We start from the raw sequence: 1,153,433 nt of genomic DNA on the forward strand, positions 1-1,153,433 counted from the left end.
GAGAGAGAGAGAGAGAGAGAGAGAGAGAGAGAGAGAGAGAGAGAGAGAGAGAGACCCAAATTAAAAATAAAAACCTTCCAGGAAAAGCCTTGGTACTGTCTTCAGCTCTCCAGCCTCCTGTACCCCTCAGTGTCAGGTGTGGCCCACCCGCCCCTGCAGTCCAGCGTATCTTTACCCTCCTGACGCACACCTGGCCTCTGAGGCTCCTTGCAGGTGTAGTTAGGCTTCCCTGCCTTGGCTCTACCTCAGCCTATTAATGTATGAGTCTTTCGCCCACATGTATGTCTGTGCACCACCTGCATGCCTTTGCTGGCAGAAACTTACTCCCTGGGTGTTAGAGTCCCTGGATCTGGAGTTAGGGACTATTGTTAGCCGGCATATGGATGCTGGGAATTGAACCAAGTCCTCTGGAAAAGCAGCGAGTACTCCTAACCTCAGTGTTGTGAATGCTCGCGAAGAGCCAGGTAAACGGATGCATGTCCTTGGAGAGTACCGGGGCTGGAGGCCCGCCCTCTCTCCTCCCTAGCATGGCAGATGACTGAGCACAACCTTTGGGAGCTTCTTCTAATCCGTCCACAATTGCCTGGAACTGTGCCTGGATCTAGCTAGAGCCTGCTGCAGTGGCAAATGCTTGCTTTGGCCTGATGGATAATGGGCTCGATGTCCTCAGTCTTGATAGCTTATCCTTCACTCTCTCCCCTCTGAGCACGCACTTCTTACCCAGGGAGACGTTGCACCAAGTCTTTTGGCCTGTTAGGAAGGACAGACTTCTAACTTTGGTCTCTTCACCCCCTAAATAAGTGTGAATTTGGGCAACTCTTTCAGCCTTTCTGAGTTTCAGGCTGGGCGCTAGGCACTAGGCACACAGAACAGAGAAATACTTTGTCTACTACCAGGCAATGAAGGGTCTGACTTGCCCTGGGGTCCTATTTGGTTGGTTGGTTTATGAGGCAAGGCTTGAAACTCACACTCTCCAGCCTCAGTTTCCCCAGTATTGGGAGTACAGGCGTGAGCCTCCTTTTCCCTCTCTTGGTTTTTATCTTGGAGTCTAGAGGGCGAGGAAAGATGTTACAGATGGGTGAGTCTGCTGGTGGAGAAGGGTCCTTAACTGAGTTCAGGTTAAAATATGCAGAGTTGACCGGAAACATCAGTAATGTATTTTTCTTGGCATTTTAGACTAAAACCTGCAGTCACCCCCAGGGCACTCTATTCGTTGTAGCATTGGTGCCATGAGCGAAGGCTGGCTCTGTCCCTGACTTTCAGCATCTGAAGTTTCAGCGGATCCATAGTCCGGAATACTACTAGGGCGAGAGAGCCTGGTGGGAAGAGCCTGGAGTGGGCTTCCGGAGGGAGAAGGACCGGTTCTGTCAGTCATTCAGGCGTCCTTCAGGAGGGGGCTCAGACTGGCCGTCCCCCTCGGAGCTGCCGGAGCAGCCGCACCCTAGGGCCGGGGCGGGCTGCCCTCTGCAGGTGCGCGGCGCGGGCGGGGCGCGGGGCGGGCGCAATCGGGCGTGGTTTAGGACCCGGGGCGGCTTCCCGGAGCGACAGTGGAACTCCGAAGTTGCGCCGGACCTTGGCCCTGACAGTCGGAGCTCCCGGCGCGATCCCTCCCGCTGTCCTTCGCCGCCGCCGCCACCCGCTGCCCTCCGCGTCCAGCCCTCTGCGCCAGCATGACGGGCTCGCTGTTCAAGGCAAACTTCTGGGTAAGTGAGCGCGGCGCAGGGCGAGCGGGCCCGGAGCGCACGCGGGAGCGAGCCCTGGCTGCGCGCCTCCACCGCGCGAGTCCGCTCCCGGGGCCGCGCTGCGCCAGGAGCGCGCACTCCCCCGAACACCTGGGCCCTGACGTCACCCCTCGTTCTCACGCTTGAAAACTGAAGCCCCAAAGGAGGAGCGTCGTCGGGCCCGACGGGTGCCCGGAGCCGAGTCCCGCAGACCTGGGAGAACCGGGATGGGGCGTGTGAGCAATCACGGTGGGGCTCTCGGCCCGGAGCTTTGCCCTGCCTGGCACTCTCGCTTTCTGATTTCCCTCCCAGCCCCCCAAAGCAAGCACCCCGGGAAGGTCTTCGCGTGTGTGTGAGACCCAAGAGCTGGTGGTTCCAGGTCTTCTCCCCGCTTCACTTAGACATCCTTTTCTCATTCCGTTACCTTACCCTCCTAGGGTCCATTTCCCCCATAACTCGGAGGAAGCACCCTCGTTCTCTAAGGCAGGGCAAGAAGCGTCTACCTGAGAGCTGACCCATAGCTACGCACAGCCTTTTTCTAGGACCCTGCCTGTTTCCCTGTTAGCTTCAGAGTTGCCTACCACACTCCTCTTCTGCTGTGACCCCAGAGACAGAGCCTATCACGTCTCATTTGTTTGAGGTTTTGGGGTCCTTCTGGGGGCACTGACAGGAAGACAAAGGTCTGGGGTAGCATTACAGCAAGAGTTAGCAACCTTCTACTGGTCTTCTTAGGAGGCCTGCGGAATCTTCAGACTTTTTATACTGTGTAAAATAGGACAGACCTGTATGCAGTTCACCGTAGAGTGGTTACTTTTTGGCTAACAGTTGAGGTACAGAGGCTTAAGCGGATGGTGTGGTCGCACAGTCCCGTGGTGCCTGCAGCACATCTGGCCCTGGAGCAGGCTTGGTCAAAAGTGTCAAGGAAAAGACTGCTGTTGCCCTTCGACTCTGGAAATCTTCACTTGAGTCCAGGACCCCACTCCACCAGCCCCAGCAGTAAGAGCCACGGTTTCTTTCCTTTCCTTCCTACTAACTTAAAAAAAAAAACAAAAAAAAAAAAACACCCAGAGCTGGAAAGTGTTGGCTCACACCTGAAATCCCAGCCCCGGGGAGGCTGTGCTAGCATCCTAAGAAGCCGTTGGCAGCCCCCAGCTGTCCCGCGTATATTCTGGCTGGAATGTTCAGGAGGGGGGGGGGCAGAGTGCAGTCCGAGTTGAGACTTAGGGTGAAGGTCTTGGAGTGGTGATGGTGGGTGGGGGAGGGGGCGAGTTTCTGGTCTGCTTTCAAAAGCTACCTGCTATCCCAGTAACGGTGTGCAAAGGTGTTGTCCGTTCTAGTTCCAGCGGCTGTCTCATTCAAATAATGAAAAGGGCTGCATTGTTTACTGTGCAGATTATTAGGTCCTTTAAATGCTTTACACACATTATTCCATTAAACCTCCCAGTTACCCTTGGAGGGAACTGACTCACCATGGTATTTTACTGGTGAGGAAATTGAGTGACAGGGAGGTTAAGCAACATTCTCAAGGCCCTCGAACTGATGAATAGTGAGTGACCCAGGGCTCTGCATGAACTAACTGCTCCCCCAAGTATCTCCAAAAGGGTGGCATGGAGTAAGTATGCCCCAGAGTAAATGTCTGCCTGCCGTGGGTGTGGGACATATCGGGCCATCCTAGGACAGTTCCCGAGAGTCTTCCTTTCTCCTTCAGCTGGGTCAGGAGTTCTTGGAGGGTAGGCATGATCTTACCATCAGCTGAGGCCTCAGCATCAGCTATGAGGCAGATGGACTGACTGAGGCATCAGGACCTGGGAGAAAGGGCACAGAGGAAGTTGTTAGAGAAGAGAGACCCCTTGCCAAGTAGTCACGCTTCTAGGGAACAGGGGAAAAGTCTTGACCAAGTTAAGGCTGTAACAGTGACTTTGTTTCATGGATGAGAAAGTTGTGACTGGACGAGGCAGAACACTTAAGAAAACATAAGCAGGCACCGACTTCCTGGGTTTAATAAACGTGTATGAAATAGTTACTCTCTATACAGTGCTCTCTAGTAGGTGTGACATTTGCTGAGGTTAAATTTGTTGCAAGCTTCGCTGGAGCACAGATATCGCCTGAGGAAGGGAGGTAGAGAGAGAAGGAGTTTTTGTTTGTTTATTTTTGTTTTTCATGGCAGGGTTTCTCTGTGTAGCCTTGGCTGTCCTGGAACTCACTTGGTAGACCAGGCTGGGCCTCAAACTCACAGAGAGCTGCCTGCCCCTGCCTCCTAAGTGCTGGGATTAAAGGTGGCTTTTTTTTTTTTTTTTTTTTTTTTTTTTGGCTGAGAGGCAAGGTTTTGGCCATTCTTTGACCTCAAGAATATAGAGGAGGGTCTGGCCGGAGTGGGAAAGGAGGCAGATATAGAAACCACATAGATAGAGATCATTAAAGCCACAGGCTAGGTCAGCCAATGGAGGGTCAGCAGCAGAAGGAACAGAGGAGCCTAGAGCTAGCTTCATGGAAGGGGAACTGGAGAATGAAGTGTGTGGGGGGGTGTCCTTAAGGAGGAAGTCAGCAGGAGGAACTGGTTTGTGGAGGCAGAAGGAGGAGGGAGAAGTGACAATGGACAATATTTAGTCAGGTGTAGCACCTGTGTGGCCTGAGTATGAGGCTCCCTCTGCCCCAGACCTCACCCCGCAGCCCCAGGCTCACCCTGCAGCCCCAGGCCTCTCACCCAGCAGCTCCAGGCTCACCCTGCAGCTCCAGGCTAGGTTGATGAATATTGAGGACTTCCTGCCAGAGGAGAGTTTTCCGGGAGAGAGGACAGGGTGTCAGCCAGCAGGGGTTGGAAGCCTCTTAACATTTTGGACAGTGCAAACATGTCAGTGAGTGCATCAAGGTCTGCTGGTCAACATCTACTGGCTGGTGGAGATGCCGCTGCTTCTTTGGGCGTTCTGGGAGATTTCGTGGAACAGCATGAAATACAAGAGCGTGGTTGTCAGCAGGACCTCTGAAGTGAACTTGCCTTTGCTGACTTGGTGATTTTGAGCGGATTGCTTAAGCCCTGAAGCTTCTGTTTTTTTGTTTTTTTGTTTTTTCTGTGTATAATAGTGGAGATCATGCTGGTCTCTTCCACGAGACTCTGGTGGAACTGAATTACAGAGATGAGCGTAGTGACTGGTACCTTGTCACTGTTAGCTGATGTTCCTATTGGCACAAATGACAAAGGGGGTTCGGGACAGTTAGGAGAAAGGATGGAGAGGGACGTCTGAGAGGAAGCACTTTGGGTGGGGACGGCTGTCAAGATGACTCAGAGGGTAAAGCACCTGCTGTGAAGCCCAAGGACCCACATGATGGAAAGACAGAACCGACTCCCACAAGTTGACCTCTGACCTCCACACGTGTGCTGTGGAGTGCTCACCTGGTCTCCAGGAAAAAAAAAATTAAACAAAAGAAGCACCAGCCAGATGTGGCAGCTCACGCTTTTAATCCTAGCACTCGGGAGGCAGAGGCAGGTAGGTCTCTGTAAATTCGAGGTCAACCTGGTCCTCAGAGCAAGTTCTAGGACAGCCAGGGCTACACAGAGAAACCCTGTCTGGAAAGAACAAACAAGCAAACAAACACATGAAAAATAAAAAGAAGAAGAAAAAGGAAAAGAATGATGATGATGATAATAATCATCATCATCATCATCAGCAGCAGCATTTGACGGATGCCTGATTTAGGAAGGAGGGAGGGAACAGAGGAAGAGGTAGGGACCAAAGGAGACAACCAGGAAAGAGCCGTCACAGGCTTCAGAGAGGAACAAACCTTCTGAGAGGTTCATGATCAAATTAAGTACTGCTCCTGAAAGTTCAGCCAACATACTCAACTTATTTGATTAAATGTCTTCTGTAAATACTTATTTAAAGGGATCGTTTGAGCTAGTGAGCTGTTCAGTGGGAAAGGCGCTTACCATCAAGCCTGACAACCTGAGTCTGATTCCCAGAACACACATGGTGGGAGGAGAGAACCAACTCTTATAAGTTGTCCTCTGTAGGCTGGAGAGATGGCCCAGTGCTTAAGAACACTGTCTGATCTTCCAGAGGACCCGGGTTCAATTCCCAGCACCTATATGGCAGCTCACAAATTGTCCTCTGGTTCCCACATGTGTATTGTGGCACCCCTCATCCCCCATTAAACAAATAAATTTAAAATGCAAAATAAACAGCTAAATACATAAGGGAAACTTTTGGTGCGTCTGCTTTACAAGGAAGTAGTCAGTATTCAAGAAGTATATTTTAAGGTAAATGTTATGTGTATGAGTGTTCTTCCTGCATGTATGTATAAGCACCATGTGCATGCAGTTTCCCAGAAGGAGAGAAGAGGGCATTGGAGCCTCTGGAACTGGAATTATGGGTGGTTGTGAGTGCTGGGAACTGAACCTGGGTCCTCTGGGAGCTTTTAAGAGCAGCAATTGTTCTTAAAAGCTGAGCCATCTCTTCAGCCCCATAATCAGTAATTTCAAAAAACAAGAACTCAACCATAGTGGTTCATGCCTATAATCTCAAGCAGTTAGGAGGCTGAGGCAGGAGGATTACTTTGAGTTTCAGGTCATATGTAGGCTGTATCATGAATTCCGGGCCATCTTGGGCTACAGAATGAGCTCCAAGAAGCACAGTAAAAATACAGGGGATCAGCCCTGATATAGTGTGCCTTATTATCTGTGCACACTCTTTCGTATGCATCACTTCTAGTGGTCAGTTGGGTAGGCAGTGCTATGAGATTAATCTTGGTCAACTTTGATGGTTCCTCACCAGAATGAGACAATAATCAGTGATGTGCTTTCCAGAGCTCAGGGGGCAAGAGCTGAGCCTGGGGTGGGGTGGGAGAGTCTTCAGTATAGATGAGAGATGGTGCTCTTCAGATGTGGGTGTACTCAGACAAAAGTGTCTTTTCACTGTGGGTGTGCATAGGTGATTGTAGAACTGGTTCCAGGAGAGGCAGATGAAATCGATGTCCTCCCACCCCAGGGGGCCTCCAGGAGCCTCATTTGAGCATGAGGTCCAGCCTGTGCCTGAATGACTTTCCTGGGCCCAATGCTCTGGATCCAGAATAGCTTCCCAGTCATTGTCAGCACTATACACCTGCCCTGGGTGGGACCCTTCACTCTACCTGGAGATTGTCCAGAGGAAGTTTGGGGGCCTTTCTAATTACCAAGCTGCCAACCCACAGAGCTGTTCCTCTGCTCCAAACCTTTGGCCCTAGAGTGGGGCCTGTACAGTGTCTGCCTTGCTCAAGGCTTTTCTCAATACTGTATGCTTTGAAGCATGTGGGAGTCTGCCTTTCCTTCCTTTTTTTTGAATACAGAGGGGAAAAAAAGCTATACCAACCGCTGCATACTGACTCCATGTGGTATTTTGCACAACATTTAGGATGTTTCTCTAATTTTTTTTTGTTTTTGAGCTGCTAGAGTCTTAAACTCTAGCTCTATCAAATGCAGCTCTAATAAATTTTTTTTAAGAAGTTTTTATGCTTTGCCTAAATGTATGTGCATGTACAATGTGCATGCTTGGTGCCCTCAGAGGTCAGTAGAGGGTGTTGAAAGCCCTGAAAGTGCAGTTACTGATGATTGTGGTGTGCCCTGTGGATGCGGGAACCTTGGCAAGGGCAGCGGATGTCCTAACCCTGAGCTGCATCTCTGCCTCCACCCTCCCACTTGTAAATATTCTCTCTTGGCTCCTGGAGAGACTGTGTTTTGTTTTGCTTAAGGCAAAAGCCAGGCAAGCCATTGGCAGCTAACTTTTTCTTTCTTTTTTCCCCCAGAGCAGCTAGAAAAATGGTCTTTAAAATGCTTGTCAAAATTCCTTACTTTATTTGAAAAATTTCATAAGAATGATATGGGACCTACCTTTCAGGAGAAAAAAAAAAACTTAAGGAATCCACAACAGCCAGGTGGTGGTGGTGGTGGTGGTGGTGGTGGTGGTGGTGGTGGTGGTGGTACACGCCTTTAATTCCAGTACTCGGGAGGCAGAGCCAGGTGGATCTCTGTGAGTTCGAGGCCAGCCTGGGCTACCAAGTGAGTTCCAGGAAAGGTGCAAAGCTACACAGAGAAACCCTGTCTCAAAAAAACAAAAAAAAAAAAAAAAAAAAAAAAAAAAAAAAAAGAAAGAAAGAAAGAAAAAAAGAAATCCACGTCAAAATTTGGATACTTGGAAAGTATAAAGGTGAATACTTAACAACAACAACAAAATGTAATAACAAAAGTACATGCTTTGAGAAATCTATATACTTCCTTATGACTTAAAATAGAAACAGTATTTTTCTCATACGTGCCTAATCTAACCCCATAGTCTTTCCTCACCATTAAAACTCTTAGATCTTTCTCTTGGTAGTTACTGATACCCCTCCTTTCCTGTTCCCTCCAACCCCCACCCCTCAAAAAAAACCCCAAACAAACTAAGCCACTACTTTTAACTTTTTTTTATTTCTTTTTTATTTTTTGAGAGAGGGTTTCTCTGTGTAGTTTTGGTGCCTGTCCTGGATCTCGCTCTGTAGACCAGGCTGGCCTTGAACTCACAGAGATCTGCCTGGCTCTGCCTCCCGAGTGCTGGGATTAAAGGTATGCGCCACTGCCACCCGGCTTAACTTTTTATTTAGAAAAAAATTCAAAGTTCCAGAAATTTCAAGGTTATAAATAATCAACATATAATATTTCCTTCACTTAGATTCTTTGTTATTAAATACCATTTCACATACACACATATCTATGTATATCATACATATATATATATATGTATATATATATATTTCTGGCACTCAGGAGGCAGAGACAGATGGATCTCTGTGAGCTTGAGGCCATTCAGGACCACGTTGTCTCCATAAGGAAGAAAGAAAGAGAGGGAAAAGGAATCACCGTCACTGCCCATGTTCTCAGGCCTTAAAAGGGTGGTTTATTCAGAGCTACGTGTACACTGTGACCACTTCTTTGTTCTTGGTTTTCCTGGATATTATCTTGTCATTTTTTCCCTTACTTCCTTATTTGTCTGGAGCCCCACCACACCCCTTTCCCTTTTAAAATGCTCCAGTGTGTGGGTGCTTGGAAAAGTCCTTTCCAAGCCATGTGTGGTGCCCCTGGAATCCTGGTACTTGGAAGGCTGAGGTTCAGGCTCTTGGGCTCCAGGCCAGCCTGGGCTGCATATTGAAGAGTGTGTCCCAAAAACAAACACACAGAACCCTTTCTCCTCACACCTTTGTGGAGATCTTCCCCAGGGGCCCTTGGTCCTCTTCCCACCTCCACTGGTTATTTTCAGCTGCCATCCCGGGCTTCCCTTCCATGTTCTTCTGCTTGACGTTGCTGTTTTCCAAGTCACCCAGAGAGCTCTCAAAACATAAACCAAGTCCTGTCATTCTTTGTATGAATTCTTCTGGCAGTCTCTCACCTCAGCCACTGCCTCTCTGAACAGATCTCCTTCCGCCAGCCAGACCACAGTGCCCTTCCTTACTTGTCAGATAATGTTTCCTCTAGCCACGTCACCTGTCCTCATGACAGCCTGTGCTCCCCTCAGTAAGGTACATCCATGTAATTATAACCATTGTGTAGATACTGTTTAGTGTTTCAGTATTTCAATTAAAATATCATAATCATAGCTTTGTCTCCCAATAACTAATACTGAGCTACGTCCCCAGGCACTAATAACTATTTAAAACGTAAGAGATACCATTATCTTCTTGTTTGACAGGTGTGTCATTTCTAGAGCTTTCCATAATAAATAACATTCAGATGCACAAGGTGTTTGGTGTTCAATTCTGAAAACACATGACAGACAGAGCCTGTCCAGCCCTGCTGCTGTGCCCTTCAATAAGATCTCTCTTTCTTTTCACAGTGATAATTTCATTTCTTTCCCCCGGAACCTCTAACTCCTTGCACATTCTTACTGTGCTGATCCTTTTGACATTGAAATGCGATATTGTTACTTACAAATGTGTTGGGCTGATTTCATAGGTATCCTGGGATACATGTAGCCCTGGGCCACAGGTCAGACGTGTTTGCTAGAGTCTACTCCATTAAGAAACTGAACACCAGCCAGTGACGGCTCACTCACGTCTGTATAAATAGGATTAGGCTCAGTTGAGAACCAGGGAACTTCACACAGCAGGGGCCCAGATAAGGATCGTGTTGTTCCTCTCAATGCTAGTTCCTAAATAGCCACCGCGGGGCTAAGCGCGGACCCATATTCCTAGGCCAGCATCTCACAAAGGAGCCTAGCTTGGTTTTGCTGTGCAATGAACACAAAGTCACAACACCACAGCAAATAGTTTCCTCTCTCTTGCTGGTGCCTGCTCTCTCTCTCTCGGTTTTTTGAGACAGGGTTTCTCTGTGTAGAAGACTCAGCTGTCCTGGATCTCACTCTGTAGCCCAGGCTGGCCTCAAACTCACTGAGATCCTCCTGGCTCTGCCTCCCAAGTGCTGGGACTAAAGGTGTGTGCCACCACCACTTGGAGGTTTCTCTTTTTTCAGTTTTCAGTTACTTACAATGAGTTGTGGCCGAAATGTATTAAATGGAAAATTCTAGAAGCAGGTAGTTCACATTTTAAATGGCTCACCATTCTGAGCAAAGCTGAAATCTCAGGATTTCTCACTCTGTTCGGCCTTGCATATGAACCATCCCTTGGTCCAGTATACCCTCTGAGGCACTACTCTATTTTAGCTAAAATAGCTTTGGAGCATGAGATTGTAATGTTGGTAATGCCAACATAAAAAAGAGAAGTCCTGTTTCCTTTAATTGAAAGTAAAAGCAAAATAAAATTTTTTTAGGGAGACCACTTGCATATAAAAATATATATTTAAATTAACTTTAATTGTGTCTGTCTATGTGTGGTATATGCCCATGAGTGCAGGTATCCTCAGAGGCCAGAGGCATCTGACCCCTCCCCCACCTTGGAGCTAGTTTTATAGGCAGTTGTGAGCTGCTGCAGACCGGTCCCAGGTCTTCCATCAGAGCAGAATGCACTCTGATCCACTGAGGCATCTCTTAGTATAGTTTTTGTTCTTGTTGTTTTGGTTTTGAGACAGAGTTTCTCTGTGTAACAACACTGGCTGTCCTGGAGCTCACAGAGATCCACCTGCCTCTGCCTCCAGAGTGCTGGGATTAAAGATGTGGGCCACCACCGCCAGGCCCTCATATAGCTTTTATTGCAATATGTATGACTATTATTCTTTTCTTTTCTTTTTTTTGAGATAGGCTGTATAGCCTGAGCTGTCCTCAGACTCGCTATGTACCCCAGGCTGGTCTTGAACTCAAGATCCTTCTCTATCAGCTTTACAAGTGATAGGATTATAGGCAAGCATCAACATATATGCTAGGCAAGTGCTGTGCCACTGAGCTGTATCCCTAGTCCTAATTTTTCTATGTGATTCTTAATTGTTACTCTCTTCCCATGCCTCTATCTATCTATCTATCTATCTATCAATCAATCATCTATCTATCTATCTATCTATCTATCTATCATCTATCTATCTGCTTTTAGAGACAGGGTTTTTCTTTTCTTTTTTTCCATTTTTTTATTATTAAGAGATTTTCTATTCATTTTACATACTAACCACAGATTTTCCTGTCCTCCCTCCTCCTGCCCTCCAGCCTTCCCCCCAACCCACCTCCTATTCCCACCTCCTCCAAGGCAAGGTCTCCCATGGGGAGTCAGCAAAACCTGGTACATTCAGTTGAGGCAAGTCCAGGCCCCTCCTTCCTGCACCAAGGCTGCGCAAAGTGTTCCATCATAAGCACTAGGCTCCAAAAAGCAGGCTCATGCACCAGGGATGGGTCCTGATCCCACAGCCTGGGGCCCCCCTAAACAGTTCAAGCTAAACAACTGTCTTGCCTATCCAGAGGGCCTAGTCCAGTACCATGGGGGCTCCTCATCTATTGGTCCACAGTTCATGTTTCCACTAGTTCGGCTGGTTGAGACAGGGTTTCTCTGTGTAGCCCTGGCTGTCCTGGAACTCACTCTGTAGACCAGGCTGACTTCAAACTCAGAGATCTGCCTGTCTCTGCCTCTCCAGTGCTGGGATTAAAGGTGGTGTGCACCAATATGCCCGGCTTCCATGCCTAAGTTATAAATTGAACTTTATCACAGGTATGCATGTATGTATAGGGAAAAATAGTATGTACACAGTTGGGTACTGTCTGTGGTTTCCAGCATTAACTGCAGGTCTCAGAACACATCACCCAGGGATAGAGGGGACCACTTAGTTAGCTAAAGAACAGCTTTAAGAAGTGACAGGTTCTTAAGTGGCCTCAACCACCCAGCAATACAGGTTTAAGTCCCTTCACTGCTGGAAGTATTGATGACCTCTGGGAACCTGCTGTGAGGATATACCTGTTTAGCAAACACAGCGGATCCTCCCCTGTGGGACCTGAGTTAGCGCTTTAGAAGGAGCACCTCTCTGAGCTGAGGTGAAGTCAGTTTTCACCAGACCTTTGGCAATAATTTGAGGTGGCCAGGTCTGAGCTTTGTGGGTCAGTTCTGTGTGCTGTCTGCCCCCAGCTTAGGCTTCCTTGTCTGTCTGTCTGTCCTGTCAAGGCTTCCTTTTCAGGTAGGATTCCCATCTGACTCCTGCCCATAAGAGTTGTTGACCCCGGGGTTGGGGATTTAGCTCAGTGGTAGAGGCCCTGGGTTTGGTCCTCAGCTCTGAAAAAAAAAAAAAAAAGAGTTGTTGATCTTGAAGGAACAGTCCAACTTAGGGTCACTGTCAGGCTGACATGCTTCTCTGGATGACACAGATGCCCTTACCATCTGTGGATGAGGGGACCTCTGTGCCATGGTTTATTTTTTCCCTTATTTTTCATTTTGTGTGTCTCTGTGTATATACGAGTGCAGGCATGTGCACATGGAAGTCACAGAACAACTCTGTGGCGTGGGCTCTTTCCACCTACCAGGAATTCCTCAGGCTTGTGGGAGAAGCACTTTTACCCATGGAGCCAGCTCACTGGACCTGTCCGAACCAAGCCAAGAGGCATGGGTGTGCTGCAGATTCAAAACACTTGTGTAGGGTGTGAGGCCGATCTGGCCGAGGCAGCTGTTCCCCTATTGATCGCCAGGGGTTGATTTGCCTGACTGGCTGGCTAGGTGTGTGTCCCCATCCTCCCTCACCGTTCCATGTGCATCCCTTCTGCAGCGGCACGCTCAGTCAGTCAACGAAGACGACCTTCCTGGACTAGAAGAGGATGTGTCTTTGGTCAAGGGTACATGAGTAGCTGCACTCTCCTGCTTTCAAAACACTTGCTGGTTGCCCTTCTCTGCAGAAGGCACTCCAAAGGGCCCCATCCGCGGGAAGCCTGTCTGCTCTCTGAGTCCTATGGGTGAAGTTTCAGATGGGGAAGCTGAAAGCCTGAAAGGACTCAGGCTGTGGAGAGTCTGGGTGTGCAAAGGCTGCTGCCGTTCCGGAGGGACTTCTTCAGAAAGAACAGAACCCAGGGAAGGCAAGGCTGCTTGCTGAGGGCAGTGGCAGCCCACCCGGCCGGGGGTGACTTGAGATCTGTAAGCTGCTTTGCTCAGTGTGTGAGGGATTGCCTGGAACCATTCTGGAAGCCACTCTGGGCTTGAGCTGTCTGTTGTACTGTGAAGATAATGAGGGAATGGACCCATGGAGTGTAATGTCCTTGAGTTAGAGTAGTGGAAAAAAACTGAGATGACACATGAAAGCAAATTACTTTTAAAATTTAAGGAATGGTTAGAACAAATGAAATTTAGTCCTAATCTCTTTCCATCATGTGGGTCTGGGGATCAAACTCAGGTCCTTAGGCTTGGCTGCAGCCAACTACTGAGCCGCCATCTCATTGGCCTTGTTCTGGAATTTACGGTCCTCCTGCCTCAGCCTCCCAGATGCTATTTATACGTGTACACCCCTACACTACACCTAGCTCAGTGCGAGATTTTTGGAGAAATATATTTATTATTGTGGTAAGAAATAGCATGCTATAAAGCCTGTCCTTTGAGCAACCCAGCATTTATGTTTTCTGACCTTATGGGTTTGTTTATTTCTCTCCCTCTCTCTCTCTTTCTTTTACCTACATGTTCATTGCAGAAAAATATAATATTCTGTAAGTTAAAAAAAAAAAACCCGCTTCTAAGTGCACCCCAAGAAGTGTGGTGGTGAAGTCATGTGCACCTGGAGAGCTTGTGGGGAGGGTCTAGCGGAGGGAAGCAGCTACTTGAGTGCCCTTGACTGAAGACTGGTTCTCCTCTATGGGGAAGGTCGTCCTCTTCCACTGGCTCTGCATCTTCAGGAGAGGCACCCAGAGTGGTGAGGGAGGAAGGGGGAAGGCCACCCAGTCAGCCAGATCAACAGAATGAGCCCTGGAGATCAACGGCATGGCAGATGTTGTAGCCAGATTGCTCCCGAGTCCGTCATGTGCGGCTTGATGTTATTCAGTGACGACTGTTCTAGGAAGCCCTGTGGAAAGAGGGGTCTTGTGAATGGGGGGAAGGGGCGGGGCCAGGATTAGGGTGAGAGGAACTGGGACTGGTATAAGGTTTAAATGGGTGCAAAAAGTCCTTCAGTCGTCATTATAAATAATCCTTTAACACCGTAGGAAGTAGCTCATGATGAACAAACATCAAAATTAAAGCAACAGCAACAGCAGTGTCTGACTGGCACTTGCCTCCACCAGTCAGAGAAAGTGGAGGTGGTGCATGTGCATGGGGCCGCTCTAGAAGCTGGGCGAGCCGCTCTAGAAGCTGGGTGAGCTGCTCTAGGAGCTGGGCGAGCTGCTCTAGGAGCTGGGGAACAGACAGATATGGCATGAGGGTGTTGGGTGTTTCCTTGGAGTAGAAGCTCATTTGCTCTCCCCACCCATTTCCTTATCCTGATTTAAAATCGATCTCCCTAATTCACAAAAGAGAATGAGAGTGAATTGTAAGAACAGGGAAAAAATGTTTGGCCTCACTCATAAAATTCAAATTAAAACAAAAGTAGTGTGGCAGTTTATGCCCGCAGTCCTGCACTCCAGAGGCTGAGGAAGGAGGGAGAGCCTCTGTGGATTCAGAGCTGACCTGGGCTACACAGTAAGTCCAAACCCTGCCTCAGAAAAACCTAAATAGAAGTAAATGGCTCAGCCAGTAAGGTGCTTGCTGCCAAGCCTGATGACCTGAGTTTAGTCTCCAGGACCCATGTAGTGGAAGGATCAAACTGACTCCTGGAAGTTGTCGTCTGAACTCTGTGCAGTCTGTGGTACAGTGTACCACCTTTCATGAGTAAATGTAATTATGAAAACAACAACAACAACAAAGTAAGTCAGTGTATAACCAAACCCTTTTCAGAAGATTTCCATCAGGTGGTGGTGGCACATGCCTATAATCCCAGCACTCAGGAAGCAGAAGCAGGCGGAGGCCAGTGTGAAGCCAGCCTGGTCTAGAGAGCGAGTTCTAGGACAGCCAGGCTACAGAGAAACCCTGCCTAAAAAAACAAAACAAAACAAAACACCTCCAATAGTTCACCCTGACTGGGGAATTGATAAGTAAAAATTGCAATTCTACTATGGATAGATTTTTGCTTATCAAATTCAGCAAATTAGGAAAATTTTCTGCCATCGCCTCCTGTGGGAGAAGGTGTTGGTCATTGCAATGGCGGGGGAAACTGTTGAGCAGGTTTAGGAAAGGATTTTGCTGTCTGTGTTAGTGTGTACATTTCAGGATTGTTTCTCTCAGCAGAAGGCTTAGAATCATCCAAGGTAAATAGTCAAGTGCAGCTGGGTTGGTGGCGCGTGCTTGTAATTCTGGCTGAGACAGGAGGGCTTGGGTTGGCAGCCAACCTGAGATACACAGCAAGGCCTTGCCATTAAAACAAAAGAAAGAAATACGAAAGTGTGACGAGGTGTCCAGCCAACGGCAGAGGATCAAGAATTGTGCGCACCCTTGCCAACCACCATAAAAAGAACAAAAGTGTCATAAAGAGCCATTTGCCTGGTGCTCCGCACCGGGGGTGGGGGGTGGTGGTGGGGAGTTTGCTCCCAAGGACTTCTCATTCAAAACCGCCTTGCTGAATGGGATCCAAACTGTTTCCTCTTCCCCCTCACCCCTGCACACCCTATGCTTTGTTTCCTCTCTCTCTCCCCTGAACACCCTGTGTTTTATTCTCTCTCACCCCTCACCTCTACCCCTTCAGACTCTACACTTTACAAGATAGACTCCAAATTTTAAAATTTCTAGACAAAATAATTTGCTATACCCCCACTTTTTTGCCTAGAACATTCATTCTAGGTATTCATTCCAGCCCTGGAGGTGCCGGACTCCTCTGTGTTTTTTTGAGACAGGGTTTCCTGTAGCTCAGGCTGGCCTCCATCCCCCTATGTAGCTAGGGATAACTTGCATTCCAGATCTTTCTGCCCCAGGACTGCAGGCATGAACCACCACCATGTGGGCTGGCTCTCTGCACGTCTGCTATGTCACTGATGGAACGAGGTCCTGGAGTGCTGAGCGGCACAGGCTTTGGCTCTGTGTGGCTATTGCTGGTCCAACTTGAGCTCGTAGCACAACTTCTCTGAGTCTCTGTGTTTGTGTTGTAGCATTTGAATGATTCCAATCAGGATGGGATCAAAGTTCTACCTTTAGTGAGTATCTGTTGAAAGGGCCTCTTTTATGCTGCATGAGATACCAGATTTTGGGAGCTTGTATCCTAGGGTGTGGGATGCCTAGTAGCTAAATAAATACACTGTATAACTAAGGATTTTGGTGATTGCAGTGAGGGAAAAAACATAGAGTATATGAATTTCCTATAGCTGCTTTAACTTAACAGAGACTGGCCTAAGACACACAAATTTACCTTACAGTCTCCCTCCCACCCTCTTTTTCTCCTCCCTTCTTCCTTCTCTCCCTCTTCTTTCCTTCTGTGCTTGGGGTCAAGAGGCTCAAGCTTAGGAACTCATAAATGCTAGGCTGTACTCCTGACATGTATTTACAGCCCCTCTTACAGTCCATACAGCTCCCTGGTCTAAAGTGGAAATGTTTCAAGGCTGTATTTCTGGGAGAAGACTGGAGGGGAGGAGCCAGGGCTTAGTTAGAACCTTTGCCTTGCTTTAGACCAGTGGTTTTCAACATGTGGATCATGACCCTTATAGGGGTTGCATGTAGCATGAATCTTCAAAGTTCTTATTAATAAAATCAAACCCGAGGCCAGTTATTGGGGTGAATACTGGAAGGTCAGAGAGACAGAACAAGCCACAGCTATCTCACCTCTCCAGATCCTCAGCTGGTCTTGTCTCCTCAGACTGGAGGCCTCTGAGTCCTTATCCGGAATGGGTCTCAGCTGAATTACTGCTCAAAAGCCTGAATGCTTAACCAGCCAAAAGCTTAACCAGCCAAATGCTTCTAGTCTCTGGTCCTCACGCCTTATATATCTTTCTGCTTTCTACCACCACTCCCTGGGATTAAAGGCTGGCTTTCTGGGATTAAAGGTGTGTGTCACCATGCTTGGCTATTTCCAATGTGGCCTTGAACTCACAGAGATCCAGAGGGATTTCTATCTCTGGAATGCTAGGATTAAAGGTGTGAGTGCCACCATTTTCTAGCCTTTGTATCTAGTGGCTGTCTGTTCTCTGACCCCAGATAAATTTATTAGAGTACACAATATTTTGGGGAACACAATATCACCACATTTCCTCTCTTTTTGTCTAAAATTAAAAAAGCTTATAACTAATACAAGAAAAACTATCTTCAATAAGTATATGCAATATACAGTCAAGATTACATTAACAATGTCTAGTCCATTAACATTTGACAGATCCAGACAAAAAACTCCATTATATATATTAACAATGTCCAGTCCAGTAAATCTGATAAACTCAGACCAAAAAATTTTCATTACTTATCTTATTTAAAACAAGTAGTTCCTTTTTAACAGTAGATTCCATAATCTCCCTTTTTATCTTATCAGTTGCATATTAGATATTTACATCATGATTCATAACAGCAGCAGTTACAGTTATGAAGTAGCAACAAGAATAATTTTATGGCTGGGGGTCACCACAACATGAGGAACTGTATTAAAACGTCACAGCATTAGGAAGGTTGAGAACACCTGCTCTATACTCTAGAGTCTACTTTCAGGAATGGGCTCATGGATCACTTTCAATTTCATTCTAAAAATTAACTAATTAATGTGTGTGCATGTGTGTATGGTATATGAGTATGTGTGGGTACATGTATTGGTGTGTACTGGTGTGGAGGCCATAGGTTGAGTGTCAGGTGTCTTCTTCAGTCACACTCCACCATTATGTATATATATATATATATATAATCACTCTGTGTGTGTGTGTGTGTGTGTGTGTGTGTGTGTGTGTGTGTATTTATTTGAGATAGTGTCTCTGTTTCTCACTGAACATGATGGAGTTCACTCATTGGCTGGCCTGACTAGCCAGCGAGCTCCAGGACCATCCTATTTCAGCTCCCAGTCTTAGGGTTACAGGCAAACCCAGCTCCCCTAGGCATGCTGTGGTGAACTCAGACCCCAGGCTTTTGAAACAAGCACTTTACACAGTGGGTCATCTCCCCAGCCCATGACTTTCATTTTCAAAGGCAGTCAGTCAGGTTCAGGCATGGTGGAGCATGCCTGTAATCCTAGCATATGGAAGGTTGAGGCTTGGTTACAGTGTGAGAACTTGACTGAAAAAAAATTAAAAGCAAGCAGAAGAACAACCCCAAACCCCCAGCAATCACATTACCCTATTCTTAAGGATCCCTGTAATTACATCTGGGTCCACCAGGATAATTCAGAATAATCTCCCATCTCAAAGTCCTCAATTTAATCATAATTGCAAATTCCACTTCACCTGTTATTAAGTGATCCTGGAGACTGACACTTCTTTTTCAGGGTGGGTGTGCCCTTTTGCCTGCCACACTGAGTAACTGGTAGGATACTTACTGATATGTATGACAGTCTGATCACAGGGGATGTTCCTGAGATGGTGACAGGTGGCTGAGAGGTGAGGGATGAAGGAGAGCAGCCCTGTGAGGGGCTGGGGGTGGGGAGGGAGGATGGTAGGGCTGGAAGTGACTGGTACTTTCATAGGTAGGCCAAAGTGTTGACCACCCATTTCAGAAAATCTAATTCGCCGAAATGATCAAGTCACTCAAGCCTTGTTTCCGGTCACAACCTAGAAAGTTACAGCATGCCATTAAGTCATTTCCAACAATTTGTTTAATAATTACTTTAGTCTCCTGTAGCCCAGGCTGGCATCAGACTTTCTGTGTAGCTTCCGTTCCCCAGTGCTGAGACTTCGGGTGTGTACCACCATGCACACCCCACATTTTCAGCAGATTTTAATGTTAATAGGAGTGTGGGGGGTGGTGAGTGTGGTTGCTCATGCCTGTAATTCTAATGGAAACCTTGGCTTTCTGTGAGTTTTCAGCCAGCCTGGTCTACAGAGAAAGCTCTAGGCCAGACAGACTACATAATGGACTCTGTCTTGAACAAAACAAAACAAAACAAAACAAAGCAAAACAAAACAAAACAAAACACCCTATAGATCTACTGGTTTAGGAGTTTTATTAAAAGAGAGACTTCCCATGTGTTCTCCCCACCATCGTTAGCATCTTACTTTAGTGGGGTGCATGTGTTTCGAGGGGCACAGTAATTTGGATACGCATGTTGTCTGAGGTCTATAGCCTATCATGGATTTCCCTTTCTGTGTTTTGTGGGTTTAGATGACGGAATAATCACGTCTCCACCAATGAAGGACCCACCCACGATAGTTTCACTACCTGTAAATCCCTGCCCTGCCATTCATTCATTTCCCCGTCTTTACACAGTTTTGCCTTTCCTAGAACATCACATAATTGGAATCGTGAGGTGTGTAACCTATTCAGACCCTGGCTTCTTTTATCCAGCAGGGTGTGTGTAAAATTCTTCCATGTTGATGGGCTTCGTGTCACAGGCTGGAAGTGGCGGGGGTGGGGGCATGTGGGGAAGCCCTCCTTGTATCTGTGGCTTGATAACACATTTCTCTTGGTCTCTACAAGGAACAGTGTCTCATTGTATGGACGTACCACGGTCTGTCTATCTCTTCACCTCTTGAACATTTGGGTAATTATGAATACAGCAGTTAATAAACAAGTGTGCAGATTTATGTGGGAATAGCTTCTGATTTAGGGTCAACAAGTCAGCTGGTGTAGGTCAGCTGAATGTCATTTTTATGCGATTAATGTTTAGATGCCTGGGCTGTCTGTGCTCAGGGCTCATGTGAGGTGCTTATTGGATCCATCCAGATAAGAAATCAGTGAGCTAGAGGAGACAAGGCAGTGGACTTTGACAAAGTAATGACAGAATACTTCCTGTAACTTCCCTTTAAAACCCTGACGTTCAATATGGGCCCAAGTCTGAAATTTGAATATAAAAAAAAAATCCTATTCCTGTAGCTGTGGGCCTGAAGTATGGAAAGCCCCAAGCGCACTGAATTTCAGATGGACTCAGCAAAATGGTAACTGTGAGACTAAGAATAGACCGGGGCTGGGGATGTAGCCCGTGGTAGATGACCTTGCTTGGCATGTACAAAGCCCTGGGCTCCACAGTCAGCAGTGGAAGGACCACCAAATGCTAAAACTAAACTACATCTTAACCAAAAATACTCCAGGACGACAGACATTGTAAATTTAAAAGAGATTTATTTTTTATTATTTTGAATGATGTGCCTGTGTGTAGGCATGTGCATGTGAATGCAGGTGCCCTGGGAGACCAGAGTCATCAGGTCACCCCGGCAGGACCTGTACCCTGGCCCTCTACAAGGACAGTATACACTCTGCACCACGGAACTGTCTCTCCAGCCCAGATATTGCAAACTTTATAAAGGGTTGGTAGGAATAAGTGGAAACAAGGGTCATATGTTTTTGGGGGTTGGGGAAAGACTAACTTGGTCTTAGGGGACAATTTGGGGCTATAGGAGACCCTGTTTCAAAAAGGAAACAAACAAAACAAAACAAAAAACAGCCAGCAAAACCAAACCAAACCAAACAGAAAGCGTGTATGAAGAAACTATGCAGAGTTTGAGGCTAGCCTAGGTTTACAAAAGCATACCTCAAAAAAAAAAAAAAAGTGAAATTAAAAAAAAAATTAAGAGTTTGTTTTGAGGTAGCAATTCCCCTGCCTTGGCCTCCTGAGCACTGGGGTTTAACAGGCATGTGCTACCACAGCCAGCCTGTCTTTGGTCAAGTTGTAACCTAGGCCTCAGTTCACTGGCAAGATGGAAATGCATTATGCGGCTTCTCTCTATGAAGTTTTCGTTACACAGAACACTAAGACCACAGGACTATAGGAAACCACACAGACCCTTTGATTCTAGAATGTTTAGGAAATGCGATATTTTGATTAGTTGTACTTTGTGATTGGTTGATAAGTAGTGCTGATTAACTTCTGGTTCAGAACATTATAAATCCACCTTTGCCTGGGAACCTCAAGTCCAGACCATCAGGGAATTCCCCTGCTGATTCCAGAGGGGAGTTCCCTAAGGCAGAATAGGAAGGAAAATCAGTACATTTGTGCCTGGTTCTACCTTAGGACAGAGCTTGTTTTCATGAGCATGAAATATTTTCTGTTAACTTACGGTTTCTGAGTAGGGAGTTGGCAAAGGTTTTCTAGTTAGCAGCTGTGTGGTGCGTGGCGGAAGTTGTTTCTTCCATGGTGTGTGGTTGTTTGTCCTCATGGTTAAGAGGCTGAGGAGGATCAGAAGTTCAAGGTCATCTTCCCCTACATCATGAGTTTGAGGTCAGTCTGAGCTTCATGAGACTTAGCTTCAAAAAATCGGAAAAGGGGCTGGAGATATGGCTTGCCCACTAAAAGCATTTACAATTCCATTTGAGGTTGGGGTTTGGACCTTAGTGCTCATCCCAGACAGCTCACAATGGCCTGTGTACTCTAGCTTCAAGGGATCCAAAAAATCCATCCGGTTTTGGCTTTTGAGGGCACCTCATACAGACACTTGTAAATATAATTAAATCTTTTTTTTAAAAAAAGTGCTTAATTCCAGCACTTAGAGGGAGGCAGAGACAGGTGGATCTCTATGAGTTCAAGTCTATCCACCCTGGTTCCATAGAGTTCAGGGTACCCAGGGCTATGTTGTGAGATCTTGTCGCAAAGTGGACGGGGCGGGGGGGGGGGGGGATAGGAAAGACTAAAACATTTATTCTCTTTGTCAGTAGCATGATGCGTTGAAGGTCTTCAGAATTGTAATGTCGTGCTGTGGAGGGGACGTGACATGGAGGGCTGCAGAACTGGTTGGAGTTTCTGTGGACTGGGCTCTCACCTTGGATTTAGGGTGAGAAGGGGTGCCTATCAGTTGGTTCAGCAACCCTGGACATTGTCCTGGCTTTGAACTACTCTAGATTCCTGGGCCCCAGTTATTTTTGTTTTTTTAATTTACCTAGTTTCTAGTTAGCATACACAGTAGTGTGTTTCACTGTGCTATTGTCCTCATACAAATAATCGTTCATACACATTGTCACACTTGGTTCCCATCTGCTCCTCCATGGCCTGTCCCTCCCCGACTGGCTCCCGCTCTGTATTTGCTCTTGGGTGTCGTGCCAGCACATTTACTGCTTGCTCTGACTTCCTCTCTTGGTTTGGTGTCTGGACAGCTGAGATTTGCGCTCTTTCTCTCTCCCCCTGCATATGGGTACTTCATTCTAGTTTTGAGAGGAGCTGCTTCTCTGTGCTTGACTGCCTCCTCAGACTTATGGGACAAGAGTAGGGGCCAAATTTGGGTAGATTCTCCAGGGAATGCCATGGACCAGGAAGAGACTATTGGCACATCACAGATTTTTCCCTGTGATGTCATGCTCTTGTTGGGTAATTGCCAGATCTTCAGATTGTATTTACTAATGCATTTAAAAATTAATCAGGGGACTGGAGAGATGGCTCAGTGGTTGAGAGCACAGAGGACCTATGCTCAATTCCCAGCACCCACATGGCAGCTCACATCTGTCTGTAACTCCAGTTCCAGTGCTTTGGACACCCCTACATGGACATATATGCAGGCAAACCACCAATGAATATAAACTAAATTATATAATAAAAGTTAATCATTTGAGATAGGGTTTCACTCTTTATGTAGCCCAGGCTGGTTGGTCTCACACTTGTGGCAATCCTCCTGCTTCAGCCTCCGAACGCTGAGATTATAGTCATAAGTCACCACCATGGCTAGCCCAGCCTGTTCCTGTCAACTGAAGAGTGTCAGTACCAACACCAGCAGGTTTAATGTTCCTTAGGAGTCAAGACATTCTCATTCAGTTCTTAGATTCTCTCTCCCAGTGGATTAATACATGCTTTTCTGAAACTTGGAGATTAGATAGGTAACACTGACCATTAGCTGACTTTCTGAATATACAATCTGAATCTAAATCCTGTGACTATTGTGTGAACAGGGAGCCAGGCACTCACCATACGTAAGCTGATTGGTGCTTAGTAAAACGTGGAGTGCTTTCTATGATCCTGTCCAGTTTTGGTCTTGGAATCCAGTCTGAAAGCTGGGCTGCTGCTGGTGTGTGTGTTTCCAGACTGTCTTTCAGTGACACACAATGTATGCCAACCTAGGTGGGCTTGCATATGCACCCCTTTCCTTTTCCTTATAATGCTATCTGTGAATTGAACACTTGGATGACAATGCACATCCTCTCAGACTTGTTCAGTCTCCCACTTGTGATTAAATTTAAAATTCTTCTTTGCTGAGGGTTAGGCTGAGTGGGTGCTTGTCGTTAGGATGTTGCAGTGAACACCTGTGTGCGTCTTCTCACATTAGGCTGTTATTCTTGTATAGTTTGAATTCTTAGTAGTCAAAGGCCATAGGGAGTTAAAATTCTGATGGGTATTGTTAGTTTTTTTTCCTCAAAGTTGTGCCAGTAGCAAATGACAGTGACTATTTTTCTATACTTTCTCCCTGATGTTAGAGATGCTCAACTGTTGTAAATCTGATGTGTGAAAAATTGTATCTTGTTTGTGAGCAACCTTTTGCTTATGATTGTCTTACTTTAAAAATGCTTATTGGTGGTGAGTATGGTGACACACATCTGTAATCCCAGCGCGTGGGAGGTTGAGGTGGAGGGTCCTGAGTGGGAGGCCAGCCTGGGTACAGTGGGAAACCCTGTCACAAACAAGCAAGCATACACGTTTGCTCATTGTTCATTTGGCTTTCTTCTTCAGGGTGTGGCCTGTTTCTGTCTTTTAGTTGTCTGAAGAAAATTGGCTGGTCCTCTATTGTGAGTGATTTTAGGTTCTTGTCACCCACATCGTTTCCTCCCTAGATATGGTAGTTCGTCTCAGTTTATCACTTGTCTTTTTATTTTGCATAGGAAATATTTTGTTATAGTTCATTTTAATCTTAAAAATATTTTTAGATTTCCAAACAGTTGCAAAAACAGCAGAGAGAATTTCCAGATACTCTTTACCAGTATTCCTCATATTTTTTCCCCTCTCTCCACTCTTCCTCTTTCCTTTTTCTTTTGAGATAGGGTCTCATGTCGCTGCTGTTGGCCTCAAACTTGCTATGTAGCTTAGGATGGCCTTCAACTCATGAACCTTCTGCATTCACCTCTGCTGGGATTTCAGGAGTATGCCTCCATGTCTATTTTCATAGTGTGCCAGGAATCGAACTCAGCTGGGGAGTGAACTTGGGGCTTTGTACATTGCTAGGAAGCATTCTATTAACTGTGCTAGCCCCCTCGCCCAAGTCCTCTCCTTCTGTGCGTGTGCTCTGTCATTGAGCTACAGTCTTAATTCCCTCTACCCTCCTTTTGGAGAAGTGGTCCTGCACTGCTAGGCTGGCCTCAAACTCCCAGCTCTAAGCCATCCTCCTGTCTCAGCCTCCCAAGTAGCTGGGACTGAATGTGCACACCCTGATGGCATACTAGTACATTTTCCCCACCCCCCAAGTTACTAAAAAGAAAAGATCGGTCACAGTTTTCTTTTGTCTATAAACATTTCCATAGCACTTTCTAAATAGAAAGGTTTTTTTTTTTTTTCCCCTCACATAATCACAGTACTATGATTGATAAAAAGTCTGGAAGGGCAGGTGTGGTGTTGCATACTTATAATTTCAGCACTCGAGGGGCTGAGACTGGAAGATTGGGGAGTTTGAGGTCAGCCTGGGCTATATTGTGAGACCCTACCTAAAAAAAAAACCCAATAAATAAAAGGAAATAATATAAAATAGTATTATTAGCTAATATATATGCCATTTTAAATTTTCTCCAACTGTTCAAATAAATAATGTCCTTTATAACAAAGGACGAAAGTATTCCCCCACCCTCCCCAGGACTTAGCATTGCCTTTAGTTAAGTTGCTGTAGTCGCCTTTAGTCTGGAGCAGTTCCCAAGCCTGTGCCATTTATGACTGAGACTTTCGAAGAATACAGGACAGTTACTTTGCAGAACGGCCCTCAGTTTCCAAACAGTGCATTTCTGGCAGGAATATTGCAGAGGTAATGGTGAGTTCTTCTCAGCACCAGGAGGCCTGCCATATGAGTTGTTGGTGTAGCGACTTTGGTCCTTTGGCTCAAGTTCCTTCGCTAGCAACCTGTTGCTGCTGTAGCAAATCTTCACAAAGTGAATCGAAATAGCATTGTCTGGAGGTTAGAAAGCCCAAAATGGGGTTCCTTGAGCTAGAATCAAGGTGTCAGCAAGACTGGTTCCTTCCAGAGGCTTTAGAGAAGAGTCTCACTGTCTCTCTCTGTATGGGATTCATGGCTTTATTCAGTGAATTATGTTACCTCCATTACTCATTTTGATGTTCAAGTTGTCTCACATCTGAGGGGTTCCTTTAAACTGGATCCTTTCCCTTTTCTGTATCCCCACCATTCTCTGGACACTTCCATGCCTTTTCTCCCCTTCTCTTACAGGCTTAACCCTTGCCCTAGTCCAGGGAGCTGCCATTTCTTCAAGTCCTGGTTCCTTTGAGTAAAGAATAGTGTTTAGAAACTAAGACTTAAGCTCAAGCATGGTTATTGCCATTTGGTTTTCACTGTTTCTAGGTTCTTTAAGCAGACAGAGCCAGGAAATATGGGGAAGTTGTCTCCGAGTCTGTCCCACCACCTCAGAGATGACTCTAGCTTCCTTCGCTTGCTGTAGCCTCCCGTCCCTCCCAGTGACATCTGCTGAGTGTTTAACGACAAGCCCATCCGTGCAGAACATATCTGATTTGGATGAGCATATGGCCCGGTGGGTTAGACTGCTCGGTATGCAAGCCTGAGAGCCTGAGTTGAATTCTCGACATTCACATACTTGTAAACCTGGCACTGTGGGGCAGAGACAGACAGATCCTGGGAGCTTCCTGTCTAGCTAACCTCACTGGAAAGAGCAAGCTTTTAGTTTAGAGAGCGAGCCTGCTGAGGGCAGTAAAGCAGGGAGCCATAGTGGAAGAGAGCCAGCTGCTTCCTCTGCCTTCTGCATGTGTGTGTGTGTGGGCACTGCATGGGCACACTCACATGAGTGTCCCAGCCCTCCCCCATCCCAATCTGACACGTGGCATTTGCCATTTATCTGTAGTGTGAAAACCCCTTTCATGACCGGTTTCAGTCTGCCAACATGGCATTACCTACTGGGCAATAAGATCGGTATTACCAGCTAGCGTGTTCCAGCTTCAGCATGCCACTTTTCCATTTTCTATGAAAATTCTGGTTTCCATTTTCTATGACTCTCAATTCTAAGATCCATAGAAAGCACTTTCACAATTGTTTATGATGTAATTGTGAGACAAGCTGGAGTTTAATATTTGTACATTTTTTTTGTCTTGGGTAAGACAATATAATTAAAAAATTCTGTGTCCAATGTGTCATTTATATTAATTTTCTTGCCTTTCTCCATAGGCATTTGAAATGTAGTTAGAAAAGCTAGGTGTTGGGGTAAGTATCTGTAACCCCAGCATTCAGAAGGCTGACAAGTCTGAGACCAGCCTGCTTGTAGTAAGAACCTGTCCCAAAACAAACATAAACCCTTTACTCATTAAAACAGCTTATCAAGAAACTGCGTGGGAGTCACAGGCAGGAAGAAAAGTGTTCAAAAACATCTGTCTGTCAAAGGACTCATAAATAGAATGTATAAACATCTCTAAAATTAACAAAACACCGAGCAATCCAATGAAAACTGGGAAGAATGCTTGAACATTATAGAAATACACTTTGTAAAAGATATTTCTTTCAGGCTGGGAGGATGGTTCAGGGGCTAAAATGTGTAAGCATAAAGACTGGAGTTCAGATCCTCAGAAACACACAAATGTCAGCTGGATGTGCCTGCTCACCTATACTTTCAGCACCCAGAAGGCAGAGAGAGGGGGGATTAGTTGATCAATGAGCTCTGAGATCAGTTGAGAGGTCCTGCCTCAATGAATAAGCCGGAAAGTGATTGAGGAAGACTCCTGGGGTCAACCTTGCACCTCCACATGTGTGAGCACATAGGTACACACACATGCATTTCCACACACGCAAACATGCACCCATGCAAGCACACACACCACAAACACATATATACAAAAAAGACAAACAAACAAACAAAAAGATTTCTTTCGCCAAAAAGTCCTTGAAAAGTTCCTCAACATCACAGTCATCTGGAGAATTCAAATTTAACGAACGGCTGGAATTACAAAAACTAAGCACAGAGGTTCATGCCTGTTGCTCCGGCACTTGGAAGGCTGAGGCAAGAGAGGGTGGTGAATCCCATTTTGAGTCCAGTCTTGGCTACACCTCGAGGCCCTATATCAACTCTCCCCTTAAAACCAACTAGACGCAAATGAAAAATTAGAAAGAAAAAGTCAGTATTGACACAAGCAAGGATGTGAGACTGCCAGGACTCCCATGCATTACGTGAGAGAGTGTAAAATGATGCAGTCATTTTGGGAAAGGTCCATCAGTATCTTAGCAAGCTGACCACACTCATAGGTGATAACCCAGAGTGCAGCTCCTAAGCCTTTACCCAAGGGGAATGAAGACACCCAAGCAGAAAAACATACGAGACCTGTATAAGCATATTTGTGGGGATTTTATTTACAAAGTCCCAAACTGAAAACAACTCAAACATGTAACCACTCACTAGTGGATAACTATTTTGTGTTATAGTCATACAATGGAACACAACTCAACAATAAAAAGGAAAAAAAAGCTAATGACTCTATGATAAAAGAAACATATATAAGAACAGTGATGGTGTAAGAATTGGCGAGAGACTGATAGAACTGGGTGGTGGTGGTGGTGGGCCAGGAAAGAACATTCTGGAACAAAGGGAATGTCCTGTAGGTATGTCAAAGATGAAGAGACGTGAGCATGTAAGTTGTATGACTGTGATTTTTCAAAAAATTGCATCTGTACTTTTCATTTTATATACGTGACACTTCAAGGAATTAAAAGATGAGGGGTGGTGGTGATGCACACCTTTAATCCCAGAGCTAGGGAGGCAGAGCTAGGCTGATCTCTGTGAGTTTGAGGACAGCCAGGGAAACCGTGTCTTGAAAAAAAAAATGGAGATACTGCCTTAAAAAATAAAAAGACAAAACAAAATTAGGATTCAGAGGGTTAATGGGAGCAAGCAGTTATCAGAGAGAGCATTAGACTGTAGGAAGGAGTCTGGCCTTGAGTCCTGGATGAGGAGGGAGAGAAGAGCAGGGGACATCCGAAAGCTGAGGAGCCAGGTCTGTGGTGTAAGTGATCCTCTCAGAGAAGACCCGCGCTCCTTTCAGCCCTCACAAAGACCCGGAAGGCAAGGCTTAGTAATGTACGACAGAAGAGAAGTGCATGGCATTCTAATTTTGCTGGGTGGATTAATGCTTTTACCATGAAGCCACTTAAAGGCTTTTAAGACAAAAACCTTTCCAGAACCAGCAGTGAGCTCATGTGTGCCACATGAAGCAGACGTGCGAGCCAAAGAATAATGAAAACAGTCTGGCTCTGCACAGGCCACAGGGCACTCAGTGTGTCCTCCACCGTTTAGGGGAGGCGGCTTTCGCCATTCTCCGCTCCCACCCCAGCTCTGTCTTTCAGCCCGGCTTTCACTCAGTCTGTGAGGCATATGTGGTGTGCCCCTAGTTGCTGATCAACCTGTGCACTGTGCTGCAAGGATTTCTAAGGACTTTCTTCTGTGCCCCTTCCCACTTCGTCCACCTGTCATGTGGCCTGTGGGCAGAAGGCATAGGGAACAAGCTAGAGGCAAACGGAGCCTGCCACTTGTGGAACCACACTCAGGGCTACGAGCACGGCATCAAGCATCCTCACATTTGGTTCTGTGCTGCATCTCAAGTCCACGGCTGTCATGTCTACCACACACGGGATCTCTAGGCACAAGCTCCCAGAACCTCTTAGGCCGCCACCACCCAGGCAGCTGTTAACCATGTAGATTCCTCAGCCCCCATCCAGGCCTGCTAATTCTAAGCGGCTGTGGGCCTGTTTACTCCTTCAAGAGGCCAGAGTGCATTGAGATCTGCTACCACAAGAAACAGAAAACAAATGGATCGTAGTGGGTCCTGCCTGGAGGAGATATCATGAAGAAACTAGAAACATGCACAGTAGGATGGGGAGATGGGAGAAGGATGCCAGTAAAGGGATGAGACCAGACAAGGCTCTCCATGGTTTGCATTTCATTTCAAAACCTCCAGTTTGGAGTAAAACATGCAAATTGGCATTGGTGCCTTTTGGAAGCCTAGAGAGCGCCCCCGGAACAGGGAGGCCAGGTGCTTGGCACCTCATACAAAGGCTGCATTTGTGTGAGGCCTGGGCATAGAGGGCACAGATGTGCCGTGCTTTGCATCAAAGACCACAGCATGCTCCATAAACAGAGTGTGATGGAGCCATTTCCATGCTTCATGGGGGGAGAAAATGAGACACAGGAAGCAACATTTTATTGCTGCCTCCAGTCACAAAGACCGTAACTGTCCACCCAGAGTGTCACCAAAATCCTTCAGTTACTTATTAGCTACTAAAAGACAACCGCAGACTTGGGATAAAAACTGTGGAGTTCACTTACTTCCCTGTGCTCTCAGCTTTGACCTTCTTTTTCTATTTGTTTTTTGTTTTAAATTTTTTAAAATTCATTTTACATACCAACCACCGATCCCCCTCTCATCCCTCCTCCTGCCCCTCCCACCCCTGCCTTCCCTCCACCTCTGACCCACCCCTCATTCCCTCCTCCAACAGGGTAAGTTCTCCCGTGGGGGACAGCTAAGCCTGGTACATTCGGTTGAGGCAGGACCAAGCCCCTCCCTGCTGCATCAAGGGTGAGCAAGGTGTCGGACCATAGGTAATGGGATCCAGAAAGCCAGCTCATGCACCAGGGATAGATCCTGATCACAATGCCAGGGGCCAATCAAACAGACCCAGCTACACAACTGTCTCCCGTATGCAGAGGGTCTAGTCTGGTCCCATGCAGGTTCCACAGCTGTTGGTCTAAAATTTGTGAGTTCATTTGAACTTGGTTCAGTTGTCTCTGTAGATTTCCTCATCATGATCTTGACCCTGCCTTGCTCATATAATCCCTTTTCGCTCTCTTTGATTGGACTTCTGGAGCTCAGCCTGGTGTTTGGTTGTGGATCTCTGAATCTGCTTCCATCAGTTACTGGATGAAGGCTCCATGATGATAGTTAGGGTGTTTACCAATCTGATCACCAGGGTAGGCCAGTTCAGGCACCCTCTCCACTATTGGTAGTAGTCTAAGCTGAGGTCATCCTTGTAGATTCCTGGGAATTTTCCTAGCACCCTTACCCCATAATGTCTCCCTCTATCAAGATCTCTCTTTCATTGCTCTCCCACTCTGTCCCTCCCCCAGCTCGACCGACCATCCTGTTCCCTCATGTTCTTTTCCTCCATCCCCTCCTCTTCCATCCCCCCCCCCCTGCAGGTTTATTCAAGAGGATCTCCTCTGTTTCCCTTTCCCAAGGTGATCCATACATCCCTCTTAGGGTCCTCCTTGTTTCCTAGCTTCTCTGGAGCTGTGGGTTGTAGTCTGATTATCCTTTGCTTTACCTTTAGTATCCACTTATGAGTGGGTACATACCATGTTTGTCTTTCTGAGTCTGGGTTACCTCACTCAGGATGACATTTTCTCATTCCATCCATTTGCCTGCAAATTTCATGATGTTATTGTTTTTCTCTGCTGAGTAGTAAGTACTCCATTGTGTATATGTACGACATTTTCTTTATCCATTCTTTGGTTGAGGGGCATCTAGGTTGTTTACAGGTTCTGGCTATGATGAATAATGCTGCTATGAACATAGTTGAGCAAGTGTCCTTGTATGATTGGCCATCCCTTGGGAATATGCCCAAGAGTAGTATTATCTTTGGGTTTTGAGGTAAATTGATTCCTAATTTTCTGAGAAACTACCATACTGATTTCCAAAGTGGCTGTACAAGTTTGCACTCCCACCAACAGTGGCAAAGTGTTCCCCTTGTTTCACATCCTCTCCAAAATAAACTGTCATCAGTGTTTTTGATCTTAGCCATTCTGACAGGTGTTAAACTTTCGATATTTGCAGATGATATGATAGTCAACATAGCTGGGTGGCAGTGGCGCATGCCTTTAATCCTAGCACTTGGGAGGAAGAGGCAGGCTGATCTCTGTGAGTTCAAGGCTAGCCTGGTCTACAGAGTGAGATCCAGGACAGGCACCAAAACTACACAGAGAAACCCTGTCTTGAAAAAACAAACAAACAAACAAAAGGAAGAAAAAAAGAAAAAAAAAGATAGTTTACATAAGTGACCCCAAAAATTCTACCAAGGAACTCCTACAACATACATAAATGATAAAAGGGCTGAGAAAGAAATCAGAGAAACATCATTCTTTACAATAGCCACGAATAATATAAAATACCTTGGGGTAACTCTAACCAAATAAGTAAAAGACCTGTATGATAAGAGCTTAAGTCCTTGAAGAAAGAAATTGAAGAAGATATCAGAAAATGGAAAGATCTCCCATGCTCATGGATTGTAGAACCAACATAATAAAAATGCCAATCTTACCAAAAGCTATCTACAGATTCTATGCAATCCCCATCAAAATCCCAACACAATTCTTTACAGACCTCGAGAGAACAATACTCAACTTCATATGGAAAAACAGAAAACCTAGGTTATCTAAAACAATCCTTTACAATAAAGCAACTTCTGGAGACATCACCATCCCTGACTTCAAGCTCTAATAGAGCTGTAGCTTGGTATTGGCATAAAAACTGACATACAGGCCAATCAAATCGAATTGAAGACCCTGACATTAATCCACACTCCTATGAACACCTGATTTTTGCCAAAGAAGCCAAAACTGTACAATGAAAAAAAGAAAGCATCTTCAACAAATGGTACTGGTATAACTAGATGTCAAAATGTAGAAGAATGCAAATAGATCCATATCTATCGCCATGCACTAAACTCAAATCCAGGGGGATCAAAGACCTCAATGTAAATCCAGCTACACTGGACCTGATAGAGGAGAAAGTAGGAAGAAGTTTTGAATGCATTGGCACAGGTGACCACTTCCTAAATATAACACCATCAGCATAGACACTGAGAGAAACAATAAATAAATGGGACCTCTTGAAACTGAGAAGCTCCTGTAAGGCAAAGGACACAGTAAATAAGACAAAACGGCAGCCTACAGAATGGGAAAAGATCTTCACCAACCCCACATCTGACAGAGGGCTGATCTCCAAAATATATAAAGAACTCGAGAAACTAGACATCAAAATACCAAATTTAATCCAATTTAAAAATGGGGTACAGATCTAAACAGAGAATTCTCAACAGAAGAATCTCAAATGGCTGAAAGACATTTAAGGAACTGTTCAACATCCTTAGTCACCAGGGAAATGCAAATCAAAACGACTCTGAGATATCATTTTTTCTATTTGTTTACTGTATCAGTGGATCTAACTCTGCAAATATGGATGAATTATTGTTGATTAATATTAACAAGTAGCGGAGCTGGAGAGATGGCTCAGCGGTTAAGAGCACTGACTGCTCTTCCAGAGGTCCTGAGTTCAATTCCCAGCAACCATATGGTGGCTCACAACCATCAATAATGAGATCCAGTACCCTCTTCTGGCCTGCAGGCAGACATACAGGCAAAACACTGTATACATAATAAATAAATAAATAAATAAATAAATAAATAAATAAATAAGTAAATCTTAAAAAAATATTAACAAGTAGCCTACCAATTATAAATGGAATATCTTGTTCAAGCCTTACAATAATCTTACAATATAATCATCATTATTATCTTCATTATATTTTTAAGTAAATTTGGTGTGTGTGTGTGTGTGTGTGTGTGTGTGTGTGTGTTTCCAAGAGTGTCACAGCCCTCAGATGGAGGATGAGAGGGCAACTTATGGGAGTCATGTCTCTCCTCCTACCACAGAGGACCAGGAAAGAACAGAGGTTGCTATCCTTGGGGAAGAAGTGCCTTTACTCTTGAGGCTTCTTGCTCATCTTCATCTTGCCCTTTATTTTCATTGTGTAGAACAAAAAGCTGAGGGTCAAAAATCTGTGTTGTGAAACAGACTGAAGTCTGCTCAAGCCACATGGCCACACAGCTCTTTTTTTTTTTTTTTTTTTTTTTTTTTTTTTGAGGCAGGGTTTCTCTGTGTAGTTTTGGTGCCTGTCCTGGATCTCGCTCTGTAAACCAGGCTGGCCTTGAACTCACAGAGATCCTCCTGGCTCGGCCTCCTGAGTGCTGGGACTAAAGGAGTGTGCCACCACCGCCCAGCCACACAGCTCTTTTTATTTATTTATTTTTCTGTGTATATGTGTGTAGTATGTAGGCCTATATGTACAGTGTTTGTGTGTGGGTGGGTATGCATGCACATGTATGTGTATGAAGGACAGAGATAGGTGTCAGATGTCCTCATTGATTGGTCTTTGTTTTATTTATACTGAGCCAGGGTCTCACTGACCCTGGCTTGTTGGTTTGCATGGTCTAGCTGACTAGCTTGCCTTGGGGACTCCCTGTCTCTGTCTCCCAAGCTCAGATTATAGGCAGGCCACCATGCCTGTCTTTTATGTGGGTGCTAGGACCTGAACTCTGGTCCTCATGCTTGTGTGGAAAGTCCTTTATCCACTAAGTTGTCTTCCCAGCCCTAACTTTTCTTATTTGAGCACAGGATCCTATCTAACTTTTGCCCTCTTAGTCCTTTTATTTGTGGTTCTGAAGTGAAACATGAATAGGAGCCCCAAGTCTACCGTTTGCAAGCCATGTGACTTTGGGCAAATCGTTCTGTCGATTGACTGATGGGCTAGGTTGGAATGTGGGAGATATTGGAAGGATTAAAAGAGATACAGCGCCGCCTTTAATCCCAGCACTTGGGAGGCAGAGGCAGGCGGATCTCTGTGAGTTCGAGGCCAACCTGGGCTACCAAGTGAGTTCCAGGAAAGGCGCAAAGCTACACAGAGAAACCCTGTCTCGAAAAACCAAAAAAAAAAAAAAAAAAAAAAAAAAGAGATACAGCACTTTGAGTTTTCAAGTCCTTCTTAGATTAAATGAGTTGAAGACATATTCAAAAAGCAGTTCAAGACTAGCCATGTAGGCAAAGAAACGTGTCTAGAACACAAGAATTTCTTCACAAAGGCAGATACCAGCGGAATAAACATATCTTGTTATATATTCAGAACTGTTTGTCATAATCAGCTATAGAAGTATCAGAGAAGCCTTAGAAGATATGAAAACTGTGGTCTGTCTCCTACCAGGTTCTCCTAAACACAAGGTCAAAGTCAATAGAGTGGTTGTGTCCTTCAGCTTCCTCTAATGAAACAGTAATAGATGAAGGCAAGAATGATACCCCACCCTATTGGTGAAATTATTAAGGCAACTCCATGTAGTTAAAGGGAGGTTTATTTTGTGGGGAAACTCACAAATGAAAGGATAGGTCACAGGGTCTGGGAAAGGTGTAGCACAGTCTGGTGGTGTTCTCTGGAGAACTCTGTTTGGTCTACCTCCAGCGTCCAGGGTCCAGGAACCAAGAGAGCCAGCACATCTGGATCTCGGGTCTTTAGGGTCTTCTCTCAGCCCCGCCTTGTAGGTGTGACAGTTACCGAAGCCTCAATGGGGGTTGGCACTTCCAGTTCAGAGCTGAAATGGCTACCCACTACCTCAGTTGCTGCACCAGCATTACTTTACAGCCCTGACATTCTTTCATCTTGCCCCTACAGTCCTCAGACAGCTCTTGGTAGGTGAGAGCCGTGTTTGACGTCCACATGTGTCTAAATGTCCCTCCTCTCAAGTCAGCAGGCCAATGGGAAAGGCAGCATCAATGGATTGTAAATAAGCGAAAGCAGAAGGCAAGAAAATAACTATGTTATGCATGAACACACTAAGCAAGAAAAGCAGATGAAGCCAGGTGTGACGGCACATTCCTTAGCATTCCAGAGGCTGAGGCAGGAAGAGGGACTAGAATTGGAAACCAATCTAGACTCCATGGACCAGACACTGTCTCAAAAGAGAAGGGGTGGGGAGGATATGAATATGCACCCAAGTGTTGAGAGTGATTGCCATCTTAGCACTTTTATGTACGGTCTAAATTCCCTGCAATATACATATGCTACTTTTATAATCTGAGGCCTTTCTCCCTGTCTCCATCCCTGAATGGGAAATTAAATGCTCTTGTCTATCAGTCATCTGTTTCCGAGCTGTACTAAAATAGCAAATGAGACATGGCAGCGTTAGAAAACAGAGAAAGACCTGCTGGTGAGCCGTCGATTGTGGGACATTCTGCAGTGTAAGAGGCAGATGGGACTAGATGGACAGAGGTCGAAAGAAAGTTTCCAACCCAGGACAGACAGAGCGTAGAGTACATGGATTCTCTACATCAAGTCCTAGGACCTTAGCAACAAGCTCTGAGGCAGCTGAACTGGGAGCAGCCATGGCGAGATCAGTTAGAGGACACTGGGAATTCGGCCAGGGTGAACGTGGAGCAGCTGCTTCTGATAGTTCTGCCAAAGTGTCAGATGATGACACCCTGAAGCAGGTGCCTGACATGAGTGCGACAGCCTCCAGCAACAGGGCTGGACTGTGGCAGTCTTCAAGGAAAAAGGTCAGTGCAGCTCTGGGGCTTCTGCATGTTTCCCTCTCTCCAGGATAACACCTTTCCTACCATATCTCACTCCATGCAGAAGCAAAAGCATCAGAAATTGTACCAAGAGGTTATCTAAACACCAAGGAGTAGAACACACATGAACACACACACACACACACACACACACACACACACACACACACACACACACAAGTGCGCATGCAATATGGTGAGCTGACCAACTATTTTTTGAGATGTACTCTCCCTGTGTAGCTTTAGCTGGTCTGGAACTTGCTATGTAGACTAGGCTGGCCTTGAACTTACAGTGATCTGCCTAACTGTTAGGGCTAGAGACAGGAGAATCACTGGGGTTTGCTGGCCACCAGATTAGCTCTGGGTACAGGGAGAAACCCTGTCTCAAACCAACAAGGCAAGCCAGGTGCAGTGGCACACACTTTTAATCCCCCTAACACTCGGGAGGCAGAGACAGGCAGATTTCTGTGAGTCCAAGATCAGCCTGGTCTATGTAGAGAATTCTGAGACAGCCAGGGTTACATTGTGAGGCTCTGTCTCAAAACAAAACAAAGCAACCAAAAAGTCAGACAGTGACAGAGCAAACTCCTGCTATCTCATCTGTCTCTGGATTCTGGGCACCTTCACACACACACACACACACACACACACACACACACACACACACACCACTCATACAATGCCAAGACCAGGGCTAGGTATGGTGGTGCACATCTGTAAACGCAGCACTCTAGAGATGGAAGGTTCAAAGCTAGCCGGCTACCCTGCTTCAAAAAACCAAAGTAGGGCCAGTACAGTGGGTCATCGGGTGAAGGTACTTGTTACAAAACCTGTGAACCCGATTTCAATCTCCAAACCCCACTGACTGTGGAAGGAGAGAACCAATTCCTGGAAGTTGTTCTCTGACTTCACAAACACATTATTTCAGGAGTGTGACAATACTCACACATCTCCCTCACACCCACACTCAAGTGAGTGTACACACACACACACACCCCTCAAAGAAATCAGAAATAAAAGTAAATAGAACACCTAAGAATCAGCCTTTTTATGTAAATTATAAAACATTAAAAACTTTTTATTGTAAAATTTTGGAAGCAATTTATGCTCATACAAAGAAAGTACTTCACAAACTGTGTTACATCCATATATATATGTCAAGTCTATGCAGCTGTCAAAAAGGAGCTGATATGGAATGATGTTCAGGTTTTTATTTTCTTTGAGACAGGGTCTCTTTTTCTAGCCCCAGCTGTCCTGGAACTCTACATAGACCAGATTGGCCTCAAACTCACAGAGATCCTCATTGCCTCTGGTTGAGTTTTGGGATTAAAGGTGAGCACCATCATGCCTGGCTGGTGTTTAGTTTTTAGGAGTGACTACAGTATCTTAAAGCCTGGACACAATAAATGATTTATTACTGTTACTTTATAGAACATGGCATGTTTAACACTATTACGTATGATATGGGCAGTTGTCCTTAGTTAGACCATCAGAGCACCATTTCTGTCTACCCTGTGCATCTTTAGGTGACTCAGAAGTGTTCAAGGAACTAGTCTGGAGAGACAGCACAAGCTCCCAGGATTTACTTTTATTATTTTTAATTGTGTGTGTGTGTGTGTGTGTGTGTGTGTGTGTGTGTGTGTGTATACACATGAGTGTGGGTACTTGCGGAGGCCAGAGGCATCAGATCCCCTGGGGCTGGAGTTACAGGCTAGAGTTACAGTTGAATGTGGGCTACCCAACCTGGGTTCTGGGAACAGAACTCAGGTCCTCTGGAAGAGCAGTAAGCACTCTTAACTGCTGAGCCATTTTCCCAGCTCTGTACTACTTACTTTGGCCCAAGACAGATGAACAAATGGAAACATATATGATCCTGCTCATTTGTACAAAACACAACAAAAAAAGTACCAAAAGAATAAACCAGAAATGAATGAAGTTTGTCACTAGTAAGCAAGAGCTGTAATAAGTGGCAAAGACACAAGATGGAACTGGTATAAAGGGAGTCTGTTCTCTGCAGATGCCCTTTTAAGTAGTCATGACTTGAGAAAATGTTATATATGTGCTAGTATTTAGGGCCATGGATGTAGCATAGTGATGTCATGCTTCCTTGGCATGTGTCAGGCTCTGGGTTCAGTCTCTAGCACTTTAAAAAATTATTTTTTTTCTTAACATATATGAGTGTTTTGTGTGAATATCTGTATGTGCACTGTGTGCATTCCTGGTACCCATGGAGGCCAGAAGAGGGTGTCAGGTCCCCAGAAACAGTAGTTGCAGTTGTAAGTTGCCATGTGGGTGCTGGGAATTGAACCTGGGTTTTCTGGAAGAACTGTCAGTGCTCTTCAGCCAGCCAGCGCTTTCTCTCTCTCTCTCTCTCTCTCTCTCTCTCTCATATTTATCATCTGTCTTTACCATCATTATCTATCTATCTATCTATCTATCTATCTATCTATCTATCTATCTATCAATCATCTGTCTGTCTATCTATCTGTCTCAATATCTATCTCTATCAAATCCAGAAGTCTACATGCTAGGTCCGTGCTCTGCCAGCTAAGCCACATTACTAGTCCAGTATTTTTTAATTTAAAAATTAATTAATTTGTTCTTTGTTTTAAAAATCCTTTATTTACTTATTTATTTTGTGCACGCGTGCACATGATTGCTTTGTATATGGGGGCAGGTCATCAGGCTTGGTGGCAAGTGCCTTTACCCTCTGAGCTCTCTTGCCAGTCTGTCTGCTCAGTGTTTTAAATAATGGAGAACAGCTGGAAACAAGTGAACAGGATGGGAGAAACCCTTCACAGGGAACGTGAACAGACACAGGTAGACTTATTTATTTTTTGGTGGTTCTTGCAGGGCAAGCCTGGGGCTTTATACATGCTAAGTACACCCCTATTGAGCTAAATCTCTGGCCATTAGCTTTAAGATTTTTTTCCCCCTAAAGATTTGCTAAGTCTGTCTACGGCTATACGATCCTGAATCTGCCCAGTCTCCTCTGATCTTGAGAGATTTACGAAGCTCCCCAAACCACTATAGTTTCTTTTCTTTAAAAAGTGTGTGTATATGCTTGCATGCTCATGCATGTGAGGGTGAATGTGCACATGTATGCACACATGGAGACCAAAGAACAACCTCAGATATCATTGTTAGGGATGCCACACACTCCCTTTGAGTCGGGTTTCTCTGTCCTGGAGCTCATTATTTAAGCCAATGAGCCTCAGGGATCCATCTGTCTCTGCCTTCCCATTACAAGTGAGCTACCACACCTGGTATTTTTTATGTGGCTTCTGGGGATGTAACTTAATTCCCCATGCTTTCAAGGCAAACGCTTTATAGACTGAGCCATTCCAAAGCCCACTGTGGTTCCTTTTGGATGACCTCAAGTTCTTAAAGATAATTTCCTATGCTTTCTCCTAAAAACATTGTATTACCTTTATATTTAAATGCGTGTTCATTTCAAATTGACTTTCACATACGGTAGAAGATGAATGGAGACTTTGCCCATCAAGTTTACTCAGATGTTCCAGGAACATCTGTTCAGAAGAACTAAGCAGCTTTGGGCACTTTGCTGAACATCAGTTGGTTATAGACAAATGAGTCTATTTCTGTATCTTTTTCTGTTCCATTGCCTACTTGTTTTTCTTCGGGCGGGTCTCTACCATGCAGTTCTGATTATTGTAACTTCACGGAAAGTTCTCAAGTCAGGTGGTCTCAATCTTCCAGCTTCTATGTCAGGGTCTCAGGGAGTTCAGGCTGGCCTTGAACTCACTATGTAGTCAAAGCTGTTCTTAAACTGATCTTCCTGCCTCCACTTCCCAAGTGCTGGGTTACACTTTTGTGTTACCATGCCTGGCGCTGGCTATGTTTTTCAAACAGAACACTTCAACCAAAATTTTATTTTGTGCCTAGTCCAGGTCCTTTGTAACTCTTCATGAATTTTAGGTCCAAATTGCAGTTATTTAGAGAAGAGGACTTGGGGATTCTGATGGAATTATGTTGCATCTGTAGAGCAATTGGGAGAAAATCAACTTTTTAGCAGTTTTTATGCCTTCAAATAGGATGGATGGCTGCTTTTACTGAGAACTTACCTTTCTTTTAGCAATGCTTTTTTTTTTTTTTGAGGTTTCCAGTAAAGAAATTTCACAACTTCAGTGTTTATTCCAGAATAGTTTGTATTTTTTTATGTCACTGTAATATTTAAAATCTTGAGGGCTGGAGAGATGGCTCAGTGGTTAAGAGCACTGGCTGCTCTTCCAGAGGTCCTGAGTTCAATTCCCAGCAACCACATAGTGGCTCACAACCATCTGTAATGATATCTGGCACTCAGGCAGAACACTGTGTACATAATAAATACATCTTTAAAAAAATTTAAAATCTTTTTCTTTTTCTTTCTTCCCTTTTTCCTTCCTTCTCTTCTCCCTCCCTTCTTTCTTTTCTTTTTTTTTTTTTGATATGGTGTTTCCCTCTCTATGTAGTCCTGGTTGGCCTAGAACTTGCTGTGTAGACCGGGCTGGCCTTGAACTCACAGAGATCCGTCTGCCTCTGCCTCCTGAGTGCTGGGATTAAAGGTATGAGCCACCATGCCCTGCTTTGGGTCAGTTTTCTTTCACTGTGAGAGAACTTTAAGTTTTATGTTTCTTTAAAGATGTGGGGCTACTCCTATCTTTCTTCTGATGCTCATTTGTGTTGTTAGTGGACTTCATGATGTTTCCTTTTTCTTTTTCTTTTCTTTTTTTTTTTCAATGTTGCCCTTGTTGTCCTGGAACTCACTCTGTAGACCAGGCTGGCATTGAACTCAGAGATTCACCTGCCTCTGCCTCCCGAGTGCTGGGACTAAAGGTGTGTACCACCACTGCCCGTCTGATATTTCCTTCTTTTTTTCCAGTAAAAAATTATTTTATTTTTAATTATGCATGTGTATCTATGCGTGCCTGTGAGTGGGTATGTGCACATGAATGTAGGTGTCCTCAGAGACCATAGGCTGGTTGGAACCCCTTTGGACTTGGAGTTACAGGTGTGACCTGTGAGCTGCCCAGTGTGGGTGCTGGGAACTGAACTTTTGTTCTGTGAAGAACAGGATCTCTTAACTGCTGAGATGTCTTTTGGGTTTGGAGATAGGATTTCGCTATGTTGTACAGGCTGGTCTTGAACTTGAATTCTCCGTGCCTCAGGTGATGATGTGCTGGAGTTACAGGTGTGTACCACCACACCTGCTACTTTAGCTTATAACACCTGTAGAATCTGCATTGACTGAAATCTGTATCAATGCTCCCATTTTCATTCTGATATTGGCAGTTTGTATTTTATTCCCCCCTCTTATTTTTGATTGACATAGTTTATCAATTTGTTTAACTCTTCAAGGGACTTCTTGGTTTCATCAGTGTTTCTCTGTTTTGTGTTCCTCTTTATCAAATTCCCCTATTTTAAATCTTTCTACCATTTACTACAAGTTTAACTGGTTCTTTTTCTTGAGCTACTTAAAGTAAAAGCTTAGGTCAGTACCTTTAAAATCACCTCTCTCTCTCTCTCTCTCTCTCTCTCTCTCTCTCTCTCTCTCTCTCTTTCTTTTGTTCACTTTTATTATTTATTTGAGACAGGTTCTGATATGCTCCAGGCTGGCTTCTAACTCACTATGTAGCCAAAGCTGAATTTGAACTCTTGGTCCTCCTTTCAGAGTGCTGGGAGTACAGGTATGTGCTACAGTACTTGGCTTCTGCAGTGCTGGGAAATGAAATCAGGCTTGTGCATGTTAGACAAGCAACTGGCTGGTTGAGCCTCATCTCATAAGTTTTGATGTGTGTGTGTGTGTGTGTGTGTGTGTGTGTGTGTGTGTGTGTATTGGTTTTGTGAGACAGGGTTTCTCTGTGTAGCCCTAGCTATCCTGGAACTCGCTCTGTAGACCAGGCTGACCTTGAACGCACAGAGATCCACCTGCCTCTGCCTCCTGAATTCTGGGATCAAAGGCATGTGGCACCATGCCAGGAAAATTCTGATATTTTCATTGTCATTTTATTTGAAATGCTTTTATATTTTTCCAGGTGAATTCTGGTTATGTTAAAGGACTCTATTTAAATCTTATTTCTTGGCCATTAGTGGTGACACATACCTGTAATTCTAACCTGTGGGAGGCTGAGTTAGGAGGGTTGTCAGTTTCAGGCCAGCCTGGGGAACACAGCAAGACCCTGCCTCACCTGCCCCCCATTTCTTCATTTCTTCTTTTCTCTTAGGACTAGACTAAACTTCCCTTCTTTTTCTCCTGTATTAATCACACATGTTCTTCATATGGCCATGTTATATACTGTGCTCATCTCTAACTTTCTTTGGACATACATGTTTGTTTTCTGTGTATGATTTTTACTGACCCCCTGGAATGAATGGTAGGCTCCCTGGTTGCAAGTATTCAACTTTGGGCTGGCTTTATAAATTTGTTAGTATTTTGTGTGTAGTTGGTATGAAATTAAAATGTATGTCAAAAGCCATTGATATGAATGATAAAATTTGTGCCTAATCCAAATTACCTATGATGAGTTAACTGATTTGTTAGAAAATATGCTAACTAGGGTTGGGAATGTAGCTCAGTTGATATTGCTTCTCTAGCATGTATTGGCCCTGGGTTTGATCCCCCGTACTATATAAACCTGGTATGGTGGCTGTAATTCTAGTACTATATAAACCTGGTATGGTGGCTGTAATTCTAGTACTATATAAACCTGGTGTGATGGCTGTAATTCCAGTACCATATAAACCTGGTGTGGTGGCTGTAATCCCAGTACTATATAAACCTGGTGTGATGGCTGTAATCCCAGTACCATATAAACCTGGTGTGTTGGCTGTAATCCCAGTACCATATAAACCTGGTGTGATGGCTGTAATCCAGTACTATTTAAACCTGGTGTGGTGGCTGTAATCCCAGTACCATATAAACCTGTGTGATGGCTGTAATCCCAGTACCATATAAACCTGTGTGATGGCTGTAATCCCTGTACTATATAAACCTGGTGTGATGGCTGGAATCCAGTACCATATAAACCTGGTGTGATGGCTGTAATCCCAGTACCATATAAACCTGGTGTGATGGTTGGAATCCGAGTAATATAAACCTGGTGTGATGCTGTAATCCCAGCATTTGGGAGGTTGAGGCAGAAAGATCAGAAGTTGAGGGCCATACTTGGCTATGATGTAGTAAATTAGATCAATCTGAGTTTCATGAGACCTGGTCTCAAAAGAAAGAAAGAAAAACAAAAAACAAAACAAAACTAAACAAACAAACAATGATAGCTCATGACACAAAACAGTATATGCTATTAGCCAAGTGACAATAAACACTCCAGGAACCAAGGACAGTAAATTCTTCCAGGAAGATGCCGTTCAGAGAAGACATGGGATTTGAACAGGCTCTGAAGCTAAGGTAGGATTTAAGTGAAGAAGGAAGACATGCCCTTCCCACTAAAGGAATAGTATTCGGAAAGGTCTTGGGGTAGCAATGTGCATTGTTCCTCCTGGAGATGGGAGAGGTTGTGGCGGGAGGTGGGGGGAGGTGTGGATTTGCACAGAACCCTCTGATTCTGATTCTGAGGATTAGGATCAAGGGTTTTGTCATTCCCACTTCTAATGGCAGATAGTGATGCTCTCTTAAAAATTTCTCCTTTATTTTGCTATTTATATATTTACATTCATTTAAAAATTGTTTTTAATTTGTGTGTGTGCAAGCAAGTAACCTCTGAGCTATCCCCCTAGTCCTACTAGCTATATTTTTATTTCTGCCAACCTTCCCTTCCTCCCCTTCTCTCCCCTTCTCGTGTCGTGTCCCCACCCCCACCCCCGTCTTTGTGGATATGCAGGTGCAGGTGTGTATAGAGGCCAGCGGCCAGCCTCTGGCAGTCTCCCTCAGGAGCTGTCCACCTTGTTTTTTGAGACAATCTCTCGCTGGATGGTCTCTCACTGGAGCTTGCTGAGTAGTCTAGGCTGGCTAGCCAGCAAGCTTCACCAGGGATGTGCTTGTCTCTGCCTCCCCAGGGCTGGGATTATGAGCACGCGCTACGACCCCTGACTTTTATGTGGGTGCCTGGACCGAACTCCAGGCTTCATACTTTGGTGTGAAGCCGACGTTTTGCCCACTGAGCTCTCTCCCTTGGTGCCGGGTGTCTTGCTATATCTTGGGCTGCGTGTGTGTGCATTCCTCTGTGTGGCTTCGCCCTCCCGCTCTTATTTCCGTCTTTCAGGTTAGTGCTCATGCTCTCCGACTAGCATAAGCCAGCCCTCCACTGCTGTGGACCTGGGTGCTGGGTGCTTTGCTTTTTCTGAGAATCTCTTTTCTTAGTTACTTCTTACTGGCGTTCCTTTCTTCACTGATTCAGAGTGACTGGGCGGCCGCTCTGTTTTGGTTTTGAGACTGGCAGCTGGGAGGCCTGTGTTTTCAGGAAACTCTGTTCTAGCTTTCTTGCCACACCAGATCTATTTGTACTGTTAATTAAGAAGAGGGAAACCACCTCCCTGATGTCATAGTACAGAGAAGTCTAGCGTTCTTGATGGGTAGGAATGGAGACATCTGTCTACAAAATGACTTTGACAATGAGCCTTTACCTGCCTTTGTTCACTTCCATGGGGGCCTTGATTCCTTGTTCTGTTCTTATGTGTTTGGGTGGGAGACATCTCACCCTGCACATTTCTGCTGTAGGTCCCTGAGGTGCATGACATCAAGGGAGGTTTTTCTGTGAGGGGTGCAGGGGTGGTGACAGTGTTGCATGAAGCTCTAGGCACGTTCAATAGAGTTGGGCAGAAATCTGTCTGAGGACTTAGAAGAGGGAACTGGGCTACCCAGAAAAGACTCCCAGAAAACATGAGAGTTGAAAGGCTGGCTTTGGATTTTGCAAAGGATAATGTAAATATTGTATTGAAGAGGGGGTAGTGAAATTGCTAATTAAAAATTGAATATTCTGCCGGGCGGTGGTGGCGCACGCCTTTAATCCCAGCACTCGGGAGGCAGAGGCAGGCGGATCTCTGTGAGTTCGAGGCCAGCCTGGGCTACCAAGTGAGTTCCAGGAAAGGCGCAAAGCTACACAGAGAAACCCTGTCTCGAAAAACCAAAAAAAAAAAAAAAAAAAAAAAAAAAAAAAAAAAAAATTGAATATTCTTTCCCCCAAACTTGGGCCAGGAACTATGTGCAGCAGTGCTGGCCCAGACTCCCATTCATGATTCCGTCGGGACAGTGGCCACTTTCTTCCACTCTGGGGCTTGCCTTCTCACTCTTCCTTGTGGTTCAGGACCGCTTCCCTTTTGTGGCTATTCCACAGTCTTTCAAGAGGGCTAACTGGCTGTGGGAGGAGATGTCAGGGTCTTTGGTGGCAGGATTAAGGACAAACTGAATGTTGTTTAGCCCCTGATTAAAATGGGCCTGTAGCCCGAGGCAGCCCCGGACCCCCTTGGTCCTACATGTGGGTACTTCATTTTAGTTTTGAGAGGAGCTGGTTCTCTGTGCTTGACTGCCTCCTCAGACTTATGGGACAAGAGTAGGGGCCAAATTTGGATAGATTCTCCAGGGAATGCCATGGACCAGGAAGAGACTATTGGCACATCACAGATTTTCCCTGTGATGTCATGCTCTTGTTGGGTAATTGCCAGATCTTCAGATTGTATTTACTAATGCATTTAAAAATTAAACAGGAAGTAGACTCAGACACTGGGTGGTGTCTTGAGCATAGGAAATCTCAAAGCCCACCCCCACAGTGACACATTTCTTCCAACAAGGCCACGCTTACTCCACAAAGCCACACCTCTTAAGAACGCCACTCCCTATGAGATTATGGGGGCCAATTACATTCAAATTAATATACTCTGTGTAGTCCTGGCTATGCTGGAACTCACTCTACAGTCTAGGCTGGCCTCGAACTCACAGAGCTCCACCTGCCTCTGCCTCCCAGTGCTGGGATTAAAGGCATGTGCCACCACCTGGTAGCCAGAGACAGTTTCTGACAAGCGATTTGAAGGAGCACACAACACCCTGTCTCTCCTGTCCTGACTTAGGTGTGAATGGAGGCCCAGAGAGGGACTTGAGTCCGCCTCACCCCTCATCCTTAAGCCTCCCATTCCTGTCTTGTCCCTTCTGTTTGGTGGCTCTTCAGTTTCACCATTTTAACTATTTTTTTTCCCAGCTGTTCATTTTTTACTTCTTTTCTGATTTCTCTTGGGTTACATCTTTCTAAAAATGATTTGGTAAAAGTCCCATTGCGGGCTTCCTGCCCCTTCTGCCCCATGCCTTCTTCATGCTGATTCCTAGTCTGACGCTATGCTGTTCATTCCTCCAGAGCACGGACATCCTCAGCACTGTCGGCTACGACAGCATCATCCAGCATCTCAACAATGGCCGCAAGAACTGCAAGGAATTTGAAGAGTTTTTAAAAGAACGGTAAGATGCTCAGGCCTTCAATATGCCCCCCCACCCCCACCCCAGACAGGGAATCATTAGTTTTCTCTTGTCTTTCTTTTTTAGAAAGTTATTTCTTGTTAGTACATGGCCATGCATGTGCTACAGTGTGTACGGGGGAGTCAGGGGATAACTTTGTGCAGTTGGCTTTTTCCTTCTATCTTTTCCTTCTGGGGATTGAACTCTGGCTGGCAGGCTTGGCCCCCAAGCACTTCTCCCTTGTTTACCAGTTCTGAAGACTCTCTGCTACGGGCTCTGAACCCATCCTAAGAAGCAACTGGTATTATTCTAGAATTAATATTAATATGCCTTCTCAGTGAGAAATCACTCTGCATACTCAATAGATTAATAGAGGGGGAAAAAGCTTTTTCAGCATAGCATGTGTCCAGCTCTGGCTAATGCCCATAGAGGAGCAGGCCATGAATAGATGGTTTTAGTAACTCACACACCTTAGGCTTGTGCATTCCACACACACTGTCATCCTTACATTTAGGTCCAGTTCCAGGTCACACTTTGAACGATTTAAACAGAGACAAGAGACTACAAGTCTGGCTGCTTGGGCAGATGGGAGATTTACACAGCAAAGATATTGCCAGAATTATTTAAGTATAGCAGTGTTGTACTTTTCCAATAGTTGTTACCTGGGGTCGTCTTGCCTGCTGCGAAGAATTAGGCTTTTCTAGAGAAGAGCACAGGGGACTTACTGCAGGCCGGGACCTAATGATGGTTGTGAGCATGTGCAGCCTCCTCAGCCACCCTTAGAGTTGTGCTCTTTGATATGGAGATGAGCCTCATGGCCATTTGTAATTCAGAGTTTCCTCCTTTTGTTATGGGAATGGAGCCTAATTGAGGCTCCATCTTTGTAAACAAACATCAACATCCCAGCATCCTAACTTTCACTGATCTCAAACAGACCTGGTTAGCATTCTTCTTATCTTTGGTGTATTTTGGAGGCAGTGGCCCCCTTAGCTAAATTCTACTTTGGGTGACTTAATGTTTTAGTGACTTAAGCAAATCTATCAGTAAACCTTTATAAGCGTCAGTTCTGACACTCGAGTTTCTTCTACATCAGTGCCGGTTCTAAAGTTCCCAGGAGCCAGTTTGAAAAATGAGATTTATAAATGTGACAGCGCATAGAATGCAGCAAGCACACAGACGGTATGAAGAAGCGTGATCTCAGTGACACTGAAGAGGCAGGTTAAGAATCGGCAACACACACCCAGTGGTGACGGTGCACGCCTTTGATCCCAGCATTAAAGGCAGGAGGATGTCTCTGAGTTCAAGACCAGCCTGGTTTACAGAGCAAGCTCCAGGACAGCCAGGCTACACAGTGAAACCCTGTCTCGAACCTCCCCCTACCCTACCAAAAAGAAGAATTGACAAAATAGCCAGGCAGTGGTGATGGTGTGCACGCCTTTAATCCAACACTCAGGAGGCAGAGGCAGGCAGATCTCTGTGAGTTTGAGGCCAGCCTGGGCTACAGAGTGATTTTTCAGGACAGCCAAGAGCTATATAGTTGAGACCCTGTCTTGAAAGAAAGAAAGAAAGAAGGAAAGAAAGACGAGAAAGAAAGATGAGAAAGGAAGATAGATAGAAACCGGCAAGAATCAATAAACAAACAACTGAAACAACCAAATTCTGGGGTAGCTTCATGGAAGAGGGGATCCTCTGGCAGGAAAGGTGGCTCTGACAGCTGTGGGAGACAGGAGGTCTTGGAGGTGGCAGTAAGCAGGGAGGTGGTAAGAGGAAGGCAGGACCTCATTCAGACACCAGAAGATGAGGCGCCATGAGAGAGGTGGGAGCAGGACCTAGCTGTCTTGGAGGCTCTAGGGAGAACGTGGTTCGTGGTTTGTGTAGCTTCTGGTATTGTTAGGAGTCTTTGATGGGTTTCAGCCCTATACTTCCTACCCTCTTCATTACTACAGGGAGTTCTTGGCTTGTAAGGACTCCTGTGATGATGGATTAGGAGCTGACCCTGCTCAAGGGTGATCTCATCTCAGCTAACTACATCTGTAGTGACCCTATTCCAAAGAAGAGGACAGTCTGAGATAGTGCGGACTAGACTTGGACAAGACTATTTTTAAAAGGGAGACAGCCCATGACATGCAGGTGGAACAGGCAGGAAAGTGAGACCTACAAAGGAAAGAACTTGAGAGAAGCATCTAGTTACTTCCTCTTCTTACCTGCTTCCATGGTCATTGGTCAGGGACATGCATCAATGGCACATATCTTCCCAGACGTCATTTTCCTCATCAGTAAAAGGAAGCCATTGGACTCTTGTTCTGTAAAATCTGTGAGCAAGGAGCCTGAGTCTTCCAACGAAATTAATAATTCAAGGGAGGCACTATTTTGGGAATATGTAACAAAATAGGCCAAAATGGGTAAATATCAGGTACTTAGACAAAAGGTTTCATTTTGACTACCTACTCTGACTTGGGGGCTCCCTCGAGCTCCAGGCAGGGAGTCAGTGGAGACTGTTTTCAGGCCTGAGGGAAAGGGCTGCATCTGATTATGCACCAGAAGGATGCCTGGCTTATAATGGATGTTCAGAAATGACAACGTAGGGGCTGGAGGGATGGCTCAAAGGCTAAGAACACTTGTAGCTCTTGCAGAGGACCAAGGTTTCATTCCCACTATCCACGTGGCTGCTTACAAACATCCATAACTCCAGTTCCAGAGGACCTAATGCCTTTTTTTTTTTTTTTGGGCCTGTATGTGTTCTGTACACAGGCATAAACACAGGCAAGCCACTCATACATATCAATTAAAAAATAAAGGAATCTTTAGAAGAAGACAAATGCATGAGCAGGAACACTGGGGTGGTTAGTGGGTGGTGATCTAGGTAAATGTTTCCCCAGTCAAAGGGGATTTCTACAAAGTCCTGGTGGTTCCTCCCGTGGCCATGGCCTCAGAACCCAGCACTTCCCCTACGCTTGGGATCTTCCTCTGTATGTCAATGGTGGTTCCCCTGGTTTTAGAGTGTGACTCTGGAGTTTCACTTCAGCAAAGCTCTCCTTTTTCTTCAGAGAGCAGACCCCTGTGCTTGCTGGGGGTGGGGATTCTGCCCACAGATGCCTTACTGCTAGAGTGCCTCCTCCTGGAGGCCAGGAGGGGTTCTCAAGAGCCCTTCAGGAGCAGACAGGAAGGAGGATGGAGGACAAGAGACAGGGATGCTCTGCTAGATTCTGCATACAATACACTGGAAGCTGGATGATGACTCTGGAAGTGCTGATGTTTAGTTATCACTAGTTTTAATACTGAAGTAAAATAGGGGACTTTCGAAAGCTGGAGAAGAAGTCCTGGGGTGATTGGCTTGGTTTGAGGAGCGATTCCACTTCCAGTGAGAGGAAAAAGCAGATAAGGGCCAGGGCTTAACACAGAAAGGCTCAGAAGATTTGCACTTGGACTTTCAGTGGTAAGCATTTTAAGGTGCAGAGAAAGAGGGAGAGGCCAGACAAGGGATTCAGAGTGACATGGTCAGAGTGAGGAGAGATTCCAGAAGTCTCTTTTCAGCACTGGGCAGCCGTGGGATGCCATTTAAAAAAGACCTCTGCAATCTTGGTGGCTGTGGTGCCTGAGACCTCTTTGAACCATGCTCTTGGGAAACTCAGAGCAAATGCCATGGGACCTTATGCTGAAATCTGGCCAGAATGCTTCTAGACTGTAGGTGGAAACTTCGATCAGAACTATGCAGTCTTTGGTGAGATGGAAACTTGGTTGGAGCAGAGTCTGCAGGGGAATGTAGATGGACCCAGGTTCCAAGCAGCAGACTGGACATTGGGATGGACTGCACTGGGGTAGGCCAGCACTGATAGCTGGACTCCCGAAGGGTTGTCCATAGGTGTGACCTTACAAAGGGATGTCTAGTGGTGTGATGGTCCTCTGTGAGCCAGAGAAAAAACAGGTAGACTAGCAAGCAGGCTGGACTGCATCAGACTCCATCCTGCACTTGGCTTTCTCCCCTTTCCTTAGTCTTCCTTATTTAACACTAGTGTCAGATTAGCAGGCAGCTCTGGTCTCCTTTGTTTTTGTCCTCAAAAATCTATCTTTTCCTTTTTCAAAGAGCACAGACTTTTCCTGATTTGTAGGGATTCAGTGTCTCAGCCTCCCGAGATCTGGGTGGTTGTAAATTATCTGGGTGTATGAGTTTACTGATGTCTTTTCATTTTACTTTTAGCCAAAACTGACACATCCTTCCTGCTGTTCCCTCTTTTATTCATATTTATCCTCTTTCTCTCCCTCTATCACTAATCACTAGTCTTACTCTGTTTTTGATCTCACTTTACAAAGTGGTTAATATATCACTCTACACAGTATTATCAGTGCTCCGTTACTTCCTAAAATGATTGGCATTTAAGGGGTGTTGTGTTTCTTTTTTTAATTTGACTATTATTGGACTTTCATAGCAGGCATTCCCTTTGGTAACGATCCTTTTGAAGACAGTATTCCAATTTCAGGGGAGCACTGGGGATTGAGCCTGAGGTCCTAGACACCAGTCCAGCAGAGAAAAATGGCACTTCTGCCTTACTGAAATCTAGTTCTTGTTGAATGTTAAAAACACTTCCTGTGAAAGAATCAGGGACACTTGAAAAGACCCAAATTGAAAATAACCCAAACACAGATGTACAAGTCCCAATGCAAAAGTATAAGAAACGTGAAAAACCAAGACAACATGACTTCTCTAAAGTTAGTAATACCAGTAGTAATGAACTAGACAAAATCAAAGACAAAAAATTCAAAAGGATACTTGTAAGTATGTTCAAATAGATCAAAGAGGCCATAAATTTCTGAATGAATTCCAAGAGAACACAAATACTGAATAGAATAACATAATCAGTATAAGATATGAAAATAGAAATCAGTAGAGACAGAAAGGCTGAAGAAAGCCAAGTGGAATATTGGAAATGAAAAATTCAGTAAGTCAAATAAAAAGTTCTATGATTCACCGATGAAATGGATCATGGGGAGGACAGAATATCAGTGCTTAAAGACAAGGTAGAGGAATTTCATCATTCACACTGTTAAAAAGTATAAATTCACAAGAAGGTATGAACAGAACATTTGAAATCTATGGGACACTCTGAAAAGACTAAATCTACAAATTATGGGCATAGAAGAAAGAGAAGTTCGTACTAAAAGCATAGAAAATATTTTCAATAAAGTCATAGCAGGAAATTCCCCAAATCTAGGGAAAGAGGTTCCCACCTAGGTACAAGTGACAGTTAAAAAGCCAAAGACCAGAAAACAAACAAACAAACAAAAAAAAACCCAAAAAACTCCTCATGTTAAATTGTAATCAAAACAGTAAATGGGCAGAACAAAGAATTCATATTGAAATCTGCATGAGAGAAACACCAGCTTGCATATAAAACCAGGCTCATACAAGAGATTTCTGTGGTGATATACTATGAACCCTAATAAAATCTGCCTGAAGATCAGAGAACAGAACAAGCCACTAGATTAAACATAGAGGCCAGGCAGTGGTGGCACACGCCTTTAATCCCAGGAAGTGATGGCTGGGTGGAGAAAGGTATATAAAGTGTGAGGAGACAGGAACTAAAGGCTTTTCAGCAGAAGCGTCCCTTTCAGCTAGAGGCTTTTTCAGCTGGAGCCTTTCAGGTGAGGACACAGAGGATTTCAGTCAGAGGACTCAGGTTTTTTATTAAAAGATTCATGTTACAATTTCTCAACAGAAACTTTAGAAGACAGAAGGGCGTTAATGTACCTAATTGAAGGAAAATGAAAAACTTTCTGTGATAAAGAGATTAAGAAATTTATGACCCCTAATTGAGGTCTGCAGAAGATCCTTGAAGGGATCCTTCAGACTGAGACAATTAAACACATGTACGAGGCTACAAGGAAGAATAAGGTACACTGAAACGTGGATAACCAAATGAGGACGAGGAAAACACCAAACACCACACAATCAACAAAGTGTCATGAATTAATACAAACCTTTTGGCAATAATTCTGAATATTAATGGTGTCCAGTCCCTATTAAAAAGCACAGACTGGATTAAAAAACAGGTCCCATGGGTTGGAGATTTAGCTCAGTGGTAGAGCACTTGCCCTGGGTTCGATCCTCAGCTCAAAAAAAAAAAAAAAAACCAGGTCCCATGTATTTGTTGCATCAAAGACAAATGCTACCTTAGGGCAAAAGGAGGAAAAATTCCCAAGCAAATGGACCTAGTAAACAAGTAAGTGTTGCTGTTTTATTTTTTATTATTTATTTATTTATTTATTTATTTATTTATTTATTTATTGGTTTCTCAAGACAGGGTTTCTCTGTGTAGCTTTGTGCCTTTCCTGGAACTCACTTGGTAGCCCAGGCTGGCCTCGAACTCACAGAGATCTGCCTGGCTCTGCCTCCCGAGTGCTGGGATTAAAGGTGTGCGCCACCACCGCCCGGCTGTGTTGCTGTTTTAATATCTGACAAAATTCACTCCAAATTAGTAGGAAGGGACAAAGAATTTTTTTTTATGCTGATAAAACAGAAAAGCCCATCAAGAGGACATTGTAATTCTAAACATGTATGCACCAAATATGAGTTCACTCGATTTTATAAAACAAATACTATTAGATGTAAAGTCACAGATTAACCTCAACTTAGTAGTACTGGGCTACTTCAATACCACACTTCCATAATAAATAGGCCATCCCAAGGAAAAAATATGTATCCATGTTAAACAGTATCATAGACCAAGTGAGACCCGTATAGAACATTTCACCCAAGCATGCAGAATGTACATCTCTCTCAGCAGTCTTTGGGACTTTCCCTAAAGGAGAACATATGATAGGACACATGGCAGTTCTTAGCAAACATGGAAATCATTCCTTGTATTTTGACTACAATGGAATAAAACTTTAAATCAACAGCAAGAGAAACTATACAATATACACAAACTCATGGAGATTAAATCCCACACTGTTTCACGATGAATGAATCACTGAAGATATCAAGGAGGAAATTAAAGAATTCCTCCACTGAATGAAAATAAACACATCATATCAAAAACTTTTAGGATATAATGAAATTAGTTCTGAGAGAAAGGTTCATAGCTACATTGGCTACATTAAAAATTAAAGAGCTCTCAAATAAATAACTTAATGATCACCCTTAGGGCAAGAACAAGTTGAGCACAAAATCAGTGGGTGAGAAGAAATTATATCAAGCCAGAAATTACAGAAATGGAAATAATATAAAGAATCAATGAAGCAAAGAGCTATTTCTTTGAAGAGATAAATAAGATAGGCAAACCCTAACCAATCTAACCAAAAGAAAAAGAAGACTCAAATTAATAAAAAAAAAAATCAAACCTAAAAATGGAAAGGAGACTTTACAACAGATGCTGGGGAAATTCAGGAAATTCTTGGGACATGCTTTAAGTTGGAAAATCTAAAAGTAATGGATGAATTTCGGTTGCATATGATCTACCCAAATTAAACCAAGCTGGGATAAAGAATCTAAACAGGGGGGCTGGAGTAATGGCTCAGTGGTTAAGAGTGCTTGATGTTCTTTCAGAGGTCCCAGGTTTGGTTCCCAGCACCCATGTCATGTGGCTCACAACCACTTGTAACTCTGTCTTCAGGGGATCTAGTGGCTTCTTCTGGGCTTTTTGGGCACCTGAACACACATGCATCCATACATTTGCACATGTGCACACATGCACACACACACACAAATAAAATAAAACAACACATCTACAACAATTGTTGAGATTGGGGCTGAAAAAGTCCAGGCCAAGATTTCTTTGTTTCTTTTTTTTCTTTCTGTGTGTCTGTCTGTCTGTGTGTCTGTGTGTCTGTGTCTGTCTCTCTCTTCCCTTCCTTTCTTCCTTCCTCCCTCCCTTCCTCCCTCCTTCCTTCTCTTCCTTCCTTCCTTTCTAGACAGGGTTTTACTACATAGCTCTGGCTAGCCTGGAACTTGCTATGTAGACCAGGAGCCTGGAACTTGCTATGTAGACCAGGCTGGCCCCAAATCCACAATTGCCAGCTTCTACCAGACTTTTAAAGGAGACTTAACACCAATGCTTAAACTATTCCATAAAATAGAAAAAAAGTGCTTCAGACTCAGAGAAAGACACAGCAGCAACACAATGAAGTCATAAGCCAATATCTTTAATGAGCATGCATGCAAAAATATCAATCAAGTACTTAAAAACTACAAACTAAATAGAAGAAAACATCAAAGAGATCATTCACTCTGGTCAAGGTGGCTTCATTCTAGAGATTCAAGGATGGTTCAACAGATGTGAATCAATAAATGTAGCACATCATACAAATGGGCTCAAGAATAGAAATCACATGATCATTTCAATAGATACAGAAAAGGCTTTTGACAAAATCTAACATCCATTTATCATAAAATCCTGAAGAGGCTACAATAGAAGGAATGTATGTCAACATAATGAAAATATATTTAATTAACTGTAGCACAAATTCTAACTGGTCTTAATAATAAAAACCTGGAGGCAGATATCACGGTGAAAGCTGAAAGATCAGGTGAAAGCTGGGCAGCCAGCCACTAGAGAGACTTCTTACCTCTACTGAATCCTCAGCCTGAAAGGGATCTGAACTCCTATCTCCTTCCACCTTCTATTCCTTTTCTTCACACAGCCATCACACTTCCTGTCTCAACCTCCCTAGTGCTGGAATTAAAGGTGTGTGCCACCATTGCCTGGTTCTGTTTCTCTTTTAAACTGGATCAAAATTTTGTGTAGCCTCGAACTCACAAAGATCATCTGCCTCTATGGCTAACTAGTGGCTTAGCTCCATACTCTGATCTTCAGACAAGCTTTATTTGTCTGATCACAAACAAAGTATCACCACATCTAACATTATACTAAACAGGAAATACCTCCAGGCATTTCCACTAAAATCAAGAACAAGACAAGCATGTCCACTTTCTCTACTTTTATTCAATGTAGTGCTTGAAGTCTTAGAGAAAAAGAGACAAAGAAATAAAAGTGATATAAATAGTAAAGAAAGAAGTCAAAGTTTCCAGATGACATGATTCTATGCATAAGAGATTCCTAAGATTCTACTAGAAAACTTGTAGAGCTGGGAAACTCTTGCAGCACAATGGCAGGATGCAAAATCAAACACCAAATCATCAGCCTCTTGTGTACCAGCCACACATCTGACAAGAAAGAAATCTGGCAAGCAATTCTATCCACACCTGCCTCAAAAGATACTTTGGAATAAACCTAACCAATGAAGAGAAAGACCTCACCAATGAAAACTTTAAAACTGATGAAAGAAAGCACAGACAGTCAAAGATGGGAAGACTGCCTAGGCTCATAGGTAGGAAGAGGTAACATTGTGAAAATGACTATCTTTAGAATATTTTTTACATTTTTTTTGTTTTTATCAGATAATCAGCAGATGTGAATGCCAAGCTTAGCTAGAGACCCTGTCTCAAGGGAAGAAGACGGAGTGTGAGCTAGAGCACCCTCTGCCATCATTTGTCTTTACATGTGTGCACACAGGCACATGCTCACATGTGCACACACACTGAAGACATAGATATTCACAAACAAACAAAAAAATTTAAAAAATACCGATTTCAATCACCATCAAATGATACAACTAATGTATGTATGCTTGTGGTGTATTTGTCTATACATGTTCATGTGTGTGCATGCACATATGTGTGGCTGCATGTCTGTGTGAATGTATGTTGTGCAGATCACAGATTGCTGTCCATACCTTCCTTACTTGTTTTTCAGCAGTTTTTTTAAATTTTATTTGGTGTGTGTGTGTGTGTGTGTGTGTGTGTGTGTGTGTGTGTGTGTGGTTGGAGGTCAGAAGGAGAATCAGTTATTTCATTCAACCACATGGGTTTTGGGGGTTACACTCATTTCATTGGGTTTGGCAGCAAGCACCTTTGCCTGCTGAGCCATTTCACTGACCCTTTACCTTACTTTTTGAGACAAGGTCTCTTTCTGAACCTGGAACTCATCAGCTTCAGTAGGCTGGTTGACCAGGAAACTCCATGCACCCCAGGGATATAATTATGGATGTGTGCCACTGTGTTCTACTGTCCACCCCATACAAGGTCTCACTGTATAGTCCTTGCTGGCCTGGAAGTCACTATATAGACCAGGCTGGCCTTGAGCTCAGAGATTCTCTTGCCTCTGCCTCTCAAGTGCTGGGATTAGAGGTGTGCACCATCATACCTGGCCACGTGCTCCTCTTTATGTGTTGTGCGTGATGCGCTTTACCCACTAATCGTCTTCTCAGACCCTGTCTTAGGTAGGGTTTCTAGTGCTGTGAAGAGACACCATAACCATGGCAACTCTTATAAAGGAAAACATTTAATTGGGGCTCACTTACAATTTCAGAAGTTTAGTTCATTATCTTCATGGTGGGGAGCATGGCAGTGTGCAGACAGACATGGTACTGGCTACATCTTGATCAGAAGGCAGCAGGAAGTAGACTATCTCACTGGGACTAGCTTGAGCATATATGAGACCTCAAAGCCCACTCCCACAGTGACACACTTCCTTCAACAAAGACCACACCTACTCCAACAAGGCCACACCTCCTAATAGTACCACCACAGTCCCCAAATGAGTTAATTTTGGTTGATAGAATTTGAATAACTTATTATTGTTTTCTTTGATTTAAATATTTATTTTTATTATTTTAATTATGTGTATGTATGTGTGTGTGTGTGTGTGGAGTATGTACACATGGATGTAAGTGCCCACAAAGGTCAGGGGTGTGAGATCCCCTGGAGCTGGGGTTACAGGTAGTTGTAAGCCACCTGATGTGGGTGCTAGGGAATCAAACTCTGGTCCTCAAGAAGAGCAGTATGTGCTCTTAACCATTGAGCCATCTCCCCAGCCCTGGAGCTTTTCTTTTTATTTTTTTTTAGGATAATAAAAGCTGGGCCTGGTGGTTCAGGGCCATAGTCATAGTTTTTGGGAAGTTAATGTGAAGATTTAGGTTGATGTAGGCTACAGAGTATGACCCTATCACAAAATGAAAAAGTCAAGGGCTGACCTGAGTGAGTAGCTGTTACTTTCTGGTGCTGACAATGAAGCCCAGAGCCTTCTCAGGTAAATACCACACCACTGGCCCACATCCCCCAGCAGTCTGGGGCAGGAGAGATGGCTCTGTAGCACGAATCCTGATTGGTCTTAATAATAAAAACCTGGAGTCAGATTTGGGGTAAATGTGGAATGATCAGAGAAGCAGAGCAGCCAATCACTAGTTCTTACCTCTACGAAATCTTCAGCCTAGAAGAGGCTGAGCTCCTGTCTCCTCCCACCTTATATTCCTCTCTCTGCCCAGCTATATCACTTCCTGTTTCCTCCTCCCAAGTGCTGGGATTAAAGGTGTGTGCCACCACCGCCCGGCCTCTAGTGGCTAGCTCCGTGCTCTGATCTCCAGGCAAGATCTATTTATTAAAGCACAAATAAAATATCACCACATGGTTCAGTGGTTAAAGTGTGTGTTGCTCCTGTAGACAGACATAACTTGGTTTCCTGTGTTCACACAGGAAGCTCCTAACTGCCTGGGACTTCAGCTTTGAAGAATCTGATATCCTCTTTGGTCGCAGCAGGCACTCAAATGCTTGTACACATACGATAACATACAGAGACATGTAAACGACATGAATCTGATTAAAAATATTTCATTTTTATTACAAAATTCATTTAATTTTGTATTTCTCTGATTTCTAGTGTGATCTGGAATCATTTTATACATCATATATTCTGTTTTGTCATATAGTTCTAATTTTTTCCCTTATTTGGTAGAGGTTCTTTTAATATGTGTGTTTGTCTGTGGAGTGTGTGCATGTGTGCCTGTGCCCATGTGAGTGTGTGGAGACCAGCAACAGCAGACCCCATCCACTATTTATTTATTTATTTATTTGGAGACAGTCTCACTGTGTAGGCTTGGCTGTGCTGGAACTTGCCTGTGTAGATCATGTTAGCTTTGAATTAACAGAGATCTGCCTGCCTCTGCTTCCTGAGTGCTGGGGTTAAATGGTGTGTACCCCCATGCTGCTGCTGTGTTTCTCTTCCTTTGAGACAGTGTCTCTCACTGTCCTGAGGCCTCCTGGGTAGGGTAGGCTGCCTGGCCGATGCACCCAGGAATCCTGTCTCCTACTTCCAGGGGCTGGAATTGCACGTTTGTTTTACATACCTGGCCTTTAAGGCCTGGGTTCTGGTGATTGAGGGGTGTCTGTGTGCGTGCGTGCGTGCGTGTGTGCGTGCATATGTGTGTGTGTGTGTGTGTGTGTGTGTGTGTACTTTCTTAAGGCTTATTTTTATTTATGTGTATGTGTCTGTATGCCATGTGTAAGTATGGGTGCCAAGGAGGCCAGAAGTGAATGTCTGATCCTTTGGAGTTACAAGTGGTTATGAACTGCCTGATGAATGTGCTATGAACTAAACCCAGGTCCTCTGGAAGAGCAACAAGTGCTCTTAGCCATGAGCCATCTCTCCAGCCCCTTCCTTTTGTTTTTTGAAACAAGGTCTCATATATCCTAGACTGGCCTCAAACTCCCTGTGTAGCTAAGGCTGATGTTGACTCCTGGCCTTCCTGGCTTTACCTCCCAGTTCTGGGATTATAGGTGTGTACCACCATGCCTGGCTTTGAGTTTTATTTTAATTAATTAATTAATTTTAAATTACCGAGTCTTATATTTTACACAGTGACTTTCCATCTGAACTTCTACAGTAAATGAACAACTTTCCTGCAGGGGCATTGTCTTATGTGTCTTAGGTAAGAACTCTATGCAGGACCCCATGACCTTCTCTTCTGTTCCCTCTAGGGCATCAATTGAAGAGAAATATGGCAAAGATCTGCTGAGTCTCTCCAGGAAGAAGCCATGTGGACAGTCCGAGATCAAGTAGGTACCCGTCAGTGTCTTTCTGAGTCCTAGGCTGGCTCACTGCCCAGTGGCCCATTGTTTCAGCAAGTACAATTGAGTAACAGTTACAGTATATAAGATTAAAAGAATTTTTTTCCTTTTTTCCAATTGTGAAAAGTCTGTGTCTTTTCATAGATCTTAACAGAACACAGAATTTGTGGCTCTAAGTTACCACAATTTTTTCAGTATAGACCCTTGCTGAAGAAACACAGTGAAACTGAACATTTAGTTCATAATGCACACACACACACACACACACACACACACACGTTACTGTGACTACAATTCAACAATGCAATAGATTGCAGAATTAGACATAGATTTTTAGTGATGAACAGATCTAAAAATAAACCTCAATTATACAGACTATGTTTATAAAAGAGTGAATTAAAGGCTTAAGTGGGGAGATTTTTAGAAATGTCCTGGAAATTTTGTAAAAGGATCAGATAGGAAAATGAAATCTTCCAGGCTAGAGGGAAAAGACGATTTCAGAGCTGGGAGATGCCTCTGTGGCTGAAGTATTATCTGCACAAGCGTGATGGCCATAGCTCAGTTCCCCAGAACCGATGTCAACGCTGGATGATGTGGAAGCCTGTAATTCCAACCTTAGAAGGTGGAGTCAGGGGATCCCTAGAGTTAACTGGATAGATAGCATGGCTAGCCATATCAGTGAGCTCTGGGTTTGATTGAGAGACCCTGCCTCAGAGAATGAGTAGAAGACTGATAGAGGATGATTCTTAGCATCAACTTCAACCTTGAGCCTTTACATGCACATGTGTGTATGCTCACATACATGCCCACACATGTGGAGACATGCATGTTCATACACACGTACAACATGCATAAAAACAGAAAAGAAAAAAAATGTTAAGGAGCTGGGCAGTGGTGGCATACACCTTTAATCTCAGCACTTGGGAGGCAGAGGCAGGTGGATCTCTGTGAGTTTGAGGCCAGCCTGGTCTACAGAGCGAGAGCCTGTCTCGAAAAACAAAAAACAAACAAACAAACAAAAAGTTAAGGGTTTAGTTAGGAGAAATAAATTGAAGAGAAATATTATACAGCACTGTGATTGTAGTTAATAGCAATGCATTATTCTTAAAAAGAATTGAAAGTAGATTGTAAGTGTACCACTCCAAAACAGTGGTAAGGATGTGAGGTAATGGATATACTAATTACTTTATTGAGCCATTCCACAATGCATACAGATTTCAAAATATCACGTTGCACATGGTAAAGATGCACAATTTTATTTTTCAATTAAAAGAAAGAAGCTGTAAAAAAGGAATAGGCTTGACCTATAGTTTCTGATCAGTAAGTATATGCTGAGTGTAGTGACCTACACCTTCAGTCCCAGCACTCGGGAATCAGAGGCAGGTGGATCTTTCTGAGTTCGAGGTCAGTCTGGTCTACAAGGTGAGTTCCAGGACAGCCAGAGGTACAGAGACTCAATCTCAGAAAAAAAAAAAAGCATGTGATGACTTTCTGGAAAAGGAGTCAGTTGAGAGCCAGGGTTTGAGCTGGGGCATGGTGGGGAATGCCTGTAATCCTAACATTTGGAAAGTGGAGGCAGGAGAGTTAGGAATTTAAGGCTGACTTCAGCTGCATAGCAAGCCCGGATAGGTGAGATGCTGTCTCAGTTTGTACACCACCCCCCGCCCTCCCCTCAGAAACTCACTGAAAGTGCACACTAGGATTGGAGCTCTCTCTTTATTTGCTTCATTTTCATATTCAAATGACAACATGTTCTTATGAGAAAGGGATTGTAGCTAGAGTTTTCCTGCCTTGCCCACAGTCAGGACAAATCTCTGTCTACCACCAGTCCCACAGCCGCTCAGACCCAACCAAGTAAACACAGAGACTTATATTGCTTACAAACTGTATGGCCATGGCTGGCTTCTTGCTAACTGTTCTTATATCTTAAATTAATCCATTTCCATAAATCTATACCTTGCCATGTGGCTCGTGGCTTACCGGCATCTTCACATGCTGCTTGTCATGGCGATGGCTGGCAGTGTCTCCTTCTGCCTTTCTGTTCTTTCTTTTCTCCTCTCTGTTAGTCCTGCCTATACTTCCTGCCTAGCCACTGGCCAATCGGTGTTTTTTTTTTTAATTGACCAATCAGAGTAATTTAACATACAGACCATCCCCACAGCAAGAAATCAGATTCCTATATTATCACCGGGGAAGATAAAATGCAGAGTTTTCACATTTGGCTCTACCCAGGGCAGACAGTGCAGAACTGTTTATGCCGGGGACTGAGGAGGTCGGTCTTAAGAGGCTTTGGTCTTCTACTGTTTTCTGAGGCTCCAGGGTAAACGTGAACCTGGAGCCCCCAGGTGAAGACGTGGCAAAGAGAGGCACGTGAAAACATTGCGATGAAATTAGATAGATGATTTCCAGAGCTGAAATTGTATTATGTACTTGTTTTTCAGTACCTTGAAGAGAGCCCTCGAGGTCTTCAAGCAGCGTAAGTTAATTATTTAAAATTTCATTTTATATGTATGGGTGTTTTGCCTGCATGCATGCCTGTGTACCGTGTGTGTGCCTGGTGCCCACAGAGGCCAGAAGAGGGCGTCAGATCCCCTTGAACTGGAGTTACGGTGGCTGTCAATGTCATGTAGGTGCTGGGAATTGAATACAGGTCCTCTGGAAGAGTAGCCAGTACTCTTACTGCTCAGCCATCACTCCAGTCCCTAGTGCAATCATCGGTAGACTCTGTCTCTTTCTTCTAAGGTGAGTTCTAGTTTGAACAGTAGTTTAACATTGGGTAGAAAGATTTAACACAACCATAAGGTGAGAAAAAGCTCTGCAGATTAGAAATGAGCCAGACTCTTCACATCTACCTGTCACTTGGATAGTGTGGTTAGCACAGATTCATGGGCTCATCTGAGGTTCTGACTCAGGGGTTTGGAGTAGGGCCTGAGATTCTGTGTGCTCTTAAGTTCCAAACAGGAATAACAGCATGCAAGAACATTCTGTCCTGTGTTGTTTTTAACTCAGAGATATCGTTATGTGAGTGCTTGTCTGTACCTTACTTGATTCTGACAGACTTACCCAGCCTCTCATATATTTTTGTGTGGCTTTTCGCTTCCCAGAGATAATTCTGCTGGACTTCAGTCACTGGGGGCAATGTTTTAACTGTCTTGCCATTTCTCCCAGATTTTCAGACATTTTAAAAATCATTTTTATGCAGAAGAAATCTTTATTTTCTAGTGTGTGTATTTGTGTGTGTAAGGGTATGTGAGTGTAGAGGTCAGAGCACCACTTTGTGGGATCTTCACCTTTAACCTTGTTGAAGCAGGATCCCTCTTGTTTTTACTGTACGGCCTCCTCCAGGCTAGCTGACCCCCAAGATTCTGGGACTTTCTCCAATCAGCGCCTCCCATCTTTCTGGGAGTACTAGATTATAGATGTATGTCACACATCCGGCTTTTTTCATGGCTCTAGGAATCTAACTGAAGTCGTCAGACTTGCTTGGCCAATGGTTTTACCCGATGGGATGGCCCCAGCTCTACAAGACATTTTATTTTATTTTTTTTTTTGGTTTTTCGAGACAGTGTTTCTCTGTGTAGCTTTGCGCCTTTCCTGGAACTCACTTGGTAGACCAGGCTGGCCTCGAACTCACAGAGATCCGCCTGGCTCTGCCTCCCGAGTGCTGGGATTAAAGGCGTGCGCCACCACCGCCCGGCTTAAGACATTTTAATTACGGCAGTCTTCAAAGAAACATATTACCTGGCCATTCTTTGCTCCTGTTGTAGTCTGGCACGTGGTCCCACCTACCCCTCCCCAGGCCTGCTCTTTTAATGGACACTAGCAATCTTTCTCTAGTTCAGAGTATGTCAGGGCTTTTCTCACCCACTTTGGCATGTTCATTGATGCTGTCCTAGTTTGGTTGTGAATCTGACCTGGAACTACACCAGCAGATTTTTATTAGTTACAGTAACGTGGAGACAATCAGGAGCTGGGAGGTCTGGGATGAGACCTGTCACATTACTCTTCAGGGAGTCCTGCCCAGCTCAGTGTTCCTCAGGGTTTCTGCTTCCAGGGCTTTCTGTCCTTCCTTGTAGGGGATTTCCAGGTGAAGGGTGTCAAAGGGCACAGTGTGTATGACTGATGCTGGAAGTGTTTCTGTAGCTGGTTGAGTGCTGTTCCGTCAGAACCCCTGTTATCTGCTTCCTGTCATACTATGGTATGACTGTGTCCTAATACAGGAGACTTCTGACCCATCACATGAGAGGATTTCCCCCATAACAACTAAGCAATCCCTTCCACAATAGAAGCTAGCCAGTGTCCTCTGGTTCTGCTCAGTTGTCACACTATCATCCTGGAGGTAATCAGATCCTGTACTCTGAAGGCTCAGCTCCCACTATAGTTACCTGTCCCAAGGCTCCTACCTGTGCCCACCAACAGGCTGAAGATCAGGTTCCCACAACCCCCATTTGGTTCAATACATTTACCCCAGTAGCTCCCAGAACTTAGGGAAAGAATTACCCTTGCTGGTTTATAATGAAGGATATTACAAAGGAAATGGGTTAAGGTGAGGGGGCGGAAGTGGGGTGTGTGTGTGTGTGAGGAACTTTTATGCCCTTTCTGAGCACACTGTGCAGGAATGGGTTCAGCAGGCTTCAGCCACACCCAGTAATCACCGCATGCTTAGCTATTAGGAAGCTCCCAAAGCTGTCTCTGTTTTGATTTTTATGGAGACCTCATTGGATAGACACGCTTGTTAACAGACTGAGTGGGAAAGCCAGTTGGGAGCTTCAGAGTCTTCCTGGCCTCTGGAGTACCATGTCTACCTGCAGTGCATGGGGTGAGACTCCTCTGGAGGGAACTGGGTCCTTTGACCCACTACCAGACAAGATAAAGAACACAAAGAAACCCTGTCTCAAAAAAACAAAACAAAACATAAAAAGAATTTCTTTATGGTCCACTAAAGGAAGAGAGAGATCAGTTTTCACAATCTTCCTTGGCCAGGGGTCACAAAAGCAGCAAGATGAATCAACATTTCATATATATTATACACTAGAGGTGTACAAGATACATAAATAAATACTCCTCTCAACTGACAGTGTCTTCTTTTCTCTTGAGTTCGGTGACGGATGTTCTTCTCATGGAGATGCAGTGTCCTTCTATGTTCTTTATTTACAATACACCGAGGAGCCAAGTGTGTTGGAGCAAAGAGCTTAGGCATAGCTCGGCTCACCCCAGTAGACGACTTTTTCACTCTTACTTGTTTTCCATCTCCCTCAAAAAACAGTGCGATTGTCTCTGCCGTGGTAGCACATGCCGGTAATCGGAGCACTCAGGAGGCAGAGACAGGAGGGTCCTGAGTTCCGTTAAGTTAAAATTGTTTCCTTAAAGAGCTGGAGGACTGGCTCAGTGAGTACTTGTCATGCAAGTGTCAGGACCTGGGTTCACATCCCAGGAGCACACATAAAACCAGACATGGCAGTGCCCATCTGCCATCCCAGGAGCACACATAAAACCAGACATGGCAGTGCCCATCTGCCATCCCAGGCAGAAGCGGGAGAATTCTCAGACTCACGAGCTTGGTGTGCAGAGTGGGAAAACCGAAAGGAGAACCTGTCTCAAACAAGGTGGAAGGTGAGAGCTGCCATTCAGAAGTGTCCTCTGACCTCTACACATGCACTGTGACATGTGTGTTCCTGACTCACACAGGAAAATGCACATATTGCACACAAGATTTAAAAAAAATTAAAGGTTTCTTAGGTCAGCCTTTCTAGTTTTAACAGCATGTTTCATATTATTATTATTATTATTTTTGAGACAGTTTCTCTCTAGGTAGCCCTGGCTGTCCTGGAACTCACTATGGGGATAAAGCTGGCCTCCCTTCTGCCTCTGCCTCCCAAGTGCTGAGATTAAAGGTGTGCACAAACCACACCCAGCCTAATTTGAGCAAAATACAAGTGTTTTTCTTTCTTTCTATTATAAAGAAAATAACCTTCAGAGGTCAAAACATTGCACAAATGTTTGATAAATGTTTATGCTCATGAGAGGCCAGAGATAGAAAGCACCCAGAGATTATGAAAAGAGGTAGAGAATCAAACTTAATGATTCTTTTTTATTTCTCATATTCATTGGTGTTTAACTTGCATGTGTAACTGTGTGAGAGTGTCAGATCCCCTGGAACTGGAGTTACAGACAGTTGTGAGCTGCCATGTAGGTGCTAGGAATTGAACCCAGGTCCTCTGGAAAAGCAGCCAGTTATTAACCTCTGAGCCATCTCTCCAGCCCCAAGAATCAAATTTGAAATTGTGATGATCTTAGTAGCACTCTAGTTCTATTTCTCTTGCTCTGATAAAATATTGACAAAAGAAATTAGGGAGAAAGAGTTTATATTCAGTGTATAATTCCAGTTACAGCCTCCCACTCGAGGGAAGTCATCACACCCATGGTCAAGGTCAGAGAGTAATGATTATTATTACATGCATGCTCACTGGTTTGTTTGCTTGTGCTCGGCTGATTTTTCTGCTGAGTTTTCAGGATCCCCTGACTGGGGAGTGGTGCTGCCCCATAGTAGGTTGGATCTTCCCCACATCAATGAACTTGACAACACGCCCACAGGGTCTCAACCCTCACTGAGACTTTCTTTACAAGGTTGTGCCAAGTTGACAGTCAAAGCTAACATCCCTCTCAGGATATAAGGTTGTTGACTGTAACCTTGGCTCCGCCCCTCCCCGCCCCCCAGCCTGGGGTGTACAACTGGGTTAGTAACAGTGGCTAGAGGCTAAGCTAAAGACTTAGCTTTGAGCTGGGCAGTGGTGGCCAACACCTTTAATCACAGCACTTGAGACACAGAAGCAGGTGGATCTCTGAGTTTAAAGAGAGCCTGGTCTACAGAGTCCAGGATAGCCAGGGCTACACAGAGAAACCTTGTCTCAAAAAAAAAAAAAAAAAAAACAAAAAACAAAAAACAAAAAACAAAACAAAACAAAACCAAAACCAAAAACAAAAACCAAAAAAACAAAACAAAAACAAAAAAACAAAAAACAAAAAAAAAACCGACTTAACTTTGGTCTTGGTTGAGCACAAGAAGGACCTCAGTAAGTGCTGGTGACCAAAGAAAATTCTTAATTTTGTTTCTTGCTCCAGATTTGGATGTATAGTTTTGAATCATTGTGTATATTTGAGTTTAGACGCATATGGACCTTGACTTTGTTTTATTTACACATTCTTTTTACAGAAGTAGACAATGTGGCCCAGTGTCACATCCAGCTTGCGCATACTCTGAGAGAAGAGGCCAGGAAGATGGAGGAATTCAGGGAAAAGCAAAAGCTGCAGCGGAAAAAGGTTAGTTTCGTGGATGTGGTACAGTATCACTTTCTTCTGCAGAGAAATCTCAGGCATGCCTGTTCCTAAATTGCTCAACGTGCTGGGCATAGTGGCACACTTTTAATCCCAGCACTCAGGAGGCAGAGGCAGGTGGAGCTCTGAGTTCGAGGCCAGCCTGGTCTACAGAGTGAGTTCCCAGACAGCGAGATTCTACATAGTGTGACCCTATCTCAAACAACAACAACACCCAAAACAACAACAACAACATCCCTGCACAACTTGGTTCCCACCCCTAATATAATCATAACCATTTTCTGGCCTGAAAAATGACATATTGGAGTCTTCATGTAGAGACTCAATAAGGAAACATATACCCTGTACCCCAGGTCAGTCTTCCTTTAAAAGAACTTGCAGGAGTGCTGGAGAAATAGTTCGAATGGTAAAATGCTTCCCATATAAGCATGGACCTGTGATTTTAGACACCAAGAACCTGGGCCACATCCTTACAGGATTCAGTGGTTCTGTTTGCGGTCTCTTCCTTTCAGATCCGCTGCCCCTGTCATACTTGTTTTTATCAGACAAGACTGTGGCTGGAGACCTCTTTGCTCCCATCAGCAGCATCTAGCACACCCTAGCTAGTGAGCTTCCGGATCACACTCTTCCTAAGCTAGGCAACAGGGGAAGGGTGAAGAACTGGGAGAGACTCACGCTTTCCTTGAAGTTCATAATACCATGGCATAACCCCATTTTCTAGCTAGAGAAACTGGCCCTGGGAAATCCAAGTTGTTTTGTTTTCAAAGCAGCTCTGGAGGGCCCCCCTTTTTTTATTTAAAGATGTATTAATTTTCATTTTATGTGTATGCATGTTTGTCTGCATGTATGTGTGTGCACTACATGTGTGCCTGGTGCCTGTGGAGCCAGACGAGGGTATCGAGCCCTTGAAACTGGAGTTACAGACTGTTGTGAACCATTGTGTGGGTGCTGGGAACTGAACCCAGGTCTGCTGGAAGAGCAGCCAGTGCTGTTAACTGCTGATCCTGTCTCAAACAACACCACCACTCAAAACAACAGGACCCACTCCAGGAGCCACAGGACTTTTTCATTGACGGGATTAATTCCACATACCTGAAAGGTGTTGGGAGTGAATACGAGTTATTATGCTAAATGCAGTCAGTGTTTGGGGACTTAGAAGAATCAAGAAATAAGCAGGCACAATTCTAATTCTTTTTTATTTTGTTCCTGAAAACCTTGTATATGTAAGTTGATGCTTTAGTCAAGTAGAGCCCTTCAAGAATGTCTTTCAAGACTGGAAGGCTGACACCAAAGATTTCTATTCAGGTCTCTGTGGACATTTGGGGATCTGTCATCCTTCCTGGAGGACTCTTTGGAATCCTTCCTGTATCCTAGCTTTTGACGGGATCTGACGTTGTTTCTACAGTCTGTGCATCCAACCAACGGCCAGTATTAAGGCTGATTCTATCCTAACCTCTCAAGAGGAGCAACTTTGCCTGCAGTTTTAAGTTGGAGTCTGGGTCGACACTGGTGTGTCAGGCTGCCTGTAGCACCTTAAAAACCTCCTTGTCTCACACCCACCATCATTTCACGAGCTGCATTTCCCTTTGTGTGTGTGAGACATGGTCTTGTGAAGCCCAGGCCGGCCTCCAGCTCAGCATATGTATAGCTGAGTCTCCTGCCTCCACCTCCGAGTACTGGGACTGTAGACGTGTGCTGCTATGCCTGGCCCAAGAGCTGCTTTTTGCACACTGCTGCCCCTTCCCATTTCTCAGCTGGTGCCTGTGCAATCAGTGTCTCTTAGCATGAAGGACAGATGCTGACGGTTAAGGAACACCGCATCAAATGGTTTCACTTGTTCTTTCAAGCTTGCGTGTCACTCTTGAGGTTTATCTATCCCAAAGCCCTTTTCCAAGCAGAAGTATTGTGTGTACTGAACTCATTGGATGGAAGATTCTTTTGTCTGACATTGCCCAGTCTGCCACTTCTTTAAGGAAATTACAGGTTGTTCTGGTTTTTGAGACAGGGTCTCCCTATGTAGCCCTGTAACTCTATATCTCTAGGCTGGTCTCTAACTCATAGAGATCTCCCTTGTCTCTGCCTCCCAATTGCTGTGCACCACCGTACCCGACACCAGGTGTTTTTTTAAAGTTACCTTTTATTTATCTATTTTTCTAATAATTTATTTATTTTTATGAGCACTGATGTTTTGTCTACATGTATGCCTATGTGAGGGTGTTGGATCCCCTGAAATTGGAGTTATAGACAGTTGTGAACTGCCATGTGGGTTCTGGGACTTGAACCCTGGTTCTCTGGGAGAGCAGCCAGTGCTCTTAACCACTGAGCCATCTCTCCAGCCCCTTACTTTTTAAATTTTTTTTTCCTTTTATTTTATTTTACAATACCATTCAGTTCTACATATCAGCCATAGGTTCCCCTGTTCTCCCCCCTCCCACCTCCTCCCCTTCCCCCCCCCCCATTCCCACCTCCTCCAGGGCAAAGCCTCCCCCGAGGACTGCGATCAACCTGGTAGACTCAGTCCAGGCAGGTCCAGTCCCCTCCTCCCAGTCTGAGCCAAGCATCCCTGCATAAACTCCAGGTTTCAAACAGCCAACTCATGCAATGAGCACAGGACTTGGTCCCACTGCCTAGTTGCCTCCCAAACTGATCAAGCCAATCAACTGTCTCACCTATTCAGAGGGCCTGATCCAGCTGGGAGCCCCTCAGCATTTGGTTCATAGTTCATGCGTTTCCATTCGTTTGGCTATTTTTTTTTCAATAACTGAGTAAAACTGAAATTTATTATAAGCCACAGTCGTCCTAGGGACCTCCATGCTATATTTATAGCCTCCATGGTTCTATGGGTTGTGGTCTGATTGTTCTTTATTTTATATCTAGAATTCACTTATGAGTGAGTACATACCATGACTGTCTTTCTGGGTTTGGGTTACCTCACTCAGGATGATTTTTTCTAGTTCCATCCATTTGCCTGCAAATTTCATGCTTTCATTGTTTTTCTCTGCTGAGTAGTACTCCATTGTGTATATGTACCACATTTTTTTCATCCATTCTTCCATTGATGGGCATCTAGGTTATTTCCAGGTTCTGGCTATTACAAATAGTGCTGCTATGAACATAGCTGAGCATGTATATTTATGGTATGAATCAGCATTCCTTGGGTATATGCCCAAGAGTGGGATGGCTGAGTCTTGAGGTAGTACGATTCCTAATTTTCTGAGAAACCACCATACTGATTTCCACAGTGGTTGTACAAACTTGCATTCCCACCAACAGTGGAGGAGTGTTCCCCTTGCTCCACATCCTCTCCAACATTGACTGTCATTGGTGTTTTTGATTGTAGCCATTCTGACAGGTGTAAGGTGGTATCTCAGAGTCGTTTTGATTTGCATTCCTCTGTGATTAAGGATGTTGAGCATTTCTTTAAATGTCTTTCAGCCATTTGTGATTCTTGTTTTGTGAATTCTCTGTTTAGCTCTCTAGCCCATTTTTTAATTGGACTGTTCAGTATTTTGATGTCTAGTTTCTTGAGTTCTTTATATACTGTGGAGATCAATCCTCTGTCAGATGTGGGGTTGGTGAAGATCTTTTCCCATTCTGTTCAGCCCCTTACTTTTATTTCAATCTATTTTTAATTGAAATAAGATTGCATCACCTTCCTCTCTCCCTCTAGCCTTTCTTAGCTACCCACCTCCAATCCCTCCCATGTTCCCCCTCCACAAAGTGTTATTTTTTTAATTTTTAAGTGTGTGTGTGTGTGTGTGTGTGTGTGTGTGTGTGTATGTGTGTGTATTTGTGTATGTGTGTGTGGGTGTCCATGGAAGCCCAGGATCCACTGGAACTAGAGTTACAGGGGTTTGTGAGCCACCTGACATGGGTGCTGGGAACCAAACTTGGGTTCTCTTAACTGCTGAGTTATCTCTCCAGCCCTGAAATGACAATTTTCTTGTCTCTTCTCTCCTCTCACTCCCCCTCTCCCTCACCACTTCTTCAGGCAGGGTTTCTCTATATAGCCCTGGCTGTCCTGGAACTCAATACATAGAGCCAACTGGCCTGGAACTCACAGAGATCCACCTGCTTCTGCTTCCTAGTGCTGGGATTAAAGGCGTGCACCACCGCAGCCCAGCTGAAATGACAGCAAAAGAGCTTGGAGGTTGGAAAGGTGGCTCCTCAGTTGAGTGTGTACTGCCCTCACAGAGGATCTGAGTTCAGTTCTCAGCACCATGTGAGATGGCTGATGACCACCTGTAACTCACCTCCAGGGGTATGCAGTCCTTCCAGCCTTCATGGGCACTGCATTCACATGTATGTGATCACACACAGACAGGCACAGACATACAATTAAAAAAATGTAAGCTGAGTGAGGTGGCAGATGCCTTTAACACCCCAGAGGCAGAGGCAGGCAGATCTCTGCAAATTCAAGACCAAGCCTGGCTTATATAGTGAGTTCCAGGCCAGTGGGAATTACTTAATGTGGCCTTGTCTTCAAAAAAAAAAAAAAAAAAAAAAGGAAAGAAAAGAATAATTAAAAAGTTAAGGAGATATTGTGTCTCATGTGGAATAGTTAAAAAAATAAAAGGAAGCATAATACCTTAGCCAACTGAGCTGTGCATCTATGACCCCACTAAAAAGGGCCATTTTCTCACATCCTCAGGTGTCTTTAGCAGCCCTGGCCCTTGCAGGGAGAGCTGTTAGCTCTGAAACTTTCCCGCTAACATGACGCACACCCAGTGAGTGGTTTGGGCTCAGAGGAGAAGCAGAGCAGCACATGCTCAATTCAAGTTCCCTTCTCAGCAGGAGACCCTTTCAAAACATCCAAAAGCCAGAAGTTTATTTAGAAAGTGGTAGTTATGTGTTTCACAATGGACTCTGGGGTGGCTTTGAGTACCTATTTTTTTTTTTTTTAAGAACATGCTTTAGGGGAAAAAAAAGATGTGTCAATGCTGACTTCCCTTTTTAAAATTGTCACACTGCATGCTCTGGTCTTCCACTTCTTGGAAATAGAGCTATTTACACTCATCCAAAGACCAGCTGCTTGCTTGTTTTTGTTTTTTCTTTTCTTTCTTTTTCTCTTATGCAACTGGGTGAATCCAGGACCTTGGTTGTGCTGTACAAGCACAGTATTGAGCTGTGTCTCCACATGTAAGTTACTGATTTATTTTGAAAAGCCTATAGGGGGCTGGAGAGATGGCTCAGAGGTTAAGAGCACTGATTGCTCTTCCAGAAGTTCTGAGTTCAATTCCCATCAACCACATGGTGGCTCACAACCATCTGTAGTGAGATCTGGTGTCCTCTTCTGGCCTGCAGTCATGCATGCTGTATACATAATAAATAAATAAACCTTAAGAAAAGCCTAATAAATTCTTAAGTAGAATGTTTTATGCCTTTAATTTTTTTTTCAAGATTTAAAAATCTTTAATCCCAGCACTTGGGAGGCAGAGGCAGGCAGATCTCTATGAGTTCAAGGCCAGCCTGGTCTACATAGTAAGATCCAGGACAGCCAAGGCTACATAGTGAGACCCTGTCTCAAAAGACAAATAAACAAAACTTTATCTTGTATGTATGAGTATTTTGTCTGCATATGTCTGCATATCATGTGAATGTCTGGTGCCCATGGAGGTTAGAAGGAGATGTCAGAGATACCCCTGAACAAGGGTTGCTGATGTTATGAGCCACCATGTGGATACTGGGAATTGAACCCAGGTCCTTTTCACGAGCAACAAGCGTTCTTAATTGGTGAATCATCACTCTAGTCCTGTTTTCTTATTTTAAATTACATTTTTATTTTCTACATGTGTGAGTGCATGAGCGTGTGCATGTATATGTGTTCATGCCATGGTGTATATGTGAAAATCAGAGGACAGCTTGTAAGAGCTGGTCCTCTTCTTTCACTGTGTTGGTCCCAGGGATTGAATTCATGTTGTCAGGCTCGACAGCAAGTGTCCTTATCTACTGAGACATCTTACTGGTTCCATAATTGATTTGTTTAGTAGACTGGGACAGGGGAAATGTGGGAGGGTGGCTGGTCAATGTTTATAGCTGCTTACCTCTGCAAGTAGTGTTTTCTTGGGGATGAGCACCAAGATGGACATATTCTCCTTCCACTAAACACAGAACATAGCCAGACAGTCTGATGTGATATAGAATCAGGAAACATATGATGAGTCCTCTACAGTAAAGGAAAGGAAAGGAAGGTCCCATCTGAACACCTAATAGGGACATACAACCTCACCTGGGGCTGGTGAAGCCTTCTGGAGGAAGTCACCTCTGTAAACTGTTTGCTGTCCCACCCATTCCCAAATACTCAGAAACTGCTTCCCAAATAATTGACTCAGAGGCTTAATATAAATTATATAAATGCTCAGCCAATAGCTCAGGCTTATTACTAACTAGCTCTTACATTTTATATTTTTCATTGTGAGTCTAGCCTTTAATGTCGGAGCTATCCCTCCAGCCCAGCTCTTACATTTTAAGTTAACCCATATTCCTTATTTACATTCTTTATTAGCAAGGCACATTAATCTCCTGCTCCCTCTGCATCTGGTTGCTGACTCTGGCCTTCTACTTCCCATCATTCTTAGTTTGGTCACTCTGCCTATATTTCCTTTCTGGCTACTGGCCAATCAGTGTTTTATTAAACCAATTCAAGTGACAAATCTTTTCAGTGTACAGGAGGATTATTCCACAGCACAACTGTATGCTAAAGCTACTGTTAGAGGCCACTACTGAGGTAATGAGAACGAAGCCTGGCATTCCTGGGGGTAGGCAGGGTGAGGAGGGTGTGTGGATCTCCTTCCCAGTAATCTGCCCCAGAATTACTTGGATCCTTCACAAATTTCTTCTCCTTTTCCCTTCCTTTTCTTTATTCCATTCTATAGATGAGATGGTTGAGTTTTTGCATACTTTGTGTTACCAATAATAAAACACATCTGAGCAGAAAACCTGAATGCTAAAAGAGCCTCTCTCCCCAAAACACATGTAAGAGAATTTGGACTCACTGAGATCATCCTGAGTGGGTCACCCTGTGAGTGAGCATGGACACAAGAAGACTTAGGTCAAAGCTATTTAGCAGATAGAGATAGACCCGATGTGCCACCACTAACTCCCTGAGTGGGCTTGAGCACTGCATATCACTCCAGGGTCCAGAAATTACCCATGATTGCTTAGAGTCAATGGCTGCTCTTTGGGACCTTGACAACTATCAAATGCTGGTGTCCTTGTGAAGGCAGATGGGAATGGCAGGAAGTGAAGAGGTAGTGTGAGTCACTCAGCACCTGAGAAGGGCCTAAAGTAGATGCTATACAGAACTTGGAGATAAGGAGACATCTTGGGCTATCAACTATAAACTAGTAGCAACCATCAACTGGATAAGTAGCAAAGTGTATACTTGGACTAAAAGGGCCATGGCAAAGCCAACACTGCTAGTTGATCTGGTCAAGTAGCCTAGGAAAATCAGCTGTGATTAGTGAAGGAGTAAAACTAGTCAGTTGTGTGAACTTCAACTCCCTGGCAACCGTGGCCAGGATCTGTCATGTGTCTTTCTGTGTGGGACTCATGTTGGAGCCCTGTCACTCTGTCTGCCTTATCTTCTTCATTAGCAGGCAAACAGCTGCTTCCTGGTATCTTTGTTTTACAGAAGGCTAGGAGGAAAATTCTGGGTTCTTTGACGCTCCCGTGAGGGAATTTCATTTATCCCACTTGAAGTGAGCCCACCATACGTATTTCATCCAAATATCCTGAAAATCCATCCATGCTTCTCTGTATGGTAATACATAAAAACTTAAATTCTTCATGTATCCAGTAGGAGCTGCATTTGAATTTCACTTTCAGTAAGACATAAGTAGGCTCATTGGTGCAAATTTCAGCTTTCTTTATTTGCTGACTCTCTTAGTTGCTTTTCTGCTGCGGTGTAGACACGGTGAACTAAGCGACTCATAGAAGAAAAAGTTTATCGTTGTTTCAGTTGTAGAGGGTGATCCATGACCTCATTGCAGACAACATGGTGACAGGCCGACAGGCATGGCCCTGGAGCAGTAGCTGAGTGTTTAGTGTTGAGACAGTAACTAGGAGGCAGAGAGAAAGCTGGCTGGGAATGGCATGGGTTCACATGCCACTCCCAGTATCACACCTCCTCCAAACAAGGCCACACACATTTCCTAACCCTTCCCCAAACAGTTCCACCAACGAGAGACCAAGCAATCAAATATATGAGCCTCTGGGGGCCATCTTCATCCAAACCCACCACACTGACTTTTGTTTCTTTGGGCTCCTGAAGCTCATTGCCATCACGAAAGTAGAGATGTAGTACTTGTACAGAAATGCTACTATGATCATGGAGCTGCTTCACACACAAGTACTAGATAAGTGGGAGCCAGAACAATTGTGTCTAGGAGGTAGGTATTTATTATAAGCATCATAGTTTTGATTAACAAAAGTACCACCATCGCAACTCCAATGGAGACATTGTGCTCAAGGGAACTACGCGGTTTACCTCGCTGGGTTAGATGAGGCAGAGGATCGTAGAGCAGTCTCTGTTAGCACTGCTACAGACACATCCTTCATTCCCTGGCAACTTGTTGTAAAGCGTATGTCATCGATAGGCCACAGAAGTGGAGGTGGAGTTCCTCATTTGCCTGTGCCGACATAACTTCCAGAATAAAGTCGCTCTTAAAATACAAATGGTATTTTAAACAAAAGTTTAAAATTCCTCCTTGAAATCAAAGTCCTTTGATTCTTGATTCACCAAAGAAAGCACTCCATGGTGATCAGCGAGTCCTTGGTGATGTTCTGAGCCTTCAGGACCTGGTGTGTGAGTGTCCAGGCTAAATAACATGCAACATGTTTAACCGGTTGTGACTTCCTGAGCAAGGAGTTTAGTCTCTATCTGTGCTGTCCTCATTTGTGATAGCACATTTGGCTTCTGGGTGACCTGAAAACTAAATCGGATAACCCATGTTGAACATTTAGTCCTCAAGACAAGCTGTTGTTAGCGGTCACTTACAGTTTTTATTGACAGTGTTTGTATTCTCTCCACAGACAGAAACTATAATGGATGCTGCCCACAAACAAAAGAACTCTCAATTCAAGAAAACCATGGATGTAAGTCACACTTGCTGCTGCCGTTTCTGTAATAGAGGCATTATCAGAAATTCTGCACATGAATATGCTCCTACCCAAATGATGTTTCAATGGTGTCATTTATCAGTGTGCTATTAAGGAAAACACTTGGCTTTCCTTCCTGTGAAGGCCTGGGGAAGCTTGAAATGGGAGAGTGTGGGTGCAGCAGTGTTCTTTCTGCTGGCGAGCTGGAGTAGAACTCTGTCCTCTGGGCATGGCGTGGCTATTGCCTTCTAAGTCAGAGTATCTGTGGCTACCAACACCCCTAGCAAGACTGGACCCCGTAACATTCTTTTCTGCAGGAGAGGGAGATTCATAGGGCAGCAAATGAGTGGTCACAAGCAGGATAAGGGGCCTCCCAAGGCCACGCCTTCAACAAGGACATGGGTGGATAACAGCTCTGGGTAGGGGCAGACTTTTCTTGTGCGGTGAAGCTACCTGTAAGTTGTCTATGCTTCTACATGACCCTTCACCCTTGATCCCATAAATATCCACAGTCAAACTCATTGGCCCACCAAGGTGGACTTGAGTGGTCTTTTGGTACCTGATGGGGGTGAGTAGGTGTTTGTTCATCTCTGCTGGAATAGTTAGCATGGCACCTGGAAAAATAAAACCGGCTCACTGAAATATTGTAGGACGTGATACAAAAGCATGTGATACACAAATGCACACACACACACACACACACACACACACACACACAAACAAGCGTACACACACAGGCACACACATATGTACACGGAGACACACACATAGAGACACATGGAGACACACACATACATACACGCAGGCACATATGTACACACATATAAATAAACACACACATATACTATTTATCTTGCATTTGAATTTTCTACTCCATAGCACTTCTGAACCTTGATTGTTGCTCATTTTACTGAATGACCCTTTTGTGTTTTAAGATATCTGGGAATTATAAGAGCCCCCTTTCACTTAAGTGACTTATTAACAATCCCTAGCAAGCTAGGAAGAAGTTGTTACAGTTTCCGTCCTAGCTTTTCATGAGTTGTTAGTGCTCAATACAACCTCTTCTTTTAGATACATACACACTGCTACATCTGTAGCGTGTGTGGCTGTAATATGCTGTTGAAAGTATTACTCTGCGGACAGCACATGCAGTCTATTCCTCTTGGAGGAAACCGCATCAAAGCTTTTGGTCAGGAGGGAATGTTGGTTGATGTAGAGTGCTGAAATAGTGCCAGGGAGTGTGTGTGTGTGTGTGTGTGTGTGTGCGCGCGCGCTTGGAGAAATCTGGGGCAAGTTTCCTCACATTAAAGTGAATGACTTCTAAAGAAAATCTACATGTCTTGATTGTTTCCTGTACCTATACATAGACTGTTGATTGTGTTAACCCACTTTGTGTTGCAGCAAAAACATCAGAGAAAACAACTTAAAATTTGGCGGGAAGGTTTGTTTTGGTTCACAGTTCCAGAGGCTTCTGTGTGTGGTTGCTTGGTCCTAAAGGGAGGCTGAGCATCATGGTGCAGGGTGGGTGGTAGAACAGAGCTGCCTGGGAAGCAGGAGACCACGAGGAAGGGTCTAGGAACAAGATACAGTCCACTGCCTTCAAGCAGGCCCCACCTCCTAAGTTTCTACTATCTTTCAATAGCCCGTCAACAAACTAACTCATCAATGGATTAACCCGATGATTGGGTCAGAGCACCCATGATTTAATCACTTCCCCAAAGTGTTCTCTCTGACCACTGGTGAGTTTGGGATCAAGCATGAGGATCAGCACTAAAGCAAATATTATGTGATTGCTGGGAATTGAACTCAGGACCTCTGGAAGAGCAGCCAGCACTCTTAACCATCTCTGCAGCCCTTAAAAATAAAATTAAAGAGTATTTTGAATTTTCCATAAATATTTGTTTAAATTATTTTTATTTTATGTGTATGAGTTTGTTTGTTTGGTTTTTCGAGACAGCGTTTCTCTGTGTAGTTTTGGTGCCTGTCCTGGAACTCACTCTGTAGACCAGGGTGGCCTCAAACTCACAGAGATCCACCTGCCTCTGCCTCCCAAGTGCTGGGGTTAAAGGCGTGTACCACTGCTGCCTGGCTGTTTTTGTTTTTGCTTTTCAAGACAGGGTTTCTCTGTGTAACTGCCTTGGCTGTCCTGGAACTTGATTTGTAGACTAGGTTGGCCTCGAACTTACAGAGATATGCCTCCCCAGTGCTGGGATTAAAAGAGTGAGCCACCATGCTGGCTGTGTATGAGCATTTTTCCCATACATATGTATGTCACTGTGAGCATGCCAGAGAGGCCAGAAGCTGGAGTTACAGGTGGTTGGCTGTGAGCTGCTATTTAGGTGCTGGGGATCAGACCCAGGACCTCTGAAAGAGCACCAGTGCACCTAATCACTGAGGCATCTCTCCAGTGTCTTATGGAGCCATCTCTCCATAAATCTTAAAAAAAAAAATGTGTGTGTGTGGGTGGGTGGTGGTGGTGGTGGTGGTGGGAGAGTACATACCATGGCACACCTGTGGAAGTCAGAGAACAGCTTTTGGTAGTTCATTCTCTCCTTCCATTGTGTGGGTCTCAGGGATCCAGGCCAGGTTGTCAGCCTTGGCGGTAAGAACCTTAACTCTCTCTCCACGATCCCTTTTCTCTACTTTGTTTATTTTTGTGAAATACACATGACATGAGACTTCCATTGGAGAAAACCGTGCTTGTCTGAGTCTGGCTTATTTTGCTTGTTGTAATTCTCCAGCCCCACCCAGTTTCCTGCCAATGACACGGTTTTATTCTTCCCTTAGAGTTGAGGAAAGCTCCTCTGTGGTACATTTCTACATTTTCTTTATCCACTCGCTTGCTGACTGACTGATCAGCGACTGTGGGATTACGGCTGACAGTTCTTTTCTTGGGGCCTTTGAAGTTATTTCACTTCTTCCTTTGGGTTCTCGTTCTTCCTAGAGAGAAACCTGTGCAAGTCAAGCTGTTTGTTCTTTGAGATAAAATGTCATTACTGCCACTGCTTCAACATATTTTCTTTGTTTTAGCCTTTAGTCATTCCGTGAATGCCTTGGGTGCCCTTAGGATTCTCTTGTTTGGAGTTTAGTTAGTTTTAATCTGTAGGTTATATCTTTTTTTTTTTTTTTAAGATTTATTTATTTATTATGTATACAGTGTCCTGCATGCCGGAAGAGGGCACTGTGGAATTGAACTCAGGACTCTGGAAGAGCAGACTGTGCTTTTAACCTCTTAGCTATCTCTCCAGCCCCTGTAGGTTATGTCTTTTACCAAAATTGGGGTCGCCTCAGTTACTGCCTCACATGTAGTTTTAGCCTTTCTTCTCTGTGAGTATTCCAAGTCCACGAGGTATTAGTTTGCTTCTTTCTGTACTAAAGGTCCCTGGGGCTCTGTTCAATTTTCTCAGCTGTTTTTTTGTCTTCAATGTTGGTTTATTTTGATTTTTGCTGATGTGATTGGATTAAAAATACCAGGGGCATTAATGAAGCTCACCTGGGAGGTTTTCTGGTAGGTTCTTTCCCTAGAGGCTTAATTAAGGATGAGAGTCACACCCTGAATGTGGTGACACCAACCTAGGCTCTGAGTCTGAATTAAAAAGGGAAAAAGGGAAAAGCCAGGTGAACGCCAGCATTTCCCATTCTCTACTTCCTGGTCCAATCCCGGAAATGAGGAGTCCCAGGTTTCCGTTGTCATGGACTCCACCACACCTTCCCTGCCATGATGGACTGTGAACTAAAGTAAATCCTTCCTCCCACAAGCCACCTCTCGATCACCGAGGCGAGGAAATACTGAATACACTCTTGGTCACTCGAGGTGATGACACTTACCCCTTCCTGTTGATTTAGTCCTCTGTCTCTTCAGTTCTTCATGGGGCTTTTGTTGTTTTCAAACCACTTTTCCATTCCGAGATTTCCTTTTATCTTCTGTTTCTTTGCTTAGCTTTTCTGTATCTTTGCCACGCTGTTTTGCTTTGGTTTGTTTCGGTGTGTCGTGGTTTGCCGAATGCTTTTGCAGTCTTTGTCAGGCAGTTCTAACATCTGTCATCTTGAGGCTGGCATCTGCTGATTGCCATTGTTCATTCAGTTCGATTTTTTTTTTTCTAGCTCTTGGTTTGGGTGGTACTCCATTGATTTGGGTATTTAGGGTATTACAAGAAAGCTTTGGGGCATTTAAACCATGTTTCATCTGTTTTCCTGTGAGTGCACATCCACACGAGCTGGGGCCTTATTATTGCTATCTGGGGTTAGGAGTTCAGGTTCCCCTCTGTCCTCAAGGGAAGTTCTAATTTCCCATGACACTTCCTCTGCTACCACCCCAGCAGGGAAGGGACCTGACTGTGGAAGTTCAGGCAGGTCAAGGGGGTCTATACTGTACAGGTAGGTATATAACATACAGCATATAGGGAAAGCTTGTGAAAGGCTAGCAGTAGTTGAATTATGGAAACTTACTTATGAGAAATATAGAGGAGTATGTGTCACAGTAAGCCCAAACCGCCTCTCCACCATCCTTTGGAGAGCTTCACCCATCGAGTTTTCTGGGTTCAATTTCACACATCCTTGTGTAAAAGCTATAAAAGTACAGTTTATATCTTATTTTGTTTTCATGTCCCTTTGGAGATAAATGTATAAGAATCCTTGCTTTATAGGTGGCGAAACAAAGGCAGAGGACATAAAGTAATTTATTAAAAATAAAAGATACATAGATAAAGGTGAGGCTTGATTTGAGCCTCTGCACTCTGGTTCCAGCACTTGATCTCTGTTTCACAGGGAGCTGCAGAGAAATAAACCAAGAAAAGAGTTGTATTTTTGGTTGTGTATTTTGCTGGCTGAGCTGTCTCTCTAGCCAAGAAATAAAACCTCCATTCTTAGTCAAGTATAACTATCACACTGATTTATTCTCTAATTGTTTGATTCATAGCTTGTGTGTGTGTGTGTTGCTTAAACAAGCTAAGGCTTTGTTTCTAGACCAGAAACAAACTAATTTCCTTGATTCAACAATGATTAGAGTTTGTGAAATGATTCCGTAATCCTGGTAGTAAGAGTGGTATAAGATAGGCCGTTGGCTACTTTAAACTCTGTCGAACTGAAGTCTTTAAGAAGCATGACTATGCTAGAGTGGAAGAGATGGGGCACTGCTGTGCCCCTCACTGGCATGGCAGCGGCTGGGGACTCGAGAATACTGACGCCTGTCGAGAATGAGAGGGAGTTGGTTCCAGTGACCAAATGATTGTGCATAGACTCAAAGGATTATGAATGTTACATAAATGTTGGATTACATATTTTAGAAGTTATATATATGGGGATGGATACAATTACACTGCGGTGTATAATTGTGTGAAAATTTCAAGAATAAATCAGAAAAATCATTTATATACATTTTAAGTCCCATTTCTTAGTCTTTTGAGCTCATGTGGAGCTTGAAACAAAGCTGGAACTTTGTTCCAGCAAATGACAGTTATTACTTCCTTGGGCTGGGGGCCACTCTGTGCCTAGTTTGGAAAAAGGCTGGAACTAGGGAGACTTCTCAGAGTGCAGTGAGAACCTCTTGTCTGTTGATTCCAGCACCATCTGGAGCTTATGCTGGGCCTGGACCTGGCCTGGAGGGCTGGGTCAGCTGATTTTCACACTGTATACCCTGCTCACTTGTCTCCACTCTTTGTTTGTAACAAAGGCCAAGAAGAATTATGAGCAGAAGTGTCGGGACAAGGATGAGGCGGAGCAGGCTGTCCACCGCAGTGCCAATGTGGCCAACCCAAGGCAGCAGGAAAAGGTGCGTGGTGTGGTCTACAACCTGAAGAGGCAGAGATGCACTCATGTCTGTTTATAGGGGTTGAGCATGATACACATGGCTTGGTGCTCTAGTGCTCAGAAGGGTGAAGCAGGAGGGTCATGAGGTTAATGCCAGATTGGACTATGTAGTGAAACCCATCTCAAAAAAATAAAAATAAAGATTGCAAAACAAAACTTAATTTATTATTTTTTAAAAAAGATTTATAGCCCAAGTCTCTGGCAATAACTTCTTTGGCTTCTAAACTTCAGAAAAAGAAAAAAAAAAGCCCCAGTAACATTTTTGAGGTTGGGGAAAGCATCAGAGAAGCACACCATTGGAGAACAGTGGGTGGAATAAGAGTCCTGATGTATTTTTTAAAAATGTCTTCAAAACTCAGCTCTTGTATTCTTTGTTGACAGAATGCTTCTTGTGGGTGAGACATTTAATCATATGGGCTGAAATAATATTAATAAATAAAGTCATATATTTAGTAGTATGGCTGGGGCAATGGCTCAGCAGTTAAGAGCACTGACCGCTCTTCCAGGGGACCTGAGTTCAATTCTCAGAATCTACTTGGCAGCTCACAACCATCTATAACTCCAGTCCTAGGGTGTACAATGCCCTCTTCTGGTCTCTGCAGGTGGTACACAGACATACATTCAAGCAAAACACTCATACACACAAAATATAAAATAAATAAATAATATATAATATGAACATAATATTATCCACAGCTTGAGGGCAGGGAGACATATAGCGATAAATCCAAGGAAGTCTGCTTAAGGAGTATTAGGGAGTTTATTAGGATATAAATTGGGGAGAACAACTCACTAAAAGGGATAAGGCAAAATCATCGCAGAGTCCTGGAAGGTTCATGGCCAGTCCCATGCGGCTTCTGCCACCTGAGTCAGTCTACACCATCCCAAGCCCATAAGGGAGAGAAGAGAGCAAGGTCTATGTGCCCCTCAGGTCTTAAGCTAGCCCCAGGCCATGCCCTAGGGGCTGGTACCTCAAGGTGGAACAGGTACCCACTACAGAGATGTGTCTATGGGAAGACATAGGATGGCTGTTTTCTGATGCTGAGAAGATGAAGGAGTAAAGATGAAAGATCTGCTTCTAAGTTGGACTTGGAGCAGACCTTACTTCTCCATCGTTATTACTTTTACCCGTGTTTGCCCGTGGAAGCCTGGTTCAGCTTTCCTAATGCTTTCTGGTTTTGGTCCTCACAGCTTTTTGTGAAACTGGCAACTTCAAAGACTGCAGTAGAGGATTCAGGTGAGGGGCGGGATGCTCTGATACATGGGGAGGGTTGGTTGGGGGGCTGTTTACATTATTATGAATATGTAGGATCAAAAGGCATTAGAAAGGAACAGCTACAATCCAACAAGCCTGTCTAGTTTCTAAATCAACCCCCCGCCCATGGCAGATAAATCCTACATGCTGCACATCAACATGCTGGAGAAGATCCGGGAAGACTGGCAGAGTGAGCACGTAAAGGCCTGTGAGGTAGGTACCTGGGACCGGAAACAGTGTGGGACGGGAAGCAGTGTGGGACCAGAAGCAGCGTGGGATGAAGCACGTCTTCCTCCTAGAACCTGAGAATCTGCTTTCAGAGTACAAGGGCGAGTTAGAAACCGAGAATTTAAGTGAAGAACCAAAGGGACTGGAATAATTTCCTCCTAATGCTTATCTTTGTTGCCGCCCAACCCTAATCTTGACCTCACTGTCCAGCTCAATCCAGAGCTTTAGGCATGACGCAGCTGCATCAGTCAGTGGTGGGTTGAGCACTAATCACCCTGAGAGTCAGGCCTGTACTCGCTAGGTTCTAAGGAGAATACACAGGACTCCATAGTTTTCAAGAGAAAACTTGAAGGACACAAGCTGGAAAGTTCCTCAGCTTTCTGACACCGGTTTTTATAACAGCATTCTTGGGCCAGCAGAACCAGCATTATCTGAGGCCTCTCCGCCCAGCCCAGGCCTTTGGAGTCAGAAACACTTAGGGTAGCAGCTGGCTGTCTCTGTGAATTCAAGAATTAGAACCGCTGATGCACAGCTTTCCTTAATCGGAAAGGAGCTGCTCCCTGCCCTGTCAAGGTCTTACGCTGCCCAGCTGGCCTCTTTACACCATTTGGCACACTCTCCTCCCTTTCGGCTGCGGGCTCTCTCTCTCTCTCTCTCTCTCTCTCTCTCTCTCTCTCTCTCTCTCTCTCTCTCTCTCTCTCTCTCTCTCCCTCTCTCTCTGTCCCTGACTCTGTCTCTCCTGATGTGCGTGTGTGTGTGTGTGTGTGTGTATGTGTGTGTGTGTGTGTGTGTGTGTGTGTGTGTGTGTATCATGCCTAGGACCTCACACTTGTATGTGTTCTATCATTGAGATGTTTCCAGCCCCAGCTACATTTTTTGAAGTTGTTTGCAAGTTCCAAGTTCCAGCCTGTCTCAGCCTAAAGGTTACTGTCTACACCTCTTTCTCCTCGCTCATGGATACCAGGGATGCCCTTGGTGTGAGGTCCAGTGGACCTTTGTCGTTTCTTTTCCCTTTGTGTGGTGCCGGTGATCAAACCCAGAGCTTTATACATGCTAGGCAAGCACCAGTCCACGGAGCCGTACCCCCAGACTAACTTGGGTAATTTTTTTTTAATCTTATTTGATTGATCTTATTTGATGACTCTCTACAATTTGATACTGTACACTAAGCACTTTCTTCCGCTTTCGTCTTTAAACTCCGCCCCTCATCTTTACAAATGCGTGTCCATGTCACTGTCTTTCTGTAGGTGTTTGAGGCTCAAGAATGCGAGCGCATCAACTTCTTCCGGAACGCATTGTGGTTACATGTCAATCAGCTGTCCCAGCAATGCGTCACAAATGATGAAGTAAGTCTGAAGCATTCACAAGAGGACGGTCCTCTGCGTGTTAGAATCAACAGAGCAGAAAGAACCGTCAGTGCTCCCTCGTTCGGTGCTCACTAGTCCATCCTCTCCCCGCTTCCTGCTTCCGTTTGAGGGACAGAGAGATAGTGGCTTGAGCATGGCTGTCACCGGCCCGACTCCTGGTCCGTTTTGCTGTCGTGACTCTCTTAAGAAACCGAGAGTAAGGGATGAATAGCAGATAAGGAAACCCAAACACAGTTTAATGTGTGGAAGACAGAGATGTCACCGAAGAACGTGAGTCCCAAAGACAGCTCCCGCATAGAATGCCATCACTGTCTGCACCCAGTATTAGCAGACTGGCCCGTGGCAGGTTGATGGTCACCCCAGGGTGAAGATTTGCTTCTGTATCTTCATGGTGCTTATCCAGAATCAGCTTGTGTGCAGCAACAGTAACCGGGTCCCCAGCAATAGTAACCAGATGAGGTTATCACAGCCTTTGCTAAGAAATAGCCCCTCTCTCAGATGGGACATGGCTTCAGAAGAATGATCAGGTGTCCAGGGAACCCGTAGAATTGAACGGAAGAACTGATCCTCAAGTGAAGTAGTTGTGTTTGCCAAATGCGTGTGGCACTGAGACGTGGTCATGGGACTTGCATCACTGGACTTGGCATATAGTTTCTTTATTCTATCAAGACTTTTAAAAAAATAACCAGAGTTTCGGTTGGGCCTGAAAGAAATACTTCCTTGTATCTTAAATGTATTTATTTATTGATTGATTGATAAAGAAGGCAATAGCACAGATATACTAGAAAGCTGCCCTTATGTGAGTCTTGGACTTAGGAATGTCTTCTACTTTCAAAACAAAAGTTGCAAAAGAGTCGGCTGCTCAAGAATGTTCCTTTCATATAGAGTGGTGCCGTAATTATCATCAATACACTTCTATATAATGCTTTATCTCGTGTTTATCAGATGTATGAACAAGTCCGTAAGAGTCTAGAAATGTGCAGCATTGAAAAGGACATCCAGTATTTTGTGAACCAGCGTAAAACTGGACAGACCCCACCAGGTGAGCCGGGGTGGCATGGTGGGAGGGATGGTTAAGCCACAGGATTAGTGTTTCTTGTCATAGGTCACAGAGGGTGTAAAATACAGTATTAGTCAGCTTCTGCTGCTGTAACAAATACCTGTTGTAAATCAGCCAATAAGAGGAAGGTTTATTTTAGCTATAGTTTTCCAGGCTTTAGTCCAGCCAGTTGGTACCATTGCTCTTGAGGCTGGAGCGAGGCAGCACAGGATGATAGAGAGTAGCCCAGTGGACTGCTCATCTTACAGCCAGCACAGGATGATAGAGAGTGGCCCAGTGGACTGCTCATCTTACAGCCAGCACAGGATGATAGAGAGTGGCCCAGTGGACTGCTCATCTTACAGCCAGCACAGGATGATAGAGAGTGGCCCAGTGGACTGCTCATCTTACAGCCAGGATGTGAAAGGGGAGGAGACGAGGGCATGCCTCCAGTGACCTGACTTGCTGTGTTCCTACTGGGTTACACTTCTTAAAGGTTCTTTCGCCTTCCATTAGCACTAAGCTGGGGACAAAGTCTCTAAAGGCTCTAGGGAGCAGTCGGGGTTTCTCCACCTTTTTTTTTTTTTTTTATGTGTGTGTGACAGGGTCTCATGTATTCTAGGACAACCTTAATCTTACTGTGCAGCCGCGGATGATATTGAACTCAGATCTTTTTGCCTCCCTCTCCTGAGCACTGAGGTGACAGGCATGTGCACTCAGGCTTGTCTTATGTAGCCCTGGATGACGAACCCAGGGCTTTGTGTGTGCTAGGCAAGTGCTCTGCCAGCTGTGACCCAACCCCAACCTTTACCTGTCTCTGATGTCTCATGTCTTAAAAATTGTAGCACCCATCATGTATGAGAATTTCTACTCTCCTCAGCGGAATGCGGCCCCACCCGGAAAGACCACGGGGCCCAGTGTAGCAAGGTAATAACCAGCTGCTTTTCGTGGGAAGAAAGGTATTTTAACAAATATTTATATTGTTAATGAGCTAAGACTTTGCCTTTTGTTTTCAGTTGACCAAATTTGTGTAATTTACCTAGCAAGAAAACTTAATTTTTTAAAATAGCCTTTTTATAAAAATTATATAACTTTTATTAGTTATAGTTTCTGGGGCACTTGAGTATGACCATTATTACTTGTTTATGAATTCTATGCCTTTCTATGGCTGGTAGAAAACAGGAATAAGCAAACTATGCCCCCCTTATGAGTCAGATCGGATTGACTAATTTCCACAGGGCCTATGAGTTAAGAAGGATTTCTCCCCCACCCCGTGTGTGTGTGTGTGTGTGTGTGTGTGTGTGTGTGTGTGTATGAGACAGGATCTCACTCTGTAGCCCAGACTGGCCCTAAACTCACAAAGGTCTTCCTGCCCCAGCTTTTGAGTGCTAGGATTTTAGTCACGAGCCATTACACTGGACTTACATTTTTTCCCTTTATTTTTTTAATTACACTCACAATATTCATTAATTACACTCATGATATTAATTACATTTGTGGTATTCATTGATTACATTCACAGTATTCATTCAATAATTATATTTATGATATCACTAATTACATTAATTGTATTGATTTATTACATTCATGATATTATGTCCTGATACTACTGTCCATTTGTGGGGCATTTCCATCATACAAAACAGAGATTCTATACTTAGGAAATCATTGCTCTATATTCCTTTCTTCTCTATCTTGAGATAACATCTAATCTTTCTATCTCTATGAATTTGTATATTCTATGTATTTCATGTAATACAATTCTATAGTATCTGCCCTTTTTTTAAATGTAAGAACATTTTATGTACAACTGCAGGAGAAATAATACACAGATAGCTTGAACATAAAAACAGGTTCAGCCGGGCGGTGGTGGCGCACGCCTTTAATCCCAGCACTCGGGAGGCAGAGCCAGGCGGATCTCTGTGAGTTCGAGGCCAGCCTGGGCTACCAAGTGAGCTCCAGGAAAGGCGCAAAGTTACACAGAGAAACCCTGTCTCGAAAAACCAAAAAAAAATAAAATAAATAAAAAAAAATAAATAAAAACAGGTTCAAAAGTCTAGGGTTATTTTAAACAGTAAAATATTATCCCTGTAGAAAATAGTAGAAATGATAACATTTCCCAGTAAGCCCTTTTAAGCTAAATGATAGCTGAATTATACATATAAATATTGATTAGATTCTGGGACACAGAAGAAACCTATCTTCATCTGTTCAGAGAGCTATGTTTTACTTAAGTTGTGTAAGTGAGGTTCCTATTCATCTTCCTCTTCACTGTTTGATTTATGGCAGACATTTTTCTATAGGCTAATCCATAATCTAAAAAGATTTTAGCCCCCTCCTGAAAGTACAGCCAGCATTTCTTTCATCAGCTTGATACAGTACAAGTTCTTACCCTAATAGTGAAATGTTTCACTAAAGCTTGCCCAGTGATTGGGCAAAACCAAAACTCATTATAAGCCACTGTCATCCTAGGGTCCCCCCTCCTAGGTAGCCTCCCTGGATCTGTGGGTTGCTATTACACTGGACTTACATTTTTTAAAAATTTATTTTTATCTATGTGCATGTGTGTCTGTCTGTGTCATTGCATGCTGTGTGTCTGTGAATGCCCATGGAGGTCAAGAGGGTGTCCGATTCCCTGGAGCTCGAGTTACAGGTGGTTGTTACTGGGAACTGACCTTGGGTCTCCCAGAACAGTGGCGAGCACTCTTAACCACCAGTCCATCTCCCCAGCCCTGGCTTATATTTTCAAACAGTTGGAAAACAGAAGGATACCCTTTAATGATGTGGACGTTATACAGTCAGGTTTTGGTGTTCATACAGAAAGCTATTGGAGCGCACCAACCAGTGGGTCACTCTTTTTATCTGGCTGTTTTCCTGCTGGACCTGAGCAGAGGTGCCCCAGAGACTCCGTGGCCAGCAAAGGGCTCCCACTGGACCCATGGCACAGAAAGTGTGAGGCTTCTAATAGGAAGGGTCTTGAGGGAAAAGAAACTTTCACTTCCCACCAAGCCTGTGGGGGTGGGGTGGGGTGGGGGTGAGTTCTCATCCGCTGAGTTCTCCATCGAGTTTTAGGAAAAGTGGAGAGTGTGTGGGAGAGGTCAGTGCATACTGTCCATAGTAAGGACCATTCAGAACAGTTAAGATGAATGAGCTGACTTGATTCTCACAGAGAGTGGAGAGCTGCTTGTGTTTCTCATTCTATGATGCACCAGGAGATCGGTAAATTTCACTAAGATGAAAATCCTGCCAGCGGGCCGGGGCAGAGCTCCGCACCCCTGCCTATTGTGTGTTCTCTCCATCGGCTTCCTTCGTGCCTGCACTTTAGGTTTCTGCCAATCAGGGCTGCAAATCACTGGCTTCAGCTGAGCCTTCTTGACGCTCTAGGCTAGAAGCCAGTTGATTCCAGTGTGGTATGTTTGCAGCATGCAGGATAAAGATATAAAGATAATAAGAACTCACCTGAAAGACTGATTTTCATCTTTTACAGGAGAGGACCTCTCCCAGTTCCTAAACGTTTACCAGGTATGCCACCAGGAAGAGCCTCTTGGGATTTTTAGGGCAGATCTTCTTTAAGATTGAATGTGAATAGCTAGAATGTGAGAATAAGAACCAGGCACATCTGACTTGTTGACATTATGACATGGCTCCATCATCTACAGACTCTGCACTTGAGAACAGTGCAGTCTAGTTACCAAAAAAAAAAAAAAAAAAAGAATTTATGTTGGGCCACATTCAAAGCTGTGGGCTGCGTGTGCCTGTGGATGGTGGGTTGGACATGTCTGATAGGATCAAGTTCCTAAGAGATTGTGCCTGTATTTGAACCTTACTGTAAGACTTTTCTTTTTGAGGTAGGGTCTTTCTATGTAGCCTTGAATGTCGCACACTGCCTAAAAAGGAATTGTTTTTGGATCATGTTGATCTCCCTTTTCCTCTGCAATACCGCAGAGAGAGCCACACAGAGCAACGTTTTTGTCAGTTATATTCTCTAGTTAATTCAACACCTTTGAAGAGAAGCATTTTGCCTTCTCCTGTCCTCTCAAGCCCTTAGCATAATACTAGCTGCATAGCAGTGCTTAAAATGTTACCATTTTGGAGAGAAACCGTTTAAGTAGCTGTCTGCAATGGGGACTGAGGGAAGAGTTGACTGAGGCTTATTTGGCATCTCAGTAAACATTTAATGACAAACAGACAAATTTTGGACTGACAATATGGCTCAGAGGGCAACAGTGCTTGCCATCAAGGTGGACAGCCTAAATTTGATGCCCAGAACCCAGTTGCTGGAAGGGAAAGAACTGGCCCTCACCAGTTATCATCTGACTTCTGTATGTGTGCTGAGCTCTTGAACATGTACACAGATATGCACAATAAATAAATACTAAAAAAATTAAAAAATAGTGATTGAAATTATATATTTAAATAATAAGTTATTTTACTTCTTGTTGTCTTATAATTACCATTTAATAATGAGTGACTTCATTTTGTCCATTCTTGATGATGACTTTACCATGGATGCTAATGTGGGCATGAATGAAAAAGAGCAAAGTCCTAAAAATGGTTTCTAGAATGTTCTCTTGTTTGTAGTCATGACTATCAGTTTGGTGTCCATATTTTGTATTTTGATGTATTTAGTCATTACAAAAAGGCAGTTGCCTGAATCTTGAAGCAGACTGCTTCAGTTTGAGAAGGGCTGAGTCATCAAGTAGCTCTCAACCTTCCTAATGCTGTGACCCTTTAATACAGTTCCTCATGTTGTGATGACCCCTAACCATAAAGTTATGTTTTAAAATTAAATTAAAACTTAAATTAAATTTTTTTTATTGCTGCTCCATAACTGTAATTTTGCTGCTGTTATGGATTGTAATGTAAATTCTGGTTTGCAGTATATCTGACTGATATGAGACTCCATCCCTCAAAGGGGTTGTGACCCACAGGCTGAAAAACACTGGGCTAAGGTCTTATCAAGGAAAACGATGAGCTTAATTCTGTCCCGTGTTCTCTTTGCAGATGACCCTGATTATTCCTTGGTTGAGGACTACACTTTGCTCTATCAGTAGCACTCATGGTGGTAAGAGTCTTTAAATTTCCTTTAGTCCTGTTGATTTGAGTTTCTGAAGCCTTCGGATCTTCTTCCGAACATTGCTGAGATGCCTGGGGCCAGCATCCTGGTGGGCGTGGCCTCCGTCCCTTCCAGCACCTCTGGAGCCCCCCCACTGCAAGATGACTGGAAACTTGATGGCATGAGGACATTTCCCCTTCACTTTTCTTTAGTCTGTGACTCTCTGAATTCGCTTAGCTCTTCCTGTAGCTTTTACACACCCACGTTTCAGCATCCCCAGAAGCAAAACCCACATGACTCTCATTCCTTAATGGATTCCTTACTCCCTGAAAGGGGAGAGGTCAGTGAAAAGCACGCAGGCGCCATCACACTCACCAAACACAGGAGGATGGTGGCAGTCAGCCTGTACCCGGTCGCAGGTTGTCATTAGTTGAACTAGCACATCACAAGGATTCTTGGAGGAGACCTCAGCCCTGCTAACCAGACAGAGCTACAGAGGGGACCACAGAGGGGCTGGTTCTCTGGGTAGTCAGGCAGTTGGCACATTTTCACAATGTGAAAAGTGCCTTGGAAGCCAAAAGCAACAGTGTCCTGCTTGCCCGGCAGGGTGAGTCTGCAATGGAACTGTATGGGATTTCAGCAGCGAAGAAGAAGGAGGGATCTATTTCCAAGTAACTATTTCCATTTCCAGTCTGTCTTAGTTTCTCATTTGTCTGTGATGAGACAGTCTCACTTCTTTGATAAAAACTGTTTTTGAAGAGTTGAGCATTTTTCTGATCTCATGTGCTTCCCGGAGCTACAGGAAAGCGGGTGGATGGATGCAGGAAGCGACCTAGACAAGTGTCATCTCTGCTCTTCCTGGTCTTGATGACACTTGCTGTCAGTTATGAAGCAGGACAGGTTTCAGAAGTGCTCTCTGGCGATTTGTTAGTCTTGCATTCTACCCACCAGAGAGCACCAGGAGATGAGCATCTCAAACTGTGCGTCAGGCCCCCAAGCCACCTACCTGCTGACTTATCCCTAACTAGCTACACGGGACAGGAGCCAGGCTGTCTTAATTAAATAGAAATAACTAGCTGGTATCAATTTGTGTTAAATAGAAGACATTAAATTATTTCATAAGTATGTTTAAGATGTAAGTGTGCTATAAAAAGAGATAGAAACTGAAGACATAAAATTTTCTGTTCTCTAGCTAGGTAGACATATAATATAATATGAACAGTCTTTACAGCCGGTCATAATTGCTTCTTCTGAAGACTGCCTCTTTCTCAGAGCCCTATTAGAGACAAAGCAGGGACATGGTAAGTGAATCACTCATCAGGAAGATCTGCTGTCTGGACCATGGTGCAAATGATGACTGTGGGGCAAAGCATTGACAGTCCCAAGAGCTTATGAAATATACATGTTATATAATACACATATTTATATATTATATATTTATATAAAATACATATTTTTATTTTGTTTCTTGCTCTTATCTGGATAAAGCATATATGCTACAGGCTTAAGACTAGCATTTGATATAGAACTCTAGTTCCCCAGGGTCCAGGGATCTGATGTGTGAATGCAAGATGCTAATGCCTACACATTTAATGAGTAGAGTCTCTCAAACTGTGTAATTTTAATGCCTGCATCAGCTTAATGAATAGGAGCTCAACATGTTCATATATAATTGGCTGAATTTCAGAGAATTTAAAAAGCTCGATCTCCCTGCTCCCTCCCTCCCTCCCTCCCTCCCTCCCTCCCTCCTTCCCTCCCTCCCTCCTTCCCTGCCCCTGCCCCCTTTCTCCCTGCATTCACTTTCCTGAAGGGTCCAGGAGAGGGCGTTGGATCTGCTGAAGCTGGAGTTCCAGGCTGCTGTGAGCCGCCTGAGATAGGTTCTGAGAATTGAATTTAGGTCTTCTAGAAGAGCAACAAGTGCCCTAACCCACTGGGTCATCTCTCCAGCCTCAATTCTGGAGAATTTTAAGGAAAGGAACCCAGTTTAATTAATTCAGTTAGGCCATGTATTACACTACTGATCTATTTCACTGTACCTTAGGGGTTGAAATTTCATAGGAGACCTTAGGCATTAATGACTTGTTCAATAGTTGTTGATTTTAGCTGCTATTCCTGTTTTTTTGTTTGTTTGTTTTGTTTTTCGAGACAGGTTTCTCTGTGTAGCTTTGAGCCTTTCCTGGAACTCACTTGGTAGCCCAGGCTGGCCTCGAACTCACAGAGATCCGCCTGGCTCTGCCTCCCGAGTGCTGGGATTAAAGGCGTGCGCCACCACCGCCCGGCAGCTATTCCTGTTCTTAATTCTAACATGCTTAATAAAGACAGATTATAATTTTTTGAATTAAAAATGTGTGTATCAAAAATATCAGTACCCGTGTTATTACCATGAAGAACTTCTGTGGTGACCGTGGCTCTCTGTTCAACATTTGTTCCTTGACCAAACACACTCCTAAGTTGGCATGAACAGGTCATTCAGATGAAATGTCTTTTGCTGTTTTCTTTCAGAAAAGAAAGCTTTCCTCAGTTACTGCTTCTGTGACGTGAAAAGAGGCCCTGAGAGCAGCACAATCCGTAACCAAATCGTGTCAATCATGAAGATTTCGATGTGAACCATTGTGGAACATTTTTTGATATTTTCAATTTATAGTAGATATTTGACTCAACCTAGCCAAGTAGAGATCGGCAGAGTGCAGAGTTCTTTTTTTCCCCCCTCCGAAAGTTTACATACTGCCCCAGAAGGAAGAAGTATTATTTCCTGGTTAGTTACTAAGGTTATGAGTGTTGTTTCCTGTCTGGAAAGCAAGGCCAGTCTGGATTCTGAGTGTCAGCTTGAGCAGGCAGGGCTGCAGAAGAAGATGATGTGAGCTGCCGAGCAGGCAGGGCTGCAGGAGATGATGGTGTGAGCTGCCGAAGATGCTCCTTGGGTGGTGAGAAGCAGGGGCATGAAAACAGCGACCGCCTCTCTCAGAGGTGCGATATTTAACATCGCCGTTGTTTTCGGCTGAAAGACTTTGCCACGTCCTATCGGACTTGCTCGTTTTACAGATGGGGAAATAAGATGCAGCAGGGTGAGATCAGTTTCTGACAGCCAATGAGAAGAGACAGAACCAGACCGGGCCGATAAGTTTGTTCTACAGCGCTAGTCTATTCTTCTAGCCCTTCGTGAGGCTGCCATGCTCGTGCTCAAGTTAAAGAAGGGCGGGCAAGTTGGATCAGGGAGTTAAAGGTGCTTGTGCAAGTCCGAGATCCCGAGCTCCGCCGCTGCAGCTCACATAAGGGTGGAAGGCCTCAACGTGTGCTGTGGCACACGCACAGCTGTGATTGACGTACGTGCACACACATCCCTTGCTGTGCTCTGGAACACTTAAAGAGGCATTCTCTATTTGGCTCCCCCTTGGTCACCCACACACGGCAGGAAGATCAAGCACCGTTTATGTCGTATTCACACCTGAGAAAGTGGAACACTTCAGTTATGACAAAGCCCGTTAGCATGATTTCTTAGTGGGCATGTCATACACGCCTGTGTCACTGTAGAGGACAAACAAGTTCCTTTCCTCCGTATGGCAGAGTTCCCGGGAATTTGGACACATTGATTAAAATGAGATTGAAAGCCGGGCATGGGGGTGCCTGCCTGTGATCACAGCGTGCTGGAGGCTGAGACAGGAAGACTGAGTCTGAGATTGGCCTGGGGACATAGTGAGAACCCATCTCAACCCCTCCCCCCATAAAAAAGATGGACGATTTCCCCTCTTTCAATATAAGATGCTCCCAGCTGTGGTAGCTGCTTGTCTTGACAGGAAATTTGCACCAGTTGGGCATCCTTTTGAGAAACTCAGGTTTGCAAAGGTCCACTGACTTCCCCAAACTGGAAAGCCTCAGGAAATTGTCTATTGCACATAGAAAATTCTGTTTTTAAGTATATTATTTATTGTTGGCAAGCCCTCAATGACTGATGTTTTCTATCAATCAGCATAATTGATGTAAACGCGTTTCATGAGTGTAGAATAATATTTTAATTTTATTGCTTGTTTTTTTTTTTCTGCTTGACATGAAGTAAAACAAAAGTTTCTGATGATTTGGGATTTAATTTGTATTCTTGTGCTAATCACACATCTCTTCTGAGCTTTACATGCTCCTTCGACGTGCGTGTGCGTGCATGTGCGTGCGTGTGCGTGCGTGCGTGTGCGTGCGCGTGTGTGCGTGTGTACATGCGTGCGTTCGTGCGTGCTTGTGTGTGTGTGTGTGTGTGTGTGTGTGTGTGTGTGTGTGTGTTCAGGCTCCTGCCACTGTGCATGTGTGGAGGTCAGGGGATCACCCTGGGCCATGCTCATTGCCTTCTGTCTTGTTTGACACGGGTCTTCTGTCCCTTGCTACTGTATATGGCAGGCTAGCTGGCTTTGGAGCTTTTGGGGGATTTTCTTGTCCCCACTTCTCACAATGTAGAAGCCCTGGGATTCCAGTTGTGCCTCGCCACATCTGGCTTTTATGCGGGCTTTAGCGATCAGAACCCAGGTCCTCACACTTGCCCACTGTACTCTACCCACTGAGCCATCTCGGCAGTCCCCAACCTCTCCCCTCTTCTCTCAGAGGTCTAAAGCGCACCCATAGCATCTAATCAAAGACACAATATGCCCGCTGGACTAACATTTCATGAGAATGGAGATTAGGGAAGTGTCTGAAAGAGTCCTTAGGGGAATGATAATGAAGAAAATAATTTGAGAAACACTAGTCCAAGGTAATGATAAGTGGAATTTTGTATGACATATCAGGCATTCTATAAACCGGCCAGACACTGTAGGCTAAAGGGCAAACCCATTCTTGGAGTCTGTCCTGGCAGGGAGAAGCCGTTACCTCTCCCAGAGTGGATGAGATTTGATGGTTTTAATTCACTGGTTGGTCTTTTGGAGGGATGGTAACAGATCTAGAGTTCAGCCCCAGAACAGATAATCAGCAGGAGATCACAGGGGGTCCGTGGAGGGTCGTTGTATAGTCTCATTTCTCTAACCATGGTCTTTCTGTTCATGGGTCTAGTATGGAAGCACCGGCGTGGCCCAGGACAGAGTGCAGTGCAGTCTACCGGATGAGTTACCCCAGCCACGCAGTTCTGCATCTCCCCTGCAGTAGAGGTGGCGATTCCCTTGTAGGCGCTAGGAAGCACATTTTGTTGCTTATTTGCATAAGTCCACCCACTCACTTCTTCTCTAGCTCCCTGCCTTCAATCTGCAAACCTTCTCCCCTGTCTGGTCCACGGTCCATGCATCATTCGCCTTGGGTTGCGTCTCCCCTCACAGTGTGTTGGTGACCAGCTGGAATGATTGACATAGTACCTACCCGGAGTCCTTCTCTCCATCCTTGTTTCAGTCACTCTTGAGTTTTGCGGTGTGGCAGCAGGCCACGTCCACATTAAACGAGGCACGCAGAGCTGAGCTGTTCTTGAACCATGCCTGAGCTTTCTCTGTCAGCTGGGCTGAAGGAATCTTTTATGAGACCGTAAGTGTGAGGAAGAGAGGCACAGGTCCAAGAAAGGACAGTAGTTGATGTGTGCCTCACCAGGTGAAGTAATGTACTCAAGCTTTCTAGAATCAGAATGTACCATTTTATTTTCTCATTCTTTGCCCCAACCCCTACTTTGGGAAGCGGCTTCTTGCTGTGTATCTGAGGCTGACCTTGAACACAGGATCTTCCCACCTCTGCCTCCTGAGAGCTGAGGTTACAGGTAAGTGCCCCCACACACAGGCAGAAGGCACCATTTCCACTGCATGACGGACAGCTGACAGGCCTGCCTGCCTGATGTAGGACTCATGGGATCTGAAGAAAGTTAAGCAGTGTAGAAGTGACATCATTTCTTTGCATATTCCTATTGACTTTATGCTCTTACAAAATGCATTTCTTCATTGGGTTTTGTTCATCTCTTTAAATGCTGCTACAGCAGCTTTCTGGCTCCTCCGTCATTCTCCCAGTGTCCCCAGCTCCCGATTTCCATCAGTGTAGGGACAGCAGCTGGTTATAACCAGCTTACGCTGCGGTCCTTAGAGTTATGCTTGGCCCATGTTTTTACATGCTAATGATGCTGCATAAGCTCTTTTACCTGATTTCCTCCCTGATGATCCAGGAGAGGCCTAAGAGATGGTCAGGCTGCAACTCAGACAACACCACCATTCTCCTCGAGAACCTTGTCTTCTGGCTGGGGTGGGGGGGAGCAACAGTAATATCCTGTCCTGACACCTTCAAGGACCGTTTCTGGTGTTGGCTGTCTTAGCTTGAGGTCACCTAGACGGAGATCCGAAGAGGAAGATTTGAGATCACACAGTGCGTGTAGGAAGTGAGTACATAAGCCAGCAGTCGAAGAGGAAGTGAAACAGGGATGAAAAGGAAATGGGTAAAGAATGTGCTTTAAGAGGCTGGGGGAGCTGCTTGAGTCCGGAAGGGTGCTTGCCAAGCCAGTCTGAGGACTCGGGTTTGACCCTTGGAACTTATATCAAAGGAAAGAATTGACTCCTGAAAGCTGCCCTTTGAGCTCTGTGCACATAGATGGTGCCCCTGTACACACACATACACACACACCCTTGGAAAGTGTGCTCTTAAGTCAGTTGCCGTTGTGGGAGACTGGGCTTTAATTTCCATGAAGGAAACTGGAAAACAGCACAAAGATAGAGCTGAGTTAGTCTGACCACAGGATGACAGGGCTGGGTGTTTGGACTAGAAAGTTGGAACCCCGAAGGACTATAACTTGGGTGACTGAAACAAGAGGTCCTGTCACAGTGCTAGGACCGGAAGACAGAAAGCAAGGTGTAGACTGACCCAGTCTGAGCACTGTCATGGAAGGGTGCATCGTGGGCCTTTCTCCTTGAATTGTCGACGGCCTTCTTTTCTCTGTTCTCTTCTCAGTGTTTTCTTCTATGCCTGCCTCTTCCTCCTCCTCCTCCTGTAAGGACAACCGTTGTACTGAAGTTTCATTCTTAGAATCTCATTTTACCTCAACCACCTTTCTAAAGACGCCATCATTCTGAGGTCCTGGGGGTTTGGACTTCAGTGTTAGAGCTTGGGGAGGGGACATAACTTAGCTCATAGCTATTCTTGTGTGCCAGCTCCCAATGTCATCAGTCGAGGGTGGGTCTCAGTTTGCCTTATTTTCCTGACACATCCAGCCTGTCATGCACGTGGTCGAAGCTGGCTCTGAGGCAGAGTGGTTGGATTAGGTACTACTACACACTCAGAAAGGTAAGTGCTAGCTGAGTGTGGTGGCCCTTGCTTGTAATGCCAGCATTTGGGAGGCTGAGGCAGGAAGATCAGTAGTTCAAGGCCAGTCTCATCTACTAAGGAAGTTCAAGGTCAAATTGGGCTTCACAAAACTGTGCCTAGTGAGAGAGATGGGGTGGGGCATAGAGAGCTGGCTTTGGAGCTTGGTTGGTAGAGTGCTTGCCTAGCATGCACGAAGCCCTGACTTTGATTCCTACCATCAGCATGGTGGTACAGGCCTTCAGTGTCAGCATTTGGGATGAGGAGCTGGAAGGTTCAGAAGTTCATGGTCTTCCTTTGCTACATAGTGAGTCTGAGGCCAGCCTGGGGTAGATTGAGAGAGGTACTTGCTGTCTCTGTCCCATGTTTGATGTTTTGAGGATGTAAATAACTAATTCGATGACCTAACCTCTTTCCTATTTTTTTTTAAAGTGGAGAAGGTTGTGAAAGGGAGATTAGTAGAAGGATACTTTTGTATCTTTTTCTTCCTGTAGAAACAAAAGTCTTTTAATGGAAGAGATCACATCTGTGCAAGAGTCTGGTGAAATAAGTATGTAAGCTGGGCGTTGTTCGTTTACATGCTGATTGACTCAAGACACTGAAATAATTTTAGCTTAAATTAGTCAGATCCCACATCAATTTCACAACATGTATTTAGTAACCAGGAATGATAAAATAAGGCCTCCTACAGGGTGCTGTGCCGGAAGTATTGACAACAGGGATGATTAACTTCTCCAACACCCTCGGTAGAAATTGTCACTACTGGGGAATGACCACCAGAGGGCAACAGAGATCCCGGTCCACCCAGGCTTCGATCAGGAATGCAGTAGCTTTCCTTTGAACTTTCATGACAAGTCCTGTTCCACACACTGGCTGACTTCTACATCATTCTCATATTAAAATTTGCAATGTCATAACATGAGAATGATAGTCCTTTTATGAATGACTAACTCCTGTTTTCAATTGGTTGGAGTTTTTCTCTTGAGGTGAAACGTGTTTTACTGTCTCAAAATTGCCATGGGAATCAATTCAGCCTATTAGAAGGAATTTTGAAAACTATTTATAAAAAATTAAGAACAACACCATCTCTTTGATGAACAATTTTTAATCTGTATCTGTCTTATACACATGCAGACTAGGTATGATGACACAAGCTTGTAATCTGAGTACTTGGGAGGCAGAGGTAGTAGGGTTTTTGTGAGTTCAAGGCCAACATGGTCTACAAACATAATGAAACCCTGTCTCAAAACAAAGCAAACAAACCAACAAACAGAACACACACACATGTATATACATAATGCATGTATATATTTGTATACACACACACACACACACACACACACACACACACACACTCCAACACACAGCAAAGTAGGAGGATTATTTGGGAAGTGGAAAGGGATCATTACAGTTAGTTCCGCTTTGCAGAATAAGTAGTAGGTGGCACTCAGAGGACTTTAAGACCAAAAGGAACTGTGGAAGGCAGTGGGGGTGTCCCAGACTGGGAGATGGCCAAGCAAACGCTATGGATAGTGGCCGGAAAGGGTGACATCTGGATGGAATTGCAGGTACTCAGGAAGCTGAGGCAGGAGGATGACTTGAGCTCAGGGAAATGATGAAAAGTTTTAGATAAGTATGTCTACCTTAACTAAAGTGTCACATGGCATCCCATAAGCAGACAATTGTATGAACCAATAACATAAGGAAAACAGAATATGTAGATAGATTGGCATAAGTTACATGAGATATTATGTCATTTTATATAAGGGATCTGAGCATCTGCATTTTGGTATTCTCGAAGGTAGAGTGTCAGAGGTGTGATGCGGTGTGTGGGTCCTGGAATCAATTCTCCAAAGACTAGTATATACAAATACCAGGACTACCAAGTCCACCCACGTTCTAGGGAACTTGGTAACTTTTGTTGCCGTTGAGGATTTGGGCTCACTGAACTGGGGATGTAGCTTTACTGTGCATCACTTGCCTAGCTGCTGACCTGGGTTCGGTCCTTAGCACTGTGAAACGAAACAACTGTCTCCTCCAAATCCCCACTCCAATCCACCAAACCATCTTACATGTTCAGGAACAAGACATCGTGCAAGCGCCAACGTAGCTCCGCTGTAGAGCACTTGCTTGGCATATACAAGGCCCCAAGTTCAGTTCCTAATACCACACAAGACACTAATAAAGATTTACCTGTAGCTAGAGTTTTCCTGCCTTGCCCACAGTCAGGACAAATGTCTGTCACCCGCCAGTCCCACAGCCGCTCAGACCCAACCAAGTAAACACAGAGACTTATATTGCATACAAACTGTATGGCCGTGGCAGGCTTCTTGTTAACTGTTCTTATATCTTAAAGTAACGCATTTCTACAAATCTATACCTCGCCACGTGGCTGGTGGCTTATCGGCGTCTTCACATGCTGCTGGTCATGGCAGTGGCTGGCAGTGTCTCCTTCTGCCTTCCTGTTCTTTTATTTCTCCTCTGTTAGTCCCGCCTATACTTCCTGCCTAGCCACGACCAATCAGGTTTTATTTATTGACCAATCAGAGCAACTTGACATACAGACCATCCCCCAGCACAGCCAAGTGCAGACCATCTCAAACACCTGCACTCAGGCCCATGGTCCTAATCATCCTCTATGCAAACCTGCTGGGTAACGCCACAAGGAACCCAAGAAGGGCTCCCACAGGACATACATTAACATCCCACAGCATTTACCTATAGAAAAAAAGATACAGGGAAAAGTGGCACATGCTTTTAATCCCAATACTCAGAGGCAGAGGCAGGTGGATCTCTGAGTTCAAGGCCAGCTCGGTCTACAAGGTGAGTTCCAAGACAGTCAGGACTACACAGAGAAACCCTATCTCAAAAAACAACAACAAAAAAATTTGGAAAAAGATATCATACAGACTGATTTCTGAAGTCCTTTTCTTCCTCCTACCTATTGTTTTGGACAGAGTTTCTCTGTGAGGTCATGGTTGTCCTGGAACTCACTCTGTAGACCAGGCTGACCTCTAACTCAGAGATCCACCTGCCTCTGCTGGAATTAGAGCCGTGTGCCACCATGCCTAGGCCTTCCCATTTTCATGCCATAATCCTGAGATTTTCACTTTAGGGTACCCACAGAGTGGGTGGCTAGTCTTTTCCTCCATCCTGTAGACTCCATGTGTTCTACCCCCTCAACCCCTCCAACCCCCCCCCCAACAAAACAACTCATATCTATTAGTTCCATTCATCGGATATTATCTATGTGCTGGCTGTTGTTTTAGAGGTCCTTAGGGATACATTAGAGGAGCTGACCTTCCAGGAGGGTTGAAAAGCAAAGTATATATACTTTAAACACGTTTGTATAGTAACGATAATATAGAGATGCCCGCTGTTATCAGGTGCCTTCCACGACTAACTCATGACACCGGATGGAGATGGAAGTATCATCATCCCCTTCTACAGAACAGCAGACTGGAGTGCACCTTGGGTGGACATCAGGTTTCTTTCCGGAAACGTAATGTAGATGTAGGCTGGGATTGGTTATCTAGGGATCAAAGTCAGATTGCCAACACCTCTTCTCTCCAGCACTTCATAGTCCAGTCTGACCCCCTCTCTGCAGAGCTGCGGAGGCAGAGGGCTGCTCTGAGTGCCACCCTGCGGAGGGCGGCGGAGGCACAGGCCGCGGCTCAGAGGGCGGGACCGGAGGCGGGAGGAGGGCTGGGCTGGGGCGGGGCCTGAGCGGGGATGGGCGTGGCCTTCCTCCCCGCGCGAGTCGTCCCTAGCTAGTTTGTTCCAAGCCGCAGCCCGTACGGCCTCCTGTTGCCGCCTCCCTGCCCCAAATGGTGGAGGCGCTGTCACGTGACCGCCAGGAGGCCGGAACTAGGCGGCTTGCGTGAATTGCAGGAGTTTGACAGAAACAGACGGCGACGTCTCGGAGGCAGAGTGTATGGCCGAGGCCGTGAAGCCCCGCCGGGCCAAGGCCAAGGCCAGCCGGACCAAAGGCAAGGTGAGGATGCTGTCGCTCGCACGCGAGCCCCCTGCTCCCCGCGCGGAGCCGTGGGGCCGGGCGGCTGTCAGGACCACTTGGCCGCCTCCCAGTCCTGACCTCCCTGGGCTTTTATCTTCTGCTCATTTTCTTGACTTCCCACACCAAAGCCTTTTCCTCCTTAGCCCCGTCTTTGACGCCTCTGGAAATGCACGGAGAAGGGACTTCCTTCGCTTGGGAGGAATGGTTTGTGGATCGCAGTGATGGGTCAGTCCTTCGTTTTCAGAATTCAGGGCGACGGTGTTATTTCCCGATGAACCTGGTTGTTTACAGCGTGTCATGAATATCCAGGAATTATCTCAGGGCAGAGCCCACCGCGTAGGGATGAGTTTGAGTTTTCTGTTTTCTGGATTGTTGCGTGTCATTAGTGTGCTTTTAATTTGACTTGTTTTTAGGTACATTTTGAATTTTTAACTTTGCTCCTATAAACTTGTTGCAGTGAACAAATGAAATTTTATAGATAGGTGGTCAGACCTATTTATATCTATATATTTAAACAGTGTTTTTTAACCTGCTTCTGCCTTTGGATTGCTGGGCTTAAAGACATGCCACTACCCCTGGCCACTGGATCTAGATAACTTTACCTTATCCAAAATAGAATGTACACGAATTGGAACGAACAATGAAGATGGTATAGGAAATTTCCTTCCCCAGAATTGGTGATGTTACTAAGCCAAAAGTATAACTTTTTGTGTGTGTGCTAACAAGTTTTAATAGTGATTTATGGGAACTTTATTTAATAGAGTGTAAATGAAGTGTGTGGATCCCTTTCTGTAAGGTAGTATGGAATTAGGCACATCAGTCAGAAATTTCTTTTATTTTAGAGACAAGAATGTGTGTGTGTGTGTGTGTGTGTGTGTGTGTGTGTATACATATACATATATACATATCTCCCAAGCTGATCTCACTATGTAGCCCCAGGCTGGACTTGAACCTGTGCCTCCTACCTCAGCCTAGAAACATTACTTTCTGACACACCTTTTAAGGGTACTATGACCATTTAAAAAATAGAGAAACTCTGTGTGTATGGCGAGGGAGCGTGAGTGCAGATTTGGGTGGACATTGTAACGGTGAGTGTGTGTGGCCCGGTCAGTCTTGGGCAGTGCTCTTCAGGAGGAGCTGGTCCCTTGCTTTTTGAGACAGAGCCTCTGGCTGGGACCCGGGGACTGCTGTTTAGCTTAGGCTTGGTGGGCATCATGTCCTAGGCTCTGCTTGTGGGCTGTGGGGACGGAACCCAGTCCTCATGTTTCCATGGCAAAGCTTGACTGAGTGTACCACCTTCCCACTCCCTGTCGGAAACATTTTAAGAAAAATAAGTTTGCAGTATCTTGGTTTGATACTGAACTATCACAAACAAACAAACAAACAAACAGTTAACCAGCCATACATAACCCTTTGAGCTTGGAATATAGTAGTTTATAACATGAGTTATCCAAAGAGAACAGAATCTTAAATCTTAATGAATCTACTTTTTTTTCTCTCTAATAAGTGATGAAACTAAAGCCTCTACAGGTTAAATGATTGTCTTAATCATGCAGTTAGCATGGTTTATCTCAGGGGAAGCCAGAAATTGTGGCTTTCAGTCCAGTAGCTTAACCATTATTTTACACATGTGTCTGTCTGTCAAAGGTAGCGTATTACAGACATCTAAAACACAGTCAAGAGGAGTCCCTCTTTATTTTGTTTCATAATTTCTAAATTAAAAATTAAATCTTAAGCCTTTAAGTCTTATGAAAAATGAACTGTCTATTTTATCAACGTATTTCAGGCAGTTTTCCTACATACACATACAGTACTCTGTTTTCTCAACTGTTAAAGCTCATTTCCAAGACATTTGCTTCAGTTAGATATCTCACGCACACTTTGCCCTGTCCTCCAAATTTAATCGTTCACTGAGAGTTGAATTTCCTGCATGATCTGGTTCTTCCCATTACTCTCTATCATCAGTGTCACAACTCCTGAGAGGAGGGTTTTTGCTGAACTGCCCTCACATTCACATTGTTTTCTACTGCTGTTCTGTGAACTGAAGCTAGGTTGATATATGTACACACACACACACACACACACACACACACACACACACACACACACATACATATACATATGTATTGACTAGAGAGAGCACGCTGACCTCACAGAGATCCACTGCTTTTGTTTGAGTACTGGTAACAAAGGTATAAACCATCATGCCTGTTGAATATTATTATTATTATTATCATTATTTATTATTATTATTATTATTATTATTGTTTTTTTGAGACAGAGTTTCTATGTGTAGTTTTGGTGCCTGTCTTGGCTCACACTCTGTAGACCAGGCTGACCTTGAACTCACAGAGATCCACCTGGCTCTGCCTCCCAAGTGTAGGATTAAAGGCGTGCACCACCACCGCCCGGCAATTGCTAATTTTTAAAAACCTTCCAAAAGCTGGGCATAGGAGGCAGAGATAAGCAGATCTCTGTGAGATCAAGGCCAGCCTGGTCTACATAGTTCCAGGATAGCTAGGGATAAATAGCAAGACCCTGTCTCAGAACACAGAACAAAGAAAAAAAAAGTTGCCGAGCTTTCCCATTTTGCAGAGGCTAGGATTGGAAGCACTAATTTAAGGACTCTAGCCTGGGCTTCCTCTTCAGCGTCTGTCACACCTGTATTAATCTGTGTATTTTCCTGCCTTAGAGCCTCTGCCTTCCACCCTTCCAGGCTCCCTTCCTCTGCCTGTTACTGCTTGTTGTCGGTGTCTGAGTTTGAGCCGCGCTTACCCAGCACTTTTCCTATCACCTTTGTGTAGCTCCCTCTGGCAGGAACGCTGTGCACCCATTTTAAGTCCCTCTTCTGTATTGTAACAACTTTATCAGCCACTGTCTTCTCTCTGAGACAGTGAACTCACAGAGTGAGGGATCACTCTTGTTCCCAGTGCATTTCACAACGCCTGTAGTCACCTGATAAAGTTAGTTGAATTAAAAAAAACAAGAGCCAGCATTGAAGCACATTTCCAAGCTTTGCCACTGAGGAATTTAATAATTTTTTTTTCACAAACTAGTACAAGAAAAACAAATAGACAATGTCCATGATACCAGCAGGACCCTCATGCTTGCCAGTCTAAGGAAATTAATTTGCTTTAGGGTAAGCAGAGGCATTTGTTAATGCTGGCTGTTGTCTGGCCATGGTTATGATGTCCTATATCATTGGCGCCTTACAGTGATGTGTTTTAGCATCTATTTATGGAGCCGTGAGCAGACTCCAAGGCTTAGTTGGAAGTTCAGGAAGTGGGGTGTCATGTGCTGTTGTGTTTAGATTGCTGTGGCTTCTGGATCTGTTGCAGTACCTGGCCTACATTCCTCAGGCGTAAATATCTGGTAGGTGACTTCAGGGTGACAGGCTGTGGTTAGGCATCTGGTACTTACTATTGGATACTTTAGATCTAGCCCTAATAATGTTTTTATTCTGTTAGTATCATTCTTTGTAAAAACTTTCCCCCAACTCTGAGGATCTGGACTTCATACATCTTAGTAAACTTAGGTTAAGAAGGACAGAATCTTAGACCTGGATTTACTCTGCAGACTTAATAGATTTTATAGTAAGGCAGAGTGATGATGCATGCCTGTAATCCCAGCACCTAGCAGACCGAAGGAGGAGGATTGTGAGTTTTGGGCCAGCTAGGCTGCATAGTGACTTCTAGGTTAGTTTGGTGTTATGTAACAAGACCCTGTCTCAAAAAACTGTATTAAGTTTTAAATTCCAACAATCAATAAGAGCATCTTGTAATTGATAGGCTGGATTAAGATGTTTCCTGCGTAACCCTTCCTGCCCATCCCTGTGGTCCTCCATCTTGCTCTATTGCCTAGGTAATTCCTTTGTTGCTTCTAGGTGTGAATTGTTACTGGAATAAAGTCGGGCAATGCTATATACTATCATTTAGCCTCTGTTTGGCTCTCAAGATCCAGTCATTATTGAATACATAATGCCCACTTATTGTTTCCCCCAAAACGAGTCTAGGCATTTGGGATATAAAGAAAATCCTCAGGCCTCAATGGTGCTTATAGTCTGGAGTCGAATCTTCCCGGGTGTGTTTCAGAACAAACATAACTGCACGATTATCTTCACATTGCTGAAAGAAGTATGTATGTGTTCGTGTGCATATGCATAGACAGAAATGGATATCCCAGAGCCATCTCCAGGAGAGAACTGTTGGTGACAGCTTGTGATGTGTCCTTCTAACTTAGCTTTGCCCTCCTCTGCCTTACCACAGCACTCCAGGGCATTTGACTGTGACAAGCCCAAGGTTCAGGAGTAAGTAAAAGTATTTCTAAGACCAGAAATGATGTCAAAGTTTTAAGAAACAATATAAATTGTAGACAGAAACATAGGCAAGTTCTCAGAAAGAGACAGTTTCTCCCCTCAGAGAGCACAGGGTGCAGCAGTTAAGAGAATCTACCTGGGAGCTGGAGAGACGGCTCAGTGGCAGAAGCCATGCTGCAGCCTCTGGGAACAGTGCATAAATGGAGCTCCTTGTGGCAAGATCCTTTGGAGAATCCTGCCCACCTGGCAAGGACCCGTGAAGGCGATGCTGTAGACCCCTGCGCTGACCATAGGGAGCTCATAAGCTTCATCAGGCCTTTCTGACTTTCGATATGCTTATTCCTATGGTAATTCTTAGTTCACTCAGTTGTGATTGTGGCTGAGTTTACTGGGACAAAAGCTGATAATTTTAATAAAGTTTCTACAAGGAAATGAAGCATCTTTGCAATTGATTGCAGAAACTGGTCCCTTCGGTTGCCCCTGACTACCTTTGCATCCATCCTAAGTAAGCAGGAGGAACTCACTAAGGTTAATGATTCTTGCTTACTTAACTGTTCTAAAAAAGAGATAACTATATTCTAAGAACTTAAGAACTCGGGAGACAGAGTCCTAAAAGATGACATTAAAAACTTATAGAGACATGTAAGAAAAAGATAAAGGACATGAAAAATCTGACATCTTTCTGGTGCCAGGGCGTGAATGGTTAGACATTTTTTTTTCAATGCCAAAATATCAATAAAGGAATCTAAAACTCCTAGTTCCCTTGGGAGTAAAAGTACAAGTAGAAACTGCTAGAAAGAATAAAAGCTTGGTCCCAACAGTTCAGAGTTGGGTATTAATCATTACCATTCTGAGAATGTATGAAGAATAGGATTACAGCTGTTGTTCACATAAAAGTGATATGCAGATCATTAGAAATTGACTTACACCTGAAAAATAATATTCTAAGTATGGTATCATACTCAGAGCTGACTACAGAAATATAAGAGCATCATATTGCTAAGGACTAATCACAGGGCTTGAATGTCTCTCATTATTGTAACCACATGTTTGCTGCCAGCCTGGGCACAGTATGAATAAGATGTGCCTAGCTAGATACAATCAATTGGCTTGCAGTATAAAATTAATGCTTAGATACAGGGTAAAAGTCAGTGGCAACAAGGGAGTCGGGGAGAGGAAAAGAAACTGAAATGGGTAAATGGTAATGATTCTGGGAAAATGATTTAAAAAAATGAGTTGAAACTGCTCATGCTTGAACATACTGGAACATGTATAAATAAATAAAGACAGCTCGAGCTATTTGGGACCATCTGTTTGAAAGACTCTTCATTTTTCGCCAATTTCACACCTCCATCTTGTGGCTCAGAACCCTGCTGGAGCTGGACTCCGGCAGCTCAGCAGCTAATAGCACTAGTTATTCTTGCAGAGGACCCAAGTTTGATTCCCAGCACCCACATGGCAGCTCACAACAGTCTGTAACTCCAGCCCCAGGGGATCAGACACCCTCTGCAGCATCAGGCACATACATAGTACGTAGACAAAACACCCACACACTTAAAAGTAAACCAATCTTATTAAAATTAAAATAATAAAAGAACTTACCTGTACTTGTCTCATGGGTACTTGTGTGGTTCTGTGTTTGAGTAAGTAATAGGTGAGCTGCCCATTATCTTGTTGCTTGCCCTTCCTGAGGATGGTCACGGGTCATAGGCGCTGGGCTCTCATCGTTTGTGTGCCCTGAGGATGGTCATGGGCCATAGGCGCTGGGCTCTCATCGTTTGTGTGCCCTTCCTGAGGATGGTCATGGGCCATAGGGGCAAGGCTCTTATCATTTGTGTGCCCTGAGGATGGTCATGGGCCATAGGCACTGGGCTCTCATTGTGTGCCCTGAAGATGGTCACGGGTCATAGGCGCTAGGCTCTCATTGTTTGTAAGTCATCACAGACCCCCTGGGTCAGCCCCAAGTAGTTTGGGTTTGACTATTAGAGAATACAGTGGAGTTTGCTGTTCATTTGCACATTCATTTTTGGCCTTTTTGTCTCTAGTTAAGTGTGTTCTTCTGTATTCATTATTGACTTACATTTCTGTAACACTTCCAGATTTTTTTTTTTGAATGATTTTGTTTTAGTTTTTATCTTTTGATTGTTCTGGGGATTGAACCCAAGTCTTTTCTTGAATATGGGTACTTTGCCACTGAGCTATATTCCCAGCCCTGGATGATTTAAAAAATTTTTATGTGTATACAACTTGTGTGGAGGTGAAAAAAAGAATAAATACAGATTCTTTTTAATCTGCTTGGCTGTTTTTATATATAAGACGTTTTCTGGAGAGCTGGCCCAGTGGTTAAGAGCCCTTGCTGCTCTTGCAGAGGACATGGGTCTTGTTCACAGCACCCATATTGGGGGCCTTACAATCTCTTGTAACTCTAGTTCCAGGAATCTGGTACCCCCTTCTGGCCTCCATGGGCACTGCATGCATGTGGTGCACATCCAGTCAGACACACATCCATATACATAAATTAAGAAGAAACAAGAAAATTTCTTAAAATTACCAGAGACATGAATTTTTATGCAAGTAGCTTGATAACACTTTGAGTTGTTTAAATTTTATTTCACTATCTGTGATGATAGTTGTTTTCACAATATGTCTTCTAGTACTTTTTTCCCTACCTCTCTAAAGTAGGCAAAGTAATTGGAAGCTGACTGTCTTTAACCAAAATGGAGTTGCAGTAGATTCCCACCTTGGCATGAAAGTTCACTTCTGAATTTATTAGGAAGCTTACACAGAGTCATATGGGGAGGAGGAGGAGGAGGGAGGCACCTTTGGGAGGATACATTCCTGGAAATGCATTTCATTTTAAAATTTCTGAGTATGTTCAGTTAGGGTCATAGTTGAAGAAGAAAGTATGGCAGAAAGGGACACCTCGTCTCTACTGGGTGACACTGTGAAGGTAGTGGGGAGGTTGGTTCCCTGGGTGCACGTGAGCCCACATCACAAATGCTCAACAGACTTGGGAACTTGCTGGCCGTTTTTGATTCACATATCAATTGCTGACAATGGTGGTGGCTGGGATTAGCACTTCAGTCTTCAGAGGAGCTTCCTTGGGCCCATCATGGTTGCCCCACGCTGCTGAGGAAACTGAGGTTCCCTTATTAATAAAAGAATTTAGAACTGGACTCAAGGACGCTCAAGGACCGTTTATTAGAGTTTAAGAGAAACTGAAGGGCAGGTTAGGTGACAGTCCTGCCGGGGGAGACAGAGGACAGGCAATGCCTGTTAAGTGGGGCTGAAGTGGAACCAGAGAGCTTGTGAAGGAGGGAGAAAGTACTCCTTAGAGTGGATGTGCGTTAGCCAGCCCAGGAGAGAGCCCCTGTGTCAATGTAGATATTTATGTATACTTTAAACATTCTTCATCCAAAACAATCAACTATTGTTATATTTCATACCGTGCTTTTAGGAAAAGAAGAAACATGAAGCGCCTCAGACTTCTGATGAAGTTTCCCTTCTAGAGACTTCTAGAGAGCAGGAAATCCTGTCTGTAGCTTGTGAACTCAAAGGAGATGATCTGAAGGTGTCAACTGATTCCCAGCTCCACAAAGATGTCAGTGGATGGAATGAAAGTGAAATGTTTGATATACCACTCACCTCCTTGACTATAGGTGATGAAGGGTCCCTGATACATGACACAGAGGACCTGAAAGAGAGGGGAGAGAGCAGAGCCCATGATGGAGATGATGAAATCAAGATGAAGGTCGACCCTGGAGACAATGTTAGAACTACAGTTGAACCTTCCAAGAACTTGACAGAGGCAGAGGAAAGCACACTAATACGACAGGGATCTTCAGAAAGCACACCACAGTTTGATTTCCCCTGTACTCAGCAGGAAATGGGAAGTTTACATGTCAGAGAAACTCAGACTAGGAAGGATGAAGAAGCCCTTGGTTTTTCAAAGGTGCTTCAGAATGCTAGCTTGCACAGTTCTTATGAAGCCAAAGAAGTTTCTCAGCCACCTAGAGTGAAGAAATTGTATCCCGAGTTGCCAGCTGAAATTGTGGAAGTACCATCTTTGGTGGTGGTGAAGCCCTTGCTCTGTAGTGAGCGACTCTACCCAGAACTCCCGTCTCAACCAGAGCTAGTACCATTTACTAAAGAACAGCTAAAACTCTTGGAGCCTGGTTCATGGCTGGAAAATGTTGAGTCATATGTAGAAGAATTTGACAGCATTGCTCATCAGGATAGGCATGAGTTTTATGAGTTACTCTTGAACTACTCACGATGCAGGAAGCAGTTGCTGTTGGCTGAAGCTGAGCTCCTTACTCTGATGTCAGATTGCCAAAACGCCAAAAGTCGACTGTGGAGCTTTAAGGATGAACAAATGGCTGTCCAGGTATTTTGACTGTGTGTCAAGCTTCAGGGCTTGGGAATTGGTCGTTGAGCTGCCTTTCCTGTAGTGCTGTCTAGAATTCAGTTTGTGTGTTAAACCTACACTGGTACTGGCTCCATCAATCCAGGAATCACAAGATCAGATGGCCACAGGGGCAGGCATATAATGTATAGGCAAGGGGTGAGTAGGATAGTGGTCAGCAGAGAAACACATGCCAAATCGAGAGGGGACAGCAGCTCTTGACGTCCAGCTGACAGTTGTATGATTGTGATATGCTGCATCTTAGGATTTTTTCAAGAGAGGCAGGAATCTGGATTTTTGCATGAAGGATCCTAACGGGCAGTGTTAACAGCTAACTAAATACAAATATATGCAGACATATATTCTACACAGAGTCTAAGCCAGCAAACCATGTCTTAATGTAAAATTCAACCCATAGACTATTAGGGTTAGATTTTGGTGTAATGCCACAAATGTGCGGTGAGGAGAGAGTGTCCTGATTGAGAATTGATAAGGAAATAGGACAGTCCACTAGCTGTGACGCCCTCCTGGAGGCAGAACCATCATTACTAAGGGCCTGGAGGGATGGCAAGTAGGAGAAGGCTGTTCTGGACAGTTCGGCACTGAAGGGAAGCTGGGAGAGCAGTGGTGACTCATGTGATTTGCTGCCCTACCGTTCACTTGTGCAGAGCCTTGTGTATCTTTTCGTAGATTCTGTGGAAAGAGACACATCTGGAAATACTGAAAAGAAAGGGAGGGTGGAGAAAAAGCTCAGTGGAGAAATAAGAGCACTTGTTGCTCTTGCAGAGGGCCCTGGTTTGATTCCCAGCATGCATATAGCAGCTCGTAACCTAGTAACTCCAGTTCCAGAGGATCCATGGCCCTCTTCTGACCTCCCTGGGCAACCAGACATGCATTTGGTACACATCCATCCATATATGCAGATGAAACAGTCATGCACATCAAATGTAAAACAAGAAAAGGAAATGAAAGGCTAGACTCAAGAGTATGGTGGGAGGAATTACTATACTGGAGGATTCCTTTTGAACAGAGCAGTTAAGAGTGAGGTAGATCTAGAGGTGTTTTGGACTACTGTGAAGTCGAGGGATAGCAGCACATTGGCCTTGGTATTCTTAGTATAGGAAGTAAATACCAGTTGTGAGAGTTTTAGGGACACACGTTACTGTTTCCCTGCTGACTTCATAGGGTTACCTTTACAGAACTTGTCATGTACTCATGATTGGCAGTGTTCTTTGACACATGGCCATCATTTGCTAGTGTGGTTTTGTATGTGTAGTGTTGGCCCCTCATGCGATTATAAGTTTGTGAAAATGGTGCTGAAGCCTGTGTCTTACACCTGCTGCCTGACTGCATCAAATTCGACTGTTTCATGTTTTATCCTTTGTCTCTGGTAGGGTATCTGTGCAGATCAAGTGAAAGTTTATGGCCATCACCACTACCAGAGAGTAGAGATGAATGAAAGTGTCCTGGGAGAACTGAAGAAGCTATTTGATGCCAAATCTGAGCACCTCCACCAGACCCTGGCCCTTCATTCTTACACTTCTGTGCTCTCGAGGTTGCAAGTGGAGTCGTACATCTACACGTTGCTCAATAGCTCCGCTGTTCTGAGATCTTTAGCAGTTTATCAGCAAGACCAAGGTAGGTAAATAGTGAAAGCTTTCCTATCATACTTAAATGTGGAACAGAATGGAGGGTACAACCGGTGTGAGTTGACTGGGTACTAATTCACAAGGCGTCATTGTGTATTTTCTTTCCTTGCCCCCTCAACACAATGTTTCCTGATATTTCTTGAGTAGTACGAGGCCTCCCTTTCCCATGGCTGTTGTTTCTCCTCCTTTAGGAAGGCAAAAATCGGCCTCTCTTTGCCTTTGCTAAGTAGTGTCCCAGTGGCGTTTGATCCTGAAACTAACCATCTGGATACCTTTTCTTTTTTTAAAATGTATTATCTTTATTTTGTTATTAGATATATCTATTTTATTATATGTGTTTGAGTGTTCTGTCTACATATATGTCTGTACACCACATGCCTGGTGCCTGCAGAGGTCAGGAGATGGAGTTGGATCCTTGGGAACTGGAGTTACGGATGGTTGTGAGCTGCCTTGCGGGTGCTGGGAATCAAAACCGAGTGGGTTCTCTGCGAGAACAAGTGCTCTACTCACTGAGCAAGCTCTCCAGCCCCAGAATACCTTTGCGTTTTCCTGTTTCTCTCTTGCATTTTATTATTTTTGTTTTCTCACTTCCTTGCTTCTTGAATTTGTAACTGATGTTCTATAATGTTCTGAAGTAGGAATTCTAATTCCTTTCTTTTTTCATGGTAGTTATCTGCCCTGCTCTCCCCCTGCACCATATCCTCAGACCTCTCATGCATGCTAAGTAAAACATTCTGCCTGTAGAGTTCATCTTCAGGATGTAGAACCTTAAGGCCAGCCCCCAGTGGCCCACTTCTTCTAATGAGGATCCACTTCCTACAGGTTCCACAACCTTCCAAAAGTCACCATCAGATGGGCACCAAGTATTAACGTAAATTAGGAAACATTTCACATTCAAGTCACGATATTTTGCTCTTAACCTTGGCCTTCACAATTCTGTTTGCACTCAGTTTAACTTCAGAAGTCCCCATAGTCTTTAACAGTCTCAGCATTGTTCATATGCCCCAAATTAGAGTGTTGAAACCTATTACATATAACAAAAGAATAGCAGTGGTTGGTCTGGAAGAAAGCTGACATGTAATTCCCTTTGTAAGAATTCGATTCATAAGGAGAAAGGGCCTGGAGGCCATTGTTGGCCTCTGTGTGTGAGGAAGAGTGTTAGACAAACAGCAAAATATATGGAGATCTAAACAAGATCAGGCCTTAATGGAAAGGAGAGGCATCCCTTTAAAGCCTAGAGAGGAGCTTCATTAAGAGAATAAAGCCAGGCATGCTTTTAATCCCAGCACCCAGAAGGCAGATGCAGATGCAGATGCAGATGGATCTCTGTGAGTTCTAGTCCAGCCTGGTCTACATAGTGAGTTCTAGGACAGCCAGAGCTACATAGTGAAACCCTGTCTAAAAAACAAAAACAAAAACAAAAACAAAACAAAACAAAAACAAAACCAAACCACAACAGAAGAGTGAGATACTGGATACTAATTCACAGAAGAGAGAGATGGGAGAAATGAGTGTGTGTGTGTGTGTGTGTGTGTGTGTGTGTGTGTGTGTGTGTGTGTGTATGTGTATGTGTATGTGTGTGTGCCTGCCCACGTGCACATGTGAGTGAGGGTAAGAGAGAGATAGGAGAAATTAGAGAGAGAGAGAGAGAGAGAGAGAGAGAGAGAGAGAGAGAGAGAGTGTGTGTGTGTGTGTGTGTGTGTGTGTGTGCCTGTGCCTGCCCACGTGCACATGTGAGTGAGGGTAAGAGAGAGATAGGAGAAATTAGAGAGAGAGAGAGAGAGAGAGAGAGAGAGAGAGAGAGAGAGAGTGTGTGTGTGTGTGTGTGTGTGTGTGTGTGTGTATGAGCCAGGAGGAGAGAGAGAGAGAGAGAGAGAGAGAGAGAGAGAGAGAGAGAGAGCGAGAGCAAGCACGCACAAGAGCATCAGCATGCTACAATGAAAGGGATGATAGAGAGGCCAGGGGAGTACCTTCAGATCATTTCTCTGTGCAAAATCTCCAGAAGTCTTTAGAACAGTCCCAAGAACAAAAGAAAAATGTGATGTTTTGTAACACTTTAGACTGGTGGGAAGTTTCACATCATGTGATTTAGTTCAGTATAGTATGACAAAGAGTAGGGAGGAGCCAGGTATAATAAATTGAAAGCTGTCAAATCATAGCATAGATGGCTTCTTAAATCTCTGTCCCAGACAGAGCTGCAGGAAGGCATGGCCTAATTCAGGTTGTAGAATCTAGCCTGAGATTACAGGCCCTTGTTCTAACAAAACCAGCATCAATCCTGTTGCTCCATGCCTGGACATCTGGGGCTTGAGAGAGCCATCTGCACTCCAGAAACCCTGGGTAGCCCTCCTTATCTAACTCTACTACCTACAGCACTCATAATCTCTGGTTTGGGCTGGCCCCATCTACTTTATGCCTGGTGCTCTCCTTGGTGGATGTCCCTTGGTCCTGGCATCTTCAGTATCCTGAGGTCTTCCTTGTAACTTAGACTTTATGTTTGCAGCTTTATTTGATGGTCTTGAAGTGCCTCCCTGCAGGCAGGGAATTTGACTTTGCCCCATATTGTTCAGCCTTACTCTGCAGCTTTCAGAACCTTGGAGCAAGACACCATCTCCCCCGTCCCCACCTGGACTGTTCCACATTTCATTCTTGCAGAACCAGGACTGTGTAGATGTGGTGATATATTGTGCACCCCAGTAAAACTGGGGATCAGAGGACAAAGCCAAACACTAAATTAGACATAGAAGTCAGGCAGTGGTGGCACACACCCTTAATCCTATCATTTGGAGACAGAGATCCGTCTGGATCTCTGTGAATGAGATTGATCCAGTCTAGGAGAGAAACATAGCCAGGCAGTGGTGGCACACACCTTTAACCTCAGTATTTGGGAAGCACACACACCATTAATCTAGGAAGACTGAGATAGGAAGTGAAGTGGCTGGGTAGAGAAGGGCATATAAGGCAGGAGGAGACAGGAACCTAAGCCCTTTTGACTGAGGACTCAGGAGCATTCAGTCTGAGGATTCTTAGAGACAGGATCTCGCCTCCCTTTCGGCCTGATGATTTGGTGAGGTGAGAAGTGGCTGTGACTTGTTTCCTCTGATCTTTTAGCATTTACCCAATATCTGGCTCTGGGTTTTTATTATAAGACCATTTAGGATTCGTGTAATATTTTAGTTTCTTTGCTTTAAGTGGAGAAGCTAAAAGTCCCCAATACCATCAGGAGGACTCATCTAATCCTCTCTTTTTATAGTTTCTAAACTGACAGAAAGCATCCCCTCTGACGTGTGTCAGCTGAAGGAGTGCATCAGTGTCTTGTTCATGTTCACCAGGAGAGTGAGTGAAGATGCCCAGTTCCATGAGGACGTCCTTCTCTGGCTGCAGAAACTAGTAAGGGAACAGATACAGACATAGAAGTCTTTCTTTGCTTGGGTAATTGAAGAAGAATTTCTTATTTTGTATTTCACAGTTTTTTTCTTCTGTAGCTTCTCCAGCCAATTCATTTAATGAGTTAATGACTTTTCTTTGATGATGACACATGGTTACAAGTTTTTTGTCTTCTTACTCTGTGTCTCTAATGAACCCTGGCTTTCATTCAGAGTTGAACTCAGGAGGAAATGCAGAGGGAAGTGAAGACCGACTGCTGACTCACCACGTGTCTGATCATGTTTGATGATAAACTTAGTTGTACTTACCATGAGAGGAGAGGTGTCAGGATTTGGAAAGTTTAGGTGTATTACAGAGGGGATTTATGTCTGGGCACTGTAGAAAGGTTGCATGCACCCCAGCTCACTGTGTCCGTGAGTTTATGAAATCAGGGAAACCACGAGTCCTTTGTTGTTTAGGTGTCGGTGTTACAAAGAGTTGGCTGCCCTGGAGACCACTTCTTCCTTCTCAACCACATTCTTCGCTGCCCAGCTGGCGTCAGTAAGTGGGCCGTTCCTTTCATACAGGTATGATGGTGATCTGACTCTGGGGGTGGGAGGGGTTTATTAGTTTTCCTTAAGGAACGTCTAAAACAACCATCCCCAAAAGACCTAACTGAGTGCTATTTAAATAAAGATGTAAAAGACTTATTTCTATTACTTGTATGCTTTATGTGTCTGCATGGACTCATGTGCACCGTGTACAAGTAGGTGTCTGCAGGGGCTAGAAGACGTTGATCTCCTGGAGCTGGAGTTAAAGGTGGTTGTGAGCTTCCTGATCTGGGTGCAGGGAACCAGACCCTCCCCTCGATCTCTTGGGGAGCAGTGAGTGCTCTTAACCACTGAGCCCTCTGTCTGGCTCCCTAAGTGAAACCTTTGAACCAGGAGTACATGTATATAGGAGTTAGTGCCAGCGCTTTCTGGGTCATCATAGGTGAAGAAATTAGGACAGCGGCAGAAGTTCAGAAGTAACCCAGCTTGGTAGGCTCACGAGTGTTTAATTTGGTAAGAGGACGGCTTACCAGGACTGTTTTTCTTCTCTGTAGTAATTGCCACAACTCTCTAAATTAACCTCACAGTGCAGTTGAATCTGCCAGCATAGCAGGGAGGTCTTAGGCCTGCTAGCAACTTGCATATCCTCACCATAGTTTCTCCTTTGCTGAGCACCTTTTGGACGTTTCTATTATTCATAGCAACCACTCAGCTAGTAGGAATCAAAATGTATGTCAAGTTCAACTCAACTCCTTCATATTTTCCTTAGTATTTCTGGTGACATGGAGCTGAAATCATTTCGAAGAGGAGAGGATGTTTTGTTTTTCTTGGTTTAAAGCAGCAGTGCTGTGTTCCATCACAGCTGCTGCAGATGTTTGCCTTCAGCCGCTCATCCTCGGCTCTTAGGTAGTGTGCAGGTCGCTACTCCAGCTGTGCCTTGTGCTTTGGAATCAGCTTGGGTAAATCAGCTTAGCTCTGTCCTCTGACTAGCATCTTGCTTGTTAGATACGTGTAAACCAGCTTGAGCTGGTTTTCTACAGTATGCTTTTTTCATTTTCTGATTTCAGATCAAGGTGTTGAATAACCCTTCAGGGGTCTTTCATTTTATGCAGTCCCTTGCCCTGCTGATGTCTCCTGTCAAGTAAGTGTGGAAGAGCTTTGTGAAACAGAAATTGAAATACTTCTACCAAAGGGTCGGTTTTCTTAACTGCCCACATCCAAAGAGAACTGCTAAGGGAAGTGTTGGCGTTATAGAATGTAACATTGCAGATTTTCTTTGGGTTTGATACCCCTATCCCAAAGTGATCTGTCTAGCTGCTTAGTAACCTTTTGTGTGGCCCCCTTTTCGTGGGTTTGTCTCTCATTGTGTATGTCATTGTGAAAGGTGCCATAGTCTAAGAGACAGTGTGTTCCTTAGACCAGAGGGGGCTGATGTCAGTGTTAACTGTGGAGCTGAGTACTGCAGTAGGAGTGCGGCCAGTCAAGGGCTGAGTGGTCAGAGACAGTTCCACAGTGGGCGAGTCAGCTTTGAAGAGGGGGGTTTCGTTAGGCGAGGGGTGGGAAGACTAGTGTGAGCAAAGGTCCTAATCCAGGGTGTGCAGAGGACTGGGGTGTAGGTAGCTGAAAGCGATGGTAATCCAGGTGAGTAACTGCGGTGGGGGCTGGAGGGTAGAGGCCTTGAAATTAAAGCTGAAGAATCTACACTTGATATGGCTTGGCCTGTGAACAAGTGAAAGCTTTTTGAACAGGGAGCACAATTTGTCCTTAAGGAATATTAGGCCAGGTGTGATGGGACACACCTGTTATCACAGCACTCGGGGCTTGTAAGACTGTGTTTGGAGGATCTTCAGTTCAAGGTCAACTTGGGTTACATCAAGACCTTATTAAAAAAAAAGTGGGGGTTTGTTTTGGGCAGACGGTGGACTGGAGGCAGAAGAGTATGCACTCTTTCATTGCTTCCTTGATGGCTACAGACATTTATGCCTATCCTGGCTCAGGATCCCAACCAACTGCACAACAAAAGAGCAGGCATGTTTTTGACCCAGGGAGAATGCAGGACCTGTTTGTTGGTGACCCTGAACACTGTTACTAGCAGCTAACCGGCCTCTGGGCCTGTTGACTAGGTCATGATAGTAGATGGAGTGTGGGAACCTAGACGTCTTCTTCCTGGGAAATGATTTAGTAGCTGAGTAAAGAATGCAGAGAAGGAAGGTGTCACTCCTAACTCTACCTGTGTGAGCCTGAGAGACTAGGAGGGCATCATAGCGTTACAGAAGTACAGAAAGAGGGCTGTTTTCTACAGGAGAACAGCATACAAGTGACATATACCGATAGACAGCTGGAGCTCAGGACTGGGGTTTTCCCTGTTGAAAGGGAGATATTTGAACTCCAGAGCTGGAGTGTGTAGGAGGATTCTGGATAAGAGAGGAGGAGTGGGTAGGTAATTTTTCAGAGAGGATTGCAAGCTAGGTCGTGGTCCAAGAGGAAACTGTTCTAGTTACATTGCTCATCAAATGGAACAACTGCTTGGAAAATCCTGTTGCTGTTTTTTTCTGGCCTCTATCCTATACTGCCTGCATGCAGAGGCTGCTTCTGAACAGGGATGTGTTTTGACTAGGATATGTTTAACCTTTATGTATACTTTTTGGCCCCGAACAAGCCTCTCTACCAACTGCATACCTTTTTGTTTTTGTTAAGATACATTTTTAAAAAGATTTATTTTTATTTTTAATCATGGATGCTTGTATATGTCTCTGTGGGGATGTGTGAGTGTGGGTGCCCACAGAGGCCAAGAGGGCTCTGGATCCATGGAGCTGGAGTCACAGGTCCTTGTGAACTGTCTGATGTGACTGCTGGGAACTGAACTTGGGTCATGGGCAAGAACAGCAAGTGCTCTTAACCACTGAGCCATTGCTCCAGCCTTTACTTACTTTTTTTTTTTTTTTTTAACAGGGTCTCATTATGTAGACCAGACCTAGAGCTTGCTATCTTCTATCCCAGGCTGGCATGCAACCAGTTATCTAGTTATCTATCCTAGGCTGACCTTGAGCTCAGAGAGATCTGCCCGCCTCTGCCTTCTGAGTGTTGGGATTTGAGGCTAAGCACTATTGTTCCTGGCCTTAGTTCTTACTTCTTATTTGACAGTTCAAACCATTTGACAGCTGGGCTGATTCCTGACTATTCTTTAGGATAGATGATCCACATATGTGCTCATGTCATGCTTTCTGTGTCCATATGATCAGATTCAAGTCTGTTGTCTTTTAGAAATCGAGCAGAGTTTATGTGCCACATGAAGCCCAGTGAGCGGAAGCCATCGTCTTCAGGACCTGCATCTGGGAACTGGACACTCGTGGATGAAGGAGGAGAAGAGGTAACCTGTGTCTGCATTGTTCCCTTTAACCAATTTTGAGCTGTCTTTACATGTTCTGAGCACTTGCTCTTAAATCTCGATTCAGTAACCCTCTGAGGTAAGTATTGTTGGGACCCTCATTTTACAGACAGGGACAACTGATGTGTACAGGGGAGGTGACTTGTCTCAGGTCATGTGGTCATTAAATGCAGAACCTCTGGAGCGGGTTCCCGAGCCAGGCGCCCATCCTGCCATCCTTGGCAGATGTGTTCAGACGGCTGGAACTGGGAGGTGGAGTAGAGCGATGCTTTGTGGAGTTTATACTAAGGTTTCATTGTGCACAGTCACAGGCTCCGGGGACTCAGGTCTCATACACAACCTGTTCTGAATAATTTTGATGAAAATTTAATGAATAAAATCCAGCTTCTCAAGACAGTTTTAAAAAGGTTTTAAGATAATTCTTGTTAATTTTTCTTTCCTCCACAAGTAGTTAGTAGTGTGTTTGTAGGGAATTTTTCTTTTGCTCATTAGTAGTTCCTGAGCCTTTCTGGCTGAGCTCCTCATTTGGCCAGCCCAGTGGCTCAGCAGGTCAAGGCCTTTGCCACCAGGTGAGTGAGTGTGTGTGTGTGTGTGTGTGTGTGTGTGTGTGTGTGTGTGTGTGTGTGTATACATATAGCTTGAACTCTGCCTCAGCCCCCGGTTTGATGTTCTAAGATGCTCATTGACCTAATTCACTAAAATCCCCTGTGTCAGAAGTCTCAGAGTGACGCCCATGCTGCTGTGGGGTCATGTTGATGTATTGCACCAGGGCCCATTCCGGGACCAGTGCTCCCATTCACAGTGGCTTTGTTCTTTATCACCTCTTGTGGCTTGCAGCAGGTGGGCAGGTGGTGGGGACTGATGTGGGCATGCAAACACACTTGTTGGGAGACTGAGTTTCTCAGTAGCTAATATAAATCATCTTTGGAAGATTGTAACAAAACAATGTTTTTTTTTGTTTGTTTGTTTTTTTTTGTTTGTTTGTTCATTCTTTGCTTTTCCCTAGAGTGGCTTTCTTCAAAATAGTCTTTTTTTTTTTTTTTTTTTTTTTTTTTTTTTTAATGGGTTCCCTGAAGTTAACCCCAGACACAGCCTTCATTGGTGCTTGCTTCTTGGTTAGTACTCAGTAAAAAGTTGAGTGGCTGCAAGAACTTAGGGAGTTAGGCATCATGGTGCTTGCCTGTAATTCCAGTACTCAGTGGGGAGAGGTAGGAGGATTCTGAGATGTAGGACGGACTAAGCTAGACAGCAAGACACCTACCACCCCACCACCCCCGACAAAAAATGAGGCCAAAAGACCAACAGCAGAAAATATAAAAGCCGCGTCCCTAACAAAACAAGTAAAAACCCGACAAAACTAGCAGTGAGGAAAACAAAGCAAAAGCAACCCAGAAGAGCTTTGTACCTGAGAGTATTATGAGCTTAGTTGGATCAGAAAAGTCTGTGGGGAGGAAGGCCTGGTTCATTTACATCATGTTTCTCAGCACTAGCTCCACATAAGGCTCACTGGGCCAATTTATAAAGCGTGTCAGGCCCACACATAGATCTAAGTTTCCTAGAGCCTACCGGGTGATCTGCTGTTCAGCCAGAGTCAAGAACTATTGCTCTTAAGTATAGTTTCTGAAGCTCTTGTTAGCCACCATATATATACATGGTGTTATTCTATTTTGTATTACTTGATATACTTGAAGCAAGTCAGCTTTATTAAAAGAGAGGTTTAATGAGGTGACAGTTTTGGAGGCTGAGAGCCCCAGTAGCCTGGCACAGGTTCTGGTGGGCCCTCCGTAATAGATGGCAGAGTGCAGAGAATCTCATCTCAGAACAGGAAGTCTGGGATCTGGATAGGTCCTGACTTGGGCCTTTCATAGCACCCTGCTTATGAGAACTTCCCTTAAGGGAAGTACCATCAATAATTAAGGGCCTTGCACTAGGGTTCATCTCTTAAAGGTCGCACACTAACTTCCAGTACTACTAGACTTGGGACTAAGCTCCTGATACATGAATCATGGGACAAAACTATAACTAAACTGTAGTGGAGACAGTAGATAAAGAAGAATATGCTCAGGATGTTATGAATGAATTGCTGAAATGATTGATAAGTCCCTTGTTGAAATCGCTGTAATACGTTCAGATTCTTTCCTTTTAATATAATGCATATAAGGACACATGCTAACTTGATTTCTAAGGTGACTTTAAGGCTCTGCATCAAAAAGACCCAAAAGTGTCCCCTGGATGATCCTTGATCACAGTCAGTTTTGTCTTGCCCACAGCAGAACCTGAGGCATCTGTAGCAAATACTAGTAGCTTCCTCAAAAGTCTGTTGAAAATGATAGTAGACTTTGCGTTTTAGTAGAAGAGAACTGTAACTACAGATATCTTGGCCTATAGTAGAATATGGTTGTTTAATTAATTGTTAATCTGTTGTCTGGACAGTGGCCTCATAGTAAGGTCCTCACTCTAGAAGAGAGTTTCTTTGTTTTGTTTTGGTTTTGGTTTTTTGAAACAGGGTTTTTCCATATAGCCTTGGCATTCCTGGAACTTTCTCTGAAGACCAGACCAGGCTGGCCTTGAACTCAGAGATCCACCTGCCTCTGCCTTCCCAGTGCTGGGATTAAAGGGGTGCACAACCACCTCCTGGCTCTAGAAGAGTTTTTATTCTTATCTTCTTCATGATAGAAATTTAATGACCCAGATACATATAAATTATACTTGCTTTTCAGAAGACTTCAGGATGTCTGTGGATCTAAGGCTATTTATGTAGTTCACTGCCCTTGAGGAAGTGTCTATAAGGACCACATTATGACTTGGATGATTTATTTCCTGTAACTCCAGACTGATTAGCTGATGTGATGTGGCATCTTTCCTTTAGGATGAAGACCCTGAGACCAGTTGGATTCTACTTAATGAAGATGACTTGGTCATCCTTTTGTCCCAGTTTCCCTTTCATGAACTCTTTCAACATCTTCTTGGGTTCAAAGCAAAAGGTAGGTAATATAACTGAAGGGTGGTACTGGTACAAGCTCCACATAGGAAGCAACAAGTCTTGCATTTGGGTGGGCTGCTGATGGGGGCGTTTCCTGTGCCCACCTATGCAAAACCTCTTTTCTTTCGTGTTTACTTTTTTTTACTTCATGCTTAAATGAAGAAGGCTGACTAGTGTACATGTTACCTAGGTTAAATATGTTGATCTTAATGTACTTTCCTTCAAGTTCCCTATTTAACTTTGATGGTGGAACCGGAGAGATGGGATTACTCCCTTCCCCTCCCGGCTTTCTCACTGAATTACACACCTGTGTTCTGTAGTGTGTTGTCATATAGTAACTATACTTTTTTCCTGTCTGTTTCACTTCTAGGTGATTATTTACCTGAAACAACGAGGCCCCAAGAGATGATGAAGATTTTTGCCTTTGCCAACTCCTTAGTGGAACTCCTGGCTGTGGGGTTAGAAACCTTTAACAGAGCCCGCTACAGGCAGTTTGTGAAGCGCATTGGCTACCTAATAAGGTAATGCTGCTGTTGGCTCATCATGCTGCTGTTGGCTCATCATGCTGCTGTCTCCTTGCTTAGACACAGACACTGCAGAGGGATGATGGACGCTTATACTTAGGTCTTCTCATAAAAGTGAGATAGTCCTTCCATTAGCTAGATGAGGACTTTTTAAGTGTTCCCAGTGGAATTATTGGATTAATTATCTCAGATCCAATTGATTTTTAAAATATAATTATTATTGGAGTTCTGATTTTCAAAGCTGCTGCTGGAGAGAAGGGTCAAGGAAGATGCAGGCTGTCTTAGGGTTTCTGTTGCTGTGAAGAGACACTATAACTATGGCAACTTTTTTTTTTTTGTTTGTTTGTTTTCTTTGTTTTTTTGAGACAGGGTTTCTCTATGTAGTTTTGGTGCCTGTCCTGGATCTCGCTCTGTAACCAGCCTGGCCTCAAACTCACAGAGATCCGCCTGGCTCTGCCTCCTGAGTGCTGGCATTAAAGGTGTGCACCACCACCGCCCACCCTCGGCAACTCTTATAAAGGAAAATATTTAATTGGGTGGCTTACAGTTCAGAGGTTCAGTCCATTATCATCATGGTGGGACATGGTGGCATGCAGGTAGATGTGGTGCTGGAGAAGGAGCTGAGAGTTCTGCATCTTGTAGGCAACAGGAAGTGAACTGAGATACTGAGTGTGGCTTGAGCATATATGAAACCTCAAAGCCCGCCCCCACAGTGACACACTTCCTCTGACAAGGCCACACATAATAGTGCCACTCCCTTTGGGGGCCCTTTTATTTCATACCACCACATTCACATAAAGTCTCTTCTGAGATTTATGTAATCTCTTAACTGTAATCTCCTGTAAAATCAAAATCCAAAAGCAGGTCACATACTTCCAACATGTAATGGCACAGGGTATATATACTTTACCACTCCAAAACATAGGGAAGGGCATAGTGTTCTCTCTCTCTGTCCACAGACTGCTTTTCCTTGGAATTGCTACTAAACTAGGACGAATTGGCGGTAATCCTTTACTGCCATTATTTCCCTAGCATTCCTCTTCTGTTTCTTACTGTACTTTAAAATGTTTAGAAAAGTTTCAGAGACTGAAATAAGTCATGCTTTATTTGAACTGGGAGAACTTTCTATATTTAAATGAAAGATGGGTTTATGGTTTCATTAGCAAGTGTTTGAAAATTTTTTGAGTTTATATATTGCTTTTCTCTAAATCAACTTCATACCCTTTTCTACATTTTTAGTTTTTTTTTTTTTCTGGATTATTCCCTATAGCATATACATAGGGTATTCTTTTTTTTTTTTTTTCCAACTTCTTCCCTCAAAAAGAAGTTCATAAAAATGTAAAATCTCTCCCTTTCTCCCCTTTTGCTCTCTAAACTGAATTGGTTTACACTCATTTGTTTTAGATTTCAGTCTGGTATGGGATGCCCAAAGGCTGGGGTTTCCCTATAGCATAGCTGCTCTGAACAAAATGTCAATCAACTAGCTCATGCACCAGGGATAGATCTTGATCCTACTGCTTGGGGGTCCCTTAAACAGACCAAGCTACACAACTGTCTCACTTATGCAGAGGGCCTAGTCCAGTCCCATGGAGGGTCCACAGCTGTTAGTCTAAAGTCTATGAGTTCCCACTCTGCTGAATAAAATTATATTGTAAATAAGTACATGTGTTCTTTGTCCATTCATCTATTAATGGACGTCTAGTTCCATATCTTGGCTGTTGTGAATCATGTAGCAGGCTTTCATGTTTAGACTTCAGTCTCCTCCATGGTACATGCTGTTATATATGTGCAAATATTCCAAAAAAAATTCCCAAAATTTGCCGGGCAGTGGTGGCGCACACCTTTAATCCTAGCACTCGGGAGGCAGAGCCAGGCGGATCTCTGTGAGTTCGAGGCCAGCCTGGGCTACCAAGTGAGCTCCAGGAAAGGCGCAAAGCTGCACAGAGAAACCCTGTCTCGAAAAAAAAAAAAAAAAAACGAAACAAAAATTCCCAAAATTCAAATACTTTTAGTACAAAGCATTTATGATACCTGTGTGTGTGTGTGTGTGTGTGTGTGTGTGTGTGTGTTGGAAAAGTTGTGGTAGTGTGAGAGCTGAAGTCTCGTTTCCACTTCCTTAGTGTGGTGAAGCTTAATAATATATAAACTTTTCCCCGCTGCTGTTTGAACTGTGCAGACTCGGCATTTGGCTGTTTATGTCTGAGATGCCCTTTGGCACGCTCTCGGTCCCGATGCTCTGGAAGCTCTTCTACCTCATGCACCAGGCGGAGAGTGGGAGCCTGCAGCACCTCTGTGCCTCCCTGCAGCCGGCCGAGTGCAAGAGGCAACTCCAAGGTACTCGACTGGGGCAGCCTTCTCTCCCTCTGTGTGCCGCGCTCTCGCAGTGTTAGTCTCTGCTTTTAGGAGCACTGTGGCATGATTTGGACATTCAGGAGACTGCTTCATTGTTGGATGTGGTAGATGGCATATCTCAAATGCAAACTCAGTTAGGTCCAAATTCTGTGCAGTAAGCACAATGGCCTAACACTGATGAATCATTTCTTTCCATGTCTGAAATTCTAGTCTGATCAACAAGTGATGGTAATTAGCTTGAAATTTGTTAAGGTTTGTGCCCAGTTGTTCCACTAATTTTTTTCCGTTATATTTTTCTTAGTTGTCTTGATTTTATGAAGTAGGTAGGAGGTAGGCAGAAGTTCTTCAAAAACTTAATTTTGTAGCATAGTGGTATTCTGTATGTACTTTGTATGTATAATGTTCCAGGTTCAATCCTCAGCAGCAGAATAAATCCCTGAAACCAAAACAACAAATATTAATTTTACTGAAAACTTGATTACGTTTAATGCATACTAACATTGAACTGCCAGCTCTTTGTGTTACATGTTAAAAAAAAGTGTTTGCAGAGGGCCAGTTTGATTTCCAGAACCTGCAGGGCCAGTTCCATGGGATCCAGCACCCTCTTCTGGCCTCCTCTGGAACTGCATATATGTATTACACCAATATACAAACAGGCAAAACTACCCACACATGTAAAATAAAAATAAATGAATCTTTTTCAAAAAGAGTTTGAGCCAGGTGTGGTAGTTCATGCCTTCAATTCTGTACTTGGGAGTCAGGGAGACAGACATCTGGTTCAAGGCCAGTCTGGTCTGCATAGTAAGGACAAGTAGGGCTATGTAGAGAGACCCTGTCTCACAAAAACAAAAACAAAAAACAACCAAACAAAAAAGAATAAAAATCAGACAATCTAGTTAGATACAAAGATATTTATCCATTACACTTAATATTAAAGAAAATATAACAGAATACGAACAGAATTAAAAACTTACAAAATCTCTTCTAAATTTCTAGACTTCTGTATTGCTTAAAAGAAGGCATGTCTTTATTCCCAGCACTCAGGAGGCAGAGACAGGCAGATCTCTGTGAGTTCAATGCCAGCCTGATTAAGTGAGTTCCAGGACAGCCAGTTCTATGTAGAGAGACCCTGTCTCAAGAAAAAAAAAAAAAAAACAAAAAACAAAAAACATAAAGAAGGAAAGAAAGAAAACCATACTTTATAAAACTAAAAAAACAAACATTATTTGTGATTTTTTGCAGACATTCACTTTTTTCTTCATTTTTGTCTTTTCATTCTCTCTCTCTCTCTCTCTCTCTCTCTCTCTCTCTGTATGTTCTACACAAATCTATTTTTGCTTGTCTTCTGTTTTGAGTTTGTTTTTGTTTTATTTCTCTGCTTCATAAACTGCTTCAGCACTGGCCTGGGGAAGTGCTTGCATTACTGTTTCCATAGATGAGTGTGAGCTGCCAGCTCTGAATGTGTTTCACAGCCTGTTCCCTGTCTGCCAGTTCTGTGGGTGATGTCCTAGACACAGATGAGGGACAGTCCTTTGCAGGGGCCTGGGGTGATTAGTAGGATGTCTGATACAGGTAGTCCTGTAGGTTTCCTTTGTAAAGCTGTCTTCCATTCCAAGGACTTCCTGTCCTCAGTCTGGAATATAGTTCATAAATGTTTTTTTTGCCCATATATTTTCATAAAATATTTACATTCAGCATCTGGCTCCTACATGTATTACAGAGTTATCAAAGCTGTCTATAGTGACAAAGTGTAATATTGCTTACACAGCGTCCTCTGAGAACAGGGCAGGACGGATTATATACTGTTTGTTATAGCCAGTTTCTTGTCCTTAGTCTTTGTGAGCTAATCTCCTTTATTTGGAGTGCCATGCTTGGGCTGAGCGATTGCTGGCCATGGCAGTGTGCATTCATAGTATCTGCATTCCTGTGGCTGAAAATGAGCACAGTCGATTCACAGGTGCCGGTGAGGTTGACAGTCCAATGACAGGGACACCTGGTGACAGTAGTCGTGCTTTGTAGTGATATGTAATTTCAACTTTTGGGTTAGTCTCCAGAGTAGTGATTTGTACCAAGTTCTCCGCCTCATTCATTTTCGACTCTTGGAGGTCAACTGATTCAGCTTTCTTTCTGAACCTGTAGGAATCCATTTTGGAAAGGGGAAGATCCTTTTTATCTTTAAATATTTGTGGATTTTTAATTTTTATGTTGTCTTTCTTTCTGGTAGTGTAACTAAATATATGAACCATTTTTCCACTTTAATTTTTTTGATATGAACTTGCAGACCCAGAACATTTTGCGAACTTGGAGAAGTATCTTTCTTCCATGAACAGCTCAGAAGAGATTTGCCTTCTGACGACCTTTGCTCAGATGGCTCGGGCCAGAAGAACCAATGTAGATGAGGACTTCATAAAAATTATTGTTCTGGAGATATATGAGGTTAGAATGTAAAGTTTTGTGAATGCTTTCTTCTGGCTGTCCATTCATTCTTGGGTATTGCTTTAAAAAGTGTGACTTACTGAGTTACTGCCTGCCCTTATGGATGGGATGGAGAGTCAAAGAACATCTTTTGCCTTAGGGAATTTGGAAACCCTGTATTTTATTATTTTATTTCCCACCAGTATCTCTTGACATTTGATGCAAACTTTTGGTAAGGAATGGACAGTCTGGCACAGCCTGGTGTCACAGCTTTATTGCTGTAGCTTCACACCCAATGTCATTTCTCTCCTCCTGCCAGTAACACCGAGAATGACTTCCAAGTCACTTGAAATGAGATGGTAGAACAAACATTGAACTTGGAAGAGAAGTTTGGGTTTAGCTCTGTTACTAGTTGTCCATCGTAAACAGAAAAGGTAACTTGCCAGTCTGCTTTCATTTTCCTCATACACACGATGGGCTGGGGTAAGATCCTTGTAGATCTTAGTTTTTATCTGCTTCTTATCTAACGGAGGAGAAATGTAAGGATTGCAGGGATCTCCTTGAGATCCCAGACCCTGGCATCATGAGCAGTTAGGGCAAAACTGCATAGAAATGGCTGGATTTTCAGGTGAGGGCCCAATAAATCTCTCTCCCGTCTCTGAGGGAATGGAGGTTGAGCCAATAAGCCCAGCTGTGATGATCATGTGTAAGCAGGCGCAGTGACCTCCTGAAGATGGTGTGGTTTGTCTGGGAGGACAGTCCTGGACACACTGAGGGTTTAGGAACCTTACTTAGGGTTTCATTTTGTAGGACAGATTGTCTATTTCTATGAAATGTTTTTTCAAAAAAATAATATAGGTTGGGCATGGTGGTGCATGCTTTAATCCCAGCACTTGGGAGGCAGAGGCAGGTGAATCTCTGTGAGTACGAGGCCAGCCTGGTCTACAGAGTGAGTCATGACAGACAGAGATACACAGAGAAACCCTGTCTTAAAAACCAAAAAAAAAAAAGGGGCTGGAGAGATGGCTCAGAGGTTAAGAGCACTGACTGCTTTTCCAGAGGACCTGAGTTCAATTACCAGCAACCACATGGTGGCTCACAACCATCCGTAATGAGATCTGGTGCCCTCTTCTGGTGTGCAGACACACATACAAACAGAACACTGCATACATAATAAATAAATAAATCTTTAAAAAAAAAAAAGGAAGAGAAAAAACTTTCAATGTGAATGAAAAACTTTCTTTTTGAGGTGAGATCTTTCTACGTTGCCTAAAGGCCTCCATTTCCTGGACTCAAACGATCTTTTGGTTCAGGCTTCCAAGTGTCTGTGGCTTCAGGCTCATGCCCGCTGTGCATTGTAGGGATACACTCTTTGAACCCAGTACTTGAACTCATGGCTATAAATAATTGCCATTTTTTCCTGTTCTCTCCCTGCCACCTTCCGGTCTCAAGGCAGATAGTTTGCCATCTCAAGTTCTGACATAGCTTTGAATGTGTGTGGTGTGAGCTGAGGCTCAGTGTGAGATTATGGTTTGTGGGGAAAAACTATGAAAATGTGTTCTGACTGGGAATTACATAAAAAGTACCATTTCTTCCTCCACCTCTCATTTAGGTATCTTATGTCACCCTGTCCACCAGAGAGACTTTTTCAAAGGTTGGTCGAGAACTTTTGGGGGCCATCACAGCTGTTCACCCTGAGATTATTTCTGTCCTTTTGGATAGAGTGCAAGAAACCATTGACCAAGTAGGAATGGTAAGAATGCTGACTATTTGTTATTTTGAAAGAATCCTGCAGTAGCCAGGAATGGTGTGCCACACGCCTTTAATCCCAGCACGCGGATGCAAATGTAGGTGAGGACAGCCTGGTCTATAAAGCGAGTTACAGAACAGCCAGGGGCTGTTCCACCAAGAAACCCAGTCCTGAAAAACCAAAATAAGTAAGTAAGTAACTAAATAAAGACTTCTGAATTAACAGGAACAGGAACACTGTTGGAAATGACTCCTATAAATCAAACCCTAACTATGTTTCTGAAATGTCAGTGTGTTACAGTACTGCCTCCACCTTCTGTTGTAGTCAGGCCCTTTTGCAATCCTTCCACAGTTTTAAAGAAGGCTTTAGTGAATGTAATTCATTGCCATAACATGTACCTATTGAAGGTGTGCGTGCCAGTGGTCTTGGTATAACCACAGATAGGTGCAGCCACTAATGCAGCCACTTTTGAGCATTCTTGTCATCTTACAAAGAAACCTTCTTCCCAAGATTCCCAAACCCTTAGCTCTTACTCCTTATTCCTCCTCCTCCTTGGCCCTAAGCAGCCGCTAATTTGCTTTCTGTCTCCGTAAAGCTGCCTGTTTCCGACATTTTATGTAAGTGTTGCCATAGTGTGTGGTCTTTTGTGTCTGACTTATTTCTCTTTGCAAAATGTATTGTAGTAGTCCATTAGAATTTCCTTCCTTTTAAATATTGGATAATATTTCATTGAATCTCTATATCACATTTTGTTTTTATCTATATCCATTTGTCAGCTGATAGGCATTTGGCTTGCTTACACCTTTTGGTAATATGAGTGTTGCTGTTACGAACATAATTGCCAATGAATATATTTTTGAGAGACTGTGGTTTCAGTTCTTACTAAATTTTTTTTTATTTATTATTTAGTGCATGTATGTGTATGGGTGCACATGGACTTTGAATTTGTCATGCATGTGTGTGGAGATCAAAGGGCAACTTGTGAGGGTTTGTTTGTTTTCTCTTTCCACCTTGTGGATTCTAGGGATCAAACTCAGGTTGTTAGGCTTGGTGACCAGTGCCCTTACCCACTAAGCACAGAACCCAGAAGTGTGTTTGATGACAATCTTCAAATTGGTACCAAATTTTGTACGTACAAACACACACACACACACACACACACACACACACACACGCCAGTTTGCAGTTTCATAAATTGGCTCATTTTCAGAATGCATATTTTACTTTTGTTTCTGAAATCCATATATCATTCCTGCAACCTCTTACAGTAAAATTAGTGTTTTGGAATTTTTTTTTTTTGGTCTTGCAGTAAAAGCATCAATATATTTTAAATATTTGTAAAAAAAATTGTTGAAAGAATACTTAGTAGAAGAATTTTTTTTTTTTTTTTTTTTTTTTTTTTTTTTTTTTTTTTGAGATGGAACGGAGTCTTGGAGTCTTGTTAGCCTAGGCTGGCCTCTAAGCTCACTGTAGTCCTCTCAGGCTCCCGAGTACTGGAATTACAGGTGTTAGTAATGATGCTGGGCATTGATTTCAGGGTGTTATGCACTCTAGGCAAGCGCTTAACACTGCCATATCAGCCATGTCCAGCTCTATTTACTAGAATTCTCGACTGGCTCTTCCTATGTAGTCATTAACGCCTTGCATTTCTTTTAACTGCTTTGTGGTATTGACTAGAACCTTCATTACAGAAGGGAGTGGACACTCTTGTCTCATTTCTGCAACAGGGGAATAGTTCAGAAGTTCACTGGTGCCTAGCACCATTAGTTTCTCATTTCTGTCGATACTTACAGGCTCAGGTAGGACTTTTTTCTGTTTTTGAAGTTACTGTTTTACAGCCCTGGCATACTGCGCAGATTTTAACTCCAGGATATGGACTGTTGAGATAGGAGGATTATGAACTGGGAGGCCATTGTCAGCTAGATAGCACCAACTTGTCACAAATAAACAGACACATATTAAACAGATTTGTCGAGGGGGTTGGGGGGGTCGCTGTAAAGCAGCAGCTCTCAACCTATGGGTTGCCATCCCACAGGGGTCACATATCAAATATCCTGTATATCAGATATTTATATTACAATTCATAACAGTAGCAAAATTACTGTTGTGAAGTAGCAATGAAATAATTTTATGGTTGGGGTCACTACAACATGAGGAACTGTATTGAAGGGTCGCAGCATTAGGAAGGTTGAGAACCACTGCGCTAAGGGAACAAAACTGATAGAATGACTCTATGTGGATATAAAGGGCATTGAGATTGATTTTGAGGCTGGCCTCAAACTCACAGAGATCCTCCTGCTTCTGCCTCCGGAGTGCTGGGATTAAAGGTGAGCACCACCACCACCTGGCTGTTCCTGAGTCTTACATTCAATTATTGTTTTCTTTTTCTTTTTTTAAAAAGGTTTCTTTATACTTGTTTAAAGAATTGCCATTGTATCTCTGGCAACCTTCTGCCTCTGAGGTAGCTGTGATTCGGGATTGGTTATTGAATTACAGCCTGACAGCAGTGAAGAACAAGTTGGCCTGTGTGATCCTAGAAGGACTGAATTGGGGATTTGCTCAACAGGTATGCCATTCCTGGGAAACAGGAGGTTGTACATGCATCAGATTCAGGAAAGCATTTTCTTAAAGCATTAGCGTCTCTTTGGGCTACTTGCTGGGAGTGCAAATTCTTTCAGCTGTCTTAGAGTTCCAGCTTTCCTTGTCCTTCCTCTCTTCCTCTGGGGATTGAACCTAGGACTTTGAGCTATATCCCCAAAGTATCCTTCCTTCAGTTCTGTTTTGTGTCATGAACATCCTCTAATGAAGGTATTCTACATTATAAAAGGATTCCGTTGGGCTGGGACTGACTCAGTTGGTAAAGTGCTTGCTGCCCCACCATGAGATCCCAAGTTCCATCTCTAGAAACCACGGAAAAGCTGGGTGCAGTAGCCGGGGGCCTCTAATCTCAGCATTGGACAGGTGGACACAGACAAATGGAGCTTGCTAGCCGGTGGCCTTCCCATGTGCACCCAAAGAAAAAGAAAAAAAATCTTCCCTTTCTCCTTAGGCCATTGACTGTGCTGTTTTATCTCTGGCTATTACTTCAGTTCCTCCCAGCGTGTATCTGCTGCCTGGGGTCTCTCTTCCTCCTGCGGTTTGTCCTGTGTATTGTTGCCAGAGTTGTTTCCAATGTGCCTGAGTTATGAGTTTGACTCTGCTCTGATCCAGTTCTGTGACCCGACAGTGTGACTCTGGACAAGCCTCCTGAACTCTGGGCATCAGTTGCCCGCCTGTAGATATTGATATTAATAGGCCTTCCCCATGGAGTCATTACACAGGGCTAGAGAAGCTGTTGAGGCAGTTCCTCCACACGTTAATTCCTCAGCTTAGAATTTGTAATAGTTGTTAAAATTCAGGGTTAGTATGTTAAGTCTCCTAAGAAACATGCTGGTGATTTCCTGCCTCTACCTGGTTCTTATTAATTAGCTTATTCATCAGAATATGAACGTTTGGGAGGGACAAGGGGGAGAAATTAGCTCTACAGCTATCTGGCATCCTTTGTTTTGAGCAAATCCCTTAATGCTTGCAGTTATCTTGGATGTTTGCACTCGTGGCATGGTGTACAGATGGGGAGACTGATGCCAGGGAGCCTTTCTCGTGCCGGTTCTGCTACCTGGGGTTCTGGGTCTTCTCTCACTGAAGGAGATCACCCCTGTGGCTGGTGGGTGAGAGCCACAGGGGTGATCTCCAACTTGACATTCTCCAGCCTGCAAATGGAACACCTTAGCCTCCCATTTCCAGGATGTCTTCATCTAGATCCCCCTGAGTGTCTCCTTCCTCCTTTGTTTGAGCCATGGGTCAGCCTCTGTGGAAGGGCTAGGGAATGGAGTTTTTGAAAATTGCAAAGAAGACTATTTGGGAATACTATAGGTATCATCAGGCTTGTAAGGCAGTATTTACCCATGCTTCTGAGTGTAGTATTTTCACCGATGATGAAACAACAAACAGGATTGTAGACTTGATGTATTAAATATTTTCCTGTGTGATTGAAAATAAGCATTTCTATGATGGGTGGCAATGTTCTTAAGCTATAATCCATGACGGGCACGGGGGCTTGGGGGTGACTGAGTTTCAGGCATGTCCTGGTACAGTGTACTTGTTCTTTAGAGTTGAGGGTCCTTCCTCTGTTGTCAATTATAATGTTATGTTAAAGAGATATGGTTTTGAAACATTTACCTTCTGAATCTAGTGTCCTGTTTTATTGCTCTGCCTTTGTTGTTGTTTCTAAAGGACTGTTTATTAAATATGGGATGGTGTGTTTGTAATTTTGTTTGTTTGTTTTTAAAAGGCTACCCTTCATTTGGATCAGGCATTGCACACTGAAGTAGCCTTGCTGGTTCTTGAGGCTTATCAGAAGCACCTCTCACAAAAGCCCTATGCTGGTCTTATTTCTGAAAGTATGAAACAGGTACTGATTCTTCTTATGTACTGAGGACATAAGTCTCCATTTAAAAATTGCCTGGGAGGTGAAATTATAATTTTGATTTTTATGTTTTCTAAGAACTCTTTCTGCTAATTCAAGATACTAAATTTTAATTTTTATAGTTTTTAAAGATTTTTTTTTCTTAAAAAGTTGTCCTTCATTTTTGAGATAGGGTCTCACTATGTAGCCCCTGATGTCCTGAAACTCACTCTGTAGACCAGGCTGGTCTCAAACTCAGAGTGATCCACCTGGCTCTGCCTCCCATGGAGTGCTGGGATTAAAGACCTGCACCACCACACATGCAAAAGCAATCCTTTGTGACCTTTAATCTTGGAGGATTTGGGTTGAGCTGTGGGGTATTGGAGCTCACATGACAACTCAGGAGAACTGAGGGACATTCTCTAAACCTCTGCAGGTTGGTAGTTAAATTATCAACGGCCTGATGTTACTTTTTATACTACTGAATTGGTAAATGCTATCAGTGAGGCCGCTAACTCTGACTTGTTCAGAGTGTTTACTAGCACCGTGATCTTGAGTATCAACCTTTCATATTCATCTGCTTGAGCTGGGGTCAGGTTCACAAGGCCAGTCAGTGGAGTGGGGGCTGCGAGTGGGACGTTGCTTTAGCACAGCGCAGCACACAACAATTGAAAGGAAGTAGCATGCCTTCTCTTCTCAGAGCGCTGTTGATCACAAACAGAGGTGGGGAGGTGAAGTTACTGTTTAATTTGCATAGGACTGACACTGTTTAAAATGAATGATTGTTGTAGGTTTCATACCTGGCCAGTATTGTTCGATATGGAGAGACTCCTGAGACCTCATTTAACCAGTGGGCCTGGAATTTGATCTTGAGGTTAAAATTACACAAAAATGATTTTGGAGCACAGCAGAATTGTCCAGTTGTTCCCTTCTCCAACACAGTTCCTGACATGACAGAGTCACCCATGTTTCATCCTCTCTTGAAGGCTGTGAAATCAGGCATGCCCATTGGCTGCTATCTTGCCTTAGCTGTGACAGCTATTGGCCACAGGTACTGTATGTTGAACCTCCAGGGTACCTTGAAGGTTGAGTTCTAGAATCTCATATTTTCACATCCCAATTGTGAGGCCTTCATTAAACCATAGGGAGTTAATTAGGGTCAGATAACGAGCCTTGTTATAAAGGGAGAAATCATACTCAAATTCATTTCTGTTCATTTGCCACAACAAATATGTAGTTTTAACACATCTAAAGATTTTTCTCATTCCTTTGTGTATGTATGGAACTTGTACTCAGTAGACTTTCAATAAATGCTGGTGGAGTGGATGAGTGGGGAGGAGGTGAGGTAAGGAAAATGGAGAAATACTCTTCACTGAAGCTGAAGGTCCTGTTGAGCAGAGCTGGGTGTGAGTAGGGCTAACTGGAAAGTAGGTGAGAAGGTGCTCCATCTGGAATCGTTCTAGAGCAGGAGGGTGGTTATCTAGGCTTCCGGGTTGCACTCATACATTGTTCAGGAGCTCTAGTGCCACAATAGTTTCTTGAACCCCAGGTTCCTCACCTCTGAAATGGAAATGACTGTTGAGTGGTTTTATGAAGGTGAGTTAGACAAAACACTCATTGCGTACTCACAATAGTGTCTGGCTTGTTGATTCTTTGACCGTAGTTCTCTAAACTTGTTTCATGATTTCCCTGGATGCTGTATCCATTCTGGGACTGTAGTTCTTGCTCATGCCGGGTTCTTTCTGTAATACATACTGATTACTGATGGGAGTGAAAGAATAAGTGTTTCCCTTTGGAACTGGTTCCATAGCTACAATCTGTGAATAGAAGAGATGTAACTTAAAGCAGTCTCATGGGCTGGGGTTCAGGGGTGGAGCACACAGAAACTTAGATGTACACAGTGTAACATTATGGGGAGTACAGGGAATAATAGTCACAAAGTCACCCAGGACCGTGGTCATGCTAAAATGCTGCTTTTAAAATATATTTCTTAAGATTAGTTAAAAAATAATATGCATATGTATGTGTATGCCATAATGTGTGTGGGTACCTGTGTAGGCCAGAATCTATGGACCCCCTGAAGCTGGATACAGGCCTGAAGTGGCTGTTGGGAATTGTCCTTCTGGAAGAGAAATGCATGAATACATACTCTTAACCACTCCAATCCTTTATTCTGTTCAATACTTTTTCTTTTTTTTTCTTTTTAGAGGTTATATTTATATAAGCTGTAAAATACATGCATATACACACACACACATAAAATTCTGTATTTTTGTTGTTACTATTTAAGTACTTCCTACATGGTAGCCTTTGCAATATTAACTTTCATTTTTTGGAGTTTTTTTTCCCTTAGAATTAAAGCAGTATAGGCAAAGTACAGGATGAAGAAAGTGGGAAAACCACTTGCTTCTTCTTCTCCTGTATTCTGAGTATTCTGATGTGAGGATCTCTGTGTTTTTCTCTTTATCTAACTTATTGTTCCTAGTAGATATCAGGAGAACACAATGTTATGTTTTTCACCCAGCTTTTTAGAATGTTGTTTTTTCATGTTGCTCTTGACCATTGTTGTTATTATTATTATTATTATTATTATTATTATTATTATTGTTGTTGTTTGGTTTTTTTTGAGACAGGGTTTCTCTGTGTAGTTTTGGTGCCTGTCCTGGATCTCACTCTGTAGATCAGGCTGGCCTCAAACTGACAGAGATCCACCTGGCCCTGACTCCCGAGTGCTGGGATTAAAGGTGTGTGCCACCACTGCCCAGCCATTGTGCTTATTACTATTATTTTAATTTAGGATTTTTGAGACAGGGTCTCACCATGTGTAGCCATGGCTGCCTGGAACTCTCTGTTTAGACCAGGCTTGCTTTGAACTCATAGGAATCTGCCTGCCCCTGCCTCCTGATTGCTGGGATTAAGGGTATATGCAACCACACCTGGCTATCTGTATTATTTGAAAATGATGCTATAAGACTACCATTGAATATATTTCTCCTAATTTCCTTTAAGTCTTCTGCAACAGTATTGTACAGTTGTAAGAATGAAACATTTTATCTTTACATAGATCAACATTCCCCCATATATATATATATATAATATATAATACAATATTATATATTATTCTTTTGAAATTATTTCAAAGGAAAAGAAAATGTATTCAACACACTGCAGTTTAGGCTGACAGGCTGAGCTCACTTTATAATTTCTCCTTGACTACAGTGGTTTCGGGGACAAAAGTCAGGCGAGTTGTAGGTTCTTATTTTGTTTCTGGACATCATGTAAATCTGGGCACAATGCTTTCAACTTCCTTATCTAATGAGATGAAAATATAGATAAGATTTTAAGAACTTTTTGTATTTCTAAGTTATGATTGTAGTAATTCTGTGTGTTGGTTAGTCATAACAATTTTAGGAAACTGAGATAATCTGGATATTGTAAGCTTATATTTCATTGGAGGAATACAATTTTATGAATGAGCTACTGAGTACTTACATTCCCCTTTCTTTGTAGCATTGAGAAGTTCTGTGCGGAAGGTATCCCACTGTTGGGAATTCTGGTCCAATCAAGGCATTTGAGAGCAGTGGTCCATGTCCTAGATAAGATTCTACCCATGTTCTACCCTTGCCAGTATTACCTTCTGAAGAATGAGCAGTGAGTATATTCTGCTGACAGAAACACCCAGCAAGTGGAAATGACGTTTTCTGCTTTCTAGGGTGAATTAAAAGGGAATGGTATTTTCTTTCACTGGTTGGCTGGTCAGTCATTTTTTTTTTTGCTGTTGTTTTGTTTTTCTCCGTTTGTAGAAGCACATGCATTATTTTCCAGTACATTTGAACTGTAGTTTGTATTTTCTCATTTTACTGCTTTTTTCAGTTTAACTGACCAAAACATATTATTTATTTTATGTAGTCCATGAGTTGTGAGCAGGTAAATGAATGGGAAAGTGGGAAGAGATGACCTGTCTAGGAGGTGAAACCCAGTAATTCTAGGGCAAGTAGTACGTGCAAAGGAATAAGGGTGGTATCAACTTTCTTATCGAATGTGTTGATTCAGTATGTCTCAGATTTGAGGCAACTAATTAAATATGCATTCCCAGATGCCTGGAGATTTGACCTTAGTAGAAGGGTCAGGGTTGGGATACTTTTAAATAATTTAAATTAGCATCCTGCACACTCAGGGAAGTTTGGGAACTAAATAACTTGGAAACATCTCTGCTTAGAGGTCTGAGATATGGAGAGATAATGGTATTTTGAAGTATTTAATTCTGGCTCCCTTTAACTTGTCTGTATTTATATGACTTGGTGTGTTCATTACAGTGTTGTAGAGAGATATTATTCCTTTTAGCCCACATTAAATATGAAGACTTTATTCTTCTGAAATTCTTGAAGATTTATCAGAATCCCTATATAGCACTGTGGAAAATGGAACCAATTTAACTTTTTCCTGTTACCTCATTGGTAATGAAAAGAGCTTTGGGCATATAACTCAGTGGGAGGGCACTTGCCTAGCATGCTTGCAGCCCTTGGTCCATCCGTAGACACCAACTACCTATTGCCCAAAGTCTGCTATGGTGGTACATGTCTATAATCCCAGCATTTCAGGAGGTCTGCTGTTCAAGGGCAGTTTCAGCAACATAACAGGTCAGAGGCTAGCTGGGCTCCATGAGACCCTGTCTCAAAATAGCAAGAGAAAAACAAACAAACAGAACCCCACACAGAACTGCTTGAAATTCTGCTTGATTGGAAGGTAAAGGATGTGATCCTTTGCACTCCACAGGTTTATGTCAAACCTTCTCCTCTTCCTACACTTGGACAGCGGTGTTCCTCAGGGGGTCACGCAGCAGGTTACCCACAAGGTGGCGCAGCATCTGACAGGAACCAGCCACGGGGACAACATGAAGCTTCTTAATAGCATGATCCAGGTCAGGGCTTTTACAGATCCTTAATATGCTCTTCCTCCTCTTCCCACAGAACTCTCATGATATGTGCATTCCAGTCTCTTGGTACAGGAAAGTCCAAGAGTTGGACTTTCATGGAAGTAGATAGCATTTCGTGTGTTTTTAGCAGTGGGAGGGAGGGAGGTTGATAACCTTCCACATCACCTGAGCTTCTTCTTCTTCACAGGCACACATAGGTGTAAGCACGCAGCCTAATGAAGTAGGTCCTGTGGCTGTGTTGGAGTTCTGGGTCCAGGCTCTCATAAGCCAGCATCTCTGGTACCGAGAACAGCCTATTCTCTTCCTCATGGACCACTTGTGTAAAGCAGCTTTTCAGCTGATGCAGGAAGACTGTGTGCAGAAATTGCTCTACCAACAGCACAAGGTAACTAAGAAACTATGTTTCAGCCATTAGCTAGCTACTAGCTACTAGCTACTAAAAGGGTCTCTTAATTATACAGTTCCTGGTAATAATCTGTGACAGCTCATTTTTTAAATTATAGATTATGCCTTAATGTTGTCTCATCTCAGTAGCCATAGTCCACTGGCACAGATCCCAGGGAGTGCCTAGAGGAGTATACCAAGGGGGCTTGTAATGCTCATTACATGTTTCTGTGGTGCACCCTGGTTTTACTGCAGTGGACAGTCCTATTCTGGAAATCTTTTTTTCAATTAATATTGTATACATTGTCATGGCATTCAGCATAATATTTCATACATGTACATCATGTACTTTGTTCATGACCGGGTCATTGCTCAACTCTCCTAGCCTTTTAAAGAACTGCAGTGCCCTCCAGACTGTTCCTCAAATTAAAAAGCCGTGTTACTCTGATACTAAAAATGGTTAAGGAGACGATGAAGAAAGAAAACCATAGGCAAACTTCTCTGATAAACATTGGCCAAATTCTGAATGAAACACTTGAAACTGAATTCAGCGACACCATGACACCTCTGTCCTGTTAGAATCTTTCCATGTAGAGGCAACTGCTAATACCAGAGTCCATGAGAGGGTTTTCAAAGACTCTGTTGCTCCTCTTCCCCCATGTAGAACGCTTTGGGTTACCACTGTGACCGAAGTCTGCTCTCTTCCTTGGTGAGCTGGATTGTGGCAGGCAACATCACGCCTTCCTTTGTGGAGGGCTTGTCCACGTCCACGCAGGTATGAAGCCTACTGAGGACCATTTGTTGCCATCCTTACTGAGGTTGGGTTGGGGCTGGAGAGAGATCAAGTGTGGGTGTTAGGGGTATGTGGCCCAGGTTTCAGAGTGATTCTGCCATTGGCTAGTTCTGTGCTTTGGGCTGTTTGTTTGCTTATATCTCTGTCTTCAGTTTCCTCATTCTCAGATGAGACTGTAATGGAACCTGTATGTAAAGCACTCAGACCTTAGTCAGTGTTCACTATGTGTTAGTGTTCATCGTTACAGTCGATCTCAGACTGTATAAGGTCATATCTGTTTCACCCCTTAAGCCAGTAGTAACATCCTTCAGTCTGTTAGCCTGGTCTTCCTGGGATTGAGTTGACACCATTTCCTCACTGCTACATAGACTGATGTCTGCCTCTCCACCTCTGCTTTTCTGCCTCACTGAGACTTTGAAGGGCCATCTTTCCTGCCTAGCTCTAGAACATTCTCTGGTATAGCACTCTACCCCCAAATGCAATCCTCATCATTTTCCCCCAGAAGAATTTAATACTTTTCAGTTACTTGTTTTGTCTAATTGTATACCTGTGACAAGAACATAGACACATAAGAAGTACATGGGAAGTTTAGAAGCTCAGTATTTGTTGCCTGACATCTGCACGTGTGTGTTTTGCAGTGCTATTTTGATCAAATCCAGGGACTTGCATGCACAAGCTAGACAAATGCTGTACACTGAGCCATACCTCCAGCCCTAAAAACGATTTAAACTTGTATGGTATGCAGGGTATGTTCATCAGCTGGAATTAGTGGCTTCTTTCCTTCCTCTTTGCTTGGTGTTATAGGTTTGGTTTGCATGGACTGTGCTGAACATGGAATCCATCTTTGAAGAGGACTCTCAGCTCCGAAGAGTTGTCGAAGGGGAATTGGTTATAAATGCTTTTACCCCTGATCAAGCTCTAAAGGTACAGTAGTGGTTCTGCATTTGAGTTATAGGAGGTGCTTACACTCTTGACTGAGCCATTCACTGCATTTTACCATCCTTTTTTCCTCCCCGTGATCTCATAAGTTTAATTAGGTTTGCTTACAGGAGCATGGGTATGCTGCCAGTGGCTAATTCAACTGAAGAAAAAACACCCCCCCCAAAAAAAAAAAAACAGGTTTCTTTCTCTCTTTCCCTTCATCCACAGGGAAGGATGGGCCTTCTGAGCTTCTCCTCCCTTCATGATAGGGTGTTTTTGGACCCAATGTTATACAAATTGTGTGCAATATGCTGATGTGGGTTCTACAGTGCCAGAGCCATGTTATGACTGGAAGATAGTATTGTAAGGGGACTTTTCTTTCCCACTTGCCAGCTCCCAAATAACCAACATGGAGACTTAATATGAATTACAAGTGGTCGGCCAATAGCTCAGGCTTATTACTAGCTAGCTCTTACAACTTAAATTGACCCGTTTCTGTTAATCTGTGTATTACCATGTGGCTTGTGGCTTTACCTGTCTTGCTCCTTCTGTGTCTCCTGGCAGCTCCTGTGACTCCGCCCTTCTTCCTCCCAGCATTCTCTCTGCCCCCAAACCCAGCCATCAGCCAATCAGCTTTATTAACAATGAGAGCAACACATTTTCACAGTGTACAGAAGGATTATTCCATAGCATTCCCCCCTTTTTGTCTAAATAAAAGGGAAGGTTTTTAAGTTTAACATAGCTAAATTATATACAACAAAACAGTTTTCAAGTAAGAATTACAGTTACAATATCCAGTCCATTTGTATTTGGCAAATTTAGAGAAAATATTCCATTATCTATCCTATCTTGATGAGCCAAAGTTTTGTACCTAATTCACTTTCTATCCTAACTTGCATTACCAACCCCAAACTATCTTTTTATGTCTTTCAACCTTATACACTTTACACCTCTTTTGTGAGTTTCTTTTCTGAATTTGTTAACAAGGAAAACTATAACTATCTAGTCTTCAACTCCATCAAAGATCTGAGATGGATATAATATTACCTGAGTAAGCAGGAAGTGTAGAGCAAACAACTTCCAAAACTAAGAAATGACAAAAACAACTGGCTGCCTGGGCAGTCACCCTAGGTTTTTCTTTAATGTTGAGGCATCCATCTTCGGCCTACAGGCCTAGAATATCTGACAGACTTTTCTGTGAAGTAGGAATTTTGAAGGACTGTCCTGCCTTGTCTTGGCAAAGTTTGGAAGTCATTTTCTTTTGTATTCTGCTTGTCCAATTTAGACAGTATACTGTCAGCAGTTGAGGCAAAGGCAGTTTTTTGACTGGTGGCTAATTTCTGCCATAAAGAAAGCAAACTCCATACAAAGGTTCTTCAATACTCATCATCTTCTTTTGAAGTAAATTGGTGCTGTATGACTGTCATGAAAAGCCTTATGTTATTAAACATATTAAATGCCATATTCTATAGGTCTTTGAAGTATATGAAGACCAGCTATCTATCTAAATATATCTGTTTATGACCTTGAAAACATACCCAACATGACTAATTTGACTATTATAGATGACTGTTAATCTGTATTTTTAAATTATACATTTCATTTTTAAATGAGTTGCATAAACACAATACCCTAGACAAGAGTAGAAGCATACATATAGTATAGCAAAAATAATTTTAAAATTGTATCAATAAACCAAAATCCATACTAATGTAAAATATTTTGAGATTAATAGTTGTTTTTGGTTAAAGTAGATTCAATAATCTACCCTTTTATCTCATAATTTCTCTATTATATCCCCTTTTTTTCCTTTAGAAAGAGATCTTTGAATTTGACTCTTTTGTCTAGCTTTTTTTTTTTTAAACTATGACCAACAACAAGTTGTAATCAACCTCCCTTAAATGATAACAAAGATCCATAAACCAATATTTTGGGAATGTAGACATCATTCTCTAGACATCTTCCTATTGTTTGGGGGCATTGACATCTTTAGGGGAACCTTGAGAAAACTGGGATAATAATGAAGTCCTTGCTAGAGTAGCATGAGGTTGGATTATCTCAGCCAGCAGCCTTGAAGCTGTTTTGGATGCAGAATTTTTTTTTTTTAAATTTTATTTATTTTATTTTACAATACCATTCAGTTCTACATATCAGCCATGGGTTCCCCTATTCTCCCCCTCCCACCCCCTCCTTTTACCCCCAGCCCACCCCCCATTCCCACCTCCTCCAGGGCAAATCCTCCCCCGAGGACTGCGATCAACCTGGTAGACTCAGTCCAGGCAGGTCCAGTCCCTTCCTCCCAGCGTGAGCCAAGTGTCCCTGCATAAGCTCCAGGTTTCAAACAGCCAACTCATGCAATGAGCACAGGACTTGGTACCACTGCCTAGTTGCCTCCCAAACTGATCAAGCCAATCAACTGTCACACCTATTCAGAGGGCCTGATCCAGCTGGGGGCCCCTCAGCCTTTGGTTCACAGTTCATGTGTTTTGGATGCAGAATTTTGAGGAGACTGTAACAGAGTCTTGAGCAGAGTGCAACAGCATTTTAAAATGCTGGATCACCTGGACCATCTGTTTTTATTGGTGTCTGCTCCCCTTGTTCTGAAAATAGATAAACTTTTAAAGGTAACATATATTACAAGTATGCAATATGTGGTGTGCACAAGTCAATTAAAGTTGGTTTTTTGTTTTATGTTTGAGCAAATATACGTTACATGTCTTGTAGTTCTTCTAGGTTTATTATTATTATTATTATTATTATTATTATTATTATTATTATTATTTTTTTATGTTTGTAGCCAGGATCAGGGTGTCTTCTCTAATCACATCTGATCATCTTTAACCTGGAATGAATCTACAGCTTCTCATTTCCTGTGGCAATAAAAGCATAACCTCTCCCCCAAAGCAACACAACTTTGACTTAAATTTTGAAGTCAAGATATCTTTAAAATATATAGGTTGAAATTCAAAGACAACACAATAACATATAGGATCCAGACTCTCTGTGTATTTCCCATCTTTATGTGACTTTTTTTCTTTTCTATTTACTCCCTTTTTAAGGACTCTATTACTTTAAAACTATGCTTCCTTTTTTTTATGACTGTGTATATCTTTTTTCTTTTCTCCCCCAAGCCTTTCTACATTTTTAAACACACTGTAACCCATTTAGGGTTAACCCCCCCCCCCCATCTGAATCTGTCCTTACTGCATATCTGTAATCTTTTCTGTCTACGTGAGCAAACCTCAAACCTGCCATGAAGTGAGCTGGTGGAGCTCATGCTGGCAGCTCAAGCCTGCAGGCAGCAGCTGGAAGATGCCTCTCTGTACCATGGCCCATGTGAGATACTGTGGGAACCTGCCATGTAGCTTAGCTCATGGCATGCTGGCAGCTGCCAGGAGACACATCTCTGTACTGCAACCTGCATGAGAGACATGAGACTAGGAAGCCACATTTGGCTCCATTTTTGTGTGTTTAGAACCTTCTTAAAGCATTCTCAGTTCTTATGTGGATTTAGGTGCTGGACATTTGGGTGCCATTTAGGTGGACTTTTCTTTCCTGTCTGCCATTTCCCAAATAACCAACACAGATACTTAATATTAATTATAAAAGCTTGGCTGATAGTTGGGGCTTATTACTAACTAGCTCTTACAACTTAAATTAACCCATATTTCCTATCTAAGTTCTACCATGTGGCTTATAGTTTGTTACTTCATTTTGTACAATCCTGCTTCCTCTGTGTCTGGCTGGTAACTCCTCTGACTCCACCCTTCTTCTTCTCAGCATTCTTTCTGCCCTGAAAATCCTGCCTAGCTATCGGCCAATCAGCTTTTTATTAACAATGAGAGCAACACATTTTCACAATGTTTAGAAGGATTATTCCACAGCATTGTATAATATTTTGTATGCAAAGGAATTTCAGACATTGACATGAGGCTAGTTTTAGAATTTTTTGTTTGTTTGTTTGAGATAGGGTCTTAGGTATTCCCAGGCTGTTCTCCAATTTACAATGCAATTGAAAATGATATTGAAGTTCTGATCCTCCTTCTCCTATGGCTTAGTTCACTACAGTACTGGGATTGAACGCAGTCTCCAGCATGCTAAGCAAATGCTCTTAACTGAGCTCTATCCATGTGCTTTAGATGACTCCTCAGGTAGATTTTGATTCTAGGGTCTTTGACATATCTTCACAGTAGAAAACTGGGCCCCAGGTCTTGTTGCCAAAGAGGTTAAAATGCCAGCTAGAGGGCTTGGAAACTGTTTTGATAACTTTTTTTTTAACTGCAGTGAAAGCAAAATGTTTAACTTTAGAGCAGAGTGTTTTGATTGTGTTTGTTTGGGGGTTGCTAAAGTTCTGTTCTCTTGTAGAAAGCCCAGCTCCAGCTGAAGCTGCCCATCGTCCCATCCCTGCAGAGAATGATGATTTATCGCTGGGCCCACCAGGCTCTGGCCACACCTTCCGATCATCCTCTGCTGCCGCTCATTTGGCAGAAGTTCTTCCTCCTGTATCTTCACCGCCCAGGACCACAATATGGGTATGGTACCCAGTACGGTAGTAAGTTTCTGTCGGCTCACTTCTGAGTCGGTATGCTGTGGAGTACGAGTCAGAGTCATTCTCTTCTGACATAGCTAGAATTCTGTGTTCAATACTTTTAGACTTGATCTTAACAGAGTTTGGAGGATCCGTGGCAACTTCTCTTTCCCCTCCTCTGTTCCTAACGTGTCAAGGACAACACCTGGGAACTGGGAAAGGTTCAGCAGAGAACCTCTGGAGGAGCACAGAGAGAGAAGATGCTCCAAACTGAGGCTACATCTGTGACCTCCCTGAGGCCTGCAAGGGGACCTTACACAGAGTAGTGATCTAGGAAAGCAGCCCTTGGCTGTGCATGGGGATGCTGCATGGCTCTGTTGAATAGCAAGGTGACCTGGCCTGCCCAAGCTGTCCACTGGCACCAGGCACTGCTCTTCAACTCCTAGTTCATTCCCAGCTCCACAACCTTCCTTTACTCCTTTGGAACATAAAGAAAGAGGAGGACTTTTGGATTTCGAGTTCTTCATGAACGAGACTGATGCCCTGACTTTGTAGCGTTTCATTATTTTTAAGGCCACTTTCCTGTAGCAGTTTTCCCTTATCTCTAGGGACGCGTTTCAAGATGCCCTGTAGATGTTTGAAGTCTCAGTTGGTACCAAACTCTACATACTCTGTATACATACCTATGATAAAGTTCATTTGATAAAATTAGGCATAGTAAGAGATAAACAGCATAATTAGTAATATGATAAACAATTATAACAGTATACTAGTTTAGTATATGTGCTGCCAAAGAAAGGTCAGTATAGCAGTATTCTGTGATGAAAGTTGATTAAAACATGCGTTGGTAGGGCTGGCAAGATGGCTCAGTGGGTAGCGGTGTCTGCTGTACAAGCCTGATAACTTGAGTTTGACCCCAGAAACTCACAGTGGTAGGAGAAAGGCCAATTCCTAAAAGGTGCCCTCTGACTTATACACACACACACACACACACACACACACACACACTAAATGGAATAAAAAGTAAAACCAAGTATGTATTGCTTATTTCTGGAGTTTTCTGTTTGTACCATGGTTGACTATGGGTAATTAGAACCTTAGAAATGGACTCAGCTGAGTGGAACTCTTTTTTTTTTTTTTGGTTTTTCAAGACAGGGTTTCTCTGTGTAGCTTTGTGCTTTTCCTGGAACTCACTTGGTAGCCCAGGCTGGCCTCGAACTCACAGAGATCCGCCTGGCTCTGCCTCCCGAGTGCTGGAATTAAAGGCGTGCACCACCACCGCCCGGCCTGAGTGGAACTCTTTATATACTATCTCTTTGGATTCTCAAAATAGCTTTGAGGTATAACAAGGTAACTTGCTAATTGACTGCTGTGTTATACCACTTAGAACATTTTCTGCTCGAAGGTTATAGGCTCTCCTTTTACCTTTTAAGGCTGCCCGTAGACGGTTGTATTGGAAGAAGGTTTTTTCAAAGTCCCTCGCATATCAATTTGTTGAAAGACATGAAGAGACGCCTGACTGAGGTGGCTGACTTCCACTATGCTGCAAGCAAGGCCCTCCGTGTTCCAGCAGAGGGCAGCGACGGGACAGCAGAGCAGCAGGCTGGTACCCCTGGTTATCTGACTTCTCCGGAGCTGCACAGGGAGCTAGTGAGGTAAGGTGGCACAGACACAGTGCTGGAGTGGTTAGCTTTGATACAGAGCTCAGATGTTACTCTTAAATTGTTGGATTGTATTTGGGATGTAGCTTTGACACTGATTCATACCTGGAAATGTTTTTCATGAGAAGTAAGTCAGCAGTTTGGATGTAGCTTTGTTGAGTATGAGTAATAACCCAGAAGGCTGGTGCCCTTCTCTTTCTTACGTGAAAATAGAAGTAAGCCAAAACAAATTGATTGTAACAGGCATACAACTTCCAGAGCCTTTTAAATAGCTGTTAAAAGAAAGAAATGACCAAGGCAGGGTTCTTTAGTGCTGATCCTTGACAAGTTCTAGGGGCTTATCAATGCAGGCACAGATTGGCCTGTCCCTAAGTGTTTGGAACTTCAGAGTGAGCCAGGATTGGTTAGTGTGGTTTCTGCCTGTAAATTTAACTTAGTCCAAATGGTTGTCTTCAAGCAAGATCTCATAAACACGGCTGTTAGGCATTGTCCTCAATTACAGAACACCTTGGTGAGTGAGGAAACCCAGGTCTCAGGCTTGCTTTGACCCTGGGGCCCCAGAGCTTATCCTGAGTGGTTAAAGGACTCTCATCCCCCATTTTATTTTGAACCACTTTTACTAGAAGGTTTTCTCTTGGAACATTTTAGGTCTTTGATACTCCCTCTCCCTCTTTTAAGCTCCCTCTATGGGTGTTTAGAAAGTACTTGTCTTCCCGCATCAGGAGCTGGAAGAGAGATCTGTGCACACACCAGCCTTGTTTGTAGCTCTCTTCCTTGGCACACTGTGCTGCTGGTAAAGGAGGTAATTTTCCACTTTGCTGACCAGAGCTACCCCAGGCTGCTTTTTGGTCATCTGTGTCTGCCAACCCTTCTCCATGCTATTATTCAAACAATGCCTTGGATACCAGTGGTCTTAGCTAATAGATGGCTCTGTTCTCTGAAAAAGCAAAACAGAAACAAACTGTTAAAATATATTTAAAATTAAAGGCATACTTTGTAAGCCTGGCTTTTAAAAAATATTCCTGTTTAATGAGAACAAGGTGCACAGATCCACGGTTTTATTTATGGTTTCCTTGAGACAGGAGTAGCCATTGCTGTTAAGCTGGCAAGTGCCTGCAGTTGGATAGAAACTAGTGTTTGGTATTTTCCAAGCACTAAGGCTGGCTATGTTGGACTCAACCAGGATAGCAAAGCTCTGAGTTCAGATCCTAGGGCTGTGGTATAAGCACTCCTCCAGGTATGTCTCTGCATTTACTCCTTCATCTATAACATGGCTCCCAGAGCCCCCTTTCAGACATTTTACGTAAGGTGGGTCCTGTTTTAATGGCATGTGAGTCTCTCATTGAGTTTCTTAGGAGAATCAGTGGCTGCTGGACACATTTCTTCATGGAAGCCTTTCTTACTCTCACACGGTGGTGCCAGAGTTCTTGGTAATACAAGAAACGTCATTCGATTGCACATCTTTTACTTCTCTGTAATTGTGTTTATCTTCTAGGCTCTTCAATGTATATATATTATGGCTAGAAGATGAAAATTTTCAGAAAGGAGATACCTACATTCCTTCTTTACCAAAGCATTATGATACTCACAGGCTAGCAAAAGTGATGCAGAATCAGCAGGTAAAACTAGGACGATACCTTTTTTTTTTTTATTTCTAAATGTAAATTGAACTACATAGTCATCACCCAATAGTAAAACTGCTTACTGATACAGAATGGTGATCATACACAGTCATTTTGATGGGTTGTGTGTGTGTGTGTGTGTGTGTGTGTGTGTGTGTGTGTATGAATCTTTTGACAGGATATTCCCTCTTAAATCCCCAGCTCTGTAATGCCCTCACTTGAAGGCCTGAAGCTTGTTCTAGGCCTTTTTGTAACCTGAGTTTGAAGAGACACAGCCTTTGTCTGACTGTTATTTGAGGTGTGACCAGCTGAACACTTCAGCAGCCATCTCTAACGTCAGAAGCACAGGAGTGAATTTTAAGTCCATGTATGACATAGGTCAGCCCGGGGAGGTGATGGAGAGGCTTCCTGGCCAGGGTCTAGTTCTGACTGTCTTTCTAGAGCCACTTGATTCTACTTGCTGTGTGTCCCGATAGGTCTTCTTTCTGGCACACACCAACACCTTTGATTCTTTTTCAGCCCTAACTTCTAGTCTCAGTTTTTTTCAAGTTTCTGTAGCTAGCCTGGAGGAGGCATGAAAGCAGGAAAGAAGTCCTCTCCCGGGGATATTTTTATCTAGGGGCTGAATTCTGGCGGTTGTTGACCCTATACTGGATATGGTTTAGTAGCTTCTAAGACATAGGGGATTTTCATTTGGTTCCTTAAACCTGTCTATTTCCACACTGTACATAGAATTTCATCTCCAGTAGACATATTTGTCTTTCTTTCCTCCCTTTATTCTTCTCTTTCTTACACAAGTGTTTATTGAGTGCCAGGAAACTAATGCCAAAGATAGTAAAAGAAATCTGATGCAGTCCCTGCCTGTCAGGTGGGAGAGCTAATGTGCAATGATCCCATCTGTGATCCAGACTGGGAGTAAAATGCCAGTGGTGTTCTGTGAACCCATTGAGACCCAGCCTGAAGTGGTAACTTGTGAGCCAAGCTCTGAACGACAGCGGGAACTTGGTGAGGTTTGGAGGAAACACATGGTGATTGAGAGCAACAGAGAAGGTGTCAGGTGATAAAAGACCAATCCATGCCAAACCACAACATGCCCACTGTGGTGTAGCGAGGATGTAGCAGCCGAGCAGACAGGTAGAAAGAACTACAGATGCCAACTAGGGTGAAATCGTTACGGCCATGGATAGCTTTCTAAAGAACTTGGGTTTTATTTTGAAGCCTTTAGAGAACTATGGCAATGGTTAAGTAGATGGAGTAGCCTTTTAAAAAAGGATTTATTATTTATATGTATGTGTGCGTGAGTGAGTTTAAGAGTGCCATGTGTGGGCAGGCACCACCTTTGGAGGTCACAGGGAATCGGATCCCCTGGAACTGGAGTTATAGGCAGTTGTGAGCTACCTGATGTAGGTGCTGGAAACTGTAAAAGCAGTTAGTGCTCTTACCCACTGAGCAATCTCACTTGAACCCCAGGGGAAGGATTTTGAATTGATTACATGTATAAGAATGTCTAGTCCTCCCAACACCAACTTGGGTTATCTGGAAGAGCCATTTACCAAGAAAAGGATGTGAGAAGAGGAAATGCCTGTAGCCTTCAAATGAGAGCTCTGTCAGGGAGGCAACCTGGAGGGAGATAAGAGATGGAAAATTCAGGAATGGGCCCGCTAGAGAAAGTGGGCTTAATGGTAGGAGAATGTTAAGTTAGGAAACAGACTAAAGGTGTAGCAACCCGGAGAGAGGATGTGTAAGCCTCAGAGATAAGGCTGGCAGTAAAAGGGAGGGGAGCAGAAGTGAGTGTGGCGGCCTGAGTCTGGAGTGCTGCCCCCACTCATTTCTTCTTGTGCTCTGCATTCTAAACCTTTACCCAGGCCTTACAAATGGTAGAAACACGGGTGCTTTAAAGATAGTAACCATGTGGGCTACAGAAATAGCTCACTGGTTAGGTTAGGAGCCCAAACTGTTCTTGCAGAGAACCTGAATTCAATTCCTAGCCCCATGTCAGGTGACTCATAACTACCTGTGGCTCTAGCTCTGGGGGATCCTGAACTCATGTGCACATACTCACCAGACAGATACATACACATTAATTATGAAATAAAGTATTTAAAAAATGCCATAACTTTCTTGGTTCCTCAGCCTCCAGACAATGATGGTTTCTGCTGCCTCCTTTCCTCTTTAAGATACTGTGGCTAGAACCCAGAACTTTGGGCAAGGCAAGGACTTTCCCAGTGAGCTGCGCTAGCAGCCTCACCTCTCTCCTGAAATCAGTCTTTGCTTACCGTTTGACGCCCGACTCCTTTTTTGTCTAAGTTCAAGCTCTGGGCTGTTTTGTGTCTTAGTTACCTGCCTCTGTCAGGTGTTCGCAGCATGGGTGCAGACAGGGTGACAGAGCCACTCCATTTAAGGGAGGTGGGTCCACACAGTAACAGGGTCTGCCACAGCTGGGTGCAGCAGGGCTGCTGTGAGCAGGACCTCGGTGGAACTGTAGCATCTTGTCTTGTAGTCTGCTTGGAATTAGTGATTTGGGACTTGGTAGCAATGCCCGATAGAGAAGCTTGAGTATAGAGACATCCTTAGGACATTTGAAGTTCCGAAAGAGCAAGTAGGTCATGAGCCACATAACCACATTGTTAGTATGTTTTGTTTCTGGCTTCTTGTTTCTGGAAGAGTGCCTGTTCTAATGTGAGTGACCCCTGGGGATCCGTGGCGTGCAGAACATGGAAGAACAGCCCGCTATTGCACCTTTTTATTTTTAGTTGTCTTTTTCATTTTTGAGATAGGATTTCTTTTGTGTAGCCCAGGCTAGCCTCAAACTTGGGGCAATCCTCTTATCTCAGCCTCTTGGTTGGTGAGATTACAGGTATGTTCCACCATGCCCAGCCTATTTCCCCTTTTTAATGACTATATTTTATCATGTGGAAAAATAGAATGCTTCAAGGAATGTACCTGTCTATCCCCTCACATTCCTATGCACCCATACACACACACACACACACACACACACACACACACACACACACACACACACACACACGCACACACACACACACAATTAAGTATAAAATTAAATTAAAAATAATTAAAAATAACAAAATTAAATCTTAAGAATGTTTTTAAAAAATAAAGACAGATGTAAATGTTGAGTTATGGTATCCCTTACCTTTTAAAATCTTTATATATCAGATGTTCTCCAGATTTAGTCTACAGATAACTTTTGGTAGAGAAGCAGATAAGCTATAGAGGAAACCAGACTTAGAGCCTGTTAAATTCCAGTTGTCTCATAACTCAAACAAAGTTGTTTGTTTGTTTGCTTGCTTGCTTGCTTGCTTGCTTGTTTGTTTGTTTATTTATTCATTCATTCATTCATTTATTTATTTATTTATTTTCTGGCTATGAATCTTTTGCCTGCATATTAGTCTGTGTCCCCACAGAGGCCAGAAGAGGGTGATGGATCCCGTGGAACTGGATTCGCAGACAATTGTGACCCACCACGTGGTACACTTAGGTTCTGGGTACCAAACCTAAGTCCTCTGCAAGTGTGCTTAGTGGCTAATCCATCTCTCTAGCTCTGCAGGTTTTGTTTTTATTTATTTTGCATTTTGAATCGGGACCCACATTTTGAGAGTGGTTGATGCGTCTGTTTAATCTATAGGTTTTCTTACTTTCTTTGTTTCCCTTTACAGTTTATCTGTTGAAGAGACTGGCTTGTTCTGTCCATTGAGTTTGCACATTCTAATTTTTGCTGATCTTACCTTCATGGTGTAGTTTAACATATTTTTCTGTCTCCTGTATTTCTTGTAAATTTGCATTAATTTAATCTGGTTTAATCTAACCCAGATTAATTTATCATTCATTTAAATCATTGACTGTCTTGCTCTGTAGCTCAGGTGGACTGTCACTTACTATGTGGACCACAGGCCTTGAATTTGCAGGAATCCTCTTGCCTTAGCCTCCTGAGAGCTGAGATTACAGGCCTGAGCTGTTGTGCCTAGCTTCAGTGTCTTTATTTTCTTTTAAACATTTTAAAGATTTAATTTAATATTTTTAATTATTTTAAATTTAAATTCATTTTTATTTGTGTGGCCCTCTCTGTGTATGTCTGTGTGTCTGTGGGAGGGTATGTGCCCATGTATGCAGCTGCCCACTGAGGCCAGAGGTTTTTGCTTCCCCAGAGCTGGATTGAGAGGTGCTTGTGAGCTGTCTAACATGGGTGCTGGGAACTGAGCTCAGGTCCTCTGCATGAGCAGCATGCATTCTTAACTGCTGCAATGTAGCTCGTGTATTTATTTTAAAATCTTACTTTAAAAATGTTCTGTTTTCTTTATATGTCTCATAATGCACATAATTTAGTTGCTTAGTAGTGTGTGTATGTTTCAGTTAATATGCACGTAGTGGGGCTGTTTAGCCGGGTCTTTTTCTGATCATGGTATGCATATAAGCTGTGAAGATGGTTGGTGGCCATTTGCAGTGCAGCTCATGCTAATGTTGGAAGCCTAGTGGATCACGTCATTGAAACTGAGAGGATCACTGAGGTGAATTCATGGTTGTATGAGTGAACACGTTTTGGCTCTACTCTAGGACCTGTGGATGGAGTATTTGAATATGGAGCGCATACATCATGAGTTCCAGGAGACAGTTGGTCAGTGGACACAGGCCAAGCTCGAGTCGCCTTCGCTGTCCTGCAGCTCTTCAGCACAGCTGGATTTCACTGATCCTTTGCTGGGTGAGTCCTGTGGCATCAGCGCCTTTGAAAGAAAGAAAGTTTGAGTCAGAGCCTTCGAGGGTTAAGATTTCCACACTTATCTCTCCAGTGAGAATTATTCGTCAAGGGTTCCGGGTTTGAGAAAAATCAATAAAAATAAAGAACAAGCAAATACATTTTAAGTTCCTGGGGAAAAAGTTCCATGTTTACTTGTCTGCCACTGCGGGGTAGAACCCACGCCCTGAATGGCATACACAAGAGTGGTAATGAGTTATCTCTCAGGAAGGAAATTTGGAGGCAGGTGGCTCAGAGCAGTAGGACGGCCGATGACTCATGAACCTTTCAAGCACGTCCATTCCCTTATCTTGCTGCCTCAGTGTTCTGAAGTGATATCTACCTCCGAATCAAGGTGGCCACTTATGTTGTCCTCTTGCTCATACATTGTGTACGCTGGAAGGGGAGTCTCCCTCCTAAAAGAATTGTTCCATGAAGGTGCTCATAGACTCTAGTTACTCCTCACTGGCACAGACTGAGTCGCACATCTGCCTGCAGCTGAAAATCAGGCTCATGGTTCACTTCTTTTGCAATGCTCTAAAAATGTACTTGAACTACAAAACTATTTTTAAAGTGCAACTTCAAATGTAGTTTGGGTTTGCAATTCTAACATTCAGAAGTTGATTTTTTTCTTTCATAATTCTTTCTCTGTATCTGAAACCTTTACCATGGAATGCAAATGCTTTAGATTCTTTCTTTCTGTCTCTTTCTTTCTTTCTTTCTTTCTTTCTTTCTTTCTTTCTTTCTTTCTTTCTTTCTTTCTTTCTTTCTTTCTTTCTTTCTTTCTTTCTCTCTCTCTTTCTCTCTTTCTCTCTTTCTCTCTTTCTCTCTCTCTCCCTCCCTCCCTCCCTCCCTCCCTCCCTCCCTCCCTCTCTCTCTCTCTCTCTCTCTCTCTCTCTCTTTCTCTCTCTCTCTTTCTTTTTTTTTTTTTCCTGGTCTCACTATGTAGCTCTGGCTGGCCTAGAGCTTGCTATGTAGATCAGGAGATCCTCCTTCCTCTGACCCCCAGTGCTGGGATTACAGGCATGCTTCTTTAAAACTGCTTGTTTCTTATAGCTCATTTTCCTAGAACAATAATGCATTTAAATTATCAGTTAGTGCTCCAGGCCAGGCCAAAAAGACCATTTAAGCTACAGAATTTCTAGCTATGCCCAATTTTAAAACATGTAAAGTTGTATCTGAGCTTACCTTTAACATTAATTATGGAATATATTTTTAGAATATAAGATGTATAATAAAATTATAAATTACTGCTAACATTGCAATTACAGTGCAATATAAGTTTGCAAATATAGTGAAAATATAGTAAAATGGAGAGGCAGAAATACTCTTTTATTTCAACTTTGCCCCAATCAACTTGTTAAGAGGGAAAAAAAGACCCTCTCTGGGCTTCAGTTCACTCATCTGCTGAACAGTTTTATTTAAGGCACCAACGTTTTCTGAAATTCCAACAGTTCTTTCCTTGTTTGTCCTCCAGAAGCATTGTGTGATTGTAAAACTTCTGTGTACACATAAAAAAGCACTGTGGGGAGGTACAGAGGAGGATAGGAAACTGCCCTGAGCTTGGCCATGCAGATAGTGAGTTTGTTGCTGGATGTTTGCTGAACGAGGAGCACCAGGCCAGCGCTGGAAGGGCCGGAGCTCCTGTTGCTGCTGAAAAGTACTCCATCTGTGTGAACTCAGTCCTCACTGCAGGCCAGTGCAGGCCCTCTCCATGGAGCAGTGAGGGAGCCGGGGCGGAGCGTGGTGGGTGACTGTCCGCGTGGCTCACAGAGCTGGAAAGTGGCACTGTCTGGCTGTAGGGATCTCACTCATGGTCAGTGCCTATTTTGTGGTTCTAAGTAATCATTACAGTTTGAAATTCCAAAAAAATGCGTGGGTTTATAGATAAATTGGAGTTTTTTTCTCAAATAAGATTATGGTTGCATAATCAAATGTGATTTATCAAATGCTTAAACATGTATTTGAAATTGTAGGAAAGATTTTACCAGTGCTTTTGTGACACCAGGTTCTTTTTCTCAAATTTGTTTTGTAGACTTCAGTATTTCCACCAGTTTTGGTTGAGAGTGGTGATTATAGTTAAATATACCCTGAATTTATTTTTTTTCTCTTTTGTTCAAAAAATGCACTTGGCTAGGTGTGGAGGTTTTAGCCTTTAGCCCCAGCATTTGGGAGGCAGAGACAGATGGGTCTGTGTGAGTTTGAGACCAGCTTGGTCTATATAGAGTTGCAGGCCAGCCAGGACTACAGAGTGAGATCCTGTCTCTAAACCAGCAGTAGATAATAATAATGAGGATGATGGTGATGATAATAATATATGAGTATGTGTTATCCTTGATTTTTCTTTTATGATAAGTTACAGTGGATTTGAAAGAGCCCTAGTTTTTCTCTTAACGTCATAACCTGTGATGTCACAAATCTTATCAAATGGTAAATCTCCAACTTTACCAAATCTGTGCAAGCAATGTTAGTTTTAGTGGAACAATACAAGCTATAAACTCAGTGCTACTCTTGACCTTTTTGGAATGCTAATTCCATCTGTTTGGGGTGCATGCAATACAAATGTCATTATGCAAATCATGGCTATTGACTTTATTTTTACTTTTCAACAAGAATAGAAAATTCACTGTTATATTTGGAACAAAACTGTAAATTCACAGCAGTCCCTTAAGGTTTTGTTGATGACGTACTGACTTGAAGTTCCCTTGACCTTTCCCTTTCTTTTCTGTCGAAGTGAAAGGGATTGGGAGGTGACAGCGTCAGTCTTCATGTTCTTCAGTTCCCCACTTACTGCTGGTGGTTTGTGTGTAGTGTGGTGAAGAGAGGGAAGTGGGAATTTGTATGAGCTTTCTATGAGGAGTGGAAGCATTTCGGTTTGATGAGTCAGCCTGAGACCGTGCGATCACTGCAGAGCTGTACGCTTCCAACACCGTTAGTTTTCTTTCAGAGCACGTCACTGCTGCTTATTTGGACTCTTAAGTCGTTTTATGAGTAAGTCGTGCTCACTGTCTGACTGTGTAAGTGTAGGCTGTACAGGACTTTATGAATGTTTCATTCCTCACACTTTCCGCTCTCCTGTTTAAAATTTGATGGAATCTCAGATTTTTTTTCTGCTCTGTTCCGTAATGCCCAGTCCCTTCTCACGTATTTCTCAGGATAGTGGTATTTAACTACGTACCTCTGAACTGACCCCGTTCATTACCCAGAGGCTAGCTGCTTAAATCTGCTCAGTAGATCACCACATGCTAACATGGAGTTCAAGCTAGCGTGTCATGCAAGACTGTCTAGAGTAGTTGTTTAAGACCGTGAGCCTTTGCTCTTTAACCAGTAGATGATAAATTCTGTATGTGCAGGGGAGGGGTCAAGAGTGTGCATGTGTGTGTTAGTGTTCATGTACACATGTAGAAGCAGAGGTCAGTCTTGAGTGTGAGTCTTTGAACCTTGCTTTTTGAGACAAGTCTCCTGTTGGCCTGGAGCTCACTGAATAGGCCAGCCTGGCTGGCTAGCAAGTGCCAGGGATCTAGCTGTTTCTGCCTTGCCATCCCTGGGACTACAGATGTGAGCCACTGGGCCCAGTCCTTTGTTTTGATGTAGGTTCTCTGTGTTGGACTCAGGTCGCACTGTTGATAGACTGATCTGTCCTTCCAGTCATGCTCCTGATATAGGAATCCTCGTAGCCTATTAGTGGGCTTGTGGGGACTTACTCAAAACTCAAAAGAAACATAAGTTTAACCATCCGTTTAGGCTCCCTTTGCCTAAGGAACTATTCTGAAAAATCTCTAACAGTCTTTATCAGAGTAATATACCAGGGCTTTGTATCTATTTAGTGTATTACCACCCCTTGGTACCCATTTCTGAGTAAATATGGCTTTTCTTTCAGCTAAAGAAAGGGTTCTAAGTAACTTACGGAAGCACGAGGCCCCCCATCCTCCTCTTGTTCTGCACCCCGTGAGGCCTCCTGTGCCTCTCATTTCCTCCGCCGTGCTGTTGAGTCAGAAGGACACCACCCAGCTGATGTGCACAGACCTGAACCTGTTGCAGCAGCATGCCAGGTAAGACCACGAGGCCTTGCGGATCAGACTTCCTGCTTGCTGCGTTGTCAGCTGTGATGATTTAGGTCTGGGTTGGCGTCCTCCTCAGCATTCTCACACTGCCCTAGTCCACTAGTCCACTAGTCCACTAACCCACTAGTCCACTAGTCCACTAGTCCACTAGTCCAGGTCGCTTACTCAACTGAGTCGTGACAAGCCAGTTTTTTTCTGTTTCATGTCTGTGTGTGTTTCAGTGTGTGGGAATGAGCATATGAGCACAAGCATGCCAGAAATGTTGAATCCCCTGCAGCTGGAGTTACAGGCAGTGTGAGCCATAGGAAATGGGTGCTAGGACCCAAACTTGGGTGCTGTGGAAGCACAGTACCTGCTTTACTGAGCCATCTCTCCAGTCCCTGTGACAGGGTTTTTTTTTGTTTGTTTGTTTTTTGAGACAGGGTTTCTCTGTGTAGCTTTGTGCCTTTCCTGATCTCGCTCTGTAGACCAGGCTGGCCTCGAACTCACAAAGATCCTCCTGGCTCTGCCTCCCGAGTGCTGGGATTAAAGGCGTGCACCACCACTGCCCAGCTGGCAGGTTTTTTAATTTCAAACTGTGGTACTCTCATACTATCAATCTCACGTATTTCCTGGGGGGTTGTTTCTGAGGTAAGTAGTTCTGCCTGAGACATTTTATGATTTCTCTCAGAAAATTATCTGATACTGGAAAGATGGTATTCGAAGAGGGCAACATGAAGTTTACATTCTTGTATCATTGCTTTGCTCTCCACCTCTGTTTTTAGTAAATTGACATAGGTATTTGGTCAAGGGGTAGGGAAGTCACTTGGAGTTCACATGATACATACAGAATAATCAACTGTTTAGGGTTTGGTTCTTAATTGTACTCTTGAGTATATATGGGCAAGACTGTTTTATTAACAGCAAACAAGCTTAGTTTTACAAATCCCCTGTGAATCATTTCTTTTATTGACAGTTTTCTTTGGATATATTTGATTCAGGCATTTGATGCTTATATATTATATGCATACATGAGTAATTGCCTGCCAATATATTATTGACATGCTACGACCCTCTCTCCTTGGTAATGGGGTATTGGACCAGAAGTTGCAGTAGGTTGTGAGCTGCCATGAGGATGCTGGGTATTGATGCTGAGTATTGTGCCTAGGTCCTCTGGAAGACCAGCTGGTACTCTTGAGTGCTAAGCCATCTCTCTAGTCCCAACCCCTTGATCACTTCTTATATGACCTTCCTTGACTTTGTTTTCTCACATGGGTTGCTTTTCAGAACTGCCGCTCTCCGAGAGTCTCAGCAGGTTGCCCTGGACGGCGAGCTGTTGGAGACCATGCCCAAACAGTACGTTAACCGAGAAGAGCAGACCACCCTGCATTTGGAGTGCAGAGGCAGTGCTGGGAAGAAGTGCCAAGGAGCAGCAGTCGTGACAGTCCAGGTGAGAGTGTTCATTTCTTCATAATCTAGAGAACTTTAATGGAGTCTCTTACATTGGCATTTTGCTGAGAAAGATCCATAGAAGGAGAACATGTGTCCTGTGTCCCAAAACAGTTTTAGAGTTTTAGGGAGAGTGAAAATACACAGAGAGCAAAATAAGTTGTCCTCAATTTCCCACAGCTAACAAAAGGGCTTATTTTGGTGCAAATGTAGCTCCAGAACATTCTGTGACAGGTGTGGCCTGCAAGAAGGTACTCAATGAGGAATTCCAAAAAGGAAAATCATTTGGAAGGTTCCCAGGATGCTTAAATAGTTCCTCCTAAGATTTGATGGTAGTGTTTTGGGTATAGTTAGAAGAAATAATAGAATGGCTTTCTGTGCTGCTGTGGAGGCCCAGTTAGAGCAGTCAATGTCAGCTGCTCTGGGGACTAGTGGCCAGGGTCCCATGGGGAAGGCTGAACCTGCTGGTGTGGGCAACAGGCAGCTACTGAGGACGAGTGTGGGAAGCAGAGCTTGCCAGGAGGTAAATGAGATATGTTGCAATCTGTCTAAAAAATCCATCTGCCTGTCATCTCGTTACAGCAACTACAGACAGAAGTTGGTTCTGAGATATCCTTAGAGCAGAATGGAAACTGAGCCTAAGCTAGCCTATGTAGCACTTAGTTCAAACCTGACTCTGTCTAAACATTTTATGTAACTTATTTGATTATCTTGATTTTCCCATATAGTGGGGGTACCCCTCCCCTGTACAGATGAACTCAGCAGTATTTCCTGAGCTGGAGGAGGGACGTTTGGAGATAGGCCTGCCTGCTGCCTGACTACATTGGCACAATAGTACTTTTTGTTAGCTGTGAGCAATTGAGTCATTTATTTGCTCATCCTTGATTATCTTTTAGAAATCCCCACCCCTTACTAGTTTATTCTATATAGCTTTCTGTGGAACACTGCGTCCTCTAAAATACCTTTTCTAAAATACCCTGTTAGACTTCTGTGTTTTTCAGACCTTTGAAGTTTATTTCAGATTTTTGTTTATATTCTATGCATCTAATGGTAAAGGATTGACTTGTAAGTCAAGACAACTTCAGTTGATGTTCTCACCTTGTACTGAGGCAGGTCAGACTCCAAAAAGTCTTCCAAAAGTTAGTTTTCCTTCGGTGAGTTTCCCCTCAATTATCAATGCTGACCGACTGGTAGAGGTCTTTAAATGAAAGGTCATTCACTGAAGTTGTGAAGCTGGGAGAAAAGCCATTAGCCTAGGGTGGAGTTGGACAGGACAGGAGGAAGTAGAGATGTAGCTGGTCACAATAAAAGGGAGGTGTTGTATTACTAAGCTCGAGGTTTTGTTTGTTTTTTGTTTGTTTTTATTTTTTGAGACAGGGTCTCACTATGTAGCCATGGCTGTCCTGGAATCCATTCTGTAGACCAGGCTGGCCTTAGACTCACAGAGATCCACCTGCCTCTGCTCCTGAGTGCTGGGGTGAAAGGCATAAGTCCCTTGCCCTGGCCTGTGAACTCCAGAGTCTGGCAGTGGGTAGCACCAGGAGGAGCAGAGCTTAGCCCTGATCATAGTCTTTTATATCTGAACCCCTGAATTGAAATTTCTTTTGTAAATTGGTGTTTTGTTAATTTTGAGATGAAAAGGAATCCCTTCTAAAAATACCTTCAAAGTAACTTTCCACTGAAGGGAAGTTATGCACATGTGTGCCTTCTTTTCTCAGAAGAATGGCAGTTGCTAATATTTTAATAAAAGAGGGCAGAGGCTTCCCTAGAATGAAGAAAGGTTGGGGAGGAAGGGGCAGGGTTCAGAGGAAGCCAGGTGCAGTGCACATGTCTGTAATCCCAGCACTTGAGAGGCTGAGGCCGGAGCACTGAGCGTTTGAAGCCAGCCTAAGCTATGGAAGAAGAGCTTGCCTCAAGAGAGAAGAGAAGAGGGGAGGTTGTGGGAAAGCGCACACAAGAAAGGAGAAAGGGCGGAGGCGTTTGTGTTAAGACTTGGGAAAGTTACTCTGTGGCCATAACCTCATGAGAAATACTCGAGTTCTCTTAAAGCAAGTTTTAGTCTTCTGCTGGTTGCACACTAGTGGCCTGACTGTAGTTCGGTTTGGGAAAACCAAGAAGTGGAGAATTTCCCTTCAGGGCTCCTGTGACAACTTATTGTCTACAGTGGCAAATTTGCCTGATAATGCAGATGTGCCAGGGAATTAAAGCATGCAGATAGCAAACAACTTTGTAGTCTGAGACTTGAAAATAATTTATTTTTGATAGTTAAATAACCGTTCCTAATTGTCTCTACATAGTACTTGCTGGCTGATATTTTTAGGAATTGAAGATAAAATTATTTTTCTTGAGTACTCATTAACAGCTAAGAGCAAGGTTCTAGAATAAAATGGAAATCCACAGTCATGAAGTTTGGGCATACTGATGAGCCTAGTCAAGGATTCCCTTCCAGTTCCACATCGAGATGTCTACCTGCCCACTTCTAGATAACCTGGCAGGTCCCACACTGATCTAATTCTACCCTCCAAGCCTGTTCTTCCTGCTGTCCTCCTACCTGGTCTCCAAGAGGAAAGTCTGGCCATGTTGTCATCCCTTCCCCATACTCCACCCCACACCACACTTCCTGTGCCACATTTCCTGCCTTGTTCCTTTCCAAACATTGGTTTGGCCCGTGGAACTGATTTAAAGTGATTTCCTTCTCTTTGTTTTTATTACTGCTGCCTTCCAGTAGCCCACCACAGGCCTGCTGAGCTGCCATGCTCGGCCTTCTGCCTACAGCCCTCTCTACTGTCCATTCTTTCACCATTCATCTCTCTAGTCTCAGTTCTGACTGCATTTCCAGACTTTAAACCCACAGTGGCTCTCCAGTGTCCAACAGCCCTCCGTAACCTGCTTTTTAAAAATTTTTAAAAAAATCTTTTTATAGGTGAGGAATCGCCTTTGAAAACTCTAGACCTCTTCTCAAGCAGTCTGTTTTTAGCCACTTAGATTTTATCCGCTCTCTGATATACATGTGGTCACACTGTTCCCCTCCCTGACTCTGCTGTGTCTGTCCTCCATGTTCCTGTCCTAGCCTCCACACTCATGGTGGAGCTGCATTTGAGAAGTCTCTTCTGGTCAGACTGACAACCCCTTCCTCTCATGGCAGCTTGTACTCAATGTGTTGTCTACACTTTCCTTTTTTTTCCCTGCCAGAGTTCTGTGGGAATAGTTTTTTTACTCATGCATATGTCATCTATCTAGATCGTCTAGGGCACCTTCCAGTGCGTGGTAGATACCTGGAGTAAATCAGCGAAAGCCACTGGCTTATGGCTTGTCAGGTTCTGTTAATGATGCTGTGTGCTGCTGTTGTTGTTGTTGTTAATTTTATAGCTGTTCGTAGGGTTTGAGTCACAGGAGATGAGGGACATTGTCCTATTTGTGTTTGTGTTGTCAGTGTTCCATGGTCAGGGTGTGTTTGTAGGAAGCTGTAGGTTATAAACTTCGTGGTACATTCTTCAGTGTTTCAGGAACTCTGTGGATAGTGTTTGGCTGTGAATGATATGGACATTGAAACTTTTTCCTAGTAAGTTGTAGTCATTCTTTCCTTATGGTTACTTTTTGGTCTATTTAAGCATCTTAATGTTTAGAGTACAAACCTCAACTGACCTTTGCACTTGAATGCAGGTTTCTCCTTAGTGCTCATTCTTGAAGAGCAGAAGGGATGTTGCATTGTATGATACCACTGCCTTTTCCAACCTGTTAGAGTCCTTCATGTCCCTTATACACTGGAATTCTCTGAGGCGCTTTGCTTACAGTATCCCACTTAACTTTTACAGAATGAAGATGAGTTAGAGAAACAGGTTTACATTTACTAACAGACATTCCAGGTCTCACAGCTGCATTGTTAGAAATCATCAGGCAGCCATCAAAGGTCAGTTTTTTTTTTATGTTGCTGAGGATTGAACCCAGTACCTTATACATGGGCAGGTGCTTTATCACCAAGCTGTGTCTCCAGCCCTCGTACCCACCTCATTCAGGACCTGTGCTTTGCACATTCAGTATTGCCAGGCACCCATTTTGTTTTAACTGCTTCAGCTCTCCTTTTTGAAGACGAGCAGTGTGTTCTGAGGGCGTTGGTAATGACAGTAAGGCTCACTTTAAACAAGCACATCTCTTGCTTTCTATCTGAGTCTGAGTCACTATAGAATCCATGATCTTAACTGAACATTTTGTTGGGGATCAGTTCCTAAATGTTAGTTTCATGGGAAAATCATTCTACAGTGAATTTTACCAATATAATTTTTAATGGTTCATTTATAAAGATTTCATATTACCTCATTTTCTTAAAAATTTTCTGGATTTTCCAGCTGTCTGCAGGTCTTTGAACTTGTATAACTTATTTGGAGTATTCAGAAGTGGAATGTGTTTTATGAGAAGTGAGACGTGTTTCTTCTGTGGTCTCCAGTCCCAGCAGCAGTCTTTCATCATTCAGTGATATTCCCTGAGGAAATGGAGTGATTTATGAACGATTCTTTTTGTTGTAGTTGGTATTGTAGGGCATGTTTGCTAGACCCAGGATTGATTTATTTTCAAGTGAACAATTTTCCATTCCTAGAAATAAAAGGTGGAAAAGACCCACTGAGGGCCTCCCATTTTGTAAAACCTTGTGAAAGGACTTGCTTTGTCCAGCTTTTTCTTTGTCTCATTAAAATGACTCAAATGGAGGGGCCCCGCATGCTGCTTTGATCTATTTTCTCCAGTTTCTTGGTGTTAGGAGCTGGAGTCTTCCAGTCTTTCTCATACCTATTCTTAGTAAGAAAAGAGTCTTTCAGCAGTGGTGGGAAAGTGTGAAGACTTTAATGCCACATTGGTAAGTCCGATATAACAAAGTTATTGTGATAGTAAAAAAAAATATGTATACTCAGAGATGCACTGTGTGAAACAGGCAGGACCATTGCCCTTCAAGACTTTAAATGTAGCATTTATGAGGGCCTCATTTAAATAAGTTGATGAATTATATTTACAGTATTCACATAGGGTATATAATCATTGCCATGGTAGCTGAAGGCTTCTTCTGGGCCCTGCATACACAGAGGAGGTTTAGATGGATGAGGACACAGAGCGAATGAAGGATTTAAAACCCCACCTTCCAGATGTTCTGCTCCTTTCAGCATTCTCAGCTGTGCGTACAGGATAAGTTCAGCCTGAACAGTGACCTTCCATTAGGGTCCCTTGGGGTCATTGCCCCTGCTCCCTGTTCTGACTGCACTGCGCTCTTCTGTCGCAGCTCCTGATAGTTGACTAAAAACCTTCCCTCTGCTCATTGTCCTTCAACCCCAGCAGCTGTCATAACGTGTGTGTGTTTCTGACTTTCCTTTTTAAAACTCCTCTACCCCCATCTTATTAGTTCAAATTTAATAGAAAAATGGGCTTCTTACTGTAGCATGGCACTCCAGTGGCTAGGTGCTGACTGTTTGTTCCCGTTTTGGACGTCAGGCTGGATGGAAGTATGCGCAGCTGTCAGCCAGCTAAGTGCATGTTCACTGTTTGTCAGTGACCTGGTCGGGCTGAACGGTGTCGGATTCTCTTGCACATAGTAGCTGACAGAAATTCCATTCACAGTGATCTTTTTCATTAGTGATGAAGAAGCTTTTGAAGATGACCTTTCAAACTGTAATCTTGAGCAATACTGTGCTCAAGGATGTTTTCATCCATGCTCTGTGACAGATATAAAAGTCGACAGAGGCACCACTCACTTCACAGTTGAGTACTTAAAATTTTCTTCTCCGCCACTGAAGTAATGATCTGTGTGGGGCACACAAATGTGAAGTCTAGAATAAAAGGCTCCAAAGGCAAATGCTTTACCTCCTGGGAAGATGGCTCAGTGGGTAAAGCATTTGCTGTGCACTCATGTGGACCAGAGTTCAGATCCCTAGCTCCATGTCAATGCAAGGCAGATGTAGCAGCCTGCTCCTATTCTCAGTGCTTGGAAGGCAGCCCCAGGGCAAGCTGGGTAGCAAGTTTTGGGTTCAAGTGGGAGACCTTGTCCCAGTGTATGAAGTGGAGGGTGATATAGGGCGACACCTGACATCAAAAGCTGGTCTCCACATGCATGTACACTGCATCTGTGTGACTCATACACCGTGTGAACATACATATGTATGTCCATACCATATACATACACACATACCAAACAAAGCAATAACCATTAAAAAAGAACACAGGATATTCTTTTTTGTGGTTAGATAGGCTTGTCTCTGCAGTGACCATCTGGTCTAACAGTTGTGGCCTTGAAGTTGGGCCAGGATGCCCAGTTTGGAGCATTTCCTGAAGACATTTTGCTATCAGTACTTGTGATACAGAATTTTTCTAGTTAGAAGCCACTGACACCAACAAGAAAGTGACCTCATATTTATCTTTGTGGTGCATCCTGGACCTAGGATATCCTATGCATCTATTCATTTCCTAAAACGAATACCAAAAGTGCACAGACAAAACCACTGTCAGTTAGAAAGGCTGTGTTAGCAGCTACCTCAGGTAGGGAAGACATAATGTTTGAAGGGTAGACTTTCGATGGACTTTTCAAAAAGCTCCATTAATTCTTATTTTTCACATCTTTACTAAGAGTCAGACCAGCTTACCAGGAACTAATCAGTTGGCCAGTTGTTTCCAAAATAGTCTCCTTTCCCAGTGCCCACTGCCCACCACCCACCAAGAGAGTAAAAGAAAAAGATGCCAGGACAGAGAAGTGGAAACCTCCTGACTGTGGCCCAGGGTTGTGGGGGTCTCCAGCCTGGGAGTGGAGGGCAGCCAGCAGTCGCCAGTCTCAGTGCCACTGTCCTTGAGTGGGCTGCTGGGAAGCCAGAGGTGCAGTAGGGTTGGGCAGGATGTATGTAGCAGATGGTCAAGTCTTGGCAGAAAACACAGAAGAAATGAACAGTGCAGAGAGGCAAAGAGATGTTCCCAAGCGAGGGACGCAGAGGAGTGAGGGCAGTCTTGGGGTGGCAGGGGGAATGGAGCGCCGCAGTGGGCCCTCTGTGTGGTGTGCGTAGGTCAGAGGATATAAGGCAGCAGAGTTCCAGAGAGGAGAAGGTTACCTGGCACCAGGGAGAGGTAGGTGGGGACGATCCGTGAAGGCCACAGGTGGAAATCCACAGGTGGAGGGCAGGAGAGGAGAGTCTCGGAGTCAGCAAGGCCAGTCCTCAAGGAACAACTCAGAAAGGAAAAATGCCCAGTCCCCAAGTTCTTGGAATCACTGTGACTCAAGGGAGACAAGCAGAGTGTCACTTGGAGCTGGTGTGCCTACTCCTGAAGAAGGCTGGAGGGGCTGGGCAGCCTGCTCTACTGTGCTTCGCCCCATTCTGCATGGGGGCTAGAAGGTCCTGTGGTCCATCAGTTGCAGCTCAGGGGCTCTGCATGGCCTGTCTGGCTCCAGGGCCTTTGCTGGAGCTGGCCCTCTGCCCACAGGTGTGCACCACTATGTCCAGTTTATTCTGTGCTGGAGGTCCAACCCAGGACTTTATGTGTTCTAGGTAAACAATGGTGCTACATCATGGAGAGAATGGCGTGAGTGAGTGCAGCTTCTGAGGAATTGTGTGTAATTCTCATTTCCTGGCACAAAGTGAAACACTTAAAGGGCCTGCCTGAGGATGTTAGAGTCAGTCAGAACTTGTTTTTGAAGTGTAAGGAGAAAAATCGTGGCCAGGGAGATGATGGCATCAGAAACTGGTCACTTCTGCGTAGATCTAGTTCTCTTTTTGTATGTGCATGTGTACGAGGACAACCTCAAGTGTCATCTGCCTTCCTCCTCTGAGACAGGGTCTCTCACTGGCGAGGCTTACTACGCAGGCTGAGTTAGCTGACTGGGAGGGACCCAGGGGTCTGTCTGCACATACCACCGTGCTACGCTCGGGTACTAGGGTTTGCACTCAGGTCGGTCCTCATGCTGTGTGACAAGATCTGATCAACTAAGCCATCTCCCCAGACCTCCATGGATCTAATTCTTTAAAGAGGCTGGCATTCCTCTGGAACATGCTATTAATTAATTGCAGTATATGCCTCTGGTTAATTGGATCCTGGAGAGCATGTTGAATCCTGAACTGTATGAGGCTCTGTCCCTGTCTCGTCCTTCTGCCCTGTCTCCCTCCAAAAGAAGACAAAGGGAAAGGAAGAGCCTCATCAGAACATTTGAAATATAAAAGAAAGAGAATGTTTTGTCAAATATTTTTAATCATTTATAAGTTAGTTCATCATCATATCAGTTTATAGGTTAATATATAGCTACAACTTTTGGTATTTTTATAAGAAAATGCCTTTAAGCCAGGTGTAGTGGCACAGGTATGAAGTCCAAACACTTGGGAGGTGGAGGCAAGAGAATTAGGAGGAATTCAAGTCCTTCTTGGCTAAATAGTGAGTTTTAAGCCAGCCTGAATTGTGTAGGACTTTATCTCCAAAAAACAAACACACGCACAAAAGAAGAAAAATTCTATTTGATTTAAATTTGACTCTTCATTAAATAAATAAAACCCAGCCAAACAAACCCGAGTCCTTTCATAGCTGCCCCACTCTACGGATGGGGCCTGAGTAACCGAGAGCCTGGTGCACACGGGTGAGTACTCTCGCCTCTGTGAGCTGCGTCCCTCACCCTGCTTTGTTTTGTTTTTGTTTTTTTAAGAGTCAGCTCGAGCTGGGCGGCGGTAGTACACGCCTTTAATCCCAGCACGTGGGAGGCAGGGGCAGAGGCAGGCAGGTCTTTGTGAGTTTGAGGCCAGCCTGGGTTACAGAGTGAGTTCCAGGAAGGGCTCCAAGGCTACACAGTTATTTTTGACTGTCTCAAAAACAAACAAACAAAAAAAAGAGTCAGGGTCTCTGTGTAGCACAGGCTGGCCCTGAACTCATGATCCTCTGCTTCTGGATTAAGCCTAGAATAATTCATGAGTAGTTTTGTTTTGTTTTGTTTTAAACATAGTTTCCCATTCATTTTACATTCAATCAAGTTTTGAATTAAATTGTATTATTGACTATAATAATAATCTCTTTATCATATGCCAGTGTGCTTATAATAAAACACTTGTTCTGGAAGTATTAGGGGAAAACAAGACTGTTGAGGGCTAGATGTGGTAGATCGTACCTCTAGTCCTAGCACTTGGAAGGCTGAGGCAGGAGGATTGCCATGAGTTTAAGGCCACAAAGTAAGACCATCTCAAAACAAAACAACAAAAAACCAAAAACAAACAATAACAACTTAAAACGCCTGCTGACTCCTTGAATTCTTATTAGTTTGAAGGGATGTATAAGAATGAAGCAGTAAGCCAGCAGATTCACGTTCTGCAAAAAGAAGTAAGGCAGTTCCAAGCAGAAGCTGCCCAGCCTCCTGCACTTAACGTTGTGGAAGCCGCTGTGCATGCAGAAAACCTGATCACGTAAGTCCTGGTGACTCCCGTTTCACATCAGCTTTGTTGAGAGTAGTCATCCATAGCCCTTCCCCTCCCCCCACAGTCAGGTAGTATGCAAACAGCAAACTGGGTCCTTACAGATGGTTCGACTGGAGCATAGCCATTTCTGTGCTCACAGTGGCTCTGACGTACAAGCTTCAACAACAGAATCCACTGTTCATGATGCTGCTTTAGGGCCCACAAGCATAAAGTATTTCCTATCAGGCTGGCCTTTTAGAAACAAGTTTGCAGACCCTTGAACGATGATAGGGCATGGGAACTCAGTGGTGGGGGATTTACTGCTTCCGTTTTACACTCCAGTCGTCCTCACCTGGGAAGCTAAGATTCTAGAATGAAGTTCACCCAGTCACTTCCAGGGATGAGGACTTCCGAGTGTACTTAGTAACTTCATATGACCTTGTGATTTTCTTTGAGAGCTCCTGGCATATATTCACCTTTCCTAAAGCCGGCTGGCCAAGCTTGGGAGAGGAAGTTAGCTTAAGATGACTCCACATCACGGCAAGCCACTGATCCCTGCAGCAGACTGGGAAGGATCAGGTTAGCTGCAGGCTGGTGTTTTCATCCCTGGGAAGGCACTAGAAGTGAGCACTAGAAGAAAGTCTTAGGAAAGCAGTTGTAACTTGTTTGTTTTCTGTGTATTAGAGTTTTTCCTGCACATAGGTACTTGTGCTGCTTGTGTGCCTGGTGCCCATCTCACCCTCAGGCATATTGTGAACTTTAAAATGTAAAGAGATCACATTCTTGTGTTTAAAAATGTAAGGAATACAAAAGTCAAGGAACTATGAATTACATACAATATATGAAAAACTTTAATAAGTGCCAGAATGCTAATTGGCTCTTATAATAACAGCTGACTTTTATTTTCCAGAGGGGCATATAAAATCATTACTATGTATCAAAAGTGAATTTTGGGTAGTTGACAGATACACATTTATCACATGTGTATTTTTAAAGGGTTATTTGCATAGGGCTCTGAAGACTCTTACAAATATTGCCTGAGGAGTGAGAAAAACAGAGACAGTTGAGGCTATGGATTATTTACTATAAACAAATATTGTGTTCATATTTCCCCACAGGGCTTTAGTGAATGCTTATAAGTTGCAGCCTACGCCTGGGGTTCAGAAGATTGGCATCAGCCTCTTCTTTACTGTTGTGGACTATGTCAGCGAAGAGACCCAGCGCCATCCTCCTACGAGGCAGTTCTTCACGTCCTGTATCGAGATCTTGGGACAGGTAAGACCATTCCCAGCTGTCAGCCACATGCTCACACAGTGAATCCCCAGGAAACTGACTAATACAGTCAGAAGCCCCTGGAGAATGGTTGGCTTCCTGTGACACTGGTAGAATTTTTGGTATAGAATGTTGCTTCTCCTACAAGAGAAATTAAATGATTCATATCTGAAAAACTAGGGGGACATCAGATTTTGGCATAGGTTGTTAGTATCACTAACAATAACATTGCTCAAGTTCCTTTATCATTTGTAAAATAGCTTCTAATTAATTTTTAAAGTTTGTCCTCATGTGGACTCTGTATAGTTGATACCATTCCTGTCTTGAAAATGATCAAGTGGAATGGATTCGAGTGGCATAGCCTGTAATCTCAGTTACTTAGGACCCAAGTTCAAGGCCTGCCTAGGCTACAGAATGAGTTCAAGGCCAACCTGGGCAACTTAGTAGGACCTTGTCTCAAAAAGTTAAACAAGCAAAAAAAAGTAGGGACTATAGCATGCATGAGAGACCTTAAGTTCAATCCCCAGTATTGCTGTAAAAATTTTAAAAAAGAAGCAACTGGCCTCTGAAAGATGAAGCAACTCCCCTGAAGTATGCCCCTGTGGGTGTTGGGGCCGAGAAATGAGCCAGGGCTTCTGGCAGGGTTCAGTGCTGCCCTCTCCGACTGCTGCTGCCTCCCAGGTGCTGTGTCTGCCACCATCTATTTATCTGTTTTAATAGGGCAAAGGCAAAGTATCCCTGCAGATTTATAGATGTTATAAAGGAAATCCACTTGTTTGAAGAATATCAACCCTGGCCACATATTTTCATCCAAATTTAGTTGATCACTTGGGTCCCCATAAGTGGGGATGCCAACCAGATAGAGCTGCTTGTTGCTGTTGTTTCTGTTTTCCCGTGGTTTTAACTCAGGGCCCTGCCTGCGCTAGGCAGGCACTCCACCACTGAGCTGTGTCACCAGCCGATGATCCGTTTTCTCCTAAGAACTTCTCTTCTCACCATACGGCTAATAAGTGCTTATTATGAACCGTACAGTGTAGAAAACAAAAAACAAGCAAATGTTCTCGAGATTCGAAACACCTGGGGGTAGTAGAACTATGGCCGTGATTTGAGTTGTAATCATGCTCTGTCATTTTATCTCCACATGGGTACTTACACAGACACTTCAGACAGGCACGTGCTAACTTATCTCCTGTGCACTTAAGCATATCTTCTAATTTCCCTTTGCCAGTAAGGTCTGCCTCTCATGTCAAATGTCTGTTCCATGATAAAGACATGCTGTAAGGTATTATGCTCATACTTTTTGGGTAGTTAGTTTGGTATGTTTCTTTCTCTCTTTTTTCTACAGTAAGACTGAAATAATTATTCTTACAATATTTTCTTTAGTATTCTTTTCTGAAAATGTGATTGCTGTATCAAAGGAATTTGATGTAAATGTGTATTTGAAGTTTATGGTACTGGGGATTGACCCTTAAAATTTGGCTAATCTGATAAGGGAAGTGGAATGCCATCACTTTCAAAATTCGTATTGCTTTCGTGTGTGTGTGTGTGTGTGTGTGTGTGTGTGTGTGTGTGTGTGTGTGTGTGTGTGTGTTGGTGATTATTTTATTTTCCTTTGTACGTTTTTGGGGTTTTAATTTGATTGAAAGAGTTCTTTGGATGGTTATTAACATAGCATTTGGAGAGCAATATATTTTTCTAATTCTTTTTTTTATACTTTATGATTCTTTGTAGTTCACTGAAGCTGAAATTTTAAAATAGTCATACCCATGAGCCCTGCCTATTATTTTTGTTATGATCATCTTAGAAAAGCCTTCCTGACCCTGAGATTGCTTAGAGAATCACTGAGATTCTAGTGTGTCTTAGCCTTTGAACCACATTAATTCATTTATTATTATTTGAGATGGGGGTTGCACTTTGTAGCTCTGGTTGTCCTGGAACTCATTATGTTGACCAGGCTGTTTCCTTTTTTTTTTGAGACAGGGTTTCTCTATGTAGTTTTGGTGTCCTGTTCTGGATCTCACTCTGTAGCCCAGGCTGGCCTCGAACTCACAGAGATCTGCCTGCCTCTGCCTCCCTAGTTTTAGGATTAAAAGTGCATGATTTTAGATATCTTCTGATTTTATATTTTCATTTACAGAAATTATTTTACCTTATTTAGTACCTTTGAAGATTGCCTGCTTAAGAAAAGCAGAGGGGCTGGGCGGTGGTGGCGCACGCCTTTAATCCCAGCACTCAGGAGGCAGAGGCAGGCGGATCTCTGTGAGTTCGAGGCCAGCCTGGGCTACCAAGTGAGTTCCAGGAAAGGCTCAAAGCTACACAGAGAAACCCTGTCTCGAAAAACCAAAAAAAAAAAAAAAAAAAAAAGAAAGAAAGAAAGAAAGAAAAGCAGAGGGGAAATTGAGTGACAGTTCCCCTTTTATGTCCCCAGGTGTTTATCAGCGGCACTAAATCGGAATGCAGGAAGGTGCTGCAGACCATTCTGAAGAACAGGCGTCTCTGCTCTCTGCTCTCCCCTTTCTTCACTCCCAATGCTACGCCGGCTGAGTTCATCCAGCTGTATGAGAAAGTGGTGAAGTTTCTAAGTGAGGACAACAGTGATATGATTTTCATGCTGCTCACCAAGGTACTAATGATTCCTCCTGGGAAAAATCAGAAATGACTGTTGCTTCCCCTGACAAGAGGCCCTTTCCACATTGCAGGTCTTTGAATAGCGGACCTTACAGCCTCCCCTTGGTGGGCAGGGCACTGGCTGTACTGTAGAGACAGTCTTACTCGACAGAGTGTGACTTTCCAAAGCACAGCTTCCCAAGCTTTGTTTTTGTTTTGTTTTCTTTTTTGAGAAAGGTTTCTCTGTGTAGCCCTGGTTGTTCTGGATCTCGCTCTGTAGACCAGGCTGGCCTCAAACTCAGAGAGATCCACCTGCTTCTGCCTCCCGAGTGCTGGGATTAAAGGCGTGCGCCACCACTCCTGGCCCAAGCTTTCTCTAAAAACTTAGTACAGTCATGAAATATTCCTAAGAGGAATTTAATAATCCTTTTAAATGTATCTTGAATTTGCTCCTACATTGTTTGATCTGTGAGTTATTGTATGTCAGACTCATATTTTGGATAAGCCTGCTCTAAATAAGCTTCCCTTATCCTCGTCTGAATAGAAGACTGTCCGAGCAAGGCAGTGACTTAACCAGTCGAGAATGTCAGCACCTTCAGTTACGCTTCTGTGACATTTATGAAGCAATGGGACCCTGGCATTTTTTAGGGCAAAGAGACTGAGCCCAGTCTATAACAGGTGAATATATTTTTATGGTATGGAACACTGGAAGATTCTGTCAGTCTGAATGTTATAAATTTAGGTAGGTAACTAATGCCACTGAAAAAGTGACTGTTAAATAAGGTCCATAAAGTGGCCACTTGGTTCTGACACTAACAGATGAAGGACAGCTCCGAAACTCTGATGAGGTCTCAGAGAGGACACTTATAAAAAGACAGAAATGTATGGAATTTTCAGAAATAGAATGGAATTGTAAACCATAGTGAATGGTTAGTCAATGGGTGGTTTTTTGTTTTGGTTTTGTATTTTTGCAATGTGAGGTGTCAAACCAGGGCTGTGAACATTCAAGGTGAGTGCTCTGCTTCTGACCATGTCCCTACCCAATCCCAAATAAGATTTTATATTTCAAAAGAAGGCTGTTGAGCTGAGGACATGACCTCAGCTCAGAGAATCGATAGAGATGGTGGCATCATGGTTCCCATCAGTTATATTCAGTCATGTACTTGTGTGTACATTCGAGTTTCCATGTTTGTAGACAGGTAACTGCAAGATTGTTTTTGATTTTTAAATATGCACAGACCTCTCTGCTTCATCTAATTTTCTAATGTAAATAAAACTGCTTCTTGTTTCTGTTTCTTTTTTAGTTCGATGTTAAGCAATGGTTAAACGCCACTAAACCTCCTCTGTCTGATCGTACCAGGCTTCTGGAGTCCATTCACTTGGCACTTACTGCCTGGGGCCTTGAACCAGATGAAGATATCTTGATGCCTTTTAATCTTTTCTGTAAGCACTGGACTCACCTTCTACTCTACCAGTTCCCTGACCAGTACAGTGACGTTCTCAGGCTGCTGGTGCAAAGTGAGTGTCTTCATTTGTTATGACTGATAAGATCTCAGTGAGTATCTGATAGCACATTTACCACTCTGGAGATGCCATCTAAAAATATTAAGATGAGGCTAGAGAAATAGTTTAGCAGGCAAAGTCCTTGCCACCCAAGGCTCATGACCAGAGTTAGGTTCCTAGAAACCATGGTGAGGAGGGAACCAGCTCTCCAAGATTGTCCTCTAGTCTCCGTATAGGGTGCTGTGTCATGTATGCATCCGCCTCACACTCACCACACACACACACACACACACACACACACACACACACACACACACACTATTACCATTTCTCAATCACAGTACGAGGGTGAGGTCACCCCTCCCCAGCCTTCCAGCCCCAGTGTTTTCTGTGGAGCTCACTCCCAGTTAAGTCACTTTTCTTGTCTCTACACTTTGTTTGGTCCCTTCTACCACACAGCCCTACAAAGTTGGTTAGATCATCATCATTGATTTGTGAAGTACACATGTTTTTTGATTCAGGTTGAAAAATTGGTTTGGGAAGAACACAGACCTGATGTCTCTATCACTTCCCTAGGCTCTGCAGAGCAGTTACTGAGTCCTGAGTGCTGGAAAGCCACTTTGAGAGCCCTGGGCTGCTCTGCCCCAAGCAGCCAGCAGGGGGCAGCTTCTGCAGAGAGCTCTGTGCTTCACAGTGCCTCGGATGTTCTCTTGTCCGACAAGCAGGTGTGTAGCTTCGGTCTCTGACAGCTCTGTGTGTGCTGTGTGTGTGTGTGTGTGTGTGTGTGTGTGTGTGTGTGTGTGTGTGTGTGTGTGTGTGTGTGTTTTGAGTGTAAGAGCTCCATGTCTTTGACCTTTGCTTCTTCCGCCCACTTTGCCTGGACTGTTTTTCTCCTGTGCTCCTGAATGAAGCTCTGTCCCTATCTGAGCGGAATGAAAGCCGGCATCCCCCTGCACAACCTTCCCGCCCACCTAAGCACATCTGATTCCCTGCAGTTGTAGCATCCAGGAGGCCCAAGCTAAAATACTTTGAGTTTGAGACCAGTTTGGCCTATATGAGTGAGACCCTATCACCACAAACAAGCAAACAAAAAGCAACCTCAAAAATAAGGAAAAAGGGAGACTATACCCGAAATAAAGGTTCCATTGCCTTTAGAGTTTTAAACCTACTAGTTTTTTCTGTCTCTTTGTAGTTCTGTCAAAAGCCCGTGTTTCCATCCCACACTGTCACAGCACTGTGCTAAAAGGACTTGAGGGCACGGCTCCGTGCTGAAGTGCTGTCCTAGTGTGTTGCGTCCCCAGCAACACGAAGAAGACAGGGCTGGGGACCATGCTGCACCACAGCAGCCCTTTAGTGAGCAGTGTTTGGTTGGTCATCTCTTCCAGGTAATGGAGACCATCCAGTGGCTCTCTGACTTCTTTTATAAGCTTCGGTTATCCAAGCTGGACTTTAAAAGCTTTGGATTATTCTCAAAATGGACCCCTTATATGGCTGATGTGAAGACATTTTTGGGATACCTTGTGAAAAGGCTGATTGACTTAGAAATCGCCTCCTTGGCCCAAGACCCAACTGCCAGCAACAGAGAAGGTATTGTGCTTCCAGTGTGGTGGGAGCTAAGTGCTGTGCCTTCCATTAGAAGAAATTCAAGTAGACACGTTAAGAGATCCTTCTCAAATGTCATGGTGACGGAAGAGAAAAACGTGGTATAGGTGTGAGCTCGTGTACTCATCGTACCTGTATGATTTCACAGCGAATACAGGATGCTTGCTGTGGCTTGTCTGTGCCCCTCCTTAGTGGGGTATGGTACAAAGAGGTGTATTTCTCTAACCTAGGTTAGGACAGTGTTCGGAATATGAAGCATATATCTTGGGACATTAAAAAATTAGCTATGACATTGTGTTATAATAAAAATTAAATTCAGTTCGTTGTAGGAAATGAAAAGAGAAGCCTGCATAGTTGTGCTAAGCATACCATTTTGTACCAGCGAAGGCTTGTGCAGAGTGAGGAGCCGTAGATTTTGTACATCTAGTATGAAATGTAGCCAATGGCCAGAGTGAGACCCTTTCTTGTGTCTAACGCTTGTGCTGTTTCAGTGCTAAGATCCCTGCACTCCCAGATCATCCAGCTTTTTAAGCCCTGGATCCTGGTTTTAGAAGACAGTGAAAGGTAAATAGTTTCATATACTCAGATTTCTTTGGAATTTATTTAAAGTTCTAATGATATTTAGTACAGGTCATGATGATTTCACAGATTTAACTTTTAATATAGTGACATTTAAATTGATAAAATACAAAAGTCAAGCCATTTTTTTTTTTTTTTTTTTTTCGTTTTTCGAGACAGGGTTTCTCTGTGTAGCTTTGCGCCTTTCCTGGAGCTCACTTGGTAGCCCAGGCTGGCCTCGAACTCACAGAGATCCGCCTGCCTCTGCCTCCCAAGTGCTGGGATTAAAGGCGTGCGCCACCAACGCCCGGCTCATTTTTTGTTTATATAATTATTCATCTGGGTGATCAGTGATGTTATCTTGATAATAATTTTGGAACAAAATGAACCACTAATTTCCAATTTTCCATGATAAGGAAGTTGAATTTGTTTACATACTTAATTTTTTTTTTTAAATAAAGTAAGTCTACAAATATAGGTCTCAGCATTTTCTGTTAACTCAGCTATTTTCAGAATTAAGTTGTGCATCAGATGATTGGGTTGGGAATGCCCCTTAATCATGTAACTCTGAGGTTAAAGGAAAACACTGTTTCATGAGCAGATAAGCTAGAGAACCTAGTACTGGCCTGAGGAGAAGAGGGGTCAGTGTTAATGGTTGATGCTACATGTTGTCATTGGCTTTCAGAGCTCCCAGCTTGGAAGTGCAGAGTGTACTCCAGGCCCGTCCTAGACTCGTAACTCTACCATGTACGCTTCCTCTCTAAGCCTGTGTTTCTTTCCCGTGAAGCAGCCAGCAGCGACATTACCCCTGGCTGGAGAGCGATGCTGTGGTGGCCGCCGGCATCGTACAGCTCTTCACTGACTGCGTTGGCTCACTGCATGGGAGTTTTAAAGGTAGGGAGGTGTCATGGGTGCCCGGTTGAACCTTCCCTTCAGCCTCTCCATCCCTCTTTCCTTGTGCTTTCGTCTTCTTGTCAACCGGAAGACAAAGAAGCTGATAGGAGACTGGCCTCTGCCACGGTTCCTGTCCTGTGAGGATGCTCTGAGTTGTGTAGTACGACCCACTGAGCTTTGCCTACTCTCAGCTTCTCAGGAGCTTTCCATATGGCAGAGCTAATTTATACCCCAACTCCAGTAAGATATAGGAGTCTTTTTTCCTTGCATTCTTCCACTTATCTTCTGTGTTTTGTATTCTTTTTGTGTGTGCTCACCTGCTTACACCTTCGTGAGAGCTATGTTGAGCTAGCTGCCTCTGCCATGCTCCCCCTTACTTTGTGTTTTGTCCAGGGTCTCTCACTGAACCTCTCTGGTTTGGCTTGACTGGCTGGCTAGCGAGCTCCCCAGACCTGCCTGGCCTACTCTCCAGTACTGGGGTTGCAGCACCACTGCCCACACCCCCCTTGTTTGTGGGTGCTGTGTGCCTCAACTCAGGGCCTCGTGCTAGCCCAGCAGCACTTCATCCACGGAGCCATCTTCTCAGCTCTCCTCTCTTCAGTGAAAGGAATCCTAGGGCTAGAGAGACGGCCCAGCAGTTAACACTGGTGGCTTTTCCAGAGGACCTGGGTTCAATTCCCAGCACTCCCATGATGGCTCACAACCGTCTGTTGAGTCCATTTCCAAGGGAACAGCTCTCTTCTGACCTTTGTGGCTACTACATGCTTGTGGTGCACAGACACATGTTGGCAAAGCACCCATCCACATAGAATAAAATAAATTAAAAAGCCAGTGTGAAGTGATACTTCACTGTGATTTTAATTTTTTCTTTACCTTGTGTGTGTGTGATTTACGTGGAGGTTTGTTGTCCTTTTTAATGGTTGCTGCCTTTTAAGCCACAGCTGTCCAAATGAGCAACTGCAGCTCTGCAGCTACCAGCATTGGTTAGGCCGCAAATGCTGTACCGAGGGAAATCTGTTCCCTCCGGCTCCAGCTCTCGCAAAGCTAGGAAGGGAACTTAGCTAATCCTCTGTCCCTCTAAAGATCTCAGGATTCAAAGGTTAAGGCGGAATTCTGCGCTTCAGAGGCTGGATAGCAAATAGCTCACCTCCTCTCCATGCTGGAGTCCTCCAAAAGCCCTCCTGCTTCTCCTCGCCCCTCCTTATAAACCCTTTCCACCTGGCTCCTCCCTACCACTTCCTGTCGGCTACTTGCCGCTGCCGCCTCCTGACCACAGGTGAATTTTATTTCATCAAACACATCTTTGCATCATTAAACAAACATGCCAGAGCATAAACGGAAGTAACACACCTTGGACTAATATCCTACAACAGAGGTTGGAGGACAGCTTGTGGAAATGGGCGCTCTCCTTCCTCCCTGTGGGTTCCGGGAATCCGACTCTGGGTGGCAGGCTGGCAGCAAGCTCTTTTGACTGTTGAGCTGTCTTCCTGCCCTCCTCTGGTTTACTTTTGCATTCCTGTGATATTCAGTAATGCCGAGTGGTTTTGTGTACTTGTTGATTCTTTTCATTGTTTCGAGAACTGTTGGGATATTTTCTTTTGAGGAATTCTTTCAAAATGCTAACTGAAGAAAGAAGCACTAATGGGGTGAACTGGAGGCCGGAGAGGGCAGCAGGCTCTAGCTATGTATTTGGGTTAAAAAGCCATTTTGAAGTTGTGAAGAAAAAAGCTAACCACTTTGCAAAGACTTTTAAGTTCAAGTTTCTGTTTTATGTAAGCATTTCTTTTTCTTTCCTGTCCTTTTTTAAAGACACCAAGGACTTGAACTGTATTTTCTTTTCACATTTTAGACAAGCTATTGCCAGGTGACGAAGGAGTCCTGCGGTTGCACCTGCTGCATTACTGTGAAGCATGCACAGCACCCAAGATGCCAGAGTTCATTCTCTACACTTTTCACAACGCATATCAGAATCTCGAGTGGAAGGACCTGCACCCTGACCAGAGGCTCATGGAGGCCTTCTTCAAGGTTGGTGGCTCCTCGCCAGTGTGTGGGCATTCTCTTTCACTCTCTGGTGCATACTGTAGAGAGCAGCAGCCTGTAGAAGTCATGTCTTAATGGGGGATTTGAACACATCTATTAGTTTAAAAACACAGAGAAAGACTGCCTCTAACGTAGTGGTCATCCTGTAGTTTTAGGAATGAAGTTGTGAGATCCCCTAGTTTACTGAGTCTTGCTCAGTCCTGGCTATTGTTTATTTTTATAAACATTGTTATAATATTGGCTAATATTGTCACTCCTTGTGAGTGTTGTGTGAAAGCAAATGTGAATTAGTACTCAACTGATTTCAGCAGTTATGCAACTGAATGGTTAGATTGTAAGAGCGAAAATCATTGTAACAACCAGTGACACATTGTGATCATAGAAGGACCTGGAATAATCTTAAGGAAGGGCCACAAAATGTGCGTGCGAATCTTTGCAACAGAAGCCATAGTTCCAGGAGCCTCAGGGTGATTTTGGCAGCAGCCAGGTTGATGTACGTTTTTCTGCTTTCAGAACCTCCTCAATGATTTTGGCTTGGCTTTTTATAATTGTTCCAGTTCATTAGTCATCATTCATTTGTGTTTTCTCCTAACTTAATGTCATACTTATTATAGTTGAGTCATTTAAGAGCTTTAATTGATACAGATCTATGGTTATTTATGATGATTACTAAGACATAAATATTATTTACAGTGATTAGTAAAATGTACTGGGGCCTTCTGGTGTTTTGTTGTGAAGCCCTACCCAGTACTGTGCTTGGAAGCCACTCCTCTGCAGTGGAGTTTCTAGGAGGCCGGTCCTGCTTAGCAGTTGAGGCATAGGTCCTGAGCAGACGCTTAGTCACCATTGTGAACATGTGAGAGAATGCTAGCTTAATGACCTGTAAGGCGGCATTTCCAGTGAGAGGGATGCCGTCTAAGACTAGCTGAACTGTGGAACAGTCTGTTAAGGAGTGATACAGATTCTGTCTCTAGGAGTTTTAAGGATTAGATAGCCTTGGCCTGCCCAGAAGCTGAGAACATTTTAATAAATTGCAAGCCTGATGGAAAGGCTAGAGAACAGATTATAAAAGGGTGAAGAATAATCTTCCAAGAGAGAGCAGATATGAGTCACCACCAGATTCCAGTCTCATCATTATTTTATAAGTAGTGTAGAGCTTTTAATATTAATCTTTAAAAGAATGATTCATAGCACCTAAATTTTTTAAGGTAAACAAATTAGAAACATTGAAATAGGCTATAAAATAAAACTTTCAGATTGATATGTACTTTATAGTGCACCCACAAGAAAACTTCTGAATAGAATTTAAGCATTAGATTTTAAAGACCAGTCATGTGGAGACATTTATAATACAGCATTACTTTGGAAGTTCATATTAATATTATACATCCTAGAGTGGTAGTTCTCCAAGTGTGGTCTCAGGAACATTATGAACATCAAAGGGAATTTGCACATCCCTGCTCCCAACACATCCATGGGAAGCCAGCAGCTCTTGGGTGTGCCAGCAGCTGTTCTGATAGACACTGAGGGTTGGAAACTTCTGATCAGTAGAGCTTCATTCCTGCTCCAGCTCACCCAAGGTCCCGACATGCTGCAGCTCCAGGGTCTCAGTGACAGGGTCTCAGAGACAGGGAGTTTCCATCTGCTTGGGGTCAGGGAAGGTCACTCTTCTCTTTAGAATTATCAGCGCGGACAGTGAAGTACAAGTAGGCAAGCTCAAGAATGCACATATGTGCTGGACCTGAGAGGAAGTTATCTAAGGTGAGATTGTCAAGGAGTAGTTATGGTCTGGGGAAAAGCGATCTCTTAAAACATGCATAGGATATATAACATGCATAGGATATATAACATGCATAGGATATATAAAACCATGTTTAGGATATATATACATATATACACACATATTATATATATATATTATATGTGTGTATATACGTACATACACACATACGTACATACACTGTTTTTTGTTCACTTCAGGTGGAACGTGGAAGCCCCAAGAGCTGTTTCCTGTTTTTGGGGGCTGTACTCTGCAGAGTCAACTGGGTTAGTGTGCTGTCCGATGCCTGGAATCCCAGTCCCCTTCCTGAAACCCAGAGCATGGTTGTCTGTCTCCTTTTCATGATGATTTTACTGGCAAAGGAAGCTCAGCTGGTCGATCAGACAGTAAGTCTGGGGAGTCAGTAATCACTTTGGCTCCTTAGTACATTGTTTGCTCCTGATGATGTTGCCCTCACATAGATCGGGATGAGTAGATGGTCAGTGTGTGTGCATTCGGCTACATGCTTACTTTCCTGGACAGCCCGTAGTCTAGTTCTAAATAATCCAAAGAACCCTATTGAATTAGAAAAATTTATCTCGTTAATTCTTAGTTCAGTGTGCTTCTTGAAGTCCATGTTGCTGTGTACATGCAAGTCCCTCTGAATTCTTGTAGATCTTAAGGTACTTTTGCCATGACTTCACTTGATGCTAATTTGGGTGTGTACCTCCTTGGTTCCTTAACTTTTCTGCTCCTACCCTAAGCTGTTTGCCCACAGATAACTAGTGTAGATGAATTTCTAAATGGTCTTATTAAATATAAAACCATGGAGCCAGACATAGGGGTGAAAACCTGAGCGATCAGGGAAATAGGGAAAGCCACAGCTAACCTCACCTCACCAGCTCTGCAGCTTCCAAATGTGAGTTACTTCCTGTCTACCCACACACATATGCCTTGCTGTTCTGCCATCCGATTTGCTCTCTCTGTCCAGCTACATACATTACTTCCTCTTCCTGCCCAGCTCTGTCACTTCCTGTCTATTTGTACAGACCTCTAGACCTCCCTGGTTAACTAGTGTTGGAATTTAAGGCGTGTGCCACCACACCTGGCTCTGTTTCCAATGTAGCCTTGAACTCACAGAGATCTAGACAGATCTCTGCCTGCCAAGTGATAGGATTAAAGGCGTGTGCTACTGTTACCTGACTTCTTTGTTTACTTATAATGGTTGGCCTTTTCCTCTGATCTCCATGCAAGCTTTACTTATTAAAGCACAAAATAAAATATCATCACAAACTAGAGACATATATTGCTGAGGAGATGAATGTAAAGCAACCTGTCTTCCTTTTTAGGATTCACCTTTACTAAGTCTTCTTGGACAGACCAGCTCACTCTCATGGCATCTTGTGGACCTCGTGTCCTACCAGAGCGTCCTGGGTTATTTCAGCAGTCATTACCCACCATCTGTCATCCTGGCCAAAGACTGTTCTGCTGAACGCATCGTGAAACTCTTGAAAGTATCTGCGGGACTCTCTGTTCCTGCTGATGGCCAGAAGCATCGTGTAAGTTGGGAGAGTGGTTTAAAAGTTGGTGTGTTGTTTAGGACCAGAAGTCAAGCATGTGCTAGTAAGGCTAGCCCTGAATCTCCTGACTTCACCGCAGAGAAAGCTGGGGTGTGTGCCACTGTGTGTGCACGGCCTCCTGGGTCCTTTGGTTTGGCTTTTCTCATTTATTTGCACTGACTCAGGTTGACTGGAGATCAGAGGGGTTGAAGATAATCTGCATGTCTTAGTCTGCAGAGTGGCAGGGAGGGTGATGGGCGTAAGCTGGAGGTTTGAGGTAGAGGGAATGTGAACGTTTTGGGGAAGTTTTTGACAAGTAAATCACTGTTTGGCTAATGGCATAGTTGATGCAGTTCTGTGGCATCCGGGCATTCTAGTCTCTATGCCATCACTGTTTTGAATAGCTGCAGACACATCTCCTGGGCCATCTAGATGAGGCCTTCTGTGGCTTCCCAATCCATCCTCTTCACTCTGCCCAAGTGTTCAGTGCTGTGCTGTGCTCCCCAGAGGAGTCAGCTGACATTTCTTGCTCAGTTCATTTACTGACGGGTCTCTCCCCCCCTCCCCCCCATCAGGACATAGTTCCAAAGTGCCAAGCTTTCACTCGTCAGATGGTTCAGTTTCTCAGTGCCCTGGAGCAGTCTGGAAAAGTCACCTTCCCAGTCCTGGAGCAGGAAATATCTAAGCTCTTAGATGATATCATTGTCTTTAACCCACCCGGTAAGTGACCAGTGGAAACCACATGCCCGTGCGGGCAGTGAATCCGTCTGTGTTAGACTTTGTGAGCTGAGGGAGATGGTCAAGACCATGAATCCTGATCCGACAGTCAGTGCTCTGCACGGCAGGACAGCCCTGGGGGCAGGCAGCAATGTTACAGTCTGAGGAGAGGCTGACCCTGGCAGGTGTGGCTGTGAAGTGACCTGGACTGAGGTTCAGGCCGGATGAAGTGATGAGGTGACAGGAGGCCTGGAGGAAGCGGCGTTTGTAGAAGTTCCGAGTCACCTGCTGGCTTGTCAGGACCTTATATGGAGAGCTCTGTTGCCAGCAGGTCAGTGGACGGACATCCTGCCTTCAATTAAAAAAGGAAAACACTGTGGTTGGTGACTCCCGTGACATCTGTGCCACTGCTGCACCCTCGTACCTTGCAGGCGGGTGGGTCACTGTGGTAGGCCACAGGGCTGGAGCTGGGCTGGTGGTCACTTTTCTCCTCGGTAGCTCGCAGAGTACTTTCCAGCACCATGAATACTAGTCAGTAGGGGTGAAGTTCCTAGTTAGGTACCAGCTTGACTTCTCTGTGTTCAGTGATGTGAGTTAAGTGTTGTCCTCAGTAGTCGGAGCTTTCTTTCCATCAGGTGTGGAGAACAGCAGCAGCCTTGGCCATAGCCTCTGATGTTGGGGGTTTCCGCGGGGCTCCTTGGCCAACAACTGAGGGTGTAACTCATTCCCGGCACTGAAGGTTTTACTTGGTAGCGTGACTAGCATTGCCTTTCCCGTTATTTGGTGACTCCACTTAGACTCCTTTCATGTATGTGGTATCTTAGGACACTTCTATAGTAGTAGATTTCCGTGTGGTTTTCCTAAGGCCTTTGGTGTTAGTTGTCTCTCTCCGTATTCCTTCTTTTACTCTACTCTCATATCCCTCTCCTTATTTAATCTTCCTAGTCTAGTTTCCCCTTATCTCTCCATAACATTATGTTCTAGTTTCCCTTCCCTGGGAAATGCCATCCTCCCTCCTGGTCTTTTACTGGGTACCTAACCAGTTATAGAACACTTACTGAAAGTTTAAATGCTACATCCAAATATTAGAGAAAACAGGCAACATTTGCCTTTTGGAGTGTGGGTTACCTCACTCAGGATGATCATTTCTAGCTCAGTCCTGCAAATTTCATTATTTTATTGACTATATTCCATTGTGTAAATGTACCACATTTTCATTATCCATTCATCAGTTTATAAAAACCTAGGCTATTTCTAATTTCTGGCTATTGTGGGTAGAGCAGCAATGAACATGGGCAAGTAACTCTTTAATAAGATATAGAATCCTTTGGGTATATGCCCAAATATAGTATGGCTGGATCTTGAGGTAAATGGTTCCCAGCTTCCCGAGGAACCTCTACACTGATTTCTGTAGTGGCTGTACCACTTTGCACTCCCACCAGCAATGAGTACGTGTTCCCTTTCTCTAGCCATTATGAGCTGTCCTTTGTTTTATTGCTCTTGGTCATTCTGACTGGGGTAAGATGAAGTCTCAGTACTTTAATTGCATCTCCCTGATGGCTGAGGATGTTGAACATTAAGTGTTTCTCCATCATTTGTGTTTCATCTTTTGAGAACTCTGTTTAGTTCTGTTCCCCATTTTTAAATTTGGTTGTTTTCTTGAGGTTCAGTTTTTTTAGTTCTTACATTATATAGCCCTCTATCAAATGTGTAGAACATCTCTGGCTTCAGAGTTCCCATTGAAAAGTCCGATGGGTACTAATGTTCCTTCCTTTATGTATGATTTGGTCTTTTTTCCCTTGTAGCTTTGAATATGCTTTCTTTATTCTGTAATTTAGTGTTTTGGTTATGATGACTCATGGGAATTTCTTTTCTGGTTCTATTTGGTGTTCTGTATACTTCTTGTACCTTGGTAGGTAATCTCTTTAGTATGGGGAGATTTGGTTCTATAATTCTGATAACAATATTTTCCATGCCTTTGACCTGAGTTTCTTCTCCTTCCTCTATACCTATTATTCATAGGTTTGGTATTTTCATAGCATCTCAGATTTCCTGGATTTTTTTATATTTAACATTTTCTTTGACTGAGATATCCATTTCTTCAACCTTGTCTATTGGTGAAATTATTTAGGCCACGCCACGTAGTTAAAAGGGAGGTTTATTTTGTGGGGTAACTTACAAATGAAGGGATAGGTAGGTTGCAGGGTCTGGGAAAGGCATAGCGCAGTCTGGCAGTGTTCTCTGGAGAACTCTGCTCGGTCTACCTCCAGCGTTCAGGATCCAGGAACCAAGAGAGCCGGTGCATCCAGATCTTGGGTCTTCAGGGTCCTCTCTTGGCCCCGCCTTATAGGCGTGACAGTTACTGAAGCCTCAGTGGGGGTTGGAACTTCCAGGTCAAAGCTGGAATAGCTACCCACTACACTTGTCTTCAAGACCTGAAATTCCCTCTTCCATGTCTTTTAACTTGTTGGTAGACTTACCATCAAGCTTTTTCTTTGACACCCTGAGTTTTCATTTCTATTTTTATTGTAGTTTGGGTTTTCTTTAGTTACTCAGTTTCTTTGTTAAATTATGCTTTCATGTGTTGAATTGTTTTCATTATTTCTTTCAACTGTTTCTGTCTTCAGTTTTCATTAAAATATTTATTCATATCCTCTTTAAGGTCTTTGAACATATATAATGGCAATTTTGAAGTTCTTATCTTATGCTTCAGCTAAATTGCTTTTCTCAGGACCTGTTGTAATAGGGTTTGGCTTCTGGAGGATGAATATTATCTTGGCTATCCATGTTTGTGTTTTTGTGCTGGGATCTAGACATCTGAAGTTCAGACGCTTGGAGTGTTTATTGGTTTGGATATCTGGTCTGCTCTGTGTTGGGTGGGTGTTCTATTGTTTGGTTACTATTGCCCACTCTGGGGTCTAGCCAAGTGCGGTGACTCTGGGGTTCCTGGTAGAGAGTGTTTCTGTGGGTTGGTGGGCATCACGAAAGAATGGAGATGGGTCAGAAGAGAGGCTGAGAGGGGAGCAGGAAACAGCTGGAGGGACCAGGGTCTGCCCCAAGAGGCAGAATCCCCAGGAAATGGAGGTGAGGTGGGAGGAGGGGGCTCCTACCACCAGGCTCAGGAGGACTAAGAGTAAATCTGGAGACAGAAGGACAATAAAGATCGCTTACCTGAGTCCCAACCCAGTGACCACTGGGTCCCTTGTAGTGAGAGTGACTCTGGGCTTGCAGGTGTCACTAAGGAATGGAGACTGGCGGGAAGGAAAGGCCCAGAGGGGCTATGGGAAACAAGGTGTTGCTCTCTCACACACTTTATCCAGGGAACTTGCAGGAAGGAGTTCCTGATTTCCTGTCCATAAAATCCAGTCCTCATCAGACCATTTCTGCTAGTCCCTGAGTCACACTAGGGGTGTGAAGACCCTGGGGAGCAGCTGAGGTACCAACAGCTATCCCAGTGGTATGAGTGCGTGTCTATCCTTGCCTTTAGACATGGACAGCCAGGCCCGCCACATGGCCCTCAGCAGCCTCTTCACGGAAGTCCTAATGATGATGAACAATGCAACTATCCCAACAGCAGAATTCCTTGCTGGGAGTATTCGGACCTGGATTGGCCAAAAAGTACACGGGTTGGTAGTGCTGCCCCTTTTAACAGCAGCCTGCCAAAGCCTGGCATCAGTCCGCCACATGGCAGAGACCACAGAAGCCTGCATCGCTGCCTACTTCAAGGAAGGTAAGAGGGCCCTGTCTCTTTTCTCATTGCAGTGGCCTTTTCCAGGAAGGGGAAAGCCTGTCATCAGGGAGCTTTCCACTCTGTGGGAGTCTGGCTCCCACCTTTTGAAGGATTCTTAGGGGGAGGAGGAGAGAGGGATAAGAAAATATCAGAAAGAGAGACCTACTCAACAAGAAGAAAGACAGAAACACAGGATGGCTTTGGGGGGGCCTGATTCAATACCCAACAACCTCTTCGTTTATTCAAAAGGGCTTTTTATAATATGCCAAGGGGAGAGGCAAATGACCTCCTCCTTGCAAGATCAAAGCACATTGTATAGCCAATTCTAGACCCTTCCAAACACCTGGTAACCACGCTCATGGTCAAATCATTCCATTATGCAGCCCTGCTGGGTAAAGCAAGCTCAGATTCTCAGACCTTGAGTAAGTTCTCACTGGGAAGCCTCTGTGGGTCTTTACACACTCTTCTCAAGTGGCATTATACTGCTTTCTGCCAGGAATTTCTCATCTCATCTCATTTCATCTTCTCTCTCTCCCCCTCTCTCCCTCTCTCCCCCTTTCCCTCCCTCTCACCTTCCCCACCCTCCTCTCTCTCACACACACACACTATATATATGATAGAAATAGGCTTTTTTTTTCTGCTAGAGAGCTAGTCAACATCAGACCATGTGGCCCATGTCTTTTGGGTTCAATCATATGTTCCAAGAGAGAAAAACTCTAATTTGTTTTTCACATTGCTTTAGAGTGTCCGACCAACCATGTTATTATTATAGCAAAGTCAGTTTTCAAAACAAATGCTGTAAATCAGAACTTATATAATAATAATTATGATTTCTTCTTTCTTACCACTTTTAGTGAAAGAAGTTTTCAGAGATCTTTTTATTTCTTCTTGCCATGCTTTTTATTAAGATTTATTTATTTTTATTTTCTATGTATGAGCATTTTTCCTGTATGTCTTTATGTATAGCACATCTGTGCTTGGTGCCACATAGGCCAGAAGAAGGTGTTGGATCATTTGGAGCTGGGATTACAGACAGTTGTGAGCTGCTATGTGTGCTGGGAATTGAACCTAGGTCCTCTAGAAGGGTAGTCAGTGCTCTTAACTGCTGAGCCATCTCTCCAGCCCTCTTGTCCTACTTTTAAAACTATTCTATAAGGATCACTTTTTTCTGTTCCTCATCCTTTCATTGTTCTTCCTCCCAGTAAACTCTGGAGACAGTAATTAAGAATTGCTCAGAATAGCCCTTCTCAACTCTGATATTCAGGTATGAATATTACTACAGATAGCAAGAAAGGAAGAATACCAGAGTGAGGATGTAGAATGTGCCCATAGCCTGCCCTCTGCCCTGCCTACTGTGGAGGTACCTTGTACGTCACCATGCACCTACCTTCACTCCTCCCAGAGGGTTGAGAGCCTTCAGGATAACACTCATGATTCAGATTTGTTTGTGTTACTAAAATCAAAATGGTTTCCACTAGCATACAAGCTATACTTTAGTAAGTAAAAACGCTTATGAGAGATTGGATTTATTTTCTTAGAAAAGCCTGTGTTGATTAAAGTTAAAACTCTTTGGTATCCTGTAGATTCTGATGATCATCATATAACGAGAAAGGTGGTTTGGAGACACATAGTCTTGAGTTCCAAATTTTTGTGACCCCTTTCTAGTCAAGTAGCATCTGGTGGAGGCTCTCTAGTCTAAGCCTCAGGGCATCTCTCACTTTTCTGGCCTCTAGGCGTGCTCTAGGAGTGATGTCTTGTGTGAGGCTAAAGTAAAAACAGTCATTAGGATTCTTTCTCTTTTCGTAATATTTTCATTGACTATTTGGGACAGTTACATCATGCACCCCAATAACACATACTTCTCAGTCCTCCTAGGCCCACCTTCCCCACTCTTGTGATGTCCCCTCTAAAAAAAAAGGAAGAAGAATAATTAAAAAACCCACAGGTCCAGTTTGTGTTGCCACATCCTCACTGGAACTTGCGTGGCCAGTCTCCCAGTGGCCAGCCTCCTAAAGAACACTGAGTCCCTCCCCACCCGCACTCCCGCCAGAAGCCGTCAGTCATGGAGAGCTACACTTCAGCATCCTTATCACAGTTGTTGAGAGTTCTCTTCCATGGGTTTCGGTCTAGGCTGTTCTTTGGGGGGGGGGCAGTGAGGTGGGGGTGGGGGTTGTCATAGAAGCCTTCTCTGTCTCTTTTTTTCAACTGTAAGTCTGCTGTCATTGATGCCATTTCAAAAATAGCTTCCTTCCCCTTTATAGTCAGCAGGAGCATGGATCATGGATTTCCACATGGTTTCTGGAGACAGCATGGACCACAGAAATCCACATGGCCTCTGGCATCACCATGTGCTACCAACCTCAGCATGGTCTCTGGTGAATGTACAGACCATGGATGTCAACACAGCCCATTATTATGGACACGCGTATATATTGATATTTCCTCTTGGTGTTCTTTTCTTAGGCTCCCTCAATCAAAATTTAGGATGGGGCCCCATTCTGGTGTCCCTTCAAGTTCCTGAGCTCACCATCCAAGAGTTTCTGCAGGAATGTTTAGCCCTGGGCAGTTGCTTGACTCTCTATGTCTACCTGCTTCAGTGTCTAAACAGTGAACAGACTCTGAGGAACGAGATGAAGGTGCTTCTCATCCTAAACAAGTGGCTGGAACAGGTGTACCCAAGGTATGCTTACCGGCTGGCTGCTCCCAAACTTGTATGTGCTTCATTTGGAATTCCCAGTTTACATAAGCCATTCAAGAGCCCAGAACCCAGAGATGCATAAAAGTCAAACAGGCCTTCAGGGGCAGTGGCACATGCTTGGGGAGACTCTTCTTAGTTCCTGAGCTCATTTTCTGAGCAGACCTTTTTTTTTAAAAAAAAAAAAATCTCCTCACACAAGTATTTGAGCTTGTTGTGTAAGTAGAATATTAAGTGACAGAGGACATGTAGTCCAGTGTCTGGCATGCAAATGGTAGCTGTTACAGCCCCATTGCTTTATTAACATTTGCTAACACATTAGCCTTGGTTTTATTTTCTTTAGTTTTAATTTCTTAAATTTTGTTTTTATTTACTTAATTGTGTGTGTGTGTGTGTGTGTACTTGTGGGTTCCTGGGGATCAAACTCAGGACGTAGGCAAATAACTTCACCCACTGAGCCATCTTGCTAGCCCTGGCATATGATTTTAGAGTCATGCATTTCTCCCTCCTGTGAAACTCGCCTGTGAGTTCCTGTTGGACGTGAGTGGGAAAGTCCTTGGTTTCTTTTGCTCTGGCTCTCCCCCAGCTCCGCACAGGAAGAAGCAAAGCTGTTTCTGTGGTGGCATCAAGTCCTGCAGCTGTCGCTGGTTCAGATGGAGCAGAACGACTCGGTCCTGACAGAGTCCATCATCCGGATCCTGCTCATGCTGCAGAGCAGGCAGAGCCTTATGGCCGAGGAGAGGCTCAGCTCTGGGATCCTGGGGGCCATTGGCTTGGGCCGGAAATCGCCCTTGTCCAACAGGTGAGGAGGCACCTGCGCTGCTCTTCTTGGTGGGCCTCAGACAGCCGCTCCTGGGAGAGGTGTGATGTTGGAATAGGCTTTTGCCTTAGGGTCTGTAGGTTTTCTGGAAAGATGAAGGCAAATGATCAGAGTCTGTTTGCATCTTTATATTCTAAAACGCATGCTTATTTTTTCTTGATCTAACACAACTTTGTTTCAAAGGTCAAATCATACCTTTTGTTCATGCTGATTTCATTTTGGATTTGAGCCAGTGATAATGAATTAAGCTATCTCAGTCCTTTGTTTCATTGTGGTCACTTGGTCCCCATCCTGTGAGTTTGGGACTGAGAACCTGTGGGGGACTCAGTGTAGAACTGTTACATCACCATGGTGGCCTTAGTTCAGTGAGTAAGAAGTAATGAGAGACAAACCCATTTTGTGCTTAAAGTCCCAAGGCAGGGAAGGGTTTGCCAGTGGTCCACCCTTCTGAGTGAAGGTGCTTTCTTACTTACGGTTTCTTTCCTTCTCTCCTTCCCTTTCTCCCCCCCCCATTACCTCCTTCCCTCCGTCTTCCTCCCTCCCTCCCCCCTCCCTCCCTCCCTCCCCCCTCCCTCCCTCTCTCCTTTCCTCCCTCCCTTCCTCACTCATGCTCAACACTCCTCTTTCTAATCTATACCCCAGCTACATCATGGCTTTCTTTTCAAATCCTTGTGATTGTTGAAAAGAGGTCTCATGCTGTGCTGCCATGCACTGTGTGGTAAACTTGGGGACCTCTCATCTAGACCAGATGACCCCACGTTTGTTTGTGATAGAATGTGACAGACACAATTTTAGTTTTTCTTAATTTTGTTTGCGTATCTTTTGTTTGAATCAAGTGCTCTTCTTGTTTAATTATGGTAATATATTTTCTACAGTAACCACCTTACTATGTATAATTCAGTGACATTTACAGCGTTGTCGCCATCACTAGCTCTAGAATATTTTCATCACCCACAAGGAAGCCCTGTAGTCTCCCAACAGTCATTTCCAGTTCCTTCTTCCCCTTGTCACTGACAACTGTTAATGAACTTCATATTTAAATCCTCCTTAGGACATTTATAAAAATGGAACTGTATACTATGTGGCCTCCAGTGTCTGGAAATGCTTTCCAGCGTTCATCTGTGTTGTAGCATGTGGCAGCAGTTCTTGCTTATTTTTATTTCTGTTTTTGTGGTGCTGAGGATTGTACTCATGCATGCTTGACAAGTATCCCACAACTGGGCCACGTGCCTTTACCCCTTTGTACGGCTGAGTGGCACACACCCGAGTGTGGATCTGCCACATTTCATCGTCCGTTAAGAAGCCGATGGACATTTGGGTTCTTCTGTCTGTTGCTGCTGTTACTAGTGCTGCTCTGAACATTCATGCATACATTTTTGCTCATATCTGTTCCTGGTTCTCTTGGGTACATACCCAGAGTGGGGTCGCTAGATGACTTGGCAACTCTGTTTTCCTTATTCAGGCAGTGCACATTGTCTTCTGTAGTATCCCCACGGTTTACAATGTCTATGTCCCAGCTCTTCTATGTCTTTACCAACACTTTCCTTCTTGAGTCTGAATGGGCACACACTCTTTGGGTAAGTACGGAAGGAAAAATTAAGTAGGGTTTCCCTGAAGAGGTTAACTACAGGAAGGATCTGGAAATGGAGTTATGTTGTTTTCTTTTAAAATAGGGTTTGTATTTTAAAATGTCCACTTTAGCGGTCACCCACTTCTGACCTATTGCTAACACTCCAGGTTCCGTGTGGTTGCCCGAGGCATGGCCGCCTTCCTGTCAGTTCAGGTGCCTGCAGAAGACCAGATTCGTCTGAAGCCTAGCTCCGAATTACATCTGACTCCAAAAGCTCAGCAGGTCAGTGAGAGCAGCCATACTGTTGGAGGTCTCCTGTGCACCTGTCAGAAGGGAGGTGGCAGTTCTAGCGGGTACCGTCCAGGCCTCAGGCTCCACATAGTCCAGGGCCGGTTCCCTTGGTGGGCTTGTCTCAGATCTTGAACTGATTTTCCAGGGACCAGACTGGAGCAGTGAGGAGGCAGGCCCAGGGCAAGCTGGTCTAGGGCTGAGTTTGCAGAGTGTGCTAAGTGTGCTTCCCGCTACCAGGGCTGGCACTGCACGGAAAATGTCTCCCTTGACCGGAGTGACAGTTGGCTGAGCTTTCTCTTGGGACCAAAGCAGTGGTTCCTGTTCCATGAGACTTAAGGGTGACCAGCGTGCAGCTGGTGCCTGAATAACCAGCAGAATAGTAGCTACTAGAAGTCACAGTATATACTGAACACGTGGATGGCTACACGTCCGTGGTCTGGTTCCTGTAACTTGTTTTCACCTTGCCATCTGGCTGACTGGGTGTAGAGCCATCCTTGAAATAGTGAAGTAGTGGTTACCATCCTTGAGTGCTTGCTCATGCCAGGCTATTTTAATGTCAGTGAGTTGACATTTTGTTCATTTCATCCTCATAACAACCCTGGAGCACAGAGCGGTGACTATTCTGATCTTGTGGATGAGGAAATACGAGAGAGAGAAGCTAGGTAATTTGTCCCAGTTCACACAGTAGTAGGTACTGGGCCTAGGGTTCACACGGCTGATCTGTCTCTAGGCTGCTCCCCATTTTCCACTCTGCAGGATGTCTGTCTGTGGCACGTGCTCAGGGAATGTGAGGATCAGAAACCAGGTGCAGTGATATGTACCTTTCTTTAATCCCAGCACTGGAGAGGCAGAGGCAAGCAGATCTCTGTAAGTTTAAGGCCAGCCTGGTCTCCATAGTGAGTTCCAGGACAGCCAGGGCTACACAGAGAGACCCTGTCTCAAACAACAGCCAGACAGAGCAAGGATCAGTTAGTATAACTGGTAGATTTTTCATGGGGATCAGGATCTCAGGATATAAGACATCTGACACTAGTCACCCATTGCTGGAGTCCCTAATGTCTTCATGAAGTCTCACAGATGGGCAGGTGAGCCCTGTGTGGGCAGATTGGGAGTCAGTGAGGTTTATTTTGTGATGTATTTGGGGAGTTCTCAACTCTCCTGTGGCCCTAGGACCTGGAGCATCAGGATTCTGCTGTAGTTGTGGCCACAGGTCACGTGGGCCCCTCGTCTGTTAGACTTGAAATACTGCTTCCTGACATGTCCTAACATCCTTGTTATCAGGGTTTTCAGATTTCAAATGACTAACCTTGAGTCAGCTCTTACAGTAGATCTTTTAGGGGGCTAAATTATAAAAAACAGAAATGGGAGGAAAATGTCCTATTGAAAATTCAGGCCTAAGTTCTGCTTATGGCTGACTTAGTGATTTATCTCTAAGCTTCTAGCTTCTTTACTGTACTAAAGAAACTCTCCCTCTTTGTATTCTGAATCAAGCAAATCCATCTTTAATATATATATTTTTTAATACCAAGGGTTCCTAAAACCGGAGAGGAGAGGAGGTAGGGTACCCCGTATGTGGTGGGTGTCTATCTACCTCCCAGGATCACTGTTTGGAATTTTTCTCTTCTCCATGTACTGTCTCTCTTTCCTCTCCTCCAGTGAAGGAAGCAAAAAATAAATAAAATAAAATAAAAAACAGTTGCAGAGCTAGAGAGTGTTTTAGTTTTTCTGTTGAAGAGGGGTGTGGAGACGTGTTTCCCGATGTCTCATGGAGGACCTTGACCTGTGCACGTTGTCAGCTGAGCTGCCGCCTTATCTGTGCTCCCAGCAGCACTTGGAGCTGCTGTGTGTAGGATTTCACTCGCTCTTGCCAGTGGTGCGCTGTAACCTAAGAACAAACCCAACAACCAGTTGCACTTCCACCGCATGAGATGCACCTGGTGTCTGTGGGTGTCTTTGGGCTCTGAGGGGAAGTGGCATCTGGTAGGGAAGAGCCCACTGGTGGCACCAGGGAGGCTGGGGACCAGGCAGGGCAGGGAGATGGCTGTGGCAGGTGAGGAAGGGCGGCAACACTAGGCTGGCCGCTGCAGTCTCTTGGCAAGGAGAGGCTGGGAGACTGTAGCACTCAAGAGAAATTCATGCAGCCTCCCCTAGCCTTCTCTACTTGTTCCCCCAAAGCCTGCCTTCCGGACTGCTGCCTTCCCTCCGGGCTCCGGGGGAACTAGATCATGCTGGCAGTCAGGTGGTGTGCAATCACAGAATAAATCCTCTTCGTTCATGTCTTTTAGGTGCTGACTGCCCTTGAATCCATGACACTCAGTAAGCAGTATGTGGAATACCAGGATCAGATACTGCAAGCTATACAGTTCATAAAGCATCCTGGCCATTGCCTTCAGAATGGGAAAAGCTTCCTGGCTCTTCTTGTCAACTGTCTCTATCCAGAAGTGCATTATTTAGACAACATACGGTAGTGATGCCGAAGCCCTCCGAGACCCTGCTGCTCTGGGTGTCCATCACCTTCGCTGTTGCCCATGTACCTTTGTTCAATTTCACCGCAGAGCTCAGTTCTGCCAGGAACTTGATCAAGGTGCATGTTGGGAGGCGTTAGATAGTTCTGGCTGTGTGTTTATCTCTGTTGTCCAGAGACTTGTTAGATGTTGTGTTCTTCCACAGTGAACCTAAGTTCCGCTGAGTACAGAGCCACTCACCTTTGGGAAATGTGCCAGTCAACTCCTAAGAACTACAGATAGAGTTTTTGATATGTCTGCACTTCTGTCTCCCTGCTTTGTAGAAATGTCAAGACTCCTAGGCCAGATCTGACTGCTTTGGGAGTCATGAAGAGCCCTCTTTTGGACTCCGTTTGTATTCTTCCAATGTAAAAAAATCAACTTGGAAAATGTCTGCATTTCTTAAATGTGGGAAAATACACCAGCTTGAAGTATTATGTTATTTCTCTTAGAGTAGAGAGAATACACTGAATTAGGTCAGGAGTGGTGGTGCATGCCTGTAATCAGCACTCGGGGGCTGAAGTAGGAGGGTCATAAGGGTGAGGCAATGTGGGGTGCGATCGAGTATCTCAACAAGCAAAACAAAAAAGTCACACAGAAGACTTGTCACTTAGCCCTGACCACAGTGGACAGCAGAGACCGTGACACATCCGTTTTCAGCTGCATGTCCTCCGGAAGTGTGCCTTTCTGATTGATGTGGTAGCCGGTGCATGACAGCTGCTGTGCACAGATGTGTCTTGTTTGGTCCATGTGGCGGGAGTGCAAACAGCACTGACGCCGCGGCGACCAGAGCGCTGTATTCCCTTGAGACTCCTCATTCACATCGTTTTATTGGCTCTGTCTGCGGAAGTCCCCACCTCCTGACGATGTCAGCGCTCTCTGCAGGCCCTACTGTCAAGGGACACTGGGTAAGTTTAGGTGAAACTCACAGACATGCTGGACGCATGCCCAGGGAGAAGGGGCCAGGTCGGGGGACCTGAGAAATCTGGCTGTGGTGAGCAGCCCCATGCTTCTGTCACTGCTGACAGTCCGTCCGCATTGCCAAAGCCTGTCTGGCATGCTGCCGGGTTCTCTCGACATCTCTTGCTCATGTCACTTCCGCCAGGAGTTAGAAATTAGACTTCTATCAATATATTTATAATTCTCAAGGTGGCCCCAAACCAATTTTGTTTGTTCAACTTAAAATATACCTTTGTTCTTATGGGTTATGGCTCAGAAATACTTGTGTAAAATCTCTGGATGGCCACCAAGCGCCTTGAGTAAAGATGGGGTTTACCATTAGTGGGGTGCTGCCCCTTCATTGGAAACTTGCGGGAATTCTTCTTACTGAGAACAACTCTGCCTGGTTGACATGCCTTGGAACACTGTTCAGTGGCACAAAGTGTCACTGAACAGGGATATGTCTCAGCCTTCTTTGCCTCTGTTTCCCAAATCAGTCATCTTCCCTCCGAGGAGAAGAAAACGAGACGCGGTACACAGTTGAACAAGCAGCAGCGATTCTGTGACCAGGAAGTACTGTGTGTGTGTGTGTGTGTGTGTGTGTGTGTGTGTGTGTGTGTGTGTGTGGTTTCTCTGAGGAGAACCCAGTTCCCAGTACCCTAGAATGTGAAATGTTTGAATGATAGTGTGTACATTTTAGAGAATCAATTAATTTTGCAAGTTTGTAATATTTGTAAATTTCGCCTGTAAAAAGTATAAACAATAAAATCAACTTTTGATTATAACTGATGAATCTGAATTGAAGGCTAATGTAGATTTTTTTATGCCTGATATTAATTTTATTTGGCTTTGTAACTAGTCGGTAAAAGTACTGCTTTTTCATTCTTGCTTAATATCTGAGAGTCCTCAGATCCTATGAGGAGCACTAGGTGAGTGCTCTAAAAAGTGAAACAATTCAGAACAAGGAAAGCTGCCCGCAGACAGGCTGGCTTGCTGCTTGAAGGATGGCCCAGGCTTTGCTAGGACGATGGTTCGCTCTCAGAGTGCAAAGCCATGGTATCAGAGACGGTGATGAGCAAAGGCCAAGGTCTGAGCAGTGTGGAAGGTGGACCATCGAAGGCTCAGAGGCTCCTGCACCACGGCATCAAGTCCTTCCAGGCACAGAAGGGGAGTTTTGATCTCAGTGGAAGTGCCTCTGCCTCTCCAGTCATCACTCACCACCCCGGGCTGCACACATGAGGCAGAGACGTTGCTTTGGCCTTCCATCTCCTTGCTCTACAACCTCACTAGATAGAAGACAGAGGCTGTTTCTTTTGGCAGAGAGGTCCTGTGGCTGTCAGTACAGTGTGATAATGGCTGTGATACATATACTTGTGTCTTTACACGTTTCTAAAGCTCTTGCACACTTGACCTTGCTTCTAAACATGACTGGTATCTTGCTGGTTAAGCGTTCCACCTCCCCTGTATTGTGCCCAAGTCTTTTGGTTCTTTGGTGTCAGAAGATGTGAAGTGTTGACGCTCTACCTAAATTAGCCAACAGTCTTGCTCCACCAAGGCCAACCAGTCTAAGACATGGTATGTTGAAGCTCTTCGTCCGAATCAAGGTGCTGATACTGCTTTTCAAAGATGTGTATTTGAAAAATTACTCCTGAAGTGGGAAGCCAATGTCTAGAATCATGGACAGAGTCAGCACATTAAATACCTCAATCTCCTCAGTGGGGACCCTCAACTTCTCTACCTGGCCAGTGTCTTGGAGTCCACTGCTGGCCCAGCCTCAGCTATGCTCAGGCTCTCTGGTTCTGCTTATCTTGAGCCAGAACTGTTCCCAGTGACCTTGCCTATTGGTTGTGGATCTGCCTGGAACAGCTGGGCAGGGCCTGTTCTCTTTCTCTTAGTATACCTTGAGACATTTCCCCTTGCCACATCTCTGACCTCTTCTGCCCTTACCCCTTAGTCCTCTCCAGGTTCCATGCTCAGAATTCTTAGTACTCTTCAAACATGATATCCAGTAAAACTGCTTTGTGGCAAAGTGTCCAAATCAGTCCACACTGCTGTGCCAAGGATTAGTAGTGCCTGAACTATGATAAGAAAAACGGAGCACCTGGGAACACGTTTCACTTGGCACTCACAGGTGCAGGGAGAGAACACATCTCTGTCTTGTTTGTTGCTTTTGCTGCCTTTTTCTAGTTCCTGCCCCAGAACTGTCAGACTCCTGTGGGCCAGGCAGTGCAGATCCCTGTAATACACACGTGGGCAGCATCAGCTCCCATCGTATTCTGTAGTTGGCACATTAACCTAGCATTGAGTTAAACTATAGACCCCTTTAATAACAGTCACTGCCCAAGACCAGGTTTGTGGAGCATCTACTTGGTGGGCACCAATGATCAGGCTCTTTGAACCTCATCCTGAACTTCATCCCATACTACATCCTGAATCTCATCCCATACTACATCCTGAACCTCATCCTTGCTCACTTCCCAGCTTACTTTGAGGTAATAGCTGATCATAGTAGGTGAGGCTCTTGACTTAGAGCCGGGCCCTAAACAGATTCTTCTGCTCCACCAGGGTGCTCCTGTTTTTGAGCATGCAAGGGATCATGTAGCCAGAAGCAGGTCACGTGCTTAGTGAGTTTCCTTCATTCTACACATGTTCCTCATTCCTCTTGAGAATAACTTGAAAAAAAAAATCTATGCTACTCTGATTTTAATAATAAGAATGCTAAGGAATGTTGGTTATACCTTGTTTTCAATGCATTGTGTAATACTACTGAGCACTGAGGGAATTTTTCTTTCAGTGGTTTAAGATGACTTATTGGCGATCAGTACTGACAGTCTTCTTGGCCTGTCTAGTGTGATCTTTAAAACCACAGTTCTATTTTGGTCATTAACTGTGCAATATTTACTTCTGATTCATTGTTTAATATTTTCTGTGCTTGTATGAAGGACACATTTTTGTCTAATGGTGAGAAATGGAAGATGAGAGACTTAGTGAAGTGAAAATCTGCAAATAAAGAACATTGTGATTTACCCATGGTGAGCCTGTCCCATTGTTCTCAGCAAGTTGGTTGGCAGGCCTTTTCCGATATAAATCACATTAAGAGAACTTCTAAGTTAGTTGGTTTGTGATAGCTAAGAATCTTTTTTTTTTTTTTTTTTTTAAAGTTCATCATGGTGGTAAACCCTCTAGTTTCAAAGAGAAATTTTCTAACTGTGTGTGTGTGTGTGTGTGTGTGTGTATGTTTGGGGGTGATGGTTAAGAATTTATATGTATGGGAGGCCATGTGATAGAAGAGCTCTTGATAGCTGAAACAGCTGGAAAGTACCCTTGACCTCTGTAGGAGGACCTTGACCCCTGCAGGAGGAGGGCCTTGAAAGCTGGGCAAAGGCTCAAAAGGTGTGTGTTGAATAGAAATGTTTGGGGTGCTGAGAGGCAAGAGTGGTAAAGCCCACCTTGAGTTTGCTCAGGGTCTGCTATGGAAATCTGTCTTTGGTATTGGTGTGCCACATTTTCTGCTTAGCACTGAGGCTCATGGACACTAAAGATACATCTGGAATGCACCAAGCTGTGGATGGATGTTGTGGAATATTAGTTTAAGATGTATTACATTGTTTATGCTGTGGAATATTTAATGATGCAAAGATGTGTTGCATTTTTGTTGCATTTGTTTAACTCTGTAAGGCTGTATTACTTTGCCTGCCTAAAACACCTGATTGGTCTAATAAAGAGCTGAATGGCCAATAGTGAGGCAGGAGAGGGATAGATGGGGCTGCTAGGCAGAGAGAATAAAGAGGAGGAGAAATCTGGGAAGGGAGTGAGGGGCGAGAAAAGGAGGAAAGGAGGACATCAGGGGCCAGTCACCCAGCCACACAGCCAGCCACAGAGTAAGTAGGAAAGAAAGATGTATGAATAAAGAAAGGTAAAAAGCTCAGAGGCAAAATATATTTAAAAGAGAAATAGGATAATTTAAGTTAGAAAAGCTGGCTAGAAACAAGCCAAGCTACAACCAGGCATTCATAAGTAAGAAGAAGTCTCTATGCATTTATTTGAGAGCTGGGTGGCAGTCCCCTAAAGAGTTAAAAAAAAAAAACTACAGAGGGGGGATCTGCAGATTCCATGTAGAAGTAACAGTAATTGGTGATTCTCCAAGAACAGTTTTCTGGGTGTGAGTCGTTCACAAGGATGTGAACCCATCTTTGTGTGGGTTCAACCTCCTTTTCCAGAGAGAACCACAGGATTTAGGGTTTGAAGAACCAGGATGTTCTAGCCTTGCCACCTGTACCGCATTGGGAAGTGCAGTCTTGGAAGCACTGTCTTTGGGGTCCTCTCCCTGGCTCCTGGCCTACCAGAGGGGAGTCCCAGATGTGACAGCTTTTGACTCTGGCTTGTGTCTCTGGTCCTTGCTTGCCAGTGACAACCTGAGCCTGCTCAGAGGTTAGATATGGGAGGACAGGCATCTCGTCACATCTAGATCTTGGGTACAGAGGGGGTGGTCACAGACTGTTCTGTCACTGTGTTCCCCACTGCCCCTTGGCCAGTCCTTCTGGAAGCCAGTCAGGAGGCTGCCCTGTGCAGCATGGCAGACTGTTAGAGGAGTTGGCAGTTCCCCTTGGGCTGCACAGTTTGGGTACCTCAGCAAGGACCACCAGATCGGTGACCGGCACTGTGATGGAAGTCAGGCATATCAGAGAGTCAACCTCAGACTCCAGCTGCCTTGGAAGCTGGTTACAAACAGAGACACTTCGAGGGCAACTGGGGAAATGTGAATATGGGCTGTAAGGTAGAGCCAGCCACTAAATGTAACACAGAGGAGACAGTGCACACGTTCTTCAAGGTGTTGAGGTTTCTGGATAACTGGGAAATCTGCTGCTTACCTGCAAATGGTTTAGTCACATCTGCAGTAAGGAAAAAGCAACTTGTGAGTGATGTTGATGGAGGTGCTGGGTGCATGGGTGCTTTTCTCCAGCTGTTTGGGGGGGGGCAGAAATTGAAAAAGATGGAAACAACAAAACCTTGGGGGCAAATTCTCCTGAAGATACTGTTTAAAGTTCTAGTCCCTCCCCTTCCGTGTGGGTCAGTAGGACCAGGTAATACCAGCACGGGTATGTATTTAAACAGTGCCCCAGGTATTTCTGACACAGGTAACCCTTAGATCTCACGGGAGATGATGGATGAAAGCAGGAAGACCTGCTCAGCAGTACCAGGAGACTAGCACCGTAGCAAGTCCTTGAGTGCCAACTCCTGTTACCCTTACCCTAGGGTAACAGACCTTAGCACAACTGACTCCATGATGAAAGTACCATTCAGACCATCAAACTCAGCACAGCACCACCTGCTAAAACAAAAAGACCTAATCCATCCAAGTCCACAGTTCTGGGAAGTCTCTGAATGCACCCAACCTTGCTTTTTATCTTCTGTAGTTCTACTTCTGGCCAACTGTTCTTTTTAACTGGAGTATGTCAACCCAGGATTTGGTTTTTGTGCTTAAAAGCTCACCCTGAGAATGTCTTCATGTTACACTAGGATCCTAAACACCCAGTGTAGTCACTGGCTAGCTAAAAAAGATTTCTATTACCTTAAACCCATGTCCAAGCAGTCTTCTCTGGTGGCTACCCCATCCAGCAGTGTTCTGCCCACTTGGTCTACATCCTGCCTCTTCCTTCGTGTTCTAGAAATGAATAACTGCATCCATACCATGCCATCTTTGCTTGGGTCGTTCCTGTGCTTCAAATGTCCCCCTTTCTTAACCTCTCCAATCTCTATGCTCCCCCATTGTCTCCCCCATCAGCACAGCCAATGCATACCATCTTCACATATGTTCTTCCAGGAAACCTCACTAAAACAGAGTCAGTTAGCCCTTTCATGGGCATGGCTTGGGACTCACTGTGTGGCTAACAAGCTTGAGAGTTTCTGGAAGGGATTGCTGTGGTATCTATTAAGCATTGCCATTCTCCTTTCTCACAAATTTTCTTAGTGTTCCTCACATATCGTTTAGGGGTATACTGCTTGTTCTCTTGAGTGAACAGGCACTGTCAGCAGTAGGATGACTTGTAGAGGATTCTGTTTACCTCCAGTCTAGCAGTTCACAACATCAGAGATGGATTCCTGTGATCTGAGTTCCCAATTAACAATGAACCTCCTGCCAGTCTTCAGTGGGAATGCAGTGAGTGTGGGGCAGCTATGCTTGGTTGTCTACTTGACTGTATATGTAATCAAAACCCAAGTGGCTGGATACACCTGTGAGGGTGTTTCTTAATTAAATCTTTGAAGTGGGAAGACTCACTTTTAAGCCTGGTCTTTTGAGGTGGGGAGATCCACCTTTAATCTGGGACACACCTTCTGTTAACAGCTTATATAAAGGACATAGATGAAGGAAGCTTTCTTTGCCTGCTTGCTTTTGCTGGCAAGTCCATTTCTACACTGGCATTAGAGCCTACTTCTTCAGGATTCTGGCATATACTGAAGACCAGCCGAGACATCCAGCCTGGTGGACTGAATAACTCCTGGATTTTTGGAGTTTCCTTTGGTAGACAGCTATTATTGACCTAGCTGGAGCACAGCCTATCAGCCATTCTAATAAATCCCTCCTCCTTTCTCCCTCTCTGATATATATATATATATATATATATATATATATATATATATATAAATTCTATAAATTCTGTTCCTCTAGAGAACCCTGACTAATACAATGTGAAACAAATACCATTTTCAGCCACTGTGATTTTAGGGCTTGTTGCTGCAGTGCAGCCTAGCTTATCCTGACTGATAATGATGTCTTCTTCAGTCTCAGATACCAACTCCTAACACAACAAAGTATGCACGCAGTAATTCATATAATTCGCTTGGATATGAAAACAGCTTCAAAGACCACTGATGTGCTACTCTACACCATATCCATGTCCCTATCTTTCCTTGGTGATGCAAGGCCCTTGCTGGAGACACCCTAATGCTCCGCTCTGCAGGGAGGTCCAGATGTCAATTCCTATGATTTCTTAACAGCTGGATCCTGAGATAACTATGAGCTGTCATCAACCATTTGCCTTGGCTGAGATTCTGGTGCTGAGGAAAGCCTGGAAGCCTACTGCCCTCGGCCTATAACATTGGTCCCCGGAAAAACATGGTCTCTTTAGCCTCCTGTCATGTGGCTTACTTGGTCCCAAGTACACCTCTTCTTCCACAGGATCAACAAATGCACACTGAAATATAAATAAGGAAAACACTACTCTTGAAGTGAACCTGGCTGGGCTCAGACAAGTGGGGAGAAATTGCCAGCGCCCTTGGATTTGGTGCATCCCATGAGGGTGTGCGCTGCACAGAGAGGTCAGAGCCACAGCTGCCATATTCTCTAGAACCCAGTGCCCCTTCAGGTCTCCCAGTTCTTGACATATGGCTTTCAGATGCTTTGAGATAAGGGGTCTTCGGTTTCCTTCTCCTGGTAGGTCCCAGCTCAAAGCAGTGTGGATCAGCTGATAGGACCTCAGTTGAGCAGAGGGCTGGGACAGTCCCTGTGGAGCTCTCAGAAGGCTCCAGGCCTCTTCTTGCTATCAAGTTTCCAGGGTTGGCGGTTCCTCTGAGCACAGCTCCTGCCCCAGGCTTGTTGTCTGGGTGCTTCGGTCTCCACAGGCTGAGCGGTGCCACACTTATCTCAATTCTCCATGTCCAAAGGCCCACGGTTGAGACAGATTTGTAGTTTAACTGCTCCATCACATCTACTCTTTCCTCCAAACTGGTCGGTCGTGGATAATCTGAGGCCCAGAGATGTGGAGAAAGTGTCCTGGTCTATACCGCAAGTTGGTGCCAGAGCAGGCTGGAGCCTGGACCTCTAGACCTTATGGCTAGTTTCCCATCTGCTTTACTATATAGTTCTAAGTAAGAAAATTACAAAGTAGTTTTTCCAGAAGTTTCGTCCTGAGGCTCATGTGGGCATACATATACACATACATCCAGATTGTTGGCTCCATGGCATAATACCGCAGGGCTCTGAACCTCTGTGAGCAGCGTCCTGGGTCCCTTTGGAAGTTACCTGGCCCACAGCTGCCAAGAAACCTGGGAATTAGGAGGAGCGGTGCAGGTCTAGCCTGGTACTGTCTTTCATTTCTCATGGTGCACGACTGGTTGATGATGCCCAAGGAGTTCCTCACGGCAAACACGTGGCAGCTGGTGGCCTGGGGGATTCATCTGGTTCAAATTTTCATAATTGGACTCCTGAGCCTGAGACCTGCAGGCAGGAGAAAATTGACTTACCATCTAATGTTTGGTGAGGTCCTTGACTTCCCGAGCTGTCCCAGTAACAGGTCAAGGAAGACACCGTATAGGAGGCAATGGGGCCAGAACCAGCAAGGTTGATTAATATCAGCCAACTGGCCACATACTGGGACTCTGCTTGATCACCTGGTCCAATTCCTGTTACAACTCAACAATCCCAGATGGTCTTGCTTGTGAAAAACTGTACACCTTGGAGTGCAAGTTTGGATTTTTTCCTGTCTCATTAGCATCCAAATTATTGCCTGCCATATAGTAGGTATTCAGTAAGTATTTGTTAGGTGAGTGTGGACTACAGGTAGTGTTATGACTTTGGTCTTGTGTTCCAATAAAGGAAACACATGTATGACAGGTTGTGAGACTTGAGCAGGGAAGAATTGAGTCCCTCAGCCGGCACCAGGCAGAGCTCTGGCATCGAATTCTTTCTCCTTCAACATGGGCCTTTACTGGGGTAGACACTGAAGAGGAAAGAATGGAAGCCTGGTTGATGTCTTTCTAGATCCCTCATCTAAACCAGGTTCTTAGTGATCTTGTTTGGGAAGCAAAGATAAACCTGGGAAAACAAGTCTTCCTATGATGGCATTCTTACAGGGCTCTTTTCTAGAATGCTGGGAGCAACAAGAGGAAATAGCTTGGTGGTATTAACTTTTAGGGTCACAGACACTAAGCTCCTCGTGTGTTGAGTCGGGGTGACAAGCCAGCCTGGCCTACTCTGTCCCGAGAATGGTATGCTGGATGGAGGGGCAGGGTACATTGGGTATGATGCTGGCCCTGGTCCAGCCTACTACCCTACCCTTGCCCTAGGCCTCTTCTTTCTTCTCATACTACCAATTCTGAGAAACTGAGATCGCTGGACCAATGAAACTAGGCAGGGGTGGGGTGGGAAGGGCAGTAAGTAAACTTACCGTGGAGGGGTGTCCTGGGTGACCAGGTGATCTGTGTGAGGGAGACAGAGAAAGAGCAGGTGTGATTTTACACTGTAGCCTCCAACCTACATGCCGGCTGCACACCTGACTGTGGGAAGTGGTCCCCACCCCACTGTGAGAGGGCGTCCCCAGGAACTGTGCGACAAGCATCGATGGGATGGATAGCTAGCCGGAGTGACTCTGAAGCCTTCATCTGATAGATGAATAGGAGTTCACTTGTGGGAGTTAAGGGAGATGTGGTCCCACAGAGCAAAACTGACTTTCTGAGGGAGGACCCTGAAACACAAGGCGCTTGTTTGAGAAACCAGCAAGAATGGCAGGGTCACAGCAAAGTTAACGGCTGGGGCCCTGCGACCAGTTCTGCATTTCATCCCTGTAGAATTTGAGGGTAACGTCATTAGTCTGGGAGCACTGAAAGGCTCTGAGAAAGCTCCTCCCTCTCCCGGGTGCTCATCAAGCAGACGCTCCACCAATGTCAGGGCCAGCAGCGTGGAGAGGCTTTCTAAAAGTGAATGGGTTCCCCAGCCAGGTGTCCCATTCATGTTTTCCAAGCTCACGTGTCCTTACGTGTTTTTTTTTTTTTGTTTTTTTTTTTTTGTTTGTTTTTTGTTTTTTTGTTTTGTTTTTTGAGACAGGGTTTCTCTGCGTAGCTTTGCGCCTTTCCTGGAGCTCACTTGGTAGCCCAGGCTGGCCTCGAACTCACAGAGATCCGCCTGGCTCTGCCTCCCAAGTGCTGGGATTAAAGGCGTGCGCCGCCACCGCCCGGTGTCCTTACGTTTTTTTAAGCTTAGTTCTCACCTCACTTTTTAAGGCCTCAGAATAGCAGGATCCTCTGCCTTCTACAGTTTCTGGAGTCTGTGGGAGCCCTTCTCCCGGGGTGGGGTACTGCAAAGCTCTGCAAACTCAGCCTCTCACAGGCTGGTAGAGAATCACATCCTGGCATCTTTGTGTCCTCAGCATCACGGCGCAGGACCTCGGGGCCTCAAGACGCTAGTTACAAAGTAAGCGGAAGCCTGAGGCCCGACCTTTTGGGGACACTGATTTGGAGCGTGGTGATTAAAAAATAACCTGTTCTACGGCTGTCAGGACTGGGTCACCATCTGTGTGACTCTGCAAAGAGCAAGGTGCTTTGCAGAGCTCATCTTCCTTGCTGCATAGAACCTCCAGCAGGTCCCACCTGCGGGGCTGCAGGCAGAGAAGGAACTGAGCTGGTGAGGGTGGAGGAAGGACGTTCTGATGTGCCATGCCAGGTGGTCCGCCAGAAAGAGGAGGGGACACCTGTCCTCCCCCTCGCACCCACCCAAATCTGGGGTGCACCCACCTAGTCGTCGGCGGGTGGCGCGCGCACCTAGAACGCCAAGCAGCAGCAGCGCCTTGAGGCCCAGGGCGCCGAGCAGGAGCGCCAGAGTCGATGCTCCTCCGGGGGCGCCATGGAAACGGAACAGGTAGACGCTGGCCTCCGCGTGGCCCAGGCTATTGGCTGCAGTGCACGTGTAGCGACCATCCCGGGGCAGCGCAGGCAGCTCGGCTGTCACCTGGTAACCGTGACCCTGGTCCCGCACGGCAGCCGAGCTATTACCCAAGGCGGGGCCGGACCAGGAGAGGGCAGGTGGGGGCTCCCCCTCGGCGGTGCAGAGCGCGCGGAAGGCGTGCGAGGGGCCGGGTAGCACAGAGATGCTGACGATCCTGGGTGCAGCTGCAGGGAGAAGAAGGAGGGTGCGGGTCACCGGACAGAGGACAATGCCCCGGGAGCGTGAGAGAGGCGACGGTTTTGGTAAGGCAAGGGGTAGCGACTTCCAAGCTGGAAGAGCGGGACTCCTGGGCGCCAGGTTGCCTGGGTCCTTTTGCAGCTGTGCGGGGTCTTAGCAACCTATTTCTCTTCTTCGCCTCAGTTTCTCCGTGTGTACACTGGTAATCACAATTGCCTTTATTTTAAGGGGTCACTGAGATTTGGCAAACTAACACTTGTGTGTTGCCCAGACTCCTGGGCTTGCAGCTGGTGCTCACCAAAGGGTCATGACCCAGGGAGGGGGCCAGCTGCAGCATAGTGCTCTAGGGACAAGGGAGGTGCAGGGGTGGAGGTGGGGTGAGAAATTCTTCAGTGCAGGTGGCGCACCTCCTACTGCACCCCTGGCCGCCTTTAGGATTATTGGTTGTTTTTCTCTCCTTCCTTATGAGCTACTAGTGTTTACCGGCATCAGGACACCACCTACCAGCCCCAGCCCACCCTTCCTGGGACCTGAACTCTGCATTTCTACCAAGTTCTCAGAGGCCTCCCTGGCACCCAGTTCGCTCTCGGGACAGGGATGCGGGGAAGTAGGGCCCACGCCCCTCGGCAGCCAGCCCGCCTCACCGGTCACGCGCAGCCGGACGCCGTGGCGGCTCTCATAGCGGTCGTGGGTGTCGCCGGCGAACTCCACTCGGCAGAAGTAGCGGCCGCTGTCCGCCAGGGCGAGGCGCTCGACGCGCAGGGACAGGTCGTTGCGGCGCGGGTTGCCCAGCAGGCGGAAGCGGCCGTGCAGGCTCAGCGCCGTCTGGCACAGCTCGCTGCCGCGCGCTGCGGTGCACCGGAACACCTGCGGGCCCGCGTACGGCTCGCCCGCGCGCCAGATGACCGTCAGCGGCCCGTCGTAGTGGCGGTGCGGGTGCGTGAAGGTGCAGGGCAGCATCGCCGCGTCGCCCGCCTCCGCGCTTACCTCGGCGGGCACCTGCATGGACCAGCGCTGCTCCGGCGCGCCTGCCGGCCAGGGACACATCAGACCTAGCCTGGGGAGACCCGGTCCCCGCCCTCTGGCTGCATCTCATATCCCCACCCTCCACCTTCGAGGGGTGCTGCAAACACTAGGACTCAGGCAACGCTCAGTTCATTTTGGCTGGAACCCTCCCTAGACCTATATACCAGGGCTAAAGGCAAGGGGACGGGATGGAGATCTCTCCAGACCCTTCCTTGGGACGGTTTGCCTCATTCATGGTGTATGACCTAGTGATCCACACAACTCTTTAGTATTTCTCCCCATCAGAAACCTGTGCTGTTGCTGAAACACTGTGTTATTCCATAATTACAAGATCCTTAAGATGGTAAAATGACTTACTGTGCGCCTCTGTGTTGAGCAAATCCCCTAGAGCGTCCCTTCTAGTTTTCATAAGTGATCCTAGAGATAAGCATAGATACCGTGTTACATGTTAATACACCGAGGCAGAAAGAAGTTAAATAAGTGAGGTCACAGCTAGGTCGAGGCAAAGCCAGTGTTTACATCAGACCTGCCTGGATCCACAGCCTCCTTTACAGTGCCCTAAAGGCTTGAAGCTGTGGATTCATCTGAAGGCGCCAACAGTCTGATTTGCCGAGGAGAAACCCAGGCCTTGGGAGGGGACTGCTTTTAAACAGTGCTGAGTTGGTAGGAACAATTCCTTTAGAATCAGGATCAGCCCAAGAGGACTGTGTCCTGGGTTGGCTTCTTACATGGCTCAATGTCCATGCAGAGAAAGTGAGACCAGAGAGGTGGGTGCTGTATTGCCTCCTTGCCTGCAGAGAGGACCTGGGGGTCTAGACTCCTTTGCCCTATCTTCTACCCAGTGAACATTCTTCAGAATGTGGGGGCAGAAGCTGAACCCTGCCTCCAGTTCACCCACCCAGTGCTGGCAAACCTCGGGGTTGCTGTGGTTTTGAGGGTGCAGGTGCTCAGTCTCAGTGGCTTATGGCAGGGGTGGTACCTTCCCAAGAGGAGGCAGGTGGTTGAGCCTGCCTAGCCAGTGCCCCGGGGCACAGTGCACAAAAGGGACCTTTACAGGGAATACTTAGAATTGTATTATCCACAGTTCCTTTATATACACCACGCCATCCGCCCTGAAAGCATCCAAGAGGCAAAAGACAAGACGGGGATTGTTAGAGAAGCATACATGGTAGGCCAATGTCAGGCAAGTAGGAAAGAGAAAAAGCCAGTTTTCCCCGATGCTGAGCCCAGTGCTGTTTGTGGTAGGCTAGCCTCATTGACTTCTGGGTAGGAATATCCTCAGGCCTCCACTGGCAGCCCAGCTCCCGTGGAGTCGGCACACCTGTGGATAGACAAGGTAGTCTTCCTGCACAGAGGCCCTCCAGACCTGCTGTTGCTGCAGGGACACGTACCCGTCCACGCTGGGGCTCGTAGGAGCTCATTGTGGCTACCCTGGGACTCACTACCTTTTCCGGATGGGAGGGGCTGGCTCCTTCACCTGCCCCTCCCCCCTCTTCCTTTCCGTTCAAACCCAGGCCCAGGTGGCCCTAGTGTGTGGCTCCTGCAGAGTGTTGTGAGCTCTTGGGCTGAGGTGCTGCACCTCCAATGGCGTCCTGCTGTGGGCACACAGCCAGAAGATCATCAAATTAAACCACAGTTCTTTTTTCATACCACCTGCTGGTTGGTTTTTTTTTTTTTTTTTTGGCTTAATCTCTTTTGCTCTGGACAAGTTGAATTACATGTTTGAATTCAAGCAGAGGGCTTAACATTTATCCTTAGTAAGAACTTGTTTGTTCAGTTGTTCGATATCAAAGGGCTGCTTTTCAAACTTGAGAAAACGGGAGATTGTGCCGATCCAGTCAGTCCTTCTAGCTGAAGAAAGTCTTCTCAGGTCTGTCTGTCTGTCTGTCGCCTGTCTTTCTGACAGGGTAGCTCAAGCTGACCTGGAATTCACTGTATATTCCAATCTGACTCAAACTTAGTCACTCTGGCTGTACTCTCTTGAGTGCCGGACTACAGGCGTTCACACCATGCTCACTTGATTTTTGTTGTTGTTGTTGTTGTTGAAACGGGGTCCTAGTTTGTAGTCCAAACAGGCCTTGAACTTGAAGTCTTCCTGCCTCATCTTCCTAGAAGCTGGGATTATAGATGTGCAACCTCAGCCCCTATCTGTTTCCCTGTGCTTCCTACACTCTGTGACCTTAGCCTGTTTTGACCTTTGCGGGCTCCTGGGGTCAGGCAGGGATCGCCTACACATTGTCTGCTAGTGTGCATTCATCAACTCAGCAGACATTTATTGGATCCCTCTGCGCTCCATGCCAGGTGCTGGGGTATGAGCTGTGGAGACAAGGAGGAACAGGATACCCTATCAGCCTGCTGGAGCTAGGTGGAGAAAGATCAGTGAACATGTAATTATGCCGCATGCTGCCAGGTGCTCCACTGAAGGATACAAACAATATTGCCTTTGTCTGAACGTGGTTCCCAACCCGCTTTCACTCACCGGCTCCCTCCTATTCAACCCCTGTTCTCTATGGAATCACCCCTGCCAGAATATTCTTCTCTGAGCCCTGAACCTGGCTCTGGCATCTCTCCCCTGTACCCTGGGATGAAAGGGGGTCAGGTCAGGCTGTCAGAAGGATGGGGGCTGATATAGAGAATATATGAGGATTGTGTACAGCAGGCAGGGATTGTGGAGCCCATCAGAGAGGAGGTACATGCGTGCAGAGCCCAGAGACTGTAGGAAATTCCAAGACCTGGGGCAACGGTCTGTGCACAAGGAAGAGGGGAACCAAGTCATAAGGTATGGCACCTGGAAGACATGGCGGTGTGTGCCTATACCCCCAGCCCTTGGGGTGAAGAGTACTGGGAGTTCAGGCCACTCTTAGTTACGCGGGGGGTTCCAGATACAGGGAATCCTGTCTCAAAAAACTAGGAAAAGGAAGCGTGAGGCATGGACATCACTGGGACTCAGAAGACATGATGGGGTGTGGAGGCCAAACTACTGAAGACGGGGTTTGTTGGGCATCATTCCTCATCTCACTTAAAACATGCAACAACCCTATGAGATGTTGTCATTGGCCCATTTGCGAGAAGGGGAACCAGGGCTTGTAGAGCTCACAGTGACCTGGTGAGGTCTGTTGGTGGCTGGCTGGCAGCGGAGCCTTGGCTTGCCCCTGGATGGTTTGGTTTCCATTCTTTATATTCCTGCCTTAACCTCCATGCTCAGTCACTTAAGAACAGTTGTAAAGTAGTCTCTTTTGTTTCCCCATGGAAAAATCTTCTGTTTGTTTGACTAAACAAAACTAAAATAAGCTGCATAGGAACAATTTTAAATTCCAAAGAGAACCAGATTGTTTTAAAGGCGGCAGTATTATTTTAATGCAGTATTTTAAAAGGCAGTAAAACACCGCATTTCCTTGCGGCTTCCCCAGCCTTCACACCCACTGCACGATACGTTCAGATGCCTTTCAGCTCACACAGGAGGTTTGCAACGCTTCTCCGCTGGCTCTTCACCTGCTCATTGCCCGTCATGCCTGAGGCCAGCGATAGTAACATTTAAGGTTTGAAAGGTAAAAATCCCCAAAGAGGGAGGGGCTTGCAAGAAAAAAAAAATACACCTTTGCCTTGAAGTTTGGGGGAAATGCCCCCAGCTACCTACTGCCACGATGAACTCGGAACTACCAGAGCAACATCAAACGTGGGCAGAGGCAGCCAGAATCCCAGGTAGGCTTGTAGTGAGGGTTCTGCTGCCAGGGGAGGCGTGCTGGTGGTGTGCTGTTTCCATCAGCTTTGGCGTAAGACAATGGCAAGAGAGGCTTAACGTAGTCACTCTAATGTCAGGCAACACGCCTCTGTGAATTCCACGCAGGTCTGTATCCTGCTGTGACATATTCTAAAATGTGATCTGAACAGCAGGCCCAGGTGGAGTTTCCTCTCACATAGAGACCCTTTCACCCCCGAGGCGCCATCCTGGCTCCCGTTAGCAGAGAGGTGCTTCTCCGCTTCTGAGTGGGCTTGAAGGTGCAATGCATGCTTGGATTCTCTTAGGCAGAGGCCTTTGGATGGGCCCACCCAGAGGACTCAAGGTGAAAGTGAGCAGTCTTTAGCAGGTATTGTCCAGAGAACAAAGACATTTGCATTGGCAGAGGTCCTAGCTCCTGGCATCGGGGACATTTACCACTGCCCCTGGCAGCTCCCCACTGCCTGCTGAGAAGAGGCAGGGATGACTCGAGACTGGGAATGTGGCGCTTTCTGCAGAGTCTCTCAGTCTGCCATGTGTCGGGCAACTTCCAGGGGTCAATGGGAAGCCCATATTCTTCTTGTTGCCCCAAGTGTCTGCCTCCAGTGATTGGGCCCCCAGGGTTGGTAGGTGCATGCCAGCTTTGGTGTACGTGGCTGAACCTAGGCGACCATTCCAACTCTGATAAGAAAATATAAACTGAAAAGCCAGAGAGTGGCTTCTGTGAGGCCATTTAAGGCCGCAAGGATTGACACCTGACATTCACTAAGCCTGGAAGGAGTCCGTGGAAACAGTGAAATCACAGAGCGGCAATGATGCAGTAAAACCATTGTTTACAGGAGGAATGCCGTAGAGCCGTGACTCACCGTGACCTCCCGTCGGGCCGAAGGGACCAGCCTAGAGTGCCATTCGGAAGAAGAATAAATCTAGAGGGTTCTGAGTCATCGTGGCCACGCAGACAGGTGCACCAGGATGAAAGTTCACTGTCCTTGGCGCTGTTCTGTTTCAGTGGCGTACCCCTTGGATGGAGAGGCAGGGGCTTTAGCCCTGGCTCCAAAGTTGGTGGTGGGACCTTACGTGAGGCTCTGTGCTTGTTGGCTTGCTAGCTCCTCCATGAAATACTATTTCTGGATGTTTACTCAAGTGACTAGGTCTAAAATTCTGGCTAGCTGGGCATGCCAGTTCTCACTGCTCTAATGCCATCCTCCCCCGCAGCCCCCCAGACACAGTCAGCTCATGGTGATGACTGTCCGTGTGGAATTATCTTTCCCTAGCTTTCAAAATTGATGGTCCTAGTCCTTAGGAGGCCGAAGCAGGGAGATCTTAAATTCAAGGCCAGCCTAGGCTGCATAGTAAGTCGCAGGTCAACCTGGATTATATGATAAGACTCTCAAACCACTAAAAAAAAATAATCAAGAAAAAAAAATCACCTAAACCTTAAAGCCAAATTTGGGGTAAAATTGACACTACATAAAATATTCTAGAAATATGTCTAGTTAAAAACTTGTAGGAACTTAAAAGTAAGCCACTGGCTAACCAGTAAACAGTTACTAGAAAAGATGTGTTCACACCTTTCAGTTCCTTTGCTGCTGTGTACCACACGGTCCAATGATGCTCCCATAGGCCCCTCAAAGTGGCCACATCCTCATCATTGGGGTGCAGCTGGGGTAATTTGATGCACTATCCCAAAGGCTCCCTGAAGTAGGAAGGAGAAGGAACCCAGACACAAAAGGTGAGAGGGAGAATCCAAACTGGATCAGAATCGGAAACCTTTGCTTTGGCCACAGCTGGCCAAAGGTTTCCAGCAGTCCCACGGTGAGAAAGGAGGTAGGGATTTGCAAGGAGTCTGTGTTGACATCTGTGAGGTGCTGGACACAGTCACACTTACTGCTTATCAGTTTGTGGTGGAGCAGGGACAGGCACTATTCAAGCATTAAAGGTCTCCTGGGATGGTCCAGACAGGAAAGTGAACCTCCTGGTGGGCAAGGCACTGTTTTGTAGGCAGAGTTTCCTGTCCAGACTGCCTGGTCCCAAATAAGCACACAGGGGCTTATATTAATTACAAATGCTTAGTCAATAGCTAAGGCTTATTATTAACTAGCTCTTACATTTAAATTGTCCCATTTCTATTAATCTATGTATTGTCATGTGGCTCATGGTTTTACCTGTCCTCTATCACATCTTGCTTCCTGAGCGTCTGGCTCTGCCCTTCTCCCCCCCCCCCCCATTTTTAGTTTGGCTTCCCTGCCTAGCCTTATTCTGCCTTGCGATAGGCCAATCAGCTTTTGTATTAACCAGTGAGCATAATACATATTCACAGCATACAGAAGGATTATTCCACGGCACGGTTTTCCTCAAAACTGCCTGGGTGTGCTAGCAGGGGTGTTCTCAAGAGTGGCTCCAGTGGTGGTCTCTTGGGCATTGTGGCACCCAGAGGGACAGGTTTGGGGGCAAAAAGCTATGTTCAGCCTAGTCATAAACTTCACCAACGAGTGGCAGCTCTAGCTGGGGTATGCTGCTGTTCACCGACCTTGTCCTACCTGGCTCTCCCGCCCTTGAGCTGGCTCTAGCCATCATCTTTTTGACCTTGTAGGTGGCAGAGCAGCTTGTCAGTGGAGAAGAGTCCAGAGAGGGAAGATGTGGACAGCAGAAATTCTATCCTTTAAGGACAGACCTAGAAGGTTCCAGAATGGGCGAGTCTGAGGGGTGTGAGTAGAAGGTCTGGTTAGTCTCCATCTCTCTTCAGGGATCCCCTTTAGCCCTGTTTCTCCAGCCATGTGGGTGTGATATGGCTGTGCACGTGACCCAGTCAGTCACCTGAGCTGATGGAGAGGCAGTGCCCACCATAGGGTGGTGTTCATGTAGCTGGTCCCTGTCCTGGTCTTCAGGGTGGTTCTGGTTCTGCTTTGCTTCTGTCCTTCTCTTAAGTAGGGTTTCCTCAGTTGAGCAGACTTTCCCACAATGCTTGCTGGGAACAGGAAAGACCTTCTCATTTAACCATCCCATTTCCTCCTGGTCTCAGTGATCTTGGTGACAGGGACCAGTTCTTTCGGGCTTATGAGAGTTAGATAACTGGCCTTCTCATAGCTTGTGAATACCAGGACTGGTACCTGAAGTTTGCACCTGATATCAATTTCTCTGTCCTTAGCCATTCACAGACCTGCCAGTCCAGGTTGGGGCATGATTAACCCCTTAGATCCCGCCCTCAGAGAAACATTTCTGAGTTGGATCCCCTGAAGGAAAAACAGCCCTGACTGATCACCATCTCTACCACTGTGGGATGGCAGGACATGAGTTGGAGGAAAGAGGGCTGAAGCCAGACACACCAAGGTTCATCTATCAGCTCTACCCGGGCCCCACATGGGGAAAGTTGACTGATAACTCAGAATGCCATCATGCCAGCATGTGGCACACGTGGCATTGATGGCATAGACACTGTTTAGGAGCAGTTATGAGAGGGATGTCCCCGGCTGGGGTGGGGAAGGACGGCTGGGGAGAGAAGGGCTTCTGAGATTTGACTTTGCCATCCGTCCTCGCCACTCTCCATCACCCTGGGCACTGGCCTCTCCTGGAGAGGTGGCTGGCAATGTTGAGTCTTGTTGCCTGATATTCTGATTCTGCAGATCATGGATGGAGCCCAAGAATTTGCATTTTAACTAATGTGCTCCCCTGATTCTGAAGCAGGTAAACCCGGCAGCATCCTTTGAGAAGTCCCTGTTCCCAGGGAAGACTTTCCACTCACCCCACAGTGTTCCCGTTAGCAGGTTAGTGCAGCCTCTGTCCTTGCTCTGATTCCTCACACGGAACCATCCTCACCCTTGTCCCGGCACACCACAAGCTTGTGGTGTCCTTGTCCCTGGGGCAGGGACAGCGACACTCAACCTCTGTCCCGAGCTGGCACCTTCTTCCTCACCCCAGGGATTGACTCCCCTCATAACAAACGCTAGGGATGTGGCCTCTGTATAGTGGTGAACACGGAGGCACACGAAATCAGGGCACTGCCCCAAGTCGCTTAGAAGCCCAAGACAAGGCCACGATTCGGCTCTCTGCCCTCGGTCCCCACAGCCCTCTAATACACACAGCTTCTCTCCTGCACAGACCTGGAGGCTGTGGGCAAAAGCAGCTGCTGAGGCTTGAGGGCAGGAGACCACAGCTAAGGCTTTCTCTGTTCTGGGTCAGAATAAGTAGGGGGACTCACCCATCTGGAGGACACATGCCAAGCAAGCCAGCAGCCGGATGGACCCTTCCATGCTTGACCGTCTGCACACCCAGCAGCCCTCTAGCCTGCCAGGCCACCACAGAGAACCCTCGTTGGTGTGGGTGTGACAAAGGCAGGTGGGGGTGCTGTGTGCCAGGTCTGCAGGCCCACCGGACTCTAAGGACGCTGGAGGAAGTGGGGAGAGGCAGCCAAGCGGGCAGCGGCCGTGATGAGGCAGGACCCGTGCACTTTAGTCATGGGGAAAGCCAACAGGAAGCCCTAGCGTGAGTCTCCCCACGAAGGAACCAGGGAAGCAGAGGGGAAGAAGCAGGGCCCTCGCCCTTCCCCCCTCCCCTCTTCTTTTCCTCTCATTTCTCCATCTCCTGTCCTAAAATTTTAGTGTACTAGGCGGTTTTCTCTCCCCGCCCCTTTCCCTTTTCCTTTGGGAAAAATATCATTTCCGGCAAGAGGCTTTGTCAAGTGCTGAGGGGCCTGTCACCGTGGTGACACAGAGGGACCTGGGAAGGTGCTAGAAGAGACTAGCGCAGGCCAGCAGAAGGCTCTGTTTGTGACCAGAACCCTCTCCAGAGGGTCTGCCTCCTAGAACAGCACTTCTGATAGTCAGTGCTTGTGAAGACTACTCCTGAAAGAATTCTCGTAAAATGTAGATCCAGGTGATCTAGTTAGGCGAACCATTCATATCTAACAGGTCCCAGGTCAGGCTCATTCCTTGCCTCACTACCCTCCTACTTGCTCCAGGGTAACTGCAGCAAGGTCCAGGCTGACCACCACTTGAAGGTCAATATTTGGGAAAGAAATCGGTGGGAAGGAATAAGGCTTATCCCAGGGCTGCTCTGAAGGAGATGGACAGGCTTGCATCACTGTCAAAGCTTCACCTTGTGGGATTTAGGCGTGCACAGGGATTCTGCAGAGAGGAAGAAGCAGGGCAGGACCCTGAGTGGCATCTTCACTACTCAGAGCATATCTCTTGTTTCTTTTTCTTCTCAACGCATCATAATGATCCTGCACCTCCTGAAACCAGCTCCTGTAATTCTTTTTGGAGTGGCATATCATGTTTCTGCAGGTTAAATCTTACCTCGGTTGACATGCTTTCTGCTAGTGGATGCCCAGAACTGAAGATGGAGGAAATGGGTCACAAGGGTCACAGGAAGCTTCAGGTTCTATAAAGCTAATGAACGTTTATGTCAGTTAACATCTTAGCCATTCGGGTGACCTTATCTCTAGGATTTAGAATGCTGGGCAAAAGCAAGAGAGTGACGTAAAAGGCTTAGGGAAGGGCAAGAGCCTTGGGGGGGGGGCAAAGCTGGTAAATTGCCCAGGACAACTCCCCAAAGGAGTGGCTTTGTGACACCAGGACTTCTCTTATCACAATAGGCCAGGTTTACGACAAGAGGTCTTAAGGAACAGTAAATAGGGTAGAAGTTTACCTGGCTAGGGAAGCAGGTGAACCCGAGTCTGATGTTTGCAAATCTGGGTCTGGGTTTCCAGTGCCCAGTCATGGATGTGTGTAGAAGAGCATAGGCTTACATTATAGGCACGTGTAGTTAGTATATACACACAGTAACTGCCTAGTTGAAGGGTGTTTATGTTTGTGTTGCTGGACAATAAGCGGATGCTGCTTGTTCTCAGTCTCTGTGTTACTGGATTAGGATCCATGAGGCTTATTTCTTGAAGGACAGTGTTCAGGAGACAAGAATTATCAGGAGGAATCAAGTTTAGTCTGACCCTGAAGTGATGGAAGGTCATAAGCCACCCTTACAGCTCTATTCTGGGGAGCTTGGAGGTACACAGGACTTCTCTAGGGAGGGAAAAGAGATGTGCAGCAAGATGGCCATCTGTCCAGCAGGCCTTTGTCACCCAGAATATGTCTCTTTTGTTCTTCTTTGGAACACTTTTGTGACCCTCCACCCCTTGCTGTTAGCTACTACAGCTCTTTTTCTTCTTTTTGGTTTTTTGACAGGTTGTAGTATTTATTGGAGAGCATGATGAAGGAGGGTCTGTGATGTGAAAGCATCCACAAGGACAGGGCTCACAACCTGTCCAGGGGATCACAACTGGGGATTTATTTGACCCCAAAGCCACTGGAGATGACTGGCTCCTCAACTACCATGTCTTCAGATCTTTCCACATTCATGTTGGTGAAGATGTTGAGATGTTGCCAGGGAACTTGAATTTGATCCTGCCTTGGGCCTAAGTCACATGGTAGATGGCTGTGATGACTTGGCTAGTGTGAACCCTGGCTGCAGGGCTCTGGGGTTTCCCAAAGGTACCCCCTGTACTTCTTTCTCTTTAGCCTAGATGGGGACAGCACAAGTTTGAGACACAAACATTTGGTGGAAAACAGAGTCCCCAGGGTCCCTTTGGGCACCATAAGCAATGTTATGTGCACTGCCAAGGAGGCGACCCATGTGGCCACTGAGTACTATAGTTCTTTGTGGCTAGACATATACTTCTCTGCAAGTTGAACCTTACATGGGTTTGTATGCTAAACTAAACTTGATTCCTCCTGATAATTCTTGTCTCCTGAACACTGTCCTTCAAGAAACAAGCCTCATGGATCCTAACCCAGTAACACAGGTCCATGGAAAAACGGAAGACCAAAGACAGCCCTATACAAAGGTCACCAGATGCTCTGGCTTCTGTAAACGGAAAGAATTATTTAGCAGTTAACATCTTAGACATTTAGGTGGAGCCTCCCTCTAGAATTTAGAATGTCTCGAAAAAGGATTAGGGGAGGGTGGAAGGGCAAAGGAGGGGAACACAGCAACTCTGCCAGGGACAACTCCCCAGAGGAGTGGCCCTGAGCACCTGGGCAGGCGCTTTGTGCTTTACAGTTGGCGGATGGTATAATGCACTGTCTGGGACAAATGTTGAGTTGTCAGGACACCTGTACAATAGACACGAGAACCAAGACTGTTCTGGAAAACTAGCCTGTTCTTGTCTTTTTCTAGAAACTTCATGTACGGATGTGCTTCCTGCAGAACATCTAAAAGGTTTTCTGGCTCTACACACAAATTCTTGGGGTAGGCATGGAGAACAGCAGAAGGACTAAGGTGAAGCGAGTTCATGGAAGTAAGACTGTCTTGTTCGGGAGGGCTCCATGTACGATTTTATGACTTAGAGGTGACATGAAAGACATAAGCATTCAGTAGAAACTGTACTTCATATATTTAATTTTAAACTTCTTTTCAGCCAGCACTTCGTGGTGTGACCACCTTTCAAGACACTGGACAGAGGGAGACTGTGAGGCCATTGTCTTATCACGGGTCAATGTCACAAGGTGTGCTACCCCAGGTGTGACATCTCACTACATTGTAGCTCAGTAGGTCAGAGTACTGAATGAGTTTTCAACTTACCGTGGGCTTGTCAGGATGTCACCCCATCATAATGGAGGAACATCATTGTTTCCCAGTTACTGAAAGCATGCCTTTTCTCTTTCTATCTGTGTTCTTTTGCCTCAGTTTCCCCCATAGTCACTTTGGGGGGGGGGATTGAGATGTGTGTGGTAGGGTCTTGGAGGGGAGCTACAGATGAATGTTGGCATCTCATGGTTCAGGGAACAGGTAAGAGAGAATGTGTGCCTTGGAGGCCATGGTGATGTACACACCCTGTAAAGTCGTGCAGGACACATCCTGCTGAAGGAGAGGGGGTACCTGTGTGAATGTCCAGGCGAAGGTAAGGAAAGGTTGGAACACGAAAGAAAGGATTGGTTCTGGGGTGCTTGGGCTGCTCTCGGCCAGGTACTCCGAAGCAGGCCGAACCTGGAGAAGGTGAAGCTCCAGTTGACCTGGGCCAGAGAGACTGAAGGAAGTCCAGGAGCAGCGGGCAGACTGTAAAGACAAAGAAGACAGCAGAGGAGCTGGCTGAGTCTTGAGGTTCTGGGTTCGGGCCTTCAGGCCAGTGTGATCTTATTCCTCATCACTGGCTGGTTCTAGTTTTACCCCAACTAGACACGGCAGTACTTTCATGCAGGTACTCAGGGATAGACCATACTCCAGTGGCTAGAAAGTCAGGTTTCTGCCTGGGTAAAGGCTTCAGCAAGCAGGGCTTTCTATGACATCAGCATAGGGACTTGAGTGCAGGTCAGGGGGGCCGAGCTCTTGGCACACTTGGGCTGGGAGCAGGGACACAAAGCTGAGGGTTTCTAAGTCAGGGTACATGAGGCCTCAGCCTCTAGCTAGCCTCTGAGGCTGTTCCATTCACGCCGCGTCAACATTTCCTCTTCTGTGGAATTGCTATTTTCAGCTTTCCGTGTCATTTCCCCCCTGCACATTATTGGTCATAGAAGAAGGGCCACGGTGCTTCCCAGGAGCACACACACAGCCACACACCAGACAGTGGAGGAACCAGCTTTGTAGCAGTCGCAGGGATACTGTGGGAAACATCTTACTCAATGTACAAAGATACAGTCTTTCATTTTGAGTTTCCTCTGTGTGGAATACACACCACACTCAGACCTTTTGAGTGTGTGTGTGTGTGTGTGTGTGTGTGTGTGTGTGTGTGTGTGTGTGTAGCTAGTCTGGTTATCGAGTTTACGCTGGGGATTTCCTGTCTCCTTCTCCTGCACACTGGGATTACAGGTGGGCTCCCGCACCCACCCAACATTTATGTGGGTGCTAGAGATCCAGGCTCCAGTTCTCATAGTTGCACAGCAAATGCTTTCTCCAGTAAACTGTCTCCCAAGTATGAGACTCAAATTTCACTGAAGAAACAACATGGGTTCGAGAGTTGAGACAGGAAGGCTGGGGACGTAGTTCAGACAGCAGAGTGCCTGAATTGTATGCACGAAGTGCCAGGTTTGATCTAAAGTAGTGCATAAAACTGGGTGTGGCCAGGGAAACGTGGCCCACGGAACCACCTAAGCAGGGCTCATGTGAGCTCACAGGGACTGACCTGGCAGGCATGGGGTCTGCATGTATTCATTTCATTTTATGTGTGGGTGATCTGCCTGCACGTGTGTCTGTGTGCCACATGTGTGCTTGGTGCCCACAAAGGCCAGAAGAGGGCATTGGATCCCCTGGGACTACAGTTACAGACAGTTGTGAACCACCACATGGATGCTGGGAACCAAACCTGGGTCCTCTGCAAAAGAAACATGTGCTCTTAACTACTGAGCCATATTTTCAACCCCTTGAGTTTTTATGTTTTAATTAAGATTTTTAGACATAGTCTCATGTATCACAGGCTTGCTTCCAATTCACTATTTGGCCAATGGTAACCTTGAACTTCTGATCCCCTTCCTCTGCCTCCAAAGTGTTAAGATGACAGGCATACACCAACCACACTTCATTATGTGCAACGCTGGGGATTGCACCCAGGGCCTTTTGCACACTAAGCAAGCACTCTACCAACTGAGCTACATCCTTAGTTCCTTTTAGTTTTAAGAAACAACACAATTGCTTAAAAACACTATCAAATAGACTCTAGATGACTCTTTGATCTGATTAAATGCTTTCAGCAATGTGGCAAGATACAAAAATCTGTGTATAAAAAGCAGTAGCTTTTCTATATACCAATAACCAACTCACTGAGAAGGAAGTCACTAAAAACATGCCATTTGTAAAGCATAAAATGGCCTTAGTTCAAGCAACATGACAAGAGAAAGAAAGAAAAGATACACAAACAGAGAAAGGGAAGGTTAACTGTCCCTGTTTGCAGATAACGTGACCTTGGCCTTAAAAGACCTTAAAGATAGAGGACACCTCTCCTGGAGCTCCAAGAGACTCCCCAAGCTGTGTAGGTGACTGCCATTTCCCTTGGCTGCCGCCTCTCAGAACTCAAAGGTAAATCTTTGCTGCTGAAGTCATTCACACTTTGGACACAGAGTTTGGAGGAATTGAGCTGGACCTGCCCCAGAAGCCTCCTCCCTGAGGACTTGTCTCTCATAGTATCAGAAGGAGCTATGCCGGCTGCCAAGGAAGAAAAGCAATCAATAATCCTACCCAGCCATAAAGCCTCCAGACCACAACAATGACTAACTCTTCAGGATGTGGCGCAGTAGTGGCATGTTCACCTGGGGTTAACCAACAGCTGTCTCATTGGACCTAAGGCCCCACTCAACGGGAGGGAATTCATACCTAGGGCTGGAAATTTAATCAACCAGCTCCTAGAAAGAGCAAAGATCTTCGAGAAGAACCAGCTACTACTGTGTTCCTGAAGCAATACAGTTTCTAACTGTATTGAAATACTCTTCTTTATCCCTACAGGTAATGTAGCTCTCACCCCTCATCAAAGAAACTTCTTTTCCCAGCAGACAGAGACTGCTACAGTGATCTACAATGGGCTAAAAATGCAGAGAAAGGTGACTATAGGGTGCCCATCCCTCACTACAGTGAAGCCTCTACATCTTTGGCTCAGGGAACATCCTGAGGTAGAGTGCAGAAAGACTGTAAGAGCCAGAGGATCAGGATGCCTGCTGCTAGATCGTATCTTCTGGAAACGACAGTGGAAATGCACCCACAAAATCTCAACAGTATGGTTGCCTAAACAAGACCAGCACAATGAGAACACTAGCCAACATGACAATACAGATGGGCATCTTCACAAGGCTCCATTCTTAGGTTAAGAGCTACAGGCAGTCGATGGCTTCTGAGAAAGGGAGACTCAACCTTCTTCAGGGATGAGCCAGTCCTCTGATAGGTTGTTCAGTCCCAAGTGGTCAGACCTTAAAGTACGCACATGAGAGCAATACTAAATGCACTCAGGAGGTGTGTGTGTGTGTGTGTGTGTGTGTGTGTGTGTGTGTGTGTGTGTGAATAATAATTGTAGAAGGTGAGGTCATAAATTTGGAAATGTGAACTGGAAATCAATATAGAGATTTCTCAGAAAAAAAAAATCCTGAAACTAGAACTATGACATGTCCCAGTTCTACCATTTTTAGACATTTCTGAAGGACTGCAAGTCAACAAACTACAGAAATACTTTTACATTCACGTTTCTTGCTGCAATATTTTCATAGACAGGAAATAGAACCAGACTAGATATCAATCAAGAGAAGAGTGGATAAGGAAAACATGAAACATGCATATTCACAGTGGAATTTCATGCAGCTGTAAAGAAAAAACTGAGGTCATGACATATGCAGGAGAATGGATGGAACCAGAAATAACTGCTACGTGAAATAAGTGACTGAAAAACACACAAATAACACATCCTTTTGCTCATCCATGGAGCCATAATTTAAAGCTACATGTGTATTTGTGCGTGTTTATTTATGTGAGTGTTTGTAGGTCATGGAGCTAGAAAGTAGATCACGAGAAGGGGGAGGTCTTAGGGGAGGTGAGAATTAAAAAGGGTAGGGGGCTGGAGAGATGGCTCAGAGGTTAAGAGCACCGACTGTTCTTCCAGAGGTCCTGAGTTCAATTCCCAGCACCCACATGGTGGCTCACAACCATCTGTAATGAGATCTGGCTCCCTCTTCTGTGTACATAATAAATAAATCTTTTTTTTTTTAAAAAAAAAAGGGTAACAGAAGCCTTTCACCGAAAAGCGGAGGGGTGTGAGTGTGATGGAGTGGGGGGGGGGCGTCAAGATGGCTCAGAGGATGAGGGCGCTCGCTGTCGGCTGGATCCAGCGGGATCCCCAGGACTCACGCAAAAGCTCAAGACAGGACTGACCCCACAAAGCTGTCTTCTGACCTCCACAGGAGCACTGGGGCATGCATGCCCTGTTCCCACACCATGCAGGCACACGCACAGTGATGACGCATGAAATCAAACAGCAACCACAGAACAGGAAGTTCAGCAAGGGAAGAAAGGCAGCCATTGGACCAGGGAGGGCCGTGGGGAAAGGGGCTGAGTGGAAACAAATGTTGGGACACATATGCATGAAGAGGGCAGAATGAAACCCAGCACTTGGTATGTTAACCCAAAAGCTACTAGTAAAAAAATCTTTACTTTCCAACCTAGATTGCTGGCGCATTCCTGTAGTCCAAGCACCAAGGAAACTGAGGCTGGAGGATTACCATTTTGAGGATGAAAGACCCTAGCCCTTCAGGCTCACACCCCCAAGCCTCAGGAAAAGAGATACTTCAAGCGCCAGGAAATGAGAAACTAAAAATCTAGTTCCAAGGGCAACCTGACTTAGCCATTGTTCAATCTCCCCTGCAACCATATAACAATGTAAAAAGATTTCTGTTAAGAAATGTGCTCAACTGTGACTGGGATAGTTGCAGGTGTTCCAGGAAGGACCACTGTGACCTTTGTGTAAACTCCACTCCTGCCCTGATACCCCTCCTTGAGGTTTCAGGAAGAATGTACATTCGGACGTGGCTGTACTCACTCTGTGATCAGACCATGATTTTGTAAAACGAAATTGTATGGGAATTGTAACCTTATGGCTTTTGTGGGTTTTTCCTTTAAAAACCCCCATGTGGCTGCAGTAAGATGCGGCTCTTGCTCTTAGGAGCAGAGTTTGCCTGTCTAAATAAAAACCTCATGCTGATGTATCAACTGGACTGGAGTCTGGGTTCTTGGGGCTCCCACTTGAGACCCCCAGATTTTGGGGTCTAACACTATGTGATACTTCCTACTGATTGGGAGCACTGGTAGTCTTATGGGAACACAAAGAAAATTTAGGATTATGGTCAAGTCTTGATTGGAATAGTCTATGAGGCTGTATCATCTCAGCTAGGTATCTTGATGTTGTCCTGAACAGTTTGTAGTCCAAAGCCAATCTTTGGGTGATGTTTGTCAGCTTGGTGGTGTTATCATAGTCCGTGTGGAGTCCTCATTGTGGGATTGCATCACCCTTTCAAAGACTTCAGAGGTTGCTATTAGGCATGGTCATGGTTCATTGCAGAAAATCTTTTTTGAGGAACATTTTTTTTTTTCTGGATGATTTGTTCTTTTTCTTCAGATGTTTCATTTGTCCAGTGTTCTTCAGATTCCTTAGCTTTCATTCTCCTGAAAGACAAAAACAAAACCTTGCCCCAACCCTAACTTTGTGGAGGTTCCAAATCTAATCTTTATCAGTTTTGATTTACGGTTTCTCCTTAAATTTTTGTTTTACTTTTTAAAAGTGTTCTATCATCCAGAGCAGTATGGTTTCTTACAATAGGCATTAGGTTCTTTAATTGCTCCGGGAAAGAGTTTCTTCCACAATTACAGGAAAGGACTGAACAGAATTTGACATGGAGGCCTGTGTGAGGCCCCTCAGGGAGTTTCCCAATGGCAAAGGCAAGAGATTAGCTTGTCTGTACCTTGTTTATCTACACTCATTAGTCCAATGTCTACCTTTGCCACACCTTCTGCATAATCCAGAAGGGAGGGGTGTTTTGTTGGGATTATTTTTAGCAAAAACATTGTTTCTAGGAATGCCCTGTTTACAGTCCCTTTTTAGGTGACCTTCTTTACTGCAACTGAAACATTTAATGTTTCTGTTGGTTGTAGTATTAAGGCAACTCCATGTAGTTAAAAGGGAGGTTTATTTTGTGGGGTAACTTACAAGTAAAGGGATAGGTTACAGGGTCTGGGAAAGATGTAGCACAGTTCAGTGGTGTTCTCTAAAGAACTCTTTCAATCTACCTCCAGCGTCCAGGATCCAGGAATCAAGAGAGCCAGCACATCCAGATCTCAGATCTTAAGGGCTCCTGTCTCTGCCCCGCCTTGTAGGCATGACAATACTGAAGCCTCAGTGGGGGTAGTACTTCCAGGTCAAAGCTGGAACAGCTACCCACTACATGTTTCAACTCTTCTTCAAACCTCTGGAAATCACTTTTCCTATCTATGCATCATCATGTTCATGAGACTCAATATTTATTGTATCTTAGATTCTTGCCTGCAAGGGTGCTGATCTTGCCTTTGATGGCCTAATTATCCTTTTGCATTGTGCATTCAAAAGCCAGAGTTTCAATTACTATCTGTCTAGCTTTTGAATTTGGTATCATTCTATCTACTGCTGAAGTCAATTTTGTAAGAAATTAGTGAAAGCTTCTTTTGGTCCTGTATAACTTTTGTAAATGACTGAATTTTCTTTCTTACTTCTTCAATTCTGTCCCAAGCATTCAAGGCTGCTATGTGGCGTAAAGTTAGGGTGTGGTCATCATATAAAGATTGTTTTTGTATATCAGCATAATTGTCTTCTCCAAAAAGTTTATCTTGGCAAAATTCCACACCTCTGGCTCTACTTTGTTGTTCAACGGTCTTAGCCTTATCTTTCCACTAGGTCCTCCATTGCAATTGGGGACCAGCCTCTAAGACAGCTGTAACCAAATCTCTCCAGTTTTGAGGGATAATTCTATTACAAGTTGACCATGAGTTTAACACTGCTTCATGAAAGATTAGTGGATGCCATATGAGACTATTGCTTCTTTAAATCTCCTCAAATTGAACATTTGCACAGGAATCCAGTCAGTTCTTACACAGCCTTGAGGATATCTGTCACTGAATAGTTCCTGTAAGGTTACTGGATAGATTAAGGTTGGCTGTTTGAAAGCCTTAGGCTGTTTCTCTGTAACCATATAATGCAATGCTGAGGTAGGTTCACCTTTAAATTCTTCTGTCTGGGTCTGAATATCTCTATCATCTGTTTTAATAAGTTTTTCTGAAATTTTTACCTTGCACTCATATTTACCAACTTTTTAAATGTTAAAACAGAAATGATCAAACAAATAATGTTTAAAATTGACATTACATAAATCCCATTAACATTAATTATCCTCTCATTTAATTGTTCCATTTTCAGACCATTTAATGTATAGTCAAACAGAGACCAAATGCCTTCCATTGTAAAAATGTTTCCCATTTTTTATTGTGGGGAAAAAACTTTCTTTTTAACTAATTCCTCTCTTTAATAAATCACAATTGACTCACCAACTCTGCTGATAACGACAATTCAGATGATGGTGTGGCAGCAGCCTGAGGAGGGGGCCCAGAGAAAGCCAGAACCCACTAGGAGAGGAAAGAAGTGGAAGATCCAGCCATCTGCATGGGAGAAGTATATGAAAGTGGCTAACTCCTGTGGTGTTTGGAGTCCAAAAACCTATGGAGTTTGCTGCAGAGAGGGTGCAACAAAAACTTAACCAGCGGGTTAAAGATTCTGGCCCAGGAGCTGTGGAGATTCTGGCTGCATGTAGCTTGGACCTGAACCAGGCACTGCAAGGCCACAGGCAAGCAGCTTTTTCATGAATTCATGCCCCACAAGTTGGATGCCAGATGTTGCTCAAATTTTAGATTGATCTTATAATTAAAAACCCAGAGCCAGAATTGGGGCAAATACTGAAAGATCAGAGAGACAAAGGAACAAGCCATCCCTTACCTCTAGGACTCCTTAGCCTGAAAAGCTTTCCTCAGCTGAAAGATTTAGTTTCTATCTCATCACGAATTATATACCTTTCCTATGATATAGAAATGTATTATATAAAAATGATAGGAGAAAAAGGTAGATTATTGAATCTACTCTGAAAAGAAAAAAGGAGAATATGAATATGATAAAAAGGTAGATTATTGAATCTACTTTTAAAAAGCAACTACTAGTATTAAATATTTTGCACTGGATTGGATTTTCATATATTGTATACAAACTTTGTATATTGATACAAATTGGAGTTTATTTTTGTTAGAATGTATTGTACATACATTTCTAATCTTGTTCAAGGTATTGTACCTATACAGCTCATTTAACAATATAATGCAAATTACTAGTCCTTGAAAGTTATTATTACCAACTACTTAGGATTAAAACAATGAAAGTTAGTAGTTTATTTATTACAATCAAACTTGTAGTCAGATTAGGTATATTTTCAAGGTCAAAGAGAAATATATTTTAGATAAACAGGTAATCTTCAAACACTTCAGAGATCTACAGAATATAACATTTAAAATACTTTAATAACATAGATTCCTTTTTATGACTATGAGATATGTCTATTTCTGACAGCACCAATCTATTTCAGAGATGATGGGTGTCAAAGAAACTCCATATGGAATTTACTTTCTTTGTGGCAATCTAGACACTGGGCTAGAAAGTGCCCTTGCTTTGACTGCTGACAGTATACTGTTCAAATGGACAAGCAGGACACAAAAGAAAGGACTGCTGAACTTTGCCAAGACAAGGTAGGAAAGCCCTTCAGAAAATTCTGCTTCACAGATGAATCTGTCCAATATGCTAGGCCTGTAGGCAAAAGATGGATGCTCCAATGTTGCAGAGGAACCTAGGGTGACTGTCCAGGCAGCCAGCTGTTTCTGTCATTTCTCACATTTCTTGGAAGTCACTTGCTTGCACTTCCTGCTTACTTAGGTAATATTTCCTTCTTGGGTCTCTGAGGGAGTTGAAGACTAGATAGTTATAGTTTTCCTTGTTAACAAATTCAGAAGAGAACCTCAATAAAGAGGTGTAAAGTGTATGAATCTGAAAGACATCAAAAGATAGTTTTGGGTTGGTAATACAAGTTAGGAGAGAAAGTGAATTAGGTACAACATTTATGACTCACCAAAATAGGATAGAAATGGAGTATTTTCTCTGAATTTGTCAAATGTTTATGGATTTGACATTGTTCATATAATTCTTGACTGTATATATTGTATATACTTATTGTACTTATAGTATATAGTTTTTCTTATATTAATCATAACCTTTTATTATTTTAGACAAAAAAGAGGAAATGTGGTGATGTATTGTGTACCCTAATAAACCCTGCCTGAACATCAGAGGACAGAACAAGCCACTAGATTAAACATAGAAGCCAGACAGTGGCACCACACACCTTTAATGGTATCACTCAGGAGGCAGAGATATGTCTGGATCTCTGTGAGTTCAAAGCCATCCTGGACTACATGAGATTGACTCAGTCTAGGAGAGAAACAGAGCCAGGCAGTGGTGGTACACATCTTTAATACCAATATTTGTGAGTCACATGCCTTTAATCCCAGAACTAAAAAGGAAGTAATATGGTGGGCAGAGAAAGGTATATAAGGTGTGAGGAGACAGGAACTAAAGTTTTTGGCTGAGGGAAGCTTTTCAGGCTGAGAAGTCCTAGAGGTCAAGAGGTGGCTTGTTCCTTTGTCTCTCTGATCTTTCAGTATTTGCCCCAATTTCTGGCTCTGGGTTTTTATTATAAGACTGATTTAAGATTTGAGCAACAACACCTTGTTTCTGAGGTTGGACCATCTTTGCTATTTCTGCCACCATCAATTCTCCTGTTTCCGTCTTCTACCTCTCTGGGATTACAGAATCAAGCCACCTAATCCCGCCTGTGGGTTTGGAGGATCAAAGCCAGCTTTTCAGGTTTGCATTGCAAACCTACCAGGTTCTGATGACTACCCAGACGTATTAATGCCACTTAGTGAAATGGTGTTCTGGCTTCATCCAATATTCAGTCACCACACTGAACAACGCTCCAAATGGTGACTTTTCAGAGACCATGTATGGCTGGTGGGATCTTTAGAGAAGGGAGATTTTTATCATTGCTCTTCAAATCACATTATTTCCATCTCTAGATAAGAGAAAATAATGGCTGTGTATGCAAACATAGGACTCATGACTCATGGTGAACAAAGCCAGCCCCCATGGAGTGACTCACAGTGACTTAAGAGATGGGAGGAAGTTGACCAAGGGATCAGGCTACCCACTCATGTTTGACTGTGAGTTGGCTAGATTTATAACAAATGGGCTCTGATTTGGGAAAGGTATGAACTTGACCTACCAGGTCATTGGGAGTCATCTTCTGTTCACTCGTATTTACTGTCAGGAGGGCACAAGATCATAGGATATGGTTGAAAGTCAGTAAACAAGTACAATTCGAGTTACATCACTCAGGCACGCAAAGTGAGGCTGGGGATGGGCAGCGAAAGGAAGTTCTAGGACCATGTTAGAAGTACTGAATACAACTGGGCCTTACTGTGTTTACCTCTGTCCTCCCATCTCTAGTTAATGTGGTGGGGACTGACTACTTGTGAAGGGACCCGAGTTCAAAGCTGTGTGCCAGCATTTAAGAACATTGAGGCAGTTGAGAGAACTGCATTGAAATAACACCCCATTTCTTCTGCATGAACTCTGGCCATAGCTTATGCTCTTGAAGGACCATTCTTATTCCATAAATCTTTAGGGGTGAGCCAGTCCACCTTCTCAGCCCTCATCATAGGAGGTGTCAGGTGGAGCAGGAGTCAGGAATAGGGAAGTCAGAGACAGGAAGGGATGGATTTTGGAGAGTGAGACCCCTCACTGCTCTCCATTAATCCTCTACCATTGAGCTAAGTGTTGGGTGGACAAGACCTAGAAAGAATTCCTGTAGAGCAGGGGGCACTTGGAGGCCAAGGGTGCTTACATCTTCCCCTGGAGTCCTGGAAGCTGGGCTTCCTTCCCTGGACCAAGCCCTGCCTCAGCTGCCATCATGGACCTCGGAGGGAAGCATGCTGTCCTACGTCCACTTCTCTCCTGGATGAGCGACTTGAGGGGGTTAAAACAGTCCAAGGACAGGAACAAGGTGTGTAGATGATGAGGAGAGCCAGGCAAAGTAGCACAGGACTATAATCCTAACACACAAGAAGCTTGAGAGCAGATTGTAAATTTAAGACCTGACTTGAGGCTTTGTCTCAAACCAAACCAAACCAAACCAACTAACCAACCAACCAACCAACCAACCAACCAACCCACCAACCAACCCACCAACCAACCAACCAAAGAACTTGCCCACTCCACTCCCAAAGGGGCCAAAGGAGGGGAATGAAACAAAAGCAGTGTAAGAGAGGGTGTGATCCAAACATCATAGACATGGGATTACTACACTGGTGTGGTACCACACCTCTGTAATCCCAGCATCCAGGAGCTAGAAGCAAGAGGATCAAGAGTTCAAGGCCAGTCTGGGATATAAGGGACCCATGAGCTTTGGGAGAAGAGGGTATAATATAGATATCCCATTTAGGGCTGAACACTCCACAGGCTCTTATTCTTTGCGCATAAATCTATTTTGGTTCTCTGTGTTGTTAATCACCATTCACTGCAAAATGAAACTTTTCTGATGAGACTTGAGAGAAGCATTATCTATGAGTATAGTTTTATGTCATTAGGAGTTGGTTTAATACTATGCCCATTTAGCAAAGTAATAATAGTAGGTTCCCCTCTAGGGCCTAGGACCTATTTAGTTATAGGTTCATTTTTGTCCATGATAATGGTACCACATATGGGTTTTATCTTGTGGAGTGGTAATTAAATCCAATCTGAAAGTGATTGGTTACTCCCATGATGTCAATGCCACTATTGTGACAGTGGGCATACTTTGCCAGGCCAGTCACTATTGAAGCTTGTAGGGTTCATAGCTGGATAAGACTGATGACTGCTTTTCTCCACTGGTAGCATGCATACATACACTTTCTAGTACTAGGAAAGTTAGCCAGCAGGGATGAGGTTTCCAGGTGAGTACCAGCTTGATTTCTCCATGTTCCGTGACTTAAGTCTGTGGTGTCTACAACAATAGGGTCTCACTGTCAAGTTATGCAGAATAGGCAGGGGCACTGGCGTTATCCTGTAACACCTGAGTGTCTGATACCTCACTTGGCCTAAACTCCAAGCATGTAACTCATTCCTGGCAGTAGGCTTTTTATTTATTAGCCTGTGGTATGTAGAAGGGGCATTGTTGGTCTATGATATGGTAACTTCATTTTAACACATTTTCTCTTTGCATATAATAATATGCAGGTTTCCATATGAATTTTTGAAAGGTATTTGGTGTTATATATCTCTCCTTGAACTCCCTCCTCTATCTTCCCATTCCCTCACTCCAATTCATCCTTCCTGCTCCGTTATTCTCCTTTAATCCTTTATACCACTGTGTTCTGTCTCTTGTCCCTTGAGAGCCCAGTCTCCATTAATAATAATAAAAATTCCTTAATAATTTCTTGACCCCAATAGGCATTCCAAATGAAACACACATATGTGAAGATTCAAAGTTCGCAACATTTGTCTTTCAGGGTCTGGGTTACCTCACCCAGACTTACTGTTTCCAACTCTGTTTATTTGCCTACAGCTTTCATGATTTTATTTTTCTTAATGGCTGATAAAACTAATTTAATTCCTTTTTTGGTAAACAGAATGACCCAAAGCAGCTTGGGGAGAGGAAAGGATTTATTTGGCTTATACTTGAATGTCATAGCCATCACTGAGGAAAGCCAATGGAGGAACTCAAGGTGGGAACCTGGAGGCAGAAACTAAAGTAGAAGCCATGGAGGAACTTACTGGCTTGTCTTTCTGCTTATGTTCATCTTCCTTATACACCCATAACTACTTACCCAGGGATGGAACTGCTCACAGTGAGCTAGACCCTCCTCCATCAATTTGCAATCAAGAAAATGCCCCCACAGACATGCTCACAGGCCATTCTGATGTAGGCAGCGTCTCAATTGAAGTCCCCTCTTCCATTGTGTCTCCCAGGAGTAGCCACCTCAGTATATACAATGGAGTTTTACTTGACCATACAGAAGGATGAAATTCTGTTATTTTCAGGAAATGGAGATCATATTAAATGAAATGAGTTAGACTGAGAAAGGCAAACAGCATGTTTTCTCTCTACGTGGAGCCTAGATTTTATAGACATAAAATCATGTATACATATGACATGAGACTGGAAGGAAGACTTGAGGAATGGAGTATAGAGGGTGAATAAGTTCAAAGTATGTGATATATTTGAATGAAAACGTGTTTATTAAACTTATACATAATGGGTGTGTGCCAGGACCTTGGCTTTAATACTATACTAATACGGTTATCCCCAGGAGGGAAAAATGTAGCTATCATTTTATTTCTTTATTTTTAATTAAAAGAAAATAGCTTTGAGGCAGTGTTCTATGACCCAGGTCAGTCTCAAACTTATTGTGTAGCCAAGACTGGTCTTGAAACACTAATACTTCTGCCTCCACCTCCCAAGTGCTGGAGATACAGGTGAGACATTAGACTCAGTTGTCAGTGTCTTTGTAAATGACATCCTGTCCAAGGTATGTGGCTATTTGTGTGCGTATTCTGCAACGTAAGTTGTTCTCACTTGGAAGTTACTCAGTGGTTCTCAACCTTCCTAATGCTGGGGCCCTTTAATACAGTTCCTCATGTTGTGGCGACCTCTGACCATAAAATTATTTTTGTTGCTACTTCACAACTGTAGTTTTGCTAAAGTTACACATCATAATGTAAATATCTGTGCTTCCCAATGGTCTTTTGGGGATCGCGATCCACAGGTTGAGAATAACTACAGTACGTGAATCTGAAATATTCATGCTGTGCATGTGATCTTCAGAGCAAGCAGCCAGAGCAGGCTTCCATAGAACATACTGTCTGTCCCTGTCTCCATCCCTTCTTCCCATCATGAACCCAGTCCTTACTTTTAAGTTAGCTTGTCTCACACATCATTATTTCCTTCTATTTGATCCAGTTGGCATTTCCACCAACACTAGGTGGAAATTTGATTTATTTTAAGAGGTTTTTTTTTTTTTTTTGCAGTCTGGAAAGTCCCTTTTGTTGCTCTGATCACAAGGAAAGTCATACATCCCCTTGACACCCGCCCCCCCCAAATCAGGACTAGTCTTGAATCTGTTTCCAAAATAATGGCACCATTACCTGCCATAGGAGCATCCACAAATCTGTTACAGCTTTTGATCTCAGTGCTTTATGTGTGTTATATGACTCTGGGGGGCAGAGCCAATGGCTCAGGAGGGATAAGGAACTCACTTAAAGGCACACAGGTGGTGGGAGGCAGAGGCATGTGAAAGCCATGCTATGTGGCTCCTCAGTCTTGTATTCATGCCATGAACAGCAGAACTTCAAAGATGAGCGAGATCTTAAACCCGAATGCTGAGATTTTGCTTTCAGGAGGCTCAAAAGTCCCTTGAGAATGGGAGGTCGAGAGGCATGGTGGGCTGGCCCCGATGGAGGTTTTGGCCTTACCATCTGGGTGTCCTGCCACTGAGTTCGAGGGCATCAGGCAGTTAATTACTCCAGGCTTTGTCTCTGAAGGACAAGTCTTGCCATAGTTCTGATTCAGGCGGAAGTTCTGCAACAGTGCCACTTCTGTCCTAACCTGGAGGACCCCAGGGACACTGCAGCGAAGCAGACAATTCCCACAGGTGTCACTTTGTCCCAGTTATGCCATCTGGGCTACAGGACCCTGGGGACATGACTTCCCTAAGCTGAGACAGTGCAGTTCTACTGCCCTGAGAAAACAAAATACTTGTTCCTCTTGGCACTGGGCTTGAACCTAGGGCCTCATGCATTCTAGACAAGCATCCTACCACTGAGCTGCATCCCAAGCCCACAAAATGTAAAATCCTTGAACAGCTGACCTAGCACAAACACAGACTGAGTAGCTGCAAAAGTGTGGTTGTGCAATGCTCATCTGTATGCAGTTTTTTTTCCTTTTTCCTTCTTTCTGTTTGTGTTTAATTATCTTACCTTCTTAATTTCACATCACTCTCTGGCCCCTGCCCTCCTGTTTATGGTTACTGTCCTCTGGCCATATTTTCCCATGATATGTAATGCCACAGTTGTGTGTATGTGTTTATATAATATGTGAGTGTGTATACATCTACACACACATTTATGGATCCAGTATTCGGGGATTATCAACTTACTAAGATAGACTGAGTTATAAACTCTTGACAAGGGCTTGGTTCTGCACCCCAGCAAGCTTTCTGGAGAGCCTCTTAAGACTGATGTTGTATGTTGTTTTAGTCTGTTCACTGTTGCTATAGTAAAATACCTGAGACCAGGGGATTTTTAAAGACTAGAGACTCATGTCAAAAGTGGGAGAGTGAGGGAAGTACATACAGTAAAGAAGAAACACACAGAGCTGCCTTGCCTTGAAGCAGTCACCTCTGCTGGTCCTCCGAACGACCTTAAGCATCTCTTAAAAGCCTTACTTCCTACACCACCACAGTGACAATCTAATTTCAACCTAAGTCTTGGTGCAAATCACATAATTATATATCTACCTCATTCTTTTGAATAATGGTAAATATCCCATGGCATGGTTACACCAAATTTTCTTCAGTTACTTCTCTATTAGTGACAAATGTATTTGTTTCTATTTTTACCACTCTATGAACAAATGCAACAGCAAATGTGCTTGGAATCATGTCTTATGTGCTGGTAATCTTTTTTACATGATACTTTTATTTATTCCTTGAAAGTTTCATACATGCATGCATTTTATTTTATCTTCCTCCAACTCACCCCAGGACCCACCAATTCATCTTCCTCTCAACTTCATATGCTCTCACTGTCATTACCTCTCTGAATCCATTTTGTGCTGACCACTCTTGAGTTAATGGTTCTATACCCATAAACACAAATATTAAGAAGATAATTTGACAACATGATCATTCAGGGAAACAGCAGAATTCCCCTCTAGGGCCTATGACCTCCCGAGTCAAGGGAGGCCATTTTACGATATCAGACATGAAATTCCTCCCATGGACCAAGCCTCTTATCCAATCAGAAAGTGGTTGGTTACCTCATAACTGTCCTGCTGCGATTGCACCAGTGGTCACAGCTTGCCTGGCAGATCAGTAGCATCAGGGTCGAGCGCTGGATAAAACCACTGGTGTCTCTGTTTACCCAGCAGCTTGCATAGCACTTTCCAGCACTATGAAAACTAGCCAGCAGGAGGTTTACTGGTCAGTTTAATTTTGATTTCTCAATGTCCTGCGACCGAAGTGTATAGTATCTTTAGCAATAGGGTCTTACCATTTAGTTATGGTGGGCAAAGGAGTAATGGAAACAGCCTGGGCTGTTTTGGGGTACCTCTGAGGCCTCCTTAGCCAGTAACTTAGAGAGAGGTACTCCATGTCTGACACTGAGATTACCATCAAATAACTCCTGTCTTCTGCAAACAGTATTGTTCACCCATGCAGGGTACCTCTACTCAGGCTCCTTTAAATATATATATATATATATATATATATAATTATTTTTAAAGGAGCTTAAAATGAGTAGATTTCCACCAAGTGTCTTCATAGAGCCTCAGTTTTGGTTACTCACCTCTAACCCCTTGTTATCCTCTATTCCCCATCCTCATCTCCTTCTAAACCCTTAACCCAGAGTGGGCCCCACCCCATTCTTTCATGTCCCCTGTGTCCTACTACCCCTTCTAGTTGTATTTATTTATTTTTGCTTGGGTTGTAAAATTTTAGGTTTCCATGCAGCTTTTTAATGCATCCTTCATTTTGGGGATATCTTCCTCCACCCACTGTGGAGATCTTATTTCTGTAGGAAGTTTTGCCAGAAATGGGATTTTTAAGCACCAGATGTCTTTCTCAGGTGGTTGATACTTTGCATTTCCACTGTGCATAACTTATAGATACAATTTCTCTATTACATACATACATACACACACATTACATAATAATAAACAGGTTTTTTAAAGAAATTAATACTAATGCTTTTCAAACTATGCCACAAAATAGAAAAGGAAGGAATGCTACCAAATGACAAAGCCAGATAAAAATAAAACAACCCAAAAAAAGACAATTCTAGACTGATTCCCATGGTGAACATAGTTGCGAAAATCCTGTCCTGCTTTATGTTATTGTCTCTGCATCTGCTTGTCACTTCCATCTCTCTTGGGGAGAAACCCCGGGTTTGTGGGACCTAGTGGGAGGCAGGAGTTCACACTCCATGGGCCGGCTCTTCTCTTTACCTAGTTAGTTCAGGGTAGGTCTGTGACCAGGGCTGGGCCAGGTGGAGGACCCCATCTGAACTGTGACCATGGGAGGAACAAACGGGGATTCTTGTCACCGAAGGTGGAGAGGAAGCTGGTGTGGGGCACTGTCCCCTGGGCCTGCACTGTCACCCGGTCTCTCTTCCTTAGTCTCTTCGCCACACCTAGTGGCCCAGCCTTTCTGTCCTTCGTCATCTAGCAGTGTGTTCTTTTTTTTTTTTGACTCAGTTAGTCAGAGTTGATTTTTATTATCGATAAGAACTATGATTTGTTAGCAGTGTTATTCCTGCACTCCACTCTACTACTCCCTGTTGGTCAGGGGCCCGCTGAGGCTGCCCTGCCCTCTGCCCTTTGGGGGCATGGCTAGCACACAGGTGCCATCCTTTCCTCTCATGGGAAAGAGGCTAGGCTGTCCAGGTCTGACGGGAAGCCAGCATCCTGGGATGCATTCACAGCTAGTTTCTTGTCACAAAGATGTGACTTGCTGAAGAGTGGTAGACAGTGGCGGTCCTTAATTCAAATTGGCTTCCCTGGAGAAGGAAGAGCACTGTGTGGAAGAGTCATGGGGGGCTCAGACTCTGCATTTGGGATCACTGGGGATTTCTCAGAGGGTCATTCAAAATACTGCTTGTCTCTGTTAAGATATGCCTCCTGTTGTGTGTCCTATTTCCTGTAATTTATCAAGTATTACTCAGAGTAAATTTAAGGACACTTAGATGTGGGTTGGAAAGCGACAAGGCAGGGTGGTCATTGGTAATGTGTGCCTGTAATCCTTGCACTTGTCACGGGTGGGCAGAAGATGCATCTTGTCACCTGAACGCTGGAATCCTCTACTCTGCCATGTTAGACTTGAACTTTTCTGGGGATCTGCCCAGAGTGGTCCTCGTTGGTGAAGTTGTGTGGTTCTGAGGAGCTCTGCTGCCTCTGTGCCAACGCTTACTGTTAGAGCCTTCCCTTCCTTGATTTCTGACTATGTCTGAAAATACCTTTACTGGCCCATCTGGGGACTTGTCTCATGTTCATTATGGACTTTGGAATATTTTTATACTAGCCTTAGAATTTAAATCTTAACTTTCAAAGTGCCTCCTTCTAATTTTGAATTGTCATTAACTTTGCATATATGTGTGTGTGTGTGTGTGTGTGTGTGTGTGTGTAGTTATAAAAGCAATGTATGTTTAATATAAAAGACAGAAATGCAGAAGTGCCCAAAAGAGAAAAAATGTAAAATAATGTAATCCCCCCACTCAAACAGAAATATTTTAACATTTTTTATTATTGAGATAATAATATAATTGCATTTCTCGCTCCCCTTTCCTCCCCCAAACTCTCTCATAAACCACTTCCTTCTCTCCTTCAAACTCGTGACCTTTTTTCATGGATTATTTTGTATGGAATATTTTCTTTCTTTCCCTCTGTGTTTATCTACTTATAATATTTTACAGTCTCCTTACAGGAGGAGGGGAGAACTTGCTGCCTTGCAAGGTTAGCCTTCCCGGGCTTTAATGGATCACTTCTGTTCAGAACCGGGCATTTCAGAAGCCGCATTGCTCACTCGTTTGGTTGCCTCCGCTTTGTAACTACCGTAGCCATGACGATGATTTCAGCAGGACTTGACCCGTGATGACCCTCGTTTATCTCCATCTCTCTTCACTCTATCTGGATGTTTAATCTTAACTTTGAGGCAGGGGTCTGGCTACATGGCCCAGGCTGTCTCTAAACTCCTGGGGTCAAGCAATCTTCCCAAGTCAGTTTTCTAAGCTCCTGAGACAGCAAGGCACTCATCCCCACACCATTAGGGGATGAATCTCCAGGCCTCCTATCCAGCTTTGCCTATTTGTATTCATGTGTGTCCAGCTGAATGCATGTCTGTTTTTCCACTCACCCTTATTAAAATCCATTAATGACAACATTAATAGGTATGTTTATGTATATGTTTACATACTTTTGTGTTCTTTGGTCCCACTTCCTGTTTTTCTTGCTTAGGGATATTACAGCATCAGTCTCTTGAATGGGGCAGTCCAGGGTTTAAATATTGTTTCTTGTACTTCTGTGATCCTGAACATCTGGATGCTGTCATTCATCTGAGGAATAGGGAGAAGGGGATCTGAGAGGGCAGATGTTCAGCAGTCTCGGGAGTCCCAGAGGAGAACCCACCCACCCACCATCACAAGCACTATCTAGATCTTCATCTGCACTCCAGAGCCCGGAATGAGTTTGTCTCCTTTTCTTCTTTAAGCTGAGATAAGGGGCTGTAGCCACCTGGAGCTTCACTAGACTGAGATGTCAGTGACTGACAGCCGATCGTTGGAAAATATTTGAGAAGTAAGGGAACAGAGCAGCAGAGACGGAAAGAGGAGGTAGGTGGGGTAGGGCAGGGCTGGGTTTGGGGTGAGTTGGGGCTCATAAGACAGGTGGAGTTCAGTCAGTCCCCTGTGGTCAGTGTCCTGGCTTTGGGTCATCTGATCATTGTTTAATTCTTTACTGTTTCTTAGATACACTGTTTTTTATTGAACCACACACCTTGAGGCTTATCCAAGTTCACATTTACCGTTCCTCTGACTGCTCTTTATGTACAATAAAATGCAGAGTATTGAGGTCGGGGGAGCAAGTGAATCTCATCACATCCTCCATTGAGATGTGAACAAAAAAGTGTGCAATGGACATAAGCCTACTCATACCTATGATTTATTGAAAAAGAGGGTAGGATCTTTGGGGGGCCTGAGGGTCTGTCCTGGGGGGCCATAAACAACAGGAGAACCACGAACTCCACACATTCTCTCATCTAGTCCCATGTGTGGGGGCCTAGGAGTCTGGCCTGAGTCCTGGCTTAAGAGTCCCCGAAATATATGAATGGGTACAGTTTCCAAGCACCCACCACTTGCCTTCTCCTTGGGGGCTTAGGTCTGGTCCTCATGGAATTCCTAAGGAGCATGGTGCTGACAGCAGGTGTGTAGTGAGGACTGAGAGCAAAATGGTTATGAGAATGTCAGTGAGTTTAAGAGCTTAAGTTCTCCACCATTTTGTGCAACTTGGGACGAGGTGAAGGTCTAGCAGAGGAGACCAGAACCAGAAATATTGACGCTGTTACACTGACCTTTTTCCTTGCTCTGAGAGGAGGACTTTCTTGCCTCTGCTCGGAAGAAAGAGCCAGGGACATTTTGGTTGTGTTGAGTTGTGTCTCTACACTAGGTTGTGAGGGTCTTTAAGACTTGCTACTTCCGGGGCTTGTGTTCTTTTCTTTATTTCTGCCAGAGGGCTGGGGCCATTACTCAGGGATGGCCAGTAATCATTCATCCACTAAATAAATAATTACCACTGATGAAGGCTGGTTCTGCAGAGGGTAGAGACCTGGGCTCTGCTCTCAAGTCTCAGCATTCCTTTCTACCTGCACACATCCACCCACACCATTCCCTCTCTGGCCTTCTCATTGGCTCTAGGTTTTCTGAACTTGGGTACCACTGTCATTACTGACTAAATCATTCTATGTTTTGGGGACTTCCTTGTGTGTTGGAAAGCTTCTGGCAGCATCCTGGTTTCTGCCTAGTAGCCATTATGTCTCACTCAGGTTGTTACATCCGAAGCAACTCGAGATGTTGCCAAATGTCTCCTGGGAATAGAACCACTGAGCTCTTTGAATTTTATTTCTTTTAGAACCACGTCTTCCATAGAGTTTGCCTCGGTTACTTCTGCTCGTGCTGACGTCTGTCTTTAGTCTCTGGACCATTTGTAGCTACTGCTATACAGTTGAGTATATAATTATTCACCCCCTCTTTTCTTTTATCTGTTTGTGAAGAAGCAGATCAATGAGAATGGTCCCGGGGAGGTGGGTTTCCTTTAAGCGCATGAACTTACTGTATCTCCTGGAGCAAGCTGCTTCAATTCTGCCAAGGAGAGCCCAGTTTCTTCAAGTGCAAAATCACATGCAGAGCTACGCCAACCCCACATCATCGAAGACATAGAGGAGGCATTTGGGGAGGTTTCTAGGTCGCAACTCTCCTTAAAGTGAAATTGATTTTTACGTGTTATAGAGTTAGTTTCTGTATGGGGTTTACTTGAAATAATATGGTAAATAAAATCTGTCCATGTTCTTAAAGGCTTCTCTAACATTGGACATTGAGATTTCATTTGTACTGAATTGTGTCTCCCCCCTAGGTTGAGAGTACCTACAGTGTTGGTTTCTTTGGGGAACTTTAATTCCTACTCCTCCTGTCTCCTCCCCTGTCTTTCCCTTCTCTCTTGTCTCTCCTTTCCTCTCCTCCTCTTCTCTCTACCCCCCAGCTTTCCGTCTCTCTCCTCCCCTCACCTCCCCTGTCCTCTCCTTCCCTCCACCCATTGACTCTGACTGTCATCAATCTTCTACTTCTCCTGCCCCTGCCTCCAGAATGCTGGGAGTGCAGGTGTGCACCACCATATTTACCATCGGGGCCTCCTATTGGGAAAGCTACGACTTTTCCAGAACTGTCTTGCCAGTTCTCAAATTGTATCTCATTGTCCACTATTGACTCATGGCCACTGTAAGATGCAGGGACATTGGACTAGTACATGACAGACTGTTTCAGCTTCACAGTAGAAAACGTGAAGGAGAAAGGAGGCAGAAGATGGGTGCTGTATGGCCAAGCAGCAGGTTTGACCTCGTGCCCTCTACATGCCACCCTCCGTATTCAGCAGAGGCTCCAGCACCTGAAGCTGTGGAAGGCAGGCAGCCAGGAAGCCAGCTCCATGGGCTTTCACAGTGGAGCCTGTCTTCTGAATTTCCCCATGGTCCCGGCATGGCTAGGGGTGACCCCTTACAGGGACAGTGGCTCAGCTCTGGGGGTGGGAGTCAATCTATCTGTCGATGGTCAGGTTTCCTTTCCTCTTGGCAGGCTCTGTAGTTGGAATGGGAGGCTCCTCAACAAGGAAGTAATTAAACAAGTCAGACAATACTGCCTGGCTTCTGAAATGCCAGGGGTTTAACCGGGATTAGAAGTACTGATGTGAAGTGGCATTGCGAACAGGGCTCACCGGCGGGCACAACTTGGCATTTATGATTACTTTTGTCCAAGGGGCACTTGTTGATCTGAAGAGCAGGCTGAGAAATGAGTTATTTTTGAAAATTACAAAGTGGCTGGGATTCGATGGTTGGAATCTGTTGTTCACTTTCTTTTCTAGAGTGTTTGGAGGGGGAGGTGGGGGGAGGTTCTGGAAAAGATCTTGGCACTTAGAGCCAAGACCCTTCAGGGCTGTGCTGTAGCTCTAACATGAACTCAAAGTAGACTGCTGTCAAAGAAAGCCTCAGTTCCTCAGCTGTCACTTAGTTATTGGGTATCACAGTAAGTCTGAAGCCTTGACCTTGCCGACTGTCAGTTCCCCTAACAGCTTACCAGAGCAAATAAAGATCCCACCTGGAAGAAGATGCTATCTGAGGTCTCAATTAACTTCTATGGATACATTTTCAAATTTGATGCCCAAATCATAATAAAAGTAAACAAAGAAGGAGAAAAAGGGCACAGATAAATAAGAACCAGCACGTACAAGAGGCACGAGAGTCCTCAGGGTCCTCCTCCTCCTCCTCCTCTTCTTCTTCTTCCTTCTCAAACTTCTCTTTGAATTGTTACATTTTCACACTGTGTACATTGCACATGGGTTGTATTCCTCCCCAACCCCTTGCCTCTCCCCTGTTAGTCCTCCACTCATCCCCCAGACAACCTCACTTCTACTTTCAAGTTGTGGCCACAAATGAAAGAACAAATGTCATCTATGTCCTTCTGAGACTGGCTTAATTCACTTAGTGATCGCCACCAGTTACATCCATTGTCTAGTGAATGACATTACTGTGTTCTTTATGGCGGAAGAAAAATCGACTGTGGTGACCAGAGGGATGGTTCCATAAGTAAAAGGGCTTGGCACAAGCATGAGGACCTGGGTTCAGATCCCTGGCACCCATGTAAAAAGCCAAGAGTGGCCCTCCGTATTCAACTGTTTAATGAAAGGCCTTTGTCCAAGGGAATGTGGTGGGGAGAAACAGAGGGCTCCCAGCATCCTCTTCCTGCCTCCACACTCAGTACAAATGGATGCTTGTGTTCTCACACACATGTGTACACATACATCCATGTGCTTTTAAATATTAAAAAAGCAGAAAGATTCCGTTATGCATATGCCCACATTTTCCTTATCCTTCCTTTGTTTTTGCACACTGAGGGATGTTACAGCTGGTTCATATAGTTACTCTAATTTTAGTTTCTCCAGAGATCGCCATAGCGATTGCTAGAGTGACTGGACCAGTTTGCACACCCATTAGCAGCAGATGAGCTGCTTGACCTGGGGCCACAGAACCAAACTCGGGTCCAGTGCAAAAGCGTGCTCAGGTTATTCTTGACGTAGGCTTGCCAAGCCCAAACTTTAAAGCATCTCTGCTGATTACATGCTAGAGAACATGAGAGCCCAAACAAAGTCCAGTGATGACTGTAAGTTATAAAAAGAGTTGTATAGATTTGATAAACTCCTAAGCCTCTCTAATTGAAAAAAAAAAAAGATGGTAACAAATATTAAGATCCCAGCGAATGTGCTTAGCAGCAAACACCAGAACAAGAAGGTAAGTCAACTAGGAACTACCCAGACAGAGCACAGAAAGAGAGCAAGGGTAAGGCTAAAGTCAAAAGTAACGTGTATTATATGCAAATAGAGTCCCAAATGGAAGGGACAGAGGAGAGGGTAGGGCGAGTGAGTCATCTGAGGAAGGAAAATGGTTAAGAATTTCACCAAACTGATTAAAGTCCTATGAATCCCAAGCAAGATAAATTTAAGACACTCATAAATAGACACATCGTAGTCAAATTTCAGAAGGTCAAAAGCAAAGAGGAAAAACGTGAAAGCAGACTGGGGTGCAGAAGAAGAAAACAGAAAGAGGGCAGACTCATAAAAACAGTGGGAACAGAAAGACAGCAGAATGTCTTCATTTGCTGGAAGAAATCAATGGCCAATGTAGAACTCGGCACCTGGTAGAAAGATCTCTCAGAAACAGTTTTCGTTCCCATGAAAGCAGGAAGAAGGGTGGTTGGAAAACTGCATTAATGAAAATTCTGAAAAGTATTCTTTGGGTAAAGAGAAAGTGACCCCAGCTGGGAGCTTGGAGCTGGAGAAAAATGAAAGGGGATGAAAATGGAAGCTATAAAAGTAAATATACATGATCACAGTGATGAAAACAATAATGTCTAGCAGTGTTTGTTTATTTACCTTAGCCCCTTGAATACTAGGATGACAATTGGGAGCCACCATGCTTTGCCTTCCAGTCAGGTTTAAAATGTACAACCAAGCCAGGCCTGGAGGGTCATGCCTGCCTTCCCAGCATTATGCAGGCTGAGGCAGAAAGGTCACAAGTTTGAGGCCAGCCTGGGCTACATAGTGAAACATTGTCTCAGAAAAGAAAAAAAAAACATATGATAACATTCTTTTACAAATCATGAGAGGGTAAATGACATTAAAGTGTTCCAAGGTGCTCACATTTGCTTGGAGAAAGGAAATAATTAACGTTAGTGTTTGATAAATCATAGCCAGCCAGGTGTGGTGGTACCTGCTGTAACCCAGCACCCAGGAGACAGAGGCAGGAGTGTGAGAACACTGGGGACCTAGTGAGATCCTGTCTCTAATAATATCCCACTAACATTAACGTTTGATATACCAAGTATATGTTGTGGTATCCAGATAGGTCACTAAAGAATGCAGATACGTGAAATCCCACCAAGGTCACTTTCAGTGGTATACATAGGACCCTACCAATACCTCAGTTACAGCTAGGATGTCCTCCTCTCTCTCTTCACTGTAACTTACTCTCTTCTCCTGGAGATACGTCTCTCATAATTATTTAAGTTTACTTCTGACCAGTTACGACTCCTGCCTCTGCCACACTCGTGTTTTCCTGTTCTACCCCATGTCTACTTTGTACACTGATCTCCTAGAGCCTTGAAGGACTGACCCGCTCCGAACTGGGACACTTGTTTTACCTTGGAATACCACAAGTATCTTTTGTACCTTCTGTGTGCTCATCACCCGGCCTCACACGGGAGACACTAAATAATTTTTACAGAAATAAGTAATTACAGAACTCAAGTTAGTATCTTGGAGTTATTTCTCAGCTGTGAAAATGACTAAAATGCTATCCACTCTAACATAGCTCATAGGGTTGCAGAGAGGCTTGGATGGGCTAATGGATATGAGAGAGCTTAGATTACATAATGCATTATAAAGAATTACTGGGAGTAATAAGCAGAGATGGATCAATCAAGCAGCCATTGGGGACTTATAATATGGAGAACATTAAACCAATGATTTAGATGAAACCAAATTAAAGATTTAGAAAGTTACATTGACTTACAAGAATGGTCAGTTACATGGGCACCAGGTTAGTGAGATTCCAAGGTGAACACTCTAATAAATGTCTGCTCTTTCTTATGGGTGTCTCAGGATTATTTAGTCCAGTAGTTTGTAAACTTGAACATAAATCAGAATCACCTGGAAGGCTGGTCAAAAGACAGACTGCTCACCCAGCCATGATGCCTATGAACCACATCAGTGACCAGCAAAACAATAGCCCTACAGGGTGCAGTCGTGGCCCACATCTTGGTGGTAACCAATGGCTCTCTAATTTGACTTAAGACCCACTCAACAAGAGGGAAACCTTGCCTGGTACTAGAAACCTAGGCAAGTACTCAGTGCTAGTAAAGTCACGATTATTGGAGGAAATCTACAACCACTAATTTACTAAACCAGCACAATCCCTAACAACAGTTAATAAGCATTTGTTCTTATTCCTACAGGTAAGTGTAGTCCTCACCCCTCATCGAGGAAACTTCTCTTTGCAACAGATGCAGACCATTACAGAAAACCACAACCAATCAAAACGCAGAGTTGTGGAGCCCAGTTCCAGTGGGCTACCAAACACTCCCACACCCAAGACCCAGGGAACGTTGCAGAAGACAGGGCAGGAAGATGGTAACCCAATAGAATTCATCTGTAAGAGTGAAGTTTTAATTTTTTATTACTACTTTATGTGTTTGTAACCCAATAGAATACATCTGTAAGAGTGAAGTTTTGATTTTTTATTACTATTTTATGTTTGTAACCCAATAGAATACATCTGTAATAGTGAAGTTTTTATTTTTTGTTACTATTTTATGTGTTTGGGTGTTTTGCCTGCATGTATGTCTGTGCACTACTGTGTGCACAGTGTCCATGGAGGCCCGAAGAGGGTGTCAAATCTGCTGGCACTGGAGTTACAGATGGTTAGGAGCCACCTAACAGATATGGGAGCTGGGAATCTAACTCAAGTCCGCTGGAAGAATTCTTAACCTCTGAGCCATCTATTCAGCCCCTGTAAGAGTGAATTTTTAAAATATTCTTCATCTTAAAGAGTGAAGAATAAAAATATTATTTGATAAATTCATGAATGTGTACAATAAAATATGATCATATCCATCTTCACTTCTTCCACTCATGACCCTCCCCAACTTTATTATTATTATTATTATTATTATTATTATTATTATTATTATTATTTATACACTGTCCAGTTAATGAGGTCCATATGTGTGTGTGTGTGGGCATCCACTAGAGCATGGGGAACCTATGAGTAGGTATGTTCTATAAGAGTTAGTTTTATGCAGACAGTGGCCACGTGGCCAGGAAGAACTAGGCTGGTGCTGCCATGCTACACTGGTGTGCTGGCCTGCAGCCCCGCCAAGTGGGTGAGAGTCCTGGCTGGAAGCAGCCACTTTGCCTGTGCGGCTTGCGGACATCCTCCCCAAGCCAGGCTGCTCTGCAGTACCAACCTGGGCCCCATCTCTGCAGCACTTGAGTCGCTGCCTCCAAAGAGACTTTCTGGAGGGGGGTGAGATTGAGGGGATGGTCCTATCAAACAGTGTTTCACTTCCGGTGCCTCGGTGCTTTACCTTGCCTCTTCCTTATGCTTCCTCCTCCACACATAGCCTTCCGGTTGACTCTGTCTACCTGGAGGTTCTTCTCAGGGAAGCTCAGACTTGCCCAGCTCCCCAAACAAACACAATATCCTCCTGAAGAGTGAGTTCTTAGGTTTATTGAGTTCTCTGAGATTTTTGGCTTATGGGATATCACTGTGTCTCTCTAAAGCAAATTTAATAATACTGGGCTGGATAGTTTTATGTCAACTTGACACAAGCCAAAGTCATCTGAGAGGAGGGAACTTCAATTGAGGAAATGCCTCCATAAGATTGGGCTGTAAGCAAGCCTGTAGTCATTTTCTTTGTTAGTGGAGGACGAGGATCCAGCCCATTGTGGGTGGTGCCATTTCTGGGCTGGTGGTTCTGGGTTCTCTAAGAAAGCAGGCTGAGCAAGCCCTGAGGAGCAAGCCAGTAAGCAGCACTCCTCCATGGCCTCTGCATCAGCTCCTGCCTCCGGGTTCCTGCCCTGCTTGAGTTCCTGCCCTCAACTGCTTTTGATGATGAACTGTTATATGGAACTGTGAGTGAAATGAACACTTTCATCTCCAACTTGCTTTTTGGTCATGGTGTTTCATCACAGCAACAGTAACCCAAATAAACAAACAGTAACTAATATTATTACAATATTAAAAGATGACTGAAGATGGGTTCCCCTTCCCCTTCGATCACCAGATGATAATGAAGAGTTTTCTGTCTACATTGCTCTTTGATAAGCATCCAAACATGGACAACATAGACTTTCTTCCCTACGGGAACCTAAAGATAACGTTGGGAAGAAAAACAACGTAGCAGAGTGTGCAAGCCATTCGACTCCACCACTTTGGAGACATACCTAGGAATGATACAGACCCAGTACGTGCTGAGCTGTGAAGGTTTGAAGAAAGGCTGTTTAAGTGGTCAGTGTCGGCTTCAGAAAGGTGGTGTAGTAAAGAGGGAGAGCTGGGTAGCCATTAGCTTAGTGATTAGGAGAGATGGATCTGTCTAGGTTGGAAGCAAGAAGGAGGTGGGATGAAGAAAGGTGGTAGGAGGAAAGACTCACATGGGTGGGAAATGCATGTCAACATGTGACACCTCATCTCCAGCAGAGTCCTATTTTTGTATGTTGGGTAACCAGCAGCCTTGGTAAGGCCACAGGATATGACCTTGCTTCCCTGTTTGGTCTACCTAAGACCTAGAACAAAGACAGAGTAACGAAACCCAAGGACTCTGGCTTTTCTACTTCCTCCAGAACCCCTGAGAAATGGTGCATGATCTGGGCAGGCACATGAAGTCTAAACCAGGAAACAGGAAGCTATTTGGAATTTTATAAACAGCCTCATAACAGTGGCATTTGTCTTCTTGAGGTTGTCTTTTTTTTTTTTTTTTTTTTTTTTTTGAAATTAAGGAAACTGTTGGTACATGGTCAATAGCTTAGTCAAACCCCAGCTAGGCAGAGATGAAAAAAAAAAAAAAAACAACTTAGTTTGTTAATAAGAAGAGCAGGGCTGCGAGGGAAATATGGGATGTGTTGAGATCATCACAAGAAAGAACATTTCCAGGGGGGACTGATGTGTTTGTTAGGAGGCTTTCTGAATAACACCTTGTTCAAATAGAGCAGTTACAGCCCCATTATCAAGCAGCTTGGGAGTCAAACTTAAATACCACAAATGGATAATATCACTGCATTGTAGTTAGGGAAAGTGCTAGTTTGATATAGGATCTTGTTTTAAAAAAATATTTATTTTAAAAATGGTATGTTTGCCTGTATAGGATGCCTGGTTCCTGAGGAGGCCAGAAGGGGGCATCGGATCTCCTGGAATTGGAGTTACATCCAGCTGTGAGTCACCAAGTGGGTGCTGTGAATAGAACAGGGTGGTCTGCAACGGCACCAAGGGCTTTTAGCCACAGACACACCTCTGCAGCCCCGCAGACATTAGTGTTTTTATTTATTACAATAGAATTTTGTCTCCGAGAGGTAATGACATATGTAATATCATGTCAAGGGAAACGTCTCAAGTTATTATTGAATTCAGAAGGAATGAAGTATTAATGAAGGCCTTCTGCTGGGGGAGAGGAATGTGATTGGGTATCTCATATCTGGTATGAAATTGATGGTCATCTTTTGGCTTATATGCAAAGACATGAACTAAAGAAGGAGAAGAAATACTGGGGACAGCACTAATATGGCACTCTCTCAAATGCGATATTAATTTCTCTCCTCATCTTCATTTTAGAGGTTATCTGGAATTTCAAAATGTACCTTTGGAAAGACACAGATCCCACTGGGAACAAGGCAAGAATGACAGGAGAGAGGGAGGGGGAGGCTGAAGGAGTCTGAGATGAGGGGTGTGTTGAGGGAAGGGGTCTCAGAGGTGGCCTGCAGGAAGACACTTGACTGTGGCAGAGGACCTCAGAGAGCACTGGTGGATGGGGAGGGGCACCAACCAGGGGTACGGAGGCTCTTGGAGAGCAAGGGCGTTCTGGCTTTCTGCTGCAGCCTAACAACCATTCAAACTCTCAGGAACTTGAATCAAAAGTATTTTATTATATCTAATGATTTCGAGAGTTAGGTGAAATTGGGGGTTATCTGCATGAGTCTACTGTCTGCAGACCTATGAAAGTTATTTCATGATCTCCACCATCACTTTCAGAGGAGGAAAAAAAAACCCACTATGTTGGTGAAAGCATAGGCCTTGGAGTCCTAAGGGTGCTGTCTTTTGCTACCCGTGTGGCCTTGCAAGAGACACTTAGCCTACTAAGTGTCAGTTTTCACATCTGTAGAATAGGACAACTTCCTCGCGGGATTTTTATGAGGCTTAAATGACATCATACATGTAAGTGATTGTTAAATCTATCATGTTTTTGTTTCTCTGGGAGTAATATCTACTCCATGCATGAGGGAGCAAAGACGTAGCAGGTACAGTTCCTATTACCAACCAGCTTAGGAGACAATCCTGATACCACAGAGGGCTACTATCGCTGCACAGCAGCTGGGACAAGGGCTAGTGGGAGGTGATGTGAGCCTAGAAGACTTCATGGGAGGCGGGAAAGCTAATCTTGGTTGTCAGCTTCTGGAATCAATAGAAATTTAAGCTGCTGGGCATGCCCGTGAGGAATGTTTTTGGTTGGATTATTTGAAGAGGGAAGCTCCATCCTACATCAGGACCACACGTTCTGGTGGCAGCCCACATAAAAGTACGTGGAAGAAGGAAGCTTTTGGTTTTTGCCTTTGCCCTCCCTCTCCCTGGCAAGTTCGTCTACCCTGCCGTGGAGGCGATCCTTCACCGATATGAGAACTTCCTCAGGATTCCAATGCAGACTGAAGATCCGCAGCTCTCCCAGAATCCTCTAGGGCTCCTGTGCCAGATTGGGATGACTGAGACATCCAGCCCTGTAGACTGAACAATTACTGGATTCTTGGCCTTTCCGTTATGAGACAGACATCACTGGGCTACTGGACCACAGCCTGCAAGCCTGTCTGATAAATTTTCTTTCCTTCACAACCGCCATGTGTATATACGTATGTATATTTAATTCTAGCAGTTCTGTTCCTTTATCGAACCCTGACTAATATGCTAGGCAAGTGTGTCTTTAAATGAACAGAAGGGAATTCCAGGCTGCAGGGAGGCAAAGAGACGAGGACGGGAAGATGAAAGGGGGCAGCAGGGGTATTCAGTAGTTTCTGAGGGGACGCTGATGAGCTGAGCCTGGAAGGCAAGTGAGGCCAATGAGAAGTTCTGAAATTCCATCCTAAGCTCTTTATCCTGTTTGCTGGATTCCTTTTGTACTTCTCCACTGAAACATTCTAAACCATAGATGGATAGAAATCTCAGGCTTTATTTCAGAAATTCATCGTTTTTCTTTTTTCTTTTTTTGTTGGTGTGTGTGTGTGTGTGTGTGTGTGTGTGTGTTTGTGTGTGTGTGTGTGTGTGTGTGTGTGTATACTTTGCTTGATAATGTCTCCAGGCTGGTTTTTAATATAGAAATAACTGAGGACTTACCATTAGGTAAATGGGCAAGTCCAGATGATCCCCTTTGGATTCCATTCTCTCAGGCACCACATTGATTACCGTGGTGGGACTTCTGAACCTGGTACGAGGTACGGTGCCGTGTGGGGCTTGAGTGGACACACACTGGAGTGAGCAATGGCCAAGTGTCAGGCGTAGGTATGGATGGTAGGAGTTATGGGAGGAGAGGATCCAATAGTTTGGAGTGAAGGGGGTCACTAGAAGCCATGAGACGATGCCTCAACATTTGCAGATGCATGCTCAAACCGGACGCTGCCATTTTATTAACCTCAGCCCTTCCTCACTGAGAGGATGATTCTGTACTCAAGCATCTGCCTTGAGACTTCATGGGATCTGGATAAAAGTGATAAAGTACAGAAGTCATCCAAGAGCTGTGGCACTTAACAGAGCCTTGGGAGATAAGGGTCTACCTTCTGGCTGTATTTCCACACTTCCCACATGTCTTAGATCTCCAGCATGATAGAGTGGTATAAAACATGGGAAAAAGAAAAGAAGGAAAGGAGGGAGCGAGGAAAAAAGGAAGGGAGGAAGAGAGGAATGAAAGGAGGAAGGGAGGGAGGGAGAGAGGGAGGGAGAGAGGGAGGGAGAGAGGGAGGGAGGGAGGGAGGGAGGAAAGAAGGGAGGGAGGGAGAGAGGGAGGGAGCTTGAGTGCCCTCTTTCAAACAACCAGTTTCCCTATGTTCCGAAGTCATTTAGCCTCAGTTTAGTTTTTACACATGTAGACTGGGAACACCTTCTTTACTGGTATTATGAGGTCCACATGTGACTGCACATGACCATGTAACAAATCCAGGTCTTCTAAATTATCCCAGGGTCTCATATCTTTAAACACCTTCTTATCCAGCTCGACTACATTTTCATTGGGCATTTATTCAGCTCATGGACATCTAGGCCGATTTCACTTCCTATATTGTGAATAGAGTGGCAACGTACATGGATGTGCAAGTATCTCTGCAGGAAGATGAGAGGACCTTGGACTGTGTGGCCTGGAGTGGCATAGCTGGACATTTGGTAGTTTTGTTTTTCGCTTTCAGAGAAAGCTCGACACTAATTTCCACAGTGGCTGAGGCTGTACCAGCTTACACTCCCATCACTGGTGGGTAAGGGTTCCCTTTCCCTATCCTCACCTGTATTTGCTGGTATGTCTTCCTGATGATAGGCAGTCTGCCTGGGGTGAGACAGCTGATGATGTGGAACGCTCTTAAAACTGTTTATTAGCCGTTCGTATCTCTTCTCTTGAGAACTCTGTTCTGTTTCATGGCCCATATTCGGATTAGGTTTTTTTGTTTTCTTGGTGTAAGTTTATCGAATTCTTTGCATAGTCTGGATGACAGTCCTCTGTTAGATATGGAACTGGTGGGGGTTTTCTTCTCCTCACTCAGTTGTCTTTCTCTCCTGATGGACTCTCCGTCTCTTCACTTGCCTGACAGTTTCCTTTGCCTCCTTTCACAGTGTGTCATTTACTCTCCATGAGTCTGTGTGTTCTAGAGTTTCTCTCGCTGTTGATTTACAGTCTTATTCCACAGGGATCGGGTAGGATATAAGAAATTACTTCTATTTTCTGTATTTGTTGAGAGTCTTGACTTGTGTCTTACTTAATACATCATCTATTCCAGACAAAGTTCCATGGGCTGTTGCGAAGAATGTGTGTTCTGTAGCATTTGGACAGAATGTCCTATAGCTGTCTGTTAAGTCTGTTCCATCTGGGAAGGAAGGTAGAGCTCTCAGGTCCCACTGGCCCTAGCAGGCTACAGATGGTGCTGTGAGAGGGAGGGGCTGGGTGGGAGTCTAGATTCTGCAGCCTCCACGTTCTTGGGACTGTGGTGCATGGGGGATGGGAGGCTGTAAATCCTGATGGTGTAGGCAGGCAGGCAGGCAGGCAGGCAGGCAGGTGAGAGGGCCCGAGAGAGCCTCCAGCTGGACTGTGGTTCTCAGCTTTCTGGCCTGTTTCTCTGCAGAGATCTCCCCTGGCTTAATGAGTTCATTTACAGACCTCATCTCTTGCATGATAGGAGACTACTGTGTATTATCTCTACTATTTTCTCTCCTTATTTTTATTTTTAAAATTGCCATACAAGCTATTAGATATCATGGCACTTTTGAACAGAGTGAACTTTAAGGATTTTCCTCCCCTTCATCTCTCCCACCTCCCTGCTAACTTGACACCACCCTGTAACCCACCCCCAGTCTCCTTCCTTTTTTTATTCCATACCCTATGTGTTCTTTTGCCCCCTCCATCCAACCTCATTACCTATTTGACCCTCTCTTGATGATCTCTTTTATAATTATTTAGGCCATCCACAAACATGCATATACTATATACATTAAATATTATAGACTAGGATCTGCATACTTGATAGAACATGCATTTTTTTGGTCTAAGTTTGATCACCTTGCTTAATATTATACTTTCCAGACCAATCCATTGCAAATTTCTTGATTTCATTTTTCTTTACAGCTGAATAAAGTCCCATTGTGTAATTACCATGTTTTCACTATTTACTTATTTTTTTTGATGGACATCCGAACTGGCTCCATCTCCTAGCTTTTGTGAATAAAGCATCAAAAACACAGATGTGCAAGTCTCTCTGTGGTAGATAGAATACCTTGTGTGTCCAGGAGCGGGACAGCTGGCTTAGTGATATGGTAGTGCTATCTTTTAGAAATCTCTCTACTGACCTCCATAAGGCTGTGCCCGTTTACACTCCCAGCAGTGGTGAATAAAGGCCCTTCTTTCCCCACATCCTCATCAGCATTTGCTGTCCGACTTCCTGATGACAGCTCTTCTGACTGGGGTGAGCTGGGATCTCAATGTAGGTTTAATTTGCATCTCCCCATTGAGTAGGGATGCTGAAAATCAAAATCAAACAAATGAATTAACCATAAACAACAACAATAACAACAACAACAGAACTCCTAAACTTATCAGCAAGTTGTGTTTCTTCTTTTGAAAACTGTCTGTTCGTGTTACTAATCCATCTTTCGGTTTTGTTGTTGTTGTTATTTTTTGTATTACCTTTTAAATTCTTTGTAAGTTCTGGCTGTTATCCCACTGTCTGGAGCATGGTTGGTAAGATTTTTTCCCATTCTGTGCTTGTCTGTTTTCTCTGCTAACCGCTTCTCCTGCTTATAGAGGCTTTAATAGTCCATGTAGTCCCATTATTGACTGTAGGTGCTGGTGTCTGTGCTATGGGTGTTCTGTTCGGAACATTTTTGCCTGTACCTCTCCTCAGAGGAGCAGTCCCTATGTTTTCCTTTAGCAGTATCAGCATGTACGATTATAAGTTAAGGTTTTGGTTCACTGTGAGTTGATTTTTTGTGCTGGGTCAAACTATGGATTTAGCTTTATTCTTCTGTGTGCATGCACACATGCTCATACCCACAATAAAACACAAATAAGGCAAAATTAAATTTATCTGGTCCGGAGGATATGCAAACAGAATGAGGGGGCTGTAGAGATGGCTCAGCAGTTGAAAGTGTTGCTCTGTTGTGAAGACCAAAGTTCAAATCCCAGCACCGTCACCAGGTGGCTCACGAATGTTATTAAGTCCAGCTATAAAGATCAAACACTGTTCTGGTGAGTTCCCTCATGTGCATGCCCCACCCTCCCACAGACACAGACAGACAGACACACACACACAGACACAGCCCCCCCCCCTCTCTCTCTCTCTCTCACACACACACACACACACACACACACACACAAGCTGAGGTTTGGTTGATTGGTTTCAAGGCTCCTGTTTTGAACATTAGTAGTTCTATGAAGGTTAGCTTTCAAGGAAAGGCGAGGCTGCTCAGACAGTGAAAGCAGACCTGCAGGAATCAGTGACTCTGGGGACCCAGTCCACATGATCTTTCTCCACACACTAGGGAACAGGGCCACAGATAGCTTTGGGCTCACAGTCTGACAGCTGCTCCATCCAGAAAGAAATTCTTTCCCAGCAGCTCCAGGCATAATAACAGATGGCACATTCCCATTTTTTCCCCCTTAAGAAACAGGGTTTCAGCCGGGGGGTGGGGGGGTGGTGGTGGTGGTGGTGGTGGTGGTGGCGCACGCCTTTAATCCCAGCACTGGGGAGGCAGAGCCAGGCGGATCTCTGTGAGTTCAAGGCCAACCTGGGCTACCAAGTGAGTTCCAGGAAAGGCGCAAAGCTACACAGAGAAACCCTGTCTCAAAAAAAAAAAAAAAAAAAAAAAAAGAAAAGAAAAAAGAAAAAAAAAGAAACAGGGTTTCACTGTACAGCTCTGGCTGTCCTGGAACTCACTCTATAGACCAGGCTGGCTTCAAACTCAGAGATCCACCTGCTCTGCCTCTCGAGTGCTGGGATTTAAGGTGTGCACCACCACTGCCCGGCCACATTTCCATTCTGAGTCTCACTGTGGTCGAGACAGAGTGCAATACTCGCTCCATCCTGCCTCGTGGGCTCCTCTCTGCAGTCAGGGGTTCAAAGTTTATGACGAGAAGAGTCAGGGTTAACACGAACACAGACTGGCCAAAGACAACAGCTCCTTCCCTCTCATATCCACAAGCTCAGAGTGTTCCTGTTTATGATAATAACACATTGCTCACACCTCTTTCCCCATGGGAAACAACCCAGGTCTTCTGAATGTGACTTCCCCGTCTCTGCCGGGTCTGGATGTGTTCCCCATGCCCTTACAAAGGAATAGATGTGTCATTGAAATGCACCCAATGTGTAACCACGACGACGACGATGAGGAGGAAGAACAATAGAAACGCTTATCTCTGAGAGGGTATAGTATACAGGAGATGGCGGAGGAGAACATACTTGTCAGGAACGCAGAGAACTCACACAAATGTTTGACAGCTCATTGCCTACAGCAGGAGTGAGTGGTCAGTTAGTGTTGCTTCCCTGATTTCAGAAACCTGCCATCCATGGTTTAGCAGTTCAGCTTATCCACCTCTGAGGAACAGTAGGGAAGATTTTGCTCCCGAGAATGCCCTGCCTTGAGGCACACTCTGCCCCGGCATGGGCTCAAGGACCCAGAGGCCATTTTAGAGTGGACAGCCACAAGCTCCTGATTGCTGAGCCTAGGCTTTCTCAGGCCTCATACCCTCACTGACATCATTTGCAGTCTGGCTAAACCATGAAGCTCAGTGTGGCTCCATTCCTGCATGTGTGCATCTTGGCATCTCTCTAGAGTTTAGTTTAGTGTCCATTTCCTTACCCCTGGGGCCCAGAGGTGACTTATTTCCTGCCAGGTTCTTCCATGACATCTGTGGGGCAGGAGTAAGAGCATTAAGCAAAGCCCCTGGCCCATCCTACTCTGTCTTTCTGCTAGACTCTTCCATGCTTGGTAGGGCGATATGAACGTGTGTGGAAAAGTCAGGGGGCATTTTTGCTTTCACCTTCCGTCAGCCATCACCTGTCAGCACCTTGGGCTAAGAAATGTGTAACGTGGAAGTTCATGGTCCACTCAGAAGAGCTACTCAGGGAAGGTGTCCGCTGGGATCCAGGAAGCAGGCTCTGAGACATCTGGATAGGATGCTCTGTGATCCTTGGTGTTTGGGGCAAAGTCTAGATGGAGGTCCCAGGTTCCAGGTGCTCCCCTTCCCATTGGCCACAGGAAAAGTCAAGAGAAGTGACCGGAAGCAGGTTATAGTAGGATAGCTTTGGGGGTTGGGAAAGGTCCCCTCTTCCCCAGAGGTCAGCACCTTTGTTGCCAAGCTGCTCCCAGGGGAGTATCATTTGATAGTGATCAGGAATGGCCAACTCCTGCAAACACACACATGCATACATACACATACACAAACACACATGCACATCCAAATGCACACATGTACACATTCACACACACACACACTCATTCACACATGGATACAGACTCATGCACACGCTCAGGCACACAGGCACACACTCACACATATGCGAATACACACACACACACACACATGCATTCGCATACACACCACTTGAGTGAACTTACAATAGAAGATGCTTGGGAGGGGCTCAAAGATCACGCTTTTCTATTTCCCTTGGGACTTTAATTTTGGCACATGGACAAAACTCATCTGGGGTCACGGAAGGGGATGCGATACAGTTGATGGGAGAGTGGCAAACATGTGGGGACTGCCAGTGATGGGGCAAGCCCCTCCTCTTGCCACTTCCCACATACCTGCAGCTAATTCTCCCTCGCAGCGGAGTTCCAGCCAGAGACTCACTGACAGTACGTAAGAGCGACTCCAGAGCTGAGACACAGTAGCTTAACAACCTGCAGAGGCAGAGATGGCGGCCACCCAGGCCCCAGCGCCTTCGAGTGCTGGCAGAAAGAGACCACTTCAGTAGGCTCACGGATCTACTTTGGTGTAAACAGACAGACAGAGCTCCCTACATCAGGACATTGGACTACCAAGATCTTCTAAAGCTTCAGGCATGAGCACGTGACTTTAGACATGCTCCATACAATGTCAGTATAGTGTTCAGGCATTGGATGAGAGTCACCCACCCCTTCTTCACTTGGCCAGTTCCATCTTTGAGAAAAGGAATGCCACTTGTGATGCCGGTTCTTGGTTGCCACACAGACCGAGCTTATCGGGAAGCAATGAGGGCAGTTTAGTGTAGGAGAGGAATAGGAACCTGGCCCTGAGAGGGGAAGAAACTCGGTGGTCCTGGTAGCTTACAGCCTCTCTCCAGACCACGGTTAGGCACAACATTGGTCTCCTAGTCTGGGGTGTCTACGTAGATTCCAGGTTCTTCGGGGTAGACTATGACTGGCTTAGTCTGAGTCAGGTGGTAATCCCTTTGATCAACGGTGTGCCTAGGAATTAGAGTGCTCTGATTGAGGAGGTCTGAGCTACCAGACTCCACTCTCTGATAGTGGAGTGTTGAGGCTGGCAGCCCCAAGGCAACCCCATGGGTAGGGACAGATCCCTTAACCAAGCTACTATTACCGGGAGAAGGCGGGAAGCATGCTGGGACAAAAACATTTGGCCACTTGAGGGGCCAAGCTGAAATTCTGAGAGCATGAGAAGAGGAAGTAGCCACACTGTAAGAGGCATGGAGAGGAAAGCTTCCCTGTAACCCACAGGGACTGCTTGATGGACAAGTCAGCCTGGGCACAGATGCTGGCCCTTCCCTGCTGGCTTCTCCATCACTGATGGGGTCAGCCCAGAGCACGCTTTTAACTGCATGCTCCCGGTTTTCTCTTGTATGTTATTCTTTCTCCTCGTTCTTTTCTTTGCTTGGCCAATGCTCTGATTCTAGATGACTGCCATTTTCGGATTTGTCCATGAAATTAATATAATTTTTTTAAGAATCTCTTTCCTGTGGCATTTTCTTTATACTATCAGATGGGAAGAAACCAGAAAGAAAGCAGTTAATATCTGAAGTCTTAATGTGCTGCTTTCCACACAGCGTAGTATTCTTTTACTAGAGAGTCAACGGAATAACTTTAGGTCCCAGAAATTTTAGATGGTGGGTCACTGATGAACACATCTGGAGGGTCCAGTGTTGTTTCTTCTCAGGTCATGTGATGTTGGCCTGAATCACTGTGGTATGACTATATCTAGTCCTGGTGTCAGGAGCACGTACACTCCTTATTCACCTCACACTGAATCCCCAGTCCTGAGACCCCATCTTGTGGCCTGGAAAGAAGTATACCTAGCACTAAATTGCAGCCTTACATACTTCCTGTGTCTATGGCTTCTGCTAGGAATCTTAGGACCTGCCAAAATGTGGCCCTTTGTAATAGCCTCATTTCTTAGCTATGCAAGCGTTCTGGAAAGGTCAGTAGTTGAAGAATCCAGGAAAAACCCAAAGCCAGATCCTGGTGTTCCAGGAGGAAAAGCGTCTGAAGGAAGGAAGGAAGGCAGCATTGAACACATCTAAATGTGAAGGATTCTAGGTGAGGGTGTTCAAATGTCAATTTGTGGCAGTCACCAGTATTCTCTATTGCTTTATACCCAGGCTCATTACAGTTCTCATTGCTTATGAAACATGACGTGTACATGCTGCTGGGTCATTGCTTTTTTTGTGCTCACATTGGGAGGCAGCCAGCTGGTGCCAATGGTGCTGCCTGAATATGTTTGAGACCTCTCTTTAGGTACTGCCTTCAGGACAACTATACCGCACAGAGGATATTTCTTCCCTTTGTAGCTGTATTGTGATTGTTTTGAAACATGCATTTTGGGGGGTAGAGAAATGACTTAGGAGTGTATACAGAGGACCCACATTAAGTTCCCAGTACCCATATTAGGTGACTCACAACCACCTGTGATCTAGCAGCTCTCTTCTGGACTTCATGGGCACCTGAATGCATGTATACACACCACACACACACACACACACACACACACACACACACACACAATCACAACACATATCACAAAAATAGCACAGACACATATACACATACACTCACATACACGTATACATGTGCCCAAACACATATACAAACAGACATATATACACACACTTTCTCTCTTTTATACACACACACACACACACACACACACACACACACACACACACACACTTTAAATCTTTAGGGGCTGGAGAGGTAACTTAGTTGGCAAGGTGCTTGTTTTACAAGTATGGGGACTTGAGTTCAGATCCCCAGAACCCAGGCTGAGAGAAATAAATAAAAAGCCAGGCGAGGCAGCGTGCTCCTGTAATTGCAGTCCTGCAGAGATGAGAGGATTCCTAGGATTTGCTGTTCAGCCAATTTGGGGGAATAAAGCTGGGCTTCAGGGTCAATGAGAGATTCACGCATTTCTGCACACTTATGGGCATACAGGCACACTTGAACAGTTTAACATATGCATTGTTTTTTACAATGGTCACATTGAAATGCTCAAGTGACAAATAAAAACATCCCATGGTGAGAGGGCGTGGGGGAGTGCCGAGAGGGGACTAGCAGGATACAGGTGATAAAAGGAGGGAAATGGGAGAATGGGGGTGGGCTTTAACTGGGGATAGGGGGTGTGGTGGTTTGAATAGGAATGGACCCAGCGGCTCCTATATTTGAGTGCTTGGTCATCAGGGAGTGACAACCTGAGAGGGGTTGGGAGGTGTGGCCTTTTTGAAGTAGGTGTGGCCTTTTTGAAGTAGGTGTGGCCTTTTTGAAGTAGGTGTGGCCTTTTTGGAGGAAGTGTGTCACTGGAGGTGGGCTTTGGGGTTTTACAAGTCCCAGCCATCATAGAACCAGATGATGCTATGCAAGCTACCAAGAGAGGGAAGCAACAAATAGTTCTACCCAGCTGTGAAGCCTGTGAACCAACAACCAGCATGGCAAGACATCCCTAAAGGTGAAATAGTGGCACTGGTATCTTGACAGTAGCCAATGCTGTCTGACTGGACTTAAGGTCTTCTCAGCAGGAGGGAAATCATGCCCAGTATTGAAAACCTAACCAGCTACCCAGGCCTAGTGATACCACAGATCTTAGAGGAGAACCTATTACCACTGCTTTACCAAAGCAGCATAATTCCTGACTGCATTCTAAATATTTATTGTTATACCCACAGACAAATGTCGCTCCCAAGCCCCACCAAAGGAGCGTCCCTTTGCAACAGAGACTGCTAGAGAAAACCACGATAGGTCAAAATACAGAGAACTCATCATGTGGTGCCCGGCCCTACGGGATATAACCACAACACCACTCCTGCACCGAAAGCTCAGGAAACATCGAGGAAGAAGGGAGGAAAGACTGCAAGATCCAGAGAGCCGGGAAGTCTGCTGTGAGATTGCGCCTCCTAGAAATGACAGGGAAGCTTCACCCAGGCTACCATGGACAACACCAGGAGACGCGCTAACCTGGAAGTGGGGAACCTCACCCCCAGATAAAGAGCTGCAGGCAACTAAGATATGCTGAGAGTGGGAGAAGTGGTCTTCCCTCACGGAAAGGCCCCCGAACTGATTATCTGATGCCAAGTAGTCAGCCCTGACATCACATACATGCTGTGCTGAAGGACTCAGTAGGTTGGATCTATATGTTTATATGCATATATTACATATATAAAACAATTAGGGATGAGGAGGCTAGGAATTTGGGAGGGAAAGGGGCATGAGAGGAGTTGGAGGAAAGAAAATAAATGGAGGGAAAGGATATAATTCTATTTTAATAAAAACATTAATAAAAATTATGCTACCAGTCCCCAAAAGAATTCAGATGAAGTTAATTTAAATTACTTTCTTTCAGTGAATCTAAAGTGTTATCACTTTAACATTTAATCAATCAAAACTTGTTGATATTTTAATCCCCTTTTTCCATTAAGTGTTTGAAATCCAGTATGTTCTTTACATTTGAAGTAAATTTCAACTGGGACTAATTTATCTTTCGGGTTATTCACATTGCTCATTGCTCCTGTATTCTATTAGGTGGAGCAAACTGTCATTGAGAGGCCAGCATGGGGAGGGGTCTCAGAAGGAGAAAGGCTCCTTCACTGGGCTGGCCAGTCCTGTGCATTGCATTTTTATTGCTTCAAAATGCACTTGGCCTTTGGGACACTGACTCATGGCCTAGCTGCCATTATTTCCTCGGAGACTTAATTTTAGCCAGATTTCCTGGGACTGTTCCAACTTTCCTCTGTGCCTCATTTCTTCCCTTCCAAGTCCTTGCATGTCACTGCGATGTAATTCAAAGCTTTGTTGGGCTGGAATCCAATGGACCCAGCCCAAACAGGAAATGGGATTTCTCATTGTTTATTTGAGACCATGAACCAGAAAATGTTGGACACTTGTTTTCAGTACCTCATTGAGCCCGAAATGAAATGAAATGCAACGATTTTCAAAGGTTTCCTGATGTGGAATGATTTAGATGCCTCAACCATTAGATCAAGATAGAGGGCCTGGGAGACGGCTCAGCGGATAAACACTCTTGACGCCAGTCCTGAGGATCTGAGTGGAGCCCACATGGTAGAAAGAGAAGACAGACTACCCACTAGTTATCGGAGCCTCATATGTACTGGGGTGCTCTCTGCCTCTCTCCCAAGCCTGTCCTCCATCCCTTATACACGTAAATAAATGAATGTTATTTCTTAAAGATAATTATTGCAAATATGAGTTGGCCCTGTGCTTTCCTTGTCTAATCATTACCAAACTGCATCCTTTGCTGACAGTTTGTTAGTGAGAAGATACAGAACCTTTTTATGAGGCTGGGACATCCCAGTGTACTCGGGAACATTCCAGCAAGTATTCTACAATTAATCTTTGTATAAACAGGTTTGTTGTAGACCTCTGTCTCCAACTCTTCTACAAGCCCTGAAATAGACTGTCTTGCCATCACATCACCATGTCCAGCATGGGCACACAGGTATCATATGATGTATGGTGGATGGTACTCTGTTATCTGACAGGCATGCTGTCTGTCTGTCCAACAGTTTGCTTTTTCTCAGCGTGATAGAGCTCACCCACTGCATTGAAAGCTGACAATACCTACCATACATGGGCTTTCCCAAACTTGTAGCCGGGAGCAGGCAGAAGATATTCTAAATACCCAGAAGTTAAAGCATTTTGGGAAGGGGGAGGGTATGCATCTCACCCTTTTGTTAGGAATCTACTCATGTGGAAACTCATCCAGTCCAGGACATTGATTCATTTGTGAGGGCAGAATCTTCATGACTAATCTCTTAAAGATTCCACCTCCCAACCTTTTGTGTTGGGGATTAACTTCTTAACATATACAGTTTGGTTAAGGCACTTAAGCCAAAGAAGTGGGTAACAGGCAAACTGATGCCTGTAGCTTGTAAAGTTTTATAGTGTTTGGTGCCTCAAAGTGTCTCATCTTTTCTCTCTCAGATGAAAGGGATATTGCATGACAACGTAGAAAAATGTTTTGATACAAGTAGAGATCTTGTGGTATCCTACAGTGGCTCCTTTAACTTTCTGCTTGGGATTCTTTCAAAGTCGTCATTGAGACTTGTTGAGGTGCATTTCCATTCTCAACATGTGTTTGAGATATGATAACCATAGCAAAAGGAGGAGGGGAGAAGAACTTTCAGGAACAGAGGCAGGCCTGGCAGGAACATTTCTCCATGATATACATGCTGAGAAGTGGCTTTCTCCAAGCACTGATTCTAGGGTTAGCACTGATGGGGGTCCCTGGACCTGTGGCTTTCAGGACATTGACCTCACAGGGTTAGGAGAATGTCCCAAACCTGTGTAACTGCCCTCAGTCAATCATTCTTGAGTAGTTGAGAAGATGGGATGGACTGTAACTGAGCAGAGTTTGATCAACTACCCATCTGATTCTGTTACTTGAGTTTGTAGGATCAAAGCCCAGGCCCTGGCAGTCTCAGCAAGCTAAGCTTGCCCACTTATCCCCAATATACCAATCAAAGAGACAAGTAAGAGGGGAAGGCAATGCAAGGTGATCTATTTAAAGTGGCCACACAGGGAAGAGTAATAAAGAGGTCCGATGACTTCCAAGTCCACTTTCGGGGCACTGGCATGAGGTTGAGGTGTAAATAGAAGGTAGGAAGCACATGTAACTAGGCAATCTGGGGCAAGGTGTGGTTCTACCCATCATTGTCTGGGCATCAGCCTGTCCTACGAGGTGCTCCAATAATTTGCTAGAACTGGGAAATTTCTTCCTGGGGGAGCAAGTGCCTCATCTGTCTGGCATCAGATCTCACCTCTTCCCTTCTCCAGCATCATACTGGGGAGGGAAAATTTTAACTCTTTGGAGCCCATAGTCTGCTAGCCAAAGGGAGGCTATTATGTATGTGAATGTTCATATCTATATAACATTACTAACTATAAAGACACATGAGACTGGACTGGGCTGTGAATATAATTTATTCATATGTTTACACAGGAATCTGTTACACAGACAATAGCAAAAATAGGTACAAAGGAGCCCTAAGAGTTTTCACTTAACTTTAGGATAATACTTAGTAACAAAAATACCTTAAAGACATTAATATTATATAAATAAAATAATATAGAAGGCTTTAAGCTTGTTCTCATTTGAAGATCTGAGACCGCACTGGCTTAGGTTAATTTGAGCTCTGTTTCCAAGATGGGATTGGCTGCATGGTGGACCCATCAGTCCGCTCTGCTCGGAAGCAGCTTCTTCACTTCTGGGGGGTTTTTACACGTCTCTTCTTGTTGTTCCCAACCCTTGTTTCACAAATTCCAAACAGGAAAATATCAGTTCAAACACTGGAAATTCAGATTTTTTCATAGGACAACTCAGGAATCAATGACAGTTGCCGATCCACGGCTTCAAAGGGCGTTGGTCACAGAACTGAAAACGGTCGTAGTTCTCAGGCTGTTTTCCTGAGAAGAGGGAGAATGACTGACTCCCTAAGGGATATGCAGAGGCTTTCCTGCTGCCTGACTCCAGCTGTTCAGCAGACTGTGTATTGTCTTCTCAGCACTATTGTTTTTGTTTTTGTTTTTCAAGACAGGGTCTCTCTGTGTAGTCCTGGCTGTCCTAGAACTCACTCTGTAGATCAGGTTGGCCTTGAACTCAGAGATCCGCCTGCCTCTGCCTCTGCTGGGATTAAAGGCGTGGCCACCACCGCTCAGCTAGCTGAGTGACTATTGAAAGAGGGTTTTTAAAAAGTGTTTCTTTTTTGTTGTTTGTTTTTTGAGATAGGGCCCTTCAATGTGGCCCACACTGTCCTTAAATTTGTGGTCCTCCTGCCTCAGTTTCCCGAGTGCTAGGATTTCAGGCATGAACAACATACTCAACAGGGAAAAAAAAACTTTGGGATTTAAAATTTCACTTTCCCAACCTCCAAATAATAAATGTCATTGGACAGGTGGCAGTTGGCAAATGGGACTTTCTGCCGTCCTCTTCAGCAGGATTGGTCATAGAATTTTTACAGAAACCACAGTTTTTAAAGTAAAAAATTTAAAAAGAAAATCTGGAGAATTCCCTCCCTGCATTTCTTCCAGGTGGCTCCAATACCATCGGTTTCCAAACAGAACATTGGTGTGCAGAAAATAATGTCGTTTGTTTTAAGAAATTAAAGAACTCTTGGAAAGACTGTGTGAATCCAACTTAACTGCCAGTGTCTAGAAGATGTCCTCAATTCATTAAAAATGTGGCAGTAAAAGGCTCTTGAGGTTAGTGAAGTTGCCATGTATCTGAAGCACTTAAAAAACTAACATATAGTCCCAGTGCTAAGGGAATGGAAACAGAGGGATGCTGAGTTCTAGGCTAGCCTGGCTACTTTGCAAGGCCTATGTCAAACACCCCCCAGAAACTAAAAAGTAAAAAATAACATAATCATTAAAGTAAAAGCAACTATGCTAAGTATTCCATATATAGATATATATATTTTTTATTTAATGTCTAAGAATTGGCTAGCTGCAAACTTACATAGGTGAAAAGAATATTTTCTTTTCATAAGAATAAATAAACTCTACCTGAATTATTCAAATTCCAAGAGCGGCAATACAAAACTATTTTGACCAGCAAAGTCCTCCCCACAGTTCTGCCAGTTTGAAAAAAAAAAAAACAAAAACAAAAAACCCTAACCATTCTCATTAAGAATGTCATATGGGACGAGGGATAGCTCAGCTGTTAAAGGCTAGTCTCACAACCAAAAATATAAGATTGTCACAGTGTAGAAGTCACGCTGCCGGTGGGCTGAGGACCAGTCCTGTGGTCAACCTGCCCCAATGCAATGTTGGTCACAGTTGCTATGAGTAACTTGTACTAATTCTGAAAGCAAACTGAGACCTTTGGGTTGGCTTTGCTTCTGTGCCTGTGAATGTCGTAAGGCTTAAATGGTTACAGAACTTAATTTTTAATACTGACATCAAAGATAGCTTTGAATAATAATTATTCTGCTTCCATTTCTCCTTTCTGTCGGAACATTTTGACTTTATAAATACATTACAATCTTAGTGCTACCCCTGCCCCTGCCAACACACAGAAGGGTTTAAATTCCATTCCAGAGAACATCACCTGGACATGGCTCTCAGGTGCTTGATGATATACCGTCAAAAAGACAAACACAAAGCAAGCAAAAGAATGGGTCGCTGACAGCCTGAAAGTTGTTCCCCTGTGATGAAAAGCAGTTGCTGAGATTCTGGAAACCAATAGGAGCTGCAGGTAGAAATGACTCGTGACCACAGCTGTTGGTCTTTCACAGAGGGCTTTCAACCATCCTCTTCTTGTTTTGTAGGTAGAAGATGCGGTTCTCTTCAGAGTAGGTGACTTTGCTGAGGGGCATCCTGTAGATGTTGCGGTTTGTCGTGGTCATCAAGAGAAACAGTAGTGTGGCCAAACAGAAGGCCCACGTACCAGCTGGCAGTTGGACCTGGGGGAGGAGAGACAGGTCACACATTCTTTTGAGATTCCATTTGAAAGCGAGTCCACACAATGAGCCACCTGAGCCTCCCACCCAGGGTACAAATTGGTGGGGGCATTGCTCTGGAATCTGCTTGTGCTACTTTGTGAAACCTTGATCATGTCTGAGATGTCAGGGCATCTACCATTTGAAATGTTTTCAGTTATCTTTTTATGGTGGTCAGTTTTTCTTGTTTTGGTTTTTGTTTTTTTGAGACAGGGTTTCTCTGTGTAGCGTTGCGCCTTTCCTGGAACTTGCTTTGTAGACCAGGCTGGCCTCAAACTCACAGAGATCCTCCTGCCTCTGCCTCCCGAGTGTTGGGATTAAAGGCGTGCGCCACCACCGCCCAGCTGGTGGTCAGTTTTGTATCTTCTGTATGTCTGCCCAGTTTTCTCATTTATCTGTACTTCCCAAACATGATGCGCCAGGGTGACACGGGCACACCGGATGACAGCAATTTGCTGACACCTCCTGACCATTCATCACACCCACAAGGGCTTCTCTGATTAGTCAGCCATAGTGACTGTTCTGACTTTGACTTCTCCCCATTATTTAACTCAGCTTGTTCTATTTCTTTTGATTTTCTCTCCTAAACAGACTTTTAAATTTGGGGGGGGGGGCAGGTGACATGCTTCAATGCTGCCATGTCCTCTCACACATTTCTGAGTACACTACATTGGCTAGCTTTAGTCTTTTGTACGGACTTCATAAGTGTGATAGGGGATAGGATACCAAAACCCAACTGCACATCAGAATCATCTGGGGAAGTCTGATTAAAAAAAATGCCCAATCATCATACAAGATATACTTTATCCTCAAATCAAGGCATGGGGCCTCAGGATATGAAGTTTTCCAGATCTCCCTAGCTAACTCAGTGGTAGAATCCACTCAGTTCTGATCCACAGGCTAATGATGCCTATGGATTTTCTTTGTTCAGGTGTGAAGGACTCCATAATGTTCTCACATACCCCTCATTGTGCAGATCTACAATAGAATCTTGACTTCCTACCACAAAGATTCTGTGTTTCCATAGAGACCTTCCCAGACTAAAATCTCTGAGCTGCTGAGAGTCAAATACTACTGTGACCCACAAACAACCGGGAATGCATCAACATTGTCTAAGCCCTGCATTACCTGCATGATAGGCGAAAAGGAGAAAAAAGTTCAGGTATTAGGAAGTAGGGGGTCTCTGTCCAGTTAGGGGGTATGAGACTCATTGCAGGAGAGGCAGGAGATCAAAGGACAGACGACAATATTAGAAAGGAAGAAGACGCCAGGCATACTAGCAGGCCACCTGTAGTCCAGTTTAATGCAAGCCTCAGCTACACAGTGAGTTTGAGGCCAGCCTGGGCTAATGAGGAAGCATGGCAGGAGAGAGCTAATGAGCAAAGAATTTTCTTAGAAATAATAGAAGTGGGACCTAGGTCTGAAAAGTTTTATTGATGAGTAGGTGAGAATGCAAATTAAAAAATGGCTGGATTTAAAATAACACCTGTTTCTTTAGTCAATTATCCTTGTCTGCTCTTTTCTGGTTTCTCAACTACTCCACAGGTCTGATTTTCTTAATAAGTAAACTATATGCTCAAGTCAACTTATCAAACACCAGAGTTAGACTATGAACATGATAATATGGTATTGAGTTATTGATAAAGCTTAAAGCTAAAGTTAAAGATAAAGTTAAAGTTACTCTTTAAACCAAGCAATCTGGCATTTGTATCAAGCCTGGTGACTGTAGTTTGGACTAGCGTTTGCTGGGACGGTAGAGGGTGGGAGTGGCTGAGAGGCAGCACATGGGAGGACAACGGTGATTGTGCTCATGGACCCTGTCACCAGCTGCTGCTCAGGTGGGCATCAGCGGGCTTCTACATTACTGACGAGTCCTGTTGAGGATGAAATGAGATCAAAGAACTCACCACAGCCATCAGGTGTGTCATGCAGGCTCCGAAGTAGGCAGTGAACAGAGCTACAAAGAGAGGAAAGAACACTGTTTGGTGGATGTCCTTTTCATCAGCATCCTAGACTGTCTGTACACTTCTGCATTCTGCTAGCCAGCCCAGCACCCCAGGCCCGTAGTGATAAGTGGGAATTTAGACTCAGGAGCTATGAGTTCAGATCCCGGCTCATCCCTGCAGAACTCACTGGTCTCGTTTCTATGCTCTGTCTCCTTAGCTGTACAATCAAGTAACAGCACCAGCTCTTTCACAGGGCTGAGTGAGCATGAAGGAAACGCCACACAGTCAGCACACAGTAAGTCCTCAGTAAGAGTAGTCTTGCAGTGTGATTTGCTTTTTTCACTGATGTAGCAACACTTCCGGGAAAGGCTTTCCATGGCAAATAAACGGCTGCCATGCTGTTTTATATAAACATGACTGAATTTAGATGAGGTAGCCTGGGTTCTCTACAGAGTCACTGCATCTAGGATCCTCATATTAATGGTTTGGATTTCATAACTACAAAAATTATGGATCTAAAAATAAGAAGGAAACAGCTTGGAGCACGGCAGAAGCAGAACATACCCCTGAAACCCTTTTCATGTAATGTCTTTTCATATGCTAAAGGTGGGCACACAAGTGAATTCATAAGCATCTGATATATTTATGTACTTTGAGCAAAAATAAAAAAACAAAACAAAAACCCCACTGCAAGTGACATGTTTTGACCACATGAGCCAGCTAACCACTAATTTCTCTGTCTTGACTGAGGATGAGGCAAGGAGTATGGAATGTCCTCAGGTTTTCCAAAACTGAAGAATGACTTTCCTATATTGTCCACATAGTCATTTGGGCCACTGTTAGACAGTCACCAAATCAATCAATCAATCAACCAATACCTATCAATCACATGAGCTATGGGATCTCTGATCATCACTTACTTGTCCTTTTATTGATATTTTATCCCTAGTACCATGTTCATTAAACAGGGCAATGAATCCTCTCATGTCTTAGTTTCTCATGCTAATGAGGGTGAGTATTCAGAAACAGTTCTGCCTTTGGATCCCAGCTCTTTCTTGTATTTGCTGTATAATGAATGAACTCTGCTATGAGATAATCCCTTTGTACACTGTGAAGATTTGTCCCTGTGATGGGTTTAATAAACAAGCTGACTAGCCAGTAGCTGGGCAGGAAATTAGACAGGAGAGCCAAACTGAGAATGATGGGAAGAAGGAGGGTGAAGTCAGAGGAGACACCAGCTAGCTGCTGAGGGAACAGGACATGAGCCACGTGGCAAAGCATACATAGAAATATGGGTTAATTTAAGTGTAAGACTTAGCTAGTAACAAGCCTGAGCTACTGGCCAAGCATTTGTAATTAATACAAGCCTCAGTGTGGTAATTTGGAAGTAGCTCCTGGGATGGGAAAACTCCACCTACAGAACTCAGAATCTTTTTTATTTTTGTCATTCAGAACTTGAAGATCTGCTTTAGGGAGGCAGACAATGACATCTCAAATGAAATTTTATATTTACCCAGAGTGGCTGTGAACTCCTCTCTTGGCAGGGTACTAGGGTACCACTCTGAGAAGAAGGATGCTCATGGCTTGAGTGGGAAGGATTTCCATCTTTGCTTTCATCAATTTCATTTATTTTCAAGATCTAGTCACTCATTCAGCATCTATTCATGGGTACTCTGCTAAGCATAAGCTGCATTCTGGCCTGCTCTGTTGAGTACCATCTCTTCATTTCCTCTGAGCACAGCAGACATTATTGTCTCTTATCTCCTTCAAAGGCCCAACATACTTCTAAGGCATACTTCTGACTCTCTTGAGTTTTGTACTGTTCCATGCTTTGGAATAATCTCTAAGTCCATGTTGCTCTTTTCTCTACTGTGAGAGTCTGACTAATAAACAGCAGGCTGCCCATCCATGAAGACTTGCGGTGCAGAGCTGGGACTGGCTTATGCCAGGGAAGCTTCTGCATAGTGCATAGCTGTGTGGAGGTGATTCCCTGATTCCGTTAGAAAAGGCCCTTAACCCTCAGTGAGAGCCTGGATTTCACGGGCAATGACAGTGGGCCGCCATGGGTGAGTCCTACTATAGTAACCCAGCTATTGGTAAGTGGCACAAAATAGGCTGATGGCTTCTAAAGATGATGTAATAAACAAGGCTACTCCTTGGCCGCCCAGTTCCTGATCTCCGGGTAAGGAAAGCAGCCCTGGCAGGTGCTGTTCCAGGTTCCCAAGTCCCCCAGACAGAGGCATGTGGAATGAAGACAAGAACAGTTCTGTAATCAGTGTCTGCTGTTTGTTTACCTTGGCAGACAAGCTGGGCCTTTTGTTTGGCAGTGACAGGGCAACGTGGGCAAGCTGAAACTTGCTGCGGCATTCTACACAAAAGACTTGCTTTGCAAGAGGGGCTGGAGGTCTGTCCCAAGAGTTCATGTGTGGATATTAGGAAGTCTGCTGGGACACAGTGGGGATGGAGTTGACACTCTCACACTGTCAGCCTCAGAGGGAACTGATAGGGCTCTCTGGGGATGAACTCCACATCTGGGGACATTAGAATGGCCATTCCTTTGAACCATCAATTTTGAATTCAGAAATATGTTACACGAATATTAATAAAATGCACATTTGGATATTTATACCAAAAGCATTCATTGGAGCAGTGTCTGAAATGGCTCCAAACTAGAAGCCCTGTAACTACCCCCCTGCAAGACAAGTTTGTCGTATCTAAAGCACCCGTATTACCTCAACCATCAGAAGCCCTACATCCTGAGAGGTGGAACCATGCCCTGACTGATCATCTAAGAGCAGTCTAAGAGAAGGGCCCTGGCTTCCAGTCCCCATGGAGAGCTGTCACTCAAACAGCTGGAATCCCTTGGGAAATAAACTTAGGTGAAAGGAAAGGGACATCTAAGGAGAGCAGATGCCAGGAGAGTCAGACACAAATGGAGCAAATACTCCAGATGAGCCTTAGTCAAAGCCAGAAGCCGAGAAAGCAATAGACACAGGACTAAGCCTAATGGATAGAGCCAAATGACGGTTCACTTGACAAACTAAACTGGAGGTTCTTGTGAAGGGATGAAGAGGAGAAAATAATAAGAAAAGGTTGACAGGGATGGAAAAGCTCATACAGAACTAACCCACAAGGAAAGGAATATTTGGAGAGAATATTTGAAAAATTAAAAGCAGACAAAAGCTCAGAATTCAAGCAAGACCGGAGAGCTCCCACTGAAAGGATTTGAGTGGCTGGTGACACAGGGGCTGGGGAACCCTCACATCTAGACAGGCAACAGAAAAATACCTCACATGTGAAGATAAAATTCCAAATGTCCAGAGAGCAAAATTAAATTACCCTTAACGAGAATTAGTTTTTGTTTTTCAAAAGTCTTAATGGCAGTTTGGGATATAAAAGGACAATGTGATCATCTTATGTTAGGAGAGGAAGAAGAATCCTCAAGTCTGGTGTTGTTTTCAGACAGCTGAACTAAAACCTAAGCCAGGGAGAAATGGAGCTGTTCCCAGGCATGCAGAGTCTTAGAGGTTCCTTCCACTTGCCTTGGCGGAGGTGGGAGTGGGGGAGGGGTGGATTGGGAGGGAGGGCTGGGGGGGGGGAGGAGGGAGGATGGGGGAATCCGTGGCTGATATGTGAAATTAAGTTAATTATAAAATAAAAATACTATGAAAATAAAATGTTTCAAGTCAATGACTAAAATTTAAAAAAAAAAAAACATCTCTGAAGAAGCAATATAACAGGGCAGTGTGAGCTGTAGGGCAGGAGTGAATACACGCGTCACTAAAGGAGTAGTTAGTAAACAGAGAAGTGTAAAAACGCCTGTTTACATGGGCCTAAAATGAAAATTCTGTATAATACCAATGTGGTTTCAGTGGTTGTTGGGGGCGGGCCTCCCAGTGGGGGCTGAAGCCGGCTAAGGTATTGTTCATATTTGGGGAGAAGATAAAGGTATGGATGAAGTTAAGACGTTGGGAGGGAAGAGTAAACAAAGTTAATTCTTAATAAGTTATGCAAAGCCACCAGAAAAAAAAGTTTACCATACCCTTAAACAGTGCAAACAAGTGCAGAATACCACTTATGTTTCAGTCGATTTATGTACACACTATTTAATCCTAGGCAAAGTCTACGAGGCACCGCAACCCCTCTTTTTAAATGGGTAAACCTAGGCCCAGAAGTGTTATGAACTCTGCTGGGATTAAGTACCAGGTTGTCTGGCAACAGGTCAGGGTTAGTTTTTTGTTTGGGGTTTTTCTTTTTCTTTCTTTCTTTCTTTTTTTTAGCTAGGGTTTTACTGTGTAGCTCCTACTTCACCTCACCTTCCAAAGTTCTATAGAAGGCAGAGTAAGTATGACAGACAGAAAACTGCTCTCTATTGGGGTCCACGCCCTGATCTCTAGAATTGTGATTATGAAAAGAAACTTGCAACCTTGCTGAAGTTACAGACTTTGAGCTGGAAGATTATCAAGGATGGGATGAGTAGACCAGGGTCATCACAAGGAGCTGCGGAAGGAGGTTGGTTACAAAGTTTCCTGAGGGAGGAGGATGGAGTATTTTCCCTTTCTGTCTCTTTGTACTTTGTATTGACTTAACAATGAAACTGTACTATTTATTACTACAATAAAAAAACAATGGAAAGATTCCCCTTTGGGGGAAGCATTTGCAAATGTCTTAGTCTCCATCCTTTTCACTAGCCTGCCAGATCCAAATCCATGTGGGTCAAATGCTTTCTGCTTGACTCCGACTGTCTTCATGCCAATCAAATAGATTCTACTCCTGTGCTAGGGCTCACAGAAAAGCCACCTTCTCCAGGCAGTACTTTCTGATAACTCCTATAATTGCCCCACCAACAGACCCTGTACTACAGATTTCTTCTTGTTCTGGTACAAACCTTGAGAGCCTCCCTTAGGATCTTCACCCCCAAATCACCAGGTTCCTACTTTCTACTCTGGTGCTTTCTGCTCAGGAATTACAGGGGACCCAAAGCTTCTAACCCTTTGTCTTTCTAGTGTCCATCCAAGCTATAGCATGGCTACCTAAACACAGTCAATGCATTTGTGCTAATGCACACACAGTAACATAAAGTATGCGCTCCCAATAAAGGTGTGAAAGCAATCTCAGGAAAAGCTGGCGGCTGGAGGGTGAGCAACTCCACCCCAGCTAAGCTACAGAACCTGCCCCCAGCCCTGCCCGCTTTGCCCTGAACTTGAGAACAGATAGAGCAGAGGAACAAATAGAGACAGAGCTCAGCGGAGTCCCGACAAAGCAACAAAGTAACTTCCAAACAGCACATAGCAGCTTGAGGTCTGTTGGCCATGCCCTAGCATAAACCCAAACTGAGCAGTGCTACAAAGTCCCAGTCTCTGCTCACCTCCTCCACTCCAGATCCTGCCTAGCCCGTGGTCTACCATTTGACAACCAGTCAGATAGCTGAGCTTGAGAAGACTGGTGAAAAAACCACTTTAGACATATGCTATCCCAGGTTAGAAATAATTTCTCTACAACCCTTGATCCCTTCACCTTTTTGTCCCCCAGGGGGTCACTCCTTCCACTTTAGAATTATCTTTAATGTTTTACTTGTATTGAACCAGGGATGACACAGGCTAGGGGTGAATGTCTGTCCCTCATCATCAGCTTGGGGAACCACCAGCTTTCCAAGTCCAAAGCTCTTGAGGCCTACATTACTTTAAAGTTCCGACACAGGGTCTGAAAGCTACAGCCAAGAAGTAGCCCAGGGCGGTGGGAACAACTGTGTGGAACGTTAGCAGATACTGCTTCTAGGTATGGACATGGTGCATTTCAGCTCTTCCCTGACCCAAGTTCAAAGAGAAGGACGGATTTGAGGAGCTGGGGTCTAGTCCAGCTCTGCAGTCGGGGTCTACTGGGGATCACGAAGGGCTAACAGATTACTTCTTAGCCTGTAGTCTCCAGGCCTCCATGTCAGAGGAACAGGTTTCTCCCTCTGCCACTAACTCTGTGTCAGAGGCCGATCTAGCAGTCTGTGTATTCACTAACATTCCAGGGATTCTGGTGCATGCTCAGATCTGAAAACCACTGATTAAACTGACTCTCAAAGGACCGTATGAAACTCTACCTGGGTCATCAAACACCATAGCTTTATATTTAGCTCAAATTATTTCTTTTTAGTTTTTTTTTTGGAGGGGGCATAACAACAAGCACACACACACACACACACACACACACACTCACACACACACACACAGAACCACAGTACATGTCATGGATCTATTCCCTCAAATATATACCAAATAGAATGGCTGCTGACACTCCACAGGCTCTTTCTTCACACCAGTGTAGCAGGCAAAGATGACTTTTATTCTCCCAGATGAGGAACATCCCTTGACCCACTCACACAGTTAGCTGGTGGGAAACTCAAAATTCCAGTTTGAATTTCTTATATGACCCTTGGAATTTTTGTGTGTGATTGTTTACTGCTTGCCCATGATTTTGATTGAGTCCTCAAGGGCACCCCCTACATGTGGGCACCCACACCATATGTAGGATACTCACCACAGGCAAGAGCCAGGAGGTGGGTCTGCCAGGTGAGTGCCATGAACATGCCTCCAATTGCAATGCAGGCCAGAGAACTGTTGAATCCCCAGAGCCCGGCGTAGATGTCTTCAAATGGAGCTGCAAGACTGAGTCCTGTTAGGCAAAAACAAGGGTGGTCAGAGCTTGGGATACAGAGAACGATGCTCTCCAATGAGTTGTGGGGTCAGGAGAAGTATCCCAAGAGCTCTTCTTGCTCAGAGACCCCAAGAAAGCTCTGTAGTGTAAGAGATGCCCGAGACCTGCATGGGATGAAGAAGATGCTTATTAGGCTGCAAGGCTCATGCTCACCTGCGGCGACACCCAGCAACGATCCAATAGCGGCATGCAGGCACATGAGTGGGGAGGAAAGAAGAATGGCACACAGGAAAATGCCCCCTGTCCACGGGTTGTCACAGCCGTATATCTGACCGACGCCCACCGGAAGGGACTTCAGTAGCTGCAATGGAAAGCACAAAATTGTAGCCACTCAAACAACAGACAAGAAGACCACAGGACACTGCAACTTTATACGACATGATAGTTAAACTTAGCATATTTTATCCTGCAGGATCAGTGCCAATATTATATTAACACAGAAAAGAAAATCTCATCTGCTCTTTGGCATTCTCTCTTGAGAGGTACACCGGTCCTGCTCAGGTGCATGCTGAGCATGGCTCCTCCAAACCTCTTGTGCTCACTAGCTTTCCCACTGTGTGAGGCTTCCAGGGTGGTCTCACCACTCCTGGCTCTGATGGCATGTTGTACCTTCCCTAGTGTGGCAGGGACACAGGTCAGTTGCTTCCTGCAGTCCATCAGTGCTGGCAGTGAATCAGTGCTGTTCCCCAGCCTGGAGAAATACTAGTACAATTGTGTTGGCTGCCCAGACTTAAAAGGCCAGTGAACTGAACAAGACTAGCTCATCCATAATTTAGAAGCAATTATAGCCAACTTGATGAATCAGGACCACATTTGCCCTTCTGATACCAAGTGGAACATGTACCATTTAGCAAAAAATATCTTTGGCTTATTTTAGTCCTTAACACCTGTCTATCAGATCTCAAGACATGAAAACACAAACTTTACATTTCTGTTTTCTGACAGAGGCCTTAATCTACCTGAGGTGTTTACAGCGTGGCAGTTCTCAGGAGAACGCAGGATTTGGCTCAAATGAATAACATTTCCATCTAATAAAACTTTTGGTTGGGCCAGGAAAACATAATCACACATGGCTTCTCCCTTTGAGCAAAACATTTCCTGAAGGATGATGGCCTCTCTGCTTCTCACGTATCTTTTGGCGAGGCCCGAGAAGCAATAACTCTGCCTGGTAGGGGAAGCCCCACCTTGGGCTTCCAAACACTGGCTTGGCCCTTGTTCGGTGCGCCGGACCACACTGAGAGTCTACCTTAAGGTGGCCTCTAGATGCTTTCTGTTCCCAGTCTTGTCTGTGCCTAGTCATTCCCCGTCTCTTCTAGACCTGGGAACTTTGCACAGGTGAAGACTGATTAGACTTTTTATCTCTGAACTTGGTATCCTAGGTATCTCTTGGGTGGTCAGGGGTAGGAAAGTTGGGTGAGCTATCACAGAAAAATTCGGAATGGGAAGAGGTCAACTGACCTTCAGAATCTTCATGTTGATAGTCCCTATCTGAGATATCCAGTACAGCAGGTACTAGCCACACAGAGGTACTGGGTATCTGAGTTGTGGCTGGTGAAGTTGAGAAATTGAGCTGTGAATGCATTTACATCTAAGTTTAAATAACCACACAGGGCTAATGGCTGTCTTATGAGATGGTGTAGTCTGAGAGAGAGCGATAAAATTTTACAATGTTACTTTCCACCAGCAGTTGCTTCTCATTTTGGAATAGTTCCAAGTGCTTCTATTTGCTTACTGGGTCAAAGATAAAGCACAGGCTATGTCAACGTCTCCGTGTTTTCCTCACTCAGCAGAGAGGATGGCAAAAGGGCACGTCTAATGGGACGGTTGGAGAGCCAGTCTTTTGCACATTAAAACAAAAACAAAACCAGTAAGGCCTCTTTTGTTTTCTTTGATTTCAACTACTTACTCTCAGAAATTAAGAAACATTAAGCCAGGTACTGAGACGCAGCGCTGTAGCAAAGCATTAGCCTGGCATGTGCGAGGCTCTATTGCAATCTGTATACACACACACATGCACGCATGCATGCATGCACACACAAAGAAAAAAAAACCCGCAACGTTCTTATAGAAACACCTGTGGGAAGAGCTGGAATTCAATTTGGGAGAAGCACATGCTCTCTGCGCCTATCTGTAAGGAGCTGCACGATATCCACACCCCGTGACTCAGCGGATCTCAAGCTCTGTCCACCAGCACAGTTGGGAGGAATTTGCTGATACAGGTTCCCAGGTCCCACTATACCTTGAGAACCCTTTGTGTTCTGTAAGGAGGCAGAACAGCCAGGTTCTACAGAGTCCAAAAAAGTATAACAGTTCTGACCGGGAGAAGCTGATCATGAAATCTCTAACCCCAAGTGAGAGACCGCCTGCCTTGTCTCAGCCACTCAAAGAAGGGCTAAGCTTCCCACAGTGTCTGATCTCCAAAGAACTGCCCGTGAGGACTGTCACTGCAGACAGGTTTTTAGGGAGAAAAAAAAAGTTGATATTTTACCTCCAGCGCGTTGAGCTCAGACCACGTGATATTGGGCACGGAGGTGACGGGTGTGAAGAGTTTACTTGGAAAGAATGCATTATAATGTCCTGTGGCTGCCGTGTACATCGTCAGTGCCATGTTGAAAGGGAGAGTGAAGACCGGGAGATCCCATTTGCTCAACACTGAGTTCAGCGCACTGGAGAAAACTGGGCTGAAGGAACGCAGCAGGAGAATGAGAATCAGTGACCAGCAGCCAGGCTGAGCCTCCAGATGCTAACATGCTCTGAAGTATTGTGTTGAGACAAACCTTCCATGGGGGTTAGGGGTGGGATTGGAGGAGGGCGTGGCCTGGGGCCAATCCTATCTCAGAGACAACAACTCCAAAACACACCACAAGACGAACTCTTGGTTGACTTTTGAAAAAGAAAATATCCCGAGGTGCCTCAGAGTGAGTTCTAATCAAGGTTTTTAAAAACAAGTTTGGGTGCTCTTAATAAAGAGAAATCTTCTCTGCATAGTTAGTGCCCTGTGATCCTGGGGTCTGTCCTCCACACCAGAGTCACCACCATCCTGAATTTGGAAGACAGCACTCTGCATGTCTTCTTTATAGGTATCTATTTTGGAGAAAAGACTAAGGATTTGGGTGGTTGGGTCTTACAGGAGTGGACAGATTGTCTGTCCTTGAGCTACAGGTAAACTTGAGACTTCACAAAGAGTCGCTTCCTCGTTCCATGGTGTGCAAGCTTAGGTTTGCTTTGGATGGCGTAGATTGGTGGTCCTCAACCTGTAGGTCATGACCCCTTTAGGGGTTGAACAACCCTTTTATAAGGGTCAAAGATGAGATATCCTGCCTATCAGATATTTACATTACGATTCATAACGGTAGCAAAATTACAGTCATGAAGTAGCAATGAGATAATCTTATGGTTGGGGGTTACCACAACATGAGGAACTGTACTGAGGATGCAGCATTAGGAAGGCTGAGAACCACTAGTGTAGACAGTTCCCTGGACCCTTGTGTCTGTCTCTCTTGTTAACACAATGGAGAAGCATCCTTGGAAGATCAGAACTGATCTACTGGGGGGGTGGTGTAGATCACCAGACGGCCATGGTTCCTGTTCTTGAGAAAATCCTTCAGAGCAGCTGCCAGCCTCCTTGGGGAGGCTGGCACTATGGACAGGGCCTCCACGCACCTATGGGCACCACCAGGGCGGAGACCTCCTGCAGGCGGTGCCCAGAGGGGGCTCCTTGAGTTTTCTTTGTGAGTGTATCAGCACTTTATACTTTAGATACGATATAGATCTCATTATAGATGGTTGTGAGCCACCATGTGGTTGCTGGGAATTGAACTCAGGACCTCTGGAAGAGCAGTCAGTGCTCTTAACCTCTGAGCCATCTCTTCGGGCTAGATACGATATAGAAAGATAGATTTGTTTCTAGGAAAAGGAATTAAGATGATGTCAGCACAGAAGTTGGTTTTAAAGATTCTGGTTTTGTGAAGATGGAATTGAATTTAGAAAAAAAAAAAAGGAGATGGGCAGCTCGGCTAAGTCCTCAGGTGACTCCACTGATGGGGGGGGGCACCTTTAACTATACTTTAGAACCACCTGGGGGGTTAAAAACCTCAACATACAGGCAACAGCACAGAGCAGGTGTGTGTGTTCAGTGTGTAGCTGAGGTTGAGAATGTCTGGATGAAGGGGGCATGCAGCCGACTTTGACGCAAGGACCACTAACAGGTGGTAAGAAAATCCGCACCTCTTAAGGTGGTTGCTTTAGTTTCTATAACCTCGTTCTAATTTTTTGAAGTATTTTTTTTTAATTTGTGGCAAAAGATACATAAAATTACCATTTATTATTATGTTGTGTCCCCCCTCCCCCAGACAGCCTCTCTAGACAGATCAGCCTGGAACTCACTCTAAGCCCAGGCTGACCTTACCCTCATAGCAACTCTCTTCTTCACTTAACCTCCAAAATTCAGGGGTAATAGATACGCGCTACCATAGCTGGCACCACCGAACTATTTTCGCTTCATTTTTACATGTAATTTGTGTTTGTGGGGTGGGTGTGCATTTGTGGGCATATGTGGAGGTCAAAGGAAAACCTGGGAGTCAGTTCTCGTCTACCATGTGGGTTCCCGGGATTAAACTCAGGTTGCTATCCTTGGCTACAAGTGGCTTTATGGGATAAACCAACTTGCTGGTCCCATTTAACTATTTAAAGTGCAAAGTCCAATGACAGAGTGATACACAGCTACTGTTGACTCTCAGAGTACTTTTCACCTTACAAAGGCGGGCTCATTAAACACCAAACCTCCGTTCCCTCTACCCTCCATGGTCACTTTGACAATCAGGCACAACTTACCAAGTCATAGACATAACAGATACAGGGAGTATCAGCCACCAGTAATAGTCGCCTTTGTCTGAGAAGACAGCCATGAGCATTCCCACAAGGGTGGCGTTGTAGCCCTGGAGCCCGGCTGCAATCGCTGACCTACAGGTATGAGGAACAGCACAGACATAGCCTGAGTGGACTTCATTAGGACTAAACATAAACAATAGCTGTAGCTTCTAGATCGCATTCACTTTAGAAAACATAATCATACCTGGGCATGTGTTTCAAAGCCTTTTATGGACCATGCAGATACAACTAAATTGTGTAGGGAAATCTGCACAGATAAAACTAAAATGTGTACATGGAACAGTGCCCTCCAGGGTATGACACAGACCTCAGGAAGGATGGCAGCTGCTGAGGGAGAGGGGCCTTGGAAGGCAGTCTGCTTTCGTTCAGCCTTTCCTGAGAAAATTCTTATTTCTTTTAAATCACCGAGGACCTTAACTGGATCAGGGTTTTTAGCATTTCAAACAGTCTTAAGTCTTATTTCTCAGTGAGAGACGTTTGATTCCTGGAAGGCAAGTCCTTTCATAGTGCCTTCAGAAACATCCAACTTCAACTTAGAGGACATTTTCATGTTCTCGTGATTCTACTTTGTGTTCTCTAAGTGTCCATCTTCAGGTTATTGAATAGAAAGATGACTGTTTCTACTTGCCAAGGCACCTATTTAATTATGTGCATGCTTAGCTCCTCTTGTTGAAACCTCTTTGTGATGGTTAAGTATTCAGTCTGTCTCCTAGGTTCCTCTAGAGAACCCTGACTAACGCACCGATCTGTGTTTGGCATTTAACGTCACTTTCAAAGTCCCGTCTTACATGTCAGCTTCTACTCTGGCTGTAATGGAATCTAGGTCATAATCAGGAAGCAGAAGCTGCAAGGAAGCAATGGGAATATTTCTGTAGAGTAAGCCCCTAGCCTGGCAAATTCCCTCCTTTCAGACTCTGAGAGTTGGAGATGTACAGCATCATGAAGGACAACAGGGTCTATTTCTGGCCTGATGCTCAGAGATAATGACCGTGGGGACCTAGGAGGTGAAGGTGGTGGAGTTAGGTCAAATGCAGGGCCTCCCTGTGGGGGAGGGGCTACAGCCAGAGAGCTGCATTGCCATTGATGGGAAAGTTTTAGGTTTTTATCTGACTGTGCACAGAGGTGCCAGTACAGCCAATAAGCTGATGTCATATCTATTCATTGCGGTGAGGACATCAGAAGTTGGACTTTAGTTTCAAAGTCCTTTGTCTTTCTTCAGGAATCCTCCAGAGACTGGAGTTAGGCATGAGAACGGTGGAGAGCTCTGTGGACTGGACCTCCCTCAGTGCTGGTCGGTGGACAATGGATGGCAACATCTCCAAGTCAAGAGATGCCACCGTGCCAGCCCCAGGAAGAGTCAGTCACTTCAATGGAACTGTCCTTTTGATTTTTTTTTTTTTTTTTTTTTAGTACTAAGAAAAGTAAAAGAAACTTGAGAAGTAACACACATAAATATAAAAATATGACATATCTTCTAAATAATAAATTGCCAAGGAAATGAGGGTTCCCCCCCACAACTCCTCAGTCCCAGGGATGAAATGCAGGGACTTGTAGATGCTAAACAAGTGCTCTACCGTTGGACGGCATGCCTAGCCCAGAATCATGTTTCCTTGCAGCAAAAACAATGAGGGACTAATCCTGGGATGTGTGGCTTTCCATCAGCCCAGGAGCTGAGCGGGCTCGTGCATTGCCCATGAAAGGAGACAACCATGTTAAACTGGTGATGGACACAAGACATAAAGGGGGCTGTTAAGCTACTGTCTTTTTGAGAACTCGGGAGCATTTTGCTTAAAGTTGCAATAAATAATTGTATCACTAAAGGAGACTTCAGTAGGCTCTTTTCTGGTGATAGATGAGTTCTGGCTACCATACACAGCTGGTAATACTCAGACTGCCCCTTGTTCAGAGGAAAAGAATAAAAGACTATCCGTGATCCTCCAGCCTCTGACGAAAGAACAAACAGAGAGTTCCGTGGAATGAAGGTTTTTTTTTTTTTTTTTCCACCTGGGAGGGTGTGGCTTTATTAGGGCTGCCCATGGCAGCTGCCCAGCTAGTGGCTCAGAAAGAGAGGGAGCTGGCATATGAGGGCTCGCTTACCTGTCTTGGCTCAGCAAGAGGGCTGTCAGAGTGGACACCACAGTTCCCACACAGCCACAGAGAGCCCACCAGGGGTTCTGGACCAGAAATCCGGTCAGGATCAGGATCCCACTGATGGGGTTGCTGACGAACACCACCTGGGATATGCCACGAAGAATCCAGTCAATGAACTGTAGCACCACGGGCTTGTCTGGAGAGGCCAGAGGAGCAGAGGTAAGGACGAGGCAAGGCAACCCCACGGTCTACCCTGAACAAAGCCACCAGAATCGGTGGGAGCTGAAACTTTCAGATATGTTTTTAAAGCCTTCCTTTGACCCCTTGGACTGTTTATAGTCAGTCCACCCTGCCCCTCCTGGAATCCAAGCTCCAGAAAGCAGCTACGGCTCCCCTTGGCCATGCTCAGCGGTATAGACTAAGCCAAAGGAATACATTATCAGCAGGATGATTTTCTTTGTGAAGTACTGGGATTGTAGGATAAAGACACCCCACTATTTCCATGAAAAAAAAAGTGTGAAAAGGTTTGCAAGTTAGAAGATGCAAAACTAGAAAGCAATGCCTGGGGAACAGCGCTAAAAACATAGGGAGAAACAGAGGCAAAGGATTTCCTCAAAGCCGCTTCTCCCTTCTCTCCAAGGAATGGATGTTTCCATACCTTTAAGCCAGTTGGCAAACTCTTTCATATCACCAGTGACATAGCCAAGTACTTTGAAGCCACACCGTCTCCCCCGACACGATGACACCTGCTTTTCACCCCGGTCTACTTTAACCATGGTGGGACTGTCTTCCATGGCCATCTCTTCCTCGGGCTCCTTGAAAAAAAGGACAGAGTTTGTAAGCATCCTGAAGGGGAACTCTGTGGGTTGGCGAGCTTAGGCTGTACAGTTGCCATAGAAGATGAGTTGGGAGGCATTCGCCTAGACCAGGGCAATGTCATGGCTCTGAGAATTTGCTCCTTCCTTCCGAAGTACCATTGAGAAACTCATTATCCAAACCCAAACAAACGTCAACCTTTTTCCTTGATGTCTGTAATGCTACCATGAGAAGGTCCTGTCTGTACCCTCAGAAGACTTGGTGTCTGGCTTAAACAGCATTTGCTGAGCCTCCATTTCCTGTACTCAGGGGACTCAGTGTTGTTGAAAAGGAAAAAAAAATTAATGTCAAGAGAACAAATCAAAGAAAACAGAAAGAGCTAAAATAAGTCACTTTGAAATTCGTATTTTTCTTTTTTAAAAAATAGCAATTATAAGCAGGAGTGGTAGTGGACACCTCTAAGCCCAGCACTTGAGAGTTGGAGGCAGGAGGATCAGGAGTTCAAAGCCAGCCTTGGCAACATAATGGTTCAAGCGCGGGCTGGGTACACGAGATTCTGTCCCAGAAAAACAAAGCACCAAAATAGAGAACACCCAAACTGCTGATTTTATTTAAGAATTCTTTGAAAAAGAAAAAAGATTAAAAGAGTCTGTGTTTGTTGACACAGATCAAGGATCCCCTGGCCCCAGTCTCCAAGAATAAGATTGCTTGAATGCATTCGTATGTCATGGAGTCACCTCAGAGACTCTGTAGTTTGGAATCTGTCATATAAATGCATTGAAAAAGCAAGACAGATACACCACAAAGGTGTAGAACAATGGTTCTCAACCCATGGGTCGAGACCCCCCCTTGGGGCAATGAACTGCTCTTTCACAGGGGTTTGCCTAAGACCATCGGAAAACACAGATATTTACATTACGATTTATCACAGTAGCAAAATTACAGTTATGAAGTAGCACCGAAAATAATTTTATGATTGGGGGCCACCACAACAGGAGGAATTGAATTACAGGGTCACAGCTCTGGGAAGGCTGAGAACCACTGGAAACTTGGTGAAAATGGACAACACTGCCGAAAGCCCGAGATTGTGACGTGGAGATTGCACGGCACCAGGATGCACAGGCTTTCATTATCGTCGGAAAGTCTCGCCGGAATGCAAACGCTGGCAGCCCAGTGTGTGTTGACTGCATGGCTGTCTAATAATACATAGCACGAGAGGACCAACACCATCGGATTTGGTACCCTGCAGACACAGCAGGAAGTGAGGACGACCAATGATACACCCCTAGAGGTAGACCCTGGGACAAGGACAACAGCCATGTCCCCCTGGTTGTATGAAAACAGCCCAGAGCAGACGGGTAAGTAGGAAGTGGGGCAGCTCCATCGTCAGCCTTAAAAGGCTTCAGTGGAGAATGTGTGGAAGCCTCAGCCACAGAAGGCAAGACCGAGGGAGTGCCCAAAGCTGCACAGATAAGCCAGCCCATCTTTCCTCACGGCACGGCATGGACAGAGTTCCTCTGGCTCATTCTGGTCCCCCATCATTGTTCTCCTTACCACCTTCACCAGCTAGCCACTGATAGCTAATACAATTATATCTTTTTAAAAATCTAGACTTAGTTTTGACTTACACGAATCCCAGTACAGAAACCAACGTTTTATTACTGATTTATTACTGTGTAACAATTTTACTTCTCACTATCGCTTAAGCTGGCCTTGAACTCGCTATGATCCTCCTGCCTCTGCCCCCCCCCCAAGTGCTGGGATAACAGGTATGTTCCACCGGGGCCTGGCTATCTTCCTGTTTTTTAAACAATGGTGCACCATTAATCATCATACAAAGTTGGAGCTATTTCTGCAATTCATTCCAGATCAAGGTCATTCTGCCTTGCCAATGTTCAATCTGACATCAACATTTGTGAGTCTATCGGTGAACCTTTGTATTGGGAATTTTTTTACACTGAAAACTGCTGGAGTCGCAGAACCTAAACTAAGTCCATATAACCCAGCTGTCTCTGCTCTATACTTCAAATTCACAAATCCGTGCAGGCAACCCAGCATTTGTGAAAAAATATCTTACATTTCATAATCTAAGCAATGGCTATCACTTATTGCAGACCTTTCCCTCTCTAAATCTCATAACTGAAAATATTGTGTGGTTGGACCCTTCCTCAGAGACAGTGACCCATTTTCAAAGTCATACTAAGTTACAAGAGGCTCCAGTCTCGGCCATGACAAGAAGCCCAAAGGACAATTGTCCTGAGTTGCTGGAACCAAATATGTCAAGCCCTGAAAGTGGCAGTTTCCATCCGCCACAGAAACCAACTCCAGAATACACACGTGCATGCTCTCAAAACTTCCAGCCTATATTTATTTTAGAGAGTTTCGAATACCATATCACCCCAGAGATTCGAAACCTGATAGGATAACTGGCCAGACGTGACTGAGAACCTGAATGGCCTGTGTCCTCTGCAGAACCACCCTAAGTTAAGACTGAACTATTTTTGTCCAAATCCACACCTCCACCTAAAGCTGTGTCTCCAATATTTATTTGTTGGAATGCACTGGAGGACTGTAACATTGTTCCCCACCATTCCTTACCTCAGAGAAGGACCCATCCTGGCTGAGCAGACAGTGGCTACATCCTATTCTGAACTGCTAGTCTTCCCTTAGTGCCTGGGGTCCCTGACACCTGTTCCAGAACTCCAGCATGAGAGCTGGTTAGGAGAAATCAGTAGTTTAAATCTAGTTCACTCTAGATTGTTATCATGCTAGAAAATCTGTGTCTCTTTTGGGAACTTGGATGAAGAGAGAAGAAGAGAGAAGCGTTCTAGCTGATGCTCACACACTACATTTCCATGGGGAGGAGAGGACAATGAATCTAACCCAAGCAGGAGAGCCATAAAGCTCCAGGCTGTGCTTTCCTGGGTTTTCCAAGGCTGTTCAAATGCCCAAGCTCAGTGGTCCAACTTCTAAGCCTGTCGGGGTAGCTAGGCCACAGCAGCATGCTCAGCAGAACTTGCTGATCACCCATGCCCCAGCCTGAGCTCCGAAAAGATACCAAGCTAGGAAGAGGCTCTCGGGTTCCCCCAGGAACAAGCTGCTGGAAGGGAGCCTACCTGTTCTCGCCACCTGTGTGCCAGGGTCAAGCTTAGCCGTCTGAAGCCTCCTGGTGCTGCCTCACTGGCTTTATTTCCAAAAGGGTCTATCCAAAGAGGACCGTGATGGGCGTCATCAGTGCCACCAATCAAAGACTGTCCACTCATCCTTCCTTTTCCGTACATGACAAAGGGCAAAGAGATGTGAATCAGCAGGATGTGTCCTGGCTCTGGGGAGCACAGGAAAAGCCAGACTTGGGGAGATGGACAGGCCCATGTGAGTTTCTGCTGAGGGGAAATATTCTCTGCCCTGGCCCCCTGGAGCAGAGGTCCCCACTCACGGGAGGGAGGAAAGAGGACACACTGACTGTGGAGATGAAACTCGTTTTACTTTAAGAAAGGGTAGCAAACCATGCTGAAGAGAGCCGGAAGGAGAATGGGTCTCCTGCTCTGTTTTTGACTTGCAGGAGGGTAGCCAGCCCATCCGAGACCTGCTGTAGAGAGGGAGGGCGGCTTCAGGCTCAGGAGTGTGTGTGGGGGGGCGTTATGCTCTGTGTTGGGGACCAGCTCCTAGGCAAGCAGTGTCTCAGCCTTGTTCCGTATGAAACTGGAGAAAAGAGAGCTCCTGGGTTCTGCTTCCTGCAATAAAACACTAGCCACACTTCCCACGCACAGCAAGATCTCCTTCTAGAATACTGATAAATGCCATTTCCCTTACATCTGAGTAATAATTACTAAATATCGATCACCTGTCTGTTAACAAGGAGCAATCCTTGTTAAATTTAACAGGCGCGTCAGATTTCAGTAATTTCCTCTTTCTCCCCTCCCTTCCCTCTTTCCCCCCCCACCTCTTCCTTTCTGTTGCATTCAAAGACAGTTCTTCCCCCAGAAGTTCTAGAATGTTCTGTGTGGTATTTGTCTCTTCCTTTCATTTATTTTATCTTCACAGTCTTGTACTGACTTTGCCTGAAACCTGGAAACTTTACCAAAGTGACCTGAGGAATCCACAGTCGTGGAAAATATTTCTGACATGCCTTATGGAAAAAAGAATGTGTGTGTGTGTGTGTGTGTGTGTGTGTGTGTGTGTGTGTGTGTGTGTGTAGTCACGGCAAGCTATCTGCCTAGTACTGGTGTTTGCAATGTGAGCAATTTTGGCTGATATGAAGCAACACCAAGCAGTCCATGGCGAGGACCTTGTCCTGTGCTAAGGAGTGTGGGACAAGAAAGGAAGGAGAAAAAGATGAAAAGGTTGAAAGCAAAAGGAAGGGGAAACATGAGGGGAGGGTCACGGTCCCTCAGGAGGAGCGCCCACTGCTTCCCTGTCCTCTCTGCTTCCTCCTCACACAGTCTGCAGAACCATGTCTGCAAGGTCTGCATCAATAGAAACAGACCGATACGTGAGCAAGGTGGGGCTTAGAGACCTCATGGTTTCATCTTATAGAAAACTGAGGCTCTGTGGTGCCTCTGCAATCTACCTGGTGGGTGGCAGACAGCGCCAGCGCCAGCTTCTGTGGGCATTAAGTCCTGCGCTTCTGTCTTCCGGTTTGGGGCCAGGCAAGTCAGTGTCACCTGGGATTTTGTTTAAGTCAACAAATGGCCATAGCAGCTTCGGCATGGTAGGGTCTGAACTGGGTGGCAGGCCACAGCAGACCGAATTCACAGTCACCATGAAGTAACTCTGGGTAACCGGGTCGACGATGACAAAGAAGGGGCTCTGTGCCCTCTCTGGGACCAATTACTGTCTGTGAAAAATAATACTAGCAAGTCCTCAAAGGCAGCCTCTCTCGTGTATCTCTGAAAGGGCTGCAAGGTAGCCTTCAAGAATATTCTGGAAGCTGTACACGGTGAACCTGCTGGCAGGAGTTGGAAAGCTTGTTTGAGAGCCCAGATCACCAGTGGCACGAGGCAGTGCTCAGTGTTTAATCTGAGACGGATGTGAAGGTCTCACGTCAACCATCTTCCCTATTTTCTTGCGCACAATGAAACACATTGTATCGAGGAGTGTATAAGCAATGGGTACAATTGGAGAGGCCTGAGAGCCCTCAATTTTCCATGCCTGAGTATTGCTTCAAATAATACCGAGTGTTAGATATGAACTTCTTGAAACATTTTTTTTGTGTTCTGTCACAATAAAAAGACTTCCTGCGCTGACATGTATTTGCTACTTTGTCTAATTTTTATTTTAGATTGTTTTCGATCACCATGGCAGGGACGGTGGCTCAGTTCTCCTTAGAGCTGTAATCGGAAACAAAGAGCCCCTGTCAGGTATTTCTGCCTCCTGAATAAAAACGCTCCCCTCCACAGCAGACGCCACTCCTCAGAGCCTTGAACTGTGCAGGGACAGAGCGCTGCAGGAAGCCACCAAATCTCTGGCTACATTTGTGACTGATCAGAGTTCCTGATGGGCACACAAGCACACTCCCTTCAGCAGGACAGCACATGCACATGAACCCTAAGCCCGTAACTGGCAAGGGCTGTTCCCAGTACCCCACGTTTTCTTGTGAGTCATTAAAATGCAGTCGCCAGTTTTGCTTAGTTTTTTTTTTTTTTTTTTTTTTTTTTTTTTTTTTTTTTTAAGAGCACAGCCTGATGAAACTTCTCACCATGTCGATTAGTCAGGGCCATTCAGTATACAGAGTGGGCACCCTGTGGGAGCTCTCTTCCACATCAGCCCGGCGCAGCTTCCACCCTCTCCAGGAATCATAACACAGGCATTACTTTTAAGCTTCTGGGAAGAGGACTGTGGCTTGGGTGAATAGCCTTCTAGTCTACCAGAACTCCAACTATTCTGTTCCAACAGTTAGAGACACATTTCACCACTTAAAAGAGAGCAGAGTCGGAGATGGGAAGGCAGGAGGGTAAGAGTGGGCAAGGGAGCAGAAAAGAAAAGCAAGCGTGGTCGAGATACAGTCTGTGCATCAATGTTGCAGTCAAGTCCATTAACTCGCATCACTAAAATATCTATTATTATTATTATTATTATTATAAATAGGAAGAATATAGAATAGTCTCAGGAGTTAGACACATCTAAGTTCAACCCTGTATTCTGTCTTTAAAAAGAAAAGGGGACAAGATTAAAGAGGACTAAGACAAGCTTCAACAAGGAATAACTAGAATGAGCAGAAATGAGGGGTGCTTACCCTCCAGCTGGCTTCCTGGCGGCAGAAGGCAGTGCCTGATAAAGAGTGGCCGGGCTCTCTCAGCAGGGAGAGGTACCGCAGGAGAGGGACCTCACCCTTTTATACCCACGTCTGCTCTTCAGGTCTGTGAACTTCACTGGCTTTCTCCTCCCACTTAAGCCACCAAAGCCAGAACAACACAGGGCGGGGGCGGGGCGGGGTGGGGGGTGGAGGGGATGGCTGGTTTCAATGCCCCAAGTCTCTTCTCTTGACATGGTGCCAATGGCTTTGGCGTGTCTCCAGGGCATCCCCGGGTCTTTACTTAGAGACAACCAAACTCAAATTCACCTTTCCTCTTCTATGCCATTTCCTACCCCCACCTTGAAATGTTTTTGGAAAGATTTGTAACCAAAAAGGATCCCCATAGTGCCATTTAAACAGCCAACCACAGTGGTGCAGGTTGGGAGCGCCGTGGCTGCTCTTGTGATGGAAGAGTCTTGGAGTTGACACTGGTGCCCTGGTATAAGGACAGCCAGGCTTACGGGCAGTGGGAGAGGGAGTAGGGGCACGGTGAGCACAAGTTACTTCTGGAAACTAGCTACCTGTTTCCTGTGCAGGAAAGAACAAAACCACAAATGCTTCCCTAATTGCTGTTCTTGTAGGTGATGAGCCCAGGATGGACCCGCAGCCTTTTTAAAGTGTTAGCAGACAAACGTCCAGAGCAGAATCTCACACTGAAACGAAAAGTCCTTTTCTTCCTCATTCTTCTTCGACTTCAGTTTTGTAGCTCCTTCCACTATGGCAGAAATACAGTAACGTCGCGGGGCACTGCTGTGAACAAAGAACTGGGGGGGGGGAACCCCTTCCTGCTCCCAGAGGGTCTCCCCTGCACACCCGCTGATGTGCGGATTCTCCTTATCGGCCCTCCGCCAGGCGGCCCAGGACCGTCCAGGGCTCCACCCGCTGGACACGTGCCAGACCACCGAGCTCCTTCTCTGTAGGGGGCCTCTCCAGGGCCCGGGGCTAATCCCAAGGGTGGGGGTGGGGATCCCATGGCCCAGGTTCACTAGGAGAACTTTGAGATTCAGGCAAATCTCTCTTTACCTCCGCCCCCCCCCCCCCACACACCGCTGGTAAAACAAGGAGAAAAAGAACCCTTCTAGTCACCCTGCCGCTGGTGTGGGGCCAGCTTTGGGAATGAAAGGAACCATTCTATTTTTTTTTCTGGTGTTCGTTATGCAAATGGACCACAATAATAATAATGGGCCGTAATAACAATGATAAATGATAGTGATAAAAATGATAAGGATGACCTAAAGGGGGTTGAGTGTTTCCTCTGTTTGCCAGCATTGTGCTAAACACCTGGCGCGCATGCGCCATCTAACCAGCTCAAAATCCCTATGTGGAATGCTGGGCTGTAGCTCACTGGTAGAGAGAGCGCTTGCCTTCCATCTATCAGGCTCTAGGTCCCAGTACTGCAAAAATCAAACAACACCCCCTTCTCCCCCCCCCCAAATCCTCAAACAACCCTGAAAACCCAACAAAACAACAGAAAACCAAGCAAAACCCTAAATGGAGTCATTATTCCTAGTTTGCAAGTGAGGAAACCAAGGCTCAGAGAACGGGGGTCTGGACTGTCGGCAGCTCCAGCGGAGCGCTGGCCGCTGCCGCCAACTTCTGCCTGTGTTTGCTGAATTCATTCACGAAGCCGGTCATCACGAACGTCGTGTAGTGCATACTGGAGCTGCCCCTTCCGGCACCCAGGCATGCAGCCCGCTTTCTCTGGCTGTTATCAGGCTGGGTGACCGGAGAGAGCAAGTCTCAGATCTTTTGGACAGGGCCACTTTCCCCTGCACCGTCCCTTACCCCCTGGCCTCTGCTCCAGCCCTGTAAAGCCACACCTCAAGTGCAGGTCACAAAACAGCAGCCCTGAGTCAGCCAATACAAAGGATATGCGTTTCCAAGGCAACCAAACCTGAGTTTGAATCCTGGTTTTGTCCCTGTGTTACCTTAGATGTGTCATCCTGTCAGAACTTCGGACTTCTCACTGTGAAGCGGGGTGACCTGCGTCCTTTAGGAATTATCGTGCAGGGTGATGTATGTAAAGCCTTGACCCAGATGCATGGAGTGCCCTGCTCTGCCTACCCATCTCTCAGCACTTGCTTGGCTTCCAGGATCCCTTCCCAGTTCTCTCTTCCTGCTCTAGTCCTCAGGCTAGGTGTAATTCTGAGAACAGTGTCAAAACTCCAAAGTTGCCAGGTGTGGTGACTCATACCTCTAATTCCAGCGCTGGGGAGGCAGAGGCAGGTGCATCTCTGTGAGTTTGAGGTCAGCCTGGTCTACAGAGTGAGTTCCAGGACAGCCAGAGATACTTAGAGAGACTCTGTCTCCACAAAACGAAACAAAACAAAAACAAACAAACAACTACCACCAAACCAAAACCGAACAAAACTAAAGTTTTGGGGCAGCCATTGGGGGTCTGTTAACTTCTCATCTGCAAGATCTCAAGACACCAGAGCCTGCTGGCTCCAGATGCTGTGGCTTTGGGGAGAGCCCACCAGAAAAGCAGAGACACATCTAGGAACCGCTGGGAGTCTGGGTGTGTTCCTGGTGTCTTGAGACAGCCCTCCCTTCCAAAGCACAGCTCAATGTCTTAACTCAGTGCTTCCTGAGGTGCCTTCCATGACCGAGGAGCTGAGCATCCTCCCTAGAGTGCTGATACCCCACCGCTGTCCTGGCACAACCCCAGCGGTACCTTCCACCCCTTCTCCCCCGAGAACCCTCTAGTATCACTCCTATCTCCGATCTCAAACCCACCTTCCTTTCTTCCATCTGGCTACAAAAAAAAAAAACAAAAAACAAAAAACAAAAAAAACAAAAAAAAAAAAAAAAAACAAGCCACACGGAGCTCTCCTGCTCTCCTTTCTCTTGGAGTTTCTGCCCCCAGAGAGTTCTCTCTAGTCTTTTCCTACCCACACTCTGCCCAAATCTATTTGAATTTCTCACGAACTTAAAACAATCTATTCATTGCTGGACAGGTTAAAACACAAACGTCCAGCAACTATTCTGGTATTGCCTTCTAAGAGCTTCCTGGGTGTGGCCGCACACTCCTGCAACCATAGCACTTGGGACATTGAGGCAGGAAGATCGTGAGTCTGAGGCCAGCCTGGCTTACCTAGTGAGATTCTATCTCAAACACTTTCTGCCTTTTAAATGTTGCCCAGTCTCACCTGGGCTGGAAGCAGGTAGACAGCAAGATTAGGATGCAACAGCTCTCTTTGTTCATGATGAATCTCTCTTTCCAGAATGATTTTGGCCAAGTTCATTATATCTAACGTGAGAGGAGATAAGGATTAGATGAAGAAATGGGAAGAAGGAGGGGAGAAGAAAACTGGCCAGAGACAGTTTGACGTTTTCCTATGATATCATACATAAATGAGCATTTCTAAATACTCCTTTGGTTCAGAACCTAGTCCAACACTGTTTTCCTTTGGTCACTGCTTGATATCGATCCTTCCACAGGCAGCTGAACTTGGTCAACAGTCTGCTCATGAAGTGGGGCAGTGGGCACTCAGGGGTTCTACAGAGAATATGCCTCTACTGGCTCTTCTGTGTCCAAGCACTGCTGTCCTGAAGGGCAGGGAAGAACATTCTTTCTCGTTCATTCTCCCCACCCCACAAGAGAAGCAAAACTGCAGTGGAATATTCCAATGCGGTGTGTGTGGATCCAAGGATATCTGGGCTTGGTAAACAGTCCGGCAAAAAGGCATTAGATGAGAGTTAAATCGATTACTGATCCAGAACGCCACGTGGGCTCCCATTGTGGAAGGTATTTTCTAGACATGATACCTTGGGGACAGCAGGTTCACAGTGCAAAGGTCTCACTGTAGCCTCCACTGGCTGCCCATGCCCCTGCTAGAGGAGTGTGCTGGTGGCTGGGACACTGATGGACCCGCAGTTTTTGTTTTTTTCTTCTCTTCAGTGCAGTACAGCAGTTAACTCCAATTGGCACAACTCAGAACACAGAAGAACCTCAGTTCTACCTGCAGCTTTCCTTAGATGCTCACAAGTAGCATTTAAAGTAGGTCTTTAGTGTCTTTGGCAAATGCACACATCTAAGGGGCTATCCCTGACACTTACGCATTTCTTGAAATACAATCCATGCAGATGGCACAAAAGTGTCTTGAGGAGTGTTGGGGTACCTTCGACAAAGGGGATGTGCTCACTAACAATGTCCTGCTGAGGCTTTGTTGTTGCTGTTTTGGTTAAAATGCTCTTTCTCAATGAGGAGCAAGAGGGGAAGGGTGGGGATAGGGAGGGAGAGAATGTCTTCAGCCTGATTAAACAGGGCGGAGAGAGGGACCGGGGCTTTGGGAAGTGAGGGACGGGAGCGACAGGCCACAACTTCTCAGAACACCATCTTGAGGGTAACTCACCAGCTGCTGGGATGCTTCCTTGTGAGAGACGCGAGGAAGGACCTTGTACCTCAGCTGAGGAAACTTTACTTGGCAGTTGGTTTGGAAAGAGAAGGTGGGATGGGACTCTCTGGGCACCTGGGATCACCAGGGTCTGGCTGGAATGGGAAGGATGTGGGTTAGGCTGAAGCCATGGAGGCAGCTGCTGACTTGGGCTCTTCATGGTAATTCCAGCTGTAGGTTTAATAGCTGCTGGATGTACAGACTGAATTAAAGGACCCTTCGTGGTTGCTGGAAATATCTTCCTCTCCCCTCTCTCATCTTCCTCCTCCTCCTTCTTCCCTACTGTTGACATGAGCCAAGGCTGGTGTTAGGGCCAAAGCAAGCAGAACTTCTAGGCAACTGATTCTGTTTCTTGCCTTTCAGCCTGCTTGAAACAGGACCAATCATTATATCATTAGTTCTTGGACTGGTCACTTATATCTTTGGTGATTGGCGTTTTTATAAAACACCCAGCCTCAGGTATTTTGTTACAGTAATGGAAAGCCTGGAATGCCCAACACCACTTAGAGTTCTGGCTCCTTTGACCTCACGTTTTTATAGAACCCTAGGCCTTTATAATCTTAGAAAGAGATTTGGCCACCATTCAAGCTCAACAAATTCTTGATAGCTTTTTATCTCAAATATTTAAACAGGAAAAACTCACGTTTAAACAATATTCATTGACAGTCTTTGAAGGGGGGACGTGGAGTTATATAAGGGAAGCGGTGGCCGTGTGAGGGTGACTGGGACTCTTCTCAGTTTATAGTGGCGATGTCTGGTGGAGGAGATAGCTACACACTCAGCTCCACAACTCGCTTACACAAGGCGATGATGCTCTGAGGTCCCTAGAGGAGGCTCATTTTTTTCTTTTTCCTTCAAACACCTTGTTTTATCTGTTCCCATATAGCAGGTCTAGTCCATCTCCTTATTTAAAAATAATCCCAGTCTTAGAAATAAAATCTCAAAGCACGGCTTCCTAAGGGGCGGCTATTTGCTCTCACTCTGCTTTGGCTGGGCTGTGTGAGTAAAGCTCCCTGCCACCATCCCTTTGCTTGTTCCCAATGTGACTTCTGTGCTTGCTTTGCACGCTTCCCCGTCCGTTAGACCCACACCATTTTTCTTGACCCATATATTCTCTCATCACCCACAGTGTCCCTGTGGGCCAAGTGCCGGAGATTTCGCAGATGAGTGGAGGGTTCTTCATTTGAATGATGCAGGCTTGGCAAACTTCTCAGCTGCTCTGAATCTTGCAGCTCCTAAATGTGTGTTGTTACTCCTGTTGCCTTGAATTCTCAGCTCCTCCCTCCAGTTTCCCTTGGCAACCCCACTCCCATCCTCCTCCCCCCATCCTGCTTCTTCCTGCAACATCACTTTGTTTAGCTGGTTCACTGGACGGAGTCCCAGGGTAGGCATGGAGATGTACTAGTTTGGACTCGGACAAGATCGGCACTTCATCCATCAGCCTCTCAGCTGCCTCACTCATTAGAGCCTGGCTAACCCCGTGATTCTCAGGGGTGGCTGTGCATTGGAATGACCTAGAGAGCTTTAAAGATATCTCGTGCCCCCCCCCAAACATGTGATTAGTTTGGGGCGTAAGCACTTAGAAAATCTTGATGATTTCAGTGTGTAGGCCAGGTTGAGAACATAGGCCGAACCTACCTAACCCTAATTTCTCACCTGGTGTAACCGGGACCTAGGCTATAGGAAGGCAGGAGGGAATTTGGAGTTTGACAAAATGAAGTTAAAATTCCAGCCAGCAATAAAACGGCAGGGGAAATTAGCTCACTTTTATGAACTTCAACTGTATTATAAAATTAATGGAGATTAAAGATGTCCACTTTTCCAAATGCAAAGATTTCAATTGGTCAAAGCACATAAGGCATTTGAGCAAAGGTAACTTTTTATTAGTTTCTCCTTAAAACAGTCCCTGTCTCTGGCTTCCTTATTTCTGCCAATGATGCCATCATACGTCAATTCTGAGGCTCAGAAGAATGCTTGCTGCCAGGTGTGACACACACACCTTGTAATCCTAGCACTGGGAGGCTGAAGCAGGAGGATCCCAGGTTTGAGGCTAGCCTGGGCTTGGGAGGAAGGACAAAATGGTAGATCAGTGTCCATCCTCCCCTTGAAGCAGGGATGAAGGCTTATTTTTACTCATCCTGTGTAAGATTCTTTACAACTCTTGCTGTTCAAAGTGTGGTCTATGGCCGAGCAGCAGCTTTTCAGACCCAGACCTTATTGATGGCCTTCTCAGTCCCAGGAGGCCTTTCGAATCAGAGCCTGCGTTTCAACCAGATCCCCAGGGCACCTGAGTACTTGTGAAAGTTGGAATCTAGCTGAGCGGGGGTGGCACACACCTTTAACTCCAGCACTTGGGAGGCGGAAACAGGTGAATCTCTGAGTTCCATCCAGGTCAGCCTGATCTACAGAGTGAGTTCCAGGGCAGCCAAGGCTACACAGAGAAACCCTGTCTTAAAAAACCAAACCAAACCAAACCAAAAAAAAAAGAAAAAGTTGGAATCTGCTCTAAGGCATCTTAGTTCCTTGAGACTTGGTAGGGGGCAGTGGGAGAATCAGTTTAGGCTCCTGGAGTGGTAACAGTGTACACATTCCAATGTCTTGCTTAGAGACACTCTGGTGAGTCCAAGTGAGTCATACCAATTGGCACTGGAAACATCTTGTCTTTGGTTGGGCCATGCCTGTAGAAGGCGGTGCTTTACACAAAGCCCTTCATCCCCTCATCCCATCAGATACCATCAAGTCCCCATGATGCTCGCCCTTGCCTGGTTAGGCTTGGTGGATGCGTCAGGGCCATCAATCACCAAGAGAGATTACCACAGGTCACGGAAGCTGCCACTCACATGAAGAGGAGCAGGGCTGCTTCCTCCAGCCCCAGGAGCCTGGCAGGAGCGCCTATGGTCTTTCCAGAGGCTTCCATGTCACGCTCATCCAAGGGACTGACACCTGTAGTGCAATAGTGACTTCCAGGGGCTCTGAGGTCCCCACAAACGCGTTCTGGGGCTTCTAATCTCGGTTTTTGTCCTTCCTTCCTTCCTTCCTTCCTCCCTCCCTCCCTCCCTCCCTCCCTCCCTCCCTCCCTCCCTCCCTCTCTCTCTCTCTCTCTCTCTCTCTCTCTCTCTCTCTCTCTTCTTTTCTTTCTCCCCCCCTCCCCGCCCCCAGACAGGGTTTCTCTGTGTAGCCCTGGCTGTCCTAGAACTCACCCTGTAGACCAGGTTGGCCTCAAACTCAGAGATCCACCTTCCTCTGCCTCCTGAGTGCTGGGATTAACAGCATGTGTCACCACTGCCTGGCCAATATTTTGTTTTCTTGGCATCTTAATCCTGGGTCCTTGCAGTAATTCCTATCTTATTTCAGTATATCACACCTTTGGCTAAAACCTCTTCCTGAACTTCATGGAACTCATTCTCTGCAGCTCTACACTACGGCAATAGATGTGTTTTACACCCCTTTGCAAAGAACACCTGTCTTCCCAATCGCTGCCTCTCACACTGAGGGGCTCATGTCTCCCATTAAGACAGACTGATGAGAAAAGCTGAACTTTCAGGCCACAGCTGCAGTCACTGGCCTAAGCCACTCAGAGTGTCTTGCTTTTTTGTCATAGTGTTTATCAGTATTTACAGTTACACAGTTTTGCTTTATGGCACTTGCCTATTGGCCTGCAAGCTTCCCAGAGGTCAGAGTCTGGACTGGTCTTACGCATTGCTTAGTCCTGGTACTGGGCTCAGTGTTAAGCCACTGACATTTAGGGACTGATATGCTGAGTCACTGAAATAAATGTGTGAATGACTCTGGGGATTTGAAGGGCTAGAATGAGATTCTGTGCAGTGTTGAAAGGAAGCAAAGCCTGGGGCAGACTTCTCCCAATCACAGGCCCGAGAAAAGGGCTTACAGCATCATGCCAAGGACATGTAGTCTAGGCGGCCATGCCCCTGCCTCAGGGCAACCAGCTTACGGCACAAGTGATCTAGCCTCATAGCTGTCCACTGTGCTTGTAGCTGCGGCTTGCCTCTAGGACTCCCCGCCACTGGGAAGGGGTGAGCCTCCAGCAGCAGGTATGTAGACTGGCCAGTTCTGGGGATCCCTAGGCCATTCTGAGGATGGCAGGGAGAAAGGAAGCCTGGCTTTGCAGAGCCTCCTTGGTGTAGGTCAACGAGATAATATAAGATAGTCTCAATCCCAGCTACTAAACACAGACCAAACCAAACACAGGAGACCTGGAGTCCCCAAGGCCTCAGTGTGGGGGGGCAGCCACCTCTCCTCCCTTTGTGGCCTAGTGATCGCCTTGGCCAGCTCACTACCTCTTAGTGCTTGGAATGCAGCTCTCGTGTCAGCGGGAGGGCACCTGCGGGCCTCTCCCATCGTTTGTTCAATCCCAGTTTTCCATCCTACTGGCCCCTGGCAGATGGAGCGGGTAAGACAAGCTCTTGTGACTGGTAAAGCAAGGAGATACAGGTGCGCGTGTGTCAGAACCAAGGTTGTATGATCAGTGGTTATTCTGTGTGTGGAACAGATCGCAGCAGGATTGATAATGGAATCAAAGAGGAAACCCATTCTCCAGACTTAAAAGCAGAGAGGTCCAGACTTCTTCAGCGATACCAATGGAGCACTGATACGATTTATTTAAAGAGTTCTGTATAAGCAGTGCCTGAAGAGGTGGAGGGACACCGAAGATGTAGACTTCACTTTTGAGTTGCACTGAATGAAGGTGGCAGTCGAGGGGACGGCCTTCCATGGGAGACCTGGTGACAGGCTGAGAGAAGCAGGGTAATGTAGGGTAATGCGGGGTCACTGACAGCCTGGAATCAATCCGCAGGGTGTGTGGGGTGAGTCATGGCGCACAAATCTTGTCCCTGCTGTGTCCACAGGAAAGCAACGCCCCTCTGCATTTACCGAAGGCATATACGGGCCATTCACCCAGGTGAGACAACATCATGGCCAGGTACAGAGCCCCTCCTCCCCCGGTGCCCTTGAAAAAACAGCATCAAATTAAAAGTAGACGCAACAAAATGTTACATATGAAAGAAAAGGCCTAAATGTGAGCTTTGGTGGATATTTAAAATAGCAAAATTCTCGTAAATTCCAAAATATGGTTAATATTAACGCCTAGGAGTCCTTTGTACAATGTATTTGCTTGTGTAATAGCTGTAATAAACTATGAGCAAGCGTCAACCATGACCGTTTAATTTGCCATATAAAACGTGGTGTGAAAGCAGAAAAAGGTCGTTTGCTGTTTATCCCCCACCTCCACCTAGCCACTCACCCCACCCCCATTTCCATGGCTCTCTACAACGATAGGAGTTCTGGAATGTTTCTTTTGGAGGGAGGTGCTTGGCAGCTGTACCTGACAAGGAGTTTTATCTCATGGAAAAGTTGTTTAGAAAGTAGGGGCCTGAAATTTCTGTCACTGGCTCTTTTCCCCCTGCCCAAAGTTCGGCTGATTTCAGATCAAAACCTGGTCACCACTCACGAAGAAGTAGGTTTACTTTAAAAAGCCACAGAACGCTTGGTCAAGTCATTAGGATTTTTTAAAACTTGAGACTTCCGTGAAAACAGGAGTGTGGGACAAGCGTTCAGAGACGCTGCTGCCACAGACTCTCTTCTGTGGGCTGGGAGTGAGGCTGGAAGACTGCTAATCGAGACGACTGTTTTCCTGCCAACAGAGCTGGCATCCCAGACTTACCAGGAGATGGATGAAAGCATCCAATCTTGAAAGGAGAGATGGGGTCCGTTTGATTGCTGACCAGATTTGTGGGGGAATGTCAGCCGGGATGAGTGAACAGACCTGGATCTAAAGGGCCAGGGGACTAGGAGCTGTGGAGATCTGTGTGATGTGGGAGTGGTCCACAGCCCCTGGGGCAAGACAGTACAGGAGAGAGAGCTGTGCACCTGAGATAACCGGGGAGGAAGCGAACTATTGATAGGCTTGGGTTACAGGAAGGGTGAATCAAAATGGTACCGCATATTGGTGAGAAAGTGGAGTGGCCTTTAGAAATGGTAGGCAGCCTCTGTGTGCCCTGCGGCCAGGCAGCTCCTTCCCAGGGCTATACACAAAATGACCGGTACCTACACGTTCATAAGAGCCACAGGAGGATAAGCCAAGTGCCCCTCAAAAGTGCTAGATAATCCCATTTTGACAGCAAAAGAAGCAGGCCTGGGGTCCACTCAGTGGCGTGAGTGGATCTCACAGTGTTGAAGGAAAACGGCCAGCCGCAGAGGACTGTAGGATTCCATCTACACCAAGTTCAAAACCAGGCTTCAGCTCCCTGAAGTCAAGGTTCAGAGTCCACGGGAAGGTGAGCATGGGTACTTTCAATGTTTGTTTCTTTTTTTCAGATGCTGCTTCCCGGAGCAAGCTGGCTCATGAATATTCATGAGGATGTAGGTATACGTGTGATAAGTGCACTTCAGTTTAAGTCTATCCCGCTTTATAAAAAATAGAATGGCAACATGGAATGCAGCAAGGGCAGCTGGGAGTCTGTTTGGGGTGACGATTTGAGACGCCTGGACAGGCAGATGTAAACCCAGAGTGTGATTAGTGATGCATGACTTCGGTCTGGGTAAGACTCATGATTGCATGCACTGAACTTGGGGAGAATGGCATGGAAGAGGGGAGCCCGGTGTGTCTCTGGAGAACAGTAGGGGAGCAGATGAAGACAGGAGGCGGAATGAGCTAATAAGCCACTCATCAGAGACTTTTTCAGCACTCCTTGACACAGTGACTTGAGTGCTGGCCACACAGCTCATTTCCCGATGGGATGGAGGTAGACGCTCCTTCGTCTCTGCAGGAGATAATGCCCCGCCACCTGTTCTCTGTGAAGATGCTAGGATCCAATCTGGGGCCTCACACACACTAGGCAAGACAATCTCTTCTTTAAAAAGTGGAGGAAACAAGCTGGGCATGGTGATGCATGCCTATAATCTCAGCGTTTGGAAGGTGGAGGCAGGAGGACCAATAGTTCAAGGTCACTGTCTTCTACAAGGTGTGTTCAAGGCCTGTCTGGGCTGTTGAGGCCCTCCCTGTCTCAGCGAAGCAAACGGAATGAAACAAAGAAAACCCAAGGAAACAGTTGACACGGGAACTGTGCAAGGCTAGTGAGGCATGGAGTGAGGGCGCCCTCAGGTGTACAGCCCCGGAACGGCAGGGGGCAGCGGCAGCCAGGCTCCGGGCTAGCTTGGACAGCCTCACTAAAACGCCTGGAAGGTCAGCTCAAGGAGTGGGGGGCAGTGTGCTGCCTGGCACCCCCCCTGCAGTACAGAGCCTCCTGAGATTAGGGGCGATGTACACACTCAGCAATGCAGGCTTGCCCTCCAGCTTTGTGTGGGTGAAGGGCTGTGCTTCACTTGTAAGTGCTCAGGGCACCATCCTAAACGCCGGTGGGATGCTGGAGGCTGAGATGATGGATCAAGAACAGAAACGATACGTTTCCTCTAATGGAAAACACCAGGTGGGAGGACTACAGAACACCCGCACAGCATCAAAGCATCTCAGAAATGCAGAAGAAACACCTCTCATTCCTCCTCCCTGGACGCCTCCACGGTGAATGCTTACTGTCATGCACAGAAGGAAAGGAAAGGCGAAGAAGCTGCTTGGGGCGATGGGAAGAACGGAAGAAGCCCACTGCTGTGGTTTGCAATTCTGGATGCACCCCAAAGGTCCCCGAAATGTTGAAGACTTGATGAGGCCATGGTGTTCCCGGGAGATGTGAAACCCTTAGACAGTGGGGCCCAGGAGAAGGAAGTTAGGCTGTAGAGGGTCTGCTCAGGCTGTTGGGAACCTGGTCCCGTCTCTCCCTCTCCTTCGGTTTCCTGGCCACTGTGGGGTGAGCCGCTTTGCTTCAACCCCCCCCCCCCCATGGTAATCCGTCTCGCTGAAGGTCTTAAAGTGGTGTAGCCAAGTGACCACATGCTGATACCTCTGGCACTATGAGTCAAAACCAACCATTTCCTTATAAGTTCATTACAGCAGATATTTTACTGTAGACGGAAGGCTACCCAAGCCTTGACTTGTGTTTAGGGCTTGCCCTCTGCCCTCCTCTTCTGTTCTCAACTCTGTCACTTCTCGGTGAGACTTCACACGGAGGGAAGTGCTCCAGGACAACCGTCCCCATCCCCACCTATGGCTATGCTTCTTCTAGAAAGTTGCTAGGTGACTGAAGTCCTGGCACCGGGACTTCTTAGCATAATAACATGTCAGGTAGGATACGTTCTACTACCCTTGGCTTCCTTTGCTTTAAAGTGGGTTGCACACCGCAATGGCACCACTGAGACAGCACCCGTGAGGTCCCTCGCCCAGAGACCAGCAGAAGGTGGCGGACAACCATCGGCAGTTGGTTTCAGCCTCACCTCCATGAAGCCCTGCTGCAATGCCCACTGGTGGTCTCCAGCCATTGCTAGCAGTTTCCCTCAGTTAGGGAGAGCGTTTGGACTTCTGTAACTTCTGATACATCTATTCACATATGTGAAATCTCATAGCTCATTTTCACGTCATAAGTTTAAATAGATACACAGTTGTAAGTACAGTTGTTGAGGGACAGCTGGCTGGTTATGGTCTGTTCCTCAGCCTGGGTGGTGGTTACACAGATATGTTGATTTATGGGGAATTTATTGCCAAAGAGCTCCACTTACAATTGGTTCACCATTCTGGATATGTATTACACTTTGATAAACTGTAAAAACCAAAATAAAGCACAAACCTTGGCTATAGGCTGTCTGAGGCTGGAGCACATTTTGCCTCTTGTTCTGCTGCCCAGCCTCACGGTAGGCATGTGAGATTGTGACGAAGGGTCAGCCTGAGGCGTCTGCCAGGTTTCTAAAATGGCATTGGAGAAGTCAACAGAAAGACCATCTCTGATGAGCAAGGAGAGCCCGCCAGCCTCTTAAAAGCCAAATTAGAAAAAAATTAAAGATGGTTGTGCACACTAGTAGTGCAGATGTGTTGAAGAAAGGTGTTCAATTTTGCCTTGAGAATCAGGAAAGCACTCATCAAAGATGCTAGCTGCCCATGAGCTGGGCATTGACCGTGGATAGGGAAGCATTTACAATGGAGAGTGGAAGAAAGAGACGAAAAGAATAAAATTAAGATGTGTTGGAACTGAGGCTTAGCAGTATTCTAATGAGGAAGATCTCTCTCTCTCTCTCTCTCCCTCCCTCCCTCTGTGTGTGTGTGTGTGTGTGTGTGTGTGAGAGAGAGAGAGAGAGAGAGAGAGAGAGAGAGAGAGAGAGAGAGAGAGAGAGAGAGAGCATGAGGTGCACCAGAACAACCTGTCTGTCAAACTCAAGATTTGGACTTTCTCCTTCAGTCAGGCGGGCCCTCTGCCAGTACCATTACCATTTCCACCATTTACAATTTGGCGCCGACATTGCCACCATCACTACCCCACCACTAATGCTACCACTTCCTCCCCGTCACCACCACCAGACTATCTGTTATAATTGTCCTCATAGAATGAATTAATAATAAAAATGTTAAAAACTGCATTTTGTGACTCCCAGTTTCTGGTTTCTCAGCAATGCAAACCACTGCCTTGTGTTAGGAGCCTGGCTGGGAGCTGATCAAGCAGCTTCACCTCATTTCACTGTGAAAATAACTTGCAGATCTGTGAATTCCTTTTGGGAAGAGAAATAAGGGCTTGAAGGCGGTGGGGAGGTTCCTCAGCCCCAAGTTAATGAGTGTGTTTCTTAACAGGTGTGCACTCGCATGTGGTCCAGTGTCCCTTTGAGAATCACTGCATCAGTGGGGACAAGTGACCACTAGACGATGAAGAGGACAAGGAATGGTCTTTAAATGGCTTTTGGAGGTGCTCTGGTGCCCTCTAGTGCATGCTGCGTGCCTGAGCCCAACCGCTGCATGGCGCTTCCTAGGATGTGTCAACACGGAGAAATGGGCAGTGCAGAGGCAGGTTAGGTGAAGTAAAAGGCTTCTTTGTCCCGGGCATCTGTCACCTCTCTCCTCATCTTTCTACAGACATGGGGAGAGGGACTCTTTCTGAATTGAAGGATTTACAGGTCTCATACTTTGATGCATGTAGCAACCATCAGAGAACTGAGGGTGCAGTTTGGGGGGGGGGGGTTTCTAGCCCCAGAGTCCATGCTTACTTGGTCTGAAGGGGCCCCGGGAATTTGTAGTTTTGACCACATCTGAGTGATTATGATTCAGGTGGCTTTGGACTGCACCTTCAAAAACCAAACTAAAATAACACAATGAAATTATGACAGTTCCAGGGAAGTTGATATAACTGGGGGTGATTATGCTAAGTGAGTGAAATAAACCACACTCAGAAAAGCACATTTTCCCTCAGATGTAGAGGTGTGTGTGTGTGTGTGTGTGTGTGTGTGTGTGTGTGTGTGTGTGTGTGTTTAGGAAGAGGCGTAAAGGGTTGGGGGGAGGAAGGAGCAATGTTGTTTGTCTGTGGAAACAGAAGGGAGAACTGTTGGAGAGATGGCTGTGTGGTTAAAGCTGCTGGCTGCTTTTCTGGAGGACGTGTTTGGCTCAGCACCCATTCCGGGCAGCTCACCATCCCCTGTAACTCCAGTTCCATGGGATCCAAGGGTCCTCTTCTGGACACCCGCACTCACACTCAAGTGCACACACTCTCACAGAGACATGCACACATACACCTAAGTTAAAAATAAACCCTGAATAGTTTTTAAAAGGGAAGAGAGGGCTATTTGTGTGTGTGTGTGGGGGGGGGCAGAGAAGCGGGAGATGGATAGAGGAGCACAGTAAGAAGTCAGATAAGAAAAAATACAGCAATACTATAAAAATACAGCACGCATGTGGAAACATCCCAATGCAACCCATGTCTTTGTGGGCTGGCCAAAAGTTCTCCAACAGGAAAGAAAACATAAGCGAAACAGCACCACACACTGCTTAACATGTAGCCTCTAAAGATGATTTTTCAATACCCAATAAAGAATGGGATCCCTACAACCAGCTCTGAAAATAAATCCAAAGGTGACTGACTGCCTTTTACCCGCTCCCACCTGCTGCCAGACAAAACATGCAACCCCACAAGCCACCAACAGTGTCCTGTGGCCCAGCCTCAAAGACCAGCAGCATTCAGACCAGCAAGTGCATCCACATGGAACATAGACCCTCTCTATGGCTCTCTCTCTCTCTCTCTCTCTCTCTCTCTGGCACACACACTCACTCTATGGCACATGCTCTCTCTCTATGGCACAGCTCTTTCTCTATGGCTCTCTCTCTCTCTCTCTCTCTCTCTCTCTCTCTCTCTCTCTCTCTGGCACACATACTCACTCTATGGCACATGCTCTCTCTCTATGGCACAACTCTTTCTCTATGGCTCTCTCTCTCTCTCTCTCTCTCTCTCTCTCTCTCTCTCTCTCTCACACACACACACACACACACACACACACACACACACACTGTCCTTGGGGGCAGCACAGAGAATCAGAACATGTGAAACCCACTCCTGCCCATGCTGATACTGTTCCCATCCAGAGCCTGGGACTGAGATCAAGGAGCAAGACTGAAGTCAAGGAGCAAGGCTAACATCAAGGAGGAGGAAGCCACCTCTAGGGGCAGCTGGCAAGCGTTGTAAGTGTGAAGGGCTTCAGGGCCAGCTTAGGATCCAGCTCTATCTTGTCCTGTGCTCTGTCTTGCTCTAGGCCAGAGTTGCCAGAAGCGTATCTGGGCACCCACATCTTTCAGGAGGCTTAAGAACAAATATGACCCACAGATGAATGGAGTAGGTAGGATTCCATGATCTTTAATTTTTTTAAATTTAATTTTAAATGTGATCTCACTATGTAGCCCTGGTTGGCATTGAACTCACACGGATCCTCTTGCCTCTGCCTCCTGAGTGTTGGGCTTACAAGCAGGTTTAATCTCACTGGGCTCCACAGTCTGTCTGTCTGTAGCATGAATCTTAAAAGTTCTTATTAATAAAATCAAACCTGAGCCAGGTATTAGAGTGAACGCTGGAAGATCAGAGAACCAGAACAAGCCACAGCTTCCTCACCTTACTAGCTCCTCAGCTGATCCTGTTTCCGCAGACTGGAAGCTTCTGTGTCCTCATCCCAATGGCTCTCAGTTGAACTGCTGCTAGAAGCCTAAAAGCTTAACTAGCCAAATGCTTCTAGTTTCTGGTCCTCACGCCTTATATACCTTTCTGCTTTCTGCTATCACTCCCTGGGATTAAAGGCTCACTTTCTGGGATTAAAGGTGTGAGTCACCATGCTTGGCTGTATCCTTGAACAGATGGATTTCTGCCTCTGGAATGCTAGGATTAAAGGCGTGTGCTACCACAGCCTATCCTAAGTATCTAGTGGCTTTTCTGTTCTCTGACCCCAGATAAGTTTATTAGGATACACAATATTTTGGGGAACACAATACCACCACACTGTCTGTCTGTCTGTCTCTTTCTTTCTTTTGACAAGGTCTTACTACGTAGCCCTAACTGGCCTGGAACTCTCTTTGTAGAAGCGGCTAGCTTCAGACTCACAGAGATCATCTTGCCCCTGCCTCCCGAGCACTGGGATCAAGGGCTAGCACCAACATTCTGGCTTTTCAGCTGGTCTTTCAGAGGACCCAGAAGCCCGGTTTAAATGCCCAGACCAGAACTTAAGACTTTAATAGTCACAGGCCACCTCTGACCCCAGGGATAGGAACAACTTCTCCATGACAAAAATGCTGCCTGTACAGGGCCAGTACTGATCCAAGCCAGAACGGGTCCCAGCACTGAGAGGAGATGTAGAGACACGCTCTCGTCCCTATGTAAGAATCTACAGAGACAAGCTCTCATCCCTAGGTAAGAATCTACAGAGACAAGCTCTTATCCCTAAGTAAGAACCTAGAGAGACAAGCTCTTATCCCTAGCTAAGTGTATCACAAATTGCTAAACGGTCTTATTAATAAAAAACCTGGAGCCAAATATTGGGGTGAAAGCTGAAAGATCAGAGAGGCAGAGAGCAAGCCACTAGTTCTTACCCCTACAAAATCCTCTACCAAAAGATTGTGAGCTCTTGTTTTCTCATGCTTTATATACTTTTCTATATATATGTCCTGCCATATTTCTTCCTGGGATTAAAGGTGTGTGTCCTTCCCAAGCAAAGACATGAATCTCAAGTCCTGGGATTGAAGGTGTGTGCCACCATGGCCTGGCTGTTTCCAGTGTGCCCTTGAACTCACAGAGATCCAGATGGATCTCTGCATCCCGAGTGATAGGATTAAAGGCATGTGCCACCACTGTCTGGCCTCTATGTCTAATCTAGTGGCTGGCTCTGTCCTCTGATTCCCAGATAAGTTTATTAGGGTACACAATGTATTGGGGTACATAATATATTACCACAGCTAAGAATCTATTTCTATTTCCAATTGACAACTGCTCACAAAGGAAAAATTAATTTCTTCAAGAGAGCCTTACTGGGTAGATAAGCCACACTTAGGGGTAGGCCTCATGCCTAGCAGTAGATGGCCAACACAGAATGAACCCAATGCTATTTTTTTTTTCTTTTCTGTCTCACAATGCTTTGTTTGGGCATTAAAAAAAAAATCTTACTGGTTTTTTGTTTATACATTAAGGTGGGGAAGGCCTGGGAGGAGATGAGGGGGAGGAAACCATGATCAGAATATACTGTATGAAAAAAAATATTTTCATTAAAAAAAAAATCATGCTGCTTGGGCTCTTCCCACTGGAGGACTCCTTCCCAATGTTGATAACATCGAGGCTCATCCTCACCTTCCAAGAGTGCGTGGCAACCTTGATTGCACATGGGCCTTACTCTGGGAGCTTTGAAAACCATTCCCACCAGGGCACACCCTAGAGATCCTGATGGGGCCAGGTTGGGACTTGAACCCCAGGACTTTCACCTGCTCCCCACAGGAGCTGCCTGCGTCCTTGTCCCTGACACTCCTTTCTGTACCTGCTCAGGCCGGTCACTGAACAACAAGCTGTCTCTGCACCACCACGCCTCGTGATTTGGACAGACCCCTCAAGAAGTTAAGTGATGGGGAAAGGATTGGGACCCACCCCCATCTCTGCTGGAGCTCAGTGAACCAGGGAGCTCTCTCTCTGACTGGAACCCCTTCACTCTTCCATCCTAACAACAACCCCCTTGCCCGTCCTGGTCCTGCAAGCCCAGCGGCAAATGCTCTTGCTCTTTCCCCTGTCTCCTGTGTTCTGCTTCTCACCGTGGCTTTTCCTTCTCATGTCAAACTGTGCCCCTGCATGCTCGGGACGTCCTGCATGCTCGGGACGTCCTGCATGCTCGGGACATCCTGCATGCTCGGGACGTCCTGCATGCTCATGCTCGGGACGTCCTGCATGCTCGGGACATCCTGCATGCTTGGGACGTCCTGCATGCTTGTGTCCACAGGGCGAGCTCCTTTGCCTATAGCAGCTGCTGTCACCACCTCCACAGCCCTCCCATCTTCTAGCCACACCCTTGGGACAGCCCCCCCATTCCTACCTGCTCTCAGGTGCACCTGCTGTGTTTCAGTGGCTGCCATGTCCTCCCCTGGCTCCTGCTGTGCCCCTGCAGTGTGGCTGGAGGGGCTGCTGACTACCCCACTCCCGTACTTTTCCTCTGGGGCCAATGGGCATGCTCAGCAGACTCCTGGGGCCAAATGCAAAACTTTGCTTCTCTGTTTGCCTTCTTGGGCCGGATGTTTCTGGTTAGTGGTTTCATTTTTCTTTGGTTTCCGTTAGAGTGCAGAGCTAGCCCCCAACTATTATTACTGAGGAAGAGACTTCATTCTGGAAGTTTCTCACTTCCTCCTGCCTGTTGGTACCCAGTGTTTCTGTTCCTCACTCTGTCTCATGAGGACGAGAACCGAGGTTCTTAACAGTCTCCAGGAGCGATTCTTTCAGAAGCAGATTAGGGCCCAGGAAAACCAGAACCCACCTTTGCTTTCCAGCCTGGGTGCACACAGGAGCACACCCTGGGAGCTTTAGAAACACAGCCGTGCCGATGCCTACTGCTCGTCCAGGACAAATCTTGTCCATCGGAACTGGATGATGCTAAAATGTATCTAATAAAACCTATGCAGGGATCTCAAATGACAATTCATATCATTCAAGAGTTTATAGAAAAGTTCAGATTCTTGGCTTCACCTGGATTTGCTGATCCCGAATCTTTGGGCAGAGGCTCAGGGGTCTATATTTTTAGGAAGCTCCCCAGATAATTCCTATGTGCACAACAGCGTGCATCAATACATCACAGTGTGCATCAGAAAGGGAAAGGGTTTCTTGGAGGCAGCATCTCATTTGTAAATCTACACGAGAGTTTCTCAAAGTGTGACTCCAGGTCCACAGCATCCATGACCTGAGAACTTAGTAGAGAGACCCGTTCCCACACTTCTACCACCATGTTAAATCCTGGGAGGCTGCCTAGGATTTAAGCATGCAGTTCCAACAATTCCAACACACACTGGACTCCAGCTGGTCCCGATATACCACCTACCTGTCTCTCCTGAGACTGTCATATGACTCGGGGTCCAGGGTATGGAGGATCTGTAAGGGAAGCATGTACCCTACCACTGAGCCACACCCTGCTGTGGGGATCTGTAGGGAAAGGGTGGTGGTGGAACGCTGCACAGGGGCTCACAGCTGTTGGTCATAAACTGATGACAGGCTTGGGGTAGCTGGTACGGACGGTTCTGCAGGTTGTTCCCTCAACACCACACATAAGTGTTGGGAGGAAGATCCAGGCAGTAGATTCTGGAAGTGCGAGTCAATAGGCTGGGTTGCTGGAAGGTCTGGTGTGTGCACAGAAGTGTTTGTTGTGTGTGGAACAGAGTTCAAATCCTATCCAGGACAGGTAAATGGATGCTGCCAAAGGCAAGGCAGTGGAGATGTGTGTTAGTCAATTTTCAATAACAACTCAGAGCTACTACACAACTCCAACAGGCTAGTTTAAGGAAAAACAGAGACAAACAACAAAAATAACAGTGTCTGCCCCAAGTAATTTTTTTTCCCCTGAGAGATTTGCGCCTTAGCCCTGGGCAAATCAACCCTGTCGTTCATGCAGGGACTTTCTCATGAATGAACGAAGGCATGTATATTAAATTCCTATACCTTACTCTGTTTCCTCTCCCATAGTCCAGTATGCTGTTTTGTTTGTTCACGTGCTTACAAGTGAATGGCATTGCTTTGTGTGTGTGCTCAGACTTGTAGGATTTGCCATTTGTCTTGCTTAAAAACCTTTACCAGGACTGCTTTCAAGTGCTCAGGATGATGCTGTTGAATGGCTTGGAGAAGGATGTGCTCATTTGCACAACTGTCTCTCTGGAGTCGGTGAAGCTGGCTCCAGCTCTTACTGCTCATGCCTAACTGAAGTGCCAGACTTGACTGGCCACTTTGGGATCCCGTAGACCTTGTATATTTTCATAGGAGTCCTTTCACCTCATCTGTTTCCACCTTGCTTGGGATTCTGGGCCAACTCAGCTTGCTTTATAGGTGAGGCTAGCGAAATACCCAGAACAGCTGAAGGATTTTATTAGTGGTCAGTCATCAGCATGGTATATGCATGGAGCGGTTCCTACTCTTATTAAAATCAGATTATAAAACTTTGGTGGAAACACACAGGGACCCATTCTTTAATGGTTAGACATCATCACGTGGCGGTTGAGGGGCAGCTGAGTGAGCTTCGAGCATAAACAGCCTTTGGGTGAAATTCCTGAATGCTTGATCCTTAGAGAACTGTAACTCCACGGTCATTAAAATACAGCCTGAGACCTTCTTGGCCTCAAGGTGTGATCACAAACTCAGAGGTAGCTCTGGAGTGTGAGTCATTTCCTTTTCCTTTGTGGAGGACTTTTCGGCTTGGAGAAGCCCTCTGTTTTCCTGGAAAAGTCATAAAGGGTTGGATGGGGTCTGGAAGGGAAATGTACATCTCAGTGCTCTTGGGCTGGTGGCAAAAGATGGCTGGGATCTCTGGCACACAGCACAATGAAAATACAGATATAGAAGCTAGCTCTTTTTTTTTTTTTTTTAAAGTGGATTTTGGTAAAATGTAGTTCTTCCTTACTCCTTCATTTATAAGTCTGTTTTCTCACTTTCACCTAAATGTCTTCCCCAATGTATGCATGTATATTTACATGGATGTGTGTGTGTGTGGGGGGGGTGTGCACGTGGAGGCCAGAGGTTGAAGTTGGGTGCCTTTCTTTATCATTCTGTGCTGAATCTGGAGCTCACCAATTTGTCGAGACCAGTTAGACCTCCAGCTCTAGGAATCTGCCCGACTCTGCCTGCCCAGAGCGAGGGTTGCAGGTGCATGCCATCAGGCCCAGCTTTTTATACCTGATGCTTGTGCAGCAAGCACTTTGCTGACCGAGCCGTCTCCCCAGCCCCTGACCCCTGGTTATTTCAGCACCTCACCCCGCTGAACCAAAAATGTGTGTGTCCAGGTTGTTATGAATTATCATGCAGGGGGACCCCTGAGGGAAACATGCTGGGCAGATGCAGCGGCAGGCTGGACAGATGCATGCCATGCGGGCATGGTGGTGGCAGCCAGTAATTCACATCTCAGACTCTGCATCCATGTTTAGAGTTTATTATAATGAAGAGAAGAAGAGAAGAGATGATGAAACAGAAAGAGAGAAGTGTAGCAGGAATCTTAAAAGTTCTTATTAATAAAATCAAACCTGAGACCAGTTATTGGGGTGAATGCTGGAAGATCAGAGAGACAGAACAAGCCACAGCTTCCTCACCTCGCCAGTTCTTCAGCTGGTCCTGTTTCCTCAGACTGGAAGCCTCTGTGTCCTCATCCAGAATGAATCTCAGCTGAACTGTGCTGCTCCAAAGCCTGAATGCTTAACCAGCCAAATGCTTAACCAGCCAAATGCTTCTAGTTTCTGGTCCTCATGCCTTATATACCTTTCTGCTTTCTACCATCACTCCCTGGGATTAAAGGCATGAGTCATCATGCTTGGCTGTATCCTTGAACAGATGGATTTCTGCCTCTGGAATGCTAGGATTAAAGGCGTGTGCTACCACTGCCTATCCTAAGTATCTAGTGGCTTTTCTGTTCTCTGACCCCAGATAAGTTTATTAGGGTACACAGTATTTTGGGAAACACAATACCACCATGAAGGAGAAGAAGAAGGAGGAGGAGGAGGAGAATAGAGAAAGAGACAGAAAGACAGACAGACAGACAGACAGACAGACACACACACACACACACACACACACACACACACACACACACACACAGAGAGAGAGAGAGAGAGAGAGAGAGAGAGAGAGAGAGAGATTGAAGGTAATGTTAATATTTTGATCTGCCCCTTGAAATCCTGCCCATTGGTGCTGCCCTGCATCCTGATGTAAAAGCCTCATTCTAAGAAAAAAAACTCCTCTCTTCCCCCCCTCTCTCTCTTCTGCTTTTCCTCCCACCAGGTGTATACCCTCCATCTCTCTCTCTCTCTCTCTCTCTCTCTCTCTCTCTCTCTCTCTCTCTTTCTCTCTCTCTCTCTTTCCTATCATCTCTTTCCTTCATCTATTATAATAAACTTTCCACGTGGATGCAGCATCTGGGTTGTGAATTACTGGCCTCTACCGCCACCACCATGCCTGCATGACGTGCATCTGCCCAGTCTGCCACTGCATCTGTTCAGCATATTTCCTTCAGGTCCCGTGCCCCCCCCATGATAATTCATAACATTGGCACCCAATGTGGGATGGATCAGAATATTAACAGAGGTCTTATCTCACTGGTGTTAGAAGAGGTTCATCTCTGGAGAAGGGCTGGAATGCTGGGCCAAGTGGCTTCCTATGAAGGATGACCATAACTCAGGTGCACAGTAGGAACCACACTCAGAATAACAAGTGATTGGCCACTCAAGCAGGGCTGGGTTACCAATCTTGGTGCATAAGGCTAAAAGACTGTCTGTATGCTGAAAAGTGATGGGTGTTGTCAATCTGTACCCACACCACAGGAAGCAGTGTGCATGGCCATTTCTGCATAACTCTCCACAAGATAATTGACTTCTCTTCTGATCATTCTTACCCCCATCTCCTCTTTCCAGACACGTTTGAGTATGAAAACTTCCCAAGGGTACTCTATATGCGCATGCAGGTAAGTTCTAGTTTAAGAAAACCCAGATACCAACTTGCAAATTTCAAGTTTAATGAGAGTATGATTTTGAATATTACACAAGCAAAAGATGTTTGTTTACACTGATTTGGATGTTGGAAAAATCATTTTTTTTTTTACCTTATGTTGCTTCTGGAAATATTTCAACGGTGCAAAGATGGTACATTGGCATTTTCAATGAATTCAGGTTACTAGCCCCATGTCTGGAGAGCATCTCCTATGCCCAAGAATAAACTTCCACAACATTAACGCTTGTCTCTCTCTCCTCTGGGAGCCCTCCCATAAGTAAGTCAGCTCAGGACAATTCCTTGCTGCTTGTGCTGAGTTGATTAGTTTACTGGAGATGGAAAAGAATAAACATTTTGCAGGTAGAAGGACTCTGGTGTCCCTCTTTGTCCTAAAGAAATCCCTGGTGACAAGAAAACCAGTTGAGATGGGATGAGAGCTGACTGAGGCAGTCAGACCTCATTAGTGGTAGAGCAGGGTAGGGACCAGGCCCTCTAGCCTTGAAGGCTAATCAACATTTCCTGGCATCATGCTTTGCTCCACTAAATAACTGAAAGGAGTGAGTAGTATGTTCCTCCCAGAGGGAGTTCCCAAAGAGCCATCAGTGGGTATTTAGTCTAAACTAACATGGCTTTGATGAGTTCTGTGCATCTTAGTGGGTGTGTGGGTGTGTGTCCCAACTGGTGAATACATGCATATTGGACAGAAAGGAGGGTAAGTGGACTTTAGCCTGGGCTGCAGACCATTGCTGGAGGCTGCATTTACATGGCATGCCTTAGAAAGGGCAGCTTAGGAGACGTCGTAGGCCTGGTACTTTGTTATTGTCGATGCCCTTCTGTTTTTCTCCTGGGACAGGAAGTAGATGCGGTTGGCCTCTGGGTAGGTGACTTTGCTAAGCGGGAGCTTGTAGATGGCAGGATTGTTGGTTGTCAAAAGGAGAAAGGTGAGCGCTGAGAGGCAGAAGGGCCAGGTGCAGGGTGGTAATCCAAACTGGAGGGAGAAGAGATAAGAGAAATTTATGTTCCATCAGATGTGAATGCTTGTTTAAATAACCTTTATCAGTTAGAGGAAGGGCTGATTGGTGAGGGTAATACTTAGCTGATAGCCAATATAAATAAAATCAGGCCATCAGTTTATTCTGTGACAGGTTAAGCACACACCTTCCAAAATACTGCCTTTGGAACTCTAATAGGTGTTAATGTGTTTTTATGTACAAGACTTGTTTTGTCTTGGGGAACCTGGCCAGTCTATACTTCCAGCTACAGAAACTATGGGCATTCTAAGCCTTCTTCAATCAGCTTCCTTTGAAGGGATGCATTTGGCATTTATTTTGTAGCTAAAGACCTAGTTGTAGTTGATTGGCCTAGAGACAGGCACCAGATTCAGAATAGGCATATGGTGTGAGCCAACAGATTCCCTATTTTGAGAATGTGAATTGAAAGGCACTGAGACAGTATTAATAGGGCTCTTGCTCTGAAAGGACAAGCAGTGGTAGATGGGCATTTAGAAACTGTGTGAAGCAGAAACCTTTTGCAAAGAGACAGAAAATGAGCACACAGGGAGAGAAGCAGAGGAGTGGTAGGTCTGTCCTTGGGGCTGGAGGTGAAAGTTAGCTACCTCTCTTCTCAAGGGTTTACCCACCATCACATTCATTTCTCATCACATTAACCTGGCTTTTATTCCCTGTGATGCCCTGCAACATTTTAATACTTCCCCCCGTTCTTCAGCTGAGGTAGCTGAGTGAATGGTTTACAAAGAGCCTATAAATTCAGCTGTGAGGCAGATCGAATTATCCTTCCATCCTCCAAGCATTTTACTATAACCAATAGAAACCTCAGGTAGTATCACCACAGGGGTAACACTGCTGGTCATGTGGAAGTCCGAAGACCACACTGTTAGCAAGACTTGGAAGCACCAGAATCATACCAGACCGAGGCTGTGAGGGATACACATCCATGAGTGATGGATTCCACTCAACACGTCTTCCCAAAGCTCCAATAAGACGCAATAAAGTGTTTTGGGAAGCATCCACTGATGCTCCACAGTAGACAAACCTTAGCTCTGATTACCCCGTTATGGTTTTTTAATCTTTCTGAGACCTTTTCCCTCAATAGTGTACTGCTGCCTACTCAGAGAGCTGTTGCTTAGCGCATGCCAAGTACCCAATAAATGGCCCTCAGGGCACGGTCATCATTATCAAGCAGATAGCAGCATTGTTGAAGGCCAGGACTTGCATACACATATTCTGGTTAGAAAGGCAAAGAATAATGGCTCACAGGGCCTTTCTGAGGAGGCATTGAATGGTTTTATAAATGTAGTCCAATGCTTTCATACTGTGCTCCTCAATGAAGTTGGAGATTTCTCCTGAGTAAGTTGATAGTCTTTTTTTTTTTTTTAATCCTTGACAATCATCACCATAACAAGTATACTTTATTTTATTTGGAAAAATGTCTGCATGGAATGGCTAAATCTATAACCTCCCAGCACCTAGAGGAAGACCATTTAGCACTGTGCACATCTAGGTCTGGGAACCAAAGCCTCCTGCATCTCTTCTAGTGCCTTGTCCGAGGCAGGCACTTGGCACATTCATTGAATGATGGATCAGGTGAATTGTTGGTGCCAGAACTGATGGCAGAAGCCTGGGGTGGATGAGGCTCTGCGAGGTCAGAATCCATCTTCTTGTCTCCAGTCAGCGTTCTGAGGCCTCCTCGGCCAGTTCCAGCTTTCCCTGCTGTGTGTGCTCACTCCTTCAGGGCTTTGTCCCCTCACTATCTCTTTCTTCCTTGTTCCCTTCAGTAAAACTCTAAGGTTAAGATGCGGAGATGGAGGAGCTTGGGCTAAGCCGAAAGTGGACTTATGAGTACTAAAGGTGTTGCAGATGTTGTATGTCAAGTGCTGTAGAGAAGGCACACCCAGCAGGTGATGGGAAGTGGAGGAGGGACTCAATCTACTGGGAGAGATAGCGTGGTGTCAGGAAAAGCTAATCTGGCTGCTTAGGAAGAAGTTTCCTATGCTAAGTACCACCCTCTCTTTGGCTGCAGGTGAAGGATGAATCTAGACAGGTGCTGTATGGAATATCTACTCCATTTTCAGATGTTGGAGCTATGACATTTGCTCTTTGTGTAACTGGCCTGGCAGAACTGAATGTATTCTAATGAAGAAGACACTTATGTCTCCCAATCTGCTGGGGTTTTGAAAGAATGGACCTCAAGAAATGGAAATTTCCCCAAGACTCTCATGCTGGAAACAATGTCGGGCCTGGGGATGGGGGTGGTGTCTTGTCTTCAGGAAAGAGATTTACAACTTGTTAGACCACCTTACAGGAGGAGGCTAAAGCCCACACAGTGAAGGGTCAATAGTTGGGAGAGCCACACCTTACCTGGGACAACTTAGATGTGTATACCCCTTGTCCTCTGTTTAAACTCTCATCTCTCTTCAGGACCACCAAAAGTGGACCTGAGGGAGCGTCACCGGATCTGTTTTCCCTCTCCCCATTGTGGTCACACTGAAGACCTTTCCTTTTCCTGCTTTTTACTACTAATTTGGCTGTTTTAAATTCGCCTCTCAAGAATGGGTGGTACAGACCATGACCCCAAGCTGAGCAACACTTGTCCATGAGAAGTTTCCCTTGTACTCTTATCTTAGGTGGAGTTGGACGCATTGGTTTGTTAGGTAAGCCCTGAGCACTCTGTGCAGGGCCTGTTGGAGCCAAGTGGCAGCTGCTACTTTGCACACCACCCTAAACTGGGCCCAAGGCAAAGAAGAGGTTCTGGGACTATGTGTGCTCATACACTCTTGAGCTTGGGCTTCTCTTTGAATGACGATATCACAGCTCTCTCTGTTCCCTGAAGCCATGCCCAATGAATGTGAAGCCTTCTCCATGAACATGATAGTTGCTATGTGATAAAGATGTTCACTGTCTACAACCCAGGTGGGCAGATAATATATATATATATATATATATATATATATATATATATATATATATATATATACAAGTTAAATGATAGAGACTCAAAATTAGTTCTATAGAATGGCAGACTATAATGGAGTTATATCTGAAAGATTTATTCTTTAAAGTACTCTACCAGCCACTGGTGACGGTTTGATCCACCCAAAGTTGACATATAAGCCTTTGAGACCTAGTTCCTTCCTGTCAGTATTAAGGTGGGTATCAGGATGTGAGTCAAAGGGCAGAGGGGTTTGCTGGAGTGTTTGGGAAGTGGAGGGGGGCATGTGGCTTATAGCTCATGTGACTTACCACGGACAGCATGTTAGCCAGGGCGGCACCAAAGTAGGCGGCAAACAGTGCTAGAAAAGAACCAACCGTAGACAGCTCAGTCAAGATTCAACAGCAGCTCAGTGTAGTCTGCATACTCCCTCTTCATTAATTCTGTCTCAAATGCTCTCTCTCACCCACACTGAGCTGCATTTTCATTGCCTTGCAGCTTTAAAAGTGTTAAATTCCACGAAAATGCCAGCGCAGCTAAGATAGCAGATGAACTTTGTTAAAAAGGGCCAGGATTTAGCTGTGACAGTTCTCTTGGGTCCCACCACCACGCTTTCCAGTAAAGGAACATTTAATAGCATAAACCATAAATGAAGGTTTTACAATAAAGCAAAGGCAAGGGAGTCTCAGAACTCTCCAGTGGAATATTCCATCAGGAGCTATTAGCATAACACGGGTTTCTAGGGAGAAACAGCATCCTATGAGTTTGGGGGAGACCAAACCACCTACTGCCTTGTTTTAGGCTGGGCAAAGAAGGCCATGAATAAGTTGGATGCTGGGGAGAACCGAGCACTGGCAGAAGATGGAAGGCAGTAAAACAGGCCAACGTGATTGGGCTTTGCTTTTGGGCCCATTCTCCAAGGAGGGCATCCCAATTGTCCCTAAAATATTAATGATAGCTAATCTTTATTAGAGTTACTATGTCTAGGCAGTGGCAACACTAACCACATCCTTCAGCATTCCTTATAGGTAAGCTGTATTATTATTGTCTTGATCACACACACACACACACACACACACACACACACACACACACACTACCACCACCACCACCAACCACCCCCTCCCACAACAAACAAGTCCTCTTAGGAGGATACCCTTTAGACTTGGACACCCTTTCCTTGACTACTGATAACCAGAACTGAACCTTCCAGGTGCTCCCTACAGGTTAGTACTGTTCTTGCATCAATCATTCATCTTGACACCAATTCTACAAAGTGAGCACTGTGTCAGCTGTCAAAATATGAGGTGACTTCTGAGGATTGTATGTCTGACAGTGGCAGAGCCCTGACCAGCTAGATGAGAGGAGAGGGACCAACCCAAGTGCCACAGACACTCCAGAATGTAGAGGGGATGTAAGATCCACAGGACAACTCTAGGCTTGGTCTGTGAAGAGCAGAGGCTCAGTCCTACTGGATTGTCCCGCCATCCCTGGGGGCGACAGCCGAAGGATTAATGCCTATGCTCCCTTGGCTCCACCGCTATCTTATTTAATCAAACTTGATCTGTTATATGAAGAAGACCTCTCCAAAGCCTGGTGTGTGCTCATGTGTGGTCCCAGAACTGTAGAACAGGGCTGAGCCTGAACAGTCCATGAAAGTGAAGCATCAGAGAACGTAGCCTGTCGGGATGGTGGGGAGCGGGTAATCTGTCCTGGGAGACACACAGAATAGACCGCAGTGGGAGGCACTTTCCCCCTTGCCCGGCTAATCCATCACTGGCTGTGTACTTACGGAAACAGGCTTTACTTCTCTGGGCCTTTACCTGAAGAGGTAGAAGTGGCTACAGGAAAGCGTGGGTGCCCTGCAGAGCACATTTCTACAAACCTAGCTGGGTAATTCATTTTTTTCATTTCAGCTTTGGTTTCCCATCTGTGAAATGGGGACAGGAACAGTATCTGCACACTGCAGGGTGGTAGTAGGGGTGTAAAGGAGAAACCATGGATCGTGTTTCACCCCTGTGGCACCTGTGACAATCTGCTGTGGGTCTGTCCTGTCCTGTGTGCTGTGGGGTGTTTGATACTACCCCAGACAAAATGCTCAGAGCACTTCCATTTTCCCCCTAGGTCTGATAAGTAAAAATGTCATTAGACGCTGACACATATCCCTGGCTGAGAAACACTGGGCCACGTATGACACAGAGCTACTTAACCTCTTTGACAAGATTGGCACTGGGGACAGTGAGGGGGCCACCTGCGATTTGTCAGTCATCACCTGCATGACCCTGACCTTGGGCACCATTCAAGCCGCCCCACCTCTGTCCCCCTGTCCTGTCCTCGCTCTTGGGCACGTCCGCTGCAAAGCAGAGTAACAGTAAAGACTTTGGGGGACAGAAGGAGATGAAGTGTTGATTTGGACACTTTAGGTAAGTACTGTGTAAACGGCTACCTTTGTTCGGTTGGCGTGACAGCCATGTAAGTAGCTACAGCATGTCAACCCTATATTGATATTTTTGGTGTAACATAAAGCAGTTTTTAAGAAGATAGAAAGAAAAGCTTCAGCTTTATCCTCCACATCTAGTTTAGAACACATCCCCCCACCTTTGCAGTGATAGTTATAAACTTAAAAAAATGCATTTTCACACAATCTTAAAGAAACACATATATGACTATATATGGTCCAGAAAGCTTTTCTATATCAGAAAAAAATATTCTGGATTTTTTTTATTGTAAACTTGTTTTTTAAAAACCTTATTTGGTAACATTTCAGCATCCATGGCTGTACTGAAACAGAAACTCTGTTCTAAATATTTTGGCCAAAGGGGTTTTTATTTTGTTCCCATTCGTAGACCATGAAAGATGTTCAAGGTTGAGAATGTATAAATCTGATGAGTTATGACTGTCGTCCTAACTTCCTGTGATGCTGAACAAATATGCAAGAGGTGTCCGGTCATCTGAAGGGTGTGCAGTCAAAGCTTGGTAGTTAGCTCCGGTCACTGTGCGAGGTGTGTGTTGCCCAGTTCTACATGTAAGAGTTAACGTCAGGGAGCTGCTGACCCAGCTCTACCACCGGCCAGGAGACCTGCATTCCCGGGAGACAGCCCCGGGGCAACAGTGAGAAATTATCATCTAAGAACACCCCCTCAGTGGCCAAGCATCACGTACACAGCAAACACAGCTGAAGGCACAGAGGACAGTGCCACCCACAAGCTTTTATAAAACAAACAGTTGCCCTGCCATCTGTTGGGAGTGGCGGAACCGTCATGAGTGGTTTTCTTGGCAGGGGTCTACTCAGGTCGTCTCTGTGGTCAGGAGGGTCGTCTGTGAGCAGTACCTACCACAGGCGATGGCGAGCAGGTGGGTCTGCCAGGTGATGACGTAGAACATGCCTCCGATGGCGATGCAGGCCAGAGTGCTGTTGAAGCCACACAGGCCAAAGTAGATGGAGTCAAAGGGCGTGGCGATGCTGAGTGCTGAGGGAAGGAAGGCGGTGGTATTGAGTGTCGGGGGGCGGGCTTACAGGGCTCACCTGCCTTCCTGAAACCCACCCCAGTCTTCCAGCCAGAATCAGTTCCCGGGATCAGAGGTAGGTATTCACCAAAAGGAATTTCAGTGTTATCCAGTGAAGATACATGTAAAGGAGATACATGGACGGGACCACAAGAACACTCGTGGCTAAGCTGTTAGGAGTGGGAGAGACCCTTGGAGCAAGAACTCTGAGTTCTGATTTAAACGGTGCAGAGAATGTCCTTTACCACACATGTAAACAAAACAAAACAAAACAAAACAAAAACCAGACAAACAAAACAAAAAAACAAAACAAAAACACCTTGGCTGTGAACAGAGCCCCATTTTTCGTCATTGGAGATCACTCTTAAGTATTCTTGGAAAAAGCTCTTCCAGACTTTCAATTTATACTGAGGGTTAAATGTCTGATGCCAAGGTCTTTTCTGAGGATCGCTTTTGCTCACAGGAACACTAGGGCACTAGCACCAAAAAACGGGTGTGGGGAGAAGAGAAGGTAGGCGTGATGTTAAAGATGGGTCACAATTTTCCTTTGAAGCTGGCCCCTAACATCCCTCCAGCTCATTAAAGAGGATGGCACCAAGGGTGGTGGTACAGACCTGCTAGCATCCCTATGGTGGACCCAATGGCCGCGTGCAAGCAGATGAGGGGTGAAGATATGAACAGAGCGATGAGGAAGATGCCTCCAGTCCAGGGGTTGTCACAGCCGTACACTTGGCCGATTCCAACTGGGATGGCTCTCAGAAGCTGTAGAACAATAGAATTTTTAGAAGGGCATTTATTACTTGTTGGAAATATAACATATTCCTGATAAAACTCTCATATTTTTAGAAACAAGATGATAAGAGGCCATTAGGAGGGAAATGGTCCTTTGTGCTTCCAAGATGTACATGTCTGGTTGTGGTGATAGTCCTGTCTGGCGAGCAGGTGGAGTTTGGGATCTATGGAAGGACTTGGCAGTGGCAGACCAGTCTGGAAACTGTCTCAGGCCATCCTGCATGTCCCCAAGGGTCCCGAGAAGGCTGACAGTGAGCTGCTGTGCAGAGAGGAGGACAGGCCCTCTGGTGAGCCCAATCTCCCCCAGGATAGGGAACAGAGAAGGGCTCAGCCTTGGCCGGCTGGGGTAAGGCATGAGAGTATATTTAGAGAATGACACATGGCTGTTTTATCTACCCCTGCTTGTCCCCTCTGGGACCCCTCAGTGGTCACTCTACACTGCTGGGGTCTTTAGACCCTCTTTCTGACATCCATTGCTCATTTTCTTGAAGCACAAAGTACACGTTTTAATTGGAAGGCCCAACACACGAATTCTTTTTTTTTTTTTTTTTTTTTTGGCTTTTCGAGACAGGGTTTCTCTGTGTAGCTTTGCGCCTTTCCTGGAACTCACTTGGTAGACCAGGCTGGCCTCGAACTCACAGAGATCCGCCTGGCTCTGCCTCCCGAGTGCTGGGATTAAAGGCGTGCGCCACCACCGCCCGGCACGAATTCTTATCATAGTCCAGAAAGTTATTTCTTCAAGAATGACTGCCCAAAACTGATTTTTTTTTTCAGAATCATTGGGGTGGTGGTGGTCTAAACTATTTGTATAGGATTATTAAAAAATATTTCATTTCTAGAAAAGTCTGAAATATTTCTCATTGAGAATACAGTGAACCGTATCTTATGATTTCTAACATTATCTTTTCATAGCATACAGAGTAGAAAAGACAGGGACTGGGTAAACCCCATGAGCCAGGAAACTCCTGAGAGTGAATCACCAACTCAGCCCCTTTTCTCACCTCGGGCCCACGAATGCTGCCCCCTCCCCCACCGTCCATGACAATGACCAAGGATAAGGCTGACAGAACAATGTCTTTTCTGAATAAAGATGCCTCTCAGTGTATTTGCAGGACTCTGTCAATGACACTATGAAGTGCTGAGAGGCACTGGGCGTCATCATTTCTGAAACTTCCTTTAATAAGCCCAATGGCTTTGTGGCAATGAATCACCATTAATGAAGTTCCAGGTTGAGCTATAAACTGGAACAGGAAGTCCTTTAGTGTGATGGAAAGTAGGAGGTCTTAGAGAAAAAAAAAAAGAGCCTAGTTAGTTAAGAAGCCTAATGGCCACAGTTTCCTATCTTATTTAATACTTTTAATATTGCTTCTTATTCCCTGTCTTGGCAGGCTTCCAGAGGTCAGTATTATACATAAAATACTTTAAAAAGATGAAAATCTCTGCTACCTCTGTTTCTGAATGGAGGTAAACCTGTGCTTCAAAATACGAGCCAGGCTCACCAGGAGAATGGGACAGGCTACAGTTGTTTAGGCTGATGGGTAGTGGCGTGGTGTGTATACTTTAATGATTCGTGTGTGATGAATGAAAGAAAACACACGGTATGAGTATGTTAAAACTGGGCTTAAGTATCAAAAAGGCTTCCAAACAAAGGAAAGCAGCAAAGAGGCCAGGGCACATATTGGGAGTAGAGTTCTAGCCTGGACTTGGCCTTCCATTAATTCCCTGTGGAGCCTTGGGTGGGTTTTTTTAATTTGGCTTTGGTTTCTTCCTCTGTGTTATCATAGGGTGGGGCCACAAACAAACCTTCTAGCTCTTAGGAGACAAGGACAGGATCTCACAGGATATGTATGCAGAACACCTTGTACTGTGTAATTGTGAATAGCCATCCTTCACTTACGTTTCTGATGTGCAAAACAAGTATATTCAGTTTGGCATTGAATTTGTACAACTACTGCCCTTCCTTCTTTCCAGGTTATTTTATTTTATTTTTTTATTTTTTGAGACAGGGTTTCGCTGTGTAGTTTTGGTGCCTGCCCTGGATCTCGCTCTGTAGACCAGGCTGGCCTCGAACTCAGAGATCCACCTGCCTCTGCCTCCCGAGTGCCGGGATTAAAGGTGTGTGCCACCACCGCCCATCCTTCTTTCACGGCACCTACCAAAGGCACTTGGACGTTTGACCAGGTGATGTTGGGGGTGGCGGTTGCAGGCTGCAGCAGCGTCGTGGGGAAGAAGAGGTTGTAGTGGCCCGTGGCTGCCAGGTACAGGGTCACGGCAATGTTGAAGGGCAGGGTGAAGACGGGGAGGTCCCACTTGCTGAAGACTGTGCTCAGGGCACTGGAAAGGACGGGACTGGTGGAAGAAACATGAAAGACCTGTCAGATGCCGCTGGCCTTGGAACTAGACCACACTGCGGCAGAGAACCCTGGTTTACCCAGAGAAAAGCGGTTCCTGTCTGCCTTTCCTTGGGTTTCTTTCTTGAGCGGGACATAGAGACTGGGGAGGGCTCACATTCAACCTCAGGAGGAGGACTTCAGGAGATCCTTGGGACTTCCTCAGAGTCATAGAACTCTATCCCCTAGGCAAGAGGGAGGGTCAGGAGAAGAAAGGGAGGGAATTACAGCCATTAATAATTTTGAGTGGCCAAGTGCTCTGGCTTCATGGGCAGACTACCCTTCATTTTCTGGAAATGAGGGAGAAGTCTGGCATGTGGCGGTCTCTGCTTCATGGCTGGACTTCAGTCTACCCTGTGAGGTTGTCTCAGTCTGGTCAGCAGTCTAAGGGATGGATAAAATCTTGTGGGAGCAGGAGGGATGTTATTTCCAGACACTGGCAGGACCCTGTGCAGCTCTTAGCTTATGTGGCCAGGGGTTTCTTGCTTTGTATGCAGCCAGGGCAGGACCAGAAGCCCTTTGAGATCTCAGGGAAAGGATGGCAGCTGATGAGGCACCACATGCAGACGATCTGGCATGACATTCCCCGTTCGTTAGCAACCGCCTCTAGTGGGTGCTCCCGGCACTCAAGCTAAATGATAAATGCTTTAAAACGGGGTAAAAATGGCGGTCAAAGGGCTGGGTTAAAAAAGATGTTGACTGGGATGGGGAGACGACATGGCGGGTAATGTGCTTGCTGCTCAAACATTAGGACCTGAGTTCAATTCCCAGCACCCATGTCAAAAGCTGGGCATGGCAACATGTGTCTACAACCTCAGTGCTGTGGGAGGAGACAGGTGAAACTCTGGATCTTACTGGCCAGCTAGCCTCACCAAAACAGTGGCCACGTTCAGTGAGAGACCTTTTCTCAGAAAATGAGATGGAGAGTAGCAGGGAAGGACGCCTGAAGTCAGCCTCTGGCTTCCACCCTGGACATACAGGTACACAAACCTGAATGCATGTGTACACACACACACACACACACACACACACACACACACACACAGGAATTTTAGAAGCAAACTTACCAAGTCATGGACATAACGATGACGGGGAGCAGCAGCCACCAGTAATAGTTGCCCTTGTCCGAGAACACGGCCATCAGGAGCCCCACAAGCACCCCATTGTAGCCGTGGAGTCCTGCCGCAATGGCTGACCTGGGGGCACAAAGATGAGTTGGAGCGGGAGCCTCTCTGTGATTTTAACTGAGTCACAGCTTTCTAACTTGGGGCCTGACAACCCATCCTCAAACAAGCTACCCTTTTGGGAGTAGGGAGCAAAGATAACCTATCCACCCTTTTCTGTCAAAGAAGAGGAGCGTCTAGTTAGTAGTGTCATTGTTTTGCGGAGTTTGGGCTAGAGGGTAGGAAGGAGAAGATGGTGCTCCTAGGGAGTGGTCTCCTGGCCTTATGCTGGACGCTAGGCCTTGGGGACTTACTTATCCTGGCTCAGGATGAGGGCCGTCAAGGTGGACACGATGGTGCCCAAGCAACCCGAGATGGCCCACCAGGGATTCTGCACGAAGAGGCCAAGGGCGATGAGGATGCCACTGAGAGGGTTGTTCACGAACATCACCTGGGACATGCCGCGGAGCACCCAGTCAAGGAACTGGAACACTGGGGATTTGTCTGGAATGATAAGGGGGGAGAGTCGGCAGATGCTCAGAGCAGCTCAGGCCTGGGCTAGGTCACAGGTGGCAGTGGGGGTGGGGGTCTTCAGGGGACCAGCATGTATTTTCATCAGTCAGAGGGGAGTCTAAACAAAGAACGCAGGGGTGCTTTTGAATGCCCAGAGCAGTTGCCAGCCATTGCTAGCCCAGTGCAGTCTCTACTAGTCTCTAGGCTGTTTCTCCCATGGCAGGGATCAGGTACCTACTTTGAGGTTGATTATGCTTCCCGTGGGAGTGGCATATAAATTTCCAGAAAATTCTCTTGGCGCAGAGAGGGTATAAAACCCGTGAGCAGAGAGCCCTCTGCCCTAGTAGACACAGTTCCCTAAGCTGCCCAAGCACAGATCTGCCTAGAATGCCGGATTCAGAATCCCAGTGCTTGTCTGTAATGTTTAGTTGGTATATGTGGGTCAGCAGAACTTTTCTGTTGAGTAACAAGACCTCACACAACTATCCGATATCCTTACAGAACAGTTGCAAATATGGGTGTTTATATCCCAAGAGACCCTCTGCTTTCATGGTAGAAGAGGCCCCCAAAAGAGATCTCCAACTGGTCTGCAGAGAAGCCCCACAGCATGTTTCTGGGGGTGGTGGTGAGTAAGACAGGCGCTTTGGGGGATGTCAGTGGCTGACGTCACAGACCATACCTTTCAGTCCCTCCCCACATTCCTTCATCTCTCCTGTGATGTAGCCCAAGGCTTTGCTGAGTCTCTTCCCTCCAGCGGCCATAGAGCTCCGAATCCAGGAAGTCCTGGCCGGGCTGGCTTCCGCCTTGATCTCAGAGCTTTCCTCCATGGTGTCCAGATCCTGCCCGGGGGCCAGAAATAGGTAAGAATCTTCTACAGTTTTGGAATTTTCACACCAGGTGACATTTGAAGTCACTTGGAGGACCAAACCAAGATTTTCACTTTGAGATTTTGTTAAACTGCTGTTTAACTATCTCTCTCTAGGTTGTTTTGTTGGACACATCATCTTATTTGATAGTGTTCCACCTCAGTGAGGTAGGATGAGGTGGTCTCTTCACCCTTGTTCTGTGGATGAGGACTTGGGCGTGCAGAATTTCATGTTGCAAGGGTCAAATGATATAGGAGAATGAAGATTTAGATACACATGTCTTGATTTTCTTAAAAATCACTGTCTTACATACTTTCTAAAAGAAATTATTTCCCTACTTAGCATTCTAGTTTTTGAATTTTAAACACAAAGGTATGAGATTAAACACAAAGATTCTTAGAAAAACCCTAGCACAATCTTATTTCCTAAATGCAAACTGAGGATAAATAATGCAATGAAAAGGTATGGTAGCTCACAAAGCAAACTGTGAAAAATGGACATTCACGTGGCTACATTTCTGAAAACACAACTCAAGAGACGTTTGCCTAAATTAGAGTATCCTTGACAGACTGCAACTCCCCACCCTGTATGGCCTGCAGGGTGCTGTCCCTGGTCTGGGGTTGCCATACTCACAAATAGTTCCACTGTGGGCTTCCTATATGGGTAGGGAAGTGGCTCTTTGGTTTGTCTGTCTTGGTGGTCACCTTTTCCAAACACTGGAATTGGAAAGAAAGAGAGAGCCATCAGTTCAGACACCTGTATTTTGGCACTTTGACAGTAATTTCTCCAAAGACTTAGGTTAGACCGTTTGGTATCTTCTATTCCACGGAGAAGCATAAAACCACGGACTCTTATGTGCTGGAGACGGCATGTAAGATGGCTGACATGTTGCCAGCAGAGATTGGAGAAAAGGGGACCCGAGATTGTGGACAATCAAGACCAGAACACACCCTCTGTGTGTTCCCCTCAGGATCCTCTGCTTAGCATGCCTCTAGAGGGTCAAGGCAGAAATGCCTATGTGTCCCAACGTCATGCTTTATGGCGTGCACATGTCATGTCCTCCTCCATGTAAATATTTCTTGTAATACTAGTCTTCTTCTGATCTTCATGTTCTGTGTTCCTAGATCAATGGTGATTTCTGTGATGCAGGAAAGGAGTGAAGTAAATTTCACAGGGAATTATACAGAGATGATCACCCAGGCTGGGGTTAAAGCAGTTATGCAGTTCATAGAAAAGAACCTGCAGCCTGGGGAAGCTTTTCAGGCTTGGATAAACTGTACTGAATGTGTGGTCAACTATAGCACATGTTGTGATGTGTATCAACACACTGGACTCAAATTGGCCACAATGAATAATTCAGTTTCTGAGGATATTCCAAGGACATTGTGTAAAACTTGAGACCCTAAGGGGTATTGGCTGAAGTATGGAGTACATATAGATGGGATGACAAACTAGAAGTGTGGGAACCTAGAATAGGAGGAAAATGGTGGCCTCCACCAAGAAAGGGAGATGGCAACTTTAATTCAGATATTTTTTATTCCTCCTGAAGGAGTGTGGAGATAATGTGACAATTGATGGGGTGATTGCTACAAGCTTTATTGGGTTCCTAGATTGAAAAGGGCTGCCAAGAAAGGTGAGCTTCCTTTCATAGAAGCTCTATAAATTAGATTAAGTCTTCCTTGGAATTGCTGGATATAGAAGGACAGAAGTTGCTGACTTGAAGGGACAGATTTCTTGTCTGAAGTCATTGTGGCCCTCCAGTCATGGGGCTTGGTGTTTGCAGAGGGCTGAGGAGGAACTTAGGCAGCTGCAGGGGTCTTGAGGTTGGAGTGGACTGTGAGAAGAAAATGACTGTCTGGTACATTGACCACTGTTCGGATTTTTACCTTTTTTTGTGAAATATCATGTTGCTAGCCTTTGGGTCAAGTGCTCAGAAGATTTTATAATCATTAATAATAAAAATAGATTATGCTTGCTTTGGTGTTAGTCTGGGATAGTTCCTTTGTTTAGTAAAAGATGATGAAGAATATATTGGTGATTTTCTAAGAATAATTTTTGGAATCACGAGAACATTTTGTATTGGGTGATTTCCCCTTTTCTTTCTGTTCCCCCTTTTCTCATGATAATAAAAGACTGAGGTCACCAGGGCAAAAGCAGAAGCTAAGAGAAGCCAGGGGAAAAAAAGAAACTTAGCAGCTGCAGAAGCCCGAAGTGACCTGTCAGCTTGCACGAACACTGTCTCTGAGTCGTTATTGCGCCTTCCAGGTATCCCATCCTTTAGACCCCCGAAACTGCTGAGGCTGGTACCCGGCACTTATGGATAAGACTCCTTCTTTTCCTTTGTTGGCCAGGCCCATTTGGGCATCTCTCTTTGGGGAAAACTCCACATCATCATGAAAACAGAATATGAAGGGATGTAGGAGGTTCCGAGACCCCAGTGGCCCTTAATGAAGATGCCTCTACTCAGTTTGACCTCTGTATTCGCCTCCCGGGGGGACAGTGGCTTCTCTGTGATCTCTGTATCACACAGAGACTTGTAGGTGCACGAGAAGAGACCGGGGGTGGAGCGGACATTGGCAGATGCACAGAATAAGTGCCAGTTGGCTGCTTCACCACAAGTGGGACATGTGTCTCACATCACTCCCCCAGGACTTGGGGACCATTAGGAAGAAAGGGCGGGAAGGTTATAAAAGCCAGAGGCTGGGGAGAATTGGGGCAAAATGGGGCCTTCTGGACATGGCAGGACCATTACACTCATAAACCAACAGCAGCCAACACGAGACCAAGCCCATCAACATTCGAGCACATAGGGGTATGGGCCCCTGCCCCTAAATGAGGAGCTATGGACAGTTGAGGGTTTCTGGGAGCAAGAGAGTCAGTTTTCTGTAAGAGTACAGCCCCTGGTCAGTCAACCACACTCCAGCGGCTGGCCCCATACCCAGGAGTACATGGGCAGCACACGTTGGACCTGATGGGTTATATAAAGAAAAAGAAAAGAGGACGTGAAGTTGGGGGGTATAGTGTAGAAAGGGGACCTGGGTGGGAAGTGAGTAGTTAGGATGCGGAGTAGTGGGGGAGAGATGATCAAAATACATCATGAAATTCTCAAAGAAGGAAACACTTTAGATATTCATTCATTCGATGTGTGAGTGCTTTGCTTGTAAACATAGGTGTGCACCACATATGTGCCTGGTGCCCACAAGGCCTGAAGAGAATACTGGATCCATGGGGACCATAGTTCCAGGTGGCTGTGAGCCATTGTGTGTGTGTTGGGAATCAAACCTGGGTCCTCTGCAAGCGGATCTTATTCACCGAGCCACCTCTCCAGTCCCAACAAAAATATGTTTTGAAAGAAAGGAGCTGGGATGTTGGATTCCTTTGCCTGTTCCTCATAAAGTCATGGGCAACCTGAGTTTGAACTTGGCAATGATTCTCCTCAGGCAGATGATTTGAAAATTATTCCACTCCCCCTTCCTGTTTTTTGATTACGGTATTTATTTATTTATTTATTTATTTATTTATTTAGATTTTTCGAGACAGGGTTTCTCTGTGTAGCTTTGCGCCTTTCCTGGAGCTCACTTGGTAGCCCACGCTGGCCTCGAACTCACAGAGATTCCCCCTGGCTCTGCCTCCCGAGTGCTGGGATTAAAGGCGTGCGCCACCAACGCCCAGTCATGGTATTTATTTTTATTTTTGAGATGAGGTCTCACTATGTAGCCTGGCTGGTCAGGAACTCATAGAAACCATCTACTTCTGCCTTCCAAGTGCTGGGATTAAAGGTGAGTGCCACCATGCCTGGCTATGATTTTGTCTATTTTTAACCTAATGGTGGTCACGCAGTTACGCTGTGTCTAGCCACTGATAAGTTTCTGTTCCTATAGTAAATAACCTCACACCATGCTTGGGCAAGAAACACTAATTAAACCCAGAAAATAAGGAAAATTCTTTAATAATTTTTTTTTGTCTTTGGATTTTAGCATAATATCCCTGTAGTCACTTTAAGTAGGTTTTGAGATGCCCGTGTGTGTCCTTGTAATTCTACAGAGCTCTTGTCACGTGACTCTAAACACCTTCCATTATTAGGTTGGCTCATTTTTAAGGATGACCCTTTTTCAGTAAAGTCCTCTCGGGAAAGATCAGGCCCTTTGAAGTTTGGACTTGGTACTCTGGTGCCCTCCTGTGGTTAACTGTGAGAACGGCAGGCTGGGTTCTGCCTTCCTGTTTGCAGTCTGCTGTTCCCCTTAGGGAAAACTACAAGGGATGTACCGGAAGGCATCCTGTCCCCGCTTGTGAAGAAGCAGGGACCACGAACACCAGTGTAGGAAACAGAGAAAATGTACCTGAACTTGAGGCTTGCATGTGTGGCCTCCCCTCTGAGCCACGCTCTGACCCTCTGCATCATCCTGGAGCAGCCTGCCAGGCTTCGGTGATTGCCACAGACTTCGCCATCCCAGGCCTCTTTGCACGGGGATGCACGCCCCTGCGCCCCCATGTACAGGGCTCTCTCTCTACTTGCAGGATTCCCCATAACCACGCTAAGTCCCTCGCTCTCTCTAACTTGGCTGACTTTAGGTATAAATGGATGAAATCGGACAAATTATGGAAAGACAGTCAGGCACCGAGATGGCTTCTGGGAGCGTGTGACACCAGGGGGCACCAACGCAGGGGTCTCTTCTACCCAGTGCAGTGCCCCAGGATAACCAGCTGGTCATGTGTAACCAAGGCTCTTCGGCTTCCTCTGGGGCGCTGTGGTGGGGTCAGCGCGCACTATTTCCTGTTCAGAGGCTTCTCTGTCCCTCCGCTGACGAGGACTGTCTCTCCAGGATCGTCGAGATTTGCTAGAACCTGACCTCGGTTTATGGGTTCAATTTTCTGGTATCCTCCTTCACTCATCTCTGGCCTCCTTCTGGGGTCCCCTTCTGGCCTGTGGAGGACCCCTCTCCACAACTCTCCCCTACGTTGGCTCTCTCACCCCGGTTACTGTCATGGTGGGAACTTTTCATTAGCCTCCTGAAGCGGTGGACTTTGGATTCTTCGGTTTGAGAGGGATTCCATACATAGCCCACCTGGCTATCCTCCTGCCTTAGCCTCTGGAGTGCTGAGGTCGGAGGCTATGACTGTTAACTATGTGTGGCATGACCAATGTTTTAGGAATTGGTGGCACATTTGAATCTCTTGAAGAGCTCCAAACGATCTGGTTGCTGGCCCAGGCTGTATTCCTGATAGGTTAAATTTGAATCTTTGTGAAGGGGGTTGCAGGTAATTCCAGAGCCAAACTGAGACCTTTGTCAAAGCCCATCACCCTTGTTCTGGATTATTTCCCCATCAGGCAACGCGTGTTCAGAAACGGGGAAACCTGTGGCTTTGGTCCGTGGCCATCTATTAAAAGGGCCACTGTGCCGTGGGTACTGCCACTGTGTAGATATTACTGTTGCCTGCTTTGAGGTAGGAAGCTGGGGTCTGAGTGGGAGGTAGAGAACGTACACACCTTTGCTCCTCCTCCGGATGGACGACCACTCGATGTGGAACACGCTTCTCCGTCTTGGGAGCACGGTCTCAGAGCCCTCCTCTGCCTTCCACTGGCCTGCTCCGTGTGACTGCTCTCCACTGCCACCTAGCGAGGGGGCAAGAAGAGACAAGTCAGTAAGGCACCTGGTCTGCATCTATAAGAGCCAAGCTGTGCAGCCAAGAAGACCCAGAAGCTAGAGAACAGTGGGCGATACTCCTTGATGCTGGAGGAATATTTGTATGCCACACACTAACCTGTGCTATTTTCATACATACAAAGAGGATGCATCTGTTTAATAAACTGAGGCAACATATGAAAAGGACAGTTTTTCTTAAGGTGCTCAGTTTTAGCGGCTAAACAGCCAGCGGAATAGAAGTAGATGTGGATAGAGGTTTTGGGGGTGGGTAGCTGGGGAATGCCTAGTGGGACTGAGGCTGAGCTCATCCACCAGGCAGAGTCCACAATGACCTGGATTCTTGTGTTTAGTAACTCAGATTCTGTACTGAGGCAGAGTTGGGAAAGTGGGTCAGGACCACCTATTACTGTGTCTAATAGAGTTGATGGCCCGATCACAACAAAGCGAAATCCAGAAGGACCCCTCTCACATAGGTGATACCGAAGGAGCAGTGTGTGGTCCACAGTCCTCAGCCGGGCCAGCCAAGAGCTAAGAGTGAGAGATGGAAAGGTATGCTCCAGCGAAGCCTGAAAGTGAAACAGCCAACTTCCAAAGGCTTGGAAACACTCAGAGCAAAAGTCAGTGTGAATTACTCTCAGCCCCTAGGAAGCGTTTTCAGAATGCTCTGAGCAGATTCCGGGAACGTGGAGAGCATCGAGACCACAGGTGTCTGCTGTTGTAGAAATGAGATGTACCATCCGTGTAGTAGAAAGAAGGAATGGAAACACTGGCTGGGATGCAGAAGACATTACTTTCTGCCCGGCATTTTGCAAATCGTGTGTAACCTCATTGACACTTTCCTTAATTGCAGGATGTAATTCTTCCAGAAAGAAATAGACAGCCCCTGGAGGGCCGACCTTCTCAACCCGACCTGTAAATGATGACAGATATCTCGGAGTCTAATCTCCCATTTCTTTCCTATACTCTAACAGAATCAGATAGTGCTTATGAAACACTCTGGAAGAAATTGTAGCTGTCCACACACTAGAGGCGTCCTCAGAGAGGGCACTTCCCGCTGATGGCACTGGATTCCTCTGCTTCAGGCAGGATGGTCCCTTCTCCTCGGGGAACAGCTACAATTTCCTGCCTGCTTGCACAGACTCTTACCGAGCTGGGCCTTAAGCAGAGTCCTTGACTGGCAAGACACTTGATTTCCTCCAACACTGCCATCATCTATCACACATCTGGTAGATGGATGGTAGGTGCTCAGAATGTTGTTAAATAAATTAACGAGTGATGATCATCCTATGCATTTTAATTTCTGAACGACAGAGCAAAGAACAAACGACTATACTAACTAGGGCATGGAACATATTTTGGGTGTGTTTATGTGTGTATGTATTCATGTGTATGTGCATGTGTGTGTGAGCGCACATGCATCTGTGTGTAGAGACCAGAGGTTTGCATTGGGTGTCTTCTTCATTACTGAAGTGTCATGGTGCAGTGAACAGAGACCGGGCCCAGAAGCTCTGGTCACCATGTCCCTGTTTGCGTAGAGGTGCAGGAGCATGACCCATCAGCACGGCTGCAAACGTTCTGGGGCATGTGGCTGGGAAGCGGTGTCTTTGGTGACACCTGTGTGTCACTGCCAGCAGGTGAGTAACTCCTGGCTGTGCAGCCTGGGATAGGAACTGCTGCTCTTCCCTCTCCTACCCAGCTTTATTAAATATCCCAATGCACGCAGCTTCATTCAAGGGCTGTTTAGGATCATTCTAGAGACACGCGGTCCATGTCCTCAAGGGTGGCTACCACCTCATGTTTTAGAAGGCAAAACTTCACCGACACTTAGAGCTCTCATACCTCTAAAGACACCTAACGCAGAGAAACGTCCACCATTAAAGTGATCGGCGGGAACAAAGATTTTGTAGAAGAGCTTGCCTATGAAATAAAACTTTCAGCTTATTGAAATTTCTTTGAGGGAGCCAACCGCCCCCCCCTTCCCCAAAACATCTCAAATCAAATTTGATATTTTTTTTTTCAAAGAGGAAAACTCATCTTGAGTGTCTTTTTAAAAATGGGCCCACCATGGCCCATGCCTGTAAGACCAGCTCTTGGTGGCCATGCCTGTACATACCCCCACAGGCTGCCTCCCTCGGGTTTGAAGCAGTTTTACTTTCTCCTGGAGGTGGATTGATGCTGCCTATCGATGCTCACAATGTCCGCCATGAGGAGCACCTGAGCGTCCACCATCGTGAACCACTTGTCCTCCCCAGCTCCCTGGCTCTCACACTCTTATTCACAGCCAGTGCACTCCAGGCAGTACCCCAGGTACAGTGCCAGAGTGACTGGTTCTGAGGCATCATATCACAAACAATTTGGGGGTGTCCATTACTGGTTGCCCTTTGGTCAGATGTCTCCCTATGTTGAGCTTTGTGCTATGATTTTTCATTGCCAGAGACTCTCTCTCTCTCTCTCTCTCTCTCTCTCTCTCTCTCTCTCTCTCTCTCTCTCTCTCTCTCTCTGTGTGTGTGTGTTTGTGTGTGGTGTGTGAGCTGGGCAGGGGGAGGCTTCTGAGTGCTAAATGAGATGACTTTTTTCTTTTCTTTTTAAAATGATTTCTCTGTATACTGAGTGTCTCCTACCTGTGTGTGTGTGTCATGGAGGTCAGAGGAGGGCGTTAGATACCCTGGAGCTGGAGTTATGGGCAGTTGAGAGTCACCTCACGTGAGTGCTGGGAACCAAACTCAGGTCCTCTGGGAGAGCAGGAAGTGCTCTTAATGTTGTCCCATCTCTCCACCTCCTTCTTACCTTACAACTTTTATTACGCTGGCTTATGCAAGGTCATTTTTAGGCAGATAACACGTTTTGAACATATTCTCTTCCTCATACACTCCTGCCCACCCCATTCCTTCTCACCACCACCTTCCATGACCCCCCTTTCTTCTTCTAGACGGTTTCTTTTCTATTTTCACATCATCTATACAGATATAATTCTTGTGGATTTATAAAGTCTAGGAACAAAGGAGAGAGAATATGTAATATTTGTCTTTCTGAAACAGATGAAATTTTCTTAACATGATTATATATAGTTGCATCTATTTTTCTGTAAACAACATAACTTTATTCTTCATTATGACTATATATACATACATACATATATATATACACATGGATATCTATCTATCTATCTATCTATCTATCTATCTATCTATCTATCTATCTCACATTTTCTTTATCCATTCCTCTGCTGATAGAAACTTACAACATACCTATTGTGAACAGTGCTGTAACAATGATGTGTGAGCATCACTGTAATATGGTGACCTGGAGTCATCGGGTAAATAGTCAGGGTGGTAGAGGTGGTGGCTCTTTTTTTCCTTTGAAGCTGTGTAAAATAAGTTAATGTTTTCAAAAATCATTCCATACACTATCGAGGCCTTGAATGTTAGAATTAGAAAAGAAAAATTAAAATTTTGAGGTTCTTTAGTTGGATCCTCTAATTTTACTGATTGGGAATTTCAGCTTGGAGGCATGGAGTGACTTGCCTGTGGCCAAACTCTTTGCAGAGGCAAGAGTAGACACTGGCTCTGCCTTGCGTTCTGTGTTTAAGATGTGTTTCCTGAATCCTTGCATCCTATATGGGTTTTATTTTTGCTCAGTCAGCTCCACTGTGCTTTTGAATGCCACGGTCAACTAAAGGTATTCTAAAATCCAATATTCTTTTAGCTATTTCTTCCCTTTTCTCAAGAAAGCACCTTCCTAAATCTTCCCAATGCTGCTGGACTGGGCAGTGGCCTGAAAGGCAGATTGGATGAGAAGGATTTGGTTCATGAGGACACTTTATTATTTGGGATGCCAGCTTTTTAACACATTACCAATGGTCCATTTTTTATAAATGTAGGGTATGATTCTTTGTAACCATGAGATAAATACTCTATTAATAGTTAATGCTTCAAACCGCTCTCTTCTCTCATACAGCTCATTAGTTGGCCAATGGATCCACCTAAATTTTGATTTTTTTTTTTTTTTGGTGCTTTTGTCTCACCCCATAAGAAAGATATTAATATGTATAAATGAATTGATATTTCATTTAAACTCATGAAATCTTATGAGAATCTTGTAAATGAGATCAGAGAGTCAAAGGGCAACTATAACTTAGGTAATTCTCACCTCATTTCCCTTCAAAATGACATTGCACTCTCTTCCTGTCCGGTCTACACCCTCAGAACTGTGGGTTAGCAATGCCGGTCTTTCTGAGGTTGATCTGTCTTCTTCTAATCTGTTCTGTATTCCAACTAAAACCATGTTTTAAATTTCACTTTCTTACTCAATAATCTATATGGCTCCACAATGCCCCGGCGCCTCCACCTGGCTTCGTAGATATTCAGTAATAGGGCAAGTTTCATTATCCGGCCTTCTGTTTTTTCCTTCTAACGCAAGTTCTGCCATGACAGATTAGCTCTTCACTGCTTCCCAGAGTTTCCTCCACCTCCACACCTAGGATCCCTCCACCCCCTCTTGCCTCGTTTGTGTTCTACTTCATCCATGAAACCCCCCTCGGCTGGTTTTGGTCGTATAGATCTCTCCGTTCTCTGAATTCTCTCTCATTGCATTTCACAAAGTATTCTAGGTTATGTCTTTTGGAGTTTAGGCTGCAGCAGAGTTTTTACGTAGCTCAGGCTGGCCCTAAATTTAGTCTTCTTGCCTTAGCCTTCTGTGCCTTGAGATTATAATCACACACCACATCAGCTCATAGTAGAATTTTATATTCATAGTTGCAACACATGTGAAATACATTTGATATTTTCCAACCTAATTAAACTACTTGGAGTGACCAATTCTTCCATAACCAAGTGACCTTGAGTCTAGGCAATGGTGGAAAGAAACCAAGGTTCAGAGAGAAGGGTCTTACCTGGGCCACATAGCTGGTCAGTTATAAAGCCAGGTACTGACATCTTGTTTTGAATTTTATTCCTACAATGTAGGAGTTTCATAGCTAGCCAGAGCCCTTCACGTGAAATCAATTGGCTTGTGACTTTTTAAAAGAGAGTGTAAATTATTTCATCCATCAAAAAGAATAACAAAAAATTACAAAAATAAACATCACCGTTGGAAGCAAATTGTTCTGGGTCATTGCTGTGGGTACTTCTCTATGGCGACATTTCCACACTCTCTTCCACACAGTCTTTCATGCCCCTCCCCTGTTATCTATGGAAGACATAGCTAATCAATTGCAGACCTTTACCAGTAAGTTTAGATCCATCCTCACAATCCTTAACACAGTGACCTGAACATCTAATGCTAATCAGAGTTGGCCCTTGAGGGCAAAACTGTTTTCCTTTCCAGCATTGTGAAAGGGTGTAGGTGGGGTACACGTGAGAGAAGGGGGTACATCAGGGTGTGGTGTCGACAGTGGGCTGAGGCCGCGGGGAGATGTATCTAAGCCTCCCAGGGCGCCTTTTCCCCAGCAGAGAGATCAAAAAGCAAGCGGGGGGGGGGGGGAGGCAAAACCCTCCACTGTCTAATAATAAGACTCTAACTACTTGCAGCCAGACCCAGTGGACTTGTGATATTTTATATAAACAATTACAACCATTCTCCTAATGATTCTTGGTGCTTCTCCATAAATGGCCAGGAAGGACGGGGTTATAAAATTTACTACCTAACAAGATAATGAGCTGCCCACCTCTTATCTACTCAGATATGACTCATGAGACAAACGGCCCAGGAGAAAAGGCCAAATAACTTCTCTTAACTGCCATTAAAGTGCCCCATTGTCCCTTAGGGGAGTGATCTGTCTCGCAGAACTTGGCTGCTGTGTTCCTGTCTACAGTATATGCTCTTTGTTAAGACTTTTCTGTTGGTTCTGGTCTGGTAAACACTTTCACCCTGAACCTTGGGCTTCCTTTCCTGGCAGGATATTTTAGTGGCTCAGTCGGGGAACCTACCCCACCCCCTCACTTCTTCACTCTGAGGCTTATGGTGGTTGGCAAAGTGGCCAATGGGCACCTGAAAACCTCTGAGATCCAAAGGCTTCTGGGGTGAGACTTCAGATAGCTGCCACCCATTAAGGCATGAGCTAAGGAGTTCATTTTGGTTGGTTTATCATTCAAGGGTGGGGGGCTGCTTTTCTTCCTTTTGGGACCCCCATCTCAACATGTGCTATGGGGACAGTGACAGCTCGTTTGGCATGAGTCCACACATACTGTGAGGACCCCTCCACTCCTCTGACCTCACTGTCTGTTTCCTGTCTGTCACTCACCACCACAGAGCAGGTGGGAGCAGGCATGTGTAGCCGATGATGCATGCACCTGCAGCTTTCCTTTCCAGCTAGTCTTCCTGCTCTGAGAAGCCTGTGGACACCCATGAGAGGCCTGTGGACAGCTATGAGAAGCCCGTGGACAGCCATGAGAGGCCTGTGGACAGCCATGGGAGGCCCATGGACAGCTATGAGGGGCCCGTGGACAGCCACGAGAGGCTTGTGGACAGCCATGAGGGGCCTGTGGACAGCCACACTTTCTTTTATAAGCTCATTGTCTGGCTTGTCTGCTGCCTCCAGCCACACCTGCTCTCAACAGGTGCTCTCGACCATACCTCAACAACTGCTTCCACTTTGCAGCTCTGACCCCTCTCTTCCTCCTGTCCCCTCTCTTTCCCACCCACAGAGCTTTCTCCAATGGCACCTACGCAGCTGTGCTCACCCTCTCCTGGGACCTGTGTGCAGGGAACTAAGAGAGCCCTTGAAAGCAAACCCTTCCCCATGGAGAACGCCCTTCTCCAAGAGGTGGTTAACAACTCGGGCACCCTCTGAGTACACAGCCCTTCTCCATGCCTGACTTTCCCCAAATGCCGTTCAACCTAGGATCATTTAGCCAGGATTCACCTTCACTGGAGAATCCCAAAGGCCCGCTGAGGCCTTTGGCTACCGTGGTTATCAATATCATCCTGACCACGTGATGCACAAAAGGTCCTGCATCTGGTCTTTATCAAGCACCTTCATGCTTGTCACCCAAATACGGCCTGGCCAGGCTCTGTCACTGTGCCTGACACATATTGGGCCACTGGTGTAGAGAATGAAAGAGGAAAGAATGACAGAAACACATATTATCTATCTATTGAAAAATATGATAAAGGCTGCGTGTGTGACCGAGAGGGAGATGAGCATGTGTGTATGTGGGTGGGTGTGAATGTGTACCTATGGGTATGTGCATGTGCCTGTGTGAGTGTGTGGAGGCCTGAGGAGGGTACCACTGTGTCTCTATATCACTCTCCACCTTATTGAAACAGGGTCTTTCACTGAACCTGGTGCTCACTACTTCTTTTGTGCAGGGGAGCGGTTGGGGCTAGCAAGCCCCAATAAACCTCCCATCTGAGTTCCTGCCCCCCACCAAGTACTGGGGTTACTTTCACGCACAACCTTACTGGCTTTTCCACGGGTGCCGGGGCTCCAAACCCTGATCTTATGCTTGCGTAGCAAGCACTCTTGCCCGCTGAGCCACATATCCATCCTGGGAAGGGCACGACTGCAGCTGTTAGCCACAAGTGATGGGAAACAGTGCAGGGGCTTCTGAGCACACTGCCCTTTCCAGTCTGGAATAACTGAAGCTCCCATGAGAACAAACCGGCCTTAATCCCGAGAGTCCAGAGGCTCCAGCTATCCCGGCCATAGTTTTACAAGCTAAGACTCTCCAAATATGAGTTAAACACTAGACCGGGGGCTGTAGATTCCACCCTCTAGACATACGTGGCCTTCAAGTTCTTTAATGATTGGGAGGAGACCTTTGGCCAAGAAAGGTCAACCCGGAGGAAGAAAGGGATAAGAGGCAGGTCCACTTAATGTCAACAGTCCTCCCTGCCCATGTCGGGAAATCTTGGGGCTCCATCTAATCTCGATGTAGTCTAAGGAGACTAACCTAAATCACCAATCCAAGGACCTTCTCCTGCTGTTGCTGTGGCTAGCCAGGACATTTCATCTGAGAGTGCCCAAGGGTGCCAGGCTACAGGCCTCACCCACGGCTATGTCCAATCTGCCAAGTAGAGGCCCTTTGAAAGGGAGATTGTCTCTCTTTTCCTAGTGAGGGATCAAACCCAAAGAAGAATGAATGCCCCTGATTCTGCTCCTTGACTCTGAGGAGCTCCACAAGGAAGGAAACCCATCTCCCTTTGAGGAGTATGTGTCTCTGGGGTGGTACAGGCTCCTGCATTCTCAAGGTCTGTGGTTGGCACTTGGATAACTCTGTATGTGACAGGGAGAAAAACCACATTCCTCTCTGATACTGGGGCAAATTTCCAGCCCTTACCACTGTCTCCAGTTCAACTTTTCAGTCCTCTGCCCTCTTACTGGTATTGATAGCAAACACCAACCAACCTGGTTTATATCCCCTTTAATCTGTATGATAAGCAAGTATCTTTCATTCATTCCTCATGATCCTGCCTAGGTTCCCCGTTCCTTCCCTAGTCAGAGCCACCATGCCCATATTTCAGGCTCTTCCAAGTTTGAGATTCTAAATACTCTATAACCCAACACCAAGTCCCTGTCCCATCATGGTGAGAATCATCTAGAGCCTTAAAGACCTTCCCCGCAGTCACCATTGGAGACCTCTACCCTACCCAACAAGTTCCTTTTAAATGGGAACACTTCTGTTCCTTGGTACCCATTAACATCCACTCCCATCACAGTGTTCTTAAAGACCCTGACAGTTTTTAGGTTCAGAAATCAGAGGGAATATTGATACAGATTTGGCTTGTGCTTCCTTCATGACCCACACCCATGAAGCCATCTGGAAAGAAAGACATATATATCCTCTCTGTTGAGAATACTGATAAAATATGCCCCTGATGGTTTGGGCCTCTTAGAAGCTATCTGGCCTTGAACTCTGGTGGCCATTATGTATACTACATTGCAAGATCCGCCCAAAGCAGCACTTTGACACTTCTCTGGGTAAAAGCTGAGTTGATTAACAAGCCAAACAGGAAGCTTAGCTTCCACTCAAGCCTGCCTTGGGTCTCAGTATCCCTCCCACCTTCCCCTTCAACATATCAACTTAAGAGACTCAACAGGCTTTAGATTAGGTCTTTATAGCCACCCCAGAGGGATGGTTACAGAGCCCAGAAAATAATCGGTTGCTCCCTCAATCCTCCTAATGGAAAAGACTTAACAATCTTCATTAGACGACACATTTGAGAGCTAAAGCTCTCCAAATTCTAATCAGGCCTCCTTTCACAGACACAGACATTCTTCACATAGTCTATTTCCAAAGTTTCTCCCACTTGTCAGGGAAATCCCAGAGGAGCCGTCAGACTCCATCTCCTTTTATAGCCTGTCCAGAGAGGGGACTATGCTGGTAGACTAACAAACAGATTCCACTGATATCCTTCCTGGTGCAAGGGATGAAAATATCCCCTAGCTCTAGTGCATACCTTAACTGGGTGGATGGAGTACTCCTCCCAAAAATAGAAAGGGCCTCAGAGGTAGCCAGTAACCATAGAACACAGTATTTCCATTCTGGGTTCCCTTGGTCCCTGCAGTCTGGCCTGACTTTCATTTTCAATATCATTAGGGAATGAGCGAGGCTCTCAAAACTAAGTATTGTTTTTATTTAGCCTGGTGCCTTCAATCTTCTGGGAAGGTCAAAAGGGCTAATCTAACCTTTGTAACAGGCTCCTCCTCTCATTGAGTTAATACCACTTAGACAGACAATCGTGGCTGTCGCCAAGATCTGAGACAAGCATCCCCCCAAGCTTATTTTCAGGATCTCCTTGATACATTAACTTGGGAGACTGAGTCCATCTTCTAACCCTCCCCACAGGATAAAAGGTCATTTGAAGCTGTCTGAACCTGACCCTATCATGTCTTGCTAATGTCCTCAACTGTAACCAAGTTACAAGGCCTGTCGCTGTTGATCCAGCCATGCAGAGTTAAGAGTGTTTTACCCCACAAAGTTCTACCTACCTATTCCTGTGAGCCACCTGGGGATCTCCATCCCTTTCACATCCAGCTCCAGGGAAATCTACCTTCAGACACCTCCAGACCCCAATTTATTAACTGACCTAGCTCGTGACTTGAACTCTAACTCCTACCTTTACCTATCACCCCAACATCACTGGGCTCCTCTATTAGGCACAGGGCTCCTCTTCATGCTCATAATCACTATTAAATGTCCTATCTGTCTCCCTCAAATCACTCTATGGGGCCACTTTTAAGCATCAGAGGTTTCATTGTTCTTTTATTACTGTTCACAGCCCCTTTTCTATTGTCTTAATTCTACTTTGTGTCATCTACCCCTCCTTCCTTCACATTCTGGTATAATTGGTGTCTTCCAGATCATAGCTTGTTAAGCTCCAGAGATGGCATTGTCTCTGGGATAGCAACCATTGCCATTGATACCCACCTTCTATCATTGGAAACCTCTTGACCTCCAAATGATGTCACAGTCTAGCCTTCAACTTTCTGTGATACCACCCCCTTCAAAATAAGGCTCAAACCTTTTATGTCATATGGTCCTTTGAATCTGTGGTAGAACAGCAATGTCAGCCAGGGCTCCCCTGCTGCTCTTTCTCAGCTCCCAAATAGTTCCGGACCAAAGGAGATCTTTTTCCCTTGTCAATGGTTTGACCTTGTTGATCTGCCAGGGCAAATGTAGAAATAAAAAGGCCAAAAGTAAGCCCTCTTCCAATAAAACCAAAAATTCTTTATTCTCATGGTCAGGTCCCAACTGCTTAGAACTTTAGACCCAGTGGACTCTAAGGACTTACAAAAACAATGATAGACTAATTCCCAGTGGCCCCTGGTACCTCATCCCAAATGAATAGTCCCAGGAAGGACAGTGTCATCAAATTTACTATCTACCATGACAATGAGTTGCCAACTAAGATTCTTATCTACTCAAATGTGATCCCACACAAATGGCCCATGAGGTATGTCCTGGTCATTTTTCTTCCTGGATATTAAAGTACCCCATTCTCTCTCAGGGAGGCAATTCTTTTCCTCTGAGAATTAATCCATTGTGTTCTTAAAACTTTTGAAACTATGTACTAAAACTTTTGTGTTGGATCTGGTCCAGTGGATAAAGCATTTAAGGTACAGCATGGAGATTAGAATTTGGATCCCTAGACCATAGACAAGCAGGTGTGGGAAGCCTATAATTCCAGCACCTGGGAGGCAGAGACAGGGGACCAGAGGAATCTGGCTAGCCAGACTGGCTAAAATTGATGATGATTCCTGGGTTCAGTGAGAGATCCTGCCTCAATCAATAACAGAATGATTGTCACCCAATGCCAACTTCAGCTCTCCACATGCATGCATACATGTACATCTGCATGCATGTGCTCGCGCCGTGCGCGCGCACACACACACACACACACACACACACACACACACACACACACTTGTATTTCAATTCTTGTCTGATAAATACTTTTGGTCTTGGGACAAATCATATATTTTGTAAGGCTATTCCTGTTTCAATCAGATAGCTTCAATAGCCTGATAATGCTTCTTATGATATGTCATCTGAAGTACTCCTTTCTGTAGCTATGGGGAATAAGTCTATGCTATTGAAATTGGTATATATGAGGGCACCAACACAACAGGTTGTTGAGAAGCTGGGGTGCGTAGACACACCTGGACTAGGAAGACCAAGTTCTATGGGTGTGTCTACAAAAGGGAACACAAAGAGGTAGGCCAAGCCTGGAGCAGGCAACTGGTCTCTGGAAACAGCAGGTGATGACTCCCCGGAGGAAGGCATTCCACACTATCTCATTAGCCAGAGGTTCCATCCCAGAGGCTAATTTCAACACACTGCTTCCCTGGGGACCCAGTGATGTCAGAGCTATGAGGTTTGAAAACTTGTGGAATGTTTTTGTGGAAAACCAAAAGCACACGGCTCACCCAGTGATCGGGAGAGCTGGGAAAGGGGACCTGCTGGCTGATTTGTTCCCCTGGCTCTGTCACAAGGTGAGTGAGGCAGACCAGCTCAGGTCGCCAATTCCTATTACTTGGGTAAGTCTCCAGACTAGCCGTGGTTTCTTCATCTATAAAACAAGAGGTTTGAACTATAAATACTTAAGAGCCTTTTCAGCGTTAAGCTTCCAAGAACTAGATTTTTTTTTTTTTTTGCCAGAATTCTTAATAGTTTTCCCATCCCACAACTGTCTTTCCCAGTACAGTTCAATGGTAGAAAATAGAGCTTCCTTTTGCAAAGCCCGGTGGTCCTGTAGGCTGGCATCTACCTGGTTCATTTCTGCCCCAGCATCTCTTACCTGAGATTCTTTTGATTCCCAAATTGGGCTGGAGGAATCTAGACCATCAGGCTGGAGAAGAAGCTTCTTTCCAATGTCTTTTGTCCTCAGCTCCAGGCGCTGCGATGTCTCCTAAACTTGAACCCCCTCACTGCCCTGCATCTTCCAGCCCATCCTCTTGACACCTTCCTGTAAATCCACTCATTCTTGTCCCTGACCCCATGCCTGGCACAGGTCTGCCAACTGAGGAAGAAGAAAGACAAATGCCTCTCGGCGGCCCTCTTGCCCTCTGGTCTTCTTGACTAAAGATGCTTCCTAAATACCCCAGGGAAGAGGCATTCTAGCTGCCATGGTCTCCACATCAGCTGATCAGGCAGCTTTCCTTAAGGGCAGCCCTGGCCACTGTTAAGTCGCTTCCTTGTTGTCTGTCAGTCGTCACCCCTTCTCATTAGAATTCTAGCTCCAGTATTTGTCTTTAAGCAATTACCTAAGGGTTGTCTCCTTGGGGGGCAATTTGCCTTCCAACCTCGATAAGTGCACTTAATTCCCCAACAGGCAGGACACAGGCTAGGGACTAGAGCTTGCCATCAGTGTCTCAGTGGAAAATTCTGCCCAGCCTAATACTAAATGTGGTCTTTCTCTGGGAAATTTCAGAGCTTCCTCACTAACTCTTGTTGAACACAGTCGCCTGCTAGCTCACCAGGGCCCTCTCGGATTAAGAAGGGCATAGCCTAACCACTGTGGCCAAAATATACCCTGAGGTCTATATATTAGGGAGGCTGGCTCTTGAAAGTCCCATGAGGCCATGGGTCTGATGGGCTGATGGGGTGGGGTGGGGGCTATCAAAACATGTTTTGTTTGGCTTGAATATGATGGGTCATCAACCCACACTGCTGTTCCCAGCATACACTTAGGGGCGGAAGGCAGCGTCCTCTCCAGGATCAGAACCATACCTCACACTGAGGACATTAGCTCCACCTGAGTAGACAAACTCTCCTGCTGACGTCAAAGGGTCCCTTCCCACACCAGGTGTTTGGGATTCCCAAAGACGGATCTTGATCAAGGAGGATGAAAAGCAAACAGAAAAGGTTGGAGGCACCCAGGCGCCCCCACATTCCAGGGACAGGTTGGGAGCTGGTAGAGAGCAGACCAATTCCATGCTTACATGATGGGCTGCTGACCATACCTAAGCCTCCCCCTTTCTTTTCTCCTGCCTGTCCAGTCTCTCAGCTCCATCTTAGACACTCGCCCTTCGCACTCTTGCCCTGGCCTCTTTGAAGGGCTCCTGAACTTTCCATAGCAAGCCCAGTCCTGCTTTTCCAGCATCCATCCTAGTTAGCCCAGATACAACATGGAGATGCCGCTAATAAACAATGATAGGCCACCCAGCTGCAAAGAAAAGAGGTCGCCCGTGAAGAAGCTATCCAGGAAGGTCACACAGGGTTCATGAGCTACACAGAACCATGGTGTAGCACAGCATCTCTCAGGCACACATGTCATACACATGGTATATGCAGGGTGAGGCAGTCAGCTGTCCTAGAAAGCAGAAGGACACAGTGGAATCTTGTGCCTCACAGGTCTCAGCAAACATGGAGCACACTACCAAGGGCACTTGGAGCTCTTGAGACGAGACAGTCTCTTTAGGCCTCCAAGGCTTAACCCGAAGTCATTTCAGAATGAGGTTTTCCTCAGAACACTGTGGTTTCCTTCAACTCTACGTTTCCATATTTGCAGAAGGAGAGTGAAATTAATACCCGGGCCTAAGTGATAGTCTTCTTCTGCAGAAAGGGCCATAGTCCTTGTGGAGTAAATTCAAGCGATCTGTGCTCCAAAGGTGTGTTCCCTTTGCTTCACTGTGTTCCAGCAATCTCCCCGCTCCCTCGACTGTAAGAATAGGCTGGGAACTCTGAGTTCTCACTCATAAAGGGTGGGCTCAAGGGGCCTCGCTGTCCTCCCTTCCATTTTAATCCTTGAAGTTTCAGAATTTCTAGTTCTACTTGAGGCAGAAGGGGTCCCTATGGATTCCTCTGTCTTCTTACAGTGGCTAGAGGTAGAAAAAATACAAGCAACACAAACACACACACACACACACACACACACACACACACACAGAGAGAGAGAGAGAGAGAGAGAGAGAGAGAGAGAGAGAGAGAGAGAGAGAGAGAGAGAGAGAGAGAGGAGAATGTGGGTTCTTTTAGGGAGTTTCCAAATAAAACTGTGTGGGTTTGGGGTGGAAATCCTGGACACTGTGAAACTGCCACTGCCACCTGGCTTTGGATGAGAATGACTCCAGTCCTCACAACCTTTGAGATCTGGGGGAACAAAGGCTCAGAGCCATATAGGAAACATGCTGGCATGTGGGGGAATACCGATTTGATACAGTCACAAATTCAGTTTGCAAAGAGACCAAGTGGTGGTGAACTCTTAGAGGGCTGAATAGAGTTCAGAGGGAGGAAGTACAGGGAGGGACAGGTCAAGGCAAAGCTCAAAGGACTGATGCTCACCCCTCCAGCTTGTCCTCTCAAGTAATCAGGGTGAGAATTTGGGTAACCTGATCAGATGGCTCAGTGGTCAAACTCTAGAAAAATCTAGAAAGCAATAATGGTATATTTTGATAAGCTTTGTCTCTATGTTCTGATGTTTCTGCCAAATTAGTGATATTTCCTCTTTGTTCTTCGGTGCAAACTCAGGGTCACAGAATCATGGATACTGGGAGTTGGATGACGGCCACTTCAGTGGTCACCTGCTCTAGCCCTCTGCCCACTGAACAATGTGCCCTGCAGGTCTCCAGTTGCTTGGGTGGGAAGCTGAGTCTAAGGAGACATCATTGCTCAGGTAAGTTGCCTTGTTACAAAGAGACTCTATTCACTGACTCATCCAGCTGTCTGTTTCCTCTGCACTGTGCTTCCGAGTCTCCCACAGCAGACAGCTAAGATTCCATCCACTTTCCTTCCCAAGGGACACATCACCATTTCCAGCAGGATAAGGATGCTTCAGCCCCCCATTTACCTCACTTGGTCTCATCTTAGCATGCCCCTTTCCATCAGAGTCAGGTCCAGAAGATGCTGTGTGTGTTTTCATGGCACTCTGCCTCCTATTGTAATCAAACCTGTTCTCAGAAATGACACCAACCACCTAAGACGCGAGTGACTGACCATGCTTATGCCGTTACTAGGCTGGGGCTGTTTATATTTTAACAGGTTCCAAACCTTAAGCCAAAGGAAGAGCTGGGAATGCTTGGGTAGCAGCTACGGGAAACATGGGGGGACAGGAGGAAAGGCATAGAAAATTTCCTGGAGTTCTTAAAATCATGCCTGAGGCAAATTCCTAAACAGAAGACCAACCCAATCAGGTAATTGCCTTGGTATGAAAACTGGTGCTGTGAACTTAAATGCACTCAGGCTGTCTGGCCGGCATCCTTGTCTCAGGTGATACTATTCAGCTGGCCAGGCAAATCCCCATAAAATAAATTCCCTGAAGGCAGGGACGGGTCTGATTCTCTCCTGGTTTATTGTCAAGCCCAGGACTGAGTAACATATTAATAGTTCTGTATTTAAAAAAAAAACCTTCTGGGTGAATGAGCAAATATGGTCAGGCCACAAGGCAGAATTCTCAGGCTCTGAGCATTGGCAGATAATAATACATTGTCACCAGCGTGAGAGCCCAGCTGGGATGGAATGGGGCAAATGGGATGAAGCTGGGGTCACACAGATTTCAAAGGCAAGAGGAAATAGATGACAACAGATCACACGTGGCGATTTGATTGCAGCCCCACCCCCAAAGGTTTCATAGAACCTAAGCTATGATATCTGAACCCCCAAGTCCCATGCATCTGCTGAGTTGCAGGGAAGGATCCATGGCTGGTAGCTGAAGGGGAGGAAATACCAAAGAGCAAGCAAAAAGACAAATGGCAAGAAAAGCGACGATCACACCACTGATCAGCGTGATGTCTCCAAGGGGAAGAAGGAAACTTGGGTTTGTATGTTGAAAGGCAGATTGATGAGAAAGGACATGTAGGCTCATGTTCACAAACAAAGTGAACAACTAGAGAAGAAGGTCATCTCTCACAGGAAAAAGAGTCACGTTTCTAATTTGTAATAGAGATAGGAAATGAAGAAATGACATTTATGGACAGTTGAGGACCCCCACGTCCAGACAAAACGCTATTCGCTCACTGGGGACAAGACTTTACGGTCATGTGAAGATTTGGAGAACTTAGCACCTATGTTCTTTCAGGTCTTATTTGAAGAGTTCCCTCAAGGAGGCATTCTACAGGAGTATCACACGGAAGAGCACAAAGTTTGCAAGGCAGGATGATGAACAAAAAAGCAAAGGATGATCAGAAGTCAGCGTCTGGGATCAACGGTGAACTTGCCGGGACAAGCACAAGGCTAAGGCATGAGGTGGGCTTGAGTGTGGATATTGCAAAAAGAAGAGGTGTGTTATTAAAAATGACAAACAGCCCCAAACACCAGTATTTTAGAATTGAGCATTGGGGAGGGGGAGAGAAGGCCTATACAGGCTTTGGTGTCTCCGACTGGGAGAGGAGCATCAGCAAGGTGGAGCACATTAGGACTAATTCCTAGGCGTTTTGTTTTTACAGGGTGAGGAAATAGGTTTCATCCCAAGTGCTGGGGAAAGCTGTCTAACTGTGAGTGGAAGGGAAAGCTTGAAGGTTCAAGATGCCTTGTCCATACTTCCAGGGCTCCTGTTTTCCATGCTCTGGCCTTTTCCTTACTGTGAAAGCCCTCTTCTGTGGAAAGCTCTTTAGGCCCAAACCCCGACTCTAAACTAGGGGGCCTTCACTTCTTATCACGGGTCCTTTCTTGTGGCTACTCAGCAAAGCCAAGTCTACAACATCTATTGTTAAGAGGCATCAGTATCATCTCCCAACCGTCCTCTCAAAAGACTAAATAACATTTTTGTTTTATGCCAACACCGTGTAAATTAGACTTCTCACTTCCATTTCCAGCAAGGGCATACCAGATTCCTTTAATACTGCACCGTGGGTAGTTATAAAGATCTGGGCAGAGGGGGCAAATCAGCTTTAGGGGTACCGAGGACCAGGTGCGTGTGATTTGATACAGGTGCAAGGAGAGGCAAAGCAAGTGTGCCGAGCTGATTGGCCCAGAGTTGAGACCACAGGGATGCAGGCAAGAGCGTTTCTGTTTGGAGCTGGGCTAGTCACCATTGGGGGACTTCTCTTCCTCATTGCTTTTCATTGTCAGGAAGTAGATTCGGTTGGCCTCTGGGTAGGTGACTTTGCTGAGCGGGAGCTTGTAGATGCCAGGGTTATTGCTCGTCAGGAGAAGGAAGGTGAGGGTGGAGAGACAGAAGGCCCAGGTGCCTGGTGGCACCCCAACCTGCAAATTGAAATGAAAGACTGTTTCCAGACTCGTGTGTTGGGCCAGAAACCTGGGGAGAAGGCTATGACAGGAACTGGGGATGGGGAACGCTGCCTCCTGCCACGTGAAGGCGTTAGTTAGTGCTCCTGGATTCAGAGTGTCAGAGGAGCTGGTCAAGGAAGCTGAGGTGTTGCTCTCTTTGGGCATATTCAGAATCTTGTTTTTTTTGGTTTTTTGAGACAGGGTTTCTCTGTGTAGCTTTGCGCCTTTCCTGGAACTCACTTGGTAGCCCAGGCTGGCCTCGAACTCACAAAGATCCGCCTGCCTCTGCCTCCCGAGTGCTGGGATTAAAGGCGTGCGCCACCACCGCCCGGCTATTCAGAATCTTTTAATGCTGGGCCTGAATGGTTCTTTGTCCCAGCCTTGGAGTGCCGTCTGTCTGTCCCTGTTCTCCACTATTCTTTCAACATACAAACACACACACACACACACACACACACACACACACACACACACACACACACACACCCCTTAGAACTACATGTGAAAAGTTCTTTGGATGAATCATGGATAACCCTTGACACACACACACTGGGTAAAGAACCAGATCCTATTACCCCTACGCCACTCCCTAGTCTTCTCCTGCAAGACCCCAAGTGCCTGGAAGTTCTAATGGGGAGGAAGACCCTGGGCTGGGGTTCAGAGAGCCCAGACTTACCACTGCCATCATATTGGAGAGGGCTGCTCCCATGTATGCACAGAACAGGGCTGCAGAGGAATAAGACCAGCAGAGTCAGCTTCCCGGAGCCTGTCTCCTTCCTACAGCCACTGCCTCGCAAAACAGGATGCCCCAGACATGAAACCAGCTTTGCTACAGCCTTGGTGTCCAACACCAGCATTTACCTGGTGCTCTTCTTTACTTTTTAACGATTTCTACCATGACTACGCCTTCTCTGAGGCCAGACATTAGAGCTTCCACATCCTTTGATCCTCTCCCAACTCTGTCCTGGCTTTTCACAGAGTCAATAGTCCATTCTCATCTTGCCCCCATCAATTTTAATGATGAATTAGCACGGGCACCCAATTAATGAAAGACCAGCCAGAGGGGCTTGGTTGTCAGTTTCTTAGAAACCTACCACAGACAAGTGCCAGCAGGTGTGTCTGCCAGGTGAGGGCGTAGAACATGCCTCCAATGGCGATGCAGGAGAGGACACAGTTGTAGCTCCAAAGGCCCAGGTAGATCGTCTCAAAGGGTGTGGCCACAGTCAGTGCTAGGAAAGAAGGTGTGGTATTCCTGGGTAATTTTGGACCACAGAAGAAAGGCCTTCCCATGGCTGCTGCCAGGCCTCAAGGTATCCTTTGTCCTGTCGTTCACCAAATACCTACAGCTCTGCTTATCAAAGGGGCCTTCTGTAAATAGCACGTGATCATAGGAAATCAAACAGTGGTGTGTGTAAGTGTGCCTGTGTGTGTGTATGGATATGTACATACACGTGTGTGTATATGTAAGCATGTGCGTGTGCGTGCGCGCGCGCGTGCGTGTGCGTGTGCGTGTGCGTGTGTGTGTGTGTGTGTGTGTGTGTGTGTGATGATACCTGGGATAAGGAACAGCCTAGGAGAGGACATCAGCGCCCTCCTTCAGCCCAAGCAGCTAAGGAACAGCCTAGGAGAGGACATCAGCGCCCTCCTTCAGCCCAAGCAGCTGCATTGTCAACAATTTCAATTCTGTTTTAGAGGGTTCAGAAGAAGTAAGTCCAGATGCACATAGATGGATATAGAGAGGCATGCCAGAGCCTCAGGGGCAGCTGTCAACCGTAGGTAAATCTGGGTAAAGAATTAGTGCCTCTTGCATTATTGCTTTGCAGTTTTGATGAATTTAGAATTATTTCCAATGACAATTCTTTTTGGAAAGTTCTGTCCCCAAAGGTCTTTGCAAAACATTAGAATAATTCAAAAATAGTCCTGTACTCCCAGGGTCCCCTACCCTATTTTCTGACTCTATTGTGGGAAAGAGCATATCCATATATAAATGTGTGTACATACATATACATATGTGTAGGAATATGAAATTACACTTTAGAAATGCCAATCCAATTTTAGGAAAGCTTTCCTTTTAGCTTGTTCAACATTTCCAAGTGCTGGACCACGTGTACCCCAGCTTGGGCCATCACTGCTCCCCTCCTCCAACTCTCTCAACTGCTGGGCTCTATACTAAGGGCCTTCGCATTCCTCCACATGTTCTGTTACTTCAATCTGCTCCCTTTGGAGGAGGCTCAAGGAAGAGAAAAATAGATTCCCTCCCCGTGACAGTGTCTAAACTCTAGTGAAGACAAGTCTGGAATGGTCGCTGTGTGCTGAGGAGAAATGAGTTGCGGATAATCATCCTAAAGACCACCTTCTAGAGCTGGGGTTCCGTCTTACCTGCTAGTAGCCCCACGATTGACCCTATGGCTGCATGCAAGCAGATGAGTGGCGAGGAGATAAACAGAGCCACCAGGATCATGCCACCTGTCCAGGGGTTGTCACAGCCGTAGACCTGGCCAACCCCAACGGGGATGGTTTGTAACAGCTGCAAAGTCAACAGAATGCAGGTTACTGGAATGTGGGCAGATAATGCAAAATCCAGGCCTCAGGGCCAAGGCCAGGCCCCTGGGTAATGAAGGGGAACAGAAGGATGGCTGTGCCCTCCAGCGTGAGCGAGAACCGGGGAAGGCATAAGCTGGAACAAACAGTTCCTCGCTCCACCACCTACCAGGCATCCAGCGTCCAACATGCAGTCAGGCGGAGCCCCTAACACAGTGCTGGATGCGAACACTTCTGGGGAACACATGGCTTTTACTTTGAGAGGAGAAACTTTGAGGGGGCCGGAATGCACCTCTTTCCTAGATTGGCAGCGGGATACAAGGCACCCAGGTATTTCCTATAAACTCCTGGAAATCCTAGGACTGTCCTGAAAATATTATAAATATTCTAGGCTGTTCTCATGGATGATTTGATAAATGCCTGTCTGTATAGAACCTCTGAAATTGACTCCTAGTCTGAAGCCTGTCATCAAGACACATTGGCTTGTCCCGTTTGAGGGAGCTTGCCCTTGCTAATGACCTTCCAGCTTTAAAATTCTATAGTCCTAGGGTGCTGGAGAGATGGCTCAGTAGTTAAGAGCATATGTTGCTCTTGCAGAGGACCTGAGTTTGGTTTCCAGCACCCACACAGTGTTCACAGCCATCTCTAATTCCTATTCCATGGGATCCAATACCCTCTTCTGAAACTCCAAAGGCATGCATGTGGTTCATACACATACATATAGGCAAAAACACTCACACATATAAAACAAATATGTCCAAACAATTAAAATAATTCTGTACCTCTAGTGACAGCTCAAGATGCTGAAGGTGTGGAGTAAAGGGAACACTCATTCATTGTTGGTGGGAGTGCTAACTTGTACAACCCTACCAAAATCAGTGTGGCAATTCTGCAGAAAGATGGGAATTGTTCTGCTTCAAGATCCAGCTATACCACTCTTGGACATATTTCTAAAGGTTGCTTCATCCTACCACAGAGACACTTGCTCACCCATGTTCATTGCTACTCTATTCATAATAGTCAGAAACTGGAAACAACCTAAGTGTCCCTCAACAGAAGAATGGATAAAGAAAATGTGGTACATTTACACAATGGGGTATTACTCAGCCATTAAAAACTGAAGTGATGAAATTTGCAGGTAAATGGGTGGAACTAAAAAAAAAAATCATCCTGAGTGAAGTATCCCAGACCCAGAAAGACAAATATGGTATGTATTTGCTTATAGGTGGATATTAGCTGTTAAGTCAATAACCAAGCTAGTCCATAGAGCCACAGAGGTTAAGTATAGAGAAAGGGACTAGGTGGGACAGACAGATCTCCACAGGGAAGGAATATAGAATATCTAGTTATGGATAGATGAGGGGTTGATATATCAAATGGGGAGGGGAAAGGGAGAGGGAGACAATAAAGGGTGAGACAGCTAAAATTAAGGGCCAGTAGAGGGGTAGTATGGAAACCTAATACGGTAGAAGCCTCCTAAAATATGTACATATATGAAGGTGATCTAAATGAAATCATCAAATAACGGTGGAGCAGAGCCCCACCTGGCCATTTCTTGTCACCAAAAATGCTTCTAGTACTGGGATTGGGTTATATCTAATTGAACTGGTGGCCAAAGGGGTCCCATGGGAATCCTCAAACAACTCAGGCCGTTGCCAAGACTAGGGGTTGCTCTCCACAAACTGACAGCAAGTCCCCATTGCTGAAGACAACATCTACACAACCCTTTGAACATGGAGAAGATGAGCTGGTGTCTACATAGAGCCTTCACCGCTATGTTTTAGTGTCTTTGGTACAGGAAAGAACTCAGCATACTACCAAGAGAGAAGCATAAATACCAACCCAGCCACAAACCCTTTGATCTACAATGGTGTCCTGCCTGCAAGATGTACTAGGGTAATGGTGTTACAAAGTTTGTGAAGGAAACCAACCGACATCTGATTGGGCTTATGGCCCATTCCACAAGATGAAACCCATACCTGGCACTGACTGGGTGACCAAGAACATGGTACTAGATAGCCCAGAGACTAGGGTAAAACCAAATACTACTGTTCTAAAAAACAAAAAAAATATAGCAATCAAGGACTCCTAATGACATTCTGCTGTACTCATAGATCCGTGTTTTGCTCAGCCATCATCAGAGAAGCTTCCTCCTGCAGCAGATGGGAAAAAATACAGAAACTCACAGCCAGACACTATGCAGAGAGTGAGAGACATTGGAACACTGAGCCCTAAAGGGGATGTTTCCATCAACTTCCTCCCCTCAGGGAATCTTACAGAAGAGGAGGCGTAAAGAATATAAGAGCCAGAAGGGTTGGAGGACACCAGGAGAACAAGGCCCTCTAAATCAACATGAGCAAAGCTCATATGAACTCATAGAAACTGAGGCAGCATGCACAGGGCCCGCACAGGGCTGCACCAGGTCCTCTGTGCACATACTATGGCTTCCCCGTTAATGTTTCTACGTGATTCCTGAGTGTGTGAATGAGTGGGTCTGAGTCCTGAGTGTGTGAATGAGTGAGTCTGATTCCTGAGTGTGTGAATGAGTGGGTCTGAGTCCTGAGTATGTGAATGAGTGGGTCTGAGTCCTGAGTGTGTGAATGAGTGGGTCTGAGTCCTGAGTGTGTGAATGAGTGAGTCTGATTCCCGAGTGTGTGAATGAGTGAGTCTGATTCCCGAGTGTGTGAATGAGTGGGTCTGATTCCTGAGTGTGTGAATGAGTGGGTCTGATTCCTGAGTGTGTGAACGAGTGGGTCTCTGATTCTTACGTCTTTTCTTGGGCTCTTTTCTTCTGTTTGTTTTGTCCCATTCGGATGTGTTAGTTTTTGTTTTATCTTATATTTTATTTATTATTATCTCCTAGGAGCCTGTTTTCTAATGAGAGACAGAAAGGGAGTGGATCAGGACGGGAGGGGAGGTGGGGAGAACTGGGAGGAGTAGGGGGAGGGGAGACCCTAATAAGGACAGCATGTGAGAAAAAAAGGAAAAAGAAGAAAAAAGATTCTGTGGTTCTTTTCTGTATGAAGTCAAGTGACTCTAAGAGACAAGAGCCCTCTGTGGCTGAGCATACAGCAGGTGCTTAAAAACTATATCCCGATTGCCTAGTGATTCTCAAAGTTTGTGTTGGCACCCTGGGGAGCTTTAAACAGTAAACCCAGCCTGGCTTCTCCACAGGTATCCTGTGACAAGCCAGTGTGCTTCCCTGGCTGCCAGTGAATATCACAGGTAACAGTTGATTTCTACTGTATTCATAGATCACCCACTGTAGATGTGGGGAGGCAACTGCCTTGCCCTTCTCGGAACTTTGTTATCGTCAATAGGATTTGATTTTAGAACCCATCTTTTCTGTAGGGAGCAGTGTTTGACTTGCAGAGAACTTTCAAATGTTGCAATCTCTTGTTTCCTAACGAGTGGCCTTTCATGACTGAACTTTGTTACAAGGGTATGGAAGGAAGGAAGGGTGGGGGTGGGGCCGGGGCCCAGTCTTATTTCCCAGGACCCAGAGATGTGGGCTGGAAGAGTCAGCAGATGTCCGATGACAGGGCAGCACCCGAGGAATGTGGAATGCGGAGTCCAACTTCCACCTTCCTACCTGGGAACACAGGGTGCATGCCTAAGCAGCCAGGAAGGAGAGGAGTGAGGGGACAATGTCCTTGGACAGAGCCTGAGTTTGGAAGGAAGCTCCTCCACCTGCAGGGGTCCATATTTTAGCTTGTGAGGTGCGGACTGCTGCTGCTCCCTGGGGCTCCCCGCTGATCCCCGCTGCTCCCCGCTGCAGCAGGCACCCGAGACAATGGGCAGTCAGGTGGACAGTGGAAATTTACTGAGCACCTCCTGCCTCTCTCTTGTAATTCTCAGGTACCTACAGGCTGCGTAAACCAAAGAGGAGTCCTGTCCACCCCTCTCTCTCAGAGTAAGGGCAAAGTGGAATCGATTTTTCAAGACAGGGAAGACAATTTGCTGGTTGTCAAGAATAGTAGAGAGAGGGTGAGCTTGGACTTCGGGGTACCCAGATTTGTGTTCAACCACTTGCTATGTGCAGGCAGGCATCTTTTCTCCGGGACCCATACCACACGGGCAATCACAGCACTGAGGCATCTAGCCTTGCCTGTGGGTTGAGGCCTTAATGATCCTCTCTCTTAGGTGTAGCTAGAGTTTTCCTGCCTTGCTCACAATCAGGATAAATCTTTATCACCCGCCAGTCCCACAGCCGCTCAGACCCAACCAAGTAAACACAGAGACTTATATTGCTTTCAAACTGTATGGCCATGGCAGGCTTATTGCTAACTGTTCTTATAGCTTAAATTAACCCATTTCTATAAATCTAAACCTTGCCACGCAGCTCGTAGCTTACCGGCATTTTCACATGCTGCTTGTCCTGGCGGTGGCTGACAGTGAGTCCTTCTGCCTTCCTGTTCTTTTTTTCTCCTCTCTGTTAGTCCCGCCTATACTTCCTGCCTGGCCACGGCCAATCAGGTTTTATTCATTGACCAATCAGAGCAACTTGACATACAGACCATCCCACAGCACAGCCAAGTGCAGACCATCTCAGACACCTGCACTCAGGCCCGTGGTCCTAATCATCCTCTATGCGGACCTGCTGGGTAAAGCCACGAAGAACCCAAGAACGGGCTCCCACAGGACATACAGAACATCCCACAGCACTCCCCGCCCCCTTTTTTTCCCAAAAGGAAGGTTTTAACCTTAACAAAGTAAAATTACATATAATTTCCCACAGGACATACAGAACATCCCACAGCACTTAGGCTGTGCCATCATGAGCCTGTGACTGACAGTGTGTGTATGTGTGTGTGTGTGTGTGTGTGTGTGTGTGTGTCTGTCTGTCTGTCTGTCTGTCTTTCTGTCTGTCCGTCTGTTCCCTTTGCCTTTCAGATGGTTGATCACTGACAGTGGGTTTAGCTTTTCTTCCCGCTCCTTTTCCTTTTCGCTTGGCCTCTGGAGCTGGGCCTTCCTGTAAAGGCAGGGTTTTGAGCGTGGCTGTCCCTGGAATACCCAGGAGTGGTGGAGCTGAAACACCAGCAGAGAGCCACACTGAAGCTCAGGTATTCACAGCAGCCATGGCTGGATGGTGAGGACCCAGAAGTCAAACCTGTTTCTATCTGAGGACTTGGGTTGTTTTCAAGCGCCGAAAAGACTGTAACAGAGGTAAACCCCAGGTACCCTAGGAAGCAGAGCTGTAAGTGTGGGGTAACTATAAAGGGGGATGGATTTTCAAGGACCATGTAGAACATGTCTATTAAAGGGACTTGGTGATAGGTGGACTTTTTTTTGAGAAGGAGTAAATTTTATCATATTATGATTGTCCCAAGCAGATGGCACATGCTCTGCCTGGGAGTATGGGATGGTGGTTCAAAGTTAGGATTCTGTAACACTGCCTGGACATTAAGCTAGGTGCTAGATGCAGGTTGACCTTGGACAACTGCCTCTGTGCCTTGGTTTCCTCATTGGGAGGAATGGTGGTATACCTACAGAGTGAAATGAGTTGATATTAATACAGGCATAGGATAGTGTGATACATAATCAGCTTGTACTTATACAACACTAAAGTATTATACGTGCTACAATACTAGCTGGTGGCTATTTCTGTTTGTTAACCAGGCTAAGATTTTATAATTCTACATACTTTTAGAATCTTATGCTCCTATATCCTTATGTGTATCAACCAGGAGAGTAAATGAACATGCACATTTGTAAGTAGGTTATAAGCACAACTCTGGCTCTACTGGCATCCCAGATTATCTAATTCCTTGTTGGGGGAGGACAGTTGTTTTGTGCATTGTAGGATATTTAATAGCATTCCTGGATTCTATTCATTAGATATTAGTAGCATTCTATTATTATCATCGTGTGTGTGTGTGTGTGTGTGTGTGTGTGTGTGCACATGGTAGGCCTGAATGTGGGCATGTGTGTGTCATAGCACATGTGTGAATGGAATACCTTATGAAGGTCAGAGGGAAAGCAAGCCCTGGAATTTGCTTATTTCCTCCCAGTGCGTGTTCTGAGGGTTGAACTCTTATGAACTTAGGTTCTCAGACATGCATGGCAGACATTTTCACCTGCCAAGTCATCTTGTTGGTCTAGCATCTACTTCTTAATCTCTCTCTCTCCCTTCTCCCCTCCCTTCCTCCTTTTTTTCCCTCTTTTTAAGACCTGTATTCCAGGCTGGCCTCAAAGTTGATATGTAGGTGAGGATGACGTCGGCATTTTGCCTCTGTCTTCCAAGGGTTGGATTACAGTCATGTGCCTTTACACTCGGTCTATATGGTGCTGAGGATTGAACCCAGGGCTTTATATATGCTGCATGCGCTCTACAAACTGAGTCACATCCTAACCACTGGTCATGCTTGACAATAAAAAAATATCTCCAGACATTGACTAAAGTTCCTGAGGAATAAAATTACTATTTACTTGAGAACCACCATCAAAGATAAAAGAATCCACCCAGTCTTCTATAGATAATACCTAATTAAATACTATTTTAAAGTATTTATGTTAGTCTCTTACTGCCTTATCAAATTACCTATCTCATCTAATGCTTTTCATTCAGCTGAAGCTGCCTTGCATTATCAACTTTACACTTGTAGTTCACTGTGGGTTGTCTCTTTTCTTGTACAGAATGTAGGTCTCATGACTGGCTTCTTTCAGGTATATAGTCAGAATATGAAAGTTTCAGGCATGAGCTAGAGGTCCAGTAGAGACTTGTTGAATGTATGGATGTGGCTGTAAGTCTTTCTAGTTTGTGCTGAGGCCATCATCTGGTCTCCTTTTCTTTTCTTTCTTTTCTTTTTTTTAAATTGAGACAGTTCTCATTATATCGCCCTGACTGGCCTGGAGAGCCCTATGTAGACCATGCTGGCCTCAAACTCATAGAGACCCATCTGCCTCTGCCTCCTCTGAATGCTGGGATTAACAGTATGCATTGCCATGACCAGCCTCACCTGGTTTCTACTGAGGGATGGAACCCGGCTAACAGATAAGCTGGTAAGCGAAAGGGTTCACAGTAGAGTCCAGGGTTCTCGGCTCACGGCCACTGGGTAACTTACCAAAGGCATTTCAATCTCTGTCCAGGTGATATTGGGAGCTGAAGACACAGGCTCGATAAGGGTCATGGGGAAGAAGAGGTTGTAGTGGCCTGTGGCTGCCAGGTACAGGGTTAGGGCAATATTGAAGGGCAGTGTGAAGACTGGCAGATCCCACTTGGCGAAGACGCTACTTAAAGCGCTAGAAATAACTGGGCTGTAGAAAGAAGAGAGGAAGCATTAATCACCATGATTACCCTTCAGCTGACTGTCTTACCTCTGGCTATTGGACCATCTGCCATCTCTGTCTTCATGCTTCCCTTGGGATTCTAGGGGTCCACTGAGCTAGGACTGGGAAGAAGGTTCTCCGTTTGAGGAAGCAAAGAGAAAACACAATACTTTGAATGGAATACCTTATGAAATGGTTGAGATATGTCTTTGGGTCTTCAACTGAGAAAAACCAAACAAAACCTGACCCCTATAAAATGTCACTATTGCCTTTGGCTCATCCGGATGTGTGCCAGCTGTTGCCTAGGGCTGTGACAGCATTTTTAGGGTCTGAGCTCCTCGGTGGATGACTCTAGGACATGTAGGCAATGAGTGGGATTGGACTCTAGGAGCCACTCTGGGGACTGCTAGACAAAACAAATTCTTCAGTTTGCACACTCTGCCTTCTTGGCCTCTGGCCTGTTCCTGGGAAAGAGCATGGATCTTGGACACAGATGGAGCCGAATGCAAATCCAGGCTCTTATACTGTAGTGGCTACTTGAGCAATGCTAAGAAATGAATTTCTCCCAGGTTCAGCTTTCCCTGGAAGGGATTAGCCACCCCTGATACCCTGCACATCTCTCACACGCAGAGGCAGCTGGAAAAGACAGAAAGCTCCGTGACCTGGTTGCATGGCCTGTCTTTAATTAGTGGCCATGGCTCTCACATGGACATTCAGGTCTGCCTGAATTAACTCTAGCACATTGAGAGCTGGTTCATGTTTGCTTTTCTCTTTGAATTCTTACTGTCTGCATCCCTTTCTGTCTGGGTCAACCACAAGGTTTTATTTACTTCATAAAAAAGTGATGAGATGAGAAATGTTTCATTTTCTAGGCCATAAAAACCCACACCCTGCTAGCTTTGTTCCCACACTGCCTTTCGGCCTCCCACATTGGATGCAAGTGCCCCCCTCCTTTATCAGATTAGCTCTTCCCCCTGTTCTGTGGTTTGGATTCTTCTCAAAGGCTTTGCTCTTGTGCTATTCTCTGTAACACAGATCCCCTTTTCCTCCAGACCATTCTTGTCAGGCTATGGTAGGCACACTTTAGTGGTGTCTGCTTTCTGTCTCCATTTAACTTGGCACTTGCTCCTTCCCATGTCTGCTTTCTCCCAGTCGCGCTCTGCAGAAAGGGCTGGCGCTCCGTTATCCCACCCGCCCTGCTCCTGTCGTTCCGAGCTCCATCCAGTCAGGTATGTGTTCTCAGTTACAGCCCAGAAATGGCTCTTGTCAAGTTCACCAAATGACATCTCACTTGGCGAGTTCACAATCACTCCCTTCCTCTTAATTTGAAGTTGGAATCTGACACTGTTTGGAAATACTTTCTGTGTGGGCTACCACGACACTGAGCTTTCTTAGATCACACCCTACTTACTCCTTCTCAAGTTCCCTTCCATGACACTCCCTCCTTTCTGCCAGACATCTAATTGGAAGATTCCTTGGTTCTGACTTGGATCCTTTCTCTCTTCCCTCTTCACCTTTGAACGATTAGTCTTTAATCCCCCAGATGAAACACCTATGTGCTTCTGCCTTTCAAATTTGACGCTGTCATTAGCTTCTAGATTTGTGTGTCCAGGGGGGTGTCTCAACGCCTCTGCTTGGAAGTCTAACACACGCTGTGTCTAGAAAGAAGTTTTGTTTGCTTCTGTTTCTGGTTGTGCTCTTAGACTGCCTCCATAGCCCAGATACTCAAGCAAACTACAATAGTGTATTGAATATTCTCCTCCTGATCTCTTTTTTATTGCCACCTCTTTAGAAAGTCTTGTGGCCTTTGTTTTCCTTAAACAATCCGGAAACCCAGTCTCCTCTGGTGACATTCACATCTCTCACTCCAGTCCAAGCACTCCCGTCTCTGTGGATCTTTTTAGTAAATCTTTATTATGATTATGTAACCACTCTTGCTCCATCTAAATCCATGTCCCATTTTGTAGGCAGCGAAGCTTATTTAGTTTTGGGTTTACATCATTGCTCTAATTTGCACCTTGTAACTGTGTTCCATTTTTACCACAGATGTAATAAAACCAGAATATTTATTGGATACATATCGTGCTAGGGACCCGTCATCTACTGTACTTTCACCTCCTGGCCCATCTCAGTCACTCTTAGGACCTCAAGCTCTCCGGTCTTGCCTCTATTTCTTGGACACACTCTCTATTTGGAGTCTCTTTTCTGAGGCATCCTTCACCTAGACCTTTGGTCGGTACATGTCTTCCTGTCATATAAGTGGTAACTCAAACTTCCCATCTGCAATGTATCTTTCTCTGACCATCTCACTTTTCTCAAAGATCTAAAGACATCGTGAAGGAGCTTTTAGTTACTAGTTTATAAGTTTACCTCTTACCAACTAGTTAATAAAGAAAAAACACAAACCCAAGAGAGTAGAGGTTCCTCCTTATCCACACCTATCAATAGTCCCTGTGTTCAGTGAATAGTCATATATATATATATATATATATATATATATATATATATATATATATAATAGTGAATGAATCTTGAAAATAGTATTATGATACCCAGGCTAAAGGAACTGAATTTCAAGGGCCATGTTGACGAATGCACCAGAGGAGAAGTTAGTTCAGAATTTCACCCAGAGCAGGAAACAGTGTTTTCTGCCTTTTAATTTGGGAAATGGGGGCTGGGGGCATTGAAGTCTAAGCTGCCACCCAGTGCCATATGGCAGAAGGGCTGTGTTGAGGGGTTGAATCCATGTAGTTATAAAACAAACGCATGCAAATGAGGATGAGTTCTGCTCCTCACTGGGGGACATGTGGGGAGCATTAAGAAATCCCCCCAAGAAATGACCATTTTATCTTCTGTCCCAATGCATCAAGGAAGATAGAAACCCCAAGAAGAAAAAAAAAATAAATTGCCCAGAATGCCTAATGCAGTAATTTATTTGCAAGCACTGCTAAAAAGCCATGAAACAGTACTTAAGCTAAATTGAACTAACTGGTTTTAGTAACTCCAGACTTCGAAACCTAAGAAAGACATTTACTTCTTGGAGATGTTAAAAATAAATCACTATGTCTGATTTATTGCTGAGAACAGGAATAAATCACCATGTCTGAGAGGAGTTGAGAGCAGGGTGGTATAGATGTGTGATGTGAAAAGTTGGAGACACAGGTTCATATAACAGCAGGCATACTCTTGGGCCATTTGGACACTTTACTGACCCTCTTCCAATTCAAATGAAATTAGGATCATATGTGTGAATGGCTAAGCACACTCTGTGTTCAGTGACTATTTGTTCCTAACTCTCTTCCCTCTTGAGGAAGCTCTCAACTGTATGCTCTCGTTAAAAGACTCTGTGCTTTGCATACAGACCTCCTGTTCCAAGAAAGCCCTCTGATTCTATCACGAGTGTGTTTTCAGATTTGAAGGCTTACATAGGCCACATGATTCTCATATAGCCTGGAGTTTCATAATGCAGATTCCAGATTCAGAAAGCCAGTCTCAAAAACTCTGACTGGCTGGGCGGTGGTGGCACATGCCTTTAATCCCAGCACTCGGGAAGCAGAGCCAGGCGGATCTCTGTGAGTTCAAGGCCAGCCTGGGCTACCAAGTGAGTTCTAGGAAAAAGGTGCAAAACTACACAGAGAAACCCTGTCTCGAAAAACCAAAACCAAAACAAAACAAAAAAAAACTCTGACTGTATGACCTGGAATGAGTTACTTACTTTCTCTATGCCTCCACCTTCTCTTCTGCAAGCTGGGAACAAATATAATCCCACCTTGCTTAGCACCATGTACTTACAAACTAGTCAATAAATGTCAGCCTTTATTATTTAGGAAGGAAGATTAACGCAATAAAACGTGGTCTTTCACTGCTCTACAGGGTCTCTGGTAATCCATATCTCCACTTAACCCCATTGTATTGCTCCTGAAGTCATGAATTTATGGATTCTCATGGTGTCTTGCTAGACAAAATCATCTGTGTATGGAGACACAGGGTTACACAAGTGTGCACGTCCTGTCCCTACCCAATGAGCATCTCCGTGAACAGAAACAAGGAGGTGTCTCACCAGGCCATGGAGGTGAAGGTCACAGGAAGCAGAAGCCACCAGTAGTAGTCCAACTTCTCCGAGAACACGGCCATCAGCAGTCCCACCAGCATCCCGTTGTAGCCGTGGAGTCCCGAGGCGATGGCTGCCCTGGGTTGGGTGGAAGTTATTTTGCATTAGCACTTGGTGGTGCGTGCTGAGCTTTTACCTTGGAACTCCAGAATCTGTGCAACTTAGACAATTCCTTTAATAACAGGCGAAAAATGAGACTCCCAGGTGAGATGGTGGACTAGACGTGTGTATGGCCCAGTGAAGGAGAAGTGTCAGGGTAAGTAGGAAATAAAACATATCTAAAGAGAAAGAGAGGAAGTGCTTCAGAAATAAAATAAAAAAGTGTCAAGGTGGCTGAGGTTCAGCGGTAGTTCTCGCTGACAATGACTTCTCTGGCGGGACAGGGTCAGTGGTAGAGAGGCGTTTCCCTGGCCCAGGGTCTGGACTGGATGCCATCTCGAGAGGGAATCTATTATTTACAACAGAGTTACCTGGTTGGGGGGGTGAGTGTCTATAAACAGAAGGAATCACAAGTCAGAAAGTAGAATGGAATCTGTCCTAGCCCCAGCCCTATGAGATAGTTGTGTTGGGGAGGCGGTTGACACTGACAAACCAAAAGGATAGCCAGCTGGACCCTCCCCAAAGGCAGTGACGTGTTTAGGGGAAGGGGGCCCACCAACCATGTTGTCTGGGAGCAGACCTCATTGACCGAGAATAATGCTGGACTCTGAGTCTCAGGTTGTCGGCTGTGAGGCTTGCTGCCGTACATTCTGATGTCCCAGCACACTCTTTGCATTCCATAGTCCCACCTCTCTAGCAAGATGACGGCTGCTTAGCAGGTTTTGAAAGTAAAAAGGTAGGTCTGCTGCTACAGATACCAAGGCTGCAGTTGCTCCCGTTACTTTCAACATACAAGGGAGACACCCTCCACCTAGAGCATTAGCTGCCCCGGGGGTTATGAACCGGGGACTCTCAAAGGGTGAAAAAAAGTTGTGTCATCCACAGACTACATGCCTCATTTTGGCTAGTAGAGGTACAGAAACAAGGGAAACTTCTAAGATGAAGACGGGCCCAGCAGACATTAGACAATGTTTGGACCACACAGGCTCAGCACTGGGATAAATCATAGTAAATGAAAGAGGGTTGAAACCCAACTGACTCTTCTACCCCTGCATATACACAGCAGTCTCTCATTGTCAAGGATGTAGAAGAAAGTCACCCAAACACCTCTTTTTTTTTTCATTATTTTTCTCTTTTTTCACCTCCTCCATGTCACCCCCTTTTCTATACTTTGCATAATAGTTTTTACTTTATCATCTTTAAAAAATTATCTTTTTAATTTCCAAAGAAATATACCTCATTATATAACAGATACTGATTAAACATTATTCTCATCAGCCTATGGAAATTTCTTAAGTTATACAGCTGCTTTGGAAATCAGTGTGGCGGTTTCTCAGAAAACTGGGAATCAATCTACAACAAGATCCAGCTATATCACTCTTGGGCATATACCCAAAGGATACTCAATCATACCACCAGGACACTTGCTCAACCACATTCATAGAAGCTTTATTTGTAATAGCCAGAACCTGGAAACAACCTAGATGTACCCCAGCCGAGGAATGTTTAAAGAAAATGTGGTACATTTACACAATGGAGTATTACTCAGCTGTTGAAAACAAGGACACCAGGAAATTTGAAAGCAAATGGATAGGACTAGAAAAAAAATCATCCTGTGTGAGGTAGCCCAGACTGAGAAAGACAAACATAGTATGTATTCACTCATAAGTGGATATTAGATGTAAAATAAAGGATAACTATGCTACAATCTACAGACCCAGAGAGACTAGGTAACAAGGATGTTTCATGGTGGGAAATCTGTATCTCCCTGGGAAATGGAAATAGAAGAGATTTCATGAGTGGACTGTGGGTGGGTGGGTATGGGAATAGGCACAATCAGGTTTGATGTGGGGTGGAGGGAGAGAATACTGAAAGAGACTACTGGAAAGGGGGAGCATTTTGGGGTTAGGTAAAAACCTGATACAAGGGAATCTCCCAGGAATATACAAGGATGATCCTGGCTAAGACTCCTAGCAATAGCAGATATATAGCCTGAACTGGCCATCTCCTGTGACCAGGCAAGACTTTCAGTGGAGGGAATGGGAAACCAACCCAGCCACATAACCTTTGACCTACAGTGTGTCCTGCTTATGGGATGTGCTGGGGTAAGGGTGTCCTAGAGATTGAGGGAGTGGCCACCCAAGGACCAGTGTAGCCTAAAACCCATGCCAGCAGAGTAAGTCCACCCCTGACACTGCCTGGAGCACCAGGACCCATAGGCTGGATAATCCAGAGACCTAGGACAGAACCAAATATGACTGGAGGAAAAAAATGTCAATTGATGCTTAACGATATTCTGCTATACACAGATTGATATCTAGCCCAATTATCATCAGAGAGGCTTCACCCAGCAATTAATGGAAACAGATACACACCCACAGCCAAACATTAGGCAGAGCTTGGGCAATCCTGCAGAAGAGAGAGAGAGAAAAAGAATTGTAGGAGCCAGAGGGGTCAAGGATACCCAAGAAAACTCAAAGAATCAACTAACCTGGGCTCATAGGGGCTCACAGAGACTGAACTGACAACCAGGGATCCTGCATGGGACTGACCTAGGCCCTCCGCATATATGTGACAGTTGTGTAACTTGGTCCTCTTGTGGGACTCCTAACAGTGGGAACAGGGATTGTCTCCAACTCTTTTACTGGCTTTTGGGACCCTACTCCTCATACTGGGTCATCTTGTCCAGCCTTAACATGGGGAGATGCTTAGTCTTACTACAACTTGATATGCCATGTTTAGTTGATACTTGTGGGAGACCTGCCCTTTCCTGAACAGAAACTGAGGAGTGGATTGGGGGGTGGGAACAGAGTGGGTTGTGGAGAGGGACTGGGAGGAGAGGAGGGAGGGGAAACTGTGCCTGGGATATAAAATTAATTAATTAATTAAAAAAGAATATAAAAGAATTGAAATAATTTCTTGCATCTTAGCAGATGACAGTAGAATAAAATAAACCAGTAAAAAGAAGTCACGGAAATGATGCACCGGAGGCTAGAGAGACGACTCAGTGGCGAAGAGCACATATTCTTCTTCACAGGACCCGAGTTTGATTCCAAGCACCCACACTGGGTAGCTCACAACCACCTGTAACTTCAGCTCTGTGGGATCCAATATCTCAGGTCTCTGTGGGCACTTGGACTCATAAGTACACACACACACACACACACACACACACACACACACACACACACACACTTAGAAATAAAACAAATCTTTTAAAAAAAGAAATTGCACAAAAACTTGGAGATTGAAGTATAAATTCTGGAATGAGCAATAGGTCACTGAAGAAACTAGGGAGGAATTAAAAAAAAAATCCTAGAATCAAATGAGAATGAAGGAGGAACTTACCAGAACTCCTGTTAATACTGCTAAGGTGGTCTAAGAGGAAAGTTGATGCCTATGAGTGTTCATATTAAGAAATCAGAGCTCTCCCAAGTAAGGAACCCGTGATGCACCTCAGGGACCTATATAAACAAGGGCAGGCCAAACCTCAGACCAGTAGATGGCAAGAACTACTAAAGACCAGTACAGATACCAGTGAAATGGGGACTAAAAACAAAAACCTAGACTCAACCAAAGGGTTTGTCCTTTGGTAAAACAAGATGGATAAGCTCCTAGCTAATCTAACCAAGAGGGAGAAAAAAAGAAAAAGACTCAGAAAATCTGGAAGAAATGGATACATTCCTATATACCTGACTCCCTAAATTAAATCAAGAGGACATATAAACTGACACAGACCCATAACAAGAGTTGAGATTGGGTCAGTAATAGAGAGTCTCCTAATGAAAGTCCAGACCTGGGTGGATCGAGGACTTTCTGAATAGGACTTCATTTGCTTAGGAATTAGCATAAACAACGGGATTCCTGTGCATCTCTGTGTCTATAAGCTTTTCTTGTGTGTTTTCTCTGACTCTTTTTTCTTGTTTGGTCATTTGTCCTATTCCAATTGTTTGCTTGTTCTTTATTGTATCATGTTATTATTGTATTATTATTATTATTATTATTATTATTGTTCCTTAGATGCCTGTGGATCTGGGTGGGAGGGGATGAGAGGAGGAACTGGGAAGACTAAGGGGAGGGAAACTCTAATCAGAATATGTTGTACAAAAAAACAATCTATTTTCAGTAGATTTAGAAAAAATATTGACAAACGGGCCTCATGACTGTAAAAGCTTCTGTATAGCATAAGAAACAGCCAGTCTAGTGAAAAGGAAGCCCACAGAGTAAAGAAAACCTTTGCCAGTTCTCTATCTAATAGAGGATTAATATCTAGACTATACAAAGAACCAAAGCCACAAAGCATCAGAAACACATTCCAATGAAAGGGGGCTTTAAATTTGAACAGGGAGTTCTCCAAAGAAGACATGCAAAAGACTAAGAAATATGTTTGAAAAGTGTTTGACACTCTTATCCAGCAGGGACTTGCAAATTAAAACTGCTTTGAGATTTCATCTCGCCCCAGTAAGAAGAGCTAAGCTTAAGAAAACAAGCGACAACAGATGCTGGCGAGGATGTGGGGAAAGGGAAACCCTTAGTCACTGTTGGTAGGTGTCACAATGGCATAGACGTTATGCAAATTATTATGAAGATTCCTTAAAAAGCTGGAAATAGATCTACCATATAACCCAGCTATGCCATTTCTGGGAATATGTGCAAAAGACTCTGTGTTCTAATATAGAGATACTTGCTTATCCGCACTCATTGCTACTCTATTCACAATTGCTAGGAAGTAGAAACAGCTTAGATGTCCATCAAGTGATCAATGGATGAAACAAAAATGTGGTGCATTTACATAATGGTATATTATTCAGCTGTTAAGGAAAATGAAATTCGCAAGTAAATGATGGAACTGGAAAAGGTTATACTGAATAAGGTAACAGACATAGAAGATTTATTACTGAATTATCTATAAAGTAAAAAGAGCTAACACCAATGGTCTTCAAAATGTTTCCTAAAATAGCAAGGGAAAGAACATTACCGAACTCATTCTACGAAGCCAGCATTGCCCTTATACCAAAACTCAATAATGTAACAAGAACAACTTCTACCCCGATGAACATGCATATGAAAACTACCAATAAAGTACTTGCAAACTGAATTCAAAATATATTGAGAAGAGCATACACTATGACTAATTTGTTTCAGTGCAACTATGCAAGGATAGTTCAAAATATGTGAATCAACAAAGGTAATATAATATACAGATTTAAGGTTAGAAATCACATTATAATTTTAATAGCTGAAGGAGAGGCCTTTGACAAAAATCCAATATCTCTTTTCATATAAAAACTTTTGTAGAATCTAGGAATAGAAAAACAAACTACTTCAATACAATAAACACTACTTACATCAAAACTATGGTCACACTATATAAAACAAGAAAAACTGAAAGCAGTCTTTAAAAATAAGAAATGAGTGGGATATTGTCTGTTCTCTTCACTTTTATTCAATGTAGTGCTCTAAGTCTTAGCTAGAACAATAATATAAGAAATATAAAGCATACAGATAGAAAGGGGAAAAGTAAATGATCTCTATTTGAAGATGATATAATCCTATACTTAAGATATAACCCTACAGATTATACCAAGAAACTCTTGGATCTGATAGATACTTTCAGCAAAGTTGTAGGATCCAAAACCAACAGGCAAAATTCAATAGGTTTTCTACACATAAATGACAAAGTTCTGAAGAAAAAAACTGTGGGAAAATCCTATTCATAAAAACTTAAAAACTGCTTAGTAAGGAAACTAACCAAGGAGGTAGTAACTTCTAAACAACAACAACACAACAACAACAACAGCTTTGAAACACTGGAGAAAGAAACTGAAGAAGAAAATAGAAGATGGAAAATTCTCCCATGCTTATGCGTTAAACAGAATCAATATTGTGAAATGAATACACATTACTGAAAGAAACCTCCAGACTCAAAGCAATTCCCACTAAAATTCTGATGACACTCTCCACAGAAATAGAGAAACAACTCCAGATGGGACCATAAAAGGCTGAGAATGGCCAAAAAGATGCAAAGCAGAAAGAGCGATGCTGGAGGCATCCCAGCACATCTCTACACCACAGAGGTGCAGCACCAATCAGCGTGGTGCTGGCAAAAATATGATGACACAGATTAGTGGGACGAAGAATTTAGGAACAAACCTGCCCAGCTATAAAAGCGCTTAAAACGTTCATTTGGAAGAAACATAGCTTCTTTAACAAATGGTGTGCTACGAGTGGGTTTCCACATGTAGAATGAAACTAGACCCACATATCTCACCCCAAACAAAAATCAACTCCAAATGGATCAAGTGTCTCGACAATAAGACCTGCAACTTTGAAACCATTGGAGGAAAACATAGGTAAAGTACCCCAAAATATATGCATAGGCATGTATTGGCATGTATTCTCTGAGAAGGACCCCAATAGGACATGAACAAACCCAATAACTGACAAATAGGATTTCGTGAAATTAAAAAAAAACCAACTTATTTTGCAGAGCAAAGGAAACCATCACAAGAGTGAAAGGACAGTCTGCAAACTGGAAAATTGTCTTTCCCAGCCATACATCAGACAGAGGGGTGATAGTAGGATGTATAAGTACCAACAATTTAAACACCCTATACCTAGTAGTCTGAGTGTTCCTAAAAGCAAAGGAGACCCTAACCACAAAATAACGTGAATGGTGTCTCTTCAAGATCAGCACAAAGAAGAACAGTGATGGGGGAGGGGGGCAACCCAGAGAGGTTCTGTTGGCTATATAATTGCCCAATGTTCCTTGAGTGACCTTTTCTGTTTTATTCGGATTATTTGGAAAATCTCTTCATTTATTCTTTTTTTCTTTCCATTTCTACTTGCTCCTCCTCAGTAGTCTCCTTCTGTTTTCATAATCTATGCATTCTCTTACTCTCTTTTGTTCCACCCCCCTGTCCTGTGTGTGAGTATACACGATGTGCACCTGAAGGTCAGAGGTCAACTTTTAGGAGTCACTTTCTCTTTCCACTGTGGGTTCTTGGGACCTAACTCAGGCTGTCAGACTTGCATGGCAAGCTCTCTTACTCCCTGATCCATGTCATGCCTTCCTTCCTACTTTCATGTATGTGTGTTTATGTGGTGTGTACATACACCAAACACACATACCGTGCCAGTAGCTGATTGTGGATAGTGTTGGAGTTTTTAGAAGGACAGACACACTCTTATGTGGAGGATCCAAGAATTCAAGTCTGTGATGAAGAACATGGTATCCACATGTTTTCAAGGAAGCACATTCTTAGATGATATGATGGGATATAGAATCTTGAAAATGAACTGTCTGTCCTGAAAGATTTACTGCCCAGAGAGAAAAGACTCAGAAATAAAACAATCAAAGAACAATTCAGCACAGTATTCGGATATGTTGTATAGCTCTTCAGAGAGAAAGGGTTCAAAGTTCCTGGAGAGTTGTTAGGGAAGCCATTCCAGAGGAGGGAGATTCGATCAATGGTGGGAGTAGACAAAGAAATAAGAGTTGTTAAGAGGCCAGGCAGTGGTGGCGCACATTTTTAATCCCAGCACACGGGAGGCAGAGCCAGGCGGATCTCTGTGAGTTCGAGGCCAGCCTGGTCTACAGAGCAAGATCCAGGACAGGCACCAAAACTACACAGAGAAACCTTGTCTCAGAACAACAACAACAACAACAACAACAACAACAACAACAACAACAACAACAAAAGAGTTGTTAGGAATTACAGAGCCAAACTGGGGACAAGTGTGATGCTAAGCAAACTCTTGGTAGGAGGGGGCATTAAATAATTCTTTAGAAGTCAAGTTGAGGGCTTGGGTTTTTATTTGATGTTTATTTGTTTGATTCCTAGTCATAATATTTTGGGGGATGAAGTGAGCTCAGTGTGTATCTCCTCTGATGGGAGCAATAATCTATGAAGAAACTCTTTGAACAGCTCATGAGTTTACTATTAGATTATTGTTGAGAAAAAAATCTGGGAATATGACTGACTAGGACTTGGGCTCATCTACCATAAGGCATAGATGTTTACAGGCAAGAGTGATATTTTAAAGCTGTACCTGCTTGTCTGAGGTTACTTACTGAGAAAAGCAATGGACTGAATGACTTCAAGGTCAGTTTCAGTGAATTTTGGTAAAAGTGTCTTAGTTAGGGTTTCTATTGCTGTGGTGGAACACCATGACCAAAAAAGCAAGTTGGGGAGGAAAGGGTTTATTCAACTTACACTTCCACATTACAGTTCATTATCAAAGGAAGTCAGGACAGGCACTCAAACAAGGAAGGAACCTGGAGACAGTAGCTGAGGCAGAGGTCATGGAGGGATGCTGCTTTCTGGCTTGTTCCCCATGGCTTGCTCAGCCTGCTTTCTGATAGAATCCAGGACATCAGCCTAGGGATGGCCCACCCACCATGGGCTGGGCACTGCTGTGGGATGTCCTTCTGTATGCTGTGAAAACGTGTTTCTCTCATTGGCTGATAATGAGGTTGTTTTGGCCTATAGCCAGGCACAATAAAGCTGGGAGGGAGACAAAGAGCACAGTTCGAGCAGACACCAGCCAGCCACTGAGGAAGCAAGATGTGTAGAAAATGAGATAACAGGTCACAAATGTAGGTAAGAAATATGGGTTAATTTAAATGTAAGATTTAGCTAGTCATAATCCTGAGCCATCGGCCAAGCATTTATAATTAATATAAGCTTCTGTGTGATTATTTGGGATCAGGCGATTGGGAAAGAAAGGCTCTGCCTCCGGTTACAGGACTCTCCCAAATCAATCACCAATTAAGAAAATGCCTTACAGGCCTGCTACAACTTGATCTTATGGAGGCATTTTCTCAACGGAGGTTCCCTCCTCTCTGATGACTTTAGCTCAAGTCAAGTCGACACAAAACTAGCCAGTAGGGAAGGAGTTCTATGCCAGCTGCCCATGCAATGGTAGGTGTACTGGAAAGAGGACTGGGGCACACTGGCTGAAGCTGACACCAAACCTTGATAGGAGTATGCTATCAAGTAGCTCACCAGACCTGCACACTCAAGAATACAACTTCTAGTGGCCACACTGCTTCTAGGATTGGAGTGGTCCTTTAAGGCCAGTTGGAGGTGTGGTGACAGCCTCTTGGAGTCAGGCTTACTGATGTATTTGCCTTGGTAGATTGTGGACTGTTAGCTAGGTCTAGAGGAAGCATGATGTGCATCATGGCTTAATGTACTCTGGTCACTGCTGTTCTGGACTTTACTCCTAAGTCTAGGGCCACACTCTGCAGGTGTGATGACAATAATAGCAGGGCTTTGAGCCCCAGGGAACATTATGGTGTGGTCAAGCCTGTGTCCTATCAACCACGCATTAGTAACTTAGTTGGGACCTTGTGTCTGCCCTTCCTTTGTCCCTCGATTATAAAATACAGACTCCGTTTTATCCATTGGCTGCTTCTGGGCATGATGTTAAGAGTCACAAATATCCAGGCATGCTGGTAAAAATTATTCTTGAGAAACCCACTGTAAAGAAATCTATTTTTAGTATGAGCTAGTTCTTCTACTACAAATATAACAAGTTCATAAAGTATCTCTGCATTAATTATTTTAATCAGTTTTATTTCATTTAGTCATTTAATTAAATTTTTTTTTTTTTTACTGATGGTTCATGATCTGTGGCCCCCAAATTGAAAAGCATAGGATATGGGATAATCTGGTGTTTATTTTCCAGATTTCTTAAATCATAAGAAGTTCCTGGGAGACTGAAAAGTCTCTTCCCAAAATGGAGCAAATGTGTACCAAAATATGTTCACAAAAGGCTCGTAGTCACATTATTTGTGATGGATAAAAATTTCAAGGCATATTCTAGCAAGAGCAAGAGAGGATAAAGAGATGCAGAGAGATAGATGGTCACAGTGATTGTCACCAGAGGAATATGGCGCTGGTGTAATGGACATGGGCACATCAGGGGTTTCCACTGTGAAGAATATGCTATTTCTTGGTCCGCACATTCCTTGCATATGTCTTAACAAAGCTGAACAGAATAATGATTCCTACTAGTTGTATGCTTAATTTGGATGAAAATAAATCCTAAGTATTCAAATACTAGAGCTAAATGAAACAAAAAATGTGCTTAGCACACAGTAAGTGCTCAGTAAAAATTAGCTGCAAGAAAAGATTTTCTTTCATCAGATCCATTGAACGGGAATATTTACAGATGGGAGGGAAAGAGGTGGGACTGAACTGTATTTCTTCAAGTCATACCCCAGGTGGTTCTGAACATCGGGAAAGTTTTGGGGAAATGTTGGAGCAACACATAACAAAGTCTGAAGAGAATCGAAGTCTACAAAATGCTGTTTGTTAGCGTTACTTGGCTTCCCACCAGCCAGGCTGCCTCCATGCCTGCCTCTGTGCTTCCTTCCAACTGCTTCTCCTTTTCCAAATCCTTGATGCCCTCCCATACAATCTTCCCTCCCCCCCCAACAAATGTGCATCTCTCCATGCTTCCCAATATTCAGAGATGCCAGTCTTTTTAGAGCTCTCTATTATATGCTCTCTTGTTACTGCTTATTAGTCTTGCCTCTGAAAATCAGTTTGTGAACCTCCCTGAGAGACAACAGCTGAAGTATTCATTTATATCTCCTCCAGAAGGTGTATTTCCAGAAGGCTCCATAGCCAAGCTCAACATGATGCTGTTGCTGTCCTGGGCTAGGGCAGTGTAATTCCTTAGCAATCTGCAGTGACCTGCTCAAAGTCGACACTAGAGCAGCTGCCGTGATTATCTATCTGTCTGTCTATCTATCTATCTATCTATCTATCTATCTATCTATCTATCTATCTATCTATCTATCTGTCAACTTTATGCAAGTTAAACTTCCTGAGAAAAGGGAACTATACTTGAGAAAATGCCTCCATAAGCTGGGCTATAGGCAGGCCTGTAGAGTTCAGCTCACCGATGTGGTCCTGGATGGTGTAAGAAAGCAGGCTGAGCAAGCTATGAGAGCAAGCCAGTAAGCAGTGTTCTTCCATGGTTTCTGCTTCAGCACCTGCCTCCAGGTCCCTACCCGGACTTTCCTAGCTAGTAGACTACAAATAAGTCATTTCTTCCCTAAGATGCTTTCAGTCATGGTGTTTTATCACAGCAAACAGAAAAGTAGCTAAGACAGAGGCTTTAGGTGGCTGCTAGGATAGGGTGGCTCACTGCTAAATCAGTCACTTCACCTGTATGCCATGTACCATACAATAGGCCCCTGGAGGGCACTTACCTGTCCTGGCTTAAGGCAAGGGCAGCTAAGGTCGAAACCACTGTCCCCAGTGCTCCGGTAATTGTCCACCAGGGATTCTGGATTAGGAGTCCTATGAAGATGATGAGCCCACTAAGGGGGTTGTTGACAAATACCACCTGAGCTGTTCCCCGCAGGACCCAGTCTAGGAACTGGAGGACCAGGGGCTTATCTGCAAGAGATAGACAGAGTCGTCAGTGGGGTACAGCCTGCGTATCAGACTGCCGGTTGACATGGAAACTGAGGTGCATAGGGATGCACAAGCCAGGGTATTTCTCCTTACTCAGCCTGGCCTGGAGTGGGAGAGTGAAGGGGTTGGGAGTGGGTGTTGGCACTCAGCCCAAGGCTCTGAGTGGCCCAGCAATTGGTCTACAGTGGGTGGTAGTTTTTTGCCATACAGACTGAGGGACCATGCTGAGACCAATTTAAAGCAGTTCCAGCCATTGGCTTGGTTGGCACGGAGCCCCAGGAGCATTCCATGGGAAATTTATTGGTCCAAGGGAAGAGGTGGGGAGGGAAGTAAAGTCTTACGTCGTGTAGTGCCGTGTGACTCAGTTGAGGGCTAGTAGCTGAGCAGCAGAGAAAGTCATTTCAAGAAGGGATGTTGGAAAAGAAACTGTTAGAGCCCAGCTGTGAAAATCATTGTTGAATTGGAGCCTAGAAGGAACCAGGTGTAGGAGAAGGGACATGCGTCCTGCCTCCTCTGGTTTGGTTTCCAGGACAACCACACTGGTGGGGGGCAAGCAGGGACGGATGGGGAGAGTGTGGTGTTTGCTAAAGCATTCAAGTTCAGAAAGAGGTTACGAGGAAAGAGCCCTGGAGCTTGGAGAGGGTGATGCTGATCTCTTCTTGGCACATAATAGGCATAATAAATAGCTATGGAACAAGCAGAGGAATGACCATGCAGCCTATTTGGGAAATGGCTTGAACGTTACTAATTTGTTTGCCCTCTCTCAACTCCACACAGAGACGAAGGGTTGGCAAAAGACTAAAATTAATGAAATGTATTAATTATAAAAGGGAACGGACAGGCTGTTGGGTACATGCCCACCTGGGGTCAACTCGGCTTCTCCTTACTGTGTCGGTCCTTGCCATGAGAGAGTGAGGGCGCCCCTTGCTCTTCTGTGGACACTTGCTTACCTTTCAGCCAGTGCTTGCATTCCTTCATGTCCCCAGTGAGGTAGCCCAGAGCTTGGAAGAGGCTGAAGCCTCCCCGGCCAGCAGAAGTCCTGCGAGGCACCTCACTCTCTCTCCTCTTGTTCCTTTCATTGGGTTTTTCAATTTTCACTATGTGGCTGTCTTCATCAGATGACCGGAGATCCTTCATGGAAGAGACAGGAGAAAACATCAAACAATACGCCTTTTGTGTATTGTTCTTTCTTTGAGACAGGGTCTCATTTGTAGCCCAGGCTATCCTTGTACTCACTGCAAAGCTCAGGCAAGCTGCCTTGTGCTCTCAATGCTCCCCACCCTGTCTCCTGAGTGCTGGGATTATAAGCATGTGTTACTAAACATGGCTTTAAATGATGTGTCATTTTTAGAGTAGGGACATTTGGGCACAGAGGACACTGTCTTTTGACAGAGAGATGGGATCATGAGACAAAAGATGAGACTCATACCTCTTGTCTAAGGCTGTATCCCATGTGAACCTGCCTTTCCCAGGGCTATTTCAGGTTCTGCACAATAGGTTTTCTTAATGATTTGTGACAAGGGCTTCCTCTCGGCAGTTTAATGATGCCTATAGACTTCTTTCCATAATAAATATTTGGAAATGTACAAAACAAAATAGGTAAGTAATAAATAAAATTATAATGAAATGCAGTGATTATATTATTTAAAATAATTGTGGTACATAGATAAGAATTCTATCTAATGCCTATAAAGTTTAAAATAAGTGATCGAGTGGGTATGTGGAACCTCCTCACTCCAACTCAGGACAGCTCTGTGAGGCTATCTCAGATCCCAAGCCCACCACAAAATCAACCATGGCCTTGATTGTGACCATTTGCACAGTTCGGTTTCTCCTTTTGCTGAGTCCTGCTACCCTTCCTCATCTGTAAATGCTGCTCTCTAAAGCACACCCCAGGAAACTTCTTCCTTGTAGATCTTCATGTCCAAGTCCAAGTCTTGGGAAATCTGGTGCATGACAGCTTGGATAGAAATCTCAGGTACAACTAATAAGGCTATGGCTCACTGCATGCACTATTTGTAATTGAAGTAAATGCTAAAGTCCATTGGAGGTTAGTAGATATAATGATGGATTATCTCCCTCATCCCAGTTCATCTGCGCCTCCATTTCCTATGTGGACCTCTTGGTCAAGGCTTCTCTCTTTAAAGCCATGCTTTTCAGTATGGTAGCTCATAAGACAAGCAGTTAGTGAACATTTGAAATGTGACTGGTTCTCAATAAACTAGGAATAGATGAAAAATTTTTAAGCTTGATAAAGGATATCTACTAAAGACCCATGAATGATGTTACACATAATAGTGAAAAATCAGAAACCTCTCTCTCTAAGATCAAGCACAAAACAAGGACGTCTGCTCTTGCCATGACTACTCAACACTACAATCTAGCATAAGAAAACAGACAAAGAAGGGGGACAAAAGGAACAGATTGTAAAGAAAAAGGTTAAACATAGATGGTACCTCTACTTGCCTGTCCTTTTATATATAAAATTCTTAAGGCAACTACAAAGGTCTGATTACAAGTATGAATAAACTTAGCAAAGCTACAGAATAGAGGATCAAATTCATTTTCAGACCCTGGCATTTAAAAAAAAAATCTAAAATTAAATTAATAAAACAATTTTATTCGTGATAGAATAAAAAAGTAGAACATATTTGTAGATAAATTTAAAAAAAGATGTGTTCAGAACATCACTGAAAGAAAGCTCAAAAATAAATGGAAAGATATCCCATGTTCATGGATTGGAAAACTTAGTTTTATCACGATGACAATAGTCCTTAAACTTATCTACAGATTTGATATAATTCCAATCAAAACCTAAGCCATCTTTTTTTTTCTATAGAAATAGAAACTATGATCCTTAAATCCATATGGAAATGTGTCAGGATTCAAATTACCTTTCACCTCTTTGCCCTCTGATGCCTACTTAAGACCCATCCTAACAGGGTAGGGGGCAGGTCAGGCTCACCTTTTCTTCAGGCATTTCCAGGAGAGGAAGGGCTGGGTGCGTATCCTGGGAGCTCGAAGGCCAGGTAGGGCTGCTTAGCTCCGACTCGTACAGTTTGTATCTGCTGGCAAGAGGCTCTGGCAGGAGAGGGCTGCTGTTGCTGTCCGACATCTCCTTCACGGGGTGGTCACTCATCTGTCGACTGACTGCTCAGAGGGAACGGGAGAGAACAGAGGGATGAGGGTGGGCACAAGGGACTCAGCTAAGGGCAGACCAACACAAGAGGGGGCGTGGCATCTGACCTGGAGTGCTCAGCTGTGACATAAATGGAATATAGATATATTTTGAGATAGAATCTTGTGTCACCTAGACTGGTCTTGAACGTGGCCAAGCATGGCCTTGGACTTCTAATCTTTCTGCTTCTACCCTTTGAGTTGTGAGATGACAGGGTCATGATCCAGTGTTTTGAGCATGCTAGTAAAACACTCTACCAGTTGAGCTAGATCCCCAGACCTAAGTGGAACTTCATGTGCCTACAGCCGGTGCTGTCAGAAGATCCTGAGGCTACCCCTCCATCCATAACAGTGTTACCTTTAAAATACCCCCATTCTTCCATGTCCAGAGCAAAGCCCTTTCTTGTAAAGATTTACCTGAATCTAGGCAAAGTCTCTCTCTCTTTTTTTTTAAATCATTTACATATTTTTTTTCTCCAGCGTTCATGTCCATTGTGCCAACTCAATACGGTAGTTGGTTGGAAATGTATTCTTACTGTGGTAAATGCACACAGAATCCAGCACTGATTGGGGTCTAGAAGGAACTCATTTACTATGTTGCTAGGGAAACCATGTTGCTGCAGTCAGTCTCTAATCCTCCTTCTTTATCCCGTGTCCCCTGTGACTGTTCTTGTCTTTCTTCTTGTCCTTCCTTAGAGTGACACAGAGGCACAAAGCCCTGGCACATTCTATTGGAAGCTGTGCACAGCCAGGATGAGGGCCTTTTCTCTTCCATGTGGGCCTCCTGTCTCCTTTACTTCTAGGGCCAGGGCTTGTGCTGTGACTTGCTCCAGGAGTGCCCTTTGCTGGAGGCCCCCAGTTTCTTGTTTCACCTTGCTGCCTCTGGTAATATTCCACATCTCATCCCTCCCTCCCATTCAATTATTCTGTCCCTTCTTTTTTGGTACCCTTCACCTTATGCACGCCTTCATTTACTTTGCTGTATTCTGAGAGTGGCTTTGAACCCGTGCACAGTCACCTCTCAGTATTATTTAGCCTTTCCCCCATTGCTCTTTGTTGAAGATCTCTAACACGTGTGTGACCATTCCTTATACTCGGCATCACGCTCACGGATTGCCCAAGTCCCTTCTGGAAGGGATCAAGATCTGTCTATCCTTGCACTAGCACCCTCTTCCTGGTTATTTCCTTTCCTGTTCCCACTGAGAGGAGTTCTCGCCCTCTGCAGCTGCCTCCAGACCACCTCTCCCCTTGTGTGCAGAGTAGCCGTCCTCCACGTGGTTCACACTGACCATCTCCTCTCTAGCTGCTCATTGCTCTTACTGACTTCCTGGTCCCTGCCTCGGCAAAGGCGTTAGGTGCTTCAACCAGGCATCTTCCTCCTGACACTAATTCAATGTCTGTTGCTCCTTCTCTGGCTTCTCATCTTCAGGAATTCTTTGCATTGAGTCTTTCCAGTCACCAGTTGCCACAGTCAAACCATGGATTTGAAATTATTCCTATGCGAACTCTCAAAAAGTAGATTTCTCTTTTGGAGCCTACCTCTTGTGCTTTCAACCCTTTTGCCCCAATGACCCTTATGACCCAGCCCGTTGACTTCCTAGAGGCCTCTGACCTACTGCCTCTAGCAGCTAGCTGTCATCCCTTTCTGTTGTGGCCAAGTTAGGTGTCACGACTTGTCATTTCCCTCTTGGATTCCCTTGTCCCCCTCTCCTTGCCTCTCTCCCTCTCTCTTTCTCATGCTTGTGTAGCAAAACCCCAGCTTTTCCAAACCCCACTCTCCTTCAAAGGTGCCTCCATTGACAGAGTTCTCGTTTTTAAGCCATCTCCCAGAAATGCCTGGAGTCAGGCATCCCTCCTCTGTCACTGTCCAAACCTAGTCATTCTGTCCTCAAAAAAGTAGCCTTATGATGACAGTCACTGTCAGCTTGCTCTGCTCGTCTCTGCTCTGGTCATTGCCACCTGGACGTGTCTGCTCTTCTCTTGATTCTCCAAGCCGTGTTCTAGAAAGTGGTTTCATAAGAAAGTACCAGCCCACCAAAGATGGTTCTATACTTAAAACCCTCAATGGAGCTGGGCATGGTGATATATTCTTGCAATCCCAGCACATGGGAGGCCGAGGCAGGAGGAGTCCTGCAAATTTGACCAGGTCAGCCAGAGACCGTCTTAAATAACAAAATCCAACCAAGCCAACTTATGACCTGCCTCCCTCCAAACAACTTCAGAGCAAAACTCACATCTTTAATGCACAAAGCAAGGGTCTATGTTACAAATTCCCATGTGACTTAGCATGTCCCAAGCGTCTCTGGCCCATGGCTCTGGGCTCCACACAGGCTTTCTGTTGGCTAGTGGATGGTGTTGAGCTCCTTCTGTTGTGGCGGCACTGTGAAGGCAGGCCCGTGGTTTGCAAGGTCTGTCCTTCACTTTTCACTTGGTGGGGTTTGTTTCAGTTACTTTGTCAGAGAAGCCTTCCCAGATCCACCTTGGAGTGGAAACAGCCCCGAGTCACGACAAGGAGGCTCTGCCTCCTGAAAACACACACCTGGTGGATGGCCACTCTCTTAAGCCAGGTGGAGTCCTCTGAGACCCACAAGGATTTGTCAAGTTTTATATAGAAACAGATACTGCTGGGGACCAGTACTTGTCCTTGTAGCCGATTGCTGTAAGTCTCCCAGAACTCAAGATTCGTAAAGAGAGTGATTGGCTCTCCTCACTTTGGTGTCTCTGCTCCTGGCACAGTTCTTGGCCTATAGTAAGTATTCAACAATTAACACTAAGTGTAAAGAGGAAAGGAAGGAAGAGGGCAGGGAGGATGGAAAGAGGGAGAGAAAAAAGACAGAGGAAGGGATTTTAAGTGACTCCATGTGACAGCAAAGTGAATACTTTTCCTCAGGAAGCTCCACAAATCCTTGTGGGTCTCAGGAGTCTCTGAATGGCATAAGAAGAGGGTGACCCCTCCACAGCTCTGCATTTACAGCAGACAGAGCCCTGGCCATGACTACACTACCTTTTTGTGCTCCCGAGATCAGCTCATTAAACCAGAGCCGAGTTTTACGTAGCTCTACAAACATAGAATCCAGTCTGCGTCGGTAGTATTGTCCATGTGGAACGGGGTCCCTCTCCCTGATCTGACCCTGCAGGTGGGGGTCAAGTGAGGGGTGGACACACTGTTGTGGAGGGGCATACTGGAAAGATTTAGGCTAAAGCAGAAGTCTTCAGAGCACAAAGAGACGGGAATCTGTCCCCCAATGTTCTCTCCCCCTCTAGTGGCCCAAAGTTGATACAGCATCTCTGGGTCCTTGATAAAAATTTCAACTGAAACAATAGCGAGGAAGACAGATATCCAGACATGAGAGCCATCCATACATCTGGGTGGACTAAAGATGTTCTGGAAAAAACCCATGCAAAACCCACTAATGGTCTTGTTGAAGAATAATATTGATTTTTTTTAAGCCTTATATTTTTACTGACTCTAAGATGCTATCGACTATAAGATACATATCAATCATTTTGTATACCACAAAGAGAGAAGGAAATGCTGCCAATCAAAATTTTTAGATGCATCTCGATTGATGGTCATGTAAGGGAAGTACTCTCCGACAAAGGTGCTTTCTTTTCTGCTCCGATCCCTGCTGTATGCAGACAATGGCCTAGAAAATCAAGGTACCGAGCAGCAGACAGCAATACTTTCTCATGCAACTGCAGCATGACCCGCGCTGGCCAGAGAAATCCACCTTTAACTGCGGTGCCTGCAGGAAGCAGAGACCCGGAGCACTGGCGGTTTGCTGCAATGTCAGGGTCAGACCTGGCTCCCAACCTGAGCTTCCCTGTCAACTCTCAGTGCCTTGTTGGGACCTAGCTGAGGTCTGCAGAGCTGGTGCCGAGCCCCAGGCTCCAGGCCAGGACCTCAGCCCAGCACTTAGTTTCATAAGCCCACGTGGCCTCTGCCGGAATGACGTGCTTGCGTCTCCTCTGGGGAACACAGTGTTCCTCTGCCATGGGAATATTTATCCTGTTCAAACAAGGGGAATTTTGGCTTGAGGGCAGTGGTGGGATGTGTGGCAGAAATGGCCTCATAAAGAGAAGGTCTCTATGCTTGGAAAGTGCCTCAGCTGCTTAGACTGCGTGGGCCTCCACGGTGCCCCCTTCAAAGGGCAACCTAGGATTCCTAGGACAATAGAAGTGCTGACTTAGTTCCTGGCACACAGTAGGCAGTTTGTGCTTTTTAATTTTCCTTCTAGTGCTTCCAAATTGATGAGAAGGATGGCTAGAATAATCAGAGCGAGGACAAGAAATCTGATCTAAGACAGGATCAACCTCTTTCTTCTTTTCCTTCTTTTTTTTTCTCTTACATTTTTAGTACATAAAATAGTTTCATTATGGCATTTTCATACATATGGATCGTAGTATTTGGCTTATATTTTCACCAACCCAATATTCTCCCCTACCCCTGCTCCTCAGCCCTTGCCAGGCCCCAGCCTGCCCACAAATGGTTCACCTTCTGCTTTCCTGTTTTACACGTGTGTGCACTTGCACAGACACGCACATACACACACTCCTAGGTTTCCTAGGAAGGAAAAAATGTGATTTGTCTTTCTTTCCCCCCATCACCCTTCTTCCTCTCCCATCACAGTCCTCCTTCAACTTTTCATGGGTATATTTAAGTCTAGATTCTGCATCTGAGAGAAAAACATGTGATATTTGTGTTTCTGAGTCTCAAAGAGTCTTTCAAAAGTTTCCATAAGGCGTCTCCGCTGGGTAGAACTGAATGTGGATCTCTGCCCCAGCCACGTCCTGACTGAGGGCCTCAGAGCCTGCTTCCAGGCCTGCTTTGAGCCAGTCCATTAAACTGGCTTCCAAGAACACATAATGATCTGTTTGGCGTGTTCTCTCTCTCCCTGGCTGCCCCACACCTTCTCTTCTCCCTCAGAAGTACCGACAGAAAGGCTGTTTGGATCAGCCCCACATCTCTCCATAAAGCCAGGCTTCCCAAACAGACTGACTTCTCCATTCTCTTTGTAAGAGCCCATTTTTATTGGGTACCTACTGTGACTCATAGCTTTCCCTTAAGTGGAAAGGCCCCAGGTCTTGTCTAAGAAGAGCTGAATTTGAGTGGTGGGGAAGGACAGTGTGGACTAGACGCTGAGGGGGAATGTAGTGAGACAAGGCAAGCCTGGCCAGCTTGCCCTTTCTGTGCTGGGGGTACTGAGGTCCAGTGTTCATGCTAGCTCTGGGGTCTGTGGGCAAGTAAGAGAATCATATTCCAGGTCAAAGGGCCTGAAAAACAACCCTGAATTGTTCCGGGAATCCCCAGTATGGATCCTGGTGGCACACGGGGAGGGCATCACCATCAAAGACAAGACAGAGAACCCAGTTCTTTTCCCAATGTTTAGAAAATGTGATTCTACTCTACCCCTCTAATTCTGAAATTTTATTTTGGCTCTTTTCTCTAAAAGATCATTCTACATATACCCATGGCCAAAGGGGAAGGGCTAGTTTCCATCTGGTCTACTCTTGCTGCCCTGGGTGGGACTGGCCTTGGCCTTGGTGGGTTAGTGTGGAGTCAAGGTTCTCTCCTCACTGTGGTCTCTATGGTTTAAGTGTAGATATGGGCTGAATCTCAAATGGCCCATTTACGCTGTTCTGAGAAGGAAGGATAGTCGGTGGGCTTTTCAGAATACGTGCTGAACTGAGTGGTGTTGCAGCCGATGCAGGGAAAATTTCCATAGGATTTTAGAACCTTAGTTAGGATCCAAGGTCGGGGGTGCCTGTTGCTCTCCCATATCCTAGCGCCTCTGATAGGTGAGCTGCTCCTGCTGCCTAAGATTCCACAGGTCCCATGAGGCTGATTGTTTTTTTTTTTTTTTTTTTTTTTTTTTTTTTTTTTTTTTTTTTTTTTTTTTTTTTTTTAATGAGAACAGGAACAGACCCCATTAGTGGAAGCCATCGGATGTATGAGGCGTTCTAACAAAGAACTCCCCCTCAACGCCCCCCCCCCCCAGCCATGCTTTCATCCTTTCTGGTTCAAATTCTGTCCATCGCGTCAACACATGAAACATCCCTACTTAGAGATAAGTTAAGGGATGGTTGATCCTAAGCCTTCCTTTCTCTTGGCCAGCCCTCTTGGTTTTCTTTTGGTTTGGTTCTCTATATAAGGCTCCAGACTCTGCCGTTTTGGTCAGTCACTAGGTAGATAGAGTGAGTGAACAGTTTGGTCACTGGGCCAGGGTGAGCTGTACCTTTCTCAGAGTGGGTTGTGGAAGGGGCTGGCTTGGCTCTACCGTTTGTCGGGATGCTCGGAGATTTTTCTTGGCGGCTCCAGCCCACCAAATCTAATCTGGACAGAAAGGCTAACTCACTGGCCAGAGGTTCAGGCTGAGAGGGCCAGTGTCAGGCGGAGCATAGCCTTTCTGGGCCAGCTGCAGACTGTCTGCACTTAGAGACAGCTGCTGACCAGTGGGCCTGTGGATGTATCTTTTGGGTTTTCCCACAGGACCTGGGCTGGGGCACTATAGCTGGCAGGGGAACTCTGAGTGTGGCCCTGGGAGTAAGAAATTGAACCCCCTTTGAGGCTTCTCCTGAGACACTAACGCGTTTGGAAGGGCATTTGCAGGGGGTGGCCATACCCTTCTCAGCTGATGCTTTTAAAGTGGATAATCCCTCCGTGTTTTCTACATATTGTACCCTGCCTCACTGCATCCTCATCAGAGGCGGTTACTAAACCATCAGGGTTTTCTCCATGTGTGCCTCCTGTATTAATATGCTCCCTTCTGGGTCAGGCCGCCCCCAGCCTAGCTCAACTCTACTTTAATGAGCATGGCTCTCCCCGAACTCTGGCCCTGTATTCTAGCTCATCACTGCCACATTTCCTCTCTGACTTCCTAGAGGCACCCCTAATTCTCCCCGGCATATTTGAAAGAATCTCTCTCTCTCTCTCTCTCTCTCTCTCTCTCTCTCTCTCTCTCTCTCTCTCTCGCTCACTCTCGCTCTCGCTCTCTCGCTCTCTCTGTCTCGCTCTCTCTCCCTTTCTCCTTCCCCACTCCCTCTCTTTTCCTTCCTCCTTCCCTCACTCCAGTACTCGAAGCTGTGCCCAGGTGGCTTTGGGTAGTTAATGACATGGAGTAGTGATTGTATAGAGGCAGACTTACTGGTTCAAATCTTGGGAAAGCTCCCTACCTCCTCTCTGCTTCAGTTTGGTCATTTCATCCATGAGACATAGACAAAACCAGTGCCCATCCCATGGGCTTATCTCTGCCATTGCTGTTTATACACCATCTCTTATAGACAGACAGTTTCTTTGCAGTCCATACAGCATTGTCTACATAGTAGGTGCTCATTAAATAGTTTTTACGGACTGCCTGAAATAATCACTGGAGGCTGGAGATTATGACTGTCCAAATTCTGGAGTGTTTTGGATCATCGTGGACACCATGTTTTTACAACCCCTTCCCCACCCCCCTCAGCAGTTTCTTGAGTTTATCACCATATTGGCAGGGGTGGTGGTGGTGGTGGTGAGGGGGGGATACTGTTCTTTTTATTTGACAGGCCTAGAGAAATGAGAGTACTTGCTTAAAGTCACATAGGAAGTTGACCCAGGACCTGACCTGACCTCATGCTTAAACCTGGGCCCTTTTTACAGTGCCATCATCAACTCCTGTGCTGTGGGTCCTTGACCCTTCCCTGAAGGTGACTATGGGCTGCTGAGTCACTGATGCCTCCCTGGAGTCCAACTTTGCGTAGCTGAAGCTTGTGAACCTGGATTCCATGTGTAAAAGCACAGTGTCCTTCTCACTACCTTGCTGTGTGCAGGTACGTAGCCCTTCCCCCACTCAGGCAAAGATTAAGCCTCTCTGTACTTGACCCGAGGACTTCGGTTATTCTTGAGTACTTGTACGGCATTCTCCTTCTAATTGAAACATCCCCTGGAGGGCGGAGGCCAGGGCTCCTGAGACGCAGGAGGTCATCAAAGGGGTTATGTCTGTGAGAACAGAAACTTGCAAGACTCTGGAGGACAACTCCCCAGCAGTATAAAGAGTAGCAAGCAACTGTTGGGGAAGAGATTCTAGGCAGCTGAACCATAGGAAGCAGAAGCGTCTTAGACTGTCGAGCTGCCTGCAGACTGTGCGGCATGCTCCAGGGCACAGTTTTCATGAGCCATCATGTCGGAGTGAGCTTCTCAGCGACACAGCTGCTTGTGAGTAACGCCTCACCCATACTCCCATTAGTAACACTGATAAAAAATAGTCATTGAGCTTTGTTGAAAGCTTTACTTGGTCTATCATGGGTTCCCTTCCTGGGGTGAGTAGACTGTGTGTGAGTTACATCTCCTCTAGTAAAAATCTATCACAAAACAATCTTGACTTTCAAAAAACCAAACCAAACATTGATCCTTTCGTCCTTTCTTCTGCACACATTTTTTTTTTTGTTTTTGTTTTTGTTTTTTGAGACAGGGTTTCTCTGTGTAGCTTTGTGCCTTTTCCTGGAACTCACTTGGTAGTCCAGGCTGGCCTCGAACTCACAGAGATCCACCTGCCTCTGCCTCCCGAGTGCTGGGATTAAAGGCATGCGCCACCACTGCCAGGCCACATTTGTTTTTTAAAAGCAGTACCACTGTAGAGTGAGAAGGTGGTGCTTGGGACATGCTCCACAGGCACCATTCCTGGACCCTCTTATTCCGAGAACACCAAAGACAAGAATATTGAAGGTCCTCTTGCAGGTAGCCTGGTGGTGCTTATAGTGGCATTAGAATCATGGTAGGTGAGCGAAGGGAGGCAGGCAATGGTTTCTCTTAAGTACCAGCAGATGTAAGCCCGGGGCTTGATTAACTTAGCCCAGCATCCCGGGGTTGTGCCTCCTCCTTGCCTTTGTATCGCATGTCTCAGCATGATATGACATCAGCAGGAGTCCTTCCAGGCAGTGGAGTTTCCCACAAAACCTGCAATTCTTCAAAATTGGCTTCAGGTGGCATTTTCTATGATGATGCTCTTGACTCACCCACATAGCCTGACTTGGTGGCAAACACCGTAGGTGGCTAGTAGGAGAGATTGTGGCTCTGATAATGATCTGAAGGTGCAGGGAAGCCTGAGCTAGAGAAAATCAGACCTCCAGGGAAAGATGCCAACTGTGCGTTGCCACACATGGCCAGCCTGCAATACAAGGCAGTGACAGGATTATAGAACTTTACAGAGTCCACCGTTCCCAAATGTCTTTTGCTGGCCAGTTAAGGAGAACAGAAGCTCACCAGCTCCTAGATCTGACTGCTTCTTACTTCAAGTTCTCAGAGCAGAAAATTCCAGCACTCAGGAGGCAGAGGCCGGTAGATCTCTGAGTTTGAGACCATCCTAGTCTACAGAGTGAGTTCCAGGACAGCCAGGGCTACACAGAGAAACCCTGTCTTGAAAAACCAAACCAAACCAAACCAAACAAAAACCAAACCAAACAAAAACCAAACCAAACCAAACCAAACACTACTGAGATCAAGTTTTCTCCCCTACAGATTCTGACTTAGTGGGTCTTCCCACATTCCTAGTGCCTATAATGGGCACTAGGAGTTTTAGAAGCACTACAGGTAATGTGCAATCAAGTCTGAAGAGTTTGACCTAGGTCTGTCTTTGTTTCTGGTCACATACTCTTTGCTGCCTGCCCACTCCAGGTGAGTGCTGAGGACCAGCTTCACCTGGGAGGGTAGGCAGGCAGGCTCTCAGCACTACCTTGGAAGCAGGATCTGTATGTGAAGGGGTCAGGCCATCCCTTAACTCATTCACATAGGTGCGGAGGTGTAACCTGGGGTCCTGAAAGGTGGAGAACACTGAGCAAGAGGAAGTGGGATGAAGGGAGAAGCATGGAAGCAATCTTCATGGATTCCACAATTTATGCTTAGTGGTCAAATCATTCAGAAAATAAGCAAAACCAGATTTCATTTAGCAACAACAAAACCAAAACACAACAAAAGCTTGCTTCATGACTGTAAAGACTATTTACATCCCCTGTCTCCAGATGAAACAAGATGGCAACATCCCAGCATTTTCAGCGTGTGTCATGGCCCATGGAAGTTAAATTGTGCTTCTCTCAGAGCCTTCTCAGGGTCACACCAACAGCAGACTCCCCAGGAAGCCAGTTGCAGGTGGCATGCAAGCTCAGAAATAAAAGTGTGTAGCTTATGGAAATGGAACTCCCTTAGTAATTCACATCTTCCATAACGGACCTCCCTTTGCTCTGCAGACCAGATGTAATCATGGAGAGGAGACAGATGGCCTGTTGGTATTCTTAGCCCCGAGGAAGACAGCTGCACAGCCCCCTGGACCTAAGTTGAGGTGAATCAAGATTGGGGAGCTTAGTGGTGAGACTGTCTTAGTGATGTTTCTAGAGCTGAGATGAAACACTGTCCAAAAACAACTCAGGGAAAGAAAGGATGTATTTGGCTTACAGGTTACAGTCCATTATGAAGGAAGTCATGGCAGGAACTCAGGGCTGGAACCTGGAGGCAGGCACTTGATCAAAGACCATGGGGGAATGATGCTTACTGACTTGCTCACGTGGCTTGCTCAGTCCTCTTGCTTCCTCATACAACCCAGGACCACTGCCCAGGGGTGTATCATCTGGGGTTGGGCCCCTCCCACATAAATCATTAACCAAGAAAATCCAGACTAGCCTATAGACCAATCTCAGGGAGGCATTCTTTTTTCAACTGAGGAGTTTTCTTCCAAGATGACTCTGGTTTGTGTCAAGTTGATAAAAAGCTAACCAGCATAATGACTTTATGAAGCATTGATGTAAACTTCAGTGGGGTGCTTGGAGCTTAGATAGAGAACATCGGTCAAGACCATTAGTAGTCAGAGTGTATGCAATCTCAAAGAGAGAAGAGAGAAATCCCACCTGGAGTGGAAAGGGGCATGGTGGCGGAGGAGAGAAGTATAGTTAAAATTGACAGAAAGGAAGGGTGGGAGACTCAGATTCAATAAGGAGAGAAAGAAGAGGAAAGAGAAAAGAATTAAAAAGAAGACAGGAGAGAAAAGACCATGGAGAGAGGCTGCATAGGAGAAGTTGGAATGTTGCTGCTGAAGGATGTGCTGAGCAGGAGTGTACAGGGACACAGTGACTGTCCCTAAGCCCTGCATCCCGCTGTAATGGGCAGCAGCCTCCAAGCTGAGACTCCCCAGGCAGCCGCCTCTTCTCTTCTGCCCCTTTCTCTAGGAATCTTGTTAAGGACAAAGCAATAGTCAATCCTTGTTCCCACTGCCCTGTGGCTCCTGGAAATCTAGCTGGGTTCCAAAATAGACAAATCGGGACCAGTTTACCCAAGAGGGAGAATCAAAGCCTTAGTACAGAGCTGAGGACCTAACAATTTCAGTTTTATCCAGTTCCTTCTCCTCCTTTGTGCCCAACTAACCGGATTTCCAAAGTGAGCGCCCTTCAGACTTTGAAAAAAGCCACTCAGGGTTGGCCTGCAGTGCTTGTGTGTTAAGGGGTGTTTTCATTCTGGAGGTCCCTACAGGCGTTTGCCGATGTGCTTGTCATCTAGCCTCGCAAACGTGACTGATAAGTTGTCTATATAAATTTAAATATCAATGGCTATGGAAAGGTTATTCTGGAAGTCACTGGAAAATAAGTGGAGTTTTAGAAACACTCAAGCACAGGTTTTCCAAAATCAGGGTGTGTTTTGATGAACAAAACCCACTGGAATAGCCCTTGTGGTGGGGCAGAAAGACACGGGAGCCAGAGTCCAGCCAAACTCAGCCCGACCACTTACTGCGGAGCCATGCTGGGCTCTGCTCTCTCTTCATCTGTGAAGCAGGGATGTTGAACACTGCCTCATAAGGAAGTGTGTGGAGGATCGCACACTGGTATCTAGCAACTGCCAACACGTGGCAGCTCCGGCCACACTCCCCTCATCCTTTTCTGGGGTTGTTCACCAGCTCTAAAGACTCCAACTACAGAGATTTAATGAGAGGATTTGCTAGAATAAATATTTAGGAAGGCTAATCTTTTTAAAGCACTGATTTCTCCATAGTAAATCCTGTGTTAGATACTCGTCATTCACAAGTGTTTGCTGAACACCTATTAAGTGTCCCTATCACAAGGAATTAAAAAATGAGCAAGAAAATTCACCTTTGCTGCAATGATTTCCACAGGTGGATGGAAGTGGGTAGGGGATGAAAGTTGAAGGACATTTTAATTGCTACAATGCCAGAGAGATATCACTAGGATTTATTTGGTAGAACATAAGCCAAATATCCTGCAATGTGTAGGTTATGTCTGTGCAACAGAAGACTGTCCCACTCACAATGCTGAATGAACATGTTGGTCAGAATTTGTGTCAGGAACAATGTGAAGCAGGAAGGATGTATTTTGCTCACACTTTCCAAGAGTTCAGTGCATTGTGACAGGAAAGGGGTAGTACACACCACAGCATGGAAGCTAGAGACAGAGAAGGAGTTGCCAGGGAGAAAATGTAGCTCCTAAGGACAAGCTCCCCGCAGCTTACTGCTTCCAACCAGACCCCACTTTCCACAGTTCTGCAACCTCCCAATAGACTATTAAGGTTTTGAATTCATCAGAGGGTAACACCATTCTTTATGTCAGAGTCCTCAAGATTTGGTGGTCCCTGGAAACACCCTCACAGACATCTCAGAGATGTGATTCATTGTCTCCTAGGTGCTTTTCAATGCAATCAACTGGGCAAGATTAATGGATGAGTGAAAACCAGTCATGAAGGCATCTGTTAAAAAGATGTTTAATATCATTTCCCAAAGATCAACTTTTAAGAGAGCTTTGGACTGGATATTAAATGTTCTTGTATCCCATTTCTTCAAATTTTTTTTTCAGTTCAGATGGGCACATTCTTCTTCTTGGGCATTTTTCTCTTATGGGTTGACTCTTGTCATTTTGGTAATGTTCTTAATTCTTTCACACTCAAGGCCGAGGCAGTTGACTCCGAACTAAAGAGAGTTGATTTTTAATCAGGAGTTTGGAGGGAGAACCCACTGCTCCATGACTTTCCTCTGTGAGCACTCCACCTCTGGACAAGTGTAAGGATGGAGAGCACAGAAATGATGGAGACATGTAATCCAACTAGAGTTAGTCCCTCCATCTGTGGCTTCAGGGAGACCTGCCCTTCAGCACCACACACAGCATTCTATTCAGCGCCAGCGACTTACCTACACCATCTCTGCTGCCACTTGTGGCTTTACAGATAGACATTCTAAAGGTTGTCCACTGAAAGAAGATAATGCAGCCCACCAAGGAACCACATTTTTATTCTCCTGTTTATACCCAAGAGTACACAAAGAGAACAAAAGCTCATTACTGTTTTCAGAATTCAGAATTGGCCACCATGAACACTGGGGAGTTTCCTTGCAGACAGCATAGCCCAAGCAGCATGAGAGCTGGACAGCTAGGAATAGTTTTCTGGACAGAGGATCATGCCTTATGAATTCTTTTAATTTAATTCTAATTTTGGGACAGTAGCCTGTCTGGCCTTTGAATTTCCTATATAGCTAAAGATGACTTTGAACTCTTGATCTTCCTGCATCTACAACTACACCCAGCTTTTGTATGAACTATATGGAATACATGAGTTATTACATTTAATTTTATATGACTTTACCCGAAGAAGGATGAATTACTATGAAGCTAAAGAAACTGCAAAACTTTAGAAAAATTCTTATTTCATCATAGCAGTGTTTTTAGTTTTTGTAACCCTATAAAGATAGGAAAACAGAAAAAAAATTTTGAAAAACATTAAGAACTTGATACTTGTAAAAACCATTCCAATTTTTATATTTAAAAAGTATAACTACTTCATACTAAGAAAAAATGAAAAATTATTTTTCTTATATTTTAACACTTTTATTAGTTTATTCTATCAATAATTTTGTTTATTAAAATAAAATGATTTATTATTTGTTAATTATTAAGAAATTACTTAGTAATTTATTATTTAATAATGGTCATTTGAAAGTTAAATTTGAGAAAAGTAACACCTTCAAGTCCTATTATTATTTTAAGTTTTGAAAAGGTTTATATAATTTTCTTGCATTATAATTCACAGTTGTCTTTCTCACACACATAGAGAGTATACATGTACAGATTTATATGTGTTTGTAAAACAATCCAGTGATCATTCCTATAATTCCTTTATCAGACCTTACATATACCTGCATAATTTTATTTTATGCATGACAAAATTTTATTACACATATCTGTATACATAATGCATCATCCATATATGTATATCATTGAAAGAACTGATCATAGGCACTATATCCTTTGATTAGGATCATGTCTGGCCATGCTATAAGCTACTTTAAAGATAAATTTATTTATTATTTACACTTTTTTTGAATGAGTCATATACTCCAGAGCTAAAATACTGGCAAAGATAAAAGTATCTTCAATGGTTCTTCACAATGATTAAGTTGATTAAGTTATTTAAAGTCAGAGCCTGGCATGATGGCATACACCTGCAATCCCAGTAACTTAGGAGCCTGAGGCAGGAGGATAACAAATTCAAGACCCATCTGAAAAACACTGAAAATAATTTCTTTTTAAGTTTCCTCCCACATTATACATGGAAGAGCCAATTTAGGCTGTTTTTAGACACGATGGCCAGCCAACAAGGTGGCCTTCCCTGCCATTGCCTTCTGGTATTCACAGAGTTGAACTCTGTAGTTAGTAGGAAACCAAAAGGAGGATGCTCAGTGACTTTGACTTCATCAGGGAAATTACAAAGGACATTTCCACTTTAGCATTGCGTTTGTGTCACTAGGGTTGGCAGAGGCTGCTTCCAGGTCATGACCACACTCAAGATTCTTGAGTTCATGAAGAGAAGCCGGGGACTCTTCCTGGGGCCCCTGTCAGCTTGCCAGTCCCATATGAGCCACTTTGCCGGAGAACCACTCAGTGACAGACAGCAGCATCCCTGGGCAGCATGTTTACTGCAGTTTTACTGGCGACCCTAAACTCCAATGATCTGGTCATACCACTCCTGAATTCCCATTCCAACACAGTGAGAAGATGAGTGTTTGCTCCTTCAAGCTGTTAAGAGGGGCAATCTCTCACATGCAAAGGATAACACAGAAGCTGCTGTTACCCAGATATGTTTATTTTTTCATAAAAGGAGTTTGGGGGAGATGTAAGTGACTAGTATTTATTGAGTATAATATGTATAATATACTATGAGGTATATATAGCCACTGACATTATCTTCTTGATTAGCAATAATATTAATTGATGAATTAGCCAATATTCAATTATTAATCAATGTTATTGATTAATAGTAATAATTGAAAGTAGTATAAAAAGCACTTGCCCACTGGAGACATTTTGGGGCTAAAATAGGATGACAATGTAAGAAAAGACTGTAGTCTTCTCAATTTTGAAGTTAATTGCCTATTGGTTGAATCTCATGGGGTATAGATACCATTTGGGAGGAGCAAAACCTATCTGGTGATTAGTTTGCAATAAGGGATGGATGTGTATACTCACCCTATAGCTCCCCTTTGGGTTCATTGCCACGTAATATTAACATACAAGGCCTTCAAGGAGGTCAAATGTATAGGGCATATTTAAATGCATGAAAAAAATCAGAAGGAAAAACAAGACAAAACTGAAAACAAAGTGCTTTGTCATTTCATTGTCTATGCTTAGTGAGAATCTTCCATCTTCAAGGCTTGCAGTTGAGAGATGTAAAGTCCATGTCCCCTGACTTTTGGATACTGAGTGGTAGTTAGATACATGGGCATGACATAGCACATATGATATGGAAAATTCCTGTGGTAAAAAGAGTCTTTGGCTTACTCAGTCCTCTTTTTAGGATATACTGTGATGCTCTTGGTTTGGGCTTCTAAAGTTCATTTTTTTTTAGCATTCCTTTTAGGTAGCTTTTAAAGAAGAAAATCAGGCTTTGTCAATATAGGTATGTAAAGATTTACTCTCTCTCTCTCTCTCTGTGTGTGTGTGTATGTTTTCACATGTGTGAGCACTCTCAGAGGCAGAGGAGAGTATTGGATCCTTTGGAGCTGAGTTACAGGCATCTGGGCCCACTGATGTGTGTCTGTGCTGGGAACCAAATTCTGGTCCTTTCTGAAATAAGTGCTTTTAATGGCTGAGCATCTCTCCAGCCCTGAAAATCCATAGACACTCAGGCAACACTTAGAAAGTGGCGGTGAAGCAGAAGGCTTCTTATCCTCATTCTGTTTTCTTATGAAGTTAAGTCCATGGACACAAGACATCCCTGCATCTCAGTACAGTCATCGGGTCTGGGGCTGAGAGGAAGTGAATCTGTTTCTAGTCCTCTAGTACACTGGTTGGAATTTAAGTGCAGTAGGTCAGTGGTGGCTTCCTGCAACCCTGTTCCAAATTTTCTAAGCCCTTAAATACCAAGAATCAATTTCTGCTTAAAATACCTGTAGTGGCTTCTGTTTCCTATGGTGAATCCTGACTGATTGGCTCCGAGGAAGGGACCAGAAAGTGTTTTGTGAGATGAATGGGAGGAAGGGGTGATTAGAAAGGCATCTGGGGATGTTGTGGACTATTAGTTTAAGATGTGTTACATTTGTTTATGCTGTGGAATACTTGTTCAGTGTTGCGAAGATGTGCTGAATTCTTTTATGTTGCATTTGTTTAACTCTGTAAAGCTGTGTTCCTTTGCCTGTCTAAAACACGTGATTAGTCTAATAAAGAACGGAATGGCCAATAGCAAGGCAAGAGAGAGAAACAGACAGGGCTGGCAGGCAGAGAGAATGAATAGGAGGAGAAATCTAGAGCGAGGAGGGAGAAAAAGAGGAGAGGAGGATGCCAGGGGCCAGTCTTGTAATACAGTCAACCATGGAGTAAGAAGGACAGAAACATACATAGAATAAAGAAAGGTAAAAGGCCCAGAGGCAAAAGAGAAAGGGGATAATTTTAAGTTAGAAAAGCTGCCTATAAACAAGCCAAGCTGGGACTGGGCGTTCATAAATATGAATAAATCTCTGTGTATTTATTTGGGAGCTGGGTAGCTGGCCCCCAAAGAGTAAAAAACAAAAACAAAACAAAGCAGAACAAAACAACAACAACAAAAGTCCTACAACTACATGCAACTACGTGGGGGACAAGAACACTTTTTAGGATAAAGGATTATAGATTTCAGGCATCTCAGAAGGAAAGATGAGAATCCCAAGTGGAAATGATTAGGCAAGCTTTTCTCCACACTTGGTACTTCCTTATCTCTTCCCACACTCTCCAGCTGAATGGGTTATGGTTTTTATTAAGACTTGGACTTGAATGAAAAAAATACTCAACTCTCCATTTGTTGAACCTGGGAAAGAAGTTATCTCAGTGCTGAGAAGGTAGATTGTCCTGGAGCCCCCACGCAGATCCTGCAAAGATAGATGAACCTGGAAAGGCAGTGCCGTTTCCTTTCCAATCCTTCATCACCCTGCTGGAGGCCACAAGCTGCTGTCCGTCCTCTGCTTACTCCTTGATCACCTACCTCCCCAGGGGAAAGCAAACCAGAGGGACCAGGTGTTCCTTGACACAGCAAACCAGAAGAAAAATCACTGCACAGGGAGCGAGGAGACTCGAGATCCATATATAGCTCTTCTGCCTATTAGGTAGATGACCTTGGGAAAGTTTAATTAATGAACAAATGTAATAATCTCGGGCTCTGCCTGCTTCTATCCAGTATGAAGGCTGCAACCTTAACTCAGACACGGTCATTTCTGCTGTGGACACTTCTGTGATCTGTGTGTCCTCCACTCTCCAGTCTCAGGGCATCTGGAATATTCTTGAGAAAATACATGTCAGATCATATTATCTCTCCTTCCAGACTCTTTAATGCTTCCCAGGGGCCCTAGGATGTCAGACCTCCTGAGCAGTGTGTGAAGTCTGGTCTGCCTCAATGGTACTCTCTTTCTTTTCTCACAGAGGGCTTATAAAACCCAAATCCGAGAGTTCATCCTGAGAGGTCCATAAGTCACTCTGGTGGGGTGTGAGTAGAAACGAGTACCTTGTTCAGTGTTATCTTTATCTCAAAATTAAGAAGCCAGTCAAGCCTTACTAGCATTTAATATAAGGTGTCCTGGCTCGGAGCATCTCTTAGATTGTCATATATGGCTCTTGTCTAGCATGTGTCAAGGTCAGCAGTGTAAAGTTAAGAGGATGGTGGTAGCTTATGCACACTCGGGAGCCAGGCCAGACTACCTGGATAAATACTTTCCCTTGGTTAATAACCTTATATTATTATGCTCACCATTCCGGGGAAGTGTGGGAGTTTCATGGTGTAGAAGGATTTGCCTAACATGGACAATCAGTAGTATTCTAGGAAGACAAATGCAAGCCCCAAAAATTTGAAAGAAATTTGTGGGGCTATTGTTTACTCAGTTTTGATTATGAGCTCATCACAGCCGTCTTATGAAGTAAAGTTACAGTGAAAATTGTATTTCCCCCAATGTCAAAATTATGAAGTCTGCCTTAAACAAGCACTTACATTCATTGTTATTAAAGATGGCGCTCACCTGTGTATAGTACCCTGATACTTTTATCAGCTTATATAATTGCATACAATCAAACATGTTGTGGTGCCTGCACAAAATATATTTTCTTTCCTGGTGGAATTACACAGCAAAGAGTTTGTAGACTGCAGAGCTACATGGTCTTGGGTTTTGAACCTAGGACTTTCCTTAGACCCAGCTTGCATCCTTTGATGTAAAATAAGAATATGAGCGCCTTGGCTATTGAGCAACCTTATATAGAACAATTGTTTCCATACAGTACATTTTCAATGGGCCTTAGAAAAACAGACTTATAATTTAGAGTATTTTGGCTGCAAAATGGTTTGAAAGATTTAATCTGGATATTTATTGTCAGACATTTACTCAGCATGACAAAAAAACGGTAAGCGTTATGTGCCATACAAAAGTATGGCCAGGATAGGTTATGGTACCATGCACTCTAAGATGGCGAATTGCCTCCTGACATTAGGACCAGATGGATCACACACCAACCTCATCCTGAAGAACCCAACAAGAAGTGCCCTTTTGCACCATAGTTACTCTTGGAGTAATCTGTTTTTCCTAGACATCAGAACTCAGCCAATAAACCATAGGGATTGATGGGTGTCATGGTGTAGGCAGAAGAAAATTGGAAAAGGGAATTGCAGGTGGTAAGTGACTTGTAATAAATAATCAGCTTTTTCCCATTTTAGAAATGTCTGGGACCAGTACAGACATCTAACCCATGGAACTGGACAAGAGTGGGCCACTTAATCCCGTATAAAAAGAGTGAATCTTTTCTCCTTCTCCAAGTGAGATGACTTTTCAACACCAGTCAAAACCACCACAGCTGCCTGTTACTAATCCTCTCCAGTCATTAGTGCCTGGCCTGTGAGGTTATACCACCAGCGGCTCACTGCTTTGGGCCAACACAGACCTTTTTCAGGCATCTATCCCCTTTTGAGCGAACACACTTTAACTACAGTGTTTATCTATTTGTGTTTGAGGGCGAGAATGTGCTCGAGCCTGTGCCACATCCCTCCGGTGGAGGTCAGAGGACAGCTTTCTGGAGTTGGTTCTCCTGACAGGTGTGTGTGTGTGGGAGGGGGTCCCAGAAATTGAACTCAGTTGATCCGGCTTGGTGGTAGACATTTTCACCTGCTGAACTATCTCACTGGCTCTCTGTCCTCTTAAAAAAAATCATCCCGGAAAGAACACACCAAGCTCATGATAGTTTAATGTGACTGCCTATTAAATGATCCTCTCTGGCAGAGCTCTCAGTCAGGATTAGGGTCCTGGGCAGGCAAATCTTAAAAGAATAGAAAATTACTCTTTAAAGCACAAAACAGCTATGATTGGAGGTCCCCTGATGTGCGTTTCACAAGATCCTAATTTTTCCTGTTCTTGTGGATGACTGAGCAGTGGCCATGCTGACAATTATTTTCATTGAAGACAGGGCCTCATTATGCAGGCCAGGTAGGTCTTGAATTCACAACCTGCCTCCCTCCCCTGCCTAGCTCGCAGGGAATGTTTTGAGGACTCACTTCTGATGTTCACTTCCTTGCTTATTAGCGAGCAGATGCAACTGTTGAGTGCCGCCCGTCCCAGCAGCTGATTGTTTCAGCAGATTCAGGGAAAGAAAAGAATCAAAGCCGTTTGACAAAAATGTACTTTTTGGATAGAATTTATCAGTCACTTGCTAACTCAATTGAAGGGTTATTTTTATCTTGATTTTGTATTTTTTTTTTTTGCTGTTGTTTTTGGAAATAACAAGTTGAGTACCTCGAAAGACCAGGTGTCTAATCGACTTGGCTGGTGGTCCTGATGGGCGTTTGATACGACACCCATTGACTAAACTGATGGGAATTCGAATGAGTTCAGTCAAAACGCTTAAGGCTGTCAGCGGGGAGTCTCAATGAAGTTTTGCTCCGGAGAAGTAAATAGATGCTTTATGATGAGGAAACACGGGTCTTTTGGCAGTGAGGCACACATGGAAGGGAACGCTTTGCAAAACAACTGGAGTGAGTTTTTCTGTCTTCCCACCATTGACATAGTGCTTCCCTGTTTCAAGTCTCCCGGGAAGAGAGAACTGGCAGACTGTACTTGAGGGGCGAATGAGGGTGACTGTGGTTTTCACACCACACCACTGACTCAACACTAATCTCATGCTTGGAGTAAGGCTGGAGCCAGCCCATGGGTGAACCATGTAGTAGACAAAGGAATTTTCAGTTCTCTGTAGGATTTGCTTCTGATACCTCACCTTGCCTCAAATTCCCTTTTCCTCTGTCTCCACCTTCTCTAGGATGTATAGCACCCCATAACACCCATCTCCAGGGCCAATATTTCTTCCTGCCATAGAATAAAGAGCCAATCACTCTATTCAACCTTTCCAGTCAAGATCAATTTTCATTAAAGTCTGGCATCAGCCAACCACCTGTGCTCCAGGCTCTGTGCTCCAGGCTCTGTGTTCCAGGCTCTGTGCTCCAGGCTCTGTGCTCCAGGCTCTGTGCTCCAGGCTCTGTGCTCCAGGTTCTGTGCTCCAGGTTCTGTGCTCCAGGCTCTGTGCTCCAGGTTCTGTGCTCCAGGCTCTGTGCTCCAGGCTCTGTGCTCCAGGCTCTGTGCTCCAGGTTCTGTGCTCCAGGCTCTGTGCTCCAGGTCCTGTGTTCCAGGCTCTGTGCTCGGCACTGTCCACAGTTCCCCATTTAGCATTTTGTGACAGCTGAGGGTCGGATGGCCTTTTGACATTTCACGAAGGAAGTTTCCTTGGGTGACATTTGGAGCTGAAGATCTGGTGGACTTTTTGATACTTTTGCTTGAGCTGGTGAACTGGAATACCTAGAGCCGGCTCTGGGTTCCAGGAAGAAGGAGATGCTTGGGCATCGTGAAGAGCAGACCCAGAAGTCGTGAGAGCTAAAGCAATGGCTGGCCCCAAAGGCTCTGACTGCTTGGCTCCTTCAGTCAGTTCTGCCAAAGCTTCTTGCATAAAACCAGTGAAAATGCTCCTCATCCTGCTCAAGAAGTGTGAGTCACAGGAAAGCCTTATGGGTTCAGGTCACCCTGTTCTGTGGTCCAAGGTTAGACCTCAGTTCAGTGCCTACTAATGGGCCAGTCTGATCCACTGATCTGAGAAAAGACCTATGCAGGACATCCCCAAGTGACACAAGTCTCCGCTTAGGGAGCACAGGGGCACTTTCTGGGTCACTTATGGAGAAAGCTAGGCTGTTAGGTAGAGGGGAAATACCTGCCAGAATCAAGACAGTGAAATCAAGGTGGTTACACAAAGACACACAAAACACAGTTCCAAGACATTTGAGTGGTAAACTGGTCCAATCCATTTCTCTCTTACTGTGTGGTCACAGTTCTATGGCACAGTGCATAGACTGTTCTTTCTAGATGACCAGGGCCAGGGCCAGCTGCTTGGAGATTGGTGGGAAAGACCTGGGAAGATGAGTTCTGGGTAGGGACCTTTAGACAGACACCAGTTGTTCCTTTATGATCTTATGAGATTTTTATCCACAGTTCCGCCACATGGCAAGCGGAGATAAAACTCCAAGAGGTTAAGTGACTTGCCAGAGCTGACCAACAGTGGTTGGGTCAGTGTGATGGTACAGGCTGGCAGGATACGGTTTTGCTTGGCACAGGGCTGCTGTGGATGACTGATTGATAAATAAAACACTGATTGGCCAGTAGCCAGGCAGGAAGTATAGGCGGGACTAGCAGAGAGGAGAATTGAGAGAACAGAAAGGCGAAGAGGAGGAGACGCCGGCCTGCTGTCCAGGGAACATCATGTGAAGGCAGCAGGTAAAGCCACGGAACACGTGGTGACATATAGATTAACAGAAATGGGCTGAGTATAAGAGTAAGAGCTAGACAATGGCAGACCTGAGCTAATGGCTGAGCAGTTTAATAATATAAGTGTCTGTATGTTTATTTTATAAGTGGGCTATGGGACTGCCAGGGCTGGCAGGACCCAGAGAAAAACTCTAGCTACAGAGGGCCTTGCTGAGCAGTACCAGTCACCCCGAGGGAAGGCTGACGATTGGCTGGTGTTGATATACTTTCCTCCTATCTCAACCTCATTGGGCAGATTGTAGAGCCTGTGTTCTCCCATTTGTCAAATGAAGATGATGAAAAAAAAAAAGATCTAAGGTCAGCCTTGTGAGCATGCAGCCGGTATGATTGCATACAGCCCTCTATGTAAGCCACTCTCAATTCGAAAGTATTCAAAATCTCCAATTACCCCAAAACCTTGAATTTATATAGAACATGAGCCATCAAATCCTCATTCTGCCTCCTCTGCTAGTCCTGGTCCTCCATTACTCCTCTTCTTATGGTCCCCAGGACCCAGTCTGGTCTCTGTTTCCTGTTTCCCATCCAGATGGCTGCTCTCCTCCATGCAAAAGCATGCATGGGCATTGGTGAGAGTCAAGATGGGACACGTGTACCCTGGAACATCTTAGTCCAGTGTTGGTTCTCAGTGCGTCCTTGGGTCTCTCTGTGCATTGTGCACTATGAGATAAAGGTGGAAGGCACGGCTCACGTCTTCTGCTCCCAGGGGACTATGATGCAGCCATCTGGTGATGGGGGAAGAGAGCCCGGTAGACTTCGCCTCTGCAAATGTACTGAGTGGAGTCCTGGGACCTCTGAGGGGATGGACGTAAGAAGCATTTCTGTGCTCCAGGCAGGTAACAATAAATAGCAAGTAAGACTACCATGGCAGAGAGTGAGCAAAGGAAGAAGGGGTGTGGGAGGGAGGGAGAGTATTATATACAAAGTTGTATCTTGTAGCATCTCCCCCCCCCCAGACAAGGTTTCTCTGTGCAGCTTTGGCTCCTTTCCTGAAACTCACTCTGTAGTCCAGGCTGGCCTCGAACTCACAGAGATCCGCCTGCCTCTGCCTCCCAAGTGCTGGGATTAAAGGCATGCGCCACCACCACCACCACCGCCACCGCCACTGCCGCCACCACCCGGCATCTTGTAGCACCTTTAATTGCATCTAGTTTTCCTGGAGTTTTGAACAATGCCTCACACCTTCATTTTTGCAATACCCCTCATGAATTCTGTAGCTGTCAGTGTGTCTATTTCATGAAATGTCTTGGGGATTAGATGACAAAGTCCTTAGAAATCTCCCTATAGGATGTGAGTTTCTACCAGAGCCAGAGCTGCCCAGCCTGCTTCCTTCACTATACAAAGGGAGGGCTATCCCATGGACCCGAGGAAGCACATCCCTCAGTCCATCAAACCCAAGAGTATCTGCCATCTTCCTCAACCATGGCCAGCTTCTTCCTGCCCAGTCAGGTGGTAGAGAAGAATCCACTGCTGCAATGGTCAGAGCAGGTCGGGTGAGGCCCGAGTCAGGCTTGTCACTGGACCCAGTTGTCCCACGGCCATACCCACTGTGCTAGCTGCCTCACTGCCAGCACAATTAGGAATTCAAGAACAAGCTTCTGAAACGAGCCCTCGACTGGGAGAGGCAGTAACAGCACCGGTTATTAGTGATTCTTCCTGGATGGGTTAGGGTGTGAGCAATAGAATTAAATGAATTTCCTTTGAAAGATCTGCCGCGCCAAGTAAGAGATGTAAATGCTACATTACGCGTTGAAAATACCTCCAGGGTTTCATTTATGGACTTGTTTATATTTATATATTTATTCGAGTGTTTATGACTTTCTGTCGTTTTCGCGCTGGTGTCCCCCTGCTCATTATGGCTTTATGACTGCTGTTTGGAAGCACACCATCCCATGATTTGATGAAGGGAAAGGATCCAAGAGAGGAAAATAAGTTTAATTTGATAAGTGGGGGAAAGTCTTCCCTTGGAGGGGAAGTTGAAAAATGAAGTGAGGGGGTCTGTGTGCTTTAGGGGGATCCTAGAGAGTGCCTGCTAGGAGGTATCTGGGGACATCCTCTCTTGTCACTCTGTAGGGAGCTCAGACTCAGTGGCTTTGGGGTGGAGGCTGTGCAGAGGTCTCAGAACAAATGGCTGGGAAGTCAGGACAAAGTCCCAGGCCTCTTTATGCACGTGGCTAATCCAGACCGACCCCCTGTCTTTTACTTATGTAAAAGACCCTACTCAGCCCTCAGGTGCAGAAAGTACTGTGTCTGGAGCCTGCTGCACTTCTAGGGGCCCATGAAAATGTTTTAATTTCATTTTAAAACCAGAAGAAAAATGCATAGAATCCAAATCACGTTATATTTGTCTTGATACCAAGGCAGCCATAAAATGCGATTTTTATTTATTTATTTATTTTTTATGGAGTAAGAGACCAACAAAAGCAGTGTCTGGGATCCCTCACAAGTCATAGTGCAGGTCTGCTGACACCGGCTACCTAAGAGAGAGGCAGGGGATGTGGGCCACCCCTAGAGAAGGCACTATGGGTAATAGTCTCTGAGTTAAGTTAGCATGGGTCAAAAGTCTTTCTCACCAACTCTGGAGAGACCATTTCAAATAGGGAATAGGCCCTCTGGTGCAGTCCATTAAGACGGATGGGTGAAGAGTCCCATAGATAATCTACAAGGGTGAACACACACTAAGTGTGGAGGCTCTGCTGGCCTTGTTCACCTCCTTTTTTTTTTTTTTTTTGTTTTTGATTCCCGCCCCCCATGGCCTCAAACTCAAAATCTTCCTGTTCTGCATGTTGGGGTTATAGGAACGCATTGTTGTGTCTGCCCCTGATGCAGTTTTGATCAAGAGACCTGCACTGATGCCCTGAGTCTCAGTCTCGAGTGGACGGCAGGAATTATTGAGTATGAGGCATACATGTTTGGGTGGTCCATTCATGGAGAGTCTCATGGAGCTATGGGCAAGATGCGCAGCACACACATCTGACTGGGATATCTGGGTTGGCCTGCAACTCCCCTCAACCTGATCTCTCACGACTCCCTGGTCTTAGGGAAGGAACCCCACTTCCTAGCTGCTTAAGCTTCTTTCCCCCATGCCGCACCCCAAAGGCATTGGCACCTCCTACTATTGATCTCCGAGTGATGCCATTCTTCTTTTCACCTTTGAGGCTGAGCTGCTTAAGACACTGTGTCTCTCTCCTGGATGTAGCGTCCTGCCTTCTCTCTATTTTCTACCCTGCAGCTTGGATCTTTGAATACCCAGCTCAAATCTCTCCCCAGGTTAAATCTCTCCAGGGATTCCCTATCTACTTAGGCACAAGCACAATCTAGATGGGTAACTAGAGTTACTAGATTTTATTGCCCACCTCTAGCTATTTCTCTGATATCATCCTGCCTGTCACTCCCCCCCACCCCACCCCCCCGAGCCCTTTGTAACTATTGTTCCTCTGCTTAGAATATTATGCCGATTGCTGGTCAGTCCCGTGGCATCTCCCCGGAAAGACTGTCGCTTGCCTTTCTCTGCTACACTGTACCTCATCTCCCTCCTCCCCCGACTTCCAAGCCTATCTATCTTCTCCTTCTTTAGAGTGCTCACTACTTCATGCCATCCCATCCATGTTACTGGCAAGAAGGAGGTGCCACATCTCACATTTCAGGGCCTACACTGAGTGGCGTGCTCAAGTAATATTTGCTGAACGAAAAGGCAAAAGACCGTGGCTGCAGCCCCATCAAAACCATCTGAACGCTTGTCCCAGTAGGCAGGCTTCCCACCTTCACTGCAGACTCAAATTTTCAAAAGAATCCTCCATGACCTCCGTGGGGCCTCTTGTTAGTTCTGTCCCTCATAGCATTGTGGATACTGTCCCCAAACAACTCAGTGTCTCCCCGTCTTATGGTCTTTCTGTCTTTGGAAAGAGTTCATTTCTAAGACATACCTGGGTCAGAACCTCCCTGCAGACACTTGCAGAGGCTTCCAAGGCCTTCAGGGTGACTCCCATACTTTATCCTCCTCAGGGCATCAACTGCTGCCCTGGCCTGCCTCACATAGCCCGAACCTTTCCTGCTCCCACAGATATAACTCGTATGTCATAAATTATCCTGACATGATTACTGCTGAAACCAGTCCACAACTGTCAGGGAAAGGAAAAGGGGAAGACAAAATCATTCTCTTCAGCAAATGTTAAGCTGCACAGTAGTGGGAGAAGCAAGAAGAGGAACCTTAGAAGAGCTGGGAAAGCAAGGGGGTGCTGGGATATAGTCTCCACAGACATTCTGTTTATGAACTCAACTAGAATCTACAGAAGACATGTGAACCTGATGGATATAAGGAAGGGGCTGGTATGAAGGGGTAAGAAGTGATGCTCATCAGTTGGAGGGGGTGCACAACAGGCAGGTAGTCACCCACAGAGGCTTGGGGGTTCTGTGCCTGTCTTCAGCGGGAGGAAGAGGCAGGAGGGAAGCTCAGAGCCGTATATAACCTTGGTGCTGAGGACTCAGCTTGTGTGGCTGGTTACCAAAGCCCTAACAGCACAAGGTTGTTGTAGCAAAGAGATAAATGTGGGCAGAGGCAGAAGGTGGCTGCGGGCTGTTCTGAAGAGCATGTGATTTTTCTGGAAGTGAGCGGGCAGCCTCTGGAGGGGCCTTGGTGCAGAAGGCTCGGTTGAGATTCGTAGCTTAGGAAGAGTGTTTTGGCCATGTGTGTTTGGACGTGGGAAGGCCATGGTGGAGGCTCTGCCTAGTTGTCAGCTGAAAAAAGTGCTAATTAATGTTAAGGCAACATGCTTTCAACCTTTCTTGGAGATCTATTTGAGGTTTGTATAGGATGGGTATACAGAGAACACTAGGGTCATTCTAAAGAAGATACTGAGAATCCTTGTGAGGGTCAGTGATGTCCCACCCAGTTTCTTGGCCGGTGCTAGGTGGCAAATAGTTATGGTGGCAATATATGTGTCATCTTGGTGGGATGTAGTTCCCCCCATCCCCTGTTATATGATTAACTGCTAACTCTGGTGTTGATGAGAAGGTACCTTGCATGTGTAAAGTCCATGATTAGTTGACTTGAAGAAAGAGAAATTCATGATGATGTAAGATGGACTGGATGGGATCATCTTTAAGGCAAGAGAGAGATCTGCTTGTGGACATGAGCTCAGCCTGTGCCCAGATGTGCAGCTACCCTCTCCTGCTGTGGGGTGTCTTTCTGTATGCTGTGAATATATGTTGCTCCCATTGGTTAACAAATAAAGCTGCAGTGGTCTATGTCAGGAAAGAATAGAGCCAGGTGGGAAATCTAAGAGGGATAGAGAGAGAAGAAAGGTGAGGTCAGAGGAGATGCCAGCCAGCTGTTCAAGGAGCAACAAGATGTCAGAAGACCGGTAATGCCACAGCCATGTGGCAACATATAGATTAATAGAAATGAGTTAATTTAAAATGAAAGAGCCATAGACCATACAGTTTGTAATTAATATAAGCCTCTGTGTGCTTACTGGGGACCGAGCAATTGTGGGATTGGGCAGGAAAACTTCCGACTACGCTCCCCAGTGAGCTGCTAATAGACTTCTGACCTGTCTTGCCAGTCCACCATTGTATAAGCCAGGTCCTTTCAGTAAACCTAATACAAATTTTCCCTACTGGTTCTGTGTTTGGGGTTGCACCTTGATTATATAGCAACTGGGACAGGATCCAAACCCAGTCCCTGCCTGAGCAGGCCTCCTGGGTTCATCTAGCCACACCACTTTCTGCCTACTCCTGTGTCAGGAACCTGTGGAGGAACCAGCAGCCAGAGGAGTCTGTCTAAGGATGGAGAGGTGTCTGAGTGCTGAAGTGTGTGCAATTGTGTATTTGATGATGGGATTCACTTTGGTTTCTTAGAGGACCCAGAACCAAACAGCTCGTATCCAGCTCTCACTTCATACGTTAGCCATTCCAATCTCTTGCCCAGCTCCTGGGAAATTCCCTTTGGGATTAATAATGGGCACTGGAAATGCCCATTCTGGCTGCTGCACATTCCCTTTATGTTTGACCTTAAGGGTTTAAAGTGGGTCTTCAGTGTGCTGAATGAAGATCCCGCTCTATAGACTCATGCATCTACCAACCCAGAGCTAGCTCAGGAGTCCTGGGGCAAGACGAATTCTGTTCTAGATGGCTGGGCCAATTAACTCCACTTCCAATGATATTCCAAACTTATGGAGAGCACTTGGCAAGGCAGACATTTGCACATGTTTACCCACATTAACTAATTTAGCCTTGTGCTATAACGGCAAGCATAAGGTTAATTTAAAGGAGGGCCAGGATGGGTGTTGTATGTGCAGAGATGGAAGGCTCCTATCTCCCTCTAGTCTACCATAGTTACCTTTTTGTTTGGAATGGACTCTGTGCCTCTCAGCAGGAAAGGCTCTAAGAAGCCTGAGAACTGTGTCTTCATTCCATGATTCATTTCTGTGCTGTGTCTTCCTGATTGATTCATGGATTGTGTATGCATGTGTGTGAACTGGGAACAGTTGACTTGGTCAGCTGTTGGCAAATTGTATAAGGGTGGGAAAGGCTTCAGAGTGTGTGGACAGAAGGGAGGTTGCAAGGACAGTACAATGATCAACCTTCATTGTCAACCTGGTTGGATTTGGAATCACCTAGGAGATACACCTCTGGTGTACTCGGGAGGGCATTTCCAGGAAGTTGACTTAAAGAGGAGGGACCCATCCTGAATGTGGGTGGGACTGCTCCAGGCACTGGAGTCCTGGACTGAACAAACAGGGACAAAAGAGGACCAGCATGCCCCATTCTCTGCTGCCTGGTGCTGCCAGAAGTGAGGAGTCCTCACTGCATGCTCTTAGGTGCTGTGAACTCTGCCCTACCTTCTTTGCCAAGATAGATGGGATTTTCCTAAATCATAAGCCAAAACAAATCTTTCTCCCCTTAAATTGCTTTTTGAAATAGCAGAAGCCATGGAGGGCTCTTGGGTTATGTTTCCTAGTGAATAACTACCTAAGTCACGCAGGGTCTGAGTGATTTGGCTTAGTCAATACTTAAATGGAAAGCTACTTTATTGTAGTGGTGAACGTGTGGAGTTTGAAGTTAGTTTGTATTACATTCTAGAACTTTTTACGCTTCAACTAAAAAAAATATAATAGAAAAGAAAGAAATTTATAAGACAGGATTTCATACCCCTGTAATTCCAGCACTTGGGAGGCTGAGGCAGGATTTTGAGTTTCAGAAAGCTTGGGCTACAAAGCAAGACCCTGAAAATGGTAATATATATATTGCAGGACACATGCATGTGCATGCACACACACACACACACACACACACACACACACACACACACACACACCACACACCACACACACCACACACACACACACCCCCACACACACACCACACACACACATACCACACACACACACACCCCACACATACATCCATAGTTCTTTGGTTGTCTGACAATACAGATTCCAAGGGGTCCATTTGGACACCAGCAGGGTGGAGAGCAAATCTGACCACCGAAGACTAAGGAATAGCTTCGTGTGATCACCTGCTTGCTCAGTGACTACTCATATAAGGAACACCAGCCACAGAAGTACTAAAGACCACAGAGGCTGAACACACATAGATCACATATGAGAAAGTGAGGATGAAGTCCAGTAGTCCAGGGAGATAGGCTGGCCCTCGTTAGAGCAGAGTGCTTTGCATCCTTCTGGCAGAGACAGCTAGACAGCGCTGGGCAGGGGTCGAGTGCCGCCTCCTCCTACTCACAGTTGCCTGTTGCTTTTGGCCGTCAGAGCTGATGGGAATATAATGTGGGGTGTTTTGGCCAGGAAGAAGAACCTAGGGGCTTGGAATCCTACCTTCAAACCCCAGATCAGCATGTATGGGAACCAACCCACCTGTATCTGCTCCCCAAAGTATAGTCTAGTGAGGGGATGCCTAAGTTCAGGTGGAAGCTCTGTTTTTTGTGACACCCAACCTCTGGCTAGAATAGAAACTGTCTCCATGTACTCTCCTGATGTGACATTGGCAACATCCAAGTATTTAGACATTCAGACAATAGGCTGCATTTTATTTATTGTAGAGGTCTTTAGATACTCATAATTCAGGGTAGAAAAAAAGGAGAGAAGATGAAAATCCATCTTAAAAATCCTCTTGTCTTACTATCAAATAAACGGTACCGGAAAGGTTAAATGTTTGCACAAGTTGACAAGCAGGAGGCTGGGAATGGCATCAACAAGCCAATTGCTCTTGGTCAGCAACTGTTCCTCCAGGATTTAAGAGAGGCCCTCAGAGCTGACTGTTCTTGACCTCTCGACGCTGTTTATTAATTACCACCCCTGCCAAGTATGTGTGGATATTGGACGCTTTGTTCCCATGTCGTCTGGATGTTTCTGCTGCTGCAAAGATTAATATCAAGGGGATTCTAATGTCCTCAAGGACTGTACCATTTTCATTTTCCCTAGTGCCTGATACTTGCAGTTTAGAGACAGTAGATCTCTTGGTAGGTGGCAGTCAGGTTAACCTCAACCCTAACTGTGATGCTGACCGCATGGATCTGATTCTCCCCATTGACTTTTACAGGTGCCTTCATGGCAGACACCCAGGATGTCTGGTCTATTGTGCAGGAAGCCACCTGGAGACACTTACGGCCTTGCTTCCCTAGGTTGTACCATGGCCCAGCAGAAGTTCCCAGAGCTTGTTAGCGATGTACATGCTCAGGCTTCTCCACAGAACAAATCTTCATTTCAGTAGGACTTCTGTGGATGCATAACCCTCACCACCTCACAACTGGAGAAGCTTTGGGTTAGGTTATCAGAGACCGAGGCATTTATCACTCACAGGAGGTTTTATATATCAAAAAGCTAAGGAGAGTATACTACTTAACCAAAAAACACAACAAAAACACCTTCAGCAGGCATAAGAAGCAGAAGAATTAAGGCTAGGGTGGCTGGGGTCAGATCTTCAAGGATGTGCATTAGGGTTGTGGGTGGGAGTGGAGGTGCAGAGGGTGGTGGGTAGTTTGGGAGCTCAGACTTGAACTCTCGGACTGAGTTCAAAGACTGGCTTTCCACTTATGTAAGCTGTGTGGTCTTAACTGGACACGAGACCTCAGGCGGCTTGCCTCAGTTTTTATATTTGCAAAATGGGGGCAAGAGTATCACTACTTCGTAGTGTTGTTTATAGTATGAGATATTTTAATTCATGTCTGGCCCACAGGACAGAGACTTAACACATTGTAAGTACTCAATCAGTGTCGGTTTTGATTCCGATCACTTTCCATGCATGAAACCGCCCTTGACAGCTGGATCGGAGATGATGCCAATAGCAGAATGTGTGACATTCCTATTTCAGGGAACACTATATGGGTGACAGGTGGGTCATGATATTTCTGTATAATCTTGCATCTCAAGGACTTGGACCTTAGAGATATAGGGTGGCAGGACATTGAGAAGGAAAGGCCACATTTGGTTTCCTTCAAGGAAACCACAACACACACACACACACACACACACACACACACACACACACACTCCTCAATTGCCCATGTCCTGTGCTAGTTTCCAGAATGCAAAACCAGTTCTCCTCTGGGGACTCTTCACTCTGTTCTGTTTGAAAATCAACATGTAATAGTTTTATGATATGAATTATAGTTCAATAGGAAATGAGCAAGTGTGCCCAGCTTCTTTAGAAAGGGCTGTTTCATAGCTGGTGTGGTCAGGTAAGTCTGGGCCTGTGAATTCATGCAAAAACTAATGCTGTCAGCAGCTCTGGGCTGAGGCAGAGAGACTTGGAGCCCTCAGTGAAGGCCTCCATCTGGTTTATCCAAGGAAGTGGTGTGTTTTGGTGGAAGAACCAAATTAGGATCCAGAAGCCCTGGGTTTTCAATTTGCTGGGCCTTGGACAACACCCCTCTCCCCTGCCACCACCCCCCTTGATCCCTTCGCTGTAAAACAAGGGGGAGAAGGGGCGGAGCCTACATGTCTGCCAAGGATTGCTGGAGTCTCCTGGGCTCTGAGACCGATCATCCCCACAGCTGAACTCCATGCAGGAGGATGCTCACCAACCTGGGACAGCATCATGGTGACCACCCTGTTTCTAGGGAAAACTCAGCTCCGAGGCAGCCTGGCTACTCTGGCCTGTGCTCTGAGGCCCAGACACAGAAATCTGCAGCCTCTTCAGAATTCCCGAAATTGAGCTCCCTTCCCAGCAGCTTCTCTGCCTCCTTCCCTGGCCAGCCTCACCACCTCCCCCTCCTCCAGCAAGTTAACCAAATTCTCCCTTCGTGGACAGTTCAATGGAAAGTTAGTCTGAAACGACAGTGTATCGTATTTCATGAATTTAATAGGGTTTTCATGATTTTACAAAGTGCCTCTACCAGACACTCGCAGCTGGAGGCGGCTCAGCGGGAGGCTGAGGCCCTGCATCTGGGTTTTTCAACTCTTGCCAAAATCCATTGAATTTGATCCGGAATGACTATGAATCTTTGGAATGTACAGTCCCCTTTCTCCTGCCTTATCCAAATGAGAGAGAGAGAGAGAGAGAGAGAGAGAGAGAGAGAGAGAGAGAGAGAGAGAGAGAGAGAGAGACCAGGGGTGGGGGAGGTGGGAGAGGGTGTGGGGAAAAGTCCTATGAGAATTCCATATGGAAACACTAAACGTGCATTAGAAAGGATTTCCTATAAACAAAATCACAGTCAGGGATACTGGCCCCTCACCATGTTCAAAACAAAGAGCCCTTGTGTGTGTGTTCGTGTGCGTTTTAAGACATACACATATTTTCCTTCGGGGTCCTCTCGCCGCCCCCTTCCTTTCTCTGCCTAACTTCTCCCTCTCACCCACCCCCAAACTAGCCCCAAACTCCTAACAAGAACAAACTTTAATCGTTCTGTGCAGTAAATCCTCTACAAATAAATATCCAGCGACTTCAAACACGCTTAATTGGAAGCACATGGGAAGAACTCTGCAGTCCTGGCCGAGGCTACAGAGCTGTAATTTAACGTTATGATCTGCCATAAATATGCGCCATAATGAGTGCCGTTTGGGCTTCCCTTCTGTGTATCAGAACACTGCAGGTTGGAGAGGTGTTTTTTCCCCCACACATTCTTTCTTCCCCTCTTTTTCTCTGCTTTTGTTCGGTCATCAGACTCCACATTCCCACCTACCAGCTCCAAACAAGGATGACCACAGCTAAGCCAGCCTTTGTCTTCCTTTAACCGTGTCCCCACAACTCTCTCACTCTAAACCACGCGTGACTGTCCTGTCTTCCCCTTTGCTGTAAAAGAATTATGGTTTGGGGTTATGGGGCTTTTAAAAAATGTGTTCCATCACCAGAATGGGAGAAATGAGGTTAAGTCGTTTCTGGGCCCTCTAATGGTTTTATCATAGAATTATAGTCGGAATGAACAGGCAGGGATGGCAACGCCTGTCCTTTGCTTCCAAAGTTGTTTTAACTAAAGTTTTGGGGTCCACTGGCACCCAGCTTTCCTCAGAGATCACCCCAAGAGGCATTTCAGAGGAACCCTCTGGCAGCTGAACTATACGGCTTTGCTCACGTGAGAGGAGGTCTTCCACAGGTCCAACAGAAGTCACGTGGCTCAAGACTTGAGACCACTTCTAATTCCACCCTCGGGATGAAAATCATTTAGTCGCCATCATTTGGGATGACCTCACTGGAGAGGAGACTTCAAGCCAAGCGGGTAGGAGAAACTCACTTTGGTTTCCCAAGGAGTGAACCCAATGCCACCTTCTCTGCACATAGAATTGCTGAGCTTCAGACTTGGGGGGACGAGACTCAGAGGCCACCCCGCACAAATGCTCCCTGAGTGCTGGAATCTTCTACAGCGTCCCTGATTGCTGATATCCAGCCTCGGCCTAGTCCTTCCGGGGATCAGGAGCCTACAGGTTCCCTGCCAGTCCCTTATTTCAGAGTTTTACACTGCACAGAGCTGACACTGCTGTGGAGACATTCTCATCTTGTTCCCTGCTTTTTCTGGTCCCAATGTCCTCTCAACCAACACAGAAAATAATCGAATCTTTTTTTTTTTAAAAGGAAAATCTTTCTATTACCATAGCCAGCCCATCTTAACCCTCTTGAAAAGTAAGAAAGGACCAACTTTGAATTTTCAATCAGCCACTACCTTCCATTCATTATAGTCTAGACTGGTCTTCAGAATGTTGGCTTTGCTTGTTTTGCTATGAAATAAGGATAACAATGCCATTAGGCCCTACATTCTGGAATAGCTATGGAGAGCTCAATGAGATGTAGTTATTTCTCTATCAGTATGGTGAGGGGTGGGGACTGTCTCACACAGCTTCTTATCTTCACTGCAACCACCTGCCTTTCCTACTGGGGTGGCTCTGGGCCAGTCCCCTTACCTCCCTTGAGAAGTTGGTTTCTTCACTTGGGAAACCAGAGGGCTGGATTTACATGCCTCCCCAAATCCCTTCTGGTTCACCAGCTTCACAAAGGGTGGGTCTTAACACCTAGCATGGAGGTCTAGGCTCCTGGGCCTTAGCTCTTACCCTCTTTGGTCATTGATTCACTGGTGCGGACATGGAATGGACTGCAAAGTGAGGACATGGTTCTTGTCTCCTAGGAACCTGTCTTCAGATCCATGAGAAAAGATATGCAGAGGAGAGAGCCAGAGGGCTAGGTGACATATTTTACTACAGTGTTCTCCAGAGTGTCCTGCATGGGGGTTCTATCCTCAGTGTTGCTATACTGGGAAAGCAGCTATCTGCATCTTGCTAGGTTGCAAGCCATATGCAGTCAGTAATAGTAAGGCACTGGGATTGTGAATACATAATTAAAAAGCTAAATCAGAATAAAGATTCTTTTTCTACCAATATCACTCTCATTCCTATACATTTCATTATAGGTTTTTAAATTGATAGAGACAGGTACTGGCTTAGCTTAGTGTATCTATTGCTGTGATGAAACACCATAATCAAAGAAGCAACTTGAGCAGGAAAGGATTTATTTGGCTTACACTTCCATATTGCTGTTCATCCCTGAAGGCAGTCAGGACAGGAACTCAGACAGGGCAGGAACCCAGAGGTAGGAGCTGATACAAAGGCCACTGAGGGTTGTTGCCTATGGCTTGCTCCACATGACTTTCTTATAGAACTCAAGACCACCAGCCTAGGGTTGGCCTCACCCACAATGGGCTGGGCCCTCCCCCATCAATCACTAATTAAGAAAATGCCCTACAGGCTTCCTTACAGCCCCATCTTACGGAGATATTTTCTTAATTGAGGTTCCCTCCTCTCAGATGACTTTAGCTTGTGTCAAGTTGACATAAACCTAGCCAGCACAGGTGCAGAGTTTCAGTTGGCATTTCATCTACTTTGTTTCTCTTCAGTTCCTGCCTATGCTTCAGAGCCAGTGGTCTGTTGAGCCCTATTTGGCTTGCATATAGCAATAGCCAAAGGGTTCTGGCAAAACTGCTTATGGACTGAGTGATGGAAGAAAGACCTTGCTGTTCTAATGAAAGAGCAATGCCTCAGTAAATGGATACACTCATGCTATATTGGGCCACGATCAGGGCAAGAGGCCACAGCCTGGTCCATGACACCATTGTGGGTCATCTGCACTATGCAATGGTTGCCAGTCTTCTGCTCTTGTGCCCTTCAAAACAGTCCTCATCTATCAATCAGAAGGATCTTTTCAACACATAGATCCTAGTTTTAAAAAAACGGCAGGAATCCTGCATGTGAAATGAGGTATCTGTTGCCTTGGTGAATGGACAGAGTGAGGTCGCCCTTTGACGATAGTCTGTGAGATGAGAGGACTCTTGCCTGTACTCCTTCAGAGAGACCTTAATAATACAAATGGGTAAGATAATAGGAGTTGAAGAGTTCATCAATGACCCACAAAGTAGGTGGGCTTGAGGTGGCTCTGACAGGACTCACCCTCATACCTTCAGTGGGCATGTGATGACAGACAACTGTCCCAGCAGAACGCCCCCTACCGTATTGTTCTAACAAAAACATCAGCAGGAAATATTAGACACAGATCTATTTGGAGCATCTTTGGCTAACAAAGAAAAAAAAAAAGCATAGTTGGGCAGATATGGTGGCAGCTGTTTTCAAAGACTTGAGGGGCTGCCAGGTGGCTGAATAGTTGACTTGATCTCCTCCTTGAGTTGGATGGTAGAGGGAGGAGCAGGGCTCCTGGGCGCCTTCTCGCCCTGGCTCTGCCTGGCTATCTCTCTCTTCTGCAGTTACTCTTTCCTTAGCAGGCATTCTCCACTAGCCTGCAGATGTGCTTGATTCTTTCCGCCTGAAAATTGGTCCTTGGGCAGAGTTCAATCCCAGTCTTCCTCTTCCTTCCTCTGCACTATGTTTGAAGGTGGCCTCTGCTCTAAGCCTTATTTTTAAAGGCCCAACATTGCATTCTCAGATATCTGCATCTGTGTCATTTCCTATGGTTCTCTGTCCCCATGGCATGTCCCTCTTTATGGGAGCTCACCTAATATCGTGTGTGTGTGTGTGTGTGTGTGTGTGTGTGTGTGTGTGTGTGTGTGTCTTTCTCACAGGTCCAGTCAAATCTTGGCTTTGCCCCTTTCTAGATTTGTGACCACAAACAAGTTACATAACCTCTCTGTGCCATGGGAGAGTCAGCAGAAAAACGGGTTACAGAGAAAGTAGACCCCTAAATAGGACAGGGTTTTAACTGGTTAAGGAGAAGATAAGAGTCTTTCAAGTAGAGAAATGATAGGACCCAGGGGAAAGGAGGAGTATTTTTATTTCATTTGAACCATGGAAATAAAAAGCCTTCTATCCCTGCCATGGAGTGGGTTAATCATAAAAGTGGGTACAAGCTGTTCCAGCATTCTTCATTAAGTATTTCATAACCTTTTCCCTCCATGAGTGTGTGTCTTAGGGAGCACAGCTACTTTCTTCCTTTTTTATATCATCCCTGGCATTGGACTGAAGTGTGAGAGTGGGAACTGTGAACGTTGACTGACATTGAACTTCACTGTGGACTTCTCCCTCAGGCTTACAGGGATACCCAATCTCACTGCTCTGCTCCTTCACCGCTTTGAAAGACACCTGAACTCCAGCATCATGGCCTGGAGAATGTGGATGCCAAAAGGTGGGCAGCTGGATTGAGTGGCTTCTGAGCTGTAAAGGGGGAGGAGACACCCATTAGTCACGAAAGGCATTCTGGGGGAGATTATTATGGGATGGATGCTGATTTAAAATACGTCCACTGATTCTTTGGCACATCTCTGTCAACAGATGCAGTCCAGTTTACCTCGTCTTGGCTGACCTTTGTGACGTGCTGGTTACAAATAGTAACACAAGTAAGGCTGGGTGTCTTAGAAGCTAGCTCATAAAAGGCAAGAGGGCTTCTCCTGGCTGTCCTGTAGCTTTGAGGAACTCTTGGAGCTCAAAATGTCGTGTGTATTGGCCATGTGTTTTATTTTTCGTGTTTTGACACTTTGACATCTGAAGCCATGCTGATCTTGGGCTAGTTAATTCCTAGAAGTAATAAATAACTGCTTTGCTGAGTGTTCCTTTCATGTAAGCCAACCAATCAAGCATAAATATATAGCCCTGACCATCCTTTATGGAGCTCTCGTGCCCCTGGCCACTCTATCTACCTGTTTATAACACCCCAGGACTATGTTATATATTAGCTAACTTGAACCAGCCCCTGTATGCTAGGGCCAGATGTAATTATTCAAATAAGCTGATCTCTAGCCTGTATACCTTTCTAGATAAATATAATAAAGACTCTCATTCCAAAGACCTCCTTCCTCAATTCTGATGCTGTTGCTACCTTATCTGGCTCCCCACATTGTGGTGTACCGCCTCCGCTTGGCCCTGGTGAACATAACCAACCATCCTGGCCGTGGCAACTGTCTTCTGGTTCATTGGAGACCATTGGTGAGTCATCCCTGAATAATGAAACCTGCATTTTAAAACGGCGTGTGCGAAATCTGCTGTGCTGCAGTCATCACACAGGGAGAGCACAGTGGGAAAGACACCAAAGGGGTGTCACTGATTCAGCCTCTTAGCCCAGCTGCCAGATCTATGGGGGAGGGGCTTTCAAGAAGATCCCCACTCTTGCTCCAGCCACTCTCAGATTGCAACTGAAAACCTTGAGTAAGAACTGCCAATCAACCCCTTGGAACCATCAAAAACAATTTTTTTTTTTTTTTTTTTTTCCAACACTAAGTTTGGACAGTTTGTTATGCAGTCATAAATATCTAAAACAGGAGAGACAATGAAAGTCAAAATTCTGTTGATTCTATCCCCATTCTTTTGATACCAAGTCAAACTATTTGTGCTTAAAATGGGACCCCTCCTCCAGCGCCAGCAAGAGGCTGTAGCCTGCTCCAGTGCCCACTCAACGCTCTGGTAATAGCTCTCTTGTGTGGCTCAGTGCAGTGTCTAAAAGAAAACATCTAAAACTATTTGGAAATATTTCTAAGGGCACTGTGATGGGTTTCAGAGCTCAGCATGGCCAATCAGAAAAAAAGTGAGGGGGAGAAAAAAAAGAAAGAAAGAAAACAAGACAAACTCGGCTTTCAAAGGAAATGGAGGATCTGGAGAGCCTTCTAATCTTTTGATTTATATTTAAACATTTCTTGAGATTGAAGTCTTGATTAGCCTCGTTCTCTCAAGTTCCGCCTCAGCCTTGATTTATGGGGAGGCCAGGCCAGTGCAAAATGAAAGCAAAATGAGGTGTTCTTTAAAATTACCTCAGTTCCCTTGAAGGAGGGCACAAGTGCTCACATGGAGATTAAAAAGGAAGTGATGAGATGAGCTTCAGAGGCCCGCGTCTGTGGCAAAGAGAGGACAGAGCCAGTGAAGGATGGATGCAATCTCTGCAGGTGAACCCCCTGCAGGATGCTGTGTTTAGCTGGGCTCCCTAGACTAAGCTCTCCATCGAAGGCGTGCCTGAGAAACCAGTCTGGCATTTTGATTTAGTGACCCTTCCATCTGCAGCTAGAAGGGAGGGACTTCTTGTGTGGCCAGAGCAGAAGGATGTGGATTGAGGGGCTGTTTTGCTGCTGGGTTTTGGTAGTAGCATCCTGAGTCACTGTGGTGTAGGGGCTCAATCATCCTCTACCCAGGTAGAGGTAAGATCCAGACTCTTCACTTTGATCCCATTCTTGCCATGCTTTCCCAGTACTCTGAAACTCCAGGAGGCTAAGAAGATGGGTTTGCTTGGAGAGCACAGTCCTCTTGTTTTAACTTTGCCAGGAGTGCCTAAAGATGAGCAATTCCCCAAGCAGATGGCTACAGAACCATTTCCATGCTCTGTGGGCTTCCTACCTTGTCTATGCTTCTTGGGCAGATTGTACTGGTTTTGTTTATATTCCAAGATTCAAGTGGTGGTCAGGTGGTGGTTATTTATAGGCAATGTAAAGGAACATGGACAAATGGGGTCTGTAACAGTCACATGTTTGTATGTCTGTTAAAATGTGAGCTGGAGTCAAGGGGTGTGTGTGTGTGTGTGTGTGTGTGTGTGTGTGTGTATGAGAGAGAGAGAGAGAGAGAGAGAGAGAGAGAGAGAGAGAGATCTCCAATAGAAAACTGAGGATGTTGAGAAATATAAATGAAAACTTGGATTTAGTTGTCAATGAAGAGGATAAAGAATATTATATTTCATAGTTGTCTTGATTTGTATTGGTTCCCTGGGTCTGCAAATGTTAGGAAAGGGTTTATGCAAAATGTGCTGGTCTCTAGGTGACAACCTGCAGTGAGCTCTGCTTTTCTCTACCTCTTTACCTTGAAGGTAGGATGGTACCTGTGTTATGGTATTGCTTCCAACCTTAACTCTTCCCCAGCCTCCTATGCTTAGGACTTGGACTATTCTATGGGAAAAATCTTGAAGATATATGGAATGTTCTGGGCCCAACATAGGCTTTTAACACATTGTGATGAATATTCTTGGTTGTCAACTTGACTACATCTGGAACTAAAACCCCACAAATGAGGGGCACACCTGTGAGGGATTTTTTTTTTTTTTTTTTTTTTTTTTTTTTGCTTAATTTGAAGTAGGAATATCTACTTCTAATCTGGATCTTTGAGTTAGGAAGATACACGCCTTTAATCTGGACCTCACGGTGGGAAGACACACCTTTAATCTGGGCCATTCCTTCTTCTGGAAGTCTATAGAAGGATGTGGAAGAAGGGAGCTTTTGCTCTTTGCCTGCTTGCCCTCACCTTGTTAGCAATCCCATTACTTCACTGGCATTAGAGCTTACTTCTTTGGGAGTCCAGCACACCAATCTTGTGGTCTGAGCAACTGTTAGATTCTTTGGATTTTTCCACTCACAGCCAGCCATTTTTGGATTAGCTGTACTGTATGTAGCCTGTAAGTCATTCTAATAAATTCCATTATAAACACACACACACACACACACACACACACACACACACACACACACTATTCATTCTATAAGTTCTGTTACTCTAGAGAACCCTGACTAATACACCCTCACTCCACTATCACTCTCTCCTCCACAAACTTTCTGTGTGACAGTGCAAGCCCCTATAGCACAACACCATGTTTCTCTTCCCTGTGCTCCCTTACAACAACAACCACACACACTCATACACCGCAAACATGTGTATACACGTGCATATGCATACATGTGTGCACGTGGGAGACTAGTTTTCTTCATCATGATTCACTCTTGACACTTTGAGTAACATTTCCTTTCTTCTCCATCCATCCCAATAATGCCTACTTAAAAAAGATCTAGTTTAATTTAAACTTCTTAAAGATCCATTGGTTATTCATTTATTAATTCATTCAATGTCTAGTAATTGACCCTCTGGCCCTGGTTAGAGACAGGAAGACATTTTCTTTCCTATTTCAACTCAACCTGATCATACCATCATCACTAGATTTCAACAAAATATCAACATTGTTCTCCAATTTTCCCAGTTGTAAATTTTGTCTCCAAAAAGTAGATATGTATTTCTCCTGAACAGGTACTCTGTGGGGCTGTCTCTTTTTCCATTCATCAGCCACCAAAGAGTTTAGTGACATAAAGTTGATATGCAGTGAATAGCCACTGTTTTAATGATAGGCAGATTGATGGATGGATAGATTGATTTGTTGCTAACCCCCATCCACATAAAAGAAGTTTCAAAGAACAGGGTGGTCTGGTTTTCATCCTTTTTCTGCCACTCTTTATCATCCCATTGGATTATTACTAATCTATTATGCATCTATCATGCCTAAGTTTATTTAAATGTCTTGAACATATTGATACTTTGGACTGAATTCTTACAAAGAATGATTTCTTTATTATAAGATTTTATTTGTAATTTATAACAAATTACTCTTCTAGACAACATTTTTTGAAATGAATAGGTTCAGCTATTTCTTATTTCTTATTATTTCCATATGACATTTGGCTTGCTTTTCTAACATTTCTTATAGTAGGCATGAAATTCCTGTTTCAATTGCTCTTTTTCTAGGAAACAGCTTGTATTAGAGCAGTGGTTCTCAAAGAGATGGTCCCCAGAACAGCACCATCAGCAACCTCTGGAAACTTGTTAGAAATGCAATTATCATAACCCAGTTCAGAGCTATTTGAACAAGCCCTGCAGGTGATTCTAATGTGTGCTTAGATCTGAGAATCTCTCTGTCAGTCAAAAGAACATTGAGCCCTCAATGGAGATCAGTGGTTCTCAACCTGTGAGATGTGGCTGCTTCAGGGGTTGAATGAGTCTTTCACAGGGGTCACCTATGACCATCGGAAAACACAGATGTTTACATTCCAATTTATAACAGTAGCAAAATTACAGTCATGAAGTATCAATGAAAATAATTTTATTCTTGGAGGTCACCACAGCATGAAGAACTGTGTTAAAGGGTCACAGCATTAGGAACTTTTGGAACCACTGGTGGAGATCTTGAATTTTGCCTTTGGCTGTGGGACTCTATGTGAGTCTTAGTTTCTTCCTACTCATCCTGGGTAGTGTCTTTAGGGGTAAAGATTTTCCTTTCAGAGATATTTTTTTAAACCAATGAAAAGAACATCAATATTCACAATGTTGTTCTAAAGATCAGGCAATCTACTGTTTGCATACCCTTATAGAATTTTCTTTTAACTAACCAGAACCAAGGAAGCCTAGGTTCTTGTGATTTTACATTAAGTTGCACAACCAAAACATCTTGATTTCTACCATATGTAGGTGTTGGGAGGCACATCTGCTTGCCCACAAGATATAATTGAAGTGTTTGAATAACTGGCACATACAATGGACACTTCTCAGAAGAAGAAAGAAGTTCCAAGAGCTGTGGTGGTCACACATGGGAGGTGGCATACAAAAGATGGGGTCTTGAATTGAAACTTAAAGATAGGCTGTGGAGACATGAGTGACTAGCCCAGGCTGTTTCAGGGTAGTTCTAGTAGATGAATTCTGAGCTTACATATTCAGACTAAAATAAGGGTACAGAGTGGGAACAGTGAGTGAGAACAGTGAGCAGATCAACTATTAGGACTCTCTCTCTCTTTCTCTCTCTCTCTGTGTGTGTGTGTGTGTGTGTGTGTGTGTGTGTGTATTTGTGTATTGAGCACTATGATGGAAGCAGAGAATCTGGAACCTCTAAGAGAGCACACTGATACAAAGGTCATATTTCAGATATCTCCTGTGCCAGGGGTATAGTTACTTGGTGTCTGGAAATACCTTGCCTCAAGCTTTCAGAAAGAAGACAAATGGTATCTGAACCCTTAAAAATCTATCTTGAGAATCACTCAGTTGGCTCAGTGGGGCCATTCTAAATGTACAGGTGTTAACTAACTCCTAACAGCTTTAAAGATTAGTCCAAACACAGAGTATCAGATGCCCCAGATTGATGGAAGAAAGCTTATCATGGCCTTTGTTCTTAGCTGTAGTTACATGTTAGGCTGACTAGAATCTTAACAACAACAACAACAAAATACCCAACAACTCACATCTGGATTCTGCCCCATAGATTTCAATTTATTTGGTTCAGGAAGTGCATACATGGTTAATTATAAAGGTTCCACTAAATCAGAAGATTTTAATGTGCAACCAGGGCTAGGATTCACTTCCCTGGGGATCCAGAAGACATCATTGTGGATATTCAATGAGATTCAGGCACCTGAACACATACTCTGTCCTGTTGACTTAGGAAACATCTTTGTATCAGGCAATAGTTGTCTCTGACTTTTGTTGGCTCTTCAGTTAGTAGGGCAGATTGACCTGACTTGACAGGTTGAGGGTCCTGGCAGACATGGCTCATCTTGGTTTGGAACATTAAAAACATACAGACCCAGAGAAGCAAGTATAGTGTAAGCCTCCCAGTGGAGCAGTGTGAAGACTCTGGGGGCAGCGTCTGAAGACCTAATGCCCAGCGAAGAATCCAGAACTGCAAATTAGGACCAGAGCTACAAAAACATTGTCTGATTTCTTAGAATTTCATAGCCGTCACATGTTTATTTATTTTTTTTTATACTCTCCTCTGCAGCCCCAAAGCAGCTACCAGTAAATCCTTGGATTTACAAAAGGACAGCAGTCTTGTTGCCAAGGCCTGAAGGAAAACTGGAGGGCTTTGTGGCATCATTTCTGGAGGGAAGGACTCCAAACACAGCCTGGGTGGGGTCAGCCTTCCAGAGGAAAGAGCAGAGCTGATGGAGCAAAGCCAGCTGGAGAGAGTCCTTTGTATCTCTATTGTGTTTAAAAATGGAACCAACAAAATGCTCAGCACACAGAATTTATCAAATAAGCGCTTGTAATATTGACATGTGTTCCGTCTGGTTTCCATTCCTGTGGGTTATGCAGCATTGAATGTGTTATTTATTCATTTCTAGCTTACTTCCTCCTGGGTTGGGGGGGGTGTATTAGTCTTCAGGAAGTTGTCTTGATGATAAAGAAGAGGGACACTTCTAAAGTGGCATACCTTTAATGATGCGCAATTTCCCCAAAGTCTCAACTCTTATCTTAAAAATTCATCTGTCCACACATCCATACACTCATCCATACATCCATATATCCCTGTATCTATCACAGTCCTGCTGACTACCTGCTGTGTGCATGCCTCTACTACAGGCACTTGGGACTGAATGTAGTACAATAGCAGAAGCCCCTCATCTCATGTTGCCTCTAGCCTGGTGGATGGAGACACAGTAAACCTCATAATTTACCTTTGTGTGCTTGATACTAAAACAAGGACACTCCAGTAACACTCCTTCCTTCTACCTCTGCTTCCTGGGTTTGGTGAGTATTAAACAGTGTCTCTAATATAGGTGCACAGCCCACATCTGGCCTTCTTCATGTATTGAACTGCCTGAGGCAGGTAGTTCCATATGGAAGGGCTGAGAACAAGAGTATTATACAGATCCAATAACAAGTTCAATCCAATTGTGTGGCTATTTGAGGCTTTTAAGGTATGATGCACAGGTAAAGAATGCTATGATATTTAGGATTTATACTTCCGGGTCACGAATATAAGAGTTAGAGTTAACTTTAGAGGCACCCAGGATATTAACAAAGGGTCACTTTTTGTATCTGTGAAGGTGTTTCCAGAAAGGAACAAGGTCTCTTCTAAATGTGGGTAGCACTATTCCGTAGGCTGGTGGTCCAGAATGTAACAAAAGAAGAACACCGGTATAGGCCTTCTCTCTACTTCCTGTTGGCCATGAGGTGAAAAAGCTCTTCTACCATATGCTTGGATTACTACAATGTTCTCCTGAAGGGCATGGGGCCAACCAACCAAAGGCTGGAGCCTCTGAACACACTTCCTCCCTTTAGGTTTTTTGCCCTCAGGTATTTGTTCAGAGCAATAAGAAAAATAACAAACACATGTACTGTATGCCTTATACAGTGGCCACAGTGCCTGTGAACCATGTTTTCCTTAGAATGCTCTCACTCCCATGTCACTCACTGACTCTAGCATTTCAGCATGTGCGGGCACAGAGGAACTTAGAGTACTTAGTGTTTGGGTCAAGCAACAAGCATATAATCACAGAAGAGTTTTAGTTCCAAGTGAGAGCCCGAGGATCTGCAGCCTGGGTATGTAGTATGTCATGGAACTTTAGAACTAAAATAGTAAGTGGCAGGCTTACGGCCACAGAGCTCTTGAGGGATGGGATGGAACTAGAGCAGAGGGCTGCCCTCTTCCTCTACTTCCTTTCTGTTAAGAGGCCAACCTTGCCCCAGTCCACCCTTCAGCAGCTGGGCTTCCTCAATGGCACACACTTGCTAAAGGACAAATACATTTCCCCCCACTGTTTACCGGGAATGGATTGATACAGTTCCAATTCTTTCTTCGTTTTTTGGCAACTCTATGATTTAGCACAGAGAAGAGTAATGACCAAGAGTCTAAGACACTCACAGTTCTAAAGGCCTTTTCTGACAAGAGTGGAGGCTTGTAGACGGCAAAGAGAAGACTGAAGATGATCGTGACCAGTTTTAGGTAACGATGCTGGTCAGAAATGGCTGATAAAGGTCCCGAGGATGCCTGATTGTCCATCATCCCAGGACTGTCTCCCGTTGTCCCTTGGAGCCATATTGGCGTGTGCCTATACTTTTGGCAGTTAACCATTTAATGAGTCAAATACTTTTTCCATAAAGGTGTGAGTGCTTCATAGTAAATCAGGCCCGTTAACACTAGTCCTCACCTAATTGTCCACGTGTAGTCAGTCGGGATGAGCTTTCCCCTTGAAATCTCTATTTCATAGAATATTGATTTCCCAGATACATTGCTCTGAGATGTAATCAGTGGCCTGGGATGAGATAGGAAGTATGGAGTAAATTCATCTCAGGTTGCCTTTTAATAGCACTAGATCCCTAAATCTTGAATTTTATTTTCTAAAGAGGAAGTTCCTAGTGGACTCTATAAGAAGTATATTAATGAATCAGTCAGAGCAGAGTAGAGGGTTCAGATCAGGGCTAAGAGATGATTTTTATTGCAAATAGGGTACAATAGGGAACCGATGGTGAAGGGCTGGGTTCAGAGAATGGGATCACCATGTTTTCTTAGACTGGAGCCAAAGAAAAAGACACATAAAAGGGATATTGAAGCTGAGTGCTGAGATACAGTGTGATGGGGAGGGCTCAACTGTCTGATGCAGTGTGATGGGGAGGGCTCAACTGTCTGATGCAGTGTGATGGGGAGGGTTCAACTGCCTGATGCAGTGTGATGGGGAGGGCTCAACTGCCTGATGCAGTGTGATGGGGAGGGCTCAGCTGCCTGATGCAGTGTGATGGGGAGGGCTCAGCTGCCTGATGCAGTGTGATGGGGAGGGCTCAACTGTCTGATGCAGTGTGATGGGGAGGGCTCAGCTGTCTGATGCAGTGTGATGGGGAGGGCTCAACTGTCTGATGCAGTGTGATGGGGAGGGCTCAACTGCCTGATGCAGTGCGATGGGGAGGGCTCAACTGCCTGATGCAGTGTGATGGGGAGGGCTCAACTGTCTGATGCAGTGTGATGCGGAGGGCTCAGCTGTCTGATGCAGTGTGATGGGGAGGGTTCAGCTGCCTGATGCAGTGTGATGGGGAGGGCTCAACTGTCTGATGCAGTGTGATGCAGAGGGCTCAGCTGCCTGATGCAGTGTGATGGGGAGGGAGGGTTCAGCTGTCTGATGCAGTGTGATGGGGAGGGCTCAGCTGCCTGATGCAGTGTGACGGGGAGGGCTCAACTGTCTGATGCAGTGTGATGGGGAGGGCTCAACTGCCTGATGCAGTGCGATGGGGAGGGCTCAACTGCCTGATGCAGTGTGATGGGGAGGGCTCAGCTGCCTGATGCAGTGTGATGGGGAGGGCTCAACTGTCTGATGCCCTCCTAACCAGCACAATGTCTCAAATGCAATTTAGGTTGTTACCAGCACCCAGTGTTCAGGGAAAAGAGAGATGTGGCACCTTCCCCTGTGGTTTCCTGGGAGTGTTCTCACACCACCCCACTTACAACAGGTCCCTTTGCTGCTGTCACACCCAGCATTTGCCACCGACTGCCCAGTATCCAGAGTGTAACTATTCACACAACCCACCTGCCTTGCATCTCTGCCTCTATCAGAGAGGTCGGATGTGTGGATGCAAACAACCAAGCTTCAGGTCCGGCTCACACTGAATGTCTCTTGTGGTTTATATTATCCTTCAGGAACTCCAGCTGATGAAGGGCTAAAGAGAAAAGAATGTTTCCAGGAGGTTTTGTCTCTGTAATTGGGCACTTCAGCCTAGGCATGACTTAATAGTGTGTGTGCTCTTCCTGCTTCATTTTTAGGACAGTTCTCTTAGGGCTTGGAGCTCATCAGACACACTACACTGTCCAGCCAGTGAGCCCTAGCGATCTGCTTGTCTCCCCATCACCAGTGCTGGCATTACAAGCAAGGGCTACAGTACCTGGCTTTTTCACTTGGGTTCTGGGGATTAAACTCAGGTCCTCCTGTAGGCAGGGAGCCATCTCTTCAGGCAAACATCGTGTTTTCCCTACGTGGGAAAGGCTCTATTCTGGGGCCAGCAGAAAATGGCTTCTATGTTTTTCTTTTCTAAACAGATAGACACATTCCCTGATGGTTGGGTCACACTGGTCTTCTGCTTCTCTGGCATAGAACATGTTGGGCAGACAGAGCCCTGGCTGCAGGGTAGTGGCACACTGGCAGTGTCCTTACTGTGACCATCAGCACAGTCCCCAGACCACAGGACGAGATGTTCTATAAGTAGACCAGGTAAATCTCGAGAATGGCTGTGGACATGGAGAATCGCTTTGTAAGATACAGGAAAAGCTCACCGCGTCACTGGGTGCTGATGTTGCTTTGTCGAATGTCCAGTGACCTCATCTGATTCTCAGGATTGGACAGTTGACACTTCTAGTAATGGCCTCAGGAGAGCTCAACATCTGGCTGACTTGAGTGCAGGGAACCTAATTAAAGATTCCAGGAAAGATCAGGCCAAGCCAGGTGAAACCTATACCTCCTCTGACCCAGGGCCCTGAGGTCTGCCAGCAACTGGGTTGCCCTTCTCTATACATTTATACTCCTGATGGATCGGTTTTTCACAAAACCGTCCATACCAGCCTGTTAAGCAAGATCCAAAGCTTAACAACAACAATAACACATGCCCCTTATTGCCATCAGTGACTGAGCCCTGAAGTTCTCCAATGAAGTAGTCAGCAAAAGTGGAGACCCAGAGGGTCAGGCAGGCAGCTTTCTCAAGGCAGGGGTCTAATGACAGGGAGTAGCTGTCCCCCTCACACTCCACGGGGTGCCGTATTCCTTGGACATAGACCAGCCTCTTCAGAAAGAGAACAAAAATAACCCCAGGCTTCTGAACACAAGGGACACTCTGACTCCTTCCTAAACTTTTAGCCCCCACCCCCCACCCCCCAGATATGAAACAAAACGAAGACCTAGCCCTCTATCCAAGGACAACAGCTTGGAATCAGCAGACATCTGAGCTGTCTTAGCTGGCTGGTCCTCTAGCAGCCAGGGTCCCTTTAAGATGCAAAAAGCTGGGAGGTAGGGGGGGTCAAAGGCAGGGCAGTGGAAGTTTCCACACTCTGTGTGTCTGGGCCAGTGTCTGTCTATCTCCCTTGGAAGGGTGGGCCCTGTTCCCACAGGCTAGAGGTTTATGAGTTCAGCCTGGGAGGAGGCCTTATTTTTCCCAGGAGCAAGTAGGTCTCTCTTTGGCTGTAAAGAGTTAGGGAGAAAGAAGATTCAGCACTGGTGCCCTCATTGTGGGGGTGTCTCTCTGGCCCTCTGTCTCCCGTGAGCTGCCTATATGCACTCACAGGCACGCAGAACATGTGTTCACATGTTCAACTGTAAAATTAGACAGACTGACTGAGGGTCATGCTTCGAGGTCTTCTCTAACTCTAGCTCCAGTGACTCACCACACACACACACACACACACACACACACACACACACACACACGCATGCACGCACGCACGCACGTGCGCACACACACACACACACACACACACGCACGTACACACATGCATGCACACGCACACACACACATGCACACACACACATACACACACGTGCGCACACACACACACACACACGCACGCATGCACGCACGCATGCACGCACGCGCACGCGCGCGCGCGCGCGCGCGCGCACACACACACACACACACACACGCATGTGCACACACACACATACACTTGTACACACACACACACACACACATACACACGTGCACACACACACACTTGACCTTGTCTTCCAGCCCTTACCAGAGCCTCTCATAAACCTGAGCAAAGCTGAAAGTGCCCTTTGCCTGCACTGCCCGCCATCATCTGTGAGAGAACACATAATCTGCCCATTCCCAAATCTTCTCCTAATATGCCAAAATACCGAGGGGCAAGAGCCGTCAACACAGAAGGTCCACATAGATCCGGAACCAGCTGCCTGAAGCCCCAGTGTTGGAGGAAGGCGAGTGAGAAGAACACAGGACTGGGAAAGCAGGCATAGTGGGGGTGACGAGAACAAGAATGTGTGTGTGTGTGTGGACATGTTTGTGTGCACATGTATGTCAGGATAACCACAGGGAGAGAACAACTGTTAATCTTCAGTTTTGAGGGTCTTTAAATGACTCTCTATTTGGGGGCATCTGGCAAGGGTTCTGTGCATACTTTGGAGAATTATCCCATTTTCTTCCACGAAAGGTGGTACACCATCTTGGTTTAGAACTATCTGAATCTGGGCCCCTAGCTATGAATCTGCTGCTCTCACTATGTTACACTCGACAACTTCAGAAAGCTTTAGTTTGATTGCCAATGGAATGATCTGAAAATGGTAGTCTAGAGTTGGGACTGCTGAGTGCCTAGCATAGGACATCTAATATGACTGTCCTTTCATTGTTTTTATTTGGACAGGTATTGTATATATTTCCTTACCCAAGCAAGTATAAATCACCTAGAGTTCTTATTTCTGCAGCAGACATGGCTCAAACAATTCTCAGTTTCCATAAGGAAGCACAACTCAGACGGTCATTGAAACAAAACATACATTTTTCTTCGTTTATCTCCCAACCTGTTTCTTTAGTACTTTGTGACTTTCAATGGGGGCAGAGCTGGAGCTGAGGGACCAGGATAAAAGGTCCACGAAAGAGTCATAGCTGGTGGAGCTTGAGTGACCTTTCTGAAGGAGTAGGGAGGTCGTTCCTCAGGTTCATTGGCCCTATGTGAAGACAAGTTGTCAGGGTATGCTGATGTAGCCTTGGAGAGCAACAACCGGAAGTTGTCTGAAGGTAGGAACTGATGCATATGGTGTGTGAGCATGCTGTCAGGGGCTGAGAGGGAGCTTGGGCTCTGCAACTGGCCAGATGGGGCTGTTGAACAAACTGTCTCACCTTTGTGGGTGCCAGTGTCCTATCTCTTTGTCAGGCTGATGCCCACTGTTATGCTAGGCCGTTTCTACTGCAGACTTCATACTCATCCCTTAATTCTCTTCCCTATACATGCACATGTGCTCACAGCGAATATGTATGCACACTAGTACGGGGTACATGCATGTGTACATAGAATGCCACGTGCTTACATGAATGAATCTGTGCGTGCACAAACACACTCAGGCACACAGATGTGCTCTTCCTCAGCAGTCTGGAGCACACACAATTCAAGCTCTGCCTCCTGCTTTCCTGGTCCTTCCCAACCAGCTCTAGTCACCCTCGTATTACAAGGCTGCTCCACACCAAGTCCCACATCAGTTTCCTTGTCAGCACAGATTGTTTATAGTTCTGAGATACATTTTTCTCCAAATACAGTTCCAGATAGCCTGTGTTCAAGGGTCTCTCCTCCAGATCATCCTAAGTGTGTAGGAGTGAATTAGCACAATGTGTTTACGCGGTCATCAAGCTTTTGTGTATTTGGTGAGGCCTCTCAATCATTGTCTATTAATACCATTGTTTCTATAACTTCTGATTTTGCTACTCATCCTACTTAACTCATGTTGGGTGGTATTGAAATGGCGTTTTATAAACTACTAAGCAGCTGTTGAGTTTGAGGGGTACAGTTTTGGTTTAGGTTCATTTGAGATATATATATACATATATATATGTATGTATATATATATATATATATATATATATATATATATATAGTGTTTACTTATCTTTCTGTAATTTACTGTCACCAGTTGTCAATTTTCAGTGTTCATCTTTCAAGAATACCAGTGAGATTTGTTGTGCTGATGCCATTGAGGGGGAATGAAATGATGGGGAGGCCTGAGTATGTGTGTCCCACAGTGCCCAGCATCAGAAGCTCATGGATGATGGAAGAGAAACAAGTCACTTGGTGGGAAATCCCTCCCATCATCAGGTACAGAAAGGCATAAGCAGGTGATTGTCACCACTACCCCATCAAAATGCAAGTTCTCTCTTGTCAAGAATAGATTCGATCATGCAAAGTAATATAATTAACCACACTGTTCATCTTGTTTCTTTTTTGATGGGAATTACTGACACAGAATTTATCAGAATCCCAGTGTTTAAACGTCTTGCTGATTTGACAGGAAATACCAACGTTGACAGAGATACCATAAAACTCATTATATGCCACTAAGATGGGGACATCAATGACAATCTGGTTAGGAAGTTTCATAAATTCAAAGAGCATTTTAGATTTGTTGCTATAAAAGAAAAGTTAAAATGCCCTGGATTCTCATAGCTCATATATGAAAGATACTTGACAGAGGTTTTTGCAAAGTTAATAGCAGTCCTGAAAACTCACATGGCATTACCAGTGACGAATTGTGAGGCTGAAAGAGATTTTTCCAAACCATGAATAATAAAGTACCAAATTTGATCAACTTGTTAGATGAGAGACAGAATTATCTTCATAGTCTCTGTTTAAAAATAATATTGAAAAGATTACAGTCATTTAAAGAGATGATCAAAGTGCTTGCTGACAAAAAATGGTAGGAAGAAAAGTATTACAGATGTGTGCCAATTATTCTAAAGTTTGTGGTGCCTGAGGAATTTGTCAGCTTTTCAAATGTGTGGTTTGTTGTGACTTTCCCCTTTCTCATTAAAATTTCACTTTCTGACATAATTTAGTATTTGCAATTTTGAATTATTTTTCTTTGAGTTAGTTTCCTGCATCACACGAGCTTCAGGCCCTACAGATTGGGTCTCATGTTTGTTCAGCCTCTGCTGAGAGAGCCTTTTTCTGCTAGCTGCTTATCTGCCTGGGTACCAGCAGGGGCTTGGGATGTGAGGTCAGGGTCTGGATAGCTCTCACTGGGCACCCACCAGGAGCTGGTAGAGAATGTGCTTTAGGAGACATCACAGATCCTCGGGACCCACCTGCCTCTTACTCTGTCGGAGCACAACTTTTTGTCACACTACCTGAGAGGGCCCAAGCCTTCCTACCAACCATCTTGTCAGGGCTTGGCAGGTCCCTGCCAGCCCCCCTACATTTCCTTTTAATAAAATTTAATGTTTTCATTTTCAAAGACCTCGAAAATCCAAACACTTTTTTAAAAGCCCCGAGGAACTATAAAAATTAATAGCACAGGAATAATTTCTTTTTCAGTGGCGACTCAATTAAATCTGCCAAAGTCAGACTGTGATTTAAATGTGCCGCTTGCAGAGAGACCAGGGCAGAGTCAGCACAGGGAACGAAACAATAATATTTACCAATTACCCTCTTGGATGTTTCCCACTCGGCCCTTTTTCTCCAGGGAGGATTTTTTCCCCCCTCCCTCCTTCCTCCTCAGGGCCAGGGCTCAGCATCCCTAATTGTTTTCTCCTTGAATGGTCACATTGCTATCAACAAGTGACTGAACTTTGCTTCTCAGGGTAATGGAAAAATACCACCTGGGCAGGCTGCCTGAGGCCACATGGACATCATCCTGCATGTAGGCCTGAGTTCAACTTTGAAAACTGGAGAAGAGATCCAAGTTCATCACAGCCAGATGCTCCAGGAAGACCAGACATCTCAGATTGCAGGCTTAGGCCTGCCCCAGGGCACTTGTTCCTGCTGCTCTGTCCTCCAGAGTGTCCTCTTCTGTGCTGGTTGTTGAAGACAGACCACTGAGCACTTAGCTCTTATATTTTCCTTGAGGATCTTAGGAAGCGTTCCCAGTAAAACATATATCCTTGTGGATGTCTTCCTCTATCCACCTTCAACTCTCCTATTTTAAGCCAACCCATCTTATCTTGATCGAATATAGGCTGTTTGGGCACTTACTGGGAGATCTTTTTAACATCCAGCTCTAGGACAGACTTATCCAGACTGTAGATGCTCAAGGCAAGGCCTCCTCTGTGAATATCCTTTGCATTACTCTGTGTATAATGCCCAAAGCTCTGCATCCAACAGAAGCTTGCATGTTACATTTGAGGAGGTGTAGAGACTTGAAACAGTTGAAGAACTTGTGTGCCTTGGAAAATAGGGACAAGGATTCCAGTGATGAGAACCTGAGAAGTATGGGAACTCAGTGTCCACCAATGGGGTATGGATAAAGACTCTGGGGAATATGGTGATTTGACATAGAATAGTTCCAATAAAGCAAATGGAGCAGAGTCATTAATACAACCCAAGAGAGGAAGGGTGAGGGCATGGAGGCCCTGCAAGGCCAACCGGGTCTACTCACCCCAGTCTATCCTACGGCAGAAGGTTCTTCAAGAAGAACAGTAGCCTGTGGATGGGGGACTTTAGGCATACACAGGTCAGATCCCTGAGGTTTATGGGTAGAAAGCAGGTTGTAGCAAAGCTGTCCAGGATGGAAAAGGGGACTTTAGTGGGTAGTGACAGGGTTTTCATCTGTGGTAGCAATGATCAGTTATTGAGTTTTTGGCTTGAGCAAAGCCATTGAGCCACCCTGAGACTCCAATTCTGTTTTTAGAAAGGGAATAATGCAACTTTGCTGAATAAAGCACACAAAAGAGTTCCTCAGCCACTGAGAGCTCTCTAAATATACACAGTCTCTGTGGCTGGCACAGTAGGTGCCAGCTAATGTAGGCCAGTCTAGATGAATGAAGAAGCAGGTGAGCGGATGAAGGAATGAGCTCCCTGGGGAGGGGACAAAGTGTCTGTATGGGTCCAGAGGTACAAGGTATGGTTGTGTGGGCAGAAGCAGGATTGATACAAAGAACACTGGCCTCATATTCAGGAAGTCTCTGCCCCGGGACCACAATGCAGCAGATCATTTACCATCTCAAGGCTAGACATCAAACATCCTCTTTCCCAGAGGAGAGAGCCCTTGGGATGAAACCCATTGCTTGCAGCTAGTGGAAGTCTTTTGGGTTCTGGCCCAACAAGTGTGGCCCAAACTTGAGTCTACACCAAGGAGGACATGGGAAGCAAAGCAGTCCCCCCAATGTTAGTAGTCTAATATCTATTGGGTTTAGCCAGATGGCACACAGAAAGCACAGACCACATGTTTAGAAAGTGACGAGATGATTAAAACAGGGCTCCAAGAAGACTGATACAAACCCAAGAGGGAAGACTCTTGTGGGAAAGTGTAAGGACAGCATAGGGGACTATCTACTCTAGTCACCTGACTCCCCACTGGCCTGGGAGGTGAAGGCTGAGCATCCTATTTGGGTACTGAGCTTTCTACAAACAGTCCAGATGACCTTTCTGGCATTTTCTTCCTCTTAGACTGTCTTGCACAAATCTCTTCCCACTTGCCAACCTATCTTAAAACACCATGTTCCTTTCTTTCTGGCCAATTTTATCCTATCATTAGGGACACATTCAAATCTCTTATTCTTCCCACTGGGTTAAAGGGTTTGACTTCAACCACCTCCTTCGTCCTTCAGGCTGCATTTCTAACTGCTCTGAGGGCTTTCCATGTCTCTATCCTTTAACTGATCTTCAAGTGTTCCTTGCCTCACATTGTAACTGTCTAGTTGTCTCATCCTTCTCATTTTCAATACTTTTCATCCCCACGAGGTAACTAATCACATTTAGCCTGTAATTCCTTATGTCTTCCCATTCAGACATTTGTTGATTGGTTGGGAAGATAGAATTCTTAGTGACCCAGTGACACAGATCTCTTGGTATCTTGTAGATGTAACAAACTGTCTTATTAAATAAGAAACACAGAACCAATGCAAAGAAGAAAGCCAAGAGATCAGAGCTATGAGCCTTACTGCCTGCTGCAGCTAGCCTCTTAAGCCAAGAGACCTCTCCGAAAGGGCCTATTTCCTGTGTGTTTGTCTTTATATAGTCTTTCTGTTCTGCCTTCTCATTGGTTGTAAACCCAAACACATGACTGCCTCATCACTGCCTGTTTGTACAGCCCTCCCGGTCTTCTATGGTATTGAGATTAAAGGCGTGTGTCTCCAATGCTGGCTGTATCCTTGACCACACAGAGATCTACCTAGCTCTTCTACCAAGTGCTGGGATTAAAGGCGTGCGCCACGAATGCCCAGATCTGCTATGGCTTGCTATTAGCTCTGACCCCAAGCAACTTTATTTATTAACTTACAAATAAAATCACATTTCAGTACAAATAAAATACCACCATAGTATCTCAGGTCAAATGGATACTTGTGGGAATTAGAACTTTTTATGCTCCCCAAAACATAGGCATTAGCAGGCGATCAACAGTAGCTTCAGTGTTCCTTTGCACATTTCCATCTTACTCTAGTGACAGTAGACTCATCTTGAGTCCCTTTCTCCTGTGGGATTGATGCTTTTGTGGGTTCATTGACACCCTATCTCTTCTACTCCACACCACTTCTATTCTTGGGACACACACTCGCATCCCACAGTAAACGTCCATGAGGCTTTTGCCACTACAGCCGTTCTTTTCTCATTTCTACCCTTTCTGAATTGTGCCCACTACTTAAACTGTTATGGTTCTGATGCGGTGGTATTAGGGTTTGATGAACCTGAAATACTTTGCCCAGCAGGTGGCGCTGTTTTGGGAATGTTTGGAAACTTTGGCGAGTGGCGACTAGCTGGAGGAAGTTAAGTCCCTAGGAATGGATCTTTTGAAGTTTATGCCCACTCCTCATTCTTGCTTTACCCTCTGTTTCGTGATCCACTGAGACATGAGCAGCCATTGCCCCACAATTGCACCACCACCATCTGAGCTGCCCCTACATAGCTTCCCTGCCATGATGGATGAACCCCCTGAAACCGTGAACTGAAGCAAATCCTTTATTCCTTAAGTTGTCCCTGTCAGGAATTTTGTCATAGTGCTGCTGTAAGTGGCTAACGTAGGTAAGATACGTCAGCTTCACAGAATAAAACCACAAGGGGATGATGCTGGTCAGAGAGGGTGGTTCATTTCCAGCTGGGCGTGGGGGCATGCAGAAGAGGTAGCATTTGATCTGAAACCTGGAGGACAGGTTTTGAAGTAGGATTTGAAGTGAAGAAGAAAAAGAGGAAGATGTCAAACCCAGAGCCGAGAATGTTGGAGAAAGGTAATTGGCCAGGTGGCTGAAAGGAAGAGAATACAGAAGTCAGGGAAGATGGGAAGAGGAGGGGCCAGGTACTGGAATGACCTGAGATGTTACCTGGAAGACAGTATGGAAGAACCACTCCAAGTCAGAAGTATTTACACTTGAGGTAGTTTCTGAGTATCCTGTGGCCGGACAGACAGTCAGGTAGGCCCATACCCATGTTATTCATGGAAATGTCAAAATCCTCAGGAGTTGGAGGGAGAGCATCCCCACAAGTCCAAACACCTGCCGGTCTTGGAGGGATCTCTCCTAAGTGCCTCATCTGCTCTAGGGCTTTGAATAGACTATAGGCAGGAGTAATTAAAAGTAAGAAATTACTGCTACAAGCTCTGTAAGAATCAGGACAGTGTGATTGCTAGACAGAAGGGGTAGCCATCAGAGAAGAGGCTGTGCTCGGAGCAGGGCTTCTCACTGACCTCAATCCCCAAACCTGAGGACTCTTGCATGTCTAAGAGGGGAGAGACTTCTCATGGCGATAACCTGACTCAGAAGCCAGGAACGGGGATTCTGAAGGAGGTGGGGTCGGGAGACGCTTTGGTGAGATGTTAGGAGGATGTGATCCAGACACAGCTGTTTAAAGCTATTTCCAAATGCGTTTATTTTTTGATAGCTACAAACGTTGAGCCTTCCGTGTGACAGGATTCCCAGGGACACAAATGTCATTTGGATGCATCAATGGGGCTCTAAACCTACCTTGAGTATGTTAGGTATCTTTTTTAGAGACCTTGGAAATCAGAGAAAACCCAGGTCACGGGGCAAAGGCTACAAGGAACTGACTATAAAAACCAATAGGGAAAAGGAAATAAAACGTGGAGACGGTGGGAGTAAGATTGATGGAGGGTACAGAATGGCCGCAGTAGTCAGCTAAGTATGTAGTGAGCTGTCACAGAATGAGGTTCAGCCCTGGTGGGCAGTATCATTCAACAACTTCTATGAGGTCAATTGGAGGAACAACTTTTAATGTTATATGACACAATCAGATGATCATGGTGGCCACAATTAATTATACATTTCAAAGTAGCTAATAGGAGGACTTTGAATATGTTCCCAACACAAAGAAACCATAAATGTCTGTGGTAATGGACATGCCAGTTACTTTGATTTGATCATTCATTGTACATGATGTACTTGTACCCATATGTCACACTCTCTGCTCATAAATATGTATAATTTCTGTGTGTCAAATAAAAATAAAAATATATTAAGCAAAAAGTAGCGGAGAATGTAGAAGACAGTTTGGTCAATCCTTGAAGACTGTTTACCAAGCAAAGGCTTTCTGCCTGTGCTAGTATTGATCATTCTGGACCTAAGTTCTTACATGTGTGGGGCCTGATGTTATGATTTATTGTGGAAGAAACATGGCTAAACTCAGATTTGAGACATGCCATTTTGATTTTATCTAGAATATGTGGGGATGATCTCCTAAAGATATCTTGTATATATAAAGTTATTATACTTACTACTGATAATAGCAAGGCAAGCTTTCCAAAATAGGAAGATATATTATACTACTGAACGTTGTTAGCTCTCAAACTGTGACACCCCCGTCTCCCTTCCCAGTGGGATCTTGATACCTCCTTAGAAGGGACCTTCTGTACTTGCACTTACAATTGAGAATCTTTCCCACCTTATGCAGTCCTTGTAGCTGAGAAATCAAAGGCAGGAATTAATTCATTAATAAGGTCATAGTCACAAATGACTCATTCAGCTAATTCAGTTTATGTCTAGTCAATGATTATTTATTGAGCATCTTCGACATGCCCAATGTTCTAAAAGCAATATGCACATATTTATTTTCAAATCCATCTAAGGGGAAGGGGCCCTCCAACCAAGGGTCTGAATGTCGAATTGGAGAATTTATTGCTGCATATTCTTTTAGTTTGGGACCTTCCAGATACCACAACTATCTCACATAACGGACAAATGTCAGCTAAACTAACGGGTAAATACCAGCGCTGCATGATGCTCAGGTTTCAAGATGGCTGACATGAACGGGTTTAGAGACAGGCTCCTACAGGAACAGTACCTCCGCAGCCTGCTTTCTTGTCAACACTCACTTCGCCCTGGAGTCCGCCTTCTACCCTGCCTGCTGTTTTCTCTGCAATCTTTTCGCCCCCACCGCATCGGGCAGAAGGGTACCCTTTTACTTCCCCCTTCTTTTTTCCCCACCCAGTCATTCCCAGCACAAAGTTCCATTCTTCATTAATGCTGTTTTAAAGCCAGCACGGAGCTGTTTTCCAGATGTGGCCATGCTCGGACAGTAATTGTGCTCTGTGATCCCTTCCAGCTGCTCCAGTCGCTTGCCAACAAATTCCCCCACCCCCACCTGGCGGCCCCAGGAGTCCATGTTTGGGGGCTGCAAATTAGGACAACCGTTGTAAAATGATCATGTGCTACACATGGCCTTCCCCAGAAGAATTATGGACTTTATAACTGAGCTAATTGGCATTAGGTCTTGCCCGAAAGGTCAGCAGAGTGGCAGGGAAGCGGGATCTTTGGAAATTGATTGGCTGTCTCTCACTTCTTCCCCCAACTCCCCTTCCCCTTTTGAAATATGGCCTACCTGCCCTGCAGAGTTGCTGACTCTTGTAAATTACTGCTTTGGCTGCACGGGACTATGACACATTGTTTTACATTGCATGGAAGGCAGTGTGGATGCTGAAGGGGTGTGTAATTATACCCTGCAAATGCTTCTACCTCACCACAAGCTTCAGCCCTTGCGCGCCTCTGTGAAGTGGGGCATTGTAACTTTCCTTACCTTAAACCACTCATGATTTATCTAAGGGTAGCAAACAGCCTTTGGATTTTTATATTTTTTTTCCCTCATGCATGCTGGTTTATTTTGAATCATCTTGTGGTACATATACCCTTTCCTTCTATTGTTTCTCACATGGGAATCCTAGCATGGTGCTTTTACATTCCACAAATTCTTATTGAGCATATTATAGTTGGGATGCAAGACTGACTTTAGGAGGGAAAGAAAGCCATGTTGTGGAATAAGAAATGCATTTAATCTGTAGATTGTGTGGCTCCCTTTCTGCCTGGGGTAAATTGAAGCCTATGGTTTCAAATGTGTGCCTTCCTTCACCGTATGCTTTCTACTTGGGATTAAACATGGGAAGTCTTTGTTGAAACATATATGGTAACTGGGTGGAAAAGCTCATTAAACTCGTGCGTATTAGTGCTCCCCTTTCTTTCTTAGTAGGGGTTCCTGAGAACCTAATGAAAGTTGAGATCACAGTGTGTACTCTGGCACATTTTGCTTACAATCTCAGGCTGATCTTGGGTCTGTTGATTTCCACTTAGGCATGGGTTCTAGGTGATGATCTGTGCTTGGTTATCATCCACACCCATTGACATTTGAGCATGTGAGCTCCCTCGACCCATCCTAATGGAGAGGCTGGAAAAACAAGGCTTGGAGTGGTTGAAGGAATGGGCAAAGAGAGAAAGAGAAGTCTCAGTGCCTATTTGGGGGGGGGACGACAGCGTGATTGCTGGGTCTGAAAAAACAAATCACTATTGTGTGTGTAACTCTTTCAAACATATGAACACTTGGAGTATAGATGCTATGGATTCATCTGTATGAACACTTGGAGTACAGATGCTGTGCATTCATTTAGTGTTTGTCTCATCAACAATGACATTAAGACTGTGTTGCCATGGTGGGAGAAATTTGTAAGGTTAGTAAATGTTGTGTCATGCAGAAGAGGACTCTGCATGGGGAAATTTGGGAGCTCCTGGTCAAGTATGTCACTTTGGCTTGGCTACCATCATCTCTCATCTTAGTTGTTGTGGTAACCTGAGAACACATCTTCCTTCTCTCTCCCCCGGCACTGTGGCCCGTGGTCCTTATAAATGTCAGGTCCTTCTAAATTACCTAAGACTGGTAACACCCTCCTACTTAAATCCAAGGACTTTCCATGGTCACTTGCTCTGGTCTTGTTTTTTATTCTTCTTCTTGCTTAGTATATTCTATTGCTCTAGCCTCGAGACCCCCTGCTGCTTTTTAAGGACATTGAGTGACTGATATATCTTTCCTACTTGCTGCTATCTACCCACAGTATTTCAGTACCCAGTCTTTTCCCGTCCAGGTCACGACTCTCCGGCTTCCATCCCGCCTTGACTTGTGTACCAGCTTCATTCTCTTCCTTGTTTTGTCCGTAGCACCTGATACCACCCCAATGAAAAATTACTTATTTTGTCTGTAACTTCCCATCAGAATATCAGGTCCTCGGGAACAGGCACTTTGGAGCATCCACTGTTGCAGCTACAGTGTAGCTCTGTGACATTTATGAGTGCCCAGTGAGTGACCAAAACAGGGGAAGGGGGCAGAGAATGGAGGGCAGGATGGGAGCCATGGTGAGGAGCCTATGGACGGAGAGTCATCATTCACTGTGCTTTTTCTCCTCCTACCTGATGGAGTTGCCTGGAGAGTGAGCATGGGTCTTACCCTGCTATGTTCCTTGTTTTTTTTTTCCTTTCTGTAGAAGAGCAAGATGATGATGGAGTCTATGTGTGGACATGGTCTCTGTATAGGTAACACACCAATCTACTGACAAATGATTTCAGCTCTCTAGGTTTAACTTATAAGCCTATAAAATGAGGGGTTTGATTAGAAAAAATCTCAAAATCTAAGCAATGCTATTCAGAAAAGGATTTGAAGTATAAATTAAATTCCTATAAGATTACTGTACAGTAATTCTTATAGCAATGTCAGAAGCCCCGGAGAAAATAGCAAATGAGTGACTGTTATGGGTTGAGTCTGCAACATCCCCCACATGCTCCTGCTGAGCACCTGGTTTCTAGCTTGTAGCTGTTATTTTGAAGGCTGCAGATCCTTTAGCAAGTGGACCTGGTTGGTGGAAGTATGTAATGATGGCCTTTGAAAGTTATAACCAACCCTGGTTCCAGCCTGTGCTCTGTGCTTCCTGACTGACCATGAGATGAAGAGCTGCTGGTGCACACTCCCAGGACCATCCCTACCATGATGGACTGAACTCTCTCTGGATCTGGGAGCCAGAACAAACCTTGCTCCCTTCGTTGGCTTCTGTGATGTATTTCGTCACAGTAAAGAAAGTGTTTCTTCACTTTCCAATGCCTCTCAGTGTGCACAGGCCACATGAGGTCCTGTTCCCCTAGCAGAACTTGCATGGAACCCCCAGCCGATACCTGTACATTCCCTGAAGTCATGTGTTAGGTAGCATTAGCATTTTCCATTTTGATTTGGCCTGAGGGGGCAATGCATCTCACAACATATGTGGCCCTTTCTCTTCCTGGTGGCTCCTTCTTTTGCTCCTGGCCCTCAGTACTCTACTTAGCTGTCACTTGGGAGATGAAGGCACTACCTCCTGTTGGTGGCTGATTCTGACCACGGGGGAAATCATAGGCATTGTTACAAAAGTATATGCAGAAAAAGGGAAGGAATATAATGGATGGGGGCAGAGTGGATCACACAAGGGCATCCTGAGGGACCAAGTAGATAGGACGAAGGAAGTCCTCAAAGAGAAGAACAGAGTCAAAGTGGGTGGATGGAATGAGTGAGGCATTAGCCCTGCTGTGTGAGAGCAGTTGTGCAATAGCAACTATCACCTCGGGTCTCCAGCTCTCATCCTCATACAGCAGTATTATTAGTCATTTGGGATCATTCGGAGGCAATAAAGCAAGAACACTCTTCTTTGGTTGCTGGAATTTGGAGCCGAGCCCTAGAATTCAGGCCACATGTCAGATTCTAACCCAGATCCCAGCACTAGCTTCTGTTTGGGGGTTACTTCTGACCCTGTGATCTCTTGAATCCACCTGGAGAGAGCTTCTGGTTTATTTGTTGAGTACCATTGCTCTGTATAAACCCAGAGCCATGCTCTCCCCACCCCGCCACCTTTCTTATGGAGGTCAATCCCCCTAATGGTTAATTTCTAGAACCCAGAGTACCCTGAGTTACTATGTATCACCAGTTAGGAATAGCTACCCTTCTAGATCTTGTGCCCATGGCATACTTCCCAGAAATAGCCATAGTTTCTAAGAAACTATGGTATATGCCAGTGAGTGATGGGGTCCTTTATGATCAGAACCTAGGTGCTGAGGCAGAGAACACATACCTGTCTTGGCTTAGCTAATGTTGGAGTCTTCTGTCTATGCTTCTGACCTCTTAGATCTCGAGCCAGAAACCAAACAGCCTATAGTACCTGACAACCATTCCTGGTTTAGATGATTCCTCTGGGACTTGATTTTCTAGAGATACAGACATAGTCCTACCTATTTGAGATCCACCCTGCCTGGTCCCTTGACACTGGGCCTCTCCTGAGCCTGATACTTTCTTCCCATTGGTAACTGACTGGGATGACTCCATGCTTCTATGGTCAGTTCAATATCTTATAACCCTTAAAGTTAGGTTTAGCAAAGTTTATTGTTCAAGAAGATGGCATTCGGATGACAAAGTGAGTTTCTATTCAAGTCCCTCCTTATCTCTGGGGTATAATGTAGATTAGATGACATCATGAAGTTAATATGGCACCAGCCATAGTTAGTTGACCCTTAGAAGTGTCAACTTTCAAAGTCAATGTCCTGCCTTCCTCTGGACTAATCTTCCATGGGCACATACTTGCCACTGTCCTGTTCTACTTATTTTCTGCTCCCTTTTATGTTCATCTTACAGCATCCACACTCAATAGCCCTCACACTGTTCACCTAATTTTCTTTCTATGCCAATGTACATGAAGAAACATCAGGAACACTTTTCTCATGTTTGGCTGAAACCAAAGGCCAGCCTTGATATAGCTCAGGACAGAAGGAAGCACCTTAAATGCTCAGGCTCTGTTCTTTCACCAACAGTGTCTTATTGGCAGGTCCAACTTTAGATGGTTAACTTAGGCAGTTTCTTGTTGGTAACTCCAAACTTTCATCCTCCATCTGCTGCCAAGTTGCACCTTGAACATCACTTTGTGGCTTTTCTGTGAGAGGTTTTCATAACTTCAGAGTTGTTCTGGATACTGTGGAGTTGAATTTTTTTTCATGTGTAGCTGAAGCAATCATTTACCAACACACTGCCAGTTCTCCACTGTGTTTAAAAATTCATGTGGACTTCTTTTCTTCTTTAATTATTCACATTAAGAAAATTACTATCGTATGGCAAATGGGGGCATCATTTCTTCATGTCTTTTCTAACCATGCTACAATTTATTAGGATGGACTTAAGGATTGTCATTGCTCATTCCAAGCCATATTAATTATTGGTTCTAGGCTCATGGTTGCTCTTTATTCTAGGGGTTTTTATAGATGCAGATATAACGCAGTCCCAAGTCCTGGCTCCCTCTCCTACCATACAGCCTTCTTGATTACTCTTACTGTCCCCTCTTTGGCATCTCCATAGAAGTGTGATTTGGGCTGTGTTGACCTTGAATCTCTCAGTCAGGTAGCAACTGGCACTTCTCTTATTGGTCTTAACTCTTCTGGAACCTAGGTCAGCATGCAGTGCCCCACAGTCTTCTTGTGATGCCCTCTAATCCCTTCTCCTTCTTCTTCTTCTTCTTCTTCTTCTTCTTCTTCTTCTTCTTCTTCTTCTTCTTCTTCTTCTTCTTCTTCTTCTTCTTCTTCTTCTTCTTCTCCTCCTCCTCCTCCTCCTCCTCCTCCTCCTCCTCCTCCTCCTCCTCCTCCTCCTCCTTCTCCTCCTTCTTCTTTGAAGGTCCTTCACTAAGCAGCTCAGGTTTGCATCATGTTTGGGCTCCATAACACAATGAGATCATTTGGAATCAGCCAATATAGCCAATGTGTGTCTTCTGCTTTCCTAAGTGTCTCCATGATCAATAGAATATGGGGACAGAATTCTCAACCCCATTGCCTATATAATATACAGCCAAAAAGATACTCAGTAAATGACTTTAAGATGGTAATTGTGATTGAACTTATGTGTATACTAGGAAGTGCTGGGCACTTTGGCAGGTGCTAGGAATGCAGGAATAGACATGCCTTCATTCCTACATTTGAAAAACTCACAGTGCAAAAGAATGGGGAAAGACGACAATTTCAGGGATTTCAAAGGAGCAATGAATTAAATATAGTTAAAAAATCAATTTTAGATTAAAAAGCTATGGGCATTTTAGTTCCTGGCTTTGTAAAGAGGAGTCACCAAGGCTTGGAAGCTGGAAGAACTTGATATACTCAGGGAGCAGACACGGTGGCCAAGGCATAGGAGTTGTGGGCAGTGCTGAGAGGCTGTCCTGGAAAGGCAGGAGGCTGGAACAGGGATCTCTGAACGGCTGAGCTGCAGACTCCCATCTCAGGGACCTTTAGTTATCACTTGGGTCACAATAGGTTAATTTGTCTGAACTTTCCCAATATACTGCAGTTTATACATTTGTCTCTGTATGTGAAGTAAGGACTTTTTTCATTAACCTTAAGTTTTGTCCATTCTCATCTTTCTACAGTTTGGTGTAGTTGCTATCTCTTGGATGACCTTATTGTCTTAGCTAAGTCATGTGCGCTGAACCCATTGTTTTATATGCTACTTAAAACCTAATAAAGGAGATGTAAAAGAAATAAAAGGATAAGATATCTCCAAGAAGATATCAATAACTTTGGGAAACCAGGAAATAAATCTATCTTTATCAGTTTGAGGCCTTAGTCTTGTCTGTCCTCTGAAATATAGGGCGAGTACTACTAGACCCACCCGCTTCAGTGAGTGATTATGAAGCTTAACTGTAACAATGGCTGTTAAGGAGCCTGGAAGCATCAATGTCAGCACAAGTGCAGGGGCTTATTACCTGGAAGGAAGGAGACAACAGTTTCTTCCTCCCTTATCAGTATCAACCTGTGTGGGAGAGTCCTTTGGTCATCCATAGCAACCCCACTGGTGGTCTTGTCTCTGTATGAGGTGGCACTGCTCACTGGGCATATCAAATTGCCCACACTCACTGGGGTATAAAGCTTTGGGGTAGAATGATTTCCTTCTCCCTAGCCTACAGGTACCTCTGAAACAGGTTGTCTCCTATCGGGGGAAGGCAGAGGCTGGGCCTCACAGAGGTGCTTCTTTGGATTTGAGAAGGCAGTTGCTCTTTCCTTCTTCCTAAATGCTTTTCACCATTTGGCCAGCTCTGGCCCCACCATGCTTGTGGCTCATCTGGTTATCGGTTGTTTCAAAATTTGTGATCTTAGCTCATCATAGCTCTTCTATTAGAATTTACTGGTTTTCAGTCTCCCTTGGGAGTGGCACATCAGTGGACTGGAAGCCAAATTCCTGCCTTATTACTCTGTAGAGAACTGCAAAAGAGCCCCATGTGGTCCCAATCCTGGCCTTTGGACCATTTTATTTCTACCCAAGCAGCAGCATGCATCTCAAATCCCAGGGTGGAACAAGGGACCTTGGCAATGCAGGGAGGAGGAGGGTAGAGCTTCAACTATCAGCAACACTGTGGGGCTGATCACAAGTGCCAGCCTCTGGGTCCTTCCCACCTTCATACAGATGCACATCACCTTCATAACACTTGCTGCAAATGTCCCAGCCTGCCATCTAGATCTGTCTCCTCACTGCAGTACCACACCCTGGTCCCATGGAGCATGAATTTAAAAGATCACTGAATGAGACACCAGAGGTCTGCTTTCTAGTTCTTAATCAAGAATCATCTTTATTGTGGCCTTTCTTCTCTGGCTCTTCTTCCTGGGTCAGTATATACTGCATTTCCATTTCTTAGGGGGAACTCCTCATAGTTATAAATAATGGAGTTCTTAGCTTGGATGAGCTGCCCTGCCCCTTGGAGACCATCTGGTGATAATCTTGCGATCTTGAGATCACTGAGTCTCTGTAACTCTGTCTATTCAGCTTTAGAATGAGGGTGATAATGTGTATAAGATGATAAAATGAGAGATGCGTTCCATGCAAGTGGCTCTTAAGATACCAATATAACAGGTTGCAAAGTTCAGGCCTTCATAGGGCTCCTGGGCACTGCTTTGTCTGGCTTAGCCTTTTCTGGAGTGCCTTTCTTGTGTAAATCACAGTTTCCTCGGCTTTGATGACCTAGAAGTCAGGGCAGGATGGCTGTGGGATGAAAGAGACTGGGAGGGGCCCAGGGCTTCTCAGGAACAGAGAGGCAGCCTTTAAAAGTCCTTGAAAAAAATTCTCTCGGAAAGGGTATGTTGAAAGTGGGGCTCTGCTCCGATGATGTCCAGTGTAATGGGTTTCTAAACACAACGATGCCTCTTAAGACCAAATCAATAATATATTTCCCCCCTATGCTTGTAAATAGTGCTATTCCTGGTTTCATCAACTGGTTGGTTGAGATGGTAGCTATCCCTACCCAGAACAAGGAAAAGCCTTGGACCCTCTGGTCAGCATCCTGATGAGAAAGGGGTTAGAAAATGCTTCCTACTCAGGTTGACTAGAGGGGTCCAGGGACTGTGGTTAGTATCTGGGTTGAGATGGTCTAATAGGTCTTCTCTGTGCTTTCAACTGCTAGCCAGAACAGCCCACTGATAGTGTGGAATGAAAATCCAAGTGGCTTTCCTTGGAGATGTCTAAAAGCAACTAGGCAAACCAATAAAATCAAGAGTGTTGTTGACAGTTTGGCACTCATTAGGAATGGTGCAAAGTGTTTGTGTAAGTAATTTAACGTTTTCTTCAGGACAACCTCATAGGCCTTGGTTCTACTATTATTCTGATTTTGTATAAAGGGAAACTGAGACCCAGAGGTTTAACAGTCACTGGTGGAATTGAGGTCCATCTGGCTTCAAAGCCAATCCCTTTACTGCTAGATGCTGATGTTTTAGAGCATAGATAGGCGTTTTCAAAGGTTTGTTTTTATTAGTTTTATCTATGTGTATGTGCATGTGCATGTATGTCGTGTGTGTGTGTGTGTGTGTGTGTGTGTGTGTGTGTGTGTGTGTGTGTGTGCCCACAGAGGCCAGAAAGGGGAGTCAGATCCCCTGAGCTGGAGTTGCTTCTGGAGTTGCTTGTGGTGGGAACTGAATTTGAGGCCTCTGTAAGAGCAGCAAGTACTCTTAACCCTTGAGACATCTCTCAAGTCCCTCAGATAAAATTTTGTAAACAACTGCTAATGGTCTTGATCTGTAGGGAGAGCCTTTTGTGGTGCCGTTGGCTGCTACTTCCAGGGCCTGAGTTAGATGACATCAGATGAAAATAGAGCCCACTGTCTTCAAAGGGTCTATGTGCTCTGTTCTTATTCAAGTTTCCAGAATTCTGTTCAGCATTACTTATATGTCAATTGGTTTGTGTCTTCAGGATTCTCAAATGAAGCCGAATCAACCCAGAAACCAGTTTCTAAAGCCTTCTAAGGCTGGCTACTCTCTGACTCAGCGATTCTTCTAGGAGTTCAGAAAAGAACATTATCTTGAGTGTAGTGAAAATTAGCTTTGAAGATATTCATCTTCGTTCATCAAACCGTATAAAGCAATATAAATGCCCCAGGGATGACAGACAGCCTGGTTACAATACAGATGTCCCCAATGTAAAATACAGTTATGCCTCAGTAAGGCCACCACAAGTTGAAAATGCAGTAGGTCAAAACTGCACTTAGTATACATAGCCACCCAACGTCCCAGGCCTTCCTGCTGCACACCACCTCCAGCACACGCACGCGAACCCTCCAGTCCCTCCATTGTCTGGCAAACTTCCCTTGAACACCTCTGGTCTGGCATTGGTGAGTTGCCCTGACACTCTGTTTCCTCCTGCCTATCTTTCTGGAACCCCAGACCTTGGTGGTAAACATTCAGTCCTGACCATTTGACCTGGGTTCTGCTGGGACTTCCGAGGCCCCTCACCGCAGTTCTCGGCTCTGCCCTCTGAGAATTCCAAGCCCAAAGAGATCAGAAAGTTATTACTGGGCTGAGAAACATACCTTTGCAATAGCCCTGCAGGCTATTTCAGGCAAGGGAGCTGAAAATCTAAGCTAGGCTTTTTGATTGTTGATGCCTAGGGAATTCAAAAGTTAAAAAAAAAAGCCAAACTTTTTCCTTTCATTTCATAACCCCTAGGATAGATGCTTTTTGTAATGTCTGCCAAAGGAGTCAAGCTACTCTCAGAAAGAGGCCCCTGCTTTCTCACAGTATGAATATATTCATCACTTAAGTACCAACTTTTAGGAATATACCAATAAGGGGCTATTCATGATTCCTGCTCACGTGGAGACTATGGCTCATGTAATCTTCGTTATAGGTGCAAACAGACAGTGCTGTGGTTCACCTACTTGTCATCTGTCTCTCTGCTTTCGGCTAAATCTCCCTGTCTCTGAAAATCTAGGTCATCTCATCCATACTATTTGGTTGTCCAGTGACCCTCAAATCACACTAGGTTTGCCTCTTAAGTCACTCATTCAGTCAGATCTACAACTACAGTGACTTCATTATATTTTGGTCAACTTTAAAGGTTCAAACTAATCTAAACTTCTTGAGTAGAGCTGCTCTGGATTAGAATCCACCAGGAAGGTTGTGTTCTCCAGCTCCCCATTAGACAAGGTTTGGTCCTTGTTTTTAACTGAAGAAGGCTTTAACCTAGGTTGATGTGTATAAGCCATTCTTTTGGAGGTTGGAGATCAGACTAGTGTGGGTACCTGGCTCTGTGAGAGCTGTCTCTAGGATGGCTGGATATCTATGAGTAAGTTTTGGTGAGTATTTGCTTAAAGGAATGAAAGAGCAATGTGGGTTGATAAGGTCTCTGGATTGGGTTCAAGAGACATTGGTAATGGTAGGAGATATGGACACACATAGAGATGTGGCTTTGGGATCTTTTAATTACATGTGATGAAACCTCGCTCCCCGCACAAGCACAGCAAAATCATGGCAGTGGAAGAACTTTCGAAAGACACTAAAGATTCTGTTGCTGAGAGGCACAAAATATCCCTGAATCCAGCATGGCCTTGGACCTGGAGGTGCTTGGACGCTTGTTCGGGACATCTTGTTGGGAAGAGGCCATGCTCTGCTTCAGGTGCCCTGAGTTCACATTCCTTCTAACTCAGAGAGCTAAGACATTTTCCCCTTTCCTTCAATTCTATCCCTCCCTTCTTAATACCTTTTATCCCAAAGATATTTCTTGCCTTGTGATAAGCTCAACTGAATCCCCAAGTCTTGGCTTCTTGGGTACAAAGAGAGGCTCTACAGAGTCTCTATCTCTGTCCCAGGCATCACAAGCCAAGATGCCTTGTCTTAGATCTTGGGCAGGGCAATTAAGCTTGTTTGGACTTGATAACTCCCGAAAGAGACATTGGCTGTCGCCAGTGGGGTATGCTTAGGTGATGTATGAGCGCATCGGAGGCCTTGGGTACTGGAGGATAGGAAAATGTGACTGATTGGAAAGGAGGTTTAGTTGGCGAACAGAACGGGAACAGGTGTAGGAATGGCAATGAGGTTGATCAGACGCCATGGGGGCGTCTGAATGGGGAGCTGGGAGACAGAGACTGTGCTACCTTGCAGTCCCTATTCTGTCCCTAAATCTGGAGAAGCCACCATGTGGGTGTGCCAGCTAACCTGCTTTCTCAGTCACCTCATCAGGCATGAAGTGCCAGGATTAAAAAAAAAGAAAAGGAAAGAAAGGAAAGGCCTCATTATATGGTTGGAAATCCTCACAGCAGATATAAAATTTTATGAGTTGCCTATTGCTCAGCACCCCGTATTTTTGACATCCCCTGTTTCACGTACAGTATTTTAAACATATGAGACACAGGCATTACTGCTAAAAAATTTTTTTTTTCACCCTTTTCATTTTTTCCCTCCTTTCTGTCATGGCTTAGTGGGTAGCTCTGAAGTTTTTAATACTGAAGGGCCCATTTCATGTTATTTATTACCTTGCTTGTGTGAACACCGAGGCCTATAAATCGTCAACACAGGCTGTCTAATCCCAGCAACAGCGAGGTTTCGTCACATGTAATTAAAAGATCCCAAAGCCATTGGAATGTAATGGGTTTGGGAATGACACCACGGGGGCAGGGGGAACGGGCCCGTGAAGAGGCAGCAGTATTTCAAAGGCTTTCCTGCAAGGCCTGGGATCGATGGGGCGGCCTGGCAGGGCTCCAGCAGGGCTGGCTGATGTGGGGCTGGAGGCACGGTCTGGATTTGCCGTTATCTTCAGCTCTGAGACTGTGTCTTTGTAATTCCCACCTACGCGGAGGTGCACTGAGCATGTGAACTCACACAATCCTGCAGCCTGGCCTGCCAAGGCTCGAGCTCTGACAGCAGCGTGCAGCCGCCATCCTGTCAAGAGGGATTCTAGAAGTAAGGAGACAACATAGTCTCCTAGGGCAGACACCAAGCCCAGGGCAGCAGGTACATCTGGGTGTTCACCTTCTGTACAAATAAAACTGGACTCCTATCCTTGTCTACTACATCCCCTGAAACTGTGTCTGGTTCTTGTAGGTCCCAAAGTTGCTTGTCAGTGATGCACATTCTGCAGTCAAATGAAAGTTCTTGGACTTCCTGTACATAGACCCTTCCTCTGAGTTCTCTGAGTACTCTCTATCTAGTTATTGGAACATGTTGGTGCTGGCATGGTCCTTTGTCTATTTTGCTGCCTGTACTACCTCCATGGGTTCCTCATGAGCACGGACTGGGAACACTTCTTTGTGGACCCTGGTGGCTTTGCACTGGCCTGATGCATAAGAGGTAATCAGCAACTTCATATGTAAGGAAAGAGGAGAGGGAAAATAAAATGGGGAAAAGAAGGAAAGAAAAAGATTAGAAGGAAAGAAATGACAGCAAAATGTCATGATCTTTTACCATCACTGGGCTTTAAAAAATATGGGTAACCTGACTCTAGTATTATCATACTAGACCCATTGACCCCTATTTTCTAGTATTCAGAGCCTGTATCTCCCCCTGGGTACTAGGGTGGCTGTGTGTGACTAACAGTCTTCAGGAAAAGTGATGGCCTATCAGTTTAGAAATGAGTTTATTAAAAAGATTATGGTTTAATAAATTAGTGGTTGTAGATTCTCCTTCAGTAACCATGACTAGCTCTGAGTAGTTATTTAGGTTTCCAGTACTAGGCACAGTCTTCCTCTTGTTTAACAGCTTTTAAATCCAATGAGATAGTTGTTGGTTACCACTAAGGGATGTGTACCCCTGCTGCATCCTTAGGGTTCTTATGCCATGCTGGTTGTTGATGTGGGTTCATGTTGATTGCTTCCCTCCTTTGGAAGCTTACATGGCACCTTCTGGTATTATGAAAGCTAGTCTTCAGGGAGGGGCCTTTCAGGTCAGTTTAAGCTCAGGGGCCTGTGGGCCCTGCTTCTGAAGTACATGCATGATGTCTTCAGCAATACCCATAAAGTCTCACCAATACAATTCCCTAACTATGAGCTGAACATGGACAACACCAATGGACATGCCAGACTCGATGAAGAAAAGCCTATGCAGCCTCAACCCTACAAAAAAAAACTATAAGCAACTGAGGAAAGTTGGGAATGGGAGAGGTGGCCTTTGCTCAGAGTGCAACGATCAGTCTTAAAAACATATATACATTATATGAACTGAACAGATTGTATTTAGGAATATACACACACTTATATGCATGCAATAACAATTAGTTAAAAAGAGAGGCTGTGGATTTGAAGGAGAGTGGGGAGGGGTACATAGGAAGGCTTGGAAGGAGGAAAGGGAAGGGAGAAATGTAATCAAATTATAATCTCAAAAAAATTATGGCTTATATCTTGTCTCTTCTCTTGAGGAAACAGGCTGCCATGTGTGAAGAAGCCTACGGGAAGGTTCACAAGTCAAGGATCTAAAGCTTTGGCTATAACTAGCCAGGTACTCAGACTTACTAACAGCCAGGTAATGAGCTAGTCAGTGGGTTATCAGTCCTAATTAAGCACTGAAATGCTTCAACCATCTTGGACCACAGTGTGAATGCAATCCCATGAAAGACCCCGGGCCAGAGCAGCTCAACAAAACCGCTCTACCATTCCCTAGTTACAGAAAGTCAGCAAAGGAATATTTTAGTTTTCTACACCCTGAAGTAATGAACACAACAATGGACAACTAACAAATACCTACATAGTTACATTTTTTAAACTTAATTTTTACTTTATGAGTATTTTGCCTGCATGTGTATCTGTGCACCACATGAGAGTAGCGCCCATGGAGGACAAGAGAGGGCACTGGGTCACTTGGGAATGGAGTTACAGATGGTTGTGAGCTGCCATGTGGGTACTGGGAATTGAACCCAGTTCCTCCAGAAGAGCAGCCAGTACTCTTAGCCACGGAACCATCTCTATGGTGACCACATCTATATTTTCATTATATCCAGGTTTCAGTCTGGTCCTGTCAGCTGAACTCCAGAATCATATACCCAGCTGTCTCCTTCACATGTCTTCCTTATAGTCCAGACCTAATCTAACCATTCTCCCAGTCTCCTTCCCTGGTTTTTATTACCTTAGCTGTGGTCACTGTCCCCTAGATGTTTGTTATCACCTTTTGTTGGTTTTGTGTGTCCTTCCATTGCCAAACACTCTGTTTTCCACCCAGCAGCCCGCCATTCCCAGTCATATGTCAGTCATGATATGATGTTCCTCTGAACTCAATGCACCAATGGCTTATCTTGTCCACAGAACAGAAAGCAAAGTTCTTAGGTAACTTCTAAGCCTATCCCTTGTTCTTCCTCTACCTCAACTCCTACATTTTCCTGCACAGGCTCCCTTTTTTGCTTTGCCTTTTTTCTTTTTGGCCATGTACACTGCTGCTGTAGGGCTTCGTTATGGCTCTTTCCCCTGTCATGGTCACTCTTTCTTATTCTGCACTATTTAATTCCTCATCTTAAAGTTCTTTCTTAGCTGCTGCCTTCTCTGGGAGGTCAACATTGGAAGTCTTAATAATATTTGTAGACTGGGGCTGGAGAGACGGCTCAGTGGGAAAGAACACTTGTTGCCCTTGCAGGGGACCTGGGTTTAGTTCCCAGCACCTATGGGATAGCTTACAAACGTCATCTGTGACTCTAGTTCCTGGGATCTGATACCCTCTTATGACCTCCGTGGTCACCAGGCACACAGGTGGTGCACATACATATACTTAGGCAAAACACTGATAAGCATTTAAAAGTCGGGGAAGGGAAACTTTCTGGGCTCATTACTCAGCTCTCGTTCTCCCCTCTTTAGGAGTAAAATGTTCAAATGTCTTAGATCACTCATGCTTATTGCTCACGTGTTCTGCTCTGTGAGAGCAGAAAGGGTTCACTGTTGGTGTGTTGTCTATTACTTTTTGCTGGACTGCCAGCATCTGGAACAGAACAGCTGGAACACGATGGTGGGCAGTAGTACTTGTTGGAGAAAGGAAGGGAGGAAGGAAAAGAGCGGAGGAGGATGCTCCGACAGGGAAGAGGAAGGATCACCTGTAGAGCACTTGTGCTCAGCTGAGTTGCAGCCTAGCAGGGTAGCTCCTCTCTGAGCTAGACCATGTGTTCCTTGAAGGCCTGTGTGCCTGCTTAGCCCCCAGCCCCCAGTGGCAAGCTCTGCAGAGGCTAGCCTCAGGAAATGTCTCAGTTTCATCAAGCTCAACACCATGCAAACCTGCATCTTTCTGCTTGTCTGGATTTTCCCTGACATTTTCCTGCAACTCCCCAGCTCCTCTTCCCCTAGATTCTAGAAGATGACTTTACCTAGAAACATGATGAACTAAATAAGAGTAGATCCTGCTGGGGAAGAACAGGTTTTAATCCCATGTATCTGGTATATTTTTACGAAGACAGACTTACTCATGAAGACTGTGTGAAGATGGATACAGAGATTAAAGTCTGTAAGTCTACAAGAACACCAGGGATTGGTGGCCATCATCAAAGGAGGCTTGGAACCACATCAGGAAATTAATTCTACTAATTCTATCAATATCTTGGCTTGAGAAATTTAGTACCCACATTGTGAAAGAATAAATATCTGCGTTGCTATTTCAGTCCTAGGAAAGTAACATATCTTTATGATACACTCTCAAAAACCTAATTTCATGCTTCCTTCTTAAAATCAGAGCTTTCTCAGAATTTACAGGCCACCTGATGGTCATTAGCAGACCTTTGATGCTCTCCAGAGAGTATTCCTTCTCTCATATCTAATTCTACCAACCCCCTTCCTCGAAGAAGCCTGCCTAGGAAGCTTAAGAAGAGGAAACTCAATTTGTCTAGCATCTCTCTGCTTAAAACTCCGGGACATCTAAAGAATTAACATGCATTTTCTTGGCCTAGGAAGAGGCTGACAGTCTATCCAATCCATATGTTATTGACTCACTCACTCACTCATTACTATGCTGTCCCTATGATTAAATGTCATCAGAGGACAAGAAACAGATCGGTACCCTTCATTGCCTATTGTTCCAACTTAGAGATGTGCATACTAGTGGATAAGGACTGTTTTGCAAGTAGGGGGTTGGGTTTACTAGTTTGCAAATGAAGAAACTGAGGTCCGGATGAAAAAAATGACTCCGAAAGATTAAAGACAAAGAAATGCTTTCATGTTGCCCCTGTTCTGTATTTCTGACAAAAGTCCCCACACAACTTATGGAAGGGAAGATACATTTATTTTGGTCTGTGATTTGATAGGGAATGACAGGGAAGGAAGGCATGGCTGCTGGGGTGGCCTGGCAGCCTGTGCCAGTGGTATCTTGGGCACAGCTTATTACATCTCTGTGGATCAGGAACCAGAAAGACATCTGGTGGATTCAGGGAATACCCATAAGTCCCTGCCCCAGTGACCTACTTCCTCCAGCCAGGCCCCACCTCCCAATGGTTCTACATCTATTAAAAGTACTCAAATACGTGAGCTGGTAGGAGGCATTTCGAATTCAATCCATAATGCTGACAGTAGGACTTTTTGTGGAAGTTGAACAGAAACATACCTAGGGGCCTTTGCATTCATGGACCCACAGTGGACTCAAATTGCAGTCCTGCCATTCTTTGGTTGTACAATCCTGAGAAATTATTTAATCTTGCTCAATTCAGATTCTTCACCCAAAATTTATGATGGGAAGATATATTTCACAGAAGACATATTTTAGGAGATTATACATGAGTAGCACCAAGGAACTGAGTCTGTATGCTGTGGACATTTAATGATTCCTAATCTCTCAGTTTTCATTCCCCTTGTGTATATTCCACGTCAGAAGAGGGTAGAAACAAATTATAATTTCGACAAAGCCTTTGTCTGTCTGTCACACTCAGTTCAAGCCGGAAAACTAAAAAATAATTGAAGTATTTAATCTATCCCAGTGTTGACAATAGACACGACGTAATCCTTCTCAGTGCTAACAAGATCTTCCCTCGGAGCTGGGGGGTGGGGAGATCCAGAAATGTTTACTGAGTAGAAAAACGAAGTGAGACTTGGCATTTTAGAAAGGTCTTCAAAACTTAGAGCATAAACAGCAAGAGCTCTCTGGCTACTTCTTCACAAAGGGCTGAGTGTCCTACAGATGTGAAGGTGGGTACGAATCACAGACATGGACCAAACATTGGGTACCATTAACCAGCTAATCCATTTAATCAGGAGGCAACATATCTTAAGAAATCCAGCAAATTGAGCTTTTGTAATATGCTAATGCTTTCAAGTTATAGCTTTCTTCTACAGGGGTGGCAAGGATACCCTTGGTACAGTCAACAGTGTTTCAGGCTGGGAAGAATTTGCCATGAACTGACCTGATTTGGAAATGAAAATCCAGGGATGTAGAACTTTAAGGTATGTAGTCATAGTAACTCAATCATCTAGGACATGGCTAAAGGCTGCATTCAAATCTCATAATTTGCTTTACAAGAAAGGAGGAAATAATCTCTCTGAAAAATTACCCACATTTCTTTTTAAATGATTGTTAATGAGATTAATTTGGCCATAAGAGCCTTGATTTATATTTTGGTAGATTTTTCTGTGTGATTCTCACTCTTGATTTATAGCCATAGTATCTGGCAAGTACCTGGTACACAGCAGATACTCAATAAATAGTTGATAAATGAATAAAAAGGAAGACTATTTGAAGGATTGTGATGTTTGATTTCCAAAAATTCACTTGTGTATAGTATCATGCTTCCTCATGAATCACTTAGTAAAATCTTTAAGAACATCAACTAAGCAGGCAGGCTGGGCCTCCTTCTTAGAGAATGGTGATGGATCATTGGCAACTTATTATAGTAAACAGTCATGAGAACTGTCTTTGGGGCTTGCTTTGAAGCCTGGCAATTCTTTGGGATCCTGGTCAGGTTTCATGTCTATTGGGAGAAATAGAAGAAAATAGAGAAGTTCATTCCAGGCACCTCTCTACTTGAAACCATCAGGCATAAGACAGGCCCTACACAAAGACCTTCAGAGAGGCAATGACATGCAGGAATGCATCCTGAAAAGAACAAGTGAGGAGGTTATTGAACCCCACTCTCCAGCACTTTGGTCTTTTATAGTAGTCAAACTCCTTTTCTTATTGGACAATTGACTCTAATCACCCTGAGTCTTGGGTTACAATGTGACTAGAATGAGGACCAGGAAAGGGAGAGGGGAAGAGAAACAAGCTGAAGATTGGCATTTGGCATCTGGGCTAAAGTTAGGAAGCTGTTCACACTTATTAGTGATCTAGTATGTGCCTGGAAAATAAAGAGGTCCTTGTAAGGAGGAAGTCAAGTAAATATAAAACCTATCATTTCTTTAAACCATCCAAGTTACCAGACTAGATCTGTAGATGCACAAATTCTGCATCTTGGATTCCTCCCAAAATCTGTGGTTCCCCATAAAGAACTGTATAGTCTAATACCACATCAATATACAGCCAACCAGTCAACAAGAAAGTGGACCATAGAGAGATATCTGTTTTACTTTTTATTTCTTGGAGACAGGGTCACACTAAAAGTTGGCCTAGACTGGACACAAGTTCATGACCCTTCTGTCTCAGCCTCCTAAAGATTCTGTGTTGATTTTCCAAGTTTAGATTTTGTGTTAGCTACGATTGCCACCTTGTAAACAAGGATTTAGTATCTCTCACTTTCTTATGTCAGGAATTTGATCAGGGATCTTAGATGGAAGGCTTCTTCTTGGAGTACCTTAGCTGCATTTAGTAGATGGCTGGTCTAGACAGAATGGGGAGTCTTTGTTCACATGTTCAGTGTCTAGATATTATTCTGGGTAGCCTCTTTCTCCATACACTATCTTAAAATTCTGAAGTCTAGCCTGTGTTTGTTTTCAGCTTAGTGGCTAGATTATTTAGAAAGAAGTAAAGTGGAAAATTCTAGACTAGGCCTGGAATTGACAATGTCATGTTCACCTCAGCCTATTAGTCAAGAATGCCATGAGTCTATATTAGTGAATGTTGAATGGATCATTGAAGAAATCAAGAAGAAAATAAAAAAATTACAGAACTGAATGAAAATGGAAATACAATATACCTGAACCTATGAGATATAATGGAAGCTGTTCCAACAGGGAAGTTTTATATTGGAAATGCCTATACTGAAAAATCAGAGCAATCTCAAACAAATGTCTTAACGATGGGCCTTAAGATCTTGGGAAGACATGAACAAGTCAAACCCAAAATCTGTAGATGGAAAGAGATAGTTAAGACCAGGGCCTGGGGAGATAACTCAGTGGGGAAGCCTGCTGCTGTGACTTTGAGTCCCTAGTACCTAAGTAAAAAGGCTGGCGTGTCCTCCACACACACCTGTAACCCCAGCATGGGGTGGGGTGGAGGCCAGCAGATCCTAAATAGCTCTGGTGGCAGGTAAAGAAGAATGGGGACAATCACCCTTAGATGCATTCTGAAACAGTTTTGGCTGATTGTTCATTAATGGATCACCAGTGTTCATCAATGGATTGTGAAGCTTTGAGTAACTTGAGTGGAAATATTAGGGCTTGCTCCAATGTCTTCCATGGTTCTCGTTTAACTGTATATGTGGTGTGTGTGTGTGTGTGTGTGTGTGTGTGTGTGTGAGAGAGAGAGAGAGAGAGAGAGAGAGAGAGAGAGAGAGAGAGAGAGAGAGAGAGAGAAGTGAGGGTAAAACGATAGATCCCTTGCCTGAATGATTAATCCACAAAGTAACCAATATAGAATGTGACTATTTGTGATTTACATCTCTGTGTGGTTGTGTGTAGTGCAGCTACTCTAAGGTTCTTAGTCTGGGTAAGGTGACTGGTAGGATCCTAAGATGTCATGGGTAGATAAATCTTTTTCACTAGTCTAGATTTTGAAGACAAATTTGAAACTACAAGGGTATTCCTGCCAGCATAATGGCAGCTTTCAATGGCCACTGTGCTTCTTAATCTAGAAAAAGTATATGTCTTCTACACATAAAGGATACTATTTAGAAAAAATTCCTGAGAAGCATTTAAATCTTCACAAACAGACATAAGCAAGCCTGAGGAACTGCGAGTCTGGTTTCTCCTAAGGACCTTATATCAAAAATATTTTCTGGTTGTAATTTTCTACTGTGAACTACCCAGCATCTATTCCGATTTTCAAAATTCCACTTCTCACTCAATTTCTTCTGTTTTAATTGAGTTTATTTTATTTGTGTTCTGTGGAGGGTCATGGTGAATTTCCTTCTTTTTGATGGGAATGGGCAGGGTCTTATTATATAGCCTGGGTCGCTTTGGAATTTGCTATGTAGACCAGGCTGGCCTTGAACTCACAGAGACCCTCTTGCCTCTGCCTTTCTGAGTGCTGGGGTTAAAGGCGTGCGTCACCATGCCTAGACTAATGATGAATTTCTAGCACTTCCTCCTTCCTTGTTTATAAAGTCCCTGCTTCAGATGATTACAAAAATTCAGAATGGTAAAATCCACATCACCTCTGCTTAACTTTTAGCGTCTCTGTCATCTTTCTGTTATTGCTTTTGTTTTGTTTCTCTAGCACGGGATCTTACTACGTAGCCCAGGATAGCTTAGCACTCACCTCATCATCAAAACTGGCCTTGAACTGTAAATCCACTGTTAGAGATTCTGGACACCTTTGCACTTTTGCTCCCCCCCCCCCCCCCCCCCCCCCCCCCCCCCCCCCCCGCCCCCAAACTTACTTGTCTCCCTCCTCTGCATGTCTGTTTCAGCCATGCTAGAAACTCGACTGGGCTCCCTTTCTTTATAGCTCAGTTCCATAACACCAGACACTCTGTGACCCCCCACTGACCCCTCAAGTTCATGTCAATGTCATTCCTTATCTGAACACCAACATGGTCCTACTGCTTTCCATTTGCTGGGTTTTCTGGTTAATTTCTTTATCTTCCTGAGTAAATTAAGCTACTCAGATAGTCTCTGAGTCTTTGTTCTGTGTCCCCAAGTGCCAGGCAGAGTCAGGCTTCACCGACTGCCTGCGGTTCCTAACAACCAGCCTATTGGTTAGCTTTCTCAGATGAGCTCACCCCTCAGTTAGGTATGACAAGTAACGATTAATATTTTTCAGAGTGGAGGCATCTCGACAATGACTAGCCACTACGTCACACACAGGTACTTCGCTAGGATGACGCTGGCAAGGAGGCTATTTTTATTCCTTCCAGCTGCACAGGAGTGGCTGTAAACCATGAGGGGTCACTGTTGGGAAGAGAATAAATAGTTCTATAGGCTGTGCTATACTATGCTAAAGACCCTCCCTTGCATAAGCCAAGACTTTGCAATTTCAACGGCAGTGCCCTTCCTGAATCTGTCCCTCATACGGTGACCACTTCACAAATACCTTCCACTTTCTTTTTTGGTGTAATGATACTTTTATAGAACAGCTAGCATTTAACATTTTTTTCCCTGTATTTTTGCTTATGCTCCTCGAACTTTTGCATGGATTCGGGTGATATCTCTTGCAGTGTGAAAACAGCCTTGCCGTGCACCTTGAATTCCACTGTCTCTCAGCAAATGTCCAGAAACAAAATGGCTGCCTGTAAATGGCACACTCCTCATAAAGCTTGAATTTTTAACAGTCAGTTGTTAAACCAACAGTAACTTGAGAGTTGTTCATTTGGTGTGTTTTGGAGTCACAGTCCATGCAGGACACCACTGGAAAACCCGGCATCACAGTCAGAAGCAGAATCTAAATATGTGAAAATAATTCTTGAGCAGATCCACACAAGATGCTAAGAATGCACAACAAACAAGCCAGTTATGTTCTGGAGTAAAGTGGAATTATCATGGGTTATATAAGCATATTTTTACCACCATTATTTAATAAAAAGCTTTTTTTGTGTTTGTTGGAGCCAAGGGCTTTGGCATATGTTCAATACCAGTCATAGAATGCAATACCCAATGACAAAGAAAAATGAAGCCAAGGAATATCTAAGCTGCGTATCTCGAAGAATTTTGGAAGCACTAAAGGAAAGGACATTGTTCAAGAAGCATGGATTGTGTCAACAGCACTGTATCCATGCATTTTAAGGTTATTCCATGTCACCCTCCCTAGGAGAGGAAGACAAGAAAGACAAGCAAAGGGTATCAGTGTGTGTCCTATGTGGTCCTGGTTTCGTTTGCTTAGTATTGTATTTAACTGCCACATACTTGGGCAAGGAGTTCACTAGTTCTGCGATCCTGAGTTATCTGCTTGTTAATTAGTAGCAGCAATACCTACCTTGTGGCTCTCAACAGGTATAGAGCTCAGTGGGAAGAAGAGCACCACCCTTGAGCACCCACCACTGGGGCAGGCTCTTGTATGCCTTGTCTTACTTCATCTTGACAGCAGTATTTTCAAAGACCTATCATTTCTAGCTTATTTATCAGTTCTATTCTGAACTCAAAAAGGTTAAGGAGCTTGCTGAAGCTATAAGCTTTGCTATGTGGCCCAAGCTGGGACTGTAACATGCCTTGATTCATTTTCGTGGTGGACTGCATTCTTAAATGTGATAGCTATGAGAGCTCTTTAGGACATATGAAAGATTACCCTAATGTTATAGGAGCTGGTTGGTGTTTCCACCTACGGACCTAAAACTTCGAGCAGGCAAGGTAAGGAACATGGTGAAATTGAGTGGATGCAAAGCTTTTTTGCGAGATCAAACACAAGACCTAAAAGTCGTTAAGTCTCTTCTGAATGCTCTAGATTTATTCACTTACTTAACTATTAACCAAATATTTCCCATATCCCCCAAATGGCTAGGTACTATGCTAAGAGGCAGAGAGTGAGCTGACAGTCACAGGGCATGTGAGGAGGGGTCTCAGAGAACAGTGAAGAGAGGAGAGGGATTTGGTATATATGGAGCCTGTTAGGCAAGGAGTCAGGAGGAATAGCACCCCATGTCTGCAAAGGCAAGAAGCATGTGAAGAAATGTCCAGCAGCAGGCAGGATGATGGGAGCCAGGCATTTCCAAGGGAATTTCTGCAACTAGTCTGGGTGTTGCCAGGATCTTTTCAGTAGGTGAGACAGAATCTATGATAAGGATGTTCAGGATTATCCAGTCCATCCTTGAAGTGGCCATCTAAAAAACTAAGTCCTCTGGGTAGGGAGTGACTTTGCCTTCTTGAAGCATGAACTAAGCAGAGTATTTGGATGGGTGCCTCTGGTGTAGGAACTACTGGGAATAGGACAGATAGCTTCAGAGAAGACTCTTAGGAGCCATTGGCCTTCCTTGGCTTGCTCTTATGGTACTGGGTCAGGGTCTAGTAGCCTTAAATGCCTCATGCGTGGACAGGCTTCCAGGCCCAGGTGCTGCTAGAGAGGCCTACTGGAGCTGAAACTGCTGACCATCTTTTCCAAGTAACTTCAGCAGCCTTGTCCCTCACCAGTTGCTTCAGGGGTTCAGGAGTGCTCTGGCTTCCCCTCCAGATGTGGCTTCTTTCTTTCTTTCTTTCTTTTCTTTCTTTCTTTCTTTCTTTCTTTCTTTCTTTCTTTCTTTCTTTCTTTCTTTCTTTCTTTCTCTCTCTCTCTCTCTCTCTCTCTCTCTCTCTCTCTCTCTCTCTCTTTTTCCTTCCTTCCTTCCTTTCTTTTTTTTGGGTATCCTGTAAAAGGTAGGAACTGAGGGATGCTGGGAGAACCTGGCAGCCAGCTCTGTTTTGATTTGTTAAATAGGCACCTCAATCATTTTTTCCTGGGTTTGAAATGTAATGGTAAGGAAAGCCATTCTGATGACAAGCTTTATTTTGAATCATAAAGCCACGAAAGGCAGACACTGTGAGGGCCATGGTATTTACAACCCATTTTATAGATGGAAAGGCTGACACCAGAGAAGGTATATTAGATACGGAAGAGCTTCTCAGACTAAGGTCTACCTATGTGGATTTTCACTCCTCCTGGAATGTGTTCTTTCCGTCAAGACATCTTCTTGTAACTGTAAAGGAGCCTTGCACTGAGAAAGCATGTACATGCACATCTGCTATCTGGTAGCCTCCATGTGCACCTAGCGGACTAACGAGGAACTTGCCCACTGGGAGTCGTTACGCTGCTCTGAACTTCCCTGAAGGAACTTACCTTGGTCCCAGCCATACAATGGCTCGGTTTGGAAGGTACTAAGTAACCAAAACTTTTGGCTCAAGACTCAAGGGGATGACAGTCCTGTTAAGAGTCAAGATTCACAGTCTATGACTGAGTAGTAAAATATGGGTCATTTATTGGGCAGTTATTAAGTACCCTATCCTGAGCACTTGATACTTGTTACCACTAACCCTAAATAACAGAGGTAGGCAGGTGTTGGATGCCACTCACTGTGTTCAAGTCAGCCCATTTCATAACCAATCCTAAGGTTCAATTCCAACTCCACTCCTACAAATTATATTTAAGGGAGTAACTTGTCTTTTTCCATCGATGAAAAGAGGACAGCAAAACTGTTCATGAGAAGGATGTTAGGGTCCAATGATAAGGTGTACACAAGGGGCTTAGTGTTGGGTATGTTCTTGACCAATATGGCCAGAGACCTAGTTATTCTGGGAAAACTGGAATGATAGTCAGTGGAGGCCTAGGAGAGCTGGCACTCAGCAGAGCAGTGGCAGATTCAGGGTGAGGAGTGTAACAGGCAGAATGTATCACTTGAGCCAGGTCTCTAAGACATGGCTTTGAGGGAACTGGATTATAGTGACCAGTCAGGGTTGGAGTTGCCCTGAAGGACCTGTTATTATGCTGTTCACCCATGTTTTCAAGGTGTCTAGTTTGGGTTTTCCAGATTCAGAATAGCACCAGATGTTGGGGAAAAAAAGGCCTTGGAATTCCCCAACTCTTCTCAAATTAAGGATGAGCATCTAGGAAAGCCAAGACCTTGGAGATTTCTGTTACTTGACCACATACATAGACCATCTCTGGATAGTCTGGCAACATACTGGAACTGATGTAGATTTGAACTTTGAACAGAACTTTGAACAGACTAACTAGCTCCTTGGTTATATGTGTGCCATATGTGTGCCAAGATGTGGTATTCTCTGCACTGAAATTGATTCTTGTCTGTGTAAACCAGTCATCTTTGACCCAGTGTTCTATGTCTTCCATTGCCCATGGCGAGGGGCTATAGCTGTTGGCTAATATATTTTCTGATGACCCACATACCACTGAAAAATGGGAAATCAGGTGAGAACTCCGGGAAAAGCAAGCTGAGCAAGCTAACAGAAATCGTCACATGGCAAACAACAGTAGCAACAAACACACTGTGAAAATCAATAAATATTTGTGGTCTACAATGAATGAATGGACACATGATTGGAATTTCCTGAAGAAAGTCCTATTACCAACATCATCAGCTTATTTTAGAAGTGGATGGAGAACCAGGCCTGTTTCCCGGGAACTGTCAGTGCAGAATTAAGTGAGCTCTGTGGCATTTCCATTCCGGGTAGTGAGTTATGTCCGACTGTTCCCGTCCTGAGCTCAGGGCTGATCTCCAGCAGGACAAGAGACTGAAGGATGGTTCTGGGAAGCAGCCGCTCTGGAAGTGACAGGGTTAGAACTCAGCCCTGAGTTTGATGATGAAGGAAAACCTTTTGGGGCTACCTTCCTGAGTTTATAACCAGCAGCTGGATGTTTTCTCACTGGCTGCTGGTGTTATGCTCCTAGTGCTGAGTTATGTTGGGTAACCAAGCTTGTTTTCCACAATACATGGGGCCAAGAACTCCATGACACTAGTGCTTCTCTAGCACTTTCTATTTCTTAAGGAGCGCTTGTATCTGCCCTCCCATTTGGAACCAGTAACCCATGTGAGGGATTGCTACCTCCACTGATAAGGTGGATAAGGTGTGAAAGGATAGCAGGCAGAGTGCAGTTAGATCTTTGTCAGGAAGGTAGAAAGTGCAACCATTGCTCAGGGGGTAAATAATAGGGCTGTGTCTTTCTGACATCAGCCTGGTACTCCCTCCTCCATGGAACGCTATCCTCACAGGAGACATCTACTCAAAGGCAAGTGATGTTTAGGCTGAATGCTTCTTGCCACTGGATGCTGTGAATACACACTTGTACCAGCCAGGCCTCTCCTACCCCCCTCAGCTAATCGCCTGACTGCTTGGTACAAACACAGATTGGATGGCCTCAAAGTAGAATGCAAAGGTTCTGCTTGTGTAGAAATGTCTTTTTTGACACACTCATCAAGGTATTCTGATGCACATTAAATTGCACAAATTGCTGCTTTAGAAAATGCCAGGGATTTTAAAGTTCATTTGAGCCAGACAGATCAACTCTCAACGACCCCCTTAAAAATATGAGTATATCACACATGATGATTGACATTATATGAGAGGGACCTAGGGTCACAGGAGGTGAAGAACATGGATCATGACTTTGACTTGAGTATAGCCTTTCAGAAATGATGTTTTTATATAGCATTATTCTTTAACATAAATTTTCAATGATTGTTAAAAATTGTATCTTTGTCTTTTTAATTCAAATTTATTGAGTAAGTTTTCTATCTGTGAAATCAGTTAGGTCTTCATAAAGATTTTTTTTCTGGAAGTTTCTATTAGGGAGAGGTATGGCCCATAGGACAAGAAGCAATATGATATCCTGGAAAAAGCATGAAATTTCAACATCAGAAAATATGTGCTTTCACACATCCAGCTGTGTGACCTGGGACCACTCACTTAACCTCTGGGAGCATCCATTTCCTCTTCTGCAGACCCAGAGGGAACAATTTGCCTAATTTGTAGGTAATTGTGAAAAGATAAGGGGAAGGCTCTCTGTCTGGCAAAGCCCAGTGCAGACATAAACTGTTGCTATCATGATTATTGCTGTTACAGGAAAAGGCAGGAATGCTGGCATTTGTGCTTCCCAGTGTTTCTCCTGCAGTTGGCGAGGCCTGTGCCTCTTTCCCACGCCTGGATCTCTGGGATGTCAGGTATCTGCACAGCTGTCCCCTGCAAATGTGATGTCTGTGAGTAACCAACAGGCTCGCCTGTGGTCTGGACTCATGGCGCTGTTCTGGGAGACTGTAAAACCTTTGGGAAACAGGGCCTGGCTCACAGGGTCAGGTCCCCAGGAGTGGGCTAGTAGGGCTGTTCTAGCAAAGCTCTCTGCTTCCTACTTGGCCACCTTGTGAACAGCACCAATTCATTAGGCCACTTGCCAACAGCCATGCTTAGTATCTGCATATACATTACTATTGTTATTGCAGTCCCGGGGACTGGACCCAGGGCCTTGCTCATGTTAAGCAATCAGTCTGCCACTGAATTATATAATTGGCTCAATACTCAGATAGTAGTGCTAAGTATCAAACCTAGAATTTCCTACATGTGAAACAAACTACTATGATCTACATTCCAAGACCATGCTCATATTTTAAATGAGCATTTATTTATTTGCTTATTTACTTATGTGTATGAGTATGTATGTTTGGACACACATGCATATGACATAGACTGTGTTTAGAGGTAGAGGACAATTTTTGGAGGTTGGTTCTTTCTTTCCACCATGTGGGTTCCATGTCAAGCACCTTTGTCCACCAACCCATCTCACTGGTCCCCCATATTCTTATTATTAGGAAGAGTTTTTAAGAGTCAAGCCTGAGATTTCCTCCTGGTAGGGTTTCAGTGTATACCTGAGGATGAGCTTTGCTTTTGCAGCATCATTACTACCCTTATGGATGGAGAGATCAGTGCTAAGCACAGAGACCAACACACTGAAGTGCCTCATTCCAAGACAGTCATGTAAACATCCTTTTACTCTTCAAGCATAGACCTACAACTTATAAAGGAAAGCAGATGGTATGTAAAACTCGTGCTCACTGGCCTGAAGAACTCCTTCAGAATGCCAAAGGTTCTAGCATATGAGAACAGCGGTGGCTGCCAGTTCCTTCCTATGCATGCAAAGGCCTAAAAACACCCGGATGAGTTAGGTAAGTAGCTTGATGCTTTCTCTAGACGCCTGGAGGTACTATCCTGTTCATTCCTAGCTCAGGAAGCCCACCTCGATCTAGTGTCACTGAGAGACATCACTTCCATGTAGAACCCAAAGAGACCTTCAACTGCAAGGCTCCCAGATGGCAGGTCCCGAAGGACAACAGAGCTGATATTTATAGTATGAGTGTGATTTCTCTAAGCTAGAAGACATTTGTCTCAGCACCTTTTGGATGGTCAGACGCTCAGGTTGTGGTCTGCAAGCTCTTTGTGTTTTTCCATTACTTTATTCCAATTAGGTTTTTGCCAAGACTCTTCCTCAGCTACCAGCGAATAGTAGATTACATGCCTTGAATTCCCCTGGGGGTGAACAGGTGAGGTAGGGGTGTGTGTATGTATGTGTATTTGGGCTCATGCATAGGCATGGGGGTGTGGAAGTGAGAGAGGATGATCTAGGTTTAGAATTAGCCCTAGGGACTCTGTGACTGGGCAGATAAAGAATAATTTCCCCTGAGGGTCATGCCCAGCCTTGGAGCATCCCGTCTCCTACAAGAAGCGATCAAATGGAACTGTGCTTGATTCGGGGGTAGCTAATCTACAAAAGAGATTTTTTTCACCTCACAGCCCATCTTGCCTTTTGTTGCCTTTGCAGATTTCAGTTCATTTATACACGGATTCAGTTGCTTGTTAGTGTATGCTGCCGAGCTTCCCTGAGGATACGAGTCTGCAGATGGACGACATTTTTTATTTTATTCTCTTAATATTATTCTTGGCTTTTTGGAGGAGATATTTTTAATGATTATTCCTCCTGGTATTATTTAGTTTCCAATTACAATGTGGGTATACTCCAGCACACTGCTATTTTGTAAATGGATGTATATGCTTATTGTTAATTGATTCCCCAAACAGGACCCAAATGCTTGCATTTAGATTGTGTATTATATTACTCGCATGCCACCAGGCTGGCCCCATGCCAGCAAACACTCTCTATTTGCCAGAAGCACAGTGGCCACATCTTGTTTTCCCTGACACTTGTGCTAACCAGTATGCCTGCCTTCGCCTTTGCTTTCTAGGGAGGAGCTAAGGGGGTACTTCGTTCAAGAGATGTTCAAAAATCCTTGGATCTTCTTGCTGTTTTCTATAAGGAAGGAACTAGAAATATTTTCAAGCTGGTCCCCTAGACTATATTTTTGTGAAAACAGAGAGGAAGGGTGAAGCATGGTCACATTGTTTTAACCCTTGATCATCTGTCTTAGTTAGGGTTTTGGTTGCTGAGATAAAACACCATTACAAAATGCAACTTGGGGCGGATGGGGTATATTTCATTTTACCCTTTCAGGTAACTGCCCATCACTGAGGGAACTTAGGTCAGAAACTTGGAGGCAGGAGCTGATGAAGAGGCCATGGAAGAGTGCTGCTTATTAGTTTGCTCATCCTGCCTTCTCAGTCTGCTTTCTTTCTTTCTTTCTTTTTTTTTGGTTTTTTTGAGACAGGATTTCTTTGTGTAGCTTTGCGCCTTTCCTGGAACTCACTTGGTAGACCAGGCTGGCCTCGAACTCACAGAGATTTGCCTGCCTCTGCCTCCCGAGTGCTGGGATTAAAGGCGTGCGCCACCACCGCCCGGACTCAGTCTGCTTTCTTATACCACCCAGGATCACCTGCCCAAGGATGGCATTCCTGCATCAAGAATTAATCGGAAAATGCTCCACAGGCCAGTCTGTTGGCGGCATTTTCTTAGTTGAGGTTTCTTCTTTTAAAAGGACTCTAGCTTGTGTCAAGTGGACATAAAATTAGCCAGCATAGCATTGGTGGCTGGTTCCAGATTCCAGCAGCTTGAGCCACTGCTCAGTGAAACTTACTGTGAGGTCCCTCTGAAAGTCAGGTTCTCTTACAGCAGGTAGACGGCCATTTATTGGCTGATCTCTAGGTTATGGGTCACAGTCGTTTTTTTTTTATTTTCTACAATGTCCAGATTGTCCTTGCCAGTTGAGTGTTAGAATGAATGACTGAATTAATGAACACAGATGTCATCATGGAGAAAGTACACTGGAGTTTAACCCTGGGCTCATGTAATCAATGGGTAGACTGATGTTAGGCATGAAGCATATGGAGAACAAGGTCCCTGAATGTGAAGTGGGATGAGCAATTTCTGGGAGTTTCAGAAGTCCTAGGGAGAAACCTAGGGCTTTGCAGTGCAATGGCTGGCAGCTCCCCCAGGGAATGGGATTGCAGCTAGGAGGATGGTAGATGCCCTGTTTCCCCTTCTCTAAGACAGAACGGAATGCAGACTGAACTTCCACGCTGCATTCATCATGGCTGTTCTTATTTGGAGGTAAGATGTCAAAGGTAAGCCGTGGCGCTGATTTGGACATGGCAGTTCCACCACCGGCAGCAAAAGCATGTTAATCTCACAGCACTTGTGCTTTTGGGCACGATGTTGGTATTCTGGTTGTTCTCTGAAATCAGTAGGCTATTTTTTATACTTCTCTGAATTTAGCTAATATCTTTCTCAGGGAAAGAAAAATTGCAGTTTCCAGTAGAATGCCCAAATCTCAAAGGTAGAATTTCAGGCGTCAGTCAAAAAGACAAGAAAGTTCTGGGAGAAGAAGGGAGGCTGAGGAGCTCCAGGATTTACAGCTCCCAGCCAAAAACTGGTGGCTGCCTTCACCTCTGGGTGAGACTGACCCCGGCCATGATAAGGCCTGTCAAAGGCAGCTAATTCTGCAAGTTGGCTCACAGCATGCATGTTTATGTAATGCTAGCCTGAGGTTTAATGCCACAGTCAAAAGAATAACAAACCCTCCTGCTGAGAAGCCTGTTGGCCACTCCAGACCCTTTAATTCCCATCAGAAAACAGAGTGTCACTTCCAAGGGTTACCCACAGCAGGGCGAGCTTTGGAGACCTGCTAAGTAATTATTTGTTGGTGTGTGCTGGGGTGTGTGTGGGGGGTGAAGTCAGTCTGGCTGGGATGAGAGCCTATCCTCCATGCTGATATTGGAATGTGTTGGAATTCCAGCCAACCTAATCAGTCAGGGCCATGTCTCACAAGAAGTTGCTTTGGAAGATCATTCTGTCTGACCTGCTGCTGACTCAAGCAGCCTTCCCCCGAGCTAACCAGACTCAGATGACTTCGTAGGAGAAGCTCTGTCTTCAATATAAAACCCACCAAAGAAATCTGGGCCCAGATCCCTCTCTGTTTTTCTACCAGTTGTGCGTGCCATGCCCAACTGTACACCACTCCAGAAGAGCAGGGTCTTGCCCAACTTTTCCCTCTCTATTATACCTAGCTCATAGATGTTAACTAGGAGAGAGACCTTGTGGAGAGAAGGAATAGTCCTGCCTGCCCATATTGCAGTCTCCCTTGGCATCTTGTAGATCCCACTCACCTTCCTAGGTTGAGTCCCACCTTCTTGTGAGCTTTCTTTACTCATAGCAATGTTTTCTGGTATCTTCCTGCCCAGAGCACTGTGTTTGCTGGTGCCTCCAACACCGTCATCACACTGTGGCTAATCTCAGAGCTGGGCAAGCTCCTTGGAGCTGAGACCTCCTACACTTCTTTATCTTTTCTTTCCTGAATGAAGCATGGTGTCTTTCACATGATAGAAACTCAGTAGATGGTAGAAACCTCTAGCCCTAGAGTGGGACCCTTAAAATCAACTGATCTAGTAATTTTGTCCTCTTTGGCAGCAAAATCCCAGTCCTTTTTCTTTGAAAATGAGCTATTATTATATCACCTGTTTCTTGCAAACAGATAAGAGATTAACTTCTTTTATATTATCTTCTCCTTGATCCCCGTTCTGGTTCATGGGACATCATTTAAAGAATTGGTAATCTGTCCAGGCTCTTTATCATATAAGGAAATGGAGGGTTAGAGAATAGAATAACTTGGGAACAAGGTCTTCCAAGTCAGTCAGGTGACATTTCCATTTATGATACTGCCCGACTTTCAGTTGAAATAAAGAGGAGGAAGAGATGGAGTGTGCAGCGAGACGGAAATGGAAATAACAGAGAAATAGGGAGTCAACACACTGTTGATGAGTTTGGTCTTTCTCCTCTTCAACTCTAGCATCAACATAGCCTTGTACCTGTTGCCACAGAGTCTATCCACCCACCCACCCACCCACCCACCCACCCCCAAGAAGAAATCTCAAATATTAGGTTTGTACAGAGACAAACAGCACTCAACAATTCAAGCACTTAATACTAAAAGTTTCATACTACCCATTAATTTTGAATTTTAATAATTAGTAGGAATCAGCAATTCCTACTAATAGTAATTCCTGCTTGTAGGAATTAGGAATTCCTACAAGTTGCCTTGGGTGTTTGAGGTCCTGGTCCATGGACACCTTGAAGGAGAAGGCAGCAACACATGCTTTGTTTCCATTCTAGTGGCCAGCTATCTTAAATTCCTCCTTCTCTGGGTCATTTCCTGGAATATGTAGTTTTTTTGAATTATAAATCCAATGATTTCTTCAATATCCCCTATGAGCAATCAGTACTGCCTTGATGCTTAGTAAGATTCTTATTGTTTTCTTACTGTGTTTCAAGAGAATCATTGGATCTGGTGTTGGTATTTCTGTTTTTGATAACTTGCAGAACAGGGGAAGAAAAGTAGTCATGATTAGTAGGAATAAATCAACTTAATAATATATCATTAACATCTGAGTAGAGATTAGTGTCATGTTAAGTGTTACCTCAGTGTTGTATAAAAATATGACATCTGGGGCAGTTACTTCATGGGTATTTTCCCACTGCATTAGAGGGCACAGTTAGACTTTTTTTCCATCTTTATATCCCCCATACAGTTAAGCCTTGTGTGTCATAAATGCTTAGTAAACCTACTGACTGACAGCTATACTTCCCAGTACCACACTGTGCACATGTGAGAGAGGTAGGTTCCCATCCTAGAACATTCACCCTGGACTTGTACATTTTTCTAAGAAAGCATATTCTTCTTTAAAGCTTACGCTTGGTTATGGTGTCTATATCTATGATATCATTCTGGGTAAAATCATTTATTTTCAACTGATGGATGATTCTAGTAGTCTTATTGGGAACAGAGTTTTATTCCCAGGACTAAAACTTAGAGCTGTAGAACAAAAAGGTAGAAAGAGTGGAATTGTTGCCTTGGGAGAAACTTGAGGGTAATGGATTTTATCACTGTAGGTGGAGCGGTAGAGGGATGAGGTAGAGTGGAGACAGCATAGCTCAATCTGTGGGTCCCTATGAAAAAGGAGTCCATCTTCAGCTGGTCGAGGAAGAGATTGCTATTGTTTAGTCTGAACAGGGTTGATAAGAATGGCACAGACCAGATGAGTATCTCATTTCCTCAGGCCACTCCAGAGAGATGTCTTTGTGTCCCTACTGTTTGTGAGGTCACAGTCTTGACTCTTATTGGAAATGCTCACACATCTGAAGCCAGGAAATATAGGTACAACTCACTCCTCTGTTCTTACTGCATGTTGGCAAAACCAAACACTCTTGGCATTCAATATTTATATGTGGGCTTAATTTCAAACTGTTGCAATACTCAAATACACTACTGACTTTACATAATTTAGAGGTGGCGTCATACCCAAAGGAAGTATCAGGACACAGCGGAATGTGTAGCTTTGTCACAACGAGCTATTAATGCAGTGGGAGCATCTTTGCTTCTGATAATGTGTCTCCCCCATATCTTATCAATGGTAGAAATTTCTTTATCGTAGAATTAGTGACAGAGCTAAAGTGAAGTTTCTGCCAAGAAAGGGAAGATCAAAATTTATATTTACATTGAAGGTAATATACACATCAGAATAGTATTTAAAGATTGAGCAGTATTTGGAAAATGCCAGCCCTGATGACCTCTCTAGTAGCCACATAGTATAAACTCTCATAATGCCAATTTGCTGAGGTTGTGGTATAGCCACAGAAAAATGTAGACATCATGGATAACTCTCTACTTCAGGAACACACAGGATTTAGTCAAAAAGTAACCAACAGAAAAGTACTTGGAAGCACTCTGGACAAGCCATGGCCCTTTATTGAGAAATGATGTCTGGGAATTCCACGCTGCCTTCCCACCCTCACCACCCTCCCCCACCGCTCCACTAATGGCTCTGTGATCTCATCCTCTAAGACAAACTTGCAAGGCAGAGTGAGCCTGATGTATGTAAATCTTGTGCCCTAGCCAGACTCTCCCAGAGAGGCTGCCCTGAAGAAAATCTATTGCCCTGATCAATTACCAAACTTCCAAATGAAATAGATTGTTCTCTTGCTGGAAGACCATCAAGCTGTCATTTTTCTTGGTAATGAGAAACAGTACAGGAGGGGAATTGCACTTTCTCCGTGGCACTGGACAGAGAGTTCCAGTAAACAGGGCCTCACCAGGAAAGCTGGGGGTTACCTGCCAGCATGATGGAAAGGTATCTGGAAATCCCTTTCTCTTTGAAATGGCACTCCAACAAATTTCTCTTGACTCTTTAGGTCAGGTAGTTCGCTGAGTCTGGCAGATGTAAAATTGAGAAAACGCCCCCTTTCCTGGTCTGGGCAACTCATCAGGCTTTGTTTCCTTGTCTCCATCCCTCCACACTCATCTCATTCATAATTCTTGAGTCACACTCAAAGAAGTCAAGGGCACATTTAGTAGCTTAACTTCTATTGGCTGACAGGGACTGGAGTCAACCCACTGTATAGGACAGTCCTTGGACATTGGCATACAATACCAAGTATCACTTTCTTCTGATCTGTGCACTTGATCACATATCTGGGATCACAATGCCTCAGTTAACCTGTCCAACTTCCTCATTCTTCTTTGGGTGTTTCAGTGAAATCTTGCTGGGATCCTTTCTCAATGGTAGCCAAGAGTTTGCTTTTATCCCTTCCTCTTGCTATGAGGTCTCTGCCATAAGCAGAGTGATGACTCAGTATCTTTAAATGCTATTCACCCTGTGAACATTTTTCTATTGTGGTCCTCTACTAATCAAAATGACTCTGCTGATATTCAGATAGACCTGAACCTTGTATGAGATTATCTTACCGTCAGAATTTGTATTCTTCTTCCAATGGAAGAGATATTTGTAAGAAACCCCTCTGCATGACTAATAGCAAAGGTGAGCACAAAGAGCTAAGGGAATAAATTTTTGCCCAGGGAGAAGGGCAAATAATTCTGCTTGGAGTAGGAAATGGGACTAGGGTTGTCATAAAAGACATACATGGAGTGGACCTTTGAAGAGGCCACTTTGCAGACAAAGTCCTTCTAGGGAAAGATTCCTCTGATATCATCTACTTCTGAGAAAATGAGAGAGGCTGGAAAAGAATGGTTAAGCTACTATATTACTTTTAGAATTTCGGGGATTCACTGACCCAGGCCATGATTCATACTCTGGAGAGAAAAATGTTTTCACACAGTAAACAGCTAAATAATAATGAAAGACTAGATATAATAAAGTGCCACTGTGGATAGAAACAAATACCAAGGATAAATCAATGCCCAAATATCTGGTCTAGATAGCACCCCTTCCAGAAGGCTAGGGAGAGGAGTAAGGCTGTTGACATAGAGTGACCCAGGAAATGAGGAAAGGGCACTTAATACCAGAGCTCAGAATGGAGACCTTTCTTCTATGTGAAAAATCATACAGAGTGGGTGGCTGCCTCCATGGCCTCTGCCCAGTGGAAGACTCTATTGAATTTCTAGGAAAGCAGGAGTGAAAATCAGAAGTCTTATGACAAACAACAGCACTTGCGTGCATGTGTGTGAGTGTGTGTCTCCACCACTAACAGTGCAGCCCACAGTAAGCCCTGGCCAGTAAAGTGGCCTGAATACAAAGTGAAGGGAATGGCCTTTACAAATGTCAGCTGGAGATGCTGTTCTGTTGCAAGAGGGACAGGAACAAGCCAGTGAACTGTCACTTCTCTAAGTAAGTTCCTTCCTTAACTGGGAGGGCTTAGCTCCCTGTTCTGAGCAGGACACTGAATATTTCAATCTTTCTCTATTGGCGTGGCAGGCTTGAGCAACTATTCCTTCAGCAGGAGTGTTAGCCTGGATCACTTTCGACAAGCAAGGAGGACGTGGCGCTGTACAGGCACAGCCGCTTCCTTCTGTAGTCCATTGGAGGAGGATTGAGTTTGGGTGAGCTCTCTCCCTTTGCCAGTAGGCATCACTTGAAGAAGTCTGCCAGTAGGGAGCTTGCTCCTCAGTTCCACAATCCTCCTTTCCTCCAGTCTTATGCTTATATAGTGTATGTGTGTGTTTGCAGCACACACATACACAGATACACACACACACACACACACATACATACATACATACACACATACACATATACACACACATACATACACACATACACATACATACATACATACATACATATACATACATACATACACACATACATACACACACATAAACACACATACATACACACATACATACGCACACACCACAGAAGATTCTTGTTCTGAGAAGGACACTGAATATTTCAATCTTCATAGATTCATAGGAATCAAGATTTAAATTTTAATTTTCCAGGCCACATGATCTTAAGGCATTTGCTTAATCATTCAGAGACACATTTTTCTCTGCTATAGCATGGACATTTTCATGACTACAGTCATATGTAGGATTGTTGCCAGCTTTAACATGAGAATAGTTATAAACAACACTTGGCACACTGTAAAGGATTTCTTCAATAGCCATGTTTTCCCAGCTTTCAAGTTCAGAGAGGTTAAATGTCTCACCCTATCCCACCCATTGGTGTTAGAGCTGGGAGGGCAACTTGACGAATCTACTGAGTAGGTATGCTGGTTAGTTTTTTGCCACCTTGACATAAGCTATGGTCATCTGGAAGAGGGAACCTCAACTGAGAAAAATGCCTCCATCAGACTGGACTGTTTGCAGGCCTGTGGGGGTGTTTTCTGGATCAGTGACTGGTATACAGGAGGGGACACCCCGCTGTGGGCACTGTCACCACTGGGTATATTGCTGGCCCTGTGCTGCCTAAGAAAGTAAGTTGTGCAAGTCATTGAGAGCAAGCTAGTGAGGAGTGGTCCCTCACGACCTCTGTACCAGTTTCTCCTCCAGGTTTCTGCCTCAGTTCCCTGCCCTGACTTCTCTTCATGATGGACTGTGATCAGGACATGTAAGTCAAATAAACCCTTTCCTCCCCAAGTCGCTTTAGTTATGGTCTTTATCACATGAGTAGAAAGCAGCCTAAGGCAGGAGGTGACAGAGAAATGCTCTGGCCTCAGATCTGCCTCTAACTGGTTGTGGGAGTTTGGGAACCGTTTTTCATGCTTCAGTTTGCCTGTGTTTAGTGAAAGATACAGACAATATTCTCCAAAGTCCACTTCAGTTAGAGCATTGAGAAAGCATCGCTCTTTCCCCTACGCACCAGGGCCCAGTCCACAACTCTTAAACCCGTACACTAAGACAAGCAAGGGTGTGGGTTCAGGTCGGACACTCTGCCAAAGGAGCTCACAGTGGTGGGAACTTCCCCAAAGCTTCAGCTCTTCAGCACCTTCTGTGAGGACAATTCATGGGAAACAGGAGGAGGGCCATGGGGTGTAAACAAGTCACCATCGGAGCTGCCACCGTGGGACACATTTTACCTTTTCCATTCTATCAAATTCTTGAAATATTATGATTTTGTTTTAGTTTTCCTATAAATGTCATCTCTTCTTGTAATCTCGATCTCCTTCATACTAATAAAGTAGAACAAAGCTTACTGTGATAAGAGGAGTGGATTTCCTTGAGAAGAATAATTTTGTGTATGTAGGTAATAAGTATGTACAGAAACTGAGAAGAGAAAGGTAGAGAGACAAACACAGAGAGGGAACCTTGGGGGGGGGGTAAATAAAGAAAGGGAAACATGGAGGTGGGAGAGGAGAGAGAGAGGGAGAGACAGGGAAGGAGGGAGGGAGGGAGAGAGAGAGAGAGAGAGAGAGAGAGAGAGAGAGAGAGAGAGAGAGAGAGAGAGAGAGAGAATGGATACAGGGAGTCAAAGGGAAGAAATGACTAAGGAAGGTAAATGTAGGTAGGGACAGAGTAACTGATTCCTCTCTTCATTGTTCACAAAGAAGAATGCAATGGAAATTATCAGGACAAATAAGTGGGTTGTGACTGGCCAAGGCATCCCATGAAGGGAAATGTAGAGGCTTTTTTTTTAATTCTTCTTGGTCATTTCCAAAAGATGGCAAGACCATTGGCATAGGTGGTTCCAGATAAGAGTTGGACCATCCATCCTTCCTGCAGTCAAGAATGTGGATTCTTGCCAGCAGTGGTGGCAATGCCTTTAATCCCAGCACTCGGGAGGCAGAGGCAGGACAATCTCTGTGAGTTTGAGGCCAGCCTGGGCTACAGAATGAGTTCCAGGAAAGGCACAAAGCTACACAGAGAAATCCTGTCTCAAAAGAAAAGAAAAAAAAAAGAATGTGGATTCTTGATCTCAGTATTTTGCCCAAGGAAATATAAAAGCAATGATTTGGAGGATGCTGACATTGTCAACCATGAAATCAACTCAAAAGTCCCATGGCTTTCAAATATCTTGACATTTTGTAATGTTTCCATTTTTACATATTTACGTCTCATTTCCCCAGTCAGATGGTGAAATCTTTGGGAATGAACATTTTTTTATGTGGGCATCAAACCCCAATCTCAGAAGACTTTTAATAAAATGTTATTGAATTGCTGGTCCACCATCCTTAGGCAGATTTTAGGGGTCTCCCTGAATGGAGGAATGCTAGAGGTTGGAGGAACCCAACCAACAAATTCTGACAATTTATAGAACAAGTGGGCACCATGAGCAGGCTGGCATGCACAGAAAAGAAGAGGAGCTTACCTCTGAGCCTCAGGACTGTTGCTAAAGTCTTGCCAACAGAAAGGGGGGGGGGTCATACCAAGAATGCAAATAAATCTTGGCCCATATACAAGTCAACATAGGAGGGGTGGGGTTGGCTCCAGCAAAGAGCAGAGAATCTACCTAAGCATCTCTGAGAGATTCAGGATGCCTCTGTTGATCATGTGGATAGTGGGGTTTTAATATTCTAGTCTCTTTTCTCTTTGAGGAAATCTGGCACACTTAATGTATTATAAGCTGTCATTACAGGTTTGGAGTGCTCCTGGAAAGCTCTTAACTTGTGCAGGGACACTTGTCCCTGTGCCAGATGGCTTCAGACTGCTGTATTTTCCTAGCTGATTATTTTCCTTACCCTTTCTCACTGATCCTTTTTTATTCCTCTTGCATTTTCTGCTTTCTTATTTTACTCATAGATGAAGGAGAGCTACGAGGAAGCTGTCAGTGGCCTTGTCAACAGGTCAGCCTTTCTTCCTATGAGGTATCTGTTGGGAACATGTCCCAGTCCCCTAAGCTGAGGTAGGGCTTCTGCTGTGTGCTTTCCTGACTAAAATACCTACCATTCAAAATAGTTACTTGCTCAGTGGTCTGGCCTCACCATCAGACTGTGTATTCACAGAGGGCAAAAACTATACTCTCACGACTCTTTGGTGCCCAGGCCACTGTTTGGTAACTGAGAGTTCAGTAAGTGTTTAATGTATGTGAGAACTAAGAGGATTCCCAGTCTCTTCTACAGAGCAAAGCATGCTGGGACAAAAGGCTGATTACTGGATCAGCAGAGACATGGTGGTCCTAAAGGCCTCTCTGCTTCAGCCCAGATTGTTTCCTCATGGTAACCCATTTGCCTAACTTTCGTATGCCCATTTCCCCTGCTCTTTGCCTCTCATGCTCACTTAATGTATTAGAAACAGGCTTTACATGTTTGGAGTCCAGTGGACTCAGAGACTAGGCCCTACTATGGTCAATACTATAGCCATTGATCATTCCATTCTTTTGGTTTCCAATATCAGACAACTGGGTTTTGAGGTCATGTTGCCATTATCTTGTGTAGTGATGACTTCCTTTTCTTATGTGAAATAGATAACACTAGTGCTATCAGGTATCACAGACATTGCCCTGTCTATGTCCTTCAAAGCACAGGCTAGAACCTCAAGTGTCCTTTTCAAGAGGAGATAACTATGTGATTGACCAGAGGGAAAGTCTGGTCATCCTACCTTCATCCTTAGGATTTTGTTACCATGTCAGACTAGCTCAGCGAAGTCATGTTAGTTACCACGTTAATCAGTTTTTTTGTGTGTGTATGTGTGTGTGTGCTACCACAGCAAATGCCCGAACAAAGTCAACATATGGAGGAAAGCTTTATCGTGGCTCATGTTATTAGAGGTATCAGTTCAAGGGCAGTTGCCTCTATTGCTTTGGGCCTGAGAGGAGGCAGAATATGGAAGTAGATGATGTGTCATCTGGCCACCTTATGGAAGCAGAGAGGAGAAGGGGATGGGGCAAAGCATGTCCTTTGGTAGCATAATTGCAGTGATCGACTTCTGACAAGCCCTATCTCCTGCTTTCTACTACATAATGTCACGCTGTGGATATCGCTCTGTATAAATAAAATGCTGGTTGGCCAGTAGCCAGGCAGGAAGTTTAGGCGGGACAAGCAGAGAAGAGAATTCTGGGAAGTGGAAGGCTGAGTAAGGAGAGACACTGCCAGCCGCCACCATGACAAGTGAGATGTAAGGTACCAGTAAGCCACGAGCCACATGGCAAAGTATAGGTTAATAGAAATGAGTTAATTTAAGATAGAAGAACTAGATAACAAGAAGCCTGCCACGGCCATACAGTTTATAAGTAATATAAGTGTCTGAGTGATTATTTTGTAAGTGGGCTGTGGGACTGTGGGGGCTTGGCGGGAGCTGGAGAGAAAGACTCCAGCTACAATGTCATCTCATTATAAATCTACCAAAGGATGAATTCATCCATAATGTTGTGGCCTTCACCATCCAATCCCTTCCCCAAAGCTGCACTGAAAAGTGAACCACCCCAACATAGGGGCCTTTTAGGGACCTTTCAAGATACTTCTAAAATGTGAACGATGTCCTAGGACTGCTGTGACAAATGGCCACAAACAGGATGCCTTAAGACAGCTTTCATTTACTTTCTCACAGTTGTGGAGGCCTGAAGTCCAAAACTGTGCTATCCCCTTAGGGTCTGGAAAGAATCGTTCTTGGCTCACCTGGCTTCTGGTGATTTCTCGCATGCCTTGGCTCCCGGCTGCATCACTGTAGTCTCTCCCCGTGTCTTCCCATGCCCTCTACCTATTTTTATTTCCTTCTTTTCTGTCACCACACTACCTGGATTTAAGACTCACCCTATCTGAGACGATTTCATCTTGAGGTTCTTATGTTGACTACAGAGACTTATTTCAAATCAATTTATATTCGGAGGTTCCAGGTGGATGTATCTTAAAGAAGGGGCCCTATTGAAGTCATATAGCCAAATTGCTGGATAGACCTGTTGGTCAAGAGGAGTTGTCTGGGGCAGTAATTTGAGGTCATATGGAGAGAAGATTGTTTTTTTCTGAGAGGATAGAGTAGAGACCAGGATCTTGGGGCTTACACTGAGGGCAAGATTCTTCGCATGGGCTGTCAACTCTTGGGAAGAATGAGAACCCTTGAGGTCTATAAGACAAGATGACCCATCAGAGGCCTGAACGAGCCTTAGAGCTCCCTCGAAGAGGGACTACGTGGAACATCTTTTTCAGTTAATAATATCCTCAAGTTTAGGAGGAAATCCAATCGAGTCCACCCAAAACTAATATCATTCTCACCAGCATGGGTGGTCTTTTCCGCATTATCCACTCTCATACCATATTTCTTTTTGTTTTTATTTGGTTTTTTTTCTTTGTGCCCATTCCCGCATTGTGAAGTTCGATATTTTTTTTTTTTCTGAAGAATTACTTTAGATCCAGGGTGAAGGCAACAATGTGTAACATGTCGTGCAGTATTAAGATTGCGTTATTGTGAGCACACGAACAAACGAGTAATGGAGAAGTCTAAATATCCCCAAGTGTCTTTGACAGTGAAATGATAGTATAGGGGGACCCTATGTACACCAAACATGGGCTAGGAACAATTGCTATATAAATCCAGTGGGTCTTATGGACTAATTACAGAGAGAAGAGCGACAAATGCTAATGTCATTAGAACTGTACAACTCATCTTCCTTGAATAGAGCCAACAGGTTTTTCTGTACGTTAATGGTGCTCTGCTTGGTGGGGCCGGTAAAGTACTAGCTGAGATGGAGGCGAATCATATACAATATGGATAGGGCTGTTATTGCAATTATACCACTGTGTCCCACGATGCTCGTGGAGCGCAACATGCTCTGACCGATGTCTGCAGGATTATCACATATGGCCGTTTCTTGGGGTCAGTGCAATGGATGCAGGGGGGACAACAGAAAATCTGTTAAAATTATGGGAGTCGAGTGTGGGGGTGGTTTCCTAAGAGGTTGTGATAGGTACACAAGAATGAAATCCAGGGACTACTATTCAATAGTATCTTCTTTGGTCTCAGTTATTTACGCTGAAATGGTGCTACACATGAGTGAAAGGGAATTCAAGTTTTGCACTGATAGTTACGGGTAAAGCGCTTTGGTCTGGTGGAAACATTATGGAGACTAGCGATATGCAGTGGTCAGCAGGCGCTACCTCGAGTGTGCATAGCAAGCGGTGTGGAGAAGGATAAAGGAGGAATGAGTTGTCCCATCTGATGCGTCTTGTGTGAGTGAGTCGCACACATCCGTGCGGTCTAACTTACCTCATGGATCGTTCAGGGAAGCCAGATACATAGTAGCCAGGATGCGTCCTCATCCCTCCATCAGCTAGTCACTCATCGCTACACATTTGTAAATGTTGTGATTTCTTTAGCTATATCTGCTTATGTATGAATATCACTTAGACGTCTCATCCTACTCTTTTTCTCCTAAGCGTATGCTTTCTGTTATATTTGCTTTGTGTTCTTCAAACTATTCGGTCTCCCGCTCAGCTCATACCTACCTAACGGATGCTGGAATAGAGGAAAGAATATGCCCGCTGAAGGGAAGGAAATGTTTCGATAGTCGAACCATAGTCGTTTCTAATCTTGAACTATCCAATCAGTAGATCATTTAAAAAGAGTGGCCCTCAATTTGGAATCTTTTATGGTAGAATGCATGTGCTCCTTTTGCTAGTCTCCTAAATTACTTATTATACACACCTTCAAATGTCTGTTAACACGTCACACACAACCCACACATAGAATTTTGCCTCGCTATGAGATTGAGGAGGGAGAGAAGGTAGTAGATATCAATAGGGGAAATTAATTGTAACTAGATCCATCATAAGTGTTTCTCGCTATGCATCGACTACTCGATAATTGATTTGTGTTATGGAGTATTTCCAATTAAAGACTGCCTTGGAATATCAATTGCAAGCCAATGTTGTAGACATAGGTTTCAGGTGCCAGCAACTGTAGGGAGAACGACGTACAGAATTACTTTTGTACAACGCAAGGACACCATTTTGCACTTCAGTTGAGTGTCACACAATACTAACCAATAAGAGCAAAGGAGGTAACTTCATAAAACGAGGGCAATGAGGGTGTTATGGATCAACAGCAAAGCTACATCGCAGCATGACGCATAATATAGCAGCGCACACATAGAAGTATGGGAGAGGGGGTTCTAGGAGATGGGCGGAAAATTAAGATCACGACATATACAAGATACCATGGTAGAATGAAGAGACACGAATAAGCGCAAGCCAGTAATAGGCGGACAGTGTTAGCCAGGGGTACAACCACCCTTAAGGACCAATATGGGAGGCATATAAGTCTGGGCATAGATGGCGTCACCCGGTTGGGACTTATCAGTTACAAATAATCGACACCGCCTTATATGGAATCGCACAGAGGTGACTCACGTCTTCATCACGAGATTCAGACCACAATGTCCGTTATTCGTGCTCTATCATGTCATGGTAGCTCAAGGGGATCTCGCTAAAGAGGGCTCGCCGACTCTCACCGTCGTGTTATAGTATACGAGGCCGCGCATATGACAGGGAAGGAACAGCCCCCCCGCCCCTTCGCTCTGAATCACTGCTACTTTGCCTGGAGTTTAGAGCTGCTTGCGCTGGCAATGGTTCGCTGAGAGGAAGATCTATAGATAGAATCTTATCAAAGAAAAACAAACCACACGCAGAAACTTCCAATCACAGGGTCTATTGACATCGGTAATGGGGCCCCCATGCCCGGACTTAGGGGAAACTATTTGAAGAGGACATCTCACGTAGGAGTAAAAACTGACAAGGACACATTCCTCCTCCCATGTCGCCTCCCATATGCCTGCTGAGGCTGCCCGGCCAACCTGTGAGTCATAATTTCACAGAGAAGTGTTGGATTGGGAGGGGCACACGCTAGGACTAGATGACAGATCAGACCCCACAAGATCAGGAAAGCTAGTAGTGTTCGCACACACGGGAGCTCAAGTGAGGGTTAACTCATGTTGGAGACCGGTGAGTCTAGATAATGAAGAGGAGTGGGCCGTAGTTTTGTACTATATCTCTTCGTCTCTTGGGCAGCACTGTGGGGGCATTGATGAGGGAGATGGTGATCTCTCAGATGAGAGTAAAGAGGCAGGGCGCGTACAAAATACCACAAGGCTTCATAGCTCTGAAGCGCAGATCACAAGTTGAAATGGACTGCGAACATAGCAGGATATGACACTATGTAACCAAAGGCGACTGCTTTGGAAGGAAAATGGTGGCCCCTCTATACCATTCTGGTTAGACTACAGGCCCTCTGATGCGGACATTGAGTGGAGTGAGGAAAAAGAGATGGCGCTAAGTAGCAGCCCAAACTGGGAAGCCACTATCCTACTAATGCGGGCCTTATGTCTTGGTCTCTTTGTTTATCTTTAGAGATGTCTATCTTGGGATGGCCGCACGAATAGAGTACGACGTGCAGAACTCTGTGGTATAATGGTTTTTAATAAGGAGGATTTAGCAGCCCAGAGAAACTATAAGTCTCAACACACATGTCCAAGGCTTGGACACCGGCTGATCTAGAGAATGTCTTGATGACGATGGCATAGAACATGTTAAGTACTCGAGTGTGTTAATGACATGGCAAGTGGGCTCCTAACAGATAGAGAGGACACGAAATCAGGGAGAGGTTAAACGAATAACTAGCATAGGCTCTCAAATGATGTGGGTCTGGCTAAGGATGTGGGCTGGGAAAGCCAGCTCGTATGTGGTGCGATGACGGAGGATGAGTCTGCAGGTGGGGGTGAGAGATCGAGGTTATGAGCTGGCGACCCAGTGTGGAGTATAACGTGGGTTAATGGTGCCTGGGAGCGAATCTGAGTTGCATGGTAAGTGTTTTCTTTGAAATCGCACTCACTATCTCACCACCCAGTCCTCCTAAGTGTATGAGGCAAAAGCTAACCCTTTCGACTAAATCTTACCACTAGAGCAGCGTGGGGAGTGGAAAGTAGTCCGAGTGGTTTACTGAGGAGTATAGCAGCGAGTCCAATCAACACATGACCGAGCTCCTGGGCGCCATCAACCTGGTCGTAGGAAAGGAAGTACGCCTGCCACATTGAACAGTATAGTACCGTAGAGTGAGAACTCTAGATGGGAGTTTGTTTTACGTTAATCAGAATTCATAGGAGTGCTGAGGAAAGATTCATTTCCATTGGCGCTGACGTCTGTGGAAAAGCTATCTGGGGAACCTTTTATAAAACGATATATCACGCCATACATCTTCCTGAGAAAATTAGCCTCACTCTGGAGGTGTTGATACTAATAAACAGACAGAAATATTACTAAACAGAAGATAAGAGAACATTAAGACATACAATTGATTTTGAAATAACAATAACACAAAACAGGATCCTTCATTAAGATCATGTAGCTATATGGAGAAGAATGTATTAGATGAGACATAAAGGAGTCTAGAAAGGGTAAGGAGACAAATGAATAGAATATTAACTTGTAATGCTGCAGAATTTGTCAGCAACGGCAGAATGGAGGAGACGCACACTCTGACTCGAGATAGCTGTTAAGACTTCCACCACTGCAAAGGTCTGTGTCCGTGGATGAGTTCTACACTACACATACAAGAGGATATGGTGTTCCAGGCACAGGTGAAGAGCTGAAACCTTTTTGTTTAAGAACTGTCTATCGCTAGTTCCATCGCGACATTCCTTTTGGTGTGAAGATACACTCTAGACGGGAGAGCGGTGGACTCTGCACAAAATCGACTAGCCATGTGTTATGATGTCAGTGGGATAAGACTGTGAGTGAATAGTCGCTTGTGCTTAAGGCAGCCACGTTGCTCCATTTGAGTAGGCTGAGTTGGAGGAAGGTTCCAAGGACATAAGTGAAGTACATTAAAAGGTTCTGGGAGCATGTGGAGTTCAAGTCTGAGCTCACACAAGTGATGCTAGATGCTCCTCGAGAGGAGATGAAGACTGGCGCTCTATGTATTGGTGACAAAGTTCTGTAAGTTAGCTTCCCTGCTTCCCTGGATGAAGTATTCTGTGGCGTTCTTCAGGAGTGGCCTGATGCTGTTGGATCTAGTAACAGCAATGAAGGGGAGAGGAAGTTAAGAGGGGAAAGACACTGTGTGATCGCACCAAGAGATGGAGGGATGGAGAAGGAGAAGGCCTCATCAGGTAGTCTAACTGCAACTGTAGGGATGAAGAATGGGAGGGATGGAATTTGGAAGAGCTGAAGGGATAGAAAAGATCTGCAGTTAGCTCGCCTACTGCTTCCTGACAGGAGTACTTCAAATGCTTACATTCAACTAGTTTATATATACCGCACTGGATCATAGTTGAGCCTGAGCCTTGCACAGACTGAACATAAGCAAAAAGTGTTTTGATTATATTTAAAAAACACAACCTCGCAGTGTGCATCTTTTTTCATTTGGCAGGAATTGGGGTAAAATATTTTGTTGAACTAATTGACTCTATCTCCTTGTCCTTAACACATCTGGGATATTTATTGTTGTTATATTAAGCAATGATGAAAAAGAGGAACACTCTAAGTTTAGTGATCAGTATTATATTTTAGCTGGTTCAATATAGCTGTGTTTATTAAAAGAAGAAAAATGGCCAAAAATAAACGAAGGACCAAGGATACTCCGCTGCTCTGGCTTTATTGGAAGTTGAGGTCAGTGGGTCTAGTTCACCCAATAGTGATCTAAGGTTGACATGTTGCACTAGTGAGAGTTTTCATAACAGTCTTAAGAGAAAGGAGAGTTGAGTCTTGCTCTGAAATTCTTAAAGATAACCCCCACTCCTGAGAATTTGCCATATGTAGTAACTAACGTGGAACCAATTGTCTCCCAAAAGGGATATTTCGCTGTATATACTATTTATCCTCTAATTCCTCGATAAATCCCATAACTCATGCGATCTAGTAAATTGGTTATGCAAGATCTGTCTAGAGAGACCCTCCAGTGTCTCCATCATCTTAATCATGTGAGAAAAAGTTCACTATAGGGGAATGTCAAATTAGGACTTATGTAGGTTTCTTCTCTGCTTTCAGGGAGCTCTTTGTACTATAATTACTAAATGGTTGCTTAAAGAAAAACTTGGCACTGGGTAAATGTGGTTGGCTAGATGATTTGTAATTTTTAGGCTACTTTGTGGAATGGTAGAAAGGCATGGAATCCAACGGAAAGCTTGAGACAACCTGTGTCTACACAGTGAGCTCTTAGTCTGGCCGGGCTACACTGGTAATAGAAGTATTATACTTTGCTTAGCATTTTGAGCCTTTTATATATTCTAGATCTTAACCTTCTCTTGGATAAATGACTGGCAAAGATTTCCTCCCATTCTTTGGGTTTCTTATTTACTTAATTCACAGTTTCCTTTGTTGTACAGAAACCTTTAGTTGATGCTCAGTTCATGAAACCATCTGTTGATTCTCCCGCTGCCCCCCCCCCCAGTGAAAGATCTAACCTGTGTTATATATGTTGAAGCACATTCCCTACTTTTTCCTTTTTATGTTGAGGTCTTTGATCCATCTGTAGTTAAGTTTTGTGAAGAGTGAGAGATAGGATTCTACTTTTATCTTTCTGTATGTTAGGATCCATTTACCCCAGTACTATTTGTTGAAGATGTTATCTTTTGCCCAGGGTGTAGTTTTGGAGTCTTGGTAAAAGAATCCAGGTAACCATTGTTGTGTGGATTTACATCTGGATCCTTATTTCTACTCCACCAACCTAAGTGTTTGCTTTTGTGCCAGAACCATGCTATTTTTATTACTATGGCTCCATAGCATACTATGTAGTTGCTAATACCTCTTACAGTATCATTTTGGTCCAGCATTGCTTTGTCTGTCCCTGGACTTCAGTGTCTTCATATCAACTATTTGGATAGTTTTATCTATGTTTGTGAAGAAAATTTTCCAAAGAAAAAGTAACAAATGGCTAGGAAATACTTTAAATGTGCTCAACTCTCTCAACCATCAGGGAAGCGCAGGTTAAAACTACTTTAAGATTCCATCTCACCCCAGTCAGAATAGCCATCATGGAGAATACAAATGTCAACAACTGCTGGCGTGGTTGTGTGAAAGGGGGAACCTTCTACACTTTTGATGGGAGTGTAAACTAATGTAGTCATGTTGGAGCTCAGTCTGGAGGTTTCTCAAGAAGCTAGAAATAGAACCTCGATATGTATGACCCAGCTGTACCACTCCAGGTATGTACCCAAAGGATGTTACCCTGCTGCAGAAGGTCTTTCAATCCATGTGGCTTTTGGCCACTCTATCCATAACAGATAGACCTAGATGTCCATTAAAAGATGAATGAATAAGAAAAATGTGAACTTTACAGATCAGTATATGGTTCAACCCTCAACAGAGAAGCTTCTTGCAGTAGATGGTGATTAACAAAGAAACCCACAAACTAGACAATGTGGAGAGAATAAGGGACTTTGAAGCACTTAGCCCTAAATGGGATGATCCCTATCCTCAGAGCTCAGGGATCTATGTAGAAGAGGAGGCAGAAAGACTGTAAGAGCCTGAGGTAGTGGTGGATGACTGCAAGGAAACAGTGTCTTTAGACACAGCAGAGCTGATGCACATATGAACTCACAGATGTTGTGATGCACACACAAGGCCTTTACAAGCTCAAGCCAGACAAAATCTCCAAAATGAAAGAGAGAAGGTGCCCCCCAAAATAATGTGGTACATATACACAATAGAATATTACTTGGTTGTAAATAGAAATGAAACAAGGAAATCTACAGGTAAATGGATAGAATTAGAAAAAAAATCACATTGAGTGAAGCAGCAAGTCCAGAAAGACAAACACCATCTGTTCTCTCCTCTATACACATTCTGGCTTCCAATTGTTTCTGTGTTTAGCTTGGAGCACAGGTGGAGGTCACAGAGTGGCCTGGGGGTGTGGTTTATGAAGGGAACAGGGGTTAGTAGAACGTAGGGAAAATGTAGGAAGAGAGTTGGAAAAATGGAGAAGGAAAGGCTTAAGAGGGCAGGGGCTGGAGAGTCTGGGGCGGGGTGGGTGTGGGTGGGGGGAAGGGGAAGCAATAGGTGTGGAACATCCCTCACAATGGTCAGGTTTTAACCAAAACCCATTGGGTTCCTTTCTCCTGAGACTCTCTTTTCCTTCCCCAAGGGAAGAGACCACTTGCCACAGCCAGAGAGACATAGCTGTACCAAATACTCTCCATCTTAGAAAGACACTGCACAGCTCTGAATAGATCTCAGCTGTGTCCCAGATCCTCCTCCATCCTTATTTATGTTCCAGGAACCCAGCAACTCTTGCTTACCTATCTTTTTCCAGAGGCATGTCCTTCACCTGCAGCCTTGTGAACAGAGACCATGCTATGCTCTCTATCGGCACTGTGGTACAGCATAGACACTTTCATTGAAAGGATTTTGGCTACACAGCAGCGTGTACATTTTCTGCAGAGATCATATTATATGATATTTTAAGCATGTAGTTAGTTCAGAAAGCTTGTAAATGTGAGGCCATGTCTTAGATTGGGTCTTCTTGCTCATCTATAGTACCATAATAATCAAATGTCCCTTAGGGGAATGCTTATGGACAGGACAAGTGCATGGTCACTCTGTCTTTTGCTGGGCCTCCCACTTGGAGAGGCCTCTGACATCTTTGGTGAGCCATCTTATCAGAAGAAAGTGGCCTGAACTTGGAGCCCTCTCTGTTCCTTACTCTTCGTGATCTTGGAAAGAATGTGTTTTCTCTGACTCTCAGGCCAATGAAATCATACACTCACACAGAGAGTACTATCAGTGCGTTGACTGAAAAGGTCTAGGTGATTTTCTTGTGTAAATAAATGTTAGTTTCTCTCCTGTTTCCTTACTGTCTTTCCTCTGCATCAGCTTAAGAATTCTCTTAATTTTATCACTTCTCTTATGTCTCCTCCTCTGTCCTCACCTCCCTTCTCCTCTCCTCACTTCTCATTTCCTCCTCCCCACTATCTCTCTTCATCATTACTCTCCCCACTTCTCCCCTTTCCTCCCATCCTCTCCCCTCTCTTCCTCTCTCCTCTCCTCTCCTTCTATCCCCTCTCCTCTCCTCTCTTCCCCTCCCCTCTCCATCATAAAGCAGCTGATCTCTTCCTTCTCACAGCAACAAGACAGAACCTGAAGAAAAGGCCCAGTGGCTCTACCTTAATCTTCCTGCTAGTCTCTTTGGTTCTTGCTTATACTCCTACTACTTGGTACCTCAGCTGGGCACAGAAGGGTCTGGGAACAGAGAAGGAATGCTCAGTGGGGCTGGAGAGATCACTCAACTGGTAAAGAATGTACCTTCATGAGCACACAAATTTGATGTTAAGCACCCACCTGAAAAGCCAGTGTTAAGATGTATGCTTATTATCGTAGTGCTGAGGCTCACTGGGGTTCACAGGTCAGACAACCTAATCTACTCAGCAAGCTCCCGGTCAGTGAGAGGCCTTGCCTCAGAAAGCAAGGTGGATGGCACCAAGGAAAGCGCAATGGTTCCAGTGTCCAGGTTCTTTTTCAGGAAGCTAGAAAAATGGACACATCTGCCGGAGAGCACAGCCACTCCTGTATCAGGGCAAAGCTGGGGTTTCAGGCTATAAAGCATTTGATAGCTACGCAGCACCTCAGAGACACATTAGTGCTCCTTGGGGTGAATTTGAATACGGGCCAAGTGGCTGGGGTGATGGTGGTCGATTCCATAGAGGATCATCTTTCTCAAGCGCTGTATTCTTTCTCTCCCTGCCTCCTCTTAAAAACCAAGAAGCCAAGTACTATCAATTTATTTGCTGCGTCTTATAATTACATTATCCATGATGAACTCACTGGAGTCTAATTTGAGTCTGGAGTTATTTGGTAGGAAAGCTCCATCACTGGGCACGGTGGGACTCTTGTGAGTACAGCCTTACTCTGTTGGATGCCCGGTGCTCCGTTAGTGCACTTGGAAAGGGACAAAGAAGAGGATGAGAAATGGCAGGTCCCCCAGTCTTGCTGAGCTGCAAAGTCCTTCCACATTTATTATTTCATTTGGTACTAACACTAGTGTAGCGGGATTGCTGTTATCATCTCCAGTCCACACCCTAGAGAGTGGAACCAGGTCAAATCATAACACAGTGCCCTGATGGAATTAAAACTTATATAAGCATCCTGCTGGTCGCTCTCTCCCAACACACCATATCTCCAGGGATATTGATGCATGATTTTAGTTTAGATCTTTTTTTTTTCAGTATAAATGCTCCTTCATGAATGATGGAGCTACATTGTGATAAGCAGAAAGTATTGGAAGATGAACATGTAGTTAGCCTGCTGAACATGGTAGCTCAGTAATGTAGCATGCCGTGGCTGTTTCTGTTGGAGAGAGTTGGGTCCACTGGGTGTTCCTAGCACTGTAGGAGAGTGCCACACAGCATATCACCAGTCCAGGAAAAGAGCAAAACTCAAGGTATATTTTCTACCAAATGTGTTTTGCATTTAAATCACTGTAAAACCAAAGCCTTAAATAATTTCCCAAGCTACCTGTCCTATTGCCTGGCAGGCTCTTGCTCCTGTCGCCTTCTCATTTCTCCCGGGGAAGAGGCTTGTGGTCGCTAACTTTCCCTTTCTTGTCCCCCTTTCTTGACTCATTCACTATATTAAACATGTAATGTTGAATTTGTTTTACTTTTTAATTAAACAAATAAAACACTACACATATAATTAGATTCTTTGCCTATTCTCTGTGAGTCTATTTTACTCTGTTTCTGAAAAACATTCTCCTGATCTTGTTTGCATTATTCTGTTTTTATGCTTTCTCTATGCTTGCCTGAAATGTACTCAGTGACATTGTTTGTGTTTTACATATGAATGCAAGTGGCATATTAATTTTTTATCTATCTACCTATTATTTATTTGTTTGTTTGTTTATTTATTTATTTATTTATTTATTTATGCTTTTCAGTGATGGAGATGAAATCTAGAACCTTATGCATGTTAGGCAAGAGCTCTACCATTGGCCTGCCCCTCTCCGCCACCATATGGTTTGATTTTTTTTAAAACTCAGTATAGATTTTCAAAGACCATTTTCCCACATGTGTGTGTGTGCAACTCATTAATGTTCACTTCTGTGGTACCCACTGTTTCTTCATTGCCCTGTTAATGAATGTTTAGGTTGCCTTTGCTTTTGATATTACGAAGATATCATAATAAGCATAATAAATAAACATATTACAAATATATAACAATATCTAGGGTAGATATTGTTGCATAAATTTAGTTGTGTTAGGGTATGCATCTCTTCACTTCTCGGAGATATTAAAAACAATTTGACACCAGTAGCACAGACACTGAGAGCAACAATTAATAAATAGGACCTCCTGAAACTGAGAAGCTTCTGTAAGGCAAAGGACACAGTAAATAAGACAAAATGACAGTCTACAGAATGGGAAAAGATCTTCACCAACCCCATATCTGACAGAGGGCTGATGTACAAAATATATAAAGAACTCAAGAAACTAGACATCAAAATACCTAATAATCCAATTAAAAAATGGGCTACAGAGCTAAACAGAGAATTCTCAATGGAAGAATCTCAAATGACTGAAAGACATTTAAGGAATTGCTCAATATCCTTAGTCATGAGGGAAATGCAAATCAAAACAACTCTGAGATACCATCTTACACCTGTCAGAATGGCTAAGATCAAAAACACTGAAGACAGCTTATGTTGGAGAGGATGTGGAGCAAGGGGAATACTCCTCCACTGTTGTTGGGAGTGTAAACTTGTACAGCCACTTTGGAAATCAGTGTGGTGGTTTCTCAGAAAATGGGAATCAATCTTCCTCAAGACCCAGCTATACCACTCTTGGGCATATACCCAGGGAATGCTCAATCATACCACAGGGACACATGCTCAGCTATGTTCATAGCAACATTATTCATCATAGCCAGAACCTAGAAACAACCTAGATGCCCCTCAACTGAAGACTGGATAAAGAAAATGTAGTATATATACACAATGGAGTACTACTCAGCAGAGAAAAACAATGACATCATGTAATTTGCAGACAAATGGATGGAACTAAAAAATATCCTGAGTGAGGTAACTCAGACTCAGAAGGACAAACATAGTATGTACCCACTCATAAGTAGATACTAGATGTAAAGCAAAGGATAACCATACAACAACCCACAACTCCAGAGAAGCTAGTTAATAAGGAAGACCCAAAGAGGGACACATGGATTGCCCTGGGAAAGGGAAATAGATGAGATCTCCATGAGTAAACTGGGAATGAGGGGTGAGCAATGGAAGGTAAGGGATGGGGGATGAGAACATAAGGGGATGGGATGGTCAAGCTGGAACAGGGATGGAGTGGGAGAGCAATGAATGTGATTCCATGATAGAGGGAGACATCATGGGGATAGAGAAACCAGGTGCTAGGGAAGTTCTCAGGAATCTCAAGGATGACCCCAGCTTGGACTACTAGAAATAGTGGAGAGGGTGCCTGAACTGAACTGGCTTGTCCCAGTGATGAGACAGGTGATACCCTAACTGTCATCACAGAGCTTTTATCCAATGACTGATGGGAGCAGATGCAGAGATCCACAGCCAAACACCAGGTAGAGCTCCAGGAGTCCAGTCAAAGGGAGAGAAGAGGGATTCTATGAGCAAATGGATCAGGATCATGATGGGGAAACCTGCAGAGATGACCAAACCAAACTAGTGGGAACTCATGAAAGTTGGATCAATGGCTATGGAGCCTGCATGGGACTGGACTAGGCCCTCTGCCTGGCAAGACAATCGTGTAGCTTGTCTGCTTGGAGGGCCCCCTGGCGGTAGGATCAGAATCCATCCCTGGTTCATGAGCAGGCTTTTTGGAGACCACTATCTAGGAAGGGACAGCTCCTGCAGCCTCGAGGCAGGGGGAAGGGCTTGGACCTGCCTCTACTGGATGTGCCTCCCCATCGGAGGCCTTGCCTTCTTGTCGGGGGGGGGGTAGTGGGGGGTGGGTTGGGAAGAGGAGGCTGAGAGGGCAGGAGGAGGGAAGAGGGGGATCTTTGATTGGTGTGCAAAATGAATGAAAAATTTTCTTAATAAAAAAACAAAAACAAAACCAGAAACAATTTGAAGTCCCTTATGGGTGACGATACCTTCTTGACATTGTCAAACCTTTGGATTTTTGATGATGAGATAGGTGTAAAATGGCACCACACTGCTTTAATTGGCATTTCACCAATAGATAGCAGAGCAGGGCACCTTTTCCTGCAGCTGCCAGCTCTTCCAAATCCATCACCTCTCCTTTAGTGTTGCTCACGCTGTCTCAGGCTCTGCAGAAAACTGAAAATTTTACACCCTCCAATCTGTCCTTTCCTTTTGTGCTTGTTTTGAATATTAAGAAATTATTTCCTGGTATAAAAATGTTGTCCTGAATTTTACTATAATATTTTAAAACTTAAAAAAAAAGTCCCTAGCTTTTCTTCTTCCTGGAATTTATTTACAATATTTATCATTTTTGTTTGAGATGGAATTGTAATGTTAACTTTCCAATATAAAAAGCTATTTTTTTTGGACACTGTGGATCAAATACCCTGTATCTTTCCTGCCTAATCACCTCATCCTGTGCCAAGTTTCCAAACATGCATTCATCGTTTTTTTTCCTGAACCTTCTAATTCTTTCCAATGGGTTCTATATCCCAACACCTCTACCACACTCTTATGTCATTGTTTTGATGCCTGTGAGCTGAGCCCCTCTTCCTTGTAGTTTATATTAATTTTTTGACTGTTTTTGACCCTTTAAACTTTCATATTAATGTTGCATACTCTTTTAATAAACTGCTCCTTTCTGCCAGCCTGGAGAATTATCTACTGCCCCATCCATTCCAAATGCAACTGCCCTCAAAGTAAGTCCCAACTGTGACTCTGCTATCAAATGCCTATCTATTCTTGGGTGAATCACATGACTGTTTTGGGTTTTATTTTCTTAACTGCCCTATACCTGCCCTATACCAGGGTTGCTGAGCTGATCAAGTGAGATAAAGGTGTGAGAGTGCTTCTGAGATCTCAAAATAACAAGTCAGACTCACAAAGGGCTAAACACAGTGATCTCAGCGTGATCTGCAACCAGTGTACAGTTCAGACCATCTCCTCCTCAGTTTTCTCTACTCTTCCTGATGCTCCTTCTCCCAAACTTCCAGCACTGCTATGCAAAGCTCTTTTCTCTGAGGGCTTTATTGTAATAACGGGGTAGAGGCAGCTTACAATCACAGGGCCTGGATGCCAGGCCAGAGATTCACTTTGCGGCATTAGGAACTCATATTTGAGAGTCTTAATTTCTTTACCTGAACATAGGACATGATCCTCACTCCCACCCTCAGTGCCATGAAATTCCAAAGAAAATGTAAGTGGGGGTACTTGGTAAAATGTGAGACCTTATAAAAATCCTAGGGCCGTGAGTGGTTTTCCTGACATTTGTATGTGTGAAATGCCCTACTTCATAGTGTTACTTGAATCAGGACATGTAGGGGAATCGAACTAATTTTGTTACCAAGTATGGTTCACCCAGTGTAATGTCTATATGTTCTTTGAGAAGATGTAGGAACTCTCTCTTTAAAATAATAATAATAATAACAATAAAATGATAATAATAATTTGTTGTTATTGAAATAGGATTCCGCTGACCTTGAACTAATAATCCTCCTGTCCTTGACTTCTGAGTGTTGGAATTGCTGGTGTACACATAACTTAACTGCAGTACTTGGTTGGAAGTTCATTATTTTCTTTCTTTTTCTATTTTTCTGTGCATATGGTGTGTGTGTGTGTGTGTGTGTGTGTGTGTGTGTGTGTGTGTGTGTGTGTGGTGTGATGTGTATGCGAATGTAAATATGGCCACATATGTGCCATGACATATGTAGAATTTAGGGAACAACTTTCAGAAATCAGTTCTCACTTTCCATTTTCTTTTTAGGCAAGGTCTCTCTTGTTTCTTGCACCTCACAAGTGTCCCGCAGGCTAACTGGTCTGAAAGCTTCCAAGTGGTTCTCCTGCCCACTGGAATTGCAGATATGCATCTGGCTTTATGTGGCTTCTGAACTTAGGTTGTCAGGCTTGGGTGGTAAGCACTTTTATCCACTGAGCTGTTTCTCTGGCCTCTGGAAGTCTCTTTGGTAAATATTTCCTGACTTCGTGGTCTGGATATGTGGAAAAGTGTAGGTGAGTTATTGATCCATGAAGTGTGTCTGGTCCATGAAGTCTGTTACCTGTATATGGATGCTGGGCTCAGCACTGACCTGAGGGAGTGAGAACCCTGTAGGTGCAAGGGTGGAAACAAATCAGTCTTTGTCCTGCCTTTTGGAGTGCAGACTCAATTCAGTTAAATTGAGCACTGAGGTCGGCTCTGAGATAATGTGAGAGTGCCTCCCCCGGAGTGAGCATATGGCTCTGCCACACATCTTTCTGACCCTTGCATCTCTCACTCCTGTGCCAGGATCAGCCTTGGACTTGGGCCAAATGACATTCATGGGCCAGATGATACAACACCATAGCCTGCTCCTTAATCTATTAATAATACAAAATGTCCTTTCCTTGGTAATTAAGTTCTTGCCTTTGGTTTCATTGAAACAGGGTTTCTCATCAGCGCTCCACCCACCTCCCTGGCTGACCCTGCTTTCAACCCATTGAGAAGCTGTTGGGTCCCTAAGTTCCCATCACAACTGCCTACCCTGCCTCTGCCAATAGCCACTTCTCTGTTGTAGTTTAGACAGAGCCCTGGATTTCTGACTTAGCTTTGGATCTTAGTCTAATAATTCATCATCTGTGTTTTTAATAACAGAGCCAACACCATTGATCTTCTTCTATCCCCATGCTGTCCTTGCCCAGTTTTGCTTGGGTTTTCATGCAGTATTAATAAAATTCTGCTCTTCTTCTAAACCCTGTCTCGTCTAACCTTAAAACAAAGATGAAATGCTGGGTTTGTTCCCTGCTGACTCCCAAGCTCTACTTCTAGGACCACTGCCCTATCTTCCAACTGTTTCATTCCAAATAGGCCATAGCCAACTCGTTTCTTCCTTTCACATGGAAACATGAAGCTTAGGAATGGGTTTTATGGGAGCAGGTTGCTTGGATCCTTCTGCTTGAATAAAGGACCCACTGCCCTTGCAGTTGGAAGTCGTGTGCAGAAGAGAGACGATGGATTATGCTCTTCCTCAACAGGACAGATCACGTCTAGTGACTGCTTGATGTGGTCAGAGCAACCAAAGGGAGAAGAGCTCAAAGCCGAGCCACTCTGGACAGTTCTACTCTAGAGATCTCTACGGGGATACGTGAAGGCTTTGTGACATACCCCTTCCTCTTTCTGAGTATTTCTGAGTATTCTCTCCCATCCCCGACAAAAGCTGGTTGTGAGAGCTCTTCTCTAACATAAAGCTTTCACCTCAGAGACTGAATCCAGGGGGCCTCTGACAGGTGTCCACAAATATTTTTTTTCTCAGCCAACACACCATTGACTTATGACTTCTCCCTTCTGCCCGTGACAGACAAAACATCACCTGCCCCAACTCAAAGATGTGCATGTCTGCATTCCCATCAACCTGTACACGCGGTATTTAGGTGTCAAAAAGATTAAAACCTTAGATCCAATCCAGTCATGTGAGGCCTTAAAAACAGAAAACCCCTTCTAGCTGTAGTTGGAAATATGATTAGAGAATTGTCAAGAGAAATGCAACATTATCAAATTTTGAGATGGAGGAATAAGTCATAAGCTAAGGAACATAGGCAGTCTCTAGGAACTGAAAAGGAAAAGTAAATGGATTGTTCTCAGAGTTTCTAAAATGGAACTAGTCATGCAAGTATCTTGGGTTTAGCCAGTGAGATCCATATCAGACCTTTGACCTACAACACTATAAAGTTGCTTTAAATCTCTTAAGTTTGTGGTAACTTGTTACATCAGTAATAGGAAACTAGTGTAGTCACCCACGAATCAACTTAATATTTGTTCTTTTTTATGACCTTAGACATGCCCCTCACCTGCCTGTGCCTTCATTTTCCAATTTATAAAATAGATGTTTTGGGTCATGTGCTGTAAAGCTCCTTATAGGTTGACATCATATAATCGTAACAGGCTGGGCTCCCTGCTTCATAATATTTACTTCTTTCTACAGCTACCAACGGAGGTGAAACTGATACAACACAAAAAGCAGCAGAACAGCCATGTTGACTCAAGCATGGGAAGCATTGTTTCTGGTTCTACTCATCTGTCTTTGTCTTGGTTTATACATTTTCTATTTCCACAACTCCTCATAGTCATGAGAAAAGTTCACATCAGCTGGTGATCACTTTGTTTGTATGTTCCAAGCATAGTGACTAATGGATTCTGTCTTTCTGTTTTTTATTAATGGATTCAAAATTACAATTTTAAAAAATTTAATTCTGAGAATAATTCATTAAAAGATATAGATACTAAGACTAGAGGTAAGACTGAACATATCATGTCCTGACTGCAGAGAAAATGAAGTTAGATACCATTTAAGATATTTATTATTATTATTTGTGTGTGTGTGTGTGTGTGTGTCTGTGTGTAAGGACAGGCCATGGTATATGTATAGAGGACAGAGGTCAGAGGTTAGAGGAAAACATTCAGGAGTCAGTTCTTTCTTTTCTCTGAAGATTTGGGCATATCAGATTCAGGTCGCTAGGCTTTTTCAGCAAGGGATTATGCCCACTGAGCCATCTTGCCAGCCCTCAGCCACTATTTATTGCATCATAAAAAAGTGTCCCTATCCTGAATTTTGTTAGGAAAAGCAGGGTGATATAAGGGGTGACATAAAGATTCATTTGGCTCTTTCAGACTCCCAGCAGAGATAATCATTACAGTTGCCACTTCCTTAACTGGTCTATGTTAACCACAAAATAATAATGGCAACAGCCCAGTGATAGTAGCGATCATCTTCCATGCTGATCTGCTATGGTATGATTTTGAAATCCCTTTATCTTTTGCTCTTTCTGTTGGACTTCTTAAAAATACTAAAATAGGTAAATTTTAGTCCATTGTTCCATATATTTGTTACTAAAACATTAAAACAACCAAATTTTATTTTATTGAAGACTTATTGAAAAATAAAACACAAAATCTAATGATCTACTGTAATTATTACCTTCTAAAAAAACTGTCCCCAAATCCATTTACAGCATTTCAAGTTATTTATTTCATTTCAGACCTGAGGCTTCTAAAGCATATGAGAATGTTGGAGGAGATTCTTTGGCACTCCTTTGTGTCAAATCAAAACATAAAGGTACAATGAAGTCATTCATATGCATCCAAACTGTACACACCCCTTATAGGTTGCTGGTGATGGGTTTGGAAGAGATCCCCCAGCATCAAAAATAATGAAAGAGAAATATGTCTCTGAGCTCATATTTACAGATTATTCAAAATTATTGTGGTAGTCTAATTTCTCTGAGTAGCTTTCTTACCTGCTGTATGACATTGGTATCTTGATTGTTATCTGTTATATCATCGATTGTCCTATGGCTCCCAATGGAAAGAGATCCACTAGTATTTGATATCTGGGCCTAATATCTTGACACTTTGGTGACCACTCCCTTCCTTTCTTATCAATACATGTTTGCCAGTCCTAAGCAGCCATTTTTATACTTTGTGTTGTTATAGAGTGGCTTGTGCGTCAATCAACCAATACTTTTCTGCTTGACAATACAGTAATTTTCATCAGAAGTGACCTTAGCACATTTACACTGTTGAAGATGTCTGTCCAAACCTGAGCTAGAAGTCTCCCAACTGAGGCCCTCCTAGGACATGAGACACAAAAATTGATGAAGTATGGAGGTTGTCAGTGGCTGTATTTTCTGTCTCACTCATCCTTCTCCTTTTACAAATTTGCAGTTTGTTCAGCCATGTCTGATCTGCTCATCTATTTTTGACATATCAATAGAACCTCTCCCTTTAGGATTTTGCAGAGGAGATGGTGATGCGATTGTGTTAGCTCATATCTGGAAGCAACAAGAATCGAGCTGGAAAGACTCAAGGGGAAGACCATTCTCATAGGACCTGCCAATTGCAGGTCCGTTGCAGTTCCCATAAAGCCCAGTGATCACAGAGAGGGAAAAACAACTTTAACTTTTTCATCATCTATATTTACAACAGCTGTTTTAGATGCCATGACCTCAGCAACAAGTTCGAGCACATACTCACAGTTTCCTTGGTCTCGGTGGTCTTGTGAACTTCTGTTTAAATGGCTTCAAGTGATAAGAAATAGCCCTGAAAAGGTATTAGAGATATCTTTTTTAGAAACATTGTATCTTGTTTTAGAAACATTGCAACATTTATATTGCTTTGTTTTTTATTTAATGATACCTTTGAAAATTATGAACCATAATTTTTTTTTAGAAAAAAACCCAGAAAGATTGAAAAACAGGATCTATATGCAAAATACTATTAACTCATGAAACATTTAGATTTGTTTCATGTCTTTATGTATGACCCACATGGATATTGTTTTTAGTTTGAAAAAGGGGTCATACTGTACACATGGCTTTGAACTATTTTTTTCTAATTGAATATAATATTATAAATAACTTTTGTAAAAAAGTCTTTAAGTGGCAGACAGCTTCTCAGATGGCTTTTAATTGTTACTGCTCCTTATTGTCCTCATCATTGGGTACAATCCAGTTGAATCTGGAGTATGGGGTGAGCTTTGCTGAGTTCTAAACAAAACTAAAAAAAATGGCAAAAGTATTGAGATTGAGATGAAGTAACAAAAACAAATCTGTCTTTTGTGTGGCTTAACCTCCCTTGTTGACTGACTTGCATGTGGCAATAAAACCATTTTATGAATGGCGAGCAACTGAGGGAGACCCCTGACTCACAGTCCATGAAAAAAATGAATCCTTCTGACAGCCACTCTAGTGAGCTTGAATAAAAGTGCATCCTCTCCTAGTTCAATAATGAGACAACTATGGTTCCAGAAAACACCCACACTGCAATATTTTGAGAGGCCCACATCAAGCGCCAAGGGAAGCTACACCCATATTTCTGACCTACTGAACCATGAACAACTTTTGTTGTTTTAAGCTACTGTTTTTTAGGGTAATGCAGCCATACATCATATAAGGCACATAGCATTTAGTGGGTATCTAATATTTCAGCTGTATTACAATTCACCTAATGTTACATTGTTGCAGTTTGACTCCTTTATTTTTCTTCCTATTATAAAGAAGACTGCTATGAATATTATTGTAGCATAATTCACAATGTATTTTTGGGTTATTTTCAACTCCCCTTTAAACTGTGTCTTCATTTAAATCAGTTAGAAACGTAAGTAAAAACCCCAAGAGTGAAAGCTAAGTTTGGTTCTTGAAAGTTACTAGATAATTTGATGCTAAGCAGTATTCAAGATACCATTGTTTTGAAATCATTCTGATGACTTGAACCACCTTAAAATCACTCATCTTTAGTGGACACTGATGTTCTGACAGTGTGTAATGCTTAGTTTCCAAGAGCTTTGAAAGGGAGAGCAACAACACTGAATGTGAAGCAAATACCACATCAGGCTACTTTGAAAATATTCAGCCCATTTCTCATTTAAGAGGTTGTCAATAAATTCAGATTTTATGCTACCAAGCTGGATGGGCTGAATTCAATGGCTATTCTTCTTGGAAGCATTTCCTATACATAGATAACACCGCCATTTCTGAACTGCAATGACTCATTGTAGGGGACAAATGCATATTTTAATGAATGCTATATATTTTAACAGATTCCAAACCCTGCGGTTGGTTTAAGCTAAGGGTGCGATTTTAGAATCTAAATAAGTAAATAAATGAGGAAGAAAATGTGTGTTAATTGCAGTAATTTGTGATACTTTCAAATTCTTAATTAAGAAATAAAATAGGATCATTAGCCATGTCCACTGTAGATGGCATACATAGATCACCATTATAACCAGATGCAAGACCCAAAGTCCTTGCCATAAATGAAATAACAGAGGGAGGTCGCTGGCACATTATAGCCATAGAAAAGGAGGCGAGACAGCCACACAGAACGTCCAGACTTTGTAAGCACTATTTTCCTTGGCCCAGAGACGACATTATTCTGATTCAGAATATTGAAACAAGCTCAGACTTGGAGGCCTACCTCTTCCTCTCAAACTTTGCAATGGATTCTTCCTTCAAGCTTCATAAAACCTCCCTGAGCCTAGCCAGCATTTGCATTCATGGCTGTACATTCTCTAACTTTCCTGCAACTCCTTGCTGCAGGCTGTGTGATGACTTGTGCTCGGGTCTTTGCCTGCGTCATTTTCACGGTGAGTCAGTATTTTTCAACAAAGGAGACAAGCAAAGAAGGACATTGCTTCCAACTAGAGCCATAATTATTGGTGTTGCATTTTAAAATTTAAGCATTTATTTTTCAACACGTCGCGTAATTTGTCATTTAATAATTCATTTCTAGGACAAGTAGATACCCAGACATTAACTGGAACTGTTCCCAGTAAACCAGGGTAACTGGAAAATATCTAGATATGCTCCCAAGGTAGAGGTAGGCACAGATTTTCAGGCATGTAAGACAAAGCTCTTTGCTGATATGAACTATGAGGATAATATCAATATATGTCTGGGGGAAGGAAGACTGGTGACTCCAGCTTAGAAAGCTGCTCATCATGTTTCTGCAGACAGGGCATGCATCTCCTTGGCCTTTCCTCTCCTGTGATGCTTCTCATTTTAGTGTGAACGCCCGGGTAGGTGTGAATACTCCTTGAAGGCAGGCACAGGCAGGTGTGGGTAGTCAGTTCCTGTTAGCTCAGCAGGGAGAAGTGTTATGAATATGAGTAATGTGAGAGATTATGAATGACTTAAGACAAAGGAAGGGAAGAAAGAAAATCATTCAGGGGTGATTTCTAAAAGGACCAAGGAATGCAGTGAGGAATTAGATACTTGAATACTCTGAGCAGTACCTATGGGAAAGTAGAACCCCCAAATCTACCTTTTCAGGTACCTATTATTTCACTTTAAAGAAGCCATGAGAGCAGTCCAAGGACACACTTCTTACCCTCAGGGGATTGAGATGGTATAAAGTCCTCCAGTCAAAGGTGTTTTCTTGATAAAGGAAACCAGAGGGAAGCCTGGACGCTGGTAGCTGTGTTGACTAAAGATGCTCCTTTCTAGTAGAGGCTATTCAGCCCTCCCATCCCTAAATCTAAGGACCCCAAGGAGTTCACAAGGACTGAAATTAAGCCCTTATATTTTGTAGTATTCTATTTCTTGACTAATCCTTCCTTCATGTCTGCCTCTGAACACAGTTCTGGTCACCAGTGGACTTTAGGGGCATTGCTGTGGGTGACATGAATGATTATATCACCACTATTTACTGAAATTTGGGTACAAAGAAATTGTTTTACCCTTAATTTTCTAAAAATGTGCAATAAAGAGGAAAGGGGCCTTGCCAATTTCAGAAATTAGCCAAGGAGAAATAAATTAAAAACATATGCATAAAAACTGAGGCTAGATATTAGATTAGAGTTTAAAAGAGCCAGTGCATAAAGTGCTCCTATAGAATTCACTGATCCTATAAGTTCCTGGGTACCAGATGCTAAGAGGATACAACAAAGATGGATAAAGTAGGTTGGGAATGCCCGAGGCATGGGAAAGCCCTGGGAGGTATGCCTCATTGCCCATTCCACGAAGAGCCAAGAGCATCCTTTGTTGCAGTTCTTTTAAAGAAAGTCCTTCAGTACACTTGTGTCTCTGCCCTTACATCTGAGAAGTGCTTGCCTGGTTCTGTACATCTTCATTTTGTTTAACAAGTACTCCTGGACCATCACATCTTTCCCAGATACAGCCCTAGGTGTTAGCGATTCAGGGGTTGAACAGCTATATAGAAGGGATGTCTACCCTTAAGACAGCTGTGTTCAGACAGCCCTGTCCACTTCCTTTGAATTCATTTCAAAACACCAAGGAAAATTTGAAACAGAAACACAGAGCCCACCTTTATTAAGGAAGGTCTGCCAAAAGCAATACATTTGTGACTCCAGCAGGTAGATGCAGGAAGGTCTGCCAAAGACCTCAAACAAAGCTGGCAGAGCCCAGAGTTTGTGGAGAAGGGCAAAGGCAACAAAGTCTTTGGGGGGAACAATTGATCTAAAGTGAATAGGCAGCCCGCAAAAGCAGTTGGGCCTTGTTAAGAGGTGGGGATGCAGGAGTTCGAACAAACAAGATAATACGTAGACGAAACATCTAAGTATTCCTGTTGGAGAAGAGGATCAGAGAAGAAAATGTTCATGTTAATCAGGCTTATGACCACCAATCTCTTCTTTTCTTGGGGGAAGAGATAAAGGTGAAATTTACTTGCATACATGACTATGGTCACAACCTTACATGTGATAGATAGCATCATAGTAAACAAGCCAGACTATGCTGGATACTGTCATGGGTTCCTCCTCCCCAAAACTTTTTGCAAAATAGGTGGCTAAAAGGGAATTGTCCCAGTCAGTTGTTATCTAGAATAAAAATTATCAGAATAATATTACAAAGATATTATAATAGAATTGATAACCAGAGGAAAAATAAAAAAAGAACACACACCCCAAATCATGTTGCAGTCAAGCAAAAGGAAACTATGTATACCAGGCAAATTAGCACAGAGCCAACAAATGGATATTAACACAACAAACTTCAGTGAAGAAAATTAGTTTAAATAAAATAAGATGTCTGGGAAGAAGTGTCAAAACAACTCAGAGACAAAATAAGCTATGAGAGAGAGACACAGAGAGAGATAGAGAGAAAGAGAGAGAGAAGGAGGGGAAGGGAAAGAGGAAGGAAGGGAGAGAGAGAGAGAGAGAGAGAGAGAGAGAGAGAGAGAGAGAGAGAGAGAGAGCCCACACAAGCACAGTGAGCTGAGCGAGCTCAGGGAAGAAGTAGAGGAAAAGCAAAGTCATCTCCAAATTAGAGATCCAATTAGGCAACAAAACCCCAGTCATAAGAATATAAGGTGACACAGCACAAGGTTTAAAGGATGAAGAATGGACATCAGTATAGAAGATGGGGTGGAGCCAACAGATCTGTGCAGATGCATCAACACAGGGCTTGCCAAAGAGAGTGAAGCAAAAACAGAACAGAAAATGATCTGGAATAATACGATAACAAAACATCTCCAGAATAAAATACTGAAATCTGCATGCCACACAAAGCAAAGAGATACAGACAACAAAACACAGGCTGTGTCAGGAAAGAGTTATGAAGACACATCAACCCTGGAGCCAAAGGTGTTCACCATCCAAATGACCAATTTCAACACAAAGTAAAGTAAACCATGTTAAACACTTCTCTCCAAACGGGCAGAAATGCCTGGCATCGTAGCTCCCCACAGTCATATGATGCTTATAAAACCTCATCATTGAGAATTAAACAAGAACAAATACTCTCTGTGTTCAAACTGTTGCTCAAATACAAGTGCAACCCGAACACTGAGACCCAGGAAGATACTGCTGCCTGAACCTTGTCTTGAACATGTTAGAGGACAAACTCCAGCCACTGGCAGAACATGGAAAACCTATTGAAAGACTTTGAGTGAGATTTTAATGAATTCAGTGCTGAGTCAAGGCAAATGGTTTTAGAAATAATGGTTAAGGGAAACCATGAAAATATTAATGAACTGCAACATTATTTTAAACAGTCTAACAAAATTCAGGTATGAGGAGAGAGAAGGCAAAAATAGCCACAGGAGACATGGCTGAGTTCAGGGTACGAAACTCCATTATGATCTACAGTGACACTCTCAACATTACGGACATTTGTGCACCAAAAATATTCCAGCAAAGATTATTATTCTAAGGTGCAGTACATCCAAATAGAAAGATGTGTGAATACGAGACATTTTAGAGAAACTAAAGGATGTTTTTGAACTTTGCTAGAGGACAATCTCTAGTTTTCAAGTCCCTGTATTTGTGCAAACATCTATAAGAAATCTGGCAGTCCTTCCTCTTCTCTTCATTTTTTGTTCCACACACCTGCTATGTAAGTTCATGCATCTAAATGATCTGGGCCTGCCCAAATTTCTTGCCTTCTGTCTTTCTTTATGGCTCAGAGGCACACAAAAGAAACAGAAGGAACATTGCCAAACTCTTCTTATGAAGCTATAGTTACCCTGATACCCAAACCACACAAAGATGCAACAAAGAAAAAGAACTATAGACCAATCTCCCTCATGAGCATTGATGCAAAAATACTCAATAAAATACTGGGACAAATCCAAGAACACATAAGAAATTATCCACCATGGTCAAGTAGGCTTCATCCCAGCAATGCAAGGATGGTTCAACATACGAAAAATCTGTCAATGAAATACACCATATAAACCAAGTAAAAGAAAAAAAAAACCCACATGATCATCTCATTGGATGCTGAAAAAGTCTTTGACAAAATCCAACACCCATTCATGATAAAGGTCTTGTAGAGATCAGGAATACAAGGAACACACCTAAACACATTAAAGGCAATTTACAGCAAGCAAACATCCAACATCAAATTAAACAGAGAGAAACTCAAAGTGATTCCACTAAAGTCAGGAACAAGACAAGGATGCCCACTCTCCCCATATCTATTCAATATGGTACTCAAAGTTCTAGCTAGAGCAATAAGACAACAAAAGGAGATCAAGGGGATACAAATTGGAAAAGAAGAAGTCAAACTTTCCCTATTTGCAGACAATATGATAGTATGCATAAGTGACCCTAAAAATTCTACCAGGGAACTCCTTATAGCTGATAAACACCTTCAATAATGTGGCAGCATACACGATTAACTAAAAAAATTAGTAGCTCTTCTATATACAAATGATAAATGGGCTGAGAAAGAAATTAGAGAAACATCATCCTTTACAAGTCTTTGAAGAAAGAAATCAAAGAAGATATCAGAAAATGGAAAGATCTCCCATGCTCATGGATAGGTAGAATTAACACAGTAAAATGGTAATCTTACTAAAAGCAATCTACAGATTCAATGCAATCCCCATCAAAATACCAACACAATTCTTCACAGACCTGGAAAGAACAATGGAAAAACAAAAAAACCCAGGATAGCTAAAATAATCCTGTGCAATAAAGCAACTTCTGGAGGTATCACCATCCCTGACTTCAAGCTTTCTTATAGAGCTACAGTAATAAAAAAAAAAAACCTCATTGGTATTGGCATAAAAATTGACTTGTGGACCAATGGAATCAAATTGAAGACCCTAACATTAACCCACACACCTATGAACACCTGATTTTTGACAAAGAAGCCAAAACTGTACAATGGAAAATAGAAAGCATCTTCAACAAATGATGCTGGCATAGCTGGATGTCAACATGTAGAAGATTGCAAATAGATTCATATCTATCAATATGCACAAAATTTGAGTCCAAGTGGATCAAAGACTTCAATATAAATCCAGTTACACTGAACCTGATAGAAGAGAAAGTAGAAAGTAGCCTTGAATGTATTGGCACAGGAGACCATTATCCTAAATATGACACCAGCAGCACAGACACTGAGAGCAACAGTTAATAAATGGGACCTCCCAAAACTGAGAAGCTTTTGCAGGGCAAAGGACATGGTCAGTAAGACAAAACGACAGCCTACACTATAGGAAAAGATCTTCACTAACCCCACATCTGACAGAGGGCTGATCTACAAAATATATGAAGAACTCAGGAAACTAGATATCAAAATACTAAACAATCCAATTAAAAATGGGTTACAGAGCTAAATCAAATTCTCAACAGAAGAATCTCAAATGGCTGAAATACATATAAGGAATTGCTCAACATCCTTAGCCATCAGGGAAAAGCAAGTCAAACGACTCTGAGATACCATCTTATACCTGTCAGAATGGCTAAGATCAAAAACACTGAAGACAGCTTATGTTGGAGAGGATGTGGAGCAAGGGGAATACTCCTCCACTGTTGGTGGGAGTGAAAACTTGTACAGCCACTTTGGAAATTAGTATGGCAGTTTCTCAGAAAATGGGAATCAATCTACGTCAGAGCTATACCACTCTTGGGTATATACCCAAGGAATGCTCAATCATACCACAAGAACACTTGCTCACCTATATTCATAGCAGCATTATTCACAATAGCTAGAACCTGGAAATAACCTAGATGCCCCTCAACTGAGGAATGGATAAAGAAAATGTGGTACATATACACAATGGAATACCACTCAGCAGTAAAAAACAATGACATCATATAATTTGCAGACAAACAGATGGAACTAGAAAATATCATCCTGAGTGAGGTAACCCACACTGAGAAAGACAAACATGGTATGTACTCACTCATAAGTGGATACTAGATGTAAAGCATAGGATAACCAGACTACAACCTACAGCTGCAGAGAAGCTAGCTAACAAGGAGGACCCTAGGAGGGATGCATGGATCGCCCTGGGAAGGGGAAATAAATGAGATCTCCATGAGTAAACTGGGGATGAGGGGTAGGCAATGGAAGGTAGAGGATGAGGGATGGGATCATAAGAGAACAGGATAGTCGAGCTGGAACAGGGATGGAGTGGGAGAATAATGAGAAAGATACCTTGATAGAGGGAGACATCATGGAGATAGGGAGAAACCTGGTCCTAGAGAAATTTCCAGAAATCCACAAGGAATACCCCAGCTTAGACTACTTGAAATAGTGGAGAGGGTACCTGAGCTAGCTTACCCTAGTAATCAGATCAGTGAATACCCTAACTGTCATCATAGATTCTTCATTCAGTTAACTGATAGAAGCAGATGCAGAGATCCACAGTCAAGCACCAGGCTGAACTCCAGGAGTCCAGTCAAAGAGAGAGAAGAGGGATTCTATGAGCAAGGAACATCAAGATCACAATGGGGAAACCTACAGAGACAACCAAAGCAAACTAGTTGGAACGCATGAACTTTAGACCAACAGCTGTGCAGCCTGCATGGGGCTGGACTAGGCCCTCTGCATAAGCTAGACAGTTGTGTAGCTTGATCTGCTTAAGGGGCCCCCTGGCAGTAAGATCAGGATCTATCCCTGGTGCATGAGCTAGCTTTTTGGAGCCCACTATCTATGGTGGAGCACTTTGTACATCCTTGATACAGGGGGAGGGGCTTGGAATTGCCTCTCCTGAATGTACAGGCTCTGCTGACTCCTCATGGGAGGCTTTACCTCTTCAGAGGAGGGGGTGGGGGTAGCTTGGGGGAAAGGCTGGGGGTGGAAGGAGGGAAGAAAGGGGGATCTGTAGTTTATATGTAAAATTAATAAAATATTTCTTAATATAAATAAATAAATAAATACCATTCTGTGTGTACAGGATGTGTGTGAAGACATGTATGCCTTAGTTGGTTCTTTCTTTCTACCTTTACGTGGGTTCTGGCGATGGAACTCAGGGTGCCAGGCCAAGTGCCGTCACCCATTCATCCATCTTGCTGGCCCTCCATTTTATTTTTACTTTATTATAGAACATACTATAAATAAATAAAAATATCACATATCAAAAATAACCCGACTCAAATACCAGACAACTTAATGAACTACATACAGGTAGAATTTGCATACCAAATGCAAGATGTGAAGTTTCATATTAAATTTGTGCATTTATCCACTATGTAAATAAAAATCCATGCCAGAATTAAAACTAGAAAAATATTTAGCTTTATGCCTATAAGTTCATCTATAAACTCCATTATTCTTTATTTCCTCTGCAGCCACCTGATTCTCCTTCCTACACCTCTGAGTTTCTTTTCTCTAAGTATTTTGCCATAATGTTACCTTCCCTGTCCATTCAAGAGTCTGTCCCCATCCCTCTATCTGTCTACGTGTTGGCTCAGCCAGCCCCTTTATTTCAAGGTCCCCCAAAGGCATCCTTTTTCTTTGCAATCAATTCATTCATTTAATATTAAGGATTTTTTTCAGCCTGGACATTTCTAAAAATGATCGTTACTTCTGTCTTACGATATTTCACCCACACTGACCATCCTTCCAAGTACACCATGCACAGATGCCATCCGTACGGTTTTTCTGACCTCCACCTTAATAGGCTTCCTCTCCTTTTCCTGTTTTCCCTACCCAACTTTAGAAACATGATAGGAGAAAGTCCATCTGTGCTCAGAGCTTACTCTGAGCTCTGCTGATATTATTGATCTCTCAACTTGCATATCCCTTTAATTCATAGAGGGTGTTGTACTATTTTGTATATGCTTTAATTCACCAGACAGACAGGGCTTTCAGGTTTTTAATCCCATGCTTTTCTACACCGCCTTGGACATCTTGCAAGGGACTGAGAATGTAGTTGCTCCTCACCAATCATGAAAGCCCTTTAAATACAGAGAGATAATCGCTTTGGTCCTTGGCATTTAGCAGGATGCCAGCTCTCCTGAATTCTAAGCCTTAAACAGCCTCCATCCCTGCCCTCTTCTTTACACGGTTAGAGTGACCCACTTTCTAATTGTCATTTTCTAATTATCCACCTACCCTAATTAAATACACACTTGTAGCTTACTGTTTTCAAGTCTCTTCCCTTCCATCATCTCAGCAGATTCTTACATGATACTGTGCTACATGCAATGTAGAGATTCTCAAGTCATTTTACAAATGGGGAACTATAGTCCAGAACCAAAGCCACACAGCATGTCACTGTCACGTGCACAGTCAGGCTCCCCCATCCAGCTTCTTCTAGTCCAATATTCCCTATAGCAGAGCAAACAGTGACCATCTCAAAGTTTCCAGAACTTCTCTCTGAAGCATGAGTCTATATTTTTAAAGCATTGATTTTTTTTTCCTTAAATTTCTCTTCATTTTGCTTTGATTTCTCCTTCCTGGTGAAGAGCTTGCCTTCTTCCCTGATGATAAAGCATTCGTTTTCTGCGCTGAATGATGGCCCCACTCGCTTGTCCCCCGCTTCGGTTCCTTTTGCCTGCATTTCCACTTAGCCCTGCCACCCCCTGGAGAACCATTCTGGCTTAATGCCTCCTGCATCCTTTCAAATTGTTCTCCTTCCTCAGTGCTGGCTTCCTGCAGGGCTGCCCTTCTCGGCTAATGAAGAGCCTCCAGCTGAAGGCACTGCTCCTGATAGTCCCCATCCTGCTGGGAGTGGGAGGTGGAGGTTGGCGGCAAAAGGGGGTGATAGCCCTGTCTTGATGCTTTGCAAAGGCAGGCGGAGGCTCTGTGGGTACAGCTCTGGCAAGTCCTGGAACTCATTGGTACCTGGTTTTGTGATAACCAATCCTACCCCCTCGCACTTCACACTACATCTTCAGACCCAGTCGACTTTCTCCTCCCCCTGGGAGGAGCTCTTCACCAAAAGCATTCTCTTTCTCTAAATTGTTCAATGTTATCACTTTGTAATTTGTGTGCAGGGGTGGGTGGGGCAGAGAGAAACATTTCTACCCCACTCAGAATAACAGCAACCTTATATTCTGTATTTGGGAAGCCCTCAAAACAATAGTCCCTTGGAGGAAGTTACTTTCTAGTCTTAGTCTCAGTAGTAGATTTCTACTCTTTATCTTCCACCCTTTCCATTAACTGAAAGGGACCAGGTAATAGGTCACCTAGTCTGGCCTAGAACTCACTTCTTTGGATCCTGCAGTGGCCCAACAGGCAAGCATGTGACTAAATGTCATATGTTCTTCTTTCATATCTTTAAATGGAACTCATCAGAGGAAGCCAGATATCATGGTATGAGTTCATAGGGACTGCAACCAAATTCTCAACGATGGGCAGTTTGAAGGATGGGTAGTATCAAGCCACCAGCTCTAGTTACTGGCTTTTACCCCTTGGCTTGAAGGAGGTCACAACACCTATAAATCACCTTTCAATGCTTAAGCCAGTTTGCTTTGCTAATTGCAATCAAGACAAACCTGGCTAACAGAATCCCTTCTTGGCAGTGACTTCTCCCATCCCAAGTTCCAGATGCCTCGTATTGTCTCCTAATAGCTCAAGGTCAGGCGGCTACCCAGCCGCACTGTGGCTCCCTCCAAGGTTCATTCCTGCCTGTGTGAACCCTGAAAATTCCATCTACATGGACTCCGTCTCATCATCAGCAGGTGAGGCAAAAAATGAGTGTGTCCGTACACGAGTCCAAGTCCCGCAACGGTGGCGTCTCTGCACTGATGTGTGCCTCTGTCTAGCTGAGGTCAGGGACCCAATGGGCATGTGATAGATATTTGCTAAGTGGAAGAACCAGTGACTGCAGCCATTCATTCACTTCCAGAGCTGTGTAGGGAATGGGGTCGCTTTTCCTGCTCAGACCTTCTGGTCTTTGCTCACTGAACCGCAAGTTTTTCTTTGACCCAACCACAATCCACTTGTCTTGCTTACCCCCTCTCACAATTCCACTTATTCAAAGAGCCTCTCCAGCCGACGCGAGTCGGCACACCTGAAACTACTCCAAACTCCCAGGGAGACAGGCAGGGAAACTGTAAATCTGAGGAAAGCCTGGTCAACTTAAGATACTCTCTCAGAGTAGAATAAAATAAAATAAAATAAAGGGTAAGGATGTAGCTCAGTGTAGGAGAATGCATGTCTGGCATTTGAGAGACTGAGTTTAATCCTTAGTATCACTTAAACCTCATAAAATAAACAAACTCTCCAAACAAACACTCTGTGTGTGTGGGGGGGATAGGGAGGGAGAGAGGAAGAAGGAGGAAGAGGGAGAGAGGAAGAGGGAGGGAGAGAGAGAGGGAGAGAGAGAGAGAGAGAGAGAGAGAGAGAGAGAGAGAGAGAGAGAGAGAGAGAGAGAGAGAGAGAATAGCCTTCTGGTGTGTACTAGGAGATGAGACAACCCCATGAAGACTATTTCTGTATTGACTGGTATGACAGTTCTTTCCATCATAGAATGCATATTCTCTGCATTTCACAGACCTGTGTTTTGAACTCATGCCTCTAGGTCCAGCTCAGAAGGACCTCATACTCTGTCCTTCTCATTCAAAAAGAATCTTAATTATCTGTTGAACCTTCTGAGCAGTCTCCATCCTTCATGTACAAGCTCAAACTTGCTAGCCATTCCCTAGTGGTCCTCAGGCCTCATAGGTATAGTTGTTAGTCTGTCTTCTTTGTCATCTATCCTCTTTCTCTTCCCTCTGTTACTGCATCTTTCTGCCAACTAGATCTAGGACAGTCTCATACCCAGTAGCTGTCCAGTGCATATAATAAGACTTGAATAAATCAATGTGAACCAGCCAGCTTTGATCTGACTGCAATGGCACAGGGAATCCAGCTGCAAGGCTTATCTTTCAGAGAGGAATATTACTACAGATCTTATAGGCATATGGCTGACAAAATTATGTATGCTTAGCTTCCAGCACATAAAGTGCTCACTAACAAATGTTAGTCACTATTGTTAGCATGTTTGAGGCACTTGGAAAGCCAGGAAGACATTATTCTTTATATCTCCCACCCAGTGGAAGCCTCTGTTATTTACAACCTGACAGCAGTCTCCACCTCATACTTAGCAGTATGGCTCTTACACATCTGTCCCCTTGAGGGTCCCTTCACTTATCTCGCTGCCCTTCTGCTGGCCACACAGTCAACAGCTCATTGTATGTTTGTCCTTTGCCGCAGCCACTGTACCTGTAAGAAAGTGTTTCCTAAGCCATGGGGCCCCCCAGCTGATCAAGCCTGGGAGCCCAGTATTCCAGGTAGGCCTTGTGGTTGTTTTGGAGTAGGGCTCTAAGGAAAGAAGTTAGAGAAACGGGTGGATGGAGGAATAGAGAGAGCAAAGGAAGAGGAAAAGAACGGAGGAAACAAAGGAAGGAGAATCAGGAAAGATGCCAGGCTCTGGTTTGGGTGTCTGTTTTACTATTTTCTGCCATGAAAGGCAAGAGAAGGAGGGAAGGCCTTGCCATGGACTTCCTGCCATGTCTATTTACTACCTTGCTCTGGATCTTAGAGAAATGAAAGGCAACCGCCAGCAAAGACCTTATAGGTGGGTAGCTGAAAGGATGTGTGTATTCTGAGCTCAGTACCTGGAACACACAGCACCCTGTACGTAAACATCACTCACTGTGTAAACAGGCCTGCTGTTTCCATGCAACAGTATTTGCTGGCCGAGTGGCCCTCGATGCAGGTCCGTGGGCTTGGGGGCTTTCTTTGATTCTCCCCTCTGCCCCTGTTTGTGGTTGATAGCGGAAGTTCTGCCTTTTTGCTGAAACCCCCGCCCCCCATCCGTGCATGGGATCCTGCTTATGACAGGGTTTCTGTCGCCTTCCCTTTTGTTTTGGCCTTCGTCCATCCCTGAGCTCTCTCCGCTTATGTCTGTATGTTGTGTGTCTGTCTTCTCTTCGGCTGGTTCCTGTGTGAGTGCCTCTCTGTCTTTTTACCATTTCCTTAGCTATTGGTCCATTGTCTGTTTTTGTTTGTCCCCTCGCTCTGACACTCAGCTGTTCCCAGCTTCCCTCTCCCGGCATCCCCCCACCCTGATGTACATTTGGTCTCTCCCTCCCACCCCTTCTCACTGCCATGATGCTGCTGCGGTGAGGAGGGGGCAATCTATCTGTCAGAGACAGGCTCCGCCAACCTCAACCACCTCTCTCCCGCTGCTGGCAATTATCTGGAGGTTGGCACAGGGCCCGGAAACTGCTGCTTGCACCGCCCTGCGGCTCAGGGTCTGCTCCTCCATGCCAGCCCCTGCGGAGGATCACTTGGTGCCGTGCCCAGGATGTGACAACCTGCAAAGGTCACACACACTCCAGAGAAGATGGACTGCTCTTCAAGTGGAACTGACATCGGGCAGATTTGCACATGACCCTTCAGACTTTCCAGCACTTCCCAGAGGCTAAGAAAGAGCAACAAAACCCAGAAATCACACACACAGCATGGCACCCACTCCCCACACCCATCTTGACATTTGCCATATATTCCAGTTTTAATTTATTTATTTAGAAGATGGATTTTTCTACCTTAATTAAAATATTACAGGGGATTTGTCTATTAGAATTCTTTAGAAGTTGATAGCAATGCATGCCTGGTGTCAGGCATGGAGCTGACCACAGCTTTACAGAGTGGTGAGTAATTCAATTCTGTAAGTAGAGCCATAGAACAGAATGCCCTGGTATTCTCCTCTCCTCTCTCTGTAGATTTCAGAGCTGATGGAGAGTTCTGTGGTGGTTATTTACTGCAAGCCCTTTGTGTAGGAGCTGGGATATTGGAAGTCTAGACAGGCCAAGTTACCCTAAGATAGCTAGCTCGTTTATAGCAAAGACTGAACAGGGGTTTATGGATTTGGTGTGTCTACTGTACTCATACCCCAGCACACCTGCTCGGTAGGTACAGTACAGTCACAATCCTTTAACAAGGGAGAGAACAGCTTCCGGGAACATAAGCGACGATGTCCATATCTCTCAGCTACTGGGTGTAGGAGTTCTGACATCTCATTTATTTAATAAAACGTTCTTTTAATCAGTCAAATAACATTGCAAAGCATCCTGGCAGCAGGAGATACTAAGAGAATAATCCTTTGGTGCTGACTTGAGCTTTTTCAGGTGTTCTGAGCATGGACAATCTTTCCATAAATATTGAATTTGTGAAGTCCTTCCTTTAGGTGTTTCATTATGATCAAGGAGCCTCTGCCTGGGGCTTCTGTGTGTGCTGGGCTCATTACATGGCAGGTTAGCCTAAATTTTCTGCATATGCCATGCTGCAACCTACAGGCCATCTCTTAGAGAGTCTCATGTCCACAGAGCTCTGTGGCTCACTTACCAAAACCCACCAGTGATTTACCTCTGTGCTCTGTGGTACTGCCTTCCTAAACACTGGGAAAACCTTAACTGAAAAAGGAAGTGTACAAAAACAAGAGCTGATGAGGCAGTTATAGAGCTGACCACAAATTTGTACAGTCCTACAAATCTGACTAGAACCAAATCAGGGTCACTGCTGGGTCAAGTTTAAAGATGTGATTGTATGGCCTTGGTCTTTTCTAAGTGGCCCTCAGTCAATCATAACAGCTGTCGTTTATTGAGCATCAATGATGTACCCAACACTGTGTTATTGGCTTCCCCTACATCATCTCCCTTCATGCTCATGATCACCCCAGAAGGCAGTGTTGCTACCTGTCTCCTTGAAACTTTGAGGACACAAGGTCACACAGCTCATGCCTGCTCTTCGGCAGGCTGCCTAGCTACTTCTCCATTGATCTGATTCATACAGAATTCAGGTAAGAGGGAGTGAAGGGACAGAGGTGTCATGTAGTGAGGTTCTGTTGTACGTAGCTCAGGGACATCAGAGTCACCACCCTAGGAATGACAGCAGATAGGACTCTATTTGGGGTTGGCCCTGCCTGGGTACTTCCTGAGCCTCCAAAGGCATGCTGCAGCAGAGCATGTTATAAAAACAGACATTTATCAAATCATCCCCACAAGGGAGACAAGAAGGAAAGCATGTTCAGCAGGTTTTAAGAGGGGAGGGAATCATCGTAATGATGTCAATGACAGCAGCAGACACACCGTCTTGAGTGGATGCAGGTGATAAGCAGTTTGCTGAGGCCTTCATTCGTGGTTCACAAAAAAATATGCCAACGAGTCATGATTCCATTTTTGCTTTCAATTTTGAGGAAATTAAAGTTGCAAAGATGTTGAAACAGCAAAACAAAAGAAAAATAGAACCTCCACTAGCTGGTTGACATTTTAGGGGTGAAACTGGGGTCCCGACACCAGTGTACCTGCTGCCAAAGCCTTTCCCATCACAGGTCTCTCAAGGGCTCTACACTTTTAAGGGTATTTTTAGTAGGAGAGGAGAAGCTTTCCTACTAAATAATTAAAACTTCAGAATCGCCCCCGTACTTAAAAGGCTACATTTCAATTATCTGGAACAGTTGCTGAGGCAGAACAGTCTCCCAAGCATATTCTGGGTTGGCAACATTTCAAATCATATATCCTGGAGCCTTCGGACTCTAGTGGACAATATATACCTCTTGCTTGGCAGCCACACGAAGTGGCCCTAAAGCGGGGGGGATTTATGGGCCTGCAAGGTGGTATACAAATCCCTTGCCTGCTTGGAATGCAGAACTCTGGCCCCTGATCTCTCCATGGAAACCAGGGCTTGGCTCCAGCCCTTCAGTCAGCTCTGAAAGTCTCTGCCTTTGGTTCTGAGGTTTTACTTCTCCTTTCCATACTTTTATGGGGGACGCTGAAGAAGAAATTCTCTTATAGCTCAACTGACTCCAGATTTATGGAGAAGTGTGGAAATTTTTGCCCTCTGCCTGGAACTGCTGAAGTGGGAAAAAGAAATGTTTTCTACAGACATGAAAACAGAAACATTGATTTGTTTTGCTTAGGGTTTGTCACTCTTTTAATGATAACTTGATGTTTGCTGGGGCTCTTAGGAGGTGGGTTTCTTACTGGAAGACTGACAGCTTGGAAAATGTGGAGTTCCTTCCTTACACCTTCCACTCCACCCTCTGTGGTCCACCCTCCCCATCTCCCCTTTTCAATTCCCACCTGTGAGGATCTGAGCCCCCTCTCACCTGAGACTTCCCCAGGAAGCGAACCAGTCCAGTGTTAATTCACAGTGGTTATGAAGAGCTGAAGGGGTCACAATCTCCTTTCCCATCTTTTAAAAAAATAGCTGAAACTGAGCAGTGCTCCTTAACCCAAATGTCTGGTTACTCTCTAGTGGTGGAACTTCAGGCACTTGTAAGAAAAGTAAGCCCGGCAGAATCTGAAGCCCCTGCTAGCCCCTGATGTCATATCACAGGTATTGATGGTCACGCTGCCAGGAGGGTGCATTCTGACTGTATTCATTCTTTTTGCTATGGGGCTCCTGACTTCCAAAGCCAATTTTACTCTTGACATTTTGATCTCAAAAGAAATTTACATGAGACTTCCTAGCAGATTTGAAGGATACGTCCCAGGGCTTTGGCCTATAAATTAGATGAGGATCTAATAGAAGGCGATCAATTAGTCTGATGTTACTCAAGGATGGCTCAGAATGATGCTCCTAGCAGGGGAGGAAGGAAGACAAATGCAATTCTCATTAATGAATCGCACAATTACACTCAACCTAGGAGGTTCCTGGAGATGACCTAGTATTTGAGTTCATCTTTACCTGGTCCAATGGCCCCCAGTGAGAAGCAATGACAATAATTCTTTCCCCCTGCAGATTCTCCCAACACAATAAAAACTTCTAGACACCAAAATTGACCTCTGCCCATCTGTTTAGCTGTCAAGAGGCACTGTGACCTCCAGGCATCAGTTCTAGGAATAGGAGAAGCAGGTTTTAGGAAGCGTGGCTGAAGTGAATGAAACAAAAGAATGATACTGGAGCTGGAGAGATGGATCGGCAGTTAAAAGCACTTGCTGCTCTTGCAGAGGACCCAGATTATGTTCCTTAGAACCTTCATAGTGGCTAGCTCACAGCTGTCTGTAACTCCAGTCCCAGGGGATCTGATGCCGTTGTCTGTTCTCTGGGCACCAGGCATACATACAGTGTACAGAGGCATATATGCAGGCATGACATCTGTACACATAAAATAAAATATAAAATGAAAATATTAAAAAAGATATGTGTAATGTTATTGGTATTTTCTTTATTTAGCACAGTCTTTATTGTTGGACTGAATAATCCTTAATGGGGGTTTTCCTGGGGACAGCATAAGGGCTCAGATACCTGGTGGGGAATGGCTAAGGACTAGAAGAAGATAAGATTCGAGGGAGGTGGAAGCTGCCTCTGCTGGCACAGACCTCCAGGTCTTGTCTGAGTTCTTCACGTTTAGCTTTCTCTAGGATGGTCAGCCGTGACTTTCTTAGACATTTATAGATTTCTAGGAATAGCAGTGCTTCTCAAAGTCTTGATCAAGGTCACATATGTGAGAAGTCACAGCATGAGAGCTTCTAGATTCTAAATCTAGCTCCTAAGTGTCAGAGCAGCAAGGGGATGCCATGGCCCTGCTTCTGTGAATGTTTTCTGAGAAGCCTGTCACCAGGCATGTGGCAGCACTCCAGAAGAAAAGGTAATAGACACAGTCTTGTCTCCCCTATGCTGTCAGTACAAAGACTCTCCATAGAATAGGTGAGGACCCAAGGACCCAGTAGAGACATGTGCTCAAGGTCAGGGAAGAGAAGATGCAGCAGGTCTATGATGCATTGCAGCTGCTTCCCTAGGGAATAACATGGAAGACTCTGAAGGGTGAACAGGAAGGGGTGGGCACCAGGAGACAGGGATTTTATAGCTCCCCAGAGCACTGGAAACAAGGTCAAATAAGCTGAAATCTCCCAGAACACCGAGGACCTCAAAAGGGTCCTAGTTATCAATAGTTCCCTTGATTTGGGACCTCTTTGTTCACCACACTTGTTAGCCTGGGCAAGGACACCCCAAAGAGGTGGAAAATTAGCTTCTGCTAGCTGAGCTGGTGACCTCATTGCTGGAGAGACTTTGGGTTTGACGATCGCTCCATGGACTCACTAAGTGGAAATGTAGCACTGACAAACGGAGGAATCTCCAAATCCCAGCCTTTGTCTAGAACTGATGACTACTCACAGTACACCACCTGGGAACGTCACCCACTGCTTAGAGAGCACCATTATCATTATATCTCACTGTCTTTTGTATCCCAAGGGATAGCTTTTTGTACATCAGGATGCTCATGGTGTCAAACACTTTGAAGGTTTTTATACTTTGCAGGAACTGAGAAAGGTCATAATGAAGAGTCATCCTGACTTTGTTGACAAGTGATTCTACCCTTGGTCTCTCCATGACTGCTCCCCAAACTTAGAGCGACACTAGGACTCAGAGCAAGTCTAGCAAATGTGCTCTTTGGCAAGTTAAATGGTTCTTCTATAAAAGATGCTCTTGGATTAGGTATACTCCATGGCTTTCTCCTGCTCAAAGTCATGCAGGTGATAATGGCTGATGGGTCAGCAAATGTGCCTGTGCAATCCAATGCATCACTAGCTCATGTTTCCAAGAACAATATCAGGAAGAACACTCTTTAGCTAGGAAGTGGAGAGCTGTGGGGCCGTGGAGACTCCATGCCTTCAGGGAAAGGGTTTACCCCTTGAATGTGGGGTCCCTCCTCAGAAGCTGCCAGGCCACTCTGAGTTTTGCTTTGATGCCAATTTTCCTCTACTAATGTTCCAAGAAGAACATTTTCATGGAAGACAAATTGCTGGTCCTTGACCCCATGACAGCAAATGAAGACTAATGGCAGGGGCTGGTGCTTAAGGAACGCCATTACATTGATGCCCATTGCGGCAAACTTTTCCAGAAATCTTTTTTGTGTTGCTCAGCTTTCCTTGGCCTTGCTGTTGGGGGCTGCAAGGTGGCCAATAGCAGGCAATAGTGCCTTTCTGGCAGGCATTTCTGATGCGTCTGTCTTCCTTCAGGGATAAAGCCTGCAGCCACCAGTCCCGCTATCTCCTGTACTCTTATGACTAAAGTAAAACCCCAGTGGTGCATCAGAATTTCTCTCCCTGCTGTTTTCCCACCAGGGTCTACTGTCAGCTTTCCCACCACCTCTTAGCACGTCCAGGTTCTGATTCTTGATGCTCAGTTTACTCAGTTTCTTGGTGGTGGGCATGGGAATCCAGGAAAGCCCTACTCCTCCTTCTCCTTGTTAGGGTCTTTGCTCTCATCGTTTCCATTTATTACAACAGAGCAGGTGTACAGTGAGGTCAACATCACACAGATGGTAAGCAGCAAAGCCAGAATTAGAACCCAGGCAGCTCCCAAGCCTGAGTTCATAATCGTGTGACTCTTCTGTGTTAAGTTGCATAATCTCCCCAACTTCTAAGCATGACTTCTTGGTTCCCAGGTGAGCCATCTTCCAATGACTCTCTTTAACCTATGATTCTAGAACCACATTTAAACTTTTAAAGGTATTTATTTGTGTGTGTGTGTGTGTGTGTGTGTGTGTGTGTGTGTGTGTGTATGTCTATGTGCACATGCTATGAGCTGCTTGTGGAGGTCAGAGCACAGCTACTGAGGGTCATTTCTCTCCTTCTACATTGTAGGTTCTGGAGATTGACCTCAAGTCATGCGGTTTGGCTAGGAACATCTTTACCCCCTGAGCGTTTCTGCGAGCCTGGAGTCTAGAACTGTTGATACTTTGTAACGTTGAGTAAGATAAAACTGATACAAAGCAAGCCGGGTCAACTTCAAGAAACTCTCTTGCCATCTGAGCTGTTGTTGATCTAGCTCAGAGTGGAGACAGGCTTGGTTTGGGTTCTTTCATTTCCCTTCCGCACATCCATGAAGTGAGCTCTGCAGACCCACATGCTGGCCCTTTTAAAACTACCACTAGGCACACGTCTCAAGCAAAGGATGCTGGATGCCAAGGGTAGGTAGTGGGCTTTAAGGTAGCATTGTCCATAAGGTTGGCTGAAAAGGAACTACTGCTGTTTATTGTACTCTACTGACCCAGTCTTAAAACGAATTGAATCTTATTTGATAGCTAAACCTGAGATTTGGTGAAATTAAAAATGTGAAAACTCTCCTCACTTATCATGGGTTCTATGCAGGATGTGCTTTCAGCCAGAGTGGAATTGATTTTTAAAATTCGTATTCATGCATGCTCCCTAACTGGGGGAAGAAACTGGCAGTCCTTAGGTCTCCTGGTCCCTTCATCTCTTGGGTCCCACAGGTCCTCTGCAAATGCCCTGTCCCTCTGGGCACAACTCTGCTGGAATAATAAAGCATTCCTTGTGCTTCTGCTACCCCATTGCCCACCTTGCATTTATTCCAAAAGCTGGCTGTACCTCAGCTTTGAAAATCTGCAGCTACCCTGCAGCTGGAAAGAGAGTGTATCATTTGGCTTTTTGCCCAGAAAATAAGATGCTTCAAAAAGGTCATCAAAAAAAAAAAAAAAAAAAAAAAAAAAAAAAAAGCCTCTTGGGAGAGACAAAGGAAAAAAAAAGAGAGAACTCTTTCTCAAGGCTAATTGAGCAGAAAGTGAACTTTCATCACATGCTGTCCTTTTGAGAAGGTCGCATGTCCTTCAGTACCTTCAGAGGGTAACTCATGGGGGACATAAGCTGGGTTGCAGCTTGGGAACGAATCACTCACTAGAGCTGGGGAGAGAATGAATCTACCATGGGGGAGTGGACAAGAGGAGGACACAGACATGCAGTCATAGTAGGGAGCAGCCCATAACCTCCGTGGTATGGAGGAGGTGTGAGTTTTCACACGCCCAAGTAGAACGGATCCAAGGACAGGCCCTGGTAGCACCAACCATAATCTGGTGCCGAGGCTCAGCCTGGACTGAGGGTGGCAGTGGCTTTCGCCGGGCTGTGAGGAGCCTGAAGTATTTGCGCCCTTTCCACTTTCTCTTCAGTCCAGCCTCGTGACTCTGAGCTGGAGACAGTTTTACACACCCCCAGAGGGGGAGCTGTGGGTCCTAGAGTTTCACTGTTAACCGAGGTGTGGCATTCGGAAATGGAAGGACAAACAACTCATGTAACCAGCAAAATGATCTTTACAAATACAATGCACATGGTCCCTTCATGGCGTGTTGATGACTGATGATCATAAAAATTACAGATGAAAAAGGAATTTAGACATCTGATTTAAATTTCCTTGACTATATAAATAAAATGCAAAGAAAGTTGATAGAAAATGGTTTCTGGGAGCATAATTATAGATGTTGATAAACTATTTCTCAGATTAACGAATGTGACCATCAATAGGAAGGAGAAGAATCCACTGTCTTCAATTTAATAATTTATTAATCTGAATTTAATACCCAAATTTGAGAATAAATTCTTTTTTCCCTTTTCTTCTTTTGTACCACCATCCAAATCCTATCCCATCATCAAATTTTAATTAACTAATTATCTGTTTTGAGACAGGGTCTCACTCTGAAACCCAGGCTGTCCGGGAACCCACTACACAAGCCCGTGCAGGACATAAAACTCATACCATTTCTCCCATTGTGCCTTCAGATGCTGGAATTACAGGCATGAACTATGTGCTGGGCCAATTCTAACTTAATTCTAAGGTTTTTGGAAAGGTTGAATAATTTTTCTTCCCCTGAGGTGGTGTTCAGTGTTTAACCATAGGATTGTTTTTTGATAGTTTTTTATGTTCCCACTTGACAGAGTTGAGAGTGTAGAAAGCGTATCTTCGACTTGTTGCTTCTGTGGACCCTCCTTCCCTCTGCAGCAGCCGCTCTCAGAGACCCTAGCCTTAAACCCTGGGCACTTCTGTGAGCTTCAGCCAACTCAAAACTGTCAGTATCTGCTTCTCTGGGCCTGGAGGCACTGTCCCTCCAACCCCATTTGGCACACACACGAGGTCAGCTTCTTAGCGTTATCATTTAGGGCCGCTCTCAGGTGAAATGGCTCCGAGCCATGGGTTTGCTGGTAGAATCACCGGTGCCGTCTCCATTGACCCACAGTGGAGTGCTGGCTTCAGATGCTGTTCTTTCCACTCTAGTGTTTATCCTAAAGCTCCTCTAGTGTTACCTGTAATTCTTGACTAAATGGTTTGCCTTCAAATCCTTATCTCAAGGTCTTCTGGGTGGAAACTCAAACTAAGATAGGCTATAGTTCACATTGACTTGTTGATGGGATGATGAATGGACTGTCAGAGTACTATCTTGCAGATATAGGGATTTCGTGTTCCCTTTTCAGAGAGCGTGATACTATCTCCCATATGCTATTGAACAGAACAATGCTGATGGGCAAGGGTCCCACCTCGAGTTCATCTGGTTCTTTTCTCTACTTTGTATCCGTGATCTATTACTGACTTTGGCAAGTAGTGACAAGTCAGGGGGAATCATGTCAAACCACTATTATCCCTAGCCCAACTCTGTTGCATCAGCTGTATATAACTCGCACATGGTAGTGTCTCCAGACCGATTACCTTCTGACAAGGCCAAGAAGAAATGATGACCCTGGGTTAAACTAAAGCAAAGGGCCGTTCCCTGCGAAAGCACAAAAGGAAGAGGAAATGCATAATGGCAAGATGTTTCCTAACAAGGCCACGTCAAATTTATAGGGAAATAAAACAGTGAAGAACAAATGAGGCTGGATCAGCAGTTTGGATGGCTCCTACCAGGCAGAGGTACTGCTTGACGATCTCGGATTGACTTCCTCCTCTGTGATTCACAGCTCCAGCCAAGCAGAGCACATTCAGCAACACAATTTGTTTTCCACCTTTTAAAAAAGGCTGGAGAACTACATCAATGGCTCATCAGAGGAGGAGGCATTAGCAGACAGTCTGACCATAGCGAGACGGGCAGATGGTTTGCGGGACTAATGCCAGCTGGGTGCTGCTGTAAGTGATCATGTATCTCCTCCCTGTGCCCCAGCTTTTGGCTTGATTAAGAGGTCAGGAGGAGGCTGCCTTAGCGCGAGGCCACAGCACACATGATATACGGCCAACCTGTCCGTCGCCTAGAAACGGTTCTGGAAAGGGGCCTAAAGACAAATCAATTTACAAGCCCACAAGTTTGGGCCAGGTAGTATTGCGTGTTACTAATACATGTTTGAGTCCTTGGGCTTGTTTTCCCAAATATCAGTCAGGCCTTTTCACTTTGATCCATTCAAATAGCTTTCCTTTTTAATATATAGTCTCCTCTGATAGGTGACCACGCCCTTCGGGTGTGGTTCTGGTGAGTAAGTGACTCGTGAAGAAAGGCAGGAGAAAGAAGGCTCAGATGATTGAGACCTGCCTTGTTCTTCCTTCATTTGCTGAGCTCTGACGACATTCTCAGTTCTGGGCACATGGATGGAGATGACAGTGTACCCCTTCCCCACGAGAGCAGGAGGCTTTTGATGTGCAGGAAGCACACTTTGCCCAGGCAGTTAGTGGTATGGGTTAGGTGAGGCAATGACAAGGTCCGGAAAGACTTCAGAATGTAGGTAGGGCATGGCAGGGGTGAGGTGTGGGCTGGGGGACTGGGGCAGGGGCATGGCAAGGGTCTCATGCCGATGAAGAAGTGGGATTGGCAGAGGTGTCCCTCACCAGCCAGGCAAGCTTCAATCCTCAGCCTGGGTACTCTTTAGTACATGTTAGCTTTGTTTGTCAAAAGGACACATGATGAAGAACCTTCTAGATGAGAGGCAAAGGGAAAAAAAAAACATGTTCAAGCGCGACATTAGGGCCAGTGCACCACTTGTATGACTGGAATGGACCTTGGGCCTTGTACACTGACTTGACAGTTGATCACACCCTCACATGATTCCCACCTGACCTGGACGACCCCTGGATGTCACCTGCTTGTTACATCTGCTTCTGGGTATGCCACCTCATGGACTTGCTTTCCTGCTAAGTAGCCGGTTTTGGTCAGTGACCTCAGGCTGAAAGATAAAACTTTGTCTGTAACTATAAATCTATTTAGAAAATATAATTTTTCTATGGGGTATCTATTTTTAGCAAGGCACCAGGGTAAGAACGTTGGAAAAACTAAAAAAACCTTCAAATAAAAGTCTGTCTCTTTCTGCTGTCTCTTCATTGGAGCAGGGTTAAAAATAAATCCCTGAATGAAAATGCTGTAAGCCAGCCAGAGAGACCTGAACCGAGAGAGAGGTGGGTGGGAGAGAAAGGAGGGGCCTGTCACCTGCGGGGGCTAAAATAGAGTAGTTTTCCTGGTGGTTTTTTTTTTTTTTTTTTTTTTTTTTTTTTGAAGCTGAAGACAAAGGTTTAGGTTTTATTTGAAATCATAGGTGTTGATAGCAGTCAGTTGTGGAGGCGGATGCTCTCAGCTTTTTCATTCTTGTATTATTTTACATCAATTATTGCTGAAAGCAATCTAACTAGGTGAATAAAGGCCATGCTAATTTTTGGAGAGTCAACCTGGTTGACTTGGAGGCTTCCTAGTTTACACATAATAATTAGGAAAAACCTGTTTCATTCTTTAAAAAAAAGTCATCCCTGAACAGTGAATTCCACATTCATCTTAATTACTACGGCTAATGCTTCCTCCAGTCTTTCTAAAATTCTGAGATGACAACATTGGCTCTGCTATTTTGAGCTGCAGACAACATGACAGACTGGCAAGGATGTTAGCTACAACCAAGAAACCCCTCTTGTTTTGCTTCTAAATGAATAAACCAGAATTTGCAGCAGGGGAAAAATACCCAAACTGTTTCCTCTAAGATGAACTAAGCTGCAGAAGCAAATGGGCATGCCAGACAGACACACACCCATGGCTGAATGCCAGACACACACCCATGGCTGAATGCCAGACACACATCCATGGCTGAGTCACACCGATAACACCTTGAATGATCACAATAATCTACTAACACACTTGAGCCACACTCAGTCTTGCTGTTCAGATAAACACACTCTGTGATTATTCTACAACACTGTTAAGGTGCTGGGGGTTGTCCCTCATTTATTACTTGACTAATAAATACTTTAATTACACTTAATAAATAATGTAAGCAGGGCTCACTGAAGTGGTAATTCTTTAAATTAATTATTAACTGCATGCAAAAAGCTGCACTGCCAGTACCACTAAAGGAAAATTCAGCCTTTAATCTAAAGTGATTATTCATTATCTGGTATAAAGGCTCCATTTGCATATTATTAGGGAAATAAACTTTGGCCTCCTTGGCAATACAGATAGATCTCAAAGTCTGTGCATTACGAATCTCCAAATACTAAAGTAATGATAAACAATAAGCAATAAAGTCTCCAGTTTATGGCTTTCTAACAGCTGGTTTTTGATTTTCCAAATATATTACAATGATAAAGTGACCAGTTTATGTATAAGCTCTTTGTGGAAGGTGGTGTCTACAGATGGTCTGCTGATAGGAAACAGTAAATGTGCAAACTGCTCGTTTCCCTTGAGATCACAGCCATAAAATGATCTCAAGAAGATATGTGAAGAAAATCTCTAACTCTTTTCTCTGTTGTGGGCCAGATACAATTCTGTCTGTAGGTGCTCTGCACGTGTTTCTTTCTCCACTCTCCTCTGGACTCCATTCTCTCAACATTCCCAGACACTGTGGTAACTTTGATTCTATCGTGGACAAAGAGGCTAGGCAAGGTCCAAGTGAAAAAAGGAGATTTGTACTTAGCATAGCACTGGTTTCTCGGTATTGGGCATCTCCCCAGATGGACAACTGATCTCAGGAGCCGTGACTGGGGAGCGAGGCTTCCCAGCATCCACAGGTGTGAAATGTAAGCGGAAATGAACAAAATGAAAACAGATTTGGGGAGGAGGAAAATTCTTTCTCTTCAGCTCCCTTTGGCACAAAGTGCAGGTGAGGGATGAGGACTCCGGGGAGGAGTGGAGTTGGGAAGCCAGGAATCCACCAATACCATGGCAGGAATAGCAGGCTGTTTCCCATCCCATTTTATTCGTTTCTCCGAGACCCATTTTGAAACTACTGTCCTTTCCTTTCTTCCTCCATTCCCTTCCACCCTTTCTTTCAATAGAGTCTTGCTATATAATAAAATTCAGGCTGGCTTCCAACTCACAAACATGCCTCAGCCTCAGAGTGCTGGGATTCCAGGTGTGGGCCACCATGCCCAGCTTAGGGGCTATAGCTTTCATGAGACTTCCTTAATTTCTCTTGGTTCTAAGTATTTATCTGAGCATGGACCAGTTAGCACCCTGCTGACTCTTGTGAATTGGGGAAGAGATGTAACTGTGATCTGTGTCTTTCAAGGTGATTATTCAATGAGAGCAAACATTTCAGCAATACTATTGCTCCAATCATTGCTGTGAAACTCTGAGAATTGCCTTTTATGTTTGTATTAGTTCAAACTGCTATAACAAAATATCAACCAAATGTTTATATCTCATAGATCTGGACACTGGAAGAGTGGGACTAGGAAGCCAGCATGGCTGGGACCCAGAGAGGACCGTTTTCTTGGCTTCCAAGCAGCTACTTTCTCCTACATACTCACTCCCAAAGTCAAGGCTTCCCATAGTACTCTATTTTGGGGTAAGAATTAGTGGTTAAAAGATCAATATGTTCCCCCTTTCACGGCACCAGTGGGACTTTTCTGGACATTTTCTTTAGCAAAAGGTAACTTGAATTGTAAGACTTGTAGGTGCACAGCAGATCAATAAGATAATATTGAAAAAAGAAGGGCCATATCTGCCTTTTGAAATCATGCCAAAAAGACAGCTGCCTCTCCTATTGTTGATGCACTCAAAATGCTAGCTTTATCCTTCTCTAACTGAGTTTGGAGGCTAATAGCTATAGTCAGTATTGCACATATTTCATTCAATTTTTCCACCATTCCTTTGAGTTAGATTGCTGTTATCCTATATGTTCATTTTAGAGATGAAAAAGGAAAAAAAAAAGCAGCCTTGAAGAAGTTGAACAACTTAGAGACAGTTAATATAATAAGCAAGGAGGAAGACGCAGGATTCTAACATAAATATTTTCAATTCCCAATGAATAAACAGCTGGATCCTTTATCACCAATAACTTTTGCCTTCCATAAAAAACTATGCCAATGGAGAGTTAAACATATTTGCACTATCACTGACCTACCAGGTTCCCATCCATTCATTCCTGTATGCCTGCGTTGCTCTGTGCACGCGCTGAGTGGCTCCTGTGCATTCTCAGGGACAGCTACTACCCTAGGTACTGGCTGTGTAATAAAAATTTGCAGAAAGAGAAACAGAACCAAAGGGCTATTAATGAATTAACAAAAGTGATCCAACTACTTTGAGGCCGACCGAGATTCCATCAGGAAGCTCTGCCCTTTCAGTTTTCTGAAGGTACCAGAAGAGAAGTCTTAATAAGACTCACAGATCCTCAAACACCTGTGAGCCTCACCACTGGTTCCCACTTCTCAAGAGATGAGGGAGTGATTTCTGATTACAGCCATTAGGGAAAATAAAACAGAGAGCTGGCACTCTAGTATCATCATGCTGATCAAATGGCCTACTTCTCTAGGTTCAGTCGCCAGTATTCAGTACATCTTACCTTCCCATACTGCAAAGGCAGGCATGGGGAAAGCCAAGTCAGGTGTAGGCAGAGACCTCTCAGTACCATTCTCCCATCCAAAAGCCTGCACCCAACATCTTTCCTTGGTTTCTGCCATGTTTCTCTTTAAACTAAATCAAAGCAAATGCCAAGAGGCAGCTTAGAAAAGTGAAGTTTCCTACTTAAATTGTTTTATTGTATGTTATTTGTTCAGGTCAGGGAAGACCTAAACACTTGAGGACCCAACATGCTGTGTGTGTGTGTGTGTGTGTGTGTGTGTGTGTGTGTGTGTGTGTTGAATTTGGCTCTTTTTCTATGCCAGGCAGACCAGGTTTCTCCCGGGCTTCCTCTCATCACCAAGAGAATTTTCCCTCCATTTATTTTGAAACCAAGATCCACGGTAGTCATGCTTCAAGGGTCATGGCATTCCTGTGTCTGAGTTTTGACTGGGTAGAGAAAAGAGGCACCTCCCAGGGAACCCACATAGCCATCAGTTTGGATTCCATTCCATTCCCAAATCACTGGGGGATGGCTATGTACACTGTATACATGTATGAAAATTTCAAAGAAATAAAACTATTTGAAAAAGGAGAAAGCGAAGCATGAGAATGAATAAGACAGTGAGTAGCATCCCACCCTGGTTTCTGACTGACGTTCTTGCCTTGAGTTTCCTCGGTGACACACTATGACCAGGAAGTGTAAGATGAAATGAATCCTCTTCTTCCCTGAGTTGCGTTGGCCATCTTGTTTGTTATAGCAACAGAAAAGAAACTACAACTGTTTCCACAACTGGGCAGTCAGGAGCTTGCAGAAGTAAAGGCAGGTGGGTATAAGCCAACTATCCAACCACAGAGATCAGGCAAAATCTGGAGACCAGGAACTAGTATGTAGGTTAATACCAGATGCTATGATTTAAATCTTACATGTGCCTCACAGGCTTTGATTTGGATGCTTGCTCTCCAGCGTGTGGTGATATTTGGAAGACTGTGGGACCTAGAGGAGAGGAGGTGGGGGCTGGTTGGTGGAAATGGCCACTAAGGGAGAGCTATTTGTTGTGGGTAGCTGTTCCAGCTTTGACCTGGAAGTACTATTCCTAGTGAGGCTCCTGGTAACTGTCACGCCTACCTATGACACACCCCTGGGGTGGGGCCAAGATGGGATCCCTTAAGACCTGAGATCTGGACATGCCAGCCCTCTTGGTTCCTTGTGATCCTGGATGCTGGATGGTAGCCTGAGCAGAGCTCTCCAGAGGACCCCACTGGACTACACCTCACCTCTCCCGGATCCTGTAACCAACCCCTTTACTAGTGTTAGTTCTCCCCAAAGTAAACCTCCATTTTTAACTATGTGGAGTTGCCTTGTTAATCCCCACAATAGCTATTGAAGGTTATACTTGCTTCTGCTACGGGCTTGTTTCTCTGGTTACTGCTTGCCTCCTGCTTCCACTGGCCTGGGTAGTTATAAGCCTCTCCTACCAGCATGCCACCTCCCATGATGGATTGAAATCTTTGTGATACCATGAGTCAAAAATCAACCTTCCCATGCTTAATCTGCCTTGGCCAGCTATCTGATTACAGTGACAACAATATATCACATCAAAAAGCAAGGTAGAGATGATAGTCCCCAGACAGGAAGCTCTTTATTTCACCTCTTGGCAGTCCTAGATAGGACAAGGATTAGTACCGAAGTCCCAGGACTGGAAAGCCAGGCTGAAACCCACACACTTAAATTCTTCCCTTTCTAGGAGAAGCTCATATATGGCATAAGTGACAATAGAAACCACTGTTTTTTTCCTTTATGGCACAAAGTCTTTGGGTTCTTGGTGTCCTAAGCACTCTATCTTTGGTGAGATTTTAATTATCCACTTTATAGATGATAACATTGAGGTTGTGAGAGGCTAATTTGTCAAATGTCACATGTGTAGTAACAGCCCATGCTGGGCCTCCAGTTAACTGCATCTCATTCTTCGAATTCTGCTGGCTGTAGAAGGCTATGTTCTTCAGACCCGGTCCTCTGATGGGTCTGATGCTTCTGGGTCAGGCTTACTGGACTCAGTGTTACTTCAGTGCCGATGTGAACCTGTGGCCCGATGCCCAGAGGACCAAATTGGTTTGCAACACCTGGGCCAGTTCTGCTGAGGCACAGGCTGCCAACTTCCTTGCGGTGTGGTTTTCGAGCAGGTACCCACTGAAGATCTTTGCTGTGGCTGGGAGTGGGTGGTGAATGTAACGTTAGGGGACATTTTGTGCAGGCAAAAGTCAGACAGCAGAGTTGCTAGATGCCAGTAGGCATGAAAAAGGGAAAGGACTTCAAAATAAAATTTCTTTAGAGCAGTGCTCACAGGTGAAGAACCTGAGGGCGAGCTGCTTTGGGGGAGGGATTGCTGACATTCATACCCCACTGAAAGAGCAGGCAAGTATTTTCATTGAGTTTGTGATTTTTATCAGCTTACAAAGGTCACTTTTTAACTTTCAGCGAACCACAATATTATGACTGGGCTTAAATCATGCCAGAACAATTCACGGAAAGGGAAACATTCAATTAATCCAGGCTGGGCATTGAACCTGGTTTCCTAAAAGCAGGCAGCTCTCATCATAAATATGATGTTGTTCATGAGAACTGAGCTTGGAATCCTCAGTGGTTGACCAGTACTCTCCAGTTGAGAAGGGTGAGCAGCCTCTGCTTCTGGACCTCCTCACATTGTGATTCCTAGGCCTTCTCTCAATACTTACTAGTGAATGTTGACACGGACTGTTTCCCTTTTCCAACTCTGCATCAAGTTTAGGCAAATTCCCTTAATGTGTTTTTCCTTAGCACAGAACAGCAGAGACCAATTTATAATTATTTAGCAACACCGTGTAATTATTGCTTTGGCATCTTCTCTTCACCGGGCTCTAAACAGTACAGAAGTAAGAATCAGGTTGGTTGTGCTCGTCCCTCAACCCACCCACTGCAGTCCTGTGTACACAGCGGATTTTGACTGACAAGCAGTTAGTTGTTCATTGAATTCTCCTTTTCAAAGAGAAAAAAATAAAAACAAACATTCTAGAACATGTGGACAGAATTGGTATTGTTTCTTTACTGAATACTTTGTGGGGGAAACAAATACCACCGTATTCTACTCTAGTGATGGCATACTACAGTCTGATAGGTATTTCAGAAACCCTGTCTATTGTCAGTGCCAGATCCATATTCCCTTCCAAAGACCAGGCCTTGGCTGCCACTGGGATTATATGGGGTCACTGGGAAAGCCAAAGATGTTACTGTACAGAGAGTGTCCAATGCCTGGCATTGGAGACAGTGAACTCCGTGTGTGGAGCTCTCCACAGCTCCCCGATGAATCTGTAGGCAGGCACCTTTGTTGACACTGGATTGCCTTCTTCTTGGTACCAGAATGGGCCTTCCTACCCACAAACCACTACGTCTCTATCATATTTTACTCCTGGTTTTCTGTCTCAGAATTCACTAACAGCTTCTTGTGCAGTGGTGGTATTATTTCACCTTTCCATCAGGAGAGATTGATTTTAAACAGTTACTCTGTCTAATTCTATTAAACAACCAGAGTCTTACAGAAACATTTCATCCACTCACTTTTGCTCTCTTTTTCTCACACATATATGAGCATGAACACACACACACACACATACACAGACACACACACACATACACACACACACGCACACACACTCAGCCACACTATTTTGCTTTGTGTGTTTTTCAGGCTGGATTGTGGCTGTAATTTCAGAGAGAAGTTGACTACATTCAAAGGGGTGATTTTTGGAGGTTTGACTCATTAGATTTTATTTAATCAAATTCAGCAAATATTTGTCATATACACAAAGAACTCACTATACTTTGTACTTAGAAGAAGTCTTTATTTTATCTTGGGGTTCTTGAGGGTATGGTCCTTACCCTCAGTGCTGCAGTTTCTATGCCTAGCAAAAATAAATGTCCCATTAATGTTCTCTTGGATATATGACAACAGAGAAAAGTCATAGGGGTAAGAATATTTATAAGTCAAATTTTCTAGCACTCAGAAGGGGTAAGGGCATCGCATATATAACAAGTACATGTTTTGGTCTGAGTGTGAGTGTTAATTCTCCTCTTGGGGGACATTTTTCACCACGAAGTCAACCATCCTCTTTAAGTCTTAATTTACTCATCAATAAAATGGGGACTAATGGGTGATTTGGAGAGCTAAGATGTTGATGAAGTGCTTAACAAAGCATTTGGTACAGTGGGCACTCCATATGTTGAGAGCGACTTCCTATGCTGCTGTTCATACCAGGGGATGCTGGCCAGGTTTCTTGGAAGCGGCAGACACTTAATAACCTCTAGTGAATCTGGTATGGGGGTCAAAAGACAGATAGGAGACACATGGGGTAGGGTGCTATAGGGGTGAGGGGAACATGCTCAAGTTAAGAGGCTTGAATGTGATGAGAAACCCATCCCCAGGGTTCCCACCATGGCTGGCACACCTGGTGCTTGGGAAGAGCTTGTCTGAGCAAGGGCAGGAGGAAGAGAAAGTGGCTCAGCTTTAGTGTCTGACCCAAGGCTCTTGGTTAAATGACTACGTCATGAGGCAGGGTTTTATGATCTGAAGACTCGGATGTGCTTGCACCTAGCCCTAGTCTTTGTTGCTTCCTTAAGGTCTAGAGATAACAGCAGAGTCTTAGAATCCTATAAGGGCTTCTTACAGACCTAAAGATCTCACTGTCGTCCTCAAGGTCTGTGATTAATGAGCAATAAGAATGACAGAAAAATGGGGTGGTGGTGGACAGATGTGTGTGTGTGTGTGTGTGTGTGTGTGTGTGTAAATAGGAGGAAGGGCAGGTTCAGTAAAAAAACACCTGTTTAGAAGAGGATCGTAGCCTCTCTGGTTTCTTGCCTAGCCCACTGTGAAATTCTGAGCTTTGGGAGACAAAGAGACAGAGGTGTATCTTTTCTTCCAATTTACATCTCAGTTCTATGAAATCATGTCCCTCGTACCTTGCCACTATCTCCTATGAATATGTACCTTTTGCTCTTTTGTTCCTATTGTAGATCTGGTTGGGTTTTTCCAAGATGAAATAGCCAACCACATATCTTCAGTTTCTGGCCCCACTGGCACCTCCATTTTACTTTAATTACCCAATTACTGAAGCCATCCAATCTATTTATTCAGGCAATCAAGACTTTAAATGCATGGATTTATCATCGCCTCGAATCACCTGTCACTGCAATAGTACAAAAATAGCAAGGAAACCAGGGGCTGCGAGAGTAAACCTCACCCCACTTCTCTTGGCCAGATAATTGTTTTGGAGACTCCTATGGGAAGGGAAAAAATGGGGGAGAGAGTGAAAAGCATGATGGGGTGTAAGAGAGCGGAGACCCTTTGGAAGTGTGCTGTCTGTTTGGGGGTGGGGGTTAATCTATGCAGAGGGGAGATTTCTGTCCTCTCTAGGAGGTTCTCAGGGCTTGGTGGGGAGGTGGGGTGACATCAAAGGATGAAGAAGGTGGCCTATAGATCACAGTCTTTAAAGACTCATCCAGAATAAGCCCCTTTTCTTGTTTGCCTGACGCCCAAAACGTATTTGAAAACAGAGTGCTTTTGTCAACAGGAACAGCTTTGCTTCTTTTAGCCATTCACTATTTGGGGTATTTTACTCCAATTTATCAGTTTTTTAAATTAAAACATGGTACCTGCAGATTTAATACAAAATTCCAAGTGTCTTATGTTCAGTGAGGGGTAATAGTGTTTGTCCCTCTGAGCATGGCATTACTATTGCCGGTGCCTCAGGAATTTGAAAGCCCCTCTGGAGAGCTCTGTGTGCTCTTTAAGCTACATCTTGCCTACTGGGCACTCTGACTATAAATGTTTAATAAACCCAGGGTGGGGATTTATGTTTAGCCATATCTGTGTCTAATAAGACTAAGTATATTTACTTTGTAGGCTTTTTAAATTTTTGAGGACAAAATATAATTTGTTTTAGCCTCGTGATTTTAAGCTTAAATGCAACCACAGAAACCAGTTTGGAGTCCAGCAAAACTCCCAATATGTTTGCCACATTCCTTCAAATGTGGCTGCTGTATCTTCATTTTAGTAATCACGGTTATAATCCAGAAGAGGGTTGATACAGAGCCCTGGACCAAGCCACTAGTCATTGGCGAAAGGGCTGTTGTGCCTCTACCAATCAGTTCAGAGTTTATGTTTCAGTCCAAGGCAAATCTTTGAGCCAGAAGATGCCCAGAGCACAGCCATTGCTTAGTTCTTTGCATGAAAATAGACATAGAATAATCTTGCCAAAATTGTTTTAGTAAAATTCTACTCTAAAAGAGAACTCAATCAACTATAGATCCACCCATACCTTAATTTGCATTTTTGGCATACACTATACTATAACACTAGTGGACATATACTCATTTTTCACATATAAACTAAACAGCACCCTGGGTATAAATGGATATAACTGATCTAGCTGTTTTCTCCAAAGTATTTCAACAACCCTCACCTATTTCCATTGCTATTGAGGTTATCTAATGTCCTCACTCTAGCATATTTCCACCTGTGAGTTTTCTCAAAGCAAATTTGTCGACAAAATTGTGAAAATCGTGAAGACTCAGCTTCATCTGCACTTGGCAGCATGTGGTAAATGAAAACATTTTGGGTAAAATTTATTGTGTCACCTTCTAGAAAATTCTAACTCCAGAGAGAACCAGATTATAGAGAACTGTCGATTAAAGCTGGGTTTGCTTTCTACGGCCCAGGTGGAGGGGACGAATGGATTCCTGCCTGACTGCAAAATATGATATATTATTATAAACAGAGTCTTGAATTATAGAAAATACTAGTTAGCATAATTACATTACCATATTTTTATATGGAGATTATTATTCAAACACCAAACAGGCAATCTTCTATTGGAAAAAAAAGCCAATAAACACTCTCAATCCCGACTTCCACTGTTATGTATGTCATAGCTCCAAATGATTCTAAAGTTTAAAACCCATTACATTACAAGAGCTATTCACTTCAAGTAGGTGGCAATTTGCTTCTTTTTTTTTTTTCATCCTGCGTTTTGATAGCTATTCACCTCTATCAATTCTTATCTTGCCCATTCTTTAGAAACCAATTGCAGTTTAAAAAGTGCCCATCTACTTCTGATTGAAATCGTCACATGCTGGTTTTTTTTTTAAAACTATTTTTCAATCTCTTAATAAAATAGATTGCCTCCCGGCTGCCGGTTGGTAAACCTGTTACTACAGCACTTCTAAGGACCTCTCTCTGCCTCTTGGATTTTTTCTTGCATTTGGTTCTGTCCAAGAAATCCCAGATTTCTACTGGTCCTATCTACATGTGCAAAACAGTTTAATAGATCAAAACACTTTAAAATTATGCAAAATGCTGGCAATAACAAAACTCTTCAAATTGCTGGTTAAATTAAACTGCCAGCTTTTAGAGATCATGAAACATAAAATTAGTTTTACGATACTTTGCTTGGCATGTTAACACTTTGTGTGTGTGTGTGTGTGTGTGTGTGTGTGTGTGTGTGTGTGTTTCTGTTGACCTTGAGTTGACAGACTATCTATAATGTGTGAGCAATCACCCTCTACTACCACCTGAGAGAGACTCACCTTTTCAGTCTTGGAATAAATACTTGTCAAGGACTTTCTATGTGGGGTTAAGCACAGGAAGGGGAGGTTCTGTGTCAGCCCTTGAGGGTCATGTTTCAGAAAGTGAGTCATAAGAGATGGCTAACGAAGTCAAGAGGGAATGTTCAGATTATGGGGTCCACAGTGATTCAGGTAGGGAAGAAATATGGTTGAGTAAATGGTACCCCAATCACAAGAAGCTCTCAAAGAGCTGAGGGGGAGGTTGTGTTAGCAAAAGACACCCAAAGTTTAGGGAAGATGTAGAAGCCATAAATAAGGTTCATGATCATAGGGCAAACTTAAGGCTGAGAAGTCAGCCACACTGACCCTTGTCCCCTCCCTGTCATTCACCTTCCCTGTTTTACAGGAAGAAACGTTACCTTTTCTTTTCCTCTTTAAAGTATGCTCATCCTTGATATACCCTGAAGATTATTATAGTCATTCTAAAAGTATTATGTATTACAGGAAGTATGAAATGAGATTAATTGAGTGAATGAATGAACACATGAATCTGAGAGGTCGTCACCCCTTCATGCCATTTTATGGGAAACTTCCACAAGTCATATACCCTTGATCTCATCATTACCCAGGGTTTATATGTCCTGTGACCTTTGACCACATCCATACCATCTTGATTTGAATCCCATTAACTCCCCTTGAAGCTCCAAATACAGGCAAGTAGATTTTAAGGTAAAGTGACACAACACACATGCATTGACTTTTATCGGAGGTTTTAAGACATGCCTGCTCCCTGCTTATAGAGTCTTTTTAGTCCTGTAACAGGTCCGAGGTGGAGGAGTGTGGTAGAAGACAGTTTGCAAGGAGAGTAAGGAGCCCTGAGGCCTGAAGCTAGGGAAAGAGTGCAAACTTGTCTAGAGAATTAGAGAAGGTTGGAAGCATTTAAGAAGGTTGTTAAGAAGGACTAAGGATTTTAGAAAAAGTCTAAGAAGATAAGAAAATGTGAAGATAAAAACACGAATATAGACCAGTTGAGATTATATCCAAGGAAAAGCGAACAGTTTTATATGGCCAACAGTGTCGATAATACAAGTGTATTGATACACAAAATCATCTATTATATGCTCCGTCTTACTTTTTTCCCAGTAGACTGTTGATAGGCATTGTCTCACATGAACTTCAAAGCAGCATAGGAAAGGCTGAACACATGGGAACTGGGGAGGGGCTGAATTAAGGTTCTTGTCTGCTATCGTCTGTTGCTAAATATGGGAGCCAGCACTTGGTTTATGTAATACATCTTAAGAAGATTATGGTTCAGGGCAGCTAATGGCTTGTTTTGAGGGGATAATAGGGACAAGTTGATAGAGTCTGCCCCAGATGCCAAGGGCAGATAAAGAGGGGCTAGAGCAGCAGTGAGGGCAGAGGGATTGGTTAGCAATTCTGCTGCTGACAGAGGGAAGTTGGGCCTCTCAGCGAACCCCCATCCTTCTGGGCAGGAGTTCAGATGGACATTGATTCCTACATTCTAACCTCGTAATCCCTTTTGTGCTTTTCCCCCTCCATTTGGGTTTGATGACCCAGGGTCCACTCAGCAGACAATTTGTGTCACCAGGTGGCTTTTTCTGTTCTGAGAATCCATGGGACCTTATGCTGGGGATCGAATGCTATCCAGCAGCCATCTAGGTCAGCAAAGAACACAACACAAGAATCACTGCCGCTTCACCCAACTCCCAAAGCCAAGGTTAGGGTGAAATTTTGGAGCTGGAAGGCAGGGTTTGGCAGACAAGGTGGTGTCAGAATTCACGAGGGAGCTGCCTCTTCCGGCCGCAAAGGCTGTTTTCCCTGAGGTATGATGCCTTGACCCTCTGGGTGGGACTCTCTGGGTTGCAGTGATTTGTGTACTGTAGACAGGAGTCTGATCGGGGACTGAGTATTTCCATACAACTTGTTAATTATTCATCCTTCCCCTTCTAGCTACAGATTGAGAAGGAGAGTTTCATTATGACAGTTTCTCAAAAGCTCTACCCACAGCTTCATTCACACAGTTACCTGTCTCCTGCCACCCCCAGTGGCCTTATCATTCTGCACAGGAGTGTCTTGTCATTTCTGTTCCTTCATTGCCATGCAGAACACTGTGCAGGGAGGGGAAGGGTGCCATGCTGAGAGTGTTGTTATCCTTCCTAACACTGCTATTTTTATTATAAAAGATGGAGAATGGTAGGAGGTTAATGGCTGCTTAGAATAAAAACAAATAGCAAGGAAGAACAAATATTCAGAAGAGGCATTGTCTTGCTGAGTGGGGGAAGCTGACAGCAAAGCTTTGTGCTTAGTTTTCCCTTCCTTATTTGACTGCATAAACCAGGGTCATGTGTGCTCAGTGGTTGGCTTTATCCTGTCATCTATTGCTATACCACATAAGGAAAGTGACTCTGTTGGAAGGCAAGAACCCTCCCAATGGGCCAAGGGTTCTAACCGGACCAATTGTTTCTTCCTTTCTTCTGCATGATACTTTCCACTGCCTTTGTTTTATTAGATGGATTCTCTCATGGCGATTACCTTGGGTGCTTTCAAAGCCCACTTCTGGACACTTAGTGATGGGCAATAACAGAAGACCATCAGCTCTAGACCTTCCACACCGTCTTGTGTACTATTTAAAATTCTTTGCCTACAGCACATAGCAACCACATTATTGCACCTCTGCAGTTTGAAGAACTTTGTTGCTGTCAATAGTTGCAAATAGAACAGTTTCTAACCATGTTGTTATTTCAGGCTAAAATAATCTGTATTCTCCAAACTTTTGTACTCCTACGCCCAGTTTTCCCCAAAGTTCTACTCTTTGCCAGATGATTATCAATGGGAAAGAAGACTAACATTATTTGGGTACAAACTATATGCTAGACAGTGTGTGAGATGCTTTTACTTCATTTACTTCTTTGGATGATCCAGAAGTGCTACTATCTGTATTTCAGTGTGAAGAAACTAAACTCAGGCACAGGAAGCCTTAGTCAGTTACCTGTGGCCATTGAAGTTAGTAAGAAGTGAGGATTCATTTATTCATCAGACAACACACACTCATATACACACATGCACGTGCACACACACACCATACTAAACTCCTTGCCAAGTATACATTTTATTTTTTCTTTACATAATATCTTATCCTTATCCTGGGAGAAGATATACTGTCTCCCCAAATCCCTTGGGACAATTCTGATGGTTACTATCAAATTTTAGCACAAAGGAGGACAATATAGAGAGCTATTCCTTCTGCCCAGTCAGCACAAAGCTTTGTCCAATTACCAATAAAAGAGAATGCTCTATGGTTACTTCCAATTGATCTAATTAAATTATGTCAGATCTTCTACCGTCTTCCCCACCCTTTTCTAAATACTTCTTATCTTATGTCTGGGTTCTGGATTCCTTCCTTGATCATTCCTTCTCCTTCTAAAGAGTCTTTCGCAGCAGGAAGTTTCATTAGACACAGGCTTACACTGGACTGACTGGTCTCCCTGGGTCTGCTCCCACCTGTTGGTTCCACTGACTCACCGTGAGAAGTGAGCAGACTCCTTTCTTCCGCTCTTGGAAGGCCCCAGCCTCTGTAAGGCCCCTGGGTTTGGGTTGTACCCTTTGCCACCTGCTTTCTTGTCAGGATTCCCTTTTTCCTCACAGCCTATTGGCCACCTGTCCACGATGACAAAGGGCAGAAGCAACGAGACAGAGAGCTTTGTACATCCTGTGAGCATGGTGGAGACAGCTCTCCAGGAGCTGACTTCAGCGAATCAGCCCAGCTTTATTCCAGAGTATAGGGAATGTGTGGGATTGGGAACGGTAGCTGGGGAATCACCTAATTCACATTATGAACAGCACACTCTTATCATAATGCTCCCAGTACAAGTCTTAGTCATCACATATAGAAGCAGGGTCCTATCGTAAGGTTCCTAGCACAATGTCTAATTACCATATGGGCAGTAGGGTGAAAGCTTCTGTAGGGAACTGTGTCAAGGGCCTCACTAGAGATAAGTCAGGTATCCGGGCCTAGTGACAGTCTCCAAATAAGGTCAGGTAAAGAAGAGGGCACCTTCCACTGGGGAGGGTCGTGATGTTGCTGAGCTCTGAGAGAGCTGCCAGGCCATGGTAGACTGCAACCTCTAACCAGCAGGGCCTCCCAGCACATTCTGGAGCTTTGCCCCGCTCCTGTTATTGTAGTTCCCTTCCCATTTCACAGAGTGGGCCAGTACAGGTTTTTTTTTTTTTTTTGGTTTTTCGAGACAGGGTTTCTCGTGTAGCTTTGCGCCTTTCCTGGGACTCACTTGGTAGCCCAGGCTGGCCTCGAACTCACAGAGATCCACCTGGCTCTGCCTCCCGAGTGCTGGGATTAAAGGCGTGCGCCACCACCGCCCGGCTCAGTACAGGTTTTGTAATCCACAAACATTTTTCCATGCTCTGAAGTCATTAATGAGTCCTACTTGAGTAGGCACAATAGTCCTCCCTTTCTCCCTTGTATGTTCTACTTGAATTATAACCAACTGCACAGGCACTAATCTTCCTGAACCCCTTATAACATACATCCAACACACATAATTACTATAACAAATCTATGGAAAGAAGACTGGATTGGTAACATAGAAACTTGTCCTTTGTTCTGGCTCTGTCACTAGCCATCCGAGTCATTTGAGGAAAGTTATTTACTTTCAAATTCGACCTGCCTCCTCCTCCTCAAAAATGATATTTGAGCGATGCTTACATGAAAGGCTCTGGGATATTCGAAAGCTGCAATTATGTTTTAGTGATTAAATATTTGGAGAGACATAGAGTTGCAGAGAAAGATTCATCCCAAAGGTAGGTTGCTTAACATGCAAGTGCTCTGCGAACATGAGTGTAAACATGAGTGGGGAAGTAAGAGACGGAACAGACAGGGAACTGAGCCGGCTCATCGAGGTTTCCTAAAGCTTGAAAAAAGAAGTAAGCCAGTTACTTGTTTCTCTTTAAGTCAGTCCTTCTGATTCATTAGTCAGTGACCTAATGAACTTTAGTTAAAGGCTCATTATCTTTCTCTACCACTGCCCCTCGCTGGATTCAGATACAACAGCATTGTCTCCTGTTGCTGTGATCCAAAGTCAGTGATCCAGAGGAGTCAGAGTGAGGTTTCTAGGTCCCCCAGTGTTAGCTTGGCTTGGAGAATCAAATTCAATCAACGTCTGTCTTTTCTTCCTTTTTGAGTATTGTCAAAGAGTAGACTCTATTTGTGTTGCTGATACATATGCAAAAATATAATTGTGGGACAGGGAGATGGTGCCATAGGTAAAGGGTCTTGCTGCCAAGCCTGATGACCTGAGTTTGATCGCTGAGATCCACAGGGTGGAAGCTGAGAATTGACTCCTGCCTATTCTCCTGTGACATGTGCTCTGTGGCACACAGACACACAGACAAGAAGTAAATAAGTTAGTGTAATAAACATTTTACAAAATACCAGCTAAATCTATGCTGAGACTGTAGAGATTGAGCATCCTCTCTGCTCTCAAAGGGAGCCTCAGCAGCGGCCAACTGTGAGCCTGGACAAGAAGGGATTAAGTGATGGATAGACGGACTTCCTCCCTTTGAGATTTTTTTTTTTTGTGGTGCTCTGAAACCATTGTAGAGGGCGGTTCAAGCCCAGCTGGCAAGCCTGCTTCCTTTCAGAGAGTGCCTGCCTCTCCAACCATCTTACACAGATTGGCTCTCTGCTTTGCCTCCCTCAGCCACAGTCACAGGCAGGTCTTCTTAGGCGTGTGGGCTTTTCACACCCTCTGGTTTGATAGACTTAGCCTTTAAAAATGCAACAAAATTTGTTCATGGAGTAAGTGTTTTCATTTCTATAAAAATTAAGACATATGGCATATGTTACTTTATAATTTTCCTTTAGTGCTGTATTGTGAATATCTCTTCAAGACCACAAACATCAAACTTATCATCAATACCCTTGACTACCTTTCCCTCCATCTTATCACGTTGTTAATGGATTTGACCAAGTGTGAACTCTGCCTCTGGCTCTTTTGTTCTCTTCTATCCTGTTACTAATATCCAGTCTGGTTCTCAGTCCTCACGAATGACCAGATAGGCACTGGGGAGGGATGGCTTCAGGGATATAGGAAATATGTACGGTTTTATTCCCACAAGAGCATGGATTCTCAGTTCTTTCCAGGGATAGAGGAAAAAGGTTGTATGTTCATCAAGAACTATTCTTTAGTCATCTGGAGTGACTGAAGCTGGAGAATCTGGCTTTCCATGTGTCCTCATTTATTAAATATTATTTAGATTTTTTCCCCTTTTGACCTAGGGTGGCAAATGGTAAGGGGTCTTTTCTCCTTTTTTTTTAATTAAAATTTTTTTTATTTTGATCATGTTTTTTTCCTCCACCAAGTCTTCTCAGATCCTCCTACTCACCTAACTTCATGTTCTCTCTTTAAAAACAAACAAAACCCAAACCAAAGAACAACAACCCCCTCTAACATACACAAAACCCATAAAACAGAAATCAAAACAAAAAAGCAAAAGACCAATAAGACAAAAAGTGCCTAAACAAAGTAAAATGAGACGAAAAGTCTACAAAACCACCATCGAGCTTCTTTTGTGTTGTCCCCCTTTTCCTCGGCATAGGGCATGCTCTGAAGTGTGGTTAATATACCCAGCAAGACTCCATTGGAGAAACTGACCTTTCCCTTTGCCAGCAGGTATCATTTGCAGATAGCTTCCTGGTTAGGGGTAGGAGTCCATGTCCACTTTGCCCTCTCAGTCCTGGGACTGGAAGGGGTCTTTTCTAAGTGCACTCTCGGGATTTGGTTCATTTCATGTTTGCCTCATCTGTTCATCTCCCCTGCCCCAGACCTTCTGTGTCATCGTGGCATGACTGGTTCCCAATGTCTGCTTTTCCAACTGCTACTTGTGTTTCAGGACCAACATGAGGAGGCTGTGCTTGCGGGCTTTGATAAGCTCCAGCTCTCAGGCTCTCCTCTGGAACATCTGCAGCGCTGGCTGTTAGTGTTGCTATTGCTTTATGTTCCCCCCAGCGCCATCTCCCCTTCACACTTCCAATATTGTATATATCTTTCAGGCTTTTTATTTTAAAGTTATGGCCAGTGGTAGCCATTTTATAGATTCTTAAATGTGGACCCCTTCTATCTAACACTTGGAAGAGTGGCACTCTGCCCTTGAAAGACATTTTATTTGAGGTGGATATAATACTGCTAAAATACATGCCATCCCTAGGGACTCACTGTGCTGTGAAGTTTTTTCCTATACATATCTAGCTTCCACCCTCAATTCCCAGGCCAGCACTCCAAGTTTTGAGTAACACAACTTTCAGAGTAATGTAGAGGCAGAGGCTAGGTAATTTACATATAATCTCTCCTTTTGGGACTTCCTGTTAGGAGGGTGAATGCCTTACATGGAACCAATGGCTTTCAACCCAGATATGCTTGCTAAAACAGTGAGCTCTTTTGATATACACCTGTTAGTGTTTTTCCATGCATATCGCCTCATATTGATGCAGCATCCAGTGGGAAAGGTAGGGATGATATTTTCATGCCCATTTGACAGAGGAGGATATTGTAGACTTTACAGCTGCTTGAGATCATGGAGATGGTGGTCAAGCTGGAACCAAGTGTCATGTGTTATGTCTGTTTCTCTCTTTTGGTAAGATGCCCAATGAGGTTCTAATGGCGAGCTGTTTCTCTACACCATGTGCCTCTAAAATATGGTCATATTTATAATCTGGTACAATTCTCACAAGAGCCCTGGAAGAAAGTAGGCCAGGGTTTTTAGAGTCACTATCTCCAACATAGAGGGTTAAAAAACATGGAGATGTAAGGGTCAGTTCTAGTTACATATGAATCAGTGGATGGAGTGACACTGAGCTAGGTACATAGACCTTTCAGGCAGGACTATGGCACCTCTTTGCCTCCATATTATGTACCATGGACATTAGTCTCTTGGTCGTTAATAATTTTAACCAGAAAACATGAATGTTGGCAACTTCAGGGTGGTCTTAAAGGAAAACTCTGCCAGCTGAACTAACTGTCTGGCAGTGATAGGCAGGTGTGCAAATGGTGTGGTCCATGAAAGGAATGGGGTTGGGGTGCGATGGGCACAGAGCCAAGGTGAGAACCAGGCCTCTGAGTTCCCATGCCTTTTCCTCCCAAAAGCCACGAACAGGAGAAGTCAACATCTTGCCCAAAAAGAAAAGATGAAGTAAATGTCAGATCAGGGGTTGATTGAGACAAATACAAGAGTCAGTCTCACATTTATCCAGTGAAGGAGGTGGCTGTCTACTTTCTTATTACTTCTACTTTCAGCAAGTGTGCTGCCGTGACTTGGCCGCTATTAATTTCAAAAAATGACCCACTGCCTCAGCTCAGCCAATGCAAATAGCTCACCAGCTCCTTCTTGAAGAAAAAGAGGAATATATTTGGCATCTTAAGAAGTAAACAGAGAGAGTTGTGATGTGGTCATTCCTGAGGGAAGTGTAACAGATGCCTGGGTTTCCTGCTGCTGTGATGGGTGGTCCTAAGTTTTCAAAGAAGGTACTTTCTCATACACACATGAAAAACAATGTTGTTTCCTGGGGGTAGAACCGGGACCTGGCACAGTGTCCTTCCTTGTTAGAAAACGCCCAGTTTTGTTCAAGGGCTCTTATGTTATTGAATATAATAATATAATATAATGTAATATAATATAATATATATTTATTTATATATTTCTCTCATTCTGATCTGCTCTGCGTTTTCAGAGCTAAAAGTGGATTGTGTTCCACATGGAAGTCAAATTTGAAGCCAACAAATTTGTACTATGTGACCAGTTAATGTGGAGCATAGAGAGGGACACAGGTGAGAGAAGAGTCTGCTGTCTTCAGGGTGTCATGACCACGCTTGGAAAATTACCTGACAGCTTGGGACTAAGAATAGCAACGTGTCGTGTCCGTGATGGAGAGAAATTTCTGACTGACTATGGTAGCCCGGGAAAGGGTGTGTGATTTTCATGGAAGGACCAAGAGTATGTGTGAGGAGCTTGAGTTGGAGTTTGAGTGCTGTTTTTCTTTGGTAAAAGAGGAATTTCTGGGGAGGCATTGCCAAGGGTAAGAAGGAATAGCAGAAGAGGTGGCTTTAGTCATTTTCCTGCATACTAGTCACAAAACCACACAGAAGAAGGTGGGTGGCTCAGGCCAGTTTGCTTCCACTTCCAGAGGCCCAAAGGGCATAGAGGTGGTGGCAGGTGAGAAGTGACATAGTGACCTTTCCTTCTCCCTTCCTTCCTCCCTCCCTCCCTCCCTCCCTCCCTCCCTCCCCTCCTTCCTTCTTTCCTTCCATTCTTTGCTTTGTCTCAAAATAAATCTTCATTTTGAAAAAAAATTTTTTTCAAGACAGGGTTTCTCTGTGTAGTTTTGGTGCCTGTCCTGGAACTTGCTTTGTAGACCAGGCTGGCCTCGAACTCACAGAGATCCGCCTGGCTCTGCCTCCCTCTCGAGTGCTGGGATTAAAGGCGTGGGCCACCACCGCCCGGCTTCATTTTGAAATTTATAAAAAGAAATTCAGTACCCCATAGGCTGGTGTTAAACATCTGCAGTGCAATTTTGTATCTCAATAGAAACTATGGCATTATTTATTCCCAAACCACTAGAGAGAGGTGGATGAGGAGGGGTTCCTGATGGCTTTTGAGGTGCACATTTTGAAATCCTAGCTATATCATTGTTCAAGATGGATCTGGCTAATGTTAAAGAATTCCATGACATTTATAAAGGAGTAGTATTTGAGTAGAATGGTATGGCGATATAAATGTATTCTTGTTCTTGCTTAATAGCAAAAATTCCCCAGAATAAACTTACAGAGACCATTTTAAAATTCAGTGGACCTGTTGATCCCAAATCACTCTGCATTTATGATCTGAAACCTTCAATGTGGTCTTCAGGATCCCATCTACTAAGATCTAGAATGTCGTTCACTGTATGGATTTACCAGAGGGTGAGGAGAAGCTCAGTATTCCTTTAAGATCTTGAATAACTAATGGTATAAAAGTAACAACAATTAATGAAAAATAAGGAGGGGCCATGAATTTGGAAGAGAGAAGGCAGGGTTATGTGGGAGGGGTGGGGGGGAGGAAAGAGAGGGAGAAATGATGTAATTATATTATAATTTGGAAAAAAGTAACTTTTTAAAATATTAAAGCACAGGTCAGGGCATTTAAACAAGTGTAATTCACTCACACAAAGGACATGTTGCCCCTTCATTGTCCATTGTTTTCACCTGCCTGACACGAGAAGGGCATTTCTGAGGCAAGAAATATACAGGTTTTCAGCCAAATGAAATTTACTTCCCCCTTTAATACACAACGTTTGTCTACTTACCTATAAGAAAGACTAGAGGAGATGGGACCTAGTGTTGCTTGGATGAGCTGTAGAAGGTTAAAGCAGTGTTTGTAAACTAGAAAACATAACTTAGTGGTGTCCTGGAGGCTTGGCAGAGGGACCAAACTCCAGGAGATGACATGGTACTAGATACTTGCAGTATTTTTCATAGTGTATATCATGTGTCTTTAGGGGAGATAGAATCTCAATTGAACAGTCATCTTCTCTCTCGGGATAGATACTTGACAGCATCAGAGTTCCCAGCCTCTGTTTTTGAGGTATCTTATCTTGTATCTAGTTATTAAAAGGAACTGGATACATGTTAAGACACTCTGAGATAAGATTTGGCTTTGCCATTGGCTATGGAATATGCTTGGGTATCATGAGTACTCAGAGCTGTTGGTTTATTAGGAAACTCAGGGGAAATTGCTTAATGCCTCTGGGCCTCAGTTTCTCATCCCTAAAACAGAACTAGTCCCTAGCACTCTCAATTGACAGGAATTCTACAAAATAAAATTAGGCAGTGGTTTTTGAGCACTATCAAAATACAAGTGGTTGCTATGGTGAACTGGGTTGAAATAGACCCGTGACTAGGACCTAGTAAACTTTGGGTCTTGTCCAACTTAGCTCAGAAGCAATAAATCTCAGGAAGACTCTTACCTTCCCAGAACCTCAGTTACCTCATTTGTAAACACAACAGTGGAATCTGTTTATTTCAGGGGAGCATTTGAAAGTCAACAGAGATGATTATAAATTCCTCCTCTCTGAAGAGCAATGAAAATGTAAGTTATGGGTGTCCAATGTTTTGTGCCTGTGCTCAGTTGTGAGTTTGGAAAGCTAATCTCTGGAGAACTGAAGGCTTCGTAGGCGACCCCTGATCCTGACCCCACCCCCTTTCTTCCTGCTTCTAATCATCCACACCATATGTTTCCCATTAGCTTCTCCTAAACATTGCTCTTTCTCCCATGTTTCCTGCAGTCTCTGTTCACAGTCCCTTGGATGCAAAGTCTCTCATACAACCCCAGAATGTTAGAGCTGGATATGATCTCTTAGTTTACAAAACCAACTCCCTTCTATATCAGAACATGGAGGCCCATCAAGGTCAATTTGGTAGTAAAGTAAGAATCAGAACCTTGTTCAAGTTCAGAGTTTTTTTTTTTGTTTTTTTGTTTTTTGTTTTTTTAAACATGCTCTACATTAAGCTCTATAAACATTGTACTTTCCAATCCCATTTTATAATAGGAAATCCCACCTTCCTTGGCTTCGGATAGGATTCATAATTGGTATTGTTATGTGAATGTTTGTCTTCGCTCTTTATATACATCTCAGTGATCTCTTAGTAGGCTGCCCTTAGGAGTGATTAGCATGTCTTAGCTGAAGAAAAAGTTTTGCTTTCAGCTCCAGTTAGTTTTCTCTTGTAGAAAACCAAAACAGAGATGACTAGGGAATAGGGAAATGCCCCCACGGACTCAATAAATCTTTGGTGGAATTATACAGCCTGGAAACCTGAGCGAAAAGACAGAGCTCTTGAACACCAGCACCGGTGACGAGGTAAAGCCATGTCAATCACTGGGACTTCTACCGCTTTGTTCTCTCACGTGTGGATTTTTGTTTCTGTCTAGGACATTTGATATGCTGGATGTCATATTTGTGATATATAGACCAAAATACATTTTAAAAAAGACTTTTTGAGTTTTTTTCCAGCACTGAGATGGTCTTTGTATGTGTGTCCCAATTGCTTACATCCCTTTGCTGAGCTCCAGTCCCTTCACTAATGACATGCAGTAACTTAGACATTCATGAAGGAATCTTCCAACTAGAATGTTCCTCTCCTGTCATTAAAAATGAGAGCATTTTAAAACATGAGTGTTCACCCTGCCCCACCTCAGAGGCCCTCCACATAGACACCCCCGAGTGTAGGGCTATCACAGGGCAGGGGGGCATAAACCAACTGTCAAGCTGTTACAGGTTATCCTGTCTTTCAGCTTCTGTTTCCTGACAACCCACATAACCACCTTTAGGAAGGACATGATAATCCATTGTCTGGACTGTAAAACTGCTCATAAAACATTATGGGATTGTGAGATGTCTGGGTTCCTATAAGGATGCTGCTGGAATCCAACTTAAGCCCCAGTAGAAAGTAGATGATGAGTTATTTGAAACTGTCATTTTTTTTTATCAAATGGAGCAGAGAGAGTGAAGATAAATGGAATCCCCATCAATTACAATTTTTTCCAAATGCGAAAGTAATAATGATAATTAAACAACATGTGACACCATAGTGTGAGTCCTTGTGGAGGACTTCCCATCCTTAATGAAGATAATGGGATGGGTATAGAAGTTAGAAGAGGGAGGAAAGAAAGGGGGAGAACAGGGAGCCAGGATGAGTCTAAAAGTGATGGCAAAATAAAAATTGGGATGAAATGAAGCACATGTTTCTCTCAGGTCTAATTGTCTCTTATCTGAATGGAGATCCAGTGAAGAGAGAAAGAACTGGGACCGTGAAAGAGAACAAGGATCCTACAGTTTTTACTTAATACTCTGTGTGTTTATGACCTTGCCTTTCTTTCTTTTACCTTCCCCTTTTTGTGGGTAAAGGGAAGAATTCATAAATCTAGTATTGTTTTATATGTGAAACCCTGATATTTACCGAGTCTACCTTGTCAGGACCCTCCCATATCTTATATATAACCTATCTTAAACCACTGAAACTACCCCTGTACACTTGCCCTGCCTCCAGCTCCCTCCCACTGGAGTATCCAGTGTTCTGTGGCTAAGTTGATTGTCCCCAAGCACTCCACCATTCATGGTCCTTCCCTGGAACCTGCCATGGCACCCTGTTCCTAGTATGAACTCAAACTGCTCAGCTTCCTGGCCTGCTTTTCCTGATAGACCACATTTTCAACCTTTCTTGTCCATGTTTTCTTTGCCAGTTCACAAATCTTTTGTTTCTGTATTCATTCTCACTTTTGTGGTGTACTAGCCTGTCCTAGTAGCCATTTTATACCTCAGGCAAAGCCAAAGTCAGTATGCATTCTTCTAATACATTTAACTTGCCTATGAGAGTGGTGCTGACCTATCTGCTGGATCCCTGAGCACTGTAATTGTCAATGGGTTAGAAGGTGATTCACATTACCACCCTGAAGTTGGGAGCAAACACAGCTAACTCTTACATTTTTTCACCAGTTTTTGAGGTCTTTATCAAGCTTCTCCTACTTTTTCTTCCCTTCCTTCCCTCCCTTCATCCCTTCATCACTTCATCCCTCCCTCTCTCCCTCCCTTCTTCCCTCCCTCCTTCCTTCCTCTCTTTTTTGGTGAAGACACTGTGCCTTCATTCATAGTCTGTGATTGTCAGATCAGTTGCATGTCCAGTGCAGATATTTGAGGGTTTTTCTTTGGAGAGGAATTCAAACTTCAGTCATTTTAACACACATCTCAAAGAAAATGAAAATTAAGAAAAAATATTGACCATCACCTTCCATTCTCGTATTTTCTTTTAACAAATAATGGCCACCCATTTTCAAAGTGTTATGAAGAATATTTGGGGCCAGGCCACTCCTCTCTAGGAAGCACACTTGTGTTTTTAGAGAATCAATTGTTGTTTGTTCCCAAACATTTTTGTGCTGGTTATAGTTATAATTTATGTAACCTATTTAAATATTATGCAAAGCTGTAAGATACCAATCCAAAGAGGGTTACTGTTTCTATAAAATTAAGGTTGATTACTCTGGAAATGTCAGTAAACGAAAAATTGATAAAACAAAAAAGAACTGCTGTTGAATTGAGTGTGTGTGACAGCTCCAAAGGCTTAACTAGGAACTAGAGAAGTCTTGATGGGTTCCATATCTAGATGGTTCAGAAAGTACATTTTTAGATTCTTGACTTACTGTAGAGAATCCAAAACAGACAATGTAAATGATGTATTCTGGAAATGGTTGAGGGAAACAATGATTTAAAAGAGCCATATTTTTAAAATGATACTGATCCTACATCAAAAGATTGGCATATAAATATGCACTTATAAATTTACATTAAAGAGTTTGCCGCCACCGGGCATTGGTGGCACACGCCTTTAATACCAGCACTCGGGAGGCAGAGCCAGGAGAATCTCTGTGAGTTTGAGGCTAGCCTCGTCTACAGAGCAAGATCCAGGACAGGAACCAAAATTACACAGAGAAACCCTTTCTCAAACAACAACAACAACAACAAAAGAAGAGTTTGCCATTTTATGCATGTTTAAAATAATTTGACCACCATTGCTTATCATGAGCCATCATTCTAGATTCTACAAAATTAAAGCAATTATTCACTGAGTACCACCATATAGATAAAAACATTTCTAGTTTTTGAGCAGAAACAGAGAGAGACAGCACACATAAGTGAAAGACATGGCAGTTCTTTTTTTTTTTTTTTTTTTTTTTTTTTTTGGTTTTTCGAGACAGGGTTTCTCTGTGTAGCTTTGCGCCTTTCCTGGAACTCACTTGGTAGCCCAGGCTGGCCTCGAACTCACAAAGATCCGCCTGCCTCTGCCTCCCAAGTGCTGGGATTAAAGGCGTGCGCCACCACCGCCCGGCAAGACATGGCAGTTCTATGGCATCCACACCCTGAAAAAATCTCCTCCATGGGTCCTTAGGTCCCCACCTTGCATAAGTCCTTTCCTTACTGAAATAGTGAATCAATGGGGTATATTAAGTGATGGTGAGCAATTTTCAAGGCTGGTTCATAAAGGTTTTCTATTTCCTACCATCAATAATTTAGAGCGGAGGAAGACAGCCTTTGTGCTATGAGGACATTCAATAGCTGTGTTGAAAGACTCACTACTGAGTAGTTAATCCTTATCAACAACCAATGCCCCACCTCTTTCTTACCAGTCACATAGGTGAGTTTCCTTGGGAGTGTATCTACTAGCTCCAGTCAAATCTCCAGGTAACAATAGCACTAACAAAAGTCTAACCATGATCCCATGAGAGATACAAGCCAGAATAGCTTAGTCAAGCTGCTCTTAAATTTACGATCCACAGACACCATAAGACATATTAAATTATCATCGTTACTTTAATCCATTATGCTTTGAACCACTTTATTATACAGATTTGGATAACCAAAAATAGAACCTGGAGTGATAGCACTGAATATTCAGAAGAAGAATGCTCACTATATGAGAATTACAAATGATATGTCGTTTTTTTGTCCTTCTGGATCTTACAAATGAAAAAGACAAAAGACGGAAAATATTATGTAAGCAGCTTCTAAAATCATAACACAAAATGAATTTGCCCAGTAGTTTGGTAGTCTAGAATAACAAGCATGACTTTCTATAGTGCCCGTCTCAGGAAGACACGTGCCATATAGCTTTCCTTATATAGAGTTCTTAGATTTTCTTTAGATACATAAAAGCATATGTGTATACATGAAATGAAAGGAGAAATGAAATCCCCTAGAGGCGCAAAGTGGAATAACAGGAGGGGGACCGGTGAGAAAGAGGCTAGAGGGCTATGGGAGGGAATGTATTACTATACAATATATAATTGTCCTTTTCTAGCATAGTACCGTGTACAAAGAATATATACAGTGATATTTGAAAAAAGAACAATGTATTAAAATATAAAATACATGTACATGTGAAATCGTTTTTAGAAAATATAAATAAAAGGAGAGGTACAAAAAGAAAAAAGAAAAGAAAGTATTAAAAAAAAAAGTAAAGAACAGCAAATGTGCACCTCAAAGAGGTGACTTACCCTTCCAGTCACACTGATTTGTTGTAGAATATTATTATAAGGTGTGTTACTTTTGTTTATGTTATTTATATCTGTTTAACTCTGTGAAGCTATTATGTTACTGTGCCTGTCTAAAACACCTGATGGTCTTATAAAGCTGAATGGCCAATAGTGAGGCAGGAGAGAGAAATAGGTAGGTTTGACATGCAGAGAGAATATATAGAAGGACAAATCTGGGAGAAAAAAAAAAAAGAAGGAGCCAGAGAAGGAGGAGGACATCAGGGGCCAGCCACCCAGCTAAACAGCAAGCCATAGAGTAAGAAACAAAGAAAGGTATACTAGAAAAAAAAAAGGAAAGGCCCAGAGGAGTAATTTTATAGGTGGAATAATTTTAAGCTAAGCAAAGCTTGCTAGAAATAAGCCAAGGTAAGGCCAGACATTTATAAGTAAGAATAAGTCTCTATGTGTGCTTTATTTGGGAGCTGGGTAGCAGATTCCCCCCCCCCCACCTCAAAAAGAGCAAAAAAATAATTACCAACACACTTTATTTTTGTTTTGTTTTGTTGAGATGGGGTCTTACTTTGTATCCCATGCTAGCCTCAAACACCGGGTCTTCCTGCCTTAGCTACCTGTGTGCTAGGATTATAGGCATGTGCCACCATATCCAGCATGTGCTAAGGTCCACTTATACATGTCACACCTCCCTAACAGAATCAGAGGGTGCTTTGAAGTGTCCCAAGGGACCCCATGTCAAAATGAGTCTTGTTTTTTTTTTTTTTTTTTTGGCACAACTCCATGAAGATATCCCAGCACAGACCAGCTTGCATATTTCCTCTTTCTTCCAAGGTAATGAGTGGCCAGAAGATGAGAGTTGGATTTCCTTAACTGCCATCCCCCTTGGAACTGAGCAGTGTTCTTGGCATGTTCAAGAGGTATAGCATATAGCTGAATGAATGTGGAATACATGAATGTGTTTCTGCTCCTGCTCAGTTTTCCTGCTTTTCTACAACACAAGCTTCCTGCTTGCCCTCTGCATACATTTATTTCAGATGGAGAACAACAGCATAAAAAAAAAATAAAGCTAAGAGCAGGATTGTGACACAAGATGAATGGCATGGTGTTCCTGGATAGCTGCATCTAGCTTGAACCTTCCCACATCATTATATTTTCATCTCTGAATCTAATGATTTAGCCTTGCTTGAGTGGACTGACTCCAGGTCTTTCTCATAAAAGAGAATCTTAGAAGTAGGTGAAGTTGGTGGTGACCTAGAAGATCGGACCTGATGAGAGTGTTTAAAAAATGTCCTTTTCTCCTTTAACCAGTCCTTTGAAAAAGTACTTCTTACTAATGGCTAATATTCTCCCACCAGAGATCCAATGTTTACTTATTTTATCCAACGTAACTGTATTTGAATAGGTAACACTGAAAGCAGGATGATTATTATCAATAATAATGATGATGGAAGGCATGTAAGAAATGAGTGGTCATTGAGATGGTCAAACAACATTTTGGTTACTTGGTCGAAGTTTGGCACCATCCTTGGTAATGTGTTATGGTACATTATTTTAGGACCAGAAAATAATCAACTAATGAATATGATCCTGAAGTATTTTTATCCCGTTCCCCCTCAGTTATAACATAATTGCCTGTGATGGAGAGGCAGCTGTATTCATGTGATACAATTATTTTCTTTCTAGGGTCCATCCTGTGGGTTTGTGAATGTGCCCAGAAGTGGCACACACACACTTGTATGCACTCACATGCTGTGCAAGCAGGCACCAGCCCCTTGCTAATCCTTCAGAACCACTCATTTTTTATTTCTAAAATGATATATCAGACACATTGAAATATCTAGGTGTGTATTAAAACATGGATCTATGGAAAATAAATTAACCAAGTCCATCCAAGTGATCTAAATGATCAAATGTCCTATAAGGGTAATTTGAGAGGAAAAAAACCTGCTGGTTTTAATGGCAGTTTAAAATATCTTTTATTTCCAATAAATAATAGGCTAGTTAAAATGTTCATTTTACTTATATCATGTTAATGAGTTCTATATGCCATTCTCAAATCCTCATCTTTCTCTCATTAAGCCTTCCCGATAACAATGCCAATAAGAATAACAGTAATGATCATATACAACAAAGAGCAAAGATCACTGGAAAGTTTTCTTCCTCCAAAGAGGAATTTTTGAATGGCTGCACTCTGCGCCTTGAATGCATTATGGTTAATTTCAGATTCCGAGGATGATTAACTCTGACTGGTGGAATAAAAGGCCATGACCAATTATTATTCAGAAAAATCCTGCTGTTTAGCCAAAGAGCGTACAGTGCAATCCAGTCCTTGATGTTCCTGTGATAAACGCTCACATGACAAGGTTATTTGGTGTAGAGCAGCCAGAGTGGTTGCTATGGCAACCTATTCACAATGCTCATAAATCTGAGGTGCAGTTATCCTTGCTGTGTATGCAAAAAAAAAAGAAAGAAAGAAAGAAAAAAGAAACCTACAAAGCCAACTCAAGCGGTTTAATTTACAGCATTGCCTGAAAAAAATAAAGAGGTGAATGAATTCTAAGATAATAGACCTCTCCATATTATATTCTTTCACAATACAGGCACTTAGGACTCAAATGCTCTCCTCCAAGCCAAAAAGACTTTTAAGATAATCATTATGGTGGAGAATATAGGTCATCATTAGCACCAGGAGTGACAGAAATAAAAGAGGTGGTTAGAAATCCGAGTTTGCCGGCACCAATTGTTTTCCCTTGGCCCAGTTAGCAATGCAAACAGCTGTTGACAGCACATCAGGACAGGTACATTGGATGGGAACAAATGGCTTTTTCAGCTGCTGCTTTCCAGAAATGATGGGCTGTAAGTCTCAGGGTACAAAGGTCAAACAGACAATGATGAAATATCCCCCACAGACCCGATGTCAGGTGGTTCAGTGTTAAGATCACTCTGATACGGTCTCTTTGCCTCGATTTCAACTCCACTCAAGCCCCATTAGAAACAAGGGCAGCCTATTAAACCAGCAGGCAGCAAGGCTTTCCTCATCCTGGCTCTAGGCTCCCTGACCACCTGGATCTTTGACCCCCTATGGCTTATTTCAGCCATTATCAGTTTTCTAAATAAAAACTGAGGAAGAGTTGAACTCTTTGAAGTGGCATTTCTTTAACACATGGCAATGTGAGAGCCCCTGGCTCTGCTGCTGCTTCCTAGAACGACAGGGAAGTGTAACAGGATGATGCTTTAGTTGAAATGAAGACTTCTCTTTGACTTATGTCATCTAATGGTACAGATGGCTCAATTTGAGATTCTCGGTGGGCAGATTCCTGTCTGATCACATCCCAAAGAGTGTCAAAAAGCAATACGTTTGTTTGTGCAGTGCTGAAAGTGTTCAGTTTTCTAAAATGGGAGAAAGTGACCATGGAGACACGCCCCCTACTCCCAGGCTTCACTAGGTTCCAAAGCATACATTTCTTTACTAACTTGCAGAAATAGGGCCTCTTTAAACTTCTTCAGTAGGCCAAGGAGTATCTAATCAAGAGACATTTGAGAGGTACATTCCTGGCTCATTTCAGGGTCAATAACTTTTTTTTTTTAATTGTCCTATTTGCTGTTTTGAGAATACTTGAAAGTCTTGGGATAAGCATTTTGTTTGCTTGTTTTGTTTTGTTCTTTGAGACAGAATTTCTTCATGTAGTTTTGGTGCCTGTCCTGGATCTCGCTCTGTAGACCAGGCTGGCCTCAAACTCACAGAGATCCTCCTGGCTCTGCCTCCTGAGTGCTGGGATTAAAGGTGCACACCACTGCCACCCAGTGGGATTAGCATTTTTGTTTAAGATAGATTATCTCCTTTAAAAACCACACTTTTCCAAAAAAAAAAAAAAAAAATGCCGGGCGGTGGTGGCGCACGCCTTTAATCTCAGCACTCGGGAGGCAGAGCCAGGCGGATCTCTGTGAGTTCGAGGCCAGCCTGGGCTACCAAGTGAGCTCCAGGAAAGGCGCAAAGCTATGCAGAGAAACCCTGTCTCGAAAAACCAAAAAAAAAAAAAAAAAAAAAAAAAAACCCACACTTTTATGATTTAAAGAAAACATCACTGTAAATGTGATCAACCTTGGTGCTAAAAGTTAACACATCAGACATTTAGGATGGCAGGAACTCAGGAAGGACCAAAAGCAGGCTGGGACTTTATAAAGATAACCTTAACATGGAGATGATGAGATCCTTAAATGCACAGACTCTCTACATTTTATATCCTTATTGCCTTGCGCAGTACCTGACACATGGAAAGGCCCATGGTGTCTTTGATAAATTAATGGATAGTAATCAATAGAGAATGTGCACCTCTGTGAAGGCCAGACTAACTCTCTTCTAAAAATGGACTGCCTGTGTGTCTAAACGTTCTGCTACAAGTGCTGCTGGACACAGGAATAGATCAGAGGGACAGGAAAGACGCTGATGAGAAAGGAATTCTTTTCTCTATAATTGTTGGGTATACTCAATAGAAGACTCCTCTACCTTCAAACTGGTCATTACTTTAGAATTCCAAAAATCTTGGAAAATTCTGTGTGCACCATTGCTTTGTTTTAAGCTAAGGCCACATTCCAACTAAACACCTCACAATGGGTTATGGGATTGTCGGGCTGCTTACACTGCCCCTCAACTTTGTCTTGTGGTAGTGCATGCTGAATGCCAGACCTGAAACCCAAGAGTCATACACTTTTCATTTGACCTGGTCATCCACCACCTGCATAACAATAATTCTGGGTTTTCCATGGCCAGCTCATCCCATTTGAAGCAAATTACAAATATGCATAATACTTTAAAAAGGGACTATTCACACTCTTAGTGGTAATAAAGATATCAATGCCCTTCTGTGTGGCAGGCATAGGCCTCTGTTTTTTGCATGTAGGCCTACACATGATCTTCTTGCTTACCAGGCTCTGTCCAAGAACCCATAGCATTTGCTTCAATCAATGAATTTGGCTTTGTGGTCTGGTTGCTCCTTACAAAACACACAAGTAGTAGAAACTACCATTGTCTTATTTATAGATAAGATAACCATGTCAGGGAATTAAGTTGAGCATGTGGTTTAACCTTATAATTCTGATTGGTCTTCCTTAGGTTTAAGAAAAATGTTTTCTCAAATTCAGGGACTGTTGTCTGACTGAGTTCAGTTGAGGGGACATAAAAGTGGGAGGGGACTGAGGAATGCTGGGTTAGCACTGCTGCCCAACGTGCTAGTTTTCATCCTAGCCTGACTTTGATGGAATCATCGTCATCAGCCTTTTTATCACATCGCAACACAGCTGTCCAAGCCACTCTACAACTCAACTAGCTCAGCAAAGAGGCTCTGTTCACAAAAAAAGAGAATTCTTAGGGTTGGGGGCAGAGACAGTTCAGTTTCACGTTACTAAACAGGAGAGTCTGCCTAACAAGTGGATTAATTAAACTTCTTGGTGCTTGTGGGGCTCTTTCTCTGCAGATAGTATTAGGTGGCATAGGCTACTGTGTATAAATATTCTTTGTATGCAGAACATCAACTTTATCCCTGGAATGTAATCTGCTTCAGATGGGCTGAGGTTCTATTTCTCTTTATCTCCTCCTTAAGACTGGCAAAATAGTATTTCAGAAAAACAACAATAAAAATCCCTGACAATCTGAGAATATTTTCTGATTTCAGAAAAGAAGACTATCTGTTTTCTCTTGAAAATGAGACCTGGTGTCACTGGTCCCAAAGTCTTGTGTGGATGTGGACAACTAAGCCCTTCAGACAGTTGGCATCAATTCCACTTACATCACCTTCCAATGAGCATTTGATTGTGAGAACCCCACAGCGAACATCTTAGAAGGGAAGTAAAAAACTCTGGACTGGAAGCTCCACAGAATTCTTCTACTATCTTTTTCTTTGCCATCCCAGATCACATACATGGAGTCAGGGATCTGTTATAGTTTGGATGTAAAGCTTCCATAGCTTCCATAGCTCATGTGTTGAGGTCATGGATCCTAACTCATCAGTGTCAGAAGTTGGACATTTGGAAGGTAGTTAGGTCATAGGAGCTTTAACCTCATCCATGGATTAACACATTGGTGGTGGAATCTCGGCCGGGCGGTGGTGGCGCACGCCTTTAATCCCAGCACTCGGGAGGCAGAGGCAGGCGGATCTCTGTGAGTTCGAGGCCAGCCTGGGCTACCAAGTGAGTTCCAGGAAAAGGCGCAAAGCTACACAGAGAAACCCTGTCTCAAAAAAACAAAAAAAACAAACAAACAAACAAAAAAAAAACACATTGGTGGTGGAATCTTTAGGAAATAGAGCCTCGCTGGAAGAAGTAGGTCGCTGGAAAGTATGCCTTTGGAGGACCTATTTTGTCCCTGATGACCCCTCTGCTCTGTTTCCTGGATGCTAGGAAGGGAGCAACTTTGCTACATCTTGTCATCATGTCCTACCTTCCATTGATCCAAAGAGACCATGAATAACTATGAGCCAATGTACATCTCTCCTCCTTTGAGCTGATTTTTACAGGCAATTTGTTGGTGACGGCAACAGGACTGACACACAGTTTTCACGCCAAGGATGTGGTCACTGAGTCGACTCACCTGGTCCTTGTGATAGTCTCTATATTGAGGCAGAAGCAAGGGCTAAGCTGATAGGGTCAAAGGTCAGATTTAGGTTATAAATGAGAAAACCTGAACTATTCCTGTCTCTTTTCCTTTTAAGTCCAGTTATTGTTAATTTACTCATTATTAGGTCAAGAAACTAACAAGGAAAAACTAGTATCCGGTGAATAAAAATGCCCATGGAATGAACACTGATTTTCTGGGATAAAATAGTGTTCCATTAAAAAAAAGGTGCAAAATTATTGAATATTAGTACGAGCAAAGTAGTCAGCGGGAAGAGAACTTGTCACTTCTCTGAAGTTCCCAGTTCACTGTTCAATAGCTTATGTTAGGAAAAGTTTAAAGGAGTGGGAGACACGATAGTGATAGATAACATTTGTTCCCTGCCTTCATATGTATATACTCTCATTGGAAAGGCAGCTGCCAATCAAGTAAGATTGAGGATATATAGAAAAAGGAGGCCTATGCAAAGACATAGACCTTTGTTGGGATTACATATTTTCATGGAGAAGAGAATGTCTCCAGGAAAAGATTCTTGGAGAAGCTGGCCAGTCAGGACAATGATGCAATAGTTAAGTGTGGTCCATGCCCCAGTTCTAGGGTCTCCACAGTAAGTATTATGGACCCTTGCATCAGGTATTCCCACCAAGGCCAAGGTGCAAACTATCATCTTCATTTGAACATGGCATTTTGGGGGTGGTTGCACTGATACTTTCGATCTAGGCTGAGTAGTCTTCAGTGTTCTCTTGAGTAAAATCTGGAACAATAGAGGTGATGGGTAAGAAATGAATTTGCATGTTTTAGGGAAGAGCTGGACTTGGTTTATCTCCACAAAATACACAGTTAAATCTTCTTCACTGTGATTCTGTCACACCATTTTCTTAAAGTTTATAACACAAAGAAGTTTGCCTTTGAAGACTGACTCCTATATGTCCTAAGAATGAGCTGACTCATTTTCATTTGTTTTAATAAGAACTGAAACACTCATTTAAATTAGCAACTCCTCATGAGATTAACAGGCTAAAAAGAAAAACGCTGGATAAATTTGCAAATTAAAATGTATCTGTAGTCAGTGTCTAATACTTAACTACACACATCCATATATATCCAACACTCATTATTCACAGTAGTTATGTTTTATGATGTTGCCGCAGATGCTGAATTAGTGAATACTGAGTGATTGCTCCTTGGGGAAATACTGAGTTAGGTCACTACAAGCCCCTGGTCATTACATTTTTTTCAATCATTTAATAATTTACTTGTTTGGTGTGTTTCTATTTGAAGACATCTTTTGTTCTTTTGGATGGTACCTGTCTTAGTTAGGGTTTATATTACTGTGATAAAACACCATGACCAAAAAGCAACTTGGGGAGGAAAGGGTTTATTTGACTTATACCTCCACATTGTAGTTCATCATTGAAGGAAGTCAGGACAGGAACTCAAACAGGGCAAAAACCTAGAAGCAGGAGCTGATGTAGAGGCTATGGAGGGGGAGCTGTTTACTGTCTTGTTTTTCATGGCTTGCTCAGCCTGTTTTCTTATAGAACCCAAGACAGCCAGCCCAGTAATAGCACCACCTACAATGGGTTGGGCCCTCCCTGATCAATCACTTAAATGTTCTACAGCTGGATCTTATGGAGGCATTTTCTCAATTGAGGTTTTCTCCTTTCAGATGACTCTAGCTGGTGTCAAGTTGACACAAAACTAGCCAGGACAGTTCCTTTTATTTATGTATTCCTTTAAATTACATTTATTTAAATTATTGTTTTTATGTCTGAATCCAGAGTTTATGTGGGTTTTTGTTTAATTGAAAATATATATTTAATACAATGTGTTCTGATTATAGTTTCCTTCCACCAACACCTCCCATATCCTGAAGATGTCTTATTTAATATGTAGTTGCTACATTAACAGTGAACTCATGGCCAGTACTGTTGTGGGTTCAGGACTGAATGAAGCTTGTCTAACATTAATTTCCTCCCTCTGGTAGGCATCCTAGACTTTTTGAGCTTAGGAAACTATTTCAGCACTTCACAGGGAGTCATTTTAAGTAACAAAATCACCAGCAAACAGTACAAAAATGCATAATAGCTGGCACAAAACAGACTACAAGACACTTGTTTGCGGTGTAGAAAGCATTGGACTAATTTTATGTGACCCCCAAGTGGAAGTGCTCTCAACCCAGATGACTCAAAGATTTTACCACTACACACATGTTCCTAAATGATGATGTAAATCCTGGAATACTGATTTGAGGAATACAAACAAATTTTACTGTCAGTTAATTTAGTAATATGGAATCTGTGAATAATGAGAGCTAGATGTGCATATAATGTATAGATTAAATAAATTTATTAGTATGAGTATATTTCTCAGGCCAGCTCTTAGCTATACTCAGTACCCAATAACTACTTTTTGCATGAATAAGATATTATTTAATATGGCTTAAAGTTTATGAGGGTTTCTTAAAGTTTAATAACTTCTCTAGAATATGCTGGAAGAACCAAACGCAAGCAGTTTTTTACCTAATCTTTTTGCCTTTTCATTTAGCTAAGGAGGATTCTCAAGACCCTAAGGGCTTGGGGTGGGTGACAGGAAGTTCCCTTTGAGTCTTTGCAGTTTGAGTCATAAAAGGGTTTCATAATAGTCTGAGTAATGAAGAATTATGAGTACCAAAAAGCTTTGGGATGTTTTGCAAAAACCGGAACTCCAAAATGAGGACTAATGTAGACAGAAAAACAACTGAATAGCTATAGACAAGATAAGGCTCCAAGAGCCACCTGTCACCATTCCTGGGTGATGATAATGGAAAGAAGAGAGGCTCACACATGGGCCACACCTTTTTGGCTTTCATTTGATGTATATCACTTAGGTCTCAAACAGCTTTTTGAAGCAGGTTAGCACGTGCACATCTTAAGGAGGAGCTAGAGAATTGAATGAATCTGTTGACTTCTAGAATCTCCCGTTGGGCAGGGAAGTGGATGGTGGCACTTGTGAATCCATGTCCATTGCTCTTGTTTGTATCCTCACTGGACTTTATCTACTGGAGTGGGAGCTTTAAGTAAAGGGTTTAAGAAGTAGAATGCAAAAGAAACATGAATAACTTAAGTAATTGGGTCATATATCAGAATCTATTGATTAAACTCATAGGCTCAGAACAATGCTTAAATAAAAAACACTTAAGGATGGTTTTTCTCACATTTTTTCTTTTTTATTATTTTATAATTTATACTTGTATATAATGTGTTTTGGTCAAGTCCACCCCTTATTTCTTCACCTTCAATTCCTTCCCCATACACTATTCCCTCCTGATTGAATGTATTCTTATTTTTTTCAACACCTTGAGTCCAATTAGTACTGCCAATATGTGTATGAATATTGGGCCATTTAACAGATCACAGATAGCCTCTTGGGAGCTGTATCCTTGAAGAAAACTGACTTTCCCTTTCCCATCAACTCACAATTGCCAATAGCTCCTCATCTAGGGCTAGGACTTCACGACTACCTACTCCTCCTGCACTTGGATTTTGTCTGTTTTGATCTTGAAAAGTGTGGTAGTTTGAATGTAATTGATCCCCATAAGCTCATAGGGAGTGGCACTATTAGGAGGTGTGGCTTTGTTAGAGTAGATATGGCATTTCTGGAGGAAGTGTTTCACTGTGGCAGTGGGCTTTGAGCTTTCCTAGGCTCAAGATACCAGCCAGTAACACAGTCCTTGCTGTTTCCTTCTGATCAAGATGTAGTCAGCCTGCATGCTGCCTGCACACTGCCATGATCCCCACCATGATGATAATGGACTGAACCTCTGAACTGCAAGCCACTCCAATTAAATGTGTTTTTTGTAAGAGTTGTTGTGGTCATGGTGTCTCTTCACAGCAATAGAAACCCTAACCAAGACAGGAAGGCCTTGTGGATGTTTTCACAACCATCATAACTTCATAGGAGCAACTATCCTGTTGTGTCTGGAAAAGACAGTTTTTTTTCTATAGTTTCTATAGTTGTCTATCATTTCTGGCTCTTTCCACTCCTTTCCATGATGATCCCTGAGCCTTTGTACAGGTGTCCTATTTAGGGATGAACACTCTACTCTCTCTTATTCTCTATGTGTTGATCCACTGTGAGTCTCTGTGATAACCACCATCTGAAAGAAGCTTCTCTGATGAGGATTAGAGATGCACTAATCTATAACTTTTAAATCACTAGGATTTGGTTTAATATTATATCCATTTAGTAGAATAATAGCAGCAGAGTCTTCCCTAGGGACTATCACCCATCTAGTCATGGGAGTTTGCCTCTGTTAACAGTGTCAGGCATTAGTTCCATCTTGTAAAGTGGGCTTTAAATCCCATTGGAAAGTGGTTGGTTACTCCCTTAACATCCATAACAGTATTGCACCAGGGGTGTATCTTTCCAGGTGGGTTGTTGTTGTAGCTTGCAGGCCTCACAGCTGGGTAAGACTGATAATTACTTGTCATATATGAATGAATTGTCAATAAGAATTCTAGCACTGTGAAACTAGCCAGTTGGCATGAAGCCTCTAGATTGGTTCTAGTGTGATTTCTCCATGTTCCATGACTCAAGTATGCAGTATCTTCAGCAATAGGGTCTTACAATTAAGTTACAGAGAACCTTCAAAGAAATGACAATAGCCTGTAATGTTTGGGAAGGTCTCTGGAATCCCCATGACCAACAACTCCATAAAAGGTAACCCTTTACTGACTCTGGGTTTTTGGTTTGATAGCTCATGATGTCTAGGAGAGGCAGCTCACATTATAGGGTAACTCTATTTAAACAATGCATAAATTATATGACTTTTTTGAGGGTCTTTAGTGTTAACTGTCCCTCCCCATACTCCCTCTTCTATCTTGCCCTTCTATTCCCTCCACCCCACTTAATCTTTCTTGATCTATTATTCCTAATTCTCCCTTTATGCCAACTGGATTTTATTTCCAGGTAAGAGAATCAAGGTCAGAGAGGTAAAGTGACATATTCAAAGTCACACAGCAGCTAACAGCCTGGCCTTGAACTCATGCCTTGAAATTCTGGGTTTCCTACTAGCCACATGCCATTTCTATTTATTATACTTCTTTGCTTTTTGCCCCCATTTCCAACAGGCCCACAATTTTGAATTTTCATGATAGTGTTTCAAATACATGGTGTGAGAAAATAGTCTCTGTGGTCTACAGATAAGAATTGCAGCCTTCCCTGCTGTATTAATTAATGGCCTCATTAATCCACATTTAACTGTTCAATTAAATGTTTAATGTAACACTTAGAGGTGTCATCAATTACTGTGTGAGAATCAACTCTTGGAAATTGGAGGCTGGAAGCTGCTATGTACATGTGCAAAATTGCTGTTATTCGGACACACCATGTTATCTCATGGTGCTCCATTCAGCAAAGTTGTGTTACAGCTCCAGCTTAACTCAGGGTGGATTAAATCAGTGTGTTGGAGAAGAATGGAATTAAATGCTTTGCTGTAATGACTCGTATCCTCACAAGTACCTCATTAATTGTAGGTGCTACATGACATGAATGTGCATGGGGATGGCAAATATAGTATTTTTGAATGCTTTCCTTTTTTCAAATTACCCTAGAGAGAAAGAAACATGATCTTAGCAGTGGTTGCTGGAAACATATGCCAGCTTGATTTCCTTAGGTATAAGATTAACATGAGAGTAAAACATTGTGCCTGAGCTCAAAGAAAGGCCGTTTCATTTCCACCAAATATGTTTCAACCTGACTTAAGTAATTAAATAAGCACTGTGAGGAGGTTCATAATGGCAATTGTTCATTATGTTAGTAAAAGATTACTTTTATATTGGAGTTTTCCCAAGCAGTCCCTTAGACTTAAGCTGGCAGTCACTTCTTTGGAAAGGCCACCAGATGCATGGCATGTATTGTTTGGGGCTTCATGGGAGAGAGGCAGGACACATCAAAAATAGGATCATGTCCTGAAAACGAGAAGAATCTCATGGACTTAAAGGTTGATCAGATGAGTAACCAAGGTTGTTGGCCTAAGTGAGGTCTTCTTTTGTATTCAGTGGTTGAAGTATGGTAGAGACTTGGCCTTTGTGAGCAAAGACTTTGGGATGAAAAAAGAATCATTGGCACTTGTCTCCTGAAGGTTTGCCCTCTTCAGCCTGACTTAAAACAGATGTAGTGGCACATGCCTTTAATCCTAGCATTTGGGAAGCAGAGGCAGGTTAATTTCTGTAAGTTTGAGTTCAACCTGGTCTACATGGTGAGTTGCAGTTACAGAGAGATGGAGTCTATGACCATCACAGCAAGAAGCACCACAGCAGGCAGGCAGGTAGGCAGGCAGGCAGGCAGGCAGGGTGCTGGAGCAGTAACTGAGAGCTTGCATCCTGATTCACAAGCACAAAGCAGAGAGAAAGCTAACTGGAAATGGTATGAGCTTCTGAAACCTCAAAGCCCACCCCAGGGTTATACCTCCTCCCCAAAGGCCACAGCCCCTAATCATTTCAGAGCAGTTTCATCAACTGATGACCATTCAAACATATGAGCCTATGGGCATTCTCATTCAAACCACCACATTCTACACCCTAGCCCCTACAGGTCAATGGCCATGTCATAATGCAAAATGCATCTTGTCCAATGTCAAAAATTGCCCTAGTTCCCCACAGTCTCAACATAGTTTTTTCAAAGTCCAAAGTCTCTTCTGAGACTCAAGACAATCTCTTAACTAAAACCCCTATAAAATCAAAAGCAAAAATAAAATTATACACTTTTAACATACAATGGCATTGAATATACATTATCATCCCAAAAGGGAGGAAAGGGGGTAATGTAGTGGCATTTTCTCTAAAACCCTAATCCTAACTCTGAATGAAAAAATACTGCATCATAACAAGGCCTAAATCTAACTGGAAAAATTCCAAATCCTGTTGGTTTATGTCCTATGCCAAGGGGCATAGATGGCCCATCTTTCCAGCTCTGCTGACTTCAACACACTTCTCTTCTTGGGCTGCTCCACTCCCTGAGTGCAGCTCTCCTTGGCAGGTACTCCGTGGCTGTGGTATCTCTAACATCTTAGGGTCTACAACATTCCAAGCTTCACTTTTACAGCTTCACACAATGGCCTTTTCAGGTCTTCATTCAGGGATTCCCTTGCCACATGCCTGGCCTTAGCAGTTCTCCTTAACTGTAGAGGAAGATTCCACAACCTCTTTATTCCTCCTGTATCCTTTAGGACTCTAAAGTCAGAACCATGTGGCCAATCTGCCAAATTTGACTGCCTGCTTGGACTGGAACCTGGCCTCCTCTTTGACTTCCATTTGCTTTGATTTGTTGATGAGTTTTAGGGCCAGAAAATCCTTCAGGCCTTTCTTTCCCTTTCACAAATTGCAAGATTAGTTGGGTGGGGTCTCTCCCTGAGGGTACTATTCCCTTTATTCCACTTTGCATCATGCCTCCCCTTATCTCTTTCAGCACAAGCCTTGTCTCTAACACTGAATTTCTTGAGGCTCTTTTTAATCTTCAAGTTGTGTATTTATATTTCTTTTTTGCCCCTGTGTTCCTTTTCATTGTATATCTATATAACAGTGGTTACTAAAAGCTAAGTGATAGAGTTAATAGTAAGTTGTCTTGAAATTTCCTCTGCCAGAGAAGTTAGTCTAAAATTCAGGCAGATTCTTAGGACAAGGGAAAAAGACAGCCATATTCTTTGCCAAAATATCACAAGAATGATCTCTGTAGCTATAGTTTTCCTGCTTGACCATAGTCAGGACAAATCTCTCTCCCCTGCCAGTCCCACAGCCGCTCAGACCCAACCAAGTAAACACAGAGACTTATATTGCTTAGAAACTGTATGGCCGTGGCAGGCTTCTTGCTAACTGTTCTTATAGCTTAAATCAATCCATTTCCATCAATCTATAACTTGCCATGTGGCTCGTGGCTTACCGGCATCTTCACATGTGGCTTGTCCTGGCGGTGGCTGGCAGTGACTCCTTCTGCCTTCCTGTTCTTTCTTTTTCTCCTCTCTGTTAGTCGCACCTATACTTCCTGCCTAGCCACTGGGCAATCAGTGTTTTATTTATTGACCAATCAGAGCAACACATCTGCCATACAGAACATCCCATAGCAGATCTCTCTAACCCAGTTACCAATATTGTTACCCTCTGAATCCTCTTGGGCTGGGCCTTCATGATCCACATTGCTTTCAGCACCACTGTCTTTAAAGCTCCTACTAAGATGGCCCATTAAGCCCTGCTTATGTTCAACTACTTTCCTAGTCCAAAGCTTCAAAGTCTTCTAAAAAAAAAAAAACCAGTATGGTCACAGCAATAGCCCACTCCCTGGTACCAACTTTTGCCTCTGTCACTTTTCTATTGCTGTGATAAGACACAACTTAGAGAAAGAGTTTAATTTAGGACTCAAGTTTCTAAAGCGTTAGCGTCCATGACCATCATGGCAGGCACACAGCAGCAGGCAGACAGGCATGGTGCTGGAGTAGGAGCTGAGAACTTACAACTTGATCGACAGGCACAAGGCAGAGAGAGCAAGCTAACTGGGAATAGCATGGACTTTTGAAATCTTCAAGTCTGTCCCTAGTGACACACTTCATTCAACAAAGTCAGTCTTCCTAATCCTTCCAAAACAATTCCACCAACTGGGGACCAAGTATTCTGAATATTAGAACATATGAGCCTATGAGGGCCATTCTCATTCAAACCAGCACAGAGAACATGCCTGTTTTCTGCAGAAGGCTTGGTTTATTTTTCTCAGTCAGGACAGGACAGAGAGGAAGAATAGTGTGAGGAGAGGAGGTCAGCATCAAACCAGTTGCAAAGCTAAGGATATCTATCCCAAGAGCCATAAACTATCTAACGAAAGTCACAGTGCCAGGCAATGATAACCTCACTCCAAGATGTTGATTTAGGTGGGTCTAGGAAACTCCCTTAAACAATATAAGATATTGCCATTGCCCTTGGTCATCTCCAAGAACTTGAATGTAAGACTCTTTGCTAAAGATACCACACACTTTGAACATAGAATTTGGAGGAATCAAGCTGGGATTTCCCTGAGAACTTCAGGGAAGTTTCTTCCCCAAAGACTAGCTTTCATAATATTGGATGATGTTACATAAGCTGCTAAGAAAGAAAAATAATCAATAATCCTAGCCAGCACTGAAATCTCATTCAAGCTAAAGCCTGTGAACCACAACAATGGCTGGTCTGGGAATATATTCCTAATGGTGTAACAGTGGCACTTGTATCTTGGCAGTAACCAACATCTCCCTAATTGGACTTAAAGCCTGCTTAACAGATAGAATTCATGCCTGGTACTATGAAACTTAGCACACTACCTATAGCTGGAAAGGTCATAGACCTAAAAGGAGAAACTACTATTTTCCTGTGTCAATATAGTTTCTAACTATATAGTTATCCTACTTATACCTGATCATAAGCATAGCTTTCACCCCTCACTGATGAAGCTCTTTTTTGTTTTTTGTTTTTTGTTTTTTTCGAGACAGGGTTTCTCTGTGTAGCTTTGTGCCTTTCCTGGAACTCACTTGGTAGTCTAGGCTGGCCTCGAACTCACAGAGATCCGCCTGGCTCTGCCTCCCGAGTGCTGGGATTAAAGGCGTGCGCCACCACCGCCCGGCTAATGAAGCTCTTTTTTGCAGCAGACTGAGACTACTACAGAGATCCACAACTCATCAAAATTCAGAGAATAAATGACCACGGGGATTTCAGCACCAATGGGTATACCTGTAATACAACCCTTATACCTAAGGCTCCAATGACATGATGGAAGAGAGAGTGGAAAGATTTTACAAGTCTGAGGACCAGTATGAGACCAGCTGTGCTTGTGTCTCCTAGACATGACAGGAAAACTATACCCATAAAATCTCAACAATATGATTGTATAAGCAAAACCTGCAAAATGACCACACCCATAGACATGCTAATTCAGATAGGTGGAATTTCCCAAGGTCCCATCCATAGATGAAGAGACACAGGCAATCAATGGCTGCTGAGAGAGGGTGAGTCAAGTTTTCTACAGGGGTGAGACTTCTGATAAGTTATCCAGTCCCAAGTGATCAACCCTAAATCCATGTATATATGAATGACACTAAATAGACATATATTTGCCAGGTGGAAACTCTAGCCCTAGGTTTCCTTCACTTATGCCAGTGATTACCAGCTAGTTGATCCCTAGACACATGGAAGAGCATCACAGAAACACCTGGGGTCTTACCAGAAGAGACCATGCAACCAGAGATGAGGGACTTATGGCTTAGGAATATATCATCTCAGAATATTCAGGAGGTGTGATCAATTCATGAGTCAGTGTCCCATCACATTGACAAAGTGTCACATCACATTCAAAGTTCCCATACCAACAAGGTGAGGCAACAATGGACATACTTCCCCAATGAATGGGCAAGAAAGGTTAAAAAAAAATGAGCCATTCAAATTCCCAGAGCTTCCAAGAGCATAAACTTTCTTCTTTTGGTATGTTTTAAACTTTAAGCTTTTGATTCATGGGTTACAAATCCAGCATTACTAATAAATAATATAAAAATTAGTGTATAATACACAATAATTGGGATTTTTAATACTTGTTGGACTGGGTATTCTTCTAGATAGTCAGAATATTAAATAGATGACTTTTTAGGTATCAAGTTAATGGATACTTGTAACCCTGGGATTAAGGCTAGAAATCAATGAGAGCCATGGAAATGGGTGTAGCAGGAATCTTAAAAGTTCTTATTAATAAAATCAAACTGGGGCCAGGTATTGGGGTGAACACTGGAAGAGCAGAGAAACAGAATAAGCCACAGCCAATTCCTCAGCTGATCCTGTTTCCTCAGACTGGAAGCCTCTGTGTCCTTATCCAAATGGATCTCAGCTGAACTGTTACTCAAAAGCCTAAACACTTAAGCAGGCTCATCCAGGCTAGTTCCTGGTCCTCACACCTTATATACCTTTCTGCTTTCTGCCATCACTTCCTGGGATTAAAGGCATGAGTCACCACGCCTGGCTGTTTCCAGTGTGGCTTTAAACTCACAGAGATCCAGATGGATCTCTGCCTCCCAAGTGATAGGATTAAAGGCGTGTGTGCCACCATTTTCTGGCCTCTATATTTAGTGACTATTCTGTTCTCTGACCCCAGATAAGTTTATTAGGGTGCACAATGTTTTGGAGAACACAATATCACCACAAATGGGAATATATCTAAATCTTCGAAGATGGAAGGGAGTTGTGACACCTGAACTCAGCCAGATAAAGGAAGTTCTCTCCAGGCAGAGAGAACAGGAGGAGCAAGAGATATACAGAAAGCTTTAAAAAAATTAACATGGACAGGGACATAGAGAGAAAGAGGCTATTGTGAGGGTGGGAGACACTGGAGCAATAGAGGTGAGTATGGACAATCATAGAAGTCCCTACCAAACAGCCTGGCCTTCACCCTCTGGGTGCTTGGGAGCAGGTGAGGACAGCTAGATGATCAAGTCCTCCTCACAGACTCATTCATGCATGCACTCATTCATTGAAGAAACTATGACTGGTTGGTTGCTTTATTCCAGACCTGTTTCTACCATTGGAGATACAAAGAAGAGCAGATACAACATGATTCTGCCCAGAGAGCAGGTAAGTGAGGCCAAGGTCATGAACTATACCACGGTGTATGCAGTTGACTCCTGCCTGCTACCTTGTCCTATCTGGACTCAGCACATTTACCCTGCTAGAAGAGAGAACAGGTACATAGAAAGTTCAGTGCTGATGTAACACCCCTGTGCCAGTGTCTCACAGCTGTGGCACACTTCTGTTGCTTCCATGAAATTACTACTATTGCTAATATAAAGTTGTTTTCTAACAAAGTTTTACGATAGAATTGTATTTTTATGTTAGTCATTGCTTTTATTTGTCACTGTGACAATTATTGAAGACAAACAGCTTAAAGGAGGAAGATTTGTTTTTAGTTCATGTGTTCAGTCCATAGTCAGCTGCTACCTCACTCCTTTACAAGGCAGAAACATTGTGGAGGGAAGGTGTATATATAGCCAGGCACAGCTGCACACTTCATGGCAGCTGGGATGCAAAGCTATTAAGGCCCAGGGTCATCATGCAGCCTTCAAGAACACACATCCAAGACTCCTACTTTCTCTAGCTAGGTTCACCTCCCAGAGTTTCCAGCACCTCCCCAAGGATTACTCCTGGTTGGAGAGGAGACCTTCAGCCACAAGCCTGTTGGGAGAGGGGTCACACTGAAAACATGACATTATCCTATGATGGATACGGATTCCATTGTGTTCTTCCAGTGTCTATGTCAATGTCTGAACTCTCAATGTGATGGCATTGGAAACATTTTTTGTTTTTGTTTTTTTGTTTGTTCGTTTTTCAAGGCAGGGTTTCTCTGTGTAGTCTTGACTGTCCTGGAACTCACTCTGTAGACCAGTCTGGACTTGAGCTTAAAGATCCACCTGCTTCTACCTCCTGAATGCTGGGATTGAAAGTATGTAGTAAAGGGTAAATGAAGATGAGAAGGTTGGCCTCTTGTCTAGACTGATTCTTCCATATGAAGAGGAATACACATCAGTGATCATTCTTTCCCTTTTTGTGGAGGAAAAGCCATGAAGACACAGTAAAAAGTCAGCCATATGTCAGCTTAGAAAACAAGTTTCATCAAAAATCACCTCTGGCACCTTGATCTTAGACTTCTAGTCTTCAGAAATACATGAAGAAAATTTTCTATTTTTTGAGCCATGTGATCTGTGCTATTTTCTTAGGGCATCTTGAGCTAGTTAATATATCCTGTTAGAGGATATTCAAGTTACTCAGACTGAAGAAGTTTTTTTTTTTTTTTTTTTAAGAATGTAGAGTTAAAGGTAGAACCTTCACGTGCATGGAAACAGTAAAGCTGAACTTCAGTTGGGTTTGGTTAAACTGTGTCATAGTTTTATCCTCCCACCTCTCTGCTACCAACAAACTGTGAGAACTTCTTGACAGTCCAGATTTCTCAAGGATGTAATGCAGGGTGGTAGGCAGAGGTGGGACAGTGGGGTGGGCTGAATCCTCTCAAGAGCCTTAAGAGGGCTGAGACACACTGGTTGTGTTTTTCCTTCCAGGCTCCCAGATAGATATTTTAGAGTTGACAAGATCTATTGGGCCATTTGCCAGATAAACACACAAACAGTGTAGCTATCTAGAAGGGGCCCACTTGCAATAAACCTGATTGGGGAAAGAAACGGACGATTAATTTCAGGCAAACAATAAAAACGTATGAAAATTAAAGAGGTAGAGAAACTAATAATGACAGCCACGAGGGGCTGGCTCTGCCTTTATTAGCGTCTTTTGTGTTCCTTTATGAACATCTATTATCAGCGCACTCACTGATTATTCTCTCATAATTACTTCATACAGAATAATTAAATAAAATGCAGACAATAATCTTTTATAGACAATTACAAAAAGAAACATTTTTGTGGGAGGGAAGGAAGGGGGAGTGTTGGGTGAGAAGTTGGCATGTGAGTTCCTATTCACAGGCTTTCTTGGGAGTTCCTTCACTGAGATCTCTGCAGTGACCCAAAATCTCTGTTCTGCTTTATCACTTATTTGGACAGAGGGGAATTTGGGTTCCCAGTAGAAGGGGAAGTATGGATAGATTTTTAGAAAAGTGTAGTAGAAATCTTACCCTTTTCATCATCATCTAAACATTTGCTTCCCAAGTACTACTTTCTGTTTCTGGAGATCCCTAGATGCAATAGCAGTGGCCTTGGCACTAGATAGGTCAGGGTTAAATTCCCTGTCTTTAAAACTGTTAACTGCAGACCATTCTTGACAATCCCCTCTTCCTTGCACTATCACTAGTAGTCTTAAGAAACCTGTCTCATATGTTTCTAAAATCTGCCATTACCTATGGTCATTGACCTAAGCTATCAGCTCTCCTTTGGGCCACCATAACAAGTAATAGTGTCTATATGAAGAATGACAATTACTGCCAAAATTTTCACTTCATATGATTATTTCCTCCTTTCAGTAACCAGTGTGATCTCTGAAGAACATAAAAGATAAGTCACTTTCATATTTCACATCATGACTGAGGTGCTGTGTTCATATGGAATGGACCAAGCCTGCTGGCTGATCTGCAAAGCTCTGTCATGATTTCCAACACTCCTCATGAGACATGAGTTTCAACTTCCTGCCATATCCTTCATGGCTGTGCTTTGGGTCATTGTTACACATCTTTCACACTCATTAATGAGAACAAAGATTTCCATCTGTTTTGATCACCTAAAATGATGTCTAGCCTATGGAGTCTATGGTGTTTTGTTTTCTTTAGGGATGGTCACAATAAAATAAATGATTAACAAATGTTTGCTGTATCTTATTATAATAAGTAATAGTGAAAAAGCAAAGAAGAGGTGTGGATTGGGGCTAAGGATGATGTTGGGGTTATAATTTTTAATAGAGTATACAAATAGGGCTTCATGAAGGTGATATTTGAGTAAGGACCCAAAGGAGGTAGATAATATGCTGTAACAAGTGGGATATCTTTAGAACAGTCACACCCAAGTAGGTCTAGGCATACCTTCCACCAAGACTTTAGTCCCTAAATGTCATTCTCCATTAAAAAACGCTTAAGATCTTTGAGCAAATGGCTGACCGTAGAGTGAGGCAGGGAAAATATAGTTCAAACGGAATTTTTCAAAGAATGATACAGGTAGATGAAAAGCACACAGGCTCCAGCTTGATGGGACTTCAGCTAACTAAATCTGGGACAAATCTAAGTATCAAACCAGATAATTGTGGGAATAAATTAGAAGTCATTGAACAAATTAAATACCTAGAGATCAGTCTTCACATAAACAGACAAATGAATTACAACAGAGGGAAAGACAAAGTTCTTTCTTATAGTACCTCCTTCTTCCTTCCAACCAATAAGTACAGAAGGAGTGGAGGAAATAGGAAGTCATTTGGTAACTATTTTAATAATAAGTAATTTAGGAGGAGATACCAATAGATGCTAAAATGGGTAGAAGACAATGAAATAATGAAAAATCTTAAAGAATCTCTTATAAAATTTCTAAGTATATAGGGGGGAAACTGATTTTGCACTGAAGATTCCCTTTATCACTTAATCAATGTTAAACTAACATTAGTACTCATGGGATGCACTGGCATTGTTTGCCACCTGAGAGATCAACAAACATTACTCTATTATAATATATAGTATTATAATATATAATATAGGGCTATTTATAAAAAAAACCCACATGCCTAAATTGGGTTAGTGAGATGGTATGTTGTGTCAAAGCACTTGCCATGGAGCACCAATGACCTGAGTTTGATCCCCAGAACCCATATAAAAAGTCAGCTACTGTGGCTCCCTTCTGTAATCCCAGCCCCAGCACCCATGCTATGAAACTGGGAACCAGAGACAGGAAACTAGACACGAAGTTTGCTTATTCAGCACAGCGACAGAAATAAGGGAGACCCTGAGTCCACACAAAGGTGGAAGGAGGGAACCAGCCCCACACTTATCCTCCGACATCGATACACGTGCCATCACACCTATGTGCTCTCTTTAAATAGACAAACACGTAAATAAAGAAGCAGGAATAAAGCATGAACGGATTTTAATCATGACGAACGGCTGGGCCGACACAAGTTAAAGAAAGGGCGTTCCGTACAATGATTGTCTGGGAAGGGAGAGAAGGCTCATGCGCGAACAACAGACTAATGAAGAGGGAGGACGATGGTTTCAGATGCAGCAAAACCAGAAATGTGACAACCAAGGAACAGCTCATCATCCTGGTCTGGTCTCATTTGCTGTAACAAACATCCCTGGAACCTATGATAGAACTGGACTGGGGCTTCTGGGTAAAGAGTACATGATATGTCACAGTATTGCTCTAAGGCTTCTGTAGGTTTGAATTTGCCTTAAATGAAATTATATTAAAATTCTTTACTATGAACTTTTCCTTAATGGGTGTTTGGGAAAAGCACTTTGCAATGCATATGACAGCGGACTGGGACACACCCATGCGTGGAGATCAGAGTCCATTGCCTTGGGTGTGGGGTCCTTTGGATGTAGCCAACTCTGCTGATGTATGGCGTGAGTCTGTTGTTTGTCTCTTGGTACCAACTCTAATTTGCAAATTTCTCCACAAGAGGAGTAGCATAAGCAGAACCATTTTAACTCTGAGCGCAATCTTGCCAGTCATATTCCTGTGCGGTGGGGAGTGTGTGGGTGGCAGCAAATAGAGGGGGAAAAATTCTGCAAATGGCAAAAACAAGTCCTAACATATTATATATTCTTTCTCCCCTCCCACCCCAATTCCACCAAACAGAATAATGTTAGAAAAAGAAAACATAAAAATTAGCTACCACCAGGAAACTTCCCAAGTGCATCTGTGCCAACCAGAGTGGAAGCCAAGGAAGTGACATTTCACCCACATGGCCTTCTTGTCAATGGACTCCAGCTGGGGCTCCCACGTTTGAGATATTTATGAGTCTCTGGGAAGGCATTCAGAACTAGAAGAAAACTCCAAATCCTGCCTCTCTGAAAAGTGTAACAGTGGCTTCAAGGGCTGTGGTTCAGCCCCCAGCTTTTTTGCAGGCTTGGCAGCTCAGTTTTTATAACTGGGACTAAGGACACTAAGCTACCTTCACACAGACCTTCACAATGGCCTGGAAATATGACCAGTTGCTTGAGCCCCAAAGTTCCCCTCAGAGTCTGGAGTAAGAGCCTGCTTGGATGGGTAGAGCATGGAATATGAGAGCATCAATTCATGAGTAGTGTTGCTGCATGTGCCAGAATTTAATTCCTTTAAATAGATAAATAGCAAATTTTGTTTCTCAGTTAATCCATCAATGGATGTTCTACTATTTAGCTATTATAAATATGCTGCTGTGAACATTTTCCTACAAATCTTTCTTTGAATTTCTGTTATTAATTCTTTGGAAATTAGTAGTAATTGTCTTGTACTAAAACTTTCCCCATTGATCTGTGATGCAATATGAGAAGTTTGATATTTGGAAATGGCATGGTTATCTTGTCTTCCCTCCAGGAACTTGGTTTTTACTCTCTGATCTTGATAGAAAATTAGCACCCACTCCTATCTCAGCTAGGTATTCAATCAGAGTAGGAGAGATAAGGAGACTGCTGCAAAGACAAAGACTTTGGGCTTAGAAAGAACACGGTTTGAGTGCTGATTTCTCCCTCCTTAAAGCTATGTGGGACTTGTCTACATATTTAGTCTCTGTGAGTCTCAAAATAATTTTTGTGAATAAAAGATCTATAATTGTGAAAATTATAGAAGTGTGTGTGTGTGTGTGTGTGTGTGTGTGTGTGTGTGTCATGGAGTAGGCCCTGAAAAACAAACAAAACCAGCACTATTTTCTAAACTTCTGTTAGGGTTAATGTAAAAATGATATAAGCTAGTAGTTAGGTAATTTACTTATATGATAATTATCATCATCAACTTCTTACCATATGCTAGGAGAAGGGTCTCTTAGAGTGCCACAGGACTAGACACGATCAGAAGTTTCTTTTATCAATAGGTTGAATAAATGGACACAGAAATGATTGTAAGATCACAGCAGTTACTGGAAGACAGAGTTCTCAGTATAGGAGAAAGATGTAAAGAGGCAGCATACATTTTTATAACCATCAACATGAATATCTGAACTCGGGAGAAAGAGAGAAATGCACAACTGGAATATAGATGAGGTGATTTGCTAGAAGTTAAGTGACAGAAAGATTAGGAATGATTTCTTTTTTCTTTATATGGAATGAAATAATTTGTGCTTCAGTTTGAGATATGTTTGTCAATTACTTAATCATCTCTTTAGCCCTGCAGTCAGAAGGACAGTGTCTAGACAATGATGGAGTCCCTTGCATTGGCTTGGTCACATTGAACACATGTATGCAGTGCTGGAGTCATACCTGAGAAGGGCCTGAACAGCTGCTGTTGACATCGAAGGATACCATGAGAACATTAAGAGTGAGAGATCTGGAAACCATGTCCTACAGGACCTGGTCAGAGGTCTAATCCATACATAGAGATTTTGAGAAAAGACCTACAAGTCTCCATATTCTTGAAAGCCTTCCACATAAAAAATGGGCAATTTTTGCTCCTTGTTAATTGTTTAGTTAAGGTTGGACTTATAAATAAATGGAAAATGTAAAGGTCAGACTGTAATTTCAGGGAAGAAAGAATTTGCAAGAGTTGATTGTTGCTTAACAATAGAAGCAACTTTCTTGCCAATGCTGAGTGGTTCATCTTTTTATGGAGGCAGAAAAAAAAAAAACCCTTGGATTGACTATCAGAGATGTTTTAGGTGAATCTCCATCAGGAGTGCATTAGATTCAATAACTGTGGCTACATATCCTTTCCAAATCTGGACTTGGTGATGTGAGTCACTCCGTTCTTAGATTTGTTTGTTTGTTTGCTTAGGATACTCCAGGAGTGGGAGAAAGAGGAGATCTTGGTAACCCAGAGAAGCCCGAAGGGATTGGGTTCTAACTGGATGGAATCGTATCTGGTTCCTTCCGTCTTTGAATTTTTTGAGACAGGATCTTGTTATGTAGCTCAGGACAATCATGGACTCTGCATCAGCCTCCCTAGTGCTGGGACTACAGGCACGCAGCACCACCATGCTGGGCTTAGCTTTGTGATTTACTTGTTTACTTCCTTACTTTGAGCTTCAATTTTTCATATTAGAGTCTCCTTAATTTCAAATTACACATAATGTTGAGTAGCGTAATTCTAAATTCTCCAGCATTCCAGCAGATGATATGAAAATAAGGAGGGAGGGAGTAGGGATATACCAAGTGCCAGACTGACAGCAATGTAAAATGACTGCTGACAGCCCAGGACATGACAAAAAAGAAACGAAGAGTAGATAGATATCAAGCAAGAAGAATTTAACTTTGCAGATAATTTATTATCTTCATGCAACCCCAAGCCTAGTGAATGCCAATGTAGCTCAAGGTGGCTGGCCAGGTGATCTGTGGTACTTCTAGTGAGATGAGGAAGGTGGGTGACAAATCCATATGTGGTTTCCTTAAGAGGGAAAGCTTGCATGAATTTAGACTACCTGAACACCAGGGTGAGGGGGGGCTCTGATTATTGACATTTAGACCTAAGGCTGGATCTGTCTCCATCATTTATGAACCATAAAACTTCAGAGCTCTGTTTTCTCTTCTTTAAAACATGAGTGATGGGATCACAGAAGGGCCATAGGTGATGAGTGATGAGGTGGTCACAAGATCAGAATGCTTGGAAGGTTCTTGATCTGAAGTCAGAACTGTGATTGGCTGTTGCTCTGATAGGGTAACCATCAGAGAAATGGTTATTTTATTTTATTTTTTTTGCATCTAGCTTGTAGATCTGGGAAGATATCCCCAAGATGTGGTAAAGGAGAGTGTAGCTAGAGTTTTCCTGCCTGGTCCACAGTCAGAACAAATCTCTGTCACCCGCCAGTCTCACAGCCGCTCAGACCCAACCAAGTAAACACAGAGACTTATATTGCTTACAAACTGTATGGCCATGGCAGGCTTCTTGCTAACTGTTCTTATAGCTTAAATTAATCCATTTCCATAAATTTATACCTTGCCAAGTGGCTTGTGGCTTACCGGCATCTTCACATGCTGCTTGTCCTGGTGGCATTTGGAAGTGACCCCTTCTGACTTTCTTTTCTCCTCTCTGTTAGTCGTGCCTATACTTCGTGCCTAGCCACTGGCCAATCAGTGTTTTATTTATTGACCAATCAGAGCAACACATTTGCCATACAGAATATCACACAGCAGGAGAGAGCATGTGAGGTACTCCATAGACAATGTAGAAAAGGCTGGAAGGCTTGGAATGGTTCTGAGCGTTCATGCCATTCTCAAGAAACCTCCACTCCCTTGGGTGTCACTGTTTTTACTGTAGAGTAACAGGAGCTGGCACAGGCTACCCACTGAGGGCAAATCACTCTTTACATGGATGCTGGCTAAGACAGGTTTCACAGAAGTGAAGCCAACTCCTGGAAAATTTCAGGCATGGACTGGAAGAGGGGGGCAAGGCATGTTTAGGACTTGGGAGTTCCGTAGCTCTCTTAATTTCTCTCAAATGTAGCTTGAGCTCATATGTATAAAGATAGCCTTAAATGAATCATAGCTAAAATGATAAATAAATATTATTAGAGCCATTCTGACTAGGATGAGATGGGATCTCAAAGATAACAATTGCTAGCAAGGATGTGGGGAAAGAGAAGCCTCTGTTTACTATTGGAAGGCATATTATTTCATATAGCAATCATGGAACTCATACAGATACTTCCCAGAAAATTAAAACTAACATATGACTCAGTTGTACCACTCCAGGGCCTATATTCAAAGACTGTCTCCTGCTACAGAGATTCCCGAGTATCTATGTTTATTCCTGCATTATTCACAAGAGCAAGGAAATGGAACAAGCCTATCTGTCCATCAAAAGATGAATGGATGATGAAAATGTGGTACATATGCACAGTGTAATTTTATTCATCTGTAAAAAAAAAAGAAATTTGCAAGAGCATAGATCGAACTGGAAAGTATTCTATTAAAGAAGGTGACTCAGACTCAAAAGGACAGAAGAAATCACATGTTCTTTAGTAATGTGGATCCTAGGTTATGACATTTCTGTGTGTGCATGTTAAGTTTCCTTTCTAGCTGTGACTAGTAAGGGAGCCACAGGGATGCAGGGAAGAGGTGGTGAGGAGTGGGGGAGGGTGCCAGGATTTATGAAATGTAAAAATTGAAAAGGAGTTATCCGGTGAGGATGCATGGGTACTGGCCAGGGTTGGGGGATCAGTTCAGAGGAATGATGCACAAGAAGAGAGAAGAATGAGAAAAAACAGATTTAGTTTGAAAAATGCCATAATGAAACTGAGTATTGTGTGTGCTAAGTAAAAAAATTACAAATAATAACAGTTGAAAATAAACATTTATATAGAACATATAAAAGAGGATACTGGGCAAGAGGAGCTTTTCATCCCAGGGTCACTGGAGAAAGAATGTCAGCACAGCTGAAAAGGACTTAATGCATTTGGCTCCATTAAATAGCAAAACAGATTGATCCACATTATTAGAAAACAACTGTGTTCTCACAAGGAAACAAGTGTAACTTCAAAACTTTAAAGATTGGAATTTCTTTTTTTTTTCTTTCTTTCTTTCTTTTTTTTTTTTTTTTTTTACAAAGTGAGGTTGAAAAGTTATATCTACACACACACACACACACACACACACACACACACACACACACACACACACCAACATGGTATATGCCTCGTAAGCCACAGAGCCATTTGGGCTGGTGCATTTAAAGACATGTTCTTTGACACCAACCCCATCTTAAACAGAGGTGTTAAGTGTGATCTGGCATTTCAGTAAATTTTGGGTCAACATTATGCCCATCGATTACCCTGTCTGCCGTACAGCAATGAGGCCTTCATCGACACAAATGCTATGTGGGCCCAGATGACAAAATCAGCAGCAAGCACTCATGAAGTTTGAAGAGAAGCAAGTAGATGAAGAGTAGAACACCAGACAAATAGAGGTGGAAGCTCCATGCTGGGGGTGGAGGTGGATGTTAATGAACAGTCTACCCTTGGCCTTGAAAGACACGCCATTAACTTTGGCGGTCCCAAGAAAGTAATTCAGCAAAGTGGTTAGGATCCTACCTTTGGATTCCCACTATCCAGGTGTCCTAGAACAAGATAGTTAACTTCTCTAAACACTGCTCTCTTCATCTATAAAGCAGGCACAGCAATACTGACTTTGGGATGCAGTTATGACAATCCAGGTCCTGGGGCCTCTCAATGTAGAAGTTGTTAGCATTTTCTTTGCATCTTCCAGATTTGACCACCTCAGCTGAAGTCACCTCCTAGCCTCCTTCCTTGACATTTGTCATGTGTCCTAGTTTATTCATGCATTTGTCTTCTCTACTTCTCTCAAATAATAAAAAGTAAGTTCCACCTAGAAGGAATTTTTGTCCCTCTTTACACTACCGGAAGAGTTCATGGCATTTAGCCGGCATTCCGTGAATGTTTGTCTAATGATGAATGAATGAATGATAAATGAATTCACTGACTAGGTGAGGAAGACAGCATGGGAACAGTACAATGGAGCACTTCCCCCACTAGGATGCTTAGCAGGTGCCAGATCATTTAGCTATCTTGATTGTTCCATTCATGGAGCCCTGTTTGCACTCCAGGCAGTGAATAAATACTGCATGTGATTGTTCACTGGGTATTTTAAGAACACCACTGACAGGCTAGGCCACTGGATCTGAGGGTGTAGGAAAGGTCTCCTGTTAATCCTACCTGGACATACCAGTGTCTATCCCAGGATCTGACTGTTCTCCCAGTGACCATATCATATCTACCTCGACTGTAATTTTTTTGTGTAGGCAAAATGATTGATTATGTTTTCTATAGTTCCAGGCCTGTTACTAACTTCTTTTATTTACTTAAATCCTGTTCCAAAAAAATGGATGAGAAATTTAGAATGGAGTTCATAGTTTCCAAAGCACAAACTATAGGTCAGAGTAAACTTGAAGGAAGAGGAGGGATGTGGGGTAGGTACATGCTATAATTAATTATCTTTTAGCTTAAGGTTTGGACATCTACCAAAATGCAAACATATCTTTTTACAAAGTATACAACATACCCAATAATATGAAATAATTTTATTCCTTATAGTGGGTATGGGATCTTACATGAAAATATTTTAGAATAGAGGTGTGGATGGGACACTAGGCTCTGGGGAAAAAGGAGAGGAAGAGGAGGGAGAGAACAATTAGGTCAGCATGTCAAACATCATTTGTTTCCTTATTTAACCTAAGCCTGCCCTGCCTTCTGGCATTTTTAAACAAATACCTTCAAAAATAAATTACCTTTTAGCTCTGTAGTTAGATAACTATTTAAGTACTTTTTATAGCAAAATCCCAGAGCACTAAATTTTTTTAATGTTTACCCATTTTCTCAATCCAACAAAGACAGAATGCTGGTTTAGGTTGATTCAAGACCCCAAGAGTCACTGAAAGAACTATGTTTTCTACACTGAAACTGGATTTTATACTGCAGAACTACTTGAACATGAGGAATAGAATTTTATTTGATAAAGAATGACATGATAACTTTAGAAAGGTATAATTTGGTCACCAGCTCACCATGATTTTGGGGTGAACAAGGAGCATAATCATGTACATGGACCTATAGCCCACACTGAAGAGCAAGAAAGTCCATGAAGCACCAGACTAATGACCAAAGGTGGCCAAGAAAGCAAGTTGAAAGCCAACCCTGCAACCAACACATTCATACTCCACCCCTTCAGTTAGTCTATGAGCTTCCACAGCCAGCTAATGACGGGTCAGAGAGACAATTGCCAGCGAATAATTTTAGGTTGATCTCTTTCCTCTGTGGGATTCTTGATAAACAAAAAAGATTTCCACCCAAATGATTTGGATGGAGATGTTGAGTATGAACACCCTCAGCTTATAGCTTATTTTTAAAAATGCTTTCAATATTTCTTAATGGAATATGATGTCAACTATGTACTTGTCATATATGCTCCTTATTGGGTTAAGGAAAATTCTTGTTATACATATTTTAAATATTTTTGTTGAGAGATTTGTAGTAGTTTGGGGGTTAAGTGTAGGGTTTTGCTCACACTAGGCAAGTATTCTATTACTGAGCTACATCCCCAGTTCTTGCTAACAGGCTTTATTATGATGGGATATATAGTTTTGTTGTATGCTTTAGTTGCATTTATTGAGATGATCATATGTTTTTTGTCTTTCATTATGTTACTATGTAGAATAATGTTTTTAATCATTTGCAAATGTTGATTCAACCTTGCATGTGAGAAGATCTTTCTTGATTATGGCAAATGATCTTTTTAATGTACTGTTGAGTATGACTCAACTAGATTTTAGTTGAGAAGGTTTGCATCTGTGTTCATCAGTTATGTTTAATGTAGTATTTTCTACTTGGTGGTGTCTTCTGGGGTTTGTTTATCAGGGTAATACTGGCCTCGTAAAGTGAGTTCAAAATTATTTCTCACTCTTTAATTTTTGGAGAAGTTTGAAGAGAATTTATGTTAGTATTTGGTAGAGCTCAACAATGAAATCATTCTTTGTTGGGAGATTTGTAATTTCTAGCTCAATTTTCCTGCTAATAATGAACTGTTCATATGTCCAATTTCTCATATTCCAATCTGTGTAGATTATGCTTCTAGGAATTTATCTATTTCTTCTAGGTTGTCCATTTTTGGTATATAATTGTTCAATTATGTATATGCTATTATATGTATAGCAATTATGACATGCTAATACCTTATGATACTTTGTATTTCTGTGTTATTAGTTGCAATGTCAGGGCAATTAGGAAATATAACACTTAAATAAGAAAAGATGAAGTAAAATTGTCTCTCCTGTCATATAATCTTAAATGGAGACAGTTTCAGACTACCTCCCCCTAAACCCTGTTAGAACTGATGAATAAATTCAATAAAGTTTTAGGCTACAATATTAACACAAAATTAGCAGCATTTATAAACATTAACAATGATATTTATTAAAAGAGAATTAAGAAAATAACCCCATTTACAATAACACAAAAGAAAAGTACTTAGATACACATTTAATCAAAGAAATGGGATAGGTGTCTTATAAGTACGAGAAAAATATTAATGAGAGAAATTACAAATGACACAAACAAATGAAATACAGTTCATTTTCAAGGATTTGAAGAGTTAATATTGTTAAATGTCCATATTTGACAAAGTTCCCTATAGATTCAATGCAGTGTCTATGAAAGTTTCATTGCATTTCTTCACAGAAATATTAAAACAATCAAAACATTCATAGAGAAACACAAAAGTCCCCAAATATCAAAGGCAATCAGGATTCAAAAGAAAAAGCCTGCAAGCATCATACTGTTGGACCTCAAAATATTGCAAAGCTGCAGTAATGCCTGGAGAATAGCATAGCCATTAAGATATATTCATAGACCAATAGAGTAGGGCAGAGAGCCTGCGAATAACAGACACATCTGTGGTCAACTGCTTTTTGTGAATGATGCCAAGAGGACAGTCTCTTCAGTAAAAGCCCCTGGGAAAACTATAAATCCACATACAGAAGAATAAAAATGGACTTTAATATTAGACTTTATTTAAGAATCCAAATGGAGAAGAGATTTAAATGTAGATCCTAAAACTACGAAACTACTATATGAAAATATGGGGGAATTATCCTGTGATGTTGTTCTAGACAGACATTTCTTTTTTTTTATTTACTATTTTATTAAGTGTTTGGGAATTTCATTCAGGGTATTTTGATCACATCACCCCAATTCCTCTCCTTAATTCCTCTCAGATGTAGCCCACCTCTCTTACCTCCTCTAATTTCATGAATGCTAAAAATATTAATAAGCCATTAATTACTGTTCATGTTGTCTGTATACTTCTGTGTATAGAACCATGCACTGGAGTGAGTTTTAGCCACCAAGAGCCACAGTCTCAAAGGAAGTCGCTTTCCCTCCCCAGAAACCATCACCTGTCTATGACTCTTCACTTATGACTGGCGGCTCATGGATGCCTTCCTACTGCATTCTAGAATGTTGACTAGCTTGGTCTTCAGAAGGTCTTGGGTGGGCAACCACAGCTGCTGTGAGTTCATGCATATAGTCATTCTACGTGCCTAGAAATCACTGTTTTGCTTTAGTTCTCCCTGAACCTCTGGCTCTTATGATTATTTTCTGTCCCTTCTTTCATGATGGTTCCTGAGCCTCAGGGAGCAAGTATGATACCGATGTTCTGCCTTTGATAGAACACTGCATAGCCTTGTATTTGACAGAGAGTTCTTCAGTATGGCCAGGAAAGTCCAGACAATGAAAGGAAAAATAGGCAAATAGTGTAGAATCAACTTAAAAAGTATGTGCATGGCAAATGAAATAATTGATAAAGGGACAATTCATGGATTGGGAAAACACATTTACAAGTGAGACATCAGATGCAGGATTAACATCTAAAATGTAGAAGGAACTAAAACTACTAAATTCCAAGAAAACCAAAATCCTACTAAAAATTGACAGAAGAGGGACATTTACGTGACTCCCTTCTCCCAAGGCTCAGAGAACTTTGTAGAGAGGGGGAGAAAGAACTTAAGAGTTAGAAGTCAGGGAGGCCTTCTGCAAAATGTGTCTTCTGGACGCATCAGGGCTGTTGCACCCATGAACTCAGCTGTAGCTGTCTGTATAAGACACACATAAGATCAAGCCAGTCCAAATTTCAGCACAGGTGGAGGAGGCCTAATCCCTAGCTGAGCGCTATTGGCAGTTGATAGCAAGTGAGGGTGGAGACGAAGTTTTCTTCAGGGGTGTGGGCCCTATGTTCCAGTGGGTGGCCCCACACCCATGAGAATACGAAGCAGCACTAATTGTACCCAATGTCGTAAAAAGATACACAGAAAAGAAGAGAATACAAAATTAGGAAAGGTACGTGAAGGGTATCTGGAAGAAGTTGACAGAGGGAGGTGGTAGATAGCATCAAAATAGAACATATAGGAACATAAAAACTCCTGAAGAATAGGTTAATAAAAATTTTAAATGAACAAAGGTTTTGAATAGATCTCTCTCTCTCTCTCTCTCTCTCTCTCTCTCTCTCTCTCTCTCTCTCTTTCTCTCTCTGTACACATACACACACACACACAAATGGTAAATGGATAAATGAAAAAATCCTAATTGTCTTCAATTATCATAGAAATGCAGATTAAAAACTACAATGAGATCTCACCTAACCTCTGTTAGAGACAAACAGCCAAACTAGTGGAAACACATGAACTGTGAACCAATAGCTGAGGAGCCCCCATGGAACTGGACTCTGCCCTCTGGGTAAGTGAGACAGTTGTTTAGCTTGAACTGTTTGGGGGCCTCCCAGGCAATGAGACCAGGACCTGTCCTTAGTGCATGAGCTGGCTTGGCTTTTTGGAACCTAGGGCCTATACTGAGACACTTTGCTCAGCCTTGGTGCAGGGAGGAGGGGATTGGACCTGCCTCAATTGAATGTACCAGGATCTGATGACTCCCCAGGGGAGAACTTGCCTTGGAGGAGGTGGGAATGGGGGGTGGGTTAGGGGGAAAGCTGGGGCATGGGAGGAGGGAGGACAGGGGAATCCATGGTTGATATGTAAAATGAATAGAAAATCTCTTAATAAAAAGAAAAGAAAAAAAAAGAAAAATCCTAATTATCTTCAATTATCATAGAAATGCAGATTAAAAACCACAATGAGATCTCACCTAACCTGTTAGATCAGCTGTTGCCAAAAATTAGTGTTGGAGAGGATGTTAGTGGTATTGCAAATTAGTATTTGGAAAACAATCTGGAGCTTTCTCAAAATATTAAAAATAGAATTAGCATGTTATCCCACAATATCACTACTTGTCACACACTCAAAGGTTTTGAGGTCAACAAATCAAAAAGACACCTATACCCCCAAGTTCACTGTAGAATTATTCACAATAGTCAAGCTATTGAAATAACCAAAGCATCTATCAACAGACAGATTTTTTTTCAACTATGATATTTATACACAACAGAACACTGGCCAGCCTTAAAAATAAAAAATTCTATTTCATGTATGTCATTTGCAATGATATGAAAGACTTTAGAAGACATTGTTCTAAGTGAAATAAGCTAGGCACAAAGAGAAAAAAAAACATGATTTCGTTTATGTGTTCATATTTAGATGCTAATTCATGGAGGTAGAGAATGACTGGTGGTCACAGAAGCTGGGATGAGTTGGTCAGGGGAAACTATGATCAACATGTACTGAGCTATAGTTAGAAGTGTGTCCTATTGTGCAACAAGATGACTATAGTCAATAATAATACATTGTATATAATATGTATAATGCATATTAAAATATTACGTTGTGCCTTTTTAATAAAGGTAATTGTTATAAGTTAAAAATATAAATCTCAGAAACAATTTGAAATAAAAAATTTAGTCTCTCAATGGGTTAACTCTAATTCTTATCTTTAATTCCTGTCTATATTTATTTGAACACATTTATATACTAACAGTTTATAGTTTGCTTCTGTCTTTTATAACTCTATATTCAATATTTAAAAACTCTTCATTAGATGCTTCCATCACATCAGCATGCCTTCTTTAAAGGAATCACCCACATCTGAATGCCCAGGAATCTTCTTTAGGTTTCCAGCCTGTCACCCACGAGATATATTCATGTGCTCCTGTGACCTTCACTTGTCCTCTAAATGTCCCCAGATTGAGTTGATGAGCCTGTGATTTCCTCTATCTTCCATGCAAGTGCCAGGTATTCTGTATAGTGGGCTTCTCAGATGAGAAGCATGGTGTGGAATTCATATTCTTAACTGTTCTCTTGGGGTAATATAAAATAGAGTGGTAGAGCTTAGGATAGCTTTATTTCAATATGTAAATATCTTGAGCTCCAAGCAGGAACTGGTTTACTGTAGCCTACTACTAGAAAGAAACAAGATACTTTCAAATCTGATGGCACCATTTGAAATAATTGTAACTCTTATTACCAATAATGTGTGGGTGAAAGTGTTCTCCAGCTGTAGGTAAAGGCCATTTTAGGCTTGTGGGTTTCTTAAGATGGGAGCAAGATGAGCTTTTGATTATCTAGGATTTTTTATTCATTTGAGCCTTTTCCTAATCGTACACTGTCCTTAAAAACCAGGCCAAAGTTGGGAGTAGTGTTAGACACCTGTAAACCTAGAACTTGGGACACTGAGGCAGGATGGTTGCTTCTGAATTGAGGTCAGCCTGGGATACATAGTGTGCTGACTCATTTTATGTTACTTGACACCAGATAGATTCATTTTGGAAGAGGAACCTGAACTGAGAAAATGCCCCAGCAAGATTGGCGTGAGGGCAAGCCTGTGGTGCATTTTCCCGATTGATGATTGATGTGGGAGGATCCAAATCACTGTGGTTGGTGCCACCGGTGGTCTTGTGGTGCTGGGTGTGATGAGGAATCAAGCTGAACAAACCACGAAGAGCAAGCCAGTAAGCGGTGTTCGTTCATGGCCTCCGCATCAGTTCTTGCCATTAGTTCCTTTGATAATGGACTGTGACATGGGAGTATAAGGTAAAATGAACCCTTTCTTCCCCAAATTGCTTTGGTCATGGTATTTTATCACAGCAATAGAAACCCTCATGAAGACACATAGTGAGTTCAAGACTAATTTGGGTTATGGTATGAGACATTCCCCATCTTAGGACAAATAAACACGCAATTTACTAAAACAGATCAGGTCAAGAATGACTTCCTTCCCTTACAACCCGACCTCAGCTAGGATCCCACTATTCTTATTGTCCCTACTATGGACAACGCATGTATCGTTTATCATGTCCTTCCTACAAACAGCCCTGCATTCTCCTACCCTGACCCTGAGATATTTCATACGTGAATTCATTTCTTGGGACAAATCACTCTGATTCTTCGTGATTGGTGGTCTCCATTACGGCTTGTGGAAAGCTCAGACAACGTTCTGAATTTAAAAATGCACAATGGAGAGAGCTGAGAAACCATGTTCTGCCCTGTGTCCCAAACCCTCTCTCCCCACTTGTCCTCAGGATACCTGAAATTTCCGACCATCAGACTTAAGAGACGTTTCATCCAAATATAGGCATGATTTTGATTGAGAGAGATAACATAATTGTGAACTAATCTGTTCATTCAGTTGTTCTCTCAGAGATTTCCACTGTGTATCTTGTGGCTTGAATATGAAATGCCTTCCCCAGCCTCATGTGTGGAACACTTGGTCCCCAGCTGGTCGTACCATTTTGAGAGGCTCTGGAAACTTTTTTAAAATTAATTTTTAAGATTAGCATACAAAGTAATGAGTTTCATCATAGTATATTCATACATATGTGTTACCATACTTTGTCCTCATGTGCTCACCTCCTCACTGCCCTTAGCCATCCCCTCCCCCACCAGCTGGCTCCCTTTCGTTCCCCAGTTAGTCCATTCTGCTTTCCTATGACAAGCATTCCATTATTCCTTGTAATTTTCCACCTTTTTCAGATGTACTTCTTCCATCTCATGCTCCCCTTTCTAGTTTTGTGACCTAGAAACACACATTCATAAACACACACACATATGCATTCATGTGTAATTTAAAATGTATAATTTTAAATCTAGGTTCGGCATACTTTTTTTTTTTTTTTTTTTTTTTTTTTTTTAAAGCAAACGGTATTTGTTTTGCTGAGTCTAGCTTATTTGGTTAACATAATGATTTCCAGTTACATTAATTTTCCTGAAAACATTTCACATTTCCTTACAGCTGCATAAAATTCCAATGTGAATATATACTACATCTTCTTTACCAGCCGTCTATTGATGGACATCTAGATTGGTTCAATTTCCTGGATATCAGGAATAGTGGAGCTATAAATATGGATATGAGAGTTTCTCTGTAGTTTGTTGATTAGGATCCTTAAAGTCGACACCCAAGAATGGCATAGATGGGTCCTATGGCAATTTTGTTTTCAGTTATTTTCCTTTTGAGGAACAAAGTTTTGGAAACTTTAGGGGGTAGGGTCTGGTTGGAGGAAGAAGGTCACAGTGGGCATGCCTTTGCAGGTTCCCCTGGTCCTCAGTTCCTTTGTCTCTGTCTCTTGCCTGCTCTTTCATGTGGTCTCACCCAACATGGTGGTCGGTCCCCAATGTGCCTAGAAAAATGAAGTCAAAGGACCATGGACTGGAGAGTTAGAAATATGACACAAAACAAACCTTGCCACCTCTCAAGTGTTTGTGACAGGTATTTTATCACAGGGATGTCACAGTAAGTAACATAGTGTGCTTATAGTGTATAAGGCACACTTTTGGCCAGCCTTGCGGCTGCTGTGAAGTACACTCAGGGACTGATCTTGCTTTTCAGGGTGTGGTGGTTCTTAGTTGTCCCCACCATTGTTCGCTGCCTCCTCCCTTTGAAGGATGTAAAAGGGTGAGTTCCATGGGAACATTTACTCATCCTTTGTGTTGCAGGGCAGGTGACTGGCATTAGCTAAAAAGTGGAGACCAGAGTCATGTGTGTTATACTCAGGAGAAAACACGTAAGTGCTTTTATGAATCCTTCCAGACTTGTTTTCTTTCTCCATGGTTATCAGGAATGTATGAGTCAGTGGCTACTCCATTAGTGATGGTCATAACAAAGACTCAAGTGATGGGACAAACTGATGTCCTCCATGTATAAGATATCAGCGAAGGCCCAATGCAAGAGAGCGAGTGGGATGTAGGGAAAATGGTACTTCAGGATAGCATTCCAGAAATAGTTTGAGTTCATGTCTGGAAGGAGATTTGATACTCAGAGGATATTCACGCCGACTAATTCTGATTGAATCACACCACTCTTCCATTAAATAATAAGTTGCTACTTACTGTTTATCGTTTTCTTGGTCATATACCAAAAGGTTGGAATGAATTATCACCCAGGAGCTTAGTATTACCATCATCCCCATTTTACAGACAGGTAAAGTAATCTGTTCCAAGTCTCAGCCAGTTGATGTCATTGTAGAATCAAATCCCACCCACATTGCATGGATCCCACCCACACTGCATGGTTCCTGCTCCTCCCCAGGATTTGCTGTGCTTTTGAGAATGGTGTATTGGAAATTGTGGAGTGGAGGGAGGGAGACTTCAGAGCACATGTTAGCAGGATCCAGTTTCTCTATGAGTGAAATCTTCCCATTGCTGTGGAGCATGGAGCAAGACTGCAGAGAATTGTGACTTGAGCCATAAAGGAGTGGCAAGGGACAGAGGAAAAGCTTGGGCCCATTAGGGGGCACCCTGGCCCTTCAGACTGAAACTTGCAATTGGCTATGTTTTTTCCAAAAACCCTCCTGGGGTCTTTGAGTTTTAAAGACAATTTCAGAAAACAGAGTTCCAACTTTAGAAGTCACAAAAACTGAGCATGTCACCAATCCTCACTCAGCCCCAGCCAGTTTTAACGCTCTTCCCCTTCTATCTGTGGGTTTAGGATATGAAATTTCCATGAGACATTTGACCCTTCACTTTGGGTTTTAAAAGCCAGCCACAAGTAGTTTCCAGCTGTGTTTTTTGAATCAACTCCAGCTAGGCAGATGTCGCTCTTCACTGGGGTCTCCTCATTTAGCCCAGAATAACTCAGCACCATGGCTCTCACCCCCAGTCCTTGGTGAAGAGCTTTTCTATGCTGCTTGGAATCATTCTTGCACATCAAACACAGCTCTCAACTCTGAACCCCAGCAACTTTCTCCTGGCTGTCTCGAACAGTCTCCTTTCCCTCCCAGACACTGTAAGCTCCTTTGAGAAAAGCTTTCTGTTTGGCTCATGTTCCTTAATTCAGGTCCAGGGAACTGGTGGTAGCTAACTAAGTCCTTGGCTACCCTAAGCCTATTTTATCTTCATCTTTCGATGCCACCAACTGAACTGAAACGTGTTTACATAATACTTAATTTTCAGTGTAACTGCTAAATGGTCCTAATCACTGTGTTGCTATATCTGATTCCCCAGTCTTTTGGAGCCATGGACTTGGAATGATTTTAAGTCAGTCCCAGGTTCAAATCATGGCTCTGGAATTTTGACAGAGATGTCTTTAATGAGTCACTTAAACTTCTGCTCTCTTACTTTCAAAATGTGGATACGATAATGACAACCATGTCCTGTTACGTGATGAGAATTAATGACAAAATATCTAGCCCTTCACGCGCATTGAGTAGATACTGTATAGGTTTTTCTAATTCCCACTCGCCATCTATTTTGTTTTCTCCGGAAACAACCTTCTAGTCCTTATCTTTCAAATGGCCCCCTTCCCTCACCCAGCTTGTCCCTACTAAGTCCCTGATTTGTGTATTGGAAACCAGCATCTCAGCAGCCTAGGAAGGGAGGCTGAGCTATGTTTCTGAGAACGTTGTGAGCCAAAGAAGAACACCTTGCCTTGTGGAGTTAACACCAGCCTCACTCCATCGGTGTGCAGCCCATAATTCCTGCAGACGGAAGCTTATCAAGTTGCAGGGAATTTGGTAGCACTAATCAAACATTTGCCGTGCAGCACCTGGGACTGGTGTGTGCTTTAAGATAATGTCTGCCTTCGGATTGGATGCTGGTGATGAGAGCAGTCAATCAGCCCCACTTGGTGGTTACAGGTTTCCTTGACCCACTTAGAGCCTCAGATTCCAGCATGCAGATGTTTTCCAGCTTCTCTTTTCATCTCCAAGGAGAACAATTACAATATCCTAATGTTCTCCTGCCATCCGATTATTCCCGTTTAGCTTATGCATTTTAGTTCATCAATAATAAAAGGCAAGAGAAGCTGCTCATCTCTGCTTGTAGGGACCATCATGTTGGAACGTGTGTAACATTTTCACCTCAGTGGTGTTGCTAAAGAAGGTCACTGTGGAAATTTTCGCCTAATTGCAGACAATTGGTCATTTGGGTTTGCAGCCCTATGCCTTGAACACGCACACACCCTTCTTCACTTTTCTTGTACATTTCCATTTGCAAGACAGATCTGTTAAGGGCCACACAGGGCAGCAGGAGGTCTGACTGGGTGAGGGGGAGACAACTCTTTGTGAGGGCAGTTAGCTACATACCATCCAGCAGAGGGCAGCTGTGCTTAAGAGTGGCCTCCAAATTCTTGTCATTATTCAAAGAGGCTGAGACAAGTTGCCTATGACTTTAGGACATCTTCTGAAGCTCCCAGTGGAGTCAAATAGTGTGATTTCCACCAAAGAACATACACAATTCCAGGAAGCCCTTCAGGGTGGCCCCCACCCCTCCCTCCTGACTGGTTCTATCAGCATTTCTAAGATGCTCTTTACTGTGAAGGTGAAATCTCCTCAATTGCTGGAAGTGGAGCCAGCATGGAGAAGCCAGCAGAGGAACGGATCTGGGTGTTTCTCATACGTTCTAGTGGCCTAGGAGAGAGTGCAAAGCTTTCTTAGGCCTCTCATTTTCAAACGAATGCATTTTACTCCTAATCATAACTTCCCCAAGTAGTACATATGTTAGTATGTCCTGTGCCTACAAGCAATTCTCTTTCCTCTGGTCTCAAGTTAGGGATCATCCTTGATAGTTAAATTTGCTCATTTTCTCAGGATTTCCCCTCGATACTGGCCCCTCTGAAATCATTCTTGCAAATAAATTGCAGGTTAACCTCTTTCATTGTCTCACCTCTTATTATTATCAAGGCTCCTTTAGAGGCTGCAGGAAACTGTGCAAGGGAATTGTGCAAGGGAAAAAAATCAAGGGAATTGACAGGTTCTGATGAGAAGGAAAACAAAGCAGCCTGTCCGAGCGAGCAGAGCCCAGGGGAAGTCACCCAAGTCTATTTATCAAGTTACATTCGTGTAACATCCAGCTGGGATAATGGTTTAGTATGTAACAGTGTGTGGGAAGATTAGGCCTGAATGGAAGATCTAAATTGGATTCAGATCATTACAGAGGATATCAGGCTAGTGAGAAGAGCCCTGGGATACACAGCGCCAGTGATGTGAGAATTTAAGAAAACAAATCTTGTCTATATGAAGATTTTGTTCAGGGTCATCAAAGAAACGGTAGATGGGAGTTCTCCGCGGACTGGGTGATCACTCTGGGTGACCTTCATGCCAATCTCAATCCTCAGCCTCTGTGGTTCTCTGAGTTGGATGTTTTGAGATGCCTCTAGCTGAAGAATTTTCATGTGGTCACTATTCTAGTTCTCTTCCATTGTGACAAACACCATGATAAAAAGCAACTTAGAAGAAAGGGTTTATTTCATCTTACACTTTCAGGCCACAGTCCACCATTGACACAATCAAGGTTGGAGCTCAAGGCAGGAATGTGAAACAGAAACCATGAAGGAATGCTGCTTGCTACCTCACTCACTGGCTTGCTCTCTAGCTCATGCTCAGGTAGCTTTCATGTGCAGCCCAAGTCCACCTGCTTAGGGGTGTTGTCACTCTAAGGAGGTTAGGCCTTCTTACATCAACCATCAACCAAGATAATCCCTTAATTGATGACCACAGACCAACTTGATTTGGGTAATCTCTCAATCAAGATTCTCTCAGATGACTGATTCCAGGTTATGGCAAGTTGACAGCTGAAGCTAACTAGAATGGTCAATATGTTTCATTGTGTTTTCTCAGGTTTACACACACAGATTGCATAGATGCTTATGGAGGAAGGAATCACACGAGATTATGGGAAAAGCAATGTCTGTGAGTCAGGAGACTTGCACATTGGTCCTAGTTTTCTCACTAACACATTGTGTTAAGTTGAATAAATCACCTTTCTTCCTCAGTTTCTAGTTTGCTTTTCAGTCACAGAAGGCAATGTGTAGCATAAATGAAGATGAGAGTCTCTGTCCATATCCTACTCTGTTACTAAATCACCAAATTCTTTCCTATTAACATGGGTACAGAATTCTTTTCAACTCCACATCTGAGAGAACAGTATCAACCCAACAGATCAATTTCTTGGAGAGGGAGCTTTTGTTTTCTTCTCTTCTCTTCTGTTTTTGGGGCAGGGTCTCACTGTATTGGCCTCAAGCTTGCAATTTTTCTACTTCAGCCCTGTAAGTGCTGGAGTTATAAGTGTTCAACATCTTGCTTGGCAAAACATATTTTTTCTAGTTATTAAAACTCTTGACCATCACTAAACTGTACATTCCTAAAGGCTATTTGCAGTTCTAATGTAAATTCATCTCTTACTATATAATACCCCTAGCTGCCATAGTCATAGATACAAACATTCTTCTATTTGTGATGGAGTTAAGTCTTAGTAAATCCATGGTGAACTGAAAATACCACAAGTTGATAATGTATTTAACATACTTGGACCCAAGACCCTCACACCCTCACCATTCATCCATGACCAGGCAGGAGCTGCATCTGCAAGCTCTCTTAGTAAGTGTGACTCAGTTTCCTCAGCACACAGCATTTCTCTCCAGGTCCAGACCCAGCTAGGAGCCATATCAGTATACCCCCTTACTAAGTCAGACCCAGGACTCTTACACTATTGTCACAAGTTCTCTCCCTCCAGTCAGTTGGACATTTTATGCTTATACCCAGGCAGGAGCCTCATCCTCTATCTCTTTTGATTAGCCTTACCCTCATCTCATTCCATCCATCCATGCCACCCTTCTAGGCCCAGGCCCAGGTAGAAGCCGCATCCATGTACCATCTTGCTGAATCTGACTCCACACTGCCCATCTATTCTGTCCTGTCCAGGATTGAGCCATATTTGTGAGTTCTCTCCATGATTCTGACTCATTTCCTTTCTTCCACCTTGCCCACCTCCAGACACAGACCCAGCTAGGAGCTGTATCCAAGTGTTCTTTTATGGAGTTTAAGCCAGACCTCAATCTCCTATTGCCCATCCATATTGCTCCTCTAGGTCCAGGTAGGAGCTACATCAGTGAGCTTTCTTGACCCATGACTCTGTGTTCCTTTGCTGAGTCCTACCCAGGTCTGTGGACTTAAACTGCTCTCCAGTCCTAGGCCTAGGCTTGTCTGGGAGTCACATTCGTGGGCTGTTTCAAAGACCTTGTGTGGCACCTTGTCCCTCATAGACTTTCCATATCAAGGCTCAACTGTAGAGTTGCACCAGGGGACTTTCTCTTCTCAGACTTCACCCAGGGAATCTAATGAATGAAATTATAAACACACACACACACACACACACACACACACACACACACACACACAGAGAGAGAGAGAGAGAGAGAGAGAGAGAGGGGGGGGGAGGGAGAGGGAGAGAGAGAGAGAACATGCAGGAACTTTGGAAATCCATGAAAAGACTAAATCTGTGAATTATAAGCATAGAAGGAGAAGAATCCTAGGTCAATGGTTATAGACCATATCTTAATGAGTTCATAGAAGGAAACTTCTCCAAGTTAATGAAAGATATACCTATAAATATATAAGAAACACACAGAACATTAAATAGACAGGACTAGAAAATTTATTCCTACCAGCATATTAAAATTAAATCACAAAATATAAAGACCAAAGAAAAGGTATTGAAAGCTGCAACATGATAGTCACAAGTCACATATAAAGGAAAACTCATCAGAATAACTGTTAATTTCTCAATGTAAACTTTAAAAGCCAGAAGAGCCTGGAACAATCAATGTACTTCAAGTTATAAAAGACTACAGTGCCAGACTGCTTTACCCAGTAAAACTATCTGCCATAGTTTAAGAAGAAAGGAAAACTTTACATGACATAAATAGACCAAAATAATTCATGTTCACCAAATGAAGCCTACAGAGTATGCTAAAGGTAGTATTTCAGACTAGAGAGAGGGACAAGTCCAACTGAGAGGCTCCATCCAAACACAGCTATAAGTGCTGAAAAATAAAACAGGAATAAAACACAAATAGAAAGACCAACCAACCAATAAAACAAACAAGAAAACAATCAGTAAATACATTTCAGTAATAATTTTAAATCTGAATGGTTTCCACTCATCAATCAAAAGACCCTACTTAGGTCAATGGAGTAAGAAACAAAATTCATCTTTTTGTTGTCTACAAGAAATTCATTTTGTTTTCAAGTACAGTCACCACCTTACAGTGAAAGCAATGAAAAAGGTATTGTAAGCATATGGGGCCAGGAAATAAACAGGCATCCCAATCCTAATATCTGACAAAAGAGACTTCAAACCAAAAGTAATCAGAAGAGATAAAGGACATGTAATTCTGATCAAAGAAACAATCAACCAGGGAGACATTACAATTCGAAACATATATGTCCAAACCCTGGGACACACAACTGCATCAAAAGCATACTACTGAACTTCAAGATACAGAAGAACCATAACTCACTTTTAGGTGATTTCAGGGCCACACTTTCTTCAATAGACAGGTCACCTGGACAGAAGATAACAGAGAAATATTAGAATTAAATGACATACATCAAATGCACCTAACAGATACCTACAGAATATTTTACATAAACACTAAAGAATACAAGTTCTACTCAACAGCCCACTAAATAAAAACACTCAACAACTACATAAAAATTGAAATAACCTCATGCATTTTATTTGGTCACAATGCAACAAAGCTTCAAATCAATGGCAAAGAGACTCTCTAGAAATTATATGAATTCATGTTGATTAAATAAATCAGTATTAAAATGAATGATGAATGGTTATAGAAGTCAAAAAAGAAAGAAAAAAATCCTGAAAGTAAATAAAGATGAAAATACACTATACCAAAACTCTGGGACATATTAAAATGACCTTAAGAGGGAAATTTAAAGTTATAAGTGCCTACATTAGAAAGTCATAATTGAATTAATTTAAATGAATTAATTATATTTAGAAAAATAAAAGCAAATCAAACCCAAATCTAATAGAAATAAATAAATAATAAAACATATCATAAATTGAAGGAATAAAAACAAAACAGTGTAAAGACTCAATGAATCTAAGCTCTGGTTCTTTGAAAAGAAAAATAAAATGTGAAAAGATAAGCAAGATTGACAGACTCTTAGCTCAATTAACCAAAATAAAGAAAGGGGTGACACAAATTAATAGAATCAGGGATAAATAAGAAAACATTACAATAGGTCCCAAAGATTTTCCAAATATTTTAAAGAATATTTTAAAAATTCATATGCCATTAAGCCAGAAAACCTAAGAGAAATTGATGAATTTCTAAGTTATTTCTAAATTCTAAATTTCTAAATTATCTAAACCATCCATGTTAGACTAAAAAGAGATAAATTTAAACAAACTATAAACCAATAAGAGCAAAATAGTAACAAAAGTACTTCTGACTAAAACATGCCCATGTCCAGAGGCATTCACAGCAGAATTCTACTAGACTTTCTTCAAAGATGACTTTTAAAATTAGACCCCCAAACTTTTTCTATGATGCTGGTATTATTCCAAAACCAGGTAAAAACACAACAGGAAAAAAAAAAAAAAAAACACTACAGGACAATATCTCTCATGAACACAAGCGCAAAAACTTCAATAAAATACTTGCAAACCAAATATAGACATAAATCAAAAAGATAATTCACCATGATCAAATTGTCTTTATCCCAGAGGCACAGGATGTTTCAACATAAATAAATAAATAAATAAATAAATAAATAATTTTGAGTACCCATCATTAAGGCCATCTCACACTTAACAAAAATGCCAACAATACGTACTGGAGGAAAGACAACATCTTTGACAAATGCTTTTGGGAACTCTGCATGTCCACATGTAAAGGAAATTAGACCTGTATCACACACACACACACACACACACACACACACACACACACACACACACACACACAATGCCAGATGTCAAAAATCATAATGTGAAATCTGAAACACTGATATTGTCAGAAGTAAGTACAGACAGTAGTCAACAAGTGCAATTTATTGAGAATTCATACCCCAACTTTTGTCCACACAGTGTTGTGGAATACTGGTTGTTTATTCTTGTTATTATATAGTTGATTGGGAAGCTCTTATGACTATATGGCTGATGGGGATCTAGCTTGAGATTGTCCAGCATCTCAAGAGAATGCTGTAATCTACACTGTTATCCTGGGGAAAGATCAGCATTGGCAGTTCAAAATGCAATTTTGTCCAAAGGCTTATCACTCTCATAACCTCTAAAAGTGAAAAAAGAGTTACAAATCATGCACCATATGCAATGGCTATATATATATATATATATATATATATATATATATATATATATATATATAAATGATATATATATGATATATATATCTTATTTCAAAAGAGTCTCCTGAAACAGAAAAAGAGATGTCTGAGGGCTAGTAAATGTCCCTTAGTAATAGAGAGCTTGCCTTCTAGGTGCAAGGCTCTGGCTTTCATCTTTAGCATCTCAAACACATAAAAAAAATGAAAGATATTGGTGTCAGTTAATTTAATTAAAGTATTTAATAAGTGCCTACCATGTACCCAAAGTTTTTATGTTATTTATAGACAGTGTTGGCTTAAAATATAAATATTTCAGATACTAATGATGCTTGACTTAAATTTATTATTATCTATGGAGCATATTATTCTTACAATACATGGTAGGCAATCTCTAGATCCTAAAGCGTGAGTTAAATGTTGTAGAGAATCTGGGAGGCTGAATGGTTGTGAAATATTTTGCAGACCACATCAATTATATAGATTGATACTGGTATAAATGCTGATTTTCCAAGAAGTCTTCTTCTGTACTTTCAGGTAGAATAAAAATCCTCATCTCCCACATCCTGTACACTACTCACTAAATTCTTCTATGAGCTATCTTTTTTTTTTTTTTTTTTGTAAAAAATACAAGTTCTTTTAAATCAAATTTAGTTTTAATTTCTCTTTATATCTTGTGCATCTGGTCCATACTATTTTCAAATGTTACTTGCATTGAGTTTAAACTTTGTCTCCAGTCAGTCTGTCCCACGAAGGGCAAATATTTCATATAATTGGGTCACTGAGAGCTATATCCAAGCCACAAAGGAGAAGAATGAAAGAAGATTCTGACTGACATGCAAAAGTCTTTAGGTGACTAGTTCAGAATCTAGAAGAAAGGGGATATGTCAGAACCCATCCTGTGTCTTTGTGGCCTACTCACTTTGGGGTGACTATGGTCAAGCAACAGTGGGAAATCCATTCAGCAGATCCACCCCCTTTATGACCCTTCATGTTTTAAGTATAAAATAAGATGTTTAGGCAAGGAAATGTTTAATGTTGTCCAAACCTAGCATCCAATAGTATTTTAATTAAAAATAACTATACTATTTTGTTGCTGGAGGGCTTCTCTCCAGGTTCCACCAAACCCCGCAGTCCCACAGCACTATTTATTAAGCAAATGTATGCTAATCATCATTATCTAACTGCATAATACTAGAAGATGGATACAGGCCTGCCATGATTTCCTTTAACAGGGAGTTCAGTACAGTTGGTGGAGGAGATAATTCACTGCCTGTCAAGTGTAAAATACTAGCAGCTTTATTGGGAGCATTTAAGAGTAGGTTCCAGACTTACCCTATGAAGCTACAGGTATGATTTCTTTTCAGTAGGATGGCATCCTAACAATGCTCAGGAGAAATCCAGAAAACCTACAAAGGCTAAATCCTAGAAAGTACAGGTGATCAAGAAACCTCACATTTGTTAAGCAACTTTGGAGCTGACAAAATATCTTAAAAAAAATGCTGTTCAGTTTGATCCCTGATGAAAGGTGAAGAATTATTATTACTGCTGTATAAATGGTATAGTTGGGGTTTGGAGGTGCTTAAAGAATAGAATTAAAAGTGGCAGTGAAAAAGAGTTGTTGCCATATAGTAGCCCTCTCAACCAGTTCATGTTAACTCCCTCTTGAGTATAGCCAATCTCAAAAACTACTAGATCACCTGGCAAGATGGCTCAGCAGGGAAAGGTGTTTACTGCCAAGACCAATAGCCTGAGTTTGATTCCCGAAACTCATGATGGAAGGAGAGAAGTCACTCCTGCTAAGTTGCCTTCCTACCTCCCTGTGTACAGTAGTGCATTCACATTCCCTGATAAATGAATAAACAAGTAAATGTAAAATAATACCAGGTGACTTCTAGCTAAGCTGCTTGTCTAAAAGCTGCATATGTGTGACCCCGTACAGCTAGGGGGAACTGAGTCAGAACAGGGAAAATAAACCATTCTGAAAAGAGAAAGAGAGGAACAACTTGGGGAAGAACCTCAGAAATCTGCAAAGCAAGTCAGAGTATCTGAAAAGTGTAGAGAAAAATACGGTGACATGTAGCTAGAGTTTTCCTGCCATTTCCACAGTCAGGACAAATCTTTGTCAACTGCCAGTCCCACAGCCGCTCAGATCCAACCAAGTAAACACAGAGACTTATATTGCTTACAAACTGTATGGCCATGGCAGGCTTCTTGCTAAAAGTTCTTATAGCTTAAATTAACCCATTTCTACAAATCTATACCTTGCCACGTGGCTCGTGGCTTACCGGCATCTTCACATGCTGCTTGTCCTGGCGGTGGCTGGCAGTGACTCCTTCTGCCTTTCTGTTCTTTCTTTTTTCCTCTCTATTAGTCCTGTCTATACTTCCTGCCTAACCATGGGCCAATCAGTGTTTTATTTATTGACCAATCAGAGCAATACATTTGCCATACAGAACATCCCACAGCAGTGACATACTAAGTAAGTCAAACACAGCTTCATGTAGGTAGTTCCCTGGTGGAAGAAGAGGCAGAAACTGCACCCCAAAGCTATTTCTTTCCTCCCCCTGAGTGGTACTAGGGATTAAACTATCAAGAGTAAGCTGCTCAATAAGAAGATCCCCCAATAAAGCCAGGACAGATACCTAAGCCAACAAATGTACATTGTAATACAGAAACACAAGACATACACACACACACACACACACACACACACACACACACACACACACAGAGCAAAGCACAAGACTCCTTTAAATGATCATGACTTCTCAACTACTGAACTTAAAAGATAATAAAATATGTCAATTGTAAGATGAAGAACTGAAAAGTTTACTGGACAGGAAAGCCAACAGCATGGAGGGGAGAAAATCATCAAAATGAGTAAGTCAGCAATGCGAATGGAAAAGTCAGCAATATATAAGAAAACTCAGCAAGTAAAGTGAGATTTTGCCATTGAAATAGAAATGCTGTGAATGAAAAACTCAAGGCACTAAATGAAAACCATACTGGAAACTATCACCAATAGCCATAACCAAGTAGAACATCAGTGATACAGGACAAGGGCAATGAAATAGCACATTCAAATACCAACAAACTGGGAAATAACACAAGTGTAAGCACACCATCCACGAAGTCTGGGATACCATCAAGAGGTTAAACTCAAGTACCCATAGGAGAGAAAAGAGAGCTGAGAAAGGCACTAATGTCATAGAGAATCATAGAGAATCTGTTCAATACAATTATTGTGAACTTCACAAACCTAAAGAATCAATTAGACATTCAAACATGATTGCTATTCCCAGAAAAATTATATTTTAAATTGACATAGAAATAAGGAAATTTCAAGAGAAGCTTAATGTAAAACCACCAAGCCATAACTGCAGAAGATACTTAACGATATACAGAGGAGAAAGAAAGATAATATCAATTATGAGGGCACAGGAAAGAACAGATTTATGAGAGGAATAGATGAGCCAGGGAGTATGATGGATCATGTCTAGCACAGTAAATCATCAATCTTTTGCTACTAATAAGAAAGGAACAAAGAATAATCCAAACAAAAGAAAAAGGAAAAAAAAAACAACAAAATCAAATAAATTTGTAAATATGTCTCAATAGTAACACTAAACATAAATGGCCTCAACTCACCAAAAATGAGGTACAGACAAGATTACTCTTAAAAATCTCAACCACCTCACTTCCTAGGACCCATGTAAAGGTAGGAGAGAGCCTACTACACAAAGTTGTCCTCTGACCCCCACTCACACATCATGGCACCCCCCATCATATACATATACACACACTATAATGACAAATACAAATTAATCATTTTAAAAGTGAAAAAAATACTCCAAATAAATAACCTAATGATGTACTTCAGGGTCTTAGCAAAAAACAAAACAAAACAAAACAAATTTCAAGATAGTGGGCTAAACTTCATGAAATTGAAACTAAAAGAACAATACAGAGAATCAATCAGGAGAGCTGGCTGTTTGAAAACAAAACAAAAAAATTGACAAAAGCCCTTGTCTAAAACCATAATCCAAAGTGATGATGTGAAATGAAAAGGAAACAATTACCAGAGAGAAAAGGCAGCCTACAGGTTAGGAGAAATTCCTTGCCAAGAGAGGGGGTTAAAATCTAGAATACACAAAGAACTTCAAAGCCAAGCATGAAACAAATAACAACAAAAAAACTCCCAAAATCAGACCACCCAATAAACAAATTTGCCAGTTAACTGAATAGACAATTCTCTAAAGAAAAACTATCAATGGCCAATAACTACTGAAAAAGTATTTAATATTCTTAGTCACCAGAGAAATGCAAAGCGACTCCATTTCTCTCCAGTGAAAATAGCTAGCATCAAGACAACAAAAAAGGACTGCAGATGCTGATGAGGATGTGGAGGAAGAGGAAACTTTTTAGCCTCTGGAAGAATTGCAGAGTGGTGCAGGTGGCTACTATGGAAATGAGTGTGGAGGTTCCTCAAAAGCTGAACGTAGAAGTACCCCATGACCCCAATATTCTGCTCTTGGATATATGCCCAGAGGACTCTAATCAACACACCCGGAGACACCTGTGAATCCATGTTCACTGTTACACCATCTCAACAGCCAGGGAATAGAACCAGTGCAGATAACCATCTACAGGTGGATGGATGATGAAAATGTAGCACACACACACACACAGACACTGGCATTTTGTGCAGCCATAAAGAAAAAAAATGAAATTATGACATCTGTGGGAATATGGATGGAACTGTAGCTCATTATGCCAAGAGAAATAAAGCAGACTTAGCAAAACAAATGTTTCATATTTTCTTTCATCTTCAGACTCCAGATTTAGACGTGTGTGTGTGTGTGTGTGTGTGTGTGTGTGTGTGTGTGTGTGTGTGTGACCAAACTAGAAAACTAGAAAGGAATCCCAAGTGGGAAGAGAGTTTAAAGGAAGATACAAAAAGGGCAATAGAATAGATGTGACGAGGAAACAGAAGAGGTATCTAATGGGAGAAAGGTAACCAGCCAGAATGGGCTGAGGGCATGAAGGGGCGGGGGCAATTTACAGCAAAGAATAATAAACCACATGTGTGAAACCCATTACTTTGCATTCTTTTTTTTTTTTTTTTTGGTAGAAATGGTAACCTCAGACAATGTTATTCTAAGATCACAATAAAGTGAGACAGCAAGCTCACTTTATCTAAAGTTCGGCACCAAGGTCAATTCATTATCCACAACATATCAAAATCCTTCTCTCTTGAATAAAATTAATGACTTCTATGTCTTTGCCAGACATAGTTATGGATGAACCTTTATTTTCACTATAGATACAGTGTTTTGGGAAACATGATCATATATTTGTATCCACTTTATAAATTATATCCATTTTTGTGTGTGGGGGGAACTCATGTAGTGTAAATTTCGCTTCTTCTAACCCTTTCACACTGAGATGCCCTATACTTCCTGTGATGTGTGACGATAGCCTTTGCTATAAAGTGTAGTGTCCTTGTTAGCTTTGTTGTCAACTTGACATACCTGGGAAGAGGAGACTTGACTGAAGAATGGTTCAATCAGATTGACCTGTGGGAAAGTCCATGGGGGCATTTTGTTGGTTGCTAATAGGTACAGAAGGGTCCAGCCCACTGAGTACGATGAGGTGGGCCTGGGCTCTATAAGGCAGGCAGTAAAAGGATAAATCTGGGAGCAAGCCAATAATCAGTGTTCCTCCACGCTCTCTGCTTCACCTCCTGTCTCCACGCTCCAGCTTTGCTTTGCCCTGGTGGACAAGCTGTGACATGTAAGCCAAATAAATCCTTGCTTCTCCAGGTTGCTTTTGGTCAGCAGAATGTTTTTTATCACAGCAACAGAAAGCTAACTAGGTAATAAAATCCAAGTAGGTAAAACTGTTGGCTTGTTCTTCCTGGTCTTTGGTTAGAGATCACAGACAGCTCCAAAAAGATTGAATGGGATTGCCACAGTCACACAACTAGTAAAGAGTTTTCTTTTTCTCTCCAGGCCACTCACACTCGAGGAATCAAGACTAAACTCCTGTTTCCACGGTTGGGAGGGATAGAGAGCAGAGGGGCAGGTATGGGCAGATAATTAAAAGTCAGTGACTTAAAAGAGAGGTAATCATCTTACTCGCTGTTTGAGTTTCTATTGTAAAATTTTGAAAGCCTTTTTAAATCAAATGGTTTCAGCTGAACCATATATTAGTCTGGTGAGGAAGGTGAGGGTGGGTATTAATCTGTCATTTGGCAAGTGATATAGGAAGTGATCACATACAGCTTATTAGCTTGTTAGTGGGAGGCTCTTCCCGTCTCTAGAGGTCAGTGAATGAAATGGAGTACGTGTTTTGAACTCAGTCAAATCATGTGGGAAGGATTTTATTAAGAATGGGTATAAAGGTTTAAAATCACACACAGTGTGAGCAAACAGCTCTTCACTGTTAGTGAAATCTGATGGATGTTGTTAATAGGGGGATGGGCTCAGATTTGAAGGCATTTTATCTAGACCTGAGAACATACGTAGAGCAGCAATGTGTACCTGGAGTGCGCTTGGGTGAGGGTAATGACTCTGCAGAGTGGTTTTGAAACTACGTCAAAGGGGAAGGGTTAAGGCAAGGAGAATAGGGGCCGTTGGTTTGGAGACTGGTCCCACATGCTGGAAATATGAGAGCTGCCTTCAGACTTAGGAAAGGCCATCACACAGAAGAGAAAATAGACTCTCACTACTTTGCTTTGGAGACAGAATTAAGACCAGTGGGTGGAATTTATAAGAAGCCAGCTTTTGGCTCAATATAGGAACTGTCTTTTTAACGTGGAAAACTGCCCAATTGTGTAGATGGCAGTAAGCTCCCATTCCTGAGAGAACTTAAGTATAACCTGGAGGACATTTTGTGGAGAACAGATACAGGGGAAGTCGTGCTCTCCACACCTGTGACTGCTTCATCTCCAACACACCACCTCGACTCTTTCAGATACCGAGTTAGGCACTGGCGCAGGGTAACGATGGTATGAAAAAGTCAAAGATTTGTAAGGTACACTGATTTTTTTCAGTGTTTTTGTTTTAATTTGACAATTGGCTTCTTTGAATTTTAATTTAATCAGCTTTCTGAAGAGTAGTATATCTTCCCAGATTCATTTGATTGATGTGCATATAGACCATATAGTGTATATGTTCCAGGCTCTGTGAAAAATTCGGGGAGTAAAATAGACATAGATTCTCTCCTCATAGATTCTAACAATATCTTAAAATTGAAAGGAAGAATAATATAATAATCTATTTTTAAATTTTTCACAAGCATCAGTAACACATCAGCACACTAATAAGATGGCATATGAAGAAATAAATTAGAATTCAGGACAATTTATGCCCAGTGTTACATACTGCATGATGGATCACTTGCCTCTTAGCATGTTTTCTTAGAGCTGTACAAATCATTTCTAGAAGACTTTGAAGTTGGTTTGTACAAAAAGTCGAGGATGGCCATTCAAGTTCAATTCTAAATGTTAACAGTTCTATAACAGATCATAGCTTCTTCTGAAGGAGCAGTTCTCTAAATATTTTACTCCAGAGACTGAGAATAAAAGAAGCTGTCTTCAGATAACTTCCCAGTAATTCAGCTCATCTCAGTTCATCTCTTAATAGGAACCTTTAAGGCACTACACTAAATACTCCAGAAAAGTCAGAAATAGATGAGACATAGCCCCTGGCCTTAGGAACTTAAAGTTGACTTTGGAACCTACAAATAAATAACTATATTCAAAGTAAAATATCCAAGTGCCTTAGGGGAGAAATATGGAGACAGAGATTGTGTTTCCTTCTGAATTTGAGATGGAAATGCAATTTAATGGACATTTTGGAGGTTGCATACACTTTCATAGTGAATGTGAGGAGCAGGATCTTCTAGGAAGACACAAAAGCAAGACACAGAAATTAGAGTATGTGAGGTGCCTTGGAGAAACAGCAGAGATCCTGCAGTTGGGAGGCTGAGTAGGTAGTTACAAAAAACAGTGGAGCATTGGAGAAAATAGAAGGTTGCATGCCCAGGGCAAGGTCTCAAGTTCAATAGGTAATTGAGAATCATGAAAAGTGCTCAGCAGAGAAGACATAAGGCATTTCACAGATTGGGATGCATTAGAAGTTGGAGTGGCAAGTCAGGTGTCTAGGAAGTGGAGAATATCCAACTGCAGGTAGAGAAGTGACATTGTGAGGAATGAGAGTCCATGAAGCTTAAACTTTGGAATAAATGTGGTAGAGGAAAGGTAAGGACAAGCAAGTGTAAAGAGGATGGGGAGAACTAGGTAGAGAGAAAATGGGGAGGATTGTGCTTTAGATACTAATTTTAGGTGTCTCAAGGACTCCAGGCTGAAAGATTATGTACTTGCAGCTGCAAGCTGGTCTATGAAACTTAAGGTAAAAGTTGAAGTTGCTACCAGGGATTTAAAGGTCACATGGGTAGAAGTCAGTGTCATATGAGAAGATGAAAGCATGGGGAGGGGTAGATCAGTTGGTAAAGTACTTGCAAGAATAGGAGGGTTTTGTCTGTTTATTTTGGCTTGGCATATATATATATATATATTTGAGACAGGATTTCTCTGTGTAACTGTCCTGGCTGTCTGGGAACTAGCTCTGTAGACCAGGCTGGCCTTGAACTCACACAGATCCTTCTGCCTCTGCCTGTGGAGTGCTGAGATTAAAGTTATGCACCACTACCATCTGGCAAGAATGAGTTTGAACCCTAGAACTCCATGTCTTTAAAAAGGCTAGGCATAATGATGTGCACTTGTAATCCCAGTGCAGACAAGGCAGAGACTGGTAGATCTCTGTGGTTTTCTGGCCAATTAGCCTAGCCTACTTGGTGAATTCGAGGCTAGGGAGAGACCCAGTCACAAAAAAGGTAGAAATCACTTGAGGAATGTCCTTGGCCTCTACACATACAATCACATTTGTATATGTGTACTCTTTTCTTACACGTAAGACAATATAAAATTATTAAGAGATTAAGTACAGGGTTTATCAGGAGATTTGAAGGGAATTACATGGTTTTTGAGTCATTACTACCAAGCAGGGTGTAGAAACCAGATAATATGATCAATATATCCATCAGTGGTAGAGGTCAAGGAAGGTCAGAAATGAGCAATGGATTTTGATTTTGGCAATTGCAGTTGCCTTAGTGACTTACAAAAAGCAACATTGATACCAAGTAGAAGAAGGATCCAGGCTACATTGGGTAGTTTGAGCAGAGGAGGAAGTTGTTGAGCCATATTTTAAGGGTGATATGAAGTGATAGAGTACTCTGAGAGGACAGAAGGTTAACAACATGCTTTAGTAAGGCAGGAGAGACAAAAATCCAATTCCAGAAGTGGGTAGAATGTGCAGAGGCTGAAAGTATGAACAAGAGCAAAGAAACAGAACTCTTGCTGTCAGAGTCTTCTATGAACACACAGAGATCAAGGATCTTCAGCCTAGGTGTCTCCATACTCCTTGAACAGGTTGTCATCCTCTCACCCACTAAAGCTGTGTTTTGGCTCACATCATCACCTCCTCTCATCCCAGCACCAGTGAGAGCATTCTTAGCATGCCCCAGCTGGCAATGCTCCCTCTTTTTCTGAACTCCTCTTGCTCCAACAACTAAGGCTCCCTAGAGTGTAGACTCAGACCAGGTTACATTCCTCAACTCTCAGCAAGCTTTAGTGGAACCTGATCACATAGCAAGTCCTTGATACCCTTCTTAGAGTCAGAGTATTAAATTGAGAAAGTCCAAGTACAGAAATTGAGGTTATGAAAGATTCAGGACTTAATTTACTAATTCTATCTTTTATCAAACATTTGAAAAGTATTTATCTGGGGCAGATACTACGAGGATTTCAGGACCTCAAAAAGACAAAACTATTCACAACCTAGTCTTCAAGAAGGAGACAAGCAGCTTGGCAAAATGCAAATTGTACAGTGCAAATGGTGGAGTGTGCGAGATGGGATTGGAGCAGATGTTCTGGTAAGTCACAAGGTCACACACATAACTGTAGTGGGTAGCTGTTCCAGCTTTGACCTCAAAACACTGTCCCTAGAATGACAGCAGGTAACTGCCACACCTGCCTATGACCTGCCCCTGGGGCTGACTTGCCCTTTGAGTGTGGCTGAGAGGGAGTCCCTTAAGACTCGAGGTGTGTACATGTTTGGCACTTCTGGATACCTTGTGCTCCTGGAAGCTGGATGGGACACCAAGCCAGAGTTCTCCGCTGGATGGTACCTCATCTCTCCCAGATCCTGTAACCAACCCCATATTGGCTGTAAGTTATCCCAGAAATAAACCTCTCTTGATTACCAATAAATTATGTAGATTGCCTCGTTAATTACAGTAATACATAACTCAGATGCTAACTATGTCCAGAAAGATGAAAGTAGGGAAGGTCTCTTTGTCCTGTACCCAAAAGGAAGATCAAAGACCTAAGTCTGGCTTATAAACTCTCACTTCAGAGTATGGCCCCAACCATCCAAGTTCATGCCATTACTCTTCAAACATGGTTAATTACTTGATTCAATAACTGATTGCTCTGTCCTACCAACAATTTCCTATTCTATCCTGGTGCACAAATACTTGGACAAGAGCTGCTGCTTGATAGATATTTGGGTAACAGTGAGGCTATTGTTGCCTTTATAAGAAGGGAACACCATGATGGAAGTGGAGAGGTGGCTTAGGATCTGCTGGAGAGAAAGGAATGAGGGAAGAGATGAGGAATATGTACTTAAGGACTGTGTACAGACCCTACTCTGAACTCCATTGATGCTGATAGTTCAGTAGTAACAGCACTTTAAATCTTTTAATTTGGCTCTCTCCCTCCCTCCTTCTCTCTCTCTCTCTCTCTCTCTCTCTCTCTCTCTCTCTCTCTCTCTCTCTCTCTCTCTCTCTCTCTCTTTCTGTGTGACTACTTTCAGAGGAAGCTTCTCACCCCAACCCAGTGTTTGCACCTTCATGGTAACTCACACATGGTTATGCTGTTTGGCACCATATGCTTTAGGCTTGAAGCTTCTTTTCATTTTGTCTTATTGTCCTAGGATTTGGTTCTCTGTATTGGAGGTCCAGCTCAGCAAAAGGATTGAAATCCAAAGAGATGGAAGGGAGGGACAGCTAGAGACAATTTCAACTGAAAGTATGGTTTACAACAGCAGACACTCCAGAAGCAGGAAAGAGTTCTAGTGTGTCAGAGAGGAGCCAAGGCTCAGGGTTTATGGCTGAATTTTGACCTTGGGTTTGCCCCTCACAGTGAATAATCTCACGGGTCCTCTCTGCATTTCTAACTCTTCCTTCTTCAGGTAAGAATTTGGGGGATGAGAGAAAGGCTTTAAGAGCCCTTGAAAGCCCTTTCAACTCTAGTAGTCTCCAGATTGCTAATTAAAGCCCCAAGAAAACTGCAGCTCATCATTATATACATATATATGTGTATATATGTGTATATATATATGTATATATATATATGTATCAAAATATATTTGGCTCTGGCCCCTTAGCATGGGAAGTGGTGGACCACAGACATCACAGCTGAGATATTAATAGATAATTCCAAATGTTATATTTGCATAGATATGGTACTCATTATGCAGATTGCCAATTATGAATTATTTGTTCTTTCCTCTAGGAGAGAGACTGTTTATTTGCAAACTGCATGAGGGTGACTTTGGGTAGCATGCAGACAAGACCCTCATTCAGCAGATCTTTGTGGCACTCTCTGCAAAGGCCTGTGCTTAGGTTCTTAAGGCAGTAGGGGAAGGTCCACTGAGAATGTGAGAAAGAGGAGGGATGCCCAAGCTGAAGACTATAGGCGGACAGCCATCAAAGGTTTTGATGTTAGTATAATCAGATGCCTAATGCAAACAAAGAAATCATCTTACTGTAAGGTACACACTGCAGTGAATCTGGAGCTTTTTGTCCTCAACGGTTTTTTTTTTTTTTTTTCTAGTTGTACTATAACGAAGGTCCCAATCCCCAAACCCCAGCTTTAATGGCATCTGGCCACTGACTGACTATGTAGAGGCACCTTTTAAAGACATTTATTTGGATTGGTCTCACTTCACCTCACCGTTATAGAAGCTCTGAGAATTTACATACTGTTGCCACGCTGGTCTGGTATTCCATCATGGCTGTCTGATGCCGGAGCCTGAGCACTTACCCACTGTACTCTGCTCTTCCTTAGACACTTAGTACTTTGACCAAAGGCCATTTTTCTCAGGGCCACTTATAAACACCAGCCTGAGTTCTCTGGGCATGTTGAACTGGGAACATCTGATATAGTGCCCCCGGTGTCCTCTATTAGGCACTAGGTTACACTTAAGCCTCTAAATCTGAGAGGAGTCTGAAGTTGGCTCCAGAGGGAGTGTGGAAGTGATGAATGCGTTTTTAAGAGGGGAAATGAGGGATGTTTGCAGGAACTTGTTGCTGTGAAGAAAAAGAGGAAGCTGACAGAGTTTCTGGGGGCAGGGTACAAACTGCAGCTAATGTGAAATGGATAAAATCACAGGTCTGGAAGAAGAAAAAAGCTTGAAAACTCCTAATATGCTATCACATCCAATGCAGAGACCCCAAACTGCAGAAGATGAGCATCAGAAGAGATGAGGGAAAGGATATGCTCTTCTTTAGGATGGGCAAGAAGTAGTGAATCAAAAATGTTCATGAATTGCATGTTTCTTGTATGATCGAACCTGGACACCTGCATGTGGCAAACACAAATGTGAACCCTGTTCTGAAGAAGTTGGTCTAGTTAGTTTTATTTCTGAATAAAACAGGCTCTAGAAGATGATGTATTAGTTTCAGAAATGTGGTTTAGTGGTCTTCTGCCAATTATGTTACATGTGACTGTCAAACATTTGAGATGTGACCAAAAAATTTAAACTATATAATCATCAAATATTTATTGTAAAAGAGTAAAATAAGGAAGCTGTCATTTCTCTAAGGTCTTTTTTTTTTTTTTTACATCTTTGTCAAGACAGGTAACTGTCGTTACATGGGTTTGTATGTGGATCTTCTATTGTTTTTCTATTGATCTCTCTGTCTCTGTCTCTCTCTCTGTCTCTGTCTCTCTCTCTCTCTCTGTGTGTGTGTGTGTGTGTGTGTGTGTGTGTGTGTGTGTGTGTGTGTGTTTGTACCAATTTCACACTGCTGGGAAAATTGAGTATTTGTGAAAGAAAGAAACTAGACTCCCATCTTTTTACCCCACACAGAAATCAACTCCAAGTGTGTCAGAAACTTAACGTAAGTCCTGAAACTCCAAAACTGTTAAAAGAAACTTAGGGAAAACACTTCAAGATAAAGGTATAGGTAAGGACTTTCTGAATAAGCCTTTAACCACTTAGGAACCAAGGCTAACAACTGACAAATGGAACATCCTGAAGTTTAAAAGCTCTGTACAGCACAGGAAATGGCTGACTGACGGAAAAGAAAGCCTACAAAATTGGAGGAAAAATCTTTGCTAGCTGTTCATCCGACAGGTAATTAATACCTAGAATACACAAAGAACTAAAAAAATTAAACATCGAGAAAACAATTCAATTAAAAATAGGCTAATAAAATATATAGACAGTTCTTAAAAAGAATACAAACAAATTAAAACTATTTTGAGATCCCATCTCATCCCAAAGATAATGCCTATAACCAAGAAAGCACGGATGCTATGGTTGACTGCCCAAGACCTGCACAAGATCGAGCCAGTTTAGTATAGGAGGTGTGTGTGTGGAGGGGCTTATTAAGTCCACTCCTGAGTGAGGAACTGTTGGTAATGACAGCATCTTGGGGAGAGAATGACAGTTTTTTTGAAAGGGTGCAGCCTTTGTAGGTCTATCACATACCAGTGGATGCCCCACATCTAAGAATACGCGGCCATCACAATCGGGACTTAGTGAGTTATTAAGACGAAGAAGAAGGTACAAAGTTGGGAGCTGGGCGAAGTAGGCAGGTGGATGTTGGAGGAGTTAGGAGGGAATTGGGGATGAATATGATAAAGTATTAAGATCTTACAGAATTAATAAAATATGTTTTAAATAAAAATTAAAAGAGAAAACAAATGATGGGGGATGAGGCTGGAGAGATGAAGCAGTGGTTAAGAGCACTTGCTACTCTTGGAGGAGACCTGGGTTTGGTTCCCAACACTCACATGGCAGCTCACTACTGTCCATAACTCTAGATCCAAGAGATACCCTCTTCCAGTCTCCACAGGTACCAGGCACACACATGGCATATTTATATACACGCAAGCAAGGACTCATAAGCATAACATAAAAATAATTAAATCTTTAAAATAAACACATTTTAGAAAGGAAGTGCTCAGACAATTAGGGGTGTCAAACATTTGAAGCTATGTTTTATTTGTTTTTTGTTTTGTTTTTGTTTTGTGCGTTTTCTTTAGCTTAGATCAGCATTGCTGGCATTTGTCAATTTCTCCTCCAGAGACACAAAATAAACAGTGATGGTGGCTTAGGCTGTGCAGTTTGAATAACTGAAACTGGTATCTCAGCTCAGCTCAGGTTCTTAGATACATTCATCTTAAGCAGCTGAACATGATTCCTCTGTGAAGAAGACTAAGCAATGTCACTGTGTTTTCACTCAATAGACAGCACAAGAATAAATAACCTGGGTTTAGCCGAGTGTTGGGGCTCAATGCTCATTAATATTTGCAGTCAGCATCATTATCCTTTGTATACAATGTTGTGAATTACAATTAATGTATACCTGGCTAGGTATTCCGTGGGTGAAAAGAGTCCTCAGGGTCTACTAATTGTAGCTGACTACCCTGTGGGGGAAGCAGAGTTTGAAATGTAGTGGGATTTGGGGAGAGGAAGACAGTGTGGTTGGTCAGGAAGAAGAGCGCAGTAGGAATTATATGAAAGGTGACTTTGAATCCTTTCTGTGGAAACAGATAGGAGACATATTTTGTCATTACAGATTTCAACGTTTTGACTAATGTTGAAAAAGTGTGTGTCTGCATCAACAAAGCAGGGTGCAGAATCCCTTTACTTCTGGGGTGTTATTTAGTGTCGCCTTGGGGGACAGCAGAGTTCTTATCCTTCCCGTCTCTCTGGCCTGTCTTCCCCTCACTGAGCACTGGTAATCAGGCCTGGCTCCCACGCTGACATTTCCCTGAGATTCATTTCATGCTATTTCTTCACGGGGGCATCTGGACTGACAATGCGGAGACTTTTCCCACATAATTGAAAGGAATTTGTGATTATGTGCAGGGATGTCAGCCATGATGAGGCCTTGGACTGTTTCCAATCGCAGCAGCTTCTGATGACAGTGCTCCAGCCTCCCTTCTCTCCTCTCTCCCTGGCATTTGCCTTATGAACTTCTTTACTCTATTCTCTGAGTGATTTCTCATTACAGTGTTTTCTTTCCTTCCACCGGACTGATAGGTCCCTCTTGAAGTAGACTCTTTAGGGAAGTCCCTGTTCATAAGCCCTACTGTTCACAAACGTTTCCCTCAGTGTCCGTCTCATGGCCATATCTGGGACCCCAAGTCTGGCAAGAAAAGGTTGAGTGAATGCATGCACATTCTGAGTCTTTTATCCAGGTCCTTTTGCATATGCAGAACAGAGTGAGGGCTGCATTTATCTCTGACCTTCTCAGGCTCCTTCTCTTGCATCTGTTAGGGGGAAAACAGGACTCTGAGCTCACCCGCCTCATCTCCCACGGAGCAGATGATAGAGTCGCCTGCCTTTGCTTCCTTGCCAGCCCTGCTCTCCAAGGCCTGCCTCAGTCTTTCTCTGCTACAGATTCTCCCCGGGGTTTCTGGGGGGATCCTGAGGACAGACGGCAGGGGCTTTGGGAAGAGGTTGCTGTGCTGAGTAAGCATTGCAGACCCTGGCTTCTCCAGTGTGCAAGTCTGGTCAGCTTGAACCCTTCATCTCCTTAAGGTAATTGCTTTTCCTTTTTCTAAGGCATAGGAAGGCCACATGTGACATGGAGAAAGAGAGCATGTTGGGATGGGGGGGATAATTATGACAATGCATAGGTCCATCCTTTGGAGTTTTGTCTAGAGCTGAAATAGTACATCCTCTCCTTGTATAGAGTTTCATCATGACTCTGGTGTGACTTGAGGAACACCTGTATAAGGGAAACCCTTTGGATCACATTTTCCCATTTCTTATCTCTCCAGGAAATAGTCACAACAAAGGAGAAAGGATTGTGAGTTGCTGTGAAGTTTCGACTGTAGGCATTTTAGAGGCTATCCTGGCCTGTGAGCATTACAAGACCAGGAGGTCTGCTTGGCTTCCTATGGTTGCTATAGTCTGAATTGAGTCTGTTTATATCCTATATACACATATATGTATATGTATACATATATATGTAATATAATACAGATATGCCTTTCTCACCTTTTTGCTTTTATACCATTAAAAATGTTTAAGTAGCACTATAGGAAAATATTCCTAGCACAAAACATTTACATGTAAAACCTTATTTTCCTTATATGCTCTGAATTTACCCATCAGTCAGCTCACCCTTAGATAGCATCCTCGTGTTGGGCCTTTGTGATTTAACCAACAAATAGGCAATTTTCCCCCTTTGGATTCAGACATAAATTTTTTGAATGGCGTTTTTAAAATGTCAATGTGTCTCAATTGGGCACTATATTAATCACACATGAATTAGTTTGCCAATGACTTTCCCAAGAAGGACAGAAGAGACTAAACACTCTTATTGCTAGTCCCCCAGTGAAGAGAATGCTAGAAACTGAGGGTTCTTTATCCTATACTGAGTTGCTGCCATTATCCCACACTCAACAGTCAGACCATGCCTTCTCACATGGAAGGGAAAGATGTGTAGTAGCATTTCTTTTTTTTTTTTTTTCCGTCTTCTTCGTGAATCATTAACTTCACCCAATGAAGAGTCTTATTCCGTCTTTGGTGGACTGTCTGCGAACACCCATTCAGTTTAGGACCTTCCATTTTGTTACTCGGTTTCTTGGCTGAAGAGTCTAAGAATTCACTCATCACTTCTTTCGACCTGTCACCCTACTCTTGAATGGCCAACATGTTAGGAGAATATGTCATTTAATTGGATGATTTAAATGTGTGTGTTTATCATTACCTGGAATTCCTCAGGGTCCAATAGGGACTAGTTTCTTACTGGTGTGAGAGGAGCAGGCATTTAAAGGCAATCAACCTAAAGGGATGAGGGAGCTGGGACTTTTAAAGTGCTCTTCAATCTTCACTTGCTTTTGCTGTTGCTGGGTTTTTTGTTTGTTTGTTTGTTTATTTCAACAAGTCTACATGGCTTTTCCTCTCCTCATTCAACACTGAAAGCCTAAAGCATTCTAGGTTTGATATTTGTGAGGTTTCATGGATTGTTAAGCACAGATAATAAATCGACTTTCCAAACACTTAACAAGGGAAATGACAGTAAGAAGTCATGTGCCTAATGTGGCAGAAAAGACTCTAGGGTTTGCTCCTTAAGTCCTGCTAGGAAAGCAAGCATCAGCTACCCACATCTGAGTTTCCCACTCTTTGAACTCAAGAAAAGGCCAAAGATGACTCCAAGGGAACGCTCTTTCTTAGTGCAGGTATCTAAGGACATAGCTGTTATTTTAAGTATTCTGTTTCCCTCCCACACTCCCTCCCGCAGCTCCACCTTCCATATATGCTAATATCATCAAACTCAACAACAGGACAGAGTATACATTAAAGGAAACATATTGCCTCTTTTAGTGCTGTTCATAAGCACTGATTACAAGATCTGCAAAGAGTCTTTAGGTAAAGGGAAAACATCAGACTGTGCCTCTCCCTTCTCCAGGGTTACATCTGCCCAGAGGGTCTGTCATATCCTGAATCCCCACAATGGGAATGAGAAATGACCATGTATAGAGCAGTAAAGGGACATGAAAGATCACAGCCACCCAGATGCTTCTGTTTCTCAGATGGTGACCAGGAGCTCATGATGTGCCTTTGATTCATCAAAAAGACCTGTAAGCCTTCAGCACCTCTCTGTAGATAAAGAGGTGAAAGTTTGTTCTGATTACAGTTCCTGAACTTGGAGACTCTGAAGTTGAGCCAGATAGTCTCTGATGTCAGGATAAATTAGAGACCCTGTAAGGAAGGAAGGATGCTGGCAAATTGGCTCAATGACAACAATCTGTACCATTTGCTCATTTCCATTGGGTGAATACTTGTGTTGTGGCTGATTTCAAGCTATGACCTTTTGGTTACTGAAGCTAGAATTGAAGAAAGATGCATATAGTGGTCCAACATATACCACTGGGATAAAATGACCTTTGCAAGGGCAAAGGTCACTATAATATTTAAGTCACAGACTGATGACATCCCAGCCAACTTGTTCATTGATTCAATGTGTTGTTTAAAATGAGAAGGTAGTCATTCTTTGCATTCACAAAAGATTCTCAGCTTGCACCTGAGAATTCAAAAACTAAGTGGAAAGGTATAGTGATGTAAGAGTTTGCCAGTGTTCCTCTAAACTATGGGAACCATTGTTCTGTCTCACATACATCAAATTGTGGTCGTTTTCCCAAAATCACAGGCTTCTATATTTCTTTGACAAACACATGTTTTCCTCTCCCTGTGTGACTGAGCAAATTATCCCCCTCCCTGGCTTGCCATTTCCACAACTGTGAAATGGGGAGGACAAGTTACAAAATTTAATGCATGAGAACTACAGATCCAAAATATAAAATGCAAAAAGTTTCCAGTCTAATCCACACCTTCCTTTGTTAACATATGGCTGGACAACTGGTTGTCTGCATCACATATTACACAGTGTGTGTATTTATGCTGGGCCTTTGAATGCCTTGTGATTTGAAAAAGTACCAACACATACTTGGCCTTCCTTGTCCTTAAATTGCCCTCCCACAGGTTTATTTCTTCTTTTGAAGGGTCCAGGCTACTCTAGTGAAGCAGATTTACTCTGTTAGCAGTCATGAGTACTTTGACATCCATAAGTAAGAGGCCATTACCAGCAGAGTCAATTCTCCCTGCAACGAGAGACAGGCACTGAGAAAGTATATAGGTAAGGAAGCAGGAGAAAGAGATTCAAACACAGCTTCTGGCAGGTAGAGCTATGTCTAACACCAGAGCTGGTGTTCCTGGTCACCCAGGGATGCCACTGAGTAGGTTAAAAGAGAGCACCAAGAGAAGAAGAAAGATTCAGGAAAGAGATGTAGAAGTGAGGGACAGCTGTTCAACTAACAGTTTGCTGAGGCTAGGCCTCACTTATTTCAAAGGATTTGATGCAGGTGAGAACAGCAGCACAAAGGTCCTCAGCATGTGGTGCCTGAGTGTCTTTGGCTCCAAGAATATTCCGATGTAGCTTCTTTACCTGGTTCTATCTGGATAGGCAGAGAAGAGTCTCAGCTATCATCTTTCCTGAGGCTGATCCAGTCAGCACTTGCTGGAGATACCAAAGGGGAGGAGAACAAAGGGAAGGGAGACCAGGAAGAAAGCTCTGGATCAGTGGAGGATGGATCATGGTAAAAGTGAGCACAGGAGGCTTGAGGACCCTGGCCAGAGAAGCCAAGGCCCTTGTCCAGACACCAGAAAGGAAAAGTGTCTCTTCCTGCTTAAGGGTACATGCTCCTTCACGGTATGGATTTTAGAAAAGGAAGGCTATGGTGGCGCTGACTCTGACAATACTGATGGAATTTATTTGTTTTTATCACTAAACGTCTCTCCCCTTTGTGATGCTGTTGTGTTGCCCAGGTGCATTTGATTATTCTGCTTCTGGGATCACCCATTCCAGCTGCAACCCTGAATGGGCTACTTGGAAAACTCACATGTGCTTAGTGTGCAAAAGGGAGTCCATCCATAAGTCTGGAACAGCAATTTCAAGCAATGACATCAGTAAGAGCAATAATAGTTTGCATTCATGCTACTTGTTATAGGTCGGAAGAAGAGCTGGAATTTGAATGCAGTCCTTGTAGCTTTTGTGTGACTATAGCTACCCAAGACAGTATCTCCTCTACACACACACACACACACACACACACACACACACACACACACACACACACACAAATATCAATTATACAGCATAGGGGAAGAACATCAAAGTAGGAGCTGCAAGTGACCTGAGGATGTGGTACAGGCCCGTGCTAAATCACATCTTCAACGTCTTCTCCAAGCAAAAAGCAAAGAAGTGTCCTAAGATGAAGTCACATGCTCTGTTTTGTTTTATGATTTGTGTCCTTCAAGTTCCACAAAAATGGGGTGCATGCCTGATGTTTTGTTTATTTTCATGTTGCTAGGGCATGTTGCACAGTTCCTAGTAAAGAGTAAGTATTTAACAAATGATTAAATGAAATGAGTGGTGCTACCCACAAAGATAATACACAGGATCCCACTGGATTCCATAATGTTCTGTAGGATATATAGAGCAAGAACTCCTACACTGACTGTTTCCCAGGCAAGACCAGAAGACTAACATGGTGGGATGGGTTGACAAAGTCATTGAGCTAGAAAAAGGCAGAATCGGAGCCTGCAGTCAAAATTGCTAATCCTAACTGTGTAAAGCTGGGGCCAGGAATAAGGTCTAGGGGACTGAAGAAGTCCGTGTGCTGGAGTCTGATGGGTGGAGGGAGCAGAGGAGGCAGTGGGGTGAGAAGCCCCCTGCATTCCTCACTTAGAGAATCCCCTTGACTTATTTTTCTGGTGACATAATCTAAAGAAGGTTGTATGGCCCCAAAGACTTGTGAATCACTCTGTTCCATTTGTTACTCTACATATAAGGGGCTCTCTTGGGTTTAGAGTATCACCACTAAGAGAAAAGGGGTGACCAGTGAGTGAAAGGTGTATTAGTTAGGTGCTTTGTAGAGAAGAGGGGTGACCCATGAGAGAAAGGTTTATTAGTTAGGGGCTGTGCTTTGTGGTAAAGGCTCACCTGTAATGCCTTGTGAGTGAATTCCTGTTTAAAAGGGAGCCCTTCCCCATTCTTACAGAGGCAGCTTAGCCCACCATTGATAACAGAAATAAGGAAGTACCGTGTTTACTAGGTGTCGAGCACTGTTTGAAACACAGTGTGCCACCTAGTCTGTGTTGTATGTACAACCCTGAGGATTTTTTTTTCTTAACAGCAAGACCGTCAACATTCTTCCAGATGAAGCTGATCCACTGAGAGTGTGGTTTTCAGAGACACGAAAGAAGCACAGGGTCAGAGCAAAGGTCTCAGTGGAAATAGGGAGGGGCTGGCTTGCATTTGAACAGGACTGAAAAGAATGGGTGTCGCGATATGGATGTGAAACACCCCCCACAGGACTGCGTGGTGAATGGTTCCTCTCCAGCTGATGGTACTATTTTGGGAGACTTTAGAAACTGTAGGAGGTGGGGTTTCCCTGGAGGAAGTAAGCACGGGGGTGGGGTTGGGGTGTCTTGTCTTTCTCCTGTTCTTGTTTCTCCCTGCTATCCGTCTGCTGTCAGATAAGGCTCTCTAAGCACGCCACAGTGGTGTTCCCAGGATCAATGGACCCAGAGTCTAGGGATGCAGCCTCTGAAACAGTGAGTCAAAATAGACCCTTAGGCTGCTTGGCTCAGGTATTTGGTCACAGGGGTGCCAAAGGAATTGACGTAATGCCTATGGTTGTTTATCTGTACATGGCTCTTTGGGGCAGGATGTTTGAGGAGACGAGATGACAATCTGGGGAGGCAGCACAGGGAGGCAGGAACACAGAGGAGAGAGCATGTTGACGCTCCTTGCCCTCCAAGTTTCACTTTGCACCTGCTAACAGAGATATGAGGACCGAGCAGGTGGTTTCCCAACAGTGGCATCCACCCAGGTAGTTTCCACTCTGGTGACTGGCAGAGGAGCATGGTCCTTTCCTATCAGGGCCACCTGGCAATGGCCCAACTTGTTTCTTTTGTCTTAATCCATGTCATTCAGGAATAAAATCTGAGTTTCTCCATCTTGCACTTCTAAGCAGAGCCTCATTGGTATTCAGCAAACTTTCCCGGCCCTCTTCTCTTTTAATCCTGTGAGAAGACATTTCAATGAGTCTGAGCTGGGACAATTTAGAGCCCAGACTCTGATCTCTATTCACAGCCTGGGTTCGTTCTCACAAGATTTGAGTCAGGAGGCTCAGCTTTTAGATCCCCTGTGGCATTGTCTCCAAGTTCCTCGGGGCCAGGCTGCCAAGTTCATGCGAGAGGCTGACCCCCTTCCTTTCACAGACCCACTTATTAGCAGCTTTCTTTCTTTCTTTTGCTTTTTCTTTTTCTCCCCCTTCCAGGCCCATAGATACAATTATTAGAAATTCCTGGTTTTGTGCCCATATTGAAAGAAGGCCTGAATGGGTATGCTAAGGACCCGAAAGGCAGCCACTATCCCCAACTCCAGCTTCTGTGGTTAATTAGATTTGGATGGTTTCAGAGGAGCAGCTGGAGTTTTCAGAAAATGGGAGCGATAAAAAGGGACTATTCAAGGTATTTTGGAGGGGCCGTATAAAACAATATAGCTGTGAAATGGGGTTTGAGAAATACAACATTCTTGATTTGGTGGGGGTAGGAGTGCAGGGGAGGGCAGGCAAGGGCAGACAGGATGGCTGTGAGCGGGCAGAACAGCCCCTGGCTGGACAGACCCCATTCAGCTGGACCCTTGAGCTGGAGTCCCACAGTGCGCTCCCACCCCACACGGCCATTCCACTGCAGGCTTGGGATAGTAGCCCCATCAAGCCCATACCTGAGGCAGGTAAGCTGGAGCAGGAGGGGGTTAGAGATTTGGATTGGAGTTCAAGGCCACTGCCTTTTGAAGTTATTCGAAGTTTATCAGCAGTACCAGGATAGTGAGGAGGCAGAGGGTGATGACCTGCCTCCAGGGAAAGGCAAGTTCTGTCTGCTGGGGATAGAACCAGACCCTCCTTGAGAGTGGCTGATGTCCCAAATATGAAAAGACTTCATAGAGAACAAGTCTCTACATTCATGTCTAGTCACATCCTTGGACCATGACCTTGTCTGTCTGTAATCAGTAGTTGATTGCTTCCCCTTCAAAGACCAGGGAGCTGGTACCAGTGCTAAGACCTCTGCTCACTCTCACATGTTCAGTCATAGCAATGAAGATACTGACAAGGGAGTGGGGTGCCTCAGGCACTAAGGCCTCCAGAGGCTTCCTTCCATGGCTCAGTAGAGGACATCTGATGGCCAAATCTTAGCTCGAGTTTTTAGCCTAACACATTTTTAGAGTAGATCAAGAGCACTCTACAGGAGAAAATAGACATGAGATAATATTTTATTCCATGGATCAGCATTTAAGAAACTTTGTTATAATCTAGTAGTTTTCTAATATATTTAATTCTTGGAAGACTTTTGCAAGCAACATCCTACATAGAATCTCTGTCTACACAAAGAGAAGAAGTAAATGCTTACTTAGTGGGCAGCTGTGGCTATATGTTCACTGTGGCTCTTAGGACAGAGCCTGGAGCTCTGGGGACTTTAGGTTTATATCCACGTAGCAATGTGATTCTTGCCAAAACTTTGAAGTCATCCTATCTATGCTTTTTCTTTTCTTTTTTAAAGAAAAGGCTTTCTTGTAGACCCTATTCAATAAAGTTATAGATATGTATATAACTATATATTTTATATATACAAGTATGACTATATATATATATATCTTTTTCCTTCCTAATTCTCACAGAGTCAATGTGTTTCAGGTTATCTGATTGTGTAGGTGGAACTGTGTGGGGCAAAAAAACAGTTATTGATACCAGTGTGTCCATGGGCTGCCAAGCCCTAGAGATAAAATAATAGTTTGCTCACTTTGTTAGTAAAAGTTTGTTCTTTTATAACCAAAGGCATTGTACTGTGTCCTTTGGTCATCAAGGGGTGAATGAGATGTGGTCTCTACTATTAAGGGGCTTAATCCTCTAATAAGGGATGGGAAACACACAATGACCACAATGCAGGTGTCTCCTTTAGGGAAAAGACCCAGATCACTATCTAGTCCCAGGCCTTAGAGGATGCAAACAGAGCCTCCAGGTGGGTGGTCCAATGGGAATGACTCAGTGTGATACCCAGTTCCAGAGACAGGAATGAGCACTGGATATGGATGCTGATCTTTGGATTCAATTTCAATTTTTGAAGGTTTAAGTTTTGGAATGGAAGGAGTATTTAGGGAAAAGAAGTGGAGGTATTAGGGGTTCTGGAGAGGGAGAAAAGAGGGGAGGCTGCTTTCAGCCAGCTTTGTACATTCGACAGTCCAAAGTCTCCCTCCCCGTTTTGAGTGTTTAGAGGGCTATTTTCATATGGTGTCTAACTCTTTGTTCTTGTCTTTTCAAATGCCCTTTCTCTCTGTGATGTGTTTTTAGATTGTTGGTTTCTCACAGGCAAGAATGGCGGGTACCTATTTTAATAACTCAGTTTACAATGCAAGTGTTTTCTTCCCTTGGCAACCAGACCACCAGCCGAAGAGCCTTTAAGCAAACAGAACACACACAGAGATCCCAGTTTGCCCTTCAGGCAGGAGGGGCACATGAGTAGGGCGGGGCCCATCTTCGGGAACAGACTATGAGAGGACAAGAGGAGTCTCCAGAGCCCTTAGGGGACAGGGCGCTGCTGTCTATATCGGTAACTAGGATTTGGTAGTTTGGGTGGCTAGCGCTGATTTCGAGGGTAGGAAGAAGATGGGTGGAATGAACAGTACTTCATCACTTCGACTATTCCAAGGAAGAGGGCAGACCTGAAAACGTCAGGCCCAGATGCCTGTCCACTCTTTAGAGATGTATACCCTGGACATTAAGGCAGTCATGGCTGACGGCGAAGACCCTCCAGGGCTATCGCGCTGCTGGCTTCTGTGAATGTGATAGTGGCAGGGAGCCGGGAAAGGGAGAGACATGTGGGGGCTGGACTGTTCCTGAGGCGAGGAAGTGCTCCTCATTTTCAGAACTTGAAAGCCACATGGAAGAATTTTTTCTTGGGAAAAGAAGAACAGGAGTTTGGGCCAAGGCCAGTGGCAGATTTAGTTTATTGAGCTAAAATGAAGCCACCTTTTGAGGAGTCTTAGTGTCTGTGTTGGAGAACCCAGGCTATCCGGAGCTTAGAATCGCAGAAACTTTGAATTCCAAACTAAGAAATATAAACTTTATCCTGTGAGAGAAGCTCTTCTTTAGACCAGAAAGCTGAGTCCCTATCATTTCATCAGTTTAAAAGAAGACCTCACTCGGGTCCGCACTGACCCTGCCAGGCACAGTTCTGTTTTGTGCTGGAGGAGACGTAATAAGCTGGAAACAGCTCTCAGTAATTGATGCTTTCTAGGCTGCTGCCTCGCTGGAGAGCAGGAGTGATGCATCCTCCTCTGCACGCAGTGATTGCCAGCCCAAAATAGCCTTGCACCTGCTCTGATCTGCCTGTGAGATAATTTCAGCTTCCAAGGAGATGGCCCTGATTGGTGTTGATTTTTCATGATCTCCCCTCTGGCAAACACCTGGAGAAAAACACCTGATCCTAGAGGTGCACTCTGGAGAGCCCAGGCCACCAAGCAAGCTGCTTCAGCTTGTCCAAGGAAGACAGACTCTGGGGCCTCCTGCCCCTCAGGTACCCACTCCCGTAACAGGTGGATGTTAACCAATGTTGGAGAAGAAGGGGAAGGAGGAGGAGAGAGGGGAGGGGTATTGGTCTGGGAACCACTTTGGAAGAAGTGCCAGGAGTATGGGGGAGGTTTCATTGCTTCTGTCTGATCCAGGCTTTCTTCTCAGTTCACCTTCTACCTCCGTGCCTTGCCATGTTAACCATATAAATGACTCTCCTTCGATGTGTGTCTGGAACTCCATCTCTGATCTTTTTAACTGTCAAATGCTTCCTTACAGCTCAAATATCTCTACCAAGTCAGCCTTACCCGTGCAGAAGATACCTCAGTTTTAGAGATGTACAAACAGCTGCCCAGAAACAAGGCTTGAGATCATTGGTAGAGCAGTGAACCCCATCACAGTTATGAGGGTAGGGCAGAAACCCGATGTATTCCAGACAGTGAAAAATGACATAATTTCACTCTAGTTGTCCCCCACACTCTAGTTGCTGGGGCTCTTGTTTCCATTTTGCAGGTGTGTATTAACTTGTCTGAGGCCATAGACTTAGAAATGTTGGCAGTCAACTTCCTTTTCTCTATGCCACGCCATTGTGATCAAACATTATATATTTAGTTAGAAAGGCGATGTGATCTAAGTAAACTTTATGGCCCAGAGTTTTATTATGTTCCTCTAGTGGTCTACTGGGCTGTGGGGATGCCTGTCAATTTCCTCACTTTGCAGAGTTTCATCTCAGCTCAAGAAGGAACTGCTAGCAGAAAGAGTGGACAATGACAGTGGCCTGCAGGGCCAGCGAGCAGCAGAGGGGCTTGTCTTTCATGGACAGCTTCAACAGCCGGCACGTAGCGTAGAAAGGCACTGTCTATCACGACAATACGACCAGGTCAATGTCTAAGTGTCATTAATCACAGGCCACATAAACCCATCAGAGAGCGTAGATGCGAGAGGAATTGATGCACATGACAAACAGGACCTGAGCAGGGAAACACAGCTGTCTCTGGCTGCTGCTTCTGCTCCAAACACTAACATTCACTGCGACTCAGACCTTCTGGCAAGTCTTGGAGCTTTTTCCTGTGAAATCGTCATTTGGGCACTTTGATAGAGAGAGGATAGATAGTCCCATCTCCATCTCTCTGTTTCTCTCTTACAGAGATTTTTTTTCCTTTAAAGGAAAGGCATGCACAATCAACAGCCTTGATTGGGGAATTACATGGCACCTACCTGCTCATTTGTGCTGATTCAGGAATTTTGCCATGCCTCTAAGAATTTTTTTTCTCCTTTATGATTAGTAAAAGTGAAAGCCCTGGAGGCTTTTCTGGACGTTCCTAACCTGTGCCAGGGCTTCTCATCAATGTCGGTCAGCCGATCTTCTCCAGTGACTCTGTCAGCCCACCACTACTCTCTTTTAACATCCCAGAAAACAGAACGCTCCTCATGGAGGACCCATGCTTTCTGTCACCTCCTACTACAACTGCAGAGGAGGATCCAGATGTACACTTTCTGGATTCATCTTATTTTTCCCTCATCTTACTTCTAGTTCCATCATACATCGCCCTCCATCATTTCTTGTCTTAACCTTTCCTGATAGTGTGGAAAAAATCGTATGCATGCCAGGGCCTTGTGTTAGGACAACGTGGGCCGGGGTATGAAAAGATCTACCTGTATGTCTCAGGGTTGTTCCTTAGTCACTGGTTTTGGCTCTCCACCTCCCTTGGTAGCGTTCCCTCTTCTCATATCTAGAGACCAAGCCTCTCCAACATCCCACAGAAGGCTCCATCTTTCTTAGTGTGTGTGTGTGTGTGTGTGCGCGCGCGCGTGCGCGCGCGCGCGCACACATGCCTAACTAGAGAAACAAAATTCACAGGCCAGTAAAGCCTGCTCCTCCATCTCCCCTCTCTCCTCTATGTCCCCATAGCAGTCTGAGTAATTGTCTATACCCATGCTTCCCATTTCTTCATCCTACAGTGCAGATGACTTCTTGTACCTGGTATGGATGTCTGCTCTCCAAGCCTGGATGGCTGATCATGTCAAATGTCAATCACCTACAGAACTGCATAGTCCTGGCTGGCTATGTGTTTGCAAAAACCTGAGTATGGTTTTGTTCAGGAGTTATCTTCTAATGCTCTAAGACTCACTATAGGTCTTAGATGTTCAGTCCTTTATGATTTACCCATGACTGTTCGGCTTGGATTTATTCTAAACATTAGAGATGTTTTTGAGTGGACAGACTAAGTGAGCTACTAAAGGTTTTCTCTTTTCTGAGATTAAAAACCTTTTAGCAAGATAGTTAGGGACTTGCTAAGAATGAAGAAATGGCTATTCCATATCAGTCTGTCTGGCTTGGAACTTGGCATATAGACCAGGCTGATCTGGAATGCAGAGCAATCTGCCTGTCTCTGCCTCCCAAGTACTAGGATTAAAGGCATGCTCTACCACACACAGCTATAGAACTTTTAAAGACATTTTTTTCTAGACACTAGACACAGATTTTCATTCAGCAGGTCAACACTTCTGTGAAAGTTCCCTGGCTAATTCTAGTTACAGCTAGGTGTGTTTGAGGGCCATCATATTGTTCCTAGACTGTATATTGAGCTTATGTTTCTAGACTTTGGACTGCATTTGACTAGTTTATTTGCTATTGGTAAAACCTGACAGACATGTAGCTTTCTGTTCTCTGCTTTGAGGACTCCCACACCTTTGATCTTTCTGATCTCACAGACTCTTATTTTAATTGGTCATTGTCTACACTGATATGTCAGGTTTCTTCCATGGCATCCCTAAGCAGGGTCATATCTTAAGGAAATTCTGTTAAGGTAAAATTCTGTTCACTGGGATTTGCTTTTTAACACTGATGAGCACTGAAAATATAATAATCACAGTGGTTGTGGCACCCATCCATAGTAAAACAAAACAAAACAAACCATGTCCATGATCTCATTTAGTGCCAGTGCAAGCTTAAAAACCTACCACGATCATTTGTATTTTATGGATTTATAAATTTGTATTTTATGGATTTTATAAATTGAGACTTAGAAAAGGTAACAACAGCTTAGGGCTTAGGGCTCCCTACTATCCCTGGGGCTTGTGGAAACAAAGGTCACAGCACACAGTGGAGATTTGGTTGGGTATAATGCAGCCTGAAACCTGGCATGGTCACAACGTTTTCACCAAACCCCCATCAAAGCTGTCACAAACCCCTCAAATGTTCAAAAACAATCATGGCTTGCTACCAAACTTATGTCCTAGGTCTATCTTTGTTGCTGGAGGGCTTCCAGAACCAAGTTGGAATGGCTACCCACTACATATCTTAGCCTCCATCTTCTGATTTTTTCCCTAGTTTTCCTAGCTCTCTCCAAGACCTCCCTTCTGTAGTCTGGTTGGAAATTATGCTTTTGAGTCTCCTTAGCTCTTGCCTCCTGGAGTTGTAAGCCTACCCTGACTGTTTTCCAACAACCAGGCCTAATCAGGATCCTTGGTAAGCCTACCCAGTACTCTGAGATAGAATGGAAATATTTCAATTGTAATGTTTCATGGTTTTGTACTCAGATATTCTGTCTGGAGTCTTATGTATAAGTGTGGATCACAGTTTTCATGTTTCTAATCCCCAAATATCTTCCTTTTCCAAACTCCTCTGGCAGCCAGAGAAAGTTGGTTTCTCATATGAATGTGGGATTAGAGTCATTAACGACATCATGAAGTCGGTCCTTCACTGAATACCTACTATGTTCCAAGTCCCCTGGTCAGTATTGCCTCCTTTGAGAGTCTGCTATGCTTATCTCCATTTTGTAGACTTGGGACATTTGGACTTGTATTAGCTAACTTTTATTAACTTTGATTTTTTTTTACTAGCTATGATAAAACACCATGACTATGGCAGCTTATAGAAGTAAGGGTTTATTTGGGCTTGTGGTTCCAGAGAGATAACGGTCCATCACCATCATGGAAGGGGATTTTGGTAACAGGCAAGCATGGCCTCTGGAGCAGCAAGCAGAGAACTCATATTTATAACCACAAGTAGGAAGCTGGGAAAGGATGAACTGGGAATGGTGATTGGCATTTGCAACCTCAAAGCCAATTCTCAGTGTCATACTTCTTCTGGCAAGGCCCCACCTCCTAATACTTCTCAAACAGTGCCACAAACTGGGGACCAAGTATTCAAATGCCCAAGACTGTTGTGGAATATTTGTTAAAGGTGTGTTACATTCTTTTATGCTATGGAATATTTGTTTAATGATGCAAAGATGTGTTGTATTCTTTTATGTTACATTTGTTTAACTCTGTAAAGCTGTGTTAGTTTGCCTGTCTAAAATACCTGATTGGTCTAATGGAGAGCTGAACTGGCTAATAACAAGACAGGAGAAAGGATAGGTGGGGCTGGCAGGCAGTGAGAATAAATAGGAGATGAAATCTGGGAAGAGAAGATTGAGGAGCAAGAAAAGGAGAAGGAGAGGAAGACTCCAGGGCCCAGCCACACAACTGGCCATAGGAATAAGAAGGAAAGAAAGGTATATAGAGTAGAGAAACGTAAAAGCCCAGAGGCAAAAGGTAGATGGAATAATTTAAGTTAAGAAAAGCTGGCTATAAAAAAGCCAAGCTAGCCGGGCAGTGGTGGTGCACGCCTTTAATCCCAGCACTCGGGAGGCAGAGCCAGGCGGATCACTGTGAGTTCGAGGCCAGTCTGGGCTACCAAGTGAGCTCCAGGAAAGGCGCAAAGCTACACAGAGAAACCCTGTCTCGAAAAACCAAAAAAAAAAAAAAAAAAAAAGCCAAGCTAAGGCCAGGCATTCATAAGTAAGAGTAAGTCTCTACACATTTATTTGAGAGCTGGGTGGCGGGCCCCAAAGAGTTAAAAAAACTACATGAGACTATTGGGGCCATTCTTATTCAAACCACTATAGGATTCAAAAAGATTAAAACAAAAATACATGAGTATTTTTCTGTATTCTATCAGAAATAAGCATTTCTTCTATGATATTATCATTTCTCAATTTCACCAATATACATTCTATTTATGCTATCATATTTCTTAAAAAGCACCATGGACTGACTTACCCTTCTCTGATAGGCTTAAAGGAATTTTCATAATTTTCCCCAGTGTACACAGCAGAAAGTCCTCCAATACTTTAATAGAAGGAAATCAGGGATAATTTGGAGGTTGAGCTACTCTGTGGAACAGTAGATCCGGGAAGGGAATGTGGACAGTGAGGGATGGGGCACACAATTCTGAAAACTCTCCTTCCTTCTTTATTTTTACTTCTTTTGGCCATTCCCATGGAGATTGTCTTTTCCCAGAGCAGAGAATTTGTGAAAATCTTGACAACCTTGGCTTTGCCATTTAACCAGGTGAAAAGCTATTGTCTCCACCAGACAGAGCTCAGAGTTCCCTGCTGTGATCTGAGGATGTGCCTGTGTATTTATCTGTGATGATAAACTGGGGGCTTCTGTAAGTCAGAATATCTATGACATGCCTTTTCCTCCTAGTGTCAGTCACAGGCTAAATATCATTCACAATAGGTTGAAATGATGAGGAAGGAAGGAATCATACCCAAATTTGTACCAGCAATAACCAGAAGTCCTACTCTACCTGTTTTTCAAGGGTCCTTAGAAATCAGCCTACTCCCCATATTTAGAAGCTTGATGATTGATTCAATGAGGACCTGTGAAGCCTATTGATTTGATAAGTAGAATGCAAACAAGTTGTACTGGTCATTCAGGAAACATCAATAGCTTAGATAAGCTTGAACCAGCAACTTCTATTGGCTATAGCATGGATAATTTGTCTTCATATTTACTCTGTATTGATGCCAAAGAGAATAAATTAGTCATTATTTTTTTATAGCTTACCTTAGCCTTATCCCATCTCTAAAATTGCCTCAACTACTCTGGCGCCCAACATTTGTGGGATGAATTCACGAAAAAGCTGCTTGCCTGTGGCCTTGCAGGCCCCAGCTCAGGTCCAAGCTACACGTTGCCGGTTGTGGTGGAGCACACTGGTAAGATTTGCTGAAGGAGGCAGAGGCAGGGGGATCCCAAGTTTGAGGCCAGCCTAGGAGGCTTGCTAAGGAGAAGCTGTGGCCGGGGCCAAGCCAAATATAGTGGTGGCAGGACCATGGAGTTGGTGGCTTCTGCTCTGAGCTACAAGCTGCTTCTCATTGTGTTGGTGACTGTGGTGATGCTGCTACCTGGGATGAAGGGTTTACTGTTGCTTGTTCGGAGAAGGATTGTCAGTATTTTAGGTAGGAAGCTAAGAATTTTGTTTCTTATAATAGAAAATGACCAGCTGGGCATAAATACTTCCTGTCATCTCTGTCATGTCACCATTTTTGGAAGAGTCCCTGATCATCTTGTTAAAAATCTTTTAATCTCAGAAAGGAAAAATCCATTAGTAACTCATTTAGTCTATCCACTTCACATACATCTCTGAGAGTTCAGAATAAATCAAGCCTAGAGCAGTCATAAGGAGACTGTCATAAAGAACTGGACAATCCAGAGACTTATATTTAGTATCACAGAACCTGGTTAGAGTCTTCATGCGCACTTCAAGCATATTCAGGATTTCAAAAATACGTTCATTATATTGGTACTCAGTTCCATGACCCTTCTAAACCTAGTGGGTATTCTCTCTTTTCAGTCATAAACAGTGTGTTAGAGGGCTGGGAAGATGGCTCAGTTGGTAAAGTGTTTGCTTTTTATGCATGGGCATCTAAGATCCATCCCCACGTACAACAAACGCCAGGCATAGTGGTGTACTTTTACAATCCTCTAACTGGGAAATCAGGAATGAACAGATCCTTGGGACTGGCTGGCAAGCCAGGCTGACTTACTTGGCAAGCTCTAAATTAATAAGAGGTCCTTTCTCCAAAAAGAACCTCCAAAACGGGTTGTACTTGAGAAATGATGCCTAACAGTGAAGAGTGTCCTCTGACCTCAACACGCACAAGCACATACAGGTGTACACACACACATACAAACACACACACACACACACACACACACACACACACACACACACAGAAAGAGAGAGAGAGAAAGTGAGAGAAAGGCAAAGAGAGACAGAGACATACAGAGACAGAGATATGTAAAGGAGGGAGAAAGAGAGAATAAAGGAAACCCATACACAGCATAAGTCACAAGCATCAACTGTTCTTTGGTAATTAAGAGATGATTACAATTCTAATATGGAAGTTCTTCCTGGGCTTGCAGGAGTAGTGTGCTATACTAGTTCACATGCATAGGTTATAAATAAATATTTTCTGTGACATAATTGACCTACAAGACAAATACCAATCTAACTTTTCAAAGAAATGCACAGAATTAGGATTGTAATATTTACCAGCTCCCAGACTTCCAAATTCACCAGTTTATCCCATTTCTTTCCTGCATCCCTGATCAGAGTCATGTGCTTGGTTGGACTGTTTTCACCATCAAGGATGCATGTCTTAGAATTTCCCTTCAGTTCCTTGCCCATGTAGGCATTCCTCATACATGAGGTTTCCTTTTCCTCAAATATTATTTGGTATTTCCCCTCTCCTCTATTGACTCTGAATTCCCACTGTTCGTCTCATCACCATTCACTAACTTTAGATCTCAGATCTACTTGCTTGTGGCAGCCTGCTCCTTCTCTACCAACGTGGATCTGGAATTATTCTTTTTGATGTATTGAGACAAGGTCTCAGTCTATAGCCCATGCTGGCTATGGATTCATAGTCGTCTGAGTGCTGTTCTAATGGATTTCTTTGATTATATTTATTCTACTTTGATGTCATTCAGAACTATGGATTTGTAACATCAGTTGACCATTGTTTGACTTCTCTAATAGAGACTCAGTCTTGCAAGGGAGAGACTATGTCTGTCTTTACACCTCCTCATTCCCAGGACCATGTTCCCGATACATCATAGTGAAAGCTAGAAGGAAAGAATGAAAGGAAAAGGGAAAACAAGGTGTGGATGCCAAAGTTTGGCCTACATTGTCAATCTTCTTTCTCTTTGGTGCGCGCGCGCGCGCGCGCGCGCGCGCGTGTGTGTGTGTGTGTGTGTGTGTGTGTGTGTGTGTGTGTGTATACAAGCCCTGAGCTATTTTTTCTACCCAGAAAAAGAAAATATATATGCAGCATTGCCTGTGTGTTGTTCTTTCTCTATATCCCTCTTCTTCTAGGCAATTTTAGTTATGGTTCTCCCCTGTCCCCTCCTTTTTATCTCCCCTCTCTCCTCTCGCACCTCTCTTTCCCTCCCTCCCTCCTCTCTCTCTCTCTCTCTCTCTCTCTCTCTCTCTCTCTCCCCTTACCATTCTTTCTTGCTCTTGATACCACTCTTGCATAACTGGGGATTGAACCCAGTTATTTATACACATAGGCAAACTAAATCATCAGAAATTTAAATTAATTTTTTTCATTATTTTGAGGTAGGGCCTCAATAAGTTGTCTGGGCTTGCCTTGAACATGCTATGTATCTTGGAGAGCCTAGAATTTACAATCTTCCCATGGGCCTTTGCCACCAGGTTCAGGACTTGCCCCAGTTTTGCTCTGTTTTTCAGACTTGTCTCTGGTGACTGAAACACTCACGAATGTGCATCTTTTGCAGAGCCCTAAAGTACATATTTGTCACATTAGAGAATATGGTGTTTGAAGGGACCAATCTCAGTTCCCATCAATGATGCAATTTCCCTACACAACCATGACTGTGAATTTCTTGTGGGTAACACCTGGCTCTCAGGTGACTGTACAGTAGATTGGGTGCTTTTTTGTGCCCTGTAATCCCATGCTTGCTCCCATGAGGTTCTGCAAAGCCTCCAAGTTATGTCTGCTCACTCTACTGAATGACTTCCGTTCTCACCTCTAACCATTCTAATTCCAGTGTCCTTCCCCCTTCTTTGTTTCGTGTGTGTCATTTCCTCCCATAGATCCTAGTCTATAATTTCTTTTTCCTCTTCCATGCACTTTTAAAACTCAGTGCTTGTCTAGAAATATGCCAGGTATTTGCAGAATTAAGGGTGAATAAGTGAGGTATAAAAGGGTTAAAGGGAAACTCTTTGAGCTACAAGAAGGATGAAATTTCCTCTCTTTTTTTTTTCTCTCAAATGGTGTTAAAATTAAACTGATCAGCATCAAGTCTTTCAACATTCCCATAGTAGCCCTGTTCTTCCAGTTAATGCACATTTAGTTGGGAGGAAAGCGATTATGCTTGAACAATTGGTATCAGAATAAATGGCCAAAGAATTTTATCATCAGAATAGCACAGGAACACAGACAATTAAACACAGCAGAAAAGATCCAGAGGGAGAGAGGAGACAGGGGAATATGGAGTGGAGTCAAGAGCATGACCAGGCCAGGAGTCTTGAGATTTCTCTGGTATCCTCTGCCCTCATCCCAGAGGATACATTAGGTTTAATACAGAAAATGACTGACAAATTACTAGGTCACTGAGTGTGAAATTTATATTTTGCTTTTTGCTTTCTCCCATCCTATAATTGTATTGATCGGAACACTAAAAATATTGCTATTGTCTCCTTTATTATGGTGCTTCTGAAATGCGAGCTGCTGTGTTTCCGTGGATGTATTTTTCCTGGATAAATCTTTTTCTTGTAATAAATAAATCTCCTGATAGGGTCTTATTTAAATAACAGTGCTCTGGGAGTGAGGCAGAAATCAAAAGATGAACCATTAAGCCTAGTAATAGGAAAGCAGTGTGCGTCAGCCACATTACCACATCCTGAGAAGCCACATCAATTAGGTACCTAATGTGTGAGCCATCACGTAAACCAGCGCAGTCATGCACCCCTCATGCTTACACTATTGATTGCTGTACAGATGTTGGGTACTGAGCAGAGCCTCCTAATTCTCAGGCACGTGGGCTGTGGTATTGCTGCTATTGGAAGACAGAATGGACCTCTTCACCAGGATTTCCTCTTACTGGATGAACATGTGTCCCTGGGACCTTGAACTGAACATGTGTTTGTTGGATAATCATGCCTATGTAAGTCATGTGAGTGTTCTTGGGAATCAGAAAAATCAGAAATAGCAACTACTTAGCATACTCAGAGAAACACTGTGATTTCTGGGGCTTCATCCAGGTTGGTTTAAAGTGACATTCATTCACTCAGAGAAAATACTCTAAACCCATGTCTCACAGATTTCACCGACTCTTTGGTCACCTTAGGTCTTAGGGAACTCTCTCTTTCCCAAACTTTTAACCTGTTGTCAGTCTATTTTATCTCTGTAGCTCTGTATCCTTAGGAGTAGTGAGTGCTGGAATAACCTATAACATATTTGCTTTTGTCTTGAGGAGTGTGTGTGTGTGTGTGTGTGTGTGTGTGTGTGTGTGTGTGTGTATATGTGTGTGTGTGTGTGTGTGTGTGTGTGTGTGTGTGTGTATATGCACACGTGCGCATGCGTGCCTAAATTGGGTTGGGCACATAGTATTTGCTCAGTAAAAATTTGCTACTACTAATTAATTTGATGACATCTTATATTATTTTAAGTCGTCATTGTTTCCCACTATTGGTTCATTTAGATGCTGCCTTTTATCAGTTCCCTGGATCCATAACCTACCTAGAACTGGCTTTCAAGTCCATTGGCATTTCCTTTAGCTAAGCTATGTCTAGTTAGTTCTCTTAGTCTTCTTCGATGTTCTACTTTCTGCCTTTTTATTGTTTTATAATCTAGAGTTTATAGCACCTTGAATAATTGGAAGTAAACCATCTGGGAAAATGCTCAGGAGGTAACAGTGCTGGGACCAGCATGGACTCTATTCTTACCTGTTTCCCATAATCACTGCATTTACTTTACCATGTGACTTGAAATGCCCAACTCTAACCTGTGGATGATGTTGCCACCTGGTTTTGTCTGACCTTTGCTGCAGTCTCCAGTGGATATGCTGGTCTACTGCCTATGAGGCCCATTGACATCTATTTGCTTCACAGGAGGAGGTTGGAATGTGGCCAGTCAAACAAAACATAGAACTGAAGAAAGACAATTACTAGTAAATTTCCTTAAACAGCAGAATCTGGTCTAGAGAGATGGCTTAACAATTAAGGTACTTGCTCGCCATGATGTCCAGCGTTTGGTTCTCTAGGGAGAACCAATGTACATAATGGGTAAGTGCTGTGGCCTTCCCTTAATTCCAGCTTTGAGAAATCAGAGATAATGGATTCTTTGAGCAGGCTGGCTCATTAGACCAGTGCTATTTGTGAGCTCTGCATTCAAATTAAAGACCTGCTTCAATCTTTAAGTTGGAGAACAAGATGGAATGGAATATCCCTGATACCAGTCTCTTCGGCCTCTACATGCATACATACATTCACTTTGGAGAGTGAAAAATCTATACCAGGTACAAAAAGCTATCTGCTCTATAGGATGAAGATGTGGGGAACATGGGCCTGAGCAATTACCTGGATCACTGTGGGGATATAGAGAAGGGGAGAGGAGAGATGAGGATCACCTTTCATTGGCCTGTGAATTTTGTTTCTCTGTGGAGACAACTAGAAAACATCAGATATTGAATCTCTACTTCATACCACTGAAATGAATTAATGTCAAATAGATTAGAGACCCCCAGCATGGAAAACCAGCAGCAGCAGCAACAACAACAACAACAACAAAAACCAAGAAAAACTGTTTTCAAAGAAAATGGCACCGAGAATTAAGGTAGATAGGAGTTTTCAATAATGATAGACATATAGAGAATTCACAGAAGAGGAAACATAAATCATAAATAAAGATGTGACAAGAAGGAAAAGGTGTTAGCAGGAAAATATAAATTAAACAGTTTTCCACACATGACATTGGTAAAATTGCAAACTTCGGCAATTCCAAGTATTGGCAAGGATGCAGAAAGATCACAACTCTCATTTACTGTTAACGGGAATATAAATTGGTCCTTCTCTAACTTTGAAGAGAAACTTGGCACTTTCTAGTAAAGTTGAAGATGCACAGTCCCTATTCTTCAATTCTCTTAATAAATATTTCCCCTTTATTAACACTCAGGGAGGTCAAAAGGACATGCATATGAATCAGAGCATAATAAAAAACAGGAAATCATTCACAGATCTTTTAAAGGAGATTGGTCAAACTACAATGGAGTTACAGAGCAGTGTAAATGAACCAGCTGATACACACAGAACAAGTCACTAAATTATGTCCAGAAGAAATAACTGCTGAGAAATGTTGGAGAACTAGAAACAACAGTCTAATAATCAAGAGGTAAGCCTGAGGTGCTGTGGGGTAGTTTTAGTAGGTCCTTGTGAGCATGGTCTGAACAGATTTCCCTCCTGAATATATGTCCCCTGGACTCCCTAGTGTCATCCTTAAGGGATTCTACCTTATCCAAAATCACTGTTTGCCTGACACCTGTTGAGGGCCTGGCACACATCTTTAGCAGTGTATTTTAAAATGAATGAGTAATGAATGACAAGAGCCAAAGCTACCCTCTGCATCTAGACTGCTCCTTAGAGCTGTTTTCACTGCATTTGTTTGCTTCTTGCTCACACAAAATTTTCCATTTCTCATTTTTGGTTTCTTGCACAGCAAAGTAACTTGCTGGCTCTTATCTTTTGATCACATATTGAGGTTTGTCTCTTTCCCTTTGTATTCAAAAGATCTACTGCATGGATTACGGTAGGCCTTATCCCATGCACTTATAGGAGTTGTTCGTTGTATCTCTTATAATGAACTAGTATTTGAAAAGTTCTTTCCTGAGTTCTGTTCTTTGGTTTAGTAAACCCTTGAATGTTAGGACATTGTATAGAGTTCCAAATTAACAGCCAGCTATCTAGAAGTATGTGGGACTACCTGGGACTCAAGATTACCATATCAATTGAGATAGTCTTGTGGGACTGAGCCCTTAGCTTCTGGGGTCTTTTAGAACTTTGTGTAGTCAATGCCAGAACTGATTTTAATTGAACACTTGATGTTGGAGAATTGATGTTGGAATGCATAGGAATAATTGCTCAATGAATTGATCTGTGTGTATGTATTTATTTAATAAATGCTCTATGAAATGTCAAGGACTATGGAGCATTACTATGGCAAAATAGTAATGTCAATGATTGTGACACATTTTGGCTAGAGAATTTCTGAAAGGATTTTTGCATATTTTGACCCTTTTCATTCTGAAACAAAAAGTAGAGTATCACAGCTTGTGAAACTTAATGGGCCAACAAAATCACAGCTTTTCTTAGGCACAAATTTCACTATGAAAGTTTGCTAACTTGGGAAAGGGTAGCCCCACCCTAGGGACTACATAGTTATAGGATGCCTGGGGTCTCTTATAATCAGATATTGCTGTCACACAAAATCTAGTCTTGTCATCACCTTATAAGTTGTCTCTTCTGGATGCATCATGCATTTGGTGACTTCAGTTTTTATGATCTTACTGTGCCTGCTATTTCTAAGACACTCTGATTACCCAGAAAGAACCAAAGGGCCACAACAGGACTGGGTCATGGACTTGGGACCCTTTCAGCGGCCTCCTAAAGGCAGGAGAGAATTCCTTCAGCAGAACTTAAATCATGGAATTTAAATTTTTATCAGATACAAGCTACCATCCCCCCTCCTTTTTTTTCTCCCACAAAAAAATTGAGAAAGTAGGAATCCAATCACAAAGGCAAGATAAAAAGGAAAGATAGTAAAACATTTTAATTGGATGGCAGAGACGCCAAATCATATTGCCTGCTCTGTTCTCTGGGTATCACAGCATCGCAACAGGGTCACGGAAGACAGGTACAGTAAAAAGGCACAGGAGGAATGGGTCTTTTCCCGGAGCCTCCCAATCAGTGGCCACCTCCATCCGGGCTGCAGGGTGACCCCTCGCACCATCACCTACAGACAACCTGAACCCAACACATGGGCAGGCAGAATGCACCCCAAACAAAAGACTTATCTCCTCTGGGCTCATTTCAATTGCGGATTCTCAGAGGCTGAGAGGCGCTGATGTGAAGTAAGTCAGTGAGTGAAGGCAGCTATGAAAGCTTCCCCTGCTGTTGGGTCAGAACTTCTCTTAGGAAAACCACAGTGAGTCACAGGTTTTCAGTGAACCTAAAGGAAACTATCTAAGAGCATTAACCTGGGTAGGAAGAGTACAGTCAGCCTCTGACTGAGCACCGGTTTGGGGGTCTGTTCTCAGTTTTCTATGTCCAGTCCCGACCCCACCAGTGACTCAGCAACTCATCACGGTTTTAAAGGACAGGACCGATGATCCCAGACTTGTAATTTGGATGACAAAGAAAGATTGATGCAAGGCCTGGTTTAAAGATCGCATAGGTTAGAAGGCTTGAAGTTTCTTGCTGTAGAATTATTTCTCATCTAGATGATAGTTTGGAAGTCTTAGTTGTTCCCAGAAACAAAGCTTGAGTTTCAGAGGGTCCTGGGTTCCTGGGATGAGGCCCAGTTCAAGATTGCTTCTTAAAGACCAGTCCATCACTGAGCCCTGCAAGTTTACCTCCTTTGTGTCTCTTTAATGGCTGTGTCTCTCCATCCTCCCCAGATGGATTCTGGCATCAAAAGCACCATCTTTCTGTGGAACACTAGCACTCATCTTTTCTAGCACTCCCAGCATCCACTTTGCTTCTCTCTAATATACTCTTCACACTTCAGCCCAAATAACTCCACAAAATGTAGTTTTGACTTGTCCATCTTAGCTCTGTCAAAATTCTCCAGGGCTTGGCATAGGCTGCTCCCTGTCCATATCTCTGACCTTAACATTGAACTATAATCCCCTTCCCTTTCCATCCAGCTGCACACACTCATCTCCATTTCAGGGAACTCTTCCTGCTATTTCTGCTCCTCAGAAGTCATCCTCTATTCCCACAATATTTCCAGATCTCCTCTGTCCAATAAAAGCATATGCAATCTCCCTAACCTCATAGTAACACTCATGCTTCCCAGCTGCATTCCGTGTTTATAGATACTTCAGTTAGCAGAGTTGAGTTTCTTGTTCACAGCAGCCTTGTTCTGTAGCATTGCTGTGGAGTCTAAATTAGTGAACAAGGGGCCATTGCCTCCAAGAGAAATATATAGTTAGTCTTCTGCAAGCCTCTGGTCATATTGTCATTAACTAATCAATAAAGAACATTGCCTTATGTATGGTTCCGTTTAAAGACATGTTATTGAACATATATTGTTAATTCATTAACCCTGAACTCATAGCAAAAGCAGTATATTTCCAGCCTAAATGAAGACAACATAATAGGTATTTCCTTTGGAAGACAAAAATGGCCTTTATGCCTTAAAAGTATTAGATAACACTTTGGCGTCTACATTAAGCCATATTACAGGATGACTTCACCAACAGAATGTGCACAAAAAGAAAAATGTGTTTCCAGATAAATAGAACATGAAGAAAACACGTGTTTCCAATGGACAACAATAGGTGGTGCTTGCTTGTTAGGCCGCACCTGGAAATCTGAACATTTGGCAACTCAAATTTCTCACACTGTGCACATGTCTACAAATGGGTTGCAAGTACATTTTACTGAGTAGAAAAAAGGTTCACAAATATAGAACTGGCAAATAAAAACATCAACAACTATACTTTATCTTCCACTATATTTTTTGTTACAGCTGACCCTCAGCTCCTAACAATGCTTAGAAAGTTGTAGAAACTTAATTCATAGATACTCAGTGAATCAATAAAATGGAGGGATACCTGAAGTATTATATTGAAAACAAACAAACAAACAAAACAACAATTGCATTCACTTATCTATTCAGTTTAAGGGGTGACCTGGCTCTTTTATGCCCATCCCTGGGGCCTGTGTTTGAGAAGAAACTCTGAAATAGCTAGCAAGGGAGATGATGAGGCTAATTATTCTATTCTCTAGCATCATGTATGGACTGGCTTGCAGTACAATACAGACAGTGAAATCCGGTCTAAGGCTCCAGTGAGAGAAGTTTCCTATTTACCTTGAAATGCTGTCCTTAGAGTCAACCTAACTGGATCTAGTTTCTTATTTTATGATATACTTCTCAAAATTTGCCTCAAGACCACTGCTGCATTTGCCTCAGGGAGTATTTTCCTTCAAGAAATGGGCCAGGACTCTTGTTGCTTCTAGTATTTTGTATGGTTTCCCCCATACCTGCCTAATAATAAACTTGTGTGTGCACCAAGGACCGGAACCCTGGCCACCTGGCAAGTTATGATTTGGAAATCAGATCTGTCAACTTCTCTTCCTCTGACATTGGACCTACCCAGAATAACTAAATAATTGGCATGGGCCAGTTTGAAAACAAGTCTGTCTCTCCTTGTCTCTTGTCATATTTCATATTTTTCTTGAATTGCTCATCTCTGTTTGGTACTATTCTTTACAGTCCAGTGCAAGTGCTCATAGTTGAAGGTCCTCTTGATTCTTCTGTCTCTACAGGATTTCTGTTCTGAACCCTTACATTACTTAGAGCTAAATGCATACAACCTAGTACACAGTTCCATGGTTAAAGGGTGGTTTGCTCTTTTACTCCCTTAAATGTATACTTTTTTAATGTAAACTTAAAAAGAAAAAGCCAGGCTGTGCATTTCTTGATGTAGAGATGTAGTCTACTTTCCTTGGAGACTCTTTATACCTGGCTCAGTTAATGCTTGGCAGCCAATCAACTGGCTTAGCCTCCATACATTTGGAGTGTGTACATAGTAAGTAGAGGCCAGCTGAAGGATGCTGAATTCCAGGCAGTGGATTTAGATGTGCTGGTGAGGATACTGGGAGCCATCATAGACACTTATTGTTACATTTCCGTGTGAAATATGGGGCCAAAGGAACAGTCCCAGAACATCTGTCTAGGGCTGGAGGCCAGCACATATCCTCCAGATGTGCCTCGGCAGTCTATGAATGTACTCTTCCCGCTCTGTTGGCCAGAAGGTAACAGAGGGAAGGAGGCAAGATCCAGAGGGAAAGCTGGTGAAATAAAAGAGACATTATAAGGCGCACCTTTGGAGAGTAGTCAATTTATAGGTTCTGAATATTGAGCTATAAATATCAGCATCTTGGAATCTCAGAGTGAGAAGGGGCCCTTGGAGATTATCTGGCCCAGCCTCCTGCCCAGCGCAGGATTATTAACCATGACAGGCTGATGTTAATAAGGGTTCCTGCTGCTTGCCCTGGAAAACTCCTTTCTTCCAGCTCACTCCCTCACCTTTTATATTCTGGTAGGCTACTGCCCAGAGGATATTTTCCCAGTTCAAATATCTTTTTGTTTCCTTTGGATTCACTTCTTTGAAATTTGTCTTCCTTACAAAAAAGGTAATACAAAAGTGTTCTGTCCAGGTGGTGTATGTTTATCTCCTTTGCTGTCCCCCACTTTTCTAATTAATTGGTGCATTTTCAAAGTGAATGCTGGCAGACACTTGCTCCTTTAGGGTCTCTTTACCTCTGCCAAAAACCAGCCATGTTAAAAACCTATTTTATGACTAGGTTTTCCAAAGTTACAACCTCCCTCATTCCAACCAGCTTGGCAAGAAGGAAGCCAAAACACAGATTAAGCCATTTTCTCCTCATTATCGCCCTATTAAGCTTGCAGAGCTGCTTTGAAAGCCCAGAGCCTCATCTACCTGCCTGCTCTGGCTTGGGACACGACAAGGGCTCAGCACCTTTCTCAGAGAGGAGCTGTTTATCCCATGAGTGACAGGAAGGCTCCTCCCCTCCTGGAGACGAAAGGAAATCCCACATGTAAAGCCCAGGAGAGCCTTGGCTGCTCAGAACCCTGGGAAAGAATCATCTGGCAAGCCAAGTTCTCCAGGTAGCTGAGGCTATCTTCTGTGGGCTCCAAGTCTAAAATGATTCTAGTTAGCTTGGAAGAAGTATCTGCACTTCCATGCCTTTTAAAATAGAGAACACTCTTCACCAGTTGGCCGTTTCTTGATTATGGGGGCATTTATTTATTTTTTATTGATGGCAACTCCACGGATTTAAATGAGTAACAGGAAGCATGCAAAACTGAGCGTCACATCCAGAGAGTGTGAAATACTTTGTATGTTTCTTTTTGAATGTAGAAGAGTTTGTCTACTGTCTCTTCTCTGGCCTCTTCTATGGCCCTGACTTTATCTCCAATGTGGTGTCACTCAGAAGGACATTTTATTTATACCTACAACTTAAGAAAATCTCAAAAATAACTATGGTAAGATAAACTAGGAAAAAGAAGGAATAAGAAAGAATAGGAGAGGGAAAGAAAGGAAAGAGGGAACATACTGTGTGGTTCTTTTTACATCAACTCTGCTCTTTAGAGTTCCAAATCATCTACATGGCAGAAAGCGCATAGATAAGTTATCTGCAGAGCAGGTAGGTGGGCAAGAATGAGAGAGTAGGAAAGAGAGGTTATGGAAGGGTAACTTTTGAAAGAGGTAAATACATTCAATGTTTTGATTGTAGTGAAGGTCAGAGGGATTAACGTATTTGCCAAAACTTACATGTCATATTTTAAATAACCGAATTTTTCTCTAAAAATATATTTTTGTTTGTCATACTGAGGATTGAACCTAGAGCTTTACACATGCCAGGAAATTTCTCTATGCTATGTCTAGAGTCATTTAAAAATTTTTAATTTTGAAAGAGGGTCTCACTAAGTTCCCCAGGTTGGATTTGAACTTACAACTCTTCTGTCTCAGTTTCCTGAATAGCTAAGATTACAGGGTTTTAGCACCATGCCCAGCTTTATTTTATATTAATTATACCTCTAGAAACCTACCTAAATACTTACAGATCTACATTGTAAGTCGCATTTATTGGCTTAGACTTTGGTGGAAGTCCTTGTACACAAATTCAGAAGGTGAACCCCTAGTGGGAGGAGATGTGGACTGGGGTTGGCAGAACCAGGCCCCTTCACACAGACCCTTCAGTTGGCAGGTGGGATTGTGGTCACAGCTCTATGGTGGGTGGGTAGAGCTCCAAGTCGGGAAAGTGAGTTATAGTCACTGAGGGCAAACTCTGTCATCAGCATGGAGAGGGGTTGACTACTTTTCATTTGTTGATCTGGGTTTGTTTTTCATCATTTCTGTATAAAAGAAAAGAAAGAGCAAGACAAAAAATTTCTAAATATGAAGAGTCATCTAATCCAGGCAAACAAAAGGTGCTTCTTAAAGTGCTGACCTAATGATCAAGAGAGACTCAAGGAAGGAGATATACTCAGTGATATGATAACTGAAGTTCATGGACCTTATTTCCTGTTCTCATGCTTCAGATGGAATTGTGGGAATATAGAAGCTGCTACTAACGCGTCTGAGGTTACCAGGAGTTAAAGAGACAAGAGTAAGCTGTGGAACAGTGTTCACAGACGCAGGACAAGTCATTGCTGCATCCCACTTTCCAGATCTTTCCTTTGCCACCAGCAATATTAACTGGTGTCTTCAACGGCACCAACAGAAGAGAAATGAATAATTCTCGCTGAATAGGAAGAACAAAATGCAGTGGTTCTGTGGATTGCTAATATGTGACTTACGATAGAAGACAATAACTGAGATTCTGTTTTTATATGAGATCTCCTGTTGTTTCACTGATGACATCCAAGCCCTAGAACAAACAACTCACTGGTGACCACATCTCACACAGAAAATCAAGGCAGGCTTCAAGGAATAGGATGTCTTGTTAACTAGAAAGAGTCTCTTTACCTTAAATTGTGAGCATTTGTAAGATGATACTCGTATTAGAACCCCTTAGGTATCTTTGCAGTATATTGCTTATCACTAGGTATGATAAACTATATATACTTCTCAGTTTATGATCAGGCTCAGTCAATCTCACAGACACTTTATTATGAGAAACTACTATTACAAGTCTTATCATTAATAACCATGGGTGTTGGGTAGTTTGAAGATGTGGCTCAGTACCTGGTACACAATAAACACTAAATTAATGAATGGAATCAAGAGCCTATTGACAAGAGTATGCACAATCAGTCACATGTTACTCTGCTATTCCCTTTTGATGAGGTGTGTTAAGTGCTGTTATATTATGGGTTGCATGAGCTCCTTTACATGTTGGCAAGAATTTATGCCCTTCAAGCATCTCACTATGGCTAGTGCAGGATCACATTCCCTGAACCTTTAATGAAGATACATAGATGAAGCAAATGTAATTTACTGACTCCACATTTTTTCTCAAGACAAGTTCTAGATCATATTATCTTTGTTATTTCCTATATGTGCTATAAGATATAAGTGACATTGTCATTATGAAATAAATGGCACTACAGCAATCTTTGGATTTCAAGGAAATGCCTATAAAAATGCCTTCTAGTCCCTTCTTGCAGTAGGCCCTGTTACTGGGACTGTCTTCTTCCTACTGTCCTGAGACCAACAGACAGTCTTGGAGACAGTCACTGACTCTGTTGCATTATGTAGCCACCAACTATAATATTTTTGCCTCTGTATCTAATAAAAATATCTCTCCATTTCAGACCACGCTGTGTGATCCTCCAAGAAGGCAAATAATTTCTTCTGTCAATGGCTATGATTCCCCGGAAGATATTGATGCATTTGGGAGTATAATTTGGCAGAGGAAGGAGATAACCTGAAACCACAGGCTGCCCTAAACACTCTATTATGAACAAAGAGAAAACAGCTGAATTGAGTTGGAGGAAAGCCTTGCTGAATGATAAATTGCCAGACCCTTCGAGGCTCAGGAGGGTTCAGCCCATTCACCCCAGCTGCATTTTTATGAATACTTGAGGAAAGAACTTTGAAACTGAAAGACTCTGACTCATGGTTTGACTGTCTGCATTGGTTCCCAAAGGTGGCCTAAGTCTTAAGAATCACAGCTGGGAAATTTGCTGTGTGCAGATCCCTAGGCCCGGGCCCTTCATGATGGTCTGCTGATCCTCATGCAAAATTGAATCATCCAAAAACATTGCCAATACTTGTGTTCCAACTTAAGCTATGCATTTAATTTAAGAGTCATGATTCTAGAAATTTCTCTTCTGACCAAGGAAGGCTATTGTGAGTGCAAGAGAAGGCTTTGAGTCCACCTTGCAAGGCTATGTGTCCTTTTAAGTTGTTTGTTCTTTGAGTTTGGGTTCTAGGGGCATTTGTCTTAGTTTCTTCTTTCCACCATCTTGGAAGTCTCTTGAGAGACGTTTCTACTCACCCTCCAGGTCCTTGGTCATTAGTGAGCATGTACACTATGTTTAAAAGACAGAATCAATGGCCAAAGAGAAATCTAGCAGATGAAAAACAGATAAATCTACCACAGCAATTGATATGAATGTTACAGAAGCCCTTCACTTTAAAGGAAACTTTTCAGCAAATGGGGAGAAGGTGCAGTGATGTCAAAAGTAGCGGAATTCATCCTCTACAGAGAATTAAGCCCTTCACATGCACAAGGCTGCCTGCCACTCATGGGCATAGCTGGTGCTTGTTCTTAATCTCTTCTACTATCTGCTCTTTGGGTTCAAACTTGACCTGAGCCCTAATAACCAGGAGCCATCACTTCAAATTTGCAGATAAATGATATTAATGTGTTTAAGACATTCTAGAAAAACAAAAATAATAAAATATTTGTGGTTTTGATAGAGGGAAACAGAAGAAACATGAATGTTACTGTGCTGAGGGTTCTTCAAGGTGAATGGCTTGTGAGGAGATATCTTACCTTATTTTTGTGTATATAGAAAATGGCAAAGAATGAAACACTGTAGAGGGTGAAAAAGACATTGAATTACTTCCTCACTACTCCTAGACACCAAACAAGCTTTCTGCTGCTTGCTAGAATTTTCTGTGCTTTAAAAATGATTTTGAAGATAACATTCACAATATCTTCAAAAAATGCCTATAAATAAATCTAACTAAGGGGTGAAAAGTGCCTACAGTGAAAACTTTAAGATACTAAGTAAACCAAGGAAGGTATTAGAAGATCTTCCAAGCTCATGGATAAGCAGAATTAATAGCGTGAAAGTGGCTACATTATTGAAAGTCATCTACAGATTCAATTTAATCCCCATCGAATTCCAGTAATGCTCTTCACAGAACTAGAAAAATAATCCTAAAATTCATATTGAAAAACAAAAGCTCCAAAAAGCTAAAGTGATCCTTACCAAAAAGAGGAGAAATGCTGTTAAGTATCACTATGCCTTATTCTAAATTATATCACAGAGCTGTTGTAACAAAAACAGCATGATGGCACAAAATGGAATTTAGACCAATGGAATAGAATAGAGGACCCATACATAAATTTAAGTAGCTAAAGTGACCTGACCTTTGACAAAGTTGTCAAAAACACACATTGGAGAAAAGGCAGACACTTTAGCTAAGAGTGCTGGGAGAACTGGATGTCTACATGGAGAAGAATACTAGATCCATATCTCTCACCTTGCACACAAAATAAAATAAAGTCCTTAAGTGGAAGATACAAAACTCTGAAACTGTTAGAATAAAAGACAAACAAACAAACAATACTTTCCAAGCTATAAGCTAAAGTGAGGATGTTCTGAACAGGTCTCTAGGCTCCCACAAAAAGGCCAAGAAACTGATAAGCACAAATGAGACCTCATGAAATTAAAAAGTTTCTGTACAGAAAAGGAAGCAGTCAGTTGAGTGAAGAGAACCTACAAAATGGGATAGAATTTTGGCTTACTCTCAGGAGTATATGCTGTGGATGTGGGGGGCACCATTTCATGAGCTGGGCCTTGGACCAAGTGAGAAAGGGAGAGACAGCTGAACACTAGCATGAATGTATTAGTTCACTGTTTTCTGCTCTTGCTATGGAAGTAATGTGACTGTTTCAAGTTACTGCTACCTAGACTTGCCCACAATGATGGCATGGTGTTATGAGCCAAATAAATATATTCTCTCTAAAGTTGATTTCAACAAGAATGAAAATAAGACATTAAGTGTCAGAGAACTGCAAATTAAAATTATATTGAGAGTCCTTTTTACCACAGGCAGAATGAGAATGGTCCTATCAATAGTCAGTTGAGGAGGGAGGATGGGCTTATGGGTCCCTACCTTTGCCACTGAACTATGAGTAGACCCTGAGAAAGGGGGAGTCACTGTCTTTAGTGGCATCCCTCTCCTAAGCCTACCATGCTCCATGATAAGCCCCAAAACCTACAGTCATACAGATGGCCCTGATTCATCTTGGTGGATTCCTAAATAAAAGGAATAGATAGAAATGAAAATAAGAATTTGTGGAGACGTAAGAGAGTATGCAGGGTGGTAGGGAGGTAGAGTGGGTAGAGTGTGAGAGTGGTCAGTATGCATGGTATACATATGAGAAATTATTTGAGAGAGAGAGAGAGAGAGAGAGAGAGAGAGAGAGAGAGAGAGAGAGAGAGAGAGAGAGCCAACTGCTATCATTAATGTGGACAGAAGAGGCCCTTGTACACTGATGGTGAGAATATAAACTAGTGCAGCCACCACGGAAGTTAGTATGGCGGTTTCTCAGACAATAAAAAATTAAATCTCCCATGTGATCTAGCTATAACGTTCCTGGGTATTTATCCAATGAACTCTAAGTCAGCGTATTATAGAGCTACTTGTACATTAATGTTTGTTGCAGGACTCTTCACAACAGCTGAAGTATTAAACCAACAGACATGTCTCACAACAGAGGAATGGGTATAAAATACGGTGTATACACAAAATGGATTTGTTTCAACCATGAAGGAAAAATCAAGTTGCTTGCATGAAAAGGATGCAACTGTGGATAATCCTCTCTGAAGTCGGTCAAGCGAGTCTCAGAGAGAATGATGCTATGCTTTTTGTCGCTTCTTGCTCCTAGAGTTTCTAGAGCTGCATAAAGTCATGTCTACATTTATGAGGGGAAAGTAGAAATGAAACTGTCCAGGGGAACAAAGGGGGGGAAACAGGAATGGAGAAGGGTGGCAGGGGAGGGAAAGCAGGGGTGACTTAGCACACAATAGACACCTGTATGCATACTTAAAAAATAGTTTCTTCAAGAAAACATAAAGGTGACTTGAAAAACTATGAACTCTGAGTTATCACTAAAGATAGAAAGGCCAGTGATAAGAAGAAAATTAATTTGGCTCCTTCTTTTACCCGATTCAGTTTGACTGTTCAGTTAACGGGTTATGCTTGTTAGAAAATTTACCTACTTTGCCAAGTGACAAAGTTTTATCATCCAGGTTTAATGGGATTTGGGATACAGAAATATTTACAAGTAATTTTCCTTATCCGTCTTAACTACTTTCCTACTGCTGTGATAAACACCATGACCAAAAGCAACTTGTGGAGGAAAGGGTTGATTTCGTCTTACAGCTTGTAGTCCATCATCCATGGACGTCAAAGGGACTCAAGCATGGCAGGGACTGATGATGAGGCCATGGAGGAGTGCTGTTTACTGGCTTGCTCTCCATGCTCAGTCGGCTTTCTTAGACTATCCTGGATCACCAGCCCTGGGGTGGTCCCACCCACAGTGATCTGGCCCTCCCACATCAATCATCAATCAAGAAAACGCACCACTGGCCTGCCCACAGGCCAATCTGGTAGGGAATTTTTCTCAACGGAAGTTCTCTCTTCTCAAAAGACTCTAGCCTGTGTCAAGTTGACATAAAACTAGCCAACATATTATGCATTTCCTCAAGTTCCCTGAGATTTATGATATGTCATAATTCCTTTTGACCATACACTTCTTACAATGCATGGAACACATGTTGGTGGGTTTGTGGTGTGTGTAATTGTGTCCTCGTGACAGTGACAGTAGTTCAGCAAGGCAGAGATTAAGCTAAATGTTTAATCTTCAGAAACAGAGGCTTGGGGATAGCTTTTCTATCAAGCAAGGGGCAATGATAGACTTCACCCAGGATCTTATTTCAAAGTCAATTCTCTTTCTTCAGCACGAGAAGTTGGCAATAGGAAGACTTTTAGAGTAGGAAGGTGAGTGATAATTGGGGCTGTTGCTGGGCTAGTAAAGACTTGAATATCTGAGTGAAGAATTTGAAAAGGGTGCTCATTCATGTAGGCTGTACTATGTTTCTATATCCTGCTTAGGGACATCTTACCTTATTTATAGCAGCCCACCCCATGCTATTCAATGGCTGGGACCATGGCTAAAATTTTAGCGCAATCTTTACATAGAACCTGGAAAACATGCTCCTCCATCTCTCATACATACACAGACGTGTTTCCCTACCCTCTAGCTAGAAGATTACATGCTTTAAACCTCAAGACTAGTATTACATCACTACTACACATAATCTTTTGCCTATGACCAATTGCATAATTCCAAGTCCAGGGGATAAGACTTGGCCATACGGTTAAATCAAAAACTGAATGCCATCTTGATGTAACACAAGCCCTCAGAGTCATTACCCCGTACTTGCCTTCCTGGCAGCACTGAACAAACTGGTACCAGCCCCATGTGTTTCATGACCTCAGTTCATACACAAGGACCCTATCAGCTGAGCTGCTCTGACTCACATTTGGTTCCTGAAATCCAAAGTGACAATTCTTTGAACCTCAGTTTCCTCATTTGGCATGAGGAAACATCTCATTAGAATGAGATCATCTCTACTCTTTGCAGAATTGTTTTCAAGATTAAGGAACATTCCATATGGTTGTTGGTCTACTTTGCCTCTCTGTTGCTGTGATAAAACACTGACCAAAAACAACTTGGGGGAGGAAGATGTTTTATTTGGCTCACAGGCTACAGTCCATCATCAAGGAAGCCAAGACAGGAAGCAGACACCATAGAGGAACACTGCTTGTTGGTTTGCTCTACCTGGGATGCTCAGTCATCTTTCTTACATAGCCAAGGCTCACCTGCCTAGAGATGGCACTGCCCATAGTGGGATAGGCCCTCCTAAAACAATTATCAATTAAGAAAATGCCTCACAGGCATAGCCACAGACCAAAAGGATCTCTTCAGTTCTTCAGTTGAGGTTTCTTCCCAGGTGACTCTAGGATTGTGTGAGGTTGGCAGCTGAAGCTGTTATCCTATATAAGTCACCTGTCACTCTACCCAGCTCATAGTATAACTTTAATAAATAATGAGCATTGTAATAATGGTAGTACAAACATGTAATGTATGTTACCATAATCAGAAACTCCGATGTCTTGAGATCTGAAATGACTATTCTGTAGTTGAATTTGCTTTTAATAACAGCAGCATAAAAATTTAATCAGCTAAAGAATATTGCATGTCCTATTCTATGTTTTTTTCCTCCTAAATAAACATTTATTGTTAAGTACTGTGAGAGTTACGTAGAAGAAAGAGGAAGATCTCCTTCTATACCTGCAGGACAATAGCCTCTCACGGTGAGCACAAGATATATATGTATTAAACTAGTGGACATACATCTTAATCTGGGAGAAGTCAAATGCAATAATTTGAAAACAATTCAAGACCCTCTCTTGCCAGTTGTATGAAATTTGGCAGTCCCTAGAGGCTGTCCCTGTTGTCAGTCTCCAGCTCTGGCATCCAGAGCCCAAGCATTCTTAGTGGAAGCATCACTGGGATGCAGCCCATTCCATCAGCAGAGGAAACAGTAATACATAAACGGACGATTATGTGAAAATTGGTGAGGGAGAGAGGGCACATGACAGAGGCTTGGGTGCATCAGCTGAAGCTCAGACACACTCACCGTTTCCCAGGGACCCCAAGTTAAGTCTCTTTGAGATAAGCTTCCTCACCCATCTTGCAACATTTATGATTGTATGGCCATTTTTTTTTTTTTTTTGGTTCATCACAAGCTGCTTCATAACAAAATAAATGCCACCTCGCCAAAGGAAATGAGACATTGGCAATCTGCATGCCTTCCCAGACCTTGTCCAGGAGCCATCCCTGTAACAACATAAACAAATAGATCACCAGCCCAGCTCCTTCCCCCTTGCTTGCCTCCTTTTCCTTTCACTCTGAATGCTCCAGCAGAGAGCAGAGGATTTCACAGTTCCTCCAGCTCTGGAAAAATCATTAAGCCCTTCTGCGGGTCGACTTTGGACACATCTGGAACAAATTATCTCCACTTTTGGAATCTGAATAAAGAAATGTAAGCCTCACTGGAGAAATGTGAAATCTAGGGTGGGATTTGCAAAATGGTTTAAGGTTTGCGCATGTACTTTTTTTGAGTTTGTTTGGGTTTGGAACATATTAGAAAAAATAATAAGGCTTGCCATGTGCTTTTCATAATTCCTTTGCTTTCCATAAAAATCATTTGGCCCCTCCCCCAATTTTCCACCAATTCTTAGTAGCTCTCATCCGTAGTGTTAAGTGTTCTTCTTATGTAACATGAAATCCATGAGTTAGGGAGGTTTTTTTTTGGATTTGATTAAAAATCTCAGCCCAATCACAGATTCAATGCTTTTGTCACACTTCCAACCTCATGATGCCCAAGTAACTGTTCAGAAACTGGACGTGGTCCCTGAAGGAGGTACTGAGACTTTACAAATCTCACTGCCCAGGTCCCTTGTCTTTGCTCAAGAGCAGCTGCAGCAGGCCATAACCCCAGGGCAGCTCAAGCTGAGTTTGTTGCTTTCATCCCTGTTGCCATTCACGGCTTCCTCCATCTCTCTCGCCTCTGGCCCTGTGGTTGATGTTTAGCACCAGAGGGATGATGGGCTTGCCCAGGCTGGGAGATGACATAGACATCTCACAGAGGCCACAAGCTGCTGCCCCTAGGCTGCTCTTCCTGGGGTCTCCGTGGCCACACTCCCCTCCTGCTATGCAGACACCAACACCATCAGAAAGAAAGACAGATGTTTCCAAAGAGGAATCAGGAATTAAGAACGAGCCAGCCTTACCTGGGAAAAACAAAGAGTAAGGATAGGAAACAAAGAGTTGGACAGCCTTTGTATCAGAAAAAGAAATCTGATGGAGCTACACCTTTTTACTTTTTTTCCCCATTGACAAGACAGTTTCAGCAAGACCACAGCCATTCAACTTTGACATTATTTTCAGCTATGCCTATGTAAACATGATGTCTGTCCAGTCATGTCCTGGTTTTAGTTCTGAAATCTATGGCCGCTCTAATATTCCCATAGTTCCTGAAGCCTCATCCAGAGGTTTCCTGCAAATTCATTCATCCCCATTATTTCCTCAGTCTGTACCACAACGTCACATACAAACAGTGACATGACAGAAGTGCCTGGGCTGTGACACAAACAGACAAATGCCAATAAACCTCATGTCAGATACAAAAGGACAGACATTGTATGATTGTACTTATTTCATGCATGTAAAAGAGCCAAATTCATAGAAGCAGAAAGTATAATAGAGTTTTCCAGTGGGCAGCAGAGAGAGAACGGGAGTTATTCACTGACACAGGATTTCTACTTGGTAAAATTGTTATTTATTGCGCCGCACAATGTTATTCATTAAGCGGCGCTGTTTACCGTATGAGAAAAGCCACGAGGTACAACAAAACCCACTATAAGAGTTTATTAAGGGGAGGAAATAGAAGGGGATGCTTAGGCCTATGGAAAGATCGTGCAGGAAGAGAAGGAGGAATATGTGGAACCTGCTTTTATAGATTCCCCTGGACATGCACTTATGGGCTTACATTGCTATGCCACGCATTTGCATAGATTACATGATCACGCTGTGAGCAAGTTACATGATCATGCAGTGCACAGATTACATGGGATATAAGGCCTTGGGGTGACTAAGCATCTTGCCAGTGCATGTGCAGTCATTGGGGGAGTGGCTAGGAATTCTAACAAAAAAATTCTGGAGGCAGGTATTGGTGGTTGTACAATATCATGAATGCATGCATTTATTGCCACTGATTTATAGCTTTAAAATAGTTAAATTTTGTTAGGTATATTTTACCACAATAAAAAAATCTGGGCTGTTTTTCAGATCTAATTAAATAGAAAATGAAAGCCAAGTGGACATTCTTTGGAAATAGAGAAATACATTAATCACATTAAGGCTGCCACCAAGTAGTTCAAATAGCTTCTAATAGAAAACTGTGCTGTTAGAGTCACCCTCAAATCAAGGATATGTTAGATAGAATCTATTCTATTAAGAAAACAAATACTCAGCTTTGTCGTGGTGGCGCACACCTTTAATCCCAGCACAAGGTGGGCAGAGGCAGGCAGAACTCTGAGTTCGAGGCCAGCATGGTCTACAGAGTGAGTTCCAAGACAGCCCAGGGCTGTTTCACAGAGGAAGCCTGTCTTGAAAAACCAAGAAGAAGAAGAAGAAGAAGAAGAAGAAGAAGAAGAAGAAGAAGAAGAGGAGGAGGAGGAGGAGGAGGAGGAGGAGGAGGAGGAGGAGGAGGAGGAGGAGGAAGGGGAGGAGGAGGAGGAGGAGGAAGAAGAAATTTGCAACCCTATATGCTCTCTCCTAGAGATTGAAATCCACCACGTCCATTAGACACGGGCACCACTGGATCAAAAGAGGTAAGTATATGTTGAGGGCTGAGGAAGGGGGAGACTAAGCTCTACTGTTTCAAGCACTGACTGGCTCCTGGAAAAAAAGCCAGGGCTCCACGTTCCTGTTTCTAGTATCATTCTTATGCAAGATCTTCCACAGAAATCCAAACTGGAAAGTTTATTCAGATATGAGATCTTCATGAGGCTTCCCACACTGTGGTCAGGAACTGCTAGTAGGAAGTTTCTGGAACCTGTCCTGTGCCTGCTGATCATAATACACACTCAGAATAGATGTTCCTGGGAAAAAGACTTTGCTTTTGTTTCTTAATAGAGTTTGAGTTCCAGGTACCTATGAACAGGCTTCCATAAAACAAAAGCCCTATTTTCTCACGAGTGGCTCTTCTCATTAATGCAATAGGACTCCATGAAGAACATTGGCTCTGAATAATTAGACAATGCCTCCTCCTTTCTGTAAACATGAAAGGATCAGAAGAATTATTGGAATTCTCAAAGAGGCAGAAGAGTAATGGAAGTAATACATTTTCTTTTTTTTCTCCACTATGACTCATGTGTAGCTCAGAGTTCTTTTTCTTCTTCCTCAGAATCTGCATATATATATATATATATATATATATATATATATATATATGTGTGTGTGTGTGTGTGTGTGTGTGTGTGTGTGTGTGTGTGTGTGTGTGTGTATTTGAGGTTATTGATATGAGTATTAGGGGAATACTCATTCGGTTTAGGAGAGAATCAAGAGGGTAGTCTCTGGGCTTGGTGACACAGGTATGTAACCTTAGTTGCTTGGGATGCAGGAGATCAGTCTATCAATAGCTATAGAGAAAGCTGAAGGCTACTTAAGGGAAATTAGTTGAGACCTTATCTCAAAATTACACAGTAGCAAGAGGGCTGGGGATGGAGTGCAGTGATAGAGTGATGGTTAGGTTTAATGTCAACCTGCTACAAATTAGAATGACCTGAGTAGGGAGCCTCAACTAAAGATCAGTCCTGGCTGCCCTCACTGATGCAGAAAGACTCACCCCAAATGTGGGCGGCATCTTCTGGGAGCATCCCAGATAAAAATGGCTGAGCAGGAGGTTGGTTCATGCCCCGCTTCTTGGCCTTCCCTCTTGCTGGTGAGTCTTTTTGCCCTGTTGTTGCTACTGCTGATTCCCATGCTGATATTACAACCAGTGTTTCCAGGCTTCCATCACTGAGTGAGGACCAGTGGCTCCCTGGGAACCTGCAGGGGTATTTTTGTTTTGTTTTTTTCCTGCAGGTTTTTAGTGCAAATTGGGATTGCTAAGGCACACAGCCTCATGAACTGAGCTACTACTGGGTTCTCAGTCTCTCCAGTATAAGATAGACAGCTGTTGTTATATTTCAATGTAAGCATAAATATTTAAAATCAGTTCTGTTCCTCTAGAGAACCCTGACTAAACAGGGCATAGGTTTAGCATGTACAAGGCCATAGTTTCAGTCCTAGTACCCCAAACAAACAACAAAAGGAGGTGTCTACAAGAGAAATAAGAGCGTCACTGTTGATGAGCATCTGAACCAAATCTCAAGACTGGAAGAAGCCTATATTTGAGTGGAAATGTCCAGAGCAGATGACGGACATCTGGAGATTTTTTTTTTCCCATTAGGCATATTTTGGACAGAGCACTTCTCATCATTATCTTTCCTTCTGGCTAAAAGGAACTAAGATATGGATTAAAATCCATGGGACAATCTTGATAGTTCCTTCCTCTATTCAGAAACAAATGTCTGGTAAGTGTAAAAGAAGACCCCTACACATCAGGAGGCTTGGGACCTGACTGGCCTAGTCACTGCACACAGCTCTGGTCAATCCCATCAGGTTTAAATGGCAGATTCAACCTAGAACAGTGCAGATATATATTGAATTACCTTCAGCATTTTCTAAAAATATGTTTGAGCCATGTTCGAAGCACTAGTTACTTAAGGTCTTGTATACATGTGATGAGTTAGAAAGTGTAGTAAGAACTTAGATGGTGGCTGGGCTGCTAGGTTTCAAAACTGGTTGTCTTAGCCGGGCGGTGGTGGCGCATGCCTTTAATCCCAGCACTCGGGAGGCAGAGGCAGGCGGATCTCTGTGAGTTCGAGGCCAGCCTGGGCTACCAAGTGAGTTCCAGGAAAAGCGCAAAGCTACAGAGAAACCCTGTCTCGAAAAACAAAAAACAAAAAACCCCAAAACAACAACAACAAAAAACCTGGTTGTCTTGATGAGGCCATGCACATCCCTACTCAGCCCTTCTTCACCAGAGTTGCAGCTTAGGTAAACTTCAGTCTTACTGTTTCAAAGCTCTTATAAAAAGCAGAGACTAAAACACTGATTTGAATCCCTGGTTTTTCTGAAACTTTAACATGTAAGGAAGTATTTGTCAATAAAAGTCATGGTGTTTATAGATGATTATTTAATAAATCCCTCAGTATTATTTGACATTGACTGCCTTGTGGAAAAAACAAACAAACAAACAAACAAGAACAAAAACCTCAGAGACAAAATACTGACCCTGACAATAAAACATGGCTGTTACAGGATCAAATGAGAAAATAACATATGTGTATGTCATAGAATAGATTGTTATACGAATGCAAGCAATTATCTGGTCTCCCTTAACGCTGTGTGTCATCCATTTGGTTCATTAAATATTCACTAAGCTTTTCTAGATCAGAAAATGCGATGCAAGGGTACAGCATAGGGTGTACACTTGACACTTTCACTTGCAATTCTCCTGGAATGAGTATATACGAGCCTAATGAAACCCTTGCTTGTTTCATTATATGAATGCTTTTAAGTCATAAGTGAACAGTATCCATGTACCCATTTCAAACAGAGGGAAGCCAGGGTACATCTTAAATGTACCCATTTTCCTAGCTCAGAATCTTTGCATCACAAAAATCACTTCCCAAAGAAGTATGGGCTGCTGGTAACTCCCCTTCCCCTGCCAAAGGCTAAGGTCCATGCTATGCCTTGGTTACTAGCTTGACATGGGGTAGACTTGTTAGTGTGCTGCAAAGAACCCCGGGGAGTGGGGGAGGGATATCTTTACCTAGGATCCTTCATTTCCACTGAGCTAATGAGAGCGCTGTCACCTAAATTTTCATTGTTTCAAGAGCAAGTGGAGGCTGACAATTTCCTTTCAAGCTTGAATGATGAAGAGAAAACATCCCACGGCCTCATCTGGCTGGCTTGCAGCGAGGTAATGAGCCCTGCGCAGCACCCATCTCTGCTAGACTGAGATGACCTTATGTCTGGTAATCCATCAGGGAGGAGCGGAAAACACACGGCGGGTCCTGCCAACAATTCCCCCAGGACACGCTGAGTGTGCCAAACAGTTTAGTAAATAGATCTCAAGTTACCATGTTGAAACATATTCCAACACATTGCAACAGAGAACGTCTCAATCTAAAGGTCACACTTCAGTTTGTAAAGATGCTGTGTGAAGCGGTTTGGTGGCGGCGGCGGCTGGAAGAGGAATGTCATGGAGGTGAGGATCAGGAGAGGAAATATTCATAGCATTTCAAAACAAATTTCACAAACTTCCCTGGCTAATCTCTATGATCTTTAGTCCAGACAGGGAATTTCGTTTTCTGCCAGTCTTTGTTCCAAGATTTGAAGGAATTTCTTGGGATAGGCTAGCAGCCCCCAGGGTCAGAGAGCTGGTTGGTGTCCTGTATGAGCTGGCAGGGTGTGACATGATGAGGTGAGGCCAGGATGGAGTGAAAAGATTCCAACTTTCCTAATTTCCCATTTTGGTCACTTTTAGAGTCCTTAGAGAAGGAATAAAGAATGAAGGACTTAGGAATGCAATCCTGACTTAAAATAATTGTTGGAGACCTGGTGCAGAGAAGATCGAAAAGACTGCAAAGTCTTGGATCAGAGTGATTTTGCACCAAGGAATCTGTCTTTTTCTGGGCTGTGGCTTGAAAAAAATTTCTGGAGAAGGGGCATCCTGTATCCAGCATAATGGGTCCCTTGCTGCAATCCTTAAAAATGTCCTATTTGGATCTACTGGACACTTGCCAGGCAGCTCAAATGTTTGTAGCAATGTCCAGTTTGGGAAGGATGCCTACCCTTGCAAGAGGAGTATACCAGCTAAGCCACTAAATACTGAGTCTTTTGGGCCTTCAAACTGCACTGTGCTTACATTTTCTCATTTGCCCTTTTGCCATTAAACTTGAAATTTCCCTTGCAAGCAGTTTATAGAGAGCGCTTTGTACAACCCCCACCTCTGAATGAGCACCTGGATGAAAGAAAAGTCCATTGCCTCTCAGTGTTTACCAGTACCGAAGCTTCAGAGCCATGATGCAGTTTGGGTGGCAGAAGAGCAGAGGGGTCAGGCTACACACTGGTGTTTAGAACAGGTCTTGGCAAACAAATCCTTTGACACAAGAACTTGAACTCATATGGGTAGCTGCATGAAAAGGAGCAGGATGCTCCAGTGCATTGTTAAGCCCCAGAGCACATCGATTCAATGTCATTAGGTGGAACATTACTAAGTTGATAATACTTGACTGTTTAGATCCACAAAAATGAAAAATTTATAGGGTTTAAGCTAATAAAAATCAGAATTTGAAAGAGCCACAACAGTCAAAGGAGAGAGAGAAAAAAATGGCTAGATTTAGGCTGCAGTGATTAAATCTCCATTCCTGCACCTCTTCTCTTTGCCCTAACCAAACTTATTAAATCTTTATGGGCAAGCATATTAAGAAGGAATATAGCAGCTGGCTGACATCAAAACCCTACAGAATGGTGTCTGACACAGGCGAGAGGCCTGAGGGGCCAGACTGGGATGGGATAAGGCACTGGGAGAGAGAGTAGACATCCTAGAAGACAAACGTTATATTGTCGATTATTTCACAATACCCAAGGTTATTGTTCCCATAGTCTCACACTGTCTGTGTCAGTTAGGACACAGTAATGAACGTGCGAACATATTTATGAAACAAAACCCCAGGTTAGTTCCCAGCACAATTTGTCAATTCTATGAAAATAGCCCGTGATGGCCACAAATCCTGAACCACACCTGTGAAAATCACTTCAAATTAAAATTCAATTAGGTGGTATTGTTGTTTGTTTGTAAGCAAGATACAGAGAAAACTATTTTATATTGGCATTCCTTTTTGTGGCCTGGTTTCCTGTGTCAAAACAACTATTAGAGAAGGTTTATATGATTTATAGTTCACAACTCATGCATGCAGAGCAACAGGTTAATACTGGATGATTTAAGATCCTTCTGATTCTAGGAGTCATGGGTTTTCTGATACAGTACAGTAATTTTAGAGTCATGAAACCAGGTTCTACACCAATTGTCTATAGAGACAGCTGGGGCAATTTGAACTTAGGGCTTAGGAGAACTCTTGTCAAATATGATAGTCTAGATGTATCATTACAATTCAACCCAAAATTCTTTGTGAGGCAACAAAACAAACAAACAGAACAAAGTAAAAACAAAAAGCAAACAAAAAAGAAGAAAATTTTCTAATTGCTAGTGGTGAAGAATGAGTATATAGGTCAGAAAGTGGCCTGATGTGTTATGAATCTGACAGATCAAACCAATTGTAACATTTATAAAATTGATTGTGTTAATTTTGGTGTGATATTCCAGGCGTCAGCATGCTATGGAGACCAAATCTTATCCTGGTATGTAGAGTCCATGCCATTAGTGACCTGTCTATGGACCTACCATTAGGAATGTTTCCTTAAATCTTCAGATAGCATTCACTATTATTCTTTTCTTTAAACTAAGGATGGGTGTCATGAGTCAGTATTCTTCCTAAACCATCAAGACCTCCATGTTCTAGGCTCTAACCACTCTAGCCCAACAACATATATCCAAAATTATATTATTTACTCTATCCATGGATGTAATAGTGATGTTCCCAACCAGGGCATTCTGAACAGCATCTGGCTAGAATAAACAAAGTAAAAATATTTGTCATTTGTTCCGACTTTCAGCTCTCAAGAATAAGCCCTGGGGAGCACACCGCACTTCTGTTTTCTAGAATTAAAATCCTGCAAACTTGTAAGTATGTGCTCTGCAATCCAACACTTCACTGGTGGGCGAGAATAACTTTCTTTCATGCCCAGTTCCTGCACCTCTATGCCAGCACTCTATCCTCAACCAACACCAAACCAACCCCCCCCCCAATAAAAGACTCTTCAGGGTGGCAATGACTCAGCTGATAGGGTATCACAGAGTCAGACACGTGGACTGCACCCACACATCCCCACCTTCCTACCCAGTGTACCCCCCAGGAGACTCTCCAAATGTCCCTTTGCTCTTTCCAGAAGCGCTAAAAATAGCCCAGGGCTGCTCAGTACAGGTGCTGTTTGTGCAGACGTTCTCTTTGCATTTAGGCCGCCTGCCTCTGTGATTAGCACACTGCAGACACACAGCATCCCCCCCCCCCCCCCCCGGACTCTGCTGTGTCAGCTCTTCTCCATAATAGAGCCGTGCTGGAGGATAATTCTAGGACTGCTGTTTATAGTCTCTCTCTCTCTCTCTCTCTCTCTCTCTCTCTCTCTCTCTCTCTCTCTCTTCCCTGGGAGCAAGAGGCTTTCTTTTTCTTCTCTGTCCACCATTAGGGGCTTCTGGCTCTAAAACAGCCTCTAAAACAGAATGAAATAAAATGCACCCCCTCTCATCATAGAATAGGGATAGATAGGTGATGAATGGAAAACATGGGGAACAAACCCGAGATTCGGTTCCTAGTTGTTGATCCTTGTGCACTTTTCAATAATTATATGCGCAACACTGGAAGGTGTTAGATGGTCTCTCCACATGGCAGTGCAGCAGTCTGCCTTGTCCTGTGTTTGTAGTTTGCACTTCAGAACACACAATCATAACCCGGTAAACTTGTTTCTTGTGATGGTTTCTTTGGCCCACACTACCACACTCTCTGATTCCAAAGGTCTTCAGGAAGTCCAAGGATATGCCTATATAGGCACAGACCCAGGTGATGTGGATATAGTTGGTCTTTGGACCAAATAGAACTTTCCCCAACCAAGCCTCTGAAGTAAACATTAGGAAACAGGCCAGAATGTGGAAGCAATTCCCTCACAAGGGCTGCAATTAGAACGTTGGTTCACTGTCTTCTTGCCCAGAATTCTTTCCATGTGAAATCATATGCTTTCCACTTAGTTCAAGCCCATGAAACTGGTGATGTAACATGGATGCAGATGCTGTCATAATCGTCGAAGTTCAAAGGCACTTTCAGAGGGGAAGGCAGCAGGGACTGAGGATGTAGCCACACATCTTGGCTAATGGTTTTTTGAGGATTCCCTGGGCCAGTCGCTGCACCTCTGTGAGCCTCATATTTCAAAAGTAGTATAACAAACCAGCTTCCATGTCATATCTTATAATGGAAACCTAAGTAATATGGCAGCTTAAAGTCCTTGAGCTGCATTCCTTCATTAGGACTCAACCTAAAGCTCAACCTTCACTCTCCTGTAATTCCTTCCAGAAGCAAAAGATCTAGTGCCAGAGACTCCAACTCACACGCAAAGTCAGCCTGATGCCATGCAAGGGCTCACCAACCCTGATCTGTGACTTGAGGGGACAAAGAAGACACTCTTGTCAAAATAACACATCACAACCCTGGACCACCGTGAGTGTTACAAACTTCTCCCTCAGGCAGTCATGTTTCTGAAGGATGAGTGAATCCCGTTGGATTTTTCTTTCATGTCATCTCATGTGAATGACTTTGTGTTTTATGATTCATCTGATTATGGAACATAAAAATCGTTGGCTCCACCTTGAAGAAGCCATCCTGCACAGAGGTGAAAGGGTACAGAGCTTTGAACTTGAGCCTCTTGGAAATGCCAAGAACCAGACGTCATCCAGTTCAGAGTCCCAGAGAGTGATTTCACTACACTAATTATGCTGCAGTGCCAAGAAACAAGATAAAACATATGATGCTTCACAAACATTCAAAAGTCCGTACTTGTCGAAGCAATTTAAATATTTTTGCCATAATTATAAAACTAGAACACGAAGGTAACTTCAGTGAATCTGCCTGAGGTATCATGCACATTTAATGAAGAGTTCGGTCACCTGACTCTTGCATCCTACAATAGGTAAGCTTTTTTTTTTTTTCCTCCTCCTAATGCCTAATAGGAAAAAGCTCATTAGTTCCTCATATTTGGTTTGTTTGTACTACAGCAGAGGAGAAAACCCAACACCACTAGAAAAACAGTTAGTTATACTTCTGGATAATTGATCTCTAATGATTGCCCCAGTACAGTGATTGAGGTGAGCACAGTACAATGCCATCATGAACTAAGGGAACTGCAGATTAAGTGTTCTGCCAGAGGGACCGGACCGATGGTGTTTGTTGGACTACAGTGAGAGACCAGGAAAGGTCTACTCAGGCAAGAAGTCAGAAACTAGATGACTTACTCACTCACTCAAAAGTGTTCACTGGCTACTTCCTAGACGTCAGTTATATGCTAGGCATCAAATTAATAGACCTAATTCTTCTGGTCCCATAGATTTTATTTCATCATAGGAGACCATCTTTGGTTTGAACCTTGAAGCATGAGGTTCATGAACAAGGAGAGGACTATATTGGAGTCCACAAAGAATAGCTGGGATGTGTATGGAGACTAGTGGTCAGGGTCACAGTAGTCAGTACTCTAATGGGTGAGAAGTCTTCCCCTTCATGGAAGTGGCCTGACACAAATGAAGAATGTTCTGAAGAAGTATCTTTGCAGCTTCTGTCCATTTCAATTCAAGGTCAGACTCTTTGTTCCCTTTGCCAGTTTCCTCATCCTCTTGAGTTTAGTGTAGCTGAGAATATGGCTTTGCATTCTGCTTTTCCTAATACACAGTAAGGATTTCTTAGAAACAAGCAAGCTGATGAGTGTTGAGTGATGACCTTGCCCAGGGAGGACCTAAGCAAGACCTTTCCTGCCTAGGAGTTAAGAGAGCCAAATACCACTGACCAGAGCCATTAAAGGAATGTGCTGACCTTCCTTCCACCCTACAAGCCCAGACACCCAAAAGCAGCTCTCTCAGAGGCTCTCCAGGGTGGCATTTCACAAGCACGGTCTCATGCTCCTGACTTCCTATTGAGGTACGGGAAGTTGTTAGATCAAAAAAGAATTTCAAAAAGATTGAAACTGCAAAAGGAAGCCATATCTGATAGCTCCAGGACTCTCCTGGGATCATAATGTGCCACATAAATGGCATCAGATTGCTTCATGTCCTCATCTCTCTTGTCTTCTTTTGCTTGGTCCCTACAGACTACTTCCAAGGGGTAGTTATGAGCTAGTTTCTACCCAAACAAAGGGTTAATGGCAAATTGAATTAAAATGTTTTCTATCTTAGGGATATTTTAACCCTGAAGCCATTCATCATAGTTTTACTCAAAGGACTAGTTCTTTAGTCATAGATCAGTAACCATCAAGACAAAAGTGAAGGAACTATTTACAGAAAGGCCTATTCCAGATGTCTTAAATCTTGACTTCTATACTAAGGGCCAGGGAACAACTTACCTCACTTGCCTTCAGAGTAAGGATTCTCAAGGTTAGTGGCCTGGTGTGGGGCTTCTATGAGAGTCATCTAAGCTCCCTTAGTGTCATTTCCACATATACTGAAATTGTTCTCTGCTAGATAGTGTCACAGGTAATTACTGCCAGAGTCTACCTGATGGGGTCACTGTGGTCAGCTGTGCTAGTGGTCAGGGATATAGCTCTTGGTTAGTAAAATGCAAAGAAATCCTTGGTTAGACTCACATAATAAATTTAGGGTGAGGAAGAAGAGTCTGGATTAAAGCCCAGCAAACGCATGCCATGTAGAACTATTTTTAAAAGGCCGTTTGTCAAATTGACAGGTATTGCACATGAAGAACTATCCCCTACACCTTCTCACTTGGGCCTTACAACACTTGTCAGTTTCCCCGAGCCTGGGTCCATTCCTTCCCAGTGCAGCTCGTCTGACTGGAGGGTAGGAGCTGGAACAGACCAATTCAGATCCAAAGCTGAGAAAGTATCCCTAACCCCAGCCTTCCCTCTCATAGACAAGAAAGGGAGAAAAACCCCCACCCCTGCTCCAGGGTTTCTGGCCAGTGCTCTTTGGAGTCTGCTGGGCTGGATCCCAAGCCTCCCAGCCATGTGTCTGTCCCTGGGGCCTTTGTTGCTGTCCCCTCTGTGTTCAGGGCCAGCTGTCTCCCATTCCTGGAAGCCTGCCAGCAGCGCCCTCCAAAGAGATGCATCTCAATCAAGTTACTTATTCACCTAATCAAAAAGGAAATAATGTATACAATTTAGAGTCTTTCCCAGGTCCTAGCTCCCTTGGAGGCTGGGGAGGAGGAGACCCAAATGAAAGCCACTCAGACCTGGGGCTTAGACAAGGAGATGAACCAGAGCAGTGCTACCCATGTGGTCCAGGAGCTCCCACCATGATCAAAAGGAGAAAACGGGCAAAGCAATAGACAGAGCTCACGCTGCAGCTGAGGATAACGTCATTAACAATAAACCAGGGGTGGAGGCAGAAGGGGAGCCATCTGCTCAGCCCAGGGCATTCAGAGGGTGGGTCACAGGGGTTCCAGAACCCTCCCTCCTCAAACAGGAAATGCTAGAAGCCCCCAGATGGCTGCCTTGGTTAGGTGGGTTTCTCTAAATCCCCATTTTCTTCCTGCTTTGGGGCTCTGACCAGAAATCCTCTCTCTCTGGGTCTCACCCTCCCTATACTTTGCTACATCCTGGTCTTCTTTCAAATCTCAGCTGCAGTGACACTTTGGGAGGGGTTCCTCTGACCTTCCTATCTATAACAGGTACCCCTGTTATTCTCTCTCATGGCATATGGGATTTTTTTTCTCTCCCTAATGTTTTACACTGTAAATTATACAGCCATTTGCAAATTTACTTGCTGAAGAGCTAACTTCCACATAGGTTAGAGAGGCTGGGTTCTTTCTGCATGTGTTTATAGTATTAGTAACATGCCTGGAACATACTAGATGCTCAGTAACTACCAGTTGATTTTATAATCTACTGTGTCCACATGTGCCCTGTGTTCTAACCATTTAGTTTAATGCTTTAACTATCTAGATTTCAGGTCCCTGTGTGGTGGTATTGTGTTCCCCAAAATATTATGTACCCTAATAAACTTATCTGGGGTCAGAGAACAGGACAGCCACAATATTAAGCATAGAGGTTAGGCAGTGGTAGCACACACCTTTAATCCTAGCATTCCAGAGGCAGAAAACCCCCTGGAACTCTGTGAGTTCAAGGCCACAAGGAAACAGCCAGGCATGGTGACTCACGCCTTTAATCCCAAGAAGTGAGCCTTTAATCCCAGGGAGTGATGGCAGAAAGCAGAAAGATATATAAGGCGTGAAGACCAGAAACTAGAAGCATTTGGCTGGTTAAGCTTTCAGGCTTTTGAGCAGCAGTTCAGCTGAGATTCATTCTGGATGAGGACTGAGAAGCTTCCAGTCTGAGGAAACAGGATCAGCTGAGGAATTGGCGAGGTGAGGTAGCTGTGGCTTGTTCTGCTTCTCTGATCTTCCAGCATTCACCCCAATAATTGGCCTCAGGTTTGATTTTATTAATAAGACCATCTAAGATTCCTGCTAGATCCCTGGGGACAAAGACACTGTGTATTCTATGGTCCTTTACATTTCCACAGATCATAGCAGAAAAAAATGATGCTTTAAGGCAGTTTTAACCAGACAAAAGTGTGCATCACCAGCTATCAGTGGTAGAAGCAGTGTTAGAATGCAGTAGTCTGGAGCTGACTTTGGGATCAGTTGGGCCTGCATTCATACTCCTTACCTTTCTGTGTGCCTCAGTTCTGCCACAGGTGACTAGGGAAGTGGCCACATCATGAGGAAGTCTCCGTTTCCTTCATCTCCTATGGGTGGGTGAGCTCTCCTCTATTGGGAGCTCTGTTGAGGTGGGCACTGGTAGGAGGATGCAGAGATTTGTGTGCTACTGGATCTCCCTTGGTGGAGCAGTGGCCTCCAACTGGTTTTGAGGAATGGGAAAATTTGGGGAGTCTAAAGCAAAAGCAAAGATGATTCTGTTGATTGTTATAGTGATTTTATGGTTATTGTAATTCTGCTCAGGGTGTGTGTGATATATTTTTCCAATGGTGTGGGTGATTCTGCTTACACTTGGGATGATTATGTTCATGGTTACAGTTATGGAGAAAATTCTGATTGCTATGACTCTATAGTGCCCCTTCCTATATTGCGTCCTTCTGCTGAAGAGGGCACTAACTAACAAAATTCCCTACTTTGGAATGTCAATGCTAATGTAAATTAGTCTGCATCTGCAGACAAGTTTTACAGTGTTTTTCCTTCTTTGATCTTGACACCCCTTTCTACCCAGAATCCCTTGCTCACACTCTTTCCCTCATTCAATTTTTTCCTCCCTGAGATCACTGCATGTCTCTCTACTTCCTCTGATTACTCCTACCTTCAGCACGGTACAGTTTCTCCTACTGTTAGATGCCAGTGATGTGCTTCTGGTTCATCTTTTACTTGCTTCTATCATTGCATGCTTAATCCCAGGCCAGCCTGAACAGAGTCTGATCACCTCTCAAACTCAAAACTACATCTAGTCTGTGCAACTCAGTCAGTAGCTGCCGCATGCTACCTGTTTTACCCTCACCCCATCCCACACAATCCACCCCTGCTGTGGACACTCATACTATTTCTCCCTGAGCTTGTGGTATACCAGAAGGCACTTGTGTCTCACTCATCTCTGGGCTCTCTTTTCTAACTTTTATATGTAGTAGATACTCTATTGGTATCTAGTAATAGTTGGTGGTACTATTAATTTCTCCCTAGATTCCAAGTTTCAAGAAGACACTGCAACAGTATAGAAGCACTTTTGTTTTTTCATCTATGGCTTACACATCCCTGCCTAGTATGTTTATTATTTTTCCTGTCATTGTCAAGAGTGAATGAACTCAGTTTTCAGGACAAATACCACTTATTTCATGAAAGGATAGATCAGCAAAGTAGAGGGAAGACTCTCAAATCAAAGATGAGGAGGTCATGTTCCAGCTATATGACCTTGGACAAATCCCTCAATCCTTCATTACCCTGAAACATCCTGGTCTACAGTATAAGGATGTCAACACAGAACATTCCAAACAGCAGGATGACATGTCAGCAGCCAGATGATTGTTAATGAACACGTTCACTACTTATAGTGATTATAGATTCTCTGGGAACAGGAACATTTGTACATTTGGTCTGGAACCTTAACCAGGACTTATCTAGTATTTATGGATGTCCCATAGATAATACATAGAACAGTTTCCCTGGATCAGGGTGAGGTGGTTTCATAATATAACAGGTATGTGGTTGTATTAATATGACCCTCTTTGTTCTTTCCTGAAAAGAAATGCCATCTATGGCCATACTACCCTGAGCACACCTGATCTCTGAAGACAAAATCCAGTCATTGCATGGTCAAAGGGCTGAGAGATTTCTTTTCACTTGGTTCTCTGGCTTGAAGACCATATCTGGCTTCCCCTCTGTGTTCTCTGAGTCAGGTATTCAATTAGCACACATTCAAGATGCACTAGGTATCAGGTCTGGACTGGTCACAGGGAAAACTGAGACAAACCATGAAGACTTCGTGCTACTGCAGATTGGGCATTGGCAACTTTAGATCCGATTTTGTTTTGATTTTTGTTTCAAGTAAAGAAGAACCTCACAAAATTTTCTTTCCAGGTTTGCAATAACACAGGATTGTTGAAAAAATGAAGTTGAGAGAAAATACAACATCCCCTTTCTTAAGGAACAGGAGTGCCTTCCACCCCTCACTTCTCTCTGTCTATCTCTGTCTCTCTCTCTCTCTCTCTCACACACACACACACATATGCACATGTATGTGCACACACAAAATTTTGTGATAAAAATAAATTAAAAATTTATAATGCCCTAATAATAATGCTAATCACAGCTAAAGATCACAGAAGGCTTACATATTCAAGGTGCAGCCTGAGTACTTATTTGTGTTAATACAGTCATCTTTGAGCCATATGCCCATTATTCTATTTTCCAAGTGCAGAAACAGTCACCGAGAAGAGTGAATTGCTTGCAAAGTATTACCTCTCTACACTCAGGATTTGAACACAGAGAGTTTGATTCTGGTTTTGGCTGACATATTAGCTACTGAAGGACATTAGTACTATTAGGAAGTGGGGTCTTTAGGTCAAGACCTAGTCAAACTATCGATTATTGCCTCTGGGACCCAAAGCAGTTGACTCTTAAGGGTTTCTGGCCATCCAACTCATGGAAGACTGTAAGAGGAGTTCATCTCCAATGCCTCTGCTATTTCTGACTCCTTGGATTCCCAATGGGGAGAGAGTAAGAAGATGACCCAATCTTTCTCAAAGCTCTTCCTGGAAGTGGGCATCATTTCTCTCTCTTCCTAAAATACCCCTTACACAAAGAACACCCTCAGTGTAGACGATAGCCAGTTAGCTCTCCATTTGCCCCAGTGAAAGCCACTCCACAGGAAGCCAAAGTGTCATGGAACTGTAGAGAATAAAGCCAGCTGCATGGTGCCAGCAGGTGCCCATTGGAAGAACGATCTCAGGCACCAGCCCCAGGAACAGGGCAGGGAGGATTCACCTCCTTGGTCAGCACTGCTGTGCAGGCCAGTTGCTATCCTGAACCTTTAGTTTGGGAACAAATATCCCGCACCTGAATCAGCACACATTCCACAACTCGTGGTCTGCACGATCTAGGAGGAGAAGACTGGGGAAGGGGTGGGCTGAGGCCTAGAGGAGCCCAAGCCCTCTCTTTGGCTAAGTAGATTGGAAAACGTGAAATTAACACACATTGTTTATTTCACGCTCTCAGCCTTGCCCGCACAATAGCACAAATTAAATTCTGCACTAACCAGACGGGCAATTAGCTCACAGCGAAGATCGGGCTCTTAGCTGATTGCTCAGGCGTTCCATTCGCACTGTTTATGAAGGGAGCAAACTTACTGAAAATATTTTTGTAGCAATAATTTTTCTGATACACATTTCCCCCCAATTTGCTGCATTACCCCACACTTCCTGGTATTTAGATGAGCTGGCCAGGTTTTTAGAAAAGCAGCGTGTAGTTCATCAAAGAGAAATTCATCTTGGGTCAATACCCAGCAATTAGCATCATTTTCATTGAAAATCAATCTGCTGTCATTTGGAAAAAGCAGAGAAGGCTCTCCCCCAGCCCCCCGCCATTCTGTTCTTCTTTGTTGTTGTGTTTTGTTTTTTCTGTACTGAAGGTAGCCTGTAGGAGGATCAGAGATATTAGCATTCTCAGGGAGATGAAAAATCTCGAAACCTTATCTTATCTCTTATAGTGCTCACATATCAAATTTCACTTTCCTATCAATAAAAACAATAAGAGCTCGCATGTATGATTCATCAAGGAGAAAAGATTATGTTATAAATACAATTCTTTACTCAAAGAGAGAAATTCTAATCCTTATTTATTTATTTATTTTTTTAATTTTAGAAACAACACAAAGTACAGAAAGGTGAAGACATTTGCCTACAGCCACACAGCTTGTCGGTGACAGAAGAAGAATTAAAACTAGAGCCCCATGTTAACGTGCTGGTGGTCTGTTGTACAGGGCAATCCACTGAGCCAGACAACTACCATCCTGGGGCGTTCAGCTCTGCCCACTGGCAGAAGATCACCTCATTTGGGCTTGCTGGCTCTTTATGTCTCATAGAGAGCAGGATCCTCACTTGTTGAACCTTGCTGGCTCTTTATGTCTCATAGAGAGCAGGATCCTCACTTGTTGAACCATGTGACTTGAAGGCATCTGTTATTGTTTTCAGATATTCCTGGATAGACTCTGCAGTCAGTGGCTTAGTGCACTTCTCCCCTGTTCTGACTCAGCACCCTTCCACACTGTCTTGCCTTCTGTAGAACCTGCCATCCTCTCCCCACCTCAACATTCTCAGCTTTCTTCAGCCCTGCTAAGCCACAAAATGAGCTGATTCACCCTATGCAGACTGCTGTGTCCTTCTCTTGCTCAAAAACTCAGTTGTGGGGATAGCTTGTCAGGAGCTCAGATAGCTACCAAGAGTTGACAAGAGCACATAGGTGTGCACACCAGAACTATGAAGGAGGTTTTAGTTAAGTTTGTTGAGCCTGAATCTCATTATTCTGCACAGGCTGGTCTTGAACTCCTGGACTCAAGCAACTCTCCTGCCTTAGCCTTCTCAGTAGCTAAAACTACAGGTACACAATATCGCACCTGTTCAGGATTTTAAATATTTCAAATGCATCAAAGCTGAATGCCTAGTGACAGTGCCAAACATTTGTACACTTTTTGGAGCTATCAGTTTTTAATTCACCTCTACTTAGGAATCCCCAAGTCCTAGAGTGAGAGCAGAATGTAATGGTTGGGAGACCAGAATTAGAAGCCATCTTGCTTCAGCCCAAAATTTGGCTTTGGCCCTGAATAATTGTGGATATCTTTGAATCTATCTGTGAAACAAGAGTAAACATATACCCATCTCCTAGGGCAACCTAGAGGATTAAATGAGACACGTAGTTGACAGTTCTTAGAGACCAGGATATAGTGGCACCGCCTAGGTGTGCTGCCGATGCTGTTACTGGGTGAGAGCCTGCCATTTTGCTCAGCATCCCAGGCTCCCACAACTGCATTCCAATGTCTCACCTCAGCATTTGGTCTTGATACTCCCAAACACAGACTCTCTAGCACACGCTTGCTTTACTGTATTATCATAGGCCTTGTGTATACAAAGCCTGGAATGCCTTCTTCTATCTCTTTACTAAAGATACCAAGTCTGAAGCCAGGGTGGAGGCTTACCTCGGCTACTTCAGTACCTTTGATCATCTGGAGCTGGAAGGCCTCCAGCAAAGTATGTACAGGCCCCACCTTCAGGTTTCACCTTCTAGATCTGATTAGCTGCCAACGCTGTGGGTCTCCTTAAGTCAACTGGAAGAACCACCACCTTTTCTGTGCTATTGGCTTGTTACCACCCTCAACAGAACTGACCTGTTACCATCCAGCCTGCTGGGTCCCAATAGCCTCTTTTTTGCCTGCATTAACTGTTAGTTGACATACTTCAGCTTTCAGTATCTACCCGAGCCTACCTGGCCGGCTAGTGTTCATAATCTTACCTGGGCTACCTACATCTTTTCACTCACAGGCCAGTAGGACACAACTCTGAGCAAATTTTAAAACCTGAGTTGACTTTTTACTTCTGTGACTTGAACCCCAGCTGTATCCTCCGTCCTGCTGGGAATTGTTGGTGGTCCTCATATGCCACACCCTCCTCACTGCTGTCCAATGACAGGCAACTCGAGGTTGTGGAACATATACTCACTAACAGAACCATGTGACCATGCCTTGCTGTCATGTGGACAGGCAAGGTGCACATACCAATTATATCCCTGGAAACAGCCTAAGTCCACATTGTCAACCCTCTTCACTTGTCCCTCCATTAGGACTAACAAATTCAGATGTACTCCCTGTGAGTAACTCATGACAACTAACTCAGTATTCTTCACAAACCAATGCTTAGGGAATAGAGACCAATGGCCCACAGCAGCAGAGCCGGTTCTGACTGCTGCTGAAGACACTGCATACTAGTTTGAATCGTGGCTTGTTTGTCCAAGACAACAATGACCATGCTTATCAGGCTGGCAAAGCAGGTCTAGCTAAGTGAGATGAATAGGCAGCCCCGAGAGTCCTTCTCCATTGCTATTAGGCATCATCACTTCCTGCAGAACGATGTAGCAAAGTCCCACAGAGCCAAAAACACCCATGCTCTGCCATCTAGCAATTCCGTTTCTGGGCAAATGCCAGAGAACTGTGATCTCAAGGATACAAATGCAGTGTTTACGGGAGTTGCAATGGTCATTTTGAGAGAGAAACTAAGTGTTCATCTAAAGTCAAATAGGGTGCTAGGAAGATGACTCAGTGGCTATGGTGTAAGCCTGATGACCCAGAGTCTCAATTCCCAGATCCCAAGTGAGAGCCAAGCGGGACACCACAGCACAGGGGCCTATGACTGCAGTGCACCTACAGGAAGTAGAGACATGGAGAATCTCCAAAGGCTTGAGGATCAGCTAATCTGACTTATGTAACTGTGAAGAGACTGTGCTGTGGGATGGCCTGTATGTCAAATGTGTTGCTCTGATTGGTCAACAAATAAAACACTGATTGACCAGTAGCCAGGCAGGAAGTATAGGCAGGACTAACAGAGAGGAGAATTGAGAGAACAGGAAGGCAGAGGGAGACACTGCCAGCTACCGCCATGACAAGCAGCATGTGGAGATGCCGGTAAGCCATGAGCCACATGGCAAGGTATAGATTTATAAAAATGGATTAATTTAAGATGTAAGAACTAGATAGCTAGAAGCCTGAGCCATTAGGCCAAACAGTTTAAATAATATAAGTGTCTGTGTGTTTATTTTATAAGTGGGCTGTTGGACTGCTGGGGTTTGGCGAAATTGGGAGAGAAAACTCTAGCTACAAGACTGTCTCAGAAATCAGTGGAATGGCAAGACTCAACAACCAAAGGTTGTTTTCTGACAACCACAAATGTACCTGATTTATACAACAAATTGCAGGCCAGCCAGCGTGACATAGTGAGTCCCTGTCTCCAAAGTGGGGTGGCAAGGATGCTTTCAAATTATTTCTTCCACCTTCCACTTTAGTATCAGTGTCCTCATGTATACAACGGCAATTGTAATAATGCTATCCCATTCCTAGGATGGCTGAGATGGTTAATAGCCCTATTGGTTGTCACTGAAGGAAATTCAGGAGTTAGTGAGAAGCTAAAAGTTCAGGAAAGTGAATTTCATATAAAAAGGGCCTTTGAAAGACTTGTTCACTATAGAATAATGAAGCTTCTAGTCTAAGAACATGACTTTAAAGGTTTGTAGCATCCAAGCACCCGATTCAATGTAGTACTAGACGAAGAATGTGGGGAAGAATTTATGAGGATCTAGAGCAGTGAAGCCTTCCTGACCAATGTATCTCCCAGTCACTGGTCACTGTCAAGAATCTCTAAACCTTAGGCGGAGCCCAGTGATCTGCATTCATGGAAACAGAATCCTAGAACAGAGCAGGAGGTATGGCCTATGGGTCCTTCCCAATCCTAGAACAGAGCAGGGAGGCATGGCCTGTGGGTCCTTCTCAATCCTAGGACAGAGCAGGGAGGTGTGGTGGCCTGTAGGTCCTTTTCTAGCCCGTGTTCCTGAGCTGCAGTCTCAACACTTTCTGAAATGCTCCTTGTGCGGTTTCCATTATGGAAACACCAAAATAACGAAGCCACTCAAGTGACACAGAGCACAGATAGGGAACAACAGATGGCTGCAGTGGTATTTTAAAGTGTTGTGTTTTTGTTCTGTTCAGAACAGAGAGAAAGAAAAATCTCGAGTCAGGAACCATAAATATTAGCTTTAGTTAACCAATTATTTTTATAATGAAGTTATTATTTGGCCATCTGCATGAAATCATACTGCAAGGGATGGCAAGGCAACCTGAGAGGACTGGGGGGAGCTGGCCACCAGCTCTCAGGAAAATCACCTCCTAGATTTCGGGATCTGAGAGCCATGCTCCCAGGAAATTGTGAATGAGGGGAGAAAAGCGTATGACTGGAGCTTCTCACAGAGCAAAGACAGAGTGCCAGCATCGCTGCCTACGTGATGCAGTCACTCAGGCAAGCTCTTTCAAGAACATTTTGTTTCCTTCTGATTCCAGGGTTTATCAACCCAGAGCTTGGTGATCTAAAACTGATAACTCTGTGGAGTCAGATGCCTTGGGTTCAAATCCCTGTTCTGGCTATTAATAGATGATGACCTTGGACAGGTTACTTAGATTATATAAGTCATTTCCTATTCATCTGCAAAATGGGGGTCCTATTTGAGAGAATACATCACACACACACACACACACACACACACACACACACACACACTCACACACACGCTATACACTAGCTGCTTTTTTTTGGGAAGTATACTCCCCTCCTTTTCCTCCATCTTCAAACATCTACTTTGGCGAAAGAAACATCCCACTGCTATGTCACTTGTCTCTGTAATCTGTGGACATCTTTCATCTGTGACTGGCTCTCCTGGGATAGCTTTTCCTGCATGAAGATTTAGATATTCCAAAGAGAAAAGAGTTATTTATTGTAGCTAAGTTTAGAATGGATGGAGCCCCTATCTTCCACGCTTTGGAGAATGAGCCACCAGTACTCCTGAGATGGTCTGGTTGCATGTGCTATACTTTTAATGACTCTTCTGAAGGGGAAAGTAAGGTGTTTTACAAGGAAAGAAAAAAGTAAGGACATACGGTCCTTGTGGACTCCAGAAAGAACTCTTGATTAAGTTACCAAAGGGGAAGAAATTCTTAGAACAAGGACTCAGCTGTCATCTAACTGGACCTTCATTTTTAACTGAAGAAACTGGTTCCCAAATCAATTCCGACTTCCCTCATGGTGACCTAGTGGGAGGGATGAAATAGGTCCCACATTTCTCAGGCATTTGAATGATTGGCCCCCAGCCGGTGCTGTCTAGAGAGCCTTAGGGGTGTGGAGGAAGGATTTGAGAGTGAAGACTCATCATTTTTTGTTCTCTCTCTCCCTTTCCCTCCCCCTTCCTACCTTTCTCTGCTCCACCCTTGCAATTCAGATTGCGACCCCTCAGGTTCTCACAGGTTCCCACTCCTGCCCCTTCCTGTCATCACCATCACTCTGCTCTACCATTGTGGACTCATATCCCTCAGGAACCAGAAGCCCAAATAAGCCTTTCTTCTAGAAGTGGCCTCAGTCATGGTATTTTGTCAAAGCAGGAAAACAAAAACAACAACAACAACAACAAAAACCAACAAACACACACGGGGTTGGAAAATTGTGTTCATTGCCAAAATCATGAGTTGAGAATATTATAGCCGGACGGTGGTGGCGGACGCCTTTAATCCCAGCACTCGGGAGGCAGAGGCAGGCGGATCTCTGTGAGTTCGAGGCCAGCCTGGGCTACCAAGTGAGCTCCAGGAAAGGCGCAAAGCTACACAGAGAAACCCTGTCTCGAAAAACCAAAAAAAAAAAAAAAAAAAAAAAAGAATATTATAGTCTGTATGCCAAATTACTCTGATTGGTCAATAAATAAAACACTGATTGGCCAGTGGCTAGGCAGGAAGTATAGGCAGGACTAACAGAGAGGAGAAAGGAGGGAACAGGAAGGTGGAAAAAGTCACTGTCAGCCGCCGCCATGACAAGCAGCATGTGAAGATACCAGTAAGCCACGAGCCACATGGCAAGGTATAGATTTATAGAAATGGATTAATTTAAGCTATAAGAACAGTTAACAAGAAGCCTGCCACGGCCATACAGTTAGTAAGCAATATAAGTCTCTGTGTTTACTTGGTCGGGTCTGAGCAGCTGTGGGACTGGTGGGTGACAAAGATTTGTCCTGACTGTGGGCAAGGCAGGAAAACTCTAGCTACAATAATCTCAAGAAATAAAATGTCAGAAAAGAATGATCAAATGAGAAGTATCAATGTAAAGTCTCCTTTGCAGACATGGTAGAGTTCTGCACTGAATTCATCTGGCCTTGGGTGATATGCATTTTTTCTCTTCTCTTCTTTTTTTTTTTTCAGCACTAGAGATGGAACCTAGGCCCTAGCACATGCTAGGCAAATACTCTGCCATGAGCTACATCAACAGCTCTTGATTTTAAGACAGGTTATTACTTTGTGGCTGAGGCTGGCCTTGCACTTGTCATCCTCCTGCCTCTGCTTCCCAAATGTTGGGATTGTAGACATGTGCTACCAGTATCTAGTGATAAGAATGAGGAATGGTATTTTGCAACATATAAAATTATATGAATTTAAAGCTTCAGTATTCATGAATCAAGTTTTATTGGAGTGCAGTCCCTTTACCCATTTGCATACTGCCTATGTTGCTTTCCCAGGGACAGAACCAGTAGTCTGTGACAGAGACAAATGGCTCCCATAGACTAAAACAGGCACTACCTGGAGTATTATGGGAAAAGTTTGCAGATATCTGCACTAAGTATGTTACTCTTACATATGGAGAAATGGATTATAGTTGGAGAGGTATCTTCAAAGTATATAGATTTAAAAGTTCCTTCCTGTGCTCATGTCTGACATGTTTAGAAAATTCACACTGCTCCTCTCCCACACACCACTCACAGGCAAAACAATGGCCTCTCACTCCAGGGAAAAGGTCATAATAAGAGTGAAATTGTGTTCCTGACCGATAGTTCAGAATGGCAAAAGGAAGACAGGCCTGTTCTATTGGTCAATGAGAACCAAGGAGCCATAATACCATCCCCTCCCTGTGGAAGGGCCCTGATCAAATGTTATTGGATATTAAAAATGCATTACTGCAAGCATTAATTGAGGATTTAATATGCTCCCTAATTAAAATTTGGTGGAAGGAAGTTCATCATATTTAGAAACACAGTATTAAAATCCTCAGAAACTTAATAAAATTATACATCAGAATATCTTCTCTGAAATTAATGACCCAAAATATTATAGTCAAGTAGGAGTCTGGAATTCTGAAGGTCATTTGGAGTCATAAAAATGCAGTTTTCAGTTTTATGGCTTTAGAACAATAATAAGGTTGAGAAGAATCTGGCAGGAAGAAAAAAAATAATCTTTGCTACACACAGCAATTAGTATAATAGGAAGCCATAGGCTGGTGACTTAGGCCGAATGCAGGTATGGTGGCTGTGTGACAAATGTTGGGTCAGGTAGGGCAGGAAAAAACATAGTGACTTGGCAGGAGAAGTTCAGGAATAGAGGGAAGGAGAAACAGAAGAGAATTATCAGAAAAGAAAGGTGTGTGTGTGTGTGTGTGTGTGTGTGTGTGTGTGTGTGTCCCACAATGGTGAAATCCATTTAAAAGGAGCATGAGCCTCAGGAAGCAGTATGCTTGGTCACTGAAAGAAAATCAAGTAGCAGAGTCTATCTAGAACACCAGGTAAAGATTCCTACAAGGGTGGCCACTTAACTTTATAACATGCAAGTATGCTTCAAGAATAACATTTTAAAATCCTATCATCACCTTTGATGGACAAATTAAACTAGAATGTAATGATAATAATTAGTAATTTATTGGTCTTTAGGAACTTAAGAGAGAACTATGGACATCAGACACCTCTTAATACACACTCCATTTTGGATTTATCTTGTCTTCCAAATAACCAGGTTTTCTGCCTTATCATTCACTAACCTCCTTATTGCTTCTAAAATTCTTTGGTTTCCACTATGTTATACCATTAGCTCTCCATGTCTAGATCAACCTTCTTTTCAAACCAAGTCATGGCTCAAGATGGAAGTCTTCATTTTTCATGTGGACATAAACACTGTGGAGTGATTATGGGTATGTGTGGGTTGCACCTTTCAAAGCATCTCTTTCAAGTAAATGAAAACTCTCTATAATAAAAATTACAAAATAGCAATGAAAGAAATAGAAGACAAAATAATTAAAAGATCCATGTTCATGGATTATAAAATATTGTTAATGCATCCACACTACTCCTTAGTTTGAATATTTGATGAAATCTCTGTAAATATTCCAATGCATACTCACAGAATGGAAGAAAAAGAAACCTAAAATTTATATGGATGCACAAGAGACCCAATAGTAAAAGTAGTTTTGAAGGAAAAGAACAACACTCTAGGCAATACACTGTGTGATTTCAAGACATATGATAGAGTCATAGTGAAAAACTAGCATGATGCTCATATAAAAAATAGACATGGGGACATAAAAGTCCTAGAAAGAAATTGTTTTAGTTACTGTTCGATTGCTGTGAAGAGACACCATGAGCAAAGCAACTTATTAAATAAAACATTTAATTTGGGGCTTCATGGTGTGAAGTATGGCAGCAGGCAGCAGGCAGGGCACTGAAGCAGTAGCTGAGAGCTTGCATCTGATCCACAAACATGGGGCAGAGAGAAAGAGAGCTAAGTGGGAATGGCATGGGCTTTTGCAACCTCCCAGACCACTTCCAGTGTCACACTTCCTCCAACAAGGCCACACCTTCTAAACCTTCCCAAACAGTTCCACCAATGGGGAACCAATCATTCAAATACATGAGCCTATGGGGGTCATTCTCACTCAAACCATCACAGCAACCATTTATCTGTAGTCAACTGATTTTCAACAAAGGTGGCAAAAGCAAATGTTGGGAAAGGAGAAACTCTTCTACAAATCGTGCTGGATTTCCATGTACAGAAGGCTGAAACTTGACCCCATACCTTACCTTGTATAGAATTCAACTCTAACTCAAAGACCTAAATGTAATGCTTAAAACTATGGAATTACTAGGAGAAAATGCAAGCGAAATACTTGAAGGCATTGGTATAGACAACATTTTTTTTTTTAAATTTTGTATATGATTTCAAAAGTACAAGGAATAAAATGAAGAATAGACAAATGAGTCTACATCAAACTAAAAAGTTTTCATCACAGCATAGGAAATAACCAAAAGAATGAAGAGACAACCTACACCATAAAGCAGAAAGTCTTACAATTCTTTATCTGGCAAAAACTGAATGTATGCAATACATGTGGGGCTCCAAATCTGACAGTGAAAGTGCTGGAGCAACAACCAGAGCATGGGCAAGTGATCTCAGTAGACACTGCTAATGGAAATGGACTTTCAATAACTGAAAAGTACTCAGCATCAGCAGCAACAAGGGAAATGCAAATCAAAACTGTAATGAGATATAATCTTACCCTCAGCACCCTGTGAATGCCACCCATAAGAGTGGTAGAGATCTCATAGATGTCCAAGTCACAATGTAGGAGCATAGCTTAACTTCACTGAGCCTCACACAGATACAGAGCACACATCACAGTTTCTAACTCTCTTGTCCTAGTAAAATACTGCAAGGAGAAAGTATGCATATCTACCACACACAGGAAATTGCAGTCCCTTTAGAAAGGGCTCAGTCCTGAATAGACAGACAACAGTGATGAGGAGCTAGGCAAAGCTTTTTTCACCTTCTAGGCTTCTCATATGAAGTGTTCCTTGACCAAACCTTGGCCCGACTTCAAAGACACCCCATTAATAGGAATATCAAAGAGACTCCTCTTGTTGCCAAAAATGTATAAGGTGAGGCCCCACATCTAATTACTGGCCAAGTAGGTAAAAATAATGGAAAACAGGATAGCCATCTTCCTATACATCTTCATTCCAGCCACAGGCATGAGCTCTGTCTGGTGGAGATACATTAGAAGACAAGTCAAGATGCAGTAATCATAACTGGCTCTGGTAGACAGAAGACAGGAGGGGGTAGTGGAGGGTCTATGGATTTTTAATACCTTCAGTTTAAGGTAAGGATCCTCCTCCTCCTCCTCCTCCTCCTCCTCCTCCTCCTCCTCCTCCTCCTCCTTCTCTCTCTCTCTCTCTCTCTCTCTCTCTCTCTCTCTCTCTCTCTCTCTCTCTCTCTCTCTCTCTCCCCTTCCATGCTATGCACATGTTGCAACTTTGGTTTTTCCTAGATTCTAATCTACATCAAATAACATCAGCCTGGGTTCAACAAAAACTAGAGGCAGCCTGGCATGAGGAACTCCCCGTTTTTATGTAAAACATGAGACACTTGCTCAAGTTCAACTACTGGTGCCTGCTAAAGAAAATGGGGTCCCTATTTTGTGTGGTGGTGTGGTCTTATCTATAGCTACTTCAGTGCTCACATATGATCTTACTAGTTTCTCAATTAAGAATTAAGCAATCTTGGGTTAAATGGGTAAATAACATCTCTTCAGGACCATAGCTAAATGCTGCATCTTTTTGAGCAAGTTCCTAATGTGTCAAGGTATCTAATTTATACAAGAAAACTACCTTTTGCCTAGAGAGAAAACTCAGGCTTGACTTTATTAGGTATTCTAATATTGAGTTCCAAAAGTACCGTTGTGTCTATGTACATTTTTTGGGTGGTGGGTAGGGAAGGAGGAGTGAGTGATGGCTTTGCAACTGATTGGTAAGTATATCAGCTCTAGTTCATGTCTTTGAAAACAGAAAACTACCCATGATGGTTTCTTCCTTGAGAATGAGAAAGTTGTCATTGAAAAGCAAGGACTGAAACTGGTCTTTACGGGGGATAAGATCTCTTGTTCCTCCCACTGAATTAGGTCAGATAAACCCCCTACCCCTTCCCAACCTGAAAACCTCACAGGAGGCTGATTTCAGGAGAGATTAAACTGAGTATTTTTATTTAACTTTCAGTTTTCATAATTAAATCGGTGTCAATATGTACTCAAACATTAATTACACTCTAATGTAACTTAACCTCTGTTGAAATCCAGTAGACAGATGGTCTTTGATAAGGTTTACTAATTTAAACAAGGGGGAGAAAAAATAAGCTCCAAGATGTAGGAGCTGGGAAACAGAAGGTGGGTAAAATGGGCCTCAGGAAAAACAAATTCCAATTTGAAATGATCAAATCAGGACAGAGTAAACAGGCCTTAGCATGAGCTTACCTTGACATTGCCATTTGATAAGGGAAGCCCAGGCTCCTGGATTTTTTGCGTGCTGTCTTGTTATGTTTGTGTCAAAAGAAAAATGGAACAAAAAAACCATTTTAAATAAGTGAACACTGCCTTTGCCTTCCCTCTATGCTCTGGATGACTCACTTTCCTGATGTAGCTCTACAAAGTACTGGGATTCCACAACGTCAGACAAATGGGAACATGGTTTGCTAAAGCTTAAATTATCCCTCCACTACTTTACATAGCATGACGGAAGGAAGGTGATGCTAGGCCCAGTTGGAAGTGGATCTTTAGAAGATATTATGTGATGAAAACAGGCTTTTCATTTCCTTGAGTGTGGCTTAAGTAAATTTGTCTCTGAAAAATTTTCCCATGCACTCTTAAAATGGAGACACATGCATGGGGGGTTAAAATTCTTCTTTGTCATCAAGGTGAACTTACTTTGATTTTTTTCAATGAATGGCTTGCCACATTTGATCTGTCTCCTAATTGGGATTGTAAAATTTCTCCTTCAGAGTGATGCCCATGTGCATCTAGGCCACATGCCCAATCCTTGGGTTGGGTGCCTGCTGTGCCTAAAAATGCCTCATCTGGACACTGAACAGAATCAGATTAGAACTATTTGTCCAGGAGAGAACAATGTTTCTGATCATATAGGGACTAACAATGCACTTGTTCAGCAAAGTTTATACCGTGTGCTTTTATGTTCAACATCCCATGGCAGTCTCTATGTAATCCTGTATGTCAAGTGGTTGTTTTCACATTAACTTTGAAGAAAGAGTGATTGATGCCCAGGAAAGTCCCTTGACTTGTCCTAGGTCCACAGTCATCAGGTAGTGGAGTAGATGTTATAAATGGGCCTTCCTGGCTACCTACTGCCTTCACCTCTACAGAGCACTTCTCATCTGGAGTATCTAGGCCTGATATGCAGTTTGCTCACAGCAACTAAAAAAACATGTTCATCTACATTTGTCCTTAGAGGATGTGGTATTGAAAACACCATCCTGGATAAGAATCCGGCCTCAAAATTGCTAATCAAATCTGGCCTGATAGGATGTCAGCTCTTCCTTTCATTCTAATTACAAAACTAAGCTATAATTAATACATGAAAGATGATGATTACACTGAATTAGACAACATATTGAAAGGAATCACAGTTTTAGACTGTGTTCCAATGCTTGTTGTACCTTTAAGAAGTACAGTCATCTAATAAGGCATTATTGTGTTAATGGACTATCTAAATGCCACTCATGATCCTTGTGTTGATTGTTTATATTCAATATCTGTCTCTCATTCTCAAATGAAGTAGACTCCTATTCATCTTCTCATATTCCTTCTTTCTTCCACCATTGTGTCTTTATTACTTTTTTTCCACAGGGGAGCATAAGACTTTAAATCAAAATAAGAGGCAGAATAATAGACGGCCTCACATCTGGCTTCCTAACTCAGCAACAAAATCTCTTACAAGACCTCCAAAAGAAGCTATCAAAGAGGTATAAAGTAAACAATAAACATGAAAAAAAACAATAGGATATTTGAAATGGAGAAAAATATCTCAGTCAGCAGAGACCGACACTTTCATGACAGCTGTCCTGGGAGAAATACATCAGAAAATCAGTGATGGTATAGCTCTCCCTAAATGGAGAAGTGGATATCATGATACTTCAAAAACAACCCCCCCCCCTGCTTCATCTGTCAACCAAGGCTGAGGACTATGCTTTATCAATGGGCCTAAGGAACTGGTGTGCTGTTCCTAGAAGAGTAATAGAGGGGCTCCATCATTGACAGATTTCACTGAAAATTCCAGAGAGATTGATTGCCTGATCCAGCATGCAGTTTGGATATCCTAGAAGGTTGCGAGGATCAAGACAATGACTTACTCACTAGAAAATATCTAACTTGCTCTTGGGTAGCTGATTTTATAATCAGGTTAGCTTTAAATTTGACTGTCAAGTTGACATCCAATCAGCTCTCAATGTATCTTACTACTTGGTTGATGTTCCTGTCCAGCAACAAAATTAATGTACCCCTGGAAGGATAAACTATTTTCTCCTCTATTTAGAAATAATACATGGCTGAACTCTGATGCCCCTTTTCTATGGTGCTTCCCTTTAGAGGCAAGATTGCCGGCTTATTTACCTTCACTTCCCCCAGAGCCCTGTGCAAAACCCAGAAACTCAAGAGTACTTAACAGATTACTGAACTACATGTCTGATATTCACTGAAAATAGAAAGCGAGTCTCCAAAATTCAGTTCTAAACTTATTTTGACAAAGACAGTTAAGAAACAATGACTAAAAATACTCTGTGTATCTCTTCCCCACCATATTTCCACTTTCCTATTGTCTTATTTGTGTTCACAATAGCCACTTCTGTTCCCTATACTTGTTACTTCCATGCCACAGATAGTTAACTTAGACGTTAACTCAATAGCTTATGGTTGAACAGCTGAAAAACTGGATCTAACAAAGTGTTTCTTGGATAAAAGACAGCAAAGTGGAAGAGTGTATATCTAGTGTTTTGCCCACTTCTGTGGTCCTTCAGATAGTTTCCAACACGATTAATGGTGCAGAAATCAGTTAGCAAGGCGAAAAGGCAGGCTTTGGATAGATAAGGCTGCAAAAATGGGCAGAACATGACATGCCTCGCTGGAAGGACTGATGGAGAGGATTGGGATTACTTCCGAGAAATGTGCTGATTCTTATCCAGTGCTGGCTGCGCACTGACCTTTTCTAAGGAAACACATCTAGGAAAATGTAACAGACTCTTAGTTCTCCCTTTCAGACACAGAAGAGTGCAGAGGAGGGGTAGCTCAGAGCCAACAGTCTTGGGTCACTGTATGACCACCCTAAATAATGCTCATTGTGGTTACAGCCACCACTGAGACTGCAAGTGGAAAGGAGAGGGACATGGAGGGCTGTGAGCAGCTGCACACGCACAGATGTTCCTCTATTGCTGGAAAGTATACTTCAAAAATGTGTGTTGATTACATTTAAAGGGGATACACAGCGAATGGATAATGCAAAACAAGTTTTAAAAAAACATCCATTATTCGAATACACACACAGATGCACACACATCATATATATGTGTGTGTATATATATATATATATACATATATATATATAGTGTATATATATACAATACAGCCTCCTGTTGGTCCTTAGAAGCATAGAAGGGGATTGCACTGTGTCACAAGTGTTGTCTAGCCTGGGGACAACACAACTCCATCTTTATTTGCCACATTGCTCTGTGAGAGTGTATTTCCCCATTAGCCACTTCCTTTCTGGTCTCACAACATACTACCTGTTCTCTGGTAGGTTATCAGTATATGCTTGACAAGTGAATAAAGGAGTGAGGTGATAAATGTGATGCTGCATTAAGAATTCACCTTAAGTAAAGAATGTTTTCTGCTTTCAAAATGTTCACAGCAAATATGCATGCATGAAATATAAACCTTGAAATGAACTGAGTTCCCTAAACTCAATTTTATACATGCTGAAAAATACTTGGTTAAAAAAATGGGAGAGAGAGAGAGAGACAGAGAGAGAGAGGGGGGGGTGGTGGTGCTATGATCAACAAACTTGGGAATGCAAAGTTAAACAAACTGGTTTGGTTTTTTTATTGTTTGAGAACTTCATGTGTGCATACAATGCATTTTTGTTAAGCCCATACCCCATTTACTCTCCCTTAATTCTTCTCCCATTCTCCAACTACTTTTCCCTCCTAATTTCATGCATTCTTGTTTTTAAAACCGCTGTGTCTGCTTAACGTTGCCTATTGTGTGTATGGCTGTAGGACCTCTACTGGTACATAGGTGGCCTCTCAGGGCCTGCATGCCTGAAGGAAGTTAACTCTCCTTCCAACAGCCACCAGTTGCCATTAGCTCCCCAGCTAGGAATGGGACTTCATGGGCCTCTACTCCACCCCTGCTGGCAGTGTGGTTGACCTGGTCTTGCTCAAGTCTTGTGCATGCTGTCATAGCTGCTGTGAGTTCATCCACATGTCTGTGGGCACATGTGTGTGAGATGTGTGTGAAAATGTGTGCATGCACATGCAGAGGCTTGGGGTTGATGTGAAGAATCATTCTCAATCACTCTTCCACCTTATTCAAAGAGGCAGGGTCTCTCAATCAAACCCATAGCTCATAGATAGGCCTTCTTTTCCTAGGTAGCTTACTGTGGGGATTCCCAATCTTTGCCTTCTGAGCCTGGAATTACAGGTCGGCCATAATGCCCACCTGGCATTTACAAGGGTCTGGAATTGGTATTCAGGTCCCCTCTCTTGCTCTGCAAACACTTTATCACAGAACCATCTCTCCAGCCTTCACAGCAATATAATAGTAAATAATAACAGTAATTCACAACATGTGTTGACAAAACTCATCAAAACGCAATACATTTCTTTTAGAAAGAAACTATACCTAGAAATTAGGGGTCGAAAAATAAATTAGTCCAGACCTTACCTATACATAGCCTAGAACTAATTTTCTTGTGTAAAATCTATTATCTAGTTGATTATCCATATACATACATACATGTATACATATATACTACACACATAATACTATCTATAGTGAATACATCAAACTATTTTTTCTTGTCATTATTTCCCAAGTGATATAGTATAAGAATTATTTGCATAGAATTTATATTGTATCAAGCATAAATAACCCAGAAATGATTTAAAATATAAAGGACAATATACAGAGATTATATCCAAACACTGCTTCCTTTTATATAAGTAACTTGAACATCCTCAAATGTTGGTGTATATGGAGGTTCTTTAACAATTGTACCCTGTAGACAATCGATGGAGGATACACATACAAACACACACACAAACACATACTCTCATACATGTGTGTATACAATATATATTGTATATATATTACCTCAAAATGTATACATATATGTATATGTGCATGTGTATATATTTGTATATGTGTATGTCATGAGTATATGTGTAAGTGTGTGTGTATGTGTCTGTCTGTATGTATGTATATTCTCCCAGAAAGGAAAAGTGGAAGTAAAAGTGTATGACTCTCTGTGATTTGTTCTGTATTTACGTCCTTGGAGGATCTGAAGGTCCTCATCCTGTGGAGGTGGCACTCACCGTGTAGTAAACACAATGACTCTTTCCAGTTGGTGCCTATTCTTCCTGCCAGGCTGAGACTTGGAGTGAACTCTTCCCTTGGTCTTGACCACTGTGTTTACATCCTAGGTCCCAGAAAACTCACCTAGACAGAAGGTCAAAATTGTCTCCTGTGTGAAATACAATTCCTTCTATTCTCCCTTAGTTGACCTCTTCTTCTCTCAGTTCTTAGCTTACATGGCTCTCCGAACCTGCCTGACCCCTCCCATCTACATGAAGAGGAGCTTCTTATTATGTTTCATTGTTTTTGGTTCTTTCAATTGCACACATATATGTTAACATGTATCTTCCCACTAAACTGAACTTCCCAAAGATAAGGTTTTGACCATTGTGTTTTTATCTTTATCCCTGGCACCTAGAACATTGTCTGAAATGTATGTTATTAAAAACTCAATAAAATTAAGCAAACGAATGAATGAAAGGAGAAAATAGCTCATCTGACTGAACACTGAGATATGCTTGACACTCACCTAAGCACCCATTTATGTGCCTCAAAATGGGAAAGTGTCTGTTTAATCTAGTGCTGCAATTACTGCCTAAACAGCTTTAGAATTCTCCTTAAATTTATTTTTGATGTGTATGTGTGTGTTGTGGCTCATGTGTACACATGTATATGCGTGCATGTGTGCCCAAGTTGCTAGCAGGCTCTTCCCTGACTGCTGTCCATCTCCTATACTCAGGCAGGATCTCTTGCTGTACACGGAGCTGTCTGTTTCACGCAGCTGGCTAGCCAGCTTGCTCTAATGATTTCTCATCTTCACACCCTGCTCTGGCCTAGGGTGCTCTGATTTTGTGAAACAGCCAGACTTCATTCAGAGCCGAATCTTGAGGGCATATTGGAAGTTGAATCATGTTGAAGTGGGTGGGGGAGAAAAGTGACAACGCTCGTCTTTGGATCTGAAATTCTTGCATAGCAGATCATCATAAGGGTTACTAAGGACCCATTGGGGGTACATGGGGAAGCAGCACTTCCTTGGGTGAGTGTCTGATCTTCAAGGTCTATTTCCTAACTTACAGGATCAACAAGGCACCTGGCACATCTAAAGAGCCCCGGTACTCATCTCCACCAGTTTCCAACTGTGTGGGCAACATATGGCCAGTCTGGCCTGTTCCACAATAACAGGGTTTCAGAATCATTGTTCCAATGAAGTTATCAATTTTCCATAAGACTTATTTGGAAAACTATTTAAAGGGAAAGAATAATAATCAAATGACATAATGGAGATTCATCCAGGCCAGGTACAATTGCCCCACAATCCACCCCTTTCTTGCACCATAATGAGATCATGTGTAAAAGCCTAAATTATGTAAATGAAAAGGCTCCACTAATACTGATGAAATATTCCTGGAGTGTTACACTTGACAACCTCAAAGTACATTTCACACTGCTAATGACTTCATCACTAACACAACTGCCATGAGTCAAGCAGTTACCATGGCAACACTCTAGTACAGCTGTTTACCCATATAAAGTATTGCACCTACTTAGTTACATATACAGACAGATCACTAGATTCCTAGGTACTGAAATTGAAATAATTCAATTTTCAATGTCTCTCTTTATGAAGTGATTCTGCCAGCTATAGGGATTAGCATATCAATGTGACTTTGACAGGGGTTGCTGCAAAAGACATATTTTGCAGGCACTTCTTGTCAATTAGAGCTCTAACTGTTTCATGGAATAATCATTCCTGCCAGATTAAGGTCGGGCTGCAAGGTAATTTAATTGGTGCCATTATATGAAGGAAAAAATGCTCTAATAGACTGCGTACACTGTCTCTGCCAGGAAAGGGAGGGCTGCACACAGCAAATGACTGCAAAGCATTACCTTCTTAGCCATTTAGAAGGATTTAAAAACATCACATAGGCCAAGATGGGAGCCTCTGAGATGTTATTTCCTGAATTATTGAGGAGGAGAACTCAAAAGGAGAGAAGGGATTTGGGCCAGCTTGTGGTTTTTCTCCAAAAGATTTTTCGGTTTTGTTTTTCTTTCAGGAATCAAGAATAGCACCATGACAGTTCAATTGGTTTGTCTTCGCATAGCCTATGTGAGCTTGAGAAGCTATGGCCATACTGGTGGAAGAAGCATTTGTTCTTGGACAGGGCAGAAGGAAGTACAAATAAAGAGAGCTTGGAAGGTCCCCAGTCCAGAGGGTTCAGCCACTTTTTCTTTCTCGCTGTGAGAAGTGACAGGCATCTCTTTCCTTTACTGCCCTTTGCTGCTAGTATTTCCCATTGCCTATAAAGCTGCTCACATGATCTCTAGCCTCTCCTATTTGAGGGTTAGGAGAAAATGGCTTACCAAGAGCAGTGTGTAGCACCGTCTCAATTCCCAAATGTTGCTGGAGACAAGGTAGAGGAAATATGCTCAGAGGGAAAGCTAATGGCTCAGAAGGAACGTCGTGTCACCAATAATGTCATAAGCTCACGCATGCTCACCTGTCATTCCCACAATTATGCAATTTATCTATGGAAGGAATAAAAATGGCGGTCTCATCTTTGTTTCTGATTTTATGGTTACCTCTCACTTGTAATAGTATCCCAAAGAAGTGCTTCATTTCTGTTAGTTTTGCACATGCCAAACTGTGAAAAGATTAATCTGGCAGTTAATCACACAAGATTCCATATGGTTGGTAATCAGTTTGTGTCTTCATGTTATACCACCTTAACTGCTTGAGGACAGAAATCATTTTTGTGTGTGTCTGTGTAACCCATGAATGCCAGTACAGGACCCACATGGCACATGCTCTGAGTTCTCTTTTTTATTTTTTATTACATTTTTTTTTGTTTTGTGTGTGTGGGTGTGACTTACGTGCCATGGCATGCATGTGGGGGTTAAAAGAAAACTCGAGGGAGCTGGTTCTCTATTTCACTATGTGAGAACTGGGGATTAAACATGTCATCAGCATAGGTTGTAGGTTCCCCTGAGCTCTATCACTAGCCCATTGTTATCCTCTTTAATACTCACATATTTTATTAGCACAGTTAGTTGTATAAAATAGTGGGTTTCATTGTGGCATCTCTACACATGTATATAACATACTTCGATCATATTTACTTTATTACCCTCTCTTATCCCCTACTTCTGATCTCCTCTCATTTCCTAATAGTAACACTAACTTGTGTGTGTGTGTGTGTGTGTGTGTGTGTGTGTGTATGTGTGTGTGTGTATGCAGAGGTGTGTGTGTGTGTATGCAGAGTGGCCAGGTGTCAACCTTGGGTGTCATTCTATAAGCAGCTATCCTTCCTGTTTTCTGAGACAGTCTTTCATTTTGAATTGGGACTCATCCTTTTAGGTGGGTCACACCACCATGCCATACTTTGTACCTTGGTGCTGGGATCCTCCTCATGTCTTCATGCTTATGCAGTTTACTGACTGAGCTGTGGCCCTAGCCACCCCCAACCCTCCCTTTTCTCTCTTTTGTTTTGAACATTCATCAATGATGAGAGAAACCATTTAAAAATATCCAAGGAGAAAGTGCATCTTGGAGGGAGTTAGCTCATGGAAGGAAGTCACTGCTTGCTAAAGATGGTCTCTGAAGTACCTAGTTCTCCAAATTTGTGAAGCCCTGTGGGTTTGTCAATGGCAGTGCTGTCCCATTAGAAATATAACGTCAATCACATGCAGAACTCTACATTTTCAAGAGGATACACTAATGAAGTAAAACACATGGATCAAATCAATAATACTTAATATCATTAAATAATTATACCAACTACTAACAATGATTTATCAATTTAAAATATTTTAATTGGGTTAATATTTTATTTAACCTAATATATCAAAAAATGCATACTACCATTGCAGCAACTGTCAATGTGAACATTGCCAGTGTGATATTTTACATTCTTATGTCAGGGCTTTGAAACCCATCATGTGTCTTACTTTGGCACCTCATTTGGAATTGGCCACACTTTTAAGTGTTTGGTAGAAACACAAGGCTATTGGACAGTATGGCTTGGCCATTTCATTGCCAGTTAGCCACAGGCTGGGAGGAGAGTCTGCATCTCCTAAGACTCCAGCTGATACTCTTCTCACTACGTGAGGTAAAAACAAAGGATTTCCTCAACTTCATCCCCTCCCCACTCTTGCTTTTTCTTGCAGTGTACCCCAGCCAACCTCAGCAGTGAGCCGAACCCAGCAAATGCTTCTGAAAACGTAATCACATGAAGCCTCCAAGAAATCTCATGAGAAATTTAGTCTGACTTTCTCCTTACAGTGTGTGCTTAAAATAGTGCCAAGTCAACTTCTAAAAGTTGATGGGAGGAGGGACAATCAGCTGCAGATGAGTTCTTGGTAGCTGCAGCTTATCAGAATTACTTATCACGAACTCATTGGTTCTTTCCACTTTGTCAGCCAGGGAGACAATGCCCTTGGGTTCTGCATTTCTGTGCCTCAGTGTAAGCAGCTCATGAGGCCCCACAGTTACCTCTGACTTTGACAGTAATGATTTAATTTGAGTAATGTTACAAGAAGACAAAAATTCTATCCATGACCAACGTATTTCTGAATGCATGAGGGTTACTCTCATATACTGCCTATCTAGAGAGGAGAAAGAAACACATGCAGAAATGGAACAACTGGTTCAAAGCCATTGCCCACCAGTGAAAGGGGGTTTTCACTGGAGTGTGGTCTATGAGAACTCAGGAGGGTGAAAGACAGCAACAAGGGCTTTTCAATAGTTCCCAGAGTCAGAATGACCAGGACTAGCTGTATTGATGTAGCTCCTGGGTGACTGGAAAACACAATATTTTATGCACAATGTCTTGTGTCAAAGCAGTAGCATATTGGGGGGGGGGGAATTAAGTAAAAAGAAATGAGAAAAGGCAGATGACCCAATGGCTCAGTAGAGTAAGTCATGACTAGGTGATAAGGAGCAGCATGGATGAGAAACCAGAGGACCACAGAACCAGGAAAGGTGAAATGCTTTGACGACTGAAAGGGACCAAACAAGGCAGAATTAAATCAGATATCTGGGTCTTCATGGCCACTCTATAACGTCAGCTTCCTTCCCTTAATCACAGCGTCAAAATCTGAGAGTCAAGCTCCAGACAGCAAGGGCTGGGACCACTTCCTTTCCTGTCACTTCAAACTCTCCTGACAAGCCCTCTCTTCCTATGGGGCTGTGGCCTACTGCTCATCACATAGCCCTAGGCTCCTGTTCCAAATGAATTAGCCTGTTGGTTTCTCAGGGGACATAGTGACAATCAATATGCTATTCATGCAAGTTGCTGTAATTTCTTAAAATATTTGCCACATTCTCCCTCTAATTTATGTTAGCAGGTAATTCTTCTCCCTACAAGAAAACAACCCCCTTTTCTCAGCAGGAATAGTTATACTTCGCCATGACAGCTTAGATATGGGCCAACTGGAGAAACACATACCACTTTCCAGCGGCTATTGGAAAAAAAGTCTTTTATTTTTAAGTTATTCAGATGACTTTCCATAGGAGAAGGGATTTTAATGAACAAGCCTGATCCACTTCCACTGGGTAATGGGTATACTCAGGTAGCTGCTAGGAACAGTGATGCATTCAGTTGTCACTCTGCTTTCACACTGGGACTGGGGCGTCCCATGTAGGATATGAACATAAATCTGTTACCTGGTTTCACAAGTTCCCACTTGAAAGCCAACATCCCAGAATTCCCACCAGGTTCCCACATCCCCTCCATAATTTTCATGTTTGTGAGCATTTTCATATTGTAGACCCTAACACATGGCCACACACAAACATGAGGGAGAAGAGGAGAGAGTTATGAATGCACTAGAGTCATGAATGACAAAGGAAGTTCCTTCAGTTCCTCAGCTTCTGTGAGGGCATACAATAGATGTGAGGTGAACACAAGCAATACTCAGTCAGAACCTAGAACCTCCCTTAGTCTTCTATACAAGAGTAACATTGTTTGTTCATGATAAACATTATTGATTTGAAGAACTGAAGCATGTTGTTTTAATAAAGGAGGGGATTACATTACAGTGGGAGCTTTAGACATGTGTAGACATTATACTAAATTGCATGAAGGAGGAGGCTGCAGTCGGCAGCAGTCACATTTAAAATGGGACAGATTACTAAACCCAAGCATCTCCGAGCATTCACTTAAGTTGGTGTAGAACAGAGGTGAAGATATTGAGCCTTGGTGAAGAGGGGTTAGTTGACTGTGTGCTATGGTAACAAAGGTGCATGGAGGTCTTCAAGTAAGAACTAGAGCATTTTCTGGAAAATTTGGGGGGAAAAATATCTTAGAAGAGCACTTGGCTATCTATAGAATTCATGGAAATCCGTGTTTAGACTGGCAGCCAGCTTCTTGGTCCAAGTAGGAAATCACTAAGACAGAGGGTGCCAACTTGTGGGGTTTATTGTATACTGTAGGCTACTGGGTGGGGGGAGTTTTGAAAGCTATCATTGTTCAGGTCCCAAGTCAGACCAACTAGATGGAAGCTGGTCTTAGACAGTGGCAGTTTTCAAGGCTCTTAAAGACTCTAATGGAAAATCAAGGTTGGCAACTGCTGCTCTGAGGAAATGTAGGCAGACCATGCACCCCCACCAAAGAAACCTTGACAAGCCCAGGCCCTGGGAATGCCATCCACAAAATTCTAGTCCGTTTCCCATCCCCCACAGGGAAATCTGTCTATCCTACAAGCAGGAGAGTGGCTGGAGAACTATCCCTTCTTGAAAAGCAGCATTCAGCTCTGCTACCAGCTTTTCTCCTAAAGAACTAACAGGGAGAAGTACACTGGCACCTCTTTTCATCTTGCCTTTGAATCTCCCAGTCATACTTCCTATTGGCCAAATGTAGCCCAAACCAGGCATCCTGGTAACCTGGAAAACAATCTTCTAAGAGGTAGCCCTACTCTGAGACAGTGCAAAGAAGCAAGGTGACCACAGCAGGTCCTGGAGAAGGCTAAGCCATCTGCACTCTACTGTAGCATATAAGAAAGTATAATTGCAGATGGGGACCTTCCTTCACTATGCTAAGACAAAGGTATAGGCTATGGTTTGAGTTCATCTCCCAGCGGCCTATGTGTTACAAGTTTGTTCTTTCTAGTGTGGCTATACAAAGAGGTGAGGACAGCTGGTGTCCCTTGGGCCTTTGGAGACATCTCCTCAGAAGGGATTAAGATAATTTTGTTGGTACCATGAGTTAGTTCTTGAATGCAAGATTTATAAAGGCTGAACCTGATCTCTGGATGGCCCACTGTTTTCCTGTTTGGTGGTATGATATCTCTCTCTCTCTCTCTCTCTCTCTCTCTCTCTCTCTCTCTCTCTCTCTCTGTTTCACAAATTAATAAATCTATTTTTTATCCTTAGAGTTCCTTGACTATTTAGTTATACTTTTTGCATGTTTTAATGATTTTTATTATTATTCTTTTTACATCCCAACCACAGTTTCCTCTTCCTCTTCTCCTCTCATCCCCTCCCCATCCCTCCACTCTGTGCCCACCCCATCTACTTCTCTGTTTCTATTCAGAAAAGGGCAGGCCTCCCATGGATATCAACCAAACAAGGCATATCAGCTTGCAATAAGACTAAGCACCTCCCTTCTTATTAAGGTTGGCCAAGGTAACTCTGTATGAGGAATAGGGTCCCAAAAGAATCAGAGACAGCCTCTTGTAGTAGTCCCACAAGAAGACCAAGCTACATAATTGTAACATATATGCAGAGAGCCTAGGTCAGTCCCATACAGGCTTCCTGATTGTCTCTGTGAGCCCTTATTGAGCCCAGGTTAGTTGATTCTGTGGTTTTTCTTATGGTGTCCTTGATTCCTCTGGCTCCTACAATCCATCCTCCCCCTTTTCCACAGAATTTCCAGAGCTTCACCTAGTGTTTGGCTTTGGGTCTCTGCATCTGTTTCCATTAGTTTGCTGGATAAAGTTTCTCTGATGACAACTGGGCTATGAATCAATCTATGTGTATAGCCTAATATTACTTCCTGGAGGCCAGCACCCAGAGGCTGAATAGCCCAGAGACTTAGGATAGAACCAAATATGATCTCATTTTCTGCAGGTTCTGTCCCTCTTAGGTTTTTATCTGAGCTGAATGGATGCTAGCACCATACCTTGAACCTCTAGAACTATGATTTAAGTAAACCTAGTTCTTGATGAGTTTATCTGTCTTTGATATTTCAGTATACCAGCAGGAATTTCAGTAATAAATTGTCCAGTGGCAATATAATGTAAGCTATGAACACATTTGCTATTTTGAATTTTCTCATAAGTGCACTTAAAAAATAAAAAGTTTAAAAAATGTGATAATATGTTTATTTCACCCAGCATATCCAAAATATTATCATTTCAATGTGTCATCAATATTAAAAGGCTTAATAAAACATCATATTTTTTGCATTTAAATTTTAATGTATATTTTTATCACTTAACAGCTTAGACATTTAAATACATGATAGTCATGAGGGCCCAGTGATTTCGAGGTAGACAGAACAGCTTTAAGAGCTCTAAGTGGCTTCTCAGGCTAAAGGATGCAAGAATCTTTAGGTCAGACAAGAATTCACCTGGGAGCACAACTGTACAAATGAGACCTCACAAAAGTCAATGTTCCCCAAAAGTTTTACCGAAGTTATAACTGAAAGAGGAATAAGGAAACACAATTGATGTCTGCTAGGCACAGATCATAGAAATTCAAGAAAGACTTTTGTTGTATATTGTACTATATACAACAGATTTAATAACATTTGAAACTATTGCACACATTGTATTAAATAGCACAGATTCAGAAGACATATTAATAATTCGTGGGTTTCTTTTGCATGATGTTGGATGATTATATATTAATACTTAGTAGTTTCTAGCTTTATTATTAAAAATGAGATCAGATGTATTCAGAAATTTCCCTTCTGTGATCTTTTCAGAATTAGATGGAAAATTTTTCTTAGAGCAGGTAGACTTAATGTCTAAGGCTTCGGGGTTTATACAAATTTCATTAAGCCATGAAGTTCATCAGTCAGATATATACAATGTAGATAATTGTCTTAGTTAGGGTTTCCATTGCTGTGAAGAGACAGCATCACCATGGCAACCCTTATAAAAGGAAACATCTAATTGGGGCTGGCTTATAGGTTCAGGAAGCATGATGTCACCCAGGCAAGCATGGTGCTGGAGAAGGAGCTGAGTGTTTTACATCTGATCAACAGGCAGCAGGAAGAGAGAGTGACTCTTGACCTGGCTTGAGCTTCTGAAACCTCAAAGCCCACCTCCAGTGACACACTTCTTCCAACAAGACTACACCTACCTTAACAAGGCCATATCTCCTAATCCCTATGAAGTAGCACAGGTCCCTAATGACCAAAATTTCAAATATATGAGCCTATGGGGGATATTCAAATTCAAACCACCACAGTGATAATTAGTTCTACTTGGGGTGGTAGACATGGAGAATGATGCAGGAGCTCTGAGATGTAACCACGTCCTTTGTTTTCTATTTAGTGATTACCCACAAGTGCTGACTATATCTCTAGTCTTCACATCCTACATATATCTTATAAATTTTATTCATTTTAATTATTTGACAGTTCCATTTATACATATAATGATTTTTAGTCTTTTAAACCACCCATCTTCAGTACCATCTGAAACCATTCTTCTCAACAAATCACATTCCTACATTCCTATCTTCTTTTTGTAAGTGAATCACTAGGTTTAATTAGAGGGTGCTTACATCAACGTGAATGGGAAATTATTTACTGGATCATGGACAACTTCTTAGTGTCCACACTACTGAAGAAAATGACACTCCTTATCCTAGCGATCATTAACTGCCAAATGTCCCAAAAGGAGATGTGGAGCCCCATAGTCCACTCTCCTATCCATGAAAAATGCTAACAGGCTGTCTTGTGCAGGCCATATGTACATGGCCACAGCGTAGGAAGTTCCTAAGTACAATGGCTATGTCATGTACAGAAGATGACGTTTTGTAGTATATCTCCTCATCATCTGGCTCTTATAGTCTTCCTAACTGCTTTTCCATAATGTTCTCTGAGGCCATATTTTCTCCATATTGTAGGAAGGAGCTAAGTAGGAAAAATTTCATCAACAATCTTATCCAGACGACGATACTGGGAGCCACAATATTAACCTGCTTGGAAAGATGTATCCTATGGTGTAATAGTGGCATGTCTGTTATAGAGATAACCAACTGCTTTCTGATTATATATGGGGCCCAATTCACAAGAAGGAACTCATATCTAGTTCTATAAATCTGGTCAAAAGTCTGGTTGGGGAGGTCATGGCCCAAGAAGGGATCCCGCTAATACTGTTTTCCAAAAAGGTATGTCATCAGATTTCCTTCTAAATACTCATATTTACATCCATATGTTAGTGTTGTACTAGGACCTCATCATAGAACCTTTTACTGTGGCAGAAGGAGGTTAATGCAGAAATGGATAACTAGCCAAAGGGCCAAAAATAAGTGATAATGGTATGCTCAACTCTAAACAGGACATCTACATAAATGCTTTAAAGTATTTTTTTGGTGTTTAATAACTTATTGATGATCACACAAATGCACAAAATGTAAATCAAGGGTAGAAATTTCTTTGCCTACAGGGACATGTATACATACTTTTATGAGAGAGAAAGGGATTTATTTGATTTGTTAGAATTGGTCTAGTGTTAGTGTGGTGCTTGAATGTCTGAGTGAATAGATTGGAGCTTTGCTCTAGCTTGGAAAAACTTTAGATGAAGAAGACAACTTAAAGACATAAGATAGCAGCCAACCAACTCTTGAGCACCACCTGACCTTCTAACTGAAGCTCCCCCAGCTGCTGGGTCTTCCTGTGCTTATAGAGGTTCCCCATATGCTAGTCCAAGCCAGCTCTGACTGAAAGCTTTAGTGTGACTTCTGCTGATGTAGTCATCAGCTCTGGAGCCAGCCATAAGGAGCAATGGCTAAGCAGGTGGGTCAGTCCACAGAAGGTGAGTGGTGCCAACCCCTTGGCATACTGATTCTCCTTAACACAAGGGAATGGAGCTACAATAACATGGAAATAGTCAAGATTCAGGCTTCCAGGAGCAGATTCAGGGGTAATGAAGATTTAAGCCAAGTTAGGACATTAACTGCATGGGAGAGAAGTAGCCATCAAGCAAATGCCTTATCAGGGAGGAGAGGCAGCCCAGAGCCAAGCTTTTGCAGCTCCCATGAACACATGACCTCTGATCTATTTGCCCTTTGGTTTATTTATACTGTTACATGTCAGTATTGTTTGACTTAGAAGTCAAACATTAGCAGACAGTTTTCACCTTCTGGAAGGGAGTTCTGCACCTGTCACAGGCAGGATTGCTTCATCTTCCTAACTACCAACTGGCTTTGCTCGAGTCTGCTAATAAAGTTAGAGGCATGTTTTGTTCTTCAAGAAGTATTGTAAAATTCCCCACCCCAGCACCTAAGAGAGGAGAGGATAGCGACAAGCATTCTCTTGTTTCAACTAACAGAGTCACAAAATTAAATTTTGATTGGAAAAGAACAAACAAACAAAAAAGTCTAAATTTATTCCATATCTTATTTTTCTTCTTTGCTTCCAACAATTTGCATGGTCTCTGAAAACATGGATGATCTTAACTATATCCTTGTTCCTGTAATTTGCAGACCAGTGATAATCTTGTCTGATACGCATGGCAGTGAGGATTTGCCCTGAAACATTAATGTTTATGCATGTACATACGTATACATGGTATGCATGTGTGTGCATACATGATCCTAGCAGCATACCAATAAGGTGTCTGAGTGGAAGATGCAGCGAGTAAACTCCAAGAATAGCAGGGACACTGTGAAACCCCAGAACAGTGATTTGGAATTTAAATAGCAAGTGTTGAGAAGTGATAGGCAAAATAAACCTGGAAGACTGTGATACAGATGGGATCTGATGCTCTCGGAGCAGGGAGAAGTGCTGTCAGTATTTTGACAGACGCGGGATGACTGTTTAGACTGATGTTCGGGACAGAACCAAGGAGATGCTGAATAGTGGGGTTTGGCATGGAGACTGTGTGAGCTGGGGGAAGCAGAATGCAGAGAGGCTGGAGAACTCTGCTCAAGACTGACAAGCCTTTGCAGTCTCTCCAGAGTGGAGAGGCGGAGCAGAAGTGATGTGGAAATAAAGACACAGTAATACCCGATGCTGGCTTTCTGGCATGCTGGTGGCTGGCGAGGTGAGAGGCGAGGCGAGAGGGGAAGAACTGCATTTACCAGGTTTTCCTCTTGGGGATTGTTAAACAATGGGAAGAGGCAGAGGCCAAATATCCAGGCCGTGCGGGATAAGCACTACTTCCCTGCACTTGACTTCTCTTTGCAATTTGTGGCATAGCAGGCTTGCTTAATGTTCTGGGGAGGAAAACCAGTGACAAACACCTCCCCAGAGGCTTGTTGGGGCCGAAAACTCAACTGGAAGCAAAATCATACAGAAAGAGAGCGCTTATCTTTCAACATGGAAGAATGTTGCCTAGAAAGGCCCGTGGTGTCTGGGATGAGCTACCAAAATGCTGTAAACTGAGGCTGTTGGAGCTGGAGATCCCAGTGCGGTGGTGGAAACGTCCTTCCCCAACGGTGTGCTTCAACTCTCCTCCCCAGCCTGCTTGTGCGTCCTTAGCACAGGTCTACGCCCCTGGACACGGGAGAATTCTCATCTCTTTGACATCACTGTCCGCACTGAGGCTCCTTTTCCCCACTATGTCTAACCTCCCCGGGGCTGCAGTTTTTATTCTTGTGCATACGATGTCTGTCATTCAGAATTGGGGCATCCACAGACAGTAGCAGTGATGTCTGGAAAGCTCCTTCCAAATCTTACCTCTGTCCCCAAGAGCCATGTGCTCCTGAACATGTTTTCCTTCTTAGAGTTTGGTTTCCTGGCTTGGGTAATGAGCATGCATCATGAATAATGGGCTTGTTGCATCTGTGCCCATGGTTATCCCTTAGCATTATCTAGAGACTTTATTTTATTTTGGCTGTAGCATTGCCAAAATTTGGTATAGAGACCAGAGAAACTGCTAAATATCCTTAAGTCATGGAAGCCTCCTACTTCAGCAAAATGTTAATGGAGCCTACGCTTCTGAACTATCTGTACAGAGCAGTGTGTGTGTGTGTGTGTGTGTGTGTGTGTGTGTGTGTGAGAGAGAGAGAGAGAGAGAGAGAGAGAGAGAGAGAGAGAGAGAGAGAGAAAGAGAGGATGGAGAGCTTTCAACTCTAACAATTTTGCTTGTGTTTGCATGTGTTTGTGTGTGTGCACATGTATACACACACATGTGAAGGTCAGAGATTGGTATTTAGAGTCTTCCATTATTGCTCTCTACCTGTTTGAGACAGAGTCTCTGTGAACCCACCAATTTGGTATACTAGCTAGTCAGCAAACTCCAGGGATCTGCCTGTCTTTCCCTTTCCCCCAAGTGCTATAGATTCAAACGTATTGGACCATTTCCCTGGGTGTCAGGGACCCATGCTCAGGTTCTCATACTTGCACAACGAGCATTTTACCCACTGGGCCATCTTTCCAGGATCTCAGAATGGATTCTTAATCTGTAATAATTTCTATCATTATGGTATATTTTCTAGTTTTTATGTGCTTGTAGTTTGAAATTATTGTAAGGACCCCAGGAGGAAAGATATGAGGTTTTTTTTTTTCATTCAAAGTGTAGTAAAGTAAACATCCTTGAAAGCTGTCAGTTACTTCAAATAGGAATTGCAAAAGAAACTGACTCTCTTGGATAAAGGATATATCTGTTTTTGTACAACTGGTCTGCCTGCTCAGACAGGGTAAGATAGAAGTAAACTATGAATACTTCATTTTGCTCCCATCTTCTACAAACTTAATAGTAGATAATGAAGAAACCATACCCAGTTGACTCAAAAACAGTTTTAAAGGGAAAAAAAATCCCATGATCATGTATACTGTCAATAAAAGAAAGGGTATTTGACTCATTTCTTCTTTTAGTGCAAACTATCAGTGGTCTATGGATGGGGCTTGAGCAGTGTAAGGAATGAATTTGTCAGAAGTATTCCAAGTGACTTATTCTGACTGGAAAATATTGTGAAAAATTTCAGAAACTCATGTTTAAAGACTATGGTGGTTGATATTGACTGTCCACTTGAGAACACCTAGAGTCATAGAGGGGACAAGCTTTTGGGCATGCCTGAGGGGGATTATCACGATTGGGTTAACTGAGGTAGGATGGGTACGAACAACATCATCCTACCTATCTCATAGGCTGAGATCCTCAACAGAATAATAAAGAAAGTGATCTGAGTTCCAGTATTTATCATTGTCTGTTTTCTTAATATGAAGACAATGGGACCAGCCACTTTAAATCCCTGCCACCATAACTTCCCAACAACAATGGGCCCTTGAACTGTGAGCTGAAATAAACCCTTTCCTCCATAAGATGTCTTTTTCAGGGTGCTTTGTCAAGACAACAGTAAAAGTTCTAGTGCATGAACAATAGATCGGCACTGATAGCACCAAGTAGGCAAAAACCAGGGACATCACTGAACATCACACAGTACACAGACAAGTCCACAAAGCAAAACCATCTGCTCTCAAATGACATTGGTGTGAGAAATGAGAAACTTTATGTGAACAGGGCATTTCATACAATTTTCACTTAGCTCAACAATGAAACAATAAATACCAGGGTTTGTGCTATGCATTCTACAAGGAACTCATTGATTCAGCTCGATGGGCCTGGGTATCAAGGGACTGCCCCTGAGAAATGTACTTTATAAATTACTATTTGTTCACTAAACTGCAGAATCACAATAGCTATTAAAAATTAAAGGGTTGGAGGGAACACCCTGACCATGTGTGTGACCTTATAGATTGATGCTTCCTGGATGGGGAACCAGTCTGCCATAGAGACAGCAGGTTGGGCAAGACTAGATTGCATTTGTTGGGAGATTATGAACCAGTAAATGTTCATGTAGTTCAGTTATTCACAACCTGTGGGTTGTGACCCCTTTAGGGAGTCGAATGATCCTTTCACACAGGGTCACATATCAGATACTTTGCATATCAGATATTTACATTATAATTTATAACAGTAGCAAAATTATAGTTATGAAGTAACAACAAAAATAATTTTATGGTTGGGAATCACTGCAACATGAGCAACTGTATTAAAGGGTCACAGCATTAGGAAAGTTGAAAAACAGTGATATAAATGTTAAATATGTATACAAGGCCAAAAAAGAGGCTTTTTAGAAAAGAGAATATAAAAACATGGGAACTACTCTATCTTTTTACATTTTGGGTGGCTTGTATAAATCATATTTTTATTATTTATGTTTTCCTATTTACCTTCAAAACCACCCTATTTGGTAGGAACTAAGTCTTAAGGAAAAAATTATGTGTTTTATAGATTCCAATCCAAATAGTTTTAATATTTCAACAATGTAGAGTAGATGTGTCCATTTCAAAAATTGATGGCATTTTACAATTGATGTTGGCCTTTTGTTCTTTTATATTTTAACATAACTGAATTTAGGATGTATTGTTCAATTCTTGGCTTCTTAGATCCATAAAGTATGGTCATTTGTCCAAGATTATACACCTTATAAATGGCAGAGCTGGAAGTCATATGATGATATATATTATTTATTTCTAATCCAGCAAGGAAACTCAAGTGCAGTGGGAGCTATCAATCTTCTGGAAAAGTAAGCCAGGGAGTACTTTCTTCCTGAGATGACCGGATGACTCTAGTGGGAAGCTAAGAAGAATGGTCCATTCGTGTTACTCTCTGCTTTTGTGGAAGCTTTAAATTTTTATTACATTTTTTTATTCATTATTTATTTGGGGAGCATGTGTTGAGGTCAGAGGACAATGTGCAGGAGTCAGTTCTTTCCACTGATTTGACTTGGAGGTCAAACTCAGGTCATCAAGCTTGGGGCAAATGTTTTTACCTGATGATCCATCTCATCAGCCCTTTTTAAGAAAGTTTTAACCGATGAGAGAGAATGATGAGGACAAGTATGAAAGTTTTGAGACTGCTATTATTTTAACATTGACAAGGAGAGGCTGGATGCAAGTCTACCAGACAAGACAAGCAATTAAAAATGAAGTTGTAGTCGGGCGGTGGTGGCTCACGCCTTTAATCCCAGCACTTGGGAGGCAGAGGCAGGCGGATCTCTGTGAGTTCGAGGCCAGCCTGGTCTCCAAAGCGAGTTCCAGGAAAGGCGCAAAGCTACACAGAGAAACCCTGTCTCGAAAAACCAAAAAAAAAAAAGACGTTGTATTGTGGTCACAGCAGACACAGTGGGGTGGAAAGCCAAACACCAAGCTTTAGGATGGTGGTTTTCCTACACACTAGTCCTTCACTTCAGCCTAACATAGGAAGCAGCAAATCAATAAAAGGACATTGGTGATAGTACTCAGATGGCACCAATTTATGCTTAGGAATAGAATTTACTTTAAGCTTATTCCAAGTGGTATCCAAAATATAACTCAATGTTACCATAATTATGGGAAGTCTGATATGTACTTATTCAATATACTACTTTAAAAAAAGAACGATGTAATACATTGCAGGTTTTCTAGGTCAGGCACCACCTGTGTTTTGAACATGCTGAACCCTGTCTTTCCAATGTTTCCTTGCACAGTTACTTTACTATACTTGTTCTCCATTTCTTTGGTTGCTTAGAAAACTCAACAATTATTTCTCAAAACCAATGTCCTGCTGCCCATTGCCTATTTCCCCAGGTTTCAGATGCTTTCCTCTATGGGGCCTCCACATCCTGTGCATGCATCTGTTATGAGAACGCTTGGAGATGGTGTCTGGTCTTTATAGGCATGGCAACTTATCCACATTATAGAAGACTTGCTGACGGGAGGAACACATGAAGAATGCCCACTGTGACATGCTCTCACATGGTCTAAATTTCAACAGGTGATCTGTCCCACCTGCCTGGCAGATCTTAATTCCAGTCATACCTTGTTGCTACACTTGTCTGGAAAGCCCCTCCATTTGATAGATACCATGATTATGTGATTACATGCCCAAGTGATGATGGCCTTACAAACAGCCATTCTCTGACCATGTTGCCAAAAGCAGCACACTTCTTTCTTAGTCTGTTTTTTTTAACCTGTTTTAATTTTATTCTTAACACTTGTCAATAGCTTACACATATCTCCACTTTGAGGTGAATTTAAAGAAGACACATTTTTTTAAATCAGCAAACAGTAAATAAATAACTACCCAATTGGTTAAAAATGTGACTTTTTTTTTGGTTAGAAATGTGTAACTACTATTTATTCTTCAATGATTTCATATATATATATGATGTATTTTCATCATATCCACCCTTTACTTCCTACCTCCAATCCTTCCACAGCCACACCCCTTACACCCCTTCCTAACTTCATGCCCTCTTCTTATGTTCTTTTAAACTTTACCTAGTCCAATTAGTGATGCTTTTAATCTTCACCTAGTTCATATGTACCTGGGTGTGGGATATCTACTGTAGCATGGACAACCTACCAGGGGTCACACCCCTGAAAACTGGTGTTCTTTCCTACAACAGCAATCAACTACCAATAGCTCACCAGTAAAGGCCTTGTGAGCGACCTCTGTCCATCTATTCTAGAGACTTGTAGAAGACAGTATGGAGCTATAAGGCTATCCCATTAAAAGATGGAAGGCCTGACCAACTAATGCCTTCATCTTCATTCAAATACAGGTTCCATAAGAGCTAACCCAGAGCACTCAGGTGATCTTGTGTGTGTGTGTGTGTGTGTGTGTGTGTGTGTGTGTGTGTGTGTGTGTGTGATAAGAAGTTACTGGACTGTGAAAAGGACCATGAAGCTAGGCCATATGTGCATTGCCACCATGATCTACCCTTTTTTATCTTCTAACACCTGTCTTCTACTTCTTGCCTTATCAGGAAGGACTCAGAGAACACCATCATTCATGTATAAGTGACAGTTAAAAGCTTATTGTGAGATAATCCTATGTTAAAACAGAGTCTCATGACAGAGGAGTGATACTCAGGAATCAATTGGGAACTATTGGAAGGAGCTCTTCCAATACATCTGAGAGTCATCCTTTTGGGAGGGGAGAGCCCTGGCAGTGGAAATTACTGCAGAGAGCCCTGGGACTTGAGTTCAGGTCATTCTCATTCATTCATCAAGACTTGCCATCAGAAAGCTTCCCTATTGAGAAGTCTTTCTGGAAGCAGGACTCACTCATAAGCCTTCCTTCTGTTGGCCAATGAGTACCATGACTGTTTCAAGTTTTCGATTGCCTATTATGTGCACATGCAAGTATAGATATGTGTGCATGCATACACAAGCACATAACACGCTCTCTCTGATAACACAGAGGGAGGCAAAGCGATAAAGACCCTCTCCACCATCATCAGCTCTTCCTTTGGAGACTCTACTTTGGTGATTTTGAGGGTCTTAACTGCTAAATGCTGGACTTTTCTTTGCAAAGTCTACACCTGACTGTCCAGCTTACCCTTTAACCAGCCTGACCTATGGTGGTTACCAACTATCTACCCATAACCATCCAAGCAGATGTAATGTCAGGATTCCGTCCTGTTACCACCTGTTCACTGACCTCAAGTCTGGGACATACTGCTCATAATTGCATACATGTGTTTCCAAATCTACCACACAGCACACATTTAAGACTTCAAATAATCATAGTGACATCCCAAGAGAAAGCAGGATAAAAGTTGGAAAAAGTAAGCAAAAATATTACTTTTTGCTTCAGATAAGATTAAAATCTTTCATCATTTGGCTCCAACTATTTATGAGACAATGACTTCATGATTGTTGCACAGTATTATTGTATTACGTGTTTATCATGATTCAGAGATGAATTTTGATCTCTCTTCCATTATATACCATTATTATTAGTCAGCAGAACTTCTAACTAAAGAAAAATGTGTGTGTGTGTGTGTGTGTGTGTGTGTGTGTGTGTGTGTGTTGTGTATGTTTTATATGTGGGAACTCCTGTACCGTGGTGCACATTGTAAGTCAGAGGACAACTTTGTGGAGCCAGTTCTCTCCTGCCAGTGGGTTCCAGAAATGTCCATGGGTCATCAGGCTTGTGCAGCAAGCACCTTTATCTGATGAGACACCTCACCACCCACAGTCAGCATTTCTGCTTTATGCCTATTCATACATTTAACTACTTGCAATTTTTTTCTTTTCCTATACTTTGAAGAAAAGATGTATTTACATTCTTCAGTGTCTAGCAGACTGCTTAGACATTTATTTGTTTTAAACAAACCCAAAATTCATTAATACATACTTATTGAGCACTTAGGGTTTTTTTCAACTTCATTCTGGCTACTGTGGCATTTACAGAAGTGGCTTTATAAAGTTCTCCCTACCTTCCCCTGAGATTCCACTTAAAAGTGGAGATTAGGACATTCAGGCCCAGCGGCGGTCCACAGAGGTAGACAGGCCCGGCAGCGGAGACAAGCAGATGCAGGTAGGCCTGTGGCGGCGGCCTGTGGAGGTAGTCGGGCCCAGCAGCGGCTCGCTGAGGTAAACAGGCCCGGCGGCAAAGGCCGACAGGGACATTCAGTCCCGGCTGCAGCCTGCAGAGACATTCAGGCCAGGCGGCAGAGACAAGCAGATGCAGGTAGGCCTGCGGCGGGGGCCCGTGGAGGTAGACGGGCCCAGCGGCGGCAGCCGACAGGGATATTCAGACCCGGCGGCAGCCAGCAGAGACATTCAGGCCCAGGGGCGGCCCACAGAGATAGACGGGCCCAGCAGCGGCCTGCTGAGGTAAACGGGCCCGGCAGCAGCGGCCGACAGAGACATTCAGGCCCGGCAGCAGCCGGCAGAGACATTCAGGCCCAGTGGCGGCCCACAGAGGTAGACAGGCCCGGCGGCAGAGACAAGCAGACGCAGGTAGGCCTGCGGCGGGGCCCGTGGAGGTAGACGGGCCCAGCAGCAGCCCGCTGAGGTAGACGTGCCCAGTGGCGGCAGCCGACAGGGACATTCAGGCCCGGCGGCAGCCGGCAGAGACATTCAGGCCCAGCGGTGGTCCACAGAGGTAGACAGGCCCGGCAGCGGAGACAAGCAGACGCAGGTAGGCCTGTGGCAGCGGCCTGTGGAGGTAGTCGGGCCCAGCAGCGGCCCGCTGAGGTAAACGGGCCCGGCGGCAAAGGCCGACAGGGACACTCAGTCCCGGCTGCAGCCTGCAGAGACATTCAGGCCAGGTGGCGGCCCCCAGAGGCAGACAGACCCAGCGGCAGCTGACAGGGACATACAGGCCCGGCGGCGGACTGCAGAGGTAAACAGGCCCAGGGACGGAGACAAGCAGACGCAGCTGGGAACAGGGACGCCCCTAACTCCAACATCTGGGGAAGAAGCTATCTCGGAGGGTCAGAACCAGAACGAATCTGAACACTCCATCTGAGGACAACCCAGGGCCCAGCTGCTGATCCTGTGAAACCCAACAACTTGGAGGTGTTGGTGAGACTACCCTGCTCAGCTGAAACCCTTCTGGGAGAGGATTCAGATGCCTACAGTTTAAAGTCTGAAGAAACAAGATCAGCTGAGGAGTTGACAAATGAACAAAACGTAACCTGGGAACACAGAAGAAGGCGCTACCCAGACACCAAACCAGATCACCAGAATCATAAGTATATAATTCACCGATCGAAATCAACTGCCCCTGAAGAAATAGCCCAATAGCACCAATTTAACCAAGAACCACTACTAAACCAAGACTAAAAATTAGAGCAAGAGAGGCACTCTCAGACACAGACACCACCTGCACCTCACAGAGGAAGAGATGAGTAGACACCAGTGCAAAAATATAGGCAACAACATAAAGACCTATATGGCAACATCAGAACCTAGTGATTCTACACCTGCAAGACCTAAACATACCATGACAGAAGAAACAGAAGAAATCAACCCTAAAAATGACATTAAGAAGATGATAGAGACCCTTAAAGAAGAAATAAAACATTCCCTCAATGAGGAAATAAAAACTTTCCTTAAAGAAGAATTGAAAAACTACCTTAAAGAGGAAATAAAAACTTTCCTTAAAGAGGAAATAAAAAACTCCCTTAAAGAGGAAATAAAAACTTCCCTTAAAGAGGAAATGAAAAACTCCATTAAAGAGGAAATAAAAAACTCCCTTAAAGAAATGGAAGAAAAAACGAACAAAAAATGGGAAGAAATCAAATCAAGCCAAGAAAAAGCAATTAAACAGATGAAAGAAACATTCCAAGATCTGAAAAATGAATTTGAGACAATAAAGAAAACACATGCTGAGGGATTGCTGGAAATAGAAATCCTGACAAAACGAACAGGAACTACAGAAACAAGCATAACCAACCGATTGCAAGAGATGGAACAGAGAATCTCTGACGCTGAAGACACGATAGAGAAAATAGATTCGTCAGTCAAAGAAAACAATAAAGACAAAAAAGTCCTAACACAAAACGTCCAGGAAATTTGGGACACCATGAAAAGACCAAACCTAAGAATAATAGGGATAGAAGAAGGAGAAGAATACCAACTCAAAGGCACAGAAAATATATTCAACAAAATCATAGAAGAAAACTTTCCTAACCTAAAGAAAGAAATACCTATGAAGATACAAGAAGCGTACAGAACACCGAATAGGCTAGATCCAAAAAAAAAAGTCCTCTCGCCACATAATAATCAAAACACTAAACACACAGAATAAAGAAAGAATATTAAGAGCTGCAAAGGAAAAGGACCAAGTAACATATAAAGGCAAACCCATCAGAATAACACCAGACTACTCAATAGAGACTATGAAAGCTAGAAGATCATGGACAAACCTCATGCAGACACTAAGAGACCACGGATGCCAACCCAGACTATTATACCCAGCAAAACTCTCAATCACCATAGGCGGAGTAAACAAAATATTCCAGGATAAAACCAGATTTAATCAATACCTGTCCACAAACCCAGCCCTACAGAAAGCACTAGAAGGGAAAATTCAACCCAAAGAAGCTAAACACATCCATGAAAAATCAAGCAATAGATAATCCTACACCAACATACACCACAGAAGGACAACACAACACAACCAAAAAAATAACAGGAATTAACAATCACTGGTCATTAATATCCATCAATATCAATGGTCTCAACTCACCTATAAAAAGACACAGGCTAACAGAATGGATAAGAAAACAGGACCCATCCATATGCTGCATACAAGAAACACACCTTAACTCCAAAGACAGACACTACCTCCGAGTAAAGGGCTGGGAAAAGGTTTTCCAAGCAAATGGACCTAAGAAACAAGCTGGTGTAGCTATCCTAATATCTAATAAAATAGACTTCAAACTAAAATCAATCAAAAGAGACCAGGATGGACATTACATATTCATCACGGGAAAAATCCACCAAGATGAAGTCTCGATTCTAAACATTTATGCTCCAAATACAAAAGCACCCACATTCATAAAAGAAACACTACTAAAGTTTAAAATGCACATCAAACCCCACACATTAGTAGTGGGAGATTTTAACACACCACTCTCACCAAAAGATAGATCTACCAGACTGAAACTTAACAAAGAAATAAAGGACCTAACAGATGTTATGACTCAAATGGACCTAATAGATATCTACAGAATATTCCATCCTAACACAAAAGAATATACCTTTTTCTCAGCACCCCATGGAACCTTCTCAAAAATTGACCACATGCTTGGACACAAAACAAATCTCAACAGATACAAAAAAATTGGAATAACCTCCTGTATCTTATCAGACCACCATGCCTTAAAGTTAGAACTCAATAACAACAAAAATTATAGAAAACCCACAAACTCATGGAAACTGAATAATGCCTACCTGAAACATCAATGGGTCAAGGAAGAAATAAAAACAGAAATTAAAGAGTTCCTAGAATTCAATGAAAATGAAAGTACAACATACCCAAACTTATGGGACACTATGAAAGCAGTGCTAAGAGGAAAATTCATAGCTCTAAATGCACACATAAAGAAGATGGAGCAATCCCATACCAATGAATTAACAGCACAACTGAAAGCTCTAGAACAAAAAGAAACAAACTCACCCAGGAGAAATAGACGCCAGGAAATAATCAAATTGAGGGCTGAAATCAACGAAATAGAAAACAAGAGAACAATACAAAAAATCAATGAAACAAAGAGTTGGTTCTTTGAAAAAATCAACAAGATAGACAAACCACTAGCCAAATTAACCAAAAGGCAAAGAGAGAGCACCCAAATTCACAAAATCAGAAATGAAAAGGGAGACATAACAACAGACAATGAGGAAATCCAGAGAATCATCAGATCATACTTCAAAAACCTGTACTCCACAAAAATGGAAAACCAGGAAGAAACGGACAATTTTCTGGATAAATACCAAATACCAAAATTAAATCAAGACCAGATAAACCATTTAAATAGACCAATAACCCCTAAAGAAATAGAAACAGTCATCAAAAGTCTCCCAACTAAAAAAAGCCCAGGACCAGATGGTTTCAGTGCAGAATTCTACCAGACTTTCAAAGAAGAACTAATACCAATCCTCTTCAAAGTGTTCCACACAATAGAAACAGAAGGAACACTACCAAACTCTTTTTATGAGGCTACAATTACCCTGATACCCAAACCACACAAAGATGCAACAAAGAAAGAGAACTACAGACCAATCTCCCTCATGAACATTGATGCAAAAATACTCAACAAAATATTGGCAAACCGAATCCAAGAATACATCAAAACAATCATCCATCACGACCAAGTAGGATTCATCCCAGGGATGCAAGGATGGTTCAACATACGGAAATCAGTCAATGTAATACACTATATAAACAAACTGAAAGAAAAAAACCACATGATCATCTCCCTAGATGCTGAAAAAGCCTTTGACAAAATCCAACACCCCTTCATGATAAAGGTCTTAGAAAGAATAGGAATACAAGGAACATTTCTAAACATAATAAAAGCAATTTATAGCAAGCCAACAGCAAACATCAAATTAAATGGAGAGAAACTCAAAGCGATACCACTAAATTCAGGAACAAGACAAGGTTGTCCACTCTCCCCATATTTATTCAATATAGTACTAGAAGTTCTAGCTAGAGCAATAAGACAACAAAAGGAGATCAAAGGGATACAAATTGGCAAGGAAGAAGTCAAACTTTCACTATTTGCAGATGATATGATAGTATACATAAGTGACCCCAAAAACTCTACCAGGGAACTTCTACAGCTGATAAACTCCTTCAGTAAAGTGGCAGGATACAAGATCAACTCAAAAAAATCAGTAGCCCTCCTATACACAAATGATAAAAGGGCTGAGAAAGAAGTCAGAGAAACATCACCCTTTACAATAGCCACAAATAATATAAAATACCTTGGGATAACACTAACTAAACAAGTGAAAGACCTTTTTGATAAGAACTTTAAATCCCTAAAGAAAGAAATTGAAGAAGATATCAGAAAATGGAAGGATCTCCCATGCTCATGGGTAGGTAGGATTAACATAGTAAAAATGGCAATCTTACCAAAAGCAATCTACAGATTCAATGCAATCCCCATCAAAATCCCAACACAATTCTTCACAGACTTGGAAAGAAAAATACTCAACTTTATATGGAAAAACAAAAGACCCAGGATAGCTAAAAGAATCCTATACGATAAAGCAACCCTTGGAGGCATCACCATCCCGGACCTCAAACTCTACTATAGAGCTATAGTAATAAAAACAGCTTGGTACTGGTATAAAAACCGACATACGGACCAATGGAATCGAATTGAAGACCCTGACATTAATCCATGCACATATGAACACCTGGTTTTTGACAAAGGAGCCAAAACTATACAATGGAATAAAGAAAGTATCTTCAACAAATGGTGCTGGCATAACTGGATGTCAATATGTAAAAGATTACAAATAGATCCATATCTGTCACCATGCACAAAACTCAAATCCAAGTGGATCAAAGACCTAAACATAAATCCAGTTACACTAAACTTAATAGAAAAGAAAATAGGAAGCACTCTTGAATGCATTGGCACTGGAGACCATTTCCTAAATAAAACACCGACAGCACAGACCCTGAGCACAACCATAAATAAATGGGACCTCTCAAAACTGAGAAGCTTTTGCAGGGCAAAAGACACAGTCAATAAGACAAAAAGACAGCCAACAGATTGGGAAAAGATCTTCACCAACCCCACATCTGACAGAGGATTGATCTCCACAATATATAAAGAACTCAAGAAACTAGACATCAAAGCACTGAACAGTCCAATTAAAAAATGGGCTAAAGAGCTAAACAGAGAATTCACAAAACAAGAACTACAAATGGCTGAAAGACATTTAAAGAAATGCTCAACATCCTTAATCATCAGAGAAATGCAAATCAAAACGACTCTGAGATACCACCTTACACCTGATAGAATGGCTAAGATCAAAAACACCAATGACAACCAATGTTGGAGAGGATGTGGAGCAAAGGGAACACTCCTCCACTGTTGGTGGGAATGTAAACTTGTACAACCACTGTGGAAATCAGTATGGCGGTTTCTCAGAAAATTAGGAATCGAACTACCTCAAGACCCAGCCATACCACTCTTGGGCATATACCCAAAGAATGCTGATACATACCATAAAGATACATGCTCAGCTATGTTCATAGCAGCACTATTTGTAATAGCCAGAACCTGGAAACAACCTAGATGCCCATCAACGGAAGAATGGATGAAAAAAATGTGGTACATATACACAATGGAGTACTACTCAGCAGAGAAAAACAATGAAAGCATGAAATTTGCAGGCAAATGGATGGAACTAGAAAAAATCATCCTGAGTGAGGTAACCCAAACCCAGAAAGACAGTTATGGTATGTACTCACTCATTGGTGGATTCTAGATATAAAATGAACAATCAGACCACAACCCATAGATCCATAAAGGCTATATATATATTGAAAAAAATAGCCAAATGAATGGAAACACATGAACTATGAACCAAAGGCTGAGGGGCTCCCAGCTGGATCAGGCCCTCTGTATAGGTGAGACAGTTGATTGGCTTGATCAGTTTGGGAGGCATCTAGGCAGTGGGACCAAGTCCTGTGCTCATTGCATGAATTGGCTGTTTGAAACCAGGAACTTATGCAGGGACACTTGGCTTAGTCTGGGAGGAAGGGACTGGACCTCCCTGGACTGAGTCTACCAAGTTGATCACAGTCCTCGGGGGAGGACTTGTCCTGGAGGAGGTGGGAATGGAGGGTGGGCTGGGGGTATGGGGAGGGCGTGGGAGGGGGGAGAATAGGGGAACCCATGGCTGATATGTAGAACTGAATGGTATTGTAAAATAAAAAATATATATCACAAAAAAAAAGTAAAAAAAAAACAAACAAACAAACAAAAAAAAAAGTGGAGATTAGATAGGACTAAGGAGCATGAGGCTGACAGAGATGAGTACAAGACATTTTACAGTCATGTGATACATGTGGGCACTGTGCTATTTTGCTACAAGGGCTTAGAAAACAAAAATCCCTGGTTATGTAAAATTTTATGACTTGAGCTGGAAGGACATAAAACAGGCCCATTATTTAGCTCATGCCAAACTGTTCTCTATGGTTTATCTCTTGAGAATTCTCTCTCATCTAGTCTTGGGTACTGCTCGGGGCCAGGTTTCTAGCACAGCTATTGAGAACTACCTTCACAGTCTAAGTTGTTTGGGTCTTCAGAGGTTGCCCAGGGCTTGACTTCTACTGGTGTAGCTCAAAATGCCTTCCAAAGATTCCTCTCCCAGGTTGCAACACCTAGCACCTTTCCTCTTTATCTTATTGCTGTGGTTGACCAAAAAGTTCCACCTATCGAATTCTCCTTATCTCCATCCCTAACCATGACAACTGTGTTCCTGTCCAAGGCTGCCCTCCACATTAAATAAACGATGAAACAGAAGATCATAGGATCAAAACCACCTTGGAAACAACAGCACTCTTTGACATTATAATTTTTATTTCATGGTTGTATTACTGTGTCTACCAATAACATGTAGCAGGTGTACAATAATAGTTGCTGGATCCGTAGACCAGCTCCCATTCCATAAGAGCAGACTGTTCTCAGTGACGGTAACCATGTCTAAGAGGGATGACCACCCAACGGGATGAAACACTGTAGTCTTCATCACTTGGGGCCAGGAAGAGTATAGCGAAGCTAGGGAGTGAAAATGGGAGCTCAGCACAATGGGGTTAAGAAATGAGACTAGGAGTATGGAGAAGAAAGTTCTGGACTTGGAGCAGAGCAAGAATGTAAATGGAATCAAATGTAATTAGACCCATAACACACCAACTTCATGTCTGGTGAGGGACCTAACAGGATATACCTGAGCTTATTTGTGCTGTTAGAATGTTTTGAACAGTCAGAATTTTTAGCAGAACACCAAATGCTTGTCCCCAGACAAACTGTCAACGAGAAGAAGACAATCACCTGTGAAAGTGACACACTCCCCGTGGCTGTGCCTGCACTCACACTCAGGTACACACTGGCCTGGCTGTCCTTCAAACTGGGATCGTGATGGTGGACACCTGGCCAGTGTGCTGACTCCCCTTAATTCACTAGACAATGCCCTCGCATGTTACAGATTTACATGTTGGTATGGTGGGTTTGTTTGCTTATTGTTGTTGTTTTTTAAATCATGGACTATATTTCTTCTCTTTGACTTGAAGGAAGAAGTATTCAACTTACTGAGCTTAGTATTCACCCAGACAGCCATAGAGACAAAGTTACTGACCCTCAGTTGTAACAAAGTTAGTATGTATATAGCTTGTGCGTATAAACAGTATGACTATGAAGAGTGTTTGGTACTCATGGAAAACTACCGACCCAAAGATGTTTTCTATAGTTCAGGAAGCTTCCCACCATTTGAGAGACACAGAACAATATAAAGGAAGAAGGACCAAGCTTATTTTAAAGGCATTCTTTTCCTCATGATGTTTGAAATATTGAAATTTAAAAATATCTGTATCATATGCTTCAACAGACAACATCCTCTGTGCTTGTTGCCAGGACAAGTCACACCAGCTCACCAAATCAGAAAAGACTGGAAGAAGAGCTCTAGCCTGTTCTTCAGGGTGTGCAGCTGGGAGCAATGACCTCCAGCTTTCTTGTACGTCTGATGAAAGTCGCCTTTTAAAGGAAGCTGAGCTTTTACCAATTCCACCAATCAGCTCTAGCTCACTGCATATTTGTATTGTATTTATATCACTGTATATTTGTATATTTGTGTTGTATTTATCATCTGTCCCTGATGAGGAGAATGTATGCTCCACAACAGCAAGGATTTCTGCTTGTTTTTATACTTGTTGTGACCCTGAAACTTGCAACATCAGCCAGCACCTTGAATTGCTGATCTGACTCAACGAGAAAAAATTGACTTCCTCTTGTAAATTTCATACCAAAAAATGCATAACACGAGAAAACACCAAACAAACCTAGACTATAAAACTAGTGAGACCTCATATTAAATTAATGTATGATATTCTTGAAAAAATGCCCAGGTCAAGAAAGCTAAGAAAAGGGTGTGGAGTCATCACAGATTAGAGCAGACCTAGCAACAATGAGAACTCAGTATAGTGCAGGATCCTGGATCAGATTCTTAGAACAGAAATGGGGTTATTAATGGACAAAAATCTGGTGAGGTACAAATGAAGTTAGAGTAACACTTTACTGCTATTCACCTCTAAGCTTTGATATTTGTGCTATGATTATACAAGATGTAACAGGAAGAAACTTTGGGGGAACTTATCTGGGATTTTTTTTTTCTGTGCTGATTTGAATGTATCTAAAATCTAAAATTATTTCAAAAGGAAAAGTTTGAAAAGCCACCATGAAGCAGTGGCCAACACAAAATGAAAGTGATGTTTTTATAGAAATTTTGTGTCATGTTGCTTTGTTTGGGCAATTTTTGCTTTACTGGCCTTTTGCTTGTATGTGATGGTTTCTGTTTTTGTGATTTTAAGTGGTGCGTGTGTGCGCGCATGCCTGTGAATGTGTGTGGGCACGTGCATGTTTCTTGTGGGTTTTTTTCTTTTCTTTATGAACTCTGGTTTTTTGGTTTGGTTTGCCCATTTGTTTTCTAAAGAGAGAAAGAAAGGGCATGGATCTGGGTACACTGGGAAGTGGAGAGGATTTGGAGAGGAGAGTATCTTGTATGAGAAGTATTTCTTTTCAATAATAACAAAACAAAACAAAATTCACACACTATGAAAGCTTCCAGGGCACTTTTCCTCTTCCTGGATCATTCTGGACTTGCCATTGCTGTTTGGCTTACAACAAAGTTCTTGGTTATGCTATTGAACAGGAGTATGCCCAGGCCAGGGTTGTGTTTGTGGATTATAAAGTCCTGTGCCCTTGCCTGCCTAACCCCAGAGATGGAAGTTCTGACTAGTAGTAGAGACACTTTTGGTTTTGACTTCATCAGATTGCTTTTGTTGAAAAGATGTTTGGTAATTTCTATTGTGCAAGTGAACATGAAAGAGGACCTGCCTTCCCTTTTCATAGGGCTCTTGTTAGGCTCAGAAGACTCTGGACCCAGAGCCACAGCAGGGAGTTCAAATCCACACTGTATTTATCACCGTATTCATTTACCTTCTGTCATGCACAGTTGTGTTTGACAAGGGAGAGCACACCCAGTATTTGAGAGCTCAGACCCCATGTTAATATTTTATGGTCCTCACTCTGAAGCGTCTATTTACTTGCTATGTTGGAATTTCTTAAGTTACAAAAAAAATAGGGTCATCAAAAAGAACTGCCTCGTAGGGTTGTTTTTAAGGATGAAAGAAAGGAAGACTGGCAAAGCTTTTAAAAGTTGCCTTGCAACATGCTAAGTGCTATATAGTATTTAACATGATTTTAAACCCCTTTCTTGTGGCTTCCTGGCACTAGTTAGACTAGTTTCACCTTGCTGGGTAGACCATCCTGAGCCTTTCTGACTGAACTATCGGCATCTTGAGGGTAGGCAGCATAAGCCCTGTGTTCCTGCCTTCGCCAGCAAGCTACATTTATAGAGAAATTCAGTGCTTATCTGGTGATTGACAGATTCATAAGGCCCTAAAGCCATTGCTCTCCCACTTCACAATTTTGCTTCAGGGCAACTTGTCATCTATGTATATTTAGACAAACTTAGAAAATAGAAGATTCCTTAATGCCAGAACTGTTACCTCCAAATGCTACCAGTTTGTTATAGAAATCATTAACTTTTCCAGGCCCCTCCCTCCCATCACCCCTCTACCAAAACCACTCTGTCAGCATTGCATACAACAAGCTCAGCGCATAAAAATGAGTCCATATTCAGTTTGTGTGCTTTGTCCTTCTTTTTCCTCGTGTGTGTGTATGTGTGTGTGTGTGTGTGTGTGTGTGTGTGTGTGTGTGTGTGTGAAACCAGGCTGTCCGCTTACCCTGATTATTCTTCATGTTCTCTTGTTTGTACTTCTAAGAAGACATTTTCAGAGTCACCTCCAGCTTCAATACTTGGAAAAATTTAAAAGAATAAAAGATTAACCTCTTTGCTAAGCACTTGGCCATATTCTTCCCGGTGTTTCCATTTTCGGTATCTGAAGTGCAGCGCTCCTTCAGCGCCCTTGAGGATGAACTTGTTTCTTTACTGAATGCATTATTCCATAAAAGAAAAAAAATAGCATCTTTCAATTTATGAATCATTCTTATCTTTGCTCTTCACCTTTCCTTTCCATTGTGTTTCCTCTACTTACACACTTCTAAATGATTTCCACCCAAACCTAAAGCAGCCACGTTATGACCTCGAGTCTGCCGCTGTCTCTCTGATCATTCCTTTCGGACCATTGGTATAAAAATGCAGTCATATTGATCTGAGTCACACTAAAAACTCCTTCCGTTTCTGCAGACAGCACTTGATTATATTTGGGAAATTATCCCAGTGCTGTTTCCCCACCCAAGGCGTCATTTCCTCCAACATGTTATTACCTTCTTTATTGTTTCTAAGACATGGTACTTCAAATAACTCAGGCATCCAAGGAGCATTATTGCTTTGTCCCCAAAAGTCACCCCAATTGATAGGGGTCCTTCTTAACCCTTCAAAGAACGAAGAAAAGACAAGATGGTCGCATACAAACTTCTCGAGAGCAACTGAGGCAGTCTAGAAAGCAATGTCACGTGAGAGCATGGGTGTGTAAGGGGTACATTTTAAAAGTACTGGCTACTACTGAGATTCTCTACTTATTTGTGATGACATGAGAACAAACCAGTTGAGAGAATCTCAGGGTCTGGATTTAAAGAAGACACATTGAGTCTCATTTCTCACTTTGTATCAGCACTCTCAACTTAATCAGGCCACAGCATTAACGATCTTTGAGAAAGGCAAGGATAATCATGGTCTGTCATGACAGTCAAAGGATTCAGTAGTCACCCAAGCATTGATAAGCTGCAGAGGACCAAGTTGATGACACTTCTCAAAAATGGACTCTATGGCAGCCAACAAAAGGACAGTTATTAATATGGACATTCAATTCAGTTGTCAATATGATTTACATTGATGGTGTCATGGAAAAGTGTAAGATAAGGTCCCTAAACAACAAGAAGCTTAAAGGCCAGTTGAAAAGGCAAAGTATACACAACTTGTTCAGACATATTACAGCTGAACCCATGAAAAAGTAGATGAGATCCGGTGCTATGGCAAAGTGCTTGACTTCAGAGATGCAAGCAGCAGGTCTAGGAACCAACATTAACCATACGTCCCTCTTTCCAGGTGCCTGGCATTGCTTTAATGAGACCACAGCAGAGGCTGATCATGAGATGGAGGCGTCTCTAGCACTAGGAACTTCCAATTCAGCACACTTGGGCTATTCAAACTGTGTTCTACCGTAGCCAGCCTCTTACCACAGAATAGAGATGCATAGGTGTGCACACCACAAGAGAGGCAGATTCAGACTATAGGGTCAATTGGCACTGTTCAGATTACAGTTCCTCAATGGAAGGGGTATTGATCTTGAGTACGTTATTTATGTTTTTCCATGCCATGGTCATACATACAATTGCAGTGGTCTCCCTGGATACTGGGAAGGAAGCAAGTGCCAAGAAGAATGTTCACAGGGCTTTGTACAAGTACATAAGGCCCACATAGCTCTCTCAGAGGGGATCTTGTGCTTCAGTGGTGAGTTCTACATTTTACATGCCAAAATTTAAATGAGTATTATGCTGGCTAGTGTTTTGTCAACTTGACACAAGCTAAGATCATTTGGTAAGAAATAATCTTAATTAATTCTTTAAATTAAATTAAGGCCACCATACGATTGGCCAGCAGGCAAATCTGTAAGGTATTTTCTTGATTGAGGACTGATTTGAGAAAACCTAACTCATTGTAGGTGGGCTGGTGGTCCTGGATGGTAGAAGAAAGCATATTGGGCAAACTATGAGGAGCAAGCAGGTAAACAGGGATTCTCTGTGGCCTCTGCTTCAGTTCCTGCCTCCAGGTTCCTGCCTTGAGTTCCTGCCCTGACTGACTATGACGAGACATGTGAGCTATAGAAGCCCTTTCTCCCCTTAATTTCTTTCAGTCATGCTATTTTATCATAGCAGTAGAGACTCTAACTAAAACAAGTATTCCAATGTGTGAGAAGAATTTGATGACTTTGAATTTAATTAAATTAGGTTTCTAAATGTACTTAATGTGGGTCCTAGTTCCTAAGTGATGTCAGTGACCATAGACCTCCACAGAGCACACTTTTTTTGTTCTGTGAGGTAAATAAAGGAAAGAAAATCTTCTCTAAGTTATAATTATTTTCATCTCATTGGCTATATTGTAATAAGGGAATCAACTGCAATAGATATTAACCATATTGCAAATGATTTGTCATGCTTATCAAGCAATTTGAATATTTTATTTGATAATTACTTCTTTATTTCATAGATTAAAATTGATAGCAATATTGACATTTCTCTTAAGCAAATACTTGGACCTACAATTTGAGAGAGAGAGAGAGAGAGAGAGAGAGAGAGAGAGAGAGAGAGAGAGAGATTAATTGGAGTACAAAGTCCATATAAGGATATAAATATTAAAAGGAACTCATTAGAAAGCACGTGTCTCTCCCACTGACAAAAACAAAAGTTAGAAATAGTTTCTTAAATAACTTCACATATAATGGGAAATTTATCTAAAACTCTATAGCTCCTATTAACTGTTGGAAAGTTAATTTCATAATAAATTGTTGCCTTATAAATTAGGGTCAGTATATGTGGAGACAGTCTGTATCCATCTTCCACTTGGTTGAAAAAAATGTCTCCATGAACAGCACTGTGCATATGCACTGTGATTGGGCTGTCATAGTTTCACAAGTTGGGCCTTCCAGAAGGACATTGGTGGAGGTATGAAGAAAGAAGGCAAAAGCAGCCAGATCTGATAGTTTTGTTTCTGATATTGCCTCTAGGGATGCCAACAAATATAACTGACCCCCATCAGAATATGATCTGAAGATGGCAGCAAGAACCGTGCTTGGGAAAAGAATCTCTAAAGCCATTCTATATGGCTGACATACTGGAGGGATCCCTTTGGGCCTCAGGCTTTGAGAGACCTCATGTTGTATACATAATGTTTAGTTGACCTTTTGGGGCCTTTCCAGGACTACATTCCAAAGCCCTAATTCATTGTAGACCTGTAATTTAACCTTTTTCCTCTTGTGCCCTCAGTCAGTCAGAAGAGTGGGATCTCAGGGGAAAGCTGCTAACTCTTTGGTTCTTAGTTCAGTCATCAGTTGCTAATGGAAAGTTTCCTACTGGACTTAACAGGATCTGTCTCAATAATAGTTCTACAATTGGTAACTTGGCCTAGTTAAAATGATATTTCTACATGATTCCATGTCACTGAGTTTACCTTCTTCAAAAGATAAATGTTTCAGAGGCAGAAGCAGGATGGAAAGAACCATTCTTGGGCCCTTTAGGACACATGGGGAATTCTCCAGGCAATTGGAAGATCATACAAAGCTCCATTGGAATTCAAAGAGGTAGCAAGGAAGAGATGTTTGGAATGGAAGTGGTGTAGAGTAATGTTAATTTTTTCCTCATCAGTTGGTATTTGGGCTAGCCCTATCATTGATATTTCATTTGTACATGGAAGTCATCATTTATCTCATGATTTCTTCCTTTCATTTTAACTCTCAGGAATGCACCAACAATCCAAGCTCTTCAAGAAGAATTTTCTTCTCTTTCATCCTTTTTTTTTTTTAAACTAACTTGGAAATTTTGGATAAAATGCATTATCAGTTTCTTTAACAAAAAAATGTTCTGGGCTCTGAGAGAAGGAGACTCCTTGAGCACAGGGAATCTGGTACCCCAGGACAGAGCCACCTTCTAGCTCTTCAGTGATGGAGAAATAAAGAGAACAAAATAAAAAAGAATGTCCAAGCATGAAAAGCAGATGTCAACTCAAAGAGCACAGTCTTGTAAGCCCCAGGGAAGCGTGTCTGAGCTTTCACCTCTTTCTGAGGTCCCTGTGTCAGCAGGTACTTAGAGTTAAGGGCTGAGGAACTAATCACAGAGTTCTGGCAGGGATGCTGCTGAACAGGGGGCTGGGGCTGCTGGCGTATGCGTTTCTTTTTAAAATACATACATATATATTTTTCCCCCTCTGAGTTGAAACCACAAGTATTTGAACTGCTCCCAGAGGAATGAAATCCCAGACCTGTGGAATGTCAGTCGTGGAAATTAAATGGCTACCACGTGACCTAGCAAATGCCAGTGTGGAAAATAAACATGTGATACTGAGCAGACCACTGTTTACTCTACCGTTAGAGATGACAGGCAATTGCTTTCCAAAGCTATGGCCAGAGGTGAAGCTCACAGAAGGCTTACATCAAGTGTCTTTGAGAGCAAATTGACTATTTGTCTGTGATTCTCCAGCAAATTAAGGATCTGCTCTTGAATGCTGGACAATGAAGCCCCGACAAAACTGCTGAATGCACATGGATGCTGTCTTCCTCTCTGACCACAAAAGACCAGGCTGCTTACTACCAGCCTGCTCAGCTCAGCTTGCAGCTGTGCATGATGGAGAAGCAAGGATGAACATTCTACTCTGGTGTGATGTTGTCAACTAGGGCTGGGAGGAGAAGACAATGGGATGTTAAAAGAACCAAGCTGGAGATGGAGTCATGTTCAATGTGTCTACAGAGGAGGAGAATGTGGGATGAAGTGGCACACACTGCTCATCCCAGCACTTGGGTGGCAGTCTAGGGCCCATGGCCTTAAGCAGTCTTGGCTATAGAGAAAGATAGAGGCCAGCTTGGGCTACATGAGCCTGTGGTCTCAAAGGAAAAAAGAGAGAGTCAGAGAGAGAGAGAGAGAGAGAGAGAGAGAGAGAGAGAGACAGACAGACAGACAGACAGACAGACAGACACAGAGAAAGAGGGGGAAGGAGGGAGTAGGAGAATGGAGGAAGAGTGACAGGGAGAAAGGAGAAACATGCTAAGAAAAAAATGGAGTATTTGAAAAGGACAGTGGGAAACAAGACAGGCAAGATGGCTGGAGCAGAACAAAGAGTATGAGTAGAGATGAAGTGCCCCGGCCCTTCAGAGAACACTGTAAATGCAGGAGGCTTGGCCAGACAGCCACAGCACAGCTGGAATCAATCTGGGCAGCTGCCCTGGCCTACTCCAGGGAAGCAGTAGAAGCCCTACCCTTTGGTTTGGCAACGCCAAGCTCAAGCCTGCCAGAAATGCCAGCCTCCTTGGGGCAGCCATGGAGAGAAGCATTGTATGGACCCCAGCTTGCAATGCTCTACTCTATTTTCATGGGGAGTTCTGGAAATAGGGTATGACCTCTCAAAGGGAATTTGAATACTTAAAGAAGAAAGAGCAAAAATCCGCTCAGCTATCTTCAGGCCTTTGAAACATTATAATTAAGGTCTTTTTCATAGTACAAAAAAGCAACCTCTCAGCCAAGTTAGGCAGTTAGATGTGTTTTGTATTTACACCTTTCTCCTCTATTCTTTTCAGATTTTAAGCATCTCAGCTCATTTTATTAAAATATGATGTAACCTCTAACATGTTAGACCCATGTCTCCAAGCAGGAGACGCCAAGTGAGTGACACATGCCCAGGTTCTATCTTCAGGCTGCCTGTAAGCTCTTCTGGACTCTTGTATACCTCTCTAGGGTCTTGGGATTTCAAGCAAAACCAGAAGAAGGGTGTACTATTATCCCCAGCTAACAACACTGTGTTCTGATGGTTCTTTAAAGAGGCAGCATGGCCAGCTGGAAAGGTTGTCTGGATTGTAAAGGACACAGCCTGGGATGTATTTCTAGGAAGTACATTGCCTGGCTATGTAATATGAGACTCAAGGATTTTTTTCTAGGACCTTGAATTTCTTCCTTTTAAATGTTGTGGGGCTAAATGACCCCTAGAGTCCCTTCTACCATTCTGTGATACAGTTGTAAGCTTCTTGAATTTCCCACAGTGCCCACTTGCACCAATCTCTAGCAAGTCTTGGTTTCAAATAAGATATGATTTGTTCAGATTTGTTTTTAGGCAAGGAGTAGAATTTCCTCACTCTTCAGGTACTTGAGAAGAACTTTATGATTTGGAAAAAAAAACCCATTCACTATGAAAATTTAATTTAGGAAATAGGAATTAAATAAAATATTTCTTAAATCACTTTAATGAGTTTACAAAATTGAAATAAATCTATTTGTTCTCTAAAGATAATGCTCGGAGCCTGCGATTCAATTCCGTCTTTCAAATGGCTTAGGCTGGTGATGGGGGAAAAGGGAAGTGTATTCATATCTGAAAATGATTAAATAAAAATTTAATCCTTAATTATGCTCCTAACAGCTGGGCTGGAGGAAAATCATGAATGCTCACCAGAGTGCCTGGGCTGTGCGCTTTTGATTAACAAGTTTTTTTTTTCCTCAGTCATTTGATTTTTAAAGTTATGATGAATATCTATTTTCAAAGCCTCCAGCATAATGCAGAGAAGTGATTATTTTAAGAGGTATTGTGTAAAAGTAGTCTGCTCATTTCCTTCATGGGTCTCCCAACACTTGGTGTAGTTTCTGTGTGCACACTCTGCCTGTGTGCTTCTGCACTGCTCGTCTCTGTATGAACTCACTCTATCACAGCTTTCAGCTGGGATGTCGGGATATTCCCTGGTCAGACTGTATCAGCACAAAGGTCTTCAAAACACAGCCCTCCCCCCAGCAGCATCAGCCTACTCTGCGAACACTACAGGAGTTCACATTCACAGGCCACACTCTGACCCGTGGAATCAAAAACTCTGGATATAGTCTTCAACAATCCATTTAAAACACATCTTTCAGTTGATTTGAGGTTTAAGATAGAAGATAGAGCTTATGGATGTAGAGGTAATGGAGTTGGAACAGAAGTAGAAAAAAAAAACTGTAAGGGGAAAGAACTCAGCCTTTCTTTGGTTTAGTTTGTAAGGGAATCATTCTTTACCACACCAAGTCACATGCCTTTGGAGTAGCTCCTTATGTATGCTTGTCTGTCTGCAGAAACTCTTGAATATAGTATTTAATGTATAATGTGGGAGATATGTAATTTATGCCTTTTAGTTTATTCTAGCTCAATCATGATTTCTAAGTTTTTTGGCCCATCTTCATTGAGATCTCTCATCTGTTAAAAGAATTCCACATCATCAGCAGTGTGTGAGCTTATGACATTGAGATGAAACCTGAGGTAAAAACATCTAACTCTGATCACAATATTTCTCAAACTGGATTTATGGAAAGTCTAAACTTTCTAATGTTGGAACAGTAGTAAGGGTCATAAACATGTCTCCAGTGACACTTCTGGCCCATGCCTAACTTCTTGTCAGAATGTGGCAATATATGCAAGGAAGTTTGCTTGTCATAGCCAAATAGTCAAATGGTTCTTTTTGATCTGGATTATATCTTCCAAAATTTCTATTGTTTCAGTCCCCCTCCCATGTATGTGTGTGTATGTGTATGTGTGTGTGTATGTGTGCATGTATGTGTACATGTGTGTATGTGTGTGTGTATGTGTATGTGTATGTGAGTTTGTAGGTGTGTGTGTGTGTGTGTGTGTGTGTGTGTGTGTGTGTGTGTGTGTATTTGTAGACACCGGAGGCCCATTTCAGGGTCTTCCTCTATTGTTTTGCATCTTGTTATTTCAGACAGCATTTCTCACTGAACCGGGAGCTCACCAACTGGTCACCAAGCCTCAGGACTCTCTCATCTATCTCTGAGTTCTGAGGTGACAGGCATATGTCTCTATCTCCCTTTTTTTTTTAAAAAATGTGGGTACTAGAGAACAGAACGCAGGTCCTCATGGTTATACAACAAGCCCTTTACCTGCTGGGTCACACACAGCCCTTTTATGTTTTCAAAGTTTAGATTTGCAAAGAACAAGTTGGAAACTTTTAGAAACATTTCTCATAAGAAATTATTAATGATAAAATGAAAAGAGCTGGGGAACGTAGATGTAGCCACTTCTAAGATATGTGTGCCCTCAAAATTTTGTGTTTTCACTCTTATCTTTACATTTCCAATCTTAGGCAAAAATACATCCCAAATTCTTATCAAATGATAATGATGATTTGGGAAATTTCATGAATAAAACAAGTCAGTTGTTCTGCTGCAGATGGTCAAAGGTAAAAGTTACAAGCTTAGCATGGAACTTAATCTATCCTCAGCATAATAGGTAAGGACTTTCTAATAAAAAGGCATTTTATCAGTAGTAGAGTCCCCTAAGATGTATTGATATATTCAAACACAGGAGTGAAGAAATAATGTACTTCCTCCACCATAAATTTAATGTTCTATGAGCTAATAGCTTTCTGTTTCTAACACCTCCAGATCAGGAAAGATTACCATATTCATTAACTGGAGCTACTTTCCATTGACTCTCTATTCATTACATGTTATGGCCTAAATTGTGTCTCTCCAAAATTAACACACTGAAGCCCTAACCTCCAATTCCTCCAAATGTGACCATATTTGGGGACAAGGTCTTTAAAGAGGCAACCAACTGGAAGTCATTAAGGTGGGGCCTTGTCTGATGTGACTGATGTCCTTATAAGTAGATATGATTAAAACATACATACTGAGGGAAAATCATGGGAAGACACCAGAAAAAAATAAATTATCTGCAAGGCAAGGAGGGAGTTTTTTAAAGAAACCATTTTGTTTGCACTTTGATCTTAGATCTGCAGCTCCTAGAATTAATGGCTTGATTATACATTGTTTAAACCACTCAGGATGTGGGATTTTTTTTTATGATGATCCTATGAAAGGAATATACTACTCAGTGAATCAGAATGCACCTTGAAGGGAACAGTCCTTTCTGACTAGGAGTGTAGCATGGCTTCCAGAATAGTGAGAACTTTCTCTAAACAAGATTCCTCTCTAACTGCCTATGAATCACGAACTTTTGTCAGCCCAATTTCAGCCCAGTGTTTTACTTTTCTGTTTTTATATCCAGAAACACTCCTCCCTAGAATAATAAAACTCCAAGACAGCTAAAAAGGTCATCTGGTCTACCTGCCTTTCCCATCTTCTGTTTATAGACATGGACCTGAAGTCCTAAAAGGTTAAGCATTTTTATTTGAGTTTCTGGTTAGTTACCACAAAGGCCAGACCTTAATCCAAAATCTTTACTTCAATTCTAGATGCTTTTATTATATTAAGCCAACTTTGATTTTGTTTATTTATTTTGAATAGAAGTATTAAACTCCTACAATGGACTAGGTGCTATATTAAAAATTTTAGACTAAGGATGGTGGTTCTAAATTGGGGTGAACACAGAAACATATAATGATACTTAAAATGAGCTACATGGATGGATGGAATCAGAAGAAAGGTAGAGATGGAGACAGAGAGAGGGACAAAAGAGAAATACAAATCTGAACTAAATGGACAATAAGTCTGTTGGGCTTCATATGAAACCACCTCAGCAGCCTCCTAGCATCACTTGCAGAAGAGGCATAGATGATATTACTGTGAGTCCCACATATCTTCCCAGTTAACTAGATTTAAGCATCTTATTCTCAAAGCTTCCAGTTAAATTCATAACTGGTTTTCAATTCAGGGAAACAGACCTGATTTGATTCAGGGAACATTTGGTTTTTTGCTCCCAAATTTACCAGAGAGAATATAAGCACAACTAACCAGAATTTTCAGTTGTATGTCAGGGTTCTTCTGTAGCAAATAAAGGAGGGGTCAGCACATCTTACTTCTTGGGCTTCTTCTCAAGCATGGGAAAGCACCATGTGGTGGGATTGCCACAAATAGTCTTATTCTATCTTTGTTTGTCCCAATGTGTTTTTGAAGGCACAGGGAATAAGATGCTCTTCCTCTTATACTCTAGAGTACAACAGAATTTGCAAGTACAATACACACCTATTAGTTGCTGGGAAATGCACATTATCTTTGCTGGTTTGTGTTTTCAATATCAATTAAATTTATTGTTAAAAATGAAAGATAGTTAGAAAAGATAAAGAAGAAGAAAAGAATACAGTAAAGGAAGGGAAAACAAGGCAAGAGAAGAACCAGGAGTCCTGGGAAAGTTAGAGAGAGGGAGAGGGTGAAGGAACAGAAGAAAATAAGGGGAGACTTATAAATCAGGAGAAGTGTCCACATATGACATCAAGAATTTGAAAATGGCCATGGGATAAAAACAAGGTTAAAATATAAAATAACTCACTAAAAAAATGCTCTCATGTATCTGCATGAACATGGGGTATTAGTCAAGGGCACCTTTTGTCTAAACCTCAAATACCTGGAGTAAATTAGATACCTTGAGTAGAGCAGATACCATGGAGGAATCTTCAAATGCTTACTCAGTCATTTGTGTCTTTATAGTGTTCACAATTTATTCATATTGTTAGTGTGTGTTGATTAATTACATTGTGTAAAATTTCACATGCATTTACATTTCATTTTTTTTTTTTTTTGGTGCAAATTTCAGATCTAGCTTTGATGAGGATGTCTTTTTTTCCCTTTTTCCTAGTGGCTATTAGGCCTGTTTCTATTTCACCAATGACTCAGATTAATGGAATGAGTCCATCATCTTCTAGGCTGCTTATGAAAGTCATTGTTGCCAGGAATTACATCTGGAAGGAGAGAGACTGTTCATTGGATACAATAAGAGGCAAACAGTAGACAGGCTAGTTAGACTTTGAATGGTGGCACACTTACTGCAACTCAGGTTAGTTACTCCATCTGAGACCAGTTACATCCTCTTTCAAATGAATATTTTAATATTTGCGTCAAGGATTCTTGAGAAGACTCAAAAACTCTTATGCTAAGAAGGCAAATATCACAACCTCAATGCTGTGGGATGGTCTGTATGTCAAATTACTCTTATTGGTCAATAAATAAAACACTGATTGGCCAGTGGCTAGGCAGGAAGTATAGGTGGTACTAACAGAGAGGAGAAAAAAAAGAACAGGAAGGCAGAAGGAGACACTGCCAGCCACTGCCATGACAAGCAGCATGTGAAGATGCAGGTAAGCCATGAGCCACGTGGCAAGGTATAGATTTATGGAAATGGATTAATTTAAGCCATAAGAACAGTTAGCAAGAAGCCTGTCACGGCCATACAATTTGTAAGCAATATAAGTCTCTGTGTTTGCTTGGTTGGGTCTGAGTGGCTATGGGACTGGCAGGTGACAGAGATTTGTCCTGACTGTGGGCAAGGCAGGAAAACTCTAGCTACACCTCATAGTGGGCCCTCAACCATGTTAAGCATAGATGTGGGCATTTCCTGCCCTTTGCATAATCAGATGAAAATTAAGACAGCAATATAAATGTGAATGAGTGAGGAAATAAAGGAATGGGTGAAGGAAACTAACTTCTTTTTAATTTAAAATCTATTCAAATGCACATTTTATAAAGGTCCCTCAAAGGGAGACATATCAAAAGTATACTCAGTAAGATAACATCTTCTCTAGTTATGCTAAAGCAGGCATGCTTGTGTGCTTACATATGTGAATAGACAGGTGTGTGTAAATGCTCCTGTGTTCACTATCATGGAGGCACCCCCCTCCCCCAAAGGATGAAAGATTTTTTATTTTCCTAAAAAGACACTAAAGGGAATTTAAAAGAGAAAAATTATGGAAAGTGGACAGCAATGAAAATATCATTTCACTCAGGTTCATAAATCTTTTAAAAAATTCTCTCATTTCCCATCACCTAGTAGATTTATTGAAAATTTATCACCCATCCTTTCAGGGAAGCTTTCCCCATTCAGAACAGAAAGGATTTTGACCCAAATTGCTTAAGAGCTAAGCTAGAATACCATTGTAATTCTGTGGCTCCATTTCAAACTAGCCTGTGTTTTACAGAATTTCAAATATCTAAGTCATTTCCAGTCATAGGAGCTAAAATTGGCCAGGGTGGAACTTGTGGCTGTCAGAACTGATAAACATTTCCTGAATGCCAATTGGTTGGAGACCCATGTCTCTGAATGCCATTAAAATAGTCTGAAGCCTACCTCAACACATAACCCCAAGCTCTAATTGCTTGTCGGGAAATTGAGACTTTGTTTGGACAAGTTCAAACAATTTTTTTTTTCGTCCCACATTCTGCCAACCAGGGGTCTTTTGAAGGCTGTGATCTCTGTGTGAATCAAGACAAGGCATCCAACTCTCCACAAGGAGAAGAATAAAACCCAAATCCATTTCTACTATGTATTAGGGCCTTGCTACAAGGACTCAAAACTTTCATAGGCCTCCCAGAGTCACAAGAAGCTAAGAAATAAAATAAAACCAAAGTGCCCCAAATTGACTACAGTAGCAAAAGATTGACCTGTGTTAGAAGAGTTTTCTTCTCTTGGGCATTGTTTATCCTCAGAAACAGTGTCATAGGAGGGGGTGGTTCTGGTTGTCACTGCCCCACCTCCCATTCCTTTTCTATTTAGTGAGCCCTGCCCTCTGAGGATTTGCTGCATGACACTAGACTGTTCTGAAACTAGATTTTCAAAGAATGATTGCATGTCAGTCCCCAGAACCTCATTTATGGGAAGGAACCTTTTGTTCACAGTTGACAGACTATGTGACTTGGTCTGGGCACATAGACAGCACCCAAATAGATTCTGAAGCCTGTTACTTCAGAGAAACTTGGAATCAGGAATTACAATTCCATCATTCTCTTCTTTGCCTCTTTCATTTTCACTTCCGAGACCAGCTCTGCTGTGGGATGGTTTCTTTTGTAATGGGGGATGTGGTTGCTCACAACTCCAGTGCCTTCTACCCATCATCAGAGAGTCTTGCTTATTTTGGAGCCAGAGATTAAACAATGCTGATGAAGTGTCATGTTGATGCTAATCTAAGTGAGGCCAGAACACAGACTGAAGTCAGCAGAGTTCTAGAATGAACTCAGCTTGCTCCAAAGCTGGGATCCTATGGAACTTCTGAGAGAACATGGAAGAGGAGTGTTTCTAGAAGGATGGACCAGACTGAGTTAGCTATGTTTATCTGACAAACCTCCAAATACATTTACTACTAATCTCTCTTATACATTTAACTCTTACAATAGATAAGCAATCATGGGATATTTTCCAAGAATATTCGGCTCACATGTTCCAGGTCTCTATAGCCTGTTAAAGGGGATCATTTGACATCATCTTATCAGTGCTCTTTAACACTGTTTATTCCATTATAGTGCAGTTGTCTTTGTTTTTATTTTTTATTTCTTTTTAGATTTACTTGTTTTACCTAAGGTGTATAGGTGTTTTCGTTGCATGTATATCTGTTTACCATGTGTGTGTTTGGTGCTCTGGGAACTAAGAGAGCACCAGATCCTTTAGAACTGGAGTTTTGGGTGGTTGTGACATGCCAAGTGAGTGCTAGGAGCTGTACCTTGGTCCTCTGCAAGATAACCAAGTGTTCTTAACCATTAAGCCATCTGTACACTCTCAATCTTTTTACACAGTGGGTAGATACATGGAAAATGCATATACACCAATTTTTCTAAATAGAGAATCACATTTTAAGTGGACTATGTAGTTTACTATTTAAACAACTGAGAGAGAGAGAGAGAGAGAGAGAGAGAGAGAGACAGAGAGAGAGACAGAGAGAGAGGTAGCTTGGCTTACAGTGTTGAAACAGTCTCAGAGTGTACCTGGAGTTTGAGTACAGATTTTATATTAGGCCTGCTTAAATTGGAAGGAGCCCTATTTAGGATGTCAAACACATACACATTTAATGTACTGCTCTGTCAATCTGATGCCTGAAAACTAATATTTAGTTGTATCAATGTGTTCTTTGGTTACTGCAGTTATGGCATTCCCTTGTGATCTAAAGAACTTGGGTTCCAGTCTCTTCCCTTTTTATTAAAGGGGGAGCTTTGAACAAGGTGCATACACTTGCTAAGCCTGATATTAATCCTCTGAAAAATTGGGCTTGTAATATTGGCTATTATTCTTTACAATGTTAATAGGAAATCCAAAAGCAGATAAGCCTATGAAAAATAGGCTAATCTATACATTATTGAGGTTGTTTGAAAATGTTTTCCCCCATATACTCCTATGTTTGAATGCTTGGTCCCCAGTTAGTGGAACTGTTTGGGAGGAATTATGAGGTGTGGTCTTGCTGGAGTAGGTGTGGCCTTTGGAGGAGGTTTTAAAAGTTCATGCTAGTCCACTCTCACTCTCTCTGCTTGCAACTTGTGAATCGGATATGAGTACTCAGCTACTGCTTCAGTACTATGTCTGCTTGCCCACTATGCTCCCTACCATAATGGAAACTTACTAATCCTCTGAAACTATAAGCAAGCCCCCAAATACATGCTTTTCAGATTGCCTTGGTCATGAAGTCTCTTCACAGCAATAGAACAGTAACTAAAACAATTGCTGTAAGACGTTAATACTAATAATTTGACATCTAATGATTTTTTGGTATTATATGGTTATTACCTAGGATCATGCTATATGCTTTCTCTTATCTTCTATATTAGTCTATTGAAATTGTCTTAGCAAAAACATCAGCTCTTTGGAGGGTTAAACAATATGAACATATTTCTATATTGTTCTGGAGGCTAGAAGTTCAAAATCAAGATTTTGGCAGGTTTGTTTTATTTTGTGGCCTTTCTTCTTGGCCTCACAAATGGCTAGTTTTGTGCTATACCCCACATGGCTTTGCTTCTCTGCATGGTTTCTCTTCCTCTTCTTACAAGGACATGAATCCTTTGAGCAAAGACTCTACCCTTAGAAAGGCTCTTTCTCTGAGTACAGTCACATCAAGAGGTATTGTTTCCTCACATGAATTTGTGGGTGAAATATAGTTCAATACAAACCATCCAATAATAATCAATCAGCAGCTTCCCCAGAAAGATTATGACTATGACTTCAAAGCATCTAAAAAAGCAAAAGAAAATATACACTATGAAAAAAAAAACACACTAATTCTAAAAACTTGAAAATGTCACCAATTTCTCGCTACTAGAAATGTACAATTATAGAACCCCCAAAGTGGTTCAAGGAATGAATGCAGAATTGGGGAAATATGGGGGAGAATGAAACAATGAATAAAAGTGTAGCTTCTCAAACAATAATGAAATAAACTGCACAAATGGCATCTCACCATACTGGCAGCCGACAGAGCAAACCGGCAGGTTTATTGAAAACATCTACCTTTCATCAGTGATCTACCTGAATAGATGGCAGCCAGTCATGGCCACCAAATGAAGTCCAAGCCAGAGTACACATTCCTCAAGCTCCTCAACTCTCAGATGGCAAATAGGCTCTGTTCCTGTGAGACTAGCCTTGATGAAATTATTCCATACTGACTTCCTGTAAAGTCAGGAAGTGAGAAGATCAGCGTTGAGGAAGAAAACATCAGAATCAAGAGAATAATAACAAAGGATGGATATAAAGTGACTCCTACGGAGAGGATATATTATAGACCTTAGAGACTTGCCTCAAGGTCCTGGGGATATCTCCAGGTGTATTCATATAATCCAATGGTTCTCAACCTTTCTAGTGCTGTGACCCTTTAATACAGTTCCTCAGGTGGTGGTGACCCCAAACCGTAATATTATTTTGTTGTTACTTCACAACTATAATTTTGCTACTGTTATGAATCATAATGTTAATATGTGATATTCAGGATATTTGATATCTGATCCCTGTAAAAGGGTCGTTCAATCCTCCCAAAGGGGTTCACGACTCACAGGTTGAGAACCACTGATACAACCAGTCACTCTTAAAGGCAAGCTGGCCTACAGAATGATTGCACAGACACAGGAGTTTCTAGATCCGGAATCTCAAGCATTTTTCTCATCAAGCTAGTAGTCTAATTAAAAGGTTGCTTGTCTACTTGTGACAGTGTCCTTGGTTTATCCACAGAAAGAGAGTATGACAAAAGGCCAGGTGTACAGAGTCATAGAAGTTTGAGACCAACATTGAGTAAAGATGTGTTGCGTGCCCCAAATATCATTCATGTAATTGTGTGACGGATATGTCTGAGGCAGAATAGATAGATATGAAACAGCAGCGAGAGGACAGCTGGGCTGCACTGAGAGAGTCATTGTTACCTTCTGCTTTCCTTGCCAGGCTCAGCAGAGCTTGGCTCAGCAGAGTTTAGCATATGACTGATTCTTAGCTTAGTTGGAATGAATGAGGAACTGTAGCTCTTCCCCTGGAAAAAATTTTAGAGGAAGTATTTGGTGCTGTTTTTGTGATATTCTCCACCACAATTTGTCTACACTTTATTCCTTCATTACCCTGGTTGCAGCAGACTGCTTTACAATCTCTCTCCCTCTGTCCCTACCAATAGGCTTCTGACTTAGATGTTTTTTTCATATAGATGTAACTAACTGTTTATTTGAGATTCAATTAGCTTAAAATCTGAAATAATTTATTCATAAGGCACATCTAAATCCAAACAAATCAGTAGTTACCACAAGTCTTGGAGTCATTTTATAAGAGAGATGAGAGGACAGGTTGTAAACTTTTAAATGAATGTAAATGTGGGCATTGAGGAAGGGTCAGCTTGCTGGGCTAGTCCATAGGTCTTGGAGGCTTAATGTCTAATCTTGGAGAATGATATAATTCAAGATCTATCTTCATCTTTGCAGAACTTGGAACTTGTTTTGTTTACCACCGAAGAATGAGTAGGATTTGCAGGAATGGTCTCCAGCCCACCTCAAAGACATGGTGTAAGTCAGACTGTCCATTAATCAGTTTATCCCCAATACTGTACCAACTGGGCCAGTTAGACTGCTTCCCACCAACACATTTCTGCCAAACAAGAAAACTTATTTGTGATCATAAAATCAGAATCTGAGAATTTTGACCTAAAGCCTGAGATTTGGATGCCGGGAGGACGGCACCTTGAGAAGTGCCTGCTCTTATGCAGTTTCTGGCATACTGTGCCCCCCACATGCTTTGTGCATTTATTGCAAACAGAGCTCTTTCCTGATACATTTTCCCCAAAGACCACGCAAAACTTAAGTCCATTAAGAATTAAGAAATTGCTTGGAAACTTTGCTCGGTACAAAGGTTCTGACATACCACACACTTCAGAATTAATTCTCAGAGAAACCCTACTTTCTCCCCAACTTTAAGGTTTTTTTTGAGCACCTCATTTTTCACACTACCACCTCCCCATCTATGTGATCATTTCTTTGGGGGTGGGAACTGAGAAAGCTCATTGAGGCATTGTAGAGACCTGGCTTCCAATCTAAGCTGAGTGAACATGGGCAAATCACCTAACGTTTCTGAGCATGCTTCCTCATCTGGAAAACGGCTCTGACATAGCTTTGAAAGCTTTGTTAGGATTAATTACAATAATGTTTGTGAACCACTTGGCATTCGGGCAAGCCCTCACTCACAGTAAGCAACAATAAATGCGACGATTAGTCACCATCTCTCACTCCTTTATCCGGCTTTCCTTCGCTGAGCACCTACTGAATGGGCCTGGCCTCATGTTAGGCCAGAAATCCACAGAGTAATTACTACTACTGAATATTAAATTTAGCTCCTAGCTTCCTGGCTGCCAAGGCCCAAGGCCTAAAGGGCCAAACTAATTATTGCCAAGGGGTTTTTTTTTTTCCTCCCAGAATTCAAGTTCATTTGATCCTAAGATACATGCATAGGCAGTTCAGGATAAGAAGGCTTAAGCTCTGAGGAATGGCTATCTAATTTTGGCCCTTCAGATGCTGAGACATCAGACAAGGATGACAGTCAAGTACTTATCTCAATGGGCCACCCTTGGTAGTAGCATGAATAGCCAATGTGAACAATACCTCAGCCTTCTCTACATACCTGATGGAGCAGGTAACTATTGAGCATGACCTTCTTTGACAACAGGACTAGTTCTCTTGTCTGATGAGATGATGATGATTTCGGATAATATGAAAGTAAAGTTAGAACGATCAGTGGTTTCTTTACAGTTTTATATAGGACGTTTCAGAACTGAATTAACATAGCTGAAATACAATACCTCCATCCAGCTTCTCTCATTGTGAGCAGTTCACGTTAATAAGGAAGATGCAGGGCATCATCTCACCATATGCTGGCAGTCACTTTACTGGACTTGAGATAGAATCAAAGTAATTGCTCCATAAAGCAAAGCAGTTAGTAATAACCTAAACTCCAAAAGCCCTTTTATTTTCTGATTCATATCTTTAATCAATTTGCAACATGAAGCAATTGAGTTTTCCCTCTAGTTTCCCAATTGTTTGCTCAGAAGGGCTGCTCCACTGCCTTTGACTGACGTGACATTATTGCATTTATATTGACTTTTAGAGCAGATTTTACAACATTTGAGGTGCATACGTTACAAGAAAATGTAGCACGGGGACATTTGAAGATGAAAGGAAGCCATAAAGAGAGAACCTAGCCACAGTGTCTGCCATTTGCAGTATGAGGTAGTTACAAATGGAGACTAGCAAATGGGGCATGGTTCCTGGGTGTCACTTTCCAAATACCCAAGAGTTGTCTCCAGTGTCTGTTGGGACCTGGAGCAGGAAAGAACAGTGATGGGCTGGTTGCTTTTGGCTTTGCCCTAGATAGGCTTTTCTGAAACATTGCCTTAGGCACGTAAAACCAGCAAAAGTATTAAGTCCCTAGTTTCCAAGGTGGCAGCAAGAGGGTGCTGGAGCAGGCAGGTTTCCTGACTTGAGTAATGGGGTGATATTGTTTTTGGAAACCCATGCGTCAGTCAGCAGAGCTAGGGCTGAAAGAAGTGGCTAGGGGCTGCTCCGAGATGAAAACCACTGCTGGTACTGCTCTTTCTGTCTTTGCCATGCACGCCCTGCCACGAGAGCCATGACTGCAAGTGAGCTGGAAACAACTGGAAGGTGGCTTTCCACCTGTAAAGAGCCTTCCATTTCTGCTTCCATGTTCTGCTTTAATTCATATCTCACCCTTCAAAGTTGAGCTTCCCACCCTCACTCTGAGTAGTTTCCTATGACAGCATGCAATGGATGCCATACCTTCATCAAAGGTGTACCTCGTGGCTTCTGTTTTCACCCGATTCAGTAGCTGGGCCTTCACTCAACATCTGAGCATTGATGAGATGTTGTGCTATTTACCTTCCAGGGATCTCATCTGGATTTCAGGCATCCCAAGGGCATTTCTGTCCTGTGCACCCCTGCTCTTTACTGCCGGTACTCCACACCTCCCCTAACCTGTAGCCTACTGTTTGTCTTCTTCCTCTAGGTTGTGAGAAGGTAAGTGAGCAAGTCCGGAGCTCACCTCCCTGGGTTTGGATCCCACTGTTACCACTTCCTTTGAGACCAAAGGACAACGACTTCACTTTTTGGTGCCACCGTTTCCTCAAGTGTGAGGTAGGTAAGAATGAGACCTGTCACTGGATTGTGATTACTCACTTGAGGATCTCGGAGCAACTCAGCAGAATAAGGTCTACTGAAGTACATGCTGCTATTGATATGAGTTAGCCCTGCTCTCCTTCTTCTAAGAATGCCCTTCCCACATTTTTAATGATCAAAATACCATCGTTTCATATTTAGCAAAAGTGTTTCCTCCCCATTGAAGACAGTCTACTTGCAAGCTAGAATGAGGCTTCTTCTTGGTCCATTCCTCCTTTCACAAGTGTTTTCTTGCCTCAGAACTTGTACTTTTCTGGCCAGACAGGTATGTCTTTCCTCAATTGCAGAAACCTAGCCAGAATGAGATGTGCATCAACCACACCTGCACCCTTGTCTACAGGTATGTACCCACAGAGGTTCTGTATACATACAAACAGTATGGCACAAAGTTAGTTTCTCTTATGTTCTATATGACTAAATAGTGATGTATACTAGGAAAAACTCAATGTTTCAGTGAAAATCAACCAGGAAGCTACCCAAACTTTGCTCCCTTATCACTTCTTACATATCTGCTAGGTAGTGGTAGTAAAGTTAGAACTCACAAAGGGCTGATCTGACATTTTCCCACCTGAGGAGTCTAGAAGCAGCTTAAAGTTTCTACCTGACTGTGGGGGGCCCACAGAGACTCCATAGTGAGGCCTTATTCCATCTTGACTCAGGCTCAGAGTCTGTGTTTTCATTGCCCTGCAAGGCTACATAATAGGATGTTTTAGCTAAACACATGGTTACCACGTGTCTTACACTTCAAAGGCCTAATTACAAGATGCTTTGCCATAAGGCATGATTATCAGGAGTTTTGAAAATTAAGGAAGGGTCTACACTTGTTTGTACCTTGACCTTGAAATGGGGAGGCCTTTTGCCTCTCCCCTTGCTAGTGTATAAAAATCCCACTAGGAATAAACTTGAGGTGACTGTGGTATTGACCTAGTGCTCTCCCGATGCTATCCTGTGTCTATGTCTTTTTCTTTGATTATGTCTATATTTTTTCATATCTATTGTTTCTCAATCCTCACTCCTCCCTTCAAGGACTGTTTGTTAATTGGGCTGGGCTCTGATACCTGATATGTATCCAGCTTCCTCAGAACCCAGACAGACACCTCACTAGCCATTGGGAACCCATAGAAATGAATGACATCTTTGTCAATATTTCGGATGGGTATACTTTCATCATATCTCTGATGGGTACTCTTTCACCATGTAGCCTCTTTATTTTACATAAACTTTTTTCAATAAAATACCCCTTGTGAACTTTATTTCATTCTATATTTTATTTTATTTGTTCTTTCTGACAACATAGTTTATGTCTCATCTTTTCTAATAGACTATAAAGTCCTTGAGATAGAAAAAAAATTGATTCTGGTATTTACTTTCAATTACTTTTAAAATATGAAAATATAAAAAAGTTAATCAAAATCTTAAAATACAGTGTGAAATTAAAGAATATGCTTCTTTCTTTTCCTCTCCATATTGCCAATTTCAATTGTATTCTGCCTAAAACTCCATTTCCTTAGTTATTTCTTCACTATCTGCTTTTCTTACTCAATGTTCTATTCCGGCAAAGAGACACCATGATAAAGGCAACTTTTAGAAAAGAAAGCATTTAATTGAAGGCTTGCTTACAGTTTCAGAGGGTTAGTCCATTATCATCATGGCAGGGAGCATGGGGTTATGCATGGTAGGCATGGTATGGTGAGCTACTTCTTGGTCAGAGGCAGGTAGATATGCAGGCAGAGCAAGAGACTTGGCCTGGCATGGGCTTTTGAAACCTCAAAGCCCACTCCCAATGACATACCTCCTCAAACAAGACTATACCTCCTAGCCCTTTTAAACAGATTATCAACTGGTGACTAAGCATGCAAATATATGAGCCTATAGGAGCCACTCTCATTTAAACAGTCACACTGCCTATCTATCTATCTATCTATCTATCTATCTATCTATCTATCTACCTATTATATATCTTCCTATCAATCTTTCTATCTATTATCTATCTATCTATCTATCTATCTATCTATCTATTTCTATCTACCTATCAATCTTTCTATTATCTATCTATATATCTATCTATCATCTACTTATTTATCAATCATCTATCTACCATATTTATCATATCTATCTATCTATCTATCTATCTATCTATCTATCATCTATCTATTTCCACCTTATTATCTATACCCATAATGTATGCATGGAAACCTACAAGAACACACATACAGTTCATAAATGTGAAGTCAATTGGTTTTTTTCCCCCCTAATTGAATGTTGTATCATAGTCATTTCCCCAAGTTGCCCATGGTGTAACTCACTTTTAGTGATGTGCTGACCTCCTAGAAGTGTAGTTACTAAGTCAAGAAGTATGGGCAGCATTTAGGGATAGCAACCCCTCAAATTCTTCAGCAGAAACCTGCTTGCCCTGATCTAACACTCTCTTAGATTAGCAGGATCTGACTGTTTTATGATCACTTTGCCTTTCCATATACTGTTTGTGCCCTGTGAGTCTTGAATTCATCTCCCTCTCTACTCTTTGCCATACCCAGTGTTTTACATATGGCAAGTAGTCAATGAAAGTCTGATGTAAGAACGAAGGGACCTTCAGGAAACCTAGTATAATAGTACCCAATCAAGACCAGGCCCATCTGCTAGGCAGACAGTATATATAGTTCAGGGACTTTACATGTTGCTTTCAGGAAGTTACTGAGCTGTTTTTGTTTCCTCAGTTTCCCATGTATCCAGTAAGTCTATAGATGTTGGCCTGTCTCCCAGAGACCCTGGAAGGAATCTACTATTCCAAAGTGCTTAATGGCACTGCTCAGTAAATAAAAGATGTCATTAATATGCATGAAGCTATTTCATCAAGAGGCCAAGAGAACAAATTTAAAAGCTATCTTTAAAGAAAAAGAACTAAGCAGCTATTATCATGCATACTACTAACCACATGGAAGTCTGCAGAAGCCCAGACAATGGCCTCCCAGGGGCTCAGAACACTCTGCTGAAACTTAAGGTGACTCTGGTCTCACTGCCAAGCACTTAGTGCGTATTTCAAGAAGGAGAATCATCTACCTCCAGACACTCACTGGCAGGACAGGACTTCTCAGCACTGCATGGCCGTGCCTAAGGGCCCTGAGATGATGTGTCTAATGGCTTCTGAGAACTCTGTCTAAAAATATGAAGAATTAGGTAAGAAACAGACAGTGTAAGAGAAAGGCCCAGGAGGATTTATGTTTTGCCACCATTCCAAGGTCACATTTCTACTCATAGGCTTGAGAAATGGAGAGTGTGGTTAAGGCAGAGCCATTAGCAGTCAGCAGAGTATGTTGTGCTGACTCTGAATGAGGAAGATGCTGAGAAAGGAAGTGGGGGTGTTCTGGGTTTTGTCTAGCCATATGACCTTGGGGAAATCTGTAAGCTCTCCATCTAGAACCTATATTGCTCCATGTCCACAGGCAACTAGAAAATCTGCAGATTTCACATGTTCTCATGAGCAGAAGGACTAGTGTCTTACTCTTGAGATGACTTTTTAGTTATTCAAGATCTTCTACCATTTGGTCAACCTTTACTTCACGTACCAGAAAGGAACAAAGGGTAGTGTGGTGTGCAGTTGTGAAGCCCTTATTGAGTTGCCTTGGTGACTGTTGTTACCAGAGGCGTTGCTGATGACAACAGCCCCAAACCACCCCCATGTTCCTTTTACAGTTGAGTTGATGAATTTTCTGCACCAGTTCCAGTTTCTGGTTGCACCAATCTTCTCTCTTGTGACTTTCTACTCACAGCAATGAGTGGTTTCACTCAGACACCCACCAACACCATTTCTAGGCTCACATCCACTTGTCCCAGATCCTGGCATTGAGACCATTGTTCCAGATGTTAGAACATTATTTTTCACCAAGAGGCGTCAATGAAACCATCTATTACATTGAAAAGAGGATGTTTGGAGTCAAGAGTTCCCTTGACTCCTAGGAGAAGCTGACATGTGTAGGAATTCACTCTTTAATTCTTCAGCTGACTGTGGTTCATGTTTTTGAAAGGGCACAAGGGCTTTATTTTTACCTAATCATGAGAAGTGACCTTTCCTAATGGATTGGGGACCTTTCTAACGGGTTAAAAAAATACTCTGTGTACACAGCCAGACCAGAATTTTCAGTAAAAAATATGTAAGTGAAGGTGAAGGGACAAATAACACTAAGAGTATTAGATAAAGCCTCAAGGAATCATATTATTTTGACCTAAACTGTGTGAGTGCAATTGTGCATGCATGCAAGCATGCCTGTGTACGGTGTGTGTGTATCTTAAATCAACTATGCCATTTTCGTCGTGTGATGATTTGAATGAGAATGGTCCCCAAGACTCATGTATTTGAATGCTTAGTCCCTGCTGGGTGGAACTGTTTTGGGAAGGATTAGGAGATGGGACTTTGTTGGAGGAGATGTGTCACTGGGAGTGGGTGTTGAGATTTCAAAGGCCCATGCCAAGTTCAGTTTACTCTCCTTGCCTTCACCCTACAGTTCAGGATATAAGCTCTTAGCTACTGCTCCAACACCATGATTGCCTACCTGCTGCCCCATTACCTACCATGATGGTCATAGATTTACCCTCTGAAATTGTAAATAAGACGTCAATTACATTTTTTTTTTAAAATAAGTTGCCTAGGTCATGGTGTCTCTTCACAGCAATAGCAAAGTCACTGAGACAGGCTGACGATGTTGCCCCCAAGAGCTATAGACTATAAAACTTCAGTACCAAGGGATTTTATTAGATAATAAAAACCCCGGTACCAGGGGATTTTATGAGAAACCTTCATTTGAGTTGTTAATCCCAAGTGACTCCCAAAACAATATAGGCTATAGCCATTGCCCTTGGTTGCTTCACAAAGGATGAAGAGAAGTCCCTGTTGCTGAAGATACCACATACTTTGGACACAGGATGCAAAAAATTCAAGCTGGATATAATCTGAAAGTCTCCTTTCTGAGATTTAGCCATAATAGTACCAGACAATGCTATGAAAAGTGTAAAGAAAGTGAAACAACCAATAATTTTATCCATCTATAATGCCTCTGAATCATAACAATGATTAGCATGGCAATATATCCCTAAAGATATAACAGTGGCACTCATATCTTGGCAATAACCAACAAGTCTAATTGAACTTAAAGCCTACTCAACAGGAAGGAAATCATTCCTGGTACTAGAAACTTATCCAACTTCCTGGGGCTATTGGGACCACAGATTGTAGAGGAGAACCTATTTCTGCCACTTTACTCAGCCAGCATAATTCCTAACTATATTCTTGAACTACTTATAACTAAAGATAACTGTAGCTCTTACCCTGTATCAATAAAAGCTTCTCTTTACAGAAAAAGACCACTAGAGAAAACCACAAGTGGTCATAATGCAAAGATCAACTGATTATAGTGTGGCCAGCTGCAGCAATCTATCTACAACACAACCTCTGTACCAAAGTCTCAGGGAACTTTCCTGAAAAGAAGGCAGGAAGATCATAGGAGCCAAAGGAACAAGAAGTCTGTTGTGAAGTTGTGACTCCTAGAAATATCAGGAAAACTACATCCATGATACCTCGATAACATGGCCACCTAAACAAAACCTGAACAAGAGTAACACCAGCAGACAATCTAATACAAAAGGGGTAACTCTTAGAGGGTCTCATTCATAGACAAAAAAGTAGAGGCAACTAGTGACTGATGATAGAGGGAGAATTAGTCTCTTCTAGGTATAAGTCCGCTAAATTGTTTATCCAATACAAATTAATATATATGAAGATTCATATATATAGTATATATATGTAGTATATGTGTGTATATATACATAGTCAAATAAATGTAATATATATATAGTCAAATAAACAATAATTAAAGAAGAGGCTATGAATTTTAGAGGGAAGGATTGGAGGGGAAGGATGTGGGAGAGGAGGAGAGGTTGGAGGGATGAAAAGAAAGGTAGGAAGTAATATAGTTATATTTTAATTAAAATAATAATAAACTATGAGAAGAAGTCTGTCCTGGGAGCCCATGTCTATAATCCTAGCTACTTGAGAGGCTAAGGGAGAAGGATCATGAGTTCCATGTAAGGTTGGGCTACATGGAAAAACTGTGAATAAACCAATGAATAAAACATAAAAGTCACGAATAACCAATGTATGTTAGATACATGCATAAAAATAATGATATCATTAATTTGTCTAATTAATTGATTAATAATTATACTGTTCAATATCAACTTTTATATCTAATTTGTTATAATGCAATATGCCTCAGCAACACTTGATTCTTTCATGTCACTGGGTATTACAAGAATTAAATGAGGCATTGGATTTTAAAAAAGTAAATTTTGAAAAGCAGGAGACAAAGGTAAATAGCCAGGAATTGTTATACACATGATTTATTTTATTAGAAAAAAATTGGTTCTAGATACAGGTGACTTCTGCATACATAGAGTTTTCCAATAGGCAGTAGAAATAGAAATTGGTTCCCAAGGAAAATTCAGAGTGGGAAACTTGATTTGTATTTCAAATACAGAGAGTACGCTTAAGTGGTACATTGGTTAAAATGATGATATCGTCCAAGAGCCCAGTTGTTTGTAGATTAGAAGCAGTTGTGTTTTCTTACCTGAAGGTATTGTGACATTGACAGATACCTGTGGTTCTGGCAGTGAGTTGGGTAGAAAGTAAAGAATACTTAGGAATGAATCAAGAGGTACAGACACCCTCGAGGGCAATCAGGCTAAGTGACATTTACAAAACAAGACTTATTAAGTCAAAGGAAACTATTGATTCAGTGAGTCATATCAAACCTATTGCTTAATTATAGCTTGACTTCATTTGTCTCTGAAGCAGAGAGGGTTGTCCTTTCTTCATAAAATTCTTCAAGAGATTATGAACTAGAGACAGGGCTGGTGATTTCCCCCCATGTCCCTTTGTGGTCTTTCTCCCTTTCCACACTTGGCCCCTAAACAATAGAGAAGTCAATTTATTCATCCAGGTAAAGAATTACATAATCCATGTGGCAAGATCTTCCCTTGTGGGGGTGGTGCACCCTTTACAAAGACATATTAGTCATGCGAGATTATATTAGGAGACTTCTGACCCTAAGAGACTGATCTGTCAAATATCTAACATTATAGGACTCCCCTCTAGAACCCTGCAGAAAGTTGAGCCCTTAGGTTTTGCTCAAGTTCTTTAGTAGCATGACCTCACTCTTATGCCAGGAGTCTAGGGTGCAACAAGTCTAAGTAATAGGAAATTCATTAGAGTAGAAACACAAGGTCCCATATTCCTTATAATCTCCAAGTACAAAAAGAAGAAAACATTTGGCCAGAAGCAAAGCAAAAATCTTGAGTAAGCATTTAAACAGAAGAAACATTAGTGTATAGAAAGTGAGCCTGCCTAGTCTTCTCATGGTTTCCTTTTGAGCCAGCACTGGAAGCCTTATCACATAGCCTGACACTTGATTATATTATAAATCACAGTATTCTTTTGTGCATCCCCAGGCACATCTCTCAAGTGTCACCTAAGCAGCTTAGTTGCATCTCCCATAACATCTAGCTTGGAGCAGGCTACCAGGGAGGTGCTTTTCAAAAACCTGTGACTAAGCCAATTATATTGTACGTATAACCGAGTTTTTAAAGTAACAACCAGAAATGTATTTAAATATAGTCTCTAGAGTTCTATCATATGGGGTGTGTCCTATGGTGCTAGCCCAGGGTACTCTGCTTTGCCAAATGAATCTTGAAAGCTGGAGTCCAAATTGGTTAATCTTTCCACATTTCTAAATGGCCTGTGTAACAGCCAGTAATTAGGACAATGGGTTGAGACATGTTACAGGCACGACCTAGTTGATGTTCTCTCCTTAGTTTCAACACTGGTTCAAGCTCTCATCGGTCAGTGTTTTCACTGTTACAATGTAATCTTCATTCAAATCCTTCAGATAAGTTTTTAAGACATTATAGGAAAGGCTTCTAGATTCATCATTTGCTTCTCCTCAAAGAAATCTGTATTTCTTCTTTGGTAATACTCATCAGGCATGTGCTTATTTATTTGAAGGATTATTTTCATTACCACCCCATGACAGCTGACCAGGGAAATGGGAAAGCCTGTATCACAGATGGTCTTGAATGAGCTACCTAATTCTTCATGTACACCTACAATCTAGATAATTAACAAGCAAACCATTCTCCACATATGATCCCCACTCTCTCATACTATTAGTGTGTATATTATATGCTTATAATGTTAGTTTATTATGGCCATAGGGAGAGTAAATATGAATGGCAGAAGTAATATGGTAATTTAGACATCATGGGAGTGGTTAATATGGAGAAAGGAAAGGTCAGAGTATCCTGGCTGAAAACATAGGAAAATATTTGGAGTCATAAGCTCAATCATCAAGATACCAGGATTTTATTATTTCAGTTTTTGGCTCTGGATTATACTGTGACTTTGGGGAAGTAATTCATTTTCTTGTGCTTTAGTGTATTCCTTGGCAGACCTGGGATAGTATTGCCACTAAATTCACTGGCATTTCAAAAAGACTGCACAGAATATTGTAAAATACACTGGGCCTTGGCACTTTTGTTAATATTTCTTATTTTGTTGTTATGATTAAAAATTTAACATAATTGAAGCCAGGAATAAAAATATTGTTTTTCTTTCTGAGATATTAACTCAAAAAAGTATAGCTGTTAATTGCAACCGTTTTTATAAATAATGTTAAGAAAATGTCTTTGAGTAAACAATTACCTTTTTGAAATTTTACATAAGCCTTTTGTCTTTTATGTTAAATACTGGATTACATTCACCTATACCCTTTGAGAAACTTTTTCATGCCAGGCTCACGAAGAAAAGTTATGAGGGAGGTCTGAATTCAAGAACATTGTAGACATAGGCAGAATAATGAATCCTCTGAGATCAACCTCATAAACTGGGAATGTGTTATCTTGTTCATGCTTCAACATAGTCTCAGGATAGAAAAATTTTCTTGAATTAAATTATCTAGGCAGACACAACTGAACCAAAAAAAAGCTTAAAATTGTAGGCCATTTCCTATTTGTGACCAGAGAACATCTAAAGAACGACCAGCTAGGACAGTGCCAGTGTCTCTGGAAATGTAAGCAGCCATTAGAAGCTAGATAAGCACAATAATGGACTCTCCCATGAGCCTCTAGAAAGAGACACAGCTCTGCTAAAACCTTGATTGTGGCCCAGTGAGTGCCATGCTGGACTTTTGACTTATAAGATAATAACCTTTTTGTGTTCCAGCCACTAAGTTTGTGGTAAATTTTATGGCAGCCAAAGAACCCTAATATAGACCTCATGAAACAAGGAAAGAGGAACAAGAAGAGAAACCACAGAAATACAAGAGGATCTAGTGATTAATTTTTTATGAGTAGAATCAGCTGACAAGTAATATTAAAAATGATGATGATTACCTTGAAGAGAACTTATTACCCTCAACTCCAAGCTATACACAAATGAATTCATTGAATGCTTGATATAGTTCATTATTGACCTCATTTTAAATATAAGGAACTGAAGCACAGGAATACTAACTTACCCAAGGACATAGAGTAAGCCCATGTATATCTATGATTTGAATTCAAGCAGTGTAGATACAGACTTACACTGCCAACCATGTTTCCTCCATAGAATAAAGTGATCTACCTAGAAACTTAGTAGTAACATCCTGGATTAGAGGAGATTCTTGACCTTGAGCTGACTTGGAAAGGATTATTTTTGAAATAGAGTCTCATGTAGTCTACATTGGCCTGGAAAATGCTGCACAACCTAGGTTGGCCTTGAACTTCTGGTCCCCTTGCCTCAACTTCCTGAGCTCTAGGATTAAAGGCATGAGTCAACATGCCCAGCTCTGAGTAGGCTTTTGATTGAAGAGACTAAGATCATTTCAGGAAGTTGACTGAACAGTGTTTCGAGAACACCTCTGTGCTTGAAGAAAGATGGAACTTTAGTTAATGGCATTCTAAGTGCCAGAAAATTTCCTGGAAGACATAAGTCGACTTGGAAGAACTCACTTAGCTCACCTGACATACCAGAAAAGGAAAGGTTCCAAGTAGAGAAAGAGGCTTAAAGAAAAACCCTTTGTTTATGGGACCAGTTTTTGACTTGACTCTAAGATCCACTATTCTACATTTTTTCCTCCTTATAAATTTAACTCTTTAGCTGTCCATTTCTGACTTCAGCCTCCCTGTAAGGCAGGCTGGGCTTCTATCCATGTGCACCTGAGTGCTGCATGGGCGTTGGCTAGAAGTAGTAAGTGAATAGACATGTGGGTCCCAGAAATGTAACCGAATGTTTTCCACTGAATTGTGTGCCCTGTCCTTTCTGAAGACTACAGGCTTATGATGCAGAAGTAGGGAGAGATGAAATTGCCATACTGAACTGAGTCTTTCTAAAAGTAGGAGAGGGTCCTGTACAGTAGATTCTAATAACTTCTTGCAGCCATTGGGCAGATGTGTGCTAGAAAACGTCTTGGGGGATCCCTGGAAAGATGGACTGGGTTGCATAGTCAAGGGCTGTGTGACCATAGAGAGCCACAGGACAGTACTGGAGCTCAAAATTTGGCACATTCAGGCCCAAGAGCAGGAACTTTGGCTATGTCCATTGGGATGGCTCCCCAGGGGTAAAGCATCTAGCAAGCTTCTGAACTTAACAGTGTACTGTATGCAACCAATTTGCTTAGGTCAAAGGGTTTAGAGTGACATTTACATCAGTGACATATGAAGGCAAAGGACAATCTTATCTCATAAACAAGTTTGAGAGAAGACCCTCAGAGAGATACTTTGGATTCTTTGCTATTCTTTAGGATAGAGAAATGCATCTCTCCCACTGCCACTTTGAGAGGAGAGAGATCAGGCCTAGAGACCTCCATGAAGAAATCTCTCTTTAAAAAGGATACTAAAGGCCTGTGCTCTGACTTGGTAGAAAGGATCTGAGTATGATCTAGATGTCTTCAAGCATCTAAATTCCTTTACAAAAATCAGAAGAGCCTAGCAACCAGAAAGTCTCCACCTGATTCTAATGGGTCCATTAGAATTTCCACCTGTGGAAAGAGGGAGTCCTTATATCACAGGCCAGCCAACAACACAGATATACCCCTAGCCTATTGGAAATGGCTACATCTCCAGAAATTTTCTAACAATTACATTTATTACTATTTGCCCACTGTTATGATAATTGGCTCATATATTCTTTTTCAATGACCTGAAGTATTTTTTCTTGTTGACCAAAATAAAATTTAAGTTTAAAGAAAAATGTTGTAATAATAATAAATCTCATATTGTCACTAACATGATCCTCATTTTCATTGTTCTTATTGTTAATCCCTTTAATCAATGACAGATTCTCTTTTGTCTTATAGAAAAGTCATTCTTAATGAGAAAATGGAAAGAGAAAAGGAAGAATTCTTCTATTATCTACTTAAAGTGACACAATCTATTTTAAATGGGACACAAAACTCATACATGAGCCTAGAACCCCCTTTTCTGCCATGGCATGCAGCCCTAAGGCATGGAACAAATTCTTTGAGGTTTAGCAAATTATAGTAACTAGAATATGCATCCCATTATAAGACAGGGGCCAGAAAGTATGGCTGACAGAAGAGTGGAAGCAGCAGTGTAAGCCTGGGCAGAGGAAGGGTAGCTCTCTGGATTGGCACTTACGTCCTGCTCGAATCCAAGCTTAGTTGGTTTCTGTTGCATGCCCCCACCACTAACAACCCTAGGATTCAGACTTTGGCAAGCTTCACTGTGTTTGCTTTGAATGTGTTGCCTCCGAAATTCAGATGCTTTCAATGTGATGGTAAAAGAGGTGGAGCCTTTAAGAGGTAATCAGGCCATGGAGGCTTTTATCTAACAGGGGAAGGGACTGCTGGGGGTGGGAGGTGGAGGGAACTACAGCCCTTGCCTCTGCTGCTATAGGAAGATGCAAGAAACTTATCATTGGAACAAATGCTAGTACCTTCATCTTGGACTTCCCAGATGTGAGAAATGAATATCTGTTCTTGTGTTATTCAGTCAGTGGCAGTCTGTTATAAGATATCCCTTTTATGCTTGCCTCATAAGGATCTTTCCATTCTCTGCAAGCAAGTAATGCTTATCTTACACATTAGCTGTGAGCCAAACTCAAACTGTCCTTTCACTCTAGAGCATGCAAAGATAAATTCTTGCTTTTTTTAGTCTTTCTTCTAGCTAGTGGCAGGAAGGGTGAATGACTTCTTTTTCACCAGTGAGAGGCTATATCTCCATGCTGGCTCTGAAAAGCATTTTCCCTCTACTAGAAGGTAACAGATAGTACTGCCATGAAACCTTTTCTTCCTGCCCTGGAAACAGATGTGACCTCTGGAGATGGTTGGCCTTCTTTTTAAAGGGTGATAGGCTTGAGGAAAAAGATGAAGGAACTCTCCTGCTTCTCTGAGTTGCTGAGGACATAACCCCTGCTGCCCATCTCTGGATTCTTCTTAGGAGACAAAAGAAAACATTCACTTGCTTAAGTAGGTTGGGCTACTTAATTAACCGACATCAAATTATTCTTAATTGACATAACCACCTTCATCATCCTACAGCAATCTATCTATTCTGAGAGCCACAGTGGATTCAAATGGGTTCTGCAGTCAATGACCCTTTAGCAGCTCTATAATCTTAAGTTATCTAATTTATGTAGACTTCATTCTACTTATGCAAAATATGGGAAAAATGGAATGTGTTCTTCACATAAGTGTAAAATGAAATGATTTATTTAAACTATTTAAGATAGTGGTCAGCAGATAAATAACATTAGTTTCCCTAGTGAAAGTGGTTCTGTCCCCCAACAACCATTAAAGACTAAGATTTCTGAACTCTTCCTGTTCCTTAAAGCAGGGCTTATTCACCAGCTTTTATAGACTCCCTCCACCCTGTGACTCCATAGCATGAAGAAAAACGCAGAGTAATTACCCACCATCTGGTCCACTATGCCTCTTATAGGTCTCCACTCTGAAGCCCAAGTTGACTGAGTCACAGTTGCTATTTTTAATCCCAGCTGAGCTGGGGCCTCATTCTAACTTATCCATGGGTTCTTGAAAAGGGGAAACTTGTAGTCAAGTGACAGAAAGAATAAAACTGTGATTCTACTTTCTAATGCTTTGCTCCCAGAGGCTGATGGCAAGGCAGCCTAGAAAATCCAGCTGTTGCCATGACAGTTGGCTCTGAGACCCCCCCACAGCAGCCTCTTGGTCTCCTTCATACTTCAATGATGGGAAAAACAAATTGTTCAAAGAGTCTCCTTACTTCTTGGGAGTAAGGGATTATGCTAAAACTTTATTATTACTTTAAATAAATAAATTAGTCCCTTGAGAACAAATGAAAACATGCTCTTATTAAAGTTTTTAAAGGAGGATTGAACTTGGTGAGAATAAAGCCAAAGGTGCCTGAGTGGATTGAAGTGGCTTCTCTGAAGTGGATGGTACAGCAGTTTGTGTTTATATTACACTTCTCGTCAAAGGAGGTTAAGCAAGGCCCTATTTTCCCTGTGAAACCAACTGCAATGCAGAACAGTCTGGAGCCTTGCAGGGGGTCTCAGCTTCAGGGTTCTGTCCAAGGTGACTGACCTGTCTCTGGTCCTCAATGGTAGCTGTCCACTTAAGATAGCTAGGAGAGGATATCTCCCACTTCCATTGGTCAATGAGAAAGAAAGTTGCTTTGTCGCAATCTCAGAAGTCCTAGTAGAGGCTGCTCATGGAGACCCAGCCAAGGGAGCAAGGGATATATACTTTCCATCAACACATGCAGACACATATAAGTGCATACCTCCACTGAGAACCAAGGTGGGGGTGGAGAGAACCCATTTCTTCCTCAGCTACCCATTCATTCATCATCAGAAATAAAGATTTCTCATTATGGTTTTCGCAAGTGTATTTAACATGAAGAACAACAAAAAAGGAGTTTTTCCTTTTCTTTTGTTCTAGGTAAGAGACAAGACATTGTACAGCATCCATCAAAGAAGGGGTGTAATGTGTGCTCTTCAATGAAATGTGTGCACTGTGTTGAAGAAGGGCCAACAGGATAAACTGTCTGGTGGGTGAAGTTTCTGGGGGATGGTGTAGTCATTCTGTGCCTCAGAGGTGGGTTAGGATTTCACTCCATCAACAAAAGGTAATTAAATAATATAGCAACTTACATCCAATATGTGCTCTCTGCCTGGAACTCTGCTAAGAATCTGATATGATTTTAAAGTGGCATCACTTTGCAGACAGGAGTTGTGGTGCATGGAAGCTGTGGTTTGTCTGCTGGTTGAGGTCAAGGTTGGAATCAAGCAAATCCGTTTCTTCTCAGGCCTTCCAGCCTCCCTTCACTTCATCTTTCCTCATGTATCTACTTGGTCCATGAAAATTTCATACTTGAAATACTCCCTCCTCTTTTATTTAGAAATAATGTCTATTTTCTTTAGAGTAAAACCCTGCTCCCAAACCTTCTAATATTTAGGCTATGTCTACTGAACAAATGGTGAGAATAACAGTAGAAGGATCCCACACCAATTGGCAAAGTTTTGGGTAGTCTATGTAATCACAGCTGACATCTGTTGTGCTTTGGAGCCCCTAGTGTGATGTTATACACACAGTGATGTGCCCTGTCTGTAATTGGATTCCCAGCTCTTTCCCTAACTATCTATCAATTTCATATAGGCCACTCCATCCTTGTAAGCTCTATTTTCCCTCACTTTTAGAGAAGTGGAGATAATAATACAGGCCTCACCTCTCAGAGCCGTTGGAAGGATTCAAAGCCTCAGCACAGAGTGCTTGGCCAATAGGCCTGCTGGTCATGATGGTCTGTGATGATGGGAGAGATGGTAGAGATGTTCTTCTCACATACTTCCCCAAACAGTATTAGTCCTGATGGGTTGGCAGAGGCTTTGTTTAACATGGAGAAAGCAGTAATTTTTTTCCAGTTGCCGCCTGTTGAGTTTCTTTGAGAAATGCAGTAGTTGACAGTGGGAGAGACCTTTAGGTAGGGTTAGAATGTAGAGAAAAAGTTGATTGATAGCAGGGGACATAGGAAGTCTCAAAAGTGGGTTAAAATGTAGACTATTTAAAAGAAGATAGGGTGCAGAGGTATGAGAAGGAAAGTTGGCCTTTGCAGCCTTAGTGCCTTTGTCTTGAATAACATTGTCTTTTCCTCCCCCTTACTTTCTTGCTCAGACTCCCTCAGGTTGGTACCCAAGTCCCTTCTCCAGGGCCGCTCTTCCTCCTTGTCTTTGCCTATGGTAGTCACAATCATCCTTTCAATCCATTGGAAACTCACAATGAAAATGCTCCTTTCTTGGAGTGCTTACATCAGATCTGTCTCCATCTCTTACATGTCAGTCTCGCTGTGGTGACATCACGTTGATATCAATTGTTCATGTTTAAGCTATGTGGAGTAGTCTGCAGTTTTCCATGGACTAGGCCTGTGCCAAACAAGGATTTTTGGATTCCAACTTTAGGTCAGTACAGAGGCCAGATGGAGCTGATACTCAGTACTCAAGACACATACTTATTGACCAGAAAGATAAATAGAAACCAGCCGAACTGGCATGGTCCTAAAAGTTCACTGATGCACATCCTTTCATGTCAAGTAAGTGGCTAAGTAGAATCAAAGTGGAGATGTTTCCAGTCCAGAATCATAGTCAGTATCGCAGCCAGACTCATGTGGCTCTACTCAGCACATGGGAATTGTAAGCTTTCTTAGAAAACCAACCCGAAATTTCCATCCCTCCCACTTCATATCTTCATCTTAATGGAAATTATGAGCTTTGTTGTTTAATTGGGAAAAGAGCCCAAATTACATGCTCACTCTTGATCTACTGTGGGCCTTCCAAACTGCCTATTTTGAGGATGTGAGCTCTCTGGCCTCAATTTTTATATTTTGTTTCACTGTGCTGAAATTCCTGCAGTTTCCCTAAAGTTCCTATTGATGGATGTGCATGTTTCCCCCATAATTTACTTCCATTGGCTAATAATGTAAATTAGCCAATAATGAAGTAAATTCACCTTCTTGGGATTTGTCTTTAAGGTCATTATCTATATGAACCTTTACTGATTCCCCCAAGATTCTGATGTAGCCACCCAATGCTGCTCTATGACTGGATGTTTTCTGCTGAGAATCAGATTAGACCATTATTTTGGAGCCTTTATTACATTACACTGGAATTTTCTTCTCATTTTCCCACCTTTGGTCCCCCACGACACATTGAATATATGGGCTACATCTTCCCTGGCATGCTCCTTGGGGAAGACCCTTACTCCTAAGCCAAGGATTCTCAAGTGTGTTTTAGAAATGGGTTGACATATTGATAAAACCCTGACTCCTTGGCTGTAGTTACTAACTGGTCTGGTAGGGAGCACTTACTGAACTTGAATCAATCACAGTGTCCTATTTCCACTGATGGTTGATCCATTGGAGACTATCTGATTCCAAATAGCAGAGTCAGAGGCTTATCCATGGGAGTTCCAAACCCAAGCAGCTAGGGAAGGCAATCATTTTCCTCTTTAATTATGTACTAAGTATTTTGGGGTCAAGCTGCTGGAAATCGATGGCCCCCTCCTACATGAGTGGTTGTGGAATACAACACATAATAAGAGGAACAAAGATGACATTTAGAGGAAGGGAATCTTAACCATGTTTGAGTTATCCATTTTCCAGTCTAGTATCACCTCTACCAGTTACATAGTTTGATCAGACAACCCTGTTATGGGCTAAGTTATGCTATACCAAAATTCCTGTGCTTGAAGCAGGCATACCTTGAAAAGAGTGTCTAAGTTCAAAGGAGGCCACTAAGGTGGGTATTGGTCTAATATGCTCGGTATTCTAGTATAAAATATTTTTCTGCATACAGAGGAGATACCACGGATAGATATACTTAGAAGGAAAGGTCATTTGAAGACACAGAACAAAGGTGGCCATCTGCACACAAAATAATGAGGCCTTGGGAACAAAACTGGACAAACAGCTAACTTTAGATATCTAGTCTCTAGTCTTGGAAGACAAATTTCTGTGATTTAAACCAGCTGATCTGTGAATCTCTGGATGCAGCCCCAGAATTAATATGGATCTCAACATTCCCTTCTATTTGTTTAAATTAGTTTAATATTGCTCTCTAAATATTGTAATAAAAGGACACAATAACATGTCAAATGCCCTAAGCAGGTTTCATGGTTGAGTATATTCCAAATGGCTTCATGTCCTGTCTCAAGGCTCAAGGCTCTGACACAGGGTTATAACAGGTTCCTTTACAGACTCATTTATGAGTCAAGATCAAACCTGAATTAGATAAGTTTGAAATTCTGCCTCAGTATGATGAATTAGTGGTTGCCTGAAACATTCTGCTTGCTAAACAACTTTTCCTCCTAACAGAATCCAGAAGCCTAGGACTAAGGAATGATGAAACTCAGTTTCTGAGCAACAAAGGTCTGGATAACTATAAATGAAAAAAAAAAAAAAGGACTTGGTATTAATTTCTCAATAGTATTTGTGTCATACAAACTTTCCTATCAGATGAGCCCAGTGCAGGTAGCCACTGGTCTCAGACCAGGTGAACTTCTTCAATCAGACCTGAAAGACACTTTTTTCCTAAACTCTAAATGAGCTACTTGTCAACTACCAAGATCAAGTTCTTTCTAGCTCTATTATGTGTGACTTCATCTGGTATATCAGTATCATTTATTTTTCATCTGATTATGTCCTCTAAGTTCCAAGTTATACCCTTATTTATTCATTAAGTAACTACTGGCTATTAGAAACCTCCAAGTTCCCTGACTATATTAACTTGGCTGCTTGAGCTAAGATCCCAAATGTTCACTGTCTACAAGCACAGGCCTTGGAGATTATTCTTAAATCTTGGATGGATCATGGTCTATTCATGTTTGATTTTCCTTGTTGGTGTCTTTTCCTCCTCTGTGGTCTTCATCTACTACCATTCATTCACTCCATTCCATTGCAGGAAATTTTCTCCTACCTAAAATTTAGTTGCTGGACGCATTCTATTTCCTCATAGATAATACCCACATTGCTTACTTAAAATCAAACTAGAGGTGCATGCTCTGGGAATTTGGGGAGATGAAGATTAACAACAAAGAGGAAAACAGACACGAAAAGACACTGAAATAGGGCACTGATTTTGTTGTTGTTGTTGATTTTTATCGCTCTTTGTTCTTTTGAAAACGCATCTTTCTCCAAGGATCTGCGTGTTTCACCCTTAACTTTGATGATTTCTTCCACCTTTCCATCTCCTTCCCATCTTTACCATGTTCCCACTTTGGGATCTATGGGTAATAATTAGTGTTCTGCAGTGAACCTACTACTAACAAAGGCCTTCACTGCCTTCATGCATGTCTTCCTTTAGGGAGCAAAGGGTTAGGAAAGATCTTTCTTTAAACAGCATTGTATTTAAATACATTTATTCAAATAACATAACCATGCTTTCTGCAAAAAAAAAAAAGCAGACAACAAATACTGAAATTATTTACTGCATCAATTTTTCAGTTCTTTATGTAGACAAATACGAGTGTAGCTAAAGAATTCTCAAGAAAATAGCAAATGAATTCTCTGACTGTGAGTGTAAATGCTTTTGTCCTGAAAATGGGAAAATTGAGGCAATTTTTTTTTTTTTTGGTTTGTGGATCACAATTCTCTCAGTTCATCTCAAAAGGAACTGAGATTCTGCACTCTCAGATGCTCCCATCTCTGTCACCTTCTTAAACATTTTATCTTGTTTTAATATGAACATTTCAAAGTATTACAAAAATAACAGCTAAACATGATTCTGAATTCAGACGTCCTTGGGAAAGAAAGACTTCTTTGAAGGAGTGAGAGTCCTTAGAGAATTCTAAATGGTTGTGCATCCAGAGGCTCTGGGACGGCTGCCACTGGAGGCAACACTCACAGATTTCTCTGACCTCCCAGGCCCCTTTTGTGAAGAGCCTTTTTTAAGGTTAGTGATCTGGTGACACTGAGTTGACATTGCTAAGTCATTTCAAAGACTTAGAAGAAAAGAAGAGTTAAAATACATTCAAAATGTTTTTTTTTTAATGCAGGCTATTATTTTTACTTGTCCTCGTAACTAATAAATGTCTCTGAATAAATACTTCTTCTGGTTGGAATCATCTGGCAGATTCTTTTCAGTACCATCCATATTCAGGCTCTTTAAATTATATAGTCACACATTTTACAATATAAAGAAAATCTTGTTACCAAAAATACCAAAAATATGGACATAGATGCTATGATGTGGTAAAGAACATTTTGCTTGCTCCAAGCCCTGATTGCTACCCAAATAAAATGCTTTGTATGGTAACAAATAATAGTGTTTTTCCTCAAAGAGGAAGGGAATTCCGACCCATGCTACAGGGACCAAAGTTGAAGACATTTTCCAAAGTGAACTAAGCTAGACACAAAAGGACAGATATGAAATCTGTGCCATGATTTCATCCTGATAGTTGCTTAGAACATTCACATTCTTAGAGACAGAAAGTGGAATGGTAGTTACCCGAGACTGGGAGAAGTAGGGAATGGGAAACTACTATCTTATGATTATGATTGTAATTTAATAATACTAAAAGGCTCTAGAGGTGGCTGCTGCTGGTGGTGGTAGCACAATAATGTGACTGTACTAAATGCAATTGACTTCTGCATTTAAAATGGCTGAAGGGATAGATTTCCTATTATGCATCTTTTACCACAGTAAAAGAAATAACTTGAGATGACAACCCTACAGAAGTCTCCTAGAAAAGAAGGGTGACTCTAACTTCAGGAGGTCATGTCAGCTTTCCCAAGACACATCCAGCCACACTAAGATGAACCCTAGAGATACCTCTTGTGAAAGGGGAAATATCCTTGACTGAATATTTTATATTTCAAATCCACTAAATATTTTGCCCCAATTAAATCTAAGAAGATGCTCTACAATGAAAAAAAAGATGAAATTGTCTTTGATATCCCCAAACATATGCTAAATGAAGTGAAAGGCAGGAACTCTGGCTCTTGGATCTTAATTCTTTCCTGCCTCTATTTCTCCAAAGCCAAAATGAATTATAATCAGAGAGTGTCTAAAAAAGAAAAGAAAACTATAAGAGCAGGCACAGAGATATTCAAGAATTGCTGATATTAGGAAAGTCACCAGACTTTGTCCTTAAAACATTACTAATCCTTCCACAGTCTTCATACAATGTTTCATTCAACAAACTGAGAGAAATGTCTGCATAGATTAGTAAGAGCTATGAAAATGACTAGTAAGTTTTTAATCCTCAAAAAAAATCTGAATATCTCTCTTTGACAATAAAAAAAAATATCCCAGAACATCTCATAAATTGCTATTTCTCTTGATACATTAGCATCCTCTCCATGGTCAAATTCACTTCCTAAGGCAGCATCCCTAACAAGTCACCCTCTGGGCCCCCTTCCCCTCTGATATATTAAAACCTAGTTTGCTCTGAGAAGTCATCAAGTACCCCGTGTTCTGATGAGGGTTTTCGAAGTGGAGAAGGGAGGAGAATTTAGGTAAAGCAAGACAGTCCTAGAAATTGACAAGCAGGCCAGGATCTTAGTGACAAAGTTGGCAGACTGCCTGGCTTTCCCTCAGTGTGTAAGGTGAGGGGTGTAAGGTGTTAATGTTAGAACACTGGAAGAAGCACCTTAAAGCATCAGGCTATTGCTTCTTAGCCTTACCTCATAAACAATAAGGTAATTGCATCTTACAAGTATGTGTCTAGGGGGTTTCTTTTTATGAGATCTTCAGAAAAATCTCATATTCAGGATCCTATCAACAGAGTCTTTACACTTCTTAGGAAACCACTCCAGTTCCATCTTACTCCTAACACCTTATCAGGATATCTAGCCCTCATCAATTTCTCTTTTCTCTGAGTAGCAACAACTATTGTTTGTAGGGCTCATGGTGTGTGTGTGATCTGTTACATATCGTTGTTTGTTTAAGAAACATGGTCCAGTAGATAGCAAAATCCTCCAGGGTAAAGAAGTACATTCAACTCTTCTCATTATTCCCAGATTGTAGCCTAGAGCCAATCCACAGCCAAAAATGTTCAATAAACATTTGCTGTTAATGATCAGCCATTGTAGATGCATCTGAAATACAATCTGGATAAACACAATACAGGAAAAGTGCAAATGAACATCTCACAAGCAGGAAAGCCACAAAATCAATTCGAGTACTGCCTAGGCATCAAGTAAAAGACGAGGTAATGCCCTCCACTCTACTCCAGCATCTAGCATGGGGACAGATTCCACTACTTGAAATTTAGATACAGACAAATGTAGTCACAATGATTCCTGAGTTTGGAGAAGGGAATCCTAGAGACTGTAACATTACAAGAGTGCAGAAAGACCATTCTTACGGAAACAGATGCATACCATTGATGAAGACCCTCTTTGTAAGCCAGTTACTTCAAGTACAACAAAAGCATGGTGCGTTTCCTTCCCAGTTCCCCCAACCTAGAGACTGACAATCTGACTTCCCTCAGGATATGGAGGAGGCCCAGCATTTACCACATGAGGAAAGGAAGAGGAAGGCAAACTTTGTGCATTCAACCTATGCCAAAACAAACCCAGCCCTTTCAAATGAGTTATGCTCTTGTCATGTGCATCAAGTTGAGTATGTTCATATGCTTCTAATTTATGTGCACAGGGGACAAAGGTAGAACACGATGTCTGGCACAGATGCTGTCTTCTTCCACAAGATGTGACTCATATGAGTAGTAGAAATCTTGTGATGAATATATTCCAGTGACCACGCTCATCTCTAATTCTCATCTATCTGCTGTCTACTTAGTTCCCTTCTCTTATCCTGGATTGTGGGCACTTTGAGATAGAAATCTCTACCATTTTTTATTGGACGTACTGGGAACAAGCTAGCATAAATATAGGAATTGTATGACACAGTGGACTAATCTATTAGACCAATCCAAATGTCTCTGGATCTTGGTGGTGGGCATTTGGGACAGGTTAATAGGAGAATGAGCAACACTAGTTTTCTACCCTACTTATATGTTAAATGAGAAGCCTAAATAGGATAATTAATTTGTCTGGACATTTCATTCAAACATTGCTAATAGTTTGAGTGATTTTCTATAGCATTTATTAGCTCTTCAGACCAATTAACTAATCAAGATGACATGAATTTCTTACTTCATCCATGACTACACTTCTAAGTCATCTTCAAGCTTTTGAAGGGGATAACACACGTGCACAATAATCATCTGTATAGGTACAACTGCAATGGCCTGGGTTTTCTTCGCTATTATCCCATGAGTTAATCAAAGGGAAGTAGAAACAATTTCTGCAATCAAACTTGGCTTTCTTCATGACCAAAAGAACAGCAATGGCACCCCATCTTTTGGAAACAACTGGCCTATGGAATTGTTTGTGACTCAAAATTCCCCTTGAAAGTAAGAATTCTTACTTTTTTTTTTTTCAGAGAAAATGTAAAATGTCCCTAAGTTTAGATCTAGTAAGCCATTCTCATAAGACACACAATTATCCTTCTAGGATCTGAAGACACAGACTTATGATACTTGACTCACAGTCATTCAGGTCCAGTTATAAGGTGCTTTAAGTCTTCTCCTGTCTGTTGATAAAGGCAGCAAGATGTCAAGGCAGTGCACTCACATCCAGAACCACTCAGTAAGAAAACTGGAAAGATATAAATAGAAATGGACATCAACTTATTCAGTACAGGCATTCTTTGGGGTGGTGGAAGGAACCCCCAGCCCTCACAAAATGGTGAGTTGGAGCCATGGCTGGAACCAGTATACTACAGCATGGGGTAGAAAGTGGAATTTCCCACTAGGTGGTGCTAGGATACATCTGTGGCTTCCAGGGTACTGTTACCAGTTATATTGAAGAGAAGCATTTGGCTTTGTAAGGAAGGTTCTTTATGACCTTCCACATGGATTGAAGTGAAGCTTGATTTTGCACTGGAAGATACACCTAGAATTCCATAAATTTATGTCCTTAATGAATGTGATTTCAAACGTGAATATGAGTATATACAAATGCATACATGTAGGTATAGGTCAAGGTCAGTGCAGATGCAGACAGAGCACATTACTATAATAAATAGAAAGCATGGTGGAGAAGGAGGATTGGCGCCTGGGGAATATATACTGTATGCTGGGCGTTTCATTCACTTCTTTAATCCACCTTCACAATGACTGTGGAAAGCAGCAATCATTACTATCATTACTCTATGTTTATCAAAGAAGAAACTTGGTGACCTTCATACGGGCTAAAGAACTCTCCTAAGATCATGTAGCTATGGAGTTGTAAGGCCTGGATTGAAGTACTGTTCTGCTGCTTTTTGAAACCAGAACGTGGTTATGCATCGCTTAGGCTTGCTATTGTCTCTTAGAGTGTACAAATTAACTCTAGAAAAAAAGGTCCACAGTATATTTACACAAACAATATGGCATGTGCATTAAATAAAAATAAAAATAACATATACTCAAAAGTCTAATCTATGGTGGGCTGAAATATACATGAGAGTTATATAAATAAAATACTCTATCCTCCTTCTTTTTACACCAAGATAGTTATCAACTCCACTGCAGAAAAATACACACTCATGAATTCCATATAAATTTCATAAAAATAATTTATCTAAATAAATAGTAAGCTTCTTTTAAAACTTGATATATCAAATCCACGTGTATAAGTAATTGAAGCCTTTTACTGTTATGCTCATACAATGGCATTAAGGTAAAGCGAATTCCATTTATGTTGCCTCCTTTTATTGTAGAAAAAGCAATTCCATTGAAATGATTGATACCCCCTCAACTATGTTCTGTTTTCATTGAGGACAGTATAATCATAGGGCAGCAGCCTTTTAATTTTTTCTTGTTCTGAAACTGTACTATTTTGTAAATGGCATTTTTGTGGGACAGGTTAAATAATGATGTATATATTGGGCATTTAGCACAATGTCTGGTAAATGGAGAGTGATGAATAACAGCCAGCAATGGTATTTATGATTGCTGTAGGAGGGAGAAAAAAAAACAGAGGAGAAAGAGGGAATAGAGGGAAGAGGAGAGGATGAAGGAGGTGAGACAGAGGGCAAAGAGGAAACAGGTAGAATTGTGAGGAGAGCTGTAAGATCAAGGTGATAACTTGTAGCTCCATTCTTAGTGGTAGGAGGTTTTCTCTGGGGCTTCTGAAACCATATAAAAATTCAAATACCTGTCCTGAGTTGTGAAACTCATCCTGCTCTTTATCTCAGGCTTTGGTGTGCAGTTTTCTTTTTCTTTTTCTTTCTTTCTTTCTTTTTTTTTTTTACCTGAGATTGGTTAGCATTTCTGTAGGTTGAGAAAGAATGTGAGGAAAACCGAGTCCCTGTCAGACCATAGGACGGAAAGGCAAAGGAAGGTGAGCAGTGTTTCAGTTAGTTATTCTTTGGGCTCTGGAAAGCATGTTGGTTGCATTGTTTACAATTTTCTTTTAAAACTGAGAAAGATAAACTCTAGTGTCCTGATGCCAAATGGAAGAGGGGGAGGTTCCCTCACAAAAAAAAAAAATCAAAACAGAACAGATGGTTTCTTGTGTCTTCCAGAGCTCCCCTGAGCATTTCCTGGCAGCACAGGTCACAACCGAGGCATAGGAGGAAAAATGAAAATATTTTCTGTTGCTTTCAAAAGTATAATTCCACTTGGAACTCATCACCTTCCCATCTCAACTCTCTGAGCATTGGAATACAGGTGTGCACCATCTTGCCCAGCATTTTCAAGATTTTTAAGCATCTTGGAATGCACTAGTATTTCTCAAAATTAGCTTTGTATCATGTATCTCCAAATGAATCAGCACCAATTCTGGGAATGCTCCCTATTAATCCTAATGGTAGAATAATAATTACAATGATTTCTTCTTGTTGATGATTTTCTTGATCGCTACTATCTCATTCTAGAATCCTAACATACTTTTTGTAACAGGTCTTTTCCAATCCCAGCTTCCGTCCCTGATGAGTCCTCTGTATTCCTACTAGATCACCCTCCTCCAGTGTTGATCACCAGCTCTCTTCCTCCTCTCATCTGTTTCCGAGTTTGCATTTCGGCTTCACTCTGCACCCTTCTCCCCTTCCTCCTTCCATCCTTCTCTTCTCCAGGTTCCTAATCGACTATTCTCCCAAGTGAGCTGTCTGGTTAATTCAACCACACTCACACTCCAATCTCCGAACAGAACACCCACCTTCCTGCTTCTCCTGTTTCCACTGTCCCCCTTTCTTCCGCTTCCCACATATTCTGAGGTCTGTGGCAGCTGGCTGCTCATCCATCAGTGTTTTCCTTACAGCCCCTGTCCCATGTCTCGAACAGGGGATGCTGGCAACTTGGGTTGCATCAACCCCTGTCTCATAGCTCTTAGAAATAGCTGTCCATAAACAATGTCTCTTAATTTCTTGACATTCAACAACACATGGGAAATTTCCTTAAACTTCCAGTATGGTGACAAGGCTTCATCATTACAGAACTCAGAAATACTTTAATCACATTGGCCGGAAAAAGTAGTGCATATTATTATTACAGTAATTGAAAGTTATTTTATTGTACATGTAGACCTTCAAGCCTGAGTTTTGTTTTGTTCTGGCATTTTTATAGGAATAACTTCAGGTAGTTGTGGCATTGTCTGCTCTGAGTAGTTAAGTTTCTTCCTTGGAGGTAACTTAGGAGACTCTACAAAGACAAAGGGAAGTGAGAAGTAAAAAAAATCTAGAATCAAGAGGCTGAGAGTTTTATAGCTGCTGTGTGAATGGTCTTAAGGTAAGACACTAAGCCTCCCAGAGCAACAATTCCCTTTGCTGAAAATGGGAAGGAGAATATGTAAACCTGCATGGTTATTGTGGGAAATAATGTCACTTCTGCGGATGCCATATAGAGTCCAAGGAGCTCTATAAATGTTTACTGTTATTAGGGGAGCTGTCCTGGCCATCTCTGACTTCACTATGCCCTAGCAGAAATCTCTTTAGCTGCCCTGAAAATGCCTTGTCATGAAACGTGTGACTCTTGTGTCTGTGTGACTCCTTGAACATCTGGTCTGCCTCCCTTTTTACTGACAATCAATGGAGTCCCCCTTCTTTTCTTCCTCTTCCTCAAGAATCCTGTGGGAATTTTGTGGTTAATGAACAAGATAATGAATCTTGTTATGACATTTTCATACATAGATACTATTGTAACTCTCGTATTTTCCCGTAGAAAAGATTACATTCTTAGTATTCAAAAGCTGATTCTTAAGTTACTGAGAGCAACTGTTTAAGTGCTGTGACTAAAATATCAGATTCAGCTGCTGATTTCATTCCTGGACTTTCAAGTACACACACACACACACACACATACACACACACACACACACACACACACACAATGTATATGTTTACCTGTCCTTTCTTCCACTTTCTCTTCCCTTTTCTTGTTCCCCGTTTGTCTTACCCTCCCTCACTCTCTTCTCCCTTCCTTCCTCCTTTATCCCCACTCTGCTAACTCTCCTAGTCTTCCTCACATCCCCTTCACCTCTCCATTTCTCCATTTCTTCTTCCAGAAGTTTGTAGTATTCGCATGAGAAAATGTTACATCAACCTTTAGCGAAGTGTTTCACATCTTTCCTGCCCCAGCCTGAAATATCTATAAAGTCCTTTCGATGTTTCCAGACATAGACTAGTAGGTAGAATATACTTAATTATATGTTATTTACCAATCAGGTCCTGAGATAAACTATAACGTTAATGCATTATCTACTATGCATACTTGGACTGAAGCACATTTCCCAGGTGTTCCACAGCCTAGAGATTGATGTTTCCTCTGTGATAGGATTATTGAACCACTGGATCAGAACACTCACAAAGTTCACATAAAGACCTTTATATTTATAGTAGCTTCAAATGACAGCATTTTTCTGTTTTCCAAATACTCACAGTTTTTGGGTTATTGATCTGATAACGTATCATCAGATCTCTGGATATCCTCAGTTCCCTCAATGCACACACCTTCACCCAGCCCTCCCAACCAGCATTTCAAAATCTCAAATTATTTTTTTCATTTAAGATGTAATATTTCGACTTCCTTTGAAAGATACAAATTCTGAGTAAGTAATATACCCTGGAAAAAAGTAAATGAAATGCTTGAAATGCTCTATATGTCCAATTATAAATGTGTTCATAGACTCCCCAAACTAGAAAAGGCAATAACATAATTTATAAATAATTACAGATTAAGGCTAACCTGGGTAGATCTAAATTCCCTTTTAAAATCAAGTATCTATTGTGGTCTCTTCTCTCTCTCTCCCTCTCTCTCTCTTTCTCTCTCACTTTCCGTGTGTGCGTGCACGCATGTGTGTGTGTGTGTGTGTGTGTGTGTGTGTGTGTGTACACTAATTTTCCTGAAGGGACTTTGTTAGCACTTGTTTAATAAATGTAACTGCATTTCAAATGAATAAATGGGATCTACCCTTCTTCTACATTTCTAGGACTATAGTCTTCAGAAAAGCATGTTCTTCAGTGGCTGATACAAGCTACCCAGAGTTAGTGGACAATTCTGAGACAAGGCCCAGAATTTGACTCCACCCCTCACATCTACTAGGACAGTGATCCTCTCCACTACAGTGTAAAGGCATCTGTCACTTGTGCAGATGAAAGCACACGGTTTTCTCCTCTGTCTCCATGGAGGTTCGGTTCCTCACTGTTCCCTCCACATCGTGTTGTCAATTCCTACTCTAATGATGAACCTACATGACTCAGAGCTCTTAGTAAGAGTAGGGATCTGACACATAAATCTTCCTCCTACCCTTCTGGGCCTCAGAACTGCCTGGGCACCCTCTCTTGTACTGAGAGGTGTCTGTAACAGTTTTCTTGGTGGAAATAACAGGGACTGACTCATGTTAAGTGCTTGCTCTATTTTCTGAATAAAAGCTAATAGATTCCAGAACAGGCCCAGCCAGGTGTCTTCTCTATAAGGCTGTGCCCTTTGAAGCATTCCATCTTCTACAGGATCATTACATACTTAACACGAGAAAGACTGAAAAGATTTCTAACCCCCCTGAATAGGTTCAGTATTGATGGAATTTTAGACTCAGTGCAAGTCGTGAAGCCTTGAATGGTATGTCTTTGAATTGCACCTACTCAATCTATTTTTTTTTCTCATCAAGGGCTCATAAGCACCATAACAGCAATGACCTTTTCCCTACTTCTGTGTTTAACCCCCAGCGGTCTTCATTATATTGCTCTGTTCAACAAATGTGGATGTCCAGTTCTTTCAGCTCCTTCCATCCCCAGACAATTTACAGTTGACTCTAATAAAATGTTTTGCAACTTACAGCATGAAGTCATTAAAGATCCTCCGTCAGATAATTGATAAAAAGAACAGTGCAACCTGCTCTTAGTGTTTACTGGCCCAAAGTTCATACACCTATACTTGTAAAAACCATACCTCAGTCACCTTTGACCCACTGGTGTGAGGGTGCCATCCATCAGCAGATAGAGGTGATGCTAATCTCTCATCCTCTTTGCTATCTGACAGATGGTACTGCTGGAGGGTGGTCCAAGTCAAAACTGTAGCTTGGATGCTAGAATACAGAGAGAAACCCTTTCCACTGTGTTCCCTGCCCAGCACCAACTGGATACTCTGACCTCATTTCACATTGTAATCATGGCCATGATTGTGACTAAATGCATGTATTTCCTGCTTAGGCTTTTGAGCAAGGCTAAGAAGGCAGTTACCCAAGGCCTGTGTCTCCTCAGACACCCTCACTCACTTCCTCCTGGTTTCATAAGGTTTTTTTTTTTTTCATGAAAGATTAGTATAGATAGAGGCATAAAGCAGAGGATAATTTTTAGAAAGCCATTTGGGTAGGTACCTTCCCTAGAAATGGTTCTTTTTAAATCTTAAGCAGAGGTTAAAATTTGGAAGCTATTTTAATTTATAAAAATGCATTGGTTGAACTAGACTCAGTAAAATCAAATCATAGCTTACTTGTCCAAACAAAATTTCCCTTGACATTATTCAGTTCACCTAAATTTAAGACAACAATTTATAAACTACCTTTCTGTCGTTGTGAATGGAACTGAGCATAAAGCTTCTTAGCCATAATAAATTTACAGTACCTGTCTTACTCTTAGAGATGTTATTGACAAAACAAAATAAGAATACATGACCACTCGGCTTACTTTTAGGCCTAAAGCTATACTTAATCTACACACAGCAGCATGCAATGATACCCAAAGCCATCAAACCTCCAATAGTCAATGGAACCAGTCAGATGTTTCACAGCACTCAGAACACTGCATACAGCAGCTTAACAATCATATAACAGTGAAGATGGAACACACATCAGATGTGCAAGAATATTTTTTTTCACCTAACAGAAATCCAACCAGGCTTCACAGTAGGAATAGGGTTCCAGGCAGGCATACAGATTGAGGCTTGAATATGCCCATTTGTTTGACTAGCAGGAGTCTCAAGAAGAAGTTGATATTTGTGGCTAGGACTGTGACTCAGTTGGGAAAGTGCTTACCACACAAGTATGAGGACCTGAGTGTGATAATCAGTCATATGTGTGTGTGTGTGTGTGTGTGTGTGTGTGTGTGTATACACACATAAAGTCAGGTGCACAGGCATGCGCCTGTTTCTGGCAGCAGGGAAGGTAAGCCAGGAGGATCCCAGGGCTCATGTAGTCAGCCAGTCTAGCTGAATTAGTGAGATCCAGGTTCATTGAGAGATTCCACCTCAAAAACTATAAGGTGGACACAGACCTCTGGTCTGTCTGCCCATGTACATGCACATACTCGCAGGTATACTGGCCCTCTACCATACACAGAAAAATAAGTTGATATTTCCTGATTCAGAAACTCATTTGAATTCTTTGAGGATTTGCTTTAGATATTTTTAGTTAATTTTTTTCTGGAGTAATCACAAATAGATGACAGTCTGCTTATTATTTGAATGAATACTAAATATACTATTATCACACATGGTATATTCTATGTGTATAAAAGCCTCTTCAGTATAACACATATTCCCAGCACTAGAGAAAGAAATATGAATTATTAACATTTGCTCTTTGAGCTGTATAAAAATAACTCCTAGATCATGGCACTAAACACTCAAGATTCTGGCATCTATACTGGCTTGCTGGAAAATTCATACTATAGCATTTGACACATTCCTTCTCTCAGGTGAAATACTCTGGGAAAACTCCATAATTCATTACATTGATAGAGTAAGGCTGAATAATTAGATCATCTCCTTGTACAAGGCTACATTTTAAATGACCATTTTAACTCTATAAATTAGGGCTAGACTGAGGATAAAAGGGGTCCTGAAGACAAACTAAGAAGTCACTCTATATGAAATAACAGGTGTTTAATCCCATACTATGAAGACTCATTTTCAAAAAGCATGCATAGAATTTATATTATTGGTGAATAAGATCCTCAAATGTTTCAATAAAAACAAGTATTGTATAGAAATGCAACATTCATATTGTGGTGCATTTTGACTTTGGTGGGTGAAACAGAAAAGATAAAGAAGTTTAGAAGCCAATAATCACCCATGAACAAACAGAAAAGATCAATTTCTAAATGTTATCAAGAGAAGATGAAGCCAGAGAATGAACTAAGCCTTACCTCACATATCCCGAGCTTCGCAGTGATGGCTTTGTGTAGGTGACGTTATTACAGAGACCACTTTACACATGAACTTACAGTCTTCCTCGAGTGGTCAAGGCAGAAATCAGAACCAGCCTAGAGGACAGGTGAGTGTCCCCAATGTCTGCTGCCCTGGCTGCCTGTGTCTGTCCTCTCTTTGTCAGCTACTTTGCTCTACAGTGGGTTTGTCATTCTGGAAGACTTTCTTTTGAAGTACTAATCTCATCAACATCTTGTTCTCCTTCAGTGGTCAAGTGATATGTGCAGACCAGAGCGTGTTCTCATTGGAGGATTCGCTTCTTATTAAATAGCCAGACAGCCCATCTCAGTTCTCTGGCTGAGCCATTGGATGACCGTGCATCCCGGGGCCACCTTTGTTCTACTTGGACTCCCTTCCCACCGCAATGCTTCCCGCTTCATTCCCCCTTCTCTTTACACATTACCAAGAGGTTAAATTTTTACAAATCATATGTTCATAAGACATTTTTTTTTTGTCTTCAAATTGATAGAAGATAAGGAGGGCTCGTAAACTGGCCTTCCAGAGTGGAAAACTCCATTGGAGATCTTGAATGTCAGTACATGAGTGCACTTGATCATGAGTTTCAGGTGGGAAAAGAAAATGTTAAAAAGACAAAGAAACTGAGCACACACACACACACACACACACACACACACACACACACACAAATTAAAAATAGATCTTCAGAAGGCCAAAACCTCCAATGGGAACTGGCTTCTTTCCCTTTGAGAGGAATGGAATGAAGTTGCCAACTGAAGTTACTTTGTAACTGAAGCAACTTAAACTCCGGAGCCCAGAGTACCATCTGTGGTCATCTTCAAGACATCTTCATTATCATTATCTCAGAAAAGGCTTTATTCCCAATGCTGACTTGCACATAGTTGCTGTAAGACTCACTGGCATTCACTGTTCTCTTTGAATTTCACATAATTGGTCCCCAGATTTACCTGAAATCTTGGATTTTGTTCTGAAAACCTTCTATCAACTATGACGTTATCCTAAAGATCAACTGTCATTAAAACTCAATATCTATTCCTCACCTTTGGAAATGCAATTGTTTTTCCAAAGGTTCAGCAAGCTGTCCTTTGGGCTTTTACTATATCTATGGCAACTGCTCTGTTGTGGAGACTTGTAAATAAGCACAAGGCTTTGGAGACAGAGCACATATGAAAGATACATTGCAACAATACACATTTTAGCTTCTTTGTTTAAACAAGCAACAGTAGCTTATTAAAATTTGCTGTGGTATTCCCCTTGGCGCTGATTAAAGAAGAGTCTATTTCTTTAAATTTAGTGCATATATAGGGAAGAAGAAAAGAAATTTAGTATATTATCAATTTAATTTGATCATGTATTTAAGAAGTTTTCAAGTGATAGTTCAACAGTCAACCCATCTTTATAAGAGTTGTGTGGTCTTAAATGGCAAAGAAAGATAGCATGTTATCTTAGCTGCTTTTCCAATTTTTTTCCTAGGGGGTCACACATCCATTTTGAAAGTCTCTTTTTTCAAAGAAATCCTATGACTTCGTGAAGCCTTTTATCTATTCTTAGTAGTCCTGTGAAACTGACCAAAGAAAGAACACCAAATATTTTATAAGTGAGGATGAACAGGGAAAATAATGTCTCCTTATGTTGAATTTAGTTCACCATTTTCTTTTAGCCAAATCTACTTACTGAAAGAAATCTGGGCTCTTCGGACAAATTAATGATTTCAGGTCTGGGACAGGAAATTTATACCAAAAGACTCTCATACTGCCAGAAATAAGAGAAGGAAGGGAAGATTGGAGGGAGGGAGGGATGGAGGAAGGGAGGAAGGAAGAGGGAGGGAAGGAGGGAGGAAGACTGAGTTTAAATACGTGCACACATACACACTTACCTGCACATAAGATGGGTATGTCAAAGATATATCAAGGGAACAATTTGGTAAGCAAAATGAAGTGGGGAGGGGGGAAATCCATGGGTCCACAATGATATAAATAAATGTTTAAATAAATATTGAACTTCTTTGTAATATGTACACTAATATTAATTGGGCTGTGCCTTGGATAAGCTATTCTATTTTTTAGGATTTAGTTTTCTTGCTTGATAAATGGAGAGACCGCATGGTAGAGGAGGAATTTATATTTTATATCTCTCCAATATCTAATAAATAGACTGTAATACTTTTGTTTTAAAATAAATAATAAAGATTCAATGTTAATAAAACAAAGGAAGTCTATAGGCATGAGCAGAGACTGAAGTCTCTTGGTACCAGTGAGAGGAAAGTGAATGAAATGGTTGAACTGAGTCTTCAGATGGGTGCATATGTGTGACTGACATATGCATATGACATAGGACAAATGGGTGCATAGGAGTGATTGACAGAGGTAGGACTGTGCTCTTAGCGATCAGACCGTCCTTCCTGTCTGCTGAAGCCCAACATTGAAGATTCTTATTTGAAGATGGACCTCAGGCTATAGCAAGTAGGTACAAGCATTGAGAATGGAGCTGTCACTTCTGAGAGAGGGAAGCATCCACTAAATTGCTAAGGTAACACTTTCTGTCAATACAGACAACTGGAGACGTAGAGTGAGGTGATCACAAAGTACTCCTCAAAGAGAGCACCAGAGAAACTCCATAGGGGATGAATGAAAAACTCCATTGAGGATGAATGAAAGCTTAAAGACAGGAGAATTCTTACAGAAGGAAAACAAAATAGTGAGAAAGGCTGAAAAAAAAGAAAGTTGCCTTTTTTTTTTTTTTTTTTTAAAAATCACTTATCTTTGGATTCCTCAAGAAATAAAAAATGAAAGTGGGAAATACAACAGCAGCTTAAATACTAGCTTGGCATGACCAAAGCCATTAGAAAACAAAAAGTTGGAGAGAACCTAGGTATAGAGTGATACAATGATGGAAAAAAATTAGAAAGAAGAAAATTAAGAATTCGTGGGAAGCAACATGTGTGTAATAATAAGAAAAAAAGACAGCAACAACAAAGAATAAGGAAGAAGGCTTAAGAGAGGTAATGTCTGTTATTTTCCAGAATTCAAGAAACAGGAGGTTTTCCAAGAGCAACAATGGATGCAGACAATAGAAGAAAGAAAAATAAGCCCACACGTGTGTTAACAATGGAAAACAGACTGTTAAGTCCCACTAGATGAGACAGTTGTCCAGAGTACAGCAATCACAGTGACAGCCTATTTTTCACTAATCAAAGATCTTGTTCAAAGTCCTGTAGGAAAATAACTGTGAACAGAGACTTCTGTGCATTTCAGGAAGTATAAAATGAAGCATCTTTAGATAGTGAAGGGTGGGGTTGAGCACTCAAATCTTTGCTGAAGAAACTGTTGAAGGACATAATTCATAAAGACAAATTAGGAAATAAGGAGTATGATTTGAAAAAATCGACAAGAAGAGAAACCAGATACTATATGTATAAAAATATACAGGTGTTTATAGTAAATAAGCAAATAAATGAACTTCCTTTTGTTTTGCAACATGTCACCGTTGAGATTTTCGACCACAACAGCATGAAAACCAGGACTTGCACACATGTTAGAGAATTAATAATGGGTAGAAGCATCACAAATTACAGACAGCCTCTAAAAGACTAGAAATAAAATGCATAACTTACAAATGAGTATGAGAGGGATAAGGACCAACAAAGTTATATTAATCAGATATAGACTACTGGTGGAGTAAGGTAGAGTCCCAGCAAGAGAAATCTAAAATAAAGTAGCAGAAAAAAATCTGTACATGGTAAAGCAAATTTTAAGATAATAATTCGTGTCTACCTTTGATACATAGTATATAAAAATTTAAAACCATAATAGGCTATTAAGATACATACATACCATATATGTGAACAACTATGTAGAATATTTTAAATTGTTTAAGAAAGCCAAATGTATTTATATTTTGATTGGGTTCAATATTAGGCAAAGGGTCCAATAAAGCTTCAATTTTGTAACATCTGAACTATTTGTTTACTAAAATAGTGAGAAAGTAAACACAGCAAATTACCCACGCTGATTAAATAGGATTGAGGAGACCCAGCTATTACATTTTCCTCTGGCTATCTTCTGGCTTTCTACTTTTTAACAAAATGTATTTGGGCTGGGTTATTTCTTCCATGTCTAATAATACATACGTTTCTAAAGTGCCCCCACAGTGCCTAGGGAGCTAGCTGCGGACAAAACCTGGGTCAGCACCAAGGTTTTCTAACGGTCAAGCCGGTGGTTCTTTCCACTATACCAGGCTATTTGGTGTTCTAGTTACAATCAACGCTAGCCATTTCCTGGGGTAGACAACTTTGAAAAGTTCCTACAGTCTCTCACTTTTCATTTTTCTTTGACTCTCAATGTGCAGGTCGCACCAATTTACCCTGGAGAGGTTCTTCGGAGTCTTAATTGAGAAGCACAAAAGATTGGAAGATCTTTAAGTGAGTAGCCCTGAATAATTTCCCTTAGCAGATCGCTCTTCGGAATTTCATTTTCAACATGAATGGTCACACTTCAAGCAATGAATGAGACGCATTGTTCAGGGGGAAGTGACGCACTCATCTCTGCAGAGCTGCTCAAGGGTCCCAGAGACACTTAAGAGTGCGTCAGCATTTTCATTAGAAACCCATCAGCAGGGAAAGTGCCCGGAGGCTGCCTCTGAAATTGATTTGCTGAGTCATTGCTAAGAAGAGGAAGCATAATGGGACCCACAAAAAAAAAAAAAACCTCACAAGCGTAAACACCAACCTCTTCCAGAATGCCTCCTCTGGCAAGATTGACTCTTATGCTGACCTAATTTTGACCCCGAGTATGTTCCTTGTTGGAGTTTTGTTTTCCTGCTTATGAAACTTTCTTATTATCAGTTTACATCAATACGCTTATACTTCTCTTACTGGGTCATACTTGTTCTCAGCAACTGGATAAAACACTAGGGTAGGGAGAAGGTCTTATTGATCATGTAGCTCCTCATCTATTAATCTGACTGCTGCAAACCACAGGCTTTGAAATAGAGTAATTGAATGTGAGAGGTAACCAATAATCTAAGATTTAATCATAATTTTAAGGATAATGAAAATTTTGTGGCACTGATTTGCTCACAGATTAAAGGGTTGGATGGGACAGACAACAGTTCGTCAGTCTGCTTTTTGATTCTTTTCTTTTTCTAGAATGTATATATGATGGAGGATAATAGGTATGGAACATACACACATCCATGAATTAATGCTGCTTGGCCATGGGATGTTATTTGCTGTCGATGTCTGAAACCAGTTCATACTTCATGATTAGTCAAAGACTAGCTTATAAATTCTGCCTTAGAGGAAGACTTTTCCCACAGCTCATCCTGTCCTTGCAACCTCTGACCTCCTAGTATTTAGTATTTATTGGTTTCTTATTTAAATGTTTTCTTGGTCTATGAGTTATTTCAAGGACATTGTGCTAGCCATGGAAATGGCGGAGCTCCGGGAGAGAAGCCCCCTTTTCAGGTATGAAGCACAAGTGTCCGAAGACAGTTGAAAGTGTACAAGGCACTGGAGAACCAACTCCACATGCCTGTTTTTAAGTCAAGGTGCCAGAGTAACAGTCCTGGGTTGCCTTTCCTTCAAAGCCTCTGAGTTGGTTAATGGGGTTAGATCACAGGGTAAGCTCAAATGATTTACAATAGCATTCCTCACAGTCCTGGAAATCAAGCAATCTGTTTTTAAAAATGCTCCTTAATATTACCTTAAAGTAGATTTTGGCTTAGTAGGAAAACCTAAGTGACTCTCATCAATAGCTGTAAACCTTACATTAGTGAATATTTTCTTCTGCCATTTTGTAGACTCACACTATAGCTTGAACATGTGAAAGACCTTTATCTTAACAGTTTCAAAATTCTTCAAATGAAATTCACAAAAGAAAACATACATGTGATATATATGTGCATATATAGATATAGTTTCAGGATAATCTTTATTGCACATATATGTGTGCATGTGTATGTGTCTATTTGCATATATGTAAATATATGTATATGTAGGTACACATGTGTATGCCAGAGGATGATGTCATTGGTTGTCATCCTTGATTGCTGTCTACCTCATATAATCAAGGACAGGTCTCTTGTTGAATCAGGAGTTCATTGTTTAAACTAGTCTGCATAGCTAGACTGCTTCAGGTATTTCCTATCTTCACCTTCCAAAACTAATCAGAAGAGATAAACAATGATACTTTTTTCTGGACAAGGGAACAACCAATAAAACACTGCCATTCTAAACACGTGTACAACCACCACCTCTTACCTCACCAACTCCTCAGCCTGGAAGAGCCTCAGGCAATAGGCCTCTAGCTGAAAGGGAGGCTTCTGCCAAAAAGCCTTAGTTCCTGTCTCCTCATGCCTTACATCATTCTTCTCAGCAATCTATGAAAGTTTCTCTAAAATAGATTGCATATTGGTGCACAAAGCAAATCTCAAAAAATACAGGAAAATTAAGTAACTATCAACAATTTAATCAAGTAAATCAAAATTCAAATTCAAAGCAAAAGAATCATTAAAAATGGCCCAAATTCACAGAGTTTAAACAGCACACTACTGAATGATGAATGGATCAAAGAAAAAAATAATCAAGAAGGTAAATTGCTTAAACTAAATGAGAATAAAACATAGCACGCCAAACCTCTGAGGCACATTGAAAGCAGTCCTAAGAGGGAAATTTAGATGACTAAATTCCTACATTAAAATATCAGAAAGAATAAATAGCTTAAGAATGTGCAACAAGTGTTTAGAAAAATCAAGAATAAACCAAATCCAAAAGCAGTAGATGGAAAGAAATAATACAAACCAAGGCAGGAATTAATGGATAGAAATACACAAACAAAAAATATAGAGAATTAATAAAGCTGAGTATGTTCTTTGAAAAGATAAATGAGATTGAAAAACCCTTATCTTAATTAATGAGAAGGAAAGAAAATATCTAAATTAATAAATTAGAAATGAACAGGGAAGCATTAAACAGAAACCAAAGAAATTCATAAAAATCAAAGGGAATACTTTAAAACCCTATACTTATTTGAGTTGGAAAAACCTAAAAGATATGTATGAGTTTCTATAAACATTTGGAATGCCAAAGTTAAAACAAGAAGTCGATAATTTAAACATACCTGTAATAAAAAGGAACATTGAAAACATAATAAAAACTCTTCCAACTAAAAAGAGCCCAAGCCCAAAGACTGGGATTCATGCAGCAGAATTCTATTAGAGTAAAACAGATATTTCTCAAGTTATTCCAAAAATTAGAAACATAAGTAACACATCAAAACTCCTTCTATGAAGCCAATATCACTCTAAACCAAAGCCAGGTAAAGACATATGAACAAGACTACACTCCAATATACCCAGGATGAACATAGTTGTGAAAGTTCTCAACAAAATATTTGTCAGCCAAATATACATATACATCAAAATATCATCCAATATCACCAAGCTGCTTTATTACAAAGATATAGGGATGGTTCAACACACATAAATCAATAAATGGAATAAATAAGTGGACTTAAAGACAAAAATCACAAGACAATCTTAATAGACAAAGAAAAAGTCATTGACAAAATTCAACATGTCTTCATAGTAAAAGTCCTAGAGTTAGGCTAAAGGGAACATACTTCAATATAATCAAGTTTGTATATGACAAAGTTACAGGCAACATCATTCCAACTGGAGAAAAACTTGAAGCAATCCCATTAAAATTGGGAATGAGACAAGGCTGTTTATCACACTCACTCCTTTTTAATATAGTGTCCAAAGAACTATCCAAAACAATAAAATAAGGGAGGAAAATTGAAAGGATACAAAGAAAAACAGAAGTCACATGTTAAAGAAGTCAGATGACATGACATACATTAAAGATTCCCAAGATTCCACCAGAAAACTTCTAGAATTATGAGCACTCTGAGAAAAGTGGCAGGGCACAAAGTGCTGTGGAATGTTGCTCTGTATGTTGTGGATGTGTGTTGCTCTGATTGGTTGATAAATAAAATGCTGATTGGTCAGTAGTCAGGCAGAAAGTATAGAAGGAAGTATAAGCAGACAAGGAGAATTCTGGGAAGTAGAAGGCTGGGTCAGGAGTCACCAGGTAGACACAGAGGAAGCAAGATGACAAGGCAGAACTGAGAAAAGGTACCAAGCCACATGGCTAAACATAAATAAAATTTATAGATTAATTTAAGTGTAAGAGCTAGTAAGTAATAAGCCTGAGCTAATGGCCATACAGTTTGTAATTAATATTAAGCCTCTGTATGTTTATTTGGATCTGAGCAGCTGCAGGACCAGGCAGAAGAGATTCATCCTGACTGCAGGGCCTGGGCAGGACCAGAGAAACTTCCAACTACAACAAAGTTAACATAAAAAAATCAGTAGCCTTTGTATGGACAGATAACAAATGTGCTGGGAAAGATAACATAGAAATAATATTCTAAAAAACACCAACAGTGAAGCCCACCATAACCCTCACAAATAAACCTTACCAAGGAAGTGAAAGACATCTCAGATGAAAACTCTAAGTCCATGCAGAAATTTGGGAAAATATTGAAAGGTGGAAAAACCTGCAATGCTCATGGTTTGGAAGAAATAATAGTGTAAAAATCATCATGCTACTAAAAGCAACTTACAGATTCAATGCAATCCCAATAAAAAATACCCACAACATTTTTCACAGAGACAGAAAAGTATGGTGATATTTTATTTGTACTGAATTGTGATTTTATTTGTATGTTAATAAATAAAGTTGCCTGGGGGTCAGAGCTAATAGTAAGCCATATCAGAGCTGAGCGTTCATGGTGCACACCTTTAATCCCAGCACTTGGTAGGCAGAGCTAGGTAGATCTCTGTGTGCTCAAGGATACAGCCAGCATTGGAGACACATGCCTTTAATCTCAAACCAACCATAGAAGACCTGGAGGTCTGTACAGACAGGCAGTGATGAGGAGGTCATGTGGTTGGGTTTACAACCAATTAGAAGGCAGAACAGAAAGTCTATATAAAGACAAACACACAGGAAGTAGGTCTCTCTTGGCTGAAGAGGATCGCTGAAGCAGGAAGGGTAAGGCTCTTAGCTCTGACCTCTTGGGCTTTATCTTTACATTGGCTCTGTGTTTCTTATTTAATAAGATGGTTACTTCCACAGAAAAGAAAATCCTAAAATCCACATGATGATACAAAAGACCCTGGATAGCCAAAGCAACCCTCGGCAAAAAGTGGAATCGTAAAGGGATTACCATACTGGATATGTATAACTATAGTAACAAAAACAGCATGGTCCTGGTACAAAAACAAATGTAGATCAATGGAACAGAATGAAAGACCTACACTTAAACCCACACAATTACAGCCACCTGATACTCAGCAGAGATGCCAAAAATACATACTGGAGGAAAGCCAGCATCTTCAATAAACAGTGCTGGGAAAGCTGGATGGCCTCAGGTAGAAAAATGAAATTAGAGTCTTATCACTCACCTTGTACAAAAAGCAACTTCAAATGGATCAAAGACTTCAAAGTGAAACCCAAAACGCCAAAAGTGCTAGAAGAAAACCCAGGGAGTATCATATAAGACATAACTACTACAGGAAAGGACTTTCTGAATAGGACTCTATTTGCTCAGGAATTAATGCCAACAACTAGAACCTCATGAAACTAAAAACCTTCTGTATAGCAAAGGAAACAATAAATTGAGTTGAAAGGATTCAAACCCAAACTGGGAGGAAATCTTTACCAGATACACATCCAATAGAAGATTAGAGCCCATAAAGTACAGAGAGCTCCAAAAACAAAGCATCAAGAAAACAAACAACTCAATCAGAAAATAGATGTTATATTGGAGAGTTCTCAAAAGAAGAAATAAAGGTTACCAAGAAATACCTTGTTCAAAAAAAAGTGTTCAATACTCTTACCAATCAAGAAAATGCAAATTAAAAATATTTTAGATTTCATCTTATCCCATTCAGAATGAATAAAATTGAGGGAAAAAACGACAACCAATTTTGGTAAGGATGTGGGAAAAGGGAAATATTTGTTGACTATTGGTAAGAATTCAAATTGGTGCATCCACTGGAAATTAATGTGGAGATTTCTCAGAAAGCTCAAAACAGACTTACTGGATGACTCAGCTATACCACTCCTGGGCATATACCCATATGCAATACTCTGTATCCTATAACAATGCCACTTGCTCATCCATGTTCATTGCTGCTCTATTCACAATAGTCAGGAAGTAGAAGCAGCCCAGGTGTCCATGAGCTGATGAGTGGATGGTGAAAAATGTGGTAAATATACACAATGAAGTGCTATCCAGTTGTAAGGAAAACATAAATCACAAAAGTTGTAGGTAAATAGAGGGAACTAGAAATTATGATATCTAGTGAGATAAACACTGCAAATTTTCTTTACATGTCGATCCTAACTCTGAATCTTAAGGTTTACATGTATAACTTGGAGTAACTAAAGAATCCAGCGGAGTAGAAAGGGAAGATTGGTAGAAGGGGGAGGCAAGACTCTAATGAGGACAGTAAAATACAGGTGATGTGTAAGAAGGAGAAAGAGGAAAACAGGGGTGGAGAGATAAGTAAGAGAGTGGATGGGAGGCTAAGTCAGAGGGAGAATGTGGGGAGGGAAAAAATAAAACTAAGAATACTTCTTCAAGCCAAAGGGAAACCTACTATTTTATAAGCTTTCTTTAACACATATGGACACACATATTTTTGTTGGTATGTATATATGTATAGTATGTACATATAATTAAATTTACCCACATTGGGTGATAATGACCCCACTCACCAGAATCCATAGACTATCACATAATAAATGTAGTGCCAGGCGAGAGACAATTCCCTTCAAGTTGCTAGTCAGGGTGAGGGCTATCCAAGAGACCTCAAATCAATACAAGCCTGACTAAAGGAGGATAAGATCCAGTTGTTGAAGACACCACACACTTTGATCATGGGATTTGGAGAAATCAAGCTGGCATGGACTGACCTGGAAGCCTCCTCCCTGATGGTTCACATCTCCTAGTGTTAGAAAGTGCTATGCAAGCTGCCAGGGGAGACTAAAAAGCTTTAAATCCTGTGAACTATAATAGTGATTGGCAGTGTCAGACATGCCTAATGGTACAATAGTGACACTGATTTCTTGGGGACAACCAGCAACTATCTGATTAGTTTTAAGACTTACTTAATAAGAAGGAACCCATGCCTGGCACTCTAAACTAAGCAAAAATCCCAGGGCTGCAGAGGTCATATACCTTAGGGGAAAATCTCGTTCTACCATTTTACTAAACTGACATTCTACACACCTCTTTTATAAATACTTGTTCTTATACCCACAGATAAATGCAACTCTCATGCCCCTCCCCCCCCAGTAAAGAAACTTCTTTATGCATCAGATGGAGAAAAGTCTTCTTTGAGATCTGTTAGATTAACATTCATTTACTTGTCTGCCCTCGGAAAAGGGATTTGTAAACTTCTGTAGTCTGACTTGCAGCTTCTTCAAGCGAAATCAAAAGAAAGAGTTTGCAGAGAAAATACTACATAAATAGCAAAATGTTTAGCCTACTAAAGAAAAGGGTCAATAGCATGAACCCCAAATAACTGATAAAAAAAAAACGAAATAAAAAAAACAACCAACTGGTCAAAGTGCAGAGAACAAGTGAGTATGGAACTTATCTCCAAAAGGGGCAACTGTATCATCTCTAAGACCCAAGACTCATAGAACAGCACAGAAGAGGTTTGTAAAGATTGTAAGAGTCAGAGAACCATGAGGACTGCTGAAAACATCTCTTCTGGATGTGACAGGAATGTTACACCTATGAACTAATAATATGATTGCCTGCATAAGAACTGCACAAGACCACACAATGTCAGCATTGCAGCTTGGGTGTAGAAAATGCACACAAGTCTGGACCCCTAGTTGAATATGTGCAGGCAGTAAAAGCCCTGAGGGTGGGAAAGTCAGTTTTCTTTAGGGATAAGCCACCTGATAGTTTGGCCATGTCCACATGGTCAACCCAATACCCAGTAAATATGGGCAATTCTAACTTGATTCAGTAAGCTGTACTCTAGAGTAATACAAGTAAGTAATACAGTAAGTTATATGGTAGGGGAAATGACATGGATTTTAGAGTGGAATGCACAGGTGTGACACACAAGGAGTTGGAGCAAGGGAGGGAAGAGTCTCAGGAAACTATCAAATGCATAGCATTCATGTATATATACTTGTCTGCATGCGTGTGGAGGAACATGTGTACATGCATATTGGAAGTTGGAGGTTAATCTCATCTGTCTTCCTTCACCTTATATATTGAGTTAAGGTCTCTTTCTGAATCTGGAACTCATTATTTCAGCTAATCTGGATAGCCGATTACTCCATGGATTCTGAATTCCTGCCACCTATGCACCAGGATTACAAACAGGTGGGTCATGCCCACCAGGATTTCACTGAGTCCTAGAGATTCTGACTCTGTTCCTCAGCAGTCTCAAAGACTCAGAGACAACAGAGCTGGTGGATACTGGAGATCGAGGGCCACCCTCCTGAATTTCTATCCCAAGCTGGAAATCTCTCACTTCCTCTTAGAGTAATAGAAATGTTCCCCCCCCCCAAAAAAAAAAAAAACTTCATGAAATAGCAAAACTTGGATCCATCTTCCAACCCTGGTCCTGCATTTCTCATCTTTGAGTCTTTAAACAAATTATTTCCCACTTTGTGTGTTTTCACAGCTATAAAACCTGGATCATAATAACACTTTAAATTCTGCCTAGTGATTTAAATATTTCTTAGGTTATAGAAAGTATGTAACTGTATGGATGCTCTAAGCTAGGCTGATAAGGTGGACTTCCCTTGAAACATAGAAGTGGGAAGATTAATTCTTATTGAGCTTGGTGTGATGGAAAAGTATTGCCTTATGAACCAGGAGATGTTGATACTGGTAAAACTTATGCCATTGTCACAGCCCATTTCTATGACAAATCAGGAGTTGTATTAGTTGACCAATCCGGTCACTGATTCAGTAGCATAAAATCCCAAAGGAATGACTTGAATTGCTGATACATGAATAACCCAAGGCAGCTGGTAAAAATGCAGACTATGAGATGCACATGGAGATTCTATTGCACTCAGCTAGGGTGGGAACAGGGAAACTATTTTTAATATCTACTCCAGGAGTCGTAAGTAGCTTTTGGAAATGTGTTCCTCTTTGAAATCTGTCAGATTAAAGTGCCAACACTCATTTATTTGTCTGCCCTCAGAAAGGGATTTGCAAACTTCTGTAGTCTCATGTGCAGCTTCTTCAAGCAAAATCAAAAGGAAGAGTTTATAGAGAAAATATCGTATAAAAAGCAAAATGTTTAGCCTACTAAAGAAGAAGGGTCAACAGAATGATCCCCAAGTAATTGCAAGAGCCACTTTGTATGCAGACAGTGCTGTTAAACAGGGAAGGCGCTAATTACAAATTATTCTTATCTCACCTGCAAAGCCTTTCCCAATGTTCAGACATGGATTCTAGACATCACATAGCTCAGCACCCAAACACCAGGTATACACCAGGACAAATCAAGGTGATAACCGCTCCATTTGTGGTTTTACAAATCTGGAGCTAGGAAGTGATGTTCCCAAGGGAACGATGGCAAATGAGGCTTACCTAAATGTAAAGTAGGAGTGAAGTTGTCTGCCTGATTACACACATGTGTGGCTTCTCTTTCTGTTACTCGTGATTTAATCTCATTCTTTGCACTCCAAGCAACTATCTTCAGCTTTTCTCACCAAGCCCAGTGGTTCCATTGGTTACCATTTCCATTACCTTTCACTGAGAGCACACATAATTACAGCACACCACACGCTTAATCTTAATACAACTGTGTGAAGCATACATGGTCTTGAAGATGTAGGAAGCCAAGCTCACAAATATGGGCAATGCCATACAAGTAGTAAAGGAACTGTGGTCTCGGACCCAGGTTCTCCATCATTTTACACCAAATTCTTCATGCTTCTATCATAACTCCATTTCATTCTATTGATGAGAATTTCCTCTTCAGATTGTTTTTATTTATTTGGCTGAGAGATTTGTTTTCCATCAACATAAAGCCAATCTCTATTGACACATGACAGTGTGCCAAGGACACTGCCAACTAGCTCTGGTGCCTTGCATCATTCATTTTTCATAGGAACATAATAAACTAGATTATATTATTATTGTCACTCAATTCACAACAGCAGAAGTGACAACAATAAGAGGAAAATTTATCTGCAGAGTTTTACTCGCAAAGCTGTAGATCTCGGAACCCTTGAGTCTAAGTTTGAACTCAAGTCTTCTGATTATGAAGCTTAAGCACAGAATGTTGTTATATTTAACATTCTTAATATAACTCAACTATTTCTACCTCAGAGGTATAGGTTGCCTTTTGGCTTTGAAATTGAGTCATTAATCTCAACCCCAAGGAGGGGATAAACGTGGAAAGGCTTATGATACGGTTTTGTATAGAACAGAGATTAAAGCAAAACAAAACAAACAACTTGAAAGCAAAAAAAAAAAAAAAAAAAAAAAAAAAAAAATCTGTGAGTCTTCTCCCAGGAGGCCAAGAGGCAGAAGTGCCTTCGTTTTCATTTTCTTCTTCACATATTGTCAAATAGTGTATTCTTCCCCTCCAGTGCCATTAGTTACATTTTGTGTTGCTGGGACCAAACAACTTAAGGAAGGGTTTATTTTGGCTCACAGTTTGGAGGTACTTAATGGCAGAGAAGGTGTGGCAACAGGGGCATAGACAGTTGGCCAGATTGCATCATCATTCAAGAAACAGACAAAGTGAATGATAATTTGCTCAACTCACTTTCTCCTTTTTGTTCAGTCTAGGATCCCAGCCCATGGAATGTTCTGTAGCAGGATTCTTAAAAGCTCTTATTAATAAAATCAAACCCGAGGCCAGTTATCGGGGTCAATGCTGGTAGATCAGAGAGACTGAACAAGCTATAGCTATCTCACTTTGCCAATTCCTCAGCTGGTCTTGTTTCCTCAGACTGGAAGCTTCTGTGTCCTCATCCCAATGGCTCTCAGCTGAACTGTGCTGCTTGAAAGCCTGAAGCTTAACCAGCCATGCTTAACCAGCCAAATGCCTAACCAGCCAAATGCTTAACCAGCCAAATGCTTCTAGTTTCTGGTCCTCATGCCTTATATATCTTTCTGCTTTCTACCACCACTCTCTGGGATTAAAGACTGGCTTTCTGGGATTAAAGGCGTGTGTCACCATGCTTGGCTTTTTCCAATGTGGCCTTGAACTCACAGAGATCCAGAGGGATTTCTATCTCTGGAATGCTAGGATTAAAGATGTGTGCTATCACTGCCTAACTAGTGGCTTTTCTGTTCTCTGACCCCAGATAAGTTTATTAAGGTACACGATATTTTGGGGAACACAATATCACCACAATGTTCCTATTCACATTTAGGGTAGGTCTTTTCAGTTTGAGTTACACAATCTAGGAAATCCCTACAGACCTGCCCAGAGGTTTGTCTTATGGGTGATTCTAGATTCTGTCTATCGGATAAACAATGTTAACTACCATACCAGTCTTATCACTGTTGTGACTTCTAATATCATAGAGTGTCCTAACTCTTAATTGTCCACAGAACTTTGTTATGGGTCTTATTCCCTGACCAGACTACTCCATACACTCCATCCCAGGCAAGGTTGCTTGGGGAAGAAATGAATGTTGCATGCTCAGGGAATAAGGCAGGTTTTCACTATGAAATTTAGTTGAGTTTGTGGCAGATCTTCGCCACAAGAAAATCTGGAAGGACATAAAAGGGAAGATGTTCAGTAGGTAGGAATAGGGGTATGGGCAGACCTATTATAGACAATAGAAGTCTAGTTAGGCAATATCCAGAGCCAATGAAAATATGCTTCTGGAATATAGGATCAAGGTCAGGAAGTCCCAGGAGTGTGCTAGATTTCAGTCCCAGAGGATCTCAGTTTGCAATGAGGTTACCAACACAGGAAATTACACATATTATGCAGTTGCAAAAGACAGGGTATAAACTTAATCATGATCAGTATTCAGGATGGGTCACTCATAATCATCACTGAGCAGATACCCAGAGACTCTACAAGTTCTTACCTGTGAGCACTGGCAGAGTGTAGAATTAGTATCAAACAAAATAGAATAGTATATTCAGTCAGCTACTAAACTTTGCCCCGCCTAACTCCCTCCACTGTACTCCACTGTGAGGACGCTGACTGAACATCTCATGTCTGATTTGTAAGGAGCCCTAGACTATAGACATACTCAATTATTTAAATTCCATTATATCTTCCTAGCAGTGAAGACCAATGTTCCTAGAATACATAAGCATCCTACGAATACTGATAAGAGACTTGCCTTATCTATAGGGATGGCTCCGAAGGTTCACACACACACAAGAGAAAGACCCCTGGGGTGAAGTGACAGCCTATGGCACTCACCTGCTGCCTTTGATGAATTAGGCAAGGCCTTGAATCAGCACACCCCTTACGTCATCGTAGAAGTGCTCAAAGCCAAATAGAATGTCTGCCTCATCTACTCTTTGGGATAATTTATAGACTGTAATATTCACTGTAACAACTAAAGCTCATCTGAAAACAATATATTCTTACAGCACTGAGTGATAGAAGCCTCCAGTTATGAATAAGACTTTTGAAAATCCTAAGTAGAATTTGGAGAAGCAGACAGCTATTAGAAGGTGAAGAGTGATGTGGAAATTCTTCTTTCATTTCAAGTCATAGATGATTTTAAGCAGGGCATTACCAGGTGGACTCATCTTTTTCCTTGGTTCTCTTGGAAACCACCTATTATTATTAACCCTATTAGCTGAGTGACTTAATTCGCTTCTGCTTGTACGTCCCATTATATTGATGTCAGTGGCTGATACTTTATTCTTTTTGTCATTCTATGTGTGTTAAGGAATTCCAGGCAAAAGAGGAACTAGACTTTATGTTTTAGCCAGTGAGATTGATATGTCCTCAAGATAATCTTTTTTCTAATTGTCTCCTTGAAGATATGGTGAAATTCTTTAATATGGTAGCCCTGAGAATTTCTCTCTGCCTCTCTGTGTCTCTCTGTCTACCCTCTCCCTTCCTTGTTTTTCCCTCTCTCTCTGTTGGGGGTATAGTGTATGCATGTAGTGTGTGTAAGGGCACTTTCCTGCAGATGATTGTGGAAGCAAGAGTTTGACATCATAATATCAATATTATAATGTAATATCTGACTCAATCCCTTCTTTCACTTATTTTTTTTTGTTTGAGAATTTCATACACACAGTATAATGTATTTTGATCAAATACACACCCTATTTCCTACTCTGAAATCCTTCCCTATGACCCCCATACTTTTCACTTCCAACATCATGTGCTCTGTCTTAAAATTCACTGAATACATAATGCTACGTGTAGTACATTGGTGAAGGGCCATATACTGGAGCATGGGTAGCCTCTCAGGGGCCACACCATGTAGAAAACTGACTCTCCTCTCCTACCAACCATCAATTGCCAATAGTTCCTCAACTAGGGGTACAGCCTTTTTGAACCACTCCCTCATCTGTGCTGAGATTTATCATTTACAGGTCTTACTATGTTGTCATAGCCACCATGAATTCATGTGTATGATGACCCTGTCATACCCTAAATATATTGAGATTGTATTAATCACTTTCTCCTGCAAAAGGAAGTTTCTCTGATGAGGGTTGAGAGCTATAATAAAGATATATCTTTAGGTATAAAGATAAGGACTTAGGAGGAAGTTTAATACAATGCCCATTTATTAGGACAATACTATCAGTTTCCCTCTAGAGCCCATATCCAAGTCAGCCATGGAACTGGGTCCAGTTAACAGTACCAGGTATGAGTTCTGTCTTATGGAGTGGTCCAATCAGAAAGTAGCTAGTTGCTCCCATGATACTGATGGCACTATTGAACCATGGGACTTATCTTTCCAGGTCAACTGTCATTGTAGGTTGCAGGATTGATCACTGGGTAAAAATAAACTGATTATTTTTCTTCTAGAATTGTTTATAGAATCTAATAAGTATGTATAAGGCTTGCAGGTCAACGCCAGCTTGGATTCTTCATGTACTATCACCCAAGTAGTGGTGTCCTCAGCAATAAGTTTTTACCATCAAATTCTGGAGAGTACCTAAGAACTATGGCCATAGCCTGTATCATTTAAGGATCTATGGGACCCTACTTACCAAAAACTCAAAACCGTTAGCCCATACTGGGATTTTTTGTAGGTTTCCATATGGTTTTTAAAAAGGTCTCTAGTGTTAATTATCTCTCTTCATATTTCCTACTCTACCCTGGCCTCTTGTCCCCTACCACATTTAACCCTTTCTGTTCTATTATCCCTCTTTCCCCACCAAACCACCTGTATTATATTCACCCTTTCTTTGAAATCCCTAACTTCATGGCTCCTCACTCATTTTTCACCTTAATGGGTACTTCAACTTAAATACACATTTCTAAAGACTCAAAGCCAACTTCTACAGATGAAAGAGAACATGTGGCATTTCTCTTCCTGGCCTGGGTTACCTCACTCAGAATGATTATTTACAGCTCCATCCCTCTGCCTGAGAATTTTCTTTTTCTTTTTTAACAGTGAATAATATTCCATTGTGTAAATGTATCACATTTTCATTATCTAGTCATTAGCTGGTAGACATCTAGGCTATTTCCATTTACTGGATATTGTGAATAGAGCAGCAATGGCCATGAATGAGCAAGTACTTCCTCTAGAGTAGGGAATAGAGTTCTTTGGGTATATGCCCAGGAATGGTATAGTTGGGTGTAGATAGATTCTCTAGCATCTGAAGAAACAGGTGATAAGAGTAGAAATCAAGCCAGGAGGTGGTGGCACACGCCTTTAATCCCAACACTCGGGAGGCAGAGCCAGGCGGATCTCTGTTTGTTCAAGGCCAGCCTGGTCTACAGAGTGAGTTACGGGATAGCCAGAGCTGTTACACAGAGAAATTCTGACTTGAAAAAAAGAAAAAGAAAGAAAAAAGAATAGACATCATCACATCATTGTCTTAAGGGGATCAGCATCCTGAGTTTCCTGTTGTCTCAGCTGTAGACTTGTACGTGCTCTTCATAAAACTGAGGACACTTCTTCCATTCTTCCTGATTCCAGGGCAAATACCACTTACTTCTGTCCCAAGAATATTTGAGATGGCCCTGTCTATGTAGGCTCTGGACTGCCTCCAGAAGCTACACACAAGACAGTGTTGCACTATGTAGCTTTTACCTTATGGTCAGATCTTTTCTGTTGGTACTGAAGCTTGCCATGGGACCAGTTTAGTGACAGTGTACCCCCTGGAAGTTCAAGACAATTATCCCCAGGTGGGGCAATTTTTGACCTGTGATAGAAAGGCAAAAAGCTCTTCTCATCTCCCTACAACCAGAACTTTCCTGAGATATAAACAATTCCATAGGTCCTAGGGGGATCAAGGCTGAGATGAAGCGATGAAGCATGCCAGTGATGCTTGGTACCAAACAGACATCAGCCAGAATAATTGCCTTTCTGTTGGTTCCTTTTTTATTTTCATTTCCCTTACTCTTGCTTCCCTGCAATATATATATATATATATATATATATATATATATATATATATATATATATATATCTGAATTTTACTTATAATAAATAATAGCATATAATATATTGCTTGCTAGGAAGCCCAAGCTAACACAAAGTATGCAGATATGAAACTTGAAACATAGTAATTACTTTGAAGACATGGCATGAACAACTACTGAAGGAGAAGTCTGACCCATTGTGATGGGTGAAGCTAATGTAATTGCAAATGAGAGAAACTGAGTCCACTGGGATAAGTCAATGCTCCGAAGTTTGCTCTGCTTCTGGATTCCAGTGCTGTGGGCTGAATATTTTCTTGTTTTTAAAACTCCTTAGATAGTCAGATTTTCTATTAATTGCAGTTGAATTGTACCTTCGTTAATATTTCTTTTTTTTTTTTTTTTGGTTTTTCGAGACAGGGTTTCTCTGTGTAGCTTTGCGCCTTTCCTGGAACTCACTTGGTAGCCCAGGCTGGCCTCGAACTCGCAGAGATCCGCCTGGCTCTGCCTCCCGAGTTCTGGGATTAAAGGCGTGCGCCACCACCGCCCGGCAATATTTCAATTACCATATCACCTTATAATATGTTACAAAACGGTTTTACATTGTAAGATTTAAAACATATGGGGTTGGAGAGGTGGCTCAGAGGTTAGGAGCATTTGTTGCTCTTGCAGAGGACCTGGGTTCAATTTCCAGCCCCCACTTAGTGGCTCACAGCCACCCATAACTCCAGTTCTGGATATCTGATACCCTCTTCTAACCTTGGGCACCAGACACATGCATGGAGCAAAACATACATATTAAATAAAAGAAAATAAATCTAAAAATAAAATTTTTAAAATGTAAATATTTGTTTCAATCTCTTGGCTTCAATGATTTAAGTGAAAATATTTTATAGACAAGACTTTCTTTAAGGTATATTATGAGGTAAAGCCCTGATTTTTCTTCATTTTAAATAATTACATACTCTAGTCCTTCTCCTTTTACTTCTCCCATGATCTAAGAGGGTTTTTTCTTTTAATATAATCTCCTCTGCTTATGAGCTTAACTGGGGTTGAGATGTGTCCCAGAACAAGAATATATCAATTATCTGTCATTAAGAGGTGGCATTAATGATTACCTGTCATCATTTTAGTTCGTTGCACTTTCTGTGTGGATTTGGGTGTTTCATTGCAAAATTCAAGTTCCTTTACTAATATGAACACTGTGTATGAGACTTGAACAACAGCAAGGTGAATATGGTAAAATAATGGTAGAATCAAAAGCAGAGGTCATTAAAGCGATTGTCAAGTAATAATACAATATAGACAACCAAAGTAGTCATCAAATGGTAGATCTTGTGCAAATGTGTAAAATTAATTATTATTCAGACAGACATTTTCTGATAAAAGCTGGTTTTGCAAGGAAGGTGTTGAGTAAGCTCTTCTGGGTAAATGATAGTTCACACTTTCAAAGAAAGGAAGTGGGAATAAAATTAGGGAATGAGTTTAAGGAAGCATCATCAACATCCAAAGCTCAGCTGTTAATTGTTAATGTGACAATTGTTTAAGGAGGAGATTTGAAGGTACACATGCTATATGCGGTAAGGATGTGCTGTACACTCAGACAGCCAAGCTCAGGATGCTTCAGAACTTGTAAATTAAGATGAGCAGTGGGATTAAAGGGCTGCTTATCTTAATCGCTGGGGGTCTCTGGAGCTAACACAGAAGTCTTCAAGGAGGGAGGTGTCTTCTGTGAAAGCATTACCAACCTCCATGCAACAGACGTGCTTTCCAAAGGCAGAAGCCATTGTGTGAAGATTGGTGGGAGCTGCAACAGGTGGCCAAGTTTTAAACATTGAGTGACCACCTTAGTCTAATGCAGTGAGAACGCACAGGAGGGGGAAAGCCCGCCTAAGCGTCATCCCTCCTAATCACTGTGCCTATGAACAGATGGATCTAGGAGCTACATTTCCAAATCTAACTGTTCATAATTCTAATCTATACCAGTCTCTGTTTTTGGCCATTTATACTGTTCTAAGTCACCAATCTGTCAAGTCTAGCACCAGTACCCTACTGTTTTAATTATTCTTTCATGATTTTTTATTTGAAAAAAACTCATTTCTTGGCAATCTAATACCTTTATTCTTCCAGATAATTCTAGATTTGCTTCAGAGTGAATTAACCTGTAACAGACAATGGGGAGACCTGGGCATGTGTAACACGTGCTTCCTTGTTTAGACTTGGCACACACCTCTTTTGTTAAGCCACATTCCTCGCCTTTCGGGCCAACGTGACCTTCTTGTTTCGTCACAGCTTTTACTCACATCTACCTCCTAGGCCTTTTCTGCCCTTGCTTTATATAATCTTGAATTTATTTTGTCTTTAAGGAGTCAGGTTTTGACAATGTTTGTTATGCGTTCCTTTTTTGAATATAAGGAAGCTTGTGATTTCTGTTTCTTCATATTATAAAAAGCTCTTGCTGCCTTTAGCAGTTTTAAAATTAATTTTCTTACTAAGTAGTTTCTATCTATGCTATGACAAAATAAGGATTTTTTTTATAATCTTTTCAAAGTTTGAAGTGACATTTTCAAATCAGCTGGAGTCTTTGGGATAATTTTAAAAATTATTTCTCCTTAGTGTTGAGTGTGTTTTCCAAGAAGACTACTCATTTCTTAGTTTATCACTGTAAGATTTTCTGTAACAGTATACTACTTTAAAAGTGTAATTATTTTATAATGTTCTATTATCCTTTTCTGTTTTAAATACAGTTGTTATTAAATATAATTGCATCACTTTTCCCTTTTCCTTTCTTCCCTTCAGCCCCTCCCAAGTTCCCTTTCTCCAACTCTTTCATGTCCCCTGACTCTCAAATCAATAGCCTCCCAACTTTATTATTGTTGCATATATATGTATTTGTAAACGTAAATATATAAATAAAATCTGCTTGGTCTGTTTTTGTTGTTTGTGTGTACATGGTTTCAGGGTTGACCACTTTGTATTGGGTAACCAATTGGGGAGCTCATCTCTGGAAGAGGCTAATTCTCCTCTGGGCAGTTATTAGTAGCCCGTAGTTCTTTGCCTAAGGGTGGGACCCTATGGGATTCCCATTTCTGCATTAGCATGTCTACTGAAATTGACATTGTTCAGTTCTTGTTTATGAAATTATTTCTGTGAGAGACAGTTTCACAGCAGACATCCTGGCATAATGGCTCTTCCTTTATCTTTATTTCTTGATGAGATTTTCTAGAGGTTATTTGATTATAGTTTTCTTTTTCTAACAAATCAGATAGTATTACTAAAAGTGTATATATCTAATATTCATAGTTCAAAATTCATTAATTTTTACTTCACATATAGTCTTGAACTTTCTTTATTTCTTAGGTTAGTACCTTAATTTTCTAAAGTTTATTCATTTGGTTGTTTTAATATACTACTTTCATATTTTACTGCTTAACTTAACACATGTAATGATATGAATTATCACTTCTGTTAAAACCACAAGTCATACATTTGATAAATACTAAAATCATGGTAGACATTTTATAAGAAGTTTGTATTTATGCTTTTGGTTTTCTGCTAACCCAAGGGTCTTAGAGAAACTGTGTGGGTTGTAGAACTAAGCTCTTGTTTAATATATATTAATACAACACTACTAATTTTTATATTCTAATTGTCTTCATCTACTTAATACATTAAATGTCCAAACACATACATTAAAATACTTTATTTTTCAGCAAAGATTTCTTATGGTTTGAAAATATATTTGGTATTATTGGTATTCTAAATCTCTGTTTTCAAATGATATGTTGTAACAATTAAAATTGACCATATCTGGGGCTGGAGAGAAGGCTGAATGATTAAGCATGCTTGCTGCTCTTGTCAAGGACCAGAGGTTGGGTTGCCAGCACCCACACAGTGGCTCACAAACCATCTGTAACTCCAGTTCCAGGGAATCCAATGCCCTTTTTTGACTTCCAGGGAAAACATTCACACACATGGTGCACACCCACACATGTAGGGAAAATACCCATACACATAAAAATAAATAAATTCGTATTTTAAAATTTTGAGCATATGTAGCAGGGTGTGGTGGAGCATGCTCATGACGTCAGCCCTCAGGAGGCTTACACAGGAGGAAGACATAAGCTCTAAACCAGACCAGGGCATTACAGGTCCTCTCCTTACTCTAGAGAGCATAAGCGTGTCTCTGAATTTGTAAGCTAAGGGCCCCGAGTAACACATCGCTGCCTATTGTCTAGAGCTGTACTTCTGGACTGATGCTTGTTTTCAAGATTGTGTTGTGTAAAGTGCTTATGATTTTATATGCTCCAGGGATTTGGAAGGATTATGTTGTTTTCAGTCCCATTTTAAGAGCTTTCAGTTTTTAAAGAAATATCTATCGTTTTACTAAGTTTTAGTTGATATATCCATAAACAAAGTCGGTATTTCTAAAACCAAGAATGGAATAAATCCCATCCACTTTAGGGGAGGGATTTAGTACCGTTCCATTGCCCTCTTTGGCACTACTTTTTCTTTTAGAACATAAGCTTAGAATTTTGCAATTTGTTAAGAGATAATGTTTTATTTTTAAAATAATGTTGTTTTTTAATTTTTGAGATTATATTATAATTACATCATCCCCCCTTTCCTTTCCTCTCTCTAACCCTCCCGTGTCTCCCTCCCCCTTGCTCTCCTTCAAATTCATGGCCTCTTTTGTAAAAACCAGAGGAACTGGGAAGTTTGCCGTGAGATTGTCTCCTAGAAATGTCAGAGAAGATACATCCAAGAATCTCACTAACATGGCTACCTAAACAAGACCTGCTTAAGTCACTGGGTTTTTTTTTTTTTTTGTACATAACACGAAGTTCAATTACTTAACATTTATATTATTAAAACATATTTGCATGAACACTATTTTTATTACATTTAGTTAGTTAGTCAGTTACTGAGCGGGTGGGTACAAAGTGCCCCAAAGTGCGTGTGAAGGCCAGAGAACAACTGGAAGGACTCTTCTCTCTCCTCCCATCACGGGTGCCCCAGGCAATCAAACTCAAGCACCTTCATCAGCTGAGCCATCTCGCTGGCCTCAAATATTAGTTCTAATTCAGTGCTAGATGGATGATGTGAATATTTGTATTTCAACCTTTTATATCCCGACTTGAATGCCCTTCATGACAATGAGTCATCTCTAGGTACCAAGAATTCTTAGCACAATAGAATCGTGACTTGTTGAATCTTTATGTGATGGGTGCCACTATTATCCCTATTTTACATATCAATGCACAGAGAATAATTTGTAATAGGCACGTGGCTAATTGGCCACAGTGGCAGGATTTGAACCCCACACTGCCAGGTACTATGCCAGTATTTCAAGTGGCAGGTCTCATCTGCTACCTCTCCTTTGTAATTGCTTATTGTTAATCTCTACATAGCTTTTTGTTAAATTTTTATAAAAAACAAAACCAAAAAAAAAAAAACCCAACAATTCTTTTGAGCCTTTCTATGTCTGAGAATTATTTCCAGTTGATTAAAAAGTCCAAATTAAACTCTCTGAAATCCACTAGGGTGACCCTAGCAAAGACTTCTAGTAATGTAGGATTTGGAGCCTGAACTGGCCATCTTCTGTAATCAGGCAAAGCTTCTAGTGGTGGAACTGGGACATCAACCCAGCCACAAAAACTTTGACCTACACTTTGCCCTGCCTTTAGGACATGCTAGTGTACTGGTGGCATGGAACTTCTGGGAGTTGGTCAACAATGACTGGTCCAACTTGAGAGGGAAGTCACACCTGCATTGCCTGGATGGCTAGAAATCAGAAGCTGGATACCTAGAGTCCTAAGATAGAACCAAATAAAACTGGGGGAAAAATGTCAATGAAATGATTCCTAATGATATTCTGCTGCATTTGTAGACTGGAGCCTAGTCCAATCATCATCAGAGAGGTTTCACTCAGCAACTGATGGTAGCAGATGCAGAAACCCACAGCCAAACATTAGGTGGAAGGATTATAGAAGCCAGAGGGCTCAAGAACACCATAAGAACATGGTCCACAGATTCAACTGAACAGGACTCATAGTAGCTCACAGAAACTGAAGTGACAATCATAGAGCCTGCATGGGTCTAAACTAGGTCCTCTGCATATGTTATGGCTATGTAGCTTGGTGTTCTTGCAGGACTCCTAACAGAGGGAGTGGAGCATCTCTGACTCTTTTTCCTGTTCTTGGGACCCTTTCTCTCCTACTTGGTTGCCTTATTCAGTCTTGACAGTAGAGTTTGTGTCTAGTCCTATTGTAAATTGTTATGCTATGTTCATTTGATACCCTGAGAGGCCTGCTATTTTTCTGAAGGGAAATGGAGAAGAAATGGATCTAGAGGAGGAGAAGGAGGAGGAGTGGAGGGAGGGTCAACTAAAATCAAGATGTAATTTAAAAATAAAAAAAGAAATCCAAATTAATAGTGTTTAAGTTAACCTGAAGAATCTTTAAGTTTTTAAATTATATTTTATTGAATGTATTTGTGTATATTTGTGGATGTCATAGTACATATGTAATAGAGAATGACTTCTAGGAGTCTCTTGGAGAGATCTTTCTACCATGTAGGCCCCAGAGATTTAAATCAGGTCTTCAGTTTTGGTGGCAAGCACTTTTACACTGAGGCATCTTACAGGCCCAGAATCATTTATTTTATACGTGTGGTGGTGATGGTGGTTTGTGTGAATGTACACATGTTTGCATGTGTGTAGAAGCCTGAAGTCAATATCAATGTGCTGTGGATATCGCTCTATATAAATAAAACACTGGCCAGTGACCAGGCAGGAAGTATAGGTGAGACAAGGAGAGAGGAGAATTAAGGGAACAGGAAGAAGGAGGGAGAGACACTGCCAGCCATCACCATGATAAGCAGAATGTAAAGATGCCAGTAAGCCACGAGCCACGTGGCAAGGTATAGATTTATAAAAATGGGTTAATTTAAGATATAAGAACAGTTAGCAAGAAGCCTGCCACGGCCATACAGTTTATAAGTAAAAAAAAAAAAAAAAAAAAAAAAAAAAAAAAAAAAAAAAAAAGAAAGAAAGAAAGAAAGAAAAGAAGAAAAAGACAATTACTAGTTTTAAATACTTTACATTGGATTGGATTGTTTTATATTGTATACAAATTTGAAATTGATATTGTTAGAAAATGTTATATGTATATTTCTAATTGTACTTATATCGTTCATTTAACAATGTAATGCAATTTTCTGATCCTTAAATGTTATTATTACCAACTATTAGGATACAAAGAAATGAAAGTTAGTAGTTAGACATTACAATAGAACTTGTAGTCATATTAGATATGTTTTAAAAATTGAGAAGATATATTTTAGATAGACAGGTCATTTTCAAACCCTTCATAGATCTACAGAATATGGCATTTAAAATGTTTTAATAACTTAGAAAATTTTTCTTTTTTGAGACATGTCGGCTCCTGGCAGTACCAATCTACTTCAACTTTCATTGTGGCAAAAGTTAGCCACTGGACAACAAAGTATCCTCGAATCAACAGGACAAAATTGACAGACAGAACACTAAACAAAGGACTACTGATTCTTGCCAAAACAAGTGTGGTTATGGCTTTATCAAAAGGCATCTTCTGAGGCCAGGACAATATGCCGCCATCCCTTAAGTGGCCTTCCCAATCCAGAAAAGGTACAGTGCCCTTTTCTTCGAAGGCAGCTGAACAGACAGTGGGCCGATGGCTTCTGATGTGCAATGAAACAGCAGCTGAAACAGTTATTCTTGAAGAGCAACTAAGCTCACACCTCTCAATAGTAGATTGGTATTTGATAGAGGGATGTGGAGAAGAACGGGATGCTGAGATGAAGTCATATATACACAGCCAAGAAGAATGGACAGCTGAATTAAAAAACTATCAACAATTTCCAGAATTTAAAATCCCGAATCATGACATGACACTAGTGGAATTCAGGTGTTTCTGGTACATGGACTGCTCTCACCCAATGTGAGGTTGAACTGTTGACCTTGTGTACATCATACTTCACAAATGAGTTTGTCAGATATGCTAAGCCTATAGGCTGAAGATGATGCCCCAACACTATGGAGAAACCTCAGGTGACTGTCCAGGCAGCTGGCTGTTTCTGTCAACTCACAAATTTTTTGGAAGTTGCTTGCATGCACTTCTTGTTTTTATTTTTGTTAGGTAATATTATTTCCTTCTTGGGTCTCCGAGGGAGTTGAAGACAAGTTAGTTAGAGTTGAAGATTAGTTAGTTATAGTTGAAGATTAATTAGGATAGAAGTGAATTAGATACATTTTGGACTTGCCAAAATAGAATAGATAATGGAATTATTTTCTCTGAATTTGTCAAATACAAATGGACTAGACATTGTTTAGGTATTTATTACTTGTGTATATTGTATATAGTTATTGTACTTTTGTATATAGTTTTTCTTTTGTTAGTTATAACCTTTTTCTTTTTTCTTTTTATTAAAATAGAAAAGGGGGAATATGGTGGTATTTTATTTGTGCTGAAATGTGATTTTAATTGTATGTTAATAAATAAAGTTGCCCGGGGGTCAGAGCTATTAGAGCCATAGCAAGAGCGTGGCGGTGGTGGCGCATGCCTTTAATCCTAGCACTTGGTAGACAGAGCTAGGTAGATCTCTGTGTGGTCAAGGATACAGCCAGCATTGGAGACACACACCTTTAATCTCAATACCAACCATAGAAGACCTGGAAGTCTCTACAGACAGGCAGTGACGAGGCAGTTATGTGTTTGGGTTTACAACCAATAAGAAGGCAGAACAGAAAGACTGTATAAAGACAAACACACAGGAAGTAGGTCTTTTTCGGAGAGGTGTCTTGGCTGAAGAGGCTAGCTGCAGCAGGCGGTAAGGCTCTTAGCTCTGATCTCTTGGCTTTCTTCTTTGCATTGGTTCTGTGTTTCTTATTTAATAAGACAGTTGGTTACATCTACATCAATGTCTTTCTCTATCTCTCTTGACTTTATTTTCAGAGTCAGTCTCTTGCTGAAAACCTGGAGCCCCTCCATTCTGGTTAGTGTATCTATCCAGCTTGCTTCTGGGATACTCTGTCTTGGACTCCAGAATGCTAGGAAGAGAAGATTCTGCCATTCCCACCTGTTATGGGAGTTCTGGGGATCCACATTTGTGGTGTTTGAATGAGAATGGTCCCCATAGGCTCATGTATATTTGAATGCTTAGTCATCAGGGAGTAGCACTACTTGAAAAGGATTAGGAGGTGTGGCCTTGTTGGAAGAAGCATGTTATTGGGGGTGGGCTTTGAGGCTTCAAAAGCCCAAGTCAGGCCCAGTGTCTCTTTCTCTGCTGCCTGTGGATCCAGATGTCAAACTCTCAGATGCCGCTCCAGCACCAGCTCCCTGCCATGATGGTAATGGATTAAACCTCTGAAACTGTAAGCAAGCCCCAATTAAATGCATTCTTTTATAAGAGTTGTCATGGTCCTGGTGTCTCTTTACAGCAGTAGAACACTAACTAACACAGCCCTTCAGACCTCTCACTTGCTCAGTAGATGTTGTGACCATGAATCATTGCTCCAGCCTACGAAGAACTTTTAAAAACAATAGCCAAACCTTATAGGGCTGGGAAGATGACTCCGTCAGTAAGTGCTTGTCATGCAAGTGTGAAGACTTGAGTTCTAGTCCCCAAACCCACACAGAATGTTGGGTGTGGCGGCACACATTTGTCTTTCTAGCACCTGCGGCCCAACCAGTCTAGCCTAGTTAAGGAGCTCCAGACTCTGCCACTAAGGATGTGGATGGCACTCCTGAGGTTGATATTTGAGGTTGTCCTCCAACCTCCATGCCCATATGCACCCATGCATTAGGAAGAAATGCTACTACTGTAAGTGTTGTACTTTGACACTAATGACACAGAAGAGATGTAAGCTGGATGACTATCAGATTTAAACCTTCAATTTAAACAAGAAAGAGTGTTCAAATCATTCTTCCTGAAACTGGAACATTCTTCAGTTGATGGCTGTAGCTCCCTGGCTGGCAAGCCTAACTGCTCCAGGTTCAGTGAGAGACCCTGTCTCAAATAATAAGGAGGAGACATTTGAAGATGTCTGATGTTGACTTTTGGCCTCCACATGCACAGGTGTGCTTATCCACACCCCTAATTGCAGCACTCAGGAGGCAGAGGCAGCTGTATCTCTAGGAGCTGGAGCCAGCCAGAGCCTCACCGTGAGACCATGTCTAAAAAAAACCAAAACCAAAACCAAACTAATATGTGAATGTATTTTTTTCATACTCACTGAGTCACACATACACCTTACATATATGTTACATATATGTGCTTGTGCATGCACCACACACACACACACACACACACACACACACACACAAAACCACGCAAGCACACACACAGAGAAACATTTATTCTTATTTACAGAATGGAAAAAGCATTGTTCACAGAACACCCTTTCAGGAGGAACCCTGTGCTTTGTTTTTCTTCTTTTAAGAAAATGTACTTGAAGCCAAGCAGGAGTGGCATATGCTGTTAATCCTGGTACTCAGGAGAAAGAGGCGGGCAGATCTCTGAGTTCAAGGCCAGCCTGGACACAGAGTTACTTCAAGGACAGCCAAGGCTACACAAAGAAACTCTGTCTCAAAAAAACAAAACAAAAATGTACTTTGCTTTCCTAAATCTACATTGATAAACTGCTCAGGCAGGAGACTCCATGCAAGTTCCTGTGGAGAAAAATGACTGATGCGGTCTCTCTGAGGTCAGGGAGGGTTGGGAGGGAGAGAGGACACTGGTCTAGAGGGAGGGAAGAAGGTGTGGGCGAGGTGACACCAGCCTACGTGAGCTCTATAACAACCTTTCAAGCTCTTTACTACATCAGTCTCTAATCATGCAGGAGAACGGGCTTTACACTGTCTTGTCACATGTAGTCATGGGAGTTTGAAAAGGTGGAACAGGCCGTGTCTAGAAAGGCAAGGAAGTAAGCAAACACCCTCAGAGGGAAGTCTGCTCCCTGGGAATTCTCAGGCATCCCTGAGAAGGCTTTGGTATCACTCTCAGATGAGAGAATTTGAGGTAAAAGACAATTCCCCTGGATCCACTAGGAGCCAAGAGGATAAAGCAGACATCTTTAGCAACTGTCAACTATAGGGATTTCTCTGGAGGTAAATCTGTGGTAGTCTAATTATCAGTTTTACTAAGAAGCTGATTAACTCCTTCTATCTACACCACCAGATCAGACACTTCCTTCAGCTCAAACATTTTTTTTTAATTAATCATGATAATTAGGAACAGAGCCCAGGAGTCAAATGGCCAGGGCAAACATCAAGACGAAGTGCGAACTGCAGAGCCTTGTGCAAATTACTTCTCATCTAGGTACCTTGATTTCCTCCTTTGTGCACTAGGTATAAACATTGCACTTAGCTGCACCATGGTTCATCAGTAAGGCAGGACTACTACTAAAGATGTGTGAGCACACACCTCACAAAAATAGGGTTTGAGGAAAGTCAGCTATCGTACGTCCTTGGATCCCAGCGATTCTGGGGTCCTTTCTCCAGCATGCATACATCTTTCCTCTGTTATCATAATTGCCTTTGCTTTTACTTCATATTATGATGGAACTTCTCATGCTCACCCTCTGCATCACTCCTTTAATCTTGTGTGCTGCCTTTCTTGTTCTTTGATATCAGAAATATGTGCTTTGCTCCTGAGTCTGTGTTTTCTGCTCTTGTTTCCTGTCTTGGCTGTCAGTGGCTTCTTATTCAGAGTCCGAATCTGTTTTCATTTTTTGGAATGTTGTTTGTTCTGACTACTTTTGTATGTGATATTGCCATTGTTTGAAATGGGTGGTTTAAGTGTTTCTGAATTCCAACAATCTAGTCTTCTTCCTGGATAAGTGGAGCCCAGTTCTGCAGTCTCCTACCCATGGGCCACAGTGTTCTCTGTAACTTCTGCTTGTCCTGTTGGATGTGGATCTCTACTTTAGGTTTAAACACTGGGATGATGCATGCGGATTCTAAGAATTTTGACCTCTAATGTGGTACTTCTTCATACAGTATAACTTGGCTTCCAAAGTGAAAAAATGAATAGATGAAACTCACGGGAAACACAAAGCTGTCTTGTTACCAATGTTCTTACGCTGGCTCCATCTACAAATACATCCTCTAGGTCATTCTCTTTCATCCATTCATGCAGACAGGCATTGAATAACTATCAACTACATATCTATTCTATACTAAGCACAGATGACAAATTGCCTGCAAAATATATTTGATCTCATTCTGTAAGAGGCACATACAATCTTATGAATACATAATTGTCAATTTCTGAGTACTGTTTGAGAAGGAGTAATGGGGTGGGTAATATATTCCAGAAAGGAAACTAGTCCAATCTCAGAATTGACTAAGGAGGACTTCTCTGGCACAGCCATTTAAGCTGGTAATTAAAGGATAACTGGAAGCTACTCAGTGGGATGGGTGCATTCTAAATGGGAGAAACAGTGAGTGCAGATATGGTGAGTCAAGCCTAGAAGAAAATTCATGGCACTAGGTCAAATGCAAGAGAATGTATGTAATGTAATGCTCCAAATGGGGAATCCCAAGGCTAGGTGAGAAACCCTGGTTCTACTAGTAATATTGGGATTTATTCTAAAGTATTGAAATAAAGCTAATTAAGTTTTAAGCAGTGTAGTGTTCTTGCAGAGTCTCCCTGATTGGAGATGCAACATGATTAAAGAGTAGAACTTGGACACAGGGAAATCATATGGAGGCCAGTAGCCTATGCTAAAGATGGTCCCTTCTGTCAGGATGGTTTGTGTAGCAATGTAAGGCAATGGGTAGTTTGGGGATACAATAAAAATAAAAATACCAAGAATTAGATTGAAGATGTAGCCTAGTGGTGGAGTATCTGCCTAGAATGCAGAAGGCACTGGATTGGATTTCTAATACAAGACTAGAGGGGAACATAAGAGGGGGACACAAGAGAGGGTCCAAAGCTTGGGTGGATGGTAGAAGTTTTCACTGACACAAGTTTTAAAAACTTGATTTGTAAAGAAAAAAATGTTATTTTTGTCACTATTTCAGACAGAGAAGCCACAGGCAATCAAGCAATAAAGTAGAGAGGTACTGCCGAAATACAGGTCTGGAGTTCAAAACGAAGTTTGGGTCTAATTGTGGATCTTTGGTGAATAGACTCCTACGCGTAGCTAGTAAATCTACAAGACAGGAGGTAACTTTCAGTGAGAACTGGGTAAGTTCTGAACCTTGAAGAAAGCTGCATTGATTGGGTAGGTGAAGAAAACAGCCAGCAACCCAGAGCTGGCTCACAGTGCAGAGAGAAAATCCAGAGTGTTGAGTCTGCCAACGGTCAACGGTGTCAAAGACAAAGTTCTGGAACCAGCGTCCTTCCTGATTCTCAATCCAGAACTGTAAAGCTCTTACAAAAGGCTTCTTGTGTGAGAAGATGTGGATAGAAGTGGTCATTGGGAAAGGGAGGAGATAAAGGGAAGATCAGGTTGGACAAGTCACATTGTCTTTGTGGAAGTTTCCTACACAATGAAATCCCTGTTTCTCAACCAGAGAAGGAGAGTCCTGAAGCAGAATTATGTGAGTTCCAGAGTTCTCAGGTTCACTAGATTCCTCTTCACTAGCTAAGGAAATCTGAGCATGTTTTCTGTGAGTATTTTCCTTATTTACTAAATTGGGATTAAAAATTTGGACTTATGTTGCAGTTAGTAGATTCAATGACTTTTCATTTCCCACGTGTCCCTTACAGCGAGTGCCTGGTGCTGAAGAACAGTCAGTGAACAGGAGGGACAACTAGCCTGAACATCACCCCAGGGTCCCCAGCAGTCTGCTCACTGATGCAAAACTATATTATTGTTTCTCTTATTTTAAATAAATTTTACTCAAAGGGTACCAGAGTTATTGCCCATTCTATGCTATAAATTTAAATTCTTATTTATTTGACTTGAAGACGAAAATCACCCCATCAACATAGACAAAGACAGTCAAGCTTATTTGCCAACTAAGGTGTCAGAGAACAGAAACTATGTTCATGTTTTACTTTCCTGAACAAACAGGGAACCCTTTCAAAGTGTGCCCTCAAAACCCTTCACAGCCGCTCTTCAAGGGTGCTAACCCCACAGCCCAATCCTAAGTCCACACCCTGGAATATTCTGCACTGTTGCAATTCATCGTTGTGAATAGCTGGGGCTTGACTTGCTGAGCCCAGGCCTTTTTCCGACTAGCCTGCCACATGACGATACAGCAGATTCAAAAACTTAACTCTGTGATCTTCTCTTCAGTAGAACACGCTTCTTTCATAAGTCACAAAAGCTAGACAGTATATAGTGAAGGGATGCCTTCCCCTTCCCCACCTGCCTAGTTATCCCACAAAGGCTGCAGCAGCACAATACAGCACAATCTATTGGCCGGTCCTGCATCTCCCAGAGCTATTTTATTTTTTAAATTACTCTCTACCCCCTTTAAAAAACCTTTTATATGTTTTACTCTGACACTATTTTTCTTCCTTCCTTTGAAAATTTCTAGTGTATCATAGGACTATTTCAACATCAATAGAGAGAGCTCCCTCATTTAAAAACATTGTATATAATTTCACTACATGGCTATATGATGATGTGTTTGGAGGGCCTAATCAACAGTCTTTCCATTTGGTTCCAACATTCTGTTATAAACAAGAAACAACATAGTAACTATGCCTCTCTGCACATGGGCAAGTATATCTGTGATATAAATTCCTGAATTTATTTTGGTATTCTTGGGTCAAAGGGTATTTGCATTTGTAATTTTGACAGATACCAATAAATTGCCCTCTGTGGGGATTTTACTCATTTAAATTTCCACCAGAAATATATAAAAGGAGCCTGCTCCCCATGGCCTTAACGGCAGGGTATGCTTTGATCTTGTGGAATTTTGCCAGTCTTGTAAGTTTAAAAAAATGGCTTGCAGTATAAATTTTTATTTCTATTTTTTTGTTGTATGTGGACACATACATCTTTTCATGTAAGGATCTTTGGGTTTCTTTCTTTTTCTTCACTGTTCATATGTGGGGTAACTTTTCCTTAGGTATTTTAAATATGAACACCACCCATCACATCTACCATTTTATATTCTACCTTAGGACTCTGTTCTTACTGTTTTGGTCAGGACCTTTTCTTTCCTTAATTTTCTAGCAATATTCATGTAAGTGTGCCTATGTAGAGAAGGGGTACATGAAACTATTATTAGAAGGCAAAGAAGCAGAGAAGATGTAATTTATGACTGACATTCAAACTCTGCCTTTTTTTTTTTAAACTTGTGATTCTGGCAGACTCTCTACGTAAGTGGGGCTTCATTTTTCCCAGTTCTAAAAGAAATGTGCAAATTAGAGAATACGCGCAACCTTTCTATAGTGGGCCCCGGAACAATTGCTCCCAAGATAGTAGTTAGGAAAACGGTAGAGCAAAGAAGAGGATTTCGGGGAAATTGTCAAGGAGGAATTTGCCCTTACAACCACCTGCCAGTCATCTGGAAACCCAGTGGCAGATAAAGAAAACAGTCAGGGCTCTGTCATCGCTAGGGGGAAGGTAGAGTGAATGTCACTCTCAATAGAGACATTGACATGGTGGAGGAGATCCACTGTGACATGCTCTCTGCCAGGGAAGAGTCTCATTCCCTAGATGTACATATCTGATCCACCTTGTGCCTTAAAAATAGAAATGACAAGAAGCCTAGTCCAGGGGCTGCTCAGGGGTCGAAAGGAAGCATAATCACACGCAAAACTGAACCTGGTAATGCTCACATGGGGCAAAGACTTAAGCCATAGTATCTTTAAAGATGAAATACAGAATATGATTTGAAATCTGACCAACAAGCCAATCAAAATAACAGCAGGAGACTGGTTTTAGTCTAAGCCTTGTTTATTAGCTGTGTGTCCTGACACAGTGGTTGAAGTATGTGGGGGCTTGGTTTCCTCTGTTGTAAAATGGAGGAGCCCTGGGCTAATAGCAAATAGCTGACAATTATTTGTGTTCCTCCGCTCACAATTTGGGATCTCAACCTTGCCACTTGCACAGAAGCAAGGCATTGGCCTCTTTTTTCAGCCTATCAGTCCCACACACCTGTGCTCACACAGATCATCTGTCTCCCCCCAACTTCACCCTCTCTCCCTCCCTCTTCTTCTTCCTGCCCCTCTCTCTTTCCTTCTGACCCCCAACCACTTGCCTCACGTTTTCTTTTTGTCAATAGTCCCTCCAGTGGCATCCTTTGCTTTCGGCATTTCATGTTGATGCAAGGGGAAATGGAGCTGTTTGCCATTCATCTCCCATACTGAAGCAGGTACTGTAGCCGAACATCCTGTACAGAGCCTCATTGCTACATTGTTCTCATAGCTTGTAGATAGCCAGGTTTCAGTTTTCTTTTGGTACTCTAGTCTGGTCAAAGAATCTCAGATATGGGGAGAGATTCAAAGTGTCATCCAGCCTCAACTGTCAACTGCTTCAAAATTCTTCATGCAATATCTGGGTCAGAACACCATTTAGGGGGTTAACACCTTTACGAGAAGGAACACATAGCCCCAGGGGCAGCTAATTGCAATACCTTAGGAATGACAGTATAGGGCTTTTGCTTTGGCCCTTTGAGAAGCAATGTGACATTGATCCATTACTTTTTCTCCCTCTGCTGTCCTAAATGTGCAAAAATAATTTGTCAGTTGGTAGTTCCAAGCTAATGTTCATTTAAAGTAAGTATACCAAATACAAGCCTTAATCTTTAGTAGGTGTGTGTGTGTGTGTGTGTGTGTGTGTGTGTGTGTGTGTGTGTGTGTGTTGGTGATAGAATTCCAATGATTACATTTTATGGAGCATTTTCCACTAAAATTGAGACAATCTATAGATGAATCAGGATTGGGAAGTTGGAGAAAAAGGATTCTATCACAATTCTCTTATAAGTGTTGATTTTAAAAGAAGCACCAAATATATACAGACAAGGGAGATAACCATCCATTCGAAATGGGTTGATTTACCACCAATATTCAGGAATTTTTCCTAATGACTTCTGAGAATGCATTTCTCTTTAGATCCTTCATTATTTCATTGCACTAATGATGCTACTCCTAAGAAGTATCATTCTCATTTGAAGGGAGCACTCAATTAACCTTACAAATAATTGTACTCTTTGCAATAAATTATTCTCATGGTGGCTAAACATCTGTTGACTGAAGGAGGGAGGAAGCTGTCCTCCTAGGGTCGGGTCACCAGAGCCAAACTCCCAGTTCCAGGTTAGTGCAAATCTCTGAGAGGGGTGCAAGGCAGAGGTCAAGAGGGAGTGGGGTAACTAAGATGAAAACTCTTTGAAGTCAAATATTTACGGGCTCAACCCAGGCCAGTCACTGCTTACGGCACTGATGCACTTGGAAGATTAGTTTCTGGCACAAATCTACATGTGGAGAGTTTGGCATCTGTGGAAAAAAACAAGGACTCTGAAGGAAAACTGCCTCCCTAGACTTTTTAGTACATCAGTATCAATTTGCTCACCAAAGGCTAATGAAAGAAGTTGGTTATAGGGAAAGCTTAGCACCTAAGGAAGGTTTCCGGATTTCTTTAAGGTGATTTGGGATAGGACTTAGAGGAGAACTTCATTCCTAAACTCTCACTGCTAGCTTCCAGTAGATTGTTGGTTTGGCCTCTTGCTGGTTTGGGACTACTAGTTTGAGAAATAAGAAAAATCCAACTAGCATAATGAAGCGGAAAGAACACTGGCTGGCGCATTGGCAGATCAAAGTCCTCTGTGACTTTAGCTGCCTTTCTTCGTTGGTAAATGAGGAGCAAGATTACTGTTAATATTTCTTTGAGCATTAATTGTCCATGAACTTTTATAAAGATCATATCTACCTAGCTTTCATATCTTCAACCCACAGCTCACTGGTTCTATTGGTTTTAAATTTCCGTGTAATTAAATGGCAAATTCCCATAACCACCTTTCTCTTCCACATGTCTCCTGCACAGCCTACCCGATTCACTTGCCATCCCCTTGCAAATGACAGCATTTTCTCTAGCATCATGTACCCTCTTTGAAAACTATATTTTATAAAGTTTTTTTATGAGACATGCAAAATGTTTTTCATAAAGTCCCTCTGATTAGAGTTGCCAAATAAGTTGCAAGACAACAACATAAATTTTAATTTCAAATAAGTAAAAAATGTTTAAGTATAAGTATCTTTTTATGTAACATTTAGAACAACTTATGCTAAAAATATTTATTATTTCTTTAAAATTAAAATATAACTAGATATCCTATATCTTGCTCACAAACTCTAAAATTTATACTTTTCACCATAATTTTCTTCTACTCTCCAGATCCCATAATCCCTCCTTGAGTCATTGTTCCATTTTTTTCATTCTTCCATTATTACTCTTGACTGTGAATGCCTGTGTCCATCTGATTTCCCCAGATGTGAATCCTGTGAAGGACACAGTGTGTGTTACTTATATTTTGTGTCTCCCTCCATGACCTATGCTGCTTTGTATCACTGGCTTCCTTTGAGAATCCTTTTACAACCCGTGTGTTTTCACCCCATTGGTTAAAGAATAAACTGCCTCTTCCAAGACTAAGATAACATAATCACATTATATTTGCCTATACCCATCAGAAAAGAGGATGCCATAGTGAAAATTAACACTGAGGTCCATAGTAGCTGACCAGGATAGCTGTGATGGTGGAAATCATAAGGTAATCTAATTATTTCCAGTGAACTAAAATGTTCTATAAGGTCATTTGCAAGGCTAAATCCTTAGTTTGTCCGTTTTGTACTAGCTACTCTTTATTCTTTTCCCACAGAATAGAAAGATTTCCAAGAAAGTTTATTCTGCTGAAATCACTGCTGCAAATTCACATCTTAATTAACAACATACATGCTCTCTTTTGTGCTTATTATGGCTTTTGCAAAAACCTATCTAAGATAGTGATTTTTTTCTTAGTTATAAATGTCTGGCTTTAGCTTGGCTTGTTTCTTGCCAGCTTTTCTTTCTTTTTAAAAAATTATTATTAAGAGATTTTCTATTCATTTTACATACCTACCACAGATTCCCCTGTTCTCCCTCCTCCTGTCCCCTAGCCTTCCCCCTAACCCACCTCCCATTCATACCTCCTCCAAGACAAGATCTCCCATGAGGAGTCAGCAGAGCCTGGAACATTCAGTTGAGGCAGGCTCAAGCCCCTCCTTCCTGCACCAAGGCTGTGCAAAGTGTCTCACCACGGGCACTTGACTCCAAAAAGCTAGCTCGTACACTAGAGACAGGTCCAGATCCCACTGTCTGGGGGCCCCCTAAACAGTTCAAGCTAAACAACTGTCTTGCCTATCCAGAGGGCCTAGTCCAGCACCATGGAGGCTCGTCGACTATTGGTCCACAGTTCATGCTTTTCCACTAGTTTGGCTAGTCGTCTCTGTACTTTTTCTCATCATGGTTTTAATGTCCCTTATTCTGGTGATCAAATGGCTGAATACTCTAACTTTCATCATAGAGCCCTCATCTAGTGAGTGATGGAAGCAGATACAGAAATTCATGGCTGGGTGCCAGGCCAAGCTCCAGAAGTCCAATCGATGAGAGAGAGGAGAGATTCTATGCACTAGTAACTCTTGAAACTATAATCTCCATTTTGAAGGACATTGAGTCAACCTCTTCGGGTATTTGAAAAGTGTTACAAGATGGTGGTTCCTTCCTATTCATGTATAAACATCCAGTGATGTGTGTTCCTGCCTCCAGAATACCAGGGATAGCAGCCACATCCTTTCTCAAAGTCTATTACTTCAGCTTCATTCCCACACAGTCTTTTTATTTTTTTCCCCTGTTCAATTCGGCTCCATCCATAGGTTATTCACCATTTCCTAGTCAGACTTTGAATATTACTCTTCTGCCTTTCCCTAGTGTTCCTTGTCTCTACTTTTCCAAATCCCACCCGGTCATGGGGTCACTGGTTTGTGACCTTACAGAGTGAAATATGCCCTAAGAATCCAGCCTGGTAGCCTGACTTTAAATATGAAGAAATGAAGGATCCCAGAATGATTAAAAATATTGTTCAGCGTAGTGGTAGACCCCTGACTCACAGCATCCCTACAGTCACTCCTCTGCTCCCTTTCAAGTCCCTCAGCTGTGCTCTCTTTAACGAGGCCTTCCCCAACATCCCAGCCAGAAGAGTTTTCTGTCTCCTGGAAGCCAGGCAGTATTTTCTTTGTTGCTTTCTTCAGGTATTCTGCCCTTTTCAGGTTGTGTTTCTGTTGATGATAAGCTTCCAAGACAAAATGATTCCCTGTACTCTGAGGAGGAAGATGGGGTATCCTCTGAAACACTTTTCTTGATAGTCTGATGGTTCTGTTTGGAAGAATAATAAGTAGGAAATGTTGCCCAACAGGCAGATCCCATGTTTGAGGCTTTAATCAATAAAAAGATATGTCTGGCCTTGACCCTCTGAATACTGCTCAGAGTGAAGATGTACCATTGGGAAGAGAAGCAGGGATACCTGGATTTTTCCAGGGATACAGGTTACATGTAGTGGCAAAAGCATGGCCTCTGGGAGGACTGAATCCTGTGTACTATTTAACCTAAGGAAATCTGCCTTGTGGTGATTAGGAGAGATACATTTTTATGCTAGGGCAATTCCAAAGAAAACACAGAGGTGAGTGTGTGATTAGTCTCACTGAAGGCCGACCTTAGACAAGAGAAGAGACATTGAGGAGGAGAGGAGATTCTGAGTAGTGGCCAGTAGTCAGAGCAGCCTGTGATGAGTGTGAACATCCCAGGTTTCAACGTTAGAATAAATTGGCCCACCAAATACTAACAACAAAGATTCCATACAACTAGAGAGTAAACTTGGTCATGTTTAGAACAGAAATTCATACTGGAAGTTTATCATCAACAATCTGTTTTATGGGAAATAATTGACTTTAAAGGACATAGATTCTTGTAATGAACTATATAAATGATCCCTGAAAGTATAGTCTTAGGACATAGATTCTTATCGATTCCATTTTCTTTTAACTTTTTTATGCAAAGTGTTGAAATAGGAATGTAGGTAAAGAAGATAACTGCACATGGCTCATTTCTCAGTCAAATTCTTATCTTCAGTGATTTTTTTTTATCTAGACAATGCAAATTCTTATGGTTTCTACCACATGCCAGGTGCTAAGCAGCCCCAGGTATGGTAATAAATGAACTAGGCATGACCTGTGTCCTTATTATAGTTGTCTTCTTGATCCAAGACAATAAACAGTCTTTGTGGGCATAAAACACAGGAATAAAATGTCCAATAAATCTTAGTAATGTTGAGGCAACAATATTCTTGCTGAGACCCTATTTTACCAATTCTATGCCATCTCAACATCAGATATGAGAATCATGCATAAGGCATTGGCAGTACCACAGAAGCAATCTCCTTCCCACCCAGACTGCGCCTTGATTGAAGGCTCCATCAAAAGAGGAATATTTCTTATGACCAGTTATATTCTGAGCACTTATGGTAAATTTTCAAAAGGAAACAACTTTTATCAAGATTTAGGGCTCATAAATAAATAAATACTATGTTGCATATCTAAAAGATATTATTAAAAGCTGCCATATACTGGGTGCTGCTTACATTTTCATACCGTTAACCTTTTTTGATGTGAGTTGCATTTAATCTACACAAAACTGTAAGAGCTAGGCAGACACTGCTCTTGTCAGTCCCACGTAGATAGGGAAACTGAGGCCCAGAAGGTTAAACAACTTACCCTTAAACACAAAGCTAGCATGTGGTTAGTGAAAATTCAAATTCAAATATTTTGACTCTGGAGCTCACACATTACTATCTGTGTAAGTTCTTAGTGTGTTTAAATATGCATTTTGCTCTACAAATCATACTAGCTGCTCCTCCTCTGGAGAAATTAAGAAAATCAAAACTTAAAAGTGGTGAATAAAGCCACTTTACAGTACCTTAAAATAGAGTCATAAGAAATTGAAAGATGAAGCCGGGCAGTGGTGGCGCATGCCTTTAATCCCAGCACTCGGGAGGCAGAGCCAGGTGGATCTCTGTGAGTTCAAGGCCAGCCTGGACTACCAAGTGAGTCCCATGAAAGGCGCAAAGCTACACAGAGAAACCCTGTCTCGAAAAAAAGAAAAAAAAAAAAAAGAAAGAAATTGAAAGATGAAGCTGGGTAAGGCCGATGTTCTATTTAACCAACTGAGTATAAAAGGGAAGTCTTTTGGGGGGGAGGGTGAATGCTGGAAGATCAGAGAAACAGAACAGGCCACAGCTAACCTCACCTCACCAACTTCTCAGTCGATTCTGTTTCCTCAAACTGGAAACCTCTGAGTCTTCATCTGGAATGAGTCTCCAGAAATCCACAAAGATACCTCCACTGTAGACTACTGGCAATGGTCGAGAGAGTGTCTGAGCTGACCTGCTCTGGTGATTGGATGGCCAAACACCCTAACTGTCATAATAGAACTCTTATCCAGTGTCTGATGGAAGCAGATACAGAGATCCATGGCTGAGCCCCAGGTGGAGCTCCAGGAGCCCAATCGGAAAGAGAGAGGAGGGATTGTATGAGCGAGAGATATTGAGACCATAACTGGGAAAAGCACAGGGACAAATAGCCAAACTAGTGGAAACACATGAACTGTGAACCACGCCTGAGGAGCCCCCTTGGAACTGGACCAGGCCCTCTGGATAAGTGGGACAGTTGATTAGCTTGAACTGTTTGGGAGGCCCCCAGACAGTGGGACTGGGACCTGTCCTTGGTGCATGGGCTGGCTTTTTGGAGCCTGGGGCCTATGCTGGGACACTTTGTTCAGCCTTGGTGTAGGGAGGAGGGGACTGGACCTGCTGAGTCTACCAGGCTGGGCTGACTCCCCAGGGGAGACCTTGCCTTGGAGGAGGTGGGAATGGGGGGGTGAATTGGGGGGGAAGGCTGGGGGTTGGGAGGAAAGAGGACGGGGGGGGAAATCTGTGGCTGATAAGTGAAATCAAGTTAATTATATATACATATATATATATATGTATATATATACATACATACATGTGTGTGTGTGTGTGTGTGTGTGTGTGTGTGTGTGTGTGTGTGTGTGTGTGTAAAGATAAAAAGGGAAGTCTTAAGCATTACCATGAAGTTGCAGGTCCACAGCCACATCAAGATGGACACACTTTCCACCAAGCTGTTCACACCCTGGCTGTTATTGTAGTTAGGTGTGTGAGTCTAGGTGGCTCTGCAATGATACACCAACCAGGCCCATACTTAGTGTCATAACACACAACATAGAAAGAAGACCAGCACAGAACACAGAACATGACCTAAAGCAACAGAACTCAACTAAAAAAGGTCAAATGCATATATTCAGTATGGTTCCCCACTCAGAGTACCCAAATGTCAGCATATCTGGTGGAAAGATAGATACCATATAAGGGTCTCTGAAGTGATAGAAGGGGAAGTTAGGTGCTGGAAGGAGGTATCAGGGTTGTCCGGACTACCTTGAATGAAAACTGAGGCAAAAGAGATTCCTTCTAACTCTCAATGGCAAATTCCCAAGAACCACCATTTGACTATACACTAGCATGTGTCCCTGAAATCAGTGATAAGAACATCCACACAAATGAAGCCAGTTTGTAGCCAGATTTTTGTCATAATTTAAGTGTAATAAATGTTTGTCATGTATGTTTTACTTGTGCCCTACTCTTTGTATTTATTAAAATAAAGCTCTGGCCCCAGCTGCTTGATAGGCCTCTTCTTCGTGGCTGTGCTGAGATGCTACAAGAGATTGACTGCTCAATGGGTTTGGTGACGTCCTGACATTGATGGCTGCCATGAGGCTTCATGCTAAACTGGGAGCATATAATCGGTAACAAGAATCGTGACATCATTCAGAATTATGTGAAATATAGTAAAAACCAAACTGTTCATATGTTTGAAAGTCATTACATTCCATGCTGTCAACATAAAATTCATCAAGCTGCAGGCTGTGGCAATAACCTCTTTGTTGAACAAGAGCAAGAAGAGATCATGATGCTCTCTGCAATGGCCACAACGAAAGGCCAGATGTGGAGAGCTGACCAGAACATCTCCTTAGGAACCCTAACAGGAATCTCCAAGTTCCCGATACTGATCAAATTCATCATGTGAAGAGCTGTAAAGCCAGACAAGAGAGCTAAGAATTCAGAGTCCAAAAGGATGGTGTTGCCCTCTTTGGGGCTCTAGCCAAATCAGCTCAGGAGAGTGGTAAGGCATGGGCCCCTCATAGCAGGGAAAGTAGTCACTTCTAGTTTAGAAGAAGCAGAGTGTAATTTAAGTACTGCATGTTACAAATAAGTCTGTAGATGATACCCGACATGCGTTTATTCTTCCCAGTGATTATGAAATGTTTGAGACTCATGGAGCAAACAGGGCCAGGAGCATATATGAACTGGCCTTGGCCTTGAGCATGTTGTGGCAGTTTAAATGTGAAGGGTTCTCATCGGCTCATGAACTAGCAACTAGCACACTCAGTCCTCAGCTGATGTCGCTATTTGTGAAGGTCATGGAACCTTTAGAGGGTGGAGCCTTGCTGGAGGAAGGGAGTCCCTAAGCTGTCTATCTTGATGTTGCTGTGGATTTGCAACTTCATATTAATGCTGAGTATTTCACTTTTCTACTCGGTTGGTTCATGAGAATGTCAGCCCTACTCAGCTTTACCTTTTTTTTTTTTTTTTTTTTTTTTTTCATTTTTTGGTTTTTTTGAGACAGGGTTTCTCTGTGTAGCTTTGGAGCCTTTCCTGGAACTCACTCTGTAGCCCAGCCTGGCCTGGAACTCAAAGAGATCCATCTGCCTCTGCCTCCCAAGTGCTGGAATTAAAGGTGTGCACCACCACCGCCCAGCTACCTTTCTTATTGGAGTTTTATAGCCTGGCTCCACAGGCTGTTCTCCCTCTCTCTGGTTCCTGGGTGAGGGTGAAAGTGTAGCTGGCCAGCCAGCTTCCTGTTCCTGCTGCCCTGCCTTCTCTTCCTGTATATATTGGCATGTCTTTGTCCTCATGGTGACTCTATCTCTCTGGAACTGTGAGCTAAAATGAACCCTTTCCTCTCCAAGCTTATTTTGGGAAGAGTGTTTTATCATTTCAACAAAAAAGAAATTAATACACATGGCAAGCCATGAAACTGGAGTTGGAAGTCATCTATGGATGAAAGAGCAAATTAGCATCTATAATGGGTCAAAACAGCTAAATTTAATAATTAAATCTGAGTTGGGCTATGATGACATTGAGGACCGTGTGCCTATATGAAGTAACATAGCATATTTTCATACTATTATTATTAATTATTGTGTGTGTGTCTATTCCATGACACATGTATAGAAGACATATAACAATTCTGTGGAGTTGATTCTCTCCTTGCATCTTTACCTAAGTTCCAGGGAAGAAAGTAGTATCATGTATCATCAGACTTATGAGGCAAGCACGTTTACCCACTGAGTCATCACAACATCCTGGCATAGTGCATTTAAAATGCAGTTTATGAGAGAGAGAGAGAGAGAGAGAGAGAGAGAGAGAGAGAGAGAGAGAGAGAGAGAGAACAATTATAAAATCCTCAGTCAAATACCAAGAGTCATCTCGTCAGCCCTATCATTTTCAGATTTAGGGTAGTATTATCAAGCATGATCATTATAGTGAGGCTGTCTGTCTGTAGAACCAGATTCATTGCTGGTTAGAAGAATGGATGCAAGCCAGAGATGCCATAGCTATTCCCTTCAGAAAGTGTATGTGGCGCTCTGAAACTTAGGCAAGCCCCCAGGAGATCTTGCAAATCATATATTGTCTCCTGCTTGGAGAAACAGAGTTAGTTTGACAGTTCATTTACCTTGACTTTCAAGAGGTCCTGTTTAGATACTTTCTAGGCAGGCATAAAATCAAATGCCCTGTATTTCAGAAGACAATTTCCCTGATGCCTTAGATTGCTGACTATACAGTAACTAGTCAACACTGTCGCTTCAGAAAAGGGAAGGACTTTGTTCTCTAAAGCATCTTCCTGCAGTGCCCACCTTGTCCTCCTCACAACTCACAAAAAGAAGCCGGGTTCCTACTGGAATTCTCAGCTGTAGCTCAGTCCCACTGTATTTCTGGAAGGTCCATTAAAATGCACCAAATAGAAGGTGAAAACCAGCTAGACTCAAACAAGAGTGATGAGTTGCTATACAAACAAGCTTACTGAGGAGCTACTTTGGAATTCTCAAATTTGTCTTTCAAACCAATTTTCCCTTCTTCTTTTTGACTATTGTGAATTCCCATTTGGTTTGGCATGAAGCATGACTTCTGATACATGTTGGCCCCCCTTGCCTCTCATGTACATCATTTCTACTTTACATTTGTATGATCTCTTCTGGCTCTGGAATCTATAACTGGTTCATGCTGTTGCCAAGGAGCAAGAAAGCATGAAGGTAAAGAGGTGGATATTTTCTTGGTTCTCTGTCTACAATTTCCTATAGAATTGACAAGGTGTTTGTGTGGGACAGGGAAGGGGCGCCTTGTGTGTGCAAGCCATAGGCTGAACAGATCTGAATGAGTCTCTGTTCAACACCATTGCCTAAGGAATGTAAGTCCTTACTTGTGTACTCCCAGCAGCTTGCCTGGGAGAGGAGACAAGACTATTCTCTGGAGACCAGATCTGAGGGAGTTTGTTCATGACACTTTTTGATTTAGCCAAAACTGAAAGGTTAAAAACTAATTCTTAGTAAGTTATGTATTTTATCACAAAGTAGATTAAGCTTATGTGTATTCAGCTATAAATTCTGTTCAGGAGAGATTCATATACCACATATTAGTTCTGCTCCCTATAGGATGTAGGTATAACCTTTTCCTAAGGACACCAATAACATTGTCCCAATTTCTGCAGCAGACAGTAAAGCACCTTTGTCCACATCCCACCTCTGTAGACTCCTGGTAGCCCATTTTCATTCTGCTGATTGTTTCCCATTCCAACACTCTTATGAATAATTTATTTTTTCCATCTGTAAATGCCCAAGTTCCCATGTGGCCTGGGCTTCTGAAGAGAGCCCTGAGTTGCCTTCTACATTGTTCAAGAAGTCAGCTGCTGGTATTACTTGCTATTGTAGAAAGGACTTTGATGTGTCTTCAGTTCCTACTGGAGTTTCAGGACTCTGCTCTGCCTATGTTCTTTGCTGAGATCTTTGTTTCTCTTTTGCTGGGGTGAAGGCAAAGAATTCCCTTCCTAAGTTGCAGAAAACCACATGTAGCTAAGCATCCTTTCCAAAGTCATTAATTGAAAAAGTATTTCCATCCTATTATATCTAATACCATGAGTTAAATGTCAATGGCACCATGACATCTCAAATCAACTCAGTATAATGAAAGGTTCCCTTAAATATATCTTGCTAAAATGCTTTAGCATTTTCTAATTACCTCACACACGTTTTTTATTTATTTTAAAATATTAATTAGTCAGGACTTATGGCATGATTCTCATCCTGCACGTGAAACAGTCAAGTTTAAAAAGGTACATTATTGTATCGTGTTTAAGTTTAAAAACTGTTGTCTCAAAAACAAACAAACAAAAAGCTATTGTTTCCTAAAACTTAGTTGACGATTCTTGCCAGATGTGCTTATAGAAAACAATTGTGTGAAACGATTTCTGGCAAATAAAACCAGGCAGCCCTGGGGGAAACAGGCTATTTAGAGGATCCCATTGAAAACCATTTTGTGAAGTAAGTGTTCTCTAATGCATCTATTTTAAAAATCTGAAATTTCAAACAAGACATATCTACTGAAAATAAGTACCAGGAACAATCATATTTTGTCTACTTAATCATCTTTTGTTTTTCTCCTGATTTTTGGTATGCAAGCTGGCTGAGTCTTGATATATATAAAAGACAACAGAAGAAAAGGTAGACTATATGCCAACAAACACTTGAACACATACAATCTGTATCTAGCCATTGGTTAGCTGCTTCTCACTGTCATGCAAACTCTCCTTAGAAAACTTGCTGATGGTTCCTTTGCCTTTTCACCCGTTTGGCTGTTTAACCCCGACTCACCTGCTGTCCCCAGCACTCTTGGGGACAAACTCCTAATCCAACATGAATGTGTGTAACAGCTTCCCCTCTACTCCCATGTAGCATCCTCTACTGCAGTGTTGTCCCTCCAGATGTGGACGCAGCAGGGACCCTGACTCAGCCTGATGACAGATTATCATCCCCAGATCTGTATTAAAATAACTTGGTCTGTTGGTTTCCTTTCTCCTAAGCTGAAATGAATGCCTGACAAAACAACAGACGGGAGGAAAGCATGATATTGGTTCATGGTTTCACAGGGCATGATTGTGCCATCATGCAAGCAGAGATATGACAGTAGAGCGGCTCAGACTGTGAAGCAGGAACTCACAGCTTTGGCTTGATCATGTGATTTCAGACAGGAAGTAGAGAAAGTCAGAATCAAGGAAAGGCATACCCTTCCAAGGCTCTCCCATCTTTGACCTACTTCTGCATCACCATCACCCCAGCCCTCACCCCTAAAGGTGCCACAGGCTCCACTATCGTGCCCCAAACTCAGGGCTGAGCACTCAAGGCATGAGCTTGTGAAGGACAATTCAAATTCAAGTCATGTCTCACAGGAAATCAGAATAAAATTTCCAGTTCTTGGACTCCACCATTCAAATTTTGATCTCAACTATCTGTTGTACAGTGTATATATGGTGGTTTTTGTTGTTTTGTTTAATTTTATTTTTTTATTCATAAGCTATTTGGATGTTGCTAACACTGAATAAAATGGAAACTGTGTGATACATTTGATGCCTGACATTGGACTGAGATCCTTGTTATGGATTGAATTGTGTCTCTCAAATTTCATGTTGAAGTTTTTACCTCCTCGTAATCTGACCTTATTTAGTGATAAAGTCTTTATAGAGATTGCCTGATTAAATTTAAGCCATTAGGCTTGCTACATTTTATATCTTAAAGGTGATCCAATGATTAATGTGTTGAAGGCTTCATCCTCCATTTGGCAGTACTGGGAGTTAATGGAAACTTAAAAAGTGTGGCTTAGTGTGAGGTATTCTGGTCACTGAGTTGTGCCCTCAAAGGGAACATTGTGATTCTCAGATCTCCTCTTGTTCTCTTTTACTTTTTCTGAGCCATGAGATGAATGGGCTTTCTCTGCCATTTCTCCACTGTGGGTTTAGGTAATGTGGTAAGGTAACCAAATAAGTGGTTACCTTACTACATTACCTAAACTCACAGTGTCTGCTGACTGGATTCAACCCTTTAAAGCTATGGAACAAAACAAACCTTTCTTAAGGTGATACTCTAAGGTAACCTAAGGTGTTTTGTTATAGTAACAGAAAGCTGATAAGCTGATTAACACATGGGTAGGTACTAATGCAGTGCAAATTCTATTCTGACAAAAAGGGCAGAGAAAGAGAGAGAGAGAGAGAGAGAGAGAGAGAGAGAGAGAGAGAGAGAGAGAGAGAGAGAGAGAATTTCACATCAGCATGAAGATAGCCCTCTATAATCCTTTTTTGTTGTTGTTTCCCTCATATCCCCCAGGAATAACTTCTTTCTTAATACTGATCTCAGACTTTTAGACTCTGGGACTATGCAACAACAATTTTTCTGTTGTTTAAGCCATCCAGTTTGGGGCAGCTATTATGAGAGCCCTAGACAAAAGGTTTATCCTTAAAAAGCATGTTGCAGTAATTCTTATTCTAGAGAACAGCTGGAGTGACTAACTTGCCCCCAGTTTATCCCATAAATCAGTTCTAAAGAAACCAGAGCAGTTGGTCACCTTAAGCATAACATAAATGTGATATATGTATAAGGGCCACTGAACCAGAAATCCTAAGTTTAGACCCTATTTTTGCTCATTTTTGGCTGTATTGTTTTAATCTTTGCTCCTATACCTGCAAAAGGACCTAAATCAGAGTTACATGCTGAAGACAGAATGGTTTGCACACACAAATGCCTCTAGCATTTCCTGACACAGAGTATGAGCTTTGAGTAAATATTAATTAAGATCAATATTTCATGCATTATTAAAATCAGAAAATACTCAGATAATTTTGCTTTCATGGAGGTAAGACAGTTAAAAGAGCCATACCTCAAGTGCTAACATAGTCGAAGCCCTTACTGCTGTTCATTCATTCCAGTTCTGATTGTTCAGCATTGAGTGAGAAGCTTCTCAGAATGTCTGCACCACTTGTCTAGTATATATCTACCATAACAGTGGACTCCGTGAATCAAAACATGGAGACATCCTGCATTAGCCAATTTTCTATTGCTGTGATAAAGTATCATGGCTAAGGGAACTTAAAGAAGAATGGATTTATTTGGAAATGGTTCCAGTGGGTTAGGAGTCGATCACCATCACAGTCAAGCTGAGAACTCACATTAAGATTTTTTTTTTTACAACGTATTTTGATCATATTCCTTCCCCACCCTCAACCTCTCCCAGATCTTCCAACCTCCATAACCATCCAACTGCATATCCTTTTTATCTCTTAAATAAAAGAGAAAAAGAAAAACATTAAAATAAACAAAACCAGTAAGATCCAAACAAACAGAAGTATACAAAGACATAGAGTCTATTTTATTAGCCAGCTACTCCCGGCATAGGCACTATCATGGGGTATGGTTGATATCCAGTGTCACTGCATTGTAGAAAACTGACTTTTTTTCCTTTTGCAGCATTTATCAATGGCAAATAACTTCTTGGCTAGGGGTGGGACTTCGTGTCCACTCTACATGCTGGGATTTTGTCTGGTATGAACTTTTGCGGGTTGTGTGGGCATTGTCTCTGTCTGTGAGTTCATATGTGTGTCAGCCGCATTCTCATCAGAGAAGTTTCTTCTTGCAGTAGATGGTAATTAGTACAGAGACCCACAACTGGACAATGTGCAGAGTGAGAGACCTCGGAGTGCTCAGCCCTAAATGTGATATCTTCTTCAAAATCCTTCCCTCAAGGTTTAGGGATCTATGCAGAAAGGAGACAAAGAATGTAAGAGGCAGAAGAGGTGGAAGATCCCAAGGAAACAGCATTTTCTGGAGAGCTCACACCTTAAATTATAAACAGGAAGCAGTAGATCAAACTAGAAATAGTTCTAGTCTTTGAATTCTGAAAGCCTACCGTGGATGACATACTTCCTCCAGCAAGGCCACACCTCCTAAGCTCCATGTACTGGATGGTTTTGTGTGTCAACTTGACAAGAGCTAGAGCCATTGGAGAGGAAGGAGTTGAGGAAATACTTCCATGAGATCCAGCTGGAAGGCATTTTCTCAATTAGTCATCAATGGACTTGGTGGGGAAGAGCCCAGTCCATTGTGGGTGGTGTCATTCTTGGGCTGGTGGCCTTGGGTTCTATAAGAAAGCAGGATGAGCAAGCCAGAGGGAAGCAAGCTAGTAAGCAGCACTCTTTCATGGCGTCTGCATCAGCTCATGCCTCCAGGTTCCTGCCCTGCTTGAGTTCCTGTTCTGGCTTCCTTTGAGGATGGACTCCAATGTGGAATTGTAGGCCAAACAAACCCTTCCCTCCCCAACTTGCTTTTTGGTCATGGTATTTTATTTCAGCAGTAGAAACCCTAACAAATACACCTCCCCAAACAACACAAGCTTGGGACCAAGTATCTAAAGAGACTATGGGAGACATTAATTAATCAAACCACCATGTACCCCCACCTCCAATAAGAAAAAGGCCTGATCTGGTGCACTAGTGAACCTTTAACTACTCCAAACAAAAAATGGAAAGATTCTTTCAAGAAAGAAGAATGGTTTACAAATAAAAATGTTAGATCTTTGAGTAAAGATGGAGGTTGGAGCAAGAACTGAAGAGGAAGTGCTAGTGAGCTGGGTTGTGAATGAAGAAGACCTTGTCAGGCCACTCCAGAGCCTTAAATCGGTGATCAAGGCAACAACATCACATCCCTGGAGTATAAGAACAAGTTCAGACCTAGTAAGTGAGTGATCTGGCCTCTCTTGATTTCTCATTTTGACATATGGCTGAATCACATAGTTGACACTATTGTGTGGTATTGTAGAAAATTATTTTAATGTGTGTTACATTTGTTAATGCTGTGGAACACTTGTTTAATGATACAAAGATGTGTTGCATCCTTTTGTGTTGCATTGGTTTAACTCTGTAAAGCTGTGTTATTGTGCCTGTCTAAAATACCTGATGGTCTGATAAAGAGCTGAACAGCCAATAGTGAGGCAGAAAAAAGGATAGGCGGGGCTGGCAGGCAGAGAGAATCGATAGAAGGAGAATTCTAGGAGGAAAAGAGAAAAGTGGAACGAAAGAAGAAGGAGTGAGGAAAGGAGAGGAGGACATCAGGGGCCAGCCATCAAGCTACCTAATTAGCAATGGAGTAAGACAGAAAGAAAGGTATACAGAAATAGAGAGAGGTGAAAGCCTGGAGGCAAAAAGTAGATGGGATAATTTGAAGTTAAGAAAAGCTGGCTAGAAACAAGCCAAGCTAAGGCTGGGCATTTATAATTAAGAATAAGCCTCCATGTGTGATTTATTTGGCAGCTGGGTGGTGAGTCCCCCAAAAGAGCAAAATCAATTGATAATACTTTGGCACCCAATGTGGGGCTAAAGTAAAAGAACAACAGTGAGGAGTCTTGCTTCCAGAATCAAACTTTTAACTAAGTGAAGATGGTGTGGCATTTTTTCCCTTCCTGTATCCCCCTAGTAACTAACTTTACTAATAAAATCAGTTGATTGTCAGTGACCTTTGTGGGATGAATGGACTTGTACACTTGTACACACGTACACACACATCTTTAATTCTTAAATTTTCTTTTCTTAGAATCTATATTACTTCAAATAACTTACTGTGCCAAACCCTACGTATGACCCCCTTGCACCCTAGAACATTTCTGGAATCATACTCTGCCCACACTATAGCTACAACTCCTGACAGATTTTGGCAGGCCCTGGCTCAGGCATGACTGGGAATATAAACTTTGAGCTAATGGGGAAAAAAGGTTTTATCTGGAATAAAGGATTAACTGGTTCACTCTAGACTTCCTTATTCTACCTGCCTCTTTATTGCTTGGTGTTTTATTGTGCCTGCTTTCTAAGTAGCCTTTGTTTTTTCCCTTCTGGGTTCATTTGCCCTCCTTTATATTAAACTGATTTTGGTATGAACTTACAGCTTTCTTGGATGTGCCTATACATGGCCTAATCATTACTAGGGAAAAGGTATCAGGGGTTGCTACCCTGGCTGTATAAGAAAATCACACATGAAGTCAGCTGCATGGGATCACATAGGGAAATTATGACTCCACAAGAACAGAAGGAGCACAGGTACTGTGCAAATGAAAAAAGAAACAAGAAGGATGAGAACCATTTCCTGGGGCATTCAGGCTCATTATTTTGGCCAGTTCTTTCCTATTGCGGCACACCTTGCAGATCATATTTTCTCTTCCCAGTATAGTAGAGTAAAAGATAGAAAGGCTATGTGTCTCCCAGGTACCCCTCTACAATGTTCCTCCTTCTGCAAGTTTTAGTGCAGAGACCACCTCTCCAAGGAAACAGTACAGACTCTCGCTCTCATATTTCTACCTGTCCCACTGATTTCATTAGAAATTTTGGGGTTGAGGTTAAAATGCTACTCTACTACATAAACCCTATCTGGAAATCTAGCTAACAGTTTTAGTCTTATGGGCAGTTGTGAAGGACATTTAACACAGACAGTCTTGGCATGCAGTGAAATCAAGGTAGAGCCTTAGAAAGGAAGAATTGGAGAGTGGTGTCAACTGGGGTGGAGGGAAGCATGGTTTTGGCTTGGAGGCCACAGTGATATCTCCTGGCCTTTCCAGTAAGCACAGCTGATCTCTTAAATTGCTACTTCCCTTTGGCGTGGCTCTTTAATCTCTAAAGTGCTGACATTGTTCATTATCCTAGATATCAACAATATTCAATTGGTTTCTACAGGGATGTCCACTTCATGAAGCTGAATGTGAATGAGACCTTGCTGTAAGTGACACACTTATCAAACCAAGACGTTACCATGTTATTCATTAGGCAAATAAATTAATGTCAGGCCTCCTTATCTACTGAGCCATCAAGGGACAGACCAGCTCCTTGACAGCATTATTTCATGAACATTTATTTGTGTGAGAGAGAAAAATTTCTTAGTGAAAGCCCATGGGATGTTCCATTGAATTAGAGCATTTTTTTTGCAGGGCAATGTGGTTTGCACAGTAGAGAGGGTGTAAATGGTAAAAATCCATGCTTTTGTGCTGCCTGGATACCTTTGAGCCTCATAGGGCCCAAAAGGCCTAACTGCAGATCTCATTGAACTTCCTAAATCTAGTTCCTAGCCCACCTTGCTCATTGTATTACTAACTGGTAGAGCGGGGTGTCTTCCTGCCCTCTGTCTGGGCACGCAGCCTGATCTCCACACCTGTGCCAGGCTGTAGCTGTAGAGGGACACACATAAGCCCATCCTTCTCTAGGAACCAGGGGTCACTCTTCATCTTTGGCTACATCCCCTAAGTTTTAGGGGCACAGGCCTACACATCATGTAGCACCTCTTCTCTCAAGTCCTGGACTGTGGGTTCATGTGACTAATAAACTGATATTCCTCTCAAATGTATAGTGTCAAAATGCTATGACAGTTGGGGAGCCCGTGTGGGACCAAACTAGGTCCTCTAAATGTGGGTGACAGTTGTATGGCTTGAGCAGTTTGTGGGGCCACTGGCAGTGGGACCAGGATTTATCTCTAGTGCATGAACTGGCTTTTTGGAGACCATTCCCTGTGGTGGGTGGGGTACCTTGCTCAGCCTTGATGGGGGGGGGGCGAGCTTGGTCCAGCCTCAACTTGATTTGCCAGACTTGACTCCCCATGGGAGGCCTTACCCTCTCTGGGGAGTAGATGGATGGGCGGGGGGGAGGCAGGAGGTCAGGAGGTGAGCAGGAGGAGGGGAGGGAGGGGGGAACTGTGATTGGTATGTAAAATGAAGAAAACAAACTTTTAAATAAAGAAAAAAATGCTATCTAGTATTAGATAAGATGGGACCCCATCCTTTACTATGGGGGTAATAGGTGGTGATCAGACTTTTTTTCATCCACAGTAGCATGTTGACCTTGGAGATAACAAGATGGCAAGTCAAGGCTCTGGACTCAATAGCTGTAACACTAATATCTGCCCCATTCCAAGGCAAGTATATCATATAATAAGGCTTGAGTGTTATGGACATGGAAGATCTTCAGGGCTGGGCAAATGTTACTCAGTTCTCTTTTTAGGACAGCTGTCTTCCATTACTGGAAGATACATAATGTTTGTGGAAGACACCAAGTTACCTGCAGCCTTCCTCCTACACCAGGTTGTGACATCAGCTAGAGCCTTCCTCCCACACCAGGCTACACACTGCCTGTGACATCAGCTGGAGCCTTCCTCCTTCCTACACCAGGCTACACACTGCCTGTGACATCAGCTGGAGCCTTCCTCCTTCCTACACCAGGCTACACACTGCCTGTGACATCAGCTGGAAGGCACAAAGAAGGGACAAGGAGGAAGAGTGGACAAGAAGGTGGTGAAGTCATCTGAAGGCAGCAGAAGCAACAGAGTGGCAGTTTTCCTTTGTGATACTCTGAGGCATTTCCTGTGTACCTACATCTCTGCACACAAAGTGCTGTCTGGGACGTGGTGCAGGAACTTTAGGGAGCTAGAGTCCAAAGAGAGAATCAGACAGAAGCCTCTGGGTGGTGGGAGGGGCATTATGACATAACTTGGCTGGCAGATTGATGTGTCTTGTAAAGAACACACAAGCATGCAAAAACGATACATCTTTTGCTATCTCTTTTCCAGACTCGTATCTCCCAATCCAATTGCTTCATAAAAACCTCTCCTGGAGCTCTGCTGCTCAGTGATGACAGGGATTGGTGGATGCTCGGGATTTGGCACAAACTTGAAACAAAGGTCAGTTCTGTCAGCCACAATTTCTCTTCCAACTTGCATTCTGTGATATAATAATGAAGAAGTTTCTGGAAAGAAGCAGCATCTATACCAGGGCCATAGGAACAGGGAGGGGAGGTTATATGCTGGGTGACTGGAAGGGATTTGCCATATAAGGAAGTAGAGGAAGGGGGCTTGCCGGGGAAGGAGACAGTCACTCTCAAGGTGAAGGCAGTGAACCACTTGCCGATGGATAGATAAGACGATCTGGAAGTCTACAGGGTACAGTCCACAGGAAGAAACTTGGAAGGATGGGAGAAGAGTAGCTATCCCTGGAAAATTTATGTCCTACTTTTAGGATGCTTTTATGTTGAAGACAATAGAGAAGCATTAAACTATTTAAACTGGTGTGTGTGTGTGTGTGTGTGTGTGTGTGTGTGTGTGTGTGTGTGTGTGCGTGTGTGTGTGTTATGGTCTTCAAGAAGCTCTCTGTGGCCATTAAGGGAATGAAGATTGTGCTGGCTGTTTGAAAATTAAGGGGGATGATTATGAGACTCCAAGGGAGAAATGAGCAATGGTCAGTTAGGAGCCGTGGCCACAGTAAACTAAAGAGGTGTGTGTAGTTCATGCACCCTCTGAATAGAAGTTCAGATTCAGGAGGGCTGGAGAGATTGCTCAGTGGTTAGGAGCATGTACTGCTCTTGTAGAGAACCTAAGTTCAGTTGCCAGCACCCAGTTTGTATGGCTCACAACTGCCTGTAACTTCAGCTCCAGGGGGCTCAGAAGTCTTACAGTACACACCTGCACTACCTAACACCCACAGACACACACACAGACACACACATTCACTCATTCAGTCACACACACACACACACACATGCGGGCACATACACAATTGTAAAACTGAAGTGGGATTCGGTTTCTACAGTGCGGAGGCGATAGGCTCACTCCTACACCAACTTCCCACTGTGTAGTGGAATGGCCTACAGCCTGTCCTTGTCTTTGTCTAGCACTCCTTCCCTCTCCTGTACAAAGACAAAGCTGGAGCCAGGAACACCAGCCTGTAATCCTAGTCCTCGGGCAATAGGAAAAAAAAAAAAAAAGATCAAGACTTAAAGGTCATCTCTAGTCACATGGAAAGTTCAAGGCCAGCCTGGGCTACAGGAGATTTTGTCTCAAAAAAAAAAAAAAAAAAAAAAAAAAAGCTAAAAAGAGATGGTTGGATTGGACATTCCATTTCTTTCAGCTTCTAACACTCTCTAGCATATGATTCTGGCACAATCTGAGTGGCATCCAAGGAAATCTGGTTAGTGAAATCCCAACCGATCTCATTATGAAGTATCCCATGGATAAGAGCCCAGGGCAGTTACAGCAGAACTTGAGGAGACTATTACTAGAGATAATAATAGTGTTTGTTTTTACACAACACTTTCATAGTTATAATCACCTATAATCTGTGTTAATCTTCATCATTGTGAGTCAGGAGTATAATGCTCATTATCCACATTTTAAGAAGGAGATCCAGGCATTGAAAGCTCAAAAGACTGCCCTGGAATCCGAGAGAAGCCATGTTGGTGTCAGGATTAGCACTGTGTCTGTGAGCCTGTGGGGCTCCTTCCAGACTGACCTCAGTCTTCTGGGTCATGTGTACATAATGACAACCTCTACAAGTCAGTTCATCTGGTCCTGAGGTTTACAGCCACCAAGGTCCTCTTCAGCTTGGTTTATAAGATCAGCAGGAACAACCTTGAGTATGTACCCTCTTCTCACATAGTAAAGAAATGGTATAGGAAAGGATTCTAAGTAGAGTCACCTTTAGAAATAAGAGGCCCTTGATACAATTACACATGAACAAATACCTGAAGTTCTCATATTTGCTGTGTGGCCTTGTTTGCTTTCTCTTGATGTGATAAACACCATGACCAAAAGCAACCTGAGGAAGAAGAGTTTATTTGACTTACTTACCTTAATCATAATCCATCTTTGAGGAAAGTTGGGGCAGGAACTTAAGCAATAGCGGAGGCAAGAAGCAACTGGAGGAAACTTGCTGACTGGCTTGCTTCTTAGGTTCAAGTTCAACTACCTTGCTTATCCCTCCCAAGACCACCTGCCAAGGGTGGCACTGCTCATAATGGCCTGGGCCCTCCCACATCGATCCTTAATCAAGAAAACGGAGGCAATCTGATGGAGGCATTTTCTCAGTTGAGGCCCCCTCTTCCCAAATGACCTTGGTTTGTGTCAACTTGAATAAAAAAATGACTAGCACAATGTAAATTCTGATTTTTCAAGCATCTTGGAAAACTCAATTCTTTATTTTCAGATTGGTTTCCTGGCTTAGAATGGCATGCTGTAAGAAGATAATTAAGGAAAGCTTGAAGCTCAAGAACCCTTTCTTATAGTTTCTTCCACCTTCTCCATCATATTGCAGCTCCCTTTGGGGTCTGGTGACCAATTGAAAGATAAATTTCTCCATAGACTTTGTATCCTCTAGCAGATGAATAAGATCATCATAGACTGTTTTTTCTACCCCACCAATTTTCTCGCTTTGTCTGGCTGAATCTACTGCTCTCTCAGGCCCTTTGCCCCCTATTATATGTTCTACTCTAGCTGTTCCCTGATTGAGTGACTTTTATAGAAGGAAAGAAAGGAGAGGTTGAGAGAGAGGAGAGGTGATTATATATGCATATCATATAATGAATACCTACTGGGTACTACATTGTATAGCTACTGTGTGTGTATGTGTCTCCTGGTGGTATTTATCTGTATGGTGTCTCTGTGTGTTATGTCTGTGTGTGTGTGAGAGAGAGAGAGAGAGAGCTTTTTGATTCTCAAAATGATCAAGTTATTATATGGGTAAATTCAAGATTATATGGGTAAATAAGGTGAGATTTTGAACCCAAGAATTTCTGACTGCAAATCCTTTCCACCTCAACACCCTATTTTAAAATCCCATGAGTCAGCTTTCTCTGGATTTAAACATTCATTTGAACATAGAGATTATGCCCTACATTTGGGACCATCTCTTTGTCTCATATAAATAAGTCTTTCACCATCTAAGATCAAAAAACAATGATGGCAGATACCATTTACAGATACCATTTTCTTCAACATTCTAATGTCTCCAAAGATGCTGATATTATAGGTAAGATATCCACAAATATTGTCTCAAATGTAGTGAGAAAAACAACTACTCAAACATTACAGGATTTTTTTTTTGTTGTTGTTGTTGTTTTGTTTGTTTGTTTTTGTTTTGTTTTTTCGAGACAGGGTTTCTCTGTGTAGCTTTGCGCCTTTCCTGGAACTCACTTGGTTGCCCAGGCTGGCCTCGAACTCACAGAGATCCACCTGGCTCTGCCTCCTGAGTGCTAGGATTAAAGGCGCGCATGCCACCACCGCCCGGCACATTACAGGATTAAGAAATATATTTTTTAAATGTAGTAAATTCTTAAAAGTATTTTTTTATTCTTACCTGGCAGGGGAAATACCATGATCATGAAGATGGTTTTCCCATGGCAAGACTTATCCATTGCACTTAGGATGTGCTAATTCCTACAACTTCTCAAAATGTGGAAATTTTAACTGCATAATTTGTGGTAGTAGAGAATTGCTCTCCCCTGGAAAAAAAGAAGAAATTGTTGCTCCACTCAAAAATTAAATTTTTTTAAAAAGAAACTGAGGAAGTGTCCCTGAAAGTCATAGCAGAACCTCCAGGACAAAGACCCCACCCTATAAAATTATTGGGAACCTCTGAAATCAGAATCCAAGACCACTACTCATTCAGCCAACTCCCCATGAGGTTAGCATCATCCTCTCACGTGCACATCTGTACTGACTCAATTTATGACCAGCAAATTTGAATTACAGGATGATCCCCAGAACTCCACTGTAAAGCTGCTGTCCATGGAATGTGAACACTGCCATTAAATCATTGAGTTTGTTCTCTTCCTCAGTCATACTTGTGTCTTACAAGAATATTCTTAAGGCTGTCCTGTGGAGTGTTATGACTACCTCCAGGGTTACAAGTGATGCCGGGGTGGTCACTTGTTTGCTTGTTTCTTATTTCAGTATATGGTAAGAACTTGAAGACATGGGAGGTTACTTATACTTATACTGTATAGAGGGTGGGGTTAAATCCTTTCATTTCAGAGGTATCTGTATTCTTCTCTCAGTTATTTCTTGAAGTGGTGTAATTAATGAAGCCACACACAGTGGGAAAAATGTCTCCAGGGCACTGGTTCTCAATCTGTGGGTTGCAACCCTCTCACCAAACTTCTGTCTTCCAAGGTATTCACATTATGATTCATAACAGTCACAAAATTACAGTTATACAGTAGCAATGAAAATAATTTTATGGCTGGAGATCATCACAACATGGGGAACTGTATTAAAGGGTCGCAGCATTAGGGTGGTTGAGAACCTCTGTGTAGGCAAACCTGGATGGATTGAAGAACACTGCAACTCTCCCTTGAGAAATCGTAGTCATTTCAAATGACAATTTCTCAGTCTCTCTCTCAGCCAACCTACAACATTCTGAGCCAAACCAAGACTCAAATGAACAGGATAATATCTTCTATAACTTCATCCTAACTACCTGAGTTTGTCATTAAATTTTGGTAAACTATTTTTTTGTAACATAAATCTTAAAAGGTCTTATAATTAAAAACCAGGGGTCAGATGTTGGGGTGAAAGCTGAAAGATCAGAGAAGCAGAACAGACAGCTGCTAGCTTACCTCTACAAAATCCTCAGCCTCAAGAGAGCAAGTTTCTGTTTCCTCGTGTCTCATATACCTTTCTGTGTGTGTCTTGTCATATTACTTCCTGGGATTAAAGGCATGTGTCACCACTGCCTGGTTCTGTTTCTTTCATGTAGCCCAGTGTGACCTTAAACTCACAGAGATCCAGACAGATCTCTGCCTCCCCAGCAATAGGATTAAAGTGTGTACCACCACTGCCTGACCTCTATGTCTAATTTAGTGGCTGCCTCTGTCCTCTGATCCCCAGGTAAGCTTTATTGGGGTACACAACATATCACCACAATTTTTCATCTAACTGGAATGGTTAATCACATGGATCTTACCACCCTGATTGAGCCTTTGAGTTTTAGCATAAAGCAGAATTTTAGATAAAGAACTGTTACATAATTTTTGTACCTGTGTATGTGATAAAAGTAGAAGGGTGCTATGTGCAGAGAGAAGAGAGTCTTCTGGGAGGAATCAGAGGGAAACAGGGGATGCAAGGAGGGGAAAAGAGAGACGGGCATTGCAAATTTTCTGTCAGATGAAGAGTCTAGACTTCTACCCATCATATATCTGTGACATGAAAGCAGAAAAGAGACTATTTGTTCAAGGAAAAGGACAAACAGCAAGTGAGAAATAGCAAGGGAGAGCAATGGCAGGATGCAAGCAAAGTACAGTCACACACACACACACACACACACACACACACACACACACACACACAATGATCATCTGCAGGCCAAAGACAGAGGCCTCAGGGGAAGTTAGGCCTGCTGACATCATCTTGCTCTTGAACTACTACCAAGAAGTCAGAGGTTGGGTAAGCCACAGCATCCACTGTTCTGCTAACATGACAATTGTAAAACCATGTGTCATCTTTGTAGAAGTAGTTTCAGATGAAAAATGGTTGATACTATTCCCAAAAGGTAGAATATGCAAGTCTTTCATATTACTGTGATCAATCTCAATTTTTGTCCCATTGGGACAGGGAGGTGTGGGGCATAAATAGCTGCTAAGTTGGGACTACTCAGGGTGGTCATATATGGTAACCACTACTCACACATGACAGTTCAGTGTCTGAAATATGGCTAGTGTTATTAAGAAAAGTGTAGCAGGAAAAAAAAGTGTAGCAGGAATCTTAAAAGTTCTTATTAATAAAATCAAACCTGAGACCAGTTATTGGGGTGAATACTGGAAGGTCAGAGAACAATGCTTTCTACCATAACTCCCTAGGATTAAAGGCTCGCTTTCTGGGATTGAAGGCATGAGTCACCTTGCCTGGCTGTTTCCAATGTGGCCTTGAACTCAGAGATCCCAGAGGGATTTCTGCCTCTAGAATGCTAGGATTAAAGGCGTGTGCTATCACTGCCTAACTAGTGGCTTTTCTGTCCTCTGACCCCAGATAAGTTTATTAAGGTACACGATATTTTGGGGAACACAATACCACCATAGAAAAGTAATTTTGTTTCATCTTAATAAACTTGTCATATGCCTTAGTTAGGTTTTTATTGCTGCAATAAATACCATGACCAAAGGCAACTTGGAGGGGAAAGGATTTATTTGGCTTATCCTTCCACATCATACTCTCTCAATGAAGAACATCAGGCAGGAATTCTAGGCAGAATTTTGGAGAGAGAAACTGAGGCAGGGCTATGAAGCTTGCTCCTTCTGGGTTTCTTAGTTTACTTATACACCCCAAGACCAGCTGCCCAAAGGTGGTAGCACCCACAGTGGGCTAGCCTGTCCCATCTTTCATTAATCAAAAAAAAAAAATGCCCCATGATGTGGGAGCATAGGCCAGATAAACCCTTAACTCCACAAGCTGCTTTTGGTCACGGTCTTTTATCACAAACAAACCTAAATAATACATCATATTAGATGGTGTGGTTCCCAGTCACACGGAAATATGAAGTACTGCTTTGATTTTGTTCGGAAGGCCTCAAGCAAGCCTGGCCATATATCACCAACAGAAGGTGCCTCAGTTAGTATCCTGTAATATTTTAGTAATATATTACATGTTGCTTTGAAAATATTGTGGTGGTTTGAAAGAAAATGGCCCCCAAAGGGAATGGCACTATTAGGAGGTGTGGCCTTTTTGGAGGAAGTATGTCACTGTGTGGGTGGGCTTTGAGGTCTCCTATGCTCAAACTACACCCAGTGTCACAATTCACTTCCTGTGGCCTGTCAATCAACATGGAGAACTTTCAGCTCCTTTTACAGCACCATATCTGACTATATTCTGCTTTGTTTCCCACCATGATGATAATGGACTAAACCTCTGAAACTGTAAGTCAGCCCCCATTAAATGTTTAACTTTATAAGCCATGGTCATGATGTCTCTTCATAGCAATAGAAACCCTAACTAAGACAATTGTCTACACTCATACCACCCTGGCCATGCCTGATCTTCTCTGGAAATACTTATTTGATTTTTTAAAGAAAAGAGCAGAAAGAATATTTTAGACATAGCAATTTTGCATGAAATGTATTTCCATACCTAAAAAGCAAAAAGTTTACAGAACTTCAAACCTGTAAGTCTTAGAAAGAGGTGTTTATAAATTCCAAATTTCATGAAAGTGCATTGTAAAGTGCACTTTATCCACAGAGGCATGGACTCTATCAACAAGGACAGACACAAAGAGCTTTAACACTCACAGGGATCCTCTCACAGATAACAGAAAGGAATGAGGGAACTTCTTATATAAAAATGTTCTTGAAGATAAGCATTCAACCAGGAATACCAGTAACTTATGAAAAGCTAACACCATAAAAGTAAGTAGGGATGAGAGGGTAATTTGAAAAGCTTTCAAAATAATATACTAAAATATTCTCAAGGAGGTAATTGAGAAAAATCACATTTCTGACAAGAATCTGTGAAGCAAAAACAGGAGATTATGAAACAAGAGTAGGCAGCTATTTTAAAGATTCCATGTGGTAAAGTGGAAAATAAAATGATTTAAGAAAAATAACCAAAAAGCAAAATAGTAAGCTAAATGTTAAACTGAATATTTGGAAGCTAAAAACACACACACAAAAAACCAAATGTAATATGAAAAAAATAATCCAGAAAGTCTAAATCTAATGTTAGTATCTCATGCATAGAAATTGGCAAAAAAAAAAGAGAAGAGGCAATATTTAAAAATTATGTCTGAAAAAGTTCTCAAAGTAAAACAAACAGAATATGAGTTTCTAGGGTTGAGAATCTAAAGAGGATTGCCAAGTACAATCTTCCTAGACACTTAGATGTATAATGTCCGAACATCAGGGACACGGGAATTTATAAGCTGCCAGAGAGGAAAGGCAGACCAACTTAAAACCATGAGAACAGGGTGACAGCAGCCATCTCATCTGGCTAAGGTGGACTATTTCCTTTGTGGCTGAGCGTCGCAGTTTCGTGTGTCAAATACCTTTGGAAATGAACACATAGTTACCAGAACAATTTGTAATTGACCCCAGACGCTGGATCATAGTCAAGTGTTCTGTTCCCTACTCCACCAATAATTGCCATTTGATTTTGCGTTTAACTAGAGAATGTGTGTTCTCCTTATATTCTACATATAACTCATTATGTATGAAAATATTTTTTAAAATGACTTATTTGATTGAAATATATGAAGTAACTATTAATCTGAGGTGCATAGTTCATTTTAGCTGTTTAAAACATAATTCCTATCTCGTGTGTGTGTTTCTCTGCCCTCACAAAAGAAGAAAGGTTTAGCCAGGTAGCCACAGATGGGAATTATAGGATAGGTAGAAGATTTTCTTTAATTCCACCAGGGCTTGGGTTCAGAAAATGCTAAAGGTGCCACAGAAATGAAGTTCCTCCACGAAGTTCTATGCTTTGCTCCATTCACTGTGTATCACCTTGACTAAGATGAGTAGTGTGTCTTCTGGTGAGCTTTCTTCAAGAGCTGAGATCACCCTCACTTCAAGGGAAATCTGGCTCATCTCCTTTTGTAGGAATGTGCAACCTAAACAGCCGAGTCTACCACCTGAAGAATTTCTTTAGCATGTCATACCTCTCTCATTATTTATTCCCATGTATAGTAATATCTGATGCCTCCAAATGCTCATGTTCTTCTCTTAGATCCTCTAACATAAAGTTTCTATTCCAAGCAAGAGGATTTGCTTGTTCTTTTATTCATTGTGCTGATCTTAATAAAGGTCTCTGGCTGGAATGTGCTATGCCAGAGAAGATGCTCACCCATCTTTCAACCCTAAAGGACCACATAGGGGGTGTATATATTTTATGAAGTCATATTCAGCCTGTAGTAATTGTGTTTTCTCCTTTGTTCTCCTAAAAAGCTATCTATTTAATACATTAATAATATTTATATAATATTTAATGTCATTTTCTGAATCATACTGACAGCCTTCCCAATCATACTAAATCTTAGTATATACCTATTACTTTATATATGGTACCGAACTTTACCCACACAATAAACAGAACCATTAAAAACTCCCTGTTAATAAGGAAGAAAGCTGAAGTTAAGGACACTAACTCACTAAAGACCAGGAAGCAAATGAGTGTGAAGGCTGGGACAGAGCAATGAGAACAGAACCGGATTGGACAGTTAGGCAGTGTACAGAGGAGTCTGGCAAGATTTGCCATTCAACCCAATCTCTCTACTCGACAAGCCAACAACGAGCTCTGCACAAGGGCGGGGATGTCTTTTTCTAATTTGCCAAAGGTGAAACCTAACGTCAAAGGCTTCCTGGGGGCCATGTTTGTCTAAATCCAAAACCCACACTTCACCTCCTGGTATTCCAACCTTCATTTAAAGGATGAACCCATGAGTCTAAAGAAAATTCAGTGATTTCCTGAAATTTACAGAGGTCACAGAACCTTAATTTTCAACCCTCCTTATTTTATTTTTTGTTCTACTTGTATTGCTTCTCACCCAGTGATCGTTGCTTCATGATTGTGTCATGTGTGTTTCATACTCCCAGCAAACTGTGCATGCCTCGAGGTCAACACCATATCCTTTACTGTTCCAGCTCCATGTGCCCCATACTCAGGCACAGCAAGTCTCATGGATGTCCCTTGACAGGAATGGAATATTTCTCAGGACAATATTTCTGCATGGCCTGGCAAGGACCTCTGCACCTGCAATGATCTTGGGCAATGGACACGTTGGGAATATGTTGGGAGTCTACTGATCTATAGTCACCACTCTAGGAATTAAATAATACCAGCTCCCTACCAAGGAGTAAATCTAGCCTATTTATGGTCCCTATTCTTTTCACTGGCTTTCAAACAGTAGCAGCTCTTCTTAGGAAAAATATATTTATTCTGTTCTTTCTTCCCCATGACTACTTCATTCTTTAAAGTAGTATAAAAAAGGTATGAAGAATGATCATGGAATCATGCCTCGGAGATTCCAAGAATAATAACTTGTCCTGAAAGGTTAAAGTCTGTGATAAATAACATAAGCTCCAGGCATGTTTATGGAGTCAAGAAAAGCAATATTATTTTTAGATATCTACATGTACACATTTATATTTTGAGTAAGAATAAATGTAGGTTTCTAGCGTGTCACATGCCTGGGGTGCCTGAGATGATGGTGGTAATAAGTCGAAGGCCTGAGAATGGATTTCTGGCCTACCACCAAGTCTAGCACTTCTCCCCTCCTTTAGCTAATGTGCCCTGGGGTGTGAAGGGTCTGCGGACCCCTAAGTTGCCATCAAAGAAAACTGCTTTAACATTCCTTCAGTTATACATGAATGCTAAGCCAGATAACGGCTTCATCAGGTCATCACAAGTAAGGTATCTTGGTGAGTTAAAATGAATTTTCCTATTTGTCCTTTAGAAGGTAAGAGGAAAAGGTTATATCCTGGCCAGGTAAAAAACTCAATAAAATCATCCCCACTTGCTAAGGAAAAAGATCGAGACACTCAGTTCTGATCCAACCCATAGGCAACTGCAATGACCCTCAAAAGGACCTGCCTTCCCAAAATAAATGACTGCTCCACTGGAGTTAAAATTAGACACACATCAATTTTGGATCTTGATATAGAAATCTCTGGCAGGCAGGCTGGAATCCAGAACTTTTAACAGAAATGACATCTTCCCAAATACCTAGGACTGAAGGAGTAAAGTCCTCATGATTCTTTGCAGATAGCTTCTGTTCGTGTCTTATAACTAACTACAACCTAGCAGGCCTTGGGGCATGGGCAGAACTGCCCCTATTGATGGTTTGGTTTCAAAATGAACTGGCACCAATGCAAAATAATTTCTTTTCACAATAATGTTAATTCCTGGCATCTGTAGAGTTACTGTGCTAATATATGATTCACTACCTCATTTATCCATTTTGGAGCAAATATTGATTGTTCTCCACCTAATACTTTGGGCTCATTTATCAGCATGTCCAGCAGGGTGCTGAACCTAAGTAGTTCTCAGACTAAGATATGGAAGTATTGCTGTCTATCTTCCGGTGAATAAGGAAACCGAAAAGTTGAAGTGACTTCCTAAAAACAAAAACCTGCCGCAGCCTCTAAGATGTGATTTCCTTTTCTCCTCATTCTCTTCAAGCAGACCAGCATCGTGGCCGTTTTCAGTGGAGTCATACCAATGCTGCTGTTCTGGGTTTTCCCAAAGGTACTAAAGATACACATATACTCCCTGGATTTCCCTTGCAGAAGACATTAAATTACATTTTGTAACCAAATTTATGGTCCACTCATTGGAGTTATGTATTCATTCTCTCATTCTCCTTCTTTATCATTTTTAAGATTTTTTTCATCCTGAAGTCCTTTGTAGATTGAAAAATCTCTCTCAAATAAATGAGAAACATTCCCACGGCTCTTTAATGACCCCAATCCGCACACTGGTTCAACACAAGTCTAGATTCTCACCTCAACTTTAAGGTTGGATTTTCTGGGAAATACTTGGCTATTTCACTGTTCTATGAATTTCAAGAAATGTATATGTTCCCCAGAAGCATATTTCTTGTATCAGAATCAGAACAAATTGAAACATAGCAAAGGCATTTTTTTTTAAAGGCTGATCTTAAAATCCTGGAATCTATAGAGCAAAACTATCATTTCCGGCATTGAACTTCCCATCTATAATGAGAAGTTAAAAAACAATTTTGAATATAGATCCTGTTTATTTCTCTTATTTTCAAAGTTATACTGATATTCATTTCTCTAAACTATTGATTTTGATGTACTCTGAACTCTGTCTTGCTTTATGGAGAAACATAGAGAATGATTCTTATGTTTAAAACAAAACCAACATTTCCTCTTTGCTGAAGGTCTATGGAGGGTATGGAAATTGGACTTACTGAATAGAAGTTGTCGGTGGCCAGCATGCAGAGAAGCCTGGAGGACCACTGGATGCCTGCAGACAGCCAAGTCACAGCCACCTTCTGTGGAGGATGTGTTCCATCCAGTTGACATTCCCAGCCAAGTCCTTAGACAGCATGATTATGATGCTGTTACCCAGGTTTCTCCTCTTTATTTCTTAGGCTACCTATTCAGGTTTTATATCAGATACCCAACTGCCTTGAACAAATAACCTACCTGAAGGAAGATTTCCTTTGAGGAAAATTGCCTGGTCATGGAGGACAGTAATAGATACTCTAGACGTTACCCTCTTTGTCTCCCTTTCTTGCTACAGATTATCTTCTCCAATAATCTCCTATATGGAGATGATATTTTTTTTTATCACAGAGTATTCATTCTTTGGCTTCAAGAGTTTCTCTCTTCCTGTCTTTATGAATCTGTGTATGTCTCTATAGGCAGTCTTGCACCTAAGAACAATTTCTCTTCTAAAAGGAGAAAAGCATTTGGGTTTACTTTAGCTATGAAGAGAAGACATGGGGTATTAGAAATAGGAGAAGGCTGTCATAAGCATGCTGAGAGGATGCTTGACAGAGACCATTAGCACTTCCAACAAGAGTTGATGTTACTGCAATGCTGACCTTCACTGCCTTAATTTACAAGATAAAATAAAAATTGTTTCTTTGCAAAAAAAATGAAAATAAAGGAAAAATAGGGGAGAACAAGGAGAGAGAGAGGGGTGTGCATAGTTATTTATCAGGCCCATCAACCCCCAGAATGATCAAATAAACCTGAAAACATACATGAACTGATGTAAAGTTATTCAGTGCTTGGCAGTACCCTAAAGAATCCAAGAAAAGTAGTAAACTTTGTTGTTTTCAAGGTGTGTTTACTAACTTATTTGTGTGTATATGCATATTCACATGTGGGTGAGGAATGCACACATAACAGTGTGTGTGCACACATGGGTGTGCACTGGGGCTAGAAAAGGGGGCCAGGTGTCATCCCCTCGTATTCCTCTCCTATTCCTTTGAGATAGGGTCTCTCCTCCCTGACCCTGGGACTTGTGTCTTCTCAGCTGGGCTAAGCCATCAAATTCCAGTGATGCTTTTATTTCACTTCCTATAGAGCAGAGGTTACAGGTACGGGTGGAAGTCTGACTTAGGACACAGAATAAAGGGATCTGAGCACTTTTGCCCATGATTCTACAGTAAGTGCTGTTAACTACTGATATATCTCTTTAACTCTTGTAAACTGTTTGAAATAAATATGTTTACTCTAAAACTTTGGAAACTGACATAAATTTTCAAGGGAAGTGATTAGTTCACAGTTAATATAAACATGACAAAAACAAGCAAATATGTCCACACACCAGCATAAACATCAGACTGCAAAATCTACTCACAAAGATTTCATGTTGTATAAATATCACACAAATACTATAAAATGACTGTGTTTACTAATCCAAGTCTTAAAATATTAAAAGCTCTAGAAAATATCTTCAACGAACAGGAAAGTAAAAAAATATTAAGCAATAATGACAGATATCTGGATTATTTTCAGGATGTAAATATCCCAGAAATCATTGTCATTCATAGAACATGAAAAGGTGTATAGTATATGAAAACATATTTTTTGTTAAAGCTGAAGTAGAAATGAGGTTTGAGAGACACCTAACTAGCCTGTCATCTACAGAAATGGGGATGTCTTTAGTGGGAGACAAGATATAAGCACATACTCTTTTGGGGCAAAAGTTGGTAGAAAATAATGAAAACATGTAATTTAAAAAATGTAATAAAACCAATATTTTCTAGGAGTAGTGTGAGAGGACAGAAACAAAGTGAGCCCTAGACACAAAGCCTATCAAGCTCTTTTTACATGAATCATGTTGTACGTTCATCAAAACGATGGAAGAAAAGTGAGAGAGAATAGAAAAAGCTGCCACGAGTTCAGGCCTGGGGGAGGAAAGCAATGGAAACTACCAGCCAGGCACAGGGTTCTATCTTGATTCTGCTTCTCTGTCTGGCTTGGCCCCACAGAATAAAGAGCATGGGGAAATTCATGCTGTACTCTGAATTTTATGGCCCAGGTAAAGATATAAATCCAGCTTGGGAGTTGGGGGTAAAAGCAGAAAAATCCCTTTATTCCTGTGTAGAAGAAAGGGCTATAAAAAGTTTAGGACAACAGACAGCCTTGACCATCAGAAGAAGCGGATCATATAGACTGTCCCACGTGCATGACCAGGGGACCAAGCATTTTCTTGGGCCAAGGCCAAATCAGAACAACAGGAATGCTTACTCCCCTCCTGTCCAGACTAGCAAGTGTTGCATTAAAATAACAGCAGTTTGTGGGCAGAGGAGGGCAAAAACATCCAGAGAAAGACTCCTGAGTTTGGGGCACAAAGCGGAACACTAATCTTAATGGTGAAATGGATGTTAAGATAATTAATCTAGCAAAATAAGTCACCGAGCCATGTATTCACTAGAGGAATTGAAGCCAAGAGTAAATTTTAACCACAGAGGCCAATCACAGCATAAACTCAACACTAGCTGATTGCAAATGTCTATTATAACTGTGAAAATCACTGAAAAAAAAAAAGAAAAATAAACCTACTTCCTATTCCTATTTTTCAACATGCTCTTTCTCTTAGTCTCTGTTGTCTTATCCTGATACTCATCTTCAAACATTAAATTATGAAGCAGAAATCAAACTACCACTCCCAGGAGAAGCTCCAGTTAGTAAAGCCAGACTCAGAAATGACCCAGGTGCTTCACCTACCAGACAAGCAATTTAAATAACTGTGATTAATGTGCCACAGGATTAGGAGAAAGCGGGGAGACCAGGCAGATATGTATAGTAACTTTTAAGGAACAAATATAAGAACGGAAACAGTAAGATCAAATGAAATGCTAAAAAAGCTAAAGGTGAAATTAAATCAGGAAATGTGTTCATGGAATTATACAAAGAATAAGTACTGGGGAAGAAATAAGTGAACTTCCATATATGTCAACAAAAAGTAAAGAAACTTGAAGAAAAAACTGGAAAGGAAAAGTCAGAAGGAGACAAGTACTCCCAAACTGTGGGACAATATCAAACAGTCTATGTACATATAGAAATAAATACTCCAGAAATAAAATAAGAGAATTAGTAAAAAAAAAAAAAAATTGGAGGCAATATGAATAAAGTAAAAGAATATCCAAACTTAGCAAAAACAACTGAGTCATAATTGAAAAGGTCTTCAGAGACTACCAGTCATAAGTAAATAACCCTATACAATTCATATTTGAACTGTTTGGAATCAAAATTGAAGTGAAAATCCTGAAGGGAGCAGGAGTGAGGCAATAGAATACTCTAACATTACATACATGGGAAAAAGATAAGATAGACTGGAGACCATGTATTATCAATTATACAAACCACACAACAATGGATAACAATTTCCAAACACTCCTGTCTTAGTTAGAGTTATTATTACTGTGATGAAACATCATGACCAAAAGCAACTCAGGGAGGAAAAGGATTTTTTCACTTACAGTTCCATGTAACTGTCTGTCTTCAAAAGCAGTGGAGGCAGGAACTCAAACAGGGCAGGAACCTAGAGGCAGGAACTGATGCAGAGGTGGTGAAGGGGTGCTTCCCCTGGCTTAACTCCCATGGCTTGCTCATCCTTGCTATAAGAACCCAGAACCATATGGGCAGGGGCAATCTCACCCACAATGGGTTGGGCCCTCCCACATCAATCACTAATTAAGAAAATAACTACAGGCTTGTCTACAGCTGGATCTTATAAAGGCATTTTCTCAATTGAGGCTCCCTCCTCTAAGATTACTCTAGCTTGTGTCAAACTGACACAAAACTACTCAGCACAGCTATCTTAAAAAAGAGAGAAGTCAACATAAAGTCCTTTACTCAATCAAAATGCCTTTTTAAAGCAAAGTTGAACAAAAGTCAACTCCAAATGGATCAAAGACTGTTGGGTGCCATTTGTAGCTAGAGTTTTCCTGTGTCCAAGCCTGCTGGTGGTCAGGACAAATCTCTCTCACCCTCCAGTCCTGCAGCCACTCAGACCCAAGTAAACACACAGAGGCCTATATTATTTACAAACTATATGGCCATTTGCTCAAGCTTATTACTGAATAGCTCTTACACTTAAATTAACACATAAATCTTATTTATGTTTAGTACATCTTGGGTTTGTTTTTTTTTTTTTTTGGTGGCGGCTAGCAGCATCTCCTGACTCAACCTTTCACTTCCCAGAATTCTCTTCTCTCCTTATCCTACCTACACTATACTTCCTGCCTGGCTACTGACCAATCAGCATTTTATTTATCAATCAATCAGAGAAACACATTCACAGCAGACACAACATCCCACAGCAACCCAAAACTACTAGATGAAAACATAGGGAGTACACTGTTAGATATAGTTCTAGGTAAGGGCTTTCTGAATAGGGCTGTACTCATTCAGAAGCTAACGCCAATAATTGACAAACAGGACTGCATCAAATTAAAATCTTACATACAACAAAGGAGACTGTTAAAAAGCATTTGAATAGATATGCCATTCATAGATAGATAGGACTACTCCAACAAGCCATAGACTGTTAAGCTAAAAGTCCAGTGCCAGAGTATAATACCCCCCATATGAATTGGCCTTGGAGTTCCTTTAGGTTCCCAAACAACACAACCCATTGCCATTGTTCTTGATGGCCCACTAGATGGTAAGATACTATTGCTGAAGTGAGCATACACTTTGGTTGCAGGACATAAAGAGACATTCAGCTGGAACTGAGATGGAAGTTTCCTCTGGCTAGCTTCCATCATTCTGGCTATGGAGACTACTGTGAGTGAATTCTAATTAACATCTGACCTAGCTATGGACCCTGCATGCAATGATACTAACGGTCCAGGCAATATGGGAACTGGTACAATATGAGTGGCATCGTTATTATGGGTATTACCAGCCTCTTTTTTTTTTTCTTTTTACTAGATTTGACACCTACTCTACTGCAAGAAGAGTCATGTTTGACATGGTAAATCTGGTCACAACCTATGTCTGGAAAGGTCATAGGTCTTGGAGGGAGTGCTAAGACTGTCTTCCTAAATGGAAATGTTGTCAAACTGCTTTCCAAACCCTTATGTTTCTTCCTGTGCATTAGTGTAGCTTCCAGCCCTGGGAAGAGCTGCTTCTTTCTGTGATGAGTGTCTGTAAACACAGAGGTTTCGTAAGAGAGTAAAGTGATGAGAATAAGTGATTGCCAAGTGTTCAGTTCTAAACGGGGCTTCTGTATCGCTCCCCTCAAGGCTCAGGGAACGTCATAGAAGAAAGAACAGATAAAAATATAAATGATGAAAGATGGGGGTGTGATTTGAAATGCTGTTTTCTAGAAATGACATGGCCACTGAACCAATGAACTCACAGGAAGGACCAGCGGTCACCTGCATAGGATCTATTGTAACCAGACTGTGCTCATTAACATTCCATTATGAATGGTGGGGGTGGTCATGAGGCCCCACCCTTCCTGGGGAGATAGAGGTGGTTTGGGTAATGAGAAACACATTCTTTAGTGGTATGACCACAGATATGATGCTCTTGGTTAAGTAAATAAAGCCTTTAACCAATGTTCATGCATGCAGTGAGACATAACACACACACACACACACACACACACACAAGTGAATATGCATGCACACATACATACACACACATATATGCATGCATGCACATATGCAGTCACACACATGTAGGCACACTCACACAGAGAGAAACACGGAAAACACATGAAAGAAGGATTGGGGCTTGCTGGGAAGAAGGGACTTAGTAATAATGGGAAAAGGTAAGAGAGATAATGGAAGATTAATCAAAGATAGATGTCATATATATATAATATATATGTATATGACATCATAAATGGCTAAAAAGTAAAGTTGGAAGGGGCTGGAAGGCTAACTTGTCACCTGAGGTCCGATGCCTAGCATTTATGTAAAATTCAGTCATAATGGCACGCAGTTGTAATCCTGGCGCTGAGAAGACAAAGACGAGAGGATCCCTGGGCCTTCCTGGCCAGCCAGCCTACCTGCTTTGGTGCATTCCAGGTTGACTGAGAGGGTCTATCTCTGAAAATACAGAGAAGGGATTGAGGAGGACTTCCAATGCCGACTTCTGTCTTCCACGTGCATCTGGACGCATATTTATTGTGCAGTAAAAGCTGAAAGAAAGAATGTTTGGAAGAAACAAAAACTAGAAATTCATTGCTAGTAGTTTTATATAGTATTTTTTAAAATTCATTTGGCTGAAGGAAAATAATGGCAAAGAATGATGTGGATTCACAGGAAGAGGTGAAAAGCAATGGAAAATGGAAACTATCAAATGGATAAATGAGAAATTCAATTCATTGATATTTTTACTACTCTAATGTCTATCAAAGGCAAAGTTATAGTTTGGGGTTTACAAGAACTAGTACTAGTACAATATGATAATTAAAGCATAAAGATAAGGGGAAAGAGCGGGGATCTAATAGTGTGATAAACTTGTACTGCACTTGAAGTGCCGTGGTATAATTTGAAAGCAGTTTGGACTAGTTAAATATGTACAATGCAAATCCCAGGGAAACTACTGAAAAGCAAATTTAGAAAGAGGAAAAAATAACAAGCTAATAATATAGATAAAATATAGAGTCAGTTAATCCCAAAGAAGCAAAAAATAAATAAAGGCATTTGAGGCAAATTGAAAACAATTAGATGTTTATCAAAAATCAAACATATCAACAACAGCACTAAATACAAATGGCCTACACAGTAATTAAGAATTAGATATTCAACTATATGCTATGAGAAACATTTTAACTATAAATACATAGATTAGGGGAGAAAAGATGGGAATCCTTGTCTAGCAGCCACAAGGTCTTCGGTTACATCCCTGGAACTGAAAAATAAAAGAAGTATTAAAGCAAGATAGCTCATATACAAATAAAAGCACCGAACTAAAGAGACCATTTTCATATTAAGAAGAGCAGCACATTACTAAAGATAAAAAGAGACATTACATAATTGTAAGGAGCCAATTCACCAATAATATTTAACAATCTTAATGACAAATGTAGCTAAAAACAGCCTCGAATACATAAAAGCAAGCACCAGTAAAGCTTAAAAGGGAAATGGGCAAACCCACAATTGCATTTCTAGAATTTACCATTCCACTCTCAGCTGTCAGCAGAGGCACACAGAAAACAATAAGGGCGTAGAGGACCCAAAGAACAGAATTAACCAACTCGACATAATTGACACTAAGGGACTACACATCCCAACAGCATCACTGTAATCTATTGAGAAATTGAATTTGTAATGAAAACTTTTAAAATAAAGGGATCTCCAAGCCCTGTCTGTCTATTGGAAGGTTTTCTTAAGAAGCATCCAAAGGCTACTTCAGAGCATTTCAGGCTGAAGGAAAAGCGTCAGACGAAAGGAGGAGATGAAGAAAAGCATAGTGGCTACAAAAGCGGAAGCAGATGAACCTGATAAGCATGATCTTGGCAAAACAATCAACACATATAATTGTAGGGAAAACAAGCTGCAGCTGCAGAGCTGGGACAACAGACTCCGACAAATTTTGGTTTTGTTTAAAATGTGCTGTAGCTTGGTGTGTGTGCACCTGAGTTTGAACATGCTCAAATGTGTGTGTGTATGGGTGTGGGTGGGGGTGGGGGGGTGCCCTTGGAGGCCAGAGGTCAACATCATCTTCCTTAGTTGCTCCAAATCATATGTCTTGAGCTTGAAATCTCACTGAACCTGAGCCTGCCAATGCAACCAGAACTTCTGCCTCTCCTTCTCCAGAACTGAGACTCTAAGTACCTGCTACTGCGCCCAGATGTTCATGTAGGTGATGGAGGCCCAACTTCCTGTCCTTGTGCTTTCGGACACTTCATTGACAGTCACACTCACAGTCCCTAAAGTTTTTGAATTATTCAGAAAGTAGGTGAACACTTTCATCTTCAGAATTTATTACAAACACTTGTTCAGATACCCATGGCAAGCATGAGTTTGCATGTGTATGAAAAGTAAAATGAAGTATAAAAAGGAAAATATCAATCCAACAGATAATAAGAAAAAAATGGAGAAAAGAGCAAGAGAGGTAGATGATATAAATACCCAAGAATTTACTAGTGATGACAATAATCACAAATGTCCTAACATTTCTCTTTAAAAGACAAGGATTAGTATACTGAACTAATTAAATGGATTATTATACTGAACTATATTAAATTCAGTTAATGGCTGTTTATGAGAGCTATGTATTAGTAGAGGTGGAGAGGATTTGAAAAATGGTAAAAGGTGAAGAAATCCATCAGCTATTCACTAACCTACAGAAAACCCATGAGACCATGGTGGAAGTCACCAGAATTGCTTCTAAAAAAAGAGCATTGTCAGAAACAAAGTCAATCATTAAAAAGAAAAAAAAAATTCAACCTGGAAGGCAAACACAAAACATTTCAATTTACTTGCCCCTAACAAGAGAGCCTGAAATGTAAAACACGCAAATCTGATATGACTATCAAGAGAAATGAACAGATGACTTATTATAGTGGGAAGTTTCAACACAACTCTCTCATAACAGTGGATCCAATGTTCCAATAATTAGGATAGTCAAAAGGCACAAAAATCTTCTCTGTGTTCTTTCTTTTTTTAATTGAAAATAAGAAGCTTTATTGGTTAAGCAATGTGTTTGTCACATTGACTTAATATCAAGCTGTTTTGTTTTTGTGATGTTTAAAATCAAGCCAAATGTTGTATAGTCAATATCTATGTTGCACATGGAATGTTAACCTTGAGATATTATTGAATATGACCTTCATCACCCCATTGCAGATCATAAGTTTTAAGTGTGATATTAGACCTACAGTTGGTAGGACAGCCAAAACCATTTTATAGCTTATCAAATATTTATTAATAATAGTTTATTGAAGTGAAGCAGTTTTTTTCAACTTTTGCTGGCTAGTCTATATTACTGCTGACATTAATATATTCTTAAGCATTATCCCCTGTAAATATAAGCCATAATTATACATATTATGTTTTAATATTTTAAGCTGTATTAGTTTTTATCAATTTAGCAAAACACGATCATTCACAAAATAATATATTTTATGAAACATACACAACAATTCACATACTACCTTTCATATGATTGCAAATTTAGAATTCCTTGTTTTATAATTTTCATACATGTATGTATATAATGTATCTTGGTCATTTCCATCCTCTACTCGAATCTTCCAGGTTATCCCAGCTCCCTTCCAACATATCTCCTGTCTCTCAATTTCATGTCTTTGAAAAAATGTGTATAACCCACTAACTCGAACTAGTGCTCTCCATCTCTGCATGTGTAAGATGGTATGATGTCATCCAGTGAGGATGGATGGACAACCTACCAAAGGCTACCATCCCCTCCAAAGAGAAGTGTTTCTCCATCACACAGCAGCCATTAACTGCCATTAGTTCCTCATCAAGGGGAAGGGCATCAGGATTCACTCCCCACTTTACTCTGAAATTTTAATTCTTCATCTTGTCGAGATCTTGTGTGCATGTAACCTGTGATTTTGTATGTGTAACAGCCGTGTCATGTCCTTTCACAACACTCCTTCCCGTCTTCTGGCTCAAACACTTTTCCCCTGATGATCCCCAAGACTGGGGGTGGGTGGGAATAATATAGATATTCAGACTATGACACATCACTCACATTTGCTTATTCTCAGCATTTTGAACAGTTATGAATCTCTGTGTTATCCCTTACCTTCTGCAGTAAGAAACTTCTTGAGAACAGTATAAATCTATGAATATAAACACAAGTATGTAGAAGGGAGTTTGATAACTTGACCAGTTAGCAAAACAACATCAATAGAGTCTCCCACAGGGGTCATACCTTCCCTAGCCATGAGTTTTTCCACCATGTTTTTAGTACCACCTATGAATTCCCTCCCATTTGAGCAGGACTCAAATCCAATGAAGAAAGTGATTAGTTACCCCCAGTAAGGAAACTATCCATCGAGTGAGGAGGCAGCCAACAAAAGGAGAGACTCTTTGCAAGCTATATACCTAATAGAGGATTGGTGTCTAGAATAAAACAAAACAAACAAACAAACAAAACAAAACAAAACAAAAAAACCTAAACATCAAGAAAGCCTAGTTGAAAAATGGGCTGTGGTTCTGAGCAGAATGACCTCAAAAGAAGAAATATGAATGGTCAGGGAGTACATAAGTTGTTAAACAACCTTGGCTATCAGGGAAATGCAGATTCAATGAAGGCTGCTGCACCTGGGACCCACACTCTGCCTGGTCATTCATATCACTCTTAGGAATCAGGTTCTGCTGTCCTGTTACCACATTATGCTTCCTGATACCCTCCTTAGCCACTTGCTGTGATATCCTACTTTGGGACATCACACCATGTCTTATCAGCATTACCGAATTGACTATGGGTCCTTTGTGGTTTGTATCAGCAGTATAAGCAGCAGCCCAGGCTTGATGTTTGTAGCAGGCAGTAGTAAACTTTGTTTCCCAGTTATGATTGTGTGCTTCTTATTCAAGTGTTTTGTGTTTCCCAAACAGTCACACTTGAAGTTATTGTATACGCTTTCCTCTGGCTTCTCTAGACAAGAAGGAAGATTATTATTATTATTATCAACCCTTTCTTTGCCTTTGCTTTCAAGTTGGCATTGATTAGGTGTCACGTGTTTGCAAATGATAGAGGCACCCCAGTCACAAGGAAGGTATTATACAAGCTCCAAGATTCCCAAAAAGACAAAAGCAAGCGTTCAGTTAAAATATCAGATGTTCTAATCTAAAACTATCAGGACATTTGCAATTGCACAGCCACAGATGGTGAGAAGTAACTGGGGGACTTAGATAATGATGGCAGAAGACTTTCATGCCACGTCAGGCCCTTCATCTGTTGTCATTCAGAAAGGTTACAGTGTAGCATGGCATAAAATGAGCCCCATTCTTAGATTTGGCAGTAGGGTGGATGAGAGAAGGTCCTGAATTTCAGAAAAATGGAGTGACACTACACTAGTAACCAGGGAAAGCAAGTTTAGGACACATAAAGGCAAAGGAATGAGATTAAATACAGACCAGACCATCTAACAAATAATGTTATTCACAGGGGGATATTAGGATCTTGAAGTAGTGAAAAGAACATTTTTCCCCCCAAGGGTTAGTTCTTCAGTGTTCTGAGCAGGCTTTGTGTTTACTTAAATGTGTGTCATAGGACATCTATGTCTTCTGCTGACAGTTTCATCCTCTGTAGCACAGTTTCTTCTGCCTCCACTATATGTCACCATGTTATCCACTGAAGCTCAAACAACCCTAGAACCTCCCCTTTTCACTGCACTCAGAGCAATCTGCATGCACAGCTATGGAAATGCATATGCACACATACATGCGTTCACAAAAGCCCCAAAGATGAGGCCATCATTTCAGGGAGGCATCTTGTTTATTTATAACCCAAATGTCATTTCAAAGTCTGACCATTCACCTAATTTCCATTTTGGCTTCAAATGGCTTTTAATTTTCTTTAGAAATTAAATCAGATCGAGAATGAAATAGCTTTTATTGAAATGCATACTCTATGCCGACATTCTTCCAAGAAGTTTAATTTATGTCTTCTTTCATTATTATTATAGATATGTGATACCAGCCACAGTATACCCACTTAAGAAGAAGAAAATGAGGTTTAATAATTTGCCAAAATTATACAACTGTAAGGAATAAGTATGTTTCAAATGATGTTTTCCAACTACAAAGTAAGGGATGAAGATTTGATCACTGACATGAGCCAGCATCCTAGAAGTATCTGTAATCTCATCACCAGTGTGGCATCCTTTCTCTCTGTCTGGGCCTTATCTCCTCCCTTTTTGCTCCCTGGGAACCTCAGAGATTCTTTAGTTGTCCCTTATTTGAACACAAGCTCCCTTTAAAGCTGAAACTGTGTTTTACAAATCATCCTGTAGGCCTGGGGACAGATAACAAAATCCGGAAGATTCTCCATCTCTAGTAAAGGAAGAAGCAATCTTAATGGTTGGTTCAAACGGCCTAAGTGAGTTCACAGGTGCATAAACTCAACTCCCCCGTGCTGATGTGTGCTTGGCTTCTTTCTCTGAGAGTTATAGGGGAGAGCAGAGGAGCAATGTATCCATTGCGAAGCCATGGGGAAGGTATGACTGGCCGAGATTCTGATCATCTCTTTCCCTCCACTAATGGCGTGCTGAAGGACAGAGCACCGCATACTGTACTTAATGCAGACTCCATTCAGTGAAACAATGATTACAATCAATTTGACTACTAATGTGACTTATCTTGTAAATTGCTGGGTCATTAACTTCAACAACATCAATGTGCTGTCACTATCCAATTCCACCAAATTAGTGTCCGAGGTAATAGGAGAATGAATGTATTAGTACATTATTGGTGGCTAATAGAGACAGCAGACCTTTAATGTGCTGCAGAGAGCAGCTGAGGCACGGGGCATCAAGACAACAAGGCTCAGGAACGGATGAAGAGATTAGGATTTGCAACAAGGTGGCGCATCGGTGCTGTTACAGTCTCTTACCTGCCCTCTTTCTTGGAGCCTCAGTTGGTAGAAGAGTGGGGTACAGGAGAAGAAAAGTGCATATTCACGACCCTTAAAGGGCAAATATAGATTATTTCACTTGAAGCATCTATACATAATGGGCTGGATTTAAGGTCATGGTCTTTTGAAGCAGAGCCTTTGGCTGCAAGCTCAACACTTTGTGCAGGCTCTTGGCACACACAGGAGGGCCATCCTCATAACATGACTCCAGAGTTGTAGCTATCCTAAATCGTGTTTGAAAGTTACTGTCAAAATTTCATTCATATTCAACCTTAAATTTTTCTTTGATAATTATTTCTAGGGGACATTTAAAAATATTTACTTTCAGGTTCTGGAGATGCCCATCACACATACTGTCCTTCCTTGTAGGGAATTCTGCTTCCTGTAGCAACCAACCCACAGGACCGTAATCTTTGACCCACTGATGAATACTTAACTGGGCTGAGTTATGCATATTTGTGGTCAGGAGGGTGGAACCGAAGTGACAATTGAGGAGTCAGTGTTAGTCAGTGAAGCTGTCATTGCTCCAAGGTGAGGTCGGCACCAGAACCCAAGCCAAATTCAAGTCAGAGTTGTGGGAGAGAGGAACTCTAACAGCCTGGTAGAAGGGTTTCCAATAGAGAAAAGGGAGTGCAGATGACTTGAAGAAGCTGAGCCCTACAGATGAAGAATGGATGCTTGACGACTTTTTATATTCTAAGCATAAACTCAACTATGTAAGTTGTGTTGTATGACCTCACGCTCCTCTTCCACTTCCCCCTTTTCAGTTTTTAAGAAATGTTTTCTTTATTATTATTTCTTTAGTGTATGGGTGATCGATCTGCATGTATGTCTGTGCACCATGTGCATGCAGAGTCCACGGAGATCAGAAGCAGGAGTTGGATTCCCTGGGACTGGAGTTAGAGCAGGTTCTGAGCCATCATGTGGGAGCTGGGAATTGAACCATAGTCCTCTGGAAGAGCAGCCAGTGCTCTTAACTGCTCAGCCATCTCTCCACCCCTACAACTTTTCTTAATAAAATTGTTCCACTGGGTCTGTCTTTCACATACTGATGTATCCCTAAAATGATCAATTTACTTCATGAGTTGCAAGCATTTACAGATCATTTGCTGTAAGCAGCACATTAAACTTCATGAAAGACACATAAAAGACATATATATATATATATATATATATATATATATATATATAGAGAGAGAGAGAGAGAGAGAGAGAGAGTGAGAGATTACTCCTTTGTGAAGAAATATCCTAACATGTTTCACAGTGTAAAGAAAAGCATCTGTCTATGTTGCAAGAAAATTTTCTGGACCCCAGGGTCCATGATCCATTACAGTTACTTCCTATGTTTTAGACCCAAGGTTGAAAATGTAGAAAGAAATGTGCTGTGTGGTATTGCAATTAGACAATCCAGAACCTCTATTCACTGGCACCACCAGTAGCAGCCACTGACTAAGGGACTCTTGGGCATCTGTCCCCTTTACAGCTGCCAGTGAAGTAGTAACTATGGGTTCATTTGTTTAAAATGAGTACTAGCAAGCCATAAAACTTGTGCTTAAACCCAATAGTCTGTATGGAGTCTTTTCTCATTCATCTCTCAATCTCCTTTTCCATGTTTACCTCTCTTTTCAGAATGTACCTCTGCCTTCTTTCTCAGGGAACCTTGGCCTTCTTCATTATTTTTTGTTGGGCTTTTTGTCACTGAGCTAAATATCAGAAATAATTTACAAAGAAGAAAGAGTTATTTTTGCTTGGTTTCAGGCTCTTCAGTTTATGGTTGATTGTTTCCATGTTTCTGGACCTGAAGCATCATGGTAAAAATGAGTGGTAGTACAAGCTGCTCACTAAACAGTGGGCAGGAAGCAGAAAAAAAAGTGAACAGTGTAGTAACAGGGATTGTCTGCCATCCTCTTCTGTTCATTCAAGGCTCCAGGCCACATGCAGAGCAGTTCTCCAAGCTAAGCATCTCTGGTAGACACAATGGTGTCATTTTCTAAGCCCACAGTATTTTCTTAGTGCAATTAAGTTGACAGTCAAGGTTAAGCGGCATGCTAACCAAACACTACCATCAATGGTACATTCTATATTAGTAACCCCAGTCTTCAGGGAAATTTAAATCATTCCTTATCTCTGCTGTGAGAGGATTTGTAGAGCACCTGGTGTGTGCATCTAAAAGGAACAGCATCATCCTTGGTTCTAGTGATGTACACATCAATAGAGGAGGAGGTGGGAATGGGGGGTTGGCTGGGGGGAAGGGGAGAGGGGGGCAGGAAGGGAGGGAACAAGGGAATCTGTGGCTATTATGTAGAACTGAATAGTACTGTAAAATAAAATAAAATAAAAATAAAAAAATAGAGGTATTAAAAAAAGATAATATCTGTTATGATTTGAAGGTGACATGTCTTCCTACAAGCTTATGTATGGGGAGCTTGGTTTCTGGTGTAAGTAGTATTTAGAGGTGGGGTTTTTAGAAAGCAATTCCTCTTGAGGCCTATGACTTCATGATGGTATTCATACACTGATGGATTCATAATTTCATAGCATTATTGAGAGTGATGGAAATTTTAGGAAGTGAAGCTTGTTGAAAGAGGCAGGTTACTGGGAGGTGTGCTTTAGAGCTTGTATCTTGCCTGCTGTCCCTCTTCCCTTCTGTTTGCTGATTACTAAAAGATGAACAGCCTCTGACATATTCGTCACAGAGCTATGAAGTTTGACTGATCTAGCATCTCCATGACATCTTGAATCTCTAGTCTGTTATGCCTGCAAATAAAGATTATTTGAAAACATTGATATATTGTGGTGAACTCTTTATTAATGGCTTTACAATATTTTTGAATTTATGTTTCCCCCTTATTCTCTTTGTTATACCACTATACCTTTGTTAGAATTTGGGTTGTGGACACTTTGTGTTGGAATATGCAGCATTCCCTTCTGTAAAGAAAAGATGCGTATTTTACTTACACTGAGCATATGGCAGATACCATCTAATATAATCAATGTGTATCCTCCATGCGTACTTCTGCCAAGGCCCACTCTGCCTTGTGTGTAAGGGAGCTGTGAAGCCAGTATTACAGTGTCTATCACTTACAGTCATACAGGGTGACACATTTATCCATTATGTGTATTGTGGCTTTGGATTGGAAATTGATCCTTAATAGATTTTCACATCTTTGCAAAGAATTTTCACCATGGAGGCTGCCACCAGGTGACAGACATGGTGAGTAGAGATGCTTGGCATACTGAATCCACCATACTGAGACTGAACACATACACAAAGTTTAAAACATTGTTTTGTTATGAAATAATTATAGATTCACAGGTTGCTGCAAAGAGCCACAGGAGATCGCAAAGAAATGTGCGGGCAAATCCACTGTTCATTCCCTGAAAATCCCCCAGGGCTAACGTCTCACACTACTCCTGTACAATATCAGAAGCAGGAATTTGACACTACAGTAATATACAGAGTTTATTCTAGTCTCACCAGCCATATACACCCACTTGTATGGAAGGTGAATGTGTGCACACACTTCTGTCAATCATTATGAGACTGACAGCTTCAAATAGCCCCAAAATGATCAAGATACTTAACTGTACCACACCTCAAAATCTCTGCTATTCTTTAGCACAGATCCAGTGGCACTATTCCTGGAAACAATTAATCTAATCTCTTTCTCTATACTGTTGCATGAATGTCCACAAATGAAATCATGTAGCTTGTATCATGTTTGAAAACTGGCTTTTTTTTTCACTTTTTATTATTTCCTTGAGGTCCACCTGTGTGTGTGTGTGTGTGTGTGTGTGTGTGTGTGTGTGTGTGTGTGTGCATAGTTGTGTAGTTTGTGCATTTTTTCTTTTAAATTTATTATTGTGTGAGCATACATGCCACCGCACTAATATGGAGGTCAAAGGACGACTCTGTAGAGTTGGTTCTCTCCTTCCATGTCTACATGGTTATAGGGAACAAATTCATGTGGTCAGGCATACATGGCAAATGTCTGTAGTCACTGAATACCTCACTATCTCTGTTCCTTTTCCTTACAGGGTGGTATGGATAACCACAGCTTATTTAACCCCGCACCACTGAAGGACATATAGTTTCCAATCTGTATGTACTAGAGGAAAATCATCAACGAACATTAATATATACACGTTCCTGATTTAAGAAGATTACATCTGTTTGAAATACATTCTCCAGAGTACAGTTTCTGGATTGTTAAGTACTGTTTTTCGGATTTGAAAGAAACTACAAGACTATTTCAAAGCAGCTGTGTTAGTTTCTATTCCCGCCAGCAATGGATGAGTGCTGTAGATTCTCTGGGCCCCTCCCACCATTTTTCTTTACCACCTCATCTCATTTTAGCCCTTATGATAGGGGTGGAGTGATACCTGTGTGTTAAATCTTCATTTAGCTAGTGGCTGACAGAGGCGGACATCTCCTGTATTTATTTACTACCTCTGTGTTGTCATCAATGAAGTACCAGCATATGGCATAGGATTTTGCCCATTTTCTATTTTGATATTTTTTTGTTGAGGTTTAAGATACTACAGAAGGCTTTTGGATATGGCAAGCATTGACTCTAAATCTCTATTTGGAAAATAAATGTTTAAAGTACATTTCTACAACAGGAAGATGAGGTAGCTCAGAGAGCAAAATCTGTTGTTGAATGAGATTATCAATTTGAGTTCCATCCTCAGAACTCAGAGTAGAAGGAGACAACTGACTCTGTGTACACACACACACACACACACACACACACACACACACACACACACCATGCACACATACATGCAAAATAATAATAAATAAAATAAAAACTTGTATATTAAATTTGTAAAAATACTCAATCTTGATATAATTATTCATTTAAAAGTGATACCCAATATTTGGTGTTTCTTTTTGCATTTACTAAGTAATTATCAAATGAGTCACCTGCCCACTTCTACATATTAGTAGACTGGATATTCTGAATGACAACTAAGAGTCCAGTTATTATGCCTCTGCAGTGTTTACTCCATTTCACATTTCCACTATCTTGTTCATTAAGTTCTAAGTTCAGTCACCCTTCCCATCCCTCTTTTCTTCAAACACTCTGTATTTGAATAAATCTGTATCAAATGTCCTTTTGCCCTTTTCTTCATTCAGTATTTCAACTCTAATTTTAAGATCCAGTCTAAGTGCCATTACCTCTGTGACACCTTCTCTCATCTGTCCAGGCATGTAGGCATTTCTTCCTCATAGGATAATAAATAAAATTCAATGTTGCAATTTAAATTCTTAAATATAAAATTAAATGTTGCATATTAAACTCTTAGTGTGATTTCATCTTGACTTGATTATTCCTTCAACTCTTAGGATAATGTTGTTGACCCTCAGCTATAGCATTTATTGCCTAGGTAGTGTCTTGGTTTGTTAAACATTTTCTTTTTTTGACTCTTGGTCTCATGTAGTCTAGGTTAGCCTAGAAATTATTATGTAGCTTAAGATGACCTTGACCTCCTGATCCTCCTGTCTCTCAAGTGCTACACTGGTTCAAATAACTAATGCTGCATTTTACCGTACAATTTTCTTCCCCTAAAATTGTTTGTTAGGGCACACTGAATGTGTGAGTCTGATACCTTCTGCCAAGTGCAATTGAGTACTTTTATTCCCATCAGCATTTCAGTGGCATGCTTTCAAACTACCAACTGTGTTTGTTCAAAATCCTGTTGTTGTAGGTGAATGTGCTGGCTAGTTTTGTGTCAACTTGACATATGCTAGAGTCATTTTGGAAGAAGGAGCCTCTACTGAGAAAATACCCGTACCAGATTGGCCTATTGGGAAGCCTATTGGTGCATTTTCTTGATTAATGATTGATGTGGGAGTTCTCAGCTCACTGTGGATGGTTCTATCCATGTGCCAGGGAGTTCTGATTGTTATAAGAAATCAGACTGGACAAGCCAGGAAGAGCACTCCAGTAAGTAGGGCTTCTCCATGGGCTCTGATTCAGTTCTTGCCTCCAGGTTCTTTTCTTGAACTCCTGCCCAGACTAACCAAGGAGATGGTGTGTGCATGCATACGTGTGTGTGTGTGTGTGTGTGTGTGTGTGTGTGTGTGAGAGAGAGAGAGAGAGAGAGAGAGAGAGAGAGAGAGAGAGAGAGAGAGAGAGAGAGAAAGAGAGACCTGAGAATTATAAGATGAAATAAACCCTTTCCTTCCTAAGTTGATTTTGGTCATGTTGTTTTACCATAGCAGAAGAAACCCTAACAAATACAGAAATTGGCACCAGGCCATGGGTATTGCTGTGACAGTCCTGAGCATGCAATTTTTGGATATATGTGGAAAGACTTTGGGCTAGAAAAGCCACTGAGTGTTCAAAGCTTTTGAACTGCTGCAGGAACATGGAGGACACCGTTGACAGTGACACAGTGATGCACATGATGGAGTCCTGACTTAGGAAGGTTCAGAGGGAAGCAAGAACTCTACTGGGACTGTTTGTGTGGTATTTTTGAGCTAGGATTTTGTGGTATCTGGTCATCTGGATCTGAAAAATTAGTTATGGTTAACAAGAGACCAGTATCATTTAGGCAGACTCCTCTGGGAAGTGTTTGTTCAAGGATAGATGCTGTGGATATCGCTCTATATAAATAAAAAACTGATTGGCCAATAGCCAGACAGGAAGTATAGGCAGGACTAACAGAGAGGAGAATTGAGGAAACAGGAAGGGAAGGGAGAGACTGCCTGGGGCCACCACCAGGACAACGAAGATGTAAGGTACCAGTAAGCCACGAGCCACGTGGCAAAGTATAGAGTAATAGGAATGGGCTAAATATAAGAGTAAGAGCTAGACAATGATAGACCTGAGCTAATGGCCAACCAGTTTAAATAATATAAGCATCTGTATGTTTATTTTATAAGTGGGCTCTGGGACTGGCTGGACTTGGCGGGAGCTGGAGAGAAATTCTCCAGCTACAGATAGAACATGGAGGCTGTGTCCAGAAGTAGCCATGGCTGTACCTCATCCTATATAAGAATCTTCCAGAGAGTTTTTGCTTTTGAAGGCATGGAGGAGTCATGGAGACCAGATGAGGCTTGACACTGTGAGAGGCCAGTCAGGGAAGGCACAGCCTCTGCTGCTATAGAAACCCCAGAATTAAAGGGCTCATGGAAAGAAGTTGAAGCTGGGCACTTTGTGACAGGGTCAGAATCCCTAATAAAACTGAGAATAGGCTATCAGTGAAGGCGCAGCCCAATTGCAGGACAACTTAAGCAAGAAAAGCCTAGGACACACATGCACACATATATACATGTATATACATTGACACACATACACAAATATAAAGAGAGAGAGAGAACAAAGCAAAAATCTAAGAGATTACTTTTCCTGATAAGTGTAAATGTAGAAATTGTCAACAAAAACTTGCAAGCCAAATTTAAGAACACATTAAGGCCATATATCATGACCATGGTGGTTTTTCCCAGGGATGCAAGATTGGTCCAATACTTCAAATGAATAAATGTAATACACCATCAATAGATTTAAGGACAGAAATCACATAATCATCTCAATAGATGCAGAAAATACATTTGACAAAATTCAATAGATTTCATTATAAACATTTTGAAGAAGCTAGGATTAAACAAGGTATTGAAGTAATAAAAAACAAACATGATCAACCTATAGCCAACATCATACTATTAAGAAAACTTAAGTGCTCCTCTTTCAGAATCTTAAGTGAACATATGTTACAAAGAAGTATTGGATTGGCTTACAAGACATGCTCTGAGTAGTCCAACAGGCATGCTAGAGACACTGAGAACCCAACTGATGTTTAGTCAATGGGGCTGAATCCTTCAAATTTCAGACCTAGTCTGGCACTAAAGACCTGCAGGATTCCTGGAGAATCACTGGTTTTCAGTCCACAGAAAATAGCCAATGAAGTTGGGTTCCAGTCTCAAACAAACAAAAAAAGCAACTGGGTAGATATACTCAACCAGCAAAGAGTGGGACCAATCCAACAAGCACCCATGCTTTCCCCCAGGTCTCTCTATATCTGGACAACCATGGAAAGGTGCTGCCCATTCCAGTACGGCATCTTCCTCCTTAATCCAATCGTTCCATAAAGTACCCTTAACTATCCTTCCAGAGGTATATGTCTTAGTTGATTACAGATAGAATCAAGTTGACAACCAGGATTAACCATCACAAGTGTATTTATGTGTAAGTGACTGTGGGTATACACTACAGAACTTGAAAGAGACGAGAGGAAAAGAAAGGAGGTTTTAAAGATGGGGAGTGGAGAGAGGAATAGAACACATGGGACGCAGGAGTGGAAAGGGGTCAAAGGGTAAAGTAAAGGCACAACAGGGTGATGAGGGAGGGGCTATCAGAGAGGATCAATGAAAACAAAGTATGAAAATGTCATAAGAAAGACTATTACTTTATGTCTTCATTTGAAAAGTTTTAAAACAAGTCAAGTTGTGTATGGGTGAAAATTGTAGAAGGGGAAGTCACTGTTTGATGCTAACATGTTAACACTTCTTTTTTTCAAAGCAAAATTAAAATCTAGCAATGAAGATGATGCATTTGGATGTGGTTTATAACATCATGTGAAACATGCAGTCACTAAACCTGTATGTGAGTGTCTTCGACTTTAAAATTAATCAATGACCACTGGATCCTAAATACATAGTACTTATGACATCGACAAGCTTTTGATTCTGTTTAACTTTTGTAGAAACAAAATACTGTTTTGAATTATATTACTTAACAAGGATTCTATTCTGTTTTTTTTTTTTTATTGAAGCTTATCATTCAAAAAAAACCTCTGTGTTCACATGTTGTCTGACTAGAGTGAGAGCTCCCTAATGTCAGAAGCCTGGCATTTTGCCTGACACATCAGGAGTACTCAATAAATTATTGTTGAGTGAATGAAAAGAAACCTGTAAAGCAAATTTATAAAAATCAAAAGAAAATTATATCTTATGATCTTCATGCAATTATTTAATTCAGTTCATTAAAAGAATTATTAGTCTCAAATATCAATAGTTAATTCTGAAGAGGTCATTCTCTCTTCCTTGTACAACTCTACATACTTAAAAAATTTGGACCTTGTTAACAGCATTAGCTAGTCTTGCTGTGTGTATGTATAAAATATGATCCAATAGATTTAATTAGATTTCACTGTAAAAAAAATCAATCTTTTAGTTTGGAGATGTTCTGTTCCTTAACTATTATTATTTCCTATATGCCTTTTATAAGATGGTCATGGTGTGACTTAAAATAACCTAGACATCAGAAATGAAATATTTAAAGGCAAGCATAAATGTAACCCTATAAATTTCACCCACCATATAGTACATTATTCATTAAACAGTTTTAAATTAGATAATTTTTCAGTGCAGCTTCCATAGCAACCATGTGAAATTCAACTTGCTTGGTGGAGGCTTTGAATCAACTTTTTGCCAAGGGACCAAGGGAACATCAAACTCTCAGGGGGCTTCTTAGCCTGACCCTTGGTCTAATTAACATGACAGAGATCCAGAGGGCTCTTCTCAGCTTTAGCTCTGTTATTACATGATTTGACTGGCTAGTGATTTTTAAGGTTGTTATGCATTGACAAAAATAAATTAAAAGAGCAGTCCATGCCCTGTATTGTTGATTAGCTCTGGCTTAGCTCCTGCCCTTATTGCTCACTTTGGAGAACTTGTGACACAATCCATCTCGGCGTGTCAACCATCTTGTCTTTCAACTGGAAAGCTGGAAGTGACAGCTCAGTATATTAAGAGGTCTCCACTTGAATAAATTGATGTCAAGTTTTATTACATATAATCTAAGCTAGGAGGCACAGCACAACTGCTTAACGACTATGCATTGAACAACCAGGTGGTATATCGCAGTGCTACAAAATCTTGAAATACAGATCTGGAGTCTACATTCTCTATAAGACTGAGATCCACAAAAGAAAACACAAAATGACCATACCCAATATATATAGTAAGATCCTTATGGTGTTGAAAGGAACCAGGCTCTTGTCCTTATGGGCTGCAGCATGAGCAAAGTTGTTCTAAGAAACAGCTCCTAGAAACACCAAGACTTTTGGCGATTTAAAGACATACAGTTGGAATAAAATAAACAGCTTGAGTTAAGATGTGTGTACTCATACCTACATTTAGGAAAGATATAAATGGAATTAGGATATATTTTGAGTAAAAAAAACCCTAATACTTATTTAGCAAAAATTGTGTGAGTATCACTAGCATTTTTAAATATGTGTGTTGATAATTTTGATACTTCCTAGAAGTATTTTCCATTCTATATATTTTACAATATATGGAAAAATTTAAGATCACCATATTTTAAATACAGTGAAATAGAATACAAAGTATTACAATATTTCACATGTAGAAAAGATAGGTGAGGTTTTTTTGTTTAAATTATGAATTTTTGAGGTCTTGGGTCTGATTGTGAATGTATATTAATGTATGTTATAGCAAGATAAATTTAAAGTATTCTTCTAGAAAGTTTTCCCAAAATTTTATTAATAACAAAATTCTCTAAGAACTGTAAAAAAAATATACATATTACCAAGTCTTTCTCTCTAAAGAGGAGAAGCCCAGAGATGTGTGAAGGATATTTCACCAAAATGTCCTGTCCACATGTTATTTACTCTAATTAGAATAACACAGCAGGATATGAAGTTGCAGCTATGAGGTATGGAGATTACAAACCATGTACAAGAAAGGTCAGGAAACATGAAATTAGCAGAGCAGAAACTGAGCTAAGATGAAAGGGTGTGGCAAAAATCTAAACATCAGGACTCACAGCATGGTCCTGAGCATAGGAAAACATCAGAGAAAACACTTGGGGGTAAGTCACTGAGCACTGACTGCTATCAGTCTCAAAGCCCCAAAGATCCTTATGACATAAAAATGAGTGAAATGGACAGGTAATGTTTGTCGTAGTTAGAGTTTCTATTGTTATGAAGAGACACCATGGCCACAGCAACTTTCTTTTTTAAAAAAAATTATTTATTTTTGGTTTTTCAAGACAGGGTTTCTCTGTGTAGCACTGGCTGTCTTGGAATTCACTATGTAGACCAGGATAGCATTGAACTCAGAGATCCATCTGCCTCTGTCTCCCAAGTGCTAGGATTAAAGGCATGCACCACCACCTCCTGGCCTGGTAACTCTTGTAAAGAAAAACATTTCATTAGGGCTGGCTTACAGGTTCAGAAGTTTAGTCCATTTTCATCATAGTAGTGCACAGGCAGACGTGTTCTGGAGACGAAGCTAAGAGTTCTACATCTAGATTGGCAGGCAACAGGGAGACAGACTGAAACAAAGAGGACTGGCTTGAGCTTCTGAAACCCCAAAGTCTACCCCTAGTGACACACTTCCTCCAACAAGGCCACATCTACTCAAACAAGGTCACACCTCCTAATGCCACTCTCCAAACATTCAAATATATGAGTCTACAGGGGTGGGGACGTTCTTATTCAAACACCACAATATTATAAGTACAAATAAATGAGGAAAATGAGATTTCAGTATAGAGTCTACCTGGGCAGACTGGGAAGGAAAGACTTATCTTGCCTGAGACCTGAAGAATGATTAAAACAAAGACTTCTTCAGAAAAAGTTATCTTACCTGCACTGGGCACTAATTGTTAAACAAACAGTAGATGTTAAATGAATAGAGAAAGTATTATGAGCCAAAAAGGTAGGTCCCAATGCTAATTTAAAATATGAGACAAACTGTACTCTCTTATATTTGCAAAATAGAAGACAACTATGAGCACAAAAATAAACAAAATCTCTAATGGCTAATTAAGTTTTCACTCCTTCTCTTGATCTATACTGCAATGTGATATAGAAACATAAAGGAAGGATGCAAAGACCTCCTCAAAAACATATAACCATGTTCTGGTCAGATGAATGCTCAGACTTAACCAACATAAAAGTAAATTATGTTGTATGGTCAGAAGAGAAAGCACACACATGGATGTTCAGTACTATTTTGAACACCCTCTGTCTTAGTTAGGGTTTCTATTGCTATGAAGAGACACCATGACCATTGCAATTCTTATAAGGGAAAACATTTAATTGGGGTGGCTTACATTTTCAGAGGGTTAATCCATTGTCGCCACGGTGGGATATGGCAGTGTGCAGGCACACATGGTGCTAGAGAGGTAGCTGAGAATTCTACTTCTTGATTTACAGGCAACAGGAAGTGAACTGACACATTGGGCATGTCTTGAGCATATATAAGACCTCAAAGCCCATTCCCACAGTGACACACTTCCTCCAACAAGGCTACACCTACTCCAACAAAGCCACACCTCATAAAAATGTTATTCCCTATGAAATTATGGGGGCCAATTGCATTCAATGGTTGCAACAATGGTCTTGAACCTCTGTGGAATACTGGGATAATCTGAGACCTCCCAAAGTCCCTGTGGGTAGGCACCACCAGGGGGAGTGGTGAACCCACACACTCAAGGAAAATTCCCAGGAACTAACACCCAACCAGATCTGAGAGCCACTGAAATAAGAATCCTAAAATCCACACTGCCAAGAACAGAGTTCAAGCTCTCTTTCTTGCTTCTTGACAGAAGAAATCAGACTTAATTTATCTTTTGCCAACTTTGCTCCAGGCTGTAGTTGCAATAGAACCATGGACAGCAATGATTCTTTCCCTTAACTATGTAGGCAAAACCAAAGATAGGCTTTTAAGGTAAAGCTCCTGACAGCTGCTCCTGTTCAATGCCAATTATACCAACTTAGACATCCTCCCTCTCCATTGTCAAACCCTCATACTGAGAAATTGTCAGTGGCTGAGTCTTCACCCAGGTGCACCCCTGTCTTTGTGCTGAGGCTACAAACACTTGATTCAGCTGGAGTCTTAGAAGTCCACCTATATAGTTCCTTGCTATTCCATAAACACTTCTTTCTTCTTCCTACCTTTAGTTTGCTTTTGCCCATATTTGCCATACAAAAATAAAAGTTCTGTTTAACCATTACCTCATCTAGTTACAGTTCAAGTTCAGTACCTACTTGACTCTCAATAGTCCAACATCTTATAATGTCTATGACTTTTCTTCCCATATTTTCAGAGTCTGAACTGAATTTTTAATAATAAGAAAAAAGGTTCAACATTATTATGATAGGGTGGGCTGGCTGCTAGACCAAATACTTTAACTAGATTAGCATATGACTTCTCTAAGCCTTTGATATGACTAAATATCAGTACTTTATCAGCTAAAATGAGAGTCATTATAACAATAGTTGAGAAAATAAAATACCAGAAAATGCATTGTTATCTCTCAAATATTTTTTTAAAATACACAGTTGTAAATAATTTTTTGCTTATTGACTTACTATAAAACATTTATATTTAGCCGGGTGGTGGTGGTGCATGCCTTTAATCCCAGCACTCAGGAGGCAGAGGCAGGCAAATCTCTGTGAGTTTGAGGCCAGCCTGGTCTACAGAGTGAGATCCAGGAAAGGCACAAAGCTACACAGAGAAACCATGTCTCAAAAAACCAAAAAAAAAAAAAATTATATTTATAATTACACATAAACAAATACTTGCTGTAATCATTGGCTCTTTACTAAGTTTTCTAATGTTAGCGATAAAAACTCAAGGCCCTGCCCATGCTAGTCAAATCCTCTTCTACTAACTGTACTTAATTTAAAAATCAACTAGTCATAAAAATCCAAGTCATAATTTCTTCATAAGCATTTTATCAGCATTATTCGAACAGCAAAAGTTGTAGGAATAACCAATCACTTAAGGTCTGCTCTATGAGATGGAACCCATGACTGACATTGCTCAAGTGGACAAGAACCTAAGACATGGACCTAGGGGAAAACCAAATACTATTGTTCTCTAAAGGAACACAGCAGTAAAATGGCTTTTAATGCCATTCTGCCATACCCATATATTGATGTCTTGCTCAGCCATCATCAGAAAATCTTTTTTGTGGAGGAAATGGGAACTAATATAGAGACCCACAACTGGACAATGTGCAGAGAGTAAGAGACCTTGGAACACTCAGTCCTAAATGGGATGTCCTCATCAAACCCCTCAGGGCTCAAGGAACAATGAGGAAGAGGAGACAGAAAGACTGTAAGAGCCAGAGGGGTGGATGACACCAAGGAAACGTGGCCTTCCAGACACAACAGGACTGATGTACAGACGAACTCAGAGACTTCACAGGTCTAAGCCAGACGGGTCCCAGCACTGAGGAGGGGAACTAAACACAAGCTCCCACCCCTAACTCAGAAGCTATCTCCAAATGACAGCTGTTTGGAAAAGAAAAATTAGTTTTCTCCAATAGAGTCTCACTGGATATACAAATCACACTTAAGGGGCGGGGGCCCATGCCCATCAGTAGATGAGCAACACAATCATATTTTTTGAGATTTTTTTTTTGTCTCATAATGCTTTGTTTGAGCATTTTTTACCTTGTCTTTTACTTACCTATTATGGCTTCTAAGCTTGTATTTTTGTGGTGTGTGTGTGTGTGTGTGTGTGAGAGAGAGAGAGAGAGAGAGAGAGAGAGAGAGAGAGAGAGAGAGAGAGAGAGAGAGAGTTGTGCTTTTTCTATATTTGACTGTTTTATTCCAATTTTTGTTTTTGTTTTTTAATTTGGCCTATTTGTTTTCTGAAGAGAGAAAGAAGGTATAGAGTTGTGGAGGTGGGGAGGATCCGGGAGGAGATGAGAGAGGAGGAACTGTGATGATTAAACTATACAAAAACATTATTTTCAATTAAAAAGTTCAAGTAAACATAAAAATTCAAGTCGTAATTTCTTTGTGTTCACTTTAACAGTGTTGAAGGAGAAGGGCCTGATCCTAAGTTCTAGGTTCCTGGAAAAATCCTAAGCTTCTACATGAGTTGAAAGAAAATACAAATAAATGAATACAAACATTATTATTTTAATTAATATGGCATATATATCATTAATAGGAAAATAAACAGAAAATTGAGCATATGCTATTAATGATTATCTATGTAAGGTATAATTATGGAGGGACTTAAATGTTTTCTGTACATATTTGAAATACTCTACAAGGAGATTGTAGTAAGAAACAGTTTGTGAGACATAAAAGGCTATCCCAACTGCACTCATAGATTTCCTGTGTATATGTGTGCAGAAACATAAACATCTTTTGGGACAAAAATTGGCAGCATCTTTTGCCTGGGTCTCTGTGGAAGAGATGTTAACAGCCACTGTCCATTGCATTTAGAAAACTGTGTGGACAGAATAGGTAAGGTGGGGCACACACATGAAACCTCACTTATACTGTGTAATGAGTTTAGTACAATTTCATGGTTAAATTTTTTTTAATGTATGTTGTATTTTTTTTAATTAAAATGTAATTATGTCATTTTCCTTCTTCCCTGAAAACACTAACATCAAGCATTTTCTTCCCAGAGAAGCCTAGCACATTTCCATGATGCTTTCTGGCCTGATATGGTTGTTAGTATTACTGTTTTCTTGAGGCAGAGTCTCTTGCAGACTGCATAAGGCCCTAGCATTTGGAACAGTCTTGAAGCCCTGCTCCTCCTGTTTTTGCTTCCTGAGTGCTGTATGCACCACCACACCCACCTTTTCCTGTAATTTTACAGCTCACAGGATAGAGAACACTTTCTGGGATTTCGGAAGTCAAAGGGATTCAAGGATAAAAGGTTCAAGAGTACTTTGGAAGTGTTGAGGCAATATGGGTCTACTTTAAGAGTAATTACTATGCACTTATAAATTCAGCTTTGATTTGGTGCAGTCTATAGAGATCTATTGATATAATAAAATGTAAAGTGTTTTTTATTTTTTTGATGAGGAAACTAGTTTTCATCCTTTCCCCAAGGACTTTGTGACTCAAAAAGGGAAACCGCAATAGTCCTGGATTTACCTATTTATCTATTTATCTGTTATACTTTTTCTTGGCTTCCCCTTTCATTCTCAAAATCACACCAGCATAGAGGATACACTCCACAGCCACTTTAAGGCCATGAGTCAAGACATTGTTTTCTCTTTTATTGGATGACAACACCAGGCAACCATCCTGACTTAATTGGCAGGATGGAGAGAAGCATTTAGAGAGGCTTCCTGAAATCCTTCGAACACAAAAGACATACACATCAACTCTTGGTTTAAATCATCTCGTTTCATAATCCACTTAAGTACAGAAAACACAATAACACAATATCTTAGCAATGATTCATCACTGCCCCAAAATGTCCCTGTTCATTTTTTCTTAGCTTTATTACATCTGTTTAAACAATAGGATTGGCAGGCTAAGAAATATTTAATAGTTTTGGTGTATTCCTTTGAGTAACATTATTAAACATCAATTAAGTGATAGCACTATGTAATGGACACAGCGAATAAATTTGGGTTGAATTTCTTCTCTAGCTTACAATGTGTTTGAAAAGATAAGGTTCATACTTGTTATAAGAAAAAAACCCCAACAACTAAGCAATGATGGTAGGTAATTAATGATCTAAGAGTTTGAAAGAGGAGCTGACTGTAGGTAGGATTAGAATTGGTTAGAATGTGTTTTTATTTTAGTGTAAGCCAGCAACCTGAGGGAAAGATTATTCTGTCCACAATTAAATACCATTGGATATTCTTAAGCAAAATATCGAGAATCTACTCATGGGATTTGAGAAAGGACTCTAAGTGGTTTCTTGAAGATAAACTGATTCCTTGCACTCCCAAAGACAGTCACAATAATTGCCTGTCATTATCGATACCCTTGAGTTCCAGAATATATCTAATGTACAGTCTCCCCATTCAGGTGTCTGGGCATCAGCTACATTGTCATGCTTTCAATTCACATTGCTTTTGCATGAATTTTTTATATTTCTTTTTAAAGAAAAGCTTCTAGAAGTCAGGAACTAGAATAATCAATTTTATCCTGCTTTTCTACTTAATCTGTTTCTACATAAAAATATCTGTCTCTCTGTTACTCTGTTACACCTCCCTTCCCCTGCCCCCCACATACAAATAGAAGATAGTTCAGAACTTCCATGCAAGCCTTAGAAGGCTTGGTTGCATTTCCATTTTTAATTCTTACATTCACATCAGAAAGACTATCAATGGGAAGCACCATTGTGTGTGAGAAAGAATAAGACATTTGCATCACAACAGCATTTCAAAGTAAATGTTCTCATCAGATCAGATGACATCAGACAGACCTAATTGCATACCATCACCTCCTGATATTTAAAAGTCAGAGTCCCAGGGCTCAACTCTCAGTCTCTACTAACCTGTCTGTGGAATTTCATTTCAATCATATACTTTTAATCGCTATCAGTATGTTGATGATGCCCAAATCTAAAACTTCACCTTTGACTTCTCTGACCTCCAGATGAGTATCTATAATTTCCTCCTTCACATCTCTGCTTGGTTGACTGATTGACAGCTCTGGATTTACCTTTTTGAAGCAGGATACTTGCTTACAAGACTTCTGTCAACATCGTGACTCACACATGGCATCTCCATTCTACATGCTAGTTGCTCAGATTAAAAAGCAAAATGCTAGTTTCATTAATATTCATCGACACTGTCATCTGTCTTCCTCTGGTATCACATATATAATCCATCAGCAATTTCAGTCAGTTCAACCATGCAAGAACATTCAGCTTCCAGACCACTTCTTCCTATCGTTGTTTCCCTAATTTGACAGCCATTCATTTTCTTTGCGTTATTTAAACTTGCCTCCATACTGGTCTCTCTCTTTGCATCTTTGCCTTTACGGTGGGGTATTCTCTGTGATGTATAAGAAGGATCCTTCTAAAATGTAAGTCAGAGCATGACTTACCTGCACTCAAAACCTTGATATGGCTCACACATCATTAGAGTCAACACCCCAGCATCTCCTACCTTCCTCTAATACCTGTAATACAGGGTCCTACCCAGTCTCCTTTCAGTTTCCCCCTGTCCTCTGAGGTCCATCACTGCACTTCTTAGCTGTTCCTCAAAGACACAAGGGAGGGAAACTTAAAGCAGCCCTTGCTCCATTCCTTGCTGTAAATACCTTTCCTAAGGGATTATTTTGCAAGTATCTTGAGCTTACCTGACATATTATCTGTTTATTTTTCTGTCCCTATTAGAATATTGAAATAAAGGTGAAATGAAAACCAAGATCTTTGTCTGTTTTGTGTATGGTTGTATCTTTAGTTCCTAAGAGTTCATGACCCATGTTATAGACTCAATAAATACCTGTCAAATGAAGAATTGATTATGTAAATTATGGATGAATTAATATATAAGTAAATAAATAAGTGAACCTCTGTCTCCTCATCAATGGAATTTTCACCTTAGAGTTCAGAAGCTTGATACATCAGAACAGTACTGCTAATAAATCACTATCTAGATTTTTTTTATAATCTTGCTCAATTTATTATTCACAAAAGTTTGAGTATCATGTTTTTATCACCACTCTCTTGGCACTTAATCATTCTCCCCAAGACTTTCCTTGGAATCACTGAATTGTAGAGATGGGATGGGTTACCAGGACATCTGATGCAAACCATCATTGCCAGAGAGAGAAAACTGAAGTTCCCAGCTAGTTACAAGCAAAGCTAGAATTAGATTTCAGGTTTCTAAATCTCTGTGCTTGTATCATCTCCTACCACAGCAATAAGTAATTCTGTCTCTGTCTGTCTCTGTCTCTACATCTCTCATATGTTGTCTTTGCTACCAACATGCTGATCAAATTTCAATAACAACAGTCGCTAAAAAGAGAGTCATCTTTGCAAGTGTTTTGAAGCCCAGTGCTGACTTTCTCGGAGCAAGAGAGGCAGCTGATGGAGTCCCCCTCACTTTCACAGAACAGAAGAAACAGGAGTCATCTGTGGGCATTGGCAAGCTTGGTGCTTACTGACAGGCCCTTAAAATGGAAATATCCTGCTTGTCCTTTTAACAGGATTTCAGCCAGAGATTTTAGGGAAAAGTACTGCAGCCTAGTGGGCCGTGAATATGAGTGGAAATGTCAGAGCTATGAATCAGTTAACACATTTTTATTTAGCATCTTCCTGTGAAAGGAGATGAAAAGACATAGATTTGTGCTCAAATTTTTTTCCCATTCAGAGTGGAGTCCAGAACAGGACCAGACCCTGTTAGAACCTAGATGTTCTAAGATTTCAGAATTTGAAGGTATGTGATGAGTGGCAAGGATGAAAATGATACTTATAGATTGGCAGTTCTCAACCTGTGGGTCATGACCATTGGAAAACACATATTTCCCATGGTCTTAGGAACTGAGACACCACTCAGTAAGTAGCAAAATTATAGCTATGACATAGCAATGAAAATAATTTTGTGGTTGGGCATCCCCACAACATGAGGAACTGTATTAAAGGGTCACAGCACTAGGAAGGTTGAGAAGCACCATCATAGAACATTGTGTCAAGAAGGGTGTAAGGGTATGGACAGGTGTGTGAGGATTGGGGTGCACTGCTTTCTCCTGTCCTCTGGGCTCAAGAAGTACACTTATATGTATCTTCAGCTCATGCAATCTTCAAGTCTTCTCTGAAAGTCAGAGAAGCTGGACAGTACACTTCGTATTTGTAGAGATGTTCCAACCTGGAAATAGCCCAAGTCCTCAGGCTAGAACCAGGATTCTCTAAACTCCTTCCCAGGACACCTCCAATGCCCTGCTGGTAGACGACATCCACACACTGATGACACGGGCACTAAGTTTTGAAAACACTCAAGATCAAACATTGTTCTTGTTTCAAGTTTTATGATGATTGTTTTAAAATGATGAAGGCATCCAAGATGTTATTTTCCTTTCTAGTGTTCAGAACCAAAATGCTTTAACAGTCCTCAGGAACTATCTCCCAATAAGACACCAACTCTTTGAGGCCTATTTGAGGAGGGTGTGTGCTTGACCTGGTCATGATATAGATGTCTACCATCTAGTCACAGGACCCTGTGCCTGTGCCAGTTTCCTGTCACTGACCGCCAACACTTGATTGATGGAATTTGATAATTTGGTTTTTTTCTCTTAGTTCAATATAACTTCCTGAATTTAGGTGGTATTTGGCCAAACTGAATTTGAACTTGGGCAGGGGTAAAGTTTACCATCAATGAAATGGAGGTCTGTTAAATAAATTACCAATGTAAACAGGATTATAAAAGGGACAATTTAATCTACTTACAAGAATAAATTGTTTGTAAGCACTTAAGTTGCATAAATTTGCATACAGTGTGCTAATTACAAATGATTGATAGCCAGTCATTCAAACACATCTGGTGGGAGCCCTGTTCTCTAACACTTGTTAGACACTAGCTTGCAGTACTTTAAGTACTTGAAAATAATAGAAATATATCATTTTTACATGTGTAGCTGTAGCATTTACATAAGCCAATCCTTGTTTTTTACTGAGCTACATTCCTGTAAGCCATACCACACACACACACACAAAGACTATCAAACACAAGTCACTGAGAGCCCAATTATATTTTCAATAAAAATGGTGTTATAATAGGAACTGGTGTGCCAGATTTAGGAATCACACCAGGTAAATCACAGATTCTATTGCCATTATATCATAACAAGTTAAGCTATATCAACTAAAGTTGGTGAATTCAGTTACCATTAGAGTCACTCCCTCTATTTTATAAATGACATCAGTGGCACTCAATAACTTATGCCAATGATATGATCATAATAATTAGAGTTAGAAACTAAACACAAGTCTGATTTCCAATCTCATGTCTCCACTTAGAGTTATAGAATCAATGTGCTTTCAAACAGTTCCACCATATGTAATGTATACATTTGAAGTGTTCCTCTTAAAGTCTCATGCATTGATATACTACTGAGAGGTAACTGGATTACAGGCGCTCTAATGTCATCAAGGGTCAATCCATTGATGATTTCACACTGAATGAGCTAGTAGGAGGTGAGTGGGGTGTCCTTAGAGGAAGTGAGTTGAGGAGATGTCACTTGCCCTCTGTCCCATTCTCTCTCTCTCTCTCTCTCTCTCTCTCTCTCTCTCTCTCTCTCTCTCTCTCTCTCTCCCCCCCCCCCGCCTCTTGGCAGCCATGAGATAAGCAGCTTCTCTTTGCATAGCCTTCCACCATGGCATTTTTGTATTATCACAAGACTAAAAGTGATGGAGGTACTCAACCATGGGCTGAAGCCTCTGAAACCATGAACTAAAACAATTGCATTCTCACTTAAGTTGCTTTCTAAAGTGTTTGTAACAGTGGTTAAAACCATTGGCTGATAAATACAGTGATAGACAGTCTAAGTAAAATTTATCGGATCAGAAAAAATGTGCTGCTCTTTTCTGTGGACTGAATGAAATTTCAGTCCTATATAAACAGTCACTGTTAAAATAAGTCTTTCCTACTTTTTGTCAATGTCTTTAAAACTATTCATATACATTATCTTAATTTAAAATATAGCTATAGAATTTTTTGGTAGCATTAGGATTGCAACCTGGGCCTCACATATGCTAGGTAACTGCTCTACCACTGAGCTATGTCCCCAGCCCAGGAGTGGAATTCCTTACACACAGTGCTGTCCTTGATTTTATTATTATTTATTTTGGATTAGGCTCAGGGTTTCAAGCCATGATTGCTTGGCCTCACTGGTGGGCTGTGGTGAGGAAGTGCATCATATCAGAAGTGTGTGTTTCAGAGAAAACATGTTTAGTTTAGGTACCCAGGAAAGAAAGAACATGTGCTGAGGGACTAGCATCCTAATGCCCACACTTTTTGAAAGTCCCAACTTCCAGTGACCTGGCCCTGTCTCCTACCTTCTGACTATGGTGACACCTTCAAGTCATGTCACAGGTTGCTGATCAAGCTTTCAACCAATGATCTTTGAGGTCATTTTAGAACCTAAGTATAATAATTAGCACACATGTAGAGGCTAACATAACAGGTCTCCACTGAGGTACCTCACCTTATTCCACAACCAAGCTCAAAACCTTGACCAATAGGTGCTGAACTATATCTCTAGCATGAAGTAGAAAATTAATGAATTTTATCTTATAATAAATGATAAATGTTACAAATTCAAAGTCAATACATGGCTTCAATAAATAAGGTATAACCATTAAGGATATTCAAAATTTCAGAAAATTATGGGTTGTAGAAACAAGGCATGAGGGAGACAATTTGAACAGCTAGGAGCTTTCAAGATGAATTGCTCTGAAATTATTTCCTATGGTAGAAAACTAACACTCTGACTTCAGAGCTAACATTTAAGTAAAGGATAACCTCTTTTACTATGGAAAACATATCCACATTATAAAATTGGTCATTTTTATCATTTCAGTGTCTCTATCAATGGTTTTAAGTAATTCTCAGAGCTGTTCTTTCATCAATACCTACATCTCCAACATATTTCATTATCAAAGAAACTCTTTACCCATTAAACAATGACTTCTCACTATGCCTTGTCCATAGCCCTATGTACTTTCTTCCCATTGCTATGACTTTTTTTATAAGCACTTCATGTAACAGCAATCATATAACATACTCTAAAAACTACATTTCTTTCATCTAAATATTTGAAAAAACACTATTAATTTAAAGATTAATACATAAGAGGATAAAATATCTTTTTTTCTTTTTAACATATTCTTTATTGATTGTTTGGGAATTTCACATCATGTACCCCGATTCCACTCATTTCTCAGTCTTTCCATATCCACTCTTCAACCTTATAGTGTCCCTCCAAAAGAAAAACTACAAAAAATAAAAATAAGACAAAAATAAAAATAAGAATGTTAATTTAAAAACAAACAAAAAGAAAATAAAAACCAAACAAACAAAAAAGCAAACAAAATCACCTCTTAATTTTTACCTTTTATGGTCTTTATGTTTACCTATATCTCTCCTATTTAATATTATATAATGTGCTTGCTGCTGAAGAAAGAACAAAGGAATTAGAAAGACATGCATGTGTGCTAAGAGTTGGCTTAGTACCAATGGCATAAATGTGTGTGTGTGTGTGTGTGTGTGTGTGTGTGTTAAATTCCCTAGGCCTCTTCCCCTTGTCTTTCTTTTCATTTATTTACCCATCATTAGGACAATTAAGTTGTTGTGTCATAATTTTCTCTGAGAATGAAACAATCTATCCTGCAGGGAAGCTCTTTAAGACAGGAAGTAAGTATCTCAAATAAGTTTCAGGAAGTTCCCAAAACTGGCCAAAGTTGCTAGGACCCCCGCTTGCCAACAGTAAAAACTGTTAAGAGTGTCTCTCAGAGAAGCCAAGGTGCAAAGAAAACTCTGACTAGCCAAGAAGTCTGAAACAAACAGAAACTAGCCAAGCTGCTTGGAAGAGGCACCTGGAAAGGATACTCCTCAAACTCTTGAGCTGTCTGCAAGCTGGGAAGTGTGTTCCAGATACCTAGCTTTTGTTAGCTGTCACTCATGCTGGGGTAGGCTTTGGTGATCCAGCTGTCTTTGAATTCTTTTTGCTCCTGTAAGCAGTCCCTCACCCATATTCATGTAAGTAACCCTACTAAAACTCATTGGTTTATCAAGTTGGTCTTTGTGGTATCTGTACTTTGGTTTGCTTGAACTTCCTATCTGGGCTCAGTAGACATGTGTGTTTCATCTTCCCAGGACCAGTCTGTTACACAGCATAAATGAACAGAAAAGAGTGGCAAAATAAGGTATGTTCATGAAGCACTGTTGAATAAGAAAAACAGCAGAAGTGGTTGCCACATTGTAAGGAATAAACATTTCCCTAGTCTGACCATTCTCCATACCTGTGTGAATGGCTACCAAACATTACTCAGGGGTTTGGTGCAGGTCACAACCACAGGAACTTAGTCTTGATATGCTTGTGCTTCATAAACTCTTCCAATACAAGAAGTCTCTGCTAGGAGAAGCCTCTGCAATATGTCCTCCCTACTGAGGAAACCTCCTTCTAAATGCCAGCCCACTTCTCATCACTTCTAACCCTAGGTTGAATAACTCCTTTGCTTCTTTACACGTTAAACACTTTACATATGTCTAGGCTGTAACTTGAAAAGTTTTGGGTTAATGAATCATGTGTCTACCCAAGGGAGTCCATCATTTTCCAGGATTCCCAGGGGCATAATCTTTAATCCTCCATTTCCAAAACATTCTATAAGTTAAGCATCTAGGGGTAGAAATAAATTCAACTGACAACACCAAGTTGCTTTTCTAAGACAAAACCTTTCCTGTCTTACCTTTAGCATGTGAAATTTAAGGAGAACAAATTAGCTTGGTACTTTCTGGCATAGGAAATCTGATTTGGTCAAAGACATCATATGGACTGAAGAGATGCAGCTGGTTCTTGATCAGGTAACCCAATATTGCTACAGTTTTATATTGCTTCATGAATGAGCAGCTGTGAATTATCACATGTGAGAATGATGGAGGTTATAAAACATTAAATATTATAAAAAGCAAGCATTAATATTAATAGGAGTAGTGTCATGTTGTTTGGATAGTTGAAGTTTCATTTTATACTGTGATTTAAAAAGAGTAATTATGTTGGATATACATAGGATTTACTACACAAAATATAACTTAATTTATAACATAAGTCTATCATGATGAGTATTATTATTTAGTAATAGAGCTCACATATACTGAGATTTGACTGTGTCAATTTGTAAGGTTGAGTGTTACACACAAATATACCAACTCTCGCATCTTGCTGAAGATGAGTAACTTGTGAGTTAAAAGGATATCTCAAGCCATTCTACTGATGTGAATGTGAACCAGGTTCTTATGGTACTCTCATCTGTAGTTTTTTTTTTTAACTCTTTGCTCTTTGAGAGGGGGCTGCCACCTAGTTCCCAAATAATTACACAGAAATGTGTTATTACTTATAAATTCCCAGCCTTTGCTTGGCTTGTTTCTAGTCAGTTTTTTCTTAACTTAAATTATCCCATCTACCTTTTGCCTTTGGGCTTTAATTTTTCTCTATTCTATATACCTTTCTTTACTTCTTACTCTGTGGCCTGCTATATAGCTGGTTGGCTGGCCCCTGGTGTCCTCTCTCCTCCTCTTCTTGCTTCTTGATCTCCTCTTCCCAGATTTCTCCTCCTATTTATTCTGTCTGCCTGCCAGCCCCACCTATCCTTTTCCTGCCTAGCTATTGGCTGCTCAGATCTTTATTAGACCAATCAGGTGTTTTAGACAGGAAAAGTAACACAGCTTTACAAAGTTAAACAAATGCAACATAAAAGAATGCAACCCATCTTTGCATCATTAAACAAATATTCCACAGCATTCATTTTCTATGAGATCACCATGTTCTTCAGTTGCTCTCATCCCCAGTGTCCTTCTTATTCATCATTGCTTAAGGAATCTGTGTCATTTGCCGTAAGTCAACTAATCCAAGGTTTTCAGTTCTTTAAAGAGTTTCATCTTTCTCTGCCACCTTGTCCTTTGTAACAATCTTCTCCTTCTTGAAGGATGTGGAAACTCAAAGAACCTGCCAAAATTGCACAATAAGTGATGTTTGATACACTGATAAGACCAAAAAAGTTGCTCTGAGAGAAAAGGGTTGCTGCAAGTCTTCAAAGATCTAATCGTGTTGATGAGATGGGGAGCTTCATTAGGTGAAAACCAGAGTAGAGCTTCTGTGGGCCTCTTAGACAATTCATGCTTGCATCAGTCAATTCTTGTAAGCATATCAGAATGAACTATTTGTTAAGTAATTTATCAATGCCTGAGTTTTACACACTTATGGGATCCGACTCTGAGCTTGTCATAGCTCAGAGCCTAACATACTCTGAGGAGCAGAAATAAAGGGTTGCTCTTCTCGAAGAAGGCATCTCCTGGGAAAGAAGAAGCATAGAAACAAGACCCCAACTGAGGAAATTCAGTCTGAGAAAGCAACTGAGCATAATAGGTCACAGAAGCCTTTCTAAAGAAGTGACATTAGAACTGAGAAATGAATGATAGGGAAGAGCAAATGTCTGAGGAGGGGGAGGGCTATTAAAGTAGCAAGAAGTGAAAAAGTCCCAAAGTAGGAATGAATTGGGCATCCTGATAATGCAGAAAGAAACTGAAAGCCAATGTGGGTAGAGCTTAGAGAGGAAGAGGGAAAAGGTAAGAGTCCAAACTATAGGGGACATCTGATCAAGTCTTCTTTCAGGGGGAAGACATTTGGAAGATATTTTAAAATGTAAAGAGACATGGTACAGTTTCTGCATATGACAGATAAGTTTGATGACTACTGAGGGAATGAGTCTCACTAACATGGACATGTTTCTTGGTTATATGAATGGCTTTATTAAACTAAACTTCTATCAGGTCACACATTTTCTGAGTCTTAAAGAAAGGTTATTTGTCTGGAACACCTACAAGAATCTCATCTGTTAATGCAACAGAGGAAATTCTTTGTCTAATTGACCATTACTCTAAATTTAGAAATATCCTCATTTCCAATATACCTGGCCTTAGATTCAGATATCAGTATATCCCATATTCTCATTCTCCAAGGATTTATCTATGGTAAGTTAGTTCAGAGTGCCTTAGACTCAATCTGGGCTCAATCCTTCCCACATTTACTCTGTAATGTTAGAAATATTTTTAGAATTTTAGGATTTTTTTGCTACAAGATTAGATCCCTTGTTAAAAGTCCGAGTGTCTCCTAGGGGAGTAACTTTTCCCTTTTGATCATTGGTCACTGCCACCTCACAATGAGGTTTTATTTGGGATGTGGAGCTATTAGAAGGGACAGGAAATCATCATGAAACTCAGGAAACCCCCATGCCGGATAATATAAGCTGTGGAGGGTGAGGGCGCATGACAAACAAAAGCCTCTCGATCGACAATCTGTCCGGAGATATCATTCATTTCCCAATTCCTTATGGCCTTCTCTTCTATCTGAGTGTCAGATTTTATTTGTCACACTGCTTAAGTGAGTTGGGGGTGGGGAATAATTAGAGAATCTTGTTCCTGAAACCAAGGTAGAAGGAAGGAGCTGACTCTCTAGAGAGCTGCCTTAAACATCTCAATTAGTGAATGATGCTCATTGTAGGCAGTCAAAACTGTGGGTTTGTGTAGTGAGGGATAGCAGGAACAGGCTGACTCTGAGGATGAGCATGTTAGTATGGAGAAAAAATGTGAGGGGAGCCTGAGAGCTGTTTCACAGTGGCATCTCTGAAATTCTTATTGTAACACTTTCTTTCAAGAAATTGGCATTGAGAACTCAGAGACAGAAGTTTGACTCAAGAATCTGCAATATAACTAAAAAATATCTAATTGTCTGGTGTGGAGATATTTTATTTGTGCACCCCCATAAAGCTTATCTGAGCATCAGAGGAAAAGGCCAGCCACATATTAAACAGAGATCAGATAATGATAGCACATGCCTTTAATCCTAGCATTCAGAAGGCAGAGATTCATCCAGATCTCTGTGAGTTCAAGGCCCCACTAGCAACAGAGTCAGGAGTGGTGGCACGTGCCTTTAATTTCAGTGCTAGTTAACCCTAGAGGTCTGGAGGTCTGTACAGAGAGAGGAAGTGATAGAGCAGGGTGGAAAGAGGAAGTGACATAGCTGGGTAGAGAGAGGAAGTGAGATGGCAGGGCACAGAAAGAATATAGGCATGAATATACATGAAGTAGTTCTCTTTATGGATGAGGGTTTCCTAGCGGTACACATGGTTGGCTTCTTTCTGCTTCTCTGATCTCTCAGTTTTCGCCCCAATATCTGGCTTCAGGATTTTTATTAATAAGACCATTTAGCAATTCGTCTTACAGTCTGGTTATGGTAAACCTCTTCTAACCACAAGAAATCTAAGGCAACCTGAAATATATATTCAGTTCTGCATGAGCACATATTCATATATGTATTGTATATGTTTATAAGTAAATATATACATGTACTTATGTGTGTATATTTACATGTGTAGATACCTACACACATAAGTAAAATTGTATGTATGTACACACACACACACACACACACATATATATATATATATATATATATACATATACATATATGTGTGACTATATAAGTAAATCTGAATGGTAAGCCTATATACAAAAGAATTTGAGCTTTGGTACAAAGATCCAAGCCACAGTGGACTGTGTAGTACTAAATTTACTTGCCCACTGAGCAACTATGAAACCTGAATCAACCACATCAAATCATGATTTGCATGTGTTGAAGAGAAACCAGATGAAATGCTGTGTTCCTTATGAGAAGAAAAGCCTAAGAGATGATAATCATACCCAGCTATACCTCTTAGACTTTGTAGCTTGTGATGAATGGTGATTGTAATTGCTAGAGTAAACACAATTCCGTATGAAGCGCACTTGGATTTTGGAGGTGTAGCAGAGAACAGGCATTTAAATACATCCTTGTAGAATTACTTTTTAGATCCAAGGCTACACTCTTTCCTTTTCAGGTATACCATGACAGTTATAGGAACCTAAGGTAGCAGAGGATGGAGACTCAGAATCAGCCTGAGGTCACAGAGGTCCCCAGTGGGCAATCGAAGTTGAAGGTTACTTAGAGAACCTAAAACAGCCATATAGTAGGATTATGAAAGAAATCTTTATGGCTGAAAACACTATGAATATACCTCATATTTTCTGTATCCATTTATCTGCTGTGGTGCACCTAGATTGGTTCCATAATTTAGCTGTTGTAAATAGTGCTGCAATATACTTTGACGTACAAGTATCTGTGTGACACATAGACTTGGAAACCTAAATATCTGGGAGTAGTGTAGTTGTGTCATATGGAAGATCTATTTTCAGGCTTTGAGAAACCTCCATACTGACTGCCATAGGAAATAGTCTTTCTATATCATTGAACAGAGCATATTTGACATATTCTTTGACAATTTTGAAATGCATCATATGCTTCTTTTGAATTTATTTCACAAAACTTTTGGTTTTTTTTTTCTTTTTTGAGTCACAGTTTCTTGGTGAGGCTCTGGCTGTCCTGAAACTTGATATGTAGACTAGACTGTCCTCAAACTCATAGGCCCACCTGTTTTGGCCTTCTGAGTGCTGGGATTAAATGCACGTGCCACCACCACCTGCCTTTTAGAGAACTTTTAAAATATCACTTCATCGAGTCATGTCCAACCCTCCCAGCTTCACAGGGACCTGGATCAGAGCCCTGGGTCCCTGTCTCCTGCCCTGGCCATGCTTTTACCTTTCTCCTTTAGTGATCAGCTTCTTCAAGCATGCAGGTTATCTCATGGACATTTCACACACTTTCAAGGTTGCAGGACTAGAACAAATTATATTCCCTACGAAATTTTGTGATGTTCAATTAATTAATGCATATTAATCTTCACAGCACAGAAGAGCAAAATTTAAAGATATTTTTCAGTCATATAATCCATGCATGCTTTCAATCAATATTTATTACACCCCTTCTATATGTGAAACACTTGTATCTAAAAAACAATTACCATTGTTCCATAAATTTTCAAAATGTACATAAAATAGGCCAAATAAATACCAAATTCAGTATCCTGTTAAACATTATTATCCATTTACAATATCTATTACCCTTTTAAAATTTCAATACCTAAGTCTACTATAATCAATTGCAATTGCATGAATACACAATAAGTTTTTTATTAAATCTGAGTTTAAATATTTGTTGTAGAGTCTTAATTTAAAATCTGACCCTCTTTTGAATGGAACGCCTTTATGAAATTTAATAAAACATGAAGGTCATAAAATGTATTAAACTATTGTACTTTCCATTTTTAATTCTGAACAGGCAAGATTCAACAAGAACAGCTTGCTTTCCCACAGCAAGACAAAGCAAATTAGGAGAGAGGATGATTTCTCCACTTCAGGCTCCTCATTCTCTGCCAGATTTCTATCAACTAGTATTTGAAGGACTGAACACAAAGGACAGAGAATATACCAGATGACCACCCCCATGGACCTTCCAGACTACAGATTTCATCGCACACTTTCATGTGCAAATGTGTCCAGAGAATTTCTAATGAATAGTGAGATCCCAGCTGCATATGGTTCATATACCACCAACAACCTTATGAGTAGTTTAGCAGAAACAAGTACTCTAACAGGAGCAAAAAGTCCTTCTCAGAGCGTAACTGACCTATTTTTCACATTTTTTCTTGTGAGTAGACAGCCAGGGAGATTAAAATGTATTGGTTTTAGCCTATGAAATAGTATCTATTCATTACTGAATGACCTTTTTAGTTGATGCTTTATGGTGCTAGGTGGGTAGTAGTAAGAACTAAGTGAAGGAACTGATAGGCAGTTCTCTTGTGATACTTCCACTCATAAATGGGATTCAAATCTGAGGTGCTTCTGACAATTTTGGTCACCTGAAAAACTGTGCACTTTCTCCCAAACACATTGTAAAGAACTTCAGTGAATAACTTGGCTCTCAAACATTGATGCTGAGCCTGGTAAAAATTGCTCATGGTCTACAGAATAGCTTAGAAACATCTCTAGAAAAAGGAACAATGTGCTCTCAGTTTCAGAATCTACCAATTTCAAAAAGACAAGAAAAATGAAGTCTTTACTGGAGGAAATGTTGTTCTAGAGTATTCTCCATCCAAATCATAGAGAAAGGTGAAGAGAGAGAGACAGTATTTTTTTCTTATTATGTAACCATAATCAGTCACAGCTGGTTTTAAATGTTTTTATTATGTGCTAAAGTTTAAAGACATAAACTTTGAAAGGGAAGAAAGAAAAAGCACAAAGATATTTTGTCACTGGAAATTTACCAATCATTTCATTGATCGTGTATGATATGACATCATTGTTCACTAGAATGTAAAGATGAGTCAAATATTGTTGACAATAATTACTATCCAGAAGAAAATTGTATGGATAGATTCAGTATGTGGCTCTAGCTTCACCCTCTACCCTGTCCATTGTCTCAGGAGATTGATAATATACTCTACAGATTTTTATTTTACCTCTGCCTTCCGATGAGGTCAATTAATGAAGGAACTGGAAGGGAAAGTGGACCGAGAGTAGAGAAGACTTGGGAAACATTGCTTCCCTATTCCCTGTCTGCTTGGTCACCTGTGGCCAGCTGAAACCCGCACTATTACCAAAGTGCCTACCAGGCAGGCTCTTACTATTTTTCTCTGCTTGGGTTTTCTAGCCAGAGATCTTTCTTTGTTTATTTAACTTAGAGAGAGAGAGAGATAACCCTTCTGTCACCATATTTGGAAAATACAGTACACATCACTGATGACCAAAAAATGCCCACATCTTTAAAAACAGACCATCATCAAATTATCCAGTTGTGCTGTGCCATCTGCCATTGACCGGCGACTGCTTGCTTATTTGCTGTTGACTCTAGCTGTTACTTCACTTTGATGTGCCCCCTTTTTAACTTTTAAAATGGAAATAATATTCATTTTATACATCTATTCTTGATATTAGAAAATTATACAAAGCATATAAGGCAACAAAACTCCAGTTTTCTTCAAGCACTGGACTTTTATCCAACCCAATGGAGAGTTTAGGCAACTGAACTTGAGATTCTGTAGCCAGTTTCCATTAAAGAACATCTGTTCCAAGATAGTCTGAGTTATAACGTGACTCTTGTTCTGTGAGACTCTTCTCATACTGACCAAGATTTTGCTACTGGAAGATTTCCATTTTGTATTCAACATATTCCCTGAACAAAAGCCAACCACACCCTGAACAAAAGCCAACCATGTGACTGGTTTCCCTCTCTCACAAGGGAAAACTGGCTAAGCTGACTTACTGAAAAGATGCAAAATTTGGTCCTCATTGTGGTGTTACCTATGGTGTTGCAATACCATTTTTTTTAAACTTTAAATTCTATTTTGTTGCTTCGATCAGCTCTCATCCATGAAGGCTCTGCAATGCAAGTGTTTAGCTACTGTTCTGCTCTTACTTGCTCACATTTTGGACCCTAAAACCAGAATTCCATAGCTCTTCCCTAACCTTATTGATCCAGCCCCTAGCACAGGGCCTTTCACAAAACAGACACTAGGTGTATAGTCACCAAACAAATGAGTAAAGCTAAGAAAGCGTAGAGACAGGCATAAAATGCTTGACGAGGTCATCACAATTCCCGGGGACATTTCTTTTGTCTTCCTTTTCCCCACAGTGGAGAGTTGTGTACATGGCCAAAGAAAGACCAGTGTTTTACTGAAGGCTTACTTACAGTAATAGGAGTTTTATCAAGAGCTGTAGTGGTAAGAAAGAAGGTGGGTGTTTTGTTGTTGTTGTGTTTTTTACTGTCTACTATACTAAATATGCTAAGCAGATTTCATCCAAAGTGGATTATCCAGCTAGGTGAGTGCCTCAGATCTCCACATGCCCACATCCTCTCCACAATTCCAGAAGTTTTAACTTGAGTTGCACATCCTGTGTGCCAAACTAGCCTGGTGAATTCCCAAGAATATCATCAGTGTACACTGTCCTCACACTGCATGGTCTAACTGAAGTTTTAGAGATAGTGCAACAGCCTAGCCATGTAAATGACCCACATCCCAGCCTGCCTCCACTGTCCTCACCCTCCCAAGCCTAGCTTAGGTAACTTAGCTTGCAGACCATCCCATGAAGAACCAGCCAAGAGTCCCACTCATGTGCTTTCTTGGTTACTGATGAATTAGAAACCATCCCTCCAAATTAAAAAAGAAAAACAAGAACAGCAACACTGGGTGTCTGATGGACCATTATACCAATTTTTCCTACCCAGTTTGAAATCAACCAAGCTTGGTCAACAGCAAAAACAGAAGCAAGCTTCCACTTAACAGAGGTGGGCTAGAATCTCATATCAGACACACAACCAAAGACTTCTATGTGTCCAGTTCATATCACAAAAGCACAAACAACATGAAATGCCGAGACAATATGTCCAATCCCCCAATTTACTAGTTGTATAGAAATGCTATCCAAAGAGAGATACCTAGATGAACAGATGAACCCCAGGACACAATTTAAAAGAATAGTCATAAACATGATCAAAGAACTCAAGGAGTTTAAAGACAAACACCTCCATAAGCTTAACTAGAATAGAAATAAACTCCTGATTGGATTTCAAGAAAACACAAATATAAAGCAGAACAAAATGACAAAGACAATTTAGGATTTGAAAACTGAATTCAGTAAAGAGGAAAACTGATGAATGCAATGGAGATGAAATCGAAACATTCAATAATCCAATTATAAAATTCAGGGAAAGCCTAAACAGTAGACCGGAATAAGCAGGAGGGGGACTATCAGGACTTGAACACAAAGTAGAGGAATTGGACCACTCCATCCAGAATGTGAAACAAAATTTTTAAACACACAGTAGGAACATAGAGAACATTCACTCAGGACTTCATCAGCTCTTTACACATTCACTCAGGGCTTCCTCAGCTCCCCACACTTTGGGGCTCAGTAGAAATGCTTGGTATCCTTGTGAACTTTGCTTGTTCCCCTTGAAGAGACCAGATCCCCTTCTTCATGGGCATGCTCACTCTCTTTCAGTAGTCTCTTTTAACAGCAGCTGACTTGTATTGACAGTAAGAATCTGACATTTTTATTGTGTGGATAATCAGTAAAGACTAAAGGATCATTCTCATACTAACCCAAGAATGTGGCTGGTTATAAATATTTCAGGTGGAACAAAGCACCATCCTCAGTGGATTCAAATATGCCTTTCATTTCAAAGCTGACTTTCCTGAGAGGTGGAGCAAATGAAATTGTCTCTAACAGAAGCTAGCCATCCCTGGTCCTGACTTCTGTTAGTAATGGCTTTAGGCAGCTTTTCTCACCTGTGCTGGACTGCTGCTAAAGATTAAGAGCATCATACGGAAGGCCAAAGAACTGTTAATTACTCCTCCAGGAGACGCTACAGACGCACATGTCATTCATCCAGCAAGTGCCATTTAAAAGCCTTTTGAGTGATCCTGGGTGAATATGTTCACAGAATAGGTGTAGCAGAAAGTCTACAGCTTGCTGGAGAACCAATAGCCCACACCCTGAATAAATTTTCCAGGAAATAGCATAGAATTGGCCATGTTGCAGCCAATACCTGTTGGCTATGGTTCATTCAATCTACCTTTAGAGGCAAGAACACTCCACTTTAAAAGTTGTTCAGTTCATTCTGTGTAATATACTCTGCATGTTTCTTTCCCATCTAAGCTAGAAGTTCTTGAGGAAATAAGAATGCAGCAAATGTATGGGGAAGCTTTGTGCTTGGGTGCTGTGGGATGGTCTGTATGTTAAATTGTTCTGATTGGTCAATAAATAAAACACTGATTGGACAGTGGCCAGGCAGGAAGTATAGGCGGGACTAACAGAGAGGAGAATTGAGAGAAGAGGAAGGCAGAGAGAGTCACTGCCAGCCGCCGCCATGACAAGCAGCATGTGAAGATGCCAGTAAGCCACGAGCCATGTGGCAAGGTATAGATTTGTGGAAATGGATTAATTTAAGCTATAAGAACAGTTAGCAAGAAGCCTGCCGTGGCCATACAGTTTATAAGTAATATAAGTGTCTGAGTGATTATTTTATACATGGGTTATGGGACTGCAGGGCTTGATGGGACCTGGAGAGAAGCTCTCCAGCTACACTTGGGCTCACTGAATATAAACCTGTTTATATATCCAGCTTGTTTTCTACATACCAGGCTATGGCTCTCAGAGCCCTGTTTCTTGATGAACTCTTAGATTAACAGCAATCTTAATTTCTTCCTTGGAGAAAAACTTTGTTCTCATGGTTTTCCTATCCTAATGGTGACAGCATCTAAGTTCTAAGTATTGGCCTCCCAAGCTCTTTGGGATCAAATCCATCCTAGAGACATTAGGAGATGAAAAAGGCAAGCATAGAAAACTGATTAAACAGAATACAGGTGCTTCCACACAGAAAAAAAAAAAAGGTTTAGGGGTATACTTGCGATTTGATTAATTCACTGATCATGTATGTGATGCTTACACATGTATTTAGGGAGGGGGCTACAATTCTTTGAGAGCTTCCTGTACCCTTGCATTGTAACCAGAACATTACACAGGCAAACACATTTCACCTCCATTCTAAAAGGATACTCTTGAGTCTGCATTTTAGACACAAGAATTGTATGTGCATATAAAATACATATTCCTGTGAATGCATGATTTTGAAATGATCAGGATATATAAGAGACAATACATTTGTTGCCTCCAGAGGGATGAACTAAGTTACTAAGGAACAGAGTTTTTTACTGCATGGTACTAGTTTTGAAAATATCTGTGAAGGTAAGGACTGATATACTTTCCCTTCATCCAGTATAATATCTTGCTTTTGTGTGTATTTCTATACAGTTTATCACATAATTTTGGTATCTGCATGTGGTATCTCTTTTTCCTGGAATGGGGCCCACAGGGTTCAAGTTTAGACACTGAGCCAAACCCACATCATTATAAAAGAAATCGGACTCCTTTTTTTAATTAATTAAACTTTTCATTTCTTTTACGTCCCAAGCTCAGTTTCCCCTCCCTCCTTTCCTCCCATTCCCCACCCCTTACCTCCCCTCTACACCCCCACCTCCCCTCTGCCATCCATTCCTCCTCTGTTTCTGTTCAGAATGATGCAGGCCTCCCATGGGTGTCAACAAAGCATGGCATATTGGGTTGAGGTAGGACTAAGCTCCCCACTTTGTATTAAGGCTGGGTGAGTCAACCCAATATGGGGAATAGGTTTCCAAAAGCCAGTTCAAGTGTTAGGGGCAGGCCCTGATCACAACTGCTAGTCCCACAAATAGAACAAGCTACACAACTGTCACACATACATAGAGGGCCTAGGTCAGTCCCATGCAGGCTCCCTAGTTGTCAGTCCTGAGTCTGGAAGCTACTATGAGCCCAGGTTAGCTGTTTTTGTGGGTTCCATTGTGATGACCTTGACCCCCTGGTTCTTACAATCCTTCCTCTCTTTCTCTTCAACAGAATTCCCGGCGCTGGGTCCAGTGCTCGGCTGTGGATCTCTGAATTTGTTTCCATCAGTTACTGGATGAAGGCTCTCTGATGACAATTAGGGTAGTCACCAATCCGATTATAGGGGATGGCCAGTTCAGGTACCCTCTCTACTATTGCTAGGAGTCTTAGCTGGGGTCATCTTGTGGATTCCTGGAGTTTCCCTGGCACTAGGTTTCTCCCAAGCCCTAAATGCCCCCAATCAAGATGTCTCTTTCATTATTCACCCCTCCGTCTGGCCCCAAGCCACCCAATCCAATCCCTCATGTCCACCCCCACCACCACTCCCACTTTACCCAGGAGAGCTCTTCTACTTCTGCTTCCCAGGAAAATCCATGTCTCTGATTTCTTCTTAACTCTGGATTTCTATTGTGCAACTAGTAACAGTTTGCGGACTATCCCTGCACCCTTCTGTACTTTTGACTTTGGATATACAAACTACTCAAAGAGGTTTTCTGTGTTAGCAAATGCCTTCTCAAGACAATCTTGCTTAGAGTGAGGAAAAGCATGCTGATCTCAGGTCCCTTGGTCTTCTAGCTTCAACTCTCAGCAAAACTGAGATTTTTCAAGTATGCCTTGGCCTCTTTTACTGTCTATGACAGATGAGTTCCCAATGTCCCACCTCCTGAACTCAAAGATCTGTCTTCAAGTTCCTCCTTGGTTCTTTGTAATATATGATGACTTTTAACTTCTTACACCGATTCTCAGTACTAATACAGTCATAAAGTATTTCCCATCCCATGCAAACAGAGTGATTTAAAATACAGCCAAAACAAAACAAAAACTCCACTCTTGGATAATAGATGGGAGACTTGAGTATTAGTTGTTCATGGTCTCTCACTGGCCAGCTCCCAGGGGAAGTTCATAAGGAGAGTAAGAAATTCTGGGGAGTGAACTCAGAACACAGGGATGTTGTGGGCATCCACAAATGTGTCTTCCAGAATCACAGCAATGTGGATCTAGGGAAGGATGATGGCAGTGCTCGCTTGAACCATGGCGAGAGAAAACCTGGCCAGACTTGAGAGCATAACCTACTAGATCCTGGTGGTGAGGATGTATTCATCTGCTGGGGCAGCAGCATCACCCTTGACCTGCAGAGATTATCATTGTTCTCATGACATGTAGATTAGGTGATCTGCTAATACACGCTGCATCACCATGTGTCTTTGCCTATGAGGAAAAAATGTATTCGCTTGGCCGGTTGGTGGTGGCGGCACACGCCTTTAATCCCAGCACTCGGGAGGCAGAGGCCAGCCTGGACTACAGAGTGAGTTCCAGGAAAGGCGCAAAGCTACACAGAGAAACCCTGTCTCGGAAAAAAAAAAAAAAATGTATTGGCGTTTATGCTACGTGTCTTGTTATAAATAACTAAGCTGTTGGTCTAATTCTAAAGGTCTTATAATAACAACCTGGAGCCAAATTTTGGGGTAAATGCTGAAAGCTCAGAGAGACAAAGGAACCAGCCACTGCCATATCTCACCTCACCAACTCCATGAATCCTCTGACTGTTTGCCTCTGTGTCCTCGGCCAAAAGAACTCTTAGTTCCTCTCTCCTCGTTCCTTATATACCTTTCTCCACCCATATTAGTTTATTCCTAGTGCTGGGATCAAAGGCATGTGATTCCCAAGTGCTGGAATTAAAGGTGTGTGCCACCACTGTCTGGCTCTGTTTCTCTTCTAGTCTGACTCAATCTCATGTAGTCCAGGGTAGCTTTGAACTCACAGAGATCCAGATGGATCTCTGCTTCCTGAGTGCTAGGATTAAAGGTCTGTGCCACCACTGCCCAGCTTCTATGTTTAATCTAATGGCTTGTTCTGTTCTCTGATCTTCAGGTAAATTTTATTAGGTTACGTGATATATCACCACACTTAGCTTTCTCTCTGTGGCTCATATTCCAGGTATTATAATCTATTCTCGGGACACTACTATACTGTTGGTCAAGGAAAACTCAAGTATGTAAGCACTGAGTCTGCAGGACTGAGGTCTTATGGGAGCCAGGCAGCTAAAGCCATGACAATAGCTTCCTGAAATTTCTTGAGTTCTTTCTTTTGATCAAGTAGAAGCTCTGGATGTAATCTGGATTCTGTGCTGGTTTGGATTTAGCATGGCTTTATGATGGAATAAGTGTGTCTGACATGAAATTACACAGCTGTAATAGCTGTGTTCTTAAGACCCAGTGAAAATGTCCCATGTCTAAATAGCCAAGCTAAAAAGCCACATACTTATTAAAGTACATTTTAATTGTTCAGATTTTAAGAGAGAATTCATGTAGACATTCCCAACCTTAGCATGTATTTCAAAAGTAAAACAGGTATTCTTGTTCTATGTGCCCATTTCCGTTTCTTGGAACTAATAAGCCCTGTAACTAATTTACTGTCCACCTTTATAAACAGGTTGGCACAAAGATATGAAATGGTTATTTACTACACAGTAACGTATTTTGTTTTTGTGATCTTCTTGTCAATCTATCTTGGGTAATGTTTCCATATTAACATAAAAAAGTTTATTCTGGCTATAGAGGAGGCTACAAGGTTGAGCGTGCTTGCCGCTCTTCCATTGGGCCTGAGTTTGATTCACAACACTCACCTTAGGCTGCTCACAACCACCTGTAACTCCTGCTCCAGGATATCCAGTAACAGGTCCTGGCCTCTGTGAAGTCTAATGCTCATTAATACACACACACACACACACACACACACACACACACACACACACACACACACAAATAAAAAGGGTTTTTTTTGTTTTTAGAAAATGTTTCTTTCAGGTAGTGACATCTTTTTTACAGCAGAGAAGTTTTTGAATGCAGGGATTGAGAGCTGCTGGATGGTTTTGTAATTTAGTATTTATGCATCTTAGGTGAATTTCTTAACTTTGGTAAAATTGTAATTTTAAGAATTGTAAAATGAGAGCAAAATATCAAGGTTCCTATTACCCTAGACAGTGTGTGACACCCTTGGGATGGTGTCTAGCATATGACATTGGAAAGAAAGAGAGGGGGAAAAGGAAAATGCGGTAGGAGGAAAGTAATTCCTTATTAACTTAATTTACAGATTCCTACAATTTAACTGCCTGGACACAGCATGATTGATTTCCTCTAGTGGACATTAGCTCCTGCATTTCTAAGTGAGAAGATAATTAGACTGGATGATATACAAAGTGTCATTGGTTCAATTGTTAGAATTTAATGCCCTCAATGAATTCATTAAACTTTCCACTTCTGTTAGCCACGTACAGCAAGGGGAAGTTTCAGTCAATGACAGACCACATATACAGTGGAAGTCCCATAAAATATAATGGACATGAAAACTCTCGCTACCTAATGATGTAGTCATCACAAGATCTCAGCACAATGCATGACTCACATGTGTGTGGTCACACTGTTATAAACAAGTCCACTGCACTGCTGGTTATTTAAAAGAATAGCACAGGAATGGTGGTACTAGTTATAACTCCAACACCCAGGAGGCTGAGGCAACATGAATGCAAGCTTGAGGCCAGCATTAGCTGCACAGTGAGTTTCAGGCCAACTTAGGCTACACAGTGAAACCCTGTCTGAAAGACAAAGTGTAGTACACACAGTATGTGTAACATACAGTACTTCATGGTGATAAAAAAATGACTTCTTGGTGTGTGTGTGTGTGCGTGTGTGTGTGTGTGTGTGTGTGTGTGTGAGAGAGAGAGAGAGAGAGAGAGAGAGAGATTTTATTATTATATAATACAGCAAGAAGTAATTTGTTATCATAAAGGAGGACACATCCTTCATGTATCATATATGTAAATACATACCTACATATATGCTTTTATTGTTATTTTAAAATGTACTTCAACTTGTTAATGAAATAAGTTTGCTGTCAAAAGCACACCATTTACATGATCAATATGTTTATGTATATATTACATATGTATCTATGTATGAACATATATATATATATATATACACACACACACTTTCATTGTTATTTTAAAATACACTTCAACTTATTGATGAAACAAGTTGGCTGTTGAAAGGGCACCATTTCCATGAGTAGCAGCCTGGCACAATTCCTGCTTGCTGCATATCCTGACTGTTTCATTTCCTATTGTTCTTGGTTAAATCTTGTGCTGTGTTTTGTTTGTCATGGTCCTGTTAGCTGTGTGGAATCAGGCTTTGTCATTTGGATTTGTACAACTATACTTTAACATTCAAATGATAAGAAAACCACCTAAGATGCATCTCTCAGAACATGTCTTTGTCACTAATTGGTATGTGACTGTGCTTCATAACTTGCATTTATCATGTACCTGCTCTGAACAAAGATATTAGACTGAAAAAGCAAATGAGTCATGTTTCTTGTTTTAAGAATAATGAGAGGTTAGATAAGGGCAGGGGACATATAAGGGGAAAATCCTACATTTTCTTTAACAGCTTCATTTGAAGGCGATATATGATGGACTGTTCTATTGGGAACAATGGAGTTGGGAACCAAGTGTATTACAGTGTGGTGTGATCAGTGTCATTTAATTCCACTGGCTTCCTGGTAGGACAGAAAGGCTGCATATTTTTCACTTTCTCTCAGGGCTGTGATGAGTAGAAGGGAGCATTCTCTTGGATCAGAGACATTACATAGTGCAGCCATTGATTGAACGTGTCTCAGCTCATCTTTGGACTCAAGAATGGGTTTAGTCCTAATTGATACATATGCATTGCACATCTATGAACTACATAAATTTGGGTAAGTCTCTTTGAAACTTTGATTTCCTCATATATAAAGTGGGAATAGCAATAGAAGTCAATCTCCTAAGACTATTAACATTAAATTAATTAATATGACGATTGTACTTAAAATAGTACCCAGTACATATTCTGTTTAAATATGTGCTGTCATTGTTTTTGATGGTTGGAATCAGGAACAGTGTTAATTTGCTAGAGGTATTTTGAACCATCAGATAAGATCCCTGCTCTCAAAGGAAGTATCCAAATAAGGGCTAAACCTGATATATCATTTTAAGACTGATATTAGTTACACAAGGTGTATTTTCTAAGATAAAGTAACCTTGATTTTTTTCAGACATCTTGGATGATTAGACTCTCTACTGGACTTTACACCAGTGTTGTATCCTCAATACTATATTCCATTACCTGTCATCCCAAGTAACAACAGAAAAAGCTGACAAGTGCTTTCTAAACTGTCTGAAGAACTACTGGACATAATAATAAATGTTCCTGAACTCAGCACTCAACATCCAAACATTATTATTATATCTATACTGGGAGATCCAGGGAGATAAAACACTAAATATATGAGGGATGCAACCTGAATTAAGACAGGTACTATCCCTTTCTACAGTCTTAAGTTGTTTGTAAACACCATCTCACAAAACTGAACAAAGTCGTAGCCATTGTTCTCAGGAGGATTCTTCATGGAACCCTAAACTTGAAATAAAATCACTTTTTAGCCAACTTCAAAACAAATGGCCAATATCTCTACTTATAGCATTTTCTTTTGTTCTTATCCCCAGACATCTTTTCTAAGGGGAAATAAAGGAAAATTATATATTGTTTCCTTTCCTGACTTCCTTGAATTTCTCCTCTCCTCTCTCCACCCACTGGAACAAGCCATCCAAAACTACAACAGTGATCAGGTATCTGTTAAAGCAAAATCAACTGAAAGAAGGTGATTTTCATCAGGGTATATGGGGCCAATTGTTGTTGATAAATGTTCTTTTAAGTAGCTGGTTCTGCAAAGGATATAGACTGTTTACATATGATTAATTAAGAAATAATTATCTTTGACTGGGGGAATATGAGACAATAAATGGACCATAAAAATCTAAATAAACATTTAGGCTGCTGCCTTTACTTTCAGTTGGTGCCAGGGAGATTTATGATTTTTCACAAAAAAAAATATGATAAACTCTCTCCTTATCCTCCCACCATTTTTAAAATCCAAAAGCATTATGAGCTCTTGGTTCACACCGCCCTTTGTTTTTGCCCATTTGCTTCCTGTAGATGCCTCACTGTCAATGAGGTTCTTCATACTAAATCAGTATACAGCTCTCATTTTTCATTTATTAAGTGCAATTGTCTTAGAGCAATCATCAATGCTTTCCTCTCTCACATCTCCCTCCTTACTTGTCCTAAAGAAATGGCCCAGTAAATGTTCCCCAGAGACTGGCTATGTCACACTTTATTGGCAGTATGCAGCCAAGTTGGGCATGGTACTTCCTGCTCAGAACTAGCAACAAATCTCCCCGAAGCTCAACATCTTTCTTTGCTGTTATGTTTTGCCTAAGGAGTAAAATCTAGACTGTTTAGTCTGGGATTCAAGTCTCTATCTTTCATGAAATCATAGTTGTAATAACAATCACTACATCTGCACATGGGAGAAGCCTGGATTACAAATGTAAATAGAAGTATGATGTGGATAATACGGTTCTAATAAGGGAAGAGAATATGTAAACAAACAAATAAGCACACCAAAAGCTGAGTTCAAAAAAAGAAAAATACATATAGTACGGTGTGTGTGTGTGTGTGTGTGTGTGTGTGTGTGTGTGTGTGTGTGTCAGAAACTGCATCCATTACGTCTCACCAACTTGACTTCTTAAACACAGGCTGCACAGGCCAACAGTAGACATGCTAACATGGACAGGGGAAGGTCCACCAGGCCCCAAGCCTGGACAAGAACTACAGGCACTTGGATTCTTTCTGTCTCTTCATCTGCACAGCTCCCTGAGTCTTGAGGGCGGGGAGTTGATGAAAACATCCCATGTAGGACAGAGTGCTCTAAAGCCTCTAGCTCCCTGCACATTGCCCTGTTGTGGGTCCCTGTGTTAGTTCCATCCACTGCAAGAAGACGCTTCTCTGATGTGAATCAAGCAAGGTAAAATCATACTCCAGTGCAGACCCATGTCCAGAAAAGAAATGCAAGTCTACTTTTGTGGACTTTTTGTCTTGTTGTTTTCCTTTGGTTTTTTATTTTGTTTTGTTTTGTTTGTCCCGGTGGTCTTTCCCTGTTTGTTTTCTATTTTTGTTTTTGTGGGTTTTTTGTTTGTTTGTTTGCTTGCTTCTTGCTCTTTAAATATGTTTATTTTTTCTTTGAAATGGGGATGAGAGAACACAAAATTGGGTGGGTAGGGAGGTGGAGAAGATCTGGAAGGAGTTGGGAGATGGAAAACCGTAATCAACATATAATTTATAAAAATTTCAATAAAACAATAAACATTACATTAAAAAAGAACAATAGGCAACTAAGGAATGCCAGAAGCCAGAGGAACAGTCTTGCCCCAGGGAAAGGCACGTCAACTGGCTGGCTAATAGCAAATGGTCATCCCGGAAACCACAGTAACACTATACAGACTGAGCAAGTGGCTTTATGTATTGAGGAGTGTTAAGGAAATAATTAATGAGAAAGGAGGACATTAATTTGAAAGAGCAAGAGGAGGGGTATACAAAAAGGTTTGAAGTGAGGAAAGGGAAGGGAGAATGATGTAATTATAGTTATCTCAAAAATAAAAGAAGTCATTTTTAAAAATCACGTTTTACTCAAAGTTAAAGGAAACAATAATAGCACTAAAAGAAATAAAATATTAGAGCATGTGTATAAGTTTATTTCATGAAGATTGTGAATAAATATAGACTATTAGTATTTATTATATGTGAGTAAAAAGGACATATTTTTGTTTTACAAGTGGCTAAGAAGATAACTAAGGGACCAAGGACATTTGTGGGACAGATGATAAATTCTACTGGAGACATGCAGCTGGTAGTTGATAGATAGAATCATCTGGAATTAAGTGTCGAGGTTTGGGTTTATAGTAAATGCTTGAGAACCTAAAGCATATGCTCACTGGTAGTTTCAGATGTGACTAAGATCGCCTAAGGTAAGAATGTGAGGTAAAGGGTGAAGATACCCTGAAGGAGAAACCAGAAGATCCCCACATTTACAGCAGCCCACGAGGGGCCCCAGAAGACTGAGAGAAACCTGTAAACAGGACAAAATAACAGGAGATTAGACTATTTGAGGGAAAAAGACACAGTGGACAGCAGCAAATATGAAAGAGCAATTCTGCAATAGTCATGAATTGTGTGCATTGGGATTAGGAAGTCAGAGGTCATTCGTGACACATGTACAGTCTGTTCCCTTGTATCGCTGAGAACTAAAAAGACATATGGTGATGGAAAAATAAGCAGAGGAGGACATGGCAAAGATGGGTGGAGAGTGATATCTGAAATAAGGTATTAAAAAGGGAAAGTTATCTCATATTAATTTCTTTTCTTGTAACCGTGACCAAACACTGGAAAGGAAGCAACTTGAGGGAGTACAGATTTTATTCTGGTCCATAGTTTGAGAGGGCACATTCCATTGTGAAGAAAGGGGGGGTGTGGTGGCTGCAATGGCTGTTTTCACGGCAGCCTAAGATTGCTTATATATTGTTAAGATCCAAGAGAGAGAGAGACAGAAAGAGACAGAGAACAGAGAGACACACAGAGAGAGCACTTGAATCTGAACTTGGCCTGGTTATAACCTTTAAATTCCACCTTCCAGTGACCTCCTTCCAGTTAGGCCCATCTCCAAAAGGTTCAACAAACTCCCCAAACAATGCTATCAAATGGAGATCAAGTGTAAGAACACACGAATGACCCTGTGAGGGGACATTTAACACTGAAACCATAATACATGAGTAAGGACTAAGAAGTAAAGAACGGTTTTGAGAGGTGGAAGAAAAAAAATGTACTTGTAAACATTGGGCAATAATCTTCAAGAAAATAACATTAAAAAGAAGTCTGGGAAAGAAAGAATGGCTGATCAAAGGCAAGAGACAAATAATCCAGATCACAGGACAATGATTAGCCATGACCAGGTGACAGAACATGACGCTGTAGGTTAAATGACTCTCCCAAAGATGTCTATGCTCTGGTTCCTGGGATCTGTGAATGTGCCATGGTACATAGTAGAGGAATTTTGCTAGTGAATTAAGGCTTCTAAACTTCAGCTAGGGAGATTATCCTGGGTTATCCAGGCAACTTCAATGTTATTACTTGAGAAATTAAATGCAGACAACTTTCTCTGGCTGACGTTGGGGAGTATGACAGGAAGGGAAATTTGCAGTGTAAGAGTGATGGTTTCATTCTTCCTGAGAGAACCATGTGGGAAACACAAGAAGAGCAGCACATACAAGTTCCTGGATCCAAGAGCAAACCCTGAGTGAAAGTCAGAAAGAATCAGGGACCCTGCTCCTAAGATGACAAGGAACTAAACTTGACTTACAACCTGGGTAAACTTCACCATGCCCAGCTAACTTGATTTATCTCCAGGACCTAAGGAAAGAATACAGTCTGGCTGGCACATTCATTAGGCTGAGAGATGCAGATGAGCCACACTGTACCCTGGCTACCGCCATAGAGGACTGGCTGTAGAATTATGACAATTTGTTGCATCAGCAATAGCAAGTTGACAGTAGATAAGAGAAAAGGAAACCGCTGTAAATGCAGGAGAATAAGCCCATTGCACTAATTTTCCTGTTTCTTAACTTGGCAGGCTTTGACCTGCTCTGGTGCTCTGGGCTCTTGCTGTGGCTTTATTCTTCAAAGGTGAAGGTAATATTAGCTCCACAGTAATGCTAATGCCAGAGTGGAAAAGAGCAAAGAGCAAGATCTCCCATTAATGTCCATCCTTAGAAACAGTAGATCATAAGTTTTGTTCAGTAGGAAATACCTGAACAAGATGATCCCAAAGGGACCCACTACTCCTAGAAGTACAATGGCTCACAGGTGAGCCTTGCAAGGGTTCTGCTGCAGACCATGGGACTGGGAACCACAGTGAGGAATGAAATTTTCCCAGAGAACAAGGAACTGACATCCTTGTATGTTGCATCTGAGTAAATCTGGCTCCTTCAACATTTCCCTTCTGTTAATCCAGTTTGACAAGCAGCCACGAACTTCCAAGTCACCTCCTTGTGAGTAATGTTCTATCATGGGTCTGCATTGCCATCGCATGTCACAGAAGAACCGCATAAAACTAACATATGACCCAGGTGTCAAAATACCATTTCAGGAAATAACTGGGAAATGAATTTTGATCACCAGGACACAGTCCATCCATTTATCCCAAGGAGTGCTTCCTGGGGGCTCACTTGGCTCTGAAAATCACATCCTCAAGCAAACCTGGAGGAAGCAATTAATTGTGTAAAGTAACACAAGGATTTTGGCATGAATGGCCAGATCACATTTATTCAAAGTTTCTTGGGATTTTTATAAGTGTTTTCTTCTCCCATAGTCAGGAAGTCTAAACCAGGCATAAAAAATGATGACAGGTCAAACTGTTCTCACTCTAGAAGAGTGATGAGAAATGAGAGAGAGAGAGAGAGAGAGAGAGAGAGAGAGAGAGAGAGAGAGAGAGAGAGAAGAGGAGGGAGAGAGACAGGGAGAGGGGGGAGAGACAGAGACAGAGAGATAGAGAGAGATGGGGGCAGATGAGATCTCCAGATTACCCTATCTTTAGTCCTTTATGCTCTATGAGATCCCAAGACGAGGGGACTCGCTTCTTTATCATTACCTCAGTCCCCCCTCTTTCTTTTCCCTTTTTATTCTCACTACATTTAGGATCTTTATCTTACTTCCTCTGTCATTGCTGTTTTGTTGACTGAGATCAGATTGTTTTCTAAGAACAGGTGGAGACAGGGAAGACAGCAGAAAGATGTTAGTTTTGCTTTGTTGGTACCGTGGGGATAAAAAATAGAGGAGGCATATAAAGTAGGAAATATGACAGTGAAGTCAATAGGAGACAAAGAATCGAGTTGAGAAGGCATCCTTTCCGCTACTAACATTGTGAAACCGACTGCCAACGCCACCATTAGCACCAATTTTACCCGTAGTAACTGCAAGGAAAACTCGTCCCCACGAATGTGAGTTGCAGGTTCCAAACTGCCTTTCTGATTTTTTTTTTTTGTACTGTATCCCCTCGAACCAGGCGAGCCAGGAGGGCTTGATGTCACGGCTGCTTTGCTTGGCCGACCCTGGAGGTGTCTGGGCCTTAGAGCAGCATTTATGTCCCTCCAGTGCTCAATAGAAGCCAGGAGTGAGCCCCCACACTTTAATTGAAGGGTGAGCTTCTTGTAAAATAGTTACTGTAATGTGACGGTGATATTGGTCTCATTTGATGGTACAAAAGGAGATCAAACAAAATGTAAAAGCCGGAAGAAAGAAAGGGTACGGAAGTAGGGTTCAGGGCCTCAGAGTCCATTTTTGTCCTCTGGCCCCTTTGGGCTCTGGGCTAACCTCTAATCAGGCTATAATTGAGCTCTGCCTATTAGATTGTTCCATCGGGAAATGCTTGTGTGCCTTGAGTGCAGAGAAGACCACAGGCCGAACTTTGCTACTGATTTTTCCTGGCTCAGCATTTCTCCCATGTGCTGTCAGCAAAAACAGGAGCAGACAGAGGTGATGTTTTCATTGAAAATCAATTGGCCCAACACACATAAGATCTCTACTACATGGCACCCAAGTGGTCCAATTTCCTGTGATTTCCCACAGAATTACCCTCCATTTGCCTTCACGGTCAACTAAGCTTACCTCATGGAGAAAATAAGGTCCAAGGTGGCTAGGTTATACTTGGATGCCAACTCTTATAATGTCCTGTTGTCCTGACAGCTTGCAAAATGGGTAAAGAAAGGACTATTTATGCTGGGCATGCCAACAGGACCATCTACATCAATGTATCCAGAATCTGGTGCCAGGTGGAGGAGTATGAACATGCCAGACCCAGGTCAGGCTAGTCACCAGTCTCTTGGAAGAGTCTAAGACTTTGGGACATCAAGTTAAACAAATAGACCAAAAACCAAAATAATACCAGCTTTTCCTTGGAAAGAAACCATACAATTTTAGAAGGCATTAACTGATGTCCTAGATTAATGGTTTGGCAATGTATATTCCTTATTATTGACACATAATTATGTCATGTGGTCTGGGTACTACTTGTAGGTTTTCAAAGATCGTATACCACAGCATCTCATTGGCTCTCACAATAACTGAAGAGCAAATTCTAAGATACTTTACCCTTTCTTAGAGAGCAAACAAAACCACAAGTTGTCTAGGTGATACAGCCAAGGTCTCAGGTAAATGGACTGTGGAATCAGGCCTTGAACTAGGAGGCCTCCCAACAATTGCCCAACGGCCCTGAACTAACACTTTTCTCAGTTTATGGAATTAGTGGAGTACAATGATTTCTTTCATGAAATTGCATTTCCAGCTTCCAGGCACCCATTACCAGTGTAGGTACCATTGTCTGTATCTCAAAAACAGGTTCTGTTAGAAATAGGACCATGGTTATGTGAATCGTGTGAATCCTACAGATTTGGTGGGAACTTCCTTCTTTCCGTCCCCATGCCCATGCCCACCTGCCTCAGTCCCGTTCTCGGGGGTTTAATGTTTCCTGTTGTTTTACTCTTCAGCGGACTCAGAATCCCTAAACCTTGAACTTGGAGTCTTTATGGCATCTGTTCCCTCCCTTCAATCTTGAACCCATTAGCAAGTTTTTCTTTTTCAACCTCTCTGTCGCTACCTTTCCAATTGTGCTGTCAATCGTACTAGTTTTGACTTTGTGCCTTTGTTCAAGTTCCTTTCCCGGACTGGTGGTTTTGGCTCCGCTCTAGACCCACCACAGTCTCTCCACTCTTCCCTCCTCAGATCTTAATGAATGTCTTTCTAGCTAGCTAGACCCACAGACTAAATCTTTCAACAAATCCTCGAGAGACACCTACCAGGCTTTGCTGCACAAGTCAGTGCTGGCTTCAGCAGTGCTGGGAGGGACTGGGGTCTTTCTTTATTCTTGGTCTGGTGAGGAGAGAAGCCACTGGGGCATTTAATCTAAACATCTTGTCTTTATTTCAGCAGTTCGGAGGCAGCATCAATGAGGCTGGAGAGCGTTCTCCATTTGGAAGGATGCTGGTATGACTGCTTAATCGATTTGGGAGGAGGCTTTATTGCAATTCTTCATTTCCTGTGTCTATTGTTGCAGGATTTCATTAACCTTCGAGGTTGTCTTCATTTTGCGGTTTGCATTTTAAGCATTTTCTGGTTCCTAAACCGCCTAGCAAATAATTTCTTTTGATCCAGTTGCTTCCCTCAATTACTATTCTACTTAAGTCTTTTGTAAAATGGCAAAATGCACAGAGCTTGAGTATCTCGGGCCACCGCCTCACCCATCTGTGGCCCTCATGGTTCAGGGTTTCATTTAGGAGCTTCATGCAGTTGAGGGAAGTGTTATGCTATTGCTAGATTTTTGGAATCTCTCAGTCCTCACTGAAAGGAACCAAGGAAGAAAGGGAGAGGAGAGAGGGGAGGAAGGGGAGGATGGAGTGTAGAGGACGTGAAAGTGATCCGGGTACGTTGGATATTTGCCTTGCCATTCTATAAAAATAATGGCTTATATCTCACCCATGTGCAAACTTCCCCAAAATCCTGCCTTGTGTGCAAAAATGTCTTCACTGGCTATCCACTTGCAGAGGATCTTTGCATCCTTCAGCCACTCCAATCTTAGGACTTTTTAAATTTTTCTTAAAGACTGCCTTGGATAAAAGTATAAACAGAACAATTTTGTGTTGTAGTAATAGCAAACTAGTTAATGTTTATATAAAACCTTTGAAGGGAGGGGGCATTTGCTCACTTATTTTTACTCTAAAGGTATAAGGTGAATCTGCTATACAGTCTTATAGAAGCGGGAAATATGTGCTTGAGAAGTAAGGTAACATGGCTTCTTGGGGTGGCACTACCAAGAAATGGGAGAAGAGACTGAATCCTAAGTCTTTTTCTCCTCAACCTTAAAACACTTGTGGGTCCTACTCCTATTCACTAATATAGTCCCTGTCATTTTGTGGCCTTTTCTTAGCTCTTTTTCATTAACTTTTCTGGAATTGTTTATTCATGCCATCTTGGGTGTTTTTATTCTCTTTTTCAGACCAAAGGTTCCCATTTAGTATACTGTGCAGAGTTAGCAGGAACTGGGAGGCAGGAACATGTGCAGAGGCCATGGAGGAGTGCTGCTTACTTACTGGCTTGCTCTCATGGCTTACTCAGCCTGTTAGCACCCAGGGCCACCAGTCCAGGGGTGGCATTGCTCACAGTGGCCTGGACCTTGCTACATGAAACATCAACCAAGAAAGGGCACCACAGGGCTTGCCTATAGATCAGTCTAGTGGAGGCATTTTCTCAGTTGAGATTCCATCTTTCATAATGACTCTAGCTTGTGTCAAGTTGACATTAAAACTAGCCAGCACATCTGGGAACGGGGTATCTGAAATGGCCACAGCTCAGCTAGGGCTAGGTGCAGTGTCTTAGTAGAAGAGCCAGCCTTTTGTAGAGAATGAAGACTCGTGCTGCAGATCCTAGGGAGTTTTAAAGTTGGTCCCTGGGTGGCAGGGGCTAAAGTTTTAGTGAGAGTGGGCGGTGCTGCCTGGAGTAGTAGGACTCGTGATCATTAGGTAGGAAGGAAGAGTCAAGGCAGGGGTGTTGGACCCTACTTAGAGGAGAAGCACATGACACATAATACTCCCTCTGGAGGTGGAGTCATGGTGGGAGGTGGGGCCATGATGGAAGGTGGAGCCATGGTGGGAGGTAGAGTCATGGTGGGAGGTGGAGCCATGATGGAAGGGGTGGAGTCATAGTGGGAGGTGGAGCCATGGTGGGAGGTGGAGTCATGGTGGGAGGTGGGGTCATGGTAGGAGGTGGAGTCATGGTGGGAGGTGGGGTCGTGGTGGGAGGTGGGGTCATGGTGGGAGGTGGGGTCATGGTAGGAGGTGGAGTCATGGTGGGAGGTGGGGTCATGGTGGGAGGTGGGGTCATGGTGGGAGGTGGGGTCATGGTGGGAGGTGGAGTCATGGTGGGAGGTGGGGTCATGGTGGGAGGTGGGGTCATGATGGGAGGTGGGTCATGGTGGGAGGTGGGGTCATGGTGGGAGGTGGGGTCATGGTGGGAGGTGGGGTCATGGTGGGAGGTGGAGTCATGGTAGGAGGTGGAATCCTCTCTTGGGGGCTCAGGCAGCAGGGGGAAGGGTAGCCACTGGGAGGATGCTTAGATGGTGTGATGTTTAAGTGATGGGGTGGGGTCATAGTGGAGTGGGGATTGTTACCCCCAGATCTGAATTTTTAATATAATTCACAAGAGGTGTCTATATACATAGTTATTAATTTTAGTGAAATTCTCAAACTAGTTTGTCCCATGACTCAAATTTTACCAAAGAAGTTCTGCTTGGCCTCATGTTCTCAAAGCTAATTTCTGGGTAGTTAATAAGTCACATTGTTCTAAAATCACTGTGTGTGTGTGTGTGTGTGTGTGTGTGTGTGTGTGTGTGTGTGTGTGTGTTGGGGGGATTGATTTTGAGTTAGTTTCAGTCTGTCACTAGGTAAGGGAACAGATTGTAAGCAGCCTACCACAAGTGGCAAGAGTATGTCGTGAAGGATGTTCACATCAAAATAGACAAGGACACAGAATATGTGGTAGAAACCAAGGGTCTGCCCTTAGTGTCAACCTAGTGGCTAGTTTCCACTTCCCACAGGTTCCATGGCCTCCAGAGATAGTACCAGCAGCCATGGCATGCAGAAGCTGGACTATTGTTCCTACCCATAGATGAGTGCTTCTCTCAGCCTTGGTCAGTAATGCAGAGACTCATTACTGATTGAATTACTGAGAATATGTGACTGCTGAGTGTCCCCTCCAAACTGGACATCTATGCCAAGCCCCTAGGACTCAGGAAAGTCTCAGAAGAAAAAGAAGGAAAAAAGTAAGAACTGGAGGGTGGGGAGGGTGTTATAAAATGCTGTCTTCTGGATATGACACGGATGTTTCTTTCACAAATTCACAGTATCTATGGTTACCTGCACAAGAGCTTCACATGACCAAGCCAGTTAAAATTCCAGCAAGGACTGTGGAGTGGAAGTTTTTCTTAGGGAGACACTGGTAGGTTGCTCATGCTCCCATGGATAATTCCATATATGTGTGCACAAGGGAATGCTGGACTCAGTGGGTTATAAAGAAGAATAAGAGGTCATAAAGCAGGGAGGAGATGTGTTTCGGGGACCTGAGAGATGAGATTTATATCGGGTATGATCAAGATACAGTGTATACATGAATGAAGTTGTCAAAGAATAAATAAATGATTTTATTTAAAACTGGCTACCACAATGAAAAAAATCAGGAGGTCAGGTAAGACATTTAATGTTTGATTTATAACAAGGGAATTGTAAAAGTCCAGTTCTGAAAGAGCTACTACCTAATAATCTCTAAGAAAGGGCCAGCCATGCCTAGCAAAAGAAGAACCTCACAGTAAGGAAAAGAGATTCATTGTGGTGTCTTAGTTACATTTCTATTGCCATCAAAACACACCATGACCAAGGCAATTTATAGAAGAAAGCATTTAATGGGGGCTTACAGTCTCAAAGGATGAGCCCATGACCACCATGGCAGGGAACATGGCAGCAGGCAAGCAGGGCACAGGTGCACTAGCCGCATGCTTATATGTGATCCACAAGCACAAGGCACAGATGGGTAACTGGGAATGCTGCAGGCTTTTGAAACCTCAAAGCCCACCTCCAGCGACACACCTCCTCCAACGAGGCCATACCTCCTACTCCTTCCCAAACTGTTCCACCAATTGGGAACCAAGCATTCAAATATGTGAGCCTATGGCCATTTATTCATTCCCATGCAAACCATCACACTGGTGGAGGTTCTGAATACTGCCTATTTCTGTTGCCAGGACAATTCTCTGCCAGCTGGAGGGAAAACCTAATTATGACCTGCCCCGCACATTCACAAAACCAGATATGGGTAAGTGTGTCCTTCTCTGCAACTGATCATATGTCTGCAGAAGCTGGTGTTCTCAAGGAAATGATAGAAAGGAGCTGCCATGACCCAGTATCCACCTTCCCCAGAAAGGCTCTACTTTGAGCCAGCATCATGCTTGTTCACTATAGTATGCTCCATGCCTAAAGCTCTGCTTGACACCCAGTGACCAGCCACAGACACTGTTGTATCAATAAATCAGTGGATGAATGACTGGACTGGTGTCTGAGGAGATGCTCTTCTGTCCCTACTTGTACATTTCCAAAGAGAGTGTTTTCACGATGTCTTTAAGAGCAAATTCTCCTTGTCCTATGGTAAAATACTTTTTCTTGTAATTCTGCTCTGTGATGTTGTTAGTGACTAGGAGGACACGAAAATAAGATGTCCCCCTTTCTCTATGACAAATCCTCACATCCTGGAAACTGTGATTTCTCGTTGATCTTTCTGTATAGCTGACTCCAACTGGCTTTTTAAATCATTCCTCTGAAGAATATTGGGGCTCCCAGATCCTTGTCTCCTTGTCTACTTCTTTCTCGATGTAACAGTTCTGAATGTCCTAGAGCTCTCTCTGTAGACCAGGCTGACCTCAAACTCACAGAGATCTACCTGCCTCTGCCTCCTGAGTACTGGGATTAAAGGTGTGTGCCACCATTGCCTGGCTCTCTATTTCTTTATTAGTAATTCTCTACTGGTGATATTATAAAAACTAGTGGCCATGAGGATGGTGTAGTTGAGTGTATTGGTATCTGCCTGAATCCAATTAGTGGGTCTACTAAAAACACTTTCTACTTGGATAGTGCTTAAAGTGTTTTCACAGATGCTATCTCATTTTGTTCTCAAGGTACACTGGGCATTTGATATCCTGGTCTGGATTTAGAAGAGGTAGCTGGACATAATACTTGTCCATTTCCCATGTCCAGTGCTTGGTCTCCACTCTAGCCCTCAGTACCTTTGTGCAACATCAAATATTGAGTAGAAGGACAAGAAGAAACCGTGCCATCCAGCTCCAGCCAGCCTGGGGAGTGTGTGAAGCAGTGCCCAGTGGCTGGCTTACTTACACGTGAACTTGGATGTGTCTTTGCTTATCTTCTTCCCCATCCTCTACATTCAAGCTGGGCACTAGATATTTTGTCCTGCTGTGGGAGACAGCACAAAAGGAAGGGAAGCAGAGGACTGCTACAGATTCCTCAGGTCTGACTTAGTCCTTTCTCTAAATGCTTCTTTGCCCCCAGTTCCCCTCTGCCAGCAGCCATTCTGTGTCACCCCCCAGGTCTCCACCAGAAAAATTCGTTAAACACACTTTGATTCCCTGAAAGACACCACTGAAGAGCGTTGCAAAGCTTATGGTTTCCTGAACATTCCAGAAATTAAGCACTAATGGAAGGCCAAAGCCCATGGAACCTCCTGGGCTGGCCCAGTTACCTGCAGGAGGGACAATCAGCCCACGGTGGGGCTGGATGTTTAGAAACACAATGTTCCCATCTGAAGGGTGGGGGCCACGGGCCTAAGTAGAGCCCTTGGAAAAAGCCCACGGAGTTTATGAGCCTGGAGAAATTGGTGCACTTGCTTGTATAGCAAGAGGAAGACAGAATGTTCTGTAACCACATCAGGTTCTTGTGTACAAGGCAGTCGGGAAATTGTTTCTCAGCTCCAGAATTGAAGGCAGATGGAGGCGAGTTGCTTCGCCTCACTCACACTCTCTTCTCCCGTTTAGTACAGTTCCCATCCAATGAACCAGGGAGTGAGAAGGAAAAAGAACACATAATCAATAGACCCCACCCTAGACCCAGCCTTGGAGAGCCTGAGCCGATGGTTCCTCCTCCTTGCCAGGAAGCTACCCAACATCCTAAATGCCCAATCCCTCCATCAGAGACAATCAACAAGTACATATTGGGAATTGCCTAAAGGGTGGCTGTGGCACTGGTAAGAGAGGTTAAAAAAAAAAAGTCAAGTGGAAGCTCTTCCATGGAGATGCTCATTATGGACATCAGCAGACATTCAGCAGTGTTGGGGAAGATGGCATCTGGCTTGTCAGAAGCCGAGTAGGGTGCCCTGGCCTAGTGCCTGCATATGTACTCCAGAACAGAGGACTGACTGCTTTTGCCTGGCAGATCGCAAGGGTGGGCAGGAGTTGCAGGAGAGTTTAACTGCACTGGAAACTTGCGTACATGGAACCATAGAGGGGTTAGTGAGAGTAGTCAGAATAAACATAGCTTAGGCCAGGAACTAGCATTCTAAAGGGCTAAGGACACCGAAGGATGAGCTAAAGGTGTCTGGGTCCAATATTGATTTAAAACAAAGAAACAGTGAAGATGAGTGTTACTGCTTCTTCTCAGGAGTCCAGTAGAATGTTGGCAGGCAAGGCTTCACCACGAACTAGATTATGGTAATACAATCCATGTTTCGACTTCCTAGGGACTTAACAAGGGTACTATGGGGTCTGTAAAAGCCCAGAGAATAAATCTTTGAGGCTTTTCAGGCTGTCTGATTTCCCTTAGAATTATTCAACTTCGTGGTATCCCAAATTTAGCCCCAGATGACACGCAAATGAATGAGTGGGATGTGTTCAAATGCATTTTTACTGATAGACGCTCAGTTTGAGTTTCATATGACATTCGCATGACAGGAAATGTTCTTGCTGTGATTTCTCTACCAACCATTTGAGAAATGAAATGGGGATGGCCACACAAACATAAAAAGCAGACACAATTTGCCTCATGAGCCATAGTTAATGGGCCCTGATCTAGGAAAGTAGAGCTGTACTTGTGAAGAAAGAAGGAACAAGACGGTCATAATCGGAATCTGAAATTCAAGCCGTAGGTGTGTGCTGTGAGCATGTGTTCTTCTACCTTGTGCATTAGGAAGCGGGGGCCTGCCTGGTGGAAATGAGGCATGAGGGCGGGGCTCTGAAGGCTTGTGGCCCATCCCCTGGATTGAGCTGCTGTTTGCTCCCTGGTTTCCTTTGAAGGGAGGTGCTCCCTCCTCCAGGAGCTCTGCCACTTCTTCTCACACTTCGATGGGTTGACACCCCCAGAACCGTGAGCTAGAAGAAATCCTTCCTCCCCTAAGATGTTCCGGTCGGTGTGTTTATCAACATGACACAAGAGTAACCAACACCTCAGGGAGAAAAACAGCTCACCTTAGTACTTCTCAGCTCACACTCATCTGTCCTTTGCTTCACACGTGTTATTCTAAAAAGTAACTTCCCTTAAACATAAAAGAAGGAGGTCAACTTTTAATGTTACGCCTCGCTGTGGGTCTTTTACAGTCTGTTTTGCAGATTTTTAAAAATATTACCCGTGTTACCCATCATTGCATACATTTTCCTTGAGGAACAGCACTGGCTCTATGCACAGCCTCACAAAGCCATGGTTTTTGAGCAGGCCTATAGGAATGTACTGCTGCCTTGAATTAACATATGTGAAACAGTGTATGGGAAAACACCCTATTTTCTAAGTAGGAAAGGTAACCCATAGTCCAGTTATAAGACTTGGCTCGCCAGGCGGTGGTGGCACACACCTTTAATCCCAGCAGCCAGGAGGCAGAGGCAGGCTGATCTTTGAGAGTTTGAGGCCAACCTGGTCTACAGAGTGAGATCTAGGAAAGGAGCAAAGCTACACAGAGAAACCCTGTCTCGAAAAACAAACAAACAAACAAAAATGCTAGTAATTTTGTCCCCATTTTTTTCTTTAACATGATCATTCCCTCCTATTTTTTATCATCTATTCCCCATTGATATTCTGTGATACTTTGCCCCATCAACCAGTCTGACTGCCTCTCTATACCATAATTATCCCACGTGCATAATAATTATAATGTACTCACTTATGTCATTTTTCCTTTCATTTATGACATCTGCCGGGGGATAGTGCTTCTTGGCAAAGGTTTTCAAATTTGATGAGACAGAAGACTCAAAAGTAAATTTACTTACAGGTAGGCAGCAAGAACAAACAGAAGCCTAGAATCCTGGGTAAGCCAGTTTTTCAAAGTTTGGGAGAACTTCCCACAGGAGACTGTGTCTTATCTACATGGGCCATACACTGTACCTCAGCCAAGAGACCCTGCCAGCTCTCTGTCCTGGAGGTTCACTGTGCACATGGCTTGGATTACTGGTCCTGAGTGCTTCATAATATCCCACTCTAAGAAGGGCTTAGGACACAGCTTGGGTGGGTTTGGATGCTTTGTCCATTTCTTAGGATGTGGTATTCTCAGTCTCTTCTACAACCATTCTGAGAACTGAGGGCAGCATGAGAGAGGGTTAGGTCAGCTAAGTCCACCTGAAGATGTCTTCCTGTTTCCTGAGCAATCTATGTTGAGATACATTCTTTTCCTCTCTTTAAACAATGCAAACACTAGTGGCCTGGCCCAACCTTCATTCACTTTTGTGTGTCATATTACAGGTTAAAGTTGGAAACAACCTTGGCTTGTGAGCAGGGATGGGTTATAGCCTCCATAAAATTCATATGCCATGTATCACAAAATCTTGAGACTATTGCTGTGGAATGTCATTCTGTATGCTGTGAATGTGTGTTGCTCTGACTGGTTGATAAATAAAATGCTGATTGGCTGGTAGCCAGGCAAGAAGTATAGGAGGGATAAGCAGACAAGAAGAATTCTAGGAAGAGGAAGGCTGAGTCAGGAGTCGCCAGATGGGCACAGAGGAAAAAAGACAACAAGGCAGAACTGAGAAAAGGTACCAATCCACGTGGCTAAACATAGATAAGAATTATGGGTTAAATTAAGCATAAGAGTTAGTCAGTAATAAGCCTGAGCTAATGGCCAAGCAGTTATAATTAATATAAGCCTCTGTGTGCTTACTTAGGGGACACGAGTAGGAGAGATTTGTCCAGACTGCTGGCCAGCTGGAACACAGGAAAACTTCTGACTACAGAATATTATCTATAGTTAAATTCAGTGTCACTTAAATGGTATTAAGGATAATAGAGAGAGAGTGGAAGAAAATATCAAATAGAGCTGGGCAAGGAAACAGGCAGGCAGTCTTAGCAAAATTTTTGACATTACAGAGGAATAGTAGAAGATGGAATGTCCTAAACTTTGAAAAGCCATCCTTATTCTTAAATGTTTCTAAAAGTTAAGAACTAATTTAAAAAATTACAGTGAAGATAAACTTTTAAATCTTATAACAGCTGTTAAAAGAAAAGGAAAAAAAAAGAATTGTAAAAAATAAACATATAAAACAAACCAGGCCTGTGAGATTGTGCACACTCACACATACACATAAAATAATTAAACAAAAAAGCAAATAATGTAAAAAGTTTAAAAAGTACCCCAAATTCTAACTTATTACTTCAAAATGAGTCAAGATATTAAGAAAATACTAAAAATGTGAGATAATAATACAAATTGGAAGCAGTGAAACAGGTGAACTGAAATAACTCAGAAAAATTAAAAATGAATAAAAATCCTGTGTCAAAAAAGAAGATGAGACCAAAGGAAGGTTATGAATGGCAGCAGCAAATGCCTGTAATTCCAGACCCCGTAAGCCTGACAAAGAGAGACTGTCAGTTCAGCATCAACGCCAGACAACACAGTGAATTTGAGACCAAGCTGGGCCATGGAGCAGGACTGTGTCTCAAAACAATAAATAAATAAGAAAGGAAGGAAGGAAAGAAGGGAGGAAGGAAGGTAGGAAGGAAGGAAGGAAGGAAGGAAGGAAGGAAGGAAGGAAGGAAGGAAGGAAGAGAGAGAGAAAGAAAGAAGACAGGAAGGAAGAAGAAAGGAGGGCTGGAGGAAGGAAGGAAGGAAGGAAGGAAGGAAGGAAGGAAGGAAGGAAGGAAGGAAGGAAGAAGAGAGAAAGAACAGAAACAATACTATCCAAACAAATCAATCAAACACTATTAATAACAGAGAACATAAGAATGAACAAACACAATTAAATAGCTAAGGGAAACAGAGTGAAGGGGCGGCGGCTTATTCTATAATCGAAAAGAAATGAAGTGATAAAGACAACTCCCAAATGTGTAACTGAAATTGAGGCTGTAAGAGGAAGTTCTCTGAAGATGGTAGGATTTCTCAAAAAAGAAAATCAATGAAAGAAAACAGGAAAAAAAAGAGTAAAAATATTTGATAGGGGGAAAATGTTTCTTTAAAATTATTTAAGTTACACATTAAGGAAAACATTTAACAAACTAAATACATGCTAATAAAAGTAATATATTTTAAGAGAGAAAGAAAAAAATATCTGTGTATCTAAAAAAGAAAATGACACAAGCAAAAGAAAATTAAATTATAATTAAATTTTCTAAAACATATTTCCTGCCAGATGAGAACGGAGGAACTGTCTTAAAATATTCAGGGAACGCACTTGTGAGCCAAGGACTTCATATGCATCCAGTGACTTCAAGTATGATGGGTGCAAACTCCCATTAACATGAAGGAACTCGGGAAGCTTTATTGCCATGAGTCCTTTCTTAGGACATCTAGTTGGACAAGATACAGAAAGAGGAGACGAGCACTAGCTAGCCTGTTACTTTCACACTGGATGTTATATGTGTGTTAAAGGGAACAAGTTCATATGTGCTCCATGTCCCCGAGTGAAAGTACAGAGTAGTTATAAACACGGAAGTAGGAAGACTACAAATGCTGTGTTTTCAATAATCATGTTTATACTGTTCTATTTATATCACTGAGCTCTTGTGTGCTAGCCAGGGTTCTCTAACAGAACAGAACTGATGGGAAGAATATATAGAAAGAGAATTTATTAGACTGGCTTACAGGATATGTTCTGGTAGTTCAACTATGGCTGTCATGGTTTGAAGCCTGAGAATTCAGTAGTTGTCCAGTCCACAAGGCTTAATGTCTCTGAGGTCTCAGCCTGGTGCCAGGGTTCTGTAGGATTCCTGGAGAGCTGCTGATTTTCAGTCCACATTGGAATCCTGAAGAAACTGGACTTAATACCAGTACAGGAACAGGATAGACAAATTTGCCATTGAGAATAAGGGCAAGCTGGCAAAAAGCTAAGTTTTCTTTTTTTCAGTTCCTTTTATGAGGGCTGCCTTCAGAAGGTGTGGCCCAGATTTAGGGCAGATCTTCCTTCTTCAAATAATCAGATTAAGAAAAATCCCTCACAGCAATACCCAGCAACATGTGTTTCAGTTGATTCCAGATGCAGTCAAGTTGCCAACCAAGATTTGTCATCACAATTCTATCCCTTGTCAACTTGACACACAATCATACCTCCTTGTGTCATGCATAATTTCCAAATGAAAGCAATAACCAAGTCATAATTCTGCCTAAGGAGATATAACTACGCCACCTAGAACCTCAAATGTGTTATATGTTTTAGAATCTGTGACTAAGCCCCTAAGCATTGAGGAATGCTTCATCTTTTAAATATGGTAAAAAAAGATTTACAACACTTAACTACCAGTGTTATTTCAACCGATGTTACATCATAAAAATAGAGGAAAGAAAATGCAAATACCAGCTCAATATATATAATGTACATGTTCTTAACGAAATAGGACAGAGACACTAACCTCACTTGCAATTCTTATTTCTGCAGCTGATCACATGGCCTTAGCTGGTAATTATAATTAACTACCTTCCTCTACTACCCATCACATATCTTCTCTACCCTTTTCAAGTACCTCAGCAAGTCTTGGTTCTTTTCCTGGAGGAGTGACCCATGCCTTCATCATGGAAGGGTCTGGGCTCTTTGCTGCCCTGCCTGGACGTGGTTGTTGTGGTTTCCCATTTACTTTAATCACAGGACATGGTAATGCCAAGAGACTCCCTAAAGGATCTCCTGCACTCCTGACATAATATTCTCTACCTTCATGGTGGAGAAGCAATCCATTTTCCCTCTGGTAGTCTGGATTTATCACCCTTTCTTATACTGTTTGTTATTAATTCTTAGCCTGTTGGCTTAAGTACATCAAAAAACTCAAAATGGCCAAGGGGTTGGTCTAAAGTAGACTTCCCACAGAATGAATCTTCCTATCCACTGGTTGTGTTGGGTAACATTTAACACCTATAGACTGATGTTAAAAGGGCCAGTGTCATGTGTTTTTATGCTCCAAATGTAGAAATACAGAATAGTTATAAGCATGACAGAAGGAAGAAAGAAAATACCATTTTCAATGACTATGTTGATAGGATTCTGTTTGTATCTGTGAACTCTTATGTATATAATTTGGGGTAGAAAAACCAGAAAGATAATTGAATTTCTCTGAAAATTATTTAGGAGATAGAAATGCAGCTTTTACAAATTTCCAACTAAAATTAAGGAATAGGAACAATTTTGAATTAGTATTATCAATATGAAAACATATTCATATATAAAACATATTGATATTTGCTTAAAAATTTATTTCAAAGTATATGTATATGTATCTATGACTATTATCTATCTGTCATCTATCTATCTAATCTATCTGTCTAATCTATCTGTTTAGTTGCTTTCTGTTGTAATAAACACCATGACCAACCAAACACAATTGGTTGAAGAAAAGGCTTATTTGGCTTAGATGTTCACATTATAGCCTGTCATTGATAAATTACTAACTAATTAATTAATAATTTGTAACAATAAGGGCAGGAACAATATGCATAGCATTAATATTCTATTGGAACCATGTCAAGAGTAAGGTTGAGTAATGTTGAGTATATGAGGCCATGAAGGAATGCTGCTTGCTGGCTCACTTCCAGGGACATGATCAGCTAGCTTTCTTATACAACCCAGTCCCAGGCACTGCTACATCAATTAGAAATTAAGAAAAATGCCTCACAATTACCCACAAGCCCATCTGATATAGGCAGTTCTTCAATTGAGCTTCCTTTTTCCAGGCAACTCTTGGTTTTATCAAGGTGGCAGTAACTGTCTACCTGTTGTAGTCTGAATAGACTAAGACAAGTTATATATCAGAATGACTAAAAGGAAAAGTGATGATAATAACAAATAGTGGTGAGGGTTCAGAGAGACTGGCACACTCATACATTGTTGGTGGGAACGTAAAATGGTTTGACTACACTGGGAAACAGTTTGATAACTCCCCTCAAAACTTAAAATAATTTATAACCCACCAGTAACAGTTTGGGGCAATTTTCTCAGAATTGAAAATTTATTTTGACACCAAAACATGCATATAACTGTTTATAGAAACTTTGTTTGTAATAGCTTAAAACTGGACAGTACCCACATTTTCTTCATCGGAGAGGGATTGATCAAATCCTGGCATATCCATGTAAGGATACTACTCAGCAATAGATCAAAGATGAAAGAAAAACATTTAATAGGCAAAAACTGTGTGGCTCTACTGTATTAAATGCTTGGAGTGGTCAAACTCACAGAGACAGAAAGTGTAATTATGGTTGCTAGGTTCCTAAGGGATGGCTTAGTTTTGCAAAATGAAAAAGGGGGGATTTGTTGCACAACACTGTGAGTATCTACAACACTACTGCACACCACTCTTGAAATGGTTCAGACAGAACATGAATGCTGTCTGTATTTTGCTATATAGTGGCTGTCTTCTGGGGGCTTGGCCTTTGTACCCTGCTTGTTGTTAAGGACTCTTGTATGGAATAGGTCAGCTGAGACCCGTTAGTTAAAATTTGTTAAATGGCATTATTAGAAAAAACAGAGGAATTCATTCTGAAGTTACAAGAATAGTATTATACTAAAAGTTACTTTCTTAGTGTGTTATGGTTATGTACAATTTTAACAGTACAGGAAGCTGGGGGAAGATGTTACATAAAAATCTGTACTGGTTTTGTAATTTTTTTGTAAGTATGAAATGATTTCAAAATCAAATGAGTCAAAATAGAAAAAAATCTCTTATGCATATGAATTCCAAATAATTTATGTAGATACTTGAAGAGGTGGAGCATAATTTCACACTTCTTAAATGTGGGCTCTGAGTACAGACTTCCTTGCAAAGAGCACACTAAGGGAAAAGAGAAACAAAGAAGAAATTTATTGTTGAGAAACTAGACAGATGCTAACTTAGGAAGGACAGCGTCATGAGGCATCATGCTGACAGTACACACCTTCATCGGACCAACCCTCATCACTTGACCTCTACTGTTTTCCTCTCTAAAACTTAGGTTCTATCTACTTGTAGGAACAAGGAAACAAAACAATAACAACACCGAAATGGACACATCTCAGATAAGGGCTGTTCTATAAAATATCTGGCTAGGGCTCTTCAAAACTATGAAGGATGCCAAGAAGAAGCCAAGTGTGAAAAACTGTCATAGCCCATAGAAGCTAGAGAATGTGAACATTAACTCTACTACCCCATCTTGAGAAGGCCCCTGGAAAAGAAAAGGGAGATTAGCTAAAAACTAAGGATATCAAAATGAAGCATGGACCTTAATGAAAATGTAATGATATCATTTTATTAATTATAAGAAAGGTAACAATTAACTTCTACATATTGTATTGTACCTCTGTGTTCTCACACTATTGTAAGATGCTAATAGTAAAGGAAACTGGGGTCAGTATTCATAGAAACTCGACAATTTTCATAGCTTTTTTGTAAATCTAAAGTGGTTCTAAAAATAGACTTTTAAAATAAAGGAGTATGTATTACATGATTCCATTTGTGTAGTGTTCCTGAAGTAGCAAAATTTTGGAGATGGAGCATACCTAAATGGTTGCTAGGGGTGTGGACAGTGAGGAGAGGTGGGTGGTTAGCAGAGTGACATATTTGTGGGGATGTTACAACTGAATATGTTGACTGTGGCAGTAGTTACATAAAGCCAAACACGGGACAGAATCCCACAATTCTTTATATAAAATCACTCGCTCACTCGCTCACTCACTCATTCACTCACTCACTCACTCACTCATTCACTCACACAACATACATATGTCAGTCACACTCACAAATAGAGGGTCTTGTGTCTAAGCTCTGTGGATTTTAGCCTGTCAGGTTTCTGCTTTAGATATTGTGCTGTGATTATGTGGGACATTGACACATGGGAGAGGAGACTTGAGACAGGCCTGTATAGAAGAAGATCCTTGAATATTCCTTTGTAACCTCCTGGGACTCTATAATTATTTCATAACAAAAGTTCCAAACTCTTTGGAAAACCGAAGATCTTCTGAGACATCGCATTTCAAATAGCTGAGTGAATTTTATTAACAGGGATATGCTACAGAACCTCACCATTGTCTGCTCTGGTTCTACTTTTTAATGTCCATCTTTCCTGGCAAAGTGCTATATCAGCTGTTTAACTTGAGAATAGATTCAAGGGTGTTCTAGAATTCAGAGTATTGCTGAGTAAAGTGTGTGTGTGTGTGTGTGTGTGTGTGTGTGTGTTGGTGGATTCAAACTGGCCTTTGCAGGAGCAGACAGCCTGCCAGGTCTGAGAGGACAGAGGAGGTAGAAGAACTTGGTCTAGAAGTTGACTGACCACAGTTCTCAAGGACCTACATTAGATCTCTGTCTCTGTGCTATGTCATTTCATATCTCTGTCTCTCTCCCCCTCTTCCTCCTCCTCCTCTTCCTCCTTTCTCTCTTTTTTGTTTCTGTTACTGGTGTGAGAATGACAAAAGAGATGTCCACTTGAAGCAGATATCTCACTAAGGCATACAGCTTGGTGAGGAATCCAGGCTGGGTTTTATCTCCATTTTCTTTTCAGCCAGGTTCTCTTGTATCGGGAGCAGCCTATAACTTTACATGGCAGCCGCTGAGTGATAATTATACACCATTGTATAGGGAATTAATGAGGCCAGTTAGTGAGTGAGCGGTACAGGAAGAGATGATTGTGGGTTGTGGGCAAAAGACTTCTGAGAGGAGCTGAAGTTTGAATAAAGCCATAAAGATAATTAGAATTTGGAGAGGAAGATAATGGAGTGAGAGTAATCATTATCTAGGTAGGGTATCTTGAATAGATTTCAGTGATCCAGGTGTGGTGGCATTTACCTGTAATCTTAACACTATGGAGGCTGAGACAGGGGGATTTCAATCAAATCAAAATCCAAACAAGAAGCCTAAATGAGGCTGTTATTCTTATTCATCCTTATGGATTTGGTACCTGGTAATGTGTTATCAAGGGAAGAAAGGGAGACAGGGAAAGAGGGAGGGAGTGTGGGCTTGAACATATGACTTGATCATACTTTCCCATAACATCTTCCTATCTATCAGCTGTATTGGAACAGGATCTGTTGCTGAGGTAACAACTCAGAATGCCACAGGCTTCGTGAAATAGTGAACATGGATTTTAGAATTAAAAGTAGGGCCTGTTGAGAAGGTACAAAGACAACAAGTCACTCAGACTTAAGGATGTTCTAGTTCTCATATTATAAAGCAGGTGGGTGATAGCTTTGGTCCATTTTACTTCCTGGGACAGAATTCTTTAGTGACCAGGCAAGATTATATTCCATGTCCCAGAACTCGTACTCTCGTGCAATGTCTACTGAAAAGAAGCTAATTACATTTTAAAATATCAAGCTTAATAAGAGAATGTGTGTGGTTTCTGTTTGAAGATTTTAACATTTCTCATTTGGTGGATCCCAGCTTTACCATATGTGAATGTGAATAACACTTTGGAACTAGTTTTTTCTCTAATTTCATCTTAGAAATTAAAAGCTTTCATGACAAGAAAGTATATTGCCACAGTTTTATACGGACTACAAATCTGACAAAAAAGAACTAAAAATCTGGATATTGACATTTCCCACAAAAATCAATGTTGGCACTAACGATAAAGATGCACGGTACTGTGTGGGATCCCTTCCGTTCCGAACCCATCCCGTCCGCTGGCTATCTCATCTGAACTAAAAAGAAGCCTGCTGGGTCAGGGGCCACCCTTCAACCCTGCAAATCATACTGTCCCACTCTCTGTCTTGTGCTAGGTAGGTTTTTAAAGTGATAACTGATTCCTACAACTCTGTCTCTTAGCACCCTAATCTAGGCAGATAGGGTGGCTCATACTCATCCTCTCAGGGTATGTATCTGACTTCAAGGGCAGAGGAGAAAAAAAATAAAAACTATGTTCTTCATTTGGATGTGATGGTGCCCACTTGTAATCCCAGCACTTCCATGGCTGAGGCAGGAGGGCTGCTGAGAGTTGGAAGTCAGCTCAGGCTGCACAATGAGACTCAGCCTCAAAACAGACAAACAAACACACAAACAAACAAAAAAATCAGAAACATTACTACCAACAAAACCCCCAAAAGTATGCTCTTTCTGGCCTTTCAGTTAAAAATGCCCAGAGACCAGGGAAATAGAGGAGGGAGGCCTTCAAGGAACCCAGCTTCTCCTCCTTCGGTTTTGGAACTCAGATTCTGCTTGGTGGGTGGAAGAGGGTGGTGATATACTTAAAAAAATTTTAAAAATCTATGACTTACAGACAAGTTGTAATGTGTATTGATTCCACTTATCTATCTGTAGACTGAGATTTACACCAACCACAGGTACAGACAGGCACCACTCTCCTGAGAACCACTGTGAGCACATTGGCAGCCTGAACGATAACCCTGTAGTTGAGGCAAAGGGGACCTTTACTCCTGTTTGAGGAGCTGTTAAGTAGGCATGAAGGAGACTCTCAGACATCATTACTGATTTTGGAAATATCAACCCATGAGCTGGAATTAGAAATGTTATAGTTCTAATATTTCTTGGTTTAATACAAGTCAGTCTGCAGAGAAGAGGAAGTGCAAACTGGTGGGAGTCTTCCCAGTCCTCGGTCCTCCAGGTCAAGTACTCTGAGGGCCAGCTTCTGGGCATTTCCACTCATCCCACTGGACCACTAAGACTTCTGTGGGTGCTCTAATACCACATGCCTTGATCAAAGTCATAGTGAGTGACACAGACTGGGAGGGTATGGGGACCTGCTCGTAGCCTTTCTTGTCTGTCTTGTTGGCTTTGGGACATGCAGTCTTAGAAGATGAGAGAAAGATGGCAAAGAGAACCCCATTATGCCTGTATGTTTATAAACCACACAATTTACAGCCTGCAATCTAAAACAGGTTTCCAAATACAAAATAAAAATTGGGAACAGGAAAGGTGGGAAGAGAAAACATCTGTGTTTGCATTTTTTGTTTGAGACTTTATCATCTCTATACCCTTTGTCATATTGCTTAGGAGTGCTAGTTTATTGGTCAAATGTAAGCCATGTGCATTCTTTCAGCACAAAGGTACTCAACATAGACAGCAGTAGGTGACCAGTAACTGACATTTATTACAAAGCCCTTCTTTCCTATCATTGCAGAACTAGTGGAAGTCCTTCTTTCCTCAGGAATATGAAATCATGGAAAATTTGGGGTGAGAGCTTCATTCTCACCCATATGTTCTTCTAAGTCTTCAGGCTACACTAGGTCTCCAACATACTGAGACTGGCTGTAACAAGAAATTTATAGTGATATGAATGGACCTTTGCAGGATAGCCATGTAGGAAAGTATTTTCTGAACACAAGACCTGCAAATCAGACTCAAATATTGTCTACAGTGTAATTCCCAGAGACAGAGTTGGGTTAAAATTTTGTCAATGATTGTGTATCCACTTGGTGTGAGAAGAGACCCTCAAATGCTATTAAACTGCTTATTGATATGAACCAGATGGAAAATAAGACAAAAGAATTCACAACTCATGTTAGACAGAATTGAATGTCTTTAATTTCACACAATGAATAACATATGAATAGGACCAACTTTTTTTTTTAATAGTTAAGTGCTCTGTACTGTGCTAACCTGATCTGGTAGCGAAGACACCGAGCGAGTTTTCTTTTAGAAAAAAAATGTTTAAAACCCAACATCTAAGACCATGGTAGAGCATGCCAGTAAAGCATGCCAGATGTCGCTACGCCTCAAATGACAGCAAGTCCATGTTCATTGAAATGTACAAAAATGCTTTATGAATAAAAACTGTTACAAAAAGAACATTTCAAACAATGTACAATTTCTCTTGCCTCTATATTCAATAAAATACAAATACATTTTTTTGTTCTAAAATATGTTTACATACAATCAAAGTAGGACATGCAAATTACACTTTAAAAAAGGCTTTTAAAAACCACTTATGAATACAAACTAAAAATTAGCCAGAAGGACTTGTAAGACAATCTTGTGCCCATTTTTTGAAATATATATGTACATATTTAACACATCATGTGCATTTATTATTATTTAAGAAATAGATTTTTTTTTAAAAAAAAAAAAAAGGAAGAAAAAAGAAAGATACCAATCCAGGGCAGAACTACCCTTCCAAGTTGACCAGTTGGCAGCTCTCCGATTTCTCCCTCTTTAGTGTTTATTCTACCTGGGCAAGTGGGAGACAGATATCCAGGAAGTCTCTTCCTTGGTTGATATGTGCTTCTGTGACTGTTCCCCAAGTGACTGAGTCCAACAGGGAAGACAGGCTCCTCAGTGGGGTGAACTCTCTTAGAAACACGAGGCAGAGGGAGCCTTGCTGTGTGGAAAGAAACGTGAAGAAACACCAAGAAGATGCTACGGTATGTTACAGTTTGAGTTTCTAGGCACTGTGATGACATTATCTGTAAGCGCTGGCATTTGGACCATTGTGATACGATAGGGTAGTGTTGAGAAAAATATCTATATTTATGTACTTTTACATAATGAGTAGGACTGAAAACCCTGCGACATAACACTTAAATGGCTTTTGAGGCATTTTGGCTCCTGTCACTCCCTCACTATGCTACAGTTGGCATTTAAAGGCTTTGGAAATATCCGTGTAGACTTTAGACAGTTCCCAGGTCAACCTTCCTAGCGATAGGGAAAAATACACTCCACAAGCTTATTATCTGATTATTGTTGAGTAACAAGCCAGGAGTAAGATTTTCTACTTAAGTCCTAATACCAAATCCTTTATGATCTGCTTATAATATATCACCTTATACTATAATTCTGTCACCACTTGCTTGTCATATTTATAGATAAAGCAATGTGCAGAACACAAATTCTGAATGCCATTGAACATGGCCCCCCGCTGCAGACAGCAGTCACGTTAAAACACTAATCTACTGGCAGCCCTTAGTCCCCTTCACTAGGCTGCCAGTGATGGCTGAGTCCTGGTCCTGCCGACTCACAGAGACCCTCCATGCTTTCCCTTTGCTGACCTGTCTTCCTTGGCTGGTAGCCACAGCTGGGCTATTGGAGAGAGTTAAGCTTCTGTTCCTCTCTTTTGAGACGAGGGGTCGAAAAGCAAATGGCTTTCTAGTCCCTTGGAAAGGTGGACTAAAGACCGATCAGCGCCCCCAAGGAGCTTTTGCATCTAGGTTTCACCTTCTCATCTCTAATTGGTCTCCTTAGAGTGTAAGTGGTTTCCTACCTACTTGCTGAAGGAGTATTCTAAAAAGAAAAGAAGAAGAAAGAGAGAAATTAAAAGCAAGGGATCATTACAAGATATTTTATGGATCTGTAAATGGTGTCTTGAGGATCCCAAATGACACCTCTCAAGGTAGAAATGCATCCCCAGAAGGCAGTGCTGTGTAGTTAAGAACCTCCATACTTTAAATCAAGAGCTGGGTTCTCTGCTTGGTTCTAAAACCAACTAGATGTGGAAATTCAATTGGCTTCATGGAGGGGCCTGGGCAGCAAAGGAGAGGGTAAGGGGGAGTTAGGGAATACACAAATAGTCGTAGCAAGGAGATGAGTTAGCGTTCATGAAAAACGAGAGAAAAAAGTATGTGACAATGAGGGAGACACCTGGTATGGGGAGCCACCGTGTAGATGAATGGGATCACTGCCACCCTCCAGCTGCTGTTTACCATGGCTTTCTTTGGTCCTCTAGTTTTCCAAACAGTTTTCAGAGTGTGCAAGCAGGGATTTACATTTCACTCACATTTAACTCCAGGATCAATTCATGTGTTAAGTTGCAGGTCCACTGAATATCTCCTGGAATCTTTTTATTGGTTTGTAATTTCTAACCCAAACTTCTTTTGCACTAAATCACCAATGGCAGGTTAATGCCAATTAAATGCTGGGTGTTCTCTGGGCTCTCTCTCCTCTGTAAGAAGGTTTAGATTGCTCAGAGACTTGTTTGGGGGACTGCATCACAGCAAGAATGAATGAAGGAAGAAAGAAAAAAATGGTTTTCGAAGTCCAACAGGAAGAGAACCTTCTTTATGGCTTAATTGGAATGGGAATGGCTGGTCTTTCGGAGGAATGGTTGGGGGAAAGGGACTGATCTATACCTTCCCCCGTGACTTTGGAGCTGCTCAGACATGGCTCAGGAGTGACAGGTTGAAAATGGCTGTGCAGATTCTGCTGTTCAGATTCTGTGAAATGCCATAGGTCCACCCAGGTCACAAACTGAGTATTTAGGATAAAAGCTGGAAATAAGCGGAGTCCTTTAAACTTATGTATTGCTAGGATTAAATGAGACTGACTGAGCAGGCTGCAGATGACATGAAGTCCATTTCGACAGTACAGAATAGGATGGCTCTGTAATTCCAAGCAATGGTTGGTGTCATGACACAGTAGTGATATATACAAGCATATTAACTTGGGATTTTCAAATTTCCTTCAGTATTACCCACTTGTTCACTTATGCCCCTCCCCCCATAAAAATCCATCTCTCTGAGGAGGAGAAACTGTGTTCTGAAATGCTAATGTAGTTTTTTAGCTGGTCCCAACTTACTTTAAAGAAACTTAATTTGAAGGCAAACTGGATATCCTAATTCTCCTTAGAAAACGAAATTCTCTGTGTTTTTTTGTTTGTTTGTTTGTTTTTTGTTTTTTTTGTATAAGCTATGATGCCAGGTATTTGCTGTCTTGAAGAAGTTAGGGTGAGGAGTAAGGGAGGAAATTGAAAAGTACTTATTTGAGATTTCCACATCTGACTTTTAAAAATATCTAGGGCAGTAGGATAAGATCGCATCCATTCTGAGTCTTCACGTGTTTTACTCGGGCTTTGGAAATGGATGATAGATGGAATATCTGTCCACACTAAACCAGTGGCTAGAGCACAACTTGGATGAGAAATGTACAATTGAAATTGACCATTTAAAAGACGATTTGTCACACACAGTTTGCATCCATGCAGACTGATAGATTTATAATTACATTATGTACAGCAATGTTTTAGTGTATTAAGGCAACCACAATTTGGATACTTTGTCCAAGGTGGCTTGATACAATTGGAGTGGTGACACCCTTTCAATACATTAATTTTTATTTTTCTTAGATAAGAACACTTACTCCCCTTCACTTTTAAGAAATAATTAAGAGACAATGGACCTCTTTCTTACTTTCTTTCCTTCTTTCTTTCTTTCTTTCCTTCTTTTTCTTTCTCAACAACCTATGACATCTCTTTGCATGAAAATAATCAGGTACCAAGGCATTGCTAGACGGTTTTCTTTCTGGTGGGCATGGGATTTTGATATTTGGTGACGTATCAGTTATTCCACTTGCTGTGGGGCATTAAAACCATTTTATCCTGCCTATTCTCCACTGATATGTTCTAAGTATAAAAATTACCCCGCTGACACTTGGGTCAACATCTCCCTTGGCTGCTCCGAGTCACTTATTAAAAAACTTCTGTCAATACTGAGTATGTTTCACAATGATTGGGATTCAAAGTTGGTTCCTTGAGGCAGGGTGCCAGGAGTGCGCTTTACAACACGGGTAAAGTTCACATTGTTTAGATGTGTACCACGAAATAGAAGGCAGCTAGTTAACGGGAGTACATGAAAACACATCGCAAAGGAAAAGCAGGAACAGACAATACAAAATCAGTGTACGAGACAGGAACACGCGCAGATCTAAGGTCGTCTATCAGTCCAATTCCACCTTCTGATCACAAGATTCCATCTGAGCAACTGTGTTGTTAACGGAAAGATTCATCTCTCGGGTCACTGGAAGAAGATGTTGGTGCCCCAAAGCCTAGCTGAGTTTGCGAACCAAAAGAAATAAAAACTAATTACGTGGAAGTGGCTTACAAGCCAGCTGGTAAATTTGCAGCTTTGCTCCCCCTTGGAATGTTTGCTAATGGAGGGTGTTTCCCATTTGATTTTTCTGACCAGCAAATGAAATCGGAATCAAGGGCGCACCTGGGATGAGGTGGGGGCCGGTTGGGGGGGGGGTCAGGTGGCCATCAGAGAGCACCAGCTTTGCGCTCTTCCTCCCTTTTCTGCAGCCTGCGAGGATCCGGCCACACGGAGTGGCTCTGGGTTGGGAAATGTTGTGCAGCACAGATAGCTGCTTTTTTTTGGGGGGGGGGGGAGGGGTTGTCCCCTCTCTCTGCTACCCCAAGAGCTCTCACGGCTCCACCCCGCCCTCTGCCCATTCTGCCTGCCCACTGAAGAGAGGGGCGGGGTGTCCCTGTGGTGGGGCATCGGCCCCGCCCTGGCTGCTGAGCTCCCCTGCATCAGTCCCTGCCAGGATCCCTCAGCCCAGGCCAGCCCTAGGGAAGGACATCGCTCTCGCTTGCTCGCGACTTCCTTGGCCTCTTGGCCTTTACCTCCTCTTCCTGGGGAAGGGGCTGTGGCGGGGGCTGCGCGGGCTGCGCTGGGGGCGGTGGTCTGTGTTTCCTCTTCCCGCCCCGCGCGGTCTTGGGCAGCGGTGGGGGTGGTGGGGTGGAGGTGGGGGCGGCGGCAGAGGTGGGGGAGGCGGCGGGGGCAGCGGCGGGGCCTCCCTCGCCATGTGGATAACAGCCTCGATGGTGGCCATCACTGCGTCCTGGCCAGCGGCCGGCTCCAGGGCAAGCGGGCTCAGGCTAGGCTTCTGGCCTCTCTTGCTGGGTAGGTCGATGCACTTTTCCAGCACCGGCATTTGGTCTCTGGAGTCCTCATCGAACTGGGTGGGCTGCTTCCGAGGCCGGCCTCTTCTCTTCTTGACAAAGTTGTTGCCAGTCTTTGATTGTCTCTGCAGCCGCTTGGCCTTCAGGATCTTGTTCACGTGGTCCAGATTCTTCTTGGTGGACAGAAGCTTGGTGTAGTGGCACATCTTCCGCACCTCGCACTGGATGGCTTCGATCTCCCGCCTCTTGAATCGCTTCTTCAGGGAGGAACTGGCTGCAGGGAACAAGAAGCGAGAGGTTGAGCTCAGGATGCAATGCCCTCCATGTATTGTTTCACTATTTAAACAGAAAATAATAAAAAAACAGTGGCTGAATATGTCACGTGTATGAAGCATTATTGACATTGTTATTATTATTTCAGTCCTCACAGTTACATAAAATATTGTGGTTGGTATTTTATTTCACTTTGTGTGACAGGGTCTCCTTATGTAGGGCAGGCTGTTCTTGAACTCCCGATCCTTTCACTGAGTGCTGGGAAATGAGACTTCTATTGCAACACTTGACTCCCCCCTCCCTCCTCTGTTTTAAAGAGAGGGAAACTGAGGCTCCTATCTCTGTGGGTTCTTAGAAAGCACAGTGTAAGCTTTATATTATATTTCTGGTTTTTTTTTTAATTTAGCCCTTTGACATCAGACCCAATTCAATCAAGCATTAATTGATCCTGTACCTTTGTCTGACCTTGACCGATTACACACAGCCCACCCACATCGTTCAATTGGATCATAGAAAGGCACCTGTGGTCTTATGAGTGGCCTGGACAGGACCGAGAAGCTAGAGTTGAAGGATTTTGTCCTAACTTCTTCCTGGTGAGGGGCTTGTGCCCAAACACTACAGTTGGGATGGTGTGGTCTCTTAATCCTTTCCCGCCAGTATTCTCGAGCTGTCAGGTTGCCGGATGATGCCCAATTAAGCAAGCTCTTCCTAGCCTTCGCCCTCTGGGGACCTCAAGGGCAATATCCGCCAGGTGTTTCTCAATGGTTTACACTCCTCGGCTGAATAGTTGTTTGCAAAGGGCTCTTTTCATGTGCTGCTGGCCAGATGCGCCTCTATTTTATGAGCCTAACTTCTCAGGAAGTCCTGTACTGTGGCACTAAATGGCCTTCAGAACTGCTTCGTTTTGAAGTTCAGACACCATAAAGTGTGAATGGTTTCAAGACATGGGCAGCCTTTCACCCTTGGATCGTTCTCCTGTTACTGTCCGTGAGCAGGCACATTTGTATGGAATACCTGTGCACTGGCAAACAGGCATCTGCACCGATGTGTGCTTGTAGACAAACACAGGCACACCGCTCATCCTCTATGCCGGCCACCAGTCAGTTGTAGATGCAAGTCTCTCCTCACTGAATTCTTTGCTGCTGTGATTTGCCCTAAACGCCCAATCCCAAAGACGCTCACTTAAAAGACTACCCTCTAAAGGGGACATATTTCATATTACTATGTTGTTTTCTTGTGTGCTCCCATTGCTATTTTTTCAGCTATTGGTTGAGAGGATAAATATCTTAAGGGAGAGAGGAAAAAATATGCTTAACACTTGGCCACCACTCTCACTGTTCTTGGGCACTCCCACTTCATTCTTTCCATGTCGTCCACTTCTCCCTCATGCTGTGGCCCATCACAGACTTCCAGGAGGGTTTTATTTGAAGTTATTTATGTGACTAGCTTCATGGAGTGGGAAGCGCTGAGTTCCATAGGCCAGGTCAAACTGCCACTGCTTTTGGCCAAAGGTCAACCAGACTGACTGAGCAATGAATAACTACTGAGCGATCTTTAAAATAAGTTATAAAGATCAAAATAGAACAAAGCCAGAGTGAGCTTCTGACTAGAAAAATAAAACTTTTGTAGTTAGTCTTGTAAAAAGAAAAGGTGGCTCAATTATCAGTTCTCGTGTGGCTTTATGTCGCTTACGGGACCTCGCATGGTGCCTCCTGAATGGACAGGATTGAAAGTTGCTTCCTCGGTGGCTTCTTGCTGCCTTCTAGTCACATCCTTTGAAGGTGTTACAGTTTGGATTTTGAAGGCAACAGTCGCAAAGACAGCGCCATTAGGAGTTTGTAATCAGGTCTTGTTAGAGACAAGCAATGGGCTTTGTTCATAGGGATTCCTAGTAAACCAGAGTGGTTAGAAAAATGTCACAAAACTCTGGGCATCATTTAACATAGAATCCACATAGAAACCACATTACTCTCGCCTTAGTTTATTCTATTTATTGAGGAACTTCCTGATCTATAATCCACAATAGAAAGGTACTAGTTTTGTAGACCTATAATACAGCAAGGTATAAATAAGTATAAAATAATTTTATTAGTTGTACTATCTGAGTAAAACTTGACAGAAATGCTTTCATGAGCTAGAGGTTCACATAGGGGCAAATATAATCATTAGATGGCACCTCTTACCTTTCACAATGAAATGCCAAAAACAAACAAATAGATTAATAAACAAATCCCCAAACTAAACTCAAATCAATCCAAACCCAATGATCTCAGACATTGTTTTACATGTCACATAATTTTTAATTCAACCCTTGTGCACCCTAATAAACTTATCTGGGGGGTCAGAGAACAGAACAGCCACAATATTAAACATAGAGGTTAGGCAATGTTAGCACACATGTCTTTAATCCTAGCATTCCAGAGGCAGAGATCCATCTGGATCTCCGTGAGTTCAAAGCCACACTGGAAATAGCCAGGCATGGTGACACATGCCTTTAATCCCAGAAAGTGATGGCAGGAAGCAGAAAGGTGTATAAGGCATGAGGACCAGGAACTAGAGCCTGTTGAGCTTTTAGGTGTTTTGCAGCAGTTCAGCTGAGATTCATTTGGATGCAGACACAGAGGATTTCATTCTGAGGAAACGAGATCAGCTGAGTGATTGGTGAGGTGAGGTTAGCTGCGGCTGGTTCTGTCTCTCTGATCTTTCAGCGTCCACCCTAATACCTGACTCTGGGTTTGTTTTTATTAATAAGACCTTCTAACAATTCGTGCTACAAACCCTTGTATTGAAAATGGTTAAGGAATAATTATGACAGTGTAAATCCACCAAATGGTAAGAATAAAAACAGCATAAGCAACTTTTGTACCCACCATTTGCATTTAATTAATGTTCACAGATTATCTTATTTGCTTTAATTAATTAGTACTTTTTGAGGTCAGATCTTGCTATGTCTATCAGACTGGCTTTCAACTCATAATCCTCCTGCCTCTTCTGGTGTGCTGGGACTATAGTTATGTGCACCTTGCCTGGTACTTTCTTGTTTTTAAAGAAGGGACACATGGATCCAGTGGTCTTTGCTCCATTCTCCATTCCATTACCTTCCCTTTACATGCTAGTATGGTATTTTTATTGCATGAATGAGGATAGACAGCCAGTAAGAATTAAGTTTGAAACCATACCTAGTGTTGGTAATGATATGAGGAACCTGGAACACTTGCAGGGGGAGAAGTTGGCCCACCATTTTGCACAGTGTAGTAACTGCTAGAGTTGAAAGCACCCAGGCTCAGTGCCCTAGTGACTGCGTGTCAGGATTGCCTCCTTCACTTACTTGTAATAAGAGGCAAAAAGACTTAGAAGAGGTTCCCTCAAAGCTCAGTGAATGCTATGGGGGGATAAAGACAACATAAACACTAAGCAAAAGCTAATGAATCAATGAGGATACATTAAAGTAGAGTCATAGACATATATATATATATACATATATATATGTATGTATATATACACACATATATATTTGAACACGATGCATGTAAGTTAAGCAGTATGACTAAATTTAAAAAGTTGAATGGAAAATCAAATTGAAAAGAATTTTAAGTAAAGAAACCATTTCTATAAAAGTAAAGATACATATCTTTGAATTTTTATCATATTTTTAGGATCCAATAAGAAGCTACCAGTGGCTACTGTGAGGAAGGCCAACTCTGAATGGAAGACTTGGTGAAGGAAGAGATTTCAGTATTTATTTTTCCCCAGAGTTACTTCATAAAAGGTCACAAAGCTTCCAGAGTGGGGCTGCCCAGCAGCAGGTGTGGAATATTGAAAATGTCCCTTATCTGGACGTGGTGTGCTCGTGCACACCTGTCCGCCTGGCACTGGTGTGGGCGCCATGGACGATCAGGAAGTCAAGGGCATCCTTGTACAGACTGAGTCCCACCCTAGCTGGAATACGTATATCCTGTCTCAAAAAAACAGGGACAAGGGAGGTGGAGGAGGATGGAGAGAAGGAGGCAGAGAAGAACAACAGAAAGGGAAATCGTTCACCCTCCCCCACACCAGCTCCTAGTGATATATGGCAACGATCATTCAAAGACAGCAACTATGAGGGAGAAACTGAACATTCAGTCCCATATGAATAGTTAATATGTGGCCAATGGTTACTTCCTGGACAACATGGCTGCCAACTGAACGACACGGAAATACCCAAGACAAAGGGTATTTGGGGATTCGGTCAATCAAAAGAAGATTGTTGTGAATTTAAGTTAAATACCTTGGTGTCTCTGAGAAAATTCATTTAGATGAGTGGAAAACTAACTATAAAGACATGGAAGAGATAAAATGATCTTATTTGACTATCAATTTAGTGAAACGGGTACAAGAGACCCTGGAATAAATTTCCAATTAAACCCTGTCTGGGCATTTCTTGGCATGATTGTGGTTAGTTAGGTGTAATCATTGTGTTATGATCATATTTTTTATTTTTAAGTGCCTTGTCTTTTAGAAATGAATTAAAATATTTGTGAGTGAAGAAATATGAAACTGTCACAAACTGTCTTCCAAATAGGAAGAGGGAAGTAGTGAGAAGTACTGCTGAAACATGGTTGATCAAGCGTTAATACTGTGGGAGCTGAGTAATGGTATACAAGGTTTAATAATTTGGTATGTGCTTGATATTTTTTCAAAATACAGGCTTAAAATTATGAATGGTAAGTGGCAAAAGTGTATCTCTTGGCATCTTAGGATAGGGAAGAGCTGTAGTTTTCACCCCCCCTACAGGTTCTATTCACATAGTTTTGGAAGAGAGATCCCCCATTTCTCTGACAAGTCACACTGACCCCTGGCTTAATGGTATGGGACAATGAGTTCTCTGGTTTATGCTGTGACAATCACCATGTCACGAGCCGACCTCTATTTGATGTTGGGTATTATAACAATATCCCTTTCTTCTGTACACTATAATATGTGGGGTTCCTACATGCGCAGAGGACCTGAATCTTACTTTGTGCTTGTGTTTATTATCCAGACTTCAGTTAAGAGTCAGGGTTCCCGCAGACGAAGAACGGAATGAAGCTGAGCTGATGTGACGTTGCTCAGGGGCGCTAGAAATGAAGGTGAACTATTCACGACAAGGCTTTCAGTGTTTCTGGGTCTCTTCAGATGTTACCCTGGGCCTAGGAACTAAATGGTCTTGAAGTATTTTTCTGGATTTAAAGACTGCCATAATTCTTTCCTACATTTATTATCAATTGCCTTCCCAAAATGGAGGACAGCTTTCTAAATTCTATTTCTCTTCTAATAAATTTGAAATCTCAGATTGGGAGAAGAGTACTTGGGACTTGGCAAGGTTTGGTATTCACAAATCTTTCTCCTTATTGCTTATGATTCCACTGTCTCTCTAAATGTTTACAGATTTTCCTCTCTTCAAATTGTTTCATTATTGAACAGCAATTCCTGGGATCTTGCTGCAAAGATTGATTCCATATTTGCCCTCTTTCCTGTCCTTGTCCTGTAGCTTGCCTGCTATTTGTGAGGCTTAAAGAATAATTATGGCTGTCCTAGGCAAAATACAAATGTACTTCTTTATAACTCCCCAAGAGTTATAAAGTTAGAAAATCATTTTCTAGGTCTCCAGAATTGTCATGCAAATGGTAGGCTGGTATTGGCCCAGACTTAGAATACCTCTTCATTACCTCCCATTTTTGGAGGAGCAGATTATCAGCATTTGTTGATCTTCTCACTTCTTTTATCATGCGGAAGAATGGGCTCAGCAGTCATTCTTGTTCCCAGACTTACTGATGTAGTGTCAGTACCATGAGCCGCATCAGGTGCTCACGACCAGGCTTAGTTATATATAAGACTCTTAAGAAATGGATTCTGATGTTGGTAGACTGTATTTTGTCCATATGTATGATATAGTCTTGTTATATAAGATAGATTTGGGTGGGTAGGTTAGAAGGCAGATTTATTTCTGGACTTCTTAACAGATTTTTTTTTTTTTTTTTTTTGTATCTGACCGGTTCTAAAGGGAAGTGGGTTAATTGGAGGGAAGACTTTCAGGATAGAGGTGGTTGGAACACTACCTGCCTTAACTGGCAAATAGAGTTTTGGTGTGAATTGATTTCTAGGTTGATTTATGTTAGAAGGTTCTTTGCAAAGACCACATCTTTCCTTTGTACTTTCTGAGGTTCCAACAAGGGCACATTCATGAAGTGGTAGATGATCTGGTAGCTGCTGTGTGGTCAGCACATGTGAGCTCAAGACAAGTCAGTTGCCCAGTGTTATACAATGTAAATTGTGCATTTTGTGCTTTGTACTTGAAATTGAATCAATAATATTTTATTTGTCTTAATGATGTTTTGTATTATTTAATGGGTAGTATGTGACGGCCTGCCTTGGCATGTACAATTTCTTCTTCTATCTGTGAATTTAAATATACCCTCTATAGTCCTAGCCTTAAAGGCTCCTTTGAAAAGGACAACATGTTATTTCTTCTGGTTGAGCTCCTATAGGGCAAGGAACAATTGTACAGCTGCTGGATACCAAAAGTGCTAGAGAATACTGCTCTTTGAGTTTGGAACAATGATTTTGAATTAAGAGTTATGATTGTTATGGAGGTGACCACAGCTCTCTGATTGGACTTAGGGCCTACTCCACAGGTGGGAACTCATGCTTGGTACTTACTGTAAACTCCGAAAAACAAAACAAAATGAAACAAAACAACAACATGGTTAGGGGCTGGAGAGGTCATAAGCCCTAGAGGAAGAATTTCCTAGCGTTGTTTAGTTAGTTAAAGTGGTGTTAAATCATCTTTTAAATATGGATATTTATACCCAGAGACAAATGCTACCCTCAGCTTTAATCAGGGAAGGTTCTTTTTGCAGTGAACAGCAGGAAATACAGATTCTTGGCTGCTCAAGGTGTTCAGAATAAGGTGTGGTTGAGTTCTCAGCCCTAAACAGACATTTCCACCACTAAAGACTCAAGGAAGAGTGAGCAGAGGAAGTGGGAAATCGGGAGAAACACTGCAAAGGTGCAATTTTCTGGGTGTGACACACCTTTACCATCATGTTCTCACAGCTGCAAGGATTCTCTCTTCACTGGGCCTGCGCAGGACTGCACCTGCCAACTCCCAGTGACGGTTGAGGAAGACACTGATGGAGAGCTATCCCTCCTTGTTGAACTATTAGCTACTTACTGATAGATTCTGGGAAAGGAGGATGGTTGTCTACATCTGTGTACCCACTGGTGAGCCCCCCAAGCTCTAAAGGCTGGTTCCAAATCTATGCTCCTGCAGAGGGCCTTGGTTAAACTCAGTGGATCACTAAAAAAAAAAATTTGAAACCAAATATACTTGATTGTGGGAAAGGGATTTGTAGTGGAGAGGAGGTGTTGACAGGGTTAGAGCAAGCCAAAATGGTGGGCGTGAGAGTAATTAGAATGAGTTATATTCGTGTATGAAATTGTCAAAGAACATATATAATTAATTTTTAAAAATCAGAGATAGGGAGGTTGTCATGAGGAAGCACGGCTTCCACTCTGTTTTTCTTAAATTTATCTTGTACTTTGGTGTTTCTTTGAAGCCACGGCCAGCTTGGGAGTTTACTGTCAAAGACCATCCTTTCTCGACTGCCATAGCTTAGAGGGCTTTGCTTTGTTCTTGTTTTGCCCAGATCATAGATAGTTAGCCTGACAGAGAGGTGAAGCAATGGCGTCATATGTTTGCCTTTCTCTGAAGTAGAAGACACCAAAGAGCAGGCTGCAATGCGCATCTGCCTGTGTCTTCTCGTAGGCAATTTACGGCCTTGCCACGAGCTCTCCTGCCCTTGACATCTTGCCTATTGTCCAATTCTTGTCTCCCTCTCCAGCCTCTCAGAGGACAGCACATTTCCCTAAGAGGAAGCCAATTTATTTGGCTGCAGGAATATCACATTAACAATTTATGTTCACATTATCGATATTTTATCCAAAAATTAAGAATTAAATGAAGCAAATGCATTATATGTGGGACCAGAATGGCGTCCTCACTTGGCCTGCATATGCACCTGCCATAATTTGATATAAGGTTTCAAGAAAAGAAAGTGAACCCACAGGCATTCAGGGGTCAATGGAGCATCTTACCACCTCACTGTTTTCATGGTGCTGTCAATCAGGCTTGTGTTTTGATGCTATAGCCCACAAGGGTAATTTTAGTAGGAGAAGACTCTTAAACAAAACAGTTAAATCAAAGTATTTCTTAATGAGATAAAGATTACCCATGAGATATTTTATGTATCACAATAAGTTGTCTTGTTATCTCATTGCAGACTGTATAAAATGACTGCCTTCTACAAAGCTGACTTGGGAAACTTTCTTAATAAAAATGAGAGTTTGACTCATACTCATGGTTTTGTGCATTCATGGCTTGTGACCTAAAACACAAGTAGAATACTTAATCTCCTTAGAGGATAAAGTCCCCATAGGCCCCAAAGTAATGCTTTAATAAACTAAACAATTTACATTATGGAAGAGCATTTTCACTAATTGATTGGAAATTTACTCATTATTTAGTAATCTTGTTGCTGAAAATGATGTTATAACCTATAAAAAAAATCCCTTAAATCTGAAGACTTAAAGCTCTTATAAGCAGAGCTGATGAATGAGGATGTTGAGAGATTTGAACTCATTATAAAGTGCAATGCTTTCTGGTCTGCAAGATGACCTAACCTTTAATAAGGGAGATGGCTATCCATGTTCTTAAGCAAACCTTGTTTAATGGATGTTGAGATTGAAGAAATGGTATGATTTAAATACAGTCAGGGATACTTTTCTTCTTTGGGCTTATACTTATCCTCATAACATACATCTACCAATAAGAAACACTGAAAAACAAACAATTCTGATCTTCAAATTTTATCCTAAGTATGAAAACAAGGACATTTTTTAAAATGCAAGCTAACTCAGTCAGTCTGTGTTCCTTAAACCATTGTAAAAATTGTAAAGTTGGTAGAAAAATTTAATAGCAATAGAATACTTTTGTTTCATTGATATAATAGAGTAAGTAAAATTTGGAATCATTTTGAGAAAATCATTTATATACAAAGTTTCTCATTCTCTTAAAGTTTATGTTTTGAAAAGTAAATATGTTCTAAATATGCATTTAATGAGATGACTATTCACAATGATGTCACTGATATCTCGACAGGATCAAAAATAATTGGAGTTTACTACTCTAAATATTTTTTATGTTTAAAAAAATCAACAAATGTATTCACTCATTTAGCACTTAACCCCAGATCTTATCTTTCTCTGAGCTCATGTCTGGGAAAAATTGTTCAGGATGAATAGAAATGAGTGGTCCTCATAACTAAGAGGAAAGTTCCAGTTCCATGGTTGATGCTGGTTAATGTTTCCTGACACATATACATTCCTAGAAGTCAAGGCTGGACAATAGTTATCTACACACTCTCTAGTTTATCACTAATTGAACTGCAGGAAATTTCATAGCCATCAGGGGAGTTATGTAGACACAGAGCTCCTAGAATGAGATTTGAATATGACATCATTTGCTCTAGGTTTTCAGAATCCTTGACTTCATTGACCATGGTGATACAGTGCCAATCACCTATGAGTTCACAGGTTGGAAAAATCACACATGGCTTTGAGCCAATAAAGGTAGTGATAATGAAGCTGAGAGAAACTCTGAACCTTTGAACCAAGAACATTGCTAGGGATGCTTTAAATATGGCAGCAGGATTCTGATTGATCTGAGAAAGTTGGATGAAGGGCAAGAGCCCAAAGATCAGAGTGAACATCAGAAGTCTACAGCTCCCATGCATGTCCACCAGAACTCCCAGATTGCCTACCAGGAATTGACAAGAGAGGTTTTTTGGGGAAAAATGTTTTCTGGGTTCTGGGGTTGCTGCCTAGGATTTTGTTAAAGAATCAACTGGGAAAAAACAGCAGTTGTAAACTGAGGAAAATCAGAGAGTCACTTAACCCCATGCTATTTCAGCAAATGCTGGCTTTTGTTTCTTGTGGTATGGATCAAGTCTCAGAGCCCTGACTAAACCTCAGCCTCTTCAACTACTGGCTGGGACCCTAATTTATGGGCTTATATCTTCAAAACATGGGGGTTTTGAAGGAGAGGAGGGAGTGGTATATAGGAGCTTGGAAGGAGGAAAAAGAAGGGCAAAATGTCATTATATTTCAATCTCAAAAGTAAAATCTTAGCAGTAGAAAATTCTTGAACATTCAACAACAAAAATAATTAAAAATCAAATGAGTAATGAATCATTTCCCACACTTGGTGGTCCCCGTAGCCTTGGTTCTGAACCCACCACATGTGCACTCTGTATTACACAGGACATCACATCATACAAATCAAGGAAGCCTTCTGAAACACCTGGGATCAGAGTTGAGCCTGCTATGTGTTAGGATTTGCATTTGTTTATACTATATATAAAAGTTTTCTGCATTCACACATGCATCATGTTTTAGTTTTAGAAAACAAAGACTTTTGGTATTCCCTTACCATCATTTCTGGAGAGCTTGAATCCAAATAGTGTATCTTTGTATTCATTATATTAGATGTATAAAATTGTGTTGAATTAGAAAGCTTGATTTCAAAATTTGCTTTTAAATTACTGACTTGTGTGTAAAACAACAACAACAACAACAACAACAACAACAACAAAAATCTTCAATGAATTTTGGCTTGAGATTAGGACAGAAGTCCCAGCCATTCTAAAATACCCTAAACAGACTTCTGCCATTTCATACGAGGTATTTATGTAAATCGGTGTTTTCAGCATTGATGGTCATAAAATGAAAACACCCATCAACAGTGGGAAATGATGAAGTTGATCTGCTTCTGAGAGCATCAGATATTCAAATGGGAGTGAATGCTATGTAAAAATAGACAAGCACATCTACCTTATTAGTACATGAACTTGCTTTTTGTCTTTAATAAATGGTAAATTAAGACATGAAAGAATTATTTGAAAATAAATTTCTGATTTCTGATCTGCAAATATTTGATTTGCATACCTATAAACTTAGAGTTGTGTAAAAACTTCTTAGGCACAAAAGGAGTCAAGGGTCTATAAAATTTCATGGGTGAGGTCCTACGTTCCATCCCTGAATCAAAAACAAAAACAAAGAAGCCCCGAGGAGAGAAGTGTGGAGCTGGACGGGAATGGAGTCAATGCCACGAGGCTTGTGATAAATCACTTAAACTTCATAGCTTCCCAGTTAAGCAAGACATCAGGTTGGGCACACTCTCCCAAGAGGCTCTTTCTTTTTTTCCCTCTTGAATCTTGCATAATGTTATCTTTAACCATAAATACAATATTTTATATAATGTGATATTTTACATGTATGTTCTCACCTGACTTTGAGGCTTTTTTTTCTCTTCTGAATTTTGAAAAAAAAAAAAAAAAAGAAAGAAAAACACACAAGGGAGACAAAATATGCAGCACCATGACTTTAGGGATATTTCTACATCTTGTATGTACCTGATGAGGTAAAGTAAATCCTTGCTGACCGTGCTTGAAGTTCATGAATTGTAAGAAACTACAGGTCTTGCTTTATTTTCTGGTTTAAAAAAGTAACCTTATTTATGCAATATTCAGGCTTCCTATTGGCTTCCTTACAGTAGCCGTTGAGCTGGAAGTTCGGAGGGACTAGATTCTAGTCTTGACTGGTCACCCCACAGTTCTCTGACTACAGATAAAACTCTGACTCTCCCGGAGAAATCTTTACTTCCAAATCTGTAAAAGGGCTCACACTACCAGATTGTCTCTGTTCTAGATGTAGCATCCCTAAATCCTTCATCTGTGTATTCTACAAGATGAATTCTAGACTACATTCTGTTTTGATGACTCGCCCCTAGAGATTTTCAGATCTACTAAAGTTTCTCTCAAGTTACTACCCAATTAAACCAATTTTGCATATATGAAGTGCTAGTATCAAAAGCTTGAGCTGATTAATTTCTATAATCAAAAAGTACGACACTTACATTATTGAAGGCCACACTTAAAAAAATTGGGTATTTTCAATAGCACCCATACTATTAGCTCATATGAAATGACGGCTCCTGCAAGTGCTTCAACACACATTACCACCAAACATGAGCACTGCTGTGGAGACATGTTGCCGAGCATAGCTGCAAACCTTTCATTTAAATTTGCAAAGTTCAATTTTATTGGTCCTGAGTTCTGTGTTTTGAACCACATTAATCTTCATTTCCACCCCCGCCAGATTTTGAGGTATTTTTTTTCCAAAGGGTTGAATAACGTCAGAGTTAATGACTGCCCTTTTAACTCTTGTGGGCCTGACTCAAGTAACTCAAATGCATGATGTTTTTACTAAAATATCAATTTATACACTAGGATATCTTTGCATTCTTCGTAACGACAATCAGTGATTACATCCATTGCTTTAGATTTTCCCATATAGTTGCATCTGTCTGCCTAGCAGATGATGGATGGAGCCAGAAACAACAACTACGCATGGCCTACAGGTGTGTGTCCAATTCTATTATTTCTGTAAGTGTCAGAGAAGATATTGCCTCTGGTGCTAGATAGGAAGAAAATTTTCTCACTTTTCCTTTATCCAAAGGCAACTTTGCTGCGCCAGTGAGGAAAAGAAAAAAGATACAATGCCAAATAATACTCATTTTGGTTCTTGTGCTTGCAAATCTCCCCGGAATTCACTTACAATTGAATATTAAAGCATTTTCCAACTTTTATTATTTTTTAATCAGTATCCTACATCTTAGCACATCTTGCCCAGTCTTTATGAATTGAGGCAGGAAGACTGAAAGCTGTCCTGGCCTTCCATTCAAATGTTAACTCTCCTGCTTCCTTCACCCTGCTGGCTTCTCTCTAACAGCAGCACACAATCTGCCCTGTATTTGCATTGTAGAATTCAGCAATATTTATCCTCCCTCTTACACCGGGTCTTCCTACTGAACCGAGACCACGTGTTAGCTTTTCTCCTTCATTCTCAGAACAAATATTGAAGGAGCCCCATGTTGAGCCAAGCCCCGAGCCAGGTACTCAGTTCTGAGCCTTTCTCACAGGGACGACCATGGAACTCAGCTCACTTCCTTGAATTGAAATCAATCCAAGCAGACTTATCCTCATCTAGAACTCACCATCTACTTTGTAGAATCTGTCCATGGGAAGTAAAAGAATGTTAGGAGGGAGATGAGAACCAGCATGTTCTAAAGGGAGCCTCACATACCTCAGTGGTTTGTCACCTTCCTCACAGGGTCAGTAAGTTTAGAATTTCAGGCCTGGGACCACAAGTACTGTGAAATACAGACAGACATCCAGTCTACTCCATGGGAGAAATGGGTTTACGTTACAAAAAAAAGTTTGGAATGCATGACAAGTCACCAAGAAACCAGCTTGAATTTAATAAAGTTATAGATTGATAGAAACTGAGTCTTCATATTGATTATCTAACGCCAAGAAGTTACTCACATATAGAGCACCTTCCCCAAAATACAGATCTAAAAACATACACACAGGACTGGGGAGTGAGGGGGAGAGAGAGATGGGAGAAGCAAGCGAGGGAGGAAGAGGGGCAGGGGACTGGATTTTTTTAAAGACTTGATTTTTAAAGAACAGTTTCAGGTTACCAGAAAAGAGACGGTTATATCAAAATTTCACACAAATCTCTTCACCATGGCACACACTTAGCTTCCACCATGGATGGTCTTTTTATCATTGCCAAAACTTTGGGTCCAAATTATAATGTCTCATTGAGAGGAGGGGGTCATATGTTTTCATGACAAGTTGACATATATTCACATCCTAAAAATTATAGCAGGACTCTGCTTGGTAAAGAGTTACAGACCCCCCCCCCCCCCCATAAGCTCAGACAGACAGCACGGCAAATACTGTTTCACTAATTTCAGATTCCTGTCTTGACAATTTCAGAGGGAAAAGCTCATTCATCTCTTCATTTAGAGACTCTACATTATTGGCTACTAAACCATAAGGCCTGGATTCTAGGAAAAGTTAGTGTAAACAAACTCAAGTTACAATGCACAGAGTAAGAGTGAGTCATAAACAAAACACAGACATATGCTCTCGTATAAATAAGGGCCTGGATCATCAGCTTCCAAAGACTGCTTCCTATTAATTACACAACAAAATGAACTTTCCATATGTAAAACCCAAATCACTTAGCTCTGGCAACTTGCATGAGAAAAATACCAGGATTGTGGAATTCTACTAACAAAAGTCGATTTCAGAGAGAGTCTTCTGTGAATGTCTTCTGGCTCGACAGAGCAGCATCTCCTGGGAGAATGTTTTTGAGCAATGAAGCTGTTGCCAAACTCCCAGCAACATCACTTGGGGTGTGGATCTGGCTCCCTTGCTGAAATGGCAGACAATAGTGACCTTTTCTTTTGTTTTGGGTTCTGTCATCTCCCTGGGGCAAATCCTGGATTCAGGCCATGTAGTGTACGAATACTTTGTTGAGACCATTACACAGTTTCATTTCCCCCCATTAATAACTTTTCTATCTTTGAAACTGTCCATTACAAGCACACATTCACACACACTCACTTTTTTCTGTCTTATAAAGACCATCTGGTGTCTCTTGTTGTAGAAATATTTAAGGGAATAGAATTATCAGGCAGGAGGATTCTTTAACAGGAAGGGTAAAAAAAAAATCAACAACAACAACAAAAAACAACCCTTATGAGAAGTGGAAGTAGGTAGGTTCATTCCTGGGGCCCCTTCAAAAGCAGACTTCATAAAATAGACTAACAGGATTCATTCCAAAAGTCATTAGAAGAACAGATAAAAATTAAGCATCTGGGTGGGAGAGTGAGGATGAAAAGGATGATTTCTCTTTGCTAGTGGAGATGTAGGTGGCTCTCACTGATGCTCAGTGACTGTGTCTGTCAGATGCATACTGTGTCGTAGACAACACATGGTAAATGGGATGCATTCTCCATGCCCTGGAATGAAACAAGGCAGGAAGGGGAAGGAACTTACATTTTAGAAAAACCTAGGCAGAGGACATTTCTAACTTCTAACATGACAGTGACCACTGGAGGATCTCAGCATCCCTTCTGCATAGAGATGGAAACTGAGACCTCTCAGGGTCAGCTACTTTCCCAAGAAGGGCTCATATCTATCAAGTCATGGATTAATAACTCAAAAAGCTCCCCTTCCTTCCTGAAACTCACTGTGTAGCAGGCTAGCCTTGAATTTACAGTGATTCCCCTGCCTCTGCCTCCTGAGTGAATATTAGTGCATATGCCACCATTCCCAACCAGCACCTTCCTATTTCAAAGCCAGTTGTATAATATCATTCCTTAGGACAGAAGAGAAGACAAGGAATAAGAAAAGTCTAAATCTCCCTGTTAACTTCTACTGTTGATGGCACTGTGGCATTATTTCCAATTTACAATGTCAAAGTCATCTGTAAACCACAAATTCCATAATTAAATAACCAAAAAATATTACTGCAATTTACACATAATTTCTGTTGGATTAAGTGATCCTGCGCACTGCTTTGATTCACTTTACACACTTTCACATTTCCCTTCTGGTTCCAAGCATTTTAGGTGATAAACTCAATATATATGTATGTATGTATGCATGCCTATATGTATACATAGGTTTTACATTAATTTTTTTGAGATTACATTTGTTATTTGAAAATTTCACAAGTGTATATATGATTTTGGATCACCTTCATTACTAGCTTCTCTTAACACCTTGTAGCTACTGTCAAGCTCTTGCCTCTACCTCCTGGGTGCACATCACCACACCCAGCTAGACTGCTCTAGCTCTCCTTCCCCCTATGCTCTGTCTATTTCCCTCTGTTCATGTCTTTATTGTCTTGTTTTATGATTTGAACCAGGGCCTTCTGAGTGACCGTGGGTTTGTAACTTTCCAAAGGAGCCTAGTGAACTTACTAGTGAGTACATATCTAATGTACTGATAATGACTGCCCCCGAATCTATTAGTAGTTAATAATTCAGTTCCATGAGTCCTTCTTCCATCCATATGTGGTTATTGACAAGCTCAGCATTGGGAAGACCCTGTGTAGATAACCCCTGATGCTATGAGTCCATGACTGCAATGTCTATGTCATGTCTAGATGAGAGCATTTTGAAACCCTTCTTGATAGCCCCCAGCTCTTCTTTCTCTTAATTTCTCCAGTGACATTCCCTAACCTTAGAGGGGATGGTATAAACATCCTTTTTATGACTGAGCACACAACCATCCCTTATTCTCTGCACCTTGAATAGCTAAGAGTCTGCATTCATTGTTCATTGTAAAGAGAAGCCTTTCTGCTTAATGCAGAGAGTGGCATTTGTCTGTGGATATAAATACCAATGTTGAGAAGGCATTTTGATGTCACGTCAGTTTAGCTAAAGAACAGTCATAGTCAACTGCAGAAAACTGCTAAGGATTGTAAAGGAAGGTGGTGGTTAGGGATGGAGGACATAGTCACTTCAAGAAAATAGCCTCCTTCTAATGGCTCAAATGTATCATCTTCCAGCCATTTGCTGCCAGGCAAGAACTTAAGTACAAAGGTGCCACAGAATCTGAGTTTCAAAAACCTAGCAATTCCTAATTAACTTAGAAGATTACAGGCCAGCCAAAACTACAATGACTGCCCTGCCAGCTGCCCCTTTTGCTTTCGTTTCCTGCCCGTCAGAATGATCTTATTCTGTAATTTGAATCAGTCCCTATTCTGGTCCGAAATTTCTTTCATCTTCATGCACTGATATTTCTATACAACCAGACGGAAGCCCAAACTGACACTCAAACAGGTAAAAACTAAGCTATACCCAGATGTGTGTGGGTATCCCCACAGGAGGAGGCATGCATTCCAGTGTGTGTCCTCATCTCTGTAGGCACTGAGCACACTTTAGTTTTTGAGGCAGAATATGCCCCTGGCTTCACACTATCTGATTGGGTTAGATGAGCTGGCCCATGAACCGCAGGTCTCCCAGGTCTCTACCTCCCCAGCTCTGGCATTCTGGGTGAGTGCCACTCTGCCTGACTTTTTACTTTTTTTAAACATGGGCATTGGTTATGTGACTCAGTTCTTCCCACTTATTCAGCTGGCACTCTAGTAAGAGGGCATCGCCCTCTTAGTAGTTCTGTTTCTCTAGCTCTTCCTTGGCACAGAGAAGGCAGAGATTACTTTGTTTCCATTTTCCTGATGAGGTAACTGAGAGACCTGAGGTGCCAGTCAGACTCACAGACATACATAAGAACCAAAAAGGACTGTGGGATTGTAATGAGGACTCCAGAGTAATCTCATCCTTGAATTATAAATGCAGATACTACCCCACCTCATTGTAGTGCAAGACTCCAGCTCCCCAAGCAGGTAATATTTCTAACCTTTGCATATTTCATTTTTAAACGTCCATCATGAAGAGGTGGGCAAAGGTCCTGTTGTTCTATCCTGACCCAGTCTTATCTGGTCTTTCCCAGGGTAAGCACCAGGAGAAAGATGTCCTTGGGGGAGATGTGCTGGGACCCCAGCAGCAGGAGAACGGGGAGTACATGAATAAGTACGGATTCACTGTCCCATGGGCCTTACTCTAGGCCTCTCTCTCTGCCTCCTTTCCCCTCTCCACCCCATCTCTCTCTGCTTTCTTCAGCTGACTACAGCATGCCTGGATCACGCAAGATCATTCTTAATGACCATTATTACACATTTCTTCCACATTGCCTGGGGCCATCTCTGCAGCAAGGAGAAGGGAAGACTTTGCCCCTCTTTCAACAGCTGGGTGCACTATACCAACTTCACAGGAACTGAGGTTTCTTTCGTTTTCTTTTTTTTTTTTAAACTCTCCATTAATTACAGGAAACACAAAGTGCTATGCCCCTTCTCATTAACATAGTTGCTTTCAGTTGCCACTAAATTATCTCACCACCATTAAACCAACAATCTAATTAGACTTCTGGAAATAGAAAAAGCCAGTGAGCAAGGCAGACACTGCACTTTCATCTCCACACTGGTCATAAAATATTTGTGCCCTTTCCTCCTGCTCTGTAGATAATCTGCCCCTGGAAGGGTCTTCATTCCTTCTCTCTCATTTAGAAAGAAGAGCTTGAATATTTGATATGAGAATCTTAATAGAAATCACTTCACGTATGGGAGCTTTTCCTTTCCACATTCTCTGAGTGTGGAGTCCTCATTACAATAATCGCACCTGACTCCCCCTGTGTCTGATGCCTCACAGCCAAACCTCCCACTGGGCTTCAATGGAGGCGTGAATGATACTATCACTGGGAATAAGATAAAATGTATTATTATCATTACTCTATTTTTAAGAGGGTCTGACTCTGGCATGAGGTGGTTGGAGCGTTATCTGCATGATGCATTCAGAGATAAATTGAGTTAAACTTCTTACAGATACAGCACTTTCAAACCTGTCATTAAACCTGCCGTCTTCTTCTTCTTTTTTTTTTCAAATATCTCAGTTTTGGAGAGAAAATAATTAGCTATAGCAAGTCCCGGTACATTTATTGAGTATCTAGTATGCACCAGCATTGCATAAAGTTCTTCATACCATACGGTACTAGTGAATTGTGCAACAGCAGTGCTCTGGGTCCTTGATACTCTTCCTTTTATTCCAAGGGTCTGGGAGGCTGAAAGGCTGTCCAGTGCACATCAAATGCAGTGACTATAAACACAGAATGGTGAGTGCCCAGGAAAATTCATATTGCTGCCACAGAGGGAAATAAAGAGCAGCCCAGGACAAGGTGACTTTGAGTTGTTTACAGAGTGGCTAATAAGGAAAATTCTATATTACTTCTGAGTGATAGAGCACATTTATATATCACATTCCTCCTCCGAGTTTCTGGAAAAGCAAGTTTTTTTTTTTTAATTGTATATAAAGCTGTGTGTGTGTGTGTGTGTGTGTGTGTGTGTGTGTGTGTGTGTGTGTAGGTATGTGGCTTGTGAGTTCATGTGGGCAGAACACTAGGTGTCTTTCTCTAGGACTTATTGCCTTGAGACATGGCCTCACCAAACCGGAAGCTTGCACTTTCATCTAGGTTGCCAGCCAGTGAGCTCCCAGGTTCCACCTATTTCAGCCACCTATTACTGGGGTTACAGAAATGTCCAGTAGTTCTGGCTTTTCCCATGGGTGATAGGGATTTGAACTCAGGGCCTCATGTGTGCAGAGCAGGTGTTCTTACCCACTGAGCCATTTTCCTCAGGCCCTATCTGAGACTCTTTACTTAAAAATAACTTTCCCCGAGGTCACCAGGAAGGTTAATCAGAAACTGGACTGGCATTGTTGAACAAGAAAACTAGATGTTCCAATGTGTCTCCCAGGTCACCTTCTGCTGATATTATTGGAATGGTTCTGTTTCTAATACTTAGGGAAGGTAGAAAGGCAAGCCATTCCTTCATAGCACTAATTGGCATGATGGCTAGCGTGTGTGTTCAGTTTACACTTACTCGTTTTTTTCATTGTCTCAGAAAGCAGCTGTCTACTAAATCTTAACTATTATTTGATGATCATCTATCTTGTTGCCAATTCAACCCGAAGGACTGAGGTTTTTAAAGGTTAAATAAGGTCTGACAACTGAAGATTGGATTCAGTCCCATGTAGGGTGCAGGGGTAGGCACACTGTACTAAATGTAGAGATCAATGGACAGTGGGCTTATGGGGAGCCAAGGAAACAGAAAGCTGTGGTGTTCAATGACCCGGAGTGGGTAGGAATGTATATAAAAGGGGTGCCAGAGAAGAACCATCACAAATTAGCATTCAGATGACATGGGTGGGTATACATGAAGAAAACATTAAGCCTGGCAGTGGTGGTGCACACGCCTTTAATCCCAGCACTTGGGAGATGGAGGCAGGTGGATCTCTGTGAGTTCAAGGCCAGCCTGGTCTACAAAGTATGTTCTAGGACAGCCAGGGATATACAGAGAAACCAAGTCTCAAAAAAATAAAATAAAATAAAATAAAATAAACACACACAAAAAAAAGAAGAATAAAAAGGAAGGAAAAAATCCTTAAGGGTAGAAAACAGATAGTACCAATAAGAATAATAGTCATAACACTGTCAGCAGCACATAGTGGCTGAACTTGTCCTAATCCTCTAAGATTTCCACAGGTGTTACCTCAGTTTTCTTCACCATGATCCTCTACACTAGGTGGTACTTCTTCCCCATTTTACAGATAGGAACACCAAGGGTGCACATTACCCAGTTTTTAAGTGCAGACAATATGAAGTCAGAATATACATGTCCAACGGAAGCGTTTCGTAACCACATAATAAAACTCAGCCAGAACTCAGACAGAGCAAATGGGAGGGTGTGTGCCATTTTACTCTTCCCGCCATGCCTGCTATTCATTACCTCGGAAAAAGTGTCTCTGTTGGACTGGCTATTGCTTTCTGACTCAAGTTCTGGAAGTCTATATTTTAATGCGTATATGCTTTTTATTAGGACACTAACTGACCAATCTCACTCAACAGTCACCAATCCCAATGCCTTTCCCTCTATTCCCCCTTTGCACTGTCTTGATCAGCATGTTCTTCCATCCTTTAAAGAGCTGGTAGGTTGCTGCATAGTGTGCTACCCATTGCTGTGGTAAACACTATGGCAAAAATGACTTTGGGAGGAAATGGTTTATTTCATCTTACAGCTTCTAGTCCACCATGAAGGCAAAATAGGGAAGCAATTCAAAGCAGGAACCTGGAGACAGAAAAAAAGCAGAGGCCGAACAGGACTGCTGCTTATAGGCTTGCTCTCCATAGCTTGCATGGCCTAATTTCTTATAGCTTACACTCAGGACCACTTGCTAGGGAGTGACAATGCCCACAGTGGGCTGGGCCTTTCCCTTGCATCAATCATTAATAAGAAAGTTCCCCACAGACTTTCCCACAGATCAATTTGATGGAGGCAATTCCTCAACTTAGATTTGCTCTTACTAGATAGGTCTCAGTTAGTGTCAATTTAAAAACAAAACCAAAAACTAACCAGCATAATAGGGATCCTTTGAAAATCATGGTCTGAAAGTGAAGAGTTGCAATGAGATGGAAATGGGGTGAGGGGACAGGAGGAGGGTGATCTGATGCTGGAGAACTGAATTCTTCCCAGAAATCTTATAGCTTTTGCCACGTATGGCTCTATGATATCCAGAATAAAGCAAAGCAAACAAAACCAAACCACAACATGGACTGATTTTCTCAAGGTGGAGCAGAAATAATTGTCAAGAATTTTCAGAAAGCCTTTGGCTTTGATGTAGCCCTTAAGGGGTCATAGCATCTTCCAGTCATTCTAGAACATGGAGTGGCCTAGAGCCAGTGGATGGCAGCTTTCTGTAAACCTGCCACACCCATCGGGCTTTCCAGACAAACACAGAATCATTTTGGGGATGCTTTAACACAGGCCCATGGATAGTACATTTTAGACAACTTGATCACAGTTTTTTATGTTAGACTTTATTTTCTCTGGATGGTGGTTTTCCGTCATATGTATTAAGTGATTTGTTTCAGCTTATCAGGTATTACTTTTACAACCTGAAGACTTCCTCAACATTTGGACGTTTGGACCTAGGGCTCTCAGATGTTCCAAACGTTATTAATTTGCATATTTATTGGTTCCATTGGCTCTTTTGAAAGACAAGGCCTTTGGCTAAATCATCCATGAAGGATGCTGTGGTTAAGGGCTTCATATTATGATTGTATATAAAACAAAAAACATGTGAAATAAAGGATTGCACATCTTCAAATTCCTATTACTTTTTACACCAGTGCATTGTTGTTTGCAAAGACCCTCTAAAAGACACAGGTGTTAAAGGGAACACTCAGTTGTTGAAGACTTGGGAGCTAGAAGCAATTTCTACAGTCATCATGTTCTGGCTGCCAGCACACTACATTCCATTCTCATACTATTAGAATCAAGAACTCATACTGTCATTCATAAGGGTTCTTCTTCTTCTTCTTCTTCTTCTTCTTCTTCTTCTTCTTCTTCTTCTTCTTCTTCTTCTTCTTCTTCTTCTTCTTCTCCTTCTTCTTCTTTTTAAGTTAAGGCTGTTTTAAGATTTCTTGGTTACAAGTGGAGTCAGCTTTGACTGTGCCTTAAAGCTGGGTTTATGACTAAATTGTTTACCTGATGTCAGTTCCCCAATGACAAGCAGGGCACCTAAAAGGTGAATAGTCTTGTGAGATTTAAGTGTTTTCACTTATTCATTGTCTGCTCTATTGTTGAACATGGAAGATTATATAGCTTGAGAGAGTAACTGAGTAGCTTTGATACCAAACAGATAGATACTCAGAACTGTTTGTTTCAGTCTTAGCACTCACAGGTACACCATGAGCACGAGACTGGTTGGTGACATCCTTTTTGGTCCCAAGTTGAGTCAGCCTCTCTCTCTCCCTCTCTCTAATATGTATGTGTATCACTTTCCATACACATGTCTGAGGTATGTTTCTCTGTGTATATGCGTCTCCTGGTACCTCTCTCTACATATATACATATGTCTCTGTGTGAGGTGAGTGTGTGTGTGTGGGGGTATATCTCCTCCTGTTGTCTTTCTGTGTGTAGGGAGAGAGATGGAACCAGAAACAGCAGTATATATTCTATTTCCATCCTTCTAGCCTTGACTTTGTGGCACAGAACCAGAACAACCTTACTATTTTGATTTTTCTTGATGATTTTTCTTATTATATGATTTGTGATGTACTATTAATATGGTCTCATCCTAAATATGACAGAAGAAAAATAAAAACCCATGCTTCTGAGGTGAAATCATGACTTCTCTGTCCACTGCATGACCTCCCTGAGAAGTTATATCGATATGCAGAGACAAGAAAAATTAGCCTGACTTACTCAGGTATAGATTATCTAATATGCTTATTAAATCATTATTGGGCAAGTGTAATAGAAAGTTGTTTCAAATTCTGCATCACTTTGAACAAACCTTATCGAAGCCTTCACTGCATTAGCCCTAATGACTTCCAATAATGATGCCGCTTTCCCTTGAGTTAGACTTCTTTGGCCGCAGCAGATCAATAGCTATTGAGCAGTGTGATCACGCAGGCTGGCCTGTTAGAGCGCCGGCGGCTCCCCCCGGCTTTCCACCCTCGAAGAGCTCATGATGGCCACTCTCTCAGGCATCTGCTCCTCTGCCCATCCTATCAGTCAATAACTTTGCCATCACCATGTGACTCACACTCCATGAAACTGAAAATTTGCCTTAAACAAAACTACTGGGGAGTTCCCTTTGACGTGTGCTCATCCAACTGCTTACACACTTTAGCTAGAGAATGCACCCTATTTAAACTTTGATTTATAATCTTCTCTCCCATATAATAATGCTTGTATATAAAATATGGTGGGAAATATTCTCCTATGACAGCTCAAGATCACATGTTGGAAAAAGTCCTGGTTGGACTCCAGGCTAATTATTTGGCAAATGTTTACCAACAGCATCTAATGCGTTATCAAATGTTTTCCACTTTATTGTTAAGTGGTTTTAGGATCCAGTGTATCTTTCTTAGATGTCTATTCACTATGTTCAGCACCAGATAAACATACAGTTCCTGCCTCTCAACCAATTATTTCACTCAGATTATCTAATGAGCATCTTCTGTATGTGCTCAAGTATTGTAGGTAGATGAACACCCAATATTTCAAAGTGAAAGAATCAATTAATTATTTGAATTCCTTCAGTACCTTCTAATATTTAAGTGTGTTCCTAAACTAATTTTGCATTCATATTTATACCTACAGATTCATGCTGGTTTCAACCTTGATCAGAAAAGCCTTTTCTTTTTCTTCTTCTTTTGTTTAAACAGGGATTGGGAAGGAGACATGTTAAGTGGTCCTGGGAGTAGCTGGAGGGAGGTAGTGGGGAGTGGATATGATTAAAATACATTGAATACATGCATAAACTATTCCAAGAACAAATAGAAATATTGTTAAAGTTTTGCCTTGTAGGCCATTTAATTTAACTCTTAATTTCATTTTAGCTAAAAGTTGTCTGGCTCCCCAACCATCCTGTAAACATGATAACCCACTAGGGAATTATGTGTAAAAAGTTCTTCACAAACCACCAAGCAATTCAAAGTTTATTTTGTTTGCAGGGAGAGATGAAAGGGGATAAACAAGAACCAAGTGAATTGTTTCATGAGAAGCATGCTTGGGTAGTGCAGAAGCATGCAATTAGGTAAGATCAAAATTACCTGCCTACCGTGTGCTCGGTTTGAATTAGAGCTAGCTCTCCCAACGAATGATGAGTTTCACTTAACTGCTCTCCCAACAAGTGGAGGCTCACAGCTCAGAAAGAAATCTGCAGTTGATCAGGAGAAAGGTGGGGGTTCGCTAAAAATCAGGCAGGAGATGAGAAAATTGGACTCAAAGCCAACTCTGTGACCTCAGGCAGATCTCTGAATCTCAGGACACATCCATTTCTCCACATATGGAGTGAAGCAGGATGTTGGCTATGAGCCCACCTGTGTGTTCCCAACTCCCCCAGGTTTGGAGGAAGCCATTTGTCTATGAAGAATAGGATCTCACGAAGGTCTGCCTTCTAGCACCTGGGGGAGATCGCTGGCTTGCTTCTCTGCAAAAGATCTGCCTTGCAGCCTGAGACCGGAAATCAACCAAATCTATGCGACTCTCATGAGGGTCTCATTTTCATACTGCCAGAATGAAATAGCCTGTTCCTGCCTCCTGATACAGGAGAGTTTTGGCTTAGCTCTGATTACTGAGGGCGTTAATACCCACCTGCTTTTCTGGCTGTTTGGCATATTTGTAAATTACCTGCTGGATGCAAGGAGAAGAGGTAAGCCCATATAAGCATGGGATCCCAACAACACTGTCTTTCACACTGAATGCAAGAGTGCAGGGGGGGCGGTGGATTTGTGGACCACCTGTCTTTGGCCTCTGGGAAATATCTGTGCTTGGCAAGCAAAGGTAAAAAATTGAAGAAATTTCTTCAATCCATAAAGAGAGGTCTCAGTGCATAAACAGTGAGTTTGAATTGCATTTTCAAGGTGAATAGTGCAGACCACATTCCAAACCTTTTGCTCTAGTTCAAATTATTCCCTCACAGATTCCCAATTGTGGCACTGCACACAGCTCTCTCTGCCTGGATGCCCCTTCACAGAGGTGCCACTAGTCCATCAAGACTCTTCCATTTTTCTGTGACTGTGGTGGTTTGAGAGAAAATGGTCCCCAAAAGGAGTGGCACTATTAGGAGGTTATAGCCTTGTTGGAGAAAGTATATCAATATGGAGGTGTGCTCTGAAGGTTCATATATGTTCAAGCTATGGCCAATGAGACAGAACACTTCCTTTGCCTGCGAATCAAGACATACTAACAAAATGACTCATGTCATCCAAACAAAAACATGGTCTGGCCTATCACAGCCATACTCCAGTTCCTGGTACCAACTTCTGTCTTAATTCTGGGTTTCTATTGCTGTGAAAAGATAGCATGACCACAGCAACTCTTATAAAGGAAAACATTCGTTTGGGGCTGGCTTACAGTTCAAGATGGCCATGTTGGAGTAGGTGTGGCCTTGTTGGAGGAAGTGTATTAATATGGAGGTGGGCTCTGAAGGCTCATATACGTTCAAGCTATGGCCAATGAGACAGAACACTTCCTTTGCCTGTGAATCAAGATGTACGAACTCTCAACTCCTTCTCTAGCACAATGTCTGCCAGCCTGCTGCCTTGCTTCTTGCCATGACAATAATGGACTAAACCAGAATTAAGACAGAAGTTGGTACCAAGGACTGGGGTATTGCTGTGTTAGGCCAGACAATGTTTTTGTTTGGAGTAATATGGACTTTGGGAGTTTGGGTTAGGAATGCAGTGAAATGCTTTAAGTGCTGCTTAATGGGCTATTCTAGTAGGAGCATGGAAGCCAGTGGTGCTGAGTGTGATCTCCTGAACTGTGGGGGGCTGGCTCAAGATGTTTCCAAGGAGAAGAATTTTAGTATGTTGCCTAGAGATCATTCTTGTGATATTTTGGTAATGAATGTGGCTGCTTTTTGCCCTTGTCAGAAAAGTTGCCTGAGGCTAAAGTCAAGAGTTTTGGATTAATTCCACTGGCAGAAGAAATCTCAAGATAGCCTGGTATAGACTCTGTCATGTGGTTATTAGTGTTAACTCTGATGAAGATTTACAATGAAAAGGAGCAAGCTGAACAAATAAAAATACAAACTGTGCAGATTTTAAAAAGGGACACCAGGAAGTGGAACAGAGCTAAATCCTATGTTCAAGGACATAAACAGATTGAGAAATGGAATAAAGGGAGTGGTCACCTCAGGGCAAGATCCCACCCAGCTAAATTTCTATCTTGTGAAAAGCAACTAAAGAAAATCTTAGAGCCAGGTGTGGGGGTGCATGCCTTTAATTCCAGCACTGGGAAGGCAGAGGCTGGCAGACCTTTGAGTTCTAGGCCAGCTTGGTCTACAGAGAAAGTTCCAGGATAGCTAAGCTTAGGCAGCGATGGTAACAATCAAAAACAAAAAGCCAGAGTTGTGGGATACATGTTAGAATTCCTAGCCTCTCCCTTAGCTACATGACCATACATGTGCTGCAAGATGCTTAGTCATCCCAGGGCCTTACCTCCAACTTAATCTGTGTATGTGTGATCACATAAACTATGTGCATGTGTGGCGTAGCTATGTAAGCCTATATGCGCATGTTCGGGGAAGGAACCTATAAAAGAGGGTTCTACTTATTCCTCCCCTCTCTTCCTGCATGGCCATTCCATAGGCCTCTGCACATCTTTCCTATTCCCTTCCTTTAATAAACTCTTATATTGGGTTTTGTTGTACCTCATTGCTTTTCTCCCATGGTAAACAGCACTGCTTAACGAATAATACTGCGCCACTTAATAAATAACTATATGTACTGAGGAGAGCTGCTAACAGGGAGTAGAACTAGACAAAGAGAAAGAAGTAAGTGTGTTGTAGTCGACAAAGATGAAAGAAGTTGGAGATCCAAAGAGCGTTTTGGCATCAGATACGGAGATGCCGAGTAGAGTTTGCCCAGCTGTTTTTCAGTCTTGTTTTGTCCAGTATTTCCTCACTATGCTGCCTTCCTTATGTTTTTAGAGCAGTAATGTATATCCTGTATCATTATATGTTGGAAGTATGTGATCTGTTTCTTTGATTTTGATTTTTATAGGGAATTACAGTTAAGAGATTGCGTGAATCTCAGAAGAGACGTTGAACTTTAGACTTGTAAATAAGTTTGAGACTGTTATAGACTAGGGGGACTTTTGAAGTTGTACTGAATGCAGTTTTGCATTATGATATGTCTACTAGCCTATGGAGGCCAGGGAGTGGGATGTGGTGATATGAAAGAAAATGCCCCCCAAGGGAGTGGCACTGTTAGGAGGTATGGCCTTATTGGAGTAGTGATAAAGCACCGGCCAGACATGCATGATGCCTAGCTTCCATTCCCAGCATCATGAAAAGGATAAAAGGGGTACAAGGTTCCAGGTTAATCATCCCTAATCTGCAAACCTTAAATCAAAGAACTTCAGAATTCTAGACTTAGGGGCACTGATATGAAACTGCAAATGGACCATTCTATCCCTGACTCCGTGGATGGGTCTCAGCCAAAACACAGCTGCATGAAAATAGTGTATGGACTACAGAGATCCTTGTTCCTGCATATTTAGTGCTACCCTAGTCACAATAGGTAAGAAATAGACACATTCTAAATGCCCTTCAGCTGATGAATGGGTAATGAATGGGGTACATATATACATGAGGATTATATTCAGCTGTAAAGAAAAATGAAATTCTATAATGACTCCCCACCACCCAGAAGCCATATAATTATTAAACAAACTCTCAGTGCCAGGAGAGGTTCAAATGTTCATTGAGAAGGGTCTGTGTGACCCCCAAACAATTTAGACTATTGTCATCGCTCTTGGTTGCCTGCCAGAATTGGATAGTAAGACTCTCTTGCTTAAGACATCATACACTTTGGTCACAGGACTTGGAGAAGTCAAGCTGGTCCTGCTCTGGAAGCCTCCTCCCTGAGAGCTAGCTCTTCTAGTACTGGAAGGTGCTATAATAGCCACCAGGGGAGAAAAGTTTTCAACGGTCCTACCCAGCTGCAAAACTTCAAACTGCTATACTGATCAGCTGGGCAAGATAGGACCAGCAGTGGATTCTTTCACCAATATGTTGGGATTAATCAAGATCTGTCTTACGGACTTAAGACTCCACTCAATAGAAGGAACTCAAGAATAGCATTGTAAACCTAGCCAAGAACCCATGGCTGAAAAGGTCGTCGACCATACATGAGAACCCACTACTGCCATTTCGTTAAACCGATTCAGTCTTCTAAATATTTATGCTTATAGCCTTAGATAAGTGAAGCTCTCACTCCTCATCAAAGAAACTTCCCCCTGCAGCAGATGGAGGTTACTATCGTGATCCACAACTATTTAATGTACGGAGAACAAGCGACTGGAGTGCCCATCACCAAATGGCACATGGATAACATCATCCATAGCCAAGGCTCAGGGAACATCATGGAAGAGGCGACAGAAAGACAGTAATAGGCAGAGGACTGGAAGGATAGCTACAATACAGTGTCTTCTGGACATGACAGAGATGTTACACTCAAGATCTCTAAACAATATGGTTGCCTGCACAAGACCACAATAGCCAACATCCCAGTGTGGAGAGAGGAAGGAATCACAAGACCCCTTCTCTAGGTGGAGAGGTACGGGCAGATGGTGGGAGAGTGAATAAGAGCCACTTTTCTTCAGGGACAGGCCCTTGATAGACTGCCCATGCCCAAGTGGGTCAACCCTACATTCACATATATACATATATACACACATATGCACACATATGTTTATGTATGTATAAATGTATATATTGTATATATATGCAACAGTAATTAGACTTAATAGAACACACACATATGCACATACACATAATAACAAATTATTAAAAAGAGAACATGTATTTGAGAGGAGAATATGGGGGAGACCTGGGAGGAGGAGGAGATACATTGAAAATACAGGGTACTAATTTGTGAAATTCTTAAAATAATCAAAACAGTCTATGAAGTATATATGAAATGTAAATGAATTTTGTTCGTCCTCAGACTTAAGATATCTCAATAGATAAATGCATTTTGTTTTTCCTGGTGTTTGGTGGCAGGAAGGGCCTTGGACATGTGCCACATGCAACCCTTAAATATTTATTTTCAAAGAGATCCTTAAAGGTTTTCTTCGATTTTTCTAGTTGCTTTTTACCTTAGCATTTTTAACTTATTAAAATTGCTTTGAGGTAAGAACACGAGCCACCTTATCCTTAGCTTCAGGGTAACAGCAGATCTGCACCGTGACAGAAGTGAGGTTTTCTTCCCAGCACTCACTTGGCGATAATGACAACTAGTGGCATCACCACAAGTTGTTTTGGTTCTGGCACCTGCTTTTGGTGGTTTGGGACTGAGTCACCTCACACTCAGCCATGACCTGGTTTCCCAGTTGTGTTGACAGACAGTTAAGACAGTCGATTGACACATGACCATTTGGTCGGATGAGAAGGACCATGCCCTGCTGATGTACAGTGTTACTGAACAAACAAAGACAGCTTGGTGAGAAGGACTTTAAAGGATAGATGAGTTCATTATCTACTGTCTTGAATTTGCTTCTTTAGAAGTTCTAAATAAAATTGTTGAATATCTTAACTTGTATATGCAAATGGCCCACACACTGCATTCTCAATCACTTCTGGGTACAGCGTTTCTGATTAGAGATACTCAACCTGCAATTACTTTAAATTAATTAACCAATTAATTTTTTTGGCAGTATGGATGGGACCTGTGAATATCAGACAAGTACTTTACCACTGAGTCACACTCTCAGCCACTGGTCCTTGCTATTACAAGTTTATTTACTTGTTTGTTTATTTAAATTCAATAAGTAGTGGAGGATGACCTTGAACTACTGATCCTCTTGTCTTCACTTTCTGAGTGCCAGGATTACAGACAGTCACCATGGTGTTCAGTGTTGACTTTTATTTACTTATTAGATTTATTACCGGGACGTTTGTATTGGACCTTCAGTTTGGTTTTTGACAGTTTCACACACATATACACTGTATTGGGATGTCATTGACCCCCACGACTAGGGGATTTTTTCAGTGTCTGTCTTCAGTGTGTGAAAAGCACTCACCTGCATCTGATGTTGCTGCAGATGCAGCCAGGAGAGATAACACCGGGGCTGAAGGGATTGCAACACTGTCCACTGCACTTGGCTTCTTCCTGGCCATCATGGTGGACACTGAGCCCTCGCTCTTGCTGTGTGCTGCCGTCTGGTCCACTCTTAAGTGGGGACTTGGCATCCCTGAAAAACAAGAAGCCCAGAACCTGTAGTTGATTTAAAAGAACAGAGGGGCAACCATCATAAAACCTGAACATAATCTGAGTAAATAGTCCAGTTGCTTGTCCTCTTTCAGATGCAAAAAGAAAGGAAATAGAATACTTAAAAGAGAAAACCAGCCATGGCTAGTTTGAAGGTGAGGTCAGGACTAAGGGCTATCGAGAATGGATGCCTAGATATGAGGCCCACATATAGGTAATGAAGCAGTATAATGTATCGGGTATCCATTAGCCTTCTGGGGATCAAGAAGCACATCTTCACAGAGATTACACTGACTCGAGTATGAAGGGTAATTCACTTGATTCCTACCCTACTGAGGCTCCCATCTCACTCGGCTGGGAAGAAGAGACTATTGGAGAAGAAAACACTGTGCAGCCAATTCCTGTGGGCTTGTGCATTGTTCTTTCTAGATGCTGTGGAGAAGCTTATAATCTACCGTTATAAGATCAGCATTGAAAGAGACACTAAGTAGAGCTCATGCAGAACTGTGAGGCTGAGGGAAAGCCATTCTTGGTGATGAGAAGAGAACAAGCAAAATAATAGGTAGCAAGGAATGGGATCCAGATAGATTATTATCTTAGGTGTTCACAAATGGCTGAATGGATAAAGAAAATGGGGTACGCTATGAATATCATTCACACATTAAAATGAATGAAATTTCGTCATTTCCAACAAAATGCCTAGACTAGAAATATGATATTCTCTCATTTGTAGAAAAAAATGACTTAAATGCAGAATAGTGATGCCTAGAGGCTGAGGAGTATTCATGGCAGATTGGATTTAAAAGCTGATTTGGAGGACTCTGAGTGTTAGGACTTGACAAGTATCACAGGTCATGTGATTAGGATTTTGCAGCCCATGATAGACTCTTATGGGCTATTCTGGACCTCTGTTTCTTAATCTGGATCCTGTTTTTCAGCTCTGGCATTTCCAGGCTATCACGAAAAACAAGTTACTTAATGTAATTTAATGTCAATTAACATTTAAGTTCATAGTTTTAAACTTGAGTTTTTATGGTTAACTTAAAAAGTGGGACAATGTCAGAACTTTGTAAGGTGCGGTGAGCATCCAGTAAGTGGAAATGTTAAGCACTTAGAATGAGTTCCAGGATACACTCCTCGCTCTGCAAGTTTCTACGATTAGTGCTAATGTGTAAGTGTCTATCCATATTATTATAGATATGGAGATAAATATAGCCCATGACTTCCTCAGAAGCAATATGAACCAGTAAGTAGAGGTTCAGTTCTCTTTCTCATATGGTTAAGGATTTAGGGACACCTATCTATATCCCTAGGTGTAAACCATGTCTAAGCCTAAAGGGTTGAGTGTGCCTGATCCATGTAGAACGGCCATATATTCAGGCTTCCTCCATCTGTAGGCTGTGGCCAACAATCACAAACTGGGTTTTGTCAGGCATTCTTGACATGATTTTTTCCCATCATAACCAGCCTGAGTGATGCAGTCCCTTCCTTGAGCAATGCTATCTTAATCACCACAGTGAGATCCCCTTTAATCACTTTGACTTCACGGCAATTCAGTGAGGGATGACCATGGCTATTACCATTTTCTCAATTTTACAGATGAGAAGAACACCCTTTTGGGGGGAGCTTAAGAGAAAATTGAATCAAGTCCTCCTGCTCTTAAGTAGAGCTGGATATCTCCAGTTGCAAAATGCTAAAGCCAGGATCAAAATGCTAAAGCCATTGGACCATACTAACACTGAGCACAGTTCAAGTTCATCACAGTATGCTTTATGCTGAGGACACAAGCCTTATTCCACAACTGGACGACACACCTGAAGGCACCCGGGGAGTGGGTCATGTTTTACCCCCCTGCTACCCTCCTTTTACCCTCTATTCTCATCTCATCAACTCTTGCTTAAGATGCCAGGACTAATACAATTTCTACACTTTTCTGATCTTGAGTTTCAGAGTATTTTGAAGACAGAAAAAGCCAAATGTCAAGTTCTATGGTAACAATATTACAAGGCACATCCATAAAGATACACAAAAGTGTGCAGTGTGTCCTATGAGCATCAAATTAAGTAGGTGTGCTTAAGATAGACAAAGCACAGCACCCAGGGCAGCTACCTGTGCAAATGTCTATCCAAATAGCGAGCAAAAATTACTCTAAAGGTCAGGGATTGGTGGAGCACAGGAAGTAGGAGTCAGGAAGAGTTCCCTTTTTCTTCTTAGCCTTGACTTTACTGTTCTATGTATATCATATTATATATTATACATATGTGATACAAGTATATGTTAAGGGAGGGGAAAGGTCTCACTCTGTAGTCCAGGGTGTTCTGGAACTCACTATGTAGCCTAAGCTGGTCTATAATTCAGGTGGTAATCCTCCTGTCTTAGCCTCCCAAGAGTTGGGATTATAGGTATGAGCTGCTATTTCTAGCAACTACTAATATTTTTGAAACTACAAACATGTATTAACTTTCCTTTTCCATCGAGAAAAGAGAGTTTGAGGAGAAAAAAATCTAGAAATGTCTTAGAGCACGATACTGAGGTAGAAGTTCCAATGTGCCTTGTGGCTGCTAACCGGTCTGATCACAGGGGCAGCAGACACGGAACAAAACAAAACAAAGCCCCCCCTTTTTTGCTGCAGGACCTCAACAGTATTCCTTCCAAACACACTTTGGAACTCTAAGCTATCAGCATTCATTACATTGAGCAACTGCCGCTTTGGAAAAAAAAAAATCACTGACAAGCCATCTTTGTACCTGCGGATGCAGGTTAAAGAGATACCTTTCTGTTTAAATTATGATGTGTTTGGGGAATGGAGGCAATAAACGGGACTAGTAGACGAATATTTAACCCTCACTTGGGAATGAACTGATACCCAGTCATTTCAGTTGTACCCATTTTCATGCAAATGTTTACAATCTAAATTAGTCTCAGTCCACATCATCTCATTAGAGTTGGTCTGATCATGTCCCTGCTGGGTATACTTTGCCACTCAAGTGTTTATGATACAGACTATGTTAAATGCAATAAAATGACACTGAAAATACTCTGTCATTGAGATGATCACTGTTTAGCTTCTGCAAAAACCCTAGACAATTTAGGAATTGTCAACTTTTGAAACCATATTTAAGGAAAGGAAAAGGAGACTACTAGCCCTGATGTTTTCTTGGTCATTTTTGGATTTTCAAGGGATGATGGATAGGCAGAAATATCATACATGGCCAAGACTATCAGATAAACTTTAAACAAAGGCCATCACTCCTTCTGAGAGCAGAGGTCTGGAGAGCATGGAATAGGAGAAGGGAACTGCCCCTTGGGAAATGACATTGTGCAGGTAGCCGAAGTAGGAGTTTGTTTCCTTTCAATCAAGTGACAGCAGATGGTCCATGGTGGGACATTTGGAGAGCTTCTTCCCAGACCGGGTCTGGCTTCTCTCTCTGTTCATAGGACTAGGGATTTTTGAGGCAGGAAATTGATTGTTAAAACAAAACAAAACAAAAAAAACCAACCAGAGTCTCGCACAGATTGGGCCACTGAAAACTACCTTGTTTACATGGGAACATTCGAAAAGGCAGTGGTTCACCTCTGGGATTCAGTAGGCAGTCTGTACAGAGGACATTCTTGGTAGGTGAGTTCTGATTGCTCCTGCACCTTAGTGCTTCAACATCAGAGTACACTGATGTTTACATTTCTAGAGGCCAGTGTGATTTCAAAGGCAGAAAGACTGGCAGTGATAACTTCCTTAATCTAACATCTGCTCATAATTCAAAGACAGACCTGGGAGAAAATGTAAGTTACTTACATGAAAATATTTCACAAAAACCTGTTGACCTCTATTGATAAGTTTTTACAGACTCTTTGTAGCTATGCTGGAGTCCACCAAGGGACAGCCACTAGTTTTCAAGGGTAATTTCTCAGACCACTTATTCCCTCAAACCCCCACCTGTGCACCGTGTTTGCATTAGGGACTTGATTTATGGATTCTTCTCCTGAGATGCAGAAACCGACTTCCTGTTGCCTTGGTTACTTGGAGCTCAGTTCAAGGTTAAACTACTCCCAATCAAAATCACTGGCAGGCGCTGAATCCAGTGGCCAGGCTATTGACTGCCCCAGGATGCGGAAAGGTCAGGGACCAAAGCACTGTTTACTGCCTTACGGGTGAGTCAATAGCTTCAATATTTTGATTCTCTTCCTTCTGAAGTAGAAGTTGCTGCTCAATTACCTCTTCCCCAGGTTATTCAAGGTCACAAGGGTCATGGTGGAAAGCAGGGTCTATGGTGACTGGCTTTCTCAGGATCCCTTTAATGAGCTTTGTGACCTTGGCAAGTAAAACTCAACCTCCTCTTAAGTAATTTGTATGTTGCTCTCAGGTTCATAAAGTTGGTTATCGCTCATTTCTCATTTCTTTACGGGGAACAAATAAATAAATGCCCTTCATGGGATGTCTATTGTACACTCCCCTTTCTAATAGATGAGAAAGCAGAGGTTCGAGACAGGTCATATGATTGTTCTAAAATCACACAATGACATAATCTGGAGACATCATCTCACTGTTGGGTCCTCTACATGGCTTCCTTAAGGAACTGTCAACTCATCATGGATGGATCCCACCCATTTCATTTTGGTACATCCACTGTAGAGTGCATTGTATCTGGCAGGTGGAACTTGACTCCTGTAGGCTTGCTGAATAGCTCAATTAATTGCAAATTCTAAATATTGTAAATGCAGGCGCTTCTTGCAGCTGATGTCTATGCTGGCATGGTGGGATGGAAGTAATGTCACTGGGATGGTTGTCCCTTTCTGTCACCTCCCAGACCTGTTGTACCTAGTCTGCAGAATACAGAGTTTGGTATGAATGGGGAATTAAAATCCATTGAGCAGTTTAGTAGCTTTTAATTTTTGCAAAGACTTTTGACACGCAATATGCTGTTAGTGGATGGTGAGATGTACATGGGAAGCCCTCCAGTCCACCAGCAAGCAAACAGAGGCAGAGAGAACCAGATGACTAACCCATGCTTATAGACCATGCATGTGAATGAATTGACGCTAAAATCCATGTTTCAGTTCAAAGCTCTTTTAATTTCTCAATGCACGATCTTTTGGGTTTTAAGACTTTAACACTCATTCGCTTTTTTATTTACCAGTTGCCACTTAAAATTCTACTGTTTTTCTCCTATGTAGTGTGGAAATGAACTTTACTCATGGACAACAGTGGGAATTTATGTTACAGAAGAAACTGAATGCAGTTATAGCACTCCTTAAGCCCTATGACATCATATTTGTGTGTATGTGTGCCAAACTCAGTAAGTTTTATCTTATTTATTTAAAAATATTCTTTATGCTTGGTATTGTGTATGTGCATGTATGTGTGGGTGTATATGTGCACATGTTTGTGTGTGTCTATGTGTGTGCATGTACATGCCACAGCACACATGAAGATATCAGAGAACAACTTTATGAAGTTGTTTCTTACTTTCCACTTTTATATGGGTTGTGGTGAGATGTGCGATATGCATGGCAACTGTCTTCACCAGCTGAGTCATTTCTCTGACCCCAAAGTTTTATTTATTTATTTGTTGCATCGTGTTGATCATTAACTCACAAGTACTTAGCAAATATCTGTCTTGCTGGCAATATGGCACTGATCAAAATGAAGTTTCCCTTTCCTAAAGGAGTTATGCTCTAATGATTTCTGTAGGGCAAAGGATAGTCATTAGTTTTTATGAGGGCAAGGAATAAAGGGCTTGTGGATATTAGCCATCACGAGGCAGAATTTCTACTATTCATGACATCGTTAGAAAAGGGGCATCACATTCAGGTGGATATAGCTTCATGGATCTTGAGTTTTGTAAAGAGTGAACTTTGGAAATTAGAAGATATGGCTCCTTGTAGCATGAATCTTAAAAATTCTTATCAATAAAATCAAACCTGTGAGCCAGGTATAGGGGTGAAGCTGGAAGATCAGAGATACAGAACAGGCCACAGCTAACCTCACCTTGCCAACTTCTCAGCTGATCTTGTTTCCTCAGACTGGAAGCCTCTGTGTCCTCATATCCGAATGGCTCTCAGCTGAACTGTGCTGCTCAAAGCCTGAATCTTAACCAGCCAAATGCTTCTAGTTTCTCTACCTCACACCTTATATACCTTTCTGCTTTCTACCACCACTCCCTGGGATTAAAGGCTGGCTTTCTGGGATTAAAGGTGTGAGTCACCATGCTTGGCTGTATCCTTGAACAGATGGATTTCTGCCTCTGGAATGCTAGGATTAAAGGTGTGAGTGCCACCATTTTCTAGCCTTTGTATCTAGTGGCTTTTCTGTCTCTGACCCCAGATAAGTTTATTAGGGTGCACAATATTTTGGGGAACACAATACCACCACAGCTCCTGGGTACAGATACCTTGGGGCCTCAGGTCTTGAAGAGAGGAATACAAGCTGGTACAGATGCCTTGGGGCCTCAGGTCTTGAAGAGAGGAATACAAGCTGGTTTTCAAGCAAGGTGTCCATACACACCAAACAACCTATTCAACAGGTATGACCTTATCATCACTAATTTTGTGCCAGGTAAGTTTTACTTCACTTTAGGCAAGGTCGCTCTTAAGTATAGTACTATTCGGCAGGCCTAGAATCAATTCTATGAAGCCAGCAATTACTTCAGAGGTAACTACCAGAACTTGCAAGTTTGATATCTGTCTTACAGAGGTAGTTTAGCCAAGGAGAATGAGATAAAACAAGCAAACAAAACAAAACTGATAAGCCCGACAAGATAGGTGGCCAGGTGAGTCTACTGTAAATCAGAAGGCAAAGAAAATCTGTGTGGTCTCTGAGAGGCTGCACCTCCAATCTATTTACTGATATGCAGCTCCTGGGGAGGATGCCTGGGCCAGACACCATTAGTTCTGTGACTTTAACTCTGCTTGAATGGGATCACCTTTTTACAATAGACATACACTCAAAGGTCTTGAAATGTGGATAGAATTCAGTAACTGGAAGTGGAGAGACAGCCAGGTAGAGTAAGAAAACGATAAGGACAGAAGCAAAACCATAATTCTTTCTGTAGCTGAGAGAAGTTTTCACACAAGTTATATATGAAATAAACACAGGGTGATGTATCGGGAAAGGCAGCAGAGCAAACTCCAATGCCTATCTGTAGTTAGGTGGACTTGGCATTTCTTCCCCAGCCTGCTGTTTCACTGTGCATACTTCTGACATAGGACCCAGGTCTTGACCTGTAATTATTTCTTTATTCTCTGCCAATTCTTCTAGGTGTCTACAAAATACTAACAGTGAAAAATCATGCCTTTCGTTTGGCTCCTCATGACTTAGTTTAATATATATGAGCTACTTAAAATGGTTTGTTGAATGGATAAATAAATACAATCCACACACCTATTCTTCAAGGCCCAAACCTTTTGAAAGTTGCTTTCACTAATTAAACCACAAATTCTTAATATCTAAAATTCATTGTTTGACATAATATAGAAGTGCAAATATATTTTCTAGAGTAATACCTCACAGCATTCCTAGCTGTGTGACTTTGGAGGGAGTCATGTTAGCTCTGGGCCTTGGTTTCTTTGTCACTTAAATGGGGTCATTGTGAGAAATAAGCAAGTTTTATACTGGTAGAGAGGAAGACAGGGGATGACTTCCTCTCTTCAGTATAAAACCATTTTTATTTCTTCCCTCAACAACCATCCACATCTTAATTCCTAGAACCTGTACATACTTTCTGTAACAATGCAAACGAGAACTAAAGGTTGGAGACAGCTAGCATGGATACTTCTAATCAGCTAACCCCCAAACTGGAAAAATGTACGTATTCATCCAAATGGCCACAACGTAATCACAAGAAAGCAATGCGGTAAGGAACACGAAGAAATTCACGTGATTGTAGCTAGAGTTTTCCTGCCTTGCCCACAGTCAGGACAAATCTCTGTCACCCACCAGTCCCACAGCCACTCAGACCCAACCAAGTAAACACAGAGACTGATATTGCTTACAAACTGTATGGCCGTGGCAGGCTTCTTGCTAACTGTTCTTATAGCTTAAATTAATCCATTTCCATAAATCTATACCTTGCCACATGGCTGGTGGCTTACCGGAGTCTTCACATGCTGCTGGTCATGGCGGCAGCTGGCAGTGTCTCTCTGCCTCAGCCTTCCGCTTCCCAGAATTCTCCTCTCTCCTTGTCCCACCTACTTCCTGCCTGGCCACTGGCCAATCAGTGTTTTATTTATTGACCAATCAGAGCAACAGATTTGATATACAGACCGTCCCACAGCACGAGATGACGGGGGAATTGGGGTAGAAGCTTTGCCACTGGCTTTTAAGACACAAGAAAGGAGGCCACAGGCTAAGGAATGCAGATGCCTTTACAAAAAAAAGCAGGAAATCACTAAAATATCGCTTCCAGGATATATCCTACACTTGAGTTTGGCTCAGGGAGACCTACTTTGGACTTTGGATTTCCAATAATGCCATATGAAACATCTTCCTCGTTTAAACCACTAAGTTTGTAGAAATGTGATGCAATAACGAGGGAAAACTATTATTAGTGCAAAAACACCCTTACTACAGTGCCTCGCCGTCCCAAGTATTCATTATGTCAACTATTTCTCCTTCTTAGCAACACACGCTCTTTAAAACTCACTCCTCATGTTTAAGTTATGTGTGTGCCCTGCACCATTTCGATTCCTCAGGATGCATTGACCTCAGCCTTTTAAAAATGTATTTCCAGTATGAAACAGACACAAATAAATTGTTCAGTGATTATGTATAGTCGATAAATCACATTAGAGGTAAGTATGTTGATAAGATGAGAAATACGAGACCGTAATTACGAGCCACTGGCTCTTCCCCACGCTTGCCGGATGAAGCTGGATACTGTCAGGGATGCTTCTGCTTCTTCCCTTTGGCCAGAATCTATTCTAGTCCATTGTTCTGATTCTAAGCTTTCACATGTCAGAGACACTTCAAAACAGTAGGATTTGTTCTTACTTCTCTTGCTTTGGAAGTTCATAAATGGACTGAAAGGGGAACCATTTGCATCTGTTGTAATTGTGGACAGGCTTACATGAAAGTGTATTTTACTTTATGGCTACGTTACAATAATTCAGAATTAAATCTCTCTTGGTCTTGTAGTGGGAAAGTTTTGCAAACAGAAAGGGGATTTCTGTAAATGTTCAGTGATACCATCCAGAAGACCAAGCTACTACCAAAACTGCAAAGAAACATTCCAAGTTACAAGGCTTTGGAATCATCCTATAGCTCAGACATCAGACCTTTTTTTTTTTTTAAAAAAAAATTAACATATAGACAGAGAACAAATTCTGCATCCTGATTAAGATTCACAGATACTTTTGGGTTCTGACATAAATCCTTATCTAAATTCACACACACACACACACACACACACACACACACACCATACACACCGCAAAAGGACAAAGGGCAGATAAAACCAATGTAATGCTGATGTAATTTCATCCATGTTTTAAAAAATGCAGACAATAGGGTTGCCTGTTCTATGGAAAATATAATAAGGGGATTTACAAAAGGTAATAACAAGGGAGGAACAAATCCACACATGTAATTAAAACCAATTTAATAGTACAATGCTTCTAGTATATTCTTGATATCCTTGGAGAGCAGGTCAGTTACAATTTTACTACTGAACTGTGTATAAAGCTTTGCAGTAAGCTGTTGAAGAATACACAGGGACCTCGGTCAAGTAAGGCAAAGTAGCTTCTTTTGGATGGAAATCAGTTGGGCCCTACCCCGCTGAGAGAAAGCAATTTGTTTTACCCAGTGTTGCACACTAGCGAACCAAACACATTTGTCCTCTGATTGCAGCAAAATACCCTCTCATCATCTCAGTCCAGCATGCTGGCTATGTGCTTCAAGGGCTGAAGATTCAAATTCCACAGAACAAGTTTTCTCGGCCCCCTGGTGCATGCTTGTGAGTCTATATTCACAGGGCAGCTTAGAAACAGACCAAACAAACAATAACAGTTGTGATACACACTAGAGGGCCATTGTTTCTGGAAGATTCTTCTCTGGTGTCTCCAGAATGTGCAGGGCTTTGAATCAGCATCAGTTAGTGTAAGCATCTTTTGTGGTGTCTTTCCTTCTACTTCTAGAGCACACAGTTGCACAGCACATCTGGGTGGCAATACAGATCTCCATGTGCTGCTAACTGGGTCACCTTATTTGCATTTTGATTACTGCTTATTTAGAAGGCACACTGAGAAAAAGCTTGATATCAGGAGCTTAGTGATGTGTGTTGATAAATATAGGTATAAATAGATAAATGCACATTTACTGGTTTGTGAGAGATCAGTTTTGTATGCAGTCATCCTCCTGGCCATATCTAGATGTCTAATCATTGATGGAGGTTTTAATTATAAACGTGATGATTGAATCTAATTATTCTCAATGCAACACTGCCCATTGTCTCTTGCTGGAGAAATCAATGTAACGTATATTCCCTCTGTTAGGTGGTCACCTCTTTATGGACAGCAAAGAAGAATTCACTGTTTTATGACCTTTAAAGAATTTCTTAAAATCATCTACTTTATTCCACTATTTGAATTCATCTTCCTGGATACAAACATATTGTGATTGTGTGCAGGTGTGTACATATATACAAAGACTAGGAAGGCTCTCTTCTTTGCAATAGAAGAAAGGAAGGGGAAAAAAAAAAACAGAATCACAGAACCTCAGAACCGTCATTAGATAGATCTCCTAATCTTTATCTCTAGTAGTTCAGTTCAACGAGCTAATACCATGATGATGGCTTTGAAATCTCTTAGGAATTGGATGAGGAGAAACGATAGCGATGAACTCCCAGCTAATAAACACAGAGTGCTTATTTCGGCAGAATGATCAATTTCTGGATGTCCCGAGGCTTGTCTGATACAGTTGATTTACTCATCCTTGCCTACCTCACTAATAAAGCCAAAGTCCACCATCAGATTACAGAGGTGCCTGGAATTTCTTAAAGGGGCAAGAGAAAAATCAAGGAAATGCTCACCCTCTTCCCATACTCACCCTTTCTGCCTATCCGTGGACCCCAGCTGCTTTTCTAGGTTGATACTCTACTCAATAGACTTTGGACTAGTCCAGTAATAAAGGCAATTAATTTGTTATCTTGTTAGTGGGAATTTAATGCAATGATCTAAAAGAATTCTTACATATTGTGATAAACTTTAGTGCCTCTGGGTGGCTCCTCTTGCATCGGGTTCATTTCACATCTCATCCATTATGTAAATGAGATTTGGAAATAGTTGAGTCTCGCTAATGTAGCTCAACTCTGATGGATTGGAGGTAGTCGGTCCTCCGGAAACTAATGAGGTTAAATGCATCTCAACATTGCTTTGTACTTGGTTGATTCTGCAAGGCCCTGTTCAAGAAATGAATGCAATGCATTTTCTCAACCGTCTTCTAAGGTAATTCTAGTACTGCCTAGCCCCCAAAGTGGTCTAAAGTAAGTTTGATTAGAGGGATGCCTGCACTGATTCAAATTACTCTGTGGTACGCAGTGCTAACTGATAACACATCTTCATATTGTAGCATGAGTGATAGTACGGTTTAAGATAAAAGGGAAGTATTTCAACAGTTGACGTATTTAGGGAGGTCTTTAAGTCATGCAGAAAATAGTAGGGGGATTTCCAGATGTAGCCAGTGTGGATGAAGAACCTGTGGTTACTCTTGAGAGCATTGGGGAAACTGTTATGACAGAGGCTTGGCACTAGCGAAGAGATTATTACATTTTGTGAGATTATTACATTTTGCATTCAAAGAGTGACAGGAGTCAGTTTCATGACCCGGAGCCCTGTCATGACAGAGGGAAGGTAACAGGAACTTCTGTACTCTGGTCTCCATTTGGAAGACCAAAGAGCTCCAAAGACAATCTGACATTCAAGAAGGAAACCAACACATCCCCAGAAGCAGTCTCCAACTACTCAAGGTCATAGGGGTTGGAGAGGGGAGCATGGGATGTTAGCTCACAATAAAAAGCATTTGTGACAATTTATAAGCTTTACCCCAGAGAAAGGGGGGCCTGAATGGAGGAAGAGAAGGCAAAGATATGAAAAGAGGAACATTTCATGCAGGAAGCAGAATCCAAATGTGTGAGCCCATAATTGGGAATAAACCACTTCAAGGGAAAGGAGATTTAAGCTGGGGATAAGATTGTGACCCTACAGCCAGAGGGACCTTGGTTAAAAATCCACTCGCTATCACTTAACTAGGTGGTTGACCTCGTTTAAATGATTTAACCTTTTAAAGCTTCACTTTCCTTACTTTGTAAGAAAAAAAGTTTAATAAACTATCTCCCTTGAAAGGTTGCGATAGGGATTAAACTGATAATGCCTGTGAAATGCTTACTTGGTGGCTGTGGCAGAGAACATGCTCAGAATAGGCCAGCTAGGGTAGGTCTAGGGAACCTGGGATGTTGTAAAGGAATCACCCAGCATGTGTGGGTCCCTGGGTTCAGTCTTCAGCACAGGGGGCAGAAACTAAAGGCAATTAGGTTGGAAGCTGCTACCAAACGACTTGTGGAAATGCTCACAACCTGAGGAAGAGTTGTTGGCCAAGCGACTGCCCCATCTCAGCCATCCTATTTGAAAGCAGAGGCCCCAGGAAGCAAAGTTGTGTTAACTCCCAAATATTTAACTTGATGCTACATTTTCAGTAAATTGCTAGCTGATGGAAAACAGTTTTTTTCATGTGTTATTCAGCCAGAGGAGTTTTCTCGCCTACTGTGAACACAGCAATTCCAGGTCCTCTGGGGGGTCCTCAACACGTAAGAACAGTCCACTCTTAGGGAAGCTGACTGCCTACTTGAAGAAATAAGATTCAGAAATGGGAAATTTAAATAAAAATAACAATCTACCCTGAGTGGAAAAGACCACCCACATTACCTTCCCTTGCCCCTGGGACCAAGCTAGAGATTTACTGCTGCGATTTTAACTAGTATATTCTAATGTATTAGTTAAATAATGGAATTATTTATTGTTTAGGTTCAATACAAACATATATAATGTAAGTTCCAGGACATCCAGGCTACACAGAGAAACCCTGTCTAGGAAAAAAGAAAGAATAAGAATTTATATTAATGTAGATACCATAGTAAAGGCTACAGTGTGAACAGTGAGATAATTTTTATGGAGGAGAGGCATTTTAACATGGTTAAAGGCTGAGCTCTGTTCTTCTATTACTAAGGTTCAAACCACAGCTGTCTAAGCTAGTGAGTGAGTCTTTTCAGGAATTCCCATTACTCCATCATGCAATGAGCACTTTACCTTTACCTCAGACCTAAATATGAAGGTCCAAAGACAAATTCCTGTTCTAAAGTGCCAAAGGAAAATGCAGAGCCGTTGATGTGATAAGTCTTTGGATAAGTACCACAAGGTCAGGTATAAGGGATGTGGCTTTACAGATAAGGAGTGACTTCTCCATTGGAGCAGGGAAGACATCACTGAGACATGATATCTGACTTGGGTCTTAAACCACCTGGAAGCCTTGGCAGAGGGAGCATGGTAGAAATTCTGGGAAGAAGGAACAAGACACAGAAATCAGCCAAGTGAAAACTGAAGGTGTGTTTAGGAAAGGCAAGAATATCTGTGGTTTGCATGCAGGTTTTCTGAGTGGGTGGGAAGGCGAAATGTTGTAAATGAGGTGGCTTGTCCTCAGTGTGCAGGGGTACAAAGAGCTGGGGTAGTGAGTAGTTAGGAAGCTTGCTCTATAGATACACCTGGGCATGGAGTTGTAATGGCTTGTCTTTTATTGCACAAGTTGGGTTCAAGGGACAAAAACTGTCCCCTGTGGGTATGAGGATGTGATCATCAGATAAAAAAAAAAACCTTTGTAAATCTAGCTCAGAAATTAAATCCCTGATGAAGAGGCTTACCTGCTTGTCCTGACTTATATAATTCCTATTTTCTTTCTCTCTTCTCTGTTCTCTCTACACTTCTTGCTTTAGAAGTTCCTTTCTAAGCTTAATGGGGGAAACATTAAGGTGTAAGTTAAGGTTCTTGGTCAGAAGACACCTAATTCCATATTGAAGTCATGGTTTTTTTTTTTTAAAAAAAATCTTTTGTGTGTATTAAGCTAGCTCACTATTTGCAGAACATTGCAGATAAGGGCTTGAGCAAGCCAGAGCATCCTCAAGATAAACTGCTGCCTATCTGTGTGTTCTGCCTGTGTGGATTCTTATCAATCTGTAGTGGGATTTCCGATGTTGCTTCCTGACTTCACAAGCTAGGTATTCATACTTTTTGAAGGACTTTATGCAAACACCAAATCACAGATTAAGAAATGTTGGAACACAGGATGGAAAAGAAGAGATTTTGGAAAGTGGTGACAGCTGAATACAATAGTGACTGGGAGTAGATATTTCATTGGTGAGTGAACAATATGTAGACACCAAACAAGTAGTTTAATGAGGCAAATGGAGATAGGAAGGGAAAGGCATCTGATTTCTATGGAGGACAAATATCAATTATTTATTTTTTTATTTTTGAACAGAGTCTCATTATATATTCCTGGCTGGCCTGGAACCCATTGTGTGGACCAAGCTGGTCTCAAACTCATAGAGATCCTTCTGCCTCTGCCTCTCCAGTATTGGGATTAAAGGTGTGCCCCACCACACTTGAAGAGTTGACAATAATCAAGTGTGGTGGGGACAGTTAATGATACAAACCCCAAACTGCATTACTTTATTAATTCAATTCTCATGGTTTGTTTAGTGCAAGTAATGGATTGATACCACTGCACGGACACATCGTGATCGTTCATATATTCACTCGCCTGTCCTTTTCTTTACTCACACATCTATTGAGCAACTGTAGTGAAAAAAGACTTTGGAGGACCCTGAAACCATACATACCACTGTCAAACAATATAGGGATGAGGAAGCATTAGCGTAAAACTGGCAAAGGGCCAGGCATCACGGTACCAGTGACAAGTCCCATCAACTCAACTTCCTCCATCTCCTGGAGAAGCAGGAATACTGGACACCGAGATGAGTGCAACCCACAAACACTCAATGTTAGAGATGGATACACGACAGTGAATGGCCCCCTTAGCACCCATGTTACATGGACATTTTGCAGACTGCCCAGGGATGCATTAGATCATGCTGGTGGGAATGACTTTGGATGCTGTTCATTGTATAGTTTATGGTCACGAAGGAAGACTGGAAAGTAGTCCAGTCTTGCCTGAGCTTGCTTTGCTTTGTTTGTTTGTTTATTTTAAATTATAGACATGTAGGTGCTACCTAGTGATAAAAAGTCATCCCTCAGGGGTACCTTAGGGGTGCCTTACAGGGGAAGCCATTTTCTAATAAAATCTTTGTGGTTATCTCAGGGCCAACTAACTGCCCATGGTTTCCTCATAGAATTTAGAAAGGATTACATGTATCACCTTTAATGTAATATCCCAGAACACTAATATACACCAACCATATTTTATGGATGAGGTAAATGAGGCTGTTTGGGTTCTTACAACAACTTAGTGTTCCCAGGAATTGGAATGAAAGTCTTTGTGCTGTAACTTCTTTGAGGCAGACTTTCTCTCCCAAGGATATTAGAAATATATCTTGGCATGGTAGTGTCTGGATGCCCAGCAGTGACAGGGAGAACAGAGGAAGTTCCTATGTAGGTCCTTTAGGCAAAGGTGAAGGGACATAATCCTTGTCTTTAAGTGGCTTGTTTCTTCATTTTCACTAGGGGAAAAAATGTCCTAATTTGGACTAAGAAGTTGAAGAATCTGATTTCCTCCCTAAACTTAAAGAATGTATAAATAGGCCACAAGTATGGAAATCATAAATATTACCCAGTTATAAACCCCATGACCTACAATAGTGACCCGCCTGTGAGATAGACTTGTGCAATTGTGGCACAAATATTATGATAGTAACCAAGCACTTTTTCATGTGGATGTATGCTCCACTTCATGAGAAAGAATCCACTTGGCCCTGCTAAAGCGGCCAGAAACCTGATATTAGATAGGTTATAGGCCCTAGGGAGAAAACCAAAACCAAACCAAACCAAACAAAAACTACCACCATTCTTTTGCTAAAGAAACATAGCACTAAAATGGCTATGCATGACATACTGCTATACCCACAGGTCAGTGCCTCACCCAACCCTCATCAGAGAAGCTTCTTTTTTGTGGTACATAATATGAACACAGAGACCCATAACTGGACAAGGTACAGAAAGTGGGAGACTTTGGAGAATTCAGTCCTAAATGGAATGTCTTTATCAATCCCCTCCTCTCACAACTCAAGATCTATGTAGAAGAGGAGGTGGAAAGATTCTAAGAGCCACAGGTGGTAGATGACTCCAAAAGAACAGTGTCGTCCAGACAGAACAGGACCAATGCATATATGAACTCATAGGGACCGAGACAACATGCAAAAACCCTGCGCAGCTTTAAATCAGACAAAAGCTGGAAGTAGACACCAAGTCCCACCTCTAACCAAAAAGGTGTTTTCAACTGACAGCTGCTGGGGAAGGGAAAGATCAGTTTTCTCTAGCTGAGTTTCAATGGGTACATCAGCCACCCTCCATGGAAAGCCCCATGCCCAGGAGCGGTTGGCTAGCACAAAACAGACTCCATGATTTTCTGTATACCTGCTGTTTTGTTTTGCTATCTTTTGTCTCTTTTTTTTCAAGTTTTTTTTTTCTGTTGTTTTTGAGAGAGAAAAAACATGAAGATGTGTGGGTAAGAAAGTAGGGAGGATATGGGAAGAGTTGGGGGAAGGGGAAGAATATAATTAAAATATATTGTATGGAAAATTATTAAAAATGCATCTAAAAAATGTGCAAATAAGCCACAACCATGGAAACTCTCATGAGCTCAGGACTAATAAAAGTCAGCCAGGACCGACACGAGCCCAGGAGTTAGACTCCTCAAGCTGAAATCAAGAGCCATAGAGCAAATGAAGTGGTCAGGAAATGTCAATAAAGCAAATGTGATATTTAAAAGAAAATTTTCAAAAATGTCCTCACAAAAATTCCAAGTCTGTGAGCTAATGGATATGCTATTCAGCTCAATTTAACCATCCTGCTATATATACATATTTCAGAACAACATGTTATACAGGATAAATAGAAACAATTTAATTTCTGTTTGTCAAGGAAAATAAAACGTCCTACTGCATTTCTCAAACCTGGAAATTATTACATTTCCTGAGTAATAAAACTGACAGTAAAACATGATTTTTCCAGCCTTGGTTATGTAACAAGAGGAATGTGTTTTTCTAAATAATCAAAGTTATCTGAGGGCAGCTTTTCCACAAGCCAGAAATTTATTTGAAGAACACCCAGAGTTGAGAGCTCCTGGGTTCCTGGTTTGGGCAGGTAGAGGCTTTTTCTCTCTAAGGTCTCATCAAAGGCTCTTGCATTAGGAAAGAAGACCGGGAGAGGCTGACTGTGGTCTTCTGGGTTCCTAATAGCATCCTCATCCGCAATCACACTCTTTTTTTCTCACCTGTGAACTGGTGCCTCCCCTCTGTCATCCTTGGCTACTCCTTGCACACTCCCATCAGACAATCTTCCTCACTCAGTGCTTCTACACCCTTGACCTCAACTGGAGCACCACCCTTTAATAAGCTTCACTATATGACAGTTTAAACTCTCAGGACCAGTCAGGTGCATCAAGTAGTGTCCTGGTTTTCACAAACAAATTCAGCCTTAGATTCTCTGTTAAAAAGTAAGACTAAAAAGAGATATCTCAAGCATTTCGATGCCAGGCTAAAATGAAAGGGAGGGGGACCATTAAGTAGCTAATATGCCACTTGTCTCCTAGGAGGCATATTTTATTAACATTATTATACCTCACAGAAATTTTGACTTCCCAATAATTATTAATATAAGAAGAGTCTGTAGCCATATTGTACGTGTGTTTCTGAGAGGGTCTCACCAGCAATCACATAGTCAACAAACTCATGTTTCACTGAATTACAGCAGTATTTGGAAAGGGCATTGGCAGAGCAATTCACCAGAACACAAACCACACCATGAACACTACTATTTAAAGTTGAAGCAAGATGGTCCATTTTTCCAGACTATATAAGAAGTATTTTGCAACTGAAGAATATTATACAGGGGAAGGTGTGGTGCTTTATGATTTCAGGAATCAGGGAAGAAGAAAAAAAGCTATTTATTTTTTCATTTCAGGAAAACAAAATGAGAAGAGCTTAGCCGTGGAAGTCTTAATTCTGAAATACCATCAGGGTACAACATGGTGGAGGAGAACCGCTGGAATTCCACAGCCCAGATGTCAGGATAACAGAACATCAGCGCTACAAGGACCACTAGAGCCATCCCACTTACCCTCAGGAGGACAAGGTTCTCAGAAGTCAACTACACTGTTAGAGCAGCGTCCTACACTCAATGCTGGGGCCCCGGATTCTCAAGGATATGTTTCTGAAGTCAGAAGGAGTAGGGCCACCTGGAGGACACAGTCTGCAGATTCTGTGGTTCCTCTCTGTGCAGGACATGTTTTCTGGAAGGTCTGGGAAAGGCATCTGAGTTTGCTGTTGGTCTTGTTCATTCCCTTCTCCCACATTCTGAGAAGCAGTGCAGGACCCCCTTCCCTCCCGTGTCTCCACACCTCTCTAATGCTCACGGCACAGACTATTTGGTTGTGGTGAAAATCAATTCAGGATCCTTTTATCTCCACATTAAATCCCCATAGCCAGCTGTTTTCATACGGGAGTCCCCACAGGCTGGGCCTGCTCTACTGACCATTAGTAAGAAAACAAAGGAAGAGGGGAAGAAGCTGATGATGGAGGCTTTTGGAGGGTCAGCTCAGCAATTCGAAGAGGGTGGGGTGGCTGTTTAAAGATGTCATTTCCATGCAGCCATGAAAGAAGACAAGGAATCTTCCTCTTCTCCTTGAACAATGCAGACCCCAGCTAATTTTAACTAGACTCTGTGCTAAAAAAAAACCTGCAGTTGACTGTGAGTCACCGGCCCCCAGGGAATAGGAGTTGGGGGTGTGTGAGAGCTGTGTGTGTGTGTGTGTGTGTGTGTGTGTGTGTGTGTATCTCCATGCATACGTGTGTGCAAACCACTGTGTATAATCTCCCAGTGCCCAGAGCCCTGGAGATCCTCGAACAGTTCAGTAGCACAGGCCAGATTCATTAAAATCCCTGGCTACAGGCCAGCAGTTAAAATTGAAGCAGCATATTTATTGCATTTTGTTCAAATAAATCTGAAAACGTGTGAATCATATTCCTTGGAGAGATTGGGAGAAGAAGTAAACAACATCAGGCTAATACTTACAAGCCGTGGTGGAGAGAGAACGGAGATCTAGAGGGGCCTGCCTCCCCGGGCACTGTGAGCTGCTAGCCCTTTGTGGGTGGGACCAGAGGGGCCCTGCTCTCCCCCCACCTCCCCTCTCATGCCTGGCCATGGCTTCACTGGAGGGCAGGGGCTTTGCTCTTGGTTTCCCGATTGCTCTTCGGCTTCTCCCACCCTGCTCCCTGGGAGCAAGTTCGTCCTGACACTGTGCCTGCCATCCTGCTTTGCCACGGCAGCTGCAGAAAGGAGATTCAATTACAGGTTTCCCTAAAATGGTATGTAAGAGAGAATCCCCCCGCCCCCCCCCCCCCCCCCCCCGCCGCCGCCCACCTTGCCGCCATCCCCACCAGTCCAGCGCCTATGAAACTCGGCAGGAGCTCAAGCTAATTGTTGAAGCAGAGTAAAGGAGCCACACCTGGACAGCAGCAGCCTCTTCTGTTGCTTGACATCCTACAGTAAGCCTCAGAGAGCTTGCCTGCTTGAGAGAGTCAGAACCCAGTAGCTGGAGACAGGGGATTTGGGGACCTCAAGTTAAGTGCAAAATACAAATAATTCTTCTCCCATGGTAATTAGAGGGAATCTCATGTGTTCTATAAAAGCTCCAAACTCAAGAAAGTCATGTCTTCATTCCATGGATCAACTCTTCTAATTCTCCCTGAATTGTGGGCATGGGTATGTGATATTTAGACTCTCCTTTTCTCTTTTCAACCAATTTGCTTTCATAGCATCATTTTGCAGCCAACCACTTTGCTTACCGCCTTTCCTCGTACATTTGCTTGTTGTTGGGAAATGTTGAGAAAGGCAGATTAGCAGGTGCGAAGTGTGAACTAATACACATCCTTTGTTATATTAAAAATAGTATTTGTATGTTTTCCAAGACTCCCTGGCCTTTCAGCAATCATAACAGGCATGATGCACAGCTGACTGTTCAAGCCATGTTCTCTGTCACCCAAGAAAAGCCAGTGCATCTGTGTCGCAGTTAAAGCTAGGCCTTTTACATATGTGGTATTAGGTTCATAGGGAAAGGTTCCATGATGAGATCAACAAAGATAAATTCAACCCAATCAGCAGCAGTTAAATCCATAAATCTAGAAGCCCAGAGAGATATGACTTGGAGCAACCCTTTTTTCTAAGAATTCTAGGAATGAAGTAGAAAAGATTGCTCATCTGCCGGGCGGTGGTGGCTCACACCTTTAATCCCAGCACTCGGGAGGCAGAGGCAGGCGGATCTCTGTGAGTTCGAGGCCAGCCTGGTCTCCAAAGCGAGTTCCAGGAAAGGCGCAAAGCTACACAGAGAAACCCTGTCTCGAAAAACCAAAAAAAAAAAAAAAAAAGATTGCTCATCTGTAGCTTCACATTTAGACCTTATGACTGCTCCCACCTCAGTGTGGAGCTCCTTCCATCCAGCTCCTTCTTTTCTGCCCTGGCCATATTCAAAGCCACTTGTACACTATGTGATCTGGAACCTAAAGGGCATGTGGAGACTTAAGTTACCTGTCTGCAGTCTCCTCTTCTAGTCCTGGAATTCCAGATGCTATTTAGATACTTGATGGCCAGGCAGAGAGGCCAGACAAAATCAAATTGCTTCCATTTCTCGGTGAACCATTTCCCATTGACTATGACCCTTTTGCTGAGGCCTTATATTCATTCCCACTTTAAAAAGGAGGAAACTGAGATTCTGAGATAGAGGGAGAGAGAGTAAATAATTCATATTTTCTCATCTCAACTAGAGTCTGAATTTGGAAGCAGGCAAGCAGAATCGAGAGTCTAGCCTGAAGAACTAGACACTGAATTCCCTCTGTGTTTGTCCCCTGAGGAAGTGCCAAGGGGGAATTAACTAAGCAGCTACTAGTTCAGATGCTAACAGGAAGCTAAATGAAGTTTTCCAGTAAAACAAGAGCGTATTTATTAATGTGTTTTAATCTACAGGACACTATCACTGTTTGCCTCCCGTTGAAGTGTGCTGTTCCCATGTAACAGAAGGACAGTAGAACTTGACTTCTTTGCATGAGAAGGACACGTGTGCCTAACTCATCAATATGTCCTGTCATTTGTTTCTTTTATGTTGATGGCAGGTGAGGCCAGGGGAAGATTCAGAGGCCAGTGACTGAAACCGGAGCTAACTGGGGTCTGTGGGATTGAAGTTGACTCCGCTAAACCCTTAAATTCCCACCTCCTTGCTCACGACCCTGTGAAGTTCAGTGGCTTCTGAAAGAGCCCTGGGCTGTCTTGACAATATCTTCACCCTACATTCTGGCTTCAGCTGTGCAGCAGTCATTAGGTCTCTCTACCTTCCCACCTTGGGGAATTTTAGTCCCTGAACTCAATGTTCATTTTGTGGTACTGTCTTGGAATTGAGAAAGAAATGTTTTCTTCAAACATCATTTCCTTGTTGAATGAAAAAGGGAAGAGATTATTGAATTAAGGCAGACCCTGTGAAGAAAGCCAGTTGTTTAAACACATCTGTGTATTCCCAAGCGTCTTGGACACCACAGGCTTTTTTCCTGAAAGCAAATTAAGTAGCAGAGTCGGGGAAACCTAGTAGGGAAGTCTTGCCTGTCAACCACATGATTAGAGCTTCAGACTGCCACCATGCTTGGGGATGCTGGTGACTGATACAAGGTAGGACCGGGGCCTGGACAGACACTGTTCCAGGCAGTCTGTGTCTAGAAACTGTAGGTATGCCGAGTCCCATGTGGCTGAGGCAATCAAATTTCTCTTGGTCATTTATGTCATGTATTATCAGTTGTAAAGCAGTTAGGAAGGGCTTCGGCCTGGCTTCAGCCCTTGGTCTCCCCAAATCATCTGGACCACAAAGAATGCCAGAGAGTGGGGTGCTGTGGCTGACAGCCCATCAACAAACTCTCCACTGTAGATATTTGCAGAGCACTGCTTCACCTAGAAGACATCTAGACAGATGAGAGTTTGCTAGAAACCATCACCATGCCTCTAAGTGCCAATCCTACCACTGCCATTTAGGAGTGCAGGTGGTACTTATTATTATTATTATTATTATTATTATTATTATGCATTTCTATTTGATGCCTTATTAATTTTGGAGAGCCACAGGATTATCTATCTTCACAGGAATAGGCTATTCCTAGGAATGGCAGAGGACTCCCCTAGAATGCATCTTTTTCATGCAAACTAACCAGTTGAGTCCTCTGCTGCCAACCTGCTCCTTCATGGAGCTCTGATCTGTCTGAACTCTTATTTCTCTGCTTCAGGATTGCGGAGAACCAGGTACCAGGTAAAGAACAGCAATCCCTGTACCCTGCAGCTCACAGAAATGAAAGAGCTAGCCAATGTGAGCTCCATCTAGATCGCCTCATCGATTCCCTCCTGTGAAAACCAGAACAAAGCTCGCACTCACGTGTTCCCCTCACCTCTCTGCCTGCTCACTGGCTGGTGCTTTTCCAAGTGGCCCTGCAAGACACACCATTGCCATCCCTGTGTTTATAGGGATCTAGGGCCATAAATGTCTTCCTTCAGAAAAATCATTTTCATGTCTGTGTGTCATTCCACATGTGATTAGAACGAGTCCCTGGGACATTTTGTCACACCAAGACTCAAGTCCATTCACCTCTTGCTCCAGGTGGCAAGGATGGGGAGATCATTTCTCGTACCATTTCTAGAGTCTTTTCTATACACTAGCTAACTAAGGTCTTAATTTTATTTTTTAATAACACAATCTTTTATTTATTTAATTTTTTTCAAGGGCTTCTGATAAGCAACAATAGTGAAGAAGTACAAAGTGTTGCCTCGACTGAGCATTTTCCTCCGATTATTTGATTTCATTCATACACTCCCTACTTGCCATATTCCAAGGATAACAGATCGCCCCAAATCACACAACTGGGCAGTCATGGCAGCTAAACCCAGTTGGTTAGGCTGCTCAGGCAGTACACAGAGACAGACGCACACTGATGGGTAGGGGCAGCCACTCCTGGGCAGCAGGTCTTAGAAGAACGATGAGATTATTATATATAGTTCCAGAGAAGTGTTGGGCTAAGGCTGGTTTGTACCCTGGCAGTCCTTGACTGACTGTTGACTGCCTGGCCCCTGAAAGCAAGAAACCTTGTACCTGTTTACAAATTAATCCTAGAGGTGAGCGCATTATTCAGCTGCATTTTGTATTATTTTTTTTTCTGTTTGTTTGGTCCTAGTGAGACTTTTTGGATACAAACACCATTTCTGCATCTCCCCTTACCAGAGCAGCATTCTGAATGCAGTCGCTGCAATAAGCCGGCACATGCACTCTCTAACTGAGATCCTGGCTGCTGCGAGAACTTCCGACCTGAACGGGGCCCGCCTGCCTCTGGATGATCTTGCTGGTTTATATGTTTAATCATTGACTAGATTTTTACAAGAGCTCACTCAAGTTCTGCACCAGGGTGAATGCTAAGGTTATACTGTCTGTTCTTTGAACACCGTCTTTTCTGCCCTGAAAGTCACAGTCCCACTTCAATGAAATCAGTTCAATTGGAGTTATTTTATCTGTTAATATTTCATTTGCCCTAAACAGACTGTACCCCTAGAACTGTTGCACCATCCTTTGGCATACTCACAATATCAATCTCAGTAAATTGTTTGGTTTCACTAGATCACATGACTTAACGCTGTCTGCTGAATAGAATACGCAAGCTGCTCAGCAGAGGTTATAAAGGCACCACTTGTCTTTTGAAATCAGAGCTTTGATGTCCTTTCAAACCCTGCTCTATGTTAACTGCGATCTGAAGAAATTACTTAAAGCCTCTAAGTTTGAATTTTCTCACCTGTCACTATTGGCAATGCTCTGTCCTGTAGGGTTACCATAAGGAATAAAGAAGTCGTGAACATTACTTATAAATGTATGGTATTTATCAGGATGTCTGATTAACACATGGTAAACGTTCAGTGTTTGCTGTTATTGTTTTAGTTGTGAGTTAAAAGGAAGAGGAGGAAGTGTAGACACCCTTTTGTTGTTGTTCTGTTTTGGGAGGGCTTACCACCAATGAGATTCATCAATAATGCATGCTACCTCCAGATCTGAGAAAACTTTTGGCTTGCCTTTGTGTATGTATAGTTATTTGCTTAAGGAATGTAAACACACTTTAATTCTGCCTAAACCAAAATACATCATGATACATATTGGCAGGTTAAAATGGTGGGGGAGGGTGGCCAGAGGGGGGGAGACAAAGACAGACTGAGAGACAGAGAGGCAGAGGCAGCCGTTGTGTTTGTGTGTGAACATGTGTAATTTTGGCATTATCGGCTTTTACAGATTTTCTGGGCTTAGATATTCCTCTGTCCTGCATTGAGAAGGATGAAAAGCTAATGGGCCACCAGAGTGTGGCTTTACCAAATGACCCCCGCAGAAGCATCAGAGGAGTTTTAGCTACAGTGCTCTAGGGCCCCTGAGGCTGAGCTTCCCTCATGTCCCATTCACTGTAAATCTCCAGGTGAAAGTGGTTCTCCCAAAGCAACATTCTTGGGGTCCTCTGGAAGCAGAGAGTCATCTGCCTGGCCTGCATAGAAAGGGGGGGGGCATGGTGGAGAGGCGGAGATGCTGTGATAACTCGGATTTTCCTTTTCTAGTTTCTCTCCAGTGCTCAGTAACAGACCCTCTCAGCAGGGGACTGTGGTTAGCAGGCATTGATCTGTGTACCAAAGGCAAGACCACAACCGATCAGAAGAAAAGACACGCGATTCAACAGTTCACTGGCTACTGGAAACAAAAATCCGGGCATAGCAGCAGGCATGAGTAGTCTCTGCAGACAATGAAAAGCTATGGTACCCAAACTCAGAAGACCTGATTTGAGAGGGTGGCATCTAGCTCCCCCCAAGAGATCTAAATACGATCGTGGATAGGAATGCTTATGTGAAACACACAAATACACACGTGAATTATTAAGTGACTAGAAACAATCCCTTCTTGGAATTGCAAATGTATTAGCCAAAGACCTGAGCAAATCCATGAATGATATTTGGATTGAATGACGATAAGGAAAACAAAAATGTCGCTCAGACAAAAACAAAAGCACCTTATGATCTTCCAGAGCCTCTAAAAGCCAGCTACCGATCCCCTGCTGAGGTCATATAGTGCCCCATAAAAACCAGTGCAATCATTATCTTTCTGCCGTGGGTGGGGGAAGCACAAGTCTACTTCCTGCTTCAGGCCACATGCTCTGAATGGTAAGCCATTTCTCCATGGCAGAGCTGCTAACCTGGCATACACCTGCGTTGCCAAGGGGAACCTGGCAGCCAGCACCTGCGGCTGCAGCTGCAAACCGAGCTTCCCTGTTGGCAAACACCAAAAAGCATTTTGTGAGGTTGGCTACAGGGCCCGGCGCTGAGAGTGATCCTCTTTCTGGTGCCCCATAGGCATGGTTGGCGGCTGGGAGGGAACATGCTTCTTCCCGTGTCAGCCTATCTGTGAACATGACTTCGGGGGAGCCTCATTAAAGGGCGTGCTGCTACGGCAGCGCAAGGCTGCAACCGCCTCCCTGCTCTCATGTTTCCTTATCTGTGGAAGACAGGTCTGGAGTGGGGCACCCCAAGGGGCCCACTACTGTTCTGCAAGTCCCCTTTCATGGCTGCGATGTCAGGCCTGTTGTAAACACTTCTTAGGTCCATCCCCAACCTGGACAGCGACGTCCAGATGTAGTCATGGGAGGGCTGGCTTCCACACACCTGACTGGGGCAGTGCTCACTTCCAATTTCTGGCCAGGAGATCAGGTCTGCTCTCATTAATAGGGTGTCCAAAGCCTCCAGTTAGCTAGAACAAAGAGAACTACAGAGTCAGAGAACGAACTTTTGTTGCCCCTCCTTATCTTAAGGTGTGTATTCCCACCGGGAGGGGCAAACTGAGGCTTGGCTAGTTCCCACATTCCCTAAGGTCAGAGATGGTGAACATGGGTAGGCAGAAGTAGAAACTGGTTATCATACGCCAAAGCCTTCCTTCCTTCAGCTATCTGCAGGTTGTTTTCTTGGGAAGACAGGAATGAGGTGGGGGCCTTGGCTTCACTACCCCATTTAGAGCAGACATTGGGATGTTTTTACTGGAAGCACATCTGGATTTAATTCTGATGCTTCGATTGGGAAAGATGTAAATTAGGATAACATCTCCATGAGAGCGCAGAAAAACATACTGGTCTCTGATGAAGACTATACATCATTTTAGGATAAGAGTCAACATCAGCTCTGTGAGTCGTCACTGAGACTTCAAACCTGCATATTTAACACTTAAGTGACAAAAAAAAAAAAAAAAAAAAAAGGTTCCCGGTCTCTTGGAATAAGATAGAGTTTGGTTTATGATAATCAAACCACAGAAATTGTTGTAAAAAGTTAAGTCATGATGCCCACAGATGGATCTTGAGCTTTCTCAGGCCCCTCCCCTTGTTTGCACAAAAGGCGGGAAGTAGATTTCTTGGCAGCCTATGGGAACTGTAGGGACTTATTGAAATAACGTAGACTCTAGCTTGGTAACACAGGGGCTTGTAAGGGACACTTCTCACCACTCAGAAGACTCTGGAAACCTCTGGATCATTCCTGGGAAAAAACATTGCCATACAGGGCTTTGGAGACATAGGACCAAAAGACCCCCTTCCGTGTGGTTCACCTCCGATGGTTTTTTACCCTCCAGCAGCCGCAAAGCTCATGTGGATCATGTGGAGTCAAGACATAGTTTGTTTCTAATAAAGAGAGAAACTGCTGGTGATACAGTTTGGAGAAAATTCCCCATTTTTGAATGTCGCCAAGTAGTAATGCCTCCAGGATCAATGCCCAGAGAATGCTAATGGTAATGGGAAAATGGGAAACAAACAAACAAATAAGCAACAAAGTCACAGCTAAGCAGTGTTTGCAAACCCTCCATGGGGAAGACCAGGAGGTCGCATCTCAGGACTATCACTTGTGTAGTGTTCTGATGAAGGATGGTTGTCAGGTGTGTATAACCCTAAAAAGACCACCCCCCCCAGAAGAATCCCGAACAAATCTGAGAAAAGAATAGAATAAAGGTGAGACTTTCAGTATGACTAGAGATGTTTCCTCTGTTCACTGACCCTCCCCCGAATGTACATAATTTTTCAGTAAGCATGTTAAGAGGAAGACAGAGGGAGACAAGTTGAAAAAAAAAAAAGCCAAATTCTTGTCTAACAAAGTATATCACTACAAATAAAGAGAGAAACGAATATGGTCTATGGATCTACTGATGGGATCAGCCACAACCAGAAGTTGATTCAGAAGAGATGTCATGGGTGAGGCTAAAGGGGGCTCAGAAATGAGCTAACTGGAGTTAGAAAGCTAACGTGTCCTTCCATAGCACGAGTGAGGCACCACGCACCCCCAGATCTGCAGTTCATGATGAAGAACTTTTTAACTGGAAGAAATGTGGCACGGCTTGACACAACTTCTTGAGGGGTACTCTCAGGAAAGCAGCCTTCTGTACCCCTGCCGGAGATCAGGCATAGGCTGGAACAACTGGACACAGCCCTGATCAATCAAGAGACTTCGCCTGTACAGTTTAACTAGTGCAATATAAAGGAATTATCATCCTTAAAAACTAAGGTTTACTTGCTATTATGACTTGAATTGGGTCTCACTCAGCACACACATATACACGAAAAGGTGATGTAGATTTTTAGCTCATGGTGTCTTCCCGTGAGGACAGAGAGTCAGTATGAAGGTAATCAGTGCTATACCTTAGATAGATATAACCCAAAATTTCATGAAAAGCTGGGTCCCCAGAATGGCACTAATGGGGCCTGGCAGAACTTCTAATAGGTGGGGTTTAGTGGAAATTCCTGAGATTACTGGGGATATATACTTGAGAGAGTCTGTGGGAACCTGGTCTCTTCTTATTTGCTGCATGAATTCCATGGAGAGCAGGTTTATCTGCTATGACCATGTGCTTCCACCAGGATTTGTTGCCCTCTTCAGAGGCCCAAACTCATGAGCCACTGGGTCCTAAAACGGAGCATCTAGAGCCCTGAGCACAAACCAACATTTTTCTCAAAATTTAAATATCTCAGGCATCTCATTTTAGTTATGAAAAGTTCACTAACTCAAGTTAAAAGTGAAGTCATTAGCATATGCCCTAAGTCTAACATGACTGCTATCACAATGAAGTAGAGAAATTTGAAGATTATACCTGCATACAGGAAGAAGACCATGTGAAATAAGGGTAAAGACTGAGGTACCTATGAGCTAAGCAATGCCAGAGACTGCTTTAAACCCATTAGACACAGGAGAGAATTATGAAAAAGGGTCTCCTTTGACTCTAAAAAAAGGACAGAACCGTGTTTCTACCCTGATCTTGGACCTTCTGTCTAGAGACCTGGGAGCCAATACATGCTTGTGGCCTGAGGTCGCAAGCTCAGGGTATGTTTTTAAGATAGCCTTAACAAACTAATATATTTGCAGAGATTGAACAAATCTGCAATAATCCACAAGAGCCAGTTAATAGAAGCAGACTCGGTGTTAGGTAGGGACACTGAGCCAAAAGAGAAACAGGATGGTGAATACAGTCGTCAAGACCTGAAAAGCAAAGGAAGGATTGAGTTGGGCCTTCAACAACTTTTAAAGCTCACCTCCTGACTTGATCAGCTGGCAAGAGATTGTTGTATTCTGTTCATGCTGCATAAAGTCCTGAAGCCAGATTCAGTGTGAACACTCTGGAAGTGTTTCTGGATGGCCTATACATTCTTTGCCACTTTTAAGCATCTAATGACTTTGTGAGACTTGTACACACATCAGCCTAAACCAGGGTCACTGTTTTGTTTTGTTTCTGTTCAGTGTTTCCATTGGAACAATGATATTGCATCTCATTTCACTTTTTGTAACCTGAGGAATGGCTTTGGAAGCATCTTTTTAAAAATGAGAGGGGAATATCAAGGAACAAAAGATCTGGTCTGGGAAATGGGAAAAAAAGAGGAGAGAGCTCTAGTTACAGAGAGAAGAGGGAGATAAATACAGGAGAAGGAGGGAAGGGGGTAAAACAATAATTAAGGATGTCTGAAAAAGTCATAAGGAATCATACAATTAACTACACCTAAAATCCCCTGTAATACACATAAATCTGTGTACAAACATACATATATCATTTAAATGAATTTTTCCCATCTGGGCTGATGATGATCCCTCCAAGAGCCAAAGATCATACAACAACAACAACAATGACAACAACAACAACAACAAAAATCTCCACACTAGGCCTGGGAAACCCTCTCATGAACTGTAAAGCCCTCTTTAGAATTGTTTGTCAGTGGTGTTCAATAGACTCTCAACGTTATAAACTATTGCTCTTGTCTTTGGAAGTGGAAGGTAAGTCCTATTGCTGAAGTTACTATGCACTTCAGACACAGGGGCCCAGAGCACCCCGAACTAGAATTTACCTGAATGCTTCTTCCCTGAGGACTAGCTTTCATATTTCCAGGTGACATGAAAGCTTCCAAAAGAGGGAAGCAACCAACAGCCCTTTCTATCCAGCTCTGATGTCTATGAACCACGACAATGATCAGCATGGCATGATAACCCTATGAATGCAGTAGTGGCACCCACATCTTGGCGGTAATCAATAACTCTTTACTTGGACATAACTCAACAGGAGGGAAATCATGCCTCATACTGAAAACTTAGGCAACTACCCAGGGCCAGTGACATCATGGATCTTGGAGAAGAATCTTCAGCCACACTAACTGTAGTCTAAATATTTGTCCTTATACTGACAGGTAAGTGTAGCCTCCATGCCTCATCAAGGAAACTTCTCTTTGCAGTTGATGGAAAGAATCATTAAAGAAAGCTACAACCAGTCTAAATGCCAAGTTGTGGATACCAGTCCCAAAATATATCCTGTTCAGAGGACATTACAGAATAGGAGACAGAAAGAGGGATAGAGCCAGAGTATCAGAATTTGCTGTGAGACTGTGTCCCCTATTAAGTCAGAAGTTATACCTATAAAGCCTCAGCATATGACTGCCCAAGCATGAGATGAACAAGGACAAAATGTGTTCGAAAGTCCATGAGGCCTCAACCCCACACAAAGAACTACAGGTAACTAAGGAATGCTGAGAGTGGGTGAAATAATCTTCCCCAGGGAAGAGCACACCAACTGGTTATTCCACACCATATGGTCAGCCCAGAAAAATACAAGTAACACTATACAGACTGAGCAAGTTATTATGAATACATGCTATATATATACATATATGTATATAACAACAATTATTGAAAAAGAGGCCATGGATTTAAAAGAGAGTGCAGAAGGGTATTTGGAAGAGCTTCAGCAGGGGGAAGGAGGATGGAGAGGAGAAAAGATATAATTATAATTTCAAAACTAAAAGAAATGATCGAAATTATTTTTATATGCACATGTGTTTTGACAACATTTATGTATATGCACCATTTGTGTGCCTGGTTCCTGAGGAGGCCAGAAGAAAATGTCAGATCCTCTGGAATTTGAGTTACAGATGTTTGTGAGCTCCCAAAGTGAGTGCTAGGAACCAAATTTGGGTCTTCTAGAAGAGCATCCAGTGCTCTTACCAGTGAGCAATTTCTCCAGCCACTTGAAAATCATTTAAATGTGGAAAGTTGTAGAGATTAACTACCAAGATTATTATTTAATGGATTTCTAGCTATCAAGACATGACTAATTAGTAAACTGGTGTTGTATGTTATCACGATAACATTTCTTTGGTAATGATGATGGCTCTTGGCTGTCATGCCACAATACTGGTTTTCTTCTTTCCATGAGGTATGATGGCAAAACCCTCACAGAATTCTGCAGATCACTGAGACTCTGCTGTTAATTTTTATAATAATAATCACAGCCCATGAAATCCCTTTGTCACTCATCAGCTACATTGCTGGTATGTTCCCTGGTTGTGATGATGGTGAAGCTTATCAGGTTCACCCTCAGCGCCAATTAACAGTGTCTTAAGAATGACATGTTGAGTACACTGAAGATAGAACGCCATCCTCTAATGTCAGCAGAAAAGCCCGGGGATTGGACTTTATAGTTCAAAGACTGAAGAGCCTGGCAGCTCACAGGAATAAGCTCTTACCCTTCACTGGAGTGTATGATTTTACTACCTGGGCATGGGAGGAAATCTATTGAAAGCTCTCAGGCTTGCTCACTGCAAAGATAATGGGCAGGACAATATTCTTTGTTTTACAACAAGACAACGTATTGCATCATAGGAAGTGAAGAGAAAGCATGGGAGACAGAGACGCTGGAGGTGCTCTGCACACTTGGATAGGATGCACCATCCTTAGGGTAAAGTGATGCCAATCCTCTCAACAAATATTGGTGGACAGAGGATTAATTTGGGACACCAAAGCTGATATCTACTTGGAGCCTTCTTGTTTTCAAGATATGAATGGAAGGGAGTCACAGAAATGGACCTCTATACTAAATCTTGCTGGAAGAAGACAGGAATGGACACAAGAGTTGACCAAAGCTATTTTCACCTGTATGTTACAAGTTTCCTTCACCTTTCCTTAGGTGAGGCTTTTCCTGGTGGGGAAGTCTCTTCTTAAGCTCTCAGCATTTAGATACTTCTTTTTTTAATAAAAAAGAGTTATGTGTGCTGTCCTGTGCCTATTTTGTCTCTAATGTTGAGATACTGCTAGCAACTTCCATTCTGCTGTGATACCATGTCTCTAGACATTGTTGGGTGTCTTGGGATGGGACACAAAAATCACAGGAGAGGAGAATCAGTGTTCTTGAAAGACATATCTAGTTACTGGACTATGTACAACCAAAGCATATAGTACAAGAGTAAGCCAGCCGCACATACTGAGCTATAAAATAGAGCCACTGCATTAGATTCCTACCTCTAAAGACTGTTGGGACAATATGCAACCAGACCTTGCAAAGACTTGAGGAAAAGTATCTTTCACGAGCTCTTTTTGTCTTTCCTTCCATCAGTATCCTTGCAGAACCTGACATGCAAAGGTAAGTGGGCCCCTTTGATGGATTCATGTGGGGATGGTTTGAATATGTAGACATATACGTCTGGTTGCTTTTTCACCTGTCTGCAATGAGCAGCACTTCTTGTGAAAATATACTTGAAGTACGCACTGCTATGTAGCTAGTTCATGATGTGAGTTGTGGCCTTTGAATACTACAAAGGTCCATTGAGTGTCTGAATCACAGGCAGAAATGATGCATTATGAAAGGTAAGTTACTCAAGCCTCCGATGCTGCCATTGTTTAAATATTCCTTCCTGGTTTGGGAGCATTGGAACCAGTGATCTACTCAACTAGGTCAGTCCCAGCATCCTGGCACGATTGTGGAGTAGGAATCACTAATTACATCGGCACACTAGCATTGTGAACACCTGAAGGTGATGTTTTGAAAGAAAATATCTATACATTTCACAATAGATTCTCTAAACTTTCAAAATAAAAAGATTTCCCTGTAAATCTGGAGTACCCAGAAGAAATTATACAAAAGTCCCAGGAAGTAGATCAAGAAAGAATTTTAGAGACAGCAGCTGGATGGAAGGTGATCTACTGAGATGAGCATCTATTCATTTGGTTAAGTGTGCATCATGGCTTTTCTTAAATGGACTAATCTAATTATTCAGTGTCATAGCTGACATATACTAAGGAACTTTCCCCTCGATTCTTATCCTAATAACTCAAGCCCATAAATGGGTAAGAAGCATTATTCCAGTTTCCATTCAAGTTTCCACTAGATAGCCTTAAAATTGGCCTTGAAGAGGTATAATAAACCAACAATCTTCAAGATAAGGCAAAGAAAATCAACAATATCTTGCCAGGTAAGGATATTGTTGAGGTCTGAGTGTTTTAAAGAAGGATTCACAAGAAGTCAGGACAAAATTGGCTGTAGCCACACGCCCAAGGCAACCAAACTCAGAGCTTAAGGGGCAGCACTGCCCTTGGAAACACATATAGAGCTAAACTTAATTATAAAAAAAAAATCGGATGTGGAGGATGAGAGGCAGGTCAGAGATGATGAAGGAAAGACCCATTTCAATCATTCCTGATCATCATTAATACCACCAAAATCAATCATTTCCAAAAGAATAGAAAGGTCTTTGGAGAGGCAAACACTACATTCCAGAGATCAGGCCCATGCTTTCAAAACAGGGCCATGTGCTTCAGGAGGAATGCTGTGTGCTCAGTCTTGTTTATACCATGGCAGAGGATTCAAGAATGTTATCTGGAGAGAGAGAGAGAGAGAGAGAGAGAGAGAGAGAGAGAGAGAGAGAGAGAGAGAGAGAGACTTTTGACTCCGATGCCTTTCTGTCTGTAATCCCAGACCTGAAAAATGGAATTCTGCAATTCTGCTGTGAATTTTTGGAATACTTGGTTTGGGCCTGTGTTTCATCAGTGTAGCTGCATGGTAGAGAGGAAGAGATGGAGGGACAAGGAGCCAGGAGGCTGGATCATGTAGAAAGGTATTTGCTTTTTTTTTTTTTTTTTTTTTTTTTTTTTTTTTTTTTTTTAACCTCCCTTTCTTCTGGAAGAGGGCAATATATAGAAGGGCAACTCTCCTGGGAGAGCTTTTCAGATGTGTGTGCTCTGAGGTGATTTTAGGCAGGTTGCTGATATTATTAAACTTTTGATAAGGGATATTTAGATAATGCACACAATCTGAAAATGAAAGAAGGGGGAGGGGTCCTGCCGACACTGCCCTTCATTCAGCACCTTGACTTCATTATGAATTTCTCAAAGACTTCTCACTGAGTGCAGGTAGCACAGTGCGAAGGGCATTGGTTTAGGAGTCTAAGGTGCATTTGGCTTTGCCCCAGTGGACCATCTCTGTGGACCATCATCTTTGTGGACCATCTCTGTGGACCATCTCTGTGGACCATCTCTTGTGTGCCTGCTAAGCTTCAGCTTTGCTAACTGCAAAGAGAGGATAGAATGATCTTCATTGCAGAGAGTTTGCAAGGCTCAAATTAGAACACATCTGTAGTGTCCAGAACACAGGATGCTAGAGATGGGAGGCTTAGGTTTTTTTCTGATACAATGTCCTTGGAAAATGACAGTATCAGCAGTTATAGAGTGGGAAATGTCATCAAAGGACATCTGCCCTGGCCTTTCCTCAAAAAAAAAAAAAAAAAAAAAAAAAAAGTCCCTTCTACAAATATAACACACTCCAAACTCTATTGAAACACAAGTGGAGATAACCAGCTTCCTCCTCTGGTAGCCCACCCTATGTGGACAGCTCTTCTTGCTAGGATGCTCTTTCTGTGAGCATTTAGTGGACTCCCTCTACTTCCCACTTTTATAGAATACTGACATTTTACCATCAACAACACAACAACTAGACTTGTCATGCATTTATTTCATAGCAAGTACTATCAGGATGGATTTTTCAGTAGGAAGTTGAATAATCATAACACACAGCACTTTGCCGTCCAGGCTGGAGAGACAACAGCTTGGGGGTGGGTACACAATTCAACAAACAGTTCTGTTTCACAAGGAGGATGACAGGGCTGAACCCTTAACCCGCACTGAACTCAGACCACACAGTGGTGCTTCCGCAGATCAAGGGATGATTGCAGAGGTGGGTACAGAGGTTTCCAGCAAATGGACTTTGGGTGGATGAATTGGCAGTCGCTCCCACACCAAGGACACACCCTCTCCGCAGCATAGCCAGTCAGGCTAGCTGCTGCCCCTTCCACTGTGCCGGGTTTACTACTGCATTTACATCAATCTAAATGTAAATTGTGGTGTCTTTCCAGATGTGTGTGTGTGTGTGTGTGTGTGTGTGTGTGTGTGTGTGTGTGTGTGTATGTGTGTGTGATATGTGTTGTGTGCATTTCCTTAGCCACATACAATTTTGACAACGTTTTCGAAACTGTTTCAAGTCTTAGTGATATTCCTTTACAACTTCTGTGCTGCTTTTTGTAATTGGAGAAAATTACAGCATGAAAATTTGTGGGATTCTGAGGGGTTACTTTATCAAGCCTAAAAGTGTGGTTTTTTTTAATCTTTATTTCTTATTTTCACTTTTGTAAGACAGGGTCTCACTCTGTAGTCCTGGCTGGGAGGGAAGTGGTTAAACGACTATACAGACCAAGTCAGGCCTGAACTAATAGATGATCTGCCTACCTCTGCCTCACAAGTGAGTGCTGGGATTAAAGATAATCTACCACATCCAACCAAGTATTTCTTTTTAATCAAGATTCAGACACATTTTGAATGGATTTGGTGGGAGGGGGTACTTTTTAGGACACACCAGCTCTTCCTAACTGGGGTCTCTACTTTCTATCCCACTGTGCCCTGTTTTCTGACAAGACTGCATACCAAAGGCTTTAGGGAAATATGTCGATTGCCAGGGTCCAGGCGCCTCACTATGAACCCTACTTTGCTTGGGACATGTTCTCACTCTTGGCTTTTGTTTTATCCTTGTGACTTATGCCTCTGGGTAGTTACTTGATGGTCACATAATTATGGTTTGTCTGTCCAACCCCAAAGGTCTATATGGGTCCTCAATTACCAAGACAAACCTCCCATTCTGTTCTTTGCTAGGAAGGGTGTGTTGACCCAGAAGTTCGCTCTAAGTACCGCCATGCCAAATCCAGTCTCTTGCCCTCTTGTGCAAGTGTCTTCTGCGACCATTGCTGGTCTCCATCCTAGCTAGGAATGCAGAGTGCAGTACTACTATGGAAGGCAGCCATGCAAACAGATCAGTTACAAAATTTAACATTGCATGTGGAGGCAAGACTAACTGACAACTCTAAACTCTGCCTAGAAGGAGAAAGACTAACAAGCTTTTTGTGTTAACTCAAAGCATCTTATGTTGGCTCTTTAATTTCACAATGATTAGCCATGAGTTCTTTTAGACTGTAAATTACCAGGGGCAGAGTATAACTATTATCTTATTAGCTTTGTTGTCAATCATCCAGCACTACATGATGCAGAATTATGTTCTAAAAGTATTGTGGGAGGTTGTGAATACAAAGACAAATAGAATCCACCAGTATGAAATGGATTAACCAGGTCAGTCCCTTCAAAAGGGATCATAAGCTATGAAGGGTCACTATAAGTTAGCTCTGAGATTGCTGTAACCCATTGTGCCTCTGTAGAAAAAGCTCCAAGTTCATGATGCATTAACATAGATAAAATAATGCCAGTTAAATAGATACATATTGCATAAGTCCTAGGGTTCTTTTCAGCTTTCATTTGGTAGATAATGTTAAGATTTCAGGCTTTTCACTTTCTCTATCTCTCATACTACATAATTATATTAAGGTCTGTGTAAGAATTATTTTTAAAGAATTTACACTTCAGATTGCCATTCTTACATTGGCTTTTGAATATCTTTTAACATGCTTACTTTGCAATGAATTAGGATCTAATTGTGTGTGTGTGTGTGTTCTCTTATGCACCTTTCCCATGATGTAGTGATTTAGTCATGCACATTTTTGTGTTTTCATCCTGGGTCAGTTCCTATGAGTCTGAAAAAGCATATCACAGGAAGATTCCTGATTATTGAGATCTGCCTATTCCCATAAGGTTATTATCAGCGAACTTAGAACTGTGTATGCACAGATTTCACAGTGATAAACAGCTAAATAAAAAAATAGCATCAAGCAAAAAGGCAATGACTTTTGTGAGCTTGAATATTTGGAGTGGCTTTGCCGAGGAATGGGGCCTTCACTGCAGCTAGAAGAATGTTTAGGATTAGTAACTGCTTACTGGATGGGAATCAGAGGCTCCTACCTCCAAATACATAAGGCTAACTGTTTCAATTCAAAATGTTAGCAGCTTTGATTGAGCTGGCTGTCTGGAAAGCCTTTGGCATGTCTTTTCTTTCTCATCAAGCCATCAAACATGACAAGTCAGAATGGGAGAATAACACGTGCTTTCTATTAGAGTTATTTTCGAATTACTTGTCTTAAGCCATCAACAAATAATATTGTTTATAGTGTTCCAGTACTACAGGTGGGTATGTTGTAAGCCAATACTCCTGTGGGTTTATTTCTTTGTTTCCAATTTACCCTAGCAACATCACGGAAGCTTAACTTTAGACTGTGAACCAGCCCAGAGAAGAGGCCAAAAGGCTTGCTGGTGGGTGAGCACATTCTCTAGCACTTTCCCATAGAGGCCCCGAGAGCTTTCTACTGATTCAGCTGTAATCGGAAAGGAACGGCAGTCGTTTAGAAGAGCGCTGGAAGCTGTGAATACAGTCAATATGTCTACTGAGTGGTACATATGTTTGACTAGAAACAGACACATGGATTTATGTGTATACAATTGCATTCTGTGCAGGGCAAGTGAGTTCTCCAGGGTCTTTGATGTTCACTCAACCCTGAAGAGAAAATCTCTATAAGTAGCCAAAGGTAGAGAAAAGGTTGCCCAGAGTAGTCATGAATGGGACAAGTTCTTTAAGAGGGAGAATTAATAAACTGGGCTACCAGAGTCCTTATGTTTTCCATGCACTTCCACCTGGAAGAGCTGGAAATGCCATAGTCCAGAGGTGGGTTAGCCTTCGGTTGGTTTCCCACCCTCTCTGCCCCAATCACCATTGCTGTTCACCATATGACTCACGGGACACTGGTCTGGCTTTTGACAAGCCCCGAAGAACTGTAAGGATTGCAATCTCCATTCCCTTTAACTAGTGCAGAGGCTGCTGAAGGGCCTCTTACTGCCTTTTAGCATGTGGTGCTAATTAACATGATCCAAGTTACAATATGTGCTAAAGATTCCAGTTTTGTTACTTATTTAATGAGCTTTGTGGGATTTGAACATGAGGCTCAAAGTAGCAGGGGAAACCTCATAATTAGTTTCAATTACAAGAAGTTCCTGTGCATTAAGACTATGTGATGAACTGCAGAGGGAAAGAACCACCAACCAGATACAAATCACTAATTTTGTTTCATTTATTATTATACTTATTTTCTTCCTAATTAGTACTGATTGGCTTATGATCCTAATTAATGCAAAGGAATTTGGAATGGTATACAATGGTATGGCTCAGAAGATGCCAGCATGTACAACTGCTAAATTATTGCTAATTGTTATTTACATGGGGCCTGGAAGACTAAGTAATGCAATAGCTAATTAGCATTAAAGATATGGTATCCATTTCCAATTTACACCAATGAGATAGAGATCAAATCCTTGTTAGTGTAAAAAATTCAACCTTAAGCTCCTGAGAATTGCATTATTGTATAGTGACCTTGACCTAAAGAAAACAGTTTGCTATTGTCTTCAACTATATCTTGCCAGGGCTTGGCTAGAACTTTGCATAAAAGTTACACAGGAACTCTCAGCATCATGCTGGCACTGGGCTCTGGTACTTAAGGATTAGAGTTGGGAGCCAACTGGCAAATAGGCCATGCATAAGGCATGGGTTTATTCCAATGCTGGCAGGTGTGTGCTTTCTGGAGAGTGGGGCCCTGAGATGGCAGGTTTCTGAAAATGACTAAGCCCATCCTGAAGTCTTGGTGCCCATGAGTGATCTTTGTAGACAACTAGCAATACCAATTCTAAAGAGCCAGGATCAGTCACCAGTGCAGGTGCAGATGCTGCTAGATTATGGGGTGTAAAATTGAAAACCCAAAGAGATGGCCCTGGAACAGGGGGATTTAAGCTTCAACTCTCAAAAGGTCCTGATCTGCCCCAAGTGTACCACTTTCCACTGGTAAATAATTGCTGTGGCAAAATACACAAGAAAACATTCGAAGGGTGAGCAGGGTTGACCTTGACCATGGTTGCAGAGGTTTCAGCCCATGGTAGAACATGGTAGAGCACAGCAATTCATTTCAGGGTAGGTATGTCCTCCTTTTCCTTCTTTATTCTACCTCTACCCTAGAGGATTGTGCCTCTCACATTCAAGGCATCCTCCTCTTTTAGTGAACCATTTCTGGAAGTATCCTCCCGGACATACTCAGAAGGGCACGTCACTAATACTCTAGACAATTCTCAGTCTAATCAAGGGGACAATTACCTATCACATTGTCCTTCATTCAACTCAGTGTAACCTGACCCCAGAGAATGGTAGCCATTTACAGAGGTTGTGCAGGGATGCATCTCCCGCTGAGACATGATGCCTGCATTCCTTCTCAGCACCATTGTACCACGGTATCTTACTGCTTTGTTCTTGCTCCCCTGTCTTCAACCAGTCTCTATTCATCTCCCCTTTGCTTCTTGCCTTTGCCTCTGTTTTAGTCCCATCCCCTGTGGAGAGGAGAGGTAGGGGATTGGAGTATTAGCCAGAAGACCAGGCTCAGCTGATGCTACAAGATTCTTTGCACCTGTCAGGGCACAGGCTCTCTGTCATAAAGAGGAAATGCTGCATCTGTCACCTTGTCCCTTCCCCAGAGCACATCAAATGGGCAAACATGTGAAAGCTCCATGGAGACGACACAGTCAGAAATCAACAGAAAGGGGCCTTAGAGTCAATTCAGACACACCACCATCAATGAATAGAGCTTTGTGATGGATCTCCCTCCCTCCCTGCCTCCCTCCCTCCCTTTCTCCCTCTTGTCTTTCTTTGTGTGCATGTATGTCAGTGTGCATACCATGGTACATGCTTGTGGAGCTCAGAATACAGTGTGCAGGAGTTGGTTCTCTTCCACTCTGTAGGTTCTGGGACTTGAACTTAGGTTGTCTGGGTTGGCTCAGCAGCAAGTGGCTTTACCCATTGATCCACCTAGCTGAGGCTCTAGGGGGACAATTTAATGGCAGTTCTCCCTCAAAGAAACCAAGGACAGATGACAGCTTCCCCTGAGGCTCCTGAGCTCTACAAGGTGAGTTCCTCTTCTGCAGTTCTGAGCATTGTCCACTGAGGACCCATTTACCCACACAAGGCCAAGGTCAGCCAGCTGGAATTCCTGTAACTCTCTAACATTCTTTTGAGAAGACTTTCCATGCTTAACTTTGTCCAAGATAAACATTGCTTCTGGCCATTAGGTTTTATTTAAACATGCCATTCTTTGTAGCCTAATAAGCATTTGATATATTTAGAAAGAGTGAGCAAAAAGGACTCAACAAAGTGGTCCCTTGGTGTTTGATAGGACACCAGTCCCACGAGGAGCCTCAGGTAGCCATGTTCAGTGTTTACTATGGGCATATTGACCTTTGATCTCTCCAATACATAAAAGGCATTTCCTAACAAATCTGTTCAGATCATTTGGCAAAGTTACACATAGCCAGCATGCATAAACTCAAGTAGAGTGTGTAAATGTTTTCCAAATTTCTGGAAAACTGATTTGACACATATAGGAAATTCATGACTTGTGTTTTTTAAAATAAACAAATAAGCCACATCCAGAAAGCTTAGTTCTATGTTTTAAAATTATAAGACATATACCAATAAAGCAATACATATTAGTATGTGAATATCCCACACAGGTATATAAACTTAAATCAGCCTATATTATATGTATAATTGCATTTATTGCATATGTATCTGTCTGTAAATTTAAAGAATGTATTCTTCATATATTTGCATTTATAAAATGTATATACTTACATTTACAAAATGTAAATGGCTAGGTCAACTATCCACTATGATTAGCTTAAGACAAAGACTATTTTCAAGTCCTCTAGCACTCCCATGCGTGTTAATCTTACCTTTTACCTGGTGCTCTGGATCAAGCTGAACAAGTTCCCCATTTTTATAGTGGACATGCATTTTCACACCAGAGCTTAAAGGGTAGCTGTAGTAGAATAATTTAAGGTCTGTCACTTTGGTTTATGTTGTATTTGTTTAACTCTGTGGAGCAGTGTTACTGTGCCTGTCTAAGACACCTGATGGTCTAATAAAGAACTGGCCAATAGCAAGGCAGGAGAAAGGACAGGTGGGGCTGGCAGGCAGAGAAAATATATAGAGGGAGAAACCTAGAAAGGGGAGCTAGAGGGAACCAGAGAAGGGGAGGACATCAGGGCCCAGCCACCCAGCTACACAACCAGCAAGCCACAGAGTAAGAGTAAGATTTACAGAAGTAAGAGAACGGGAAAAGCCCAGAGGCGAAAGGTAGATGGGATAAGTTAAGGTAAGGAAAGCTGGCAAGAAATTAAGCTAAGCTAAAGCCAGGCATTCATAATTAAGAATAAGCCTCCACAAATGGATGGATCTAGAAAAAATCATTCTGAGTGAGGTAACCAGACTCAGAAAGACAAACATGGTATGTACTCACTCATAGGAGGATGCTAGATGTAAAACAAAGATGACTGGACTGCTACTCACAACTCCAGGGAGGCTACTTAGAAAACAGGACCCCAAGAAAGACACAGGGATCGTCCAATGACAGAGAAATGGATTACATCTACATGAACAACATGGATGTGAGTGGGAGTAAGGTAGGGCAAGGGTCGAGAGAAAGAGAGCTTAGGGGAGCGGGAGATCCCAGCTGGATCAAGAACAGAGAGTGAGAACAAGGAATAGGAGACCATGGTAAATGAAGACCACATGAGAAAAGGAAGAAACAAAGTGCTAGAGAGGCCCACAGAAATCCACAAAGATAACCCCACAATAGACTACTGGCAATGGTCGAGAGACAACTGGAACTGACCTACTCTGGTGATAGGATGGCCAAACACCCTAATTGTTGTGCTAGAAACCCCATTCAATGACTGAGGGGACCGGATGCAGAGATCCATGGCCAGGCCCCAGGTGGGGCTCCAGGAGTCCAATTGGCGAGAAAGAGGAGGGTTCGTATGAGCAAGAATTGTTGAGACCAAGGCTGGATAAAGCACAGGGACAAATATTCAAATGAAAGGATCCAAAAGAAACACATGAACTATGAACCAATAGCTGAGGAACCCCCAACTGGATCAGGCCCTCTGGATAAATAAGATAGTTGATTAGCTTGAACTGCTTGGGAGGCATCCAGACAGTGGGACCAGGACCTGTCCTCAGTGCATGAACTGGCTGTTTGGAACCTGGAGCTTATGCAGGGACACTTGGTTCAGTCTGGGAGGAGGGGACTGGACCTGCCTGGACTGAATCTACCAGGTTGAACTCAATCCTCAGGGGAGTCTTTGCCCTGGAGGAGATGGGAATGGGGGGTGGGCTGGGGCGAAGGCAGGGCGGGGGGAGGGAGGAGAACAAGGAAATCCGTGGCTGATATGTAAAATTAAATTTAATAAATAAATTAAAAAAAGAATAAGCCTCCATGTGTGATTTATTTGGGAGCTGGGTGGCGGGACCCCCCAAAAGAGTAAAAAAAAAACCCAACAACAGGTCGCCTTGTGCGTCAATAGCACTACAAAAATTCTGGTGCTTTTTATGTCATATCATGTAAGTGAGGTACCACTTCGATGAAGGGCTATGAGCTGAGACATACCTTGTTAGGTTATGTGTCATGGTCATTAGACTGTATCACACAGTGTGTCTAGAGAACATCTAGAAGGGAGCATCGTTCTCGTCCTCTCACCACCTATATTATCAATGCTGTATCAAAACAGCATTATATGATGCGTGAATGTATACATGCATTTCTAAACTATATGTTTTCCATAGTCTCAATTTTATGGAAATAAAGCTATGTTCTTTGCTTGTTTAACATGCTGCTTCTAAAATTCATTCAGGCTGACATGTGTATATGTTGTTTATTCATTTTTTTGGCTAATTGTCCTTTTTGTGAATAACCTATCATTTATCCATCCATTTCCTGTAAATAGACCCTTGTATTTGCACAGTTATTATTAATATATTATATTAATATATTTCCTGTGAACACTCCAGTATTTATCTTTGACATATATGTTCTCTTAGTTGGGGGTAGGATGCTAAGAATGGAACTTCTGGATAAGATATAGATATCTCAGTTACATCTTTAATATTGCTAGCATAATGCCAAAAAGTTTTCTAAAATGGCAAGCTAATAACATCATTAGCAGGGTATAAAGAATTCTCATTGCTCTCCAACTTCCTCAGCCTTTAATATATTTTAGTTGTTGGAGATCTGGTGACTACGTCTTTAGTTTGCATCCACCTGATGATGAATAAGTGTGGACATTTTCCTTGGTGCTTCTCATGTGTAATTGTCTTCATAACTTTTGATAGATTGCTTTTAAACACTCATGTTGCTTATCTTTTCCTTGTTAGATTAGAGGACAATTTAAGTCTTACTTCTCTTTGTTAGTTATATATGACACATATGATAAGTTACTATTACCTTGTTCAAGTCTTTTGATAAATATTTTCCATTGAGATGGTCAGATTGACTAATTCTGTGCAGCATGCATTTTTGTCTTGTTTTCTTAGTCTCTGGCCTTACTCTACTTGTACCATTTCTAAAAGTGAACTTTCACCTAGGCATATTTAATTCTATAATTCACCCAAAAGAGATTCCAGTAGCTTATAAAAACCCTTCATCTTTTCTTCTTCCTTAAGAGAAAGCTAGTTATTCATTTATCTTTCATACTGGTGTCTTTTATGGATTTTAGAATTATGTTATGAAGTCATCAAAACTCTGCCTTTAGAAGTTATGCTTGGAATCTTTGGAGAAAACAGAAACCTTTATTTACCTGATTTTTTTTTCTATTCACCAATACATATTTTACTTTTTAATATACTTCAGTAAGTGTCATTTTAAAAATGAAATCTTATTTATGTTTAGTCAGGTGTATTTCCAGCTAGCAGATTATTTTTTTGTTATTATCGACGTACACTTCTGTGTTCTAGCAATAAATAGAGATGTATATCAACGGGCTTTCCTTCCTTATTTCATAACTGTCATTCTTGTTTTACTTTTCTTACCTTTGATAGGTTGTGCATTTTTCCTGGATTTCAGTAAATCATATCACAAGCAAATAGTGCTGTTATTTCTATTTTCCAAAGCTATAATTTATAGCTTTCACTGCCTTATCTGGCTAGCTGAAATCCATCCTGCATCACTGAGTAGCTGTGAAGATCTGGGCTTCTTTTCTTTGTAGCTGATATTAAATGGGAGGCTTCTAATGCGTCACTGCTAGGTATGGTAACCACTGTAGAATTCTGTCTTCATACTCCCTATCAGAATGAGGTATCTTTCTAGTCTTAGTTTATTGAGATCTTTTATCACAAATTATGTTGTCTGTTATCAAATGGCTTCCTCATAGATTTACTTGACTTTTCCCTTTGTTCTGTTAATATAGGGAATCATTAATATTAAAGAGTAGAAGTTATAATATATTTTATATTATATAAAAATTATATTCCTCAATTAAATAAGACCTGGTCAGGATGTATTATCTCTTTAATATACTTCTTTGCTAAGTTTTCTATGATTTTGTTTGGAAATTTCATATTTATGTCTATGTATAAAACTAGCCTGTTTTTTAAGGCAAAAGTCATCAGTGGCTATTTTGGCTGATACTGATACAATTACATGATATTGATACATATGAACTTTTTATTCCTATTTGGTATGGTTATTTCTATATTTTATGCTGATAAGTTTGAAGATCTAGAAAGACTTTGAAAAACCTTTTTATATTTGTTATTGATTTATTTTGATTATCTATAGCATAATTTTTAGGTCTGTGTGTTTGTTCATTTTGATTCATTTTTCTAATTGCATTTTCCTCTTTGATATGATGTCACACATTTAATTCTGTCTGTTTAATGGCCACGCTAGACACCGTACAGCCCAAACGTGATACAACAATACTAAAAGTATCTGAAACATTTTTATAAAAATTAATAATATCATATATTTTAAGCTGATTATCCTTTACATTTTTCATTCCTTAGATCTTTTTCTTAGTATTACAGGTTGAACATTATTTTTATAATTTGTACCACCGATGTCTGTGTATTCGTATAGGGATTTATCAACTCTCAATGTTCACTATTGCCACTTACACATTTTAGAAACATCTCTAGGAAAAACATATTGATAGGAAACAGTATCAATTTTGTTAGACTTTAAATATTTTTATTCTTAACTTTGAAAAGTATTAGCACTGAATCTTTTCCAGAATGCCTAGGTATATTTTTTCCCCTTCATTCGATAGTTTTCAACTATCTACCTACCAGATTTATTGTGACTTCTGAGCAGTGGGTCAAAAGGCTAATGATCTTTTTTCCAATTCTCTTTGTTGCTTGTTTATTTATCTTTTCCTTAAAATAGCTGCTTGATTATGCTGAACCTATATTAAAAATTAACACATACTCTGTTTGAAATTTCCTGGCCTTTCTGGTCCTGGGTATCCATAATCAATGAGTGATATTATGATTAGTTAAGGCTCATACATTCAAATATTATCCCTTCTTCCTTCTACTGTTTTCTGGAGCTCTATAAAAATGTATTTTTGAAATATTGAGATTTATCCTATAATCACCCCCTCCCTGTTTATATTACCTGTAATTCCTTTGGACTTATAGTCCATCTAATCTTTCTTTGTGTTTCTAAGAATCCCTATCTCCACATTTATACATTAATAAATCTCACATCCTTTATTAGGCTTCTAAATGTTTTCTTTCTGAAAACAAAACAAAACATTATTTTGTCTAGTATTTCTTAAAGTAGAAACCTTTCATGGGGTTTTTAGTTCCCAATGCCAGGACAAAGAGAGCCCTAAGTTCTTTCCATGTCATTACTTCTTAGTCTTATTCAGGCAATCAAACCCAGTACGCTATGAGACCCTATACAATATATAGTGTACCTCTTCTATTGAAGAGTCCCTTTAACAGGCTTATATTAAGTACATGAAGTGATGTGAATTTTAAGCCAATCTTAATTTTAAATCCTAGGCCCAAAGTTCAGAATGTGATATCCTTATTTCCTCTTTTCCTAACGTATTTTTTTTTCTACAAGAGTCCACAAATTTCACCAGATCAAAAAAGAAATATGTAAGTTTCAACCAGAAAGGGTTAAGAATTGCTTATCTTAGAGGAATATCACCAATGAAAAATCCTCCCATTTATAGGAAGTTTCTGGAGACTATGCCTGGGAAAATGCAAAGTGAGCTATCCCAGGAGAAGCAGCACATACAGCTGTCTGCCCACATATGCCTGTCCAAGAACGTTGAGCTGCATACTTACATCTCAGGAAGCACAAACATGCCTACACTCTCACTCATACAAGTGCATGTTACTCCGCTAAGATGCAATCGTAGATGGGGCTAGGAACGGAGGTTATCAATAATAGGTTTGTTTTAATTTCATGTAATTTTCTGCTACAAGCTTAAAGATAATAAACTACTTCATCTTCACTGAGAAAAATCAAAACATCTCTCCCCGAGAACACTCCAGCAGCAGTCTATCTACAGGGGTAATTCTAAACTAACATCACCCATCTTGACCTCTCTGCCAGACTTGGCTCCAAGTGATCTGTCCATGCTCATAAATCACATCTTCCAAAGACAAAGACATTTCAGATATTCAGAAGAATGTGGCAGGCTTTGAAAGACTTTCCAGAGCTTTGAAAAGTTTGAGCAGAAGAATCTGCACCAGAGACTATTGTTGGACAGTCACTGATGCCCATGGGGGGGCTTGGGTTATAGCGATTCCATGACCTTTGGTGTTGCATTATACCATATTTTCATCTTAAGTCTATGTGACTACTGAGTGTTTCACAAAGTAACTGTTCTGGACAAGGATAATTACAAGAATAAGATTAATTACTTTTCTCACTGTTGTGTCAAAAATACCAGGCAAAAGAACTGAGGGACAGAAGGGTGATTTGGGCTCACAGTTCAAAGTGATGTTTGTAGGAGAATGAAGCATTTGGTCACATTGTGATGAACACTGGGAAGGGGAGGAGGCTGGACGCTGGTGCTCTGCAAGCTTTCCTCCTTTTCTTCAGTCTGGGACCCCAGCCCTGGTAAGAGTTCTGACCACATATGAAGTGAGTATTCCTACTTAGATTAACCCAACCAAATCACAGAAACCAAATCACAGACACACTCAGGTTTTTCTTCTAGGTGACTCTAGGTGTTGTTGGGCCAACAATAAATATTAACCTTCACAAGTCAACACCTTGTCAACTTGATACTCAGACACATTGCTTTAAAGTCACAACCTTCCACTCTTCCTCATGGTCACCTGGCCATCTCATATCACAATTTTAGAAGTTTCATTCAGTCCAACTTCAAAAGTCTCTGTGGCCTTTATCAGTCCCAACAATGTTCAAAACTGTAGGTACAGAGTCTTCTAAGACCCAGACAAATTCATAACCAAGAGTCCTATAACATTAATAAATTTAAATTAAAACCAAAGTTTCAGCATATGCACTCTCCACACACAATGACACAGAATGAACATCTCCATTCTGAAAGAAAGGAACAATGACGTCACAAGGAAGGAAGAGACCAAAATACTAGTGAAACACAGCAGAGAAAAGACCAAACTCTACAGCTCCAGGTCCAGCACCTGGGGCTCATGATGGAATCATATGGGCTCTAAAGAGCTTGGGTAGCTCTAGCCCTAGAGCTTTGATGATGTCATCACCTATAGTCTCTCTCTCTTGAGATTATTCCACATTGTGTGCTCTGCTCTCTTCACTGGACTTCCCATGATCCTGGCATCCTCAGAATCCTGGGGTTTTTACTGCAATTTAAGCGTCATCTTCTCAGCTTCAAAGAATGGCCCTTTCAGATCTGTTTGCAGGGAATCTGACCTTGTCGTACATTGCCTGGCCTTAGAGGCCTTCTAAGACCTTGGCCTAAGTTTCCATGGTCCCCCCCCCCCGCCCCAACTTTTACATCTCTTACACCTATAAAACAAGTACTATGTGAGTGATCTGCTCAATTCTGTTGCCAGCTTGAACTGTATTCCAGAATCCTTATGCCACAGTTGAATTGGTTTCTGTGTATCTTCCAGGCTGACCTTGGGGAAACATTTCCCTGGGTGGTTATTTTCAAGTAGGGAATCCCTACAAAGGCATTCTCAGTTTAGATTCACTCCTTCCAAATTAGTTTAGGTTGTTCATAAGATGTAGCATTTGTTGGGTGGTGTCTTGTCAAAGGACACGTTTCCTATTGGCCTAGTGTAGACTGGTGGGGGGGTTGTTTTAATGGTGCTAAATCTCTTTCACAATTATAGCTGCTGTCTCAGCATCAATTTTATCTGCAACTTGAAACTTCCTCCTTTCCAGGCCAAATGGAATTTTTTTTTTTTTTTTTTTTTTTTTTATCTTTTTTGTTCCTCTTGTTCTCCCTGTCTTTCTCTCTGTCTGTCTCTATCCCTCTGTAAACCTGGATTAGAGCAGTGGAAACTAACTACGGCATAGCTTGGATGCTGTCTTGTCCTAAAATGCCCTCCACTAAACAATTCAGTCCATTATGTGTGTTGTACTCTGTGTGTGTGTGTGTGTGTGTGTGTGTATGTATGTATGTATTTAATTAAAAATTATGTAATTTTCCCTCCTCTCCTCCAATTCCTCTTATGTACCCCCTCCAACTTCGTTTTCTATCAAAATTCATGGCTCTTCTTCTTTAATTCTTATTGTCATACATACATTTAATTGTTATATGTCAAACATGTTATTGCCAAGTAGTTCAGTCTGTTTAGTACCACTTGTTTGTATACGATTTCAAAGCTGATCACTTGATATTGGATAACCAATTTGGAGGCTTGTCCCTGAGGAAGACTACTTCTCCTGTTCCCAACATGCCTTAGTTGCCTACAATTCATTGTCTATGGGGAGAGCCCCATGAAATCTCTCCTTCCATGCTGGCGTGTCTATTGGTGTTGTGCTTCTTCAGGTCTTGCTTAGGCAGGCATATTGTTGTGGTATCGTGAGTAAAGAATGCCTGTTATTTCTAGGAGACACATTCTCACAACAGATTTCCTATTTCTCTGTCTCTTACAATCATTTTGACCTCTCCTCCAATCGTTCTCAGGCTTTTCCAGCTCCGAGGTTCTTAATTCTGCATTCCTCCTGCAAAGCAGCCCCAAAGGCCTCTGGACCACACAGTTTTGTACCAGCAACAACCCCACTGATTGGTTCTAACTTTGAGAACTAGTCATTTTTGATTCTGTGGAAAAAATACCCAACAAAAATAACTTAAGGAAGCAAAAGGTCATTATAGGTTGAACTCTGAGGGTCAGTGCCTCATGGTTGAGAAGGTAGCACTGCAGGGAACCACGGTTAAGGAGCAGAGAGAGGCAACCCTGGTGTTCTGCCTGCTTAGACCACTGCCTCCAGCTGGGGACTCCAGCCCATGAAATGGCACTGCCTTTACTTAAGACATTATTTTTTACCTCAGTTAATCCACAGCTCGCCCAGAGGTTAGCCTCATAGGTGATTCTCTAGATCCTGTCCACTCAGCAATGAATACTAACTATCACGTGAATGTATGGACATGTCTTAGGGTCAGGGCCACACAGCGACACTGAAGATATACTACAAACCAGGACAAGGAAGCCTTGTTATGTCCACTAGAAGCAGAATCATCTTACAGCTCATCAATATGATTCTTTGAGAGAAAGTCTGTTTCTTTCTTTATTGCTTTAAGTTAAAAAGTCCATAAGTCGGTCCCTCTTTTCCTCTGTGAACAAAACTACGCTGTACTGTTGTATAGTTTAAAGCTGTACTCCAAATGCTGTTTTCACACAGCAAGACTCAGTGTAGTCTTTCCCTGTAGGACCACCTCAGTCTACTTTGCCAACCAAGGGGTGGGGGGTGGGGATTAGGGTACTTATGGCAGTGTAGCTGGTTAAATGTTGAACACTGTCGTTTACTTTGGGATCAGATCTTCACCCTGAACCCACTTGCTATGACTGGGTAACTGACCTGGACAGTTTTCATATGAGACATAGGGCAGGATAGCTGTCCTAGAGGATGTTAACAATGCTGAAGTGAGTGTATCCTAGAGTGGCTTCAGGTGCTCACTCTACCTCCCTCTACATCCCTGGGAGGTCCTGGGTATACCACTCAGCCCAGCATGGAGGATAATTTTATGGAGGGCTTTACATGTGATGTTGTTTCATTATTTTTGTTTTGTTTTGTTTTTTGAGACAGGGTTTTTTTTTTGCGTAGTTTTGGTGCCTGTCCTGGGTCTCACCCTGTAGACCAGGCTGGCCTCAAACTCACAGAGATCCGCCTGGCTCTGCTTTTCAAGTGCTGGGATTAAAGGCATGCACCACCACCGCCCGGCAGTTGTTTCATTATTATTTCAATAAATAATGTCAATTATTGCAAAAAAAACAAAACAAAACAAAAAACAAGTGGAACTCTGAAAGTGACTGGTTGAGTGTTCAAAGCACTAAAAGCTGATCAGAAATAATCTTGCAGATCCTAAATAATGGATTACAGAAAGATAACTGACAAATGGATGGACTGGCATCTAAGCATCACAAAAACCTCACAGTTACCTTCTAAAATCCAAGCTATAACAACTTCAGAGGAGTAACTACCACACCTGGAACTGTAGCCTCGCATGAGATCCCTATCCAAACGAAGCTGACTGTGTGCCCTGGATTAACTTCAAAGCTCGACACAGCTAACCATTGGTAAGTGTATAAAGCCAAGCATGTCATTATTATTGTCATGTAATCACACACTGTTGTGTGATCCACTTAAGGGGATCAGCACTGCTCTAGAGAAATAAATCTGCACAAGGTAAGAACTCAACCAAGTTATGGTGTAAGAGAAATGGAAACAGTAGCACCTGCTGCTAATGACAGAGGCATAGGATGCTCTCTGCACACTGAGCATGTACCTGCAATCCACTGCTGGACGCATCAGCAATTCTAATGAAAATAATTACTAATAACAAACATCTGCTACCTGCATGTCTCCCTCTGAGAGAAAACTGACTCTGATGGATGAACTCACTTAATCCATACCACACCCGGGAACATCCAGTAGGTTCCCCTTACCTGTGGTTTTACTTCTGTAGTTTTAGTTACTGAGGGCGAACCTTGGCCCCAAAGACAAGAACATTAAGTGGAGGAGTTCCAAAAGGACACCGTTCTGAGTAGTGGGAAGAAATCCCGGACTGTGGAGCTCTATCTCACCTGGGCTGTGCATCTTCACTTGGTCTGTGGTACTCATGCGGCATATTCTGCCCATCCCTTAGTCACTAAGTAGCTGCCTTGGTTACTAGGTGGTTGTAACAGTAACATAGTCTGTGTGTTTAAGAAACCCTTGTAGTATGCTTCAGCGCTTATGTCATTCATGGCAATTTATTCTATCATGAAGACACTCTATTACCTCCCAGGATCACAAAGATGGGTGAGTACAGACAGTAAGTGTTCTGAGTGAGAAAGCACATCCACATTACTTTTCTCACAGTATTATATTATTGTTGTATTTGTTTTTCAGTTATTATCGCCATTGTGCCTAATTTCCAGCCTACACTTTACCATAGGGGAGTGTGTATAGAGAACAAAACACAGCATGTTGGATTTTGGAATAATCATGACTTCAGAAGCCTTGTGGGGTTCTTGTTAAGGATCTCCCATTGGTAAGGGAGGGTCTGTTAATAACAACGGGAGTGTACTTCATCATTATCATCACTGCAGTGTGTCATGGGTGACTGCTTTTATTATTCTATATCTTTTAAGATATCAAGGATAGGAAAAAAATCATTTGACAAATAAAACAATGGGAATTTAGAGAGAGTTTCTTGTACTGAGAAGTCAGAAAGGAATGCAATCTGCTTGTTCTCAAAGTTTCATGCCATCACAGATCAATGGTGAAGTGTGACAAGTGACATTTTACTTAACCAGTAGCAGGCTAGTAACTGTGGACAGCCCAGACGAAGCCACTCAGGCTATCAGGGGCTGTTTGCCATTTCTGTTGTTCCTTCAAGCTCACTGACCTTGGAAAGCAACCTCGCCTCTCTTAGCCTCAGTGTCCTGGTCTGTACAGTAGAGCTAGTCAATGAAAACAACTGAATTCTAGTTATGAAAAACTCACGAAAACACTGACCATTTTGTCAACCTTCAAAATTAATTATCAATATTAAATTTAGTGTAACGTAAAATCTACCTAAAGAAGACTATGTATACCTTTTCCCTTCAACCATATTTTGATATGCGCAGAAGCCACGTGCTTGGACAAGGGCATCCAAACCCATGACCCTATAACTGAAGTGCTGTCTCCTTGTCTGCTGTCCCTTTCCTTCCCAGTGGTCCCATTCGATAGGCTGACTTGGTTCTCTCCCAACAAGGCGGGACACTGGAAACTGAGAGTCCCGGGCAATACTGCTCAGAGTTCTGTAGTGACTTCACAGGGGGCTTGCATATTGTAATAATGATTGCACTCATGGCTTGTATTTTGTTCTCATGACCTAAGGGAATTCCCTTCAGTATTCTAGAACTTGTTGTTACCATCTGCAGACCATCCATAGAAACATAGGCATGTTCAAATCTAGAACAATAAACTGGGTTCAGCAGAAGGAACTAGTTCTTAAACCCAAGACTCCTCACTAAAACATGCAACATCCCCGGGCTCACAGGCATCAGTTCCAGAGGTTTTAAGGCAGGAGTCAAAATGTTTTCAGAGGCAGCTTTGATGAGCCAGCTGAGAGTATTAGGATCCACTGTGAGCAGGAATAAAATATGAGCAGGGCAGGCATCATATGTTTTGCTGTATTAAAACATGGAAATCATGTCCGGTCTCTGTAATGAATTTTATGGATCAATATTTAGTTTATTGCACCCCAAATTCTCTGCCTGGCTGTCATGGATACAATGAAAATCCTATGCTGTTCTGTGGTTCAAAATGCCTTTCCACAACTCATGGTAAACTCAGAAGAGGAAAAAAAAAAAAACCAAGTCAAATCAGAGCCATGAACAGAGAGGGAAAAAATACTATGGGCAGAGAATATCCTAAATGATATAATAATCACATAATCATCCAAATTAGCTAGGGAAAGATGGAGTTGGGGCTCTAGCCCCCTGAGGCAACTTCTCCAGAAAGCCAAGGTACAGGAATGCTCTAGTTGGAGGCTCCTGCCTCCCTGGCCCAGCTCCCTGCCATATGCTCACTTCCTAGGTCTTTTGCTTGCATGCATTTTAATGACGGTAACATTTTCCTCTCTCAATTTGTATATTTTACACCTGTATAGGAAAATGTTATTGAAAGTGTCATTTTCTCCAAAGCTATGAAACCCCAAACAGCTTCCGACTCCACTAGCAACTCCAATTCAAACAATCAAGCAACTGAGGCACGTTTACTACCTTCAACTTTACCCCCACCTTCCCCAAACTGGGGCTTTACAGGGAGCATTTTTATGCCTCCTCCAATAAGCCTGCTCTGCATATAAATGCACATTTCCGATGTATGTGGCACTTCGAACAGCGTGGATAGAATATCTTGGAGAGATGTGGAGACAAGCAACTGTGCACATAGCACCCTGCTGTTTTCATTGCTAATTAGAAACAAAATGCAAGTTCAACCTTATTGCAGGCTAATCAGCTATTAAAACGAAGTGCTTCTCAAAACATCAAATCCAGTTGCCTTCTTTAGACGTGAAAAAAAAAAAAAAAAAAAGAAATGGAACCAAAAAGGGAATGTGTGCGGTACATCCGGTTGTTTCTTCTTTTCTGGGCCAAACTGGACTGATGAGGTGGTTCTGGTGTAAGATGTGATATGGGCAACGTAGCTAGTAGTCTCAAGGAACTGATGTGTGGTTGCTATATTAACCCCTGGGTACTCCTTTCTTGGAAGTCCTGCTATTGTCAGGAAGATGAATTCTAAACAACTCTATATTGTGCAGTCTGAAGATTTTATTGACAAAGGTGTCAAGACTCACAGAACTCAAAGTTGTTTCCCTTGTCATGAAATAAATAAGTAGGTTTGCTCCAGCTCCCCGTTCTGTTCAATTTGCTTAGATACAAGATGACTATAAGTATTGATTCTCTGTAAGGCGGAATATAGATTCTTAAAGGGAGGTACATGCCCCGGGGGTTAGAGTCCCTTCTTGTAGGGCTGCCTTTTACCCTATGTCTTTGAGTTCTATATGTCTGGATTCAACCAAATTCATATTTGAAAAAAAAAGCAAAGAAAAGCTGGAGCTGTGGACAGAGGTTCATAATCCCACCTATTCAGCAGACTGAGGCAAGAAGATTACAAGTTCAAGGTTCAAGGCCTGCTTAAGCTGCAGAGTAAGTTCAAAGCCAGCCCAAGTAGCTCAAACCATGTCTCAACACCAAACAAGGTTAATCATTATTTTTAAGGCCGGCTCTATAGCTCAGTAGACGAACATAGGTTCAATCATAGTGTATTCCACCTCCAACCCACCAGGAGAAACACTCACACTGCATGTGTACACACTTTTTTTTGCATTACTCTTCAAACAATACATTGGAACAATTATTTATAGAAAAGTCATGTTACACTGGGTATTATAAGTAACCTAGAGATGACTTAAGACATAAAAGAGAGTGTGCATAACTTATCTGTAGAGAGTACTCCAGGAATAATGCCCCCATGAGGCTGAGGGTTGACTGCCCATGTACAAGCATCACCCCACTTTCCATACACAGCATGACTTGTAATAAACTTTATGGAGTCAACTTCACTAAGTTACATTTGAAATATATGTAAAAGATAGAGCTATTGAGACATTTTACCGACTACCATGTTACTATATTAATGACTGTGTCTTCAACAGAGCAAAATGGTTGTAGCAGTGGCTAGCCGTCCACTAGTCCTATTACAGCAGAGCAGCTCTTTTGACGTTATGCTGGAACAAAAGGCCAGACACACAGGAAAGGTTCAGGGGTAAAGTTAAAAACAGAGCATTTCCAGGAACACAGGTTTCAACAACAAAAACACTGACCACACTGGAGCTGACCTCGCACTTTATAGTAGGAAAAGGGTTGGTTTATTTAGGCTTCATGGGTTGGAGTCTGCAATGGCCAGATGGCCTTGGGAGCTCTTTCCTGGAGCTGTGGTGGAGTGTACCTGCTGGGACAGCAGCCTTGTATGAGGCTCACCTTCCAGAGCAGTGCAGCAGAAGCCGGAACACACATTTTCCAAAGGCCTCAGAGTCACTCTGGCCAATACTTGTGGAATGAATGCACTGTGTAAATCAGCAGCTAGTTGAGGGATAAAAAGGACCCACTGTGGTTTGAATCCTGTTTTGGCCTCTTCTTACTTGACTCATGATCAAATTGCTCACTTCCTCAGACCCAATATCCTGCCTTAAAGTTGGTATAATTGTCTAAGATTATCGTTAAAAAATTTTGGATATGTAAGGAATAATGCCAAATGGTATTATATTCTGCAGCATTATAACATTTCAATTGACAGTGTGAACTCACTCATGGTATCATGGACAAGCACACTTGCCCAGCACCAGAGGAGCACTCAGGGTATCATGGACAAGCACATTTACCCAGCACCAGAGGAGCATGGCAAATGGGTACATACTTATCCTGTCTCTAAAGAGTCATAAAACTTGGCAATGACCACATTCAGAATGGCAGCTTTCTATTGAGACAATCAGAAATAGTCCATTTTTGAATTTTACCCCCTTATTTATTTAATTTATTAAATGGGGCTAACCAATATTTAGCTCTGCTCATTGTGGTGGTGGTGGGGTTGATGCATCATGATCGTTTAAAGATGGAGAGATGCTATGAGAAGTCTGGGTGCTGGGTCATGCTCTGTTATTGGAATGCTCACTCATTGGACCACTCTTTATTTAGGCATCATGATTACTACCATCAATGGCTATAATATAAAGTATTGGAGCTTCCTTTGCACAAGTGGACATAGTAATCCTAAGCCTGTCTTCAACCTTTCTCTCCTTGCCCATTGTTCCATGGGAATAGAAAAGAATCTGGCTGGCAGGAAATACAGCTGGATTCTTGTTGGAAATTGGGGCCCCTGAGGGTGAAGTCTGTATTGACACTTAGAATACAAGCTTGTCTCTGTTTTGTATTGTCAACAGCGACTTTCAGTTTCCTCTGCAAGTGGAGGGATAATGGAGCAGTGATGTTTCTTTCTTGCTTTTTTCAAATTAATACTGGCTCATGAGCTGAGTGTAGTCTTGGCTGTGGTGGGAGGATGGATCTCTTTCAGGAGCATAGAAGGCTTTGGAGGTAAGGTGGTTACTCTCAGACTGAACTCCACGAAGAGCAGACGACCCTTGAGGGGAAGGGTGTATTGTGAACATTTTGGTGAACAATGCTCTTCTGGAAGCTGGGGGAAATTCTACCAGTCCACTGGTATTCTTTTATTTCCATAGCAAGTAACATTCAGTCACTGTTGGGAGGAGAGATGGCAATAAACAGAGACTGGAAGGCATCATGAGGGGCTCGTAGGGCTGACGCTGTGCTCTTCTGGGACAGGTGTGCCTGTATTTTCAGGCAGGTTGGCCTCTGTCAACTGAATGGCCCTAGGCTCCATTCCAGGGTATAAGATCACTCTGGGAAATAAGGTTTTAACATCTACCGGGGAAACATAAAAAGCAAGGAGATCTACTAATAAATCAGAAGACAATTAAGGTTAAAAAGTCAATGTTTAGGAAACATGGAGGTTCGAAATTCAATCAACATCTCAGGGTAATTCACGGGCTAGTGCCTAGAAGGCAGTGTTTTAGTCACAATCCAATCCATCCATCAAGAAGCATTTCCCCACCTTGGCCCTCACTTCCCAGGATGTTTGGGGACATTTGCCAACTGCAGCCAATTTTTCTGGCTCATTCTGGGTCTTGATTGTACACTGGCTAGGGTTTACAACCACAGCCAGACTCAGCTTATCCACTCTCTCTCTCTTCTTCACTCTTTTATTTTTGTTGGAACATTTTTTAAAGTATTTTTTTCTAGGGGTATATGGATTGCTCACATATACTTCCTTAATTTCTTTCTCTATAACTACTGAAAATATGCTACAACATGCCATTGAACACCTATGGGTTCTACCTGGGATCAGAAAGAGCAATTAACTGTGAATCTTCCCTTCTCATGTCTTTCAGGGGACTAGTGCAGAACTCTACCATTTAGTGATTACAGGAAGCCTTTTCATGCCCTGGGGTTGGTTCTAGATTAATGGTGAAGACCTTGTTTCAGGGCTTGAGAGTACAGAGGCCTCAGGGACAGCAAGGGCCACTCTAGGAAGACCACTCACTACAGCTTTGAAATCCTCCTTTGCTCTCCCCACAGTAGCTCCTTTCATCTCCGTATTAAGTCTCACATAGACTTTATTTCTCCCATTTTAACGGGTATGGGAAACTGAGGTCACCATACATTAAGGTGCATGAGAGTTGCAGAGCTAATAGGCTGCAGAGTTGTGACTTAACGTTGCAATATCATGTCTGATTCTGAAGGTGTCTCTGTCTATTGTTGTTTCATTTCCGGGGACCATGGACCTCAGATCAACAACAGCAAAATGAATACATAAACACTCATCTGTATACTACACTGTTCTGCGTTCTACCTTAATCTTTGTAGCACATCTAGGATTACAATGTAGAGCTTACGAAGATAACACAGATGAAGGAGCCAATGCATTGAGAAGCAAATGTCTTGGCCATCTCCTCTAGCTAGGGAGTGACCGAGCTGGGTTCAGATTTACCAAGTCTGTATTCCTGACGTCTGCTAGCCACACATATAATCAATTACTTCCCTACTTGCCCTGATCAAACTCAGCTCTAGACCTATACTTTGATCATCATCAGAGGGACTTGAACCTTGGAGGGCTCAGTCTCAGGCTTCTGAATTGATCTGTGCCTAGAAGTGGGACCCTTGTCTCACAAAGGCCCTGATAACTTCCCCACAGCCTGTGTTCTTGAGTTAACACTGGATCATAACCATCTTTTCAGAATTGGCTTTTTTATTCTGTGATTTAATTATTTACTTATTCAGGTTCATTTGCTTTGGAGCTTTTTGAATGTCAGAGATTCAGTACTCAAATGCGAGCCAAGCTTTGGCCTTTGCGGCAGGCCTTGGTTAATACTGCCTGCAAACAAGGGGCCTTCAAAATCACTGTGGCTCCTCTACTGGTCCTCTGCACCTGCTTTGTGCTCCAGTACCCTTCCAGGATGCTGTGGGGAAGGAGTCTTTACTCCCTAGACAGCTCTGGTGTCTGTGTTCTTGTGAGTATCTGCACATATAAGCATCCCTTCTCCAAAGACTAGCTCACTTTTTCTCTCTTTCTTTCTTTCTTTCTTTCTTTCTTTCTTTCTTTCTTTCTTTCTTTCTTTCTTTCTCTCTCTCTCTCTCTCTCTCTCTCTCTCTCTCTCTCTCTCTCTCCCTTCCTTCCTTCCTCCCTCCCCCCTCTTTCTCCCCCTCCCTTCCTTCTGTCAATCTGTCTGTCTCTCTTCTCTCTCTTTCCCTCCCTCCCTCTTTTCTTTTCTTTCTTTTTTTTTTTTTTTTTTTTTGGTTTTTCGAGACAGGGTTTCTCTATGTAGCTTTGCACCTTTCCTGGAACTCGCTTTGGAGACCAGGCTGGCCTCGAACTCACAGAGATCCACCTGCCTCTGCCTCCCGAGTGCTGGGATTAAAGGCGTGCGCCACCACCGCCCGGCCTTTTTTTTTGCTTTTTGAGAAGTGTTTCTTTGTGTAACAGTCCTGGCTGTCCTGGAACTTGCTTTGTTGCAGGTTGGCCTCAGAGATCCCCCTACCTCGAGTGCTGAATTAAAGGCATGTACCACCAATGTCTGGTAGGAAGTAAGAGTTTTGCAGGTCAGTAACTTGGGAAAAGTGCTGTCCTTTGTAATAGGAAACACACAATTCATTTCTGTTAAATGCTATGGGATGGCATGTGGTAGGTATATGGGTATTTAATAAATGCATTTGGTATTCAAATCGCTCTAAAGGACACAGTTCAAACTACTTAGGATGTTAGACATAAATTAGTTTCAGGGTTTTTAGACTCACATTTCAGAAACTTGATGAATCATTTCAATAGTTTTAAAATGATTATGCTGATAACACAAGAAAATATGAAAATATTATCATAAATGAATTTATCTTAGTGTAAGACAATTGGTTGACAAGGTTTAGACTTAAGTCCAAAGTCCAAAATGGTGAATGGTATGTAGCTAACAATGACCTCAGGATGAAATGTGCTTAGTAGAAACTGAGGTAGATGCTGTTCACTGGGCCACAGTCCCACAGTCCCCAGGTCTTATTGATGCATTTTGAGTGCAAATTGACTCCTGAGGTAAAAAATGTGAAAACATTGGAATGAAAGTTTCTCTCCACGCATCTGAGGATTTCCAATCATTTCCCCCTTATAACCTTGTGGTATTGATAGTAGAGACACACAGAAAAGTAAATAAACAGATACTGGTCAAGTCCAATTTCAAAAAGTGGCTTTGTGAGGTATACAGGCTCCCACAGGTCAGAACCAGAGTAATCTAGAGAGTCAGTCACAGGCTGGTTTAGTAGGCAATGTCTAGTATTCTGACTCTGGCCTCTTCATCGTTGTCCTTTTCTTCATACAGTATATTCTGTATGTGCATGGTAAGTGGGGTTTATAAACTGGCTGTGTTCTGTGTGACTGGTCTGCTCTTGACTCATCTTCTCATCGTGTTCTCAACACAGTAGAAGAGACTGGACATTCTTACTTCATCTCTAAAAGTCATGTGCCATCCTGTTCTTTCTCTCTGTCTGTCTGTCTGTCTGTCTGTCTGGATTGTTTGGTTTTTGTTTTCTCAGGATTTTGTGCATATGCTTAGCTAGTTTTCCCCCCTGTGATGTGCCCTGTGATGAGGGCACGTTAAACGCCACCTGTGGCAGTTTCCCATATCTGAAACAGCATCTCACTGGTCCTTAGCGGAAATCCTCAAGATGCTTTATGAATGAGAACAGCGTACTATGCAAAGATGAGTGAGCAATCCCAGGAGCCTTCCTTGCTCTCGCTGCCAGTTGCTCTGCAGTGCTGGAGCTCTCTTTTCCTACCCACAGCTCCTTGCTTTTTTCTCCTACTCAGCACTTAGCTGGCTTTTAAACTAAGAATCTCTTACCTGGCCACCATCCTTGTCTCCTGCGTGGTCCTCCTGCCCCCCCATCCCTTTGCTCTGAGCAGTTATTTGTCCTCCAGGTAGAGCTGTTTTGCTAAGGCACTGCCATTTAACAATGCCTGTGGGTCAGTGTCAGTACGCAGTCAAAGGGGGTGGTACAGAGAGGTTAAGGACACTTGTTCTAATAATTTGGTTTAATAAATTTATATTCAGAATCAGAGGCATCTCAATGTTTTATTCTGTCTCCATTTGCACCTCTCCCCTTAGGCCCTAAAAGGCACCAGCTTAGGTCACCTAGATCTCTGTGTATTTTCTTAGTACATGCTTAACAATAGGACTGAGTGCTAACGTTTTCTTGCCTGTTAACCAAGACTCAGGCACTGTGCTACAACCTTGTAAGCAGACATACCTGAGGAGGTGACAGTTATCGTTCCCACCTTTTAGCACAAGGAAATGGCCATATGGGTTTGAGTTGTTATATTCATCTTCTCAAGCTCTCCTAACTTGATCATTTTTGGTCAGTTTCTCTTTCTCCTGCCTCTTTCAGTGTTAGCACAGTAGCTGCCATCAGAAGGGACCCATCACGTTTTAGATTTGAGTCACCCCCCCAGAGTTACATCCATCCATCTGTCCATCCGTCCATCCATTTCTCCATCATCCACTCCCCACCCCACCACCCCACACACATACATACATACATACATACATACATACATACATACAATCTATGTACGTCCAATTTAAAAAGCATGCAAAATAGCTTGATAGTGAGAAGAAGGATTTCTTGATTCAAGGACAGAATCTGACTCAGGGCCATCAACTTGCCTATTGGACTGAAGTGGACATGATTCGGGATATTTCCAGGTGCCGCTATGCCTGAGGTCACACAGATGTGCCTGCTGCCGTACCTCCTGAAGGGGAAGCTGTTCAGCCAGAACCAAGAGGCCAGCCATAAACAGAAGAGGCACCCTAAGCTGTGGTGGAGGTTGATCTTCAGAGAACTTCATTTTTTCCAAATAACCACCGTGTTGTAAAGGGTCGGGTCAAAGAGAGTTTGTTGAGTCTCCGCTTCACAGAGTAGGTACTTGGTAGGGGAGAGATAGAGGGGCTTTCACACAGGATGTCAAACCCAGGCTCCGGTCCCTTAGTTAGGTGCGCCTGCTTTTCTTGGGGCCACCTCTCTAACAAGCTGCCAGCTGCGGTGATGCCAAAGGGGCCAAGCTACAGTCCATACTCTATTGGAATAAAAGCAATTCTAAATGCCGAGATTTATAACTTTATGGGAAAGGTTTGGGAGGGAGAAACAGTTTAAAAGAGCAGTTTGTGTAGAGTTACGATTCTGCCAACAGTTTGAGGGTTGGACGGGATATTGCGTTCCTAAAGATTAAATGTAACTGAGGGTTTTTCTTCTTCTCTTTTAATACAAGGAAATATAAATCCCCCCCCCCCCCGCCTTGTGTCAGAGTTTCAAATCTTCAGGTATTTTGCACAATTTTTCCCATTCAAGAGTATTTAACTGAGAGGAAATTTGGAAAACTGTACCCCGCCCCCTGAAACCAAAAGAATTTAGAGATACCGAGTTCAGCTTTCTAATTTAATTTCTGAACTTTCTATTTTTTAATGAGAGAAAGAATTTTCATGGATCTGAGGAGAAAGCACATGTTTTTGTGATTATGAGAATTCTGGTGGTTGGTATTTTGTGAAAATGCCACAGAGCGGTGCCATGAGTTACAGTGTGTGTTGAGTGAACCCCCCGCCCTCACTCCCACCGAAAAGAAATGTCAGCAAGAAATGGAAGCAAAGGAGCTATTTTTCTTTTTGCATGGAACATACCAACAATTCTGTACTGTGAAAAGAAGCCAAGAGTGAGAAGCATTTTGATTTTATACATGTTCTGTGTGTATCTTCCTAGCACTTACACTCTATGACTGGATCACAAATAGGTCTGTTTGGTTGTGACTACCAGTATACACCTTGAAAGAATGTGCCATTAGAACCTCCAACAATTCAGGTGGAGGATTAATGGAGAAAGCACTGTTCTATTCAGGAGAAAGGGCCCTTACACTATGCAGATATATAACAAAAGTGTAGAATGTTCTGGAACCAGCGGAACAACCAGGATACCACAGCTGCAGACATAGCTGCCACCAAACCATTCTACTTAACTGGTCTCTTCTTGCCAGTAACATCCTATAACCTCCTACCCACATACACACCGAAAGTGACTCCTTCCCCAGACCCCCTAATAGGAAACAAAGCCTTGGCCACACCTGGACTTCAGCTCCCGGAGGGGTTCAGCACAGGCATCAGCAAAGCTCACCAGACTCATGCTCTATAGAACCTTGAGTAGCTTTAGACTGCTTTAAGTTGCTAAGTTTCCGGGACTTTGTTAGAGCAGCATTGGAAAATGAACACAAGTCCCACTCTTTACTTATGACTACACATTGATGACTGGGGTTAGCAGATAAATTGGTCCTCAAAATAAGCACCAGCGGATAGTTTTAAATACCCCCTCCTATGACAGACCAAATTCCAAGAGACTAGAATTTCCCCTGTTCCCAGACAATCTATGTCCCGCATATAATGCAAACACAGGGAACTCAGTTTTCCTTGGGTAGAACGTGTACTTTCATTGCTCAGTCTCCATGATGGCACGATCTTGCTAACTTATCTCCATCATCTAATACAACTGTGGTCCAGCCTCTCCATGCATGTATGTGTGTTCAGAGCCCATTCAGCCCCACCCAGGTGGGTGAATAATCCGGGCGGGGGGGGGGGGGAAGTTTGCTGTTCGAAGAGGATGCCATTCGAGAGTAATCTGTTGCTTTGTACTTTCTCTGAGAAAAGTGGAAAGAGGGAATGAACACTATTAACAACAAGGTGGCAAGGCAGGTACGTGTGGAGGTAGCCCTGCTGGGGACTAGGTGTACCTTTATTTGGCCCTCAAAATAGGTATTAACAGCCTCATTTTAGACAAAGGAAAAGATACAGTGTAGAGACTACCAGGCCAAAGGTCATGATACTAGTAGGGGCAGCAGGAGGTGGGGGTGGGGGTCGGGTGGGGGGTTAGTATCCACATCCACATCAACATCTTGAACTCTTGGGCTTCCGGTGCTAGATTAGTTTGTTTCAGAAGTTGAAACATTTGTTTTCAAGAGATTGCTTCTCCAAGCAGATGCCAAGACCACATGGGGGTTTGAAAAGATGAACTCAGCTGGTCAGTGACACCTCTTCTCAGCATCAACTCAAGGGTCATATGAGCTACAAAGATCACTGCCCTATCTTGATATCCCCGGACTCAGATTTGAGGTGGGTGAGCCAATGTATCTCTATGTAACAAAAACAGGAACAATGCAAGGCCCCATGAAAAGAAGCAACAAAGTGAAAATGAAGGGGAGGTATGGGAGAGCTAAGGACACTAGTCCGCAGGGTTTGGAAAGCAGGTAGAAAGGAGGCCATTCTGTGTGAAGGAGGCCAGTGCAGTGACTGGAGACTCAGAAGATCAGAGCTAACAGGACACAGGAGTTTTAACAGGACTCCCAGCAAGGAAATGAGTTGCAAATGATTAGGAGACAAAGCAAGACCTGTGGGGGAAGACCACAAGGGTCTTTCAAGACCCAGAATTTTGACTTGCCACAGCAGGAATTGATGTTTCCGCACCTGGCATCAATTATTCATTTAGCTGCAGCTGGCTTCAGAGATAGTCTCTGAAAACGACTGTAGTTTCCTTTTATATTTAAATAATTTATATATTATAGTTAGAGTTGTATGCCAGAAACCAATACAATAGGCCTTGGCTCTGTTACTCCAAAGAACAAAATGCATTTAAAAAAAGCCATTACAGACATATTATTTAGGATCAGTAAGTCACCACCATGGCCTCAGGGAAGGTCAGCCCACATGAATGATGTGGTTGAGGGTTCTTGGTGGCTTCTGTAGTGTAGGTGGAGCTGGCACACCATCCTGGGGACAGCTCACATGAGAGAATCCAATGCCCAGAGTCCCTGTCTTTGGCAGAACCGACTCTCAGAAAGAGGACTCTCCTCTCTAAGGCAGAATTTTGGGAAGCTTCTCCTCTAATGTAAGTAATATGAACCAGATTTAGAAAACTAACTAGAAGAAGCTGAAGAGGAAGCTGGCCTGCTGTTTGACTAAGTCTTTTCTCACACAGGCACTGTCTGCTGATATTGATGAACTTTCTAGAAGGAGTTTTCTTTGCCTTAAGTCTCACACACTGGCCCGACATGCAACACACGGAGATGTAAACTAACTGGGTGAGGAATGGAAGACACACCAGGGCTGCCTTCTGCAAAGGGAGCTCAGGCTTTCTCTCGTCACTATAGACACAGCCACAGGTGTCTCAGGAGAGAACATAAGTGAGTGCTAGTTGGTCTTTTGTGCTGCAGCCTAGAATTAAGAGCTTGTGCTTTCCCTCTTCGTGTATCCGATACAAGTGGCAACAACACTGACCAATGGGACTAGTTATGGCTGACTTGCTCTAGGTGGTGTGTGTGTGTGTGTGTGTCTGTCTGTCTGTCTGCATGCACACACATAGCTAAAGGAAATGGAGATGGCATTTGTAACAGAAGCTGGCTGGATTATCAGCATTGCTCCATTCTGTTATGGAAAAAAAAAGACTCATACTTAGCGACTCTTAGGATAGTATTTTGACAACTGTCTCCAGTACTGACTAATTTATCCCCTTCTGGGTTCCTGTCTTGGCACTGAAAGTCTATGATGACTAGCTACACAGGACAATTTGGAAATACGATGGTTTGATGTCCAATTGCTGCTGAATTGATTTTTAAAATGCATTCCCTGTGTGGGCAGCGACGGCACACAGAAGGAATGGTCATCACAGTCCAATATGGAAAGGCATTGGAGAAAACCTGAACAATCAGACAACCAAAGCAGAGACAGAAAGAAAAGAGGAAGAGGAGAGGATGGAGGAGCAAGTGATTGGTTTACCCTGATTTCCCCTGGGGGTCTGTGAGGAAAGCAGATGGGACAGGGAAGTGCCAGGCTGGGGACCAGTTTGCTCACACTGCCACAGTGCTTGGTTTGGGGCAGTGGGATGATAAGGAGTTTTACTCTCTCCTTTCCAGGCTCTTCACATTTTTATTTACTAATAATACTTTTAAATATAGTATAATAAACAAATTTTCAGTTTACCAGTTTTGAGATGGAGCCCTAGCCCTGTGAGTTCCTTAGTGATTTGCTGTGTTTCTTTTACAACCGAAAGTTTTTTCAGGGGCCACATTTTTGTAAGCATACACTAGTAGATACCCTCAATCCAAATGCTTCTGGACATGGAATTCACTTTTCTTGTTGCTGTTTGGGACCTTGAGGAAAAAAATAGTACTAAGCACTAACAGGGTCTATGGTTGCATGGCAGACTAATACAGACCTGTAGGATCATGATATGTTTCTCAAAGGATAAAAAGATGTCCTTTATGTAATTATTGCTCCCAAACTATCTAAGACTGTCTTATACAATGATTGCTGTTTTGTGCATGATTAAAATAAATGGGAATTAAAAATATAAAACCTAATAAAGAACTATATCCTATAAGAGAAATGCGTTTGCTACCGATCTTACTTTTAAAATGAAATGCAATAAAGCAACACAAATCCATTCTTATATATAAATTGTGGACATTTAAGAGGGGACAGATTTTTTTCTCCTCTAGCAATTTCCCTTACTTTGATACATAGACCCAGCCCCATGGCACCCTCATCACTTGCTCCCTTGTTTTGATTTTTCACCCCCAGCCTTGGCAAGAAACCCTTCTTTGTAGGCATAATAGTATATATTCCGCCATTTGCACAAAACCTTTCCTTAAAACAACACACATTTAAATACTAGTTTCTGTGTTATGTAATTTAGTGAATAAGAACCCTCTTGTTCTGTTCTGTGTTCACTTTGTGATTTTTCAGGTCATCCACACACCAACCCCAGTCTCTATCCTGAGGTGGATAAAAACACCACACACAGCAATGGTATTATACACTGGGCTTGGCTTACCCTGCCTCCAAAGAACTACCTTCACATCAGAAATAATTTTTAGCAAAGACTAAGTGTCTTTTGGCTTATTACAGCTTCCACAGTTTGTGGAATTTTGCCACAGTTTGTGACAAGATTTATTTTGGGACAGTTCAAAAGCTGAGTCACATTATTGACCTTGACAAAGATTTAAGAACTCTAAAGGGAAAAAGTAAAGGATGCTGGGCAGTTTCAGGAAACCTAGGATGCTTTTCTGTGCAAAAATGGCCAGGAGACATTGGGCTCTGATCCTTTCATCTGTCCAGTGGGAAAGCAACAACTTTCTGTATGCCTCAATGAATTCTGAAGACCAAATGAATGTGATATGTTTTAAAAAGTGTAACGGCCTATTCAGACATGTGGCAGGGGAAAGCTTTCCTCTCAGTGTGTCCCAAGATTCTCCATCAACAGGGACAGCCCCAATTCTGACTGCTTCTTGGCCCACCTTGGACATCCCGTTCTCTATGGAAGAGTGAAACTACAGCAGAGGCTCCTACTGTACCTTGTTCCCTGCTCGTCCACCTTCACCCATGTTTCCTTCTTCTTGATCTAACTTACTCTGGATCCTTAGGCAATAGTACAGACACCAACAGTAACTTGCTCTTACAACACGTACATTGTGTTTTCCAGTCCTTACACATGTGAACTCCCATTGCTCTAACCATTCTGTTTGTGTGTCTGCATCAACCTCCGTGTCTTCATAGCATATAATGTCCTTGGCATGTTTCCTGGTACTCTATCACTTCAGCAGCACCAAGTTCAACCCCCTTTAGGCTCATGATTCTTTAATTTTAATGCATCCTCCCTGCATCCATGATACAGTTGCATATTCTATTCATAGAAACCATGCCACTTACAAATCCATCCTCACTCAACTGCCAAGTTCAGTCTAGGTGGGTACCATCCTGCATCCTAGTCTGTATCCTCAACTGTACTGTTCATCCAACTGCTGCTGGTGTGAGATTTTTTTCCCACTGTGTACTACTATCTTAGATTCAGGGTGTTATCCTTCACTGAACATATTGTTATTTTGGATTCTGGATCCCCATAGATTTCCTTATTGACCATTGAGTCAGTATGGCTTTCACTTGGTCTATATTTACTCTAGTTGCTGTGTGTGTATGTATGTATATACATAATACATACATGTGTATGTGTGTGTACATGGGCACTCTGCATCCTTGCTTTTTATTTTCTTCTGTTTTCTCCTAATTGTTCTTGTGTTTAATGAATGAAGAATTTACAATCATTTTTATTTTTCATTACTTTTGTCTTGTTGAAACAAAGACATGTAGCTCAGGCTATCCTCCATTCACAATGGGGCCAAAGATGACCTTATGGTCACCCTGATCTTTTTGTTTCTACTCCCAAGTATTGGGATTCCGGTTAAATGTAACCAAATAGTTTTGAAATGATTTTAACAGTGTGAATATACAGTAGTAAAAAGCTTTGGACGATCAGGAGAAGGTTTTGAGCATATAAAATGTTCAGGGACAGATACATTTATCAGAATTCATGGAAATTTGGGTTGTTCCTCTATGTATTATAGTGTCACAACTGGTTTCCATGGCATCACAAATAAAAGGTTTCAGAAGTTTTCAAATAGTCATTATCATGGTCAAAACCCACCAATGTTACTCTAGGTAGGGGGACAGGAGCTGGTGGATAATCTGTTTCCTCTCTTTCCTGTTCTAGAACCTTTTGGTTCTATAGCCTACATGAAGAGTGAATGACAGTAAAGAGGACTCTGACAGTGTGTTGGGTTTCCAAAGTTACTGATGAACCAGTGAAAATGGTGGAGTCACTACTCACTCATTAACTTTAGCATCTGGATTTAATACACAGCCCACCAAGCCACAAACATACAAGCACCAAATTAATAATTATAAACATTTCTTTTGTCTTCCAGGCCATCAATATTTTCACACAAGCCTCCACCATAACTTCTGTGGGCTCGTCTGCTTCCAGCTCTATACTCCATTTCTTAGACACAACCTTTGAACCCAGCTTCTCTCTAGCATTTCTATATTCCTTCTTCCAGCTTCTCTGGTTTTCTCTTATCCCATCTCTCCCTTTAAGCTAGACCACAGTGTCCTCTCTTCCATCTGCTTCTTCTCTCTCTAAAATTCTCTTCTTAGGTTACTATCCAGCTCTCTAGTGTACCAACAATCTCTGACTTAATGGCTGGCCCATTGCCTCACCAGAATCTTCACTTTCTACAATTTGGTTCATGTGTCCTGACTCTCCTAATTACCTGAGACCAAAATATTAAAATGATTCTTGACTTTGGCTAGAAAGACAAGATGAGGGGCTGGAGAGTTGGCCCAGAGGTTAAGGGCCCTTGTTGCTCTTGCAGAGGAACTGGGTTCTATTTTCAGAAGCCACGTAATAGCTCACAACCATCTGTAACTCTAGTCCCAGGGAACCTGATGGCTTCTTTTGGCCTCCATGGATACCAGTATGCAGGTAGAATGCATGGCAAAACACTCATACACATAAAATAGTAAAAGATAAATATTTTTGAAAAAATATAAAAATGGACCATACTTTTGTACAATTAAAAATTAGTTTCCTACTTGCTAATTAACTAAATATGAGCCTCTAAATGTGAGGAAAGACCCCTTGACAGATGATCACCGTCTTTTATTATGTGATCACAGTCTTTTGTTATGTTATTTCCCATGATTCCAGAACTACAGATTTAAACCGCAATGAAACAGAACTAAACATCATGGCCCAATAGGCTTTGGCTAAATCTTTGTATGTATGGGCCATTCACCATCACACTCCTGCCCAGGCCCCTTACACACTCTCCATCTCCCTGCCCCAAATGCCTATTCTTTCCTCTAAGCCTATTGTATAGCAATTTCCTCCTAAATTCTCCCATCTTGGAGGGCAGCTCCTTAAGATACAGGATGTTCTGAAGGGAAGCATTCCACCCCGCAGGGAAGCTCTTATAAACTTGGGAAGGAAACAATTCAGAAGCTTCAGAAAGTTTCTAAAACTGACCAGATTCATAAGGCCTCTCCTTCCCCAAGCTTATATAAACAGTAAGGACTGCTGAGAGACAGTGTCCAACCAGGAGAGCTCCCTAGAAGGGAAAGAGGCCAGCTGAGCTGTCTTGGAGAACAGGCTCACACCAACTAAGCTGCCTAGAAAAGACAGTCTCCAAATTGTTGAGCCATAGTGTGCTCCAGGTTTCTCTATTTCATGAGCCACTACCCAGTCTGGGGTAGGCTTCATTGATGCACTGTCTTTGAGTCTTTCCTGCTCCTGCAAATAATCATTAGCAATACACCAACAAATCTCATCAATCAGATCACCGAGGTGGACGTTGGTGACAGTCTCACTTTGGTCTGTCCTTGGACTCCTATTGAGAGTGAGTAGATGTGTTTGTCCACGTATTGCCAGGAATACTGCCGCACTACAAAACCCGTCCCAAATGGTAACAGCGATAAAGAAATATGCCCTTCCCTACTCCCCTTCCTTTAGTGAGAGCACAGGCCCACCTCAGGTAGACAGCCCTCTTTCAGTCCTTTGGTCTGTTCATATCTTTCTTATAGAACTTTCGATTTGCTTTCCAATGTGGGGAGTTATAGTTGCTTCCTCTTCCTCTTCTAGAGGTGCCTCTTACTTACAACCTCCGCAGTAGCAAAAATTTTGAGTTAATAATTTTTAAATTCTTTTTAGAATTATACCAAAATGTATAGCCATTCTTTTTTTCCCCTTTTTGTTTTTTCAAGACTAGGATTTCTGCATAGCCATGGTTGTCCTGCAAATCACTTGGTAGACCAGGCTGGCCTCAAACTCAGAGATCTGCCTGCCTTTGCCTCCCAAGTGCTGGGATTAAAGGCGTGCGCTGCCGCCGCCGCCGCCGCCGCCGCCGCCGCCGCCGCCGCCGCCACCACCACCACCACCACCACCACCACCACCACCACCCCCACCCAATGTGTTCTTGACACCAAATAAGTTTTTCTTGTCTTTGTCATTTCCCTCCAACTTTGTTGATCTGCATTAAATGCTAAGTGTCTCAATGCTAGGCCACAATCCCAGCAAGTATTCAGTATCCCTTGTTCCTGTATTCCACACCAACATCCTTTCCTGGAGTCTTCTTGCAGCTGCTTCTCTTATATCTCCCCAGCGACAGGCTTGTTTTTGGAAGGCACACTGTACTGGTTTCTCCAGCCAGCAAAGGCTCCATGTGGCTTCAGTGCCACGTCTGTGGATATTTTTGTTTTGTTTTGTTTTTTGAGACAGGGTTTCTCTGTGTAGCTTTGTGCCTTTCCTGGAACTCGCTTTGTAGACCAGGCTGGCCTCGAACTCACAGAGATCCGCCTGCCTATGCCTCCCGAGTGCTGGGATTAAAGGCGTGCACCACCACCTCCTGGCTCTGTGGATATTTTAACTTCTTTGTATCCACACATGGATCTGAATAATTCCCTAATCCTACAGACCTATGCATAAAACTTCTAACAGGACAGGAGGTGTGTGCCAACTGTGGGAAGATTGATGGCCCAGGGACATACATCGCGCTCTAAAGGCACCACTGCCTGGTTTCTGTGCTGCAAAAGAGATGGTGTGCATCTAAGTTTTATTTTTTTTTACATTGTTGCCAGTAGGTTATATTACAATATTTAACTTAGGTGAAACCTTGGGAGGATAAACGAAAGAAGTGCATGTGATGGTTAAGACAGGAAATGTAAACAGAATGACTCTCATCGGGGCTGTCTCGCCTCTCAAGCATGGGTCCACTGAGATGACCTGGGGACCAAACAATCATTGGATAAGACACTTGACCTTTTTATGTCTGTAAACGCCGCAGCAAACCGAAGTGTTTCATCTACAGTAAGATTTTAAAATTCAGAGTCTAAACATTCTCAGCCTGTCCCCAAATAATTGGTCACATTAGTGTGGTTGTAGCTTCAGCCTGCATCTGGAGCAAGCTCAATTGTTTGTGGGAGTCAGGTGGGAGGAGCTTTACCTTTCTAAAGAGGTGAGGCCAAATGCCTGATGAAGAGAGATTCGTGGATTAATTCGTGGACTGTAGGAACCTGTTATAAAACTTTGTTAAAGAGATGATGTTCTAATATTTTAGCATTTTTTTCTTCCAAGTTGCCTGTTGCTGAGTTTGTGCTCAATTCCACTATAATAGACTTTTAGAATCCTAGGCTAAAGTTTAGTCAGAACCTTTATTATTACAGACCCACATGAGAAGCTCAGAGAACGCAGGTGCTTCAGTGAACTGGTAGCGTAAGTGATGATACTTGGACGGGTATTGGTAATCCCATCCAAGCTACATGGCAGCTATTACCTAATTAATCTTTTTTTCATCTCTTCCTGCAGGAGGACGTGTAGTTTAGTTTGGAATAAGGTAAGAAACTATACTTCACCCATTCTCCATTTATTACTATCCTTTCTTCCGGTCTGAACGTTTCCTCTCATGACTCACCTTCCTTTTATCCCTCAGTCCTCACATGCTTCCTTTGTAAGACTTTCCTGACATCTCATCCACGTGGCTCGCTCCTTGTTCTCGATAACTGCTTGGAGGGGGCTTTTGTGTTGCTCTGGCATGGGGATCCCTGTCTTGGTGATGAGTGACAGCAGATTCTGCCTCCCCAAATGCCCTGCAGTGCTGATAAGAGGAGCTGGCAAAGGGCAAGATGGGAAGCCACCAGGAAAGTGGGGAGGGCCAGGCTCCAGGGAATCTGGTTACCTGCATGGTATGATTCTGATATCTGGGAGGTGACCTCAGGATTAGTTCTCAGCCTCCATTCATCATGTGGCAGGCATTTGACATTTGGGAATGAGGGCTGGCTTCCTTGTCTAATGATGGCATTGAACTAAAAGGTACCATATGCAAATATACTCACGTTACTGCTTTCCCATTATTTGAAAGGAGCCTAGACAGCAGGTTCAGTCGTGATATCTCAGACATGGCAGAAATTTAGGTCAAAATATGCAAAGATTGATTCCAATAATCCAAAGAGGAAGACCACCACTAACACTAGAGACTTCTATCACCTATGGGAATTTGGCTTTGAAGGCACATGGCATCATTCTGATTATGTGTTGTCAACTCTGGACAGGCTTGCTTTTCTGGAAGCCTGTGCACGCAAGGGGGATAGTGATGCCTGGTGACAGAGAGACTCAAATATGGTGATATTTTATTTGTGCTGAAATGTGATTTTATTTGTATGAAGACCTTTTAAGATTCATGCTACACTCAAATAATGCTGATAAGTCTGAATCAGAGACTATCTCTTTCCATGTTGTTATGCATTTTGGGCACAAATCAAGCATTTTAAAGAATGGTGATTTAGCAGATGGTATACATCTAGAAAACAGGCCCAAAGAGTTGCTTTCTTCTGAAACTGAAGATGCAGGGTGAAAGAAGGAAAATAGAGAAGGACTTGGGCAACTCTAAGCTGAGCGGGTTATAAGGGAGCTCGTGAGACAATGCAATCCTTGGCTGAGCCGAGGCATGGGGAATGAAGGATTCACCAAGCAGGAAGGATGAAATGGAGTGTGCAACTGCTGCCTTTGCTAAATGGGGTCTCTAATTCCTTTCTCCATAATGGTAACGACTTACATTTATATGGTGCCTTTCAACAGCTCTGATCTCAGGGAGGGCGTAAAACCCTCTCGCAACTAGGCTCCTAAATCTGGTCTTCAGTAGGCTATAGAACAACAACTATTTAGTGGCTGTATCTATTTTAGAGAAGAATAGCTTGTGTGAAATGGGATGTTCAGAGGTGGAGGAAATGAATCCAGCATAGAATGACAAAGAGTGCTGGGAAAGAAGCTGTGGGAAATTCAGGTATTTTCCTACATGAGTGTTAGTGTTGTCCACATGAATACAATTTCTGGAAGCTCTTAATGGCTCCAGTACCCTCCTTTTCATCTTACCTGCTTCATATCTTTTCATGGGACTTGGTGCGTTTTAAAAAATTTTACATTAAGGAAGATGCCTTCTAGAGAGTTTTGACAAACCCTGATCCTAGGTTCTAAGTATAGCCAAGGACATTTTTGCCTGACACTTTGGGCTGCAGAAATAGACGGGGTATTTAGGACCCAGGCATAGGTATAGGTCAAGGGTTGCCAGGGAGGGGCTAGTTAACAAGATGAGCAGAGACATCAAGTATAATTCACTTAGACAGACATAGAAGCCATTAGTGATTATGATTCTTTAATGAATTGGGGGGTGGGGGTGGGAAATTACCCAGATAATTAGCCAGAGACTGACACAAAGTGGGGGCAAAAATCCTCAGAAAATCACACCTATTCTTGAGAATTACTTGCAACTTGTGTTTCGAAGGGGGGTCATGAGGTGCCCTGCACAAGTTGGGGACTTAGTCAAAGAGTGCATTCTTTTCTTCATTGCTTTCTTCTGCAAATGTCACATGATCATTAGACAGTAACATCTTGGCGAAGGGAAAGCCGCTGGAGGACCGATGAGATTCTGAAGGCAATAGCGGCACGTGGGGATGCTCGGCTTGGGAACAGGCCCTGTGTTCTGGACTTGCCCCTAGTCAGTACCTGAGCTGTGGTTGCACCTCAGTGCAGCAGACAAAGGTCAGGCTCGCTTAGCATCACAACCGACAGCTATGTGACCGTGGGCAGGTCACTGGCTCTCTTGGAGCCCTGCGTTTGCATTTGTCAATGAAAAATAATAATACAGGATGGGCATAACTTATCTGAAAATCCAGAATCTGAAATACTCCAAAAACTAAATAAATATAAACACCAACATGACATGATTAGAAAGATCCCATACTATAAATTTCATTTTCCACAAAAAAACATTTTTAAAAGATCATATAAAATTACTGTCAGGCTACGTGTTTATGCTACATATGAAATATAAATGAATTTTGTGTTTAGACCCTGGTCTTATCCCCAAGATGTCTCATTATATAATGCAAATATTTGGAAATAAAAAATCTGAAATTTAAAATATTCTCGTCCCAAGCACTTTGGATAAACAATACTCAATGTGTATCTATAGGCTAGGTCTGCAGAAAGCATACTATGAAGCAATGTGTAGAAAACAATTTCAGGGTCTCAAATACACTACACATGAGAATTCAGGCCCACTTCTTTGAGTTATAGATGGATGGGCAGGTAATACCCGAAAGAAGTGAAATGCCATGCTGCAGGCCAAACAGGTGGTTCATTACAGAACCGTGCCTAGCACCCAGATCTTTTGTCTCAGCATGGCTCACTTCAAATGCTGACATGATGGCTATTTCCTCCCCTCTCCTATGGCTGACTGAATATCAAATGAGATTATAGGAGAGAGGTAGGGAAGGTTTTGAATAAAGGAATATTCACCACGTGAATGCACTGCTGGAGTGAGGACACCCTCAGAAGCACTCCAAGTGTCTGGAGATGAGCCACCACTGGGAAACTGAGAATTCATTGAACACCCAGCAAAAATGTCTGACCACAGAAAAGTCCCAATGTAATATGCCACAGCCACTGATTTTCACTCCAGGAATTTTACCTCCCTTAAGTCTGTGTACCTTAGATTCTTATAACTTCTTAGGAAAATGAACCACTGTTAGTATTTTTTTTTTTAGCTAAATGATTCTCAGAAATTACCATCTCCTCCTTTTCACCCCTGCCCCACTCCCTGCAAGCAACAACTCTGTCTATTGCTAGTTCAGCTTTTGTAGATCAGTGCTACGCTGCTGGAAGAAACCAACATTTGTTCATGTCCATGTTTAATACAATACCCCATGCCAGGTGGGCTTCCTCTAGGCTCTTCAAGAAACCAGGTAGTCATTGAATGAGCAACAGCAATAGCTCTGGGCAGGCAGGGTATGCGGGCCATTTGGTACCTTCACCATGTCACCAAATCCATGACACATAACTACAAACCGTCTCCTTTCGTTAAGAAGACAATCTACCACTGCGGTAACTCACAAACCAACAGCAACACAATGCGGTGTTTAGTCGTTTCTGAGAATTGTTGGCCAAGAAATAGTATTTCATTCCTTTTGAACAGACTGTTTCCACAGTCACTAACTGTGAACTCCCCAGGAAGACAGAGGGCAAGGGGGAACCATGCAACCTAAACCTAAAATTTTAAATAATTAAAATATTATATCCACATCTTCAGTGTTCAATGAGTCCTTTAAAACAAGGGTTTGGCCAGAGTGCTTTACACCATTTGGGGACAAGAGAATATTGTCCCCAAGATATTCTTTTAATTCTCAATTCTTATTTGTGGAATTTCTACTATTTTCCAAGTAATTATGTTCCCCTAAGAGTTCTAGCTTTCATGTACTATATGGACGGGATACAGGGATATGTTTGCCAAATTGTAAAACTCCATGGCAGGAAAGGACTTATGTGGACCAGGAGAGTAGCAAAGAAATTCTGCCAGTAACTGACAAGGAGTGAGATTTTTCTGGTAGCAATGAACATATTCGTTTAGACATCAGTAAGTAAAAATTCCAATTTAGTGGGCGTGCTAAAAATCTTAGGGATATGGTTCTGTCTGTAGAGGAGGAACAAAATATCTTTCTCCAAGCCTCTTCCCTTTAGTACATGGAAGCAAGATTGTGAACACAATCAAGGCTTCACTTTGGGGTCCTGACTGACTGTGGCAGCCTGTCCAATGCCCATGGTTAAGAATCAATGACATGGTTTAGGACTGTGGCTTCCTGATTGGTTAGACTTCAGGATTCTCTAATCATTAGCTTCCAATCACTTTGTGATAAATTTGTCACCTAAGATAGGTGACTTCTACTATCAACATGTCACATACACTCAGTGCCATTCTTATGTAGCCTTGGCATTCTTAAGATTTTGTTGGTAGTCTACTGAGTATTAGAGCCTCAACTGGCAAACTGTATCATGTAATCAGGACCTAATGAGGTAAGAACAGGATCTTTAATAAAAATTACTATTGTAAGCTGGGAAGTGGCACTGCAGGCCTTTAATCCTGCACTTGGGAGGCAGAGGCAGGCATATCTCTGAGTTCTAGTCCAGCCTGGACTACAGAGTGAGTTCCAGGACAGCCAGGGCTACACAGAGAAACCCTGTCTTAAAAAAACAGAACCAAACCAAAACAAGAAGAAAAGTAAAATTGTAGCATGTATGTCTGTCACTTGGAGAGTTACTGAGGCTGTTTCTGTTTTGAGGCATTGGTTTTAGTGGATCAGAAAGACAGCCGAAACCATGTAAACAATATATGAAATACAGAGCAAACTCAAGCATGCAAGGCGACCTATTTGCATTTAGCTCCCCCTTTTTGTAAAACAGTGAACACTATGTGCCCAATGTGATGGGCATTCATACTGCAAAGGCCAGGACTTAAACAACAGGGAAGCCCAAATCCAGAGAAAAATATGGTCTTACCTGGAGACATGGAGGACTCATAAGAACTTCTCTCCTTGCGGTTCATCTTGAAGGCTTGGATGTCCTTTTCCCTGTATGTCCCAAAGCCTTCAAAGCTCCGCCTCTTACCCCCACTGACGTCACTGTCCCACTTGTCACCGGAAGGATTCATTTCACTGAACACATCCAGACTCTCGGATCTTGTGCTGCTGCCGCCGCTGTCCCCACCAGAGTACCTTTTAGCACACGAGTCCACAGGCTCGCTGCTCAAGTCCCCTTTGTCCTTAGCCTGTGTCCAGTGCTGGGCATCAGAAAGTGACAGTGTCGACAGGGTGTCCACCTCAAAGTTGTTCTTTGAAACCTTGTGGCTGGTGTCACCATGCTGGTGCTTCTGTCTCTCCTTATGCTTGGTCTTCTCACTCACCAACGGGAGCTCTTTGTCTGCACTGCTCAGCCGCTCACTCAGGAGGTGGCTGGAGAAGCCTGTGGCTTTGCCTGCGAAGAGACCGCTCAGATTGTCATGGGTCCCTAGGATTCGGTCTTCCTTGTGCTTATGCTTGTGTTTGTGTTTCCTCTTGTGGAGCCGACTGCTGGACAGAGTGGCCCCGCCCACCTTGGGAGGGTTCAGGGATGGCTGTATGTCACCGAGGCCCATGCCTACAGTTCCCTGCAAGTGGACTCCATGCTTGGCTTTATGTTTAGTTGCCCCAGACATCTTGACATGGGAACTTGGGTGGAACTGAGGTGGTGGCACTGTGGGCCTCATGAATGGGGACGCTGCTCCAAGTGTGTGCGATAGGTACAGAGGAGCGGGATACTGACCGTAGTAACCAAGGTTCATCATAGGCATTGATGTGTAAGGCATTCCATAGGGTGCATAGTAACTTCCACTGGGAATAGGGTAGCTGAACCCCTGTAAAAAAGGCACCTTTGTCATGGTGTCATTGGTTTTTGCAGGCCTACCACGCTTCTTCTTTGACTTCAAATCTGAAGTCCTACGAAGATAGAGCAATGGGTCATACTGGATATATGGCACCGGGTAATAGTGATCAAAGTTGATCCTAAAGATGCTGGGGTATGGGTTCTCATGGTAAAAAGTGTAGCCCCGGTGAGAGATCCTGAACACTTGAAATTTGGTGATGAGCTCTTCCAGCTCAGCCAGAAACTGGAGATCGTCGCGGTTCTGCAGGCTCTTCCTTTTCCTCTTGTGCTTTGGCCTCTTGAGGCTTTCGTGGGCCAGAAACGTGTCCACGATGAGATGCTTCTGCCGGTGGCCGTGCCTGTTCTTTGTGCTGGTGTCAGAGGGGATGGCCTCCGGGTTGTCCAGGGCACAGAAGTCGAAAGAGTACCTTCGTCGGGATTCGGAACTCTTCTCGGCTTGGTCCGAGGTGCTGTTGTTGTCTGTCCCGATGCCACTGTCGCTCGGGATGGTCTCCTCACTGTGGGACTCGCTCACGGGGGACAACGTTATCTCCTTCAGCGAGCTGATCTCGCAAAGGTGTGAAGGAGAGTTGGCCATCAGCCTGGGTGGAGACAGCTTCCAGGTCCCGCTGTGGATTCCCTTCTGGGTTTTGGTTGGAAGAGCACTGATGGGCTGGAGGTTTGGCATAGTTTTCAATTCTGAAAAATTGGTTTCAGTGCTGGCGGGGCTCAGGTTGCCATTGGACCCACCTAACTGTGTCGAAAGGGGGTGCATGGCTGCTGGTGACGAAGCCACAAGTGACTGAAAGTTGGAAGGCACGGCTGGAATGTCCGGCTGGCTCGAAACAGGCCTGGGGTGCTTGATGGCTGTTTTGGGTTCTTCGGATGGGGGTGGTAACTCTGTTCTTGGCTTCCTGCCCCTCTTCTTGCCGATGTAGATGGTTCCTCTCTTGCTGACGTTAATCTGCTTGCCCAGTTTGCTTTCAATGGATGATGCTGCCCCAGGACTGGTCTCCGGGGGAGCTTTGGCCTTGAGGGCCACGCTGCTGGAACAGGACAAGATCTGATTCAAAATATTTTTTCTCTTGAGGGTCTTCATCTTATTGATCGTTTTGATGGTCTTCTTATCCAACACACCGAGCTTTCCAACCTTTTTGTGAAACTTCATCTCACTCATAGGTTTGTCCTCTCCTGGCACCAACTGGGCCAGCTTAGCCAGATTGCGCCGCCTCTTTCGTTTCTTGGTGCCAGGAAACTCTCTGCAGATGGGACTAACGGGGCTGGTGGAGGTACCTTCGTGAATTGTCTCCACTGTGAGCAAAGGCTGCTTCTTTGGTCGTCCCCGCTTCTTCTTGACTGGTGTGATCACAGTAAGACTGTCCGTGTTGGTGTACAGAGGGCTGGACGGGGTGATGGGGTAAGCAGATGGCGGCTCCACCAACAGCTTCTCAGCCGTAGCTAAGACTGCCTCTCGAAGCATAGCCGGAGGTTTTGCTTTGCTACACCTCCTTTTCGCAGCAAATTTGGGGTGCTGGATTTCGGGCAGCTTTCCTGATGGAGAGTGCTCTGTGCGTGTTGGTGATGTCATGACCACGGGTGTTTTCCTCTGCTTAGACACACCTCCAGGGACAGTTTTCTCAGTATTCCCACATGTTTCAAGGCCAACTGAGGGAGGCTCGTTCTCTATCATCTTTCCCAACTTGGGGACTCGAGGCTCTTTCTTGTTTCCCTCTGAGTTGGAAAGTATCCTGCTAACTACTTCACTGCTCATAGCAATTCCCGAAGCTAGTGCTTTCTCTGGGATGATTTTTTCCACCACGGCTTTAATGGACTGCCTCTTTTTCCTCTTATGGTTGGTTGGATCCAGAGAAGGTGTCTTTATGGGGATAGTAATCCGGACATGACTGGAATCATTTTCAGGATTACTGACGGAACTGATACTCTGCCTGCTTGGTGAAGCCTCTTGAGCATTATCTGCAGAGTAACCCTCTCTTTTCCCTTCTGTGTTTTCAAATGCTTTCTGGGCACTTTTGACCCAATCCAAATCTGAGTTTGGTATGGTCTGACTGATCACATCTTTTTTACTGGATTTCTTCTTGCTACCTACAGTGGGTGGTTCTGGGAGCTCCTTGGTACCTCCTCCATCTTGATCTCCCAATGGCTGGAGTCCGTTGCCCTCAGCTGAGTTGCTAGTAGGCGCTGGGGAGCTGTGGTTGCTGGGGGAGGGTACCACATTTCCCAAGAGAAGATCTTTGCTGCTGTTGGACAACTGACTCCAAGGACTTCCTGTATTGCCTTTCTTGCTCTGGGTCTTTGCAAAGGAAGCCACGGGTTCAAGAGCTGGGATCTTGCTGGTGCTTGCAATGTCTCTGCCAGACTCTGGACTGATGAAGCAATTCTGAGTGTTGGGCCCACTGTCAGAGTTGGTGGACCAGTCCATGTGGTTCTGGCTGCTGCTTTTTTGCTGGTGCTTTGGTTTTAAGGTGTCACTGGTGAAGCCCTGTGAGAGGCCTGAGTCATAATGAAGTGTTGAGTGTTTCTGGGGCCTCTCATAAGCCTGAAAGTGGGTAGAGTGAAGAGGAAGAGAAAAACAAAAATGAGCATGTTGGAACTCCTTATTGTCTAAAAGCTTAATTATTTTAAATTTCAAATAAGTGATTATGCTAATATTTTCCCAAACTTCAGAATGCAAGAGAGAGAGAGAGAGAGAGAGAGAGAGAGAGAGAGAGAGAGAGAGAGAGAGAGAGGTGGTGGCGCATGCCTTTAATCCCAGTACTTGGGAGGCAGAGCCAGGCAGATCTCCATGAGTTCGAGGCCAGCCTGGTCTACAGAGTGAGTTCCAGGAAAGGTGCAAAGATACACAGAGAAACCCTGTCTCAAAAAAAAAAAAAAAAAAAGATTTTCTCAATTATAGTTCTAAAGATACTGGATTTGGACCTTAACAAGGATGCTTTAATTGCTGTCTCTCCCCTCTAAAGAACTCGATTTAAAGCAGTCCAAGAACTCTGTAGAGAGAGGACAGAATAGGCCCAAGCTTCTGAGCTTGACTCTTATGAAGAAGAAGCTGACCCTTAAGGAATGGAGAATCCTGCCCAAGGCAGCAGAGTCAGCAAGAGCCTGAACGCCTCCATGTGTGCTCCTTTGCCTAATTCAAGCTGCCTCTTACTTGCCCAGTCTCCCCTTCGAAGCATAGTACGCCCCTCTTCGGATTCCCTGCTTACTTGAGTGTGGACCACACACCACAGAGCTTAGTCTCTTTGTATGCAAGCCCCACTGAGTTCAGCAAGTGAAAAACAGCACATGTGCAGGACATACTGAAGACACACAAGAAGAGAAACATGCAGGAACTATCCTCATCTTTGTCGATGGGCACGCCCCTGGGCTTGAGGGCTAGCATGTGGCAGGATCTGTGAGCTGTGTTGAACAGTTCCAACTCTTTGAGGAAAGTCTCCAAAGAAAGCTTGAGTTTTATGAAAAAATGTACCAGGAACAAATTGTGATCAAAATCACCTGTCCTTTACTCTGGCATTTGTGTTTCCCCTACAGAAATGAGTGAATGTCTTCAACACTTTTCCTAGGACTGACTCCCAAGAATGGCAAATCATTGTCGGAGTTTACAAAGTCACAGAGGGAATGGAAGGGCTAACTGACATTGGAAATTTAGTTAGAAATGCTTTCTCTATTCTGGAGAGTTTAAAGTCATGGTAGTCACGCAAGGACATAATCCTGCAAGTTCACTCAAAGCTTAATTTGTGCACATAGCGGTAAACTTACAGGATAGGTTAGTTTCTGATTTGTTACAGAAGGGAAAATATTAATAATTTGAAGGAAACTTCTTATAACATTCACTCTAAGAAAAATATGGTGATTGGTGTATAAAATTTGGCCATTTCATCCTATAATGTCTATCAGTCCAATATCTACACATCAGCCTCCTTTATTATCCATTTGTTATCAGTTGATCACCACTGATCTTACCTATATACCTTCTATTGCTTTAATTCTATTTGTCATTGATGCAATAGAACTGAATGTTCTAGTTGAAACCATCCTGATAGTTCCCTGAAGAGTCAAGACATGGGTGGCCGAAGTTTTGTAAGTAAAAGTCAATGTCTTAATTCAACAGCCTTTGCTTCACACTGACTCCTGGAATCTCTGGAGGAAGAGTTTGTCACCACAATTTAGGGAAATATTTTTTATGTTTGTATGACCACACTACCTAGTTTTCCAAGTGTGATAGTCTCCCCAAGTCAAGCCAATACACATCCAGGAAAAAATAATATTTTTGTCATCTTGAGTTTGTAGTATTAACACCATTACCATCAATATATTCAGAATTCACTCTGCCACTTGATGCTGTCTACTGGGGATTATTGCTGCCGACATAAGATATATCCCAGTTTCTATAAAAAGCATGAGTTTAAAATGGAGGATAAAATCTTAAATGTCACTTACTTATCTTTTACGCATCAGGGGTTTGCTACTTCCCCATTTCTGTTGCAGCCTGTCACTACACCTCAGGCTGAAGGGGGGCCCAAGAAGGCTATGTTTTCTACTCCCTTAGGTTGCTATGGCATTTCTGGGAGAAAAGTAAAATAAGATATGAATATTACTGCTTTCAACCTGTGTACAACAGGATTTGTGGGGATCCTGCCTACTCCAAACCCCTAGCTCTTCCATGGCTCCAGCTCTGGACATTAGAGTCCACCTGTGGATGGGGTTTGGGGATGAAGTGATGGCTGGAAACTTGGTCCCTGACACTCTCCACTTGTTCTCAGCTCCAACATCTGATTCTTAACCTCCAGCAGAGTCCACACTTATCACTTTCTTCATGCTATGTGGTTTTAGCTCTAGTAATGTCTCTCAACCTTAGAGAAATATGATGATTTTTAAGCTTTCAAGAAACATGCATCTCACCTTTGTTGCACTAGCTGTGGCTAATTTTTGCATGTTTGATTTGTATGATAATTGAATTACATGCCCACTTCCTTTTCTAGCTTATTACCTATCAACAAGGTGCCTATCACAATGCGTCCGCACACAGCAGGCCCTCAATAAACATTTATTGAATGAAAGAATGTGCATTTTATTATGGATATTTCATTGTGTCAATGATGAGATTAATGTGCTATGCATTGCAACATATTGCTTGCAAACACAGTCACCACGTCAAACATGGTTACACCCAATTCCCTATACTCTCTCTTCTGCCTGTTCCACTGACTTCTATAAAAACATCTACCACAGTCCTTACAATACCATTGTGGTATTTAATCCATATACACCATCTCTTTCTCTAAGACTGTAAATATTTTTAGGTAAACGCAAGCAAAGAAACAGACAAACACATTTCCCATCCCTTTATGTATTGTATACTTCTCAGAGGATACTATAAAGCCAAGTACACCAGATTGTTTATGGATGTCTTTGCAATTAATAAATAAAGCAAAGAGGGACTGGAAGGCTGGTTCAATGGTTAAGCGTGCTTGCTGGGTCCGGTGGCTTACAAGCTGCCTGTAACTCTAGCTCCTTCTGACCTTCATGCGCACTGGTGGCATACACACAGCGATTCACACTTAAATAAAAATAAGTACAAAAAAAAAAAACAGTTGAGGTTCCTATTATAATGGCAAAATATATAGCTACACACAAGACAACACACCATTCACCTTTCATTTGATAGTGGCTCACAACCAAACTGGAGTGCTGAAATACACGAGATGTTGACCAAACAAGAATTAAAACACCCCTTCCCCTTAACGTATGGCCTCAATTACTGGTAAGGTAACCCCTCCTCCATTAATGAAATTCATACTGCTATTTCTTTCCTATGTGTTGTTGATTGTCTCCAGTTAGCTCCACTGCGGAGGAGGGCCTGCAGGTAAAAGGAAGGTGGGTTCAGTGTGCCAGGGATGTTTGGGCCTGTGTTCTTATAGCCAGGAACTAGCTGCAGCTCTCGGGCTAGTGTTCCCCTAGACTACAGCCTGGCCCACTGTTCCCACCATTTCATAGGCAGTTTACCTTTCCAGGTGGGTTCAATAATCAAAGGCTAGGATGGACAGAGGGGAAGGATGGAAAAGGATCAGGAGCAGTGGGCATGGAGAGGGTTCTTTAAACATATCACTGCCTGGGGCTGCAGACAAGGAGCAGAGAGGTAGGGTAGACCAAGAAAGAGCACTTTCTAAAACGTCTGAGAAGGCCTCCAACAGTTCTTCTGATGGTTATGTGGAGTGCATTCATGAAGTCCCAGTTCCTTATCTGTCCGCCATGACCTGCCATGGACACAATAGCTCCACTATGTCCATCACTGAGAATGGAGCCCTTACTCTGCCCATACAGAAATGGACAATGTGTACTGCAAAAAGATAAAGGAAAGTGACTGTTCCCTCCCCCAGATCTTTTATACAAGTCATATGCCTTTAAACTCTGTACAAGTCAAGTTTCTTTATAAAAATCAGTTTATGGTTTTTTTTAAATAAAAATACTCTAAGATTCTTAAACAATGGAAGAAAATTAGTATCTGAGAACTATGTCATAATTATCTAAAGCTAAGCTTTTTCCTATCTTTTTCCCCCCAAGGAACAAATATGGTGAATCAAATGAGGAAAAAAAAAAAAAAAAAAAAAAAAAAAAAAAAAAAAAAAAAAAAAAAAAAAAAAACTCTTCAAAAAAAAAAATGAAAGAAGCATTCTTAGAGATAAACTACTCTTTCGGGTTGTCTTGGTCCTCGCTTCTTCCTGATGACACCTATAATATGAATTTACTGTCTGTGAGATATGTTGATTTACAAGCACAGGGAAATATGAAGCCACTGGGGAATCTTTATCTCTGAACTTGGCACTTGCTGCTTCTCCAGATGTGGGGTCGGGTCACTATATCAGAAGCACTTTAGGTAATAGTTATGAATCCAGATTCCTTGGCCCATTGCAGACTCAATAATTCACTGTCTCTTCGGGTGGGAGGAAGGAATATGGATTTTACCAGGATCCCCAGGTAATGTTGATGCACAGTTTTAAACCCCACTGATCTCATGTTTTAACACGGGCTCATCTGTGGTTACCATGACATTCGCAGCACTTTTTAGTGGTAAATATGCAGAGCAAACCACCATAGGCCTGTTAGGATATGCAATTTGGCAACACTGAACATTCCTGTTTTGCTCCACAAACTCTGCAATTTACATGGTAAGAAACCCTAACACTGTTTCTGATGTAGGGTGAAGGAGGGGGAGGAAGAGGGACAGAATAGCCACTATTAGAGGAGGAAGAAAGTATTACCGTCCCAGATGGGAGAGCATGCAGGTGTTTGAGACCTCCCACCCTGGGGTTTTTATCCAGGCTAATCATTAGAGCTCTGGGGAGCCCTGGCTTTCTATTCCTGGGGCTAGAAGCAAGTGCCTAAACTTGAGCAAGAGCTGACTGAGGAGACAAGGAATGGAACCACAAACTGCCTGCTTGGATGAAAAGGGTCCAACTTGAGCTGGATGCTACAATCACACAGGAAACCTTGTTAAAAACAACATACCTGAGATCTACCCAGAGCAATTAGGCCAACATTCTAGTGGTGGGTCCAAATCGCCAGCACTTCCTTCAAAGCGTTCAGGTGACCCCAGTGAGCAGACAGAGTTCAGAACCCTGGATTATATCAAAGCCAGCGTCTGGCTTAGGCTCCACAGACACTCTAATATTGCCAGGAGAATCCTATGCCAGTGGTTTACAAACATGTTTCACGAAGTCCTAGATTTTTCCCAAAACATTTTTGAACTTAAGCCAGTGACTCTGGCAAGACACACACACCAGCCACTCCTCCAAGCCCCAAGAAAAGCCATTCAGCTTCATGAGCACAAAAGCTATCAAGCTGGCTGCCTTCCTAGAGCTTGCTACAAAACACCTTCCTGCACTCGCTAATGGTAGATATAGTTGAATGTCACTGAGGACCCTGCTTGAGTCACGGGTTCAGGATTCTCTGATTCCATGGGACACAGGATATTTAAAGAACTATTCCTGTAATATATGGATTTTTTTTGCATTTGTGGAGAATTTTCTACATGCCTACTATATTTATATCATTTCTACTTCCCCTTCTCCCCCTACCAACTCCTCCTGTGCCCCTCCCCACTCCATTCCAAATTTATGACCTCTTTTTAAAATTATCATTACAAACATTACGTGCATGCTAGTGTGTGTGTGTGTGTGTGTGTGTGTGTGTGTGTGTGTGTGTGTGTGTGTGATTTCAGAGCAATTTGTCCTGCTGGCTGAGCTCAATAATCAAAGTCCAAGGACACTATCATAAAGGATCAGAAATAATGGGAATTTGGGAATTGAAGATGATACTTTAAACCTGTTGAGTCCATTTAGTGTTGTTCATATATACATGTGTGTAAAGATGACCAATCAGGATTGGATAAACATTCAGGGGCTTGTCCCTGGAGGACTGATTCTTCCTCTCTCAGCAGCCATTAATTGCCTGTCTTCACCTAGTGGTAGTACTTTGTGCAATTTTCCCGATCTGCATTGGCATGTCAACTGGTGGTATCATTTTGCAGGTCTCCTTAAAGGCATTGTTTCTATTCAGTGCTCCCTTAAGTATATAAATTGGACCTGTCATCCTCTTGTGTCCTGTGGGTTACCCTGGGAAGTCAACACAGTATGATTCCCATAAGAACCATCCTTTGCTATTTGGGTGCAGTGAATGATATACTAACACATTCCTTTCCCTGGAGGTGGTAAGAGCTCACACAAAGGCACAGGCTCTGATCATAAGCTGCTCTGAGTACATTACCTTTCTGTATAATTGAAAGTTAACACTGCCTTGATTTCAGCCACGATGAAATAACAGGTATTGTCTACAATATTTCCATGAAGACAAATATAAAACTGAACAAAATACATGAAACAATTCATCCCCTGCAGTCAATACCAGACAACATGGGCTGTGATTGCAGGGAGGGGCAACACAGGCCTCAAGGTGTGCCCAGTTTTCTGAGCAGGAGAAATTTTCAGGTAGGGAGAGGAAGGTGGAGTCCAGGGCTGGCATTCAATAGGCACATAAAACAAAGCTTAGACTTTAAGGGAACAGAAGTTGGAGGGAAGTTAGGTACCTGGGAGGGAACTTTGTAGATAGGAATTCTAGAAACCTTACTAGGATTCATTTTAGGTCTCTAGACAAACTTTAATGCACACTTGAAGAAAGAACTCAAAATGCAATGATCAGTTGAAGTTGAATGTGAAGTCCTGAGGTGGCACAGTATGGGGCAAGGCTGAATTTCTTACCAGCTGGGGGGAAGCTTTAATGAAATGCCCGTATTTTCTATTTATATCTTCAAAATGGTATGCTCTTTACAAGTGCACTAACTCTCATTTCTTGAGAAATTCTAAGAAGGATATAAACAGGATCCTGATTTAACTGCCTACAAGAACAAAAGTCAAAACTCTTTAGAGAAAAACATGTAGACTCTACATAATATAGGATGCATACAATATTTTTTACACAATAGAAAAGTTATTAAATGGGGCATGAGTGGTGACTCAGGGGGTAAGAATTCTTGCAATACGATCATGGGGACCAGATTGCAATCTCCAGCACCCACACAAAACAATGGGTATGACCATGTTCACCATTAACTCCAGCAGTATATGAGCAGAGACAAAAAGATTGCTGGCGTATTGGCTGCCAAACTAGCTCCAGGCTCACTGATAGACACTCTCTCAAGGGAATATGGCAGAAGATGATAGAACTTGATACCACCTCTATCTTCCAACCTGGACCTGCACATACAGACACATACTATTAAAAAAGCAAGGAGGTGGGCAAAAATGTCCCACAATTAGGAAAAGAAAACTAGATTAAAATAACCATTCTGAAAATGTTCAACTATTTAAAGGAATGGATTCATGGTCACTGATAAGCAGATGGGAAGCCTCAACATAGCCATCACAAGAACACTAGAAGAGGCAAGTGTCAACTCTGTACCTGAATAAAGATACAACGAAAATGTCAAGTAGGAGCCTACCAGCTTCCAGGGCACTACGGATGTCTAGTGGGCATGAAAAGAACACAGAAGAAATCATCTAACTTGAAAGCTGGGGAGAAGAATAACAGCAGTGCTTTAACCCAGCATTTCAGCAATACATGAGACAACATAAAGAGATCTAATACACTTAGAATATCAGACGGAGCTGGGCGGTGGTGGCGCACGCCTTTAATCCCAGCACTCAGGAGGCAGAGCCAGGCAGATCTCCGTGAGTTCGAGGCCAGCCTGGGCTGGGCTACCAAGTGAGCTCCAGGAAAGGCGCAAAGCTACGCAGAGAAACCCTGTCTCGAAAAACCAAAAAAAAAAAAAAAAAAAAAGAGAGAGAGAGAGAGAAGGAACAGTGCATACAAATTCATATTGGTAAGAAGGTCAACAAATCAGAGGCAAAATAAAAACAAACAGAAACCATATCCAGGCATATTGTAAAGAAATTAGTGAAAAGCAAAGATGTGCAGAAAAATGTAAAAGCAGCCATATAAATAAAATAGGCAATTTGTAGCAAACTAAAAAGCAAAACAAACAAACTAACAAAAAACCCAAGGATGTCTAACTTCTCATCAATGCAAAATGAAAAGACTGTATATAAGATCTAACTAGCATATCAACCAGTTCTGCTTTGCTCAGTAACTGCAAAATACTTTCATTGAAATAGTTGGGGCAATGAAATTAGGTGAGATGACCAGTGAATTCATACTTATGTTCTCAACATTACTTGCCACTAGGGAAATGACAAAGCCACAAGAAGATGCCCCCTTGCTTCCTGGGATGGCTAAGATAAAAAGGACAAACAGCAAATGTAGGCAAAGATGGGAAACACTTGAGACTTTCATGCATTGCTTGAGGGAAGAGTGTTAACGGGTGAAAAAATTGGAAAATGTTCTGGCAATTTCTGTCAAGGCTAAATATACCTCATGACCCAACAATTCCACTCCAATTATTTACCTGAGAGACCAAAGCAAGTACTATAAATAGACTTTTATAAAACGCCATAGTGGGTTATTTAGAATTCTTAGTGCCCAGAATAGCTCAGAGGCCTATTAACATGAATACAAGTAAACACCCTAATAAAAGGACCCAAGCAAAGATATATTTGACAAATAAGATGAATCTCTCCACCTCTCCCCCTCTCTCTCTCCCTCCCTCCCTCTTTTTCTCTTTCTCCCTCCCCCCCCTCTCACACACACACATGCACACACACACACACACACACACACACACACACACACACACACACACAGAGTCTCTTAGCAGGGAAGCAGAAGCCTTTCTTTCCAGAGGTCACCATTCGCCTGGTCCTCATTCTTCCCAACACACAGGGGCAGCTGAATGAGTTCACCCCTAAACAATAGAGCCTGGCTCTAGGAGACAGGTGCTTGTGGCTTCCGCAGGCTGTCTGGCTCCTGTACATCTGCTCTGACTCAGGCTAATCGGTGGCCAGGTAAAGGCTACCTCCACCGCAGCCACCAGTTCACCTTTCTGAAGGTAAGTGCGTTAGCCTGACAGGAACCTGGCTCACAAATCAAAGTTAGCGCTGCCCCGCCTCCTCGGTAAATCATGTGTGATCCATCTGGGTAATGACGCCTCCAGTGTAATTCCCTATTAAGAGGCTTTATCTGGAGAGATAAGCAGCTGGTTCCCCTGTCACTAATTGCTGTCTGCTGCGACTTTCAAACATCTGCACCATTGTGCTCTTCATTTTCATATTCTAATCACTCTGAAACTTGAAAAAGGTACATCATTGATTGTTTCTATGGGTTAATTAGTACACAGTCTCATTGTAGAGACAATTTAGAGGCAGCCAGAACCTCAGTCAGGAAGTTTGTTTTAAAAATTAATAACATCAGTGTGAGACTGGAGGGGCAGTCACATCCAGAGACCTGTCGGGACGTTCTCCGGAGGGACGGGAGCCACTCTTTGTTGGCCTCTGCAGAGGACAGATGCCAATAGGGGCACCAGAAAGATGGAGGGATCCTGGGTTGTGTGTCCCTAGTACAGTACCGCTCACTCTCCCACCCCAGTCACAGCCATTCCGAGTAGCCTTTTCCCTGTCAGCACAAATTGGGACTTTGCTGACAACAGTTCAAAATACATAGGACCCAGGCGACCACTTACATTTTAAGGTCTGTTCACTGTTTTCTCCTCTGCTCTACCTCAATTATGGGAGGGGCCAGAGAAGAAGCCTGGAGTACAGAGCAGAGGAGAGGGAGGACCATGGACCAGTGCTTCTCCACACCCACTGCTTGGAATTCTGGGATTCACCTCAGGATGCTCTTAAAACTTGGATTCAGATGCTGCTAGTCTAGGGTGGGGCTAAGACTCTGCATTTCTACCAAAGGACCACTGCTCTTTCCTTAAGCAATTGATTAGTGTCAACACTTCTGAGAGGCATGGGATAACAGAGACACTGAAGCATGCAGTGGGGGGCAGGGTGTGTGTGTGTGTGTGTGTGTGTGTGTGTGTGTGTGTGTGTGTGTGTGTCTAAGATGTAGTATGAACCGAATTGAGCCTCTTGATCTCTCACCCAGAAATTTGCAGTGGTGTCTTTTGTTATGGGGGAGCCATAGATGGGAAGTTAATGAGCATCCTAGTACCTCACTCATAGCAGGCATTAGAATACACCCTCTACCCTTAACCTACTGTTCAGAATTCAAGGTCTTCCTCCACAGCCTCACTGGAAACTCTCTGACAAGACAAGAGAAGGGAGAGAGCTCACACCTGCACGAAGAATGCCCTTTTATCTATTTGTTAGTGCTTTCTTTTCTTTTGAAAAGAGGCCTATTTATTTCATGGTATGTGTGTGAGTGTTTTGCCTGTGTGTATGTGTATGTACAAGATGTGCTCTCCTGGTGCTCATAGAGGTCAGAAGAGAGTGTCTGGTCCTCTGGAACTGGAGTTATGTAGATGGTTGGGAAGCACCCTGAAGGTGTTGGGAGGCAAACATGGGTGCTCCACAAGAGCAGCGGGTCTTCTTAGTCATGGAGGCAGCTCTCTAACTCCAAGTAGTGCTTTCTTTTCTTGAGCCGAGGGCTCTCTGCCCATGGTAAATCAGGACAATAAGAATTCCAAAACTCAGGGTGGCCAGGGGGTGAGCATGAGATCCTAGCAAACCGAGAAAAAAATACCCCGTAGAGGCGTATTTTTAAAGCAATTTTTAGGCTACATGGATCTGGATATATTTTATTCTATTGTTAGAGAAATACAATTGGGCTTTTAATTATGTGACCTAAATAAAGACTCTTGGCAGAGGAGGGGGTAGGGAAGGGATAACTAACACTGAAGATGTTTGAAAAAGTCATACGGAAGCCTCATAGTTTATAAGCTTCCTAATTATATTCATAGCAAATATTTCAATTTGAGTTATCCCATGCAGAGGATAGTGATTCTCCCAGAAGTCATAGATTGCCAAATAAAAAGCCCACTGCCAGGTATATCCCTGGAGTTGCTGGTCAGAGGTGTCCCGGAGACACACCCAGTGCCAGGTGTGGTATATCCCTGGTGTTAATGGTCAGAGGTGTCCTGGAGACACACCCAGTGCCAGGTGTGGTATATCCCTGGAGTTGCTGCTCAGAGGTGTCCCGGAGACACACCCACACCTAATAACAGGACACTGCTGCTACTCTTGGTTGTGTACTCGAACTTGATGGAAACACCCTATTGCTGAAGACACTACACACTATTGATCACAGTACACAGAGAAATCCAATAGGTGCCGACTAAGAAGCTTCCTTTCGGCTGGTTAGCTTGCACAATACAAGAAGGTGCTATGTAGGGAGCCGAGGGGGCCAAAAAAACCAAGAACAGTTTTATCCATCTTTAAATCATGTGAGTAACAATAATGACCAGCGTAGCAAGATATGCCCACCAGTCTAACAAATGGGGTACAAATGTGGAGGGTAACTGACCACTTTCTGCTTGGATTTAAGTCTTTCTCCTCAGGAAGGCACACTTCCCCAGTACTGTAAACCTGGCCAAGAGCCCATTGATGGAATGCTCACAGGCCCTGGGGTAAACTTACTATGATTATTCTGCTAAACAGACATAGTATCAAATTGCCTTCTAAGTTCCTATCTCTATACCAGAGATTGTGTAAGGTCTCAGACCTCCACAAAGAGGTTTCTCTGTGAAGTGGATGGTAGTTAATGCTGAAAGTCACCACTGCTCAAATTGCAAAGAATAAGCATGTAGTACTCAGAGGAAATGGCACTTCTATATCAAACACACACACACACACACACACACACACACACACACAGTGCCCATTAGTGAAGGAATTGAAGAATCAGAGGCAGAGGACCACCATAGAGAAACAGTGTCTTCTGCACATGTGGCAAGGTCATTGAATTCATGAACTCATGGCATCTGTGGTAGCCTGTGCAAGACCCATACATGATCAAGGCTGTTCAATGGTGGCGCAAAGCTTGTGGGTGTAAACAGCCAATGTCCAATTTGACTTAGGCCCACTCCACAAGATGGAATGCATCTCCAATACTGCTTGGGTGAATAAAAACCAGAGGCCTACAGTAAACCCAAATACCAAAGAAAGGAAGGAAAGAAGGGAAAAGAAAAGAAAGGAAAGGAAAGGAAAAGAAAAGAAAAGAAAAGAAAAGAAGAAACAAAGAATAAAATGACTCCTAATGCTATTCTGCTATACTCATAGGTCAGTGCCTCATTCATCCACCATTAGAGAAGCTTCCTTGTGTCAGAGAAAACTACATACTAAGACCCACAACTGGACAACATGGAGAGAGAGTGAGAGAACTTGGAACACTTGGTACTAAATGGGGTATCTCCATCAAATCCCTTTTCTCAGAGCTTAGGGAATCCTGCAGAGCCAGAGGGGATGAGTGACTTGCTCGCCTATGGGCAGTGGGCATCATGGACTGGAGACTGGAAGTTTGGATGTGGACTGAAAGAAATCAGGCCCTGGCATGACAGGTATGACCCTGTTCATGTTAAAATCCTTCAGTAAGTGGATGGGAATGAAGCTGTACTACAGATGCAACATGGAAAACTGTGAAATCTTACAAATCACTCTGACTTATTCTTGTGATCTGGGCCAATCTACAGCACCAACGCCCCCCATTTGGTCTGCCACTTTCCTAGTCAGCGCCTCCTCACACACAAGGACAAGGTGTACACAGCACTAGAGTAGCTGACCCACGGGTGTGTGCAATCAGTGAAGGGTTTCTGCCTGCTGGGCTTTTCCATTAACTCCCACTACTGTGAATAGATCTGGATAAGACTGATCTAAAACTCCTGCCCAGAGAGAAGGTTGCACTGTTTTTATTTTCAGAATGTGCCTCTGCCCTTTTTTAAAAATCAGCCTTTGAAAACTATAGAGCCTATCCTCATTACTTGGTCTATTCTCCATGCAGGCTCCTTCTGAGTCACCTGCCTCTTCAATAGTAGCTCAGGTAACAGGCACCCTGCTGCGGGTGCCCCATGGTTCCTGGGGGTTGGCTTTCAGAAATTCCTGGCACCCATCAAGGACAGAGCTCCTGGGGAGCCAGGAGAGTCTTTGAGAGACCACTGGATCACACAACAAGGACACTTCAAGCCAGATCCAGAAACATTATGTCCCAGCACTTCCTGAGGAGGAGGCATTAATAATTGAGAAAAACTCAGAAAATATTTGAGGTCTTTTTCTCCCAGTCTTTGTTGGTTTTACACAAAGCATAATACTTCCAAAGTCAAAGCCCTCCCATATTAGCTGCAGGTAAACCTTCCCCCAACTCTGCATCTAGAGCATTTATCAGTGTTACCCAGCCCCCCCACTCCACTTCTCCCAAGCAGCTCCCCATTTCCAAGGTAAAGATCTTAATTGGGCTTGTCCCTTTCGTGGCTAATCTCTTTTTGACCCGTCATTCTGGTCTTCCCTAAGGTGATGCGACCTAGGTTTTACTTAACCTCTCTTTCCATCACACTGAAATGGTCACCCTGGATATGCCTGTTTCTCCCCGCTGCTCTGAAGACCGAAGGGATGTGCAAACATTTTGGAAACCATAAACTACTATATAAACGCAGGTTACTGCTGTTTGTTATTGCGTCGGCGAGAACTCCTCTAAAGATGTGAGGAAGCTGAAAACACCGAATATAGTTCCTGTAAAACCAGCATGGGATGCAGAGATAAGAAAGGGGATGTTCTAATAACATCTTTAGATTCTATTATTTCTATTGACTTCCTTAGACTTTTGGAACCTTACCACCCCACTTTTCTGGTTTCAACTGATGGGGGAACAGGAACAGAAAGGTAGAGAAGAGAAAATAAAACAACATCCCTCCCCCACTCTGGTAATAAACTTCCTGCTCCAAAAGCAGGTTTTATTTAGTGTGCTATAAAAACAGGCATTTCTCCCATCATAAAAGTGGCCTGCCTACTCAGCCTCATTTTTTTTTTTTCAGAGGTGAGGCGGCTGGTGGAGACTGAATGCTGCCACATTCTGTGCAGGCTGCAGCCTGCCCTTTCTCCCCCAATTCTCCATTTCCTGCCCTTGCAACCCTGTATTTATATTGAGAAATGAAAGTGATTCCCAAGTATTTTATTACATGTGAATCTAGTCAGTTGAGGGAGTAGGGTTTTGGTGCTGGAACTAAAAATTGTCTCTCTGTTTTATGGATAATGCCTCCTGGGTACTCAACAGCTTGCACTTTGTAGTTAAAAAGATGAAGGCTTAGTGGGATTGGAGCCACTGTCCCAGGCATTGAACAGACATTCTGGAAAGTTAGGCTAGTCTGGCGGAATTTTTTAAAAAGCCAAGAAACGTCATACATGCTGATGAGAGAAGAGGAGTGAGCTTGGCCTGCCGTGTGGGATTTCCCACATTGGGCATGCCCCCTCTGAACCGCTGTCCAAGTCTTCAGTCCACGTCCTCTGAGAGATAACTGTGCTCTTCTTGATCATATGGGAACATATCTGATGCCACACAAGAGGTTATTTACTAAGTATATGTCTATACAAATCTGTTCTCTCCATGGTTGGGTGACTGATGTATTTTGGGAGTTGGTTTCTCCCTAAATAATCAGAGTTGGCACTGAGACATCCCTAGGGGCTGTAGTGTATTTCCAAGTTTCTTCTGAATGAAGCTATGTCCCGTTCAGCTGGAATTGTGCTCTTGGGATACAAAAGCAGCTTAAAACACGGTGGCTACTATGCAAACACACCAGGGAAAGTGTTGGGGTCCTCATTTCCAGTATATGCACAGTTCCTCTGGGCCTCAATTTCCCCATTAACAAAATAGCTAGAACAATAAAGAATGCCACGGTTCATCTCAGCTCTCTCATGGTAAACTCTAGAATATAAGCATTCTTACCTTAGGATGAATGAGAGGGGAGGAACTTTGGAATTAAAAACCCTAAATACAGATGAGGTTATTTTTCTCTCTGGCCATTTTTTTTTTTTTTTTTAAATTGGGTTTCTCTGAGCTTGTTATACATAAAAGCCCTAGGCCATAGGTGGCACTTGACTCAAGGATCCCATAGCCCATTTATCAATGGAAAGGACAGTGATAGGAGCCTGGGGAACCAGATGCACAGAGGTGCCTGGCCCTCATCCTGGCATCATTACCTGCCAGTTGCCCTCTAGGATAACCTGAAAGAAAGCTATAGTCCCAAGGGTCTCGCATATATAACTGGGCAATCCAGATGTTTTCCTGTTGTGTCTGTCTGAAACTAAATAGAGAACAGGCTTCAGGGATTTCCTGAAAAGCATAAAACTTGGCAACAGAAGTAAAAATCAAGAGTGGAGAGTAGATTTCCCTGGTAGCCACGAAACTTCTACAAATATATCCCATTTCTTTAACACTCAAACCACCACCACCCCGTTCTAATCTCTTTATGAGCATGGGTCTCCTTGTATCTTTTAGATTATACGGCCTATTTCAGGTAGCACAAGAGCGCACTGGATATTTTATCTGTGATAACAAATTTTCCAAGTTGTGGCTATTCAAGGCGAAAGATGCAATCATGTCCATAGATCAAAATGTATTAAGCTCGCCATTCTGTACTGAACACTGAGCATGCCATGGTCAACAGTATGTCAAACAGCTGATGTTACTCAGTTCTACCATCGTATATAGTGACCCTGACTTCTTAGCTGGCTCGTGCAAACATACTCGGGGCACTGGAAATAATTGCTTTAAAGAACAAGACAAGATCAAGACATATTTAGCCCAAGTGAATGGCCATCTGCTTGTGAGTTAATGCCCTCGCACACATATATACCACTACCGCCATCACCACCACCACCACCACCACCACCAACAACAACAACAACAACCAACAGTATCAGGAGTTCTGCCTGTGAAGCAGAGCACAACACAAATCACAGGGGGATCTTGACACACTAAACTCTTCGACATTGGATTCATAGCTAGAAATAACGCCTTGTGTCCTGCAAATCTCATCCATGTTACTCAAGAGGAAAGTGGTTAATGCTACACAAAAGGCTTGATTCCTAGAGTGTCATAGTCTGATCATTAGTTACTTAGTTCTTTATCTCCGTTTCTTCACATATAAAACCCATGACTGGCCAACATCTCGAGCGACTCTAGGAATCTAATATCCTGACACCACCATTCCTTGCTATCAATTAATCACCATGGCAGCTAGCCAATGAGAATTAGGCAAGTGACTCTTTTGAAGGCAAGGCTAATCCATGGTTTGAAGGCGAACTTTTGGAACTTCTGAGCTGTCTCTAGGACAGGTCGCAGATGCTCTTCTCATCTCTTGGCGGATACAGCAGCCACTCTAAGTGTCTGTTGGAATACATCTGCTTCCCTAACGTTTTGTAACCGACAGCATGACAGCATCTTATGTTAGAACATGTGCCATGTAATTAGATTTTCTTGCCATGTATGCTGTGTCCCCTCAGTTTGAAAGAAGAGAGAGAGACACTTCACACTGAGTTAAGAGCTTCCCAGTGCTGTGTGTCTGCTTACTGGGGTTCATTTCAGCTAGGCAAGGAAAACACTGTCATTAAAATGGAGGCTTTGTCCTTTCAACAGCTGCTCTAGAGAACTGGAAAAAAGAGATTTTTAACTGGACCACACAAAGCTCAGATTCTCACCCTCCTGCCTTGGAGGAGGCGGGGGGGGGGGGGGAGTGATAATTACAGGAGCTCTTTATAAAGATAATTTGCAAGAGCAACACTTTACATTCCAACAATGGCTGGCACTCACTGGGTGACATTTGACAGAACAGAAAACATCTTCCTTCTGAAGACCTCAGTGAAGACCACAGACACAGTTCGAGGACTTTCTATTAGAAGAAGCCCCGGTTTTGTAGTTCTGCTCATGGAATTCTGAGATTCTCTCCTTCTGACTTTATAATCACTGCATTTAGAGTTCAGGGGCAAGTCATTTACCAAAATCTCCACTTGTTCGTGTGTAAAATTAGACTAAGAATGCCTTCAATAGGAGCATAGTGGGGAAAAGAATGAGGAACTGAGAGAGCCACCTTACATATCACATGCGTACACTCCTTATTCTGTTAATTTATGAACACATGGAGAAAAGAAATCACATGGAGGCTCTTGTATTTGTTTTTAAACGGGAATATAACAAATGCAATGTTTGGGTCCATCTAATCCACGTAAGTCTTTCGTGGCCACTCTTCTATTCATGAATAGCATTTAAATTTCTCAGTCCAGCCAATCAGTCCTTATAATCTGATGTCTGTAAATATATGTGTCATGGTGACTTCTCAGTATTACAAAGGACCTTCAATGGCCATGATACAAGTTGTCCAGTTCATGGTGCCCTGAAGTTTTGTTGTTATTGTTGTTGTTACTCTTGCTTCCCTATCTCTGTGGGGCGTTTACCCACCACCCCCACAGCTTCCCAGAGTTTTCTTGAGTGCGAGCAGCAGGAAATATTAGATAGAAGGATTTATAGCGGAGAATGTTGCGGAGATAAACAGATAGAAAATAAAGGATAGCCTCGAGAGGGCCTGGAACCTATTCCAACGGGCCCGGACTGTCTCTGGTCCAGGGTTTTTATAGAGACGCCAAGGGGTGGAGCAAAAGACCTCCTCCCCCAGCACAGCCAAGTGCAGGCCATCTCAGACACCTGCACTCAGGCCCGTGGTCCTGATCGTCCTCTATTCGGACCTGCTGGGTAAAGCCACGAGGAACCCCAGAACGGGCTCCCACAGGTCCCCCCTTCTTAATATATAAAAAAATAACTATTAATGGCTTACAGCAATCTCTATAGCTGTTACACCTCCCAGTATGGGAGTAGAGGATGATATAGATGGCATTTCTCTTTTGAATTAGGTCCAAGGTGACCACAGCAGTCTTAGCTGCCTCAAGCCCTTTCTAAACCAAAACTTTTAAGGCGACTACAAACTTAAAGAATCCCTTAGCTTCATCATTACCATTAACAGGTTAACAAATATTGCTATACATAGTCACAATTCTCTCAATCTTACAACTCAAAGCAAACTCTTAACAGAACCATTAGAATTAGCATATATGGTGCTATATATAGTTAACAATTTTCTCCGTCTTACAACTTTAACTCAGTCATTTGAATTTTCTTGTTAACAGAAAATAGGAAAAACTTCGATGTATTCACAAACTAAAACATTTAATTCCACAAAGCCAGGGTGCATTAATATCAATAGGTTTCTGCGAACATAATTCAATCTCATAGCTCCTCCTTTTCTTTATAATTTTTAAGCAAAATCTCAAGCCTAGTTAGAAAACCTAAACTTTTCTGTTTAAACAGTTCCATTTGTAACACAAAACCAGTTCCATAAGTAATTCCATTTTTACATAAACAGTTCCACAAAACAATTCATAAATCACCAGTTAATAAAGCATATATGCATACACAAAATTGCATCTTAATTCTAAGTAGAAATACATTTCTTCATTTAAACAGTTCCATTTTTAACCCAATTCCAGAAAACCGTTCCTAGGTCATTACTATAAGTAAGCTCAAAATTGTCCCATTGCAATGAAATCTCTATTGTTTGTTTCATTTAAGTCTTAAAATTCAAGTGATAAATTCTGGTACTAGCCTTCCAAATATGAGAAATCCATAACCAAAATCTTTTTGTAATTTTATCTCATTTTAAGTTCAAAAAGTTCAAACAAGAAATAAATTCTGGTATCAGGCTTTCACTTCCAAATATGAAGAGACGTTTTTTAACCAAAACTTTTTGCAGTTAATTTTTGTTCAAACAAGCGTCTCTGCAACTTTTTGTTCTCACAGACAGACTTTTTTAGTTATAGTAATATTTTAAACCGCACCGTTTTTGCTGTTAGCTCAGGTTTTTCTGTGCTGTATTGATATTCCACGGATCTCAGCTGCGGATGCCTTGTGCTGGTTTTGGCGTCCGCCATTCTTAGCTTCTTAGCGGCTTCTGGAGCTTTTGAAACCATTCAGACTGCCTACTTTGCAGTCTGCTAGGACACTATCTCCTGTGTCTCAGGTGTTTTCACCATATACATTAATAGACTCACATTTAACATTTACACTTTTTCACAAACTCACATATAACATTTTTTTTGCCTTGTAAAGCATTTAGACTCATATTTAACATTTACACGTTTTTACAAACTCACATACAACATTAACATCTACTTATTTATACTTTATAGAACTACTTTAGCAAATATATTTCCTATTAATTCTTATATACTTATATTCATTTCATCTTATTTTTTATTTAAACTTACATTTACAACTAGCATCTTACAAGCTTATTACTACATGTCTTAAGACTACCTTAGATACTTCTTACAAGCTTATATTCTTAAAGGAACTCTATAGATCTATTTTACAAACTTATATAGGCTACCATTAGCATATATCTAACTTAGCAAACATCTAAAGATTTTTTAACACAGATCTAACAAGACAGAATTTTTACAAACTCACATACCTTATTTTTATCTTTCTACGTCTTACTCTTAATTATTATCACTATTATAAAGATTCTCTTAACTAGACAGGAAGTACGTACATCATTTCTAAAGTTTACAGTTTATAGTCAGCTTTGTTATAAAGCACTGGGATTTAGTGAGTGTTGTCATTATAGAGTTGTGATACTTGTTGCTAGGGGATTGTAACATTCTCAGGACGAAGCCACACTCCCAAAGTTGCCAGTTCTCTCAGCCGTTCCGGACAGGCAGAGATGCACTGTCAGCGGTAAACAGTTTTTAACTAGAGGCTGTTCCTTCACCCAAATTCGTAATAGTTCCCCTAAATGCCTCAATTCAGACAAACGTTTCTATTACAGCAGCACTTTTGGTTTGCTCTTATAGGTAGCTTTTTGTCATTTAACTACCGTAAAAACTTTGCACAGCTATTAGGGTAAATAAGGCATTTTACCAATGGAGCCCCAAACCGCGAAGCGCCTAGTTCCACATCCTTTCAATTTTTCATTGGAACTGACACTTAAACTCTTAGATGATTTTTCTCCTTATTCTTTTTAAAGGCTGTATTTTAAGTTTACAATGAATGTATTTTCAAGCTGACAAAAGTGTTTCAGGGCAATGTTGCCATCTTTAGTGGAAAAACTACCTTTCCCAGAATGCATTTCCCTTATATCAGTCCATAATATCAGTCCCATATCAGTCCCTTATATCAGTCCTTTATATCATTTCCCATATTTCTTTTTGGGTCTGAGAGTCAACTGGTTCTCTTTTACCAGACTTGCTTACAAATTCTTGCCCGGGAGGTTTGAACAAAGTTTTTTGCTCTCGCAACGGGAGATTTGAACAAGCATTTTACATTTTCAGCTATGGGACATTGGGAGGTTTCTGGTCTCTCAGCTGGCTTCAACAGGTGTCTCTCCATCAGACACTGGCCCCCGGATCAGAACCTCACCTGCCTCATTAGCCGGCATTGAGGCTGGCATTTCGGATAACAACTTTCCTCGGGGCTTGTGCTTGCCTTAGCCAGTCAGTGAAAAACATTTGCAACAGAGCTTTTCCACAGCTCCTTCAGAGAGATTTTTTCCCACTGATCTTATTCTCATTTTGCTTGTTCCTTCCTTCCCCAGATGCAGAGCTTCAGCTATCTGCGGCTCTGTTCCTCTGCTAGCTGCCTTTGGAGGTAGGGGCTTTCTTTCTCCCCCTGAATCTGCCTCAAATTCTAGCAGCTTTTTCAGGTCATATTTTTTGGGGAGGATTATGTCCCTTCTCTGTTTCTTCAGAGTCTTTCTCCCAGACAGTTCCCAGTTTGGTCTCAATTTAACCCCTCTGCTCCAGAAACAGTTTCAGACATTAGAGCGGCGGTTTTCCCTGCTACTGAAGGTAGGGGCTTTTTGTCCGTTTGTTTTCGGGGTCTGTGTGGTTTGCGTACAGACTGAAAATCTAACAAGGGAGGTTTTTGCCATTTCTAAACTCCTATTAGGACAGGTGCTTTGCCTCATCAGGCCTTCACCTGGCCCAGTCCCCCAGTGGGTTGTATTTGTCTGGGTGCTCCAGGACAGAACTTATGCCAGAGGCAATCACCCCTCAGGGCTACACTCCCTCATCTCAGGGAGTCAGTTGAAACAAAGCTTTTCTCAAAGAGATGCTTTCTCCGATAGAAAAGAAAGCTTTACTCCTGGATAGTTCTGTTCTGCCCTGGCTGGGCTCTTTCCCCAGACAGCGTTCTGACTCGGCAGCACAACTGCTTCAGACACTGTTTAGCCTTACTGTTTCCCAGAAAGGTCCTTACTCTGATAGGAAGCTTTTTTTCAGATTTCTTTTTGCAGTTGTGGACCTATCAACCCGGGACTTGTAGAAAACTGGACAACTGTGCCGTTCCCACCGGCTTTAGCTTTGTTTATTAGCAATCTTCCCCTGGGTCCTGCACCTTCCTGCCTCAGCTCTGTGCTCCAGGAAGTTTGCAACTGCAGGAACCCTAGTACCCCCGAAATGCACTCCAACTCAGAGACGCTGGCCAGTCGCCTCTGGGTTTTTGGTCAGAAGCAAGGATACAATGCTAATGGAGTTTGCATTGCTTTAGGGGATCTTTGCATTAGGACAATTAGGAGTACCTTTTCATTCTGAAATGCTCACTCAGAAACAAAACCCTTGATGCCTCAACTTGGCTGTAACTGAAAAGCTTGGTTTTTCTGCTTTTCTCAGGTAAAGTTTCTGGCCCTTTGGGGCTCTCTGTAGCTCTTCACCCACTCTCCCAAGCGTTTCCCTCAGGGTACTCTGACCCATTGTCTTTACTAGCTTGAAGAGACAGAGCTTAGAAGAGGTTTTTAGGAACTTGTCCCTGCCTCCTGCATTGCAGGGAGGATTTTTAAAGCTTGAAAGAGAACTTAGAGGTTTTGTTGTCTTAAGTTTGTTGTTTTCCCTTAGAGCTAATCACAGATGGTCCTCATACTAATATCTTCAGGTGATTCTACTCTCCTCTTTCTGAGAGAGGTTAGAGGCTTTAGTTTTTACGTTTCTTAAGAGAGAAAGATTAAGACTTTTTAGAGAGATTTTCCCCCCAAATTTTCCAAGAAAAGCTTTAGAGTTTAAGAGAAAGATTTCTTTCCCCCCAGGAGAAAGACCAACTTTTCCCAAAACTTCCCAACTTTAAACTTTGACTTCTTACACCCCCATTTTTGCCTCAGGGAGAAAACACTTTCTCCTGACGCTTGGATTTGGCATTTCAGCTGTCCCCAGGTCAAAAGCTTCCATAGGAAACTTTTTCTTCCCCATAAGCTCAGAGAAGAGCTTTTTTACTACCCGTAAAGCCCAAAGATTTTTTTCCCCAGTTTGCTTTTAAAGCCCCCAAAGTTAGAAAATTGAAGAGTTTTTCTGTCTAGTTGCCTTACTTACTTTTTTTTACACAATCTTACATTTTTAAGTTTTTCCTAAACTATATTACTACCCTATACCTTATACTTATCACAGATAGAAATTGAGAAAGGGATAGAAGATAGAAAATTTTGACAGAAGAGAATTTCGCTGCAGCATCGGACATCCTTCCAGTCCGCTTTCCTTTTCTCTCGAGGATAAAACCCCTGCCTCACCAAAAAATATATATATAAAATATATTTTTTTTTTCATAACACCGGCATGCCTTTCCACTGGCAGGGCTGACTCAGCACTTTCACCAAAAACTCTGTATTAAAACTATTATTTTCCTTTATCTTTAGTCCCTATTACTTTGTCTTAAGTCCCTGTTCATTTGTCTTTAGTCCCCCCTTTTTTTGTTCCCCTTTTTTTCTTTAGTCCCTTTTTTCCCCTTTCTTTAGTCCCTTTTTCCCCTTTCTTTAGTCCCTTTTTTTCCCTTTTTCTTTAGTCCCTTTTTTTCCCTTTTTCTTTAGTCCCTTTTTTTCCCTTTTTCTTTAGTTCCTTTTTTCTTTAGTCCCTTTTTTCTTTAGTCCCTTTTCCCCCCTTTTTCTTTAGTCCCTTTTTCCCCTTTCTTTAGTCCCTTTTTTTCTTTAGTCCCTTTTTTTTTTTTTTTCTTTAGTCCCTGTTCACGGCGCCATTCTGTGGGGCGTTTACCCACCACCCCCACAGCTTCCCAGAGTTTTCTTGAGTGCGAGCAGCAGGAAATATTAGATAGAAGGATTTATAGCGGAGAATCTTGCGGAGATAAACAGATAGAAAATAAAGGATAGCCTCGAGAGGGCCTGGAACCTATTCCAACGGGCCCGGACTGTCTCTGGTCCAGGGTTTTTATAGAGACGCCAAGGGGTGGAGCAAAAGACCTCCTCCCCCAGCACAGCCAAGTGCAGGCCATCTCAGACACCTGCACTCAGGCCCGTGGTCCTGATCGTCCTCTATTCGGACCTGCTGGGTAAAGCCACGAGGAACCCCAGAACGGGCTCCCACACCTATCTCCAGGTCATTTCTGTCAGCTCTGATGCCAGAACGTCTTTCATAATGTCTCATGCAGTCATTTATCACTCCACTCCCTGGGTCCCTATAGGGTTTGGTGTAGCCAGATTGCAGTGGATATCTTGAGATTATCAGGTGATGAGACGTACATTTCTGTTTATTACAAATTACCCAGTCTAAATACACTGAATACACTAAATATATTCATGTAAATAGTAAACAAATCAAGATCCCTTATATCAGGAAACTTACATTATAGAATAGTAGACAAGAAAAAAAAAAGCAAAAATCTGGAAGTATATTTCCATATTAGTTATCTCTGTGTGTATGTCAATACATACACATGACTATCTGTACATATCAAATACATGGTATTTATATGTAGTATAAGTATATGCATGCTGATTAGCATTAATCAAATGATACTAATTATAAAGAAAACAAACAAATCTTATCTAGGGATAGGTTTAAAGATGACAAGATTTGATTTAGAGAGGCCGGTCAAAGATATACACTCTGATACTGCAATATTTAGCACATATCCAAAGCAAATTAAGTCTCACTTCTCTAAGTAACAGGTAGCTGAAGATTCGAAATGCTATAGTTAAACCCTGAATTCCCTTGGTATGTCTTATTTTTGTTCAATCTAAATTTACTGGGTATCGTGTTTTAAACCACAGGGACTAGATACTGGGTTCACCCTTTAGAATGGGATAGACACAGTTCTGCCTCAGTGGAGCTGTGGGTTGGTGCAGGAACCAGCATCTTTAAATAAGTAGCAGACATGGAAAGGGTTACCAGAACAAGCATGCTACACAACAATAAAGCTATACTCCTGCTTTATTGCCAGAAGAATCCAGTGTGTGGCTGACATATGCCATGGCTAAGGGGAATAGTCTTTCACAAATGGACATGCAGTAAACTGCTCTTAGAAGTGAGGGTTGCACTCAGCGTTTACTGGGGCCACTTATGAGGTCCAGCCCAGTGGCAGTGTAGGTAAGACAGCCACTCCAGCTTAGAGTTGATAACTAGAACATGAAATCTAATGCTTTCAGGCTATGTTATAGTAATCAAATGTCTTTATATGCATCTTTCTTTCCCTTTTTGTTTTTGGCTTTTGTTTTGTTTTGTTTTTCCATTCTTATTATTAAGCAGAGCTGAACAAAATGTCTGGAATCAAAATTATTCACAGCTTAAAATCTTGGAGCTTCTGCCTCTCGCCTGAATCTTTTCCTCAGCACTGTGAAGCAAGATCCAGCACCCCTGTTTCACATCTAGAATGATAAGGGGTGCATAACAATCAAAGCAATCATTTTCATTTTTGGCAGCCCCATGGTGTGCTTTTGGTCAAGTGGGATGGATCCTATGTTCCCTATTTCCTAGTCAAATGGACTTTCACTGGGACCCTATCATGCAGAGAGTCATGTGAAATGGACCATTGCTGGACAGCTTTCCATAGAGTAGGCCTAGCCAATGGAAGCAGAGTTCCAGGTCACTCCAGCTGAGCCTGGGCCCCTTTTCATCAGGCTGAGGCTCTGGCCCCATCCCAGTGACCCCAACTTGAAGTACACGTCCCTGGGAACTAACTATAACTAGAAAAATAAAGCTGGCCCCAAATGTAAACTCTGATTATGGGGATGACTATTTTGCAGTAGATTGTGTGTGTGTTCATTTAATCAAATTCTCTGACAACTGTTTGTTGAGAAAAAGTATAGAAGGCTCGGCAGTACCGAGAAGGATTCTGACTTTTACAAATCTATCTGCTTTACTAAGTCTTCCAAAGTACACACGAAGGGCAGATTGTGTGGGCAGTCCATGGTGAACGAGTCCATGTAAGGGCATGTGTGCACACAGGAGCTTAGGTAAGACACAAGTCTGCTGCACCCGGAGCTGGTGTTTTCCAGGATGTCTTTTCTTTGGTAATTCCTTCTCCACACCAGGCCTCAGGGAGTCCTCAGAGCATAATCCCTCATTTGAAATACAGTTATCTGGACTCTCCTGTACACTGACATTGAGTTCAGAGCTAGAGAAGCCAGAGTCCAGCAGCAGCTCCCAGCCTAAGTTGTGACAGGCATATTCAGGTGGTGGTAGGCTTGAGGCAAGCTGAAAAGGAAACCCATCCTTGTTGCTGCACATGATGGAAAGTAAGGAGGTGATTGAACCTCTTTCTCCCCTATACCCACACCTGGATGTAAGGAGATTGAAGATGATCTATTTATTAACTAGACCAGACAACCATAAAGTCAGGCCTTTAGATATCATTTGGCCTGAGCTATGGTCTTTGGTTTCAATGAAGTCTCAGTTGGAGTATAAGCAAAGGAAATTCAAGCTGAGCAATTAGAGAACTGGAGAGCTGGAAATACTCTCAAATGCCCTGCACCAAACCACCTCACCCCTGGTGGCAACTACACAGAAAACTCCACCGTGCAAAAGACACAAAGGAATTCTAATTAATTTTTTCACTTTAGGACTAAGGAAGCTGAGGCCCAGGGAGAAGATGACAGCATGACTGTCTTCCATACTCTGGTCTAGTCTCCCCTTCTCTGAGTATACTGAATAACCAATGAATGTTCAGGGGGATACTACAGGCATTCTCTGAAAAATGGGGACACCTCCAAACCAGCAAATGATTTTTTTGTTGTGTATGTCTATCTGTTTCTTTGTCCAGTTGAGTTCCTGAGAGTCAATCAATATGACAAGGTGAAGTCAAGGAATTGCTCGCATCCATGAGTGAATGAGGTCTAAGAAACAGAAAGTCATTTTAGTTAGCAAGTGTGTGTCACCAGGCTGGGAGTGGGTGCCACATTCTGGAACATACTTCAGAATCACTACCTCTCAAACCTTCTAAGACCCCATGTGAAAATGATAAGGGAGGAGACTATCAGTCCCATTTTGTACTTGAAAATAACGACTTGTCTCAGGGTTCAGAAATGAATAACAAAGTTAGGCATTACACATAGATGTCATGATGTAGTTAAAGTCTTATTCAGCCTTATTATTGAGTACTCAGAAATACACTGCCTCAGGTGGTCTCTCAAGACTTTATTCTGCATTTTCCAGTAGAACAAGGTCAGGTCATAAGTAATATAAGGTTCTGTGTAGTGCAAGATTCCATAGTGACTTGGACAGCAGTGTTGTTTACACCATGATTAGGAGACGGGAGTGCTTGAGAAGAACCTAATCAATATTTGTAGACCGAAAGAAGGGACATTTATAGCATCAAGCAGTAGTGAAGTTCAAGGGACTTTTCCTCACTGACCCACGATTCTGAGTAGCAGGAATTCAGCTAGCCTGAAAAGTGGAAATAAGAAATTGAAAACAAACAGAGAAGTCAGTTTTTCTGGACTACAAAGCCTATCAGTCAACAGGATGATTTGGAAAGGGAAAGAGTGGTCAAGGGACTCTGTCTTGGGATCCTCCAGTGCTAGAGTGGATCATAAATGGTATTTCCTTGCAAGGCGATAAGGAATGGGCATAATACTAGCTACCTCACTTGTCCTCATCATGACACAAGGAGATCTGGGGAAGGATGTGCTTGGCCCATGACATGTAGGAAGGGGCAACAGTTGTCTGTGCTCCCTCCTTCTCAAGGTCCTCTTTTTCTGGATTTAAACTAATTATGCTCAGGTGAAGCCCGGTTTTGATGCACACCCTAAGCTTTCTCTGAATTCTTTATGGTTCATTCATTACTCATCACATACATCTAACACCTGGTTTCCATCAACAACCACAGATATACATTTGCACCCTCACCTATTTGCTGTGATTGTAATGTGTTTCTATCTGTTTGCCCTCCTAAGTAAAGCTAGAAGGCCCTGTAGGTCTGTCATCACGTCCTCCTTTCCTTCTGGGTGTTTGCCATAGGGTTGGGCATACCATGTTTTTAGTCATCAATTGACTAGCTGGTTGGCTGAATGAGTCATACCCACCACATGATACTAATGTCCTTTTTGACCAGAAGAAAAAATTATACATACACACACACACACATCTTCTTTAGCCCACCAAGTAAAACCCAATATATTCTTAATTAATCACTTAATTACCGAGTCTTAGAGAAGTGTCATTCCGGAGTATAATGGAGTAAGGGGACTGGAGTTGGCAGCTTCACAAGTCATTTTCTTTTTTCTTTCTTTCTTTCTTTCTTTCTTTCTTTCTTTCTTTCTTTCTTTCTTTCTTTCTTTCTTTTTTTTGGTTTTTCAAGACAGTGTTTCTCTGTGTAGCTTTGTGCCTTTTCCTGGAACTCACTTGGTAGCCCAGGCTGGCCTCGAACTCACAGAGATCCGCCTGGCTCTGCCTCCCGAGTGCTGGGATTAAAGGCATGCGCCACCACCGCCCGGCCACAAGTCATTTTCTAAGAACATTTGAAAACTCAGAGATCCTCCATTGCCAAACTAGAAATGCAGTGACCAAGATTGTTTTCATCAGTTTCCACAATTATATTCAAATCAATGTTCATGTACTGTTTTTTGTTTGTTTGTTTTTTTGCTAAGTTACTTTAGGATCTAAACTAATCAATGCGGACTAATGACATCCATCCTATCTCCACCAAACATTTCCCACCATCACTTAGTTACATAGAATCTTAGATTAAATATCTCTCCTATTTTAGTCTGAAAGGTAACAGCCACTAACTAGGTAGCAGAATGTCAAGCCTGTCCTGGATCTTGCTCTGTATACCAGGCTGGCCTCGAACTCACATAAATCTGCCTGGCTCTGCCTCTCCAGTGCTGGGATTAAGGGTGTGTGCCACCACCACCCAGTGAAAATAATAGTTTTCATCCAACTCAGAAAACCAAATAGAAATTAAGCTAAAAATCCAAATTGAACCCTTGATATTGAGCTTGCCAAGCCAAATGTGATGGATCATTTCCCCATTTCCCACTTGTAGCCTGTGTTGCCTAAAAGTAGGAGAGTTCACAGATGAAGGAACTGGCTTCATTCATCAAGCTCTGCCCTAAGTCATGTGTTCATATCTGATGCAAACAGCCATGGTAATGTTTTGAAACATTACTGTTCCCTTCCCAGGTAACTCACTACCCTCAGACACTGAGATGATATCTATGCAAGCCTGTGAAAGCAGTAAAGGAGACTATACTTCAAGAATATGAAAAAAAGGCATGTCTTATTACTGAATTTTGGGAAATAACAGTGATTTCATTATTTCTGATGGCTCCAGACACTGAGTCTAGGATCTATAACTTATCTCAGGACATAAATAAAGGTTAGCTCTAAGTGGCACCCATACTGGATCCTGCTCTATCTATCTATCTATCTATCTATCTATCTATCTATCTATCTATCTATCCATCCATCCATCTTCATATCATCTATTTTAAGATAGTCAGAATGGCATGCATAGTCTATGTTACAAAAGATGAGAGAACAAGAATCAAGCCTGGTAAGCCATGCCTCACTAGCAACTGAAATGGAATGGACCCCACTATGGTGTGGTGTCAACATGACCTGTACACACCAGCTAGGGTCAGTGTGAGTCACAGGAAGATATATAAGAAATCACACTGAAAGGACAGACAGATACACAAGACAGAGACCCACTCTACTCATTCTTTCATAGACGGTGAAGGCTCTAATGGAACAAGTGAAGGCAGCTTCTGAGGCACTGGGTCTCCTTTCCCAGAATACCCTTCTCTCCTTCCAAGCCCTGCTGTTAGCCAAATGCTCCTATAGTCCTAGTCCACACTGAAATTGACCTTGTACCCCTCACATCCTCTTTGCTCAGCATCCTTATACATCTACAGGTCAAAAGGGTGTTAACACTTGAATCTAGTTATGAGGTAGTCTTGCAGGAAGAAGCTTTGATCTTAGGCAAGTAGGGAACGACATACCAAAGAAGACTCGGGTCCTATGATATGATGACTCTGTGCTGCCAGTCATGGTCTTATACTGGGACTTAGTCAAGAGCAAACTCAGCTTCAGTCTTTCTTGAGACTTGTTCTGTGAATTTTATGTATTGGGCGGCTGCCCTTGACATTTCTTGACACAGAGACCCAGCGCTTTGTATTTGTGGAGGAATATTCCTGATGTCCCATTACAATCAAGCAAGCCATGTCTTAGGACTGGATTAAAGTGGGCTCAGAGCAGTGCATGCACTCTGTTAAAATCCCCCTTTGAATCCCTCAGTTCCCTGGCTTCACAACTCTCAGTCATTCTGGGCTAAATGCCAATATTGAAGGAAGGGATTTCATGTCTTCTGGTTGCTGACAGTTAAATGAAAGGCCAGGACTCTAGAGCATAGGACAACCATCTGTCTCTTTATATTCTTAGTTGTCCTTGAAGGAAAAAGGGTAGTGGCCAGGAAGGAAGGATCAACAGGAAGAGGGTAGAAAGGAAAATGATAAAACCTGTTCCTGAGCTTGTCAAGAGGTGGGTAAAATGCTCTACATGTAGAAAACACCATCAAGGAAAATGTACACAGGTGTGCTCAGTGAGCATTAGAAGATACAAGGATCTTCTCGAAGGCAGGCAATCATCAGCAATCATTTCACACCATATATAGTCCTCTTCAGACTCAACTCGATTACATTTCAGAATTTCTTGGATAACGCTGCTACAAGTTCCAGGAGGAACAGGCAAAACTCAAAGCTTCCATAAGTCATCATGGAGCTCTTGATATATGGTAAAGTTATTATTCCTCAAATTTGGTTAAGATTTATGACCAAGGTTTACTAAGCAAGCAAGCTGAGCTGTACTTGAAAGAGTATATTAATGTCACTTCATGCAAAAGCAGACTCCAACTTGCTTTTCACTCTGTTGGAAGAAGTTAATCTACAAAACTGCTTCCACTTTCTCTCTCTCTCTCTCTCTCTCTCTCTCTCTCTCTCTCTCTCTCTCTCTCTCTCTCTCTCTCTGTGTATGTTTACACATGTGGAAGACAGAGATCAACCTCAACTTGGCTGCTGTTCCTTAGGCAATATCTTCTTTGTTTTCCAGACAGGGTCTCTCATTGTCCTAGGCTGGCCCACTAGGCTATGCTGGCTGGCCAATGAGTGAGTCCCAGGGATCTGCAAGTATTTTGTTGCTTTCCCAGCATTGGGGTTAGAAGCTTGTGTCACCACACCTGGCTTTTTTGCTTTTTTCTTTTTCCTTTTAATGTAGATTATGGGGATCAAACTCAGGTCCTTGTAATTTATGACAAGCATTTTATTTACTGAGCAATTCCCCCAGCTGCCAAGCATTTTCTTTAAATCGGACACATTTGTGATGTAGTCTATGGCTTATACGTAGAGTCATCCAATCATGAGATTTTGGAAGATGCTTTGTTAAGCAATTGGGATTGAGCTATTATTCTTAAAAGCTAGCTACACACTGACAGATAAGAAATAATCTTTGATTCCCCAAACACAATGTCATAATATCATATGTACCAATAATACATGAAAAAGTAGAAACTGTAGGGTGATGGTGGTAACATAATGTAGCATAGACTCTTTGAGATAGATCCTAGATAGGTACCCTTTAATTCTGTCACCTGTACAATGGGATTAATAGGGATGTAGTTAGAGTTCAGTAATATGCAGGTAAAGCACAGGGCACAGGGCAAGATGACGGAGATGACAATATCTATGACTATAATTAGTAGATGAGATGGAACGGTTATAGGATTGTTCTTGGGTATGGGCCACTCTTGAAATCAGTAGCAGAAAAGATATGCACTCCACCAGAAGTTCAGAAGGACAGCGTGACAGCAAAACTCACTGCCTTGGACCTTGACTAAAATTGTATATTTGGAGTCCTCTAGTGTGTGTATATATATATACCATTTATATAATGGTATAGAAAGACAGCCAGGCAGAAATTTCTAGACTGGATTCACATCCAGACAAATCATAAGTTTTCTAGTACTGGTGCAGCTATGAACTCTCATCTAAGGGCTACGTTCATTGTGCTCCATAGATTTTAGAATGTTGTATCTTCATTTTCATTCAATTCTGGAAATTTTAAAACTTTCCTTTTTAATTTCATCTTAGACTCAAATATCACTTAGTATTGTGCTGTGGGATGTCTTTCTGTATGCTGTGAATATGTGTTACTCCCATTGGTTAATAAATAAATAAAGCTGCATTGGCCTATGGCAGAGCAGGATGGAGCCTGGCAGGAAAATCCAAGAGAGATAGAGAAGTGTCAAGGAGATGCTCCAAGCCGCTGCCAGGAGAAGCAAGATGTAAGAGTACAGTAATACCACAAAGCCACATGGCAAAACATAGATTAGTAGGAATGAGTTGGGTTAAATACTAAGTGCTAGCTAGCAAGAAGCCTGAGCCCTAGTCCATACAGTTTGTAATTAATATAAGCCTCTGTGTGTTTACCTGGAGCTGAGCAGATGTGGGACCCAGCAGGACAGAAACTTTAGGCTACAGCATTGTGTTACTTAGTTTCCATGGGTTTGTGGAGTTTGTAGTTTTCATTGCTGTTGATCTCCAATTTTATTCCATTGTGATATCAGAGTGACACTGGCTTCATAAGAGGATTTAGAACTGGCTTTTCATTTTCTGTTTTGTGGAATGATTTTAGGAGTGTTGCTGTTAGCTCTTCTTGGAAGGTCTGGTTAGAATTTGGCACCAAATTAATCTGATCTGGGTTTTTTAGTTGGGATTGTTAAAAAATAACTGCTTTCCTATCATTGGATATCATGAATCTATTTACCATTACTAAATGATACCAATATAGGATGTAATTTCAGTTTTCCGATATTGTTGAGTTATGCTTTGTGTCAATATAGGGATACATTTCCACTGGCTGGTGAGAAGAATGTGTATCTTTTCGGTGTTTGGATTGGATGTTCTTTAGGTATGTTACATTCATTTGATTTATGATGTCACTTGATTCTAGGTTTTCTTTGTTTATTTTATTTCTGGATGTCCTGTCTATTGGTGAGAATAGGGTACTAAAGTCACCTACCATCACTATGTTGAGGTCAATATCTTTTATAATATTGGATGCCTCTGTGTTTTACTCATTTATATTTAGGTCTGTAATTTTCTATTGGTAGATTTGTCTCTCAATGAAGATGAAGTGTCCTCCCTTATCTCTTCTGTTTTGGTTTGAAATCTGTCTCATCAGATTAAAAAAGCTACACCTGTTTGTTTTTAGTCCCATTTGCTATGAATAGTGCTTTTTCATCCCTTCTCCTTAAGATGATATCTATCTTTGATGGAATGGTGCAGATTTTGGAGGCAGAATAAAGATGGATCCCTTTTTCTAATCCAATGTGATAGCCTGTGTCTCTGTATTGGGGTGTTGCTATTATTGATATTCAGAGTTATTACTGAAAGTAACGTATGAATTCCACTCATTTTGTTGACACTGTAGTTTTTCTCAGATCCCTTTTGATTACATGTCCTGGCATTGTTCATTTGTGCCCTGTGACCTACTGAGTATGTTTGTCCTTCTAATTAGATTGAAGTATTTCTTCAAACATCCCCTTAAGTAAAGCTGTGTTTATGATTCTGTATTAATTTCTTTGTAGCCATAAATTCCTCAAAAATTTTTATTTCTCCTTAATATCACTAGATAGTTCTGCTGGGTATGAGAGTCAGGGATACAGCTATAGTCTTGCAGGATTTGGAGTACATCCTTCCAGTCTCTTCTGGCTTTAAAGGTTTCTGTCAAATCACGAGGTGATAACTCTAATAAGCTAGCCTATTAAGTGACTTAATTTCTGCCTATAGCTTTCAATACTCTTTGTCTTCAAGAGTCTGCATTTTTAATGTTTTAACTAAAGGATGTCATAGAGAATTTCTCTCCTGGTCTTAAATATCTAATAGTTTGTAGGTCTAGTGTGTTTAGATAGGTATCTCTCTAATTTGGGGACATTTTCTGATATGATTTTCCTGAACATTTTTCTCTGACCCGACTGTGGAATTCTTCTCTTTCTATGCCCATAATTTGGAGATCGTAACTTTTCATCATGTCCCCAACTCATCTATGTTTTGGTCATTTAATTTTTTAACTTTTCATTGACCTTTATTGAGTGAGACAATTCTTTTCAATGGTTTTCCATTCCTGACTCTGTATTTTCAATATAATATATGTCATTGATGGGACTTTCCATTGGGAGTCTTAATTGGTTTATTGAATTTAATAATTCTAATATCATTTGGTTTGGGTTTTCTTAAAAAGAAAATTCAAACTATTTTCATGTCTCGGCATGATTTACTGATTTCATTCATCTCTCCATCTCTATCTTCTTTGAGTTGCTTGGCCATAGTTGGGATTGTTCTTTCCAATTCTTTGTCATCTCCCACGACACTTTCAATAGGGGTTATTGCTATGGGATCTGTATCTTTCAGAGGTGACATTATTTCTATTTATTTGTTTGTTTGTTTATTTTTTTTGTGTATTTATTGTTATTTAGGAATTTGGGATTTAAGCATCTGGAGTTAGTTGAGTCTTCCTCCCTCCCTCCTTCCCTCCCTCCCTCCCTCCTCCCTCCCTCCCTCCCTCCTTCCCTCCCTCCCTCCCTTCCTCTCTTCCTTCCTTCCTTCCTTCCTTCCTTCCTTCCTTCCTTCCTTCCTTCCATTCTTCCTTCCTTCCTCCCTTTCTTTCTTCCCTCCTTTTTTTCTCAGAAGACATGCTTACAATGTTCAGGACTGGGCTAATTCATAGCAGGGTTGGGATCTTAACTTTTTCTATTTATCTGGAATTTGAAGATGCAATTTCTATACCTATCTCCATTTTTTTCTGCTAGTATGGTGCCTTGAACAAGGCTATGAAGGTTGCTATTGACTGTCAATTTGACAGGATCGAGAAGCCCCTAGGAGACACACCCATGGGCATACTTGGGAGAAAGTTTGTAGGTTAGTTGAATTGATATGGGAGGCTCCACCCCAAATGCAGGCAGTCCCATTCCATGAGCTGATCACCCTGCCAAAACAGGAGCATGTGGGCCAAGCACAGATATTTTTTCTCTCTCTGCTTCTCAACAGCTGATGCACGGTGACCAGCTGCCTCATGAACTCTTGCTGCTGTGACTTCCCTGTCACGATGAACAGTAATCTTCAAGCATGAGTCAGAAGAAGGCCTTCCTTCCCTGTCATGCTATTTTGTCACAGTAACAAGGAAACTTCCTAACACATGGCCCAATGAACCTGATAGTTTAACATGAAGAAAAGCCATGAAGACAAAACAAGGCAAAATAGAGTGTTCAGCAGTAAGTACCTGCTTCAGACTATCAGGGGAACAGTGCAGATTCCAAGTGCCAGAGGTTCCAAGAAAGAGGTTGATAAACACATTCTCTTTAATTATTACATTGCTCATTTTATTTTGAACCTTCTCTGTGATAGACACTGCCTGGAGCAGATGTGCAGAAACTCATCATGGAGAAGAAACCCTGTCCTAGGTCTTATAATGGCTAAAGCTCATCATGGAGAAGAGACCTTGTACTTGGAGTTTTAATAGCTAAATTTCATCATGGAGAAGAGACCATGTACTCAGTGTTATAATGGCTATGAGAATTGTATTCATAAAGATCAAAGAGCTTGATTGTTTCATCAAATTTTTGATGGAATGGGCAACTCCTTAGATTTTTTTTTTCTGTCTCACCTTTTCAGTCATCCCCTCAAAGTCCCCTTAGATTCTCTGTAGCTTGGTTACAAACTCTATTACAGGATGTCTGGGTATGGTTCAAATGCAAGGTGCTCTTCCTCATTGGCTTTTAAGTGAAGGCAATCCATGTTTTCAATATTGCCGGTAGTAATCTAGCTCTACCTGTTCTTGACATTACAGGGCCACCGAGAGCCATCATGGTGTGCCGTAAACCCATTTTTTACACGAGAGAGAACAGATGCACACTGGTAATTTCAGTGTGAGAATGGCTTAATGTGTGTGTGTGTGTGTGTGTGTGTGTGTGTGTGTGTGTGTGGTAACTGAGATTAAATTGAGTCTCCATATTATGATATATGTGTTTAATAATGATAAATGGTAACCATAGCTAATAGCTATGCTCCTTGGAAATGATTTCTCTAAATAACTAGTCAATTTGATAATTTAGAAAATTTTAGAAATATTTGAAAAGGGGGAGAGATTTTTTTAAGCATGTATGCAGTATCCTTTCAAATTTTCTGTGCTTTAAATATTTTAACAATAAAACGGTTGTTAGAAAAAGCACATGTACTGTGTGTGACTTGGGGCAACTGGGAAGCCTGATGAAAGTGCTCTCCCATACCTGTCCTGCCTCATTACAAAGTTAATACCTGAAAATTCATCATCAAGAATCCTAATGCAATTCAATTAAAATTTTCTTCACATTACCATGTTTGCACACCAAACAGTTTTAGCAAATCCAGACTGCATTATGTACAGAAACTACGTACTGCAATATGGTCAGAGTTGATGTGGGAAAGAATGTAAAAATACACTATAACCGAGAACAAGAATGGGAGGGAGGAAGGGAAGAGAAGAAAAGATGAGGGAAGAGATGAGAGGAAAGAAGAACTCTAGAGTGGTAAGTTTCAATAGGTCTTTCCAAAAAGATAGAATTAGACATTAACCCTATTTAATATGGCAGTGCTAGATATATCTAACCACCCGGCACTGGGAATGTGGACAGTATAATTAAAACATGTAATTTCTAATTTTATTTAACTTTAATTGATTCAATCTTAAAGAAAGATGTGTTAAAATATAGAGCTGCTGGGAAATGAGAAAAGAAGGTAGCCACTGGCTCTTAATGATACACATTCCTAGAAATGATTGACCAAGTCATGATGACTACAGAGCCAGTGTTCCCAGTATCACACCTTTCTTTATAGCATGCAATATAATAATGTGCAAAGTCTATAATACTTGCCTATTATAGCAGGATGGGTAGGATGAAAGTGATATATCAATCAGCAGGATGTTTGGAGACCTACTGGATGGCCTAAATGGTACAAGCAGGGCACTGTGTCATCCAATACACTCTGTTCCTTGCCTCTTATCCCTACCTTAAGTCTCAACCAAGAGGAAGAAGATACCTCCCAATGGTAATAAGGTGAAGTACTGCCCATCAGTGAGCAGAAGTAACTCACATGTAGGAAAAGATGATCTGAATTCCTTAGGTGAGTCTGTTTCCTGTCAAAAACTGAATCTCAAAAATATATCTCTTTTGGCTTTTTTTTTCTCTCAATTCATCAATGCCATTGTATCCACTTGAAGAAATGGCCTGGAAGACCAGTCACACCCCACATTAGATGGAAAAGCATGCCATAAACAGCATTGCACAAGGACTACAAAGCTGGACATTAATCCTCATGTTGGACAGGACAAGCTGGGAAAGGGGAATCTATCAAAACGAGCGGCAGCTGCTTCACCCCAAAAGAAACAGAACAGATCTCAAATAACATGGCTAGCTCCAGGGCTGCCAAGCTAAACAGTTCCTGTTTTGTTTTGTATATTAAAGATCCCTGTACATTTTTTTCTTGGGGAAGTAAAGGGATTCACAAGTTATATTTTATAAGGTAGGGTCAGAAGAGGACTTTCGGTTGTTTTTAGTATTATCTAGAAGTGTCTTAAAGGCTCTAGGCTCAGGACTAGAAGACTTGGACTCAAGGAAATCTGAACCTTCCTAGTAGCAGCACAGTGCCCTTGGGAGTCACGTTAGCCCTCTCCCACCCACTTCACTGCTGGTGCAGAAAGAGTCTGAGTCCCTTTATGCAGGGACTCCCCAACTTTTGTATCCTCGTGATCACCCAGATTATGGTTCTTAAAACAGAGTTCCAGTCCCAAGACCCAGAACTAGTCTGGAGAGGTTTCTTGATGTAGCCTGGGAATCCTTCAGGCTCATAAAGTAGCTCCTCCCTCTGCCCTGGCAGTCAGGAAGCAGACAGGGAGGGAGGGAGGGAGGGAGGGAGGGAGAGAGAGAGAGAGAGAGAGAGAGAGAGAGAGAGAGAGAGAGAGAGAGAGAGAATGCTGGTGCGCAGCTTGCCTTCTCTGTTTTATTTTGTCTAATACCTCAGCCTGTGGAGTGGTATCACCTATATGTAAGGTAGGTCTTCCCACTTCAACTCTCTCATAAGTATGCCTACATCTGTTATGTGGTTCCCAAAGCAATCGGGCTAACCATCAGTATTAACCATCACAGCTTCTTAAACATAATTGCCTCAGACTCTCAGATGTAGCAAGGATGAGACAGGACCTGAAAGCCCATAGTTTGACAGGACCCTCTGCTGATACTTGCAATGCTTTGAACCCACTTATTTACCTGCCTCAGTTTTCCTTGCTTCCACTTTCCCTCTCCTCTAATCCAGGTGATGTCAAAACTATGGTCACCTATTTTTTTTAAAACCACTCTATTGCAACACGGTTACATCCATTCATTAATAAATTGTCTGTGGACATTTTAAACTACAATGGCTGAGTTGGATCATTGCAACAGACTGTGTTGAGTATCTGGCTCCTTTATGTAAAAAGCTGGCCACAGCCAGCTTCAGTATCCACCCCCCCCCAAAAAAAAATTCCTATCTTCTGTATTGTTATCCATCTTTATACACTGTTGTATTTTACTTTCCAAACCATATAAGTAATTCTGGCTCACTTCTACTTCAAGGGGATTACTAATTTGCTTGTAGGTGTGTAGATTCCAAGTCATAAATGGCTACATAATTTGGGAAGACCAATACATAATGAATTATAAAACCCTTCATTAAAATTTATTAAGGATTCTCACTGATAACCAGGAGGGGATATTTTAAGTGTGTACCTATAGGTATTTAGGTAAAATACCCCTGAAGTTCACCCTGGACTGAGCAGTTGTCCAAGAACTGCTCTCCCTGGCTCTGAGCTAGGCAGTTTTCTCCTCCATGATTGCCCAGTATTGTCATTCTCCAAGACAAATTTGGACTGCCACAGTTAACTAGTACACTGTGCCTAGGGAAGCAGAGTCTCTTTTTTTCTGAGAAATCTCCCCTACTCCATGTCTCATATCCTTATCTCATGCCCCATCTTCCCAGTCATGTCCACTAATGATTTCTCAGGGAGGAGACTGCATCTTTGTAGTCGTCCCCCCAAAAACTTTGGTATTTGCAAGAATCTCAATAAACATGATTATCATTTATATAACAACTTTCTCTCTTTGTCATAGAGAGGATTTATAACGACTCTAATACATTACTGCTGGATTAGTGGATATCAATAAAGGCAAAGGAGCAGAAAGACAACATGTAGATTATTGTTATGATTATACAAGTATTAAAAAGTGCAACAAAGACTGTACCTTGCATTATACCATGTTTCGCTGCCATTTAGAGGTTCCTGGAGGGTGCCAGACTTACACCCAGGGTACTTTAAAATGAGATATGTGGATGTCTTCTAAACTGACAACATTTCTCTTTGGACAGTCCCTCAGTATAAGGAGTAAAGGATAGCCGTTGAAAACAGACTCGAAGCCAAACTAGGGATCATTTTACAGAATGCAGCATCTCCTGTTACTTGATCACTATATTCTCTGAGCATTTAATCCCCTCAAATATTTTGCAATCACTTCCTTTAATTACAGAGAAAACACACTGGAGTGACGTGGGTGTGCAGGAGCATCCCCTTCTGTCTCCTTCTTTCTGTTTAATCAAGAATTTCAATCACCTTTCAGCTTCCTAATCCTATAATCCTAAAAGGAATTTACTCTGCTCCAAACTCTGCTTGGCATGGATCTGCACCAGTAGAACCTGGAGCCCTCTGACAAGGACTGGAGAGGAGAGGAAATCCTGGAGGCAGGCTTCCTGGCTTGCTCACTGAGACTTGGGAAATCAGGGCCCCTTGAGAGAACTAACTCTGAGCCAATATTCAGAGGAGCAGCAGGTTTAAGGGGGTGGGGGCGGGGCTCTTCAAATTCTGGGTGGAGCCAGAAAGTCACATTAAACTGAAAATTGGAAGCAGTAGATCCATCCCTCTCCTTTTTTTCCTAGGTGAGGTTCAAGCCTATCAAATCTTGAGACCCAAGCGTCTATTTCCGCACACACTTAATGTACAGTCACTGCAATGAGGTGCTGCTTCAGCGGACTCGTTAGTAGTTGACGTTAGAGCCCAGTTTAGAGATTTTAATTCACAAATACACAGGATGCATCAGTGAGGTGTGTGGATGATGCTGGGTTCCACTGTTATGGAACCCAGAAAGAACAGGGAAGAGCAATGAATTAAGTATCTCTGTAGTTCTCTCCACGCTGAACTCTAGGATAAGTAATACATCCTGAGTGATCCTGGATACCAATCTCTTTAAATCCATCAACAGCACCTACAATGACCACAGCCACCAGCGCTGTGGGATGTACCACGCTTCTTCTAATATTTTGACCGACTCGCTCCTTGAACCAGTGTCAAAGAGTGGACAACTTCACACTCTCATATCTAAACCACACCTGCACATCACACCCAGGGCACACCAGTATCCCTTTTCTGGCTAAAGGTCTATATTTCTGCTTCAGTGAATACGGTCCCCATAACAAAGACACAAAGCCCAAATCTCGGGCTACATTATGTGCCTTTAACAACTGAAGGTATCTTCATTCCCCTGCAAAGATGGCCTTGTTTTTCTTTCACATGCACGGTTATTCTTGCTCCCATGTCACCAGCCACATAGCTGCCTGCCCTTCCCTCTTCCCCTCAGCTCTGAGAGCAGGAGCAACATTTCCAGGTTTTCTTTGCTCTCACGGATGCACCTGCACCGCTTCTCACACAACTCAATTAATGCTGCAAACAGGTAAAAGATGATGGCCCCTGCTTGATGCAGGCATCTCATCAGTGAAATGAGCCCATGTGTTCCCGACCACACGCTGAGAGGAATAGGGATTGGTAATGCACCTTCTCATCAGCCCCGGGTGCTAAATAGGGCAGATTCTTTTTCTCAGAGTCTCCATATGTTTCACTCATATGGATCAATAGATGCAACATATTGTCTTCACAGAGCTTTAGATCCTTACCCAGATTCCCCCACCCCCAAACACAGGATGCCCTGAAGCTTCAGCTAACAGCAAAACAGGGAAGCGGCCCACAGTGTTTCTCAATGAGACTGGGGCATACCCCAACAATCTGTGTTTTAAATAGCCCCCCAAGACCTCCTCATGGAACTTAAAAGCAGAATAATGAACGCAGCAACCATGGTACTCGAATGCAACCTTAATTTCCAAAGTGCTCTCTTGTAACAAGGCAGAAAATCTGAAGTTAGGGGTGTACAGCTGCCCAGCCCGTGTCAAAGCACAGTCCCCACAGGAGTGAGTCAACATGCCTGGGGTGGCAGCTGGGTAAACATTTCTGATAAAGCCTCACAGTTGTGATAGAGCCCCGCGGGTGTGGATGGTACAGTTGGATGTGGTGGTAGCTGTTGAAATGTCTGGAAGCAGACCACTTAGTGGGGAAGCTATAGACAAACTGGAGGTGGTAAAGAGAAGGACACGTAAGGAGGCAGGGAAAGCAGGATGATGGGACAGCAGGCAGGATGGGGATCTAGCCCACAGACACCAAAGCTGGCAAGAGTGAGGAGCATCGGGGATGACAGCCCTCTTCAAATCTATCAAGGGTGGACACAGGGAAGGTTGGCTAGTGACAGGCAGACCAACGAAAGCAGTGAGCACCCAGGTTTCAGCTAAACGTGAAATGCTTCCCCAAGATCAAGACTCAAGAGATAGAGATGCTACTGGGACCATTAGCAGAGACCATGGGTGAGAGACTTTGGTGAGACCCAATCTTATCATCATGACCCAAGCTCAGCTCACAGGCTGTACACTGAGAAAGGACTTATCCCACTACCCGACACTACCTGCCTCAGCCCACCTGCCGGGAGCTGTCTGCCAATAGGTAATAAGCAGCAGTTTAAGATGGTCAAATACTACAGAAATGTAAATATGCAACTCTGATGAGAGTGTATCTCCCTTGCCAACACTGTTATCGATAGAGAAAAGATCTAATTGTTGAATTTAAATGTGTGTAAGAATAGATAGTGAGGTATGCAGAGAGAGGGGGAATATATTGTTATTGTGCTATCATGGTATTCTGGCAAAGCCCCTTTACAAACTCTTTGGATTTGTTTCATGATAACAACAACTTATAACGTACATTCAGCGTGTTACTTTTCTCATTGGGTACAATAGATAAAACTTAATATTTTAGCTTCCCTGTACAGAAATGACTTAGTTCTGCTAAACACAGGGTTAAGTTCATAAAGCCATCTTACAATACTTGTGCACTTGGAGATAAACAGAGACATCTAAGGAGACTCCATCTTCACATCATTGTGGCCTTCCCACAGGGAGGCAGTATGGGGTTATGGAATGAGCACTGGTCTATGAGTCCATCTACCTGTCCCAAGCACTTGGCATGGCACCTTGGCCAGTATTTCATGCCCTTATCAATGCTACTGCCAGAACCTTCTGGTTATGGTTGTGTAGTGCAACTATAATGACCTTACAGGGAAGACTGAACATCATGTAATTCCCAGGAAGAGTAGACCCAAATTCACGGTACTCTATTGGTCCTAAGTTTTCTTAACTCTAAGCAAGTTGGAAAGACTTTGATGTCCGGCATTTGATGTGGAACATAGGTTTTTGGTTACTTTTTTTAAACAAGGAGTTGCAATTAAATGGACTTCTGTTTGCTGTGACTGAAATTCATTTAGGTTTTGTTGGCGGTCCTTTGCTGATGACTGGCTGTGTTTAGACTGTACTAACCTCATTCACCCTTACACAGAATTAAAGAAAATAAAGTGGGCAAATGCATTTCTTTTTGCAAATATTTAAAAATGACTAGCAGTGATGATGTTTCTTAATCTGCAGTCTTTGTAATTAACCAATCTTGTTATTTCTTTTTCTCCCGTATACAGTGATGGCTTTTCCTGCTCACCAAGCTGATCTTTAAGCATAGAAAATAGTTGTCACGATACTTTAGTAAGTACAATATCACTGCCTCAGCTAAGGACATCACTACATGTAAGGGCAAGGAAAAAAAGATTCACAAATATCACCTGGAGCACAAGTCTAGACACATTGTTTTCAGGGAGGCAAGCTACAAGTCTCCACTGGGAACTATATGTAAAATAAGTTTATATTTACAAAGGCTTTCTACATGTCTGGCTAAATTGAAGGCATTTTGCCAAGATTCAAAATAGAAAAAAAAAAAAAAAAAAAGAGCTCTTTCAGAGGGGCAGACACTGGCTTGAGGGGGTGAGTTGGGCAGCTAGGAGGAAGCTGAATGTAAATTAGGTAAAAAGTAAACAAGGTTTTATTTTATTTTATTTTAGTCTCAAATATGCCCTTGCCTTCTGAAATTATTTGCCTAAACTTTCTTTTTAGTTGCAAGTTGAGGTGCTGTAGATTTGGCCGCATCTCACTCTGAGGAATGGCCTCCTCTCCTTGCTCAACCTTAGAATAAGGAAATGGGCGAACCTTGGCATATGTTATCTATGACACTTCCTAAATGCTTTTGATCATGCAAAAAGGCACAAAGAGAATTTTCATCTGAATCTACTCACGCTCATATCAGTATGCTTGTCCATTTATATTGCATGTGTTTTTAAAAAAGAGTTTACCAAACGAAATTTGCACTTTGTGGTACTTGGATGTTCTTGCCTGTCTCTACATCTCATATTTCTTCTTCCTTTCTTTCTTTTGTGCATTAAAGTCACAATTCACAAACAAGGCGTGAAATATCAATTTCAAAAAGGTGAAAACCTGGCTGCTACTCCAGGAAGTCCACATTAGGACATTAGTGGTTAAAGAACACTGATTCATCAGTCAGAAAGCTGGAGGTTCTTTTTAATTGACAACTAACCTCATAGCAATTAGAAAGCCAGGTGAAAACTATGGGCCATATAGTATGTGCTGGACTCTAGCCTCCCCTAAGGACAACTCCTGTAAACCTGAAATTGTGAAGTCTATCAATCCATGCTCCAGTTTCTATATTTTCCAAATGAAGCACCACTCTTGAACCCTAACCCACGAGTTATTGTAAACATTTGGAGAGTTAATACAAGCAAAGAATCTCTTACCCAAAATGCTTGGAGAGACCAGAATTGTTTTAGATTTTGGATTTTATCATAATTGGAAAGAGAGAGATATCTTTGGGGTGAGACTCGGTTCTAAACCTCAAATCTATTTATGTACACTTTATACACACAGAGGTATGATTTTATATACTGAATTCAAAGGTTTTTAGTTTTCTACTTGTGGTAGCATGTTAGTGTTAAAAATATCCTCAAATTTTAGAGACATTTGAATTTTAGATTTTTGGGTCAATGGTACTCAATCTGCATAGAAATTTGCTCAACACAGTGCTAAGTAAGACTTTAAGCATTAGTAAATGTCACACACACACACACACACACACACACACAAACACACATTCTACTTAAAATTGGGGTTATTAAAGCATCTGCTTTAATGACTCAAACCCTTCATTTAGATTCTTTGTTTAATTTAATGACAAGGAAGAAGTGAATGGGGAGAAACGATTGGAAGCTGTTCCAGGGAAAGGCCAGCGGTGCCTTTTGATCTCAAGTTCACTCGGAGTGAGCAGTAGTTGCTAAAGGAGACACCATAATCCTAGATGGCAGACTCTGAAGGTGAAAATCCCCATGGAGACTGTTAACAAATATGTGTCATTTGCTAGGCGCATTAGTATGCTATGTCAACTCTTGAGGACCTTGTTGAGGTTGGCAGTAAGGAGACACCAAGAGAGTCTGTTGGAGAAAGAGACCACAACAGACCAGAGATAAAGAGTGCACGAACAAAAGCTTGCCTCAGAAAACAAGACACTTCTAGCTTGGAGATAAGATTTAAGAGAGCTTAATAATTATTTCCAAATGGTTAAATTATTATGTTCCTGACAAAGAATAATTATCGTACATGTATTACAGTAGATCCAAATATCAATGAGATGGATTTGAACATATAGAGAGAATAATTTCCAAACAATAAAAGCTGTCCAACAACTAAATCTGTTGCCTGGCCTACTGGAAAGAGGCACTGGTAACACTCAGTCACAGATGATATGACTTAATAGGTAGGTTCAATTGAATTTCTGAATTGGCCACAGGATCTGATCAGGTATAATATTTACCAGAACAATTACATAGGTATATTTAGGATTTAAATGTTGTAAAGCCATGAACATACGTAAGATACTATTAATTCTTTAGGGGGTGGGAAAGCTAGTGATCAATCCCAGAGCATCAGACATGCCAAGCAAGAACTCCATCATTGAGTCACACTTTTTAGCCCCTCAGGAAACATTATTTCAGTATTGGTTGCCCCTGTCCACACCATTTGAAACGACTACTGAACTCTTGGAGAAGGTATTTTGCTACTTGCCCTTAGTCCCCATGCAACCCTTGTTGTATTTTAAAAATGGCTGGAAGGAGTCACACTATACAACAGGGCCCACATGGGAGGTTCATTGAGGGGAGGGGAGAGAAGGGGCAGAGAAGGGGCAGAGAAGGGGGTAGAGACCAGTCCCAGGGGACCAGAGCAAAGGAAGAGAAAGAGATGGGAGGTGGGCAAGGCTCACCTTTTGTAAGGAAACACAAATGTAAATGTGCACAGGGGGTGCTCTTAGTAGCTGCAGCTGAGGATATATCCTGTCAGGACCCTAAGGGTAGGCCAGTACAGATGCCTAAATGCTAACATTCAGATGTGGTATTTAAAAAATGGCAGAAAAGAGTCACACCATACAACAACAGTAGTCCCAGCGTTCACCAAATGCAAAAGCTGGAAAATCACGAGCGCATCCACTGATGAAGGGGATCGTCCTTCATGCAGTGGAATTTCTCCCCTGCAGACAGCCAGTGGGCTATTAGTTTAGTTTCCTTTTCAGCCCTTTAAAAACAAATAGGGAGTAGTTAACGCACACTCCATGTAAACGCTTTTCCCCATCTTATGACTAAATCCTGTCAAAATGTTTGACTGTGAAAGGATGACTCAGGATTCACCTTCTGAGACAAATCAGCTTGATTTCTCCTGTTTCTTCTCATGCTAGGTAGGGCGGGCGCTCCCCACTGCCTCGGCATTGAGTCTGAGTTTCTCATCTTGTAGGTGGATTTGATTAATACATCTGTCGATCATGTGCAAATTTCTTTGGGAAAATGGAAAGTAATGTTCCACTATTTAAAAATAATGTCTTTTACCATTCTTTTTCTCAAGATATTTATGACAAAATTTCTGTGAGTGTCATACGGCAAAAAGCAGAGAAGGAAAAGTCGTCTCCCTCTCCATCCCCTGTCCTCAGGCTAGGTATAGGGCCTTCTACACACCAAACTAGTACTAAGGTACACTCCCAGCCAAAATGCCCGCTTTATAAAGAAAGCAAATTTGTTTGGCATAAACTGAAAGCTGAAATAAACCCTTTCCTGCTCAAGTTGCTTTTGGTCATGGTGTTTTTTTGTAGTAATAGTGAGAACACATGGAAAAGATCCTAGGGCCCAGAACAGTGCAGCGGCATATTGACTCCAAAGTCCCTGTATCCATTACAAATGTGGTCTTTTCTTTTTCTTTTTCTACATGAAGACATAGTACTACTGGAAGAACACTATCTTCTGATAAAAAGAGAAATATTCCAGATAACTGGGCATTTTAGAAGCATTTCTGTAGGTCAGTCGATTTTCAGTGCTCTACAATGTGCCATGCAGATGGCAAGGAAGTTCTAATGTCTAAGTTAACCATGAACTTTGTCCTAGATAGTTAAACTTATGGTGACCTTTGACTTATGTGTTATAGTCTTAGATTCTGAGTGTAACAAGCAACCTACTTTCAGTGGCTTAGCATCCTTCAAGAGTTCTGGGGCAGAAGTGAGGCATGGTGGCACACGCCTTTAATCCCAGCACTCACGAAGCAGAAGCAGGCAGATCTCCGAGTTCAAGGCCAGCCTGGTCTACAGAACAAGTTCTAGGACAGCCAGGGCTACACAGATAAACCTTGTCTTGAAAAACACAACAAAACAAAAATTTCTGGGTCAGAACACACTGAATATGGCTCTCAGCATCACTGATTTTAAATGACAAATTGGTTCAGTTCCTGCATTAGAGGTCCTGTTACCATCCCAGAATTCTGTTATGTGGTCTCCAGAGAAAAGGGTGGCTGATGTTTCTAGAACAGTGTTTCTTGTGACTTCTAAGATCATCCAAGTACATGGTTGTAGATAAAATAAACTCCACAGGTAATTGAAGGTACCTGAATTTACAAATCCAAGTCCTTTCATTGTTGTTTAAAGAACAGGCTTTGGGACAGGTGAGAAATTAGCTCCAATGATGGCTGTCAAACTGTTGGAGAAATAACGTACATCTTAGGTCAAAGGATGGAGCCTCCTCTTTAGAGTCTTTGCTCATTTTGGAGAGAGTAGGTAGAGCATTTTTCAAAAACCAACAGGGAACTATTGCTGTCCCTGAAAATTAGTGCAAGAATCTGAGAAGTCTTAGAAGTGTGAGCCAAACTAAATAACTGACTTGTGTTTTGAAAGGCTGAAGGGGAAAAGGTGAGGGGGTGTGACTAGACTCTAACACGGAGGAAAACAAAAGTTTCCCAGAAAAGATACTTCACTGTCAAGTCAATGAAGACCCACAGGCAAATGACATCAATTTCATGTTAGTCTCCAGAAATAAAGGGGAAGAGAACAGCTTCCACTTGCTGAAGAGTGGCCAGCCATGCTGTTATTCAGGACTGCACCTTACGAGTATCTGAGAAAGAATGGGTGGGTGCCATTTTGGACAAATCCAAGCCTTCTTACTAGACTCCTGGGAGACAAACTTCAAGCTAAAGCAATAAACTGGCTAGAATTGGTTCTCAACTTTTTGTAGACCTCTTTGTCCCTTTTTCTTGTCCTTTCCAATTTACTACCAATCATTTTCCATGCTCTTAAACCCTGGGTGGGCTGTCAGTGGTATCAATGTTATTAGTCTTCAATGGCTGTGCTATTGAGAGCGGCTGCTCATATAAACTCACTCTGAGGATAAACATAATAGAGAGAGGCATGAAGCCTCCCTGGACAAGGTAAGTCTGTGGGAAATGAGCAGGTTCGTTGCCATAGCTTTGATAAAGCACAAAGCTCTTTTATCTGCTGTATAACTTTTTACTTTGTACCAAATTGGAAGCCCATTCCTTCTGGTGCCAGTTCAATTCATAAGGCTTGAAGTAAGAAAGGTCTTTGGCTAAAGGACACAGTAAACAATATGAGCTTTGAAGTGCTACTTCGTGGGATCCTGTCAAAGGGTTCCTCCGAGCGCTGACCTGAGCAAAACTCCTGAGCCTGCTGTACAAGTGGCCTAGAGTAGCTGCTAAGAAAACACTTTCAGAGAGGCAGAGCTAATTGGCTTATGAGAAAAAAAGAAAAGAAAAAAAAAGCGCGATTGGAGTTTTATTAGTTCTATTTCTAACCAATTGAAGTGCATGGCTTTGGGCTTAACGTCTATGTGACTCACTAAGGAGCTCTGTGTAGAATTTGATCACCCTCCTCAACAGAGAGCAGAATAGCACTCTTGAAGGTGCCTCCTTGAAGTTGGAAGTTTCTCCAGTCCCATCAGGCCCTGAGGTCCGAAGCTGCTTATAAAATAATCACTCAGAGGCTTATATTAATTACATATTGTATGGCCTATGGCTCAGGCTTCTTGCTAGCTAGCTCTTATAACTTAACTCAGCCAATAACTATTAATCTATGTATCATCACGTATCCCATGGCTTTACCTGTGTCCCATTACATCTTGCTCCTTGGACAGCAGGTTGGCATCTCCCCCCGCCCCCCAACTCCTTTTTTCTCTCACTATCTCTCTTGGATTGTCCCACCTGTCTCCATCCTGCCCTACCATAGGCCAATGCAGCTTTATTTATTAGCCAATGGGAGCAACACATACTCAGAGCCTACAGAAAGACATCCCACAGCACCTCCTCTGTGGGCTGCCTCTGGAAGAGACTGACTTCTACTTTACCATGTGAGGTCCTTATTGGAGCTAAGAAAATGACTTTATTTCTTTGGTGCGCCAGCTCTTTCCTAGCTTGGCTATGCTGCTGCGCACCCCAGTCTCCTCTCTCTTCTTTGGAAGCCTTTCATTTGGAATCTCAGTTCCTGCCACTCATAACTGGACACTCTGCTGCCTCTTCTTATGAGATCTTTGACTACCTCTAGCTTCTGGCTTCCTGTTGCTCTTTACCAACTCAGATATTCCCTAAGTATCTGGGACACCCATAGCCCCCTATTTAATGTACTGTATGGCTGTGCCTTCCCTTGTGGCTAGTGGTCTGTGACTATGACCCACTCTGAATGCTCACCCTAGAAAAGCTGGGCTGAGCTACTCCTAGCTCTGGTATACTTCTCCTGGAGATTTCCACTGACCAGGCTTCAGCCTCTGCACACCCCAGACTGTTTTTCTGCTCTTCTGATTTTAGAGGAGGAAAGAAGCAAGGCCTCTCTTCATTATTAGAACTCGTTTCTCGGCCCTAAGGTCAGAAAGACTGAAGAGGGGAATTCCCTCTTATTCACTTATTCATGCTTAGAATAGCCAGAGATGGCTACTGACCCCTGGCGGGCTGGATTAAAGTCCCAACCAGGAGACTGGGACTTCCCTGCTGCCAACAGTAGCCCAGGAGATAAAAGAGAGGTAATGATTCCTGTGTGTGAGAATGACTCAGAGCTTCAGATAGGTGGTGTTTACCTCTCCTTAGTCATCAAACACTTTCTGAGGGCCCACATGGAAGCAAGCAGGAGGTAGAAAAAGAAGCTAAAAAACAACACAGCAAAAAAAAAAAAAAAAAAAAAGAACCTCTCCGTCAGCAGACACCAAATCCTCCCCAATATGTTACATTGCTTTCTAATCATTCCAATAATAGTCAAAAGGAGTTGATGTCTCTACTCATGCTGATTTCCACTGGACACAATCTAAAATCACTCAGGGCACTACCCTGGGATCATGCCTGGGATTTCCTAGGCTGAGTTCATTGAAGTATGAAGATTCACCCTAAAACTGGGCACCCCATTCCGTGGACGGAGGTTCTAGACTGAATTAAAGAACAAACAAACCAACCAACAAACGGACAGACCCAACAGAGAGCTGAACATGAGCACTCATTTCTCCACACTTCTGGCCACCGGTTCTCTAAGGCTCCTCTCTCATGCTACCAGCACCGTGGTGGACTCTGCCCTCCAACTGAACCAAAACAGACATCTCTTCCCTGGAGCTGGAGCTGCTTTTGTCACGTATTCATCAAGCAAGGAGAAAAGTAACTAACATGGCATGTGTCAAATGGGGAGACAGAAGCAACATCCTACAGCAGAAGAAGAAGAGGAAGAAGAAGAAGAAGGAGGAGGAGGAGGAGGAGGAGGAGGAGGAGGAGGAGGAGGAGGAGAAGGAGAAGGAGAAGGAGAAGGAGAAGGAGAAGGAGAAGGAGAAGAAGAAGAAGAAGAAGAAGAAGAAGAAGAAGAAGAAGAAGAAGAAGAAGAAGAAGAAGAAGAACAAGAAGAAGAAGAAGAAGAACAAGAAGAAGAAGAACAAGAAGAAGAAGAACAAGAAGAAGAAGAAGAAGAAGAAGAAGAAGAAGAAGAAGAAGAAGAAGAAGAAGAAGAAGAAGAAGAAGAAGAAGAAGAAGAAATCTTTCAGGCCCCGTTTTGTCCAGCCTGGGCAAATGCCAAACTGGAGAGGTTGGACATTTGCGTGTGTTAAGAGAGCATTGTGTTCCACAAAAACTGAGGCTCAGACAGGTTATCCAACATGAAGGTATCATAAAGCTAGGAAATAGGGAAGCTGGGTTGATGCCCCTCCTCAGTCAACCTATTCTGACTACACACCTTGCTAAAAGCCTTCCCTAAAGATGGTGCTTGGTGCCAGTGAGTTCAGTTTGCCCTGGGGAAAACTTTCTATTTAAACTGGAAATCTGTCTCTCTCACCAGGTCCTGCTGGTACCAGTTTTCCTTTGTAGAGGAATTGATTTAGCAGGACCTTTAAATTTATTGTACGCATTAAAAGAAAAGTATAGAAGGGGCTGGGACATTATATTAAATGCCCTATTGTCTTAGGAGTCAGAGAATCAAGAGCAGAGGGATAGAGGGTCTGAGAGGCTGAGGGTCCTCTTCTGTGACCTTATCACTAAGGATTTTGAGAAAAGTTCCCTGTTCTGCCTTCGTCTCTGCTTTCTATATCTCAGAGTCCATTATCCTTGCCTGCTTCACATTTCTGTTCCTCTCTACGCGCAAGAACACATTACAAATTGCAACATAAATATAACATGTTTTTATTGCTTTGTATCTTCTACAAATGTTTAGCACCTGACTATGATGCTCCATAAATGCAGGTAATGAAACCCCTTTCCAAAGTCACCCTGGTAGGATTTTTGTGGAGATTCTGATCCTGGTGCAGGTGACTGCATTTGCTAGCACACAGCATGACAAGCTACTCTAGATTGAGGCCTCTGTGGAAAGGTGATCACTAAGAGTGTCAACCAGGGCAAGTTTCCCAGGACAGCCCACTCAGCACATTCATTGATCTTAAAGATAACAAAAGGAGGCTAGGGCAGTATGGTTGCCATGGGGCCAATCTTCAGAGGGCAGCCACGCACACTCCATGGGGTCTGCACTTGATAGATTGATATAAACCTGGTGGAGGATATGCAACTATACATACAGACACACACACACACACACTTTTGGAATGAGTGAACTTCAAGTTGTCTGAAGCACACTGCATGAACCTTGCCATGCTAGCTTCATCAGGTTTCAAATGTAAATGGATCCCCATCCTGAGCTTGTAAGCAGGGAGTGCTCAGCAGCAGCTAAGAGCAGGAGGGCCTTGAAAACCATGAGACTGGTTGAAAGGCTGTATGTCTTTGACCTCTTTCTTCCTTAGGCCAAGCAAAGTGGCCTTTCTCATAAGCTTGAAGAGGGAAAAAGCAGGTAAAACCAAGCAACAAGACGCGAGGTCCACTTGTCACTAGGCAGCAGGAACCATAATGGTCCCCATTGTCCAGGTTCTGGCTTCAGATGACAGTTGAGCACAAGAGGAATCTCATCAGCCTTTAGCTTTCCCTCTGCATCCCCAATGGCCCCAGACACAGCTTCCACTCCAGCTGTCAGTCAGCCCAAAGCACTCCATTAATGCCCATGATTAGTGCCTTCCTCAAGGGGGAGTATAAATGGCGAATCCCAGCCCACCCCCCAAAGAAGCTAGAGCAACCACCCATTAGTCTAAAGAGCCAAATGTAAATAGAAAATGAGTGCTCCTACAATGTCCAAATTTTATTTCCTCTTTTCAAATGCAGAGGGGGTAGAGAAGGGGTGGGTCTCCTCTCTTGTGATTTCTTTCAATATTTGAAATGATTTGTATGCCTGACAATTCAACAAGTGATTCTTAATGGGAGACAAAGGACACCCTGAACCCCCATTTGTTGATATTTAAAACTTAATGAACTCTTGGCCAGTTCTCCACTCCAGGGCTGTATGTTTCTATTGCTTGTTCATGGTTAATGTTAATCTGTCTAATACACCAACATGCCAAGAAGTCTCATTATTAACCAGAAATGCGTATTTATTAAATGGTTGGTTAATCTATAGAGAGCATTGCTGAAAACTACTACAGTTACCAAGTACTGGCAAACCCACTGTGCGGTTATATTAAAATCCCAGGCATCATATACAGAGAAGAAACACTGGGTCCAGCATGCTTCAGCATCCATCTCAAAAATAATCTCTCCCAGCTGTGTGTGAATCTGGACAGAGAAAAGGACATTCGGAGCTCAAAACCTTTGGGTGCAAAAGATTCTCTACAAATGTACATTCAAAATAAACAAAACCCATCAGGCCCAAGGAAGAGACGAGTGCCTGATTGCACTAAACACATCACACTGGAATCTGCAACTGGCAAGGTAATTGGCGTTATTACTGCTGATGGGGAATTTCTGATGCTGTCCAAGCTCTCTTTTGAAATAATACTCAGCCATTTAATTTGTCCAGCTCTCGTTTAGCTGATTGCTCTTTTCTGCTAGAGTTATCAAGAATGAAGCCCGCTGCCTCTCGAAATATCAGCAGACTGAGACTCACAAGGGTTTCTTGTTGCAACACCCTCCCCTTTCTTCTTACCTACCCCTGCCCCGGGCTGCTGTTCACAGATGTCATGATAGCAATAATGTAATAAGTCCAAAGTGGTGGAATCCAACTGATTTAATGGAAAGCTGTGTACTTTGGGTCCCCAGTTCAGAGATAATTGAAGCGATGCTATGAAACCACAGCAAAGGGAAAGAAAGCAAAGGAAAGCTCCCAAGAATTATTAGCTAAAAATATGACCAGCAACAGTGGACATCTTCAGTATAACCCTCAAGACAGATGGAATTACAGAAATACCAGAATTTGTCCACATACATTTTCATGTGGGGGATCTGGTTTAAACTTTGCTATACAAACAGCCCCTCTTTGTAGAACAGGGTCTACAAATAACTTTGGAACATCTTATTGTTTTGCTGGAAGCACACAGATTTTTGTTCACTGTCCCCATTTTGGGATTTCTGTTCCTCCCCGGATTAGGGGCAGGCGAGCCAAACTCAGGCAGCTGTGTTTTCTCACAGCGCTGATCAGGCTGGCAGACACAGACCTCTCTTTGTAGTCTGTGAGGTATTTGCCCTGTTGGTGTATCATGGATGGACTGAGTTGGAAGAAACAAGAGTTCTGTGGTCAGCACGGTCTCTTTTGTGGGTACCATTGCAGTCATGTGGCCCATTAAATCCAAGTACTCTTGAAACACTTCTTGTCTTATTTTGATACATAAGAAATTGGCGAGGAATGGCAAAGTCAGTACACAAACTCCTACAAGGCCTTTAGGCCCGAACATGGTCTTCTCACCAGCACCCACCCCAATGTTCTTTAGTGCGCTTCCTCGCTGATATTACTGGGCAATGAATCATGCTATCAATCATTCTTTGGGGCAGGGGTCAAAATGAATTTATGGGAATAAGTTTAGAAATGTCATTAAAATCAGCCCATATTCTGGTGGTTGGGAGGCTCCTGATGCAATTGTTTATGCTAAATTTTGATATTTTATAGGATATTTCTCTTCTGTGAATAGAAACCTGCAATGTTAACTTTGAAAGTGTCTTAGGGGAGAAGGAGAAGAGTCGTAGCAAAAGCCCTTGTGGGGGTTCTCCTGAGCCGATTAGCCCTGCCCATCTTTGTGGAAAACAGTCAATCTCTATCTGGGGTCACAGTGTTTGCCACTGCTCACTTCAGATGGCAAGTACCACGAGGAGACAGGTGAAAAGGGTGGAGGGGTCACTACTACTCTTTGCTTGTTTTGAAACTATAGTTGCTATTTTTCCTTTGGGTCACCCTATACTCTGGTCATATTACCTTGGGAAATTGCACTTTGTACTCTAACTCTGACATCAGGTACCCGTGACTAATTTTAATTATGTAAAGTTATACAGTAGTAAGAATTGCAGTGAACTTATGGAGTGCTTACTAGATGCTTAACATGGTTGAATCTTACCCTAAGCAGCATAGGACAGGTTTCCTTCTGCTGAAGAGGTCTCTGGTCTCATAAAAGTAAGAGAGAATTATTTATGGGAGCCACACCCCTAGGCTCAAATATACCAGTTTAGACCCATAATTGGCCTTCTTAACTACTAATTTATAAAGCACTGGTAATGTTCTCTTTGCCCTTCACACTGGAACTGCAAGGTGGGAGAACACTCTGCTCTGTTAGTTAATAAGCACCGATTTTGACTACTAATGTGTTTACACATCTCAGTACTGCTTACATTTCTTTTGGCATATGTACCACTGGCTTGAGCTGAGATGGAAGCAAGGGTCTCACTCCAGGATCTGGTACCTAACCTTAAGAAAACTGAGAGATGTCAAGGGAAATCATGTTCATAACTGGAAATTCAGGGAAGAGGGAGACCATTATCAGGAACTATCAGTGCTGTGGTGGAGAGTTTGTAGAATGAACATAGCCTCTGCCCACCATCAAGATGGCCAAAGGATGCCTTAGGGCTAGAGAAGCAAGCTTCTCCACAACAACTCATCTCCTAGGGACCTGACACCTCTCAAATGGGCTTTGGTTTGGTAGAAGAGAGGGGGAAGAATAAGAAGGTAGAAGTGGAAGCTAGGCAGTAGAAGGAGAATAAACTGTAGAAACAAGTCATTCATTGGCTGGAGAGGTAACCCTTCCTCATGAGGCAGGTTTGGAACAATCCTGCTGAAGAAATTCTGGCAGTAGCTCTCAGAGCACTAATGGGAATCTGCCTTTGCTCCGTGGTACTCCTTCCCAAACCTTGTAACATGGAGGAAAGCCAGGTAAACATTCACACAGAGAAATGCTCCAGTGAGCACCGATGTTGGAGATGCACAGGCTTCAAGTCAGAAGCACGAGGAGAGAATTTCAAAAGTTCCCATGTAGGCTCTTCTTAGCCTACCTAAGGAAGGAAGAGAAAGACAAGACCATGGAAACTAACAACACAAGGTCAGGGGAAGGAGTCACAGGATAATTAAACCTTGGGTGTCTCCAGGGATTACAGGAGTTATCTCATCTTTCCTTCTTGTTGCTAAGGGTTTCTGTTTCTGTTTTTGTTTGAGAGAAGAGAAAACTCCAGTTAAAAGAGCAGAAGGTACCATTCACAGTCAGTCCCCATTGTTAATTCCTCACTCTGTTTTCTTTCTATTCTAAACAGTTGGATTTAAATCAGCTGTTGGAAGCCTACCTTATATTTGGATATCCTAGCAGAGATTGACTACATTGATTCCATTGATAGAGTGGAAAAATATCTCTGTGTATGAATAATCCCTTCCTCCTTTCATCCTCTACCTGTTGTTTATCCATTTTCCTGGGGGTGAACTGTTCAACATTTGGTTTGTTTTAAGTTGGGTCCACCTGCACATGCCTCTCAGATGGTCAAAACATCTTGGAAGTCAGAAACAAAATACCCACTGAAGTCTAAAGAGATTTAGTATCCCAAGAGAACTTATTAAGCCTTCAGAATATCCCCCTTGAAATGCCAGGCTCTCTGGAAAACACCTGGAGAAGTTTTCTCTCCAGAACCAAATGCCAATGCTGTTTTAAAAAAATACTAAAAAAATTGTCTAGCAGGGCAAAAAGTATATGCCTATAGCATGAAACTCATGGTTTCACATAGGATAAATAGTTATGTTCATCAGGGATTTCATACAACATATATATTTGCATATGGACAAATATGTTTTGTTAGATGGTCTGTTATAATCACAGGTATTCATATTTGTTAAGACAATATTAAACTGGTGGCTGCCTTTGAAATCACAGGGAATGATGGCCCTGTTTTGTCTAGCTGCTCTAAGGATGTCAAGAATGATACCTCTCCAGGTGGTGGTTTCCTCCAGAGGGGTAACAGTATTCACAAAACAAACATGTAACTATATGCTCACAGAATAACTGAATAAAAAGACGCCATCCAAATGCTCTCCTCCCCTTGAAAGTAAGAAATAATGACAGTACAAATCAGAACAGAGTCACCCAATGGTTTATAGTGAAGTTCTTGATTTCCCTGCTAAACATTATTTTGCTATGAATATTGTAAAATGTTAGAAAAATATATTACTAATAAAACTCTCCAGTTCTTAGATGCCACAGAAATACTGGATTGCTGTAAATGTTTCTAAACCCTTAGCTGTTAGCTCTTAGTCACGTGGACTACTAGCAGACACTGGACAGGTTACTTTAGTGTGCACCTCATGCTCTGAAAGACCTCCTGAGTCTCCTGAAAGCATGACATCAGAACTGAGATGATATACAACCAGCCAGATGAAAGGCCTTGAGAACAAAGCCAAATGTTTCCAAAGCAACCACTGTAGACAGGAGGAGTCGCAGATACACCTTGCTGCAGCAGGCAAGGGATAAAGCAGACCACCACACTCATGCATTTCCTCCTTGGGGTAGTGTAATAAAGATGAACTATTTGGATACTGTTATATCCAGAAAGACAGTAAACTCAAACACTATTATGGGTTAGTCAACAATCCTGGGCAAATTTCAGTTGTAGGGTGAAAACAGCAGGAGATGAATGTGGGGATGGGTTGCATAGAATCCATGCTCCCTCAAACTCCCTCCACCTGGGAGGTGGTGGACTAAGACATCAGCTAACAAGGTTGCTAGGAGAGGTAGACTTCAGAGGGCAAATTAAGTCCATGCCATATTCCTGGCACAAGAGTCTATTTAGATAGGACTCTTCACACCTCTCTCTTGAAGTCTTTATTGAAATCATCAGCCAAAAAACAGGGATCCCGACTTATTACCCAGAGAGCTTCTGAAAAGTCTTATGTCTAGACCCATCTAAAACAACACAAGCCCACTATTACAGCTCAGCCTGGACTTTTGTGTTCTCCATGAGATGCCCTCATAAAAATTCCTACCTGTGCTGAGAGATCTCTCAGTTTTAATGTGTGTGGTAGGAGCAGGGGGAGCAGGCAGCAGCGTTAACGGAACTTTCTTATGTACTATCTGGCTTTGTGATGATTCCCCTCCCACCATGAGAATAAGCGAACATGTCTCCCCATGGCTGTATGCATTGCCTTCCTCTACCTCGCCTCAGTGCCCTTCACTGTAGAGAGGCAGCCAACAAATAAATGGCCGTCCCTCTGGGAGTTTGGGAAAGAAAGGCAATTAGAAAAGCAGAAATTCTTTTCCAAAATGGAAGAATTCACCATGCCTTGTGGTGGTCTTTCTATGACTCTGAGGTATAGGAAAACGTTTTTCTTAGAATTTGACTCAAAAACTTTGGTATGATTGACAGAAATGAAGGTGGAGCTGCACATGTACATCTTATCCATGGTCAGCCTAGTTTTGAATTAACTTAGCCATGGAAACCATGCCTATCTTAATTATTACCATCATCTTGACAGAGCCTTGGGCCACCCAAGAAAGAAGTCTCAATTAAGGGATTTTCCAGACCAGACTGGACTGTGGACTTGTCTGTGGGGGACAGTATTGATGGTTAATAATGTAGGAGGGGACAGCCTACTGTGGGATACTGCACTCCCTGGGCAGGTGATCATGAGTTGTGTAAGAAACCTGTGTAAGCATGGTCTCGTGAGCCAGAAAGAAAGCTGCATCCATCAGGGTTTCTCTGGCACATATTTGATTATCAAGTGAATTCCTCGGGAAGAGGTAATGTTGTGTGGAATAGCAAGTAAGCCTGTGTGCAAGTTCCTGTTTGAATTTCCACCCTGATTTCCCTCATTGATGGACCATAGCCTGTAACCTGAAATAAACTGTTTTGTCCCCTACATTGCTTTTAGTCAAAGTATTTTATCAGAACAACAGAAATGAAATTAAAACATCTAAATTAAGGTGGATAGCATACATGGTTACCTGGGTTCAAATACCACCTTTGACATAAGCCTCATCACACCTGTGTCTTCACCTGTGTGCTTATGAATGGGGATAAAATAATTACTGATCCCACATATTATTGTAATAATTAAATGAGATGATACATTCAATGTTCACAGAATTCCTAGTAACCTATAGTACATTTGGCTTAAATAAGTAATTGGCATACAAATATACAAGCAAAGGCAGTATGAACACATACTAACACATTTTGCTTGAGGTCAGTGGGAGCTGGATTCTCTGGAACTCCCGGAGCTACATCTTAATGTTTATATCTGTTGATACTGAATTTATGGACAGCTGGCATCCATCCATGGTCAAGTCAGCTAGTGGTGATTTGGTTCTGACTGTAACAAATCAACTATAAAATAGTGTGGCTATGTGCAGAGACATCTAAATACGGACTAGATATTAGAAAATACTAAGGAATTAGCATTAGTTTTGATAAATAACAATGGCTTATGATTGTTTTTAACGCCCACATTATTTTGAGACATTGAAACAAGTCTTCATTTTATAAGTAACATGAAATGATTGAGGTTTGATTGAAAATAACCCCATAATTAAAGCCAAAGTAAACGAGGATATAGAAGAGATAAGACTGGAGAACAAGCACTGACTACTGGAGCTGACCCCGTGGTGTGTGGTGGTGAGTTTATCTCAGCTCTGGAGAGTTACTAGCAGTGACTTTGTCAATGGATGTTCAACTATTAATAGTTTAAAATGGAAGAAAAGGGTATATGAACTACAGAAGTCATCAATGATACCAATAAGGGCCTTCATTGTAGCATATCAGTGTGTGTGTGTGTGTGTGTGTGTGTGTGTGTGTGTGTGTGTGTGTGCATGCCAGTGTGTATAAAGATCTGAGATATAAGAAAACATTTTAGTGTGAATTACATATTAATTTCTGTTACCTAATTGCCATCTAATTCAACAAACATCCATATAATATCTTTGTGTGATACCCCTTTGGCATAAAAAAGCATCCCCCTCCCCTAGCTGCAACAGTTCTAGATTTTAGAATGCTCTGCCAAAAATATCATCTTTATGAATATATATATACATATATACATATATATATCCATAATGTAACACAGATATATAATATGATACAGTATAGATATTACATTTGAAAACTTCAAACTAGTTAATTTTTAAAGTCCAACCATTTCTTCAGATTTCGAAGACCTGAAAATTGGCTCTAACTCAATTCCCAAGTTTTTTTTTTTTTTTTTTTTTTTTTTTTTTAATTTATTTACCATGGTCCCTTTCAAAGCAGGCAGAAAAGTCAAACTACTTCCACATCTCCAAAATACAGTCCAAGCATTTTCGCTCTGGCTTAAGCTTCATGTAGGCTTCACCTGCCCTGGAATAAGGTTACCACTTCATAATTCTTCTCCCCTCTTCTAGCCCAGGTGAGTGACACCTCTACTTGGAAAACTTTCAAGTTCATTCTATAATGGTATTCTCTGTTCTTTGTCTGCATTTTCAATTAATTTAATCTCTACTTCTTCAAGGGAAGAACTACCCAGACCCATTGTTTACACAGGCTTGCTATTGGTGGCTTTCTTGTGGATTGTCTTATTCGATCCTAATAAAATTCATATACACAGTAAGACCTTTTTCTTTTTATAAGAAAAAATAAGCATCAAAGTCATTCGATGTGTTTCTCAGTGTCATAAAGATGATATTTTTGGCAGGACATTCTAAAATTTAGAGAGGAGGGGGATGCTTTGTATGCCAAAGAGAGCCCTACACAAAACCTTACAGGGTTGTTTATTGAATGCATGTGGCAAATAGGTAACAATAATTCCTATATTCTCCATGCTAAAATGTTTTCCTGTATGTCTCATATCTGTCCCTGTGTGTCCTTGACCACAATAGCAGTTAACATTTTAGAAATGCATTATAAATGACAGTTCATATGTTGCTCATATACTCGTCTGATCCTTAAAGTACTGCCCCATTCTCCCTAAAGGAAGGAACTCCCCTTGTGACGATGGAGAGTTTACAGTAGGCAAGGACAAAGACTTGCAGTCTTTCCTCTGTAAGCAGTGCTTGTCTCTAAAGTCATGTTCCCCCAACATTATAGTTGGACTTGAAGAGCTGGTACCTAATTTGTTCCCCTCATTACAATGATCTCTCTACTATAGTCCCACCTGGGTCCTCCCGAGCATGTGCACAAGATTGAGGGCTTTGTCTACAAAGCCTAATCAACTGTCACATCTTAGTAGCAAATATACTAGAAACAAAGCAAAGAACTGTATGCTGTTTGTGTCCTAGATGAGAGGACTTTGTCCTAGCATCTGCTTTAGATTGCTCCTTGGAGATCTCAGCCTCCAAGGGATGGAATTCCTCCTGGGGATGGGCTGGTAGGCAGAGAAAGGGACTTGCCACAAGTGCAGGAATAACCAGCTGCTACATGACTTTCCAGTGGCATGGAAAGCCTGCAAAGAAAACAGAAAGTAAGAGCATAAATGTAACGTGTAACAATGGAAATTCCAATAGCTATACAAGGCTGTGTAGATGAAAGAGGAAAAGACAGCCCCAGAGGCCATCATTTATATTTCTGTGGTAGAAAACCAGGAGGCTTGTTTGTTTCTCTGTGCATTCCAAATTCTTACTTTATAGCTTTTGTATTAAGGGAAAAAGAAAGAAAGAAGAGATCAGAGCTCATATTTATTGGGCTTTCACTAGAGAATTAGAAGACAAATCTTATTTCTCTCAGGGATGGAGAACATTGGTCTCAGATAGAGAAATGTGTGTCCTCATTTCCGATTACTGGAGACTAGAGATGGCAGTCTTCAAGTCTGCCAGCTGCTTCAAAAGTCAAGGATGGGAAAAGTCGGTGTGGTTCAGGTGTGAATTCTAGAGGCTTTTCCATCTATGCTTTGAAAACTCCATGAGATGGCATGCCTGCCAGCCCTAGACCTCACTCTAACAGACAATTCAAACTGTGGTGTTGAGGCCAAATTCACTCCTTTGGTAAAGACTACCCATCCACAGTATATAGTAACTTAGATACCCAGGCACTACCTGAAAAGTCAGTCCAAGATGGAACAAGGTATATTCGGAAATCAAAGCAGAAGGGAGAATTTGGTTCCTTATCCTTCTCTGCTTTACCCGAATGCAGAGAGAAGAACGGATGCAGACAGAATGGTCCAGTCCAGTAGAGTCGCCACTCGCCACTCTCATGTCATTAAACTTAGTGAGGGGATCAGGACAATGATTTAGGAGGATGCATCAGGAACAGGCATAAAGGAAAGGACTAACCCAGCCCATGTTCAAGGAACCTGTGGACTGCAGAGAAGCTAATCAGCTCTCCCAGCAAGAGGTCCTCCTGGGTTTCACCCAACATTCAGTGAAAGTTCCTGGAAGTGAAAACATCCATGGATTATTGCATGGAGCCTGCTTTCAGCTTCTATTTGGGAAAATTCCCCAAGGCTGGTGTTGACTTGAAACACACCCCTGCCCTTTGGATTCAAGACTGACACTGGAAAGTTAACTTTGATCTTAGCCTAGCAGGCTGCCCACGGGAATCACATAACTTCCTGGCCTCAAGAATGGCATCCTGTGTAGTCAAACAATATGCTTGCAGTCTTAGGGGATGACATAAAAATGGAACGATGTGGGGGAGAACAAGCAGGGGAGCGAGCCATCTGCACCGGAGACTGTGTGGATGGGCAGGGTTGCTTGGAGAGTGCCTTTCTAGGATCCTGCCTTCCAAGGCAGTAGACCAGCCTCAAATGAGCCTACCTCTGCCTTCATTTTTTCCGCTCAGTTTAAATCTAGTATCTGACGATATCTCTAAATAATCGCGGGAAGCATTGGATCATGTCAGAAACACGCCATGCCCCAAACACATCTACATGTAATCATTGCCACACTCATGATCATTTACTCGCACATACACTAACACAACACACACACACACGTGCTCTCTCACACACAGACCTTCCAGAAACTCATTGTGCACTATCTTCCTCTGGGAGAAACAAAACATCCCCTCCAGGAAAGGCTTTCTACCCACTGCAAAGGAATAACAGGCAAGTGTGGAATGCTGGGAGCAGGAGACATAGTTGTCCTGAGGGAAGAGCGCCTAAATGGGTTACCCAATACCAAGTGCTCAGCCCTGCTGAGCTGACAGGTAACACTACACAGACTGAGCAGGCTGAATTTGTATATTTAGGATACATATGTATACACACGTATACATATAATCATGGAAAGAATACGATCATGTCGCCAAGATGTGTTTATGTATGTATGTATGTATGTATGTATGTATATAAAAATTAAAGAAACAAGTCATGAATTAGAGAGTGAAATGTGGGACAGGTACATGGGAATTATTGGAGAGAGGAAAGGGAAGTGGACATGATATAATTATATTTTAATTAAAAAAAACCACATCATTTAAAAGTTGAATTTAAAGTGAAATGAAACCTTTAGCTGAGATGTCACTGCTTGAGAGAGATAATGGAGGTGAGTGGGAAATGACTCAATGGTGATTGTCTTTTGCTTTTCTTTCACATTCTCTCAGATCCACTGGAAGTTTGTTTGCAAATGTGAATAGCGTTCAGTTTCTTGTTGGTTTTCAATGCCTGGCAAGAGAGCCCTATGGGTCATCTACAATAGACTGAGACAGAAACAACTTAAATGGTATTCAGGTCTGTTCTTTTTTTCTTCCTTCCTTCCTTCCTTCCTTCCTTCCTTCCTTCCTTCCTTCCTTCCTTCCTTCCTTCCCTTACTTCCTTTCTTTCCTCTTTCTTTCTTTCTTTTTCTTTCTTTCTTTCTTTCCTTCTTTCTTTCTTTCTTTCTTTCTTTCTTTCTTTCTTTCTTTCTTTCTTTCTTTCTTTCCTTTCTCTCTCCCTCTTTCTTCATTTTTTTTTAAGTTTCATGAGGCAAGGCTTCTCTATTACACAGCCGCAGCTGTCCCAGACCTCACTTTGTAGACCAGGTGGGCCTCTAGCTTACATACACCCACCCGCCCTTGCCTCCCAAGTGCTGTGGTCAAAGGCCTGCCCAGCAGCACTGGCTTTCAGATCTGCTCTGGACGTTCACTAGGGATCCCTCAATTTGTCAGTTCCCCTCCTCCAGTTCTCTCTGCCTACTCTCTGTCCCTGTTTCTGTTCTGTGTGACATGGGACTGTTTTATATCAGAATCTGGGTTCTCAGATGCCCTGGCAATAAAAGGGTGCCTAGAGGTCATAATCCGTAAAAGAGAAGTAGTGTAACCCACAAAAAAAGTATCGTGAGGGCACCACATGCAAGTGGTTTAAAGATGGAAACATTCCAGAATACAAGGAACTCTGTTAGAAAGTTGATTGTTCCACACCCACAAGTTCAGTGTGATGTCCTCTGCCACCAGCAATGATGTCCTTTGCTACAAAGGCCAGCACTATGGGATTAGAAAACCAAGAGTGAGTTGGGATGATAGAAAGTTTCCTATGAAAAGGGACCAGGGACTGAGCACCACAGACATCATTCTTGAATGTGTCTTTCTTTTTGTCGATCCTGGGCCTCTGCTGGAATCTGTGGGAGAAGGTGAGGTATCTACGTCTCATCTGTATATATGTGTACGTCTACGTAGGAACTCCTCTTCCAGAGACAGAGAGAATGATTTTACATTTTCACCCCTGCTAAATAGGTTACCCAGAACACCTTCTTTCTTGAGAAAGGGTCTCTATGTAGTTCTGGCTGGCCTGGAGCTTGCTATGTAGACCAGGCTGGCCTCCAACTCACAGAGATCCATCTACCTCTGCCTCCCAAATGGTGGGATTAAAGGGTTGTACCGCCACACCTGGTTCCCAGAGAGATTTTGCCTGGTCCCCCTTGCCATTTCTAATAGTGATCTTCAAGCAGCACTCTAGCTAGAGAAATATGACATGTTCCCCAACCACTATCAGCAATAACTCATCTGTCTGCCTTTGCAGGACCCTGGATTAGCCCAGCCATAACAAGGTATTATACATAGGCATACAAATATTATAGAAACATACAGTCCAGAGAAAGAGAAAAAGAGAGAGAGGAGGTAGAACTCCAGCCTAATTCCACTCTGTTTCCTTCAATTGAACCCTGTATTAATTCAATATTCTAAGCATCTTGATCTAAATGCATTTTGTTTTGCTTTTCTCTATGGCACACTAAGAAAGTCAGAGTAGAAAGCAATCATTTTGTCAAAGGTGAGATAAGAGAAGAGCTCCAGAGACAAGTACCAGGTCTCTCTCTTCGGTACCTGAAGTCAGAGAAGCAGGAGGTCCCCCGGGAAGCTTTGGTCCTTGCATCAATTTCATTTACTCACAACCTAACTACAGATCACACCACTCTCAAACCACATCAAACCCGGACAGAGACTTACCTGTGTCTGAAATCCTTTGAGGTCACTGGCTGCAAGGTCACTGGCTGTGAGGAGCTGAAAAGAACAAAGAAGTTTTTCTTAGTAATGCTTCTCAAAGTTTGCACACAGCATCCCTAGGACGACCAGCCCACAACTACCATAGCCCAGATTGGCACTTCAGTCACAAAATGTATGGAACCCAGACACTCTGAGCTTCCACAATGTGTCCACAACCTCTCTGACTTCCTCCCCATCATCATGTTGCCTTCTTGTGTGCTACCACTTATTCAAAGGGGCTTAAGTCAGGGAGCAAAGGCTATGGTTGAGGGTCACTGGCTCACTGAAATTGTGAGATATAATGCATGTCCACAGATACATCAATTTCTTTAAGGAGAAATTCTCTAACTTCAAAGTACTCCATGATAAACCCAATTAGCAGTTATAATTTCATATAGAAGGCACTGCTCTTCTAACATGACTTTTTCGTTCGTCCTCGTAAACACAAGTCAGAGAAACTGACTCTTGACTCTTCTCACCAACATGGTTTGGTTTGCCTTTATTGTATGTTGCTTGTGATTTTATATTCTATCTAAGTGTTCATAGCTTATGCTTCAATTATACACAGAATTAGAGAATAAAATTAAATTCCGAGTGTGTCGTGCACACACACACACACACACACCTTTGTTTAATTGATATTGTAGGATTAGGGTGTGGTTTTCAGTACTTTTTCCTCTTTTCTGGGGGTGGAAACCCCTCAATGATAACATCACATTAATTAATGAAAGAGACCCACTCTGGCCGTTGATAAGTGCTGGAAAAGGGTGGGGTAACAAGGAAAAGGGAAAGTGCCTGTTTTAAGTCAAGGAGTATGATGGACAATGTAGGCCTAGAGAGTATTTGGGGAAAATTCTATGAGTTCACTTTTTCTCTCACAATATTCTGTTTGGTTCAGGGAATAGAAGGAGCCCTGCTAGGCTCTGGGGTCTTCCATGGGACAAAGCTGAAGAGGGTTTTCTAGAATCCCTAATCACTCGACCACATATGAGCCACAGTGGGATTTGGGCTAGAACAGCACATTCTGCTCAGCCTTGGGGTTGCCCAGCCAGTGGGATGGATTTCCCATCCTGGGAAGAAGCCAGCGTGGCCCCTCTTAGTTGTAAGGAAACAATCAGGCAGCTCCCTATGAGGCCACGGGCCCAGGCACAGAGCTCAGGCACAATGGAAGACTCAGTCCTTGCCTTCAGAGGGCACCCTGTCCAGAAAACGCTCACACAAGCGAACATCAGCAGAAGTGGCGGAGTCCATGTCTCAGGCTTTGGAGAAATGGGGAGAAGGCTGGGGGCAGGGTTGGTGAAACAGATGAAATTTAAGCTGATCCTCTGAATGAAGAAGGTAGGAGGAGAAGGGGCTTGCTTCAGTGGGAGCAGTTTGAAGAATGAAGGCAGGGTAAGGGACTTGCTAATCCCAATATCCCCCTCCATTTGCATCCATCAGTGCAAGTCCCAGCCTCCTTCAGGGAGCAGGGAGGAGATTATAGTACACTGAGAATCACTCCAGTTCCGGCACGCTGATGATTGATGCTTTATATATACTTTATATATTATACCTTGTTTCAATTTGTTCCTCTTTCTAATCCCCACAAATCCTGACATGGAAAGTACCTACATGCCATGCATGAGAAAAGTGATTAAAGTTAAGCAATATTTTCTAGGTGTTACTTGGAACTACATGTATTTTGGGTTTTAACTATATTTTCCCAATGACCAAGCTTTGTCTCCTATAGTGTGTGTGTGCATGTGAATTTCAACAGATTGGAGACCTTCTGTAGAGTTGAGGTGGGCATAGGAAAAAGGCCAAGTATCAGAATATTAACCAGAAGAGCTCCATGCAGTAACATACTGCTTATGTCCTGATCAGTGACCCTTAACAAGCCCTTTCGCTGAGACACTCTCATTTCTCGGTAATGAGCATCTACTCTTCAAAACTTACCAATACAGCATAAGCCTTGAACTGAATCAGGCAAATGCAGAGGTGACACACAGACTTCATATAGCTATGAAGCCACTGACATGCATCAGCACATCAGTCACCACACAAGCATCAGCACTGGAGAGTCATCTCAGAAACGTTCCAGGCCCTTCAGCTTCAGCCAAGAAATACCCACCTACCCGTTGGGCTCACCACGAGAGCAGAGACAGGGGACTAAAACATCTACCTCTTAGCTCGGAAATGCTGACAGTGAGGGTAAATTACAAGTGTATTCACAACATCTTCAAATGTGTATCATTTCTTCACGTCCATGGCAGAGGACTGAGAACTGAGCAAATCCATTTGTATAGAAATCCAGCAGGCTTGATTATGGTTTGTTATGTCTCCTTTGGTTCTCAACAAAGTTATAATGTACCCCCTGCCAGAAGTCTTAATTCTCTCTTCTCTTCTCTCAGAATAGAATCAGATGTGTGCAGTTTAGTTCTTAACTCCCTCAATTTCTATTTTGTGTTGCTGCATATATTATTTTAAACCAACAACAACATGCCCAACAAGACATGAGTGGAACAATATTTTATGTAAATCCTGCACTTTGCAATGTGTTAGGAGGGGACTGAACACATAGTTAGTCACTAAATTACCTATTGAACATATGACTCAAAAGAAAAGTGGGAAAGATTGTCAACCTTGAGGTGAGGACAAGAGTCATTCAGTTGCTGGGTGTGGAGAAGTGTGAGGGACAGCTGAGGATATTCTCCAAGCTGACAAAAGGACACAGTTCTCAGCACTTGGTACATTTTCTGCATGAGGAGCATAGCAATGCTACAATGAATTGATGCACTCCCATGACAGGAACAAGCTCTTTTTGTATCTGTTCTCAGCTATAGGACAGAATACTGGCTTATACCTCAGTGCTGAAGTCACAGGTTAAATGTAAGGATATGTAACATGCAAGGAAAGGGGCTAACAGCAAACGGATTCACCCCAGGGAGAGGGTTCTTGTTTTTCTGCCTCTGTAATGGTGAATGTTCAATGGTCCAGTGAGTTGAGACATGGTGTCTATCTCTGCTGAGTAGGAGGATGCAGGGATGTGATGTCAGGAACGGTGTGGAGTTTAAGTAGAGCTTCAATGTCTCAATTCCTTTTCCTTGGAGATGCCAAGTAATTCACTCACAGTGTAGTATGCATGGCAAATGCTATCTGGCCTGGAAACAACCAAAAGAAAGCATGGTGGCCTCTCCTAACACTGAGCCCGGAAAGAACAGTATATGGAAGCTTGTACGTGTCTTCACACCGTAATTGTCTTCCAGGCTCTCAAGTTCTAACTATGTTATAACCAAACACGGGAAATTTTAGGCAGAGCATAGACTCATGTTATGAATACTCCCCAAAGTAGATACCCATTCTGCATTTTTAAAGGAAACAGGGCCGATCATCAGACACTTAAAGTGTGCTGCTCTGGTGTCAATTAGAATTACAGGGACAGAAAAAGTCCTCCTGTGTTTCAGAGTTACAGACCATCTAAACCTGGATTCCCAGAAGAGTCTTAATCTTAATGTTGAGACTGAATCAAGCAGTTGGAAGATTCTGGGAGGGACGGGGGTATTGCTCCCCCAGTGAGCTCAGAAGCCACCTCTTCTGGAATAAAGGAATGCAATAAAGAAGAAGGTGTTTCTGTGTCTGTCCCCCTTCCTTCCTAATCCAGAGTGGTTCCACCTCTCTCAATTGTTGAATGCAGTTTCACTAGGCAACATAGTTTTCCATTAAAACAAACAAAAAAGGAGTCTTATTTTTAGGGGGAAGAAAGAGCTGACAGTGACATTATTAAGTAGACAGCTCTGAGTGTGTCTCCTAACCCTCGGCCCTTGTGCACAGATGTCTGCTCGTGTCTGTCTGCTATCCAATAGAACCACATTGCCCACACAGGACTGGCTGCTGGTGTCTAAGGATGAGACAGAAACTCCCAGTTATTCCGTTGAAACTGAATGAAAGGTAAGATGTACACAGAGTTAGGGGCTGGAGAGACGGCTCAGGGCCAAAGTGTTTGCTGTGAAAGCCTGCCAGCCTGAGTCGAGCCCTCAAATCTCACTGTGGAATGAAAGAACTGACATCTGAGGGAAGTGTACACACACACACACACAGGCACACACATATGGACACACACACAGGCATGCACATACAGGCACACACAGACACACACAGGCACACACACACATACACAGGCGCACACACACACAGAGACACACACAGATACACTAATAGCAATAACGATAATAAATATTATTAATAGTATTTTAAAACAAAAGGAAAAGAAAATACAGACCCACGGCTTTTCCCCACTACCCCTTCCCGCCGTGGCCCTGTGTCCATTTGGAGCCGCTGGGGAGCAGTTCAATGCCCATGACGGCCTCACTGTGTGGGGAGCATCCATGATAGACAGAGAATGAGAAGAGGAAAATGAAATCCACCCCAGCTCTGGGGACTTCAATCAGGGTAAAGTTAATGAAAAGGATCCTGTCTTTTCCCAGGATGGTTAAATGTCTGCACCACTCTCAGCGAGAGGGCTGAGCAGGTGCAGGGAGGAGGGCAGACAGAATTTCATTTAAAAGGCAAAAGAAAGAAAATGTTCTCATCTCCCCGGCGGAGCACGGAGCTTTCCTGGGGCCCTGCTCAGACCAATCTCATTCCTGACACAGGCTGCTGCTCTCTGAAACAGTTCACATTCAAACACTAGACGATGACCCTGCCGTCCATTTTTAAAGAGCTGCCAATTCTCGCTTGGCATAAATTCAGGGTGCGTTTTTTGTCTCTCCAGACTCAAAAGGGAAGTTGGAGAAAGATGAAGGGAGTGAGCCCCAGCTTCTAACAGGAAAGGAAAAAAAAAAAAACTCATCCAGCTTCCCAAGCGAGAGACCTGTGTTTTACTTCGTCCATTCCTCATGGACGGGACTGTCCCTTTGGTTTCTTCTCTAATTCTTCACAACATGGCTATCAACAAGGCCATGTGGCCATCTTGGGTCCAAGACTGTCCCTTCACAGAGTGGTCCTCCTACCTTAGAACTCTATAGTTTCTAAAGTCCCCCGCTGGAGAGGAGGGGCAGCGTTCCTCCTCCCTTTCTCTCCTCCTGCTCATTCTTCCTCTCTGCTGAACCTTTAGTGTAAGCATGCGCCACACCAGGGTAGACGGTGCTGCCTATGTTCCCACATATTCCTTGGCTCATACCAGACACCTGTCTGGGAAATAACTTACTAATAGAGGAAAGGGGAAGGATCCGGGTTACTCTGAACATCTGGCCAGAAGGGTTTCAGTCTAGATATGACACTGGAAAAATGAAACCCCGATGGATCTGCCCTGGGGCCTTATAACTCATTCATTCTTCCCAGAAAATTCAACCACTGGAGGACAGGGCCAGAGACGCTGATGTGTAGTGTGAATATACAGATGGAGAGATGCAGAGGTAGGCAGGCAGAGGAGCACAGTAAAGGTAGCTCTGGGGAGATCAATGGATCCTTGTCCAAATGTGTCCTCAAAGACATGGTCCTGTCCTTAAATGAGACTTTAACCTCCCCTCCTTCAATCATGCATCCTTCTTCCTTTCCATGCTGTGGGAAATGGCCTTTTTCTCTCCCTAGTCTATTGTCCTTGCTCCTTACTTTAGCTAGAGAAGGGAAGCTAAACCATGTTTTACTAATTATTTCACCCGCAGAAAAGACTAGAACAGCTTATCTTCGGGCAATGACCCAGGAAGCAAAGACAGCTATCCAATTACGAATGTGTCTGAGGTTACTAGAGATGGACTGGAACCACTCTCTCCCTTGAAGAGAAAAAGGAAGTTCAGAAAGATTAAACGACACGACCAAGGAAAATATACATGTGTGTTAGATATTATATATGTATATTCCTATTGATATTTCCGCTCGAAGTTAAGTTTTAGGTGTGCAGAAGACTGTGGGTGCCTCTACCTGGGAATGCAGAATCTAGGAACAAGAAGAACTGGCCGTTTGCTAGGACTGAAGACTGAGCAGGAAAGAAGTTACAGCAACAGACTATGGAGCGGAGTGATCGACCATGAAGGACCTCCCAGTTCACCGCATGGCAGGCATAAAGAGAAACACTGGGTAAGGGGGCCGCAGCTGAACCAACTGCTCGCCACTCTTCATAGGTGTGATGAGCGAAGTGAGGTTATGCAGAAATCGCAAGGCACGAGGGAGAAAACTTGTGTCTCATGTCTCACTCACTATGAGATCAGTTTTAGGGTGATTGAACCCCCTTGTATCCCATTTTCCTACTAACTGAATGAAGCCTTTGTTCCCACTGACCCCAGTCTTAGAGCATCCTAGTACCCCAAATTGTTATCCTAACAGGGATTTAAGAGAAGAGGAGATACTATTTCTTCTGCTTCTCTCCCTTTAAATAACTCACCCCTAAAAACACACCCTTCAAAAAAGCTTGTCTACACCTCTGAATGTCAGAGGAATGGTCAGTGAGATTGTTTCGCACTATGGCCTGATTACGGGCTTACAAATAGTATTGGGTACAGATGACTAGTTAAATTGCTACATGAGTTCGAAATCCCATTGAGGCAGAAGTCAAGTTCACATCCAAGTTAAGTGTAACCAACCTTCCAAATTAGCAGGAATTAGTTCTAACTACCAAGGCATTTGGTGTACACAGTTGCAGAGTCCAAGGAAGGCCTCCTACCAACCGAAAAAAGCAAATCACACACTGTGGTTGTCATCCTAGGTGTGTTGTGCCCATTTACTAAATCCCCTCAGCCTCAGGGAATTCCAATGGTTAAACCAAAACCACTGACACCAACAGTGTTACCTCCAGGCTCTTTACTCAAAGATTGATGAGGATTTCTAATAACAACCACTGTATATAACTGCACACAGGCCTGGGCTTCATCGCTCATGTTTCTTCTCTCTTATTATGTTTTAAATGATGAGGTTCTAATGTTTACAGGTAAGTTCTGTGGCGATGCATTCCTACTCTCCCTAGAGATGCAGCAATGAGTTTCCACAACTTTGGCCTTAAGATTTCATGGTCAGCCTTGTAAATATGGACTCCTGCCTTAGAGTGGTGCATCTGTACGTCTGGATGCTGTGGCTAATCTAGAACCCTTGAGATGACAACTCTTGCTTATGTTATTTGGACCTGGTGAAGCTGCTCTCTTCATCTGAAGTTTTGTTTTTGTTTTTGTTTTGGTTTTTGGTTTTTCGAGACAGGGTTTCTCTGTGTAGCTTTGTGCCCTTCCTGGAACTCACTCTGTAGCCCAGGCTGGCCTCAAAGTCACAGAGATCCACCTGCCTCTGCCTCCCAAGTGCTGGGATTAAAGGCGTGCGCCACCACCGCCGCCCACCCGGCCTTCATCTGAAGTTTAGCAAGACACACACTTGAACAAGTACAGCTCATGTTCCAAGAAATAACTAAAGACACACCACATCTAAGCAGCATATTCCTAGTTCTACACATACTCATGATGCCCATTTTAAACTGACTGGTGTAATTCTTTTCAAATCATTGTTCTTTAGATTGAGAAAACTGGATTCCATGGGGGTCAATGTGGGTTGTACTGTGTAGGAAGTTTACTAGGAAAATCTGGTATTAACTGGTGACAGGGATGCTAATTATCATAATTTATTAAGCATTTCAGTAAAAACAGATTTAAGAGGGTTTGATCATTTCTGCAGTTCATTATCCATAGACAGCAGAATGTCATGGTCTGGCTTGGCTAATGCATATTCCTTTTCAGTATACCATAATACCCTCTCAGACCTTGCAACTGCTTTGGGAACATGTATTGTGGACAGTCTTACCAGGCTCTCCATGATGCCTCTCATACTTTGTAATACACCATGTAGAATAAAACCTACAGAGCAGTGCCTTAAGGAGTTCTAGATCATAGAAGGTTCTTAAGGACTGAGCAGTGTGTGAGAATAAGGGCATTCCAAACTATGATCCTACTTCACCAATAACATAATTTTTATTAGTATTTTGCAAGTTTGATATGAAGTTTTATAAAAATAAGAATTAGAAAACTTACATCTTAAGGGAAAAAAAGGCCTTATACAGAATTTATCTGGGAAGGATTTAGCCAGCCCTCCCCATATAAGATGCTAATGTAGCCACCTCTGTCAAGAAGTGGATTGTATGTGTAACCAGACCTCATTTTAGAGCGTCCTTTAATGGCTGCTGTGAGCCTAACGGGGCAAAAACTCCCTTTTCCTCCCCTCATTGTTTTGCAGATAGGGATGTCCTCTTTGTTCATTCTGAAGTTCAGCACACTACATGTTTAAGAAAGTTCCAGTCAGGGAAACAGCTGAAGATGTGCTGTATCTCCATAGGGCGATCTGGGCCATAAGTCTTTCATCTCAACAAAATTAAGAAATCACACGAGGAGCATCTGTGGGCAGTTTGTAATGCTAGTAAAACACCAATAAAGGAGCGTCCTGTCATCGCACACATGAAAACCCCAACCACATCCTTGGAGAGGATGGCCCTTGCCTCCTTCTTATCTTTTAGTAGAATTTCTGCTTAGAACTGACCAGATGATCTGCTTGTGGGGCTCCCAAGCAGACATCAAGTCTTTCTAGTTCATCTTTTCCTTGGTGAATCCCTACATTCACTTTGTGGTAGAAAATGTCTAAGGTAACAGATGGTTTTTTGAAAGGATCCGTGGTCTGGGAGGAAAAGTTTTGCTCCGTACAGCAGTTTGGCAGAGAATCTGGGTTCCCAGGGCCAAATCTGGAGCAATCAATCACAGTTACAGGTGCATATGTAAAACAAATAAAGACAAGGTGAGATCAGTAATAGCCAAACTTTGTAGTTACAGGTAGTTTAACTTTTATAAGCCTCAGATAAAACAGGAAAAATCTCTGCCAGAAACCTACCATGAACTCAGAGTAACAGTAATAGCCCAGTCTAGAACCATCCATGCCCCACTCAGGAATCTTGTCCTGGGATATCTCTCCCTCCTTCCCTAGCCTGGGAGGCAGCCCTGGCCCCCACCTTCCATGGCAGAGTCAATGCAGCCTAACATAGGAGCATCAGAGGCAATGGTTCTGCCTCTTAAACTTCAACACTTTTTCCCTGAACTTGAGTTGATTTTGCCCAAAAGGTCTATGTTCCTGTCTATAGTGGATGCAAGAATCACAGAAGCCTGGTGCACATTGCTATGAATTCGGCTCATGATCACATGCATCTTCGATTCTGAGCCAAACTGAAACCCCCTCTTCTTTTGTGCGACTCTCCTTGTCTCTCCCCACATTTTCCTCCCTCCCTCCTCTCCTCCCTCCTTCTTTCCTTCCCTCTCTCATTCTCCTTGCCTTCGTCCATAGCTCTCCATCCAATTCCCCTTTGAACAAAGGAGGTGGTGCCAAGTCACAGACATTGTAAGAGAGGCCAGCAACCCCTACAAATTTCCAAAGGCTAATAACATTAAATCCTCTGGAAAACCTCATAAAACAAAGCAGAAAACAGAAACCTAGCAACACTAAATCACTTATGCAAAGGCACACAGTTGTAAGTGACAGATCTACAGAGTACACTCTATTCCTTTTAAAGCTGAAGATTACGTTAATTTGCAACTATTCTTTGTGTGTGGCACAGTCAGTAATCTCAGTGCTGTCATGGGTCACCACATCCCTCCTAGAGAAGTCTTAATCTAGAGATACTTACCAAGATGAGCAGGAGATAGGTGTTTTCAAAATAAGAAAGAAGGAAGGGAGGGAGGGAGGAAGGGAGGGAGGGAGGGAGGAAGGGAGGGAGGGAGGGAGGAAAGGAAGGAAGGAAGAAAGAAAGAAAGAAAGAAAGAAAGAAAGAAAGAAAGAAAGAAAGAAAGAAAGAAAGAAAGAAAGAGAAGGAAAGGAAGAAGAAAAAAATTCAGTTGGGAGATGTTTTAGTGGGTGAACCATGAGAATCTAAATTTGGATTCCTTGTAATCATGTAAAAAGCAAATAATGAAAACACATTCCTATAATGCCAGCACTGGGAGGCAGAGGCAGGAAGATCCCAGGGGCTAGCTGTCCATTCAGATCAGTCAATCAGTGAGCTCCAGGTTCAGGGACATACATTACATCATTAAAATACAAAAAAAAAAAAAAAAAAAAAAAAAAAAAAAAAAAAAAAAAAAAAAAAAACACCATGAAGAGCTATAAAGAAAGACATCTAATGTCAATTTCTGTTCCCCATAAGTACACATACATCCCCTCAATTGCACCCCACAAAAATACATAAAAGAAATTAATCATTAATAGGAAGGAGATATCTCACATTTTAAAAAGCTGATAGCATTATAATCACTTTTAATGATGCAGGGGAATGGAAAATCTACTCTATCCTCAAACACCAGCTACTACAGATTTTGAAGCGTGCTAAATCATGTATATTCCAAGATCTATATGTTGCATAAGGAGCAAGAACAATTTTACTCCTAAAAGAATGAAGGGCCTAGACAAAAGAAGGTAAGAACTTCAGAGAAAATACAATCACCTTCATCAAAGAGAAAGAATGAAACTGGGGTCTGTTCTGGTTTGGAAGGAACAATGCTCATATGATAAATATCCGCCTGCCTGCCTGCCTGTTTACCTATCTATCTATCTATCTATCTATCTATCTATCTATCAATCTATCATGTATCTATCTGTCTATCTAATGTGTGTGTGTGTGTGTGTGTGTGTGTGTGTGTGTGTGTGTGAGAGAGAGAGAGAGAGAGAGAGAGAGAGAGAGAGAGAGAGAGAGAGAGAGAGAGAGGTGAGTTCAGGAGTGTGTGTGCCATAATGTATTTGCAAAGGTCACATAATAACTAAATTTTGAGAGTCTGCCACCCTTCTACTATAGATTATGAGAATTGACCTCAGATATCAGGCTTGTGTTTGGCAAGCACTTTTACCAACAAGATATCTTGTCAGACCTTAAAACTTTAAAGAGACAGCCTTAATCTACCAAATACCTCTGTCTAGGGTTTCCTTTTCTTTTTACTCATTCCTTGAGAATTGCATTCATTAGTATAATGTCTTTTGGTCATATCAACCCCAATCTCCTTCTTCAATTGCTGTCAGATTCTGCACCAGAGCCTATCTAACTTCATATCCTTTTTTTTTATGAGCTCTTGAGTCTAATCTCAGTGCTGTCCACATGAGAATGGGCCCATATATACACTGGAGTGTGGGCAACTTACCATGCACAGCTGTGGGAGAAAACTGACTCTCCAGACACCAGTGCTCTTCCACTGCCAAAGCTGCTTAGCAGGAGGTGGGGCTTTACGAGACCCTCACCATCTATGCTGAAATTGGACTGACATGATCTTATATAATCTTGTCTAGGCAACCATAGCCACCATGAGATCATGAGTACAAAAGCCTTGTTTATTTCCAAGAGACACTGTTTCCTACCACTCCTTCCTAATCCTCGGCCCTTAGAATATTTCTATTTGATCTTCTACAATGTTTCCCAAGCCTTGTGAGGAAGGAGGGCGACACAGGTATTCAATATAAGGATGTATACTCCATAGTGACTAATTCTCTGAACTCTGGCCCACCGTGGGTCTAGGTATTGACCATCATCCACAAAGAAAAAAAAAAAAAAAAAAAAGTGTGTCTGATGAGGGTTGAGAGTTGGACCACTCTAAAGATGTACAGATAAGTACTTAGAAGGCAGTTTGATACCATGTCTGTTTAGCAAGTAATAATGGTAGGTCCTCCTCTCAGGTGTTCTAATTCCTTATCCATAGGTTCTTGGCCAGGTACTTTAAATCTCCGTAGGGTTTTCATCAGAAAAATTACTAAATATTTTTTATATATACCATTAAGGTAAGTTGTCTACTTGGATTATTAGTGTGTGTGTGTGTGTGTGTGTGTGCTGTATGCAGATGTATGTGTGAACATCCCTGCCTAGGCATGCCTGTGAAGGCCAGAAGCACGGCCATACCCTTCTGTCACTTTCCACCCTGTTCTTCTGAGGCAATCTCACTGTTAGTTAGCTTACTTTAACTAACGCATCTTCCCTGCTAATCTGTTGGTGTTGTCAGCGCTAGAGGTTGAACCTACAGACTTGCACAGGCTGAATCATTTCTATTGACTGAAATGTAAAATCTCTTTGAACTGCTATTCAAAAACTATTTGTTCAACCAATCTACAAGCCCTTCCAAAAGAGGCCCTGCTCTTGAACTAAGGACACAGGGATTCTAAGTCCTGGGATCAGATTGAAAATTCAAGTACTTAGATACCTGCCTTAATGCAGCTCTGAAAGGCATTCCCAATAGATTGAGCAAACAAAATATCCTTGGAAAATAGGGTTAGATTTTGAGCAGGCTAAGTTTGATGCAGGCCAGCACCTTGGAATACACAGGCACCCTGGTATTTTGCTAAAAAATGATGTCTCTTTTGTATTTCATGGCAACTTCTGGAAATGGCTGGTTCACCAGCAATTCTTCTTGGCTGGGGTATGTAGCATATGTGTCCACTGGTGCCTCACCCAATGCTGTCTCAGTGAACCAAAGTTTGCTAAAAGTGTGCTGTGATCTGATCTTGCTTCCAAGAACTCTGTGATCACCTCAGAATGGTATTGAGAATCAGGACTCTGTTCTCACTACAATGCTTCAGGCAAATTGAACTGCCTCTCTATAAACTTCTAACTCAGTTTAAGATACTCTGCTTTTTTTATTACTGAAATCACATGTGTGATTGACTTCCAGTCCATCCTACTTCTGAGCAAGCGTACTCAGAATTTCTGACTGACTTCATGAGGAGTTATCTGTCACCTCACTCCCCACTATCATGGTGAACCCATTCTTCCCATTCATCAGGATGGGAAGAAACTGCTACCTCAGGTTAAGACCCTTTAGTAATGAGATGCCTGACTCCCTTATGTAGAACGCAGCAATTATGTATAACACAAGAGATTACCCCAGAGTGACAATGTATGTTTTTGCAGTCACTGGACAATTCATTTAGGACTTACATCCTTTACTGACAATTAGTATGCTCTATCCTCACGGAGGAAACTCTATAAGGTATCCCTTATTACATGCCGTCTCCACTTAAGGAACTCTGAAAGCATCTTTAGTACACTCTATCCCCACAATAAGTAACTCTCCAAGGTATCCTTTAATAAGCTCCAGCCATACAATAAAGAACTCTGCAAGGTATACATGCTCTGATGGCCTCTGAAATTGAGAATGATGATGGACATCACTGACACTCAACCAGAACATTTTCAGGCTTCACGCTCACTCTCTGTTACTAAAGGTGGGGGTTACCTAGAGCCCAACTGGTACTTGAATGCAAGGTATCCTGACACGACAGTGACATGCTAAGGCTCTGGGCACAGCACAGGAGTCAGCAAATCCTTTATCACTTACTGGTGTCTCCAAGAAGGAGGTCTACATTTTCTTTTTGCGTTTCTTGCTACTTAAAGCCTGGCTTGGGGCAGTATTCACCTCCAATCAGTTTTACCATAATCACTGTGAAACTGTTCCTGGGGTCAGCATGTGCTGTGCTGAGCTTTAAATAGGCAAGGAACCCATGGCCTTTGATAAAAACAAAAACTCTAGTCCCAGAACAAGAGAGTGGAAAGTACCCATAGCGGAAGGGCAGATTCATTGTTACATGGGGGGGGGGGAGTTAAATGAAGCAAGGGTTGGTTTAGGATAGAAGGGGGATTAGAGCAGGAAAGGCATATCTGACTATATGTACCCACTCTCCTTTTGTATATCTAAAGGAAAGCATGTGACTGTCAATAATGTCCACTCTCTTTGGTTCTCCCTACAACTTCCCTCAACCTCCCGGGATATTGAGTAACCTGATTTTAAGACACAGATACTGACATGAAAATAAGGTTCTCTTTTAATTAAGTTTCACCCCTTTAATGTATTGGAGGCAAAACAGCAAGTGTGCTTGATAATCAAGTCACAAAGAATATCGTTCTATTTCAAGGTATTATAGTATTTTTGTTATAATAAGAATGGTAGAATATGAGATTAATAAAAATAGCTCTACTTTAGAGATCTATAAAGATTCATACAATGACCTCTTTTAACAACTCAGCAACAAGGAAAAAACATGAAGGAGTAGAAACTAGCCCACTTATTTGACAGAGGGAATGATGTGGCAAAATAATAATGATAATAATAATTCAGTTGGTTACTTGCCCAGGGTCAAGGTCAGTATTGGTTCCTGTTCAGATCAAAGCCCTCCCCCAGTTCAGGAATCCCCTTCTCCAACCTCTCTGACAGACAGGGACTCAGCTTGAGGACTTCCTGTAAGTGTTGTTACTGGCATAGTAATCATCTTTAAAATTTCCACTTTTATTCAGTAGAAATGTCCACTCCCACCACCTAGTTCCAAGGAACAGGAACTAGTTGCCCTTTTCAGGCTTATAATCTTCCTATGAAGGAGGAAATGCAAGCCCCATTTTGCAGCTACTCTAGGCTTCAGGGTCAGGTTCAGACATCCCCCTCCCTAGAAGAGTCCACTCCTACGTGCTCCCCTTGTTCTGACATCCTGCCCCTAGTCTTGCATCATTGCTTGCCTGGTCCTCCTCACATTGCCCAACCACTGATACATTTGAGAAGGTGCCAGCTCTATATATCCCAGGCAGTATTTTCTAAGTTTCTTCGGTTCATCCTCCATAGCATCATTAGTTTATAAAGGATTCCTTCAAATGCAACTCCCAAAACTGAGCACACAGTACCAATGGGAAAAATAAGGATTGCTAACAGTCACATGTTAGAAAATCTTTAAGAACGGGTTCTTGACACTGCGTGGGTGGGTGAGGGCACTATAGACCAGAGACATTTATCAATTTCCAACCCGAAGCCACCCATCGTAGAGAAGGGAAGAGATGTACCCAGTTATCTCTTGCCACTGGCCCTGAGCTGACTTCAGTACACTACTGCCGTGCCAATTATTGGACCTGCTGAAGATCAACTCAACTCAGCTGAACCCTTGCCACTTACATGAGATAGCAAGCAGAGTGTGCTGTCCCACACTGATATATGAAGTGGTTGTTGTCAGGATTCGAACCCTTTCCTCCCTCTTTCCTGCATTCAAAGCCCATGATCTTCTAAACTCTGACATGAGAGGGTGTTGTGGGCAACAGAGAGAGTCTTGGACATAGCTTAGCTGTGATTAGCATAAAGTTGACAACTCACCTCTGGGTTCAGGGGGATAAGTAGGCAGGAGACAACTAGATTCTGTGGAAGCTTTTATTAGAAACAGGGAATTCCCCAGTGCTCTTTAAACTCTTTTTAACTAAACACAAACTACCCCAAGGTCAAATTTATTAGTAGATCCAACAGGCCACAGAACTCTAGGCTTTGTTGCTGAATCCCTCTTATCTCTTCTCCCTCCGTTAGGTCCTGTGATTTAGCCAAGACAGCTGCTTATATCCCAACCAAACCCTGAGTGGTTCATTGTGTATACAAAAATAGATGCATGAGGCAGTCACTACTTTAATGGACCTACACTAGAAACTAGATGAACTCAGGATATTCTCCAATGAGGAGGAAGGGGAGCTGGTAGATGGTAAAGGACATGGCTTGGGTTGGTCCAAGAGTATCAAAAGGTACATGGGATTCTTTTTTTTTTTAACCTGTCTGATATTCAGCCTCTCTATTTCTTCAACAGGATTCAAAATCCTGACTCTCTCACAGGATTGGGAGATACATAAAATGGTAGTGGATAATGAATGTGTCCTGTACCTGTTACACAAGTGATCTCATTGGGGACATTTGCCTTTGTTGTCCCTTTTAAACCAAATGGCCACAGAAAACCATGGCCATGGGAAGGAAGGAATCACCAACCCTTCTTTGGAACTGTCCGCTCTTAAGCTGGCTTTGAGATTCTTCTTTGCCCATTAGCTGTTATATAATCATGGCTCTATGCCTTGCCCCATGGAAGGGGCAAGCTGTATTTCATACAGCAGGGGTTTAGAGGAAGGCTGGGTGACCTGTAAAGATCGTCACTTTGTTGAGCCAGAGGCATCCATGGAATAAAATGGGGTACCAAAGCTACTTTGGTCAAGGTCTATGCAACCTGCTTTGGTCTCTCCTGTGTGTCTGCAGTACCCATCAATCATTTGGAGGAGCTCCAAGAGGAAGATGGATGGGGTTCCTGAGAGACCAATGGTTATAGCCTCCTGGACTATGCCTCTGCATCAAATTATTGAGTGGGATTGAATCAAAGCAGCTCTGTGCAGCTGCTGTCCTGTTTAATTCAATCCTAATCTATGGTGATTAGCATGGATGTCTCTGTCCTGAGGCTGTTGTGTGCATGATCAAAGTCTAGGCATCCAAGAACAGCCTGAACCTGGGAGAACGTAGAAGCCCACGAACCTGGGACATGAGGCAGACAGCGGACAGCAGCTGGAAGGAGAGTTGGCTCACTGAGCAGATCTCCTGAACAAGTGTAGATTTCCATATGTGAAGATCCATATCCTTGAAGAGGACCCTGGGAAGATCATGCTAATACTTCCCTTCATTGACTGACATCTGACCCCCAAGGAAAGGGGCTGGCAGCTAGAGGGACAGGCTGAATGCAAGCCAGACTTCTTCAATGTTAGATGCACTAAAGAGTCTTAAACATGTTCTATAGACATGAATTTGGATTCAGAAAAGAAGCATGTGATATGGATGACCATGTAAGTGGATAGAGGAAAAGAAGAAAGAGAAAACAAGGAGATATTAGTATGGGAGAGGGGAAAGGACAGAGGAAGGTCCCTAATGTGTGGCACAGCTGATAAATAGATTGACATTCCATATGTTACTTCCCACACACCACTCTAGTAGCTTTTGGGGCTGCATCTCTCTCAAATAGCAAGATCCCAGCCTAGATCTCATCGTGTATGTATACATTCTGCCTGAGTGGGACTTGACATCTCACTTCTCTCTGCCAATCTGATTCTGAACATCATTATGATCCAAACAAAGACTTAACTCTTTCAAAACCGTCTCCAGACTCTCCTTCACTGAACCTCTCTGCTATGTCTTGTCTCTGCCATTCATTCGGCACTTGGCACACAGTTTCTAATAGCTCTTATGGTATCCGAATAATTCTATTAATCCCTCCAGGATGATGATATGAGCATGTGAGTCTTGCACTCCATCTCTGATATGAGAAATCCCCTGATTCTAATTAATCCCTATCCGCAAAACCTGGCAACAATGCTGGGTGGGCCTGGCTCCCTTCAGCAGCATCAGATTTCTAATCCTCTATATGAAGATTCTTTGCTGAGTTTCATACATTTGTTTTTAGATCACTAGTGGTGTCTAAAAGGAAAGGTCCTTGGATGTCATGATGTAGTTTTTAATAGTGATTTTTGGATACAGGAACATTGCAGATCTAATCTACAGAGTCCTTCACACCAATAATGGCACATACTGAATTGAGGAATAGGCACCAACTAGAAGGATTGGGAGCAGTTTAGAAGAATCCCTAGGGCCTGCTACTGTGGGATTAGTTGTTGTGGAATATTATTTGAACTGGGCAAAGATACATTACATTGGTTTGTGTTGTGGAGTATGACTTTAACTATGTAAAGGTGTGTTACTTTTGTTTAGACTGCATTTGTTTAACTATGCAAAGATGTGTTGGTGTTTCACCTTGCCTGCGTAAGGTGCCTGATTGGAGTAATAAAGAGCTGAATGTCTAATCCAATAGGTAAGCAGAGAAAGGATAGGTGGGGCTGGAAAGAAGAAAGAATAATTGGGAGAAGAACTCTGGGCTTGAGGGGAAAGAGAGAAGAATAAGAGAGGAGAGAATGAGGGCGACTCCTGGGGACAGAAGTCAGGGAGCCATCAGACATCTTCCTAGAGAAGCGGTGAAAGTAAGACAGACAAAAGTAAGAAAGGTGGCAAGACCTGAGGCAAAAGGTGGAACAAAAGAAACCGGTTAATTTAAGTTAAAAGAGCTAGCCAGGAAAGAGGCACGCTACAGCGAGCACTCAAAACTAGTTAAGTCTCTATGTCATGATTTGGGAGCTGGTGGGTGGCCCAAAAGGAAAAGCCTGGTACAGCTATTCTTTGTCTTGTCAAATGATATTGGAAGGTAGCCTAAAACTCTAAATATATATAAACAATGCATTACTGCCTGATGTCAAGTAGGTTAAAGTCATAATGAACTTGGTAAAACTTCTTACAAGTCAGAGAGCTGTATCCAAACCACACATGTGCCTCACAATAATCTTTGTCAGTCAGAACAGTGAGGCAATAGTGAAGATAAGGGATCTGGGCTGAGGACTTGTTTGCTGGAGACTACATAGAATGTGAGAGGAGCTCGGAAATCCTCTGCTCTGACAGTGGATGCTGTGTGGTCCTCACCAGGACCATCACCTTTTCCAATTCAGCCGCGCATCAGGAAGGCCTTAACCAAGGCCTCACCTCCACATAGCACAGACAAACACGATCACGTCACAGTATCATCTACCTCACCTCTTCACACTTCAGTATCCCACCCTGGTCCCAACTCAAGACTGCCAGAAGAAACATTATGGCATTTAAACATCAGATTCTCTCCTTTAAAGATCAGTGAGTTGAAAATGAAAGCTTAATCTCCTGCTGTGGAGCAGGATGTTTGGTAAGTGGCAGGCCCAGGGTTAAAACTCAAGTCTTTCACTCCTGGTTCAGTATTCTTTTTATTGAATTCTGGGACATGGGCGTCTATCAAAGGCTGTAGGGCAGGAGGGTACAGTGTGTCTGTCTTTCCAACATTGTTCTTATATGCACAATTCCACTGAAGAGCTCAGAGGTGTTTTTTAGACATAGCATGCTATATCCATGTGGCTTTATGTAGCTACAGTATCAGAGACTTAAAATGAATATGGGAGGTTGGGGGAAAAACAGGTGGAGATTTTCTTCCTTGGTTTTGAGAATCCACAATTTCAGTTGAATTTGTAAAAGAGAGTAAGAGCACAAAACCCGGCAAGGCCATTGGCTATTCTGTTAGCAACCCTTTAGGCAACAGCATTTCAGTATGACTACAGGCAGCTGCCCAATGCATGAAACAACCTTTGACCCTATCCAGGGAGTAATGTTATTCTCCCTGTGTCTCTTTCTGTCCATAGGGAAGCAGAAACCACATCAGGATAATCAGAAGGTTTCCTAATGAGCATGCTCAGATAAGTGGAGATCATGCATCGTCAGCAACGGAATGTGTAACTCCTCTCCTGTGTTTCATTATGTTGGCATTTCTAAGTCATCTCTTCAGGAGGAAATGAGACAATCGGAGTCCCCACCCCCACCCCATACTTGCACCTACAATTGCATTTCTACTTCACTGGAGAGGTTGTAGGAAATTTGAATAAGATGAGATCAGAGACATTCTACTTTTGTGACTTCTAGCCTATGATGTCTGTATACATGTCTCTTGTAGACACAAAATCAAAGAAGAATCAGCTGTCTTCTGTATTAGCAAAGACAGCTTCCCTCTATGCTTTCTCTGCCTGTATGAACTCCTCTGCAGACAGGACACTCCCTTGTGCTAATTTGATTACATCATCCTTGCCTCTCATCTACCTAGCGGTTTCCCACCATTTTCCATAATACCTACAGTCCTGACAATGGACTGCAAGGCCACCATGAAGTGGTTGAACCCTGCTCTCCGCACTGATCCTGTCTACCCTTGGAAAGCCGCCCACTTTGTTCTGGGCTTCATAGCTTCCTTGAAGCAGTTTCAATACAGTACTTTGTCATCTTATTTACCTATGTTATTGAATCACTCATTACTTTACACAGGCAGACAGACAGATCTCACACACACACACACACACACACACACACACACTTCAAAGAGGGCAGATGAATACAATCAAAAACATTGTATGAAATTCTCAAATAATGAAACGACTTTAAAATAAATATATTCTCTAAATTATATCTTGAAAATATGCTACAGGAATATTACATTTTGAGGAAGTGAATACAATTTGACCCCTATTTTTTGAGACGTCAACACGTGATTGAGAAGAAAGAGTAGTCCGTATTGAGAATAACCACACTGCACCCTGAATGACCTCTTGAACTCTCTGAGAGGTGGTAATTGCAGCTTATTAAGGGTTCATCTCTGGGCAGCAGGTGCAAATACAGTTTCTATAAACCTTGATATTGAAGGGCCCTGGTTTGAGTCAGAAGCTCAGGGAGGCTCATGTCCATTGACATCCCCAGGCTTCCTCTCTGCTAGGCTCCAGGAACAGAAGCTTTGCAAGAAGCAAAGAGCATCCTCTCCTTTCCCCTAGGAAGACATGCTGATGCCAGCAACAGGTCTTGTGCTCTGAAGCTCTTGAATGAATTTCTCCCTGTTTGCCCTCACAAGCAGGTTTCCCTCTTGAGTGTGGGATCCATGGTAATTAATTAGAAGCGGGCTCACAGGAGAATTTCAGTATGAGAAAACAGCACTTGTGTGGGCTGCTGGTGCCTGCAGTAAGCACGAAAGAGAGCAGTGAGCCAAGCGCACATGGAAGGTCTCCCCAGAGCAATGAGCAGAGACCACTACGGTCTTAACAGTTTTGAGTATGTAGAAAGAGTTCATCTCTACGGGAGCCTAGGGCCATGGGGACACCGAGAAGCAGCCTTCCTCCAGACTCGGTGTCTCGCGTAAACCATTAGTGAAGTTAGTCACCGAGACACCAGAGACCAATGACTTAGAACCCTGAGTGGGGGAAGTCATGTCACTGCTGCCACGCCAGTGAATGAGATGAAGGGCAAAGCCCCCGCCCCCCCCCACTTTCTGATCAGTTCTGTGTGTGAATGATTGTAATCGGGCTGTCCTTAAGGATCTCGGAGTAATAACCAGGCTGTCAAAGACTGCCTGTGGGGGCCTATGGAAGTAACATGGTCTGGAGAGGCCTCTTAATTATGGGTGCAGAGTAACTTAGTGAGAAGGAGCACCACCCAGCCCTATAATGACCCTCGGCTAAATCTCTCCTGTTCTGGGCTTTAAAGCAAATTGGAGGGCTAAGGGGACAGCTTAGTGCATTAACTGTTTGCTGGGCAAGCCTGGGGACCTGAGTTCAAGTTCTCAAAACCCATATAACTCTGTGCAGTAGCACAGGACACGCAATGCTGGCACTCCTACTGCAAGGTGGTTGGCAGACACCAGAGAATCCCTGAGAGATCACAGGCCAGCTAGCCGTAAGTACCCAGAAGTGAGCAACCAAAAGCCTGTTTCAAGGTGGAGGGAAAGAGAGACACCCAAGGGCGTCACTTCACCACCATACACGGGCTTCAGCATGAGTGCATCTGTCCTCACACACCGGAACATGCGTGGATACCACACGGAAAAACACTCACAAAGACATATCATGCACCTGCACACTAAGGCATACACACAAGAAAAAAAATGGGTTATTTGTTTCTTCTCTGACCACTCCAATGGAACTCTCTGGCCTCAGCAGGAAACAGGAAGTGTCTCTAATCCACAATGTAACAACAGTGCAGTAGAGGCTATGTAGGTTTTCTTTGTGTGGGGAGGGCGTATGTGTGAGTGCTTACACCTGTGTATGTGTGTGAAAGAGATTGACAGGGAGACAAGACGAGGACAGAAAGGAGAGGAAGGGGGCGGGGATTTGCTTGAGAGACAGACTATCAAGAGAGAGGAGCATGAAGAGGTTTCGTAGCTTGTATTCCTGACAGCCCTTTGACCAGCTATAAATCAAATAGCACATGGCCGCTGATATCCAACACACCCCTCTTTTACACTACAGCAAAGGGTTTTCATTAACCACCAATTTATCCGAGGGAGAAAAGGAGTCCCCTTGTGCCAAATGAGTATTACAAAGTAACAAGTGGAGAGTGTCACCCCCATTCCACACCACAAACACATGAAAATAAAAAATGGACAAGAGAGAAAATTGAGCCTTTGGGGGAAAGGATAAATAAAAATCTGTGTCAGAGATGAAAATGGTTCATGAACTTAAGAGTTCCACAGGATCAAGACGGGGTCATCATGTGTGGGAGATAGCATCGTGTCTGTCTGCCATGGAGACACTCTGCTGAAGATGCTCCTGGGTGTACCTGTTCTCCCACGGCTTACTGTAAGGATGAACAGTGGATCCCCTTCCCAGCCTCCTCCCAAGTGCCTACTGATTCCACCTGCCTGGCCTTGAAGAGCATCAGCGCTGCCTGAAAAGATGCATGATCCAGAGAAAGCCTCCTGAGAGAGGCACATGGCCTCCAGAAGTATGGCACAGAGGTCTGTGAATTGATTGACAGGGTAGAACAAGTTCTCAAACAAGACCTTAAAAAATGTGTACGGGGAGCACTGTCCAGTCCCCTGTTCTGTCACTGTTCTTGTCTGTCTATATGAGCTGCTTTATCCCTTCTGAGACATAGCTTACTGTTTGTAAAGGGCAGCTACATAAGTCCACTGTATCAGCCGTGGGGGTGCGGGGACCAATGCATCCTACTGTGACTAGAAGTCAAACATCTACCATTGTGTGGGGGGGGCGTGTATGAGAGAAACCTCATTTTAAAACATTGGCAGGTTACGGAGAAAAGAAATCTGCCCATGTAGCCAAAACAAGAGACAACAAACATGACCACCACCAGGCTCACAATACGAGGGTCTTCCCAATATGTGGCTTTCCATCTCTCACACTAGCTAGCCTAGTGCCTGCTCCTCTCATCTATCTCCTGGTCAAGTTCCTCACACGCAAAAAATCACTTCTCCAACACTAATTCCTACATGAGATGCCTGTTGGCTCAGCCATCTGACCACAGCTACCTTCCTGCTGACCAGCTGACTGGCCCTGGCTTTCTGGTTTGGAGAATGAAGTAGCAGGAGTTTTAGGAATCCTCCAGGGTCTCCACGAGTTCATGCTTCCCAGCTGATCAAGCCAGCATTTATTCTTATTGGTTTTGACAAAGCAGCTAATAAGCAATCTGTGAGAAAGATTGGTAACTGCACTAACAAGGAGCTCTTTATTCAAAGCGGTCACCAAGAGAACAAATTATATGAGGCAATCTACCAAAGCCCACTCAGAAGTGGAGAAATGTCTGTCATACTCTGTCTTTGAAGTTTCTGTCCACACTCTTCCCAAATCTATCACCCACAGATCTAACCCCCACAGTATACTTGCTAAAGGATAAATTGAAGACAAATTGACTTCCAGAATCTGCAGCCTGTGTTCAGGCCTTCCAATGAAAAGCAGCTGGTTCTTGGTACTGCCAATATCAGATATGCTGGGGGTCCCTGGGAGATACTGGTGGCAAAGCCCCCAGGTTGGTCCCTCGGATTCCACAACAGGGCAGTCACCTGCTCTACAGAGCAGGAAAGCTCTCCCCAGAGAGCTGTGTTGTGAGGAATGAAGCTATGGGGCTTTCCTGTCCAATAAAAATCGACAATCTACTGTAATTTGGTTGTGATTTAACAATGCTTTTAAAGGAGGAAGCAAATGGCCCATAAAGTATGTGACCCCTTCACTCCTGTGTGATTCCCTGGCCCTCCTTCTGAGCCCGTGCCCTTCAAACACCCCAGCCATCCCAGGGAAGGGCTGGAGACCAGCAAGTGTCATAGCCAGCTCCCCTCACCAGGAGCAGCAACCTGAACCATTTCTCCTCACTCCCCCAGGCCTTTCACCCCCTGGCCTCTCTCTCTTCCCCCCTTCTTTCCTTTTGCACTTTTCCAGGGCCTTCCTCTCTCTTGAACAATGAAAGTCGAATCATAATGCAAATCTGTCTTTCCTTAAAACCCCCAGCCAGGGAGGCAGAGTGTCACCCATATTTATGAGCTCTAAATGGCTTTTATCAAAGTGAGGTCACACTAAATCACACTCAAGCTGTCATAAATACAAATGACTCGACATAGGCGGCAACAAGCCTTCGGGGGAAATTATGGGATGTGCCGTTGCAGTTATGGTATATCACACAGGGAGCTCATATATTTCCACTGGCAAGGTAATCCGATCCTTCGGGGGACTCGAATAAGTAAAAAGGGGAAGCCAAGACCAGGTGAATCACAGAGAGATGGTCACATGCTTATCAAATGTGAGACCCTTCTCAGGATGCTGAAGAACCAGCATGTTCTTAGGAAAGGAGTAATTGATGAGACCCTGAATATTTTATCAGGATTTCCTTACTTAGATTCAATCAATTAATGATGAGACTCGTTGACAGACACTGCACTAGCAGACAGGAAATTTGTAGCTGTAGCATGACATGTAGTTACATGGCATTGGCCAAGTGTCTTCTTCAAGATGTGTCTATAGGCCCTTTGGTACAGCTCCTCTTAAAAGGAGCAGGATCACGCTTCTTCAGTGTGGGCTAGCTTCAGTGTTCCCTCATGGTGGACAGACAGCGGCAGAAGGAAGGTGTGTGACTTCTCAACACTAGGTCATGAAGGCGTCATGGCTTCCTCTGCGAAGCGTGCATTCTAGGAAAACCCAGCTGTCATGTTTTAAGACTCCAGCAACTCATTGAGAGAACCACAGGCAAAGAACTGAAGCCTCCTACAAAGGCCAGTGTGTGAATGGCTGCCTCCATCCTCAAAAGTGGTCCATGGAGCCCAGCAAGCCACAGAAGACTGTAGTCGACAAAACTGGGAGCCTAAGAGCCAGAACAAGCCATTTCAGCTGTCCTAGATTCCTGTCCTAAATATCTTGGAGGCTGTGACTTAAAATTTTAAAGTACTAAGTTTGGGGGTAATTTTAATGCAGGAACAGATAGTTAAAACAGAGAAATTAAATGAACTCCCTAGATGTCCATTTTTTTCTTTCTTTGTGTATCAAGAGTGGGCTACTCATAGGTTCCCAATGCTGGTTCCAAGCTCATGTCACTTCACTTAGTCCTCGGGACTTTTTTTAGACCAATCAGAAGTGATCCCCTGAGCATGGGGAGATCCCAGCACCAACATTTTTAGAAACTGTTCTAGGTAACCCCAAGTGCCCTAAGTTTACCACCCAAATTGATTTCCATGGAACTTGATGCTTTTTGTGCTCTAAAATACTTTTGTTTGTTTCTCTGAGACAGCATCATGCTGTGTACATAAACCAGTACGGCTTGAACTAACCAGGTAGCCCAGGTTTTATTAAACTTTTCAATTCTCCTGTCTCCTCCTCCTGAGTGCTGGGTCTGCAAGACCTGCCACTCTGGCCTGAATACTTTGTACAAATTTACCAATCTCTTTCCAGGTTTGTGAAAATAAGAACATGGGATTTGAACTATTTCTTTGTTCCCTTGCCCCTCTCCATTTCAGATGCCTGGCCACTATCTATCCAAAAGAACCAAAGATAAACATAATCTGGCTGAAGACAAAATAAAAAAATACATTTTAAGATGTCAAATGTCATTACAATAAGGATGAATCTTGGGATCTAGAACCAATGAGAACTGGCACTGATCAATCACACCAAAACCCAGTGGGAGAAGAGTGGGTTAAACATTTACCTTTGCAAAAGAGCTATTCTGCTCAACACAGGACCTTTTAGAAGTAGCACCATGTTGCTTTGGATGTCCTCCAGGTAACCATAGTCCTAGGTGTCACAGTGGGATTTGAATCAAAATACATTTTGCTCCTTGGCTATAGGAAGTTGGGTAAGTCAGTTCATGTTTCTAACTCAGGGTCCACAGTTGCAAAACTGAGACGTTTCTACTTGCCATGTTCACCATGTCTGAAGAAGTCTGAAGGCAACAGGGGCTGAAATGCAAGTCTTTTAGTGAATAGTGGGTACAAATAGGGTGGCTACATTCCTGAATCATGGACACCCAAGGAAAGCATTCCCACTACCCACATAGGGATTGCTGTGGGAAGGCTAATCACTGAGTCCATACGTAAAAATAAAAGCAATCTAGTTCTGCAAGGCAACTTGCCCTCAAACATTTTTCTACTCTGATCCTTTCAAAAGCCACATGACACTCTGTTCCCTACACGCTCTTCCTAAGGAGGCTAAAACACATCGCTTTGTTGTTTCTAAATATACAGCAAACATCAATTGTGAGTCATTCCTCATTCATTCATCTCTTTGTTCATCACGTGTTTCATGTGTGCTTGCCATTCACGGATATAAAAGCTGTATCGGGAAGAAATGCTTAGCACGTATTTAAAAAACACAAATGCTTACATTTATTTTTGTTTGTTTATTTGCTATGCCCCTCGTGTGTGTGTGTGTGTGTGTGTGTGTGTGTGTGTGTGTGTGTGTGGTGTGCACATACTTGGTACTTGCCACAAAGTGAGGTCAGAGGACATCTTGTAGAGTCCTTTGCAGTCTGTACTTTTCCTTCTACTATGTGGGTTCAGAGGATCGAACTCAGGTTGTCAGAGTTGGCAAAGCACCTTTACCTGGTATTCTATCTTACAGCTATCTATAATATTTTAAGTTCAAATCTTCAATTGCCTACATGAACCTCTTTGAGCCTTCACCCTTGTTATAACCTTAGGCAGTTTGGATATCACATAATAGTGTATCTTTGCTTTAGTCTAGATGTCCCCTCCAGGGCTGGCAACTTATTCTTATATAATAGCACTAGGCTCCCAAGAGAATAGGTCCATAAGAATAGGGTCCTGCCATAGGGCTTTCTGTACCCGCTAACAATAGTTGAGATACTAGAAAAGGCTCAAAATGTCCATGTAGGTTGATGGACAGTCCTACAGCATCAGCACCAGGACTTCCCCACCTCCCGAATTCACTTCCCTGTCTGCACATTAGTCTGCTCATTTCCTGGGGGCGATGGGAGTGGACAGAGGGATTAGATGAAAGGAATTAGGTCGACAATCTCAACAGAACAACTGTTCTCTCCTCGCCCTGGATCCTTACTCCAGGGCATGTGTTTCTGTGAGTTACTCACATGCATGAGCAGCGGGAGATCCATGCTCTCCAGGCTCCAGAGACTGCCATTTTCGGTCTATCTTCTGTCTACTCTGTAATACTTGGTTCCTTGGGAAACATCCAAGAAAAAGCAGGGGTTTTGTTTTTTACTTTCTTTCTTTCATTTTTTTAAGGTGTTAAGAGAACCATTCATTGCTGAGAAGTCACATCAGGGTCTCATCCCTCAAATCGACAGTGGAGCAAGCATGCATCAGCCTGAGAGAGAGCTTCGTTATTAGTTTTAAAGAGCTTATTTCACTCTTTTCAAAATGGGAGCAGTTCGTCCCCATCTCATCTGTCTCTCTGTGGCTCCTACATGCCACAGCAGGTGTCAGCGCCAGGCATTCTGTCACTAAAGTGTAGTGTGTGCTGTTTGGAGAGGGAGGTCTGGTCGGCTTGGGTACACATCTTTTCTACAGGAGCTAATGATGAGACTTGGAGCATAGGTAATTAGTGAGGTTGAATTACTTATTTGCATTCAGGAAGGGCTGCAGAGAGAGTTCCCATCCAGCCCACCAAGCATTTGACTGGCTGGAAGAGGGAACAGCCATAACTTCAGAGCCTTTCTAAATAACAATAAGCAAGGCCCTGGAGTACTTCACCTCACTGAAGGATGCTACCTCCAGGACTGCTTAGGTTTGGCCGGGTCACTTATAGATACATGCAGCCAGGGTCCCAAGTCTAGCAATACCTGGGTAAGATGCTGGTTTACAGTTCCCAGGCTTCTTCGCACTTGTTACAAATGTAAACAAAGGCTGAGCTGAAATATTGGATAAATCAAGGAGAATGCAGAACTTTCTCCTGTTTTGCCAAATTTTGAAGGCTACCATTTGTATCTGTGGGACAACACTGCCCAGATTCTGGAGTAAGTGTGGTAATGAAGCTACAAGACAGGATGAGTGTGTAAGCAGCCACAGCCTTGTACACTGAATGAGGCAGAAGAGAACATGGAGCAGATAATTCACTGTGAAGCAGTGTGCACCTTGCTGTCATCTATGCCTTTCTAAATATCTTTTAGGGATAAGTGAGGAAGGAAAGGGCCAGAGAACATATGGGATACTCCTGGTGGGTAAGAACCTGAACTACTCCTTGAAACTGGACCATTTTTGTAACAAAAGGAAGAAATTGGGTCTAGTGTGTATGATCCAGCAAGAGAAAACAACAACAACAACAACAGGAAATAAACTTGAGAATTCTGGAGGCATGGTGTACATGTGCTCAACAAGAGAATGGTGTGCCTGGAGAAAGAAATGGGCCCTCACAGGTTTCAGTGTGATTCTGGGACAGGTAATCCGAAATGACAGATAATCAAAACATCACTTAGCATGTGTCTGTGTCTTGGAATCAATGCTGATGGGTCAGAGGACATCGGCTTCCAACGTTCTCAAAGAAATAACACAACGTCACTGAAACCCTGTGTCAGGAAGAGCCGGACAGCTGTCACAACTGATCTTAGGAACATATCAGTCCTTCTCAAGCCCTGCCTCAAGAAAGGAATGGCATCACCAGCAGGCTGAGGTTAAAATGCCTGCACTAGCCCTTGGAAAGCCAGGCTTATCCCGACCGAACAACAAGGCTGTTAATGGAGGCCTATGTACAAAATGCACATTCTTTCATTTCTGTACATGGACAACATATAATAAATGTTCTCAGCATTCCTTTAACTCCAGCATAGCACAGCCTCATGGTGTGCTAGAGGGCAGAGGGCCATGGAGCTTTCCCGCCACAGTTCAAAGGATAGGACAGCATTTGATGGACAGCAGTAGTGCTGAACGAGATGTGTGTTAGATGTAACTGAGCTGGGAAGGTATGGCATTCTTTTAAAAGATGGAGAAGAGGGGGTGTAAAAGCAAAATTTCACTAAAGTATCTTTATGAAGTATTTGTAAGTAATTTAGTGTGTGTGTGTGTGTGTGTGTGTGTGTGTGTGTACATGTGTGCGTGCAAAAGCCCTGATTTGTTTTATGAAATGGGAAATGTGTTAAGTGTGTAAGAATCCTTTACAATGGAAAGAGAACATTTATGAAGATTAGATCAGGTGAAGGTCATAGTTTAGTGAGCGAATATAGGAAGGTCTAGCACGTACAAGGCCCACAGTTCCATACTAACTTGCTCAACACTCAACACAAAAAGAGGAAGGAGGAGGGGCTGAGGAGGAGGAAGAGGGAAAAAAGACAGAAAGGGAGATGGAGAATGTGATGGTTTGGATGAGAAATGCCACCTTCTCCCACAGCCTTATGTATTTGAATGCTTTATTCCCAGTTGATGGACAATTTTAGAAGCATTAGGAGGTGTGGTCTTATTGGAGGAGGTATGTAACTCCAGGGGTGTGCTTTGGGGTTTCAAATGCTCATGCCAGGCCCAGTCTGTCTCTCTGTCGTCTGCCTAGAGATCAGCTATAAGCTCTTAACCACTGCTCCAGCACCATGCCTGCATGCCCATGTGCCTGCCGCCATACCCTCTACCATGATGGTCATGGACTTGCCCTCTGAAACAGTAAGCAAGCCCCAGTTACGTGCTTTCTTTTATAAGTTGTCTTGATCATGGTGTCTCTCCACAGCAGTAGAAAAGTAACTAAGATGGGGGGAGGGAAGAGAAGTTGTTACAGTTTAGATATGAGGTGATGCTCAAAAGGCTCATATATTGAAAAGTTCATACAGAACTGGTTGGGCTATTTTGAAAAGTTTGGGGCAGCAGGAGATAGGACCAGCTAGAGAAAATACAAACGCCGGGGGAGAAATCCTGAGCAAATCTTCTCTCTAGCACCTCCTGTCACATCCTCTCTGCCTCTCTTCTTCCTTGCGACCACTGTGCAAGCTGCTCCCTTCCTTGCTCTGATGAACTGCACTAAAATTTCCCTTGTCCCTTCCATGGCTGTCATCTGGGTCATAAGACTGAAAAGTTCCCAACACATGAAGAAAATGATGCATGGAGATACGCTTTGAGAAGACCAAGCTATTGCTGTTCCAGTGGGAATCTCTTCTGTCCTTAATCCGTCTTCTACATTTTTTTTCAGGACAACATGCCCTGTGAAATGCCTCTGCCTGCCAGAGCACGGAGAAAGGTCTTTGCTCCTTTCCAGGTACACTCAAGGATAAGGATTTCTTCCCAGTTCAACAGGACTAAAATCTTCACTCTTGCACATCCACACAACGTGAGCTCTGCCATTGGACTTTGCTTTAAAAACACTAAAGTGGACACATTTCACTAATTCAAACCAAGTTACCAAGAACAGGTTGCCAAGCATACATTGACTTGGCCTAGAAGTCACAGTCTTGTTCGATCGAGCGTGGTGTTTGGAATATGGTAAGTATACCACTTGGTCTTTGAGGGCCTCAGCAGCTTCACATGGGAAAGGCCCATGGGACAGCAGGACAAAGTGGGTCCCTAAGCCCTAAAGTAAAATTCTGTGACATAGTAGATACAGGGTTAGCAGATAAAATAGAGGACACACACACACACACACACACACACACACACACACACTACTTTGGAGAATATGTATTCATGGGCCAAAAAAAAGCATTTAGGGGGGTCCTATATCTCTTTTCTTAGTAGATCTTAGTTTAAGTCTGGGTCAGAATGGCTTTTCCAAAATTGAGGCAGGGGACTCTAGGGCAGACATTGGGCCGCAAACAGGGAAAAAACAAAAGAACTGAGGACGAAAGGGACAAAACCTGAAGATCAGTGCCCTGGCAAACACTCGAGAGCTGCCTTGACAGGGACTTGAGTGAAAGGTACATCAGACAAGGACCCCTGTGAGATGCAGAGGCCACCAGGATCCCTCCAAAGGCTGTGGGCCCTGTGAAGGTAGTCCAAGTCAGCACTTCTCAGTCTTAGGCCTGCCCACTGCTGCCCTCCCACCCCCCCAGTCAATGACCTGGCATTGCAATCTTTATTGCCTCACCTTCCAACCAAATGCTCCCTTTCAGGCTTTGTTTGGAATCTATGCACTTCAGAAGCTCCTAGAAGGTCCGTGTAATCTGGCCCAAGCCCTCCTCTCCAACCTGCACCCTTGCCCTACCCCTACTTCCTAAGCCAGCCATACCCACATTGCCTCCCTCATATGTCCACACAGCTTCTTTACCAGGAGCCCAAGAAGGTGACTATAACTCCTCTGGAGACCTGTCCTGGGATTCTTCCTCCCTCAAATCCTTTCCCACCCCTCCATTTTGATCTGGACTGTCTTTACACAGATGTCTGTTGAGTGAGGTACATTGTTGATTTGGGACATTTTGAGAGAGACCGATTAGCCTCTTTCTATTTCTGTGTCTCTCCTACAACTTTGGGGGACTGTCAATCATCTCTGAAACTATGCATTTTTCTTTCCACTTACATATAAGTTTGTTGGTCTGGTAGAGACTATGTTTTCCTTTGAATCTGAAGGAGGCAGGTACCATTTTATAGCTTACATAATCAGTTTAATTTGCATCTACTTTGCTACTATCTATCGTTCCCCACTGTGCCATGTCTTGACTTATATATTGTATGTAGTCCCTTCAAGCCATATTGTGGAGAAAAAAGCATCACTTAGAGACCAAAAAGGGAACAGATCCCTGTAAGGATTGGAATTGCAGAATGGTCACCGGAAAGAGTTACAGGCAACTGAGAAAATCTGGAAGTAGGAGAAGTGATTTCCCCAGGGAAGAACACACCCATTTGTTGTCCTGTGACAAACAGCCCTGAAAACATGCATATAGGTCACAATATATAGACTCACCATGTTACATTTAGGAATATATGTGTATATATAAATGCATATGTATATACAATAACAACTGATGAAGAAAAGAGGTTAAGGATTTGACAGAAAATGGTGAGGGGTACAGGGGAGGGTTTGGAGGGAGGAAAGGGAAGACAGAAAGGTTGTAATTAAATTGCAATCTCAAAAATGAACCAAGGAGTAGATAACATTGCCCATCATCTCACATGGTTGGTCACTGCCTAGTGCACTCTGCTCCTGTGGCGTACCACAGAAAGGTTTCTTTTTCTGACACCGACTTCCACCACCTGTTGATCCCAACAACATCTCGTAGCCCTTATAAGGAAGTGAAAACACTCCATTTTACCCAACTTGAGACTCTCAGTGGCACTATATGAGCTTCTGGTGTGGCTAAGAAGCCTTCCTGCTTGGGCAGACCTTTGGAGATCTTGACTCAGGTCCTCTGGAGAACTCTGAGGAGATTTCTTTATGGGACAACTTTTTTGTGCAAGTCAAAGCTCTTGTTACTCTTGTGCACAACTCAAAACACTCAGGGATGAGACCTGGTCTCTTCTGTAGACTGTTAAGTAGGAGAGTCCTTGTCCCCTGGAACCAATGGTCCTTAGCAATTCTTTGATGGTAACTGAAGGCCTGGAAGAGAGAGACCCAGCTACTCAGCCCAAGATAGAGAAAGGACTCTATTTCTATCTCTCGAGCATCAGGAGGTTCTTTCAACGAGTGGGACATTCTTTGTAAAGCTCTATTTTGAGTCCCTTATGACTATCACATGAACAGGTCCTTTCAAAAAGGTGTGTTATGCCTTCTTAAAATTTTCACCTTGAGCCACTGTGAATGTTTTGGACCCTTGGCCTCTGGAGGCACACCCCTTCGGGAATTAGAATCATGAATCTCTTGTCTCAACATGGGACAGACTTCCTGTGTTCCTTCAGTCTCACCTCTAGGGTGTGTCCTAGAACAGAGCTAAATCTGAACTTCACACCCAGAAAGGAAATTTTTTGTTTCTTCAACATGAAACGTCTCCCAACAATACAGGACTGACCAACTCTAGCTCTGCCTGTTCAACTGGAACTACCAGCTTACTCTTTAACCTAAAGTCTCCATAACACCATTTGACCTTCTTGCCTTCACCTGGTGCCTCTTACTGTTTCAGTAAAGCTCCATCTAACATGTAGAATTTCTAATGTGTTTCTAGCTGAGTCTTCTAACTAAATGCAATTATATTTTCTCTCAGTTTCTTGCTGGAGAGTGCATTATTACTTGTGTGAAAGTGTGTGTCAATTTGTCTGGTGCTTCATCTGTTAGCCTATGTCTATCACATATGTTTTTGCTCTGTATGTGCTTAATATGTGAGACTCTCATCTAAGTATCTAGGTTATTTCTTATTTGTGCTGCTTTTTCAAAGAAAACTAGTTTTTCAAAATTGAAGTCTCAAGCCCATTAAAGTTAAATGCAGACATGGGAATTGATTATCCCACTCTCTAAGGATAAATACAAATGAGAAACATTTAAAAATGCTAGCACAATGAGGTTTACTGACAGTAACTACAGACTCAGAGTTTGATCAATAAATAGGTGATTTTTAACTCATTTAAATCTGCTATAAATTTAAATTCACATTTCTTTAACATTGTGAATTTATTTTCGTATATTACTACACCTTGTACCTTAGTGTTACATAAAGTTTTTTTCATCTTCGTTGATCACTGTATGTGCTTCAACATGCTACATTTAGATACATGTAATGTGGCGTGTTTTCATAACACCTGCCCCTAGAAACAAATAGACTTTTAATTCATATAGTCTTTAAATAAGTAAGCATATATGTATTCTTAAACCAAATTCATTTTAGTTAATAAAACTTAAACAAGGCCAACAAATTAGTTATTTTAAACTATTTGGAAAGAAAGAAAATAAATATTTCTTCAGGACTATTAACAAATTATGCCCGTGATATCAATTATTAGATATTTAATACAATAACCATGTTTTAAGATTTCAAAGAAAACTGAATTGGTCTTCATCAAAACATCAAGTTATTTTATTGAGTAAAAGAATTCTTTTTTAAATAAATTTTTAAAAATTTATAAAAATACTATGAAAAAAAAACATCCATTAAAAAAAAATACAGAGGTGTTGGCTGTTGAGATGGCTCAGTGGCTACAGGTGTTATTTTCAAGCCCAATGACTCCACATAAAGGTAGAAAGGGGAGCAGACTCCATGGAGTCGTGCCCTGTCGCATGTGCACCCACCACACAGCATGCACAGACACAAGTATAATAAAGAGAAAATAATAATTTATAATCTTTAAATTATATAGAGGTTGTAGGTATAAAAATATTTTTGTGGTTTAGTAAAAAGATGAGAGGATTAAGAAGAAAAGGAAATCTTTTTAAACGGAAGGGAAATTTTGCACAGTAAGGTATAGTTTTGTCTGAAAGCTGGAAGATTGTTGGATTGTTGCAATATGGAAATATACAGATGAGGACAAAATTAAAATTAAAAGGTGTAGTTAAATGTCTATAAGATATAAAAGTCAAAGGTGCTCTATCTTTTATGATACATATCGTGACTGAAGTTATTAAAATAACTAAAGGCAACACTCCATACATTCATATGAAACTAAAAGCCAGTCCCCTGTTGGAAATGTTGACCTGATCCTGGAAACACTTGTAAGAATCTGCTTAAAGTAAAAACATTTTATGTTTTACCAGCAGATTACACTTGTACTTTCAGCTAAGTTTTCCAGGCTTTAATTACTTAGGTAACAGAGTCAAGATTAAAATCTGTCTTTGTCAAGCTTTATCTAAACATTATATAACAACTAAATTTTAAACCATTTTTCATTCTTCAAGATGTTCTGTTCAACAACCATAGTCAAGGGCAAATTTATTTGTGATTGTAGGCTGAAATGGAAAGGCTTCCCCTTCAGGCCAACCAAGTCCCCATTGATAAAACAACACCTCTAAATTTAAGTAAGTCACATGTCCTCTTGATCAGAAATGCCTTGAAGTTGGAGCCTGCCCAGTCTACATTCTGGAAAGAGGTGAGTCATTGCAGATTGACACTTCCTTGATGAGTCCAAGAAACTTCACCACATCCTCATAGGTGGCATGGATGGTAGAGAAAAATCAAAGAGCCCCATATGGTCCCTAAAGAAACCCCTAAAGAGCCTCAACTGACTTGAAATTAAAAAGGAAGTAGTTGATTAACTTTGACTTCTTGTATGACCTTAAATTCCCAGCAAGAGAGTATAACCACAGAGTAAAATGTTTTGTAACACTATGAAATAAATTTGCAACCTCCTCCAGGATTTTCAACTTGACCAGTTGAGCCAGGAGATGTGGTGTTCCCAAAGGCCTACAATGGCAGTCGCCCAGGTAACCATCTTCATCCTGCTTAGAACGACCCTGTCAGGCCTTACTTAGCAGTGCTCCACTGGGTCCCTAACTCTGGGAAATTTACCCACTGGGCTCCCTTAACCAAGACAAAACTCTATTTTCTAGAAAACACTCAAGAAAAGATACGAAGAGAGCCCTGTTAGAGAAGTCAATCAATTAAGAACTTAGACTTTCTCTTCCAAAGGAATTCCAAGTGCCATGAATAGATAAGTAAATCTATGAAATCATGATACAGAGCTCCTGATGTGGACAACACTAACAAAGACAGGTTCTTTCTAGACTACCACAAACACTCTTTTCAGATTATCTGTTCAGCTACGGAAATAATGTCTGGCTTTGAGTGAATAAAATCCAACTCTGTTTAATGTCTCTTCTCCTGTTGCTGGAGAAAAGTCTGCATTGCAGCTGGGTTTGTGCTGTTCATCCTTGAGTTTATCCTACACTAGCAGTCTGTTCTTTCTCCCAATCTTCAGAATGTATCCATTCACTCCTGGGAGTCTTAAGCCACTGAGGGTCCTCAAGACATCACCCGGCAACTGATACACACTAATTATTCACAGGTAAGTTTGTCTCTTATCTTAATTCTTTCTGCCTCGAGGGAGCTTAAAAAATAAAAATAAGAAACCTGCCCATGTGTGGCACAACAGGCTTTGGCTTCCTGCTACACTCCCTGATGGGTAAAACATTTGCTTCCTGCCAGGACTGACGCTTCTCACAGCCGATTTTTCTCATCACTATTTAGATAGATATGACCACAGTTGGCCCCTTTTATCTATCTCATCTTATAGAGTACCTTATTAATCCATGTCTTAAGTATCTTACTCTTTGAATGACTAAAGGGTTTATTTCCTCTAAGATTAAACAGAATCAACTTCAAATGGTTAAAAGTCATTCAGTGGGCATTAGGACCTGCACAACAAAACCTCCAAAACATCAATGGAGCCCACAGCTCCCAAGAATGAAGAAGACCATGAGCTGCTGAGCAGTGGGATCCTCAAACCCTGCTCACCTGGGCTGAAAAGTCTTCCATGAGCGTCTCAATTCCCTGGGGATGTCATCCCCTTGCTCCTCAACACGCTGTTGGAAACACCACATTTCAAACATCCCTGCCTCCTCTACCACCCAACCAAGCAGCAGGAGCAGGTTCTGTGTGACAAACGCCCTTCCCCCAACACATAAGGCCAAGAGCACATACCATTATCATTATATTCCTCTCTGGGCCTAAGTTAAGGAACAGAATCAATTTCATTTTTAGTACCTCCTGACTTTCCCCTTGCTGTAGGTCCAGGAAAGGTGGCTCTTAGAAAACTCTATTTTTACTGCCCAAAGACAATCTCCAGAACTCAAAGACCCAAAACAAACTCAGCTAGCCCATGAACTTTCGATAATACAGCGGCAGTTATGTTCACTTACAGCAGACACACTTCAGAACTGCTGGGACCAAGATTTACTGACTGTTACTTAAAGTAAGGTCCAAACCACAGAGAGGAAAACATTGCTTTTCTATCAACAAACCTGAGCAACTACAAATAAAATCTCTAAAATATCAATTTCACCAACAATTTTCAGAAACAAGGAACAAAAAGAAAAAAATGGTCGAGTGGCAGGGTTTTAATAGCTGTGTGCTTATGGTTTCCTGGTTTTGTTCCTTCCTGGGGCTACTTGCTGCTGTCTGGGTCATTCACTTGGTCTCTCCATCCTAAGCTACCTGCCAAGCCTGTTTCCTCTAGTCCCCAACAGTCCCCTCTCCAGATGATGCTGTAACAAGGCTTTCAAACACGGTCAGTCCCACTTTCTTTCAGCCTCCGGATCAGGCCAAACATAGGTTCTATCCAAACCAACCCTAAGTGTGGTTGTTTATTCTTGACACCCCACAGAGCCTGTGACACTGTCACGAACAATGGGCAGGTCTAGCATGTCACCCAAGTTCACATCAAAGATGCCACTTAAGAAAAGTTTAACCAAGTTCACAGTGTTGGGTTTGCTGCTCTGTCAGTGGGGAAAGGGGGCCATGATTGAAACACCAGAAAGGGACCAACCAAGACTCTCTCAGGGAACTATCACACTGCAAACTTACTCCAGAAAGCATCTCCCATGAGAAAATAACAATTCCATTCTAGCCAAACAGTGAGCAAATGCAGCTAGTCCAAATTAACCACGACTAGTCCACCCTCTAAACCCACCTCTGCTTAAAGGAATTGACATCAGGCAATCAGGATGGACCTCATTTGGATGGTGGGCATTAGATGACCACGTGGTAATGTGGTATTGGTCACCCTAACCAACAAACAGCTCCCCAATAACTCATTCAGTGTCTCATGTGGGTGGTTCTTCTGTTTCTACCCAGTCCACTGTGCCCTTGTGGTTTACCAAATAAATCTGTCTTTCTATACTCTGGAACAGATGGTGAATTCTTTCACTACCCACTAATCCCCACAAGTAACGCCTTGGCACAGTGGTTCTCAACCTGTGGGTCATGACCCCCTGAAGTCAGTAGCTTATATATCCTGCATATCAGATACTTACATTTCAATTTGGAACAGTAGCAAAATTACAGTTATGAAGTAGCAACAAAATAGTTTTATAGTTGTGGGTCACCACAACATGAGGGACTGTATTGAAGGGTCGAAGCAGTGAGAAGGTTGAGAACCACTGATCTGCACATGAGTCTCTCTCAACTTACTGTGGAGTCATACAAAACAGTTCATTAGTTGAAAATATCGGGGAAGGAAACTGCATTTGATACAATTAACTGGGAAAACCCCACAACTTAGCAGAGGAGCCCACTGCGGGAGAGCGGCTGTGTCCCCGTGTGAGGTGACTAGAAGCTGTGGCTTCCTGCCACTCCCAGTATCATTAAATACAGATTGCTATACTAAGCTGTGTTCTGGTGGGGAGGAATTCAAAATGCTAGCAGTGGTTTCTATGGAATTTCTACAGATGTTGAAACCTAACAGCGTAAGAAAATCGGAACTAGAGCCATTGTAAGTCAGAGGCTATCCACACAATGGATTCATACTTATTTCTTTACACTCTAGTATAAAATCGGAAGTCTGTACCCTCTGAATTAGTTCTGTGTTGTGTTTGTTTTTAAAAGGCATCCCACTGTAGCCCAGGGTGGCCTCAGTCCCCAGAGAGCTATAGGTACAAGGCACTATCCTGGCTCATACGTGTGTGTGTGTGTGTGTGTGTGTGTGTGTGTGTGTGTGTGTGTGTGTGGTGTGTATATATAAGATAAGACATTTGTATGGGGGGGGGGTTTACGGATGTATCCATCTTCACTCATGTATGTGTGAAGGCCAGAGGAGGAAGGCGAGCGTCCTGTTCTGTCACTGTCCACTTTACTGCAAGGAGACAGGGTCTCTCAATGAACTTCTCACTGGTTGCAATCCCATCTCTGGCCCTCAGCAGTGCTGGCTGTACATGAGCTCATAAGGTCAAACTCAGCTTTCCCCCGGGAGCTGGAGCTTCAAACTCGGGTGCTCTCGCCCACTAAGCCATCTCCCCAGCCCTCTTCCCATATTCTTATGCTTCATTTTTCTATTCTGATGGAAATCAACATTCTTCCCTTTCCAGAGTCTTTTTTTTTGAAATTTTATTTCCTTTCATTTAAAGTATTTTTCATACAATACACTTTGATCTCATATCTTCCCTCCTCAACTCTTCTACCCACCTTCTCTTTCCCTTTCTCTAAAAACAAACAAAACACAAAAATCAAAACAAACGAAAAGCAGGAAGACAAAAAAAAAAAAAAAAAAGTACATTTACCTACATGAAATTTTCTGGTCGTTTGTTAAGTAAAATAATTTGTTTTCTCTTATGCCTTGCCTTGCAGACTTCACTTTTCATACTCTTCATATTCCAAGTGAGTTATTTGTTTAACAAAAGACCATGCATTCTCCTATGGGCTGAATCAGTGGCACATCTGATCATTTGAAAGGTCGTTTTCCTCCTCGGTGTCCGAACTAACCTGACTATCACAGAACATAAGCATGCAGTGTGAGCTATGAGCAAGGGGTCCTGCAGTATTCTTGTGCAATGTTCCCGGGTAAAAGGCTGGGCTTGGCCTTATGAGCAAATGTAACTGCAGCGTTGTTGCGAGACAGAGGCAGGATTGCAGGCAGCCAGGCTCCAGGTTCAGTGAGAAACCCTGCCGCGCTGCAATAAGGCAGAGAGTGACAGAGTGGAGCAGTTCCATACCCCGCTGGCCTTCACACATACCTGAATGACCATGGGTACATGTATAACATACATACATGCTTACACACACAGATATATAGATGACAGACAGATAGATTGCTAGACAGTAGATAAATAGATAGATAGATAGATAGATAGATAGATAGATAGATAGATAGATAGATAGACACACAGAGATAGACAGAAAGATATGAGTTAGGACAGTGGCTTATGCCAGTACCTGCAGGCCTTTAGAAACTGAGGCAGTAAGATCACCACTAACTAATTCTCATCCAGTCTGGGCAACAGGAGTCCTAAAATAATATGTGACTATTTTTGACGCAGAAAAGCCCATTTGTAGACTGTTATGTGTGGAAACCACTAATCTCCACCCCTAAAATCCTGATAACTCACTTGTTCCTTAAGCTCTAAATGTCCAGCAGCATTGTGGGGCCACGCCTGGCCCAGCTTCCAGGCACAAGAGACATGGGAAGACCACAGACTGTGGGCGTGGCCTCAGGTGCCCTCCAGACTCTCAACCTCACCACCAGGACTACCTCCCCACGGACTATCCTTCTTCCTGCCCTCTGACCACAGTGAAGTACCACAACACTCTTGCTTCTCAGAACACTGGGGAAACACACTCGGTGGGGCCATGGAAGTCTGCTCTTCTTAGGAAAGATGTTTCCCATCCAAATTTGCCTGCTGCTCGCACCAAACACGCCCCAAGTAAAGACTGCCAAACTTGGGTGAGTGTGAGAAACACGTGAAAGACAAGCTCTGCCCCCAGAATGAATCTGAGGGTCCAGCTGAGGGCTGGGGGGTTGCATTTCTCAGCCTCCCACATAGGGTCATGGTACTGGCTTCCACTAAGCCCAGTCAGTGGACTCTCAGGCATATTACCCAGTGCCTTGGACCCCCATCAGCAGAGAGCTTTCAATTCCAAAGCCCAGTCACACACCACCAAGACACAGTGGAGGTCTTCGGCCTAGAACCACAGACGTGGAGTGAAATAGCCTGGCCTCCTCCAGATGTCTACCCAATGGGATGAAAACACAAATCTAAAATGCTTCAGGGGCCAAGGCACAATGATATTTGAGACTCTGCTTGCCGAATAGCATGAATTGTGTTTAACCCTCTAAATGGAGCAAGGGAGGGCTGGGCAGGCAGCTGTTTCTCATTCAAGGGCCAGTGAGGCCCGGAGAAGGAGAACCTAAATGCAGTGCTATTGGCCAGGTTCCAATAACCAGAGCCCAGAGGCCACATCAACTTGGAGAGGCAGAAGCAGAGAAGGGAGGCTTAGGGAGGAAACTCAAAGGACACTGAATCTGAGGAAAGAGGCTAGATATAAGAGCTAGACGTCTAGCTCCTACAACAGGTAATTTGCACATTGGGATTCTGAGAATACAGCCTTATAAAAAATAAAAGCCCAGAGAGGGCTGTTTGCTGGGTGTGTCCCTCTGACATGGTGTTTCTCAGAAAGTGGTCAGAAAATCAGAGCAATTGGGATTGCCAGGATACTCGCAGAAGCTCATGAACAGAACAGACCTGGTTTGGAAATCATCATGTTACAGAATATTGCCAAAGGTTTGGTAGACTCACCGATATTTGACCAAGCCAACAGGGTGTTGGGTTCCTCCTATGAATTAGAAGCCTAGGCATTTTCTAATTCTTTGCTGCTCATCTCTAAGTGGTGTCTAGTCTTACCTGGCTAGTGTGGCAATTAAGGGCCCTCTGGGACTCAATAGGGAAGTGCTCACTCACATCATGTGAACCAATGATCACATGATCTTTCCTACCATAGGAATCACTTTACTTTTCCTCTTCTGCACTGTCTAAATCAATCTACTGAATAATCAGCAAATGCCTACTAAATACTAACAATTTGGTTATTAACTAATCAATGGTTTCTAAGAGATGAAGTGGAAAAAAATTTTTTTTTGGCCTGATTCCAATAATCCTTTAGCTTTCAGTGTTAGTCTTATGTTTGACCATCACGAATAACCTAGAACTGGACAATATAATTGAACATCATCTGGTATCCCAAAGAGAGGAACAGGCAGAGAAAGAGGGAAGAGATCTGATTTCTGCACACAATAGAAATGGCAGGTGATTCAAGTATTAGGGATAAATCTCTCAGGGTATAAAGGACTTTGAAGGAGATACTCTGAAACTTATTCACACAAAATTCCCCCTGGTCACAGGTGTTTGTTCACATTGGCATGGGTAGGAAAGCTCTTGGACTCCTTGGGGAGAAGGTTAGGTTTGAAATGATCCTGAAACTAGACTGAGCTCAAACCACCTCAGCTCGGGGGAAGGCCATGGCGAGAGCAGTTTCTCAACAGAGTGCACATACAGGCCTCTACCACGTCCAAAAGAACACAACCAGGTTGGTGATTTTTTTTTCTTTTTTTCTTTCTTTCTCTTTTTTAAACAAGAGTTGGATCTAAAAAAAAAAAAAAAAGAGTAAAAATGACAGCACTCCACCTGGCCTTACCAAATGAGTGGTCTGGAAAGTCACTGAGCAGAAAACCGAATTAAGTTTCTGCAAAGGATCTGTATTCCCCAGCCTCCCGAGGCTTTGCGCAGGTCCACTCCCTCTGTAAGGAAGTCGTGAAATGCTTCAAGTTAGGGAAAACACTGCACACCCTTGTATAAATCCAGACTTTTGGAATCAGTTCAAGTCCCCGATGTATAGGGTCCTACCCTCCCGCCTCTCCCCTCCACAGTCCACAGGAAACTTCAGTCTTCTGACAGTTACGTTTTAGAATGTATGTGTGGTTTCCCCGTGTCCACTGTTTATAGAAATTGAAAATAAAAATGTATTCTGGCCAATAACCAGTAACTCTGCTTTCTATATGCTGGCCCACCCAGCTTCCATCTGATCAAAACCCCCCAGTTTCCACTCTTCAAGATCAGCAGAAATATCAGGGAACTCGAGTGTGGTTGGAGCAGCTGCAGCCAGCTCCTGCTCTGCCATTCTCCTACTAGAGATGCTTCCATGGTTCTTAAATAAAAAACATGACCCTAGAGTGGAAAATACACGTGGAGATGATTACAGCAAGTCCACAGATTCTATAGCTGTGGAAAATACTACGTTAAGTCACAACTGTCCATAGGGGATTAAGTTTAAATGGCAGCAGCAAGTCCCCAAGTCTATGTGCTCTGCTGTAACTCCAGCTCTTCCCGACCACAATGTAGTTTTTGAAAATACTATTCAAGTTATACCACTTGCTGTCTTCTCTCACTGTATATCCACAATGCTGACTTCAGTCTTGATTTAAAAAAGAAATTCTAGAAACTCTAGCATGAAATGTTGACATTTGTCCCCACATATTGGGTGTTTATTTATTTTACTATACAATTTCTACTGACATGCAGAGGAACGGTGTCTTCTGTAAACATTTGAAACACACTGCACAGTATCGTAGCACGTTTTCTAATGTAATACAACAAATGTGTTTACAGCAAGATCTTACACTAGCTAACATCTAGTTATTTAGCAAGTTCCTGTTTCCCGGGGGTGGGGGGGGAGTTTACAGAATGGTAAAGAAGTGAGATACGTAGAGGGATCTGAGACATGCAGTACAACGGAGTCAACAATTTGGCCTTGGCTATAGTTATATTTGTAGGTGGGTGGAACAGTGCCAGGTTGGAGGGTGTAAAGGCAAAGGCTCAACCAATAGAGCCCTTTGTCCCTCTGTATAATCTGGCCGGATCTTGGTAGTTCTATTTCTATCATAACTAGTACTCTCTACTACATGGCTCCCTACCATGACCAAGTTATTTTCGCACATTGTTTTTGGGTACGGTACTCTCTAAGCACAAACACACTTGATGTCTAATGATGACTTGAGATTTAAAATGTCATTTTGCCAGTGGGGCATGGTGATGCACACCTATCATTCTGAAAGTTAAGACAGTAAGATGCTGGGTTTAAGGACAGGTTGGATTATAGAATAGGAGCCAATCACAGCCAAAAAGGTTCAATGACAGAACACTTGCTTAAGATGTAGTATAAAGCCATGATTTTAATCTACTTGAGCCTAAAACAAGAAAAATGATTCATGTTGCCAAAACAGAAATCTGACTATGTGTCTTTCATGGTTCAATATCATTGGAAGTGGGGTATAACTGGTCTGGGCTTTCACTTTACTTATATCTTTTAAGATGTTAAACTACCATTAGTTAATGGACTTTATATGTTTAAATAAACTCATTCTAGACCCATTTCATCATAGAATTCAGTCAGATCAATAGACATAAATGACTAGAGGAGAAATCATTAGCAGGACCAATATGATTTGGAAAATCAGTAACATGTGATATCCTGAGTTCATAATCTTAAACAGTCAGAAAGTACACTGGGAACCCAAGGCTAGAATAATATCTCATCCTTGGCTTCGATAATACAAACAGACCCACACAGGCCTTGCTCAAGAGACATCTGGGGAATCTTTATCTTTTCTCCCTAAGTTATTAAAGGCGTAAGTTCATCATTAAATGAACATTGGCCATAGAGGAGTTTGAAAGAGAGTTAACTCAGGCTACTAAAAAGCAGGAAACTCATTTTCTTATCATTTGAAAAAAAATTGCAAAGTTCAAGATCCAGGCTACATAGAGTATCCCCTATTCAAAATTTTCAAATGTAAAATGCTCTAAAATTAGAAATATTTTAGGCTCCAACACGGTGCCATGAGTGGAGAAATTTCTACACTTGAGCTCATGGGAATAGCTGTGTCCAAACCAGAAGCTCATGAAAATCACTGTGTACAAGTACCTTCAGGTAACGTGTAGAAGGCATGTCAAACATAAACGAATGTTGTGTTTAGACTTAGGTTTCATCTCTGATATATCTTTAGGTTCATGTAAGTACTCAAAAATTAGAAACACAACTGAAATCCAAAATATGCCAGGCATTTCAGATAGGAATGCTCAACCTGTAGCAGGGTCCAGTTGCTGGTGAAGACTGTATTCTGTTTTCTGTGCTCAAATGGCCAAAAGAGAGCAGCTAAGCCCTGTGGCAGCTCCGATCCACCTTTGAGAGCTCATCTAACTCGCTCATTCCTTGCTTCAAGTACAATCACAAGGGACTACAGGGCTTTGCAATATGAACAGAAGGTGGGTGCAATCCAGTTCAGTGGGAAGGAAACGAGATACAAACACACACACACACACACACACACACACACACACACACACACACACACATACACACACGGCACTGGGGGTGTCTTCTCTTCTCTCATTTCCCCTTGCCCTCCCTTCAATCAACCCTTTACAGTCAAACCTATCACATTCCACGGAGTAGGATAAAACAGCCACCACTCCAGCGATCACCTTTAAATGACATAGAACAAATTAGAATGGATCAAAAATATCTCTATTTCCCCAGCTGCTCCTGAAATCATCACACTCAAGGTGACACCTGGCTCTCTGGCATCTGAATTTCCATCTAGTACCTTCAAGGGAACTGAGTCCTTGCCAGATTTGACAAGTCAGGACATGGGGCAGCGCATAGGTCCTGATCCCTATTGTCCTCGCTGTCCTGTGGCAGAGCCAAAGGTAGCCTGCCCCACCAATTTCAGCACAGGAGTTTCCTAATTCCAGACTCCCCTGGGTCTATTGGAACAATCAATAACACATCCGGTACTGTAGCTTTTCTTTATTGTTTTCTTTATTTTTTTTTAATCAGTGACTGAAAAAGGAGGGATATTTTAATCACATTCCGAGCAATGGCAATTTTAGGTGCACAGTTTTGGGAGAAGATACTTTGAGAAGTGAATATTTATTATTACTTGGCCATAATAAAGCCGAATGCATGTCCTGAGGTCCCCCACTTCTCCTCCATGCTTTAGAAGGCTGCGTGTCCATCCTATTCATGTCAGACCGTTGTTTGCAGGTTCTGAGTATGTCTTGACCTGAACTGGCACTATCTCATCATTTTACTTTGTTCTCCTTTTCTCCCTTTTGCACCTACAGGACTGCAGAGGAAGTGTACGCACCTGTGTATGCACCTGTACCTCAGCAGGGTGAGGAAGCACAGTGCACAGGAGGCACACAGTGTTTACCTCAAGGGGGTGCCACAATTAGCAATTACATTTTAACTTACATTATTGGTTCCCTCTTGGGCTTTATGAAGTGTCCACATATGCCCTATCATGTGAACTTACAGTGAAAGAAAAATTTATCAGGCTTAGATGAAAATGTTGACCATTTAATCTTTGATTAGACATGATGAGGTCAAATATATCTGTATCTTCTAAAAGTCTGCCTAGGACAAAGATGCAAGATATTTTTAGTGAACTACCACTCTATATTCATGTGTGTGTTACAACAACAACAAAAAATTAATGTAAGCTGTCATGGGTGCTCCATAGCTACTATCCATTCACCAACTGATCTATCACCATCTAATTTAATCAGTTCACATGGTAAGCCTATACTGGCATAATCCAATGAGGAGATTTTGTTTAGAACACAGCCAGCAGACACCACCACAAGGTTTGGTTTTGTTTCTCTCATTTCAAGAAGTATATTAAGAGGCTTATTAACTAGAAGCTACCTTGGAAAGCACTCAGAACTTCCAACGTCTTTCTTTGGAACAAAGACTTTTAATCATTAGGTAGAACTTGACACCAGAACCACTGAATTCAGGCTCATGTTATCTCCTACAACATGAACTGCTGCTCTTCAGCGAGCCTCTGTGGGTTCTGAGTGAGGACAGCAGCATGTGCCGGCTACACTGGAAATAAGAACATGCCAGAAATCCCGACGAGTCTCTGTGGCCCCTTTGTGGGCTGGAAGCAGCTATCAGGGAGCCTGGGTATCCCTGGATTATGTGCTAAACAAACCACCATTTGAACCACAGAAGGGCCAAGAGGACGGGGCCCCAGGGGCCTCTTTTGTTTGGTCTTTGGAATCATTCCTTGGTTCTTTTTCCCTCCTCCCCACTCCCAGATCTTTCCCTTTTCCCAATTCATTCTTTAAGAATGTGTCCTGCTGCTTCTATAACTCAGCATGTGTCTGGGCAGATGTCCAAAAAGCTCCCTCAACAAGGGGCAACAACAAGAACGGGGGTAAAACTCCTCCACTGTGATTCTGTCCTCCTCACTCTCCCTGGCGCTCATGTCTCTCACCCAGCTTTTAACAGCCTGTGATTGATAACATCCTCCTCTTTCTCACCCTGGGACTCCACATGCCTTTCTATTGAACAACACGTCTTCTGTGAAGCAACCTGGGAGCACAGCCACTGGGCCCTGGGACCCCCTTTGGGGTCTTTTGAGAGAGGAAAAAAGAATGGCCCGAAAGAGGCCTGTGATGGGGGCAGGTCCAACAGGTCCAAAGCAAGCAGAGAGCCAAATGCAATAAGCTTTTGTGGCAAACTAGGCACCTATGGTAGCAGACACGCTGAAGAGGGGCAGAGGGGGCCAGAATGGGTCAAGGGCTTGATGTATCTCTGCATACCTTCTTACCACCTCTTTCCCTGCCTTAATGAAAGAAACAACCATTCAAGATCCCAAAGGAGCAAGTCTACTTTGGACCAATGAAAAGGCATCATCCCTGTTCTTTACCTGGAATGCACATTAGTTTCCCCTGTCTCGATTGTGAGAGATTTGTAGTTACAAAAAGAGTCAACAAGATTCAACTAAGATACACTGAGCACCTTCAAAGTTTCAGACTGTTGGGTCAAACAGGATTTCAAAGAATCCCCAGAATATCAAAGTAGTTATTATTTATTACCACATAAGAAAACTGAAATGCTGAGACCTTGTCTACCTTATGAAGGATCCCATAGTCAGTGTATAGCCATGTTAGGAACTGGACTTTGGTTTTGACAGCAAGACCATGTAGAATGCTTGGCTGATCTTTTACAAATGATGTAATGAATGAAGAGCTCTAACTAAAAGCAAGAACATTGTTTCTATTAGGATTATTTATGCCATCGACTAAATCTCTATGAAAAATCTGCATCATCCAGGAATTACCACCCGAGTATCTTGGGATAAATGGGTCAGATGAGGACTGTCACAATGTAGATGAGCCAACTACATTATTACCTCCTTCTATTCTGTAACATTTCCCTAAATCTCCAAATTCCCTTTAGGTGCTTAAAATTTTGAAGGTCTTGTTTGAAAAGTGTGCTTTCGATTACATGATTTTGTGTTTTCTGAAACTTGCAAATTCTATCTCCTATGTAAAGACAATTCTTTTCTAAGGAAATTCACTAAGCAATATTTTTGGAGCACTAATTCTGTGCAGGGATTGAATCAGCCATGACAGCACTATAATTAGCAATAGATATTAAGGAATTGTGCATGGTGCTATAGTGTTTGGAAAACTGAGGCAGGAGGAATGCTAAGAGTTTAGTGCCAGCCTGAGCTACACAGTGAACACCAGGCTATCTAGGCTACATAGCAAGACCCTATCTCAATAAATACACAAACTTATTTTAATTTGATTCCTCCAAGACAGTATATTTGAGCAGGAAGTACATGTGCACAGACACCACAAACCACAGCCATTCAAGAAATTCACTCAAGATACTATGTGTGATGCTGTGTGCAACATATGAGGAAAATAACAGAACAATGTTCCAGTGCTCTAGAGGCTGAGAGGGGTTAAGGGGAAGAGGTTTGAGGAAGGTCTGGAAAGATGGGTCAACTTAGCACAAGTATCCAGAGGCAGAAGAAAGCTGCAGCCTTGAGGTCATGCTCTGCCCTCCTTACCTCTTCACGGTTACCCATCAAGTTACTGTAACAGGTTGGTCTTAAGATTCAGGCAGGGTTACAGAGATGGAATCCAGGTGGGATTTGTGGTAAGAGTGACTATGCTACCTGTCAGGTCACTGGGGCACAGGTCAGTATCCTAGGATTATTGCAACGGCTGCCATTAAGCCAAGGTGCCTGCACAGCTAGGATCCATCAGCTACTGCTCTCACTTAACTTCAATTAATCCCATACCGGAATGTATTTAACCTCATTGTTTAACTCAAGAACTCACAGCTAGGCAGAGCCGTGTGAGCGAGGAGAGGAGTGGAATCACTTCTCATTATTCAGGCGATAAGGGCACTGATCTCAAAACCTGTTCGGCTCTCTTCTGGCTTCTTCCCTTCTGCTACGATTTGGCACGTTAGCAAATAACAACTATTCCCACTTCACTTTTTCACAAAATTCCTAGTCTGAAAATAAGGAGGCTCGGTTTGCAGCAAGGTCTGAATTCCTTTGATTTAAGCACAGCTCCTAAGCTGTATATCCACGACCGGTTGGTTCTAGAACGTCTTGGACATACAGGGAACTTAACCTCCCACTAATGTGCCTGAGTAGATGCAAGTCTTTATTATGGAGGAAATGTTTTCAGTATCAAGTGATAAAATAAGTGTCATGCATGCCCTACTAAATAACAGGTGTGTTCCTCATTTATCGAACCTCTCAAAATATAAACACTTATTTCAGTATGGAAAGAACTGCAAGCTAGTTGTGCCTGTTTTGCTAGTTATTTAGTCTCAGTTAGATAGACATGCATATCTTTTTTATTAGTATTATCTGTAAAAAAAAAAAAAAAAAAAAAAAAAAACCATACCTAGGGATATTTGTTTATTTTTAACCCGTTAAATGCTAATGGCTTCCAAATAACCAGTGCCCACTGTAAGATTGAGAGTCTGCTTTAAGTTTTGTGTAGGCAGAAAGCTACACTAATAAATAATTCATGAGAAACTAAGCAAAGATAAATGTTCTTCTAGTTCTACCTGCAAACTTTTGACCACAAATGCATGTGTACCTGTGCACAGAAGGTGGCTGGAGACACGTAAATCTGGGTTTCTAACAGTGGGTTGGCCATTGCCGTATGTGACCTGGAAGGGCTCTACCTTCTCCATGTGGCTGTGACAGGCAGCAAACGATTTCAGTTCTTTATGATGAGTCAAGATACTTATGAAATCTTTAATGGGGAGGAGATGAATAGTGAGGAAGGCTAGAGGGTAAAGGTGATGGAGTGGATTGTAAAGCGTTTCACCTGGCTTCCCAAGCTAGTCACCAAGGGCAGACAATATATATTCTAAAGGGAATTTTGAAGTGAATAGTTAAGGGACTTAGATACTGTTTACCCTGCAGCATTTTGGATGGAAGTCCTTTGCTAGTCTGTAGTTAAATGTCAATATGGTGGGGTGAATAAGAAACATCCTCCCCAAAGGCGTGTGTTTGAACACTTGGACCCCAGATGCTGGAGCCATTTGGGAAAAATCTGTAGGAAGTGGGACCTAGTTGGAAGAAGTGGGTCACAGAGACGAAGGTCAAAGAGCTAGAGAATTATAACCTTGCCCATGTCTGGCCCTAATATCTCTGCTTCCTGATTGCTGACTGGCTATTAAAAAGGCACTCCTGTGGCTCCAGCCACAAACTGCTCCAGTTTGCAGGCTTTCCCTGCCATGATGTACTGAGTACTCAACCTGTGAACCGGAAAGAAATCCTTCATCCTATCAGTTGTCTCTGGTCAGGTATTTTACTTCAGTGATCAGAAGTGTAAGTGATATCATAATCTTCAGGCAAATTTTAATCCATGACTATTTGTATTCAGCGCATTCCTAGATGCCACAGGTAACTGGGGAGAGGACGAGAGATTACTCTGAGGAAACTAAACTTTCTGAGTTCTCCTAGGACTTCCGGATGGTGAATGGGTTGGACAAATCGCACTGAGGTGAAAGAACTCTCACCCAACTACCAATTGCTTGGTCAAACTGAAGAGCTGCAAGTGTTCTCCATAAATGTGTTTTGTAATTCATGTTTCCGACTAGATCATTTCACTCAGCTGAGCAGAAGTCACTGTTGTTCTGCTCAGTGGGGTCACTCAATCAACAAATAGTAAGTACCTATGGGAAAAATCAAAGACATAAAAGGAGAGCTAAGTGCATGCTGAATTAGTAGAGGGGCTTCTGTGTGGTGTTGGCTCCATAGAACTGTGGTCTCTTTTGCCTTTCGGGTCCCTCGAGAGCCACAGCAGAATGAGCTGCTATTCTGTTACAGATGTGACTGCTACTCTCCAAGGCAACAGGTGTCCCTAGCTACACATCTCCAGATACACCATGGGGAGAATGAAGACTTTACAGAGTGGCTGATCAAGAGTCCTGTGAAGACTCTTGAATGTTCAGGTTAAATCTCCTGCACTTTCCTTTCCACACTGGAGTCTTTTCTGCCATCATCAAGACAGGTATTAAGGAGCCTTACACCCACACAGGCACCCCTGTAACACTCATCCGTGAGCCAAAAACAAAGAAACAAACAAACAACAAAAGGCCATTAGAGGGGAGATAGCCAGCCTCAAAGAAGGTAGTGAGGGAGAAAACCAGAGGCATAAACAGGAAAAGTGAAATGGAATAAGCCCCCCAGTGAAAGGGGGTTTCAAGCCGCATGGAGACAAGCACCCGCAAGGCCTGGTCTTCATGCCTAAAGAAAAGAAGGCTATTTGAGCTTGGGGAGCCTCTGAACCCAACGACTGTAGAAAAGCCCTATAGGCAGAGATGGTGTGCCACACAGATGTGTGGGAGCACAGAAAGGTAAAGGGTGGGGAAATGATGGGGCTACAGAAGCTGAAATCACAGATACAGAGGAAGGAGGTGGTGAGGGGTGAAGCTAATGCTGCTAGAGTCCAGAACCTGCCTTCCTGGCTTTAAAAATCATTCTATGGGACACAGGGAACCAGCGCATGTTTTTAAACAGTGCCTATCTAAAAATTTAAAAAAAGCTGAACCCAGCGCCACGATCTCATCTATGAAACAAGTGCAGCACATAGATACTATGTATGCCCAGAGTCGCTGAAACAGCCAGGTCGGGACTCTGGTCTCACAGACCTAGCCTGCTTCCCTCCAGCAGAGCTTCCAGGAGTCAGTACAGCTTTGTGGGAAGTGAGTATCTCTCTGGACATTCTGTGGGAAGCAGACTCATTACTGCCAATAAGCTGCTATAATCTGTACTTGAATGAAAAGAAATGATACATTGATGACTCCCAAATCGCCAAGCCTACATTCCCATCAAGGCACTGACCACAGTGTCATGGTGATTGCTTGCCCATTAACCTTTCCCACTCAAGTTTGAACTTCTTGAAAGCAAAGCTATGTTTTCAGTCATTTAGGAAAGCAAAAGTGAACTGACCCATCTCTAGGAGCCAGGCACTGTGCTAAACATGGAGCCTTCTAATCTCACTGGAGTAGACCAGTTTGGAGACCATGTGGTTCCATCTCTGCATTTGCAAGACATAGATGCAGATGTGTGGATGGTTGAGTGAGCAGAGTGGGTGGTGTCATATTTATTCATCTAACCATGACAATGGCCTCTGGGCATATTGTTTACAAAGGGAGAGAGAAGCGTAATTTAAAACCCTGTCCCAAGCACACTCCCACCACCACTCATAAACACCAGATTTAGGACTGCAGAATGTCCAACATTAGGCCAGATAGCAGGCAACCAACACGTGCTGGATCTCTAATGGTTTCCAATCCAGAAAAGCACCTAGGTGGATTTCTAAAAGGTTTAGGAACCCAGGAGAGGAGGCCTTGGCTTCATTCTAGTGCCTCCCCTTTCAAAATTTGCAAACAGCAACTACCTTCTGTGACTGGAGAAGACTCTGGCCTCTGAAACCAAGAAGCCACTACGTTGGAGGGTCCACAGCAGACGACATCAGCACCCAAGTTCCAGCCACCACCTGACTCCCTGCCTGACAAGTGGCACTCAGCCTAGCAGCTCCCAGCCCACCTCCTGCTGCCCTGGTGAGGAATGTCCTCCTCCTGAGCAGCCCTAAGAGCAGCCAGCAAGGGCTGCCACTCCACCAGGGTCAGCCTCTGGAAGCCAGCAGGGCAGGCAGGATTGCTGTAGCTTCCCGCTGCCTGCTCTTTCCACTAGGAGCAGTGAAGGAATTGCACTGGAGGTCCCATTTTTCATTTTAATTTTTTAAAGTTAAAATACAATTTCATCATTTTTCCCCTTCGACTTCTCCCATACACTCCCACTTGTTTTTCCTCCGTGTACTTCCCATGGTTGTTGCATAATTGTATATATGTGTGTGTATAACCATATATATATATATATATATATATATATATATATATATACATACACAAACATACACATACATATATACATAGGTATATATATACCTAAGTATATAAGTATATAATATATATATACATACATACACACACACACATATATATATACACACACACACACATATATATATATATAGGTATATATACACCTAAGCATATAAATGCAAATCCATATAACATCACTTATATTTTCAGGGCTGACTACTTGACATTAGACAACCAATTTGGGACCTCTTTCCGAGGAAGATTTTTTTTTTTAAGATTTACCCTTGAGCATTGCTCCGTCACTTCACCCTGCCACTTGCTGTTGCTCAGAGATCATTACTTGTAAGCTGTGTGCCGACAGACCTCAAACTATAAGAAGTCATTCTCAGCCAAAATCTTTGCTCCTGTGTGCTGCAGCAGGAGTTTTAAATTGTGAGCTGTACGCCGACCTAAGGTAAGCATTATCATCTAAGACAAAACAGATTTATAAAGTCACCCCACGTGTGACTCTGAGTGGATGAAAAACATCTTCATTATGGTGCTTTGGGGAAATACTGGGTCCCAGGTCAAAGGTTCTGAATGTTCTTCTCCCTCCTGCTGCCCTCTGGAGAGCCTGCTAGGCTGTTTCCCTGTGGAGCTAGTCTCCTCTGTCATACTACAGTACTAGTGTAAGCCTCCAATACCCAGAGAAGGGTGTAAAAAGTAAATGAGAGCTAAGAGTACCATTATGGTTTGCACCTGTACCTACTTCCACAAATGCATTGGTGATGAAAGAAATGCACAATAAGACTTAAAAAGAAAATGGTCAGTGACGGGAAGAGGAAGAGTGAAAAAGATAAAATTATAGCCACACACTTTGCTGCCAGAGTATGTTCAGGAGCTCTGCTGTGATAGGAACTGAATGTGTATATATCTGCTGCTCACCTTCCATACCTGTCCTTACTGGACCTGGAACACCATTCTCCTAGACATCAGAATCTGAAGATACCAACCCCCTTAGATAAATAGTGCAGCACTGATATAGAACCTACCACATTCTCCCTTATGTCTGAACTCATCTTCAGACTAATTATAATACAATACAAGTGCTATGTAAATAGTTGTGAAATCGTCCTGCTAAGGGAATGACACTTTTTTTTTAAGTCTGTACATGTTCAGAAGTGTTTCCTCACATATTCTCAATCTGTAGTTGTTTGCCTCTACAGATGTGAAGTCCAGGACACAAAGTGCTGGCTGTACACACACACACTTGAAATATAATGCAGTAATTAAAATTACTAAGAAAATAAAGGGAACTATCTGTGACTGTGGCTGTTATCAGATCTCTGTCATATTTCCATAGAGCTAGCTGGTGGAAAGGTACTCCACCACAAAATATAATCCTGCTGGGCTGGGGAGATTATTAGTATGTGAACATGTTACTTTTCATAAAAAGAAATCTGAAATTATTTTCACCAACTTTTTCATGGTGATAAATACCAGAGATTATATTTCATTCCCCGAACTCTTATAAGCTACCTTTAATTTGAGATGAGGTAAGGAGGTGTGTGACTTCAGTTCCTTAAAAGTAGTAGTATCGCTGGGAAGTGGGAGTGAGCCATGAGATATTAAACAACATTCATAGGGCATTTTTCAGACTGTTTTCCACTTTCAGACATTATCCCGATGGCCACAGTCAGTAGGTTTTAACTTAAGGGATCCTCCGATCAGAGTGGACCTCCTACTCAGCCTGAAGCCAGTGAGCGCTGATTCTGGTCAAAGTCACTGCCCAGCCGGACCTCACCCCCTCCTAGCTGAACAAGGTGCTTGATTTCCACAGACTCTGCAGGTTTTGCTTTCTGGTTCTGTGCTTTTACAGCCCTCTAAACCTCCCCACGTGAAAAAGTTTACACTGCAACATCTCTAAAACACAAATCCTTTTGCTTCTTCGGAGGCAACAGAGTCTAAGAGAGTCTGTGTTAGAAGACTAAAAATGTGTTAACATGAAACTCAGTACTGAAGATACGCAGCAAAACTGGTAAGTCTTGTAACGGTTTATTCTTCGTAGTTCTTCTGAAAACACACTCAAAGCCTATATACTTCAACAAACCTTCAGAGCCCAAACATGTGAGAAAGGTCTAAGGTCTAGTTGTTTTTTGTTTTTTGTTTTTTGTTGTTGTTGTTGTTTTTAAGCTCATGTAATCTGACTGTCCATTGCACCCAAGGGCGAGGCTCCTGATTCCTGCTTAGGATGTGGTCATAGCACACCTTTCTATGACTGCCTCCACCTCCACAAAGATCGTCAGACATTTCAGAATTTTGAATAAGTTCAAAACTTGACTGCAGCCCTCTTTGCCCCAGTCCCTGCATTCAGATAGCTTAGTGGATAGAGACCAGATGGTCTGAGCCTGAGATTCCAGTAGTCAACCCACAACTGGCACTGCTTTGGCTTCCGGTACCTAGAGCAGTTTGGGATGCAGAAGCAAGCTCTGTCTCCCAGTGTTCTTCAGTGAGCAAGCAGCCTGCAATCCAAGGAAACTGTTTTTCTCTTCTAATCCCTAAGGGCAGTTTGGGATGTCAGGCTCTTGGTGGAGTCCCAGAGGAGCAGAGGGACTATTGCTGGAGTGCAGATCCAGATTTCCACCAGGGAGAGAACGCACAGGGCTGATGTGGAGACACCGTCCCCTATATGCTGCTTGGATTTTACCCATGGGAGCATTATCATCTGGCACCGACTAGAACAAGCTGCCGAGAATTACCTATGTCCTCCAATCGGTGTCTGGATGCATTTGTAATGCACTTTTGTCCATTCAGAATAAGCCCTAGTGAAAGGACCCATGGGAATAAAGTTACAAAAGGGTTAAAGGTTTACAAACCCAAATATTTCTTTGTTAAAACTGAATTCAGCAGATTAAAAATGCAGGGAGCTGATGATGAGCTGGGGAGCAGGGAAGCGGGGCCCCTCCTCCCTGAACTTCTCTCTGATGCACTATTAAAGCAGAGTTTGCGTCAGGGGCAGTTGAGGACTTCTTCACAGGGAAAGCATGCCCCAGTCTTTTCTGATGCTCTAGTGTATGGGGAAGAGGCTTCTGTCTGCAGGTGAGTGGACATGGGTTGGAAATTGTCCTTCTACTAAAAGCAAACAGGGACCCAAGATAGCCAACACCTACCACTTGCCTTTTGCAGAGTCTGGCCAGCTTTGAAGCTTCCCCCTGCACCTCCTCCCCTCGGTCAGCTGCCAGCCTGTGTCTTTCCTAAGAAGTGCTTCACATCTGCCCCTCCAGCCTGGCCCCTGCTCCCCCTGAGCATCTGCCTCCCAGCCTTCCCTTGCACCTGCTTCACGGCCCCTCCCCCTCCTGTCCCCTGCAGGCTCTGCCCTCATCCCTCCCAACCATTAGGGGATTCCCAGGCAGATGAGGACCCTACACCTCAGAAGGAAAAAGGCCAGTGGATGCTGCCGTCCCCCTGCCCACCTGCTTGGCTCCCTGGGAGTCCTCTAGCCCCTCCCTCCCAAGCCTCCTGCCTTCATTTGTTGTCCTTGAGTCCAGGGTCTCCCTACTGTTGCTTTAATTTGTTTATTGATTGGGAGAATCAAGTCACTTTTGTTCAACAGAAGAAAGAGCCCAGTATTAGGGAGGCAGCACTCACTTGACATGAGGAAACAGTGCATGGAAATCCCCTTCAACCCTGCACTTCACAGATGAAACAGCCTCTCTGTCACTGGGCATCTATCTGGGTGCCCAGAGACTGTCATTTTTCCTGGATCTAAGTTGCTTTATCTACCTGACAACAGAACCAATGTGTCACAACTGAAACTGGGATTGTGCTGAGTGACAGCAGGAAGGAGGGGGACTGAGCAGTCCTGGCTGCATCCCCATCCTTCATCCCTCTCATCAGACACCCTCCATGGGATGCCTCGGACCACGAAACAAGAGAGACACACAAACTCAGAGGCCCTGTGTGTAAAGGGAACATATGTACATTAAACATGGGAATTAGCAGCACTAGACAAACAATAACCAAGAAACAGGGCTGGCAAGGTTCCTCAGTTGCCAAAAGGAGCTTGTCACCGAAAGGTCTGTCCCTGGGATCCGCATGGTAAAAGATAAGAATTGATTTCAACAAGTGTCCCATGGCATGCCCCTCACACAAACACAAGAAACAAGTAAACAAACAACATCCTATACATGTCATGAGAGGAAGAGAAAGACGGGGTGTGTGGGGTGGGGGAGCAGCAAAGGACAGGGGTGGAGAGAGGGGAGGGCTCACAAATTAACAAAACAGACATGAAGATGTGAAATACGGCAAATAAGAAAATGTTATCATGAAATACATTAGTTCATACACTGAAACGGTGAAAAAGACAGAACAAACAAAAACATCAATATCCAGCAGCCTCAGATGTCTAGAAAGTTCATATCCCCAGGCCCCCGGAAATGACCAGAGCAAGCAGAGGTAGTGGGGGGCAGGGAAAGCATGTGCCTCACTTGATAATGCTAACGTCTGGTACCACCTTCCCTTTTTTTTTTTTTTTTTTTTTTTTTGCCCTTGGAACTAGATACGGGCTCCTCTGGCAGCAAGCCTCATTCATGTCCGATACACATGTAATCCAGAACCCTGCCGGACAGTCCTTTCTCTGAGTTCGGAGGTCCCGCAGGCTGTTACACACTTTAATGGTAAATAGTGTGCCATCTAATTCAATCCACTCCCCAGAAGAGAAAGCGGCCTGAAAGGTGGAAACAGTGTCTTCTATTATCCTCATGTGTTCAACATGCCCTGGGCTCAAAGATGACCTACTAGTAAACACCAGCTACTAGTAAACACTGGGTTACGAGTAAACACCAGCTGTTTGACGTTTGAATCTAGGGAAAGCAGGATCCCAGTCTACACTTGCTTTTGGACACAGTTTGTGTCAAGGTCAAGAGCTTCCCATTACCCTACCTCAGTACAAAAGTCTATAATGTGAGCTAGTCTCTACTGCCCTGAAAGTATGTTTATGGTACCAGAGGCAGAGGACAGAGCCAAAATTATGAGATTTGAGCTGGTGCTAACACAGGTTTGGAGGGCCCTGAAATCCATCTTCTTCAATTTCATAGCTGCTTCTCCATACCTGCATCCAAATGATTTCAGCCTTCGGGAAAAACTCCTCACCAAGCCCAATTATCAAATCCAAGCGAGTTTGAAAAGCCTGCACAGATTCTGACCTTCTGGATACCATGAACACCTGGCCTCATACTCTGCACAACACAGGAGGTCACAGCTCACAGTTCAGCAGGCCTGCATCTGTCTCCCCCTGAAGCCTTAGGCTATCTGCTCAAATTTGAAAGAACTTACCATATGGATCTTCTAACCTAAAATTCAATTAAGCAGAGAGAGTTTTTTCAGGATCTACTTACCAATGCAAGCTCCTATGTTAGCCACCTAAAATATGCCAGCAGTTAGTGTAACAGTCAGGACTCTCACGTTGCCAATTCTGGACACTTAATAAGCCCTGTAACCTCTGCCCAATTCATCGTTACAACTGATTGTAAGGAATCATTCATACTCAACCTGCCCTTGAATCTAGCCTCATGTTTCATCCGCTTTCTCCTTTATGACTAAACTCCTCCAGGCCATTTGCCACAACCTCCAATTTAAACACAATTATCTTGCATCTCCTACAGGTTTTCCATAAAGGGTGTTTTATGCTTTTACAGATTTTTGCCAAAACCAAATGACTAGATGTATCTTCTAGGAGATTCTTCCCTTGCTCACGAGCCTACAATATGTCAATTTGCCATCCCTCATGCTTTATTCTCCTTAGCTGCCCTTTGTTCCTGTCCTCCTCGCCACTCTCCTGGCTACCTTCTCTGGTTCTGACATTATAGCGAGCATTCCTGGAGAGCAAGGGTCTCTCTCCTTATTCATCTCCACCTTGTAAGACTTGCTAAGAGGGCAAGGGAGACAGGTCAGTCAATAAAATGCTTCCTGTGGAAACATGAGGTCTGCTTCGTTCCCCTGAAACCATGCTTATAAAACACACACACACACACACACACACACACACACACAAAACAAAAAAAAGAAAGGAAAAAAAACATATACATACACAAACACACACATACACACACAACTTGCTAGGAATTAGTTAATTGATCAGTGGTTTGTGGAGGGTTTTTCATAAGCAATGAGGACCAAAAAACCTAAGCCTAACATGGCAGACTAGGTCACCATCCCTAGCCTACACCTTCCTCATCGTTAGAAGGTCCTAAGGCAGAAAACTCATTCTGGTTCCCAACTCAGGAATAAGTGTTGGCTTGTGAGTGTGTTAGCCACAGAGGACACAGACCCTATGACTTAAGTCTTGCACTGCAAGCACTCAGCACAGTAAAAATACTACAACTGGGGCCTAAATTCCTTCCAGAATATACGCTGGACAAATACTTTGCTTCTTCCTTCCTGGAAGAAACAGCTCTGTGAGTTTCACTGGATAATGAGAGGGGAAGCATGGAAATATAGAGCCATAATGGATCTGGGGACTGATTCCAACTTCTCATTTACAGATGGGAACACTGAGGTCCAAGATCTCACAGAAGGCATCGTGTTCCTGTCTAGCACACATTCAACTTTGTCACACTCTAGGAGTTTGCAGGAAATCCAAGTTTCATCAACCTGCTGAGGCCTGTGGCTGAGTGCAAGGCTCTTGGCTTCTTTCTTTCAGTCTCTGCCCAGCACTATCATCCTTCCATCATGAAGAACTTCTTCCATGAGAGGGAATAGAAAGCCCTATCCTTCCCTGGCAACAGCCAGAAATGCCTATACTCTGTGGCATCATTTCTGATTATCTTCCAAAGGAGGTAGTTCTAAGTTAAACAACTGAAGGGGCCCAGCTGAAGATATCCCATTCAACAAGAGAGTTGCTTGATTCTAGACCACCAGCAACAATGTGCTCAGAATGTAAAGGAATTGCACCAACTTTCTTTATAAAACAAGAGATAGTTGACTAGCATCTCAATCCTTCATGACGCTTATGTTCTCTCTCCTATGGATAACTAGTGTTCAAAATGTACTTGTCACTAATAAGAACAGAGGTCCTTAGAGAACTACAGAATTGTTACTGTCATAGAATGCTTGGTTGATTTTGGCCCTACCCTGGGTTCATGGAGTCTTGACATCTTGAAAAATGAAAGAAGAGATAGCCAGGCCTGCTGAAGTAAGATGTTCTCTGTACTCTCAACCTCCCTGAACCACACAGCTACTGAGCAAATACTGGCTCTTGAATTCACATTTTCTGCCTCAAGTGTTGGAGGCACCTCAGCTCACATCAAGAATCTTCATTCCCAAAGGACTTGCACACATGATCTGATAGGCAACAAGGGGTGGATATCAAAGTTGCAGTAAAACAGGCGACTGCCCTGAGATCAACAGCAGAGTAGAAATGATGCTTAGCCCGGATACCAAAGTCCTTCTTGGTCCTACACAAGTGGATGGCATGGGATGCCAAGATAGTGTGCACAGTACCTCTGACACAACAAGAGAAGGAACAAAAAGTCATTAACTATTTAAGAAAAAAGTTTGTCCTACAACAGCATATGAGGCCATTTTTTTTGGGGGGGGTCACTTAAAGGTAATAGCACCCAAACCCCTTCCCTTAGGACCTAAGAGCACTAATAATCACCAAGAATTGTAGATAAAGCAAAGTTGTTCAAAGGATTCCCATGAAGCACTAAAACTAGTTATTAAAACAATTTAAGGAATTTGGGAGTGAGAACATTATCTCCATGTTCAGGGTCTAATTGTGAAGGCATGTGCCTATGAACATGTACACACACCATTAATGTGCATGTCTGTGTGTACCTATGTGTCTTGGTTTCACAAAGGAAGCAAGGCTAAGAGGCTCAGAGACATGCCACTGGAGGACTACTATATGAGCCTCCCCACACAACACTGCCAACATCTCCACAGGGCCTCAGTATGCTGATGGCTTGGTTGCTGTAGCCCATTAGGCTACTGCAAAGAAGATCATTTCTAGAGGGAACAAGACCAAGCTATTAGTCTCCGGTGAGCCAGACAGTTGTCAAGGCAACTACATCACTGCCAAGGCCACCACTTTGACTAACCACTCCAAAAATACTGATCTTTGGGGGGGATAAGGACACTGACAGAACTCATCTTGGGGCTTTTTTGTGCATACCAGTGTGGGGTGTGATTTATGCCCCTTTATTTCTCCTTAAGGTAGGTAAGGGGCAAGAACCATCAAAAAAATCAGTATTAATGCAAAGGCCCCAGTGTAACTGGACTATTGCTGTCTATTCCTTTCTTCACTCGCATCTGCTGGTATCCTTGGCATTTGTGCACAATGCTGTAACACAGAAGAACACGTTCCACTTGGTAGGTGTACTCTATGTCCAGGTGGGTCCCAGTCCTGGTGAAGCAACTGATGGCATCACAGTCAGAGAACAAATAATGATCAATGAGCTGAGGATGCACCGTCCCATCCTCCAGGCTGCACAGTTCACTAACTCATGATGGTTCTCATCTGGGTGTCCTGCCACAGATGAACTCGAATGTGGCATGCACATGAAGGAACAACTGTGTGAGCCCATGCATGTGTGTGTTTCTTGTAATGCTACTTTTATCTCGGTAGGGGTATGTGTATAAAGCAACTTATCCAAAACATTGAAATCTAAGGATTGGTCAATCATCTTACATCACGTAACCACAAAACCCTAAACAGAGTAAAGAGAATTGTTCTTAGGGGGAAAAAATCTGCATTCAAGTCCTGACTCGGGAGTGTACTGAGTTCTTTGGCATTTTCTTCCAGAAGTGAGAGCTTCCTAATCTGGGAAATGCAAAGGATGAACCACTGCTGGTCATGGATCTTCCAGAAGCACTTCCTTTAAAGTATATATTTGAATAAAACTCTGCATGACATTTGAAGGAATTCCTTACCTAAAGCCTCCTCCTGGATGAGGCAATATAGAGTCCCTTCTGTCTTTCAGTTTTCCTTTTTTTCCCCATTTCCGAGGGACAAGATCTGCACTTGTCTATTTTCCCACTCCATCTTGCCTTCTCATCTCCACAACACAGTGGTCTTTGCACAGATACATCAAAGCTCGGAAGCTCTACATTCTCCAAAACTGCCTCCTAAACCTCAGTTTGGACATGACTTGCTACAAAACAAGGACGCCTCAGCTGAGATGTGTTCACTCCCTAAATCAAACACCATTCACTTGGTGCTAAAATTAGGGTGTTGAATATTCTCCAAAGGACCCAGGGTGGGGCTACCCGAATGTGTGGAAGTCTTCACAGGCTCCCTTTTCCAAAGGGACTATAGAACCCCAGTCACATTTTATTCTGCCTCCTGGCCAGGCAATATGCAGCTCACTTCCCACTCCTAACTCCCAGCACTCCCAGCAAGGACCCTAAGTAATAGTTCTGCTCAGTTTGGAACTGGAAACTCCAAAGTCCTGAGACAAAAAAAAAAAAAAAAAAAAAAAAAAAAAAAAAAAAAAAAAAAAGAACCCTTCCTTTTGATAGGGTAATTATCTCACATATTTTGTTACAGCAACAGAGAGCACTCAGCTGTAACAGTAATCACCTGCAAACTTTAAAGACTGGACATCATCTACATATCTGAAGGAAGATCCCACTGTCTTGAATATCACTTGATTCTGATAATGAATGGACATCAAGAAATCGCAAAGATGGGCATGCCACTTTTAGCTGATGCTGTAAACTTACCAGCAGATGCCATTTTTCTGCCTAAAGGGATTTGAATATTTTTATCATTTACTCCCTTAAAAGAAAACATAATTCAGAGCTCATAAGGCACGTGTATATTACGTGGCTCAACATTCCCATTTTACGTGATTGTGCGTGCGGGAAGATGAGAGCTCGCCAGACAATATGAAGACTCGGCTCCAGCTCTGCCGCCTCACACATCATGATTGTTTACTCCAGGCTGCCGGCTGCCAATTTCAGCGGCCTCGTAAATGAAAATAGAGCAGTTTGGGCAGGTGTCCGTAAGAAAGGGAAAGTGGAGATATTTTATGAAAGGAAGAAAGGGTACCCAGGATGAGAGCTCCCCAATGACTTCCTTTCCAACAAATGTGGCAATAAAATCCATTAAATCCATGGTGACCTGCACTATTAGGGATGAAAATTTTCTTTCCAGGGAAGCTATGGAAGCAATTTGCCTGTTGCAGGGCAGGTGGGAGGGAGTCTGACAGACGTTCCAGTCCAACACTGGCCAGTCCAACAGGGCAGAGGGGCGTTTCTCTCTACTAGGTTCTCTCCAAGCAATGGTTATTTTGATTCTTCCCATCTCTAACCTTCCCAACCTCCAATGGCCTCAAACCCTCTGACTCTAAAGCTTCTCACATCCATTTCAGACTGATCTCCCATGAATCATGCCTCAAATGTGCACTTTCGTTTTCTCTTCAGGACCCATTCTCAGCTGTCTCCTCCACACCTAGCCAGAGGTCTTTTTGAGAGGGCCATGTTTCATGAATGGTGACGCTTCATTATGTGGAACTTTCTTCCCAAAGACTTTTCCCCCAGCAAAGTGCTGAAGAGCACAAGCAACTCTGTAACCTAATTTTTAACGTGCTGGTTCCCATTTACTCCCAGTTCTAAGAGAGCTTTCAGGATGCTAGATTAATTTTCCTTTTAAATCACAAGATCAGAAACCAAATAGACATATCCCCCACCCCGAGACATATATATTCAGGCCAGGAGAATTAAAGTCAATGTTTACTGATGAAATTGACTTTGAAATTTCAGTTGTTGTTTTTTAAAGAGCTGACTTGGTATGAGAATGGAAATCAATTGTGTTTCCAAGCTCATCTAACAGCTGTTTGGAATATCATGGCTCTCAGATTCATCTTTTTATCTGTTTTTCTTTTCTTTTGTTTTCACTTGTTCCTCTGAAAATATGGTCCCCTGCCCTCTCATATTCTTGTCCAAGTGGAACTTAACCACAGCAAAAAGAAAAGGAAGGCATTTTCAGGGGGGCAAGTGGAAACATTCACTCAAGGAAGGGACAGACAGAATTCTGCTTGCCACAGCTCAGGTCCAGAGCATGGGACCTACCACTTTTAAGTACCTCAACTCTCTTTCCTATAGGATGTGAATTCTCATGATGTTAGTTAGGATAGGAGGCAAACTTGTACAACTTCGGGGTGCTAAGTAGCTGGCTAATCATAGTTTTCCCTGCACGGTTAGTTTTGAAAAAAACTTCTTTCTCAACTTTAGATTCAGAAGAACCCAGGTTAAATGTAATTACAAAAGGAAACACACTCAGAAACAGGAGCTCTCAAATCTACTCCATACTGCTTCTCCCCGTGGCCCACCAAGGGAGCCGGAAAGCTGGAGTCCTGGGGAGTTTCTATTTTCTGCTCAGCAGACTCCCTCTGTTCTTCTTCACATGGATCGCTCACCCAGATCCCAACAGTGCAGAGTTCTAACAGTCCACTGCAGGTCTCACTCTGAACTTTCCAGAGCTCCCCACTTGCCTCTGACCTTTCCTGACACTGAGCAGCCCAAAGAGTGAAGACTTGACAATGTATGACAGGCGTCGAGACAGACACATGGACGCTTTCAGGTTGGTGGAAAGAAGAACAGAGAAACAATGCAATGGAGAAGTATAAACGCAGGTGTGTTAGTCAGGATCAACAGGAAATAGATGCCATGCTCAGATCAGGATAAGCAAGGCAAATCCATGCCTGTAGATGTAAGGGGGTGCTCAGAGAGGCCATTGTCGACTCTCAACTTTAAGTACAGAGAAAGAGCTGTTACTAGAAATAGATAACCTCCTTGTTATTGGTGGGGTTTTGATATCCACATTCAATCCAGTCTCCGTTTGGTCTCTAGTAACATCTTTCTGAGTGGTAGATCTGAAGATAGTTCTATCTTTTCTAAGTGCTGATGGCTTCTGCAAACACTGAGGGTGAAATCCATTCTTGGCTTGCTTTTCCAAATTCTTTAGCATTGCTACAAGGCCTACATGCTCAGCCAGTCACTTCCAAAGCTTCCATCATCTATGCTACCGTGTCCTTGTGAATTTCCTCTCCCTCCTTAACTGGGATGCTATCTTCACCTAAGAAAATCCCATTTGTCTATCCAAATTCCAATTCAAATATATTTTTCCTGTTGGTCATGGCCAACGTCCCATCACTTCAGCCTGGAGGTCATGGATCTGCTGGATTTCTTATGGGTCTTACAAGGTGGATATTGGAAAAGGCCTGTATTTAAGCTGGAACAGAACAGTAGACAACTACAGATGCATTCTGTGTCTTAATCTTGGACTCTTTCCACAATACAGTGTGGTCACATCCCAAAGGATCCATTTCTTCTTTTGCAATCCAAAGGTCAAGATAATTCAGGGAAGATTCAGATAGAATATTTGTGACTGCCAGATCAATCATATTCATAGTAAAAGCGAGGAAAACATCATTGTAAGGACTCAATGAGAAGAAACAGGAATGATAACATAATACTTATTTGGAGACCCCTTCAAAGGTGCTATTCTTGGCCTCATGCTTTCCTGTACGATTGTTTCTCCTAGGCCCCAGGGAGAGCTGGTTTTCAGCAGCACCACTGTGCAGGACACCCCAAATGAGCAATTCTGAACTATTAGAAGTGAGGGGCCCTACTCATTCCCTAGGAACAAGAATAATTGAAAAATTAAGTAAAGAGGCAGAAAGGGCCTTCAGCAAATAAATCCAAAATGATAAGATGTTAACTGCCCAAGAGATTCCGTTATTAGCATTTGGGAGCTTTTTTGGCTGTCAAAGTCAAGTTGAAACTGCCAAGTATTCTTGGCCTGAAATATCTCAAAGCAAAGAGGGGGGAAATGTGCCAATTATGAATGGAAATGTCTCTACCATGGGGAATGGGGAATGGGGAATGGAAGATAGGATAGAAAAAGTTTCCATGCTTCTAAACTGAACAAAGCAAATTCAAATTACTTCTTAGGCTAATCACTAACATCTCAACAGAAACACCACACACACACACACACACACACACACACACACACACACACACACACAAATTGTTAAAAAAATAAAATTGGTGGTCACTAAATTTAAATCCACAATGCACATATATAATCCAGAGAGTAACTTTATACAGCTCTATAATGTGATTTTAATATATTCTATTTGGAGCCTCGGTCACTCTATGCTTGCATCATATTGCCAAATTGTGCTATGCAAAAAGTTTGTCCCTTAAAAGGAATATAAAAGAGGCTCCTGTTCTCACTTAAGGGAGCCTGTCATGTGGTGAAGGAATGTGGACTCTCAACCTCCCTGCAGTCTGCACCCAATCCTGTCCCTGCTGTACAAGGTCCACTGCCAGTGACAGCAGAACCCTAAAGTCAAGCTAGAAGTCTATGCAGAAACAGGTGAC

General features: G+C 42.7%; 6 protein-coding genes, 1 long non-coding RNA gene and 1 pseudogene across 10 annotated transcripts in view; 4 read left to right on the forward strand and 4 right to left on the reverse strand.

Moving 5' to 3' along the window:
- Nucleotides 1-1,520: 1,520 nt before the first annotated feature.
- Pstpip2 (proline-serine-threonine phosphatase interacting protein 2) lies at nucleotides 1,521-90,214 on the forward strand. The gene is made up of 14 exons (XM_028871982.2): nucleotides 1,521-1,703; nucleotides 46,023-46,123; nucleotides 58,929-59,006; nucleotides 61,460-61,494; nucleotides 66,232-66,338; nucleotides 75,387-75,449; nucleotides 81,124-81,222; nucleotides 82,452-82,497; nucleotides 82,649-82,728; nucleotides 83,991-84,089; nucleotides 85,056-85,152; nucleotides 85,995-86,076; nucleotides 88,637-88,671; nucleotides 90,154-90,214. Exons 1-14 carry the CDS (start codon nucleotides 1,671-1,673, stop codon nucleotides 90,201-90,203), a joined length of 1,005 nt encoding a protein of 334 aa, XP_028727815.1. The 5' UTR covers nucleotides 1,521-1,670; the 3' UTR covers nucleotides 90,204-90,214.
- Nucleotides 90,215-101,277: 11,063 nt separating this feature from the next.
- Epg5 (ectopic P-granules autophagy protein 5 homolog) lies at nucleotides 101,278-198,166 on the forward strand. The gene is made up of 43 exons (XM_028872037.2): nucleotides 101,278-101,435; nucleotides 109,229-110,158; nucleotides 111,571-111,814; nucleotides 115,079-115,215; nucleotides 115,671-115,778; nucleotides 116,810-116,883; nucleotides 119,007-119,112; nucleotides 122,000-122,114; nucleotides 122,484-122,634; nucleotides 124,781-124,971; nucleotides 127,271-127,425; nucleotides 129,017-129,157; nucleotides 131,556-131,720; nucleotides 133,485-133,604; nucleotides 134,390-134,649; nucleotides 137,109-137,249; nucleotides 138,375-138,519; nucleotides 138,722-138,919; nucleotides 139,583-139,693; nucleotides 140,516-140,635; nucleotides 144,998-145,164; nucleotides 146,594-146,815; nucleotides 148,317-148,440; nucleotides 153,019-153,163; nucleotides 157,077-157,248; nucleotides 158,527-158,689; nucleotides 167,947-168,089; nucleotides 169,199-169,355; nucleotides 171,781-171,975; nucleotides 173,264-173,477; nucleotides 174,039-174,187; nucleotides 174,848-175,049; nucleotides 175,556-175,628; nucleotides 176,410-176,516; nucleotides 178,366-178,541; nucleotides 180,537-180,722; nucleotides 181,665-181,874; nucleotides 182,450-182,594; nucleotides 186,079-186,321; nucleotides 188,785-189,001; nucleotides 189,603-189,818; nucleotides 191,574-191,688; nucleotides 193,983-198,166. Exons 1-43 carry the CDS (start codon nucleotides 101,376-101,378, stop codon nucleotides 194,163-194,165), a joined length of 7,596 nt encoding a protein of 2,531 aa, XP_028727870.1. The 5' UTR covers nucleotides 101,278-101,375; the 3' UTR covers nucleotides 194,166-198,166.
- A 4,182-nt stretch (nucleotides 198,167-202,348) lies between these two features.
- Nucleotides 202,349-215,323, reverse strand: Siglec15 (sialic acid binding Ig like lectin 15). Its single transcript, XM_028872030.2, is given in 7 exon segments — nucleotides 202,349-203,309; nucleotides 203,312-203,358; nucleotides 204,308-204,338; nucleotides 205,650-206,024; nucleotides 206,682-207,065; nucleotides 207,421-207,480; nucleotides 214,980-215,323. Coding segments are annotated over 7 exon segments (981 nt in total). The 5' UTR covers nucleotides 215,032-215,323; the 3' UTR covers nucleotides 202,349-203,277.
- Nucleotides 215,324-262,333: 47,010 nt separating this feature from the next.
- Slc14a1 (solute carrier family 14 member 1 (Kidd blood group)) lies at nucleotides 262,334-306,597 on the reverse strand. 4 transcript variants are annotated; one of them, XM_037197211.1, is made up of 11 exons: nucleotides 306,438-306,597; nucleotides 291,966-292,102; nucleotides 290,760-290,860; nucleotides 281,158-281,314; nucleotides 280,506-280,695; nucleotides 278,352-278,480; nucleotides 276,007-276,199; nucleotides 273,672-273,819; nucleotides 273,342-273,476; nucleotides 266,775-266,824; nucleotides 262,334-264,831 (listed from the first exon to the last, which is right to left on the reverse strand). In XM_037197211.1, the coding sequence occupies exons 3-11, from the start codon at nucleotides 290,853-290,855 to the stop codon at nucleotides 264,658-264,660; spliced, it is 1,272 nt and encodes a 423-aa protein (XP_037053106.1). In that variant the 5' UTR covers nucleotides 290,856-290,860; nucleotides 291,966-292,102; nucleotides 306,438-306,597; the 3' UTR covers nucleotides 262,334-264,657. The 4 variants fall into 4 exon arrangements, with proteins under 4 accessions (XP_037053106.1, XP_037053105.1, XP_037053107.1 ...); XM_037197210.1 differs by lacking the exons at nucleotides 290,760-290,860; nucleotides 291,966-292,102; nucleotides 306,438-306,597 and adding exons at nucleotides 284,432-284,583; nucleotides 287,551-287,708; XM_037197212.1 differs by lacking the exons at nucleotides 290,760-290,860; nucleotides 291,966-292,102.
- A 4,479-nt stretch (nucleotides 306,598-311,076) lies between these two features.
- Slc14a2 (solute carrier family 14 member 2) lies at nucleotides 311,077-761,148 on the reverse strand. The gene is made up of 23 exons (XM_028871987.2): nucleotides 760,906-761,148; nucleotides 752,831-752,939; nucleotides 592,249-592,293; nucleotides 495,483-495,548; nucleotides 375,919-376,103; nucleotides 373,904-374,084; nucleotides 372,746-372,935; nucleotides 361,369-361,497; nucleotides 357,104-357,296; nucleotides 349,878-350,025; nucleotides 348,593-348,727; nucleotides 348,175-348,224; nucleotides 347,300-347,474; nucleotides 329,736-329,861; nucleotides 324,881-324,963; nucleotides 324,061-324,220; nucleotides 323,183-323,372; nucleotides 322,773-322,901; nucleotides 321,472-321,664; nucleotides 319,138-319,285; nucleotides 318,352-318,486; nucleotides 315,328-315,377; nucleotides 311,077-312,056 (listed from the first exon to the last, which is right to left on the reverse strand). Exons 5-23 carry the CDS (start codon nucleotides 376,090-376,092, stop codon nucleotides 311,856-311,858), a joined length of 2,790 nt encoding a protein of 929 aa, XP_028727820.1. The 5' UTR covers nucleotides 376,093-376,103; nucleotides 495,483-495,548; nucleotides 592,249-592,293; nucleotides 752,831-752,939; nucleotides 760,906-761,148; the 3' UTR covers nucleotides 311,077-311,855.
- Nucleotides 616,591-641,436, forward strand: LOC114694899. The gene is made up of 2 exons (XR_003734773.1): nucleotides 616,591-616,774; nucleotides 639,974-641,436. It is a non-coding gene; the product is annotated as an uncharacterized LOC114694899 (long non-coding RNA).
- Nucleotides 761,149-819,886: 58,738 nt separating the features above from the next.
- Nucleotides 819,887-820,039, forward strand: LOC114694944 (annotated as a pseudogene).
- An 88,291-nt stretch (nucleotides 820,040-908,330) lies between these two features.
- Setbp1 (SET binding protein 1) overlaps nucleotides 908,331-1,153,433 on the reverse strand; it is a 363,269-nt gene continuing 118,166 nt past the window's right edge. Inside the window, 5 exon segments of the mRNA XM_028871988.2 lie at nucleotides 908,331-913,273; nucleotides 913,276-913,710; nucleotides 943,863-944,033; nucleotides 1,020,531-1,023,987; nucleotides 1,087,912-1,087,965. Of these exon segments, the coding sequence (XP_028727821.1) occupies nucleotides 913,101-913,273; nucleotides 913,276-913,710; nucleotides 943,863-944,033; nucleotides 1,020,531-1,023,987; nucleotides 1,087,912-1,087,965 (4,290 nt within the window). The 3' untranslated portion in view covers nucleotides 908,331-913,100.

Source organism: Peromyscus leucopus, chromosome 19 (assembly GCF_004664715.2).
Source record: "Peromyscus leucopus breed LL Stock chromosome 19, UCI_PerLeu_2.1, whole genome shotgun sequence".
Taxonomy (NCBI): Eukaryota; Metazoa; Chordata; class Mammalia; order Rodentia; family Cricetidae; genus Peromyscus; species Peromyscus leucopus.

What these genes read in the sequence shown, in the direction of transcription:
- Pstpip2 (XM_028871982.2), top strand. Translation starts at nt 1,671, where the DNA reads ATGACGGGCTCGCTGTTCAAGGCAAACTTCTGG. An exon ending in GAAGAGTTTTTAAAAGAACG is followed by an intron (nt 46,124 to 58,928) that starts GTAAGATGCTCA and finishes TGTTCCCTCTAG; the next exon opens with GGCATCAATTGAAGAGAAAT. An exon ending in ACCCAAGGCAGCAGGAAAAG is followed by an intron (nt 81,223 to 82,451) that starts GTGCGTGGTGTG and finishes TGGTCCTCACAG; the next exon opens with CTTTTTGTGAAACTGGCAAC.
- Epg5 (XM_028872037.2), top strand. Translation starts at nt 101,376, where the DNA reads ATGGCCGAGGCCGTGAAGCCCCGCCGGGCCAAGGCCAAGGCCAGCCGG. An exon ending in CCAGCCGGACCAAAGGCAAG is followed by an intron (nt 101,436 to 109,228) that starts GTGAGGATGCTG and finishes CCGTGCTTTTAG; the next exon opens with GAAAAGAAGAAACATGAAGC. An exon ending in CTGCTGATGTCTCCTGTCAA is followed by an intron (nt 116,884 to 119,006) that starts GTAAGTGTGGAA and finishes GTTGTCTTTTAG; the next exon opens with AAATCGAGCAGAGTTTATGT.
- Slc14a2 (XM_028871987.2), bottom strand. Translation starts at nt 376,092, where the DNA reads ATGAGTGACCACCCCGTGAAGGAGATGTCGGACAGCAACAGCAGCCCT. An exon ending in TGGAAATGCCTGAAGAAAAG is followed by an intron (nt 374,085 to 375,918) that starts GTGAGCCTGACC and finishes TCTTCCATGAAG; the next exon opens with GATCTCCGGTCATCTGATGA. An exon ending in ATGCAAGCACTGGCTGAAAG is followed by an intron (nt 372,936 to 373,903) that starts GTAAGCAAGTGT and finishes TATCTCTTGCAG; the next exon opens with ATAAGCCCCTGGTCCTCCAG.
- Slc14a1 (XM_037197210.1), bottom strand. Translation starts at nt 284,578, where the DNA reads ATGAGTGGACAGTCTTTGATTGGTGGCACTGATGACGCCCATCACGGT. An exon ending in CACACAGGTGGCGAGAACAG is followed by an intron (nt 281,315 to 284,431) that starts GTAGGCTCCCTT and finishes CTTTTTTTCAAG; the next exon opens with GAGCCCGAGGAAGAGATGGC. An exon ending in TCTGTTATGTCTATGACTTG is followed by an intron (nt 276,200 to 278,351) that starts GTAAGTTGTGCC and finishes GCGTTCCTTCAG; the next exon opens with CCCAGTTTTCTCCAGTGCGC.